This window comes from Osmia lignaria, unplaced genomic scaffold (assembly GCF_051020975.1).
Source record: "Osmia lignaria lignaria isolate PbOS001 unplaced genomic scaffold, iyOsmLign1 scaffold0001, whole genome shotgun sequence".
In the NCBI taxonomy this organism is placed as follows: domain Eukaryota; kingdom Metazoa; phylum Arthropoda; class Insecta; order Hymenoptera; family Megachilidae; genus Osmia; species Osmia lignaria.
This window is the reverse complement of record NW_027478158.1, coordinates 10595896-11749328: the sequence shown is the minus strand read 5'-3', so window position 1 is coordinate 11749328 and position 1153433 is coordinate 10595896. Positions and strand designations below refer to the sequence as shown.

At 39.5% G+C, this 1153433-nt stretch overlaps 1 protein-coding gene across 1 annotated transcript; it reads left to right on the top strand.

Annotated features, from left to right (window-relative positions):
- Nucleotides 1-419234: 419234 nt before the first annotated feature.
- On the top strand, nt 419235-422948 carry LOC117611286 (uncharacterized). Its single transcript, XM_076693037.1, has one exon. The coding sequence runs from the start codon at nt 419235-419237 to the stop codon at nt 422946-422948; it is 3714 nt and encodes a 1237-aa protein (XP_076549152.1).
- The last annotated feature ends 730485 nt before the right edge of the window (nt 422949-1153433 follow it).

Sequence of the window (1153433 nt, the reverse complement as noted above, 5' to 3'; positions counted from 1 at the left end):
ATATCTCGGAAACGAAGCGAGCTATGGCAAAATGTTAAGAGACCTTTTTTGTAGAGAATTAAGTTTCCTACTTTTTATGATCTATGATATTTATTGATCAGATGCGTAGTTCTCGAGATATATCAAGATATTTAAAAGTTCCGAAGCCGCACCAACATAATAGAGATACAGAAACACCGTGGCCCCTTTCTTTGAGATAACTCTGCACTATTGCGAGCTGCAAATGCCACTTCCAGCTTAGCTGTGCAGAAGAAGAACAACAAGAAGAAGAAATATCTCGAAATATGTCCGTCAGGCCCCTTCCCTTGAGATAAATCTGCAAATATCTCGGAAACGAAGAGAGCTATGGCAAAATGTTGAGAGAACTTTTTTGTAGAGAATTAAGTTTCCTACTTTTTATGTTCTATGATATTTTTTGATCAGATGCGTAGTTCTCGAGATATATCAAGATATTTAAAAGTTCCGAAGCCGCACCAACATAATAGAGATACAGAAACACCGTGGCCCCTTTCGTTGAGATAACTCTGCACTATTGCGAGCTGCAAATGCCACTTCCAGCTTAGCTGTGCAGAGGAAGAACAACAAGAAGAAGAAATATCTCGAAATATGTCCGTCAGGCCAGTTCCTTTGAGCTGAATCTGCAAATATCTCGGAAACGAAGCGAGCTATGGCAAAATGTTAAGAGACCTTTTTTGTAGAGAATTATGTTTCCTACAATTTATGTTCTATGATATTTTTTGATCAGAAGCGTAGTTTTCGAGATATATCGAGATATTTAAAAGTTCCGAAGCCGCACCAACATAATAGAGATACAGAAACACCGTGGCCCCTTTCTTTGAGATAACTCTGCACTAGTGCGAGCCGCAAATGCCACTTCCAGCTTAGCTGTGCAGAAGAAGAACAACAAGAAGAAGAAATATCTCGAAATATGTCCGTCAGGCCCCTTCCCTTGAGATAAATCTGCAAATATCTCGGAAACGAAGCGAGCTATGGCAAAATGTTAAGAGACGTTTTTTGTAGAGAATTATGTTTCCTACAATTTATGTTCTATGATATTTTTTGATCAGAAGCGTAGTTTTCGAGATATATCGAGATATTTAAAAGTTCCGAAGCCGCACCAACATAATAGAGATACAGAAACACCGTGGCCCCTTTCTTTGAGATAACTCTGCACTACTGCGAGCTGTAAATGCCACTTCCAGCTTAGCTGTGCAAAAGAAGAACAACAAGAAGAAGAAATATCTCGAAATATGTCCGTCACGCCCCTTCCCTTGAGATATATCTGCAAATATCTCGGAAACGAAGCGAGCTATGGCAAAATGTGGAGAGACCTTTTTTGTAGAGAATTATGTTTCCTACAATTTATGTTCTATGATATTTTTTGATCAGAAGCGTAGTTTTCGAGATATATCGAGATATTTAAAAGTTCCGAAGCCGCACGAACATAATAGAGATACAGAAACACCGTGGCCCCTTTCTTTGAGATAACTCTGCACTAGTGCGAGCCGCAAATGCCACTTCCAGCTTAGCTGTGCAGAAGAAGAACAACAAGAAGAAGAAATATCTCGAAATATGTCCGTCAGGCCCCTTCCCTTGAGATAAATCTGCAAATATCTCGGAAACGAAGCGAGCTATGGCAAAATGTTAAGAGACCTTTTTTGTAGAGAATTAAGTTTCCTACTTTTTATGTTGTATGATGTTTTTTGATCAGATGCGTAGTTCTCGAGATATATCAAGATATTTAAAAGTTCCGAAACCGCACCAACATAATAGATATAAAGAAACACCGTGGCCCCTTTCTTTGAGATAACTCTGCACTATTGCGAGCTGCAAATGCCACTTCCAGCTTAGCTGTGCAGAAGAAGAACAACAAGAAGAAGAAATATCTCGAAATATGTCCGTCAGGCCCCTTCCCTTGAGATAAATCTGCAAATATCTCGGAAACGAAGAGAGCTATGGCAAAATGTTAAGAGAACTTTTTTGTAGAGAATTAAGTTTCCTACTTTTTATGATCTATGATATTTTTTGATCAGATGCGTAGTTCTCGAGATATATCAAGATATTTAAAAGTTCCGAAGTCGCACCAACATAATAGAGATACTGAAACACCGTGGCCCCTTTCTTTGAGATAACTGTGCACTATTGCGAGCTGTAAATGCCACTTCCAGCTTAGCTGTGCAGAAGAAGAACTACAAGAAGAAGAAATATCTCGAAATATGTCCGTCAGGCCCCTTCCCTTGAGATATATCTGCAAATATCTCGGAAACGAAGCGAGCTATGGCAAAATGTTAAGAGACCTTTTTTGTAGAGAATTAAGTTTCCTACTTTTTATGATCTATGATATTTTTTGATCAGATGCGTAGTTCTCGATATATATCAAGATATTTAAAAGTTCCGAAGCCGCACCAACATAATAGAGATACAGAAACACCGTGGCCCCTTTCTTTGAGATAACTCTGCACTATTGCGAGCTGCAAATGCCACTTCCAGCTTAGCTGTGCAGAAGAAGAACAACAAGAAGAAGAAATATCTCGAAATATGTCCGTCAGGCCCCTTCCCTTGAGATAAATCTGCAAATATCTCGGAAACGAAGAGAGCTATGGCAAAATGTTAAGAGAACTTTTTTGTAGAGAATTAAGTTTCCTACTTTTTATGATCTATGATATTTTTTGATCAGATGCGTAGTTCTCGAGATATATCAAGATATTTAAAAGTTCCGAAGCCGCACCAACATAATAGAGATACAGAAACACCGTGGCCCCTTTCTTTGAGATAACTCTGCACTATTGCGAGCTGCAAATGCCACTTCCAGCTTAGCTGTGCGGAAGAAGAACAACAAGAAGAAGAAATATCTCGAAATATGTCCGTCAGGCCCCTTCCCTTGAGATAAATCTGCAAATATCTCGGAAACGAAGAGAGCTATGGCAAAATGTTGAGAGAACTTTTTTGTAGAGAATTAAGTTTCCTACTTTTTATGTTCTATGATATTTTTTGATCAGATGCGTAGTTCTCGAGATATATCAAGATATTTAAAAGTTCCGAAGCCGCACCAACATAATAGAGATACAGAAACACCGTGGCCCCTTTCGTTGAGATAACTCTGCACTATTGCGAGCTGTAAATGCCACTTCCAGCTTAGCTGTGCAGAAGAAGAACAACAAGAAGAAGAAATATCTCGAAATATGTCCGTCAGGCCCCTTCCCTTGAGATATATCTGCAAATATCTCGGAAACGAAGCGAGCTATGGCAAAATGTTAAGAGACCTTTTTGTAGAGAATTAAGTTTCCTACTTTTTATGTTCTATGATATTTTTTGATCAGAAGCGTAGTTTTCGAGATATATCAAGATATTTAAAAGTTCCGAAGCCGCACCAACATAATAGAGATACAGAAACACCGTGGCCCCTTTCTTTGAGATAACTCTGCACTAGTGCGAGCCGCAAATGCCACTTCCAGCTTAGCTGTGCAGAAGAAGAACAACAAGAAGAAGAAATATCTCGAAATTTGTCCGTCAGGCCCCTTCCCTTGAGATATATCTGCAAATATCTCGGAAACGAAGCGAGCTATGGCAAAATGTTAAGAGACCTTTTTTGTAGAGAATTATGTTTCCTACAATTTATGTTCTATGATATTTTTTGATCAGAAGCGTAGTTTTCGAGATATATCGAGATATTTAAAAGTTCCGAAGCCGCACCAACATAATAGAGATACAGAAACACCGTGGCCCCTTTCTTTGAGATAACTCTGTACTAGTGCGAGCCGCAAATGCCACTTCCAGCTTAGCTGTGCAGAAGAAGAACAACAAGAAGAAGAAATATCTCGAAATATGTCCGTCAGGCCAGTTCCTTTGAGCTGAATCTGCAAATATCTCGGAAACGAAGCGAGCTATGGCAAAATGTTAAGAGACGTTTTTTGTAGAGAATTGTGTTTCCTACAATTTATGTTCTATGATATTTTTTGATCAGAAGCGTAGTTTTCGAGATATATCGAGATATTTAAAAGTTCCGAAGCCGCACCAACATAATAGAGATACAGAAACACCGTGGCCCCTTTCTTTGAGATAACTCTGCACTAGTGCGAGCCGCAAATGCCACTTCCAGCTTAGCTGTGCAGAAGGAGAACAACAAGAAGAAGAAATATCTCGAAATATGTCCGTCAGGCCCCTTCCCTTGAGATAAATCTGCAAATATCTCGGAAACGAAGCGAGCTATGGCAAAATGTTAAGAGACCTTTTTTGTAGAGAATTAGGTTTCCTACTTTTTATCTTCTATGATATTTTTTGATCAGATGCGTAGTTCTGGAGATATATCAAGATATTTAAAAGTTCCGAAGCCGCACCAACATAATAGAGATACAGAAATACCGTGGCCCCTTTCTTTGAGATAACTCTGCACTATTGCGAGCTGCAAATGTCACTTCCAGCTTAGCTGTGCAGAAGAAGAACAACAAGAAGAAGAAATATCTCGAAATATGTCCGTCAGGCCCCTTCCCTTGAGATAAATCTGCAAATATCTCGGAAACGAAGAGAGCTATGGCAAAATGTTAAGAGACCTTTTTTGTAGAGAATTAAGTTTCCTACTTTTTAGGTTCTATGATATTTTTTGATCAGATGCGTAGTTCTGGAGATATATCAAGATATTTAAAAGTTCCGAAGCCGCACCAACATAATAGAGATACAGAAATACCGTGGCCCCTTTCTTTGAGATAACTCTGCACTATTGCGAGCTGCAAATGTCACTTCCAGCTTAGCTGTGCAGAAGAAGAACAACAAGAAGAAGAAATATCTCGAAATATGTCCGTCAGGCCCCTTCCCTTGAGATAAATCTGCAAATATCTCGGAAACGAAGAGAGCTATGGCAAAATGTTAAGAGACCTTTTTTGTAGAGAATTAAGTTTCCTACTTTTTAGGTTCTATGATATTTTTTGATCAGATGCGTAGTTCTCGAGATATATCCAGATATTTAAAAGTTCCGAAGCCGCACGAACATAATAGAGATACAGAAACACCGTGGCCCCTTTCTTTGAGATAACTCTGCACTAGTGCGAGCCGCAAATGCCACTTCCAGCTTAGCTGTGCAGAAGAAGAACAACAAGAAGAAGAAATATCTCGAAATAAGTCCGTCAGGCCCCTTCCCTTGAGATAAATCTGCAAATATCTCGGAAACGAAGAGAGCTATGGCAAAATGTTAAGAGACCTTTTTTGTAGAGAATTAAGTTTCCTACTTTTTATGATCTATGATATTTTTTGATCAGATGCGTAGTTCTCGAGATATATCAAGATATTTAAAAGTTCCGAAGCCGCACCAACATAATAGAGATACAGAAACACCGTGGCCCCTTTCTTTGAGATAACTCTGCACTATTGCGAGTTGCAAATGCCACTTCCAGCTTAGCTGTGCAGAAGAAGAACAACAAGAAGAAGAAATATCTCGAAATATGTCCGTCAGGCCCCTTCCCTTGAGATAAATCTGCAAATATCTCGGAAACGAAGAGAGCTATGGCAAAATGTTAAGAGAACTTTTTTGTAGAGAATTAAGTTTCCTACTTTTTATGATCTATGATATTTTTTGATCAGATGCGTAGTTCTCGAGATATATCAAGATATTTAAAAGTTCCGAAGTCGCACCAACATAATAGAGATACTGAAACACCGTGGCCCCTTTCTTTGAGATAACTGTGCACTATTGCGAGCTGTAAATGCCACTTCCAGCTTAGCTGTGCAGAAGAAGAACAACAAGAAGAAGAAATATCTCGAGATATGTCCGTCAGGACCCTTCCCTTCAGATATATCTGCAAATATCTCGGAAACGAAGCGAGCTATGGCAAAATGTTAAGAGACCTTTTTTGTAGAGAATTAAGTTTCCTACTTTTTATGATCTATGATATTTTTTGATCAGATGCGTAGTTCTCGAGATATATCAAGATATTTAAAAGTTCCGAAGCCGCACCAACATAATAGAGATACAGAAACACCGTGGCCCCTTTCTTTGAGATAACTCTGCACTATTGCGAGCTGCAAATGCCACTTCCAGCTTAGCTGTGCAGAAGAAGAACAACAAGAAGAAGAAATATCTCGAAATATGTCCGTCAGGCCCCTTCCCTTGAGATAAATCTGCAAATATCTCGGAAACGAAGAGAGCTATGGCAAAATGTTAAGAGAACTTTTTTGTAGAGAATTAAGTTTCCTACTTTTTATGATCTATGATATTTTTTGATCAGATGCGTAGTTCTCGAGATATATCAAGATATTTAAAAGTTCCGAAGCCGCACCAACATAATAGAGATACAGAAACACCGTGGCCCCTTTCTTTGAGATAACTCTGCACTATTGCGAGCTGCAAATGCCACTTCCAGCTTAGCTGTGCAGAAGAGGAACAACAAGAAGGAGAAATATCTCGAAATATGTCCGTCAGGCCCCTTCCCTTGAGATAAATCTGCAAATATCTCGGAAACGAAGCGAGCTATGGCAAAATGTTGAGAGAACTTTTTTGTAGAGAATTAAGTTTCCTACTTTTTATGTTCTATGATATTTTTTGATCAGATGCGTAGTTCTCGAGATATATCAAGATATTTAAAAGTTCCGAAGCCGCACCAACATAATAGAGATACAGAAACACCGTGGCCCCTTTCTTTGAGATAACTCTGCACTAGTGCGAGCCGCAAATGCCACTTCCAGTTTAGCTGTGCAGAAGAAGAACAACAAGAACAAGAAATATCTCGAAATATGTCCGTCAGGCCCCTTCCCTTGAGATAAATCTGCAAACATCTCGGAAACGAAGCGAGCTATGGCAAAATGTTAAGAGACGTTTTTTGTAGAGAATTATGTTTCCTACAATTTATGTTCTATGATATTTTTTGATCAGAAGCGTAGTTTTCGGGATATATCGAGATATTTAAAAGTTCCGAAGCTGCACCAACATAATAGAGATACAGAAACACCGTGGCCCCTTTCTTTGAGATAACTGTGCACTACTGCGAGCTGTAAATGCCACTTCCAGCTTAGCTGTGCAAAAGAAGAACAACAAGAAGAAGAAATATCTCGAAATATGTCCGTCAGGCCCCTTCCCTTGAGATATATCTGCAAATATCTCGGAAACGAAGCGAGCTATGGCAAAATGTTGAGAGACCTTTTTTGTAGAGAATTATGTTTCCTACAATTTATGTTCTATGATATTTTTTGATCAGAAGCGTAGTTTTCGAGATATATCGAGATATTTAAAAGTTCCGAAGCCGCACGAACATAATAGAGATGCAGAAACACCGTGGCCCCTTTCTTTGAGATAACTCTGCACTAGTGCGAGCCGCAAATGCCACTTCCAGCTTAGCTGTGCAGAAGAAGAACAACAAGAAGAGGAAATATCTCGAAATATGTCCGTCAGGCCCCTTCCCTTGAGATAAATCTGCAAATATCTCGGAAACGAAGCGAGCTATGGCAAAATGTTAAGAGACCTCTTTTGTAGAGAATTAAGTTTCCTACTTTTTATCTTCTATGATATTTTTTGATCAGATGCGTAGTTCTCGAGATATATCCAGATATTTAAAAGTTCCGAAGCCGCACGAACATAATAGAGATACAGAAACACCGTGGCCCCTTTCTTTGAGATAACTCTGCACTAGTGCGAGCCGCAAATGCCACTTCCAGCTTAGCTGTGCAGAAGAAGAACAACAAGAAGAAGAAATATCTCGAAATATGTCCGTCAGGCCCCTTCCCTTGAGATAAATCTGCAACTATCTCGGAAACGAAGAGAGCTATGGCAAAATGTTAAGAGACCTTTTTTGTAGAGAATTAAGTTTCCTACTTTTTATGTTCTATGATATTTTTTGATCAGATGCGTAGTTCTCGAGATATATCAAGATATTTAAAAGTTCCGAAGCCGCACCAACATAATAGAGATACAGAAACACCGTGGCCCCTTTCTTTGAGATAACTCTGCACTACTGCGAGCTGTAAATGCCACTTCCAGCTTAGCTGTGCAGAAGAAGAACAACAAGAAGAAGAAATATCTCGAAATATGTCCGTCAGGCCCCTTCCCTTGAGATATATCTGCAAATATCTCGGAAACGAAGCGAGCTATGGCAAAATGTTAAGAGACCTTTTTTGTAGGGAATTATGTTTCCTACAATTTATGTTCTATGATATTTTTTGATCAGAAGCGTAGTTTTCGAGATATATCGAGATATTTAAAAGTTCCGAAGCCGCACGAACATAATAGAGATACAGAAACACCGTGGCCCCTTTCTTTGAGATAACTCTGCACTAGTGCGAGCCGCAAATGCCACTTCCAGCTTAGCTGTGCAGAAGAAGAACAACAAGAAGAAGAAATATCTCGAAATATGTCCGTCAGGCCCCTTCCCTTGAGATAAATCTGCAAATATCTCGGAAACGAAGCGAGCTATCGCAAAATGTTAAGAGACATTTTTTGTAGAGAATTAAGTTTCCTACTTTTTATGTTCTATGATATTTTTTGATCAGATGCGTAGTTCTCGAGATATATCAAGATATTTAAAAGTTCCGAAGCCGCACCAACATAATAGAGATACAGAAACACCGCGGCCCCTTTCTTTGAGATAACTCTGCACTATTGCGAGCTGTAAATGCCACTTCCAGCTTAGCTGTGCAGAAGAAGAACAACAAGAAGAAGAAATATCTCGAAATATGTCCGTCAGGCCCCTTCCCTTGAGATATATCTGCAAATATCTCGGAAACGAAGCGAGCTATGGCAAAATGTTAAGAGACCTTTTTGTAGAGAATTAAGTTTCCTACTTTTTATGTTCTATGATATTTTTTGATCAGAAGCGTAGTTTTCGAGATATATCAAGATATTTAGAAGTTCCGAAGCCGCACCAACATAATAGAGATACAGAAACACCGTGGCCCCTTTCTTTGAGATAACTCTGCACTAGTGCGAGCCGCAAATGCCACTTCCAGCTTAGCTGTGCAGAAGAAGAACAACAAGAAGAAGAAATATCTCGAAATATGTCCGTCAGGCCCCTTCCCTTGAGATATATCTGCAAATATCTCGGAAACGAAGCGAGCTATGGCAAAATGTTAAGAGACCTTTTTTGTAGAGAATTATGTTTCCTACAATTTATGTTCTATGATATTTTTTGATCAGAAGCGTAGTTTTCGAGATATATCGAGATATTTAAAAGTTCCGAAGCCGCACCAACATAATAGAGATACAGAAACACCGTGGCCCCTTTCTTTGAGATAACTCTGTACTAGTGCGAGCCGCAAATGCCACTTCGAGCTTAGCTGTGCAGAAGAAGAACAACAAGAAGAAGAAATATCCCGAAATATGTCCGTCAGGCCAGTTCCTTTGAGCTGAATCTGCAAATATCTCGGAAACGAAGCGAGCTATGGCAAAATGTTAAGAGACGTTTTTTGTAGAGAATTATGTTTCCTACAATTTATGTTCTATGATATTTTTTGATCAGAAGCGTAGTTTTCGAGATATATCGAGATATTTAAAAGTTCCGAAGCCGCACCAACATAATAGAGATACAGAAACACCGTGGCCCCTTTCTTTGAGATAACTCTGCACTAGTGCGAGCCGCAAATGCCACTTCCAGCTTAGCTGTGCAGAAGGAGAACAACAAGAAGAAGAAATATCTCGAAATATGTCCGTCAGGCCCCTTCCCTTGAGATAAATCTGCAAATATCTCGGAAACGAAGCGAGCTATGGCAAAATGTTAAGAGACCTTTTTTGTAGAGAATTAGGTTTCCTACTTTTTATCTTCTATGATATTTTTTGATCAGATGCGTAGTTCTCGAGATATATCAAGATATTTAAAAGTTCCGAAGCCGCACCAACATAATAGAGATACAGAAATACCGTGGCCCCTTTCTTTGAGATAACCCTGCACTATTGCGAGCTGCAAATGTCACTTCCAGCTTAGCTGTGCAGAAGAAGAACAACAAGAAGAAGAAATATCTCGAAATATGTCCGTCAGGCCCCTTCCCTTGAGATAAATCTGCAAATATCTCGGAAACGAAGAGAGCTATGGCAAAATGTTAAGAGACCTTTTTTGTAGAGAATTAAGTTTCCTACTTTTTAGGTTCTATGATATTTTTTGATCAGATGCGTAGTTCTCGAGATATATCAAGATATTTAAAAGTTCCGAAGCCGCACCAACATAATAGAGATACAGAAACACCGTGGCCCCTTTCTTTGAGATAACTCTGCACTACTGCGAGCTGTAAATGCCACTTCCAGCTTAGCTGCGCAGAAGAAGAACAACAAGAAGAAGAAATATCTCGTAATATGTCCGTCAGGCCCCTTCCCTTGAGATATATCTGCAAATATCTCGGAAACGAAGCGAGCTATGGCAAAATGTTAAGAGACCTTTTTTGTAGAGAATTATGTTTCCTACAATTTATGTTCTATGATATTTTTTGATCAGAAGCGTAGTTTTCGAGATATATCGAGATATTTAAAAGTTCCGAAGCCGCACGAACATAATAGAGATACAGAAACACCGTGGCCCCTTTCTTTGAGATAACTCTGCACTAGTGCGAGCCGCAAATGCCACTTCCAGCTTAGCTGTGCAGAAGAAGAACAACAAGAAGAAGAAATATCTCGAAATATGTCCGTCAGGCCCCTTCCCTTGAGATAAATCTGCAAATATCTCGGAAACGAAGAGAGCTATGGCAAAATGTTAAGAGAACTTTTTTGTAGAGAATTAAGTTTCCTACTTTTTATGATCTATGATATTTTTTGATCAGATGCGTAGTTCTCGAGATATATCAAGATATTTAAAAGTTCCGAAGTCGCACCAACATAATAGAGATACTGAAACACCGTGGCCCCTTTCTTTGAGATAACTGTGCACTATTGCGAGCTGTAAATGCCACTTCCAGCTTAGCTGTGCAGAAGAAGAACAACAAGAAGAAGAAATATCTCGAAATATGTCCGTCAGGCCCCTTCCCTTGAGATATATCTGCAAATATCTCGGAAACGAAGCGAGCTATGGCAAAATGTTAAGAGACCTTTTTTGTAGAGAATTAAGTTTCCTACTTTTTATGATCTATGATATTTTTTGATCAGATGCGTAGTTCTCGATATATATCAAGATATTTAAAAGTTCCGAAGCCGCACCAACATAATAGAGATACAGAAACACCGTGGCCCCTTTCTTTGAGATAACTCTGCACTATTGCGAGCTGCAAATGCCACTTCCAGCTTAGCTGTGCAGAAGAAGAACAACAAGAAGAAGAAATATCTCGAAATATGTCCGTCAGGCCCCTTCCCTTGAGATAAATCTGCAAATATCTCGGAAACGAAGAGAGCTATGGCAAAATGTTGAGAGAACTTTTTTGTAGAGAATTAAGTTTCCTACTTTTTATGATCTATGATATTTTTTGATCAGATGCGTAGTTCTCGAGATATATCAAGATATTTAAAAGTTCCGAAGCCGCACCAACATAATAGAGATACAGAAACACCGTGGCCCCTTTCGTTGAGATAACTCTGCACTATTGCGAGCTGTAAATGCCACTTCCAGCTTAGCTGTGCAGAAGAAGAACAACAAGAAGAAGAAATATCTCGAAATATGTCCGTCAGGCCCCTTCCCTTGAGATATATCTGCAAATATCTCGGAAACGAAGCGAGCTATGGCAAAATGTTAACAGACCTTTTTGTAGAGAATTAAGTTTCCTACTTTTTATGTTCTATGATATTTTTTGATCAGAAGCGTAGTTTTCGAGATATATCAAGATATTTAAAAGTTCCGAAGCCGCACCAACATAATAGAGATACAGAAACACCGTGGCCCCTTTCTTTGAGATAACTCTGCACTAGTGCGAGCCGCAAATGCCACTTCCAGCTTAGCTGTGCAGAAGAAGAACAACAAGAAGAAGAAATATCTCGAAATATGTCCGTCAGGCCCCTTCCCTTGAGATATATCTGCAAATATCTCGGAAACGAAGCGAGCTATGGCAAAATGTTAAGAGACCTTTTTTGTAGAGAATTATGTTTCCTACAATTTATGTTCTATGATATTTTTTGATCAGAAGCGTAGTTTTCGAGATATATCGAGATATTTAAAAGTTCCGAAGCCGCACCAACATAATAGAGATACAGAAACACCGTGGCCCCTTTCTTTGAGATAACTCTGTACTAGTGCGAGCCGCAAATGCCACTTCCAGCTTAGCTGTGCAGAAGAAGAACAACAAGAAGAAGAAATATCTCGAAATATGTCCGTCAGGCCAGTTCCTTTGAGCTGAATCTGCAAATATCTCGGAAACGAAGCGAGCTATGGCAAAATGTTAAGAGCCGTTTTTTGTAGAGAATTGTGTTTCCTACAATTTATGTTCTATGATATTTTTTGATCAGAAGCGTAGTTTTCGAGATATATCGAGATATTTAAAAGTTCCGAAGCCGCACCAACATAATAGAGATACAGAAACACCGTGGCCCCTTTCTTTGAGATAACTCTGCACTAGTGCGAGCCGCAAATGCTACTTCCAGCTTAGCTGTGCAGAAGGAGAACAACAAGAAGAAGAAATATCTCGAAATATGTCCGTCAGGCCCCTTCCCTTGAGATAAATCTGCAAATATCTCGGAAACGAAGCGAGCTATGGCAAAATGTTAAGAGACCTTTTTTGTAGAGAATTATGTTTCCTACAATTTATGTTCTATGATATTTTTTGATCAGAAGCGTAGTTTTCGAGATATATCGAGATATTTAAAAGTTCCGAAGCCGCACCAACATAATAGAGATACAGAAACACCGTGGCCCCTTTCTTTGAGATAACTCTGTACTAGTGCGAGCCGCAAATGCCACTTCCAGCTTAGCTGTGCAGAAGAAGAACAACAAGAAGAAGAAATATCTCGAAATATGTCCGTCAGGCCAGTTCCTTTGAGCTGAATCTGCAAATATCTCGGAAACGAAGCGAGCTATGGCAAAATGTTAAGAGCCGTTTTTTGTAGAGAATTGTGTTTCCTACAATTTATGTTCTATGATATTTTTTGATCAGAAGCGTAGTTTTCGAGATATATCGAGATATTTAAAAGTTCCGAAGCCGCACCAACATAATAGAGATACAGAAACACCGTGGCCCCTTTCTTTGAGATAACTCTGCACTAGTGCGAGCCGCAAATGCCACTTCCAGCTTAGCTGTGCAGAAGGAGAACAACAAGAAGAAGAAATATCTCGAAATATGTCCGTCAGGCCCCTTCCCTTGAGATAAATCTGCAAATATCTCGGAAACGAAGCGAGCTATGGCAAAATGTTAAGAGACCTTTTTTGTAGAGAATTAGGTTTCCTACTTTTTATCTTCTATGATATTTTTTGATCAGATGCGTAGTTCTGGAGATATATCAAGATATTTAAAAGTTCCGAAGCCGCACCAACATAATAGAGATACAGAAATACCGTGGCCCCTTTCTTTGAGATAACTCTGCACTATTGCGAGCTGCAAATGTCACTTCCAGCTTAGCTGTGCAGAAGAAGAACAACAAGAAGAAGAAATATCTCGAAATATGTCCGTCAGGCCCCTTCCCTTGAGATAAATCTGCAAATATCTCGGAAACGAAGAGAGCTATGGCAAAATGTTAAGAGACCTTTTTTGTAGAGAATTAAGTTTCCTACTTTTTAGGTTCTATGATATTTTTTGATCAGATGCGTAGTTCTCGAGATATATCCAGATATTTAAAAGTTCCGAAGCCGCACGAACATAATAGAGATACAGAAACACCGTGGCCCCTTTCTTTGAGATAACTCTGCACTAGTGCGAGCCGCAAATGCCACTTCCAGCTTAGCTGTGCAGAAGAGGAACAACAAGAAGAAGAAATATCTCGAAATATGTCCGTCAGGCCCCTTCCCTTGAGATAAATCTGCAAATATCTCGGAAACGAAGAGAGCTATGGCAAAATGTTGAGAGAACTTTTTTGTAGAGAATTAAGTTTCCTACTTTTTATGTTCTATGATATTTTTTGATCAGATGCGTAGTTCTCGAGATATATCAAGATATTTAAAAGTTCCGAAGCCGCACCAACATAATAGAGATACAGAAACACCGTGGCCCCTTTCGTTGAGATAACTCTGCACTATTGCGAGCTGCAAATGCCACTTCCAGCTTAGCTGTGCAGAGGAAGAACAACAAGAAGAAGAAATATCTCGAAATATGTCCGTCAGGCCAGTTCCTTTGAGCTGAATCTGCAAATATCTCGGAAACGAAGCGAGCTATGGCAAAATGTTAAGAGACCTTTTTTGTAGAGAATTATGTTTCCTACAATTTATGTTCTATGATATTTTTTGATCAGAAGCGTAGTTTTCGAGATATATCGAGATATTTAAAAGTTCCGAAGCCGCACCAACATAATAGAGATACAGAAACACCCTGGCCCCTTTCTTTGAGATAACTCTGCACTAGTGCGAGCCGCAAATGCCACTTCCAGTTTAGCTGTGCAGAAGAAGAACAACAAGAACAAGAAATATCTCGAAATATGTCCGTCAGGCCCCTTCCCTTGAGATAAATCTGCAAACATCTCGGAAACGAAGCGAGCTATGGCAAAATGTTAAGAGACGTTTTTTGTAGAGAATTATGTTTCCTACAATTTATGTTCTATGATATTTTTTGATCAGAAGCGTAGTTTTCGAGATATATCGAGATATTTAAAAGTTCCGAAGCCGCACGAACATAATAGAGATGCAGAAACACCGTGGCCCCTTTCTTTGAGATAACTCTGCACTAGTGCGAGCCGCAAATGCCACTTCCAGCTTAGCTGTGCAGAAGAAGAACAACAAGAAGAGGAAATATCTCGAAATATGTCCGTCAGGCCCCTTCCCTTGAGATAAATCTGCAAATATCTCGGAAACGAAGCGAGCTATGGCAAAATGTTAAGAGACCTCTTTTGTAGAGAATTAAGTTTCCTACTTTTTATCTTCTATGATATTTTTTGATCAGATGCGTAGTTCTCGAGATATATCCAGATATTTAAAAGTTCCGAAGCCGCACGAACATAATAGAGATACAGAAACACCGTGGCCCCTTTCTTTGAGATAACTCTGCACTAGTGCGAGCCGCAAATGCCACTTCCAGCTTAGCTGTGCAGAAGAAGAACAACAAGAAGAAGAAATATCTCGAAATATGTCCGTCAGGCCCCTTCCCTTGAGATAAATCTGCAACTATCTCGGAAACGAAGAGAGCTATGGCAAAATGTTAAGAGACCTTTTTTGTAGAGAATTAAGTTTCCTACTTTTTATGTTCTATGATATTTTTTGATCAGATGCGTAGTTCTCGAGATATATCAAGATATTTAAAAGTTCCGAAGCCGCACCAACATAATAGAGATACAGAAACACCGTGGCCCCTTTCTTTGAGATAACTCTGCACTACTGCGAGCCGCAAATGCCACTTCCAGCTTAGCTGTGCAGAAGAAGAACAACAAGAAGAGGAAATATCTCGAAATATGTCCGTCAGGCCCCTTCCCTTGAGATAAATCTGCAAATATCTCGGAAACGAAGCGAGCTATGGCAAAATGTTAAGAGACCTCTTTTGTAGAGAATTAAGTTTCCTACTTTTTATCTTCTATGATATTTTTTGATCAGATGCGTAGTTCTCGAGATATATCCAGATATTTAAAAGTTCCGAAGCCGCACGAACATAATAGAGATACAGAAACACCGTGGCCCCTTTCTTTGAGATAACTCTGCACTAGTGCGAGCCGCAAATGCCACTTCCAGCTTAGCTGTGCAGAAGAAGAACAACAAGAAGAAGAAATATCTCGAAATATGTCCGTCAGGCCCCTTCCCTTGAGATATATCTGCAAATATCTCGGAAACGAAGCGAGCTATGGCAAAATGTTAAGAGACCTTTTTGTAGAGAATTAAGTTTCCTACTTTTTATGTTCTATGATATTTTTTGATCAGAAGCGTAGTTTTCGAGATATATCAAGATATTTAAAAGTTCCGAAGCCGCACCAACATAATAGAGATACAGAAACACCGTGGCCCCTTTCTTTGAGATAACTCTGCACTAGTGCGAGCCGCAAATGCCACTTCCAGCTTAGCTGTGCAGAAGAAGAACAACAAGAAGAAGAAATATCTCGAAATATGTCCGTCAGGCCCCTTCCCTTGAGATAAATCTGCAAATATCTCGGAAACGAAGCGAGCTATGGTAAAATGTTAAGAGACCTTTTTTGTAGAGAATTAAGTTTCCTACTTTTTATGTTCTACGATATTTTTTGATCAGAAGCGTAGTTTTCGAGATATATCGAGATATTTAAAAGTTCCGAAGCCGCACGAACATAATAGAGATGCAGAAACACCGTGGCCCCTTTCTTTGAGATAACTCTGCACTAGTGCGAGCCGCAAATGCCACTTCCAGCTTAGCTGTGCAGAAGGAGAACAACAAGAAGAAGAAATATCTCGAAATATGTCCGTCAGGCCCCTTCCCTTGAGATAAATCTGCAAATATCTCGGAAACGAAGCGAGCTATGGTAAAATGTTAAGAGACCTTTTTTGTAGAGAATTAAGTTTCCTACTTTTTATGTTCTACGATGTTTTTTGATCAGAAGCGTAGTTTTCGAGATATATCGAGATATTTAAAAGTTCCGAAGCCGCACCAACATATTAGAGATACAGAAACACCGTGGCCCCTTTCTTTGAGATAATTCTGCACTATTGCGAGCTGCAAATGCCACTTCCAGCTTAGCTGTGCAGAAGAACAACAACAAGAAGAAGAAATATCTCGAAATATGTCCATCAGGCCCCTTCCCTTGAGATATATCTGCAAATATCTCGGAAACGAAGCGAGCTATGGCAAAATGTTAAGAGACCTTTTTTGTAGAGAATTAAGTTTCCTACTTTTTATGTTCTATGATATTTTTTTATCAGATGCGTAGTTCTCGAGATATGTCAAGATATTTAAAAGTTCCGAAGCCGCACCAACATAATAGAGATACAGAAACACCGTGGCCCTTTCTTTGAGATAACTCTGCACTATTGCGAGCTGGAAATGCCACTTCCAGTTTAGCTGTGCAGAAGAAGAACAACAAGAAGAAGAAATATCTCGAAATATGTCCGTCAGGCCCCTTCCCTTGAGATATATCTGCAAATATCTCGGAAACGAAGCGAGCTATGGCAAAATGTTAAGAGACCTTTTTTGTAGAGAATTATGTTTCCTACAATTTACGTTCTATGATATTTTTTGATCAGAAGCGTAGTTCTCGAGATATATCGAGATATTTAAAAGTTCCGAAGCCGCACCAACATAATAGAGATACAGAAACACCGTGGCCCCTTTCTTTGAGATAACTCTGCACTAGTGCGAGCCGCAAATGCCACTTCCAGCTTAGCTGTGCAGAAGAAGAACAACAAGAAGAAGAAATATCTCGAAATATGTCCGTCAGGCCCCTTCCCTTGAGATAAATCTGCAAATATCTCGGAAACGAAGCGAGCTATGGTAAAATGTTAAGAGACCTTTTTTGTAGAGAATTAAGTTTCCTACTTTTTATGTTCTACGATATTTTTTGATCAGAAGCGTAGTTTTCGAGATATATCGAGATATTTAAAAGTTCCGAAGCCGCACGAACATAATAGAGATGCAGAAACACCGTGGCCCCTTTCTTTGAGATAACTCTGCACTAGTGCGAGCCGCAAATGCCACTTCCAGCTTAGCTGTGCAGAAGGAGAACAACAAGAAGAAGAAATATCTCGAAATATGTCCGTCAGGCCCCTTCCCTTGAGATAAATCTGCAAATATCTCGGAAACGAAGCGAGCTATGGTAAAATGTTAAGAGACCTTTTTTGTAGAGAATTAAGTTTCCTACTTTTTATGTTCTACGATGTTTTTTGATCAGAAGCGTAGTTTTCGAGATATATCGAGATATTTAAAAGTTCCGAAGCCGCACCAACATATTAGAGATACAGAAACACCGTGGCCCCTTTCTTTGAGATAATTCTGCACTATTGCGAGCTGCAAATGCCACTTCCAGCTTAGCTGTGCAGAAGAACAACAACAAGAAGAAGAAATATCTCGAAATATGTCCATCAGGCCCCTTCCCTTGAGATATATCTGCAAATATCTCGGAAACGAAGCGAGCTATGGCAAAATGTTAAGAGACCTTTTTTGTAGAGAATTAAGTTTCCTACTTTTTATGTTCTATGATATTTTTTTATCAGATGCGTAGTTCTCGAGATATGTCAAGATATTTAAAAGTTCCGAAGCCGCACCAACATAATAGAGATACAGAAACACCGTGGCCCTTTCTTTGAGATAACTCTGCACTATTGCGAGCTGGAAATGCCACTTCCAGTTTAGCTGTGCAGAAGAAGAACAACAAGAAGAAGAAATATCTCGAAATATGTCCGTCAGGCCCCTTCCCTTGAGATATATCTGCAAATATCTCGGAAACGAAGCGAGCTATGGCAAAATGTTAAGAGACCTTTTTTGTAGAGAATTATGTTTCCTACAATTTACGTTCTATGATATTTTTTGATCAGAAGCGTAGTTCTCGAGATATATCGAGATATTTAAAAGTTCCGAAGCCGCACCAACATAATAGAGATACAGAAACACCGTGGCCCCTTTCTTTGAGATAACTCTGCACTAGTGCGAGCCGCAAATGCCACTTCCAGCTTAGCTGTGCAGAAGAAGAACAACAAGAAGAAGAAATATCTCGAAATATGTGCGTCAGGCCCGTTCCTTTGAGCTGAATCTGCAAATATCTCGGAAACGAAGCGAGCTATGGCAAAATGTTAAGAGACTTTATTTGTAGAGAATTAAGTTTCCTACTTTTTATGTTCTATGATATTTTTTGATCAGATGCGTAGTTCTCGAGATATATCAAGATATTTAAAAGTTCCGAAGCCGCACCAACATAACAGAGATACAGAAACACCGTGGCCCCTTTCTTTGAGATAACTCTGCACTATTGCGAGCTGCAAATGCCACTTCCAGCTTAGCTGTGCAGAGGAAGAACAACAAGAAGAAGAAATATCTCGAAATATGTCCGTTAGGCCCCTTCCCTTGCGATAAATGTGCAAATATCTCGGAAACGAAGCGAGCTATGGCAAAATGTTGAGAGACCTTTTTTGTAGAGAATTAAGTTTCCTACTTTTTATGTTATATGATATTTTTTGATCAGAAGCGTAGTTCTCGAGATATATCAAGATATTTAAAAGTTCCGAAGCCGCACCAACATAATAGAGATACAGAAACACCGTGGCCCCTTTCTTTGAGATAACTCTGCACTATTGCGAGCTGTAAATGCCACTTCCAGCTTAGCTGTGCAGAAGAAGAACAACAAGAAGAAGAAATATCTCGAAATATGTCCGTCAGGCCCCTTCCCTTGAGATATATCTGCAAATATCTCGGGAACCAAGCGAGCTATGGCAAAATGTTAAGAGACGTTTTTTGAAGAGAATTATGTTTCCTACAATTTATGTTCTATGATATTTTTTGATCAGATGCGTAGTTCTCGAGATATATCAAGATATTTAAAAGTTCCGAAGCCGCACCAACATAATAGAGATACAGAAACACCGTGGCCCTTTCTTTGAGATAACTCTGCACTATTGCGAGCTGGAAATGCCACTTCCAGTTTAGCTGTGCAGAAGAAGAACAACAAGAAGAAGAAATATCTCGAAATATGTCCGTCAGGCCCCTTCCCTTGAGATATATCTGCAAATATCTCGGAAACGAAGCGAGCTATAGCAAAATGTTAAGAGACCTTTTTTGTAGAGAATTAAGTTTCATACTTTTTATGTTCTATGATATTTTTTGATCAGATGCGTAGTTCTCGAGATATATCAAGATATTTAAAAGTTCCGAAGCCGCACCAACATAATAGAGATACAGAAACACCGTGGCCCCTTTCTTTGAGATAACTCTGCACTATTGCGAGCTGCAAATGCCACTTCCAGCTTAGCTGTGCAGAAGAAGAACAACAAGAAGAAGAAATATCTCGAAATATGTCCGTCAGACCCCTTCCCTTGAGATAAATCTGCAAATATCTCGGAAACGAAGCGAGCTATGGTAAAATGTTAAGAGACCTTTTTTGTAGAGAATTAAGTTTCCTACTTTTCATGTTCTACGATATTTTTTGATCAGATGCGTAGTTCTCGAGATATATCAAGATATTTAAAAGTTCCGAAGCCGCACCAACATAATAGAGATACAGAAACACCGTGGCCCCTTTCTTTGAGATAACTCTGCACTATTGCGAGCTGCAAATGCCACTTCCAGCTTAGCTGTGCAGAAGAAGAACAGCAAGAAGAAGAAATATCTCGAAATATGTCCGTCAGGCCCCTTCCCTTGAGATAAATCTGCAAATATCTCGGAAACGAAGCGAGCTATGGTAAAATGTTAAGAGACCTTTTTTGTAGAGAATTAAGTTTCCTACTTTTTATGTTCTACGACATTTTTTTATCAGATGCGTAGTTCTCGAGATATATCAAGATATTTAAAAGTTCCGAAGCCGCACCAACATAATAGAGATACAGAAACACCGTGGCCCCTTTCTTTGAGATAACTCTGCACTATTGCGAGCTGCAAATGCCACGTCCAGCTTAGCTGTGCAGAAGAAGAACAACAAGAAGAAGAAATATCTCGAAATATGTCCGTCAGGCCCCTTCCCTTGAGATAAATCTGCAAATATCTCGGAAACGAAGCGAGCTATGGTAAAATGTTAAGAGACCTTTTTTGTAGAGAATTAAGTTTCCTACTTTTTATGTTCTACGATATTTTTTGATCAGATGCGTAGTTCTCGAGATATATCAAGATATTTAAAAGTTCCGAAGCCGCACCAACATAATAGAGATACAGAAACACCGTGGCCCCTATCTTTGAGATAACTCTGCACGATTGCGAGCTGTAAATGCCACTTCCAGCTTAGCTGTGCAGAAGAAGAACAACAAGAAGAAGAAATATCTCGAAATATGTCCGTCAGGCCCCGTCCCTTGAGATAAATCTGCAAATATCTCGGAAACGAAGCGAGCTATGGCAAAATGTTAAGAGACCTTTTTTGTAGAGAATTAAGTTTCCTACTTTTTATGTTCTATGATATTTTTTGATCAGATGCGTAGTTCTCGAGATATATCAAGCTATTTAAAAGTTCCGAAGCCGCACCAACATAATAGAGATACAGAAACACCGTGGCCCCTTTCTTTGAGATAACTCTGCACTAGTGCGAGCCGCAAATGCCACTTCCAGCTTAGCTGTGCAGAAGAAGAAGAACAAGAAGAAGAAATATCTCGAAATATGTCCGTCAGGCCCCTTCCCTTGAGATATATCTGCAAATATCTCGGAAACGAAGCGAGCTATGGCAAAATGTTAAGAGACCTTTTTTGTAGAGAATTATGTTTCCTACAATTTATGTTCTATGATATTTTTTGATCAGAAGCGTAGTTTTCGAGATATATCGAGATATTTAAAAGTTCCGAAGCCGCACCAACATAATAGAGATACAGAAACACCGTGGCCCCTTTCTTTGAGATAACTCTGCACTATTGCGAGCTGCAAATGCCACTTCCAGCTTAGCTGTGCAGAAGAACAACAACAAGAAGAAGAAATATCTCGAAATATGTCCATCAGGCCCCTTCCCTTGAGATATATCTGCAAATATCTCGGAAACGAAGAGAGCTATGGCAAAATGTTGAGAGAACTTTTTTGTAGAGAATTAAGTTTCCTACTTTTCATGTTCTACCATATTTTTTGATCAGATGCGTAGTTCTCGAGATATATCAAGATATTTAAAAGTTCCGAAGCCGCACCAACATAATAGAGATACAGAAACACCGTGGCCCCTTTCGTTGAGATAACTCTGCACTATTGCGAGCTGCAAATGCCACTTCCAGCTTAGCTGTGCAGAGGAAGAACAACAAGAAGAAGAAATATCTCGAAATATGTCCGTCAGGCCAGTTCCTTTGAGCTGAATCTGCAAATATCTCGGAAACGAAGCGAGCTATGGCAAAATGTTAAGAGACCTTTTTTGTAGAGAATTATGTTTCCTACAATTTATGTTCTATGATATTTTTTGATCAGAAGCGTAGTTTTCGAGATATATCGAGATATTGAAAAGTTCCGAAGCCGCACCAACATAATAGAGATACAGAAACACCGTGGCCCCTTTCTTTGATATAACTCTGCACTATTGCGAGCTGCAAATGCCACTTCCAGGTTAGCTGTGCAGAAGAAGAACAACAAGAAGAAGAAATATCTCGAAATATGTCCGTCAGGCCCCTTCCCTTGAGATATATCTGCAAATATCTCGGAAACGAAGCGAGCTATGGCAAAATGTTAAGAGACTTTATTTGTAGAGAATTTAGTTTCCTACTTTTTATGTTCTACGATATTTTTTGATCAGATGCGTAGTTCTCGAGATATATCAAGATATTTAAAAGTTCCGAAGCCGCACCAACATAATAGAGATACAGAAACACCGTGGCCCCTATCTTTGAGATAACTCTGCACTATTGCGAGCTGTAAATGCCACTTCCAGCTTAGCTGTGCAGAAGAAGAACAACAAGAAGAAGAAATATCTCGAAATATGTCCGTCAGGACCCTTCCCTTGAGGTAAATCTGCAAATATCTCGGAAACGAAGCGAGCTATGGCAAAACGTTAAGAGACCTTTTTTGTAGAGAATTATGTTTCCTACAATTTATGTTCTATGATATTTTTTGATCAGAAGCGTAGTTTTCGAGATATATCGAGATATTTAAAAGTTCCGAAGCCGCATCAACATAATAGAGATACAGAAACACCGTGGCCCCTTTCTTTGAGATAACTCTGCACTATTGCGAGCTGCAAATGCCACTTCCAGCTTAGCTGTGCAGAAGAAGAACAACAAGAAGAAGAAATATCTCGAAATATGTCCGTCAGACCCCTTGCCTTGAGATAAATCTGCAAATATTTCGGAAACGAAGCGAGCTAAGGCAAAATGTTAAGAGACCTTTTTTGTAGAGAATTAAGTTTCCTACTTTTTATGTTCTATGATATTTTTTGATCAGATGCGTAGTTCTCGAGATATATCAAGATATTTAAAAGTTCCGAAGCCGCACCAACATAATAGAGATACAGAAACACCGTGGCCCCTTTCTTTGTGATAACTCTGCACTATTGCGAGCTGGAAATGCCACTTCCAGTTTAGCTGTGCAGAAGAAGAACAACAAGAAGAAGAAATATCTCGAAATATGTCCGTTAGGCCCCTTCCCTTGAGATAAATGTGCAAATATCTCGGAAACGAAGCGAGCTATGGCAAAATGTTAAGAGACCTTTTTTGTAGAGAATTAAGTTTCCTACAATTTATGTTCTATGATATTTTTTGATCAGAAGCGTAGTTTTCCAGATATATCGAGATATTGAAAAGTTCCGAAGCCGCACCAACATAATAGAGATACAGAAACACCGTGGCCCCTTTCTTTGAGATAACTCTGCACTATTGCGAGCTGTAAATTCCACTTCCAGCTTAGCTGTGCAGAAGAAGAACAACAAGAAGAAGAAATATCTCGGAATATGTCCGTCAGGCCCCGTCCCTTGAGATAAATCTGCAAATATCTCGGAAACGAAGCGAGCTATGGCAAAATGTTAAGACACCTTGTTTGTAGAGAATTAGGTTTCCTACTTTTTATGTTCTATGATACTTTTTGATCAGATGCGTAGTTCTCGAGATATATCAAGATATTTAAAAGTTCCGAAGCCGCACCAACATAATAGAGATACAGAAACACCGTGGCCCCTTTCTTTGAGATAACTCTGCACTATTGCGAGCTGCAAATGCCACTTCCAGCTTAGCTGTGCAGAAGAAGAAGAACAAGAAGAAGAAATATCTCGAAATATGTCCGTCAGGCCCCTTCCCTTGAGATAAATCTGCAAATATCTCGGAAACGAAGCGAGCTATGGCAAAATGTTAAGAGACCTTTTTTGTAGAGAATTAAGTTTCCTACTTTTTATGTTCAATGATATTTTTTGATCAGATGCGTAGTTCTCGAGATATATCAAGATATTTAAAAGTTCCGAAGCCGCACCAACATAATAGAGATACAGAAACACCGTCGCCCCTTTCTTTGAGATAACTCTGCACTATTGCGAGCTGCAAATGCCACTTCCAGCTTAGCTGTGCAGAAGAAGAACAACAAGAAGAAGAAATATCTCGAAATATGTCCGTCAGGCCCGTTCCTTTGAGCTGAATCTGCAAATATCTCGGAAACGAAGCGAGCTATGGCAAAATGTTAAGAGACGTTTTTTGTAGAGAATTATGTTTCCTACAATTTACGTTCTATGATATTTTTTGATCAGAAGCGTAGTTTTCGAGATATATCGAGATATTTAAAAGTTCCGAAGCCGCACCAACATAATAGAGATACAGAAACACCGTGGCCCCTTTCTTTGAGATAACTCTGCACTATTGCGAGCTGCAAATGCCACTTCCAGGTAAGCTGTGCAGAAGAAGAACAACAAGAAGAAGAAATATCTCGAAATATGTCCGTCAGGCCCCTTCCCTTGAGATATATCTGCAAATATCTCGGAAACGAAGCGAGCTATGGCAAAATGTTAAGAGACTTTATTTGTAGAGAATTTAGTTTCCTACTTTTTATGTTCTATGATATTTTTTGATCAGATGCGTAGTTCTCGAGATATATCAAGATATTTAAAAGTTCCGAAGCCGCACCAACATAATAGAGATACAGAAACACCGTGGCCCTTTCTTTGAGATAACTCTGCACTATTGCGAGCTGGAAATGCCACTTCCAGCTTAGCTGTGCAGAAGAAGAACAACAAGAAGAAGAAATATCTCGAAATATGTCCGTCAGGCCCCGTCCCTTGAGATAAATCTGCAAATATCTCGGAAACGAAGCGAGCTATGGCAAAATGTTAAGAGACCTTTTTTGAAGAGAATTATGTTTCCTATAATTTATGTTCTATGATATTTTTTGATCAGAAGCGTAGTTTTCGAGATATATCGAGATATTGAAAAGTTCCGAAGCCGCACCAACATAATAGAGATACAGAAACACCGTGGCCCCTTTCTTTGAGATAACTCTGCACTATTGCGAGCTGCAAATGCCACTTCCAGCTTAGCTGTGCAGAAGAAGAACAACAAGAAGAAGAAATATCTCGAAATATGTCCGTCAGGCCCCTTCCCTTGAGATAAATCTGCAAATATCTCGGAAACGAAGCGAGCTATGGTAAAATGTTAAGAGACCTTTTTTGTAGAGAATTAAGTTTCCTACTTTTTATGTTCAATGATATTTTTTGATCAGATGCGTAGTTCTCGAGATATATCCAGATATTTAAAAGTTTCGAAGCGGCACCAACATAATAGAGATACAGAAACACCGTGGCCCCTTTCTTTGAGATAACTCTGCACTATTGCGAGCTGCAAATGCCACTTCCAGCTTAGCTGTGCAGAAGAAGAACAACAAGAAGAAGAAATATCTCGAAATATGTCCGTCAGGCCCGTTCCTTTGAGCTGAATCTGCAAATATCTCGGAAACGAAGCGAGCTATGCCAAAATGTTAAGAGACGTTTTTTGTAGAGAATTATGTTTCCTACAATTTACGTTCTATGATATTTTTTGATCAGAAGCGTAGTTTTCGAGATATATCGAGATATTTAAAAGTTCCGAAGCCGCACCAACATAATAGAGATACAGAAACACCGTGGCCCCTTTCTTTGACATAACTCTGCACTATTGCGAGCTGCAAATGCCACTTGCAGGTTAGCTGTGCAGAAGAAGAACAACAAGAAGAAGATATATCTCGAAATATGTCCGTCAGGCCCCTTCCCTTGAGATATATCTGCAAATATCTCGGAAACGAAGCGAGCTATGGCAAAATGTTAAGAGACTTTATTTGTAGAGAATTTAGTTTCCTACTTTTTATGTTCTATGATATTTTTTGATCAGATGCGTAGTTCTCGAGATATATCAAGATATTTAAAAGTTCCGAAGCCGCACCAACATAATAGAGATACAGAAACACCGTGGCCCTTTCTTTGAGATAACTCTGCACTATTGCAGCTGGAAATGCCACTTCCAGCTTAGCTGTGCAGAAGAAGAACAACAAGAAGAAGAAATATCTCGAAATATGTCCGTCAGGCCCCGTCCCTTGAGATAAATCTGCAAATATCTCGGAAACGAAGCGAGCTATGGAAAAATGTTAATAGACCTTTTTTGTTGAGAATTAAGTTTCCTACTTTTTATATTCTACGATATTTTTTGATCAGATGCGTAGTTCTCGAGATATATCAAGATATTTAAAAGTTCCGAAGCCGCACCAACATAATAGAGATACAGAAACACCGTGGCCCCTATCTTTGAGATAACTCTGCACTATTGCGAGCTGTAAATGCCACTTCCAGCTTAGCTGGCAGAAGAAGAACAACAAGAAGAAGAAATATCTCGAAATATGTCCGTCAGGCCCCGTCCCTTGAGATAAATCTGCAAATATCTCGGAAACGAGTCGAGCTATGGCAAAATGTTAAGAGACCTTTTTTGTAGAGAATTAAGTTTCCTACTTTTTATTTTGTATGATACTTTTTGATCAGATGCGTAGTTCTCGAGATATATCAAGATATTTAAAAGTTCCGAAGCCGCACCAACATAATAGAGATACAGAAACACCGTGGCCCCTTTCTTTGAGATAACTCTGCACTATTGCGAGCTGCAAATGCCACTTCCAGCTTAGCTGTGCAGAAGAAGAAGAACAAGAAGAAGAAATATCTCGAAATATGTCCGTCAGGCCCCTTCCCTTGAGATAAATCTGCAAATATCTCGGAAACGAAGCGAGCTATGGCAAAATGTTAAGAGACCTTTTTTGTAGAGAATTAAGTTTCCTACTTTTTATGTTCAATGATATTTTTTGATCAGATGCGTAGTTCTCGAGATATATCCAGATATTTAAAAGTTTCGAAGCGGCACCAACATAATAGAGATACAGAAACACCGTGGCCCCTTTCTTTGAGGTAACTCTGCACTATTGCGAGCTGCAAATGCCACTTCGAGCTTAGCTGTGCAGAAGAAGAACAACAAGAAGAAGAAATATCTCGAAATATGTCCGTCAGGACCCTTCCCTTGAGATAAATCTGCAAATATCTCGGAAACGAAGCGAGCTATGGCAAAACGTTAAGAGACTTTATTTGTAGAGAATTTAGCTTCCTACTTTTTATGTTCTATGATATTTTTTGATCAGATGCGTAGTTCTCGAGATATATCAAGATATTTAAAAGTTCCGAAGCCGCACCAACATAATAGAGATACAGAAACACCGTGGCCCTTTCTTTGAGACAACTCTGCACTATTGCGAGCTGGAAATGCCACTTCCAGCTTAGCTGTGCAGAAGAAGAACAACAAGAAGAAGAAATATCTCGAAATATGTCCGTCAGGCCCCGTCCCTTGAGATAAATCTGCAAATATCTCGGAAACGAAGCGAGCTATGGCAAAATGTTAAGAGACCTTTTTTGAAGAGAATTATGTTTCCTACAATTTCTGTTCTATGATATTTTTTGATCAGAAGCGTAGTTTTCGAGATATATCGAGATATTGAAAAGTTCCGAAGCCGCACCAACATAATAGAGATACAGAAACACCGTGGCCCCTTTCTTTGAGATAACTCTGCACTATTGCGAGCTGCAAATGCCACTTCCAGCTTAGCTGTGCAGAAGAAGAACAACAAGAAGAAGAAATATCTCGAAATATGTCCGTCAGGCCCCTTCCCTTGAGATAAATCTGCAAATATCTCGGAAACGAAGCGAGCTATGGCAAAATGTTAAGAGACCTTTTTTGTAGAGAATTAAGTTTCCTACTTTTTATGTTCAATGATATTTTTTGATCAGATGCGTAGTTCTCGAGATATATCCAGATATTTAAAAGTTTCGAAGCTGCACCAACATAATAGAGATACAGAAACACCGTGGCCCCTTTCTTTGAGGTAACTCTGCACTATTGCGAGCTGCAAATGCCACTTCGAGCTTAGCTGTGCAGAAGAAGAACAACAAGAAGAAGAAATATCTCGAAATATGTCCGTCAGGACCCTTCCCTTGAGATAAATCTGCAAATATCTCGGAAACGAAGCGAGCTATGGCAAAACGTTATGAGACCTTTTTTGTAGAGAATTATGTTTCCTACAATTTATGTTCTATGATATTTTTTGATCAGAAGCGTAGTTTTCGAGATATATCGAGATATTTAAAAGTTCCGAAGCCGCATCAACATAATAGAGATACAGAAACACCGTGGCCCCTTTCTTTGAGATAACTCTGCACTATTGCGAGCTGCAAATGCCACTTCCAGCTTAGCTGTGCAGAAGAAGAACAACAAGAAGAAGAAATATCTCGAAATATGTCCGTCAGACCCCTTCCCTTGAGATAAATCTGCAAATATCTCGGAAACGAAGCCAGCTATGGCAAAATGTTAAGAGACGTTTTTTGTAGAGAATTATGTTTCCTACAATTTACGTTCTATGATATTTTTTGATCAGAAGCGTAGTTTTCGAGATATATCGAGATATTTAAAAGTTCCGAAGCCGCACCAACATAATAGAGATACAGAAACACCGTGGCCCCTTTCTTTGAGATAACTCTGCACTATTGCGAGCTGTAAATGCCACTTCCAGCTTAGCTGTGCAGAAGAAGAACAACAAGAAGAAGAAATATCTCGAAATATGTCCGTCAGGCCCCTTCCCTTGAGATATATCTGCAAATATCTCGGAAACGAAGCGAGCTATGGCAAAATGTTTAGAGACCTTTTTTGAAGAGAATTATGTTTCCTACAATTTATGTTCTATGATATTTTTTGATCAGAAGCGTAGTTTTCGAGATATATCGAGATATTGAAAAGTTCCGAAGCCGCACCAACATAATAGAGATACAGAAACACCGTGGCCCTTTCTTTGAGATAACTCTGCACTATTGCGAGCTGGAAATGCCACTTCCAGTTTAGCCGTGCAGAAGAAGAACAACAAGAAGAAGAAATATCTCGAAATATGTCCGTCAGGCCCCTTCCCTTGAGATATATCTGCAAATATCTCGGAAACGAAGCGAGCTATGGCAAAATGTTAAGAGACCTTTTTTGTAGAGAATTAAGTTTCCTACTTTTTATGTTCTATGATATTTTTTGAGCAGATGCGTAGTTCTCCAGATATATCAAGATATTTAAAAGTTCCGAAGCCGCACCAACATAATAGAGATACAGAAACACCGTGGCCCCTTTCTTTGAGATAACTCTGCACTATTGCGAGCTGTAAATGCCACTTCCAGCTTAGCTGTGCAGAAGAAGAACAACAAGAAGAAGAAATATCTCGAAATATGTCCGTCAGGCCCCTTCCCTTGAGATATATCTGCAAATATCTCGGAAACGAAGCGAGCTATGGCAAAATGTTTAGAGACCTTTTTTGAAGAGAATTATGTTTCCTACAATTTATGTTCTATGATATTTTTTGATCAGAAGCGTAGTTTTCGAGATATATCGAGATATTGAAAAGTTCCGAAGCCGCACCAACATAATAGAGATACAGAAACACCGTGGCCCCTTTCTTTGAGATAACTCTGCACTAGTGCGAGCCGCAAATGCCACTTCCAGCTTAGCTGTGCAGAAGAAGAACAACAAGAAGAAGAAATATCTCGAAATGTGTCCGTCAGGCCCCTTCCCTTGAGATATATCTGCAAATATCTCGGAAACGAAGCGAGCTATGGCAAAATGTTAAGAGACCTTTTTTGTAGAGAATTATGTTTCCTACTTTTTATGTTCTATGATATTTTTTGATCAGATGCGTAGCTCTCGAGATATATCAAGATATTTAAAAGTTCCGAAGCCGCACCAACATAATAGAGATACAGAAACACCGTGGCCCCTTTCTTTGAGATAACTCTGCACTATTGCGAGCTGCAAATGCCACTTCCAGGTTAGCTGTGCAGAAGAAGAACAACAAGAAGAAGAAATATCTCGAAATATGTCCGTCAGGCCCCTTCCCTTGAGATATATCTGCAAATATCTCGGAAACGAAGCGAGCTATGGCAAAATGTTAAGAGACCTTTTTTGAAGAGAATTATGTTTCCTACAATTTATGTTCTGTGATATTTTTTGATCAGAAGCGTAGTTTTCGAGATATATCGAGATATTGAAAAGTTCCGAAGCCGCACCAACATAATAGAGATACAGAAACACCGTGGCCCCTTTCTTTGAGATAACTCTGCACTAGTGCGAGCCGCAAATGCCACTTCCAGCTTAGCTGTGCAGAAGAAGAACAACAAGAAGAAGAAATATCTCGAAATATGTCCGTCAGGCCCCTTCCCTTGAGATATATCTGCAAATATCTCGGAAACGAAGCGAGCTATGGCAAAATGTTAAGAGACCTTTTTTGTAGAGAATTAAGTTTCCTACTTTTTATGTTGTATGATACTTTTTGATCAGATGCGTAGTTCTCGAGATATATCAAGATATTTAAAAGTTCCGAAGCCGCACCAACATAATAGAGATACAGAAACACCGTGGCCCCTTTCTTTGAGATAACTCTGCACTATTGCGAGCTGCAAATGCCACTTCCAGCTTAGCTGTGCAGAAGAAGAAGAACAAGAAGAAGAAATATCTCGAAATATGTCCGTCAGGCCCCTTCCCTTGAGATAAATCTGCAAATATCTCGGAAACGAAGCGAGCTATGGCAAAATGTTAAGAGACCTTTTTTGTAGAGAATTAAGTTTCCTACTTTTTATGTTCAATGATATTTTTTGATCAGATGCGTAGTTCTCGAGATATATCCAGATATTTAAAAGTTTCGAAGCGGCACCAACATAATAGAGATACAGAAACACCGTGGCCCCTTTCTTTGAGGTAACTCTGCACTATTGCGAGCTGCAAATGCCACTTCGAGCTTAGCTGTGCAGAAGAAGAACAACAAGAAGAAGAAATATCTCGAAATATGTCCGTCAGGACCCTTCCCTTGAGATAAATCTGCAAATATCTCGGAAACGAAGCGAGCTATGGCAAAACGTTAAGAGACTTTATTTGTAGAGAATTTAGCTTCCTACTTTTTATGTTCTATGATATTTTTTGATCAGATGCGTAGTTCTCGAGATATATCAAGATATTTAAAAGTTCCGAAGCCGCACTAACATAATAGAGATACAGAAACACCGTGGCCCTTTCTTTGAGATAACTCTGCACTATTGCGAGCTGGAAATGCCACTTCCAGCTTAGCTGTGCAGAAGAAGAACAACAAGAAGAAGAAATATCTCGAAATATGTCCGTCAGGCCCCGTCCCTTGAGATAAATCTGCAAATATCTCGGAAACGAAGCGAGCTATGGCAAAATGTTAAGAGACCTTTTTTGAAGAGAATTATGTTTCCTACAATTTCTGTTCTATGATATTTTTTGATCAGAAGCGTAGTTTTCGAGATATATCGAGATATTGAAAAGTTCCGAAGCCGCACCAACATAATAGAGATACAGAAACACCGTGGCCCCTTTCTTTGAGATAACTCTGCACTATTGCGAGCTGCAAATGCCACTTCCAGCTTAGCTGTGCAGAAGAAGAACAACAAGAAGAAGAAATATCTCGAAATATGTCCGTCAGGCCCCTTCCCTTGAGATAAATCTGCAAATATCTCGGAAACGAAGCGAGCTATGGCAAAATGTTAAGAGACCTTTTTTGTAGAGAATTAAGTTTCCTACTTTTTATGTTCAATGATATTTTTTGATCAGATGCGTAGTTCTCGAGATATATCCAGATATTTAAAAGTTTCGAAGCTGCACCAACATAATAGAGATACAGAAACACCGTGGCCCCTTTCTTTGAGGTAACTCTGCACTATTGCGAGCTGCAAATGCCACTTCGAGCTTAGCTGTGCAGAAGAAGAACAACAAGAAGAAGAAATATCTCGAAATATGTCCGTCAGGCCCCTTCCTGTGAGATAAATCTGCAAATATCTCGGAAAGGAAGCGAGCTATGGCAAAATGTTAAGAGACCTTTTTTGTAGAGAATTAAGTTTCCTACTTTTTATGTTCTATGATATTTTTTGATCAGATGCGTAGTTCTCGAGATATATCGAGATATTTAAAAGTTCCGAAGCCGCACCAACATAATAGAGATACAGAAACACCGTGGCCCCTTTCTTTGAGATAACTCTGCACTATTGCGAGCTGCAAATGCCACTTCCAGCTTAGCTGTGCAGAAGAAGAACAACAAGAAGAAGAAATATCTCGAAATATGTCCGTCAGGCCCCTTCCCTTGAGATAAATCTGCAAATATCTCGGAAACGAAGCGAGCTATGGCAAAATGTTAAGAGACGTTTTTTGTAGGGAATTATGTTTCCTACAATTTATGTTGTACGATATTTTTTGATCAGAAGCGTAGTTTTCGAGATATATCGAGATATTTAAAAGTTCCGAAGCCGCACCAACATAATAGAGATACAGAAACACCGTGGCCCCTTTCTTTGAGATAACTCTGCACTAGTGCGAGCCGCAAATGCCACTTCCAGCTTAGCTGTGCAGAAGAAGAACAACAAGAAGAAGAAATATCTCGAAATATGTCCGTCAGGCCCCTTCCCTTGAGATATATCTGCAAATATCTCGGAAACGAAGCGAGCTATGGCAAAATGTTAAGAGACTTTATTTCTAGAGAATTAAGTTTCCTACTTTTTATGTTCTATGATATTTTTTGATCAGATGCGTAGTTCTCGAGATATATCAAGATATTTAAAAGTTCCGAAGCCGCACCAACATAATAGAGATACAGAAACACCGTGGCCCCTTTGTTTGAGATAACTCTGCACTATTGCGAGCTGCAAATGCCACTTCCAGCTTAGCTGTGCAGAAGAAGAACAAGAAGAAGAAGAAATATCTCGAAATATGTCCGTCAGGCCCCTTCCCTTGAGATAAATCTGCAAATATCTCGGAAACGAAGCGAGCTATGGCAAAATGTTAAGAGACCTTTTTTGAAGAGAATTATGTTTCCTACAATTTATGTTCTATGATATTTTTTGATCAGAAGCGTAGTTTTCGAGATATATCGAGATATTGAAAAGTTCCGAAGCCGCACCAACATAATAGAGATACAGAAACACCGTGGCCCCTTTCTTTGAGATAACTCTGCACTATTGCGAGCTGCAAATGCCACTTCCAGCTTAGCTGTGCAGAAGAAGAACAAGAAGAAGAAGAAATATCTCGAAATATGTCCGTCAGGCCCCTTCCCTTGAGATAAATCTGCAAATATCTCGGAAACGAAGCGAGCTATGGCAAAATGTTAAGAGCCCTTTTTTGTAGAGAATTAAGTTTCCTACTTTTTATCTTCTATGATATTTTTTGATCAGATGCGTAGTTCTCGAGATATATCAAGATATTTAAAAGTTCCGAAGCCGCACCAACATAATAGAGATACAGAAACACCGTGGGCCCTCTCTTTGAGATAACTCTGCACTATTGCGAGCTGGAAATGCCACTTCCAGTTTAGCTGTGCAGGAGAAGAACAGCAAGAAGAGGAAATATCTCGAAATATGTCCGTTAGGCCCCTTCCCTTGAGATAAATCTGCAAATATCTCGGAAATGAAGCGAGCTATGGCAAAATGTTAAGAGAGCTTTTTTGTAGAGAATTAAGTTTCCTACTTTTTATGTTCTATGACATTTTTTGATCAGATGCGTAGTTCTCGAGATATATCAAGATATTTAAAAGTTCCGAAGCCGCACCAACATAATAGAGATACAGAAACACCGTGGCCCCTTTCTTTGAGATAACTCTGCACTATTGCGAGCTGCAAATGCCACTTCCAGCTTAGCTGTGCAGAAGAAGAACAACAAGAAGAAGAAATATCTCGAAATATGTCCGTCAGGCCCCTTCCCTTGAGATGAATCTGCAAATATCTCGGAAACGAAGCGAGCTATGGCAAAATGTTAAGAGACCTTTTTTGTAGAGAATTAAGTTTCCTACTTTTTATGTTCTATGATATTTTTTGATCAGATGCGTAGTTCTCGAGATATATCAAGATATTTAAAAGTTCCGAAGCCGCACCAACATAATAGAGATACAGAAACACCGTGGCCCCTTTCTTTGAGATAACTCTGCACTAGTGCGAGCCGCAAATGCCACTTCCAGCTTAGCTGTGCAGAAGAAGAACAACAAGAAGAAGAAATATCTCGAAATATGTCCGTTAGGCCCCATCCCTTGAGATAAATCTGCAAATATCTCGGAAATGAAGCGAGCTATGGCAAAATGTTAAGAGAGCTTTTTTGTAGAGAATTAAGTTTCCTACTTTTTATGTTCTATGACATTTTTTGATCAGATGCGTAGTTCTCGAGATATATCAAGATATTTAAAAGTTCCGAAGCCGCACCAACATAATAGAGATACAGAAACACCGTGGCCCCTTTCTTTGAGATAACTCTGCACTATTGCGAGCTGCAAATGCCACTTCCAGCTTAGCTGTGCAGAAGAAGAACAACAAGAAGAAGAAATATCTCGAAATATGTCCGTCAGGCCCCTTCCCTTGAGATAAATCTGCAAATATCTCGGAAACGAAGCGAGCTATGGCAAAATGTTAAGAGACCTTTTTTGTAGAGAATTAACTTTCCTACTTTTTATGTTCTATGATATTTTTTGATCAGATGCGTAGTTCTCGAGATATATCAAGATATTTAAAAGTTCCGAAGCCGCACCAACATAATAGAGATACAGAAACACCGTGGCCCCTTTCTTTGAGATAACTCTGCACTATTGCGAGCTGCAAATGCCACTGCCAGCTTAGCTGTGCAGAAGAAGAACAACAAGAAGAAGAAATATCTCGAAATATGTCCGTCAGGCCCCTTCCCCTGAGATAAATCTGCAAATATCTCGGAAACGAAGCGAGCTATGGCAAAATGTTAAGAGCCCTTTTTTGTAGAGAATTAAGTTTTCTACTTTTTATGTTCCATGATATTTTTTGATCAGATGCGTAGTTCTCGAGATATATCGAGATATTTAAAAGTTCCGAAGCCGCACCAACATAATAGAGATACAGAAACACCGTGGCCCCTTTCTTTGAGATGACTCTGCACTAGTGCGAGCCGCAAATGCCACTTCCAGCTTAGCTGTGCAGAAGAAGAACAACAAGAAGAAATATCTCGAAATATGTCCGTCAGGCCCCTTCCCTTGAGATAAATCTGCAAATATCTCGGAAACGAAGCGAGCTATGGCAAAATGTTAAGAGACCTTTTTCGTAGAAAATTAAGTTTGCTACTTTTTATGTTCTATGATATTTTTTGATCAGATGCGTAGTTCTCGAGATATATCAAGATAATTAAAAGTTCCGAAGCCGCACCAACATAATAGAGATACAGAAACACCGTGGCCCCTTTCTTTGAGATAACTCTGCACTATTGCGAGCTGCAAATGCCACTTCCAGCTTAGCTGTGCAGAAGAAGAACACCAAGAAGAAGGAATATCTCGAAATATGTCCATCAGGCCCCTTCCCTTGAGATATATCTGCAAATATCTCGGAAACGAAGCGAGCTATGGCAAAATGTTAAGAAACCTTTTTTGTAGAGAATTAAGTTTCCTACTTTTTATGTTCTATGATATTTTTTGATCAGATGCGTAGTTCTCGAGATGTATCAAGATATTTAAAAGTTCCGAAGCCGCACCAACATAATAGAGATACAGAAACACCGTGGCCCCTTTCTTTGAGATAACTCTGCACTATTGCGAGCTGTAAATGCCACTTCCAGCTTAGCTGTGCAGAAGAAGAACAACAAGAAGAAGAAATATCTCGAAATATGTCCGTCAGGCCCCTTCCTGTGAGATAAATCTGCAAATATCTCGGAAAGGAAGCGAGCTATGGCAAAATGTTAAGAGACCTTTTTTGTAGAGAATTAAGTTTCCTACTTTTTATGTTCTATGATATTTTTTGATCAGATGCGTAGTTCTCGAGATATATCGAGATACTTAAAAGTTCCGAAGCCGCACCAACATAATAGAGATACAGAAACACCGTGGCCCCTTTCTTTGAGATAACTCTGCACTATTGCGAGCTGCAAATGCCACTTCCAGCTTAGCTGTGCAGAAGAAGAACACCAAGAAGAAGAAATATCTCGAAATATGTCCATCAGGCCCCTTCCCTTGAGATATATCTGCAAATATCTCGAAAACGAAGCGAGCTATGGCGAAATGTTAAGAGACCTTTTTTGTAGAGAATTAAGTTTCCTACTTTTTATGTTCTATGATATTTTTTGATCAGATGCGTAGATCTCGAGATATATCATGATATTTAAAAGTTCCGAAGCCGCACCAACATAATAGAGATACAGAAACACCGTGCCCCTTTCTTTGAGATAACTCTGCACTATTGCGAGCTGCAAATGCCACTTCCAGCTTAGCTGTGCAGAAGAAGAACAACAAGAAGAAGAAATATCTCGAAATATGTCCGTCAGGCCCCTTCCCTTGAGATAAATCTGCAAATATCTCGGAAACGAAGCGAGCTATGGCAAAATGTTAAGAGACCTTTTTTGTAGAGAATTAAGTTTTCCACTTTTTATGATCCATGATATTTTTTGATCAGATGCGTAGTTCTCGAGATATATTAAGATATTTAAAAGTTCCGACGCTGCACCAACATAATAGAGATACAGAAACACCGTGGCCCCTTTCGTTGAGGTAACTCTGCACTAGTGCGAGCCGCAAATGCCACTTCCAGCTTAGCTGTGCAGAAGAAGAACAACAAGAAGAAGAAATATCTCGAAATATGTCCGTTAGGCCCCTTCCCTTGAGATAAATCTGCAAATATCTCGGAAACGAAGCGAGCTATGGCAAAATGTGAAGAGACGTTTTTTGTAGAGAATTATGTTTCCTACAATTTATGTTGTATGATATTTTGTGATCAGAAGCGTAGTTTTCGAGATATATCGAGATATTTAAAAGTTCCGAAGCCGCACCAACATAATAGAGATACAGAAACACCGTGGCCCCTTTCTTTGAGATAACTCTGCACTATTGCGAGCTGTAAATGCCACTTCCAGCTTAGCTGTGCAGAAGAAGAACAACAAGAAGAAGAAATATCTCGAAATATGTCCGTCAGGCCCCTTCCCTTGAGATAAATCTGCAAATATCTCGGAAACGAAGCGAGCTATGGCAAAATGTTAAGAGACCTTTTTTGTAGAGAATTAAGTTTCCTACTTTTTATGTTCTATGATATTTTTTGATCAGATGCGTAGTTCTCGAGATATATCGAGATACTTAAAAGTTCCGAAGCCGCACCAACATAATAGAGATACAGAAACACCGTGGCCCCTTTCTTTGAGATAACTCTGCACTATTGCGAGCTGCAAATGCCACTTCCAGCTTAGCTGTGCAGAAGAAGAACAACAAGAAGAAGAAATATCTCGAAATATGTCCGTCAGGCCCCTTCCCTTGAGATAAATCTGCAAATATCTCGGAAACGAAGCGAGCTATGGCAAAATGTTAAGAGACGTTTTTTGTAGGGAATTATGTTTCCTACAATTTATGTTGTACGATATTTTTTGATCAGAAGCGTAGTTTTCGAGATATATCGAGATATTTAAAAGTTCCGAAGCCGCACCAACATAATAGAGATACAGAAACACCGTGGCCCCTTTCTTTGAGATAACTCTGCACTAGTGCGAGCCGCAAATGCCACTTCCAGCTTAGCTGTGCAGAAGAAGAACAACAAGAAGAAGAAATATCTCGAAATATGTCCGTCAGGCCCCTTCCCTTGAGATATATCTGCAAATATCTCGGAAACGAAGCGAGCTATGGCAAAATGTTAAGAGACTTTATTTGTAGAGAATTAAGTTTCCTACTTTTTATGTTCTATGATATTTTTTGATCAGATGCGTAGTTCTCGAGATATATCAAGATATTTAAAAGTTCCGAAGCCGCACCAACATAATAGAGATACAGAAACACCGTGGCCCCTTTCTTTGAGATAACTCTGCACTATTGCGAGCTGCAAATGCCACTTCCAGCTTAGCTGTGCAGAAGAAGAACAAGAAGAAGAAGAAATATCTCGAAATATGTCCGTCAGGCCCCTTCCCTTGAGATAAATCTGCAAATATCTCGGAAATGAAGCGAGCTATGGCAAAATGTTAAGAGAGCTTTTTTGTAGAGAATTAAGTTTCCTACTTTTTATGTTCTATGACATTTTTTGATCAGATGCGTAGTTCTCGAGATATATCAAGATATTTAAAAGTTCCGAAGCCGCACCAACATAATAGAGATACAGAAACACCGTGGCCCCTTTCTTTGAGATAACTCTGCACTATTGCGAGCTGCAAATGCCACTTCCAGCTTAGCTGTGCAGAAGAAGAACAACAAGAAGAAGAAATATCTCGAAATATGTCCGTCAGGCCCCTTCCCTTGAGATGAATCTGCAAATATCTCGGAAACGAAGCGAGCTATGGCAAAATGTTAAGAGACCTTTTTTGTAGAGAATTAAGTTTCCTACTTTTTATGTTCTATGATATTTTTTGATCAGATGTGTAGTTCTCGAGATATATCAAGATATTTAAAAGTTCCGAAGCCGCACCAACATAATAGAGATACAGAAACACCGTGGCCCCTTTCTTTGAGATAACTCTGCACTAGTGCGAGCCGCAAATGCCACTTCCAGCTTAGCTGTGCAGAAGAAGAACAACAAGAAGAAGAAATATCTCGAAATATGTCCGTTAGGCCCCATCCCTTGAGATAAATCTGCAAATATCTCGGAAATGAAGCGAGCTATGGCAAAATGTTAAGAGAGCTTTTTTGTAGAGAATTAAGTTTCCTACTTTTTATGTTCTATGACATTTTTTGATCAGATGCGTAGTTCTCGAGATATATCAAGATATTTAAAAGTTCCGAAGCCGCACCAACATAATAGAGATACAGAAACACCGTGGCCCCTTTCTTTGAGATAACTCTGCACTATTGCGAGCTGCAAATGCCACTTCCAGCTTAGCTGTGCAGAAGAAGAACAACAAGAAGAAGAAATATCTCGAAATATGTCCGTCAGGCCCCTTCCCTTGAGATAAATCTGCAAATATCTCGGAAACGAAGCGAGCTATGGCAAAATGTTAAGAGACCTTTTTTGTAGAGAATTAACTTTCCTACTTTTTATGTTCTATGATATTTTTTGATCAGATGCGTAGTTCTCGAGATATATCAAGATATTTAAAAGTTCCGAAGCCGCACCAACATAATAGAGATACAGAAACACCGTGGCCCCTTTCTTTGAGATAACTCTGCACTATTGCGAGCTGCAAATGCCACTGCCAGCTTAGCTGTGCAGAAGAAGAACAACAAGAAGAAGAAATATCTCGAAATATGTCCGTCAGGCCCCTTCCCCTGAGATAAATCTGCAAATATCTCGGAAACGAAGCGAGCTATGGCAAAATGTTAAGAGCCCTTTTTTGTAGAGAATTAAGTTTTCTACTTTTTATGTTCCATGATATTTTTTGATCAGATGCGTAGTTCTCGAGATATATCGAGATATTTAAAAGTTCCGAAGCCGCACCAACATAATAGAGATACAGAAACACCGTGGCCCCTTTCTTTGAGATGACTCTGCACTAGTGCGAGCCGCAAATGCCACTTCCAGCTTAGCTGTGCAGAAGAAGAACAACAAGAAGAAATATCTCGAAATATGTCCGTCAGGCCCCTTCCCTTGAGATAAATCTGCAAATATCTCGGAAACGAAGCGAGTTATGGCAAAATGTTAAGAGACCTTTTTCGTAGAAAATTAAGTTTGCTACTTTTTATGTTCTATGATATTTTTTGATCAGATGCGTAGTTCTCGAGATATATCAAGATAATTAAAAGTTCCGAAGCCGCACCAACATAATAGAGATACAGAAACACCGTGGCCCCTTTCTTTGAGATAACTCTGCACTATTGCGAGCTGCAAATGCCACTTCCAGCTTAGCTGTGCAGAAGAAGAACACCAAGAAGAAGAAATGTCTCGAAATATGTCCATCAGGCCCCTTCCCTTGAGATATATCTGCAAATATCTCGGAAACGAAGCGAGCTATGGCAAAATGTTAAGAAACCTTTTTTGTAGAGAATTAAGTTTCCTACTTTTTATGTTCTATGATATTTTTTGATCAGATGCGTAGTTCTCGAGATATATCAAGATATTTAAAAGTTCCGAAGCCGCACCAACATAATAGAGATACAGAAACACCGTGGCCCCTTTCTTAGAGATAACTCTGCACTAGTGCGAGCCGCAAATGCCACTTCCAGCTTAGCTGTGCAGAAGAAGAACAACAAGAAGAAGAAATATCTCGAAATATGTCCGTTAGGCCCCTTCCCTTGAGATAAATGTGCAAATATCTCGGAAACGAAGCGAGCTATGGCAAAATGTTGAGAGACCTTTTCTGTAGAGAATTAAGTTTCCTACTATTTATGTTCTATGATATTTTTTGATCAGATGCGTAGTTCTCGAGATATATCGAGATATTTAAAAGTTCCGAAGCCGCACCAACATAATAGAGATACAGAAACACCGTGGCCCCCTGTTCTTAGAGATAACTCTGCACTAGTGCGAGCCGCAAATGCCACTTCCAGCTTAGCTGTGCAGAAGAAGAACAGCAAGAAGAAATATCTCGAAATATGTCCGCCAGGCCCCTTCCCTTGAGATAAATCTGCAAATATCTCGGAAACGAAGCGAGCTATGGCAAAATGTTAAGAGACCTTTTTTGTAGAGAATTAAGTTTCCTACTTTTTATGTTCTATGATATTTTTCGATCAGATGCGTAGTTCTCGAGATATATCAAGATATTTAAAAGTTCCGAAGCCGCACCAACATAATAGAGATACAGAAACACCGTGGCCCCTTTCTTTGAGATAACTCTGCACTAGTGCGAGCCGCAAATGCCACTTCCAGCTTAGCTGTGCAGAAGAAGAACAACAAGAAGAAGAAATATCTCGAAATATGTCCGTCAGGCCCCTTCCCTTGAGATGTATCTGCAAATATCTCGGAAACGAAGCGAGCTATGGCAAAATATTAAGAGACCTTTTTTGTAGAGAATTATGTTTCCTACAATTTATGTTCTATGATATTTTTTGATCAGAAGCGTAGTTTTCGAGATATATCGAGATATTTAAAAGTTCCGAAGCCGCACCAACATAATAGAGATACAGAAACACCGTGGCCCCTTTCTTTGAGATAACTCTGCACTATTGCGAGCTGCAAATGCCACTTCCAGCTTAGCTGTGCAGAAGAAGAACAACAAGAAGAAGAAATATCTCGAAATATGTCCATCAGGCCCCTTCCCTTGAGATATATCTGCAAATATCTCGGAAACGAAGCGAGCTATGGCAAAATGTTAAGAGACCTTTTTTGTAGAGAATTAAGTTTCCTACTTTTTATGTTCTATGATATTTTTTGATCAGATGCGTAGTTCTCGAGATATATCAAGATATTTAAAAGTTCCGAAGCCGCACCAACATAATAGAGATACAGAAACACCGTGGCCCCTTTCTTTGAGATAACTCTGCACTATTGCGAGCTGTAAATGCCGCTTCCAGCTTAGGTGTGCAGAAGAAGAACAACAAGAAGAAGAAATATCTCGAAATATGTCCGTCAGGCCCCTTCCCCTCAGATAAATCTGCAAATATCTCGGAAACGAAGCGAGCTATGGTAAAATGTTAAGAGACCTTTTTTGTAGAGAATTAAGTTTCCTACTTTTTATGTTCTATGATATTTTTTGATCAGATGCGTAGTTCTCGAGATATATCAAGATATTTAAAAGTTCCGAAGCCGCACCAACATAATAGAGATACAGAAACACCGTGGCCCCTTTCTTTGAGATAACTCTGCACTATTGCGAGCTGCAAATGCCACTTCCAGCTTAGCTGTGCAGAAGAAGAACAACAAGAAGAAGAAATATCTCGAAATATGTCCGTCAGGCCCCTTCCCTTGAGATAAATCTGCAAATATCTCGGAAACGAAGCAAGCTATTGCAAAATGTTAAGAGACCTTTTTTGTAGAGAATTAAGTTTCCTACTTTTTATGTTCTATGATATTTTTTGATCAGATGCGTAGTTCTCGAGATATATCAAGATATTTAAAAGTTCCGAAGCCGCACCAACATAATAGAGATACAGAAACACCGTGGCCCCTTTCTTTGAGATAACTCTGCACTATTGCGAGCTGCAAATGCCACTTCCAGCTTAGCTGTGCAGAAGAAGAACAACAAGAAGAAGAAATATCTCCAAATATGTCCGTCAGGCCCCTTCCCTTGGGATAAATCTGCAAATATCTCGGAAACGAAGCTAGCTATGGCAAAATGTTAAGAGAGCTTTTTTGTAGAGAATTAAGTTTCCTACTTTTTATGTTCTATGATATTTTTTGATCAGATGCGTAGTTCTCGAGATATATCAAGATATTTAAAAGTTCCGGAGCCGCACCAACATAATAGAGATACAGAAACACCGTGGCCCCTCTCTTTGAGATAACTCTGCACTATTGCGAGCTGCAAATGCCACTTCCAGCTTAGCTGTGCAGAAGAAGAACAACAAGAAGAAGAAATATCTCGAAATATGTCCGTCAGGCCCCTTCCCTTGAGATAAATCTGCAAATATCTCGGAAACGAAGCGAGCTATGGCAAAATGTTCAGAGACCTTTCTTGTAGAGAATTAAGTTTCCTACTTTTTATGTTCTATGATATTTTTTGCTCAGATGCGTAGTTCTCGAGATATATCAAGATATTTAAAAGTTCCGAAGCCGCACCAACATAATAGAGATACAGAAACACCGTGGCCCCTTTCTTTGAGATAACTCTGCACTAGTGCGAGCCGCAAATGCCACTTCCAGCTTAGCTGTGCAGAAGAAGAACAACAAGAAGAAGAAATATCTCGAGATATGTCCGTCAGGCCCTTTCCCTTGAGATAAATCTGCAAATATCTCGGAAACGAAGCGAGCTATGGCAAAATGTTAAGAGACCTTTTTTGCAGAGAATTAAGTTTCCTACTTTTTATGTTCTATGATATTTTTTGATCAGATGCGTAGTTCTCGAGATATATCAAGATATTTAAAAGTTCCGAAGCCGCACCAACATAGTAGAGATACAGAAACACCGTGGCCCCTTACTTTGAGATAACTCCGCACTATTGCGAGCTGCAAATGCCGCTTCCAGCTTAGCTGTGCAGAAGAAGAACAACAAGAAGAAGAAATATCTCGAAATATGTCCGTCAGGCCCCTTCCCTTGAGATAAATCTGCAAATATCTCGGAAACGAAGCGAGCTATGGCAAAATGTTAAGAGACCTTTTTTGTAGAGAATTAAGTTTCCTACTTTTTATGTTCTATGATATTTTTTGATCAGATGCGTAGTTCTCGAGATATATCAAGATATTTAAAAGTTCCGAAGCCGCACCAACATAATAGAGATACAGAAACACCGTGGCCCCTCTCTTTGAGATAACTCTGCACTATTGCGAGCTGCAAATGCCACTTCCAGCTTAGCTGTGCAGAAGAAGAACAACAAGAAGAAGAAATATCTCGAAATATGTCCGTCAGGCCCCTTCCCTTGAGATAAATCTGCAAATATCTCGGAAACGAAGCGAGCTATGGCAAAATGTTTAGAGACCTTTCTTGTAGAGAATTAAGTTTCCTACTTTTTATGTTCTATGATATTTTTTGATCAGATGCGTAGTTCTCGAGATATATCAAGATATTTAAAAGTTCCGAAGCCGCACCAACATAATAGAGATACAGAAAAAGCGTGGCCCCTTTCTTTGAGATAACTCTGCACTATTGCGAGCTGGAAATGCCACTTCCAGTTTAGCTGTGCAGAAGAAGAACAACAAGAAGAAGAAATATCTCGAAATATGTCCGTCAGGCCCCTTCCCTTGAGATAAATCTGCAAATATCTCGGAAACGAAGCGAGCTATGGCGAAATGTTAAGAGACCTTTTTTGTAGAGAATTAAGTTTCCTACTTTTTATGTTCTATGATATTTTTTGACCAGATGCGTAGATCTCGAGATATATCATGATATTTAAAAGTTCCGAAGCCGCACCAACATAATAGAGATACAGAAACACCGTGACCCCTTTCTTTGAGATAACTCTGCACTATTGCGAGCTGCAAATGCCACTTCCAGCTTAGCTGTGCAGAAGAAGAACAACAAGAAGAAGAAATATCTCGAAATATGTCCGTCAGGCCCCTTCCCTTGAGATAAATCTGCAAATATCTCGGAAACGAAGCGAGCTATGGCAAAATGTTAAGGGACCTTTTTTGTAGAGAATTAAGTTTCCTACTTTTTATGTTCTATGATATTTTTTGATCAGATGCGTAGTTCTCGAGATATATCAAGATATTTAAAAGTTCCGAAGCCGCACCAACATAATAGAGATACAGAAACACCGTGGCCCCTTTCTTCGAGATAACTCTGCACTATTGCGAGCTGCAAATGCCACTTCCAGCTTAGCTGTGCAGAAGAAGAACAACAAGAAGAAGAAATATCTCGAAATATGTCCGTCAGGCCCCTTCCCTTGAGATAAATCTGCAAATATCTCGGAAACGAAGCGAGCTATGGCAAAATGTTAAGAGACCTTTTTTGTAGAGAATTAAGTTTCCTACTTTTTATGTTCTATGATATTTTTTGATCAGATGCGTAGTTCTCGAGATATAACAAGATATTTAAAAGTTCCGAAGCCGCACCAACATAATAGAGATACAGAAACACCGTGGCCCCTTTCTTTGAGATAACTCTGCACTATTGCGAGCTGCAAATGCCACTTCCAGCTTAGCTGTGCAGAAGAAGAACAACAAGAAGAAGAAATACCTCGAAATATGTCCGTCAGGCCCCTTCCCTTGAGATAAATCTGCAAATATCTCGGAAACGAAGCGAGCTATGGCAAAATGTTAAGGGACCTTTTTTGTAGAGAATTAAGTTTCCTACTTTTTATGTTCTATGATATTTTTTGATCAGATGCGTAGTTCTCGAGATATATCAAGATATTTAAAAGTTCCGAAGCCGCACCAACATAATAGAGATACAGAAACACCGTGGCCCCTTTCTTTGAGATAACTCTGCACTATTGCGAGCTGTAAATGCCACTTCCAGCTTAGCTGTGCAGAAGAAGAACAACAAGAAGAAGAAATATCTCGAAATATGTCCGTCAGGCCCCTTCCCTTGAGATAAATCTGCAAATATCTCGGAAACCAAGCGAGCTATGGCATCATGTTAAGAGACCTTTTTTGTAGAGAATTAAGTTTCCTACTTTTTATGTTCTATGATATTTGTTGATCAGATGCGTAGTTCTCGAGATATATCAAGATATTTAAAAGTTCCGAAGCCGCACCAACATAATAGAGATACAGAAACACCGTGGCCCCTTTCTTTGAGATAACTCTGCACTATTGCGAGCTGTAAATGCCACTTCCAGCTTAGCTGTGCAGAAGAAGAACAACAAGAAGAAGAAATATCTCGAAATGTGTCCGTCAGGACCCTTCCCTTGAGATAAATCTGCAAATATCTCGGAAACGAAGCGAGCTATGGCAAAATGTTATGAGACCTTTTTTGTAGAGAATTAAGTTTCCTACTTTTTACGTTCTATGATATTTTTTGAGCAGATGCGTAGTTCTCGAGATATATCAAGATATTTAAAAGTTCCGAAGCCGCACCAACATAATAGAGATACAGAAACACCGTGGCCCCTTTCTTTGAGATAACTCTGCACTATTGCGAGCTGTAAATGCCACTTCCAGCTTAGCTGTGCAGAAGAAGAACAACAAGAAGAAGAAATATCTCGAAATATGTCCGTCAGGCCCCTTCGCTTGAGATAAATCTGCAAATATCTCGGAAACGAAGCGAGCTATGGCAAAATGTTAAGAGACCTTTTTTGTAGAGAATTAAGTTTCCTACTTTTTATGTTCTATGATATTTTTTGATCAGATGCGTAGTTCTCGAGATATATCAAGATATTTAAAAGTTCCGAAGCCGCACCACCGTAATAGAGATACAGAAACACCGTGGCCCCTTTCTTTGAGATAACTCTGCACTATTGCGAGCTGCAAATGCCACTTCCAGCTTAGCTGTGCAGAAGAAGAACAACAAGAAGAAGAAATATCTCGAAATATGTCCGTCAGGCCTCTTCCCTTGAGATAAATCTGCAAATATCTCGGAAACGAAGCGAGCTATGGCGAAATGTTAAGAGACCTTTTTTGTAGAGAATTAAGTTTCCTACTTTTTATGTTCTATGATATTTTTTGATCAGATGCGTAGTTCTCGAGATATATCAAGATATTTAAAAGTTCCGAAGCCGCACCAACATAATAGAGATACAGAAACACCGTGGCCCCTTTCTTTGAGATAACTCTGCACTATTGCGAGCTGCAAATGCCACTTCCAGCTTAGCTGTGCAGAAGAAGAACAACAAGAAGAAGAAATATCTCGAAATATGTCCGTCAGGCCCCTTCCCTTGGGATAAATCTGCAAATATCTCGGAAACGAAGCGAGCTATGGCAAAATGTTAAGAGACCTTTTTTGTAGAGAATTAAGTTTCCTACTTTTTATGTTCTATGATATTTTTTGATCAGATGCGTAGTTCTCGAGATATATCAAGATATTTAAAAGTTCCGAAGCCGCACCAACATAATAGAGATACAGAAACACCGTGGCCCCTTTCTTTGAGATAACTCTGCACTATTGCGAGCTGTAAATGCCACTTCCAGCTTAGCTGTGCAGAAGAAGAACAACAAGAAGAAGAAATATCTCGAAATATGTCCGTCAGGCCCCTTCCCTTGAGATAAATCTGCAAATATCTCGGAAACGAAGCGAGCTATGGCAAAATGTTAAGAGACCTTTTTTGTAGAGAATTAAGTTTCCTACTTTTTATGTTCTATGATATTTTTTGATCAGATGCGTAGTTCTCGAGATATATCAAGATATTTAAAAGTTCCGAAGCCGCACCACCGTAATAGAGATACAGAAACACCGTGGCCCCTTTCTTTGAGATAACTCTGCACTATTGCGAGCTGCAAATGCCACTTCCAGCTTAGCTGTGCAGAAGAAGAACAACAAGAAGAAGAAATATCTCGAAATATGTCCGTCAGGCCCCTTCCCTTGAGATAAATCTGCAAATATCTCGGAAACGAAGCGAGCTATGGCGAAATCTTAAGAGACCTTTTTTGTAGAGAATTAAGTTTCCTACTTTTTATGTTCTATGATATTTTTTGATCAGATGCGTAGATCTCGAGATATATCATGATATTTAAAAGTTCCGAAGCCGCACCAACATAATAGAGATACAGAAACACCGTGGCCCCTTTCTTTGAGATAACTCTGCACTATTGCGAGCTGCAAATGCCACTTCCAGCTTAGCTGTGCAGAAGAAGAACAACAAGAAGAAGAAATATCTCGAAATATGTCCGTCAGGCCCCTTCCCTTGAGATAAATCTGCAAATATCTCGGAAACGAAGCGAGCTATGGCGAAATCTTAAGAGACCTTTTTTGTAGAGAATTAAGTTTCCTACTTTTTATGTTCTATGATATTTTTTGATCAGATGCGTAGATCTCGAGATATATCATGATATTTAAAAGTTCCGAAGCCGCACCAACATAATAGAGATACAGAAACACCGTGACCCCTTTCTTTGAGATAACTCTGCACTATTGCGAGCTGCAAATGCCACTTCCAGCTTAGCTGTGCAGAAGAAGAACAACAAGAAGAAGAAATATCTCGAAATATGTCCGTCAGGCCCCTTCCCTTGAGATAAATCTGCAAATATCTCGGAAACGAAGCGAGCTATGGCAAAATGTTAAGGGACCTTTTTTGTAGAGAATTAAGTTTCCTACTTTTTATGTTCTATGATATTTTTTGATCAGATGCGTAGTTCTCGAGATATATCAAGATATTTAAAAGTTCCGAAGCCGCACCAACATAATAGAGATACAGAAACACCGTGGCCCCTTTCTTCGAGATAACTCTGCACTATTGCGAGCTGCAAATGCCACTTCCAGCTTAGCTGTGCAGAAGAAGAACAACAAGAAGAAGAAATATCTCGAAATATGTCCGTCAGGCCCCTTCCCTTGAGATAAATCTGCAAATATCTCGGAAACGAAGCGAGCTATGGCAAAATGTTAAGAGACCTTTTTTGTAGAGAATTAAGTTTCCTACTTTTTATGTTCTATGATATTTTTTGATCAGATGCGTAGTTCTCGAGATATAACAAGATATTTAAAAGTTCCGAAGCCGCACCAACATAATAGAGATACAGAAACACCGTGGCCCCTTTCTTTGAGATAACTCTGCACTATTGCGAGCTGTAAATGCCACTTCCAGCTTAGCTGTGCAGAAGAAGAACAACAAGAAGAAGAAATATCTCGAAATATGTCCGTCAGGCCCCTTCCCTTGAGATAAATCTGCAAATATCTCGGAAACGAAGCGAGCTATGGCAAAATGTTAAGAGACCTTTTTTGTAGAGAATTAAGTTTCCTACTTTTTATGTTCTATGATATTTTTTGATCAGATGCGTAGTTCTCGAGATATATCAAGATATTTAAAAGTTCCGAAGCCGCACCACCGTAATAGAGATACAGAAACACCGTGGCCCCTTTCTTTGAGATAACTCTGCACTATTGCGAGCTGCAAATGCCACTTCCAGCTTAGCTGTGCAGAAGAAGAACAACAAGAAGAAGAAATATCTCGAAATATGTCCGTCAGGCCCCTTCCCTTGAGATAAATCTGCAAATATCTCGAAAACGAAGCGAGCTATGGCGAAATGTTAAGAGACCTTTTTTGTAGAGAATTAAGTTTCCTACTTTTTATGTTCTATGATATTTTTTGATCAGATGCGTAGATCTCGAGATATATCATGATATTTAAAAGTTCCGAAGCCGCACCAACATAATAGAGATACAGAAACACCGTGCCCCTTTCTTTGAGATAACTCTGCACTATTGCGAGCTGCAAATGCCACTTCCAGCTTAGCTGTGCAGAAGAAGAACAACAAGAAGAAGAAATATCTCGAAATATGTCCGTCAGGCCCCTTCCCTTGAGATAATACTGCAAATATCTCGGAAACGAAGCGAGCTATGGCAAAATGTTAAGAGACCTTTTTTGTAGAGAATTAAGTTTTCCACTTTTTATGATCCATGATATTTTTTGATCAGATGCGTAGTTCTCGAGATATATTAAGATATTTAAAAGTTCCGACGCTGCACCAACATAATAGAGATACAGAAACACCGTGGCCCCTTTCGTTGAGGTAACTCTGCACTAGTGCGAGCCGCAAATGCCACTTCCAGCTTAGCTGTGCAGAAGAAGAACAACAAGAAGAAGAAATATCTCGAAATATGTCCGTTAGGCCCCTTCCCTTGAGATAAATCTGCAAATATCTCGGAAACGAAGCGAGCTATGGCAAAATGTGAAGAGACGTTTTTTGTAGAGAATTATGTTTCCTACAATTTATGTTGTATGATATTTTGTGATCAGAAGCGTAGTTTTCGAGATATATCGAGATATTTAAAAGTTCCGAAGCCGCACCAACATAATCGAGATACAGAAACACCGTGGCCCCTTTCTTTGAGATAACTCTGCACTATTGCGAGCTGTAAATGCCACTTCCAGCTTAGCTGTGCAGAAGAAGAACAACAAGAAGAAGAAATATCTCGAAATATGTCCGTCAGGCCCCTTCCCTTGAGATAAATCTGCAAATATCTCGGAAACGAAGCGAGCTATGGCAAAATGTTAAGAGACCTTTTTTGTAGAGAATTAAGTTTCCTACTTTTTATGTTCTATGATATTTTTTGATCAGATGTGTAGTTCTCGAGATATATCAAGATATTTAAAAGTTCCGAAGCCGCACCACCGTAATAGAGATACAGAAACACCGTGGCCCCTTTCTTTGAGATAACTCTGCACTATTGCGAGCTGCAAATGCCACTTCCAGCTTAGCTGTGCAGAAGAAGAACAACAAGAAGAAGAAATATCTCGAAATATGTCCGTCAGGCCCCTTCCCTTGAGATAAATCTGCAAATATCTCGAAAACGAAGCGAGCTATGGCGAAATGTTAAGAGACCTTTTTTGTAGAGAATTAAGTTTCCTACTTTTTATGTTCTATGATATTTTTTGATCAGATGCGTAGATCTCGAGATATATCATGATATTTAAAAGTTCCGAAGCCGCACCAACATAATAGAGATACAGAAACACCGTGCCCCTTTCGTTGAGGTAACTCTGCACTATTGCGAGCTGCAAATGCCACTTCCAGCTTAGCTGTGCAGAAGAAGAACAACAAGAAGAAGAAATATCTCGAAATATGTCCGTTAGGCCCCTTCCCTTGAGATAAATCTGCAAATATCTCGGAAACGAAGCGAGCTATGGCAAAATGTGAAGAGACGTTTTTTGTAGAGAATTATGTTTCCTACAATTTATGTTGTATGATATTTTGTGATCAGAAGCGTAGTTTTCGAGATATATCGAGATATTTAAAAGTTCCGAAGCCGCACCAACATAATAGAGATACAGAAACACCGTGGCCCCTTTCTTTGAGATAACTCTGCACTATTGCGAGCTGTAAATTCCACTTCCAGCTTAGCTGTGCAGAAGAAGAACAACAAGAAGTAGAAATATCTCGAAATATGTCCGTCAGGCCCCTTCCCTTGAGATATATCTGCAAATATCTCGGAACCGAAGCGAGCTATGGCAAAATGTTAAGAGACCTTTTTTGTAGAGAATTATGTTTCCTACAATTTATGTTCTATGATATTTTTTGATCAGATGCGTAGTTCTCGAGATATATCAAGATATTTAAAAGTTCCGAAGCCGCACCAACATAATAGAGATACAGAAACACCGTGCCCCTTTCTTTGAGATAACTCTGCACTATTGCGAGCTGCAAATGCCACTTCCAGCTTAGCTGTGCAGAAGAAGAACAACAAGAAGAAGAAATATCTCGAAATATGTCCGTCAGGCCCCTTCCCTTGAGATAAATCTGCAAATATCTTGGAAACGAAGCGGGCTATGGCAAAATGTTTAGACACCTTTCTTGTAGAGAATTAAGTTTCCTACTTTTTATGTAGTATGATATTTTTTGATCAGATGCGTAGTTCTCGAGATATATCAAGATATTTAAAAGTTCCGAAGCCGCACCAACATAATAGAGATACAGAAACACCGTGGCCCCTTTCGTTGAGGTAACTCTGCACTAGTGCGAGCCGCAAATGCCACTTCCAGCTTAGCTGTGCAGAAGAAGAACAACAAGAAGAAGAAATATCTCGAAATATGTCCGTTAGGCCCCTTCCCTTGAGATAAATCTGCAAATATCTCGGAAACGAAGCGAGCTATGGCAAAATGTGAAGAGACGTTTTTTGTAGAGAATTATGTTTCCTACAATTTATGTTGTATGATATTTTTTGATCAGAAGCGTAGTTTTCGAGATATATCGAGATATTTAAAAGTTCCGAAGCCGCACCAACATAATAGAGATACAGACACACCGTGGCCCCTTTCTTTGAGATAACTCTGCACTATTGCGAGCTGCAAATGCCACTTCCAGCTTAGCTGTGCAGAAGAACAACAAGAAGAAGAAATATCTCGAAATATGTCCGTCAGGCCCCTTCCCTTGAGATAAATCTGCAAATATCTCGGAAACGAAGCGAGCTATGGCAAAATGTTAATAGACCTTTTTTGTAGAGAATTAAGTTTCCTACTTTTTATCTTCTATGATATTTTTTGATCAGATGCGTAGTTCTCGAGATATATCAAGATATTTAAAAGTTCCGAAGCCGCACCAACATAATAGAGATACAGAAACACCGTGGCCCCTTTCTTTGAGATAACTCTGCACTATTGCGAGCTGTAAATGCCACTTCCAGCTTAGCTGTGCAGAAGAAGAACAACAAGAAGAAGAAATATCTCGAAATATGTCCGTCAGGCCCCATCCCTTGAGATAAATCTGCACTATTGCGAGCTGGAAATGCCACTTCCAGTTTAGCTGTGCAGAAGAAGAACAGCAAGAAGAAGAAATATCTCGAAATATGTCCGTTAGGCCCCTTCCCTTGAGATAAATCTGCAAATATCTTGGAAACGAAGCGAGCTATGGCAAAATGTTAAGAGACCTTTTTTGTAGAGAATTAAGTTTTCCACTTTTTATGATCCATGATATTTTTTGATCAGATGCGTAGTTCTCGAGATATGTTAAGATATTTAAAAGTTCCGAAGCTGCACCAACATAATAGAGATACAGAAACCCCGTGGCCCCTTTCGTTGAGGTAACTCTGCACTAGTGCGAGCCGCAAATGCCACTTCCAGCTTAGCTGTGCAGAAGAAGAACAACAAGAAGAAGAAATATCTCGAAATATGTCCGTTAGGCACCTTCCCTTGAGATAAATCTGCAAATATCTCGGAAACGAAGCGAGCTATGGCAAAATGTGAAGAGACGTTTTTTGTAGAGAATTATGTTTCCTACAATTTATGTTGTATGATATTTTTTGATCAGAAGCGTAGTTTTCGAGATATATCGAGATATTTAAAAGTTCCGAAGCCGCACCAACATAATAGAGATACAGACACACCGTGGCCCCTTTCTTTGAGATAACTCTGCACTATTGCGAGCTGCAAATGCCACTTCCAGCTTAGCTGTGCAGAAGAAGAACAACAAGAAGAAGAAATATCTCGAAATATGTCCGTCAGGCCCCTTCCCTTGAGATAAATCTGCAAATATCTCGGAAACGAAGCGAGCTATGGCAAAATGTTAACAGACCTTTTTTGTAGAGAATTAAGTTTCCTACTTTTTATGTTCTATGATATTCTTTGATCAGATGCGTAGTTCTCGAGATATATCAAGATATTTAAAAGTTCCGAAGCCGCACCAACATAATAGAGATACAGAAACACCGTGGCCCCTTTCTTTGAGATAACTCTGCACTATTGCGAGCTGGAAATGCCACTTCCAGTTTTGCTGTGCAGAAGAAGAACAACAAGAAGAAGAAATATCTCGAAATATGTCCGTCAGGCCCCTTCCCTTGAGATATATCTGCACATATCTCGGAAACGAAGCGAGCTATGGCAAAATGTTAAGACACCTTTTTTGTAGAGAATTAAGTTTCCTACTTTTTATGTTCTATGATATTTTTTGATCAGATGCGTAGTTCTCGAGATATATCAAGATATTTAAAAGTTCCGAAGCCGCACCAACATAATAGAGATACAGAAACACCGTGGCCCCTTTCTTTGAGATAACTCTGCACTATTGCCAGCTGTAAATGCCACTTCCAGCTTAGCTGTGCAGAAGAAGAACAACAAGAAGAAGAAATATCTCGAAATATGTCCGTCAGGCCCCTTCCCTTGAGATAAATCTGCAAATATCTCGGAAACGAAGCAAGCTATGGCAAAATCTTAAGAGACCTTTTTTGTAGAGAATTAAGTTTCCTACTTTTTATGTTCTATGATATTTTTTGATCAGATGCGTAGTTCTCGAGATATATCAAGATATTTAAAAGTTCCGAAGCCGCACCAACATAATAGAGATACAGAAACACCGTGGCCCCTTTCTTTGAGATAACTCTGCACTATTGCGAGCTGCAAATGCCACGTCCAGCTTAGCTGTGCAGAAGAAGAACAACAAGAAGAATAAATATCTCGAAATATGTCCCTCAGGCCCCTTCCCTTGGGATAAATCTGCAAATATCTCGGAAACGAAGCGAGCTATGGCAAAATGTTAAGAGACCTTTTTTGTAGAGAATTAAGTTTCCTACTTTTTATGTTCTATGATATTTTTTGATCAGACGCGTAGTTCTCGAGATATATCAAGATATTTAAAAGTTCCGAAGCCGCACCAACATAATAGAGATACAGAAACACCGTGGCCCCTTTCTTTGATATAACTCTGCACTATTGCGAGCTGCAAATGCCACTTCCAGCTTAGCTGTGCAGAAGAAGAACAACAAGAAGAAGAAATATCTCGAAATATGTCGGTCAGGCCCCTTCCCTTGAGATAAATCTGCAAATATCTCGGAAACGAAGCGAGCTATGGCAAAATGTTAAGAGACCGTATTTGTAGAGAATTAAGTTTCCTACTTTTCATGTTCTATGATATTTTTTGGTCAGATGCGTAGTTCTCGACATATATCAAGATATTTAAAAGTTCCGAAGCCGCACCAACATAATAGAGATACAGAAACACCGTGGCCCCTTTCTTTGAGATAACTCTGCACTATTGCGAGCTGCAAATGCCACTTCCAGCTTAGCTGTGCAGAAGAAGAACAACAAGAAGAAGAAATATCTCGAAATATGTCCGTCAGGCCCCTTCCCTTGAGATAAATCTGCAAATATCTCGGAAACGAAGCGAGCTATGGCAAAATGTTAAGAGCCCTTTTTTGTAGAGAATTAAGTTTCCTACTTTTTATGTTCTATGATGTTTTTTGATCAGATGCGTAGTTCTCGAGATATATCAAGATATTTCAAAGTTCCGAAGCCGCACCAACATAATAGAGATACAGAAACTCCGTGGCCCCTTTCTTTGAGATAACTCTGCACTATTGAGAGCTGCCAATGCCACTTCCAGCTTAGCTGCGCAGAGGAAGAACAACAAGAAGAAGAAATATCTCGAAATATGTCCGTCAGGCCCGTTCCTTTGAGCTGAATCTGCAAATATCTCGGAAACGAAGCGAGCTATGGCAAAATGTTAAGAGACGTTTTTTGTAGAGAATTATGTTTCCTACAATTTATGTTCTATGATATTTTTTGATCAGAAGCGTAGTTTTCGAGATATATCGAGATATTTAAAAGTTCCGAAGCCGCACCAACATAATAGAGATACAGAAACACCGTGGCCCCTTTCTTTGAGATAACTCTGCACTATTGCGAGCTGCAAATGCCACTTCCAGCTTAGCTGTGCAGAAGGAGAACAACAAGAAGAAGAAATATCTCGAAATATGTCCCTCAGGCCCCTTCCCTTGGGATAAATCTGCAAATATCTCGGAAACGAAGCGAGCTATGGCAAAATGTTAAGAGACCGTATTTGTAGAGAATTAAGTTTCCTACTTTTCATGTTCTATGATATTTTTTGATCAGATGCGTAGTTCTCGACATATATCAAGATATTTAAAAGTTCCGAAGCCGCACCAACATAATAGAGATACAGAAACACCGTGGCCCCTTTCTTTGAGATAACTCTGCACTATTGCGAGCTGCAAATGCCACTTCCAGCTTAGCTGTGCAGAAGAAGAACAACAAGAAGAAGAAATATCTCGAAATATGTCCGTCAGGCCCCTTCCCTTGAGATAAATCTGCAAATATCTCGGAAACGAAGCGAGCTATGGCAAAATGTTGAGAGCCCTTTTTTGTAGAGAATTAAGTTTCCTACTTTTTATGTTCTATGTTATTTTTTGATCAGATGCGTAGTTCTCGAGATATATCAAGATATTTAAAAGTTCCGAAGCCGCACCAACATAATAGAGATACAGAAACACCGTGGCCCCTTTCTTTGAGATAACTCTGCACTATTGCGAGCTGCAAATGCCACTTCCAGCTTAGCTGTGCAGAGGAAGAACAACAAGAAGGAGAAATATCTCGAAATATGTCCGTCAGGCCCGTTCCTTTGAGCTGAATCTGCAAATATCTCTGAAACGAAGCGAGCTATGGCAAAATGTTAAGAGACGTTTTTTGTAGAGAATTAAGTTTCCTACTTTTTATGTTCTATGATGTTTTTTGATCAGATGCGTAGTTCTCGAGATATATCAAGATATTTAAAAGTTCCGAAGCCGCACCAACATAATAGAGATACAGAAACTCCGTGGCCCCTTTCTTAGAGATAACTCTGCACTATTGCGAGCTGCAAATGCCACTTCCAGCTTAGCTGTGCAGAAGAAGAACAACAAGAAGAAGAAACATCTCGAAATATGTCCGTTAGGCCCCTTCCCCTGAGATAAATCTGCAAATATCTTGGAAACGAAGCGAGCTATGGCAAAATGTTAAGAGACCTTTTTTGTAGAGAATTATGTTTCCTACTTTTTATGATCTATGATATTTTTTGATCAGACGCGTAGTTCTCTAGATATATCAAGATATTTAAAAGTTCCGAAGCCGCACCAACATAATAGAGATACAGAAACACCGTGGCCCCTTTCTTTGAGATAACTCTGCACTATTGCGAGCTGCAAATGCCACTTCCAGCTTAGCTGTGCAGAAGAAGAACAACAAGAAGAAGAAACATCTCGAAATATGTCCGTTAGGCCCCTTCCCTTGAGATAAATCTGCAAATATCTCGGAAACGAAGCGAGCTATGGCAAAATGTTAAGAGACCTTTTTTGTATTGAATTAAGTTTCCTACTTTTTATGTTCTATGATATTTTTTGATCAGATGCGTAGTTCTCGAGATATATCAAGATATTTAAAAGTTCCGAAGCCGCACCAACATAATAGAGATACAGAAACACCGTGGCCCCTTTCTTTGAGGTAACTCTGCACTATTGCGAGCTGCAAATGCCACTTCCAGCTTAGCTGTGCAGAAGAAGAACAACAAGAAGAAGAAATATCTCAAGATATGTCCGTCAGGCCCCTTCCCTTGAGATAAATCTGCAAATGTCTCGGAAACGAAGCGAGCTATGGCAAAATGTTAAGATACCTTTTTTGTAGAGAATTAAGTTTCCTACTTTTTATGTTCTATGATATTTTTTGATCAGGTGCGTAGTTCTCGAGATATATCAAGATATTTAAAAGTTCCGAAGCTGCACCAACATAATAGAGGTACAGAAACACCGTGGCCTCTTTCTCTGAGACAACTCTGCACTATTGCGAGCTTTAAATGCCACTTCCAGCTTAGCTGTGCAGAAGAAGAACAACAAGAAGAAATATCTCGAAATATGTCCGTCAGGCACCTTCCCTTGAGATAAATCTGCAAATATCTCGGAAACGAAGCGAGCTATTGCAAAATGTTAAGAGACCTTTTTTGTAGAGAATTAAGTTTCCTACTTTTTATGTTGTATGATATTTTTTGATCAGATGCGTAGTTCTCGAGATATATCAAGATATTTAAAAGTTCCGAAGCCGCACCAACATAATAGAGATACAGAAACACCGTGGACCCTTTCTTTGAGATAACTCTGCACTAGTGCGAGCCGCAAATGCCACTTCCAGCTTAGCTGTGCAGAAGAAGAACAACAAGAAGAAGAAATATCTCGAGATATGTCCGTCAGGCCCCTTCCCTTGAGATAAATCTGCAAATATCTCGGAAACGAAGCGAGCTATGGCAAAATGTTAAGAGACCTTTTTTGTAGAGAATTAAGTTTCCTCCTTTTTATGTTCTATGATATTTTTTGATCAGATGCGTAGTTCTCGAGATATATCAAGATATTTAAAAGTTCCGAAGCCGCACCAACATAATAGAGATACAGAAACACCGTGGCCCCTTTCTTTGAGATAACTCTGCACTATTGCGAGCTGCAAATGCCACTTCCAGTTTTGCTGTGCAGAAGAAGAACAACAAGAAGAAGAAATATCTCGAAATATGTCCGTCAGGCCCCTTCCCTTGAGATATATCTGCAAATATCTCGGAAACGAAGCGAGCTATGGCAAAATGTTAAGAGACCTTTTTTGTAGAGAATTAAGTTTCCTACTTTTTATGTTCTATGATATTTTTTGATCAGATGCGTAGTTCTCGAGATATATCAAGATATTTAAAAGTTCCGAAGCCGCACCAACATAATAGAGATACAGAAACACCGTGGCCCCTTTCTTTGAGATAACTCTGCACTATTGCGAGCTGGAAATGCCACTTCCAGTTTAGCTGTGCAGAAGAAGAACAACAAGAAGAAGAAATATCTCGAAATATGTCCGTCAGGCCCGTTCCTTTGAGCTGAATCTGCAAATATCTCGGAAACGAAGCGAGCTATGGCAAAATGTTAAGAGACGTATTTTGTAGAGAATTATGTTTCCTACAATTTATGTTGTATGATATTTTTTGATCAGAAGCGTAGTTTTCGAGATATATCGAGATATTTAAAAGTTCCGAAGCCGCACCAACATAATAGAGATACAGAAACACCGTGGCCCCTTTCTTTGAGATAACTCTGCACTATTGCGAGCTGGAAATGCCACTTCCAGTTTTGCTGTGCAGAAGAAGAACAACAAGAAGAAGAAATATCTCGAAATATGTCCGTCAGGCCCCTTCCCTTGAGATATATCTGCACATATCTCGGAAACGAAGCGAGCTATGGCAAAATGTTAAGAGACCTTTTTTGTAGAGAATTAAGTTTCCTACTTTTTATGTTCTATGATATTTTTTGATCAGATGCGTAGTTCTCGAGATATATCAAGATATTTAAAAGTTCCGAAGCCGCACCAACATAATAGAGATACAGAAACACCGTGGCCCCTTTCTTTGAGATAACTCTGCACTATGGCGAGCTGTAAATGCCACTTCCAGCTTAGCTGTGCAGAAGAAGAACAACAAGAAGAAGAAATATCTCGAAATATGTCCGTCAGGCCCCTTCCCTTGAGATAAATCTGCAAATATCTCGGAAATGAAGCAAGCTATGGCAAAATCTTAAGAGACCTTTTTTGTAGAGAATTAAGTTTCCTACTTTTTATGTTCTATGATATTTTTTGATCAGACGCGTAGTTCTCGAGATATATCAAGATATTTAAAAGTTCCGAAGCCGCACCAACAAAATAGAGATACAGAAACACCGTGGCCCCTTTCTTTGATATAACTCTGCACTATTGCGAGCTGCAAATGCCACTTCCAGCTTAGCTGTGCAGAAGAAGAACAACAAGAAGAAGAAATATCTCGAAATATGTCCGTCAGGCCCCTTCCCTTGAGATAAATCTGCAAATATCTCGGAAACGAAGCGAGCTATTGCAAAATGTTAAGAGACCGTATTTGTAGAGAATTAAGTTTCCTACTTTTCATGTTCTATGATATTTTTTGATCAGATGCGTAGTTCTCGACATATATCAAGATATTTAAAAGTTCCGAAGCCGCACCAACATAATAGAGATACAGAAACACCGTGGCCCCTTTCTTTGAGATAACTCTGCACTATTGCGAGCTGCAAATGCCACTTCCAGCTTAGCTGTGCAGAAGAAGAACAACAAGAAGAAGAAATATCTCGAAATATGTCCGTCAGGCCCCTTCCCTTGAGATAAATCTGCAAATATCTCGGAAACGAAGCGAGCTATGGCAAAATGTTAAGAGACCTTTTTTGTAGAGAATTATGTTTCCTACTTTTTATGTTCTATGATATTTTTTTATCAGACGCGTAGTTCTCGAGATATATCGAGATATTTAAAAGTTCCGAAGCCGCATCAACATAATAGAGATACAGAAACACCGTGGCCCCTTTCTTTGAGATAACTCTGCACTATTGCGAGCTGCAAATGCCACTTCCAGCTTAGCTGTGCAGAAAAAGAACAACAAGAAGAAGAAATATCTCGAAATATGTCCGTCAGGCCCCTTCCCTTGAGATAAATCTGCAAATATCTCGGAAACGAAGCGAGCTATGGCAAAATGTTAAGAGACTTTTTTTGTAGAGAATTATGTTTCCTACAATTTACGTTCTCTGATATTTTTTGATCAGAAGCGTAGTTTTCGAGATATATCGAGATATTTAAAAGTTCCGAAGCCGCACCAACATAATAGAGATACAGAAACACCGTGGCCCCTTTCTTTGAGATAACTCTGCACTATTGCGAGCTGCAAATGCCACTTCCAGCTTAGCTGTGCAGAAAAAGAACAAGAAGAAGAAGAAATATCTCGAAATATGTCCGTCAGGCCCCTTCCCTTGAGATAAATCTGCAAATATCTCGGAAACGAAGCGAGCTATGGCAAAATGTTAAGAGACCTTTTTTGTAGAGAATTATGTTTCCTACTTTTTATGTTCTATGATATTTTTTGATCAGACGCGTAGTTCTCTAGATATATCAAGATATTTAAAAGTTCCGAAGCCGCACCAACATAATAGAGATACAGAAACACCGTGGCCCCTTTCTTTGAGATAACTCTGCACTATTGCGAGCTGCAAATGCCACTTCCAGCTTAGCTGTGCAGAAGAAGAACAACAAGAAGAAGAAATATCTCGAAATATGTCCGTTAGGCCCCTTCCCTTGAGATAAATCTGCAAATATCTCGGAAACGAAGCGAGCTATGGCAAAATGTTAAGAGACCTTTTTTGTAGAGAATTAAGTTTCCTACTTTTTATGTTCTATGATATTTTTTGATCAGATGCGTAGTTCTCGAGATATATCAAGATATTTAAAAGTTCCGAAGCCGCAACAACATAATAGAGATACAGAAACACCGTCGCCCCTTTCTTTGACATAACTCTGCACTATTGCGAGCTGCAAATGCCACTTCCAGCTTAGCTGTGCAGAAGAAGAACAACAAGAAGAAGAAATATCTCGAAATATGTCCGTCAGGCCCCTTCCCTTGAGATATATCTGCAAATATCTCGGAAACGAAGCGAGCTATGGCAAAATGTTAAGAGACCTTTTTTGTAGAGAATTAAGTTTCCTACTTTTTATGTTCTATGATATTTTTTGATCAGATGCGTAGTTCTCGAGATATATCAAGATATTTAAAAGTTCCGAAGCCGCACCAACATAATAGAGATACAGAAACACCGTGGCCCCTTTCTTTGAGATAACTCTGCACTATTGCGAGCTGGAAATGCCACTTCCAGTTTAGCTGTGCAGAAGAAGAACAACAAGAAGAAGAAATATCTCGAAATATGTCCGTCAGGCCCGTTCCTTTGTGGTGAATCTGCAAATATCTCGGAAACGAAGCGAGCTATGGCAAAATGTTAAGAGACGTATTTTGTAGAGAATTATGTTTCCTACAATTTATGTTGTATGATATTTTTTGATCAGAAGCGTAGTTTTCGAGATATATCGAGATATTTAAAAGTTCCGAAGCCGCACCAACATAATAGAGATACAGAAACACCGTGGCCCCTTTCTTTGAGATAACTCTGCGCTATTGCGAGCTGGAAATGGCACTTCCAGTTTAGCTGTGCAGAAGAAGAACAACAAGAAGAAGAAATATCTCGAAATATGTCCGTCAGGCCCCTTCCCTCGAGATAAATCTGCAAATATCTCGGAAACGAAGCGAGCTATGGCAAAATGTTAAGAGACCTTTTTTGTAGAGAATTAAGTTTCCTACTTTTTATGTTCTATGATATTTTTTGATCAGATGCGTAGTTCTCGAGATATATCAAGATATTTAAAAGTTCCGAAGCCGCACCAACATAATAGAGATACAGAAACACCGTGGCCCCTTTCTTTGAGATAACTCTGCACTATTGCGAGCTGGAAATGCCACTTCCAGTTTAGCTGTGCAGAAGAAGAACAACAAGAAGAAGAAATATCTCGAAATATGTCCGTCAGGCCCGTTCCTTTGAGCTGAATCTGCAAATATCTCGGAAACGAAGCGAGCTATGGCAAAATGTTAAGAGACGTATTTTGTAGAGAATTATGTTTCCTACAATTTATGTTGTATGATATTTTTTGATCAGAAGCGTAGTTTTCGAGATATATCGAGATATTTAAAAGTTCCGAAGCCGCACCAACATAATAGAGATACAGAAACACCGTGGCCCCTTTCTTTGAGATAACTCTGCGCTATTGCGAGCTGGAAATGGCACTTCCAGTTTAGCTGTGCAGAAGAAGAACAACAAGAAGAAGAAATACCTCGAAATATGTCCGTCAGGCCCCTTCCCTCGAGATAAATCTGCAAATATCTCGGAAACGAAGCGAGCTATGGCAAAATGTTAAGAGACGTATTTTGTAGAGAATTATGTTTCCTACAATTTATGTTGTATGATATTTTTTGATCAGAAGCGTAGTTTTCGAGATATATCGAGATATTTAAAAGTTCCGAAGCCGCACCAACATAATGGAGATACAGAATCACCGTGGCCCCTTTCTTCGAGATAACTCTGCACTAGTGCGAGCTGCAAATGCCACTTCCAGCTTAGCTGTGCAGAAGAAGAACAACAAGAAGAAGAAATATCTCGAAATATGTCCGTCAGGCCCCTTCCCTTGAGATATATCTGCAAATATCTCGGAAACGAAACGAGCTATGGCAAAATCTTAAGAGACCTTTTTTGTAGAGAATTATGTTTCCTACAATTTATGTTCTATGATATTTTTTGATCAGAAGCGTAGTTTTCGAGATATATCGAGATATTTAAAAGTTCCGAAGCCGCACCAACATAATAGAGATACAGAATCACCGTGGCCCCTTTCTTCGAGATAACTCTGCACTAGTGCGAGCCGCAAATGCCGCTTCCAGCTTAGCTGTGCAGGAGAAGAACAACAAGAAGAAGAAATATCTCGAAATATGTCCGTCAGGCCCCTTCCCTCGAGATAAATCTGCAAATATCTCGGAAACGAAGCGAGCTATGGCAAAATGTTAAGAGACCTTTTTTGTAGAGAATTATGTTTCCTACAATTTACGTTCTCTGATATTTTTTGATCAGAAGCGTAGTTTTCGAGATATATCGAGATATTTAAAAGTTCCGAAGCCGCACCAACATAATAGAGATACAGAAACACCGTGGCCCCTTTCCTTGAGATAACTCTGCACTAGTGCGAGCCGCAAATGCCACTTCCAGCTTAGCTGTGCAGAAGAAGAACAACAAGAAGAAGAAATATCTCGAAATATGTCCGTCAGGCCCCTTCCTTTGAGATAAATCTGCAAATATCTCGGAAACGAAGCGAGCTATGGCAAAATGTTAAGAGACCTTTTTTGTAGAGAATTATGTTTCCTACTTTTTATGTTCTATGATATTTTTTTATCAGACGCGTAGTTCTCGAGATATCTCAAGATATTTAAAAGTTCCGAAGCCGCACCAACATAATAGAGATACAGAAACACCGTGGCCCCTTTCCTTGAGATAACTCTGCACTAGTGCGAGCCGCAAATGCCACTTCCAGCTTAGCTGTGCAGAAGAAGAACAACAAGAAGAAGAAATATCTCGAAATATGTCCGTCAGGCCCCTTCCCTTGAGATAAATCTGCAAATATCTCGGAAACGAAGCGAGCTATGGCAAAATGTTAAGAGACCTTTTTTGTAGAGAATTATGTTTCCTACAATTTACGTTCTCTGATATTATTTGATCAGAAGCGTAGTTTTCGAGATATATCGAGATATTTAAAAGTTCCGAAGCCGCACCAACATAATAGAGATACAGAAACACCGTGGCCGCTTTCCTTGAGATAACTCTGCACTATTGCGAGCCGCAAATGCCACTTCCAGCTTAGCTGTGCAGAAGAAGAACAACAAGAAGAAGAAATATCTCGAAATATGTCCGTCAGGCCCCTTCCCTTGAGATAAATCTGCAAATATCTCGGAAACGAAGCGAGCTATGGCAAAATGTTAAGAGACCTTTTTTGTAGAGAATTATGTTTCCTACTTTTTATGTTCTATGATATTTTTTTATCAGACGCGTAGTTCTCGAGATATATCAAGATATTTAAAAGTTCCGAAGCCGCACCAACATAATAGAGATACAGAAACACCGTGGCCCCTTTCTTTGAGATAACTCTGCACTATTGCGAGCTGCAAATGCCACTTCCAGCTTAGCTGTGCAGAAAAAGAACAACAAGAAGCAGAAATATCTCGAAATATGTCCGTCAGGCCCCTTCCCTTGAGATAAATGTGCAAATATCTCGGAAACGATGCCAGCTATGGGAAAATGTTAAGACACCTTTTTTGTAGAGAATTAAGTTTCCTACTTTTTATGTTGTATGATATTTTTTGATCAGATGCGTAATTGTCGAGATATATCACGATATTTAAAAGTTCCGAAGCCGCACCAACATAATAGAGATACAGAAACACCGTGGCCCCTTTCTTTGAGATAACTCTGCACTATTGCGAGCTGCAAATGCCACTTCCAGCTTAGCTGTGCAGAAGAAGAACAACATAAAGAAGAAATATCTCGAAATATGTCCGTTAGGCCCCTTCCCTTGAGATAAATCTGCAAATATCTCGGAAACGAAGCGAGCTATGGCAAAATGTTAAGAGACCTTTTTTGTAGAGAATTAAGTTTCCTACTTTTTATGTTCTCTGATATTTTTTGATCAGAAGCGTAGTTTTCGAGATATATCGAGATATTTAAAAGTTCCGAAGCCGCACCAACATAATAGAGATACAGAAACACCGTGGCTCCTTTCTTTGAGATAACTCTGCACTATTGCGAGCTGCAAATGCCACTTCCAGCTTAGCTGTGCAGAAAAAGAACAACAAGAAGAAGAAATATCTCGAAATATGTCCGTCAGGCCCCTTCCCTTGAGATAAATCTGCAAATATCTCGGAAACGAAGCGAGCTATGGCAAAATGTTAAGAGACCTTTTTTGTAGAGAATTATGTTTCCTACTTTTTATGTTCTATGATATTTTTTTATCAGACGCGTAGTTCTCGAGATATATCAAGATATTTAAAAGTTCCGAAGCCGCACCAACATAATAGAGATACAGAAACACCGTGGCCCCTTTCTTTGAGATAACTCTGCACTATTGCGAGCTGCAAATGCCACTTCCAGCTTAGCTGTGCAGAAAAAGAACAACAAGAAGAAGAAATATCTCGAAATATGTCCGTCAGGCCCCTTCCCTTGAGATAAATCTGCAAATATCTCGGAAACGAAGCGAGCTATGGCAAAATGTTAAGAGACCTTATTTGTAGCAAATTAAGTTTCCTACTTTTTATGTTCTATGATATTTTTTGATCAGATGTGTAGTTCTCGAGATATATCAAGATATTTAAAAGTTCCGAAGCCGCACCAACATAATAGAGATACAGAAACACCGTGGCTCCTTTCTTTGAGATAACTCTGCACTATTGCGAGCTGGAAATGCCACTTCCAGTTTAGATGTGCAGAAGAAGAACAACAAGAAGAAGAAATATCTCGAAATATGTCCGTCAGGCCCCTTCCCTTGAAATAAATCTGCAAATATCTCGGAAACGAAGCGAGCTATGGCAAAATGTTAAGAGACCTTTTTTGTAGAGAATTATGTTTCCTACAATTTACGTTCTCTGATATTTTTTGATCAGAAGCGTAGTTTTCGAGATATATCGACATATTTAAAAGTTCCGAAGCCGCACCAACATAATAGAGATACAGAAACACCGTGGCCCCTTTCCTTGAGATAACTCTGCACTATTGCGACCTGCAAATGCCACTTCCAGCTTAGCTGTGCAGAAGAGGAACAACAAGAAGAAGAAATATCTCGGAATATGTCCGTCAGGCCCCTTCCCTTGAGATAAATCTGCAAATATCTCGGAAACGATGCCAGCTATGGCAAAATGTTAAGAGACCTTTTTTGTAGAGAATTAAGTTTCCTACTTTTTATCTTCTACGATATTTTTTGATCAGATGCGTAGTTCTCGAGATATATCAAGATATTTAAAAGTTCCGAAGCCGCACCAACATAATAGAGATACAGAAACACCGTGGCCCCTTTCTTTGAGATAACTCTGCACTATTGCGAGCTGCAAATGCCACTTCCAGCTTAGCTGTGCAGAAGAAGAACAACAAGAAGAAGAAATATCTCGAAATATGTCCGTCAGGCCCCTTCCCTTGAGATAAATCTGCAAATATCTCGGAAACGAAGAGAGCTATGGCAAAATGTTAAGAGACCTTTTTTGTAGAGAATTAAGTTTCCTACTTTTTATGTTCTATGATATTTTCTGATCAGATGCGTAGTTCTCGAGATATATCAAGATATTTAAAAGTTCCGAAGCCGCACCAACATAATAGAGATACAGAAACACCGTGGCCCCTTTCCTTGAGATAACTCTGCACTAGTGCGAGCCGCAAATGCCACTTCCAGCTTAGCTGTGCAGAAGAAGAACAACAAGAAGAAGAAATATCTGGAAATATGTCCGTTAGGCCCCTTCCCTTGAGATAAATCTGCAAATATCTCGGAAACGAAGCGAGCTATGGCAAAATGTTAAGAGACCTTTTTTGTATAGAATTAAGTTTCCTACAATTTACGTTCTGTGATATTTTTTGATCAGAAGCGTAGTTTTCGAGATATATCGAGATATTTAAAAGTTAAGAAGCCGCACCAACATAATAGAGATACAGAAACACCGGGGTCCCTTTCTTTGAGATAACTCTGTACTATTGCGAGCTGCAAATGCCACTTCCAGCTTAGCTGTGCAGAAGAAGAACAACAAGAAGAAGAAATATCACGAAATATGTCCGTTAGGCCCCTTCCCTTGAGATAAATCTGCAAATATCTCGGAAACGAAGCGAGCTATGGCAAAATGTTAAGAGACCTTTTTTGTAGAGAATTATGTTTCCTACAATTTACGTTCTATGATATTTTTTGATCAGATGCGTAGTTCTCGAGATATATCAAGATATTTAAAAGTTCCGAAGCTGCACCAACATAATAGAGGTACAGAAACACCGTGGCCCCTTTCTTTGAGATAACTCTGCACTATTGCGAGCTGCAAATGCCACTTCCAGCTTAGCTGTGCAGAAGAAGAACAACAAGAATAAGAAATATTTCGAAATATGTCCGTGAGGCCCCTTCCCTTGAGATAAATCTGCAAATATCTCGGAAAGGAAGCGAGCTACGGCAAAATGGTAAGAGACCTTTTTTGTAGAAAATTAGGTTTCCTACTTTTTATGTTCTATGATATTTTTTGATCAGATGCGTAGTTCTCGAGATATATCTAGATATTTAAAAGTTCCGAAGCTGCACCAACATAATAGAGGTACAGAAACACCGTGGCCTCTTTCTTTGAGATAACTCTGCACTATTGCGAGCTGCAAATGCCACTTCCAGCTTAGCTGTGCAGAAGAAGAACAACAAGAAGAAGAAATATCTCGAAATATGTCCGTCAGGCCCCTTCCCTTGAGATAAATCTGCAAATATCTCGGAAACGAAGCGAGCTACGGCAAAATGTTAAGAGACCTTTTTTGTAGAAAATTAGGTTTCCTACTTTTTATGTTCTATGATATTTTTTGATCAGATGCGTAGTTCTCGAGATACATCAAGATATTTAAAAGTTCCGAAGCCGCACCAACATAATAGAGATACAGAAACACCGTGGCCCCTTTCTTTGAGATAACTCTGCACTATTGCGAGCTGCAAATGCCACTTCCAGCTTAGCTGTGCAGAAGAAGAACAACAAGAAGAAGAAATATCTCGAAATATGTCCGTCAGGCCCCTTCCCTTGAGATAAATCTGCAAATATCTCGGAAACGAAGAGAGCTATGGCAAAATGTTAAGAGACCTTTTTTGTAGAGAATTAAGTTTCCTACTTTTTAGGTTCTATGATATTTTTTGATCAGATGCGTAGTTCTCGAGATATATCAAGATATTTAAAAGTTCCGAAGCCGCACCAACATAATAGAGATACAGAAACACCGTGGCCCCTTTCTTTGAGATAACTCTGCACTATTGCGAGCTGCAAATGCCACTTCCAGCTTAGCTGTGCAGAAGAAGAACAACAAGAAGAAGAAATATCTCGAAATATGTCCGTGAGGCCCCTTCCCTTGAGATAAATCTGCAAATATCTCGGAAAGGAAGCGAGCTACGGCAAAATGGTAAGAGACCTTTTTTGTAGAAAATTAGGTTTCCTACTTTTTATGTTCTATGATATTTTTTGATCAGATGCGTAGTTCTCGAGATATATCTAGATATTTAAAAGTTCCGAAGCCGCACCAACATAATAGAGATACAGAAACACCGTGGCCCCTATCTTTGCGATAACTCTGCACTATTGCGAGCTGCAAATGCCACTTCCAGCTTAGCTGTGCAGAAGAAGAACAACAAGAAGAAGAAATATCTCGAAATATGTCCGTCAGGCCCCTTCTCTTGAGATAAATCTGCAAATATCTCGGAAACGAAGCGAGCTATGGCAAAATGTTAAGAGACCTTTTTTGTAGAGAATTATGTTTCCTACAATTTACGTTCTCTGATATTTTTTGATCAGAAGCGTAGTTTTCGAGATATATCGAGATATTTAAAAGTTCCGAAGCCGCACCAACATAATAGAGATACAGAAACACCGTGGCCCCTTTCCTTGAGATAACTCTGCACTAGTGCGAGCCGCAAATGCCACTTCCAGCTTAGCTGTGCAGAAGAAGAACAACAAGAAGAAGAAATATCTCGAAATATGTCCGTCAGGCCCCTTCCCTTGAGATAAATCTGCAAATATCTCGGAAACGAAGCGAGCTATGGCAAAATGTTAAGAGACCTTTTTTGTAGAGAATTATGTTTCCTACTTTTTACGTTCTATGATATTTTTTTATCAGACGTGTAGTTCTCGAGATATATCAAGATATTTAAAAGTTCCGAAGCCGCACCAACATAATAGAGATACAGAAACACCGTGGCCCCTTTCTTTGAGATAACTCTGCACTATTGCGAGCTGCAAATGCCACCTCCAGCTTAGCTGTGCAGAAAAAGAACAACAAGAAGAAGAAATATCTCGAAATATGTCCGTCAGGCCCCTTCCCTTGAGATAAATCTGCAAATATCTCGGAAACGAAGCGAGCTATGGCAAAATGTTAAGAGACCTTTTTTGTAGAGAATTATGTTTCCTACAATTTACGTTCTCTGATATTATTTGATCAGAAGCGTAGTTTTCGAGATATATCGAGATATTTAAAAGTTCCGAAGCCGCACCAACATAATAGAGATACAGAAACACCGTGGCCGCTTTCCTTGAGATAACTCTGCACTATTGCGAGCCGCAAATGCCACTTCCAGCTTAGCTGTGCAGAAGAAGAACAACAAGAAGAAGAAATATCTCGAAATATGTCCGTCAGGCCCCTTCCCTTGAGATAAATCTGCAAATATCTCGGAAACGAAGCGAGCTATGGCAAAATGTTAAGAGACCTTTTTTGTAGAGAATTATGTTTCCTACTTTTTATGTTCTATGATATTTTTTTATCAGACGCGTAGTTCTCGAGATATATCAAGATATTTAAAAGTTCCGAAGCCGCACCAACATAATAGAGATACAGAAACACCGTGGCCCCTTTCTTTGAGATAACTCTGCACTATTGCGAGCTGCAAATGCCACTTCCAGCTTAGCTGTGCAGAAAAAGAACAACAAGAAGCAGAAATATCTCGAAATATGTCCGTCAGGCCCCTTCCCTTGAGATAAATGTGCAAATATCTCGGAAACGATGCCAGCTATGGGAAAATGTTAAGACACCTTTTTTGTAGAGAATTAAGTTTCCTACTTTTTATGTTGTATGATATTTTTTGATCAGATGCGTAATTGTCGAGATATATCACGATATTTAAAAGTTCCGAAGCCGCACCAACATAATAGAGATACAGAAACACCGTGGCCCCTTTCTTTGAGATAACTCTGCACTATTGCGAGCTGCAAATGCCACTTCCAGCTTAGCTGTGCAGAAGAAGAACAACATAAAGAAGAAATATCTCGAAATATGTCCGTTAGGCCCCTTCCCTTGAGATAAATCTGCAAATATCTCGGAAACGAAGCGAGCTATGGCAAAATGTTAAGAGACCTTTTTTGTAGAGAATTAAGTTTCCTACTTTTTATGTTCTCTGATATTTTTTGATCAGAAGCGTAGTTTTCGAGATATATCGAGATATTTAAAAGTTCCGAAGCCGCACCAACATAATAGAGATACAGAAACACCGTGGCCCCTTTCCTTGAGATAACTCTGCACTAGTGCGAGCCGCAAATGCCACTTCCAGCTTAGCTGTGCAGAAGAAGAACAACAAGAAGACGAAATATCTCGAAATATGTCCGTCAGGCCCCTTCCCTTGAGATAAATCTGCAAATATCTCGGAAACGAAGCGAGCTATGGCAAAATGTTAAGAGACCTTTTTTGTAGAGAATTATGTTTCCTACTTTTTATGTTCTATGATATTTTTTTATCAGACGCGTAGTTCTCGAGATATATCGAGATATTTAAAAGTTCCGAAGCCGCACCAACATAATAGAGATACAGAAACACCGTGGCTCCTTTCTTTGAGATAACTCTGCACTATTGCGAGCTGCAAATGCCACTTCCAGCTTAGCTGTGCAGAAAAAGAACAACAAGAAGAAGAAATATCTCGAAATATGTCCGTCAGGCCCCTTCCCTTGAGATAAATCTGCAAATATCTCGGAAACGAAGCGAGCTATGGCAAAATGTTAAGAGACTTTTTTTGTAGAGAATTATGTTTCCTACAATTTACGTTCTCTGATATTTTTTGATCAGAAGCGTAGTTTTCGAGATATATCGAGATATTTAAAAGTTCCGAAGCCGCACCAACATAATAGAGATACAGAAACACCGTGGCCCCTTTCTTTGAGATAACTCTGCACTATTGCGAGCTGCAAATGCCACTTCCAGCTTAGCTGTGCAGAAAAAGAACAACAACAAGAAGAAATATCTCGAAATATGTCCGTCAGGCCCCTTCCCTTGAGATAAATCTGCAAATATCTCGGAAACGAAGCGAGCTATGGCAAAATGTTAAGAGACCTTTTTTGTAGAGAATTATGTTTCCTACTTTTTATGTTCTATGATATTTTTTTATCAGACGCGTAGTTCTCGAGATATATCAAGATATTTAAAAGTTCCGAAGCCGCACCAACATAATAGAGATACAGAAACACCGTGGCCCCTTTCTTTGAGATAACTCTGCACTATTGCGAGCTGCAAATGCCACTTCCAGCTTAGCTGTGCAGAAAAAGAACAACAAGAAGAAGAAATATCTCGAAATATGTCCGTCAGGCCCCTTCCCTTGAGATAAATCTGCAAATATCTCGGAAACGAAGCGAGCTATGGCAAAATGTTAAGAGACCTTATTTGTAGCAAATTAAGTTTCCTACTTTTTATGTTCTATGATATTTTTTGATCAGATGTGTAGTTCTCGAGATATATCAAGATATTTAAAAGTTCCGAAGCCGCACCAACATAATAGAGATACAGAAACACCGTGGCTCCTTTCTTTGAGATAACTCTGCACTATTGCGAGCTGGAAATGCCACTTCCAGCTTAGCTGTGCAGAAGAGGAACAACAAGAAGAAGAAATATCTCGGAATATGTCCGTCAGGCCCCTTCCCTTGAGATAAATCTGCAAATATCTCGGAAACGATGCCAGCTATGGCAAAATGTTAAGAGACCTTTTTTGTAGAGAATTAAGTTTCCTACTTTTTATCTTCTACGATATTTTTTGATCAGATGCGTAGTTCTCGAGATATATCAAGATATTTAAAAGTTCCGAAGCCGCACCAACATAATAGAGATACAGAAACACCGTGGCCCCTTTCTTTGAGATAACTCTGCACTATTGCGAGCTGCAAATGCCACTTCCAGCTTAGCTGTGCAGAAGAAGAACAACAAGAAGAAGAAATATCTCGAAATATGTCCGTCAGGCCCCTTCCCTTGAGATAAATCTGCAAATATCTCGGAAACGAAGAGAGCTATGGCAAAATGTTAAGAGACCTTTTTTGTAGAGAATTAAGTTTCCTACTTTTTATGTTCTATGATATTTTCTGATCAGATGCGTAGTTCTCGAGATATATCAAGATATTTAAAAGTTCCGAAGCCGCACCAACATAATAGAGATACAGAAACACCGTGGCCCCTTTCTTTGAGATAACTCTGCACTATTGCGAGCTGCAAATGCCACTTCCAGCTTAGCTGTGCAGAAGAAGAACAACAAGAAGAAGAAATATCTCGAAATATGTCCGTCAGGCCCCTTCCCTTGAGATAAATCTGCAAATATCTCGGAAACGAAGAGAGCTATGGCAAAATGTTAAGAGACCTTTTTTGTAGAGAATTAAGTTTCCTACTTTTTATGTTCTATGATATTTTTTGATCAGATGCGTAGTTCTCGAGATATATCAAGATATTTAAAAGTTCCGAAGCCGCACCAACATAATAGAGATACAGAAACACCGTGGCCCCTTTCCTTGAGATAACTCTGCACTAGTGCGAGCCGCAAATGCCACTTCCAGCTTAGCTGTGCAGAAGAAGAACAACAAGAAGAAGAAATATCTGGAAATATGTCCGTTAGGCCCCTTCCCTTGAGATAAATCTGCAAATATCTCGGAAACGAAGCGAGCTATGGCAAAATGTTAAGAGACCTTTTTTGTATAGAATTAAGTTTCCTACAATTTACGTTCTGTGATATTTTTTGATCAGAAGCGTAGTTTTCGAGATATATCGAGATATTTAAAAGTTAAGAAGCCGCACCAACATAATAGAGATACAGAAACACCGGGGCCCCTTTCTTTGAGATAACTCTGTACTATTGCGAGCTGCAAATGCCACTTCCAGCTTAGCTGTGCAGAAGAAGAACAACAAGAAGAAGAAATATCACGAAATATGTCCGTTAGGCCCCTTCCCTTGAGATAAATCTGCAAATATCTCGGAAACGAAGCGAGCTATGGCAAAATGTTAAGAGACCTTTTTTGTAGAGAATTATGTTTCCTACAATTTACGTTCTATGATATTTTTTGATCAGATGCGTAGTTCTCGAGATATATCAAGATATTTAAAAGTTCCGAAGCTGCACCAACATAATAGAGGTACAGAAACACCGTGGCCCCTTTCTTTGAGATAACTCTGCACTATTGCGAGCTGCAAATGCCACTTCCAGCTTAGCTGTGCAGAAGAAGAACAACAAGAATAAGAAATATTTCGAAATATGTCCGTGAGGCCCCTTCCCTTGAGATAAATCTGCAAATATCTCGGAAAGGAAGCGAGCTACGGCAAAATGGTAAGAGACCTTTTTTGTACAAAATTAGGTTTCCTACTTTTTATGTTCTATGATATTTTTTGATCAGATGCGTAGTTCTCGAGATATATCTAGATATTTAAAAGTTCCGAAGCTGCACCAACATAATAGAGGTACAGAAACACCGTGGCCTCTTTCTTTGAGATAACTCTGCACTATTGCGAGCTGCAAATGCCACTTCCAGCTTAGCTGTGCAGAAGAAGAACAACAAGAAGAAGAAATATCTCGAAATATGTCCGTCAGGCCCCTTCTCTTGAGATAAATCTGCAAATATCTCGGAAACGAAGCGAGCTATGGCAAAATGTTAAGAGACCTTTTTTGTAGACAATTATGTTTCCTACAATTTACGTTCTCTGATATTTTTTGATCAGAAGCGTAGTTTTCGAGATATATCGAGATATTTAAAAGTTCCGAAGCCGCACCAACATAATAGAGATACAGAAACACCGTGGCCCCTTTCCTTGAGATAACTCTGCACTATCGCGACCTGCAAATGCCACTTCCAGCTTAGCTGTGCAGAAGAAGAACAACAAGAAGAAGAAATATCTCGAAATATGTCCGTCAGGCCCCTTCCCTTGAGATAAATCTGCAAATATCTCGGAAACGAAGCGAGCTATGGCAAAATGTTAAGATACCTTTTTTGTAGAGAATTAAGTTTCCTACTTTTTATGTTCTATGATATTTTCTGATCAGATGCGTAGTTCTCGAGATATATCAAGATATTTAAAAGTTCCGAAGCTGCACCAACATAATAGAGGTACAGAAACACCGTGGCCTCTTTCTTTGAGATAACTCTGCACTATTGCGAGCTGCAAATGCCACTTCCAGCTTAGCTGTGCAGAAGAAGAACAACAAGAAGAAGAAATATCTCGAAATATGTCCGTCAGGCCCCTTCCCTTGAGATAGATCTGCAAATATCTCGGAAACGAAGCGAGCTATGGCAAAATGTTAAGAGACCTTTTTTGTAGAGAATTAAGTTTCCTACTTTTTATCTTCTATGATATTTTTTGATCAGATGCGTAGTTCTCGAGATATATCAAGATATTTAAAAGTTCCGAAGCTGCACCAACATAATAGAGGTACAGAAACACCGTGGCCTCTTTCTTTGAGATAACTCTGCACTATTGCGAGCTGCAAATGCCACTTCCAGCTTAGCTGTGCAGAAGAAGAACAACAAGAAGAAGAAATATCTCGAAATATGTCCATTAGGCCCCTTCCCTTGAGATATATCTGCAAATATCTCGGAAACGAAGCGAGCTATGGCAAAATGTTAAGAGACCTTTTTTGTAGAGAATTATGTTTCCTACAATTTATGTTCTATGATATTTTTTGATCAGAAGCGTAGTTTTCGAGATATATCGAGATATTTAAAAGTTCCGAAGCCGCACCAACATAATAGAGATACAGAAACACCGTGGCCCCTTTCTTTGAGATAACTCTGCACTAGTGCGAGCCGCAAATGCCACTTCCAGCTTAGCTGTGCAGAAGAAGAACAACAAGAAGAAGAAATATCTCGAAATATGTCCGTCAGGCCCCTTCCCTTGAGATAAATCTGCAAATATCTCGGAAACGAAGCGAGCTATGGCAAAATGTTAAGAGACCTTTTTTGTAGAGAATTAAGTTTCCTACTTTTTATATTCTACGATATTTTTTGATCAGATGCGTAGTTCTCGAGATATATCAAGATATTTAAAAGTTCCGAAGCCGCACCAACATAATAGAGATACAGAAACACCGTGGCCCCTTTCTTTGAGATAACTCTGCACTATTGCGAGCTGCAAATGCCACTTCCAGCTTAGCTGTGCAGAGGAAGAACAACAAGAAGAAGAAATATCTCGAAATATGTCCGTCAGGCCAGTTCCTTTGAGCTGAATCTGCAAATATCTCGGAAACGAAGCGAGCTATGGCAAAATGTTAAGAGACGTTTTTTGTAGAGAATTATGTTTCCTACAATTTATGTTCTATGATATTTTTTGATCAGAAGCGTAGTTTTCGAGATATATCGAGATATTTAAAAGTTCCGAAGCCGCACCAACATAATAGAGATACAGAAACACCGTGGCCCCATTCTTTGAGATAACTCTGCACTAGTGCGAGCCGCAAATGCCACTTCCAGCTTAGCTGTGCAGAAGAAGAACAACAAGAAGAAGAAATATCTCGAAATATGTCCGTTAGGCCCCTTCCCTTGAGATAAATCTGCAAATATCTCGGAAACGAAGCGAGCTATGGCAAAATGTTAAGAGACCTTTTTTGTAGAGAATTAAGTTTCCTACTTTTTATGTTCTATGATATTTTTTGATCAGATGCGTAGTTCTCGAGATATATCAAGATATTTAAAAGTTCCGAAGCCGCACCAACATAATAGAGATACAGAAACACCGTGGCCCCTTTCTTTGAGATAACTCTGCACTATTGCGAGCTGCAAATGCCACTTCCAGCTTAGCTGTGCAGAAGGAGAACAACAAGAAGAAGAAATATCTCGAAATATGTCCGTCAGGCCAGTTCCTTTGAGCTGAATCTGCAGATATCTCGGAAACGAAGCGAGCTATGGCAAAATGTTAAGAGACGTTTTTTGTAGAGAATTATGTTTCCTACAATTTATGTTCTATGATATTTTTTGATCAGAAGCGTAGTTTTCGAGATATATCGAGATATTTAAAAGTTCCGAAGCCGCACCAACATAATAGAGATACAGAAACACCGTGGCCCCATTCTTTGAGATAACTCTGCACTAGTGCGAGCCGCAAATGCCACTTCCAGCTTAGCTGTGCAGAAGAAGAACAACAAGAAGAAGAAATATCTCGAAATATGTCCGTGAGGCCCCTTCCCTTGAGATAAATCTGCAAATATCTCGGAAAGGAAGCGAGCTACGGCAAAATGGTAAGAGACCTTTTTTGTACAAAATTAGGTTTCCTACTTTTTATGTTCTATGATATTTTTTGATCAGATGCGTAGTTCTCGAGATATATCTAGATATTTAAAAGTTCCGAAGCTGCACCAACATAATAGAGGTACAGAAACACCGTGGCCTCTTTCTTTGAGATAACTCTGCACTATTGCGAGCTGCAAATGCCACTTCCAGCTTAGCTGTGCAGAAGAAGAACAACAAGAAGAAGAAATATCTCGAAATATGTCCGTCAGGCCCCTTCTCTTGAGATAAATCTGCAAATATCTCGGAAACGAAGCGAGCTATGGCAAAATGTTAAGAGACCTTTTTTGTAGACAATTATGTTTCCTACAATTTACGTTCTCTGATATTTTTTGATCAGAAGCGTAGTTTTCGAGATATATCGAGATATTTAAAAGTTCCGAAGCCGCACCAACATAATAGAGATACAGAAACACCGTGGCCCCTTTCCTTGAGATAACTCTGCACTATCGCGACCTGCAAATGCCACTTCCAGCTTAGCTGTGCAGAAGAAGAACAACAAGAAGAAGAAATATCTCGAAATATGTCCGTCAGGCCCCTTCCCTTGAGATAAATCTGCAAATATCTCGGAAACGAAGCGAGCTATGGCAAAATGTTAAGATACCTTTTTTGTAGAGAATTAAGTTTCCTACTTTTTATGTTCTATGATATTTTCTGATCAGATGCGTAGTTCTCGAGATATATCAAGATATTTAAAAGTTCCGAAGCTGCACCAACATAATAGAGGTACAGAAACACCGTGGCCTCTTTCTTTGAGATAACTCTGCACTATTGCGAGCTGCAAATGCCACTTCCAGCTTAGCTGTGCAGAAGAAGAACAACAAGAAGAAGAAATATCTCGAAATATGTCCGTCAGGCCCCTTCCCTTGAGATAGATCTGCAAATATCTCGGAAACGAAGCGAGCTATGGCAAAATGTTAAGAGACCTTTTTTGTAGAGAATTAAGTTTCCTACTTTTTATCTTCTATGATATTTTTTGATCAGATGCGTAGTTCTCGAGATATATCAAGATATTTAAAAGTTCCGAAGCTGCACCAACATAATAGAGGTACAGAAACACCGTGGCCTCTTTCTTTGAGATAACTCTGCACTATTGCGAGCTGCAAATGCCACTTCCAGCTTAGCTGTGCAGAAGAAGAACAACAAGAAGAAGAAATATCTCGAAATATGTCCATTAGGCCCCTTCCCTTGAGATATATCTGCAAATATCTCGGAAACGAAGCGAGCTATGGCAAAATGTTAAGAGACCTTTTTTGTAGAGAATTATGTTTCCTACAATTTATGTTCTATGATATTTTTTGATCAGAAGCGTAGTTTTCGAGATATATCGAGATATTTAAAAGTTCCGAAGCCGCACCAACATAATAGAGATACAGAAACACCGTGGCCCCTTTCTTTGAGATAACTCTGCACTAGTGCGAGCCGCAAATGCCACTTCCAGCTTAGCTGTGCAGAAGAAGAACAACAAGAAGAAGAAATATCTCGAAATATGTCCGTCAGGCCCCTTCCCTTGAGATAAATCTGCAAATATCTCGGAAACGAAGCGAGCTATGGCAAAATGTTAAGAGACCTTTTTTGTAGAGAATTAAGTTTCCTACTTTTTATATTCTACGATATTTTTTGATCAGATGCGTAGTTCTCGAGATATATCAAGATATTTAAAAGTTCCGAAGCCGCACCAACATAATAGAGATACAGAAACACCGTGGCCCCTTTCTTTGAGATAACTCTGCACTATTGCGAGCTGCAAATGCCACTTCCAGCTTAGCTGTGCAGAGGAAGAACAACAAGAAGAAGAAATATCTCGAAATATGTCCGTCAGGCCAGTTCCTTTGAGCTGAATCTGCAAATATCTCGGAAACGAAGCGAGCTATGGCAAAATGTTAAGAGACGTTTTTTGTAGAGAATTATGTTTCCTACAATTTATGTTCTATGATATTTTTTGATCAGAAGCGTAGTTTTCGAGATATATCGAGATATTTAAAAGTTCCGAAGCCGCACCAACATAATAGAGATACAGAAACACCGTGGCCCCATTCTTTGAGATAACTCTGCACTAGTGCGAGCCGCAAATGCCACTTCCAGCTTAGCTGTGCAGAAGAAGAACAACAAGAAGAAGAAATATCTCGAAATATGTCCGTTAGGCCCCTTCCCTTGAGATAAATCTGCAAATATCTCGGAAACGAAGCGAGCTATGGCAAAATGTTAAGAGACCTTTTTTGTAGAGAATTAAGTTTCCTACTTTTTATGTTCTATGATATTTTTTGATCAGATGCGTAGTTCTCGAGATATATCAAGATATTTAAAAGTTCCGAAGCCGCACCAACATAATAGAGATACAGAAACACCGTGGCCCCTTTCTTTGAGATAACTCTGCACTATTGCGAGCTGCAAATGCCACTTCCAGCTTAGCTGTGCAGAAGGAGAACAACAAGAAGAAGAAATATCTCGAAATATGTCCGTCAGGCCAGTTCCTTTGAGCTGAATCTGCAGATATCTCGGAAACGAAGCGAGCTATGGCAAAATGTTAAGAGACGTTTTTTGTAGAGAATTATGTTTCCTACAATTTATGTTCTATGATATTTTTTGATCAGAAGCGTAGTTTTCGAGATATATCGAGATATTTAAAAGTTCCGAAGCCGCACCAACATAATAGAGATACAGAAACACCGTGGCCCCATTCTTTGAGATAACTCTGCACTAGTGCGAGCCGCAAATGCCACTTCCAGCTTAGCTGTGCAGAAGAAGAACAACAAGAAGAAGAAATATCTCGAAATATGTCCGTTAGGCCCCTTCCCTTGAGATAAATCTGCAAATATCTCGGAAACGAAGCGAGCTATGGCAAAATGTTAAGTGACCTTTTTTGTAGAGAATTAAGTTTCCTACTTTTTATGTTCTATGATATTTTTTGATCAGATGCGTAGTTCTCGAGATATATCAAGATATTTAAAAGTTCCGAAGCCGCACCAACATAATAGAGATACAGAAACACCGTGGCCCCTTTCTTTGAGATAACTCTGCACTAGTGCGAGCCGCAAATGTCACTTCCAGCTTAGCTGTGCAGAAGAAGAACAACAAGAAGAAGAAATATCTCGAAATATGTCCGTTAGGCCCCTTCCCTTGAGATAAATCTGCAAATATCTCGGAAACGAAGCGAGCTATGGCAAAATGTTAAGAGACCTTTTTTGTAGAGAATTAAGTTTCCTACTTTTTATGTTGTATGATATTTTTTGATCAGATGCGTAGTTCTCGCGATATATCAAGATATTTAAAAGTTCCGAAGCCGCACCAACATAATAGAGATACAGAAACACCGTGGCCCCTTTCTTTGAGATAACTCTGCACTATTGCGAGCTGCAAATGCCACTTCCAGCTTAGCTGTGCAGAGGAAGAACAACAAGAAGAAGAAATATCTCGAAATATGTCCGTCAGGCCAGTTCCTTTGAGCTGAATCTGCAAATATCTCGGAAACGAAGCGGGCTATGGCAAAATGTTAAGAGACGTTTTTTGTAGAGAATTATGTTTCCTACAATTTATGTTCTATGATATTTTTTGATCAGAAGCGTAGTTTTCGAGATATATCGAGATATTTAAAAGTTCCGAAGCCGCACCAACATAATAGAGATACAGAAACACCGTGGCCCCTTTCTTTGAGATAACTCTGCACTAGTGCGAGCCGCAAATGCCACTTCCAGCTTAGCTGTGCAGAAGAAGAACAACAAGAAGAAGAAATATCTCGAAATATGTCCGTTAGGCCCCTTCCCTTGAGAAAAATCTGCAAATATCTCGGAAACGAAGCGGGCTATGGCAAAATGTTAAGAGACCTTTTTTGTAGAGAATTCACTTTCCTACTTTTTATGTTCTATGACATTTTTTGATCAGAAGCGTAGTTTTCGAGATATATCGAGATATTTAAAAGTTCCGAAGCCGCACCAACATAATAGAGATACAGAAACACCGTGGCCCCTTTCTCTGAGATAACTCTGCACTATTGCGAGCTGTAAATGCCACTTCCAGCTTAGCTGTGCAGAAGAAGAACAACAAGAAGAAGAAATATCTCGAAATATGTCCGTCAGGTCCCTTCCCTTAAGATATATCTGCAAATATCTCGGAAACGACGCGAGCTATGGCAAAATGTTAAGAGACCTTTTTCGTAGAGAATTATGTTTCCTACAATTTACGTTCTATGATATTTTTTGATCAGAAGCGTAGTTTTCGAGATATATCGAGATATTTAAAAGTTCCGAAGCCGCACCAACATAATAGAGATACAGAAACACCGTGGCCCCTTTCTTTGAGATAACTCTGCATTATTGCGAGCTGCAAATGCCACTTCCAGCTTAGCTGTGCAGAAGAAGAACAACAAGAAGAAGAAATATCTCGAAATATGTCCGTCAGGCCCCTTCCCTTGAGATAAATCTGCAAATATCTCGGAAACGAAGCGAGCTATGGCAAAATGTTAAGAGACCTTTTTTGTAGAGAATTAAGTTTCCTACTTTTTATCTTCTATGATATTTTTTGATCAGATGCGTAGTTCTCGAGATATATCAAGATATTTAAAAGTTCCGAAGCCGCACCAACATAATAGAGATACAGAAACACCGTGGCCCCTTTCTTTGAGATAACTCTGCACTATTGCGAGCTGCAAATGCCACTTCCAGCTTAGCTGTGCAGAAGAAGAACAACAAGAAGAAGAAATATCTCGAAATATGTCCGTCAGGCCCCTTCCCTTGAGATAAATCTGCAAATATCTCGGAAACGAAGAGAGCTATGGCAAAATGTTAAGAGACCTTTTTTGTAGAGAATTAAGTTTCCTACTTTTTATCTTCTATGATATTTTTTGATCAGATGCGGAGTTCTCGAGATATATCAAGATATTTAAAAGTTCCGAAGCCGCACCAACATAATAGAGATACAGAAACACCGTGGCCCCTTTCTTTGAGATAACTCTGCACTATTGCGAGCTGCAAATACCACTTCCAGCTTAGCTGTGCAGAAGAAGAACAACAAGAAGAAGAAATATCTCGAAATATGTCCGTCAGGCCCCTTCCCTTGAGATAAATCTGCAAATATCTCGGAAACGAAGAGAGCTATGGTAAAATGTTAAGAGACCTTTTTTGTAGAGAATTAAGTTTCCTACTTTTTATGTTCTATGATATTTTTTGATCAGATGCGTAGTTCTCGAGATATATCAAGATATTTAAAAGTTCCGAAGCCGCACCAACATAATAGAGATACAGAAACACCGTGGACCCTCTCTTTGAGATAACTCTGCACTATTGCGAGCTGTAAATGCCACTTCCAGCTTAGCTGTGCAGAAGAAGAACAACAAGAAGAAGAAATATCTCGAAATATGTCCGTCAGGCCCATTCCCTTGAGATAAATCTGCAAATATCTCGGAAACGAAGAGAGCTATGGCAAAATGTTAAGAGACGTTTTTTGTAGAGAATTATGTTTCCTACAATTTATGTTCTATGATATTTTTTGATCAGAAGCGTGGTTTTCGAGATATATCGAGATATTTAAAAGTTCCGAAGCCGCACCAACATAATAGAGATACAGAAACACCGTGGCCCCATTCTTTGAGATAACTCTGCATTATTGCGAGCTGCAAATGCCACTTCCAGCTTAGCTGTGCAGAAGAAGAACAACAAGAAGAAGAAATATCTCGAAATATGTCCGTCAGGCCCCTTCCCTTGAGATAAATCTGCAAATATCTCGGAAACGAAGCGAGCTATGGCAAAATGTTCAGAGACCTTTTTTGTAGAGAATTAAGTTTCCTACTTTTTATGTTCTATGATATTTTTTGATCAGATGCGTAGTTCTCGAGATATATCAAGATATTTAAAAGTTCCGAAGCCGCACCAACATAATAGAGATACAGAAACACCGTGGCCCCTTTCTTTGAGATAACTCTGCACTATTCCGAGCTGCAAATGCCACTTCCAGCTTAGCTGTGCAGAGGAAGAACAACAAGAAGAAGAAATATCTCGAAATATGTCCGTTAGGCCCCTTCCCTTGAGATAAATCTGCAAATATCTCGGAGACGAAGCGGGCTATGGCAAAATGTTAAGAGACCTTTTTTGTAGAGAATTAAGTTTCCTACTTTTTATCTTCTATGATATTTTTTGATCAGATGCGTAGTTCTCGAGATATATCAAGATATTTAAAAGTTCCGAAGCCGCACCAACATAATAGAGATACAGAAACACCGTGGACCCTTTCTTTGAGATAACTCTGCACTATTGCGAGCTGCAAATGCCACTTCCAGCTTAGCTGTGCAGAAGAAGAACAACAAGAAGAAGAAATATCTCGAAATATGTTCGTCAGGCCCCTTCCCTTGAGATAAATCTGCAAATATCTCGGAAACGAAGAGAGCTATGGCAAAATGTTAAGAGACGTTTTTTGTAGAGAATTATGTTTCCTACAATTTATGTTCTATGATATTTTTTGATCAGAAGCGTGGTTTTCGAGATATATCGAGATATTTAAAAGTTCTGAAGCCGCACCAACATAATAGTGATACAGAAACACCGTGGCCCCTTTCTTTGAGATAACTCTGCACTAGTGCGAGCCGCAAATGCCACTTCCAGCTTAGCTGTGCAGAAGAAGAACAACAAGAAGAAGAAATATCTCGAAATATGTCCGTCAGGCCCCTTGCCTTGAGATAAATCTGCAAATATCTCGGAAACGAAGCGAGCTATGGCAAAATGTTAAGAGACTTTATTTGTAGAGAATTAAGTTTCCTACTTTTTATGTTCTATGATATTTTTTGATCAGATGCGTAGTTCTCGAGATATATCAAGATATTTAAAAGTTCCGAAGCCGCACCAACATAATAGAGATACAGAAACACCGTGGCCCCTTTCTTTGAGATAACTCTGCACTATTGCGAGCTGCAAATGCCACTTCCAGCTTAGCTGTGCAGAAGAAGAACAACAAGAAGAAGAAATATCTCGAAATATGTCCGTCAGGCCCCTTCCCTTGAGATTAATCTGCAAATATCTCGGAAACGAAGCGAGCTATGGCAAAATGTTAAGAGACGTTTGTTGTAGAGAATTATGTTTCAGACAATTTATGTTCTATGATATTTTTTGATCAGAAGCGTAGTTCTCGAGATATATCGAGATATTTAAAAGTTCCGAAGCCGCACCAACATAATAGAGATACAGAAACACCGTGGCCCCTTTCTTTGAGATAACTCTGCACTAGTGCGAGCTGCAAATGCCACTTCCAGCTTAGCTGTGCAGAAGAAGAACAACAAGAAGAAGAAATATCTTGAAATATGTCCGTCAGGCCCCTTCCCTTGAGATAAATCTGCAAATATCTCGGAAACGAAGCGAGCTATCGCAAAATGTTAAGCGACGTTTTTTGTAGAGAATTATGTTTCCTACAATTTATGTTCTATGATATTTTTTGATCAGATGCGTAGTTCTCGAGATATATCAAGATATTTAAAAGTTTCGAAGCCGCACCAACATAATAGAGATACAGAAACACCGTGGCCCCTTTCTTTGAGATAACTCTGCACTATTGCGAGCTGCAAATGCCACTTCCAGCTTAGCTGTGCAGAAGAAGAACAACAAGAAGAAGAAATATCTCGAAATATGTCCATCAGGCCCGTTCCTTTGAGCTGATTCTGCACATATCTCGGAAACGAAGCGAGCTATGGCAAAATGTTAAGAGACGTTTTTTGTAGAGAATTAAGTTTCCGACTTTTTATGTTCTATGATATTTTTTGATCAGATGAGTAGTTCTCGAGATATATCAAGATATTTAAAAGTTCCGAAGCCGCACCAACATAATAGAGATACAGAAACACCGTGGCCCCTTTCTTTGAGATAACTCTGCACTAGTGCGAGCCGCAAATGCCACTTCCAGCTTAGCTGTGCAGAAGAAGAACAACAAGAAGAAGAAATATCTCGAAATATGTCCGTCAGGCCCCTTCCCTTGAGATATATCTGCAAATATCTCGGAAACGAAACGAGCTATGGCAAAATCTTAAGAGACCTTTTTTGTAGAGAATTATGTTTCCTACAATTTATGTTCTACGATATTTTTTGATCAGAAGCGTCGTTTTCGAGATATATCGAGATATTTAAAAGTTCCGAAGCCGCACCAACATAATACAGATACAGAAACACCGTGGCCCCTTTCTTTGAGACAACTCTGCACTAGTGCGAGCCGCAAAAGCCACTTCCAGCTTAGCTGTGCAGAAGAAGAACAACAAGAAGAAGAAATATCTCGAAATATGTCCGTCAGGCCCCTTCCCTCGAGATAAATCTGCAAATATCTCGGAAACGAAGCGAGCTATGGCAAAATGTTAAGAGACCTTTTTTGTAGAGAATTAAGTGTCCTACTTTTTATGTTCTATGATATTTTTTGATCAGATGCGTAGTTCTCGAGATATATCAAGATATTTAAAAGTTTCGAAGCCGCACCAACATAATAGAGATACAGAAACACCGTGGCCCCTTTCTTTGAGATAACTCTGCACTATTGCGAGCTGCAAATGCCACTTCCAGCTTAGCTGTGCAGAAGAAGAACAACAAGAAGAAGAAATATCTCGAAATATGTCCATCAGGCCCGTTCCTTTGAGCTGATTCTGCACATATCTCGGAAACGAAGCGAGCTATGGCAAAATGTTAAGAGACGTTTTTTGTAGAGAATTAAGTTTCCGACTTTTTATGTTCTATGATATTTTTTGATCAGATGAGTAGTTCTCGAGATATATCAAGATATTTAAAAGTTCCGAAGCCGCACCAACATAATAGAGATACAGAAACACCGTGGCCCCTTTCTTTGAGATAACTCTGCACTAGTGCGAGCCGCAAATGCCACTTCCAGCTTAGCTGTGCAGAAGAAGAACAACAAGAAGAAGAAATATCTCGAAATATGTCCGTCAGGCCCCTTCCCTTGAGATATATCTGCAAATATCTCGGAAACGAAACGAGCTATGGCAAAATCTTAAGAGACCTTTTTTGTAGAGAATTATGTTTCCTACAATTTATGTTCTACGATATTTTTTGATCAGAAGCGTCGTTTTCGAGATATATCGAGATATTTAAAAGTTCCGAAGCCGCACCAACATAATACAGATACAGAAACACCGTGGCCCCTTTCTTTGAGACAACTCTGCACTAGTGCGAGCCGCAAAAGCCACTTCCAGCTTAGCTGTGCAGAAGAAGAACAACAAGAAGAAGAAATATCTCGAAATATGTCCGTCAGGCCCCTTCCCTCGAGATAAATCTGCAAATATCTCGGAAACGAAGCGAGCTATGGCAAAATGTTAAGAGACCTTTTTTGTAGAGAATTAAGTGTCCTACTTTTTATGTTCTATGATATTTTTTGATCAGATGCGTAGTTCTCGAGATATATCAAGGTATTTAAAAGTTCCGAAGCCGCACCAACATAATAGAGATACAGAAACACCGTGGCCCCTTTCTTTGAGATAACTCTGCACTATCGCGAGCTGTAAATGCCACTTCCAGCTTAGCTGTGCAGAAGAAGAACAACAAGAAGAAGAAATATCTCGAAATATGTCCGTCAGGCCCCTTCCCTTGAGATATATCTGCAAATATCTCGGAAACGAAGCGAGCTATGGCAAGATGTTGAGAGACCTTTTTTGTAGAGAATTATGTTTTCTACAATTTATGTTCTATGATATTTTTTGATCAGAAGCGAAGTTTTCGAGATATATCGAGATATTTAAAAGTTCCGAAGCCGCACCAACATAATACAGATACAGAAACACCGTGGCCCCTTTCTTTGAGATAACTCTGCACTAGTGCGAGCCGCAAAAGCCACTTCCAGCTTAGCTGTGCAGAAGAAGAACAACAAGAAGAAGAAATATCTCGAAATATGTCCGTCAGGCCCCTTCCCTCGAGATAAATCTGCAAATATCTCGGAAACGAAGCGAGCTATGGCAAAATGTTAAGAGACCTTTTCTGTAGAGAATTAAGTGTCCTACTTTTTATGTTCTATGATATTTTTTGATCAGATGCGTAGTTCTCGAGATATATCAAGGTATTTAAAAGTTCCGAAGCCGCACCAACATAATAGAGATACAGAAACACCGTGGCCCCTTTCTTTGAGATAACTCTGCACTATCGCGAGCTGTAAATGCCACTTCCAGCTTAGCTGTGCAGAAGAAGAACAGCAAGAAGAAGAAATATCTCGAAATATGTCCGTCAGGCCCCTTCCCTTGAGATATATCTGCAAATATCTCGGAAACGAAGCGAGCTATGGCAAGATGTTAAGAGACCTTTTTTGTAGAGAATTATGTTTCCTACAATTTATGTTCTATGATATTTTTTGATCAGAAGCGAAGTTTTCGAGATATATCGGGATATTTAAAAGTTGCGAAGCCGCACCAACATAATAGAGATACAGAAACACCGTGGCCCCTTTCTTTGAGATAACTCTGCACTAGTGCGAGCCGCCAATGCCACTTCCAGCTTAGCTGTGCAGAAGAAGAACAACAAGAAGAAGAAATATCTCGAAATATGTCCGTCAGGCCCCTTCCCTTGAGATAAATCTGCAAATATCTCGGAAACGAAGCGAGCTATGGCAAAATGTTAAGAGACCTTATTTGTAGAGAATTATGTTTCCTACTTTTTACGTTCTATGATATTTTTTGATCAGATGCGTAGTTCTCGAGATATATCAAGATATTTAAAAGTTCCGAAGCCGCACCAACATAATAGAGATACAGAAACACCGTGGCCCCTTTCTTTGAGATAACTCTGCACTATTGCGAGCTGGAAATGCCACTTCCAGTTTAGCTGTGCAGAAGAAGAACAACAAGAAGAAGAAATATCTCGAAATATGTCCGTCAGGCCCCTTCCCTTGAGATAAATCTGCAAATATCTCGGAAACGAAGCGAGCTATGGCAAAATGTTAAGAGACGTGTTTTGTAGAGAATTATGGTTCCTACAATTTATGTTCTATGATATTTTTTGATCAGAAGCGTAGTTTTCGAGATATATCGAGATATTTAAAAGTTCCGAAGCCGCACCAACATAATAGAGATACAGAAACACCGTGGCCCCTTTCTTTGAGATAACTCTGCACTAGTGCGAGCCGCAAATGCCACTTCCAGCTTAGCTGTGCAGAAGAAGAACAACAAGAAGAAGAAATATCTCGAAATATGTCCGTCAGGCCCCTTCCCTTGAGATAAATCTGCAAATATCTCGGAAACGAAGCGAGCTATAGCAAAATGTTAAGAGACCTTTTTTGTAGAGAATTAAGTTTCCTACTTTTTACGTTCTATGATATTTTTTGATCAGATGCGTAGTTCTCGAGATATATCAAGATATTTAAAAGTTTCGAAGCCGCACCAACATAATAGAGATACAGAAACACCGTGGCCCCTTTCTTTGAGATAACTCTGCACTATTGCGAGCTGGAAATGCCACTTCCAGTTTAGCTGTGCAGAAGAAGAACAACAAGAAGAAGAAATATCTCGAAATATGTCCGTCAGGCCCCTTCCCTTGAGATAAATCTGCAAATATCTCGGAAACGAAGAGAGCTATGGTAAAATGTTAAGAGACCTTTTTTGTAGAGAATTAAGTTTCCTACTTTTTATGTTCTATGATATTTTTTGATCAGATGCGTAGTTCTCGAGATATATCAAGATATTTAAAAGTTCCGAAGCCGCACCAACATAATAGAGATACAGAAACACCGTGGACCCTCTCTTTGAGATAACTCTGCACTATTGCGAGCTGTAAATGCCACTTCCAGCTTAGCTGTGCAGAAGAAGAACAACAAGAAGAAGAAATATCTCGAAATATGTCCGTCAGGCCCATTCCCTTGAGATAAATCTGCAAATATCTCGGAAACGAAGAGAGCTATGGCAAAATGTTAAGAGACGTTTTTTGTAGAGAATTATGTTTCCTACAATTTATGTTCTATGATATTTTTTGATCAGAAGCGTGGTTTTCGAGATATATCGAGATATTTAAAAGTTCCGAAGCCGCACCAACATAATAGAGATACAGAAACACCGTGGCCCCATTCTTTGAGATAACTCTGCATTATTGCGAGCTGCAAATGCCACTTCCAGCTTAGCTGTGCAGAAGAAGAACAACAAGAAGAAGAAATATCTCGAAATATGTCCGTCAGGCCCCTTCCCTTGAGATAAATCTGCAAATATCTCGGAAACGAAGCGAGCTATGGCAAAATGTTCAGAGACCTTTTTTGTAGAGAATTAAGTTTCCTACTTTTTATGTTCTATGATATTTTTTGATCAGATGCGTAGTTCTCGAGATATATCAAGATATTTAAAAGTTCCGAAGCCGCACCAACATAATAGAGATACAGAAACACCGTGGCCCCTTTCTTTGAGATAACTCTGCACTATTCCGAGCTGTAAATGCCACTTCCAGCTTAGCTGTGCAGAGGAAGAACAACAAGAAGAAGAAATATCTCGAAATATGTCCGTTAGGCCCCTTCCCTTGAGATAAATCTGCAAATATCTCGGAAACGAAGCGGGCTATGGCAAAATGTTAAGAGACCTTTTTTGTAGAGAATTAAGTTTCCTACTTTTTATCTTCTATGATATTTTTTGATCAGATGCGTAGTTCTCGAGATATATCAAGATATTTAAAAGTTCCGAAGCCGCACCAACATAATAGAGATACAGAAACACCGTGGACCCTTTCTTTGAGATAACTCTGCACTATTGCGAGCTGCAAATGCCACTTCCAGCTTAGCTGTGCAGAAGAAGAACAACAAGAAGAAGAAATATCTCGAAATATGTTCGTCAGGCCCCTTCCCTTGAGATAAATCTGCAAATATCTCGGAAACGAAGAGAGCTATGGCAAAATGTTAAGAGACGTTTTTTGTAGAGAATTATGTTTCCTACAATTTATGTTCTATGATATTTTTTGATCAGAAGCGTGGTTTTCGAGATATATCGAGATATTTAAAAGTTCTGAAGCCGCACCAACATAATAGAGATACAGAAACACCGTGGCCCCTTTCTTTGAGATAACTCTGCACTAGTGCGAGCTGCAAATGCCACTTCCAGCTTAGCTGTGCAGAAGAAGAACAACAAGAAGAAGAAATATCTCGAAATATGTCCGTCAGGCCCCTTGCCTTGAGATAAATCTGCAAATATCTCGGAAACGAAGCGAGCTATAGCAAAATGTTAAGAGACCTTTTTTGTAGAGAATTAAGTTTCCTACTTTTTACGTTCTATGATATTTTTTGATCAGATGCGTAGTTCTCGAGATATATCAAGATATTTAAAAGTTTCGAAGCCGCACCAACATAATAGAGATACAGAAACACCGTGGCCCCTTTCTTTGAGATAACTCTGCACTATTGCGAGCTGGAAATGCCACTTCCAGTTTAGCTGTGCAGAAGAAGAACAACAAGAAGAAGAAATATCTCGAAATATGTCCGTCAGGCCCCTTCCCTTGAGATAAATCTGCAAATATCTCGGAAACGAAGAGAGCTATGGTAAAATGTTAAGAGACCTTTTTTGTAGAGAATTAAGTTTCCTACTTTTTATGTTCTATGATATTTTTTGATCAGATGCGTAGTTCTCGAGATATATCAAGATATTTAAAAGTTCCGAAGCCGCACCAACATAATAGAGATACAGAAACACCGTGGACCCTCTCTTTGAGATAACTCTGCACTATTGCGAGCTGTAAATGCCACTTCCAGCTTAGCTGTGCAGAAGAAGAACAACAAGAAGAAGAAATATCTCGAAATATGTCCGTCAGGCCCATTCCCTTGAGATAAATCTGCAAATATCTCGGAAACGAAGAGAGCTATGGCAAAATGTTAAGAGACGTTTTTTGTAGAGAATTATGTTTCCTACAATTTATGTTCTATGATATTTTTTGATCAGAAGCGTGGTTTTCGAGATATATCGAGATATTTAAAAGTTCCGAAGCCGCACCAACATAATAGAGATACAGAAACACCGTGGCCCCATTCTTTGAGATAACTCTGCATTATTGCGAGCTGCAAATGCCACTTCCAGCTTAGCTGTGCAGAAGAAGAACAACAAGAAGAAGAAATATCTCGAAATATGTCCGTCAGGCCCCTTCCCTTGAGATAAATCTGCAAATATCTCGGAAACGAAGCGAGCTATGGCAAAATGTTCAGAGACCTTTTTTGTAGAGAATTAAGTTTCCTACTTTTTATGTTCTATGATATTTTTTGATCAGATGCGTAGTTCTCGAGATATATCAAGATATTTAAAAGTTCCGAAGCCGCACCAACATAATAGAGATACAGAAACACCGTGGCCCCTTTCTTTGAGATAACTCTGCACTATTCCGAGCTGTAAATGCCACTTCCAGCTTAGCTGTGCAGAGGAAGAACAACAAGAAGAAGAAATATCTCGAAATATGTCCGTTAGGCCCCTTCCCTTGAGATAAATCTGCAAATATCTCGGAAACGAAGCGGGCTATGGCAAAATGTTAAGAGACCTTTTTTGTAGAGAATTAAGTTTCCTACTTTTTATCTTCTATGATATTTTTTGATCAGATGCGTAGTTCTCGAGATATATCAAGATATTTAAAAGTTCCGAAGCCGCACCAACATAATAGAGATACAGAAACACCGTGGACCCTTTCTTTGAGATAACTCTGCACTATTGCGAGCTGCAAATGCCACTTCCAGCTTAGCTGTGCAGAAGAAGAACAACAAGAAGAAGAAATATCTCGAAATATGTTCGTCAGGCCCCTTCCCTTGAGATAAATCTGCAAATATCTCGGAAACGAAGAGAGCTATGGCAAAATGTTAAGAGACGTTTTTTGTAGAGAATTATGTTTCCTACAATTTATGTTCTATGATATTTTTTGATCAGAAGCGTGGTTTTCGAGATATATCGAGATATTTAAAAGTTCTGAAGCCGCACCAACATAATAGAGATACAGAAACACCGTGGCCCCTTTCTTTGAGATAACTCTGCACTAGTGCGAGCTGCAAATGCCACTTCCAGCTTAGCTGTGCAGAAGAAGAACAACAAGAAGAAGAAATATCTCGAAATATGTCCGTCAGGCCCCTTGCCTTGAGATAAATCTGCAAATATCTCGGAAACGAAGCGAGCTATGGCAAAATGTTAAGAGACTTTATTTGTAGAGAATTAAGTTTCCTACTTTTTATGTTCTATGATATTTTTTGATCAGATGCGTAGTTCTCGAGATATATCAAGATAATTAAAAGTTCCGAAGCCGCACCAACATAATGGAGATACAGAAACACCGTGGCCCCTTTCTTTGAGATAACTCTGCACTATTGCGCGCTGTAAATGCCACTTCCAGCTTAGCTGTGCAGAAGAAGAACAACAAGAAGAAGAAATATCTCGAAATATGTCCGTCAGTCCCCTTCCCTTGAGATAAATCTGCAAATATCTCGGAAACGAAGCGAGCTATGGCAAAATGTTAAGAGACCTTTTTTGTAGAGAATTAAGTTTCCTACTTTTTACGTTCTATGATATTTTTTGATCAGATGCGTAGTTCTCGAGATATATCAAGATATTTAAAAGTTCCGAAGCCGCACCAACATAATAGAGATACAGAAACACCGTGGCCCCTTTCTTTGAGATAACTCTGCACTATTGCGAGCTGCAAATGCCACTTCCAGCTTAGCTGTGCAGAAGAAGAACAACAAGAAGAAGAAATATCTCGAAATATGTCCGTCAGGCCCCTTCCCTTGTGATAAATCTGCAAATATCTCGGAAACGAAGCGAGCTATGGCAAAATGTTAAGAGACTTTATTTGTAGAGAATTAAGTTTCCTACTTTTTATGTTCTACGATATTTTTTGATCAGATGCGTAGTTCTCGAGATATATCAAGATATTTAAAAGTTCCGAAGCCGCACCAACATAATAGAGATACAGAAACACCGTGGCCCCTTTCTTTGAGATAACTCTGCACTATTGCGAGCTGCAAATGCCACTTCCAGCTTAGCTGTGCAGAAGAAGAACAACAAGAAGAAGAAATATCTCGAAATATGTCCGTCAGGCCCCTTCCCTCGAGATAAATCTGCAAATATCTCGGAAACGAAGCGAGCTATGGCAAAATGTTAAGAGACCTTTTTTGTAGAGAATTAAGTTTCCTACTTTTTATGTTCTAAGATATTTTTTGATCAGAAGCGTAGTTTTCGAGATATATCGAGATATTTAAAAGCTCCGAAGCCGCACCAACATAATAGTGATACAGAAACACCGTGGCCCCTTTCTTTGAGATAACTCTGCACTATTGCGCGCTGTAAATGCCACTTCCAGCTTAGCTGTGCAGAAGAAGAACAACAAGAAGAAGAAATATCTCGAAATATGTCCGTCAGTCCCCTTCCCTTGAGATAAATCTGCAAATATCTCGGAAACGAAGCGAGCTATGGCAAAATGTTAAGAGACCTTTTTTGTAGAGAATTAAGTTTCCTACTTTTTACGTTCTATGATATTTTTTGATCAGATGCGTAGTTCTCGAGATATATCAAGATATTTAAAAGTTCCGAAGCCGCACCAACATAATAGAGATACAGAAACACCGTGGCCCCTTTCTTTGAGATAACTCTGCACTATTGCGAGCTGCAAATGCCACTTCCAGCTTAGCTGTGCAGAAGAAGAACAACAAGAAGAAGAAATATCTCGAAATATGTCCGTCAGGCCCCTTCCCTTGTGATAAATCTGCAAATATCTCGGAAACGAAGCGAGCTATGGCAAAATGTTAAGAGACTTTATTTGTAGAGAATTAAGTTTCCTACTTTTTATGTTCTACGATATTTTTTGATCAGATGCGTAGTTCTCGAGATATATCAAGATATTTAAAAGTTCCGAAGCCGCACCAACATAATAGAGATACAGAAACACCGTGGCCCCTTTCTTTGAGATAACTCTGCACTATTGCGAGCTGCAAATGCCACTTCCAGCTTAGCTGTGCAGAAGAAGAACAACAAGAAGAAGAAATATCTCGAAATATGTCCGTCAGGCCCCTTCCCTCGAGATAAATCTGCAAATATCTCGGAAACGAAGCGAGCTATGGCAAAATGTTAAGAGACCTTTTTTGTAGAGAATTAAGTTTCCTACTTTTTATGTTCTAAGATATTTTTTGATCAGAAGCGTAGTTTTCGAGATATATCGAGATATTTAAAAGCTCCGAAGCCGCACCAACATAATAGTGATACAGAAACACCGTGGCCCCTTTCTTTGAGATAACTCTGCACTAGTGCGAGCCGCAAATGCCACTTCCAGCTTAGCTGTGCAGAAGAAGAACAACAAGAAGAAGAAATATCTTGAAATATGTCCGTCAGGCCCCTTCCCTTGAGATAAATCTGCAAATATCTCGGAAACGAAGCGAGCTATCGCAAAATGTTAAGCGACGTTTTTTGTAGAGAATTATGTTTCCTACAATTTATGTTCTATGATATTTTTTGATCAGATGCGTAGTTCTCGAGATATATCAAGATATTTAAAAGTTTCGAAGCCGCACCAACATAATAGAGATACAGAAACACCGTGGCCCCTTTCTTTGAGATAACTCTGCACTATTGCGAGCTGCAAATGCCACTTCCAGCTTAGCTGTGCAGAAGAAGAACAACAAGAAGAAGAAATATCTCGAAATATGTCCATCAGGCCCGTTCCTTTGAGCTGATTCTGCACATATCTCGGAAACGAAGCGAGCTATGGCAAAATGTTAAGAGACGTTTTTTGTAGAGAATTAAGTTTCCGACTTTTTATGTTCTATGATATTTTTTGATCAGATGAGTAGTTCTCGAGATATATCAAGATATTTAAAAGTTCCGAAGCCGCACCAACATAATAGAGATACAGAAACACCGTGGCCCCTTTCTTTGAGATAACTCTGCACTAGTGCGAGCCGCAAATGCCACTTCCAGCTTAGCTGTGCAGAAGAAGAACAACAAGAAGAAGAAATATCTCGAAATATGTCCGTCAGGCCCCTTCCCTTGAGATATATCTGCAAATATCTCGGAAACGAAACGAGCTATGGCAAAATCTTAAGAGACCTTTTTTGTAGAGAATTATGTTTCCTACAATTTATGTTCTACGATATTTTTTGATCAGAAGCGTCGTTTTCGAGATATATCGAGATATTTAAAAGTTCCGAAGCCGCACCAACATAATACAGATACAGAAACACCGTGGCCCCTTTCTTTGAGACAACTCTGCACTAGTGCGAGCCGCAAAAGCCACTTCCAGCTTAGCTGTGCAGAAGAAGAACAACAAGAAGAAGAAATATCTCGAAATATGTCCGTCAGGCCCCTTCCCTCGAGATAAATCTGCAAATATCTCGGAAACGAAGCGAGCTATGGCAAAATGTTAAGAGACCTTTTTTGTAGAGAATTAAGTGTCCTACTTTTTATGTTCTATGATATTTTTTGATCAGATGCGTAGTTCTCGAGATATATCAAGATATTTAAAAGTTTCGAAGCCGCACCAACATAATAGAGATACAGAAACACCGTGGCCCCTTTCTTTGAGATAACTCTGCACTATTGCGAGCTGCAAATGCCACTTCCAGCTTAGCTGTGCAGAAGAAGAACAACAAGAAGAAGAAATATCTCGAAATATGTCCATCAGGCCCGTTCCTTTGAGCTGATTCTGCACATATCTCGGAAACGAAGCGAGCTATGGCAAAATGTTAAGAGACGTTTTTTGTAGAGAATTAAGTTTCCGACTTTTTATGTTCTATGATATTTTTTGATCAGATGAGTAGTTCTCGAGATATATCAAGATATTTAAAAGTTCCGAAGCCGCACCAACATAATAGAGATACAGAAACACCGTGGCCCCTTTCTTTGAGATAACTCTGCACTAGTGCGAGCCGCAAATGCCACTTCCAGCTTAGCTGTGCAGAAGAAGAACAACAAGAAGAAGAAATATCTCGAAATATGTCCGTCAGGCCCCTTCCCTTGAGATATATCTGCAAATATCTCGGAAACGAAACGAGCTATGGCAAAATCTTAAGAGACCTTTTTTGTAGAGAATTATGTTTCCTACAATTTATGTTCTACGATATTTTTTGATCAGAAGCGTCGTTTTCGAGATATATCGAGATATTTAAAAGTTCCGAAGCCGCACCAACATAATACAGATACAGAAACACCGTGGCCCCTTTCTTTGAGACAACTCTGCACTAGTGCGAGCCGCAAAAGCCACTTCCAGCTTAGCTGTGCAGAAGAAGAACAACAAGAAGAAGAAATATCTCGAAATATGTCCGTCAGGCCCCTTCCCTCGAGATAAATCTGCAAATATCTCGGAAACGAAGCGAGCTATGGCAAAATGTTAAGAGACCTTTTTTGTAGAGAATTAAGTGTCCTACTTTTTATGTTCTATGATATTTTTTGATCAGATGCGTAGTTCTCGAGATATATCAAGGTATTTAAAAGTTCCGAAGCCGCACCAACATAATAGAGATACAGAAACACCGTGGCCCCTTTCTTTGAGATAACTCTGCACTATCGCGAGCTGTAAATGCCACTTCCAGCTTAGCTGTGCAGAAGAAGAACAACAAGAAGAAGAAATATCTCGAAATATGTCCGTCAGGCCCCTTCCCTTGAGATATATCTGCAAATATCTCGGAAACGAAGCGAGCTATGGCAAGATGTTAAGAGACCTTTTTTGTAGAGAATTATGTTTTCTACAATTTATGTTCTATGATATTTTTTGATCAGAAGCGAAGTTTTCGAGATATATCGAGATATTTAAAAGTTCCGAAGCCGCACCAACATAATACAGATACAGAAACACCGTGGCCCCTTTCTTTGAGATAACTCTGCACTAGTGCGAGCCGCAAAAGCCACTTCCAGCTTAGCTGTGCAGAAGAAGAACAACAAGAAGAAGAAATATCTCGAAATATGTCCGTCAGGCCCCTTCCCTCGAGATAAATCTGCAAATATCTCGGAAACGAAGCGAGCTATGGCAAAATGTTAAGAGACCTTTTCTGTAGAGAATTAAGTGTCCTACTTTTTATGTTCTATGATATTTTTTGATCAGATGCGTAGTTCTCGAGATATATCAAGGTATTTAAAAGTTCCGAAGCCGCACCAACATAATAGAGATACAGAAACACCGTGGCCCCTTTCTTTGAGATAACTCTGCACTATCGCGAGCTGTAAATGCCACTTCCAGCTTAGCTGTGCAGAAGAAGAACAGCAAGAAGAAGAAATATCTCGAAATATGTCCGTCAGGCCCCTTCCCTTGAGATATATCTGCAAATATCTCGGAAACGAAGCGAGCTATGGCAAGATGTTAAGAGACCTTTTTTGTAGAGAATTATGTTTCCTACAATTTATGTTCTATGATATTTTTTGATCAGAAGCGAAGTTTTCGAGATATATCGGGATATTTAAAAGTTGCGAAGCCGCACCAACATAATAGAGATACAGAAACACCGTGGCCCCTTTCTTTGAGATAACTCTGCACTAGTGCGAGCCGCCAATGCCACTTCCAGCTTAGCTGTGCAGAAGAAGAACAACAAGAAGAAGAAATATCTCGAAATATGTCCGTCAGGCCCCTTCCCTTGAGATAAATCTGCAAATATCTCGGAAACGAAGCGAGCTATGGCAAAATGTTAAGAGACCTTATTTGTAGAGAATTATGTTTCCTACTTTTTACGTTCTATGATATTTTTTGATCAGATGCGTAGTTCTCGAGATATATCAAGATATTTAAAAGTTCCGAAGCCGCACCAACATAATAGAGATACAGAAACACCGTGGCCCCTTTCTTTGAGATAACTCTGCACTATTGCGAGCTGGAAATGCCACTTCCAGTTTAGCTGTGCAGAAGAAGAACAACAAGAAGAAGAAATATCTCGAAATATGTCCGTCAGGCCCCTTCCCTTGAGATAAATCTGCAAATATCTCGGAAACGAAGCGAGCTATGGCAAAATGTTAAGAGACGTGTTTTGTAGAGAATTATGGTTCCTACAATTTATGTTCTATGATATTTTTTGATCAGAAGCGTAGTTTTCGAGATATATCGAGATATTTAAAAGTTCCGAAGCCGCACCAACATAATAGAGATACAGAAACACCGTGGCCCCTTTCTTTGAGATAACTCTGCACTAGTGCGAGCCGCAAATGCCACTTCCAGCTTAGCTGTGCAGAAGAAGAACAACAAGAAGAAGAAATATCTCGAAATATGTCCGTCAGGCCCCTTCCCTTGAGATAAATCTGCAAATATCTCGGAAACGAAGCGAGCTATAGCAAAATGTTAAGAGACCTTTTTTGTAGAGAATTAAGTTTCCTACTTTTTACGTTCTATGATATTTTTTGATCAGATGCGTAGTTCTCGAGATATATCAAGATATTTAAAAGTTTCGAAGCCGCACCAACATAATAGAGATACAGAAACACCGTGGCCCCTTTCTTTGAGATAACTCTGCACTATTGCGAGCTGGAAATGCCACTTCCAGTTTAGCTGTGCAGAAGAAGAACAACAAGAAGAAGAAATATCTCGAAATATGTCCGTCAGGCCCCTTCCCTTGAGATAAATCTGCAAATATCTCGGAAACGAAGCGAGCTATGGCAAAATGTTAAGAGACGTGTTTTGTAGAGAATTATGTTTCCTACAATTTATGTTCTATGATATTTTTTGATCAGAAGCGTAGTTTTCGAGATATATCGAGATATTTAAAAGTTCCGAAGCCGCACCAACATAATAGAGATACAGAAACACCGTGGCCCCTTTCTTTGAGATAACTCTGCACTAGTGCGAGCCGCAAATGCCACTTCCAGCTTAGCTGTGCAGAAGAAGAACAACAAGAAGAAGAAATATCTCGAAATATGTCCGTCAGGCCCCTTCCCTTGAGATAAATCTGCAAATATCTCGGAAACGAAGCGAGCTATAGCAAAATGTTAAGAGACCTTTTTTGTAGAGAATTAAGTTTCCTACTTTTTACGTTCTATGATATTTTTTGATCAGATGCGTAGTTCTCGAGATATATGAAGATATTTAAAAGTTTCGAAGCCGCACCAACATAATAGAGATACAGAAACACCGTGGCCCCTTTCTTTGAGATAACTCTGCACTAGTGCGAGCCGCAAATGCCACTTCCAGCTTAGCTGTGCAGAAGAAGAACAACAAGAAGAAGAAATATCTCGAAATATGTCCGTCAGGCCCCTTCCCTTGAGATAAATCTGCAAATATCTCGGAAACGAAGCGAGCTATAGCAAAATGTTAAGAGACCTTTTTTGTAGAGAATTAAGTTTCCTACTTTTTATGTTCTATGATATTTTTTGATCAGATGCGTAGTTCTCGAGATATATCAAGATATTTAAAAGTTTCGAAGCCGCACCAACATAATAGAGATACAGAAACACCGTGGGCCCTTTCTTTGAGATAACTCTGCACTATTGCGAGCTGAAAATGCCACTTCCAGCTTAGCTGTGCAGAAGAAGAACAACAAGAAGAAGAAATATCTCGAAATATGTCCGTCAGGCCCCTTCCCTTGAGATATATCTGCAAATATCTCGGAAACGAAGCGGGCTATGGCAAAATGTTAAGAGACGTTTTTTGTAGAGAATTAAGTTTCCGACTTTTTATGTTCTATGATATTTTTTGATCAGATGCGTAGTTCTCGAGATATATCAAGATATTTAAAAGTTCCGAAGCCGCACCAACATAATAGAGATACAGAAACACCGTGGCCCCTTTCTTTGAGATAACTCTGCACTAGTGCGAGCCGCAAATGCCACTTCCAGCTTATCTGTGCAGAAGAAGAACAACAAGAAGAAGAAATATCTCGAAATATGTCCGTCAGGCCCCTTCCCTTGAGATAAATCTGCAAATATCTCGGAAACGAAGCGAGCTATGGCAAAATGTTAAGAGACGTTTTTTGTAGAGAATTAAGTTTCCGACTTGTTATGTTCTATGATATTTTTTGATCAGATGCGTAGTTCTCGAGATATATCAAGATATTTAAAAGTTCCGAAGCCGCACCAACATAATAGAGATACAGAAACACCGTGGCCCCTTTCTTTGAGATAACTCTGCACTATTGCGAGCTGCAACTGCCACTTCCAGCTTAGCTGTGCAGAAGAAGAACAACAAGAAGAAGAAATATTTCGAAATATGTCCGTCAGGCCCCTTCCCTTGAGATATATCTGCAAATATCTCGGAAACGAAGCGAGCTATGTCAAAATGTTAAGAGACCTTTTTTGTAGAGAATTACGTTTCCTACAATTTATGTTCTATGATATTTTTTGATCAGAAGCGTAGTTTTCGAGATATATCGAGATATTTAAAAGTTCCGAAGCCGCACCAACATAATAGAGATACAGAAACACCGTGGCCCCTTTCTTTGAGATAACTCTGCACTAGTGCGAGCCGCAAATGCCACTTCCAGCTTAGCTGTGCAGAAGAAGAACAACAAGAAGAAGAAATATCTCGAAATATGTCCGTCAGGCCCCTTCCCTTGAGATATATCTGCAAATATCTCGGAAACGAAACGAGCTATGGCAAAATCTTAAGAGACCTTTTTTGTAGAGAATTATGTTTCCTACAATTTATGTTCTATGATATTTTTTGATCAGAAGCGTCGTTCTCGAGATATATGGAGATATTTAAAAGTTCCGAAGCCGCACCAACATAATAGAGATACAGAAACACCGTGGCCCCTTTCTATGAGATAACTCTGCACTAGTGCGAGCCGCAAATGCCACTTCCAGCTTAGCTGTGCAGAAGAAGAACGACAAGAAGAAGAAATATCTCGAAATATGTCCGTCAGGCCCCTTCCCTTGAGATAAGTCTGCAAATATCTCGGAAACGAAGCGAGCTATGGCAAAATGTTAAGAGACCTTTTTTGTAGAGAATTAAGTTTCCTACTTTTTATGTTCTATGATATTTTTTGATCAGATGCGTAGTTCTCGAGATATATCAAGATATTTAAAAGATCCGAAGCCGCACCAACATAATAGAGATACAGAAACACCGTGGCCCCTTTCTTTGAGATAACTCTGCACTATTGCGAACTGCAAATGCCACTTCCAGCTTAGCTGTGCAGAAGAAGAACAACAAGAAGAAGAAATATCTCGAAATATGTCCGTCAGGCCCCTTCCCTTGAGATAAATCTGCAAATATCTCGGAAACGAAGCGAGCTATAGCAAAATGTTAAGAGACCTTTTTTGTAGAGAATTAAGTTTCCTACTTTTTACGTTCTATGATATTTTTTGATCAGATGCGTAGTTCTCGAGATATATGAAGATATTTAAAAGTTTCGAAGCCGCACCAACATAATAGAGATACAGAAACACCGTGGCCCCTTTCTTTGAGATAACTCTGCACTAGTGCGAGCCGCAAATGCCACTTCCAGCTTAGCTGTGCAGAAGAAGAACAACAAGAAGAAGAAATATCTCGAAATATGTCCGTCAGGCCCCTTCCCTTGAGATAAATCTGCAAATATCTCGGAAACGAAGCGAGCTATAGCAAAATGTTAAGAGACCTTTTTTGTAGAGAATTAAGTTTCCTACTTTTTATGTTCTATGATATTTTTTGATCAGATGCGTAGTTCTCGAGATATATCAAGATATTTAAAAGTTTCGAAGCCGCACCAACATAATAGAGATACAGAAACACCGTGGGCCCTTTCTTTGAGATAACTCTGCACTATTGCGAGCTGAAAATGCCACTTCCAGCTTAGCTGTGCAGAAGAAGAACAACAAGAAGAAGAAATATCTCGAAATATGTCCGTCAGGCCCCTTCCCTTGAGATATATCTGCAAATATCTCGGAAACGAAGCGGGCTATGGCAAAATGTTAAGAGACGTTTTTTGTAGAGAATTAAGTTTCCGACTTTTTATGTTCTATGATATTTTTTGATCAGATGCGTAGTTCTCGAGATATATCAAGATATTTAAAAGTTCCGAAGCCGCACCAACATAATAGAGATACAGAAACACCGTGGCCCCTTTCTTTGAGATAACTCTGCACTAGTGCGAGCCGCAAATGCCACTTCCAGCTTATCTGTGCAGAAGAAGAACAACAAGAAGAAGAAATATCTCGAAATATGTCCGTCAGGCCCCTTCCCTTGAGATAAATCTGCAAATATCTCGGAAACGAAGCGAGCTATGGCAAAATGTTAAGAGACGTTTTTTGTAGAGAATTAAGTTTCCGACTTGTTATGTTCTATGATATTTTTTGATCAGATGCGTAGTTCTCGAGATATATCAAGATATTTAAAAGTTCCGAAGCCGCACCAACATAATAGAGATACAGAAACACCGTGGCCCCTTTCTTTGAGATAACTCTGCACTATTGCGAGCTGCAACTGCCACTTCCAGCTTAGCTGTGCAGAAGAAGAACAACAAGAAGAAGAAATATTTCGAAATATGTCCGTCAGGCCCCTTCCCTTGAGATATATCTGCAAATATCTCGGAAACGAAGCGAGCTATGTCAAAATGTTAAGAGACCTTTTTTGTAGAGAATTACGTTTCCTACAATTTATGTTCTATGATATTTTTTGATCAGAAGCGTAGTTTTCGAGATATATCGAGATATTTAAAAGTTCCGAAGCCGCACCAACATAATAGAGATACAGAAACACCGTGGCCCCTTTCTTTGAGATAACTCTGCACTAGTGCGAGCCGCAAATGCCACTTCCAGCTTAGCTGTGCAGAAGAAGAACAACAAGAAGAAGAAATATCTCGAAATATGTCCGTCAGGCCCCTTCCCTTGAGATATATCTGCAAATATCTCGGAAACGAAACGAGCTATGGCAAAATCTTAAGAGACCTTTTTTGTAGAGAATTATGTTTCCTACAATTTATGTTCTATGATATTTTTTGATCAGAAGCGTCGTTCTCGAGATATATGGAGATATTTAAAAGTTCCGAAGCCGCACCAACATAATAGAGATACAGAAACACCGTGGCCCCTTTCTATGAGATAACTCTGCACTAGTGCGAGCCGCAAATGCCACTTCCAGCTTAGCTGTGCAGAAGAAGAACGACAAGAAGAAGAAATATCTCGAAATATGTCCGTCAGGCCCCTTCCCTTGAGATAAGTCTGCAAATATCTCGGAAACGAAGCGAGCTATGGCAAAATGTTAAGAGACCTTTTTTGTAGAGAATTAAGTTTCCTACTTTTTATGTTCTATGATATTTTTTGATCAGATGCGTAGTTCTCGAGATATATCAAGATATTTAAAAGATCCGAAGCCGCACCAACATAATAGAGATACAGAAACACCGTGGCCCCTTTCTTTGAGATAACTCTGCACTATTGCGAACTGCAAATGCCACTTCCAGCTTAGCTGTGCAGAAGAAGAACAACAAGAAGAAGAAATATCTCGAAATATGTCCGTCAGGCCCCTTCCCTTGAGATAAATCTGCAAATATCTCGGAAACGAAGCGAGCTATAGCAAAATGTTAAGAGACCTTTTTTGTAGAGAATTAAGTTTCCTACTTTTTACGTTCTATGATATTTTTTGATCAGATGCGTAGTTCTCGAGATATATGAAGATATTTAAAAGTTTCGAAGCCGCACCAACATAATAGAGATACAGAAACACCGTGGCCCCTTTCTTTGAGATAACTCTGCACTAGTGCGAGCCGCAAATGCCACTTCCAGCTTAGCTGTGCAGAAGAAGAACAACAAGAAGAAGAAATATCTCGAAATATGTCCGTCAGGCCCCTTCCCTTGAGATAAATCTGCAAATATCTCGGAAACGAAGCGAGCTATAGCAAAATGTTAAGAGACCTTTTTTGTAGAGAATTAAGTTTCCTACTTTTTATGTTCTATGATATTTTTTGATCAGATGCGTAGTTCTCGAGATATATCAAGATATTTAAAAGTTTCGAAGCCGCACCAACATAATAGAGATACAGAAACACCGTGGGCCCTTTCTTTGAGATAACTCTGCACTATTGCGAGCTGAAAATGCCACTTCCAGCTTAGCTGTGCAGAAGAAGAACAACAAGAAGAAGAAATATCTCGAAATATGTCCGTCAGGCCCCTTCCCTTGAGATATATCTGCAAATATCTCGGAAACGAAGCGGGCTATGGCAAAATGTTAAGAGACGTTTTTTGTAGAGAATTAAGTTTCCGACTTTTTATGTTCTATGATATTTTTTGATCAGATGCGTAGTTCTCGAGATATATCAAGATATTTAAAAGTTCCGAAGCCGCACCAACATAATAGAGATACAGAAACACCGTGGCCCCTTTCTTTGAGATAACTCTGCACTAGTGCGAGCCGCAAATGCCACTTCCAGCTTATCTGTGCAGAAGAAGAACAACAAGAAGAAGAAATATCTCGAAATATGTCCGTCAGGCCCCTTCCCTTGAGATAAATCTGCAAATATCTCGGAAACGAAGCGAGCTATGGCAAAATGTTAAGAGACGTTTTTTGTAGAGAATTAAGTTTCCGACTTGTTATGTTCTATGATATTTTTTGATCAGATGCGTAGTTCTCGAGATATATCAAGATATTTAAAAGTTCCGAAGCCGCACCAACATAATAGAGATACAGAAACACCGTGGCCCCTTTCTTTGAGATAACTCTGCACTATTGCGAGCTGCAACTGCCACTTCCAGCTTAGCTGTGCAGAAGAAGAACAACAAGAAGAAGAAATATTTCGAAATATGTCCGTCAGGCCCCTTCCCTTGAGATATATCTGCAAATATCTCGGAAACGAAGCGAGCTATGTCAAAATGTTAAGAGACCTTTTTTGTAGAGAATTACGTTTCCTACAATTTATGTTCTATGATATTTTTTGATCAGAAGCGTAGTTTTCGAGATATATCGAGATATTTAAAAGTTCCGAAGCCGCACCAACATAATAGAGATACAGAAACACCGTGGCCCCTTTCTTTGAGATAACTCTGCACTAGTGCGAGCCGCAAATGCCACTTCCAGCTTAGCTGTGCAGAAGAAGAACAACAAGAAGAAGAAATATCTCGAAATATGTCCGTCAGGCCCCTTCCCTTGAGATATATCTGCAAATATCTCGGAAACGAAACGAGCTATGGCAAAATCTTAAGAGACCTTTTTTGTAGAGAATTATGTTTCCTACAATTTATGTTCTATGATATTTTTTGATCAGAAGCGTCGTTCTCGAGATATATGGAGATATTTAAAAGTTCCGAAGCCGCACCAACATAATAGAGATACAGAAACACCGTGGCCCCTTTCTATGAGATAACTCTGCACTAGTGCGAGCCGCAAATGCCACTTCCAGCTTAGCTGTGCAGAAGAAGAACGACAAGAAGAAGAAATATCTCGAAATATGTCCGTCAGGCCCCTTCCCTTGAGATAAGTCTGCAAATATCTCGGAAACGAAGCGAGCTATGGCAAAATGTTAAGAGACCTTTTTTGTAGAGAATTAAGTTTCCTACTTTTTATGTTCTATGATATTTTTTGATCAGATGCGTAGTTCTCGAGATATATCAAGATATTTAAAAGATCCGAAGCCGCACCAACATAATAGAGATACAGAAACACCGTGGCCCCTTTCTTTGAGATAACTCTGCACTATTGCGAACTGCAAATGCCACTTCCAGCTTAGCTGTGCAGAAGAAGAACAACAAGAAGAAGAAATATCTCGAAATATGTCCGTCAGGCCCCTTCCCTTGAGATATATCTGCAAATATCTCGGAAACGAAGCGAGCTATGGCAAAATGTTAAGAGACGTTTTTTGTAGAGAATTAAGTTTCTACTTTTTATGTCCTATGATATTTTTTGGTCAGATGCGTAGTTCTCGAGATATAGCAAGATATTTAAAAGTTCCGAAGCCGCACCAACATAATAGAGATACAGAAACACCGTGGCCCCTTTCTTTGAGATAACTCTGCACTATTGCGAGCTGCAAATGCCGCTTCGAGCTTAGCTGTGCAGAAGAAGAACAACAAGAAGAAGAAATATCTCGAAATATGTCCGTCAGGCCCCTTCCCTTGAGATAAATCTGCAAATATCTCGGAAACGAAGCGAGCTATGGCAAAATGTTAAGAGTCCTTTTTTGTAGGGAATTATGTTTCCTACTTTTTATGTTCTATGATATTTTTTGATCAGAAGCGTAGTTTTCGAGATATATCGAGATATTTAAAAGTTCCGAAGCCGCACCAACATAATAGAGATACAGAAACACCGTGGCCCCTTTCTTTGAGATAACTCTGCACTATTGCGAGCTGCAAATGCCACTTCCAGCTTACCTGTGCAGAAGAAGAACAACAAGAAGAAGGAATATCTCGAAATATGTCCGTCAGGCCCCTTCCCTTGAGATAAATCTGCAAATATCTCGGAAACGAAGCGAGCTATGGCAAAATGTTAAGATACCTGTTTTGTAGAGAATTAAGTTTCCTACTTTTTATGTTCTATGATATTTTTTGATCAGATGCGTAGTTCTCGAGATATATCGAGATATTTAAAAGTTCCGAAGCCGCACCAACATAATAGAGATACAGAAACACCGTGGCCCCATTCTTTGAGATAACTCTGCACTATTGCGAGCTGCAAATGCCACTTCCAGCTTAGCTGTGCAGAAGAAGAACAACAAGAAGAAGAAATATCTCGAAATATGTCCGTCAGACCCCTTCCCTTGAGATAAATCTGCAAATATCTCGGAAACGAAGCGAGCTATGGCAAAATGTTAAGAGACCTTTTTTGTAGAGAATTATGTTTCCTACAATTTACGTTCTATGATATTTTTTGATCAGAAGCGTAGTTTTCGAGATATATCGAGATATTTAAAAGTTCCGAAGCCGCACCAACATAATAGAGATACAGAAACACCGTGGCCCCTTTCTTTGAGATAACTCTGCACTATTGCGAGCTGCAAATGCCACTTCCAGCTTACCTGTGCAGAAGAAGAACAACAAGAAGAAGAAATATCTCGAAATATGTCCGTCAGGCCCCTTCCCTTGAGATAAATCTGCAAATATCTCGGAAACGAAGCGAGCTATGGCAAAATGTTAAGATACCTTTTTTGTAGAGAATTAAGTTTCCTTCTTTTTATGTTCTATGATATTTTTTGATCAGACGCGTAGTTCTCGAGATATATCAAGATATTTAAAAGCTCCGAAGCTGCACCAACATAATAGTGGTACAGAAACACCGTGGCCCCTTTCTTTGAGATAACTCTGCACTATTGCGAGCTGCAAATGCCACTTCTAGCTTAGCTGTGCAGAAGAAGAACAACGAGAATAAGAAATATTTCGAAATATGTCCGTCAGGCCCCTTCCCTTGAGATAAATCTGCAAATATCTCGGAAACGAAGCGGGCTATGGCAAAATGTTAAGAGACGTTTTTTGTAGAGAATTAAGTTTCCGACTTTTTATGTTCTATGATATTTTTTGATCAGATGCGTAGTTCTCGAGATATATCAAGATATTTAAAAGTTCCGAAGCCGCACCAACATAATAGAGATACAGAAACACCGTGGCCCCTTTCTTTGAGATAACTCTGCACTAGTGCGAGCCGCAAATGCCACTTCCAGCTTATCTGTGCAGAAGAAGAACAACAAGAAGAAGAAATATCTCGAAATATGTCCGTCAGGCCCCTTCCCTTGAGATAAATCTGCAAATATCTCGGAAACGAAGCGAGCTATGGCAAAATGTTAAGAGACGTTTTTTGTAGAGAATTAAGTTTCCGACTTGTTATGTTCTATGATATTTTTTGATCAGATGCGTAGTTCTCGAGATATATCAAGATATTTAAAAGTTCCGAAGCCGCACCAACATAATAGAGATACAGAAACACCGTGGCCCCTTTCTTTGAGATAACTCTGCACTATTGCGAGCTGCAACTGCCACTTCCAGCTTAGCTGTGCAGAAGAAGAACAACAAGAAGAAGAAATATTTCGAAATATGTCCGTCAGGCCCCTTCCCTTGAGATATATCTGCAAATATCTCGGAAACGAAGCGAGCTATGTCAAAATGTTAAGAGACCTTTTTTGTAGAGAATTACGTTTCCTACAATTTATGTTCTATGATATTTTTTGATCAGAAGCGTAGTTTTCGAGATATATCGAGATATTTAAAAGTTCCGAAGCCGCACCAACATAATAGAGATACAGAAACACCGTGGCCCCTTTCTTTGAGATAACTCTGCACTAGTGCGAGCCGCAAATGCCACTTCCAGCTTAGCTGTGCAGAAGAAGAACAACAAGAAGAAGAAATATCTCGAAATATGTCCGTCAGGCCCCTTCCCTTGAGATATATCTGCAAATATCTCGGAAACGAAACGAGCTATGGCAAAATCTTAAGAGACCTTTTTTGTAGAGAATTATGTTTCCTACAATTTATGTTCTATGATATTTTTTGATCAGAAGCGTCGTTCTCGAGATATATGGAGATATTTAAAAGTTCCGAAGCCGCACCAACATAATAGAGATACAGAAACACCGTGGCCCCTTTCTATGAGATAACTCTGCACTAGTGCGAGCCGCAAATGCCACTTCCAGCTTAGCTGTGCAGAAGAAGAACGACAAGAAGAAGAAATATCTCGAAATATGTCCGTCAGGCCCCTTCCCTTGAGATAAGTCTGCAAATATCTCGGAAACGAAGCGAGCTATGGCAAAATGTTAAGAGACCTTTTTTGTAGAGAATTAAGTTTCCTACTTTTTATGTTCTATGATATTTTTTGATCAGATGCGTAGTTCTCGAGATATATCAAGATATTTAAAAGATCCGAAGCCGCACCAACATAATAGAGATACAGAAACACCATGGCCCCTTTCTTTGAGATAACTCTGCACTATTGCGAACTGCAAATGCCACTTCCAGCTTAGCTGTGCAGAAGAAGAACAACAAGAAGAAGAAATATCTCGAAATATGTCCGTCAGGCCCCTTCCCTTGAGATATATCTGCAAATATCTCGGAAACGAAGCGAGCTATGGCAAAATGTTAAGAGACGTTTTTTGTAGAGAATTAAGTTTCTACTTTTTATGTCCTATGATATTTTTTGGTCAGATGCGTAGTTCTCGAGATATAGCAAGATATTTAAAAGTTCCGAAGCCGCACCAACATAATAGAGATACAGAAACACCGTGGCCCCTTTCTTTGAGATAACTCTGCACTATTGCGAGCTGCAAATGCCGCTTCGAGCTTAGCTGTGCAGAAGAAGAACAACAAGAAGAAGAAATATCTCGAAATATGTCCGTCAGGCCCCTTCCCTTGAGATAAATCTGCAAATATCTCGGAAACGAAGCGAGCTATGGCAAAATGTTAAGAGTCCTTTTTTGTAGGGAATTATGTTTCCTACTTTTTATGTTCTATGATATTTTTTGATCAGAAGCGTAGTTTTCGAGATATATCGAGATATTTAAAAGTTCCGAAGCCGCACCAACATAATAGAGATACAGAAACACCGTGGCCCCTTTCTTTGAGATAACTCTGCACTATTGCGAGCTGCAAATGCCACTTCCAGCTTACCTGTGCAGAAGAAGAACAACAAGAAGAAGGAATATCTCGAAATATGTCCGTCAGGCCCCTTCCCTTGAGATAAATCTGCAAATATCTCGGAAACGAAGCGAGCTATGGCAAAATGTTAAGATACCTGTTTTGTAGAGAATTAAGTTTCCTACTTTTTATGTTCTATGATATTTTTTGATCAGATGCGTAGTTCTCGAGATATATCGAGATATTTAAAAGTTCCGAAGCCGCACCAACATAATAGAGATACAGAAACACCGTGGCCCCATTCTTTGAGATAACTCTGCACTATTGCGAGCTGCAAATGCCACTTCCAGCTTAGCTGTGCAGAAGAAGAACAACAAGAAGAAGAAATATCTCGAAATATGTCCGTCAGACCCCTTCCCTTGAGATAAATCTGCAAATATCTCGGAAACGAAGCGAGCTATGGCAAAATGTTAAGAGACCTTTTTTGTAGAGAATTATGTTTCCTACAATTTACGTTCTACGATATTTTTTGATCAGAAGCGTAGTTTTCGAGATATATCGAGATATTTAAAAGTTCCGAAGCCGCACCAACATAATAGAGATACAGAAACACCGTGGCCCCTTTCTTTGAGATAACTCTGCACTATTGCGAGCTGCAAATGCCACTTCCAGCTTACCTGTGCAGAAGAAGAACAACAAGAAGAAGAAATATCTCGAAATATGTCCGTCAGGCCCCTTCCCTTGAGATAAATCTGCAAATATCTCGGAAACGAAGCGAGCTATGGCAAAATGTTAAGATACCTTTTTTGTAGAGAATTAAGTTTCCTTCTTTTTATGTTCTATGATATTTTTTGATCAGACGCGTAGTTCTCGAGATATATCAAGATATTTAAAAGCTCCGAAGCTGCACCAACATAATAGTGGTACAGAAACACCGTGGCCCCTTTCTTTGAGATAACTCTGCACTATTGCGAGCTGCAAATGCCACTTCTAGCTTAGCTGTGCAGAAGAAGAACAACGAGAATAAGAAATATTTCGAAATATGTCCGTCAGGCCCCTTCCCTTGAGATAAATCTGCAAATATCTCGGAAACGAAGCGAGCTACGGCAAAATGTTAAGAGACCTTTTTTGTAGAAAATTAGGTTTCCTACTTTTTATGTTCTATGATATTTTTTGATCAGATGCGTAGTTCTCGAGATATATCAAGATATTTAAAAGTTCCGAAGCCGCACCAACATAATAGAGATACAGAAACACCGTGGCCCCTTTCTTTGAGATAACTCTGCACTATTGCGAGCTGGAAATGCCACTTCCAGTTTAGCTGTGCAGAAGAAGAACAACAAGAAGAAGAAATATCTCGAAATATGTCCGTCAGGCCCCTTCCCTTGAGATATAGCTGCAAATATCTCGGAAACGAAGCGAGCTATGGCAAAATGTTAAGAGACCTTTTTTGTAGAGAATTATGTTTCCTACAATTTATGTTCTATGATATTTTTTGATCAGAAGCGTAGTTTTCGAGATATATCGAGATATTTAAAAGTTCCGAAGCCGCACCAACAAAATAGAGATACAGAAACACCGTGGCCCCTTTCTTTGAGATAACTCTGCACTAGTGCGAGCCGCAAATGCCACTTCCAGCTTAGCTGTGCAGAAGAAGAACAACAAGAAGAAGAAATATCTCGAAATATGTCCGTCATGCCCCTTCCCTTGAGATAAATCTGCAAATATCTCGGAAACGAAGCGAGCTATGGCAAAATGTTAAGAGACCTTTTTTGTAGAGAATTAAGTTTCCTACTTTTTATGTTCTATGATATTTTTTGATCAGATGCGTAGTTCTCGAGATATATCAAGATATTTAAAAGTTCCGAAGCCGCACCAACATAATAGAGATACAGAAACACCGCGGCCCCTTTCTTTGAGATAACGCTGCACTAGTGCGAGCCGCAAATGCCACTTCCAGCTTAGCTGTGCAGAAGAAGAACAACAAGAAGAAGAAATATCTCGAAATATGTCCGTCAGGCCCCTTCCCTTGAGATAAATCTGCAAATATCTCGGAAACGAAGCGAGCTATGGCAAAATGTTAAGAGACCTTTTTTGTAGAGAATTAAGTTTCCTACTTTTTATGTTCTATGATATTTTTTGATCAGATGCGTAGTTCTCGAGATATATCAAGATATTTAAAAGTTCCGAAGCCGCACCAACAGAATAGAGATACAGAAACACCGTGGCACCTTTCTTTGAGATAACTCTGCACTATTGCGAGCTGGAAATGCCACTTCCAGTTTAGCTGTGCAGAAGAAGAACAACAAGAAGAAGAAATATCTCGAAATATGTCCGTCAGGCCCCTTCCCTTGAGATAAATCTGCAAATATCTCGTAAACGAAGAGAGCTATGGCAAAATGTTAAGAGACCTTTTTTGTAGAGAATTAAGTTTCCTACTTTTTATGTTCTATGATATTTTTTGATCAGATGCGCAGTTCTCGAGATATATCAAGATATTTAAAAGTTCCGAAGCCGCACCAACATAATAGAGATACAGAAACACCGTGGCCCCTTTCTTTGAGATAACTTTGCACTATTGCGAGCTGTAAATGCCACTTCCAGCTTAGCTGTGCAGAAGAAGAACAACAAGAAGAAGAAATATCTCGAAATATGTCCGTCAGGCCCCTTCCCTTGAGATAAATCTGCAAATATCTCGGAAACGAAGCGAGCTATGGCAAAATGTTAAGAGACCTTTTTTGTAGAGAATTAAGTTTCCTACTTTTTATGTTCTATAATGTTTTTTGATCAGATGCGTAGTTCTCGAGATATATCAAGATATTTAAAAGTTCCGAAGCCGCACCAACATAATAGAGATACAGAAACACCGTGGCCCCTTTCTTTGAGATAACTCTGCACTATTGCGAGCTGCAAATGCCACTTCCAGCTTAGCTGTGCAGAAGAAGAACAACAAGAAGAAGAAATATCTCGAAATATGTCCGTCAGGCCCCTTCCCTTGAGATAAATCTGCAAATATCTCGGAAACGAAGCGAGCTATGGCAAAATGTTAAGAGACCTTTTTTGTAGAGAATTAAGTTTGCTACTTTTTATGTTCTATGATATTTTTTGATCAGATGCGTAGTTCTCGAGATATATCAAGATATTTAAAAGTTCCGAAGCCGCACCAACATACTAGAGATACAGAAACACCGTGGCCCCTTTCTTTGAGATAACGCTGCACTAGTGCGAGCCGCAAATGCCACTTCCAGCTTAGCTGTGCAGAAGAAGAACAACAAGAAGAAGAAATATCTCGAAATATGTCCGTCAGGCCCCTTCCCTTGAGATAAACCTGCAAATATCTCGGAAACGAAGCGAGCTATGGCAAAATGTTAAGAGACCTTTTTTGTAGAAAATTAAGTTTCCTACTTTTTATGTTCTATGATATTTTTTGATCAGATGCGCAGTTCTCGAGATATATCAAGATATTTAAAAGTTCCGAAGCCGCACCAACATAATAGAGATACAGAAACACCGTGGCCCCTTTCTTTGAGATAACTCTGCACTATTGCGAGCTGCAAATGCCACTTCCAGCTTAGCTGTGCAGAAGAAGAACAACAAGAAGAAGAAATATCTCGAAATATGTCCGTCAGGCCCCTTCCCTTGAGATAAATCTGCAAATATCTCGGAAACGAAGAGAGCTATGGCAAAATGTTAAGAGACCTTTTTTGTAGAGAATTAAGTTTCCTACTTTTTATGTTCTATGATATTTTTTGATCAGATGCGTAGTTCTCGAGATATATCAAGATATTTAAAAGTTCCGAAGCCGCACCAACATAATAGAGATACAGAAACACCGTGGCCCCTTTCTTTGAGATAACTCTGCACTATTGCGAGCTGGAAATGCCACTTCCAGTTTAGCTGTGCAGAAGAAGAACAACAAGAAGAAGAAATATCTCGAAATATGTCCGTTAGGCCCCTTCCCTTGAGATAAATCTGCAAATATCTCGGAAACGAAGCGAGCTATGGCAAAATGTTAAGAGACCTTTTTTGTAGAGAATTATGTTTCCTACTTTTTATGTTCTATGATATTTTTTGATCAGAGTCGCAGTTCTCGAGATATATCAAGATATTTAAAAGTTCCGAAGCCGCACCAACATAATAGAGATACAGAAACACCGTGGCCCCTTTCTTTGAGATAACTCTGCACTATTGCGAGCTGCAAATGCCACTTCCAGCTTAGCTGTGCAGAAGAAGAACAACAAGAAGAAGAAATATCTCGAAATATGTCCGTCAGGCCCCTTCCCTTGAGATAAACCTGCAAATATCTCGGAAACGAAGCGAGCTATGGCAAAATGTTAAGAGACTTTATTTGTAGAGAATTAAGTTTCCTACTTTTTATGTTCTACGATATTTTTTGATCAGATGCGTAGTTCTCGAGATATATCAAGATATTTAAAAGTTCCGAAGCCGCACCAACATAATAGAGATACAGAAACACCGTGGCCCCTTTCTTTGAGATAACTCTGCACTATTGCGAGCTGCAAATGCCACTTCCAGCTTAGCTGTGCAGAAGAAGAACAACAAGAAGAAGAAATATCTCGAAATATGTCCGTTAGGCCCCTTCCCTTGAGATAAATCTGCAAATATCTCGGAAACGAAGCGAGCTATGGCAAAATGTTAAGAGACCTTTTTTGTAGAGAATTATGTTTCCTACTTTTTATGTTCTATGATATTTTTTGATCAGATGCGTAGTTCTCGAGATATATCAAGATATTTAAAAGTTCCGAAGCCGCACCAACATAATAGAGATACAGAAACACCGTGGCTCCTTTCTTTGAGATAACTCTGCACTATTGCGAGCTGGAAATGCCACTTCCAGTTTAGCTGTGCAGAAGAAGAACAACAAGAAGAAGAAATATCTCGAAATATGTCCGTCAGGCCCCTTCCCTTGAGATAAATCTGCAAATATCTCGTAAACGAAGAGAGCTATGGCAAAATGTTAAGAGACCTTTTTTGTAGAGAATTAAGTTTCCTACTTTTTATGTTCTATGATATTTTTTGATCAGATGCGCAGTTCTCGAGATATATCAAGGTATTTAAAAGTTCCGAAGCCGCACCAACATAATAGAGATACAGAAACACCGTGGCCCCTTTCTTTGAGATAACTTTGCACTATTGCGAGCTGTAAATGCCACTTCCAGCTTAGCTGTGCAGAAGAAGAACAACAAGAAGAAGAAATATCTCGAAATATGTCCGTCAGGCCCCTTCCCTTGAGATATATCTGCAAATATCTCGGAAACGAAGCGAGCTATGGCAAAATGTTAAGAGACCTTTTTTGTAGAGAATTAAGTTTCCTACTTTTTATGTTCTATGATATTTTTTGATCAGATGCGTAATTCTCGAGATATATCAAGATATTTAAAAGTTCCGATGCCGCACCAACATAATAGAGATACAGAAACACCGTGGCCCCTTTCTTTGAGATAACGCTGCACTAGTGCGAGCCGCAAATGCCACTTCCAGCTTAGCTGTGCAGAAGAAGAACAACAAGAAGAAGAAATATCTCGAAATATGTCCGTCAGGCCCCTTCCCTTGAGATAAATCTGCAAATATCTCGGAAACGAAGCGAGCTATGGCAAAATGTTAAGAGACCTTTTTTGTAGAGAATTAAGTTTCCTACTTTTTATGTTCTATAATGTTTTTTGATCAGATGCGTAGTTCTCGAGATATATCAAGATATTTAAAAGTTCCGAAGCCGCACCAACATAATAGAGATACAGAAACACCGTGGCCCCTTTCTTTGAGATAACTCTGCACTATTGCGAGCTGCAAATGCCACTTCCAGCTTAGCTGTGCAGAAGAAGAACAACAAGAAGAAGAAATATCTCGAAATATGTCCGTCAGGCCACTTCCCTCGAGATAAATCTGCAAATATCTCGGAAACGAAGCGAGCTATGGCAAAATGTTAAGAGACTTTATTTGTAGAGAATTAAGTTTCCTACTTTTTATGTTCTACGATATTTTTTGATCAGATGCGTAGTTCTCGAGATATATCAAGATATTTAAAAGTTCCGAAGCCGCACCAACATAATAGAGATACAGAAACACCGTGGCTCCTTTCTTTGAGATAACTCTGCACTATTGCGAGCTGGAAATGCCACTTCCAGTTTAGCTGTGCAGAAGAAGAACAACAAGAAGAAGAAATATCTCGAAATATGTCCGTCAGGCCCCTTCCCTTGAGATAAATCTGCAAATATCTCGGAAACGAAGCGAGCTATGGCAAAATGTTAAGAGACCTTTTTTGTAGAGAATTAAGTTTCCTACTTTTTATGTTCTATAATGTTTTTTGATCAGATGCGTAGTTCTCGAGATATATCAAGATATTTAAAAGTTCCGAAGCCGCACCAACATAATAGAGATACAGAAACACCGTGGCCCCTTTCTTTGAGATAACTCTGCACTATTGCGAGCTGGAAATGCCACTTCCAGTTTAGCTGTGCAGAAGAAGAACAACAAGAAGAAGAAATATCTCGAAATATGTCCGTCAGGCCCCTTCCCTTGAGATAAATCTGCAAATATCTCGTAAACGAAGAGAGCTATGGCAAAATGTTAAGAGACCTTTTTTGTAGAGAATTAAGTTTCCTACTTTTTATGTTCTATGATATTTTTTGATCAGATGCGTAGTTCTCGAGATATATCAAGATATTTAAAAGTTCCGATGCCGCACCAACATAATAGAGATACAGAAACACCGTGGCCCCTTTCTTTGAGATAACGCTGCACTAGTGCGAGCCGCAAATGCCACTTCCAGCTTAGCTGTGCAGAAGAAGAACAACAAGAAGAAGAAATATCTCGAAATATGTCCGTCAGGCCCCTTCCCTTGAGATAAATCTGCAAATATCTCGGAAACGAAGCGAGCTATGGCAAAATCTTAAGAGACCTTTTTTGTAGAGAATTAAGTTTCCTACTTTTTATGTTCTATGATATTTTTTGATCAGGTGCGCAGTTCTCGAGATATATCAAGATATTTAAAAGTTCCGAAGCCGCACCAACATAATAGAGATACAGAAACACCGTGGCCCCTTTCTTTGAGATAACTCTGCACTATTGCGAGCTGCAAATGCCACTTCCAGCTTAGCTGTGCAGAAGAAGAACAACAAGAAGAAGAAATATCTCGAAATATGTCCGTCAGGCCCCTTCCCTTGAGATATATCTGCAAATATCTCGGAAACGAAGCGAGCTATGGCAAAATGTTAAGAGACCTTTTTTGTAGAGAATTAGGTTTCCTACTTTTTATGTTCTATGATGTTTTTTGATCAGATGCGTAGTTCTCGAGATATATCAAGATATTTAAAAGTTCCGAAGCCGCACCAACATAATAGAGATACAGAAACACCGTGGCCCCTTTCTTTGAGATAACGCTGCACTAGTGCGAGCCGCAAATGCCACTTCCAGCTTAGCTGTGCAGAAGAAGAACAACAAGAAGAAGAAATATCTCGAAATATGTCCGTCAGGCCCCTTCCCTTGAGATAAATCTGCAAATATCTCGGAAACGAAGAGAGCTATGGCAAAATGATAAGAGACCTTTTTTGTAGAGAATTAAGTTTCCTACTTTTTATGTTCTATGATATTTTTTGATCAGATGCGCAGTTCTCGAGATATATCAAGATATTTAAAAGTTCCGAAGCCGCACCAACATAATAGAGATACAGAAACACCGTGGCCCCTTTCTTTGAGATAACTCTGCACTATTGCGAGCTGCAAATGCCACTTCCAGCTTAGCTGTGCAGAAGAAGAACAACAAGAAGAAGAAATATCTCGAAATATGTCCGTCAGGCCCCTTCCCTTGAGATAAATCTGCAAATATCTCGGAAACGAAGAGAGCTATGGCAAAATGTTAAGAGACGTTTTTTGTAGAGAATTAAGTTTCCTACTTTTTATGTTCTATGATATTTTTTGATCAGATGCGTAGTTCTCGAGATATATCAAGATATTTAAAAGTTCCGAAGCCGCACCAACATAATAGAGATACAGAAACACCGTGGCCCCTTTCTCTGAGATAACTCTGCACTATTGCGAGCTGGAAATGCCACTTCCAGTTTAGCTGTGCAGAAGAAGAACAACAAGAAGAAGAAATATCTCGAGATATGTCCGTCATGCCCCTTCCCTTGAGATAAATCTGCAAATATCTCGGAAACGAAGCGAGCTATGGCAAAATGTTAAGAGACCTTGTTTGTAGAGAATCAAGTTTCCTACTTTTTATGTTCTATGATATTTTTTGATCAGATGCGTAGTTCTCGAGATATATCAAGATATTTAAAAGTTCCGAAGCCGCACCAACATAATAGAGATACAGTAACACCGTGGCCCCTTTCTTTGAGATAACGCTGCACTAGTGCGAGCCGCAAATGCCACTTCCAGTTTAGCTGTGCAGAAGAAGAACAACAAGAAGAAGAAATATCTGGAAATATGTCCGTCAGGCCCCTTCCCTTGAGATAAATCTGCAAATATCTCGGAAACGAAGCGAGCTATGGCAAAATGTTAAGAGACCTTTTTTGTAGAGAATTATGTTTCCTACTTTTTATGTTCTATGATATTTTTTGATCAGATGCGCAGTTCTCGAGATATATCAAGATATTTAAAAGTTCCGAAGCCGCACCAACATAATAGAGATACAGAAACACCGTGGCCCCTTTCTTTGAGATAACTCTGCACTATTGCGAGCTGCAAATGCCACTTCCAGCTTAGCTGTGCAGAAGAAGAACAACAAGAAGAAGAAATATCTCGAAATATGTCCGTCAGGCCCCTTCCCTTGAGATAAATCTGCAAATATCTCGGAAACGAAGCGAGCTATGGCAAAATGTTAAGAGACTTTATTTGTAGAGAATTAAGTTTCCTACTTTTTATGTTCTACGATATTTTTTGATCAGATGCGTAGTTCTCGAGATATATCAAGATATTTAAAAGTTCCGAAGCCGCACCAACATAATAGAGATACAGAAACACCGTGGCTCCTTTCTTTGAGATAACTCTGCACTATTGCGAGCTGGAAATGCCACTTCCAGTTTAGCTGTGCAGAAGAAGAACAACAAGAAGAAGAAATATCTCGAAATATGTCCGTCAGGCCCCTTCCCTTGAGATAAATCTGCAAATATCTCGGAAACGAAGCTAGCTATGGCAAAATGTTAAGAGACCTTTTTTGTAGAGAATTAAGTTTCCTACTTTTTATGTTCTATGATATTTTTTGATCAGATGCGTAGTTCTCGAGATATATCAAGATATTTAAAAGTTCCGAAGCCGCACCAACATAATAGAGATACAGAAACACCGTGGCCCCTTTCTTTGAGATAACTCTGCACTAGTGCGAGCCGCAAATGCCACTTCCAGCTTAGCTGTGCAGAAGAAGAACAACAAGAAGAAGAAATATCTCGAAATATGTCCGTCAGGCCCCTTCCCTTGAGATAAATCTGCAAATATCTCGGAAACGAAGCGAGCTATGGCAAAATGTTAAGAGACCTTTTTTGTGGAGAATTAAGTTTCCTACTTTTTATGTTCTATGATATTTTTTGATCAGATGCGCAGTTCTCGAGATATATCAAGATATTTAAAAGTTCCGAAGCCGCACCAACATAATAGAGATACAGAAACACCGTGGCCCCTTTCTTTGAGATAACTCTGCACTATTGCGAGCTGGAAATGCCACTTCCAGTTTAGCTGTGCAGAAGAAGAAATATCTCGAAATATGTCCGTCAGGCCCCTTCCCTTGAGATAAATCTGCAAATATCTCGGAAACGAAGAGAGCTATGGCAAAATGTTAAGAGACCTTTTTTGTAGAGAATTAAGTTTCCTACTTTTTAGGTTCTATGATATTTTTTGATCAGATGCGCAGTTCTCGAGATATATCAAGATATTTAAAAGTTCCGAAGCCGCACCAACATAATAGAGATACAGAAACACCGTGGCCCCTTTCTTTGAGATAACTCTGCACTATTGCGAGCTGCAAATGCCACTTCCAGCTTAGCTGTGCAGAAGAAGAACAACAAGAAGAAGAAATATCTCGAAATATGTCCGTCAGGCCCCTTCCCTTGAGATAAATCTGCAAATATCTCGGAAACGAAGCGAGCTATGGCAAAATGTTAAGAGACCTTTTTTGTGGAGAATTAAGTTTCCTACTTTTTATGTTCTATGATATTTTTTGATCAGATGCGCAGTTCTCGAGATATATCAAGATATTTAAAAGTTCCGAAGCCGCACCAACATAATAGAGATACAGAAACACCGTGGCCCCTTTCTTTGAGATAACTCTGCACTATTGCGAGCTGGAAATGCCACTTCCAGTTTAGCTGTGCAGAAGAAGAAATATCTCGAAATATGTCCGTCAGGCCCCTTCCCTTGAGATAAATCTGCAAATATCTCGGAAACGAAGAGAGCTATGGCAAAATGTTAAGAGACCTTTTTTGTAGAGAATTAAGTTTCCTACTTTTTATGTTCTATGATATTTTTTGATCAGATGCGCAGTTCTCGAGATATATCAAGATATTTAAAAGTTCCGAAGCCGCACCAACATAATAGAGATACAGAAACACCGTGGCCCCTTTCTTTGAGATAACTCTGCACTATTGCGAGCTGCAAATGCCACTTCCAGCTTAGCTGTGCAGAAGAAGAACAACAAGAAGAAGAAATATCTCGAAATATGTCCGTCAGGCCCCTTCCCTTGAGATAAATCTGCAAATATCTCGGAAACGAAGAGAGCTATGGCAAAATGTTAAGAGACCTTTTTTGTAGAGAATCAAGTTTCCTGCTTTTTATGTTCTATGATATTTTTTGATCAGATGCGTAGTTCTCGAGATATAGCAAGATATTTAAAAGTTCCGAAGCCGCACCAACATAATAGAGATACAGAAACACCGTGGCCCCTTTCTTTGAGATAACTCTGCACTATTGCGAGCTGGAAATGCCACTTCCAGTTTAGCTGTGCAGAAGAAGAACAACAAGAAGAAGAAATATCTCGAAATATGTCCGTTAGGCCCCTTCCCTTGAGATAAATCTGCAAATATCTCGGAAACGAAGCGAGCTATGGCAAAATCTTAAGAGACCTTTTTTGTAGAGAATTAAGTTTCCTACTTTTTATGTTCTATGATATTTTTTGATCAGATGCGCAGTTCTCGAGATATATCAAGATATTTAAAAGTTCCGAAGCCGCACCAACATAATAGAGATACAGAAACACCGTGGCCCCTTTCTTTGAGATAACTCTGCACTATTGCGAGCTGCAAATGCCACTTCCAGCTTAGCTGTGCAGAAGAAGAACAACAAGAAGAAGAAATATCTCGAAATATGTCCGTTAGGCCCCTTCTCTTGAGATAAACCTGCAAATATCTCGGAAACGAAGCGAGCTATGGCAAAATGTTAAGAGACCTTTTTTGTAGAGAATTAAGTTTCCTACTTTTTATGTTCTATGATATTTTTTGATCAGATGCGTAGTTCTCGAGATATATCAAGATATTTAAAAGTTCCGAAGCCGCACCCACATAATAGAGATACAGAAACACCGTGGCCCCTTTCTTTGAGATAACTCTGCACTATTGCGAGCTGCAAATGCCACTTCCAGCTTAGCTGTGCAGAAGAAGAACAACAAGAAGAAGAAATATCTCGAAATATGTCCGTCAGGCCCCTTCCCTTGAGATAAATCTGCAAATATCTCGGAAACGAAGCGAGCTATGGCAAAATGTTAAGAGACCTTTTTTGTAGAGAATTAAGTTTCCTACTTTTTATGTTCTATAATGTTTTTTGATCAGATGCGTAGTTCTCGAGATATATCAAGATATTTAAAAGTTCCGAAGCCGCACCAACATAATAGAGATACAGAAACACCGTGGCCCCTTTCTTTGAGATAACTCTGCACTATTGCGAGCTGGAAATGCCACTTCCAGTTTAGCTGTGCAGAAGAAGAACAACAAGAAGAAGAAATATCTCGAAATATGTCCGTCAGGCCCCTTCCCTTGAGATATATCTGCAAATATCTCGGAAACGAAGCGAGCTATGGCAAAATGTTAAGAGACCTTGTTTGTAGAGAATCAAGTTTCCTACTTTTTATGTTCTATGATATTTTTTGATCAGATGCGTAGTTCTCGAGATATATCAAGATATTTAAAAGTTCCGAAGCCGCACCAACATAATAGAGATACAGAAACACCGTGGCCCCTTTCTTTGAGATAACGCTGCACTAGTGCGAGCCGCAAATGCCACTTCCAGTTTAGCTGTGCAGAAGAAGAACAACAAGAAGAAGAAATATCTGGAAATATGTCCGTCAGGCCCCTTCCCTTGAGATAAATCTGCAAATATCTCGGAAACGAAGCGAGCTATGGCAAAATGTTAAGAGACCTTTTTTGTAGAGAATTATGTTTCCTACTTTTTATGTTCTATGATATTTTTTGATCAGATGCGCAGTTCTCGAGATATATCAAGATATTTAAAAGTTCCGAAGCCGCACCAACATAATAGAGATACAGAAACACCGTGGCCCCTTTCTTTGAGATAACTCTGCACTATTGCGAGCTGCAAATGCCACTTCCAGCTTAGCTGTGCAGAAGAAGAACAACAAGAAGAAGAAATATCTCGAAATATGTCCGTCAGGCCCCTTCCCTTGAGATAAATCTGCAAATATCTCGGAAACGAAGCGAGCTATGGCAAAATGTTAAGAGACCTTTTTTGTAGAGAATTATGTTTCCTACTTTTTATGTTCTATGATATTTTTTGATCAGAGTCGCAGTTCTCGAGATATATCAAGATATTTAAAAGTTCCGAAGCCGCACCAACATAATAGAGATACAGAAACACCGTGGCCCCTTTCTTTGAGATAACTCTGCACTATTGCGAGCTGCAAATGCCACTTCCAGCTTAGCTGTGCAGAAGAAGAACAACAAGAAGAAGAAATATCTCGAAATATGTCCGTCAGGCCCCTTCCCTTGAGATAAATCTGCAAATATCTCGGAAACGAAGCGAGCTGTGGCAAAATGTTAAGAGACTTTATTTGTAGAGAATTAAGTTTCCTACTTTTTATGTTCTACGATATTTTTTGATCAGATGCGTAGTTCTCGAGATATATCAAGATATTTAAAAGTTCCGAAGCCGCACCAACATAATAGAGATACAGAAACACCGTGGCTCCTTTCTTTGAGATAACTCTGCACTATTGCGAGCTGGAAATGCCACTTCCAGTTTAGCTGTGCAGAAGAAGAACAACAAGAAGAAGAAATATCTCGAAATATGTCCGTCAGGCCCCTTCCCTTGAGATAAATCTGCAAATATCTCGGAAACGAAGCTAGCTATGGCAAAATGTTAAGAGACCTTTTTTGTAGAGAATTAAGTTTCCTACTTTTTATGTTCTATGATATTTTTTGATCAGATGCGTAGTTCTCGAGATATATCAAGATATTTAAAAGTTCCGAAGCCGCACCAACATAATAGAGATACAGAAACACCGTGGCCCCTTTCTTTGAGATAACTCTGCACTAGTGCGAGCCGCAAATGCCACTTCCAGCTTAGCTGTGCAGAAGAAGAACAACAAGAAGAAGAAATATCTCGAAATATGTCCGTCAGGCCCCTTCCCTTGAGATAAATCTGCAAATATCTCGGAAACGAAGCGAGCTATGGCAAAATGTTAAGAGACCTTTTTTGTGGAGAATTAAGTTTCCTACTTTTTATGTTCTATGATATTTTTTGATCAGATGCGCAGTTCTCGAGATATATCAAGATATTTAAAAGTTCCGAAGCCGCACCAACATAATAGAGATACAGAAACACCGTGGCCCCTTTCTTTGAGATAACTCTGCACTATTGCGAGCTGGAAATGCCACTTCCAGTTTAGCTGTGCAGAAGAAGAAATATCTCGAAATATGTCCGTCAGGCCCCTTCCCTTGAGATAAATCTGCAAGTATCTCGGAAACGAAGAGAGCTATGGCAAAATGTTAAGAGACCTTTTTTGTAGAGAATTAAGTTTCCTACTTTTTATGTTCTATGATATTTTTTGATCAGATGCGCAGTTCTCGAGATATATCAAGATATTTAAAAGTTCCGAAGCCGCACCAACATAATAGAGATACAGAAACACCGTGGCCCCTTTCTTTGAGATAACTCTGCACTATTGCGAGCTGCAAATGCCACTTCCAGCTTAGCTGTGCAGAAGAAGAACAACAAGAAGAAGAAATATCTCGAAATATGTCCGTCAGGCCCCTTCCCTTGAGATAAATCTGCAAATATCTCGGAAACGAAGAGAGCTATGGCAAAATGTTAAGAGACCTTTTTTGTAGAGAATCAAGTTTCCTGCTTTTTATGTTCTATGATATTTTTTGATCAGATGCGTAGTTCTCGAGATATAGCAAGATATTTAAAAGTTCCGAAGCCGCACCAACATAATAGAGATACAGAAACACCGTGGCCCCTTTCTTTGAGATAACTCTGCACTATTGCGAGCTGGAAATGCCACTTCCAGTTTAGCTGTGCAGAAGAAGAACAACAAGAAGAAGAAATATCTCGAAATATGTCCGTTAGGCCCCTTCCCTTGAGATAAATCTGCAAATATCTCGGAAACGAAGCGAGCTATGGCAAAATGTTAAGAGACCTTTTTTGTAGAGAATTAAGTTTCCTACTTTTTATGTTCTATGACATTTTTTGATCAGATGCGCAGTTCTCGAGATATATCAAGATATTTAAAAGTTCCGAAGCCGCACCAACATAATAGAGATACAGAAACACCGTGGCCCCTTTCTTTGAGATAACTCTGCACTATTGCGAGCTGCAAATGCCACTTCCAGCTTAGCTGTGCAGAAGAAGAACAACAAGAAGAAGAAATATCTCGAAATATGTCCGTTAGGCCCCTTCTCTTGAGATAAACCTGCAAATATCTCGGAAACGAAGCGAGCTATGGCAAAATGTTAAGAGACCTTTTTTGTAGAGAATTAAGTTTCCTACTTTTTATGTTCTATGATATTTTTTGATCAGATGCGTAGTTCTCGAGATATATCAAGATATTTAAAAGTTCCGAAGCCGCACCCACATAATAGAGATACAGAAACACCGTGGCCCCTTTCTTTGAGATAACTCTGCACTATTGCGAGCTGCAAATGCCACTTCCAGCTTAGCTGTGCAGAAGAAGAACAACAAGAAGAAGAAATATCTCGAAATATGTCCGTCAGGCCCCTTCCCTTGAGATAAATCTGCAAATATCTCGGAAACGAAGCGAGCTATGGCAAAATGTTAAGAGACCTTTTTTGTAGAGAATTAAGTTTCCTACTTTTTATGTTCTATAATGTTTTTTGATCAGATGCGTAGTTCTCGAGATATATCAAGATATTTAAAAGTTCCGAAGCCGCACCAACATAATAGAGATACAGAAACACCGTGGCCCCTTTCTTTGAGATAACTCTGCACTATTGCGAGCTGGAAATGCCACTTCCAGTTTAGCTGTGCAGAAGAAGAACAACAAGAAGAAGAAATATCTCGAAATATGTCCGTCAGGCCCCTTCCCTTGAGATATATCTGCAAATATCTCGGAAACGAAGCGAGCTATGGCAAAATGTTAAGAGACCTTGTTTGTAGAGAATCAAGTTTCCTACTTTTTATGTTCTATGATATTTTTTGATCAGATGCGTAGTTCTCGAGATATATCAAGATATTTAAAAGTTCCGAAGCCGCACCAACATAATAGAGATACAGAAACACCGTGGCCCCTTTCTTTGAGATAACGCTGCACTAGTGCGAGCCGCAAATGCCACTTCCAGTTTAGCTGTGCAGAAGAAGAACAACAAGAAGAAGAAATATCTGGAAATATGTCCGTCAGGCCCCTTCCCTTGAGATAAATCTGCAAATATCTCGGAAACGAAGCGAGCTATGGCAAAATGTTAAGAGACCTTTTTTGTAGAGAATTATGTTTCCTACTTTTTATGTTCTATGATATTTTTTGATCAGATGCGCAGTTCTCGAGATATATCAAGATATTTAAAAGTTCCGAAGCCGCACCAACATAATAGAGATACAGAAACACCGTGGCCCCTTTCTTTGAGATAACTCTGCACTATTGCGAGCTGCAAATGCCACTTCCAGCTTAGCTGTGCAGAAGAAGAACAACAAGAAGAAGAAATATCTCGAAATATGTCCGTCAGGCCCCTTCCCTTGAGATAAATCTGCAAATATCTCGGAAACGAAGCGAGCTATGGCAAAATGTTAAGAGACCTTTTTTGTAGAGAATTATGTTTCCTACTTTTTATGTTCTATGATATTTTTTGATCAGAGTCGCAGTTCTCGAGATATATCAAGATATTTAAAAGTTCCGAAGCCGCACCAACATAATAGAGATACAGAAACACCGTGGCCCCTTTCTTTGAGATAACTCTGCACTATTGCGAGCTGCAAATGCCACTTCCAGCTTAGCTGTGCAGAAGAAGAACAACAAGAAGAAGAAATATCTCGAAATATGTCCGTCAGGCCCCTTCCCTTGAGATAAATCTGCAAATATCTCGGAAACGAAGCGAGCTGTGGCAAAATGTTAAGAGACTTTATTTGTAGAGAATTAAGTTTCCTACTTTTTATGTTCTACGATATTTTTTGATCAGATGCGTAGTTCTCGAGATATATCAAGATATTTAAAAGTTCCGAAGCCGCACCAACATAATAGAGATACAGAAACACCGTGGCTCCTTTCTTTGAGATAACTCTGCACTATTGCGAGCTGGAAATGCCACTTCCAGTTTAGCTGTGCAGAAGAAGAACAACAAGAAGAAGAAATATCTCGAAATATGTCCGTCAGGCCCCTTCCCTTGAGATAAATCTGCAAATATCTCGGAAACGAAGCTAGCTATGGCAAAATGTTAAGAGACCTTTTTTGTAGAGAATTAAGTTTCCTACTTTTTATGTTCTATGATATTTTTTGATCAGATGCGTAGTTCTCGAGATATATCAAGATATTTAAAAGTTCCGAAGCCGCACCAACATAATAGAGATACAGAAACACCGTGGCCCCTTTCTTTGAGATAACTCTGCACTAGTGCGAGCCGCAAATGCCACTTCCAGCTTAGCTGTGCAGAAGAAGAACAACAAGAAGAAGAAATATCTCGAAATATGTCCGTCAGGCCCCTTCCCTTGAGATAAATCTGCAAATATCTCGGAAACGAAGCGAGCTATGGCAAAATGTTAAGAGACCTTTTTTGTGGAGAATTAAGTTTCCTACTTTTTATGTTCTATGATATTTTTTGATCAGATGCGCAGTTCTCGAGATATATCAAGATATTTAAAAGTTCCGAAGCCGCACCAACATAATAGAGATACAGAAACACCGTGGCCCCTTTCTTTGAGATAACTCTGCACTATTGCGAGCTGGAAATGCCACTTCCAGTTTAGCTGTGCAGAAGAAGAAATATCTCGAAATATGTCCGTCAGGCCCCTTCCCTTGAGATAAATCTGCAAGTATCTCGGAAACGAAGAGAGCTATGGCAAAATGTTAAGAGACCTTTTTTGTAGAGAATTAAGTTTCCTACTTTTTATGTTCTATGATATTTTTTGATCAGATGCGCAGTTCTCGAGATATATCAAGATATTTAAAAGTTCCGAAGCCGCACCAACATAATAGAGATACAGAAACACCGTGGCCCCTTTCTTTGAGATAACTCTGCACTATTGCGAGCTGCAAATGCCACTTCCAGCTTAGCTGTGCAGAAGAAGAACAACAAGAAGAAGAAATATCTCGAAATATGTCCGTCAGGCCCCTTCCCTTGAGATAAATCTGCAAATATCTCGGAAACGAAGAGAGCTATGGCAAAATGTTAAGAGACCTTTTTTGTAGAGAATCAAGTTTCCTGCTTTTTATGTTCTATGATATTTTTTGATCAGATGCGTAGTTCTCGAGATATAGCAAGATATTTAAAAGTTCCGAAGCCGCACCAACATAATAGAGATACAGAAACACCGTGGCCCCTTTCTTTGAGATAACTCTGCACTATTGCGAGCTGGAAATGCCACTTCCAGTTTAGCTGTGCAGAAGAAGAACAACAAGAAGAAGAAATATCTCGAAATATGTCCGTTAGGCCCCTTCCCTTGAGATAAATCTGCAAATATCTCGGAAACGAAGCGAGCTATGGCAAAATGTTAAGAGACCTTTTTTGTAGAGAATTAAGTTTCCTACTTTTTATGTTCTATGACATTTTTTGATCAGATGCGCAGTTCTCGAGATATATCAAGATATTTAAAAGTTCCGAAGCCGCACCAACATAATAGAGATACAGAAACACCGTGGCCCCTTTCTTTGAGATAACTCTGCACTATTGCGAGCTGCAAATGCCACTTCCAGCTTAGCTGTGCAGAAGAAGAACAACAAGAAGAAGAAATATCTCGAAATATGTCCGTTAGGCCCCTTCTCTTGAGATAAACCTGCAAATATCTCGGAAACGAAGCGAGCTATGGCAAAATGTTAAGAGACCTTTTTTGTAGAGAATTAAGTTTCCTACTTTTTATGTTCTATGATATTTTTTGATCAGATGCGTAGTTCTCGAGATATATCAAGATATTTAAAAGTTCCGAAGCCGCACCCACATAATAGAGATACAGAAACACCGTGGCCCCTTTCTTTGAGATAACTCTGCACTATTGCGAGCTGCAAATGCCACTTCCAGCTTAGCTGTGCAGAAGAAGAACAACAAGAAGAAGAAATATCTCGAAATATGTCCGTCAGGCCCCTTCCCTTGAGATAAATCTGCAAATATCTCGGAAACGAAGCGAGCTATGGCAAAATGTTAAGAGACCTTTTTTGTAGAGAATTAAGTTTCCTACTTTTTATGTTCTATAATGTTTTTTGATCAGATGCGTAGTTCTCGAGATATATCAAGATATTTAAAAGTTCCGAAGCCGCACCAACATAATAGAGATACAGAAACACCGTGGCCCCTTTCTTTGAGATAACTCTGCACTATTGCGAGCTGGAAATGCCACTTCCAGTTTAGCTGTGCAGAAGAAGAACAACAAGAAGAAGAAATATCTCGAAATATGTCCGTCAGGCCCCTTCCCTTGAGATATATCTGCAAATATCTCGGAAACGAAGCGAGCTATGGCAAAATGTTAAGAGACCTTTTTTGTAGAGAATTAAGTTTCCTACTTTTTATGTTCTATGATATTTTTTGATCAGATGCGTAGTTCTCGAGATATATCAAGATATTTAAAAGTTCCGAAGCCGCACCAACATAATAGAGATACAGAAACACCGTGGCCCCTTTCTTTGAGATAACGCTGCACTAGTGCGAGCCGCAAATGCCACTTCCAGCTTAGCTGTGCAGAAGAAGAACAACAAGAAGAAGAAATATCTCGAAATATGTCCGTCAGGCCCCTTCCCTTGAGATAAATCTGCAAATATCTCGGAAACGAAGAGAGCTATGGCAAAATGTTAACAGACCTTTTTTGTAGAGAATTAAGTTTCCTACTTTTTATGTTCTATGATATTTTTTGATCAGATGCGTAGTTCTCGAGATATATCAAGATATTTAAAAGTTCCGAAGCCGCACCAACATAATAGAGATACAGAAACACCGTGGCCCCTTTCTTTGAGATAACTCTGCACTAGTGCGAGCCGCAAATGCCACTTCCAGCTTAGCTGTGCAGAAGAAGAACAACAAGAAGAAGAAATATCTCGAAATATGTCCGTCATGCCCCTTCCCTTGAGATAAATCTGCAAATATCTCGGAAACGAAGCGAGCTATGCAAAATGTTAAGAGACCTTTTTTGTAGAGAATTAAGTTTCCTACTTTTTATGTTCTATGATATTTTTTGATCAGATGCGTAGTTCTCGAGATATATCAAGATATTTAAAAGTTCCGAAGCCGCACCAACATAATAGAGATACAGAAACACCGTGGCCCCTTTCTTTGAGATAACTCTGCACTATTCCGAGCTGCAAATGCCACTTCCAGCTTAGCTGTGCAGAAGAAGAACAACAAGAAGAAGAAATATCTCGAAATATGTCCGTCAGGCCCCTTCCCTTGAGATAAATCTGCAAATATCTCGGAAACGAAGCGAGCTATGGCAAAATGTTAAGAGACCTTTTTTGTAGAGAATTAAGTTTCCTACTTTTTATGTTCTATAATGTTTTTTGATCAGATGCGTAGTTCTCGAGATATATCAAGATATTTAAAAGTTCCGAAGCCGCACCAACATAATAGAGATACAGAAACACCGTGGCCCCTTTCTTTGAGATAACTCTGCACTATTGCGAGCTGGAAATGCCACTTCCAGTTTAGCTGTGCAGAAGAAGAACAACAAGAAGAAGAAATATCTCGAAATATGTCCGTCAGGCCCCTTCCCTTGAGATATATCTGCAAATATCTCGGAAACGAAGCGAGCTATGGCAAAATGTTAAGAGACCTTTTTTGTAGAGAATTAAGTTTCCTACTTTTTATGTTCTATGATATTTTTTGATCAGATGCGTAGTTCTCGAGATATATCAAGATATTTAAAAGTTCCGAAGCCGCACCAACATAATAGAGATACAGAAACACCGTGGCCCCTTTCTTTGAGATAACGCTGCACTAGTGCGAGCCGCAAATGCCACTTCCAGCTTAGCTGTGCAGAAGAAGAACAACAAGAAGAAGAAATATCTCGAAATATGTCCGTCAGGCCCCTTCCCTTGAGATAAATCTGCAAATATCTCGGAAACGAAGAGAGCTATGGCAAAATGTTAACAGACCTTTTTTGTAGAGAATTAAGTTTCCTACTTTTTATGTTCTATAATGTTTTTTGATCAGATGCGTAGTTCTCGAGATATATCAAGATATTTAAAAGTTCCGAAGCCGCACCAACATAATAGAGATACAGAAACACCGTGGCCCCTTTCTTTGAGATAACTCTGCACTATTGCGAGCTGGAAATGCCACTTCCAGTTTAGCTGTGCAGAAGAAGAACAACAAGAAGAAGAAATATCTCGAAATATGTCCGTCAGGCCCCTTCCCTTGAGATATATATGCAAATATCTCGGAAACGAAGCGAGCTATGGCAAAATGTTAAGAGACCTTTTTTGTAGAGAATTAAGTTTCCTACTTTTTATGTTCTATGATATTTTTTGATCAGATGCGTAGTTCTCGAGATATATCAAGATATTTAAAAGTTCCGAAGCCGCACCAACATAATAGAGATACAGAAACACCGTGGCCCCTTTCTTTGAGATAACGCTGCACTAGTGCGAGCCGCAAATGCCACTTCCAGCTTAGCTGTGCAGAAGAAGAACAACAAGAAGAAGAAATATCTCGAAATATGTCCGTCAGGCCCCTTCCCTTGAGATAAATCTGCAAATATCTCGGAAACGAAGCGAGCTATGGCAAAATGTTAAGAGACCTTTTTTGTAGAGAATTAAGTTTCCTACTTTTTATGTTCTATGATATTTTTTGATCAGATGCGCAGTTCTCGAGATATATCAAGATATTTAAAAGTTCCGAAGCCGCACCAACATAATAGAGATACAGAAACACCGTGGCCCCTTTCTTTGAGATAACTCTGCACTATTGCGAGCTACAAATGCCACTTCCAGCTTAGCTGTGCAGAAGAAGAACAACAAGAAGAAGAAATATCTCGAAATATGTCCGTCAGGCCCCTTCCCTTGAGATAAATCTGCAAATATCTCGGAAACGAAGAGAGCTATGGCAAAATGTTAAGAGACCTTTTTTGTAGAGAATTAAGTTTCCTACTTTTTATGTTCTATGATATTTTTTGATCAGATGCGTAGTTCTCGAGATATATCAAGATATTTAAAAGTTCCGAAGCCGCACCAACATAATAGAGATACAGAAACACCGTGGCCCCTTTCTTTGAGATAACGCTGCACTAGTGCGAGCCGCAAATGCCACTTCCAGCTTAGCTGTGCAGAAGAAGAACAACAAGAAGAAGAAATATCTCGAAATATGTCCGTCAGGCCCCTTCCCTTGAGATACATCTGCAAATATCTCGGAAACGAAGCGAGCTATGGCAAAATGTTAAGAGACCTTTTTTGTAGAGAATTAAGTTTCCTACTTTTTATGTTCTATAATGTTTTTTGATCAGATGCGTAGTTCTCGAGATATATCAAGATATTTAAAAGGTCCGAAGCCGCACCAACATAATAGAGATACAGAAACACCATGGCCCCTTTCTTTGAGATAACTCTGCACTATTGCGAGCTACAAATGCCACTTCCAGCTTAGCTGTGCAGAAGAAGAACAACAAGAAGAAGAAATATCTCGAAATATGTCCGTTAGGCCCCTTCCCTTGAGATAAATCTGCAAATATCTCGGAAACGAAGAGAGCTATGGCAAAATGTTAAGAGACCTTTTTTGTAGAGAATCAAGTTTCCTGCTTTTTATGTTCTATGATATTTTTTGATCAGATGCGTAGTTCTCGAGATATATCAAGATATTTAAAAGTTCCGAAGCCGCACCAACATAATAGAGATACAGAAACACCGTGGCCCCTTTCTTTGAGATAACGCTGCACTAGTGCGAGCCGCAAATGCCACTTCCAGCTTAGCTGTGCAGAAGAAGAACAACAAGAAGAAGAAATATCTCGAAATATGTCCGTCAGGCCCCTTCCCTTGAGATAAATCTGCAAATATCTCGGAAACGAAGCGAGCTATGGCAAAATGTTAAGAGACCTTTTTTGTAGAGAATTAAGTTTCCTACTTTTTATGTTCTATGATATTTTTTGATCAGATGCGCAGTTCTCGAGATATATCAAGATATTTAAAAGTTCCGAAGCCGCACCAACATAATAGAGATACAGAAACACCGTGGCCCCTTTCTTTGAGATAACTCTGCACTATTGCGAGCTACAAATGCCACTTCCAGCTTAGCTGTGCAGAAGAAGAACAACAAGAAGAAGAAATATCTCGAAATATGTCCGTCAGGCCCCTTCCCTTGAGATAAATCTGCAAATATCTCGGAAACGAAGAGAGCTATGGCAAAATGTTAAGAGACCTTTTTTGTAGAGAATTAAGTTTCCTACTTTTTATGTTCTATGATATTTTTTGATCAGATGCGTAGTTCTCGAGATATATCAAGATATTTAAAAGTTCCGAAGCCGCACCCACATAATAGAGATACAGAAACACCGTGGCCCCTTTCTTTGAGATAACGCTGCACTAGTGCGAGCCGCAAATGCCACTTCCAGCTTAGCTGTGCAGAAGAAGAACAACAAGAAGAAGAAATATCTCGAAATATGTCCGTCAGGCCCCTTCCCTTGAGATACATCTGCAAATATCTCGGAAACGAAGCGAGCTATGGCAAAATGTTAAGAGACCTTTTTTGTAGAGAATTAAGTTTCCTACTTTTTATGTTCTATGATATTTTTTGATCAGATGCGCAGTTCTCGAGATATATCAAGATATTTAAAAGGTCCGAAGCCGCACCAACATAATAGAGATACAGAAACACCATGGCCCCTTTCTTTGAGATAACTCTGCACTATTGCGAGCTACAAATGCCACTTCCAGCTTAGCTGTGCAGAAGAAGAACAACAAGAAGAAGAAATATCTCGAAATATGTCCGTTAGGCCCCTTCCCTTGAGATAAATCTGCAAATATCTCGGAAACGAAGAGAGCTATGGCAAAATGTTAAGAGACCTATTTTGTAGAGAATCAAGTTTCCTGCTTTTTATGTTCTATGATATTTTTTGATCAGATGCGTAGTTCTCGAGATATATCAAGATATTTAAAAGTTCCGAAGCCGCACCAACATAATAGAGATACAGAAACACCGTGGCCCCTTTCTTTGAGATAACTCTGCACTATTGCGAGCTGGAAATGCCACTTCCAGTTTAGCTGTGCAGGAGAAGAACAACAAGAAGAAGAATTATCTCGAAATATGTCCGTCAGGCCCCTTCCCTTGAGATAAATCTGCAAATATCTCGGAAACGAAGCGAGCTATGGCAAAATGTTAAGAGACCTTTTTTGTAGAGATATAAGTTTCCTACTTTTTATGTTCTATGATATTTTTTGATCAGATGCGCAGTTCTCGAGATATATCAAGATATTTAAAAGTTCCGAAGCCGCACCAACATAATAGAGATACAGAAACACCGTGGCCCCTTTCTTTGAGATAACTCTGCACTATTGCGAGCTGCAAATGCCACTTCCAGCTTAGCTGTGCAGAAGAAGAACAACAAGAAGAAGAAATATCTCGAAATATGTCCGTTAGGCCCCTTCTCTTGAGATAAACCTGCAAATATCTCGGAAACGAAGCGAGCTATGGCAAAATGTTAAGAGACCTTTTTTGTAGAGAATTAAGTTTCCTACTTTTTATGTTCTATGATATTTTTTGATCAGATGCGTAGTTCTCGAGATATATCAAGATATTTAAAAGTTCCGAAGCCGCACCCACATAATAGAGATACAGAAACACCGTGGCCCCTTTCTTTGAGATAACTCTGCACTATTGCGAGCTGCAAATGCCACTTCCAGCTTAGCTGTGCAGAAGAAGAACAACAAGAAGAAGAAATATCTCGAAATATGTCCGTCAGGCCCCTTCCCTTGAGATAAATCTGCAAATATCTCGGAAACGAAGCGAGCTATGGCAAAATGTTAAGAGACCTTTTTTGTAGAGAATTAAGTTTCCTACTTTTTATGTTCTATAATGTTTTTTGATCAGATGCGTAGTTCTCGAGATATATCAAGATATTTAAAAGTTCCGAAGCCGCACCAACATAATAGAGATACAGAAACACCGTGGCCCCTTTCTTTGAGATAACTCTGCACTATTGCGAGCTGGAAATGCCACTTCCAGTTTAGCTGTGCAGAAGAAGAACAACAAGAAGAAGAAATATCTCGAAATATGTCCGTCAGGCCCCTTCCCTTGAGATATATCTGCAAATATCTCGGAAACGAAGCGAGCTATGGCAAAATGTTAAGAGACCTTTTTTGTAGAGAATTAAGTTTCCTACTTTTTATGTTCTATGATATTTTTTGATCAGATGCGTAGTTCTCGAGATATATCAAGATATTTAAAAGTTCCGAAGCCGCACCAACATAATAGAGATACAGAAACACCGTGGCCCCTTTCTTTGAGATAACGCTGCACTAGTGCGAGCCGCAAATGCCACTTCCAGCTTAGCTGTGCAGAAGAAGAACAACAAGAAGAAGAAATATCTCGAAATATGTCCGTCAGGCCCCTTCCCTTGAGATAAATCTGCAAATATCTCGGAAACGAAGAGAGCTATGGCAAAATGTTAACAGACCTTTTTTGTAGAGAATTAAGTTTCCTACTTTTTATGTTCTATGATATTTTTTGATCAGATGCGTAGTTCTCGAGATATATCAAGATATTTAAAAGTTCCGAAGCCGCACCAACATAATAGAGATACAGAAACACCGTGGCCCCTTTCTTTGAGATAACTCTGCACTAGTGCGAGGCGCAAATGCCACTTCCAGCTTAGCTGTGCAGAAGAAGAACAACAAGAAGAAGAAATATCTCGAAATATGTCCGTCATGCCCCTTCCCTTGAGATAAATCTGCAAATATCTCGGAAACGAAGCGAGCTATGGCAAAATGTTAAGAGACCTTTTTTGTAGAGAATTAAGTTTCCTACTTTTTATGTTCTATGATATTTTTTGATCAGATGCGTAGTTCTCGAGATATATCAAGATATTTAAAAGTTCCGAAGCCGCACCAACATAATAGAGATACAGAAACACCGTGGCCCCTTTCTTTGAGATAACTCTGCACTATTGCGAGCTCGAAATGCCACTTCCAGTTTAGCTGTGCAGGAGAAGAACAACAAGAAGAAGAATTATCTCGAAATATGTCCGTCAGGCCCCTTCCCTTGAGATAAATCTGCAAATATCTCGGAAACGAAGCGAGCTATGGCAAAATGTTAAGAGACCTTTTTTGTGGAGAATTAAGTTTCCTACTTTTTATGTTCTATGATATTTTTTGATCAGATGCGCAGTTCTCGAGATATATCAAGATATTTAAAAGTTCCGAAGCCGCACCAACATAATAGAGATACAGAAACACCGTGGCCCCTTTCTTTGAGATAACTCTGCACTATTGCGAGCTGCAAATGCCACTTCCAGCTTAGCTGTGCAGAAGAAGAACAACAAGAAGAAGAAATATCTCGAAATATGTCCGTCAGGCCCCTTCCCTTGAGATAAATCTGCAAATATCTCGGAAACGAAGAGAGCTATGGCAAAATGTTAAGAGACCTTTTTTGTAGAGAATCAAGTTTCCTGCTTTTTATGTTCTATGATATTTTTTGATCAGATGCGTAGTTCTCGAGATATATCAAGATATTTAAAAGTTCCGAAGCCGCACCAACATAATAGAGATACAGAAACACCGTGGCCCCTTTCTTTGAGATAACTCTGCACTATTGAGAGCTGCAAATGCCACTTCCAGCTTAGCTGTGCAGAAGAAGAACAACAAGAAGAAGAAATATCTCGAAATATGTCCGTTAGGCCCCTTCTCTTGAGATAAACCTGCAAATATCTCGGAAACGAAGCGAGCTATGGCAAAATGTTAAGAGACCTTTTTTGTAGAGAATTAAGTTTCCTACTTTTTATGTTCTATGATATTTTTTGATCAGATGCGTAGTTCTCGAGATATATCAAGATATTTAAAAGTTCCGAAGCCGCACCCACATAATAGAGATACAGAAACACCGTGGCCCCTTTCTTTGAGATAACTCTGCACTATTGCGAGCTGCAAATGCCACTTCCAGCTTAGCTGTGCAGAAGAAGAACAACAAGAAGAAGAAATATCTGGAAATATGTCCGTCAGGCCCCTTCCCTTGAGATAAATCTGCAAATATCTCGGAAACGAAGCGAGCTATGGCAAAATGTTAAGAGACCTTTTTTGTAGAGAATTAAGTTTCCTACTTTTTATGTTCTATAATGTTTTTTGATCAGATGCGTAGTTCTCGAGATATATCAAGATATTTAAAAGTTCCGAAGCCGCACCAACATAATAGAGATACAGAAACACCGTGGCCCCTTTCTTTGAGATAACTCTGCACTATTGCGAGCTGGAAATGCCACTTCCAGTTTAGCTGTGCAGAAGAAGAACAACAAGAAGAAGAAATATCTCGAAATATGTCCGTCAGGCCCCTTCCCTTGAGATATATCTGCAAATATCTCGGAAACGAAGAGAGCTATGGCAAAATGTTAACAGACCTTTTTTGTAGAGAATTAAGTTTCCTACTTTTTATGTTCTATAATGTTTTTTGATCAGATGCGTAGTTCTCGAGATATATCAAGATATTTAAAAGTTCCGAAGCCGCACCAACATAATAGAGATACAGAAACACCGTGGCCCCTTTCTTTGAGATAACTCTGCACTATTGCGAGCTGGAAATGCCACTTCCAGTTTAGCTGTGCAGAAGAAGAACAACAAGAAGAAGAAATATCTCGAAATATGTCCGTCAGGCCCCTTCCCTTGAGATATATCTGCAAATATCTCGGAAACGAAGCGAGCTATGGCAAAATGTTAAGAGACCTTTTTTGTAGAGAATTAAGTTTCCTACTTTTTATGTTCTATGATATTTTTTGATCAGATGCGTAGTTCTCGAGATATATCAAGATATTTAAAAGTTCCGAAGCCGCACCAACATAATAGAGATACAGAAACACCGTGGCCCCTTTCTTTGAGATAACGCTGCACTAGTGCGAGCCGCAAATGCCACTTCCAGCTTAGCTGTGCAGAAGAAGAACAACAAGAAGAAGAAATATCTCGAAATATGTCCGTCAGGCCCCTTCCCTTGAGATAAATCTGCAAATATCTCGGAAACGAAGAGAGCTATGGCAAAATGTTAAGAGACCTTTTTTGTAGAGAATTAAGTTTCCTACTTTTTATGTTCTATGATATTTTTTGATCAGATGCGTAGTTCTCGAGATATATCAAGATATTTAAAAGTTCCGAAGCCGCACCAACATAATAGAGATACAGAAACACCGTGGCCCCTTTCTTTGAGATAACTCTGCACTATTGCGAGCTGGAAATGCCACTTCCAGTTTAGCTGTGCAGAAGAAGAACAACAAGAAGAAGAAATATCTCGAAATATGTCCGTCAGGCCCCTTCCCTTGAGATATATCTGCAAATATCTCGGAAACGAAGCGAGCTATGGCAAAATGTTAAGAGACCTTTTTTGTAGAGAATTAAGTTTCCTACTTTTTATGTTCTATGATATTTTTTGATCAGATGCGTAGTTCTCGAGATATATCAAGATATTTAAAAGTTCCGAAGCCGCACCAACATAATAGAGATACAGAAACACCGTGGCCCCTTTCTTTGAGATAACTCTGCACTATTGCGAGCTCGAAATGCCACTTCCAGTTTAGCTGTGCAGGAGAAGAACAACAAGAAGAAGAATTATCTCGAAATATGTCCGTCAGGCCCCTTCCCTTGAGATAAATCTGCAAATATCTCGGAAACGAAGCGAGCTATGGCAAAATGTTAAGAGACCTTTTTTGTGGAGAATTAAGTTTCCTACTTTTTATGTTCTATGATATTTTTTGATCAGATGCGCAGTTCTCGAGATATATCAAGATATTTAAAAGTTCCGAAGCCGCACCAACATAATAGAGATACAGAAACACCGTGGCCCCTTTCTTTGAGATAACTCTGCACTATTGCGAGCTGCAAATGCCACTTCCAGCTTAGCTGTGCAGAAGAAGAACAACAAGAAGAAGAAATATCTCGGAATATGTCCGTCAGGCCCCTTCCCTTGAGATAAATCTGCAAATATCTCGGAAACGAAGAGAGCTATGGCAAAATGTTAAGAGACCTTTTTTGTAGAGAATCAAGTTTCCTGCTTTTTATGTTCTATGATATTTTTTGATCAGATGCGTAGTTCTCGAGATATATCAAGATATTTAAAAGTTCCGAAGCCGCACCAACATAATAGAGATACAGAAACACCGTGGCCCCTTTCTTTGAGATAACTCTGCACTATTGAGAGCTGCAAATGCCACTTCCAGCTTAGCTGTGCAGAAGAAGAACAACAAGAAGAAGAAATATCTCGAAATATGTCCGTTAGGCCCCTTCTCTTGAGATAAACCTGCAAATATCTCGGAAACGAAGCGAGCTATGGCAAAATGTTAAGAGACCTTTTTTGTAGAGAATTAAGTTTCCTACTTTTTATGTTCTATGATATTTTTTGATCAGATGCGTAGTTCTCGAGATATATCAAGATATTTAAAAGTTCCGAAGCCGCACCAACATAATAGAGATACAGAAACACCGTGGCCCCTTTCTTTGAGATAACGCTGCACTAGTGCGAGCCGCAAATGCCACTTCCAGCTTAGCTGTGCAGAAGAAGAACAACAAGAAGAAGAAATATCTCGAAATATGTCCGTCAGGCCCCTTCCCTTGAGATAAATCTGCAAATATCTCGGAAACGAAGCGAGCTATGGCAGAATGTTAAGAGACCTTTTTTGTAGAGAATTAAGTTTCCTACTTTTTATGTTCTATGATATTTTTTGATCAGATGCGCAGTTCTCGAGATATATCAAGATATTTAAAAGTTCCGAAGCCGCACCAACATAATAGAGATACAGAAACACCGTGGCCCCTTTCTTTGAGATAACTCTGCACTATTGCGAGCTACAAATGCCACTTCCAGCTTAGCTGTGCAGAAGAAGAACAACAAGAAGAAGAAATATCTCGAAATATGTCCGTCAGGCCCCTTCCCTTGAGATAAATCTGCAAATATCTCGGAAACGAAGAGAGCTATGGCAAAATGTTAAGAGACCTTTTTTGTAGAGAATTAAGTTTCCTACTTTTTATGTTCTATGATATTTTTTGATCAGATGCGTAGTTCTCGAGATATATCAAGATATTTAAAAGTTCCGAAGCCGCACCAACATAATAGAGATACAGAAACACCGTGGCCCCTTTCTTTGAGATAACTCTGCACTATTGCGAGCTGGAAATGCCACTTCCAGTTTAGCTGTGCAGAAGAAGAACAACAAGAAGAAGAAATATCTCGAAATATGTCCGTCAGGCCCCTTCCCTTGTGATATATCTGCAAATATCTCGGAAACGAAGCGAGCTATGGCAAAATGTCTAGAGACCTTTTTTGTAGAGAATTATGTTTCCTACTTTTTATGTTCTATGATATTTTTTGATCAGATGCGTAGTTCTCGAGATATATCAAGATATTTAAAAGTTCCGAAGCCGCACCAACATAATAGAGATACAGAAACACCGTGGCCCCTTTCTTTGAGATAACGCTGCACTAGTGCGAGCCGCAAATGCCACTTCCAGCTTAGCTGTGCAGAAGAAGAACAACAAGAAGAAGAAATATCTCGAAATATGTCCGTCAGGCCCCTTCCCTTGAGATACATCTGCAAATATCTCGGAAACGAAGCGAGCTATGGCAAAATGTTAAGAGACCTTTTTTGTAGAGAATTAAGTTTCCTACTTTTTATGTTCTATGATATTTTTTGATCAGATGCGCAGTTCTCGAGATATATCAAGATATTTAAAAGGTCCGAAGCCGCACCAACATAATAGAGATACAGAAACACCATGGCCCCTTTCTTTGAGATAACTCTGCACTATTGCGAGCTACAAATGCCACTTCCAGCTTAGCTGTGCAGAAGAAGAACAACAAGAAGAAGAAATATCTCGAAATATGTCCGTTAGGCCCCTTCCCTTGAGATAAATCTGCAAATATCTCGGAAACGAAGAGAGCTATGGCAAAATGTTAAGAGACCTTTTTTGTAGAGAATCAAGTTTCCTGCTTTTTATGTTCTATGATATTTTTTGATCAGATGCGTAGTTCTCGAGATATAGCAAGATATTTAAAAGTTCCGAAGCCGCACCCACATAATAGAGATACAGAAACACCGTGGCCCCTTTCTTTGAGATAACTCTGCACTATTGCGAGCTGCAAATGCCACTTCCAGCTTAGCTGTGCAGAAGAAGAACAACAAGAAGAAGAAATATCTCGAAATATGTCCGTCAGGCCCCTTCCCTTGAGATAAATCTGCAAATATCTCGGAAACGAAGCGAGCTATGGCAAAATGTTAAGAGACCTTTTTTGTAGAGAATTAAGTTTCCTACTTTTTATGTTCTATAATGTTTTTTGATCAGATGCGTAGTTCTCGAGATATATCAAGATATTTAAAAGTTCCGAAGCCGCACCAACATAATAGAGATACAGAAACACCGTGGCCCCTTTCTTTGAGATAACTCTGCACTATTGCGAGCTGGAAATGCCACTTCCAGTTTAGCTGTGCAGAAGAAGAACAACAAGAAGAAGAAATATCTCGAAATATGTCCGTCAGGCCCCTTCCCTTGAGATATATCTGCAAATATCTCGGAAACGAAGCGAGCTATGGCAAAATGTTAAGAGACCTTTTTTGTAGAGAATTAAGTTTCCTACTTTTTATGTTCTATGATATTTTTTGATCAGATGCGTAGTTCTCGAGATATATCAAGATATTTAAAAGTTCCGAAGCCGCACCAACATAATAGAGATACAGAAACACCGTGGCCCCTTTCTTTGAGATAACGCTGCACTAGTGCGAGCCGCAAATGCCACTTCCAGCTTAGCTGTGCAGAAGAAGAACAACAAGAAGAAGAAATATCTCGAAATATGTCCGTCAGGCCCCTTCCCTTGAGATAAATCTGCAAATATCTCGGAAACGAAGAGAGCTATGGCAAAATGTTAACAGACCTTTTTTGTAGAGAATTAAGTTTCCTACTTTTTATGTTCTATGATATTTTTTGATCAGATGCGTAGTTCTCGAGATATATCAAGATATTTAAAAGTTCCGAAGCCGCACCAACATAATAGAGATACAGAAACACCGTGGCCCCTTTCTTTGAGATAACTCTGCACTAGTGCGAGCCGCAAATGCCACTTCCAGCTTAGCTGTGCAGAAGAAGAACAACAAGAAGAAGAAATATCTCGAAATATGTCCGTCATGCCCCTTCCCTTGAGATAAATCTGCAAATATCTCGGAAACGAAGCGAGCTATGGCAAAATGTTAAGAGACCTTTTTTGTAGAGAATTAAGTTTCCTACTTTTTATGTTCTATGATATTTTTTGATCAGATGCGTAGTTCTCGAGATATATCAAGATATTTAAAAGTTCCGAAGCCGCACCAACATAATAGAGATACAGAAACACCGTGGCCCCTTTCTTTGAGATAACTCTGCACTATTGCGAGCTGGAAATGCCACTTCCAGTTTAGCTGTGCAGGAGAAGAACAACAAGAAGAAGAATTATCTCGAAATATGTCCGTCAGGCCCCTTCCCTTGAGATAAATCTGCAAATATCTCGGAAACGAAGCGAGCTATGGCAAAATGTTAAGAGACCTTTTTTGTGGAGAATTAAGTTTCCTACTTTTTATGTTCTATGATATTTTTTGATCAGATGCGCAGTTCTCGAGATATATCAAGATATTTAAAAGTTCCGAAGCCGCACCAACATAATAGAGATACAGAAACACCGTGGCCCCTTTCTTTGAGATAACTCTGCACTATTGCGAGCTGCAAATGCCACTTCCAGCTTAGCTGTGCAGAAGAAGAACAACAAGAAGAAGAAATATCTCGAAATATGTCCGTCAGGCCCCTTCCGTTGAGATAAATCTGCAAATATCTCGGAAACGAAGAGAGCTATGGCAAAATGTTAAGAGACCTTTTTTGTAGAGAATCAAGTTTCCTGCTTTTTATGTTCTATGATATTTTTTGATCAGATGCGTAGTTCTCGAGATATAGCAAGATATTTAAAAGTTCCGAAGCCGCACCAACATAATAGAGATACAGAAACACCGTGGCCCCTTTCTTTGAGATAACTCTGCACTATTGCGAGCTGGAAATGCCACTTCCAGTTTAGCTGTGCAGAAGAAGAACAACAAGAAGAAGAAATATCTCGAAATATGTCCGTTAGGCCCCTTCCCTTGAGATAAATCTGCAAATATCTCGGAAACGAAGCGAGCTATGGCAAAATGTTAAGAGACCTTTTTTGTAGAGAATTAAGTTTCCTACTTTTTATGTTCTATGATATTTTTTGATCAGATGCGCAGTTCTCGAGATATATCAAGATATTTAAAAGTTCCGAAGCCGCACCAACATAATAGAGATACAGAAACACCGTGGCCCCTTTCTTTGAGATAACTCTGCACTATTGAGAGCTGCAAATGCCACTTCCAGCTTAGCTGTGCAGAAGAAGAACAACAAGAAGAAGAAATATCTCGAAATATGTCCGTTAGGCCCCTTCTCTTGAGATAAACCTGCAAATATCTCGGAAACGAAGCGAGCTATGGCAAAATGTTAAGAGACCTTTTTTGTAGAGAATTAAGTTTCCTACTTTTTATGTTCTATGATATTTTTTGATCAGATGCGTAGTTCTCGAGATATATCAAGATATTTAAAAGTTCCGAAGCCGCACCCACATAATAGAGATACAGAAACACCGTGGCCCCTTTCTTTGAGATAACGCTGCACTAGTGCGAGCCGCAAATGCCACTTCCAGCTTAGCTGTGCAGAAGAAGAACAACAAGAAGAAGAAATATCTCGAAATATGTCCGTCAGGCCCCTTCCCTTGAGATAAATCTGCAAATATCTCGGAAACGAAGAGAGCTATGGCAAAATGTTAACAGACCTTTTTTGTAGAGAATTAAGTTTCCTACTTTTTATGTTCTATAATGTTTTTTGATCAGATGCGTAGTTCTCGAGATATATCAAGATATTTAAAAGTTCCGAAGCCGCACCAACATAATAGAGATACAGAAACACCGTGGCCCCTTTCTTTGAGATAACTCTGCACTATTGCGAGCTGGAAATGCCACTTCCAGTTTAGCTGTGCAGAAGAAGAACAACAAGAAGAAGAAATATCTCGAAATATGTCCGTCAGGCCCCTTCCCTTGAGATATATCTGCAAATATCTCGGAAACGAAGCGAGCTATGGCAAAATGTTAAGAGACCTTTTTTGTAGAGAATTAAGTTTCCTACTTTTTATGTTCTATGATATTTTTTGATCAGATGCGTAGTTCTCGAGATATATCAAGATATTTAAAAGTTCCGAAGCCGCACCAACATAATAGAGATACAGAAACACCGTGGCCCCTTTCTTTGAGATAACGCTGCACTAGTGCGAGCCGCAAATGCCACTTCCAGCTTAGCTGTGCAGAAGAAGAACAACATGAAGAAGAAATATCTCGAAATATGTCCGTCAGGCCCCTTCCCTTGAGATAAATCTGCAAATATCTCGGAAACGAAGCGAGCTATGGCAAAATGTTAAGAGACCTTTTTTGTAGAGAATTAAGTTTCCTACTTTTTATGTTCTATGATATTTTTTGATCAGATGCGTAGTTCTCGAGATATATCAAGATATTTAAAAGTTCCGAAGCCGCACCAACATAATAGAGATAGAGAAACACCGTGGCCCCTTTCTTTGAGATAACTCTGCACTATTGCGAGCTGCAAATGCCACTTCCAGCTTAGCTGTGCAGAAGAAGAACAACAAGAAGAAGAAATATCTCGAAATATGTCCGTCAGGCCCCTTCCGTTGAGATAAATCTGCAAATATCTCGGAAACGAAGAGAGCTATGGCAAAATGTTAAGAGACCTTTTTTGTAGAGAATCAAGTTTCCTGCTTTTTATGTTCTATGATATTTTTTGATCAGATGCGTAGTTCTCGAGATATAGCAAGATATTTAAAAGTTCCGAAGCCGCACCAACATAATAGAGATACAGAAACACCGTGGCCCCTTTCTTTGAGATAACTCTGCACTATTGCGAGCTGGAAATGCCACTTCCAGTTTAGCTGTGCAGAAGAAGAACAACAAGAAGAAGAAATATCTCGAAATATGTCCGTTAGGCCCCTTCCCTTGAGATAAATCTGCAAATATCTCGGAAACGAAGCGAGCTATGGCAAAATGTTAAGAGACCTTTTTTGTAGAGAATTAAGTTTCCTACTTTTTATGTTCTATGATATTTTTTGATCAGATGCGCAGTTCTCGAGATATATCAAGATATTTAAAAGTTCCGAAGCCGCACCAACATAATAGAGATACAGAAACACCGTGGCCCCTTTCTTTGAGATAACTCTGCACTATTGAGAGCTGCAAATGCCACTTCCAGCTTAGCTGTGCAGAAGAAGAACAACAAGAAGAAGAAATATCTCGAAATATGTCCGTTAGGCCCCTTCTCTTGAGATAAACCTGCAAATATCTCGGAAACGAAGCGAGCTATGGCAAAATGTTAAGAGACCTTTTTTGTAGAGAATTAAGTTTCCTACTTTTTATGTTCTATGATATTTTTTGATCAGATGCGTAGTTCTCGAGATATATCAAGATATTTAAAAGTTCCGAAGCCGCACCCACATAATAGAGATACAGAAACACCGTGGCCCCTTTCTTTGAGATAACGCTGCACTAGTGCGAGCCGCAAATGCCACTTCCAGCTTAGCTGTGCAGAAGAAGAACAACAAGAAGAAGAAATATCTCGAAATATGTCCGTCAGGCCCCTTCCCTTGAGATAAATCTGCAAATATCTCGGAAACGAAGAGAGCTATGGCAAAATGTTAACAGACCTTTTTTGTAGAGAATTAAGTTTCCTACTTTTTATGTTCTATAATGTTTTTTGATCAGATGCGTAGTTCTCGAGATATATCAAGATATTTAAAAGTTCCGAAGCCGCACCAACATAATAGAGATACAGAAACACCGTGGCCCCTTTCTTTGAGATAACTCTGCACTATTGCGAGCTGGAAATGCCACTTCCAGTTTAGCTGTGCAGAAGAAGAACAACAAGAAGAAGAAATATCTCGAAATATGTCCGTCAGGCCCCTTCCCTTGAGATATATCTGCAAATATCTCGGAAACGAAGCGAGCTATGGCAAAATGTTAAGAGACCTTTTTTGTAGAGAATTAAGTTTCCTACTTTTTATGTTCTATGATATTTTTTGATCAGATGCGTAGTTCTCGAGATATATCAAGATATTTAAAAGTTCCGAAGCCGCACCAACATAATAGAGATACAGAAACACCGTGGCCCCTTTCTTTGAGATAACGCTGCACTAGTGCGAGCCGCAAATGCCACTTCCAGCTTAGCTGTGCAGAAGAAGAACAACATGAAGAAGAAATATCTCGAAATATGTCCGTCAGGCCCCTTCCCTTGAGATAAATCTGCAAATATCTCGGAAACGAAGCGAGCTATGGCAAAATGTTAAGAGACCTTTTTTGTAGAGAATTAAGTTTCCTACTTTTTATGTTCTATGATATTTTTTGATCAGATGCGCAGTTCTCGAGATATATCAAGATATTTAAAAGTTCCGAAGCCGCACCAACATAATAGAGATACAGAAACACCGTGGCCCCTTTCTTTGAGATAACTCTGCACTATTGCGAGCTACAAATGCCACTTCCAGCTTAGCTGTGCAGAAGAAGAACAACAAGAAGAAGAAATATCTCGAAATATGTCCGTCAGGCCCCTTCCCTTGAGATAAATCTGCAAATATCTCGGAAACGAAGAGAGCTATGGCAAAATGTTAAGAGACTCTTTTTTGTAGAGAATTAAGTTTCCTACTTTTTATGTTCTATGATATTTTTTGATCAGATGCGTAGTTCTCGAGATATATCAAGATATTTAAAAGTTCCGAAGCCGCACCAACATAATAGAGATACAGAAACACCGTGGCCCCTTCTTTGAGATAACTCTGCACTATTGCGAGCTGGAAATGCCACTTCCAGTTTAGCTGTGCAGAAGAAGAACAACAAGAAGAAGAAATATCTCGAAATATGTCCGTCAGGCCCCTTCCCTTGAGATATATCTGCAAATATCTCGGAAACGAAGCGAGCTATGGCAAAATGTTAAGAGACCTTTTTTGTAGAGAATTATGTTTCCTACTTCTTATGTTCTATGATATTTTTTGATCAGATGCGTAGTTCTCGAGATATATCAAGATATTTAAAAGTTCCGAAGCCGCACCAACATAATAGAGATACAGAAACACCGTGGCCCCTTTCTTTGAGATAACGCTGCACTAGTGCGAGCCGCAAATGCCACTTCCAGCTTAGCTGTGCAGAAGAAGAACAACAAGAAGAAGAAATATCTCGAAATATGTCCGTCAGGCCCCTTCCCTTGAGATACATCTGCAAATATCTCGGAAACGAAGCGAGCTATGGCAAAATGTTAAGAGACCTTTTTTGTAGAGAATTAAGTTTCCTACTTTTTATGTTCTATGATATTTTTTGATCAGATGCGCAGTTCTCGAGATATATCAAGATATTTAAAAGGTCCGAAGCCGCACCAACATAATAGAGATACAGAAACACCATGGCCCCTTTCTTTGAGATAACTCTGCACTATTGCGAGCTACAAATGCCACTTCCAGCTTAGCTGTGCAGAAGAAGAACAACAAGAAGAAGAAATATCTCGAAATATGTCCGTTAGGCCCCTTCCCTTGAGATAAATCTGCAAATATCTCGGAAACGAAGCGAGCTATGGCAAAATGTTAAGAGACCTTTTTTGTAGAGAATTAAGTTTCCTACTTTTTATGTTCTATGATATTTTTTGATCAGATGCGCAGTTCTCGAGATATATCAAGATATTTAAAAGTTCCGAAGCCGCACCAACATAATAGAGATACAGAAACACCGTGGCCCCTTTCTTTGAGATAACTCTGCACTATTGCGAGCTGCAAATGCCACTTCCAGCTTAGCTGTGCAGAAGAAGAACAACAAGAAGAAGAAATATCTCGAAATATGTCCGTCAGGCCCCTTCCCTTGAGATAAATCTGCAAATATCTCGGAAACGAAGCGAGCTATGGCAAAATGTTAAGAGACTTTATTTGTAGAGAATTAAGTTTCCTACTTTTTATGTTCTACGATATTTTTTGATCAGATGCGTAGTTCTCGAGATATATCAAGATATTTAAAAGTTCCGAAGCCGCACCAACATAATAGAGATACAGAAACACCGTGGCTCCTTTCTTTGAGATAACTCTGCACTATTGCGAGCTGGAAATGCCACTTCCAGTTTAGCTGTGCAGAAGAAGAACAACAAGAAGAAGAAATATCTCGAAATATGTCCGTCAGGCCCCTTCCCTTGAGATAAATCTGCAAATATCTCGGAAACGAAGAGAGCTATGGCAAAATGTTACGAGACCTTTTTTGTAGAGAATTAAGTTTCCTACTTTTTATGTTCTATGATATTTTTTGATCAGATGCGCAGTTCTCGAGATATATCAAGATATTTAAAAGTTCCGAAGCCGCACCAACATAATAGAGATACAGAAACACCGTGGCCCCTCTCTTTGAGATAACTTTGCACTATTGCGAGCTGTAAATGCCACTTCCAGCTTAGCTGTGCAGAAGAAGAACAACAAGAAGAAGAAATATCTCGAAATATGTCCGTCAGGCCCCTTCCCTTGAGATAAATCTGCAAATATCTCGGAAACGAAGCGAGCTATGGCAAAATGTTGAGAGACCTTTTTTGTAGAGAATTAAGTTTCCTACTTTTTATGTTCTATGATATTTTTTGATCAGATGCGCAGTTCTCGAGATATATCAAGATATTCAAAAGTTCCGAAGCCGCACCAACATAATAGAGATACAGAAACACCGTGGCCCCTTTCTTTGAGATAACTCTGCACTATTGCGAGCTGCAAATGCCACTTCCAGCTTAGCTGTGCAGAAGAAGAACAACAAGCAGAAGAAATATCTCGAAATATGTCCGTTAGGCCCCTTTCCTTGAGATAAATCTGCAAATATCTCGGAAACGAAGCGAGCTGTGGCAAAATGTTAAGAGACCTTTTTTGTAGAGAATTAAGTTTCCTACTTTTTATGTTCTATGATATTTTTTGATCAGATGCGCAGTTCTCGAGATATATCAAGATATTTAAAAGTTCCGAAGCCGCACCAACATAATAGAGATACAGAAACACCGTGGCCCCTTTCTTTGAGATAACTCTGCACTATTGCGAGCTGCAAATGCCACTTCCAGCTTAGCTGTGCAGAAGAAGAACAACAAGAAGAAGAAATATCTCGAAATATGTCCGTCAGGCCCCTTCCCTTGAGATAAATCTGCAACTATCTCGGAAACGAAGCGAGCTATGGCAAAATGTTAAGAGACCTTTTTTGTAGAGAATTATGTTTCCTACAAGCTATGTTCTATGGTATTTTTTGATCAGAAGCGTAGTTTTCGAGATATATCGAGATATTTAAAAGTTCCGAAGCCGCACCAACATAATAGAGATACAGAAACACGTGGCCCCTTTCTTTGAGATAACTCTGCACTATTGCGAGCTGCAAACGCCACTTCCAGCTTAGCTGTGCAGAAGAAGAACAACAAGAAGAAGAAATATCTCGAAATATGTCCGTCAGGCCCCTTCCCTTGAGCTAAATCTGCAAATATCTCGGAAACAATGCGAGCTATAGCAAAATAGTAAGAGATCTTTTTTGTAGGAAATTAAGTTTCCTACTATTTATGTTCTATGATATTTTTTGATCAGATGCGTAGTTCTCGAGATATATCAAGATATTTAAAAGTTCCGAAGCCGCACCAACATAATAGAGATACAGAAACACCGTGGCCCCTTTCTTTGAGATAACTCTGCACTATTGCGAGCTGTAAATGCCACTTCCAGCTTAGCTGTGCAGAAGAAGAACAACAAGAAGAAGAAATATCCCGAAATATGTCCGTCAGGCCCCTTCCCTTGAGATAAATCTGCAAATATCTCGGAAACGAAGCGAGCTATGGCAAAATGTTAAGAGACCTTTTTTGTAGAGAATTAAGTTTCCTACTTTTTATCTTCTATGATATTTTTTGATCAGATGCGTAGTTCTCGAGATATATCAAGATATTTAAAAGTTCCGAAGCCGCACAACCATAATAGAGATACAGAAACACCGTGGCCCCTTTCTTTGAGATAACTCTGCACTATTGCGAGCTGCAAATGCCACTTCCAGCTTAGCTGTGCAGAAGAAGAACAACAAGAAGAAGAAATATCTCGAAATATGTCCGTCAGGCCCCTTCCCTTGAGATAAATCTGCAAATATCTCAGAAACGAAGAGAGCTATGGCAAAATGTTACGAGACCTTTTTTGTAGAGAATTAAGTTTCCTACTTTTTATGTTCTATGATATTTTTTGATCAGATGCGCAGTTCTCGAGATATATCAAGATATTTAAAAGTTCCGAAGCCGCACCAACATAATAGAGATACAGAAACACCGTGGCCCCTTTCTTTGAGATAACTTTGCACTATTGCGAGCTGTAAATGCCACTTCCAGCTTAGCTGTGCAGAAGAAGAACAACAAGAAGAAGAAATATCTCGAAATATGTCCGTCAGGCCCCTTCCCTTGAGATAAATCTGCAAATATCTCGGAAACGAAGCGAGCTATGGCAAAATGTTGAGAGACCTTTTTTGTAGAGAATTAAGTTTCCTACTTTTTATGTTCTATGATATTTTTTGATCAGATGCGCAGTTCTCGAGATATATCAAGATATTCAAAAGTTCCGAAGCCGCACCAACATAATAGAGATACAGAAACACCGTGGCCCCTTTCTTTGAGATAACTCTGCACTATTGCGAGCTGCAAATGCCACTTCCAGCTTAGCTGTGCAGAAGAAGAACAACAAGCAGAAGAAATATCTCGAAATATGTCCGTTAGGCCCCTTTCCTTGAGATAAATCTGCAAATATCTCGGAAACGAAGCGAGCTGTGGCAAAATGTTAAGAGACCTTTTTTGTAGAGAATTAAGTTTCCTACTTTTTATGTTCTATGATATTTTTTGATCAGATGCGCAGTTCTCGAGATATATCAAGATATTTAAAAGTTCCGAAGCCGCACCAACATAATAGAGATACAGAAACACCGTGGCCCCTTTCTTTGAGATAACTCTGCACTATTGCGAGCTGCAAATGCCACTTCCAGCTTAGCTGTGCAGAAGAAGAACAACAAGAAGAAGAAATATCTCGAAATATGTCCGTCAGGACCCTTCCCTTGGGATAAATCTGCAAATATCTCGGAAACGAAGCGAGCTACGGCAAAACGTTAAGAGACCTTTTTTGTAGAGAATTATGTTTCCTACAATTTATGTTCTATGATATTTTTTGATCAGATGCGTAGTTCTCGAGATATATCAAGATATTTAAAAGTTCCGAAGCCGCACCAACATAATAGAGATAGAGAAACACCGTGGCCCCTTTCTTTGAGATAACTCTGCACTATTGCGAGCTGCAAATGCCACTTCCAGCTTAGCTGTGCAGAAGAAGAACAACAAGAAGAAGAAATATCTCGAAATATGTCCGTCAGGCCCCTTCCCTTGAGATAAATCTGCAAATATCTCGGAAACGAAGCGAGCTATGGCAAAATGTTAAGAGACCTTATTTGTAGAGAATTAAGTTTCCTACTTTTTATGTTCTATGATATTTTTTGATCAGATGCGTAGTTCTCGAGATATATCGAGATATTTAAAAGTTCCGAAGCCGCACCAACATAATAGAGATACAGAAACACCGTGGCCCCTTTCTTTGAGATAACTCTGCACTATTGCAAGCTGCAAATGCCACTTCCAGCTTAGCTGTGCAGAAGAAGAACAACAAGAAGAAGAAATATCTCGAAATATGTCCGTCAGGCCCCTTCCCTTGAGATAAATCTGCAACTATCTCGGAAACGAAGCGAGCTATGGCAAAATGTTAAGAGACCTTTTTTGTAGAGAATTATGTTTCCTACAAGCTATGTTCTATGGTATTTTTTGATCAGAAGCGTAGTTTTCGAGATATATCGAGATATTTAAAAGTTCCGAAGCCGCACCAACATAATAGAGATACAGAAACACGTGGCCCCTTTCTTTGAGATAACTCTGCACTATTGCGAGCTGCAAATGCCACTTCCAGCTTAGCTGTGCAGAAGAAGAACAACAAGAAGAAGAAATATCTCGAAATATGTCCGTCAGGCCCCTTCCCTTGAGCTAAATCTGCAAATATCTCGGAAACAATGCGAGCTATGGCAAAATAGTAAGAGATCTTTTTTGTAGGAAATTAAGTTTCCTACTATTTATGTTCTATGATATTTTTTGATCAGATGCGTAGTTCTCGAGATATATCAAGATATTTAAAAGTTCCGAAGCCGCACCAACATAATAGAGATACAGAAACACCGTGGCCCCTTTCTTTGAGATAACTCTGCACTATTGCGAGCTGTAAATGCCACTTCCAGCTTAGCTGTGCAGAAGAAGAACAACAAGAAGAAGAAATATGCCGAAATATGTCCGTCAGGCCCCTTCCCTTGAGATAAATCTGCAAATATCTCGGAAACGAAGCGAGCTATGGCAAAATGTTAAGAGACCTTTTTTGTAGAGAATTAAGTTTCCTACTTTTTATCTTCTATGATATTTTTTGATCAGATGCGTAGTTCTCGAGATATATCAAGATATTTAAAAGTTCCGAAGCCGCACAACCATAATAGAGATACAGAAACACCGTGGCCCCTTTCTTTGAGATAACTCTGCACTATTGCGAGCTGCAAATGCCACTTCCAGCTTAGCTGTGCAGAAGAAGAACAACAAGAAGAAGAAATATCTCGAAATATGTCCGTCAGGCCCCTTCCCTTGAGATAAATCTGCAAATATCTCAGAAACGAACCGAGCTATGGCAAAATGTTAAGAGACCTTTTTTGTAGAGAATTAAGTTTCCTACAATTTATGTTCTATGATATTTTTTGATCAGATGCGTAGTTCTCGAGATATATCAAGATATTTAAAAGTTCCGAAGCCGCACCAACATAATAGAGATACAGAAACACCGTGGCCCCTTTCTTTGAGATAACTTTCCACTATTGCGAGCTGTAAATGCCACTTCCAGCTTAGCTGTGCAGAAGAAGAACAACAAGAAGAAGAAATATCTCGAAATATGTCCGTCAGGCCCCTTCCCTTGAGATAAATCTGCAAATATCTCGGAAACGAAGCGAGCTATGGCAAAACGTTAAGAGACCTTTTTTGTAGAGAATTATGTTTCCTACAATTTATGTTCTATGATATTTTTTGATCAGATGCGTAGTTCTCGAGATATATCAAGATATTTAAAAGCTTCGAAGCTGCACGAACATAATAGAGGTACAGAAACACCGTGGCCCCTTTCTTTGAGATAACTCTGCACTATTGCGAGCTGCAAATGCCACTTCCAGTTTAGCTGTGCAGAAGAAGAACAACAAGAAGAAGAAATATCTCGAAATATGTCCGTCAGGACCCTTCCCTTGAGATAAATCTGCAAATATCTCGGAAACGAAGCGAGCTACGGCAAAACGTTAAGAGACCTTTTTTGTAGAGAATTATGTTTCCTACAATTTATGTTCTATGATATTTTTTGATCAGATGCGTAGTTCTCGAGATATATCAAGATATTTAAAAGTTCCGAAGCCGCACCAACATAATAGAGATAGAGAAACACCGTGGCCCCTTTCTTTGAGATAACTCTGCACTATTGCGAGCTGCAAATGCCACTTCCAGCTTAGCTGTGCAGAAGAAGAACAACAAGAAGAAGAAATATCTCGAAATATGTCCGTCAGGCCCCTTCCCTTGAGATATATCTGCAAATATCTCGGAAACGAAGAGAGCTATGGCAAAATGTTAAGAGACCTTTTTTGTAGAGAATTAAGTTTCCTACTTTTTATGTTCTATGATATTTTTTGATCAGATGCGCAGTTCTCGAGATATATCAAGATATTTAAAAGTTCCGAAGCCGCACCATCATAATAGAGATACAGAAACACCGTGGCCCCTTTCTTTGAGATAACTTTCCACTATTGCGAGCTGTAAATGCCACTTCCAGCTGAGCTGTGCAGAAGAAGAACAACAAGAAGAAGAAATATCTCGAAATATGTCCGTCAGGCCCCTTCCCTTGAGATATATCTGCAAATATCTCGGAAACGAAGCGAGCTATGGCAAAATGTTAAGAGACCTTTTTTGTAGAGAATTATGTTTCCTACAATTTATGTTCTATGATATTTTTTGATCAGAAGCGTAGTTTTCGAGATATATCGAGATATTTAAAAGTTGCGAAGCCGCACCAACATAATAGAGATACAGAAACACCGTGGCCCCTTTCTTTGGGATAACTCTGCACTATTGCGAGCTGGAAATGCCACTTCCAGTTTAGCTGTGCAGAAGAAGAACAACAAGAAGAAGAAATATCTCGAAATATGTCCGTCAGGACCCTTCCCTTGAGATAAATCTTCAAATATCTCGGAAACGAAGCGAGCTACGGCAAAACGTTAAGAGACCTTTTTTGTAGAGAATTATGTTTCCTACAATTTATGTTCTATGATATTTTTTGATCAGATGCGTAGTTCTCGAGATATATCAAGATATTTAAAAGTTCCGAAGCCGCACCAACATAATAGAGATACAGAAACGCCGTGGCCCCTTTCTTTGAGATAACTCTGCACTATTGCGAGCTGCAAATGCCACTTCCAGCTTAGCTGTGCAGAGGAAGAACAACAAGAAGAAGAAATATCTCGAAATATGTCCGTCAGGCCCCTTCCCTTGAGATAAATCTGCAAATATCTCGGAAACGAAGCGAGCTATGGCAAAATGTTAAGAGACCTTTTTTGTAGAGAATTAAGTTTCCTACTTTTTATGTTCTATGATATTTTTTGATCAGATGCGCAGTTCTCGAGATATATCAAGATATTTAAAAGTTCCGAAGCCGCACCAACATAATAGAGATACAGAAACACCGTGGCCCCTTTCTTTGAGATAACTCTGCACTATTGCGAGCTGCAAATGCCACTTCCAGCTTAGCTGTGCAGAAGAAGAACAACAAGAAGAAGAAATATCTCGAAATATGTCCGTCAGGCCCCTTCCCTTGAGATAAATCTGCAAATATCTCGGAAACGAAGAGAGCTATGGCAAAATGTTAAGAGACCTTTTTTGTAGAGAATTAAGTTTCCTACTTTTTATGTTCTATGATATTTTTTGATCAGATGCGCAGTTCTCGAGATATATCAAGATATTTAAAAGTTCCGAAGCCGCACCAACATAATAGAGATACAGAAACACCGTGGCCCCTTTCTTTGAGATAACTCTGCACTATTGCGAGCTGTAAATGCCACTTACAGCTTAGCTGTGCAGAAGAAGAACAACAAGAAGAAGAAATATCTCGAAATATGTCCGTCAGGCCCCTTCATTTGAGATAAATCTGCAAATATCTCGGAAACGAAGCGAGCTATGGCAAAATGTTAAGAGACCTTTTTTGTAGAGAATTATGTTTCCTACAATTTATGTTCTATGATATTTTTTGATCAGAAGCGTAGTTTTCGAGATATATCGAGATATTTAAAAGTTGCGAAGCCGCACCAACATAATAGAGATACAGAAACACCGTGGCCCCTTTCTTTGGGATAACTCTGCACTATTGCGAGCTGGAAATGCCACTTCCAGTTTAGCTGTGCAGAAGAAGAACAACAAGAAGAAGAAATATCTCGAAATATGTCCGTCAGGATCCTTCCCTTGAGATAAATCTGCAAATATCTCGGAAACGAAGCGAGCTACGGCAAAACGTTAAGAGACCTTTTTTGTAGAGAATTAAGTTTCCTACTTTTTATGTTCTATGATAGTTTTTGATCAGATGCGTAGTTCTCGAGATATATCAAGATATTTAAAAGTTCCGAAGCCGCACCAACATAATAGAGATACAGAAACACCGTGGCCCCTTTCTTTGAGATAACTCTGCACGATTTCGAGCTGGAAATGCCACTTCCAGTTTAGCTGTGCAGAAGAAGAACAACAAGAAGAAGAAATATCTCGAAATATGTCCATCAGGACCCTTCCCTTGAGATAAATCTGCAAATATCTCGGAAACGAAGCGAGCTATGGCAAAATGTTAAGAGACCTTTTTTGTAGAGAATTATGTTTCCTACAATTTATGTTCTATGATATTTTTTGATCAGAAGCGTAGTTTTCGAGATATATCGAGATATTTAAAAGTTCCGACGCCGCACCAACATAATAGAGATACAGAAACACCGTGGCCCCTTTCTTTGAGATAACTCTGCACGATTGCGAGCTGGAAATGCCACTTCCAGTTTAGCTGTGCAGAAGAAGAACAACAAGAAGAAGAAATATCTCGAAATATGTCCATCAGGACCCTTCCCTTGAGATAAATCTGCAAATATCTCGGAAACGAAGCGAGCTATTGCAAAATGTTAAGAGACCTTTTTTGTAGAGAATTATGTTTCCTACAATTTATGTTCTATGATATTTTTTGATCAGAAGCGTAGTTTTCGAGATATATCGAGATATTTAAAAGTTGCGAAGCCGCACCAACATAATAGAGATACAGAAACACCGTGGCCCCTTTCTTGGAGATAACTCTGCACGATTGCGAGCTGGAAATGCCACTTCCAGTTTAGCTGTGCAGAAGAAGAACAACAAGAAGAAGAAATATCTCGAAATATGTCCATCAGGACCCTTCCCTTGAGATAAATCTGCAAATATCTCGGAAACGAAGCGAGCTATGGCAAAATGTTAAGAGACCTCTTTTGTAGAGAATTATGTTTCCTACAATTTATGTTCTATGATATTTTTTGATCAGATGCGTAGTTCTCGAGATATATCAAGATATTTAAAAGCTCCGAAGCTGCACCAACATAATAGAGGTACAGAAACACCGTGGCCCCTTTCTTTGAGATAACTCTGCACTATTGCGAGCTGCAAATGCCACTTCCAGCTTAGCTGTGCAGAAGAAGAACAACAAGAAGAAGAAATATCTCGAAATATGTCCATCAGGACCCTTCCCTTGAGATAAATCTGCAAATATCTCGGAAACCAAGCGAGCTATGGCAAAATGTTAAGAGATCTTTTTTGTAGGAAATTAAGTTTCCTACTATTTATGTTCTATGATATTTTTTGATCAGATGCGTAGTTCTCGAGATATATCAAGATATTTAAAAGTTCCGAAGCCGCACCAACATAATAGAGATACAGAAACACCGTGGCCCCTTTCTTTGAGATAACTCTGCACTATTGCGAGCTGCAAATGCCACTTCCAGCTTAGCTGTGCAGAAGAAGAACAACAAGAAGAAGAAATATCTCGAAATATGTCCGTCAGGCCCCTTCCCTTGAGCTAAATCTGCAAATATCTCGGAAACAATGCGAGCTATGGCAAAATAGTAAGAGATCTTTTTTGTAGGAAATTAAGTTTCCTACTATTTATGTTCTATGATATTTTTTGATCAGATGCGTAGTTCTCGAGATATATCAAGATATTTAAAAGTTCCGAAGCCGCACCAACATAATAGAGATACAGAAACACCGTGGCCCCTTTCTTTGAGATAACTCTGCACTATTGCGAGCTGTAAATGCCACTTCCAGCTTAGCTGTGCAGAAGAAGAACAACAAGAAGAAGAAATATCACGAAATATGTCCGTCAGGCCCCTTCCCTTGAGATAAATCTGCAAATATCTCGGAAACGAAGCGAGCTATGGCAAAATGTTAAGAGACCTTTTTTGTAGAGAATTAAGTTTCCTACTTTTTATGTTCTATGATATTTTTTGATCAGATGCGTAGTTCTCGAGATATATCAAGATATTTAAAAGCTCCGAAGCTGCACCAACATAATAGAGGTACAGAAACACCGTGGCCCCTTTCTTTGAGATAACTCTGCACTATTGCGAGCTGCAAATGCCACTTCCAGCTTAGCTGTGCAGAAGAAGAACAACAAGAATAAGAAATATTTCGAAATATGTCCGTCAGGCCCCTTCCCTTGAGATAAATCTGCAAATATCTCGGAAACGAAGCGAGCTACGGCAAAATGTTAAGAGACCTTTTTTGTAGAAAATTAGGTTTCCTACTTTTTATGTTCTATGATATTTTTTGATCAGATGCGTAGTTCTCGAGATATATCGAGATATTTAAAAGTTCCGAAGCCGCACCAACATAATAGAGATACAGAAACACCGTGGCCCCTTTCTTTGAGATAACTCTGCACTATTGCGAGCTGCAAATGCCACTCCCAGCTTAGCTGTGCAGAAGAAGAACAACAAGAAGAAGAAATATCTCGAAATATGTCCGTCAGGCCCCTTCCCTTGAGATAAATCTGCAACTATCTCGGAAACGAAGCGAGCTATGGCAAAATGTTAAGAGACCTTTTTTGTAGAGAATTATGTTTCCTACAAGCTATGTTCTATGGTATTTTTTGATCAGAAGCGTAGTTTTCGAGATATATCGGGATATTTAAAAGTTCCGAAGCCGCACCAACATAATAGAGATACAGAAACACGTGGCCCCTTTCTTTGAGATAACTCTGCACTATTGCGAGCTGCAAATGCCACTTCCAGCTTAGCTGTGCAGAAGAAGAACAACAAGAAGAAGAAATATCTCGAAATATGTCCGTCAGGCCCCTTCCCTTGAGATAAATCTGCAAATATCTCGGAAACGAAGCGAGCTATGGCAAAATGTTCAGAGACCTTATTTGTAGAGAATTAAGTTTCCTACTTTTTATGTTCTATGATATTTTTTGATCAGATGCGTAGTTCTCGAGATATATCGAGATATTTAAAAGTTCCGAAGCCGCACCAACATAATAGAGATACAGAAACACCGTGGCCCCTTTCTTTGAGATAACTCTGCACTATTGCGAGCTGCAAATGCCACTTCCAGCTTAGCTGTGCAGAAGAAGAACAACAAGAAGAAGAAATATCTCGAAATATGTCCGTCAGGCCCCTTCCCTTGAGATAAATCTGCAACTATCTCGGAAACGAAGCGAGCTATGGCAAAATGTTAAGAGACCTTTTTTGTAGAGAATTAAGTTTCCTACTTTTTATGTTCTATGATATTTTTTGATCAGATGCGTAGTTCTCGAGATATATCGAGATATTTAAAAGTTCCGAAGCCGCACCAACATAATAGAGATACAGAAACACCGTGGCCCCTTTCTTTGAGATAACTCTGCACTATTGCGAGCTGCAAATGCCACTCCCAGCTTAGCTGTGCAGAAGAAGAACAACAAGAAGAAGAAATATCTCGAAATATGTCCGTCAGGCCCCTTCCCTTGAGATAAATCTGCAACTATCTCGGAAACGAAGCGAGCTATGGCAAAATGTTAAGAGACCTTTTTTGTAGAGAATTATGTTTCCTACAAGCTATGTTCTATGGTATTTTTTGATCAGAAGCGTAGTTTTCGAGATATATCGAGATATTTAAAAGTTCCGAAGCCGCACCAACATAATAGAGATACAGAACCACGTGGCCCCTTTCTTTGAGATAACTCTGCACTATTGCGAGCTGCAAATGCCACTTCCAGCTTAGCTGTGCAGAAGAAGAACAACAAGAAGAAGAAATATCTCGAAATATGTCCGTCAGGCCCCTTCCCTTGAGATAAATCTGCAAATATCTCGGAAACAATGCGAGCTATGGCAAAATAGTAAGAGATCTTTTTTGTAGGAAATTAAGTTTCCTACTATTTATGTTCTATGATATTTTTTGATCAGATGCGTAGTTCTCGAGATATATCAAGATATTTAAAAGTTCCGAAGCCGCACCAACATAATAGAGATACAGAAACACCGTGGCCCCTTTCTTTGAGATAACTCTGCACTATTGCGAGCTGTAAATGCCACTTCCAGCTTAGCTGTGCAGAAGAAGAACAACAAGAAGAAGAAATATCACGAAATATGTCCGTCAGGCCCCTTCCCTTGAGATAAATCTGCAAATATCTCGGAAACGAAGCGAGCTATGGCAAAATGTTAAGAGACCTTTTTTGTAGAGAATTAAGTTTCCTACTTTTTATGTTCTATGATATTTTTTGATCAGATGCGTAGTTCTCGAGATATATCAAGATATTTAAAAGCTCCGAAGCTGCACCAACATAATAGAGGTACAGAAACACCGTGGCCCCTTTCTTTGAGATAACTCTGCACTATTGCGAGCTGCAAATGCCACTTCCAGCTTAGCTGTGCAGAAGAAGAACAACAAGAATAAGAAATATTTCGAAATATGTCCGTCAGGCCCCTTCCCGTGAGATAAATCTGCAAATATCTCGGAAACGAAGCGAGCTACGGCAAAATGTTAAGAGACCTTATTTGTAGAGAATTAAGTTTCCTACTTTTTATGTTCTATGATATTTTTTGATCAGATGCGTAGTTCTCGAGATATATCGAGATATTTAAAAGTTCCGAAGCCGCACCAACATAATAGAGATACAGAAACACCGTGGCCCCTTTCTTTGAGATAACTCTGCACTATTGCGAGCTGCAAATGCCACTTCCAGCTTAGCTGTGCAGAAGAAGAACAACAAGAATAAGAAATATTTCGAAATATGTCCGTCAGGCCCCTTCCCGTGAGATAAATCTGCAAATATCTCGGAAACGAAGCGAGCTACGGCAAAATGTTAAGAGACCTTTTTTGTAGAAAATTAGGTTTCCTACTTTTTATGTTCTCTGATATTTTTTGATCAGATGCGTAGTTCTCGAGATATATCAAGATATTTAAAAGTTCCGAAGCCGCACAAACATAATAGAGATACAGAAACACCGTGGCCCCTTTCTTTGCGATAACTCTGCACTATTGCGAGCTGCAAATGCCACTTCCAGCTTAGCTGTGCAGAAGAAGAACAACAAGAAGAAGAAATATCTCGAAATATGTCCGTCAGGCCCCTTCCCTTGAGATAAATCTGCAACTATCTCGGAAACGAAGCGAGCTATGGCAAAATGTTAAGAGACCTTTTTTGTAGAGAATTATGTTTCCTACAAGCTATGTTCTATGGTATTTTTTGATCAGAAGCGTAGTTTTCGAGATATATCGAGATATTTAAAAGTTCCGAAGCCGCACCAACATAATAGAGATACAGAAACACCGTGGCCCCTTTCTTTGAGATAACTCTGCACTATTGCGAGCTGCAAATGCCACTTCCAGCTTAGCTGTGCAGAAGAAGAACAACAAGAAGAAGAAATATCTCGAAATATGTCCGTCAGGCCCCTTCCCTTGAGATAAATCTGCAAATATCTCGGAAACAATGCGAGCTATGGCAAAATAGTAAGAGATCTTTTTTGTAGGAAATTAAGTTTCCTACTATTTATGTTCTATGATATTTTTTGATCAGATGCGTAGTTCTCGAGATATATCAAGATATTTAAAAGTTCCGAAGCCGCACCAACATAATAGAGATACAGAAACACCGTGGCCCCTTTCTTTGAGATAACTCTGCACTATTGCGAGCTGTAAATGCCACTTCCAGCTTAGCTGTGCAGAAGAAGAACAACAAGAAGAAGAAATATCACGAAATATGTCCGTCAGGCCCCTTCCCTTGAGATAAATCTGCAAATATCTCGGAAACGAAGCGAGCTATGGCAAAATGTTAAGAGACCTTTTTTGTAGAGAATTAAGTTTCCTACTTTTTATGTTCTATGATATTTTTTGATCAGATGCGTAGTTCTCGAGATATATCAAGATATTTAAAAGCTCCGAAGCTGCACCAACATAATAGAGGTACAGAAACACCGTGGCCCCTTTCTTTGAGATAACTCTGCACTATTGCGAGCTGCAAATGCCACTTCCAGCTTAGCTGTGCAGAAAAAGAACAACAAGAAGAAGAAATATCTCGAAATATGTCCGTTAGGCCCCTTCCCTGGAGATAAATCTGCAAATATCTCGGAAACGAAGCGAGCTATGGCAAAATGTTAAGAGACCTTTTTTGTAGAGGATTAAGTTTCCTACTTTTTATGTTGTATGATATTTTTTGATCAGATGCGTAGTTTTCGAGATATATCAAGATATTTAAAAGCTCCGAAGCTGCACCAACATAATAGAGGTACAGAAACACCGTGGCCCCTTTCTTTGAGATAACTCTGCACTATTGCGAGCTGCAAATGCCACTTCCAGCTTAGCTGTGCAGAAGAAGAACAACAAGAATAAGAAATATTTCGAAATATGTCCGTCAGGCCCCTTCCCGTGAGATAAATCTGCAAATATCTCGGAAACGAAGCGAGCTACGGCAAAATGTTAAGAGACCTTTTTTGTAGAAAATTAGGTTTCCTACTTTTTATGTTCTCTGATATTTTTTGATCAGATGCGTAGTTCTCGAGATATATCAAGATATTTAAAAGTTCCGAAGCCGCACAAACATAATAGAGATACAGAAACACCGTGGCCCCTTTCTTTGCGATAACTCTGCACTATTGCGAGCTGCAAATGCCACTTCCAGCTTAGCTGTGCAGAAGAAGAACAACAAGAAGAAGAAATATCTCGAAATATGTCCGTCAGGCCCCTTCCCTTGAGATAAATCTGCAACTATCTCGGAAACGAAGCGAGCTATGGCAAAATGTTAAGAGACCTTTTTTGTAGAGAATTATGTTTCCTACAAGCTATGTTCTATGGTATTTTTTGATCAGAAGCGTAGTTTTCGAGATATATCGAGATATTTAAAAGTTCCGAAGCCGCACCAACATAATAGAGATACAGAAACACCGTGGCCCCTTTCTTTGAGATAACTCTGCACTATTGCGAGCTGCAAATGCCACTTCCAGCTTAGCTGTGCAGAAGAAGAACAACAAGAAGAAGAAATATCTCGAAATATGTCCGTCAGGCCCCTTCCCTTGAGATAAATCTGCAAATATCTCGGAAACAATGCGAGCTATGGCAAAATAGTAAGAGATCTTTTTTGTAGGAAATTAAGTTTCCTACTATTTATGTTCTATGATATTTTTTGATCAGATGCGTAGTTCTCGAGATATATCAAGATATTTAAAAGTTCCGAAGCCGCACCAACATAATAGAGATACAGAAACACCGTGGCCCCTTTCTTTGAGATAACTCTGCACTATTGCGAGCTGTAAATGCCACTTCCAGCTTAGCTGTGCAGAAGAAGAACAACAAGAAGAAGAAATATCACGAAATATGTCCGTCAGGCCCCTTCCCTTGAGATAAATCTGCAAATATCTCGGAAACGAAGCGAGCTATGGCAAAATGTTAAGAGACCTTTTTTGTAGAGAATTAAGTTTCCTACTTTTTATGTTCTATGATATTTTTTGATCAGATGCGTAGTTCTCGAGATATATCAAGATATTTAAAAGCTCCGAAGCTGCACCAACATAATAGAGGTACAGAAACACCGTGGCCCCTTTCTTTGAGATAACTCTGCACTATTGCGAGCTGCAAATGCCACTTCCAGCTTAGCTGTGCAGAAGAAGAACAACAAGAATAAGAAATATTTCGAAATATGTCCGTCAGGCCCCTTCCCTTGAGATAAATCTGCAAATATCTCGGAAACGAAGCGAGCTACGGCAAAATGTTAAGTGACCTTTTTTGTAGAAAATTAGGTTTCCTACTTTTTATGTTCTATGATATTTTTTGATCAGATGCGTAGTTCTCGAGATATATCGAGATATTTAAAAGTTCCGAAGCCGCACCAACATAATAGAGATACAGAAACACCGTGGCCCCTTTCTTTGAGATAACTCTGCACTATTGCGAGCTGCAAATGCCACTCCCAGCTTAGCTGTGCAGAAGAAGAACAACAAGAAGAAGAAATATCTCGAAATATGTCCGTCAGGCCCCTTCCCTTGAGATAAATCTGCAACTATCTCGGAAACGAAGCGAGCTATGGCAAAATGTTAAGATACCTTTTTTGTAGAGAATTATGTTTCCTACAAGCTATGTTCTATGGTATTTTTTGATCAGAAGCGTAGTTTTCGAGATATATCGAGATATTTAAAAGTTCCGAAGCCGCACCAACATAATAGAGATACAGAAACACGTGGCCCCTTTCTTTGAGATAACTCTGCACTATTGCGAGCTGCAAATGCCACTTCCAGCTTAGCTGTGCAGAAGAAGAACAACAAGAAGAAGAAATATCTCGAAATATGTCCGTCAGGCCCCTTCCCTTGAGATAAATCTGCAAATATCTCGGAAACGAAGCGAGCTATGGCAAAATGTTCAGAGACCTTATTTGTAGAGAATTAAGTTTCCTACTTTTTATGTTCTATGATATTTTTTGATCAGATGCGTAGTTCTCGAGATATATCGAGATATTTAAAAGTTCCGAAGCCGCACCAACATAATAGAGATACAGAAACACCGTGGCCCCTTTCTTTGAGATAACTCTGCACTATTGCGAGCTGCAAATGCCACTTCCAGCTTAGCTGTGCAGAAGAAGAACAACAAGAAGAAGAAATATCTCGAAATATGTCCGTCAGGCCCCTTCCCTTGAGCTAAATCTGCAAATATCTCGGAAACAATGCGAGCTATGGCAAAATAGTAAGAGATCTTTTTTGTAGGAAATTAAGTTTCCTACTATTTATGTTCTATGATATTTTTTGATCAGATGCGTAGTTCTCGAGATATATCAAGATATTTAAAAGTTCCGAAGCCGCACCAACATAATAGAGATACAGAAACACCGTGGCCCCTTTCTTTGAGATAACTCTGCACTATTGCGAGCTGTAAATGCCACTTCCAGCTTAGCTGTGCAGAAGAAGAACAACAAGAAGAAGAAATATCACGAAATATGTCCGTCAGGCCCCTTCCCTTGAGATAAATCTGCAAATATCTCGGAAACGAAGCGAGCTATGGCAAAATGTTAAGAGACCTTTTTTGTAGAGAATTAAGTTTCCTACTTTTTATGTTCTATGATATTTTTTGATCAGATGCGTAGTTCTCGAGATATATCAAGATATTTAAAAGCTCCGAAGCTGCACCAACATAATAGAGGTACAGAAACACCGTGGCCCCTTTCTTGGAGATAACTCTGCACTATTGCGAGCTGCAAATGCCACTTCCAGCTTAGCTGTGCAGAAGAAGAACAACAAGAATAAGAAATATTTCGAAATATGTCCGTCAGGCCCCTTCCCTTGAGATAAATCTGCAAATATCTCGGAAACGAAGCGAGCTACGGCAAAATGTTAAGAGACCTTTTTTGTAGAAAATTAGGTTTCCTACTTTTTATGTTCTATGATATTTTTTGATCAGATGCGTAGTTCTCGAGATATATCGAGATATTTAAAAGTTCCGAAGCCGCACCAACATAATAGAGATACAGAAACACCGTGGCCCCTTTCTTTGAGATAACTCTGCACTATTGCGAGCTGCAAATGCCACTCCCAGCTTAGCTGTGCAGAAGAAGAACAACAAGAAGAAGAAATATCTCGAAATATGTCCGTCAGGCCCCTTCCCTTGAGATAAATCTGCAACTATCTCGGAAACGAAGCGAGCTATGGCAAAATGTTAAGAGACCTTTTTTGTAGAGAATTATGTTTCCTACAAGCTATGTTCTATGGTTATTTTTTGATCAGAAGCGTAGTTTTCGAGATATATCGAGATATTTAAAAGTTCCGAAGCCGCACCAACATAATAGAGATACAGAACCACGTGGCCCCTTTCTTTGAGATAACTCTGCACTATTGCGAGCTGCAAATGCCACTTCCAGCTTAGCTGTGCAGAAGAAGAACAACAAGAAGAAGAAATATCTCGAAATATGTCCGTCAGGCCCCTTCCCTTGAGATAAATCTGCAAATATCTCGGAAACAATGCGAGCTATGGCAAAATAGTAAGAGATCTTTTTTGTAGGAAATTAAGTTTCCTACTATTTATGTTCTATGATATTTTTTGATCAGATGCGTAGTTCTCGAGATATATCAAGATATTTAAAAGTTCCGAAGCCGCACCAACATAATAGAGATACAGAAACACCGTGGCCCCTTTCTTTGAGATAACTCTGCACTATTGCGAACTGTAAATGCCACTTCCAGCTTAGCTGTGCAGAAGAAGAACAACAAGAAGAAGAAATATCACGAAATATGTCCGTCAGGCCCCTTCCCTTGAGATAAATCTGCAACTATCTCGGAAACGAAGCGAGCTATGGCAAAATGTTAAGAGACCTTTTTTGTAGAGAATTATGTTTCCTACAAGTTATGTTCTATGATATTTTTTGATCAGAAGCGTAGTTTTCGAGATATATCAAGATATTTAAAAGTTCCGAAGCCGCACCAACATAATAGAGATACAGAAACACCGTGGCCCCTTTCTTTGCGATAACTCTGCACTATTGCGAGCTGCAAATGCCACTTCCAGCTTAGCTGTGCAGAAAAAGAACAACAAGAAGAAGAAATATCTCGAAATATGTCCGTTAGGCCCCTTCCCTTGAGATAAATCTGCAAATATCTCGGAAACGAAGCGAGCTATGGCAAAATGTTAAGAGACCTTTTTTGTAGAGGATTAAGTTTCCTACTTTTTATGTTGTATGATATTTTTTGATCAGATGCGTAGTTTTCGAGATATATCAAGATATTTAAAAGCTCCGAAGCTGCACCAACATAATAGAGGTACAGAAACACCGTGGCCCCTTTCTTTGAGATAACTCTGCACTATTGCGAGCTGCAAATGCCACTTCCAGCTTAGCTGTGCAGAAGAAGAACAACAAGAATAAGAAATATTTCGAAATATGTCCGTCAGGCCCCTTCCCGTGAGATAAATCTGCAAATATCTCGGAAACGAAGCGAGCTACGGCAAAATGTTAAGAGACCTTTTTTGTAGAAAATTAGGTTTCCTACTTTTTATGTTCTCTGATATTTTTTGATCAGATGCGTAGTTCTCGAGATATATCAAGATATTTAAAAGTTCCGAAGCCGCACAAACATAATAGAGATACAGAAACACCGTGGCCCCTTTCTTTGCGATAACTCTGCACTATTGCGAGCTGCAAATGCCACTTCCAGCTTAGCTGTGCAGAAGAAGAACAACAAGAAGAAGAAATATCTCGAAATATGTCCGTCAGGCCCCTTCCCTTGAGATAAATCTGCAACTATCTCGGAAACGAAGCGAGCTATGGCAAAATGTTAAGAGACCTTTTTTGTAGAGAATTATGTTTCCTACAAGCTATGTTCTATGGTATTTTTTGATCAGAAGCGTAGTTTTCGAGATATATCGAGATATTTAAAAGTTCCGAAGCCGCACCAACATAATAGAGATACAGAAACACCGTGGCCCCTTTCTTTGAGATAACTCTGCACTATTGCGAGCTGCAAATGCCACTTCCAGCTTAGCTGTGCAGAAGAAGAACAACAAGAAGAAGAAATATCTCGAAATATGTCCGTCAGGCCCCTTCCCTTGAGATAAATCTGCAAATATCTCGGAAACAATGCGAGCTATGGCAAAATAGTAAGAGATCTTTTTTGTAGGAAATTAAGTTTCCTACTATTTATGTTCTATGATATTTTTTGATCAGATGCGTAGTTCTCGAGATATATCAAGATATTTAAAAGCTCCGAAGCTGCACCAACATAATAGAGGTACAGAAACACCTTGGCCCCTTTCTTTGAGATAACTCTGCACTATTGCGAGCTGCAAATGCCACTTCCAGCTTAGCTGTGCAGAAGAAGAACAACAAGAATAAGAAATATTTCGAAATATGTCCGTCAGGCCCCTTCCCGTGAGATAAATCTGCAAATATCTCGGAAACGAAGCGAGCTACGGCAAAATGTTAAGAGACCTTTTTTGTAGAAAATTAGGTTTCCTACTTTTTATGTTCTATGATATTTTTTGATCAGATGCGTAGTTCTCGAGATATATCAAGATATTTAAAAGTTCCGAAGCCGCACAAACATAATAGAGATACAGAAACACCGTGGCCCCTTTCTTTGCGATAACTCTGCACTATTGCGAGCTGCAAATGCCACTTCCAGCTTAGCTGTGCAGAAGAAGAACAACAAGAAGAAGAAATATCTCGAAATATGTCCGTCAGGCCCCTTCCCTTGAGATAAATCTGCAACTATCTCGGAAACGAAGCGAGCTATAGCAAAATGTTAAGAGACCTTTTTTGTAGAGAATTATGTTTCCTACAAGCTATGTTCTATGGTATTTTTTGATCAGAAGCGTAGTTTTCGAGATATATCGAGATATTTAAAAGTTCCGAAGCCGCACCAACATAATAGAGATACAGAAACACGTGGCCCCTTTCTTTGAGATAACTCTGCACTATTGCGAGCTGCAAATGCCACTTCCAGCTTAGCTGTGCAGAAGAAGAACAACAAGAAGAAGAAATATCTCGAAATATGTCCGTCAGGCCCCTTCCCTTGAGATAAATCTGCAAATCTCTCGGAAACAATGCGAGCTATGGCAAAATAGTAAGAGATCTTTTTTGTAGGAAATTAAGTTTCCTACTATTTATGTTCTATGATATTTTTTGATCAGATGCGTAGTTCTCGAGATATATCAAGATATTTAAAAGTTCCGAAGCCGCACCAACATAATAGAGATACAGAAACACCGTGGCCCCTTTCTTTGAGATAACTCTGCACTATTGCGAGCTGTAAATGCCACTTCCAGCTTAGCTGTGCAGAAGAAGAACAACAAGAAGAAGAAATATCACGAAATATGTCCGTCAGGCCCCTTCCCTTGAGATAAATCTGCAAATATCTCGGAAACGAAGCGAGCTATGGCAAAATGTTAAGAGACCTTTTTTGTAGAGAATTAAGTTTCCTAGTTTTTATGTTCTATGATATTTTTTGATCAGATGCGTAGTTCTCGAGATATATCAAGATATTTAAAAGCTCCGAAGCTGCACCAACATAATAGAGGTACAGAAACACCGTGGCCCCTTTCTTTGAGATAACTCTGCACTATTGCGAGCTGCAAATGCCACTTCCAGCTTAGCTGTGCAGAAGAAGAACAACAAGAATAAGAAATATTTCGAAATATGTCCGTCAGGCCCCTTCCCGTGAGATAAATCTGCAAATATCTCGGAAACGAAGCGAGCTACGGCAAAATGTTATGAGACCTTTTTTGTAGAAAATTAGGTTTCCTACTTTTTATGTTCTATGATATTTTTTGATCAGATGCGTAGTTCTCGAGATATATCAAGATATTTAAAAATTCCGAAGCCGCACAAACATAATAGAGATACAGAAACACCGTGGCCCCTTTCTTTGCGATAACTCTGCACTATTGCGAGCTGCAAATGCCACTTCCAGCTTAGCTGTGCAGAAGAAGAACAACAAGAAGAAGAAATATCTCGAAATATGTCCGTCAGGCCCCTTCCCTTGAGATAAATCTGCAACTATCTCGGAAACGAAGCGAGCTATGGCAAAATGTTAAGAGACCTTTTTTGTAGAGAATTATGTTTCCTACAAGCTATGTTCTATGGTATTTTTTGATCAGAAGCGTAGTTTTCGAGATATATCGAGATATTTAAAAGTTCCGAAGCCGCACCAACATAATAGAGATACAGAAACACCGTGGCCCCTTTCTTTGAGATAACTCTGCACTATTGCGAGCTGCAAATGCCACTTCCAGCTTAGCTGTGCAGGAGAAGAACAACAAGAAGAAGAAATATCTCGAAATATGTCCGTCAGGCCCCTTCCCTTGAGCTAAATCTGCAAATATCTCGGAAACAATGCGAGCTATGGCAAAATAGTAAGAGATCTTTTTTGTAGGAAATTAAGTTTCCTACTATTTATGTTCTATGATATTTTTTGATCAGATGCGTAGTTCTCGAGATATATCAAGATATTTAAAAGTTCCGAAGCCGCACCAACATAATAGAGATACAGAAACACCGTGGCCCCTTTCTTTGAGATAACTCTGCACTATTGCGAGCTGTAAATGCCACTTCCAGCTTAGCTGTGCAGAAGAAGAACAACAAGAAGAAGAAATATCACGAAATATGTCCGTCAGGCCCCTTCCCTTGAGATAAATCTGCAAATATCTCGGAAACGAAGCGAGCTATGGCAAAATGTTAAGAGACCTTTTTTGTAGAGAATTAAGTTTCCTACTTTTTATGTTCTATGATATTTTTTGATCAGATGCGTAGTTCTCGAGATATATCAAGATATTTAAAAGCTCCGAAGCTGCACCAACATAATAGAGGTACAGAAACACCGTGGCCCCTTTCTTTGAGATAACTCTGCACTATTGCGAGCTGTAAATGCCACTTCCAGTTTAGCTGTGCAGAAGAAGAACAACAAGAAGAAGAAATATCTCGAAATATGTCCGTCAGGCCCCTTCCCTTGAGATAAATCTGCAAATATCTCGGAAACGAAGCGAGCTATGGCAAAATGTTAAGAGACCTCTTTTGTAGAGAATTATGTTTCCTACAATTTACGTTCTATGATATTTTTTGATCAGATGCGTAGTTCTCGAGATATATCAAGATATTTAAAAGTTCCGAAGCCGCACCAACATAATAGAGATACAGAAACACCGTGGCCCCTTTCTTTGAGATAACTCTGCACTATTGCGAGCTGTAAATGCCACTTCCAGCTTAGCTGTGCAGAAGAAGAACAACAAGAAGAAGAAATATCACGAAATATGTCCGTCAGGCCCCTTCCCTTGAGATAAATCTGCAAATATCTCGGAAACGAAGCGAGCTATGGCAAAATGTTAAGAGACCTTTTTTGTAGAGAATTAAGTTTCCTACTTTTTATGTTCTATGATATTTTTTGATCAGATGCGTAGTTCTCGAGATATATCAAGATATTTAAAAGCTCCGAAGCTGCACCAACATAATAGAGGTACAGAAACACCGTGGCCCCTTTCTTTGAGATAACTCTGCACTATTGCGAGCTGCAAATGCCACTTCCAGCTTAGCTGTGCAGAAGAAGAACAACAAGAATAAGAAATATTTCGAAATATGTCCGTCAGGCCCCTTCCCGTGAGATAAATCTGCAAATATCTCGGAAACGAAGCGAGCTACGGCAAAATGTTAAGAGACCTTTTTTGTAGAAAATTAGGTTTCCTACTTTTTATGTTCTATGATATTTTTTGATCAGATGCGTAGTTCTCGAGATATATCAAGATATTTAAAAGTTCCGAAGCCGCACCAACATAATAGAGATACAGAAACACCGTGGCCCCTTTCTTTGAGATAACTCTGCACTATTGCGAGCTGTAAATGCCACTTCCAGCTTAGCTGTGCAGAAGAAGAACAATAAGAAGAAGAAATATCACGAAATATGTCCGTCAGGCCCCTTCCCTTGAGATATATCTGCAAATATCTCGGAAACGAAGCGAGCTATGGCAAAATGTTGAGAGACCTTTTTTGTAGAGAATTAAGTTTCCTACTTTTTATGTTCTATGATATTTTTTGATCAGATGCGTAGTTCTCGAGATATATCAAGATATTTAAAAGTTCCGAAGCCGCACCAACATAATAGAGATACAGAAACACCGTGGCCCCTTTCTTTGAGATAACTCTGCACTATTGCGAGCTGGAATTGCCACTTCCAGTTTAGCTGTGCAGAAGAAGAACAACAAGAAGAAGAAATATCTCGAAATATGTCCGTCAGGCCCCTTCCCTTCAGATAAATCTGCAAATATCTCGGAAACGAAGCGAGCTATGGCAAAATGTTAAGAGACCTCTTTTGTAGAGAATTATGTTTCCTACAATTTATGTTCTATGATATTTTTTGATCAGATGCGTAGTTCTCGAGATATATCAAGATATTTAAAAGCTCCGAAGCTGCACCAACATAATAGAGGTACAGAAACACCGTGGCCCCTTTCTTTGAGATAACTCTGCACTATTGCGAGCTGCAAATGCCACTTCCAGCTTAGCTGTGCAGAAGAAGAACAACAAGAATAAGAAATATTTCGAAATATGTCCGTCAGGCCCCTTCCCTTGAGATAAATCTGCAAATATCTCGGAAACCAAGCGAGCTACGGCAAAATGTATAGAGACCTTTTTTGTAGAAAATTAGGTTTCCTACTTTTTATGTTCTATGATATTTTTTGATCAGATGCGTAGTTCTCGAGATATATCAAGATATTTAAAAGTTCCGAAGCCGCACAAACATAATAGAGATACAGAAACACCGTGGCCCCTTTCTTTGCGATAACTCTGCACTATTGCGAGCTGCAAATGCCACTTCCAGCTTAGCTGTGCAGAAGAAGAGCAACAAGAAGAAGAAATATCTCGAAATATGTCCGTCAGGCCCCTTCCCTTGAGCTAAATCTGCAAATATCTCGGAAACAATGCGAGCTATGGCAAAATAGAAAGAGATCTTTTTTGTAGGAAATTAAGTTTCCTACTATTTATGTTCTATGATATTTTTTGATCAGATGCGTAGTTCTCGAGATATATCAAGATATTTAAAAGTTCCGAAGCCGCACCAACATAATAGAGATACAGAAACAGCGTGGCCCCTTTCTTTGAGATAACTCTGCACTATTGCGAGCTGTAAATGCCACTTCCAGCTTAGCTGTGCAGAAGAAGAACAACAAGAAGAAGAAATATCTCGAAATATGTCCGTCAGGCCCCTTCCCTTGAGATAAATCTGCAAATATCTCGGAAACGAAGCGAGCTATGGCAAAATGCTAAGAGACCTTTTTTGTAGAGAATTAAGTTTCCTACTTTTTATGTTCTATGATATTTTTTGATCAGATGCGTAGTTCTCGAGATATATCAAGATATTTAAAAGTTCCGAAGCCGCACCACCATAATAGAGATACAGAAACACCGTGGCCCCTTTCTTTGAGATAACTCTGCACTATTGCGAGCTGCAAATGCCACTTCCAGCTTAGCTGTGCAGAAGAAGAACAACAAGAAGAAGAAATATCTCGAAATATGTCCGTCAGGCCCCTTCCCTTGAGATAAATCTGCAAATATCTCGGAAACGAAGCGAGCTATGGCAAAATCTTAAGAGACCTTTTTTGTAGAGAATTAAGTTTCCTACTTTTTATGTTCTATGATATTTTTTGATCAGATGCGTAGTTCTCGAGATATATCGAGATATTTAAAAGTTCCGAAGCCGCACCAACATAATAGAGATACAGAAACACCGTGGCCCCTTTCTTTGAGATAACTCTGCACTATTGCGAGCTGTAAATGCCACTTCCAGCTTAGCTGTGCAGAAGAAGAACAACAAGAAGAAGAAATATCTCGAAATATGTCCGTCAGGCCCCTTCCCTTGAGATATATCTGCAAATATCTCGGAAACGAAACAAGCTATGGCAAAATGTTAAGAGACCTTTTTTGTAGAGAATTATGTTTCCTACAAATTATGTTCTATGATATGTTTTGATCAGAAGCGTAGTTTTCGAGATATATCGAGATATTTAAAAGTTGCGAAGCCGCACCAACATAATAGAGATACAGAAACACCGTGGCCCCTTTCTTTGGGATAACTCTGCACTATTGCGAGCTGGAAATGCCACTTCCAGTTTAGCTGTGCAGAAGAAGAACAACAAGAAGAAGAAATATCTCGAAATATGTCCGTCAGGACCCTTCCCTTGAGATAAATCTGCAAATATCTCGGAAACGAAGCGAGCTATGGCAAAATGTTAAGAGACCTTTTTTGTAGAGGATTAAGTTTCCTACTTTTATGTTGTATGATATTTTTTGATCAGATGCGTAGTTTTCGAGATATATCAAGATATTTAAAAGTTCCGAAGCCGCACCAACATAATAGAGATACAGAAACACCGTGGCCCCTTTCTTTGAGATAACTCTGCACTATTGCGAGCTGCAAATGCCACTTCCAGCTTAGCTGTGCAGAAGAAGAACAACAAGAAGAAGAAATATCTCGAAATATGTCCGTCAGGCCCCTTCCCTTGAGCTAAATCTGCAAATATCTCGGAAACAATGCGAGCTATGGGAAAATAGTAAGAGATCTTTTTTGTAGGAAATTAAGTTTCCTACTATTTATGTTCTATGATATTTTTTGATCAGATGCGTAGTTCTCGAGATATATCAAGATATTTAAAAGTTCCGAAGCCGCACCAACATAATAGAGATACAGAAACACCGTGGCCCCTTTCTTTGAGATAACTCTGCACTATTGCGAGCTGCAAATGCCACTTCCAGCTTAGCTGTGCAGAAGAAGAACAACAAGAATAAGAAATATTTCGAAATATGTCCGTCAGGCCCCTTCCCTTGAGATAAATCTGCTAATATCTCGGAAACGAAGCGAGCTACGGCAAACTGTTAAGAGACCTTTTTTGTAGAAAATTAGGTTTCCTACTTTTTATGTTCTATGATATTTTTTGATCAGATGCGTAGTTCTCGAGATATATCGAGATATTTAAAAGTTCCGAAGCCGCACCAACATAATAGAGATACAGAAACACCGTGGCCCCTTTCTTTGAGATAACTCTGCACTATTGCGAGCTGCAAATGCCACTCCCAGCTTAGCTGTGCAGAAGAAGAACAACAAGAAGAAGAAATATCTCGAAATATGTCCGTCAGGCCCCTTCCCTTGAGATAAATCTGCAACTATCTCGGAAACGAAGCGAGCTATGGCAAAATGTTAAGAGACCTTTTTTGTAGAGAATTATGTTTCCTACAAGCTATGTTCTATGGTATTTTTTGATCAGAAGCGTAGTTTTCGAGATATATCGAGATATTTAAAAGTTCCGAAGCCGCACCAACATAATAGAGATACAGAACCACGTGGCCCCTTTCTTTGAGATAACTCTGCACTATTGCGAGCTGCAAATGCCACTTCCAGCTTAGCTGTGCAGAAGAAGAACAACAAGAAGAAGAAATATCTCGAAATATGTCCGTTAGGCCCCTTCCCTTGAGATAAATCTGCAAATATCTCGGAAACGAAGCGAGCTATGGCAAAATGTTAAGAGACCTTTTTTGTAGACGATTAAGTTTCCTACTTTTTATGTTCTATGATATTTTTGGATCAGATGCGTAGTTCTCGAGATATATCAAGATATTTAAAAGTTCCGAAGCCGCACCAACATAATAGAGATACAGAAACACCGTGGCCCCTTTCTTTGAGATAACTCTGCACTATTGCGAGCTGTAAATGCCACTTCCAGCTTAGCTGTGCAGAAGAAGAACAATAAGAAGAAGAAATATCACGAAATATGTCCGTCAGGCCCCTTCCCTTCAGATATATCTGCAAATATCTCGGAAACGAAGCGAGCTATGGCAAAATGTTGAGAGACCTTTTTTGTAGAGAATCAAGTTTCCTACTTTTTATGTTCTATGATATTTTTTGATCAGATGCGTAGTTCTCGAGATATATCAAGATATTTAAAAGTTCCGAAGCCGCACCAACATAATAGAGATACAGAAACACCGTGGCCCCTTTCTTTGAGATAACTCTGCACTATTGCGAGCTGGAAATGCCACTTCCAGTTTAGCTGTGCAGAAGAAGAACAACAAGAAGAAGAAATATCTCGAAATATGTCCGTCAGGCCCCTTCCCTTGAGATAAATCTGCAAATATCTCGGAAACGAAGCGAGCTATGGCAAAATGTTAAGAGACCTCTTTTGTAGAGAATTATGTTTCCTACAATTTATGTTCTATGATATTTTTTGATCAGATGCGTAGTTCTCGAGATATATCAAGATATTTAAAACCTCCGAAGCTGCACCAACATAATAGAGGTACAGAAACACCGTGGCCCCTTTCTTTGAGATAACTCTGCACTATTGCGAGCTGCAAATGCCACTTCCAGCTTAGCTGTGCAGAAGAAGAACAACAAGAATAAGAAATATTTCGAAATATGTCCGTCAGGCCCCTTCCCTTGAGATAAATCTGCAAATATCTCGGAAACGAAGCGAGCTACGGCAAAATGTATAGAGACCTTTTTTGTAGAAAATTAGGTTTCCTACTTTTTATGTTCTATGATATTTTTTGATCAGATGCGTAGTTCTCGAGATATATCAAGATATTTAAAAGTTCCGAAGCCGCACAAACATAATAGAGATACAGAAACACCATGGCCCCTTTCTTTGCGATAACTCTGCACTATTGCGAGCTGCAAATGCCACTTCCAGCTTAGCTGTGCAGAAGAAGAACAACAAGAAGAAGAAATATCTCGAAATATGTCCGTCAGGCCCCTTCCCTTGAGCTAAATCTGCAAATATCTCGGAAACAATGCGAGCTATGGCAAAATAGAAAGCGATCTTTTTTGTAGGAAATTAAGTTTCCTACTATTTATGTTCTATGATATTTTTTGATCAGATGCGTAGTTCCCGAGATATATCAAGATATTTAAAAGTTCCGAAGCCGCACCAACATAATAGAGATACAGAAACAGCGTGGCCCCATTCTTTGAGATAACTCTGCACTATTGCGAGCTGTAAATGCCACTTCCAGCTTAGCTGTGCAGAAGAAGAACAACAAGAAGAAGAAATATCTCGAAATATGTCCGTCAGGCCCCTTCCCTTGAGATAAATCTGCAAATATCTCGGAAACGAAGCGAGCTATGGCAAAATGCTAAGAGACCTTTTTTGTAGAGAATTAAGTTTCCTACTTTTTATGTTCTATGATATTTTTTGATCAGATGCGTAGTTCTCGAGATATATCAAGATATTTAAAAGTTCCGAAGCCGCACCAACATAATAGAGATACAGAAACACCGTGGCCCCTTTCTTTGAGATAACTCTGCACTATTGCGAGCTGTAAATGCCACTTCCAGCTTAGCTGTGCAGAAGAAGAACAACAAGAAGAAGAAATATCTCGAAATATGTCCGTCAGGCCCCTTCCCTTGAGATAAATCTGCAAATATCTCGGAAACCAAGCGAGCTATGGCAAAATGTTAAGAGACCTTCTTTGTAGAGAATTAAGTTTCCTACTTTTTATGTTCTATGATATTTTTTGATCAGAAGCGTAGTTTTCGAGATATATCGAGATACTTAAAAGTTCCGAAGCCGCACCAACATATTAGAGATACAGAAACACCGTGGCCCCTTTCTTTGAGATAACTCTGCACTAGTGCGAGCCGCAAATGCCACTTCCCGCTTAGCTGTGCAGAAGAAGAACAACAAGAAGAAGAAATATCTCGAAATATGTCCGTCAGGCCCCTTCCCTTGAGATAAATATGCAAATATCTCGGAAACGAAGCGAGCTATGGCAAAATGTTAAGAGACCTTTTTTGTAGAGAATTAAGTTTCCTACTTTTCATGTTCTATGATATTTTTTGATCAGATGCGTAGTTCTCGAGATATATCAAGATATTTAAAAGTTCCGAAGCCGCACCAACATAATAGAGATACAGAAACAGCGTGGCCCCTTTCTTTGAGATAACTCTGCACTATTGCGAGCTGTAAATGCCACTTCCAGCTTAGCTGTGCAGAAGAAGAACAACAAGAAGAAGAAATATCTCGAAATATGTCCGTCAGGCCCCTTCCCTTGAGATAAATCTGCAAATATCTCGGAAACAAAGCGAGCTATGGCAAAATGCTAAGAGACCTTTTTTGTAGAGAATTAAGTTTCCTACTTTTTATGTTCTATGATATTTTTTGATCAGATGCGTAGTTCTCGAGATATATCAAGATATTTAAAAGTTCCGAAGCCGCACCACCATAATAGAGATACAGAAACACCGTGGCCCCTTTCTTTGAGATAACTCTGCACTATTGCGAGCTGCAAATGCCACTTCCAGCTTAGCTGTGCAGAAGAAGAACAACAAGAAGAAGAAATATCTCGAAATATGTCCGTCAGGCCCCTTCCCTTGAGATAAATCTGCAAATATCTCGGAAACGAAGCGAGCTATGGCAAAATGTTTAGAGACCTTTTTTGTAGAGAATTAAGTTTCCTACTTTTTATGTTCTATAATATTTTTTGATCAGATGCGTAGTTCTCGAGATATATCAAGATATTTAAAAGTTCCGAAGCCGCACCAACATAATAGAGATACAGAAACACCGTGGCCCCTTTCTTTGAGATAACTCTGCACTATTGCGAGCTGGAAATGCCACTTCCAGTTTAGCTGTGCAGAAGAAGAACAACAAGAAGAAGAAATATCTCGAAATATGTCCGCCAGGCCCCTTCCCTTGAGATAAATCTGCAAATATCTCGGAGACGAAGCGAGCTATGGCAAAATGTTAAGAGACCTTATTTGTAGAGAATTAAGTTTCCTACTTTTTATGTTCTATGATATTTTTTGATCAGATGCGTAGTTCTCGAGATATATCGAGATATTTAAAAGTTCCGAAGCCGCACCAACATAATAGAGATACAGAAACACCGTGGCCCCTTTCTTTGAGATAACTCTGCACTATTGCGAGCTGTAAATGCCACTTCCAGCTTAGCTGTGCAGAAGAAGAACAACAAGAAGAAGAAATATCTCGAAATATGTCCGTCAGGCCCCTTCCCTTGAGATATATCTGCAAATATCTCGGAAACGAAGCAAGCTATGGCAAAATGTTAAGAGACCTTTTTTGTAGAGAATTATGTTTCCTACAATTTATGTTCTATGATATGTTTTGATCAGAAGCGTAGTTTTCGAGATATATCGAGATATTTAAAAGTTGCGAAGCCGCACCAACATAATAGAGATACAGAAACACCGTGGCCCCTTTCTTTGGGATAACTCTGCACTATTGCGAGCTGGAAATGCCACTTCCAGTTTAGCTGTGCAGAAGAAGAACAACAAGAAGAAGAAATATCTCGAAATATGTCCGTCAGGACCCTTCCCTTGAGATAAATCTGCAAATATCTCAGAAACGAAGAGAGCTATGGCAAAATGTTAAGAGACCTTTTTTGTAGAGAATTAAGTTTCCTACTTTTTATGTTCTATGATATTTTTTGATCAGATGCGCAGTTCTCGAGATATATCAAGATATTTAAAAGTTCCGAAGCCGCACCAACATAATAGAGATACAGAAACACCGTGGCCCCTTTCTTTGAGATAACTCTGCACTATTGCGAGCTGCAAATGCCACTTCCAGCTTAGCTGTGCAGAAGAAGAACAACAAGAAGAAGAAATATCTCGAAATATGTCCGTCAGGCCCCTTCCCTTGAGATAAATCTGCAAATATCTCGGAAACGAAGCGAGCTATGGCAAAATGTTAAGAGACCTTTTTTGTAGAGAATTAAGTTTCCTACTTTTTATGTTCTATAATATTTTTTGATCAGATGCGTAGTTCTCGAGATATATCAAGATATTTAAAAGTTCCGAAGCCGCACCAACATAATAGAGATACAGAAACACCGTGGCCCCTTTCTTTGAGATAACTCTGCACTATTGCGAGCTGGAAATGCCACTTCCAGTTTAGCTGTGCAGAAGAAGAACAACAAGAAGAAGAAATATCTCGAAATATGTCCGTCAGGCCCCTTCCCTTGAGATAAATCTGCAAATATCTCGGAGACGAAGCGAGCTATGGCAAAATGTTAAGAGACCTTATTTGTAGAGAATTAAGTTTCCTACTTTTTATGTTCTATGATATTTTTTGATCAGATGCGTAGTTCTCGGGATATATCGAGATATTTAAAAGTTCCGAAGCCGCACCAACATAATAGAGATACAGAAACACCGTGGCCCCTTTCTTTGAGATAACTCTGCACTATTGCGAGCTGTAAATGCCACTTCCAGCTTAGCTGTGCAGAAGAAGAACAACAAGAAGAAGAAATATCTCGAAATATGTCCGTCAGGCCCCTTCCCTTGAGATAAATCTGCAACTATCTCGGAAACGAAGCGAGCTATAGCAAAATGTTAAGAGACCTTTTTTGTAGAGAATTATGTTTCCTACAAGCTATGTTCTATGGTATTTTTTGATCAGAAGCGTAGTTTTCGAGATATATCGAGATATTTAAAAGTTCCGAAGCCGCACCAACATAATAGAGATACAGAAACACGTGGCCCCTTTCTTTGAGATAACTCTGCACTATTGCGAGCTGCAAATGCCACTTCCAGCTTAGCTGTGCAGAAGAAGAACAACAAGAAGAAGAAATATCTCGAAATATGTCCGTCAGGCCCCTTCCCTTGAGATAAATCTGCAAATCTCTCGGAAACAATGCGAGCTATGGCAAAATAGTAAGAGATCTTTTTTGTAGGAAATTAAGTTTCCTACTATTTATGTTCTATGATATTTTTTGATCAGATGCGTAGTTCTCGAGATATATCAAGATATTTAAAAGTTCCGAAGCCGCACCAACATAATAGAGATACAGAAACACCGTGGCCCCTTTCTTTGAGATAACTCTGCACTATTGCGAGCTGTAAATGCCACTTCCAGCTTAGCTGTGCAGAAGAAGAACAACAAGAAGAAGAAATATCACGAAATATGTCCGTCAGGCCCCTTCCCTTGAGATAAATCTGCAAATATCTCGGAAACGAAGCGAGCTATGGCAAAATGTTAAGAGACCTTTTTTGTAGAGAATTAAGTTTCCTAGTTTTTATGTTCTATGATATTTTTTGATCAGATGCGTAGTTCTCGAGATATATCAAGATATTTAAAAGCTCCGAAGCTGCACCAACATAATAGAGGTACAGAAACACCGTGGCCCCTTTCTTTGAGATAACTCTGCACTATTGCGAGCTGCAAATGCCACTTCCAGCTTAGCTGTGCAGAAGAAGAACAACAAGAATAAGAAATATTTCGAAATATGTCCGTCAGGCCCCTTCCCGTGAGATAAATCTGCAAATATCTCGGAAACGAAGCGAGCTACGGCAAAATGTTATGAGACCTTTTTTGTAGAAAATTAGGTTTCCTACTTTTTATGTTCTATGATATTTTTTGATCAGATGCGTAGTTCTCGAGATATATCAAGATATTTAAAAATTCCGAAGCCGCACAAACATAATAGAGATACAGAAACACCGTGGCCCCTTTCTTTGCGATAACTCTGCACTATTGCGAGCTGCAAATGCCACTTCCAGCTTAGCTGTGCAGAAGAAGAACAACAAGAAGAAGAAATATCTCGAAATATGTCCGTCAGGCCCCTTCCCTTGAGATAAATCTGCAACTATCTCGGAAACGAAGCGAGCTATGGCAAAATGTTAAGAGACCTTTTTTGTAGAGAATTATGTTTCCTACAAGCTATGTTCTATGGTATTTTTTGATCAGAAGCGTAGTTTTCGAGATATATCGAGATATTTAAAAGTTCCGAAGCCGCACCAACATAATAGAGATACAGAAACACCGTGGCCCCTTTCTTTGAGATAACTCTGCACTATTGCGAGCTGCAAATGCCACTTCCAGCTTAGCTGTGCAGGAGAAGAACAACAAGAAGAAGAAATATCTCGAAATATGTCCGTCAGGCCCCTTCCCTTGAGCTAAATCTGCAAATATCTCGGAAACAATGCGAGCTATGGCAAAATAGTAAGAGATCTTTTTTGTAGGAAATTAAGTTTCCTACTATTTATGTTCTATGATATTTTTTGATCAGATGCGTAGTTCTCGAGATATATCAAGATATTTAAAAGTTCCGAAGCCGCACCAACATAATAGAGATACAGAAACACCGTGGCCCCTTTCTTTGAGATAACTCTGCACTATTGCGAGCTGTAAATGCCACTTCCAGCTTAGCTGTGCAGAAGAAGAACAACAAGAAGAAGAAATATCACGAAATATGTCCGTCAGGCCCCTTCCCTTGAGATAAATCTGCAAATATCTCGGAAACGAAGCGAGCTATGGCAAAATGTTAAGAGACCTTTTTTGTAGAGAATTAAGTTTCCTACTTTTTATGTTCTATGATATTTTTTGATCAGATGCGTAGTTCTCGAGATATATCAAGATATTTAAAAGCTCCGAAGCTGCACCAACATAATAGAGGTACAGAAACACCGTGGCCCCTTTCTTTGAGATAACTCTGCACTATTGCGAGCTGTAAATGCCACTTCCAGTTTAGCTGTGCAGAAGAAGAACAACAAGAAGAAGAAATATCTCGAAATATGTCCGTCAGGCCCCTTCCCTTGAGATAAATCTGCAAATATCTCGGAAACGAAGCGAGCTATGGCAAAATGTTAAGAGACCTCTTTTGTAGAGAATTATGTTTCCTACAATTTACGTTCTATGATATTTTTTGATCAGATGCGTAGTTCTCGAGATATATCAAGATATTTAAAAGTTCCGAAGCCGCACCAACATAATAGAGATACAGAAACACCGTGGCCCCTTTCTTTGAGATAACTCTGCACTATTGCGAGCTGTAAATGCCACTTCCAGCTTAGCTGTGCAGAAGAAGAACAACAAGAAGAAGAAATATCACGAAATATGTCCGTCAGGCCCCTTCCCTTGAGATAAATCTGCAAATATCTCGGAAACGAAGCGAGCTATGGCAAAATGTTAAGAGACCTTTTTTGTAGAGAATTAAGTTTCCTACTTTTTATGTTCTATGATATTTTTTGATCAGATGCGTAGTTCTCGAGATATATCAAGATATTTAAAAGCTCCGAAGCTGCACCAACATAATAGAGGTACAGAAACACCGTGGCCCCTTTCTTTGAGATAACTCTGCACTATTGCGAGCTGCAAATGCCACTTCCAGCTTAGCTGTGCAGAAGAAGAACAACAAGAATAAGAAATATTTCGAAATATGTCCGTCAGGCCCCTTCCCGTGAGATAAATCTGCAAATATCTCGGAAACGAAGCGAGCTACGGCAAAATGTTAAGAGACCTTTTTTGTAGAAAATTAGGTTTCCTACTTTTTATGTTCTATGATATTTTTTGATCAGATGCGTAGTTCTCGAGATATATCAAGATATTTAAAAGTTCCGAAGCCGCACCAACATAATAGAGATACAGAAACACCGTGGCCCCTTTCTTTGAGATAACTCTGCACTATTGCGAGCTGTAAATGCCACTTCCAGCTTAGCTGTGCAGAAGAAGAACAATAAGAAGAAGAAATATCACGAAATATGTCCGTCAGGCCCCTTCCCTTGAGATATATCTGCAAATATCTCGGAAACGAAGCGAGCTATGGCAAAATGTTGAGAGACCTTTTTTGTAGAGAATTAAGTTTCCTACTTTTTATGTTCTATGATATTTTTTGATCAGATGCGTAGTTCTCGAGATATATCAAGATATTTAAAAGTTCCGAAGCCGCACCAACATAATAGAGATACAGAAACACCGTGGCCCCTTTCTTTGAGATAACTCTGCACTATTGCGAGCTGGAATTGCCACTTCCAGTTTAGCTGTGCAGAAGAAGAACAACAAGAAGAAGAAATATCTCGAAATATGTCCGTCAGGCCCCTTCCCTTCAGATAAATCTGCAAATATCTCGGAAACGAAGCGAGCTATGGCAAAATGTTAAGAGACCTCTTTTGTAGAGAATTATGTTTCCTACAATTTATGTTCTATGATATTTTTTGATCAGATGCGTAGTTCTCGAGATATATCAAGATATTTAAAAGCTCCGAAGCTGCACCAACATAATAGAGGTACAGAAACACCGTGGCCCCTTTCTTTGAGATAACTCTGCACTATTGCGAGCTGCAAATGCCACTTCCAGCTTAGCTGTGCAGAAGAAGAACAACAAGAATAAGAAATATTTCGAAATATGTCCGTCAGGCCCCTTCCCTTGAGATAAATCTGCAAATATCTCGGAAACCAAGCGAGCTACGGCAAAATGTATAGAGACCTTTTTTGTAGAAAATTAGGTTTCCTACTTTTTATGTTCTATGATATTTTTTGATCAGATGCGTAGTTCTCGAGATATATCAAGATATTTAAAAGTTCCGAAGCCGCACAAACATAATAGAGATACAGAAACACCGTGGCCCCTTTCTTTGCGATAACTCTGCACTATTGCGAGCTGCAAATGCCACTTCCAGCTTAGCTGTGCAGAAGAAGAGCAACAAGAAGAAGAAATATCTCGAAATATGTCCGTCAGGCCCCTTCCCTTGAGCTAAATCTGCAAATATCTCGGAAACAATGCGAGCTATGGCAAAATAGAAAGAGATCTTTTTTGTAGGAAATTAAGTTTCCTACTATTTATGTTCTATGATATTTTTTGATCAGATGCGTAGTTCTCGAGATATATCAAGATATTTAAAAGTTCCGAAGCCGCACCAACATAATAGAGATACAGAAACAGCGTGGCCCCTTTCTTTGAGATAACTCTGCACTATTGCGAGCTGTAAATGCCACTTCCAGCTTAGCTGTGCAGAAGAAGAACAACAAGAAGAAGAAATATCTCGAAATATGTCCGTCAGGCCCCTTCCCTTGAGATAAATCTGCAAATATCTCGGAAACGAAGCGAGCTATGGCAAAATGCTAAGAGACCTTTTTTGTAGAGAATTAAGTTTCCTACTTTTTATGTTCTATGATATTTTTTGATCAGATGCGTAGTTCTCGAGATATATCAAGATATTTAAAAGTTCCGAAGCCGCACCACCATAATAGAGATACAGAAACACCGTGGCCCCTTTCTTTGAGATAACTCTGCACTATTGCGAGCTGCAAATGCCACTTCCAGCTTAGCTGTGCAGAAGAAGAACAACAAGAAGAAGAAATATCTCGAAATATGTCCGTCAGGCCCCTTCCCTTGAGATAAATCTGCAAATATCTCGGAAACGAAGCGAGCTATGGCAAAATCTTAAGAGACCTTTTTTGTAGAGAATTAAGTTTCCTACTTTTTATGTTCTATGATATTTTTTGATCAGATGCGTAGTTCTCGAGATATATCGAGATATTTAAAAGTTCCGAAGCCGCACCAACATAATAGAGATACAGAAACACCGTGGCCCCTTTCTTTGAGATAACTCTGCACTATTGCGAGCTGTAAATGCCACTTCCAGCTTAGCTGTGCAGAAGAAGAACAACAAGAAGAAGAAATATCTCGAAATATGTCCGTCAGGCCCCTTCCCTTGAGATATATCTGCAAATATCTCGGAAACGAAACAAGCTATGGCAAAATGTTAAGAGACCTTTTTTGTAGAGAATTATGTTTCCTACAAATTATGTTCTATGATATGTTTTGATCAGAAGCGTAGTTTTCGAGATATATCGAGATATTTAAAAGTTGCGAAGCCGCACCAACATAATAGAGATACAGAAACACCGTGGCCCCTTTCTTTGGGATAACTCTGCACTATTGCGAGCTGGAAATGCCACTTCCAGTTTAGCTGTGCAGAAGAAGAACAACAAGAAGAAGAAATATCTCGAAATATGTCCGTCAGGACCCTTCCCTTGAGATAAATCTGCAAATATCTCGGAAACGAAGCGAGCTATGGCAAAATGTTAAGAGACCTTTTTTGTAGAGGATTAAGTTTCCTACTTTTATGTTGTATGATATTTTTTGATCAGATGCGTAGTTTTCGAGATATATCAAGATATTTAAAAGTTCCGAAGCCGCACCAACATAATAGAGATACAGAAACACCGTGGCCCCTTTCTTTGAGATAACTCTGCACTATTGCGAGCTGCAAATGCCACTTCCAGCTTAGCTGTGCAGAAGAAGAACAACAAGAAGAAGAAATATCTCGAAATATGTCCGTCAGGCCCCTTCCCTTGAGCTAAATCTGCAAATATCTCGGAAACAATGCGAGCTATGGGAAAATAGTAAGAGATCTTTTTTGTAGGAAATTAAGTTTCCTACTATTTATGTTCTATGATATTTTTTGATCAGATGCGTAGTTCTCGAGATATATCAAGATATTTAAAAGTTCCGAAGCCGCACCAACATAATAGAGATACAGAAACACCGTGGCCCCTTTCTTTGAGATAACTCTGCACTATTGCGAGCTGCAAATGCCACTTCCAGCTTAGCTGTGCAGAAGAAGAACAACAAGAATAAGAAATATTTCGAAATATGTCCGTCAGGCCCCTTCCCTTGAGATAAATCTGCTAATATCTCGGAAACGAAGCGAGCTACGGCAAACTGTTAAGAGACCTTTTTTGTAGAAAATTAGGTTTCCTACTTTTTATGTTCTATGATATTTTTTGATCAGATGCGTAGTTCTCGAGATATATCGAGATATTTAAAAGTTCCGAAGCCGCACCAACATAATAGAGATACAGAAACACCGTGGCCCCTTTCTTTGAGATAACTCTGCACTATTGCGAGCTGCAAATGCCACTCCCAGCTTAGCTGTGCAGAAGAAGAACAACAAGAAGAAGAAATATCTCGAAATATGTCCGTCAGGCCCCTTCCCTTGAGATAAATCTGCAACTATCTCGGAAACGAAGCGAGCTATGGCAAAATGTTAAGAGACCTTTTTTGTAGAGAATTATGTTTCCTACAAGCTATGTTCTATGGTATTTTTTGATCAGAAGCGTAGTTTTCGAGATATATCGAGATATTTAAAAGTTCCGAAGCCGCACCAACATAATAGAGATACAGAACCACGTGGCCCCTTTCTTTGAGATAACTCTGCACTATTGCGAGCTGCAAATGCCACTTCCAGCTTAGCTGTGCAGAAGAAGAACAACAAGAAGAAGAAATATCTCGAAATATGTCCGTTAGGCCCCTTCCCTTGAGATAAATCTGCAAATATCTCGGAAACGAAGCGAGCTATGGCAAAATGTTAAGAGACCTTTTTTGTAGACGATTAAGTTTCCTACTTTTTATGTTCTATGATATTTTTGGATCAGATGCGTAGTTCTCGAGATATATCAAGATATTTAAAAGTTCCGAAGCCGCACCAACATAATAGAGATACAGAAACACCGTGGCCCCTTTCTTTGAGATAACTCTGCACTATTGCGAGCTGTAAATGCCACTTCCAGCTTAGCTGTGCAGAAGAAGAACAATAAGAAGAAGAAATATCACGAAATATGTCCGTCAGGCCCCTTCCCTTCAGATATATCTGCAAATATCTCGGAAACGAAGCGAGCTATGGCAAAATGTTGAGAGACCTTTTTTGTAGAGAATCAAGTTTCCTACTTTTTATGTTCTATGATATTTTTTGATCAGATGCGTAGTTCTCGAGATATATCAAGATATTTAAAAGTTCCGAAGCCGCACCAACATAATAGAGATACAGAAACACCGTGGCCCCTTTCTTTGAGATAACTCTGCACTATTGCGAGCTGGAAATGCCACTTCCAGTTTAGCTGTGCAGAAGAAGAACAACAAGAAGAAGAAATATCTCGAAATATGTCCGTCAGGCCCCTTCCCTTGAGATAAATCTGCAAATATCTCGGAAACGAAGCGAGCTATGGCAAAATGTTAAGAGACCTCTTTTGTAGAGAATTATGTTTCCTACAATTTATGTTCTATGATATTTTTTGATCAGATGCGTAGTTCTCGAGATATATCAAGATATTTAAAAGCTCCGAAGCTGCACCAACATAATAGAGGTACAGAAACACCGTGGCCCCTTTCTTTGAGATAACTCTGCACTATTGCGAGCTGCAAATGCCACTTCCAGCTTAGCTGTGCAGAAGAAGAACAACAAGAATAAGAAATATTTCGAAATATGTCCGTCAGGCCCCTTCCCTTGAGATAAATCTGCAAATATCTCGGAAACGAAGCGAGCTACGGCAAAATGTATAGAGACCTTTTTTGTAGAAAATTAGGTTTCCTACTTTTTATGTTCTATGATATTTTTTGATCAGATGCGTAGTTCTCGAGATATATCAAGATATTTAAAAGTTCCGAAGCCGCACAAACATAATAGAGATACAGAAACACCATGGCCCCTTTCTTTGCGATAACTCTGCACTATTGCGAGCTGCAAATGCCACTTCCAGCTTAGCTGTGCAGAAGAAGAACAACAAGAAGAAGAAATATCTCGAAATATGTCCGTCAGGCCCCTTCCCTTGAGCTAAATCTGCAAATATCTCGGAAACAATGCGAGCTATGGCAAAATAGAAAGCGATCTTTTTTGTAGGAAATTAAGTTTCCTACTATTTATGTTCTATGATATTTTTTGATCAGATGCGTAGTTCCCGAGATATATCAAGATATTTAAAAGTTCCGAAGCCGCACCAACATAATAGAGATACAGAAACAGCGTGGCCCCATTCTTTGAGATAACTCTGCACTATTGCGAGCTGTAAATGCCACTTCCAGCTTAGCTGTGCAGAAGAAGAACAACAAGAAGAAGAAATATCTCGAAATATGTCCGTCAGGCCCCTTCCCTTGAGATAAATCTGCAAATATCTCGGAAACGAAGCGAGCTATGGCAAAATGCTAAGAGACCTTTTTTGTAGAGAATTAAGTTTCCTACTTTTTATGTTCTATGATATTTTTTGATCAGATGCGTAGTTCTCGAGATATATCAAGATATTTAAAAGTTCCGAAGCCGCACCAACATAATAGAGATACAGAAACACCGTGGCCCCTTTCTTTGAGATAACTCTGCACTATTGCGAGCTGTAAATGCCACTTCCAGCTTAGCTGTGCAGAAGAAGAACAACAAGAAGAAGAAATATCTCGAAATATGTCCGTCAGGCCCCTTCCCTTGAGATAAATCTGCAAATATCTCGGAAACCAAGCGAGCTATGGCAAAATGTTAAGAGACCTTCTTTGTAGAGAATTAAGTTTCCTACTTTTTATGTTCTATGATATTTTTTGATCAGAAGCGTAGTTTTCGAGATATATCGAGATACTTAAAAGTTCCGAAGCCGCACCAACATATTAGAGATACAGAAACGCCGTGGCCCCTTTCTTTGAGATAACTCTGCACTAGTGCGAGCCGCAAATGCCACTTCCCGCTTAGCTGTGCAGAAGAAGAACAACAAGAAGAAGAAATATCTCGAAATATGTCCGTCAGGCCCCTTCCCTTGAGATAAATATGCAAATATCTCGGAAACGAAGCGAGCTATGGCAAAATGTTAAGAGACCTTTTTTGTAGAGAATTAAGTTTCCTACTTTTCATGTTCTATGATATTTTTTGATCAGATGCGTAGTTCTCGAGATATATCAAGATATTTAAAAGTTCCGAAGCCGCACCAACATAATAGAGATACAGAAACAGCGTGGCCCCTTTCTTTGAGATAACTCTGCACTATTGCGAGCTGTAAATGCCACTTCCAGCTTAGCTGTGCAGAAGAAGAACAACAAGAAGAAGAAATATCTCGAAATATGTCCGTCAGGCCCCTTCCCTTGAGATAAATCTGCAAATATCTCGGAAACAAAGCGAGCTATGGCAAAATGCTAAGAGACCTTTTTTGTAGAGAATTAAGTTTCCTACTTTTTATGTTCTATGATATTTTTTGATCAGATGCGTAGTTCTCGAGATATATCAAGATATTTAAAAGTTCCGAAGCCGCACCACCATAATAGAGATACAGAAACACCGTGGCCCCTTTCTTTGAGATAACTCTGCACTATTGCGAGCTGCAAATGCCACTTCCAGCTTAGCTGTGCAGAAGAAGAACAACAAGAAGAAGAAATATCTCGAAATATGTCCGTCAGGCCCCTTCCCTTGAGATAAATCTGCAAATATCTCGGAAACGAAGCGAGCTATGGCAAAATGTTTAGAGACCTTTTTTGTAGAGAATTAAGTTTCCTACTTTTTATGTTCTATAATATTTTTTGATCAGATGCGTAGTTCTCGAGATATATCAAGATATTTAAAAGTTCCGAAGCCGCACCAACATAATAGAGATACAGAAACACCGTGGCCCCTTTCTTTGAGATAACTCTGCACTATTGCGAGCTGGAAATGCCACTTCCAGTTTAGCTGTGCAGAAGAAGAACAACAAGAAGAAGAAATATCTCGAAATATGTCCGCCAGGCCCCTTCCCTTGAGATAAATCTGCAAATATCTCGGAGACGAAGCGAGCTATGGCAAAATGTTAAGAGACCTTATTTGTAGAGAATTAAGTTTCCTACTTTTTATGTTCTATGATATTTTTTGATCAGATGCGTAGTTCTCGAGATATATCGAGATATTTAAAAGTTCCGAAGCCGCACCAACATAATAGAGATACAGAAACACCGTGGCCCCTTTCTTTGAGATAACTCTGCACTATTGCGAGCTGTAAATGCCACTTCCAGCTTAGCTGTGCAGAAGAAGAACAACAAGAAGAAGAAATATCTCGAAATATGTCCGTCAGGCCCCTTCCCTTGAGATATATCTGCAAATATCTCGGAAACGAAGCAAGCTATGGCAAAATGTTAAGAGACCTTTTTTGTAGAGAATTATGTTTCCTACAATTTATGTTCTATGATATGTTTTGATCAGAAGCGTAGTTTTCGAGATATATCGAGATATTTAAAAGTTGCGAAGCCGCACCAACATAATAGAGATACAGAAACACCGTGGCCCCTTTCTTTGGGATAACTCTGCACTATTGCGAGCTGGAAATGCCACTTCCAGTTTAGCTGTGCAGAAGAAGAACAACAAGAAGAAGAAATATCTCGAAATATGTCCGTCAGGACCCTTCCCTTGAGATAAATCTGCAAATATCTCAGAAACGAAGAGAGCTATGGCAAAATGTTAAGAGACCTTTTTTGTAGAGAATTAAGTTTCCTACTTTTTATGTTCTATGATATTTTTTGATCAGATGCGCAGTTCTCGAGATATATCAAGATATTTAAAAGTTCCGAAGCCGCACCAACATAATAGAGATACAGAAACACCGTGGCCCCTTTCTTTGAGATAACTCTGCACTATTGCGAGCTGCAAATGCCACTTCCAGCTTAGCTGTGCAGAAGAAGAACAACAAGAAGAAGAAATATCTCGAAATATGTCCGTCAGGCCCCTTCCCTTGAGATAAATCTGCAAATATCTCGGAAACGAAGCGAGCTATGGCAAAATGTTAAGAGACCTTTTTTGTAGAGAATTAAGTTTCCTACTTTTTATGTTCTATAATATTTTTTGATCAGATGCGTAGTTCTCGAGATATATCAAGATATTTAAAAGTTCCGAAGCCGCACCAACATAATAGAGATACAGAAACACCGTGGCCCCTTTCTTTGAGATAACTCTGCACTATTGCGAGCTGGAAATGCCACTTCCAGTTTAGCTGTGCAGAAGAAGAACAACAAGAAGAAGAAATATCTCGAAATATGTCCGTCAGGCCCCTTCCCTTGAGATAAATCTGCAAATATCTCGGAGACGAAGCGAGCTATGGCAAAATGTTAAGAGACCTTATTTGTAGAGAATTAAGTTTCCTACTTTTTATGTTCTATGATATTTTTTGATCAGATGCGTAGTTCTCGGGATATATCGAGATATTTAAAAGTTCCGAAGCCGCACCAACATAATAGAGATACAGAAACACCGTGGCCCCTTTCTTTGAGATAACTCTGCACTATTGCGAGCTGTAAATGCCACTTCCAGCTTAGCTGTGCAGAAGAAGAACAACAAGAAGAAGAAATATCTCGAAATATGTCCGTCAGGCCCCTTCCCTTGAGATATATCTGCAAATATCTCGGAAACGAAGCAAGCTATGGCAAAATGTTAAGAGACCTTTTTTGTAGAGAATTATGTTTCCTACAATTTATGTTCTATGATATGTTTTGATCAGAAGCGTAGTTTTCGAGATATATCGAGATATTTAAAAGTTCCGAAGCCGCACCAACATAATAGAGATACAGAAACACCGTGGCCCCTTTCTTGGAGATAACTCTGCACGATTGCGAGCTGGAAATGCCACTTCCAGTTTAGCTGTGCAGAAGGAGAACAACAAGAAGAAGAAATATCTCGAAATATGTCCATCAGGACCCTTCCCTTGAGATAAATCTGCAAATATCTCGGAAACGAAGCGAGCTATGGCAAAATGTTAAGAGACCTCTTTTGTAGAGAATTATGTTTCCTACAATTTATGTTCTATGATATTTTTTGATCAGATGCGTAGTTCTCGAGATATATCAAGATATTTAAAAGCTCCGAAGCTGCACCAACATAATAGAGGTACAGAAACACCGTGGCCCCTTTCTTTGAGATAACTCTGCACTATTGCGAGCTGCAAATGCCACTTCCAGCTTAGCTGTGCAGAAGAAGAACAACAAGAAGAAGAAATATCTCGAAATATGTCCGTCAGGCCCCTTCCCTTGAGCTAAATCTGCAAATATCTCGGAAACAATGCGAGCTATGGCAAAATAGTAAGAGATCTTTTTTGTAGGAAATTAAGTTTCCTACTATTTATGTTCTATGATATTTTTTGATCAGATGCGTAGTTCTCGAGATATATCAAGATATTTAAAAGTTCCGAAGCCGCACCAACATAATAGAGATACAGAAACACCGTGGCCCCTTTCTTTGAGATAACTCTGCACTATTGCGAGCTGTAAATGCCACTTCCAGCTTAGCTGTGCAGAAGAAGAACAACAAGAAGAAGAAATATCTCGAAATATGTCCGTCAGGCCCCTTCCCTTGAGATAAATCTGCAAATATCTCGGAAACCAAGCGAGCTATGGCAAAATGTTAAGAGACCTTCTTTGTAGAGAATTAAGTTTCCTACTTTTTATGTTCTATGATATTTTTTGATCAGAAGCGTAGTTTTCGAGATATATCGAGATACTTAAAAGTTCCGAAGCCGCACCAACATATTAGAGATACAGAAACACCGTGGCCCCTTTCTTTGAGATAACTCTGCACTAGTGCGAGCCGCAAATGCCACTTCCCGCTTAGCTGTGCAGAAGAAGAACAACAAGAAGAAGAAATATCTCGAAATATGTCCGTCAGGCCCCTTCCCTTGAGATAAATCTGCAACTATCTCGGAAACGAAGCGAGCTATGGCAAAATGTTAAGAGACCTTTTTTGTAGAGAATAATGTTTCCTACAATTTACGTTCTATGATATTTTTTGATCAGAAGCGTAGTTTTCGAGATATATCGAGATATTTAAAAGTTCCGAAGCCGCACCAACATAATAGAGATACAGAAACACCGTGGCCCCTTTCTTTGAGATAACTCTGCACTAGTGCGAGCCGCAAATGCCACTTCCAGCTTAGCTGTGCAGAAGAAGAACAACAAGAAGAAGAAGTATCTCGAAATATGTCCGTCAGGCCCGTTCCTTTGAGCTGAATCTGCAAATATCTCGGAAACGAAGCGAGCTATGGCAAAATGTTAAGAGACCTTTTTTGTAGAGAATTAAGTTTCCTACTTTTCATGTTCTATGATATTTTTTGATCAGATGCGTAGTTCTCGAGATATATCAAGATATTTAAAAGTTCCGAAGCCGCACCAACATAATAGAGATACAGAAACATCGTGGCCGCTTTCTTTGAGATAACTCTGCACTATTGCGAGCTGTAAATGCCACTTCCAGCTTAGCTGTGCAGAAGAAGAACAACAAGAAGAAGAAATATCTCGAAATATGTCCGTCAGGCCCCTTCCCTTGAGATATATCTGCAAATATCTCGGAAACGAAGTGAGCTATGGCAAAATGTTAAGAGACCTTTTTTGTAGAGAATTATGTTTCCTACAATTTATGTTCTATGAGATTTTTTGATCAGATGCGTAGTTCTCGAGATATATCGAGATATTTAAAAGTTCCGAAGCCGCACCAACATAATAGAGATACAGAAACACCGTGGCCCCTTTCTTTGAGATAACTCTGCACTATTGCGAGCTGCAAATGCCACTTCCAGCTTAGCTGTGCAGAAAAAGAACAACAAGAAGAAGAAATATCTCGAAATATGTCCGTCAGGCCCCTTCCCTTGAGATAAATCTGCAAATATCTCGGAAACGAAGCGAGCTATGGCAAAATGTTAAGAGACCTTTTTTGTAGAGGATTAAGTTTCCTACTTTTTATGTTGTATGATATTTTTTGATCAGATGCGTAGTTTTCGAGATATATCAAGATATTTAAAAGTTCCGAAGCCGCACCAACATAATAGAGATACAGAAACACCGTGGCCCCTTTCTTTGAGATAACTCTGCACTATTGCGAGCTGCAAATGCCACTTCCAGCTTAGCTGTGCAGAAGAAGAACAACAAGAAGAAGAAATATCTCGAAATATGTCCGTCAGGCCCCTTCCCTTGAGCTAAATCTGCAAATATCTCGGAAACAATGCGAGCTATGGCAAAATAGTAAGAGATCTTTTTTGTAGGAAATTAAGTTTCCTACTATTTATGTTCTATGATATTTTTTTATCAGATGCGTAGTTCTCGAGATATATCAAGATATTTAAAAGTTCCGAAGCCGCACCAACATAATAGAGATACAGAAACACCGTGGCCCCTTTCTTTGAGATAACTCTGCACTATTGCGAGCTGTAAATGCCACTTCCAGCTTAGCTGTGCAGAAGAAGAACAACAAGAAGAAGAAATATCACGAAATATGTCCGTCAGGCCCCTTCCCTTGAGATAAATCTGCAAATATCTCGGAAACGAAGCGAGCTATGGCAAAATGTTAAGAGACCTTTTTTGTAGAGAATTAAGTGTCCTACTTTTTATGTTCTATGATATTTTTTGATCAGATGCGTAGTTCTCGAGATATATCAAGATATTTAAAAGTTCCGAAGCCGCACCAACATAATAGAGATACAGAAACACCGTGGCCCCTTTCTTTGAGATAACTCTGCACTATTGCGAGCTGGAAATGCCACTTCCAGCTTAGCTGTGCAGAAGAAGAACAACAAGAAGAAGAAATATCTCGAAATATGTCCGTTAGGCCCCTTCCCTTGAGATAAATCTGCAAATATCTCGGAAACGAAGCGAGCTATGGCAAAATGTTAAGGGACCTTTTTTGTAGAGGATTAAGTTTCCTACTTTTTATGTTGTATGATATTTTTTGATCAGATGCGTAGTTTTCGAGATATATCAAGATATTTAAAAGTTCCGAAGCCGCACCAACATAATAGAGATACAGAAACACCGTGGCCCCTTTCTTTGAGATAACTCTGCACTATTGCGAGCTGCAAATGCCACTTCCAGCTTAGCTGTGCAGAAGAAGAACAACAAGAAGAAGAAATATCTCGAAATATGTCCGTCAGGCCCCTTCCCTTGAGATGAATCTGCAAATATCTCGGAAACGAAGCGAGCTATGGCAAAATGTTAAGAGACCTTTTTTGTAGAGAATAATGTTTCCTACAATTTACGTTCTATGATATTTTTTGATCAGAAGCGTAGTTCTCGAGATATATCAAGATATTTAAAAGTTCCGAAGCCGCACCAACATAATAGAGATACAGAAACACCGTGGCCCCTTTCTTTGAGATAACTGTGCACTAGTGCGAGCCGCAAATGCCACGACCAGCTTAGCTGTGCAGAAGAAGAACAACAAGAAGAAGAAATATCTCGAAATATGTCCGTCAGGCCCCTTCCCTTCAGATAAATCTGCAAATATCTCGGAAACGAAGCGAGCTATGGCAAAATGTTAAGAGACCTTATTTGTAGAGAATTAAGTTTCCTACTTTTTATGTTCTATGAGATTTTTTGATCAGATGCGTAGTTCTCGAGATATATCGAGATATTTAAAAGTTCCGAAGCCGCACCAACATAATAGAGATACAGAAACACCGTGGCCCCTTTCTTTGAGATAACTCTGCACTATTGCGAGCTGCAAATGCCACTTCCAGCTTAGCTGTGCAGAAGAAGAACAACAAGAAGAAGAAATATCTCGAAATATGTCCGTCAGGCCCCTTCCCTTGAGATAAATCTGCAACTATCTCGGAAACGAAGCGAGCTATGGCAAAATGTTAAGAGACCTTTTTTGTAGAGAATTATGTTTCCTACAAGTTATGTTCTATGATATTTTTTGATCAGAAGCGTAGTTTTCGAGATATATCAAGATATTTAAAAGTTCCGAAGCCGCACCAACATAATAGAGATACAGAAACACCGTGGCCCCTTTCTTTGAGAAAACTCTGCACTATTGCGAGCTGCAAATGCCACTTCCAGCTTAGCTGTGCAGAAGAAGAACAACAAGAAGAAGAAATATCTCGAAATATGTCCGTTAGGCCCCTTCCCTTGAGATAAATCTGCAAATATCTCGGAAACGAAGCGAGCTATGGCAAAATGTTAAGAGACCTTTTTTGTAGAGGATTAAGTTTCCTACTTTTTATGTTGTATGATATTTTTTGATCAGATGCGTAGTTTTCGAGATATATCAAGATATTTAAAAGTTCCGAAGCCGCACCAACATAATAGAGATACAGAAACACCGTGGCCCCTTTCTTTGAGATAACTCTGCACTATTGCGAGCTGCAAATGCCACTTCCAGCTTAGCTGTGCAGAAGAAGAACAACAAGAAGAAGAAATATCTCGAAATATGTCCGTCAGGCCCCTTCCCTTGAGCTAAATCTGCAAATATCTCGGAAACGAAGCGAGCTATGGCAAAATGTTAAGAGACCTCTTTTGTAGAGAATTATGTTTCCTACAATTTATGTTCTATGATATTTTTTGATCAGATGCGTAGTTCTCGAGATATATCAAGATATTTAAAAGCTCCGAAGCTGCACCAACATAATAGAGGTACAGAAACACCGTGGCCCCTTTCTTTGAGATAACTCTGCACTATTGCGAGCTGCAACTGCCACTTCCAGCTTAGCTGTGCAGAAGAAGACCAACAAGAAGAAGAAATATCTCGAAATATGTCCGTCAGGCCCCTTCCCTTGAGATAAATCTGCAAATATCTCGGAAACGAAGCGAGCTATGGCAAAACGTTAAGAGACCTTATTTGTGGAGAATTAAGTTTCCTACTTTTTATGTTCTATGATATTATTTGATCAGATGCGTAGTTCTCGAGATATATCAAGATATTTAAAAGTTCCGAAGCCGCACCAACATAATAGAGATACAGAAACACCGTGGCCCCTTTCTTTGAGATAACTCTGCACTATTGCGAGCTGCAAATGCCACTTCCAGCTTAGCTATGCAGAAGAAGAACAACAAGAAGAAGAAATATCTCGAAATATGTCCGTCAGGCCCCTTCCCTTGAGATAAATCTGCATATATCTCGGAAGCGAAGCGAGCTATGGCAAAATGTTAAGAGACCTTTTTTGTAGAGAATTATGTTTCCTACAATTTATGTTCTATGATATTTTTTGATCAGAAGCGTAGTTTTCGAGATATATCAAGATATTTAAAAGTTCCGAAGCCGCACCAACATAATAGAGATACAGAAACACCGTGGCCCCTTTCTTTCAGATAACTCTGCACTATTGCGAGCTGGAAATGCCACTTCCAGTTTAGCTGTGCAGAAGAAGAACAACAAGAAGAAGAAATATCTCGAAATATGTCCGTCAGGCCCCTTCCCTTGAGATAAATCTGCATATATCTCGGAAACGAAGCGAGCTATGGCAAAATGTTGACAGACCTTTTTTGTAGAGAATTAAGTTTTCTACTTTTTATGTTCTATGATATTTTTTGATCAGATGCGTAGTTCTCGAGATATATCAAGATATTTAAAAGTTCCGAAGCCGCACCAACATAATAGAGATACAGAAACACCGTGGCCCCTTTCTTTGAGATAACTCGGCACTACTGCGAGCTGGAAATGCCACTTCCAGTTTAGCTGTGCAGAAAAAGAACAACAAGAAGAAGAAATATCTCGAAATATGTCCGTCAGGCCCCTTCCCTTGAGATAAATCTGCAAGTATCTTGGAAACGAAGCGAGCTATGGCAAAATGTTAAGAGACCTTTTTTGTAGAGAATTAAGTTTCCTACTTTTTATGTTCTATGATATTTTTTGATCAGATGCGTAGTTCTCGAGATATATCAAGATATTTAAAAGTTCCGAAGCCGCACCAACATAATAGAGATACAGAAACACCGTGGCCCCTTTCTTCGAGATAACTCTGCACTATTGCGAGCTGCAAATGCCACTTCCAGCTTAGCTGTGCAGAAGAAGAACAACAAGAAGGAGAAATATCTCGAAAAATGTCCGTCAGGCCCCTTCCCTTGAGATAAATCTGCAAATATCTCGGAAACGAAGCGAGCTATGGCAAAATGTTAAGAGACCTTATTTGTAGAGAATTAAGTTTCCTCCTTTTTATGTTCTATGATATTTTTTGAACAGATGCGTAGTTCTCGAGATATATCAAGATATTTAAAAGTTCCGAAGCCGCACCAACATAATAGAGATACAGAAACACCGTGGCCCCTTTCTTTGAGATAACTCCGCGCTATTGCGAGCTGGAAATGCCACTTCCAGTTTAGCTGTGCAGAAGAAGAACAACAAGAAGAAGAAATATCTCGAAATATGTCCGTCAGGCCCCTTCCCTTGAGATAAATCTGCATATATCTCGGAAGCGAAGCGAGCTATGGCAAAATGTTAAGAGACCTTTTTTGTAGAGAATTATGTTTCCTACAATTTATGTTCTATCATATTTTTTGATCAGAAGCGTAGTTTTCGAGATATATCAAGATATTTAAAAGTTCCGAAGCCGCACCAACATAATAGAGATACAGAAACACCGTGGCCCCTTTCTTTCAGATAACTCTGCACTATTGCGAGCTGGAAATGCCACTTCCAGTTTAGCTGTGCAGAAGAAGAACAACAAGAAGAAGAAATATCTCGAAATATGTCCGTCAGGCCCCTTCCCTTGAGATAAATCTGCAAATATCTCGGAAACGAAGCGAGCTATGGCAAAATGTTAAGAGACCTTATTTGTGGAGAATTAAGTTTCCTACTTTTTATGTTCTATGATATTATTTGATCAGATGCGTAGTTCTCGAGATATATCAAGATATTTAAAAGTTCCGAAGCCGCACCAACATAATAGAGATACAGAAACACCGTGGCCCCTTTCTTGGCGATAACTCTGCACTATTGCGAGCTGCAAATGCCACTTCCAGTTTAGCTGTGCAGAAGAAGAACAACAAGAAGAAGAAATATCTCGAAGTATGTCCGTTAGGCCCCTTCCCTTGAGATAAATCGGCAAGTATCTCGAAAACGAAGCGAGCTATGGCAAAATGTTGAGAGACCTTTTTTGTAGAGAATTAAGTTTCCTACTTTTTATGTTCTATGATATTTTTTGATCAGATGCGTAGATCTCGAGATATATCAAGATATTTACAAGTTCCGAAGCCGCACCAACATAATAGAGATACAGAAACACCGTGGCCCCTTTCTTTGAGATAACTCTGCACTATTGCGAGCAGAAAATGCCACTTCCAGCTTAGCTGTGCAGAAGAAGAACAACAAGAACAAGAAATATCTCGAAATATGTCCGTCAGGCCCCTTCCCTTGAGATAAATCTGCAAATATCTCGGAAACGAAGCGAGCTATGGCAAAATGTTAAGAGACCTTTTTTGTATGGAATTATGTTTCCTACTTTTTATGTTCTATGATATTTTTTGATCAGACCCGTAGTTCTCGAGATATATCAAGATATTTAAAAGTTCCGAAGCCGCACCAACATAATAGAGATACAGAAACACCGTGGCTCCTTTCTTTTAGATAACTCTGCACTATTGCGACCTGGAAATGCCACTTCCAGTTTAGCTGTGCAGAAGAAGAACAACAAGAAGAAGAAATATCTCGAAATAAGTCCGTTAGGCCCCTTCCCTTGAGATAAATCTGCAAATATCTCGGAAACGAAGCGAGCTATGGCAAAATGTTAAGAGACCTTTTTTGTAGAGAATTAAGTTTCCTACTTTTTATGTTCTATGATATTTTTTGATCAGATGCGTAGTTCTCGAGATATATCAAGATATTTAAAAGTTCCGAAGCCGCACCAACATAATAGAGATACAGAAACACCGTGCCCCTCTCTTTGAGATAACTCTGCACAATTGCGAGCTGCAAATGCCACTTCCAGCTTAGCTGTGCAGAAGAAGAACAACAAGAAGAAGAAATATCTCGAAATATGTCCGTCAGGCCCCTTCCCTTGAGATAAATCTGCAAATATCTCGGAAACGAAGCGAGCTATGGCAAAATGTTGAGAGACCTTTTTTGTAGAGAATTAAGTTTCCTACTTTTTATCTTCTATGATATTTTCTGATCAGATTCGTAGTTCTCGAGATATATCAAGATATTTAAAAGTTCCGAAGCCGCACCAACATAATAGAGATACAGAAACACCGTGCCCCTCTCTTTGAGATAACTCTGCACAATTGCGAGCTGCAAATGCCACTTCCAGCTTAGCTGTGCAGAAGAAGAACAACAAGAAGAAGAAATATCTCGAAATATGTCCGTCAGGCCCCTTCCCTTGAGATAAATCGGCAAGTATCTCGGAAACGAAGCGAGCTATGGCAAAATGTTGAGAGACCTTTTTTGTAGAGAATTAAGTTTCCTACTTTTTATGGTCTATGATATTTTTTGATCAGATGCGTAGATCTCGAGATATATCAAGATATTTAAAAGTTCCGAAGCCGCACCAACATAATAGAGATACAGAAACACCGTGCCCCTCTCTTTGAGATAACTCTGCACAATTGCGAGCTGCAAATGCCACTTCCAGCTTAGCTGTGCAGAAGAAGAACAACAAGAAGAAGAAATATCTCGAAATATGTCCGTCAGGCCCCTTCCCTTGAGATAAATCTGCAAATATCTCGGAAACGAAGCGAGCTATGGCAAAATGTTAAGAGACCTTTTTTGTATGGAATTATGTTTCCTACTTTTTATGTTGTATGATATTTTTTGATCAGACGCGTAGTTCTCGAGATATATCAAGATATTTAAAAGTTCCGAAGCCGCACCAACATAATAGAGATACAGAAACACCGTGCCCCTCTCTTTGAGATAACTCTGCACAATTGCGAGCTGCAAATGCCACTTCCAGCTTAGCTGTGCAGAAGAAGAACAACAAGAAGAAGAAATATCTCGAAATATGTCCGTCAGGCCCCTTCCCTTGAGATAAATCTGCAAATATCTCGGAAACGAAGCGAGCTATGGCAAAATGTTAAGAGACCTTTTTTGTAGAGAATTAAGTTTCCTACTTTTTATCTTCTATGATATTTTCTGATCAGATTCGTAGTTCTCGAGATATATCAAGATATTTAAAAGTTCCGAAGCCGCACCAACATAATAGAGATACAGAAACACCGTGCCCCTCTCTTTGAGATAACTCTGCACAATTGCGAGCTGCAAATGCCACTTCCAGCTTAGCTGTGCAGAAGAAGAACAACAAGAAGAAGAAATATCTCGAAATATGTCCGTCAGGCCCCTTCCCTTGAGATAAATCGTCAAGTATCTCGGAAACGAAGCGAGCTATGGCAAAATGTTGAGAGACCTTTTTTGTAGAGAATTAAGTTTCCTACTTTTTATGTTCTATGATATTTTTTGATCAGATGCGTAGATCTCGAGATATATCAAGATATTTAAAAGTTCCGAAGCCGCACCAACATAATAGAGATACAGAAACACCGTGCCCCTCTCTTTGAGATAACTCTGCACAATTGCGAGCTGCAAATGCCACTTCCAGCTTAGCTGTGCAGAAGAAGAACAACAAGAAGAAGAAATATCTCGAAATATGTCCGTCAGGCCCCTTCCCTTGAGATAAATCTGCAAATATCTCGGAAACGAAACGAGCTATGGCAAAATGTTAAGAGACCTTTTTTGTAGAGAATTAAGTTTCCTACAATTTATGTTCTATGATATTTTTTGATCAGATGCGTAGTTCGCGAGATATATCAAGATATTTAAAAGTTCCGAAGCCGCACCAACATAATAGAGATACAGAAACACCGTGGCCCCTTTCTTGGCGATAACTCTGCACTATTGCGAGCTGCAAATGCCACTTCCAGTTTAGCTGTGCAGAAGAAGAACAACAAGAAGAAGAAATATCTCGAAGTATGTCCGTTAGGCCCCTTCCCTTGAGATAAATCGGCAAGTATCTCGAAAACGAAGCGAGCTATGGCAAAATGTTGAGAGACCTTTTTTGTAGAGAATTAAGTTTCCTACTTTTTATGTTCTATGATATTTTTTGATCAGATGCGTAGATCTCGAGATATATCAAGATATTTACAAGTTCCGAAGCCGCACCAACATAATAGAGATACAGAAACACCGTGGCCCCTTTCTTTGAGATAACTCTGCACTATTGCGAGCAGAAAATGCCACTTCCAGCTTAGCTGTGCAGAAGAAGAACAACAAGAACAAGAAATATCTCGAAATATGTCCGTCAGGCCCCTTCCCTTGAGATAAATCTGCAAATATCTCGGAAACGAAGCGAGCTATGGCAAAATGTTAAGAGACCTTTTTTGTATGGAATTATGTTTCCTACTTTTTATGTTCTATGATATTTTTTGATCAGACCCGTAGTTCTCGAGATATATCAAGATATTTAAAAGTTCCGAAGCCGCACCAACATAATAGAGATACAGAAACACCGTGGCTCCTTTCTTTTAGATAACTCTGCACTATTGCGACCTGGAAATGCCACTTCCAGTTTAGCTGTGCAGAAGAAGAACAACAAGAAGAAGAAATATCTCGAAATAAGTCCGTTAGGCCCCTTCCCTTGAGATAAATCTGCAAATATCTCGGAAACGAAGCGAGCTATGGCAAAATGTTAAGAGACCTTTTTTGTAGAGAATTAAGTTTCCTACTTTTTATGTTCTATGATATTTTTTGATCAGATGCGTAGTTCTCGAGATATATCAAGATATTTAAAAGTTCCGAAGCCGCACCAACATAATAGAGATACAGAAACACCGTGCCCCTCTCTTTGAGATAACTCTGCACAATTGCGAGCTGCAAATGCCACTTCCAGCTTAGCTGTGCAGAAGAAGAACAACAAGAAGAAGAAATATCTCGAAATATGTCCGTCAGGCCCCTTCCCTTGAGATAAATCTGCAAATATCTCGGAAACGAAGCGAGCTATGGCAAAATGTTAAGAGACCTTTTTTGTAGAGAATTAAGTTTCCTACTTTTTATCTTCTATGATATTTTCTGATCAGATTCGTAGTTCTCGAGATATATCAAGATATTTAAAAGTTCCGAAGCCGCACCAACATAATAGAGATACAGAAACACCGTGCCCCTCTCTTTGAGATAACTCTGCACAATTGCGAGCTGCAAATGCCACTTCCAGCTTAGCTGTGCAGAAGAAGAACAACAAGAAGAAGAAATATCTCGAAATATGTCCGTCAGGCCCCTTCCCTTGAGATAAATCGGCAAGTATCTCGGAAACGAAGCGAGCTATGGCAAAATGTTGAGAGACCTTTTTTGTAGAGAATTAAGTTTCCTACTTTTTATGGTCTATGATATTTTTTGATCAGATGCGTAGATCTCGAGATATATCAAGATATTTAAAAGTTCCGAAGCCGCACCAACATAATAGAGATACAGAAACACCGTGCCCCTCTCTTTGAGATAACTCTGCACAATTGCGAGCTGCAAATGCCACTTCCAGCTTAGCTGTGCAGAAGAAGAACAACAAGAAGAAGAAATATCTCGAAATATGTCCGTCAGGCCCCTTCCCTTGAGATAAATCTGCAAATATCTCGGAAACGAAGCGAGCTATGGCAAAATGTTAAGAGACCTTTTTTGTATGGAATTATGTTTCCTACTTTTTATGTTGTATGATATTTTTTGATCAGACGCGTAGTTCTCGAGATATATCAAGATATTTAAAAGTTCCGAAGCCGCACCAACATAATAGAGATACAGAAACACCGTGCCCCTCTCTTTGAGATAACTCTGCACAATTGCGAGCTGCAAATGCCACTTCCAGCTTAGCTGTGCAGAAGAAGAACAACAAGAAGAAGAAATATCTCGAAATATGTCCGTCAGGCCCCTTCCCTTGAGATAAATCTGCAAATATCTCGGAAACGAAGCGAGCTATGGCAAAATGTTAAGAGACCTTTTTTGTAGAGAATTAAGTTTCCTACTTTTTATCTTCTATGATATTTTCTGATCAGATTCGTAGTTCTCGAGATATATCAAGATATTTAAAAGTTCCGAAGCCGCACCAACATAATAGAGATACAGAAACACCGTGCCCCTCTCTTTGAGATAACTCTGCACAATTGCGAGCTGCAAATGCCACTTCCAGCTTAGCTGTGCAGAAGAAGAACAACAAGAAGAAGAAATATCTCGAAATATGTCCGTCAGGCCCCTTCCCTTGAGATAAATCGTCAAGTATCTCGGAAACGAAGCGAGCTATGGCAAAATGTTGAGAGACCTTTTTTGTAGAGAATTAAGTTTCCTACTTTTTATGTTCTATGATATTTTTTGATCAGATGCGTAGATCTCGAGATATATCAAGATATTTAAAAGTTCCGAAGCCGCACCAACATAATAGAGATACAGAAACACCGTGCCCCTCTCTTTGAGATAACTCTGCACAATTGCGAGCTGCAAATGCCACTTCCAGCTTAGCTGTGCAGAAGAAGAACAACAAGAAGAAGAAATATCTCGAAATATGTCCGTCAGGCCCCTTCCCTTGAGATAAATCTGCAAATATCTCGGAAACGAAGCGAGCTATGGCAAAATGTTAAGAGACCTTTTTTGTATGGAATTATGTTTCCTACTTTTTATGTTGTATGATATTTTTTGATCAGACGCGTAGTTCTCGAGATATATCAAGATATTTAAAAGTTCCGAAGCCGCACCAACATAATAGAGATACAGAAACACCGTGGCCCCTCTCTTTGAGATAACTCTGCACTATTGCGAGCTGCAAATGCCACTTCCAGTTTAGCTGTGCAGAAGAAGAACAACAAGAAGAAGAAATATCTCGAAATATGTCCGTTAGGCCCCTTCCCTTGAGATAAATCGGCAAGTATCTCGGAAACGAAGCGAGCTATGGCAAAATGTTGAGAGACCTTTTTTCTAGAGAATTAAGTTTCCTACTTTTTATGTTCTATGATATTTTTTGATCAGATGCGTAGTTCTCGAGATATATCAAGATATTTAAAAGTTAAGAAGCCGCACCAACATAATAGAGATACAGAAACACCGTGGCCCCTTTCTTTGAGATAACTCTGCACTATTGCGAGCTGGAAATGCCACTTCCAGTTTAGCTGTGCAGAAGAAGAACAACAAGAAGAAGAAATATCTCGAAATATGTCCGTTAGGCCCCTTCCCTTGAGATAAATCTGCAAATATCTCGGAAACGAAGCGAGCTATGGCAAAATGTTAAGAGACCTTTTTTGTAGAGAATTAAGTTTCCTACGTTTTATGTTGTATGATATTTTTTGATCAGATGCGTAGTTCTCGAGATATATCAAGATATTTAAAAGTTCCGAAGCCGCACCAACATAATAGAGATACAGAAACACCGTGGCCCCTCTCTTTGAGATAACTCTGCACAATTGCGAGCTGCAAATGCCACTTCCAGCTTAGCTGTGCAGAAGAAGAACAACAAGAAGAAGAAATATCTCGAAATATGTCCGTCAGGCCCCTTCCCTTGAGATAAATCTGCAAATATCTCGGAAAGGAAGCGAGCTATTGCAAAATGTTAAGAGACCTTTTTTGTAGAGAATTGAGTTTCCTACTTTTTATGTTCTATGATATTTTTTGATCAGATGCGTAGTTCTCGAGATATATCAAGATATTTAAAAGTTAAGAAGCCGCACCAACATAATAGAGATACAGAAACACCGTGGCCCCTTTCTTTGAGATAACTCTGCACTAATGCGAGCTGCAAATGCCACTTCCAGCTTAGCTGTGCAGAAGAAGAACAACAAGAAGAAGAAATATCTCGAAATGTGTCCGTCAGGCCCCTTCCCTTGAGATAAATCTGCAAATATCTCGGAAACGAAGAGAGCTATGGCAAAATGTTAAGAGACCTTTTTTGTAGAGAATTAAGTTTCCTACTTTTTATGTTCTATGATATTTTTTGATCAGATGCGTAGTTCTCGAGATATATCAAGATATTTAAAAGTTCCGAAGCCGCACCAACATAATAGAGATACAGAAACACCGTGGCCCCTTTCTTTGAGATAACTCTGTACTATTGCGAGCTGGAAATGCCACTTCCAGTTTAGCTGTGCAGAAGAAGAACAACAAGAAGAAGAAATATCTCGAAATATGTCCGTTAGGCCCCTTCCCTTGAGATAAATCTGCAAATATCTCGGAAACGAAGCGAGCTATGGCAAAATGTTAAGAGACGTTTTTTGTAGCGAATTATGTTTCCTACAATTTATGTTCTATGATATTTTTTTATCAGAAGCGTAGTTTTCGAGATATATCGAGATATTTAAAAGTTCCGAAGCAGCACCAACATAATAGAGATACAGAAACACCGTGGCCCCTTTCTTTGAGATAACTCTGCACTAGTGCGAGCCGCAAATGCCACTTCCAGCTTAGCTGTGCAGAAGAAGAACAACAAGAAGAAGAAATATCTCGAAATATGTCCGTCAGGCCCCTTCCCTTGAGATAAATCTGCAAATATCTCGGAAACGAAGCGAGCTATTGCAAAATGTTAAGAGACCTTTTTTGTAGAGAATTGAGTTTCCTACTTTTTATGTTCTATGATATTTTTTGATCAGATGCGTAGTTCTCGAGATATATCAAGATATTTAAAAGTTCCGAAGCCGCACCAACATAATAGAGATACAGAAACACCGTGGCCCCTTTGCTTCAGATAACTATGCACTATTGCGAGCTGTAAATGCCACTTCCAGCTTAGCTGTGCAGAAGAAGAACAACAAGAAGAAGAAATATCTCGAAATATGTCCGTCAGGCCCCTTACCTTGAGATAAATCTGCAAATATCTCGGAAACGAAGCGAGCTATGGCAAAATATTAAGAGACGTTTTTTGTAGAGAATTAAGTTTCCTACTTTTTAGCTTCTATGATATTTTCTGATCAGATGCGTAGTTCTCGAGATATATCAAGATATTTAAAAGTTCCGAAGCCGCACCAACATAATAGAGATACAGAAACACCGTGGCCCCTTTCTTTGAGATAACTCTGCACTAGTGCGAGCCGCAAATGCCACTTCCAGCTTAGCTGTGCAGAAGAAGAACAACAAGAAGAAGAAATATCTCGAAATATGTCCGTCAGGCCCCTTCCCTTGAGATAAATCTGCAAATATCTCGGAAACGAAGCGAGCTATTGCAAAATGTTAAGAGACCTTTTTTGTAGAGAATTGAGTTTCCTACTTTTTATGTTCTATGATATTTTTTGATCAGATGCGTAGTTCTCGAGATATATCAAGATATTTAAAAGTTCCGAAGCCGCACCAACATAATAGAGATACAGAAACACCGTGGCCCCTTTGTTTCAGATAACTATGCACTATTGCGAGCTGTAAATGCCACTTCCAGCTTAGCTGTGCAGAAGAAGAACAACAAGAAGAAGAAATATCTCGAAATATGTCCGTCAGGCCCCTTACCTTGAGATAAATCTGCAAATATCTCGGAAACGAAGCGAGCTATGGCAAAATGTTAAGAGACGTTTTTTGTAGAGAATTAAGTTTCCTACTTTTTAGCTTCTATGATATTTTCTGATCAGATGCGTAGTTCTCGAGATATATCAAGATATTTAAAAGTTCCGAAGCCGCACCAACATAATAGAGATACAGAAACACCGTGGCCCCTTTCTTTGAGATAACTCTGCACTAGTGCGAGCCGCAAATGCCACTTCCAGCTTAGCTGTGCAGAAGAAGAACAACAAGAAGAAGAAATATCTCGAAATATGTCCGTCAGGCCACTTCCCTTGAGATAAATCTGCAAATATCTCGGAAACGAAGCGAGCTATGGCAAAATGTTAAGAGACCTTTTTTGTAGAGAATTATGTTTCCTACTTTTTATGTTGTATGATATTTTTTGATCAGACGCGTAGCTCTCGAGATATATCAAGATATTTAAAAGTTCCGAAGCCGCACCAACATAATAGAGATACAGAAACACCGTGGCCCCTCTCTTTGAGATAACTCTGCACTATTGCGAGCTGAAAATGCCACTTCCAGTTTAGCTGTGCAGAAGAAGAACAACAAGAAGAAGAAATATCTCGAAATATGTCCGTTAGGCCCCTTCCCTTGAGATAAATCTGCAAATATCTCGGAAACGAAACGAGCTATGGCAAAATGTTAAGAGACCTTTTTTGTAGAGAATTATGTTTCCTACTTTTTACGTTCTATGATATTTTTTGATCAGACGCGTAGTTCTCGAGATATATCAAGATATTTAAAAGTTCCGAAGCCGCACCAACATAATAGAGATACAGAAACACCGTGGCCCCTTTCTTTGAGATAACTCTGCACTATTGCGAGCTGCAAATGCCACTTCCAGCTTAGCTGTGCAGAGGAAGAACAACAAGAAGAAGAAATATCTCGAAATATGTCCGTCAGGCCCCTTCCCTTGAGATAAATCTGGAAATATCTCGGAAACGAAGAGAGCTATGGCAAAATGTTAAGAGACCTTTTTTGTAGAGAATTAAGTTTTCTACAATTTATGTTCTATGATATTTTTTGATCAGAAGCGTAGTTTTCGAGATATATCGAGATATTTAAAAGATCCGAAGCCGCACCAACATAATAGAGATACAGAAACACCGTGGCCCCTTTCTTTGAGATAACTCTGCACTAGTGCGAGCCGCAAATGTCGCTTCCAGCTTAGCTGTGCAGAAGAAGAACAACAAGAAGAAGAAATATCTCGAAATATGTCCGTCAGGCCCCTTCCCTCGAGATAAATCTGCAAATATCTCGGAAACGAAGCGAGCTATGGCAAAATGTTAAGAGACATTTTTTGTAGAGAATTAAGTTTCCTACTTTTTATGTTCTATGATATTTTTTGATCGGATGCGTAGTTCTCGAGATATATCAAGATATTTAAAAGTTCCGAAGCCGCACCAACATAATAGAGATACAGAAACACCGTGGCCCCTTTCTTTGAGATAAGTCTGCACTAGTGCGAGCCGCAAATGCGGCTTCCAGCTTAGCTGTGCAGAAGAAGAACAACAAGAAGAAGAAATATCTCGAAATATGTCCGTCAGGCCCCTTCCCTTGAGATAAATCTGCAAATATCTCGGAAACGAAGCGAGCTATCGCAAAATGTTAAGAGACCTTTTTTGTAGAGAATTAAGTTTCCTACTTTTTATGTTCTATGATATTTTTTGATCAGATGCGTAGTTCTCGAGATATATCAAGATATTTAAAAGTTCCGAAGCCGCACCAACATAATAGAGATACAGAAACACCGTGGCCCCTTTCTTTGAGGTAACTCTGCACAATTGCGAGCTGCAAATGCCACTTCCAGCTTAGCTGTGCAGAAGAAGAACAACAAGAAGAAGAAATATCTCGAAATATGTCCGTCAGGCCCCTTCCCTTGAGATAAATCTGCAAATATCTCGGAAACGAAGCGAGCTATTGCAAAATGTTAAGAGACCTTTTTTGTAGAGAATTGAGTTTCCTACTTTTTATGTTCTATGATATTTTTTGATCAGATGCGTAGTTCTCGAGATATATCAAGATATTTAAAAGTTCCGAAGCCGCACCAACATAATAGAGATACAGAAACACCGTGGCCCCTTTGTTTCAGATAACTATGCACTATTGCGAGCTGTAAATGCCACTTCCAGCTTAGCTGTGCAGAAGAAGAACAACAAGAAGAAGAAATATCTCGAAATATGTCCGTCAGGCCCCTTACCTTGAGATAAATCTGCAAATATCTCGGAAACGAAGCGAGCTATGGCAAAATGTTAAGAGACGTTTTTTGTAGAGAATTAAGTTTCCTACTTTTTAGCTTCTATGATATTTTCTGATCAGATGCGTAGTTCTCGAGATATATCAAGATATTTAAAAGTTCCGAAGCCGCACCAACATAATAGAGATACAGAAACACCGTGGCCCCTTTCTTTGAGATAACTCTGCACTAGTGCGAGCCGCAAATGCCACTTCCAGCTTAGCTGTGCAGAAGAAGAACAACAAGAAGAAGAAATATCTCGAAATATGTCCGTCAGGCCACTTCCCTTGAGATAAATCTGCAAATATCTCGGAAACGAAGCGAGCTATGGCAAAATGTTAAGAGACCTTTTTTGTAGAGAATTATGTTTCCTACTTTTTATGTTGTATGATATTTTTTGATCAGACGCGTAGCTCTCGAGATATATCAAGATATTTAAAAGTTCCGAAGCCGCACCAACATAATAGAGATACAGAAACACCGTGGCCCCTCTCTTTGAGATAACTCTGCACTATTGCGAGCTGAAAATGCCACTTCCAGTTTAGCTGTGCAGAAGAAGAACAACAAGAAGAAGAAATATCTCGAAATATGTCCGTTAGGCCCCTTCCCTTGAGATAAATCTGCAAATATCTCGGAAACGAAACGAGCTATGGCAAAATGTTAAGAGACCTTTTTTGTAGAGAATTATGTTTCCTACTTTTTACGTTCTATGATATTTTTTGATCAGACGCGTAGTTCTCGAGATATATCAAGATATTTAAAAGTTCCGAAGCCGCACCAACATAATAGAGATACAGAAACACCGTGGCCCCTTTCTTTGAGATAACTCTGCACTATTGCGAGCTGCAAATGCCACTTCCAGCTTAGCTGTGCAGAGGAAGAACAACAAGAAGAAGAAATATCTCGAAATATGTCCGTCAGGCCCCTTCCCTTGAGATAAATCTGGAAATATCTCGGAAACGAAGAGAGCTATGGCAAAATGTTAAGAGACCTTTTTTGTAGAGAATTAAGTTTTCTACAATTTATGTTCTATGATATTTTTTGATCAGAAGCGTAGTTTTCGAGATATATCGAGATATTTAAAAGATCCGAAGCCGCACCAACATAATAGAGATACAGAAACACCGTGGCCCCTTTCTTTGAGATAACTCTGCACTAGTGCGAGCCGCAAATGTCGCTTCCAGCTTAGCTGTGCAGAAGAAGAACAACAAGAAGAAGAAATATCTCGAAATATGTCCGTCAGGACCCTTCCCTTGAGATAAATCTGCAAATATCTCGGAAACGAAGCGAGGTATTGCAAAACGTTAAGAGACCTTTTTTGTAGAGAATTAAGTTTCCTACTTTTTATGTTCTATGATATTTTTTGATCAGATGCGTAGTTCTCGAGATATATCAAGATATTTAAAAGTTCCGAAGCCGCACCAACATAATAGAGATACAGAAACACCGTAGCCCCTTTCTTTGCGATAACTCTGCACTATTGCGAGCTGCAAATGCCACTTCCAGCTTAGCTGTGCAGAAGAAGAACAACAAGAAGAAGAAATATCTCGAAATATGTCCGTCAGGCCCCTTCCCTTGAGATAAATCTGCAAATATCTCGGAAACGAAGCGAGCTATGGCAAAATGTTAAGAGACCTTTTTTGTAGAGAATTAAGTTTCCTACTTTTTATGTCCTATGATATTTTTCGATCAGAGGCGTAGTTCTCGAGATATATCAAGATATTTAAAAGTTCCGAAGCCGCACCAACATAATAGAGATACAGAAACACCGTGGCCCCTTTCTTTGGGATAACTCTGCACTATTGCGAGCTGGAAATGCCACTTCCAGTTTAGCTGTGCAGAAGAAGAACAACAAGAAGAAGAAATATCTCGAAATATGTCCGTCAGGCCCCTTCCCTTGAGATAAATCTGCAAATATCTCGGAAACGAAGCGAGCTATGGGAAAATGTTAAGAGACCTCTTTTGTAGAGAATTAAGTTTCCTACTTTTTATGTTCTATGATATTTTTCGATCAGATGCGTAGTTCTCGAGATATATCGAGATATTTAAAAGTTCCGAAGCCGCACCAACATAATAGAGATACAGAAACACCGTGGCCCCTTTCTTTGAGATAACTCTGCACTATTGCGAGCTGCAAATGCCACTTCCAGCTTAGCTGTGCAGGAGAAGAACAACAAGAAGAAGAAATATCTCGAAATATGTCCGTCAGGCCCCTTCCCTTGAGATAAATCTGCAAATATCTCGGAAACGAAGCGAGCTATGGCAAAATGTTAAGAGACCTTTTTTGTAGAGAATTAAGTTTCCTACTTTTTATGTTCTATGATATTGTTTGATCAGATGCGTAGTTCTCGAGATATATCAAGATATCTAAAAGTTCCGAAGCCGCACCAACATAATAGAGATACAGAAACACCGTGGCCCCTTTCTTCGAGATAACTCTGCACTATTGCGAGCTGCAAATGCCACTTCCAGCTTAGCTGTGCAGAAGAAGAACAACAAGAAGAAGAAATATCTCGAAAAATGTCCGTCAGGCCCCTTCCCTTGAGATAAATCTGCAAATATCTCGGAAACGAAGCGAGCTATGGCAAAATGTTAAGAGACCTTATTTGTAGAGAATTAAGTTTCCTACTTTTTATGTTCTATGATATTTTTTGATCAGATGCGTAGTTCTCGAGATATATCAAGATATTTAAAAGTTCCGAAGCCGCACCAACATAATAGAGATACAGAAACACCGTCGCCCCTTTCTTTGAGATAACTCTGCGCTATTGCGAGCTGGAAATGCCACTTCCAGCTTAGCTGTGCAGAAGAAGAACAACAAGAAGAAGAAATATCTCGAAATATGTCCGTCAGGCCCCTTCCCTTGAGATAAATCTGCAAATATCTCGGAAACGAAGCGAGCTATGGCAACATGTTAAGAGACCTTTTTTGTAGAGAATTAAGTTTCCTACTTTTTATGTTCTATGATATTTTTTGATCAGATGCGTAGTTCTCGAGATATATCAAGATATCTAAAAGTTCCGAAGCCGCACCAACATAATAGAGATACAGAAACACCGTGGCCCCTTTCTTCGAGATAACTCTGCACTATTGCGAGCTGCAAATGCCACTTCCAGCTTAGCTGTGCAGAAGAAGAACAACAAGAAGAAGAAATATCTCGAAAAATGTCCGTCAGGCCCCTTCCCTTGAGATAAATCTGCAAATATCTCGGAAACGAAGCGAGCTATGGCAAAATGTTAAGAGACCTTATTTGTAGAGAATTAAGTTTCCTACTTTTTATGTTCTATGATATTTTTTGATCAGATGCGTAGTTCTCGAGATATATCAAGATATTTAAAAGTTCCGAAGCCGCACCAACATAATAGAGATACAGAAACACCGTGGCCCCTTACTTTGAGATAACTCTGCGCTATTGCGAGCTGGAAATGCCACTTCCAGTTTAGCTGTGCAGAAGAAGAACAACAAGAAGAGGAAATATCTCGAAATATGTCCGTCAGGCCCCTTCCCTTGAGATATATCTGCAAATATCTCGGAAACGAAACGAGCTATGGCAAAATGTTAAGAGACCTTTTTTGTAGAGAATTATGTTTCCTACAATTTATGTTGTATGATATTTTTTGATCAGAAGCGTAGTTTTCGAGATATATCGAGATATTTAAAAGATCCGAAGCTGCACCAACATAATAGAGATACAGAAACACCGTGGCCCCTTTCTTTGAGATAACTCTGCACTAGTGCGAGCCGCAAATGCCGCTTCCAGCTTAGCTGTGCAGAAGAAGAACAAAAAGAAGAAGAAATATCTCGAAATATGTCCGTCAGGCCCCTTCCCTCGAGATAAATCTGCAAATATCTCGGAAACGAAGCGAGCTATGGCAAAATGTTAAGAGACCTTTTTTGTAGAGAATTAAGTTTCCTACTTTTTATGTTCTATGATATTTTTTGATCGGATGCGTAGTTCTCGAGATATATCAAGATATTTAAAAGTTCCCAAGCCGCACCAACATAATAGAGATACAGAAACACCGTGGCCCCTTTCTTTGAGATAACTCTGCACTATTGCGAGCTGCAAATGCCACTTCCAGCTTAGTTGTGCAGAAGAAGAACAACAAGAAGAAGAAATATCTGGAAATATGTCCGTCAGGCCCCTTCCCTTGAGATAAATCTGCAAATATCTCGGAAACGAAGCGAGCTACGGCAAAATGTTAAGAGACCTTTTTTGTAGAGAATTATATTTCCCACAATTTAGGTTCTATGATATTTTTTGATCAGAAGCGTAGTTTTCGAGATAAATCGAGATATTTAAAAGAACCGAAGCCGCACCAACATAATAGAGATACAGAAACACCGTGGCCCCTTTCTTTGAGATAACTCTGCACTATTGCGAGCTGCAAATGCCACTTCCAGCTTAGCTGTGCAGAAGAAGAACAACAAGAAGAAGAAATATCTCGAAAAATGTCCGTCAGGCCCCTTCCCTTGAGATAAATCTGCAAATATCTCGGAAACGAAGCGAGCTATGGCAAAATGTTAAGAGACCTTATTTGTAGAGAATTAAGTTTCCTACTTTTTATGTTCTATGATATTTTTTGATCAAATGCGTAGTTCTCGAGATATATCAAGATATTTAAAAGTTCCGAAGCCGCACCAACATAATACAGATACAGAAACACCGTGGCCCCTTTCTTTGAGATAACTCTGCACTATTGCGAGCTGTAAATGCCACGTCCAGCTTAGCTGTGCAGAAGAAGAACAACAAGAAGAAGAAATATCTCGAAATATGTCCGTCAGGCCCCTTCCCTCGAGATAAATTTGCAAATATCTCGGAAACGAAGCGAGCTATGGCAAAATGTTAAGAGACGTTTTTTGTAGAGAATTATGTTTCCTACAATTTATGTTCTATGATATTTTTTGATCAGAAGCGTAGTTTTCGAGATATATCGAGATATTTAAAAGTTCCGAAGCCGCACCAACATAATAGAGATACAGAAACACCGTGGCCCCTTTCTTTGAGATAACTCTGCACTATTGCGTGCTGCAAATGCCACTTCCAGCTAAGCTGTGCAGAAGAAGAACAACAAGAAGAAGAAATATCTCGAAATATGTCCGTCAGGCCCCTTCCCTTGAGATAAATCTGCAAATATCTCGGAAACGAAGAGAGCTATGGCAAAATGTTAAGAGACCTTTTTTGTAGAGAATTAAGTTTCCTACAATTTATGTTCTATGATATTTTTTGATCAGAAGCGTAGTTTTCGAGATATATCGAGATATTTAAAAGTTCCGAAGCCGCCCCAACATAATAGAGATACAGAAACACCGTGGCCCCTTTCTTTGAGATAACTCTGCACTATTGCGAGCTGCAGATGCCACTTCCAGCTTAGCTGTGCAGAGGAAGAACAACAAGAAGAAAAAATATCTCGAAATATGTCCGTCAGGCCAGTTCCTTTGAGCTGAATCTGCAAATATCTCGGAAACGAAGCGAACTATGGCAAAATGCTAAGAGACGTTTTTTGTAGAGAATTATGTTTCCTACAATTTATGTTCTATGATATTTTTTGATCAGAAGCGTAGTTTTCGAGATATATCGAGATATTTAAAAGTTCCGAAGCCGCACCAACATAATAGAGATACAGAAACACCGTGGCCCCTTTCTTTGAGATAACTCTGCACTAGTGCGAGCCGCAAATGCCACTTCCAGCTTAGCTGTGCAGAAGAAGAACAACAAGAAGAAGAAGTATCTCGAAATATGTCCGTCAGGCCCGTTCCTTTGAGCTGAATCTGCAAATATCTCGGAAACGAAGCGAGCTATGGCAAAATGTTGAGAGACGTTTTTTGTAGAGAATTATGTTTCCTACAATTTATGTTCTATGATATTTTTTGATCAGAAGCGTAGTTTTCGAGATATATCGAGATATTTAAAAGTTCCGAAGCCGCACCAACATAATAGAGATACAGAAACACCGTGGCCCCTTTCTTTGAGATAACTGTGCACTAGTGCGAGCCGCAAATGCCACTTCCAGCTTAGCTGTGCAGAAGAAGAACAACAAGAAGAAGAAATATCTCGAAATATGTCCGTCAGGCCCCTTCCCTTGAGATATATCTGCAAATATCTCGGAAACGAAGCGAGCCATGGCAAAATGTTAAGAGACCGTTTTTGTAGAGAATTAAGTTTCCTACTTTTTATGTTCTATGATATTTTTTGATCAGACGCGTAGTTCTCGAGATATATCAAGATATTTAAAAGTTCCGAAGCCGCACCAACATAATAGAGATACAGAAACACCGTGGCCCCTTTCTTTGAGATAACTCTGCACTATTGCGAGCTGCAAATGCCACTTCCAGCTAAGCTGTGCAGAAGAAGAACAACAAGAAGAAGAAATATCTCGAAATATGTCCGTCAGGCCCCTTCCCTTGAGATAAATCTGCAAATATCTCGGAAACGAAGAGAGCTATGGCAAAATGTTAAGAGACCTTTTTTGTAGAGAATTAAGTTTCCTACAATTTATGTTCTATGATATTTTTTGATCAGAAGCGTAGTTTTCGAGATATATCGAGATATTTAAAAGTTCCGAAGCCGCCCCAACATAATAGAGATACAGAAACACCGTGGCCCCTTTCTTTGAGATAACTCTGCACTATTGCGAGCTGCAGATGCCACTTCCAGCTAAGCTGTGCAGAAGAAGAACAACAAGAAGAAGAAATATCTCGAAATATGTCCGTCAGGCCCCTTCCCTTGAGATAAATCTGCAAATATCTCGGAAACGAAGAGAGCTATGGCAAAATGTTAAGAGACCTTTTTTGTAGAGAATTAAGTTTCCTACAATTTATGTTCTATGATATTTTTTGATCAGAAGCGTAGTTTTCGAGATATATCGAGATATTTAAAAGTTCCGAAGCCGCCCCAACATAATAGAGATACAGAAACACCGTGGCCCCTTTCTTTGAGATAACTCTGCACTATTGCGAGCTGCAGATGCCACTTCCAGCTTAGCTGTGCAGAGGAAGAACAACAAGAAGAAAAAATATCTCGAAATATGTCCGTCAGGCCAGTTCCTTTGAGCTGAATCTGCAAATATCTCGGAAACGAAGCGAACTATGGCAAAATGTTAAGAGACGTTTTTTGTAGAGAATTATGTTTCCTACAATTTATATTCTATGATATTTTTTGATCAGAAGCGTAGTTTTCGAGATATATCGAGATATTTAAAAGTTCCGAAGACGCACCAACATAATAGAGATACAGAAACACCGTGGCCCCTTTCTTTGAGATAACTCTGCGCTATTGCGAGCTGGAAATGCCACTTCCAGTTTAGCTGTGCAGAAGAAGAACAACAAGAAGAGGAAATATCTCGAAATATGTCCGTCAGGCCCCTTCCCTTGAGATATATCTGCAAATATCTCGGAAACGAAACGAGCTATGGCAAAATGTTAGGAGACCTTTTTTGTAGAGAATTATGTTTCCTACAATTTATGTTCTATTATATTTTTTAATCAGAAGCGTAGTTTTCGAGATATATCGAGATATTTAAAAGATCCGAAGCCGCACCAACATAATAGAGATACAGAAACACCGTGGCCCCTTTCTTTGAGATAACCCTGCACTAGTGCGAGCCGCAAATGCCGCTTCCAGCTTAGCTGTGCAGAAGAAGAACAACAAGAAGAAGAAATATCTCGAAATATGTCCGTCAGGCCCCTTCCCTCGAGATAAATCTGCAAATATCTCGGAAATGAAGCGAGCTATGGCAAAATGTTAAGAGACCTTTTTTGTAGAGAATTAAGTTTCCTACTTTTTATGCTCTATGATATTTTTTGATCGGATGCGTAGTTCTCGAGATATATCAAGATATTTAAAAAATCCGAAGCCGCACCAACATAATAGAGATACAGAAACACCGTGGCCCCTTTCTTTGAGATAACTCTGCACTAGTGCGTGCCGCAAATGCCACTTCCAGCTTAGCTGTGCAGAAGAAAAACAACAAGAAGAAGAAATATCTCGAAATATGTCCGCCAGGCCCCTTCCCTTGAGATAAATCTGCAAATATCTCGGAAACGAAGCGAGCTATGGCGAATTGTTAAGAGACCTTTTTTGTAGAGAATTAAGTTTCCTACTTTTTATGTTCTATGATATTTTTTGATCAGATGCGTAGTTCTCGAGATATATCAAGATATTTAAAAGTTCCGAAGCCGCACCAACATAATAGGGATACAGAAACACCGTGGCCCCTTTCTTTGAGATAACTCTGCACTAGTGCGAGCCGCAAATGCCACTTCCAGCTTAGCTGTGCAGAGGAAGAACAACAAGAAGAAGAAATATCTCGAAATATGTCCGTCAGGCCAGTTCCTTTGAGCTGAATCTGCAAATATCTCGGAAACGAAGCGAGCTATGGCAAAATGTTAAGAGACGTTTTTTGTAGAGAATTATGTTTCCTACAATTTATGTTCTATTATATTTTTTGATCAGAAGCGTAGTTTTCGAGATATATCGAGATATTTAAAAGTTCCGAAGCCGCACCAACATAATAGGGATACAGAAACACCGTGGCCCCTTTCTTTGAGATAACTCTGCAGTATTGCGAGCTGTAAATGCCACTTCCAGCTTAGCTGTGCAGAAGAAGAACAACAAGAAGAAGAAATATCTCGAAATATGTCCGTCAGGCCCCTTCCCTTGAGATAAATCTGCAAATATCTCGGAAACGAAGAGAGCTATGGCAAAATGTTAAGAGACCTTTTTTGTAGAGAATTAAGTTTCCTACTTTTTATGTTCTATCATATTTTTTGATCTGATGCGTAGTTCTCGAGATATATCAAGATATTTAAAAGTTCCGAAGCCGCACCAACATAATAGAGATACAGAAACACCGTGGCCCCTTTCTTTGAGATAACTCTGCACTATTGCGAGCTGTAAATGCCACTTCCAGCTTAGCTGTGCAGAAGAAGAACAACAAGAAGAAGAAATATCTCGAAATATGTCCGTCAGGCCCCTTCCCTTGAGATATATCTGCAAATATCTCGGAAACCAAGCGAGCTATGGCAAAATGTTAAGAGACCTTTTTTGTAGAGAATTATGTTTCCTATAATTTATGTTCTATCATATTTTTTGATCAGAAGCGTAGTTTTCGAGATATATCGAGATATTTAAAAGTTCCGAAGCCGCACCAACATAATAGAGATACAGAAACACCGTGGCCCCTTTCGTTGAGATAAATCTGCACTAGTGCGAGCCGCAAATGCCACTTCCAGCTTAGCTGTGCAGAAGAAGAACAACAAGAAGAAGAAATATCTCGAAATATGTCCGTCAGGCCCCTTCCCTTGAGATAAATCTGCAAATATCTCGGAAACGAAGCGAGCTATGGCAAAATGTTAAGAGACGTTTTTTGTAGAGAATTATGTTTCCTCCAATTTATGTTCTATGATATTTTTTGATCAGAAGCGTAGTTTTCGAGATATATCGAGATATTTAAAAGTTCCGAAGCCGCACCAACATAATAGGGATACAGAAACACCGTGGCCCCTTTCTTTGAGATAACTCTGCACTAGTGCGAGCCGCAAATGCCACTTCCAGCTTAGCTGTGCAGAAGAAGAACAACAAGAAGAAGAAATATCTCGAAATATGTCCGCCAGGCCCCTTCCCTTGAGATAAATCTGCAAATATCTCGGAAACGAAGCGAGCTATGGCCAATTGTTAAGAGACCTTTTTTGTAGAGAATTAAGTTTCCTACTTTTTATGTTCTATGATATTTTTTGATCAGATGCGTAGTTCTCGAGATATATCAAGATATTTAAAAGTTCCGAAGCCGCACCAACATAATAGAGATACAGAAACACCGTGGCCCCTTTCTTTGAGATAACTCTGCACTAGTGCGAGCCGCAAATGCCGCTTCCAGCTTAGCTGTGCAGAAGAAAAACAACAAGAAGAAGAAATATCTCGAAATATGTCCGCCAGGCCCCTTCCCTTGAGATAAATCTGCAAATATCTCGGAAACGAAGCGAGCTATGGCGAATTGTTAAGAGACCTTTTTTGTAGAGAATTAAGTTTCCTACTTTTTATGTTCTATGATATTTTTTGATCAGATGCGTAGTTCTCGACATATATCAAGATATTTAAAAGTTCCGAAGCCGCACCAACATAATAGGGATACAGAAACACCGTGGCCCCTTTCTTTGAGATAACTCTGCACTAGTGCCAGCCGCAAATGCCACTTCCAGCTTAGCTGTGCAGAAGAAGAACAACAAGAAGAAGAAATATCTCGAAATATGTCCGCCAGGCCCCTTCCCTTGAGATAAATCTGCAAATATCTCGGAAACGAAGCGAGCTATGGCCAATTGTTAAGAGACCTTTTTTGTAGAGAATTAAGTTTCCTACTTTTTATGTTCTATGATATTTTTTGATCAGATGCGTAGTTCTCGAGATATATCAAGATATTTAAAAGTTCCGAAGCCGCACCAACATAATAGGGATACAGAAACACCGTGGCCCCTTTCTTTGAGATAACTCTGCACTAGTGCCAGCCGCAAATGCCACTTCCAGCTTAGCTGTGCAGAAGAAGAACAACAAGAAGAAGAAATATCTCGAAATATGTCCGCCAGGCCCCTTCCCTTGAGATAAATCTGCAAATATCTCGGAAACGAAGCGAGCTATGGCCAATTGTTAAGAGACCTTTTTTGTAGAGAATTAAGTTTCCTACTTTTTATGTTCTATGATATTTTTTGATCAGATGCGTAGTTCTCGAGATATATCAAGATATTTAAAAGTTCCGAAGCCGCACCAACATAATAGGGATACAGAAACACCGTGGCCCCTTTCTTTGAGATAACTCTGCACTAGTGCGAGCCGCAAATGCCACTTCCAGCTTAGCTGTGCAGAGGAAGAACAACAAGAAGAAGAAATATCTCGAAATATGTCCGTCAGGCCAGTTCCTTTGAGCTGAATCTGCAAATATCTCGGAAACGAAGCGAGCTATGGCAAAATGTTAAGAGACGTTTTTTGTAGAGAATTATGTTTCCTACTTTTTATGTTCTATGATATTTTTTGATCTGATGCGTAGTTCTCGAGATATATCAAGATATTTAAAAGTGCCGAAGCCGCACCAACATAATAGAGATACAGAAACACCGTGGCCCCTTTCTTTGAGATAACTTTGCACTATTGCGAGCTGTAAATGCCACTTCCAGCTTAGCTGTGCAGAAGAAGAACAACAAGAAGAAGACATATCTCGAAATATGTCCGTCAGGCCCCTTCCCTTGAGATATATCTGCAAATATCTCGGAAACGAAGCGAGCTATGGCAAAATGTTAAGAGACCTTTTTTGTAGAGAATTATGTTTCCTACAATTTATGTTCTATGATATTTTTTTATCAGAAGCGTAGTTTTCGAGATATATCGAGATATTTAAAAGTTCCGAAGCCGCACCAACATAATAGAGATACAGAAACACCGTGGCCCCTTTCTTTGAGATAACTCTGCACTATTGCGAGCCGCAAATGCCACTTCCAGCTTAGCTGTGCAGAAGAAGAACAACAAGAAGAAGAAATATCTCGAAATATGTCCGTCAGGCCCCTTCCCTTGAGATAAATCTGCAAATATCTCGGAAACGAAGCGAGCTATGGCAAAATGTTAAGAGACCTTTTTTGTAGAGAATTATGTTTCCTACAATTTATGTTCTATGATATTTTTTGATCAGAAGCGTAGTTTTCGAGATATATCGAGATATTTAAAAGTTCCGAAGCCGCACCAACATAATAGAGATACAGAAACACCGTGGCCCCTTTCGTTGAGATAACTCTGCACTAGTGCGAGCCGCAAATGCCACTTCCAGCTTAGCTGTGCAGAAGAAGAACAACAAGAAGAAGAAATATCTAGAAATATGTCCGTCAGGCCCCTTCCCTTGAGATAAATCTGCAAATATCTCGGAAACGAAGCGAGCTATGGCAAAATGTTAAGAGACGTTTTTTGTAGAGAATTATGTTTCCTACAATTTATGTTCTATGATATTTTTTGATCAGAAGCGTAGTTTTCGAGATATATCGAGATATTTAAAAGTTCCGAAGCCGCACCAACATAATAGGGATACAGAAACACCGTGGCCCCTTTCTTTGAGATAACTCTGCACTATTGCGAGCTGTAAATGCCACTTCCAGCTTAGCTGTGCAGAAGAAGAACAACAAGAAGAAGACATATCTCGAAATATGTCCGTCAGGCCCCTTCCCTTGAGATATATCTGCAAATATCTCGGAAACGAAGCGAGCTATGGCAAAATGTTAAGAGACCTTTTTTGTAGAGAATTATGTTTCCAACAATTTATGTTCTCTGATATTTTTTGATCAGAAGCGTAGTTTTCGAGATATATCGAGATATTTAAAAGTTCCAAAGCCGCACCAACATAATAGAGATACAGAAACACCGTGGCCCCTTTCTTTGAGATAACTCTGCACTATTGCGAGCTGCAAATGCCACTTCCAGCTTAGCTGTGCAGAGGAAGAACAACAAGAAGAAGAAATATCTCGAAATATGTCCGTCAGGCCAGTTCCTTTGAGCTGAATCTGCAAATATCTCGGAAACGAAGCGAGCTATGGCAAAATGTTAAGAGACGTTTTTTGTAGAGAATTATGTTTCCTACAATTTATGTTCTATGATATTTTTTGATCAGAAGCGCAGTTTTCGAGATATATCGAGATATTTAAAAGTTCCGAAGCCGCACCAACATAATAGGGATACAGAAACACCGTGGCCCCTTTCTTTGAGATAACTCTGCAGTATTCCGAGCTGTAAATGCCACTTCCAGCTTAGCTGTGCAGAAGAAGAACAACAAGAAGAAGAAATATCTCGAAATATGTCCGTCAGGCCCCTTCCCTTGAGATAAATCTGCAAATATCTCGGAAACGAAGAGAGCTATGGCAAAATGATAAGAGACCTTTTTTGTAGAGAATTAAGTTTCCTACTTTTTATGTTCTATCATATTTTTTGATCTGATGCGTAGTTCTCGAGATATATCAAGATATTTAAAAGTTCCGAAGCCGCACCAACATAATAGAGATACAGAAACACCGTGGCCCCTTTCTTTGAGATAACTCTGCACTATTGCGAGCTGTAAATGCCACTTCCAGCTTAGCTGTGCAGAAGAAGAACAACAAGAAGAAGAAATATCTCGAAATATGTCCGTCAGGCCCCTTCCCTTGAGATATATCTGCAAATATCTCGGAAACGAAGCGAGCTACGGCAAAATGTTAAGAGACCTTTTTTGTAGAGAATTACGTTTCCTACTTTTTATGTTCTATGATATTTTTTGATCAGATGCGTAGTTCTCGAGATATATCAAGATATTTAAAAGTTCCGAAGCCGCACCAACATAATAGGGATACAGAAACACCGTGGCCCCTTTCTTTGAGATAACTCTGCACTAGTGCGAGCCGCAAATGCCACTTCCAGCTTAGCTGTGCAGAAGAAGAACAACAAGAAGAAGAAATATCTCGAAATATGTCCGTCAGGCCCCTTCCCTTGAGATATATCTGCAAATATCTCGGAAACGAAGCGAGCTATGGCAAAATGTTAAGAGACCTTTTTGTAGAGAATTAAGTTTCCTACTTTTTATGTTCTATGATATTTTTTGATCAGATGCGTAGTTCTCGAGATATATCAAGATATTTAAAAGTTCCGAAGCCGCACCAACATAATAGAGATACAGAAACACCGTGGCCCCTTTCTTTGAGATAACTCTGCACTATTGCGAGCTGTAAATGCCACTTCCAGCTTAGCTGTGCAGAAGAAGAACAACAAGAAGAAGAAATATCTCGAAATATGTCCGTCAGGCCCCTTCCCTTGAGATATATCTGCAAATATCTCGGAAACGAAGCGAGCTATGGCAAAATGTTAAGAGACCTTTTTTGTAGAGAATTATGTTTCGTACAATTTATGTTCTATGATATTTTTTGGTGAGAAGCGTAGTTTTCGAGATATATCGAGATATTTAAAAGTTCCAAAGCCGCACCAACATAATAGAGATACAGAAACACCGTGGCCCCTTTCTTTGAGATAACTCTGCACTAGTGCGAGCCGCAAATGCCACTTCCAGCTTAGCTGTGCAGAAGAAGAACAACAAGAAGAAGAAATATCTCGAAATATGTCCGTCAGGCCCCTTCCCTTGAGATATATCTGCAAATATCTCGGAAACGAAGCGAGCTATGGCAAAATGTTAAGAGACCTTTTTTGTAGAGAATTAAGTTTCCTACTTTTTATGTTCTATGATATTTTTTGATCAGATGCGTAGTTCTCGAGATATATCAAGATATTTAAAAGTTCCGAAGCCGCACCAACATAGTAGAGATACAGAAACACCGTGGCCCCTTTCTTTGAGATAACTCTGCACTATTGCGAGCTGCAAATGCCACTTCCAGCTTGGCTGTGCAGAGGAAGAACAACAAGAAGAAGAAATATCTCGAAATATGTCCGTCAGGCCAGTTCCTTTGAGCTGAATCTGCAAATATCTCGGAAACGAAGCGAGCTATGGCAAAATGTTAAGAGACGTTTTTTATAGAGAATTATGTTTCCTACAATTTATGTTCTATGATATTTTTTGATCAGAAGCGTAGTTTTCGAGATATATCGAGATATTTAAAAGTTCCAAAGCCGCACCAACATAATAGAGATACAGAAACACCGTGGCCCCTTTCTTTGAGATAACTCTGCACTATTGCGAGCTGCAAATGCCACTTCCAGCTTAGCTGTGCAGAGGAAGAACAACAAGAAGAAGAAATATCTCGAAATATGTCCGTCAGGCCAGTTCCTTTGAGCTGAATCTGCAAATATCTCGGAAACGAAGCGAGCTATGGCAAAATGTTAAGAGACGTTTTTTGTAGAGAATTATGTTTCCTACAATTTATGTTCTATGATATTTTTTGATCAGAAGCGTAGTTTTCGAGATATATCGAGATATTTAAAAGTTCCGAAGCCGCACCAACATAATAGGGATACAGAAACACCGTGGCCCCTTTCTTTGAGATAACTCTGCAGTATTCCGAGCTGTAAATGCCACTTCCAGCTTAGCTGTGCAGAAGAAGAACAACAAGAAGAAGAAATATCTCGAAATATGTCCGTCAGGCCCCTTCCCTTGAGATAAATCTGCAAATATCTCGGAAACGAAGAGAGCTATGGCAAAATGATAAGAGACCTTTTTTGTAGAGAATTAAGTTTCCTACTTTTTATGTTCTATGATATTTTTTGATCAGATGCGTAGTTCTCGAGATATATCAAGATATTTAAAAGTTCCGAAGCCGCACCAACATAATAGGGATACAGAAACACCGTGGCCCCTTTCTTTGAGATAACTCTGCACTATTGCGAGCTGCAAATGCCACTTCCAGCTTAGCTGTGCAGAAGAAGAACATCAAGAAGAAGAAATATCTCGAAATATGTCCGTCAGGCCCCTTCCCTTGAGATAAATCTGCAAATATCTCGGAAACGAAGAGAGCTATGGCAAAATGTTAAGAGACCTTTTTTGTAGAGAATTAAGTTTCCTACTTTTTATATTCTATGATATTTTTTGATCTGATGCGTAGTTCTCGAGATATATCAAGATATTTAAAAGTGCCGAAGCCGCACCAACATAATAGAGATACAGAAACACCGTGGCCCCTTTCTTTGAGATAACTTTGCACTATTGCGAGCTGTAAACGCCACTTCCAGCTTAGCTGTGCAGAAGAAGAACAACAAGAAGAAGACATATCTCGAAATATGTCCGTCAGGCCCCTTCCCTTGAGATATATCTGCAAATATCTCGGAAACGAAGCGAGCTATGGCAAAATGTTAAGAGACCTTTTCTGTAGAGAATTATGTTTCCTACAATTTATGTTCTATGATATTTTTTGATCAGAAGCGTAGTTTTCGAGATATATCGAGATATTTAAAAGTTCCGAAGCCGCACCAACATAATAGAGATACAGAAACACCGTGGCCCCTTTCTTTGAGATAACTCCGCACTATTGCGAGCCGCAAATGCCACTTCCAGCTTAGCTGTGCAGAAGAAGAACAACAAGAAGAAGAAATATCTCGAAATATGTCCGTCAGGCCCGTTCCCTTGAGATAAATCTGCAAATATCTCGGAAACGAAGCGAGCTATGGCAAAACGTTAAGAGACCTTTTTTGTAGAGAATTATGTTTCCTACAATTTATGTTCTATGATATTTTTCGATCAGAAGCGTAGTTTTCGAGATATATCGAGATATTTAAAAGTTCCGAAGCCGCACCAACATAATAGAGATACAGAAACACCGTGGCCCCTTTCGTTGAGATAACTCTGCACTAGTGCGAGCCGCAAATGCCACTTCCAGCTTAGCTGTGCAGAAGAAGAACAACAAGAAGAAGAAATATCTAGAAATATGTCCGTCAGGCCCCTTCCCTTGAGATAAATCTGCAAATATCTCGGAAACGAAGCGAGCTATGGCAAAATGTTAAGAGACGTTTTTTGTAGAGAATTATGTTTCCTACAATTTATGTTCTATGATATTTTTTGATCAGAAGCGTAGTTTTCGAGATATATCGAGATATTTAAAAGTTCCGAAGCCGCACCAACATAATAGGGATACAGAAACACCGTGGCCCCTTTCTTTGAGATAACTCTGCACTATTGCGAGCTGTAAATGCCACTTCCAGCTTAGCTGTGCAGAAGAAGAACAACAAGAAGAAGACATATCTCGAAATATGTCCGTCAGGCCCCTTCCCTTGAGATATATCTGCAAATATCTCGGAAACGAAGCGAGCTATGGCAAAATGTTAAGAGACCTTTTTTGTAGAGAATTATGTTTCCAACAATTTATGTTCTCTGATATTTTTTGATCAGAAGCGTAGTTTTCGAGATATATCGAGATATTTAAAAGTTCCAAAGCCGCACCAACATAATAGAGATACAGAAACACCGTGGCCCCTTTCTTTGAGATAACTCTGCACTATTGCGAGCTGTAAATGCCACTTCCAGCTTAGCTGTGCAGAAGAAGAACAACAAGAAGAAGAAATATCTCGAAATATGTCCGTCAGGCCCCTTCCCTTGAGATATATCTGCAAATATCTCGGAAACGAAGCGAGCTATGGCAAAATGTTAAGAGACCTTTTTTGTAGAGAATTATGTTTCCTACAATTTATCTTCTATGATATTTTTTGATCAGAAGCGTAGTTTTCGAGATATATCGAGATATTTAAAAGTTCCGAAGCCGCACCAACATAATAGAGATACAGAAACACCGTGGCCCCTTTCGTTGAGATAACTCTGCACTAGTGCGAGCCGCAAATGCCACTTCCAGCTTAGCTGTGCAGAAGAAGAACAACAAGAAGAAGAAATATCTCGAAATATGTCCGCCAGGCCCCTTCCCTTGAGATAAATCTGCAAATATCTCGGAAACGAAGCGAGCTATGGCCAATTGTTAAGAGACCTTTTTTGTAGAGAATTACGTTTCCTACTTTTTATGTTCTATGATATTTTTTGATCAGATGCGTAGTTCTCGACATATATCAAGATATTTAAAAGTTCCGAAGCCGCACCAACATAATAGGGATACAGAAACACCGTGGCCCCTTTTTTTGAGATAACTCTGCACTATTGCGAGCTGTAAATGCCACTTCCAGCTTAGCTGTGCAGAAGAAGAACAACAAGAAGAAGAAATATCTCGAAATATGTCCGTCAGGCCCCTTCCCTTGAGATAAATCTGCAAATATCTCGGAAACGAAGAGAGCTATGGCAAAATGTTAAGAGACCTTTTTTGTAGAGAATTAAGTTTCCTACTTTTTATGTTCTATCATATTTTTTGATCTGATGCGTAGTTCTCGAGATATATCAAGATATTTAAAAGTTCCGAAGCCGCACCAACATAATAGGGATACAGAAACACCGTGGCCCCTTTCTTTGAGATAACTCTGCACTAGTGCGAGCCGCAAATGCCACTTCCAGCTTAGCTGTGCAGAAGAAGAACAACAAGAAGAAGAAATATCTCGAAATATGTCCGTCAGGCCCCTTCCCTTGAGATATATCTGCAAATATCTCGGAAACGAAGCGAGCTATGGCAAAATGTTAAGAGACCTTTTTTGTAGAGAATTAAGTTTTCTACTTTTTATGTTCTATGATATTTTTTGATCAGATGCGTAGTTCTCGAGATATATCAAGATATTTAAAAGTTCCGAAGCCGCACCAACATAATAGAGATACAGAAACACCGTGGCCCCTTTCTTTGAGATAACTCTGCACTATTGCGAGCTGTAAATGCCACTTCCAGCTTAGCTGTGCAGAAGAAGAACAACAAGAAGAAGAAATATCTCGAAATATGTCCGTCAGGCCCCTTCCCTTGAGATATATCTGCAAATATCTCGGAAACGAAGCGAGCTATGGCAAAATGTTAAGAGACCTTTTTTGTAGAGAATTACGTTTCGTACAATTTATGTTCTATGATATTTTTTGGTGAGAAGCGTAGTTTTCGAGATGTATCGAGATATTTAAAAGTTCCAAAGCCGCACCAACATAATAGAGATACAGAAACACCGTGGCCCCTTTCTTTGAGATAACTCTGCACTATTGCGAGCTGTAAATGCCACTTCCAGCTTAGCTGTGCAGAAGAAGAACAACAAGAAGAAGAAATATCTCGAAATATGTCCGTCAGGCCCCTTCCCTTGAGATATATCTGCAAATATCTCGGAAACGAAGCGAGCTATGGCAAAATGTTAAGAGACCTTTTTTGTAGAGAATTATGTTTCGTACAATTTAGGTTCTATGATATTTTTTGGTGAGAAGCGTAGTTTTCGAGATATATCGAGATATTTAAAAGTTCCGAAGCCGCACCAACATAATAGAGATACAGAAACACCGTGGCCCCTCTCTTTGAGATAACTCTGCACTATTGCGAGCTGGAAATGCCACTTCCAGTTTAGCTGTGCAGAAGAAGAACAACAAGAAGAAGAAATATCTCGAAATATGTCCGTCAGGCCCCTTCCCTTGAGATAAATCTGCAAATATCTCGGAAACGAAGCGAGCTATGGCAAAATGTTAGGAGACCTTTTTTGTAGAGAATTAAGTTTCCTACTTTTTATGTTCTATGATATTTTTTGATCAGATGCGTAGTTCTCGAGATATATCAAGATATTTAAAAGTTCCGAAGCCGCACCAACATAATAGAGATACAGAAACACCGTGGCCCCTCTCTTTGAGATAACTCTGCACTATTGCGAGCTGTAAATGCCACTTCCAGCTTAGCTGTGCAGAAGAAGAACAACAAGAAGAAGGCATATCTCGAAATATGTCCGTCAGGCCCCTTCCCTTGAGATATATCTGCAAATATCTCGGAAACGAAGCGAGCTATGGCAAAATGTTCAGAGACCTTTTTTGTAGAGAATTATGTTTCCTACAATTTATGTTCTATGATATTTTTTGATCAGAAGCGTAGTTTTCGAGATATATCGAGATATTTAAAAGTTCCAAAGCCGCACCAACATAATAGAGATACAGAAACACCGTGGCCCCTTTCTTTGAGATAACTCTGCACTATTGCGAGCTGTAACTGCCACTTCCAGCTTAGCTGTGCAGAAGAAGAACAACAAGAAGAAGAAATATCTCGAAATATGTCCGTCAGGCCCCTTCCCTTGAGATATATCTGCAAATATCTCGGAAACGAAACGAGCTATGGCAAAATGTTAAGAGACCTTTTTTGTAGAGAATTAAGTTTCCTACTTTTTATGTTCTATGATATTTTTTGATCAGATGCGTAGTTCTCGAGATATATCAAGATATTTAAAAGTTCCGAAGCCGCACCAACATAATAGAGATACAGAAACACCGTGGCCCCTTTCTTTGAGATAACTCTGCACTATTGCGAGCTGCAAATGCCACTTCCAGCTTGGCTGTGCAGAGGAAGAACAACAAGAAGAAGAAATATCTCGAAATATGTCCGTCAGGCCAGTTCCTTTGAGCTGAATCTGCAAATATCTCGGAAACGAAGCGAGCTATGGCAAAATGTTAAGAGACGTTTTTTATAGAGAATTATGTTTCGTACAATTTATGTTCTATGATATTTTTTGGTGAGAAGCGTAGTTTTCGAGATATATCGAGATATTTAAAAGTTCCGAAGCCGCACCAACATAATAGAGATACAGAAACACCGTGGCCCCTCTCTTTGAGATAACTCTGCACTATTGCGAGCTGGAAATGCCACTTCCAGTTTAGCTGTGCAGAAGAAGAACAACAAGAAGAAGAAATATCTCGAAATATGTCCGTCAGGCCCCTTCCCTTGAGATAAATCTGCAAATATCTCGGAAACGAAGCGAGCTATGGCAAAATGTTAGGAGACCTTTTTTGTAGAGAATTAAGTTTCCTACTTTTTATGTTGTATAATATTTTTTGATCAGATGCGTAGTTCTCGAGATATATCAAGATATTTAAAAGTTCCGAAGCCGCACCAACATAATAGAGATACAGAAACACCGTGGCCCCTCTCTTTGAGATAACTCTGCACTATTGCGAGCTGTAAATGCCACTTCCAGCTTAGCTGTGCAGAAGAAGAACAACAAGAAGAAGGCATATCTCGAAATATGTCCGTCAGGCCCCTTCCCTTGAGATATATCTGCAAATATCTCGGAAACGAAGCGAGCTATGGCAAAATGTTAAGAGACCTTTTTTGTAGAGAATTATGTTTCCTACAATTTATGTTCTATGATATTTTTTGATCAGAAGCGTAGTTTTCGAGATATATCGAGATATTTAAAAGTTCCAAAGCCGCACCAACATAATAGAGATACAGAAACACCGTGGCCCCTTTCTTTGAGATAACTCTGCACTATTGCGAGCTGTAACTGCCACTTCCAGCTTAGCTGTGCAGAAGAAGAACAACAAGAAGAAGAAATATCTCGAAATATGTCCGTCAGGCCCCTTCCCTTGAGATATATCTGCAAATATCTCGGAAACGAAGCGAGCTATGGCAAAATGTTAAGAGACCTTTTTTGTAGAGAATTAAGTTTCCTACTTTTTATGTTCTATGATATTTTTTGATCAGATGCGCAGTTCTCGAGATATATCAAGATATTTGAAAGTTCCGAAGCCGCACCAACATAATAGAGATACAGAAACACCGTGGCCCCTTTCTTTGAGATAACTCTGCACTATTGCGAGCTGCAAATGCCACATCCAGCTTAGCTGTGCAGAAGAAGAACAACAAGAAGAAGAAATATCTCGAAATATGTCCGTCAGGCCCCTTCCCTTGAGATAAATCTGCAAATATCTCGGAAACGAAGAGAGCTATGGCAAAATGTTAAGAGACCTTTTTTGTAGAGAATTAAGTTTCCTACTTTTTATGTTCTATGATATTTTTTGATCAGATGCGTAGTTCTTGAGATATATCAAGATATTTAAAAGTTCCGAAGCCGCACCAACATAATAGAGATACAGAAACACCGTGGCCCCTTTCTTTGAGATAACTCTGCACTATTGCGAGCTGCAAATGCCACTTCCAGCTTAGCTGTGCAGAAGAAGAACAACAAGAAGAAGAAATATCTCGAAATATGTCCGTCAGGCCCCTTCCTTTGAGATAAATCTGCAAATATCTCGGAAACGAAGCGAGCTATGGCAAAATGTTAAGAGACTTTATTTGTAGAGAATTAAGTTTCCTACTTTTTATGTTCTACGATATTTTTTGTTCAGATGCGTAGTTCTCGAGATATATCAAGATATTTAAAAGTTCCGAAGCCGCACCAACATAATAGAGATACAGAAACACCGTGGCCCCTTTCTTTGAGATAACTCTGCACTATTGCGAGCTGTAAATGCCACTTCCAGCTTAGCTGTGCAGAAGCAGAACAACAAGAAGAAGAAATATCTCGAAATATGTCCGTCAGGCCCCTTCCCTTGAGATAAATCTGCAAATATCTCGGAAACGAAGCGAGCTATGGCAAAATGTTAAGAGACCTTTTTTGTAGAGAATTAAGTTTCCTACTTTTTATGTTCTATAATGTTTTTTGATCAGATGCGTAGTTCTCGAGATATATCAAGATATTTAAAAGTTCCGAAGCCGCACCAACATAATAGAGATACAGAAACACCGTGGCCCCTTTCTTTGAGATAACTCTGCACTATTGCGAGCTGGAAATGCCACTTCCAGTTTAGCGGTGCAGAAGAAGAACAACAAGAAGAAGAAATATCTCGAAATATGTCCGTCAGGCCCCTTCCCTTGAGATAAACCTGCAAATATCTCGGAAACGAAGCGAGCTATGGCAAAATGTTAAGAGACCTTTTTTGTAGAGAATTAAGTTTCCTACTTTTTATGTTCTATGATATTTTTTGATCAGATGCGTAGTTCTCGAGATATATCAAGATATTTAAAAGTTCCGAAGCCGCACCAACATAATAGAGATACAGAAACACCGTGGCCCCTTTCTTTGAGATAACTCTGCACTATTGCGAGCTGCAAATGCCACTTCGAGCTTAGCTGTGCAGAAGAAGAACAACAAGAAGAAGAAATATCTCGAAATATGTCCGTCAGGCCCCTTCCCTTGAGATAAATCTGCAAATATCTCGGAAACGAAGCGAGCTATGGCAAAATGTTAAGAGACCTTTTTTGTAGAGAATTAAGTTTCCTACTTTTTATGTTCTATGATATTTTTTGATCAGATGCGCAGTTCTCGAGATATATCAAGATATTTAAAAGTTCCGAAGCCGCACCAACATAATAGAGATACAGAAACACCGTGGCCCCTTTCTTTGAGATAACTCTGCACTATTGCGAGCTGCAAATGCCACTTCCAGCTTAGCTGTGCAGAAGAAGAACAACAAGAAGAAGAAATATCTCGAAATATGTCCGTCAGGCCCCTTCCCTTGAGATAAATCTGCAAATATCTCGGAAACGAAGCGAGCTATGGCAAAATGTTAAGAGACTTTATTTGTAGAGAATTAAGTTTCCTACTTTTTATGTTCTACGATATTTTTTGATCAGATGCGTAGTTCTCGAGATATATCAAGATATTTAAAAGTTCCGAAGCCGCACCAACATAATAGAGATACAGAAACACCGTGGCCCCTTTCTTTGAGATAACTTTGCACTATTGCGAGCTGTAAATGCCACTTCCAGCTTAGCTGTGCAGAAGAAGAACAACAAGAAGAAGAAATATCTCGAAATATGTCCGTCAGGCCCCTTCCCTTGAGATATATCTGCAAATATCTCGGAAACGAAGCGAGCTATGGCAAAATGTTAAGAGACCTTTTTTGTAGAGAATTAAGTTTCCTACTTTTTATGTTCTATGATATTTTTTGATCAGATGCGTAGTTCTCGAGATATATCAAGATATTTAAAAGTTCCGAAGCCGCACCAACATAATAGAGATACAGAAACACCGTGGCTCCTTTCTTTGAGATAACTCTGCACTATTGCGAGCTGGAAATGCCACTTCCAGTTTAGCTGTGCAGAAGAAGAACAACAAGAAGAAGAAATATCTCGAAATATGTCCGTCAGGCCCCTTCCCTTGAGATAAATCTGCAAATATCTCGGAAACGAAGCGAGCTATGGCAAAATGTTAAGAGACCTTTTTTGTAGAGAATTAAGTTTCCTACTTTTATGTTCTATAATGTTTTTTGATCAGATGCGTAGTTCTCGAGATATATCAAGATATTTAAAAGTTCCGAAGCCGCACCAACATAATAGAGATACAGAAACACCGTGGCCCCTTTCTTTGAGATAACTCTGCACTATTGCGAGCTGGAAATGCCACTTCCAGTTTAGCTGTGCAGAAGAAGAACAACAAGAAGAAGAAATATCTCGAAATATGTCCGTCAGGCCCCTTCCCTTGAGATAAATCTGCAAATATCTCGGAAACGAAGCGAGCTATGGCAAAATGTTAAGAGACCTTTTTTGTAGAGAATTAAGTTTCCTACTTTTTATCTTCTATGATATTTTTTGATCAGATGCGTAGTTCTCGAGATATATCAAGATATTTAAAAGTTCCGAAGCCGCACCAACATAATAGAGATACAGAAACACAGTGGCCCCTTTCTTTGAGATAACTCTGCACTATTGCGAGCTGCAAATGCCACTTCCAGCTTAGCTGTGCAGAAGAAGAACAACAAGAAGAAGAAGTATCTCGAAATATGTCCGTCATGCCCCATCCCTTGAGATAAATCTGCAAATATCTCGGAAATGAAGCGAGCTATGGCAAAATGTTAAGAGACCTTTTTTGTAGAGAATTAAGTTTCCTACTTTTTATGTTCTATGATATTTTTTGATCAGATGCGTAGTTCTCGAGATATATCAAGATATTTAAAAGTTCCGAAGCCGCACCAACATAATAGAGATACAGAAACACCGTGGCCCCTTTCTTTGAGATCACTCTGCACTATTGCGAGCTGCAAATGCCACTTCCAGCTTAGCTGTGCAGAAGAAGAACAACAAGAAGAAGAAATATCTCGAAATATGTCCGTTAGGCCCCTTCCCTTGAGATAAACCTGCAAATATCTCGGAAACGAAGCGAGCTATGGCAAAATGTTAAGAGACCTTTTTTGTAGAGAATTAAGTTTCCTACTTTTTATGTTCTATAATATTTTTTGATCAGATGCGTAGTTCTCGAGATATATCAAGATATTTAAAAGTTCCGAAGCCGCACGAACATAATAGAGATACAGAAACACCGTGGCCCCTTTCTTTGAGATAACTCTGCACTATTGCGAGCTGTAAATGCCACTTCCAGCTTAGCTGTGCAGAAGAAGAACAACAAGAAGAAGAAATATCTCGAAATATGTCCGTCAGGCCCCTTCCCTTGAGATAAATCTGCAAATATCTCGGAAACGAAGCGAGCTATGGCAAAATGTTAAGAGACCTTTTTTGTAGAGAATAAAGTTTCCTACTTTTTATGTTCTATAATGTTTTTTGATCAGATGCGTAGTTCTCGAGATATATCAAGATATTTAAAAGTTCCGAAGCCGCACCAACATAATAGAGATACAGAAACACCGTGGCCCCTTTCTTTGAGATAACTCTGCACTATTGCGAGCTGGAAATGCCACTTCCAGTTTAGCGGTGCAGAAGAAGAACAACAAGAAGAAGAAATATCTCGAAATATGTCCGTCAGGCCCCTTCCCTTGAGATAAACCTGCAAATATCTCGGAAACGAAGCGAGCTATGGCAAAATGTTAAGAGACCTTTTTTGTAGAGAATTAAGTTTCCTACTTTTTATGTTCTATGATATTTTTTGATCAGATGCGTAGTTCTCGAGATATATCAAGATATTTAAAAGTTCCGAAGCCGCACCAACATAATAGAGATACAGAAACACCGTGGCCCCTTTCTTTGAGATAAATCTGCACTATTGCGAGCTGCAAATGCCACTTCGAGCTTAGCTGTGCAGAAGAAGAACAACAAGAAGAAGAAATATCTCGAAATATGTCCGTCAGGCCCCTTCCCTTGAGATAAATCTGCAAATATCTCGGAAACGAAGCGAGCTATGGCAAAATGTTAAGAGACCTTTTTTGTAGAGAATTAAGTTTCCTACTTTTTATGTTCTATAATGTTTTTTGATCAGATGCGTAGTTCTCGAGATATATCAAGATATTTAAAAGTTCCGAAGCCGCACCAACATAATAGAGATACAGAAACACCGTGGCCCCTTTCTTTGAGATAACTCTGCACAATTGCGAGCTGGAAATGCCACTTCCAGTTTAGCTGTGCAGAAGAAGAACAACAAGAAGAAGAAATATCTCGAAATATGTCCGTCAGGCCCCTTCCCTTGAGATAAATCTGCAAATATCTCGTTAACGAAAAGAGCTATGGCAAAATGTTAAGAGACCTTTTTTGTAGAGAATTAAGTTTCCTACTTTTTATGTTCTATGATATTTTTTGATCAGATGCGCAGTTCTCGAGATATATCAAGATATTAAAAAGTTCCGAAGCCGCATCAACATAATAGAGATACAGAAACACCGTGGCCCCTTTCTTTGAGATAACTTTGCACTATTGCGAGCTGTAAATGCCACTTCCAGCTTAGCTGTGCAGATGAAGAACAACAAGAAGAAGAAATATCTCGAAATATGTCCGTCAGGCCCCTTCCCTTGAGATATATCTGCAAATATCTCGGAAACGAAGCGAGCTATGGCAAAATGTTAAGAGACCTTTTTTGTAGAGAATTAAGTTTCCTACTTTTTATGTTCCATGATATTTTTCGATCAGATGCGTAGTTCTCGAGATATATCAAGATATTTAAAAGTTCCGAAGCCGCACCAACATAATAGAGATACAGAAACACCGTGGCCCCTTTCTTTGAGATAACGCTGCACTAGTGCGAGCCGCAAATGCCACATCCAGCTTAGCTGTGCAGAAGAAGAACAACAAGAAGAAGAAATATCTCGAAATATGTCCGTCAGGCCCCTTCCCTTGAGATAAATCTGCAAATATCTCGGAAACGAAGCGAGCTATGGCAAAATGTTAAGAGACCTTTTTTGTAGAGAATTAAGTTTCCTACTTTTTATGTTCTATGATATTTTTTGATCAGATGCGCAGTTCTCGAGATATATCAAGATATTTAAAAGTTCCGAAGCCGCACCAACATAATAGAGATACAGAAACACCGTGGCCCCTTTCTTTGAGATAACTCTGCACTATTGCGAGCTGCAAATGCCACTTCCAGCTTAGCTGTGCAGAAGAAGAACAACAAGAAGAAGAAATATCTCGAAATATGTCCGTCAGGCCCCTTCCCTTGAGATAAATCTGCAAATATCTCGGAAACGAAGCGAGCTATGGCAAAATGTTAGGAGACTTTATTTGTAGAGAATTAAGTTTCCTGCTTTTTATGTTCTACGATATTTTTTGATCAGATGCGTAGTTCTCGAGATATATCAAGATATTTAAAAGTTCCGAAGCCGCACCAACATAATAGAGATACAGAAACACCGTGGCTCCTTTCTTTGAGATAACTCTGCACTATTGCGAGCTGGAAATGCCACTTCCAGTTTAGCTGTGCAGAAGAAGAACAACAAGAAAAAGAAATATCTCGAAATATGTCCGTCAGGCCCCTTCCCTTGAGATAAATCTGCAAATATCTCGGAAACGAAGCGAGCTATGGCAAAATGTTAAGAGACCTTTTTTGTAGAGAATTAAGTTTCCTACTTTTCATGTTCTATGATATTTTTTGATCAGATGCGCAGTTCTCGAGATATATCAAGATATTTAAAAGTTCCGAAGCCGCACCAACATAATAGAGATACAGAAACACCGTGGCCCCTTTCTTTGAGATAACTCTGCACTATTGCGAGCTGGAAATGCCACTTCCAGTTTAGCTGTGCAGAAGAAGAACAACAAGAAGAAGAAATATCTCGAAATATGTCCGTCAGGCCCCTTCCCTTGAGATAAATCTGCAAATATCTCGGAAACGAAGCGAGCTATGGCAAAATGTTAAGAGACCTTTTTTGTAGAGAATTAAGTTTCCTACTTTTTATCTTCTATGATATTTTTTGATCAGATGCGTAGTTCTCGAGATATATCAAGATATTTAAAAGTTCCGAAGCCGCACCAACAGAATAGAGATACAGAAACACCGTGGCTCCTTTCTTTGAGATAACTCTGCACTATTGCGAGCTGGAAATGCCACTTCCAGTTTAGCTGTGCAGAAGAAGAACAACAAGAAGAAGAAATATCTCGAAATATGTCCGTTAGGCCCCTTCCCTTGAGATAAACCTGCAAATATCTCGGAAACGAAGCGAGCTATGGCAAAATGTTGAGAGACCTTTTTTGTAGAGAATTAAGTTTCCTACTTTTTATGTTCTATGATATTTTTTGACCAGATGCGCAGTTCTCGAGATATATCAAGATATTTAAAAGTTCCGAAGCCGCACCAACATAATAGAGATACAGAAACACAGTGGCCCCTTTCTTTGAGATAACTCTGCACTATTGCGAGCTGCAAATGCCACTTCCAGCTTAGCTGTGCAGAAGAAGAACAACAAGAAGAAGAAGTATCTCGAAATATGTCCGTCATGCCCCTTCCCTTGAGATAAATCTGCAAATATCTCGGAAACGAAGCGAGCTATGGCAAAATGTTAAGAGACCTTTTTTGTAGAGAATTAAGTTTCCTACTTTTTATGTTCTATAATGTTTTTTGATCAGATGCGTAGTTCTCGAGATATATCAAGATATTTAAAAGTTCCGAAGCCGCACCAACATAATAGAGATACAGAAACACCGTGGCCCCTTTCTTTGAGATAACTCTGCACTATTGCGAGCTGGAAATGCCACTTCCAGTTTAGCGGTGCAGAAGAAGAACAACAAGAAGAAGAAATATCTCGAAATATGTCCGTCAGGCCCCTTCCCTTGAGATAAACCTGCAAATATCTCGGAAACGAAGCGAGCTATGGCAAAATGTTAAGAGACCTTTTTTGTAGAGAATTAAGTTTCCTACTTTTTATGTTCTATGATATTTTTTGATCAGATGCGTAGTTCTCGAGATATATCAAGATATTTAAAAGTTCCGAAGCCGCACCAACATAATAGAGATACAGAAACACCGTGGCCCCTTTCTTTGAGATAACTCTGCACTATTGCGAGCTGCAAATGCCACTTCCAGCTTAGCTGTGCAGAAGAAGAACAACAAGAAGAAGAAATATCTCGAAATATGTCCGTCAGGCCCCTTCCCTTGAGATAAATCTGCAAATATCTCGGAAACGAAGCGAGCTATGGCAAAATGTTAAGAGACCTTTTTTGTAGAGAATTAAGTTTCCTACTTTTTATCTTGTATAATGTTTTTTGATCAGATGCGTAGTTCTCGAGATATATCAAGATATTTAAAAGTTCCGAAGCCGCACCAACATAATAGAGATACAGAAACACCGTGGCCCCTTTCTTTGAGATAACTCTGCACTATTGCGAACTGGAAATGCCACTTCCAGTTTAGCTGTGCAGAAGAAGAACAACAAGAAGAAGAAATATCTCGAAATATGTCCGTCAGGCCCCTTCCCTTGAGATAAATCTGCAAATATCTCGTTAACGAAAAGAGCTATGGCAAAATGTTAAGAGACCTTTTTTGTAGAGAATTAAGTTTTCTACTTTTCATGTTCTATGATATTTTTTGATCAGATGCGCAGTTCTCGAGATATATCAAGATATTAAAAAGTTCCGAAGCCGCATCAACATAATAGAGATACAGAAACACCGTGGCCCCTTTCTTTGAGATAACTTTGCACTATTGCGAGCTGTAAATGCCACTTCCAGCTTAGCTGTGCAGAAGAAGAACAACAAGAAGAAGAAATATCACGAAATATGTCCGTCAGGCCCCTTCCCTTGAGATATATCTGCAAATATCTCGGAAACGAAGCGAGCTATGGCAAAATGTTAAGAGACCTTTTTTGTAGAGAATTAAGTTTCCTACTTTTTATGTTCCATGATATTTTTTGATCAGATGCGTAGTTCTCGAGATATATCAAGATATTTAAAAGTTCCGAAGCCGCACCAACATAATAGAGATACAGAAACACCGTGGCTCCTTTCTTTGAGATAACTCTGCACTATTGCGAGCTGGAAATGCCACTTCCAGTTTAGCTGTGCAGAAGAAGAACAACAAGAAGAAGAAATATCTCGAAATATGTCCGTCAGGCCCCTTCCCTTGAGATAAATCTGCAAATATCTCGGAAACGAAGCGAGCTATGGCAAAATGTTAAGAGACCTTTTTTGTAGAGAATTAAGTTTCCTACTTTTTATGTTCTATGATATTTTTTGATCAGATGCGCAGTTCTCGAGATATATCAAGATATTTAAAAGTTCCGAAGCCGCACCAACATAATAGAGATACAGAAACACCGTGGCCCCTTTCGTTGAGATAACTCTGCACTATTGCGAGCTGCAAATGCCACTTCCAGCTTAGCTGTGCAGAAGAAGAACAACAAGAAGAAGAAATATCTCGAAATATGTCCGTCAGGCCCCTTCCCTTGAGATAAATCTGCAAATATCTCGGAAACGAAGCGAGCTATGGCAAAATGTTAGGAGACTTTATTTGTAGAGAATCAAGTTTCCTACTTTTTATGTTCTACGATATTTTTTGATCAGATGCGTAGTTCTCGAGATATATCAAGATATTTAAAAGTTCCGAAGCCGCACCAACAGAATAGAGATACAGAAACACCGTGGCTCCTTTCTTTGAGATAACTCTGCACTATTGCGAGCTGGAAATGCCACTTCCAGTTTAGCTGTGCAGAAGAAGAACAACAAGAAGAAGAAATGTCTCGAAATATGTCCGTCAGGCCCCTTCCCTTGAGATAAATCTGCAAATATCTCGGAAACGAAGCGAGCTATGGCAAAATGTTAGGAGACTTTATTTGTAGAGAATTAAGTTTCCTACTTTTTATGTTCTACGATATTTTTTGATCAGATGCGTAGTTCTCGAGATATATCAAGATATTTAAAAGTTCCGAAGCCGCACCAACATAATAGAGATACAGAAACACCGTGGCTCCTTTCTTTGAGATAACTCTGCACTATTGCGAGCTGGAAATGCCACTTCCAGTTTAGCTGCGCAGAAGAAGAACAACAAGAAGAAGAAATATCTCGAAATATGTCCGTCAGGCCCCTTCCCTTGAGATAAATCTGCAAATATCTCGGAAACGAAGCGAGCTATGGCAAAATGTTAAGAGACCTTTTTTGTAGAGAATTAAGTTTCCTACTTTTTATGTTCTATGATATTTTTTGATCAGATGCGTAGTTCTCGAGATATATCAAGATATTTAAAAGTTCCGAAGCCGCACCAACATAATAGAGATACAGAAACACCGTGGCCCCTTTCTTTGAGATAACTCTGCACTATTGCGAGCTGGAAATGCCACTTCCAGTTTAGCTGTGCAGAAGAAGAACAACAAGAAGAAGAAATATCTCGAAATATGTCCGTTAGACCCCTTCCCTTGAGATAAATCTGCAAATATCTCGGAAACGAAGCGAGCTATGGCAAAATGTTAAGAGACCTTTTTTGTAGAGAATTGAGTTTCCTACTTTTTAGGTTCTATCATATTTTTTGATCAGAAGCGTAGTTTTCGAGATATATCGAGATATTTAAAAGTTCCGAAGCCGCACCAACATAATAGGGATACAGAAACACCGTGGCCCCTTTCTTTGAGATAACTCTGCACTATTGCGACCTGCAAATGCCACTTCCAGCTCAGCTGTGCAGAAGAAGAACAACAAGAAGAAGAAATATCTCGAAATATGTCCGTCAGGCCCCTTCCCTTGAGATAAATCTGCAAATATCTCGGAAACGAAGCGAGCTATGGCAAAATCTTAAGAGACCTTTTTTGTAGAGGATTAAGTTTCCTACTTTTTATGTTCTATGATATTTTTTGATCAGATGCGTAGTTCTCGAAATATATCAAGATATTTAAAAGTTCCGAAGCCGCACCAACATAATAGAGATACAGAAACACCGTGGCCCCTTTCTTTGAGATAACTCTGCACTATTGCGAGCTGGAAATGCCACTTCCAGTTTAGCTGTGCAGAAGAAGAACAACAAGAAGAAGAAATATCTCGAAATATGTCCGTTAGACCCCTTCCCTTGAGATAAATCTGCAAATATCTCGGAAACGAAGCGAGCTATGGCAAAATGTTAAGAGACCTTTTTTGTAGAGAATTAAGTTTCCTACTTTTTATGTTCTATCATATTTTTTGATCAGAAGCGTAGTTTTCGAGATATATCGAGATATTTAAAAGTTCCGAAGCCGCACCAACATAATAGAGATACTGAAACACCGTGGCCCCTTTCTTTGAGATAACTCTGCACTATTGCGAGCTGCAAATGCCACTTCCAGCTTAGCTGTGCAGAGGAAGAACAACAAGAAGAAGAAGTATCTCGAAATATGTCCGTCAGGCCCGTTCCTTTGAGCTGAATCTGCAAATATCTCGGAAACGAAGCGAGCTATGGCAAAATGTTAAGATACGTTTTTTGTAGAGAATTATGTTTCCTACAATTTATGCTCTATGATATTTTTTGATCAGAAGCGTAGTTTTCGAGATATATCGAGATATTTAAAAGTTCCGAAGCCGCACCAACATAATAGAGATACAGAAACACCGTGGCCCCTTTCTTTGAGATAACTCTGCACTAGTGAGAGCCGCAAATGCCACTTCCAGCTTAGCTGTGCAGAAGAAGAACAACAAGAAGAAGAAATATCTCGAAATATGTCCGTCAGGCCCCTTCCCTTGAGATAAATATGCAAATATCTCGGAAACGAAGCGAGCTATGGCAAAATGTTAAGAGACCTTTTTTATAGAGAATTAAGTTTCCTACTTTTTATGTTCTATGATATTTTTTGATCAGATGCGTAGTTCTCGAGATATATCAAGATATTTAAAAGTTCCGAAGCCGCACCAACATAATAGAGATACAGAAACACCGTGGCCCCTTTCTTTGAGATAACTCTGCACTCTTGCGAGCTGCAAATGCCACTACCAGCTTAGCTGTGCAGAAGAAGAACAACAAGAATAAGAAATATCTCGAAATATGTCCGTCAGGCCCCTTCCCTTGAGATAAATCTGCAAATATCTCGGAAACGAAGAGAGCTATGGCAAAATGTTAAGAGACCTTTTTTGTAGAGAATTAAGTTTCCTACTTTTTATGTTCTATGATATTTTTTGATCAGATGCGCAGTTCTCGAGATATATCAAGATATTTAAAAGTTCCGAAGCCGCACCAACATAATAGAGATACAGAAACACCGTGGCCCCTTTCGTTGAGATAACTCTGCACTATTGCGAGCTGCAAATGCCACTTCCAGCTTAGCTGTGCAGAAGAAGAACAACAAGAAGAAGAAATATCTCGAAATATGTCCGTCAGGCCCCTTCCCTTGAGATAAATCTGCAAATATCTCGGAAACGAAGCGAGCTATGGCAAAATGTTAGGAGACTTTATTTGTAGAGAATCAAGTTTCCTACTTTTTATGTTCTACGATATTTTTTGATCAGATGCGTAGTTCTCGAGATATATCAAGATATTTAAAAGTTCCGAAGCCGCACCAACAGAATAGAGATACAGAAACACCGTGGCTCCTTTCTTTGAGATAACTCTGCACTATTGCGAGCTGGAAATGCCACTTCCAGTTTAGCTGTGCAGAAGAAGAACAACAAGAAGAAGAAATGTCTCGAAATATGTCCGTCAGGCCCCTTCCCTTGAGATAAATCTGCAAATATCTCGGAAACGAAGCGAGCTATGGCAAAATGTTAGGAGACTTTATTTGTAGAGAATTAAGTTTCCTACTTTTTATGTTCTACGATATTTTTTGATCAGATGCGTAGTTCTCGAGATATATCAAGATATTTAAAAGTTCCGAAGCCGCACCAACATAATAGAGATACAGAAACACCGTGGCTCCTTTCTTTGAGATAACTCTGCACTATTGCGAGCTGGAAATGCCACTTCCAGTTTAGCTGCGCAGAAGAAGAACAACAAGAAGAAGAAATATCTCGAAATATGTCCGTCAGGCCCCTTCCCTTGAGATAAATCTGCAAATATCTCGGAAACGAAGCGAGCTATGGCAAAATGTTAAGAGACCTTTTTTGTAGAGAATTCAGTTTCCTACTTTTTATGTTCTATGATATTTTTTGATCAGATGCGCAGTTCTCGAGATATATCAAGATATTTAAAAGTTCCGAAGCCGCACCAACATAATAGAGATACAGAAACACCGTGGCCCCTTTCTTTGAGATAACTCTGCACTATTGCGAGCTGCAAATGCCACTTCCAGCTTAGCTATGCAGAAGAAGAACAACAAGAAGAAGAAATATCTCGAAATATGTCCGTCAGGCCCCTTCCCTTGAGATAAATCTGCAAATATCTCGGAAACGAAGAGAGCTATGGCAAAATGTTAAGAGACCTTTTTTGTAGAGAATTAAGTTTCCTACTTTTTATGTTCTATGATATTTTTTGATCAGATGCGTAGTTCTCGAGATATATCAAGATATTTAAAAGTTCCGAAGCCGCACCAACATAATAGAGATACAGAAACACCGTGGCCCCTTTCTTTGAGATAACTCTGCACTAGTGCGAGCCGCAAATGCCACTTCCAGCTTAGCTGTGCAGAAGAAGAACAACAAGAAGAAGAAATATCTCGAAATATGTCCGTCAGGCCCCTTCCCTTGAGATAAATCTGCAAATATCTCGGAAACGAAGCGAGCTATGGCAAAATGTTAAGAGACCTTTTTTGTAGAGAACTAAGTTTCCTACTTCTTATGTTCTATGATATTTTTTGATCAGATGCGTAGTTCTCGAGATATATCAAGATATTTAAAAGTTCCGAAGCCGCACCAACAGAATAGAGATACAGAAACACCGTGGCTCCTTTCTTTGAGATAACTCTGCACTATTGCGAGCTGGAAATGCCACTTCCAGTTGAGCTGTGCAGAAGAAGAACAACAAGAAGAAGAAATATCTCGAAATATGTCCGTCAGGCCCCTTCCCTTGAGATAAATCTGCAAATATCTCGGAAACGAAGCGAGCTATGGCAAAATGTTAAGAGACCTTTTTTGTAGAGAATTAAGTTTCCTACTTTTTATGTTCTATGATATTTTTTGATCAGATGCGCAGTTCTCGAGATATATCAAGATATTTAAAAGTTCCGAAGCCGCACCAACATAATAGAGATACAGAAACACCGTGGCCCCTTTCGTTGAGATAACTCTGCACTATTGCGAGCTGCAAATGCCACTTCCAGCTTAGCTGTGCAGAAGAAGAACAACAAGAAGAAGAAATATCTCGAAATATGTCCGTCAGGCCCCTTCCCTTGAGATAAATCTGCAAATATCTCGGAAACGAAGCGAGCTATGGCAAAATGTTAGGAGACTTTATTTGTAGAGAATTAAGTTTCCTACTTTTTATGTTCTACGATATTTTTTGATCAGATGCGTAGTTCTCGAGATATATCAAGATATTTAAAAGTTCCGAAGCCGCACCAACATAATAGAGATACAGAAACACCGTGGCTCCTTTCTTTGAGATAACTCTGCACTATTGCGAGCTGGAAATGCCACTTCCAGTTTAGCTGCGCAGAAGAAGAACAACAAGAGGAAGAAATATCTCGAAATATGTCCGTCAGGCCCCTTCCCTTGAGATAAATCTGCAAATATCTCGGAAACGAAGCGAGCTATGGCAAAATGTTAAGCGACCTTTTTTGTAGAGAATTAAGTTTGCTACTTTTTATGTTCTATGATATTTTTTGATCAGATGCGCAGTTCTCGAGATATATCAAGATATTTAAAAGTTCCGAAGCCGCAGCAACATAATAGAGATACAGAAACACCGTGGCCCCTTTCTTTGAGATAACTCTGGACTATTGCGAGCTGCAAATGCCACTTCCAGCTCAGCTGTGCAGAAGAAGAACAACAAGAAGAAGAAATATCTCGAAATATGTCCGTCAGGCCCCTTCCCTTGAGATATATCTGCAAATATCTCGGAAACGAAGCGAGCTATGGCAAAATGTTAGGAGACTTTATTTGTAGAGAATTAAGTTTCCTACTTTTTATGTTCTACGATATTTTTTGATCAGATGCGTAGTTCTCGAGATATATCAAGATATTTAAAAGTTCCGAAGCCGCACCAACATAATAGAGATACAGAAACACCGTGGCTCCTTTCTTTGAGATAACTCTGCACTATTGCGAGCTGGAAATGCCACTTCCAGTTTAGCTGTGCAGAAGAAGAACAACAAGAAGAAGAAATATCTCGAAATATGTCCGTCAGGCCCCTTCCCTTGAGATAAATCTGCAAATATCTCGGAAACGAAGCGAGCTATGGCAAAATGTTAAGAGACCTTTTTTGTAGAGAATTAAGTTTCCTACTTTTTATGTTCTATGATATTTTTTGATCAGATGCGCAGTTCTCGAGATATATCAAGATATTTAAAAGTTCCGAAGCCGCACCAACATAATAGAGATACAGAAACACCGTGGCCCCTTTCTTTGAGATAACTCTGCACTATTGCGAGCTGCAAATGCCACTTCCAGCTTAGCTGTGCAGAAGAAGAACAACAAGAAGAAGAAATATCTCGAAATATGTCCGTCAGGCCCCTTCCCTTGAGATAAATCTGCAAATATATCGGAAACGAAGAGAGCTATGGCAAAATGTTAAGAGACCTTTTTTGTAGAGAATTAAGTTTCCTACTTTTTATGTTCTATGATATTTTTTGATCAGATGCGTAGTTCTCGAGATATATCAAGATAATTAAAAGTTCCGAAGCCGCACCAACATAATAGAGATACAGAAACACCGTGGCTCCTTTCTTTGAGATAACTCTGCACTATTGCGAGCTGGAAATGCCACTTCCAGTTTAGCTGTGCAGAAGAAGAACAACAAGAAGAAGAAATATCTCGAAATATGTCCGTCAGGCCCCTTCCCTTGAGATAAATCTGCAAATATCTCGGAAACGAAGCGAGCTAAGGCAAAATGTTAAGAGACCTTTTTTGTAGAGAATTATGTTTCCTACTTTTTATGTTCTATAATGTTTTTTGATCAGATGCGTAGTTCTCGAGATATATCAAGATATTTAAAAGTTCCGAAGCCGCACCAACATAATAGAGATACAGAAACACCGTGGCTCCTTTCTTTGAGATAACTCTGCACTATTGCGAGCTGGAAATGCCACTTCCAGTTTAGCTGTGCAGAAGAAGAACAACAAGAAGAAGAAATATCTCGAAATATGTCCGTTAGGCCCCTTCCCTTGAGATAAATCTGCAAATATCTCGGAAACGAAGCGAGCTATGGCAAAATGTTAAGAGACCTTTTTTGTAGAGAACTAAGTTTCCTACTTTTTACGTTCTATGATATTTTTTGATCAGATGCGCAGTTCTCGAGATATATCAAGATATTTAAAAGTTCCGAAGCCGCAACAACATAATAGAGATACAGGAACACCGTGGCCCCTTTCTTTGAGATAACTCTGCACTATTGCGAGCTGTAAATGCCACTTCCAGCTTAGCTGTGCAGAAGAAGAACAACAAGAAGAAGAAATATCTCGAAATATGTCCGTCAGGCCCCTTCCCTTGAGATATATCTGCAAATATCTCGGAAACGAAGCGAGCTATGGCAAAATACTAAGAGACCTTTTTTGTAGAGAATTATGTTTCCTACAATTTATGTTCTATGATATTTTTGGATCAGAAGCGTAGTTTTCGAGATATATCGAGATATTTAAGGGTTCCGAAGCCGCACCAACATAATAGAGATACAGAAACACCGTGGCCCCTTTCTTTGAGATAACTCTGCACTAGTGCGAGCCGCAAATGCCACTTCCAGCTTAGCTGTGCAGAAGAAGAACAACAAGAAGAAGAAATATCTCGAAATATGTCCGTCAGGCCCCTTCCCTTGAGATAAATCTGCAAATATCTCGGAAACGAAGCGAGCTATGGCAAAATGTTAAGAGACCTTTTTTGTAGAGAACTAAGTTTCCTACTTCTTATGTTCTATGATATTTTTTGATCAGATGCGTAGTTCTCGAGATATATCAAGATATTTAAAAGTTCCGAAGCCGCACCAACAGAATAGAGATACAGAAACACCGTGGCTCCTTTCTTTGAGATAACTCTGCACTATTGCGAGCTGGAAATGCCACTTCCAGTTGAGCTGTGCAGAAGAAGAACAACAAGAAGAAGAAATATCTCGAAATATGTCCGTCAGGCCCCTTCCCTTGAGATAAATCTGCAAATATCTCGGAAACGAAGCGAGCTATGGCAAAATGTTAGGAGACTTTATTTGTAGAGAATTAAGTTTCCTACTTTTTATGTTCTACGATATTTTTTGATCAGATGCGTAGTTCTCGAGATATATCAAGATATTTAAAAGTTCCGAAGCCGCACCAACATAATAGAGATACAGAAACACCGTGGCTCCTTTCTTTGAGATAACTCTGCACTATTGCGAGCTGGAAATGCCACTTCCAGTTTAGCTGCGCAGAAGAAGAACAACAAGAAGAAGAAATATCTCGAAATATGTCCGTCAGGCCCCTTCCCTTGAGATAAATCTGCAAATATCTCGGAAACGAAGCGAGCTATGGCAAAATGTTAAGAGACCTTTTTTGTAGAGAATTAAGTTTCCTACTTTTTATGTTGTATGATATTTTTTTATCAGATGCGTAGTTCTCGAGATATATCAAGATATTTAAAAGTTCCGAAGCCGCAGCAACATAATAGAGATACAGAAACACCGTGGCCCCTTTCTTTGAGATAACTCTGGACTATTGCGAGCTGCAAATGCCACTTCCAGCTCAGCTGTGCAGAAGAAGAACAACAAGAAGAAGAAATATCTCGAAATATGTCCGTCAGGCCCCTTCCCTTGAGATAGATCTGCAAATATCTCGGAAACGAAGAGAGCTATGGCAAAATGTTAAGAGACCTTTTTTGTAGAGAATTAAGTTTCCTACTTTTTATGTTCTATGATATTTTTTGATCAGATGCGCAGTTCTCGAGATATATCAACATATTTAAAAGTTCCGAAGCCGCACCAACATAATAGAGATACAGAAACACCGTGGCCCCTTTCTTTGAGATAACTTTCCACTATTGCGAGCTGTAAATGCCACTTCCAGCTTAGCTGTGCAGAAGAAGAGCAACAAGAAGAAGAAATATCTCGAAATATGTCCGTCAGGCCCCTTCCCTTGAGATATATCTGCAAATATCTCGGAAACGAAGCGAGCTATGGCAAAATGTTAGGAGACTTTATTTGTAGAGAATTAAGTTTCCTACTTTTTATGTTCTACGATATTTTTTGATCAGATGCGTAGTTCTCGAGATATATCAAGATATTTAAAAGTTCCGAAGCCGCACCAACATAATAGAGATACAGAAACACCGTGGCTCCTTTCTTTGAGATAACTCTGCACTATTGCGAGCTGGAAATGCCACTTCCAGTTTAGCTGTGCAGAAGAAGAACAACAAGAAGAAGAAATATCTCGAAATATGTCCGTCAGGCCCCTTCCCTTGAGATAAATCTGCAAATATCTCGGAAACGAAGCGAGCTATGGCAAAATGTTAAGAGACCTTTTTTGTAGAGAATTAAGTTTCCTACTTTTTATGTTCTATGATATTTTTTGATCAGATGCGCAGTTCTCGAGATATATCAAGATATTTAAAAGTTCCGAAGCCGCACCAACATAATAGAGATACAGAAACACCGTGGCCCCTTTCTTTGAGATAACTCTGCACTATTGCGAGCTGCAAATGCCACTTCCAGCTTAGCTGTGCAGAAGAAGAACAACAAGAAGAAGAAATATCTCGAAATATGTCCGTCAGGCCCCTTCCCTTGAGATAAATCTGCAAATATATCGGAAACGAAGAGAGCTATGGCAAAATGTTAAGAGACCTTTTTTGTAGAGAATTAAGTTTCCTACTTTTTATGTTCTATGATATTTTTTGATCAGATGCGTAGTTCTCGAGATATATCAAGATAATTAAAAGTTCCGAAGCCGCACCAACATAATAGAGATACAGAAACACCGTGGCTCCTTTCTTTGAGATAACTCTGCACTATTGCGAGCTGGAAATGCCACTTCCAGTTTAGCTGTGCAGAAGAAGAACAACAAGAAGAAGAAATATCTCGAAATATGTCCGTCAGGCCCCTTCCCTTGAGATAAATCTGCAAATATCTCGGAAACGAAGCGAGCTATGGCAAAATGTTAAGAGACCTTTTTTGTAGAGAATTATGTTTCCTACTTTTTATGTTCTATAATGTTTTTTGATCAGATGCGTAGTTCTCGAGATATATCAAGATATTTAAAAGTTCCGAAGCCGCACCAACATAATAGAGATACAGAAACACCGTGGCTCCTTTCTTTGAGATAACTCTGCACTATTGCGAGCTGGAAATGCCACTTCCAGTTTAGCTGTGCAGAAGAAGAACAACAAGAAGAAGAAATATCTCGAAATATGTCCGTTAGGCCCCTTCCCTTGAGATAAATCTGCAAATATCTCGGAAACGAAGCGAGCTATGGCAAAATGTTAAGAGACCTTTTTTGTAGAGAACTAAGTTTCCTACTTTTTACGTTCTATGATATTTTTTGATCAGATGCGCAGTTCTCGAGATATATCAAGATATTTAAAAGTTCCGAAGCCGCAACAACATAATAGAGATACAGAAACACCGTGGCCCCTTTCTTTGAGATAACTCTGCACTATTGCGAGCTGTAAATGCCACTTCCAGCTTAGCTGTGCAGAAGAAGAACAACAAGAAGAAGAAGTATCTCGAAATATGTCCGTCAGGCCCCTTCCCTTGAGATATATCTGCAAATATCTCGGAAACGAAGCGAGCTATGGCAAAATACTAAGAGACCTTTTTTGTAGAGAATTATGTTTCCTACAATTTATGTTCTATGATATTTTTTGATCAGAAGCGTAGTTTTCGAGATATATCGAGATATTTAAAAGTTCCGAAGCCGCACCAACATAATAGAGATACAGAAACACCGTGGCCCCTTTCTTTGAGATAACTCTGCACTAGTGCGAGCCGCAAATGCCACTTCCAGCTTAGCTGTGCAGAAGAAGAACAACAAGAAGAAGAAATATCTCGAAATATGTCCGTCAGGCCCCTTCCCTTGAGATAAATCTGCAAATATCTCGGAAACGAAGCGAGCTATGGCAAAATGTTAAGAGACCTTTTTTGTAGAGAACTAAGTTTCCTACTTCTTATGTTCTATGATATTTTTTGATCAGATGCGTAGTTCTCGAGATATATCAAGATATTTAAAAGTTCCGAAGCCGCACCAACAGAATAGAGATACAGAAACACCGTGGCTCCTTTCTTTGAGATAACTCTGCACTATTGCGAGCTGGAAATGCCACTTCCAGTTGAGCTGTGCAGAAGAAGAACAACAAGAAGAAGAAATATCTCGAAATATGTCCGTCAGGCCCCTTCCCTTGAGATAAATCTGCAAATATCTCGGAAACGAAGCGAGCTATGGCAAAATGTTAAGAGACCTTTTTTGTAGAGAATTAAGTTTCCTACTTTTTATGTTCTATGATATTTTTTGATCAGATGCGCAGTTCTCGAGATATATCAAGATATTTAAAAGTTCCGAAGCCGCACCAACATAATAGAGATACAGAAACACCGTGGCCCCTTTCGTTGAGATAACTCTGCACTATTGCGAGCTGCAAATGCCACTTCCAGCTTAGCTGTGCAGAAGAAGAACAACAAGAAGAAGAAATATCTCGAAATATGTCCGTCAGGCCCCTTCCCTTGAGATAAATCTGCAAATATCTCGGAAACGAAGCGAGCTATGGCAAAATGTTAGGAGACTTTATTTGTAGAGAATTAAGTTTCCTACTTTTTATGTTCTACGATATTTTTTGATCAGATGCGTAGTTCTCGAGATATATCAAGATATTTAAAAGTTCCGAAGCCGCACCAACATAATAGAGATACAGAAACACCGTGGCTCCTTTCTTTGAGATAACTCTGCACTATTGCGAGCTGGAAATGCCACTTCCAGTTTAGCTGCGCAGAAGAAGAACAACAAGAAGAAGAAATATCTCGAAATATGTCCGTCAGGCCCCTTCCCTTGAGATAAATCTGCAAATATCTCGGAAACGAAGCGAGCTATGGCAAAATGTTAAGAGACCTTTTTTGTAGAGAATTAAGTTTCCTACTTTTTATGTCGTATGATATTTTTTTATCAGATGCGTAGTTCTCGAGATATATCAAGATATTTAAAAGTTCCGAAGCCGCACCAACATAATAGAGATACAGAAACACCGTGGCCCCTTTCTTTGAGATAACTCTGCACTATTGCGAGCTGCAAATGCCACTTCCAGCTTAGCTGTGCAGAGGAAGAACAACAAGAAGAAGAAATATCTCGAAATATGTCCGTCAGGCCCCTTCCCTTGAGATAAATCTGCAAATATCTCGGAAACGAAGCGAGCTATGGCAAAATGTTAAGAGACCTTTTTTGTAGAGAACTAAGTTTCCTACTTCTTATGTTCTATGATATTTTTTGATCAGATGCGTAGTTCTCGAGATATATCAAGATATTTAAAAGTTCCGAAGCCGCACCAACAGAATAGAGATACAGAAACACCGTGGCTCCTTTCTTTGAGATAACTCTGCACTATTGCGAGCTGGAAATGCCACTTCCAGTTGAGCTGTGCAGAAGAAGAACAACAAGAAGAAGAAATATCTCGAAATATGTCCGTCAGGCCCCTTCCCTTGAGATAAATCTGCAAATATCTCGGAAACGAAGCGAGCTATGGCAAAATGTTAAGAGACCTTTTTTGTAGAGAATTAAGTTTCCTACTTTTTATGTTCTATGATATTTTTTGATCAGATGCGCAGTTCTCGAGATATATCAAGATATTTAAAAGTTCCGAAGCCGCACCAACATAATAGAGATACAGAAACACCGTGGCCCCTTTCGTTGAGATAACTCTGCACTATTGCGAGCTGCAAATGCCACTTCCAGCTTAGCTGTGCAGAAGAAGAACAACAAGAAGAAGAAATATCTCGAAATATGTCCGTCAGGCCCCTTCCCTTGAGATAAATCTGCAAATATCTCGGAAACGAAGCGAGCTATGGCAAAATGTTAGGAGACTTTATTTGTAGAGAATTAAGTTTCCTACTTTTTATGTTCTACGATATTTTTTGATCAGATGCGTAGTTCTCGAGATATATCAAGATATTTAAAAGTTCCGAAGCCGCACCAACATAATAGAGATACAGAAACACCGTGGCTCCTTTCTTTGAGATAACTCTGCACTATTGCGAGCTGGAAATGCCACTTCCAGTTTAGCTGCGCAGAAGAAGAACAACAAGAAGAAGAAATATCTCGAAATATGTCCGTCAGGCCCCTTCCCTTGAGATAAATCTGCAAATATCTCGGAAACGAAGCGAGCTATGGCAAAATGTTAAGAGACCTTTTTTGTAGAGAATTAAGTTTCCTACTTTTTATGTCGTATGATATTTTTTTATCAGATGCGTAGTTCTCGAGATATATCAAGATATTTAAAAGTTCCGAAGCCGCACCAACATAATAGAGATACAGAAACACCGTGGCCCCTTTCTTTGAGATAACTCTGCACTATTGCGAGCTGCAAATGCCACTTCCAGCTTAGCTGTGCAGAGGAAGAACAACAAGAAGAAGAAATATCTCGAAATATGTCCGTCAGGCCCCTTCCCTTGAGATAAATCTGCAAATATCTCGGAAACGAAGCGAGCTATGGCAAAATGTTAAGAGACCTTTTTTGTAGAGAATTAAGTTTGCTACTTTTTATGTTCTATGATATTTTTTGATCAGATGCGCAGTTCTCGAGATATATCAAGATATTTAAAAGTTCCGAAGCCGCAGCAACATAATAGAGATACAGAAACACCGTGGCCCCTTTCTTTGAGATAACTCTGGACTATTGCGAGCTGCAAATGCCACTTCCAGCTCAGCTGTGCAGAAGAAGAACAACAAGAAGAAGAAATATCTCGAAATATGTCCGTCAGGCCCCTTCCCTTGATATAGATCTGCAAATATCTCGGAAACGAAGAGAGCTATGGCAAAATGTTAAGAGACCTTTTTTGTAGAGAATTAAGTTTCCTACTTTTTATGTTCTATGATATTTTTTGATCAGATGCGCAGTTCTCGAGATATATCAACATATTTAAAAGTTCCGAAGCCGCACCAACATAATAGAGATACAGAAACACCGTGGCCCCTTTCTTTGAGATAACTCTGCACTATTGCGAGCTGCAAATGCCACTTCCAGCTTAGCTGTGCAGAGGAAGAACAACAAGAAGAAGAAATATCTCGAAATATGTCCGTCAGGCCCCTTCCCTTGAGATAAATCTGCAAATATCTCGGAAACGAAGCGAGCTATGGCAAAATGTTAAGAGACCTTTTTTGTAGAGAACTAAGTTTCCTACTTCTTATGTTCTATGATATTTTTTGATCAGATGCGTAGTTCTCGAGATATATCAAGATATTTAAAAGTTCCGAAGCCGCACCAACAGAATAGAGATACAGAAACACCGTGGCTCCTTTCTTTGAGATAACTCTGCACTATTGCGAGCTGGAAATGCCACTTCCAGTTGAGCTGTGCAGAAGAAGAACAACAAGAAGAAGAAATATCTCGAAATATGTCCGTCAGGCCCCTTCCCTTGAGATAAATCTGCAAATATCTCGGAAACGAAGCGAGCTATGGCAAAATGTTAAGAGACCTTTTTTGTAGAGAATTAAGTTTCCTACTTTTTATGTTCTATGATATTTTTTGATCAGATGCGCAGTTCTCGAGATATATCAAGATATTTAAAAGTTCCGAAGCCGCACCAACATAATAGAGATACAGAAACACCGTGGCCCCTTTCGTTGAGATAACTCTGCACTATTGCGAGCTGCAAATGCCACTTCCAGCTTAGCTGTGCAGAAGAAGAACAACAAGAAGAAGAAATATCTCGAAATATGTCCGTCAGGCCCCTTCCCTTGAGATAAATCTGCAAATATCTCGGAAACGAAGCGAGCTATGGCAAAATGTTAGGAGACTTTATTTGTAGAGAATTAAGTTTCCTACTTTTTATGTTCTACGATATTTTTTGATCAGATGCGTAGTTCTCGAGATATATCAAGATATTTAAAAGTTCCGAAGCCGCACCAACATAATAGAGATACAGAAACACCGTGGCTCCTTTCTTTGAGATAACTCTGCACTATTGCGAGCTGGAAATGCCACTTCCAGTTTAGCTGCGCAGAAGAAGAACAACAAGAAGAAGAAATATCTCGAAATATGTCCGTCAGGCCCCTTCCCTTGAGATAAATCTGCAAATATCTCGGAAACGAAGCGAGCTATGGCAAAATGTTAAGAGACCTTTTTTGTAGAGAATTAAGTTTCCTACTTTTTATGTCGTATGATATTTTTTTATCAGATGCGTAGTTCTCGAGATATATCAAGATATTTAAAAGTTCCGAAGCCGCACCAACATAATAGAGATACAGAAACACCGTGGCCCCTTTCTTTGAGATAACTCTGCACTATTGCGAGCTGCAAATGCCACTTCCAGCTTAGCTGTGCAGAGGAAGAACAACAAGAAGAAGAAATATCTCGAAATATGTCCGTCAGGCCCCTTCCCTTGAGATAAATCTGCAAATATCTCGGAAACGAAGCGAGCTATGGCAAAATGTTAAGAGACCTTTTTTGTAGAGAATTAAGTTTGCTACTTTTTATGTTCTATGATATTTTTTGATCAGATGCGCAGTTCTCGAGATATATCAAGATATTTAAAAGTTCCGAAGCCGCAGCAACATAATAGAGATACAGAAACACCGTGGCCCCTTTCTTTGAGATAACTCTGGACTATTGCGAGCTGCAAATGCCACTTCCAGCTCAGCTGTGCAGAAGAAGAACAACAAGAAGAAGAAATATCTCGAAATATGTCCGTCAGGCCCCTTCCCTTGATATAGATCTGCAAATATCTCGGAAACGAAGAGAGCTATGGCAAAATGTTAAGAGACCTTTTTTGTAGAGAATTAAGTTTCCTACTTTTTATGTTCTATGATATTTTTTGATCAGATGCGCAGTTCTCGAGATATATCAACATATTTAAAAGTTCCGAAGCCGCACCAACATAATAGAGATACAGAAACACCGTGGCCCCTTTCTTTGAGATAACTTTCCACTATTGCGAGCTGTAAATGCCACTTCCAGCTTAGCTGTGCAGAAGAAGAACAACAAGAAGAAGAAATATCTCGAAATATGTCCGTCAGGCCCCTTCCCTTGAGATATATCTGCAAATATCTCGGAAACGAAGCGAGCTATGACAAAATTTTAAGAGACCTTTTTTGTAGAGAATTATGTTTCCTACAATTTATGTTCTATGATATTTTTTGATCAGATGCGCAGTTCTCGAGATATATCAAGATATTTAAAAGTTCCGAAGCCGCACCAACATAATAGAGATACAGAAACACCGTGGCTCCTTTCTTTGAGATAACTCTGCACTATTGCGAGCTGGAAATGCCACTTCCAGTTTAGCTGTGCAGAAGAAGAACAACAAGAAGAAGAAATATCTCGAAATATGTCCGTTAGGCCCCTTCCCTTGAGATAAACCTGCAAATATCTCGGAAACGAAGCGAGCTATGGCAAAATGTTAAGAGACCTTTTTTGTAGAGAATTAAGTTTCCTACTTCTTATGTTCTATGATATTTTTTGACCAGATGCGCAGTTCTCGAGATATATCAAGATATTTTAAAGTTCCGAAGCCGCACCAACATAATAGAGATACAGAAACACAGTGGCCCCTTTCTTTGAGATAACTCTGCACTATTGCGAGCTGGAAATGCCACTTCCAGTTTAGCTGTGCAGAAGAAGAACAACAAGAAGAAGAAATATGTCGAAATATGTCCGTCAGGCCCCTTACCTTGAGATAAATCTGCAAATATCTCGGAAACGAAGCGAGCTATGGCAAAATGTTAAGAGACCTTTTTTGTAGAGAATTAAGTTTCCTACTTTTTATGTTCTATGATATTTTTTGATCAGATGCGCAGTTCTCGAGATATATCAAGATATTTAAAAGTTCCGAAGCCGCACCAACATAATAGAGATATAGAAACACGGTGGCCCCTTTCTTTGAGATAACTCAGCACTATTGCGAGCTGCAAATGCCACTTCCAGCTTAGCTGTGCAGAAGAAGAACAACAAGAAGAAGAAATATCTCGAAATATGTCCGTCAGGCCCCTTCCCTTGAGATAAATCTGCAAATATCTCGGAAACGAAGCGAGCTATGGCAAAATGTTAGGAGACTTTATTTGTAGAGAATTAAGTTTCCTACTTTTTATGTTCTACGATATTTTTTGATCAGATGCGTAGTTCTCGAGATATATCAAGATATTTAAAAGTTCCGAAGCCGCACCAACATAATAGAGATACAGAAACACCGTGGCTCCTTTCTTTGAGATAACTCTGCACTATTGCGAGCTGGAAATGCCACTTCCAGTTTAGCTGTGCAGAAGAAGAACAACAAGAAGAAGAAATATCTCGAAATATGTCCGTCAGGCCCCTTCCCTTGAGATAAATCTGCAAATATCTCGGAAACGAAGCGAGCTATGGCAAAATGTTAAGAGACCTTTTTTGTAGAGAATTAAGTTTCCTACTTTTTATGTTGTATGATATTTTTTGATCAGATGCGCAGTTCTCGAGATATATCAAGATATTTAAAAGTTCCGAAGCCGCACCAACATAATAGAGATACAGAAACACCGTGGCCCCTTTCTTTGAGATAACTCTGCACTATTGCGAGCTGGAAATGCCACTTCCAGTTTAGCTGCGCAGAAGAAGAACAACAAGAAGAAGAAATATCTCGAAATATGTCCGTCAGGCCCCTTCCCTTGAGATAAATCTGCAAATATCTCGGAAACGAAGCGAGCTATGGCAAAATGTTAAGAGACCTTTTTTGTAGAGAATTAAGTTTCCTACTTTTTATGTCGTATGATATTTTTTTATCAGATGCGTAGTTCTCGAGATATATCAAGATATTTAAAAGTTCCGAAGCCGCACCAACATAATAGAGACACAGAAACACCGTGGCCCCTTTCTTTGAGATAACTCTGCACTATTGCGAGCTGCAAATGCCACTTCCAGCTTAGCTGTGCAGAGGAAGAACAACAAGAAGAAGAAATATCTCGAAATATGTCCGTCAGGCCCCTTCCCTTGAGATAAATCTGCAAATATCTCGGAAACGAAGCGAGCTATGGCAAAATGTTAAGAGACCTTTTTTGTAGAGAATTAAGTTTGCTACTTTTTATGTTCTATGATATTTTTTGATCAGATGCGCAGTTCTCGAGATATATCAAGATATTTAAAAGTTCCGAAGCCGCAGCAACATAATAGAGATACAGAAACACCGTGGCCCCTTTCTTTGAGATAACTCTGGACTATTGCGAGCTGCAAATGCCACTTCCAGCTCAGCTGTGCAGAAGAAGAACAACAAGAAGAAGAAATATCTCGAAATATGTCCGTCAGGCCCCTTCCCTTGAGATAGATCTGCAAATATCTCGGAAACGAAGAGAGCTATGGCAAAATGTTAAGAGACCTTTTTTGTAGAGAATTAAGTTTCCTACTTTTTATGTTCTATGATATTTTTTGATCAGATGCGCAGTTCTCGAGATATATCAACATATTTAAAAGTTCCGAAGCCGCACCAACATAATAGAGATACAGAAACACCGTGGCCCCTTTCTTTGAGATAACTTTCCACTATTGCGAGCTGTAAATGCCACTTCCAGCTTAGCTGTGCAGAAGAAGAACAACAAGAAGAAGAAATATCTCGAAATATGTCCGTCAGGCCCCTTCCCTTGAGATATATCTGCAAATATCTCGGAAACGAAGCGAGCTATGACAAAATTTTAAGAGACCTTTTTTGTAGAGAATTATGTTTCCTACAATTTATGTTCTATGATATTTTTTGATCAGATGCGCAGTTCTCGAGATATATCAAGATATTTAAAAGTTCCGAAGCCGCACCAACATAATAGAGATACAGAAACACCGTGGCTCCTTTCTTTGAGATAACTCTGCACTATTGCGAGCTGGAAATGCCACTTCCAGTTTAGCTGTGCAGAAGAAGAACAACAAGAAGAAGAAATATCTCGAAATATGTCCGTTAGGCCCCTTCCCTTGAGATAAACCTGCAAATATCTCGGAAACGAAGCGAGCTATGGCAAAATGTTAAGAGACCTTTTTTGTAGAGAATTAAGTTTCCTACTTCTTATGTTCTATGATATTTTTTGACCAGATGCGCAGTTCTCGAGATATATCAAGATATTTTAAAGTTCCGAAGCCGCACCAACATAATAGAGATACAGAAACACAGTGGCCCCTTTCTTTGAGATAACTCTGCACTATTGCGAGCTGGAAATGCCACTTCCAGTTTAGCTGTGCAGAAGAAGAACAACAAGAAGAAGAAATATGTCGAAATATGTCCGTCAGGCCCCTTACCTTGAGATAAATCTGCAAATATCTCGGAAACGAAGCGAGCTATGGCAAAATGTTAAGAGACCTTTTTTGTAGAGAATTAAGTTTCCTACTTTTTATGTTCTATGATATTTTTTGATCAGATGCGCAGTTCTCGAGATATATCAAGATATTTAAAAGTTCCGAAGCCGCACCAACATAATAGAGATACAGAAACACGGTGGCCCCTTTCTTTGAGATAACTCAGCACTATTGCGAGCTGCAAATGCCACTTCCAGCTTAGCTGTGCAGAAGAAGAACAACAAGAAGAAGAAATATCTCGAAATATGTCCGTCAGGCCCCTTCCCTTGAGATAAATCTGCAAATATCTCGGAAACGAAGCGAGCTATGGCAAAATGTTAGGAGACTTTATTTGTAGAGAATTAAGTTTCCTACTTTTTATGTTCTACGATATTTTTTGATCAGATGCGTAGTTCTCGAGATATATCAAGATATTTAAAAGTTCCGAAGCCGCACCAACATAATAGAGATACAGAAACACCGTGGCTCCTTTCTTTGAGATAACTCTGCACTATTGCGAGCTGGAAATGCCACTTCCAGTTTAGCTGTGCAGAAGAAGAACAACAAGAAGAAGAAATATCTCGAAATATGTCCGTCAGGCCCCTTCCCTTGAGATAAATCTGCAAATATCTCGGAAACGAAGCGAGCTATGGCAAAATGTTAAGAGACCTTTTTTGTAGAGAATTAAGTTTCCTACTTTTTATGTTGTATGATATTTTTTGATCAGATGCGCAGTTCTCGAGATATATCGAGATATTTAAAAGTTCCGAAGCCGCACCAACATAATAGAGATACAGAAACACCGTGGCCCCTTTCTTTGAGATAACTGTGCACTAGTGCGAGCCGCAAATGCCACTTCCAGCTTAGCTGTGCAGAAGAAGAACAACAAGAAGAAGAAATATCTCGAAATATGTCCGTCAGGCCCCTTCCCTTGAGATAAATCTGCAAATATCTCGGAAACGAAGCGAGCTATGGCAAAATGTTAAGAGACCTTTTTTGTAGAGAATTAAGTTTCCTACTTTTTATGTTCTATGATATTTTTCGATCAGAGGCGTAGTTCTCGAGATATATCAAGATATTTAAAAGTTCCGAAGCCGCACCAACGTAATAGAGATACAGAAACACCGTGGCCCCTTTCTTCGAGATAACTCTGCAAGATTGCGAGCTGGAAATGCCACTTCCAGTTTAGCTGTGCAGAAGAAGAACAACAAGAAGAAGAAATATCTCGAAATATGTCCATCAGGACCCTTCCCTTGAGATAAATCTGCAAATATCTCGGAAACGAAGCGAGCTATGGCAAAATGTTAAGAGACCTTTTTTGTAGAGAATAATGTTTCCTACAATTTACGTTCTATGATATTTTTTGATCAGAAGCGTAGTTTTCGAGATATATCGAGATATTTAAAAGTTCCGAAGCCGCACCAACATAATAGAGATACAGAAACACCGTGGCCCCTTTCTTTAAAATAACTTTGCACTATTGCGAGCTGTAAATGCCACTTCCAGCTTAGCTGTGCAGAAGAAGAACAACAAGAAGAAGAAATATCCCGAAATATGTCCGTCAGGCCCCTTCCCTTGAGATATATCTGCAAATATCTCGGAAACGAAGCGAGCTATGTCAAAATGTTAAGAGACCTTTTTTGTAGAGAATTAAGTTTGCTACTTTTTACGTTCTATGATATTTTTTGATCAGATGCGTAGTTCTCGAGATATATCAAGATATTTAAAAGTTCCGAAGCCGCACCAACATAATAGAGATACAGAAACACCGTGGCCCCTTTCTTTGAGATAACGCTGCACTAGTGCGAGCCGCAAATGCCACTTCCAGCTTAGCTGTGCAGAAGAAGAACAACAAGAAGAAGAAATATCTCGAAATATGTCCGTCAGGCCCCTTCCCTTGAGATAAATCTGCAAATATCTCGGAAACGAAGCGAGCTATGGCAAAATGTTAAGAGACCTTTTTTGTAGAGAATTAAGTTTCCTACTTTTTATGTTCTATGATATTTTTTGATCAGATGCGTAGTTCTCGAGATATATCAAGATATTTAAAAGTTCCGAAGCCGCACCAACAGAATAGAGATACAGAAACACCGTGGCTCCTTTCTTTGAGATAACTCTGCACTATTGCGAGCTGGAAATGCCACTTCCAGTTTAGCTGTGCAGAAGAAGAACAACAAGAAGAAGAAATATCTCGAAATATGTCCGTCAGGCCCCTTCCCTTGAGATAAATCTGCAAATATCTCGGAAACGAAGAGAGCTATGGCAAAATGTTAAGAGACCTTTTTTGTAGAGAATTAAGTTTCCTACTTTTTAGGTTCTATGATATTTTTTGATCAGATGCGTAGTTCTCCAGATATATCAAGATATTTACAAGTTCGGAAGCCGCACCAACATAATAGAGGTACAGAAACACCGTGGCCCCTTTCTTTGAGATAACTCTGCACTATTGCGAGCTGCAAATGCCACTTCCAGCTTCGCTGTGCAGAAGAAGAACAACAAGAAGAAGAAATATCTCGAAATATGTCCGTCAGGCCCCTTCCCTTGAGATAAATCTGCAAATATCTCGGAAACGAAGAGAGCTATGGCAAAATGTTAAGAGACCTTTTTTGTAGAGAATTAAGTTTCCTACTTTTTATGTTCTATGATATTTTTTGATCAGATGCGTAGTTCTCCAGATATATCAAGATATTTACAAGTTCGGAAGCCGCACCAACATAATAGAGGTACAGAAACACCGTGGCCCCTTTCTTTGAGATAACTCTGCACTATTGCGAGCTGCAAATGCCACTTCCAGCTTCGCTGTGCAGAAGAAGAACAACAAGAAGAAGAAATATCTCGAAATATGTCCGTCAGGCCCCTTCCCTTGAGATAAATCTGCAAATATCTCGGAAACGAAGAGAGCTATGGCAAAATCTTAAGAGACCTTTTTTGTAGAGAATTAAGTTTCCTACTTTTTATGTTCTATGATATTTTTTGATCAGATGCGCAGTTCTCGAGATATATCAAGATATTTAAAAGTTCCGAAGCCGCACCAACATAATAGAGATACAGAAACACCGTGGCCCCTTTCTTTGAGATAACTTTGCACTATTGCGAGCTGTAAATGCCACTTCCAGCTTAGCTGTGCAGAAGAAGAACAACAAGAAGAAGAAATATCTCGAAATATGTCCGTCAGGCCCCTTCCCTTGAGATATATCTGCAAATATCTCGGAAACGAAGCGAGCTATGGCAAAATGTTAAGAGACCTTTTTTGTAGAGAATTATGTTTCCTACAATTTATGTTCTATGATATTTTTTGATCAGAAGCGTAGTTTTCGAGATATATCGAGATATTTAAAAGTTCCGAAGCCGCACCAACAAAATAGAGATACAGAAACACCGTGGCCCCTTTCTTTGAGATAACTCTGCACTAGTGCGAGCCGCAAATGCCACTTCCAGCTTAGCTGTGCAGAAGAAGAACAACAACAAGAAGAAATATCTCGAAATATGTCCGTCATGCCCCTTCCCTTGAGATAAATCTGCAAATATCTCGGAAACGAAGCGAGCTATGGCAAAATGTAAAGAGACCTTTTATGTAGAGAATTAAGTTTCCTACTTTTTATGTTCTATGATATTTTTTGATCAGATGCGTAGTTCTCGAGATATATCAAGATATTTAAAAGTTCCGAAGCCGCACCAACATAATAGAGATACAGAAACACCGTGGCCCCTTTCTTTGAGATAACGCTGCACTAGTGCGAGCCGCAAATGCCACTTCCAGCTTAGCTGTGCAGAAGAAGAACAACAAGAAGAAGAAATATCTCGAAATATGTCCGTCAGGCCCCTTCCCTTGAGATAAATCTGCAAATATCTCGGAAACGAAGCGAGCTATGGCAAAATGTTAAGAGACCTTTTTTGTAGAAAATTCGGTTTCCTACTTTTTATGTTCTATAATGTTTTTTGATCAGATGCGTAGTTCTCGAGATATATCAAGATATTTAAAAGTTCCGAAGCCGCACCAACATAATAGAGATACAGAAACACCGTGGCCCCTTTCTTTGAGATAACTCTGCACTATTGCGAGCTGGAAATGCCACTTCCAGTTTAGCTGTGCAGAAGAAGAACAACAAGAAGAAGAAATATCTCGAAATATGTCCGTCAGGCCCCTTCCCTTGAGATAAATCTGCAAATATCTCGTAAACGAAGAGAGCTATGGCAAAATGTTAAGAGACCTTTTTTGTAGAAAATTAGGTTTCCTACTTTTTATGTTCTATAATGTTTTTTGATCAGATGCGTAGTTCTCGAGATATATCAAGATATTTAAAAGTTCCGAAGCCGCACCAACATAATAGAGATACAGAAACACCGTGGCCCCTTTCTTTGAGATAACTCTGCACTATTGCGAGCTGTAAATGCCACTTCCAGCTTAGCTGTGCAGAAGAAGAACAACAAGAAGAAGAAATATCTCGAAATATGTCCGTCAGGCCCCTTCCCTTGAGATATATCTGCAAATATCTCGTAAACGAAGAGAGCTATGGCAAAATGTTAAGAGACCTTTTTTGTAGAGAATTAAGTTTCCTACTTTTTATGTTCTATGATATTTTTTGATCAGATGCGCAGTTCTCGAGATATATCAAGATATTTAAAAGATCCGAAGCCGCACCAACATAATAGAGATACAAAAACACCGTGGCCCCTTTCTTTGAGATAACTTTGCACTATTGCGAGCTGTAAATGCCACTTCCAGCTTAGCTGTGCAGAAGAAGAACAACAAGAAGAAGAAATATCTCGACATATGTCCGTCAGGCCCCTTCCCTTGAGATATATCTGCAAATATCTCGGAAACGAAGCGAGCTATGGCAAAATGTTAAGAGACCTTTTTTGTAGAGAATTAAGTTTCCTACTTTTTATGTTCTATGATATTTTTTGATCAGATGCGTAGTTCTCGAGATATATCAAGATATTTAAAAGTTCCGAATCCGCACCAACATAATAGAGATACAGAAACACCGTGGCCCCTTTCTTTGAGACAACTCTGCACTATTGCGAGCTGGAAATGCCACTTCCAGTTTAGCTGTGCAGAAGAAGAACAACAAGAAGAAGAAATATCTCGAAATATGTCCGTCAGGCCCCTTCCCTTGAGATAAATCTGCAAATATCTCGGAAACGAAGAGAGCTATGGCAAAATGTTAAGAGACCTTTTTTGTAGAGAATTAAGTTTCCTACTTTTTATGTTCTATGATATTTTTTGATCAGATGCGTAGTTCTCCAGATATATCAAGATATTTAAAAGTTCGGAAGCCGCACCAACATAATAGAGGTACAGAAACACCGTGGCCCCTTTCTTTGAGATAACTCTGCACTAGTGCGAGCCGCAAATGCCACTTCCAGCTTAGTTGTGCAGAAGAAGAACAACAAGAAGAAGAAATATCTCGAAATATGTCCGTCAGGCCACTTCCCTTGAGATAAATCTGCAAATATCTCGGAAACGAAGCGAGCTATGGCAAAATGTTAAGAGACTTTATTTGTAGAGAATTAAGTTTCCTACTTTTTATGTTCTACGATATTTTTTGATCAGATGCGTAGTTCTCGAGATATATCAAGATATTTAAAAGTTCCGAAGCCGCACCAACATAATAGAGATACAGAAATACCGTGGCTCCTTTCTTTGAGATAACTCTGCACTATTGCGAGCTGGAAATGCCACTTCCAGTTTAGCTGTGCAGAAGAAGAACAACAAGAAGAAGAAATATCTCGAAATATGTCCGTCAGGCCCCTTCCCTTGAGATAAATCTGCAAATATCTCGGAAACGAAGCGAGCTATGGCAAAATGTTAAGAGACCTTTTTTGTAGAAAATTAGGTTTCCTACTTTTTATGTTCTATAATGTTTTTTGATCAGATGCGTAGTTCTCGAGATATATCAAGATATTTAAAAGTTCCGAAGCCGCACCAACATAATAGAGATACAGAAACACCGTGGCCCCTTTCTTTGAGATAACTCTGCACTATTGCGAGCTGGAAATGCCACTTCCAGTTTAGCTGTGCAGAAGAAGAACAACAAGAAGAAGAAATATCTCGAAATATGTCCGTCAGGCCCCTTCCCTTGAGATAAATCTGCAAATATCTCGTAAACGAAGAGAGCTATGGCAAAATGTTAAGAGACCTTTTTTGTAGAGAATTAAGTTTCCTACTTTTTATGTTCTATGATATTTTTTGATCAGATGCGCAGTTCTCGAGATATATCAAGATATTTAAAAGTTCCGAAGCCGCACCAACATAATAGAGATACAGAAACACCGTGGCCCCTTTCTTTGAGATAACTCTGCACTATTGCGAGCTGGAAATGCCACTTCCAGTTTAGCTGTGCAGAAGAAGAACAACAAGAAGAAGAAATATCTCGAAATATGTCCGTCAGGCCCCTTCCCTTGAGATAAATCTGCAAATATCTCGTAAACGAAGAGAGCTATGGCAAAATGTTAAGAGACCTTTTTTGTAGAGAATTAAGTTTCCTACTTTTTATGTTCTATGATATTTTTTGATCAGATGCGCAGTTCTCGAGATATATCAAGATATTTAAAAGTTCCGAAGCCGCACCAACATAATAGAGATACAGAAACACCGTGGCCCCTTTCTTTGAGATAACTCTGCACTATTGCGACCTGGAAATGCCACTTCCAGTTTAGCTGTGCAGAAGAAGAACAACAAGAAGAAGAAATATCTCGAAATATGTCCGTCAGGCCCCTTCCCTTGAGATAAATCTGCAAATATCTCGTAAACGAAGAGAGCTATGGCAAAATGTTAAGAGACCTTTTTTGTAGAGAATTAAGTTTCCTACTTTTTATGTTCTATGATATTTTTTGATCAGATGCGCAGTTCTCGAGATATATCAAGATATTTAAAAGTTCCGAAGCCGCACCAACATAATAGAGATACAGAAACACCGTGGCCCCTTTCTTTGAGATAACTCTGCACTATTGCGAGCTGGAAATGCCACTTCCAGTTTAGCTGTGCAGAAGAAGAACAACAAGAAGAAGAAATATCTCGAAATATGTCCGTCAGGCCCCTTCCCTTGAGATAAATCTGCAAATATCTCGTAAACGAAGAGAGCTATGGCAAAATGTTAAGAGACCTTTTTTGTAGAGAATTAAGTTTCCTACTTTTTATGTTCTATGATATTTTTTGATCAGATGCGCAGTTCTCGAGATATATCAAGATATTTAAAAGTTCCGAAGCCGCACCAACATAATAGAGATACAGAAACACCGTGGCCCCTTTCTTTGAGATAACTCTGCACTATTGCGAGCTGGAAATGCCACTTCCAGTTTAGCTGTGCAGAAGAAGAACAACAAGAAGAAGAAATATCTCGAAATATGTCCGTCAGGCCCCTTCCCTTGAGATAAATCTGCAAATATCTCGTAAACGAAGAGAGCTATGGCAAAATGTTAAGAGACCTTTTTTGTAGAGAATTAAGTTTCCTACTTTTTATGTTCTATGATATTTTTTGATCAGATGCGCAGTTCTCGAGATATATCAAGATATTTAAAAGTTCCGAAGCCGCACCAACATAATAGAGATACAGAAACACCGTGGCCCCTTTCTTTGAGATAACTCTGCACTATTGCGAGCTGGAAATGCCACTTCCAGTTTAGCTGTGCAGAAGAAGAACAACAAGAAGAAGAAATATCTCGAAATATGTCCGTCAGGCCCCTTCCCTTGAGATAAATCTGCAAATATCTCGTAAACGAAGAGAGCTATGGCAAAATGTTAAGAGACCTTTTTTGTAGAGAATTAAGTTTCCTACTTTTTATGTTCTATGATATTTTTTGATCAGATGCGCAGTTCTCGAGATATATCAAGATATTTAAAAGTTCCGAAGCCGCACCAACATAATAGAGATACAGAAACACCGTGGCCCCTTTCTTTGAGATAACTCTGCACTATTGCGACCTGGAAATGCCACTTCCAGTTTAGCTGTGCAGAAGAAGAACAACAAGAAGAAGAAATATCTCGAAATATGTCCGTCAGGCCCCTTCCCTTGAGATAAATCTGCAAATATCTCGTAAACGAAGAGAGCTATGGCAAAATGTTAAGAGACCTTTTTTGTAGAGAATTAAGTTTCCTACTTTTTATGTTCTATGATATTTTTTGATCAGATGCGCAGTTCTCGAGATATATCAAGATATTTAAAAGTTCCGAAGCCGCACCAACATAATAGAGATACAGAAACACCGTGGCCCCTTTCTTTGAGATAACTCTGCACTATTGCGAGCTGGAAATGCCACTTCCAGTTTAGCTGTGCAGAAGAAGAACAACAAGAAGAAGAAATATCTCGAAATATGTCCGTCAGGCCCCTTCCCTTGAGATAAATCTGCAAATATCTCGTAAACGAAGAGAGCTATGGCAAAATGTTAAGAGACCTTTTTTGTAGAGAATTAAGTTTCCTACTTTTTATGTTCTATGATATTTTTTGATCAGATGCGCAGTTCTCGAGATATATCAAGATATTTAAAAGTTCCGAAGCCGCACCAACATAATAGAGATACAGAAACACCGTGGCCCCTTTCTTTGAGATAACTCTGCACTATTGCGAGCTGGAAATGCCACTTCCAGTTTAGCTGTGCAGAAGAAGAACAACAAGAAGAAGAAATATCTCGAAATATGTCCGTCAGGCCCCTTCCCTTGAGATAAATCTGCAAATATCTCGTAAACGAAGAGAGCTATGGCAAAATGTTAAGAGACCTTTTTTGTAGAGAATTAAGTTTCCTACTTTTTATGTTCTATGATATTTTTTGATCAGATGCGCAGTTCTCGAGATATATCAAGATATTTAAAAGTTCCGAAGCCGCACCAACATAATAGAGATACAGAAACACCGTGGCCCCTTTCTTTGAGATAACTCTGCACTATTGCGAGCTGGAAATGCCACTTCCAGTTTAGCTGTGCAGAAGAAGAACAACAAGAAGAAGAAATATCTCGAAATATGTCCGTCAGGCCCCTTCCCTTGAGATAAATCTGCAAATATCTCGTAAACGAAGAGAGCTATGGCAAAATGTTAAGAGACCTTTTTTGTAGAGAATTAAGTTTCCTACTTTTTATGTTCTATGATATTTTTTGATCAGATGCGCAGTTCTCGAGATATATCAAGATATTTAAAAGTTCCGAAGCCGCACCAACATAATAGAGATACAGAAACACCGTGGCCCCTTTCTTTGAGATAACTTTGCACTATTGCGAGCTGTAAATGCCACTTCCAGCTTAGCTGTGCAGAAGAAGAACAACAAGAAGAAGAAATATCTCGAAATATGTCCGTCAGGCCCCTTCCCTTGAGATATATCTGCAAATATCTCGGAAACAAAGCGAGCTATGGCAAAATGTTAAGAGACCTTTTTTGTAGAGAATTAAGTTTCCTACTTTTTATGTTCTATGATATTTTTTGATCAGATGCGTAGTTCTCGAGATATATCAAGATATTTGAAAGTTCCGAATCCGCACCAACATAATAGAGATACAGAAACACCGTGGCCCCTTTCTTTGAGATAACTCTGCACTATTGCGAGCTGGAAATGCCACTTCCAGTTTAGCTGTGCAGAAGAAGAACAACAAGAAGAAGAAATATCTCGAAATATGTCCGTCAGGCCCCTTCCCTTGAGATAAATCTGCAAATATCTCGTAAACGAAGAGAGCTATGGCAAAATGTTAAGAGACCTTTTTTGTAGAGAATTAAGTTTCCTACTTTTTATGTTCTATGATATTTTTTGATCAGATGCGCAGTTCTCGAGATATATCAAGATATTTAAAAGTTCCGAAGCCGCACCAACATAATAGAGATACAGAAACACCGTGGCCCCTTTCTTTGAGATAACTTTGCACTATTGCGAGCTGTAAATGCCACTTCCAGCTTAGCTGTGCAGAAGAAGAACAACAAGAAGAAGAAATATCTCGAAATATGTCCGTCAGGCCCCTTCCCTTGAGATATATCTGCAAATATCTCGGAAACGAAGCGAGCTATGGCAAAATGTTAAGAGACCTTTTTTGTAGAGAATTAAGTTTCCTACTTTTTATGTTCTACGATATTTTTTGATCAGATGCGTAGTTCTCGAGATATATCAAGATATTTAAAAGTTCCGAAGCCGCACCAACATAATAGAGATACAGAAATACCGTGGCTCCTTTCTTTGAGATAACTCTGCACTATTGCGAGCTGGAAATGCCACTTCCAGTTTAGCTGTGCAGAAGAAGAACAACAAGAAGAAGAAATATCTCGAAATATGTCCGTCAGGCCCCTTCCCTTGAGATATATCTGCAAATATCTCGGAAACGAAGCGAGCTATGGCAAAATGCTAAGAGACCTTTTTTGTAGAGAATTATGTTTCCTACAATTTATGTTCTATGATATTTTTTGATCAGAAGCGTAGTTTTCGAGATATATCGAGATATTTAAAAGTTCCGAAGCCGCACCAACATAATAGAGATACAGAAACACCGTGGCCCCTTTCTTTGAGATAACTCTGCACTAGTGCGAGCCGCAAATGCCACTTCCAGCTTAGCTGTGCAGAAGAAGAACAACAAGAAGACGAAATATCTCGAAATATGTCCGTCATGCCCCTTGCCTTGAGATAAATCTGCAAATATCTCGGAAACGAAGCGAGCTATGGCAAAATGTTAAGAGACCTTTTTTGTAGAGAATTAAGTTTCCTACTTTTTATGTTCTATGATATTTTTTGATCAGATGCGCAGTTCTCGAGATATATCAAGATATTTAAAAGATCCGAAGCCGCACCAACATAATAGAGATACAAAAACACCGTGGCCCCTTTCTTTGAGATAACTTTGCACTATTGCGAGCTGTAAATGCCACTTCCAGCTTAGCTGTGCAGAAGAAGAACAACAAGAAGAAGAAATATCTCGACATATGTCCGTCAGGCCCCTTCCCTTGAGATATATCTGCAAATATCTCGGAAACGAAGCGAGCTATGGCAAAATGTTAAGAGACCTTTTTTGTAGAGAATTAAGTTTCCTACTTTTTATGTTCTATGATATTTTTTGATCAGATGCGTAGTTCTCGAGATATATCAAGATATTTAAAAGTTCCGAATCCGCACCAACATAATAGAGATACAGAAACACCGTGGCCCCTTTCTTTGAGACAACTCTGCACTATTGCGAGCTGGAAATGCCACTTCCAGTTTAGCTGTGCAGAAGAAGAACAACAAGAAGAAGAAATATCTCGAAATATGTCCGTCAGGCCCCTTCCCTTGAGATAAATCTGCAAATATCTCGGAAACGAAGAGAGCTATGGCAAAATGTTAAGAGACCTTTTTTGTAGAGAATTAAGTTTCCTACTTTTTATGTTCTATGATATTTTTTGATCAGATGCGTAGTTCTCCAGATATATCAAGATATTTAAAAGTTCGGAAGCCGCACCAACATAATAGAGGTACAGAAACACCGTGGCCCCTTTCTTTGAGATAACTCTGCACTAGTGCGAGCCGCAAATGCCACTTCCAGCTTAGTTGTGCAGAAGAAGAACAACAAGAAGAAGAAATATCTCGAAATATGTCCGTCAGGCCACTTCCCTTGAGATAAATCTGCAAATATCTCGGAAACGAAGCGAGCTATGGCAAAATGTTAAGAGACTTTATTTGTAGAGAATTAAGTTTCCTACTTTTTATGTTCTACGATATTTTTTGATCAGATGCGTAGTTCTCGAGATATATCAAGATATTTAAAAGTTCCGAAGCCGCACCAACATAATAGAGATACAGAAATACCGTGGCTCCTTTCTTTGAGATAACTCTGCACTATTGCGAGCTGGAAATGCCACTTCCAGTTTAGCTGTGCAGAAGAAGAACAACAAGAAGAAGAAATATCTCGAAATATGTCCGTCAGGCCCCTTCCCTTGAGATAAATCTGCAAATATCTCGGAAACGAAGCGAGCTATGGCAAAATGTTAAGAGACCTTTTTTGTAGAAAATTAGGTTTCCTACTTTTTATGTTCTATAATGTTTTTTGATCAGATGCGTAGTTCTCGAGATATATCAAGATATTTAAAAGTTCCGAAGCCGCACCAACATAATAGAGATACAGAAACACCGTGGCCCCTTTCTTTGAGATAACTCTGCACTATTGCGAGCTGGAAATGCCACTTCCAGTTTAGCTGTGCAGAAGAAGAACAACAAGAAGAAGAAATATCTCGAAATATGTCCGTCAGGCCCCTTCCCTTGAGATAAATCTGCAAATATCTCGTAAACGAAGAGAGCTATGGCAAAATGTTAAGAGACCTTTTTTGTAGAGAATTAAGTTTCCTACTTTTTATGTTCTATGATATTTTTTGATCAGATGCGCAGTTCTCGAGATATATCAAGATATTTAAAAGTTCCGAAGCCGCACCAACATAATAGAGATACAGAAACACCGTGGCCCCTTTCTTTGAGATAACTCTGCACTATTGCGAGCTGGAAATGCCACTTCCAGTTTAGCTGTGCAGAAGAAGAACAACAAGAAGAAGAAATATCTCGAAATATGTCCGTCAGGCCCCTTCCCTTGAGATAAATCTGCAAATATCTCGTAAACGAAGAGAGCTATGGCAAAATGTTAAGAGACCTTTTTTGTAGAGAATTAAGTTTCCTACTTTTTATGTTCTATGATATTTTTTGATCAGATGCGCAGTTCTCGAGATATATCAAGATATTTAAAAGTTCCGAAGCCGCACCAACATAATAGAGATACAGAAACACCGTGGCCCCTTTCTTTGAGATAACTTTGCACTATTGCGAGCTGTAAATGCCACTTCCAGCTTAGCTGTGCAGAAGAAGAACAACAAGAAGAAGAAATATCTCGAAATATGTCCGTCAGGCCCCTTCCCTTGAGATATATCTGCAAATATCTCGGAAACGAAGCGAGCTATGGCAAAATGTTAAGAGACCTTTTTTGTAGAGAATTAAGTTTCCTACTTTTTATGTTCTATGATATTTTTTGATCAGATGCGTAGTTCTCGAGATATATCAAGATATTTGAAAGTTCCGAATCCGCACCAACATAATAGAGATACAGAAACACCGTGGCCCCTTTCTTTGAGATAACTCTGCACTATTGCGACCTGGAAATGCCACTTCCAGTTTAGCTGTGCAGAAGAAGAACAACAAGAAGAAGAAATATCTCGAAATATGTCCGTCAGGCCCCTTCCCTTGAGATAAATCTGCAAATATCTCGTAAACGAAGAGAGCTATGGCAAAATGTTAAGAGACCTTTTTTGTAGAGAATTAAGTTTCCTACTTTTTATGTTCTATGATATTTTTTGATCAGATGCGCAGTTCTCGAGATATATCAAGATATTTAAAAGTTCCGAAGCCGCACCAACATAATAGAGATACAGAAACACCGTGGCCCCTTTCTTTGAGATAACTCTGCACTATTGCGAGCTGGAAATGCCACTTCCAGTTTAGCTGTGCAGAAGAAGAACAACAAGAAGAAGAAATATCTCGAAATATGTCCGTCAGGCCCCTTCCCTTGAGATAAATCTGCAAATATCTCGTAAACGAAGAGAGCTATGGCAAAATGTTAAGAGACCTTTTTTGTAGAGAATTAAGTTTCCTACTTTTTATGTTCTATGATATTTTTTGATCAGATGCGCAGTTCTCGAGATATATCAAGATATTTAAAAGTTCCGAAGCCGCACCAACATAATAGAGATACAGAAACACCGTGGCCCCTTTCTTTGAGATAACTCTGCACTATTGCGAGCTGGAAATGCCACTTCCAGTTTAGCTGTGCAGAAGAAGAACAACAAGAAGAAGAAATATCTCGAAATATGTCCGTCAGGCCCCTTCCCTTGAGATAAATCTGCAAATATCTCGTAAACGAAGAGAGCTATGGCAAAATGTTAAGAGACCTTTTTTGTAGAGAATTAAGTTTCCTACTTTTTATGTTCTATGATATTTTTTGATCAGATGCGCAGTTCTCGAGATATATCAAGATATTTAAAAGTTCCGAAGCCGCACCAACATAATAGAGATACAGAAACACCGTGGCCCCTTTCTTTGAGATAACTCTGCACTATTGCGAGCTGGAAATGCCACTTCCAGTTTAGCTGTGCAGAAGAAGAACAACAAGAAGAAGAAATATCTCGAAATATGTCCGTCAGGCCCCTTCCCTTGAGATAAATCTGCAAATATCTCGTAAACGAAGAGAGCTATGGCAAAATGTTAAGAGACCTTTTTTGTAGAGAATTAAGTTTCCTACTTTTTATGTTCTATGATATTTTTTGATCAGATGCGCAGTTCTCGAGATATATCAAGATATTTAAAAGTTCCGAAGCCGCACCAACATAATAGAGATACAGAAACACCGTGGCCCCTTTCTTTGAGATAACTTTGCACTATTGCGAGCTGTAAATGCCACTTCCAGCTTAGCTGTGCAGAAGAAGAACAACAAGAAGAAGAAATATCTCGAAATATGTCCGTCAGGCCCCTTCCCTTGAGATATATCTGCAAATATCTCGGAAACAAAGCGAGCTATGGCAAAATGTTAAGAGACCTTTTTTGTAGAGAATTAAGTTTCCTACTTTTTATGTTCTATGATATTTTTTGATCAGATGCGTAGTTCTCGAGATATATCAAGATATTTGAAAGTTCCGAATCCGCACCAACATAATAGAGATACAGAAACACCGTGGCCCCTTTCTTTGAGATAACTCTGCACTATTGCGAGCTGGAAATGCCACTTCCAGTTTAGCTGTGCAGAAGAAGAACAACAAGAAGAAGAAATATCTCGAAATATGTCCGTCAGGCCCCTTCCCTTGAGATAAATCTGCAAATATCTCGTAAACGAAGAGAGCTATGGCAAAATGTTAAGAGACCTTTTTTGTAGAGAATTAAGTTTCCTACTTTTTATGTTCTATGATATTTTTTGATCAGATGCGCAGTTCTCGAGATATATCAAGATATTTAAAAGTTCCGAAGCCGCACCAACATAATAGAGATACAGAAACACCGTGGCCCCTTTCTTTGAGATAACTTTGCACTATTGCGAGCTGTAAATGCCACTTCCAGCTTAGCTGTGCAGAAGAAGAACAACAAGAAGAAGAAATATCTCGAAATATGTCCGTCAGGCCCCTTCCCTTGAGATATATCTGCAAATATCTCGGAAACGAAGCGAGCTATGGCAAAATGTTAAGAGACCTTTTTTGTAGAGAATTAAGTTTCCTACTTTTTATGTTCTACGATATTTTTTGATCAGATGCGTAGTTCTCGAGATATATCAAGATATTTAAAAGTTCCGAAGCCGCACCAACATAATAGAGATACAGAAATACCGTGGCTCCTTTCTTTGAGATAACTCTGCACTATTGCGAGCTGGAAATGCCACTTCCAGTTTAGCTGTGCAGAAGAAGAACAACAAGAAGAAGAAATATCTCGAAATATGTCCGTCAGGCCCCTTCCCTTGAGATATATCTGCAAATATCTCGGAAACGAAGCGAGCTATGGCAAAATGCTAAGAGACCTTTTTTGTAGAGAATTATGTTTCCTACAATTTATGTTCTATGATATTTTTTGATCAGAAGCGTAGTTTTCGAGATATATCGAGATATTTAAAAGTTCCGAAGCCGCACCAACATAATAGAGATACAGAAACACCGTGGCCCCTTTCTTTGAGATAACTCTGCACTAGTGCGAGCCGCAAATGCCACTTCCAGCTTAGCTGTGCAGAAGAAGAACAACAAGAAGACGAAATATCTCGAAATATGTCCGTCATGCCCCTTGCCTTGAGATAAATCTGCAAATATCTCGGAAACGAAGCGAGCTATGGCAAAATGTTAAGAGACCTTTTTTGTAGAGAATTAAGTTTCCTACTTTTTATGTTCTATGATATTTTTTGATCAGAAGCGTAGTTCTCGAGATATATCAAGATATTTAAAAGTTCCGAAGCCGCACCAACATAATAGAGATACAGAAACACCGTGGCCCCTTTCTTTGAGATAACGCTGCACTAGTGCGAGCCGCAAATGCCACTTCCAGCTTAGCTGTGCAGAAGAAGAACAACAAGAAGAAGAAATATCTCGAAATATGTCCGTCAGGCCCCTTCCCTTGAGATAAATCTGCAAATATCTCGGAAACGAAGCGAGCTATGGCAAAATGTTGAGAGACCTTTTTTGTAGAGAATTAAGTTTCCTACTTTTTATGTTCTATGATATTTTTTGATCAGATGCGTAGTTCTCGAGATATATCAAGATATTTAAAAGTTCCGAAGCCGCACCAACATAATAGAGATACAGAAACACCGTGGCCCCTTTCTTTGAGATAACTCTGCACTATTGCGAGCTGCAAATGCCACTTCCAGCTTAGCTGTGCAGAAGAAGAACAACAAGAAGAAGAAATATCTCGAAATATGTCCGTCAGGCCCCTTCCCTTGAGATAAATCTGCAAATATCTCGGAAACGAAGAGAGCTATGGCAAAATGTTAAGAGACCTTTTTTGTAGAGAATTAAGTTTCCTACTTTTTATGTTCTATGATATTTTTTGATCAGATGCGTAGTTCTCGAGATATATCAAGATATTTAAAAGTTCCGAAGCCGCACCAACATAATAGAGATACAGAAACACCGTGGCCCCTTTCTTTGAGATAACTCTGCACTATTGCGAGCTGGAAATGCCACTTCCAGTTTAGCTGTGCAGAAGAAGAACAACAAGAAGAAGAAATATCTCGAAATATGTCCGTTAGGCCCCTTCCCTTGAGATAAATCTGCAAATATCTCGGAAACGAAGCGAGCTATGGCAAAATGTTAAGAGACCTTTTTTGTAGAGAATTATGTTTCCTACTTTTTATGTTCTATGATATTTTTTGATCAGAGTCGCAGTTCTCGAGATATATCAAGATATTTAAAAGTTCCGAAGCCGCACCAACATAATAGAGATACAGAAACACCGTGGCCCCTTTCTTTGAGATAACTCTGCACTATTGCGAGCTGCAAATGCCACTTCCAGCTTAGCTGTGCAGAAGAAGAACAACAAGAAGAAGAAATATCTCGAAATATGTCCGTCAGGCCACTTCCCTTGAGATAAATCTGCAAATATCTCGGAAACGAAGCGAGCTATGGCAAAATGTTAAGAGACTTTATTTGTAGAGAATTAAGTTTCCTACTTTTTATGTTCTACGATATTTTTTGATCAGATGCGTAGTTCTCGAGATATATCAAGATATTTAAAAGTTCCGAAGCCGCACCAACATAATAGAGATACAGAAACACCGTGGCTCCTTTCTTTGAGATAACTCTGCACTATTGCGAGCTGGAAATGCCACTTCCAGTTTAGCTGTGCAGAAGAAGAACAACAAGAAGAAGAAATATCTCGAAATATGTCCGTCAGGCCCCTTCCCTTGAGATAAATCTGCAAATATCTCGGAAACGAAGCGAGCTATGGCAAAATGTTAAGAGACCTTTTTTGTAGAGAATTAAGTTTCCTACTTTTTATGTTCTATAATGTTTTTTGATCAGATGCGTAGTTCTCGAGATATATCAAGATATTTAAAAGTTCCGAAGCCGCACCAACATAATAGAGATACAGAAACACCGTGGCCCCTTTCCTTGAGATAACTCTGCACTATTGCGAGCTGGAAATGCCACTTCCAGTTTAGCTGTGCAGAAGAAGAACAACAAGAAGAAGAAATATCTCGAAATATGTCCGTCAGGCCCCTTCCCTTGAGATAAATCTGCAAATATCTCGTAAACGAAGAGAGCTATGGCAAAATGTTAAGAGACCTTTTTTGTAGAGAATTAAGTTTCCTACTTTTTATGTTCTATGATATTTTTTGATCAGATGCGTAGTTCTCGAGATATATCAAGATATTTAAAAGTTCCGAAGCCGCACCAACAGAATAGAGATACAGAAACACCGTGGCTCCTTTCTTTGAGATAACTCTGCACTATTGCGAGCTGGAAATGCCACTTCCAGTTTAGCTGTGCAGAAGAAGAACAACAAGAAGAAGAAATATCTCGAAATATGTCCGTCAGGCCCCTTCCCTTGAGATAAATCTGCAAATATCTCGTAAACGAAGAGAGCTATGGCAAAATGTTAAGAGACCTTTTTTGTAGAGAATTAAGTTTCCTACTTTTTATGTTCTATGATATTTTTTGATCAGATGCGTAGTTCTCGAGATATATCAAGATATTTAAAAGTTCCGAAGCCGCACCAACAGAATAGAGATACAGAAACACCGTGGCTCCTTTCTTTGAGATAACTCTGCACTATTGCGAGCTGGAAATGCCACTTCCAGTTTAGCTGTGCAGAAGAAGAACAACAAGAAGAAGAAATATCTCGAAATATGTCCGTCAGGCCCCTTCCCTTGAGGTAAATCTGCAAATATCTCGGAAACGAAGCGAGCTATGGCAAAATGTTAAGAGACCTTTTTTGTAGAAAATTAAGTTTCCTACTTTTTATGTTCTATGATATTTTTTGATCAGATGCGCAGTTCTCGAGATATATCAAGATATTTAAAAGTTCCGAAGCCGCACCAACATAATAGAGATACAGAAACACCGTGGCCCCTTTCTTTGAGATAACTCTGCACTATTGCGAGCTGCAAATGCCACTTCCAGCTTAGCTGTGCAGAAGAAGAACAACAAGAAGAAGAAATATCTCGAAATATGTCCGTCAGGCCCCTTCCCTTGAGATAAATCTGCAAATATCTCGGAAACGAAGAGAGGTATGGCAAAATGTTAAGAGACCTTTTTTGTAGAGAATTAAGTTTCCTACTTTTTATGTTCTATGATATTTTTTGATCAGATGCGTAGTTCTCGAGATATATCAAGATATTTAAAAGTTCCGAAGCCGCACCAACATAATAGAGATACAGAAACACCGTGGCCCCTTTCTTTGAGATAACTCTGCACTATTGCGAGCTGGAAATGCCACTTCCAGTTTAGCTGTGCAGAAGAAGAACAACAAGAAGAAGAAATATCTCGAAATATGTCCGTTAGGCCCCTTCCCTTGAGATAAATCTGCAAATATCGCGGAAACGAAGCGAGCTATGGCAAAATGTTAAGAGACCTTTTTTGTAGAGAATTATGTTTCCTACTTTTTATGTTCTATGATATTTTTTGATCAGAGTCGCAGTTCTCGAGATATATCAAGATATTTAAAAGTTCCGAAGCCGCACCAACATAATAGAGATACAGAAACACCGTGGCCCCTTTCTTTGAGATAACTCTGCACTATTGCGAGCTGCAAATGCCACTTCCAGCTTAGCTGTGCAGAAGAAGAACAACAAGAAGAAGAAATATCAAGAAATATGTCCGTCAGGCCACTTCCCTTGAGATAAATCTGCAAATATCTCGGAAACGAAGCGAGCTATGGCAAAATGTTAAGAGACTTTATTTGTAGAGAATTAAGTTTCCTACTTTTTATGTTCTACGATATTTTTTGATCAGATGCGTAGTTCTCGAGATATATCAAGATCTTTAAAAGTTCCGAAGCCGCACCAACATAATAGAGATACAGAAACACCGTGGCTCCTTTCTTTGAGATAACTCTGCACTATTGCGAGCTGGAAATGCCACTTCCAGTTTAGCTGTGCAGAAGAAGAACAACAAGAAGAAGAAATATCTCGAAATATGTCCGTCAGGCCCCTTCCCTTGAGATAAATCTGCAAATATCTCGGAAACGAAGCGAGCTATGGCAAAATGTTAAGAGACCTTTTTTGTAGAGAATTAAGTTTCCTACTTTTTATGTTCTATGATATTTTTTGATCAGATGCGTAGTTCTCGAGATATATCAAGATATTTAAAAGTTCCGAAGCCGCACCAACAGAATAGAGATACAGAAACACCGTGGCTCCTTTCTTTGAGATAACTCTGCACTATTGCGAGCTGGAAATGCCACTTCCAGTTTAGCTGTGCAGAAGAAGAACAACAAGAAGAAGAAATATCTCGAAATATGTCCGTCAGGCCCCTTCCCTTGAGATAAATCTGCAAATATCTCGTAAACGAAGAGAGCTATGGCAAAATGTTAAGAGACCTTTTTTGTAGAGAATTAAGTTTCCTACTTTTTATGTTCTATGATATTTTTTGATCAGATGCGTAGTTCTCGAGATATATCAAGATATTTAAAAGTTCCGAAGCCGCACCAACAGAATAGAGATACAGAAACACCGTGGCTCCTTTCTTTGAGATAACTCTGCACTATTGCGAGCTGGAAATGCCACTTCCAGTTTAGCTGTGCAGAAGAAGAACAACAAGAAGAAGAAATATCTCGAAATATGTCCGTCAGGCCCCTTCCCTTGAGGTAAATCTGCAAATATCTCGGAAACGAAGCGAGCTATGGCAAAATGTTAAGAGACCTTTTTTGTAGAGAATTAAGTTTCCTACTTTTTATGTTCTATGATATTTTTTGATCAGATGCGCAGTTCTCGAGATATATCAAGATATTTAAAAGTTCCGAAGCCGCACCAACATAATAGAGATACAGAAACACCGTGGCCCCTTTCTTTGAGATAACTCTGCACTATTGCGAGCTGCAAATGCCACTTCCAGCTTAGCTGTGCAGGAGAAGAACAACAAGAAGAAGAAATATCTCGAAATATGTGCGTCAGGCCCCTTCCCTTGAGATAAATCTGCAAATATCTCGGAAACGAAGCGAGCTATGGCAAAATGTTAAGAGACCTTTTTTGTAGAGAATTAAGTTTCCTACTTTTTATGTTCTATGATATTTTTTTATCAGATGCGTAGTTCTCGAGATATATCAAGATATTTAAAAGTTCCGAAGCCGCACCAACAGAATAGAGACACAGAAACACCGTGGCTCCTTTCTTTGAGATAACTCTGCACTATTGCGAGCTGGAAATGCCACTTCCAGTTTAGCTGTGCAGAAGAAGAACAACAAGAAGACGAAATATCTCGAAATATGTCCGTCAGGCCCCTTCCCTTGAGATAAACCTGCAAATATCTCGGAAACGAAGCGAGCTATGGCAAAATGTTAAGAGACCTTTTTTGTAGAAAATTAAGTTTCCTACTTTTTATGTTCTATGATATTTTTTGATCAGATGCGCAGTTCTCGAGATATATCAAGATATTTAAAAGTTCCGAAGCCGCACCAACATAATAGAGATACAGAAACACCGTGGCCCCTTTCTTTGAGATAACTCTGCACTATTGCGAGCTGCAAATGCCACTTCCAGCTTAGCTGTGCAGAAGAAGAACAACAAGAAGAAGAAATATCTCGAAATATGTGCGTCAGGCCCCTTCCCTTGAGATAAATCTGCAAATATCTCGGAAACGAAGCGAGCTATGGCAAAATGTTAAGAGACCTTTTTTGTAGAGAATTAAGTTTCCTACTTTTTATGTTCTATGATATTTTTTGATCAGATGCGTAGTTCTCGAGATATATCAAGATATTTAAAAGTTCCGAAGCCGCACCAACAGAATAGAGACACAGAAACACCGTGGCTCCTTTCTTTGAGATAACTCTGCACTATTGCGAGCTGGAAATGCCACTTCCAGTTTAGCTGTGCAGAAGAAGAACAACAAGAAGAAGAAATATCTCGAAATATGTCCGTCAGGCCCCTTCCCTTGAGGTAAATCTGCAAATATCTCGGAAACGAAGCGAGCTATGGCAAAATGTTAAGAGACCTTTTTTGTAGAAAATTAAGTTTCCTACTTTTTATGTTCTATGATATTTTTTGATCAGATGCGCAGTTCTCGAGATATATCAAGATATTTAAAAGTTCCGAAGCCGCACCAACATAATAGAGATACAGAAACACCGTGGCCCCTTTCTTTGAGATAACTCTGCACTATTGCGAGCTGCAAATGCCACTTCCAGCTTAGCTGTGCAGAAGAAGAACAACAAGAAGAAGAAATATCTCGAAATATGTCCGTCAGGCCCCTTCCCTTGAGATAAATCTGCAAATATCTCGGAAACGAAGAGAGGTATGGCAAAATGTTAAGAGACCTTTTTTGTAGAGAATTAAGTTTCCTACTTTTTATGTTCTATGATATTTTTTGATCAGATGCGTAGTTCTCGAGATATATCAAGATATTTAAAAGTTCCGAAGCCGCACCAACATAATAGAGATACAGAAACACCGTGGCCCCTTTCTTTGAGATAACTCTGCACTATTGCGAGCTGGAAATGCCACTTCCAGTTTAGCTGTGCAGAAGAAGAACAACAAGAAGAAGAAATATCTCGAAATATGTCCGTTAGGCCCCTTCCCTTGAGATAAATCTGCAAATATCTCGGAAACGAAGCGAGCTATGGCAAAATGTTAAGAGACCTTTTTTGTAGAGAATTATGTTTCCTACTTTTTATGTTCTATGATATTTTTTGATCAGAGTCGCAGTTCTCGAGATATATCAAGATATTTAAAAGTTCCGAAGCCGCACCAACATAATAGAGATACAGAAACACCGTGGCCCCTTTCTTTGAGATAACTCTGCACTATTGCGAGCTGGAAATGCCACTTCCAGTTTAGCTGTGCAGAAGAAGAACAACAAGAAGAAGAAATATCTCGAAATATGTCCGTTAGGCCCCTTCCCTTGAGATAAATCTGCAAATATCTCGGAAACGAAGCGAGCTATGGCAAAATGTTAAGAGACCTTTTTTGTAGAGAATTATGTTTCCTACTTTTTATGTTCTATGATATTTTTTGATCAGAGTCGCAGTTCTCGAGATATATCAAGATATTTAAAAGTTCCGAAGCCGCACCAACATAATAGAGATACAGAAACACCGTGGCCCCTTTCTTTGAGATAACTCTGCACTATTGCGAGCTGCAAATGCCACTTCCAGCTTAGCTGTGCAGAAGAAGAACAACAAGAAGAAGAAATATCTCGAAATATGTCCGTCAGGCCACTTCCCTTGAGATAAATCTGCAAATATCTCGGAAACGAAGCGAGCTATGGCAAAATGTTAAGAGACTTTATTTGTAGAGAATTAAGTTTCCTACTTTTTATGTTCTACGATATTTTTTGATCAGATGCGTAGTTCTCGAGATATATCAAGATATTTAAAAGTTCCGAAGCCGCACCAACATAATAGAGATACAGAAACACCGTGGCTCCTTTCTTTGAGATAACTCTGCACTATTGCGAGCTGGAAATGCCACTTCCAGTTTAGCTGTGCAGAAGAAGAACAACAAGAAGAAGAAATATCTCGAAATATGTCCGTCAGGCCCCTTCCCTTGAGATAAATCTGCAAATATCTCGGAAACGAAGAGAGCTATGGCAAAATGTTAAGAGACCTTTTTTGTAGAGAATTAAGTTTCCTACTTTTTATGTTCTATGATATTTTTTGATCAGATGCGTAGTTCTCGAGATATATCAAGATATTTAAAAGTTCCGAAGCCGCACCAACATAATAGAGATACAGAAACACCGTGGCCCCTTTCTTTGAGATAACTCTGCACTATTGCGAGCTGGAAATGCCACTTCCAGTTTAGCTGTGCAGAAGAAGAACAACAAGAAGAAGAAATATCTCGAAATATGTCCGTCAGGCCCCTTCCCTTGAGATAAATCTGCAAATATCTCGTAAACGAAGAGAGCTATGGCAAAATGTTAAGAGACCTTTTTTGTAGAGAATTAAGTTTCCTACTTTTTATGTTCTATGATATTTTTTGATCAGATGCGTAGTTCTCGAGATATATCAAGATATTTAAAAGTTCCGAAGCCGCACCAACAGAATAGAGATACAGAAACACCGTGGCTCCTTTCTTTGAGATAACTCTGCACTATTGCGAGCTGGAAATGCCACTTCCAGTTTAGCTGTGCAGAAGAAGAACAACAAGAAGAAGAAATATCTCGAAATATGTCCGTCAGGCCCCTTCCCTTGAGATAAATCTGCAAATATCTCGGAAACGAAGAGAGCTATGGGAAAATGTTAAGAGACCTTTTTTGTAGAGAATTAAGTTTCCTACTTTTTATGTTCTATGATATTTTTTGATCAGATGCGTAGTTCTCGAGATATATCAAGATATTTAAAAGTTCCGAAGCCGCACCAACATAATAGAGATACAGAAACACCGTGGCCCCTTTCTTTGAGATAACTCTGCACTATTGCGAGCTGGAAATGCCACTTCCAGTTTAGCTGTGCAGAAGAAGAACAACAAGAAGAAGAAATATCTCGAAATATGTCCGTTAGGCCCCTTCCCTTGAGATAAATCTGCAAATATCTCGGAAACGAAGCGAGCTATGGCAATATGTTAAGAGACCTTTTTTGTAGAGAATTATGTTTCCTACTTTTTATGTTCCATGATATTTTTTGATCAGAGTCGCAGTTCTCGAGATATATCAAGATATTTAAAAGTTCCGAAGCCGCACCAACATAATAGAGATACAGAAACACCGTGGCCCCTTTCTTTGAGATAACTCTGCACTATTGCGAGCTGCAAATGCCACTTCCAGCTCAGCTGTGCAGAAGAAGAACAACAAGAAGAAGAAATATCTCGAAATATGTCCGTCAGGCCACTTCCCTTGAGATAAATCTGCAAATATCTCGGAAACGAAGCGAGCTATGGCAAAATGTTAAGAGACTTTATTTGTAGAGAATTAAGTTTCCTACTTTTTATGTTCTACGATATTTTTTGATCAGATGCGTAGTTCTCGAGATATATCAAGATATTTAAAAGTTCCGAAGCCGCACCAACATAATAGAGATACAGAAACACCGTGGCTCCTTTCTTTGAGATAACTCTGCACTATTGCGAGCTGGAAATGCCACTTCCAGTTTAGCTGTGCAGAAGAAGAACAACAAGAAGAAGAAATATCTCGAAATATGTCCGTCAGGCCCCTTCCCTTGAGATAAATCTGCAAATATCTCGGAAACGAAGCGAGCTATGGCAAAATGTTAAGAGACCTTTTTTGTAGAGAATTAAGTTTCCTACTTTTTATGTTCTATAATGTTTTTTGATCAGATGCGTAGTTCTCGAGATATATCAAGATATTTAAAAGTTCCGAAGCCGCACCAACATAATAGAGATACAGAAACACCGTGGCCCCTTTCTTTGAGATAACTCTGCACTATTGCGAGCTGGAAATGCCACTTCCAGTTTAGCTGTGCAGAAGAAGAACAACAAGAAGAAGAAATATCTCGAAATATGTCCGTCAGGCCCCTTCCCTTGAGATAAATCTGCAAATATCTCGTAAACGAAGAGAGCTATGGCAAAATGTTAAGAGACCTTTTTTGTAGAGAATTAAGTTTCCTACTTTTTATGTTCTATGATATTTTTTGATCAGATGCGTAGTTCTCGAGATATATCAAGATATTTAAAAGTTCCGAAGCCGCACCAACAGAATAGAGATACAGAAACACCGTGGCTCCTTTCTTTGAGATAACTCTGCACTATTGCGAGCTGGAAATGCCACTTCCAGTTTAGCTGTGCAGAAGAAGAACAACAAGAAGAAGAAATATCTCGAAATATGTCCGTCAGGCCCCTTCCCTTGAGATAAATCTGCAAATATCTCGTAAACGAAGAGAGCTATGGCAAAATGTTAAGAGACCTTTTTTGTAGAGAATTAAGTTTCCTACTTTTTATGTTCTATGATATTTTTTGATCAGATGCGTAGTTCTCGAGATATATCAAGATATTTAAAAGTTCCGAAGCCGCACCAACAGAATAGAGATACAGAAACACCGTGGCTCCTTTCTTTGAGATAACTCTGCACTATTGCGAGCTGGAAATGCCACTTCCAGTTTAGCTGTGCAGAAGAAGAACAACAAGAAGAAGAAATATCTCGAAATATGTCCGTCAGGCCCCTTCCCTTGAGGTAAATCTGCAAATATCTCGGAAACGAGGCGAGCTATGGCAAAATGTTAAGAGACCTTTTTTGTAGAGAATTAAGTTTCCTACTTTTTATGTTCTATGATATTTTTTGATCAGATGCGCAGTTCTCGAGATATATCAAGATATTTAAAAGTTCCGAAGCCGCACCAACATAATAGAGATACAGAAACACCGTGGCCCCTTTCTTTGAGATAACTCTGCACTATTGCGAGCTGGAAATGCCACTTCCAGTTTAGCTGTGCAGAAGAAGAACAACAAGAAGAAGAAATATCTCGAAATATGTCCGTTAGGCCCCTTCCCTTGAGATAAATCTGCAAATATCTCGGAAACGAAGCGAGCTATGGCAAAATGTTAAGAGACCTTTTTTGTAGAGAATTATGTTTCCTACTTTTTATGTTCCATGATATTTTTTGATCAGAGTCGCAGTTCTCGAGATATATCAAGATATTTAAAAGTTCCGAAGCCGCACCAACATAATAGAGATACAGAAACACCGTGGCCCCTTTCTTTGAGATAACTCTGCACTATTGCGAGCTGCAAATGCCACTTCCAGCTCAGCTGTGCAGAAGAAGAACAACAAGAAGAAGAAATATCTCGAAATATGTCCGTCAGGCCACTTCCCTTGAGATAAATCTGCAAATATCTCGGAAACGAAGCGAGCTATGGCAAAATGTTAAGAGACTTTATTTGTAGAGAATTAAGTTTCCTACTTTTTATGTTCTACGATATTTTTTGATCAGATGCGTAGTTCTCGAGATATATCAAGATATTTAAAAGTTCCGAAGCCGCACCAACATAATAGAGATACAGAAACACCGTGGCTCCTTTCTTTGAGATAACTCTGCACTATTGCGAGCTGGAAATGCCACTTCCAGTTTAGCTGTGCAGAAGAAGAACAACAAGAAGAAGAAATATCTCGAAATATGTCCGTCAGGCCCCTTCCCTTGAGATAAATCTGCAAATATCTCGGAAACGAAGCGAGCTATGGCAAAATGTTAAGAGACCTTTTTTGTAGAGAATTAAGTTTCCTACTTTTTATGTTCTATAATGTTTTTTGATCAGATGCGTAGTTCTCGAGATATATCAAGATATTTAAAAGTTCCGAAGCCGCACCAACATAATAGAGATACAGAAACACCGTGGCCCCTTTCTTTGAGATAACTCTGCACTATTGCGAGCTGGAAATGCCACTTCCAGTTTAGCTGTGCAGAAGAAGAACAACAAGAAGAAGAAATATCTCGAAATATGTCCGTCAGGCCCCTTCCCTTGAGATAAATCTGCAAATATCTCGTAAACGAAGAGAGCTATGGCAAAATGTTAAGAGACCTTTTTTGTAGAGAATTAAGTTTCCTACTTTTTATGTTCTATGATATTTTTTGATCAGATGCGTAGTTCTCGAGATATATCAAGATATTTAAAAGTTCCGAAGCCGCACCAACAGAATAGAGATACAGAAACACCGTGGCTCCTTTCTTTGAGATAACTCTGCACTATTGCGAGCTGGAAATGCCACTTCCAGTTTAGCTGTGCAGAAGAAGAACAACAAGAAGAAGAAATATCTCGAAATATGTCCGTCAGGCCCCTTCCCTTGAGATAAATCTGCAAATATCTCGTAAACGAAGAGAGCTATGGCAAAATGTTAAGAGACCTTTTTTGTAGAGAATTAAGTTTCCTACTTTTTATGTTCTATGATATTTTTTGATCAGATGCGTAGTTCTCGAGATATATCAAGATATTTAAAAGTTCCGAAGCCGCACCAACAGAATAGAGATACAGAAACACCGTGGCTCCTTTCTTTGAGATAACTCTGCACTATTGCGAGCTGGAAATGCCACTTCCAGTTTAGCTGTGCAGAAGAAGAACAACAAGAAGAAGAAATATCTCGAAATATGTCCGTCAGGCCCCTTCCCTTGAGGTAAATCTGCAAATATCTCGGAAACGAGGCGAGCTATGGCAAAATGTTAAGAGACCTTTTTTGTAGAGAATTAAGTTTCCTACTTTTTATGTTCTATGATATTTTTTGATCAGATGCGCAGTTCTCGAGATATATCAAGATATTTAAAAGTTCCGAAGCCGCACCAACATAATAGAGATACAGAAACACCGTGGCCCCTTTCTTTGAGATAACTCTGCACTATTGCGAGCTGCAAATGCCACTTCCAGCTTAGCTGTGCAGAAGAAGAACAACAAGAAGAAGAAATATCTCGAAATATGTCCGTCAGGCCCCTTCCCTTGAGATAAATCTGCAAATATCTCGGAAACGAAGAGAGCTATGGCAAAATGTTAAGAGACCTTTTTTGTAGAGAATTAAGTTTTCTACTTTTTATGTTCTATGATATTTTTTGATCAGATGCGTAGTTCTCGAGATATATCAAGATATTTAAAAGTTCCGAAGCCGCACCAACATAATAGAGATACAGAAACACCGTGGCCCCTTTCTTTGAGATAACTCTGCACTATTGCGAGCTGGAAATGCCACTTCCAGTTTAGCTGTGCAGAAGAAGAACAACAAGAAGAAGAAATATCTCGAAATATGTCCGTTAGGCCCCTTCCCTCGAGATAAATCTGCAAATATCTCGGAAACGAAGCGAGCTATGGCAAAATGTTAAGAGACCTTTTTTGTAGAGAATTATGTTTCCTACTTTTTATGTTCTATGATATTTTTTGATCAGAGTCGCAGTTCTCGAGATATATCAAGATATTTAAAAGTTCCGAAGCCGCACCAACATAATAGAGATACAGAAACACCGTGGCCCCTTTCTTTGAGATAACTCTGCACTATTGCGAGCTGGAAATGCCACTTCCAGTTTAGCTGTGCAGAAGAAGAACAACAAGAAGAAGAAATATCTCGAAATATGTCCGTCAGGCCCCTTCCCTTGAGATAAATCTGCAAATATCTCGTAAACGAAGAGAGCTATGGCAAAATGTTAAGAGACCTTTTTTGTAGAGAATTAAGTTTCCTACTTTTTATGTTCTATGATATTTTTTGATCAGATGCGTAGTTCTCGAGATATATCAAGATATTTAAAAGTTCCGAAGCCGCACCAACAGAATAGAGATACAGAAACACCGTGGCTCCTTTCTTTGAGATAACTCTGCACTATTGCGAGCTGGAAATGCCACTTCCAGTTTAGCTGTGCAGAAGAAGAACAACAAGAAGAAGAAATATCTCGAAATATGTCCGTCAGGCCCCTTCCCTTGAGATAAATCTGCAAATATCTCGTAAACCAAGAGAGCTATGGCAAAATGTTAAGAGACCTTTTTTGTAGAGAATTAAGTTTCCTACTTTTTATGTTCTATGATATTTTTTGATCAGATGCGTAGTTCTCGAGATATATCAAGATATTTAAAAGTTCCGAAGCCGCACCAACAGAATAGAGATACAGAAACACCGTGGCTCCTTTCTTTGAGATAACTCTGCACTATTGCGAGCTGGAAATGCCACTTCCAGTTTAGCTGTGCAGAAGAAGAACAACAAGAAGAAGAAATATCTCGAAATATGTCCGTCAGGCCCCTTCCCTTGAGGTAAATCTGCAAATATCTCGGAAACGAAGCGAGCTATGGCAAAATGTTAAGAGACCTTTTTTGTAGAGAATTAAGTTTCCAACTTTTTATGTTCTATGATATTTTTTGATCAGATGCGCAGTTCTCGAGATATATCAAGATATTTAAAAGTTCCGAAGCCGCACCAACATAATAGAGATACAGAAACACCGTGTCCCCTTTCTTGGAGATAACTCTGCACTATTGCGAGCTGCAAATGCCACTTCCAGCTTAGCTGTGCAGAAGAAGAACAACAAGAAGAAGAAATATCTCGAAATATGTCCGTCAGGCCCCTTCCCTTGAGATAAATCTGCAAATATCTCGGAAACGAAGAGAGCTATGGCAAAATGTTAAGAGACCTTTTTTGTAGAGAATTAAGTTTCCTACTTTTTATGTTCTATGATATTTTTTGATCAGATGCGTAGTTCTCCAGATATATCAAGATATTTAAAAGTTCGGAAGCCGCACCAACATAATAGAGGTACAGAAACACCGTGGCCCCTTTCTTTGAGATAACTCTGCACTATTGCGAGCTGCAAATGCCACTTCCAGCTTCGCTGTGCAGAAGAAGAACAACAAGAAGAAGAAATATCTCGAAATATGTCCGTCAGGCCCCTTCCCTTGAGATAAATCTGCAAATATCTCGGAAACGAAGAGAGCAATGGCAAAATGTTAAGAGACCTTTTTTGTAGAGAATTAAGTTTCCTACTTTTTATGTTCTATGATATTTTTTGATCAGATGCGCAGTTCTCGAGATATATCAAGATATTTAAAAGTTCCGAAGCCGCACCAACATAATAGAGATACAGAAACACCGTGGCCCCTTTCTTTGAGATAACTTTGCACTATTGCGAGCTGTAAATGCCACTTCCAGCTTAGCTGTGCAGAAGAAGAACAACAAGAAGAAGAAATATCTCGAAATATGTCCGTCAGGCCCCGTCCCTTGAGATATATCTGCAAATATCTCGGAAACGAAGCGAGCTATGGCAAAATGCTAAGAGACCTTTTTTGTAGAGAATTATGTTTCCTACAATTTATGTCCTATGATATTTTTTGATCAGAAGCGTAGTTTTCGAGATATATCGAGATATTTAAAAGTTCCGAAGCCGCACCAACATAATAGAGATACAGAAACACCGTGGCCCCTTTCTTTGAGATAACTCTGCACTAGTGCGAGCCGCAAATGCCGCTTCCAGCTTAGCTGTGCAGAAGAAGAACAACAAGAAGACGAAATATCTCGAAATATGTCCGTCATGCCCCTTGCCTTGAGATAAATCTGCAAATATCTCGGAAACGAAGCGAGCTATGGCAAAATGTTAAGAGACCTTTTTTGTAGAGAATTAAGTTTCCTACTTTTTATGTTCTATGATATTTTTTGATCAGAAGCGTAGTTCTCGAGATATATCAAGATATTTAAAAGTTCCGAAGCCGCACCAACATAATAGAGATACAGAAACACCGTGGCCCCTTTCTTTGAGATAACGCTGCACTAGTGCGAGCCGCAAATGCCACTTCCAGCTTAGCTGTGCAGAAGAAGAACAACAAGAAGAAGAAATATCTCGAAATATGTCCGTCAGGCCCCTTCCCTTGAGATAAATCTGCAAATATCTCGGAAACGAAGGGAGCTATGGCAAAATGTTAAGAGACCTTTTTGTAGAGAATTATGTTTCCTACTTTTTATGTTCTATGATATTTTTTGATCAGAGTCGCAGTTCTCGAGATATATCAAGATATTTAAAAGTTCCGAAGCCGCACCAACATAATAGAGATACAGAAACACCGTGGCCCCTTTCTTTGAGATAACTCTGCACTATTGCGAGCTGCAAATGCCACTTCCAGCTTAGCTGTGCAGAAGAAGAACAACAAGAAGAAGAAATATCTCGAAATATGTCCGTCAGGCCACTTCCCTTGAGATAAATCTGCAAATATCTCGGAAACGAAGCGAGCTATGGCAAAATGTTGAGAGACTTTATTTGTAGAGAATTAAGTTTCCTACTTTTTATGTTCTACGATATTTTTTGATCAGATGCGTAGTTCTCGAGATATATCAAGATATTTAAAAGTTCCGAAGCCGCACCAACATAATAGAGATACAGAAACACCGTGGCCCCTTTCTTTGAGATAACGCTGCACTAGTGCGAGCCGCAAATGCCACTTCCAGCTTAGCTGTGCAGAAGAAGAACAACAAGAAGAAGAACAACAAGAAGAAGAAATATCTCGAAATATGTCCGTCAGGCCCCTTCCCTTGAGATAAATCTGCAAATATCTCGGAAACGAAGCGAGCTATGGCAAAATCTCAAGAGACCTTTTTTGTAGAGAATTAAGTTTCCTACTTTTTATGTTCTACGATATTTTTTGATCAGGTGCGCAGTTCTCGAGATATATCAAGATATTTAAAAGTTCCGAAGCCGCACCAACATAATAGAGATACAGAAACACCGTGGCCCCTTTCTTTGAGATAACTCTGCACTATTGCGAGCTGCAAATGCCACTTCCAGCTTAGCTGTGCAGAAGAAGAACAACAAGAAGAAGAAATATCTCGAAATATGTCCGTCAGGCCCCTTCCCTTGAGATAAATCTGCAAATATCTCGGAAACGAAGAGAGCTATGGCAAAATGTTAAGAGACCTTCTTTGTAGAGAATTAAGTTTCCTACTTTTTATGTTCTATGATATTTTTTGATCAGATGCGTAGTTCTCGAGATATATCAAGATATTTAAAAGTTCCGAAGCCGCACCAACATAATAGAGATACAGAAACACCGTGGCCCCTTTCTTTGAGATAACTCTGCACTATTGCGAGCTGCAAATGCCACTTCCAGCTTAGCTGTGCAGAAGAAGAACAACAAGAAGAAGAAATATCTCGAAATATGTCCGTCAGGCCCCTTCCCTTGAGATAAATCTGCAAATATCTCGGAAACGAAGAGAGCTATGGCAAAATGTTAAGAGACCTTTTTTGTAGAGAATTAAGTTTTCTACTTTTTATGTTCTATGATATTTTTTGATCAGATGCGTAGTTCTCGAGATATATCAAGATATTTAAAAGTTCCGAAGCCGCACCAACATAATAGAGATACAGAAACACCGTGGCCCCTTTCTTTGAGATAACTCTGCACTATTGCGAGCTGGAAATGCCACTTCCAGTTTAGCTGTGCAGAAGAAGAACAACAAGAAGAAGAAATATCTCGAAATATGTCCGTTAGGCCCCTTCCCTCGAGATAAATCTGCAAATATCTCGGAAACGAAGCGAGCTATGGCAAAATGTTAAGAGACCTTTTTTGTAGAGAATTATGTTTCCTACTTTTTATGTTCTATGATATTTTTTGATCAGAGTCGCAGTTCTCGAGATATATCAAGATATTTAAAAGTTCCGAAGCCGCACCAACATAATAGAGATACAGAAACACCGTGGCCCCTTTCTTTGAGATAACTCTGCACTATTGCGAGCTGGAAATGCCACTTCCAGTTTAGCTGTGCAGAAGAAGAACAACAAGAAGAAGAAATATCTCGAAATATGTCCGTCAGGCCCCTTCCCTTGAGATAAATCTGCAAATATCTCGTAAACGAAGAGAGCTATGGCAAAATGTTAAGAGACCTTTTTTGTAGAGAATTAAGTTTCCTACTTTTTATGTTCTATGATATTTTTTGATCAGATGCGTAGTTCTCGAGATATATCAAGATATTTAAAAGTTCCGAAGCCGCACCAACAGAATAGAGATACAGAAACACCGTGGCTCCTTTCTTTGAGATAACTCTGCACTATTGCGAGCTGGAAATGCCACTTCCAGTTTAGCTGTGCAGAAGAAGAACAACAAGAAGAAGAAATATCTCGAAATATGTCCGTCAGGCCCCTTCCCTTGAGATAAATCTGCAAATATCTCGTAAACGAAGAGAGCTATGGCAAAATGTTAAGAGACCTTTTTTGTAGAGAATTAAGTTTCCTACTTTTTATGTTCTATGATATTTTTTGATCAGATGCGTAGTTCTCGAGATATATCAAGATATTTAAAAGTTCCGAAGCCGCACCAACAGAATAGAGATACAGAAACACCGTGGCTCCTTTCTTTGAGATAACTCTGCACTATTGCGAGCTGGAAATGCCACTTCCAGTTTAGCTGTGCAGAAGAAGAACAACAAGAAGAAGAAATATCTCGAAATATGTCCGTCAGGCCCCTTCCCTTGAGGTAAATCTGCAAATATCTCGGAAACGAAGCGAGCTATGGCAAAATGTTAAGAGACCTTTTTTGTAGAGAATTAAGTTTCCAACTTTTTATGTTCTATGATATTTTTTGATCAGATGCGCAGTTCTCGAGATATATCAAGATATTTAAAAGTTCCGAAGCCGCACCAACATAATAGAGATACAGAAACACCGTGTCCCCTTTCTTGGAGATAACTCTGCACTATTGCGAGCTGCAAATGCCACTTCCAGCTTAGCTGTGCAGAAGAAGAACAACAAGAAGAAGAAATATCTCGAAATATGTCCGTCAGGCCCCTTCCCTTGAGATAAATCTGCAAATATCTCGGAAACGAAGAGAGCTATGGCAAAATGTTAAGAGACCTTTTTTGTAGAGAATTAAGTTTCCTACTTTTTATGTTCTATGATATTTTTTGATCAGATGCGTAGTTCTCCAGATATATCAAGATATTTAAAAGTTCGGAAGCCGCACCAACATAATAGAGGTACAGAAACACCGTGGCCCCTTTCTTTGAGATAACTCTGCACTATTGCGAGCTGCAAATGCCACTTCCAGCTTCGCTGTGCAGAAGAAGAACAACAAGAAGAAGAAATATCTCGAAATATGTCCGTCAGGCCCCTTCCCTTGAGATAAATCTGCAAATATCTCGGAAACGAAGAGAGCAATGGCAAAATGTTAAGAGACCTTTTTTGTAGAGAATTAAGTTTCCTACTTTTTATGTTCTATGATATTTTTTGATCAGATGCGCAGTTCTCGAGATATATCAAGATATTTAAAAGTTCCGAAGCCGCACCAACATAATAGAGATACAGAAACACCGTGGCCCCTTTCTTTGAGATAACTTTGCACTATTGCGAGCTGTAAATGCCACTTCCAGCTTAGCTGTGCAGAAGAAGAACAACAAGAAGAAGAAATATCTCGAAATATGTCCGTCAGGCCCCGTCCCTTGAGATATATCTGCAAATATCTCGGAAACGAAGCGAGCTATGGCAAAATGCTAAGAGACCTTTTTTGTAGAGAATTATGTTTCCTACAATTTATGTCCTATGATATTTTTTGATCAGAAGCGTAGTTTTCGAGATATATCGAGATATTTAAAAGTTCCGAAGCCGCACCAACATAATAGAGATACAGAAACACCGTGGCCCCTTTCTTTGAGATAACTCTGCACTAGTGCGAGCCGCAAATGCCGCTTCCAGCTTAGCTGTGCAGAAGAAGAACAACAAGAAGACGAAATATCTCGAAATATGTCCGTCATGCCCCTTGCCTTGAGATAAATCTGCAAATATCTCGGAAACGAAGCGAGCTATGGCAAAATGTTAAGAGACCTTTTTTGTAGAGAATTAAGTTTCCTACTTTTTATGTTCTATGATATTTTTTGATCAGAAGCGTAGTTCTCGAGATATATCAAGATATTTAAAAGTTCCGAAGCCGCACCAACATAATAGAGATACAGAAACACCGTGGCCCCTTTCTTTGAGATAACGCTGCACTAGTGCGAGCCGCAAATGCCACTTCCAGCTTAGCTGTGCAGAAGAAGAACAACAAGAAGAAGAAATATCTCGAAATATGTCCGTCAGGCCCCTTCCCTTGAGATAAATCTGCAAATATCTCGGAAACGAAGGGAGCTATGGCAAAATGTTAAGAGACCTTTTTGTAGAGAATTATGTTTCCTACTTTTTATGTTCTATGATATTTTTTGATCAGAGTCGCAGTTCTCGAGATATATCAAGATATTTAAAAGTTCCGAAGCCGCACCAACATAATAGAGATACAGAAACACCGTGGCCCCTTTCTTTGAGATAACTCTGCACTATTGCGAGCTGCAAATGCCACTTCCAGCTTAGCTGTGCAGAAGAAGAACAACAAGAAGAAGAAATATCTCGAAATATGTCCGTCAGGCCACTTCCCTTGAGATAAATCTGCAAATATCTCGGAAACGAAGCGAGCTATGGCAAAATGTTGAGAGACTTTATTTGTAGAGAATTAAGTTTCCTACTTTTTATGTTCTACGATATTTTTTGATCAGATGCGTAGTTCTCGAGATATATCAAGATATTTAAAAGTTCCGAAGCCGCACCAACATAATAGAGATACAGAAACACCGTGGCCCCTTTCTTTGAGATAACGCTGCACTAGTGCGAGCCGCAAATGCCACTTCCAGCTTAGCTGTGCAGAAGAAGAACAACAAGAAGAAGAACAACAAGAAGAAGAAATATCTCGAAATATGTCCGTCAGGCCCCTTCCCTTGAGATAAATCTGCAAATATCTCGGAAACGAAGCGAGCTATGGCAAAATCTCAAGAGACCTTTTTTGTAGAGAATTAAGTTTCCTACTTTTTATGTTCTACGATATTTTTTGATCAGGTGCGCAGTTCTCGAGATATATCAAGATATTTAAAAGTTCCGAAGCCGCACCAACATAATAGAGATACAGAAACACCGTGGCCCCTTTCTTTGAGATAACTCTGCACTATTGCGAGCTGCAAATGCCACTTCCAGCTTAGCTGTGCAGAAGAAGAACAACAAGAAGAAGAAATATCTCGAAATATGTCCGTCAGGCCCCTTCCCTTGAGATAAATCTGCAAATATCTCGGAAACGAAGAGAGCTATGGCAAAATGTTAAGAGACCTTCTTTGTAGAGAATTAAGTTTCCTACTTTTTATGTTCTATGATATTTTTTGATCAGATGCGTAGTTCTCGAGATATATCAAGATATTTAAAAGTTCCGAAGCCGCACCAACATAATAGAGATACAGAAACACCGTGGCCCCTTTCTTTGAGATAACTCTGCACTAGTGCGAGCCGCAAATGCCACTTCCAGCTTAGCTGTGCAGAAGAAGAACAACAAGAAGAAGAAATATCTCGAAATATGTCCGTCAGGCCCCTTCCCTTGAGATAAATCTGCAAATATCTCGGAAACGAAGCGAGCTATGGCAAAATGTTAAGAGACCTTTTTTGTAGAGAATTAAGTTTCCTACTTTTTATGTTCTATAATGTTTTTTGATCAGATGCGTAGTTCTCGAGATATATCAAGGTATTTAAAAGTTCCGAAGCCGCACCAACATAATAGAGATACAGAAACACCGTGGCCCCTTTCTTTGAGATAACTTTGCACTATTGCGAGCTGTAAATGCCACTTCCAGCTTAGCTGTGCAGAAGAAGAACAACAAGAAGAAGAAATATCTCGAAATATGTCCGTCAGGCCCCTTCCCTTGAGATATATCTGCAAATATCTCGGAAACGAAGTGTGCTATGGCAAAATGTTAAGAGACCGTTTTTGTAGAGAATTAAGTTTCCTACTTTTTATGTTCTATGATATTTTTTGATCAGATGCGTAGTTCTCGAGATATATCAAGATATTTAAAAGTTCCGATGCCGCACCAACATAATAGAGATACAGAAACACCGTGGCCCCTTTCTTTGAGATAACGCTGCACTAGTGCGAGCCGCAAATGCCACTTCCAGCTTAGCTGTGCAGAAGAAGAACAACAAGAAGAAGAAATATCTCGAAATATGTCCGTCAGGCCCCTTCCCTTGAGATAAATCTGCAAATATCTCGGAAACGAAGCGAGCTATGGCAAAATGTTAAGAGACCTTTTTTGTAGAGAATTAAGTTTCCTACTTTTTATGTTCTATGATATTTTTTGATCAGATGCGTAGTTCTCGAGATATATCAAGATATTTAAAAGTTCCGAAGCCGCACCAACAGAATAGAGATACAGAAACACCGTGGCTCCTTTCTTTGAGATAACTCTGCACTATTGCGAGCTGGAAATGCCACTTCCAGTTTAGCTGTGCAGAAGAAGAACAACAAGAAGACGAAATATCTCGAAATATGTCCGTCAGGCCCCTTCCCTTGAGATAAACCTGCAAATATCTCGGAAACGAAGCGAGCTATGGCAAAATGTTAAGAGACCTTTTTTGTAGAGAATTAAGTTTCCTACTTTTTATGTTCTATGATATTTTTTGATCAGATGCGCAGTTCTCGAGATATATCAAGATATTTAAAAGTTCCGAAGCCGCACCAACATAATAGAGATACAGAAACACCGTGGCCCCTTTCTTTGAGATAACTCTGCACTATTGCGAGCTGCAAATGCCACTTCCAGCTTAGCTGTGCAGAGGAAGAACAACAAGAAGAAGCAATATCTCGAAATATGTCCGTCAGGCCCCTTCCCTTGAGATAAATCTGCAAATATCTCGGAAACGAAGCGAGCTATGGCAAAATGTTAAGAGACCTTATTTGTAGAGAATTAAGTTTCCTACTTTTTATGTTCTATGATATTTTTTGATCAGATGCGCAGTTCTCGAGATATATCAAGATATTTAAAAGTTCCGAAGCCGCACCAACATAATAGAGATACAGAAACACCGTGGCCCCTTTCTTTGAGATAACTTTCCACTATTGCGAGCTGTAAATGCCACTTCCAGTTTAGCTGTGCAGAACAAGAACAACAAGAAGAAGAAATATCTCGAAATATGTCCGTCAGGACCCTTCCCTTGAGATAAATCTGCAAATATCTCGGAAACGAAGCGAGCTATGGCAGAACGTTAAGAGACCTTTTTTGTAAAGAATTATGTTTCCTACAATTTATGTTCTATGATAATTTTTGATCAGATGCGTAGTTCTCGAGATATATCAAGATATTTAAAAGCTTCGAAGCTGCACGAACATAATAGAGGTACAGAAACACCGTGGCCCCTTTCTTTGAGATAACTCTGCACTATTGCGAGCTGCAAATGCCACTTCCAGCTTAGCTGTACAGAAGAAGAACAACAAGAAGAAGAAATATCTCGAAATATGTCCGTCAGGCCCCTTCCCTTGAGATAAATCTGCAACTATCTCGGAAACGAAGCGAGCTATGGCAAAATGTTAAGAGACCTTTTTTGTAGAGAATTATGTTTCCTACAAGCTATGTTCTATGGTATTTTTTGATCAGAAGCGTAGTTTTCGAGATATATCGAGATATTTAAAAGTTCCGAAGCCGCACCAACATAATAGAGATACAGAAACACGTGGCCCCTTTCTTTGAGATAACTCTGCACTATTGCGAGCTGCAAATGCCACTTCCAGCTTAGCTGTGCAGAAGAAGAACAACAAGAAGAAGAAATATCTCGAAATATGTCCGTCAGGCCCCTTCCCTTGAGTTAATCTGCAAATATCTCGGAAACAATGCGAGCTATGGCAAAATAGTAAGAGATCTTTTTTGTAGGAAATTAAGTTTCCTACTATTTATGTTCTATGATATTTTTTGATCAGATGCGTAGTTCTCGAGATATATCAAGATATTTAAAAGTTCCGAAGCCGCACCAACATAATAGAGATACAGAAACACCGTGGCCCCTTTCTTTGAGATAACTCTGCACTATTGCGAGCTGTAAATGCCACTTCCAGCTTAGCTGTGCAGAAGAAGAACAACAAGAAGAAGAAATATCCCGAAATATGTCCGTCAGGCCCCTTCCCTTGAGATAAATCTGCAAATATCTCGGAAACGAAGCGAGCTATGGCAAAATGTTAAGAGACCTTTTTTGTAGAGAATTAAGTTTCCTACTTTTTACCTTCTATGATATTTTTTGATCAGATGCGTAGTTCTCGAGATATATCAAGATATTTAAAAGTTCCGAAGCCGCACCACCATAATAGAGATACAGAAACACCGTGGCCCCTTTCTTTGAGATAACTCTGCACTATTGCGAGCTGCAAATGCCACTTCCAGCTTAGCTGTGCAGAAGAAGAACAACAAGAAGAAGAAATATCTCGAAATATGTCCGTCAGGCCCCTTCCCTTGAGATAAATCTGCAAATATCTCAGAAACGAACCGAGCTATGGCAAAATGTTAAGAAACCTTTTTTGTAGAGAATTAAGTTTCCTACAATTTATGTTCTATGATATTTTTGGATCAGATGCGTAGTTCTCGAGATATATCAAGATATTTAAAAGTTCCGAAGCCGCACCAACATAATAGAGATACAGAAACACCGTGGCCCCTTTCTTTGAGATAACTTTCCACTATTGCGAGCTGTAAATGCCACTTCCAGCTTAGCTGTGCAGAAGAAGAACAACAAGAAGAAGAAATATCTCGAAATATGTCCGTCAGGCCCCTTCCCTTGAGATAAATCTGCAAATATCTCGGAAACGAAGCGAGCTATGGCAAAACGTTAAGAGACCTTTTTTGTAGAGAATTATGTTTCCTACAATTTATGTTCTATGATATTTTTTGATCAGATGCGTAGTTCTCGAGATATATCAAGATATTTAAAAGTTCCGAAGCAGCACCAACATAATAGAGATAGAGAAACACCGTGGCCCCTTTCTTTGAGATAACTCTGCACTATTGCGAGCTGCAAATGCCACTTCCAGCTTAGCTGTGCAGAAGAAGAACAACAAGAAGAAGAAATATCTCGAAATATGTCCGTCAGGCCCCTTCCCTTGAGATATATCTGCAAATATCTCGGAAACGAAGAGAGCTATGGCAAAATGTTAAGAGACCTTTTTTGTAGAGAATTAAGTTTCCTACTTTTTATGTTCTATGATATTTTTTGATCAGATGCGCAGTTCTCGAGATATATCAAGATATTTAAAAGTTCCGAAGCCGCACCAACATAATAGAGATACAGAAACACCGTGGCCCCTTTCTTTGAGATAACTTTCCACTATTGCGAGCTGTAAATGCCACTTCCAGCTTAGCTGTGCAGAAGAAGAACAACAAGAAGAAGAAATATCTCGAAATATGTCCGTCAGGCCCCTTCCCTTGAGATATATCTGCAAATATCTCGGAAACGAAGCAAGCTATGGCAAAATGTTAAGAGACCTTTTTTGTAGAGAATTATGTTTCCTACAATTTATGTTGTATGATATTTTTTGATCAGAAGCGTAGTTTTCGAGATATATCAAGATATTTAAAAGTTGCGAAGCCGCACCAACATAAAAGAGATACAGAAACACCGTGGCCCCTTTCTTTGGGATAACTCTGCACTATTGCGAGCTGGAAATGCCACTTCCAGTTTAGCTGTGCAGAAGAAGAACAACAAGAAGAAGAAATATCTCGAAATATGTCCGTCAGGACCCTTCCCTTGAGATAAATCTGCAAATATCTCGGAAACGAAGCGAGCTACGGCAAAACGTTAAGAGACCTTTTTCGTAGAGAATTATGTTTCCTACAATTTATGTTCTATGATATTTTTTGATCAGATGCGTAGTTCTCGAGATATATCAAGATATTTAAAAGTTCCGAAGCCGCACCAACATAATAGAGATACAGAAACCCCGTGGCCCCTTTCTTTGAGATAACTCTGCACTATTGCGAGCTGCAAATGCCACTTCCAGCTTAGCTGTGCAGAAGAAGAACAACAAGAAGAAGAAATATCTCGAAATATGTCCGTTAGGCCCCTTCCCTTGAGATAAATCTGCAAATATCTCGGAAACGAAGCGAGCTATGGCAAAATGTTAAGAGACCTTTTTTGTAGAGAATTAAGTTTCCTACTTTTTATGTTGTATGATATTTTTTGATCAGATGCGCAGTTCTCGAGATATATCAAGATATTTAAAAGTTCCGAAGCCGCACCAACATAATAGAGATACAGAAACACCGTGGCCCCTTTCTTTGAGATAACTCTGCACTATTGCGAGCTGCAAATGCCACTTCCAGCTTAGCTGTGCAGAAGAAGAACAACAAGAAGAAGAAATATCTCGAAATATGTCCGTCAGGCCCCTTCCCTTGAGATAAATCTGCAAATATCTCGGAAACGAAGAGAGCTATGGCAAAATGTTAAGAGACCTTTTTTGTAGAGAATTAAGTTTCCTACTTTTTATGTTGTATGATATTTTTTGATCAGATGCGTAGTTCTCGAGATATATCAAGATATTTAAAAGTTCCGAAGCCGCACCAACATAATAGAGATACAGAAACACCGTGGCCCCTTTCTTTGAGATAACTCTGCACTATTGCGAGCTGCAAATGCCACTTCCAGCTCAGCTGTGCAGAAGAAGAACAACAAGAAGAAGAAATATCTCGAAATATGTCCGTCAGGCCCCTTCCCTTGAGATAAATCTGCAAATATCTCGGAAACGAAGAGAGCTATGGCAAAATGTTAAGAGACCTTTTTTGTAGAGAATTAAGTTTCCTACTTTTTATGTTCTATGATATTTTTTGATCAGATGCGCAGTTCTCGAGATATATCAAGATATTTAAAAGTTCCGAAGCCGCACCATCATAATAGAGATACAGAAACACCGTGGCCCCTTTCTTTGAGATAACTTTCCACTATTGCGAGCTGTAAATGCCACTTCCAGCTGAGCTGTGCAGAAGAAGAACAACAAGAAGAAGAAATATCTCGAAATATGTCCGTCAGGCCCCTTCCCTTGAGATATATCTGCAAATATCTCGGAAACGAAGCGAGCTATGGCAAAATGTTAAGAGACCTTTTTTGTAGAGAATTATGTTTCCTACAATTTATGTTCTATGATATTTTTTGATCAGAAGCGTAGTTTTCGAGATATATCGAGATATTTAAAAGTTGCGAAGCCGCACCAACATAATAGAGATACAGAAACACCGTGGCCCCTTTCTTTGGGATAACTCTGCACTATTGCGAGCTGGAAATGCCACTTCCAGTTTAGCTGTGCAGAAGAAGAACAACAAGAAGAAGAAATATCTCGAAATATGTCCGTCAGGACCCTTCCCTTGAGATAAATCTGCAAATATCTCGGAAACGAAGCGAGCTACGGCAAAACGTTAAGAGACCTTTTTTGTAGAGAATTATGTTTCCTACAATTTATGTTCTATGATATTTTTTGATCAGATGCGTAGTTCTCGAGATATATCAAGATATTTAAAAGTTCCGAAGCCGCACCAACATAATAGAGATACAGAAACGCCGTGGCCCCTTTCTTTGAGATAACTCTGCACTATTGCGAGCTGCAAATGCCACTTCCAGCTTAGCTGTGCAGAGGAAGAACAACAAGAAGAAGAAATATCTCGAAATATGTCCGTCAGGCCCCTTCCCTTGAGATAAATCTGCAAATATCTCGGAAACGAAGAGAGCTATGGCAAAATGTTAAGAAACCTTTTTTGTAGAGAATTAAGTTTCCTACTTTTTATGTTCTATGATATTTTTTGATCAGATGCGCAGTTCTCGAGATATATCAAGATATTTAAAAGTTCCGAAGCCGCACCAACATAATAGAGATACAGAAACACCGTGGCCCCTTTCTTTGAGATAACTCTGCACTATTGCGAGCTGTAAATGCCACTTACAGCTTAGCTGTGCAGAAGAAGAACAACAAGAAGAAGAAATATCTCGAAATATGTCCGTCAGGCCCCTTCATTTGAGATAAATCTGCAAATATCTCGGAAACGAAGCGAGCTATGGCAAAATGTTAAGAGACCTTTTTTGTAGAGAATTAAGTTTCCTACTTTTTATGTTCTATGATATTTTTTGATCAGATGCGTAGTTCTCGAGATATATCAAGATATTTCAAAGTTCCGAAGCCGCACCAACATAATAGAGATACAGAAACACCGTGGCCCCCTTCTTTGAGATAACTCTGGACTATTGCGAGCTGCAAATGCCACTTCCAGCTCAGCTGTGCAGAAGAAGAACAACAAGAAGAAGAAATATCTCGAAATATGTCCGTCAGGCCCCTTCCCTTGAGATAAATCTGCAAATATCTCGGAAACGAAGAGAGCTATGGCAAAATGTTAAGAGACCTTTTTTGTAGAGAATTAAGTTTCCTACTTATTATGTTCTATGATATTTTTTGATCACATGCGCAGTTCTCGAGATATATCAAGATATTTAAAAGTTCCGAAGCCGCACCAACATAATAGAGATACAGAAACACCGTGGCCCCTTTCTTTGAGATAACTTTCCACTATTGCGAGCTGTAAATGCCACTTCCAGCTGAGCTGTGCAGAAGAAGAACAACAAGAAGAAGAAATATCTCGAAATATGTCCGTCAGGCCCCTTCCCTTGAGATATATCTGCAAATATCTCGGAAACGAAGCGAGCTATGGCAAAATGTTAAGAGACCTTTTTTGTAGAGAATTATGTTTCCTACAATTTATGTTCTATGATATTTTTTGATCAGAAGCGTAGTTTTCGAGATATATCAAGATATTTAAAAGTTCCGAAGCCGCACCAACATAGTAGAGATACAGAAACACCGTGGCCCCTTTCTTTGGGATAACTCTGCACTATTGCGAGCTGGAAATGCCACTTCCAGTTTAGCTGTGCAGAACAAGAACAACAAGAAGAAGAAATATCTCGAAATATGTCCGTCAGGACCCTTCCCTTGGGATAAATCTGCAAATATCTCGGAAACGAAGCGAGCTATGGCAAAACGTTAAGAGACCTTTTTTGTAGAGAATTATGTTTCCTACAATTTATGTTCTATGATATTTTTTGATCAGATGCGTAGTTCTCGAGATATATCAAGATATTTAAAAGCTTCGAAGCTGCACCAACATAATAGAGGTACAGAAACACCGTGGCCCCTTTCTTTGAGATAACTCTGCACTATTGCGAGCTGCAAATGCCACTTCCAGCTTAGCTGTGCAGAAGAAGAACAACAAGAAGAAGAAATATTTCGAAATATGTCCGTCAGGCCCCTTCCCTTGAGATAAATCTGCAAATATCTCGGAAACGAAGCGAGCTATGGCAAAATGTTAAGAGACCTTATTTGTAGAGAATTAAGTTTCCTACTTTTTATGTTCTATGATATTTTTTGATCAGATGCGTAGTTCTCGAGATATATCAAGATATTTAAAAGCTTCGAAGCTGCACCAACATAATAGAGATACAGAAACACCGTGGCCCCTTTCTTTGAGATAACTCTGCACGATTGAGAGCTGGAAATGCCACTTCCAGTTTAGCTGTGCAGAAGAAGAACAACAAGAAGAAGAAATATCTCGAAATATGTCCATCAGGACCCTTCCCTTGAGATAAATCTGCAAACATCTCGGAAACGAAGCGAGCTATGGCAAAATGTTAAGAGACCTTTTTTGTAGAGAATTATGTTTCCTACAATTTATGTTCTATGATATTTTTTGATCAGAAGCGTAGTTTTCGAGATATATCGAGATATTTAAAAGTTGCGAAGCCGCACCAACATAATAGAGATACAGAAACACCGTGGCCCCTTTCTTTGGGATAACTCTGCACTATTGCGAGCTGGAAATGCCACTTCCAGTTTAGCTGTGCAGAAGAAGAACAACAAGAAGAAGAAATATCTCGAAATATGTCCGTCAGGCCCCTTCCCTTGAGATAAATCTGCAAATATCTCGGAAACGAAGCGAGCTATGGCAAAATGTTCAGAGACCTTTTTTGTAGAGAATTAAGTTTCCTACTTTTTATGCTGTATGATATTTTTTGATCAGATGCGTAGTTCTCGAGATATATCAAGATATTTAAAAGTTCCGAAGCCGCACCAACATAATAGAGATACAGAAACACCGTGGCCCCTTTCTTTGAGATAACTCTGCACTATTGCGAGCTGCAAATGCCACTTCCAGCTTAGCTGTGCAGAGGAAGAACAACAAGAAGAAGAAATATCTCGAAATATGTCCGTCAGGCCCCTTCCCTTGAGATAAATCTGCAAATATCTCGGAAACGAAGCGAGCTATGGCAAAATGTTAAGAGACCTTTTTTGTAGAGAATTAAGTTTCCTACTTTTTATGTTCTATGATATTTTTTGATCAGATGCGCAGTTCTCGTGATATATCAAGATATTTAAAAGTTCCGAAGCCGCACCAACATAATAGAGATACAGAAACACCGTGGCCCCTTTCTTTGAGATAACTTTCCGCTATTGCGAGCTGTAAATGCCACTTCCAGCTGAGCTGTGCAGAAGAAGAACAACAAGAAGAAGAAATATCTCGAAATATGTCCGTCAGGCCCCTTCCCTTGAGATAAATCTGCAAATATCTCGGAAAGGAAGCGAGCTATGGCAAAATGTTAAGAGACCTTATTTGTAGAGAATTAAGTTTCCTACTTTTTATGTTCTATGATATTTTTTGATCAGATGCGTAGTTCTCGAGATATATCGAGATATTTAAAAGTTCCGAAGCCGCACCAACATAATAGAGATACAGAAACACCGTGGCCCCTTTCTTTGAGATAACTCTGCACTATTGCGAGCTGCAAATGCCACTTCCAGCTTAGCTGTGCAGAAGAAGAACAACAAGAAGAAGAAATATCTCGAAATATGTCCGTCAGGCCCCTTCCCTTGAGATAAATCTGCAAATATCTCGGAAACGAAGCGAGCTATGGCAAAATGTTAAGAGACCTTTTTTGTAGAGAATTAAGTTTCCTACTTTTTATCTTCTATGATATTTTTTGATCAGATGCGTAGTTCTCGAGATATATCAAGATATTTAAAAGTTCCGAAGCCGCACCACCATAATAGAGATACAGAAACACCGTGGCCCCTTTCTTTGAGATAACTCTGCACTATTGCGAGCTGCAAATGCCACTTCCAGCTTAGCTGTGCAGAAGAAGAACAACAAGAAGAAGAAATATCTCGAAATATGTCCGTCAGGCCCCTTCCCTTGAGATAAATCTGCAAATATCTCAGAAACGAACCGAGCTATGGCAAAATGTTAAGAGACCTTTTTTGTAGAGAATTAAGTTTCCTACAATTTATGTTCTATGATATTTTTTGATCAGATGCGTAGTTCTCGAGATATATCAAGATATTTAAAAGTTCCGAAGCCGCACCAACATAATAGAGATACAGAAACACCGTGGCCCCTTTCTTTGAGATAACTTTCCACTATTGCGAGCTGTAAATGCCACTTCCAGCTTAGCTGTGCAGAAGAAGAACAACAAGAAGAAGAAATATCTCGAAATATGTCCGTCAGGCCCCTTCCCTTGAGATAAATCTGCAAATATCTCGGAAACGAAGCGAGCTATGGCAAAACGTTAAGAGACCTTTTTTGTAGAGAATTATGTTTCCTACAATTTATGTTCTATGATATTTTTTGATCAGATGCGTAGTTCTCGAGATATATCAAGATATTTAAAAGCTTCGAAGCTGCACGAACATAATAGAGATAGAGAAACACCGTGGCCCCTTTCTTTGAGATACCTCTGCACTATTGCGAGCTGCAAATGCCACTTCCAGCTTAGCTGTGCAGAAGAAGAACAACAAGAAGAAGAAATATCTCGAAATATGTCCGTCAGGCCCCTTCCCTTGAGATATATCTGCAAATATCTCGGAAACGAAGAGAGCTATGGCAAAATGTTAAGAGACCTTTTTTGTAGAGAATTAAGTTTCCTACTTTTTATGTTCTATGATATTTTTTGATCAGATGCGCAGTTCTCGAGATATATCAAGATATTTAAAAGTTCCGAAGCCGCACCAACATAATAGAGATACAGAAACGCCGTGGCCCCTTTCTTTGAGATAACTCTGGACTATTGCGAGCTGCAAATGCCACTTCCAGCTCAGCTGTGCAGAAGAAGAACAACAAGAAGAAGAAATATCTCGAAATATGTCCGTCAGGCCCCTTCCCTTGAGATAAATCTGCAAATATCTCGGAAACGAAGAGAGCTATGGCAAAATGTTAAGAGACCTTTTTTGTAGAGAATTAAGTTTCGTACTTATTATGTTCTATGATATTTTTTGATCACATGCGCAGTTCTCGAGATATATCAAGATATTTAAAAGTTCCGAAGCCGCACCAACATAATAGAGATACAGAAACACCGTGGCCCCTTTCTTTGAGATAACTTTCCACTATTGCGAGCTGTAAATGCCACTTCCAGCTGAGCTGTGCAGAAGAAGAACAACAAGAAGAAGAAATATCTCGAAATATGTCCGTCAGGCCCCTTCCCTTGAGATATATCTGCAAATATCTCGGAAACGAAGCGAGCTATGGCAAAATGTTAAGAGACCTTTTTTGTAGAGAATTATGTTTCCTACAATTTATGTTGTATGATATTTTTTGATCAGAAGCGTAGTTTTCGAGATATATCAAGATATTTAAAAGTTCCGAAGCCGCACCAACATAATAGAGATACAGAAACACCGTGGCCCCTTTCTTTGGGATAACTCTGCACTATTGCGAGCTGGAAATGCCACTTCCAGTTTAGCTGTGCAGAACAAGAACAACAAGAAGAAGAAATATCTCGAAATATGTCCGTCAGGACCCTTCCCTTGGGATAAATCTGCAAATATCTCGGAAACGAAGCGAGCTATGGCAAAACGTTAAGAGACCTTTTTTGTAGAGAATTATGTTTCCTACAATTTATGTTCTATGATATTTTTTGATCAGATGCGTAGTTCTCGAGATATATCAAGATATTTAAAAGCTTCGAAGCTGCACCAACATAATAGAGGTACAGAAACACCGTGGCCCCTTTCTTTGAGATAACTCTGCACTATTGCGAGCTGCAAATGCCACTTCCAGCTCAGCTGTGCAGAAGAAGAACAACAAGAAGAAGAAATATCTCGAAATATGTCCGTCAGGCCCCTTCCCTTGAGATAAATCTGCAAATATCTCGGAAACGAAGAGAGCCATGGCAAAATGTTAAGAGACCTTTTTTGTAGAGAATTAAGTTTCCTACTTTTTATGTTCTATGATATTTTTTGATCAGATGCGCAGTTCTCGAGATATATCAAGATATTTAAAAGTTCCGAAGCCGCACCAACATAATAGAGATACAGAAACACCGTGGCCCCTTTCTTTGGGATAACTCTGCACTATTGCGAGCTGGAAATGCCACTTCCAGTTTAGCTGTGCAGAACAAGAACAACAAGAAGAAGAAATATCTCGAAATATGTCCGTCTGGACCCTTCCCTTGAGATAAATCTGCAAATATCTCGGAAACGAAGCGAGCTATGGCAAAACGTTGAGAGACCTTTTTTGTAGAGAATTATGTTTCCTACAATTTCTGTTCTATGATATTTTTTGATCAGATGCGTAGTTCTCGAGATATATCAAGATATTTAAAAGCTTCGAAGCTGCACGAACATAATAGAGGTACAGAAACACCGTGGCCCCTTTCTTTGAGATAACTCTGCACTATTGCGAGCTGCAAATGCCACTTCCAGCTTAGCTGTGCAGAAGAAGAACAACAAGAAGAAGAAATATCTCGAAATATGTCCGTCAGGCCCCTTCCCTTGAGATAAATCTGCAACTATCTCGGAAACGAAGCGAGCTATGGCAAAATGTTAAGAGACCTTTTTTGTAGAGAATTATGTTTCCTACAAGCTATGTTCTATGGTATTTTTTGATCAGAAGCGTAGTTTTCGAGATATATCGAGATATTTAAAAGTTCCGAAGCCGCACCAACATAATAGAGATACAGAAACACGTGGCCCCTTTCTTTGAGATAACTCTGCACTATTGCGAGCTGCAAATGCCACTTCCAGCTTAGCTGTGCAGAAGAAGAACAACAAGAAGAAGAAATATCTCGAAATATGTCCGTCAGGCCCCTTCCCTTGAGCTAAATCTGCAAATATCTCGGAAACAATGCGAGCTATGGCAAAATAGTAAGAGATCTTTTTTGTAGGAAATTATGTTTCCTACAATTTATGTTCTATGATATTTTTTGATCAGATGCGCAGTTCTCGAGATATATCAAGATATTTAAAAGTTCCGAAGCCGCACCAACATAATAGAGATACAGAAACACCGTGGCCCCTTTCTTTGAGATAACTCTGCACTATTGCGAGCTGCAAATGCCACTTCCAGCTTAGCTGTGCAGAAGAAGAACAACAAGAAGAAGAAATATCTCGAAATATGTCCGTCAGGCCCCTTCCCTTGAGATAAATCTGCAAATATCTCGGAAACGAAGAGAGCTATGGCAAAATGTTAAGAGACCTTTTTTGTAGAGAATTAAGTTTCCTACTTTTTATGTTCTATGATATTTTTTGATCAGATGCGCAGTTCTCGAGATATATCAAGATATTTAAAAGTTCCGAAGCCGCACCAAGATAATAGAGATACAGAAACACCGTGGCCCCTTTCTTTGAGATAACTCTGCACTATTGCGAGCTGTAAATGCCACTTACAGCTTAGCTGTGCAGAAGAAGAACAACAAGAAGAAGAAATATCTCGAAATATGTCCGTCAGGCCCCTTCATTTGAGATAAATCTGCAAATATCTCGGAAACGAAGCGAGCTATGGCAAAATGTTAAGAGACCTTTTTTGTAGAGAATTAAGTTTCCTACTTTTTATGTTCTATGATATTTTTTGATCAGATGCGTAGTTCTCGAGATATATCAAGATATTTAAAAGTTCCGAAGCCGCACCAACATAATAGAGATACAGAAACACCGTGGCCCCCTTCTTTGAGATAACTCTGGACTATTGCGAGCTGCAAATGCCACTTCCAGCTCAGCTGTGCAGAAGAAGAACAACAAGAAGAAGAAATATCTCGAAATATGTCCGTCAGGCCCCTTCCCTTGAGATAAATCTGCAAATATCTCGGAAACGAAGAGAGCTATGGCAAAATGTTAAGAGACCTTTTTTGTAGAGAATTAAGTTTCCTACTTATTATGTTCTATGATATTTTTTGATCACATGCGCAGTTCTCGAGATATATCAAGATATTTAAAAGTTCCGAAGCCGCACCAACATAATAGAGGTACAGAAACACCGTGGCCCCTTTCTTTGAGATAACTTTCCACTATTGCGAGCTGTAAATGCCACTTCCAGCTGAGCTGTGCAGAAGAAGAACAACAAGAAGAAGAAATATCTCGAAATATGTCCGTCAGGCCCCTTCCCTTGAGATATATCTGCAAATATCTCGGAAACGAAGCGAGCTATGGCAAAATGTTAAGAGACCTTTTTTGTAGAGAATTATGTTTCCTACAATTTATGTTGTATGATATTTTTTGATCAGAAGCGTAGTTTTCGAGATATATCAAGATATTTAAAAGTTCCGAAGCCGCACCAACATAATAGAGATACAGAAACACCGTGGCCCCTTTCTTTGGGATAACTCTGCACTATTGCGAGCTGGAAATGCCACTTCCAGTTTAGCTGTGCAGAACAAGAACAACAAGAAGAAGAAATATCTCGAAATATGTTCGTCAGGACCCTTCCCTTGGGATAAATCTGCAAATATCTCGGAAACGAAGCGAGCTATGGCAAAACGTTAAGAGACCTTTTTTGTAGAGAATTATGTTTCCTACAATTTATGTTCTATGATATTTTTTGATCAGATGCGTAGTTCTCGAGATATATCAAGATATTTAAAAGCTTCGAAGCTGCACCAACATAATAGAGGTACAGAAACACCGTGGCCCCTTTCTTTGGGATAACTCTGCACTATTGCGAGCTGGAAATGCCACTTCCAGTTTAGCTGTGCAGAACAAGAACAACAAGAAGAAGAAATATCTCGAAATATGTCCGTCAGGACCCTTCCCTTGAGATAAATCTGCAAATATCTCGGAAACGAAGCGAGCTATGGCAAAACGTTGAGAGACCTTTTTTGTAGAGAATTATGTTTCCTACAATTTCTGTTCTATGATATTTTTTGATCAGATGCGTAGTTCTCGAGATATATCAAGATATTTAAAAGCTTCGAAGCTGCACGAACATAATAGAGGTACAGAAACACCGTGGCCCCTTTCTTTGAGATAACTCTGCACTATTGCGAGCTGCAAATGCCACTTCCAGCTTAGCTGTGCAGAAGAAGAACAACAAGAAGAAGAAATATCTCGAAATATGTCCGTCAGGCCCCTTCCCTTGAGATAAATCTGCAAATATCTCGGAAACAATGCGAGCTATGGCAAAATAGTAAGAGATCTTTTTTGTAGGAAATTAAGTTTCCTACTATTTATGTTCTATGATATTTTTTGATCAGATGCGTAGTTCTCGAGATATATCAAGATATTTAAAAGTTCCGAAGCCGCACCAACATAATAGAGATACAGAAACACCGTGGCCCCTTTCTTTGAGATAACTCTGCACTATTGCGAGCTGTAAATGCCACTTCCAGCTTAGCTGTGCAGAAGAAGAACAACAAGAAGAAGAAATATCCCGAAATATGTCCGTCAGGCCCCTTCCCTTGAGATAAATCTGCAAATATCTCGGAAACGAAGCGAGCTATGGCAAAATGTTAAGAGACCTTTTTTGTAGAGAATTAAGTTTCCTACTTTTTATCTTCTATGATATTTTTTGATCAGATGCGTAGTTCTCGAGAGATATCAAGATATTTAAAAGTTCCGAAACCGCACCACCATAATAGAGATACAGAAACACCGTGGCCCCTTTCTTTGGGATAACTCTGCACTATTGCGAGCTGGAAATGCCACTTCCAGTTTAGCTGTGCAGAACAAGAACAACAAGAAGAAGAAATATCTCGAAATATGTCCGTCAGGACCCTTCCCTTGAGATAAATCTGCAAATATCTCGGAAACGAAGCGAGGTATGGCAAAACGTTGAGAGACCTTTTTTGTAGAGAATTATGTTTCCTACAATTTCTGTTCTATGATATTTTTTGATCAGATGCGTAGTTCTCGAGATATATCAAGATATTTAAAAGCTTCGAATCTGCACGAACATAATAGAGGTACAGAAACACCGTGGCCCCTTTCTTTGAGATAACTCTGCACTATTGCGAGCTGCAAATGCCACTTCCAGCTTAGCTGTGCAGAAGAAGAACAACAAGAAGAAGAAATATCTCGAAATATGTCCGTCAGGCCCCTTCCCTTGAGATAAATCTGCAACTATCTCGGAAACGAAGCGAGCTATGGCAAAATGTTAAGAGACCTTTTTTGTAGAGAATTATGTTTCCTACAAGCTATGTTCTATGGTATTTTTTGATCAGAAGCGTAGTTTTCGAGATATATCGAGATATTTAAAAGTTCCGAAGCCGCACCAACATAATAGAGATACAGAAACACGTGGCCCCTTTCTTTGAGATAACTCTGCACTATTGCGAGCTGCAAATGCCACTTCCAGCTTAGCTGTGCAGAAGAAGAACAACAAGAAGAAGAAATATCTCGAAATATGTCCGTCAGGCCCCTTCCCTTGAGCTAAATCTGCAAATATCTCGGAAACAATGCGAGCTATGGCAAAATAGTAAGAGATCTTTTTTGTAGGAAATTAAGTTTCCTACTATTTATGTTCTATGATATTTTTTGATCAGATGCGTAGTTCTCGAGATATATCAAGATATTTAAAAGTTCCGAAGCCGCACCAACATAATAGAGATACAGAAACACCGTGGCCCCTTTCTTTGAGATAACTCTGCACTATTGCGAGCTGTAAATGCCACTTCCAGCTTAGCTGTGCAGAAGAAGAACAACAAGAAGAAGAAATATCCCGAAATATGTCCGTCAGGCCCCTTCCCTTGAGATAAATCTGCAAATATCTCGGAAACGAAGCGAGCTATGGCAAAATGTTAAGAGACCTTTTTTGTAGAGAATTAAGTTTCCTACTTTTTATCTTCTATGATATTTTTTGATCAGATGCGTAGTTCTCGAGAGATATCAAGATATTTAAAAGTTCCGAAACCGCACCACCATAATAGAGATACAGAAACACCGTGGCCCCTTTCTTTGAGATAACTCTGCACTATTGCGAGCTGCAAATGCCACTTCCAGCTTAGCTGTGCAGAAGAAGAACAACAAGAAGAAGAAATATCTCGAAATATGTCCGTCAGGCCCCTTCCCTTGAGATAAATCTGCAAATATCTCAGAAACGAACCGAGCTATGGCAAAATGTTAAGAGACCTTTTTTGTAGAGAATTAAGTTTCCTACAATTTATGTTCTATGATATTTTTTGATCAGATGCGTAGTTCTCGAGATATATCAAGATATTTAAAAGTTCCGAAGCCGCACCAACATAATAGAGATACAGAAACACCGTGGCCCCTTTCTTTGAGATAACTTTCCACTATTGCGAGTTGTAAATGCCACTTCCAGCTTAGCTGTGCAGAAGAAGAACAACAAGAAGAAGAAATATCTCGAAATATGTCCGTCAGGCCCCTTCCCTTGAGATAAATCTGCAAATATCTCGGAAACGAAGCGAGCTATGGCAAAACGTTAAGAGACCTTTTTTGTAGAGAATTATGTTTCCTACAATTTATGTTCTATGATATTTTTTGATCAGATGCGTAGTTCTCGAGATATATCAAGATATTTAAAAGCTTCGAAGCTGCACGAACATAATAGAGGTACAGAAACACCGTGGCCCCTTTCTTTGAGATAACTCTGCACTATTGCGAGCTGCAAATGCCACTTCCAGTTTAGCTGTGCAGAAGAAGAACAACAAGAAGAAGAAATATCTCGAAATATGTCCGTCAGGACCCTTCCCTTGAGATAAATCTGCAAATATCTCGGAAACGAAGCGAGCTACGGCAAAACGTTAAGAGACCTTTTTTGTAGACAATTATGTTTCCTACAATTTATGTTCTATGATATTTTTTGATCAGATGCGTAGTTCTCGAGATATATCAAGATATTTAAAAGTTCCGAAGCCGCACCAACATAATAGAGATAGAGAAACACCGTGGCCCCTTTCTTTGAGATACCTCTGCACTATTGCGAGCTGCAAATGCCACTTCCAGCTTAGCTGTGCAGAAGAAGAACAACAAGAAGAAGAAATATCTCGAAATATGTCCGTCAGGCCCCTTCCCTTGAGATATATCTGCAAACATCTCGGAAACGAAGAGAGCTATGGCAAAATGTTAAGAGACCTTTTTTGTAGAGAATTAAGTTTCCTACTTTTTATGTTCTATGATATTTTTTGATCAGATGCGCAGTTCTCGAGATATATCAAGATATTTAAAAGTTCCGAAGCCGCACCAACATAATAGAGATACAGAAACACCGTGGCCCCTTTCTTTGAGATAACTTTCCACTATTGCGAGCTGTAAATGCCACTTCCAGCTGAGCTGTGCAGAAGAAGAACAACAAGAAGAAGAAATATCTCGAAATATGTCCGTCAGGCCCCTTCCCTTGAGATATATCTGCAAATATCTCGGAAACGAAGCGAGCTATGGCAAAATGTTAAGAGACCTTTTTTGTAGAGAATTATGTTTCCTACAATTTATGTTGTATGATATTTTTGGATCAGAGCGTAGTTTTCGAGATATATCGAGATATTTAAAAGTTGCGAAGCCGCACCAACATAATAGAGATACAGAAACACCGTGGCCCCTTTCTTTGGGATAACTCTGCACTATTGCGAGCTGGAAATGCCACTTCCAGTTTAGCTGTGCAGAAGAAGAACAACAAGAAGAAGAAATATCTCGAAATATGTCCGTCAGGACCCTTCCCTTGAGATAAATCTGCAAATATCTCGGAAACGAAGCGAGCTACGGCAAAACGTTAAGAGACCTTTTTTGTAGAGAATTATGTTTCCTACAATTTATGTTCTATGATATTTTTTGATCAGATGCGTAGTTCTCGAGATATATCAAGATATTTAAAAGTTCCGAAGCCGCACCAACATAATAGAGATACAGAAACGCCGTGGCCCCTTTCTTTGAGATAACTCTGCACTATTGCGAGCTGCAAATGCCACTTCCAGCTTAGCTGTGCAGAAGAAGAACAACAAGAAGAAGAAATATCTCGAAATATGTCCGTCAGGCCCCTTCCCTTGAGATAAATCTGCAAATATCTCGGAAACGAAGAGAGCTATGGCAAAATGTTAAGAGACCTTTTTTGTAGAGAATTAAGTTTCCTACTTTTTATGTTCTATGATATTTTTTGATCAGATGCGCAGTTCTCGAGATATATCAAGATATTTAAAAGTTCCGAAGCCGCACCAACATAATAGAGATACAGAAACACCGTGGCCCCTTTCTTTGAGATAACTCTGCACTATTGCGAGCTGTAAATGCCACTTACAGCTTAGCTGTGCAGAAGAAGAACAACAAGAAGAAGAAATATCTCGAAATATGTCCGTCAGGCCCCTTCATTTGAGATAAATCTGCAAATATCTCGGAAACGAAGCGAGCTATGGCAAAATGTTAAGAGACCTTTTTTGTAGAGAATTAAGTTTCCTACTTTTTATGTTCTATGATATTTTTTGATCAGATGCGTAGTTCTCGAGATATATCAAGATATTTAAAAGTTCCGAAGCCGCACCAACATAATAGAGATACAGAAACACCGTGGCCCCCTTCTTTGAGATAACTCTGGACTATTGCGAGCTGCAAATGCCACTTCCAGCTCAGCTGTGCAGAAGAAGAACAACAAGAAGAAGAAATATCTCGAAATATGTCCGTCAGGCCCCTTCCCTTGAGATAAATCTGCAAATATCTCGGAAACGAAGAGAGCTATGGCAAAATGTTAAGAGACCTTTTTTGTAGAGAATTAAGTTTCCTACTTATTATGTTCTATGATATTTTTTGATCACATGCGCAGTTCTCGAGATATATCAAGATATTTAAAAGTTCCGAAGCCGCACCAACATAATAGAGATACAGAAACACCGTGGCCCCTTTCTTTGAGATAACTTTCCACTATTGCGAGCTGTAAATGCCACTTCCAGCTGAGCTGTGCAGAAGAAGAACAACAAGAAGAAGAAATATCTCGAAATATGTCCGTCAGGCCCCTTCCCTTGAGATATATCTGCAAATATCTCGGAAACGAAGCGAGCTACGGCAAAACGTTAAGAGACCTTTTTTGTAGAGAATTATGTTTCCTACAATTTATGTTCTATGATATTTTTTGATCAGATGCGTAGTTCTCGAGATATATCAAGATATTTAAAAGTTCCGAAGCCGCACCAACATAATAGAGATACAGAAACGCCGTGGCCCCTTTCTTTGAGATAACTCTGCACTATTGCGAGCTGCAAATGCCACTTCCAGCTTAGCTGTGCAGAAGAAGAACAACAAGAAGAAGAAATATCTCGAAATATGTCCGTCAGGCCCCTTCCCTTGAGATAAATCTGCAAATATCTCGGAAACGAAGAGAGCTATGGCAAAATGTTAAGAGACCTTTTTTGTAGAGAATTAAGTTTCCCACTTTTTATGTTCTATGATATTTTTTGATCAGATGCGCAGTTCTCGAGATATATCAAGATATTTAAAAGTTCCGAAGCCGCACCAACATAATAGAGATACAGAAACACCGTGGCCCCTTTCTTTGAGATAACTCTGCACTATTGCGAGCTGTAAATGCCACTTACAGCTTAGCTGTGCAGAAGAAGAACAACAAGAAGAAGAAATATCTCGAAATATGTCCGTCAGGACCCTTCCCTTGAGATAAATCTGCAAATATCTCGGAAACGAAGCGAGCTATGGCAAAACGTTGAGAGACCTTTTTTGTAGAGAATTATGTTTCCTACAATTTCTGTTCTATGATATTTTTTGATCAGATGCGTAGTTCTCGAGATATATCAAGATATTTAAAAGCTTCGAAGCTGCACGAACATAATAGAGGTACAGAAACACCGTGGCCCCTTTCTTTGAGATAACTCTGCACTATTGCGAGCTGCAAATGCCACTTCCAGCTTAGCTGTGCAGAAGAAGAACAACAAGAAGAAGAAATATCTCGAAATATGTCCGTCAGGCCCCTTCCCTTGAGATAAATCTGCAACTATCTCGGAAACGAAGCGAGCTATGGCAAAATGTTAAGAGACCTTTTTTGTAGAGAATTATGTTTCCTACAAGCTATGTTCTATGGTATTTTTTGATCAGAAGCGTAGTTTTCGAGATATATCGAGATATTTAAAAGTTCCGAAGCCGCACCAACATAATAGAGATACAGAAACACGTGGCCCCTTTCTTTGAGATAACTCTGCACTATTGCGAGCTGCAAATGCCACTTCCAGCTTAGCTGTGCAGAAGAAGAACAACAAGAAGAAGAAATATCTCGAAATATGTCCGTCAGGCCCCTTCCCTTGAGCTAAATCTGCAAATATCTCGGAAACAATGCGAGCTATGGCAAAATAGTAAGAGATCTTTTTTGTAGGAAATTAAGTTTCCTACTATTTATGTTCTATGATATTTTTTGATCAGATGCGCAGTTCTCGAGATATATCAAGATATTTAAAAGTTCCGAAGCCGCACCAACATAATAGAGATACAGAAACACCGTGGCCCCTTTCTTTGAGATAACTCTGCACTATTGCGAGCTGTAAATGCCACTTACAGCTTAGCTGTGCAGAAGAAGAACAACAAGAAGAAGAAATATCTCGAAATATGTCCGTCAGGCCCCTTCATTTGAGATAAATCTGCAAATATCTCGGAAACGAAGCGAGCTATGGCAAAATGTTAAGAGACCTTTTTTGTAGAGAATTAAGTTTCCTACTTTTTATGTTCTATGATATTTTTTGATCAGATGCGTAGTTCTCGAGATATATCAAGATATTTAAAAGTTCCGAAGCCGCACCAACATAATAGAGATACAGAAACACCGTGGCCCCCTTCTTTGAGATAACTCTGGACTATTGCGAGCTGCAAATGCCACTTCCAGCTCAGCTGTGCAGAAGAAGAACAACAAGAAGAAGAAATATCTCGAAATATGTCCGTCAGGCCCCTTCCCTTGAGATAAATCTGCAAATATCTCGGAAACGAAGAGAGCTATGGCAAAATGTTAAGAGACCTTTTTTGTAGAGAATTAAGTTTCCTACTTATTATGTTCTATGATATTTTTTGATCACATGCGCAGTTCTCGAGATATATCAAGATATTTAAAAGTTCCGAAGCCGCACCAACATAATAGAGATACAGAAACACCGTGGCCCCTTTCTTTGAGATAACTTTCCACTATTGCGAGCTGTAAATGCCACTTCCAGCTGAGCTGTGCAGAAGAAGAACAACAAGAAGAAGAAATATCTCGAAATATGTCCGTCAGGCCCCTTCCCTTGAGATATATCTGCAAATATCTCGGAAACGAAGCGAGCTATGGCAAAACGTTAAGAGACCTTTTTTGTAGAGAATTATGTTTCCTACAATTTATGTTCTATGATATTTTTTGATCAGAAGCGTAGTTTTCGAGATATATCAAGATATTTAAAAGTTCCGAAGCCGCACCAACATAATAGAGATACAGAAACACCGTGGCCCCTTTCTTTGGGATAACTCTGCACTATTGCGAGCTGGAAATGCCACTTCCAGCTCAGCTGTGCAGAAGAAGAACAACAAGAAGAAGAAATATCTCGAAATATGTCCGTCAGGCCCCTTCCCTTGAGATAAATCTGCAAATATCTCGGAAACGAAGAGAGCTATGGCAAAATGTTAAGAGACCTTTTTTGTAGAGAATTAAGTTTCCTACTTATTATGTTCTATGATATTTTTTGATCACATGCGCAGTTCTCGAGATATATCAAGATATTTAAAAGTTCCGAAGCCGCACCAACATAATAGAGATACAGAAACACCGTGGCCCCTTTCTTTGAGATAACTTTCCACTATTGCGAGCTGTAAATGCCACTTCCAGCTGAGCTGTGCAGAAGAAGAACAACAAGAAGAAGAAATATCTCGAAATATGTCCGTCAGGCCCCTTCCCTTGAGATATATCTGCAAATATCTCGGAAACGAAGCGAGCTATGGCAAAATGTTAAGAGACCTTTTTTGTAGAGAATTATGTTTCCTACAATTTATGTTCTATGATATTTTTTGATCAGAAGCGTAGTTTTCGAGATATATCAAGATATTTAAAAGTTCCGAAGCCGCACCAACATAATAGAGATACAGAAACACCGTGGCCCCTTTCTTTGGGATAACTCTGCACTATTGCGAGCTGGAAATGCCACTTCCAGTTTAGCTGTGCAGAACAAGAACAACAAGAAGAAGAAATATCTCGAAATATGTCCGTCAGGCCCCTTCCCTTGAGATAAATCTGCAAATATCTCGGAAACGAAGCGAGCTATGGCAAAATGTTAAGAGACCTTATTTGTAGAGAATTAAGTTTCCTACTTTTTATGTTCTATGATATTTTTTGATCAGATGCGTAGTTCTCGAGATATATCAAGATATTTAAAAGCTTCGAAGCTGCACCAACATAATAGAGATACAGAAACACCGTGGCCCCTTTCTTTGGGATAACTCTGCACTATTGCGAGCTGGAAATGCCACTTCCAGTTTAGCTGTGCAGAAGAAGAACAACAAGAAGAAGAAATATCTCGAAATATGTCCGTCAGGACCCTTCCCTTGAGATAAATCTGCAAATATCTCGGAAACGAAGCGAGCTACGGGAAAACGTTAAGAGACCTTTTTTGTAGAGAATTATGTTTCCTACAATTTATGTTCTATGATATTTTTTGATCAGATGCGCAGTTCTCGAGATATATCAAGATATTTAAAAGTTCCGAAGCCGCAGCAACATAATAGAGATACAGAAACACCGTGGCCACTTTCTTTGAGATAACTCTGCACTATTGCGAGCTGCAAATGCCACTTCCAGCTCAGCTGTGCAGAAGAAGAACAACAAGAAGAAGAAATATCTCGAAATATGTCCGTCGGGCCCCTTCCCTTGAGATAAATCTGCAAATATCTCGGAAACGAAGAGAGCCATGGCAAAATGTTAAGAGACCTTTTTTGTAGAGAATTAAGTTTCCTACTTTTTATGTTCTATGATATTTTTTGATCAGATGCGCAGTTCTCGAGATATATCAAGATATTTAAAAGTTCCGAAGCCGCACCAACATAATAGAGATACAGAAACACCGTGGCCCCTTTCTTTGGGATAACTCTGCACTATTGCGAGCTGGAAATGCCACTTCCAGTTTAGCTGTGCAGAACAAGAACAACAAGAAGAAGAAATATCTCGAAATATGTCCGTCAGGACCCTTCCCTTGAGATAAATCTGCAAATATCTCGGAAACGAAGCGAGCTATGGCAAAACGTTGAAAGACCTTTTTTGTAGAGAATTATGTTTCCTACAATTTCTGTTCTATGATATTTTTTGATCAGATGCGTAGTTCTCGAGATATATCAAGATATTTAAAAGCTTCGAAGCCGCACCAACATAATAGAGATACAGAAACACCGTGGCCCCTTTCTTTGAGATAACTCTGCACGATTTCGAGCTGGAAATGCCACTTCCAGTTTAGCTGTGCAGAAGAAGAACAACAAGAAGAAGAAATATCTCGAAATATGTCCATCAGGACCCTTCACTTGAGATAAATCTGCAACTATCTCGGAAACGAAGCGAGCTATGGCAAAATGTTAAGAGACCTTTTTTGTAGAGAATTATGTTTCCTACAAGCTATGTTCTATGGTATTTTTTGATCAGAAGCGTAGTTTTCGAGATATATCGAGATATTTAAAAGTTCCGAAGCCGCACCAACATAATAGAGATACAGAAACACGTGGCCCCTTTCTTTGAGATAACTCTGCACTATTGCGAGCTGCAAATGCCACTTCCAGCTTAGCTGTGCAGAAGAAGAACAACAAGAAGAAGAAATATCTCGAAATATGTCCGTCAGGCCCCTTCCCTTGAGCTAAATCTGCAAATATCTCGGAAACAATGCGAGCTATGGCAAAATAGTAAGAGATCTTTTTTGTAGGAAATTAAGTTTCCTACTATTTATGTTCTATGATATTTTTTGATCAGATGCGCAGTTCTCGAGATATATCAAGATATTTAAAAGTTCCGAAGCCGCACCAACATAATAGAGATACAGAAACACCGTGGCCCCTTTCTTTGAGATAACTTTCCACTATTGCGAGCTGTAAATGCCACTTCCAGCTGAGCTGTGCAGAAGAAGAACAACAAGAAGAAGAAATATCTCGAAATATGTCCGTCAGGCCCCTTCCCTTGAGATATATCTGCAAATATCTCGGAAACGAAGCGAGCTATGGCAAAATGTTAAGAGACCTTTTTTGTAGAGAATTATGTTTCCTACAATTTATGTTCTATGATATTTTTTGATCAGAAGCGTAGTTTTCGAGATATATCAAGATATTTAAAAGTTCCGAAGCCGCACCAACATAATAGAGATACAGAAACACCGTGGCCCCTTTCTTTGGGATAACTCTGCACTATTGCGAGCTGGAAATGCCACTTCCAGTTTAGCTGTGCAGAACAAGAACAACAAGAAGAAGAAATATCTCGAAATATGTCCGTCAGGACCCTTCCCTTGGGATAAATCTGCAAATATCTCGGAAACGAAGCGAGCTATGGCAAAACGTTAAGAGACCTTTTTTGTAGAGAATTATGTTTCCTACAATTTATGTTCTATGATATTTTTTGATCAGATGCGTAGTTCTCGAGATATATCAAGATATTTAAAAGCTTCGAAGCTGCACCAACATAATAGAGGTACAGAAACACCGTGGCCCCTTTCTTTGAGATAACTCTGCACTATTGCGAGCTGCAAATGCCACTTCCAGCTTAGCTGTGCAGAAGAAGAACAACAAGAAGAAGAAATATTTCGAAATATGTCCGTCAGGCCCCTTCCCTTGAGATAAATCTGCAAATATCTCGGAAACGAAGCGAGCTATGGCAAAATGTTAAGAGACCTTATTTGTAGAGAATTAAGTTTCCTACTTTTTATGTTCTATGATATTTTTTGATCAGATGCGTAGTTCTCGAGATATATCAAGATATTTAAAAGCTTCGAAGCTGCACCAACATAATAGAGATACAGAAACACCGTGGCCCCTTTCTTTGAGATAACTCTGCACGATTGAGAGCTGGAAATGCCACTTCCAGTTTGGCTGTGCAGAAGAAGAACAACAAGGAGAAGAAATATCTCGAAATATGTCCATCAGGACCCTTCCCTTGAGATAAATCTGCAAATATCTCGGAAACGAAGCGAGCTATGGCAAAACGTTAAGAGACCTTTTTTGTAGAGAATTATGTTTCCTACAATTTATGTTCTATGATATTTTTTGATCAGAAGCGTAGTTTTCGAGATATATCGAAGACATTTAAAAGTTGCGAAGCCGCACCAACATAATAGAGATACAGAAACACCGTGTCCCCTTTCTTTGGGATAACTCTGCACTATTGCGAGCTGGAAATGCCACTTCCAGTTTAGCTGTGCAGAAGAAGAACAACAAGAAGAAGAAATATCTCGAAATATGTCCGTCAGGACCCTTCCCTTGAGATAAATCTGCAAATATCTCGGAAACGAAGCGAGCTACGGGAAAACGTTAAGAGACCTTTTTTGTAGAGAATTATGTTTCCTACAATTTATGTTCTATGATATTTTTTGATCAGATGCGCAGTTCTCGAGATATATCAAGATATTTAAAAGTTCCGAAGCCGCAGCAACATAATAGAGATACAGAAACACCGTGGCCACTTTCTTTGAGATAACTCTGCACTATTGCGAGCTGCAAATGCCACTTCCAGCTCAGCTGTGCAGAAGAAGAACAACAAGAAGAAGAAATATCTCGAAATATGTCCGTCAGGCCCCTTCCCTTGAGATAAATCTGCAAATATCTCGGAAACGAAGAGATCCATGGCAAAATGTTAAGAGACCTTTTTTGTAGAGAATTAAGTTTCCTACTTTTTATGTTCTATGATATTTTTTGATCAGATGCGCAGTTCTCGAGATATATCAAGATATTTAAAAGTTCCGAAGCCGCACCAACATAATAGAGATACAGAAACACCGTGGCCCCTTTCTTTGGGATAACTCTGCACTATTGCGAGCTGGAAATGCCACTTCCAGTTTAGCTGTGCAGAACAAGAACAACAAGAAGAAGAAATATCTCGAAATATGTCCGTCAGGACCCTTCCCTTGAGATAAATCTGCAAATATCTCGGAAACGAAGCGAGCTATGGCAAAACGTTGAGAGACCTTTTTTGTAGAGAATTATGTTTCCTACAATTTCTGTTCTATGATATTTTTTGATCAGATGCGTAGTTCTCGAGATATATCAAGATATTTAAAAGCTTCGAAGCTGCACGAACATAATAGAGGTACAGAAACACCGTGGCCCCTTTCTTTGAGATAACTCTGCACTATTGCGAGCTGCAAATGCCACTTCCAGCTTAGCTGTGCAGAAGAAGAACAACAAGAAGAAGAAATATTTCGAAATATGTCCGTCAGGCCCCTTCCCTTGAGATAAATCTGCAAATATCTCGGAAACGAAGCGAGCTATGGCAAAATGTTAAGAGACCTTATTTGTAGAGAATTAAGTTTCCTACTTTTTATGTTCTATGATATTTTTTGATCAGATGCGTAGTTCTCGAGATATATCAAGATATTTAAAAGCTTCGAAGCTGCACCAACATAATAGAGGTACAGAAACACCGTGGCCCCTTTCTTTGAGATAACTCTGCACTATTGCGAGCTGCAAATGCCACTTCCAGCTTAGCTGTGCAGAAGAAGAACAACAAGAAGAAGAAACATCTCGAAATATGTCCGTAAGGCCCCTTCCCTTGAGATAAATCTGCAAATATCTCGGAAACGAAGCGAGCTATGGCAAAATGTTAAGAGACCTTTTTTGTAGAGAATTAAGTTTCCTACTTTTTATGTTCTATGATAGTTTTTGATCAGATGCGTAGTTCTCGAGATATATCAAGATATTTAAAAGTTCCGAAGCCGCACCAACATAATAGAGATACAGAAACACCGTGGCCCCTTTCTTTGAGATAACTCTGCACGATTGCGAGCTGGAAATGCCACTTCCAGTTTAGCTGTGCAGAAGAAGAACAACAAGAAGAAGAAATATCTCGAAATATGTCCATCAGGACCCTTCCCTTGAGATAAATCTGCAAATATCTCGGAAACGAAGCGAGCTATTGCAAAATGTTAAGAGACCTTTTTTGTAGAGAATTATGTTTCCTACAATTTATGTTCTATGATATTTTTTGATCAGAAGCGTAGTTTTCGAGATATATCGAGATATTTAAAAGTTGCGAAGCCGCACCAACATAATAGAGATACAGAAACACCGTGGCCCCTTTCTTGGAGATAACTCTGCACGATTGCGAGCTGGAAATGCCACTTCCAGTTTAGCTGTGCAGAAGAAGAACAACAAGAAGAAGAAATATCTCGAAATATGTCCATCAGGACCCTTCCCTTGAGATAAATCGGCAAATATCTCGGAAACGAAGCGAACTATGGCAAAATGTTAAGAGACCTCTTTTGTAGAGAATTATGTTTCCTACAATTTATGTTCTATGATATTTTTTGATCAGATGCGTAGTTCTCGAGATATATCAAGATATTTAAAAGCTCCGAAGCTGCACCAACATAATAGAGGTACAGAAACACCGTGGCCCCTTTCTTTGAGATAACTCTGCACTATTGCGAGCTGCAAATGCCACTTCCAGCTTAGCTGTGCAGAAGAAGAACAACAAGAAGAAGAAATATCACGAAATATGTCCGTCAGGCCCCTTCCCTTGAGATAAATCTGCAAATATCTCGGAAACGAAGCGAGCTATGGCAAAATGTTAAGAGACCTTTTTTGTAGAGAATTAAGTTTCCTACTTTTTATGTTCTATGATATTTTTTGATCAGATGCGTAGTTCTCGAGATATATCAAGATATTTAAAAGCTCCGAAGCTGCACCAGAATAATAGAGGTACAGAAACACCGTGGCCCCTTTCTTTGAGATAACTCTGCACTATTGCGAGCTGCAAATGCCACTTCCAGCTTAGCTGTGCAGAAGAAGAACAACAAGAATAAGAAATATTTCGAAATATGTCCGTCAGGCCCCTTCCCTTGAGATAAATCTGCAAATATCTCGGAAACGAAGCGAGCTACGGCAAAATGTTAAGAGACCTTTTTTGTAGAAAATTAGGTTTCCTACTTTTTATGTTCTATGATATTTTTTGATCAGATGCGTAGTTCTCGAGATATATCGAGATATTTAAAAGTTCCGAAGCCGCACCAACATAATAGAGATACAGAAACACCGTGGCCCCTTTCTTTGAGATAACTCTGCACTATTGCGAGCTGCAAATGCCACTTCCAGCTTAGCTGTGCAGAAGAAGAACAACAAGAAGAAGAAATATCTCGAAATATGTCCGTCAGGCCCCTTCCCTTGAGCTAAATCTGCAAATATCTCGGAAACAATGCGAGCTATGGCAAAATAGTAAGAGATCTTTTTTGTAGGAAATTAAGTTTCCTACTATTTATGTTCTATGATATTTTTTGATCAGATGCGTAGTTCTCGAGATATATCAAGATATTTAAAAGTTCCGAAGCCGCACCAACATAATAGAGATACAGAAACACCGTGGCCCCTTTCTTTGAGATAACTCTGCACTATTGCGAGCTGTAAATGCCACTTCCAGCTTAGCTGTGCAGAAGAAGAACAACAAGAAGAAGAAATATCACGAAATATGTCCGTCAGGCCCCTTCCCTTGAGATAAATCTGCAAATATCTCGGAAACGAAGCGAGCTATGGCAAAATGTTAAGAGACCTTATTTGTAGAGAATTAAGTTTCCTACTATTTATGTTGTATGATATTTTTTGATCAGATGCGTAGTTCTCGAGATATATCAAGATATTTAAAAGCTCCGAAGCTGCACCAACATAATAGAGGTACAGAAACACCGTGGCCCCTTTCTTTGAGATAACTCTGCACTATTGCGAGCTGCAAATGCCACTTCCAGCTTAGCTGTGCAGAAGAAGAACAACAAGAAGAAGAAATATCTCGAAATATGTCCGTCAGGCCCCTTCCCTTGAGCTAAATCTGCAAATATCTCGGAAACAATGCGAGCTATGGCAAAACGTTAAGAGACCTTTTTTGTAGAGAATTATGTTTCCTACAATTTATGTTCTATGATATTTTTTGATCAGAAGCGTAGTTTTCGAGATATATCAAGATATTTAAAAGTTCCGAAGCCGCACCAACATAATAGAGATACAGAAACACCGTGGCCCCTTTCTTTGGGATAACTCTGCACTATTGCGAGCTGGAAATGCCACTTCCAGTTTAGCTGTGCAGAACAAGAACAACAAGAAGAAGAAATATCTCGAAATATGTCCGTCAGGACCCTTCCCTTGGGATAAATCTGCAAATATCTCGGAAACGAAGCGAGCTATGGCAAAACGTTAAGAGACCTTTTTTGTAGAGAATTATGTTTCCTACAATTTATGTTCTATGATATTTTTTGATCAGATGCGTAGTTCTCGAGATATATCAAGATATTTAAAAGCTTCGAAGCTGCACCAACATAATAGAGGTACAGAAACACCGTGGCCCCTTTCTTTGAGATAACTCTGCACTATTGCGAGCTGCAAATGCCACTTCCAGCTTAGCTGTGCAGAAGAAGAACAACAAGAAGAAGAAATATTTCGAAATATGTCCGTCAGGCCCCTTCCCTTGAGATAAATCTGCAAATATCTCGGAAACGAAGCGAGCTATGGCAAAATGTTAAGAGACCTTATTTGTAGAGAATTACGTTTCCTACTTTTTATGTTCTATGATATTTTTTGATCAGATGCGTAGTTCTCGAGATATATCAAGATATTTAAAAGCTTCGAAGCTGCACCAACATAATAGAGATACAGAAACACCGTGGCCCCTTTCTTTGAGATAACTCTGCACGATTGAGAGCTGGAAATGCCACTTCCAGTTTAGCTGTGCAGAAGAAGAACAACAAGGAGAAGAAATATCTCGAAATATGTCCATCAGGACCCTTCCCTTGAGATAAATCTGCAAATATCTCGGAAACGAAGCGAGCTATGGCAAAACGTTAAGAGACCTTTTTTGTAGAGAATTATGTTTCCTACAATTTATGTTCTATGATATTTTTTGATCAGAAGCGTAGTTTTCGAGATATATCGAAGACATTTAAAAGTTGCGAAGCCGCACCAACATAATAGAGATACAGAAACACCGTGTCCCCTTTCTTTGGGATAACTCTGCACTATTGCGAGCTGGAAATGCCACTTCCAGTTTAGCTGTGCAGAAGAAGAACAACAAGAAGAAGAAATATCTCGAAATATGTCCGTCAGGACCCTTCCCTTGAGATAAATCTGCAAATATCTCGGAAACGAAGCGAGCTACGGGAAAACGTTAAGAGACCTTTTTTGTAGAGAATTATGTTTCCTACAATTTATGTTCTATGATATTTTTTGATCAGATGCGCAGTTCTCGAGATATATCAAGATATTTAAAAGTTCCGAAGCCGCAGCAACATAATAGAGATACAGAAACACCGTGGCCACTTTCTTTGAGATAACTCTGCACTATTGCGAGCTGCAAATGCCACTTCCAGCTCAGCTGTGCAGAAGAAGAACAACAAGAGGAAGAAATATCTCGAAATATGTCCGTCAGGCCCCTTCCCTTGAGATAAATCTGCAAATATCTCGGAAACGAAGAGATCCATGGCAAAATGTTAAGAGACCTTTTTTGTAGAGAATTAAGTTTCCTACTTTTTATGTTCTATGATATTTTTTGATCAGATGCGCAGTTCTCGAGATATATCAAGATATTTAAAAGTTCCGAAGCCGCACCAACATAATAGAGATACAGAAACACCGTGGCCCCTTTCTTTGGGATAACTCTGCACTATTGCGAGCTGGAAATGCCACTTCCAGTTTAGCTGTGCAGAACAAGAACAACAAGAAGAAGAAATATCTCGAAATATGTCCGTCAGGACCCTTCCCTTGAGATAAATCTGCAAATATCTCGGAAACGAAGCGAGCTATGGCAAAACGTTGAGAGACCTTTTTTGTAGAGAATTATGTTTCCTACAATTTCTGTTCTATGATATTTTTTGATCAGATGCGTAGTTCTCGAGATATATCAAGATATTTAAAAGCTTCGAAGCTGCACGAACATAATAGAGGTACAGAAACACCGTGGCCCCTTTCTTTGAGATAACTCTGCACTATTGCGAGCTGCAAATGCCACTTCCAGCTTAGCTGTGCAGAAGAAGAACAACAAGAAGAAGAAATATTTCGAAATATGTCCGTCAGGCCCCTTCCCTTGAGATAAATCTGCAAATATCTCGGAAACGAAGCGAGCTATGGCAAAATGTTAAGAGACCTTATTTGTAGAGAATTAAGTTTCCTACTTTTTATGTTCTATGATATTTTTTGATCAGATGCGTAGTTCTCGAGATATATCAAGATATTTAAAAGCTTCGAAGCTGCACCAACATAATAGAGGTACAGAAACACCGTGGCCCCTTTCTTTGATATAACTCTGCACTATTGCGAGCTGCAAATGCCACTTCCAGCTTAGCTGTGCAGAAGAAGAACAACAAGAAGAAGAAACATCTCGAAATATGTCCGTAAGGCCCCTTCCCTTGAGATAAATCTGCAAATATCTCGGAAACGAAGCGAGCTATGGCAAAATGTTAAGAGACCTTTTTTGTAGAGAATTAAGTTTCCTACTTTTTATGTTCTATGATAGTTTTTGATCAGATGCGTAGTTCTCGAGATATATCAAGATATTTAAAAGTTCCGAAGCCGCACCAACATAATAGAGATACAGAAACACCGTGGCCCCTTTCTTTGAGATAACTCTGCACGATTGCGAGCTGGAAATGCCACTTCCAGTTTAGCTGTGCAGAAGAAGAACAACAAGAAGAAGAAATATCTCGAAATATGTCCATCAGGACCCTTCCCTTGAGATAAATCTGCAAATATCTCGGAAACGAAGCGAGCTATTGCAAAATGTTAAGAGACCTTTTTTGTAGAGAATTATGTTTCCTACAATTTATGTTCTATGATATTTTTTGATCAGAAGCGTAGTTTTCGAGATATATCGAGATATTTAAAAGTTGCGAAGCCGCACCAACATAATAGAGATACAGAAACACCGTGGCCCCTTTCTTGGAGATAACTCTGCACGATTGCGAGCTGGAAATGCCACTTCCAGTTTAGCTGTGCAGAAGAAGAACAACAAGAAGAAGAAATATCTCGAAATATGTCCATCAGGACCCTTCCCTTGAGATAAATCGGCAAATATCTCGGAAACGAAGCGAACTATGGCAAAATGTTAAGAGACCTCTTTTGTAGAGAATTATGTTTCCTACAATTTATGTTCTATGATATTTTTTGATCAGATGCGTAGTTCTCGAGATATATCAAGATATTTAAAAGCTCCGAAGCTGCACCAACATAATAGAGGTACAGAAACACCGTGGCCCCTTTCTTTGAGATAACTCTGCACTATTGCGAGCTGCAAATGCCACTTCCAGCTTAGCTGTGCAGAAGAAGAACAACAAGAAGAAGAAATATCACGAAATATGTCCGTCAGGCCCCTTCCCTTGAGATAAATCTGCAAATATCTCGGAAACGAAGCGAGCTACGGCAAAATGTTAAGAGACCTTTTTTGTAGAAAATTAGGTTTCCTACTTTTTATGTTCTATGATATTTTTTGATCAGATGCGTAGTTCTCGAGATATATCGAGATATTTAAAAGTTCCGAAGCCGCACCAACATAATAGAGATACAGAAACACCGTGGCCCCTTTCTTTGAGATAACTCTGCACTATTGCGAGCTGCAAATGCCACTTCCAGCTTAGCTGTGCAGAAGAAGAACAACAAGAAGAAGAAATATCTCGAAATATGTCCGTCAGGCCCCTTCCCTTGAGCTAAATCTGCAAATATCTCGGAAACAATGCGAGCTATGGCAAAATAGTAAGAGATCTTTTTTGTAGGAAATTAAGTTTCCTACTATTTATGTTCTATGATATTTTTTGATCAGATGCGTAGTTCTCGAGATATATCAAGATATTTAAAAGTTCCGAAGCCGCACCAACATAATAGAGATACAGAAACACCGTGGCCCCTTTCTTTGAGATAACTCTGCACTATTGCGAGCTGTAAATGCCACTTCCAGCTTAGCTGTGCAGAAGAAGAACAACAAGAAGAAGAAATATCACGAAATATGTCCGTCAGGCCCCTTCCCTTGAGATAAATCTGCAAATATCTCGGAAACGAAGCGAGCTATGGCAAAATGTTAAGAGACCTTATTTGTAGAGAATTAAGTTTCCTACTATTTATGTTGTATGATATTTTTTGATCAGATGCGTAGTTCTCGAGATATATCAAGATATTTAAAAGCTCCGAAGCTGCACCAACATAATAGAGGTACAGAAACACCGTGGCCCCTTTCTTTGAGATAACTCTGCACTATTGCGAGCTGCAAATGCCACTTCCAGCTTAGCTGTGCAGAAGAAGAACAACAAGAAGAAGAAATATCTCGAAATATGTCCGTCAGGCCCCTTCCCTTGAGCTAAATCTGCAAATATCTCGGAAACAATGCGAGCTATGGCAAAACGTTAAGAGACCTTTTTTGTAGAGAATTATGTTTCCTACAATTTATGTTCTATGATATTTTTTGATCAGATGCGTAGTTCTCGAGATATATCAAGATATTTAAAAGCTTCGAAGCTGCACCAACATAATAGAGGTACAGAAACACCGTGGCCCCTTTCTTTGCGATAACTCTGCACTATTGCGAGCTGCAAATGCCACTTCCAGCTTAGCTGTGCAGAAGAAGAACAACAAGAAGAAGAAATATCTCGAAATATGTCCGTCAGGCCCCTTCCCTTGAGATAAATCTGCAACTATCTCGGAAACGAAGCGAGCTATGGCAAAATGTTAAGAGACCTTTTTTGTAGAGAATTATGTTTCCTACTTTTTATGTTCTATGATATTTTTTGCTCAGATGCGTAGTTCTCGAGATATATCGAGATATTTAAAAGTTCCGAAGCCGCACCAACATAATAGAGATACAGAAACACCGTGGCCCCTTTCTTTGAGATAACTCTGCACTATTGCGAGCTGCAAATGCCACTTCCAGCTTAGCTGTGCAGAAGAAGAACAACAAGAAGAAGAAATATCTCGAAATATGTCCGTCAGGCCCCTTCCCTTGAGCTCAATCTGCAAATATCTCGGAAACAATGCGAGCTATGGCAAAATAGTAAGAGATCTTTTTTGTAGGAAATTAAGTTTCCTACTATTTATGTTCTATGATATTTTTTGATCAGATGCGTAGTTCTCGAGATATATCAAGATATTTAAAAGTTCCGAAGCCGCACCAACATAATAGAGATACAGAAACACCGTGGCCCCTTTCTTTGAGATAACTCTGCACTATTGCGAGCTGTAAATGCCACTTCCAGCTTAGCTGTGCAGAAGAAGAACAATAAGAAGAAGAAATATCACGAAATATGTCCGTCAGGCCCCTTCCCTTGAGATATATCTGCAAATATCTCGGAAACGAAGCGAGCTATGGCAAAATGTTGAGAGACCTTTTTTGTAGAGAATTAAGTTTCCTACTTTTTATGTTCTATGATATTTTTTGATCAGATGCGTAGTTCTCGAGATATATCAAGATATTTAAAAGTTCCGAAGCCGCACCACCATAATAGAGATACAGAAACACCGTGGCCCCTTTCTTTGAGATAACTCTGCACTATTGCGAGCTGCAAATGCCACTTCCAGCTTAGCTGTGCAGAAGAAGAACAACAAGAAGAAGAAATATCTCGAAATATGTCCGTCAGGCCCCTTCCCTTGAGATATATCTGCAAATATCTCGGAAACGAAGCGAGCTATGGCAAAATGTTAAGAGACCTTTTTTGTAGAGAATCAAGTTTCCTACTTTTTATGTTCTATGATATTTTTTGATCAGATGCGTAGTTCTCGAGATATATCAAGATATTTAAAAGTTCCGAAGCCGCACCAACATAATAGAGATGCAGAAACACCGTGGCCCCTTTCTTTGAGATAACTCTGCACTATTGCGAGCTGGAAATGCCACTTCCAGTTTAGCTGTGCAGAAGAAGAACAACAAGAAGAAGAAATATCTCGAAATATGTCCGTCAGGCCCCTTCCCTTGAGATAAATCTGCAAATATCTCGGAAACGAAGCGAGCTATGGCAAAATGTTAAGAGACCTCTTTTGTAGAGAATTATGTTTCCTACAATTTATGTTCTATGATATTTTTTGATCAGATGCGTAGTTCTCGAGATATATCAAGATATTTAAAAGCTCCGAAGCTGCACCAACATAATAGAGGTACAGAAACACCGTGGCCCCTTTCTTTGAGATAACTCTGCACTATTGCGAGCTGCAAATGCCACTTCCAGCTTAGCTGTGCAGAAGAAGAACAACAAGAATAAGAAATATTTCGAAATATGTCCGTCAGGCCCCTTCCCTTGAGATAAATCTGCAAATATCTCGGAAACGAAGCGAGCTACGGCAAAATGTATAGAGACCTTTTTTGTAGAAAATTAGGTTTCCTACTTTTTATGTTCTATGATATTTTTTGATCAGATGCGTAGTTCTCGAGATATATCAAGATATTTAAAAGTTCCGAAGCCGCACAAACATAATAGAGATACAGAAACACCGTGGCCCCTTTCTTTGCGATAACTCTGCACTATTGCGAGCTGCAAATGCCACTTCCAGCTTAGCTGTGCAGAAGAAGAACAACAAGAAGAAGAAATATCTCGAAATATGTCCGTCAGGCCCCTTCCCTTGAGCTAAATCTGCAAATATCTCGGAAACATTGCGAGCTATGGCAAAATAGAAAGAGATCTTTTTTGTAGGAAATTAAGTTTCCTACTATTTATGTTCTATGATATTTTTTGATCAGATGCGTAGTTCTCGAGATATATCAAGATATTTAAAAGTTCCGAAGCCGCACCAACATAATAGAGATACAGAAACAGCGTGGCCCCTTTCTTTGAGATAATTCTGCACTATTGCGAGCTGTAAATGCCACTTCCAGCTTAGCTGTGCAGAAGAAGAACAACAAGAAGAAGAAATATCTCGAAATATGTCCGTCAGGCCCCTTCCCTTGAGATAAATCTGCAAATATCTCGGAAACGAAGCGAGCTATGGCAAAATGCTAAGAGACCTTTTTTGTAGAGAATTAAGTTTCCTACTTTTTATGTTGTATGATATTTTTTGATCAGATGCGTAGTTCTCGAGATATATCAAGATATTTAAAAGTTCCGAAGCCGCACCACCATAATAGAGATACAGAAACACCGTGGCCCCTTTCTTTGAGATAACTCTGCACTATTGCGAGCTGCAAATGCCACTTCCAGCTTAGCTGTGCAGAAGAAGAACAACAAGAAGAAGAAATATCTCGAAATATGTCCGTCAGGCCCCTTCCCTTGAGATAAATCTGCAAATATCTCGGAAACGAAGCGAGCTATGGCAAAATGTTAAGAGACCTTTTTTGTAGAGAATTAAGTTTCCTACTTTTTATGTTCTATAATATTTTTTGATCAGATGCGTAGTTCTCGAGATATATCAAGATATTTAAAAGTTCCGAAGCCGCACAAACATAATAGAGATACAGAAACACCGTGGCCCCTTTCTTTGCGATAACTCTGCACTATTGCGAGCTGCAAATGCCACTTCCAGCTTAGCTGTGCAGAAGAAGAACAACAAGAAGAAGAAATATCTCGAAATATGTCCGTCAGGCCCCTTCCCTTGAGCTAAATCTGCAAATATCTCGGAAACAATGCGAGCTATGGCAAAATAGAAAGAGATCTCTTTTGTAGGAAATTAAGTTTCCTACTATTTATGTTCTATGATATTTTTTGATCAGATGCGTAGTTCTCGAGATATATCAAGATATTTAAAAGTTCCGAAGCCGCACCAACATAATAGAGATACAGAAACAGCGTGGCCCCTTTCTTTGAGATAATTCTGCACTATTGCGAGCTGTAAATGCCACTTCCAGCTTAGCTGTGCAGAAGAAGAACAACAAGAAGAAGAAATATCTCGAAATATGTCCGTCAGGCCGCTTCCCTTGAGATAAATCTGCAAATATCTCGGAAACGAAGCGAGCTATGGCAAAATGCTAAGAGACCTTTTTTGTAGAGAATTAAGTTTCCTACTTTTTATGTTCTATGATATTTTTTGATCAGATGCGTAGTTCTCGAGATATATCAAGATATTTAAAAGTTCCGAAGCCGCACCACCATAATAGAGATACAGAAACACCGTGGCCCCTTTCTTTGAGATAACTCTGCACTATTGCGAGCTGCAAATGCCACTTCCAGCTTAGCTGTGCAGAAGAAGAACAACAAGAAGAAGAAATATCTCGAAATATGTCCGTCAGGCCCCTTCCCTTGAGATAAATCTGCAAATATCTCGGAAACGAAGCGAGCTATGGCAAAATCTTAAGAGACCTTTTTTGTAGAGAATTAAGTTTCCTACTTTTTATGTTCTATAATATTTTTTGATCAGATGCGTAGTTCTCGAGATATATCAAGATATTTAAAAGTTCCGAAGCCGCACCAACATAATAGAGATACAGAAACACCGTGGCCCCTTTCTTTGAGATAACTCTGCACTATTGCGAGCTGGAAATGCCACTTCCAGTTTAGCTGTGCAGAAGAAGAACAACAAGAAGAAGAAATATCTCGAAATATGTCCGTCAGGCCCCTTCCCTTGAGATAAATCTGCAAATATCTCGGAGACGAATCGAGCTATGGCAAAATGTTAAGAGACCTTATTTGTAGAGAATTAAGTTTCCTACTTTTTATGTTCTATGATATTTTTTGATCAGATGCGTAGTTCTCGAGATATATCGAGATATTTAAAAGTTCCGAAGCCGCACCAACATAATAGAGATACAGAAACACCGTGGCCCCTTTCTTTGAGATAACTCTGCACTATTGCGAGCTGGAAATGCCACTTCCAGTTTAGCTGTGCAGAAGAAGAACAACAAGAAGAAGAAATATCTCGAAATATGTCCGTCAGGACCCTTCCCTTGAGATAAATCTGCAAATATCTCGGAAACAAAGAGAGCTATGGCAAAATGTTAAGAGACCTTTTTTGTAGAGAATTAAGTTTCCTACTTTTTATGTTCTATGATATTTTTTGATCAGATGCGCAGTTCTCGAGATATATCAAGATATTTAAAAGTTCCGAAGCCGCACCAACATAATAGAGATACAGAAACACCGTGGCCCCTTTCTTGGAGATAACTCTGCACGATTGCGAGCTGGAAATGCCACTTCCAGTTTAGCTGTGCAGAAGAAGAACAACAAGAAGAAGAAATATCTCGAAATATGTCCATCAGGACCCTTCCCTTGAGATAAATCTGCAAATATCTCGGAAACGAAGCGAGCTATGGCAAAATGTTAAGAGACCTCTTTTGTAGAGAATTATGTTTCCTACAATTTATGTTCTATGATATTTTTTGATCAGATGCGTAGTTCTCGAGATATATCAAGATATTTAAAAGCTCCGAAGCTGCACCAACATAATAGAGGTACAGAAACACCGTGGCCCCTTTCTTTGAGATAACTCTGCACTATTGCGAGCTGCAAATGCCACTTCCAGCTTAGCTGTGCAGAAGAAGAACAACAAGAATAAGAAATATTTCGAAATATGTCCGTCAGGCCCCTTCCCTTGAGATAAATCTGCAAATATCTCGGAAACGAAGCGAGCTACGGCAAAATGTTGAGAGACCTTTTTTGTAGAAAATTAGGTTTCCTACTTTTTATGTTCTATGATATTTTTTGATCAGATGCGTAGTTCTCGAGATATATCAAGATATTTAAAAGTTCCGAAGCCGCACAAACATAATAGAGATACAGAAACACCGTGGCCCCTTTCTTTGCGATAACTCTGCACTATTGCGAGCTGCAAATGCCACTTCCAGCTTAGCTGTGCAGAAGAAGAACAACAAGAAGAAGAAATATCTCGAAATATGTCCCTCAGGCCCCTTCCCTTGAGATAAATCTGCAAATATCTCGGAAACAATGCGAGCTATGGCAAAATAGTAAGAGATCTTTTTTGTAGGAAATTAAGTTTCCTACTATTTATGTTGTATGATATTTTTTCATCAGATGCGTAGTTCTCGAGATATATCAAGATATTTAAAAGTTCCGAAGCCGCACCAACATAATAGAGATACAGAAACACCGTTGCCCCTTTCTTTGAGATAACTCTGCACTATTGCGAGCTGTAAATGCCACTTCCAGCTTAGCTGTGCAGAAGAAGAACAACAAGAAGAAGAAATATCTCGAAATATCTCCGTCAGGCCCCTTCCCTTGAGATAAATCTGCAAATATCTCGGAAACGAAGCGAGCTATGGCAAAATGTTAAGAGACCTTTTTTGTAGAGAATTAAGTTTCCTACTTTTTATGTTCTATGATATTTTTTGATCAGATGCGTAGTTCTCGAGATATATCAAGATATTTAAAAGTTCCGAAGCCGCACCACCATAATAGAGATACAGAAACACCGTGGCCCCTTTCTTTGAGATAACTCTGCACTATTGCGAGCTGCAAATGCCACTTCCAGCTTAGCTGTGCAGAAGAAGAACAACAAGAAGAAGAAATATCTCGAAATATGTCCGTCAGGCCCCTTCCCTTGAGATAAATCTGCAAATATCTCGGAAACGAAGCGAGCTATGGCAAAATGTTAAGAGACCTTTTTTGTAGAGAATTAAGTTTCCTACTTTTTATGTTCTATGATATTTTTTGAGCAGATGCGTAGTTCTCGAGATATATCAAGATATTTAAAAGTTCCGAAGCCGCACCAACATAATAGAGATACAGAAACACCGTGGCCCCTTTCTTTGAGATAACTCTGCACTATTGCGAGCTGGAAATGCCACTTCCAGTTTAGCTGTGCAGAAGAAGAACAACAAGAAGAAGAAATATCTCGAAATATGTCCGTCAGGCCCCTTCCCTTGAGATAAATCTGCAAATATCTCGGAAACGAAGCGAGCTATGGCAAAATGTTAAGAGACCTCTTTTGTAGAGAATTATGTTTTCTACAATTTATGTTCTATGATATTTTTTGATCAGATGCGTAGTTCTCGAGATATATCAAGATATTTAAAAGTTCCGAAGCCGCACCACCATAATAGAGATACAGAAACACCGTGGCCCCTTTCTTTGAGATAACTCTGCACTATTGCGAGCTGCAAATGCCACTTCCAGCTTAGCTGTGCAGAAGAAGAACAACAAGAAGAAGAAATATCTCGAAATATGTCCGTCAGGCCCCTTCCCTTGAGATATATCTGCAAATATCTCGGAAACGAAGCGAGCTATGGCAAAATGTTAAGAGACCTTTTTTGTAGAGAATCAAGTTTCCTACTTTTTATGTTCTATGATATTTTTTGATCAGATGCGTAGTTCTCGAGATATATCAAGATATTTAAAAGTTCCGAAGCCGCACCAACATAATAGAGATGCAGAAACACCGTGGCCCCTTTCTTTGAGATAACTCTGCACTATTGCGAGCTGGAAATGCCACTTCCAGTTTAGCTGTGCAGAAGAAGAACAACAAGAAGAAGAAATATCTCGAAATATGTCCGTCAGGCCCCTTGCCTTGAGATAAATCTGCAAATATCTCGGAAACGAAGCGAGCTATGGCAAAATGTTAAGAGACCTTTTTTGTAGAGAATTAAGTTTCCTACTTTTTATGTTCTATAATATTTTTTGATCAGATGCGTAGTTCTCGAGATATATCAAGATATTTAAAAGTTCCGAAGCCGCACCAACATAATAGAGATACAGAAACACCGTGGCCCCTTTCTTTGAGATAACTCTGCACTATTGCGAGCTGGAAATGCCACTTCCAGTTTAGCTGTGCAGAAGAAGAACAACAAGAAGAAGAAATATCTCGAAATATGTCCGTCAGGCCCCTTCCCTTGAGATAAATCTGCAAATATCTCGGAGACGAATCGAGCTATGGCAAAATGTTAAGAGACCTTATTTGTAGAGAATTAAGTTTCCTACTTTTTATGTTCTATAATATTTTTTGATCAGATGCGTAGTTCTCGAGATATATCAAGATATTTAAAAGTTCCGAAGCCGCACAAACATAATAGAGATACAGAAACACCGTGGCCCCTTTCTTTGCGATAACTCTGCACTATTGCGAGCTGCAAATGCCACTTCCAGCTTAGCTGTGCAGAAGAAGAACAACAAGAAGAAGAAATATCTCGAAATATGTCCGTCAGGCCCCTTCCCTTGAGCTAAATCTGCAAATATCTCGGAAACAATGCGAGCTATGGCAAAATAGAAAGAGATCTTTTTTGTAGGAAATTAAGTTTCCTACTATTTATGTTCTATGATATTTTTTGATCAGATGCGTAGTTCTCGAGATATATCAAGATATTTAAAAGTTCCGAAGCCGCACCAACATAATAGAGATACAGAAACAGCGTGGCCCCTTTCTTTGAGATAATTCTGCACTATTGCGAGCTGTAAATGCCACTTCCAGCTTAGCTGTGCAGAAGAAGAACAACAAGAAGAAGAAATATCTCGAAATATGTCCGTCAGGCCCCTTCCCTTGAGATAAATCTGCAAATATCTCGGAAACGAAGCGAGCTATGGCAAAATGCTAAGAGACCTTTTTTGTAGAGAATTAAGTTTCCTACTTTTTATGTTCTATGATATTTTTTGATCAGATGCGTAGTTCTCGAGATATATCAAGATATTTAAAAGTTCCGAAGCCGCACCACCATAATAGAGATACAGAAACACCGTGGCCCCTTTCTTTGAGATAACTCTGCACTATTGCGAGCTGCAAATGCCACTTCCAGCTTAGCTGTGCAGAAGAAGAACAACAAGAAGAAGAAATATCTCGAAATATGTCCGTCAGGCCCCTTCCCTTGAGATAAATCTGCAAATATCTCGGAAACGAAGCGAGCTATGGCAAAATGTTAAGAGACCTTTTTTGTAGAGAATTAAGTTTCCTACTTTTTATGTTCTATAATATTTTTTGATCAGATGCGTAGTTCTCGAGATATATCAAGATATTTAAAAGTTCCGAAGCCGCACCAACATAATAGAGATACAGAAACACCGTGGCCCCTTTCTTTGAGATAACTCTGCACTATTGCGAGCTGGAAATGCCACTTCCAGTTTAGCTGTGCAGAAGAAGAACAACAAGAAGAAGAAATATCTCGAAATATGTCCGTCAGGCCCCTTCCCTTGAGATAAATCTGCAAATATCTCGGAGACGAATCGAGCTATGGCAAAATGTTAAGAGACCTTATTTGTAGAGAATTAAGTTTCCTACTTTTTATGTTCTATGATATTTTTTGATCAGATGCGTAGTTCTCGAGATATATCGAGATATTTAAAAGTTCCGAAGCCGCACCAACATAATAGAGATACAGAAACACCGTGGCCCCTTTCTTTGAGATAACTCTGCACTATTGCGAGCTGGAAATGCCACTTCCAGTTTAGCTGTGCAGAAGAAGAACAACAAGAAGAAGAAATATCTCGAAATATGTCCGTCAGGACCCTTCCCTTGAGATAAATCTGCAAATATCTCGGAAACGAAGAGAGCTATGGCAAAATGTTAAGAGACCTTTTTTGTAGAGAATTAAGTTTCCTACTTTTTATGTTTTATGATATTTTTTGATCAGATGCGCAGTTCTCGAGATATATCAAGATATTTAAAAGTTCCGAAGCCGCACCAACATAATAGAGATACAGAAACACCGTGGCCCCTTTCTTGGAGATAACTCTGCACGATTGCGAGCTGGAAATGCCACTTCCAGTTTAGCTGTGCAGAAGAAGAACAACAAGAAGAAGAAATATCTCGAAATATGTCCATCAGGACCCTTCCCTTGAGATAAATCTGCAAATATCTCGGAAACGAAGCGAGCTATGGCAAAATGTTAAGAGACCTCTTTTGTAGAGAATTATGTTTCCTACAATTTATGTTCTATGATATTTTTTGATCAGATGCGTAGTTCTCGAGATATATCAAGATATTTAAAAGCTCCGAAGCTGCACCAACATAATAGAGGTACAGAAACACCGTGGCCCCTTTCTTTGAGATAACTCTGCACTATTGCGAGCTGCAAATGCCACTTCCAGCTTAGCTGTGCAGAAGAAGAACAACAAGAATAAGAAATATTTCGAAATATGTCCGTCAGGCCCCTTCCCTTGAGATAAATCCGCAAATATCTCGGAAACGAAGCGAGCTACGGCAAAATGTTGAGAGACCTTTTTTGTAGAAAATTAGGTTTCCTACTTTTTATGTTCTATGATATTTTTTGATCAGATGCGTAGTTCTCGAGATATATCAAGATATTTAAAAGTTCCGAAGCCGCACAAACATAATAGAGATACAGAAACACCGTGGCCCCTTTCTTTGCGATAACTCTGCACTATTGCGAGCTGCAAATGCCACTTCCAGCTTAGCTGTGCAGAAGAAGAACAACAAGAAGAAGAAATATCTCGAAATATGTCCCTCAGGCCCCTTCCCTTGAGATAAATCTGCAAATATCTCGGAAACAATGCGAGCTATGGCAAAATAGTAAGAGATCTTTTTTGTAGGAAATTAAGTTTCCTACTATTTATGTTGTATGATATTTTTTGATCAGATGCGTAGTTCTCGAGATATATCAAGATATTTAAAAGTTCCGAAGCCGCACCAACATAATAGAGATACAGAAACACCGTTGCCCCTTTCTTTGAGATAACTCTGCACTATTGCGAGCTGTAAATGCCACTTCCAGCTTAGCTGTGCAGAAGAAGAACAACAAGAAGAAGAAATATCTCGAAATATCTCCGTCAGGCCCCTTCCCTTGAGATAAATCTGCAAATATCTCGGAAACGAAGCGAGCTATGGCAAAATGTTAAGAGACCTTTTTTGTAGAGAATTAAGTTTCCTACTTTTTATGTTCTATGATATTTTTTGATCAGATGCGTAGTTCTCGAGATATATCAAGATATTTAAAAGTTCCGAAGCCGCACCACCATAATAGAGATACAGAAACACCGTGGCCCCTTTCTTTGAGATAACTCTGCACTATTGCGAGCTGCAAATGCCACTTCCAGCTTAGCTGTGCAGAAGAAGAACAACAAGAAGAAGAAATATCTCGAAATATGTCCGTCAGGCCCCTTCCCTTGAGATAAATCTGCAAATATCTCGGAAACGAAGCGAGCTATGGCAAAATGTTAAGAGACCTTTTTTGTAGAGAATTAAGTTTCCTACTTTTTATGTTCTATGATATTTTTTGAGCAGATGCGTAGTTCTCGAGATATATCAAGATATTTAAAAGTTCCGAAGCCGCACCAACATAATAGAGATACAGAAACACCGTGGCCCCTTTCTTTGAGATAACTCTGCACTATTGCGAGCTGGAAATGCCACTTCCAGTTTAGCTGTGCAGAAGAAGAACAACAAGAAGAAGAAATATCTCGAAATATGTCCGTCAGGCCCCTTCCCTTGAGATAAATCTGCAAATATCTCGGAAACGAAGCGAGCTATGGCAAAATGTTAAGAGACCTCTTTTGTAGAGAATTATGTTTTCTACAATTTATGTTCTATGATATTTTTTGATCAGATGCGTAGTTCTCGAGATATATCAAGATATTTAAAAGCTCCGAAGCTGCACCAACATAATAGAGGTACAGAAACACCGTGGCCCCTTTCTTTGAGATAACTCTGCACTATTGCGAGCTGCAAATGCCACTTCCAGCTTAGCTGTGCAGAAGAAGAACAACAAGAATAAGAAATATTTCGAAATATGTCCGTCAGGCCCCTTCCCTTGAGATAAATCTGCAAATATCTCGGAAACGAAGCGAGCTACGGCAAAATGTATAGAGACCTTTTTTGTAGAAAATTAGGTTTCCTACTTTTTATGTTCTATGATATTTTTTGATCAGATGCGTAGTTCTCGAGATATATCAAGATATTTAAAAGTTCCGAAGCCGCACAAACATAATAGAGATACAGAAACACCGTGGCCCCTTTCTTTGCGATAACTCTGCACTATTGCGAGCTGCAAATGCCACTTCCAGCTTAGCTGTGCAGAAGAAGAACAACAAGAAGAAGAAATATCTCGAAATATGTCCGTCAGGCCCCTTCCCTTGAGCTAAATCTGCAAATATCTCGGAAACAATGCGAGCTATGGCAAAATAGAAAGAGATCTTTTTTGTAGGAAATTAAGTTTCCTACTATTTATGTTCTATGATATTTTTTGATCAGATGCGTAGTTCTCGAGATATATCAAGATATTTAAAAGTTCCGAAGCCGCACCAACATAATAGAGATACAGAAACACCGTGGCCCCTTTCTTTGAGATAACTCTGCACTATTGCGAGCTGGAAATGCCACTTCCAGTTTAGCTGTGCAGAAGAAGAACAACAAGAAGAAGAAATATCTCGAAATATGTCCGTCAGGCCCCTTCCCTTGAGATAAATCTGCAAATATCTCGGAGACGAAGCGAGCTATGGCAAAATGTTAAGAGACCTTATTTGTAGAGAATTAAGTTTCCTACTTTTTATGTTCTATGATATTTTTTGATCAGATGCGTAGTTCTCGAGATATATCGAGATATTTAAAAGTTCCGAAGCCGCACCAACATAATAGAGATACAGAAACACCGTGGCCCCTTTCTTTGAGATAACTCTGCACTATTGCGAGCTGGAAATGCCACTTCCAGTTTAGCTGTGCAGAAGAAGAACAACAAGAAGAAGAAATATCTCGAAATATGTCCGTCAGGCCCCTTCCCTTGAGATAAATCTGCAAATATCTCGGAAACGAAGCGAGCTATGGCAAAATGTTAAGAGACCTCTTTTGTAGAGAATTATGTTTCCTACAATTTATGTTCTATGATATTTTTTGATCAGATGCGTAGTTCTCGAGATATATCAAGATATTTAAAAGCTCCGAAGCTGCACCAACATAATAGAGGTACAGAAACACCGTGGCCCCTTTCTTTGAGATAACTCTGCACTATTGCGAGCTGCAAATGCCACTTCCAGCTTAGCTGTGCAGAAGAAGAACAACAAGAATAAGAAATATTTCGAAATATGTCCGTCAGGCCCCTTCCCTTGAGATAAATCTGCAAATATCTCGGAAACGAAGCGAGCTACGGCAAAATGTTAAGAGACCTTTTTTGTAGAAAATTAGGTTTCCTACTTTTTATGTTCTATGATATTTTTTGATCAGATGCGTAGTTCTCGAGATATATCAAGATATTTAAAAGTTCCGAAGCCGCACAAACATAATAGAGATACAGAAACACCGTGGCCCCTTTCTTTGCGATAACTCTGCACTATTGCGAGCTGCAAATGCCACTTCCAGCTTAGCTGTGCAGAAGAAGAACAACAAGAAGAAGAAATATCTCGAAATATGTCCGTCAGGCCCCTTCCCTTGAGATAAATCTGCAAATATCTCGGAAACGAAGCGAGCTACGGCAAAATGTTAAGAGACCTTTTTTGTAGAAAATTAGGTTTCCTACTTTTTATGTTCTATGATATTTTTTGATCAGATGCGTAGTTCTCGAGATATATCAAGATATTTAAAAGTTCCGAAGCCGCACAAACATAATAGAGATACAGAAACACCGTGGCCCCTTTCTTTGCGATAACTCTGCAGTATTGCGAGCTGCAAATGCCACTTCCAGCTTAGCTGTGCAGAAGAAGAACAACAAGAAGAAGAAATATCTCGAAATATGTCCGTCAGGCCCCTTCCCTTGAGATAAATCTGCAAATATCTCGGAAACGAAGCGAGCTACGGCAAAATGTTAAGAGACCTTTTTTGTAGCAAATTAGGTTTCCTACTTTTTATGTTCTATGATATTTTTTGATCAGATGCGTAGTTCTCGAGATATATCGAGATATTTAAAAGTTCCGAAGCCGCACCAACATAATAGAGATACAGAAACACCGTGGCCCCTTTCTTTGAGATAACTCTGCACTATTGCGAGCTGCAAATGCCACTTCCAGCTTAGCTGTGCAGAAGAAGAACAACAAGAAGAAGAAATATCTCGAAATATGTCCGTCAGGCCCCTTCCCTTGAGATAAATCTGCAACTATCTCGGAAACGAAGCGAGCTATGGCAAAATGTTAAGAGACCTTTTTTGTAGAGAATTATGTTTCCTACAAGCTATGTTCTATGGTATTTTTTGATCAGAAGCGTAGTTTTCGAGATATATCGAGATATTTAAAAGTTCCGAAGCCGCACCAACATAATAGAGATACGGAAACACGTGGCCCCTTTCTTTGAGATAACTCTGCACTATTGCGAGCTGCAAATGCCACTTCCAGCTTAGCTGTGCAGAAGAAGAACAACAAGAAGAAGAAATATCTCGAAATATGTCCGTCAGGCCCCTTCCCTTGAGATAAATCTGCAAATATCTCGGAAACGAAGCGAGCTATGGCAAAATGTTAAGAGACCTTATTTGTAGAGAATTAAGTTTCCTACTTTTTATGTTCTATGATATTTTTTGATCAGATGCGTAGTTCTCGAGATATGTCGAGATATTTAAAAGTTCCGAAGCCGCACCAACATAATAGAGATACAGAAACACCGTGGCCCCTTTCTTTGAGATAACTCTGCACTATTGCGAGCTGCAAATGCCACTTCCAGCTTAGCTGTGCAGAGGAAGAACAACAAGAAGAAGAAATATCTCGAAATATGTCCGTCAGGCCAGTTCCTTTGAGATGAATCTGCAAATATCTCGGAAACGAAGCGAGCTATGGCAAAATGTTAAGAGACCTTTTTTGTAGAGAATGATGTTTCCTACAATTTGCGTTCTATGATATTTTTTGATCAGAAGCGTAGTTCTCGAGATATATCAAGATATTTAAAAGTTCCGAAGCCGCACCAACATAATAGAGATACAGAAACACCGTGGCCCCTTTCTTTGAGATAACTCTGCACTAGTGCGAGCCGCAAATACCACTTCCAGCTTAGCTGTGCAGAAGAAGAACAACAAGAAGAAGAAATATCTCGAAATATGTCCGTCAGGCCCCTTCCCTTGAGATAAATATGCAAATATCTCGGAAACGAAGCGAGCTATGGCAAAATGTTAAGAGACCTTTTTTGTAGAGAATTATGTTTCCTACTTTTCATGTTCTATGATATTTTTTGATCAGATGCGTAGTTCTCGAGATATATCAAGATATTTAAAAGTTCCGAAGCCGCACCAACATAATAGAGATACAGAAACACCGTGGCCCCTTTCTTTGAGATAACTCTGCACTATTGCGAGCTGTAAATGCCACTTCCAGCTTAGCTGTGCAGAAGAAGAACAACAAGAAGAAGAAATATCTCGAAATATGTCCGTCAGGCCCCTTCCCTTGAGATGTATCTGCAAATATCTCGGAAACGAAGTGACTTATGGCAAAATGTTAAGAGAACTTTTTTGTAGAGAATTAAGTTTCCTACTTTTTATGTTCGATGATATTTGTTGATCAGAAGCGTAGTTTTCGAGATATATCGAGATATTTAAAAGTTCCGAAGCCGCACCAACATAATAGAGATACAGAAACACCGTGGCCCCTTTCTTTGAGATAACTCTGCACTAGTGCGAGCCGCAAATGCCACTTCCAGCTTAACTGTGCAGAAGAAGAACAACAACAAGAAGAAGTATCTCGAAATATGTCCGTCAGGCCCGTTCCTTTGAGCTGAATCTGCAAATATCTCGGAAACGAAGCGAGCTATGGCAAAATGTTAAGAGACGTTTTTTGTAGAGAATTATGTTTCCTACAATTTATGTTCTATGATATTTTTGGATCAGAAGCGTAGTTTTCGAGATATATCGAGATATTTAAAAGTTCCGAAGCCGCACCAACATAATAGAGATACAGAAACACCGTGGCCCCTTTCTTTGAGATAACTCTGCACTATTGCGAGCTGCAAATGCCACTTCCAGCTAAGCTGTGCAGAAGAAGAACAACAAGAAGAAGAAATATCTCGTAATATGTCCGTCAGGCCCCTTCCCTTGAGATAAATCTGCAAATATCTCGGAAACGAAGAGAGCTATGGCAAAATGTTAAGAGACCTTTTTTGTAGAGAATTAAGTTTCCTACTTTTCATGTTCTATGATATGTTTTGATCAGATGCGTCGTTCTCGAGATATATCAAGATATTTAAAAGTTCCGAAGCCGCCCCAACATAATAGAGATACAGAAACACCGTGGCCCCTTTCTTTGAGATAACTCTGCACTATTGCGAGCTGCAGATGCCACTTCCAGCTTAGCTGTGCAGAGGAAGAACAACAAGAAGAAAAAATATCTCGAAATATGTCCGTCAGGCCAGTTCCTTTGAGCTGAATCTGCAAATATCTCGGAAACGAAGCGAGCTATGGCAAAATGTTAAGAGACGTTTTTTGTAGAGAATTAAGTTTCCTACTTTTTAGGTTCTATGATATTTTTTGATCAGATGCGTAGTTCTCGAGATATATCAAGATATCTAAAAGTTCCGAAGCCGCACCAACATAATAGAGATACAGAAACACCGTGGCCCCTTTCTTCGAGATAACTCTGCACTATTGCGAGCTGCAAATGCCACTTCCAGCTTAGCTGTGCAGAAGAAGAACAACAAGAAGAAGAAATATCTCGAAAAATGTCCGTCAGGCCCCTTCCCTTGAGATATATCTGCAAATATCTCGGAAACGAAGCGAGCTATGGCAAAATGTTAAGAGACCTTATTTGTAGAGAATTAAGTGTCCTACTTTTTATGTTCTATGATATTTTTTGATCGGATGCGTAGCTCTCGAGATATATCAAGATATTTAAAAGTTCCGAAGCCGCACCAACATAATAGAGATACAGAAACACCGTGGCCCCTTTCTTTGAGATAACTCTGCACTATTGCGAGCTGCAAATGCCACTTCCAGCTTAGCTGTGCAGAAGAAGAACAACAAGAAGAAGAAATATCTCGAAATATGTCCGTCAGACCCCTTCCCTTGAGATAAATCTGCAAATATCTCGGAAACGAAGCGAGCTATGGCAAAATGTTGAGAGACCTTTTTTGTAGAGAATTATGTTTCCCACAATTTACGTTCTATGATATTTTTTGATCAGAAGCGTAGTTTTCGAGATATATCGAGATATTTAAAAGATCCGAAGCCGCACCAACATAATAGAGATACAGAAACACCGTGGCCCCTTTCTTCGAGATAACTCTGCACTATTGCGAGCTGCAACTGCCACTTCCAGCTTAGCTGTGCAGAAGAAGACCAACAAGAAGAAGAAATATCTCGAAATATGTCCGTCAGGCCCATTCCCTTGAGATAAATCTGCAAATATCTCGGAAACGAAGCGAGCTATGGCAAAATGTTAAGAGACCTTATTTGTGGAGAATTAAGTTTCCTACTTTTTATGTTCTATGATATTATTTGATCAGATGCGTAGTTCTCGAGATATATCAAGATATTTAAAAGTTCCGAAGCCGCACCAACATAATAGAGATACAGAAACACCGTGGCCCCTTTCTTTGAGATAACTCTGCACTATTGCGAGCTGCAAATGCCACTTCCAGCTTAGCTATGCAGAAGAAGAACAACAAGAAGAAGAAATATCTCGAAATATGTCCGTCAGGCCCCTTCCCTTGAGATAAATCTGCATATATCTCGGAAGCGAAGCGAGCTATGGCAAAATGTTAAGAGACCTTTTTTGTAGAGAATTATGTTTCCTACAATTTATGTTCTATGATATTTTTTGATCAGAAGCGTAGTTTTCGAGATATATCAAGATATTTAAAAGTTCCGAAGCCGCACCAACATAATAGAGATACAGAAACACCGTGGCCCCTTTCTTTCAGATAACTCTGCACTATTGCGAGCTGGAAATGCCACTTCCAGTTTAGCTGTGCAGAAGAAGAACAACAAGAAGAAGAAATATCTCGAAATATGTCCGTCAGGCCCCTTCCCTTGAGATAAATCTGCATATATCTCGGAAACGAAGCGAGCTATGGCAAAATGTTGAGAGACCTTTTTTGTAGAGAATTAAGTTTTCTACTTTTTATGTTCTATGATATTTTTTGATCAGATGCGTAGTTCTCGAGATATATCAAGATATTTAAAAGTTCCGAAGCCGCACCAACATAATAGAGATACAGAAACACCGTGGCCCCTTTCTTTGAGATAACTCGGCACTACTGCGAGCTGGAAATGCCACTTCCAGTTTAGCTGTGCAGAAAAAGAACAACAAGAAGAAGAAATATCTCGAAATATGTCCGTCAGGCCCCTTCCCTTGAGATAAATCTGCAAGTATCTTGGAAACGAAGCGAGCTATGGCAAAATGTTAAGAGACCTTTTTTGTAGAGAATTAAGTTTCCTACTTTTTATGTTCTATGATATTTTTTGATCAGATGCGTAGTTCTCGAGATATATCAAGATATTTAAAAGTTCCGAATCCGCACCAACATAATAGAGATACAGAAACACCGTGGCCCCTTTCTTCGAGATAACTCTGCACTATTGCGAGCTGCAAATGCCACTTCCAGCTTAGCTGTGCAGAAGAAGAACAACAAGAAGGAGAAATATCTCGAAAAATGTCCGTCAGGCCCCTTCCCTGGAGATAAATCTGCAAATATCTCGGAAACGAAGCGAGCTATGGCAAAATGTTAAGAGACCTTATTTGTAGAGAATTAAGTTTCCTACTTTTTATGTTCTATGATATTTTTTGAACAGATGCGTAGTTCTCGAGATATATCAAGATATTTAAAAGTTCCGAAGCCGCACCAACATAATAGAGATACAGAAACACCGTGGCCCCTTTCTTTGAGATAACTCTGCGCTATTGCGAGCTGGAAATGCCACTTCCAGTTTAGCTGTGCAGAAGAAGAACAACAAGAAGAAGAAATATCTCGAAATATGTCCGTCAGGCCCCTTCCCTTGAGATAAATCTGCATATATCTCGGAAGCGAAGCGAGCTATGGCAAAATGTTAAGAGACCTTTTTTGTAGAGAATTATGTTTCCTACAATTTATGTTCTATGATATTTTTTGATCAGAAGCGTAGTTTTCGAGATATATCAAGATATTTAAAAGTTCCGAAGCCGCACCAACATAATAGAGATACAGAAACACCGTGGGCCCTTTCTTTCAGATAACTCTGCACTATTGCGAGCTGGAAATGCCACTTCCAGTTTAGCTGTGCAGAAGAAGAACAACAAGAAGAAGAAATATCTCGAAATATGTCCGTCAGGCCCCTTCCCTTGAGATATATCTGCAAATATCTCGGAAACGAAGCGAGCTATGGCAAAATGTTAAGAGACCTTTTTTGTAGAGAATTCTGTTGCCTACAATTTATGTTCTATGATATTTTTTGATCAGAAGCGTAGTTTTCGAGATATATCGAGATATTTAAAAGTTCCGAAGCCGCACCAACATAATAGAGATACAGAAACACCGTGGCCCCTTTCTTTGAGATAACTCTGCACTATTGCGAGCTGCAAATCCCACTTCCAGCTTAGCTGTGCAGAGGAAGAACAACAAGAAGAAGAAGTATCTCGAAATATGTCCGTCAGGCCCGTTCCTTTGAGCTGAATCTGCAAATATCTCGGAAACGAAGCGAGCTATGGCAAAATGTTCAGAGACGTTTTTTGTAGAGAATTATGTTTCCTACAATTTATGTTCTATGATATTTTTTGATCAGAAGCGTAGTTTTCGAGATATATCGAGATATTTAAAAGTTCCGAAGCCGCACCAACATAATAGAGATACAGAAACACCGTGGCCCCTTTCTTTGAGATAACTCTGCACTAGTGCGAGCCGCAAATGCCACTTCCAGCTTAGCTGTGCAGAAGAAGAACAACAAGAAGAAGAAATATCTCGAAATATGTCCGACAGGCCCTTTCCCTTGAGATAAATCTGCAAATATCTCGGAAACGAAGCGAGCTATGGCGAAATGTTAAGAGACCTTTTTTGTAGAGAATTAAGTTTCCTACTTTTTATCTTCTATGATATTTTTTGATCAGATGCGTAGTTCTCGAGATATATCAAGATATTTAAAAGTTCCGAAGCCGCACCAACATAATAGAGATACAGAAACACCGTGGCCCCTTTCTTTGAGATAACTCTGCACTAGCGCGAGCCGCAAATGCCACTTACAGCTTAGCTGTGCAGAAGAAGAACAACGAGAAGAAGAAATATCTCGAAATATGTCCGTCAGGCCCCTTCCCTTGAGATAAATCTGCAAATATCTCGGAAACGAAGCGAGCTATGGCAAAATGTTAAGAGACCTTTTTTGTAGAGAATTAAGTTTCCTACATTTTATGTTCTATGATATTTTTTGATCAGATGCGTAGTTCTCGAGATATATCGAGATACTTAAAAGTTCCGAAGCCGCACCAACATAATAGAGATACAGAAACACCGTGGCCCCTTTCTTTGAGATAACTGTGCACTAGTGCGAGCCGCAAATGCCACTTCCAGCTTAGCTGTGCAGAAGAAGAACAACAAGAAGAAGAAATATCTCGAAATATGTCCGTCAGGCCCCTTCCCTTGAGATATATCTGCAAATATCTCGGAAACGAAGCGAGCTATGGCAAAATGTTAAGAGACCTTTTTTGTAGAGAATGACGTTTCCTACAATTTATGTTCTATGATATTTTTTGATCAGATGCGTAGTTCTCGAGATATACCAAGATATTTAAAAGTTCCGAAGCCGCACCAACATAATAGAGATACAGAAACACCGTGGCCCCTTTCTTTGAGATAACTCTGCACTATTGCGAGCTGCAAATGCCACTTCCAGCTTAGCTGTGCAGAGGAAGAACAACAAGAAGAAGGAATATCTCGAAATATGTCCGTCAGGCCAGTTCCTTTGAGCTGAATCTGCAAATATCTCGGAAACGAAGCGAGCTATGGCAAAATGTTAAGAGACGTTTTTTGTAGAGAATTATGTTTCCTACAATTTATGTTCTATGATATTTTTTGATCAGAAGCGTAGTTTTCGAGATATATCGAGATATTTAAAAGTTCCGAAGCCGCACCAACATAATAGAGATACAGAAACACCGTGGCCCCTTTCTTTGAGATAACTCTGCACTAGTGCGAGCCGCAAATGCCACTTCCAGCTTAGCTGTGCAGAACAAGAACAACAAGAAGAAGAAATATCTCGAAATATGTCCGTCAGGCCAGTTCCTTTGAGCTGAATCTGCAAATATCTCGGAAACGAAGCGAGCTATGGCAAAATGTTAAGAGACGTTTTTTGTAGAGAATTATGTTTCCTACAATTTATGTTCTATGATATTTTTTGATCAGAAGCGTAGTTTTCGAGATATATCGAGATATTTAAAAGTTCCGAAGCCGCACCAACATAATAGAGATACAGAAACACCGTGGCCCCTTTCTTTGAGATAACTCTGCACTAGTGCGAGCCGCAAATGCCACTTCCAGCTTAGCTGTGCAGAACAAGAACAACAAGAAGAAGAAATATCTCGAAATATGTCCGTCAGGCCCCTTACCTTGAGATAAATCTGCAAATATCTCGGAAACGAAGCGAGCTATGGCAAAATGTTAAGAGACCTTTTTTGTAGAGAAGTAAGTTTCCTACTTTTTATCTTCTGTGATATTTTCTGATCAGATGAGTAGTTCTCGAGATATATCAAGATATTTAAAAGTTCCGAAGCCGCACCAACATAATAGAGATACAGAAACACCGTGGCCCCTTTCTTTGAGATATCTCTGCACTAGTGCGAGCTGCAAATGCCACTTCCAGCTTAGCTGCGCAGAAGAAGAACAACAAGAAGAAGAAATATCTCGAAATATGTCCGTCAGGCCAGTTCCTTTGAGCTGAATCTGCAAATATCTCGGAAACGAAGCGAGCTATGGCAAAATGTTAAGAGACGTTTTTTGTAGAGAATTAAGTTTCCTACAATTTATGTTCTATGATATTTTTTGATCAGAAGCGTAGTTCTCGAGATATATCAAGATATTTAAAAGTTCCGAAGCCGCACCAACATAATAGGGATACAGAAACACCGTGGCCCCGTTCTTTGAGATAACTCTGCACTATTGCGAGCTGCAAATGCCACTTCCAGCATAGCTGTGCAGAGGAAGAACAACAAGAAGAAGGAATATCTCGAAATATGTCCGTCAGGCCAGTTCCTTTGAGCTGAATCTGCAAATATCTCGGAAACGAAGCGAGCTATGGCAAAATGTTAAGAGACGTTTTTTGTAGAGAATTATGTTTCCTACAATTTATGTTCTATGATATTTTTTGATCAGAAGCGTAGTTTTCGAGATATATCGAGATATTTAAAAGTTCCGAAGCCGCACCAACATAATAGAGATACAGAAACACCGTGGCCCCTTTCTTTGAGATAACTCTGCACTAGTGCGAGCCGCAAATGCCACTTCCAGCTTAGCTGTGCAGAACAAGAACAACAAGAAGAAGAAATATCTCGAAATATGTCCGTCAGGCCAGTTCCTTTGAGCTGAATCTGCAAATATCTCGGAAACGAAGCGAGCTATGGCAAAATGTTAAGAGACGTTTTTTGTAGAGAATTATGTTTCCTACAATTTATGTTCTATGATATTTTTTGATCAGAAGCGTAGTTTTCGAGATATATCGAGATATTTAAAAGTTCCGAAGCCGCACCAACATAATAGAGATACAGAAACACCGTGGCCCCTTTCTTTGAGATAACTCTGCACTAGTGCGAGCCGCAAATGCCACTTCCAGCTTAGCTGTGCAGAACAAGAACAACAAGAAGAAGAAATATCTCGAAATATGTCCGTCAGGCACCTTCCCTTGAGATAAATCTGCAAATATCTCGGAAACGAAGCGAGCTATTGCAAAATGTTAAGAGACCTTTTTTGTAGAGAATTGAGTTTCCTACTTTTTATGTTCTATGATATTTTTTGATCAGATGCGTAGTTCTCGAGATATATCAAGATATTTAAAAGTTCCGAAGCCGCACCAACATAATAGAGATACAGAAACACCGTGGCCCCTTTCTTTCAGATAACTATGCACTATTGCGAGCTAGAAATGCCACTTCCAGCTTAGCTGTGCAGAAGAAGAACAACAAGAAGAAGAAATATCTCGAAATATGTCCGTCAGGCCCCTTACCTTGAGATAAATCTGCAAATATCTCGGAAACGAAGCGAGCTATGGCAAAATGTTAAGAGACCTTTTTTGTAGAGAAGTAAGTTTCCTACTTTTTATCTTCTGTGAATATTTTCTGATCAGATGAGTAGTTCTCGAGATATATCAAGATATTTAAAAGTTCCGAAGCCGCACCAACATAATAGAGATACAGAAACACCGTGGCCCCTTTCTTTGAGATATCTCTGCACTAGTGCGAGCTGCAAATGCCACTTCCAGCTTAGCTGCGCAGAAGAAGAACAACAAGAAGAAGAAATATCTCGAAATATGTCCGTCAGGCCAGTTCCTTTGAGCTGAATCTGCAAATATCTCGGAAACGAAGCGAGCTATGGCAAAATGTTAAGAGACGTTTTTTGTAGAGAATTAAGTTTCCTACAATTTATGTTCTATGATATTTTTTGATCAGAAGCGTAGTTCTCGAGATATATCAAGATATTTAAAAGTTCCGAAGCCGCACCAACATAATAGGGATACAGAAACACCGTGGCCCCGTTCTTTGAGATAACTCTGCACTAGTGCGAGCCGCAAATGCCACTTCCAGCTTAGCTGTGCAGAAGAAGAACAACAAGAAGAAGAAATATCTCGAAATATGTCCGTCAGGCCCCTTCCCTTGAGATAAATATGCAAATATCTCGGAAACGAAGCGAGCTATGGCAAAATGTTAAGCGACCTTTTTTGTAGAGAATTAAGTTTCCTACCTTTTATGTTCTATGATATTTTTTGATCAGATGCGTAGTTCTCGAGATATATCAAGATATTTAAAAGTTCCGAAGCCGCACCAACATAATAGAGATACAGAAACACCGTGGCCCCTTTCTTTGAGATAACTCTGCACTATTGCGAGCTGCAAATGCCACTTTCAGCTTAGCTGTGCAGAAGAAGAACAACAAGAAGAAGAAATATCTCGAAATATGTCCGTCAGGCCCCTTCCCTTGAGATATATCTGCAAATATCTCGGAAACGAAGCGAGCTATGGCAAAATGTTAAGAGACCTTTTTTGTAGAGAATGACGTTTCCTACAATTTATGTTCTATGATATTTTTTGATCAGATGCGTAGTTCTCGAGATATACCAAGATATTTAAAAGTTCCGAAGCCGCACCAACATAATAGAGATACAGAAACACCGTGGCCCCTTTCTTTGAGATAACTCTGCACTATTGCGAGCTGCAAATGCCACTTCCAGCTTAGCTGTGCAGAGGAAGAACAACAAGAAGAAGGAATATCTCGAAATATGTCCGTCAGGCCAGTTCCTTTGAGCTGAATCTGCAAATATCTCGGAAACGAAGCGAGCTATGGCAAAATGTTAAGAGACGTTTTTTGTAGAGAATTATGTTTCCTACAATTTATGTTCTATGATATTTTTTGATCAGAAGCGTAGTTTTCGAGATATATCGAGATATTTAAAAGTTCCGAAGCCGCACCAACATAATAGAGATACAGAAACACCGTGGCCCCTTTCTTTGAGATAACTCTGCACTAGTGCGAGCCGCAAATGCCACTTCCAGCTTAGCTGTGCAGAACAAGAACAACAAGAAGAAGAAATATCTCGAAATATGTCCGTCAGGCCAGTTCCTTTGAGCTGAATCTGCAAATATCTCGGAAACGAAGCGAGCTATGGCAAAATGTTAAGAGACGTTTTTTGTAGAGAATTATGTTTCCTACAATTTATGTTCTATGATATTTTTTGATCAGAAGCGTAGTTTTCGAGATATATCGAGATATTTAAAAGTTCCGAAGCCGCACCAACATAATAGAGATACAGAAACACCGTGGCCCCTTTCTTTGAGATAACTCTGCACTAGTGCGAGCCGCAAATGCCACTTCCAGCTTAGCTGTGCAGAACAAGAACAACAAGAAGAAGAAATATCTCGAAATATGTCCGTCAGGCCCCTTACCTTGAGATAAATCTGCAAATATCTCGGAAACGAAGCGAGCTATGGCAAAATGTTAAGAGACCTTTTTTGTAGAGAAGTAAGTTTCCTACTTTTTATCTTCTGTGATATTTTCTGATCAGATGAGTAGTTCTCGAGATATATCAAGATATTTAAAAGTTCCGAAGCCGCACCAACATAATAGAGATACAGAAACACCGTGGCCCCTTTCTTTGAGATATCTCTGCACTAGTGCGAGCTGCAAATGCCACTTCCAGCTTAGCTGCGCAGAAGAAGAACAACAAGAAGAAGAAATATCTCGAAATATGTCCGTCAGGCCAGTTCCTTTGAGCTGAATCTGCAAATATCTCGGAAACGAAGCGAGCTATGGCAAAATGTTAAGAGACGTTTTTTGTAGAGAATTAAGTTTCCTACAATTTATGTTCTATGATATTTTTTGATCAGAAGCGTAGTTCTCGAGATATATCAAGATATTTAAAAGTTCCGAAGCCGCACCAACATAATAGGGATACAGAAACACCGTGGCCCCGTTCTTTGAGATAACTCTGCACTATTGCGAGCTGCAAATGCCACTTCCAGCTTAGCTGTGCAGAGGAAGAACAACAAGAAGAAGGAATATCTCGAAATATGTCCGTCAGGCCAGTTCCTTTGAGCTGAATCTGCAAATATCTCGGAAACGAAGCGAGCTATGGCAAAATGTTAAGAGACGTTTTTTGTAGAGAATTATGTTTCCTACAATTTATGTTCTATGATATTTTTTGATCAGAAGCGTAGTTTTCGAGATATATCGAGATATTTAAAAGTTCCGAAGCCGCACCAACATAATAGAGATACAGAAACACCGTGGCCCCTTTCTTTGAGATAACTCTGCACTAGTGCGAGCCGCAAATGCCACTTCCAGCTTAGCTGTGCAGAACAAGAACAACAAGAAGAAGAAATATCTCGAAATATGTCCGTCAGGCCAGTTCCTTTGAGCTGAATCTGCAAATATCTCGGAAACGAAGCGAGCTATGGCAAAATGTTAAGAGACGTTTTTTGTAGAGAATTATGTTTCCTACAATTTATGTTCTATGATATTTTTTGATCAGAAGCGTAGTTTTCGAGATATATCGAGATATTTAAAAGTTCCGAAGCCGCACCAACATAATAGAGATACAGAAACACCGTGGCCCCTTTCTTTGAGATAACTCTGCACTAGTGCGAGCCGCAAATGCCACTTCCAGCTTAGCTGTGCAGAACAAGAACAACAAGAAGAAGAAATATCTCGAAATATGTCCGTCAGGCACCTTCCCTTGAGATAAATCTGCAAATATCTCGGAAACGAAGCGAGCTATTGCAAAATGTTAAGAGACCTTTTTTGTAGAGAATTGAGTTTCCTACTTTTTATGTTCTATGATATTTTTTGATCAGATGCGTAGTTCTCGAGATATATCAAGATATTTAAAAGTTCCGAAGCCGCACCAACATAATAGAGATACAGAAACACCGTGGCCCCTTTCTTTCAGATAACTATGCACTATTGCGAGCTAGAAATGCCACTTCCAGCTTAGCTGTGCAGAAGAAGAACAACAAGAAGAAGAAATATCTCGAAATATGTCCGTCAGGCCCCTTACCTTGAGATAAATCTGCAAATATCTCGGAAACGAAGCGAGCTATGGCAAAATGTTAAGAGACCTTTTTTGTAGAGAAGTAAGTTTCCTACTTTTTATCTTCTGTGATATTTTCTGATCAGATGAGAAGTTCTCGAGATATATCAAGATATTTAAAAGTTCCGAAGCCGCACCAACATAATAGAGATACAGAAACACCGTGGCCCCTTTCTTTGAGATATCTCTGCACTAGTGCGAGCTGCAAATGCCACTTCCAGCTTAGCTGTGCAGAAGAAGAACAACAAGAAGAAGAAATATCTCGAAATATGTCCGTCAGGCCCCTTCCCTTGAGATAAATATGCAAATATCTCGGAAACGAAGCGAGCTATGGCAAAATGTTAAGCGACCTTTTTTGTAGAGAATTAAGTTTCCTACCTTTTATGTTCTATGATATTTTTTGATCAGATGCGTAGTTCTCGAGATATATCAAGATATTTAAAAGTTCCGAAGCCGCACCAACATAATAGAGATACAGAAACACCGTGGCCCCTTTCTTTGAGATATCTCTGCACTAGTGCGAGCTGCAAATGCCACTTCCAGCTTAGCTGCGCAGAAGAAGAACAACAAGAAGAAGAAATATCTCGAAATATGTCCGTCAGGCCAGTTCCTTTGAGCTGAATCTGCAAATATCTCGGAAACGAAGCGAGCTATGGCAAAATGTTAAGAGACGTTTTTTGTAGAGAATTAAGTTTCCTACAATTTATGTTCTATGATATTTTTTGATCAGAAGCGTAGTTCTCGAGATATATCAAGATATTTAAAAGTTCCGAAGCCGCACCAACATAATAGGGATACAGAAACACCGTGGCCCCGTTCTTTGAGATAACTCTGCACTATTGCGAGCTGCAAATGCCACTTCCAGCTTAGCTGTGCAGAGGAAGAACAACAAGAAGAAGGAATATCTCGAAATATGTCCGTCAGGCCAGTTCCTTTGAGCTGAATCTGCAAATATCTCGGAAACGAAGCGAGCTATGGCAAAATGTTAAGAGACGTTTTTTGTAGAGAATTATGTTTCCTACAATTTATGTTCTATGATATTTTTTGATCAGAAGCGTAGTTTTCGAGATATATCGAGATATTTAAAAGTTCCGAAGCCGCACCAACATAATAGAGATACAGAAACACCGTGGCCCCTTTCTTTGAGATAACTCTGCACTAGTGCGAGCCGCAAATGCCACTTCCAGCTTAGCTGTGCAGAACAAGAACAACAAGAAGAAGAAATATCTCGAAATATGTCCGTCAGGCCAGTTCCTTTGAGCTGAATCTGCAAATATCTCGGAAACGAAGCGAGCTATGGCAAAATGTTAAGAGACGTTTTTTGTAGAGAATTATGTTTCCTACAATTTATGTTCTATGATATTTTTTGATCAGAAGCGTAGTTTTCGAGATATATCGAGATATTTAAAAGTTCCGAAGCCGCACCAACATAATAGAGATACAGAAACACCGTGGCCCCTTTCTTTGAGATAACTCTGCACTAGTGCGAGCCGCAAATGCCACTTCCAGCTTAGCTGTGCAGAACAAGAACAACAAGAAGAAGAAATATCTCGAAATATGTCCGTCAGGCACCTTCCCTTGAGATAAATCTGCAAATATCTCGGAAACGAAGCGAGCTATTGTAAAATGTTAAGAGACCTTTTTTGTAGAGAATTGAGTTTCCTACTTTTTATGTTCTATGATATTTTTTGATCAGATGCGTAGTTCTCGAGATATATCAAGATATTTAAAAGTTCCGAAGCCGCACCAACATAATAGAGATACAGAAACACCGTGGCCCCTTTCTTTCAGATAACTATGCACTATTGCGAGCTAGAAATGCCACTTCCAGCTTAGCTGTGCAGAAGAAGAACAACAAGAAGAAGAAATATCTCGAAATATGTCCGTCAGGCCCCTTACCTTGAGATAAATCTGCAAATATCTCGGAAACGAAGCGAGCTATGGCAAAATGTTAAGAGACCTTTTTTGTAGAGAAGTAAGTTTCCTACTTTTTATCTTCTGTGATATTTTCTGATCAGATGAGAAGTTCTCGAGATATATCAAGATATTTAAAAGTTCCGAAGCCGCACCAACATAATAGAGATACAGAAACACCGTGGCCCCTTTCTTTGAGATATCTCTGCACTAGTGCGAGCTGCAAATGCCACTTCCAGCTTAGCTGCGCAGAAGAAGAACAACAAGAAGAAGAAATATCTCGAAATATGTCCGTCAGGCCAGTTCCTTTGAGCTGAATCTGCAAATATCTCGGAAACGAAGCGAGCTATGGCAAAATGTTAAGAGACGTTTTTTGTAGAGAATTAAGTTTCCTACAATTTATGTTCTATGATATTTTTTGATCAGAAGCGTAGTTCTCGAGATATATCAAGATATTTAAAAGTTCCGAAGCCGCACCAACATAATAGGGATACAGAAACACCGTGGCCCCGTTCTTTGAGATAACTCTGCACTAGTGCGAGCCGCAAATGCCACTTCCAGCTTAGCTGTGCAGAAGAAGAACAACAAGAAGAAGAAATATCTCGAAATATGTCCGTCAGGCCCCTTCCCTTGAGATAAATATGCAAATATCTCGGAAACGAAGCGAGCTATGGCAAAATGTTAAGCGACCTTTTTTGTAGAGAATTAAGTTTCCTACCTTTTATGTTCTATGATATTTTTTGATCAGATGCGTAGTTCTCGAGATATATCAAGATATTTAAAAGTTCCGAAGCCGCACCAACATAATAGAGATACAGAAACACCGTGGCCCCTTTCTTTGAGATAACTCTGCACTATTGCGAGCTGCAAATGCCACTTTCAGCTTAGCTGTGCAGAAGAAGAACAACAAGAAGAAGAAATATCTCGAAATATGTCCGTCAGGCCCCTTCCCTTGAGATAAATCTGCAAATATCTCGGAAACGAAGAGAGCTATGGCGAAATGTTAAGAGACCTTTTTTGTAGAGAATTAAGTTTCCTACTTTTTATGTTCGATGATATTTTTTGATCAGATGCGTAGTTCTCGAGATATATCAAGATATTTAAAAGTTCCGAAGCTGCACCAACATAATAGAGGTACAGAAACACCGTGGCCTCTTTCTTTGAGATAACTCTGCACTATTGCGAGCTGCAAATGCCACTTCGAGCTTAGCTGTGCAGAAGAAGAACAACAAGAAGAAGAAATATCTCGAAATATGTCCGTCAGACCCCTTCCCTTGAGATGAATCTGCAAATATCTCGGAAACGAAGCGAGCTATGGCAAAATGTTAAGAGACCTTTTTTGTAGAGAATAATATTTCCTACAATTTACGTTCTATGATATTTTTTGATCAGAAGCGTAGTTTTCGAGATATATCGAGATATTTAAAAGTTCCGAAGCCGCACCAACATAATAGAGATACAGAAACACCGTGGCCCCTTTCTTTGAGATAACTGTGCACCAGTGCGAGCCGCAAATGCCACTTCCAGCTTAGCTGTGCAGAAGAAGAACAACAAGAAGAAGAAATATCTCGAAATATGTCCGTCAGGCCCCTTCCCTTGAGATATATCTGCAAATATCTCGGAAACGAAGCGAGCTATGGCAAAATGTTAAGAGACCGTTTTTGTAGAGAATTATGTTTCCTACTTTTTATGTTCTATGATATTGTTTGATCAGACGCGTAGTTCTCGAGATATATCAAGATATTTAAAAGTTCCGAAGCCGCACCAACATAATAGAGATACAGAAACACCGTGGCCTCTTTCTTTGAGATAACTCTGCACTATTGCGAGCTGCAAATGCCACTTCCAGCTTAGCTGCGCAGAAGAAGAACAACAAGAAGAAGAAATATCTCGAAATATGTCCGTCAGGCCCCTTCCCTGAGATAAATCTGCAAATATCTCGGAAACGAAGAGAGCTATGGCAAAATGTTAAGAGACCTTTTTTGTAGAGAATTAAGTTTCCTACTTTTCATGTTCTATGATATTTTTTGATCAGATGCGTAGTTCTCGAGATATATCAAGATATTTAAAAGTTCCGAAGCCGCACCAACATATTAGAGATACAGAAACACCGTGGCCCCTTTCTTTGAGATAACTCTGCACTATTGCGAGCTGTAAATGCCACTTCCAGCTTAGCTGTGCAGAAGAAGAACAACAAGAAGAAGAAATATCTCGAAATATGTCCGTCAGGCCCCTTCCCTTGAGATATATCTGCAAATATCTCGGAAACGAAGCGAGCTATGGCAAAATGTTAAGAGACCGTTTTTGTAGAGAATTATGTTTCCTACTTTTTATGTTCTATGATATTTTTTGATCAGACGCGTAGTTCTCGAGATATATCAAGATATTTAAAAGTTCCGAAGCCGCACCAACATAATAGAGATACAGAAACACCGTGGCCTCTTTCTTTGAGATAACTCTGCACTATTGCGAGCTGCAAATGCCACTTCCAGCTTAGCTGCGCAGAAGAAGAACAACAAGAAGAAGAAATATCTCGAAATATGTCCGTCAGGCCCCTTCCCTGAGATAAATCTGCAAATATCTCGGAAACGAAGAGAGCTATGGCAAAATGTTAAGAGACCTTTTTTGTAGAGAATTAAGTTTCCTACTTTTCATGTTCTATGATATTTTTTGATCAGATGCGTAGTTCTCGAGATATATCAAGATATTTAAAAGTTCCGAAGCCGCACCAACATATTAGAGATACAGAAACACCGTGGCCCCTTTCTTTGAGATAACTCTGCACTATTGCGAGCTGTAAATGCCACTTCCAGCTTAGCTGTGCAGAAGAAGAACAACAAGAAGAAGAAATATCTCGAAATATGTCCGTCAGGCCCCTTCCCTTGAGATATATCAGCAAATATCTCGGAAACGAAGCGAGCTATGGCAAAATGTTAAGAGACCTTTTTTGTAGAGAATTAAGTTTCCTACTTTTTATGTTCTATGATATTTTTTGATCAGATTCGTAGTTCTCGAGATATATCAAGATATTTAAAAGTTCCGAAGCCGCACCAACATAATAGGGATACAGAAACACCGTGGCCCCTTTCTTTGAGATAACTCTGCACTAGTGCGAGCCGCAAATGCCACTTCCAGCTTAGCTGTGCAGAAGAAGAACAACAAGAAGAAGAAATATCTCGAAATATGTCCGTCAGGCCCCTTCCCTTGAGATAAATCTGCAAATATCTCGGAAACGAAGCGAGCTATGGCAAAATGTTAAGAGACCTTTTTTGTAGAGAATTAAGTTTCCTACTTTTTATGTTGGATGATATTTTTTGATCAGATGCGTAGTTCTCGAGATATATCAAGATATTTAAAAGTTCCGAAGCTGCACCAACATAATAGAGGTACAGAAACACCGTGGCCTCTTTCTTTGAGATAACTCTGCACTATTGCGAGCTGCAAATGCCACTTCGAGCTTAGCTGTGCAGAAGAAGAACAACAAGAAGAAGAAATATCTCGAAATATGTCCGTCAGACCCCTTCCCTTGAGATGAATCTGCAAATATCTCGGAAACGAAGCGAGCTATGGCAAAGTGTTAAGAGACCTTTTTTGTAGAGAATAATATTTCCTACAATTTACGTTCTATGATATTTTTTGATCAGAAGCGTAGTTTTCGAGATATATCAAGATATTTAAAAGTTCCGAAGCTGCACCAACATAATAGAGGTACAGAAACACCGTGGCCTCTTTCTTTGAGATAACTCTGCACTATTGCGAGCTGCAAATGCCACTTCGAGCTTAGCTGTGCAGAAGAAGAACAACAAGAAGAAGAAATATCTCGAAATATGTCCGTCAGACCCCTTCCCTTGAGATGAATCTGCAAATATCTCGGAAACGAAGCGAGCTATGGCAAAATGTTAAGAGACCTTTTTTGTAGAGAATAATATTTCCTACAATTTACGCTCTATGATATTTTTTGATCAGAAGCGTAGTTTTCGAGATATATCGAGATATTTAAAAGTTCCGAAGCCGCACCAACATAATAGAGATACAGAAACACCGTGGCCCCTTTCTTTGAGATAACTCTGCAATAGTGCGAGCCGCAAATGCCACTTCCAGCTTAGCTGTGCAGAAGAAGAACAACAAGAAGAAGAAATATCTCGAAATATGTCCGTCAGGCCCCTTCCCTTGAGATAAATCTGCAAATATCTCGGAAACGAAGCGAGCTATGGCAAAATGTTAAGAGACCTTTTTTGTAGAGAATTAAGTTTCCTACTTTTTATGTTCTATGATATTTTTTGATCAGATGCGTAGTTCTCGAGATATATCAAGATATTTAAAAGTTCCGAAGCCGCACCAACATAATACAGATACAGAAACACCGTGGCAACTTTCTTTGAGATAACTCTGCACTAGTGCGAGCCGCAAATGCCACTTCCAGCTTAGCTGTGCAGAAGAAGAACAACAAGAAGAAGAAATATCTCGAAATATGTCCGTCAGGCCCCTTCCCTTGAGATAAATCTGCAAATATCTCGGAAACGAAGCGAGCTATGGCAAAATGTTAAGAGACCTTTTTTGTAGAGAATTAAGTTTCCTACTTTTTATGTTCTATGATATTTTTTGATCAGATGCGTAGTTCTCGAGATATATCAAGATATTTAAAAGTTCCGAAGCCGCACCAACATAATATAGATACAGAAACACCGTGGCCCCTTTCTTTGAGATAACTCTGCACTATTGCGAGCTGTAAATGCCACTTCCAGCTTAGCTGTGCAGAAGAAGAACAACAAGAAGAAGAAATATCTCGAAATATGTCCGTCAGGCCCCTGCCCTTGAGATATATCTGCAAATATCTCGGAAACGAAGCGAGCTATGGCAAAATGTTAAGAGACCTTTTTTGTAGAGAATTAAGTTTCCTACTTTTTATGTTCTATGATATTTTTTGATCAGATGCGTAGTTCTCGAGATATATCAAGATATTTAAAAGTTCCGAAGCCGCACCAACATAATAGAGATACAGAAACACCGTGGCCCCTTTCTTTGAGATAACTCTGCACTATTGCGAGCTGGAAATGCCACTTCCAGTTTAGCTGTGCAGAAGAAGAACAACAAGAAGAAGAAATATCTCGAAATATGTCCGTCAGGCCCCTTCCCTTGAGATAAATATGCAAATATCTCGGAAACGAAGCGAGCTATGGCAAAATGTTAAGAGACCTTTTTTGTAGAGAATTAAGTTTCCTACTTTTTATGTTCTATGACATTTTTTGATCAGATGCGTAGTTCTCGAGATATATCAAGATATTTAAAAGTTCCGAAGCCGCACCAACATAATAGAGATACAGAAACACCGTGGCCCCTTTCTTTGAGATATCTCTGCACTATTGCGAGCTGCAAATGCCACTTCCAGCTTAGCTGTGCAGAAGAAGAACAACAAGAAGAAGAAATATCTCGAAATATGTCCGTGAGCCCCTTCCCTTGAGATAAATCTGCAAATATCTCGGAAACGAAGCGAGCTATGGCAAAATGTTAAGAGACCTTATTTGTAGAGAATTAAGTTTCCTACTTTTTATGTTCTATGATATTTTTTGATCAGATGCGTAGTTCTCGAGATATATCGAGATATTTAAAAGTTCCGAAGCCGCACCAACATAATAGAGATACAGAAACACCGCGGCTCCTTTCTTTGAGATAACTCTGCACTATTGCGAGCTGTAAATGCCACTTCCAGCTTAGCTGTGCAGAAGAAGAACAACAAGAAGAAGAAATATCTCGAAATATGTCCGTCAGGCCCCTGCCCTTGAGATATATCTGCAAATATCTCGGAAACCAAGCGAGCTATGGCAAAATGTTAAGAGACCTTTTTTGTAGAGAATTATGTTTCCTACAATTTATGTTCTATGATATTTTTTGATCAGAAGCGTAGTTTTCGAGATATATCTAGATATTTAAAAGTTACGAAGCCGCACCAACATAATAGAGATACAGAAACACCGTGGCCCCTTTCTTTGAGATAACTCTGCCATAGTGCGAGCCGCAAATGCCACTTCCAGCTTAGCTGTGCAGAAGAAGAACAACAAGAAGAGGAAATATCTCGAAATATGTCCGTCAGGCCCCTGCCCTTGAGATATATCTGCAAATATCTCGGAAACGAAGCGGGCTATGGCAAAATGTTGAGAGACCTTTTTTGTAGAGAATTATGTTTCCTACAATTTATGTTCTATGATATTTTTTGATCAGAAACGTAGTTTTCGAGATATATCGAGATATTTAAAAGTTCCGAAGCCGCACCAACATAATAGAGATACAGAAACACCGTGGCCCCTTTCTTTGAGATAACTCTGCACTAGTGCGAGCCGCAAATGCCACTTCCAGCTTAGCTGTGCAGAAGAAGAACAACAAGAAGAAGAAATATCTCGAAATATGTCCGTCAGGCCCCTTCCCTTGAGATAAATCTGCAAATATCTCGGAAACGAAGCGAGCTATGGCAAAATGTTAAGAGACCTTTTTTGTAGAGAATTAAGTTTCCTACTTTTTATGTTCTATGATATTTTTTGATCAGATGCGTAGTTCTCGAGATATATCAAGATATTTAAAAGTTCCGAAGCCGCACCAACATAATAGATACAGAAACACCGTGGCCCCTTTCTTTGAGATAACTCTGCACTATTGCGAGCTGCAAATGCCACTTCCAGCTTAGCTGTGCAGAAGAAGAACAACAAGAAGAAGAAATATCTCGAAATATGTCCGTCAGGCCCCTTCCCTTGAGATAAACCTGCAAATATCTCGGAAACGAAGCGAGCTATGGCAAAATGTTAAGAGACCTTTTTTGTAGAGAATTAAGTTTCCTACTTTTTATGTTCTATGATATTTTTTGATCGGATGCGTAGTTCTCGAGATATATCAAGATATTTAAAAGTTCCGAAGCCGCACCAACATAATAGAGATACAGAAACACCGTGGCCCCTTTCTTTGAGATAACTCTGCACTATTGCGAGCTGTAAATGCCACTTCCAGCTTAGCTGTGCAGAAGAAGAACAACAAGAAGAAGAAATATCTCGAAATATGTCCGTCAGGCCCCTTCCCTTGAGATAAACCTGCAAATATCTCGGAAACGAAGCGAGCTATGGCAAAATGTTAAGAGACCCTTTTTGTAGAGAATTAAGTTTCCTACTTTTTATGTTCTATGATATTTTTTGATCAGATGCGTAGTTCTCGAGATATATCAAGATATTTAAAAGTTCCGAAGCCGCACCAACATAATAGAGATACAGAAACACCGTGGCCCCTTTCTTTGAGATAACTCTGCACTATTGCGAGCTGCAAATGCCACTTCCAGCTTAGCTGTGCAGAGGAAGAACAACAAGAAAAAGAAGTATATCGAAATATGTCCGTCAGGCCCGTTCCTTTGAGATGAATCTGCAAATATCTCGGAAACGAAGCGAGCTATGGCAAAATGTTAAGAGACGTTTTTTGTAGAGAATTATGTTTCCTACAATTTATGTTCCATGATATTTTTCGATCAGAAGCGTAGTTTTCGAGATATATCGAGATATTTAAAAGTTCCGATGCCGCACCAACATAATAGAGATACCGAAACACCGTGGCCCCTTTCTTTGAGATAACTCTGCACTAGTGCGAGCCGCAAATGCCACTTCCAGCTTAGCTGTGCAGAAGAAGAACAACAAGAAGAAGAAATATCTCGAAATATGTCCGACAGGCCCCTCCCCTTGAGATAAATCTGCAAATATCTCGGAAACGAAGCGAGCTATGGCGAAATGTTAAGAGACCTTTTTTGTAGAGAATTAAGTTTCCTAGTTTTTATCTTCTATGATATTTTTTGATCAGATGCGTAGTTCTCGAGATATATCGAGATATTTAAAAGTGCCGAAGCCGCACCAACATAATACAGATACAGAAACACCGTGGCCCCTTTCTTTGAGATAACTCTGCACTAGTGCGAGCCGCAAATGCCACTTCCAGCTTAGCTGTGCAGAAGAAGAACAACAAGAAGAAGAAATATCTCGAAATATGTCCGTCAGGCCCCTTCCCTTGAGATAAATCTGCAAATATCTCGGAAACGAAGCGAGCTATGGCGAAATGTTAAGAGACCTTTTTTGTAGAGAATTAAGTTTCCTACTTTTTATGTTGTATGATATTTTTTGATCAGATGCGTAGTTCTCGAGATATATCAAGATATTTAAAAGTTCCGAAGCCGCACCAACATAATACAGATACAGAAACACCGTGGCCCCTTTCTTTGAGATAACTCTGCACTAGTGCGAGCCGCAAATGCCACTTCCAGCTTAGCTGTGCAGAAGAAGAACAACAAGAAGAAGAAATATCTCGAAATATGTCCGTCAGGCCCCTTCCCTTGAGATAAATCTGCAAATATCTCGGAAACGAAGCGAGCTATGGCAAAATGTTAAGAGACCTTTTTTGTAGAGAATTAAGTTTCCTACTTTTTATGTTCTATGATATTTTTTCATCAGATGCGTAGTTCTCGAGATATATCAAGATATTTAAAAGTTCCGAAGCCGCACAAACATAATAGAGATACAGAAACACCGTGGCCCCTTTCTTTGAGATAACTCTGCACTATTGCGAGCTGTAAATGCCACTTCCAGCTTAGCTGTGCAGAAGAAGAACAACAAGAAGAAGAAATATCTCGAAATATGTCCGTCAGGCCCCTGCCCTTGAGATATATCTGCAAATATCTCGGAAACGAAGCGAGCTATGGCAAAATGTTGAGAGACCTTTTTTGTAGAGAATTATGTTTCCTACAATTTATGTTCTATGATATTTTTTGATCAGAAGCGTAGTTTTCGAGATATATCGAGATATTTAAAAGTTCCGAAGCCGCACCAACATAATAGAGATACAGAAACACCGTGGCCCCTTTCTTTGAGATAACTCTGCACTATTGCGAGCTGCAAATGCCACTTCCAGCTTAGCTGTGCAGAGGAAGAACAACAAGAAAAAGAAGTATCTCGAAATATGTCCGTCAGGCCCGTTCCTTTGAGCTGAATCTGCAAATATCTCGGAAACGAAGCGAGCTATGGCAAAATGTTAAGAGACGTTTTTTGTAGAGAATTATGTTTCCTACAATTTATGTTCTATGATATTTTTTGATCAGAAGCGTAGTTTTCGAGATATATCGAGATATTTAAAAGTTCCGAAGCCGCACCAACATAATAGAGATACAGAAACACCGTGGCCCCTTTCTTTGAGATAACTCTGCACTAGTGCGAGCCGCAAATGCCACTTCCAGCTTAGCTGTGCAGAAGAAGAACAACAAGAAGAAGAAATATCTCGAAATATGTCCGTCAGGCCCCTTCCCTTGAGATAAATCTGCAAATATCTCGGAAACGAAGCGAGCTATGGCAAAATGTTAAGAGACCTTTTTTGTAGAGAATTAAGTTTCCTACTTTTTATGTTCTATGATACTTTTTGATCAGAAGCGTAGTTTTCGAGATATATCGAGATATTTAAAAGTTCCGAAGCCGCACCAACATAATAGAGATACAGAAACACCGTGGCGCCTTTCTTTGAGATAACTCTGCACTAGTGCGAGCCGCAAATGCCACTTCCAGCTTAGCTGTGCAGAAGAAGAACAACAAGAAGAAGAAATATCTCGAAATATGTCCGTCAGGCCCCTTCCCTTGAGATAAATCTGCAAATATCTCGGAAACGAAGCGAGATATGGCAAAATGTTAAGAGACCTTTTTTGTAGAGAATTAAGTTTCCTACTTTTTATGTTCTATGATATTTTTTGATCAGATGCGTAGTTCTCGAGATATATCAAGATATTTAAAAGTTCCGAAGCCGCACCAACATAATAGAGATACAGAAACACCGTGGCCCCTTTCTTTGAGATAACTCTGCAATAGTGCGAGCCGCAAATGCCACTTCCAGCTTAGCTGTGCAGAAGAAGAACAACAAGAAGAAGAAATATCTCGAAATATGTCCGTTAGGCCCCTTCCCTTGAGATAAATCTGCAAATATCTCGGAAACGAAGCGAGCTATGGCAAAATGTTAAGAGACCTTTTTTGTAGAGAATTAAGTTTCCTACTTTTTATGTTCTATGATATTTTTTGATCAGATGCGCAGTTCTCGAGATATATCAAGATATTTAAAAGTTCCGAAGCCGCACCAACATAATAGAGATACAGAAACACCGTGGCCCCTTTCTTTGAGATAACTCTGCACTATTGCGAGCTGTAAATGCCACTTCCAGCTTAGCTGTGCAGAAGAAGAACAACAAGAAGAAGAAATATCTCGAAATATGTCCGTCAGGCCCCTGCCCTTGAGATATATCTGCAAATATCTCGGAAACAAAGCGAGCTATGGCAAAATGTTGAGAGACCTTTTTTGTAGAGAATTATGTTTCCTACAATTTATGTTCTATGATATTTTTTGATCAGAAGCGTAGTTTTCGAGATATATCGAGATATTTAAAAGTTCCGAAGCCGCACCAACATAATAGAGATACAGAAACACCGTGGCCCCTTTCTTTGAGATAACTCTGCAATAGTGCGAGCCGCAAATGCCACTTCCAGCTTAGCTGTGCAGAAGAAGAACAACAAGAAGAAGAAATATCTCGAAATATGTCCGTCAGGCCCCTTCCCTTGAGATAAATCTGCAAATATCTCGGAAACGAAGCGAGCTATGGCAAAATCTTAAGAGACCTTTTTTGTAGAGAATTAAGTTTCCTACTTTTTATGTTCTATGATATTTTTTGATCAGATGCGTAGTTCTCGAGATATATCAAGATATTTAAAAGTTCCGAAGCCGCACCAACATAATAGAGATACAGAAACACCGTGGCCCCTTTCTTTGAGATAACTCTGCACTAGTGCGAGCCGCAAATGCCACTTCCAGCTTAGCTGTGCAGAAGAAGAACAACAAGAAGAAGAAATATCTCGAAATATGTCCGTCAGGCCCCTTCCCTTGAGATAAATCTGCAAATATCTCGGAAACGAAGCGAGCTATGGCAAAATGTTAAGAGACCTTTTTTGTAGAGAATTAAGTTTCCTACTTTTTATGTTCTATGATATTTTTTGATCAGATGCGTAGTTCTCGAGATATATCAAGATATTTAAAAGTTCCGAAGCCGCACCAACATAATAGAGATACAGAAACACCGTGGCTCCTTTCTTTGAGATAACTCTGCACTATTGCGAGCTGGAAATGCCACTTCCAGTTTAGCTGTGCAGAAGAAGAACAACAAGAAGAAGAAATATCTCGAAATATGTCCGTTAGGCCCCTTCCCTTGAGATAAATCTGCAAATATCTCGGAAACGAAGCGAGCTATGGCAAAATGTTAAGAGACCTTTTTTGTAGAGAATTAAGTTTCCTACTTTTTATGTTCTATGATATTTTTTGATCAGATGCGTAGTTCTCGAGATATATCAAGATATTTAAAAGTTCCGAAGCCGCACCAACATAATAGAGATACAGAAACACCGTGGCCCCTTTCTTTGAGATAACTCTGCACTATTGCGAGCTGGAAATGCCACTTCCAGTTTAGCTGTGCAGAGGAAGAACAACAAGAAGAAGAAATAACTCGAAATATGTCCGTTAGGCCCCTTCGCTTGAGATAAATCTGCAAATATCTCGGAAACGAAGCGAGCTATGGCAAAATGTTAAGAGAACTTTTTTGTAGAGAATTAAGTTTCCTACTTTTTATGTTCTATGATATTTTTTGATCAGATGCGCAGTTCTCGAGATATATCAAGATATTTAAAAGTTCCGAAGCCGCACCAACATAATAGAGATACAGAAACACCGTGGCCCCTTTCTTTGAGATAACTCTGCAATAGTGCGAGCCGCAAATGCCACTTCCAGCTTAGCTGTGCAGAAGAAGAACAACAAGAAGAAGAAATATCTCGAAATATGTCCGTTAGGCCCCTTCCCTTGAGATAAATCTGCAAATATCTCGGAAACGAAGCGAGCTATGGCAAAATGTTAAGAGACCTTTTTTGTAGAGAATTAAGTTTCCTACTTTTTATGTTCTATGATATTTTTTGATCAGATGCGTAGTTCTCGAGATATATCAAGATATTTAAAAGTTCCGAAGCCGCACCAACATAATAGAGATACAGAAACACCGTGGCCCCTTTCTTTGAGATAACTCTGCACTATTGCGAGCTGTAAATGCCACTTCCAGCTTAGCTGTGCAGAGGAAGAACAACAAGAAAAAGAAGTATCTCGAAATATGTCCGTCAGGCCCGTTCCTTTGAGTTGAATCTGCAAATATCTCGGAAACGAAGCGAGCTATGGCAAAATGTTAAGAGACGTTTTTTGTAGAGAATTATGTTTCCTACAATTTATGTTCCATGATATTTTTCGATCAGAAGCGTAGTTTTCGAGATATATCGAGATATTTAAAAGTTCCGATGCCGCACCAACATAATAGAGATACCGAAACACCGTGGCCCCTTTCTTTGAGATAACTCTGCACTAGTGCGAGCCGCAAATGCCACTTCCAGCTTAGCTGTGCAGAAGAAGAACAACAAGAAGAAGAAATATCTCGAAATATGTCCGACAGGCCCCTTCCCTTGAGATAAATCTGCAAATATCTCGGAAACGAAGCGAGCTATGGCGAAATGTTAAGAGACCTTTTTTGTAGAGAATTAAGTTTCCTAGTTTTTATCTTCTATGATATTTTTTGATCAGATGCGTAGTTCTCGAGATATATCGAGATATTTAAAAGTGCCGAAGCCGCACCAACATAATACAGATACAGAAACACCGTGGCCCCTTTCTTTGAGATAACTCTGCACTAGTGCGAGCCGCAAATGCCACTTCCAGCTTAGCTGTGCAGAAGAAGAACAACAAGAAGAAGAAATATCTCGAAATATGTCCGTCAGGCCCCTTCCCTTGAGATAAATCTGCAAATATCTCGGAAACGAAGCGAGCTATGGCGAAATGTTAAGAGACCTTTTTTGTAGAGAATTAAGTTTCCTACTTTTTATGTTGTATGATATTTTTTGATCAGATGCGTAGTTCTCGAGATATATCAAGATATTTAAAAGTTCCGAAGCCGCACCAACATAATACAGATACAGAAACACCGTGGCCCCTTTCTTTGAGATAACTCTGCACTAGTGCGAGCCGCAAATGCCACTTCCAGCTTAGCTGTGCAGAAGAAGAACAACAAGAAGAAGAAATATCTCGAAATATGTCCGTCAGGCCCCTTCCCTTGAGATAAATCTGCAAATATCTCGGAAACGAAGCGAGCTATGGCGAAATGTTAAGAGACCTTTTTTGTAGAGAATTAAGTTTCCTACTTTTTATGTTGTATGATATTTTTTGATCAGATGCGTAGTTCTCGAGATATATCAAGATATTTAAAAGTTCCGAAGCCGCACCAACATAATACAGATACAGAAACACCGTGGCCCCTTTCTTTGAGATAACTCTGCACTAGTGCGAGCCGCAAATGCCACTTCCAGCTTAGCTGTGCAGAAGAAGAACAACAAGAAGAAGAAATATCTCGAAATATGTCCGTCAGGCCCCTTCCCTTGAGATAAATCTGCAAATATCTCGGAAACGAAGCGAGCTATGGCAAAATGTTAAGAGACCTTTTTTGTAGAGAATTAAGTTTCCTACTTTTTATGTTCTATGATATTTTTTGATCAGATGCGTAGTTCTCGAGATATATCAAGATATTTAAAAGTTCCGAAGCCGCACCAACATAATAGAGATACAGAAACACCGTGGCCCCTTTCTTTGAGATAACTCTGCACTATTGCGAGCTGGAAATGCCACTTCCAGTTTAGCTGTGCAGAGGAAGAACAACAAGAAGAAGAAATAACTCGAAATATGTCCGTTAGGCCCCTTCCCTTGAGATAAATCTGCAAATATCTCGGAAACGAAGCGAGCTATGGCAAAATGTTAAGAGACCTTTTTTGTAGAGAATTAAGTTTCCTACTTTTTATGTTCTATGATATTTTTTGATCAGATGCGCAGTTCTCGAGATATATCAAGATATTTAAAAGTTCCGAAGCCGCACCAACATAATAGAGATACAGAAACACCGTGGCCCCTTTCTTTGAGATAACTCTGCAATAGTGCGAGCCGCAAATGCCACTTCCAGCTTAGCTGTGCAGAAGAAGAACAACAAGAAGAAGAAATATCTCGAAATATGTCCGTTAGGCCCCTTCCCTTGAGATAAATCTGCAAATATCTCGGAAACGAAGCGAGCTATGGCAAAATGTTAAGAGACCTTTTTTGTAGAGAATTAAGTTTCCTACTTTTTATGTTCTATGATATTTTTTGATCAGATGCGTAGTTCTCGAGATATATCAAGATATTTAAAAGTTCCGAAGCCGCACCAACATAATAGAGATACAGAAACACCGTGGCCCCTTTCTTTGAGATAACTCTGCACTATTGCGAGCTGTAAATGCCACTTCCAGCTTAGCTGTGCAGAGGAAGAACAACAAGAAAAAGAAGTATCTCGAAATATGTCCGTCAGGCCCGTTCCTTTGAGCTGAATCTGCAAATATCTCGGAAACGAAGCGAGCTATGGCAAAATGTTAAGAGACGTTTTTTGTAGAGAATTATGTTTCCTACAATTTATGTTCTATGATATTTTTTGATCAGAAGCGTAGTTTTCGAGATATATCGAGATATTTAAAAGTTCCGAAGCCGCACCAACATAATAGAGATACAGAAACACCGTGGCCCCTTTCTTTGAGATAACTCTGCACTAGTGCGAGCCGCAAATGCCACTTCCAGCTTAGCTGTGCAGAAGAAGAACAACAAGAAGAAGAAATATCTCGAAATATGTCCGTCAGGCCCCTTCCCTTGAGATAAATCTGCAAATATCTCGGAAACGAAGCGAGCTATGGCAAAATGTTAAGAGACCTTTTTTGTAGAGAATTAAGTTTCCTACTTTTTATGTTCTATGATACTTTTTGATCAGAAGCGTAGTTTTCGAGATATATCGAGATATTTAAAAGTTCCGAAGCCGCACCAACATAATAGAGATACAGAAACACCGTGGCGCCTTTCTTTGAGATAACTCTGCACTAGTGCGAGCCGCAAATGCCACTTGCAGCTTAGCTGTGCAGAAGAAGAACAACAAGAAGAAGAAATATCTCGAAATATGTCCGTCAGGCCCCTTCCCTTGAGATAAATCTGCAAATATCTCGGAAACGAAGCGAGATATGGCAAAATGTTAAGAGACCTTTTTTGTAGAGAATTAAGTTTCCTACTTTTTATGTTCTATGATATTTTTTGATCAGATGCGTAGTTCTCGAGATATATCAAGATATTTAAAAGTTCCGAAGCCGCACCAACATAATAGAGATACAGAAACACCGTGGCCCCTTTCTTTGAGATAACTCTGCAATAGTGCGAGCCGCAAATGCCACTTCCAGCTTAGCTGTGCAGAAGAAGAACAACAAGAAGAAGAAATATCTCGAAATATGTCCGTTAGGCCCCTTCCCTTGAGATAAATCTGCAAATATCTCGGAAACGAAGCGAGCTATGGCAAAATGTTAAGAGACCTTTTTTGTAGAGAATTAAGTTTCCTACTTTTTATGTTCTATGATATTTTTTGATCAGATGCGCAGTTCTCGAGATATATCAAGATATTTAAAAGTTCCGAAGCCGCACCAACATAATAGAGATACAGAAACACCGTGGCCCCTTTCTTTGAGATAACTCTGCACTATTGCGAGCTGTAAATGCCACTTCCAGCTTAGCTGTGCAGAAGAAGAACAACAAGAAGAAGAAATATCTCGAAATATGTCCGTCAGGCCCCTGACCTTGAGATATATCTGCAAATATCTCGGAAACGAAGCGAGCTATGGCAAAATGTTGAGAGACCTTTTTTGTAGAGAATTATGTTTCCTACAATTTATGTTCTATGATATTTTTTGATCAGAAGCGTAGTTTTCGAGATATATCAAGATATTTAAAAGTTCCGAAGCCGCACCAACATAATAGAGATACAGAAACACCGTGGCTCCTTTCTTTGAGATAACTCTGCACTATTGCGAGCTGGAAATGCCACTTCCAGTTTAGCTGTGCAGAAGAAGAACAACAAGAAGAAGAAATATCTCGAAATATGTCCGTTAGGCCCCTTCCCTTGAGATAAATCTGCAAATATCTCGGAAACGAAGCGAGCTATGGCAAAATGTTAAGAGACCTTTTTTGTAGAGAATTAAGTTTCCTACTTTTTATGTTCTATGATATTTTTTGATCAGATGCGTAGTTCTCGAGATATATCAAGATATTTAAAAGTTCCGAAGCCGCACCAACATAATAGAGATACAGAAACACCGTGGCCCCTTTCTTTGAGATAACTCTGCACTATTGCGAGCTGGAAATGCCACTTCCAGTTTAGCTGTGCAGAGGAAGAACAACAAGAAGAAGAAATAACTCGAAATATGTCCGTTAGGCCCCTTCCCTTGAGATAAATCTGCAAATATCTCGGAAACGAAGCGAGCTATGGCAAAATGTTAAGAGACCTGTTTTGTAGAGAATTAAGTTTCCTACTTTTTATGTTCTATGATATTTTTTGATCAGATGCGCAGTTCTCGAGATATATCAAGATATTTAAAAGTTCCGAAGCCGCACCAACATAATAGAGATACAGAAACACCGTGGCCCCTTTCTTTGAGATAACTCTGCAATAGTGCGAGCCGCAAATGCCACTTCCAGCTTAGCTGTGCAGAAGAAGAACAACAAGAAGAAGAAATATCTCGAAATATGTCCGTTAGGCCCCTTCCCTTGAGATAAATCTGCAAATATCTCGGAAACGAAGCGAGCTATGGCAAAATGTTAAGAGACCTTTTTTGTAGAGAATTAAGTTTCCTACTTTTTATGTTCTATGATATTTTTTGATCAGATGCGTAGTTCTCGAGATATATCAAGATATTTAAAAGTTCCGAAGCCGCACCAACATAATAGAGATACAGAAACACCGTGGCCCCTTTCTTTGAGATAACTCTGCACTATTGCGAGCTGTAAATGCCACTTCCAGCTTAGCTGTGCAGAGGAAGAACAACAAGAAAAAGAAGTATCTCGAAATATGTCCGTCAGGCCCGTTCCTTTGAGCTGAATCTGCAAATATCTCGGAAACGAAGCGAGCTATGGCAAAATGTTAAGAGACGTTTTTTGTAGAGAATTATGTTTCCTACAATTTATGTTCTATGATATTTTTTGATCAGAAGCGTAGTTTTCGAGATATATCGAGATATTTAAAAGTTCCGAAGCCGCACCAACATAATAGAGATACAGAAACACCGTGGCCCCTTTCTTTGAGATAACTCTGCACTAGTGCGAGCCGCAAATGCCACTTCCAGCTTAGCTGTGCAGAAGAAGAACAACAAGAAGAAGAAATATCTCGAAATATGTCCGTCAGGCCCCTTCCCTTGAGATAAATCTGCAAATATCTCGGAAACGAAGCGAGCTATGGCAAAATGTTAAGAGACCTTTTTTGTAGAGAATTAAGTTTCCTACTTTTTATGTTCTATGATACTTTTTGATCAGAAGCGTAGTTTTCGAGATATATCGAGATATTTAAAAGTTCCGAAGCCGCACCAACATAATAGAGATACAGAAACACCGTGGCGCCTTTCTTTGAGATAACTCTGCACTAGTGCGAGCCGCAAATGCCACTTCCAGCTTAGCTGTGCAGAAGAAGAACAACAAGAAGAAGAAATATCTCGAAATATGTCCGTCAGGCCCCTTCCCTTGAGATAAATCTGCAAATATCTCGGAAACGAAGCGAGGTATGGCAAAATGTTAAGAGACCTTTTTTGTAGAGAATTAAGTTTCCTACTTTTTATGTTCTATGATATTTTTTGATCAGATGCGCAGTTCTCGAGATATATCAAGATATTTAAAAGTTCCGAAGCCGCACCAACATAATAGAGATACAGAAACACCGTGGCCCCTTTCTTTGAGATAACTCTGCACTATTGCGAGCTGTAAATGCCACTTCCAGCTTAGCTGTGCAGAAGAAGAACAACAAGAAGAAGAAATATCTCGAAATATGTCCGTCAGTCCCCTGCCCTTGAGATATATCTGCAAATATCTCGGAAACGAAGCGAGCTATGGCAAAATGTTGAGAGACCTTTTTTGTAGAGAATTATGTTTCCTACAATTTATGTTCTATGATATTTTTTGATCAGAAGCGTAGTTTTCGAGATATATCGAGATATTTAAAAGTTCCGAAGCCGCACCAACATAATAGAGATACAGAAACACCGTGGCCCCTTTCTTTGAGATAACTCTGCAATAGTGCGAGCCGCAAATGCCACTTCCAGCTTAGCTGTGCAGAAGAAGAACAACAAGAAGAAGAAATATCTCGAAATATGTCCGTCAGGCCCCTTCCCTTGAGATAAATCTGCAAATATCTCGGAAACGAAGCAAGCTATGGCAAAATCTTAAGAGACCTTTTTTGTAGAGAATTAAGTTTCCTACTTTTTATGTTCTATGATATTTTTTGATCAGATGCGTAGTTCTCGAGATATATCAAGATATTTAAAAGTTCCGAAGCCGCACCAACATAATAGAGATACAGAAACACCGTGGCCCCTTTCTTTGAGATAACTCTGCACTAGTGCGAGCCGCAAATGCCACTTCCAGCTTAGCTGTGCAGAAGAAGAACAACAAGAAGAAGAAATATCTCGAAATATGTCCGTCAGGCCCCTTCCCTTGAGATAAATCTGCAAATATCTCGGAAACGAAGCGAGCTATGGCAAAATGTTAAGAGACCTTTTTTGTAGAGAATTAAGTTTCCTACTTTTTATGTTCTATGATATTTTTTGATCAGATGCGTAGTTCTCGAGATATATCAAGATATTTAAAAGTTCCGAAGCCGCACCAACATAATAGAGATACAGAAACACCGTGGCCCCTTTCTTTGAGATAACTCTGCAATAGTGCGAGCCGCAAATGCCACTTCCAGCTTAGCTGTGCAGAAGAAGAACAACAAGAAGAAGAAATATCTCGAAATATGTCCGTTAGACCCCTTCCCTTGAGATAAATCTGCAAATATCTCGGAAACGAAGCGAGCTATGGCAAAATGTTAAGAGACCTTTTTTGTAGAGAATTAAGTTTCCTACTTTTTATGTTCTATGATATTTTTTGATCAGATGCGCAGTTCTCGAGATATATCAAGATATTTAAAAGTTCCGAAGCCGCACCAACATAATAGAGATACAGAAACACCGTGGCCCCTTTCTTTGAGATAACTCTGCACTATTGCGAGCTGTAAATGCCACTTCCAGCTTAGCTGTGCAGAAGAAGAACAACAAGAAGAAGAAATATCTCGAAATATGTCCGTCAGGCCCCTGCCCTTGAGATATATCTGCAAATATCTCGGAAACGAAGCGAGCCATGGCAAAATGTTGAGAGACCTTTTTTGTAGAGAATTATGTTTCCTACAATTTATGTTCTATGATATTTTTTGATCAGAAGCGTAGTTTTCGAGATATATCGAGATATTTAAAAGTTCCGAAGCCGCACCAACATAATAGAGATACAGAAACACCGTGGCTCCTTTCTTTGAGATAACTCTGCACTATTGCGAGCTGGAAATGCCACTTCCAGTTTAGCTGTGCAGAAGAAGAACAACAAGAAGAAGAAATATCTCGAAATATGTCCGTTAGGCCCCTTCCCTTGAGATAAATCTGCAAATATCTCGGAAACGAAGCGAGCTATGGCAAAATGTTAAGAGACCTTTTTTGTAGAGAATTAAGTTTCCTACTTTTTATGTTCTGTGATATTTTTTGATCAGATGCGTAGTTCTCGAGATATATCAAGATATTTAAAAGTTCCGAAGCCGCACCAACATAATAGAGATACAGAAACACCGTGGCCCCTTTCTTTGAGATAACTCTGCACTATTGCGAGCTGGAAATGCCACTTCCAGTTTAGCTGTGCAGAGGAAGAACAACAAGAAGAAGAAATAACTCGAAATATGTCCGTTAGGCCCCTTCCCTTGAGATAAATCTGCAAATATCTCGGAAACGAAGCGAGCTATGGCAAAATGTTAAGAGACCTTTTTTGTAGAGAATTAAGATTCCTACTTTTTATGTTCTATGATATTTTTTGATCAGATGCGCAGTTCTCGAGATATATCAAGATATTTAAAAGTTCCGAAGCCGCACCAACATAATAGAGATACAGAAACACCGTGGCCCCTCTCTTTGAGATAACTCTGCACTATTGCGAGCTGGAAATGCCACTTCCAGTTTAGCTGTGCAGAAGAAGAACAACAAGAAGAAGAAATATCTCGAAATATGTCCGTTAGGCCCCTGCCCTTGAGATATATCTGCAAATATCTCGGAAACGAAGCGAGCTATGGCAAAATGTTGAGAGACCTTTTTTGTAGCGAATTATGTTTCCTACAATTTATGTTCTATGATATTTTTTGATCAGAAGCGTAGTTTTCGAGATATATCGAGATATTTAAAAGTTCCGAAGCCGCACCAACATAATAGAGATACAGAAACACCGTGGCCCCTTTCTTTGAGATAACTCTGCACTATTGCGAGCTGCAAATGCCACTTCCAGCTTAACTGTGCAGAGGAAGAACAAGAAGAAGAAGAAGTATCTCGAAATATGTCCGTCAGGCCCGTTCCTTTGAGCTGAATCTGCAAATATCTCGGAAACGAAGCGAGCTATGGCAAAATGTTAGGAGACGTTTTTTGTAGAGAATTATGTTTCCTACAATTTATGTTCTATGATATTTTTTGATCAGAAGCGTAGTTTTCGAGATATATCGAGATATTTAAAAGTTCCGAAGCCGCACCAACATAATAGAGATACAGAAACACCGTGGCCCCTTTCTTTGAGATAACTCTGCACTAGTGCGAGCCGCAAATGCCACTTCCAGCTTAGCTGTGCAGAAGAAGAACAACAAGAAGAAGAAATATCTCGAAATATGTCCGTCAGGCCCCTTCCCTTGAGATAAATCTGCAAATATCTCGGAAACGAAGCGAGCTATGGCAAAATGTTAAGAGACCTTTTTTGTAGAGAATTAAGTTTCCTACTTTTTATGTTCTATGATATTTTTTGATCAGATGCGTAGTTCTCGAGATATATCAAGATATTTAAAAGTTCCGAAACCGCACCAACATAATAGAGATACAGAAACACCGTGGCCCCTTTCTTTGAGATAACTCTGCACTAGTGCGAGCCGCAAATGCCACTTCCAGCTTAGCTATGCAGAAGAAGAACAACAAGAAGAAGAAATATCTCGAAATATGTCCGTCAGGCCCCTTCCCTTGAGATAAATCTGCAAATATCTCGGAAACGAAGCGAGCTATGGCAAAATGTTAAGAGACCTTTTTTGTAGAGAATTAGGTTTCCTACTTTTTATCTTCTATGATATTTTTTGATCAGATGCGTAGTTCTCGAGATATATCAAGATATTTAAAAGTTCCGAAGCCGCACCAACATAATAAAGATACAGAAACACCGTGGCCCCTTTCTTTGAGATAACTCTGCACTATTGCGAGCTGCAAATGCCACTTCCAGCTTAGCTGTGCAGAAGAAGAACATCAAGAAGAAGAAATATCTCGAAATATGTCCGTCAGGCCAGTTCCTTTGAGCTGAATCGGCAAATATCTCGGAAACGAAGCGAGCTATGGCAAATTGTTAAGAGACGTTTTTTGTAGAGAATTATGTTTCCTACAATTTATGTTCTATGATATTTTTTGATCAGAAGCGTAGTTTTCGAGATATATCGAGATATTTAAAAGTTCCGAAGCCGCACCAACATAATAGAGATACAGAAACACCGTGGCCCCTTTCTTTGAGATAACTCTGCACTATTGCGAGCTGCAAATGCCACTTCCAGCTTAGCTGTGCAGAGGAAGAACAACAAGAAGAAGAAATATCTCGAAATATGTCCGTCAGGCCCCTTCCCTTGAGATAAATCTGCAAATATCTCGGAAACGAAGCGAGCTATGGCAAAATGTTAAGAGACCTTTTTTGTAGAGAATTAAGTTTCCTACTTTTTATGTTCTATGATATTTTTTGATCAGATGCGTAGTTCTCGAGATATATCAAGATATTTAAAAGTTCCGAAACCGCACCAACATAATAGAGATACAGAAACACCGTGGCCCCTTTCTTTGAGATAAGTCTGCACTAGTGCGAGCCGCAAATGCCACTTCCAGCTTAGCTGTGCAGAAGAAGAACAACAAGAAGAAGAAATATCTCGAAATATGTCCGTCAGGCCCCTTCCCTTGAGATAAATCTGCAAATATCTCGGAAACGAAGCGAGCTATGGCAAAATGTTAAGAGACCTTTTTTGTAGAGAATTAAGTTTCCTACTTTTTATGTTCTATGATATTTTTTGATCAGATGCGCAGTTCTCGAGATATATCAAGATATTTAAAAGTTCCGAAGCCGCACCAACATAATAGAGATACAGAAACACCGTGGCCCCTTTCTTTGAGATAACTCTGCACTATTGCGAGCTGTAAATGCCACTTCCAGCTTAGCTGTGCAGAAGAAGAACAACAAGAAGAAGAAATATCTCGAAATATGTCCGTCAGGCCCCTGCCCTTGAGATATATCTGCAAATATCTCGGAAACGAAGCGAGCCATGGCAAAATGTTGAGAGACCTTTTTTGTAGAGAATTATGTTTCCTACAATTTATGTTCTATGATATTTTTTGATCAGAAGCGTAGTTTTCGAGATATATCGAGATATTTAAAAGTTCCGAAGCCGCACCAACATAATAGAGATACAGAAACACCGTGGCTCCTTTCTTTGAGATAACTCTGCACTATTGCGAGCTGGAAATGCCACTTCCAGTTTAGCTGTGCAGAAGAAGAACAACAAGAAGAAGAAATATCTCGAAATATGTCCGTTAGGCCCCTTCCCTTGAGATAAATCTGCAAATATCTCGGAAACGAAGCGAGCTATGGCAAAATGTTAAGAGACCTTTTTTGTAGAGAATTAAGTTTCCTACTTTTTATGTTCTGTGATATTTTTTGATCAGATGCGTAGTTCTCGAGATATATCAAGATATTTAAAAGTTCCGAAGCCGCACCAACATAATAGAGATACAGAAACACCGTGGCCCCTTTCTTTGAGATAACTCTGCACTATTGCGAGCTGGAAATGCCACTTCCAGTTTAGCTGTGCAGAGGAAGAACAACAAGAAGAAGAAATAACTCGAAATATGTCCGTTAGGCCCCTTCCCTTGAGATAAATCTGCAAATATCTCGGAAACGAAGCGAGCTATGGCAAAATGTTAAGAGACCTTTTTTGTAGAGAATTAAGATTCCTACTTTTTATGTTCTATGATATTTTTTGATCAGATGCGCAGTTCTCGAGATATATCAAGATATTTAAAAGTTCCGAAGCCGCACCAACATAATAGAGATACAGAAACACCGTGGCCCCTCTCTTTGAGATAACTCTGCACTATTGCGAGCTGGAAATGCCACTTCCAGTTTAGCTGTGCAGAAGAAGAACAACAAGAAGAAGAAATATCTCGAAATATGTCCGTTAGGCCCCTGCCCTTGAGATATATCTGCAAATATCTCGGAAACGAAGCGAGCTATGGCAAAATGTTGAGAGACCTTTTTTGTAGCGAATTATGTTTCCTACAATTTATGTTCTATGATATTTTTTGATCAGAAGCGTAGTTTTCGAGATATATCGAGATATTTAAAAGTTCCGAAGCCGCACCAACATAATAGAGATACAGAAACACCGTGGCCCCTTTCTTTGAGATAACTCTGCACTATTGCGAGCTGCAAATGCCACTTCCAGCTTAACTGTGCAGAGGAAGAACAAGAAGAAGAAGAAGTATCTCGAAATATGTCCGTCAGGCCCGTTCCTTTGAGCTGAATCTGCAAATATCTCGGAAACGAAGCGAGCTATGGCAAAATGTTAGGAGATGTTTTTTGTAGAGAATTATGTTTCCTACAATTTATGTTCTATGATATTTTTTGATCAGAAGCGTAGTTTTCGAGATATATCGAGATATTTAAAAGTTCCGAAGCCGCACCAACATAATAGAGATACAGAAACACCGTGGCCCCTTTCTTTGAGATAACTCTGCACTAGTGCGAGCCGCAAATGCCACTTCCAGCTTAGCTGTGCAGAAGAAGAACAACAAGAAGAAGAAATATCTCGAAATATGTCCGTCAGGCCCCTTCCCTTGAGATAAATCTGCAAATATCTCGGAAACGAAGCGAGCTATGGCAAAATGTTAAGAGACCTTTTTTGTAGAGAATTAAGTTTCCTACTTTTTATGTTCTATGATATTTTTTGATCAGATGCGTAGTTCTCGAGATATATCAAGATATTTAAAAGTTCCGAAACCGCACCAACATAATAGAGATACAGAAACACCGTGGCCCCTTTCTTTGAGATAACTCTGCACTAGTGCGAGCCGCAAATGCCACTTCCAGCTTAGCTATGCAGAAGAAGAACAACAAGAAGAAGAAATATCTCGAAATATGTCCGTCAGGCCCCTTCCCTTGAGATAAATCTGCAAATATCTCGGAAACGAAGCGAGCTATGGCAAAATGTTAAGAGACCTTTTTTGTAGAGAATTAGGTTTCCTACTTTTTATCTTCTATGATATTTTTTGATCAGATGCGTAGTTCTCGAGATATATCAAGATATTTAAAAGTTCCGAAGCCGCACCAACATAATAAAGATACAGAAACACCGTGGCCCCTTTCTTTGAGATAACTCTGCACTATTGCGAGCTGCAAATGCCACTTCCAGCTTAGCTGTGCAGAAGAAGAACATCAAGAAGAAGAAATATCTCGAAATATGTCCGTCAGGCCAGTTCCTTTGAGCTGAATCGGCAAATATCTCGGAAACGAAGCGAGCTATGGCAAATTGTTAAGAGACGTTTTTTGTAGAGAATTATGTTTCCTACAATTTATGTTCTATGATATTTTTTGATCAGAAGCGTAGTTTTCGAGATATATCGAGATATTTAAAAGTTCCGAAGCCGCACCAACATAATAGAGATACAGAAACACCGTGGCCCCTTTCTTTGAGATAACTCTGCACTATTGCGAGCTGCAAATGCCACTTCCAGCTTAGCTGTGCAGAGGAAGAACAACAAGAAGAAGAAATATCTCGAAATATGTCCGTCAGGCCCCTTCCCTTGAGATAAATCTGCAAATATCTCGGAAACGAAGCGAGCTATGGCAAAATGTTAAGAGACCTTATTTGTAGAGAATTAAGTTTCCTACTTTTTATGTTCTATGATATTTTTTGATCAGATGCGTAGTTCTCGAGATATATCAAGATATTTAAAAGTTCCGAAACCGCACCAACATAATAGAGATACAGAAACACCGTGGCCCCTTTCTTTGAGATAAGTCTGCACTAGTGCGAGCCGCAAATGCCACTTCCAGCTTAGCTGTGCAGAAGAAGAACAACAAGAAGAAGAAATATCTCGAAATATGTCCGTCAGGCCCCTTCCCTTGAGATAAATCTGCAAATATCTCGGAAACGAAGCGAGCTATGGCAAAATGTTGAGAGACCTTTTTTGTAGCGAATTATGTTTCCTACAATTTATGTTCTATGATATTTTTTGATCAGAAGCGTAGTTTTCGAGATATATCGAGATATTTAAAAGTTCCGAAGCCGCACCAACATAATAGAGATACAGAAACACCGTGGCCCCTTTCTTTGAGATAACTCTGCACTATTGCGAGCTGCAAATGCCACTTCCAGCTTAGCTGTGCAGAAGAAGAACATCAAGAAGAAGAAATATCTCGAAATATGTCCGTCAGGCCAGTTCCTTTGAGCTGAATCGGCAAATATCTCGGAAACGAAGCGAGCTATGGCAAATTGTTAAGAGACGTTTTTTGTAGAGAATTATGTTTCCTACAATTTATGTTCTATGATATTTTTTGATCAGAAGCGTAGTTTTCGAGATATATCGAGATATTTAAAAGTTCCGAAGCCGCACCAACATAATAGAGATACAGAAACACCGTGGCCCCTTTCTTTGAGATAACTCTGCACTATTGCGAGCTGCAAATGCCACTTCCAGCTTAGCTGTGCAGAGGAAGAACAACAAGAAGAAGAAATATCTCGAAATATGTCCGTCAGGCCCCTTCCCTTGAGATAAATCTGCAAATATCTCGGAAACGAAGCGAGCTATGGCAAAATGTTAAGAGACCTTATTTGTAGAGAATTAAGTTTCCTACTTTTTATGTTCTATGATATTTTTTGATCAGATGCGTAGTTCTCGAGATATATCAAGATATTTAAAAGTTCCGAAACCGCACCAACATAATAGAGATACAGAAACACCGTGGCCCCTTTCTTTGAGATAAGTCTGCACTAGTGCGAGCCGCAAATGCCACTTCCAGCTTAGCTGTGCAGAAGAAGAACAACAAGAAGAAGAAATATCTCGAAATATGTCCGTCAGGCCCCTTCCCTTGAGATAAATCTGCAAATATCTCGGAAACGAAGCGAGCTATGGCAAAATGTTAAGAGACCTTTTTTGTAGAGAATTAAGTTTCCTACTTTTTATGTTCTATGATATTTTTTGATCAGATGCGCAGTTCTCGAGATATATCAAGATATTTAAAAGTTCCGAAGCCGCACCAACATAATAGAGATACAGAAACACCGTGGCCCCTTTCTTTGAGATAACTCTGCACTATTGCGAGCTGTAAATGCCACTTCCAGCTTAGCTGTGCAGAAGAAGAACAACAAGAAGAAGAAATATCTCGAAATATGTCCGTCAGGCCCCTGCCCTTGAGATATATCTGCAAATATCTCGGAAACGAAGCGAGCCATGGCAAAATGTTGAGAGACCTTTTTTGTAGAGAATTATGTTTCCTACAATTTATGTTCTATGATATTTTTTGATCAGAAGCGTAGTTTTCGAGATATATCGAGATATTTAAAAGTTCCGAAGCCGCACCAACATAATAGAGATACAGAAACACCGTGGCTCCTTTCTTTGAGATAACTCTGCACTATTGCGAGCTGGAAATGCCACTTCCAGTTTAGCTGTGCAGAAGAAGAACAACAAGAAGAAGAAATATCTCGAAATATGTCCGTTAGGCCCCTTCCCTTGAGATAAATCTGCAAATATCTCGGAAACGAAGCGAGCTATGGCAAAATGTTAAGAGACCTTTTTTGTAGAGAATTAAGTTTCCTACTTTTTATGTTCTGTGATATTTTTTGATCAGATGCGTAGTTCTCGAGATATATCAAGATATTTAAAAGTTCCGAAGCCGCACCAACATAATAGAGATACAGAAACACCGTGGCCCCTTTCTTTGAGATAACTCTGCACTATTGCGAGCTGGAAATGCCACTTCCAGTTTAGCTGTGCAGAGGAAGAACAACAAGAAGAAGAAATAACTCGAAATATGTCCGTTAGGCCCCTTCCCTTGAGATAAATCTGCAAATATCTCGGAAACGAAGCGAGCTATGGCAAAATGTTAAGAGACCTTTTTTGTAGAGAATTAAGATTCCTACTTTTTATGTTCTATGATATTTTTTGATCAGATGCGCAGTTCTCGAGATATATCAAGATATTTAAAAGTTCCGAAGCCGCACCAACATAATAGAGATACAGAAACACCGTGGCCCCTCTCTTTGAGATAACTCTGCACTATTGCGAGCTGGAAATGCCACTTCCAGTTTAGCTGTGCAGAAGAAGAACAACAAGAAGAAGAAATATCTCGAAATATGTCCGTTAGGCCCCTGCCCTTGAGATATATCTGCAAATATCTCGGAAACGAAGCGAGCTATGGCAAAATGTTGAGAGACCTTTTTTGTAGCGAATTATGTTTCCTACAATTTATGTTCTATGATATTTTTTGATCAGAAGCGTAGTTTTCGAGATATATCGAGATATTTAAAAGTTCCGAAGCCGCACCAACATAATAGAGATACAGAAACACCGTGGCCCCTTTCTTTGAGATAACTCTGCACTATTGCGAGCTGCAAATGCCACTTCCAGCTTAGCTGTGCAGAAGAAGAACATCAAGAAGAAGAAATATCTCGAAATATGTCCGTCAGGCCAGTTCCTTTGAGCTGAATCGGCAAATATCTCGGAAACGAAGCGAGCTATGGCAAATTGTTAAGAGACGTTTTTTGTAGAGAATTATGTTTCCTACAATTTATGTTCTATGATATTTTTTGATCAGAAGCGTAGTTTTCGAGATATATCGAGATATTTAAAAGTTCCGAAGCCGCACCAACATAATAGAGATACAGAAACACCGTGGCCCCTTTCTTTGAGATAACTCTGCACTATTGCGAGCTGCAAATGCCACTTCCAGCTTAGCTGTGCAGAGGAAGAACAACAAGAAGAAGAAATATCTCGAAATATGTCCGTCAGGCCCCTTCCCTTGAGATAAATCTGCAAATATCTCGGAAACGAAGCGAGCTATGGCAAAATGTTAAGAGACCTTATTTGTAGAGAATTAAGTTTCCTACTTTTTATGTTCTATGATATTTTTTGATCAGATGCGTAGTTCTCGAGATATATCAAGATATTTAAAAGTTCCGAAACCGCACCAACATAATAGAGATACAGAAACACCGTGGCCCCTTTCTTTGAGATAAGTCTGCACTAGTGCGAGCCGCAAATGCCACTTCCAGCTTAGCTGTGCAGAAGAAGAACAACAAGAAGAAGAAATATCTCGAAATATGTCCGTCAGGCCCCTTCCCTTGAGATAAATCTGCAAATATCTCGGAAACGAAGCGAGCTATGGCAAAATGTTAAGAGACCTTTTTTGTAGAGAATTAGGTTTCCTACTTTTTATCTTCTATGATATTTTTTGATCAGATGCGTAGTTCTCGAGATATATCAAGATATTTAAAAGTTCCGAAGCCGCACCAACATAATAGAGATACAGAAACACCGTGGCCCTTCTCTTTGAGATAACTCTGCACTATTGCGAGCTGGAAATGCCACTTCCAGCTTAGCTGTGCAGAAGAAGAACAACAAGAAGAAGAAATATCTCGAAATATGTCCGTCAGGCCCCTTCCCTTGAGATATATCTGCAAATATCTCGGAAACGAAGCGAGCTATGGCAAAATGTTAAGAGACCTTTTTTGTAGAGAATTATGTTTCCTACAATTTATGTTCTATGATATTCTTTGATCAGATGCGTAGTTCTCGAGATATATCAAGATATTTAAAAGTTCCGAAGCCGCACCAACATAATAGAGATACAGAAACACCGTGGCCCCTTTCTTTGAGATAACTCTGCGCTAGTGCGAGCCGCAAATGCCACTTCCAGCTTAGCTGTGCAGAAGAAGAACAACAAGAAGAAGAAATATCTCGAAATATGTCCGTCAGGCCCCTTCCCTTGAGATAAATCTGCAAATATCTCGGAAACGAAGCGAGCTATGGCAAAATGTTAAGAGACCTTTTTTGTAGAGAATTAAGTTTCCTACTTTTTATGTTCTATGATAATTTTTGATCAGATGCGTAGTTCTCGAGATATATCAAGATATTTAAAAGTTCCGAAGCCGCACCAACATAATAGAGATACAGAAACACCGTGGCCCCTTTCTTTTAGATAACTCTGCACTATTGCGAGCTGCAAATGCCACTTCCAGCTTAGCTGTGCAGAGGAAGAACAACAAGAAGAAGAAATATCTCGAAATATGTCCGTCAGGCCAGTTCCTTTGAGCTGAATCGGCAAATATCTCGGAAACGAAGCGAGCTATGGCAAAATGTTAAGAGACGTTTTTTGTAGAGAATTATGTTTCCTACAATTTAAGTTCTATGATATTTTTTGATCAGAAGCGTAGTTTTCGAGATATATCGAGATATTTAAAAGTTCCGAAGCCGCACCAACATAATAGGGATACAGAAACACCGTGGCCCCTTTCTTTGAGATAACTCTGCACTAGTGCGAGCCGCAAATGCCACTTCCAGCTTAGCTGTGCAGAAGAAGAACAACAAGAAGAAGAAATATCTCGAAATATGTCTGTCAGGCCCCTTCCCTTGAGATATATCTGCAAATATCTCGGAAACGAAGCGAGCTATGACAAAATGTTAAGAGACCTTTTTTGTAGAGAATTATGTTTCCTACAATTTATGTTCTATGATATTTTTTGATCAGAAGCGTAGTTTTCGAGATATATCGAGATATTTAAAAGTTCCGAAGCCGCACCAACATAATAGAGATACAGAAACACCGTGGCCCCTTTCTTTCAGATAACTCTGCACTATTGCGAGCTGCAAATGCCACTTCCAGCTTAGCTGTGCAGAGGAAGAACAACAAGAAGAAGAAATATCTCGAAATATGTCCGTCAGGCCCCTTCCCTTGAGATATATCTGCAAATATCTCGGAAACGAAGCGAGCTATGGCAAAATGTTAAGAGACGTTTTTTGTAGAGAATTATGTTTCCTACAATTTATGTTCTATGATATTTTTTGATCAGAAGCGTAGTTTTCGAGATATATCGAGATATTTAAAAGTTCCGAAGCCGCACCAACATAATAGAGATACAGAAACACCGTGGCCCCTTTCTTTGAGATAACTCTGCACTAGTGCGAGCCGCAAATGCCACTTCCAGCTTAGCTGTGCAGAAGAAGAACAACAAGAAGAAGAAATATCTCGAAATATGTCCGTCAGGCCCCTTCCCTTGAGATAAATCTGCAAATATCTCGGAAACGAAGCGAGCTATGGCAAAATGTTAAGAGACCTTTTTTGTAGAGAATTAAGTTTCCTACTTTTTATGTTCTATGATATTTTTTGATCAGATGCGTAGTTCTCGAGATATATCAAGATATTTAAAAGTTCCGAAACCGCACCAACATAATAGAGATACAGAAACACCGTGGCCCCTTTCTTTGAGATAACTCTGCACTAGTGCGAGCCGCAAATGCCACTTCCAGCTTAGCTATGCAGAAGAAGAACAACAAGAAGAAGAAATATCTCGAAATATGTCCGTCAGGCCCCTTCCCTTGAGATAAATCTGCAAATATCTCGGAAACGAAGCGAGCTATGGCAAAATGTTAAGAGACCTTTTCTGTAGAGAATTAGGTTTCCTACTTTTTATCTTCTATGATATTTTTTGATCAGATGCGTAGTTCTCGAGATATATAAAGATATTTAAAAGTTCCGAAGCCGCACCAACATAATAAAGATACAGAAACACCGTGGCCCCTTTCTTTGAGATAACTCTGCACTATTGCGAGCTGCAAATGCCACTTCCAGCTTAGCTGTGCAGAAGAAGAACATCAAGAAGAAGAAATATCTCGAAATATGTCCGTCAGGCCAGTTCCTTTGAGCTGAATCGGCAAATATCTCGGAAACGAAGCGAGCTATGGCAAATTGTTAAGAGACGTTTTTTGTAGAGAATTATGTTTCCTACAATTTATGTTCTATGATATTCTTTGATCAGATGCGTAGTTCTCGAGATATATCAAGATATTTAAAAGTTCCGAAGCCGCACCAACATAATAGAGATACAGAAACACCGTGGCCCCTTTCTTTGAGATAAGTCTGCACTAGTGCGAGCCGCAAATGCCACTTCCAGCTTAGCTGTGCAGAAGAAGAACAACAAGAAGAAGAAATATCTCGAAATATGTCCGTCAGGCCCCTTCCCTTGAGATAAATCTGCAAATATCTCGGAAACGAAGCGAGCTATGGCAAAATGTTAAGAGACCTTTTTTGTAGAGAATTAGGTTTCCTACTTTTTATCTTCTATGATATTTTTTGATCAGATGCGTAGTTCTCGAGATATATCAAGATATTTAAAAGTTCCGAAGCCGCACCAACATAATAGAGATACAGAAACACCGTGGCCCTTCTCTTTGAGATAACTCTGCACTATTGCGAGCTGGAAATGCCACTTCCAGCTTAGCTGTGCAGAAGAAGAACAACAAGAAGAAGAAATATCTCGAAATATGTCCGTCAGGCCCCTTCCCTTGAGATATATCTGCAAATATCTCGGAAACGAAGCGAGCTATGGCAAAATGTTAAGAGACCTTTTTTGTAGAGAATTATGTTTCCTACAATTTATGTTCTATGATATTCTTTGATCAGATGCGTAGTTCTCGAGATATATCAAGATATTTAAAAGTTCCGAAGCCGCACCAACATAATAGAGATACAGAAACACCGTGGCCCCTTTCTTTGAGATAACTCTGCACTATTGCGAGCTGCAAATGCCACTTCCAGCTTAGCTGTGCAGAAGAAGAACATCAAGAAGAAGAAATATCTCGATTAATGTCCGTCAGGCCCCTTCCCTTGAGATAAATCTGCAAATATCTCGGAAACGAAGAGGGCTATGGCAAAATGTTAAGAGACCTTTTTTGTAGAGAATTAAGTTTCCTACTTTTTATGTTCTATGATATTTTTTTATCTGATGCGTAGTTCTCGAGATATATCAAGATATTTAAAAGTTCCGAAGCCGCACCAACATAATAGAGATACAGAAACACCGTGGCCCCTTTCTTTGAGATAACTCTGCACTATTGCGAGCTGTAAATGCCACTTCCAGCTTAGCTGTGCAGAAGAAGAACAACAAGAAGAAGAAATATCTCGAAATATGTCCGTCAGGCCCCTTCCCTTGAGATATATCTGCAAATATCTCGGAAACGAAGCTAGCTATGGCAAAATGTTAAGAGACCTTTTTTGTAGAGAATTACGTTTCCTACAATTTATGTTCTATGATATTTTTTGATCAGAAGCGTAGTTTTCGAGATATATCGAGATATTTAAAAGTTCCGAAGCCGCACCAACATAATAGAGATACAGAAACACCGTGGCCCCTTTCTTTGAGATAACTCTGCGCTAGTGCGAGCCGCAAATGCCACTTCCAGCTTAGCTGTGCAGAAGAAGAACAACAAGAAGAAGAAATATCTCGAAATATGTCCGTCAGGCCCCTTCCCTTGAGATAAATCTGCAAATATCTCGGAAACGAAGCGAGCTATGGCAAAATGTTAAGAGACCTTTTTTGTAGAGAATTAAGTTTCCTACTTTTTATGTTCTATGATAATTTTTGATCAGATGCGTAGTTCTCGAGATATATCAAGATATTTAAAAGTTCCGAAGCCGCACCAACATAATAGAGATACAGAAACACCGTGGCCCCTTTCTTTTAGATAACTCTGCACTATTGCGAGCTGCAAATGCCACTTCCAGCTTAGCTGTGCAGAGGAAGAACAACAAGAAGAAGAAATATCTCGAAATATGTCCGTCAGGCCAGTTCCTTTGAGCTGAATCGGCAAATATCTCGGAAACGAAGCGAGCTATGGCAAAATGTTAAGAGACGTTTTTTGTAGAGAATTATGTTTCCTACAATTTAAGTTCTATGATATTTTTTGATCAGAAGCGTAGTTTTCGAGATATATCGAGATATTTAAAAGTTCCGAAGCCGCACCAACATAATAGGGATACAGAAACACCGTGGCCCCTTTCTTTGAGATAACTCTGCACTAGTGCGAGCCGCAAATGCCACTTCCAGCTTAGCTGTGCAGAAGAAGAACAACAAGAAGAAGAAATATCTCGAAATATGTCTGTCAGGCCCCTTCCCTTGAGATATATCTGCAAATATCACGGAAACGAAGCGAGCTATGACAAAATGTTAAGAGACCTTTTTTGTAGAGAATTATGTTTCCTACAATTTATGTTCTATGATATTTTTTGATCAGAAGCGTAGTTTTCGAGATATATCGAGATATTTAAAAGTTCCGAAGCCGCACCAACATAATAGAGATACAGAAACACCGTGGCCCCTTTCTTTGAGATAACTCTGCACTAGTGCGAGCCGCAAATGCCACTTCCAGCTTAGCTGTGCAGAAGAAGAACAACAAGAAGAAGAAATATCTCGAAATATGTCCGTCAGGCCCCTTCCCTTGAGATAAATCTGCAAATATCTCGGAAACGAAGCGAGCTATGGCAAAATGTTAAGAGACCTTTTTTGTAGAGAATTAAGTTTCCTACTTTTTATGTTCTATGATATTTTTTGATCAGATGCGTAGTTCTCGAGATATATCAAGATATTTAAAAGTTCCGAAACCGCACCAACATAATAGAGATACAGAAACACCGTGGCCCCTTTCTTTGAGATAACTCTGCACTAGTGCGAGCCGCAAATGCCACTTCCAGCTTAGCTATGCAGAAGAAGAACAACAAGAAGAAGAAATATCTCGAAATATGTCCGTCAGGCCCCTTCCCTTGAGATAAATCTGCAAATATCTCGGAAAGGAAGCGAGCTATGGCAAAATGTTAAGAGACCTTTTTTGTAGAGAATTAGGTTTCCTACTTTTTATCTTCTATGATATTTTTTGATCAGATGCGTAGTTCTCGAGATATATCAAGATATTTAAAAGTTCCGAAGCCGCACCAACATAATAAAGATACAGAAACACCGTGGCCCCTTTCTTTGAGATAACTCTGCACTATTGCGAGCTGCAAATGCCACTTCCAGCTTAGCTGTGCAGAAGAAGAACATCAAGAAGAAGAAATATCTCGAAATATGTCCGTCAGGCCAGTTCCTTTGAGCTGAATCGGCAAATATCTCGGAAACGAAGCGAGCTATGGCAAATTGTTAAGAGATGTTTTTTGTAGAGAATTATGTTTCCTACAATTTATGTTCTATGATATTTTTTGATCAGAAGCGTAGTTTTCGAGATATATCGAGATATTTAAAAGTTCCGAAGCCGCACCAACATAATAGAGATACAGAAACACCGTGGCCCCTTTCTTTGAGATAACTCTGCACTATTGCGAGCTGCAAATGCCACTTCCAGCTTAGCTGTGCAGAGGAAGAACAACAAGAAGAAGAAATATCTCGAAATATGTCCGTCAGGCCCGTTCCCTTGAGATAAATCTGCAAATATCTCGGAAACGAAGCGAGCTATGGCAAAATGTTAAGAGACCTTATTTGTAGAGAATTAAGTTTGCTACTTTTTATGTTCTATGATATTTTTTGATCAGATGCGTAGTTCTCGAGATATATCAAGATATTTAAAAGTTCCGAAACCGCACCAACATAATAGAGATACAGAAACACCGTGGCCCCTTTCTTTGAGATAACTCTGCACTAGTGCGAGCCGCAAATGCCACTTCCAGCTTAGCTGTGCAGAAGAAGAACAACAAGAAGAAGAAATATCTCGAAATATGTCCGTCAGGCCCCTTCCCTTGAGATAAATCTGCAAATATCTCGGAAACGAAGCGAGCTATGGCAAAATGTTAAGAGACCTTTTTTGTAGAGAATTAGGTTTCCTACTTTTTATCTTCTATGATATTTTTTGATCAGATGCGTAGTTCTCGAGATATATCAAGATATTTAAAAGTTCCGAAGCCGCACCAACATAATAGAGATACAGAAACACCGTGGCCCTTCTCTTTGAGATAACTCTGCACTATTGCGAGCTGGAAATGCCACTTCCAGCTTAGCTGTGCAGAAGAAGAACAACAAGAAGAAGAAATATCTCGAAATATGTCCGTCAGGCCCCTTCCCTTGAGATATATCTGCAAATATCTCGGAAACGAAGCGAGCTATGGCAAAATGTTAAGAGACCTTTTTTGTAGAGAATTATGTTTCCTACAATTTATGTTCTATGATATTCTTTGATCAGATGCGTAGTTCTCGAGATATATCAAGATATTTAAAAGTTCCGAAGCCGCACCAACATAATAGAGATACAGAAACACCGTGGCCCCTTTCTTTGAGATAACTCTGCACTATTGCGAGCTGCAAATGCCACTTCCAGCTTAGCTGTGCAGAAGAAGAACATCAAGAAGAAGAAATATCTCGATTAATGTCCGTCAGGCCCCTTCCCTTGAGATAAATCTGCAAATATCTCGGAAACGAAGAGGGCTATGGCAAAATGTTAAGAGACCTTTTTTGTAGAGAATTAAGTTTCCTACTTTTTATGTTCTATGATATTTTTTTATCTGATGCGTAGTTCTCGAGATATATCAAGATATTTAAAAGTTCCGAAGCCGCACCAACATAATAGAGATACAGAAACACCGTGGCCCCTTTCTTTGAGATAACTCTGCACTATTGCGAGCTGTAAATGCCACTTCCAGCTTAGCTGTGCAGAAGAAGAACAACAAGAAGAAGAAATATCTCGAAATATGTCCGTCAGGCCCCTTCCCTTGAGATATATCTGCAAATATCTCGGAAACGAAGCTAGCTATGGCAAAATGTTAAGAGACCTTTTTTGTAGAGAATTACGTTTCCTACAATTTATGTTCTATGATATTTTTTGATCAGAAGCGTAGTTTTCGAGATATATCGAGATATTTAAAAGTTCCGAAGCCGCACCAACATAATAGAGATACAGAAACACCGTGGCCCCTTTCTTTGAGATAACTCTGCGCTAGTGCGAGCCGCAAATGCCACTTCCAGCTTAGCTGTGCAGAAGAAGAACAACAAGAAGAAGAAATATCTCGAAATATGTCCGTCAGGCCCCTTCCCTTGAGATAAATCTGCAAATATCTCGGAAACGAAGCGAGCTATGGCAAAATGTTAAGAGACCTTTTTTGTAGAGAATTAAGTTTCCTACTTTTTACGTTCTATGATAATTTTTGATCAGATGCGTAGTTCTCGAGATGTATCAAGATATTTAAAAGTTCCGAAGCCGCACCAACATAATAGAGATACAGAAACACCGTGGCCCCTTTCTTTTAGATAACTCTGCACTATTGCGAGCTGCAAATGCCACTTCCAGCTTAGCTGTGCAGAGGAAGAACAACAAGAAGAAGAAATATCTCGAAATATGTCCGTCAGGCCCCTTCCCTTGAGATATATCTGCAAATATCTCGGAAACGAAGCGAGCTATGGCAAAATGTTAAGAGACCTTTTTTGTAGAGAATTATGTTTCCTACTTTTTATGTTCTATGATATTTTTTGATCAGACGCGTAGCTCTCGATATATATCAAGATATTTAAAAGTTCCGAAGCCGCACCAACATAATAGAGATACAGAAACAGCGTGGCCCCTTTCTTTGAGATATCTCTGCACTATTGCGAGCTGCAAATGCCACTTCCAGCTTAGCTGCGCAGAAGAAGAACAACAAGAAGAAGAAATATCTCGAAATATGTCCGTCAGGCCCCTTCCCTTGAGATAAATCTGCAAATATCTCGGAAACGAAGCGAGCTATGGCAAAATGTTAAGAAACCTTATTTGTAGAGAATTAAGTTTCCTACTTTTTATGTTCTATGATATTTTTTGATCAGATGCGTAGTTCTCGAGATATATCAAGATATTTAAAAGTTCCGAAACCGCACCAACATAATAGAGATACAGAAACACCGTGGCCCCTTTCTTTGAGATAACTCTGCACTAGTGCGAGCTGCAAATGCCACTTCCAGCTTAGCTGTGCAGAGGAAGAACAACAAGAAGAAGAAATATCTCGAAATATGTCCGTCAGGCCAGTTCCTTTGAGCTGAATCGGCAAATATCTCGGAAACGAAGCGAGCTATGGCAAAATGTTAAGAGACGTTTTTTGTAGAGAATTATGTTTCCAACAATTTATGTTCTATGATATTTTTTGATCAGAAGCGTAGTTTTCGAGATATATCGAGATATTTAAAAGTCCCGAAGCCGCACCAACATAATAGAGATACAGAAACACCGTGGCCCCTTTCTTTGAGATAACTCTGCACTATTGCGAGCTGTAAATGCCACTTCCAGCTTAGCTGTGCAGAAGAAGAACAACAAGAAGAAGAAATATCTCGAAATATGTCCGTCAGGCCCCTTCCCTTGAGATATATCTGCAAATATCTCGGAAACGAAGCGAGCTATGGCAAAATGTTAAGAGACCTTTTTTGTAGAGAATTATGTTTCCTACAATTTATGTTCTATGATCTTTTTTGATCAGAAGCGTAGTTTTCGAGATACATCGAGATATTTAAAAGTTCCGAAGCCGCACCAACATAATAGAGATACAGAAACACCGTGGCCCCTTTCTTTGAGATAACTCTGCACTAGTGCGAGCCGCAAATGCCACTTCCAGCTTAGCTGTGCAGAAGAAGAACAACAAGAAGAAGAAATATCTCGAAATATGTCCGTCAGGCCCCTTCCCTTGAGATAAATCTGCAAATATCTCGGAAACGAAGCGAGCTATGGCAAACTGTTAAGAGACCTTTTTTGTAGAGAATTAAGTTTCCTACTTTTTATGTTCTATGATATTTTTTGATCAGATGCGTAGTTCTCGAGATATATCAAGATATTTAAAAGTTCCGAAGCCGCACCAACATAATAGAGATACAGAAACACCGTGGCCCCTTTCTTTGAGATAACTCTGCACTAGTGCGAGCCGCAAATGCCACTTCCAGCTTAGCTGTGCAGAAGAAGAACAACAAGAAGAAGAAATATCTCGAAATATGTCCGTCAGGCCCCTTCCCTTGAGATAAATCTGCAAATATCTCGGAAACGAAGCGAGCTATGGCAAAATGTTAAGAGACCTTTTTTGTAGAGAATTAAGTTTCCTACTTTTTATGTTCTATGATATTTTTTGATCAGATGCGTAGTTCTCGAGATATATCAAGATATTTAAAAGTTCCGAAGCCGCACCAACATAATAGAGATACAGAAACACCGTGGCCCCTTTCTTTGAGATAACTCTGCACTATTGCGAGCTGTAAATGCCACTTCCAGCTTAGCTGTGCAGAAGAAGAACAACAAGAAGAAGAAATATCTCGAAATATGTCCGTCAGGCCCCTTCCCTTGAGATATATCTGCAAATATCTCGGAAACCAAGCGAGCTATGGCAAAATGTTAAGAGACCTTTTTTGTAGAGAATTAAGTTTCCTACTTTTTATGTTCTATGATATTTTTTGATCAGATGCGTAGTTCTCGAGATATATCAAGATATTTAAAAGTTTCGTAGCCGCACCAACATAATAGAGATACAGAAACACCGTGGCCCCTTTCTTTGAGATAACTCTGCACTATTGCGAGCTGCAAATGCCACTTCCAGCTTAGCTGTGCAGAGGAAGAACAACAAGAAGAAGAAATATCTCGAAATATGTCCGTCAGGCCAGTTCCTTTGAGCTGAATCGGCAAATATCTCGGAAACGAAGCGAGCTATGGCAAAATGTTAAGAGACGTTTTTTGTAGAGAATTATGTTTCCTACAATTTATGTTCTATGATATTTTTTGATCAGAAGCGTAGTTTTCGAGATATATCGAGATATTTAAAAGTTCCGAAGCCGCACCAACATAATAGGGATACAGAAACACCGTGGCCCCTTTCTTTGAGATAACTCTGCACTAGTGCGAGCCGCAAATGCCACTTCCAGCTTAGCTGTGCAGAGGAAGAACAACAAGAAGAAGAAATATCTCGAAATATGTCCGTCAGGCCAGTTCCTTTGAGCTGAATCGGCAAATATCTCGGAAACGAAGCGAGCTATGGCAAAATGTTAAGAGACGTTTTTTGTAGAGAATTATGTTTCCTACAATTCATGTTCTATGATATTTTTTGATCAGAAGCGTAGTTTTCGAGATATATCGAGATATTTAAAAGTTCCGAAGCCGCACCAACATAATAGAGATACAGAAACACCGTGGCCCCTTTCTTTGAGATAACTCTGCACTATTGCGAGCTGTAAATGCCACTTCCAGCTTAGCTGTGCAGAAGAAGAACAACAAGAAGAAGAAATATCTCGAAATATGTCCGTCAGGCCCCTTCCCTTGATATAAATCTGCAAATATCTCGGAAACGAAGCGAGCTATGGCAAAATGTTAAGAGACCTTTTTTGTAGAGAATTATGTGTCCTACAATTTATGTTCTATGATCTTTTTTGATCAGAAGCGTAGTTTTCGAGATACATCGAGATATTTAAAAGTTCCGAAGCCGCACCAACATAATAGAGATACAGAAACACCGTGGCCCCTTTCTTTGAGATAACTCTGCACTAGTGCGAGCCGCAAATGCCACTTCCAGCTTAGCTGTGCAGAAGAAGAACAACAAGAAGAAGAAATATCTCGAAATATGTCCGTCAGGCCCCTTCCCTTGAGATAAATCTGCAAATATCTCGGAAACGAAGCGAGCTATGGCAAAATGTTAAGAGACCTTTTTTGTAGAGAATTAAGTTTCCTACTTTTTATGTTCTATGATATTTTTTGATCAGATGCGTAGTTCTTGAGATATATCAAGATATTTAAAAGTTCCGATGCCGCACCAACATAATAGAGATACAGAAACACCGTGGCCCCTTTCTTTGAGATAACTCTGCACTAGTGCGAGCCGCAAATGCCACTTCCAGCTTAGCTGTGCAGAAGAAGAACAACAAGAAGAAGAAATATCTCGAAATATGTCCGTCAGGCCCCTTCCCTTGAGATAAATCTGCAAATATCTCGGAAACGAAGCGAGCTATGGCAAAATGTTAAGAGACCTTTTTTGTAGAGAATTAAGTTTCCTACTTTTTATGTTCTATGATATTTTTTGATCAGATGCGTAGTTCTCGAGATATATCAAGATATTTAAAAGTTCCGAAGCCGCACCAACATAATAGAGATACAGAAACGCCGTGGCCCCTTTCTTTGAGATAACTCTGCACTATTGCGAGCTGCAAATGCCACTTCCAGCTTAGCTGTGCAGAGGAAGAACAACAAGAAGAAGAAATATCTCGAAATATGTCCGTCAGGCCAGTTCCTTTGAGATGAATCTGCAAATATCTCGGAAACGAAGCGAGCTATGGCAAAATGTTAAGAGACGTTTTTTATAGAGAATTATGTTTCCTACAATTTATGTTCTATGATATTTTTTGATCAGAAGCGTAGTTTTCGAGATACATCGAGATATTTAAAAGTTCCGAAGCCGCACCAACATAATAGAGATACAGAAACAGCGTGGCCCCTTTCTTTGAGATAACTCTGCACTAGTGCGAGCCGCAAATGCCACTTCCAGCTTAGCTGTGCAGAGGAAGAACAACAAGAAGAAGAAATATCTCGAAATATGTCCGTCAGGCCAGTTCCTTTGAGCTGAATCTGCAAATATCTCGGAAACGAAGCGAGCTATGGCAAAATGTTAAGAGACGTTTTTTGTAGAGAATTATGTTTCCTACAATTTATGTTCTATGATATTTTTTGGTCAGAAGCGTAGTTTTCGAGATATATCGAGATATTTAAAAGTTCAGAAGCCGCACCAACATAATAGGGATACAGAAACACCGTGGCCCCTTTCTTTGAGATAACTCTGCACTAGTGCGAGCCGCAAATGCCACTTCCAGCTTAGCTGTGCAGAAGAAGAACAACAAGAAGAAGAAATATCTCGAAATATGTCCGTCAGGCCCCTTCCCTTGAGATAAATCTGCAAATATCTCGGAAACAAAGCGAGCTATGGCAAAATGTTAAGAGACCTTTTTTGTAGAGAATTAAGTTTCCTACTTTTTATCTTCTATGATATTTTTTGATCAGATGCGTAGTTCTCGAGATATATCAAGATATTTAAAAGTTCCGAAGCCGCACCAACATAATAGAGATACAGAAACACCGTGGCCCCTCTCTTTGAGATAACTCTGCACTATTGCGAGCTGGAAATGCCACTTCCAGTTTAGCTGTGCAGAAGAAGAACAACAAGAAGAAGAAATATCTCGAAATATGTCCGTCAGGCCCCTTCCCTTGAGATATATCTGCAAATATCTCGGAAACGAAGCGAGCTATGACAAAATGTTAAGAGATCTTTTTTGTAGAGAATTATGTTTCCTACAATTTATGTTCTATGATATTTTTTGATCAGAAGCGTAGTTTTCGAGATATATCGAGATATTTAAAAGTTCCGAAGCCGCACCAACATAATAGGGATACAGAAACACCGTGGCCCCTTTCTTTGAGATAACTCTGCACTAGTGCGAGCCGCAAATGCCACTTCCAGCTTAGCTGTGCAGAAGAAGAACAACAAGAAGAAGAAATATCTCGAAATATGTCCGTCAGGCCCCTTCCCTTGAGATAAATCTGCAAATATCTCGGAAACGAAGCGAGCTATGGCAAAATGTTAAGAGACCTTTTTTGTAGAGAATTAAGTTTCCTACTTTTCATCTTCTATGATATTTTTTGATCAGATGCGTAGTTCTCGAGATATATCAAGATATTTAAAAGTTCCGAAGCCGCACCAACATAATAGAGATACAGAAACACCGTGGCCCCTTTCTTTGAGATAACTCTGCACTATTGCGAGCTGTAAATGCCACTTCCAGCTTAGCTGTGCAGAAGAAGAACAACAAGAAGAAGAAATATCTCGAAATATGTCCGTCAGGCCCCTTCCCTTGAGATATATCTGCAAATATCTCGGAAACGAAGCGAGCTATGGCAAAATGTTAAGAGACCTTATTTGTAGAGAATTAAGTTTCCTACTTTTTATGTTCTATGATATTTTTTGATCAGATGCGTAGTTCTCGAGATATATCAAGATATTTAAAAGTTCCGAAACCGCACCAACATAATAGAGATACAGAAACACCGTGGCCCCTTTCTTTGAGATAACTCTGCACTAGTGCGAGCCGCAAATGCCACTTCCAGCTTAGCTGTGCAGAAGAAGAACAACAAGAAGAAGAAATATCTCGAAATATGTCCGTCAGGCCCCTTCCCTTGAGATAAATCTGCAAATATCTCGGAAACGAAGCGAGCTATGGCAAAATGTTAAGAGACCATTTTTGTAGAGAATTAGGTTTCCTACTTTTTATCTTCTATGATATTTTTTGATCAGATGCGTAGTTCTCGAGATATATCAAGATATTTAAAAGTTCCGAAGCCGCACCAACATAATAGAGATACAGAAACACCGTGGCCCTTCTCTTTGAGATAACTCTGCACTATTGCGAGCTGGAAATGCCACTTCCAGCTTAGCTGTGCAGAGGAAGAACAACAAGAAGAAGAAATATCTCGAAATATGTCCGTCAGGCCAGTTCCTTTGAGCTGAATCGGCAAATATCTCGGAAACGAAGCGAGCTATGGCAAAATGTTAAGAGACGTTTTTTGTAGAGAATTGTTTCCTACAATTTAAGTTCTATGATATTTTTTGATCAGAAGCGTAGTTTTCGAGATATATCGAGATATTTAAAAGTTCCGAAGCCGCACCAACATAATAGGGATACAGAAACACCGTGGCCCCTTTCTTTGAGATAACTCTGCACTAGTGCGAGCCGCAAATGCCACTTCCAGCTTAGCTGTGCAGAGGAAGAACAACAAGAAGAAGAAATATCTCGAAATATGTCCGTCAGGCCAGTTCCTTTGAGCTGAATCTGCAAATATCTCGGAAACGAAGCGAGCTATGGCAAAATGTTAAGAGACGTTTTTTGTAGAGAATTATGTTTCCTACAATTTATGTTCTATGATATTTTTTGGTCAGAAGCGTAGTTTTCGAGATATATCGAGATATTTAAAAGTTCAGAAGCCGCACCAACATAATGGGGATACAGAAACACCGTGGCCCCTTTCTTTGAGATAACTCTGCACTATTGCGAGCTGCAAATGCCACTTCCAGCTTAGCTGTGCAGAGGAAGAACAACAAGAAGAAGAAATATCTCGAAATATGTCCGTCAGGCCAGTTCCTTTGAGCTGAATCGGCAAATATCTCGGAAACGAAGCGAGCTATGGCAAAATGTTAAGATACGTTTTTTGTAGAGAATTATGTTTCCTACAATTTATGTTCTATGATATTTTTTGATCAGAAGCGTAGTTTTCGAGATATATCGAGATATTTAAAAGTTCCGAAGCCGCACCAACATAATAGAGATACAGAAACACCGTGGCCCCTTTCTTTGAGATAACTCTGCACTATTGCGAGCTGTAAATGCCACTTCCAGCTTAGCTGTGCAGAAGAAGAACAACAAGAAGCGGAAATATCTCGAAATATGTCCGTCAGGCCCCTTCCCTTGAGATATATCTGCAAATATCTCGGAAACGAAGCGAGCTATGGCAAAATGTTAAGAGACCTTTTTTGTAGAGAATTATGTTTCCTACAATTTATATTCTATGATCTTTTTTGATCAGAAGCGTAGTTTTCGAGATACATCGAGATATTTAAAAGTTCCGAAGCCGCACCAACATAATAGAGATACAGAAACACCGTGGCCCCTTTCTTTGAGATAACTCTGCACTAGTGCGAGCCGCAAATGCCACTTCCAGCTTAGCTGTGCAGAAGAAGAACAACAAGAAGAAGAAATATCTCGAAATATGTCCGTCAGGCCCCTTCCCTTGAGATAAATCTGCAAATATCTCGGAAACGAAACGAGCTATGGCAAAATGTTAAGAGACCTTTTTTGTAGAGAATTAAGTTTCCTACTTTTTATGTTCTATGATATTTTTTGATCAGATGCGTAGTTCTCGAGATATATCAAGGTATTTAAAAGTTCCGAAGCCGCACCAACATAATAGAGATACAGAAACACCGTGGCCCATTTCTTTGAGATAACTCTGCACTAGTGCGAGCCGCAAATGCCACTTCCAGCTTAGCGGTGCAGAAGAAGAACAACAAGAAGAAGAAATATCTCGAAATATGTCCGTCAGGCCCCTTCCCTTGAGATGAATCTGCAAATATCTCGGAAACGAAGCGAGCTATGGCAAAATGTTAAGAGACGTTTTTTGTAGAGAATTAAGTTTCCTACTTTTTATCTTCTATGATATTTTTTGATCAGATGCGTAGTTCTCGAGATATATCAAGATATTTAAAAGTTCCGAAGCCGCACCAACATAATAGAGATACAGAAACACCGTGGCCCCTTTCTTTGAGATAACTCTGCACTATTGCGAGCTGTAAATGCCACTTCCAGCTTAGCTGTGCAGAAGAAGAACAACAAGAAGAAGAAATATCTCGAAATATGTCCGTCAGGCCCCTTCCCTTGAGATATATCTGCAAATATCTCGGAAACGAAGCGAGCTATGGCAAAATGTTAAGACACCTTTTTTGTAGAGAATTATGTTTCCTACAATTTATATTCTATGATATTTTTTGATCAGAAGCGTAGTTTTCGAGATACATCGAGATATTTAAAAGTTCCGAAGCCGCACCAACATAATAGAGATACAGAAACACCGTGGCCCCTTTCTTTGAGATAACTCTGCACTAGTGCGAGCCGCAAATGCCACTTCCAGCTTAGCTGTGCAGAAGAAGAACAACAAGAAGAAGAAATATCTCGAAATATGTCCGTCAGGCCCCTTCCCTTGAGATATATCTGCAAATATCTCGGAAACGAAGCGAGCTATGGCAAAATGTTGAGACACCTTTTTTGTAGAGAATTATGTTTCCTACAATTTATATTCTATGATATTTTTTGATAAGAAGCGTAGTTTTCGAGATATATCGAGATATTTAAAAGTTCCGAAGCCGCACCAACATAATAGGGATACAGAAACACCGTGGCCCCTTTCTTTGAGATAACTCTGCACTAGTGCGAGCCGCAAATGCCACTTCCAGCTTAGCTGTGCAGAAGAAGAACAACAAGAAGAAGAAATATCTCGAAATATGTCCGTCAGGCCCCTTCCCTTGAGATAAATCTGCATATATCTCGGAAACGAAGCGAGCTATGGCAAAATGTTAAGAGACCTTTTTTGTAGAGAATTAAGTTTCCTACTTTTTATCTTCTATGATATTTTTTGATCAGATGCGTAGTTCTCGAGATATATCAAGATACTTAAAAGTTCCGAAGCCGCACCAACATAATAGAGATACAGAAACCCCCTTGGCCCCTTTCTTTGAGATAACTCTGCACTAGTGCGAGCCGCAAATGCCACTTCCAGCTTAGCTGTGCAGAAGAAGAACAACAAGAAGAAGAAATATCTCGAAATATGTCCGTCAGGCCCCTTCCCTTGAGATAAATCTGCAAATATCTCGGAAACGAAGCGAGCTATGGCAAAATGTTAAGAGACCTTTTTTGTAGAGAATTAAGTTTCCTACTTTTTATCTTCTATGATATTTTTTGATCAGATGCGTAGTTCTCGAGATATATCAAGATATTTAAAAGTTCCGAAGCCGCACCAACATAATAGAGATACAGAAACACCGTGGCCCCTTTCTTTGAGATAACTCTGCACTATTGCGAGCTGTAAATGCCACTTCCAGCTTAGCTGTGCAGAAGAAGAACAACAAGAAGAAGAAATATCTCGAAATATGTCCGTCAGGCCCCTTCCCTTGAGATATATCTGCAAATATCTCGGAAACGAAGCGAGCTATGGCAAAATGTTAAGACACCTTTTTTGTAGAGAATTATGTTTCCTACAATTTATATTCTATGATATTTTTTGATCAGAAGCGTAGTTTTCGAGATACATCGAGATATTTAAAAGTTCCGAAGCCGCACCAACATAATAGAGATACAGAAACACCGTGGCCCCTTTCTTTGAGATAACTCTGCACTAGTGCGAGCCGCAAATGCCACTTCCAGCTTAGCTGTGCAGAAGAAGAACAACAAGAAGAAGAAATATCTCGAAATATGTCCGTCAGGCCCCTTCCCTTGAGATATATCTGCAAATATCTCGGAAACGAAGCGAGCTATGGCAAAATGTTAAGAGACCTTTTGTGTAGAGAATTAAGTTTCCTACTTTTTATGTTCTATGATATTTTTTGAGCAGATGCGTAGTTCTCGAGATATATCAAGATATTTAAAAGTTCCGAAGCCGCACCAACATAATAGAGATACAGAAACACCGTGGCCCCTTTCTTTGAGATAACTCTGCACTATTGCGAGCTGCAAATACCACTTCCAGCTTAGCTGTGCAGAGGAAGAACAACAAGAAGAAGAAATATCTCGAAATATGTCCGTCAGGCCAGTTCCTTTGAGCTGAATCTGCAAATATCTCGGAAACGAAGCGAGCTATGGCAAAATGTTAAGAGACATTTTTTGTAGAGAATTATGTTTCCTACAATTTATGTTCTATGATATTTTTTGATCAGAAGCGTAGTTTTCGAGATACATCGAGATATTTAAAAGTTCCGAAGCCGCACCAACATAATAGAGATACAGAAACACCGTGGCCCCTTTCTTTGAGATAACTCTGCACTAGTGCGAGCCGCAAATGCCACTTCCAGCTTAGCTGTGCAGAAGAAGAACAACAAGAAGGAGAAATATCTCGAAATATGTCCGTCAGGCCCCTTCCCTTGAGATAAATCTGCAAATATCTCGGAAACGAAGCGAGCTATGGCAAAATGTTAAGAGACCTTTTTTGTAGAGAATTAAGTTTCCTACTTTTTATGTTCTATGATATTTTTTGATCAGATGCGTAGTTCTCGAGATATATCAAGATATTTAAAAGTTCCGAAGCCGCACCAACATAATAGAGATACAGAAACACCGTGGCCCTTTTCTTTGAGATAACTCTGCACTAGTGCGAGCCGCAAATGCCACTTCCAGCTTAGCTGTGCAGAAGAAGAACAACAAGAAGAAGAAATATCTCGAAATATGTCCGTCAGGCCCCTTCCCTTGAGATATATCTGCAAATATCTCGGAAACGAAGCGAGCTATGGCAAAATGTTAAGAGACCTTTTTTGTAGAGAATTCTGTTTCCTACAATTTACGCTCTATGATATTTTTTGATCAGAAGCGTAGTTTTCGAGATATATCGAGATATTTAAAAGTTCCGAAGCCGCACCAACATAATAGAGATACAGAAACACCGTGGCCCCTTTCTTTGAGATAACTCTGCACTAGTGCGAGCCGCAAATGCCACTTCCAGCTTAGCTGTGCAGAAGAAGAACAACAAGAAGAAGAAATATCTCGAAATATGTCCGTCAGGCCCCTTCCCTTGAGATAAATCTGCAAATATCTCGGAAACGAAGCGAGCTATGGCAAAATGTTAAGAGACGTTTTTTGTAGAGAATTAAGTTTCCTACTTTTTATCTTCTATGATATTTTTTGATCAGATGCGTAGTTCTCGAGATATATCAAGATATTTAAAAGTTCCGAAGCCGCACCAACATAATAGAGATACAGAAACACCGTGGCCCCTTTCTTTGAGATAACTCTGCACTAGTGCGAGCCGCAAATGCCACTTCCAGCTTAGCTGTGCAGAAGAAGAACAACAAGAAGAAGAAATATCTCGAAATATGTCCGTCAGGCCCCTTCCCTTGAGATGAATCTGCAAATATCTCGGAAACGAAGCGAGCTATGGCAAAATGTTAAGAGACCTTTTTTGTAGAGAATTAAGTTTCCTACTTTTTATCTTCTATGATATTTTTTGATCAGATGCGTAGTTCTCGAGATATATCAAGATATTTAAAAGTTCCGAAGCCGCACCAACATAATAGAGATACAGAAACACCGTGGCCCCTTTCTTTGAGATAACTCTGCACTATTGCGAGCTGTAAATGCCACTTCCAGCTTAGCTGTGCAGAAGAAGAACAACAAGAAGAAGAAATATCTCGAAATATGTCCGTCAGGCCCCTTCCCTTGAGATATATCTGCAAATATGTCGGAAACGAAGCGAGCTATGGCAAAATGTTAAGACACCTTTTTTGTAGAGAATTATGTTTCCTACAATTTATATTCTATGATATTTTTTGATCAGAAGCGTAGTTTTCGAGATATATCGAGATATTTAAAAGTTCCGAAGCCGCACCAACATAATAGAGATACAGAAACACCGTGGCCCCTTTCTTTGAGATAACTCTGCACTAGTGCGAGCCGCAAATGCCACTTCCAGCTTAGCTGTGCAGAAGAAGAACAACAAGAAGAAGAAATATCTCGAAATATGTCCGTCAGGCCCCTTCCCTTGAGATAAATCTGCAAATATCTCGGAAACGAAGCGAGCTATGGCAAAATGTTAAGAGACCTTTTTTGTAGAGAATTAAGTTTCCTACTTTTTATCTTCTATGATATTTTTTGATCAGATGCGTAGTTCTCGAGATATATCAAGATATTTAAAAGTTCCGAAGCCGCACCAACATAATAGAGATACAGAAACACCGTGGCCCCTTTCTTTGAGATAACTCTGCACTAGTGCGAGCCGCAAATGCCACTTCCAGCTTAGCTGTGCAGAAGAAGAACAACAAGAAGAAGAAATATCTCGAAATATGTCCGTCAGGCCCCTTCCCTTGAGATAAATCTGCAAATATCTCGGAAACGAAGCGAGCTATGGCAAAATGTTTAGAGACCTTTTTTGTAGAGAATTAAGTTTCCTACTTTTTATCTTCTATGATATTTTTTGATCAGATGCGTAGTTCACGAGATATATCAAGATATTTAAAAGTTCCGAAGCCGCACCAACATAATAGAGATACAGAAACACCGTGGCCCCTTTCTTTGAGATAACTCTGCACTATTGCGAGCTGTAAATGCCACTTCCAGCTTAGCTGTGCAGAAGAAGAACAACAAGAAGAAGAAATATCTCGAAATATGTCCGTCAGGCCCCTTCCCTTGAGATATATCTGCAAATATCTCGGAAACGAAGCGAGCTATGGCAAAATGTTAAGACACCTTTTTTGTAGAGAATTATGTTTCCTACAATTTATATTCTATGATATTTTTTGATCAGAAGCGTAGTTTTCGAGATATATCGAGATATTTAAAAGTTCCGAAGCCGCACCAACATAATAGAGATACAGAAACACCGTGGCCCCTTTCTTTGAGATAACTCTGCACTAGTGCGAGCCGCAAATGCCACTTCCAGCTTAGCTGTGCAGAAGAAGAACAACAAGAAGAAGAAATATCTCGAAATATGTCCGTCAGGCCCCTTCCCTTGAGATAAATCTGCAAATATCTCGGAAACGAAGCGAGCTATGGCAAAATGTTAAGAGACCTTTTGTGTAGAGAATTAAGTTTCCTACTTTTTATGTTCTATGATATTTTTTGAGCAGATGCGTAGTTCTCGAGATATATCAAGATATTTAAAAGTTCCGAAGCCGCACCAACATAATAGAGATACAGAAACACCGTGGCCCCTTTCTTTGAGATAACTCTGCACTATTGCGAGCTGCAAATGCCACTTCCAGCTTAGCTGTGCAGAGGAAGAACAACAAGAAGAAGAAATATCTCGAAATATGTCCGTCAGGCCAGTTCCTTTGAGCTGAATCTGCAAATATCTCGGAAACGAAGCGAGCTATGGCAAAATGTTAAGAGACGTTTTTTGTAGAGAATTATGTTTCCTACAATTTATGTTCTATGATATTTTTTGGTCAGAAGCGTAGTTTTCGAGATATATCGAGATATTTAAAAGTTCAGAAGCCGCACCAACATAATAGGGATACAGAATCACCGTGGCCCCTTTCTTTGAGATAACTCTGCACTAGTGCGAGCCGCAAATGCCACTTCCAGCTTAGCTGTGCAGACGAAGAACAACAAGAAGAAGAAATATCTCGAAATATGTCCGTCAGGCCCCTTCCCTTGAGATAAATCTGCAAATATCTCGGAAACGAAGCGAGCTATGGCAAAATGTTAAGAGACCTTTTGTGTAGAGAATTAAGTTTCCTACTTTTTATGTTCTATGATATTTTTTGAGCAGATGCGTAGTTCTCGAGATATATCAAGATATTTAAAAGTTCCGAAGCCGCACCAACATAATAGAGATACAGAAACACCGTGGCCCCTTTCTTTGAGATAACTCTGCACTATTGCGAGCTGCAAATGCCACTTCCAGCTTAGCTGTGCAGAGGAAGAACAACAAGAAGAAGAAATATCTCGAAATATGTCCGTCAGGCCAGTTCCTTTGAGCTGAATCTGCAAATATCTCGGAAACGAAGCGAGCTATGGCAAAATGTTAAGAGACGTTTTTTGTAGAGAATTATGTTTCCTACAATTTATGTTCTATGATATTTTTTGGTCAGAAGCGTAGTTTTCGAGATATATCGAGATATTTAAAAGTTCAGAAGCCGCACCAACATAATAGGGATACAGAATCACCGTGGCCCCTTTCTTTGAGATAACTCTGCACTAGTGCGAGCCGCAAATGCCACTTCCAGCTTAGCTGTGCAGACGAAGAACAACAAGAAGAAGAAATATCTCGAAATATGTCCGTCAGGCCCCTTCCCTTGAGATAAATCTGCAAATATCTCGGAAACGAAGCGAGCTATGGCAAAATGTTAGGAGACCTTTTTTGTAGAGAATTAAGTTTCCTACTTTTTATCTTCTATGATATTTTTTGATCAGATGCGTAGTTCTCGAGATATATCAAGATATTTAAAAGTTCCGAAGCCGCACCAACATAATAGAGATACAGAAACACCGTGGCCCCTTTCTTTGAGATAACTCTGCACTAGTGCGAGCCGCAAATGCCACTTCCAGCTTAGCTGTGCAGAAGAAGAACAACAAGAAGAAGAAATATCTCGAAATATGTCCGTCAGGCCCCTTCCCTTGAGATAAATCTGCAAATATCTCGGAAACGAAGCGAGCTATGGCAAAATGTTAAGAGACCTTTTTTGTAGAGAATTAAGTTTCCTACTTTTTATGTTCTATGATATTTTTTGATCAGATGCGTAGTTCTCGAGATATATCAAGATATTTAAAAGTTCCGAAGCCGCACCAACATAATAGAGATACAGAAACACCGTGGCCCCTTTCTTTGAGATAACTCTGCACTATTGCGCGCTGCAAATGCCACTTCCAGCTTAGCTGTGCAGAAGAAGAACAACAAGAAGAAGAAATATCTCGAAATATGTCCGTCAGGCCCCTTCCCTTGAGATAAATCTGCAAATATCTCGGAAACGAAGCGAGCTATGGCAAAATGTTAAGAGACCTTTTTTGTAGAGAATTAAGTTTCCTACTTTTTATGTTCTATGATATTTTCTGATCAGATGCGTAGTTCTCGAGATATATCAAGATATTTAAAAGTTCCGAAGCCGCACCAACATAATAGAGATACAGAAACACCGTGGCCCCTTTCTTTGAGATAACTCTGCACTACTGCGAGCTGCAAATGCCACTTCCAGCTTAGCTGTGCAGAAGAAGAACAACAAGAAGAAGAAATATCTCGAAATATGTCCGTCAGGCCCCTTCCCTTGAGATAAATCTGCAAATATCTCGGAAACGAAGCGAGCTATGGCAAAATGTTAAGAGACCATTTTTGTAGAGAATTAAGTTTCCTACTTTTTATGTTCTATGATATTTTTTGATCAGATGCGTAGTTCTCGAGATATATCCTGATATTTAAAAGTTCCGAAGCGGCACCAACATAATAGAGATACAGAAACACCGTGGCCCCTTTCTTTGAGGTAACTCTGCACTATTGCGAGCTGCAAATGCCACTTCCAGCTTAGCTGTGCAGCAGAAGAACAACAAGAAGAAGGAATATCTCGAAATATGTCCGTCAGGCCCCTTCCCTTGAGATAAATCTGCAAATATCTCGGATACCATGCGAGCTATGGCAAAATGTTTAGAGACCTTATTTGTAGAGAATTAAGTTTCCTACTTTTTATGTTCTACGATATTTTTTGATCAGATGCGTAGTTCTCGAGATATATCAAGATATTTAAAAGTTCCGAAGCCGCACCAACATAATAGAGATACAGAAACATCGTGGCCCCTTTCTTTGAGATAACTCTGCACTATTGCGAGCTGCAAATGCCACTTCCAGCTTAGCTGTGCAGAAGAAGAACAACAAGAAGAAGAAATATCTCGAAATATGTCCGTCAGGCCCCTTCCCTTGAGATAAATCTGCAAATATCTCGGAAACGAAGCGAGCTATGGCAAAATGTTAAGAGACCTTTTTTGTAGAGAATTATGTTTCCTACAATTTACGTTCTCTGATATTTTCTGATCAGAAGCGTAGTTTTCGAGATATATCGAGATATTTAAAAGTTCCGAAGCCGCACCAACATAATAGAGATACAGAAACACCGTGGCCCCTTTCTTTGAGATAACTCTGCACTATTGCGACCTGCAAATGCCACTTCCAGCTTAGCTGTGCAGAAGAGGAACAACAAGAAGAAGAAATATCTCGGAACATGTCCGTCAGGCCCCTTCCCTTGAGCTAAATCTGCAAATATCTCGGAAACGATGCCAGCTATGGGAAAATGTTAAGAGACCTTTTTTGTAGAGAATTAAGTTTCCTACTTTTTATGTTCTATGATATTTTTTGATCAGATGCGTAGTTCTCGAGATATATCAAGATATTTAAAAGCTCCGAAGCTGCACCAACATAATAGAGGTACAGAAACACCGTGGCCCCTTTCTTTGAGATAACTCTGCACTATTGCGAGCTGCAAATGCCACTTCCAGCTTAGCTGTGCAGAAGAGGAACAACAAGAAGAAGAAATATCTCGGAATATGTCCGTCAGGCCCCTTCCCTTGAGCTAAATCTGCAAATATCTCGGAAACGAAGCGAGCTATGGCAAAATGTTAAGAGACCTTTTTTGTAGAGAATTAAGTTTCCTACTTTTTATGTTCTATGATATTTTCTGATCAGATGCGTAGTTCTCGAGATATATCAAGATATTTAAAAGTTCCGAAGCCGCACCAACATAATAGAGATACAGAAACACCGTGGCCCCTTTCTTTGAGATAACTCTGCACTACTGCGAGCTGCAAATGCCACTTCCAGCTTAGCTGTGCAGAAGAAGAACAACAAGAAGAAGAAATATCTCGAAATATGTCCGTCAGGCCCCTTCCCTTGAGATAAATCTGCAAATATCTCGGAAACGAAGCGAGCTATGGCAAAATGTTAAGAGACCATTTTTGTAGAGAATTAAGTTTCCTACTTTTTATGTTCTATGATATTTTTTGATCAGATGCGTAGTTCTCGAGATATATCCTGATATTTAAAAGTTCCGAAGCGGCACCAACATAATAGAGATACAGAAACACCGTGGCCCCTTTCTTTGAGGTAACTCTGCACTATTGCGAGCTGCAAATGCCACTTCCAGCTTAGCTGTGCAGCAGAAGAACAACAAGAAGAAGGAATATCTCGAAATATGTCCGTCAGGCCCCTTCCCTTGAGATAAATCTGCAAATATCTCGGATACCATGCGAGCTATGGCAAAATGTTTAGAGACCTTATTTGTAGAGAATTAAGTTTCCTACTTTTTATGTTCTACGATATTTTTTGATCAGATGCGTAGTTCTCGAGATATATCAAGATATTTAAAAGTTCCGAAGCCGCACCAACATAATAGAGATACAGAAACATCGTGGCCCCTTTCTTTGAGATAACTCTGCACTATTGCGAGCTGCAAATGCCACTTCCAGCTTAGCTGTGCAGAAGAAGAACAACAAGAAGAAGAAATATCTCGAAATATGTCCGTCAGGCCCCTTCCCTTGAGATAAATCTGCAAATATCTCGGAAACGAAGCGAGCTATGGCAAAATGTTAAGAGACCTTTTTTGTAGAGAATTATGTTTCCTACAATTTACGTTCTCTGATATTTTCTGATCAGAAGCGTAGTTTTCGAGATATATCGAGATATTTAAAAGTTCCGAAGCCGCACCAACATAATAGAGATACAGAAACACCGTGGCCCCTTTCTTTGAGATAACTCTGCACTATTGCGACCTGCAAATGCCACTTCCAGCTTAGCTGTGCAGAAGAGGAACAACAAGAAGAAGAAATATCTCGGAACATGTCCGTCAGGCCCCTTCCCTTGAGCTAAATCTGCAAATATCTCGGAAACGATGCCAGCTATGGGAAAATGTTAAGAGACCTTTTTTGTAGAGAATTAAGTTTCCTACTTTTTATGTTCTATGATATTTTTTGATCAGATGCGTAGTTCTCGAGATATATCAAGATATTTAAAAGCTCCGAAGCTGCACCAACATAATAGAGGTACAGAAACACCGTGGCCCCTTTCTTTGAGATAACTCTGCACTATTGCGAGCTGCAAATGCCACTTCCAGCTTAGCTGTGCAGAAGAGGAACAACAAGAAGAAGAAATATCTCGGAATATGTCCGTCAGGCCCCTTCCCTTGAGCTAAATCTGCAAATATCTCGGAAACGATGCCAGTTATGGGAAAATGTTAAGAGACCTTTTTTGTAGAGAATTAAGTTTCCTACTTTTTATGTTCTATGATATTTTTTGATGAGATGCGTAGTTCTCGAGATATATCAAGATATTTAAAAGTTCCGAAGCCGCACCAACATAATAGAGATACAGAAACACCGTGGCCCCTTTCTTTGAGATAACTCTGCACTATTGCGCGCTGCAAATGCCACTTCCAGCTTAGCTGTGCAGAAGAAGAACAACAAGAAGAAGAAATATCTCGAAATATGTCCGTCAGGCCCCTTCCCTTGAGATAAATCTGCAAATATCTCGGAAACGAAGCGAGCTATGGCAAAATCTTAAGAGACCTTTTTTGTAGAGAATTAAGGTTCCTACTTTTTATGTTCTATGATATTTTCTGATCAGATGCGTAGTTCTCGAGATATATCAAGATATTTAAAAGTTCCGAAGCCGCACCAACATAATAGAGATACAGAAACACCGTGGCCCCTTTCTTTGAGATAACTCTGCACTACTGCGAGCTGCAAATGCCACTTCCAGCTTAGCTGTGCAGAAGAAGAACAACAAGAAGAAGAAATATCTCGAAATATGTCCGTCAGGCCCCTTCCCTTGAGATAAATCTGCAAATATCTCGGAAACGAAGCGAGCTATGGCAAAATGTTAAGAGACCATTTTTGTAGAGAATTAAGTTTCCTACTTTTTATGTTCTATGATATTTTTGGATCAGATGCGTAGTTCTCGAGATATATCCTGATATTTAAAAGTTCCGAAGCGGCACCAACATAATAGAGATACAGAAACACCGTGGCCCCTTTCTTTGAGGTAACTCTGCACTATTGCGAGCTGCAAATGCCACTTCCAGCTTAGCTGTGCAGCAGAAGAACAACAAGAAGAAGGAATATCTCGAAATATGTCCGTCAGGCCCCTTCCCTTGAGATAAATCTGCAAATATCTCGGATACCATGCGAGCTATGGCAAAATGTTTAGAGACCTTATTTGTAGAGAATTAAGTTTCCTACTTTTTATGTTCTACGATATTTTTTGATCAGATACGTAGTTCTCGAGATATATCAAGATATTTAAAAGTTCCGAAGCCGCACCAACATAATAGAGATACAGAAACATCGTGGCCCCTTTCTTTGAGATAACTCTGCACTATTGCGAGCTGCAAATGCCACTTCCAGCTTAGCTGTGCAGAAGAAGAACAACAAGAAGAAGAAATATCTCGAAATATGTCCGTCAGGCCCCTTCCCTTGAGATAAATCTGCAAATATCTCGGAAACGAAGCGAGCTATGGCAAAATGTTAAGAGACCTTTTTTGTAGAGAATTATGTTTCCTACAATTTACGTTCTCTGATATTTTTTGATCAGAAGCGTAGTTTTCGAGATATATCGAGATATTTAAAAGTTCCGAAGCCGCACCAACATAATAGAGATACAGAAACACCGTGGCCCCTTTCTTTGAGATAACTCTGCACTATTGCGACCTGCAAATGCCACTTCCAGCTTAGCTGTGCAGAAGAGGAACAACAAGAGGAAGAAATATCTCGGAATATGTCCGTCAGGCCCCTTCCCTTGAGCTAAATCTGCAAATATCTCGGAAACGATGCCAGCTATGGGAAAATGTTAAGAGACCTTTTTTGTAGAGAATTAAGTTTCCTACTTTTTATGTTCTATGATATTTTTTGATCAGATGCGTAGTTCTCGAGATATATCAAGATATTTAAAAGCTCCGAAGCTGCACCAACATAATAGAGGTACAGAAACACCGTGGCCCCTTTCTTTGAGATAACTCTGCACTATTGCGAGCTGCAAATGCCACTTCCAGCTTAGCTGTGCAGAAGAGGAACAACAAGAAGAAGAAATATCTCGGAATATGTCCGTCAGGCCCCTTCCCTTGAGTTAAATCTGCAAATATCTCGGAAACGATGCCAGTTATGGGAAAATGTTAAGAGACCTTTTTTGTAGAGAATTAAGTTTCCTACTTTTTATGTTCTATGATATTTTTTGATCAGATGCGTAGTTCTCGAGATATATCAAGATATTTAAAAGTTCCGAAGCCGCACCAACATAATAGAGATACAGAAACACCGTGGCCCCTTTCTTTGAGATAACTCTGCACTATTGCGCGCTGCAAATGCCACTTCCAGCTTAGCTGTGCAGAAGAAGAACAACAAGAAGAAGAAATATCTCGAAATATGTCCGTCAGGCCCCTTCCCTTGAGATAAATCTGCAAATATCTCGGAAACGAAGCGAGCTACGGCAAAATGTTAAGAGACCTTTTTTGTAGAAAATTAGGTTTCCTACTTTTTATGTTCTATGATATTTTTTGATCAGATGCGTAGTTCTCGAGATATATCAAGATATTTCAAAGTTCCGAAGCCGCACCAACATAATAGAGATACAGAAACACCGTGGCCCCTTTCTTTGAGATAACTCTGCACTACTGCGAGCTGCAAATGCCACTTCCAGCTTAGCTGTGCAGAAGAAGAACAACAAGAAGAAGAAATATCTCGAAATATGTCCGTCAGGCCCCTTCCCTTGAGATAAATCTGCAAATATCTCGGAAACGAAGCGAGCTATGGCAAAATGTTAAGAGACCATTTTTGTAGAGAATTAAGTTTCCTACTTTTTATGTTCTATGATATTTTTTGATCAGATGCGTAGTTCTCGAGATATATCCTGATATTTAAAAGTTCCGAAGCGGCACCAACATAATAGAGATACAGAAACACCGTGGCCCCTTTCTTTGAGGTAACTCTGCACTATTGCGAGCTGCAAATGCCACTTCCAGCTTAGCTGTGCAGCAGAAGAACAACAAGAAGAAGGAATATCTCGAAATATGTCCGTCAGGCCCCTTCCCTTGAGATAAATCTGCAAATATCTCGGAAACCATGCGAGCTATGGCAAAATGTTTAGAGACCTTATTTGTAGAGAATTAAGTTTCCTACTTTTTATGTTCTACGATATTTTTTGATCAGATGCGTAGTTCTCGAGATATATCAAGATATTTAAAAGTTCCGAAGCCGCACCAACATAATAGAGATACAGAAACACCGTGGCCCCTTTCTTTGAGATAACTCTGCACTATTGCGAGCTGCAAATGCCACTTCCAGCTTAGCTGTGCAGAAGAAGAACAACAAGAAGAAGAAATATCTCGAAATATGTCCGTCAGGCCCCTTCCCTTGAGATAAATCTGCAAATATCTCGGAAACGAAGCGAGCTATGGCAAAATGTTAAGAGACCTTTTTTGTAGAGAATTATGTTTCCTACAATTTACGTTCTCTGATATTTTCTGATCAGAAGCGTAGTTTTCGAGATATATCGAGATATTTAAAAGTTCCGAAGCCGCACCAACATAATAGAGATACAGAAACACCGTGGCCCCTTTCTTTGAGATAACTCTGCACTATTGCGACCTGCAAATGCCACTTCCAGCTTAGCTGTGCAGAAGAGGAACAACAAGAAGAAGAAATATCTCGGAACATGTCCGTCAGGCCCCTTCCCTTGAGCTAAATCTGCAAATATCTCGGAAACGATGCCAGCTATGGGAAAATGTTAAGAGACCTTTTTTGTAGAGAATTAAGTTTCCTACTTTTTATGTTCTATGATATTTTTTGATCAGATGCGTAGTTCTCGAGATATATCAAGATATTTAAAAGCTCCGAAGCTGCACCAACATAATAGAGGTACAGAAACACCGTGGCCCCTTTCTTTGAGATAACTCTGCACTATTGCGAGCTGCAAATGCCACTTCCAGCTTAGCTGTGCAGAAGAGGAACAACAAGAAGAAGAAATATCTCGGAATATGTCCGTCAGGCCCCTTCCCTTGAGCTAAATCTGCAAATATCTCGGAAACGATGCCAGTTATGGGAAAATGTTAAGAGACCTTTTTTGTAGAGAATTAAGTTTCCTACTTTTTATGTTCTATGATATTTTTTGATGAGATGCGTAGTTCTCGAGATATATCAAGATATTTAAAAGTTCCGAAGCCGCACCAACATAATAGAGATACAGAAACACCGTGGCCCCTTTCTTTGAGATAACTCTGCACTATTGCGCGCTGCAAATGCCACTTCCAGCTTAGCTGTGCAGAAGAAGAACAACAAGAAGAAGAAATATCTCGAAATATGTCCGTCAGGCCCCTTCCCTTGAGATAAATCTGCAAATATCTCGGAAACGAAGCGAGCTATGGCAAAATCTTAAGAGACCTTTTTTGTAGAGAATTAAGTTTCCTACTTTTTATGTTCTATGATATTTTCTGATCAGATGCGTAGTTCTCGAGATATATCAAGATATTTAAAAGTTCCGAAGCCGCACCAACATAATAGAGATACAGAAACACCGTGGCCCCTTTCTTTGAGATAACTCTGCACTACTGCGAGCTGCAAATGCCACTTCCAGCTTAGCTGTGCAGAAGAAGAACAACAAGAAGAAGAAATATCTCGAAATATGTCCGTCAGGCCCCTTCCCTTGAGATAAATCTGCAAATATCTCGGAAACGAAGCGAGCTATGGCAAAATGTTAAGAGACCATTTTTGTAGAGAATTAAGTTTCCTACTTTTTATGTTCTATGATATTTTTTGATCAGATGCGTAGTTCTCGAGATATATCCTGATATTTAAAAGTTCCGAAGCGGCACCAACATAATAGAGATACAGAAACACCGTGGCCCCTTTCTTTGAGGTAACTCTGCACTATTGCGAGCTGCAAATGCCACTTCCAGCTTAGCTGTGCAGCAGAAGAACAACAAGAAGAAGGAATATCTCGAAATATGTCCGTCAGGCCCCTTCCCTTGAGATAAATCTGCAAATATCTCGGATACCATGCGAGCTATGGCAAAATGTTTAGAGACCTTATTTGTAGAGAATTAAGTTTCCTACTTTTTATGTTCTACGATATTTTTTGATCAGATACGTAGTTCTCGAGATATATCAAGATATTTAAAAGTTTCGAAGCCGCACCAACATAATAGAGATACAGAAACATCGTGGCCCCTTTCTTTGAGATAACTCTGCACTATTGCGAGCTGCAAATGCCACTTCCAGCTTAGCTGTGCAGAAGAAGAACAACAAGAAGAAGAAATATCTCGAAATATGTCCGTCAGGCCCCTTCCCTTGAGATAAATCTGCAAATATCTCGGAAACGAAGCGAGCTATGGCAAAATGTTAAGAGACCTTTTTTGTAGAGAATTATGTTTCCTACAATTTACGTTCTCTGATATTTTTTGATCAGAAGCGTAGTTTTCGAGATATATCGAGATATTTAAAAGTTCCGAAGCCGCACCAACATAATAGAGATACAGAAACACCGTGGCCCCTTTCTTTGAGATAACTCTGCACTATTGCGACCTGCAAATGCCACTTCCAGCTTAGCTGTGCAGAAGAGGAACAACAAGAGGAAGAAATATCTCGGAATATGTCCGTCAGGCCCCTTCCCTTGAGCTAAATCTGCAAATATCTCGGAAACGATGCCAGCTATGGGAAAATGTTAAGAGACCTTTTTTGTAGAGAATTAAGTTTCCTACTTTTTATGTTCTATGATATTTTTTGATCAGATGCGTAGTTCTCGAGATATATCAAGATATTTAAAAGCTCCGAAGCTGCACCAACATAATAGAGGTACAGAAACACCGTGGCCCCTTTCTTTGAGATAACTCTGCACTATTGCGAGCTGCAAATGCCACTTCCAGCTTAGCTGTGCAGAAGAGGAACAACAAGAAGAAGAAATATCTCGGAATATGTCCGTCAGGCCCCTTCCCTTGAGTTAAATCTGCAAATATCTCGGAAACGATGCCAGTTATGGGAAAATGTTAAGAGACCTTTTTTGTAGAGAATTAAGTTTCCTACTTTTTATGTTCTATGATATTTTTTGATCAGATGCGTAGTTCTCGAGATATATCAAGATATTTAAAAGTTCCGAAGCCGCACCAACATAATAGAGATACAGAAACACCGTGGCCCCTTTCTTTGAGATAACTCTGCACTATTGCGCGCTGCAAATGCCACTTCCAGCTTAGCTGTGCAGAAGAAGAACAACAAGAAGAAGAAATATCTCGAAATATGTCCGTCAGGCCCCTTCCCTTGAGATAAATCTGCAAATATCTCGGAAACGAAGCGAGCTACGGCAAAATGTTAAGAGACCTTTTTTGTAGAAAATTAGGTTTCCTACTTTTTATGTTCTATGATATTTTTTGATCAGATGCGTAGTTCTCGAGATATATCAAGATATTTCAAAGTTCCGAAGCCGCACCAACATAATAGAGATACAGAAACACCGTGGCCCCTTTCTTTAAGATAACTCTGCACTACTGCGAGCTGCAAATGCCACTTCCAGCTTAGCTGTGCAGAAGAAGAACAACAAGAAGAAGAAATATCTCGAAATATGTCCGTCAGGCCCCTTCCCTTGAGATAAATCTGCAAATATCTCGGAAACGAAGCGAGCTATGGCAAAATGTTAAGAGACCTTTTTTGTAGAGAATTAAGTTTCCTACTTTTTATGTTCTATGATATTTTCTGATCAGATGCGTAGTTCTCGAGATATATCAAGATATTTAAAAGTTCCGAAGCCGCACCAACATAATAGAGATACAGAAACACCGTGGCCCCTTTCTTTGAGATAACTCTGCACTACTGCGAGCTGCAAATGCCACTTCCAGCTTAGCTGTGCAGAAGAAGAACAACAAGAAGAAGAAATATCTCGAAATATGTCCGTCAGGCCCCTTCCCTTGAGATAAATCTGCAAATATCTCGGAAACGAAGCGAGCTATGGCAAAATGTTAAGAGACCATTTTTGTAGAGAATTAAGTTTCCTACTTTTTATGTTCTATGATATTTTTTGATCAGATGCGTAGTTCTCGAGATATATCCTGATATTTAAAAGTTCCGAAGCGGCACCAACATAATAGAGATACAGAAACACCGTGGCCCCTTTCTTTGAGGTAACTCTGCACTATTGCGAGCTGCAAATGCCACTTCCAGCTTAGCTGTGCAGCAGAAGAACAACAAGAAGAAGGAATATCTCGAAATATGTCCGTCAGGCCCCTTCCCTTGAGATAAATCTGCAAATATCTCGGATACCATGCGAGCTATGGCAAAATGTTTAGAGACCTTTTTTGTAGAAAATTAGGTTTCCTACTTTTTATGTTCTATGATATTTTTTGATCAGATGCGTAGTTCTCGAGATATATCAAGATATTTAAAAGTTCCGAAGCCGCACCAACATAATAGAGATACAGAAACACCGTGGCCCCTTTCTTTGAGATAACTCTGCACTACTGCGAGCTGCAAATGCCACTTCCAGCTTAGCTGTGCAGAAGAAGAACAACAAGAAGAAGAAATATCTCGAAATATGTCCGTCAGGCCCCTTCCCTTGAGATAAATCTGCAAATATCTCGGAAACGAAGCGAGCTATGGCAAAATGTTAAGAGACCATTTTTGTAGAGAATTAAGTTTCCTACTTTTTATGTTCTATGATATTTTTTGATCAGATGCGTAGTTCTCGAGATATATCCTGATATTTAAAAGTTCCGAAGCGGCACCAACATAATAGAGATACAGAAACACCGTGGCCCCTTTCTTTGAGGTAACTCTGCACTATTGCGAGCTGCAAATGCCACTTCCAGCTTAGCTGTGCAGCAGAAGAACAACAAGAAGAAGGAATATCTCGAAATATGTCCGTCAGGCCCCTTCCCTTGAGATAAATCTGCAAATATCTCGGAAACCATGCGAGCTATGGCAAAATGTTTAGAGACCTTATTTGTAGAGAATTAAGTTTCCTACTTTTTATGTTCTACGATATTTTTTGATCAGATGCGTAGTTCTCGAGATATATCAAGATATTTAAAAGTTCCGAAGCCGCACCAACATAATAGAGATACAGAAACACCGTGGCCCCTTTCTTTGAGATAACTCTGCACTATTGCGAGCTGCAAATGCCACTTCCAGCCTAGCTGTGCAGAAGAGGAACAACAAGAAGAAGAAATATCTCGGAATATGTCCGTCAGGCCCCTTCCCTTGAGCTAAATCTGCAAATATCTCGGAAACGATGCCAGCTATGTGTTCGAAAATGTAATTTCTACCGCCTGCACGCGGACCGCGGCAGCACTTAGCAGCGCGACCGGCAGCCACCTTGGATGCCGGTCACGCCGACCAATCAGGGAGCGTTACGTCAGCAAAAAGAAGCCAACGGTTCTTGCTGCGACGAAGCCGGTTGATCGGCCATTATTGTTCTGGTTAGCATACTACCAACACGTGCGAACACAGTTTTCTCGAAAGGCAAATTTCTCAAGCTCAATCTCAGAATCTAGTACTGCAAGTTAACCGCGTGTGAAGTGCCAACGGCCACCGCGAGCTCGCGATTAGCTTTGACGTACGCAAATCCACGTGATTAATATAATTACGTGGTGCCACGTGCTACGCTAACACGTGGTCCTATACAGCGCAAGCACAATCTCGAATCCACCGCGACGCGTGTGCGAATAGCTCGATCAACGATCATTGTACCCTCGTGCAACGCACAATTTTCTGTAAATAGTGTACATACTGAGTGTCTGTAAATACATTGTTTTTTGTGCAAACTCAAGTACATAATTTTCCCGTCTCACTGCCGATCCTACAACCGAACCGGTCTCGTACAATCTCAAACTCGAACGCCGACTTTTGACCATTTTTTTTGGTCCTTCGAGCCGGATCGGCAGTGACGGGTTGTGCTCGGCAACAACGTTGTTAGTGAAATCTCGAACTCAGTGACTAGAATGAGTGAGAAAGGTGACAAAGTTCCCAAGGCGACGCCACAGGAAGCCAAGTCGGCCTCAAGACCGACGTCACCCACGCCGGTGACATCAGCAACGCTGACAGTGCCAACGGTACTACCGGCAGAAGCACCTCCACCGACGGTGGAAAAACGCGTAACACGCGCCTCATCTCCTGCCGGCTTGTCAACGGAGCTGTCCATGAAGGCCAAGACGCAAATGAGTAGAGTCGAAGGCCTCCGCAAATTAATGGACAAGATGCCGGAAATGATGGATGAAACTTCTCTCGACGAGATCGACTTCATCGACAAGCAGGTCGATGAAATACACAAGGCGTTCCAAAAGGAGCATTCCTACCTTGAAGTTACCTGGCCTTCGGGTCAGAACTCCCATCCATATGTCAGCGACAATTGCTACGACCTCGAGATGAGCGTGGTCATCGAAATCAGACGACGTCTGTGCAAGTTTCGGGCCGCATTCGCAAGGCTGCACGCAGCGCGTGCAGCATCACCATCACGACAAAGGCCGTCGAAACTCCCTGAGTTGACGCTTCCCACTTTCGCGGGTCGCTATGAAGCGTGGCCTGCGTTTTGCGAGCTTTTCAAATCGATAATCATCGATAATCACCGATTATCTGATGTGGAGAGGCTGCATTACTTGAGGTCAAGCCTCCAAGGGGAGTCGCTACGCGCCATCTCCAATCTGCCGGCGATAGGAGAATCCTTCCCAATTGCTTGGAAGAATTTAAAGCAACGCTTTGAGAACAAGAGGATCATAGTACAATCTCTGCTTGACAAGCTCTGTGCGACACCACCAGTGCAACAGAAGAGCGCAATGGTTCTCCACAACGTGGCGGCCAATTTGCGCGATTTCAACACCTCGTTGCGCGCTCTTGCTTCAACCGACGAGTTGTGGAATTGCACACTCATCCATCACATCTCTCGTAGTCTTGACAAGACTACGCGAGAGGCTTGGGAAACCAGCCTAGGAAACTCTGAAGAATTTCCGAAGCCAGAGCAACTGGAGGCGTTCCTCACGACCAAGGCACGGGCTCTAGAAAGGGTTGAAACGCCAACGGCCAAAAATCAGCCTGCTCAACCTCAGGCAAAGGCGAAACCAACAGGTCAACGACCTGCCTTGACAACGTCACAGGCTAACACCACCACAAGAGCAGCCGCACACGCCTATCCGTGCGACTGTTGTCAGGCCGACCACTTCATTGTGTCATGCACAAAGTTCAGGTCGATGCCTGTACCAGAAAGACGAAGTCTAGTGGACAAACTGTCTCTGTGCAGAAATTGTTGCGGCCGTCACACCACTGCGAATTGCAAGTCTGAACACCGTTGCAAACAGTGTGGACGGCCTCATCACACAATTCTACACCTGGCTGCAACGCAGCCACAGACCACAGCCAAGCCTGCGGCAACACAAGAGAATCCGACAACGTCGTCCTCTTCAACACAAACACAATAAAGTGTAGGTGCAGTCGTCAAGCACTCAAGCACGATTTCAATGGGTCAACGATCCAGTACAACCGCCAACACAAACGATCAACGATCAAGCTCGCTTGCGACGCAAGCCGAGCTAACGCTGTTAGCAACAGCACATGCACAAGTCATCACCTCATCCACGACCTACAACGCAAGGCTGCTCGTCGACTCCGGATCGGAGCTCAGTTTCGTTTCTGAAGATCTCGTCGAACAGCTAGGACTTCAACGCACTCAATCTTCAATCTCCATCACTGGCATTGGTGGCAAGAAATCAACACAAACTCGAGGTATTGTATCACTACATTTACAATCTCTTTACAATACCTCATCGATCTCAATACAAACTCATGTGTTACGCACTCTAACCACAATTTTGCCGTCTTCTGAGGCACCCCACCAAGACTGGCCACATCTCAATCGTCTCAAGTTGGCAGATCCTGAGTTTTACAAACCACGACCCATCGACGTCATCATCGGTGCCGACAATTATGGACGAATTATAAAATCAAATGTAATTAAAGGTTCGCCATCAATGCCAGTCGCCCAGCTCTCAATATTCGGATGGCTCGTTATTGGACCAGCAAGGAGGCGTCAAGCTCGTGCTTATTCATCATTTAATGCATCAATCCCTCAAGACAGCGACGCTGCTCTGAGAGAACTGCTGACGAAATTCTGGATTCAAGAGGAGCTTCCAACGGAAAACACATCTCAACTCACACCGGACGAACAAGAGTGTGAAGATCACTTTCGTGCAACGCACAGCCGTGATTCTACTGGGCGATACGTGGTGCGTATTCCTCTCAAAACAAATACTAAAGTCTTGGGTACCTCTTACAGCACAGCTCGCTCCTGCCTGCGACGCACGCTCAGCAAGCTCACTCGAAATCCTGAGTACCGTGAGCAATATCAGCGATTCATGATGGAGTACGAGGACCTCGGTCACATGAAGAAGGCTTCTTCAATCTCGCCCAACGACTCTTCAATTTACTATCTTCCACATCACGGAGTTTTCAAGCCTGGCAGTGAAACAACAAAGCTGCGGGTCGTCTTCAATGGCTCAAGTCCAACAACAACTGGACTTTCTGTCAACGACATCATGCACACTGGTGCGAATCTCCTGCTCAACATCAACGACGTTTTGCTGTGGATTCGCCATCACAAATGCATATTCGCCACGGACATCACAAAGATGTATCGTCAAGTACGAGTACATGAAGACGATTGGAATCTCCAACGGATACTCTGGATAGATGAGGAATCAAATGAAGTCCCATACACACTGACAACAGTCACCTACGGTACCAAAGCTGCACCATTTCTAGCTGTCAGAGCCCTGTTGCAACTTGCAGAGGACGAAGGTCAACGCTACCCACTGGCAGTACCATCAATCAAATATGCAAGGTATGTCGACGACATATTTGGTGGTGCAGATTCTCTTGATTCGTTAATTGAAATTGCTTCACAATTAACTGACTTGTGCAACGCAGGCGGTTTCCCTCTTGCAAAGTGGCACTCAAACGAAGCCTCTCTGCTTGAAACCATCGTGCCTTGCAATAATTCTCAAGGTACATCAATCTCACTAGACGACTGCAATACCAAAATACTCGGATTGCGATGGAACACTGTCAACGATAGTTTCACATTCACTACTAAATCTCACCACAATCTCAATTTTACAAAACGCCTTGTATTATCTGAAGTAGCACAGATATTTGATCCGCTTGGCTTTTTGTCACCAGTCATTATTCGAGCGAAGGTACTCCTGCAAGAATTATGGCTTCTCAATCTCAAATGGGATGATCCACTGCCATCCCATGTTACTATACGATGGATTGCGATCAGAGAAGATCTCACAAGTCTGGCCAGACTCTCAATACCAAGGTGGTTCAACACCTACAACAATTCTACAGTGGAATTACATGGCTTCTCTGACGCTTCACAACTCGCCATGGCAGCAGTAATTTACATTACTGTTTTTTCGCCGTCCACAGATCACAAGGTGACGTCACTGGTGTGCTCCAAGACAAAGGTCGCACCTCTCAAAAGGCTTACAATTCCCCGACTCGAGCTCACAGCTGCGCTGATACTTGCAAAATTACTGAAATACGTTCAAGCTAATCTCAAACTCAACATTGCTACAATTCACCTGTGGACGGATTCTCAAGTAACACTTACATGGATCAAATCTCACGCATCACGATGGAAAGATTACGTCAGGAATCGTGTAACACAAATTCAAGAACTAACGCAAACTGCAACTTGGGTGCACGTTCCTGGCACATCAAATCCTGCTGATTGCGCTTCAAGAGGATTGACTACAACTCAGCTTGAACAACACGAGCTATGGTGGAGGGGACCACCGTGGCTTTTACAATCTCAAGAATCATGGCCTGTACAACGCAACGCATCTGACGACACTTGCCTGCAGGAGTGTCGCCCAGGAATCTCTCACGTGTTAACGTGCCAAAAAATCGATTATCACTGGGACTTGATTCACAAATATTCATCTTTGCAAAAACTTTTTCATGTTACCTCAGTTTGTTACAGGTTCATCTCCAAACTGAGAAGGACAACTGCTTCAACGAGGCTCTCGAACACACCAGCTGATTTGGAAAGGGCCAAAATCTTCTGGATCAAGGCCACACAATCAGCATACTTCTCACACGAGCTCAAGATGATGGTCAACAACCAAACGTTACCATCGTCCCACGCCTTCAATCGACTCACGGCCTTCATCGACGATCAAGGGGTTATTCGAGTTGGAGGAAGACTCAGCAACGCTCAGTTAACCTATGAAGGTAAACACCCTGCAATCCTTCCACGTCACTCACGTCTGTCCGAATTGATTGTAGATCACTCCCACAAAGCAACGCTTCATGGAGGGACACAACTCACACTCGCTCACATCAGACAGACTTACTGGATCATCGGTGGACGAGCTCCAGTCAAATCTCACATTCTGCGGTGTGTTGTGTGTGCTCGGCAGAGGGGGATCCGTGCCCATCAACTGATGGGCCAACTACCTCTCTCTCGGGTTACACCCTCACACCCATTCTCACACACCGGCGTAGACTACGCCGGTCCCATCGCACTCAAGACGTGGAAGGGGCGAGGTGCGAAAACACAAAAGGGCTGGATCTGTGTTTTCGTTTGCATGACAACGTCTGCTGTTCATCTGGAAATGGTTACCGACTATTCAACGGATGGATTCGTTGCCACGTACCGACGGTTCGCTGCAAGAAGAGGCATTCCACATACAATCTACTCCGACTGCGGAACAAACTTCATCGGAGCAGATTCAGCATTGAAATCAATGTTCGTCGAGGGCACTCAAGACAATCAACGATTGGCCAAGCTGTTCGTCGACGACCATACAACTTGGAGTTTCAATCCACCTGCTGCACCGCACATGGGAGGAAAGTGGGAGGCAGTGGTCAAGTCTGTCAAATACCATCTCAGACGCACGGTGAGTGACACTTTACTCACCTTTGAAGAATACTATACTCTTCTAAATCAGATTGAAGCAACGCTTAATTCACGACCACTGGAGCCTCTCACGGACGACCCTGACGATCTCTCAGTGCTAACACCAGCTCATTTCCTAATCGGAAGAGCAATCTCAACGCTGCCTGAGCCATCTGTTGAACAGGCCAACATCTCACCGAGAGCCAGGTGGCATCTCATACAACAAAAATTACAACAATTCTGGAAGCGCTGGTCAACTCAACATCTCTAACGGATGCAATCAATCTCTAAGTGGCATCACCCTTCCAACAACATCCACGTTGGATCTCTGGTGCTGCTTACAGACGAGCGCTTCCCACCATGCAAGTGGCCTCTTGCTCGAGTCCTCGCAGTTCACCCTGGACCAGATGGACTGACGAGGGTCGTCACGATCAAGACGGCCACCTCAACTCTAACTCGGCCAATTGCAAAGTTGGCTCTACTACCAGTAGAGGATCAGGATTCATCACCATCTTCTACGAGCTGCTGATGGCGGGCGGAATGTTCGAAAATGTAATTTCTACCGCCTGCACGCGGACCGCGGCAGCACTTAGCAGCGCGACCGGCAGCCACCTTGGATGCCGGTCACGCCGACCAATCAGGGAGCGTTACGTCAGCAAAAAGAAGCCAACGGTTCTTGCTGCGACGAAGCCGGTTGATCGGCCATTATTGTTCTGGTTAGCATACTACCAACACGTGCGAACACAGTTTTCTCGAAAGGCAAATTTCTCAAGCTCAATCTCAGAATCTAGTACTGCAAGTTAACCGCGTGTGAAGTGCCAACGGCCACCGCGAGCTCGCGATTAGCTTTGACGTACGCAAATCCACGTGATTAATATAATTACGTGGTGCCACGTGCTACGCTAACACGTGGTCCTATACAGCGCAAGCACAATCTCGAATCCACCGCGACGCGTGTGCGAATAGCTCGATCAACGATCATTGTACCCTCGTGCAACGCACAATTTTCTGTAAATAGTGTACATACTGAGTGTCTGTAAATACATTGTTTTTTGTGCAAACTCAAGTACATAATTTTCCCGTCTCACTGCCGATCCTACAACCGAACCGGTCTCGTACAATCTCAAACTCGAACGCCGACTTTTGAACACTATGGGAAAATGTTAAGAGACCTTTTTTGTAGAGAATTAAGTTTCCTACTTTTTATGTTCTATGATATTTTTTGATCAGATGCGTAGTTCTCGAGATATATCAAGATATTTAAAAGCTCCGAAGCTGCACCAACATAATAGAGGTACAGAAACACCGTGGCCCCTTTCTTTGAGATAACTCTGCACTATTGCGAGCTGCAAATGCCACTTCCAGCTTAGCTGTGCAGAAGAGGAACAACAAGAAGAAGAAATATCTCGGAATATGTCCGTCAGGCCCCTTCCCTTGAGCTAAATCTGCAAATATCTCGGAAACGATGCCAGTTATGGGAAAATGTTAAGAGACCTTTTTTGTAGAGAATTAAGTTTCCTACTTTTTATGTTCTATGATATTTTTTGATCAGATGCGTAGTTCTCGAGATATATCAAGATATTTAAAAGTTCCGAAGCCGCACCAACATAATAGAGATACAGAAACACCGTGGCCCCTTTCTTTGAGATAACTCTGCACTATTGCGCGCTGCAAATGCCACTTCCAGCTTAGCTGTGCAGAAGAAGAACAACAAGAAGAAGAAATATCTCGAAATATGTCCGTCAGGCCCCTTCCCTTGAGATAAATCTGCAAATATCTCGGAAAGGAAGCGAGCTACGGCAAAATGTTAAGAGACCTTTTTTGTAGAAAATTAGGTTTCCTACTTTTTATGTTCTATGATATTTTTTGATCAGATGCGTAGTTCTCGAGATATATCAAGATATTTCAAAGTTCCGAAGCCGCACCAACATAATAGAGATACAGAAACACCGTGGCCCCTTTCTTTGCGATAACTCTGCACTATTGCGAGCTGCAAATGCCACTTCCAGCTTAGCTGTGCAGAACAAGAACAACAAGAAGAAGAAATATCTCGGAATATGTCCGTCAGGCCCCTTCCCTTGAGCTAAATCTGCAAATATCTCGGAAACGATGCCAGCTATGGGAAAATGTTAAGAGACCTTTTTTGTAGAGAATTAAGTTTTCTACTTTTTATGTTTTATGATATTTCTTGATCAGATGCGTAGTTCTCGAGATATATCAAGATATTTAAAAGTTCCGAAGCCGCACCAACATAATAGAGATACAGAATCGCCGTGGCCCCTTTCGTTGAGATAACTCTGCACTATTGCGCGCAGCAAATGCCACTTCCAGCTTAGCTGTGCAGAAGAACAACAAGAAGAAGAAATATCTCGAAATATGTCCGTCAGGCCCCTTCCCTTGAGATAAATCTGCAAATATCTCGGAAACGAAGCGAGCTATGGCAAAATGTTAAGAGATCTTTTTTGTAGAGAATTAAGTTTCCTACTTTTTATGTTCTATGATATTTTTCGATCAGAGGCGTAGTTCTCGAGATATATCAAGATATTTAAAAGTTTCGAAGCCGCACCAACATAATAGAGATACAGAAACACCGTGGCCCCTTTCTTTGAGATAACTCTGCACTATTGCGACCTGCAAATGCCACTTCCAGCTTAGCTGTGCAGAAGAGGAACAACAAGAAGAAGAAATATCTCGGAATATGTCCGTCAGGCCCCTTCCCTTGAGCTAAATCTGCAAATATCTCGGAAACGATGCCAGCTATGGGAAAATGTTAAGAGACCTTTTTTGTAGAGAATTAAGCTTCCTACTTTTTATGTTCTATGATATTTTTTGATCAGATGCGTAGTTCTCGAGATATATCAAGATATTTAAAAGCTCCGAAGCTGCACCATCATAATAGAGGTACAGAAACACCGTGGCCCCTTTCTTTGAGATAACTCTGCACTATTGCGAGCTGCAAATGCCACTTCCAGCTTAGCTGTGCAGAAGAGGAACAACAAGAAGAAGAAATATCTCGAAATATGTCCGTCAGGCCCCTTCCCTTGAGATAAATCTGCAAATATCTCGGAAACGAAGCGAGCTGCGGCAAAATGTTAAGAGACCTTTTTTGTAGAAAATTAGGTTTCCTACTTTTTATGTTCTATGATATTTTTTGATCAGATGCGTAGTTCTCGAGATATATCAAGATATTTAAAAGTTCCGAAGCCGCACCAACATAATAGAGATACAGAAACACCGTGGCCCCTTTCTTTGCGATAACTCTGCACTATTGCGAGCTGCAAATGCCACTTCCAGCTTAGCTGTGCAGAAGAAGAACAACAAGAAGAAGAAATATCTCGGAATATGTCCGTCAGGCCCCTTCCCTTGAGCTAAATCTGCAAATATCTCGGAAACGATGCCAGCTATGGGAAAATGTTAAGAGACCTTTTTTGTAGAGAATTAAGTTTTCTACTTTTTATGTTTTATGATATTTCTTGATCAGATGCGTAGTTCTCGAGATATATCAAGATATTTAAAAGTTCCGAAGCCGCACCAACATAATAGAGATACAGAATCACCGTGGCCCCTTTCTTTGAGATAACTCTGCACTATTGCGCGCAGCAAATGCCACTTCCAGCTTAGCTGTGCAGAAGAAGAACAACAAGAAGAAGAAATATCTCGAAATATGTCCGTCAGGCCCCTTCCCTTGAGATAAATCTGCAAATATCACGGAAACGAAGCGAGCTATGGCAAAATGTTAAGAGACCTTTTTTGTAGAGAATTAAGTTTCCTACTTTTTATGTTCTATGATATTTTTTGATCAGATGCGTAGTTCTCGAGATATATCAAGATATTTAAAAGCTCCGAAGCTGCACCAACATAATAGAGATACAGAAACACCGTGGCCCCTTTCTTTGCGATAACTCTGCACTATTGCGAGCTGCAAATGCCACTTCCAGCTTAGCTGTGCAGAAGAAGAACAACAAGAAGAAGAAATATCTCGAAATATGTCCGTCAGGCCCCTTCCCTTGAGATAAATCTGCAAATATCTCGGAAACGAAGCGAGCTATGGCAAAATGTTAAGAGACCTTTTTTGTAGAGAATTAAGTTTCCTACTTTTTATGTTCTATGATATTTTTCGATCAGAGGCGTAGTTCTCGAGATATATCAAGATATTTAAAAGTTTCGAAGCCGCACCAACATAATAGAGATACAGAAACACCGTGGCCCCTCTCTTTGAGATAACTCTGCATGATTGCGAGCTGGAAATGCCACTTCCAGTTTAGCTGTGCAGAAGAAGAACAACAAGAAGAAGAAATATCTCGAAATATGTCCGTCAGGCCCCTTCCCTTGAGATAAATCTGCAAATATCTCGGAAACGAAGCGAGCTATGGCAAAATGTTAAGAGACCTTTTTTGTAGAGAATTAAGTTTCCTACTTTTTATGTTCTATGATATTTTTCGATCAGAGGCGTAGTTCTCGAGATATATCAAGATATTTAAAAGTTTCGAAGCCGCACCAACATAATAGAGATACAGAAACACCGTGGCCCCTCTCTTTGAGACAACTCTGCATGATTGCGAGCTGGAAATGCCACTTCCAGTTTAGCTGTGCAGAAGAAGAACAACAAGAAGAAGAAATATCTCGAAATATGTCCGTCAGGACCCTTCCCTTGAGATAAATCTGCAAATATCTCGGAAACGAAGCGAGCTATGGCAAAATGTTAAGAGACCTTTTTCGTAGAGAATTAAGTTTCCTACTTTTTATGTTCTATGATATTTTTCGATCAGAGGCGTAGTTCTCGAGATATGTCAAGATATTTAAAAGTTCCGAAGCCGCACCAACATAATAGAGATACAGAAACACCGTGGCCCCTTTCTTTGAGATAACTCTGCACTATTGCGACCTGCAAATGCCACTTCCAGCTTAGCTGTGCAGAAGAGGAACAACAAGAAGAAGAAATATCTCGGAATATGTCCGTCAGGCCCCTTCCCTTGAGCTAAATCTGCAAATATCTCAGAAACGATGCCAGCTATGGGAAAATGTTAAGAGACCTTTTTTGTAGAGAATTAAGTTTCCTACTTTTTATGTTCTATGATATTTTTTGATCAGATGCGTAGTTCTCGAGATATATCAAGATATTTAAAAGCTCCGAAGCTGCACCAACATAATAGAGGTACAGAAACACCGTGGCCCCTTTCTTTGAGATAACTCTGCACTATTGCGAGCTGCAAATGCCACTTCCAGCTTAGCTGTGCAGAAGAGGAACAACAAGAAGAAGAAATATCTCGGAATATGTCCGTCAGGCCCCTTCCCTTGAGCTAAATCTGCAAATATCTCGGAAACGATGCCAGCTATGGGAAAATGTTAAGAGACCTTTTTTGTAGAGAATTAAGTTTCCTACTTTTTATGTTCTATGATATTTTTTGATCAGATGCGTAGTTCTCGAGATATATCAAGATATTTAAAAGTACCGAAGCCGCACCAACATAATAGAGATACAGAAACACCGTGGCCCCTTTCTTTGCGATAACTCTGCACTGTTGCGAGCTGCAAATGCCACTTCCAGCTTAGCTGTGCAGAAGAAGAACAACAAGAAGAAGAAATATCTCGGAATATGTCCGTCAGGCCCCTTCCCTTGAGCTAAATCTGCAAATATCTCGGAAACGATGCCAGCTATGGGAAAATGTTAAGAGACCTTTTTTGTAGAGAATTAAGTTTTCTACTTTTTATGTTTTATGATATTTCTTGATCAGATGCGTAGTTCTCGAGATATATCAAGATATTTAAAAGTTCCGAAGCCGCACCAACATAATAGAGATACAGAATCACCGTGGCCCCTTTCTTTGAGATAACTCTGCACTATTGCGCGCAGCAAATGCCACTTCCAGCTTAGCTGTGCAGAAGAAGAACAACAAGAAGAAGAAATATCTCGAAATATGTCCGTCAGGCCCCTTCCCTTGAGATAAATCTGCAAATATCTCGGAAACGAAGCGAGCTATGGCAAAATGTTAAGAGACCTTTTTTGTAGAGAATTAAGTTTCCTACTTTTTATGTTCTATGATATTTTTTGATCAGATGCGTAGTTCTCGAGATATATCAAGATATTTAAAAGCTCCGAAGCTGCACCAACATAATAGAGATACAGAAACTCCGTGGCCCCTTTCTTTGCGATAACTCTGCACTATTGCGAGCTGCAAATGCCACTTCCAGCTTAGCTGTGCAGAAGAAGAACAACAAGAAGAAGAAATATCTCGAAATATGTCCGTCAGGCCCCTTCCCTTGAGATAAATCTGCAAATATCTCGGAAACGAAGCGAGCTATGGCAAAATGTTAAGAGATCTTTTTTGTAGAGAATTAAGTTTCCTACTTTTTATGTTCTATGATATTTTTCGATCAGAAGCGTAGTTCTCGAGATATATCAAGATATTTAAAAGTTTCGAAGCCGCACCAACATAATAGAGATACAGAAACACCGTGGCCCCTTTCTTTGAGATAACTCTGCACTATTGCGACCTGCAAATGCCACTTCCAGCTTAGCTGTGCAGAAGAGGAACAACAAGAAGAAGAAATATCTCGGAATATGTCCGTCAGGCCCCTTCCCTTGAGCTAAATCTGCAAATATCTCGGAAACGATGCCAGCTATGGGAAAATGTTAAGAGACCTTTTTTGTAGAGAATTAAGTTTCCTACTTTTTATGTTCTATGATATTTTTTGATCAGATGCGTAGTTCTCGAGATATATCAAGATATTTAAAAGTTCCGAAGCCGCACCAACATAATAGAGATACAGAATCACCGTGGCCCCTTTCTTTGAGATAACTCTGCACTATTGCGCGCAGCAAATGCCACTTCCAGCTTAGCTGTGCAGAAGAAGAACAACAAGAAGAAGAAATATCTCGAAATATGTCCGTCAGGCCCCTTCCCTTGAGATAAATCTGCAAATATCTCGGAAACGAAGCGAGCTATGGCAAAATGTTAAGAGACCTTTTTTGTAGAGAATTAAGTTTCCTATTTTTTATGTTCTATGATATTTTTTGATCAGATGCGTAGTTCTCGAGATATATCAAGATATTTAAAAGCTCCGAAGCTGCACCAACATAATAGAGATACAGAAACACCGTGGCCCCTTTCTTTGCGATAACTCTGCACTATTGCGAGCTGCAAATGCCACTTCCAGCTTAGCTGTGCAGAAGAAGAACAACAAGAAGAAGAAATATCTCGAAATATGTCCGTCAGGCCCCTTCCCTTGAGATAAATCTGCAAATATCTCGGAAACGAAGCGAGCTATGGCAAAATGTTAAGAGACCTTTTTTGTAGAGAATTAAGTTTCCTACTTTTTATGTTCTATGATATTTTTCGATCAGAGGCGTAGTTCTCGAGATATATCAAGATATTTAAAAGTTTCGAAGCCGCACCAACATAATAGAGATACAGAAACACCGTGGCCCCTCTCTTTGAGATAACTCTGCATGATTGCGAGCTGGAAATGCCACTTCCAGCTTAGCTGTGCAGAAGAAGAACAACAAGAAGAAGAAATATCTCGGAATATGTCCGTCAGGCCCCTTCCCTTGAGCTAAATCTGCAAATATCTCGGAAACGATGCCAGCTATGGGAAAATGTTAAGAGACCTTTTTTGTAGAGAATTAAGTTTCCTACTTTTTATGTTCTATGATATTTTTTGATCAGATGCGTAGTTCTCGAGATATATCAAGATATTTAAAAGTTCCGAAGCCGCACCAACATAATAGAGATACAGAATCACCGTGGCCCCTTTCTTTGAGATAACTCTGCACTATTGCGCGCAGCAAATGCCACTTCCAGCTTAGCTGTGCAGAAGAAGAACAACAAGAAGAAGAAATATCTCGGAATATGTCCGTCAGGCCCCTTCCCTTGAGCTAAATCTGCAAATATCTCGGAAACGATGCCAGCTATGGGAAAATGGTAAGAGACCTTTTTTGTAGAGAATTAAGTTTCCTACTTTTTATGTTCTATGATATTTTTCGATCAGAGGCGTAGTTCTCGAGATATATCAAGATATTTAAAAGTTCCGAAGCCGCACCAACATAATAGAGATACAGAAACACCGTGGCCCCTTTCTTTGCGATAACTCTGCACTATTGCGAGCTGCAAATGCCACTTCCAGCTTAGCTGTGCAGAAGAAGAACAACAAGAAGAAGAAATATCTCGAAATATGTCCGTCAGGCCCCTTCCCTTGAGATAAATCTGCAAATATCTCGGAAACGAAGCGAGCTATGGCAAAATGTTAAGAGATCTTTTTTGTAGAGAATTAAGTTTCCTACTTTTTATGTTCTATGATATTTTTCGATCAGAAGCGTAGTTCTCGAGATATATCAAGATATTTAAAAGTTTCGAAGCCGCACCAACATAATAGAGATACAGAAACACCGTGGCCCCTTTCTTTGAGATAACTCTGCACTATTGCGACCTGCAAATGCCACTTCCAGCTTAGCTGTGCAGAAGAGGAACAACAAGAAGAAGAAATATCTCGGAATATGTCCGTCAGGCCCCTTCCCTTGAGCTAAATCTGCAAATATCTCGGAAACGATGCCAGCTATGGGAAAATGTTAAGAGACCTTTTTTGTAGAGAATTAAGTTTCCTACTTTTTATGTTCTATGATATTTTTTGATCAGATGCGTAGTTCTCGAGATATATCAAGATATTTAAAAGTTCCGAAGCCGCACCAACATAATAGAGATACAGAATCACCGTGGCCCCTTTCTTTGAGATAACTCTGCACTATTGCGCGCAGCAAATGCCACTTCCAGCTTAGCTGTGCAGAAGAAGAACAACAAGAAGAAGAAATATCTCGAAATATGTCCGTCAGGCCCCTTCCCTTGAGATAAATCTGCAAATATCTCGGAAACGAAGCGAGCTATGGCAAAATGTTAAGAGACCTTTTTTGTAGAGAATTAAGTTTCCTATTTTTTATGTTCTATGATATTTTTTGATCAGATGCGTAGTTCTCGAGATATATCAAGATATTTAAAAGCTCCGAAGCTGCACCAACATAATAGAGATACAGAAACACCGTGGCCCCTTTCTTTGCGATAACTCTGCACTATTGCGAGCTGCAAATGCCACTTCCAGCTTAGCTGTGCAGAAGAAGAACAACAAGAAGAAGAAATATCTCGAAATATGTCCGTCAGGCCCCTTCCCTTGAGATAAATCTGCAAATATCTCGGAAACGAAGCGAGCTATGGCAAAATGTTAAGAGACCTTTTTTGTAGAGAATTAAGTTTCCTACTTTTTATGTTCTATGATATTTTTCGATCAGAGGCGTAGTTCTCGAGATATATCAAGATATTTAAAAGTTTCGAAGCCGCACCAACATAATAGAGATACAGAAACACCGTGGCCCCTCTCTTTGAGATAACTCTGCATGATTGCGAGCTGGAAATGCCACTTCCAGCTTAGCTGTGCAGAAGAAGAACAACAAGAAGAAGAAATATCTCGGAATATGTCCGTCAGGCCCCTTCCCTTGAGCTAAATCTGCAAATATCTCGGAAACGATGCCAGCTATGGGAAAATGTTAAGAGACCTTTTTTGTAGAGAATTAAGTTTCCTACTTTTTATGTTCTATGATATTTTTTGATCAGATGCGTAGTTCTCGAGATATATCAAGATATTTAAAAGTTCCGAAGCCGCACCAACATAATAGAGATACAGAATCACCGTGGCCCCTTTCTTTGAGATAACTCTGCACTATTGCGCGCAGCAAATGCCACTTCCAGCTTAGCTGTGCAGAAGAAGAACAACAAGAAGAAGAAATATCTCGGAATATGTCCGTCAGGCCCCTTCCCTTGAGCTAAATCTGCAAATATCTCGGAAACGATGCCAGCTATGGGAAAATGGTAAGAGACCTTTTTTGTAGAGAATTAAGTTTCCTACTTTTTATGTTCTATGATATTTTTCGATCAGAGGCGTAGTTCTCGAGATATATCAAGATATTTAAAAGTTCCGAAGCCGCACCAACATAATAGAGATACAGAAACACCGTGGCCCCTTTCTTTGCGATAACTCTGCACTATTGCGAGCTGCAAATGCCACTTCCAGCTTAGCTGTGCAGAAGAAGAACAACAAGAAGAAGAAATATCTCGAAATATGTCCGTCAGGCCACTTCCCTTGAGATAAATCTGCAAATATCTCGGAAACGAAGCGAGCTATGGCAAAATGTTAGGAGACCTTTTTTGTAGAGAATTAAGTTTCCTACTTTTTATGTTGTATGATATTTTTCGATCAGAGGCGTAGTTCTCGAGATATATCAAGATATTTAAAAGTTCCGAAGCCGCACCAACATAATAGAGATACAGAAACACCGTGGCCCCTTTCTTTGAGATATCTCTGCACTATTGCGAGCTGCAAATGCCACTTCCAGCTTAGCTGTGCAGAAGAAGAACAACAAGAAGAAGAAATATCTCGAAATATGTCCGTCAGGCCCCTTCCCTTGAGATAAATCTGCAAATATCTCGGAAACGAAGAGAGCTATGGCAAAATGTTAAGAGACCTTTTTTATAGAGAATTAAGTTTCCTACTTTTTATGTTCTATGATATTTTTCGATCAGAGGCGTAGTTCTCGAGATATATCAAGATATTTAAAAGTTCCGAAGCCGCACCAACATAATAGAGATACACAAACACCGTGGCCCCTTTCTTTGAGATAACTCTGCACTACTGCGAGCTGCAAATGCCACTTCCAGCTTAGCTGTGCAGAAGAAGAACAACAAGAAGAAGAAATATCTCGAAATATGTCCGTCAGGCCCCTTCCCTTGAGATAAATCTGCAAATATCTCGGAAACGAAGAGAGCTATGGCAAAATGTTAAGAGACCTTTTTTATAGAGAATTAAGTTTCCTACTTTTTATGTTCTATGATATTTTTTGATCAGATGCGTAGTTCTCGAGATATATCAAGATATTTAAAAGTTCCGAAGCCGCACCAACATAATAGAGATACAGAAACACCGTGGCCCCTTTCTTTGAGATAACTCTGCACTATTGCGAGCTGCAAATGCCACTTCCAGCTTAGCTGTGCAGAAGAAGAACAACAAGAAGAAGAAATATCTCGAAATATGTCCGTCAGGCCCCTTCCCTTGAGATAAATCTGCAAATATCTCGGAAACGAAGCGAGCTATGGCAAAATGTTAAGAGACCTTTTTTGTAGAGAATTATGTTTCCTACAATTTATGTTCTATGATATTTTTTGATCAGAAGCGTAGTTTTCGAGATATATCGAGATATTAAAAAGTTCCGAAGCCGCACCAACATAATAGAGATACAGAAACACCGTGGCCCCTTTCTTTGAGATAACTCTGCACTAGTGCGAGCTGGAAATGCCACTTCCAGCTTAGCTGTGCAGAAGAAGAACAACAAGAACAAGAAATATCTCGAAATATGTCCGTCAGGCCCCTTCCCTTGAGATAAATCTGCAAATATCTCGGAAACGAAGCGAGCTATGGCAAAATGTTAACAGACCTTTTTTGTAGAGAATAAGTTTCCTACTTTTTATGTTCTATGATATTTTTTGATCAGATGCGTAGTTCTCGAGATATATCAAGATATTTAAAAGTTCCGAAGCCGCACCAACATAATAGAGATACAGAAACACCGTGGCCCCTTTCTTTGAGATAACTCTGCACTATTGCGAGCTGTAAATGCCACTTCCAGCTTAGCTGTGCAGAAGAAGAACAACAAGAAGAAGAAATATCTCGAAATATGTCCGTCAGGCCCCTTCACTTGAGATATATCTGCAAATATCTCGGAAACGGAGCGAGCTATGGGAAAATGTTAAGAGACCTCTTTTGTAGAGAATTAAGTTTCTTACTTTTTATGTTCTATGATATTTTTTGATCAGATGCGTAGTTCTCGAGATATATCAAGATATTTAAAAGTTCCGAAGCCGCACCAACATAATAGAGATACAGAAACACCGTGGCCCCTTTCTTTGAGATAACTCTGCACTATTGCGAGCTGCAAATGCCACTTTCAGCTTAGCTGTGCAGAAGAAGAACAACAAGACGAAGAAATATCTCGAAATATGTCCGTCAGGCCCCTTCCCTTGAGATATATCTGCAAATATCTCGGAAACGAAGCGAGCTATGGCAAAATGTTGAGAGACCTTTTTTGTGGAGAATTAAGTTTCCTACTATTTATGTTCTATGATATTTTTGGATCAGATGCGTAGTTCTCGAGATATATCAAGATATTTAAAAGTTCCGAAGCCGCACCAACATAATAGAGATACAGAAACACCGTGGCCCCTTTCTTTGAGATAACTCTGCACTAGTGCGAGCCGCAAATGCCACTTCCAGCTTAGCTGTGCAGAAGAAGAACAACAAGAAGAAGAAATATCTCGAAATATGTCCGTCAGGCCACTTCCCTTGAGATAAATCTGCAAATATCTCGGAAACGAAGCGAGCTATGGCAAAATGTTGAGAGACCTTTTTTGTAGAGAATTATGTTTCCTACTTTTTATGTTCTATGATATTTTTTGATCAGACGCGTAGTTCTCGAGATATATCAAGATATTTAAAAGTTCCGAAGCCGCACCAACATAATAGAGATACAGAAACACCGTGGCCCCTTTCTTTGAGATATCTCTGCACTATTGCGAGCTGCAAATGCCACTTCCAGCTTAGCTGTGCAGAAGAAGAACAACAAGAAGAAGAAATATCTCGAAATATGTCCGTCAGGCCCCTTCCCTTGAGATAAATCTGCAAATATCTCGGAAACGAAGCGAGCTGTGGCAAAATGTTAAGAGACCTTTTTTGTAGAGAATTAAGTTTCCTACTTTTTATGTTCTATGATATTTTTTGATCAGATGCGTAGTTCTCGAGATATATCAAGATATTTAAAAGTTCCGAAGCCGCACCAACATAATAGAGATACACAAACACCGTGGCCCCTTTCTTTGAGATAACTCTGCACTACTGCGAGCTGCAAATGCCACTTCCAGCTTAGCTGTGCAGAAGAAGAACAACAAGAAGAAGAAATATCTCGAAATATGTCCGTCAGGCCCCTTCCCTTGAGATAAATCTGCAAATATCTCGGAAACGAAGAGAGCTATGGCAAAATGTTAAGAGACCTTTTTTATAGAGAATTAAGTTTCCTACTTTTTATGTTCTATGATATTTTTTGATCAGATGCGTAGTTCTCGAGATATATCAAGATATTTAAAAGTTCCGAAGCCGCACCAACATAATAGAGATACAGAAACACCGTGGCCCCTTTCTTTGAGATAACTCTGCACTATTGCGAGCTGCAAATGCCACTTCCAGCTTAGCTGTGCAGAAGAAGAACAACAAGAAGAAGAAATATCTCGAAATATGTCCGTCAGGCCCCTTCCCTTGAGATAAATCTGCAAATATCTCGGAAACGAAGCGAGCTATGGCAAAATGTTAAGAGACCTTTTTTGTAGAGAATTACGTTTCCTACTTTCTATGTTCTATGATATTTTTTGATCAGATGCGTAGTTCTCGAGATATATCAAGATATTTAAAAGTTCCGAAGCCGCACCAAAATAATAGAGATACAGAAACACCGTGGCCCCTTTCTTTGAGATAACTCTGCACTATTGCGAGCTGTAAATGCCACTTCCAGCTTAGCTGTGCAGAAGAAGAACAACAAGAAGAAAAAATATCTCGAAATATGTCCGTCAGGCCCCTTCCCATGAGATATATCTGCAAATATCTCGGAAACGAAGCGAGCTATGGCAAAATGTTAAGAGACCTTTTTTGTAGAGAATTATGTTTCCTACAATTTATGTTCTATGATATTTTTTGATCAGAAGCGTAGTTTTCGAGATATATCGAGATATTAAAAAGTTCCGAAGCCGCACCAACATAATAGAGATACAGAAACACCGTGGCCCCTTTCTTTGAGATAACTCTGCACTAGTGCGAGCTGGAAATGCCACTTCCAGCTTAGCTGTGCAGAAGAAGAACAACAAGAACAAGAAATATCTCGAAATATGTCCGTCAGGCCCCTTCCCTTGAGATAAATCTGCAAATATCTCGGAAACGAAGCGAGCTATGGCAAAATGTTAAGAGACCTTTTTTGTAGAGAATAAGTTTCCTACTTTTTATGTTCTATGATATTTTTTGATCAGATGCGTAGTTCTCGAGATATATCAAGATATTTAAAAGTTCCGAAGCCGCACCAACATAATAGAGATACAGGAACACCGTGGCCCCTTTCTTTGAGATAACTCTGCACTATTGCGAGCTGTAAATGCCACTTCCAGCTTAGCTGTGCAGAAGAAGAACAACAAGAAGAAGAAATATCTCGAAATATGTCCGTCAGGCCCCTTCACTTGAGATATATCTGCAAATATCTCGGAAACGGAGCGAGCTATGGGAAAATGTTAAGAGACCTCTTTTGTAGAGAATTAAGTTTCTTACTTTTTATGTTCTATGATATTTTTTGATCAGATGCGTAGTTCTCGAGATATATCAAGATATTTAAAAGTTCCGAAGCCGCACCAACATAATAGAGATACAGAAACACCGTGGCCCCTTTCTTTGAGATAACTCTGCACTATTGCGAGCTGCAAATGCCACTTTCAGCTTAGCTGTGCAGAAGAAGAACAACAAGACGAAGAAATATCTCGAAATATGTCCGTCAGGCCCCTTCCCTTGAGATAAATCTGCACATATCTCGGAAACGAAGTGAGCTATGGCAAAATGTTAAGAGACCTTTTTTGTAGAGAATTAAGTTTCCTACTTTTTATGTTCTATGATATTTTTTGATCAGATGCGTAGTTCTCGAGATATATCAAGATATTTAAAAGTTCCGAAGCCGCACCAACATAATAGGGATACAGAAACACCGTGGCCCCTTTCTTTGAGATAACTCTGCACTAGTGCGAGCCGCAAATGCCACTTCCAGCTTAGCTGTGCAGAAGAAGAACAACAAGAAGAAGAAATATCTCGAAATATGTCCGTCAGGCCCCTTCCCTTGAGATAAATCTGCAAATATCTCGGAAACGAAGCGAGCTATGGCAAAATGTTAAGAGACCTTTTTTGTAGAGAATTAAGTTTCCTACTTTTTATGTTCTATGATATTTTTTGATCAGATGCGTAGTTCTCGAGATATATCATGATATTTACAAGTTCCGAAGCCGCACCAACATAATAGAGATACAGAAACACCGTGGCCCCTTTCTTTGAGATAACTCTGCACTATTGCGAGCTGTAAATGCCACTTCCAGCTTAGCTGTGCAGAAGAAGAACAACAAGAAGAAGAAATATCTCGAAATATGTCCGTCAGGCCACTTCCCTTGAGATAAATCTGCAAATATCTCGGAAACGAAGCGAGCTATGGCAAAATGTTGAGAGACCTTTTTTGTAGAGAATTATGTTTCCTACTTTTTATGTTCTATGATATTTTTTGATCAGACGCGTAGTTCTCGAGATATATCAAGATATTTAAAAGTTCCGAAGCCGCACCAACATAATAGAGATACAGAAACACCGTGGCCCCTTTCTTTGAGATAACTCTGCACTATTGCGAGCTGCAAATGCCACTTCCAGCTTAGCTGTGCAGAAGAAGAACAACAAGAAGAAGAAATATCTCGAAATATGTCCGTCAGGCCCCTTCCCTTGAGATAAATCTGCAAATATCTCGGAAACGAAGCGAGCTATGGCAAAATGTTAAGAGACCTTTTTTGTAGAGAATTACGTTTCCTACTTTCTATGTTCTATGATATTTTTTGATCAGATGCGTAGTTCTCGAGATATATCAAGATATTTAATAGTTCCGAAGCCGCACCAAAATAATAGAGATACAGAAACACCGTGGCCCCTTTCTTTGAGATAACTCTGCACTATTGCGAGCTGTAAATGCCACTTCCAGCTTAGCTGTGCAGAAGAAGAACAACAAGAAGAAAAAATATCTCGAAATATGTCCGTCAGGCCCCTTCCCATGAGATATATCTGCAAATATCTCGGAAACGAAGCGAGCTATGGCAAAATGTTAAGAGACCTTTTTTGTAGAGAATTATGTTTCCTACAATTTATGTTCTATGATATTTTTTGATCAGAAGCGTAGTTTTCGAGATATATCGAGATATTAAAAAGTTCCGAAGCCGCACCAACATAATAGAGATACAGAAACACCGTGGCCCCTTTCTTTGAGATAACTCTGCACTAGTGCGAGCTGGAAATGCCACTTCCAGCTTAGCTGTGCAGAAGAAGAACAACAAGAACAAGAAATATCTCGAAATATGTCCGTCAGGCCCCTTCCCTTGAGATAAATCTGCAAATATCTCGGAAACGAAGCGAGCTATGGCAAAATGTTAAGAGACCTTTTTTGTAGAGAATAAGTTTCCTACTTTTTATGTTCTATGATATTTTTTGATCAGATGCGTAGTTCTCGAGATATATCAAGATATTTAAAAGTTCCGAAGCCGCACCAACATAATAGAGATACAGGAACACCGTGGCCCCTTTCTTTGAGATAACTCTGCACTATTGCGAGCTGTAAATGCCACTTCCAGCTTAGCTGTGCAGAAGAAGAACAACAAGAAGAAGAAATATCTCGAAATATGTCCGTCAGGCCCCTTCCCTTGAGATAAATCTGCACATATCTCGGAAACGAAGTGAGCTATGGCAAAATGTTAAGAGACCTTTTTTGTAGAGAATTAAGTTTCCTACTTTTTATGTTCTATGATATTTTTTGATCAGATGCGTAGTTCTCGAGATATATCAAGATATTTAAAAGTTCCGAAGCCGCACCAACATAATAGGGATACAGAAACACCGTGGCCCCTTTCTTTGAGATAACTCTGCACTAGTGCGAGCCGCAAATGCCACTTCCAGCTTAGCTGTGCAGAAGAAGAACAACAAGAAGAAGAAATATCTCGAAATATGTCCGTCAGGCCCCTTCCCTTGAGATAAATCTGCAAATATCTCGGAAACGAAGCGAGCTATGGCAAAATGTTAAGAGACCTTTTTTGTAGAGAATTAAGTTTCCTACTTTTTATGTTCTATGATATTTTTTGATCAGATGCGTAGTTCTCGAGATATATCAAGATATTTACAAGTTCCGAAGCCGCACCAACATAATAGAGATACAGAAACACCGTGGCCCCTTTCTTTGAGATAACTCTGCACTATTGCGAGCTGTAAATGCCACTTCCAGCTTAGCTGTGCAGAAGAAGAACAACAAGAAGAAGAAATATCTCGAAATATGTCCGTCAGGCCACTTCCCTTGAGATAAATCTGCAAATATCTCGGAAACGAAGCGAGCTATGGCAAAATGTTGAGAGACCTTTTTTGTAGAGAATTATGTTTCCTACTTTTTATGTTCTATGATATTTTTTGATCAGACGCGTAGTTCTCGAGATATATCAAGATATTTAAAAGTTCCGAAGCCGCACCAACATAATAGAGATACAGAAACACCGTGGCCCCTTTCTTTGAGATAACTCTGCACTATTGCGAGCTGCAAATGCCACTTCCAGCTTAGCTGTGCAGAAGAAGAACAACAAGAAGAAGAAATATCTCGAAATATGTCCGTCAGGCCCCTTCCCTTGAGATAAATCTGCAAATATCTCGGAAACGAAGCGAGCTATGGCAAAATGTTAAGAGACCTTTTTTGTAGAGAATTACGTTTCCTACTTTCTATGTTCTATGATATTTTTTGATCAGATGCGTAGTTCTCGAGATATATCAAGATATTTAATAGTTCCGAAGCCGCACCAAAATAATAGAGATACAGAAACACCGTGGCCCCTTTCTTTGAGATAACTCTGCACTATTGCGAGCTGTAAATGCCACTTCCAGCTTAGCTGTGCAGAAGAAGAACAACAAGAAGAAAAAATATCTCGAAATATGTCCGTCAGGCCCCTTCCCATGAGATATATCTGCAAATATCTCGGAAACGAAGCGAGCTATGGCAAAATGTTAAGAGACCTTTTTTGTAGAGAATTATGTTTCCTACAATTTATGTTCTATGATATTTTTTGATCAGAAGCGTAGTTTTCGAGATATATCGAGATATTAAAAAGTTCCGAAGCCGCACCAACATAATAGAGATACAGAAACACCGTGGCCCCTTTCTTTGAGATAACTCTGCACTAGTGCGAGCTGGAAATGCCACTTCCAGCTTAGCTGTGCAGAAGAAGAACAACAAGAACAAGAAATATCTCGAAATATGTCCGTCAGGCCCCTTCCCTTGAGATAAATCTGCAAATATCTCGGAAACGAAGCGAGCTATGGCAAAATGTTAAGAGACCTTTTTTGTAGAGAATAAGTTTCCTACTTTTTATGTTCTATGATATTTTTTGATCAGATGCGTAGTTCTCGAGATATATCAAGATATTTAAAAGTTCCGAAGCCGCACCAACATAATAGAGATACAGAAACACCGTGGCCCCTTTCTTTGAGATAACTCTGCACTATTGCGAGCTGTAAATGCCACTTCCAGCTTAGCTGTGCAGAAGAAGAACAACAAGAAGAAGAAATATCTCGAAATATGTCCGTCAGGCCCCTTCACTTGAGATATATCTGCAAATATCTCGGAAACGGAGCGAGCTATGGGAAAATGTTAAGAGACCTCTTTTGTAGAGAATTAAGTTTCTTACTTTTTATGTTCTATGATATTTTTTGATCAGATGCGTAGTTCTCGAGATATATCAAGATATTTAAAAGTTCCGAAGCCGCACCAACATAATAGAGATACAGAAACACCGTGGCCCCTTTCTTTGAGATAACTCTGCACTATTGCGAGCTGCAAATGCCACTTTCAGCTTAGCTGTGCAGAAGAAGAACAACAAGACGAAGAAATATCTCGAAATATGTCCGTCAGGCCCCTTCCCTTGAGATAAATCTGCACATATCTCGGAAACGAAGTGAGCTATGGCAAAATGTTAAGAGACCTTTTTTGTAGAGAATTAAGTTTCCTACTTTTTATGTTCTATGATATTTTTTGATCAGATGCGTAGTTCTCGAGATATATCAAGATATTTAAAAGTTCCGAAGCCGCACCAACATAATAGGGATACAGAAACACCGTGGCCCCTTTCTTTGAGATAACTCTGCACTAGTGCGAGCCGCAAATGCCACTTCCAGCTTAGCTGTGCAGAAGAAGAACAACAAGAAGAAGAAATATCTCGAAATATGTCCGTCAGGCCCCTTCCCTTGAGATAAATCTGCAAATATCTCGGAAACGAAGCGAGCTATGGCAAAATGTTAAGAGACCTTTTTTGTAGAGAATTAAGTTTCCTACTTTTTATGTTCTATGATATTTTTTGATCAGATGCGTAGTTCTCGAGATATATCAAGATATTTACAAGTTCCGAAGCCGCACCAACATAATAGAGATACAGAAACACCGTGGCCCCTTTCTTTGAGATAACTCTGCACTATTGCGAGCTGTAAATGCCACTTCCAGCTTAGCTGTGCAGAAGAAGAACAACAAGAAGAAGAAATATCTCGAAATATGTCCGTCAGGCCACTTCCCTTGAGATAAATCTGCAAATATCTCGGAAACGAAGCGAGCTATGGCAAAATGTTGAGAGACCTTTTTTGTAGAGAATTATGTTTCCTACTTTTTATGTTCTATGATATTTTTTGATCAGACGCGTAGTTCTCGAGATATATCAAGATATTTAAAAGTTCCGAAGCCGCACCAACATAATAGAGATACAGAAACACCGTGGCCCCTTTCTTTGAGATAACTCTGCACTATTGCGAGCTGCAAATGCCACTTCCAGCTTAGCTGTGCAGAAGAAGAACAACAAGAAGAAGAAATATCTCGAAATATGTCCGTCAGGCCCCTTCCCTTGAGATAAATCTGCAAATATCTCGGAAACGAAGCGAGCTATGGCAAAATGTTAAGAGACCTTTTTTGTAGAGAATTACGTTTCCTACTTTCTATGTTCTATGATATTTTTTGATCAGATGCGTAGTTCTCGAGATATATCAAGATATTTAATAGTTCCGAAGCCGCACCAAAATAATAGAGATACAGAAACACCGTGGCCCCTTTCTTTGAGATAACTCTGCACTATTGCGAGCTGTAAATGCCACTTCCAGCTTAGCTGTGCAGAAGAAGAACAACAAGAAGAAAAAATATCTCGAAATATGTCCGTCAGGCCCCTTCCCATGAGATATATCTGCAAATATCTCGGAAACGAAGCGAGCTATGGCAAAATGTTAAGAGACCTTTTTTGTAGAGAATTATGTTTCCTACAATTTATGTTCTATGATATTTTTTGATCAGAAGCGTAGTTTTCGAGATATATCGAGATATTAAAAAGTTCCGAAGCCGCACCAACATAATAGAGATACAGAAACACCGTGGCCCCTTTCTTTGAGATAACTCTGCACTAGTGCGAGCTGGAAATGCCACTTCCAGCTTAGCTGTGCAGAAGAAGAACAACAAGAACAAGAAATATCTCGAAATATGTCCGTCAGGCCCCTTCCCTTGAGATAAATCTGCAAATATCTCGGAAACGAAGCGAGCTATGGCAAAATGTTAAGAGACCTTTTTTGTAGAGAATAAGTTTCCTACTTTTTATGTTCTATGATATTTTTTGATCAGATGCGTAGTTCTCGAGATATATCAAGATATTTAAAAGTTCCGAAGCCGCACCAACATAATAGAGATACAGGAACACCGTGGCCCCTTTCTTTGAGATAACTCTGCACTATTGCGAGCTGTAAATGCCACTTCCAGCTTAGCTGTGCAGAAGAAGAACAACAAGAAGAAGAAATATCTCGAAATATGTCCGTCAGGCCCCTTCACTTGAGATATATCTGCAAATATCTCGGAAACGGAGCGAGCTATGGGAAAATGTTAAGAGACCTCTTTTGTAGAGAATTAAGTTTCTTACTTTTTATGTTCTATGATATTTTTTGATCAGATGCGTAGTTCTCGAGATATATCAAGATATTTAAAAGTTCCGAAGCCGCACCAACATAATAGAGATACAGAAACACCGTGGCCCCTTTCTTTGAGATAACTCTGCACTATTGCGAGCTGCAAATGCCACTTTCAGCTTAGCTGTGCAGAAGAAGAACAACAAGACGAAGAAATATCTCGAAATATGTCCGTCAGGCCCCTTCCCTTGAGATAAATCTGCACATATCTCGGAAACGAAGTGAGCTATGGCAAAATGTTAAGAGACCTTTTTTGTAGAGAATTAAGTTTCCTACTTTTTATGTTCTATGATATTTTTTGATCAGATGCGTAGTTCTCGAGATATATCAAGATATTTTAAAGTTCCGAAGCCGCACCAACATAATAGGGATACAGAAACACCGTGGCCCCTTTCTTTGAGATAACTCTGCACTAGTGCGAGCCGCAAATGCCACTTCCAGCTTAGCTGTGCAGAAGAAGAACAACAAGAAGAAGAAATATCTCGAAATATGTCCGTCAGGCCCCTTCCCTTGAGATAAATCTGCAAATATCTCGGAAACGAAGCGAGCTATGGCAAAATGTTAAGAGACCTTTTTTGTAGAGAATTAAGTTTCCTACTTTTTATGTTCTATGATATTTTTTGATCAGATGCGTAGTTCTCGAGATATATCAAGATATTTACAAGTTCCGAAGCCGCACCAACATAATAGAGATACAGAAACACCGTGGCCCCTTTCTTTGAGATAACTCTGCACTATTGCGAGCTGTAAATGCCACTTCCAGCTTAGCTGTGCAGAAGAAGAACAACAAGAAGAAGAAATATCTCGAAATATGTCCGTCAGGCCACTTCCCTTGAGATAAATCTGCAAATATCTCGGAAACGAAGCGAGCTATGGCAAAATGTTGAGAGACCTTTTTTGTAGAGAATTATGTTTCCTACTTTTTATGTTCTATGATATTTTTTGATCAGACGCGTAGTTCTCGAGATATATCAAGATATTTAAAAGTTCCGAAGCCGCACCAACATAATAGAGATACAGAAACACCGTGGCCCCTTTCTTTGAGATAACTCTGCACTATTGCGAGCTGCAAATGCCACTTCCAGCTTAGCTGTGCAGAAGAAGAACAACAAGAAGAAGAAATATCTCGAAATATGTCCGTCAGGCCCCTTCCCTTGAGATAAATCTGCAAATATCTCGGAAACGAAGCGAGCTATGGCAAAATGTTAAGAGACCTTTTTTGTAGAGAATTACGTTTCCTACTTTCTATGTTCTATGATATTTTTTGATCAGATGCGTAGTTCTCGAGATATATCAAGATATTTAATAGTTCCGAAGCCGCACCAAAATAATAGAGATACAGAAACACCGTGGCCCCTTTCTTTGAGATAACTCTGCACTATTGCGAGCTGTAAATGCCACTTCCAGCTTAGCTGTGCAGAAGAAGAACAACAAGAAGAAAAAATATCTCGAAATATGTCCGTCAGGCCCCTTCCCATGAGATATATCTGCAAATATCTCGGAAACGAAGCGAGCTATGGCAAAATGTTAAGAGACCTTTTTTGTAGAGAATTATGTTTCCTACAATTTATGTTCTATGATATTTTTTGATCAGAAGCGTAGTTTTCGAGATATATCGAGATATTAAAAAGTTCCGAAGCCGCACCAACATAATAGAGATACAGAAACACCGTGGCCCCTTTCTTTGAGATAACTCTGCACTAGTGCGAGCTGGAAATGCCACTTCCAGCTTAGCTGTGCAGAAGAAGAACAACAAGAACAAGAAATATCTCGAAATATGTCCGTCAGGCCCCTTCCCTTGAGATAAATCTGCAAATATCTCGGAAACGAAGCGAGCTATGGCAAAATGTTAAGAGACCTTTTTTGTAGAGAATAAGTTTCCTACTTTTTATGTTCTATGATATTTTTTGATCAGATGCGTAGTTCTCGAGATATATCAAGATATTTAAAAGTTCCGAAGCCGCACCAACATAATAGAGATACAGAAACACCGTGGCCCCTTTCTTTGAGATAACTCTGCACTATTGCGAGCTGTAAATGCCACTTCCAGCTTAGCTGTGCAGAAGAAGAACAACAAGAAGAAGAAATATCTCGAAATATGTCCGTCAGGCCCCTTCACTTGAGATATATCTGCAAATATCTCGGAAACGGAGCGAGCTATGGGAAAATGTTAAGAGACCTCTTTTGTAGAGAATTAAGTTTCTTACTTTTTATGTTCTATGATATTTTTTGATCAGATGCGTAGTTCTCGAGATATATCAAGATATTTAAAAGTTCCGAAGCCGCACCAACATAATAGAGATACAGAAACACCGTGGCCCCTTTCTTTGAGATAACTCTGCACTATTGCGAGCTGCAAATGCCACTTTCAGCTTAGCTGTGCAGAAGAAGAACAACAAGACGAAGAAATATCTCGAAATATGTCCGTCAGGCCCCTTCCCTTGAGATAAATCTGCACATATCTCGGAAACGAAGTGAGCTATGGCAAAATGTTAAGAGACCTTTTTTGTAGAGAATTAAGTTTCCTACTTTTTATGTTCTATGATATTTTTTGATCAGATGCGTAGTTCTCGAGATATATCAAGATATTTAAAAGTTCCGAAGCCGCACCAACATAATAGGGATACAGAAACACCGTGGCCCCTTTCTTTGAGATAACTCTGCACTAGTGCGAGCCGCAAATGCCACTTCCAGCTTAGCTGTGCAGAAGAAGAACAACAAGAAGAAGAAATATCTCGAAATATGTCCGTCAGGCCCCTTCCCTTGAGATAAATCTGCAAATATCTCGGAAACGAAGCGAGCTATGGCAAAATGTTAAGAGACCTTTTTTGTAGAGAATTAAGTTTCCTACTTTTTATGTTCTATGATATTTTTTGATCAGATGCGTAGTTCTCGAGATATATCAAGATATTTAAAAGTTCCGAAGCCGCACCAACATAATAGAGATACAGAAACACCGTGGCCCCTTTCTTTGAGATAACTCTGCACTATTGCGAGCTGTAAATGCCACTTCCAGCTTAGCTGTGCAGAAGAAGAACAACAAGAAGAAGAAATATCTCGAAATATGTCGGTCAGGCCCCTTCCCTTGAGATATATCTGCAAATATCTCGGAAAGGAAGCGAGCTATGGCAAAATGTTAAGAGACCTTTTTTGTAGAGAATTATGTTTCCTACAATTTATGTTCTATGATATTTTTTGATCAGAAGCGTAGTTTTCGAGATATATCGAGATATTTAAAAGTTCCGAAGCCGCACCAACAAAATAGAGATACAGAAACACCGTGGCCCCTTTCTTTGAGATAACTCTGCACTATTGCGAGCTGGAAATGCCACTTCCAGTTTAGCTGTGCAGAAGAAGAACAACAAGAAGAAGAAATATCTCGAAATATGTCCGTTAGGCACCTTCCCTTGAGATAAATCTGCAAATATCTCGGAAACGAAGCGAGCTATGGCAAAATGTTCAGAGACCTTTTTTGTAGAGAATTAAGTTTCCTACTTTTTATGTTCTATGATATTTTTTGATCAGATGCGTAGTTCTCGAGATATATCAGGATATTTAAAAGTTCCGAAGCCGCACCAACATAATAGAGATACAGAAACACCGTGGCCCCTTTCTTTGAGATAACTCTGCACTATTGCGAGCTGTAAATGCCACTTCCAGCTTAGCTGTGCAGAAGAAGAACAACAAGAAGAAGAAATATCTCGAAATATGTCCGTCAGGCCCCTTCCCTTGAGATATATCTGCAAATATCTCGGAAACGAAGCGAGCTATGGCAAAATGTTAAGAGACCTTTTTTGTAGAGAATTATGTTTCCTACAATTTATGTTCTACGATATTTTTTGATCAGAAGCGTAGTTTTCGAGATATATCGAGATATTTAAAAGTTCCGAAGCCGCACCAACATAATAGAGATACAGAAACACCGTGGCCCCTTTCTTTGAGATAACTCTGCACTAGTGCGAGCTGCAAATGCCACTTCCAGCTTAGCTGTGCAGAAGAAGAACAACAAGAAGAAGAAATATCTCGAAATATGTCCGTCAGGCCCCTTCCCTTGAGATAAATCTGCAAATATCTCGGAAACGAAGCGAGCTATGGCAAAATGTTAAGAGACCTTTTTTGTAGAGAATTAAGTTTCCTACTTTTTATGTTCTATGATATTTTTTGATCAGATGCGTAGTTCTCGAGATATATCAAGATATTTAAAAGTTCCGAAGCCGCACCAACATAATAGAGATACAGAAACACCGTGGCCCCTTTCTTTGAGATAACTCTGCACTATTGCGCGCTGCAAATGCCACTTCCAGCTTAGCTGGGCAGAAGAAGAACAACAAGAAGAAGAAATATCTCGAAATATGTCCGTCAGGCCCCTTCCCTTGAGATAAATCTGCAAATATCTCGGAAACGAAGCGAGCTATGGCAAAATGTTAAGAGACCTTTTTTGTAGAGAATTCAGTTTCCTAATTTTTATGTTCTATGATATTTTTCGATCAGAGGCGTAGTTCTCGAGATATATCAAGATATTTAAAAGTTCCGAAGCCGCACCAACATAATAGAGATACAGAAACACCGTGGCCCCTTTCTTTGAGATAACTCTGCACTATTGCGAGCTGTAAATGCCACTTCCAGCTTAGCTGTGCAGAAGAAGAACAACAAGAAGAAGAAATATCTCGAAATATGTCCGTCAGGCCCCTTCCCTTGAGATATATCTGCAAATATCTCGGAAACGAAGCGAGCTATGGCAAAATGTTAAGAGACCTTTTTTGTAGAGAATTATGCTTTCTACAATTTATGTTCTATGATATTTTTTGATCAGAAGCGTAGTTTTCGAGATATATCGAGATATTTAAAAGTTCCGAAGCCGCACCAACATAATAGAGATACAGAAACACCGCGGCCCCTTTCTTTGAGATAACTCTGCACTGTTGCGAGCTGTAAATGCCACTTCCAGCTTAGCTGTGCAGAAGAAGAACAACAAGAAGAAGAAATATCTCGAAATATGTCCGTCAGGCCCCTTCCCTTGAGATATATCTGCAAATATCTCGGAAACGAAGCGAGCTATGGCAAAATGTTAAGAGACCTTTTTTGTAGAGAATTATGTTTCCTACAATTTAAGTTCTATGAAATTTTTTGATCAGAAGCGTAGTTTTCGAGATATATCGAGATATTTAAAAGTTCCGAAGCCGCATCAACAAAATAGAGATACAGAAACACCGTGGCCCCTTTCTTTGAGATAACTCTGCACTAGTGCGAGCCGCAGATGCCACTTCCAGCTTAGCTGTGCAGAAGAAGAACAACAAGAAGAAGAAATATCTCGAAATATTTCCTTCAGGCCCCTTCCCTTAAGATAAATCTGCAAATATCTCGGAAACGAAGCGAGCTATGGCAAAATGTTAAGAGACCTTTTTTGTAGAGAATTAAGTTTCCTACTTTTTATGTTCTATGATATTTTTTGATCAGATGCGTAGTTCTCGAGATATATCAAGATATTTAAAAGTTCCGAAGCCGCACCAACATAATAGAGATACAGAAACACCGTGGCCCCTCTGGTTGAGATAACTCTGCACTATTGCGAACTGGAAATGCCACTTCCAGTTTAGCTGTGCAGAAGAAGAACAACAAGAAGAAGAAATATCTCGAAATATGTCCGTTAGGCCCCTTCCCTTGAGATAAATCTGCAAATATCTCGGAAACGAAGCGAGCTATGGCAAAATGTTAAGAGACCTTTTTTGTAGAGAATTAAGTTTCCTACTTTTTATGTTCTATGATATTTTTTGATCAGATGCGTAGTTCTCGAGATATATCAAGATATTTAAAAGTTCCGAAGCCGCACCAACATAATAGAGATACAGAAACACCGTGGCCCCTTTCTTTGAGATAACTCTGCACTATTGCGAGCTGTAAATGCCACTTCCAGCTTAGCTGTGCAGAAGAAGAACAACAAGAAGAAGAAATATCTCGAAATATGTCCGTCAGGCCCCTTCCCTTGAGATATATCTGCAAATATCTCGGAAACGAAGCGAGCTATGGCAAAATGTTAAGCGACCTTTTTTGTAGAGAATTATGCTTTCTACAATTTATGTTCTATGATATTTTTTGATCAGAAGCGTAGTTTTCGAGATATATCGAGATATTTAAAAGTTCCGAAGCCGCACCAACAAAATAGAGATACAGAAACACCGTGGCCCCTTTCTTTGAGATAACTCTGCACTATTGCGAGCTGGAAATGCCACTTCCAGTTTAGCTGTGCAGAAGAAGAACAACAAGAAGAAGAAATATCTCGAAATATGTCCGTCAGGCCCCTTCCCTTGAGATAAATCTGCAAATATCTCGGAAACGAGGCGAGCTATGGCAAAATGTTAAGAGACCTTTTTTGTAGAGAATTAAGTTTCCTACTTTTTATGTTCTATGATATTTTTTGATCAGATGCGTAGTTCTCGAGATATATCAAGATATTTAAAAGTTCCGAAGCCGCACCAACATAATAGAGATACAGAAACACCGTGGCCCCTCTCGTTGAGATAACTCTGCACTATTGCGAGCTGGAAATGCCACTTCCAGTTTAGCTGTGCAGAAGAAGAACAACAAGAAGAAGAAATATCTCGAAATATGTCCGTTAGGCCCCTTCCTTGAGATAAATCTGCAAATATCTCGGAAACAAAGCGAGCTATGGCAAAATGTTAAGAGACCTTTTTTGTAGAGAATTAAGTTTCCTACTTTTTATGTTCTATGATATTTTTTGATCAGATGCGTAGTTCTCGAGATATATCAAGATATTTAAAAGTTCCGAAGCCGCACCAACATAATAGAGATACAGAAACACCGTGGCCCCTTTCTTTGAGATAACTCTGCACTAGTGCGAGCCGCAAATGCCACTTCCAGCTTAGCTGTGCAGAAGAAGAACAACAAGAAGAAGAAATATCTCGAAATATGTCCGTCAGGCCCCTTCCCTTGAGATAAATCTGCAAATATCTCGGAAACGAAGCGAGCTATGGCAAAATGTTAAGAGACCTTTTTGGTAGAGAATTAAGTTTCCTACTATTTATGTTCTATGATATTTTTTGATCAGATGCGTAGTTTGTCGAGATATATCAAGATATTTAAAAGTTCCGAAGCCGCACCAACATAATAGAGATACAGAAACACCGTGGCCCCTCTCGTTGAGATAACTCTGCACTATTGCGAGCTGGACATGCCACTTCCAGTTTAGCTGGGCAGAAGAAGAACAACAAGAAGAAGAAATATCTCGAAATATGTCCGTTAGGCCCCTTCCCTTGAGATAAATCTGCAAATATCTCGGAAACGAAGCGAGCTATGGCAAAATGTTAAGAGACCTTTTTTGTAGAGAATTAACTTTCCTACTTTTTATGTTCTATGATATTTTTTGATCAGATGCGTAGTTCTCGAGATATATCAAGATATTTAAAAGTTCCGAAGCCGCACCAACATAATAGAGATACAGAAACACCGTGGCCCCTTTCTTTGAGATAACTCTGCACTATTGCGAGCTGTAAATGCCACTTCCAGCTTAGCTGTGCAGAAGAAGAACAACAAGAAGAAGAAATATCTCGAAATATGTCCGTCAGGCCCCTTCCCTTGAGATATATCTGCAAATATCTCGGAAACGAAGCGAGCTATGGCAAAATGTTAAGAGACCTTTTTTGTAGAGAATTATGTTTCCTACAATTTATGTTCTACGATATTTTTTGATCAGAAGCGTAGTTTTCGAGATATATCGAGATATTTAAAAGTTCCGAAGCCGCACCAACATAATAGAGATACAGAAACACCGTGGCCCCTTTCTTTGAGATAACTCTGCACTATTGCGAGCTGCAAATGCCACTTCCAGCTTTGCTGTGCAGAAGAAGAACAACAAGAAGAAGAAATATCTCGAAATATGTCCGTCAGGCCCCTTCCCTTGAGATAAATCTGCAAATATCTCGGAAACGAAGCGAGCTATGGCAAAATGTTAAGAGACCTTTTTTGTAGGGAATTAAGTTTCCTACTTTTTATCTTCTATGATATTTTTTGATCAGATGCGTAGTTCTCGAGATATATCAAGATATTTAAAAGTTCCGAAGCCGCACCAACATAATAGAGATACAGAAACACCGTGGCCCCTCTCGTTGAGATAACTCTGCACTATTGCGAGCTGGAAATGCCACTTCCAGTTTAGCTGTGCAGAAGAAGAACAACAAGAAGAAGAAATATCTCGAAATATGTCCGTTAGGCCCCTTCCCTTGAGATAAATCTGCAAATATCTCGGAAACGAAGCGAGCTATGGCAAAATGTTAAGAGACCTTTTTTGTAGAGAATTAAGTTTCCTACTTTTTATGTTCTATGATATTTTTTGATCAGATGCGTAGTTCTCGAGATATATCAAGATATTTAAAAGTTCCGAAGCCGCACCAACATAATAGAGATACAGAAACACCGTGGCCCCTTTCTTTGAGATAACTCTGCACTATTGCGAGCTGTAAATGCCACTTCCAGCTTAGCTGTGCAGAAGAAGAACAACAAGAAGAAGAAATATCTCGAAATATGTCCGTCAGGCCCCTTCCCTTGAGATATATCTGCAAATATCTCGGAAACGAAGCGAGCTATGGCAAAATGTTAAGAGACCTTTTTTGTAGAGAATTATGTTTCCTACAATTTATGTTCTACGATATTTTTTGATCAGAAGCGTAGTTTTCGAGATATATCGAGATATTTAAAAGTTCCGAAGCCGCACCAACATAATAGAGATACAGAAACACCGTGGCCCCTTTCTTTGAGATAACTCTGCACTAGTGCGAGCTGCAAATGCCACTTCCAGCTTAGCTGTGAAGAAGATGAACAACAAGAAGAAGAAATATCTCGAAATATCTCCGTCAGGCCCCTTCCCTTGAGATAAATCTGCAAATATCTCGGAAACGAAGCGAGCTATGGCAAAATGTTAAGAGACCTTTTTTGTAGAGAATTAAGTTTCCTACTTTTTATGTTCTATGATATTTTTTGATCAGATGCGTAGTTCTCGAGATATATCAAGATATTTAAAAGTTCCGAAGCCGCACCAACATAATAGAGATACAGAAACACCGTGGCCCCTCTCGTTGAGATAATTCTGCACTATTGCGAGCTGGAAATGCCACTTCCAGTTTAGCTGTGCAGAAGAAGAACAACAAGAAGAAGAAATATCTCGAAATATGTCCGTTAGGCCCCTTCCCTTGAGATAAATCTGCAAATATCTCGGAAACGAAGCGAGCTATGGCAAAATGTTAAGAGACCTTTTTTGTAGAGAATTAAGTTTCCTACTTTTTATGTTCTATGATATTTTTTGATCAGATGCGTAGTTCTCGAGATATATCAAGATATTTAAAAGTTCCGAAGCCGCACCAACATAATAGAGATACAGAAACACCGTGGCCCCTTTCTTTGAGATAACTCTGCACTATTGCGAGCTGTAAATGCCACTTCCAGCTTAGCTGTGCAGAAGAAGAACAACAAGAAGAAGAAATATCTCGAAATATGTCCGTCAGGCCCCTTCCCTTGAGATATATCTGCAAATATCTCGGAAACGAAGCGAGCTATGGCAAAATGTCTAGAGACCTTTTTTGTAGAGAATTATGTTTCCTACAATTTATGTTCTACGATATTTTTTGATCAGAAGCGTAGTTTTCGAGATATATCGAGATATTTAAAAGTTCCGAAGCCGCACCAACATAATAGAGATACAGAAACACCGTGGCCCCTTTCTTTGAGATAACTCTGCACTAGTGCGAGCTGCAAATGCCACTTCCAGCTTAGCTGTGCAGAAGAAGAACAACAAGAAGAAGAAATATCTCGAAATATGTCCGTCAGGCCCCTTCCCTTGAGATAAATCTGCAAATATCTCGGAAACGAAGCGAGCTATGGCAAAATGTTAAGAGACCTTTTTTGTAGAGAATTAAGTTTCCTACTTTTTATGTTCTATGATATTTTTTGATCAGATGCGTAGTTCTCGAGATATATCACGATATTTAAAAGTTCCGAAGCCGCACCAACATAATAGAGATACAGAAACACCGTGGCCCCTTTCTTTGAGATAACTCTGCACTATTGCGAGCTGCAAATGCCACTTCCAGCTTAGCTGTGCAGAAGAAGAACAACAAGAAGAAGAAATATCTCGAAATATGTCCGTCAGGCCCCTTCCCTTGAGATAAATCTGCAAATATCTCGGAAACGAAGCGAGCTATGGCAAAATGTTTAGAGACCTTTCTTGTAGAGAATTAAGTTTCCTACCTTTTATGTAGTATGATATTTTTTGATCAGATGCGTAGTTCTCGAGATATATCAAGATATTTAAAAGTTCCGAAGCCGCACCAACATAATAGAGATACAGAAACACCGTGGCCCCTTTCTTTGAGATAACTCTGCACTATTGCGCGCTGCAAATGCCACTTCCAGCTTAGCTGTGCAGAGGAAGAACAACAAGAAGAAGAAATATCTCGAAATATGTCCGTCAGGCCAGTTCCTTTGAGCTGAATCTGCAAATATCTCGGAAACGAAGCGAGCTATGGCAAAATGTTAAGAGACGTTTTTTGTAGAGAATTATGTTTCCTACAATTTATGTTCTATGATCTTTTTTGATCAGAAGCGTAGTTTTCGAGATATATCGAGATATTTAAAAGTTCCGAAGCCGCACCAACATAATAGAGATACAGAAACACCGTGGCCCCTTTCTTTGAGATAACTCTGCACTAGTGCGAGCCGCAAATGCCACTTCCAGCTTAGCTGTGCAGAAGAAGAACAACAAGAAGAAGAAATATCTCGAAATATGTCCGTCAGGCCCCTTGCCTTGAGATAAATCTGCAAATATCTCGGAAACGAAGCGAGCTATGGCAAAATGTTAAGAGACCTTTTTTGTAGAGAATTAAGTTTCCTACTTTTTATGTTCTATGATATTTTTTGATCAGATGCGTAGTTCTCGAGATATATCAAGATATTTAAAAGTTCCGAAGCCGCACCAACATAATAGAGATACCGAAACACCGTGGCCCCTTTCTTTGAGATAACTCTGCACTATTGCGAGCTGTAAATGCCACTTCCAGCTTAGCTGTGCAGAAGAAGAACAACAAGAAGAAGAAATATCTCGAAATATGTCCGTCAGGCCCCTTCCCTTGAGATATATCTGCAAATATCTCGGAAACGAAGCGAGCTATGGCAAAATGTTAAGAGACCTTTTTTGTAGAGAATTATGTTTCCTACAATTTATGTTCTATGATCTTTTTTGATCAGAAGCGTAGTTTTCGAGATATATCGAGATATTTAAAAGTTCCGAAGCCGCACCAACATAATACAGATACAGAAACACCGTGGCCCCTTTCTTTGAGATAACTCTGCACTAGTGCGAGCCGCAAATGCCACTTCCAGCTTAGCTGTGCAGAAGAAGAACAACAAGAAGAAGAAATATCTCGAAATATGTCCGTCAGGCCCCTTGCCTTGAGATAAATCTGCAAATATCTCGGAAACGAAGCGAGCTATGGCAAAATGTTAAGAGACCTTTTTTGTAGAGAATTAAGTTTCCTACTTTTTATGTTCTATGATATTTTTTGATCAGATGCGTAGTTCTCGAGATATATCAAGATATTTAAAAGTTCCGAAGCCGCACCAACATAATAGAGATACAGAAACACCGTGGCCCCTTTCTTTGAGATAACTCTGCACTATTGCGAGCTGCAAATGCCACTTCCAGCTTAGCTGTGCAGAGGAAGAACAACAAGAAGAAGAAATATCTCGAAATATGTCCGTCAGGCCAGTTCCTTTGAGCTGAATCTGCAAATATCTCGGAAACGAAGCGAGCTATGGCAAAATGTTAAGAGACGTTTTTTGTAGAGAATTATGTTTCCTACAATTTATGTTCTATGATCTTTTTTGATCAGAAGCGTAGTTTTCGAGATATATCGAGATATTTAAAAGTTCCGAAGCCGCACCAACATAATAGGGATACAGAAACACCGTGGCCCCTTTCTTTGAGATAACTCTGCACTAGTGCGAGCCGCAAATGCCACTTCCAGCTTAGCTGTGCAGAAGAAGAACAACAAGAAGAAGAAATATCTCGAAATATGTCCGTCAGGCCCCTTGCCTTGAGATAAATCTGCAAATATCTCGGAAACGAAGCGAGCTATGGCAAAATGTTAAGAGACCTTTTTTGTAGAGAATTAAGTTTCCTACTTTTTATGTTCTATGATATTTTTTGATCAGATGCGTAGTTCTCGAGATATATCAAGATATTTAAAAGTTCCGAAGCCGCACCAACATAATAGAGATACCGAAACACCGTGGCCCCTTTCTTTGAGATAACTCTGCACTATTGCGAGCTGTAAATGCCACTTCCAGCTTAGCTGTGCAGAAGAAGAACAACAAGAAGAAGAAATATCTCGAAATATGTCCGTCAGGCCCCTTCCCTTGAGATATATCTGCAAATATCTCGGAAACGAAGCGAGCTGTGGCAAAATGTTAAGAGACCTTTTTTGTAGAGAATTATGTTTCCTACAATTTATGTTCTATGATCTTTTTTGATCAGAAGCGTAGTTTTCGAGATATATCGAGATATTTAAAAGTTCCGAAGCCGCACCAACATAATAGAGATACAGAAACACCGTGGCCCCTTTCTTTGAGATAACTCTGCACTAGTGCGAGCCGCAAATGCCACTTCCAGCTTAGCTGTGCAGAAGAAGAACAACAAGAAGAAGAAATATCTCGAAATATGTCCGTCAGGCCCCTTGCCTTGAGATAAATCTGCAAATATCTCGGAAACGAAGCGAGCTATGGCAAAATGTTAAGAGACCTTTTTTGTAGAGAATTAAGTTTCCTACTTTTTATGTTCTATGATATTTTTTGATCAGATGCGTAGTTCTCGAGATATATCAAGATATTTAAAAGTTCCGAAGCCGCACCAACATAATAGAGATACCGAAACACCGTGGCCCCTTTCTTTGAGATAACTCTGCACTATTGCGAGCTGTAAATGCCACTTCCAGCTTAGCTGTGCAGAAGAAGAACAACAAGAAGAAGAAATATCTCGAAATATGTCCGTCAGGCCCCTTCCCTTGAGATATATCTGCAAATATCTCGGAAACGAAGCGAGCTATGGCAAAATGTTAAGAGACCTTTTTTGTAGAGAATTATGTTTCCTACAATTTATGTTCTATGATCTTTTTTGATCAGAAGCGTAGTTTTCGAGATATATCGAGATATTTAAAAGTTCCGAAGCCGCACCAACATAATAGAGATACAGAAACACCGTGGCCCCTTTCTTTGAGATAACTCTGCACTAGTGCGAGCCGCAAATGCCACTTCCAGCTTAGCTGTGCAGAAGAAGAACAACAAGAAGAAGAAATATCTCGAAATATGTCCGTCAGGCCCCTTGCCTTGAGATAAATCTGCAAATATCTCGGAAACGAAGCGAGCTATGCCAAAATGTTAAGAGACCTTTTTTGTAGAGAATTAAGTTTCCTACTTTTTATGTTCTATGATATTTTTTGATCAGATGCGTAGTTCTCGAGATATATCAAGATATTTAAAAGTTCCGAAGCCGCACCAACATAATAGAGATACAGAAACACCGTGGCCCCTTTCTTTGAGATAACTCTGCACTATTGCGAGCTGCAAATGCCACTTCCAGCTTAGCTGTGCAGAGGAAGAACAACAAGAAGAAGAAATATCTCGAAATATGTCCGTCAGGCCAGTTCCTTTGAGCTGAATCTGCAAATATCTCGGAAACGAAGCGAGCTATGGCAAAATGTTAAGAGACGTTTTTTGTAGAGAATTATGTTTCCTACAATTTATGTTCTATGATATTTTTTGATCAGAAGCGTAGTTTTCGAGATATATCGAGATATTTAAAAGTTCCGAAGCCGCACCAACATAATAGGGATACAGAAACACCGTGGCCCCTTTCTTTGAGATAACTCTGCACTAGTGCGAGCCGCAAATGCCACTTCCAGCTTAGCTGTGCAGAAGAAGAACAACATGAAGAAGAAATATCTCGAAATATGTCCGTCAGGCCACTTCCCTTGAGATAAATCTGCAAATATCTTGGAAACGAAGCGAGCTATGGCAAAATGTTAAGAGACGTTTTTTGTAGAGAATTATATTTCCTACAATTTATGTTCTATGATATTTTTTGATCAGAAGCGTAGTTCTCGAGATAGATCAAGATACTTAAAAGTTCCGAAGCCGCACCAAACATAATAGAGATACAGAAACACCGTGGCCCCTCTCTTTGAGATAACTCTGCACTATTGCGAGCTGCAAATGCCACTTCCAGCTTAGCTGTGCAGAAGAAGAACAACAAGAAGAAGAAATATCTCGAAATATGTCCATCAGGACCCTTCACTTGAGATAAATCTGCAAATATCTCGGAAACGAAGCGAGCTATGGCAAAATGTTAAGAGACCTTTTTTGTAGAGAATTATGTTTCCTACTTTTTATGTTCGATGATATTTTTTGATCAGATGCGTAGTTCTCGAGATATATCAAGATATTTAAAAGTTCCGAAGCTGCACCAACATAATAGAGGTACAGAAACACCGTGGCCTCTTTCTTTGAGATAACTCTGCACTATTGCGAGCTGCAAATGCCACTTCGAGCTTAGCTGTGCAGAAGAAGAACAACAAGAAGAAGAAATATCTCGAAATATGTCCGTCAGACCCCTTCCCTTGAGATGAATCTGCAAATATCTCGGAAACGAAGCGAGCTATGGCAAAATGTTGAGAGACCTTTTTTGTAGAGAATAATATTTCCTACAATTTACGTTCTATGATATTTTTTGATCAGAAGCGTAGTTTTCGAGATATATCGAGATATTTAAAAGTTCCGAAGCCGCACCAACATAATAGAGATACAGAAACACCGTGGCCCCTCTCTTTGAGATAACTCTGCACTATTGCGAGCTGCAAATGCCACTTCCAGCTTAGCTGTGCAGAAGAAGAACAACAAGAAGAAGAAATATCTCGAAATATGTCCGTCAGGCCCCTTCCCTTGAGATAAATCTGCAAATATCTCGGAAACGAAGCGAGCTATGGCAAAATGTTAAGAGACCTTTTTTGTAGATAATTAAGTTTCCTACAATTTATGTTCTATGATATTTTTTGATCAGAAGCGTAGTTTTCGAGATATATCGAGATATTTAAAAGTTCCGAAGCCGCACCAACATGATAGAGATACAGAAACACCGTGGCCCCTTTCTTTGGGATAACTCTGCACTATTGCTAGCTGCAAATGCCACTTCCAGCATAGCTGTGCAGAAGAAGAACAACAAGAAGAAGAAATATCTCGAAATATGTCCGTCAGGCCACTTCCCTTGAGATATATCTGCAAATATCTCGGAAACGAAGCGAGCTATGGCAAAATGTTAAGAGACCTTTTTTGTAGAGAATTAAGTTTCCTACTTTTTATGTTCGATGATATTTTTTGATCAGATGCGTAGTTCTCGAGATATATCAAGATATTTAAAAGTTCCGAAGCTGCACCAACATAATAGAGGTACAGAAACACCGTGGCCTCTTTCTTTGAGATAACTCTGCACTATTGCGAGCTGCAAATGCCACTTCGAGCTTAGCTGTGCAGAAGAAGAACAACAAGAAGAAGAAATATCTCGAAATATGTCCGTCAGACCCCTTCCCTTGAGATGAATCTGCAAATATCTCGGAAACGAAGCGAGCAATGGCAAAATGTTAAGAGACCTTTTTTGTAGAGAATTAAGTTTCCTACTTTTTATCTTCTATGATATTTTTTGATCAGAAGCGTAGTTTTCGAGATATATCGAGATATTTAAAAGTTCCGAAGCCGCACCAACATAATAGAGATACAGAAACACCGTGGCCCCTTTCGTTGAGATAACTCTGCACTAGTGCGAGCCGCAAATGCCACTTCCAGCTTAGCTGTGCAGAAGAAGAACAACAAGAAGAAGAAATATCTCGAAATATGTCCGTCAGGCCAGTTCCTTTGAGCTGAATCTGCAAATATCTCGGAAACCAAGCGAGCTATGGCAAAATGTTAAGAGACCTTTTTTGTAGAGAATTAAGTTTCCTACTTTTTATGTTCTATGATATTTTTTGATCAGATGCGTAGTTCTCGAGATATATCAAGATATTTAAAAGTTCCGAAGCCGCACCAACATAATAGGGATACAGAAACACCGTGGCCCCTTTCTTTGAGATAACTCTGCACTAGTGCGAGCCGCAAATGCCACTTCCAGCTTAGCTGTGCAGAAGAAGAACAACAAGAAGAAGAAATATCTCGAAATATGTCCGTCAGGCCCCTCCCCTTGATATAAATCTGCAAATATCTCGGAAACGAAGCGAGCTATGGCAAAATGTTAAGAGACCTTTTTTGTAGAGAATTAAGTTTCCTACTTTTTATGTTCGATGATATTTTTTGATCAGATGCGTAGTTCTCGAGATATATCAAGATATTTAAAAGTTCCGAAGCTGCACCAACATAATAGAGGTACAGAAACACCGTGGCCTCTTTCTTTGAGATAACTCTGCACTATTGCGAGCTGCAAATGCCACTTCGAGCTTAGCTGTGCAGAAGAAGAACAACAAGAAGAAGAAATATCTCGAAATATGTCCGTCAGACCCCTTCCCTTGAGATGAATCTGCAAATATCTCGGAAACAAAGCGAGCTATGGCAAAAGGTTGAGAGACCTTTTTTGTAGAGAATAATATTTCCTACAATTTACGTTCTATGATATTTTTTGATCAGAAGCGTAGTTTTCGAGATATATCGAGATATTTAAAAGTTCCGTAGCCGCACCAACATAATGGAGATACAGAAACACCGTGGCCCCTTTCTTTGAGATAACTCTGCACTATTGCGACCTCCAAATGCCACTTCCAGCTCAGCTGTGCAGAAGAAGAACAACAAGAAGAAGAAATATCTCGAAATATGTCCGTCAGGCACCTTCCCTTGAGATAAATATGCAAATATCTCGGAAACGAAGCGAGCTATGGCAAAATGTTAAGAGACCTTTTTTGTAGAGAATTAAGTTTCCTACTTTTTATGTTCTATGATATTTTTTGATCAGATGCGTAGTTCTCGAGATATATCAAGATATTTAAAAGTTCCGAAGCCGCACCAACATAATAGGGATACAGAAACACCGTGGCCCCTTTCTTTGAGATAACTCTGCACTAGTGCGAGCCGCAAATGCCACTTCCAGCTTAGTTGTGCAGAAGAAGAACAACAAGAAGAAGAAATATCTCGAAATATGTCCATCAGGACCCTTCCCTTGAGATAAATCTGCAAATATCTCGAAAACGAAGCGAGCTATGGCAAAATGTTAAGAGACCTTTTTTGTAGAGAATTAAGTTTCCTACTTTTTATGTTCTATGATATTTTTTGATCAGATGCGTAGTTCTCGAGATATATCAAGATATTTAAAAGTTCCGAAGCCGCACCAACATAATAGAGATACAGAAACACCGTGGCCCCTTTCTTTGAGATAACTCTGCACTATTGCGAGCTGGAAATGCCACTTCCAGTTTAGCTGTGCAGAAGAAGAACAACAAGAAGAAGAAATATCTCGAAATATGTCCGTTAGGCCCCTTCCCTTGAGATAAATCTGCAAATATCTCGGAAACGAAGCGAGCTATGGCAAAATGTTGAGAGACCTTTTTTGTAGAGAATTAAGTTTCCTACTTTTTATGTTCTATGATATTTTTTGATCAGATGCGTAGTTCTCGAGATATATCAAGATATTTAAAAGTTCCGAAGCCGCACCAACATAATAGAGATACAGAAACACCGTGGCCCCTTTCTTTGAGATAACTCTGCACTATTGCGAGCTGGAAATGCCACTTCCAGTTTAGCTGTGCAGAAGAAGAACAACAAGAAGAAGAAATATCTCGAAATATGTCCGTCAGGCCCCTTCCCTTGAGATAAATCTGCAAATATCTCGGAAACGAAGCGAGCTATGGCAAAATGTTAAGAGACCTTTTTTGTAGATAATTAAGTTTCCTACAATTTATGTTCTATGATATTTTTTGATCAGAAGCGTAGTTTTCGAGATATATCGAGATATTTAAAAGTTCCGAAGCCGCACCAACATAATAGAGATACAGAAACACCGTGGCCCCTTTCTTTGGGATAACTCTGCACTATTGCGAGCTGCAAATGCCACTTCCAGCTTAGCTGTGCAGAAGAAGAACAACAAGAAGAAGAAATATCTCGAAATATGTCCGTCAGGCCACTTCCCTTGAGATAAATCTGCAAATATCTCGGAAACGAAGCGAGCTATGGCAAAATGTTAAGAGACCTTTTTTGTAGAGAATTAAGTTTCCTACTTTTTATGTTCTATGATATTTTTTGATCAGATGCGTAGTTCTCGAGATATATCACGATATTTAAAAGTTCCGAAGCCGCACCAACATAATAGAGATACAGAAACACCGTGGCCCCTTTCTTTGAGATAACTCTGCACTATTGCGAGCTGCAAATGCCACTTCCAGCTTAGCTGTGCAGAAGAAGAACAACAAGAAGAAGAAATATCACGAAATATGTCCGTCAGGCCCCTTCCCTTGAGATAAATCTGCAAATATCTCGGAAACGAAGCGAGCTATGGCAAAATGTTTAGAGACCTTTCTTGTAGAGAATTAAGTTTCCTACCTTTTATGTAGTATGATATTTTTTGATCAGATGCGTAGTTCTCGAGATATATCAAGATATTTAAAAGTTCCGAAGCCGCACCAACATAATAGAGATACAGAAACACCGTGGCCCCTTTCTTTGAGATAACTCTGCACTATTGCGCGCTGCAAATGCCACTTCCAGCTTAGCTGTGCAGAGGAAGAACAACAAGAAGAAGAAATATCTCGAAATATGTCCGTCAGGCCAGTTCCTTTGAGCTGAATCTGCAAATATCTCGGAAACGAAGCGAGCTATGGCAAAATGTTAAGAGACGTTTTTTGTAGAGAATTATGTTTCCTACAATTTATGTTCTATGATCTTTTTTGATCAGAAGCGTAGTTTTCGAGATATATCGAGATATTTAAAAGTTCCGAAGCCGCACCAACATAATAGAGATACAGAAACACCGTGGCCCCTTTCTTTGAGATAACTCTGCACTAGTGCGAGCCGCAAATGCCACTTCCAGCTTAGCTGTGCAGAAGAAGAACAACAAGAAGAAGAAATATCTCGAAATATGTCCGTCAGGCCCCTTGCCTTGAGATAAATCTGCAAATATCTCGGAAACGAAGCGAGCTATGGCAAAATGTTAAGAGACCTTTTTTGTAGAGAATTAAGTTTCCTACTTTTTATGTTCTATGATATTTTTTGATCAGATGCGTAGTTCTCGAGATATATCAAGATATTTAAAAGTTCCGAAGCCGCACCAACATAATAGAGATACCGAAACACCGTGGCCCCTTTCTTTGAGATAACTCTGCACTATTGCGAGCTGTAAATGCCACTTCCAGCTTAGCTGTGCAGAAGAAGAACAACAAGAAGAAGAAATATCTCGAAATATGTCCGTCAGGCCCCTTCCCTTGAGATATATCTGCAAATATCTCGGAAACGAAGCGAGCTATGGCAAAATGTTAAGAGACCTTTTTTGTAGAGAATTATGTTTCCTACAATTTATGTTCTATGATCTTTTTTGGTCAGAAGCGTAGTTTTCGAGATATATCGAGATATTTAAAAGTTCCGAAGCCGCACCAACATAATAGAGATACAGAAACACCGTGGCCCCTTTCTTTGAGATAACTCTGCACTAGTGCGAGCCGCAAATGCCACTTCCAGCTTAGCTGTGCAGAAGAAGAACAACAAGAAGAAGAAATATCTCGAAATATGTCCGTCAGGCCCCTTGCCTTGAGATAAATCTGCAAATATCTCGGAAACGAAGCGAGCTATGGCAAAATGTTAAGAGACCTTTTTTGTAGAGAATTAAGTTTCCTACTTTTTATCTTCTATGATATTTTTTGATCAGAAGCGTAGTTTTCGAGATATATCGAGATATTTAAAAGTTCCGAAGCCGCACCAACATAATAGAGATACAGAAACACCGTGGCCCCTTTCGTTGAGATAACTCTGCACTAGTGCGAGCCGCAAATGCCACTTCCAGCTTAGCTGTGCAGAAGAAGAACAACAAGAAGAAGAAATATCTCGAAATATGTCCGTCAGGCCAGTTCCTTTGAGCTGAATCTGCAAATATCTCGGAAACCAAGCGAGCTATGGCAAAATGTTAAGAGACCTTTTTTGTAGAGAATTAAGTTTCCTACTTTTTATGTTCTATGATATTTTTTGATCAGATGCGTAGTTCTCGAGATATATCAAGATATTTAAAAGTTCCGAAGCCGCACCAACATAATAGGGATACAGAAACACCGTGGCCCCTTTCTTTGAGATAACTCTGCACTAGTGCGAGCCGCAAATGCCACTTCCAGCTTAGCTGTGCAGAAGAAGAACAACAAGAAGAAGAAATATCTCGAAATATGTCCGTCAGGCCCCTCCCCTTGATATAAATCTGCAAATATCTCGGAAACGAAGCGAGCTATGGCAAAATGTTAAGAGACCTTTTTTGTAGAGAATTAAGTTTCCTACTTTTTATGTTCGATGATATTTTTTGATCAGATGCGTAGTTCTCGAGATATATCAAGATATTTAAAAGTTCCGAAGCTGCACCAACATAATAGAGGTACAGAAACACCGTGGCCTCTTTCTTTGAGATAACTCTGCACTATTGCGAGCTGCAAATGCCACTTCGAGCTTAGCTGTGCAGAAGAAGAACAACAAGAAGAAGAAATATCTCGAAATATGTCCGTCAGACCCCTTCCCTTGAGATGAATCTGCAAATATCTCGGAAACAAAGCGAGCTATGGCAAAAGGTTGAGAGACCTTTTTTGTAGAGAATAATATTTCCTACAATTTACGTTCTATGATATTTTTTGATCAGAAGCGTAGTTTTCGAGATATATCGAGATATTTAAAAGTTCCGTAGCCGCACCAACATAATGGAGATACAGAAACACCGTGGCCCCTTTCTTTGAGATAACTCTGCACTATTGCGACCTCCAAATGCCACTTCCAGCTCAGCTGTGCAGAAGAAGAACAACAAGAAGAAGAAATATCTCGAAATATGTCCGTCAGGCACCTTCCCTTGAGATAAATATGCAAATATCTCGGAAACGAAGCGAGCTATGGCAAAATGTTAAGAGACCTTTTTTGTAGAGAATTAAGTTTCCTACTTTTTATGTTCTATGATATTTTTTGATCAGATGCGTAGTTCTCGAGATATATCAAGATATTTAAAAGTTCCGAAGCCGCACCAACATAATAGGGATACAGAAACACCGTGGCCCCTTTCTTTGAGATAACTCTGCACTAGTGCGAGCCGCAAATGCCACTTCCAGCTTAGCTGTGCAGAAGAAGAACAACAAGAAGAAGAAATATCTCGAAATATGTCCATCAGGACCCTTCCCTTGAGATAAATCTGCAAATATCTCGAAAACGAAGCGAGCTATGGCAAAATGTTAAGAGACCTTTTTTGTAGAGAATTAAGTTTCCTACTTTTTATGTTCTATGATATTTTTTGATCAGATGCGTAGTTCTCGAGATATATCAAGATATTTAAAAGTTCCGAAGCCGCACCAACATAATAGAGATACAGAAACACCGTGGCCCCTTTCTTTGAGATAACTCTGCACTATTGCGAGCTGGAAATGCCACTTCCAGTTTAGCTGTGCAGAAGAAGAACAACAAGAAGAAGAAATATCTCGAAATATGTCCGTTAGGCCCCTTCCCTTGAGATAAATCTGCAAATATCTCGGAAACGAAGCGAGCTATGGCAAAATGTTGAGAGACCTTTTTTGTAGAGAATTAAGTTTCCTACTTTTTATGTTCTATGATATTTTTTGATCAGATGCGTAGTTCTCGAGATATATCAAGATATTTAAAAGTTCCGAAGCCGCACCAACATAATAGAGATACAGAAACACCGTGGCCCCTTTCTTTGAGATAACTCTGCACTATTGCGAGCTGGAAATGCCACTTCCAGTTTAGCTGTGCAGAAGAAGAACAACAAGAAGAAGAAATATCTCGAAATATGTCCGTCAGGCCCCTTCCCTTGAGATAAATCTGCAAATATCTCGGAAACGAAGCGAGCTATGGCAAAATGTTAAGAGACCTTTTTTGTAGATAATTAAGTTTCCTACAATTTATGTTCTATGATATTTTTTGATCAGAAGCGTAGTTTTCGAGATATATCGAGATATTTAAAAGTTCCGAGGCCGCACCAACATAATAGAGATACAGAAACACCGTGGCCCCTTTCTTTGGGATAACTCTGCACTATTGCGAGCTGCAAATGCCACTTCCAGCTTAGCTGTGCAGAAGAAGAACAACAAGAAGAAGAAATATCTCGAAATATGTCCGTCAGGCCACTTCCCTTGAGATAAATCTGCAAATATCTCGGAAACGAAGCGAGCTATGGCAAAATGTTAAGAGACCTTTTTTGTAGAGAATTATGTTTCCTACAATTTATGTTCTATGATCTTTTTTGATCAGAAGCGTAGTTTTCGAGATATATCGAGATATTTAAAAGTTCCGAAGCCGCACCAACATAATAGAGATACAGAAACACCGTGGCCCCTTTCTTTGAGATAACTCTGCACTAGTGGGAGCCGCAAATGCCACTTCCAGCTTAGCTGTGCAGAAGAAGAACAACAAGAAGAAGAAATATCTCGAAATATGTCCGTCAGGCCACTTCCCTTGAGATAAATCTGCAAATATCTCGGAAACGAAGCGAGCTATGGCAAAATGGTAAGAGACCTTTTTTGTAGAGAATTAAGTTTCCTACTTTTTATGTTCGATGATATTTTTTGATCAGATGCGTAGTTCTCGAGATATATCAAGATATTTAAAAGTTCCGAAGCTGCACCAACATAATAGAGGTACAGAAACACCGTGGCCTCTTTCTTTGAGATAACTCTGCACTATTGCGAGCTGCAAATGCCACTTCGAGCTTAGCTGTGCAGAAGAAGAACAACAAGAAGAAGAAATATCTCGAAATATGTCCGTCAGACCCCTTCCCTTGAGATGAATCTGCAAATATCTCGGAAACGAAGCGAGCTATGGCAAAAGGTTGAGAGACCTTTTTTGTAGAGAATAATATTTCCTACAATTTACGTTCTATGATATTTTTTGATCAGAAGCGTAGTTTTCGAGATATATCGAGATATTTAAAAGTTCCGTAGCCGCACCAACATAATGGAGATACAGAAACACCGTGGCCCCTTTCTTTGAGATAACTCTGCACTATGGCGACCTGCAAATGCCACTTCCAGCTCAGCTGTGCAGAAGAAGAACAACAAGAAGAAGAAATATCTCGAAATATGTCCGTCAGGCACCTTCCCTTGAGATAAATATGCAAATATCTCGGAAACGAAGCGAGCTATGGCAAAATGTTAAGAGACCTTTTTTGTAGAGAATTAAGTTTCCTACTTTTTATGTTCTATGATATTTTTTGATCAGATGCGTAGTTCTCGAGATATATCAAGATATTTAAAAGTTCCGAAGCCGCACCAACATAATAGGGATACAGAAACACCGTGGCCCCTTTCTTTGAGATAACTCTGCACTAGTGCGAGCCGCAAATGCCACTTCCAGCTTAGCTGTGCAGAAGAAGAACAACAAGAAGAAGAAATATCTCGAAATATGTCCATCAGGACCCTTCCCTTGAGATAAATCTGCAAATATCTCGGAAACGAAGCGAGCTATGGCAAAATGTTAAGAGACCTTTTTTGTAGAAAATTAAGTTTCCTACTTTTTATGTTCGATGATATTTTTTGATCAGATGCGTAGTTCTCGAGATATATCAAGATATTTAAAAGTTCCGAAGCTGCACCAACATAATAGAGGTACAGAAACACCGTGGCCTCTTTCTTTGAGATAACTCTGCACTATTGCGAGCTGCAAATGCCACTTCGAGCTTAGCTGTGCAGAAGAAGAACAACAAGAAGAAGAAATATCTCGAAATATGTTCGTTAGGCCCCTTCCCTTGAGATGAATCTGCAAATATCTCGGAAACGAAGCGAGCTATGGCAAAAGGTTGAGAGACCTTTTTTGTAGAGAATTAAGTTTCCTACTTTTTATGTTCTATGATATTTTTTGATCAGATGCGTAGTTCTCGAGATATATCAAGATATTTAAAAGTTCCGAAGCCGCACCAACATAATAGAGATACAGAAACACCGTGGCCCCTTTCTTTGAGATAACTCTGCACTATTGCGAGCTGGAAATGCCACTTCCAGTTTAGCTGTGCAGAAGAAGAACAGCAAGAAGAAGAAATATCTCGAAATATGTCCGTTAGGCCCCTTCCCTTGAGATAAATCTGCAAATATCTCGGAAACGAAGCGAGCTATGGCAAAATGTTAAGAGACCTTTTTTGTAGAGAATTAAGTTTCCTACTTTTTATGTTCTATGATATTTTTTGATCAGAAGCGTAGTTTTCGAGATATATCGAGATATTTAAAAGTTCCGAAGCCGCACCAACATAATAAAGATACAGAAACACCGTGGCCCCTTTCTTTGAGATAACTGTGCACTAGTGCGAGCCGCAAATGCCACTTCCAGCTTAGCTGTGCAGAAGAAGAACAACAAGAAGAAGAAATATCTCGAAATATGTCCGTCAGGCCCCTTCCCTTGAGATATATCTGCAAATATCTCGGAAACGAAGCGAGCTATGGCAAAATGTTAAGAGACCGTTTTTGTAGAGAATTATGTTTCCTACTTTTTATGTTCTATGATATTTTTTGATCAGACGCGTAGTTCTCGAGATATATCAAGATATTTAAAAGTTCCGAAGCCGCACCAACATAATAGAGATACAGAAACACCGTGGCCTCTTTCTTTGAGATAACTCTGCACTATTGCGAGCTGCAAATGCCACTTCCAGCTTAGCTGTGCAGAAGAAGAACAACAAGAAGAAGAAATATCTCGAAATATGTCCGTCAGGCCCCTTCCCTTGAGATAAATCTGCAAATATCTCGGAAACGAAGAGAGCTATGGCAAAATGTTAAGAGACCTTTTTTGTAGAGAATTATGTTTCCTACAATTTATGTTCTATGATATTTTTTGATCAGAAGCGTAGTTTTCGAGATATATCGAGATATTTAAAAGTTCCGAAGCCGCACCAACATAATAGAGATACAGAAACACCGTGGCCCCTTTCTTTGAGATAACTCTGCACTATTGCGAGCTGCAAATGCCACTTCCAGCTTAGCTGTGCAGAGGAAGAACAACAAGAAGAAGAAATATCTCGAAATATGTCCGTCAGGCCAGTTCCTTTGAGCTGAATCTGCAAATATCTCGGAAACGAAGCGAGCTATGGTAAAATGTTAAGAGACCTTTTTTGTAGAGAATTATGTTTCCTACAATTTATGTTCTATGATATTTTTTGATCAGAAGCGTAGTTTTCGAGATATATCGAGATATTTAAAAGTTCCGAAGCCGCACCAACATAATAGAGATACAGAAACACCGTGGCCCCTTTCTTTGAGATAACTCTGCACTATTGCGAGCTGCAAATACCACTTCCAGCTTAGCTGTGCAGAGCAAGAACAACAAGAAGAAGAAATATCTCGAAATATGTCCGTCAGGCCAGTTCCTTTGAGCTGAATCTGCAAATATCTCGGAAACGAAGCGAGCTATGGCAAAATGTTAAGAGACGTTTTTTGTAGAGAATTATGTTTCCTACAATTTATGTTCTATGATATTTTTTGATCAGAAGCGTAGTTTTCGAGATATATCGAGATATTTAAAAGTTCCGAAGCCGCACCAACATAATGGAGATACAGAAACACCGTGGCCCCTTTCTTTGAGATAACGCTGCACTAGTGCGAGCTGGAAATGCCACTTCCAGTTTAGCTGTGCAGAAGAAGAACAACAAGAAGCAGAAATATCTCGAAATATGTCCGTTAGGCCCCTTCCCTTGAGATAAATCTGCAAATATCTCGGAAACGAAGCGAGCTATGGCAAAATGTTAAGAGACCTTTTTTGTAGAGAATTAAGTTTCCTACTTTTTATGTTCTATGATATTTTTTGATCAGATGCGTAGTTCTCGAGATATATCAAGATATTTAAAAGTTCCGATGCCGCACCAACATAATAGAGATACAGAAACACCGTGGCCCGTCTCTTTGAGATAACTCTGCACTATTGCGAGCTGGAAATGCCACTTCCAGTTTAGCTGTGCAGAAGAAGAACAACAAGAAGAAGAAATATCTCGAAATATGTCCGTTAGGCCCCTTCCCTTGAGATAAATCTGCAAATATCTCGGAAACGAAGCGAGCTATGGCAAAATGTTAAGAGACCTTTTTTGTAGAGAATTATGTTTCCTACAATTTATGTTCTATGATATTTTTTGATCAGAAGCGTAGTTTTCGAGATATATCGAGATATTTAAAAGTTCCGAAGCCGCACCAACATAATAGAGATACAGAAACACCGTGGCCCCTTCCTTTGAGATAACTCTGCACTATTGCGAGGTGCAAATGCCACTTCCAGCTTAGCTGTGCAGAGGAAGAACAACAAGAAGAAGAAATATCTCGAAATATGTCCGTCAGGCCAGTTCCTTTGAGCTGAATCTGCAAATATCTCGGAAACGAAGCGAGCTATGGCAAAATGTTAAGAGACGTTTTTTGTAGAGAATTATGTTTCCTACAATTTATGTTCTATGATATATTTTGATCAGAAGCGTAGTTTTCGAGATATATCGAGATATTTAAAAGTTCCGAAGCCGCACCAACATAATAGAGATACAGAAACACCGTGGCCCCTTTCTTTGAGATAACTCTGCACTAGTGCGAGCCGCAAATGCCACTTCCAGCTTAGCTGTGCAGAAGAAGAACAACAAGAAGAAGAAATATCTCGAAATATGTCCGTCAGGCCCCTTCCATTGAGATAAATCTGCAAATATCTCGGAAACGAAGCGAGCTATGGCAAAATGTTAAGAGACCCTTTTTGTAGAGAATTAAGTTTCCTACTTTTTATCTTCTATGATATTTTTTGATCAGATGCGTAGTTCTCGAGATATATCAAGATATTTAAAAGTTCCGAAGCCGCACCAACATAATAGAGATACAGAAACACCGTGGCCCCTTTCTTTGAGATAACTCTGCACTATTGCGAGCTGCAAATGCCACTTCCAGCGTAGCTGTGCAGAAGAAGAACAACAAGAAGAAGAAATATCTCGAAATATGTCCGTCAGGCCCCATCCCTTGAGATAAATCTGGAAATATCTCGGAAAGGAAGAGAGCTATGGCAAAATGTTAAGAGACCTTTTTTGTAGAGAATTAAGTTTCCTACTTTTTATGTTCTATGATATTTTTTGATCAGATGCGTAGTTCTCGAGATATATCAAGATATTTAAAAGTTCCGAATCCGCACCAACATAATAGAGATACAGAAACACCGTGGCCCCTTTCTTTGAGATAACTCTGCACTATTGCGAGCTGCAAATACCACTTCCAGCTTAGCTGTGCAGAGCAAGAACAACAAGAAGAAGAAATATCTCGAAATATGTCCGTCAGGCCAGTTCCTTTGAGCTGAATCTGCAAATATCTCGGAAACGAAGCGAGCTATGGCAAAATGTTAAGAGACGTTTTTTGTAGAGAATTATGTTTCCTACAATTTATGTTCTATGATATTTTTTGATCAGAAGCGTAGTTTTCGAGATATATCGAGATATTTAAAAGTTCCGAAGCCGCACCAACATAATGGAGATACAGAAACACCGTGGCCCCTTTCTTTGAGATAACGCTGCACTAGTGCGAGCTGGAAATGCCACTTCCAGTTTAGCTGTGCAGAAGAAGAACAACAAGAAGCAGAAATATCTCGAAATATGTCCGTTAGGCCCCTTCCCTTGAGATAAATCTGCAAATATCTCGGAAACGAAGCGAGCTATGGCAAAATGTTAAGAGACCTTTTTTGTAGAGAATTAAGTTTCCTACTTTTTATGTTCTATGATATTTTTTGATCAGATGCGTAGTTCTCGAGATATATCAAGATATTTAAAAGTTCCGATGCCGCACCAACATAATAGAGATACAGAAACACCGTGGCCCCTCTCTTTGAGATAACTCTGCACTATTGCGAGCTGGAAATGCCACTTCCAGTTTAGCTGTGCAGAAGAAGAACAACAAGAAGAAGAAATATCTCGAAATATGTCCGTTAGGCCCCTTCCCTTGAGATAAATGTGCAAATATCTCGGAAACGAAGCGAGCTATGGCAAAATGTTAAGAGACCTTTTTTGTAGAGAATTAAGTTTCCTACTTTTTATGCTCTATGATATTTTTTGATCAGATGCGTAGTTCTCGAGATATATCAAGATATTTAAAAGTTCCGAAGCCGCACCAACATAATAGAGATACAGAAACACCGTGGCCACTTTCTTTGAGATAACTCTGCACTATTGCGAGCTGCAAATGCCACTTCCAGCTTAGCTGTGCAGAAGAAGAACAACAAGAAGAAGAAATATCTCGAAATATGTCCGTTAGGCCCCTTCCCTTGAGATAAATGTGCAAATATCTCGGAAACGAAGCGAGCTATGGCAAAATGTTAAGAGACCTTTTTTGTAGAGAATTAAGTTTCCTACTTTTTATGTTCTATGATATTTTTTGATCAGATGCGCAGTTCTCGAGATATATCAAGATACTTAAAAGTTCCGAAGACGCACCAATATAATAGAGATACCGAAACACCGTGGCCCCTTTCTTTGAGAAAGCTCTGCACTATTGCGAGCTGCAAATGCCACTTCCAGCTTAGCTGTGCAGAAGAAGAACAACAAGAAGAAGAAATATCTCGAAATATGTCCGTTAGGCCCCTTCCCTTGAGATAAATCTGCAAATATCTCGGAAACGAAGCGAGCTATGGTAAAATGTTAAGAGACCTTTTTTGTAGAGAATTATGTTTCCTACAATTTATGTTCTATGATATTTTTTGATCAGAAGCGTAGTTTTCGAGATATATCGAGATATTTAAAAGTTCCGAATCCGCACCAACATAATAGAGATACAGAAACACCGTGGCCCCTTTCTTTGAGATAACTCTGCACTATTGCGAGCTGCAAATACCACTTCCAGCTTAGCTGTGCAGAGCAAGAACAACAAGAAGAAGAAATATCTCGAAATATGTCCGTCAGGCCAGTTCCTTTGAGCTGAATCTGCAAATATCTCGGAAACGAAGCGAGCTATGGCAAAATGTTAAGAGACGTTTTTTGTAGAGAATTATGTTTCCTACAATTTATGTTCTATGATATTTTTTGATCAGAAGCGTAGTTTTCGAGATATATCGAGATATTTAAAAGTTCCGAAGCCGCACCAACATAATGGAGATACAGAAACACCGTGGCCCCTTTCTTTGAGATAACGCTGCACTAGTGCGAGCTGGAAATGCCACTTCCAGTTTAGCTGTGCAGAAGAAGAACAACAAGAAGCAGAAATATCTCGAAATATGTCCGTTAGGCCCCTTCCCTTGAGATAAATCTGCAAATATCTCGGAAACGAAGCGAGCTATGGCAAAATGTTAAGAGACCTTTTTTGTAGAGAATTAAGTTTCCTACTTTTTATGCTCTATGATATTTTTTGATCAGATGCGTAGTTCTCGAGATATATCAAGATATTTAAAAGTTCCGAAGCCGCACCAACATAATAGAGATACAGAAACACCGTGGCCACTTTCTTTGAGATAACTCTGCACTATTGCGAGCTGCAAATACCACTTCCAGCTTAGCTGTGCAGAAGAAGAACAACAAGAAGAAGAAATATCTCGAAATATGTCCGTCAGGCCCCTTCCCTTGAGATAAATCTGCAAATATCTCGGAAACGAAGAGAGCTATGGTAAAATGTTAAGAGACCTTTTTTGTAGAGAATTATGTTTCCTACAATTTATGTTCTATGATATTTTTTGATCAGAAGCGTAGTTTTCGAGATATATCGAGATATTTAAAAGTTCCGAAGCCGCACCAACATAATAGAGATACAGAAACACCGTGGCCCCTTTCTTTGAGATAACTCTGCACTATTGCGAGCTGCAAATGCCACTTCCAGCTTAGCTGTGCAGAAGAAGAACAACAAGAAGCAGAAATATCTCGAAATATGTCCGTTAGGCCCCTTCCCTTGAGATAAATCTGCAAATATCTCGGAAACGAAGCGAGCTATGGCAAAATGTTAAGAGACCTTTTTTGTAGAGAATTAAGTTTCCTACTTTTTATGTTCTATGATATTTTTTGATCAGATGCGCAGTTCTCGAGATATATCAAGATACTTAAAAGTTCCGAAGACGCACCAATATAATAGAGATACCGAAACACCGTGGCCCCTTTCTTTGAGAAAGCTCTGCACTATTGCGAGCTGCAAATGCCACTTCCAGCTTAGCTGTGCAGAAGAAGAACAACAAGAAGAAGAAATATCTCGAAATATGTCCGTTAGGCCCCTTCCCTTGAGATAAATCTGCAAATATCTCGGAAACGAAGCGAGCTATGGTAAAATGTTAAGAGACCTTTTTTGTAGAGAATTATGTTTCCTACAATTTATGTTCTATGATATTTTTTGATCAGAAGCGTAGTTTTCGAGATATATCGAGATATTTAAAAGTTCCGAATCCGCACCAACATAATAGAGATACAGAAACACCGTGGCCCCTTTCTTTGAGATAACTCTGCACTATTGCGAGCTGCAAATACCACTTCCAGCTTAGCTGTGCAGAGCAAGAACAACAAGAAGAAGAAATATCTCGAAATATGTCCGTCAGGCCAGTTCCTTTGAGCTGAATCTGCAAATATCTCGGAAACGAAGCGAGCTATGGCAAAATGTTAAGAGACGTTTTTTGTAGAGAATTATGTTTCCTACAATTTATGTTCTATGATATTTTTTGATCAGAAGCGTAGTTTTCGAGATATATCGAGATATTTAAAAGTTCCGAAGCCGCACCAACATAATGGAGATACAGAAACACCGTGGCCCCTTTCTTTGAGATAACGCTGCACTATTGCGAGCTGCAAATGCCACTTCCAGCTTAGCTGTGCAGAAGAAGAATAACAAGAAGAAGAAATATCTCGAAATATGTCCGTCAGGCCCCTTCCCTTGAGATAAATCTGCAAATATCTCGGAAACGAAGAGAGCTATGGCAAAATGTTAAGAGACCTTTTTTGTAGAGAATTAAGTTTCCTACTTTTAATGTTCTATGATATTTTTTGATCAGATGCGTAGTTCTCGAGATATATCAAGATATTTAAAAGTTCCGAAGCCGCACCAACATAATAGAGATACAGAAACACCGTGGCCCCTTTCTTTGATATAACTCTGCACTATTGCGAGCTGTAAATGCCACTTCCAGCTTAGCGGTGCAGGAGAAGACCAACAAGAAGAAGAAATATCTCGAAATATGTCCGTTAGGCCCCTCCCCTTGAGATAAATCTGCAAATATCTCGGAAACGAAGCGAGCTATGGCAAAATGTTAAGAGACGTTTTTTGTAGAGAATTATGTTTCCTACAATTTATGTTCTATGATATTTTTTGATCAGAAGCGTAGTTTTCGAGATATATCGAGATATTTAAAAGTTCCGAAGCCGCACCAACATAATAGAGATACAGAAACACCGTGGCCCCTTTCTTTGAGATAACTCTGCACTAGTGCGAGCCGCAAATGCCACTTCCAGCTTAGCTGTGCAGAAGAAGAACAACAAGAAGAAGAAATATCTCGAAATATGTCCGTCAGGCCACTTCCCTTGAGATAAATCTGCAAATATCTCGGAAACGAAGCGAGCTATGGCAAAATGTTAAGAGACCTTTTTTGTAGAGAATTAAGTTTCCTACTTTTTATCTTCTATGATATTTTTTGATCAGATGCGTAGTTCTCGAGATATATCAAGATATTTAAGAGTTCCGAAGCCGCACCAACATAATAGAGATACAGAAACACCGTGGCCCCTCTCTTTGAGATAACTCTGCACTATTGCGAGCTGTAAATGCCACTTCCAGCTTAGCTGTGCAGAAGAAGAACAACAAGAAGAAGAAATATCTCGAAATATGTCCGTCAGGCCAGTTCCTTTGAGCTGAATCTGCAAATATCTCGGAAACGAAGCGAGCTATGGCAAAATGTTAAGAGACCTTTTTTGTAGAGAATTATGTTTCCTACAATTTATGTTCTATGATATTTTTTGATCAGAAGCGTAGTTTTCGAGATATATCGAGATATTTAAAAGTTACGAAGCCGCACCAACATAATAGAGATACAGAAACACCGTGGCCCCTTTCTTTGAGATAACTCTGCACTAGTGCGAGCCGCAAATGCCACTTCCAGCTTAGCTGTGCAGAAGAAGAACAACAAGAAGAAGAAATATCTCGAAATATGTCCGTTAGGCCCCTTCCCTTGAGATAAATCTGCAAATATCTCGGAAACGAAGCGAGCTATGGCAAAATGTTAAGAGACCTTTTTTGTAGAGAATTAAGTTTCCTACTTTTTATGTTCCATGATATTTTTTGATCAGATGCGTAGTTCTCGAGATATATCAAGATATTTAAAAGTTCCGAAGCCGCACCAACATAATAGAGATACAGAAACAACGTGGCCCCTTTCTTTGAGATAACTCTGCACTATTGCGAGCTGTAAATGCCACTTCCAGCTTAGCGGTGCAGGAGAAGACCAACAAGAAGAAGAAATATCTCGAAATATGTCCGTTAGGCCCCTCCCCTTGAGATAAATCTGCAAATATCTCGGAAACGAAGCGAGCTATGGCAAAATGTTAAGAGACGTTTTTTGTAGAGAATTATGTTTCCTACAATTTATGTTCTATGATATTTTTTGATCAGAAGCGTAGTTTTCGAGATATATCGAGATATTTAAAAGTTCCGAAGCCGCACCAACATAATAGAGATACAGAAACACCGTGGCCCCTTTCTTTGAGATAACTCTGCACTAGTGCGAGCCGCAAATGCCACTTCCAGCTTAGCTGTGCAGAAGAAGAACAACAAGAAGAAGAAATATCTCGAAATATGTCCGTCAGGCCACTTCCCTTGAGATAAATCTGCAAATATCTCGGAAACGAAGCGAGCTATGGCAAAATGTTAAGAGACCTTTTTTGTAGAGAATTAAGTTTCCTACTTTTTATCTTCTATGATATTTTTTGATCAGATGCGTAGTTCTCGAGATATATCAAGATATTTAAGAGTTCCGAAGCCGCACCAACATAATAGAGATACAGAAACACCGTGGCCCCTCTCTTTGAGATAACTCTGCACTATTGCGAGCTGTAAATGCCACTTCCAGCTTAGCTGTGCAGAAGAAGAACAACAAGAAGAAGAAATATCTCGAAATATGTCCGTCAGGCCAGTTCCTTTGAGCTGAATCTGCAAATATCTCGGAAACGAAGCGAGCTATGGCAAAATGTTAAGAGACCTTTTTTGTAGAGAATTATGTTTCCTACAATTTATGTTCTATGATATTTTTTGATCAGAAGCGTAGTTTTCGAGATATATCGAGATATTTAAAAGTTACGAAGCCGCACCAACATAATAGAGATACAGAAACACCGTGGCCCCTTTCTTTGAGATAACTCTGCACTAGTGCGAGCCGCAAATGCCACTTCCAGCTTAGCTGTGCAGAAGAAGAACAACAAGAAGAAGAAATATCTCGAAATATGTCCGTTAGGCCCCTTCCCTTGAGATAAATCTGCAAATATCTCGGAAACGAAGCGAGCTATGGCAAAATGTTAAGAGACCTTTTTTGTAGAGAATTAAGTTTCCTACTTTTTATGTTCCATGATATTTTTTGATCAGATGCGTAGTTCTCGAGATATATCAAGATATTTAAAAGTTCCGAAGCCGCACCAACATAATAGAGATACAGAAACAACGTGGCCCCTTTCTTTGAGATAACTCTGCACTATTGCGAGCTGTAAATGCCACTTCCAGCTTAGCTGTGCAGAAGAAGAACAACAAGAAGAAGAAATATCTCGAAATATGTCCGTCAGGCCCCTTCCCTTGAGATAAATCTGCAAATATCTCGGAAACGAAGCGAGCTATGGCAAAATGTTCAGAGACCTTTTTTGTAGAGAATTAAGTTTCCTACTTTTTATCTTCTATGATATTTTTTGATCAGATGCGTAGTTCTCGAGATATATCAAGATATTTAAAAGTTCCGAAGCCGCACCAACATAATAGAGATACAGAAACACCGTGGCCCCTCTCTTTGAGATAACTCTGCACTATTGCGAGCTGGAAATGCCACTTCCAGTTTAGCTGTGCAGAAGAAGAACAACAAGAAGAAGAAATATCTCGAAATATGTCCGTTAGGCCCCTTCCCTTGAGATAAATGTGCAAATATCTCGGAAACGAAGCGAGCTATGGCAAAATGTTAAGAGACCTTTTTTGTAGAGAATTAAGTTTCCTACTTTTTATGTTCTATGATATTTTTTGATCAGATGCGTAGTTCTCGAGATATATCAAGATATTTAAAAGTTCCGATGCCGCACCAACATAATAGAGATACAGAAACACCGTGGCCCCTCTCTTTGAGATAACTCTGCACTATTGCGAGCTGGAAATGCCACTTCCAGTTTAGCTGTGCAGAAGAAGAACAACAAGAAGAAGAAATATCTCGAAATATGTCCGTTAGGCCCCTTCCCTTGAGATATATGTGCAAATATCTCGGAAACGAAGCGAGCTATGGCAAAATGTTAAGAGACCTTTTTTGTAGAGAATTAAGTTTCCTACTTTTTATGTTCTATGATATTTTTTGATCAGATGCGTAGTTCTCGAGATATATCGAGATATTTAAAAGTTCCGATGCCGCACCAACATAATAGAGATACAGAAACACCGTGGCCCCTTTCTTTGAGATAACTCTGCACTAGTGCGAGCCGCAAATGCCACTTCCAGCTTAGCTGTGCAGAAGAAGAACAACAAGAAGAAGAAATATCTCGAAATATGTCCGTCAGGCCCCTTCCCTTGAGATAAATCTGCAAATATCTCGGAAACGAAGCGAGCTATGGCAAAATGTTAAGAGCCCTTTTTTGTAGGGAATTAAGTTTCCTACTTTTTACCTTCTATGATATTTTTTGATCAGATGCGTAGTTCTCGAGATATATCAAGATATTTAAAAGTTCCGAAGCCGCACCAACATAATAGAGATACAGAAACACCATGGCCCCTCTCTTTGAGATAACTCTGCACTATTGCGAGCTGGAAATGCCACTTCCAGCTTAGCTGTGCAGAAGAAGAACAACAAGAAGAAGAAATATCTCGAAATATGTCCCTCAGGCCCCTTCCCTTGAGATATATCTGCAAATATCTCGGAAACGAAGTGAGCTATGGCAAAATGTTGAGAGACCTTTTTTGTAGAGAATTATGTTTCCTACAATTTAGGTTCTATGATATTTTTTGATCAGAAGCGTAGTTTTCGAGATATATCGAGATACTTAAAAGTTCCGAAGCCGCAGCAACATAATAGAGATACAGAAACACCGTGGCCCCTTTCTTTGAGATAACTCTGCACTATTGCGAGGTGCAAATGCCACTTCCAGCTTAGCTGTGCAGAGGGAGAACAACAAGAAGAAGAAATATCTCGAAATATGTCCGTCAGGCCAGTTCCTTTGAGCTGAATCTGCAAATATCTCGGAAACGAAGCGAGCTATGGCAAAATGTTAAGAGACGTTTTTTGTAGAGAATTATGTTTCCTACAATTTATGTTCTATGATATTTTTTGATCAGAAGCGTAGTTTTCGAGATATATCGAGATATTTAAAAGTTCCGAAGCCGCACCAACATAATAGAGATACAGAAACACCGTGGCCCCTTTCTTTGAGATAACTCTGCACTAGTGCGAGCCGCAAATGCCACTTCCAGCTTAGCTGTGCAGAAGAAGAACAACAAGAAGAAGAAATATCTCGAAATATGTCCGTCAGGCCCCTTCCCTTGAGATAAATCTGCAAATATCTCGGAAACGAAGCGAGCTATGGCAAAATGTTAAGAGACCTTTTTTGTAGAGAATTAAGTTTCCTACTTTTTATCTTCTATGATATTTTTTGATCAGATGCGTAGTTCTCGAGATATATCAAGATATTTAAAAGTTCCGAAGCCGCACCAACATAATAGAGATACAGAAACACCGTGGCCCCTTTCTTTGAGATAACTCTGCACTATTGCGAGCTGCAAATGCCACTTCCAGCTTAGCTGTGCAGAAGAAGAACAACAAGAAGAAGAAATATCTCGAAATATGTCCGTCAGGCCACTTCCCTTGAGATAAATCTGCAAATATCTCGGAAACGAAGCGAGCTATGGCAAAATCTTAAGAGAGCTTTTTTGTAGAGAATTAAGTTTCCTACTTTTTATCTTCTATGATATTTTTTGATCAGATGCGTAGTTCTCGAGATATATCAAGATATTTAAAAGTTCCGAAGCCGCACCAACATAATAGAGATACAGAAACACCGTGGCCCCTTTCTTTGATATAACTCTGCACTATTGCGAGCTGTAAATGCCACTTCCAGCTTAGCTGTGCAGAAGAAGACCAACAAGAAGAAGAAATATCTCGAAATATGTCCGTTAGGCCCCTTCCCTTGAGATAAATCTGCAAATATCTCGGAAACGAAGCGAGCTATGGCAAAATGTTCAGAGACCTTTTTTGTAGAGAATTAAGTTTCCTACTTTTTATCTTCTATGATATTTTTTGATCAGATGCGTAGTTCTCGAGATATATCGAGATATTTAAAAGTTCCGATGCCGCACCAACATAATAGAGATACAGAAACACCGTGGCCCCTTTCTTTGAGATAACTCTGCACTAGTGCGAGCCGCAAATGCCACTTCCAGCTTAGCTGTGCAGAAGAAGAACAACAAGAAGAAGAAATATCTCGAAATATGTCCGTCAGGCCCCTTCCCTTGAGATAAATCTGCAAATATCTCGGAAACGAAGCGAGCTATGGCAAAATGTTAAGAGACCTTTTTTGTAGGGAATTAAGTTTCCTACTTTTTACCTTCTATGATATTTTTTGATCAGATGCGTAGTTCTCGAGATATATCAAGATATTTAAAAGTTCCGAAGCCGCACCAACTTAATAGAGATACAGAAACACCGTGGCCCCTCTCTTTGAGATAACTCTGCACTATTGCGAGCTGGAAATGCCACTTCCAGCTTAGCTGTGCAGAAGAAGAACAACAAGAAGAAGAAATATCTCGAAATATGTCCCTCAGGCCCCTTCCCTTGAGATATATCTGCAAATATCTCGGAAACGAAGTGAGCTATGGCAAAATGTTGAGAGACCTTTTTTGTAGAGAATTATGTTTCCTACAATTTATGTTCTACGATATTTTTTGATCAGAAGCGTAGTTTTCGAGATATATCGAAATACTTAAAAGTTCCGAAGCCGCAGCAACATAATAGAGATACAGAAACACCGTGGCCCCTTTCTTTGAGATAACTCTGCACTAGTGCGAGCCGCAAATGCCACTTCCAGCTTAGCTGTGCAGAAGAAGAACAACAAGAAGAAGAAATATCTCGAAATATGTCCGTCAGGCCCCTTCCCTTGAGATAAATCTGCAAATATCTCGGAAACGAAGCGAGCTATGGCAAAATGTTAAGAGACCTATTTTGTAGAGAATTAGGTTTCCTACTTTTTATCTTCTATGATATTTTTTGATCAGATGCGTAGTTCTCGAGGTATATCAAGATATTTAAAAGTTCCGAAGCCGCACCAACATAATAGAGATACAGAAACACCGTGGCCCCTTTCTTTGAGATAACTCTGCACTATTGCGAGCTGCAAATGCCACTTCCAGCTTAGCTGTGCAGAGGAAGAACAACAAGAAGAAGAAATATCTCGAAATATGTCCGTCAGGCCAGTTCCTTTGAGCTGAATCTGCAAATATCTCGGAAACGAAGCGAGCTATGGCAAAATGTTAAGAGACGTTTTTTGTAGAGAATTATGTTTCCTACAATTTATGTTCTATGATATTTTTTGATCAGAAGCGTAGTTTTCGAGATATATCGAGATATTTAAAAGTTCTGAAGCCGCACCAACATAATAGAGATACAGAAACACCGTGGCCCCTTTCTTTGAGATAACTCTGCACTAGTGCGAGCCGCAAATGCCACTTCCAGCTTAGCTGTGCAGAAGAAGAACAACAAGAAGAAGAAATATCTCGAAATATGTCCGTCAGGCCCCTTCCCTTGAGATATATCTGCAAATATCTCGGAAACGAAGCGAGCTATGGCAAAATGTTAAGAGACCTTTTTTGTAGAGAATTAAGTTTCCTACTTTTTATCTTCTATGATATTTTTTGATCAGATGCGTAGTTCTCGAGATATATCAAGATATTTAAAAGTTCCGAAGCCGCACCAACATAATAGAGATACAGAAACACCGTGGCCCCTCTCTTTGAGATAACTCTGCACTATTGCGAGCTGTAAATGCCACTTCCAGCTTAGCTGTGCAGAAGAAGAACAACAAGAAGAAGAAATATCTCGAAATATGTCCGTCAGGCCACTTCCCTTGAGATAAATCTGCAAATATCTCGGAAACGAAGCGAGCTATGGCAAAATGTTAAGAGACCTTTTTTGTAGAGAATTAAGTTTCCCACTTTTTATCTTCTATGATATTTTTTGATCAGATGCGTAGTTCTCGAGATATATCAAGATATTTAAAAGTTCCGAAGCCGCACCAACATAATAGAGATACAGAAACACCGTGGCCCCTTTCTTTGAGATAACTCTGCACTAGTGCGAGCCGCAAATGCCACTTCCAGCTTAGCTGTGCAGAAGAAGAACAACAAGAAGAAGAAATATCTCGAAATATGTCCGTTAGGCCCCCTCCCTTGAGATAAATCTGCAAATATCTCGGAAACGAAGCGAGCTATGGCAAAATGTTAAGAGACCTTTTTTGTAGAGAATTAAGTTTCCTACTTTTTATGTTCCATGATATTTTTTGATCAGATGCGTAGTTCTCGAGATATATCAAGATATTTAAAAGTTCCGAAGCCGCACCAACATAATGGAGATACAGAAACACCGTGGCCCCTTTCTTTGAGATAACTCTGCACTATTGCGAGCTGCAAATGCCACTTCCAGCTTAGCTGTGCAGAAGAAGAACAACAAGAAGAAGAAATATCTCGAAATATGTCCGTCAGGCCACTTCCCTTGAGATAAATCTGCAAATATCTCGGAAACGAAGCGAGCTATGGCAAAATGTTAAGAGACCTTTTTTGTAGAGAATTAAGTTTCCCACTTTTTATCTTCTATGATATTTTTTGATCAGATGCGTAGTTCTCGAGATATATCAAGATATTTAAAAGTTCCGAAGCCGCACCAACATAATAGAGATACAGAAACACCGTGGCCCCTCTCTTTGAGATAACTCTGCACTATTGCGAGCTGTAAATGCCACTTCCAGCTTAGCTGTGCAGAAGAAGAACAACAAGAAGAAGAAATATCTCGAAATATGTCCGTCAGGCCAGTTCCTTTGAGCTGAATCTGCAAATATCTCGGAAACGAAGCGAGCTATGGCAAAATGTTAAGCGACGTTTTTTGTAGAGAATTATGTTTCCTACAATTTATGTTCTCTGATATTTTTTGATCAGAAGCGTAGTTTTCGAGATATATCGAGATATTTAAAAGTTCCGAAGCCGCACCAACATAATAGAGATACAGAAACACCGTGGCCCCTCTCTTTGAGATAACTCTGCACTATTGCGAGCTGAAATGCCACTTCCAGCTTAGCTGTGCAGAAGAAGAACAACAAGAAGAAGAAATATCTCGAAATATGTCCGTTAGGCCCCTTCCCTTGAGATAAATCTGCAAATATCTCGGAAACGAAGCGAGCAATGGCAAAATATTAAGAGACCTTTTTTGTAGAGAATTAAGTTTCCTACTTTTTATGTTCTATGATATTTTTTGATCAGAAGCGTAGTTTTCGAGATATATCGAGATATTTAAAAGTTCCGAAGCCGCACCAACATAATAGAGATACAGAAACACCGTGGCCCCTTTCTTTGAGATAACTCTGCACTAGTGCGAGCCGCAAATGCCACTTCCAGCTTAGCTGTGCAGAAGAAGAACAACAAGAAGAAGAAATATCTCGAAATATGTCCGTCAGGCCACTTCCCTTGAGATAAATCTGCAAATATCTCGGAAACGAAGCGAGCTATGGCAAAATGTTAAGAGACCTTTTTTGTAGAGAATTAGTTTTCCTACTTTTTATCTTCTATGATATTTTTTGATCAGATGCGTAGTTCTCGAGATATATCAAGATATTTAAAAGTTCCGAAGCCGCACCAACATAATAGAGATACAGAAACACCGTGGCCCCTTTCTTTGATATAACTCTGCACTATTGCGAGCTGTACATGCCACTTCCAGCTTAGCTGTGCAGAAGAAGACCAACAAGAAGAAGAAATATCTCGAAATATGTCCGTTAGGCCCCTTCCCTTGAGATAAATCTGCAAATATCTCGGAAACGAAGCGAGCTATGGCAAAATGTTAAGAGACGTTTTTTGTAGAGAATTATGTTTCCTACAATTTATGTTCTATGATATTTTTTGATCAGAAGCGTAGTTTTCCAGATATATCGAGATATTTAAAAGTTCCGAAGCCGCACCAACATAATAGAGATACAGAAACACCGTGGCCCCTCTCTTTGAGATAACTCTGCACTATTGCGAGCTGTAAATGCCACTTCCAGCTTAGCTGTGCAGAAGAAGAACAACAAGAAGAAGAAATATCTCGAAATATGTCCGTCAGGCCAGTTCCTTTGAGCTGAATCTGCAAATATCTCGGAAACGAAGCGAGCTATGGCAAAATGTTAAGCGACGTTTTTTGTAGAGAATTATGTTTCCTACAATTTATGTTCTATGATATTTTTTGATCAGAAGCGTAGTTTTCGAGATATATCGAGATATTTAAAAGTTCCGAAGCCGCACCAACATAATAGAGATACAGAAACACCGTGGCCCCTCTCTTTGAGATAACTCTGCACTATTGCGAGCTGAAATGCCACTTCCAGCTTAGCTGTGCAGAAGAAGAACAACAAGAAGAAGAAATATCTCGAAATATGTCCGTTAGGCCCCTTCCCTTGAGATAAATCTGCAAATATCTCGGAAACGAAGCGAGCAATGGCAAAATGTTAAGAGACCTTTTTTGTAGAGAATTAAGTTTCCTACTTTTTATGTTCTATGATATTTTTTGATCAGAAGCGTAGTTTTCGAGATATATCGAGATATTTAAAAGTTCCGAAGCCGCACCAACATAATAGAGATACAGAAACACCGTGGCCCCTTTCTTTGAGATAACTCTGCACTAGTGCGAGCCGCGAATGCCACTTCCAGCTTAGCTGTGCAGAAGAAGAACAACAAGAAGAAGAAATATCTCGAAATATGTCCGTCAGGCCCCTTCCCTTGAGATAAATCTGCAAATATCTCGGAAACGAAGCGAGCTATGGCAAAATGTTAAGAGACCTTTTTTGTACAGAATTAGGTTTCCTACTTTTTATCTTCTATGATATTTTTTGATCAGATGCGTAGTTCTCGAGATATATCAAGATATTTAAAAGTTCCGAAGCCGCACCAACATAATAGAGATACAGAAACACCGTGGCCCCTCTCTTTGAGATAACTCTGCACTATTGCGAGCTGTAAATGCCACTTCCAGCTTAGCTGTGCAGAAGAAGAACAACAAGAAGAAGAAATATCTCGAAATATGTCCGTCAGGCCACTTCCCTTGAGATAAATCTGCAAATATCTCGGAAACGAAGCGAGCTATGGCAAAATGTTAAGAGACCTTTTTTGTAGAGAATTAAGTTTCCCACTTTTTATCTTCTATGATATTTTTTGATCAGATGCGTAGTTCTCGAGATATATCAAGATATTTAAAAGTTCCGAAGCCGCACCAACATAATAGAGATACAGAAACACCGTGGCCCCTTTCTTTGAGATAACTCTGCACTAGTGCGAGCCGCAAATGCCACTTCCAGCTTAGCTGTGCAGAAGAAGAACAACAAGAAGAAGAAATATCTCGAAATATGTCCGTTAGGCCCCCTCCCTTGAGATAAATCTGCAAATATCTCGGAAACGAAGCGAGCTATGGCAAAATGTTAAGAGACCTTTTTTGTAGAGAATTAAGTTTCCTACTTTTTATGTTCCATGATATTTTTTGATCAGATGCGTAGTTCTCGAGATATATCAAGATATTTAAAAGTTCCGAAGCCGCACCAACATAATGGAGATACAGAAACACCGTGGCCCCTTTCTTTGAGATAACTCTGCACTATTGCGAGCTGCAAATGCCACTTCCAGCTTAGCTGTGCAGAAGAAGAACAACAAGAAGAAGAAATATCTCGAAATATGTCCGTCAGGCCACTTCCCTTGAGATAAATCTGCAAATATCTCGGAAACGAAGCGAGCTATGGCAAAATGTTAAGAGACCTTTTTTGTAGAGAATTAAGTTTCCCACTTTTTATCTTCTATGATATTTTTTGATCAGATGCGTAGTTCTCGAGATATATCAAGATATTTAAAAGTTCCGAAGCCGCACCAACATAATAGAGATACAGAAACACCGTGGCCCCTCTCTTTGAGATAACTCTGCACTATTGCGAGCTGTAAATGCCACTTCCAGCTTAGCTGTGCAGAAGAAGAACAACAAGAAGAAGAAATATCTCGAAATATGTCCGTCAGGCCAGTTCCTTTGAGCTGAATCTGCAAATATCTCGGAAACGAAGCGAGCTATGGCAAAATGTTAAGCGACGTTTTTTGTAGAGAATTATGTTTCCTACAATTTATGTTCTCTGATATTTTTTGATCAGAAGCGTAGTTTTCGAGATATATCGAGATATTTAAAAGTTCCGAAGCCGCACCAACATAATAGAGATACAGAAACACCGTGGCCCCTCTCTTTGAGATAACTCTGCACTATTGCGAGCTGAAATGCCACTTCCAGCTTAGCTGTGCAGAAGAAGAACAACAAGAAGAAGAAATATCTCGAAATATGTCCGTTAGGCCCCTTCCCTTGAGATAAATCTGCAAATATCTCGGAAACGAAGCGAGCAATGGCAAAATATTAAGAGACCTTTTTTGTAGAGAATTAAGTTTCCTACTTTTTATGTTCTATGATATTTTTTGATCAGAAGCGTAGTTTTCGAGATATATCGAGATATTTAAAAGTTCCGAAGCCGCACCAACATAATAGAGATACAGAAACACCGTGGCCCCTTTCTTTGAGATAACTCTGCACTAGTGCGAGCCGCAAATGCCACTTCCAGCTTAGCTGTGCAGAAGAAGAACAACAAGAAGAAGAAATATCTCGAAATATGTCCGTCAGGCCACTTCCCTTGAGATAAATCTGCAAATATCTCGGAAACGAAGCGAGCTATGGCAAAATGTTAAGAGACCTTTTTTGTAGAGAATTAAGTTTCCTACTTTTTATCTTCTATGATATTTTTTGATCAGATGCGTAGTTCTCGAGATATATCAAGATATTTAAAAGTTCCGAAGCCGCACCAACATAATAGAGATACAGAAACACCGTGGCCCCTTTCTTTGATATAACTCTGCACTATTGCGAGCTGTACATGCCACTTCCAGCTTAGCTGTGCAGAAGAAGACCAACAAGAAGAAGAAATATCTCGAAATATGTCCGTTAGGCCCCTTCCCTTGAGATAAATCTGCAAATATCTCGGAAACGAAGCGAGCTATGGCAAAATGTTAAGAGACGTTTTTTGTAGAGAATTATGTTTCCTACAATTTATGTTCTATGATATTTTTTGATCAGAAGCGTAGTTTTCCAGATATATCGAGATATTTAAAAGTTCCGAAGCCGCACCAACATAATAGAGATACAGAAACACCGTGGCCCCTCTCTTTGAGATAACTCTGCACTATTGCGAGCTGTAAATGCCACTTCCAGCTTAGCTGTGCAGAAGAAGAACAACAAGAAGAAGAAATATCTCGAAATATGTCCGTCAGGCCAGTTCCTTTGAGCTGAATCTGCAAATATCTCGGAAACGAAGCGAGCTATGGCAAAATGTTAAGCGACGTTTTTTGTAGAGAATTATGTTTCCTACAATTTATGTTCTATGATATTTTTTGATCAGAAGCGTAGTTTTCGAGATATATCGAGATATTTAAAAGTTCCGAAGCCGCACCAACATAATAGAGATACAGAAACACCGTGGCCCCTCTCTTTGAGATAACTCTGCACTATTGCGAGCTGAAATGCCACTTCCAGCTTAGCTGTGCAGAAGAAGAACAACAAGAAGAAGAAATATCTCGAAATATGTCCGTTAGGCCCCTTCCCTTGAGATAAATCTGCAAATATCTCGGAAACGAAGCGAGCAATGGCAAAATGTTAAGAGACCTTTTTTGTAGAGAATTAAGTTTCCTACTTTTTATGTTCTATGATATTTTTTGATCAGAAGCGTAGTTTTCGAGATATATCGAGATATTTAAAAGTTCCGAAGCCGCACCAACATAATAGAGATACAGAAACACCGTGGCCCCTTTCTTTGAGATAACTCTGCACTAGTGCGAGCCGCGAATGCCACTTCCAGCTTAGCTGTGCAGAAGAAGAACAACAAGAAGAAGAAATATCTCGAAATATGTCCGTCAGGCCCCTTCCCTTGAGATAAATCTGCAAATATCTCGGAAACGAAGCGAGCTATGGCAAAATGTTAAGAGACCTTTTTTGTACAGAATTAGGTTTCCTACTTTTTATCTTCTATGATATTTTTTGATCAGATGCGTAGTTCTCGAGATATATCAAGATATTTAAAAGTTCCGAAGCCGCACCAACATAATAGAGATACAGAAACACCGTGGCCCCTTTCTTTGAGATAACTCTGCACTATTGCGAGCTGCAAATGCCACTTCCAGCTTAGCTGTGCAGAAGAAGAATAACAAGAAGAAGAAATATCTCGAAATATGTCCGTCAGGCCCCTTCCCTTGAGATAAATCTGCAAATATCTCGGAAACGAAGCGAGCTATGGCAAAATGTTAACAGACCTTTTTTGTAGAGAATTAAGTTTCCTACTTTTCATGTTCTATGATATTTTTTGATCAGATGCGTAGTTCTCGAGATATATCAAGATATTTAAAAGTTCCGAAGCCGCACCAACATAATAGAGATACAGAAACACCGTGGCCCCTTTCTTTGATATAACTCTGCACTATTGCGAGCTGTAAATGCCACTTCCAGCTTAGCTGTGCAGAAGAAGAACAACAAGAAGAAGAAATATCTCGAAATATGTCCGTCAGGCCCCTTCCCTTGAGATATATCTGCAAATATCTCGGAAACGAAGTGACCTATGGCAAAATGTTAAGAGACCTTTTTTGTAGAGAATTATGTTTCCTACAATTTAGGTTCTATGATATTTTTTGATCAGAAGCGTAGTTTTCGAGATATATCGAGATATTTAAAAGTTCCGAAGCCGCACCAACATAATAGGGATACAGAAACACCGTGGCCCCTTTCTTTGAGATAACTCTGCACTAGTGCGAGCCGCAAATGCCACTTCCAGCTTAGCTGTGCAGAAGAAGAACAACAAGAAGAAGAAATATCTCGAAATATGTCCGTCAGGCCAGTTCCTTTGAGCTGAATCTGCAAATATCTCGGAAACGAAGCGAGCTATGGCAAAATGTTAAGAGACGTTTTTTGTAGAGAATTATGTTTCCTACAATTTATGTTCTATGATATTTTTTGATCAGAAGCGTAGTTTTCGAGATATATCGAGATATTTAAAAGTTCTGAAGCCGCACCAACATAATAGAGATACAGAAACACCGTGGCCCCTTTCTTTGAGATAACTCTGCACTAGTGCGAGCCGCAAATGCCACTTCCAGCTTAGCTGTGCAGAAGAAGAACAACAAGAAGAAGAAATATCTCGAAATATGTCCGTCAGGCCCCTTCCCTTGAGATATATCTGCAAATATCTCGGAAACGAAGCGAGCTATGGCAAAATGTTAAGAGACCTTTTTTGTAGAGAATTAAGTTTCCTACTTTTTATCTTCTATGATATTTTTTGATCAGATGCGTAGTTCTCGAGATATATCAAGATATTTAAAAGTTCCGAAGCCGCACCAACATAATAGAGATACAGAAACACCGTGGCCCCTCTCTTTGAGATAACTCTGCACTATTGCGCGCTGCAAATGCCACTTCCAGCTTAGCTGTGCAGAAGAAGAACAACAAGAAGAAGAAATATCTCGAAATATGTCCGTCAGGCCAGTTCCTTTGAGCTGAATCTGCAAATATCTCGGAAACGAAGCGAGCTATGGCGAAATGTTAAGAGACCCTTTTTGTAGAGAATTAAGTTTCCTACTTTTTATCTTCTATGATATTTTTTGATCAGATGCGTAGTTCTCGAGATATATCAAGATATCTAAAAGTTCCGAAGCCGCAACAACATAATAGAGATACAGAAACACCGTGGCCCCTCTCTTTGAGATAACTCTGCACTATTGCGAGCTGCAAATGCCACTTCCAGCTTAGCTGTGCAGAAGAAGAACAACAAGAAGAAGAAATATCTCGAAATATGTCCGTCAGGCCCCGTCCCTTGAGATAAATCTGCAAATATCTCGGAAACGAAGCGAGCTATGGCAAAATGTTTAGAGACCTTTCTTGTAGAGAATTAAGTTTCCTACTTTTTATGTAGTATGATATTTTTTGATCAGATGCGTAGTTCTCGAGATATATCAAGATATTTAAAAGTTCCGAAGCCGCACCAACATAACAGAGATACAGAAACACCGTGGCCCCTTTCTTTGAGATAACTCTGCACTAGTGCGAGCCGCAAATGCCACTTCCAGCTTAGCTGTGCAGAAGAAGAACAACAAGAAGAAGAAATATCTCGAAATATGTCCGTCAGGCCCCTTCCCTTGAGATAAATCTGCAAATATCTCGGAAACGAAGCGAGCTATGGCGAAATGTTAAGAGACCTGTTTTGTAGAGAATTAAGTTTCCTACTTTTTATCTCCTATGATATTTTTTGATCAGATGCGTAGTTCTCGAGATATATCAAGATATCTAAAAGTTCCGAAGCCGCACCAACATAATAGAGATACAGAAACACCGTGGCCCCTCTCTTTGAGATAACTCTGCACTATTGCGAGCTGCAAATGCCACTTCCAGCTTAGCTGTGCAGAAGAAGAACAACAAGAAGAAGAAATATCTCGAAATATGTCCGTCAGGCCCCTTCCGTTGAGATAAATCTGCAAATATCTCGGAAACGAAGCGAGCTATGGCAAAATGTTAAGAGACCTTTTTTGTAGAGAATTAAGTTTCACACTTTTTATGTTCTATGATATTTTTTGATCAGATGCGTAGTTCTCGAGATATATCAAGATATTTAAAAGTTCCGAAGCCGCACCAACATAATAGAGATACAGAAACACCGTGGCCCCTTTCTTTGAGATAACTCTGCACTATTGCGAGCTGTAAATGCCACTTCCAGTTTAGCTGTGCAGAAGAAGAACAACAAGAAGAAGAAATATCTCGAAATATGTCCGTCAGGCCCCTTCCCTTGAGATATATCTGCAAATATCTCGGAAACGAAGCGAGCTATGGCAAAATGTTAAGAGACCTTTTTTGTAGAGAATTATGTTTCCTACAATTTATGTTCTATGATATTTTTTGATCAGAAGCGTAGTTTTCGAGATATATCGAGATATTTAAAAGTTCCGAAGCCGCACCAACATAATAGAGATACAGAAACACCGTGGCCCCTTTCTTTGAGATAACTCTGCACTATTGCGAGCTGTAAATGCCACTTCCAGTTTAGCTGTGCAGAAGAAGAACAACAAGAAGAAGAAATATCTCGAAATATGTCCGTCAGGCCCCTTCCCTTGAGATATATCTGCAAATATCTCGGAAACGAAGCGAGCTATGGCAAAATGTTAAGAGACCTTTTTTGTAGAGAATTAAGTTTCCTACTTTTTATCTTCTATGATATTTTTTGATCAGATGCGTAGTTCTCGAGATATATCAAGATATTTAAAAGTTCCGAAGCCGCACCAACATAATAGAGATACAGAAACACCGTGGCCCCTCTCTTTGAGATAACTCTGCACTATTGCGCGCTGCAAATGCCACTTCCAGCTTAGCTGTGCAGAAGAAGAACAACAAGAAGAAGAAATATCTCGAAATATGTCCGTCAGGCCAGTTCCTTTGAGCTGAATCTGCAAATATCTCGGAAACGAAGCGAGCTATGGCGAAATGTTAAGAGACCTTTTTTGTAGAGAATTAAGTTTCCTACTTTTTATCTTCTATGATATTTTTTGATCAGATGCGTAGTTCTCGAGATATATCAAGATATCTAAAAGTTCCGAAGCCGCAACAACATAATAGAGATACAGAAACACCGTGGCCCCTCTCTTTGAGATAACTCTGCACTATTGCGAGCTGCAAATGCCACTTCCAGCTTAGCTGTGCAGAAGAAGAACAACAAGAAGAAGAAATATCTCGAAATATGTCCGTCAGGCCCCGTCCCTTGAGATAAATCTGCAAATATCTCGGAAACGAAGCGAGCTATGGCAAAATGTTTAGAGACCTTTCTTGTAGAGAATTAAGTTTCCTACTTTTTATGTAGTATGATATTTTTTGATCAGATGCGTAGTTCTCGAGATATATCAAGATATCTAAAAGTTCCGAAGCCGCACCAACATAATAGAGATACAGAAACACCGTGGCCCCTCTCTTTGAGATAACTCTGCACTATTGCGAGCTGCAAATGCCACTTCCAGCTTAGCTGTGCAGAAGAAGAACAACAAGAAGAAGAAATATCTCGAAATATGTCCGTCAGGCCCCTTCCGTTGAGATAAATCTGCAAATATCTCGGAAACGAAGCTAGCTATGGCAAAATGTTAAGAGACCTTTTTTGTAGAGAATTAAGTTTCACACTTTTTATGTTCTATGATATTTTTTGATCAGATGCGTAGTTCTCGAGATATATCAAGATATTTAAAAGTTCCGAAGCCGCACCAACATAATAGAGATACAGAAACACCGTGGCCCCTTTCTTTGAGATAACTCTGCACTATTGCGAGCTGTAAATGCCACTTCCAGTTTAGCTGTGCAGAAGAAGAACAACAAGAAGAAGAAATATCTCGAAATATGTCCGTCAGGCCCCTTCCCTTGAGATATATCTGCAAATATCTCGGAAACGAAGCGAGCTATGGCAAAATGTTAAGAGACCTTTTTTGTAGAGAATTATGTTTCCTACAATTTATGTTCTATGATATTTTTTGATCAGAAGCGTAGTTTTCGAGATATATCGAGATATTTAAAAGTTCCGAAGCCGCACCAACATAATAGAGATACAGAAACACCGTGGCCCCTTTCTTTGAGATAACTCTGCACTATTGCGAGCTGTAAATGCCACTTCCAGTTTAGCTGTGCAGAAGAAGAACAACAAGAAGAAGAAATATCTCGAAATATGTCCGACAGGCCCCTTCCCTTGAGATAAATCTGCAAATATCTCGGAAACGAAGCGAGCTATGGCGAAATGTTAAGAGACCTTTTTTGTAGAGAATTAAGTTTCCTACTTTTTATCTTCTATGATAGTTTTTGATCAGATGCGTAGTTCTCGAGATATATCAAGATATCTAAAAGTTCCGAAGCCGCACCAACATAATAGAGATACACAAACACCGTGGCCCCTCTCTTTGAGATAACTCTGCACTATTGCGAGCTGCAAATGCCACTTCCAGCTTAGCTGTGCAGAAGAAGAACAACAAGAAGAAGAAATATCTCGAAATATGTCCGTCAGGCCCCTTCCCTTGAGATAAATCTGCAAATATCTCGGAAACGAAGCGAGCTATGGCAAAATGATTAGAGACCTTTCTTGTAGAGAATTAAGTTTCCTACTTTTTATGTAGTATGATATTTTTTGATCAGATGCGTAGTTCTCGAGATATATCAAGATATTTAAAAGTTCCGAAGCCGCACCAACATAACAGAGATACAGAAACACCGTGGCCCCTTTCTTTGAGATAACTCTGCACTATTGCGCGCTGCAAATGCCACTTCCAGCTTAGCTGTGCAGAAGAAGAACAACAAGAAGAAGAAATATCTCGAAATATGTCCGTCAGGCCCCTTCCCTTGAGATAAATCTGCAAATATCTCGGAAACGAAGCGAGCTATGGCAAAATGTTAAGAGACCTTTTTTGTAGAGAATTAAGTTTCCTACTTTTTATGTTCTATGATATTTTTCGATCAGAGGCGTAGTTCTCGAGATATATCAAGATATTTAAAAGTTCCGAAGCCGCACCAACATAATAGAGATACAGAAACACCGTGGCCCCTTTCTTTGAGATAACTCTGCACGATTGCGAGCTGGAAATGCCACTTCCAATTTAGCTGTGCAGAAGAAGAACAACAAGAAGAAGAAATATCTCGAAATATGTCCATCAGGACCCTTCCCTTGAGATAAATCTGCAAATATCTCGGAAACGAAGCGAGCTATGGCAAAATCTTAAGAGACCTTTTTTGTAGAGAATAATGTTTCCTACAATTTAGGTTCTATGATATTTTTTGATCAGAAGCGTAGTTTTCGAGATATATCGAGATATTTAAAAGTTCCGAAGCCGCACCAACATAATAGAGATACAGAAACACCGTGGCCCCTTTCTTTGAGATAACTCTGCACTATTGCGACCTGCAAATGCCACTTCCAGCTTAGCTGTGCAGAAGAAGAACAACAAGAAGAAGAAATATCTCGAAATATGTCCGTCAGGCCCCTTCCCTTGAGATAAATCTGCAAATATCTCGGAAACGAAGCGAGCTATGGCAAAATGTTTAGAGACCTTTCTTGTAGAGAATTAAGTTTCCTACTTTTTATGTAGTATGATATTTTTTGATCAGATGCATAGTTCTCGAGATATATCAAGATATTTAAAAGTTCCGAAGCCGCACCAACATAACAGAGATACAGAAACACCGTGGCCCCTTTCTTTGAGATAACTCTGCACTATTGCGCGCTGCAAATGCCACTTCCAGCTTAGCTGTGCAGAAGAAGAACAACAAGAAGAAGAAATATCTCGAAATATGTCCGTCAGGCCCCTTCCCTTGAGATAAATCTGCAAATATCTCGGAAACGAAGCGAGCTATGGCAAAATGTTAAGAGACCTTTTTTGTAGAGAATTAAGTTTCCTACTTTTTGTGTTCTATGATATTTTTCGATCAGAGGCGTAGTTCTCGAGATATATCAAGATATTTAAAAGTTCCGAAGCCGCACCAACATAATAGAGATACAGAAACACCGTGGCCCCTTTCTTTGAGATAACTCTGCACTATTGGGAGCTGCAAATGCCACTTCCAGCTTAGCTGTGCAGAAGAAGAACAACAAGAAGAAGAAATATCTCGAAATATGTCCGTCAGGCCCCTTCCCTTGAGATAAATCTGCAAATATCTCGGAAACGAAGAGAGCTATGGCAAAATGTTAAGAGACCTTTTTTGTAGAGAATTAAGTTTCCTACAATTTATGTTCTATGATATTTTTTGATCAGAAGCGTAGTTTTCGTGATATATCGAGATATTTAAAAGTTCCGAAGCCGCACCAACATAATAGAGATACAGAAACACCGTGGCCCCTTTCTTTGAGATAACTTTGCACTATTGCGAGCTGTAAATGCCACTTTCAGCTTAGCTGTGCAGAAGAAGAACAACAAGAAGAAGAAATATCTCGAAATATGTCCGTCAGGCCCCTTCCCTTGAGATAAATCTGCAAATATCTCGGAAACGAAGAGAGCTATGGCAAAATGTTAAGAGACCTTTTTTGTAGAGAATTAAGTTTCCTACAATTTATGTTCTATGATATTTTTTGATCAGAAGCGTAGTTTTCGTGATATATCGAGATATTTAAAAGTTCCGAAGCCGCACCAACATAATAGAGATACAGAAACACCGTGGCCCCTTTCTTTGAGATAACTTTGCACTATTGCGAGCTGTAAATGCCACTTTCAGCTTAGCTGTGCAGAAGAAGAACAACAAGAAGAAGAAATATCTCGAAATATGTCCGTCAGGCCCCTTCCCTTGAGATATATCTGCAAATATCTCGGAAACGAAGCGAGCTATGGCAAAATGTTAAGAGACCTTTTTTGTAGAGAATTATGTTTCCTACAATTTATGTTCTATGATATTTTCTGATCAGAAGCGTAGTTTTCGAGATATATCGAGATATTTAAAAGTTCCGAAGCCGCACCAACATAATAGAGATACAGAAACACCGTGGCCCCTTTCTTTGAGATAACTCTGCACTAGTGCGAGCCGCAAATGCCACTTCCAGCTTAGCTGTGCAGAAGAAGAACAACAAGAAGAAGAAATATCTCGAAATATGTCCGTCATGCCCCTTCCCTTGAGATAAATCTGCAAATATCTCGGAAACGAAGCGAGCTATGGCAAAATGTTAAGAGACCTTTTTTGTAGAGAATTAGGTTTCCTACTTTTTATGTTCTATGATATTTTTTGATCAGATGCGTAGTTCTCGAGATATATCAAGATATTTAAAAGTTCCGAAGCCGCACCAACATAATAGAGATACAAAAACACCGTGGCCCCTTTCTTTGAGATAACGCTGCACTAGTGCGAGCCGCAAATTCCACTTCCAGCTTAGCTGTGCAGAAGAAGAACAACAAGAAGAAGAAATATCTCGAAATATGTCCGTCAGGCCCCTTCCCTTGAGATAAATCTGCAAATATCTCGGAAACGAAGCGAGGTATGGCAAAATGTTAAGAGACCTTTTTTGTAGAGAATTAAGTTTTCTACTTTTTATGTTCTATGATATTTTTTGATCAGATGCGTAGTTCTCGAGATATATCAAGATATTTAAAAGTTCCGAAGCCGCACCAACATAATAGAGATACAGAAACACCGTGGCCCCTTTCTTTGAGATAACTCTGCACTAGTGCGAGCCGCAAATGCCACTTCCAGCTTAGCTGTGCAGAAGAAGAACAACAAGAAGAAGAAATATCTCGAAATATGTCCGTCAGGCCCCTTCCCTTGAGATAAATCTGCAAATATCTCGGAAACGAAGCGAGGTATGGCAAAATGTTAAGAGACCTTTTTTGTAGAGAATTAAGTTTTCTACTTTTTATGTTCTATGATATTTTTTGATCAGATGCGTAGTTCTCGAGATATATCAAGATATTTAAAAGTTCCGAAGCCGCACCAACATAATAGAGATACAGAAACACCGTGGCCCCTTTCTTTGAGATAACTCTGCACTAGTGCGAGCCGCAAATGCCACTTCCAGCTTAGCTGTGCAGAAGAAGAACAACAAGAAGAAGAAATATCTCGAAATATGTCCGTCAGGCCCCTTCCCTTGAGATATATCTGCAAATATCTCGGAAACGAAGCGAGCTATGGCAAAATGTTAAGAGACCTTTTTTGTAGAGAATTAAGTTTCCTACTTTTTATGTTCTATGATATTTTTTGATCAGATGCGTAGTTCTCGAGATATATCAAGATATTTAAAAGTTCCGAAGCCGCACCAACATAATAGAGATACAGAAACACCGTGGCCCCTTTCTTTGAGATAACGCTGCACTAGTGCGAGCCGCAAATGCCACTTCCAGCTTAGCTGTGCAGAAGAAGAACAACAAGAAGAAGAAATATCTCGAAATATGTCCGTCAGGCCCCGTTCCCTTGAGATAAATCTGCAAATATCTCGGAAACGAAGCGAGCTATGGCAAAATGTTAAGAGACCTTTTTTGTAGAGAATTAAGTTTCCTACTTTTTATGTTCTATGATATTTTTTGATCAGATGCGTAGTTCTCGAGATATATCAAGATATTTAAAAGTTCCGAAGCCGCACCAACATAATAGAGATACAGAAACACCGTGGCCCCTTTCTCTGAGATAACTCTGCACTAGTGCGAGCCGCAAATGCCACTTCCAGCTTAGCTGTGCAGAAGAAGAACAACAAGAAGAAGAAATATCTCGAAATATGTCCGTTAGGCCCCTTCCCTTGAGATAAACCTGCAAATATCTCGGAAACGAAGCGAGCTATGGCAAAATATTAAGAGACCTTTTTTGTAGAGAATTAAGTTTCCTACAATTTATGTTCTATGATATTTTTTGATCAGATGCGTAGTTCTCGAGATATATCAAGATATTTAAAAGTTCCGAAGCCGCACCAACATAATAGAGATACAGAAACACCGTGGCCCCTTTCTTTGAGATAACTTTGCACTATTGCGAGCTGTAAATGCCACTTTCAGCTTAGCTGTGCAGAAGAAGAACAACAAGAAGAAGAAATATCTCGAAATATGTCCGTCATGCCCCTTCCCTTGAGATAAATCTGCAAATATCTCGGAAACGAAGCGAGCTATGGCAAAATGTTAAGAGACCTTTTTTGTAGAGAATTAAGTTTCCTACTTTTTATGTTCTATGATATTTTTTGATCAGATGCGTAGTTCTCGAGATATATCAAGATATTTAAAAGTTCCGAAGCCGCACCAACATAATAGAGATACAGAAACACCGTGGCCCCTTTCTTTGAGATAACGCTGCACTAGTGCGAGCCGCAAATGCCACTTCCAGCTTAGCTGTGCAGAAGAAGAACAACAAGAAGAAGAAATATCTCGAAATATGTCCGTCAGGCCCCGTTCCCTTGAGATAAATCTGCAAATATCTCGGAAACGAAGCGAGCTATGGCAAAATGTTAAGAGACCTTTTTTGTAGAGAATTAAGTTTCCTACTTTTTAGGTTCTATGATATTTTTTGATCAGATGCGTAGTTCTCGAGATATATCAAGATATTTAAAAGTTCCGAAGCCGCACCAACATAATAGAGATACAGAAACACCGTGGCCCCTTTCTCTGAGATAACTCTGCACTAGTGCGAGCCGCAAATGCCATTTCCAGCTTAGCTGTGCAGAAGAAGAACAACAAGAAGAAGAAATATCTCGAAATATGTCCGTCAGGCCCCTTCCCTTGAGATAAATCTGCAAATATCTCGGAAACGAAGCGAGCTATGGCAAAATGTTAAGAGACCTTTTTTGTAGAGAATTAAGTTTCCTACTTTTTATGTTCTATGATATTTTTTGATCAAATGCGTAGTTCTCGAGATATATCAAAATATTTAAAAGTTCCGAAGCGGCACCAACATAATAGAGATACAGAAACACCGTGGCCCCTTTCTTTGAGATAACTCTGCACTAGTGCGAGCCGCAAATGCCACTTCCAGCTTAGCTGTGCAGAAGAAGAACAACAAGAAGAAGAAATATCTCGAAATATGTCCGTCATGCCCCTTCCCTTGAGATAAATCTGCAAATATCTCGGAAACGAAGCGAGCTATGGCAAAATGTTAAGAGACCTTTTTTGTAGAGAATTAAGTTTCCTACTTTTTATGTTCTATGATATTTTTTGATCAGATGCGTAGTTCTCGAGATATATCAAGATATTTAAAAGTTCCGAAGCCGCACCAACATAATAGAGATACAGAAACACCGTGGCCCCTTTCTTTGAGATAACGCTGCACTAGTGCGAGCCGCAAATGCCACTTCCAGCTTAGCTGTGCAGAAGAAGAACAACAAGAAGAAGAAATATCTCGAAATATGTCCGTCAGGCCCCGTTCCCTTGAGATAAATCTGCAAATATCTCGGAAACGAAGCGAGCTATGGCAAAATGTTAAGAGACCTTTTTTGTAGAGAATTAAGTTTCCTACTTTTTATGTTCTATGATATTTTTTGATCAGATGCGTAGTTCTCGAGATATATCAAGATATTTAAAAGTTCCGAAGCCGCACCAACATAATAGAGATACAGAAACACCGTGGCCCCTTTCTCTGAGATAACTCTGCACTAGTGCGAGCCGCAAATGCCACTTCCAGCTTAGCTGTGCAGAAGAAGAACAACAAGAAGAAGAAATATCTCGAAATATGTCCGTCAGGCCCCTTCCCTTGAGATAAATCTGCAAATATCTCGGAAACGAAGCGAGCTATGGCAAAATGTTAAGAGACCTTTTTTGTAGAGAATTAAGTTTCCTACTTTTTATGTTCTATGATATTTTTTGATCAAATGCGTAGTTCTCGAGATATATCAAAATATTTAAAAGTTCCGAAGCGGCACCAACATAATAGAGATACAGAAACACCGTGGCCCCTTTCTTTGAGATAACTCTGCACTAGTGCGAGCCGCAAATGCCACTTCCAGCTTAGCTGTGCAGAAGAAGAACAACAAGAAGGAGAAATATCTCGAAATATGTCCGTTAGGCCCCTTCCCTTGAGATAAACCTGCAAATATCTCGGAAACGAAGCGAGCTATGGCAAAATGTTAAGAGACCTTTTTTGTAGAGAATTAAGTTTCCTACTTTTTATGTTCTATGATATTTTTTGATCAGATGCGTAGTTCTCGAGATATATCAAGATATTTAAAAGTTCCGAAGCCGCACAAACATAATAGAGATACAGAAACACCGTGGCCCCTTTCTTTGAGATAACTCTGCACTATTGCGAGCTGCAAATGCCACTTCCAGCTTAGCTGTGCAGAAGAAGAACAACAAGAAGTAGAAATATCTCGAAATATGTCCGTCAGGCCCCTTCCCTTGAGATAAATCTGCAAATATCTCGGAAACGAAGCGAGCTATGGCAAAATGTTAAGAGACCTTTTTTGTAGAGAATTAAGTTTCCTACTTTTTATGTTCTATGATATTTTTTGATCAGATGCGTAGTTCTCGAGATATATCGAGATATTTAAAAGTTCCGAAGCCGCACCAACATAATAGAGATACAGAAACACCGTGGCCCCTTTCTTTGAGATAACTCTGCACTAGTGCGAGCCGCAAATGCCACTTCCAGCTTAGCTGTGCAGAAGAAGAACAACAAGAAGAAGAAATATCTCGAAATATGTCCGTCATGCCCCTTCCCTTGAGATAAATCTGCAAATATCTCGGAAACGAAGCGAGCTATGGCAAAATGTTAAGAGACCTTTTTTGTAGAGAATAATGTTTCCTACAATTTACGTTCTATGATATTTTTTGATCAGAAGCGTAGTTTTCGAGATATATCGAGATATTTAAAAGTTCCGAAGGCGCACCAAAATAATAGAGATACAGAAACACCGTGGCCCCTTTATTTGAGATAACTCTGCACTATTGCGACCTACAAATGCCACTTCCAGCTTAGCTGTGCAGAAGAAGAACAACAAGAAGAAGAAATATCTCGAAATATGTCCGTCAGGCCCCGTCCCTTGAGATATATCTGCAAATATCTCGGAAACGAAGCGAGCTATGGCAAAATGTTAAGAGACCTTTTTTGTAGAGAATTATGTTTCCTATAATTTATGTTCTATGATATTTTTTGATCAGAAGCGTAGTTTTCGAGATATATCGAGATATTTAAAAGTTCCGAAGCCGCACCAACATAATAGAGATACAGAAACACCGTGGCCCCTTTCTTTGAGATAACTCTGCACTAGTGCGAGCCGCAAATGCCACTTCCAGCTTAGCTGTGCAGAAGAAGAACAACAAGAAGAAGAAATATCTCGAAATATGTCCGTCATGCCCCTTCCCTTGAGATAAATCTGCAAATATCTCGGAAACGAAGCGAGCTATGGCAAAATGTTAAGAGACCTTTTTTGTAGAGAATTAAGTTTCCTACTTTTTATGGTCTATGATATTTTTTGATCAGATGCGTAGTTCTCGAGATATATCAAGATATTTAAAAGTTCCGAAGCCGCACCAACATAATAGAGATACAGAAACACCGTGGCCCCTTTCTTTGAGATAACGCTGCACTAGTGCGAGCCGCAAATGCCACTTCCAGCTTAGCTGTGCAGAAGAAGAACAACAAGAAGAAGAAATATCTCGAAATATGTCCGTCAGGCCCCGTTCCCTTGAGATAAATCTGCAAATATCTCGGAAACGAAGCGAGCTATGGCAAAATGTTAAGAGACCTTTTTTGTAGAGAATTAAGTTTCCTACTTTTTATGTTCTATGATATTTTTTGATCAGATGCGTAGTTCTCGAGATATATCAAGATATTTAAAAGTTCCGAAGCCGCACCAACATAATAGAGATACAGAAACACCGTGGCCCCTTTCTCTGAGATAACTCTGCACTATTGCGAGCCGCAAATGCCACTTCCAGCTTAGCTGTGCAGAAGAAGAACAACAAGAAGAAGAAATATCTCGAAATATGTCCGTCAGGCCCCTTCCCTTGAGATAAATCTGCAAATATCTCGGAAACGAAGCGAGCTATGGCAAAATGTTAAGAGACCTTTTTTGTAGAGAATTAAGTTTCCTACTTTTTATGTTCTATGATATTTTTTGATCAAATGCGTAGTTCTCGAGATATATCAAAATATTTAAAAGTTCCGAAGCCGCACCAACATAATAGAGATACAGAAACACCGTGGCCCCTTTCTTTGAGATAACTTTGCACTATTGCGAGCTGTAAATGCCACTTTCAGCTTAGTTGTGCAGAAGAAGAACAACAAGAAGAAGAAATATCTCGAAATATGTCCGTTAGGCCCCTTCCCTTGAGATAAACCTGCAAATATCTCGGAAACGAAGCGAGCTATGGCAAAATGTTAAGAGACCTTTTTTGTAGACAATTAAGTTTCCTACTTTTTATGTTCTATGATATTTTTTGATCAGAAGCGTAGTTTTCGAGATATATCGAGATATTTAAAAGTTCCGAAGCCGCACCAACATAATAGAGATACAGAAACACCGTGGCCCCTTTCTTTGAGATAACTCTGCACTAGTGCGAGCCGCAAATGCCACTTCCAGCTTAGCTGTGCAGAAGAAGAACAACAAGAAGAAGAAATATCTCGAAATATGTCCGTCATGCCCCTTCCCTTGAGATAAATCTGCAAATATCTCGGAAACGAAGCGAGCTATGGCAAAATGTTAAGAGACCTTTTTTGTAGAGAATTAAGTTTCCTACTTTTTATGTTCTATGATATTTTTTGATCAGATGCGTAGTTCTCGAGATATATCAAGATATTTAAAAGTTCCGAAGCCGCACCAACATAATAGAGATACAGAAACAGCGTGGCCCCTTTCTTTGAGAAAACGCTGCACTAGTGCGAGCCGCAAATGCCACTTCCAGCTTAGCTGTGCAGAAGAAGAACAACAAGAAGAAGAAATATCTCGAAATATGTCCGTCAGGCCCCTTCCCTTGAGATAAATCTGCAAATATCTCGGAAACGAAGCGAGCTATGGCAAAATGTTAAGAGACCTTTTTTGTAGAGAATTAAGTTTCCTACTTTTTATGTTCTATGATATTTTTTGATCAGATGCGTAGTTCTCGAGATATATCAAGATATTTAAAAGTTCCGAAGCCGCACCAACATAATAGAGATACAGAAACACCGTGGCCCCTTTCTTTGAGATAACTCTGCACTATGGCGCGCTGCAAATGCCACTTCCAGCTTAGCTGTGCAGAAGAAGAACAACATGAAGAAGAAATATCTCGAAATATGTCCGTCAGGCCCCTTCCCTTGAGATAAATCTGCAAATATCTCGGAAACGAAGCGAGCTATGGCAAAATGTTAAGAGACCTTTTTTGTAGAGAATTATGTTTCCTATAATTTATGTTCTATGATATTTTTTGATCAGAAGCGTAGTTTTCGAGATATATCGAGATATTTAAAAGTTCCGAAGCCGCACCAACATAATAGAGATACAGAAACACCGTGGCCCCTTTCTTTGAGATAACTCTGCACTAGTGCGAGCCGCAAATGCCACTTCCAGCTTAGCTGTGCAGAAGAAGAACAACAAGAAGAAGAAATATCTCGAAATATGTCCGTCATGCCCCTTCCCTTGAGATAAATCTGCAAATATCTCGGAAACGAAGCGAGCTATGGCAAAATGTTAAGAGACCTTTTTTGTAGAGAATTAAGTTTCCTACTTTTTATGTTCTATGATATTTTTTGATCAGATGCATAGTTCTCGAGATATATCAAGATATTTAAAAGTTCCGAAGCCGCACCAACATAATAGAGATACAGAAACACCGTGGCCCCTTTCTTTGAGATAACGCTGCACTAGTGCGAGCCGCAAATGCCACTTCCAGCTTAGCTGTGCAGAAGAAGAACAACAAGAAGAAGAAATATCTCGAAATATGTCCGTCAGGCCCCGTTCCCTTGAGATAAATCTGCAAATATCTCGGAAACGAAGCGAGCTATGGCAAAATGTTAAGAGACCTTTTTTGTAGAGAATTAAGTTTCCTACTTTTTATGTTCTATGATATTTTTTGATCAGATGCGTAGTTCTCGAGATATATCAAGATATTTAAAAGTTCCGAAGCCGCACCAACATAATAGAGATACAGAAACACCGTGGCCCCTTTCTCTGAGATAACTCTGCACTATTGCGAGCCGCAAATGCCACTTCCAGCTTAGCTGTGCAGAAGAAGAACAACAAGAAGAAGAAATATCTCGAAATATGTCCGTCAGGCCCCTTCCCTTGAGATAAATCTGCAAATATCTCGGAAACGAAGCGAGCTATGGCAAAATGTTAAGAGACCTTTTTTGTAGAGAATTAAGTTTCCTACTTTTTATGTTCTATGATATTTTTTGATCAAATGCGTAGTTCTCGAGATATATCAAAATATTTAAAAGTTCCGAAGCCGCACCAACATAATAGAGATACAGAAACACCGTGGCCCCTTTCTTTGAGATAACTTTGCACTATTGCGAGCTGTAAATGCCACTTTCAGCTTAGTTGTGCAGAAGAAGAACAACAAGAAGAAGAAATATCTCGAAATATGTCCGTTAGGCCCCTTCCCTTGAGATAAACCTGCAAATATCTCGGAAACGAAGCGAGCTATGGCAAAATGTTAAGAGACCTTTTTTGTAGACAATTAAGTTTCCTACTTTTTATGTTCTATGATATTTTTTGATCAGAAGCGTAGTTTTCGAGATATATCGAGATATTTAAAAGTTCCGAAGCCGCACCAACATAATAGAGATACAGAAACACCGTGGCCCCTTTCTTTGAGATAACTCTGCACTAGTGCGAGCCGCAAATGCCACTTCCAGCTTAGCTGTGCAGAAGAAGAACAACAAGAAGAAGAAATATCTCGAAATATGTCCGTCATGCCCCTTCCCTTGAGATAAATCTGCAAATATCTCGGAAACGAAGCGAGCTATGGCAAAATGTTAAGAGACCTTTTTTGTAGAGAATTAAGTTTCCTACTTTTTATGTTCTATGATATTTTTTGATCAGATGCGTAGTTCTCGAGATATATCAAGATATTTAAAAGTTCCGAAGCCGCACCAACATAATAGAGATACAGAAACACCGTGGCCCCTTTCTTTGAGAAAACGCTGCACTAGTGCGAGCCGCAAATGCCACTTCCAGCTTAGCTGTGCAGAAGAAGAACAACAAGAAGAAGAAATATCTCGAAATATGTCCGTCAGGCCCCTTCCCTTGAGATAAATCTGCAAATATCTCGGAAACGAAGCGAGCTATGGCAAAATGTTAAGAGACCTTTTTTGTAGAGAATTAAGTTTCCTACTTTTTATGTTCTATGATATTTTTTGATCAGATGCGTAGTTCTCGAGATATATCAAGATATTTAAAAGTTCCGAAGCCGCACCAACATAATAGAGATACAGAAACACCGTGGCCCCTTTCTTTGAGATAACTCTGCACTATGGCGCGCTGCAAATGCCACTTCCAGCTTAGCTGTGCAGAAGAAGAACAACATGAAGAAGAAATATCTCGAAATATGTCCGTCAGGCCCCTTCCCTTGAGATAAATCTGCAAATATCTCGGAAACGAAGCGAGCTATGGCAAAATGTTAAGAGACCTTTTTTGTAGAGAATAATGTTTCCTACAATTTACGTTCTATTATATTTTTTGATCAGAAGCGTAGTTTTCGAGATATATCGAGATATTTAAAAGTTCCGAAGGCGCACCAACATAATAGAGATACAGAAACACCGTGGCCCCTTTCTTTGAGATAACTCTGCACTATTGCGACCTACAAATGCCACTTCCAGCTTAGCTGTGCAGAAGAAGAACAACAAGAAGAAGAAATATCTCGAAATATGTCCGTCAGGCCCCTTCCCTTGGGATATATCTGCAAATATCTCGGAAACGAAGCGAGCTATGGCAAAATGTTAAGAGACGTTTTTTGTAGAGAATTATGTTTCCTACAATTTATGTTCTATGATATTTTTTGATCAGAAGCGTAGTTTTCGAGATATATCGAGATATTTAAAAGTTCCGAAGCCGCAACCAACATAATAGAGATACAGAAACACCGTGGCCCCTTTCTTTGAGATAACTGTGTACTAGTGCGAGCCGCAAATGCCACTTCCAGCTTAGCTGTGCAGAAGAAGAACAAGAAGAAGAACAAATATCTGGAAATATGTCCGTTAGGCCCCTTCCCTTGAGATAAACCTGCAAATATCTCGGAAACGAAGCGAGCTATGGCAAAATGTTAAGAGACCTTTTTTGTAGAGAATTAAGTTTCCTACTTTTTATGTTCTATGATATTTTTTGATCAGATGCGTAGTTCTCGAGATATATCAAGATATTTAAAAGTTCCGAAGCCGCACCAACATAACAGAGATACAGAAACACCGTGGCCCCTTTCTTTGAGATAACTCTGCACTATTGGGAGCTGCAAATGCCACTTCCAGCTTAGCTGTGCAGAAGAAGAACAACAAGAAGAAGAAATATCTCGAAATATGTCCGTCAGGCCCCTTCCCTTGAGATAAATCTGCAAATATCTCGGAAACGAAGCGAGCTATGGCAAAATGTTAAGAGACCTTTTTTGTAGAGAATTAAGTTTCCTACTTTTTATGTTCTATGATATTTTTTGATCAAATGCGTAGTTCTCGAGATATATCAAAATATTTAAAAGTTCCGAAGCCGCACCAACATAATAGAGATACAGAAACACCGTGGCCCCTTTCTTTGAGATAACTCTGCACTAGTGCGAGCCGCAAATGCCACTTCCAGCTTAGCTGTGCAGAAGAAGAACAACAAGAAGAAGAAATATCTCGAAATATGTCCGTTAGGCCCCTTCCCTTGAGATAAACCTGCAAATATCTCGGAAACGAAGCGAGCTATGGCAAAATGTTAAGAGACCTTTTTTGTAGACAATTAAGTTTCCTACTTTTTATGTTCTATGATATTTTTTCATCAGATGCGTAGTTCTCGAGATATATCAAGATATTTAAAAGTTCCGAAGCCGCACAAACATAATAGAGATACAGAAACACCGTGGCCCCTTTCTTTGAGATAACTCTGCACTATTGCGACCTACAAATGCCACTTCCAGCTTAGCTGTGCAGAAGAAGAACAACAAGAAGAAGAAATATCTCGAAATATGTCCGTCAGGCCCCTTCCCTTGGGATATATCTGCAAATATCTCGGAAACGAAGCGAGCTATGGCAAAATGTTAAGAGACGTTTTTTGTAGAGAATTATGTTTCCTACAATTTATGTTCTATGATATTTTTTGATCAGAAGCGTAGTTTTCGAGATATATCGAGATATTTAAAAGTTCCGAAGCCGCACCAACATAATAGAGATACAGAAACACCGTGGCCCCTTTCTTTGAGATAACTGTGTACTAGTGCGAGCCGCAAATGCGACTTCCAGCTTAGCTGTGCAGAAGAAGAACAAGAAGAAGAACAAATATCTCGAAATATGTCCGTTAGGCCCCTTCCCTTGAGATAAACCTGCAAATATCTCGGAAACGAAGCGAGCTATGGCAAAATGTTAAGAGACCTTTTTTGTAGAGAATTAAGTTTCCTACTTTTTATGTTCTATGATATTTTTTGATCAGATGCGTAGTTCTCGAGATATATCAAGATATTTAAAAGTTCCGAAGCCGCACCAACATAACAGAGATACAGAAACACCGTGGCCCCTTTATTTGAGATAACTCTGCACTATTGCGACCTACAAATGCCACTTCCAGCTTAGCTGTGCAGAAGAAGAACAACAAGAAGAAGAAATATCTCGAAATATGTCCGTCAGGCCCCTTCCCTTGGGATATATCTGCAAATATCTCGGAAACGAAGCGAGCTATGGGAAAATGTTAAGAGACGTTTTTTGTAGAGAATTATGTTTCCTACAATTTATGTTCTATGATATTTTTTGATCAGAAGCGTAGTTTTCGAGATATATCGAGATATTTAAAAGTTCCGAAGCCGCACCAACATAATAGAGATACAGAAACACCGTGGCCCCTTTCTTTGAGATAACTGTGTACTAGTGCGAGCCGCAAATGCCACTTCCAGCTTAGCTGTGCAGAAGAAGAACAACAAGAAGAAGAAATATCTCGAAATATGTCCGTCAGGCCCCTTCCCTTGAGATAAATCTGCAAATATCTCGGAAACGAAGCGAGCTATGGCAAAATGTTAAGAGACCTTTTTTGTAGAGAATTAAGTTTCCTACTTTTTATGTTCTATGATATTTTTTGATCAGATGCGTAGTTCTCGAGATATATCAAGATATTTAAAAGTTCCGAAGCCGCACCAACATAATAGAGATACAGAAACACCGTGGCCCCTTTCTTTGAGATAACTCTGCACTATGGCGCGCTGCAAATGCCACTTCCAGCTTAGCTGTGCAGAAGAAGAACAACATGAAGAAGAAATATCTCGAAATATGTCCGTCAGGCCCCTTCCCTTGAGATAAATCTGCAAATATCTCGGAAACGAAGCGAGCTATGGCAAAATGTTAAGAGACCTTTTTTGTAGAGAATAATGTTTCCTACAATTTACGTTCTATTATATTTTTTGATCAGAAGCGTAGTTTTCGAGATATATCGAGATATTTAAAAGTTCCGAAGGCGCACCAACATAATAGAGATACAGAAACACCGTGGCCCCTTTCTTTGAGATAACTCTGCACTATTGCGACCTACAAATGCCACTTCCAGCTTAGCTGTGCAGAAGAAGAACAACAAGAAGAAGAAATATCTCGAAATATGTCCGTCAGGCCCCTTCCCTTGGGATATATCTGCAAATATCTCGGAAACGAAGCGAGCTATGGCAAAATGTTAAGAGACGTTTTTTGTAGAGAATTATGTTTCCTACAATTTATGTTCTATGATATTTTTTGATCAGAAGCGTAGTTTTCGAGATATATCGAGATATTTAAAAGTTCCGAAGCCGCAACCAACATAATAGAGATACAGAAACACCGTGGCCCCTTTCTTTGAGATAACTGTGTACTAGTGCGAGCCGCAAATGCCACTTCCAGCTTAGCTGTGCAGAAGAAGAACAAGAAGAAGAACAAATATCTGGAAATATGTCCGTTAGGCCCCTTCCCTTGAGATAAACCTGCAAATATCTCGGAAACGAAGCGAGCTATGGCAAAATCTTAAGAGACCTTTTTTGTAGAGAATTAAGTTTCCTACTTTTTATGTTCTATGATATTTTTTGATCAGATGCGTAGTTCTCGAGATATATCAAGATATTTAAAAGTTCCGAAGCCGCACCAACATAACAGAGATACAGAAACACCGTGGCCCCTTTCTTTGAGATAACTCGGCACTATTGGGAGCTGCAAATGCCACTTCCAGCTTAGCTGTGCAGAAGAAGAACAACAAGAAGAAGAAATATCTCGAAATATGTCCGTCAGGCCCCTTCCCTTGAGATAAATCTGCAAATATCTCGGAAACGAAGCGAGCTATGGCAAAATGTTAAGAGACCTTTTTTGTAGAGAATTAAGTTTCCTACTTTTTATGTTCTATGATATTTTTTGATCAAATGCGTAGTTCTCGAGATATATCAAAATATTTAAAAGTTCCGAAGCCGCACCAACATAATAGAGATACAGAAACAACGTGGCCCCTTTCTTTGAGATAACTCTGCACTAGTGCGAGCCGCAAATGCCACTTCCAGCTTAGCTGTGCAGAAGAAGAACAACAAGAAGAAGAAATATCTCGAAATATGTCCGTTAGGCCCCTTCCCTTGAGATAAACCTGCAAATATCTCGGAAACGAAGCGAGCTATGGCAAAATGTTAAGAGACCTTTTTTGTAGACAATTAAGTTTCCTACTTTTTATGTTCTATGATATTTTTTCATCAGATGCGTAGTTCTCGAGATATATCAAGATATTTAAAAGTTCCGAAGCCGCACCAACATAACAGAGATACAGAAACACCGTGGCCCCTTTATTTGAGATAACTCTGCACTATTGCGACCTACAAATGCCACTTCCAGCTTAGCTGTGCAGAAGAAGAACAACAAGAAGAAGAAATATCTCGAAATATGTCCGTCAGGCCCCTTCCCTTGGGATATATCTGCAAATATCTCGGAAACGAAGCGAGCTATGGGAAAATGTTATGAGACGTTTTTTGTAGAGAATTATGTTTCCTACAATTTATGTTCTATGATATTTTTTGATCAGAAGCGTAGTTTTCGAGATATATCGAGATATTTAAAAGTTCCGAAGCCGCACCAACATAATAGAGATACAGAAACACCGTGGCCCCTTTCTTTGAGATAACTGTGTACTAGTGCGAGCCGCAAATGCCACTTCCAGCTTAGCTGTGCAGAAGAAGAACAACAAGAAGAAGAAATATCCCGAAATATGTCCGTTAGGCCCCTTCCCTTGAGATAAACCTGCAAATATCTCGGAAACGAAGCGAGCTATGGCAAAATGTTAAGAGACCTTTTTTGTAGAGAATTAAGTTTCCTACTTTTTATGTTCTATGATATTTTTTGATCAGATGCGTAGTTCTCGAGATATATCAAGATATTTAAAAGTTCCGAAGCCGCACCAACATAACAGAGATACAGAAACACCGTGGCCCCTTTCTTTGAGATAACTCGGCACTATTGGGAGCTGCAAATGCCACTTCCAGCTTAGCTGTGCAGAAGAAGAACAACAAGAAGAAGAAATATCTCGAAATATGTCCGTCAGGCCCCTTCCCTTGAGATAAATCTGCAAATATCTCGGAAACGAAGCGAGCTATGGCAAAATGTTAAGAGACCTTTTTTGTAGAGAATTAAGTTTCCTACTTTTTATGTTCTATGATATTTTTTGATCAAATGCGTAGTTCTCGAGATATATCAAAATATTTAAAAGTTCCGAAGCCGCACCAACATAATAGAGATACAGAAACACCGTGGCCCCTTTCTTTGAGATAACTCTGCACTAGTGCGAGCCGCAAATGCCACTTCCAGCTTAGCTGTGCAGAAGAAGAACAACAAGAAGAAGAAATATCTCGAAATATGTCCGTTAGGCCCCTTCCCTTGAGATAAACCTGCAAATATCTCGGAAACGAAGCGAGCTATGGCAAAATGTTAAGAGACCTTTTTTGTAGAGAATTAAGTTTCCTACTTTTTAGGTTCTATGATATTTTTTGATCAGATGCGTAGTTCTCGAGACATATCAAGATATTTAAAAGTTCCGAAGCCGCACCAACATAATAGAGATACAGAAACACCGTGGCCCCTTTCTTTGAGATAACTCTGCACTATGGCGCGCTGCAAATGCCACTTCCAGCTTAGCTGTGCAGAAGAAGAACAACATGAAGAAGAAATATCTCGAAATATGTCCGTCAGGCCCCTTCCCTTGAGATAAATCTGCAAATATCTCGGAAACGAAGCGAGCTATGGCAAAATGTTAAGAGACCTTTTTTGTAGAGAATAATGTTTCCTACAATTTACGTTCTATGATATTTTTTGATCAGAAGCGTAGTTTTCGAGATATATCGAGATATTTAAAAGTTCCGAAGGCGCACCAACATAATAGAGATACAGAAACACCGTGGCCCCTTTCTTTGAGATAACTCTGCACTATTGCGACCTACAAATGCCACTTCCAGCTTAGCTGTGCAGAAGAAGAACAACAAGAAGAAGAAATATCTCGAAATATGTCCGTCAGGCCCCTTCCCTTGGGATATATCTGCAAATATCTCGGAAACGAAGCGAGCTATGGCAAAATGTCAAGAGACGTTTTTTGTAGAGAATTATGTTTCCTACAATTTATGTTCTATGATATTTTTTGATCAGAAGCGTAGTTTTCGAGATATATCGAGATATTTAAAAGTTCCGAAGCCGCACCAACATAATAGAGATACAGAAACACCGTGGCCCCTTTCTTTGAGATAACTGTGTACTAGTGCGAGCCGCAAATGCCACTTCCAGCTTAGCTGTGCAGAAGAAGAACAAGAAGAAGAACAAATATCTCGAAATATGTCCGTTAGGCCCCTTCCCTTGAGATAAACCTGCAAATATCTCGGAAACGAAGCGAGCTATGGCAAAATGTTAAGAGACCTTTTTTGTAGAGAATTAAGTTTCCTACTTTTTATGTTCTATGATATTTTTTGATCAGATGCGTAGTTCTCGAGATATATCAAGATATTTAAAAGTTCCGAAGCCGCACCAACATAACAGAGATACAGAAACACCGTGGCCCCTTTATTTGAGATAACTCTGCACTATTGCGACCTACAAATGCCACTTCCAGCTTAGCTGTGCAGAAGAAGAACAACAAGAAGAAGAAATATCTCGAAATATGTCCGTCAGGCCCCTTCCCTTGGGATATATCTGCAAATATCTCGGAAACGAAGCGAGCTATGGGAAAATGTTAAGAGACGTTTTTTGTAGAGAATTATGTTTCCTACAATTTATGTTCTATGATATTTTTTGATCAGAAGCGTAGTTTTCGAGATATATCGAGATATTTAAAAGTTCCGAAGCCGCACCAACATAATAGAGATACAGAAACACCGAGGCCCCTTTCTTTGAGATAACTGTGTACTAGTGCGAGCCGCAAATGCCACTTCCAGCTTAGCTGTGCAGAAGAAGAACAACAAGAAGAAGAAATATCCCGAAATATGTCCGTTAGGCCCCTTCCCTTGAGATAAACCTGCAAATATCTCGGAAACGAAGCGAGCTATGGCAAAATGTTAAGAGACCTTTTTTGTAGAGAATTAAGTTTCCTACTTTTTATGTTCTATGATATTTTTTGATCAGATGCGTAGTTCTCGAGATATATCAAGATATTTAAAAGTTCCGAAGCCGCACCAACATAACAGAGATACAGAAACACCGTGGCCCCTTTCTTTGAGATAACTCGGCACTATTGGGAGCTGCAAATGCCACTTCCAGCTTAGCTGTGCAGAAGAAGAACAACAAGAAGAAGAAATATCTCGAAATATGTCCGTCAGGCCCCTTCCCTTGAGATAAATCTGCAAATATCTCGGAAACGAAGCGAGCTATGGCAAAATGTTAAGAGACCTTTTTTGTAGAGAATTAAGTTTCCTACTTTTTATGTTCTATGATATTTTTTGATCAGATGCGTAGTTCTCGAGATATATCAAGATATTTAAAAGTTCCGAAGCCGCACCAACATAACAGAGATACAGAAACACCGTGGCCCCTTTCTTTGAGATAACTTTGCACTATTGCGAGCTGTAAATGCCACTTTCAGCTTAGTTGTGCAGAAGAAGAACAACAAGAAGAAGAAATATCTCGAAATATGTCCGTCAGGCCCCTTCCCTTGAGATATATCTGCAAATATCTCGGAAACGAAGCGAGCTATGGCAAAATGTTAAGAGACCTTTTTTGTAGAGAATTATGTTTCCTACAATTTATGTTCTATGATATTTTTTGATCAGAAGCGTAGTTTTCGAGATATATCGAGATATTTAAAAGTTCCGAAGCCGCACCAACATAATAGAGATACAGAAACACCGTGGCCCCTTTCTTTGAGATAACTCTGCACTAGTGCGAGCCGCAAATGCCACTTCCAGCTTAGCTGTGCAGAAGAAGAACAACAAGAAGAAGAAATATCTCGAAATATGTCCGTCATGCCCCTTCCCTTGAGATAAATCTGCAAATATCTCGGAAACGAAGCAAGCTATGGCAAAATGTTAAGAGACCTTTTTTGTAGAGAATTAAGTTTCCTACTTTTTATGTTCTATGATATTTTTTGATCAGATGCATAGTTCTCGAGATATATCAAGATATTTAAAAGTTCCGAAGCCGCACCAACATAATAGAGATACAGAAACACCGTGGCCCCTTTCTTTGAGATAACTCTGCACTATGGCGCGCTGCAAATGCCACTTCCAGCTTAGCTGTGCAGAAGAAGAACAACATGAAGAAGAAATATCTCGAAATATGTCCGTCAGGCCCCTTCCCTTGAGATAAATCTGCAAATATCTCGGAAACGAAGCGAGCTATGGCAAAATGTTAAGAGACCTTTTTTGTAGAGAATAATGTTTCCTACAATTTACGTTCTATGATATGTTTTGATCAGAAGCGTAGTTTTCGAGATATATCGAGATATTTAAAAGTTCCGAAGGCGCACCAACATAATAGAGATACAGAAACACCGTGGCCCCTTTCTTTGAGATAACTCTGCACTATTGCGACCTACAAATGCCACTTCCAGCTTAGCTGTGCAGAAGAAGAACAACAAGAAGAAGAAATATCTCGAAATATGTCCGTCAGGCCCCTTCCCTTGGGATATATCTGCAAATATCTCGGAAACGAAGCGAGCTATGGGAAAATGTTAAGAGACGTTTTTTGTAGAGAATTATGTTTCCTACAATTTATGTTCTATGATATTTTTTGATCAGAAGCGTAGTTTTCGAGATATATCGAGATATTTAAAAGTTCCGAAGCCGCACCAACATAATAGAGATACAGAAACACCGTGGCCCCTTTCTTTGAGATAACTGTGTACTAGTGCGAGCCGCAAATGCCACTTCCAGCTTAGCTGTGCAGAAGAAGAACAACAAGAAGAAGAAATATCCCGAAATATGTCCGTTAGGCCCCTTCCCTTGAGATAAACCTGCAAATATCTCGGAAACGAAGCGAGCTATGGCAAAATGTTAAGAGACCTTTTTTGTAGAGAATTAAGTTTCCTACTTTTTATGTTCTATGATATTTTTTGATCAGATGCGTAGTTCTCGAGATATATCAAGATATTTAAAAGTTCCGAAGCCGCACCAACATAACAGAGATACAGAAACACCGTGGCCCCTTTCTTTGAGATAACTCTGCACTATTGGGAGCTGCAAATGCCACTTCCAGCTTAGCTGTGCAGAAGAAGAACAACAAGAAGAAGAAATATCTCGAAATATGTCCGTCAGGCCCCTTCCCTTGAGATAAATCTGCAAATATCTCGGAAACGAAGCGAGCTATGGCAAAATGTTAAGAGACCTTTTTTGTAGAGAATTAAGTTTCCTACTTTTTATGTTCTATGATATTTTTTGATCAAATGCGTAGTTCTCGAGATATATCAAAATATTTAAAAGTTCCGAAGCCGCACCGACATAATAGAGATACAGAAACACCGTGGCCCCTTTCTTTGAGATAACTCTGCACTATTGCGACCTACAAATGCCACTTCCAGCTTAGCTGTGCAGAAGAAGAACAACAAGAAGAAGAAATATCTCGAAATATGTCCGTCAGGCCCCTTCCCTTGGGATATATCTGCAAATATCTCGGAAACGAAGCGAGCTATGGGAAAATGTTAAGAGACGTTTTTTGTAGAGAATTATGTTTCCTACAATTTATGTTCTATGATATTTTTTGATCAGAAGCGTAGTTTTCGAGATATATCGAGATATTTAAAAGTTCCGAAGCCGCACCAACATAATAGAGATACAGAAACACCGTGGCCCCTTTCTTTGAGATAACTGTGTACTAGTGCGAGCCGCAAATGCCACTTCCAGCTTAGCTGTGCAGAAGAAGAACAACAAGAAGAAGAAATATCCCGAAATATGTCCGTTAGGCCCCTTCCCTTGAGATAAACCTGCAAATATCTCGGAAACGAAGCGAGCTATGGCAAAATGTTAAGAGACCTTTTTTGTAGAGAATTAAGTTTCCTACTTTTTATGTTCTATGATATTTTTTGATCAGATGCGTAGTTCTCGAGATATATCAAGATATTTAAAAGTTCCGAAGCCGCACCAACATAACAGAGATACAGAAACACCGTGGCCCCTTTCTTTGAGATAACTCTGCACTATTGGGAGCTGCAAATGCCACTTCCAGCTTAGCTGTGCAGAAGAAGAACAACAAGAAGAAGAAATATCTCGAAATATGTCCGTCAGGCCCCTTCCCTTGAGATAAATCTGCAAATATCTCGGAAACGAAGCGAGCTATGGCAAAATGTTAAGAGACCTTTTTTGTAGAGAATTAAGTTTCCTACTTTTTATGTTCTATGATATTTTTTGATCAAATGCGTAGTTCTCGAGATATATCAAAATATTTAAAAGTTCCGAAGCCGCACCGACATAATAGAGATACAGAAACACCGTGGCCCCTTTCTTTGAGATAACTCTGCACTAGTGCGAGCCGCAAATGCCACTTCCAGCTTAGCTGTGCAGAAGAAGAACAACAAGAAGAAGAAATATCTCGAAATATGTCCGTTAGGCCCCTTCCCTTGAGATAAACCTGCAAATATCTCGGAAACGAAGCGAGCTATGGCAAAATGTTAAGAGACCTTTTTTGTAGACAATTAAGTTTCCTACTTTTTATGTTCTATGATATTTTTTCATCAGATGCGTAGTTCTCGAGATATATCAAGATATTTAAAAGTTCCGAAGCCGCACAAACATAATAGAGATACAGAAACACCGTGGCCCCTTTCTTTGAGATAACTCTGCACTATTGCGAGCTGCAAATGCCACTTCCAGCTTAGCTGTGCAGAAGAAGAACAACAAGAAGAAGAAATATCTCGAAATATGTCCGTCAGGCCCCTTCCCTTGAGATAAATCTGCAAATATCTCGGAAACGAAGAGAGCTATGGCAAAATGTTAAGAGACCTTTTTTGTAGAGAATTAAGTTTCCTACAATTTATGTTCTATGATATTTTTTGATCAGATGCGTAGTTCTCGAGATATATCAAGATATTTAAAAGTTCCGAAGCCGCACCAACATAATAGAGATACAGAAACACCGTGGCCCCTTTCTTTGAGAAAACGCTGCACTAGTGCGAGCCGCAAATGCCACTTGCAGCTTAGCTGTGCAGAAGAAGAACAACAAGAAGAAGAAATATCTCGAAATATGTCCGTCAGGCCCCTTCCCTTGAGATAAATCTGCAAATATCTCGGAAAGGAAGCGAGCTATGGCAAAATGTTAAGAGACCTTTTTTGTAGAGAATTAAGTTTCCTACTTTTTATGTTCTATGATATTTTTTGATCAGATGCGTAGTTCTCGAGATATATCAAGATATTTAAAAGTTCCGAAGCCGCACCAACATAATAGAGATACAGAAACACCGTGGCCCCTTTCTTTGAGATAACTCTGCACTATGGCGCGCTGCAAATGCCACTTCCAGCTTAGCTGTGCAGAAGAAGAACAACATGAAGAAGAAATATCTCGAAATATGTCCGTCAGGCCCCTTCCCTTGAGATAAATCTGCAAATATCTCGGAAACGAAGCGAGCTATGGCAAAATGTTAAGAGACCTTTTTTGTAGAGAATAATGTTTCCTACAATTTACGTTCTATGATATGTTTTGATCAGAAGCGTAGTTTTCGAGATATATCGAGATATTTAAAAGTTCCGAAGGCGCACCAACATAATAGAGATACAGAAACACCGTGGCCCCTTTCTTTGAGATAACTCTGCACTATTGCGACCTACAAATGCCACTTCCAGCTTAGCTGTGCAGAAGAAGAACAACAAGAAGAAGAAATATCTCGAAATATGTCCGTCAGGCCCCTTCCCTTGGGATATATCTGCAAATATCTCGCAAACGAAGCGAGCTATGGCAAAATGTTAAGAGACGTTTTTTGTAGAGAATTATGTTTCCTACAATTTATGTTCTATGATATTTTTTGATCAGAAGCGTAGTTTTCGAGATATATCGAGATATTTAAAAGTTCCGAAGCCGCACCAACATAATAGAGATACAGAAACACCGTGGCCCCTTTCTTTGAGATAACTGTGTACTAGTGCGAGCCGCAAATGCCACTTCCAGCTTAGCTGTGCAGAAGAAGAACAACAAGAAGAAGAAATATCTCGAAATATGTCCGTCATGCCCCTTCCCTTGAGATAAATCTGCAAATATCTCGGAAACGAAGCGAGCTATGGCAAAATGTTAAGAGACCTTTTTTGTAGAGAATTAAGTTTCCTACTTTTTATGTTCTATGATATTTTTTGATCAGATGCGTAGTTCTCGAGATATACCAAGATATTTAAAAGTTCCGAAGCCGCACCAACATAATAGAGATACAGAAACACCGTGGCCCCTTTCTTTGAGATAACGCTGCACTAGTGCCAGCCGCAAATGCCACTTCCAGCTTAGCTGTGCAGAAGAAGAACAACAAGAAGAAGAAATATCTCGAAATATGTCCGTCAGGCCCCTTCCCTTGAGATAAATCTGCAAATATCTCGGAAACGAAGCGAGCTATGGCAAAATGTTAAGAGACCTTTTTTGTAGAGAATTAAGTTTCCTACTTTTTATGTTCTATGATATTTTTTGATCAAATGCGTAGTTCTCGAGATATATCAAAATATTTAAAAGTTCCGAAGCCGCACCAACATAATAGAGATACAGAAACACCGTGGCCCCTTTCTTTGAGATAACTCTGCACTAGTGCGAGCCGCAAATGCCACTTCCAGCTTAGCTGTGCAGAAGAAGAACAACAAGAAGAAGAAATATCTCGAAATATGTCCGTCAGGCCCCTTCCCTTGAGATAAATCTGCCAATATCTCGGAAACGAAGCGAGCTATGGCAAAATGTTAAGAGACCTTTTTTGTAGAGAATTAAGTTTCCTACTTTTTATGTTCTATGATATTTTTTGATCAGATGCGTAGTTCTCGAGATACATCAAGATATTTAAAAGTTCCGAAGCCGCACCAACATAATAGAGATACAGAAACACCGTGGCCCCTTTCTTTGAGATAACTCTGCACTAGTGCGAGCCGCAAATGCCACTTCCAGCTTAGCTGTGCAGAAGAAGAACAACAAGAAGAAGAAATATCTCGAAATATGTCCGTTAGGCCCCTTCCCTTGAGATAAACCTGCAAATATCTCGGAAACGAAGCGAGCTATGGCAAAATGTTAAGAGACCTTTTTTGTAGAGAATTAAGTTTCCTACTTTTTATGTTCTATGATATTTTTTGATCAGATGCGTAGTTCTCGAGATATATCAAGATATTTAAAAGTTCCGAAGCCGCACAAACATAATAGAGATACAGAAACACCGTGGCCCCTTTCTTTGAGATAACTCTGCACTATTGCGAGCTGCAAATGCCACTTCCAGCTTAGCTGTGCAGAAGAAGAACAACAAGAAGAAGAAATATCTCGAAATATGTCCGTCAGGCCCCTTCCCTTGAGATAAATCTGCAAATATCTCGGAAACGAAGAGAGCTATGGCAAAATGTTAAGAGACCTTTTTTGTAGAGAATTAAGTTTCCTACAATTTATGTTCTATGATATTTTTTGATCAGAAGCGTAGTTTTCGAGATATATCAAGATATTTAAAAGTTCCGACGCCGCATCAACATAATAGAGATACAGAAACACCGTGGCCCCTTTCTTTGAGATAACGCTGCACTAGTGCCAGCCGCAAATGCCACTTCCAGCTTAGCTGTGCAGAAGAAGAACAACAAGAAGAAGAAATATCTCGAAATATGTCCGTCAGGCCCCTTCCCTTGAGATATATCTGCAAATATCTCGGAAACGAAGCGAGCTATGGCAAAATGTTAAGAGACCTTTTTTGTAGAGAATTAAGTTTCCTACTTTTTATGTTCTATGATATTTTTTGATCAAATGCGTAGTTCTCGAGATATATCAAAATATTTAAAAGTTCCGAAGCCGCACCAACATAATAGAGATACAGAAACACCGTGGCCCCTTTCTTTGAGATAACTCTGCACTAGTGCGAGCCGCAAATGCCACTTCCAGCTTAGCTGTGCAGAAGAAGAACAACAAGAAGAAGAAATATCTCGAAATATGTCCGTTAGGCCCCTTCCCTTGAGATAAACCTGCAAATATCTCGGAAACGAAGCGAGCTATGGCAAAATGTTAAGAGACCTTTTTTGTAGAGAATTAAGTTTCCTACTTTTTATGTTCTATGATATTTTTTGATCAGATGCGTAGTTCTCGAGATATATCAAGATAATTAAAAGTTCCGAAGCCGCACAAACATAATAGAGATACAGAAACACCGTGGCCCCTTTCTTTGAGATAACTCTGCACTATTGCGAGCTGCAAATGCCACTTCCAGCTTAGCTGTGCAGAAGAAGAACAACAAGAAGAAGAAATATCTCGAAATATGTCCGTCAGGCCCCTTCCCTTGAGATAAATCTGCAAATATCTCGGAAACGAAGAGAGCTATGGCAAAATGTTAAGAGACCTTTTTTGTAGAGAATTAAGTTTCCTACAATTTATGTTCTATGATATTTTTTGATCAGAAGCGTAGTTTTCGAGATATATCGAGATATTTAAAAGTTCCGAAGCCGCACCAACATAATAGAGATACAGAAACACCGTGGCCCCTTTCTTTGAGATAACTCTGCACTAGTGCGAGCCGCAAATGCCACTTCCAGCTTAGCTGTGCAGAAGAAGAACAACAAGAAGAAGAAATATCTCGAAATATGTCCGTCAGGCCCCTTCCCTTGAGATAAATCTGCAAATATCTCGGAAACGAAGCGAGCTATGGCAAAATGTTAAGAGACCTTTCTTGTAGAGAATTAAGTTTCCTACTTTTTATGTAGTATGATATTTTTTGATAAGATGCGTAGTTCTCGAGATATATCAAGATATTTAAAAGTTCCGAAGCCGCACCAACATAACAGAGATACAGAAACACCGTGGCCCCTTTCTTTGAGATAACTCTGCACTATTGCGCGCTGCAAATGCCACTTCCAGCTTAGCTGTGCAGAAGAAGAACAACATGAAGAAGAAATATCTCGAAATATGTCCGTCAGGCCCCTTCCCTTGAGATAAATCTGCAAATATCTCGGAAACGAAGCGAGCTATGGCAAAATGTTAAGAGACCTTTTTTGTAGAGAATAATGTTTCCTACAATTTACGTTCTATGATATTTTTTGATCAGAAGCGTAGTTTTCGAGATATATCGAGATATTTAAAAGTTCCGAAGGCGCACCAACATAATAGAGATACAGAAACACCGTGGCCCCTTTCTTTGAGATAACTCTGCACTATTGCGACCTACAAATGCCACTTCCAGCTTAGCTGTGCAGAAGAAGAACAACAAGAAGAAGAAATATCTCGAAATATGTCCGTCAGGCCCCTTCCCTTGGGATATATCTGCAAATATCTCGGAAACGAAGCGAGCTATGGCAAAGTGTTAAGAGACCTTTTTTGTAGAGAATTAAGTTTCCTACTTTTTATGTTCTATGATATTTTTTGATCAGATGCGTAGTTCTCGAGATATATCAAGATATTTAAAAGTTCCGAAGGCGCACCAACATAATAGAGATACAGAAACACCGTGGCCCCTTTCTTTGAGATAACTCTGCACTATTGCGACCTACAAATGCCACTTCCAGCTTAGCTGTGCAGAAGAAGAACAACAAGAAGAAGAAATATCTCGAAATATGTCCGTCAGGCCCCTTCCCTTGGGATATATCTGCAAATATCTCGGAAACGAAGCGAGCTATGGCAAAGTGTTAAGAGACCTTTTTTGTAGAGAATTAAGTTTCCTACTTTTTATGTTCTATGATATTTTTTGATCAGATGCGTAGTTCTCGAGATATATCAAGATATTTAAAAGTTCCGAAGCCGCACCAACATAATAGAGATACAGAAACACCGTGGCCCCTTTCTTTGAGATAACGCTGCACTAGTGCGAGCCGCAAATGCCACTTCCAGCTTAGCTGTGCAGAAGAAGAACAACAAGAAGAAGAAATATCTCGAAATATGTCCGTCAGGCCCCTTCCCTTGAGATAAATCTGCAAATATCTCGGAAACGAAGCGAGCTATGGCAAAATGTTAAGAGACCTTTTTTGTAGAGAATTAAGTTTCCTACTTTTTATGTTCTATGATATTTTTTGATCAGATGCGTAGTTCTCGAGATATATCAAGATATTTAAAAGTTCCGAAGCCGCACCAACATAGTAGAGATACAGAAACACCGTGGCCCCTTTCTTTGAGATAACTCTGCACTAGTGCGAGCCGCAAATGCCACTTCCAGCTTAGCTGTGCAGAAGAAGAACAACAAGAAGAAGAAATATCTCGAAATATGTCCGTCAGGCCCCTTCCCTTGAGATAAATCTGCAAATATCTCGCAAACGAAGCGAGCTATGGCAAAATGTTAAGAGACCTTTCTTGTAGAGAATTAAGTTTCCTACTTTTTATGTAGTATGATATTTTTTGATAAGATGCGTAGTTCTCGAGATATATCAAGATATTTAAAAGTTCCGAAGCCGCACCAACATAACAGAGATACAGAAACACCGTGGCCCCTTTCTTTGAGATAACTCTGCACTATTGCGCGCTGCAAATGCCACTTCCAGCTTAGCTGTGCAGAAGAAGAACAACATGAAGAAGAAATATCTCGAAATATGTCCGTCAGGCCCCTTCCCTTGAGATAAATCTGCAAATATCTCGGAAACGAAGCGAGCTATGGCAAAAAGTTAAGAGACATTTTTTGTAGAGAATAATGTTTCCTACAATTTACGTTCTATGATATTTTTTGATCAGAAGCGTAGTTTTCGAGATATATCGAGATATTTAAAAGTTCCGAAGGCGCACCAACATAATAGAGATACAGAAACACCGTGGCCCCTTTCTTTGAGATAACTCTGCACTATTGCGACCTACAAATGCCACTTCCAGCTTAGCTGTGCAGAAGAAGAACAACAAGAAGAAGAAATATCTCGAAATATGTCCGTCAGGCCCCTTCCCTTGAGATAAATCTGCAAATATCTCGGAAACGAAGAGAGCTATGGCAAAATGTTGAGAGACCTTTTTTGTAGAGAATTAAGTTTCCTACAATTTATGTTCTATGAGATTTTTTGATCAGAAGCGTAGTTTTCGAGATATATCGAGATATTTAAAAGTTCCGAAGCCGCACCAACATAATAGAGATACAGAAACACCGTGGCCCCTTTCTTTGAGATAACTCTGCAATAGTGCGAGCCGCAAATGCCACTTCCAGCTTAGCTGTGCAGAAGAAGAACAACAAGAAGAAGAAATATCTCGAAATATGTCCGTCAGGCCCCTTCCCTTGAGATAAATCTGCAAATATCTCGGAAACGAAGCGAGCTATGGCAAAATGTTAAGAGACCTTTCTTGTAGAGAATTAAGTTTCCTACTTTTTATGTAGTATGATATTTTTTGATAAGATGCGTAGTTCTCGAGATATATCAAGATATTTAAAAGTTCCGAAGCCGCACCAACATAACAGAGATACAGAAACACCGTGGCCCCTTTCTTTGAGATAACTCTGCACTATTGCGCGCTGCAAATGCCACTTCCAGCTTAGCTGTGCAGAAGAAGAACAACATGAAGAAGAAATATCTCGAAATATGTCCGTCAGGCCCCTTCCCTTGAGATAAATCTGCAAATATCTCGGAAACGAAGCGAGCTATGGCAAAATGTTAAGAGACCTTTTTTGTAGAGAATAATGTTTCCTACAATTTACGTTCTATGATATTTTTTGATCAGAAGCGTAGTTTTCGAGATATATCGAGATATTTAAAAGTTCCGAAGGCGCACCAACATAATAGAGATACAGAAACACCGTGGCCCCTTTCTTTGAGATAACTCTGCACTATTGCGACCTACAAATGCCACTTCCAGCTTAGCTGTGCAGAAGAAGAACAACAAGAAGAAGAAATATCTCGAAATATGTCCGTCAGGCCCCTTCCCTTGGGATATATCTGCAAATATCTCGGAAACGAAGCGAGCTATGGCAAAATGTTAAGAGACCTTTTTTGTAGAGAATTAAGTTTCCTACTTTTTATGTTCTATGATATTTTTTGATCAGATGCGTAGTTCTCGAGATATATCAAGATATTTAAAAGTTCCGAAGCCGCACCAACATAATAGAGATACAGAAACACCGTGGCCCCTTTCTTTGAGATAACGCTGCACTAGTGCGAGCCGCAAATGCCACTTCCAGCTTAGCTGTGCAGAAGAAGAACAACAAGAAGAAGAAATATCTCGAAATATGTCCGTCAGGCCCCTTCCCTTGAGATAAATCTGCAAATATCTCGGAAACGAAGCGAGCTATGGCTAAATGCTAAGAGACCTTTTTTGTAGAGAATTAAGTTTCCTACTTTTTATGTTCTATGATATTTTTTGATCAGATGCGTAGTTCTCGAGATATATCAAGATATTTAAAAGTTCCGAAGCCGCACCAACATAATAGAGATACAGAAACACCGTGGCCCCTTTCTTTGAGATAACTCTGCACTAGTGCGAGCCGCAAATGCCACTTCCAGCTTAGCTGTGCAGAAGAAGAACAACAAGAAGAAGAAATATCTCGAAATATGTCCGTCAGGCCCCTTCCCTTGAGATAAATCTGCAAATATCTCGGAAACGAAGCGAGCTATGGCAAAATGTTAAGAGACCTTTCTTGTAGAGAATTAAGTTTCCTACTTTTTATGTAGTATGATATTTTTTGATAAGATGCGTAGTTCTCGAGATATATCAAGATATTTAAAAGTTCCGAAGCCGCACCAACAAAGCAGAGATACAGAAACACCGTGGCCCCTTTCTTTGAGATAACTCTGCACTATTGCGCGCTGCAAATGCCACTTCCAGCTTAGCTGTGCAGAAGAAGAACAACATGAAGAAGAAATATCTCGAAATATGTCCGTCAGGCCCCTTCCCTTGAGATAAATCTGCAAATATCTCGGAAACGAAGCGAGCTATGGCAAAATGTTAAGAGACCTTTTTTGTAGAGAATAATGTTTGCTACAATTTACGTTCTATGATATTTTTTGATCAGAAGCGTAGTTTTCGAGATATATCGAGATATTTAAAAGTTCCGAAGGCGCACCAACATAATAGAGATACAGAAACACCGTGGCCCCTTTCTTTGAGATAACTCTGCACTATTGCGACCTACAAATGCCACTTCCAGCTTAGCTGTGCAGAAGAAGAACAACAAGAAGAAGAAATATCTCGAAATATGTCCGTCAGGCCCCTTCCCTTGGGATATATCTGCAAATATCTCGGAAACGAAGCGAGCTATGGCAAAATGTTAAGAGACGTTTTTTGTAGAGAATTATGTTTCCTACAATTTATGTTCTATGATATTTTTTGATCAGAAGCGTAGTTTTCGAGATATATCGAGATATTTAAAAGTTCCGAAGCCGCACCAACATAATAGAGATACAGAAACACCGTGGCCCCTTTCTTTGAGATAACTGTGTACTAGTGCGAGCCGCAAATGCCACTTCCAGCTTAGCTGTGCAGAAGAATAACAACAAGAAGAAGAAATATCTCGAAATATGTCCGTTAGGCCCCTTCCCTTGAGATAAACCTGCAAATATCTCGGAAACGAAGCGAGCTATGGCAAAATGTTAAGAGACCTTTTTTGTAGAGAATTAAGTTTCCTACTTTTTATGTTCTATGATATTTTTTGATCAGATGCGTAGTTCTCGAGATATATCAAGATATTTAAAAGTTCCGAAGCCGCACCAACATAATAGAGATACAGAAACACCGTGGCCCCTTTCTTTGAGATAACTCTGCACTATTGGGAGCTGCAAATGCCACTTCCAGCTTAGCTGTGCAGAAGAAGAACAACAAGAAGAAGAAATATCTCGAAATATGTCCGTCAGGCCCCTTCCCTTGAGATAAATCTGCAAATATCTCGGAAACGAAGAGAGCTATGGCAAAATGTTAAGAGACCTTTTTTGTAGAGAATTAAGTTTCCTACAATTTATGTTCTATGATATTTTTTGATCAGAAGCGTAGTTTTCGAGATATATCGAGATATTTAAAAGTTCCGAAGCCGCACCAACATAATAGAGATACAGAAACAACGTGGCCCCTTTCTTTGAGATAACTTTGCAGTATTGCGAGCTGTAAATGCCACTTTCAGCTTAGCTGTGCAGAAGAAGAACAACAAGAAGAAGAAATATCTCGAAATATGTCCGTCAGGCCCCTTCCCTTGAGATATATCTGCAAATATCTCGGAAACGAAGCGAGCTATGGCAAAATGTTAAGAGACCTTTTTTGTAGAGAATTATGTTTCCTACAATTTATGTTCTATGATATTTTTTGATCAGAAGCGTAGTTTTCGAGATATATCGAGATATTTAAAAGTTCCGAAGCCGCACCAACATAATAGAGATACAGAAACACCGTGGCCCCTTTCTTTGAGATAACTTTGCACTATTGCGAGCTGTAAATGCCACTTTCAGCTTAGCTGTGCAGAAGAACAACAACAAGAAGAAGAAATATCTCGAAATATGTCCGTCAGGCCCCTTCCCTTGAGATATATCTGCAAATATCTCTGAAACGAAGCGAGCTATGGCAAAATGTTAAGAGACCTTTTTTGTAGAGAATTAAGTTTCCTACTTTTTATGTTCTATGATATTTTTTGATCAGATGCGTAGTTCTCGAGATATATCGAGATATTTAAAAGTTCCGAAGCCGCACAAACATAATAGAGATACAGAAACACCGTGGCCCCTTTCTTTGAGATAACTCTGCACTATTGCGAGCTGCAAATGCCACTTCCAGCTTAGCTGTGCAGAAGAAGAACAAGAAGAAGAAGAAATATCTCGAAATATGTCCGTCAGGCCCCTTCCCTTGAGATAAATCTGCAAATATCTCGGAAACGAAGAGAGCTATGGCAAAATGTTAAAAAACCTTTTTTGTAGAGAATTAAGTTTCCTACAATTTATGTTCTATGATATTTTTTGATCAGAAGCGTAGTTTTCGAGATTCATCGAGATATTTAAAAGTTCCGAAGCCGCACCAACATAACAGAGATACAGAAACACCGTGGCCCCTTTCTTTGAGATAACTCTGCACTATTGCGCGCTGCAAATGCCACTTCCAGCTTAGCTGTGCAGAAGAAGAACAACAAGAAGAAGAAATATCTCGAAATATGTCCGTTAGGCCCCTTCCCTTGAGATAAACCTGCAAATATCTCGGAAACGAAGCGAGCTATGGCAAAATGTTAAGAGACCTTTTTTGTAGAGAATAATGTTTCCTACAATTTACGTTCTATGATATTTTTTGATCAGAAGCGTAGTTTTCGAGATATATCGAGATATTTAAAAGTTCCGAAGGCGCACCAACATAATAGAGATACAGAAACACCGTGGCCCCTTTCTTTGAGATAACTCTGCACTATTGCGACCTACAAATGCCACTTCCAGCTTAGCTGTGCAGAAGAAGAACAACAAGAAGAAGAAATATCTCGAAATATGTCCGTCAGGCCCCTTCCCTTGGGATATATCTGCAAATATCTCGGAAACGAAGCGAGCTATGGCAAAATGTTAAGAGACGTTTTTTGTAGAGAATTATGTTTCCTACAATTTATGTTCTATGATATTTTTTGATCAGAAGCGTAGTTTTCGAGATATATCGAGATATTTAAAAGTTCCGAAGCCGCACCAACATAATAGAGATACAGAAACACCGTGGCCCCTTTCTTTGAGATAACTGTGTACTAGTGCGAGCCGCAAATGCCACTTCCAGCTTAGCTGTGCAGAAGAAGAACAACAAGAAGAAGAAATATCTCGAAATATGTCCGTTAGGCCCCTTCCCTTGAGATAAACCTGCAAATATCTCGGAAACGAAGCGAGCTATGGCAAAATGTTAAGAGACCTTTTTTGTAGAGAATTAAGTTTCCTACTTTTTATGTTCTATGATATTTTTTGATCAGATGCGTAGTTCTCGAGATATATCAAGATATTTAAAAGTTCCGAAGCCGCACCAACATAATAGAGATACAGAAACACCGTGGCCCCTTTCTTTGAGATAACTCTGCACTATTGGGAGCTGCAAATGCCACTTCCAGCTTAGCTGTGCAGAAGAAGAACAACAAGAAGAAGAAATATCTCGAAATATGTCCGTCAGGCCCCTTCCCTTGAGATAAATCTGCAAATATCTCGGAAACGAAGAGAGCTATGGCAAAATGTTAAGAGACCTTTTTTGTAGAGAATTAAGTTTCCTACAATTTATGTTCTATGATATTTTTTGATCAGAAGCGTAGTTTTCGAGATATATCGAGATATTTAAAAGTTCCGAAGCCGCACCAACATAATAGAGATACAGAAACAACGTGGCCCCTTTCTTTGAGATAACTTTGCACTATTGCGAGCTGTAAATGCCACTTTCAGCTTAGCTGTGCAGAAGAAGAACAACAAGAAGAAGAAATATCTCGAAATATGTCCGTCAGGCCCCTTCCCTTGAGATATATCTGCAAATATCTCGGAAACGAAGCGAGCTATGGCAAAATGTTAAGAGACCTTTTTTGTAGAGAATTATGTTTCCTACAATTTATGTTCTATGATATTTTTTGATCAGAAGCGTAGTTTTCGAGATATATCGAGATATTTAAAAGTTCCGAAGCCGCACCAACATAATAGAGATACAGAAACACCGTGGCCCCTTTCTTTGAGATAACTTTGCACTATTGCGAGCTGTAAATGCCACTTTCAGCTTAGCTGTGCAGAAGAACAACAACAAGAAGAAGAAATATCTCGAAATATGTCCGTCAGGCCCCTTCCCTTGAGATATATCTGCAAATATCTCGGAAACGAAGCGAGCTATGGCAAAATGTTAAGAGACCTTTTTTGTAGAGAATTAAGTTTCCTACTTTTTATGTTCTATGATATTTTTTGATCAGATGCGTAGTTCTCGAGATATATCGAGATATTTAAAATTTCCGAAGCCGCACAAACATAATAGAGATACAGAAACACCGTGGCCCCTTTCTTTGAGATAACTCTGCACTATTGCGAGCTGCAAATGCCACTTCCAGCTTAGCTGTGCAGAAGAAGAACAAGAAGAAGAAGAAATATCTCGAAATATGTCCGTCAGGCCCCTTCCCTTGAGATAAATCTGCAAATATCTCGGAAACGAAGAGAGCTATGGCAAAATGTTAAAAAACCTTTTTTGTAGAGAATTAAGTTTCCTACAATTTATGTTCTATGATATTTTTTGATCAGAAGCGTAGTTTTCGAGATTCATCGAGATATTTAAAAGTTCCGAAGCCGCACCAACATAACAGAGATACAGAAACACCGTGGCCCCTTTCTTTGAGATAACTCTGCACTATTGCGCGCTGCAAATGCCACTTCCAGCTTAGCTGTGCAGAAGAAGAACAACATGAAGAAGAAATATCTCGAAATATGTCCGTCAGGCCCCTTCCCTTGAGATAAATCTGCAAATATCTCGGAAACGAAGCGAGCTATGGCAAAATGTTAAGAGACCTTTTTTGTAGAGAATAATGTTTCCTACAATTTACGTTCTATGATATTTTTTGATCAGAAGCGTAGTTTTCGAGATATATCGAGATATTTAAAAGTTCCGAAGCCGCACCAACATAATAGAGATACAGAAACACCGTGGCCCCTTTCGTTGAGATAATTCTGCACTATTGCGAGCTGCAAATGCCACTTCCAGCTTAGCTGTGCAGAAGAAGAACAACAAGAATAAGAAATATCTCGAAATATGTCCGTCAGGCCCCTTCCCTTGAGATAAATCTGCAAATATCTCGGAAACGAAGGGAGCTATGGCAAAATGTTGAGAGACCTTTTTTGTAGAGAATTAAGTTTCCTACTATTTATGTTCTATGATATTTTTTGATCAGATGCGTAGTTCTCGAGATATATCAAGATATTTAAAAGTTCCGAAGCCGCACCAAGATAATAGAGATACAGAAACACCGTGGCCCCTTTCTTTGAGATAACTCTGCACTAGTGCGAGCCGCAAATGCCAGTTCCAGCTTAGCTGTGCAGAAGAAGAACAACAAGAAGAAGAAATATCTCGAAATATGTCCGTCAGGCCCCTTGCCTTCAGATAAATCTGCAAATATCTCGGAAACGAAGCGAGCTATGGCAAAATGTTAAGAGACCGTTTTTGTAGAGAATTAAGTTTCCTACTTTTTATGTTCTATGATATTTTTTGATCAGATGCGTAGTGCTCGAGATATATCAAGATATTTAAAAGTTCCGAAGCCGCACCAACATAATAGAGATACAGAAACACCGTGGCCCCTTTCTTTGAGATAATTCTGCACTATTGCGAGCTGCAAATGCCACTTCCAGCTTAGCTGTGCAGAAGAAGAACAACAAGAATAAGAAATATCTCGAAATATGTCCGTCAGGCCCCTTCCCTTGAGATAAATCTGCAAATATCTCGGAAACGAAGAGAGCTATGGCAAAATGTTGAGAGACCTTTTTTGTAGAGAATTAAGTTTCCTACTATTTATGTTCTATGATATTTTTTGATCAGAAGCGTAGTTTTCGAGATATATCGGGATATTTAAAAGTTCCGAAGCCGCACCAACATAATAGAGATACAGAAACACCGTGGCCCCTTTCTTTGAGATAACTGTGCACTAGTGCGAGCCGCAAATGCCACTTCCAGCTTAGCTGTGCAGAAGAAGAACAACAAGAAGAAGAAATATCTCGAAATATGTCCGTCAGGCCCCTTCCCTTGAGATAAATCTGCAAATATCTCGGAAACGAAGCGAGCTATGGCAAAATGTTAAGAGACGGTTTTTGTAGAGAATTAAGTTTCCTACTTTTTATGTTCTATGATATTTTTTGATCAGATGCGTAGTTCTCGAGATATATCAAGATATTTAAAAGTTCCGAAGCCGCACCAACATAATAGAGATACAGAAACACCGTGGCCCCTTTCTTTGAGATAACGCTGCACTAGTGCGAGCCGCAAATGCCACTTCCAGCTTAGCTGTGCAGAAGAAGAACAACAAGAAGAAGAAATATCTCGAAATATGTCCGTCAGGCCCCTTCCCTTGAGATAAATCTGCAAATATCTCGGAAACGAAGCGAGCTATGGCAAAATGTTAAGAGACCTTTTTTGTAGAGAATTAAGTTTCCTACTTTTTATGTTCTATGATATTTTTTGATCAGATGCGTAGTTCTCGAGATATATCAAGATATTTAAAAGTTCCGAAGCCGCACCAACATAATAGAGATACAGAAACACCGTGGCCCCTTTCTTTGAGATAACTCTGCACTAGTGCGAGCCGCAAATGCCACTTCCAGCTTAGCTGTGCAGAAGAAGAACAACAAGAAGAAGAAATATCTCGAAATATGTCCGTTAGGCCCCTTCCCTTGAGATAAACCTGCAAATATCTCGGAAACGAAGCGAGCTATGGCAAAATGTTAAGAGACCTTTTTTGTAGAGAATTAAGTTTCTACTTTTTATGTTCTATGATATTTTTTGATCAGATGCGTAGTTCTCGAGATATATCAAGATATTTAAAAGTTCCGAAGCCGCACCAACATAATAGAGATACAGAAACACCGTGGCCCCTTTCTTTGAGATAACTCTGCACTATTGGGAGCTGCAAATGCCACTTCCAGCTTAGCTGTTCAGAAGAAGAACAACAAGAAGAAGAAATATCTCGAAATATGTCCGTCAGGCCCCTTCCCTTGAGATAAATCTGCAAATATCTCGGAAACCAAGAGAGCTATGGCAAAATGTTAAGAGACCTTTTTTGTAGAGAATTAAGTTTCCTACAATTTATGTTCTATGATATTTTTTGATCAGAAGCGTAGTTTTCGAGATATATCGAGATATTTAAAAGTTCCGAAGCCGCACCAACATAATAGAGATACAGAAACACCGTGGCCCCTTTCTATGAGATAACTTTGCACTATTGCGAGCTGTAAATGCCACTTTCAGCTTAGCTGTGCAGAAGAAGAACAACAAGAAGAAGAAATATCTCGAAATATGTCCGTCAGGCCTCTTCCCTTGAGATATATCTGCAAATATCTCGGAAACGAAGCGAGCTATGGCAAAATGTTAAGAGACCTTTTTTGTAGAGAATTATGTTTCCTACAATTTATGTTGTATGATATTTTTTGATCAGAAGCGTAGTTTTCGAGATATATCGAGATATTTAAAAGTTCCGAAGCCGCACCAACATAATAGAGATAAAGAAACACCGTGGCCCCTTTCTTTGAGATAACTCTGCACTATTGCGAGCTGCAAATGCCACTTCCAGGTTAGCTGTGCAGAAGAAGAACAACAAGAAGAAGAAATATCTCGAAATATGTCCGTCAGGCCCCTTCCCTTGAGATAAATCTGCAAATATCTCGGAAACGAAGCGAGCTATGGCAAAATGTTAAGAGACCTTTTTTGTAGAGAATTAAGTTCCCTACTTTTTATGTTCTATGATATTTTTTGATCAGATGCGTAGTTCTCGAGATATATCAAGATATTTAAAAGTTCCGAAGCCGCACCAACATAATAGAGATACAGAAACACCGTGGCCCCTTTCTTTGAGATAACTCTGCACTAGTGCGAGCCGCAAATGCCACTTCCAGCTTAGCTGTGCAGAAGAAGAACAACAAGAATAAGAAATATCTCGAAATATGTCCGTCAGGCCCCTTCCCTTGAGATAAATCTGCAAATATCTCGGAAACGAAGGGAGCTATGGCAAAATGTTCAGAGACCTTTTTTGTAGAGAATTAAGTTTCCTACTATTTATGTTCTATGATATTTTTTGATCAGATGCGTAGTTCTCGAGATATATCAAGATATTTAAAAGTTCCGAAGCCGCACCAAGATAATAGAGATACAGAAACACCGTGGCCCCTTTCTTTGAGATAACTCTGCACTAGTGCGAGCCGCAAATGCCATTTCCAGCTTAGCTGTGCAGAAGAAGAACAACAAGAAGAAGAAATATCTCGAAATATGTCCGTCAGGCCCCTTGCCTTCAGATAAATCTGCAAATATCTCGGAAACGAAGCGAGCTATGGCAAAATGTTAAGAGACGGTTTTTGTAGAGAATTAAGTTTCCTACTTTTTATGTTCTATGATATTTTTTGATCAGATGCGTAGTTCTCGAGATATATCAAGATATTTAAAAGTTCCGAAGCCGCACCAACATAATAGAGATACAGAAACACCGTGGCCCCTTTCTTTGAGATAACGCTGCACTAGTGCGAGCCGCAAATGCCACTTCCAGCTTAGCTGTGCAGAAGAAGAACAACAAGAAGAAGAAATATCTCGAAATATGTCCGTCAGGCCCCTTCCCTTGAGATAAATCTGCAAATATCTCGGAAACGAAGCGAGCTATGGCAAAATGTTAAGAGACCTTTTTTGTAGAGAATTAAGTTTCCTACTTTTTATGTTCTATGATATTTTTTGATCAGATGCGTAGTTCTCGAGATATATCAAGATATTTAAAAGTTCCGAAGCCGCACCAACATAATAGAGATACAGAAACACCGTGGCCCCTTTCTTTGAGATAACTCTGCACTAGTGCGAGCCGCAAATGCCACTTCCAGCTTAGCTGTGCAGAAGAAGAACAACAAGAAGAAGAAATATCTCGAAATATGTCCGTTAGGCCCCTTCCCTTGAGATAAACCTGCAAATATCTCGGAAACGAAGCGAGCTATGGCAAAATGTTAAGAGACCTTTTTTGTAGAGAATTAAGTTTCTACTTTTTATGTTCTATGATATTTTTTGATCAGATGCGTAGTTCTCGAGATATATCAAGATATTTAAAAGTTCCGAAGCCGCACCAACATAATAGAGATACAGAAACACCGTGGCCCCTTTCTTTGAGATAACTCTGCACTATTGGGAGCTGCAAATGCCACTTCCAGCTTAGCTGTGCAGAAGAAGAACAACAAGAAGAAGAAATATCTCGAAATATGTCCGTCAGGCCCCTTCCCTTGAGATAAATCTGCAAATATCTCGGAAACCAAGAGAGCTATGGCAAAATGTTAAGAGACCTTTTTTGTAGAGAATTAAGTTTCCTACAATTTATGTTCTATGATATTTTTTGATCAGAAGCGTAGTTTTCGAGATATATCGAGATATTTAAAAGTTCCGAAGCCGCACCAACATAATAGAGATACAGAAACACCGTGGCCCCTTTCTATGAGATAACTTTGCACTATTGCGAGCTGTAAATGCCACTTTCAGCTTAGCTGTGCAGAAGAAGAACAACAAGAAGAAGAAATATCTCGAAATATGTCCGTCAGGCCCCTTCCCTTGAGATATATCTGCAAATATCTCGGAAACGAAGCGAGCTATGGCAAAATGTTAAGAGACCTTTTTTGTAGAGAATTATGTTTCCTACAATTTATGTTCTATGATATTTTTTGATCAGAAGCGTAGTTTTCGAGATATATCGAGATATTTAAAAGTTCCGAAGCCGCACCAACATAATAGAGATACAGAAACACCGTGGCCCCTTTCTTTGAGATAACTCTGCACTATTGCGAGCTGCAAATGCCACTTCCAGGTTAGCTGTGCAGAAGAAGAACAACAAGAAGAAGAAATATCTCGAAATATGTCCGTCAGGCCCCTTCCCTTGAGATATATCTGCAAATATCTCGGAAACGAAGCGAGCTATGGCAAAATGTTGAGAGAACTTTTTTGTAGAGAATTATGTTTCCTACAATTTATGTTCTATGATATTTTTTGATCAGATGCGTAGTTTTCGAGATATATCGAGATATTTAAAAGTTCCGAAGCCGCACCAATATAATAGAGATACAGAAACACCGTGGCCCCTTTCTTTGAGATAACGCTGCACTAGTGCGAGCCGCAAATGCCACTTCCAGCTTAGCTGTGCAGAAGAAGAACAACAAGAAGAAGAAATATCTCGAAATATGTCCGTCAGGCCCCTTCCCTTGAGATAAATCTGCAAATATCTCGGAAACGAAGCGAGCTATGGCAAAATGTTAAGAGACCTTTTTTGTAGAGAATTAAGTTTCCTACTTTTTATGTTCTATGATATTTTTTGATCAGATGCGTAGTTCTCGAGATATATCAAGATATTTAAAAGTTCCGAAGCCGCACCAACATAATAGAGATACAGAAACACCGTGGCCCCTTTCTTTGAGATAACTCTGCACTAGTGCGAGCCGCAAATGCCACTTCCAGCTTAGCTGTGCAGAAGAAGAACAACAAGAATAAGAAATATCTCGAAATATGTCCGTCAGGCCCCTTCCCTTGAGATAAATCTGCAAATATCTCGGAAACGAAGGGAGCTATGGCAAAATGTTCAGAGACCTTTTTTGTAGAGAATTAAGTTTCCTACTATTTATGTTCTATGATATTTTTTGATCAGATGCGTAGTTCTCGAGATATATCAAGATATTTAAAAGTTCCGAAGCCGCACCAAGATAATAGAGATACAGAAACACCGTGGCCCCTTTCTTTGAGATAACTCTGCACTAGTGCGAGCCGCAAATGCCATTTCCAGCTTAGCTGTGCAGAAGAAGAACAACAAGAAGAAGAAATATCTCGAAATATGTCCGTCAGGCCCCTTGCCTTCAGATAAATCTGCAAATATCTCGGAAACGAAGCGAGCTATGGCAAAATGTTAAGAGACCGTTTTTGTAGAGAATTAAGTTTCCTACTTTTTATGTTCTATGATATTTTTTGATCAGATGCGTAGTGCTCGAGATATATCAAGATATTTAAAAGTTCCGAAGCCGCACCAACATAATAGAGATACAGAAACACCGTGGCCCCTTTCTTTGAGATAATTCTGCACTATTGCGAGCTGCAAATGCCACTTCCAGCTTAGCTGTGCAGAAGAAGAACAACAAGAATAAGAAATATCTCGAAATATGTCCGTCAGGCCCCTTCCCTTGAGATAAATCTGCAAATATCTCGGAAACGAAGAGAGCTATGGCAAAATGTTGAGAGACCTTTTTTGTAGAGAATTAAGTTTCCTACTATTTATGTTCTATGATATTTTTTGATCAGAAGCGTAGTTTTCGAGATATATCGGGATATTTAAAAGTTCCGAAGCCGCACCAACATAATAGAGATACAGAAACACCGTGGCCCCTTTCTTTGAGATAACTGTGCACTAGTGCGAGCCGCAAATGCCACTTCCAGCTTAGCTGTGCAGAAGAAGAACAACAAGAAGAAGAAATATCTCGAAATATGTCCGTCAGGCCCCTTCCCTTGAGATAAATCTGCAAATATCTCGGAAACGAAGCGAGCTATGGCAAAATGTTAAGAGACGGTTTTTGTAGAGAATTAAGTTTCCTACTTTTTATGTTCTATGATATTTTTTGATCAGATGCGTAGTTCTCGAGATATATCAAGATATTTAAAAGTTCCGAAGCCGCACCAACATAATAGAGATACAGAAACACCGTGGCCCCTTTCTTTGAGATAACGCTGCACTAGTGCGAGCCGCAAATGCCACTTCCAGCTTAGCTGTGCAGAAGAAGAACAACAAGAAGAAGAAATATCTCGAAATATGTCCGTCAGGCCCCTTCCCTTGAGATAAATCTGCAAATATCTCGGAAACGAAGCGAGCTATGGCAAAATGTTAAGAGACCTTTTTTGTAGAGAATTAAGTTTCCTACTTTTTATGTTCTATGATATTTTTTGATCAGATGCGTAGTTCTCGAGATATATCAAGATATTTAAAAGTTCCGAAGCCGCACCAACATAATAGAGATACAGAAACACCGTGGCCCCTTTCTTTGAGATAACTCTGCACTAGTGCGAGCCGCAAATGCCACTTCCAGCTTAGCTGTGCAGAAGAAGAACAACAAGAAGAAGAAATATCTCGAAATATGTCCGTTAGGCCCCTTCCCTTGAGATAAACCTGCAAATATCTCGGAAACGAAGCGAGCTATGGCAAAATGTTAAGAGACCTTTTTTGTAGAGAATTAAGTTTCCTACTTTTTATGTTCTATGATATTTTTTGATCAGATGCGTAGTTCTCGAGATATATCAAGATATTTAAAAGTTCCGAAGCCGCACCAACATAATAGAGATACAGAAACACCGTGGCCCCTTTCTTTGAGATAACTCTGCACTATTGGGAGCTGCAAATGCCACTTCCAGCTTAGCTGTGCAGAAGAAGAACAACAAGAAGAAGAAATATCTCGAAATATGTCCGTCAGGCCCCTTCCCTTGAGATAAATCTGCAAATATCTCGGAAACGAAGAGAGCTATGGCAAAATGTTAAGAGACCTTTTTTGTAGAGAATTAAGTTTCCTACAATTCATGTTCTATGATATTTTTTGATCAGAAGCGTAGTTTTCGAGATATATCGAGATATTTAAAAGTTCCGAAGCCGCACCAACATAATAGAGATACAGAAACACCGTGGCCCCTTTCTATGAGATAACTTTGCACTATTGCGAGCTGTAAATGCCACTTTCAGCTTAGCTGTGCAGAAGAAGAACAACAAGAAGAAGAAATATCTCGAAATATGTCCGTCAGGCCCCTTCCCTTGAGATATATCTGCAAATATCTCGGAAACGAAGCGAGCTATGGCAAAATGTTAAGAGACCTTTTTTGTAGAGAATTATGTTTCCTACAATTTATGTTCTATGATATTTTTTGATCAGAAGCGTAGTTTTCGAGATATATCGAGATATTTAAAAGTTCCGAAGCCGCACCAACATAATAGAGATACAGAAACACCGTGGCCCCTTTCTTTGAGATAACTCTGCACTATTGCGAGCCGCAAATGCCACTTCCAGGTTAGCTGTGCAGAAGAAGAACAACAAGAAGAAGAAATATCTCGAAATATGTCCGTCAGGCCCCTTCCCTTGAGATATATCTGCAAATATCTCGGAAACGAAGCGAGCTATGGCAAAATGTTGAGAGAACTTTTTTGTAGAGAATTATGTTTCCTACAATTTATGTTCTATGATATTTTTTGATCAGATGCGTAGTTTTCGAGATATATCGAGATATTTAAAAGTTCCGAAGCCGCACCAATATAATAGAGATACAGAAACACCGTGGCCCCTTTCTTTGAGATAACTCTGCACTAGTGCGAGCCGCAAATGCCACTTCCAGCTTAGCTGTGCAGAAGAAGAACAACAAGAAGAAGAAATATCTCGAAATATGTCCGTCAGGCCCCTTCCCTTGAGATAAATCTGCAAATATCTCGGAAACGAAGCGAGCTATGGCAAAATGTTAAGAGACCGTTTTTGTAGAGAACTAAGTTTCCTACTTTTTATGTTCTATGATATTTTTTGATCAGATGCGTAGTTCTCGAGATATATCAAGATATTTAAAAGTTCCGAAGCCGCACCAACATAATAGAGATACTGAAACACCGTGGCCCCTTTCTTTGAGATAACTCTGCACTATTGCGAGCTGCAAATGCCACTTCCAGCTTAGCTGTGCAGAAGAAGAACAACAAGAATAAGAAATATCTCGAAATATGTCCGTCAGGCCCCTTCCCTTGAGATAAATCTGCAAATATCTCGGAAACGAAGAGAGCTATGGCAAAATGTTAAGAGACCTTTTCTGTAGAGAATTAAGTTTCCTACTTTTTATGTTCTATGATATTTTTTGATCAGATGCGTAGTTCTCGAGATATATCAAGATATTTAAAAGTTCCGAAGCCGCACCAACATAATAGAGATACAGAAACACCGTGGCCCCCTTCTTTGAGATAACTCTGCACTATTGCGAGCTGCAAATGCCACTTCCAGCTTAGCTGTGCAGAAGAAGAACAACAAGAAGAAGAAATATCTCGAAATATGTCCGTCAGGCCCCTTCCCTTGAGATATATCTGCAAATATCTCGGAAACGAAGCGAGCTATGGCAAAATGTTAAGAGAACTTTTTTGTAGAGAATTATGTTTCCTACAATTTATGTTCTATGATATTTTTTGATCAGATGCGTAGTTTTCGAGATATATCGAGATATTTAAAAGTTCCGAAGCCGCACCAACATAATAGAGATACAGAAACACCGTGGCCCCTTTCTTTGAGATAACTCTGCACTATTGCGAGCTGCAAATGCTACTTCCAGCTTAGCTGTGCAGAAGATGAACAACAAGAATAAGAAATATCTCGAAATATGTCCGTCAGGCCCCTTCCCTTGAGATATATCTGCAAATATCTCGGAAACGAAGAGAGCTATGGCAAAATGTTGAGAGACCTTTTTTGTAGAGAATTAAGTTTCCTACTATTTATGTTCTATGATATTTTTTGATCAGATGCGTAGTTCTCGAGATATATCAAGATATTTAAAAGTTCCGAAGCCGCACCAAGATAATAGAGATACAGAAACACCGTGGCCCCTTTCTTTGAGATAACTCTGCACTAGTGCGAGCCGCAAATGCCACTTCCAGCTTAGCTGTGCAGAAGAAGAACAACAAGAAGAAGAAATATCTCGAAATATGTCCGTCAGGCCCCTTGCCTTCAGATAAATCTGCAAATATCTCGGAAACGAAGCGAGCTATGGCAAAATGTTAAGAGACCGTTTTTGTAGAGAATTAAGTTTCCTACTTTTTATGTTCTATGATATTTTTTGATCAGATGCGTAGTGCTCGAGATATATCAAGATATTTAAAAGTTCCGAAGCCGCACCAACATAATAGAGATACAGAAACACCGTGGCCCCTTTCTTTGAGATAACTCTGCACTAGTGCGAGCCGCAAATGCCACTTCCAGCTTAGCTGTGCAGAAGAAGAACAACAAGAAGAAGAAATATCTCGAAATATGTCCGTCAGGCCCCTTGCCTTCAGATAAATCTGCAAATATCTCGGAAACGAAGCGAGCTATGGCAAAATGTTAAGAGACCGTTTTTGTAGAGAATTAAGTTTCCTACTTTTTATGTTCTATGATATTTTTTGATCAGATGCGTAGTTCTCGAGATATATCAAGATATTTAAAAGTTCCGAAGCCGCACCAACAGAATAGAGATACAGAAACACCGTGGCTCCTTTCTTTGAGATAACTCTGCACTATTGTGAGCTGGAAATGCCACTTCCAGTTTAGCTGTGCAGAAGAAGAACAACAAGAAGAAGAAATATCTCGAAATATGTCCGTCAGGCCCCTTCCCTTGAGATAAATCTGCAAATATCTCGGAAACGAAGCGAGCTATGGCAAAATGTTACGAGACCGTTTTTGTAGAGAATTAAGTTTCCTACTTTTTATGTTGTATGATATTTTTTGATCAGATGCGTAGTTCTCGAGATATATCAAGATAGTTAAAAGTTCCGAAGCCGCACCAACATAATAGAGATACAGAAACACCGTGGCCCCTTTCTTTGAGATAACTCTGCACTAGTGCGAGCCGCAAATGCCACTTCCAGCTTAGCTGTGCAGAAGAAGAACAACAAGAAGAAGAAATATCTCGAAATATGTCCGTCATGCCCCTTCCCTTGAGATAAATCTGCAAATATCTCGGAAACGAAGCGAGCTATGGCAAAATGTTACGAGACCTTTTTTGTAGAGAATTATGTTTCCTACAATTTATGTTCTATGATATTTTTTGATCAGATGCGTAGTTCTCGAGATAGATCAAGATATTTAAAAGTTCCGAAGCTGCACCAACATAATAGAGGTACAGAAACACCGTGGCCTCTTTCTTTGAGATAACTCTGCATTATTGCGAGCTGCAAATGCCACTTCCAGCTTAGCTGTGCAGAAGAAGAACAACAAGAAGAAGAAATATCTCGAAATATGTCCGTCAGGGCCCTTCCCTTGAGATATATCTGCAAATATCTCGGAAACGAAACGAGCTATGGCAAAATCTTAAGAGACCTTTTTTGTAGAGAATTATGTTTCCTACAATTTATGTTCTATGATATTTTTTGATCAGATGCGTAGTTCTCGAGATATATCCAGATATTTAAAAGTTCCGAAGCGGCACCAACATAATAGAGATACAGAAACTCCGTGGCCCCTTTCTTTGAGGTAACTCTGCACTATTGCGAGCTGCAAATGCCACTTCCAGCTTAGCTGTGCAGAAGAAGAACAACAAGAAGAAGAAATATCTCGAAATATGTCCGTCAGGCCCCTTCCCTTGAGATAAATCTGCAAATATCTCGGAAACGAAGCGAGCTATGGCAAAATGTTAAGAGACCTTTTTTGTAGAGAATTAAGTTTCCTTCTTTTTATGTTCTATGATATTTTTCGATCAGATGCGTAGTTCTCGAGATATATCAAGATATTTAAAAGTTCCGAAGCCGCACCAACATAATAGAGATACAGAAACACCGTGGCCCCATTCTTTGAGATACCTCTGCACTATTGCGAGCTGGAAATGCCACTTCCAGTTTAGCTGTGCAGAAGAAGAACAACAAGAAGAAGAAATATCTCGAAATATGTCCGTCAGGCCCCTTCCCTTGAGACATATCTGCAAATATCTCGGAAACGAAACGAGCTATGGCAAAATCTTAAGAGACCTTTTTTGTAGAGAATTATGTTTCCTACTTTTTATGTTCTATGATATTTTTTGATCAGATGCGTAGTTCTCGAGATAGATCAAGATATTTAAAAGTTCCGAAGCTGCACCAACATAATAGAGGTACAGAAACACCGTGGCCTCTTTCTTTGAGATAACTCTGCACTATTGCGAGCTGCAAATGCCACTTCCAGCTTAGCTGTGCAGAAGAAGAACAACAAGAAGAAGAAATATCTCGAAATATGTCCGTCAGTCCTCTTCCCTTGAGATAAATCTGCAAATATCTCGGAAACGAAGCGAGCTATGGCAAAATGGTAAGAGACCTTTTTTGTAGAGAATTAAGTTTCCTACTTTTTATGTTCTATGATATTTTTTGATCAGATGCGTAGTTCTCGAGATATATCGAGATATTTAAAAGTTCCGAAGCCGCACCAACATAATAGAGATACAGAAACACCGTGGCCCCTTTCTTTGAGGTAACTCTGCACTATTGCGAGCTGCAAATGCCACTTCCAGCTTAGCTGTGCAGAAGAAGAACAACAAGAAGAAGAAATATCTCGAAATATGTCCGTCAGGCCCCTTCCCTTGAGATATATCTGCAAATATCTCGGAAACGAAGCGAGCTATGGCAAAATGTTAAGAGAACTTTTTTGTAGAGAATTATGTTTCCTACAATTTATGTTCTATGATATTTTTTGATCAGATGCGTAGTTTTCGAGATATATCGAGATATTTAAAAGTTCCGAAGCCGCACCAACATAATAGAGATACAGAAACACCGTGGCCCCTTTCTTTGAGATAACTCTGCACTATTGCGAGCTGCAAATGCTACTTCCAGCTTAGCTGTGCAGAAGATGAACAACAAGAATAAGAAATATCTCGAAATATGTCCGTCAGGCCCCTTCCCTTGAGATAAATCTGCAAATATCTCGGAAACGAAGAGAGCTATGGCAAAATGTTGAGAGACCTTTTTTGTAGAGAATTAAGTTTCCTACTATTTATGTTCTATGATATTTTTTGATCAGATGCGTAGTTCTCGAGATATATCAAGATATTTAAAAGTTCCGAAGCCGCACCAAGATAATAGAGATACAGAAACACCGTGGCCCCTTTCTTTGAGATAACTCTGCACTAGTGCGAGCCGCAAATGCCACTTCCAGCTTAGCTGTGCAGAAGAAGAACAACAAGAAGAAGAAATATCTCGAAATATGTCCGTCAGGCCCCTTGCCTTCAGATAAATCTGCAAATATCTCGGAAACGAAGCGAGCTATGGCAAAATGTTAAGAGACCGTTTTTGTAGAGAATTAAGTTTCCTACTTTTTATGTTCTATGATATTTTTTGATCAGATGCGTAGTGCTCGAGATATATCAAGATATTTAAAAGTTCCGAAGCCGCACCAACATAATAGAGATACAGAAACACCGTGGCCCCTTTCTTTGAGATAACTCTGCACTAGTGCGAGCCGCAAATGCCACTTCCAGCTTAGCTGTGCAGAAGAAGAACAACAAGAAGAAGAAATATCTCGAAATATGTCCGTCAGGCCCCTTGCCTTCAGATAAATCTGCAAATATCTCGGAAACGAAGCGAGCTATGGCAAAATGTTAAGAGACCGTTTTTGTAGAGAATTAAGTTTCCTACTTTTTATGTTCTATGATATTTTTTGATCAGATGCGTAGTTCTCGAGATATATCAAGATATTTAAAAGTTCCGAAGCCGCACCAACAGAATAGAGATACAGAAACACCGTGGCTCCTTTCTTTGAGATAACTCTGCACTATTGCGAGCTGGAAATGCCACTTCCAGTTTAGCTGTGCAGAAGAAGAACAACAAGAAGAAGAAATATCTCGAAATATGTCCGTCAGGCCCCTTCCCTTGAGATAAATCTGCAAATATCTCGGAAACGAAGCGAGCTATGGCAAAATGTTACGAGACCGTTTTTGTAGAGAATTAAGTTTCCTACTTTTTATGTTGTATGATATATTTTGATCAGATGCGTAGTTCTCGAGATATATCAAGATAGTTAAAAGTTCCGAAGCCGCACCAACATAATAGAGATACAGAAACACCGTGGCCCCTTTCTTTGAGATAACTCTGCACTAGTGCGAGCCGCAAATGCCACTTCCAGCTTAGCTGTGCAGAAGAAGAACAACAAGAAGAAGAAATATCTCGAAATATGTCCGTCATGCCCCTTCCCTTGAGATAAATCTGCAAATATCTCGGAAACGAAGCGAGCTATGGCAAAATGTTACGAGACCTTTTTTGTAGAGAATTATGTTTCCTACAATTTATGTTCTATGATATTTTTTGATCAGATGCGTAGTTCTCGAGATAGATCAAGATATTTAAAAGTTCCGAAGCTGCACCAACATAATAGAGGTACAGAAACACCGTGGCCTCTTTCTTTGAGATAACTCTGCATTATTGCGAGCTGCAAATGCCACTTCCAGCTTAGCTGTGCAGAAGAAGAACAACAAGAAGAAGAAATATCTCGAAATATGTCCGTCAGGGCCCTTCCCTTGAGATATATCTGCAAATATCTCGGAAACGAAACGAGCTATGGCAAAATCTTAAGAGACCTTTTTTGTAGAGAATTATGTTTCCTACAATTTATGTTCTATGATATTTTTTGATCAGATGCGTAGTTCTCGAGATATATCCAGATATTTAAAAGTTCCGAAGCGGCACCAACATAATAGAGATACAGAAACTCCGTGGCCCCTTTCTTTGAGGTAACTCTGCACTATTGCGAGCTGCAAATGCCACTTCCAGCTTAGCTGTGCAGAAGAAGAACAACAAGAAGAAGAAATATCTCGAAATATGTCCGTCAGGCCCCTTCCCTTGAGATAAATCTGCAAATATCTCGGAAACGAAGCGAGCTATGGCAAAATGTTAAGAGACCTTTTTTGTAGAGAATTAAGTTTCCTTCTTTTTATGTTCTATGATATTTTTCGATCAGATGCGTAGTTCTCGAGATATATCAAGATATTTAAAAGTTCCGAAGCCGCACCAACATAATAGAGATACAGAAACACCGTGGCCCCATTCTTTGAGATACCTCTGCACTATTGCGAGCTGGAAATGCCACTTCCAGTTTAGCTGTGCAGAAGAAGAACAACAAGAAGAAGAAATATCTCGAAATATGTCCGTCAGGCCCCTTCCCTTGAGATATATCTGCAAATATCTCGGAAACGAAACGAGCTATGGCAAAATCTTAAGAGACCTTTTTTGTAGAGAATTATGTTTCCTACTTTTTATGTTCTATGATATTTTTTGATCAGATGCGTAGTTCTCGAGATAGATCAAGATATTTAAAAGTTCCGAAGCTGCACCAACATAATAGAGGTACAGAAACACCGTGGCCTCTTTCTTTGAGATAACTCTGCACTATTGCGAGCTGCAAATGCCACTTCCAGCTTAGCTGTGCAGAAGAAGAACAACAAGAAGAAGAAATATCTCGAAATATGTCCGTCAGTCCTCTTCCCTTGAGATAAATCTGCAAATATCTCGGAAACGAAGCGAGCTATGGCAAAATGGTAAGAGACCTTTTTTGTAGAGAATTAAGTTTCCTACTTTTTATGTTCTATGATATTTTTTGATCAGATGCGTAGTTCTCGAGATATATCGAGATATTTAAAAGTTCCGAAGCCGCACCAACATAATAGAGATACAGAAACACCGTGGCCCCTTTCTTTGAGGTAACTCTGCACTATTGCGAGCTGCAAATGCCACTTCCAGCTTAGCTGTGCAGAAGAAGAACAACAAGAAGAAGAAATATCTCGAAATATGTCCGTCAGGCCCCTTCTCTTGAGATAAATCTGCAAATATCTCGGAAACGAAGCGAGCTATGGCAAAATGTTAAGAGACCTTATTTGTAGAGAATTAAGTTTCCTACTTTTTATGTTCTGTGATATTATTTGATCAGATGCGTAGTTCTCGAGATATATCAAGATATTTAAAAGTTCCGAAGCCGCACCAACATAATAGAGATACAGAAACACCGTGGCCTCTTTCTTTGAGATAACTCTGCACTATTGCGAGCTGCAAATGCCACTTCCAGCTTAGCTGTGCAGAAGAAGAACAACAAGAAGAAGAAATATCTCGAAATATGTCCGTCAGGCCCCTTCTCTTGAGATAAATCTGCAAATATCTCGGAAACGAAGCGAGGTATGGCAAAATGTTAAGAGACCTTACTTGTAGAGAATTAAGTTTCCTACTTTTTATGTTCTATGATATTATTTGATCAGATGCGTAGTTCTCGAGATATATCAAGATATTTAAAAGTTCCGAAGCCGCACCAACATGATAGAGATACAGAAACACCGTGGCCCCTTTCTTTGAGATAACTCTGCAGTATTGCGAGCTGCAAATGCCACTTCCAGCTTAGCTGTGCAGAGGAAGAACAACAAGAAGAAGAAATATCTCGAAATATGTCCGTCAGGCCAGTTCCTTTGAGCTGAATCTGCAAATATCTCGGAAACGAAGCGAGCTATGGCAAAATGTTAGGAGACCTTTTTTGTAGAGTATTAAGTTACCTACTTTTTATGTTCTATGATATTTTTTGATCAGATGCGTAGTTCTCGAGATATATCAAGATATTTAAAAGTTCCGAAGCCGCACCAACATAATAGAGATACAGAAACACCGTGGCCCCATTCTTTGAGATAACTCTGCACTATTGCGAGCCGCAAATGCCACTTCCAGGTTAGCTGTGCAGAAGAAGAACAACAAGAAGAAGAAATATCTCGAAATATGTCCGTCAGGCCCCTTCCCTTGAGATATATCTGCAAATATCTCGGAAACGAAGCGAGCTATGGCAAAATGTTGAGAGAACTTTTTTGTAGAGAATTATGTTTCCTACAATTTATGTTCTATGATATTTTTTGATCAGATGCGTAGTTTTCGAGATATATCGAGATATTTAAAAGTTCCGAAGCCGCACCAATATAATAGAGATACAGAAACACCGTGGCCCCTTTCTTTGAGATAACTCTGCACTAGTGCGAGCCGCAAATGCCACTTCCAGCTTAGCTGTGCAGAAGAAGAACAACAAGAAGAAGAAATATCTCGAAATATGTCCGTCAGGCCCCTTCCCTTGAGATAAATCTGCAAATATCTCGGAAACGAAGCGAGCTATGGCAAAATGTTAAGAGACCGTTTTTGTAGAGAACTAAGTTTCCTACTTTTTATGTTCTATGATATTTTTTGATCAGATGCGTAGTTCTCGAGATATATCAAGATATTTAAAAGTTCCGAAGCCGCACCAACATAATAGAGATACTGAAACACCGTGGCCCCTTTCTTTGAGATAACTCTGCACTATTGCGAGCTGCAAATGCCACTTCCAGCTTAGCTGTGCAGAAGAAGAACAACAAGAATAAGAAATATCTCGAAATATGTCCGTCAGGCCCCTTCCCTTGAGATAAATCTGCAAATATCTCGGAAACGAAGAGAGCTATGGCAAAATGTTAAGAGACCTTTTCTGTAGAGAATTAAGTTTCCTACTTTTTATGTTCTATGATATTTTTTGATCAGATGCGTAGTTCTCGAGATATATCAAGATATTTAAAAGTTCCGAAGCCGCACCAACATAATAGAGATACAGAAACACCGTGGCCCCCTTCTTTGAGATAACTCTGCACTATTGCGAGCTGCAAATGCCACTTCCAGCTTAGCTGTGCAGAAGAAGAACAACAAGAAGAAGAAATATCTCGAAATATGTCCGTCAGGCCCCTTCCCTTGAGATATATCTGCAAATATCTCGGAAACGAAGCGAGCTATGGCAAAATGTTAAGAGAACTTTTTTGTAGAGAATTATGTTTCCTACAATTTATGTTCTATGATATTTTTTGATCAGATGCGTAGTTTTCGAGATATATCGAGATATTTAAAAGTTCCGAAGCCGCACCAACATAATAGAGATACAGAAACACCGTGGCCCCTTTCTTTGAGATAACTCTGCACTATTGCGAGCTGCAAATGCTACTTCCAGCTTAGCTGTGCAGAAGATGAACAACAAGAATAAGAAATATCTCGAAATATGTCCGTCAGGCCCCTTCCCTTGAGATATATCTGCAAATATCTCGGAAACGAAGAGAGCTATGGCAAAATGTTGAGAGACCTTTTTTGTAGAGAATTAAGTTTCCTACTATTTATGTTCTATGATATTTTTTGATCAGATGCGTAGTTCTCGAGATATATCAAGATATTTAAAAGTTCCGAAGCCGCACCAAGATAATAGAGATACAGAAACACCGTGGCCCCTTTCTTTGAGATAACTCTGCACTAGTGCGAGCCGCAAATGCCACTTCCAGCTTAGCTGTGCAGAAGAAGAACAACAAGAAGAAGAAATATCTCGAAATATGTCCGTCAGGCCCCTTGCCTTCAGATAAATCTGCAAATATCTCGGAAACGAAGCGAGCTATGGCAAAATGTTAAGAGACCGTTTTTGTAGAGAATTAAGTTTCCTACTTTTTATGTTCTATGATATTTTTTGATCAGATGCGTAGTGCTCGAGATATATCAAGATATTTAAAAGTTCCGAAGCCGCACCAACATAATAGAGATACAGAAACACCGTGGCCCCTTTCTTTGAGATAACTCTGCACTAGTGCGAGCCGCAAATGCCACTTCCAGCTTAGCTGTGCAGAAGAAGAACAACAAGAAGAAGAAATATCTCGAAATATGTCCGTCAGGCCCCTTGCCTTCAGATAAATCTGCAAATATCTCGGAAACGAAGCGAGCTATGGCAAAATGTTAAGAGACCGTTTTTGTAGAGAATTAAGTTTCCTACTTTTTATGTTCTATGATATTTTTTGATCAGATGCGTAGTTCTCGAGATATATCAAGATATTTAAAAGTTCCGAAGCCGCACCAACAGAATAGAGATACAGAAACACCGTGGCTCCTTTCTTTGAGATAACTCTGCACTATTGTGAGCTGGAAATGCCACTTCCAGTTTAGCTGTGCAGAAGAAGAACAACAAGAAGAAGAAATATCTCGAAATATGTCCGTCAGGCCCCTTCCCTTGAGATAAATCTGCAAATATCTCGGAAACGAAGCGAGCTATGGCAAAATGTTACGAGACCGTTTTTGTAGAGAATTAAGTTTCCTACTTTTTATGTTGTATGATATTTTTTGATCAGATGCGTAGTTCTCGAGATATATCAAGATAGTTAAAAGTTCCGAAGCCGCACCAACATAATAGAGATACAGAAACACCGTGGCCCCTTTCTTTGAGATAACTCTGCACTAGTGCGAGCCGCAAATGCCACTTCCAGCTTAGCTGTGCAGAAGAAGAACAACAAGAAGAAGAAATATCTCGAAATATGTCCGTCATGCCCCTTCCCTTGAGATAAATCTGCAAATATCTCGGAAACGAAGCGAGCTATGGCAAAATGTTACGAGACCTTTTTTGTAGAGAATTATGTTTCCTACAATTTATGTTCTATGATATTTTTTGATCAGATGCGTAGTTCTCGAGATAGATCAAGATATTTAAAAGTTCCGAAGCTGCACCAACATAATAGAGGTACAGAAACACCGTGGCCTCTTTCTTTGAGATAACTCTGCATTATTGCGAGCTGCAAATGCCACTTCCAGCTTAGCTGTGCAGAAGAAGAACAACAAGAAGAAGAAATATCTCGAAATATGTCCGTCAGGGCCCTTCCCTTGAGATATATCTGCAAATATCTCGGAAACGAAACGAGCTATGGCAAAATCTTAAGAGACCTTTTTTGTAGAGAATTATGTTTCCTACAATTTATGTTCTATGATATTTTTTGATCAGATGCGTAGTTCTCGAGATATATCCAGATATTTAAAAGTTCCGAAGCGGCACCAACATAATAGAGATACAGAAACTCCGTGGCCCCTTTCTTTGAGGTAACTCTGCACTATTGCGAGCTGCAAATGCCACTTCCAGCTTAGCTGTGCAGAAGAAGAACAACAAGAAGAAGAAATATCTCGAAATATGTCCGTCAGGCCCCTTCCCTTGAGATAAATCTGCAAATATCTCGGAAACGAAGCGAGCTATGGCAAAATGTTAAGAGACCTTTTTTGTAGAGAATTAAGTTTCCTTCTTTTTATGTTCTATGATATTTTTCGATCAGATGCGTAGTTCTCGAGATATATCAAGATATTTAAAAGTTCCGAAGCCGCACCAACATAATAGAGATACAGAAACACCGTGGCCCCATTCTTTGAGATACCTCTGCACTATTGCGAGCTGGAAATGCCACTTCCAGTTTAGCTGTGCAGAAGAAGAACAACAAGAAGAAGAAATATCTCGAAATATGTCCGTCAGGCCCCTTCCCTTGAGACATATCTGCAAATATCTCGGAAACGAAACGAGCTATGGCAAAATCTTAAGAGACCTTTTTTGTAGAGAATTATGTTTCCTACTTTTTATGTTCTATGATATTTTTTGATCAGATGCGTAGTTCTCGAGATAGATCAAGATATTTAAAAGTTCCGAAGCTGCACCAACATAATAGAGGTACAGAAACACCGTGGCCTCTTTCTTTGAGATAACTCTGCACTATTGCGAGCTGCAAATGCCACTTCCAGCTTAGCTGTGCAGAAGAAGAACAACAAGAAGAAGAAATATCTCGAAATATGTCCGTCAGTCCTCTTCCCTTGAGATAAATCTGCAAATATCTCGGAAACGAAGCGAGCTATGGCAAAATGGTAAGAGACCTTTTTTGTAGAGAATTAAGTTTCCTACTTTTTATGTTCTATGATATTTTTTGATCAGATGCGTAGTTCTCGAGATATATCGAGATATTTAAAAGTTCCGAAGCCGCACCAACATAATAGAGATACAGAAACACCGTGGCCCCTTTCTTTGAGGTAACTCTGCACTATTGCGAGCTGCAAATGCCACTTCCAGCTTAGCTGTGCAGAAGAAGAACAACAAGAAGAAGAAATATCTCGAAATATGTCCGTCAGGCCCCTTCCCTTGAGATATATCTGCAAATATCTCGGAAACGAAGCGAGCTATGGCAAAATGTTAAGAGAACTTTTTTGTAGAGAATTATGTTTCCTACAATTTATGTTCTATGATATTTTTTGATCAGATGCGTAGTTTTCGAGATATATCGAGATATTTAAAAGTTCCGAAGCCGCACCAACATAATAGAGATACAGAAACACCGTGGCCCCTTTCTTTGAGATAACTCTGCACTATTGCGAGCTGCAAATGCTACTTCCAGCTTAGCTGTGCAGAAGATGAACAACAAGAATAAGAAATATCTCGAAATATGTCCGTCAGGCCCCTTCCCTTGAGATAAATCTGCAAATATCTCGGAAACGAAGAGAGCTATGGCAAAATGTTGAGAGACCTTTTTTGTAGAGAATTAAGTTTCCTACTATTTATGTTCTATGATATTTTTTGATCAGATGCGTAGTTCTCGAGATATATCAAGATATTTAAAAGTTCCGAAGCCGCACCAAGATAATAGAGATACAGAAACACCGTGGCCCCTTTCTTTGAGATAACTCTGCACTAGTGCGAGCCGCAAATGCCACTTCCAGCTTAGCTGTGCAGAAGAAGAACAACAAGAAGAAGAAATATCTCGAAATATGTCCGTCAGGCCCCTTGCCTTCAGATAAATCTGCAAATATCTCGGAAACGAAGCGAGCTATGGCAAAATGTTAAGAGACCGTTTTTGTAGAGAATTAAGTTTCCTACTTTTTATGTTCTATGATATTTTTTGATCAGATGCGTAGTGCTCGAGATATATCAAGATATTTAAAAGTTCCGAAGCCGCACCAACATAATAGAGATACAGAAACACCGTGGCCCCTTTCTTTGAGATAACTCTGCACTAGTGCGAGCCGCAAATGCCACTTCCAGCTTAGCTGTGCAGAAGAAGAACAACAAGAAGAAGAAATATCTCGAAATATGTCCGTCAGGCCCCTTGCCTTCAGATAAATCTGCAAATATCTCGGAAACGAAGCGAGCTATGGCAAAATGGTAAGAGACCGTTTTTGTAGAGAATTAAGTTTCCTACTTTTTATGTTCTATGATATTTTTTGATCAGATGCGTAGTTCTCGAGATATATCAAGATATTTAAAAGTTCCGAAGCCGCACCAACAGAATAGAGATACAGAAACACCGTGGCTCCTTTCTTTGAGATAACTCTGCACTATTGCGAGCTGGAAATGCCACTTCCAGTTTAGCTGTGCAGAAGAAGAACAACAAGAAGAAGAAATATCTCGAAATATGTCCGTCAGGCCCCTTCCCTTGAGATAAATCTGCAAATATCTCGGAAACGAAGCGAGCTATGGCAAAATGTTACGAGACCGTTTTTGTAGAGAATTAAGTTTCCTACTTTTTATGTTGTATGATATATTTTGATCAGATGCGTAGTTCTCGAGATATATCAAGATAGTTAAAAGTTCCGAAGCCGCACCAACATAATAGAGATACAGAAACACCGTGGCCCCTTTCTTTGAGATAACTCTGCACTAGTGCGAGCCGCAAATGCCACTTCCAGCTTAGCTGTGCAGAAGAAGAACAACAAGAAGAAGAAATATCTCGAAATATGTCCGTCATGCCCCTTCCCTTGAGATAAATCTGCAAATATCTCGGAAACGAAGCGAGCTATGGCAAAATGTTACGAGACCTTTTTTGTAGAGAATTATGTTTCCTACAATTTATGTTCTATGATATTTTTTGATCAGATGCGTAGTTCTCGAGATAGATCAAGATATTTAAAAGTTCCGAAGCTGCACCAACATAATAGAGGTACAGAAACACCGTGGCCTCTTTCTTTGAGATAACTCTGCATTATTGCGAGCTGCAAATGCCACTTCCAGCTTAGCTGTGCAGAAGAAGAACAACAAGAAGAAGAAATATCTCGAAATATGTCCGTCAGGGCCCTTCCCTTGAGATATATCTGCAAATATCTCGGAAACGAAACGAGCTATGGCAAAATCTTAAGAGACCTTTTTTGTAGAGAATTATGTTTCCTACAATTTATGTTCTATGATATTTTTTGATCAGATGCGTAGTTCTCGAGATATATCCAGATATTTAAAAGTTCCGAAGCGGCACCAACATAATAGAGATACAGAAACTCCGTGGCCCCTTTCTTTGAGGTAACTCTGCACTATTGCGAGCTGCAAATGCCACTTCCAGCTTAGCTGTGCAGAAGAAGAACAACAAGAAGAAGAAATATCTCGAAATATGTCCGTCAGGCCCCTTCCCTTGAGATAAATCTGCAAATATCTCGGAAACGAAGCGAGCTATGGCAAAATGTTAAGAGACCTTTTTTGTAGAGAATTAAGTTTCCTTCTTTTTATGTTCTATGATATTTTTCGATCAGATGCGTAGTTCTCGAGATATATCAAGATATTTAAAAGTTCCGAAGCCGCACCAACATAATAGAGATACAGAAACACCGTGGCCCCATTCTTTGAGATACCTCTGCACTATTGCGAGCTGGAAATGCCACTTCCAGTTTAGCTGTGCAGAAGAAGAACAACAAGAAGAAGAAATATCTCGAAATATGTCCGTCAGGCCCCTTCCCTTGAGATATATCTGCAAATATCTCGGAAACGAAACGAGCTATGGCAAAATCTTAAGAGACCTTTTTTGTAGAGAATTATGTTTCCTACTTTTTATGTTCTATGATATTTTTTGATCAGATGCGTAGTTCTCGAGATAGATCAAGATATTTAAAAGTTCCGAAGCTGCACCAACATAATAGAGGTACAGAAACACCGTGGCCTCTTTCTTTGAGATAACTCTGCACTATTGCGAGCTGCAAATGCCACTTCCAGCTTAGCTGTGCAGAAGAAGAACAACAAGAAGAAGAAATATCTCGAAATATGTCCGTCAGTCCTCTTCCCTTGAGATAAATCTGCAAATATCTCGGAAACGAAGCGAGCTATGGCAAAATGGTAAGAGACCTTTTTTGTAGAGAATTAAGTTTCCTACTTTTTATGTTCTATGATATTTTTTGATCAGATGCGTAGTTCTCGAGATATATCGAGATATTTAAAAGTTCCGAAGCCGCACCAACATAATAGAGATACAGAAACACCGTGGCCCCTTTCTTTGAGGTAACTCTGCACTATTGCGAGCTGCAAATGCCACTTCCAGCTTAGCTGTGCAGAAGAAGAACAACAAGAAGAAGAAATATCTCGAAATATGTCCGTCAGGCCCCTTCTCTTGAGATAAATCTGCAAATATCTCGGAAACGAAGCGAGCTATGGCAAAATGTTAAGAGACCTTATTTGTAGAGAATTAAGTTTCCTACTTTTTATGTTCTGTGATATTATTTGATCAGATGCGTAGTTCTCGAGATATATCAAGATATTTAAAAGTTCCGAAGCCGCACCAACATAATAGAGATACAGAAACACCGTGGCCTCTTTCTTTGAGATAACTCTGCACTATTGCGAGCTGCAAATGCCACTTCCAGCTTAGCTGTGCAGAAGAAGAACAACAAGAAGAAGAAATATCTCGAAATATGTCCGTCAGGCCCCTTCTCTTGAGATAAATCTGCAAATATCTCGGAAACGAAGCGAGGTATGGCAAAATGTTAAGAGACCTTACTTGTAGAGAATTAAGTTTCCTACTTTTTATGTTCTATGATATTATTTGATCAGATGCGTAGTTCTCGAGATATATCAAGATATTTAAAAGTTCCGAAGCCGCACCAACATGATAGAGATACAGAAACACCGTGGCCCCTTTCTTTGAGATAACTCTGCAGTATTGCGAGCTGCAAATGCCACTTCCAGCTTAGCTGTGCAGAGGAAGAACAACAAGAAGAAGAAATATCTCGAAATATGTCCGTCAGGCCAGTTCCTTTGAGCTGAATCTGCAAATATCTCGGAAACGAAGCGAGCTATGGCAAAATGTTAGGAGACCTTTTTTGTAGAGTATTAAGTTACCTACTTTTTATGTTCTATGATATTTTTTGATCAGATGCGTAGTTCTCGAGATATATCAAGATATTTAAAAGTTCCGAAGCCGCACCAACATAATAGAGATACAGAAACACCGTGGCCCCATTCTTTGAGATAACTCTGCACTATTGCGAGCTGGAAATGCCACTTCCAGCTTAGCTGTGCAGAAGAAGAACAACAAGAAGAAGAAATATCTCGAAATATGTCCGTCAGTCCCCTTCCCTTGAGATAAATCTGCAAATATCTCGAAAACGAAGCAAGCTATGGGAAAATGTTAAGAGACCTTTTTTGTAGAGAATTAAGTTTCCTACTTTTTATGTTCTATGATATTTTTTGATCAGAAGCGTAGTTTTCGAGATATATCGAGATATTTAAAAGTTCCGAAGCCGCACCAACATAATAGAGATACAGAAACACCGTGGGCCCTTTCTTTGAGATAACTCTGCACTATTGCGACCTGCAAATGCCACTTCCAGCTTAGCTGTGCAGAAGAAGAACAACAAGAAGAAGAAATATCTCGAAATATGTCCGTCAGGCCCCTTCCCTTGAGATAAATCTGCAAATATCTCGGAAACGAAGCGAGCTATGGCAAAATGTTAAGAGACGTTTTTTGTAGAGAATTATGTTTCCTACAATTTATGTTCTATGATATTTTTTGATCAGAAGCGTAGTTTTCGAGATATATCGAGATATTTAAAAGTTCCCAAGCCGCACCAACATAACAGAGATACAGAAACACCGTGGCCCCTTTCTTTCAGATAACTCTGCACTATTGCGAGCTGGAAATGCCACTTCCAGTTTAGCTGTGCAGAAGAAGAACAACAAGAAGAAGAAATATCTCGAAATATGTCCGTCAGGACCCTTCCCTTGAGATAAATCTGCAAATATCTCGGAAACGAAGCGAGCTATGGCAAAATGTTAAGAGACCTTATTTGTAGAGAATTAAGTTTCCTACTTTTTATGTTCTGTGATATTATTTGATCAGATGCGTAGTTCTCGAGATATATCAAGATATTTAAAAGTTCCGAAGCCGCACCAACATAATAGAGATACAGAAACACCGTGGCCCCTTTCTTTGAGATAACTCTGCATATTGCGAGCTGTAAATGCCACTTCCAGCTTAGCTGTGCAGAAGAAGAACAACAAGAAGAAGAAATATCTCGAAATATGTCCGTCAGGCCCCTTCCCTTGAGATATATCTGCAAATATCTCGGAAACGAAGCGAGCTATGGCAAAATGTTAAGAGACCTTTTTTGTAGAGAATTATGTTTCCTACAATTTAGGTTCTATGATATTTTTTGATCAGAAGCGTAGTTTTCGAGATGTATCGAGATATTTAAAAGTTCCGAAGCCGCACCAACATAATAGAGATACAGAAACACCGTGGCCCTTTTCTTTGAGATAACTCTGCACTAGAGCGAGCCGCAAATGCCACTTCCAGCTTAGCTGTGCAGAAGAAGAACAACAAGAAGAAGAAATATCTCGAAATATGTCCGTCAGTCCCCTTCCCTTGAGATAAATCTGCAAATATCTCGGAAACGAAGCGAGCTATGGCAAAATGTTAGGAGACCTGTTTTGTAGACAATTAAGTTTCCAACTTTTTATGTTCTATGATATTTTTCGATCAGAGGCGTAGTTCTCCAGATATATCAAGATATTTAAAAGTTCCGAAGCCGCACCAACATAATAGAGATACAGAAACACCGTGGCCCCTTTCTTTGGGATAACTCTGCACTATTGCGAGCTGGAAATGCCACTTCCAGTTTAGCTGTGCAGAAGAAGAACAACAAGAAGAAGAAATATCTCGAAATATGTCCGTCAGGACCCTTCCCTTGAGATAAATCTGCAAATATCTCGGAAACGAAGCGAGCTATTGCAAAATGTTAAGAGACCTTTTTTGTAGAAAATTAGGTTTCCTACTTTTTATGTTCTATGATATTTTTTCATCAGATGCGTAGTTCTCGAGATATATCAAGATATTTAAAAGTTCCGAAGCTGCACCAACATAATAGAGGTACAGAAACACCGTGGCCTCTTTCTTTGAGATAACTCTGCACTATTGCGAGCCGCAAATGCCACTTCCAGCTTAGCTGTGCAGAAGAAGAACAACAAGAAGAAGAAATATCTGGAAATATGTCCGTTAGGCCCCTTCCCTTGAGATAAATCTGCAAATATCTCGGAAACGAAGCGAGCTATGGCAAAATGTTGAGAGACCTTTTTTGTAGAGAATTAAGTTTCCTACTATTTATGTTCTATGATATTTTTGGATCAGATGCGTAGTTCTCGAGATATATCAAGATATTTAAATGTTCCGAAGCCGCACCAACATAATAGAGATACAGAAACACCGTGGCCCCTTTCTTTGAGATAACTCTGCACTAGTGCGAGCCGCAAATGCCACTTCCAGCTTAGCTGTGCAGAAGAAGAACAACAAGAAGAAGAAATATCTGGAAATATGTCCGTTAGGCCCCTTCCCTTGAGATAAATCTGCAAATATCTCGGAAACGAAGCGAGCTATGGCAAAATGTTGAGAGACCTTTTTTGTAGAGAATTAAGTTTCCTACTATTTATGTTCTATGATATTTTTTGATCAGATGCGTAGTTCTCGAGATATATCAAGATATTTAAAAGTTCCGAAGCCGCACCAACATAATAGAGATACAGAAACACCGTGGCCCCTTTCTTTGAGATAACTCTGCACTAGTGCGAGCCGCAAATGCCACTTCCAGCTTAGCTGTGCAGAAGAAGAACAACAAGAATAAGAATTATTTCGAAATATGTCCGTCAGGCCCCTTCCCTTGAGATAAATCTGCAAATATCTCGGAAACGAAGCGAGCTACGGGAAAATGTTAAGAGACCTTTTTTGTAGAAAATTAGGTTTCCTACTTTTTATGTTCTATGATATTTTTTGATCAGATGCGTAGTTCTCGAGATATATCAAGATATTTAAAAGTTCCGAAGCTGCACCAACATAATAGAGGTACAGAAACACCGTGGCCTCTTTCTTTGAGATAACTCTGCACTATTGCGAGCTGCAAATGCCACTTCCAGCTTAGCTGTGCAGAAGAGGAACAACAAGAAGAGGAAATATCTCGGAATATGTCCGTCAGGCCCCTTCCCTTGAGATAAACCTGCAAATATCTCGGAAACGATGCCAGCTATGGGAAAATGTTAAGAGACCTTTTTTGTAGAGAATTATGTTTCCTACAATTTACGTTCTATGATATTTTTTGATCAGAAGCGTAGTTTTCGAGATATATCGAGATATTTAAAAGTTCCGAAGCCGCACCAACATAATAGAGATACAGAAACACCGTGGCCCCTTTCTTTGAGATAACTCTGCACTATTGCGAGCTGCAAATGCCACTTCCAGCTTAGCTGTGCAGAAGAAGAACAACAAGAAGAAGAAATATCTCGAAATATGTCCGTCAGGCCAGTTCCTTTGAGCTGAATCTGCAAATATCTCGGAAACGAAGCGAGCTATGGCAAAATGTTAAGATACGTTTTTTGTAGAGAATTATGTTTCCTACAATTTATGTTCTATGATATTTTTTGATCAGAAGCGTAGTTTTCGAGATATATCGAGATATTTAAAAGTTCCGAAGCCGCACCAACATAATAGGGATACAGAAACACCGTGGCCCCTTTCTTTGAGATAACTCTGCACTAGTGCGAGCCGCAAATGCCACTTCCAGCTTAGCTGTGCAGAAGAAGAACAACAAGAAGAAGAAATATCTCGAAATATGTCCGTCAGGCCCCTTCCCTTGAGATAAATCTGCAAATATCTCGGAAACGAAGCGAGCTACGGCAAAATGTTAAGAGACGTTTTTTGTAGAGAATTATGTTTCCTACAATTTATGTTCTATGATATTTTTTGATCAGAAGCGTAGTTTTCGAGATATATCGAGATATTTAAAAGTTCCGAAGCCGCACCAACATAATAGAGATACAGAAACACCGTGGCCCCTTTCTTTGAGATAACTCTGCACTATTGCGAGCTGCAAATGCCACTTCCAGATTAGCTGTGCAGAAAAAGAACAACAAGAAGAAGAAATATCTCGAAATATGTCCGTCAGGCCCCTTCCCTTGAGATATATCTGCAAATATCTCGGAAACGAAGCGAGCTATGGCAAAATGTTAAGAGACCTTTTTTGTAGAGAATTATGTTTCCTACAATTTAGGTTCTATGATATTTTTTGATCAGAAGCGTAGTTTTCGAGATATATCGAGATATTTAAAAGTTCCGAAGCCGCACCAACATAATAGAGATACAGAAACACCGTGGCCCCTTTCGTTGAGATAACTCTGCACTAGTGCGAGCCGCAAATGCCCCTTCCAGCTTAGCTGTGCAGAAGAAGAACAACACGAAGAAAAAATATCTCGAAATATGTCCGTCAGGCCCCTTCCCTTGAGATAAATCTGCAAATATCTCGGAAACGAAGCGAGCTATGGCAAAATGTTAAGAGACCTTTTTTGTAGAGAATTAAGTTTCCGACTTTTTACGTTCGATGATATTTTTTGATCAGATGCGTAGTTCTCGAGATATATCAAGATATTTAAAAGTTCCGAAGCCGCACCAACATAATAGAGATACAGAAATACCGTGGCCCCTTTCTTTGAGATAACTCTGCACTATTGCGAGCTGCAAATGCCACTTCCAGCTTAGCTGTGCAGAGGAAGAACAAGAAGAAGAAGAAATATCTCGAAATATGTCCGTCAGGCCAGTTCCTTTGAGCTGAATCTGCAAATATCTCGGAAACGAAGCGAGCTATGGCAAAATGTTAGGAGACGTTTTTTGTAGAGAATTATGTTTCCTACAATTTATGTTCTATGATATTTTTTGATCAGAAGCGTAGTTTTCGAGATATATCGAGATATTTAAAAGTTCCGAAGCCGCACCAACATAATAGAGATACAGAAACACCGTGGCCCCTTTCTTTGAGATAACTCTGCACTAGTGCGAGCTGCAAATGCCACTTCCAGCTTAGCTGTGCAGAGGAAGAACAACAAGAAGAAGAAATATCTCGAAATATGTCCGTCAGGCCAGTTCCTTTGAGCTGAATCTGCAAATATCTCGGAAACGAAGCGAGCTATGGCAAAATGTTTAGAGACATTTTTTGTAGAGAATTATGTTTCCTACAATTTATGTTCTATGATATTTTTTGATCAGAAGCGTAGTTTTCGAGATATATCGAGATATTTAAAAGTTCCGAAGCCGCACCAACATAATAGAGATACAGAAACACCGTGGCCCCTTTCTTTGAGATAACTCTGCACTAGTGCGAGCCGCAAATGCCACTTCCAGCTTAGCTGTGCAGAAGAAGAACAACAAGAAGAAGAAATATCTCGAAATATGTCCGGCAGGCCAGTTCCTTTGAGCTGAATCTGCAAATATCTCGGAAACGAAGCGAGCTATGGCAAAATGTTAAGAGACCTTTTTTGTAGAGAATTATGTTTCCTACAATTTATGTTCTATGATATTTTTTGATCAGAAGCGTAGTTTTCGAAATATATCGAGATATTTAAAAGTTCCGAAGCCGCACCAACATGATAGAGATACAGAAACACCGTGGCCCCTTTCTTTGAGATAACTCTGCACTAGTGCGAGCCGCAAATGCCACTTCCAGCTTAGCTGTGCAGAAGAAGAACAACAAGAATAAGAAATATCTCGAAATATGTCCGTCAGGCCCCTTCCCTTGAGATAAATCTGCAAATATCTCGGAAACGAAGCGAGCTATGGCAAAATGTTAAGAGACCTTTTTTGTAGAGAATTAAGTTTCCTACTTTTTATGTTGTATGATATTTTTTGATCAGATGCGTAGTTCGCGAGATATATCAAGATATTTAAAAGTTCCGAAGCCGCACCAACATAATAGAGATACAGAAACACCGTGGCCCCTTTCTTTGAGATAACTCTGCACTATTGCGAGCTGCAAATGCCACTTCCAGCTTAGCTGTGCAGAGGAAGAACAACAAGAAGAAGAAATATCTCGAAATATGTCCGTCAGGCCAGTTCCTTTGAGCTGAATCTGCAAATATCTCGGAAACGAAGCGAGCTATGGCAAAATGTTAAGAGACGTTTTTTGTAGAGAATTATGTTTCCTACAATTTATGTTCTATGATATTTTTTGATCAGAAGCGTAGTTCTCGAGATATATCAAGATATTTAAAAGTTCCGAAGCCGCACCAACATAATAGAGATACAGAAACACCGTGGCCCCTTTCTTTGAGATAACTCTGCAGTAGTGCGAGCCGCAAATGCCACTTCCAGCTTAGCTGTGCAGAAGAAGAACAACAAGAAGAAGAAATATCTCGAAATATGTCCGTCAGGCCCCTACCCTTGAGATATATCTGCAAATATCTCGGAAACGAAGCGAGCTATGGCAAAATGTTAAGAGACCTTTTTTGTAGAGAATTAAGTTTCCTACTTTTTATGTTCTATGATATTTTTTGATCAGATGCGTAGTTCTCGAGATATATCAAGATATTTAAAAGTTCCGAAGCCGCACCAACATAATAGAGATACAGAAACACCGTGGCCCCTTTCTTTGAGATAACTCTGCACTATTGCGAGCTGCAAATGCCACTTCCAGCTTAGCTGTGCAGAGGAAGAACAACAAGAAGAAGAAATATCTCGAAATATGTCCGTCAGGCCAGTTCCTTTGAGCTGAATCTGCAAATATCTCGGAAACGAAGCGAGCTATGGCAAAATGTTAAGAGACGTTTTTTGTAGAGAATTATGTTTCCTACAATTTATGTTCTATGATATTTTTTGATCAGAAGCGTAGTTTTCGAGATATATCGAGATATTTAAAAGTTCCGAAGCCGCACCAACATAATAGAGATACAGAAACACCGTGGCCCCTTTCTTTGAGATAACTCTGCACTAGTGCGAGCCGCAATTGCCACTTCCAGCTTAGCTGTGCAGAAGAAGAACAACAAGAAGAAGAAATATCTCGAAATATGTCCGTCAGGCCCCTTCCCTTGAGATATATCTGCAAATATCTCGGAAACGAAGCGAGCTATGGCAAAATGTTAAGAGACCTTTTTTGTAGAGAATTGAGTTTCCTACTTTTTATGTTCTATGATATTTTTTGATCAGATGCGTAGTTCTCGAGATATATCAAGATATTTAAAAGTTCCGAAGCCGCACCAACATAATAGAGATACAGAAACACCGTGGCCCCTTTCGTTGAGATAACTCTGCACTAGTGCGAGCCGCAAATGCCACTTCCAGCTTAGCTGTGCAGAAGAAGAACAACAAGAAGAAGAAATATCTCGAAATATGTCCGTCAGGCCCCTTCCCTTGAGATAAATCTGCAAATATCTCGGAAACGAAGCGAGCTATGGCAAAATGTTAAGAGACCATTTTTATAGAGAATTAAGTTTCCTACTTTTTATGTTCTATGATATTTTTTGATCAGATGCGTAGTTCTCGAGATATATCAAGATATTTAAAAGTTCCGAAGCCGCACCAACATAATAGAGATACAGAAACACCGTGGCCCCTTTCTTTGAGATAACTCCGCACTATTGCGAGCTGTAAATGCCACTTCCAGCTTAGCTGTGCAGAAGAAGAACAACAAGAAGAAGAAATATCTCGAAATATGTCCGTCAGGCCCCTTCCCTTGAGATACATCTGCAAATATCTCGGAAACGAAGCGAGCTATGGCAAAATGTTAAGAGACCTTTTTTGTAGAGAATTATGTTTCCTACAATTTATGTTCTATGATATTTTTTGATCAGAAGCGTAGTTTTCGAGATATATCGAGATATTTAAAAGTTCCGAAGCCGCACCAACATAATAGAGATACAGAAACACCGTGGCCCCTTTCTTTGAGATAACTCTGCACTAGTGCGAGCCGCAAATGCCACTTCCAGCTTAGCTGTGCAGAAGAAGAACAACAAGAAGAAGAAATATCTCGAAATATGTCCGTCAGGCCCCTTCCCTTGAGATATATCTGCAAATATCTCGGAAACGAAGCGAGCTATGGCAAAATGTTAAGAGACCTTTTTTGTAGAGAATTATGTTTCCTACAATTTATGTTCTATGATATTTTTTGATCAGAAGCGTAGTTCTCGAGATATATCAAGATATTTAAAAGTTCCGAAGCCGCACCAACATAATAGAGATACAGAAACACCGTGGCCCCTTTCTTTGAGATAACTCTGCACTATTGCGAGCTGCAAATGCCACTTCCAGCGTAGCTGTGCAGAAGAAGAACAACAAGAAGAAGAAATATCTCGAAATATGTCCGTCAGGCCCCTTCCCTTGAGATAAATCTGCACATATCTCGGAAATGAAGCGAGCTATGGCAAAATGTTAAGAGACCTTTTTTGTAGAGAATTAAGTTTCCTACTTTTTATTTTCTATGATATTTTTTGATCAGATGCGTAGTTCTCGAGATATATCAAGATATTTAAAAGTTCCGAAGCCGCACCAACATAATAGGGATACAGAAACACCGTGGCCCCTTTCTTTGAGATAACTCTGCACTAGTGCGAGCCGCAAATGCCACTTCCAGCTTAGCTGTGCAGAAGACGAACAACAAGAAGAAGAAATATCTCGAAATATGTCCGTCAGGCCCCTTCCCTTGAGATAAACCTGCAAATATCTCGGAAACGAAGCGAGCTATGGCAAAATGTTAAGAGACCTTTTTTGTAGAGAATTAAGTTTCCTACTTTTTATGTTCTATGATATGTTTTGATCAGATGCGTAGTTCTCGAGATATATCAAGATATTTAAAAGTTCCGAACCCGCACCAACATAATAGAGATACAGAAACACCGTGGCCCCTTTCTTTGAGATAACTCTGCACTATTGCGAGCTGCAAATGCCACTTCCAGCTTAGCTGTGCAGAGGAAGAACAACAAGAAGAAGAAATATCTCGAAATATGTCCGTCAGGCCAGTTCCTTTGAGCTGAATCTGGAAATATCTCGAAAACGAAGCGAGCTATGGCAAAATGTTAAGAGACGTTTTTTATAGAGAATTATGTTTCCTACAATTTATGTTCTATGATATTTTTTGATCAGAAGCGTGGTTTTCGAGATGTATCGAGATATTTAAAAGTTCCGAAGCCGCACCAACATAATAGAGATACAGAAACACCGTGGCCCCTTTCTTTGAGATAACTCTGCACTAGTGCGAGCCGCAAATGCCACTTCCAGCTTAGCTGTGCAGAAGAAGAACAACAAGAAGAAGAAATATCTCGAAATATGTCCGTCAGGCCCCTTCCCTTGAGATATATCTGCAAATATCTCGGAAACGAAGCGAGCTATGGCAAAATGTTAAGAGACGTTTTTTATAGAGAATTATGTTTCCTACAATTTAGGTTCTATGATATTTTTTGATCAGAAGCGTCGTTTTCGAGATGTATCGAGATATTTAAAAGTTCCGAAGCCGCACCAACATAATAGGGATACAGAAACACCGTGGCCCCTTTCTTTGAGATAACTCTGCACTAGTGCGAGCCGCAAATGCCACTTCCAGCTTAGCTGTGCAGAAGAAGAACAACAAGAAGAAGAAATATCTCGAAATATGTCCGTCAGGCCCCTTCCCTTGAGATATATCTGCAAATATCTCGGAAACGAAGCGAGCTATGGCAAAATGTTAAGAGACCTTTTTTGTAGAGAATTATGTTTCCTACAATTTATGTTCTATGATATTTTTTGATCAGAAGCGTAGTTTTCGAGATATATCGAGATATTTAAAAGTTCCGAAGCCGCACCAACATAATAGAGATACAGAAACACCGTGGCCCCTTTCTTTGAGATAACTCTGCACTAGTGCGAGCCGCAAATGCCACTTCCAGCTTAGCTGTGCAGAAGAAGAACAACAAGAAGAAGAAATATCTCGAAATATGTCCGTCAGGCCCCTTCCCTTGAGATAAATCTGCAAATATCCCGGAAACGAAGCGAGCTATGGCAAAATGTTAAGAGACCTTTTTTGTAGAGAATTAAGTTTCCTACTTTTTATGTTCTATGATATTTTTTGATCAGATGCGTAGTTCTCGAGATATATCAAGATATTTAAAAGTTCCGAACCCGCACCAACATAATAGAGATACAGAAACACCGTGACCCCTTTCTTTGAGATAACTCTGCACTAGTGCGAGCCGCAAATGCCACTTCCAGCTTAGCTGTGCAGAAGAAGAACAACAAGAAGAAGAAATATCTCGAAATATGTCCGTCAGGCCCCTTCCCTTGAGATAAATCTGCAAATATCTCGGAAACGAAGCGAGCTATGGCAAAATGTTAAGAGACCTTTTTTGTAGAGAATTGAGTTTCCTACTTTTTATGTTCTATGATATTTTTTGATCAGATGCGTAGTTCTCGAGATATATCAAGATATTTAAAAGTTCCGAAGCCGCACCAACATAATAGAGATACAGAAACACCGTGGCCCCTTTCGTTGAGATAACTCTGCACTAGTGCGAGCCGCAAATGCCACTTCCAGCTTAGCTGTGCAGAAGAAGAACAACAAGAAGAAGAAATATCTCGAAATATGTCCGTCAGGCCCCTTCCCTTGAGATAAATCTGCAAATATCTCGGAAACGAAGCGAGCTATGGCAAAATGTTAAGAGACCATTTTTATAGAGAATTAAGTTTCCTACTTTTTATGTTCTATGATATTTTTTGATCAGATGCGTAGTTCTCGAGATATATCAAGATATTTAAAAGTTCCGAAGCCGCACCAACATAATAGAGATACAGAAACACCGTGGCCCCTTTCTTTGAGATAACTCCGCACTATTGCGAGCTGTAAATGCCACTTCCAGCTTAGCTGTGCAGAAGAAGAACAACAAGAAGAAGAAATATCTCGAAATATGTCCGTCAGGCCCCTTCCCTTGAGATACATCTGCAAATATCTCGGAAACGAAGCGAGCTATGGCAAAATGTTAAGAGACCTTTTTTGTAGAGAATTATGTTTCCTACAATTTATGTTCTATGATATTTTTTGATCAGAAGCGTAGTTTTCGAGATATATCGAGATATTTAAAAGTTCCGAAGCCGCACCAACATAATAGAGATACAGAAACACCGTGGCCCCTTTCTTTGAGATAACTCTGCACTAGTGCGAGCCGCAAATGCCACTTCCAGCTTAGCTGTGCAGAAGAAGAACAACAAGAAGAAGAAATATCTCGAAATATGTCCGTCAGGCCCCTTCCCTTGAGATATATCTGCAAATATCTCGGAAACGAAGCGAGCTATGGCAAAATGTTAAGAGACCTTTTTTGTAGAGAATTATGTTTCCTACAATTTATGTTCTATGATATTTTTTGATCAGAAGCGTAGTTCTCGAGATATATCAAGATATTTAAAAGTTCCGAAGCCGCACCAACATAATAGAGATACAGAAACACCGTGGCCCCTTTCTTTGAGATAACTCTGCACTATTGCGAGCTGCAAATGCCACTTCCAGCGTAGCTGTGCAGAAGAAGAACAACAAGAAGAAGAAATATCTCGAAATATGTCCGTCAGGCCCCTTCCCTTGAGATAAATCTGCACATATCTCGGAAATGAAGCGAGCTATGGCAAAATGTTAAGAGACCTTTTTTGTAGAGAATTAAGTTTCCTACTTTTTATTTTCTATGATATTTTTTGATCAGATGCGTAGTTCTCGAGATATATCAAGATATTTAAAAGTTCCGAAGCCGCACCAACATAATAGGGATACAGAAACACCGTGGCCCCTTTCTTTGAGATAACTCTGCACTAGTGCGAGCCGCAAATGCCACTTCCAGCTTAGCTGTGCAGAAGACGAACAACAAGAAGAAGAAATATCTCGAAATATGTCCGTCAGGCCCCTTCCCTTGAGATAAACCTGCAAATATCTCGGAAACGAAGCGAGCTATGGCAAAATGTTAAGAGACCTTTTTTGTAGAGAATTAAGTTTCCTACTTTTTATGTTCTATGATATGTTTTGATCAGATGCGTAGTTCTCGAGATATATCAAGATATTTAAAAGTTCCGAACCCGCACCAACATAATAGAGATACAGAAACACCGTGGCCCCTTTCTTTGAGATAACTCTGCACTATTGCGAGCTGCAAATGCCACTTCCAGCTTAGCTGTGCAGAGGAAGAACAACAAGAAGAAGAAATATCTCGAAATATGTCCGTCAGGCCAGTTCCTTTGAGCTGAATCTGGAAATATCTCGAAAACGAAGCGAGCTATGGCAAAATGTTAAGAGACGTTTTTTATAGAGAATTATGTTTCCTACAATTTATGTTCTATGATATTTTTTGATCAGAAGCGTGGTTTTCGAGATGTATCGAGATATTTAAAAGTTCCGAAGCCGCACCAACATAATAGAGATACAGAAACACCGTGGCCCCTTTCTTTGAGATAACTCTGCACTAGTGCGAGCCGCAAATGCCACTTCCAGCTTAGCTGTGCAGAAGAAGAACAACAAGAAGAAGAAATATCTCGAAATATGTCCGTCAGGCCCCTTCCCTTGAGATATATCTGCAAATATCTCGGAAACGAAGCGAGCTATGGCAAAATGTTAAGAGACGTTTTTTATAGAGAATTATGTTTCCTACAATTTAGGTTCTATGATATTTTTTGATCAGAAGCGTCGTTTTCGAGATGTATCGAGATATTTAAAAGTTCCGAAGCCGCACCAACATAATAGGGATACAGAAACACCGTGGCCCCTTTCTTTGAGATAACTCTGCACTAGTGCGAGCCGCAAATGCCACTTCCAGCTTAGCTGTGCAGAAGAAGAACAACAAGAAGAAGAAATATCTCGAAATATGTCCGTCAGGCCCCTTCCCTTGAGATATATCTGCAAATATCTCGGAAACGAAGCGAGCTATGGCAAAATGTTAAGAGACCTTTTTTGTAGAGAATTATGTTTCCTACAATTTATGTTCTATGATATTTTTTGATCAGAAGCGTAGTTTTCGAGATATATCGAGATATTTAAAAGTTCCGAAGCCGCACCAACATAATAGAGATACAGAAACACCGTGGCCCCTTTCTTTGAGATAACTCTGCACTAGTGCGAGCCGCAAATGCCACTTCCAGCTTAGCTGTGCAGAAGAAGAACAACAAGAAGAAGAAATATCTCGAAATATGTCCGTCAGGCCCCTTCCCTTGAGATAAATCTGCAAATATCCCGGAAACGAAGCGAGCTATGGCAAAATGTTAAGAGACCTTTTTTGTAGAGAATTAAGTTTCCTACTTTTTATGTTCTATGATATTTTTTGATCAGATGCGTAGTTCTCGAGATATATCAAGATATTTAAAAGTTCCGAACCCGCACCAACATAATAGAGATACAGAAACACCGTGACCCCTTTCTTTGAGATAACTCTGCACTATTGCGAGCTGCAAATGCCACTTCCAGCTTAGCTGTGCAGAGGAAGAACAACAAGAAGAAGAAATATCTCGAAATATGTCCGTCAGGCCAGTTCCTTTGAGCTGAATCTGCAAATATCTCGGAAACGAAGCGAGCTATGGCAAAATGTTAAGAGACGTTTTTTGTAGAGAATTACGTTTCCTACAATTTATGTTCTATGATATTTTTTGATCAGAAGCGTAGTTCTCGAGATATATCGAGATATTTAAAAGTTCCGAAGCCGCACCAACATAATAGGGATACAGAAACACCGTGGCCCCTTTCTTTGAGATAACTCTGCACTGGTGCGAGCCGCAAATGCCACTTCCAGCTTAGCTGTGCAGAAGAAGAACAACAAGAAGAAGAAATATCTCGAAATATGTCCGTCAGGCCCCTTCCCTTGAGATAAATCTGCAAATATCTCGGAAACGAAGCGAGCTATGGCAAAATGTTAAGAGACCTTTTTTGTAGAGAATTAAGTTTCCTACTTTTTATGTTCTATGATATTTTCTGATCAGATGCGTAGTTCTCGAGATATATCAAGATATTTAAAAGTTCCGAAGCCGCACCAACATAATAGAGATACAGAAACACCGTGGCCCCTTTCTTTGAGATAACTCTGCACTATTGCGAGCTGTAAATGCCACTTCCAGCTTAGCTGTGCAGAAGAAGAATAACAAGAAGAAGAAATATCTCGAAATATGTCCGTCAGGCCCCTTCCCTTGAGATATATCTGCAAATATCTCGGAAACGAAGCGAGCTATGGCAAAATGTTAAGAGACCTTTTTTGTAGAGAATTATGTTTCCTACAATTTAGGTTCTATGATATTTTTTGATCAGAAGCGTAGTTTTCGAGATGTATCGAGATATTTAAAAGTTCCGAAGCCGCACCAACATAATAGAGATACAGAAACACCGTGGCCCCTTTCTTTGAGATAACTCTGCACTAGTGCGAGCCGCAAATGCCACTTCCGGCTTAGCTGTGCAGAAGAAGAACAACAAGAAGAAGAAATATCTCGAAATATGTCCGTCAGGCCCCTTCCCTTGAGATATATCTGCAAATATCTCGGAAACGAAGCGAGCTATGGCAAAATGTTAAGAGACCTTTTTTGTAGAGAATTAAGTTTCCTACTTTTTATGTTCTATGATATTTTTTGATCAGATGCGTAGTTCTCGAGATATATCAAGATATTTAAAAGTTCCGAACCCGCACCAACATAATAGAGATACAGAAACACCGTGGCCCCTTTCTTTGAGATAACTCTGCACTATTGCGAGCTGCAAATGCCACTTCCAGCTTAGCTGTGCAGAGGAAGAACAACAAGAAGAAGAAATATCTCGAAATATGTCCGTCAGGCCAGTTCCTTTGAGCTGAATCTGCAAATATCTCGGAAACGAAGCGAGCTATGGCAAAATGTTAAGAGACGTTTTTTATAGAGAATTATGTTTCCTACAATTTATGTTCTATGATATTTTTTGATCAGAAGCGTAGTTTTCGAGATATATCGAGATATTTAAAAGTTCCGAAGCCGCACCAACATAATAGGGATACAGAAACACCGTGGTCCCTTTCTTTGAGATAACTCTGCACTAGTGCGAGCCGCAAATGCCACTTCCAGCTTAGCTGTGCAGAAGAAGAACAACAAGAAGAAGAAATATCTCGAAATATGTCCGTCAGGCCCCTTCCCTTGAGATAAATCTGCACACATCTCGGAAACGAAGAGAGCTATGGCAAAATGTTAAGAGACCTTTTTTGTAGAGAATTAAGTTTCCTACAATTTATGTTCTATGATATTTTTTGATCAGATGCGTAGTTCTCGAGATATATCAAGATATTTAAAAGTTCCGAAGCCGCACCAACATAATAGAGATACAGAAACACCGTGGCCCCTTTCTTTGAGATAACTCTGCACTATTGCGAGCTGCAAATGCCACTTCCAGCTTAGCTGTGCAGAAGAAGAACAACAAGAAGAAGAAATATCTCGAAATATGTCCGTCAGGCCCCTTCCCTTGAGATAAATCTGCAAATATCTCGGAAACGAAGAGAGCTATGGCAAAATGTTAAGAGACCTTTTTTGTAGAGAATTAAGTTTCCTACAATTTATGTTCTATGATATTTTTTGATGAGAAGCGTAGTTTTCGAGATATATCGAGATATTTAAAAGTTCCGAAGCCGCACCAACATAATAGGGATACAGAAACACCGTGGCCCCTTTCTTTGAGATAACTCTGCACTAGTGCGAGCCGCAAATGCCACTTCCAGCTTAGCTGTGCAGAAGAAGAACAACAAGAAGAAGAAATATCTCGAAATATGTCCGTCAGGCCAGTTCCTTTGAGCTGAATCTGCAAATATCTCGGAAACGAAGCGAGCTATGGCAAAATGTTAAGAGACGTTTTTTGTAGAGAATTACGTTTCCTACAATTTATGTTCTATGATATTTTTTGATCAGAAGCGTAGTTCTCGAGATATATCGAGATATTTAAAAGTTCCGAAGCCGCACCAACATAATAGGGATACAGAAACACCGTGGCCCCTTTCTTTGAGATAACTCTGCACTGGTGCGAGCCGCAAATGCCACTTCCAGCTTAGCTGTGCAGAAGAAGAACAACAAGAAGAAGAAATATCTCGAAATATGTCCGTCAGGCCCCTTCCCTTGAGATAAATCTGCAAATATCTCGGAAACGAAGCGAGCTATGGCAAAATGTTAAGAGACCTTTTTTGTAGAGAATTAAGTTTCCTACTTTTTATGTTCTATGATATTTTCTGATCAGATGCGTAGTTCTCGAGATATATCAAGATATTTAAAAGTTCCGAAGCCGCACCAACATAATAGAGATACAGAAACACCGTGGCCCCTTTCTTTGAGATAACTCTGCACTATTGCGAGCTGTAAATGCCACTTCCAGCTTAGCTGTGCAGAAGAAGAATAACAAGAAGAAGAAATATCTCGAAATATGTCCGTCAGGCCCCTTCCCTTGAGATATATCTGCAAATATCTCGGAAACGAAGCGAGCTATGGCAAAATGTTAAGAGACCTTTTTTGTAGAGAATTATGTTTCCTACAATTTAGGTTCTATGATATTTTTTGATCAGAAGCGTAGTTTTCGAGATGTATCGAGATATTTAAAAGTTCCGAAGCCGCACCAACATAATAGAGATACAGAAACACCGTGGCCCCTTTCTTTGAGATAACTCTGCACTAGTGCGAGCCGCAAATGCCACTTCCGGCTTAGCTGTGCAGAAGAAGAACAACAAGAAGAAGAAATATCTCGAAATATGTCCGTCAGGCCCCTTCCCTTGAGATATATCTGCAAATATCTCGGAAACGAAGCGAGCTATGGCAAAATGTTAAGAGACCTTTTTTGTAGAGAATTAAGTTTCCTACTTTTTATGTTCTATGATATTTTTTGATCAGATGCGTAGTTCTCGAGATATATCAAGATATTTAAAAGTTCCGAACCCGCACCAACATAATAGAGATACAGAAACACCGTGGCCCCTTTCTTTGAGATAACTCTGCACTATTGCGAGCTGCAAATGCCACTTCCAGCTTAGCTGTGCAGAGGAAGAACAACAAGAAGAAGAAATATCTCGAAATATGTCCGTCAGGCCAGTTCCTTTGAGCTGAATCTGCAAATATCTCGGAAACGAAGCGAGCTATGGCAAAATGTTAAGAGACGTTTTTTATAGAGAATTATGTTTCCTACAATTTATGTTCTATGATATTTTTTGATCAGAAGCGTAGTTTTCGAGATATATCGAGATATTTAAAAGTTCCGAAGCCGCACCAACATAATAGGGATACAGAAACACCGTGGTCCCTTTCTTTGAGATAACTCTGCACTAGTGCGAGCCGCAAATGCCACTTCCAGCTTAGCTGTGCAGAAGAAGAACAACAAGAAGAAGAAATATCTCGAAATATGTCCGTCAGGCCCCTTCCCTTGAGATAAATCTGCACACATCTCGGAAACGAAGAGAGCTATGGCAAAATGTTAAGAGACCTTTTTTGTAGAGAATTAAGTTTCCTACAATTTATGTTCTATGATATTTTTTGATCAGATGCGTAGTTCTCGAGATATATCAAGATATTTAAAAGTTCCGAAGCCGCACCAACATAATAGAGATACAGAAACACCGTGGCCCCTTTCTTTGAGATAACTCTGCACTATTGCGAGCTGCAAATGCCACTTCCAGCTTAGCTGTGCAGAAGAAGAACAACAAGAAGAAGAAATATCTCGAAATATGTCCGTCAGGCCCCTTCCCTTGAGATAAATCTGCAAATATCTCGGAAACGAAGAGAGCTATGGCAAAATGTTAAGAGACCTTTTTTGTAGAGAATTAAGTTTCCTACAATTTATGTTCTATGATATTTTTTGATGAGAAGCGTAGTTTTCGAGATATATCGAGATATTTAAAAGTTCCGAAGCCGCACCAACATAATAGGGATACAGAAACACCGTGGCCCCTTTCTTTGAGATAACTCTGCACTAGTGCGAGCCGCAAATGCCACTTCCAGCTTAGCTGTGCAGAAGAAGAACAACAAGAAGAAGAAATATCTCGAAATATGTCCGTCAGGCCCCTTCCCTTGAGATATATCTGCAAATATCTCGGAAACGAAGCGAGCTATGGCAAAATGTTAAGAGACCTTTTTTGTAGAGAATTATGTTTCCTACAATTTATGTTCTACGATATTTTTTGATCAGAAGCGTAGTTTTCGAGATATATCGAGATATTTAAAAGTTCCGAAGCCGCACCAACATAATAGAGATACAGAAACACCGTGGCCCCTTTCTTTGAGATAACTCTGCACTAGTGCGAGCCGCAAATGCCACTTCCAGCTTAGCTGTGCAGAGGAAGAACAACAAGAAGAAGAAATATCTCGAAATATGTCCGTCAGGCCCCTTCCCTTGAGATAAATCTGCAAATATCTCGGAAACGAAGAGAGCTATGGCAAAATGTTAAGAGACCTTTTTTGTAGAGAATTAAGTTTCCTACAATTTATGTTCTATGATAGTTTTTGATCAGAAGCGTAGTTTTCGAGATATATCGAGATATTTAAAAGTTCCGAAGCCGCACCAACATAATAGAGATACAGAAACACCGTGGCCCCTTTCTTTGAGATAACTCTGCACTAGTGCGAGCCGCAAATGCCACTTCCAGCTTAGCTGTGCAGAAGTAGAACAACAAGAAGAAGAAATATCTCGAAATATGTCCGTCAGGCCCCTTCCCTTGAGATAAATCTGCAAATATCTCGGAAACGAAGAGAGCTATGGCAAAATGTTAAGAGACCTTTTTTGTAGAGAATTAAGTTTCCTACAATTTATGTTCTATGATATTTTTTGATGAGAAGCGTAGTTTTCGAGATATATCGAGATATTTAAAAGTTCCGAAGCCGCACCAACATAATAGGGATACAGAAACACCGTGGCCCCTTTCTTTGAGATAACTCTGCACTAGTGCGAGCCGCAAATGCCACTTCCAGCTTAGCTGTGCAGAAGAAGAACAACAAGAAGAAGAAATATCTCGAAATATGTCCGTCAGGCCCCTTCCCTTGAGATATATCTGCAAATATCTCGGAAACGAAGCGAGCTATGGCAAAATGTTAAGAGACCTTTTTTGTAGAGAATTATGTTTCCTACAATTTATGTTCAACGATATTTTTTGATCAGAAGCGTAGTTTTCGAGATATATCGAGATATTTAAAAGTTCCGAAGCCGCACCAACATAATAGAGATACAGAAACACCGTGGCCCCTTTCTTTGAGATAACTCTGCACTAGTGCGAGCCGCAAATGCCACTTCCAGCTTAGCTGTGCAGAGGAAGAACAACAAGAAGAAGAAATATCTCGAAATATGTCCGTCAGGCCCCTTCCCTTGAGATAAATCTGCAAATATCTCGGAAACGAAGCGAGCTATGGCAAAATGTTAAGAGACCTTTTTTGTAGAGAATTAAGTTTCCTACTTTTTATGTTCTATGATATTTTTTGATCAGATGCGTAGTTCTCGAGATATATCAAGATATTTAAAAGTTCCGAAGCCGCACCAACATAATAGAGATACAGAAACACCGTGGCCCCTTTCTTTGAGATAACTCTGCACTATTGCGAGCTGCAAATGCCACTTCCAGCTTAGCTGTGCAGAAGAAGAACAACAAGAAGAAGAAATATCTCGAAATATGTCCGTCAGGCCCCTTCCCTTGAGATAAATCTGCAAATATCTCGGAAACGAAGAGAGCTATGGCAAAATGTTAAGAGACCTTTTTTGTAGAGAATTAAGTTTCCTACAATTTATGTTCTATGATAGTTTTTGATCAGAAGCGTAGTTTTCGAGATATATCGAGATATTTAAAAGTTCCGAAGCCGCACCAACATAATAGGGATACAGAAACACCGTGGCCCCTTTCTTTGAGATAACTCTGCACTAGTGCGAGCCGCAAATGCCACTTCCAGCTTAGCTGTGCAGAGGAAGAACAACAAGAAGAAGAAATATCTCGAAATATGTCCGTCAGGCCCCTTCCCTTGAGATATATCTGCAAATATCTCGGAAACGAAGCGAGCTATGGCAAAATGTTAAGAGACCTTTTTTGTAGAGAATTATGTTTCCTACAATTTATGTTCTATGATATTTTTTGATCAGAAGCGTAGTTTTCGAGATATATCGAGATATTTAAAAGTTCCGAAGCCGCACCAACATAACAGAGATACAGAAACACCGTGGCCCCTTTCTTTGAGATAACTCTGCACTAGTGCGAGCCGCAAATGCCACTTCCAGCTTAGCTGTGCAGAAGAAGAACAACAAGAAGAAGAAATATCTCGAAATATGTCCGTCAGGCCCCTTCCCTTGAGATAAATCTGCAAATATCTCGGAAACGAAGCGAGCTATGGCAAAATGTTGAGAGACCTTTTTTGTAGAGAATTAAGTTTCGTACTTTTTATGTTCTATGATATTTTTTGATCAGATGCGTAGTTCTCGAGATATATCAAGATATTTAAAAGTTCCGAAGCCGCACCAACATAATAGAGATACAGAAACACCGTGGCCCCTTTCTTTGAGATAACTCTGCACTATTGCGAGCTGCAAATGCCACTTCCAGCTTAGCTGTGCAGAAGAAGAACAACAAGAAGAAGAAATATCTCGAAATATGTCCGTCAGGCCCCTTCCCTTGAGATAAATCTGCAAATATCTCGGAAACGAAGAGAGCTATGGCAAAATGTTAAGAGACCTTTTTTGTAGAGAATTAAGTTTCCTACAATTTATGTTCTATGATAGTTTTTGATCAGAAGCGTAGTTTTCGAGATATATCGAGATATTTAAAAGTTCCGAAGCCGCACCAACATAATAGAGATACAGAAACACCGTGGCCCCTTTCTTTGAGATAACTCTGCACTATTGCGACCTGCAAATGCCACTTCCAGCTCAGCTGTGCAGAAGAAGAACAACAAGAAGAAGAAATATCTCGAAATATGTCCGTCAGGCCCCTTCCCTTGAGATAAATCTGCAAATATCTCGGAAACGAAGCGAGCTATGGCAAAATATTTAGAGACCTTTCTTGTAGAGAATTAAGTATCCTACTTTTTATGTAGTATGATATTTTTTGATCAGATGCGTAGTTCTCGAGATATATCAAGATATTTAAAAGTTCCGAAGCCGCACCAACATAATAGAGATACAGAAACACCGTGGCCCCTCTCTTTGAGATAACTCTGCACTATTGCGAGCTGCAAATGCCACTTCCAGCTTAGCTGTGCAGAAGAAGAACAACAAGAAGAAGAAATATCTCGAAATATGTCCATCAGGACCCTTCCCTTGAGATAAATCTGCAAATATCTCGGAAACCAAGCGAGCTATGGCAAAATGTTAAGGGACCTTTTTTGTAGAGAATAATGTTTCCTACAATTTACGTTCTATGATATTTTTTGATCAGAAGCGTAGTTTTCGAGATATATCGAGATATTTAAAAGTTCCGAAGCCGCACCAACATAATAGAGATACAGAAACACCGTGGCCCCTTTCTTTGAGATAATTCTGCACTATTGCGACCTGCAAATGCCACTTCCAGCTCAGCTGTGCAGAAGAAGAACAACAAGAAGAAGAAATATCTCGAAATATGTCCGTCAGGCCCCTTCCCTTGAGATAAATCTGCAAATATCTCGGAAACGAAGCGAGCTATGGCAAAATGTTAAGAGACCTTTTTTGTAGAGAATTAAGTTTCCTACTTTTTACGTTTTATGATATTTTTTGATCAGATGCGTAGTTCTCGAGATATATCAAGATATTTAAAAGTTCCGAAGCCGCACCAACATAATAGAGATACAGAAACACCGTGGCCACTTTCTTTGAGATAACTCTGCACTATTGCGACCTGCAAATGCCACTTCCAGCTCAGCTGTGCAGAAGAAGAACAACAAGAAGAAGAAATATCTCGAAATATGTCCGTCAGGCCCCTTCCCTTGAGATAAATCTGCAAATATCTCGGAAACGAAGCGAGCTATGGCGAAATGTTAAGAGACCTTTTTTGTAGAGAATTAAGTTTCCTACTTTTTATCTTCTATGATATTTTTTGATCAGATGCGTAGTTCTCGAGATATATCAAGATATTTAAAAGTTCCGAAGCCGCACCAACATAATAGAGATACAGAAACACCGTGGCCCCTCTCTTTGAGATAACTCTGCACTATTGCGAGCTGCAAATGCCACTTCCAGCTTAGCTGTGCAGAAGAAGAACAACAAGAAGAAGAAATATCTCGAAATATGTCCGTCAGGCCCCTTCCCTTGAGATAAATCTGCAAATATCTCGGAAACGAAGCGAGCTATGGCAAAATGTTTAGAGACCTTTCTTGTAGAGAATTAAGTTTCCTACTTTTTATGTAGTATGATATTTTTTGATCAGATGCGTAGTTCTCGAGATATATCAAGATATTTAAAAGTTCCGAAGCCGCACCAACATAATAGAGATACAGAAACACCGTGGCCCCTTTCTTTGAGATAATTCTGCACTATTGCGACCTGCAAATGCCACTTCCAGCTCAGCTGTGCAGAAGAAGAACAACAAGAAGAAGAAATATCTCGAAATATGTCCGTCAGGCCCCTTCCCTTGAGATAAATCTGCAAATATCTCGGAAACGAAGCGAGCTATGGCAAAATGTTAAGAGACCTTTTTTGTAGAGAATTAAGTTTCCTACTTTTTACGTTCTATGATATTTTTTGATCAGATGCGTAGTTCTCGAGATATATCAAGATATTTAAAAGTTCCGAAGCCGCACCAACATAATAGAGATACAGAATCACCGTGGCCACTTTCTTTGAGATAACTCTGCACTATTGCGACCTGCAAATGCCACTTCCAGCTCAGCTGTGCAGAAGAAGAACAACAAGAAGAAGAAATATCTCGAAATATGTCCGTCAGGCCCCTTCCCTTGAGATAAATCTGCAAATATCTCGGAAACGAAGCGAGCTATGGCGAAATGTTAAGAGACCTTTTTTGTAGAGAATTAAGTTTCCTACTTTTTATCTTCTATGATATTTTTTGATCAAATGCGTAGTTCTCGAGATATATCAAGATATTTAAAAGTTCCGAAGCCGCACCAACATAATAGAGATACAGAAACACCTTGGCCCCTCTCTTTGAGATAACTCTGCACTATTGCGAGCTGCAAATGCCACTTCCAGCTTAGCTGTGCAGAAGAAGAACAACAAGAAGAAGAAATATCTCGAAATATGTCCGTCAGGCCCCTTCCCTTGAGATAAATCTGCAAATATCTCGGAAACGAAGCGAGCCATGGCAAAATGTTTAGAGACCTTTCTTGTAGAGAATTAAGTTTCCTACTTTTTATGTAGTATGATATTTTTTGATCAGATGCGTAGTTCTCGAGATATATCAAGATATTTAAAAGTTCCGAAGCCGCACCAACATAATAGAGATACAGAAACACCGTGGCCCCTTTCTTTGAGATAACTCTGCACTATTGCGCGCTGCAAATGCCACTTCCAGCTTAGCTGTGCAGAAGAAGAACAACAACAAGAAGAAATATCTCGAAATATGTCCGTCAGGCCCCTTCCCTTGAGATAAATCTGCAAATATCTCGGAAACGAAGCGAGCTATGGCAAAATGTTAAGAGACCTTTTTTGTAGAGAATAATGTTTCCTACAATTTACGTTCTATGATATTTTTTGATCAGAAGCGTAGTTTTCAAGATATATCGAGATATTTAAAAGTTCCGAAGCCGCACCAACATAATAGAGATACAGAAACACCGTGGCCCCTTTCTTTGAGATAACTCTGCACTATTGCGACCTGCAAATGCCACTTCCAGCTCAGCTGTGCAGAAGAAGAACAACAAGAAGAAGAAATATCTCGAAATATGTCCGTCAGGCCCCTTCCCTTGAGATAAATCTGCAAATATCTCGGAAACGAAGCGAGCTATGGCAAAATGTTAAGAGACCTTTTTTGTAGAGAATTAAGTTTCCTACTTTTTATGTTCTATGATATTTTTTGATCAGATGCGTAGTTCTCGAGATATATCAAGATATTTAAAAGTTCCGAAGCCGCACCAAGATAATAGAGATACAGAAACACCGTGGCCCCTTTCTTTGAGATAACTCTGCACTATTGCGAGCTGCAAATGCCACTTCCAGCTTAGCTGTGCAGAAGAAGAACAACAAGAAGAAGAACTATCTCGAAATATGTCCGTCAGGCCCCTTCCCTTGAGATAAATCTGCAAATATCTCGGAAACGAAGCGAGCTATGGCAAAATGTTTAGAGACCTTTCTTGTAGAGAATTAAGTTTCCTACTTTTTATGTAGTATGATATTTTCTGATCAGATGCGTAGTTCTCGAGATATATCAAGATATTTAAAAGTTCCGAAGCCGCACCAACATAATAGAGATACAGAAACACCGTGGCCCCTTTCTTTGAGATAACTCTGCACTATTGCGAGCCGCAAATGCCACTTCCAGCTTAGCTGTGCAGAAGAAGAACAACAAGAAGAAGAAATATCTCGAAATATGTCCGTCAGGCCCCTTCCCTTGAGATAAATCTGCAAATATCTCGGAAACGAAGCGAGCTATGGCAAAATGTTAAGAGACCCTTTTTGTAGAGAATTAAGTTTCCTACTTTTTACGTTCTATGATATTTTTTGATCAGATGCGTAGTTCTCGAGATATATCAAGATATTTAAAAGTTCCGAAGCCGCACCAACATAATAGAGATACAGAAACACCGTGGCCACTTTCTTTGAGATAACTCTGCACTATTGCGACCTGCAAATGCCACTTCCAGCTCAGCTGTGCAGAAGAAGAACAACAAGAAGAAGAAATATCTCGAAATATGTCCGTCAGGCCCCTTCCCTTGAGATAAATCTGCAAATATCTCGGAAACGAAGCGAGCTATGGCGAAATGTTAAGAGACCTTTTTTGTAGAGAATTAAGTTTCCTACTTTTTATCTTCTATGATATTTTTTGATCAAATGCGTAGTTCTCGAGATATATCAAGATATTTAAAAGTTCCGAAGCCGCACCAACATAATAGAGATACAGAAACACCGTGGCCCCTCTCTTCGAGATAACTCTGCACTATTGCGAGCTGCAAATGCCACTTCCAGTTTAGCTGTGCAGAAGAAGAACAACAAGAAGAAGAAATATCTCGAAATATGTCCGTCAGGCCCCTTCCCTTGAGATAAATCTGCAAATATCTCGGAAACGAAGCGAGCTATGGCAAAATGTTTAGAGACCTTTCTTGTAGAGAATTAAGTTTCCTACTTTTTATGTAGTACGATATTTTTTGATCAGATGCGTAGTTCTCGAGATATATCAAGATATTTAAAAGTTCCGAAGCCGCACCAACATAATAGAGATACAGAAACACCGTGGCCCCTTTCTTTGAGATAACTCTGCACTATTGCGACCTGCAAATGCCACTTCCAGCTTAGCTGTGCAGAAGAAGACCAACAAGAAGAAGAAATATCTCGAAATATGTCCGTTAGGCCCCTTCCCTTCAGATAAATCTGCAAATATCTCGGAAACAAAGCGAGCTATGGCAAAATGTTAAGGGACCTTTTTTGTAGAGAATTAAGTTTCCTACTTTTTGCGTTCTATGATATTTTTTGATCAGAGGCGTAGTTCTCGAGATATATCAAGATATTTAAAAGTTCCGAAGCCGCATCAACATAATAGAGATACAGAAACACCGTGGCCCCTCTCTTTGAGATAACTCTGCACCATTGCGAGCTGGAAATGCCACTTCCAGCTTAGCTGTGCAGAAGAAGAACAACAAGAAGAAGAAATATCTCGAAATATGTCCGTTGGGCCCCTTCCCTTGAGATAAATCTGCAAATATCTCGGAAACGAAGCGAGCTATTCCAAAATGTTAAGAGACCTTTTTTGTAGAGAATTAAGTTTCCTACTTTTTATGTTCTATGATATTTTTTGATCAGATGCGGAGTTCTCGAGATATATCAAGATATTTAAAAGTTCCGAAGCTGCACCAACATAATAGAGATACAGAAACACCGTGGCCCCTTTCTTTGAGATAACTGTGCACTAGTGCGAGCCGCAAATGCCACTTCCAGCTTAGCTGTGCAGAAGAAGAACAACAAGAAGAAGAAATATCTCGAAATATGTCCGTCAGGCCCCTTCCCTTGAGATAAATCTGCAAATGTCTCGGAAACGAAGCGAGCTATGGCAAAATGTTAAGAGACCTTTTTTGTAGAGAATTAAGTTTCCTACTTTTTATGTTCTATGATATTTTTCGATCAGAGGCGTAGTTCTCGAGATATATCAAGATATTTAAAAGTTCCGAAGCCGCACCAACATAATAGAGATACAGAAACACCGTGGCCCCTTTCTTTGAGATAACTCTGCACGATTGCGAGCTGGAAATGCCACTTCCAGTTTAGCTGTGCAGAAGAAGAACAACAAGAAGAAGAAATATCTCGAAATATGTCCATCAGGACCCTTCCCTTGAGATAAATCTGCAAATATCTCGGAAACGAAGCGAGCTATGGCAAAATGTTAAGGGACCTTTTTTGTAGAGAATAATGTTTCCTACAATTTACGTTCTATGATATTTTTTGATCAGAAGCGTAGTTTTCGAGATATATCGAGATATTTAAAAGTTCCGAAGCCGCACCAACATAATAGAGATACAGAAACACCGTGGCCCCTTTCTTTGAGATAACCCTGCACTATTGCGAGCTGCAAATGCCACTTCCAGCTTAGCTGTGCAGAAGAAGAACAACAAGAAGAAGAAATATCTCGAAATATGTCCGTCAGGCCCCTTCCCTTGAGATAAATCTGCAAATATCTCGGAAACGAAGCGAGCTATGGCAAAATGTTTAGAGACCTTTCTTGTAGAGAAATAAGTTTCCTACTTTTTATGTAGTATGATATTTTTTGATCAGATGCGTAGTTCTCGAGATATATCAAGATATTTAAAAGTTCCGAAGCCGCACTAACATAATAGAGATACAGAAACACCGTGGCCCCTTTCTTTGAGATAACTCTGCACTATTGCGCGCTGCAAATGCCACTTCCAGCTTAGCTGTGCAGAAGAAGAACAACAAGAAGAAGAAATATCTCGAAATATGTCCGTCAGGCCCCTTCCCTTGAGATAAATCTGCAAATATCTCGGAAACGAAGCAGGCTATGGCAAAATGTTAAGAGACGTTTTTTGTAGAGAATTATGTTTCCTACAATTTATGTTCTATGATATTTTTTGATCAGAAGCGTAGTTTTCGAGATATATCGAGATATTTAAAAGTTCCGAAGACGCACCAACATAATAGAGATACAGAAACACCGTGGCCCCTTTCTTTGAGATAATTCTGCACTATTGCGACCTGCAAATGCCACTTTCAGCTCAGCTGTGCAGAAGAAGAACAACAAGAAGAAGAAATATCTCGAAATATGTCCGTCAGGCCCCTTCCCTTGAGATAAATCTGCAAATATCTCGGAAACGAAGAGAGCTATGGCAAAATGTTAAGAGACCTTTTTTGTAGAGAATTAAGTTTCCTACTTTTCATGTTCTATGATATTTTTTGATCAGATGCGTAGTTCTCGAGATATATCAAGATATTTAAAAGTTCCGAAGCCGCACCAACATAATAGAGATACAGAAACACCGTGGCCGCTTTCTTTGAGATAACTGTGCACTAGTGCGAGCCGCAAATGCCACTTCCAGCTTAGCTGTGCAGAAGAAGAACAACAAGAAGAAGAAATATCTCGAAATATGTCCGTCAGGCCCCTTCCCTTGAGATAAATCTGCAAATGTCTCGGAAACGAAGCGAGCTATGGCAAAATGTTAAGAGACCTTTTTTGTAGAGAATTAAGTTTCCTACTTTTTATGTTCTATGATATTTTTCGATCAGAGGCGTAGTTCTCGAGATATATCGAGATATTTAAAAGTTCCGAAGCCGCACCAACATAATAGAGATACAGAAACACCGTGGCCCCTTTCTTTGAGATAACTCTGCACTATTGCGAGCTGCAAATGCCACTTCCAGCTTAGCTGTGCAGAAGAAGAACAACAAGAAGAAGAAATATCTCGAAATATGTCCGTCAGGCCCCTTCCCTTGAGATAAATCTGCAAATATCTCGGAAACGAAGCGAGCTATGGCAAAATGTTTAGAGACCTTTCTTGTAGAGAAATAAGTTTCCTACTTTTTATGTAGTATGATATTTTTTGATCAGATGCGTAGTTCTCGAGATATATCAAGATATTTAAAAGTTCCGAAGCCGCACCAACATAATAGAGATACAGAAACACCGTGGCCCCTTTCTTTGAGATAACTCTGCACGATTGCGAGCTGGAAATGCCACTTCCAGTTTAGCTGTGCAGAAGAAGAACAACAAGAAGAAGAAATATCTCGAAATATGTCCGTCAGGCCCCTTCCCTTGAGATAAATCTGCAAATATCTCGGAAACGAAGCGAGCTATGGCAAAATGTTTACAGACCTTTCTTGTAGAGAAATAAGTTTCCTACTTTTTATGTAGTATGATATTTTTTGATCAGATGCGTAGTTCTCGAGATATATCAAGATATTTAAAAGTTCCGAAGCCGCACCAACATAATAGAGATACAGAAACACCGTGGCCCCTTTCTTTGAGATAACTCTGCACTATTGCGCGCTGCAAATGCCACTTCCAGCTTAGCTGTGCAGAAGAAGAACAACAAGAAGAAGAAATATCTCGAAATATGTCCGTCAGGCCCCTTCCCTTGAGATAAATCTGCAAATATCTCGGAAACGAAGGGAGCTTGGCAAAATGTTAAGAGACCTTTTTTGTAGAGAATTAAGTTTCCTACTTTTTATGTTCTATGATATTTTTCGATCAGAGGCGTAGTTCTCGAGATATATCAAGATATTTAAAAGTTCCGAAGCCGCACCAACATAATAGAGATACAGAAACACCGTGGCCCCTTTCTTTGAGATAACTCTGCACTATTGCGAGCTGCAAATGCCACTTCCAGCTTAGCTGTGCAAAGGAAGAACAACAAGAAGAAGAAATATCTCGAAATATGTCCGTCAGGCCAGTTCCTTTGAGCTGAATCTGCAAATATCTCGGAAACGAAGCGAGCTATGGCAAAATGTTAAGAGACGTTTTTTGTAGAGAATTATGTTTCCTACAATTTATGTTCTATGATATTTTTTGATCAGAAGCGTAGTTCTCGAGATATATCGAGATATTTAAAAGTTCCGAAGCCGCACCAACATAATAGGGATACAGAAACACCGTGGCCCCTTTCTTTGAGATAACTCTGCACTGTTCCGAGCTGTAAATGCCACTTCCAGCTTAGCTGTGCAGAAGAAGAACAACAAGAAGAAGAAATATCTCGAAATATGTCCGTCAGGCCCCTTCCCTTGAGATAAATCTGCAAATGTCTCGGAAACGAAGCGAGCTATGGCAAAATGTTAAGAGACCTTTTTTGTAGAGAATTAAGTTTCCTACTTTTTATGTTCTATGATATTTTTCGATCAGAGGCGTAGTTCTCGAGATATATCGAGATATTTAAAAGTTCCGAAGCCGCACCAACATAATAGAGATACAGAAACACCGTGGCCCCTTTCTTTGAGATAACTCTGCACTATTGCGAGCTGCAAATGCCACTTCCAGCTTAGCTGTGCAGAAGAAGAACAACAAGAAGAAGAAATATCTCGAAATATGTCCGTCAGGCCCCTTCCCTTGAGATAAATCTGCAAATATCTCGGAAACGAAGCGAGCTATGGCAAAATGTTTAGAGACCTTTCTTGTAGAGAAATAAGTTTCCTACTTTTTATGTAGTATGATATTTTTTGATCAGATGCGTAGTTCTCGAGATATATCAAGATATTTAAAAGTTCCGAAGCCGCACCAACATAATAGAGATACAGAAACACCGTGGCCCCTTTCTTTGAGATAACTCTGCACGATTGCGAGCTGGAAATGCCACTTCCAGTTTAGCTGTGCAGAAGAAGAACAACAAGAAGAAGAAATATCTCGAAATATGTCCGTCAGGCCCCTTCCCTTGAGATAAATCTGCAAATATCTCGGAAACGAAGCGAGCTATGGCAAAATGTTTACAGACCTTTCTTGTAGAGAAATAAGTTTCCTACTTTTTATGTAGTATGATATTTTTTGATCAGATGCGTAGTTCTCGAGATATATCAAGATATTTAAAAGTTCCGAAGCCGCACCAACATAATAGAGATACAGAAACACCGTGGCCCCTTTCTTTGAGATAACTCTGCACTATTGCGCGCTGCAAATGCCACTTCCAGCTTAGCTGTGCAGAAGAAGAACAACAAGAAGAAGAAATATCTCGAAATATGTCCGTCAGGCCCCTTCCCTTGAGATAAATCTGCAAATATCTCGGAAACGAAGGGAGCTTGGCAAAATGTTAAGAGACCTTTTTTGTAGAGAATTAAGTTTCCTACTTTTTATGTTCTATGATATTTTTCGATCAGAGGCGTAGTTCTCGAGATATATCGAGATATTTAAAAGTTCCGAAGCCGCACCAACATAATAGGGATACAGAAACACCGTGGCCCCTTTCTTTGAGATAACTCTGCACTGTTCCGAGCTGTAAATGCCACTTCCAGCTTAGCTGTGCAGAAGAAGAACAACAAGAAGAAGAAATATCTCGAAATATGTCCGTCAGGCCCCTTCCCTTGAGATATATCTGCAAATATCTCGGAAACGAAGCGAGCTATGGCAAAATGTTAAGAGACCTTTTTTGTAGAGAATTATGTTTCCTACAATTTATGTTCTATGATATTTTTTGATCAGAAGCGTAGTTCTCGAGATATATCGAGATATTTAAAAGTTCCGAAGCCGCACCAACATAATAGGGATACAGAAACACCGTGGCCCCTTTCTTTGAGATAACTCTGCACTAGTGCGAGCCGCAAATACCACTTCCAGCTTAGCTGTGCAGAAGAAGAACAACAAGAAGAAGAAATATCTCGAAATATGTCCGTCAGGCCCCTTCCCTTGAGATAAATCTGCAAATATCTCGGAAACCAAGCGAGCTATGGCAAAATGTTAAGAGACCTTATTTGTAGAGAATTAAGTTTCCTACTTTTTATGTTCTACGATATTTTTTGATCAGATGCGTAGTTCTCGAGATATATCAAGATATTTAAAAGTTCCGAAGCCGCACCAACATAATAGAGATACAGAAACACCGTGGCCCCTTTCTTTGAGATAACTCTGCACTATTGCGAACTGCAAATGCCACTTCCAGCTTAGCTGTGCAGAAGAAGAACAACAAGAAGAAGAAATATCTCGAAATATGTCCGTCAGGCCCCTTCCCTTGAGATAAATCTTCAAATATCTCGGAAAGGAAGAGAGCTATGGCAAAATGTTAAGAGACCTTTTTTGTAGAGAATTAAGTTTCCTACTTTTCATGTTCTATGATATTTTTTGATCAGATGCGTAGTTCTCGAGATATATCAAGATATTTAAAAGTTCCGAAGCCGCACCAACATAATAGAGATACAGAAACACCGTGGCCCCTCTCTTTGAGATAACTCTGCACTATTGCGAGCTGGAAATGCCACTTCCAGTTTAGCTGTGCAGAAGAAGAACAACAAGAAGAAGAAATATCTCGAAATATGTCCGTTAGGCCCCTTCCCTTGAGATAAATCTGCAAATATCTCGGAAACGAAGCGAGCTATGGCAAAATGTTAAGAGACCTTTTTTGTAGAGAATTAAGTTTCCTACTTTTTATGTTCTATGATATTTTTTGATCAGATGCGTAGTTCTCGAGATATATCAAGATATTTAAAAGTTCCGAAGCCGCACCAACATAATAGAGATACAGAAACACCGTGGCCCCTTTCTTTGAGATAACTCTGCACTATTCCGAGCTGCAAATGCCACTTCCAGCTTAGCTGTGCAGAAGAAGAACAACAAGAAGAAGAAATATCTCGAAATATGTCCGTCAGGCCCCTTCCCTTGAGATATATCTGCAAATATCTCGGAAACGAAGCGAGCTATGGCAAAATGTTAAGAGACCTTTTTTGTAGAGAATTATGTTTCCTACAGTTTATGTTCTATGATATTTTTTGATCAGAAGCGTAGTTCTCGAGATATATCGAGATATTTAAAAGTTCCGAAGCCGCACCAACATAATAGGGATACAGAAACACCGTGGCCCCTTTCTTTGAGATAACTCTGCACTAGTGCGTGCCGCAAATGCCACTTCCAGCTTAGCTGTGCAGAAGAAGAACAACAAGAAGAAGAAATATCTCGAAATATGTCCGTCAGGCCCCTTCCCTTGAGATAAATCTGCAAATATCTCGGAAACGAAGAGAGCTATGGCAAAATGTTAAGAGACCTTTTTTGTAGAGAATTAAGTTTCCTACTTTTCATGTTCTATGATATTTTTTGATCAGATGCGTAGTTCTCGAGATATATCAAGATATTTAAAAGTTCCGAAGCCGCACCAACATAATAGAGATACAGAAACACCGTGGCCCCTCTCTTTGAGATAACTCTGCACTATTGCGAGCTGGAAATGCCACTTCCAGTTTAGCTGTGCAGAAGAAGAACAACAAGAAGAAGAAATATCTCGAAATATGTCCGTTAGGCCCCTTCCCTTGAGATAAATCTGCAAATATCTCGGAAACGAAGCGAGCTATGGCAAAATGTTAAGAGACCTTTTTTGTAGAGAATTAAGTTTCCTACTTTTTATGCTCTATGATATTTTTTGATCAGATGCGTAGTTCTCGAGATATATCAAGATATTTAAAAGTTCCGAAGCCGCACCAACATAATAGAGATACAGAAACACCGTGGCCCCTCTCTTTGAGATAACTCTGCACTATTGCGAGCTGGAAATGCCACTTCCAGTTTAGCTGTGCAGAAGAAGAACAACAGGAAGAAGAAATATCTCGAAATATGTCCGTTAGGCCCCTTCCCTTGAGATAAATCTGCAAATATCTCGGAAACGAAGCGAGCTATGGCAAAATGTTAAGAGACCTTTTTTGTAGAGAATTAAGTTTCCTACTTTTTATGCTCTATGATATTTTTTGATCAGATGCGTAGTTCTCGAGATATATCAAGATATTTAAAAGTTCCGAAGCCGCACCAACATAATAGAGATACAGAAACACCGTGGCCCCTTTCTTTGAGATAACTCTGCACTATTGCGCGCTGCACATGCCACTTCCAGCTTAGCTGTGCAGAAGAAGAACAACAAGAAGAAGAAATATCTCGAAATATGTCCGTTAGGCCCCTTCCCTTGAGATAAATCTGCAAATATCTCGGAAACGAAGCGAGCTATGGCAAAATGTTAAGAGACCTTTTTTGTAGAGAATTAAGTTTCCTACTTTTTATGTTCTATGATATTTTTTGATCAGATGCGTAGTTCTCGAGATATATCAAGATATTTAAAAGTTCCGAAGCCGCACCAACATAATAGAGATACAGAAACACCGTGGCCCCTTTCTTTGAGATAACTCTGCACTATTCCGAGCTGTAAATGCCACTTCCAGCTTAGCTGTGCAGAAGAAGAACAACAAGAAGAAGAAATATCTCGAAATATGTCCGTCAGGCCCCTTCCCTTGAGATATATCTGCAAATATCTCGGAAACGAAGCGAGCTATGGCAAAATGTTGAGAGACCTTTTTTGTAGAGAATTATGTTTCCTACAATTTATGTTGTATGATATTTTTTGATCAGAAGCGTAGTTCTCGAGATATATCGAGATATTTAAAAGTTCCGAAGCCGCACAAACATAATAGGGATACAGAAACACCGTGGCCCCTTTCTTTGAGATAACTCTGCACTAGTGCGAGCCGCAAATGCCACTTCCAGCTTAGCTGTGCAGAAGAAGAACAACAAGAAGAAGAAATATCTCGAAATATGTCCGTCAGGCCCCTTCCCTTGAGATAAATCTGCAAATATCTCGGAAACGAAGCGAGCTATGGCAGAATGTTAAGAGACGTTTTTTGTAGAGAATTATGTTTCCTACAATTTATGTTCTATGATATTTTTTGATCAGAAGCGTAGTTCTCGAGATATATCGAGATATTTAAAAGTTCCGAAGCCGCACCAACATAATAGGGATACAGAAACACCGTGGCCCCTTTCTTTGAGATAACTCTGCACTAGTGCGAGCCGCAAATGCCACTTCCAGCTTAGCTGTGCAGAAGAAGAACAACAAGAAGAAGAAATATCTCGAAATATGTCCGTTAGGCCCCTTCCCTTGAGATAAATCTTCAAATATCTCGGAAACGAAGAGAGCTATGGCAAAATGTTAAGAGACCTTCTTTGTAGAGAATTAAGTTTCCTACTTTTCATGTTCTATGATATTTTTTGATCAGAAGCGTAGTTTTCGAGATATATCGAGATATTTAAAAGTTCCGAAGCCGCACCAACATAATAGAGATACAGAAACAGCGTGGCCCCTTTCTTTGAGATAACTGTGCACTAGTGCGAGCCACAAATGCCACTTCCAGCTTAGCTGTGCAGAAGAAGAACAACAAGAAGAAGAAATATCTCGAAATATGTCCGTCAGGCCCCTTCCCTTGAGATAAATCTGCAAATATCTCGGAAACGAAGAGAGCTATGGCAAAATGTTAAGAGATCTTTTTTGTAGAGAATTAAGTTTCCTACTTTTCATGTTCTATGATATTTTTTGATCAGATGCGTAGTTCTCGAGATATATCAAGATATTTAAAAGTTCCGAAGCCGCACCAACATAATAGAGATACAGAAACACCGTGGCCCCTCTCTTTGAGATAACTCTGCACTATTGCGAGCTGGAAATGCCACTTCCAGTTTAGCCGTGCAGAAGAAGAACAACAAGAAGAAGAAATATCTCGAAATATGTCCGTCAGGCCCCTTCCCTTGAGATATATCTGCAAATATCTCGGAAACGAAGCGAGCTATGGCAAAATGTTGAGAGACCTTTTTTGTAGAGAATTATGTTTCCTACAATTTATGTTGGACGATATTTTTTGATCAGAAGCGTAGTTCTCGAGATATATCGAGATATTTAAAAGTTCCAAAGCCGCACAAACATAATAGGGATACAGAAACACCGTGGCCCCTTTCTTTGAGATAACTCTGCACTAGTGCGAGCCGCAAATGCCACTTCCAGCTTAGCTGTGCAGAAGAAGAACAACAAGAAGAAGAAATATCTCGAAATATGTCCGTCAGGCCCCTTCCCTTGAGATAAATCTGCAAATATCTCGGAAACGAAGCGAGCTATGGCAGAATGTTAAGAGACGTTTTTTGTAGAGAATTATGTTTCCTACAATTTATGTTCTATGATATTTTTTGATCAGAAGCGTAGTTCTCGAGATATATCGAGATATTTAAAAGTTCCGAAGCCGCACCAACATAATAGGGATACAGAAACACCGTGGCCCCTTTCTTTGAGATAACTCTGCACTATTGCGAGCTGCAAATGCCACTTCCAGCTTAGCTGTGCAGAGGAAGAACAACAAGAAGAAGAAATATCTCGAAATATGTCCGTCAGGCCAGTTCCTTTGAGATGAATCTGCAAATATCTCGGAAACGAAGCGAGCTATGGCAAAATGTTAAGAGACGTTTTTTATAGAGAATTATGTTTCCTACAATTTATGTTCTATGATATTTTTTGATCAGAAGCGTAGTTTTCGAGATACATCGAGATATTTAAAAGTTCCGAAGCCGCACCAACATAATAGAGATACAGAAACACCGTGGCCCCTTTCTTTGAGATAACTCTGCACTAGTGCGAGCCGCAAATGCCACTTCCAGCTTAGCTGTGCAGAAGAAGAACAACAAGAAGAAGAAATATCTCGAAATATGTCCGTCAGGCCCCTTCCCTTGAGATAAATCTGCAAATATCTCGGAAACGAAGCGAGCTATGGCAAAATGTTAAGAGACGTTTTTTGTAGAGAATTATGTTTCCTACTATTTATGTTCTATGATATTTTTTGATCCGAAGCGTAGTTTTCGAGATATATCGAGATATTTAAAAGTTCCGAAGCCGCACCAACATAATAGGGATACAGAAACACCGTGGCCCCTTTATTTGAGATAACTCTGCACTAGTGCGAGCCGCAAATGCCACTTCCAGCTTAGCTGTGCAGAGGAAGAACAACAAGAAGAAGAAATATCTCGAAATATGTCCGTCAGGCTCCTTCCCTTGAGATAAATCTGCAAATATCTCGGAAACGAAGCGAGCTATGGCAAAATGTTAAGAGACCTTTTTTGTAGAGAATTAAGTTTCCTACTTTTTATGTTCTATGATATTTTTTGATCAGATGCGTAGTTCTCGAGATATATCAAGATATTTAAAAGTTCCGAAGCCGCACCAACATAATAGAGATACAGAAACACCGTGGCCCCTTTCTTTGAGATAACTCTGCACTATTGCGAGCTGCAAATGCCACTTCCAGCTTAGCTGTGCAGAGGAAGAACAACAAGAAGAAGAAATATCTCGAAATATGTCCGTCAGGCCAGTTCCTTTGAGCTGAATCTGCAAATATCTCGGAAACGAAACGAGCTATGGCAAAATGTTGAGAGACGTTTTTTGTAGAGAATTATGTTTCCTACAATTTATGTTCTATGATATTTTTTGATCAGAAGCGTAGTTTTCGAGATATATCGAGATATTTAAAAGTTCCGAAGACGCACCAACATAATAGAGATACAGAAACACCGTGGCCCCTTTCTTTGAGATAACTCTGCACTAGTGCGAGCCGCAAATGCCACTTCCAGCTTAGCTGTGCAGAAGAAGAACAACAAGAAGAAGAAATATCTCGAAATATGTCCGTCAGGCCCCTTCCCTTGAGATATATCTGCAAATATCTCGGAAACGAAGAGAGCTATGGCAAAATGTTAAGAGACCTTTTTTGTAGAGAATTAAGTTTCCTACTTTTCATGTTCTATGATATTTTTTGATCGGATGCGTAGTTCTCGAGATATATCAAGATATTAGAAGTTCCGAAGCCGCACCAACATAATAGAGATACAGAAACACCGTGGCCCCTTTCTTTGAGATAACTCTGCACTATTGCGAGCTGTAAATGCCACTTCCAGCTTAGCTGTGCAGAAGAAGAACAACAAGAAGAAGAAATATCTCGAAATATGCCCGTCAGGCCCCTTCCCTTGAGATAAATATGCAAATATCTCGGAAACGAAGCGAGCTATGGCAAAATGTTAAGAGACGTTTTTTGTAGAGAATTATGTTTCCTACTATTTATGTTCTATGATATTTTTTGATCCGAAGCGTAGTTTTCGAGATATATCGAGATATTTAAAAGTTCCGAAGCCGCACCAACATAATAGGGATACAGAAACACCGTGGCCCCTTTATTTGAGATAACTCTGCACTAGTGCGAGCCGCAAATGCCACTTCCAGCTTAGCTGTGCAGAGGAAGAACAACAAGAAGAAGAAATATCTCGAAATATGTCCGTCAGGCTCCTTCCCTTGAGATAAATCTGCAAATATCTCGGAAACGAAGCGAGCTATGGCAAAATGTTAAGAGACCTTTTTTGTAGAGAATTAAGTTTCCTACTTTTTATGTTCTATGATATTTTTTGATCAGATGCGTAGTTCTCGAGATATATCAAGATATTTAAAAGTTCCGAAGCCGCACCAACATAATAGAGATACAGAAACACCGTGGCCCCTTTCTTTGAGATAACTCTGCACTATTGCGAGCTGCAAATGCCACTTCCAGCTTAGCTGTGCAGAAGAAGAACAACAAGAAGAAGAAATATCTCGAAATATGTCCGTCAGGCCCCTTCCCTTGAGATATATCTGCAAATATCTCGGAAACGAAGAGAGCTACGGCAAAATGTTAAGAGACCTTTTTTGTAGAGAATTAAGTTTCCTACTTTTCATGTTCTATGATATTTTTTGATCAGATGCGTAGTTCTCGAGATATATCAAGATATTTAAAAGTTCCGAAGCCGCACCAACATAATAGAGATACAGAAACACCGTGGCCCCTTTCTTTGAGATAACTCTGCACTATTGCGAGCTGTAAATGCCACTTCCAGCTTAGCTGTGCAGAAGAAGAACAACAAGCAGAAGAAATATCTCGAAATATGTCCGTCAGGCCCCTTCCCTTGAGATAAATCTGCAAATATCTCGGAAACGAAGCGAGCTATGGCAAAATGTTAAGAGACCTTTTTTGTACAAAATTATGTTTCCTACTTTTTACGTTCTATGATATTTTTTGATCAGACGCGTAGTTCTCGAGATATATCAAGATATTTAAAAGTTCCGAAGCCGCACCAACATAATAGAGATACAGAAACACCGTGGCCCCTTTCTTTGAGATATCTCTGCACTATTGCGAGCTGCAAATGCCACTTCCAGCTTAGCTGTGCAGAAGAAGAACAACAAGAAGAAGAAATATCTCGAAATATGTCCGTCAGGCCAGTTCCTTTGAGCTGAATCTGCAAATATCTCGGAAACGAAGCGAGCTATGGCAAAATGTTAAGAGACGTTTTTTGTAGAGAATTATGTTTCCTACAATTTATGTTCTATGATATTTTTTGATCAGAAGCGTAGTTTTCGAGATATATCGAGATACTTAAAAGTTCCGAAGCCGCACCAACATAATAGAGATACAGAAACACCGTGGCCCCTTTCTTTGAGATAACTCTGCACTATTGCGAGCTGCAAATGCCACTTCCAGCTTAGCTGTGCAGAAGAAGAACAACAAAAAGAAGAAATATCTCGAAATATGTCCGTCAGGCCCCTTCCCTTGAGATAAATCTGCAAATATCTCGGAAACGAAGCGAGCTATGGCAAAATGTTAAGAGACCTTTTTTGTAGAGAATTAAATTTCCTACTTTTTACGTTCTATGATATTTTTTGATCGGATGCGTAGTTCTCGAGATATATCAAGATATTTAAAAGTTCCGAAGCCGCACCAACATAATAGAGATACAGAAACACCGTGGCCCCTTTCTTTGAGATAACTCTGCACTATTGCGAGCTGTAAATGCCACTTCCAGCTTAGCTGTGCAGAAGAAGAACAACAAGAAGAAGAAATATCTCGAAATATGTCCGTCAGGCCCCTCCCCTTGAGATAAATATGCAAATATCTCGGAAACGAAGCGAGCTATGGCAAAATGTTAAGAGACCTTTTTTGTAGAGAATTATGTTTCCTACAATTTATGTTCTATGATATTTTTTGATCAGAAGCGTAGTTTTCGAGATATGTCGAGATATTTAAAAGTTCCGTAGCCGCACCAACATAATAGAGATACAGAAACACCGTGGCCCCTTTCTTTGAGATAACTCTGCACTAGTGCGAGCCGCAAATGCCACTTCCAGCTTAGCTGTGCAGAAGAAGAACAACAAGAAGAAGAAATATCTCGAAATATGTCCGTTAGGCCCCTTCCCTTGAGATAAATCTGCAAATATCTCGAAAACGAAGCGAGCTATGGCAAAATGTTAAGCGACCTTTTTTGTAGAGACTTAAGTTTCCTACTTTTTATGTTCTATGATATTTTTTGATCAGATGCGTAGTTCTCGAGATATATCAAGATATTTAAAAGTTCCGAAGCCCCACCAACATAATAGAGATACAGAAACACCGTGGCCCCTTTCTTTGAGATAACTCTGCACTATTGCGAGCTGCAAATGCCACTTCCAGCTTAGCTGTGCAGAGGAAGAACAACAAGAAGAAGAAATATCTCGAAATATGTCCGTCAGGCCAGTTCCTTTGAGCTGAATCTGCAAATATCTCGGAAACGAAGCGAGCTATGGCAAAATGTTAAGAGACGTTTTTTGTAGAGAATTATGTTTCCTACAATTTATGTTCTATGATATTTTTTGATCAGAAGCGTAGTTTTCGAGATATATCGAGATACTTAAAAGTTCCGAAGCCGCACCAACATAATAGAGATACAGAAACACCGTGGCCCCTTTCTTTGAGATAACTCTGCACTATTGCGAGCTGCAAATGCCACTTCCAGCTTAGCTGTGCAGAAGAAGAACAACAAAAAGAAGAAATATCTCGAAATATGTCCGTCAGGCCCCTTCCCTTGAGATAAATCTGCAAATATCTCGGAAACAAAGCGAGCTACGGCAAAATGTTAAGAGACCTTTTTTGTAGAAAATTAGGATTCCTACTTTTTATGTTCTATGATATTTTTTGATCAGATGCGTAGTTCTCGAGATATATCAAGATATTTAAAAGTTCCGAAGCCGCACCAACATAATAGAGATACAGAAACACCGTGGCCCCTTTCTTTGAGATAACTCTGCACTATTGCGAGCTGCAAATGCCACTTCCAGCTTAGCTGTGCAGAAGAAGAACAACAAGAAGAAGAAATATCTCGAAATATGTCCGTCAGGCCCCTTCCCTTGAGATAAATCTGCAAATATCTCGGAAACGAAGAGAGCTATGGCAAAATGTTAAGAGACCTTTTTTGTAGAGAATTATGTTTGCTACAATTTATGTTCTATGATATTTTTTGATCAGAAGCGTAGTTTTCGAGATATATCGAGATATTTAAAAGTTCCGAAGCCGCACCAACATAATAGAGATACAGAAACACCGTGGCCCCTTTCTTTGAGATAACTCTGCACTAGTGCGAGCCGCAAATGCCACTTCCAGCTTAGCTGTGCAGAAGAAGAACAACAAGAAGAAGAAATATCTCGAAATATGTCCGTCAGGCCCCTTCCCTTGAGATAAATATGCAAATATCTCGGAAACGAAGCGAGCTATGGCAAAATGTTAAGCGACCTTTTTTGTAGAGAATTAAGTTTCCTACTTTTTATGTTCTATGATATTTTTTGATCAGATGCGTAGTTCTCGAGATATATCAAGATATTTAAAAGTTCCGAAGCCGCACCAACATAATAGAGATACAGAAACACCGTGGCCCCTTTCTTTGAGATAACTCTACACTATTGCGCGCTGCAAATGCCACTTCCAGCTTAGCTGTGCAGAAGAAGAACAACAAGAAGAAGAAATATCTCGAAATATGTCCGTCAGGCCCCTTCCCTTGAGATATATCTGCAAATATCTCGGAAACGAAGCGAGCTATGGCAAAATGTTGAGAGACCTTTTTTGTAGAGAATTATGTTTCCTACAATTTATGTTCTATGATATTTTTTGATCAGAAGCGTAGTTTTCGAGATATATCGAGATATATAAAAGTTCCGAAGCCGCACCAACATAATAGAGATACAGAAACACCGTGGCCCCTTTCGTTAAGATAACTCTGCACTAGTGCGAGCCGCAAATGCCACTTCCAGCTTAGCTGTGCAGAAGAAGAACAACAAGAAGAAGAAATATCTCGAAATATGTCCGTCAGGCCTCTTCCCTTGAGATAAATCTGCACATATCTCGGAAACGAAGCGAGCTATGGCAAAATGTTAAGAGACGTTTTTTGTAGAGAATTATGTTTCCTACTATTTATGTTCTATGATATTTTTTGATCCGAAGCGTAGTTTTCGAGATATATCGAGATATTTAAAAGTTCCGAAGCCGCACCAACATAATAGGGATACAGAAACACCGTGGCCCCTTTATTTGAGATAACTCTGCACTAGTGCGAGCCGCAAATGCCACTTCCAGCTTAGCTGTGCAGAAGAAGAACAACAAGAAGAAGAAATATCTCGAAATATGTCCGTCAGGCCCCTTCCCTTGAGATAAATCTGCAAATATCTCGGAAACGAAGCGAGCTATGGCAAAATGTTAAGAGACCTTTTTTGTAGAGAATTAAGTTTCCTACTTTTTATGTTCTATGATATTTTTTGATCAGATGCGTAGTTCTCGAGATATATCAAGATATTTAAAAGTTCCGAAGCCGCACCAACATAATAGAGATACAGAAACACCGTGGCCCCTTTCTTTGAGATAACTCTGCACTATTGCGAGCTGCAAATGCCACTTCCAGCTTAGCTGTGCAGAGGAAGAACAACAAGAAGAAGAAATATCTCGAAATATGTCCGTCAGGCCAGTTCCTTTGAGCTGAATCTGCAAATATCTCGGAAACGAAACGAGCTATGGCAAAATGTTGAGAGACGTTATTTGTAGAGAATTATGTTTCCTACAATTTATGTTCTATGATATTTTTTGATCAGAAGCGTAGTTTTCGAGATATATCGAGATATTTAAAAGTTCCGAAGACGCACCAACATAATAGAGATACAGAAACACCGTGGCCCCTTTCTTTGAGATAACTCCGCACTAGTGCGAGCCGCAAATGCCACTTCCAGCTTAGCTGTGCAGAAGAAGAACAACAAGAAGAAGAAATATCTCGAAATATGTCCGTCAGGCCCCTTCCCTTGAGATATATCTGCAAATATCTCGGAAACGAAGAGAGCTATGGCAAAATGTTAAGAGACCTTTTTTGTAGAGAATTAAGTTTCCTACTTTTCATGTTCTATGATATTTTTTGATCGGATGCGTAGTTCTCGAGATATATCAAGATATTAGAAGTTCCGAAGCCGCACCAACATAATAGAGATACAGAAACACCGTGGCCCCTTTCTTTGAGATAACTCTGCACTATTGCGAGCTGTAAATGCCACTTCCAGCTTAGCTGTGCAGAAGAAGAACAACAAGAAGAAGAAATATCTCGAAATATGCCCGTCAGGCCCCTTCCCTTGAGATATATCTGCAAATATCTCGGAAACGAAGCGAGCTATGGCAAAATGTTAAGAGACCTTTTTTGTAGAGAATTATGTTTGCTACAATTTATGTTCTATGATATTTTTTGATCAGAAGCGTAGTTTTCGAGATATATCGAGATATTTAAAAGTTCCGAAGCCGCACAAACATAATAGAGATACAGAAACACCGTGGCCCCTTTCTTTGAGATATCTCTGCACTAGTGCGAGCCGCAAATGCCACTTCCAGCTTAGCTGTGCAGAAGAAGAACAACAAGAAGAAGAAATATCTCGAAATATGTCCGTCAGGCCCCTTCCCTTGAGATATATCTGCAAATATCTCGGAAACGAAGAGAGCTACGGCAAAATGTTAAGAGACCTTTTTTGTAGAGAATTAAGTTTCCTACTTTTCATGTTCTATGATATTTTTTGATCAGATGCGTAGTTCTCGAGATATATCAAGATATTTAAAAGTTCCGAAGCCGCACCAACATAATAGAGATACAGAAACACCGTGGCCCCTTTCTTTGAGATAACTCTGCACTATTGCGAGCTGTAAATGCCACTTCCAGCTTAGCTGTGCAGAAGAAGAACAACAAGCAGAAGAAATATCTCGAAATATGTCCGTCAGGCCCCTTCCCTTGAGATAAATCTGCAAATATCTCGGAAACGAAGCGAGCTATGGCAAAATGTTAAGAGACCTTTTTTGTACAGAATTATGTTTCCTACTTTTTACGTTCTATGATATTTTTTGATCAGACGCGTAGTTCTCGAGATATATCAAGATATTTAAAAGTTCCGAAGCCGCACCAACATAATAGAGATACAGAAACACCGTGGCCCCTTTCTTTGAGATATCTCTGCACTATTGCGAGCTGCAAATGCCACTTCCAGCTTAGCTGTGCAGAAGAAGAACAACAAGAAGAAGAAATATCTCGAAATATGTCCGTCAGGCCAGTTCCTTTGAGCTGAATCTGCAAATATCTCGGAAACGAAGCGAGCTATGGCAAAATGTTAAGAGACGTTTTTTGTAGAGAATTATGTTTCCTACAATTTATGTTCTATGATATTTTTTGATCAGAATCGTAGTTTTCGAGATATATCGAGATACTTAAAAGTTCCGAAGCCGCACCAACATAATAGAGATACAGAAACACCGTGGCCCCTTTCTTTGAGATAACTCTGCACTATTGCGAGCTGTAAATGCCACTTCCAGCTTAGCTGTGCAGAAGAAGAACAACAAGAAGAAGAAATATCTCGAAATATGTCCGTCAGGCCCCTCCCCTTGAGATAAATATGCAAATATCTCGGAAACGAAGCGAGCTATGGCAAAATGTTCAGAGACCTTTTTTGTAGGGAATTAAGTTTCCTACTTTTTATGTTCTATGATATTTTTTGATCAGATGCGTAGTTCTCGAGATATATCAAGATATTTAAAAGTTCCGAAGCCGCACCAACATAATAGAGCTACAGAAACACCGTGGCCCCTTTCTTTGAGATAACTCTGCACTATTGCGAGCTGTAAATGCCACTTCCAGCTTAGCTGTGCAGAAGAAGAACAACAAGAAGAAGAAATATCTCGAAATATGTCCGTCAGGCCCCTCCCCTTGAGATAAATATGCAAATATCTCGGAAACGAAGCGAGCTATGGCAAAATGTTAAGAGACCTTTTTTGTAGAGAATTATGTTTCCTACAATTTATGTTCTATGATATTTTTTGATCAGAAGCGTAGTTTTCGAGATATGTCGAGATATTTAAAAGTTCCGTAGCCGCACCAACATAATAGAGATACAGAAACACCGTGGCCCCTTTCTTTGAGATAACTCTGCACTAGTGCGAGCCGCAAATGCCACTTCCAGCTTAGCTGTGCAGAAGAAGAACAACAAGAAGAAGAAATATCTCGAAATATGTCCGTTAGGCCCCTTCCCTTGAGATAAATCTGCAAATATCTCGGAAACGAAGCGAGCTATGGCAAAATGTTAAGCGACCTTTTTTGTAGAGACTTAAGTTTCCTACTTTTTATGTTCTATGATATTTTTTGATCAGATGCGTAGTTCTCGAGATATATCAAGATATTTAAAAGTTCCGAAGCCCCACCAACATAATAGAGATACAGAAACACCGTGGCCCCTTTCTTTGAGATAACTCTGCACTATTGCGAGCTGCAAATGCCACTTCCAGCTTAGCTGTGCAGAGGAAGAACAACAAGAAGAAGAAATATCTCGAAATATGTCCGTCAGGCCAGTTCCTTTGAGCTGAATCTGCAAATATCTCGGAAACGAAGCGAGCTATGGCAAAATGTTAAGAGACGTTTTTTGTAGAGAATTATGTTTCCTACAATTTATGTTCTATGATATTTTTTGATCAGAAGCGTAGTTTTCGAGATATATCGAGATACTTAAAAGTTCCGAAGCCGCACCAACATAATAGAGATACAGAAACACCGTGGCCCCTTTCTTTGAGATAACTCTGCACTATTGCGAGCTGCAAATGCCACTTCCAGCTTAGCTGTGCAGAAGAAGAACAACAAAAAGAAGAAATATCTCGAAATATGTCCGTCAGGCCCCTTCCCTTGAGATAAATCTGCAAATATCTCGGAAACAAAGCGAGCTACGGCAAAATGTTAAGAGACCTTTTTTGTAGAAAATTAGGATTCCTACTTTTTATGTTCTATGATATTTTTTGATCAGATGCGTAGTTCTCGAGATATATCAAGATATTTAAAAGTTCCGAAGCCGCACCAACATAATAGAGATACAGAAACACCGTGGCCCCTTTCTTTGAGATAACTCTGCACTATTGCGAGCTGCAAATGCCACTTCCAGCTTAGCTGTGCAGAAGAAGAACAACAAGAAGAAGAAATATCTCGAAATATGTCCGTCAGGCCCCTTCCCTTGAGATAAATCTGCAAATATCTCGGAAACGAAGAGTGCTATGGCAAAATGTTAAGAGACCTTTTTTGTAGAGAATTAAGTTTCCTACTTTTCATGTTCTATGATATTTTTTGATCAGAAGCGTAGTTTTCGAGATATATCGAGATATTTAAAAGTTCCGAAGACGCACCAACATAATAGAGATACAGAAACACCGTGGCCCCTTTCTTTGAGATAACTCTGCACTAGTGCGAGCCGCAAATGCCACTTCCAGCTTAGCTGTGCAGAAGAAGAACAACAAGAAGAAGAAATATCTCGAAATATGTCCGTCAGGCCCCTTCCCTTGAGATATATCTGCAAATATCTCGGAAACGAAGAGAGCTATGGCAAAATGTTAAGAGACCTTTTTTGTAGAGAATTAAGTTTCCTACTTTTCATGTTGTATGATATTTTTTGATCGGATGCGTAGTTCTCGAGATATATCAAGATATTAGAAGTTCCGAAGCCGCACCAACATAATAGAGATACAGAAACAGCGTGGCCCCTTTCTTTGAGATAACTCTGCACTATTGCGAGCTGTAAATGCCACTTCCAGCTTAGCTGTGCAGAAGAAGAACAACAAGAAGAAGAAATATCTCGAAATATGCCCGTCAGGCCCCTTCCCTTGAGATATATCTGCAAATATCTCGGAAACGAAGCGAGCTATGGCAAAATGTTAAGAGACCTTTTTTGTAGAGAATTATGTTTGCTACAATTTATGTTCTATGATATTTTTTGATCAGAAGCGTAGTTTTCGAGATATATCGAGATATTTAAAAGTTCCGAAGCCGCACCAACATAATAGAGATACAGAAACACCGTGGCCCCTTTCTTTGAGGTAACTCTGCACTATTGCGAGCTGCAAATGCCACTTCCAGCTTAGCTGTGCAGAAGAAGAACAACAAGAAGAAGAAATATCTCGAAATATGTCCGTCAGGCCCCTTCCCTTGAGATAAGTCTGCAAATATCTCGGAAACGAAGCGAGCTATGGCAAAATGTTAAGAGACCTTATTTGTAGAGATTTAAGTTTTCTACTTTTTATGTTCTACGATATTTTTTGATCAGATGCGTAGTTCTCGAGATATATCAAGATATTTAAAAGTTCCGAAGCCGCACCAACATAATAGAGATACAGAAACACCGTGGCCCCTTTCTTTGAGATAACTCTGCACTATTGCGAGCTGCAAATGCCACTTCCAGCTTAGCTGTGCAGAAGAAGAACAACAAGAAGAAGAAATATCTGGAAATATGTCCGTCAGGCCCCTTCCCTTGAGATAATTCTGCAAATATCTCGGAAACGAAGCGAGCTACGGCAAAATGTTAAGAGACCTTTTTTGTAGAAAATTAGGATTCCTACTTTTTATGGTCTATGATATTTTTTGAACAGATGCGTAGTTCTCGAGATATATCAAGATATTTAAAATTTCCGAAGCCGCACCAATATAATAGAGATACAGAAACACCGTGGCCCCTTTCTTTGAGATAACTCTGCACTATTGCGCGCTGCAAATGCCACTTCCAGCTTAGCTGTGCAGAAGAAGAACAACAAGAAGAAGAAATATCTGGAAATATGTCCGTCAGGCCCCTTCCCTTGAGATAAATCTGCAAATATCTCGGAAACGAAGCGAGCTATGGCAAAATGTTAAGAGACCTTTTTTGTAGAGAATTAAGTTTCCTACTTTTTATGTTCTATGATATTTTTTGATCAGATGCGTAGTTCTCGAGATATATCCTGATATTTAAAAGTTCCGAAGCGGCACCAACATAATAGAGATACAGAAACACCGTGGCCCCTTTCTTTGAGGTAACTCTGCACTATTGCGAGCTGCAAATGCCACTTCCAGCTTAGCTGTGCAGAAGAAGAACAACAAGAAGAAGGAATATCTCGAAATATGTCCGTCAGGCCCCTTCCCTTGAGATAAATCTGCAAATATCTCGGAAACCAAGCGAGCTATGGCAAAATGTTTAGAGACCTTATTTGTAGAGAATTAAGTTTCCTACTTTTTATGTTCTACGATATTTTTTGATCAGATGCGTAGTTCTCGAGATATATCAAGATATTTAAAAGTTCCGAAGCCGCACCAACATAATAGAGATACAGAAACACCGTGGCCCCTTTCTTTGAGATAACTCTGCACTATTGCGAGCTGCAAATGCCACTTCCAGCTTAGCTGTGCAGAAGAAGAACAACAAGAAGAAGAAATATCTCGAAATATGTCCGTCAGGCCCCTTCCCTTGAGATAAATCTGCAAATATCTCGGAAACGAAGCGAGCTATGGCAAAATGTTAATAGACCTTTTTTGTAGAGAATTATGTTTCCTACAATTTACGTTCTCTGATATTTTTTGATCAGAAGCGTAGTTTTCGAGATATATCGAGATATTTAAAAGTTCCGAAGCCGCACCAACATAATAGAGATACAGAAACACTGTGGCCCCTTTCTTTGAGATAACTCTGCACTATTGCGACCTGCAAATGCCACTTCCAGCTTAGCTGTGCAGAAGAGGAACAACAAGAAGAAGAAATATCTCGGAATATGTCCGTCAGGCCCCTTCCCTTGAGCTAAATCTGCAAATATCTCGGAAACGATGCCAGCTATGGGAAAATGTTAAGAGACCTTTTTTGTAGAGAATTAAGTTTCCTACTTTTTATGTTCTATGATATTTTTTGATCAGATGCGTAGTTCTCGAGATATATCAAGATATTTAAAAGCTCCGAAGCTGCACCAACATAATAGAGGTACAGAAACACCGTGGCCCCTTTCTTTGGGATAACTCTGCACTATTGCGAGCTGCAAATGCCACTTCCAGCTTAGCTGTGCAGAAGAAGAACAACAAGAATAAGAAATATTTCGAAATATGTCCGTCAGGCCCCTTCCCTTGAGATAAATCTGCAAATATCTCGGAAACGAAGCGAGCTACGGCAAAATGTTAAGAGACCTTTTTTGTAGAAAATTAGGTTTCCTACTTTTTATGTTCTATGATATTTTTTGATCAGATGCGTAGTTCTCGAGATATATCAAGATATTTAAAAGTTCCGAAGCCGCACCAACATAATAGAGATACAGAAACAGCGTGGCCCCTTTCTTTGCGATAACTCTGCACTATTGCGAGCTGCAAATGCCACTTCCAGCTTAGCTGTGCAGAAGAAGAACAACAAGAAGAAGAAATATCTCGAAATATGTCCGTCAGGCCCCTTCCCTTGAGATAAATCTGCAAATATCTCGGAAACCAAGCGAGCTATGGCAAAATGTTTAGAGACCTTATTTGTAGAGAATTAAGTTTCCTACTTTTTATGTTCTACGATATTTTTTGATCAGATGCGTAGTTCTCGAGATATATCCTGATATTTAAAAGTTCCGAAGCGGCACCAACATAATAGAGATACAGAAACACCGTGGCCCCTTTCTTTGAGGTAACTCTGCACTATTGCGAGCTGCAAATGCCACTTCCAGCTTAGCTGTGCAGAAGAAGAACAACAAGAAGAAGGAATATCTCGAAATATGTCCGTCAGGCCCCTTCCCTTGAGATAAATCTGCAAATATCTCGGAAACGAAGCGAGCTATGGCAAAATGTTAAGAGACCTTTTTTGTAGAGAATTAAGTTTCCTACTTTTTATGTTCTATGATATTTTCTGATCAGATGCGTAGTTCTCGAGATATATCAAGATATTTAAAAGTTCCGAAGCCGCACCAACATAATAGAGATACAGAAACACCGTGGCCCCTTTCTTTGAGGTAACTCTGCACTATTGCGAGCTGCAAATGCCACTTCCAGCTTAGCTGTGCAGAAGAAGAACAACAAGAAGAAGGAATATCTCGAAATATGTCCGTCAGGCCCCTTCCCTTGAGATAAATCTGCAAATATCTCGGAAACCAAGCGAGCTATGGCAAAATGTTTAGAGACCTTATTTGTAGAGAATTAAGTTTCCTACTTTTTATGTTCTACGATATTTTTTGATCAGATGCGTAGTTCTCGAGATATATCAAGATATTTAAAAGTTCCGAAGCCGCACCAACATAATAGAGATACAGAAACACCGTGGCCCCTTTCTTTGAGGTAACTCTGCACTATTGCGAGCTGCAAATGCCACTTCCAGCTTAGCTGTGCAGAAGAAGAACAACAAGAAGAAGGAATATCTCGAAATATGTCCGTCAGGCCCCTTCCCTTGAGATAAATCTGCAAATATCTCGGAAACGAAGCGAGCTATGGCAAAATGTTAAGAGACCTTTTTTGTAGAGAATTAAGTTTCCTACTTTTTATGTTCTATGATATTTTCTGATCAGATGCGTAGTTCTCGAGATATATCAAGATATTTAAAAGTTCCGAAGCCGCACCAACATAATAGAGATACAGAAACACCGTGGCCCCTTTCTTTGAGATAACTCTGCACTACTGCGAGCTGCAAATGCCACTTCCAGCTTAGCTGTGCAGAAGAAGAACAACAAGAAGAAGAAATATCTCGAAATATGTCCGTCAGGCCCCTTCCCTTGAGATAAATCTGCAAATATCTCGGAAACCAAGCGAGCTATGGCAAAATGTTTAGAGACCTTATTTGTAGAGAATTAAGTTTCCTACTTTTTATGTTCTACGATATTTTTTGATCAGATGCGTAGTTCTCGAGATATATCAAGATATTTAAAAGTTCCGAAGCCGCACCATCATAATAGAGATACAGAAACACCGTGGCCCCTTTCTTTGAGATAACTCTGCACTATTGCGAGCTGCAAATGCCACTTCCAGCTTAGCTGTGCAGAAGAAGAACAACAAGAAGAAGAAATATCTCGAAATATGTCCGTCAGGCCCCTTCCCTTGAGATAAATCTGCAAATATCTCGGAAACGAAGCGAGCTATGGCAAAATGTTAAGAGACCATTTTTGTAGAGAATTAAGTTTCCTACTTTTTATGTTCTATGATATTTTTTGATCAGATGCGTAGTTCTCGAGATATATCCTGATATTTAAAAGTTCCGAAGCGGCACCAACATAATAGAGATACAGAAACACCGTGGCCCCTTTCTTTGAGGTAACTCTGCACTATTGCGAGCTGCAAATGCCACTTCCAGCTTAGCTGTGCAGAAGAAGAACAACAAGAAGAAGGAATATCTCGAAATATGTCCGTCAGGCCCCTTCCCTTGAGATAAATCTGCAAATATCTCGGAAACCAAGCGAGCTATGGCAAAATGTTTAGAGACCTTATTTGTAGAGAATTAAGTTTCCTACTTTTTATGTTCTACGATATTTTTTGATCAGATGCGTAGTTCTCGAGATATATCAAGATATTTAAAAGTTCCGAAGCCGCACCAACATAATAGAGATACAGAAACACCGTGGCCCCTTTCTTTGAGATAACTCTGCACTATTGCGAGCTGCAAATGCCACTTCCAGCTTAGCTGTGCAGAAGAAGAACAACAAGAAGAAGAAATATCTCGAAATATGTCCGTCAGGCCCCTTCCCTTGAGATAAATCTGCAAATATCTCGGAAACGAAGCGAGCTATGGCAAAATGTTAAGAGACCTTTTTTGTAGAGAATTATGTTTCCTACAATTTACGTTCTCTGATATTTTTTGATCAGAAGCGTAGTTTTCGAGATATATCGAGATATTTAAAAGTTCCGAAGCCGCACCAACATAATAGAGATACAGAAACACCGTGGCCCCTTTCTTTGAGATAACTCTGCACTAGTGCGAGCCGCAAATGCCACTTCCAGCTTAGCTGTGCAGAAGAAGAACAACAAGAAGAAGAAATATCTCGAGATATGTCCGTCAGGCCCCTTCCCTTGAGATAAATATGCAAATATCTCGGAAACGAAGCGAGCTATGGCAAAATGTTAAGCGACCTTTTTTGTAGAGAATTAAGTTTCCTACTTTTTATGTTCTATGATATTTTTTGATCAGATGCGTAGTTCTCGAGATATATCAAGATATTTAAAAGTTCCGAAGCCGCACCAACATAATAGAGATACAGAAACACCGTGGCCCCTTTCTTTGAGATAACTCTACACTATTGCGCGCTGCAAATGCCACTTCCAGCTTAGCTGTGCAGAAGAAGAACAACAAGAAGAAGAAATATCTCGAAATATGTCCGTCAGGCCCCTTCCCTCGAGATAAATCTGCAAATATCTCGGAAACGAAGCGAGCTATGGCAAAATGTTAAGAGACCTTTTTTGTAGAGAATTAAGTTTCCTACTTTTTATGTTCTACGATATTTTTTGATCAGATGCGTAGTTCTCGAGATATATCAAGATATTTAAAAGTTCCGAAGCCGCACCAACATAATAGAGATACAGAAACACCGTGGCCCCTTTCTTTGAGATAACTCTGCACTATTGCGAGCTGCAAATGCCACTTCCAGCTTAGCTGTGCAGAAGAAGAACAACAAGAAGAAGAAATATCTCGAAATATGTCCGTCAGGCCCCTTCCCTTGAGATAAGTCTGCAAATATCTCGGAAACGAAGCGAGCTATGGCAAAATGTTAAGAGACCTTATTTGTAGAGATTTAAGTTTTCTACTTTTTATGTTCTACGATATTTTTTGATCAGATGCGTAGTTCTCGAGATATATCAAGATATTTAAAAGTTCCGAAGCCGCACCAACATAATAGAGATACAGAAACACCGTGGCCCCTTTCTTTGAGATAACTCTGCACTTTGCGAGCTGCAAATGCCACTTCCAGCTTAGCTGTGCAGAAGAAGAACAACAAGAAGAAGAAATATCTGGAAATATGTCCGTCAGGCCCCTTCCCTTGAGATAATTCTGCAAATATCTCGGAAACGAAGCGAGCTACGGCAAAATGTTAAGAGACCTTTTTTGTAGAAAATTAGGATTCCTACTTTTTATGTTCTATGATATTTTTTGAACAGATGCGTAGTTCTCGAGATATATCAAGATATTTAAAAGTTCCGAAGCCGCACCAATATAATAGAGATACAGAAACACCGTGGCCCCTTTCTTTGAGATAACTCTGCACTATTGCGCGCTGCAAATGCCACTTCCAGCTTAGCTGTGCAGAAGAAGAACAACAAGAAGAAGAAATATCTGGAAATATGTCCGTCAGGCCCCTTCCCTTGAGATAAATCTGCAAATATCTCGGAAACGAAGCGAGCTATGGCAAAATGTTAAGAGACCTTTTTTGTAGAGAATTAAGTTTCCTACTTTTTATGTTCTATGATATTTTCTGATCAGATGCGTAGTTCTCGAGATATATCAAGATATTTAAAAGTTCCGAAGCCGCACCAACATAATAGAGATACAGAAACACCGTGGCCCCTTTCTTTGAGATAACTCTGCACTACTGCGAGCTGCAAATGCCACTTCCAGCTTAGCTGTGCAGAAGAAGAACAACAAGAAGAAGAAATATCTCGAAATATGTCCGTCAGGCCCCTTCCCTTGAGATAAATCTGCAAATATCTCGGAAACGAAGCGAGCTATGGCAAAATGTTAAGAGACCATTTTTGTAGAGAATTAAGTTTCCTACTTTTTATGTTCTATGATATTTTTTGATCAGATGCGTAGTTCTCGAGATATATCCTGATATTTAAAAGTTCCGAAGCGGCACCAACATAATAGAGATACAGAAACACCGTGGCCCCTTTCTTTGAGGTAACTCTGCACTATTGCGAGCTGCAAAAGCCACTTCCAGCTTAGCTGTGCAGAAGAAGAACAACAAGAAGAAGGAATATCTCGAAATATGTCCGTCAGGCCCCTTCCCTTGAGATAAATCTGCAAATATCTCGGAAACCAAGCGAGCTATGGCAAAATGTTAAGAGACCATTTTTGTAGAGAATTAAGTTTCCTACTTTTTATGTTCTACGATATTTTTTGATCAGATGCGTAGTTCTCGAGATATATCAAGATATTTAAAAGTTCCGAAGCCGCACCAACATAATAGAGATACAGAAACACCGTGGCCCCTTTCTTTGAGATAACTCTGCACTATTGCGAGCTGCAAATGCCACTTCCAGCTTAGCTGTGCAGAAGAAGAACAACAAGAAGAAGAAATATCTCGAAATATGTCCGTCAGGCCCCTTCCCTTGAGATAAATCTGCAAATATCTCGGAAACGAAGCGAGCTATGGCAAAATGTTAATAGACCTTTTTTGTAGAGAATTATGTTTCCTACAATTTACGTTCTCTGATATTTTTTGATCAGAAGCGTAGTTTTCGAGATATATCGAGATATTTAAAAGTTCCGAAGCCGCACCAACATAATAGAGATACAGAAACACTGTGGCCCCTTTCTTTGAGATAACTCTGCACTATTGCGACCTGCAAATGCCACTTCCAGCTTAGCTGTGCAGAAGAGGAACAACAAGAAGAAGAAATATCTCGGAATATGTCCGTCAGGCCCCTTCCCTTGAGCTAAATCTGCAAATATCTCGGAAACGATGCCAGCTATGGGAAAATGTTAAGAGACCTTTTTTGTAGAAAATTAGGTTTCCTACTTTTTATGTTCTATGATATTTTTTGATCAGATGCGTAGTTCTCGAGATATATCAAGATATTTAAAAGTTCCGAAGCCGCACCAACATAATAGAGATACAGAAACACCGTGGCCCCTTTCTTTGAGGTAACTCTGCACTATTGCGAGCTGCAAATGCCACTTCCAGCTTAGCTGTGCAGAAGAAGAACAACAAGAAGAAGGAATATCTCGAAATATGTCCGTCAGGCCCCTTCCCTTGAGATAAATCTGCAAATATCTCGGAAACCAAGCGAGCTATGGCAAAATGTTTAGAGACCTTATTTGTAGAGAATTAAGTTTCCTACTTTTTATGTTCTACGATATTTTTTGATCAGATGCGTAGTTCTCGAGATATATCAAGATATTTAAAAGTTCCGAAGCCGCACCAACATAATAGAGATACAGAAACACCGTGGCCCCTTTCTTTGAGATAACTCTGCACTATTGCGAGCTGCAAATGCCACTTCCAGCTTAGCTGTGCAGAAGAAGAACAACAAGAAGAAGAAATATCTCGAAATATGTCCGTCAGGCCCCTTCCCTTGAGATAAATCTGCAAATATCTCGGAAACGAAGCGAGCTATGGCAAAATGTTAAGAGACCATTTTTGTAGAGAATTAAGTTTCCTACTTTTTATGTTCTATGATATTTTTTGATCAGATGCGTAGTTCTCGAGATATATCCTGATATTTAAAAGTTCCGAAGCGGCACCAACATAATAGAGATACAGAAACACCGTGGCCCCTTTCTTTGAGGTAACTCTGCACTATTGCGAGCTGCAAATGCCACTTCCAGCTTAGCTGTGCAGAAGAAGAACAACAAGAAGAAGAAATATCTCGAAATATGTCCGTCAGGCCCCTTCCCTTGAGATAAATCTGCAAATATCTCGGAAACGAAGCGAGCTATGGCAAAATGTCAAGAGACCATTTTTGTAGAGAATTAAGTTTCCTACTTTTTATGTTCTATGATATTTTTTGATCAGATGCGTAGTTCTCGAGATATATCCTGATATTTAAAAGTTCCGAAGCGGCACCAACATAATAGAGATACAGAAACACCGTGGCCCCTTTCTTTGAGGTAACTCTGCACTATTGCGAGCTGCAAATGCCACTTCCAGCTTAGCTGTGCAGAAGAAGAACAACAAGAAGAAGGAATATCTCGAAATATGTCCGTCAGGCCCCTTCCCTTGAGATAAATCTGCAAATATCTCGGAAACGAAGCGAGCTATGGCAAAATGTTAAGAGACCTTTTTTGTAGAGAATTAAGTTTCCTACTTTTTATGTTCTATGATATTTTCTGATCAGATGCGTAGTTCTCGAGATATATCAAGATATTTAAAAGTTCCGAAGCCGCACCAACATAATAGAGATACAGAAACACCGTGGCCCCTTTCTTTGAGATAACTCTGCACTACTGCGAGCTGCAAATGCCACTTCCAGCTTAGCTGTGCAGAAGAAGAACAACAAGAAGAAGAAATATCTCGAAATATGTCCGTCAGGCCCCTTCCCTTGAGATAAATCTGCAAATATCTCGGAAACGAAGCGAGCTATGGCAAAATGTTAAGAGACCATTTTTGTAGAGAATTAAGTTTCCTACTTTTTATGTTCTATGATATTTTTTGATCAGATGCGTAGTTCTCGAGATATATCCTGATATTTAAAAGTTCCGAAGCGGCACCAACATAATAGTGATACAGAAACACCGTGGCCCCTTTCTTTGAGGTAACTCTGCACTATTGCGAGCTGCAAATGCCACTTCCAGCTTAGCTGTGCAGAAGAAGAACAACAAGAAGAAGGAATATCTCGAAATATGTCCGTCAGGCCCCTTCCCTTGAGATAAATCTGCAAATATCTCGGAAACCAAGCGAGCTATGGCAAAATGTTTAGAGACCTTATTTGTAGAGAATTAAGTTTCCTACTTTTTATGTTCTACGATATTTTTTGATCAGATGCGTAGTTCTCGAGATATATCAAGATATTTAAAAGTTCCGAAGCCGCACCAACATAATAGAGATACAGAAACACCGTGGCCCCTTTCTTTGAGATAACTCTGCACTATTGCGAGCTGCAAATGCCACTTCCAGCTTAGGTGTGCAGAAGAAGAACAACAAGAAGAAGAAATATCTCGAAATATGTCCGTCAGGCCCCTTCCCTTGAGATAAATCTGCAAATATCTCGGAAACGAAGCGAGCTATGGCAAAATGTTAAGAGACCATTTTTGTAGAGAATTAAGTTTCCTACTTTTTATGTTCTATGATATTTTTTGATCAGATGCGTAGTTCTCGAGATATATCCTGATATTTAAAAGTTCCGAAGCGGCACCAACATAATAGAGATACAGAAACACCGTGGCCCCTTTCTTTGAGGTAACTCTGCACTATTGCGAGCTGCAAATGCCACTTCCAGCTTAGCTGTGCAGAAGAAGAACAACAAGAAGAAGAAATATCTCGAAATATGTCCGTCAGGCCCCTTCCCTTGAGATAAATCTGCAAATATCTCGGAAACGAAGCGAGCTATGGCAAAATGTTAAGAGACCATTTTTGTAGAGAATTAAGTTTCCTACTTTTTATGTTCTATGATATTTTTTGATCAGATGCGTAGTTCTCGAGATATATCCTGATATTTAAAAGTTCCGAAGCGGCACCAACATAATAGAGATACAGAAACACCGTGGCCCGTTTCTTTGAGGTAACTCTGCACTACTGCGAGCTGCAAATGCCACTTCCAGCTTAGCTGTGCAGAAGAAGAACAACAAGAAGAAGAAATATCTCGAAATATGTCCGTCAGGCCCCTTCCCTTGAGATAAATCTGCAAATATCTCGGAAACGAAGCGAGCTATGGCAAAATGTTAAGAGACCTTTTTTGTAGAGAATTAAGTTTCCTACTTTTTATGTTCTATGATATTTTCTGATCAGATGCGTAGTTCTCGAGATATATCAAGATATTTAAGAGTTCCGAAGCCGCACCAACATAATAGAGATACAGAAACACCGTGGCCCCTTTCTTTGAGATAACTCTGCACTACTGCGAGCTGCAAATGCCACTTCCAGCTTAGCTGTGCAGAAGAAGAACAACAAGAAGAAGAAATATCTCGAAATATGTCCGTCAGGCCCCTTCCCTTGAGATAAATCTGCAAATATCTCGGAAACGAAGCGAGCTATGGCAAAATGTTAAGAGACCATTTTTGTAGAGAATTAAGTTTCCTACTTTTTATGTTCTATGATATTTTTTGATCAGATGCGTAGTTCTCGAGATATATCCTGATATTTAAAAGTTCCGAAGCGGCACCAACATAATAGAGATACAGAAACACCGTGGCCCCTTTCTTTGAGGTAACTCTGCACTATTGCGAGCTGCAAATGCCACTTCCAGCTTAGCTGTGCAGAAGAAGAACAACAAGAAGAAGGAATATCTCGAAATATGTCCGTCAGGCCCCTTCCCTTGAGATAAATCTGCAAATATCTCGGAAACCAAGCGAGCTATGGCAAAATGTTTAGAGACCATATTTGTAGAGAATTAAGTTTCCTACTTTTTATGTTCTACGATATTTTTTGATCAGATGCGTAGTTCTCGAGATATATCAAGATATTTAAAAGTTCCGAAGCCGCACCAACATAATAGAGATACAGAAACACCGTGGCCCCTTTCTTTGAGATAACTCTGCACTATTGCGAGCTGCAAATGCCACTTCCAGCTTAGCTGTGCAGAAGAAGAACAACAAGAAGAAGAAATATCTCGAAATATGTCCGTCAGGCCCCTTCCCTTGAGATAAATCTGCAAATATCTCGGAAACGAAGCGAGCTATGGCAAAATGTTAAGAGACCATTTTTGTAGAGAATTAAGTTTCCTACTTTTTATGTTCTATGATATTTTTTGATCAGATGCGTAGTTCTCGAGATATATCCTGATATTTAAAAGTTCCGAAGCGGCACCAACATAATAGAGATACAGAAACACCGTGGCCCCTTTCTTTGAGGTAACTCTGCACTATTGCGAGCTGCAAATGCCACTTCCAGCTTAGCTGTGCAGAAGAAGAACAACAAGAAGAAGAAATATCTCGAAATATGTCCGTCAGGCCCCTTCCCTTGAGATAAATCTGCAAATATCTCGGAAACGAAGCGAGCTATGGCAAAATGTTAAGAGACCTTTTTTGTAGAGAATTATGTTTCCTACAATTTACGTTCTCTGATATTTTTTGATCAGAAGCGTAGTTTTCGAGATATATCGAGATATTTAAAAGTTCCGAAGCCGCACCAACATAATAGAGATACAGAAATACCGTGGCCCCTTTCTTTGAGATAACTCTGCACTATTGCGACCTGCAAATGCCACTTCCAGCTTAGCTGTGCAGAAGAGGAACAACAAGAAGAAGAAATATCTCGGAATATGTCCGTCAGGCCCCTTCCCTTGAGCTAAATCTGCAAATATCTCGGAAACGATGCCAGCTATGGGAAAATGTTAAGAGACCTTTTTTGTAGAGAATTAAGTTTCCTACTTCTTATGTTCTATGATATTTTTTGATCAGATGCGTAGTTCTCGAGATATATCAAGATATTTAAAAGCTCCGAAGCTGCACCAACATAATAGAGGTACAGAAACACCGTGGCCCCTTTCTTTGAGATAACTCTGCACTATTGCGAGCTGCAAATGCCACTTCCAGCTTAGCTGTGCAGAAGAAGAACAACAAGAATAAGAAATATTTCGAAATATGTCCGTCAGGCCCCTTCCCTTGAGATAAATCTGCAAATATCTCGGAAACGAAGCGAGCTATGGCAAAATGTTAAGAGACCATTTTTGTAGAGAATTAAGTTTCCTACTTTTTATGTTCAATGATATTTTTTGATCAGATGCGTAGTTCTCGAGATATATCCTGATATTTAAAAGTTCCGAAGCGGCACCAACATAATAGAGATACAGAAACACCGTGGCCCCTTTCTCTGAGGTAACTCTGCACTATTGCGAGCGGCAAATGCCACTTCCAGCTTAGCTGTGCAGAAGAGGAACAACAAGAAGAAGAAATATCTCGGAATATGTCCGTCAGGCCCCTTCCCTTGAGCTAAATCTGCAAATATCTCGGAAACGATGCCAGCTATGGGAAAATGTTAAGAGACCTTTTTTGTAGAGAATTAAGTTTCCTACTTTTTATGTTCTATGATATTTTTTGATCAGATGCGTAGTTCTCGAGATATATCAAGATATTTAAAAGCTCCGAAGCTGCACCAACATAATAGAGGTACAGAAACACCGTGGCCCCTTTCTTTGAGATAACTCTGCACTATTGCGAGCTGCACAATGCCACTTCCAGCTTAGCTGTGCAGAAGAAGAACAACAAGAATAAGAAATATTTCGAAATATGTCCGTCAGGCCCCTTCCCTTGAGATAAATCTGCAAATATCTCGGAAACGAAGCGAGCTATGGCAAAATGTTAAGAGACCATTTTTGTAGAGAATTAAGTTTCCTACTTTTTATGTTCTATGATATTTTTTGATCAGATGCGTAGTTCTCGAGATATATCCTGATATTTAAAAGTTCCGAAGCGGCACCAACATAATAGAGATACAGAAACACCGTGGCCCCTTTCTCTGAGGTAACTCTGCACTATTGCGAGCGGCAAATGCCACTTCCAGCTTAGCTGTGCAGAAGAAGAACAACAAGAATAAGAAATATTTCGAAATATGTCCGTCAGGCCCCTTCCCTTGAGATAAATCTGCAAATATCTCGGAAACGAAGCGAGCTATGGCAAAATGTTAAGAGACCATTTTTGTAGAGAATTAAGTTTCCTACTTTTTATGTTCTATGATATTTTGTGATCAGATGCGTAGTTCTCGAGATATATCAAGATATTTGAAAGTTCCGAAGCCGCACCAACATAATAGAGATACAGAAACACCGTGGCCCCTTTCTTTGAGATAACTCTGCACTATTGCGAGCTGCAAATGCCACTTCCAGCTTAGCTGTGCAGAAGAAGAACAACAAGAAGAAGAAATATCACGAAATATGTCCGTCAGGCCCGTTCCTTTGAGCTGAATCTGCAAATATCTCGGAAACGAAGCGAGCTATGGCAAAATGTTAAGAGTCGTTTTTTGTAGAGAATTATGTTTCCTACAATTTATGTTCTATGATATTTTTTGATCAGAAGCGTAGTTTTCGTGATATATCGTGATATTTAAAAGTTCCGAAGCCGCACCAACATAATAGAGATACAGAAACACCGTGGCCCCTTTCTTTGAGATAACTCTGCACTAGTGCGAGCCGCAAATGCCACTTCCAGCTTAGCTGTGCAGAAGAAGAACAACAAGAAGAAGAAATGTCTCGAAATATGTCCGTCAGGCCCCTTCCCTTGAGATAAATCTGCAAATATCTCGGAAACGAAGCGAGCTATGGCAAAATCTTAAGAGACCTTTTTTGTAGAGAATTAAGTGGCCTACTTTTTATGTTCTATGATATTTTTTGATCAGATGCGTAGTTCTCGAGATATATCAAGATATTTAAAAGTTTCGAAGCCGCACCAACATAATAGAGATACAGAAACACCGTGGCCCCTTTCTTTGAGATAACTCTGCACTATTGCGAGCTGCAAATGCCACTTCCAGTTTAGCTGTGCAGAAGGAGAACAACAAGAAGAAGAAATATCTCGAAATATGTCCGTCAGGCCCCTTCCCTTGAGATATATTTGCAAATATCTCGGAAACGAAGCGAGCTATGGCAAAATGTTAAGAGACCTTTTTTGTAGAGAATTAGGTTTCCTACTTTTTATCTTCTATGATATTTTTTGATCAGATGCGTAGTTCTCGAGATATATCAAGATATTTGAAAGTTCCGAAGCCGCACCAACATAATAGAGATACAGAAACACCGTGGCCCCTTTCTTTGAGATAACTCTGCACTACTGCGAGCTGGAAATGCCACTTCCAGTTTTGCTGTGCAGAAGAAGAACAACAAGAAGAAGAAATATCTCGAAATATGTCCGTCAGGCCCCTTCCCTTGAGATATATCTGCAAATATCTCGGAAACGAAGCGAGCTATGGCAAAATGTTAAGAGACTTTATTTGTAGAGAATTAAGTTTCCTACTTTTTATGTTCTATGATATTTTTTGATCAGATGCGTAGTTCTCGAGATATATCGAGATACTTAAAAGTTCCGAAGCCGCACCAACATAATAGAGATACAGAAACACCGTGGCCCCTTTCTTTGAGATAACTCTGCACTATTGCGAGCTGCAAATGCCACTTCCAGTTTAGCTGTGCAGAAGAAGAACAACAAGAAGAAGAAATATCTCGAAATATGTCCGTCAGGCCCCTTCCCTTGAGATAAATCTGCAAATATCTCGGAGACGAAGTGAGCTATGGCAAAATGTTAAGAGACCTCATTTGTAGCGAATTAAGTTTCCTACTTTTTATGTTCTATGATATTGTTTGATCAGATGCGTAGTTCTCGAGATATATCAAGATATTTAAAAGTTCCGAAGCTGCACCAACATAATAGAGGTACAGAAACACCGTGGCCTCTTTCTTTGAGATAACTCTGCACTATTGCGAGCTGCAAATGCCACTTCTAGCTTAGCTGTGCAGAAGAAGAACAACAAGAAGAAGAAATATCTCGAAATATGTCCGTCAGGCCCCTTCCCTTGAGATAAATCTGCACATATCTCGGAAACGAAGCGAGCTATGGCAAAATGGTAAGAGACCTTATTTGTAGAGAATTACGTTTCCTACTTTTTATGTTCTATGATATTTTTTGATCAGATGCGTAGTTCTCGAGATATATCAAGATGTTTAAAAGTTCCGAAGCTGCACCAACCTAATAGAGGTACAGAAACACCGTGGCCTCTTTCTTTGAGATAACTCTGCACTATTGCGAGCTGCAAATGCCACTTCCAGCTTAGCTGTGCAGAAGAAGAACAACAAGAAGACGAAATATCTCGAAATATGTCCGTCAGGCCCCTTCCCTTGAGATAAATCTGCACATATCTCGGAAACGAAGCGAGCTATGGCAAAATGTTAAGAGACCTTTTTTGTAGAGAATTAGGTTTCCTACTTTTTATCTTCTATGATATTTTTTGATCAGATGCGTAGTTCTCGAGATATATCAAGATATTTGAAAGTTCCGAAGCCGCACCAACATAATAGAGATACAGAAACACCGTGGCCCCTTTCTTTGAGATAACTCTGCACTATTGCGAGCTGCAAATGCCACTTCTAGCTTAGCTGTGCAGAAGAAGAACAACAAGAAGAAGAAATATCTCGAAATATGTCCGTCACGCCCCTTCCCTTGAGACATATCTGCAAATATCTCGGAAACGAAACGAGCTATGGCAAAATGTTAAGAGAGCTTTGTTGTAGAGAATTAAGTTTCCTACTTTTTATGGTCTATGATATTTTTTGATCAGATGCGTTGTTCTCGAGATATATCAAGATATTTAAAAGTTCCGAAGCCGCAACAACATAATAGAGATACAGAAACACCGTGGACCCTTTCTTTGAGATAACTCTGCACTATTGCGAGCTGCAAATGCCACTTCCAGCTTAGCTGTGCAGAAGAAGAACAACAAGAAGAAGAAATATCACGAAATATGTCCGTTAGGCCCCTTCCCTTGAGATAAATCTGCAAATATCTCGGAAACGAAGCGAGCTATGGCAAAATGTTAAGAGGCCTTTTTTGTAGACAATTAAGTTTTCTACTTTTTATGTTCTATGATATTTTTTGATCAGATGCGTTGTTCTCGAGATATATCAAGATATTTAAAAGTTCCGAAGCTGCACCAACATAATAGAGGTACAGAAACACCGTGGCCTCTTTCTTTGAGATAACTCTGCACTATTGCGAGCTGCAAATGCCACTTCCAGCTTAGCTGTGCAGAAGAAGAACAACAAGAAGAAGAAATATCTCGAAATATGTCCGTCAGGCCCCTTCCCTTGAGATAAATCTGCATATATCTCGGAAACGAAGCGAGCTATGGCAAAATGTTAAGAGACCTTTTTTGTAGAGAATTAAGTTTCCTACTTTTTATGTTGTATGATATTTTTTGATCAGATGCGTAGTTCTCGATATATATCAAGATATTTAAAAGTTCCGAAGCCGCACCAACATAATAGAGATACAGAAACACCGTGGCCCCTTTCTTTGAGATAACTCTGCATTATTGCGAGCTGCAAATGCCACTTCCAGCTTAGCTGTGCAGAAGAAGAACAACAAGAAGAAGAAATATCTCGAAATATGTCCGTCAGGCCCCTTCCCTTGAGATAAATCTGCAAATATCTCGGAACCGAAGCGAGCTATGGCAAAATGTTAAGAGACTTTATTTGTAGAGAATTAAGTTTCCTACTTTTTATGTTCTATGATATTTTTTTATCAGATGCGTAGTTCCCGAGATATATCAAGATGTTTAAAAGTTCCGAAGCCGCACCAACATAATAGAGATACAGAAACACCGTGGCCCCTTTCTTTGAGATAACTCTGCACTAGTGCGAGCCGCAAATGCCACTTCCAGCTTAGCTGTGCAGAAGAAGAACAACAAGAAGAAGAAATATCTCGAAATATGTCCGTCAGGCCCCTTCCCTTGAGATAAATCTGCCAATATCTCGGAAACGAAGCGAGCTATGGCAAAATGTTAAGAGACCTTTTTTGTAGAGAATTAAGTTTCCTACTTTTTATGTTCTATGATATTTTTTGATCAGATGCGTAGATCTCGAGATATATCAAGATATTTAAAAGTTCCGAAGCCGCGCCAACATAATAAAGATACAGAAACACCGTGGCCCCCTTCTTTGAGATAACTCTGCACTATTGCGAGCTGCAAATGCCACTTCCAGCTTAGCTGTGCAGAAGGAGAACAACAAGAAGAAGAAATATTTCGAAATATGTCCGTCAGGCCCCTTCCCTTGAGAAAAATCTGCAAATATCTCGGAAACGAAGTGAGCTATGGCAAAATGTTAAGAGACCTTATTTGTAGAGAATTAAGTTTCCTACTTTTTATGTTCTACGATATTTTTTGATCAGATGCGTAGTTCTCGAGATATATCAAGATATTTAAAAGTTCCGAAGCTGCACCAACATAATAGAGGTATAGAAACACCGTGGCCCCTTTCTTTGAGATAACTCTGCACTAGTGCGAGCCGCGAATGCCACTTCTAGCTTAGCTGTGCAGAAGAAGAACAACAAGAAGAAGAAATATCTCGAAATATGTCCGTCAGGCCCCTTCCCTCGAGATAAATCTGCAAATATCTCGGAAACGAAGCGAGCTATGGCAAAATGTTAAGAGACCTTTTTTGTAGAGAATTAAGTTTCCTACATTTTATGTTCTATGATATTTTTTGATCAGATGCGTAGTTCTCGAGATATATCAAGATATTTAAAAGTTCCGAAGCCGCACCAACATAATAGAGATACAGAAACACCGTGGCCCCTTTCTTTGAGATAACTCTGCACTAGTGCGAGCCGCAAATGCCACTTCCAGCTTAGCTGTGCAGAAGAAGAACAACAAGAAGGAGAAATATCTCGAAATATGTCCGTCAGGCCCCTTCCCATGAGATAAATCTGCACATATCTCGGAAACGAAGCGAGCTATGGCAAAATGTTAAGAGACCTTTCTTGTAGAGAATTAAGTTTCCTACTTTTTATGTTCTATGATATTTTTTGATCAGATGCGCAGTTCTCGAGATATATCAAGATATTAAAAAGTTCCGAAGCCGCACCAACATAATAGAGATACAGAAACACCGTGGCCCCTTTCTTTGAGATAACTCTGCACTATTGCGAGCTGCAAATGCCACTTCCAGCTTAGCTGTGCAGAAGAAGAACAACAAGAAGAAGAAATATCTCGAAATATGTCCGTCAGGCCCCTTCCCATGAGATAAATCTGCATATATCTCGGAAACGAAGCGAGCTATGGCAAAATGTTAAGAAACCTTATTTGTAGAGAATTAAGTTTCCTACTTTTTATGTTCTATGATATTTTTTGACCAGATGCGTAGTTCTCGAGATATATCAAGATATTTAAAAGTTCCGAAGCCGCACCAACATAATAGAGATACAGAAACACGGTGGCCCCTTTCTTTGAAACAACTCTGCACTATTGCGAGCTGGAGATGCCACTTCCAGTTTAGCTGTGCAGAAGAAGAACAACAAGAAGAAGAAATATCTCGAAATATGTCCGTCAGGCCCATTCCCTTGAGATATATCTGCAAATATCTCGGAAACGAAGCGAGCTATGGCAAAATGTTAAGAGACCTTTTTTGTAGAGAATTAAGCTTCCTACTTTTTATGTTCTATGATATTTTTTGATCAGATGCGTAGTTCTCGAGATATATCAAGATATTTAAAAGTTCCGAAGCCGCACCAGCATAATTGAGATACAGAAACACCGTGGCCCCTTTCTTTGAGATAGCTCTGCACTATTGCGAGCTGCAAATGCCACTTCCAGCTTAGCTGTGCAGATGAAGAACAAAAAGAAGAAGAAATATCTCGGAATATGTCCGTCAGGCCCCTTCCCTTGTGATATATCTGCAAATATCTCGGAAACGAAGCGAGCTATGGCAAAATGTTAAGAGACCTTTTTTGTAGAGAATTAAGTTTTCTACAATTTATGTTCTACGATATTTTTTGATCAGATGCGTAGTTCTCGAGATATATCAAGATATTTAAAAGTTCCGAAGCCGCACCAACATAATAGAGATACAGAAACACCGTGGCCCCTTTCTTTGAGATAACTCTGCACTATTGCGAGCTGGAAATGCCACCTCCAGCTTAGCTGTGCAGAAGAAGAACAACAAGAAGAAGAAATATCTCGAAATATGTCCGTCAGGCCCCTTCCCTTGAGATAAATCTGCAAATATCTCGGAAACGAAGCGAGCTATGGCAAAATGTTAAGAGACCTTTTTTGTAGAGAATTAAGTTTCCTACTTTTTATGTTCTATGATATTTTTTGATCAGATGCGTAGTTCTCGAGATATATCAAGATATTTAAAAGTTCCGAAGCCGCACCAACATAATAGAGATACAGAAACACCGTGGCCCCTTTCTTTGAGACAACTCTGCACTATTGCGAGCTGGAAATGCCACTTCCAGTTTAGCTGTGCAGGAGAAGAACAACAAGATGAAGAATTATCTCGAAATATGTCCGTCAGGCCCATTCCCTTGAGATATATCTGCAAATATCTCGGAAACGAAGCGAGCTATGGCAAAATGTTAAGAGACCTTTTTTGTAGAGAATTAAGCTTCCTACTTTTTATGTTCTATGATATTTTTTGATCAGATGCGTAGTTCTCGAGATATATCAAGATATTTAAAAGTTCCGAAGCCGCACCAACATAATAGAGATACAGAAACACCGTGGCCCCTTTCTTTGAGATAACTCTGCACTATTGCGAGCTGGAAATGCCACTTCCAGCTTAGCTGTGCAGAAGAAGAACAACAAGAAGAAGAAATATCTCGAAATATGTCCGTCAGGCCCCTTCCCTTGAGATAAATCTGCAAATATCTCGGAAACCAAGCGAGCTATGGCAAAATGTTAAGAGACCTTTTTTGTAGAGAATTAAGTTTCCTACTTTTTATGTTCTACGATATTTTTTGATCAGATGCGTAGTTCTCGAGATATATCAAGATATTTAAAAGTTCCGAAGCCGCACCAACATAATAGAGATACAGAAACACCGTGGCCCCTTTCTTTGAGATAACTCTGCACTATTGCGAGCTGCAAATGCCACTTCCAGCTTAGCTGTGCAGAAGAAGGACAACAAGAAGAAGAAATATTTCGAAATATGTCCGTCAGGCCCCTTCTCTTGAGATAAATCTGCAAATATCTCGGAAACGAAGTGCGCTATGGCAAAATGTTAAGAGACCTTATTTGTAGAGAATTACGTTTCCTACTTTTTATGTTCTATGATATTTTTTGATCAGATGCGTAGTTCTCGAGATATATCAAGATATTTAAAAGTTCCGAAGCTGCACCAACATAATAGAGGTACAGAAACACCGTGGCCTCTTTCTTTGAGATAACTCTGCACTATTGCGAGCTGCAAATGCCACTTCCAGCTTAGCTGTGCAGAAGAAGAACAACAAGAAGAAGAAATATCTTGAAATATGTCCGTCAGGCCCCTTCCCTTGAGATAAATCTGCACATATCTCGGAAACGAAGCGCGCTATGGCAAAATGGTAAGAGACCTTTTTTGTAGAGAATTAAGTTTCCTACTTTTTATGTTCTACGATATTTTTTGATCAGATGCGTAGTTCTCGAGATATATCAAGATATTTAAAAGTTCCGAACCCGCACCAACATAATAGAGATACAGAAACACCGTGGCCCCTTTCTTTGAGATAACTCTGCACTATTGCGAGCTGCAAATGCCACTTCCAGCTTAGCTGTGCAGAAGAAGGACAACAAGAAGAAGAAATATTTCGAAATATGTCCGTCAGGCCCCTTCTCTTGAGATAAATCTGCAAATATCTCGGAAACGAAGTGAGCTATGGCAAAATGTTAAGAGACCTTATTTGTAGAGAATTAAGTTTCCTACTTTTTATGTTCTATGATATTTTTTGATCAGATGCGTAGTTCTCGAGATATATCAAGATATTTAAAAGTTCCGAAGCTGCACGGACATAATAGAGGTACAGAAACACCGTGGCCTCTTTCTTTGAGATAACTCTGCACTATTGCGAGCTGCAAATGCCACTTCCAGCTTAGCTGTGCAGAAGAAGAACAACAAGAAGAAGAAATATCTCGAAATATGTCCGTCAGGCCCCTTCCCTTGAGATAAATCTGCACATATCTCGGAAACGAAGCGAGCTATGGCAAAATGGTAAGAGACCTTTTTTGTAGAGAATTAAGTTTCCTACTTTTTATGTTCTATGATATTTTTTGATCAGACGCGTAGTTTTCGAGATATATCGAGATATTTAAAAGTTCCGAAGCCGCACCAACATAATAGAGATACAGAAACACCGTGGCCCCCTTCTTTGAGATAACACTGCACTATTGCGAGCTGCAAATGCCACTTCCAGCTTAGCTGTGCAGAAGAATAACAACAAGAAGAAGAAATATTTCGAAATATGTCCGTCAGGCCCCTTCCCTTGAGATAAATCTGCAAATATCTCGGAAACGAAGCGAGCTATGGCATAATGTTAAGAGACCTTTGTTGTAGAGAATTAAGTTTCCTACTTTTTATGTTCTATGATATTTTTTGATCAGATGCGTTGTTCTCGAGATATATCAAGATATTTAAAAGTTCCGAAGCCGCACCAACATAATAGAGATACAGAAACACCGTGGCCCCCTTCTTTGAGATAACTCTGCACTATTGCGAGCTGCAAATGCCACTTCCAGCTTAGCTGTGCAGAAGAAGAACAACAAGAAGAAGAAATATTTCGAAATATGTCCGTCAGGCCCCTTCCCTTGAGATAAATCTGCAAATATCTCGGAAACGAAGTGAGCTATGGCAAAATGTTAAGAGACCTTATTTGTAGAGAATTAAGTTTCCTACTTTTTATGTTCTATGATATTTTTTGATCAGACGCGTAGTTTTCGAGATATATCGAGATATTTAAAAGTTCCGAAGCCGCACCAACGTAATAGAGATACAGAAACACCGTGGCCCCTTTCTTTGAGATAACTCTGCACTATTGCGAGCTGCAAATGCCACTTCCAGCTTAGCTGTGCAGAAGAAGAACAACAAGAAGAAGAAATATCTCGAAATATGTCCGTCAGGCCCCTTCCCTTGAGATAAATCTGCAAATATCTCGGAAACGAAGCGAGCTATGGCATAATGTTAAGAGACCTTTTTTGTAGAGAATTAAGTTTCGTACTTTTTATGTTCTATGATATTTTTTGATCAGATGCGTTGTTCTCGAGATATATCAAGATATTTAAAAGTTCCGAAGCTGCACCAACATAATAGAGGTACAGAAACACCGTGGCCTCTTTCTTTGAGATAACTCTGCACTATTGCGAGCTGCAAATGCCACTTCCAGCTTAGCTGTGCAGAAGAAGAACAACAAGAAGAAGAAATATCTCGAAATATGTCCGTCAGGCCCCTTCCCTTGAGATAAATCTGCAAATATCTCGGAAACGAAGCGAGCTATGGCAAAATGTTAAGAGACTTTATTTGTAGAGAATTAAGTTTCCTACTTTTTATGTTCTATGATATTTTTTTATCAGATGCGTAGTTCCCGAGATATATCAAGATATTTAAAAGTTCCGAAGCCGCACCAACATAATAGAGATACAGAAACACCGTGGCCCCTTTCTTTGAGATAACTCTGCACTAGTGCGAGCCGCAAATGCCACTTCCAGCTTAGCTGTGCAGAATAAGAACAACAAGAAGAAGAAATATGTCGAAATATGTCCGTCAGGCCCCTTCCCTTGAGATATATCTGCAAATATCCCGGCAACGAAGCGAGCTATGGCAAAATGTTAAGAGACTTTATTTGTAGAGAATTAAGTTTCCTACTTTTTATGTTCTATGATATTTTTTGATCAGATGCGTAGTTCTCGAGATATATCAAGATATTTAAAAGTTCCGAAGCCGCACCAGCATAATTGAGATACAGAAACACCGTGGCCCCTTTCTTTGAGATAGCTCTGCACTATTGCGAGCTGCAAATGCCACTTCCAGCTTAGCTGTGCAGATGAAGAACAAAAAGAAGAAGAAATATCTCGGAATATGTCCGTCAGGCCCCTTCCCTTGTGATATATCTGCAAATATCTCGGAAACGAAGCAAGCTATGGCAAAATGTTAAGAGACCTTTTTTGTAGAGAATTAAGTTTTCTACAATTTATGTTCTACGATATTTTTTGATCAGATGCGTAGTTCTCGAGATATATCAAGATATTTAAAAGTTCCGAAGCCGCACCAACATAATAGAGATACAGAAACACCGTGGCCCCTTTCTTTGAGATAACTCTGCACTATTGCGAGCTGGAAATGCCACTTCCAGCTTAGCTGTGCAGAAGAAGAACAACAAGAAGAAGAAATATCTCGAAATATGTCCGTCAGGCCCCTTCCCTTGAGATAAATCTGCAAATATCTCGGAAACCAAGCGAGCTATGGCAAAATGTTAAGAGACCTTTTTTGTAGAGAATTAAGTTTCCTACTTTTTATGTTCTACGATATTTTTTGATCAGATGCGTAGTTCTCGAGATATATCAAGATATTTAAAAGTTCCGAAGCCGCACCAACATAATAGAGATACAGAAACACCGTGGCCCCTTTCTTTGAGATAACTCTGCACTATTGCGAGCTGCAAATGCCACTTCCAGCTTAGCTGTGCAGAAGAAGGACAACAAGAAGAAGAAATATTTCGAAATATGTCCGTCAGGCCCCTTCTCTTGAGATAAATCTGCAAATATCTCGGAAACGAAGTGCGCTATGGCAAAATGTTAAGAGACCTTATTTGTAGAGAATTACGTTTCCTACTTTTTATGTTCTATGATATTTTTTGATCAGATGCGTAGTTCTCGAGATATATCAAGATATTTAAAAGTTCCGAAGCTGCACCAACATAATAGAGGTACAGAAACACCGTGGCCTCTTTCTTTGAGATAACTCTGCACTATTGCGAGCTGCAAATGCCACTTCCAGCTTAGCTGTGCAGAAGAAGAACAACAAGAAGAAGAAATATCTTGAAATATGTCCGTCAGGCCCCTTCCCTTGAGATAAATCTGCACATATCTCGGAAACGAAGCGCGCTATGGCAAAATGGTAAGAGACCTTTTTTGTAGAGAATTAAGTTTCCTACTTTTTATGTTCTACGATATTTTTTGATCAGATGCGTAGTTCTCGAGATATATCAAGATATTTAAAAGTTCCGAACCCGCACCAACATAATAGAGATACAGAAACACCGTGGCCCCCTTCTTTGAGATAACACTGCACTATTGCGAGCTGCAAATGCCACTTCCAGCTTAGCTGTGCAGAAGAATAACAACAAGAAGAAGAAATATTTCGAAATATGTCCGTCAGGCCCCTTCCCTTGAGATAAATCTGCAAATATCTCGGAAACGAAGCGAGCTATGGCATAATGTTAAGAGACCTTTGTTGTAGAGAATTAAGTTTCCTACTTTTTATGTTCTATGATATTTTTTGATCAGATGCGTTGTTCTCGAGATATATCAAGATATTTAAAAGTTCCGAAGCCGCACCAACATAATAGAGATACAGAAACACCGTGGCCCCCTTCTTTGAGATAACTCTGCACTATTGCGAGCTGCAAATGCCACTTCCAGCTTAGCTGTGCAGAAGAAGAACAACAAGAAGAAGAAATATTTCGAAATATGTCCGTCAGGCCCCTTCCCTTGAGATAAATCTGCAAATATCTCGGAAACGAAGTGAGCTATGGCAAAATGTTAAGAGACCTTATTTGTAGAGAATTAAGTTTCCTACTTTTTATGTTCTATGATATTTTTTGATCAGACGCGTAGTTTTCGAGATATATCGAGATATTTAAAAGTTCCGAAGCCGCACCAACGTAATAGAGATACAGAAACACCGTGGCCCCTTTCTTTGAGATAACTCTGCACTATTGCGAGCTGCAAATGCCACTTCCAGCTTAGCTGTGCAGAAGAAGAACAACAAGAAGAAGAAATATCTCGAAATATGTCCGTCAGGCCCCTTCCCTTGAGATAAATCTGCAAATATCTCGGAAACGAAGCGAGCTATGGCATAATGTTAAGAGACCTTTTTTGTAGAGAATTAAGTTTCGTACTTTTTATGTTCTATGATATTTTTTGATCAGATGCGTTGTTCTCGAGATATATCAAGATATTTAAAAGTTCCGAAGCTGCACCAACATAATAGAGGTACAGAAACACCGTGGCCTCTTTCTTTGAGATAACTCTGCACTATTGCGAGCTGCAAATGCCACTTCCAGCTTAGCTGTGCAGAAGAAGAACAACAAGAAGAAGAAATATCTCGAAATATGTCCGTCAGGCCCCTTCCCTTGAGATAAATCTGCAAATATCTCGGAAACGAAGCGAGCTATGGCAAAATGTTAAGAGACTTTATTTGTAGAGAATTAAGTTTCCTACTTTTTATGTTCTATGATATTTTTTTATCAGATGCGTAGTTCCCGAGATATATCAAGATATTTAAAAGTTCCGAAGCCGCACCAACATAATAGAGATACAGAAACACCGTGGCCCCTTTCTTTGAGATAACTCTGCACTAGTGCGAGCCGCAAATGCCACTTCCAGCTTAGCTGTGCAGAAGAAGAACAACAAGAAGAAGAAATATCTCGAAATATGTCCGTCACGCCCCTTCCCTTGAGACATATCTGCAAATATCTCGGAAACGAAACGAGCTATGGCAAAATGTTAAGAGAGCTTTGTTGTAGAGAATTAAGTTTCCTACTTTTTATGGTCTATGATATTTTTTGATCAGATGCGTTGTTCTCGAGATATATCAAGATATTTAAAAGTTCCGAAGCCGCAACAACATAATAGAGATACAGAAACACCGTGGCCCCTTTCTTTGAGATAACTCTGCACTATTGCGAGCTGCAAATGCCACTTCCAGCTTAGCTGTGCAGAAGGAGAACAACAAGAAGAAGAAATATTTCGAAATATGTCCGTCAGGCCCCTTCCCTTGAGAAAAATCTGCAAATATCTCGGAAACGAAGTGAGCTATGGCAAAATGTTAAGAGACCTTATTTGTAGAGAATTAAGTTTCCTACTTTTTATGTTCTACGATATTTTTTGATCAGATGCGTAGTTCTCGAGATATATCAAGATATTTAAAAGTTCCGAAGCTGCACCAACATAATAGAGGTATAGAAACACCGTGGCCCCTTTCTTTGAGATAACTCTGCACTAGTGCGAGCCGCAAATGCCACTTCCAGCTTAGCTGTGCAGAAGAAGAACAACAAGAAGAAGAAATATCTCGAAATATGTCCGTCAGGCCCCTTCCCATGAGATAAATCTGCACATATCTCGGAAACGAAGCGAGCTATGGCAAAATGTTAAGAGACCTTTCTTGTAGAGAATTAAGTTTCCTACTTTTTATGTTCTATGATATTTTTTGATCAGATGCGCAGTTCTCGAGATATATCAAGATATTAAAAAGTTCCGAAGCCGCACCAACATAATAGAGATACAGAAACACCGTGGCCCCTTTCTTTGAGATAACTCTGCACTATTGCGAGCTGCAAATGCCACTTCCAGCTTAGCTGTGCAGAAGAAGAACAACAAGAAGAAGAAATATCTCGAAATATGTCCGTCAGGCCCCTTCCCATGAGATAAATCTGCATATATCTCGGAAACGAAGCGAGCTATGGCAAAATGTTAAGAAACCTTATTTGTAGAGAATTAAGTTTCCTACTTTTTATGTTCTATGATATTTTTTGATCAGATGCGTAGTTCTCGAGATATATCAAGATATTTAAAAGTTCCGAAGCTGCACCAACATAATAGAGGTACAGAAACACCGTGGCCTCTTTCTTTGAGATAACTCTGCACTATTGCGAGCTGCAAATGCCACTTCCAGCTTAGCTGTGCAGAAGAAGAACAACAAGAAGAAGAAATATCTCGAAATATGTCCGTCAGGTCCCTTCCCTTGAGATAAATCTGCACATATCTCGGAAACGAAGCGAGCTATGGCAAAATGGTAAGAGACCTTTTTTGTAGAGAATTAAGTTTCCTACTTTTTATGTTCTATGATATTTTTTGATCAGACGCGTAGTTTTCGAGATATATCGAGATATTTAAAAGTTCCGAAGCCGCACCAACATAATAGAGATACAGAAACACCGTGGCCCCTTTCTTTGAGATAACTCTGCACTATTGCGAGCTGCAAATGCCACTTCCAGCTTAGCTGTGCAGAAGAAGAACAACAAGAAGAAGAAATATCTCGAAATATGTCCGTCAGGCCCCTTCCCTTGAGATAAATCTGCAAATATCTCGGAAACGAAGTGAGCTATGGCAAAATGTTAAGAGACCTTATTTGTAGAGAATTAAGTTTCCTACTTTTTATGTTCTATGATATTTTTTGATCAGATGCGTAGTTCTCGAGATATATCAAGATATTTAAAAGTTCCGAAGCCGCGCCAACATAATAGAGATACAGAAACACCGTGGCCCCCTTCTTTGAGATAACTCTGCACTATTGCGAGCTGCAAATGCCACTTCCAGCTTAGCTGTGCAGAAGAAGAACAACAAGAAGAAGAAATATTTCGAAATATGTCCGTCAGGCCCCTTCCCTTGAGATACATCTGCAAATATCTCGGAAACGAAGTGAGCTATGGCAAAATGTTAAGAGACCTTATTTGTAGAGAATTAAGTTTCCTACTTTTTATGTTCTATGATATTTTTTGATCAGATGCGTAGTTCTCGAGATATATCAAGATATTTAAAAGTTCCGAAGCCGCGCCAACATAATAGAGATACAGAAACACCGTGGCCCCCTTCTTTGAGATAACTCTGCACTATTGCGAGCTGCAAATGCCACTTCCAGCTTAGCTGTGCAGAAGAAGAACAACAAGAAGAAGAAATATCTCGAAATATGTCCGTCAGGCCCCTTCCCTTCAGATAAATCTGCAAATATCTCGGAAACGAAGCGAGCTATGGCAAAATGTTGAGAGACCTTTCTTGTAGAGAATTATGTTTCCTACAGTTTATGTTCTATGATATTTTTTGATCAGAAGCGTAGTTTTCGAGATATATCGAGATATTTAAAAGTTCCGAAGCCGCACCAACATAATAGAGATACAGAAACACCGTGGCCCCTTTCTTTGAGATAACTCTGCACTAGTGCGAGCCGCGAATGCCACTTCCAGCTTAGCTGTGCAGAAGAAGAACAACAAGAAGAAGAAATATCTCGAAATATGTCCGTCAGGCCCCTTCCCTTGAGATAAATCTGCAAATATCTCGGAAACGAAGTGAGCTATGGCAAAATGTTAAGAGACCTTATTTGTAGAGAATTAAGTTTCCTACTTTTTATGTTCTATGATATTTTTTGATCAGATGCGTAGTTCTCGAGATATATCAAGATATTTAAAAGTTCCGAAGCCGCGCCAACATAATAGAGATACAGAAACACCGTGGCCCCCTTCTTTGAGGTAACTCTGCACTATTGCGAGCTGCAAATGCCACTTCCAGCTTAGCTGTGCAGAAGAAGAACAACAAGAAGAAGAAATATTTCGAAATATGTCCGTCAGGCCCCTTCCCTTGAGATAAATCTGCAAATATCTCGGAAACGAAGTGAGCTATGGCAAAATGTTAAGAGACCTTATTTGTAGAGAATTAAGTTTCCTACTTTTTATGTTCTATGATATTTTTTGATCAGATGCGTAGTTCTCGAGATATATCAAGATATTTAAAAGTTCCGAAGCCGCGCCAACATAATAGAGATACAGAAACACCGTGGCCCCCTTCTTTGAGATAACTCTGCACTATTGCGAGCTGCAAATGCCACTTCCAGCTTAGCTGTGCAGAAGAAGAACAACAAGAAGAAGAAATATCTCGAAATATGTCCGTCAGGCCCCTTCCCATGAGATAAATCTGCACATATCTCGGAAACGAAGCGAGCTATGGCAAAATGGTAAGAGACCTTTTTTGTAGAGAATTAAGTTTCCTACTTTTTATGTTGTATGATATTTTTTGATCAGACGCGTAGTTTTCGAGATATATCGAGATATTTAAAAGTTCCGAAGCCGCACCAACATAGTAGAGATACAGAAACACCGTGGCCCCTTTCTTTGAGACAACTCTGCACTATTGCGAGCTGCAAATGCCACTTCCAGCTTAGCTGTGCAGAAGAAGAACAACAAGAAGAAGAAATATCTCGAAATATGTCCGTCAGGCCCCATCCCTTGAGATAAATCTGCAAATATCTCGGAAACGAAGCGAGCTATGGCAAAATGTTAAGAGACCTTTCTTGTAGAGAATTAAGTTTCCTACTTTTTATGTTCTATGATATTTTTTGATCAGATGCGTAGTTCTCGAGATATATCAAGATATTAAAAAGTTCCGAAGCCGCACCAACATAAAAGAGATACAGAAACACCGTGGCCCCTTTCTTTGAGATAACTCTGCACTAGTGCTTGCCGCAAATGCCACTTCCAGCTTAGCTGTGCAGAAGAAGAACAACAAGAAGAAGAAATATCTCGAAATATGTCCGTCAGGCCCCTTCCCTTGAGATAAATCTGCCAATATCTCGGAAACGAAGCGAGCTATGGCAAAATGTTAAGAGACCTTTTTTGTAGAGAATTAAGTTTCCTACTTTTTATGTTCTATGATATTTTTTGATCAGATGCGTAGATCTCGAGATATATCAAGATATTTAAAAGTTCCGAAGCCGCGCCAACATAATAAAGATACAGAAACACCGTGGCCCCCTTCTTTGAGATAACTCTGCACTATTGCGAGCTGCAAATGCCACTTCCAGCTTAGCTGTGCAGAAGAAGAACAACAAGAAGAAGAAATATTTCGAAATATGTCCGTCAGGCCCCTTCCCTTGAGATAAATCTGCAAATATCTCGGAAACGAAGTGAGCTATGGCAAAATGTTAAGAGACCTTATTTGTAGAGAATTAAGTTTCCTACTTTTTATGTTCTATGATATTTTTTGATCAGATGCGTAGTTCTCGAGATATATCAAGATATTTAAAAGTTCCGAAGCTGCACCAACATAATAGAGGTATAGAAACACCGTGGCCTCTTTCTTTGAGATAACTCTGCACTATTGCGAGCTGCAAATGCCACTTCCAGCTTAGCTGTGCAGAAGAAGAACAACAAGAAGAAGAAATATTTCGAAATATGTCCGTCAGGCCCCTTCCCTTGAGATAAATCTGCAAATATCTCGGAAACGAAGCGAGCTATGGCAAAATGTTAAGAGACCTTATTTGTAGAGAATTAAGTTTCCTACTTTTTATGTTCTATGATATTTTTTGATCAGATGCGTAGTTCTCGAGATATATCAAGATATTAAAAAGTTCCGAAGCCGCACCAACATAATAGAGATACAGAAACACCGTGGCCCCTTTCTTTGAGATAACTCTGCACTAGTGCTTGCCGCAAATGCCACTTCCAGCTTAGCTGTGCAGAAGAAGAACAACAAGAAGAAGAAATATCTCGAAATATGTCCGTCAGGCCCCTTCCCTTGAGATAAATCTGCCAATATCTCGGAAACGAAGCGAGCTATGGCAAAATGTTAAGAGACCTTTTTTGTAGAGAATTAAGTTTCCTACTTTTTATGTTCTATGATATTTTTTGATCAGATGTGTAGATCTCGAGATATATCAAGATATTTAAAAGTTCCGAAGCCGCGCCAACATAATAGAGATACAGAAACACCGTGGCCCCCTTCTTTGAGATAACTCTGCACTATTGCGAGCTGCAAATGCCACTTCCAGCTTAGCTGTGCAGAAGAAGTACAACAAGAAGAAGAAGTATCTCGAAATATGTCCGTCAGGCCCCTTCCCATGAGATAAATCTGCACATATCTCGGAAACGAAGCGAGCTATGGCAAAATGGTAAGAGACCTTTTTTGTAGAGAATTAAGTTTCCTACTTTTTATGTTCTATGATATTTTTTGATCAGACGCGTAGTTTTCGAGATATATCGAGATATTTAAAAGTTCCGAAGCCGCACCAACATAATAGAGATACAGAAACACCGTGGCCCCTTTCTTTGAGATAACTCTGCACTATTGCGAGCTGCAAATGCCACTTCCAGCTTAGCTGTGCAGAAGAAGAACAACAAGAAGAAGAAATATCTCGAAATATGTCCGTCAGGCCCCTTCCCTTGAGATATATCTGCAAATATCTCGGAAACGAAACGAGCTATGGCAAAATGTTAAGAGACCTTTTTTGTAGAGAATTATGTTTCCTACAATTTATGTTCTATGATATTTTTTGATCAGAAGCGTAGTTTTCTAGATATATCGAGATATTTAAAAGTTCCGAAGCCGCACCAACATAATAGAGATACAGAAACACCGTGGCCCCTTTCTTTGAGATAACTCTGCACTAGTGCGAGCCGCAAATGCCACTTCCAGCTTAGCTGTGCAGAAGAAGAACAACAAGAAGAAGAAATATCTCGAAATATGTCCGTCAGGTACCTTCCCTTGAGATAAATCTGCAAATATCTCGGAAACGAAGCGAGCTATGGCACAATGTTAAGAGACCTTTTTTGTAGAGAATTATGTTTCCTACTTTTTGTGTTCTATGATATTTTTTGATCAGACGCGTAGTTCTCGAGATATATCAAGATATTTAAAAGTTCCGAAGCCGCACCAACATAATAGAGATACGGAAACACCGTGGCCCCTTTCTTTGAGATAACTCAGCACTATTGCGAGCTGCAAATGCCACTTCCAGCTTAGCTGTGCAGAAGAAGAACAACAAGAAGAAGAAATATCTCGAAATATGTCCGTCAGGCCCCTTCCCTTGAGATACATCTGCAAATATCTCAGAAACGAAGCGAGCTATGGCAAAATGTTAAGAGACCTTATTTGTAGAGAATTAAGTTTCCTACTTTTTATGTTCAATGATATTTTTTGATCAGAAGCGTAGTTCTCGAGATATATCAAGATATTTAAAAGTTCCGAAGCCGCACCAACATAATAGAGATACAGAAACACCGTGGCTCCTTTCTTTGAGATAACTCTGCACTATTGCGAGCTGGAAATGCCACTTCCAGTTTAGCTGTGCAGAAGAAGAACAACAAGAAGAAGAAATATCTCGAAATATGTCCGTCAGGCCCCTTCCCTTGAGATAAATCTGCAAATATCACGGAAACGAAGCGAGCTATGGCAAAATGTTAAGAGACCTTTTTTGTAGAGAATTAAGTTTCCTACTTTTTATCTTCTATGATATTTTTTGATCAGATGCGTAGTTCTCGAGATATATCAAGATATTTAAAAGTTCCGAAGCCGCACCAACATAATAGAGATACAGAAACACCGTGGCCCCTGTCTTTGAGATAACTCTGCACGATTGCGAGCTGGAAATGCCACTTCCAGTTTAGCTGTGCAGAAGAAGAACAACAAGAAGAAGAAATATCTCGAAATATGTCCGTCAGGCCCCTTCCCTTGAGATAAATCTGCAAATATCTCGGAAACGAAGCGAGCTATGGCAAAATGTTGAGAGACCTTATTTGTAGAGAATTAAGTTTCCTACTTTTTATGTTCTATGATATTTTTTGATCAGATGCGTAATTCTCGAGATATATCAAGATATTTAAAAGTTCCGAAACCGCACCAACATAATAGAGATACAGAAACACCGTGGCCCCTTTCTTTGAGATAACTCTGCACTAGTTCGAGCCGCAAATGCCACTTCCAGCTTAGCTGTGCAGAAGAAGAACAACAAGAAGAAGAAATATCTCGAAATATGTCCGTCAGGTACCTTCTCTTGAGATAAATCTGCAAATATCTCGGAAACGAAGCGAGCTATGGCAAAATGTTAAGAGACCTTATTTGTAGAGAATTAAGTTTCCTACTTTTTATGTTCTACGATATTTTTTGATCAGATGCGTAGTTCTCGAGATATATCAAGATATTTAAAAGTTCCGAAGCCGCCCCAACATAATAGAGATACAGAAACACCGTGGCTCCTTTCTTTGAGATAACTCTGCACTATTGCGAGCTGGAAATGCCACTTCCAGTTTAGCTGTGCAGAAGAAGAACAACAAGAAGAAGAAATATCTCGAAATATGCCCGTCAGGCCCCTTCCCTTGAGATAAATCTGCAAATATCACGGAAACGAAGCGAGCTATGGCAAAATGTTAAGAGACCTTTTTTGTAGAGAATTAAGTTTCCTACTTTTTATCTTCTATGATATTTTTTGATCAGATGCGTAGTTCTCGAGATATATCAAGATATTTAAAAGTTCCGAAGCCGCACCAACATAATAGAGATACAGAAACACCGTGGCCCCTTTCTTTGAGATAACTCTGCACTAGTGCGAGCCGCAAATGCCACTTCCAGCTTAGCTGTGCAGAAGAAGAACAACAAGAAGAAATATCTCGAAATATGTCCGTCAGGCACCTTCCCTTGAGATAAATCTGCAAATATCTCGGAAACGAAGCGAGCTATGGCAAAATGTTTAGAGACCTTTCTTGTAGAGAATTAAGTTTCCTACTTTTTATGTAGTATGATATTTTTTGATCAGATGCGTAGTTCTCGAGATATATCAAGATATTTAAAAGTTCCGAAGCCGCACCAACATAATAGAGATACAGAAACACCGTGGCCCCTTTCTTTGAGATAACTCTGCACTAGTGCGAGCCGCAAATGCCACTTCCAGCTTAGCTGTGCAGAAGAAGAACAACAAGAAGAAGAAATATCTCGAAATATGACCGTCAGGCCCCTTCCCTTGAGATAAATCTGCAAATATCTCGGAAACGAAGCGAGCTATGGCAAAATGTTAAGAGACCTTTTTTGTAGAGCATTAAGTTTCCTACTTTTTATGTTCTATGATATTTTTTGATCAGATGCGTAGATCTCGAGATATATCAAGATATTAAAAAGTTCCGAAGCCGCACCAACATAATAGAGATACAGAAACACCGTGGCCCCTTTCTTTGAGATAACTCTGCACTTGTGCTTGCCGCAAATGCCACTTCCAGCTTAGCTGTGCAGAAGAAGAACAACAAGAAGAAGAAATATCTCGAAATATGTCCGTCAGGCCCCTTCCCTTGAGATAAATCTGCCAATATCTCGGAAACGAAGCGAGCTATGGCAAAATGTTAAGAGACCTTTTTTGTAGAGAATTAAGTTTCCTACTTTTTATGTTCTATGATATTTTTTGATCAGATGCGTAGATCTCGAGATATATCAAGATATTTAAAAGTTCCGAAGCCGCGCCAACATAATAGAGATACAGAAACACCGTGGCCCCCTTCTTTGAGATAACTCTGCACTATTGCGAGCTGCAAATGCCACTTCCAGCTTAGCTGTGCAGAAGAAGTACAACAAGAAGAAGAAGTATCTCGAAATATGTCCGTCAGGCCCCTTCCCATGAGATAAATCTGCACATATCTCGGAAACGAAGCGAGCTATGGCAAAATGGTAAGAGACCTTTTTTGTAGAGAATTAAGTTTCCTACTTTTTATGTTCTATGATATTTTTTGATCAGACGCGTAGTTTTCGAGATATATCGAGATATTTAAAAGTTCCGAAGCCGCACCAACATAATAGAGATACAGAAACACCGTGGCCCCTTTCTTTGAGATAACTCTGCACTATTGCGAGCTGCAAATGCCACTTCCAGCTTAGCTGTGCAGAAGAAGAACAACAAGAAGAAGAAATATCTCGAAATATGTCCGTCAGGCCCCTTCCCTTGAGATATATCTGCAAATATCTCGGAAACGAAACGAGCTATGGCAAAATGTTAAGAGACCTTTTTTGTAGAGAATTATGTTTCCTACAATTTATGTTCTATGATATTTTTTGATCAGAAGCGTAGTTTTCTAGATATATCGAGATATTTAAAAGTTCCGAAGCCGCACCAACATAATAGAGATACAGAAACACCGTGGCCCCTTTCTTTGAGATAACTCTGCACTAGTGCGAGCCGCAAATGCCACTTCCAGCTTAGCTGTGCAGAAGAAGAACAACAAGAAGAAGAAATATCTCGAAATATGTCCGTCAGGTACCTTCCCTTGAGATAAATCTGCAAATATCTCGGAAACGAAGCGAGCTATGGCACAATGTTAAGAGACCTTTTTTGTAGAGAATTATGTTTCCTACTTTTTGTGTTCTATGATATTTTTTGATCAGACGCGTAGTTCTCGAGATATATCAAGATATTTAAAAGTTCCGAAGCCGCACCAACATAATAGAGATACGGAAACACCGTGGCCCCTTTCTTTGAGATAACTCAGCACTATTGCGAGCTGCAAATGCCACTTCCAGCTTAGCTGTGCAGAAGAAGAACAACAAGAAGAAGAAATATCTCGAAATATGTCCGTCAGGCCCCTTCCCTTGAGATACATCTGCAAATATCTCAGAAACGAAGCGAGCTATGGCAAAATGTTAAGAGACCTTATTTGTAGAGAATTAAGTTTCCTACTTTTTATGTTCAATGATATTTTTTGATCAGAAGCGTAGTTCTCGAGATATATCAAGATATTTAAAAGTTCCGAAGCCGCACCAACATAATAGAGATACAGAAACACCGTGGCCCCTGTCTTTGAGATAACTCTGCACGATTGCGAGCTGGAAATGCCACTTCCAGTTTAGCTGTGCAGAAGAAGAACAACAAGAAGAAGAAATATCTCGAAATATGTCCGTCAGGCCCCTTCCCTTGAGATAAATCTGCAAATATCTCGGAAACGAAGCGAGCTATGGCAAAATGTTGAGAGACCTTATTTGTAGAGAATTAAGTTTCCTACTTTTTATGTTCTATGATATTTTTTGATCAGATGCGTAATTCTCGAGATATATCAAGATATTTAAAAGTTCCGAAACCGCACCAACATAATAGAGATACAGAAACACCGTGGCCCCTTTCTTTGAGATAACTCTGCACTAGTTCGAGCCGCAAATGCCACTTCCAGCTTAGCTGTGCAGAAGAAGAACAACAAGAAGAAGAAATATCTCGAAATATGTCCGTCAGGTACCTTCTCTTGAGATAAATCTGCAAATATCTCGGAAACGAAGCGAGCTATGGCAAAATGTTAAGAGACCTTATTTGTAGAGAATTAAGTTTCCTACTTTTTATGTTCTACGATATTTTTTGATCAGATGCGTAGTTCTCGAGATATATCAAGATATTTAAAAGTTCCGAAGCCGCCCCAACATAATAGAGATACAGAAACACCGTGGCTCCTTTCTTTGAGATAACTCTGCACTATTGCGAGCTGGAAATGCCACTTCCAGTTTAGCTGTGCAGAAGAAGAACAACAAGAAGAAGAAATATCTCGAAATATGCCCGTCAGGCCCCTTCCCTTGAGATAAATCTGCAAATATCACGGAAACGAAGCGAGCTATGGCAAAATGTTAAGAGACCTTTTTTGTAGAGAATTAAGTTTCCTACTTTTTATCTTCTATGATATTTTTTGATCAGATGCGTAGTTCTCGAGATATATCAAGATATTTAAAAGTTCCGAAGCCGCACCAACATAATAGAGATACAGAAACACCGTGGCCCCTTTCTTTGAGATAACTCTGCACTAGTGCGAGCCGCAAATGCCACTTCCAGCTTAGCTGTGCAGAAGAAGAACAACAAGAAGAAATATCTCGAAATATGTCCGTCAGGCACCTTCCCTTGAGATAAATCTGCAAATATCTCGGAAACGAAGCGAGCTATGGCAAAATGTTTAGAGACCTTTCTTGTAGAGAATTAAGTTTCCTACTTTTTATGTAGTATGATATTTTTTGATCAGATGCGTAGTTCTCGAGATATATCAAGATATTTAAAAGTTCCGAAGCCGCACCAACATAATAGAGATACAGAAACACCGTGGCCCCTTTCTTTGAGATAACTCTGCACTAGTGCGAGCCGCAAATGCCACTTCCAGCTTAGCTGTGCAGAAGAAGAACAACAAGAAGAAGAAATATCTCGAAATATGACCGTCAGGCCCCTTCCCTTGAGATAAATCTGCAAATATCTCGGAAACGAAGCGAGCTATGGCAAAATGTTAAGAGACCTTTTTTGTAGAGCATTAAGTTTCCTACTTTTTATGTTCTATGATATTTTTTGATCAGATGCGTAGATCTCGAGATATATCAAGATATTAAAAAGTTCCGAAGCCGCACCAACATAATAGAGATACAGAAACACCGTGGCCCCTTTCTTTGAGATAACTCTGCACTAGTGCTTGCCGCAAATGCCACTTCCAGCTTAGCTGTGCAGAAGAAGAACAACAAGAAGAAGAAATATCTCGAAATATGTCCGTCAGGCCCCTTCCCTTGAGATAAATCTGCCAATATCTCGGAAACGAAGCGAGCTATGGCAAAATGTTAAGAGACCTTTTTTGTAGAGAATTAAGTTTCCTACTTTTTATGTTCTATGATATTTTTTGATCAGATGCGTAGATCTCGAGATATATCAAGATATTTAAAAGTTCCGAAGCCGCGCCAACATAATAGAGATACAGAAACACCGTGGCCCCCTTCTTTGAGATAACTCTGCACTATTGCGAGCTGCAAATGCCACTTCCAGCTTAGCTGTGCAGAAGAAGAACAACAAGAAGAAGAAGTATCTCGAAATATGTCCGTCAGGCCCCTTCCCATGAGATAAATCTGCACATATCTCGGAAACGAAGCGAGCTATGGCAAAATGGTAAGAGACCTTTTTTGTAGAGAATTAAGTTTCCTACTTTTTATGTTCTATGATATTTTTTGATCAGACGCGTAGTTTTCGAGATATATCGAGATATTTAAAAGTTCCGAAGCCGCACCAACATAATAGAGATACAGAAACACCGTGGCCCCTTTCTTTGAGATAACTCTGCACTATTGCGAGCTGCAAATGCCACTTCCAGCTTAGCTGTGCAGAAGAAGAACAACAAGAAGAAGAAATATCTCGAAATATGTCCGTCAGGCCCCTTCCCTTGAGATATATCTGCAAATATCTCGGAAACGAAACGAGCTATGGCAAAATGTTAAGAGACCTTTTTTGTAGAGAATTATGTTTCCTACAATTTATGTTCTATGATATTTTTTGATCAGAAGCGTAGTTTTCTAGATATATCGAGATATTTAAAAGTTCCGAAGCCGCACCAACATAATAGAGATACAGAAACACCGTGGCCCCTTTCTTTGAGATAACTCTGCACTAGTGCGAGCCGCAAATGCCACTTCCAGCTTAGCTGTGCAGAAGAAGAACAACAAGAAGAAGAAATATCTCGAAATATGTCCGTCAGGTACCTTCCCTTGAGATAAATCTGCAAATATCTCGGAAACGAAGCGAGCTATGGCAAAATGTTAAGAGACCTTTTTTGTAGAGAATTATGTTTCCTACTTTTTGTGTTCTATGATATTTTTTGATCAGACGCGTAGTTCTCGAGATATATCAAGATATTTAAAAGTTCCGAAGCCGCACCAACATAATAGAGATACGGAAACACCGTGGCCCCTTTCTTTGAGATAACTCAGCACTATTGCGAGCTGCAAATGCCACTTCCAGCTTAGCTGTGCAGAAGAAGAACAACAAGAAGAAGAAATATCTCGAAATATGTCCGTCAGGCCCCTTCCCTTGAGATACATCTGCAAATATCTCAGAAACGAAGCGAGCTATGGCAAAATGTTAAGAGACCTTATTTGTAGAGAATTAAGTTTCCTACTTTTTATGTTCAATGATATTTTTTGATCAGAAGCGTAGTTCTCGAGATATATCAAGATATTTAAAAGTTCCGAAGCCGCACCAACATAATAGAGATACAGAAACACCGTGGCTCCTTTCTTTGAGATAACTCTGCACTATTGCGAGCTGGAAATGCCACTTCCAGTTTAGCTGTGCAGAAGAAGAACAACAAGAAGAAGAAATATCTCGAAATATGTCCGTCAGGCCCCTTCCCTTGAGATAAATCTGCAAATATCACGGAAACGAAGCGAGCTATGGCAAAATGTTAAGAGACCTTTTTTGTAGAGAATTAAGTTTCCTACTTTTTATCTTCTATGATATTTTTTGATCAGATGCGTAGTTCTCGAGATATATCAAGATATTTAAAAGTTCCGAAGCCGCCCCAACATAATAGAGATACAGAAACACCGTGGCTCCTTTCTTTGAGATAACTCTGCACTATTGCGAGCTGGAAATGCCACTTCCAGTTTAGCTGTGCAGAAGAAGAACAACAAGAAGAAGAAATATCTCGAAATATGTCCGTCAGGCCCCTTCCCTTGAGATAAATCTGCAAATATCACGGAAACGAAGCGAGCTATGGCAAAATGTTAAGAGACCTTTTTTGTAGAGAATTAAGTTTCCTACTTTTTATCTTCTATGATATTTTTTGATCAGATGCGTAGTTCTCGAGATATATCAAGATATTTAAAAGTTCCGAAGCCGCACCAACATAATAGAGATACAGAAACACCGTGGCCCCTTTCTTTGAGATAACTCTGCACTAGTGCGAGCCGCAAATGCCACTTCCAGCTTAGCTGTGCAGAAGAAGAACAACAAGAAGAAATATCTCGAAATATGTCCGTCAGGCACCTTCCCTTGAGATAAATCTGCAAATATCTCGGAAACGAAGCGAGCTATGGCAAAATGTTTAGAGACCTTTCTTGTAGAGAATTAAGTTTCCTACTTTTTATGTAGTATGATATTTTTTGATCAGATGCGTAGTTCTCGAGATATATCAAGATATTTAAAAGTTCCGAAGCCGCACCAACATAATAGAGATACAGAAACACCGTGGCCCCTGTCTTTGAGATAACTCTGCACGATTGCGAGCTGGAAATGCCACTTCCAGTTTAGCTGTGCAGAAGAAGAACAACAAGAAGAAGAAATATCTCGAAATATGTCCGTCAGGCCAGTTCCTTTGAGGTGAATCTGCAAATATCTGGGAAACGAAGCGAGCTATGGCAAAATGTTAAGAGACCTTTTTTGTAGAGAATTATGTTTCCTACAATTTATGTTCTATGATATTTTTTGATCAGAAGCGTAGTTTTCGAGATATATCGAGATATTTAAAAGTTCCGAAGCCGCACCAACATAATAGAGATACAGAAACACCGTGGCCCCTTTCTTTGAGATAACTCTGCACTAGTGCGAGCCGCCAATGCCACTTCCAGCTTAGCTGTGCAGAAGAAGAACAACAAGAAGAAGAAATATCTCGAAATATGTCCGTCAGGCCCCTTCCCTTGAGATAAATCTGCAAATATCTCGGAAACGAAGTGAGCTATGGCAAAATGTTAAGAGACCTTATTTGTAGAGAATTAAGTTTCCTACTTTTTATGTTCTATGATATTTTTTGATCAGATGCGTAGTTCTCGAGATATATCAAGATATTTAAAAGTTCCGAAGCCGCGCCAACATAATAGAGATACAGAAACACCGTGGCCCCCTTCTTTGAGATAACTCTGCACTATTGCGAGCTGCAAATGCCACTTCCAGCTTAGCTGTGCAGAAGAAGAACAACAAGAAGAAGAAATATCTCGAAATATGTCCGTCAGGCCCCTTCCCATGAGATAAATCTGCACATATCTCGGAAACGAAGCGAGCTATGGCAAAATGGTAAGAGACCTTTTTTGTAGAGAATTAAGTTTCCTACTTTTTATGTTGTATGATATTTTTTGATCAGACGCGTAGTTTTCGAGATATATCGAGATATTTAAAAGTTCCGAAGCCGCACCAACATAATAGAGATACAGAAACACCGTGGCCCCTTTCTTTGAGATAACTCTGCACTAGTGCGAGCCGCAAATGCCACTTCCAGCTTAGCTGTGCAGAAGAAGAACAACTAGAAGAAATATCTCGAAATATGTCCGTCAGGCACCTTCCCTTGAGATAAATCTGCAAATATCTCGGAAACGAAGCGAGCTATGGCAAAATGTTTAGAGACCTTTCTTGTAGAGAATTAAGTTTCCTACTTTTTATGTAGTATGATATTTTTTGATCAGATGCGCAGTTCTCGAGATATATCAAGATATTTAAAAGTTCCGAAGCCGCACCAACATAATAGAGATACAGAAACACCGTGGCCCCTTTCTTTGAGATAACTCTGCACTAGTGCGAGCCGCAAATGCCACTTCCAGCTTAGCTGTGCAGAAGAAGAACAACAAGAAGAAGAAATATCTCGAAATATGACCGTCAGGCCCCTTCCCTTGAGATAAATCTGCAAATATCTCGGAAACGAAGCGAGCTATGGCAAAATGTTAAGAGACCTTTTTTGTAGAGCATTAAGTTTCCTACTTTTTATGTTCTATGATATTTTTTGATCAGATGCGTAGATCTCGAGATATATCAAGATATTTAAAAGTTCCGAAGCCGCACCAACATAATAGAGATACAGAAACACCGTGGCCCCTTTCTTTGAGATAACTCTGCACTATTGCGAGCTGCAAATGCCACTTGCAGCTTAGCTGTGCAGAAGAAGAACAACAAGAAGAAGAAATATCTCGAAATATGTCCGTCAGGCCAGTTCCTTTGAGGTGAATCTGCAAATATCTCGGAAACGAAGCGAGCTATGGCAAAATGTTAAGAGACCTTTTTTGTAGAGAATTAAGTTTCCTACTTTTTATGTTCTATGATATTTTTTGATCAGAAGCGTAGTTTTCGAGATATATCGAGATATTTAAAAGTTCCGAAGCCGCACCAACATAATAGAGATACAGAAACACCGTGGCCCCTTTCTTTGAGATAACTCTGCACTAGTGCGAGCCGCAAATGCCACTTCCAGCTTAGCTGTGCAGAAGAAGTACAACAAGAAGAAGAAATATCTCGAAATATGTCCGTCAGGCCCCTTCCCTTGAGATAAATCTGCAAATATCTCGGGAACGAAGCGAGGTATGGCAAAATGTTAAGAGACCTTTTTTGTAGAGAATTAAGTTTCCTACTTTTTATCTTCTATGATATTTTTTGATCAGATGCGTAGTTCTCGAGATATATCAAGATATTTAAAAGTTCCGAAGCCGCACCAACATAATAGAGATACAGAAACACCGTGGCCCCTCTCTTTGAGATAACTCTGCACTATTGCGAGCTGCAAATGCCACTTCCAGCTTAGCTGTGCAGAAGAAGAACAACAAGAAGAAGAAACATTTTGAAATATGTCCGTCAGGCCCCTTCCCTTGAGATAAATCTGCAAATATCTCGGAAACGAAGCGAGCTATGGCAAAATGTTAAGAGACCTTTTTTGTAGAGAATTAGGTTTCCTACTTTTTATGTTCTATGATATTTTTTGATCAGATGCGTAAATCTCGAGATATATCAAGATATTTAAAAGTTCCGAAGCCGCACCAACATAATAGAGATACAGAAACACCGTGGCCCCTTTCTTTGAGATAACTCTGCACTATTGCGAGCTGCAAATGCCACTTGCAGCTTAGCTGTGCAGAAGAAGAACAACAAGAAGAAGAAATATCTCGAAATATGTCCGTCAGGCCAGTTCCTTTGAGGTGAATCTGCAAATATCTCGGAAACGAAGCGAGCTATGGCAAAATGTTAAGAGACCTTTTTTGTAGAGAATTAAGTTTCCTACTTTTTATGTTCTATGATATTTTTTGATCAGAAGCGTAGTTTTCGAGATATATCGAGATATTTAAAATTTCCGAAGCCGCACCAACATAATAGAGATACAGAAACACCGTGGCCCCTTTCTTTGAGATAACTCTGCACTAGTGCGAGCCGCAAATGCCACTTCCAGCTTAGCTGTGCAGAAGAAGTACAACAAGAAGAAGAAATATCTCGAAATATGTCCGTCAGGCCCCTTCCCTTGAGATAAATCTGCAAATATCTCGGGAACGAAGCGAGCTATGGCAAAATGTTAAGAGACCTTTTTTGTAGAGAATTATGTTTCCTACAATTTATGTTCTACGATATTTTTTGATCAGAAGCGTAGTTTTCGAGATATATCGAGATATTTAAAAGTTCCGAAGCCGCACCAACATAATAGAGGTACAGAAACACCGTGGCCCCTTTCTTTGAGATAACTCTGCACTAGTGCGAGCCGCAAATGCCACTTCCAGCTTAGCTGTGCAGAAGAAGAACAACAAGAAGAAGAAATATCTCGAAATATGTCCGTCAGGTACCTTCCCTTGAGATAAATCTGCAAATATCTCGGAAACGAAGCGAGCTATGGCAAAATGTTAAGAGACCTTTTTTGTAGAGAATTAAGTTTAATACTTTTTATGTTCTATGATATTTTTTGATCAGATGCGTAGTTCTCGAGATATATCAAGATATTCAAAAGTTCCGAAGCCGCACCAACATAATAGAGATACAGAAACACCGTGGCCCCTTTCTTTGAGATAACTCTGCACTATTGCGAGCTGTAAATGCCACTTCCAGCTTAGCTGTGCAGAAGAAGAACAACAAAAAGAAGAAATATCTCGAAATATGTCCGTCAGGCCCCTTCCCTTGAGATATATCTGCAAATATCTCGGAAACGAAGCGAGCTATGGCAAAATGTTTAGAGACCTTTCTTGTAGAGAATTAAGTTTCCTACTTTTTATGTAGTATGATATTTTTTGATCAGAAGCGTAGTTTTCGAGATATATCGAGATATTTAAAAGTTCCGAAGCCGCACCAACATAATAGAGGTACAGAAACACCGTGGCCCCTTTCTTTGAGATAACTCTGCACTAGTGCGAGCCGCAAATGCCACTTCCAGCTTAGCTGTGCAGAAGAAGAACAACAAGAAGAAGAAATATCTCGAAATATGTCCGTCAGGTACCTTCCCTTGAGATAAATCTGCAAATATCTCGGAAACGAAGGGAGCTATGGCAAAATGTTAAGAGACCTTTTTTGTAGAGAATTAAGTTTAATACTTTTTATGTTCTATGATATTTTTTGATCAGATGCGTAGTTCTCGAGATATATCAAGATATTTAAAAGTTCCGAAGCCGCACCAACATAATAGAGATACAGAAACACCGTGGCCCCTTTCTTTGAGATAACTCTGCACTATTGCGAGCTGCAAATGCCACTTCCAGCTTAGCTGTGCAGAAGAAGAACAACAAGAAGAAGAAATATCTCGAAATATGTCCGTCAGGCCCCTTCCCTTGAGATGTATCTGCAAACATCTCGGAAACGAAGCGAGCTATGGCAAAATGTTAAGAGACCTTTTTTGTAGAGAATTATGTTTCCTACAATTTATGCTCTATGATATTTTTTGATCAGAAGCGTAGTTTTCGAGATATATCGAGATATTCAAAAGTTCCGAAGCCGCACCAACATAATAGAGATACAGAAACACCGTGGCCCCTTTCTTTGAGATAACTCTGCACTATTGCGAGCTGCAAATGCCACTTCCAGCTTAGCTGTGCAGAGGTAGAACAACAAGAAGAAGAAATATCTCGAAATATGTCCGTTAGGCCCCTTCCCTTGAGATAAATCTGCAAATATCTCGGAAACGAAGCGAGCTATGGCAAAATGTTGAGAGACCTTATTTGTAGAGAATTAAGTTTCCTACTTTTTATGTTCTATGATATTTTTTGATCAGATGCGTAATTCTCGAGATATATCAAGATATTTAAAAGTTCCGAAACCGCACCAACATAATAGAGATACAGAAACACCGTGGCCCCTTTCGTTGAGATAACTCTGCACTAGTTCGAGCCGCAAATGCCACTTCCAGCTTAGCTGTGCAGAAGAAGAACAACAAGAAGAAGAAATATCTCGAAATATGTCCGTCAGGTACCTTCTCTTGAGATAAATCTGCAAATATCTCGGAAACGAAGCGAGCTATGGCAAAATGTTAAGAGACCTTATTTGTAGAGAATTAAGTTTCCTACTTTTTATGTTCTACGATATTTTTTGATCAGATGCGTAGTTCTCGAGATATATCAAGATATTTAAAAGTTCCGAAGCCGCCCCAACATAATAGAGATACAGAAACACCGTGGCTCCTTTCTTTGAGATAACTCTGCACTATTGCGAGCTGGAAATGCCACTTCCAGTTTAGCTGTGCAGAAGAAGAACAACAAGAAGAAGAAATATCTCGAAATATGTCCGTCAGGCCCCTTCCCTTGAGATAAATCTGCAAATATCACGGAAACGAAGCGAGCTATGGCAAAATGTTAAGAGACCTTTTTTGTAGAGAATTAAGTTTCCTACTTTTTATCTTCTATGATATTTTTTGATCAGATGCGTAGTTCTCGAGATATATCAAGATATTTAAAAGTTCCGAAGCCGCACCAACATAATAGAGATACAGAAACACCGTGGCCCCTTTCTTTGAGATAACTCTGCACTTTTGCGAGCTGCAAATGCCACTTCCAGCTTAGCTGTGCAGAAGAAGAACAACAAGAAGAAGAAATATCTCGAAATATGTCCGTCAGGCCCCTTCCCTTGAGATAAATCTGCAAATATCTCGGAAACGAAGAGAGCTATGGCAAAATGTTAAGAGACCTTTTTTGTAGACAATTAAGTTTCCTACTATTTATGTTCTGTGATATTTTTTGATCAGATGCGTAGTTCTTCAGATATATCAAGATATTTAAAAGTTCCGAAGCCGCACCAACATAATAGAGATACAGAAACACCGTGGCCCCTTTCTTTGAGATAACTCTGCACTATTGCGAGCTGCAAATGCCACTTCCAGCTTAGCTGTGCAGAAGAAGAACAACAAGAAGAAGAAATATCTCGAAATATGTCCGTCAGGCCCCTTCCCTTGAGATATATCTGCAAATATCTCGGAAACGAAGCGAGCTATGGCAAAATGCTAAGAGACCTTTTTTGTAGAGAATTAAGTTTCCTACTTTTTATGTTCTATGATATTTTTTGATCAGATGCGTAGTTCTGGAGATATATCGAGATATTTAAAAGTTCCGAAGCCGCACCAACATAATAGAGATACAGAAACACCGTGGCCCCTTTCTTTGAGATAACTCTGCACTAGTTCGAGCCGCAAATGCCACTTCCAGCTTAGCTGTGCAGAAGAAGAACAACAAGAAGAAGAAATATCTCGAAATATGTCCGTCAGGCCCCTTCCCTTGAGATAAATCTGCAAATATCTCGGAAACGAAGCGAGCTATGGCAAAATGTTTAGAGACCTTTCTTGTAGAGAATTAAGTTTCCTACTTTTTATGTAGTATGATATTTTTTGATCAGATGCGTAGTTCTCGAGATATATCAAGATATTTAAAAGTTCCGAAGCCGCACCAACATAATAGAGATACAGAAACACCGTGGCCCCTCTCTTTGAGATAACTCTGCACTATTGCGAGCTGCAAATGCCACTTCCAGCTTAGCTGTGCAGAAGAAGAACAACAAGAAGAAGAAACATCTCGAAATATGTCCGTCAGGCCCCTTCCCTTGAGATAAATCTGCAAATATCTCGGAAACGAAGCGAGCTATGGCAAAATGTTTAGAGACCTTTCTTGTAGAGAATTAAGTTTCCTACTTTTTATGTAGTATGATATTTTTTGATCAGATGCGTAGTTCTCGAGATATATCAAGATATTTAAAAGTTCCGAAGCCGCACCAACATAATAGAGATACAGAAACACCGTGGCCCCTCTCTTTGAGATAACTCTGCACTATTGCGAGCTGCAAATGCCACTTCCAGCTTAGCTGTGCAGAAGAAGAACAACAAGAAGAAGAAACATCTCGAAATATGTCCGTCAGGCCCCTTCCCTTGAGATAAATCTGCAAATATCTCGGAAACGAAGCGAGCTATGGCAAAATGTTAAGAGACCTTTTTTGTAGAGAATTAGGTTTCCTACTTTTTATGTTCTATGATATTTTTTGATCAGATGCGTAGTTCTCGAGATATATCAAGATATTTAAAAGTTCCGAATCCGCACCAACATAATAGAGATACAGAAACACCGTGGCCCCTTTCTTTGAGATAACTCTGCACTATTGCGAGCTGCAAATGCCACTTGCAGCTTAGCTGTGCAGAAGAAGAACAACAAGAAGAAGAAATATCTCGAAATATGTCCGTCAGGCCAGTTCCTTTGAGGTGAATCTGCAAATATCTCGGAAACGAAGCGAGCTATGGCAAAATGTTAAGAGACCTTTTTTGTAGAGAATTAAGTTTCCTACTTTTTAAGTTCTATGATATTTTTTGATCAGAAGCGTAGTTTTCGAGATATATCGAGATATTTAAAAGTTCCGAAGCCGCACCAACATAATAGAGATACAGAAACACCGTGGCCCCTTTCTTTGAGATAACTCTGCACTAGTGCGAGCCGCAAATGCCACTTCCAGCTTAGCTGTGCAGAAGAAGTACAACAAGAAGAAGAAATATCTCGAAATATGTCCGTCAGGCCCCTTCCCTTGAGATAAATCTGCAAATATCTCGGGAACGAAGCGAGCTATGGCAAAATGTTAAGAGACCTTTTTTGTAGAGAATTATGTTTCCTACTTTTTATCTTCTATGATATTTTTTGATCAGATGCGTAGTTCTCGAGATATATCAAGATATTTAAAAGTTCCGAAGCCGCACCAACATAATAGAGATACAGAAACACCGTGGCCCCTCTTTTTGAGATAACTCTGCACTATTGCGAGCTGCAAATGCCACTTCCAGCTTAGCTGTGCAGAAGAAGAACAACAAGAAGAAGAAACATCTCGAAATATGTCCGTCAGGCCCCTTCCCTTGAGATAAATCTGCAAATATCTCGGAAACGAAGCGAGCTATGGCAAAATGTTAAGAGACCTTTTTTGTAGAGAATTAGGTTTCCTACTTTTTATGTTCTATGATATTTTTTGATCAGATGCGTAGTTCTCGAGATATATCAAGATATTTAAAAGTTCCGAAGCCGCACCAACATAATAGAGATACAGAAACACCGTGGCCCCTTTCTTTGAGATAACTCTGCACTATTGCGAGCTGCAAATGCCACTTGCAGCTTAGCTGTGCAGAAGAAGAACAACAAGAAGAAGAAATATCTCGAAATATGTCCGTCAGGCCAGTTCCTTTGAGGTGAATCTGCAAATATCTCGGAAACGAAGCGAGCTATGGCAAAATGTTAAGAGACCTTTTTTGTAGAGAATTAAGTTTCCTACTTTTTAAGTTCTATGATATTTTTTGATCAGAAGCGTAGTTTTCGAGATATATCGAGATATTTAAAAGTTCCGAAGCCGCACCAACATAATAGAGATACAGAAACACCGTGGCCCCTTTCTTTGAGATAACTCTGCACTAGTGCGAGCCGCAAATGCCACTTCCAGCTTAGCTGTGCAGAAGAAGTACAACAAGAAGAAGAAATATCTCGAAATATGTCCGTCAGGCCCCTTCCCTTGAGATAAATCTGCAAATATCTCGGGAACGAAGCGAGCTATGGCAAAATGTTAAGAGACCTTTTTTGTAGAGAATTATGTTTCCTACTTTTTATCTTCTATGATATTTTTTGATCAGATGCGTAGTTCTCGAGATATATCAAGATATTTAAAAGTTCCGAAGCCGCACCAACATAATAGAGATACAGAAACACCGTGGCCCCTCTTTTTGAGATAACTCTGCACTATTGCGAGCTGCAAATGCCACTTCCAGCTTAGCTGTGCAGAAGAAGAACAACAAGAAGAAGAAACATCTCGAAATATGTCCGTCAGGCCCCTTCCCTTGAGATAAATCTGCAAATATCTCGGAAACGAAGCGAGCTATGGCAAAATGTTAAGAGACCTTTTTTGTAGAGAATTAGGTTTCCTACTTTTTATGTTCTATGATATTTTTTGATCAGATGCGTAGTTCTCGAGATATATCAAGATATTTAAAAGTTCCGAAGCCGCACCAACATAATAGAGATACAGAAACACCGTGGCCCCTTTCTTTGAGATAACTCTGCACTATTGCGAGCTGCAAATGCCACTTCCAGCTTAGCTGTGCAGAGGTAGAACAACAAGAAGAAGAAATATCTCGAAATATGTCCGTCAGGCCAGTTCCTTTGAGCTGAATCTGCAAATATCTCGGAAACGAAGCGAGCTATGGCAAAATGTTAAGAGACCTTTTTTGTAGAGAATTAAGTTTAATACTTTTTATGTTCTATGATATTTTTTGATCAGATGCGTAGTTCTCGAGATATATCAAGATATTTAAAAGTTCCGAAGCCGCACCAACATAATAGAGATACAGAAACACCGTGGCCCCTTTCTTTGAGATAACTCTGCACTATTGCGAGCTGCAAATGCCACTTCCAGCTTAGCTGTGCAGAAGAAGAACAACAAGAAGAAGAAATATCTCGAAATATGTCCGTCAGGCCCCTTCCCTTGAGATGTATCTGCAAACATCTCGGAAACGAAGCGAGCTATGGCAAAATGTTAAGAGACCTCTTTTGTAGAGAATTATGTTTCCTACAATTTATGCTCTATGATATTTTTTGATCAGAAGCGTAGTTTTCGAGATATATCGAGATATTTAAAAGTTCCGAAGCCGCACCAACATAATAGAGATACAGAAACACCGTGGCCCCTTTCTTTGAGATAACTCTGCACTATTGCGAGCTGCAAATGCCACTTCCAGCTTAGCTGTGCAGAGGAAGAACAACAAGAAGAAGAAATATCTCGAAATATGTCCGGCAGGCCAGTTCCTTGGAGCTGAATCTGCAAATATCTCGGAAACGAAGCGAGCTATGGCAAAATGTTAAGAGACGTTTTTTATAGAGAATTATGTTTCCTACAATTTATGTTCTACGATATTTTTTGATCAGAAGCGTAGTTTTCGAGATATATCGAGATATTCAAAAGTTCCGAAGCCGCACCAACATAATAGAGATACAGAAACACCGTGGCCCCTTTCTTTGAGATAACTCTGCACTATTGCGAGCTGCAAATGCCACTTCCAGCTTAGCTGTGCAGAGGTAGAACAACAAGAAGAAGAAATATCTCGAAATATGTCCGTTAGGCCCCTTCCCTTGAGATAAATCTGCAAATATCTCGGAAACGAAGCGAGCTATGGCAAAATGTTAAGAGACCTTTTTTGTAGAGAATTAAGTTTTCTACTTTTTATGTTCTATGATATTTTTTGATCAGATCCGTAGTTCTCGAGATATATCAAGATATTCAAAAGTTCCGAAGCCGCACCAACATAATAGAGATACAGAAACACCGTGGCCCCTTTCTTTGAGATAACTCTGCACTATTGCGAGCTGTAAATGCCACTTCCAGCTTAGCTGTGCAGAAGAAGAACAACAAAAAGAAGAAATATCTCGAAATATGTCCGTCAGGCCCCTTCCCTTGAGATATATCTGCAAATATCTCGGAAACGAAGCGAGCTATGGCAAAATGTTAAGAGACCTTTTTTGTAGAGAATTATGTTTCCTACAATTTATGTTCTATGATATTTTTTGATCAGAAGCGTAGTTTTCGAGATATATCGAGATATTTAAAAGTTCCGAAGCCGCACCAACATAATAGAGATACAGAAACACCGTGGCCCCTTTCTTTGAGATAACTCTGCACTAGTGCGAGCCGCAAATGCCACTTCCAGCTTAGCTGTGCAGAAGAAGCACAACAAGAAGAAGAAATATCTCGAAATATGTCCGTCAGGCCCCTTCCCTTGAGATAAATCTGCAAATATCTCGGAAACGAAGCGAGCTATGGCAAAATGTTACGAGACCTTTTTTGTAGAGAATTAAGTTTCCTACTTTTTATGTTCTATGATATTTTTTGATCAGATGCGTAGTTCTCGAGATATATCAAGATATTTAAAAGTTCCGAAGCCGCACCAACATAATAGAGATACAGAAACACCGTGGCCCCTTTCTTTGAGATAATTCTGCACTATTGCGAGCTGTAAATGCCACTTCCAGCTTAGCTGTGCAGAAGAAGAACAACAAAAAGAAGAAATATCTCGAAATATGTCCGTCAGGCCCCTTCCCTTGAGATAAATCTGCAAATATCTCGGAAACGAAGCGAGCTATGGCAAAATGTTAAGAGACCTTTTTTGTAGAGAATTAAGTTTCCTACTTTTTATGTTCTATGATATTTTTTGATCAGAAGCGTAGTTTTCGAGATATATCGAGATATTTAAAAGTTCCGAAGCCGCACCAACATAATAGAGATACAGAAACACCGTGGCCCCTTTCTTTGAGATAACTCAGCACTAGTGCGAGCCGCAAATGCCACTTCCAGCTTAGCTGTGCAGAAGAAGTACAACAAGAAGAAGAAATATCTCGAAGTATGTCCGTCAGGACCCTTCCCTTGAGATAAATCTGCAAATATCTCGGAAACGAAGCGAGCTATGGCATAATGTTAAGAGACCTTATTTGTAGAGAATTAAGTTTCCTACTTTTTATGTTCTATGATATTTTTTGATCAGATGCGTAGTTCTCGAGATATATCAAGATATTTAAAAGTTCCGAAGCCGCACCAACATAATAGAGATACAGAAACACCGTGGCCCCTTTCTTTGAGATAGCTCTGCACTATTGCGAGCTGTAAATGCCACTTCCAGCTTAGCTGTGCAGAAGAAGAACAACAAGAAGAAGAAATATCTCGAAATATGTCCGTCAGGCCCCTTCCCTTGAGATAAATCTGCAAATATCTCGGAAACGAAGCGAGCTATGGCAAAATGTTAAGAGACCTTTTTTGTAGAGAATTAAGTTTCCTACTTTTTATGTTCTATGATATTTTTTGATCAGATGCGTAGTTCTCGAGATATATCAAGATATTTAAAAGTTCCGAAGCCGCACCAACATAATAGAGATACAGAAACACCGTGGCCCCTTTCTTTGAGATAACTCTGCACTATTGCGAGCTGGAAATGCCACTTCCAGTTTAGCTGTGCAGAAGAAGAACAACAAGAAGAAGAAATATCTCGAAATATGTCCGTCAGGCCCGTTCCTTTGAGCTGAATCTGCAAATATGTCGGAAACGAAGCGAGCTATGGCAAAATGTTAAGAGACGTTTTTTGTAGAGAATTATGTTTCCTACAATTTAGGTTCTATGATATTTTTTGATCAGAAGCGTAGTTTTCGAGATATATCGAGATATTTAAAAGTTCCGAAGCCGCACCAACATAATAGAGATACAGAAACACCGTGGCCCCTTTCTTTGAGATAACTCTGCACTAGTCCGAGCCGCAAATGCCACTTCCAGCTTAGCTGTGCAGAAGAAGAACAACAAGAAGAAGAAATATCTCGAAATATGTCCGTTAGGCCCCTTCCCTTGAGATAAATGTGCAAATATCTCGGAAACGAAGCGAGCTATGGCAAAATGTTGAGAAACCTTTTTTGTAGAGAATTAAGTTTCCTACTATTTATGTTCTATGATATTTTTTGATCAGATGCGTAGTTCTCGAGATATATCAAGATATTTAAAAGTTCCGAAGCCGCACCAACATAATAGAGATACAGAAACACCGTGGCCCCTTTCTTTGAGATAACTCTGCACTATTGCGAGCTGTAAATGCCACTTCCAGCTTAGCTGTGCAGAAGAAGAACAACAAGAAGAAGAAATATCTCGAAATATGTCCGTCAGGCCCCTTCCCTTGAGATAAATCTGCAAATATCTCGGAAACGAAGCGAGCTATGGCAAAATGTTAAGAGACCTTTTTTGTAGAGAATTAAGTTTCCTACTTTTTATGTTCTATGATATTTTTTGATCAGATGCGTAGTTCTCGAGATATATCAAGATATTTAAAAGTTCCGAAGCCGCACCAACATAATAGAGATACAGAAACACCGTGGCCCCTTTCTTTGAGATAACTCTGCACTATTGCGAGCTGGAAATGCCACTTCCAGTTTAGCTGTGCAGAAGAAGAACAACAAGAAGAAGAAATATCTCGAAATATGTCCGTCAGGCCCGTTCCTTTGAGCTGAATCTGCAAATATCTCGGAAACGAAGCGAGCTATGGCAAAATGTTAAGAGACGTTTTTTGTAGAGAATTATGTTTCCTACAATTTATGTTCTATGATATTTTTTGATCAGAAGCGTAGTTTTCGAGATATATCGAGATATTTAAAAGTTCCGAAGCCGCACCAACATAATAGACATACAGAAACACCGTGGCCCCTTTCTTTGAGATAACTCTGCACTAGTCCGAGCCGCAAATGCCACTTCCAGCTTAGCTGTGCAGAAGAAGAACAACAAGAAGAAGAAATATCTCGAAATATGTCCGTTAGGCCCCTTCCCTTGAGATAAATGTGCAAATATCTCGGAAACGAAGCGAGCTATGGCAAAATGTTGAGAGACCTTTTTTGTAGAGAATTAAGTTTCCTACTATTTATGTTCTATGATATTTTTTGATCAGATGCGTAGTTCTCGAGATATATCAAGATATTTAAAAGTTCCGAAGCCGCACCAACATAATAGAGATACAGAAACACCGTGGCCCCTTTCTTTGAGATAACTCTGCACTATTGCGAGCTGCAAATGCCACTTCCAGCTTCGCTGTGCAGAAGAAGAACAACAAGAAGAAGAAATATCTCGAAATATGTCCGTTAGGCCCCTTCCCTTGAGATAAATCTGCAAATATCTCGGAAATGAAGCGGGCTATGGCAAAATGTTAAGAGACCTTTTCTGTAGAGAATTAAGTTTCCTACTTTTTATCTTCTATGATATTTTTTGATCAGATGCGTAGTTCTCGAGATATATCAAGATATTTAAAAGTTCCGAAGCCGCACCAACATAATAGAGATACAGAAACACCGTGGCCCCCTTCTTTGAGATAACTCTGCACTATTGCGAGCTGCAAATGCCACTTCCAGCTTAGCTGTGCAGAAGAAGAACAACAAGAAGAAGAAATATCTCGAAATATGTCCGTCAGGCCCCTTCCCTTGAGATAAATCTGCAAATATCTCGGAAACAAAGCGAGCTATGGCAAAATGTTAAGAGACCTTTTTTGTAGAGAATTAAGTTTCCTACTTTTTATGTTCTATGATATTTTTTGATCAGATGCGTAGTTCTCGAGATATATCAAGATATTTAAAAGTTCCGAAGCCGCACCAACATAATAGGGATACAGAAACACCGTGGCCCCTTTCTTTGAGATAACTCTGCACTAGTCCGAGCCGCAAATGCCACTTCCAGCTTAGCTGTGCAGAAGAAGAACAACAAGAAGAAGAAATATCTCGAAATATGTCCGTTAGGCCCCTTCCCTTGAGATAAATGTGCAAATATCTCGGAAACGAAGCGAGCTATGGCAAAATGTTGAGAGACCTTTTTTGTAGAGAATTAAGTTTCCTACTATTTATGTTCTATGATATTTTTTGATCAGATGCGTAGTTCTCGAGATATATCAAGATATTTAAAAGTTCCGAAGCCGCACCAACATAATAGAGATACAGAAACACCGTGGCCCCTTTCTTTGAGATAACTCTGCACTAGTCCGAGCCGCAAATGCCACTTCCAGCTTAGCTGTGCAGAAGAAGAACAACAAGAAGAAGAAATATCTCGAAATATGTCCGTTAGGCCCCTTCCCTTGAGATAAATGTGCAAATATCTCGGAAACGAAGCGAGCTATGGCAAAATGTTGAGAGACCTTTTTTGTAGAGAATTAAGTTTCCTACTATTTATGTTCTATGATATTTTTTGATCAGATGCGTAGTTCTCGAGATATATCAAGATATTTAAAAGTTCCGAAGCCGCACCAACATAATAGAGATACAGAAACACCGTGGCCCCTTTCTTTGAGATAACTCTGCACTATTGCGAGCTGCAAATGCCACTTCCAGCTTCGCTGTGCAGAAGAAGAACAACAAGAAGAAGAAATATCTCGAAATATGTCCGTTAGGCCCCTTCCCTTGAGATAAATCTGCAAATATCTCGGAAATGAAGCGGGCTATGGCAAAATGTTAAGAGACCTTTTCTGTAGAGAATTAAGTTTCCTACTTTTTATGTTCTATGATATTTTTTGATCAGATGCGTAGTTCTCGAGATATATCAAGATATTTAAAAGTTCCGAAGCCGCACCAACATAATAGAGATACAGAAACACCGTGGCCCCCTTCTTTGAGATAACTCTGCACTATTGCGAGCTGCAAATGCCACTTCCAGCTTAGCTGCGCAGAAGAAGAACAACAAGAAGAAGAAATATCTCGAAATATGTCCGTCAGGCCCCTTCCCTTGAGATAAATCTGCAAATATCTCGGAAACAAAGCGAGCTATGGCAAAATGTTAAGAGACCTTTTTTGTAGAGAATTAAGTTTCCTACTTTTTATGTTCTATGATATTTTTTGATCAGATGCGTAGTTCTCGAGATATATCAAGATATTTAAAAGTTCCGAAGCCGCACCAACATAATAGAGATACAGAAACACCGTGGCCCCTTTCTTTGAGGTAACTCTGCACTATTGCGAGCTGCAAATGCCACTTCCAGCTTAGCTGTGCAGAGGTAGAACAACAAGAAGAAGAAATATCTCGAAATATGTCCGTCAGGCCAGTTCCTTGGAGCTGAATCTGCAAATATCTCGGAAACGAAGCGAGCTATGGCAAAATGTTAAGAGACGTTTTTTGTAGAGAATTATGTTTCCTACAATTTATGTTCTACGATATTTTTTGATCAGAAGCGTAGTTTTCGAGATATATCGAGATATTTAAAAGTTCCGAAGCCGCACCAACATAATAGAGATACAGAAACACCGTGGCCCCTTTCTTTGAGATAACTCTGCACTAGTGCGAGCCGCAAATGCCACTTCCAGTTTAGCTGTGCAGAAGAAGAACAACAAGAAGAAGAAATATCTCGAAATATGTCCGTCAGGCCCGTTCCTTTGAGCTGAATCTGCAAATATCTCGGAAACGAAGCGAGCTATGGCAAAATGTTAAGAGACGTTTTTTGTAGAGAATTATGTTTCCTACAATTTATGTTCTATGATATTTTTTGATCAGAAGCGTAGTTTTCGAGATATATCGAGATATTTAAAAGTTCCGAAGCCGCACCAACATAATAGACATACAGAAACACCGTGGCCCCTTTCTTTGAGATAACTCTGCACTAGTCCGAGCCGCAAATGCCACTTCCAGCTTAGCTGTGCAGAAGAAGAACAACAAGAAGAAGAAATATCTCGAAATATGTCCGTTAGGCCCCTTCCCTTGAGATAAATGTGCAAATATCTCGGAAACGAAGCGAGCTATGGCAAAATGTTGAGAGACCTTTTTTGTAGAGAATTAAGTTTCCTACTATTTATGTTCTATGATATTTTTTGATCAGATGCGTAGTTCTCGAGATATATCAAGATATTTAAAAGTTCCGAAGCCGCACCAACATAATAGAGATACAGAAACACCGTGGCCCCTTTCTTTGAGATAACTCTGCACTATTGCGAGCTGCAAATGCCACTTCCAGCTTCGCTGTGCAGAAGAAGAACAACAAGAAGAAGAAATATCTCGAAATATGTCCGTTAGGCCCCTTCCCTTGAGATAAATCTGCAAATATCTCGGAAATGAAGCGGGCTATGGCAAAATGTTAAGAGACCTTTTCTGTAGAGAATTAAGTTTCCTACTTTTTATCTTCTATGATATTTTTTGATCAGATGCGTAGTTCTCGAGATATATCAAGATATTTAAAAGTTCCGAAGCCGCACCAACATAATAGAGATACAGAAACACAGTGGCCCCTTTCTTTGAGATAACTCTGCACTATTGCGAGCTGCAAATGCCACTTCCGGCTTAGCTGTGCAGAGGTAGAACAACAAGAAGAAGAAATATCTCGAAATATGTCCGTCAGGCCAGTTCCTTTGAGCTGAATCTGCAAATATCTCGGAAACGAAGCGAGCTATGGCAAAATGTTAAGAGACCTTTTTTGTAGAGAATTATGTTTCCTACAATTTATGTTCTACGATATTTTTTGATCAGAAGCGTAGTTTTCGAGATATATCGAGATATTTAAAAGTTCCGAAGCCGCACCAACATAATAGAGATACAGAAACACCGTGGCCCCTTTCTTTGAGATAACTCTGCACTAGTGCGAGCCGCAAATGCCACTTCCAGCTTAGCTGTGCAGAAGAAGAACAACAAGAAGAAGAAATATCTCGAAATATGTCCGTCAGGACCCTTCCCTTGAGATAAATCTGCAAATATCTCGGAAACGAAGCGAGCTATGGCAAAATGTTAAGAGCCCTTTTTTGTAGAGAATTAAGTTTCCTACTTTTTATCTTCTATGATATTTTTTGATCAGATGCGTAGTTCTCGAGATATATCAAGATATTTAAAAGTTCCGAAGCCGCACCAACATAATAGAGATACAGAAACACCCTGGCCCCTCTCTTTGAGATAACTCTGCACTATTGCGAACTGGAAATGCCACTTCCAGTTTAGCTGTGCAGAAGAAGAACAACAAGAAGAAGAAATATCTCGAAATATGTCCGTTAGGCCCCTTCCCTTGAGATAAATCTGCAAATATCTCGGAAACGAAGCGAGCTATGGCAAAATGTTAAGAGACCTTTTTTGTAGAGAATTAAGTTTCCTACAATTTATGTTCTATGATATTTTTTGATCAGAAGCGTAGTTTTCGAGATATATCGAGATATTTAAAAGTTCCGAAGCCGCACCAACATAATAGAGATACAGAAACACCGTGGCCCCCTTCTTTGAGATAACTCTGCACTATTGCGAGCTGCAAATGCCACTTCCCGCTTAGCTGTGCAGAAGAAGAACAACAAGAAGAAGAAATATCTCGAAATATGTCCGTCAGGCCCCTTCCCTTGAGATAAATCTGCAAATATCTCGGAAACAAAGCGAGCTATGGCAAAATGTTAAGAGACCTTTTTCGTAGAGAATTAAGTTTCCTACTTTTTATGTTCTATGATATTTTTTGATCAGATGCGTAGTTCTCGAGATATATCAAGATATGTAAAAGTTCCGAAGCCGCACCAACATAATAGAGATACAGAAACACCGTGGCCCCTTTCTTTGAGATAACTCTGCACTATTGCGAGCTGTAAATGCCACTTCCAGCTTAGCTGTGCAGAAGAAGAACAACAAGAATAAGAAATATCTCGAAATATGTCCGTCAGGCCCCTTCCCTTGAGATATATCTGCAAATATCTCGGAAACGAAGCGAGCTATGGCAAAATGTTAAGAGACCTTTTTTGTAGAGAATTATGTTTCCTACAATTTATGTTCTATGATATTTTTTGATCAGAAGCGTAGTTTTCGAGATATATCGAGATATTTAAAAGTTCCGAAGCCGCACCAACATAATAGAGATACAGAAACACCGTGGCCCCTTTCTTTGAGATAACTCTGCACTAGTGCGAGCCGCAAATGCCACTTCCAGCTTAGCTGTGCAGAAGAAGAACAACAAGAAGAAGAGATATCTCGAAATATGTCCGTCAGGCCCCTTCCCTTGAGATACATCTGCAAATATCTCGGAAACGAAGCGAGCTATGGCAAAATGTTAAGAGACCTTTTTTGTAGAGAATTAAGTTTCCTACTTTTTATGTTCTATGATATTTTTTGATCAGATGCGTAGTTCTCGAGATATATCAAGATATTTAAAAGTTCCGAAGCCGCACCAACATAATAGAGATACAGAAACACCGTGGCCCCTTTCTTTGAGATAACTCTGCACTATTGCGAGCTGTAAATGCCACTTTCAGCTTAGCTGTGCAGAAGAAGAACAACAAGAAGAAGAAATATCTCGAAATATGTCCGTCAGGCCCCTTCCCTTGAGATAAATCTGCAAATATCTCGGAAACGAAGCGAGCTATGGCAAAATGTTAAGAGACCTTTTTTGTAGAGAATTAAGTTTCCTACTTTTTATGTTCTATGATATTTTTTGATCAGATGCGTAGTTCTCGAGATATATCAAGATATTTAAAAGTTCCGAAGCCGCACCAACATAATAGAGATACAGAAACACCGTGGCCCCTTTCTTTGAGATAACTCTGCACTAGTCCGAGCCGCAAATGCCACTTCCAGCTTAGCTGTGCAGAAGAAGAACAACAAGAAGAAGAAATATCTCGAAATATGTCCGTTAGGCCCCTTCCCTTGAGATAAATCTGCAAATATCTCGGAAATGAAGCGGGCTATGGCAAAATGTTAAGAGACCTTTTCTGTAGAGAATTAAGTTTCCTACTTTTTATGTTCTATGATATTTTTTGATCAGATGCGTAGTTCTCGAGATATATCAAGATATTTAAAAGTTCCGAAGCCGCACCAACATAATAGAGATACAGAAACACCGTGGCCCCCTTCTTTGAGATAACTCTGCACTATTGCGAGCTGCAAATGCCACTTCCAGCTTAGCTGTGCAGAAGAAGAACAACAAGAAGAAGAAATATCTCGAAATATGTCCGTCAGGCCCCTTCCCTTGAGATAAATCTGCAAATATCTCGGAAACAAAGCGAGCTATGGCAAAATGTTAAGAGACCTTTTTCGTAGAGAATTAAGTTTCCTACTTTTTATGTTCTATGATATTTTTTGATCAGATGCGTAGTTCTCGAGATATATCAAGATATTCAAAAGTTCCGAAGCCGCACCAACATAATAGAGATACAGAAACACCGTGGCCCCTTTCTTTGAGATAACTCTGCACTATTGCGAGCTGTAAATGCCACTTCCAGCTTAGCTGTGCAGAAGAAGAACAACAAGAAGAAGAAATATCTCGAAATATGTCCGTCAGGCCCCTTCCCTTGAGATATATCTGCAAATATCTCGGAAACGAAGCGAGCTATGGCAAAATGTTAAGAGACTTTTTTTGTAGAGAATTATGTTTCCTACAATTTATGTTCTATGATATTTTTTGATCAGAAGCGTAGTTTTCGAGATATATCGAGATATTTAAAAGTTCCGAAGCCGCACTAACATAATAGAGATACAGAAACACCGTGGCCCCTTTCTTTGAGATAACTCTGCACTATTGCGAGCTGGAAATGCCACTTCCAGTTTAGCTGTGCAGAAGAAGAACAACAAGAAGAAGAAATATCTCGAAATATGTCCGTCAGGCCCGTTCCTTTGAGCTGAATCTGCAAATATCTCGGAAACGAAGCGAGCTATGGCAAAATGTTAAGAGACGTTTTTTGTAGAGAATTATGTTTCCTACAATTTATGTTCTATGATATTTTTTGATCAGAAGCGTAGTTTTCGAGATATATTGAGATATTTAAAAGTTCCGAAGCCGCACCAACATAATAGAGATACAGAAACACCGTGGCCCCTTTCTTTGAGATAACTCTGCACTAGTCCGAGCCGCAAATGCCACTTCCAGCTTAGCTGTGCAGAAGAAGAACAACAAGAAGAAGAAATATCTCGAAATATGTCCGTTAGGCCCCTTCCCTTGAGATAAATGTGCAAATATCTCGGAAACGAAGCGAGCTATGGCAAAATGTTGAGAGACCTTTTTTGTAGAGAATTAAGTTTCCTACTATTTATGTTCTATGATATTTTTTGATCAGATGCGTAGTTCTCGAGATATATCAAGATATTTAAAAGTTCCGAAGCCGCACCAACATAATAGAGATACAGAAACACCGTGGCCCCTTTCTTTGAGATAACTCTGCACTATTGCGAGCTGCAAATGCCACTTCCAGCTTCGCTGTGCAGAAGAAGAACAACAAGAAGAAGAAATATCTCGAAATATGTCCGTTAGGCCCCTTCCCTTGAGATAAATCTGCAAATATCTCGGAAATGAAGCGGGCTATGGCAAAATGTTAAGAGACCTTTTCTGTAGAGAATTAAGTTTCCTACTTTTTATGTTCTATGATATTTTTTGATCAGATGCGTAGTTCTCGAGATATATCAAGATATTTAAAAGTTCCGAAGCCGCACCAACATAATAGAGATACAGAAACACCGTGGCCCCCTTCTTTGAGATAACTCTGCACTATTGCGAGCTGCAAATGCCACTTCCAGCTTAGCTGTGCAGAAGAAGAACAACAAGAAGAAGAAATATCTCGAAATATGTCCGTCAGGCCCCTTCCCTTGAGATAAATCTGCAAATATTTCGGAAACAAAGCGAGCTATGGCAAAATGTTAAGAGACCTTTTTTGTAGAGAATTAAGTTTCCTACTTTTTATGTTCTATGATATTTTTTGATCAGATGCGTAGTTCTCGAGATATATCAAGATATTTAAAACTTCCGAAGCCGCACCAACATAATAGAGATACAGAAACACCGTGGCCCCTTTCTTTGAGATAACTCTGCACTATTGCGAGCTGGAAATGCCACTTCCAGTTTAGCTGTGCAGAAGAAGAACAACAAGAAGAAGAAATATCTCGAAATATGTCCGTCAGGCCCGTTCCTTTGAGCTGAATCTGCAAATATCTCGGAAACGAAGCGAGCTATGGCAAAATGTTAAGAGACGTTTTTTGTAGAGAATTATGTTTCCTACAATTTATGTTCTATGATATTTTTTGATCAGAAGCGTAGTTTTCGAGATATATTGAGATATTTAAAAGTTCCGAAGCCGCACCAACATAATAGAGATACAGAAACACCGTGGCCCCTTTCTTTGAGATAACTCTGCACTAGTCCGAGCCGCAAATGCCACTTCCAGCTTAGCTGTGCAGAAGAAGAACAACAAGAAGAAGAAATATCTCGAAATATGTCCGTTAGGCCCCTTCCCTTGAGATAAATGTGCAAATATCTCGGAAACGAAGCGAGCTATGGCAAAATGTTGAGAGACCTTTTTTGTAGAGAATTAAGTTTCCTACTATTTATGTTCTATGATATTTTTTGATCAGATGCGTAGTTCTCGAGATATATCAAGATATTTAAAAGTTCCGAAGCCGCACCAACATAATAGAGATACAGAAACACCGTGGCCCCTTTCTTTGAGATAACTCTGCACTATTGCGAGCTGCAAATGCCACTTCCAGCTTCGCTGTGCAGAAGAAGAACAACAAGAAGAAGAAATATCTCGAAATATGTCCGTTAGGCCCCTTCCCTTGAGATAAATCTGCAAATATCTCGGAAATGAAGCGGGCTATGGCAAAATGTTAAGAGACCTTTTCTGTAGAGAATTAAGTTTCCTACTTTTTATGTTCTATGATATTTTTTGATCAGATGCGTAGTTCTCGAGATATATCAAGATATTTAAAAGTTCCGAAGCCGCACCAACATAATAGAGATACAGAAACACCGTGGCCCCTTTCTTTGAGATAACTCTGCACTATTGCGAGCTGGAAATGCCACTTCCAGTTTAGCTGTGCAGAAGAAGAACAACAAGAAGAAGAAATATCTCGAAATATGTCCGTCAGGCCCGTTCCTTTGAGCTGAATCTGCAAATATCTCGGAAACGAAGCGAGCTATGGCAAAATGTTAAGAGACGTTTTTTGTAGAGAATTATGTTTCCTACAATTTATGTTCTATGATATTTTTTGATCAGAAGCGTAGTTTTCGAGATATATTGAGATATTTAAAAGTTCCGAAGCCGCACCAACATAATAGAGATACAGAAACACCGTGGCCCCTTTCTTTGAGATAACTCTGCACTAGTCCGAGCCGCAAATGCCACTTCCAGCTTAGCTGTGCAGAAGAAGAACAACAAGAAGAAGAAATATCTCGAAATATGTCCGTTAGGCCCCTTCCCTTGAGATAAATGTGCAAATATCTCGGAAACGAAGCGAGCTATGGCAAAATGTTAAGAGACTTTTTTTGTAGAGAATTATGTTTCCTACAATTTATGTTCTATGATATTTTTTGATCAGAAGCGTAGTTTTCGAGATATATCGAGATATTTAAAAGTTCCGAAGCCGCACTAACATAATAGATATACAGAAACACCGTGGCCCCTTTCTTTGAGATAACTCTGCACTATTGCGAGCTGGAAATGCCACTTCCAGTTTAGCTGTGCAGAAGAAGAACAACAAGAAGAAGAAATATCTCGAAATATGTCCGTCAGGCCCGTTCCTTTGAGCTGAATCTGCAAATATCTCGGAAACGAAGCGAGCTATGGCAAAATGTTAAGAGACGTTTTTTGTAGAGAATTATGTTTCCTACAATTTATGTTCTATGATATTTTTTGATCAGAAGCGTAGTTTTCGAGATATATTGAGATATTTAAAAGTTCCGAAGCCGCACCAACATAATAGAGATACAGAAACACCGTGGCCCCTTTCTTTGAGATAACTCTGCACTAGTCCGAGCCGCAAATGCCACTTCCAGCTTAGCTGTGCAGAAGAAGAACAACAAGAAGAAGAAATATCTCGAAATATGTCCGTTAGGCCCCTTCCCTTGAGATAAATGTGCAAATATCTCGGAAACGAAGCGAGCTATGGCAAAATGTTGAGAGACCTTTTTTGTAGAGAATTAAGTTTCCTACTATTTATGTTCTCTGATATTTTTTGATCAGATGCGTAGTTCTCGAGATATATCAAGATATTTGAAAGTTCCGAAGCCGCACCAACATAATAGAGATACAGAAACACCGTGGCCCCTTTCTTTGAGATAACTCTGCACTATTGCGAGCTGCAAATGCCACTTCCAGCTTCGCTGTGCAGAAGAAGAACAACAAGAAGAAGAAATATCTCGAAATATGTCCGTTAGGCCCCTTCCCTTGAGATAAATCTGCAAATATCTCGGAAATGAAGCGGGCTATGGCAAAATGTTAAGAGACCTTTTCGGTAGAGAATTAAGTTTCCTACTTTTTATGTTCTATGATATTTTTTGATCAGATGCGTAGTTCTCGAGATATATCAAGATATTTAAAAGTTCCGAAGCCGCACCAACATAATAGAGATACAGAAACACCGTGGCCCCCTTCTTTGAGATAACTCTGCACTATTGCGAGCTGCAAATGCCACTTCCAGCTTAGCTGTGCAGAAGAAGAACAACAAGAAGAAGAAATATCTCGAAATATGTCCGTCAGGCCCCTTCCCTTGAGATAAATCTGCAAATATTTCGGAAACAAAGCGAGCTATGGCAAAATGTTAAGAGACCTTTTTTGTAGAGAATTAAGTTTCCTACTTTTTATGTTCTATGATATTTTTTGATCAGATGCGTAGTTCTCGAGATATATCAAGATATTTAAAAGTTCCGAAGCCGCACCAACATAATAGAGATACAGAAACACCGTGGCCCCTTTCTTTGAGATAACTCTGCACTATTGCGAGCTGGAAATGCCACTTCCAGTTTAGCTGTGCAGAAGAAGAACAACAAGAAGAAGAAATATCTCGAAATATGTCCGTCAGGCCCGTTCCTTTGAGCTGAATCTGCAAATATCTCGGAAACGAAGCGAGCTATGGCAAAATGTTAAGAGAGGTTTTTTGTAGAGAATTATGTTTCCTACAATTTATGTTCTATGATATTTTTTGATCAGAAGCGTAGTTTTCGAGATATATCGAGATATTTAAAAGTTCCGAAGCCGCACCAACATAATAGAGATACAGAAACACCGTGGCCCCTTTCTTTGAGATAACTCTGCACTAGTCCGAGCCGCAAATGCCACTTCCAGCTTAGCTGTGCAGAAGAAGAACAACAAGAAGAAGAAATATCTCGAAATATGTCCGTTAGGCCCCTTCCCTTGAGATAAATGTGCAAATATCTCGGAAACGAAGCGAGCTATGGCAAAATGTTAAGAGCCCTTTTTTGTAGAGAATTAAGTTTCCTACTTTTTATCTTCTATGATATTTTTTGATCAGGAGCGTAGTTTTCGAGATATATCGAGATATTTAAAAGTTCCGAAGCCGCACCAACATAATAGAGATACAGAAACACCGTGGCCCCTCTCTTTGAGATAACTCTGCACTATTGCGAACTGGAAATGCCACTTCCAGTTTAGCTGTGCAGAAGAAGAACAACAAGAAGAAGATATATCTCGAAATATGTCCGTTAGGCCCCTTCCCTTGAGATAAATCTGCAAATATCTCGGAAACGAAGCGAGCTATGGCAAAATGTTAAGAGACCTTTTTTGTAGAGAATTAAGTTTCCTACTTTTTATGTTCTATGATATTTTTTGATCAGATGCGTAGTTCTCGAGATATATCAAGATATTTAAAAGTTCCGAAGCCGCACCAACATAATAGAGATACAGAAACACCGTGGCCCCTTTCTTTGAGATAACTCTGCACTATTGCGAGCTGCAAATGCCACTTCCAGCTTAGCTGTGCAGAAGAAGAACAACAAAAAGAAGAAATATCTCGAAATATGTCCGTCAGGCCCCTTCCCTTGAGATAAATCTGCAAATATCTCGGAAACGAAGCGAGCTATGGCAAAATGTTAAGAGACCTTTTTTGTAGAGAATTAAGTTTCCTACTTTTTATGTTCTATGATATTTTTTGATCAGAAGCGTAGTTTTCGAGATATATCGAGATATTTAAAAGTTCCGAAGCCGCACCAACATAATAGAGATATAGAAACACCGTGGCCCCTTTCTTTGAGATAACTCTGCACTAGTGCGAGCCGCAAATGCCACTTCCAGCTTAGCTGTGCAGAAGAAGTACAACAAGAAGAAGAAATATCTCGAAGTTTGTCCGTCAGGACCCTTCCGTTGAGATAAATCTGCAAATATCTCGGAAACGAAGCGAGCTATGGCAAAATGTTAAGAGACCTTATTTGTAGAGAATTAAGTTTCCTACTTTTTATGTTCTATGATATTTTTTGATCAGATGCGTAGTTCTCGAGATATATCAAGATATTTAAAAGTTCCGAAGCCGCACCAACATAATAGAGATACAGAAACACCGTGGCCCCTTTCTTTGAGATAACTCTGCACTATTGCGAGCTGCAAATGCCACTTCCAGCTTAGCTGTGCAGAGGTAGAACAACAAGAAGAAGAAATATCTCGAAATATGTCCGTCAGGCCCCTTCCCTTGAGATAAATCTGCAAATATCTCGGAAACGAAGCGAGCTATGGCAAAATGTTGAGAGACCTTTTTTGTAGAGAATTAAGTTTCCTACAATTTATGTTCTACGATATTTTTTGATCAGAAGCGTAGATTTCGAGATATATCGAGATATTTAAAAGTTCCGAAGCCGCACCAACATAATAGAGATACAGAAACACCGTGGCCCCTTTCTTGGAGATAACTCTGCACTAGTGCGAGCCGCAAATGCCACTTCCAGCTTAGCTGTGCAGAAGAAGAACAACCAGAAGAAGAAATATCTCGAAATATGTCCGTCAGGACCCTTCCCTTGAGATAAATGTGCAAATATCTCGGAAACGAAGCGAGCTATGGCAAAATGTTAAGAGACCTTTTTTGTAGAGAATTAAGTTTCCTACAATTTATGTTCTATGATATTTTTTGATCAGAAGCGTAGTTCTCGAGATATATCAAGATATTTAAAAGTTCCGAAGCCGCACCAACATAATAGAGATACAGAAACACCGTGGCCCCTTTCTTTGAGATAACTCTGCTCTAGTGCGAGCCGCAAATGCCACTTCCAGCTTAGCTGTGCAGAAGAAGAACAACAAGAAGAAGAAATATCTCGAAATATGTCCGTCAGGCCCCTTCCCTCGAGATAAATCTGCAAATATCTCGGAAACGAAGCGAGCTATGGCAAAATGTTAAGAGACCTTTTTTGTAGAGAATTAAGTTTCCTACTTTTTATGTTCTATGATATTTTTTGATCAGACGCGTAGTTCTCGAGATATATCAAGATATTTAAAAGTTCCGAAGCCGCACCAACATAATAGAGATACAGAAACACCGTGGCCCCTTTCTTTGAGATAACTCTGCACTAGTGCGAGCCGCAAATGCCACTTCCAGCTTAGCTGTGCAGAGGTAGAACAACAAGAAGAAGAAATATCTCGAAATATGTCCGTCAGGCCAGTTCCTTTGAGCTGAATCTGCAAATATCTCGGAAGCGAAGCGAGCTATGGCAAAATGTTAAGAGACGTTTTTTGTAGAGAATTATGTTTCCTACAATTTATGTTCTACGATATTTTTTGATCAGAAGCGTAGATTTCGAGATATATCGAGATATTTAAAAGTTCCGAAGCCGCACCAACATAATAGAGATACAGAAACACCGTGGCCCCTTTCTTAGAGATAACTCTGCACTAGTGCGAGCCGCAAATGCCACTTCCAGCTTAGCTGTGCAGAAGAAGAACAACAAGAAGAAGAAATATCTCGAAATATGTCCGTCAGGCCCCTTCCCTTGAGATAAATCTGCAAATATCTCGGAAACGAAGCGAGCTATGGCAAAATGTTCAGAGACCTTTTTTGTAGAGAATTATGTTTCCTACAATTTATGTTCTATGATATTTTTTGATCAGACGCGTAGTTCTCGAGATATATCAAGATATTTAAAAGTTCCGAAGCCGCACCAACATAATAGAGATACAGAAACACCGTGGCCCCTTTCTTTGAGATAACTCTGCACTATTGCGAGCTGTAAATGCCACTTCCAGCTTAGCTGTGCAGAAGAAGAACAACAAGAAGAAGAAATATTTCGAAATATGTCCGTCAGGCCCCTTCGCTTGAGATATATCTGCAAATATCTCGGAAACGAAGCGAGCTATGGCAAAATGTTAAGAGACCTTTTTTGTAGAGAATTATGTTTCCTACAATTTATGTTCTATGATATTTTTTGATCAGAAGCGAAGTTTTCGAGATATATCGAGATATTTAAAAGTTCCGAAGCCGCACCAACATAATAGAGATACAGAAACACCGTGGCCCCTTTCTTTGAGATAACTCTGCACTAGTGCGAGCCGCAAATGCCACTTCCAGCTTAGCTGTGCAGAAGAAGAACAACAAGAAGAAGAAATATCTCGAAATATGTCCGTCAGGCCCCTTCGATTGAGATAAATCTGCAAATATCTCGGAAACGAAGCGAGCTATGGCAAAATGTTAAGAGACCTTTTTTGTAGAGAATTAAGTTTCCTACTTTTTATGTTCTATGATATTTTTTGATCAGATGCGTAGTTCTCGAGATATATCAAGATATTTAAAAGTTCGGAAGCCGCACCAACATAATAGAGATACAGAAACACCGTGGCCCCTTTCTTTGAGATAACTCTGCACTATTGAGAGCTGTAAATGCCACTTCCAGCTTAGCTGTGCAGAAGAAGAACAACAAGAAGAAGAAATATCTCGAAATATGTCCGTCAGGCCCCTTCCCTTGAGATAAATCTGCAAATATCTCGGAAACGAAGCGTGCTATGGCAAAATGTTAAGAGACCTTTTTTGTAGAGAATTAAGTTTCCTACTTTTTATGTTCTATGATATTTTTTGATCAGAAGCGTAGTTTTCGAGATATATCGAGATATTTAAAAGTTCCGAAGCCGCACCAACATAATAGAGATACAGAAACACCGTGGCCCCTTTCTTTGAGATCACTCTGCACTAGTGCGAGCCGCAAATGCCACTTCCAGCTTAGCTGTGCAGAGGTAGAACAACAAGAAGAAGAAATATCTCGAAATATGTCCGTCAGGCCAGTTCCTTTGAGCTGAATCTGCAAATATCTCGGAAGCGAAGCGAGCTATGGCAAAATGTTAAGAGACGTTTTTTGTAGAGAATTATGTTTCCTACAATTTATGTTCTACGATATTTTTTGATCAGAAGCGTAGATTTCGAGATATATCGAGATATTTAAAAGTTCCGAAGCCGCACCAACATAATAGAGATACAGAAACACCGTGGCCCCTTTCTTAGAGGTAACTCTGCACTAGTGCGAGCCGCAAATGCCACTTCCAGCTTAGCTGTGCAGAAGAAGAACAACAAGAAGAAGAAATATCTCGAAATATGTCCGTCAGGCCCCTTCCCTTGAGATAAATCTGCAAATATCTCGGAAACGAAGCGAGCTATGGCAAAATGTTAAGAGACCTTTTTTGTAGAGAATTATGTTTCCTACAATTTATGTTCTATGATATTTTTTGATCAGATGCGTAGTTCTCGAGATATATCAAGATATTTAAAAGTTCCGAAGCCGCACCAACATAATAGAGATACAGAAACACCGTGGCCCCTTTCTTTGAGATAACTCTGCACTATTGCGAGCTGTAAATGCCACTTCCAGCTTAGCTGTGCAGAAGAAGAACAACAAGAAGAAGAAATATCTCGAAATATGTCCGTCAGGCCCCTTCGCTTGAGATATATCTGCAAATATCTCGGAAACGAAGCGAGCTATGGCAAAATGTTAAGAGACCTTTTTTGTAGAGAATTATGTTTCCTACAATTTATGTTCTATGATATTTTTTGATCAGAAGCGTAGTTTTCGAGATATATCGAGATATTTAAAAGTTCCGAAGCCGCACCAACATAATAGAGATACAGAAACACCGTGGCCCCTTTCTTTGAGATAACTCTGCACTAGTGCGAGCCGCAAATGCCACTTCCAGCTTAGCTGTGCAGAAGAAGAACAACAAGAAGAAGAAATATCTCGAAATATGTCCGTTAGGCCCCTTCCCTTGCGATAAATGTGCAAATATCTCGGAAACGAAGCGAGCTATGGCAAAATGTTGAGAGACCTTTTTTGTAGAGAATTAAGTTTCCTACTATTTATGTTCTATGATATTTTTTGATCAGATGCGTAGTTCTCGAGATATATCAAGATATTTAAAAGTTCCGAAGCCGCACCAACATAATAGAGATACAGAAACACCGTGACCCCTTTCTTTGAGATAACTCTGCACTATTGCGAGCTGCAAATGCCACTTCCAGCTTCGCTGTGCAGAAGAAGAACAACAAGAAGAAGAAATATCTCGAAATATGTCCGTTAGGCCCCTTCCCTTGAGATAAATCTGCAAATATCTCGGAAATGAAGCGGGCTATGGCAAAATGTTAAGAGACCTTTTCTGTAGAGAATTAAGTTTCCTACTTTTTATGTTCTATGATATTTTTTGATCAGATGCGTAGTTCTCGAGATATATCAAGATATTTAAAAGTTCCGAAGCCGCACCAACATAATAGAGATACAGAAACACCGTGGCCCCCTTCTTTGAGATAACTCTGCACTATTGCGAGCTGCAAATGCCACTTCCAGCTTAGCTGTGCAGAAGAAGAACAACAAGAAGAAGAAATATCTCGAAATATGTCCGTCAGGCCCCTTCCCTTGAGATAAATCTGCAAATATCTCGGAAACAAGGCGAGCTATGGCAAAATGTTAAGAGACCTTTTTCGTAGAGAATTAAGTTTCCTACTTTTTATGTTCTATGATATTTTTTGATCAGATGCGTAGTTCTCGAGATATATCAAGATATTTAAAAGTTCCGAAGCCGCACCAACATAATAGAGATACAGAAACACCGTGGCCCCTTTCTTTGAGATAACTCTGCACTATTGCGAGCTGTAAATGCCACTTCCAGCTTAGCTGTGCAGAAGAAGAACAACAAGAAGAAGAAATATCTCGAAATATGTCCGTCAGGCCCCTTCGCTTGAGATATATCTGCAAATATCTCGGAAACGAAGCGAGCTATGGCAAAATGTTAAGAGACCTTTTTTGTAGAGAATTATGTTTCCTACAATTTATGTTCTATGATATTTTTTGATCAGAAGCGTAGTTTTCGAGATATATCGAGATATTTAAAAGTTCCGAAGCCGCACCAACATAATAGAGATACAGAAACACCGTGGCCCCTTTCTTTGAGATAACTCTGCACTAGTGCGAGCCGCAAATGCCACTTCCAGCTTAGCTGTGCAGAAGAAGAACAACAAGAAGAAGAAATATCTCGAAATATGTCCGTTAGGCCCCTTCCCTTGCGATAAATGTGCAAATATCTCGGAAACGAAGCGAGCTATGGCAAAATGTTGAGAGACCTTTTTTGTAGAGAATTAAGTTTCCTACTATTTATGTTCTATGATATTTTTTGATCAGATGCGTAGTTCTCGAGATATATCAAGATATTTAAAAGTTCCGAAGCCGCACCAACATAATAGAGATACAGAAACACCGTGACCCCTTTCTTTGAGATAACTCTGCACTATTGCGAGCTGCAAATGCCACTTCCAGCTTCGCTGTGCAGAAGAAGAACAACAAGAAGAAGAAATATCTCGAAATATGTCCGTTAGGCCCCTTCCCTTGAGATAAATCTGCAAATATCTCGGAAATGAAGCGGGCTATGGCAAAATGTTAAGAGACCTTTTCTGTAGAGAATTAAGTTTCCTACTTTTTATGTTCTATGATATTTTTTGATCAGATGCGTAGTTCTCGAGATATATCAAGATATTTAAAAGTTCCGAAGCCGCACCAACATAATAGAGATACAGAAACACCGTGGCCCCCTTCTTTGAGATAACTCTGCACTATTGCGAGCTGCAAATGCCACTTCCAGCTTAGCTGTGCAGAAGAAGAACAACAAGAAGAAGAAATATCTCGAAATATGTCCGTCAGGCCCCTTCCCTTGAGATAAATCTGCAAATATCTCGGAAACAAGGCGAGCTATGGCAAAATGTTAAGAGACCTTTTTCGTAGAGAATTAAGTTTCCTACTTTTTATGTTCTATGATATTTTTTGATCAGATGCGTAGTTCTCGAGATATATCAAGATATTTAAAAGTTCCGAAGCCGCACCAACATAATAGAGATACAGAAACACCGTGGCCCCTTTCTTTGAGATAACTCTGCACTATTGCGAGCTGTAAATGCCACTTCCAGCTTAGCTGTGCAGAAGAAGAACAACAAGAAGAAGAAATATCTCGAAATATGTCCGTCAGGCCCCTTCCCTTGAGATATATCTGCAAATATCTCGGAAACGAAGCGAGCTATGGCAAAATGTTAAGAGACCTTTTTTGTAGAGAATTATGTTTCCTACAATTTATGTTCTATGATATTTTTTGATCAGAAGCGTAGTTTTCGAGATATATCGAGATATTTAAAAGTTCCGAAGCCGCACCAACATAATAGAGGTACAGAAACACCGTGGCCCCTTCCTTTGAGATAACTCTGCACTAGTGCGAGCCGCAAATGCCACTTCCAGCTTAGCTGTGCAGAAGAAGAACAACAAGAAGAAGAAATATCTCGAAATATGTCCGTCAGGCCCCTTCCCTTGAGATAAATCTGCAAATATCTCGGAAACGAAGCGAGCTATGGCAAAATGTTAAGAGACCTTTTTTGTAGAGAATTAAGTTTCCTACTTTTTATGTTGTATGATATTTTTTGATCAGATGCGTAGTTCTCGAGATATATCAAGATATTTAAAAGTTCCGAAGCCGCACCAACATAATAGAGATACAGAAACACCGTGGCCCCTTTCTTTGAGATAACTCTGCACTATTGCGAGCTGTAAATGCCACTTCCAGCTTAGCTGTGCAGAAGAAGAACAACAAGAAGAAGAAATATCTCGAAATATGTCCGTCAGGCCCCTTCCCTTGAGATATATCTGCAAATATCTCGGAAACGAAGCGAGCTATGGCAAAATGTTAAGAGACCTTTTTTGTAGAGAATTATGTTTTCTACAATTTATGTTCTATGATATTTTTTGATCAGATGCGTAGTTTTCGAGATATATCGAGATATTTAAAAGTTCCGAAGCCGCACCAACATAATAGAGATACAGAAACACCGTGGCCCCTTTCTTTGAGATAACTCTGCACTAGTGCGAGCCGCAAATGCCACTTCCAGCTTAGCTGTGGAGAAGAAGAACAACAAGAAGAAGAAATATCTCGAAATATGTCCGTTAGGCCCCTTCCCTTGAGATAAATGTGCAAATATCTCGGAAACGAAGCGAGCTATGGCAAAATGTTGAGAGACCTTTTTTGTAGAGAATTAAGTTTCCTACTATTTATGTTCTATGATATTTTTTGATCAGATGCGTAGTTCTCCAGATATATCAAGATATTTAAAAGTTCCGAAGCCGCACCAACATAATAGAGATACAGAAACACCGTGACCCCTTTCTTTGAGATAACTCTGCACTATTGCGAGCTGCAAATGCCACTTCCAGCTTCGCTGTGCAGAAGAAGAACAACAAGAAGAAGAAATATCTCGAAATATGTCCGTTAGGCCCCTTCCCTTGAGATAAATCTGCAAATATCTCGGAAACAAGGCGAGCTATGGCAAAATGTTAAGAGACCTTTTTCGTAGAGAATTAAGTTTCCTACTTTTTATGTTCTATGATATTTTTTGATCAGATGCGTAGTTCTCGAGATATATCAAGATATTTAAAAGTTCCGAAGCCGCACCAACATAATAGAGATACAGAAACACCGTGGCCCCTTTCTTTGAGATAACTCTGCACTATTGCGAGCTGTAAATGCCACTTCCAGCTTAGCTGTGCAGAAGAAGAACAACAAGAAGAAGAAATATCTCGAAATATGTCCGTCAGGCCCCTTCCCTTGAGATATATCTGCAAATATCTCGGAAACGAAGCGAGCTATGGCAAAACGTTAAGAGACCTTTTTTGTAGAGAATTATGTTTCCTACAATTTATGTTCTATGATATTTTTTGATCAGAAGCGTAGTTTTCGAGATATATCGAGATATTTAAAAGTTCCGAAGCCGCACCAACATAATAGAGATACAGAAACACCGTGGCCCCTTCCTTTGAGATAACTCTGCACTAGTGCGAGCCGCAAATGCCACTTCCAGCTTAGCTGTGCAGAAGAAGAACAACAAGAAGAAGAAATATCTCGAAATATGTCCGTCAGGCCCCTTCCCATGAGATAAATCTGCAAATATCTCGGAAACGAAGCGAGCTATGGCAAAATGTTAAGAGACCTTTTTTGTAGAGAATTAAGTTTCCTACTTTTTATGTTGTATGATATTTTTTGATCAGATGCGTAGTTCTCGAGATATATCAAGATATTTAAAAGTTCCGAAGCCGCACCAACATAATAGAGATACAGAAACACCGTGGCCCCTTTCTTTGAGATAACTCTGCACTATTGCGAGCTGTAAATGCCACTTCCAGCTTAGCTGTGCAGAAGAAGAACAACAAGAAGAAGAAATATCTCGAAATATGTCCGTCAGGCCCCTTCCCTTGAGATATATCTGCAAATATCTCGGAAACGAAGCGAGCTATGGCAAAATGTTAAGAGACCTTTTTTGTAGAGAATTATGTTTCCTACAATTTATGTTCTATGATATTTTTTGATCAGATGCGTAGTTTTCGAGATATATCGAGATATTTAAAAGTTCCGAAGCCGCACCAACATAATAGAGATACAGAAACACCGTGGCCCCTTTCTTTGAGATAACTCTGCACTAGTGCGAGCCGCAAATGCCACTTCCAGCTTAGCTGTGCAGAAGAAGAACAACAAGAAGAAGAAATATCTCGAAATATGTCCGTTAGGCCCCTTCCCTTGAGATAAATGTGCAAATATCTCGGAAACGAAGCGAGCTATGGCAAAATGTTGAGAGACCTTTTTTGTAGAGAATTAAGTTTCCTACTATTTATGTTCTATGATATTTTTTGATCAGATGCGTAGTTCTCGAGATATATCAAGATATTTAAAAGTTCCGAAGCCGCACCAACATAATAGAGATACAGAAACACCGTGACCCCTTTCTTTGAGATAACTCTGCACTATTGCGAGCTGCAAATGCCACTTCCAGCTTCGCTGTGCAGAAGAAGAACAACAAGAAGAAGAAATATCTCGAAATATGTCCGTTAGGCCCCTTCCCTTGAGATAAATCTGCAAATATCTCGGAAATGAAGCGGGCTATGGCAAAATGTTAAGAGACCTTTTCTGTAGAGAATTAAGTTTCCTACTTTTTATGTTCTATGATATTTTTTGATCAGATGCGTAGTTCTCGAGATATATCAAGATATTTAAAAGTTCCGAAGCCGCACCAACATAATAGAGATACAGAAACACCGTGGCCCCTTTCTTTGAGATAACTCTGCACTATTGCGAGCTGTAAATGCCACTTCCAGCTTAGCTGTGCAGAAGAAGAACAACAAGAAGAAGAAATATCTCGAAATATGTCCGTCAGGCCCCTTCCCTTGAGATATATCTGCAAATATCTCGGAAACGAAGCGAGCTATGGCAAAATGTTAAGAGACCTTTTTTGTAGAGAATTATGTTTCCTACAATTTATGTTCTATGATATTTTTTGATCAGAAGCGCAGTTTTCGAGATATATCGAGATATTTAAAAGTTCCGAAGCCGCACCAACATAATAGAGATACAGAAACACCGTGGCCCCTTTCTTTGAGATAACTCTGCACTCGTGCGAGCCGCAAATGCCACTTCCAGCTTAGCTGTGCAGAAGAAGAACAACAAGAAGAAGAAATATCTCGAAATATGTCCGTTAGGCCCCTTCCCTTGAGATAAATGTGCAAATATCTCGGAAACGAAGCGAGCTATGGCAAAATGTTGAGAGACCTTTTTTGTAGAGAATTAAGTTTCCTACTATTTATGTTCTATGATATTTTTTGATCAGATGCGTAGTTCTCGAGATATATCAAGATATTTAAAAGTTCCGAAGCCGCACCAACATAATAGAGATACAGAAACACCGTGACCCCTTTCTTTGAGATAACTCTGCACTATTGCGAGCTGCAAATGCCACTTCCAGCTTCGCTGTGCAGAAGAAGAACAACAAGAAGAAGAAATATCTCGAAATATGTCCGTTAGGCCCCTTCCCTTGAGATAAATCTGCAAATATCTCGGAAATGAAGCGGGCTATGGCAAAATGTTAAGAGACCTTTTCTGTAGAGAATTAAGTTTCCTACTTTTTATGTTCTATGATATTTTTTGATCAGATGCGTAGTTCTCGAGATATATCAAGATATTTAAAAGTTCCGAAGCCGCACCAACATAATAGAGATACAGAAACACCGTGGCCCCTTTCTTTGAGATAACTCTGCACGATTGCGAGCTGTAAATGCCACTTCCAGCTTAGCTGTGCAGAAGAAGAACAACAAGAAGAAGAAATATCTCGAAATATGTCCGTCAGGCCCCTTCCCTTGAGATATATCTGCAAATATCTCGGAAATGAAGCGGGCTATGGCAAAATGTTAAGAGACCTTTTCTGTAGAGAATTAAGTTTCCTACTTTTTATGTTCTATGATATTTTTTGATCAGATGCGTAGTTCTCGAGATATATCAAGATATTTAAAAGTTCCGAAGCCGCACCAACATAATAGAGATACAGAAACACCGTGGCCCCTTTCTTTGAGATAACTCTGCACTATTGCGAGCTGTAAATGCCACTTCCAGCTTAGCTGTGCAGAAGAAGAACAACAAGAAGAAGAAATATCTCGAAATATGTCCGTCAGGCCCCTTCCCTTGAGATATATCTGCAAATATCTCGGAAACGAAGCGAGCTATGGCAAAATGTTAAGAGACCTTTTTTGTAGAGAATTATGTTTCCTACAATTTATGTTCTATGATATTTTTTGATCAGAAGCGTAGTTTTCGAGATATATCGAGATATTTAAAAGTTCCGAAGCCGCACCAACATAATAGAGATACAGAAACACCGTGGCCCCTTCCTTTGAGATAACTCTGCACTAGTGCGAGCCGCAAATGCCACTTCCAGCTTAGCTGTGCAGAAGAAGAACAACAAGAAGAAGAAATATCTCGAAATATGTCCGTCAGGCCCCTTCCCTTGAGATAAATCTGCAAATATCTCGGAAACGAAGCGAGCTATGGCAAAATGTTAAGAGACCTTTTTTGTAGAGAATTAAGTTTCCTACTTTTTATGTTGTATGATATTTTTTGATCAGATGCGTAGTTCTCGAGATATATCAAGATATTTAAAAGTTCCGAAGCCGCACCAACATAATAGAGATACAGAAACACCGTGGCCCCTTTCTTGGAGATAACTCTGCACTATTGCGAGCTGTAAATGCCACTTCCAGCTTAGCTGTGCAGAAGAAGAACAACAAGAAGAAGAAATATCTCGAAATATGTCCGTCAGGCCCCTTCCCTTGAGATATATCTGCAAATATCTCGGAAACGAAGCGAGCTATGGCAAAATGTTAAGAGACCTTTTTTGTAGAGAATTATGTTTCCTACAATTTATGTTCTATGATATTTTTTGATCAGATGCGTAGTTTTCGAGATATATCGAGATATTTAAAAGTTCCGAAGCCGCACCAACATAATAGAGATACAGAAACACCGTGGCCCCTTTCTTTGAGATAACTCTGCACTAGTGCGAGCCGCAAATGCCACTTCCAGCTTAGCTGTGCAGAAGAAGAACAACAAGAAGAAGAAATATCTCGAAATATGTCCGTCAGGCCCCTTCCCTTGAGATAAATCTGCAAATATCTCGGAAACGAAGCGAGCTATGGCAAAATGTTAAGAGACCTTTTTTGTAGAGAATTAAGTTTCCTACTTTTTATGTTCTATGATATTTTTTGATCAGATGCGTAGTTCTCGAGATATATCAAGATATTTAAAAGTTCCGAAGCCGCACCAACATAATAGAGATACAGAAACACCGTGGCCCCTTTCTTTGAGATAACTCTGCACTATGGCGAGCTGTAAACGCCACTTCCAGCTTAGCTGTGCAGAAGAAGAACAACAAGAAGAAGAAATATCTCGAAATATGTCCGTCAGGCCCCTTCCCTTGAGATGTATCTGCAAATATCTCGGAAACGAAGCGAGCTATGGCAAAATGTTAAGAGACCTTTTTTGTAGAGAATTAAGTTTCCTACTTTTTATGTTCTATGATATTATTTGATCAGATGCGTAGTTCTCGAGATATATCAAGATATTTAAAAGTTCCGAAGCCGCACCAACATAATAGAGATACAGAAACACCGTGGCCCCTTTCTTTGAGATAACTCTGCACTATTGCGAGCTGCAAATGCCACTTCCAGCTTAGCTGAGCAGAAGAAGAACAACAACAAGAAGAAATATCTCGAAATATGTCCGTCAGGCCCCTTCCCTCGAGATAAATCTGCAAATATCTCGGAAACGAAGCGAGCTATGGCAAAATGTTAAGAGACCTTTTTTGTAGCGAATTAAGTTTCCTACTTTTTATGTGCTATGATATTATTTGATCAGATGCGTAGTTCTCGAGATATATCAAGATATTTAAAAGTTCCGAAGCCGCACCAACATAATAGAGATACAGAAACACCGTGGCCCCCTTCTTTGAGATAACTCTGCACTATTGCGAGCTGCAAATGCCACTTCCAGCTTAGCTGAGCAGAAGAAGAACAACAACAAGAAGAAATATCTCGAAATATGTCCGTCAGGCCCCTTCCCTCGAGATAAATCTGCAAATATCTCGGAAACGAAGCGAGCTATGGCAAAATGTTAAGAGACCTTTTTTGTAGAGAATTAAGTTTCCTACTTTTTATGTGCTATGATATTATTTGATCAGATGCGTAGTTCTCGAGATATATCAAGATATTTAAAAGTTCCGAAGCCGCACCAACATAATAGAGATACAGAAACACCGTGGCCCCCTTCTTTGAGATAACTCTGCACTATGGCGAGCTGCAAATGCCACTTCCAGCTTAGCTGTGCAGAAGAAGAACAACAAGAAGAAGAAATATCTCGAAATATGTCCGTCAGGCCCCTTCGCTTGAGATAAATCTGCAAATATCTCGGAAACGAAGCGAGCTATGGCAAAATATTAAGAGACCTTTTTTGTAGAGAATTAAGTTTCCTACTTTTTATGTTCTATGATATTTTTTGATCAGATGCGTAGTTCTCGAGATATATCAAGATATTTAAAAGTTCCGAAGCCGCACCAACATAATAGAGATACAGAAACACCGTGGCCCCTTTCTTTGAGATAACTCTGCACTATGGCGAGCTGTAAATGCCACTTCCAGCTTAGCTGTGCAGAAGAAGCACAACAAGAAGAAGAAATATCTCGAAATATGTCCGTCAGGCCCCTTCCCTTGAGATGTATCTGCAAATATCTCGGAAACGAAGCGAGCTATGGCAAAATGTTAAGAGACCTTTTTTGTAGACAATTAAGTTTCCTACTTTTCATGTTCTATGATATTTTTTGATCAGATGCGTAGTTCTCGAGATATATCAAGATATTTAAAAGTTCCGAAGCCGCACCAACATAATAGAGATACAGAAACACCGTGGCCCCTTTCTTTGAGATAACTCTGCACTATTGCGAGCTGGAAATGCCACTTCCAGTTTAGCTGTGCAGAAGAAGAACAACAAGAAGAAGAAATATCTCGAAATATGTCCGTCAGGCCCGTTCCTTTGAGCTGAATCTGCAAATATCTCGGAAACGAAGCGAGCTATGGCAAAATGTTAAGAGACGTTTTTTGTAGAGAATTATGTTTCCTACAATTTATGTTCTATGATATTTTTTGATCAGAAGCGTAGTTTTCGAGATATATCGAGATATTTAAAAGTTCCGAAGCCGCACCAACATAATAGAGATACAGAAACACCGTGGCCCCTTTCTTTGAGATAACTCTGCACTAGTCCGAGCCGCAAATGCCACTTCCAGCTTAGCTGTGCAGAAGAAGAACAACAAGAAGAAGAAATATCTCGAAATATGTCCGTCAGGCCCCTTCCCTTGAGATAAATCTGCAAATATCTCGAAAACAAAGCGAGCTATGGCAAAATGTTAAGAGACCTTTTTCGTAGAGAATTAAGTTTCCTACTTTTTATGTTCTATGATATTTTTTGATCAGATGCGTAGTTCTCGAGATATATCAAGATATTTAACAGTTCCGAAGCCGCACCAACATAATAGAGATACAGAAACACCGTGGCCCCTTTCTTTGAGATAACTCTGCACTAGTGCGAGCCGCAAATGCCACTTCCAGCTTAGCTGTGCAGAAGAAGAACAACAAGAAGAAGAAATATCTCGAAATATGTCCGTTAGGCCCCTTCCCTTGAGATAAATCTGCAAATATCTCGGAAATGAAGCGGGCTATGGCAAAATGTTAAGAGACCTTTTCTGTAGAGAATTAAGTTTCCTACTTTTTATGTTCTATGATATTTTTTGATCAGATGCGTAGTTCTCGAGATATATCAAGATATTTAAAAGTTCCGAAGCCGCACCAACATAATAGAGATACAGAAACACCGTGGCCCCCTTCCTTGAGATAACTCTGCACTATTGCGAGCTGCAAATGCCACTTCCAGCTTAGCTGTGCAGAAGAAGAACAACAAGAAGAAGAAATATCTCGAAATATGTCCGTCAGGCCCCTTCCCTTGAGATAAATCTGCAAATATCTCGGAAACAAAGCGAGCTATGGCAAAATGTTAAGAGACCTTTTTCGTAGAGAATTAAGTTTTCTACTTTTTATGTTCTATGATATTTTTTGATCAGATGCGTATTTCTCGAGATATATCAAGATATTTAAAAGTTCCGAAGCCGCACCAACATAATAGAGATACAGAAACACCGTGGCCCCTTTCTTTGAGATAACTCTGCACTATTGCGAGCTGTAAATGCCACTTCCAGCTTAGCTGTGCAGAAGAAGAACAACAAGAAGAAGAAATATCTCGAAATATGTCCGTCAGGCCCCTTCCCTTGAGATATATCTGCAAATATCTCGGAAACGAAGCGAGCTATGGCAAAATGTTAAGAGACCTTTTTTGTAGAGAATTATGTTTCCTACAATTTATGTTCTATGATATTTTTTGATCAGAAGCGTAGTTCTCGAGATATATCGAGATATTTAAAAGTTCCGAAGCCGCACCAACATAATAGAGATACAGAAACACCGTGGCCCCTTTCTTTGAGATAACTCTGCACTATTGCGAGCTGCAAATGCCACTTCCAGCTTCGCTGTGCAGAAGAAGAACAACAAGAAGAAGAAATATCTCGAAATATGTCCGTTAGGCCCCTTCCCTTGAGATAAATCTGCAAATATCTCGGAAATGAAGCGGGCTATGGCAAAATGTTAAGAGACCTTTTCTGTAGAGAATTAAGTTTCCTACTTTTTATGTTCTATGATATTTTTTGATCAGATGCGTAGTTCTCGAGATATATCAAGATATTTAAAAGTTCCGAAGCCGCACCAACATAATAGAGATACAGAAACACCGTGGCCCCCTTCTTTGAGATAACTCTGCACTATTGCGAGCTGCAAATGCCACTTCCAGCTTAGCTGTGCAGAAGAAGAACAACGAGAAGAAGAAATATCTCGAAATATGTCCGTCAGGCCCCTTCCCTTGAGATAAATCTGCAAATATCTCGGAAACAAAGCGAGCTATGGCAAAATGTTAAGAGACCTTTTTTGTAGAGAATTAAGTTTCCTACTTTTTATGTTCTATGATATTTTTTGATCAGATGCGTAGTTCTCGAGATATATCAAGATATTTAAAAGTTCCGAAGCCGCACCAACATAATAGAGATACAGAAACACCGTGGCCCCTTTCTTTGAGATAACTCTGCCCTATTGCGAGCTGGAAATGCCACTTCCAGTTTAGCTGTGCAGAAGAAGAACAACAAGAAGAAGAAATATCTCGAAATATGTCCGTCAGGCCCGTTCCTTTGAGCTGAATCTGCAAAAATCTCGGAAACGAAGCGAGCTATGGCAAAATGTTAAGAGACGTTTTTTGTAGAGAATTATGTTTCCTACAATTTATGTTCTATGATATTTTTTGATCAGAAGCGTAGTTTTCGAGATATATCGAGATATTTAAAAGTTCCGAAGCCGCACCAACATAATAGAGATACAGAAACACCGTGGCCCCTTTCTTTGAGATAACTCTGCACTAGTCCGAGCCGCAAATGCCACCTACAGCTTAGCTGTGCAGAAGAAGAACAACAAGAAGAAGAAATATCTCGAAATATGTCCGTCAGGCCCCTTCCCTTGAGATAAATCTGCAAATATCTCGGAAACGAAGCGAGCTATGGCAAAATGTTAAGAGAACTTTTTTGTAGAGAATTAAGTTTCCTACGTTTTATGTTCTATGATATTTTTTGATCAGATGCGTAGTTCTCGAGATATATCAAGATATTTAAAAGTTCCGAAGCCGCACCAACATAATAGAGATACAGAAACACCGTGGCCCCTTTCTTTGAGATAACTCTGCACTATTGCGAGCTATAAATGCCACGTCCAGCTTAGCTGTGCAGAAGAAGAACAACAAGAAGAAGAAATATCTCGAAATATGTCTGTCAGGCCCCTTCCCTTGAGATAAATCTGCAAATATCTCGGAAACGAAGCGAGCTATGGCAAAATGTTAAGAGACCTTTTTTGTAGAGAATTAAGTTTCCTACTTTTTATGTTCTATGATATTTTTTGATCAGATGCGTAGTTCTCGAGATATATCAAGATATTTAAAAGTTCCGAAGCCGCACCAACATAATAGAAATACAGAAACACCGTGGCCCCTTTCTTTGAGATAACTCTGCACTAGTGCGAGCCGCAAATGCCACTTCCAGCTTAGCTGTGCAGAAGAAGAACAACAAGAAGAAGAAATATCTCGAAATATGTCCGTCAGGCCCCTTCCCTTGAGATAAATCTGCAAATATCTCGGAAACGAAGCGAGCTATCGCAAAATGTTAAGAGACCTTTTTTGTAGAGAATTAAGTTTCCTACTTTTTATGTTCTATGATATTTTTTGATCAGATGAGTAGTTCTCGAGATATATCAAGATATTTGAAAGTTCCGAAGCCGCACCAACATAATAGAGATACAGAAACACCGTGGCCCGTTTCTTTGAGATAACTCTGTACTATTGCGAGCTGCAAATGCCACTTGCAGCTTAGCTGTGCAGAAGAAGAACAACAAGAAGAAGATATATCTCGAAATATGTCCGTCAGGCCCCTTCCGTTGAGATAAATCTGCACATATCTCGGAAACGAAGCGAGCTATGGCAAAATGTTAAGAGACCTTTTTTGTAGAGAATTATGTTTCCTACAATTTATGTTCTATGATATTTTTTGATCAGAAGCGTAGTTTTCGACATATATCGAGATATTTAAAAGTTCCGAAGCCGCACCCACATAATAGAGATTCAGAAACACTGTGGCCCCTTTCTTTGAGATAACTCTGCACTAGTGCGAGCCGCAAATGCCACTTCCAGCTTCGCTGTGCAGAAGAAGAACAACAAGAAGAAGAAATATCTCGAAATATGTCCGTTAGGCCCCTTCCCTTGAGATAAATCTGCAAATATCTCGGAAATGAAGCGGGCTATGGCAAAATGTTAAGAGACCTTTTCTGTAGAGAATTAAGTTTCCTACTTTTTATGTTCTATGATATTTTTTGATCAGATGCGTAGTTCTCGAGATATATCAAGATATTTAAAAGTTCCGAAGCCGCACCAACATAATAGAGATACAGAAACACCGTGGCCCCCTTCTTTGAGATAACTCTGCACTATTGCGAGCTGCAAATGCCACTTCCAGCTTAGCTGTGCAGAAGAAGAACAACGAGAAGAAGAAATATCTCGAAATATGTCCGTCAGGCCCCTTCCCTTGAGATAAATCTGCAAATATCTCGGAAACAAAGCGAGCTATGGCAAAATGTTAAGAAACCTTTTTTGTAGAGAATTAAGTTTCCTACTTTTTATGTTCTATGATATTTTTTGATCAGATGCGTAGTTCTCGAGATATATCAAGATATTTAAAAGTTCCGAAGCCGCACCAACATAATAGAGATACAGAAACACCGTGGCCCCTTTCTTTGAGATAACTCTGCCCTATTGCGAGCTGGAAATGCCACTTCCAGTTTAGCTGTGCAGAAGAAGAACAACATGAAGAAGAAATATCTCGAAATATGTCCGTCAGGCCCGTTCCTTTGAGCTGAATCTGCAAAAATCTCGGAAACGAAGCGAGCTATGGCAAAATGTTAAGAGACGTTTTTTGTAGAGAATTATGTTTCCTACAATTTATGTTCTATGATATTTTTTGATCAGAAGCGTAGTTTTCGAGATATATCGAGATATTTAAAAGTTCCGAAGCCGCACCAACATAATAGAGATACAGAAACACCGTGGCCCCTTTCTTTGAGATAACTCTGCACTAGTCCGAGCCGCAAATGCCACCTACAGCTTAGCTGTGCAGAAGAAGAACAACAAGAAGAAGAAATATCTCGAAATATGTCCGTCAGGCCCCTTCCCTTGAGATAAATCTGCAAATATCTCGGAAACGAAGCGAGCTATGGCAAAATGTTAAGAGAACTTTTTTGTAGAGAATTAAGTTTCCTACGTTTTATGTTCTATGATATTTTTTGATCAGAAGCGTAGTTTTCGAGATATATCGAGATATTTAAAAGTTCCGAAGCCGCACCAACATAATAGAGATACAGAAACACCGTGGCCCCTTTCTTTGAGATAACTCTGCACTAGTCCGAGCCGCAAATGCCACCTACAGCTTAGCTGTGCAGAAGAAGAACAACAAGAAGAAGAAATATCTCGAAATATGTCCGTCAGGCCCCTTCCCTTGAGATAAATCTGCAAATATCTCGGAAACGAAGCGAGCTATGGCAAAATGTTAAGAGAACTTTTTTGTAGAGAATTAAGTTTCCTACGTTTTATGTTCTATGATATTTTTTGATCAGATGCGTAGTTCTCGAGATATATCAAGATATTTAAAAGTTCCGAAGCCGCACCAACATAATAGAGATACAGAAACACCGTGGCCCCTTTCTTTGAGATAACTCTGCACTATTGCGAGCTATAAATGCCACGTCCAGCTTAGCTGTGCAGAAGAAGAACAACAAGAAGAAGAAATATCTCGAAATATGTCTGTCAGGCCCCTTCCCTTGAGATAAATCTGCAAATATCTCGGAAACGAAGCGAGCTATGGCAAAATGTTAAGAGACCTTTTTTGTAGAGAATTAAGTTTCCTACTTTTTATGTTCTATGATATTTTTTGATCAGATGCGTAGTTCTCGAGATATATCAAGATATTTAAAAGTTCCGAAGCCGCACCAACATAATAGAAATACAGAAACACCGTGGCCCCTTTCTTTGAGATAACTCTGCACTAGTGCGAGCCGCAAATGCCACTTCCAGCTTAGCTGTGCAGAAGAAGAACAACAAGAAGAAGAAATATCTCGAAATATGTCCGTCAGGCCCCTTCCCTTGAGATAAATCTGCAAATATCTCGGAAACGAAGCGAGCTATCGCAAAATGTTAAGAGACCTTTTTTGTAGAGAATTAAGTTTCCTACTTTTTATGTTCTATGATATTTTTTGATCAGATGAGTAGTTCTCGAGATATATCAAGATATTTGAAAGTTCCGAAGCCGCACCAACATAATAGAGATACAGAAACACCGTGGCCCGTTTCTTTGAGATAACTCTGTACTATTGCGAGCTGCAAATGCCACTTGCAGCTTAGCTGTGCAGAAGAAGAACAACAAGAAGAAGATATATCTCGAAATATGTCCGTCAGGCCCCTTCCGTTGAGATAAATCTGCACATATCTCGGAAACGAAGCGAGCTATGGCAAAATGTTAAGAGACCTTTTTTGTAGAGAATTATGTTTCCTACAATTTATGTTCTATGATATTTTTTGATCAGAAGCGTAGTTTTCGACATATATCGAGATATTTAAAAGTTCCGAAGCCGCACCCACATAATAGAGATTCAGAAACACTGTGGCCCCTTTCTTTGAGATAACTCTGCACTAGTGCGAGCCGCAAATGCCACTTCCAGCTTCGCTGTGCAGAAGAAGAACAACAAGAAGAAGAAATATCTCGAAATATGTCCGTTAGGCCCCTTCCCTTGAGATAAATCTGCAAATATCTCGGAAATGAAGCGGGCTATGGCAAAATGTTAAGAGACCTTTTCTGTAGAGAATTAAGTTTCCTACTTTTTATGTTCTATGATATTTTTTGATCAGATGCGTAGTTCTCGAGATATATCAAGATATTTAAAAGTTCCGAAGCCGCACCAACATAATAGAGATACAGAAACACCGTGGCCCCCTTCTTTGAGATAACTCTGCACTATTGCGAGCTGCAAATGCCACTTCCAGCTTAGCTGTGCAGAAGAAGAACAACGAGAAGAAGAAATATCTCGAAATATGTCCGTCAGGCCCCTTCCCTTGAGATAAATCTGCAAATATCTCGGAAACAAAGCGAGCTATGGCAAAATGTTAAGAAACCTTTTTTGTAGAGAATTAAGTTTCCTACTTTTTATGTTCTATGATATTTTTTGATCAGATGCGTAGTTCTCGAGATATATCAAGATATTTAAAAGTTCCGAAGCCGCACCAACATAATAGAGATACAGAAACACCGTGGCCCCTTTCTTTGAGATAACTCTGCCCTATTGCGAGCTGGAAATGCCACTTCCAGTTTAGCTGTGCAGAAGAAGAACAACATGAAGAAGAAATATCTCGAAATATGTCCGTCAGGCCCGTTCCTTTGAGCTGAATCTGCAAAAATCTCGGAAACGAAGCGAGCTATGGCAAAATGTTAAGAGACGTTTTTTGTAGAGAATTATGTTTCCTACAATTTATGTTCTATGATATTTTTTGATCAGAAGCGTAGTTTTCGAGATATATCGAGATATTTAAAAGTTCCGAAGCCGCACCAACATAATAGAGATACAGAAACACCGTGGCCCCTTTCTTTGAGATAACTCTGCACTAGTCCGAGCCGCAAATGCCACCTACAGCTTAGCTGTGCAGAAGAAGAACAACAAGAAGAAGAAATATCTCGAAATATGTCCGTCAGGCCCCTTCCCTTGAGATAAATCTGCAAATATCTCGGAAACGAAGCGAGCTATGGCAAAATGTTAAGAGAACTTTTTTGTAGAGAATTAAGTTTCCTACGTTTTATGTTCTATGATATTTTTTGATCAGATGCGTAGTTCTCGAGATATATCAAGATATTTAAAAGTTCCGAAGCCGCACCAACATAATAGAGATACAGAAACACCGTGGCCCCTTTCTTTGAGATAACTCTGCACTATTGCGAGCTATAAATGCCACGTCCAGCTTAGCTGTGCAGAAGAGGAACAACAAGAAGAAGAAATATCTCGAAATATGTCTGTCAGGCCCCTTCCCTTGAGATAAATCTGCAAATATCTCGGAAACGAAGCGAGCTATGGCAAAATGTTAAGAGACCTTTTTTGTAGAGAATTAAGTTTCCTACTTTTTATGTTCTATGATATTTTTTGATCAGATGCGTAGTTCTCGAGATATATCAAGATATTTAAAAGTTCCGAAGCCGCACCAACATAATAGAAATACAGAAACACCGTGGCCCCTTTCTTTGAGATAACTCTGCACTAGTGCGAGCCGCAAATGCCACTTCCAGCTTAGCTGTGCAGAAGAAGAACAACAAGAAGAAGAAATATCTCGAAATATGTCCGTCAGGCCCCTTCCCTTGAGATAAATCTGCAAATATCTCGGAAACGAAGCGAGCAATCGCAAAATGTTAAGAGACCTTTTTTGTAGAGAATTAAGTTTCCTACTTTTTATGTTCTATGATATTTTTTGATCAGATGAGTAGTTCTCGAGATATATCAAGATATTTGAAAGTTCCGAAGCCGCACCAACATAATAGAGATACAGAAACACCGTGGCCCGTTTCTTTGAGATAACTCTGTACTATTGCGAGCTGCAAATGCCACTTGCAGCTTAGCTGTGCAGAAGAAGAACAACAAGAAGAAGATATATCTCGAAATATGTCCGTCAGGCCCCTTCCGTTGAGATAAATCTGCACATATCTCGGAAACGAAGCGAGCTATGGCAAAATGTTAAGAGACCTTTTTTGTAGAGAATTATGTTTCCTACAATTTATGTTCTATGATATTTTTTGATCAGAAGCGTAGTTTTCGACATATATCGAGATATTTAAAAGTTCCGAAGCCGCACCCACATAATAGAGATTCAGAAACACTGTGGCCCCTTTCTTTGAGATAACTCTGCACTAGTGCGAGCCGCAAATGCCACTTCCAGCTTAGCTGTGCAGAAGAAGAACAACAAGAAGAAGAAATATCTCGAAATATGTCCGTCAGGCCCCTTCCCTTGAGATATATCTGCAAATATCTCGGAACCGAAGCGAGCTATGGCAAAATGTTAAGAGACCTTTTTTGTAGAGAATTATGTTTCCTACAATTTATGTTCTATGATATTTTTTGATCAGATGCGTAGTTCTCGAGATATATCAAGATATTTAAAAGTTCCGAAGCCGCACCAACATAATAGAGATACAGAAACACCGTGGCCCCCTTCCTTGAGATAACTCTGCACTATTGCGAGCTGCAAATGCCACTTCCAGCTTAGCTGTGCAGAAGAAGAACAACAAGAAGAAGAAATATCTCGAAATATGTCCGTCAGGCCCCTTCCCTTGAGATAAATCTGCAAATATCTCGGAAACAAAGCGAGCTATGGCAAAATGTTAAGAGACCTTTTTCGTAGAGAATTAAGTTTTCTACTTTTTATGTTCTATGATATTTTTTGATCAGATGCGTATTTCTCGAGATATATCAAGATATTTAAAAGTTCCGAAGCCGCACCAACATAATAGAGATACAGAAACACCGTGGCCCCTTTCTTTGAGATAACTCTGCACTATTGCGAGCTGTAAATGCCACTTCCAGCTTAGCTGTGCAGAAGAAGAACAACAAGAAGAAGAAATATCTCGAAATATGTCCGTCAGGCCCCTTCCCTTGAGATATATCTGCAAATATCTCGGAAACGAAGCGAGCTATGGCAAAATGTTAAGAGACCTTTTTTGTAGAGAATTATGTTTCCTACAATTTATGTTCTATGATATTTTTTGATCAGAAGCGTAGTTCTCGAGATATATCGAGATATTTAAAAGTTCCGAAGCCGCACCAACATAATAGAGATACAGAAACACCGTGGCCCCTTTCTTTGAGATAACTCTGCACTATTGCGAGCTGCAAATGCCACTTCCAGCTTCGCTGTGCAGAAGAAGAACAACAAGAAGAAGAAATATCTCGAAATATGTCCGTTAGGCCCCTTCCCTTGAGATAAATCTGCAAATATCTCGGAAATGAAGCGGGCTATGGCAAAATGTTAAGAGACCTTTTCTGTAGAGAATTAAGTTTCCTACTTTTTATGTTCTATGATATTTTTTGATCAGATGCGTAGTTCTCGAGATATATCAAGATATTTAAAAGTTCCGAAGCCGCACCAACATAATAGAGATACAGAAACACCGTGGCCCCCTTCTTTGAGATAACTCTGCACTATTGCGAGCTGCAAATGCCACTTCCAGCTTAGCTGTGCAGAAGAAGAACAACGAGAAGAAGAAATATCTCGAAATATGTCCGTCAGGCCCCTTCCCTTGAGATAAATCTGCAAATATCTCGGAAACAAAGCGAGCTATGGCAAAATGTTAAGAGACCTTTTTTGTAGAGAATTAAGTTTCCTACTTTTTATGTTCTATGATATTTTTTGATCAGATGCGTAGTTCTCGAGATATATCAAGATATTTAAAAGTTCCGAAGCCGCACCAACATAATAGAGATACAGAAACACCGTGGCCCCTTTCTTTGAGATAACTCTGCCCTATTGCGAGCTGGAAATGCCACTTCCAGTTTAGCTGTGCAGAAGAAGAACAACAAGAAGAAGAAATATCTCGAAATATGTCCGTCAGGCCCGTTCCTTTGAGCTGAATCTGCAAAAATCTCGGAAACGAAGCGAGCTATGGCAAAATGTTAAGAGACGTTTTTTGTAGAGAATTATGTTTCCTACAATTTATGTTCTATGATATTTTTTGATCAGAAGCGTAGTTTTCGAGATATATCGAGATATTTAAAAGTTCCGAAGCCGCACCAACATAATAGAGATACAGAAACACCGTGGCCCCTTTCTTTGAGATAACTCTGCACTAGTCCGAGCCGCAAATGCCACCTACAGCTTAGCTGTGCAGAAGAAGAACAACAAGAAGAAGAAATATCTCGAAATATGTCCGTCAGGCCCCTTCCCTTGAGATAAATCTGCAAATATCTCGGAAACGAAGCGAGCTATGGCAAAATGTTAAGAGAACTTTTTTGTAGAGAATTAAGTTTCCTACGTTTTATGTTCTATGATATTTTTTGATCAGGTGCGTAGTTCTCGAGATATATCAAGATATTTAAAAGTTCCGAAGCCGCACCAACATAATAGAGATACAGAAACACCGTGGCCCCTTTCTTTGAGATAACTCTGCACTATTGCGAGCTATAAATGCCACGTCCAGCTTAGCTGTGCAGAAGAAGAACAACAAGAAGAAGAAATATCTCGAAATATGTCTGTCAGGCCCCTTCCCTTGAGATAAATCTGCAAATATCTCGGAAACGAAGCGAGCTATGGCAAAATGTTAAGAGACCTTTTTTGTAGAGAATTAAGTTTCCTACTTTTTATGTTGTATGATATTTTTTGATCAGATGCGTAGTTCTCGAGATATATCAAGATATTTAAAAGTTCCGAAGCCGCACCAACATAATAGAAATACAGAAACACCGTGGCCCCTTTCTTTGAGATAACTCTGCACTAGTGCGAGCCGCAAATGCCACTTCCAGCTTAGCTGTGCAGAAGAAGAACAACAAGAAGAAGAAATATCTCGAAATATGTCCGTCAGGCCCCTTCCCTTGAGATAAATCTGCAAATATCTCGGAAACGAAGCGAGCTATCGCAAAATGTTAAGAGACCTTTTTTGTAGAGAATTAAGTTTCCTACTTTTTATGTTCTATGATATTTTTTGATCAGATGAGTAGTTCTCGAGATATATCAAGATATTTGAAAGTTCCGAAGCCGCACCAACATAATAGAGATACAGAAACACCGTGGCCCGTTTCTTTGAGATAACTCTGCCCTATTGCGAGCTGGAAATGCCACTTCCAGTTTAGCTGTGCAGAAGAAGAACAACAAGAAGAAGAAATATCTCGAAATATGTCCGTCAGGCCCGTTCCTTTGAGCTGAATCTGCAAAAATCTCGGAAACGAAGCGAGCTATGGCAAAATGTTAAGAGACGTTTTTTGTAGAGAATTATGTTTCCTACAATTTATGTTCTATGATATTTTTTGATCAGAAGCGTAGTTTTCGAGATATATCGAGATATTTAAAAGTTCCGAAGCCGCACCAACATAATAGAGATACAGAAACACCGTGGCCCCTTTCTTTGAGATAACTCTGCACTAGTCCGAGCCGCAAATGCCACCTACAGCTTAGCTGTGCAGAAGAAGAACAACAAGAAGAAGAAATATCTCGAAATATGTCCGTCAGGCCCCTTCCCTTGAGATAAATCTGCAAATATCTCGGAAACGAAGCGAGCTATGGCAAAATGTTAAGAGAACTTTTTTGTAGAGAATTAAGTTTCCTACGTTTTATGTTCTATGATATTTTTTGATCAGGTGCGTAGTTCTCGAGATATATCAAGATATTTAAAAGTTCCGAAGCCGCACCAACATAATAGAGATACAGAAACACCGTGGCCCCTTTCTTTGAGATAACTCTGCACTATTGCGAGCTATAAATGCCACGTCCAGCTTAGCTGTGCAGAAGAAGAACAACAAGAAGAAGAAATATCTCGAAATATGTCTGTCAGGCCCCTTCCCTTGAGATAAATCTGCAAATATCTCGGAAACGAAGCGAGCTATGGCAAAATGTTAAGAGACCTTTTTTGTAGAGAATTAAGTTTCCTACTTTTTATGTTGTATGATATTTTTTGATCAGATGCGTAGTTCTCGAGATATATCAAGATATTTAAAAGTTCCGAAGCCGCACCAACATAATAGAAATACAGAAACACCGTGGCCCCTTTCTTTGAGATAACTCTGCACTAGTGCGAGCCGCAAATGCCACTTCCAGCTTAGCTGTGCAGAAGAAGAACAACAAGAAGAAGAAATATCTCGAAATATGTCCGTCAGGCCCCTTCCCTTGAGATAAATCTGCAAATATCTCGGAAACGAAGCGAGCTATCGCAAAATGTTAAGAGACCTTTTTTGTAGAGAATTAAGTTTCCTACTTTTTATGTTCTATGATATTTTTTGATCAGATGAGTAGTTCTCGAGATATATCAAGATATTTGAAAGTTCCGAAGCCGCACCAACATAATAGAGATACAGAAACACCGTGGCCCGTTTCTTTGAGATAACTCTGTACTATTGCGAGCTGCAAATGCCACTTGCAGCTTAGCTGTGCAGAAGAAGAACAACAAGAAGAAGATATATCTCGAAATATGTCCGTCAGGCCCCTTCCGTTGAGATAAATCTGCACATATCTCGGAAACGAAGCGAGCTATGGCAAAATGTTAAGAGACCTTTTTTGTAGAGAATTATGTTTCCTACAATTTATGTTCTATGATATTTTTTGATCAGAAGCGTAGTTTTCGACATATATCGAGATATTTAAAAGTTCCGAAGCCGCACCCACATAATAGAGATTCAGAAACACTGTGGCCCCTTTCTTTGAGATAACTCTGCACTAGTGCGAGCCGCAAATGCCACTTCCAGCTTAGCTGTGCAGAAGAAGAACAACAAGAAGAAGAAATATCTCGAAATATGTCCGTCAGGCCCCTTCCCTTGAGATATATCTGCAAATATCTCGGAACCGAAGCGAGCTATGGCAAAATGTTAAGAGACCTTTTGTGTAGAGAATTATGTTTCCTACAATTTATGTTCTATGATAGTTTTTGATCAGAAGCGTAGTTTTCGAGATATATCGAGATATTTAAAAGTTCCGAAGCCGCACCAACATAATAGAGATACAGAAACACCGTGGCCCCTTTCTTTGAGATAACTCTGCACTAGTGCGAGCCGCAAATGCCACTTCCAGCTTAGCTGTGCAGAAGAAGAACAACAAGAAGAAGAAATATCTCGAAATATGTCCGTCAGGCCCCTTCCCTTGAGATAAATCTGCAAATATCTCGGAAACGAAGCGAGCTATGGCAAAATGTTAAGAGACCTTTTTTGTAGAGAATTAAGTTTCCTACTTTTTATGTTCTATGATATTTTTTGATCAGATGCGTAGTTCTCGAGATATATCAAGATATTTAAAAGTTCCGAAGCCGCACCCACATAATAGAGATTCAGAAACACTGTGGCCCCTTTCTTTGAGATAACTCTGCACTAGTGCGAGCCGCAAATGCCACTTCCAGCTTAGCTGTGCAGAAGAAGAACAACAAGAAGAAGAAATATCTCGAAATATGTCCGTCAGGCCCCTTCCCTTGAGATAAATCTGCAAATATCTCGGAAACGAAGCGAGCTATGGCAAAATGTTAAGAGACCTTTTTTGTAGAGAATTAAGTTTCCTACTTTTTATGTTCTATGATATTTTTTGATCAGATGCGTAGTTCTCGAGATATATCAAGATATTTAAAAGTTCCGAAGCCGCACCAACATAATAGAAATACAGAAACACCGTGGCCCCTTTCTTTGAGATAACTCTGCACTATTGCGAGCTGCAAATGCCACTTCCAGCTTAGCTGTGCAGAAGAAGAACAACAAGAAGAAGAAATATCTCGAAATATGTCCGTCAGGCCCCTTCCCTTGAGATATATCTGCAAATATCTCGGAAACCAAGCGAGCTATGGCAAAATGTTAAGAGACCTTTTTTGTAGAGAATTATGTTTCCTACAATTTATGTCTATGATATTTTTTGATCAGAAGCGTAGTTTTCGAGATATATCGAGATATTTAAAAGTTCCGAAGCCGCACCAACATAATAGAGGTACAGAAACACCGTGGCCCCTTTCTTTGAGATAACTCTGCACTAGTGCGAGCCGCAAATGCCACCTACAGCTTAGCTGTGCAGAAGAAGAACAACAAGAAGAAGAAATATCTCGAAATATGTCCGTCAGGCCCCTTCCCTTGAGATAAATCTGCAAATATCTCGGAAACGAAGCGAGCTATGGCAAAATGTTAAGAGAACTTTTTTGTAGAGAATTAAGTTTCCTACGTTTTATGTTCTATGATATTTTTTGATCAGATGCGTAGTTCTCGAGATATATCAAGATATTTAAAAGTTCCGAAGCCGCACCAACATAATAGAGATACAGAAACACCGTGGCCCCTTTCTTTGAGATAACTCTCCACTATTGCGAGCTGCAAATGCCACTTCCAGCTTAGCTGTGCAGAAGAAGAACAACAAGAAGAAGAAATATCTCGAAATATGTCCGTCAGGCCCCTTCCCTTGAGATATATCTGCAAATATCTCGGAAACGAAGCGAGCTATGGCAAAATGTTAAGAGACCTTTTTTGTAGAGAACTAAGTTTCCTACTTTTTATGTTGTATGATATTTTTTGATCAGATGCGTAGTTCTCGAGATATATCAAGATATTTAAAAGTTCCGAAGCCGCACCAACATAATAGAAATACAGAAACACCGTGGCCCCTTTCTTTGAGATAACTCTGCACTAGTGCGAGCCGCAAATGCCACTTCCAGCTTAGCTGTGCAGAAGAAGAACAACAAGAAGAAGAAATATCTCGAAATATGTCCGTCAGGCCCCTTCCCTTGAGATAAATCTGCAAATATCTCGGAAACGAAGCGAGCAATCGCAAAATGTTAAGAGACCTTTTTTGTAGAGAATTAAGTTTCCTACTTTTTATGTTCTATGATATTTTTTGATCAGATGAGTAGTTCTCGAGATATATCAAGATATTTGAAAGTTCCGAAGCCGCACCAACATAATAGAGATACAGAAACACCGTGGCCCGTTTCTTTGAGATAACTCTGTACTATTGCGAGCTGCAAATGCCACTTGCAGCTTAGCTGTGCAGAAGAAGAACAACAAGAAGAAGATATATCTCGAAATATGTCCGTCAGGCCCCTTCCGTTGAGATAAATCTGCACATATCTCGGAAACGAAGCGAGCTATGGCAAAATGTTAAGAGACCTTTTTTGTAGAGAATTATGTTTCCTACAATTTATGTTCTATGATATTTTTTGATCAGAAGCGTAGTTTTCGACATATATCGAGATATTTAAAAGTTCCGAAGCCGCACCCACATAATAGAGATTCAGAAACACTGTGGCCCCTTTCTTTGAGATAACTCTGCACTAGTGCGAGCCGCAAATGCCACTTCCAGCTTAGCTGTGCAGAAGAAGAACAACAAGAAGAAGAAATATCTCGAAATATGTCCGTCAGGCCCCTTCCCTTGAGATATATCTGCAAATATCTCGGAACCGAAGCGAGCTATGGCAAAATGTTAAGAGACCTTTTTTGTAGAGAATTATGTTTCCTACAATTTATGTTCTATGATATTTTTTGATCAGATGCGTAGTTCTCGAGATATATCAAGATATTTAAAAGTTCCGAAGCCGCACCAACATAATAGAGATACAGAAACACCGTGGCCCCCTTCCTTGAGATAACTCTGCACTATTGCGAGCTGCAAATGCCACTTCCAGCTTAGCTGTGCAGAAGAAGAACAACAAGAAGAAGAAATATCTCGAAATATGTCCGTCAGGCCCCTTCCCTTGAGATAAATCTGCAAATATCTCGGAAACAAAGCGAGCTATGGCAAAATGTTAAGAGACCTTTTTCGTAGAGAATTAAGTTTTCTACTTTTTATGTTCTATGATATTTTTTGATCAGATGCGTATTTCTCGAGATATATCAAGATATTTAAAAGTTCCGAAGCCGCACCAACATAATAGAGATACAGAAACACCGTGGCCCCTTTCTTTGAGATAACTCTGCACTATTGCGAGCTGTAAATGCCACTTCCAGCTTAGCTGTGCAGAAGAAGAACAACAAGAAGAAGAAATATCTCGAAATATGTCCGTCAGGCCCCTTCCCTTGAGATATATCTGCAAATATCTCGGAAACGAAGCGAGCTATGGCAAAATGTTAAGAGACCTTTTTTGTAGAGAATTATGTTTCCTACAATTTATGTTCTATGATATTTTTTGATCAGAAGCGTAGTTCTCGAGATATATCGAGATATTTAAAAGTTCCGAAGCCGCACCAACATAATAGAGATACAGAAACACCGTGGCCCCTTTCTTTGAGATAACTCTGCACTATTGCGAGCTGCAAATGCCACTTCCAGCTTCGCTGTGCAGAAGAAGAACAACAAGAAGAAGAAATATCTCGAAATATGTCCGTTAGGCCCCTTCCCTTGAGATAAATCTGCAAATATCTCGGAAATGAAGCGGGCTATGGCAAAATGTTAAGAGACCTTTTCTGTAGAGAATTAAGTTTCCTACTTTTTATGTTCTATGATATTTTTTGATCAGATGCGTAGTTCTCGAGATATATCAAGATATTTAAAAGTTCCGAAGCCGCACCAACATAATAGAGATACAGAAACACCGTGGCCCCCTTCTTTGAGATAACTCTGCACTATTGCGAGCTGCAAATGCCACTTCCAGCTTAGCTGTGCAGAAGAAGAACAACGAGAAGAAGAAATATCTCGAAATATGTCCGTCAGGCCCCTTCCCTTGAGATAAATCTGCAAATATCTCGGAAACAAAGCGAGCTATGGCAAAATGTTAAGAGACCTTTTTTGTAGAGAATTAAGTTTCCTACTTTTTATGTTCTATGATATTTTTTGATCAGATGCGTAGTTCTCGAGATATATCAAGATATTTAAAAGTTCCGAAGCCGCACCAACATAATAGAGATACAGAAACACCGTGGCCCCTTTCTTTGAGATAACTCTGCCCTATTGCGAGCTGGAAATGCCACTTCCAGTTTAGCTGTGCAGAAGAAGAACAACAAGAAGAAGAAATATCTCGAAATATGTCCGTCAGGCCCGTTCCTTTGAGCTGAATCTGCAAAAATCTCGGAAACGAAGCGAGCTATGGCAAAATGTTAAGAGACGTTTTTTGTAGAGAATTATGTTTCCTACAATTTATGTTCTATGATATTTTTTGATCAGAAGCGTAGTTTTCGAGATATATCGAGATATTTAAAAGTTCCGAAGCCGCACCAACATAATAGAGATACAGAAACACCGTGGCCCCTTTCTTTGAGATAACTCTGCACTAGTCCGAGCCGCAAATGCCACCTACAGCTTAGCTGTGCAGAAGAAGAACAACAAGAAGAAGAAATATCTCGAAATATGTCCGTCAGGCCCCTTCCCTTGAGATAAATCTGCAAATATCTCGGAAACGAAGCGAGCTATGGCAAAATGTTAAGAGAACTTTTTTGTAGAGAATTAAGTTTCCTACGTTTTATGTTCTATGATATTTTTTGATCAGGTGCGTAGTTCTCGAGATATATCAAGATATTTAAAAGTTCCGAAGCCGCACCAACATAATAGAGATACAGAAACACCGTGGCCCCTTTCTTTGAGATAACTCTGCACTATTGCGAGCTATAAATGCCACGTCCAGCTTAGCTGTGCAGAAGAAGAACAACAAGAAGAAGAAATATCTCGAAATATGTCTGTCAGGCCCCTTCCCTTGAGATAAATCTGCAAATATCTCGGAAACGAAGCGAGCTATGGCAAAATGTTAAGAGACCTTTTTTGTAGAGAATTAAGTTTCCTACTTTTTATGTTGTATGATATTTTTTGATCAGATGCGTAGTTCTCGAGATATATCAAGATATTTAAAAGTTCCGAAGCCGCACCAACATAATAGAAATACAGAAACACCGTGGCCCCTTTCTTTGAGATAACTCTGCACTAGTGCGAGCCGCAAATGCCACTTCCAGCTTAGCTGTGCAGAAGAAGAACAACAAGAAGAAGAAATATCTCGAAATATGTCCGTCAGGCCCCTTCCCTTGAGATAAATCTGCAAATATCTCGGAAACGAAGCGAGCTATCGCAAAATGTTAAGAGACCTTTTTTGTAGAGAATTAAGTTTCCTACTTTTTATGTTCTATGATATTTTTTGATCAGATGAGTAGTTCTCGAGATATATCAAGATATTTGAAAGTTCCGAAGCCGCACCAACATAATAGAGATACAGAAACACCGTGGCCCGTTTCTTTGAGATAACTCTGTACTATTGCGAGCTGCAAATGCCACTTGCAGCTTAGCTGTGCAGAAGAAGAACAACAAGAAGAAGAAATATCTCGAAATATGTCCGTCAGGCCCCTTCCCTTGAGATATATCTGCAAATATCTCGGAACCGAAGCGAGCTATGGCAAAATGTTAAGAGACCTTTTGTGTAGAGAATTATGTTTCCTACAATTTATGTTCTATGATAGTTTTTGATCAGAAGCGTAGTTTTCGAGATATATCGAGATATTTAAAAGTTCCGAAGCCGCACCAACATAATAGAGATACAGAAACACCGTGGCCCCTTTCTTTGAGATAACTCTGCACTAGTGCGAGCCGCAAATGCCACTTCCAGCTTAGCTGTGCAGAAGAAGAACAACAAGAAGAAGAAATATCTCGAAATATGTCCGTCAGGCCCCTTCCCTTGAGATAAATCTGCAAATATCTCGGAAACGAAGCGAGCTATGGCAAAATGTTAAGAGACCTTTTTTGTAGAGAATTAAGTTTCCTACTTTTTATGTTCTATGATATTTTTTGATCAGATGCGTAGTTCTCGAGATATATCAAGATATTTAAAAGTTCCGAAGCCGCACCCACATAATAGAGATTCAGAAACACTGTGGCCCCTTTCTTTGAGATAACTCTGCACTAGTGCGAGCCGCAAATGCCACTTCCAGCTTAGCTGTGCAGAAGAAGAACAACAAGAAGAAGAAATATCTCGAAATATGTCCGTCAGGCCCCTTCCCTTGAGATAAATCTGCAAATATCTCGGAAACGAAGCGAGCTATGGCAAAATGTTAAGAGACCTTTTTTGTAGAGAATTAAGTTTCCTACTTTTTATGTTCTATGATATTTTTTGATCAGATGCGTAGTTCTCGAGATATATCAAGATATTTAAAAGTTCCGAAGCCGCACCAACATAATAGAAATACAGAAACACCGTGGCCCCTTTCTTTGAGATAACTCTGCACTATTGCGAGCTGCAAATGCCACTTCCAGCTTAGCTGTGCAGAAGAAGAACAACAAGAAGAAGAAATATCTCGAAATATGTCCGTCAGGCCCCTTCCCTTGAGATATATCTGCAAATATCTCGGAAACCAAGCGAGCTATGGCAAAATGTTAAGAGACCTTTTTTGTAGAGAATTATGTTTCCTACAATTTATGTCTATGATATTTTTTGATCAGAAGCGTAGTTTTCGAGATATATCGAGATATTTAAAAGTTCCGAAGCCGCACCAACATAATAGAGGTACAGAAACACCGTGGCCCCTTTCTTTGAGATAACTCTGCACTAGTGCGAGCCGCAAATGCCACCTACAGCTTAGCTGTGCAGAAGAAGAACAACAAGAAGAAGAAATATCTCGAAATATGTCCGTCAGGCCCCTTCCCTTGAGATAAATCTGCAAATATCTCGGAAACGAAGCGAGCTATGGCAAAATGTTAAGAGAACTTTTTTGTAGAGAATTAAGTTTCCTACGTTTTATGTTCTATGATATTTTTTGATCAGATGCGTAGTTCTCGAGATATATCAAGATATTTAAAAGTTCCGAAGCCGCACCAACATAATAGAGATACAGAAACACCGTGGCCCCTTTCTTTGAGATAACTCTCCACTATTGCGAGCTGCAAATGCCACTTCCAGCTTAGCTGTGCAGAAGAAGAACAACAAGAAGAAGAAATATCTCGAAATATGTCCGTCAGGCCCCTTCCCTTGAGATATATCTGCAAATATCTCGGAAACGAAGCGAGCTATGGCAAAATGTTAAGAGACCTTTTTTGTAGAGAACTAAGTTTCCTACTTTTTATGTTGTATGATATTTTTTGATCAGATGCGTAGTTCTCGAGATATATCAAGATATTTAAAAGTTCCGAAGCCGCACCAACATAATAGAGATACAGAAACATCGTGGCCCCTTTCTGTGAGATAACTCTGCACTATTGCGAGCTGCAAATGCCACTTCCAGCTTAGCTGTGCAGAAGAAGAACAACAAGAAGAAGAAATATCTCGAAATATGTCCGTCAGGCCCCTTCCCTTGAGATATATCTGCAAATATCTCGGAAACAAAGTGAGCTATGGCAAAATGTTAAGAGACCTTTCTTGTAGAGAATTATGTTTCCTACAATTTATGTTCTATGATATTTTTTGATCAGAAGCGTAGTTTTCGAGATATATCGAGATATTTAAAAGTTCCGAAGCCGCACCAACATAATAGAGATACAGAAACACCGTGGCCCCTTTCTTTGAGATAACTCTGCACTAGTCCGAGCCGCAAATGCCACTTCCAGCTTAGCTGTGCAGAAGAAGAACAACAAGAAGAAGAAATATCTCGAAATCTGTCCGTCAGGCCCCTTCCCTTGAGATAAATCTGCAAATATCTCGAAAACAAAGCGAGCTATGGCCAAATGTTAAGAGACCTTTTTCGTAGAGAATTAAGTTTCCTACTTTTTATGTTCTATGATATTCTTTGATCAGATGCGTAGTTCTCGAGATATATCAAGATATTTAAAAGTTCCGAAGCCGCACCAACATAATAGAGATACAGAAACACCGTGGCCCCTTTCTTTGAGATAACTCTGCACTAGTGCGAGCCGCAAATGCCACTTCCAGCTTAGCTGTGCAGAAGAAGAACAACAAGAAGAAGAAATATCTCGAAATATGTCCGTTAGGCCCCTTCCCTTGTGATAAATCTGCAAATATCTCGGAAATGAAGTGGGCTATGGCAAAATGTTAAGAGACCTTTTCTGTAGAGAATTAAGTTTCCTACTTTTTATGTTCTATGATATTTTTTGATCAGATGCGTAGTTCTCGAGATATATCAAGATATTTAAAAGTTCCGAAGCCGCACCAACATAATAGAGATACAGAAACACCGTGGCCCCCTTCCTTGAGATAACTCTGCACTATTGCGAGCTGCAAATGCCACTTCCAGCTTAGCTGTGCAGAAGAAGAACAACAAGAAGAAGAAATATCTCGAAATATGTCCGTCAGGCCCCTTCCCTTGAGATAAATCTGCAAATATCTCGGAAACAAAGCGAGCTATGGCAAAATGTTAAGAGACCTTTTTCGTAGAGAATTAAGTTTTCTACTTTTTATGTTCTATGATATTTTTTGATCAGATGCGTATTTCTCGAGATATATCAAGATATTTAAAAGTTCCGAAGCCGCACCAACATAATAGAGATACAGAAACACCGTGGCCCCTTTCTTTGAGATAACTCTGCACTATTGCGAGCTGTAAATGCCACTTCCAGCTTAGCTGTGCAGAAGAAGAACAACAAGAAGAAGAAATATCTCGAAATATGTCCGTCAGGCCCCTTCCCTTGAGATATATCTGCAAATATCTCGGAAACGAAGCGAGCTATGGCAAAATGTTAAGAGACCTTTTTTGTAGAGAATTATGTTTCCTATAATTTATGTTCTATGATATTTTTTGATCAGAAGCGTAGTTCTCGAGATATATCGAGATATTTAAAAGTTCCGAAGCCGCACCAACATAATAGAGATACAGAAACACCGTGGCCCCTTTCTTTGAGATAACTCTGCACTATTGCGAGCTGCAAATGCCACTTCCAGCTTCGCTGTGCAGAAGAAGAACAACAAGAAGAAGAAATGTCTCGAAATATGTCCGTTAGGCCCCTTCCCTTGAGATAAATCTGCAAATATCTCGGAAATGAAGCGGGCTATGGCAAAATGTTAAGAGACCTTTTCTGTAGAGAATTAAGTTTCCTACTTTTTATGTTCTATGATATTTTTTGATCAGAAGCGTAGTTCTCGAGATATATCAAGATATTTAAAAGTTCCGAAGCCGCACCAACATAATAGAGATACAGAAACACCGTGGCCCCCTTCTTTGAGATAACTCTGCACTATTGCGAGCTGCAAATGCCACTTCCAGCTTAGCTGTGCAGAAGAAGAACAACGAGAAGAAGAAATATCTCGAAATATGTCCGTCAGGCCCCTTCCCTTGAGATAAATCTGCAAATATCTCGGAAACAAAGCGAGCTATGGCAAAATGTTAAGAGACCTTTTTTGTAGAGAATTAAGTTTCCTACTTTTTATGTTCTATGATATTTTTTGGTCAGATGCGTAGTTCTCGAGATATATCAAGATATTTAAAAGTTCCGAAGCCGCACCAACATAAAAGAGATACAGAAACACCGTGGCCCCTTTCTTTGAGATAACTCTGCCCTATTGCGAGCTGGAAATGCCACTTCCAGTTTAGCTGTGCAGAAGAAGAACAACAAGAAGAAGAAATATCTCGAAATATGTCCGTCAGGCCCGTTCCTTTGAGCTGAATCTGCAAAAATCTCGGAAACGAAGCGAGCTATGGCAAAATGTTAAGAGACGTTTTTTGTAGAGAATTATGTTTCCTACAATTTATGTTCTATGATATTTTTTGATCAGAAGCGTAGTTTTCGAGATATATCGAGATATTTAAAAGTTCCGAAGCCGCACCAACATAATAGAGATACAGAAACACCGTGGCCCCATTCTTTGAGATAACTCTGCACTAGTCCGAGCCGCAAATGCCACTTCCAGCTTAGCTGTGCAGAAGAAGAACAACAAGAAGAAGAAATATCACGAAATATGTCCGTTAGGCCCCTTCCCTTGAGATAAATGTGCAAATATCTCGGAAACGAAGCAAGCTATGGCAAAATGTTGAGAGACCTTTTTTGTAGAGAATTAAGTTTCCTACTATTTATGTTCTATCATATTTTTTGATCAGATGCGTAGTTCTCGAGATATATCAAGATATTTAAAAGTTCCGAAGCCGCACCAACATAATAGAGATACAGAAACACCGTGGCCCCCTTCTTTGAGATAACTCTGCACTATTGCGAGCTGCAAATGCCACTTCCAGCTTAGCTGTGCAGAAGAAGAACAACGAGAAGAAGAAATATCTCGAAATATGTCCGTCAGGCCCCTTCCCTTGAGATAAATCTGCAAATATCTCGGAAACAAAGCGAGCTATGGCAAAATGTTAAGAGACCTTTTTTCTAGAGAATTAAGTTTCCTACTTTTTATGTTCTATGATATTTTTTGATCAGATGCGTAGTTCTCGAGATATATCAAGATATTTAAAAGTTCCGAAGCCGCACCAACATAATCGAGATACAGAAACACCGTGGCCCCTTTCTTTGAGATAACTCTGCACTATTGCGAGCTGGAAATGCCACTTCCAGTTTAGCTGTGCAGAAGAAGAACAACAAGGAGAAGAAATATCTCGAAATATGTCCGTCAGGCCCGTTCCTTTGAGCTGAATCTGCAAATATCTCGGAAACGAAGCGAGCTATGGCAAAATGTTAAGAGACGTTTTTTGTAGAGAATTATGTTTCCTACAATTTATGTTCTATGATATTTTTTGATCAGAAGCGTAGTTTTCGAGATATATCGAGATATTTAAAAGTTCCGAAGCCGCACCAACATAATAGAGATACAGAAACACCGTGGCCCCTTACTTTGAGATAACTCTGCACTAGTCCGAGCTGCAAATGCCACTTGCAGCTTAGCTGTGCAGAAGAAGAACAACAAGAAGAAGAAATATCTCGAAATATGTCCGTCAGGCCCCTTCCCTTGAGATAAATCTGCAAATATCTCGGAAACGAAGCGAGCTATGGCAAAATGTTAAGAGACCTTTTTTGTAGAGAATTAAGTTTCCTACTTTTTATGTTCTATGATATTTTTTGATCAGATGCGTAGTTCTCGAGATATATCAAGATATTTAAAAGTTCCGAAGCCGCACCCACATAATAGAGATTCAGAAACACTGTGGCCCCTTTCTTTGAGATAACTCTGCACTAGTGCGAGCCGCAAATGCCACTTCCAGCTTAGCTGTGCAGAAGAAGAACAACAAGAAGAAGAAATATCTCGAAATATGTCCGTCAGGCCCCTTCCCTTGAGATAAATCTGCAAATATCTCGGAAACGAAGCGAGCTATGGCAAAATGTTAAGAGACCTTTTTTGTAGAGAATTAAGTTTCCTACTTTTTATGTTCTATGATATTTTTTGATCAGATGCGTAGTTCTCGAGATATATCAAGATATTTAAAAGTTCCGAAGCCGCACCAACATAATAGAAATACAGAAACACCGTGGCCCCTTTCTTTGAGATAACTCTGCACTATTGCGAGCTGCAAATGCCACTTCCAGCTTAGCTGTGCAGAAGAAGAACAACAAGAAGAAGAAATATCTCGAAATATGTCCGTCAGGCCCCTTCCCTTGAGATATATCTGCAAATATCTCGGAAACGAAGCGAGCTATGGCAAAATGTTAAGAGACCTTTTTTGTAGAGAATTATGTTTCCTACAATTTATGTTCTATGATATTTTTTGATCAGAAGCGTAGTTTTCGAGATATATCGAGATATTTAAAAGTTCCGAAGCCGCACCAACATAATAGAGGTACAGAAACACCGTGGCCCCTTTCTTTGAGATAACTCTGCACTAGTGCGAGCCGCAAATGCCACCTACAGCTTAGCTGTGCAGAAGAAGAACAACAAGAAGAAGAAATATCTCGAAATATGTCCGTCAGGCCCCTTCCCTTGAGATAAATCTGCAAATATCTCGGAAACGAAGCGAGCTATGGCAAAATGTTAAGAGAACTTTTTTGTAGAGAATTAAGTTTCCTACGTTTTATGTTGTATGATATTTTTTGATCAGATGCGTAGTTCTCGAGATATATCAAGATATTTAAAAGTTCCGAAGCCGCACCAACATAATAGAGATACAGAAACATCGTGGCCCCTTTCTTTGAGATAACTCTGCACTATTGCGAGCTGCAAATGCCACTTCCAGCTTAGCTGTGCAGAAGAAGAACAACAAGAAGAAGAAATATCTCGAAATGTGTCCGTCAGGCCCCTTCCCTTGAGATATATCTGCAAATATCTCGGAAACGAAGTGAGCTATGGCAAGATGTTAAGAGACCTTTTTTGTAGAGAATTATGTTTCCTACAATTTATGTTCTATGATATTTTTTGATCAGAAGCGTAGTCTTCGAGATATATCGAGATATTTAAAAGTTCCGAAGCCGCACCAACATAATAGAGATACAGAAACACCGTGGCCCCTTTCTTTGAGATAACTCTGTACTATTGCGAGCTGCAAATGCCACTTGCAGCTTAGCTGTGCAGAAGAAGAACAACAAGAAGAAGAAATATCTCGAAATATGTCCGTCAGGCCCCTTCCCTTGAGATATATCTGCAAATATCTCGGAAACGAAGCGAGCTATGGCAAAATGTTAAGAGACCTTTTTTGTAGAGAATTAAGTTTCCTACTTTTTATGTTCTATGATATTTTTTGATCAGATGCGTAGTTCTCGAGATATATCAAGATATTTAAAAGTTCCGAAGCCGCACCAACATAATAGAAATACAGAAACACCGTGGCCCCTTTCTTTGAGATAACTCTGCACTAGTGCGAGCCGCAAATGCCACTTCCAGCTTAGCTGTGCAGAAGAAGAACAACAAGAAGAAGAAATATCTCGAAATATGTCCGTCAGGCCCCTTCCCTTGAGATAAATCTGCAAATATCTCGGAAACGAAGCGAGCTATCGCAAAATGTTAAGAGACCTTTTTTGTAGAGAATTAAGTTTCCTACTTTTTATGTTCTATGATATTTTTTGATCAGATGAGTACTTCTCGAGATATATCAAGATATTTGAAAGTTCCGAAGCCGCACCAACATAATAGAGATACAGAAACACCGTGGCCCGTTTCTTTGAGATAACTCTGTACTATTGCGAGCTGCAAATGCCACTTGCAGCTTAGCTGGGCAGAAGAAGAACAACAAGAAGAAGATATATCTCGAAATATGTCCGTCAGGCCCCTTCCGTTGAGATAAATCTGCACATATCTCGGAAACGAAGCGAGCTATGGCAAAATGTTAAGAGACCTTTTTTGTAGAGAATTATGTTTCCTACAATTTATGTTCTATGATATTTTTTGATCAGAAGCGTAGTTTTCGACATATATCGAGATATTTAAAAGTTCCGAAGCCGCACCCACATAATAGAGATTCAGAAACACTGTGGCCCCTTTCTTTGAGATAACTGTGCACTAGTGCGAGCCGCAAATGCCACTTCCAGCTTAGCTGTGCAGAAGAAGAACAACAAGAAGAAGAAATATCTCGAAATATGTCCGTCAGGCCCCTTCCATTGAGATATATCTGCAAATATCTCGGAACCGAAGCGAGCTATGGCAAAATGTTAAGAGACCTTTTTTGTAGAGAATTATGTTTCCTACAATTTATGTTCTATGATAGTTTTTGATCAGAAGCGTAGTTTTCGAGATATATCGAGATATTTAAAAGTTCCGAAGCCGCACCAACATAATAGAGATACAGAAACACCGTGGCCCCTTTCTTTGAGATAACTCTGCACTAGTGCGAGCCGCAAATGCCACTTCCAGCTTAGCTGTGCAGAAGAAGAACAACAAGAAGAAGAAATATCTCGAAATATGTCCGTCAGGCCCCTTCCCTTGAGATAAATCTGCAAATATCTCGGAAACGAAGCGAGCTATCGCAAAATGTTAAGAGACCTTTTTTGTAGAGAATTAAGTTTCCTACTTTTTATGTTCTATGATATTTTTTGATCAGATGAGTAGTTCTCGAGATATATCAAGATATTTAAAAGTTCCGAAGCCGCACCAACATAATAGAGATACAGAAACACCGTGGCCCCATTCTTTGAGATAACTCTGTACTATTGCGAGCTGCAAATGCCACTTGCAGCTTAGCTGTGCAGAAGAAGAACAACAAGAAGAAGAAATATCTCGAAATATGTCCGTCAGGCCCCTTCCCTTGAGATAAATCTGCAAATATCTCGGAAACGAAGCGAGCTATGGCAAAATGTTAAGAGACCTTTTTTGTAGAGAATTAAGTTTCCTACTTTTTATGTTCTATGATATTTTTTTATCAGATGCGTAGTTCTCGAGATATATCAAGATATTTAAAAGTTCCGAAGCCGCACCCACATAATAGAGATTCAGAAACACTGTGGCCCCTTTCTTTGAGATAACTCTGCACTAGTGCGAGCCGCAAATGCCACTTCCAGCTTAGCTGTGCAGAAGAAGAACAACAAGAAGAAGAAATATCTCGAAATATGTCCGTCAGGCCCCTTCCCTTGAGATAAATCTGCAAATATCTCGGAAACGAAGCGAGCTATGGCAAAATGTTAAGAGACCTTTTTTGTAGAGAATTAAGTTTCCTACTTTTTATGTTCTATGATATTTTTTGATCAGATGCGTAGTTCTCGAGATATATCAAGATATTTAAAAGTTCCGAAGCCGCACCAACATAATAGAAATACAGAAACACCGTGGCCCCTTTCTTTGAGATAACTCTGCACTATTGCGAGCTGCAAATGCCACTTCCAGCTTAGCTGTGCAGAAGAAGAACAACAAGAAGAAGAAATATCTCGAAATATGTCCGTCAGGCCCCTTCCCTTGAGATATATCTGCAAATATCTCGGAAACGAAGCGAGCTATGGCAAAATGTTAAGAGACCTTTTTTGTAGAGAATTATGTTTCCTACAATTTATGTCTATGATATTTTTTGATCAGAAGCGTAGTTTTCGAGATATATCGAGATATTTAAAAGTTCCGAAGCCGCACCAACATAATAGAGGTACAGAAACACCGTGGCCCCTTTCTTTGAGATAACTCTGCACTAGTGCGAGCCGCAAATGCCACCTACAGCTTAGCTGTGCAGAAGAAGAACAACAAGAAGAAGAAATATCTCGAAATATGTCCGTCAGGCCCCTTCCCTTGAGATAAATCTGCAAATATCTCGGAAACGAAGCGAGCTATGGCAAAATGTTAAGAGACCTTTTTTGTAGAGAATTAAGTTTCCTACTTTTTATGTTGTATGATATTTTTTGATCAGATGCGTAGTTCTCGAGATATATCAAGATATTTAAAAGTTCCGAAGCCGCACCAACATAATAGAGATACAGAAACACCGTGGCCCCTTTCTATGAGATAACTCTGCACTATTGCGAGCTGCAAATGCCACTTCCAGCTTAGCTGTGCAGAAGAAGAACAACAAGAAGAAGAAATATCTCGAAATATGTCCGTCAGGCCCCTTCCCTTGAGATATATCTGCAAATATCTCGGAAACGAAGTGAGCTATGGCAAAATGTTAAGAGACCTTTTTTGTAGAGAATTATGTTTCCTACAATTTATGTTCTATGATATTTTTTGATCAGAAGCGTAGTTTTCGAGATATATCGAGATATTTAAAAGTTCCGAAGCCGCACCCACATAATAGAGATTCAGAAACACTGTGGCCCCTTTCTTTGAGATAACTCTGCACTAGTGCGAGCCGCAAATGCCACTTCCAGCTTAGCTGTGCAGAAGAAGAACAACAAGAAGAAGAAATATCTCGAAATATGTCCGTCAGGCCCCTTCCCTTGAGATATATCTGCAAATATCTCGGAACCGAAGCGAGCTATGGCAAAATGATAAGAGACCTTTTTTGTAGAGAATTATGTTTCCTACAATTTATGTTCTATGATATTTTTGGATCACAAGCGTAGTTTTCGAGATATATCGAGATATTTAAAAGTTCCGAAGCCGCACCCACATAATAGAGATTCAGAAACACCGTGGCCCCTTTCTTTGAGATAACTCTGCACTAGTGCGAGCCGCAAATGCCACTTCCAGCTTAGCTGTGCAGAAGAAGAACAACGAGAAGAAGAAATATCTCGAAATATGTCCGTCAGGCCCCTTCCCTTGAGATAAATCTGCAAATATCTCGGAAACAAAGCGAGCTATGGCAAAATGTTAAGAGACCTTTTTTGTAGAGAATTAAGTTTCCTACTTTTTATGTTCTATGATATTTTTTGATCAGATGCGTAGTTCTCGAGATATATCAAGATATTTAAAAGTTCCGAAGCCGCACCAACATAATAGAGATACAGAAACACCGTGGCCCCTTTCTTTGAGATAACTCTGCCCTATTGCGAGCTGGAAATGCCACTTCCAGTTTAGCTGTGCAGAAGAAGAACAACAAGAAGAAGAAATATCTCGAAATATGTCCGTCAGGCCCGTTCCTTTGAGCTGAATCTGCAAAAATCTCGGAAACGAAGCGAGCTATGGCAAAATGTTAAGAGACGTTTTTTGTAGAGAATTATGTTTCCTACAATTTATGTTCTATGATATTTTTTGATCAGAAGCGTAGTTTTCGAGATATATCGAGATATTTAAAAGTTCCGAAGCCGCACCAACATAATAGAGATACAGAAACACCGTGGCCCCTTTCTTTGAGATAACTCTGCACTAGTCCGAGCCGCAAATGCCACCTACAGCTTAGCTGTGCAGAAGAAGAACAACAAGAAGAAGAAATATCTCGAAATATGTCCGTCAGGCCCCTTCCCTTGAGATAAATCTGCAAATATCTCGGAAACGAAGCGAGCTATGGCAAAATGTTAAGAGAACTTTTTTGTAGAGAATTAAGTTTCCTACGTTTTATGTTCTATGATATTTTTTGATCAGATGCGTAGTTCTCGAGATATATCAAGATATTTAAAAGTTCCGAAGCCGCACCCACATAATAGAGATTCAGAAACACCGTGGCCCCTTTCTTTGAGATAACTCTGCACTAGTGCGAGCCGCAAATGCCACTTCCAGCTTAGCTGTGCAGAAGAAGAACAACAAGAAGAAGAAATATCTCGAAATATGTCCGTCAGGCCCCTTCCCTTGAGATAAATATGCAAATATCTCGGAAACGAAGCGAGCTATGGCAAAATGTTAAGAGACCTTTTTTGTAGAGAATTATGTTTCCTACAATTCATGTTCTATGATATTTTTTGATCAGATGCGTAGTTCTCGAGATATATCAAGATATTTAAAAGTTCCGAAGCCGCACCAACATAATAGAGATACAGAAACACCGTGGCCCCTTTCTTTGAGATAACTCTGCACTATTGCGAGCTGCAAATGCCACTTCCAGCTTAGCTGTGCAGAAGAAGAACAACAAGAAGAAGAAATATCTCGAAATATGTCCGTCAGGCCCCTTCCCTTGAGATAAATCTGCAAATATCTCGGAAACGAAGCGAGCTATGGCAAAATGTTAAGAGACCTTTTTCGTAGAGAATTAAGTTTCCTACTTTTTATGTTCTATGATATTTTTTGATCAGATGCGTAGTTCTCGAGATATATCAAGATATTTAAAAGTTCCGAAGCCGCACCAACATAATAGAGATACAGAAACACCGTGGCCCCTTTCTTTGAGATAACTCTGCACTATTGCGAGCTGCAAATGCCACTTCCAGCTTAGCTGTGCAGAAGAAGAACAACAAGAAGAAGAAATATCTCGAAATATGTCCGTCAGGCCCCTTCCCTTGAGATATATCTGCAAATATCTCGGAAACGAAGCGAGCTATGGCAAAATGTTAAGAGACCTTTTTTGTAGAGAATTAAGTTTCCTACTTTTTATGTTGTATGATATTTTTTGATCAAATGCGTAGTTCTCGAGATATATCAAGATATTTAAAAGTTCCGAAGCCGCACCAACATAATAGAGATACAGAAACACCGTGGCCCCTTTCTATGAGATAACTCTGCACTATTGCGAGCTGCAAATGCCACTTGCAGCTTAGCTGTGCAGAAGATGAACAACAAGAAGAAGAAATATCTCGAAATATGTCCGTCAGGCCCCTTCCCTTGAGATAAATCTGCAAATATCTCGGAAACGCAGCGAGCTATGGCGAAATGTTAAGAGACCGTTTTTGTAGAGAATTAAGTTTCCTACTTTTTATGTTCTATGATATTTTTTGATCAGATGCGTAGTTCTCGAGATATATCAAGATATTTAAAAGTTCCGAAGCCGCACCAACATAATAGATTTACAGAAACACCGTGGCCCCTTTCTTTGAGATAACTCTGCACTATTGCGAGCTGTAAATGCCACTTCCAGCTTAGCTGTGCAGAAGAAGAACAACAAGAAGAAGAAATATCTCGAAATATGTCCGTCAGGCCCCTTCCCTTGAGATAAATCTGCAAATATCTCGGAAACGAAGCGAGCTATGGCAAAATGTTAAGAGACCTTTTCTGTAGAGAATTAAGTTTCCTACTTTTTATGTTGTATGATATTTTTTGATCAGATGCGTAGTTCTCGAGATATATCAAGATATTTAAAAGTTCCGAACCCGCACCAACATAATAGAGATACAGAAACACCGTGGCCCCTTTCTTTGAGATAACTCTGCACTATTGCGAGCTGCAAATGCCACTTCCAGCTTAGCTGTGCAGAAGAAGAACAACAAGAAGAAGAAATATCTCGAAATATGTCCGTCAGGCCCCTTCCCTTGAGATATATCTGCAAATATCTCGGAAACGAAGTGAGCTATGGCAAAATGTTAAGAGACCTTTTTTGTAGAGAATTATGTTTCCTACAATTTATGTTCTATGATATTTTTTGATCAGAAGCGTAGTTTTCGAGATATATCGAGATATTTAAAAGTTCCGAAGCCGCACCAACATAATAGAGATACAGAAACACCGTGGCCCCTTTCTTTGAGATAACTCTGTACTATTGCGAGCTGCAAATGCCACTTGCAGCTTAGCTGTGCAGAAGAAGACCAACAAGAAGAAGAAATATCTCGAAATATGTCCGTCAGGCCCCTTCCGTTGAAATAAATCTGCACATATCTCGGAAACGAAGCGAGCTATGGCAAAATGTTAAGAGACCTTTTTTGTAGAGAATTATGTTTCCTACAATTTATGTTCTATGATATTTTTGGATCACAAGCGTAGTTTTCGAGATATATCGAGATATTTAAAAGTTCCGAAGCCGCACCCACATAATAGAGATTCAGAAACACCGTGGCCCCTTTCTTTGAGATAACTCTGCACTAGTGCGAGCCGCAAATGCCACTTCCAGCTTAGCTGTGCAGAAGAAGAACAACAAGAAGAAGAAATATCTCGAAATATGTCCGTCAGGCCCCTTCCCTTGAGATAAATATGCAAATATCTCGGAAACGAAGCGAGCTATGGCAAAATGTTAAGAGACCTTTTTTGTAGAGAATTAAGTTTCCTATTTTTTATGCTCTATGATATTTTTTGATCAGATGCGTAGTTCTCGAGATATATCAAGATATTTAAAAGTTCCGAACCCGCACCAACATAATAGAGATACAGAAACACCGTGGCCCCTTTCTTTGAGATAACTCTGCACTATTGCGAGCTGCAAATGCCAGTTCCAGCTTAGCTGTGCAGAAGAAGAACAACAAGAAGAAGAAATATCTCGAAATATGTCCGTCAGGCCCCTTCCCTTGAGATATATCTGCAAATATCTCGGAAACGAAGCGAGCTATGGCAAAATGTTAAGAGACCTTTTTTGTAGAGAATTAAGTTTCCTACTTTTTATGTTGTATGATATTTTTTGATCAGATGCGTAGTTCTCGAGATATATCAAGATATTTAAAAGTCCCGAAGCCGCACCAACATAATAGAGATACAGAAACACCGTGGCCCCTTTCTATGAGATAACTCTGCACTATTGCGAGCTGCAAATGCCACTTCCAGCTTAGCTGTGCAGAAGAAGAACAACAAGAAGAAGAAATATCTCGAAATATGTCCGTCAGGCCCCTTCCCTTGAGATATATCTGCAAATATCTCGGAAACGAAGTGAGCTATGGCAAAATGTTAAGAGACCTTTTTTGTTGAGAATTATGTTTCCTACAATTTATGTTCTATGATATTTTTTGATCAGAAGCGTAGTTTTCGAGATATATCGAGATATTTAAAAGTTCCGAAGCCGCACCAACATAATAGAGATACAGAAACACCGTGGCCCCTTTCTTTGAGATAACTCTGTACTATTGCGAGCTGCAAATGCCACTTGCAGCTTAGCTGTGCAGAAGAAGAACAACAAGAAGAAGAAATATCTCGAAATATGTCCGTCAGGCCCCTTCCGTTGAAATAAATCTGCACATATCTCGGAAACGAAGCGAGCTATGGCAAAATGTTAAGAGACCTTTTTTGTAGAGAATTATGTTTCCTACAATTTATGTTCTATGATATTTTTGGATCACAAGCGTAGTTTTCGAGATATATCGAGATATTTAAAAGTTCCGAAGCCGCACCCACATAATAGAGATTCAGAAACACCGTGGCCCCTTTCTTTGAGATAACTCTGCACTAGTGCGAGCCGCAAATGCCACTTCCAGCTTAGCTGTGCAGAAGAAGAACAACAAGAAGAAGAAATATCTCGAAATATGTCCGTCAGGCCCCTTCCCTTGAGATAAATATGCAAATATCTCGGAAACGAAGCGAGCTATGGCAAAATGTTAAGAGACCTTTTTTGTAGAGAATTAAGTTTCCTATTTTTTATGCTCTATGATATTTTTTGATCAGATGCGTAGTTCTCGAGATATATCAAGATATTTAAAAGTTCCGAAGCCGCACCAACATAATAGAAATACAGAAACACCGTGGCCCCTTTCTTTGAGATAACTCTGCACTATTGCGAGCTGCAAATGCCACTTCCTGCTTAGCTGTGCAGAAGAAGAACAACAAGAAGAAGAAATATCTCGAAATATGTCCGTCAGGCCCCTTCCCTTGAGATATATCTGCAAATATCTCGGAAACGAAGCGAGCTATGGCAAAATCTTAAGAGACCTTTTTTGTAGAGAATTATGTTTCCTACAATTTATGTTCTATGATATTTTTTGATCAGAAGCGTAGTTTTCGAGATATATCGAGATATTTAAAAGTTCCGAAGCCGCACCAACATAATAGAGGTACAGAAACACCGTGGCCCCTTTCTTTGAGATAACTCTGCACTAGTGCGATCCGCAAATGCCACCTACAGCTTAGCTGTGCAGAAGAAGAACAACAAGAAGAAGAAATATCTCGAAATATGTCCGTCAGGACCCTTCCCTTGAGATAGATCTGCAAATATCTCGGAAACGAAGCCAGCTATGGCAAAATGTTAAGAGAACTTTTTTGTAGAGAATTAAGTTTCCTACGTTTTATGTTCTATGATATTTTTTGATCAGATGCGTAGTTCTCGAGATATATCAAGATATTTAAATGCCACTTCCAGCTTAGCTGTGCAGAAGAAGAACAACAAGAAGAAGAAATATCTCGAAATATGTCCGTCAGGCCCCTTCCCTTGAGATAAATCTGCAAATATCTCGGAAACGCAGCGAGCTATGGCAAAATGTTAAGAGACCTTTTTTGTAGAGAATTAAGTTTCCTACTTTTTATGTTCTATGATATTTTTTGATCAGATGCGTAGTTCTCGAGATATATCAAGATATTTAAAAGTTCCGAAGCCGCACCAACATAATAGAGATACAGAAACACCGTGGCCCCTTTCTTTGAGATAACTCTGCACTATTGCGAGCTGCAAATGCCACTTCCAGCTTAGCTGTGCAGAAGAAGAACAACAAGAAGAAGAAATATCTCGAAATATGTCCGTCAGGCCCCTTCCCTTGAGATGTATCTGCAAATTTCTCGGAAACGAAGCGAGCTATGGCAAAATGTTAAGAGACCTTTTTTGTAGAGAATTATGTTTCCTACAATTCATGTTCTATGATATTTTTTGATCAGATGCGTACTTCTCGAGATATATCAAGATATTTAAAAGTTCCGAAGCCGCACCAACATAATAGAGATACAGAAACACCGTGGCCCCTTTCTTTGAGATAACTCTGCACTATTGCGAGCTGCAAATGCCACTTCCAGCTTACCTGTGCAGAAGATGAACAACAAGAAGAAGAAATATCTCGAAATATGTCCGTCAGGCCCCTTCCCTTGAGATAAATCTGCAAATATCTCGGAAACGCAGCGAGCTATGGCGAAATGTTAGGAGACCTTTTTTGTAGAGAATTAAGTTTCCTACTTTTTATGTTCTATGATATTTTTTGATCAGATGCGTAGTTCTCGAGATATATCAAGATATTTAAAAGTTCCGAAGCCGCACCAACATAATAGAGATACAGAAACACCGTGGCCCCTTTCTTTGAGATAACTCTGCACTATTGCGAGCTGTAAATGCCACTTCCAGCTTAGCTGTGCAGAAGAAGAACAACAAGAAGAAGAAATATCTCGAAATATGTCCGTCAGGCCCCTTCCCTTGAGATAAATCTGCAAATATCTCGGAAACGAAGCGAGCTATGGCAAAATGTTAAGAGACCTTTTCTGTAGAGAATTAAGTTTCCTACTTTTTATGTTGTATGATATTTTTTGATCAGATGCGTAGTTCTCGAGATATATCAAGATATTTAAAAGTTCCGAAGCCGCACCAACATGATTGAGATACAGAAACACCGTGGCCCCTTTCTTTGAGATAACTCTGCACTATTGCGAGCTGCAAATGCCACTTCCAGCTTAGCTGTGCAGAAGAAGAACAACAAGAAGAAGAAATATCTCGAAATATGTCCGTCAGGCCCCTTCCCTTGAGATAAATCTGCAAATATCTCGGAAACGAAGCGAGCTATGGCAAAATGTTGAGAGACCTTTTTTGTAGAGAATTAAGTTTCCTACTTTTTATGTTCTATGATATTTTTTGATCAGATGCGTAGTTCTCGAGATATATCAAGATATTTAAAAGTTCCAAAGCCGCACCAACATAATAGAGATACAGAAACACCGTGGCCCCTTTCTTTGAGATAACTCTGCACTATTGCGAGCTGCAAATGCCACTTCCAGCTTAGCTGTGCAGAAGAAGAACAACAAGAAGAAGAAATATCTCGAAATATGTCCGTCAGGCCCCTTCCCTTGAGATAAATCTGCAAATATCTCGGAAACGAAGCGAGCTATGGCAAAATGTTAAGAGACCTTTTTTGTAGAGAATTAAGTTTCCTACTTTTTATGTTGTATGATATTTTTTGATCAGATGCGTAGTTCTCGAGATATATCAAGATATTTAAAAGTTCCGAAGCCGCACCAACATGATTGAGATACAGAAACACCGTGGCCCCTTTCTTTGAGATAACTCTGCACTATTGCGAGCTGCAAATGCCACTTCCAGCTTAGCTGTGCAGAAGAAGAACAACAAGAAGAAGAAATATCTCGAAATATGTCCGTCAGGCCCCTTCCCTTGAGATAAATCTGCAAATATCTCGGAAACGAAGCGAGCTATGGCAAAATGTTGAGAGACTTTTTTTGTAGAGAATTAAGTTTCCTACTTTTTATGTTCTATGATATTTTTTGATCAGATGCGTAGTTCTCGAGATATATCAAGATATTTAAAAGTTCCGAAGCCGCACCAACATAATAGAGATACAGAAACACCGTGGCCGCTTTCTTTGAGATAACTCTGCACTATTGCGAGCTGCAAATGCCACTTCCAGCTTAGCTGTGCAGAAGAAGAACAACAAGAAGAAGAAATATCTCGAAATATGTCCGTCAGGCCCCTTCCCTTGAGATAAATCTGCAAATATCTCGGAAACGAAGCGAGCTATGGCAAAATGTTAAGAGACCTTTTTTGTAGAGATTTAAGTTTCCTACTTTTTATGTTCTATGATATTTTTTGATCAGATGCGTAGTTCTCGAGATATATCAAGATATTTAAGAGTTCCGAAGCCGCACCAACATGATTGAGATACAGAAACACCGTGGCCCCTTTCTTTGAGATAACTCTGCACTATTGCGAGCTGCAAATGCCACTTCCAGCTTAGCTGTGCAGAAGAAGAACAACAAGAAGAAGAAATATCTCGAAATATGTCCGTCAGGCCCCTTCCCTTGAGATAAATCTGCAAATATCTCGGAAACGAAGCGAGCTATGGCAAAATGTTGAGAGACCTTTTTTGTAGAGAATTAAGTTTCCTACTTTTTATGTTCTATGATATTTTTTGATCAGATGCGTAGTTCTCGAGATATATCAAGATATTTAAAAGTTCCGAAGCCGCACCAACATAATAGAGATACAGAAACACCGTGGCCCCTTTCTTTGAGACAACTCTGCACTATTGCGAGCTGGAAATGCCACTTCCAGTTTAGCTGTGCAGAAGAAGAACAACAAGAAGAAGAAATATCTCGAAATATGTCCGTCAGGCCCCTTCCCTTGAGATATATCTGCAAATATCTCGGAAACGAAGCGAGCTATGGCAAAATGTTAAGAGACCTTTTTTGTAGAGAATTAAGCTCCCTACTTTTCATGTTCTATGATATTTTTTGATCAGATGCGTAGTTCTCGAGATATATCAAGATATTTAAAAGTTCCGAAGCCGCACCAACATAATAGAGATACAGAAACACCGTGACCCCTTTCTTTGAGATAACTCTGCACTACTGCGAGCTGTAAATGCCACTTCCAGCTTAGCTGTGCAGAAGAAGAACAACAAGAAGAAGAAATATCTCGAAATATGTCCGTCAGGCCCCTTCCCTTGAGATAAATCTGCAAATATCTCGGAAACGAAGCGAGCTATGGCAAAATATTAAGAGACCTTTTTTGTAGAGAATTAAGTTTCCTACTTTTTATGTTCTACGATATTTTTTGATCAGATTCGTAGTTCTCGAGATATATCAAGATATTTAAAAGTTCCGAAGCCGCACCAACATAATAGAGATACAGAAACACCGTGGCCCCTTTCTTTGAGATAACTCTGCACTATTGCGAGCTGGAAATGCCACTTCCAGTTTAGCTGTGCAGAAGAAGAACAACAAGAAGAAGAAATATCTCGAAATATGTCCGTCAGGCCCCTTCCCTTGAGATAAATCTGCAAATATCTCGGAAACGAAGCGAGCTATGGCAAAATATTAAGAGACCTTTTTTGTAGAGAATTAAGTTTCCTACTTTTTATGTTCTACGATATTTTTTGATCAGATGCGTAGTTCTCGAGATATATCAAGATATTTAAAAGTTCCGAAGCCGCACCAACATAATAGAGATACAGAAACACCGTGGCCCCTTTCTTTGAGATAACTCTGCACTATTGCGAGCTGCAAATGCCACTTCCAGCTTAGCTGTGCAGAAGAAGAACAACAAGAAGAAGAAATATCTCGAAATATGTCCGTCAGGCCCCTTCCCTTGAGATGTATCTGCAAATATCTCGGAAACGAAGCGAGCTATGGCAAAATGTTAAGAGACCTTTTTTGTAGAGAATTATGTTTCCTACAATTCATGTTCTATGATATTTTTTGATCAGATGCGTAGTTTTCGAGATATATCGAGATATTTAAAAGTTCCGAAGCCGCACCAACATAATAGAGATACAGAAACACCGTGGCCCCTTTCTTTGAGATAACTCTGCACTAGTGCGAGCCGCAAATGCCACTTCCAGCTTAGCTGTGCAGAAGAAGAACAACAAGAAGAAGAAATATCTCGAAATATGTCCGTCAGGCCCCTTCCCTTGAGATGTATCTGCAAATATCTCGGAAACGAAGCGAGCTATGGCAAAATGTTAAGAGACCTTTTTTGTAGAGAATTATGTTTCCTACAATTCATGTTCTATGATATTTTTTGATCAGATGCGTAGTTCTCGAGATATATCAAGATATTTAAAAGTTCCGAAGCCGCACCAACATAATAGAGATACAGAAACACCGTGGCCCCTTTCTTTGAGATAACTCTGCACTATTGCGAGCTGCAAATGCCACTTCCAACTTAGCTGTGCAGAAAATGAACAACAAGAAGAAGAAATATCTCGAAATAGGTGTGTCAGGCCCCTTCCCTTGAGATAAATCTGCAAATATCTCGGAAACGCAGCGAGCTATGGCGAAATGTTGAGAGACCTTTTTTGTAGAGAATTAAGTTTCCTACTTTTTATGTTCTATGATATTTTTTGATCAGATGCGTAGTTCTCGAGATATATCAAGATATTTAAAAGTTCCGAAGCCGCACCAACATAATAGAGATACAGAAACACCGTGGCCCCTTTCTTTGAGATAACTCTGCACTATTGCGAGCTGTAAATGCCACTTCCAGCTTAGCTGTGCAGAAGAAGAACAACATGAAGAAGAAATATCTCGAAATATGTCCGTCAGGCCCCTTCCCTTGAGATAAATCTGCAAATATCTCGGAAACGAAGCGAGCTATGGCAAAATGTTAAGAGACCTTTTCTGTAGAGAATTAAGTTTCCTACTTTTTATGTTGTATGATATTTTTTGATCAGATGCGTAGTTCTCGAGATATATCAAGATATTTAAAAGTTCCGAAGCCGCACCAACATGATTGAGATACAGAAACACCGTGGCCCCTTTCTTTGAGATAACTCTGCGCTATTGCGAGCTGCAAATGCCACTTCCAGCTTAGCTGTGCAGAAGAAGAACAACAAGAAGAAGAAATATCTCGAAATATGTCCGTCAGGCCCCTTCCCTTGAGATAAATCTGCAAATATCTCGGAAACGAAGCGAGCTATGGCAAAATGTTGAGAGACCTTTTTTGTAGAGAATTAAGTTTCCTACTTTTTATGTTCTATGATATTTTTTGATCAGATGCGTAGTTCTCGAGATATATCAAGATATTTAAAAGTTCCGAAGCCGCACCAACATAATAGAGATACAGAAACACCGTGGCCCCTTTCTTTGAGATAACTCTGCACTATTGCGAGCTGTAAATGCCACTTCCAGCTTAGCTGTGCAGAAGAAGAACAACAAGAAGAAGAAATATCTCGAAATATGTCCGTCAGGCCCCTTCCCTTGAGATAAATCTGCAAATATCTCGGAAACGAAGCGAGCTATGGCAAAATGTTAAGAGACCTTTTCTGTAGAGAATTAAGTTTCCTACTTTTTATGTTGTATGATATTTTTTGATCAGATGCGTAGTTCTCGAGATATATCAAGATATTTAAAAGTTCCGAAGCCGCACCAACATGATTGAGATACAGAAACACCGTGGCCCCTTTCTTTGAGATAACTCTGCACTATTGCGAGCTGCAAATGCCACTTCCAGCTTAGCTGTGCAGAAGAAGAACAACAAGAAGAAGAAATATCTCGAAATATGTCCGTCAGGCCCCTTCCCTTGAGATAAATCTGCAAATATCTCGGAAACGAAGCGAGCTATGGCAAAATGTTGAGAGACCTTTTTTGTAGAGAATTAAGTTTCCTACTTTTTATGTTCTATGATATTTTTTGATCAGATGCGTAGTTCTCGAGATATATCAAGATATTTAAAAGTTCCGAAGCCGCACCAACATAATAGAGATACAGAAACACCGTGGCCCCTTTCTTTGAGATAACTCTGCACTATTGCGAGCTGGAAATGCCACTTCCAGTTTAGCTGTGCAGAAGAAGAACAACAAGAAGAAGAAATATCTCGAAATATGTCCGTCAGGCCCCTTCCCTTGAGATATATCTGCAAATATCTCGGAAACGAAGCGAGCAATGGCAAAATGTTAAGAGACCTTTTTTGTAGAGAATTAAGCTCCCTACTTTTCATGTTCTATGATATTTTTTGATCAGATGCGTAGTTCTCGAGATATATCAAGATATTTAAAAGTTCCGAAGCCGCACCAACATAATAGAGATACAGAAACACCGTGACCCCTTTCTTTGAGATAACTCTGCACTACTGCGAGCTGTAAATGCCACTTCCAGCTTAGCTGTGCAAAAGAAGAACAACAAGAAGAAGAAATATCTCGAAATATGTCCGTCAGGCCCCTTCCCTTGAGATAAATCTGCAAATATCTCGGAAACGAAGCGAGCTATGGCAAAATATTAAGAGACCTTTTTTGTAGAGAATTAAGTTTCCTACTTTTTATGTTCTACGATATTTTTTGATCAGATTCGTAGTTCTCGAGATATATCAAGATATTTAAAAGTTCCGAAGCCGCACCAACATAATAGAGATACAGAAACACCGTGGCCCCTTTCTTTGAGATAACTCTGCACTATTGCGAGCTGGAAATGCCACTTCCAGTTTAGCTGTGCAGAAGAAGAACAACAAGAAGAAGAAATATCTCGAAATATGTCCGTCAGGCCCCTTCCCTTGAGATAAATCTGCAAATATCTCGGAAACGAAGCGAGCTATGGCAAAATATTAAGAGACCTTTTTTGTAGAGAATTAAGTTTCCTACTTTTTATGTTCTACGATATTTTTTGATCAGATGCGTAGTTCTCGAGATATATCAAGATATTTAAAAGTTCCGAAGCCGCACCAACATAATAGAGATACAGAAACACCGTGGCCCCTTTCTTTGAGATAACTCTGCACTATTGCGAGCTGCAAATGCCACTTCCAGCTTAGCTGTGCAGAAGAAGAACAACAAGAAGAAGAAATATCTCGAAATATGTCCGTCAGGCCCCTTCCCTTGAGATGTATCTGCAAATATCTCGGAAACGAAGCGAGCTATGGCAAAATGTTAAGAGACCTTTTTTGTAGAGAATTATGTTTCCTACAATTCATGTTCTATGATATTTTTGGATCACAAGCGTAGTTTTCGAGATATATCGAGATATTTAAAAGTTCCGAAGCCGCACCCACATAATAGAGATTCAGAAACACCGTGGCCCCTTTCTTTGAGATAACTCTGCACTATTGCGAGCTGGAAATGCCACTTCCAGTTTAGCTGTGCAGAAGAAGAACAACAAGAAGAAGAAATATCTCGAAATATGTCCGTCAGGCCCCTTCCCTTGAGATAAATCTGCAAATATCTCGGAAACGAAGCGAGCTATGGCAAAATGTTAAGAGACCTTTTTTGTAGAGAATTAAGTTTTCTACAATTTATGTTGTATGATATTTTTTGATCAGATGCGTAGTTCTCGAGATATATCACGATATTTAAAAGTTCCGAAGCCGCACCAACATAATAGAGATACAGAAACACCGTGGCCCCTTTCTTTGAGATAACTCTGCACTATTGCGAGCTGCAAATGCCACTTACAGCTTAGCTGTGCAGAAGAAGAACAACAAGAAGAAGAAATATCTCGAAATATGTCCGTCAGGCCCCTTCCCTTGAGATAAATCTGCAAATATCTCGGAAACGAAGCGAGCTATGGCAAAATGTTAAGAGACCTTATTTGTAGAGAATTAAGTTTCCTACTTTTTATGTTCTATGATATTATTTGATCAGATGCGTAGTTCTCAAGATATATCAAGATATTTAAAAGTTCCGAAGCCGCACAAACATAATAGAGATACAGAAACACCGTGGCCCCTTTCTTTGAGATAACTCTGCACTATTGCGAGCTGGAAATGCCACTTCCAGTTTAGCTGTGCAGAAGAAGAACAACAAGAAGAAGAAATATCTCGAAATATGTCCGTCAGGCCCCTTCCCTTGAGATAAATCTGCAAATATCTCGGAAACGAAGCGAGCTATGGCAAAATGTTAAGAGACCTTTTTTGTAGAGAATTAAGTTTTCTACAATTTATGTTCTATGATATTTTTTGATCAGATGCGTAGTTCTCGAGATATATCAAGATATTTAAAAGTTCCGAAGCCGCACCAACATAATAGAGATACAGAAACACCGTGGCCCCTTTCTTTGAGATAACTCTGCACTATTGCGAGCTGGAAATGCCACTTCCAGTTTAGCTGTGCAGAAGAAGAACAACAAGAAGAAGAAATATCTCGAAATATGTCCGTCAGGCCCCTTCCCTTGAGATAAATCTGCAAATATCTCGGAAACGAAGCGAGCTATGGCAAAATGTTAAGAGACCTTTTTTGTAGAGAATTAAGTTTTCTACAATTTATGTTCTATGATATTTTTTGATCAGATGCGTAGTTCTCGAGATATATCAAGATATTTAAAAGTTCCGAAGCCGCACCAACATAATAGAGATACAGAAACACCGTGACCCCTTTCTTTGATATAACTCTGCACTACTGCGAGCTGTAAATGCCACTTCCAGCTTAGCTGTGCAGAAGAAGAACAACAAGAAGAAGAAATATCTCGAAATATGTCCGTCAGGCCCCTTCCCTTGAGATAAATCTGCAAATATCTCGGAAACGAAGCGAGCTATGGCAAAATATTAAGACACCTTTTTTGTAGAGAATTAAGTTTTCTACAATTTATGTTCTATCATATTTTTTGATCAGATGCGTAGTTCTCGAGATATATCAAGATATTTAAAAGTTCCGAAGCCGCACCAACATAATAGAGATACAGAAACACCGTGACCCCTTTCTTTGAGATAACTCTGCACTACTGCGAGCTGTAAATGCCACTTCCAGCTTAGCTGTGCAGAAGAAGAACAACAAGAAGAAGAAATATCTCGAAATATGTCCGTCAGGCCCCTTCCCTTGAGATAAATCTGCAAATATCTCGGAAACGAAGCGAGCTATGGCAAAATATTAAGACACCTTTTTTGTAGAGAATTAAGTTTCCTACTTTTTATGTTCTACGATATTTTTTGATCAGATGCGTAGTTCTCGAGATATATCGAGATATTTAAAAGTTCCGAAGCCGCACCAACATAATAGAGATACACAAACACCGTGGCCCCTTTCTTTGAGATAACTCTGCACTATTGCGAGCTGTAAATGCCACGTCCAGCTTAGCTGTGCAGAAGAAGAACAACAAGAAGAAGAAATATCTCGAAATATGTCCGTCAGGCCCCTTCCCTTGAGATAAATCTGCAAATATCTCGGAAACGAAGCGAGCTATGGCAAAATGTTAAGAGACCTTTTTTGTAGAGAATTAAGTTTCCTACTTTTTATGTTCTATGATATTTTTTGATCAGATGCGTAGTTCTCGAGATATGTCAAGATATTTAAAAGTTCCGAAGCCGCACCAACATAATAGAGATACAGGAACACCGTGGCCCCATTCTTTGAGATAACTCTGCACTATTGCGAGCTGCAAATGCCACTTACAGCTTAGCTGTGCAGAAGAAGAACAACAAGAAGAAGAAATATCTCGAAATATGTCCGTCAGGCCCCTTCCCTTGAGATAAATCTGCAAATATCTCGGAAACGAAGCGAGCTATGGCAAAATGTTAAGCGAGCTTTTTTGTAGAGAATTAAGCTCCCTACTTTTTATGTTCTATGATATTTTTTGATCAGATGCGTAGTTCTCGAGATATATCAAGATATTTAAAAGTTCCGAAGCCGCACCAACATAATAGAGATACAGAAACACCGTGGCCCCTTTCTTTGAGATAACTCTGCACTATTGCGAGCTGGAAATGCCACTTCCAGTTTAGCTGTGCAGAAGAAGAACAACAAGAAGAAGAAATATCTCGAAATATGTCCGTCAGGCCCCTTCCCTTGAGATAATTCTGCAAATATCTCGGAAACGAAGCGAGCTATGGCAAAATGTTAAGAGACCTTTTTTGTAGAGAATTAAGTTTTCTACAATTTATGTTCTATCATATTTTTTGATCAGATGCGTAGTCCTCGAGATATATCAAGATATTTAAAAGTTCCGAAGCCGCACCAACATAATAGAGATACAGAAACACCGTGACCCCTTTCTTTGAGATAACTCTGCACTACTGCGAGCTGTAAATGCCACTTCCAGCTTAGCTGTGCAGAAGAAGAACAACAAGAAGAAGAAATATCTCGAAATATGTCCGTCAGGCCCCTTCCCTTGAGATAAATCTGCAAATATCTCGGAAACGAAGCGAGCTATGGCAAAATATTAAGAGACCTTTTTTGTAGAGAATTAAGTTTCCTACTTTTTATGTTCTACGATATTTTTTGATCAGATGCGTAGTTCTCGAGATATATCAAGATATTTAAAAGTTCCGAAGCCGCACCAACATAATAGAGATACAGAAACACCGTGGCCCCTTTCTTTGAGATAACTCTGCACTATTGCGAGCTGGAAATGCCACTTCCAGTTTAGCTGTGCAGAAGAAGAACAACAAGAAGAAGAAATATCTCGAAATATGTCCGTCAGGCCCCTTCCCTTGAGATAAATCTGCAAATATCTCGGAAACGAAGCGAGCTATGGCAAAATGTTAAGAGACCTTTTTTGTAGAGAATTAAGTTTTCTACAATTTATGTTGTATGATATTTTTTGATCAGATGCGTAGTTCTCGAGATATATCACGATATTTAAAAGTTCCGAAGCCGCACCAACATAATAGAGATACAGAAACACCGTGGCCACTTTCTTTGAGATAACTCTGCACTATTGCGAGCTGTAAATGCCACGTCCAGCTTAGCTGTGCAGAAGAAGAACAACAAGAAGAAGAAATATCTCGAAATATGTCCGTCAGGCCCCTTCCCTTGAGATAAATCTGCAAATATCTCGGAAACGAAGCGAGCTATGGCAAAATGTTGAGAGACCCTTTTTGTAGAGAATTAAGTTTCCTACTTTTTATGTTCTATGATATTTTTTGATCAGATGCGTAGTTCTCGAGATATATCAAGATATTTAAAAGTTCCGAAGCCGCACCAACATAATAGAGATACAGGAACACCGTGGCCCCATTCTTTGAGATAACTCTGCACTATTGCGAGCTGCAAATGCCACTTACAGCTTAGCTGTGCAGAAGAAGAACAACAAGAAGAAGAAATATCTCGAAATATGTCCGTCAGGCCCCTTCCCTTGAGATAAATCTGCAAATATCTCGGAAACGAAGCGAGCTATGGCAAAATGTTAAGAGACCTTATTTGTAGAGAATTAAGTTTCCTACTTTTTATGTTCTATGATATTATTTGATCAGATGCGTAGTTCTCAAGATATATCAAGATATTTAAAAGTTCCGAAGCCGCACCAACATAATAGAGATACAGAAACACCGTGGCCCCTTTCTTTGAGATAACTCTGCACTATTGCGAGCTGGAAATGCCACTTCCAGTTTAGCTGTGCAGAAGAAGAACAACAAGAAGAAGAAATATCTCGAAATATGTCCGTCAGGCCCCTTCCCTTGAGATAAATCTGCAAATATCTCGGAAACGAAGCGAGCTATGGCAAAATGTTAAGAGACCTTTTTTGTAGAGAATTAAGTTTTCTACAATTTATGTTCTATTATATTTTTTGATCAGATGCGTAGTTCTCGAGATATATCAAGATATTTAAAAGTTCCGAAGCCGCACCAACATAATAGAGATACAGAAACACCGTGGCCCCTTTCTTTGAGATAACTCTGCACTATTGCGAGCTGTAAATGCCACGTCCAGCTTAGCTGTGCAGAAGAAGAACAACAAGGAGAAGAAATATCTCGAAATATGTCCGTCAGGCCCCTTCCCTTGAGATAAATCTGCAAATATCTCGGAAACGAAGCGAGCTATGGCAAAATGTTAAGAGACCTTTTTTGTAGAGAATTAAGTTTCCTACTTTTTATGTTCTATGATATTTTTTGATCAGATGCGTAGTTCTCGAGATATATCAAGATATTTAAAAGTTCCGAAGCCGCACCAACATAATAGAGATACAGGAACACCGTGGCCCCATTCTTTGAGATAACTCTGCACTATTGCGAGCTGCAAATGCCAGTTACAGCTTAGCTGTGCAGAAGAAGAACAACAAGAAGAAGAAATATCTCGAAATATGTCCGTCAGGCCCCTTCCCTTGAGATAAATCTGCAAATATCTCGGAAACGAAGCGAGCTATGGCAAAATGTTAAGAGACCTTTTTTGTAGACAATTAAGTTTCCTACTTTTTATGTTCTATGATATTATTTGATCAGATGCGTAGTTCTCGAGATATATCAAGATATTTAAAAGTTCCGAAGCCGCACCAACATAATAGAGATACAGAAACACCGTGGCCCCTTTCTTTGAGATAACTCTGCACTATTGCGAGCTGCAAATGCCACTTCCAGCTTAGCTGTGCAGAAGAAGAACAACAAGAAGAAGAAATATCTCGAAATATGTCCGTCAGGCCCCTTCCCTTGAGATAAATCTGCAAATATCTCGGAAACGAAGCGAGCTATGGCAAAATGTTAAGAGACCTTTTTTGTAGAGAATTATGTTTCCTACAATTTATGTTCTATGATATTTTTTGATCAGAAACGTAGTTTTCGAGATATATCGAGATATTTAAAAGATCCGAAGCCGCACCAACATAATAGAGATACAGAAACACCGTGGCCCCTTTCTTCGAGACAACTCTGCACTAGTGCGAGCCGCAAATGCCGCTTCCAGCTTAGCTGTGCAGAAGAAGAACAACAAGAAGAAGAAATATCTCGAAATATGTCCGTCAGGCCCCTTCCCTCGAGATAAATCTGCAAATATCTCGGAAACGAAGCGAGCTATGGCAAAATGTTAAGAGACCTTTTTTGTAGAGAATTAAGTTTTCTACAATTTATGTTGTATGATATTATTTGATCAGATGCGTAGTTCTCGAGATATATCAAGATATTTAAAAGTTCCGAAGCCGCACCAACATAATAGAGATACAGAAACACCGTGGCCCCTTTCTTTGAGATAACTCTGCACTATTGCGAGCTGCAAATGCCACTTCCAGCTTAGCTGTGCAGAAGAAGAACAACAAGAAGAAGAAATATCTCGAAATATGTCCGTCAGGCCCCTTCCCTTGAGATGTATCTGCAAATATCTCGGAAACGAAGCGAGCTATGGCAAAATGTTAAGAAACCTTTTTTGTAGACAATTAAGTTTCCTACTTTTTATGTTCTACGATATTTTTTGATCAGATGCGTAGTTCTCGAGATATATCAAGATATTTAAAAGTTCCGAAGCCGCACCAACATAATAGAGATACAGGAACACCGTGGCCCCATTCTTTGAGATAACTCTGCACTATTGCGAGCTGCAAATGCCACTTACAGCTTAGCTGTGCAGAAGAAGAACAACAAGAAGAAGAAATATCTCGAAATATGTCCGTCAGGCCCCTTCCCTTGAGATAAATCTGCAAATATCTCGGAAACGAAGCGAGCTATGGCAAAATGTTAAGAGACCTTTTTTGTAGACAATTAAGTTTCCTACTTTTTATGTTCTATGATATTTTTTGATCAGAAACGTAGTTTTCGAGATATATCGAGATATTTAAAAGATCCGAAGCCGCACCAACATAATAGAGATACAGAAACACCGTGGCCCCTTTCTTCGAGACAACTCTGCACTAGTGCGAGCCGCAAATGCCGCTTCCAGCTTAGCTGTGCAGAAGAAGAACAACAAGAAGAAGAAATATCTCGAAATATGTCCGTCAGGCCCGATCCTCTGAGCTGAATCTGCAAATATCTCGGAAACAATGCGAGCTATGGCAAAACGTTGAGAGACCTTTTTTGTAGGAAATTAAGCTTCCTACTTTTTATGTTCTATGATATTTTTTGATCAGATGCGTAGTTCTCGAGATATATCAAGATATTTAAAAGTTCCGAAGCCGCACCAACATAATAGAGATACAGAAACACCGTGGCCCCTTTCTTTGAGATAACTATGCACTATTGCGAGCTGTAAATGCCACTTCCAGCTTAGCTGTGCAGAAGAAGAACAACAAGAAGAAAAAATATCTCGAAATATGTCCGTCAGGCCCCTTCCCTTGAGATAAATCTGCAAATATCTCGGAAACGAAGCGAGCTATGGCAAAATGTTAAGAGACCTTTTTTGTAGAGAATTAAGTTTCCTACTTTTTATGTTCTATGATATTTTTTGATCAGATGCGTAGTTCTCGAGATATATCAAGATATTTAAAAGTTCCGAAGCCGCACCAACATAATAGAGATACAGAAACAGCGTGGCCCCTTTCTGCGAGATAACTCTGCACCATTGCGAGCTGGAAATGCCACTTCCAGTTTAGCTGTGCAGACGAAGAACAACAAGAAGAAGAAATATCTCGAAATATGTCCGTCAGGCCCGATCCTTTGAGCTGAATCTGCAAATATCTCGGAAACAATGCGAGCTATGGCAAAACGTTGAGAGACCTTTTTTGTAGGAAATTAAGCTTCCTACTTTTTATGTTCTATGATATTTTTTGATCAGATGCGTAGTTCTCGAGATATATCAAGATATTTAAAAGTTCCGAAGCTGCACCAATATAATAGAGGTACAGAAACACCGTGGCCTCTTTCTTTGAGATAACTCTGCACTATTGCGAGCTGCAAATGCCACTTCCAGCTTAGCTGTGCAGAAGAAGAACAACAAGAAGAAGAAATATCTCGAAATATGTCCGTCAGGCCCCTTCCCTTGAGATAAATCTGTATATATCTCGGAAACGAAGCGAGCTATGGCAAAATGTTAAGAGACCTTTTTTGTAGAGAATTAAGTTTCCTACTTTTTATGTTCTATGATATTTTTTGATCAGATGCGTAGTTCTCGAGATATATCAAGATATTTAAAAGTTCCGAAGCCGAACCAACATAATAGAGATACAGAAACACCGTGGCCCCTTTCTTTGAGATAACTCTGCCCTAGTGCGAGCCGCAAATGCCGCATCCAGCTTAGCTGTGCAGAAGAAGAACAACAAGAAGAAGAAATATCTCGAAATATGTCCGTCAGGCCCCTTCCCTTGAGATAAATCTGTATATATCTCGGAAACGAAGCGAGCTATGGAAAAATGTTAACAGACCTTTTTTGTAGATAATTAAGTTTCATACTTCTTACCTTCTATGATATTTTTTGATCAGATGCGTAATTCTCGAGATATATCAAGATATTTAAAAGTTCCGAAGCCGCACCAACATAATAGAGATACAGAAACACCGTGGCCCCTTTCTTTGAGATAACTCTGCACTATTGCGAGCTGCAAATGCCACTTCCAGTTCAGCTGTGCGGAAGAAGAACAACAAGAAGAAGAAATATCTGGAAATATGTCCGTCAGGCCCCTTCCCTTGAGATAAATCTGCAAATATCTCGGAAACGATGCGAGCTATGGCAAAATGTTAAGAGACCTTTTCTGTAGAGAATTAAGTTTTCTACTTTTTATGTTCTATGATATTTTTGGATCAGATGCGTAGTTCTCGAGATATATCAAGATATTTAAAAGTTCCGAAGCCGCACCAACATAATTGAGATACAGAAACACCGTGGCCCCTTTCTTTGAGATAGCTCTGCACTATTGCGAGCTGCAAATGCCACTTCCAGCTTAGCTGTGCAGATGAAGAACAAAAAGAAGAAGAAATATCTCGGAATATGTCCGTCAGGCCCCTTCCCTTGTGATATATCTGCAAATATCTCGGAAACAATGCGAGCTATGGCAAAATATTAAGAGATCTTTTTTGTAGGAAATTAAGTTTCCTACTATTTATGTTCTATGATATTTTTTGATCAGATGCGTAGTTCTCGAGATATATCAAGATATTTAAAAGTTCCGAAGCCGCACCAACATAATAGAGATACAGAAACAGCGTGGCCCCTTTCTGCGAGATAACTCTGCACCATTGCGAGCTGGAAATGCCACTTCCAGTTTAGCTGTGCAGACGAAGAACAACAAGAAGAAGAAATATCTCGAAATATGTCCGTCAGGCCCGATCCTTTGAGCTGAATCTGCAAATATCTCGGAAACAATGCGAGCTATGGCAAAACGTTGCGAGACCTTTTTTGTAGGAAATTAAGCTTCCTACTTTTTATGTTCTATGATATTTTTTGATCAGATGCGTAGTTCTCGAGATATATCAAGATATTTAAAAGTTCCGAAGCTGCACCAATATAATAGAGGTACAGAAACACCGTGGCCTCTTTCTTTGAGATAACTCTGCACTATTGCGAGCTGCAAATGCCACTTCCAGCTTAGCTGTGCAGAAGAAGAACAACAAGAAGAAGAAATATCTCGAAATATGTCCGTCAGGCCCCTTCCCTTGAGATAAATCTGTATATATCTCGGAAACGAAGCGAGCTATGGCAAAATGTTAAGAGACCTTTTTTGTAGAGAATTAAGTTTCCTACTTTTTATGTTCTATGATATTTTTTGATCAGATGCGTAGTTCTCGAGATATATCAAGATATTTAAAAGTTCCGAAGCCGAACCAACATAATAGAGATACAGAAACACCGTGGCCCCTTTCTTTGAGATAACTCTGCCCTAGTGCGAGCCGCAAATGCCGCATCCAGCTTAGCTGTGCAGAAGAAGAACAACAAGAAGAAGAAATATCTCGAAATATGTCCGTCAGGCCCCTTCCCTTGAGATAAATCTGTATATATCTCGGAAACGAAGCGAGCTATGGAAAAATGTTAACAGACCTTTTTTGTAGATAATTAAGTTTCCTACTTCTTACCTTCTATGATATTTTTTGATCAGATGCGTAATTCTCGAGATATATCAAGATATTTAAAAGTTCCGAAGCTGCACCAATATAATAGAGGCACAGAAACACCGTGGCCTCTTTCTTTGAGATAACTCTGCAGTATTCCGAGCTGCAAATGTAACTTCCACTTTAGCTGTGCAGAAGCAGAACAACAAGAAGAAGAAATATCTCGAAATATGTCCGTCAGGCCCCTTCCCTTGAATTAGATCTGCAAATATCTCGGAAACGATGCGAGCTATGGCAAAATGATAAGAGACCTTTTTTGTAGAGAATTACGTTTCCTACAATTTAGGTTCTATGATATTTTTTGATCAGATGCGTAGTTTTTGAGATATATCAAGATATTTAAAAGTTCCGAAGCCGCACCAATATAATAGAGATACGGAAACACCGTGGCCCCTTTCTGTGAGATAACTCTGCACTATTGCGAGCTGCAAATGCCAGTTCGAGCTTAGCTGTGCAGAAGAAGCACAACAAGAACAAGAAATATCTCGGATTAAGTCCGTCAGGCCCCTTCCCTTGAGCTAAATCTGCAAATATCTCGGAAACAATGCGAGCTATGGCAAAATATTAAGAGATCTTTTTTGTAGGAAATTAAGTTTCCTACTATTTATGTTCTATGATATTTTTTGATCAGATGCGTAGTTCTCGAGATATATCAAGATATTTAAAAGTTCCGAAGCCGCACCAACATAATAGAGATACAGAAACAGCGTGGCCCCTTTCTGCGAGATAACTCTGCACCATTGCGAGCTGGAAATGCCACTTCCAGTTTAGCTGTGCAGACGAAGAACAACAAGAAGAAGAAATATCTCGAAATATGTCCGTCAGGCCCGATCCTTTGAGCTGAATCTGCAAATATCTCGGAAACAATGCGAGCTATGGCAAAACGTTGAGAGACCTTTTTTGTAGGAAATTAAGCTTCCTACTTTTTATGTTCTATGATATTTTTTGATCAGATGCGTAGTTCTCGAGATATATCAAGATATTTAAAAGTTCCGAAGCCGCACCAACATAATAGAGATACAGAAACACCGTGGCCCCTTTCTTTGAGATAACTATGCACTATTGCGAGCTGTAAATGCCACTTCCAGCTTAGCTGTGCAGAAGAAGAACAACAAGAAGAAAAAATATCTCGAAATATGTCCGTCAGGCCCCTTCGCTTGAGATAAATCTGCAAATATCTCGGAAACGAAGCGAGCTATGGCAAAATGTTAAGAGACCTTTTTTGTAGAGAATTAAGTTTCCTACTTTTTATGTTCTATGATATTTTTTGATCAGATGCGTAGTTCTCGAGATATATCAAGATATTTAAAAGTTCCGAAGCCGCACCAACATAATAGAGATACAGAAACAGCGTGGCCCCTTTCTGCGAGATAACTCTGCACCATTGCGAGCTGGAAATGCCACTTCCAGTTTAGCTGTGCAGAAGAAGAACAACAAGAAGAAGAAATATCTCGAAATATGTCCGTCAGGCCCCTTCCCTTGAGATGTATCTGCAAATATCTCGGAAACGAAACGAGCTATGGCAAAATGTTAAGAGACCTTTTTTGTAGAGAATTATGTTTCCTACAATTTATGTTCTATGATATTTTTTGATCAGAAGCGTAGTTTTCGAGATATATCGAGATATTTAAAAGTTCCGAAGCCGCACCAACATAATAGAGATACAGAAACACCGTGGCCCCTTTCTTTGAGATAACTCTGCGCTATTGCGAGCTGGTAATGCCACTTCCAGTTTAGCTGTGCAGAAGAAGAACAACAAGAAGAAGAAATATCTCGAAATATGTCCGTCAGGCCCCTTCCCTTGAGATATATCTGCAAATATCTCGGAAACGAAACGAGCTATGGCAAAATGTTAAGAGACCTTTTTTGTAGAGAATTATGTTTCCTACAATTTATGTTCTATGATATTTTTTGATCAGAAGCGTAGTTTTCGAGATATTTCGAGATATTTAAAAGTTCCGAAGCCGCACCAACATAATAGAGATACAGAAACACCGTGGCCCCTTTCTTTGAGATAACTCTGCACTATTGCGAGCTGCAACTGCCACTTCCAGCTTAGCTGTGCAGAAGAAGAACAACAAGAAGAAGAAATATCTCGAAATATGTCCGTCAGCCCCGTTCCTTTGAGCTGAATCTGCAAATATCTCGGAAACGAAGCGAGCTATGGCAAAATGTTAAGAGACGTTTTTTGTAGAGAAGTATGTTTCCTACAATTTATGTTCTATGATTTTTTTTTGATCAGAATCGTAGTTTTCGAGATATATCGAGATATTTAAAAGTTCCGAAGCCGCACCAACATAATAGAGATTCAGAAACACCGTGGCCCCTTTCTTTGAGATAACTCTGCGCTATTGCGAGCTGGTAATGCCACTTCCAGTTTAGCTGTGCAGAAGAAGAACAACAAGAAGAAGAAATATCTCGAAATATGTCCGTCAGGCCCCTTCCCTTGAGATAAATCTGCAAATATCTCGGAAACGAAGCGAGCTATGGCAAAATGTTAAGAGACCTTTTTTGTAGAGAATTAAGTTTCCTACTTTTTATGTTCTATGATATTTTTTGATCAGATGCGTAGTTCTCGAGATATATCAAGATACTTGAAAGTTCCGAAGCCGCACCAACATAATAGAGATACAGAAACACCGTGGCCCCTTTCTTTGAGATAACTCTGCACTATTGCGAGCTGCAAATGCCACTTCCAGCTTAGCTGTGCAGAAGAAGAACAACAAGAAGAAGAAATATCTCGAAATATGTCCGTCAGGCCCCTTCCCTTGAGATAAATCTGCAAATATCTCGGAAACGAAGCGAGCTATGGCAAAATGTTAAGAGACCTTTTTTGTAGACAATTAAGTTTCCTACTTTTTATGTTCTATGATATTTTTTGATCAGATGCGTAGTTCTCGAGATATATCAAGATATTCAAAAGTTCCGAAGCCGCACCAACATAATAGAGATACAGAAACACCGTGGCCCCCTTCTTTGAGATAACTCTGCACTATTGCGAGCTGCAAATGCCACTTCCAGCTTAGCTGTGCAGAAGAAGAACAACAAGAAGAAGAAATATCTCGAAATATGTCCGTCAGGCCCCTTCCCTTGAGATAAATCTGCAAATATCTCGGAAACGAAGCGAGCTATGGCAAAATGTTAAGAGACCTTTTTTGTAGAGAATTAATTTTCCTACTTTTTACGTTCTCTGATATTTTTTGATCAGATGCGTAGTTCTCGAGATATATCAAGATATTTAAAAGTTCCGAAGCCGCACCAACATAATAGAGATACAGAAACACCGTGGCCCCTTTCTTTGAGATAACTCTGCAGTATTGCGAGCTGGAAATGCCACTTCCAGTTTAGCTGTGCAGAAGAAGAACAACAAGAAGAAGAAATATCTCGAAATATGTCCGTCAGGCCCCTTCCCTTGAGATAAATCTGCAAATATCTCGGAAACGAAGCGAGCTATGGCAAAATGTTAAGAGACCTTTTTTGTAGACAATTAAGTTTCCTACTTTTTATGTTCTATGATATTTTTTGATCAGATGCGTAGTTCTCGAGATATATCAAGATATTTAAAAGTTCCGAAGCCGCACCAACATAATACAGATACAGAAACACCGTGGCCCCCTTCTTTGAGATAACTCTGCACTATTGCGAGCTGTAAATGCCACTTCCAGCTTAGCTGTGCAGAAGAAGAACAACAAGAAGAAGAAATATCTCGAAATATGTCCGTCAGGCCCCTTCCCTTGAGATAAATCTGCAAATATCTCGGAAACGAAGCGAGCTATGGCAAAATGTTAAGAGACCTTTTTTGTAGAGAATTAAGTTTCCTACTTTTTATGTTCCATGATATTTTTTGATCAGATGCGTAGTTCTCGAGATATATCAAGATATTTAAAAGTTCCGAAGCCGCACCAACATAATAGAGATACAGAAACACCGTGGCCCCTTTCTTTGAGATAACTCTGCACTATAGCGAGCTGCAAATGCCACTTCCAGCTTAGCTGTGCAGAAGAAGAACAACAAGAAGAAGAAATATCTCGAAATATGTCCGTCAGGCCCGTTCCCTTGAGATAAATCTGCAAATATCTCGGAAACGAAGCGAGCTATGGCAAAATGTTAAGAGACCTTTTTTGTAGAGAATTAAGTTTCCTACTTTTTATGTTCTATGATATTTTTTGATCAGATGCGTAGTTCTCGAGATATATCAAGATATTTAAAAGTTCCGAAGCCGCACCAACATAATAGAGATACAGAAACACCGTGGCCCCTTCTTTGAGATAACTCTGCACTATTGCGAGCTGTAAATGCCACTTCCAGCTTAGCTGTGCAGAAGAAGAACAACAAGAAGAAGAAATATCTCGAAATATGTCCGTCAGGCCCCTTCCCTTGAGATAAATCTGCAAATATCTCGGAAACGAAGCGAGCTATGGCAAAATGTTAAGAGACCTTTTTTGTAGAGAATTAAGTTTCCTACTTTTTATGTTCTATGATATTTTTTGATCAGATGCGTAGTTCTCGAGATATATCAAGATACTTGAAAGTTCCGAAGCCGCACCAACATAATAGAGATACAGAAACACCGTGGCCCCTTTCTTTGAGATAACTCTGCACTATTGCGAGCTGGAAATGCCACTTCCAGTTTAGCTGTGCAGAAGAAGAACAACAAGAAGAAGAAATATCTCGAAATATGTCCGTCAGGCCCCTTCCCTTGAGATAAATCTGCAAATATCTCGGAAACGAAGCGAGCTATGGCAAAATGTTAAGAGACCTTTTTTGTAGACAATTAAGTTTCCTACTTTTTATGTTCTATGATATTTTTTGATCCGATGCGGAGTTCTCGAGATATATCAAGATATTTAAAAGTTCCGAAGCCGCACCAACATAATAGAGATACAGAAACACCGTGGCCCCCTTCTTTGAGATAACTCTGCACTATTGCGAGCTGCAAATGCCACTTCCAGCTTAGCTGTGCAGAAGAAGAACAACAAGAAGAAGAAAAATCTCGAAATATGTCCGTCAGGCCCCTTCCCTTGAGATAAATCTGCAAATATCTCGGAAACGAAGCGAGCTATGGCAAAATGTTAAGAGACCTTTTTTGTAGACAATTAAGTTTCCTACTTTTTATGTTCTATGATATTTTTTGATCAGATGCGTAGTTCTCGAGATATATCAAGATATTCAAAAGTTCCGAAGACGCACAAACATAATAGAGATACAGAAACACCGTGGCCCCCTTCTTTGAGATAACTCTGCACTATTGCGAGCTGTAAATGCCACTTCCAGCTTAGCTGTGCAGAAGAAGAACAACAAGAAGAAGAAATATCTCGAAATATGTCCGTCAGGCCCCTTCCCTTGAGATAAATCTGCAAATATCTCGGAAACGAAGCGAGCTATGGCAAAATGTTAAGAGACCCTTTTTGTAGAGAATTAAGTTTCCTACTTTTTATGTTCTATGATATTTTTTGATCAGATGCGTAGTTCTCGAGATATATCAAGATATTTAAAAGTTCCGAAGCCGCACCAACATAATAGAGATACAGAAACACCGTGGCCCCTTTCTTTGAGATAACTCTGCAGTATTGCGAGCTGGAAATGCCACTTCCAGTTTAGCTGTGCAGAAGAAGAACAACAAGAAGAAGAAAAATCTCGAAATATGTCCGTCAGGCCCCTTCCCTTGAGATAAATCTGCAAATATCTCGGAAACGAAGCGAGCTATGGCAAAATGTTAAGAGACCTTTTTTGTAGACAATTAAGTTTCCTACTTTTTATGTTCTATGATATTTTTTGATCAGATGCGTAGTTCTCGAGATATATCAAGATATTTAAAAGTTCCGAAGCCGCACCAACATAATAGAGATACAGAAACACCGTGGCCCCCTTCTTTGAGATAACTCTGCACTATTGCGAGCAGTAAATGCCACTTCCAGCTTAGCTGTGCAGACGAAGAACAACAAGAAGAAGAAATATCTCGAAATATGTCCGTCAGGCCCCTTCCCTTGAGATAAATCTGCAAATATCTCGGAAACGAAGCGAGCTATGGCAAAATGTTAAGAGACCTTTTTTGTAGAGAATTAGGTTTCCTACTTTTTATGTTCTATGATATTTTTTGATCAGATGCGTAGTTCTCGAGATATATCAAGATATTTAAAAGTTCCGAAGCTGCACCAACATAATAGAGATACACGAACACCGTGGCCCCTTTCTTTGAGATAACTCTGCACTATTGCGAGCTGTAAATGCCACTTCCAGCTTAGCTGTGTAGAAGAAGAACAACACGAAGAAGAAATATCTCGAAATATGTCCGTCAGGCCCCTTCCCTTGAGATAAATCTGCAAATATCTCGGAAACGAAGCGAGCTATGGCAAAATGTTAAGAGACCTTTTTTGTAGAGAATTAAGTTTCCTACTTTTTATGTTCTATGATATTTTTTGATCAGATGCGTACTTCTCGAGATATATCAAGATATTTAAAAGTTCCGAAGCCGCACCAACATAATAGAGATACAGAAACACCGTCGCCCCTTTCTTTGAGATAACTCTGCACTATTGCGAGCTGCAAATGCCACTTCCAGCTTAGCTGTGCAGAAGAAGAACAACAAGAAGAAGAAATATCTCGAAATATGTCCGTCAGGCCCGTTCCCTTGAGATAAATCTGCAAATATCTCGGAAACGAAGCGAGCTATGGCAAAATGTTAAGAGACCTTTTTTGTAGAGAATTAAGTTTCCTACTTTTTCTGTTCTATGATATTATTTAATCAGATGCGTAGTTCTCGAGATATATCAAGATATTTAAAAGTTCCGAAGCCGCACCAACATAATAGAGATACAGAAACACCGTGGCCCCTTTCTTTGAGATAACTCTGCACTATAGCGAGCTGCAAATGCCACTTCCAGCTTAGCTGTGCAGAAGAAGAACAACAAGAAGAAGAAATATCTCGAAATATGTCCGTCAGGCCCCTTCCCTTGAGATGTATCTGCAAATATCTCGGAAACGAAGCGAGCTATGGCAAAATGTTAAGAGACCTTTTTTGTAGAGAGTTATGTTTCCTACTTTTTATGTTCTATGATATTTTTTGATCAGATGCGTAGTTCTCGAGATATATCAAGATATTTAAAAGTTCCGAAGCCGCACCAACATAATAGAGATACAGAAACACCGTGGGCCCTTTCTTTGAGATAACTCTGCACTATTGCGAGCTGCAAATGCCACTTCCAGCTTAGCTGTGCAGAAGAAGAACAACAAGAAGAAGAAATATCTCGAAATATGTCCGTCAGGCCCCTTCCCTTGAGATGTATCTGCAAATATCTCGGAAACGAAGCGAGCTATAGCAAAATGTTAAGAGACCTTTTTTGTAGAGAATTAAGTTTCCTACTTTTTATGTTCTATGATATTATTTGATCAGATGCGTAGTTCTCGAGATATATCAAGATATTTAAAAGTTCCTAAGCCGCACCAACATAATAGAGATACAGAAACACCGTGCGCCCTTTCTTTGAGATAACTCTGCACTATTGCGAGCTGCAAATGCCACTTCCAGCTTAGCTGTGCAGAAGAAGAACAACAAGAAGAAGAAATATCTCGAAATATGTCCGTCAGGCCCCTTCCCTTGAGATGTATCTGCAAATATCTCGGAAACGAAGCGAGCTATAGCAAAATGTTAAGAGACCTTTTTTGTAGAGAATTAAGTTTCCTACTTTTTATGTTCTATGATATTTTTTGATCAGATGCGTAGTTCTCGAGATATATCAAGATATTTAAAAGTTCCGAAGCCGCACCAACATAATAGAGATACAGAAACACCGTGGCCCCTTTCTTTGAGATAACTCTGCACTATAGCGAGCTGCAAATGCCACTTCCAGCTTAGCTGTGCAGAAGAAGAACAACAAGAAGAAGAAATATCTCGAAATATGTCCGTCAGGCCCCTTCCCTTGAGATGTATCTGCAAATATCTCGGAAACGAAGCGAGCTATGGCAAAATGTTAAGAGACCTTTTTTGTAGAGAGTTATGTTTCCTACTTTTTATGTTCTATGATATTTTTTGATCAGATGCGTAGTTCTCGAGATATATCAAGATATTTAAAAGTTCCGAAGCCGCACCAACATAATAGAGATACAGAAACACCGTGGGCCCTTTCTTTGAGATAACTCTGCACTATTGCGAGCTGCAAATGCCACTTCCAGCTTAGCTGTGCAGAAGAAGAACAACAAGAAGAAGAAATATCTCGAAATATGTCCGTCAGGCCCCTTCCCTTGAGATAAATCTGCAAATATCTCGGAAACGAAGCGAGCTATGGCAAAATGTTAAGAGACCCTTTTTGTAGAGAATTAAGTTTCCTACTTTTTATGTTCTATGATATTTTTTGATCAGATGCGTAGTTCTCGAGATATATCAAGATATTTAAAAGTTCCGAAGCCGCACCAACATAATAGAGATACAGAAACACCGTGGCCCCTTTCTTTGAGATAACTCTGCAGTATTGCGAGCTGGAAATGCCACTTCCAGTTTAGCTGTGCAGAAGAAGAACAACAAGAAGAAGAAAAATCTCGAAATATGTCCGTCAGGCCCCTTCCCTTGAGATAAATCTGCAAATATCTCGGAAACGAAGCGAGCTATGGCAAAATGTTAAGAGACCTTTTTTGTAGACAATTAAGTTTCCTACTTTTTATGTTCTATGATATTTTTTGATCAGATGCGTAGTTCTCGAGATATATCAAGATATTTAAAAGTTCCGAAGCCGCACCAACATAATAGAGATACAGAAACACCGTGGCCCCCTTCTTTGAGATAACTCTGCACTATTGCGAGCAGTAAATGCCACTTCCAGCTTAGCTGTGCAGACGAAGAACAACAAGAAGAAGAAATATCTCGAAATATGTCCGTCAGGCCCCTTCCCTTGAGATAAATCTGCAAATATCTCGGAAACGAAGCGAGCTATGGCAAAATGTTAAGAGACCTTTTTTGTAGAGAATTAGGTTTCCTACTTTTTATGTTCTATGATATTTTTTGATCAGATACGTAGTTCTCGAGATATATCAAGATATTTAAAAGTTCCGAAGCTGCACCAACATAATAGAGATACAGAAACACCGTGGCCCCTTTCTTTGAGATAACTCTGCACTATTGCGAGCTGCAAATGCCACTTCCAGCTTAGCTGTGCAGAAGAAGAACAACAAGAAGAAGAAATATCTCGAAATATGTCCGTCAGGCCCCTTCCCTTGAGATGTATCTGCAAATATCTCGGAAACGAAGCGAGCTATAGCAAAATGTTAAGAGACCTTTTTTGTAGAGAATTAGGTTTCCTACTTTTTATGTTCTATGATATTATTTAATCAGATGCGTAGTTCTCGAGATATATCAAGATATTTAAAAGTTCCGAAGCCGCACCAACATAATAGAGATACAGAAACACCGTGGCCCCTTTCTTTGAGATAACTCTGCACTATAGCGAGCTGCAAATGCCACTTCCAGCTTAGCTGTGCAGAAGAAGAACAACAAGAAGAAGAAATATCTCGAAATATGTCCGTCAGGCCCCTTCCCTTGAGATGTATCTGCAAATATCTCGGAAACGAAGCGAGCTATGGCAAAATGTTAAGAGACCTTTTTTGTAGAGAGTTATGTTTCCTACTTTTTATGTTCTATGATATTTTTTGATCAGATGCGTAGTTCTCGAGATATATCAAGATATTTAAAAGTTCCGAAGCCGCACCAACATAATAGAGATACAGAAACACCGTGGGCCCTTTCTTTGAGATAACTCTGCACTATTGCGAGCTGCAAATGCCACTTCCAGCTTAGCTGTGCAGAAGAAGAACAACAAGAAGAAGAAATATCTCGAAATATGTCCGTCAGGCCCCTTCCCTTGAGATGTATCTGCAAATATCTCGGAAACGAAGCGAGCTATAGCAAAATGTTAAGAGACCTTTTTTGTAGAGAATTAAGTTTCCTACTTTTTATGTTCTATGATATTTTTTGATCAGATGCGTAGTTCTCGAGATATATCAAGATATTTAAAAGTTCCGAAGCCGCACCAACATAATAGAGATACAGAAACACCGTGGCCCCTTTCTTTGAGATAACTCTGCACTATTGCGAGCTGCAAATGCCACTTCCAGCTTAGCTGTGCAGAAGAAGAACAACAAGAAGAAGAAATATCTCGAAATATGTCCGTCAGGCCCCTTCCCTTGAGATGTATCTGCAAATATCTCGGAAACGATGCGAGCTATGGCAAAATGTTAAGAGACCTTTTTTGTAGAGAATTAAGTTTCCTACTTTTTATGTTCTATGATATTTTTTGATCAGATGCGTAGTTCTCGAGATATATCAAGATATTTAAAAGTTCCGAAGCCGCACCAACATAATAGAGATACAGAAACACCGTGGCCCCTTTCTTTGAGATACCTCTGCACTATTGCGAGCTGCAAATGCCACTTCCAGCTTAGCTGTGCAGAAGAAGAACAACAAGAAGAAGAAATATCTCGAAATATGTCCGTCAGGCCCCTTCCCTTGAGATATATCTGCAAATATCTCGGAAACGAAGCGAACTATGGCAAAATCTTACGAGACCTTTTTTGTAGAGAATTAAGTTTCCTACTTTTTATGTTCTATGATATTTTTTGATCAGATGCGTAGTTCTCGAGATATATCAAGATATTTAAAAGTTCCGAAGCCGCACCAACATAATAGAGATACAGAAACACCGTGCGCCCTTTCTTTGAGATAACTCTGCACTATTGCGAGCTGCAAATGCCACTTCCAGCTTAGCTGTGCAGAAGAAGAACAACAAGAAGAAGAAATATCTCGAAATATGTCCGTCAGGCCCCTTCCCTTGAGATGTATCTGCAAATATCTCGGAAACGAAGCGAGCTATAGCAAAATGTTAAGAGACCTTTTTTGTAGAGAATTAAGTTTCCTACTTTTTATGTTCTATGATATTTTTTGATCAGATGCGTAGTTCTCGAGATATATCAAGATATTTAAAAGTTCCGAAGCCGCACCAACATAATAGAGATACAGAAACACCGTGGGCCCTTTCTTTGAGATAACTCTGCACTATTGCGAGCTGCAAATGCCACTTCCAGCTTAGCTGTGCAGAAGAAGAACAACAAGAAGAAGAAATATCTCGAAATATGTCCGTCAGGCCCCTTCCCTTGAGATGTATCTGCAAATATCTCGGAAACGAAGCGAGCTATAGCAAAATGTTAAGAGACCTTTTTTGTAGAGAATTAAGTTTCCTACTTTTTATGTTCTATGATATTTTTTGATCAGATGCGTAGTTCTCGAGATATATCAAGATATTTGAAAGTTCCGAAGCCGCACCAACATAATAGAGATACAGAAACACCGTGGCCCCTTTCTTTGAGATAACTCTGCACTATTGCGAGCTGGAAATGCCACTTCCAGTTTAGCTGTGCAGAAGAAGAACAACAAGAAGAAGAAATATCTCGAAATATGTGCGTCAGGCCCCTTCCCTTGAGATATATCTGCAAATATCTCGGAAACGAAGCGAGCTATGGCAAAATGTTAAGAGACCTTTTTTGTAGGGAATTAAGTTTCCTACTTTTTATGTTCTATGATATTTTTTGATCAGATGCGTAGTTCTCGAGATATATCAAGATATTTAAAAGTTCCGAAGCCGCACCAACATAATAGAGATACAGAAACACCGTGGCCCCTTTCTTTGAGATAACTCTGCACTATTGCGAGCCGCAAATGCCACTTCCAGCTTAGCTGTGCAGAAGAGGAACAACAAGAAGAAGAAATATCTCGAAATATGTCCGTCAGGCCCCTTCCCTTGAGATGTATCTGCAAATATCTCGGAAACGAAGCGAGCTATGGCAAAATGTTAAGAGACCTTTTTTGTAGAGAATTATGTTTCCTACTTTCTATGTTCTACGATATTTTTTGATCACATGCGTAGTTCTCGAGATATATCAAGATATTTAAAAGTTCCGAAGCCGCACCAACATAATAGAGATACAGAAACACCGTGGCCCCTTTCTTTGAGATAACTCTGCACTATTGCGAGCTGCAAATGCCACTTCCAGCTTAGCTGTGCAGAAGAAGAACAACAAGAAGAAGAAATATCTCGAAATATGTCCGTCAGGCCCCTTCCCTTGAGATGTATCTGCAAATATCTCGGAAACGAAGCGAGCTATGGCAAAATGTTAAGAGACCTTTTTTGTAGAGAATTATGTTTTCTACTTTTTCTGTTCTATGATATTTTTTGATCAGATGCGTAGTTCTCGAGATATATCAAGATATTTAAAAGTTCCGAAGCCGCACCAACATAATAGAGATACAGAAACACCGTGGCCCCTTTCTTTGAGATAACTCTGCACTATTGCGAGCTGCAAATGCCACTTCCAGCTTAGCTGTGCAGAAGAAGAACAACAAGAAGAAGAAATATCTCGAAATATGTCTGTCAGGCCCCTCCCCCTGAGATAAATCTGCAAATATCTCGGAAACGAAGCGAGCTATGGCAAAATGTTAAGAGACCTTTTTTGTAGAGAATTAAGTTTCCTACTTTTTATGTTCGATGATATTTTTTGATCAGATGCGTAGTTCTCGAGATATATCAAGATATTTAAAAGTTCCGAAGCCGCAGCAACATACTAGAGATACAGAAACACCGTGGCCCCTTTCTTTGAGATAACTCTGCACTATTGCGAGCTGCAAATGCCACTTCCAGCTTAGCTGTGCAGAAGAAGAACAACAAGAAGAAGAAATATCTCGAAATATGTCCGTCAGGCCCCTTCCCTTGAGATAAATCTGCAAATATCTCGGAAACGATGCGAGCTATGGCAAAATGTTTAGAGACCTTTCTTGTAGAGAATTAAGTTTCCTACTTTTTATGTAGTATGATATTTTTTGATCAGATGCGTAGTTCTCGAGATATATCAAGATATTTAAAAGTTCCGAAGCCGCACCAACATAATAGAGATACAGAAACACCGTGGCCCCTTTCTTTGAGATAACTCTGCACTATTGCGAGCCGCAAATGCCACTTCCAGCTTAGCTGTGCAGAAGAGGAACAACAAGAAGAAGAAATATCTCGAAATATGTCCGTCAGGCCCCTTCCCTTGAGATGTATCTGCAAATATCTCGGAAACGAAGCGAGCTATGGCAAAATGTTAAGAGACCTTTTTTGTAGAGAATTATGTTTCCTACTTTCTATGTTCTACGATATTTTTTGATCACATGCGTAGTTCTCGAGATATATCAAGATATTTAAAAGTTCCGAAGCCGCACCAACATAATAGAGATACAGAAACACCGTGGCCCCTTTCTTTGAGATAACTCTGCACTATTGCGAGCTGCAAATGCCACTTCCAGCTTAGCTGTGCAGAAGAAGAACAACAAGAAGAAGAAATATCTCGAAATATGTCCGTCAGGCCCCTTCCCTTGAGATGTATCTGCAAATATCTCGGAAACGAAGCGAGCTATGGCAAAATGTTAAGAGACCTTTTTTGTAGAGAATTATGTTTTCTACTTTTTCTGTTCTATGATATTTTTTGATCAGATGCGTAGTTCTCGAGATATATCAAGATATTTAAAAGTTCCGAAGCCGCACCAACATAATAGAGATACAGAAACACCGTGGCCCCTTTCTTTGAGATAACTCTGCACTATTGCGAGCTGCAAATGCCACTTCCAGCTTAGCTGTGCAGAAGAAGAACAACAAGAAGAAGAAATATCTCGAAATATGTCTGTCAGGCCCCTTCCCCTGAGATAAATCTGCAAATATCTCGGAAACGAAGCGAGCTATGGCAAAATGTTAAGAGACCTTTTTTGTAGAGAATTAAGTTTCCTACTTTTTATGTTCGATGATATTTTTTGATCAGATGCGTAGTTCTCGAGATATATCAAGATATTTAAAAGTTCCGAAGCCGCAGCAACATACTAGAGATACAGAAACACCGTGGCCCCTTTCTTTGAGATAACTCTGCACTATTGCGAGCTGCAAATGCCACTTCCAGCTTAGCTGTGCAGAAGAAGAACAACAAGAAGAAGAAATATCTCGAAATATGTCCGTCAGGCCCCTTCCCTTGAGATAAATCTGCAAATATCTCGGAAACGATGCGAGCTATGGCAAAATGTTTAGAGACCTTTCTTGTAGAGAATTAAGTTTCCTACTTTTTATGTAGTATGATATTTTTTGATGAGATGCGTAGTTCCCGAGATATATCAAGATATTTAAAAGTTCCGAAGCCGCACCAACATAATAGAGATACAGAAACACCGTGGCCCCTTTCTTTGAGATAACTCTGCACTATTGCGAGCCGCAAATGCCACTTCCAGCTTAGCTGTGCAGAAGAGGAACAACAAGAAGAAGAAATATCTCGAAATATGTCCGTCAGGCCCCTTCCCTTGAGATGTATCTGCAAATATCTCGGAAACGAAGCGAGCTATGGCAAAATGTTAAGAGACCTTTTTTGTAGAGAATTATGTTTCCTACTTTCTATGTTCTACGATATTTTTTGATCAGATGCGTAGTTCTCGAGATATATCAAGATATTTAAAAGTTCCGAAGCCGCACCAACATAATAGAGATACAGAAACACCGTGGCCCCTTTCTTTGAGATAACTCTGCACGATTGCGAGCTGCAAATGACACTTCCAGCTTAGCTGTGGAGAAGAAGAACAACAAGAAGAAGAAATATCTCGAAATATGTCCATCAGGCCCCTTCCCTTGAGATAAATCTGCAAATATCTCGGAAACGAAGCGAGCTATGGCAAAATGTTAAGAGACCTTTTTTGTAGAGAATTAAGTTTCCTACTTTTTATGTTCTATGATATTTTTTGATCAGATTTGTAGTTCTCGAGATATATCAAGATATTTAAAAGTTCCGAAGCCGCACCAACATAATAGAGATACAGAAACACCGTGGCCCCTTTCTTTGAGATAACTCTGCACTATTGCGAGCTGCAAATGTCACTTCCAGCTTAGCTGTGCAGAAGAAGAACAACAAGAAGAAGAAATATCTCGAAATATGTCCGTCAGGCCCCTTCCCTTGAGATGTATCTGCAAATATCTCGGAAACGAAGCGAGCTATGGCAAAAGGTTAAGAGACCTTTTTTGTAGAGAATTATGTTTCCTACTTTTTATGTTCTATGATATTTTTTGATCAGAGGCGTAGTTCTCGAGATATATCAAGATATTTAAAAGTTCCGAAGTCGCACCAACATAATAGAGATACAGAAACACCGTGGCCCCTTTCTTTGAGATACCTCTGCACTATTGCGAGCTGCAAATGCCACTTCCAGCTTAGCTGTGCAGAAGAAGAACAACAAGAAGAAGAAATATCTCGAAATATGTCCATCAGGCCCCTTCCCTTGAGATAAATCTGCAAATATCTCGGAAACGAAGCGAGCTATGGCAAAATGTTAAGAGACCTTTTTTGTAGAGAATTAAGTTTCCTACATTTTATGTTCTATGATATTTTTTGATCAGATTTGTAGTTCTCGAGATATATCAAGATATTTAAAAGTTCCGAAGCCGCACCAACATAATAGAGATACAGAAACACCGTGGCCCCTTTCTTTGAGATAACTCTGCACTATTGCGAGCTGCAAATGCCACTTCCAGCTTAGCTGTGCAGAAGAAGAACAACAAGAAGAAGAAATATCTCGAAATATGTCCGTCAGGCCCCTTCCCTTGAGATGTATCTGCAAATATCTCGGAAACGAAGCGAGCTATGGCAAAACATTAAGAGACCTTTTTTGTAGAGAATTATGTTTCCTACTTTTTATGTAGTATGATATTTTTTGATCAGATGCGTAGTTCTCGAGATATATCAAGATATTTAAAAGTTCCGAAGCTGCACCAACATAATAGAGATACAGAAACACCGTGGCCCCTTTCTTTGAGATAACTCTGCACTATTGCGAGCCGCAAATGCCACTTCCAGCTTAGCTGTGCAGAAGAGGAACAACAAGAAGAAGAAATATCTCGAAATATGTCCGTCAGGCCCCTTCCCTTGAGATGTATCTGCAAATATCTCGGAAACGAAGCGAGCTATGGCAAAACATTAAGAGACCTTTTTTGTAGAGAATTATGTTTCCTACTTTTTATGTAGTATGATATTTTTTGATCAGATGCGTAGTTCTCGAGATATATCAAGATATTTAAAAGTTCCGAAGCTGCACCAACATAATAGAGATACAGAAACACCGTGGCCCCTTTCTTTGAGATAACTCTGCACTATTGCGAGCTGTAAATGCCACTTCCAGCTTAGCTGTGCAGAAGAAGAACAACAAGAAGAAGAAATATCTCGAAATATGTCCGTGAGGCCCCTTCCCTTGAGATAAATCTGCAAATATCTCGGAAAGGAAGCGAGCTATGGCAAAATGTTAAGAGACCTTTTTTGTAGAGAATTAAGTTTCCTACTTTTTATGTTCTATGATATTTTTGGATCAGATGCGTAGTTCTCGAGATATATCAAGATATTTGAAAGTTCCGAAGCCGCACCAACATAATAGAGATACAGAAACACCGTGGCCCCTTTCTTTGAGATAACTCTGCACTATTGCGAGCTGGAAATGCCACTTCCAGTTTAGCTGTGCAGAAGAAGAACAACAAGAAGAAGAAATATCTCGAAATATGTCCGTCAGGCCCCTTCCCTTGAGATAAATCTGCAAATATCTCGGAAACGAAGCGAGCTATGGCAAAATGTTAAGAGACCTTTTTTGTAGACAATTAAGTTTCCTACTTTTTATGTTCTATGATATTTTTTGATCAGATGCGTAGTTCTCGAGATATATCAAGATATTTAAAAGTTCCGAAGCCGCACCAACATAATACAGATACAGAAACACCGTGGCCCCCTTCTTTGAGATAACTCTGCACTATTGCGAGCTGTAAATGCCACTTCCAGCTTAGCTGTGCAGAAGAAGAACAACAAGAAGAAGAAATATCTCGAAATATGTCCGTGAGGCCCCTTCCCTTGAGATAAATCTGCAAATATCTCGGAAAGGAAGCGAGCTATGGCAAAATGTTAAGAGACCTTTTTTGTAGAGAATTAAGTTTCCTACTTTTTATGTTCTATGATATTTTTGGATCAGATGCGTAGTTCTCGAGATATATCAAGATATTTAAAAGTTCCGAAGCCGCACCAACATAATAGAGATACAGAAACACCGTGGCCCCTTTCTTTGAGATACCTCTGCATTATTGCGAGCTGCAAATGCCACTTCCAGCTTAGCTGTGCAGAAGAAGAACAACAAGAAGAAGAAATATCTCGAAATATGTGCGTCAGGCCCCTTCCCTTGAGATATATCTGCAAATATCTCGGAAACGAAGCGAGCTATGGCAAAATGTTAAGAGACCTTTTTTGTAGGGAATTAAGTTTCCTACTTTTTATGTTCTATGATATTTTTTGATCAGATGCGTAGTTCTCGAGATATATCAAGATATTTAAAAGTTCCGAAGCCGCACCAACATAATAGAGATACAGAAACACCGTGGCCCCTTTCTTTGAGATAACTCTGCACTATTGCGAGCCGCAAATGCCACTTCCAGCTTAGCTGTGCAGAAGAGGAACAACAAGAAGAAGAAATATCTCGAAATATGTCCGTCAGGCCCCTTCCCTTGAGATGTATCTGCAAATATCTCGGAAACGAAGCGAGCTATGGCAAAATGTTAAGAGACCTTTTTTGTAGAGAATTATGTTTCCTACTTTCTATGTTCTACGATATTTTTTGATCACATGCGTAGTTCTCGAGATATATCAAGATATTTAAAAGTTCCGAAGCCGCACCAACATAATAGAGATACAGAAACACCGTGGCCCCTTTCTTTGAGATAACTCTGCACTATTGCGAGCTGCAAATGCCACTTCCAGCTTAGCTGTGCAGAAGAAGAACAACAAGAAGAAGAAATATCTCGAAATATGTCCGTCAGGCCCCTTCCCTTGAGATGTATCTGCAAATATCTCGGAAACGAAGCGAGCTATGGCAAAATGTTAAGAGACCTTTTTTGTAGAGAATTATGTTTTCTACTTTTTCTGTTCTATGATATTTTTTGATCAGATGCGTAGTTCTCGAGATATATCAAGATATTTAAAAGTTCCGAAGCCGCACCAACATAATAGAGATACAGAAACACCGTGGCCCCTTTCTTTGAGATAACTCTGCACTATTGCGAGCTGCAAATGCCACTTCCAGCTTAGCTGTGCAGAAGAAGAACAACAAGAAGAAGAAATATCTCGAAATATGTCTGTCAGGCCCCTCCCCCTGAGATAAATCTGCAAATATCTCGGAAACGAAGCGAGCTATGGCAAAATGTTAAGAGACCTTTTTTGTAGAGAATTAAGTTTCCTACTTTTTATGTTCGATGATATTTTTTGATCAGATGCGTAGTTCTCGAGATATATCAAGATATTTAAAAGTTCCGAAGCCGCAGCAACATACTAGAGATACAGAAACACCGTGGCCCCTTTCTTTGAGATAACTCTGCACTATTGCGAGCTGCAAATGCCACTTCCAGCTTAGCTGTGCAGAAGAAGAACAACAAGAAGAAGAAATATCTCGAAATATGTCCGTCAGGCCCCTTCCCTTGAGATAAATCTGCAAATATCTCGGAAACGATGCGAGCTATGGCAAAATGTTTAGAGACCTTTCTTGTAGAGAATTAAGTTTCCTACTTTTTATGTAGTATGATATTTTTTGATCAGATGCGTAGTTCTCGAGATATATCAAGATATTTAAAAGTTCCGAAGCCGCACCAACATAATAGAGATACAGAAACACCGTGGCCCCTTTCTTTGAGATAACTCTGCACTATTGCGAGCCGCAAATGCCACTTCCAGCTTAGCTGTGCAGAAGAGGAACAACAAGAAGAAGAAATATCTCGAAATATGTCCGTCAGGCCCCTTCCCTTGAGATGTATCTGCAAATATCTCGGAAACGAAGCGAGCTATGGCAAAATGTTAAGAGACCTTTTTTGTAGAGAATTATGTTTCCTACTTTCTATGTTCTACGATATTTTTTGATCACATGCGTAGTTCTCGAGATATATCAAGATATTTAAAAGTTCCGAAGCCGCACCAACATAATAGAGATACAGAAACACCGTGGCCCCTTTCTTTGAGATAACTCTGCACTATTGCGAGCTGCAAATGCCACTTCCAGCTTAGCTGTGCAGAAGAAGAACAACAAGAAGAAGAAATATCTCGAAATATGTCCGTCAGGCCCCTTCCCTTGAGATGTATCTGCAAATATCTCGGAAACGAAGCGAGCTATGGCAAAATGTTAAGAGACCTTTTTTGTAGAGAATTATGTTTTCTACTTTTTCTGTTCTATGATATTTTTTGATCAGATGCGTAGTTCTCGAGATATATCAAGATATTTAAAAGTTCCGAAGCCGCACCAACATAATAGAGATACAGAAACACCGTGGCCCCTTTCTTTGAGATAACTCTGCACTATTGCGAGCTGCAAATGCCACTTCCAGCTTAGCTGTGCAGAAGAAGAACAACAAGAAGAAGAAATATCTCGAAATATGTCTGTCAGGCCCCTTCCCCTGAGATAAATCTGCAAATATCTCGGAAACGAAGCGAGCTATGGCAAAATGTTAAGAGACCTTTTTTGTAGAGAATTAAGTTTCCTACTTTTTATGTTCGATGATATTTTTTGATCAGATGCGTAGTTCTCGAGATATATCAAGATATTTAAAAGTTCCGAAGCCGCAGCAACATACTAGAGATACAGAAACACCGTGGCCCCTTTCTTTGAGATAACTCTGCACTATTGCGAGCTGCAAATGCCACTTCCAGCTTAGCTGTGCAGAAGAAGAACAACAAGAAGAAGAAATATCTCGAAATATGTCCGTCAGGCCCCTTCCCTTGAGATAAATCTGCAAATATCTCGGAAACGATGCGAGCTATGGCAAAATGTTTAGAGACCTTTCTTGTAGAGAATTAAGTTTCCTACTTTTTATGTAGTATGATATTTTTTGATGAGATGCGTAGTTCCCGAGATATATCAAGATATTTAAAAGTTCCGAAGCCGCACCAACATAATAGAGATACAGAAACACCGTGGCCCCTTTCTTTGAGATAACTCTGCACTATTGCGAGCCGCAAATGCCACTTCCAGCTTAGCTGTGCAGAAGAGGAACAACAAGAAGAAGAAATATCTCGAAATATGTCCGTCAGGCCCCTTCCCTTGAGATGTATCTGCAAATATCTCGGAAACGAAGCGAGCTATGGCAAAATGTTAAGAGACCTTTTTTGTAGAGAATTATGTTTCCTACTTTCTATGTTCTACGATATTTTTTGATCAGATGCGTAGTTCTCGAGATATATCAAGATATTTAAAAGTTCCGAAGCCGCACCAACATAATAGAGATACAGAAACACCGTGGCCCCTTTCTTTGAGATAACTCTGCACGATTGCGAGCTGCAAATGACACTTCCAGCTTAGCTGTGGAGAAGAAGAACAACAAGAAGAAGAAATATCTCGAAATATGTCCATCAGGCCCCTTCCCTTGAGATAAATCTGCAAATATCTCGGAAACGAAGCGAGCTATGGCAAAATGTTAAGAGACCTTTTTTGTAGAGAATTAAGTTTCCTACTTTTTATGTTCTATGATATTTTTTGATCAGATTTGTAGTTCTCGAGATATATCAAGATATTTAAAAGTTCCGAAGCCGCACCAACATAATAGAGATACAGAAACACCGTGGCCCCTTTCTTTGAGATAACTCTGCACTATTGCGAGCTGCAAATGTCACTTCCAGCTTAGCTGTGCAGAAGAAGAACAACAAGAAGAAGAAATATCTCGAAATATGTCCGTCAGGCCCCTTCCCTTGAGATGTATCTGCAAATATCTCGGAAACGAAGCGAGCTATGGCAAAAGGTTAAGAGACCTTTTTTGTAGAGAATTATGTTTCCTACTTTTTATGTTCTATGATATTTTTTGATCAGAGGCGTAGTTCTCGAGATATATCAAGATATTTAAAAGTTCCGAAGTCGCACCAACATAATAGAGATACAGAAACACCGTGGCCCCTTTCTTTGAGATACCTCTGCACTATTGCGAGCTGCAAATGCCACTTCCAGCTTAGCTGTGCAGAAGAAGAACAACAAGAAGAAGAAATATCTCGAAATATGTCCATCAGGCCCCTTCCCTTGAGATAAATCTGCAAATATCTCGGAAACGAAGCGAGCTATGGCAAAATGTTAAGAGACCTTTTTTGTAGAGAATTAAGTTTCCTACATTTTATGTTCTATGATATTTTTTGATCAGATTTGTAGTTCTCGAGATATATCAAGATATTTAAAAGTTCCGAAGCCGCACCAACATAATAGAGATACAGAAACACCGTGGCCCCTTTCTTTGAGATAACTCTGCACTATTGCGAGCTGCAAATGCCACTTCCAGCTTAGCTGTGCAGAAGAAGAACAACAAGAAGAAGAAATATCTCGAAATATGTCCGTCAGGCCCCTTCCCTTGAGATGTATCTGCAAATATCTCGGAAACGAAGCGAGCTATGGCAAAACATTAAGAGACCTTTTTTGTAGAGAATTATGTTTCCTACTTTTTATGTAGTATGATATTTTTTGATCAGATGCGTAGTTCTCGAGATATATCAAGATATTTAAAAGTTCCGAAGCTGCACCAACATAATAGAGATACAGAAACACCGTGGCCCCTTTCTTTGAGATAACTCTGCACTATTGCGAGCCGCAAATGCCACTTCCAGCTTAGCTGTGCAGAAGAGGAACAACAAGAAGAAGAAATATCTCGAAATATGTCCGTCAGGCCCCTTCCCTTGAGATGTATCTGCAAATATCTCGGAAACGAAGCGAGCTATGGCAAAACATTAAGAGACCTTTTTTGTAGAGAATTATGTTTCCTACTTTTTATGTAGTATGATATTTTTTGATCAGATGCGTAGTTCTCGAGATATATCAAGATATTTAAAAGTTCCGAAGCTGCACCAACATAATAGAGATACAGAAACACCGTGGCCCCTTTCTTTGAGATAACTCTGCACTATTGCGAGCTGCAAATGCCGCTTCCAGCTTAGCTGTGCAGAAGAAGAACAACAAGAAGAAGAAATATCTCGAAATATGTCCGTCAGGCCCCTTCCCTTGAGATAAATCTGCAAATATCTCGGAAACGATGCGAGCTATGGCAAAATGTTTAGAGACCTTGCTTGTAGAGAATTAAGTTTCCTACTTTTTATGTAGTATGATATTTTTTGATCAGATGCGTAGTTCTCGAGATATATCAAGATATTTAAAAGTTCCGAAGCCGCACCAACATAATAGAGATACAGAAACACCGTGGCCCCTTTCTTTGAGATAACTCTGCACTATTGCGAGCCGCAAATGCCACTTCCAGCTTAGCTGTGCAGAAGAGGAACAACAAGAAGAAGAAATATCTCGAAATATGTCCGTCAGGCCCCTTCCCTTGAGATGTATCTGCAAATATCTCGGAAACGAAGCGAGCTATGGCAAAATGTTAAGAGACCTTTTTTGTAGAGAATTATGTTTCCTACTTTCTATGTTCTACGATATTTTTTGATCAGATGCGTAGTTCTCGAGATATATCAAGATATTTAAAAGTTCCGAAGCCGCACCAACATAATAGAGATACAGAAACACCGTGGCCCCTTTCTTTGAGATAACTCTGCACTATTGCGAGCTGCAAATGCCACTTCCAGCTTAGCTGTGCAGAAGAAGAACAACAAGAAGAAGAAATATCTCGAAATATGTCCATCAGGCCCCTTCCCTTGAGATAAATCTGCAAATATCTCGGAAACGAAGCGAGCTATGGCAAAATGTTAAGAGACCTTTTTTGTAGAGAATTAAGTTTCCTACTTTTTATGTTCTATGATATTTTTTGATCAGATTTGTAGTTCTCGAGATATATCAAGATATTTAAAAGTTCCGAAGCCGCACCAACATAATAGAGATACAGAAACACCGTGGCCCCTTTCTTTGAGATAACTCTGCACTATTGCGAGCTGCAAATGCCACTTCCAGCTTAGCTGTGCAGAAGAAGAACAACAAGAAGAAGAAATATCTCGAAATATGTCCGTCAGGCCCCTTCCCTTGAGATGTATCTGCAAATATCTCGGAAACGAAGCGAGCTATGGCAAAATGTTAAGAGACCTTTTTTGTAGAGAATTATGTTTCCTACTTTTTATGTTGTATGATATTTTTTGATCAGAGGCGTAGTTCTCGAGATATATCAAGATATTTAAAAGTTCCGAAGCCGCACCAACATAATAGAGATACAGAAACACCGTGGCCCCTTTCTTTGAGATACCTCTGCACTATTGCGAGCTGTAAATGCCACTTCCAGCTTAGCTGTGCAGAAGAAGAACAACAAGAAGAAGAAATATCTCGAAATATGTCCATCAGGCCCCTTCCCTTGAGATAAATCTGCAAATATCTCGGAAACGAAGCGAGCTATGGCAAAATGTTAAGAGACCTTTTTTGTAGAGAATTAAGTTTCCTACATTTTATGTTCTATGATATTTTTTGATCAGATTTGTAGTTCTCGAGATATATCAAGATATTTAAAAGTTCCGAAGCCGCACCAACATAATAGAGATACAGAAACACCGTGGCCCCTTTCTTTGAGATAACTCTGCACTATTGCGAGCTGCAAATGCCACTTCCAGCTTAGCTGTGCAGAAGAAGAACAACAAGAAGAAGAAATATCTCGAAATATGTCCGTCAGGCCCCTTCCCTTGAGATGTATCTGCAAATATCTCGGAAACGAAGCGAGCTATGGCAAAATATTAAGAGACCTTTTTTGTAGAGAATTATATTTCCTACTTTTTATGTTCTATGATATTTTTTGATCAGAGGCGTAGTTCTCGAGATATATCAAGATATTTAAAAGTTCCGAAGCCGCACCAACATAATAGAGATACAGAAACACCGTGGCCCCTTCCTTTGAGATACCTCTGCACTATTGCGAGCTGCAAATGCCACTTCCAGCTTAGCTGTGCAGAAGAAGAACAACAAGAAGAAGAAATATCTCGAAATATGTCCGTCAGGCCCCTTCCCTTGAGATAAATCTGCAAATATCTCGGAAACGATGCGAGCTATGGCAAAATATTTAGAGACCTTTCTTGTAGAGAATTAAGTTTCCTACTTTTTATGTAGTATGATATTTTTTGATCAGATGCGTAGTTCTCGAGATATATCAAGATATTTAAAAGTTCCGAAGCCGCACCAACATAATAGAGATACAGAAACACCGTGGCCCCTTTCTTTGAGATAACTCTGCACTATTGCGAGCTGCAAATGCCGCTTCCAGCTTAGCTGTGCAGAAGAAGAACAACAAGAAGAAGAAATATCTCGAAATATGTCCGTCAGGCCCCTTCCCTTGAGATATATCTGCAAATATCTCGGAAACGAAGCGAGCTATGGCAAAATGTTAAGAGACCTTTTTTGTAGAGAATTAAGTTTCCTAATTTTTATCTTCTATGATATTTTCTGATCAGAATCGTAGTTCTCGAGATATATCAAGATATTTAAAAGTTCCGAAGCCGCACCAACATAATAGAGATACAGAAACACCGTGGCCCCTTTCTTTGAGATAACTCTGCACTATTGCGAGCTGGAAATGCCACTTCCAGCTTAGCTGTGCAGAAGGAGAACAACAAGAAGAAGAAATATCTCGAAATATGTCCGTCAGGCCACTTCCCTTGAGATAAATCTGCAAATATCTCGGAAACGAAGCGAGCTATGGCAAAATGTTGAGAGACCTTTTTTGTAGAGAATTAAGTTTCCTACTTTTTATGTTCTATGATATTTTTTGATCAGATGCGTAGTTCTCGAGATATATCAAGATATTTAAAAGTTCCGAAGCCGCACCAACATAATAGAAATACAGAAACACCGTGGCCCCTCTCTTTGAGATAACTCTGCACTATTGCGAGCCGCAAATGCCACCTACAGCTTAGCTGTGCAGAAGAAGAACAACAAGAAGAAGAAATATCTCGAAATATGTCCGTCAGGCCCCTTCCCTTGAGATAAATCTGCAAATATCTCGGAAACGAAGCGAGCTATGGCAAAATGTTAAGAGAACTTTTTTGTAGAGAATTAAGTTTCCTACGTTTTATGTTCTATGATATTTTTTGATCAGATGCGTAGTTCTCGAGATATATCAAGATATTTAAAAGTTCCGAAGCCGCACCAACATAATAGAAATACAGAAACACCGTGGCCCCTTTCTTTGAGATAACTCTGTACTATTGCGAGCTGCAAATGCCACCTGCAGCTTAGCTGTGCAGAAGAAGAACAACAAGAAGAAGAAATATCTCGAAATATGTCCGTCAGGCCCCTTCCCTTCAGATATATCTGCAAATATCTCGGAAACGAAGCGAGCTATGGCAAAATGTTAAGAGACCTTTTTTGTAGAGAATTATGTTTCCTACAATTTATGTTCTATGATATTTTTTGATCAGAAGCGTAGTTTTCGAGATATATCGAGATATTTAAAAGTTCCGAAGCCGCACCAACATAATAGAGGTACAGAAACACCGTGGCCCCTTTCTTTGAGATAACTCTGCACTAGTGCGAGCCGCAAATGCCACCTACAGCTTAGCTGTGCAGAAGAAGAACAACAAGAAGAAGAAATATCTCGAAATATGTCCGTCAGGCCCCTTCCCTTGAGATAAATCTGCAAATATCTCGGAAACGAAGCGAGATATGGCAAAATGTTAAGAGAACTTTTTTGTAGAGAATTAAGTTTCCTACGTTTTATGTTGTATGATATTTTTTGATCAGATGCGTAGTTCTCGAGATATATCAAGATATTTAAAAGTTCCGAAGCCGCACCAACATAATAGAGATACAGAAACACCGTGGCCCCTTTCTTTGAGATAACTCTGCACTATTGCGAGCTGCAAATGCCACTTCCAGCTTAGCTGTGCAGAAGAAGAACAACAAGAAGAAGAAATATCTCGAAATATGTCCGTCAGGCCCCTTCCCTTGAGATATATCTGCAAATATCTCGGAAACGAAGCGAGCTATGGCAAAATGTTAAGAGACCTTTTTTGTAGAGAACTAAGTTTCCAACTTTTTATGTTGTATGATATTTTTTGATCAGATGCGTAGTTCTCGAGATATATCAAGATATTTAAAAGTTCCGAAGCCGCACCAACATAATAGAGATACAGAAACACCGTGGCCCCTTTCTTTGAGATAACTCTGCACTATTGCGAGCTGGAAATGCCACTTCCAGTTTAGCTGTGCAGAAGGAGAACAACAAGAAGAAGAAATATCTCGAAATATGTCCGTCAGGCCACTTCCCTTGAGATAAATCTGCAAATATCTCGGAAACGAAGCGAGCTATGGCAAAATGTTGAGAGACCTTTTTTGTAGAGAATTAAGTTTCCTACTTTTTATGTTCTATGATATTTTTTGATCAGATGCGTAGTTCTCGAGATATATCAAGATATTTAAAAGTTCCGAAGCCGCACCAACATAATAGAAATACAGAAACACCGTGGCCCCTCTCTTTGAGATAACTCTGCACTATTGCGAGCCGCAAATGCCACCTACAGCTTAGCTGTGCAGAAGAAGAACAACAAGAAGAAGAAATATCTCGAAATATGTCCGTCAGGCCCCTTCCCTTGAGATAAATCTGCAAATATCTCGGAAACGAAGCGAGCTATGGCAAAATGTTAAGAGAACTTTTTTGTAGAGAATTAAGTTTCCTACGTTTTATGTTCTATGATATTTTTTGATCAGATGCGTAGTTCTCGAGATATATCAAGATATTTAAAAGTTCCGAAGCCGCACCAACATAATAGAAATACAGAAACACCGTGGCCCCTTTCTTTGAGATAACTCTGTACTATTGCGAGCTGCAAATGCCACTTGCAGCTTAGCTGTGCAGAAGAAGAACAACAAGAAGAAGAAATATCTCGAAATATGTCCGTCAGGCCCCTTCCCTTCAGATATATCTGCAAATATCTCGGAAACGAAGCGAGCTATGGCAAAATGTTAAGAGACCTTTTTTGTAGAGAATTATGTTTCCTACAATTTATGTTCTATGATATTTTTTGATCAGAAGCGTAGTTTTCGAGATATATCGAGATATTTAAAAGTTCCGAAGCCGCACCAACATAATAGAGGTACAGAAACACCGTGGCCCCTTTCTTTGAGATAACTCTGCACTAGTGCGAGCCGCAAATGCCACCTACAGCTTAGCTGTGCAGAAGAAGAACAACAAGAAGAAGAAATATCTCGAAATATGTCCGTCAGGCCCCTTCCCTTGAGATAAATCTGCAAATATCTCGGAAACGAAGCGAGATATGGCAAAATGTTAAGAGAACTTTTTTGTAGAGAATTAAGTTTCCTACGTTTTATGTTGTATGATATTTTTTGATCAGATGCGTAGTTCTCGAGATATATCAAGATATTTAAAAGTTCCGAAGCCGCACCAACATAATAGAGATACAGAAACACCGTGGCCCCTTTCTTTGAGATAACTCTGCACTATTGCGAGCTGCAAATGCCACTTCCAGCTTAGCTGTGCAGAAGAAGAACAACAAGAAGAAGAAATATCTCGAAATATGTCCGTCAGGCCCCTTCCCTTGAGATATATCTGCAAATATCTCGGAAACGAAGCGAGCTATGGCAAAATGTTAAGAGACCTTTTTTGTAGAGAACTAAGTTTCCAACTTTTTATGTTGTATGATATTTTTTGATCAGATGCGTAGTTCTCGAGATATATCAAGATATTTAAAAGTTCCGAAGCCGCACCAACATAATAGAGATACAGAAACACCGTGGCCCCTTTCTTTGAGATAACTCTGCACTATTGCGAGCTGCAAATGCCACTTCCAGCTTCGCTGTGCAGAAGAAGAACAACAAGAAGAAGAAATATCTCGAAATATGTCCGTTAGGCCCCTTCCCTTGAGATAAATCTGCAAATATCTCGGAAATGAAGCGGGCTATGGCAAAATGTTAGGAGACCTTTTCTGTAGAGAATTAAGTTTCCTACTTTTTATGTTCTATGATATTTTTTGATCAGATGCGTAGTTCTCGAGATATATCAAGATATTTAAAAGTTCCGAAGCCGCACCAACATAATAGAGATACAGAAACACCGTGGCCCCTTTCTTTGAGATAACTCTGCACTATTGCGAGCTGGAAATGCCACTTCCAGTTTAGCTGTGCAGAAGAAGAACAACAAGAAGAAGAAATATCTCGAAATATGTCCGACAGGCCCGTTCCTTTGAGCTGAATCTGCAAATATCTCGGAAACGAAGCGAGCTATGGCAAAATGTTAAGAGACGTTTTTTGTAGAGAATTATGTTTCCTACAATTTATGTTCTATGATATTTTTTGATCAGAAGCGTAGTTCTCGAGATATATCAAGATATTTAAAAGTTCCGAAGCCGCACCAACATAATAGAGATACAGAAACACCGTGGCCCCCTTCTTTGAGATAACTCTGCACTATTGCGAGCTGCAAATGCCACTTCCAGCTTAGCTGTGCAGAAGAAGAACAACAAGAAGAAGAAATATCTCGAAATATGTCCGTCAGGCCCCTTCCCTTGAGATAAATCTGCAAATATCTCGGAAACGAAGCGAGCTATGGTAAAATGTTAAGAGACCTTTTTTGTAGAGAATTACGTTTCCTACTTTTTATGTTCTATGATATTTTTTGATCAGATGCGTAGTTCTCGAGATATATCAAGATATTTAAAAGTTCCGAAGCCGCACCAACATAATAGAGATACAGAAACACCGTGGCCCCTTTCTTTGAGATAAGTCTGCACTAGTGCGAGCCGCAAATGCCACTTCCAGCTTAGCTGTGCAGAAGAAGAACAACAAGAAGAAGAAATATCTCGAAATATGTCCGTCAGGCCCCTTCCCTTGAGATATATCTGCAAATATCTCGGAAACGAAGCGAGCTATGGCAAAATGTTAAGAGACCTTTTTTGTAGAGAATTATGTTTCCGACAATTTATGATCTATGATATTTTTTGATCAGAAGCGTAGTTTTCGAGATATATCGAGATATTTAAAAGTTCCGAAGCCGCACCAACATAATAGAGATACAGAAACACCGTGGCCCCTTTCTTTGAGATAACTCTGTACTATTGCGAGCTGCAAATGCCACTTGCAGCTTAGCTGTGCAGAAGAAGAACAACAAGAAGAAGAAATATCTCGAAATATGTCCGTCAGGCCCCTTCCCTTCAGATATATCTGCAAATATCTCGGAAACGAAGCGAGCTATGGCAAAATGTTAAGAGACCTTTTTTGTAGAGAATTATGTTTCCTACAATTTATGTTCTATGATATTTTTTGATCAGAAGCGTAGTTTTCGAGATATATCGAGATATTTAAAAGTTCCGAAGCCGCACCAACATAATAGAGGTACAGAAACACCGTGGCCCCTTTCTTTGAGATAACTCTGCACTAGTGCGAGCCGCAAATGCCACCTACAGCTTAGCTGTGCAGAAGAAGAACAACAAGAAGAAGAAATATCTCGAAATATGTCCGTCAGGCCCCTTCCCTTGAGATAAATCTGCAAATATCTCGGAAACGAAGCGTGATATGGCAAAATGTTAAGAGAACTTTTTTGTAGAGAATTAAGTTTCCTACGTTTTATGTTGTATGATATTTTTTGATCAGATGCGTAGTTCTCGAGATATATCAAGATATTTAAAAGTTCCGAAGCCGCACCAACATAATAGAGATACAGAAACACCGTGGCCCCTTTCTTTGAGATAACTCTGCACTATTGCGAGCTGCAAATGCCACTTCCAGCTTAGCTGTGCAGAAGAAGAACAACAAGAAGAAGAAATATCTCGAAATATGTCCGTCAGGCCTGTTCCTTTGAGCTGAATCTGCAAATATCTCGGAAACGAAGCGAGCAATGGCAAAATGTTAAGAGACGTTTTTTGTAGAGAATTATGTTTCCTACTTTTTATGTTCTACGATATTTTTTGATCAGAAGCGTAGTTTTCGAGATATATCGAGATATTTAAAAGTTCCGAAGCCGCACCAACATAATAGAGATTCAGAAACACCGTGGCCCCTTTCTTTGAGATAACTCTGCACTATTGCGAGCTGCCATTGCCAGTTCGAGCTTAGCTGTGCAGAAGAAGCACAACAAGAACAAGAAATATCTCGGAATATGTCCGTCAGGCCCCTTCCCTTGAGCTAAATCTGCAAATATGTCGGAAACAATGCGAGCTATGGCAAAATATTAAGAGACCTTTTTTGTAGGAAATTAAGTTTCCTACTATTTATGCTCTATGATATTTTTTGATCAGCTGCGTAGTTCTCGATATATATCAAGATATTTAAAAGTTCCGAAGCCGCACCAACATAATAGAGATACAGAAACACCGTGGCCCCTTTCTTTGAGATAACTCTGCGCTATTGCGAGCTGGTAATGCCACTTCCAGTTTAGCTGTGCAGAAGAAGAACAACAAGAAGAAGAAATATCTCGAAATATGTCCGTCAGGCCCCTTCCCTTGAGATATATCTGCAAATATCTCGGAAACGAAACGAGCTATGGCAAAATGTTAAGAGACCTTTTTTGTAGAGAATTATGTTTCCTACGATTTATGTTCTATGATATTTTTTGATCAGAAGCGTAGTTTTCGAGATATATCGAGATATTTAAAAGTTCCGAAGCCGCACCAACATAATAGAGATACAGAAACACCGTGGCCCCTTTCTTTGAGATAACTCTGCACTAGTGCGAGCCGCAAATGCCGCATCCAGCTTAGCTGTGCAGAACAAGAACAACAAGAAGAAGAAATATCTCGAAATATGTCCGTCAGGCCCCTTCCCTTAAGATAAATCTGCAAATATCTCGGAAACGAAGCGAGCTATGGCAAAATGTAAAGAGACCTTTTTTGTAGAGAATTAAGTTTCCTACTTTTTATGTTCTATGATATTTTTTGATCAGATGCGTAGTTCTCGAGATATATCAAGATATTTAAAAGTTCCGAAGCCGCACCAACATAATAGAGATACAGAAACACCGTGGCCCCTTTCTTTGAGATAACTCTGCACTATTGCGAGCTGCAACTGCCACTTCCAGCTTAGCTGTGCAGAAGAAGAACAACAAGAAGAAGAAATATCTCGAAATATGTCCGTCAGGCCCGTTCCTTTGAGCTGAATCTGCAAATATCTCGGAAACGAAGCGAGCTATGGCAAAATGTTAAGAGACGTTTTTTGTAGAGAATTATGTTTCCTACAATTTATGTTCTATGATATTTTTTGATCAGAAGCGTAGTTTTCGAGATATATCGAGATATTTAAAAGTTCCGAAGCCGCACCAACATAATAGAGATTCAGAAACACCGTGGCCCCTTTCTTTGAGATAACTCTGCGCTATTGCGAGCTGGTAATGCCACTTCCAGTTTAGCTGTGCAGAAGAAGAACAACAAGAAGAAGAAATATCTCGAAATATGTCCGTCAGGCCCCTTCCCTTGAGATATATCTGCAAATATCTCGGAAACGAAACGAGCTATGGCAAAATGTTAAGAGACCTTTTTTGTAGAGAATTATGTTTCCTACAATTTATGTTCTATGATATTTTTTGATCAGAAGCGTAGTTTTCGAGATATATCGAGATATTTAAAAGTTCCGAAGCCGCACCAACATAATAGAGATACAGAAACACCGTGGCCCCTTTCTTTGAGATAACTCTGCACTAGTGCGAGCCGCAAATGCCGCATCCAGCTTAGCTGTGCAGAACAAGAACAACAAGAAGAAGAAATATCTCGAAATATGTCCGTCAGGCCCCTTCCCTTGAGATAAATCTGCAAATATCTCGGAAACGAAGCGAGCTATGGCAAAATGTAAAGAGACCTTTTCTGTAGAGAATTAAGTTTCCTACTTTTTATGTTCTATGATATTTTTTGATCAGATGCGTAGTTCTCGAGATATAGCAAGATATTTAAAAGTTCCGAAGCCGCACCAACATAATAGAGATACAGAAACACCGTGGCCCCTTTCTTTGAGATAACTCTGCACTATTGCGAGCTGCAAATGCCACTTCCAGCTTAGCTGTGCAGAAGAAGAACAACAAGAAGAAGAAATATCTCGAAATATGTCCGTCAGGCCCCTTCCCTTGAGATAAATCTGAAAATATCTCGGAAACGAAGCGAGCTATGGCAAAATGTTAAGAGACCTTTTTTGTAGAGAATTAGGTTTCCTACTTTTTATGTTCTATGATATTTTTTGATCAGATGCGTAGTTCTCGAGATATATCAAGATATTTAAAAGTTCCGAAGCTGCACCAACATAATAGAGATACAGAAACACCGTGGCCCCTTTCTTTGAGATAACTCTGCACTATTGCGAGCTGTAAATGCCACTTCCAGCTTAGCTGTGTAGAAGAAGAACAACACGAAGAAGAAATATCTCGAAATATGTCCGTCAGGCCCCTTCCCTTGAGATACATCTGCAAATATCTCGGAAACGAAGCGAGCTATGGCAAAATGTTAAGAGACCTTTTTTGTAGAGAATTAAGTTTCCTACTTTTTATGTTCTATGATATTTTTTGATCAGATGCGTACTTCTCGAGATATATCAAGATATTTAAAAGTTCCGAAGCCGCACCAACATAATAGAGATACAGAAACACCGTGGCCCCTTTCTTTGAGATAACTCTGCACTATTGCGAGCTGCAAATGCCACTTCCAGCTTAGCTGTGCAGAAGAAGAACAACAAGAAGAAGAAATATGTCGAAATATGTCCGTCAGGCCCGTTCCCTTGAGATATATCTGCAAATATCTCGGAAACGAAGCGAGCTATGGCAAAATGTTAAGAGACCTTTTTTGTAGAGAATTAAGTTTCCTACTTATTATGTTCTATGATATTTTTTAATCAGATGCGTAGTTCTCGAGATATATCAAGATATTTAAAAGTTCCGAAGCCGCACCAACATAATAGAGATACAGAAACACCGTGGCCCCTTTCTTTGAGATAACTCTGCACTATAGCGAGCTGCAAATGCCACTTCCAGCTTAGCTGTGCAGAAGAAGAACAACAAGAAGAAGAAATATCTCGAAATATGTCCGTCAGGCCCCTTCCCTTGAGATGTATCTGCAAATATCTCGGAAACGAAGCGAGCTATGGCAAAATGTTAAGAGACCTTTTTTGTAGAGAATTATGTTTCCTACTTTTTATGTTCTATGATATTTTTTGATCAGATGCGTAGTTCTCGAGATATATCAAGATATTTATAAGTTCCGAAGCCGCACCAACATAATAGAGATACAGAAACACCGTGGCCCCTTCCTTTGAGATAACTCTGCACTATTGCGAGCTGCAACTGCCACTTCCAGCTTAGCTGTGCAGAAGAAGAACAACAAGAAGAAGAAATATCTCGAAATATGTCCGTCAGGCCCGTTCCTTTGAGCTGAATCTGCAAATATCTCGGAAACGAACCGAGCTATGGCAAAATGTTAAGAGACGTTTTTTGTAGAGAATTATGTTTCCTACAATTTATGTTCTATGATATTTTTTGATCAGAAGCGTAGTTTTCGAGATATATCGAGATATTTAAAAGTTCCGAAGCCGCACCAACATAATAGAGATTCAGAAACACCGTGGCCCCTTTCTTTGAGATAACTCTGCGCTATTGCGAGCTGGTAATGCCACTTCCAGTTTAGCTGTGCAGAAGAAGAACAACAAGAAGAAGAAATATCTCGAAATATGTCCGTCAGGCCCCTTCCCTTGAGATATATCTGCAAATATCTCGGAAACGAAACGAGCTATGGCAAAATGTTAAGAGACCTTTTTTGTAGAGAATTATGTTTCCTACAATTTATGTTCTATGATATTTTTTGATCAGAAGCGTAGTTTTCGAGATATATCGAGATATTTAAAAGTTCCGAAGCCGCACCAACATAATAGAGATACAGAAACACCGTGGCCCCTTTCTTTGAGATAACTCTGCACTAGTGCGAGCCGCAAATGCCGCATCCAGCTTAGCTGTGCAGAACAAGAACAACAAGAAGAAGAAATATCTCGAAATATGTCCGTCAGGCCCCTTCCCTTGAGATAAATCTGCAAATATCTCGGAAACGAAGCGAGCTATGGCAAAATGTAAAGAGACCTTTTTTGTAGAGAATTAAGTTTCCTACTTTTTATGTTCTATGATATTTTTTGATCAGATGCGTAGTTCTCGAGATATATCAAGATATTTAAAAGTTCCGAAGCCGCACCAACATAATAGAGATACAGAAACACCGTGGCCCCTTTCTTTGAGATAACTCTGCACTATTGCGAGCTGCAACTGCCACTTCCAGCTTAGCTGTGCAGAAGAAGAACAACAAGAAGAAGAAATATCTCGAAATATGTCCGTCAGGCCCGTTCCTTTGAGCTGAATCTGCAAATATCTCGGAAACGAAGCGAGCTATGGCAAAATGTTAAGAGACGTTTTTTGTAGAGAATTATGTTTCCTACAATTTATGTTCTATGATATTTTTTGATCAGAAGCGTAGTTTTCGAGATATATCGAGATATTTAAAAGTTCCGAAGCCGCACCAACATAATAGAGATTCAGAAACACCGTGGCCCCTTTCTTTGAGATAACTCTGCGCTATTGCGAGCTGGTAATGCCACTTCCAGTTTAGCTGTGCAGAAGAAGAACAACAAGAAGAAGAAATATCTCGAAATATGTCCGTCAGGCCCCTTCCCTTGAGATATATCTGCAAATATCTCGGAAACGAAACGAGCTATGGCAAAATGTTAAGAGACCTTTTTTGTAGAGAATTATGTTTCCTACAATTTATGTTCTATGATATTTTTTGATCAGAAGCGTAGTTTTCGAGATATATCGAGATATTTAAAAGTTCCGAAGCCGCACTAACATAATAGAGATACAGAAACACCGTGGCCCCTTTCTTTGAGATAACTCTGCACTAGTGCGAGCCGCAAATGCCGCATCCAGCTTAGCTGTGCAGAACAAGAACAACAAGAAGAAGAAATATCTCGAAATATGTCCGTCAGGCCCCTTCCCTTGAGATAAATCTGCAAATATCTCGGAAACGAAGCGAGCTATGGCAAAATGTAAAGAGACCTTTTCTGTAGAGAATTAAGTTTCCTACTTTTTATGTTCTATGATATTTTTTGATCAGATGCGTAGTTCTCGAGATATATCAAGATATTTAAAAGTTCCGAAGCCGCACCAACATAATAGAGATACAGAAACACCGTGGCCCCTTTCTTTGAGATAACTCTGCACTATTGCGAGCTGCAAATGCCACTTCCAGCTTAGCTGTGCAGAAGAAGAACAACACGAAGAAGAAATATCTCGAAATATGTCCGTCAGGCCCCTTCCCTTGAGATACATCTGCAAATATCTCGGAAACGAAGCGAGCTATGGCAAAATGTTAAGAGACCTTTTTTGTAGAGAATTAAGTTTCCTACTTTTTATGTTCTATGATATTTTTTGATCAGATGCGTACTTCTCGAGATATATCAAGATATTTAAAAGTTCCGAAGCCGCACCAACATAATAGAGATACAGAAACACCGTGGCCCCTTTCTTTGAGATAACTCTGCACTATTGCGAGCTGCAAATGCCACTTCCAGCTTAGCTGTGCAGAAGAAGAACAACAAGAAGAAGAAATATGTCGAAATATGTCCGTCAGGCCCGTTCCCTTGAGATATATCTGCAAATATCTCGGAAACGAAGCGAGCTATGGCAAAATGTTAAGAGACCTTTTTTGTAGAGAATTAAGTTTCCTACTTATTATGTTCTATGATATTTTTTAATCAGATGCGTAGTTCTCGAGATATATCAAGATATTTAAAAGTTCCGAAGCCGCACCAACATAATAGAGATACAGAAACACCGTGGCCCCTTTCTTTGAGATAACTCTGCACTATAGCGAGCTGCAAATGCCACTTCCAGCTTAGCTGTGCAGAAGAAGAACAACAAGAAGAAGAAATATCTCGAAATATGTCCGTCAGGCCCCTTCCCTTGAGATGTATCTGCAAATATCTCGGAAACGAAGAGAGCTATGGCAAAATGTTAAGAGACCTTTTTTGTAGAGAATTATGTTTCCTACTTTTTATGTTCTATGATATTTTTTGATGAGATGCGTAGTTCTGGAGATATATCAAGATATTTAAAAGTTCCGAAGCCGCACCAACATAATAGAGATACAGAAACACCGTGGCCCCTTTCTTTGAGATAACTCTGCACTATTGCGAGCTGCAAATGCCACTTCCAGCTTAGCTGTGCAGAAGAAGAACAACAAGAAGAAGAAATATCTCGAAATATGTCCGTCAGGCCCTTTCCCTTGAGATAAATCTGCAAATATCTCGGAAACGAAGCGAGCTATGGCAAAATGTTAAGAGACCTTTTTTGTAGAGAATTAAGTTTCCTACTTTTTATGTTCTATGATATTTTTTGATCAGATGCGTAGTTCTCAAGATATATCAAGATATTTAAAAGTTCCGAAGCCGCACCAACATAATAGAGATACAGAAACACCGTGGCCCCTTCTTTGAGATGACTCTGCACTATTGCGAGCTGTAAATGCCACTTCCAGCTTAGCTGTGCAGAAGAAGAACAACAAGAAGAAGAAATATCTCGAAATATGTCCGTCAGGCCCCTTCCCTTGAGATAAATCTGCAAATATCTCGGAAACGAAGCGAGCTATGGCAAAATGTTAAGAGACCTTTTTTGTAGAGAATTAAGTTTCCTACTTTTTATGTTCTATGATATTTTTTGATCAGATGCGTAGTTCTCGAGATATATCAAGATATTTGAAAGTTCCGAAGCCGCACCAACATAATAGAGATACAGAAACACCGTGGTCCCTTTCTTTGAGATAACTCTGCACTATTGCGAGCTGGAAATGCCGCTTCCAGTTTAGCTGTGCAGAAGAAGAACAACAAGAAGAAGAAATATCTCGAAATATGTCCGTCAGGCCCCTTCCCTTGAGATAATTCTGCAAATATCTCGGAAACGAAGCGAGCTATGGCAAAATCTTAAGAGACCTTTTTTGTAGACAATTAAGTTTCCTACTTTTTATGTTCTATGATATTTTTTGATCAGATGCGTAGTTCTCGAGATATATCAAGATATTTAAAAGTTCCGAAGCCGCACCAACATAATACAGATACAGAAACACCGTGGCCCCCTTCTTTGAGATAACTCTGCACTATTGCGAGCTGTAAATGCCACTTCCAGCTTAGCTGTGCAGAAGAAGAACAACAAGAAGAAGAAATATCTCGAAATATGTCCGTCAGGCCCCTTCCCTTGAGATAAATCTGCAAATATCTCGGAAACGAAGCGAGCTATGGCAAAATGTTAAGAGACCTTTTTTGTAGAGAATTAAGTTTCCTACTTTTTATGTTCTATGATATTTTTTGATCAGATGCGTAGTTCTCGAGATATATCAAGATACTTGAAAGTTCCGAAGCCGCACCAACATAATAGAGATACAGAAACACCGTGGCCCCTTTCTTTGAGATAACTCTGCACTATTGCGAGCTGCAAATGCCACTTCCAGCTTAGCTGTGCAGAAGAAGAACAACACGAAGAAGAAATATCTCGAAATATGTCCGTCAGGCCCCTTCCCTTGAGATACATCTGCAAATATCTCGGAAACGAAGCGAGCTATGGCAAAATGTTCAGAGACCTTTTTTGTAGAGAATTAAGTTTCCTACTTTTTATGTTCTATGATATTTTTTGATCAGATGCGTACTTCTCGAGATATATCAAGATATTTAAAAGTTCCGAAGCCGCACCAACATAATAGAGATACAGAAACACCGTGGCCCCTTTCTTTGAGATAACTCTGCACTATTGCGAGCTGCAAATGCCACTTCCAGCTTAGCTGTGCAGAAGAAGAACAACAAGAAGAAGAAATATGTCGAAATATGTCCGTCAGGCCCGTTCCCTTGAGATATATCTGCAAATATCTCGGAAACGAAGCGAGCTATGGCAAAATGTTAAGAGACCTTTTTTGTAGAGAATTAAGTTTCCTACTTATTATGTTCTATGATATTTTTTAATCAGATGCGTAGTTCTCGAGATATATCAAGATATTTAAAAGTTCCGAAGCCGCACCAACATAATAGAGATACAGAAACACCGTGGCCCCTTTCTTTGAGATAACTCTGCACTATAGCGAGCTGCAAATGCCACTTCCAGCTTAGCTGTGCAGAAGAAGAACAACAAGAAGAAGAAATATCTCGAAATATGTCCGTCAGGCCCCTTCCCTTGAGATGTATCTGCAAATATCTCGGAAACGAAGCGAGCTATGGCAAAATGTTAAGAGACCTTTTTTGTAGAGAATTATGTTTCCTACTTTTTATGTTCTATGATATTTTTTGATGAGATGCGTAGTTCTGGAGATATATCAAGATATTTAAAAGTTCCGAAGCCGCACCAACATAATAGAGATACAGAAACACCGTGGCCCCTTTCTTTGAGATAACTCTGCACTATTGCGAGCTGCAAATGCCACTTCCAGCTTAGCTGTGCAGAAGAAGAACAACAAGAAGAAGAAATATCTCGAAATATGTCCGTCAGGCCCTTTCCCTTGAGATAAATCTGCAAATATCTCGGAAACGAAGCGAGCTATGGCAAAATGTTAAGAGACCTTTTTTGTAGAGAATTAAGTTTCCTACTTTTTATGTTCTATGATATTTTTTGATCAGATGCGTAGTTCTCAAGATATATCAAGATATTTAAAAGTTCCGAAGCCGCACCAACATAATAGAGATACAGAAACACCGTGGCCCCTTCTTTGAGATGACTCTGCACTATTGCGAGCTGTAAATGCCACTTCCAGCTTAGCTGTGCAGAAGAAGAACAACAAGAAGAAGAAATATCTCGAAATATGTCCGTCAGGCCCCTTCCCTTGAGATAAATCTGCAAATATCTCGGAAACGAAGCGAGCTATGGCAAAATGTTAAGAGACCTTTTTTGTAGAGAATTAAGTTTCCTACTTTTTATGTTCTATGATATTTTTTGATCAGATGCGTAGTTCTCGAGATATATCAAGATATTTGAAAGTTCCGAAGCCGCACCAACATAATAGAGATACAGAAACACCGTGGTCCCTTTCTTTGAGATAACTCTGCACTATTGCGAGCTGGAAATGCCGCTTCCAGTTTAGCTGTGCAGAAGAAGAACAACAAGAAGAAGAAATATCTCGAAATATGTCCGTCAGGCCCCTTCCCTTGAGATAATTCTGCAAATATCTCGGAAACGAAGCGAGCTATGGCAAAATGTTAAGAGACCTTTTTTGTAGACAATTAAGTTTCCTACTTTTTATGTTCTATGATATTTTTTGATCAGATGCGTAGTTCTCGAGATATATCAAGATATTTAAAAGTTCCGAAGCCGCACCAACATAATACAGATACAGAAACACCGTGGCCCCCTTCTTTGAGATAACTCTGCACTATTGCGAGCTGTAAATGCCACTTCCAGCTTAGCTGTGCAGAAGAAGAACAACAAGAAGAAGAAATATCTCGAAATATGTCCGTCAGGCCCCTTCCCTTGAGATAAATCTGCAAATATCTCGGAAACGAAGCGAGCTATGGCAAAATGTTAAGAGACCTTTTTTGTAGAGAATTAAGTTTCCTACTTTTTATGTTCTATGATATTTTTTGATCAGATGCGTAGTTCTCGAGATATATCAAGATACTTGAAAGTTCCGAAGCCGCACCAACATAATAGAGATACAGAAACACCGTGGCCCCTTTCTTTGAGATAACTCTGCACTATTGCGAGCTGGAAATGCCACTTCCAGTTTAGCTGTGCAGAAGAAGAACAACAAGAAGAAGAAATATCTCGAAATATGTCCGTCAGGCCCCTTCCCTTGAGATAAATCTGCAAATATCTCGGAAACGAAGCGAGCTATGGCAAAATGTTAAGAGACCTTTTTTGTAGACAATTAAGTTTCCTACTTTTTATGTTCTATGATATTTTTTGATCCGATGCGTAGTTCTCGAGATATATCAAGATATTTAAAAGTTCCGAAGCCGCACCAACATAATAGAGATACAGAAACACCGTGGCCCCCTTCTTTGAGATAACTCTGCACTATTGCGAGCTGCAAATGCCACTTCCAGCTTAGCTGTGCAGAAGAAGAACAACAAGAAGAAGAAATATCTCGAAATATGTCCGTCAGGCCCCTTCCCTTGAGATAAATCTGCAAATATCTCGGAAACGAAGCGAGCTATGGCAAAATGTTAAGAGACCTTTTTTGTAGAGAATTAAGTTTCCTACTTTTTATGTTCTATGATATTTTTTGATCAGATGCGTAGTTCTCGAGATATATCAAGATATTTAAAAGTTCCGAAGCCGCACCAACATAATAGAGATACAGAAACACCGTGGCCCCTTTCTTTGAGATACCTCTGCACTATTGCGAGCTGCAAATGCCACTTCCAGCTTAGCTGTGCAGAAGAAGAACAACAAGAAGAAGAAATATCTCGAAATATGTCCGTCAGGCCCCTTCCCTTGAGATATATCTGCAAATATCTCGGAAACGAAGCGAGCTATGGCAAAATCTTACGAGACCTTTTTTGTAGAGAATTAAGTTTCCTACTTTTTATGTTCTATGATATTTTTTGATCAGATGCGTAGTTCTCGAGATATATCAAGATATTTAAAAGTTCCGAAGCCGCACCAACATAATAGAGGTACAGAAACACCGTGGCCCCTTCTTTGAGATAACTCTGCACTATTGCGAGCTGTAAATGCCACTTCCAGCTTAGCTGTGCAGAAGAAGAACAACAAGAAGAAGAAATATCTCGAAATATGTCCGTCAGGCCCCTTCACTTGAGATATATCTGCAAATATCTCGGAAACGAAGCGAGCTATGGCAAAATCTTACGAGACCTTTTTTGTAGAGAATTAAGTTTCCTACTTTTTATGTTCTATGATATTTTTTGATCAGATGCGTAGTTCTCGAGATATATCAAGATATTTAAAAGTTCCGAAGCCGCACCAACATAATAGAGATACAGAAACACCGTGGCCCCTTCTTTGAGATAACTCTGCACTATTGCGAGCTGTAAATGCCACTTCCAGCTTAGCTGTGCAGAAGAAGAACAACAAGAAGAAGAAATATCTCGAAATATGTCCGTCAGGCCCCTTCCCTTGAGATATATCTGCAAATATCTCGGAAACGAAGCGAGCTATGGCAAAATCTTACGAGACCTTTTTTGTAGAGAATTAAGTTTCCTACTTTTTATGTTCTATGATATTTTTTGATCAGATGCGTAGTTCTCGAGATATATCAAGATATTTAAAAGTTCCGAAGCCGCACCAACATAATAGAGATACAGAAACACCGTGGCCCCTTCTTTGAGATAACTCTGCACTATTGCGAGCTGTAAATGCCACTTCCAGCTTAGCTGTGCAGAAGAAGAACAACAAGAAGAAGAAATATCTCGAAATATGTCCGTCAGGCCCCTTCCCTTGAGATAAATCTGCAAATATCTCGGAAACGAAGCGAGCTATGGCAAAATGTTAAGAGACCTTTTTTGTAGAGAATTAAGTTTCCTACTTTTTATGTTCTATGATATTTTTTGATCCGATGCGTAGTTCTCGAGATATATCAAGATATTTAAAAGTTCCGAAGCCGCACCAACATAATAGAGATACAGAAACACCGTGGCCCCCTTCTTTGAGATAACTCTGCACTATTGCGAGCTGCAAATGCCACTTCCAGCTTAGCTGTGCAGAAGAAGAACAACAAGAAGAAGAAATATCTCGAAATATGTCCGTCAGGCCCCTTCCCTTGAGATAAATCTGCAAATATCTCGGAAACGAAGCGAGCTATGGCAAAATGTTAAGAGACCTTTTTTGTAGAGAATTAAGTTTCCTACTTTTTATGTTCTATGATATTTTTTGATCAGATGCGTAGTTCTCGAGATATATCAAGATACTTGAAAGTTCCGAAGCCGCACCAACATAATAGAGATACAGAAACACCGTGGCCCCTTTCTTTGAGATAACTCTGCACTATTGCGAGCTGGAAATGCCACTTCCAGTTTAGCTGTGCAGAAGAAGAACAACAAGAAGAAGAAATATCTCGAAATATGTCCGTCAGGCCCCTTCCCTTGAGATAAATCTGCAAATATCTCGGAAACGAAGCGAGCTATGGCAAAATGTTAAGAGACCTTTTTTGTAGACAATTAAGTTTCCTACTTTTTATGTTCTATGATATTTTTTGATCCGATGCGTAGTTCTCGAGATATATCAAGATATTTAAAAGTTCCGAAGCCGCACCAACATAATAGAGATACAGAAACACCGTGGCCCCCTTCTTTGAGATAACTCTGCACTATTGCGAGCTGCAAATACCACTTCCAGCTTAGCTGTGCAGAAGAAGAACAACAAGAAGAAGAAATATCTCGAAATATGTCCGTCAGGCCCCTTCCCTTGAGATAAATCTGCAAATATCTCGGAAACGAAGCGAGCTATGGCAAAATGTTAAGAGACCTTTTTTGTAGAGAATTAAGTTTCCTACTTTTTATGTTCTATGATATTTTTTGATCAGATGCGTAGTTCTCGAGATATATCAAGATATTTAAAAGTTCCGAAGCCGCACCAACATAATAGAGATACAGAAACACCGTGGCCCCTTTCTTTGAGATACCTCTGCACTATTGCGAGCTGCAAATGCCACTTCCAGCTTAGCTGTGCAGAAGAAGAACAACAAGAAGAAGAAATATCTCGAAATATGTCCGTCAGGCCCCTTCCCTTGAGATATATCTGCAAATATCTCGGAAACGAAGCGAGCTATGGCAAAATCTTACGAGACCTTTTTTGTAGAGAATTAAGTTTCCTACTTTTTATGTTCTATGATATTTTTTGATCAGATGCGTAGTTCTCGAGATATATCAAGATATTTAAAAGTTCCGAAGCCGCACCAACATAATAGAGATACAGAAACAGCGTGGCCCCTTCTTTGAGATAACTCTGCACTATTGCGAGCTGTAAATGCCACTTCCAGCTTAGCTGTGCAGAAGAAGAACAACAAGAAGAAGAAATATCTCGAAATATGTCCGTCAGGCCCCTTCCCTTGAGATAAATCTGCAAATATCTCGGAAACGAAGCGAGCTATGGCAAAATGTTAAGAGACCTTTTTTGTAGAGAATTAAGTTTCCTACTTTTTATGTTCTATGATATTTTTTGATCCGATGCGTAGTTCTCGAGATATATCAAGATATTTAAAAGTTCCGAAGCCGCACCAACATAATAGAGATACAGAAACACCGTGGCCCCCTTCTTTGAGATAACTCTGCACTATTGCGAGCTGCAAATGCCACTTCCAGCTTAGCTGTGCAGAAGAAGAACAACAAGAAGAAGAAATATCTCGAAATATGTCCGTCAGGCCCCTTCCCTTGAGATAAATCTGCAAATATCTCGGAAACGAAGCGAGCTATGGCAAAATGTTAAGAGACCTTTTTTGTAGAGAATTAAGTTTCCTACTTTTTATGTTCTATGATATTTTTTGATCAGATGCGTAGTTCTCGAGATATATCAAGATATTTAAAAGTTCCGAAGCCGCACCAACATAATAGAGATACAGAAACACCGTGGCCTCTTTCTTTGAGATAACTCTGCAGTATTGCGAGCTGGAAATGCCACTTCCAGTTTAGCTGTGCAGAAGAAGAACAACAAGAAGAAGAAATATCTCGAAATATGTCCGTCAGGCCCCTTCCCTTGAGATAAATCTGCAAATATCTCGGAAACGAAGCGAGCTATGGCAAAATGTTAAGCGACCTTTTTTGTAGAGAATTAAGTTTCCTACTTTTTATGTTCTATGATATTTTTTGATCAGATGCGTAGTTCTCGAGATATATCAAGATATTTAAAAGTTCCGAAGCCGCACCAACATAATAGAGATACAGAAACACCGTGGCCCCTTTCTCTGAGATAACTCTACAGTATTGCGAGCTGGAAATGCCACTTCCAGTTTAGCTGTGCAGAAGAAGAACAACAAGAAGAAGAAATATCTCGAAATATGTCCGTCAGGCCCCTTCCCTTGAGATATATCTGCAAATATCTCGGAAACGAAGCGAGCTATGGCAAAATGTTAAGAGACCTTTTTTGTAGAGAATTAAGTTTCCTACTTATTATGTTCTATGATATTTTTTAATCAGATGCGTAGTTCTCGAGATATATCAAGATATTTGAAAGTTCCGAAGCCGCACCAACATAATAGAGATACAGAAACACCGTGGCCCCTTTCTTTGAGATAACTCTGCACTATTGCGAGCTGGAAATGCCGCTTCCAGTTTAGCTGTGCAGAAGAAGAACAACAAGAAGAAGAAATATCTCGAAATATGTCCGTCAGGCCCCTTCCCTTGAGATAATTCTGCAAATATCTCGGAAACGAAGCGAGCTATGGCAAAATGTTAAGAGACCTTTTTTGTACACAATTAAGTTTCCTACTTTTTATGTTCTATGATATTTTTTGATCAGATGCGTAGTTCTCGAGATATATCAAGATATTTAAAAGTTCCGAAGCCGCACCAACATAATACAGATACAGAAACACCGTGGCCCCCTTCTTTGAGATAACTCTGCACTATTGCGAGCTGTAAATGCCACTTCCAGCTTAGCTGTGCAGAAGAAGAACAACAAGAAGAAGAAATATCTCGAAATATGTCCGTCAGGCCCCTTCCCTTGAGATAAATCTGCAAATATCTCGGAAACGAAGCGAGCTATGGCAAAATGTTAAGAGACCTTTTTTGTAGAGAATTAAGTTTCCTACTGTTTATGTTCCATGATATTTTTTGATCAGATGCGTAGTTCTCGAGATATATCAAGATATTTAAAAGTTCCGAAGCCGCACCAACATAATAGAGATACAGAAACACCGTGGCCCCTTTCTTTGAGATAACTCTGCACTATAGCGAGCTGCAAATGCCACTTCCAGCTTAGCTGTGCAGAAGAAGAACAACAAGAAGAAGAAATATCTCGAAATATGTCCGTCAGGCCCGTTCCCTTGAGATAAATCTGCAAATATCTCGGAAACGAAGCGAGCTATGGCAAAATGTTAACAGACCTTTTTTGTAGAGAATTAAGTTTCCTACTTTTTATGTTCTATGATATTTTTTGATCAGATGCGTAGTTCTCGAGATATATCAAGATATTTAAAAGTTCCGAAGCCGCACCAACATAATAGAGATACAGAAACACCGTGGCCCCTTCTTTGAGATAACTCTGCACTATTGCGAGCTGTAAATGCCACTTCCAGCTTAGCTGTGCAGAAGAAGAACAACAAGAAGAAGAAATATCTCGAAATATGTCCGTCAGGCCCCTTCCCTTGAGATAAATCTGCAAATATCTCGGAAACGAAGCGAGCTATGGCAAAATGTTAAGAGACCTTTTTTGTAGAGAATTAAGTTTCCTACTTTTTATGTTCTATGATATTTTTTGATCAGATGCGTAGTTCTCGAGATATATCAAGATACTTGAAAGTTCCGAAGCCGCACCAACATAATAGAGATACAGAAACACCGTGGCCCCTTTCTTTGAGATAACTCTGCACTATTGCGAGCTGGAAATGCCACTTCCAGTTTAGCTGTGCAGAAGAAGAACAACAAGAAGAAGAAATATCTCGAAATATGTCCGTCAGGCCCCTTCCCTTGAGATAAATCTGCAAATATCTCGGAAACGAAGCGAGCTATGGCAAAATGTTAAGAGACCTTTTTTGTAGACAATTAAGTTTCCTACTTTTTATGTTCTATGATATTTTTTGATCCGATGCGTAGTTCTCGAGATATATCAAGATATTTAAAAGTTCCGAAGCCGCACCAACATAATAGAGATACAGAAACACCGTGGCCCCCTTCTTTGAGATAACTCTGCACTATTGCGAGCTGCAAATGCCACTTCCAGCTTAGCTGTGCAGAAGAAGAACAACAAGAAGAAGAAATATCTCGAAATATGTCCGTCAGGCCCCTTCCCTTGAGATAAATCTGCAAATATCTCGGAAACGAAGCGAGCTATGGCAAAATGTTAAGAGACCTTTTTTGTAGAGAATTAAGTTTCCTACTTTTTATGTTCTATGATATTTTTTGATCAGATGCGTAGTTCTCGAGATATATCAAGATATTTAAAAGTTCCGAAGCCGCACCAACATAATAGAGATACAGAAACACCGTGGCCCCTTTCTTTGAGATACCTTTGCACTATTGCGAGCTGCAAATGCCACTTCCAGCTTAGCTGTGCAGAAGAAGAACAACAAGAAGAAGAAATATCTCGAAATATGTCCGTCAGGCCCCTTCCCTTGAGATATATCTGCAAATATCTCGGAAACGAAGCGAGCTATGGCAAAATCTTACGAGACCTTTTTTGTAGAGAATTAAGTTTCCTACTTTTTATGTTCTATGATATTTTTTGATCAGATGCGTAGTTCTCGAGATATATCAAGATATTTAAAAGTTCCGAAGCCGCACCAACATAATAGAGGTACAGAAACACCGTGGCCCCTTCTTTGAGATAACTCTGCACTATTGCGAGCTGTAAATGCCACTTCCAGCTTAGCTGTGCAGAAGAAGAACAACAAGAAGAAGAAATATCTCGAAATATGTCCGTCAGGCCCCTTCCCTTGAGATATATCTGCAAATATCTCGGAAACGAAGCGAGCTATGGCAAAATCTTACGAGACCTTTTTTGTAGAGAATTAAGTTTCCTACTTTTTATGTTCTATGATATTTTTTGATCAGATGCGTAGTTCTCGAGATATATCAAGATATTTAAAAGTTCCGAAGCCGCACCAACATAATAGAGATACAGAAACACCGTGGCCCCTTCTTTGATATAACTCTGCACTATTGCGAGCTGTAAATGCCACTTCCAGCTTAGCTGTGCAGAAGAAGAACAACAAGAAGAAGAAATATCTCGAAATATGTCCGTCAGGCCCCTTCCCTTGAGATATATCTGCAAATATCTCGGAAACGAAGCGAGCTATGGCAAAATCTTACGAGACCTTTTTTGTAGAGAATTAAGTTTCCTACTTTTTATGTTCTATGATATTTTTTGATCAGATGCGTAGTTCTCGAGATATATCAAGATATTTAAAAGTTCCGAAGCCGCACCAACATAATAGAGATACAGAAACACCGTGGCCCCTTCTTTGAGATAACTCTGCACTATTGCGAGCTGTAAATGCCACTTCCAGCTTAGCTGTGCAGAAGAAGAACAACAAGAAGAAGAAATATCTCGAAATATGTCCGTCAGGCCCCTTCCCTTGAGATAAATCTGCAAATATCTCGGAAACGAAGCGAGCTATGGCAAAATGTTAAGAGACCTTTTTTGTAGAGAATTAAGTTTCCTACTTTTTATGTTCTATGATATTTTTTGATCCGATGCGTAGTTCTCGAGATATATCAAGATATTTAAAAGTTCCGAAGCCGCACCAACATAATAGAGATACAGAAACACCGTGGCCCCCTTCTTTGAGATAACTCTGCACTATTGCGAGCTGCAAATGCCACTTCCAGCTTAGCTGTGCAGAAGAAGAACAACAAGAAGAAGAAATATCTCGAAATATGTCCGTCAGGCCCCTTCCCTTGAGATAAATCTGCAAATATCTCGGAAACGAAGCGAGCTATGGCAAAATGTTAAGAGACCTTTTTTGTAGAGAATTAAGTTTCCTACTTTTTATGTTCTATGATATTTTTTGATCAGATGCGTAGTTCTCGAGATATATCAAGATATTTAAAAGTTCCGAAGCCGCACCAACATAATAGAGATACAGAAACACCGTGGCCTCTTTCTTTGAGATAACTCTGCAGTATTGCGAGCAGGAAATGCCACTTCCAGTTAAGCTGTGTTGAAGAAGAACAACAAGAAGAAGAAATATCTCGAAATATGTCCGTCAGGCCCCTTCCCTTGAGATAAATCTGCAAATATCTCGGAAACGAAGCGAGCTATGGCAAAATGTTAAGAGACCTTTTTTGTAGACAATTAAGTTTCCTACTTTTTATGTTCTATGATATTTTTTGATCAGATGCGTAGTTCTCGAGATATATCAAGATATTTAAAAGTTCCGAAGCCGCACCAACATAATACAGATACAGAAACACCGTGGCCCCTTTCTTTGAGATAACTCTGCACTATTGCGAGCTGGAAATGCCACTTCCAGTTTAGCTGTGCAGAAGAAGAACAACAAGAAGAAGAAATATCTCGAAATATGTCCGTCAGGCCCCTTCCCTTGAGATAAATCTGCAAATATCTCGGAAACGAAGCGAGCTATGGCAAAATGTTAAGAGACCTTTTTTGTAGACAATTAAGTTTCCTACTTTTTATGTTCTATGATATTTTTTGATCCGATGCGTAGTTCTCGAGATATATCAAGATATTTAAAAGTTCCGAAGCCGCACCAACATAATAGAGATACAGAAACACCGTGGCCCCCTTCTTTGAGATAACTCTGCACTATTGCGAGCTGCAAATGCCACTTCCAGCTTAGCTGTGCAGAAGAAGAACAACAAGAAGAAGAAATATCTCGAAATATGTCCGTCAGGCCCCTTCCCTTGAGATAAATCTGCAAATATCTCGGAAACGAAGCGAGCTATGGCAAAATGTTAAGAGACCTTTTTTGTAGAGAATTAAGTTTCCTACTTTTTATGTTCTATGATATTTCTTGATCAGATGCGTAGTTCTCGAGATATATCAAGATATTTAAAAGTTCCGAAGCCGCACCAACATAATAGAGATACAGAAACACCGTGGCCCCTTTCTTTGAGATAACTCTGCAGTATTGCGAGCTGGAAATGCCACTTCCAGTTTAGCTGTGCAGAAGAAGAACAACAAGAAGAAGAAATATCTCGAAATATGTCCGTCAGGCCCCTTCCCTTGAGATAAATCTGCAAATATCTCGGAAACGAAGCGAGCTATGGCAAAATGTTAAGAGACCTTTTTTGTAGACAATTAAGTTTTCTACTTTTTATGTTCTATGATATTTTTTGATCAGATGCGTAGTTCTCGAGATATATCAAGATATTTAAAAGTTCCGAAGCCGCACCAACATAATACAGATACAGAAACACCGTGGCCCCCTTCTTTGAGATAACTCTGCACTATTGCGAGCTGTAAATGCCACTTCCAGCTTAGCTGTGCAGAAGAAGAACAACAAGAAGAAGAAATATCTCGAAATATGTCCGTCAGGCCCCTTCCCTTGAGATGAATCTGCAAATATCTCGGAAACGAAGCGAGCTATGGCAAAATGTTAAGAGACCTTTTTTGTAGAGAATTAAGTTTCCTACTTTTTATGTTCCATGATATTTTTTGATCAGATGCGTAGTTCTCGAGATATATCAAGATATTTAAAAGTTCCGAAGCCGCACCAACATAATAGAGATACAGAAACACCGTGGCCCCCTTCTTTGAGATAACTCTGCACTATTGCGAGCTGCAAATGCCACTTCCAGCTTAGCTGTGCAGAAGAAGAACAACAAGAAGAAGAAATATCTCGAAATATGTCCGTCAGGCCCCTTCCCTTGAGATAAATCTGCAAATATCTCGGAAACGAAGCGAGCTATGGCAAAACGTTAAGAGACCTTTTTTGTAGAGAATTAAGTTTCCTACTTTTTATGTTCTATGATATTTTTTGATCAGATGCGTAGTTCTCGAGATATATCAAGATATTTAAAAGTTCCGAAGCCGCACCAACATAATAGAGATACAGAAACACCGTGGCCCCTTTCTTTGAGATACCTCTGCACTATTGCGAGCTGCAAATGCCACTTCCAGCTTAGCTGTGCAGAAGAAGAACAACAAGAAGAAGAAATATCTCGAAATATGTCCGTCAGGCCCCTTCCCTTGAGATATATCTGCAAATATCTCGGAAACGAAGCGAGCTATGGCAAAATCTTACGAGACATTTTTTGTAGAGAATTAAGTTTCCTACTTTTTATGTTCTATGATATTTTTTGATCAGATGCGTAGTTCTCGAGATATATCAAGATATTTAAAAGTTCCGAAGCCGCACCAACATAATAGAGATACAGAAACACCGTGGGCCCTTTCTTTGAGATAACTCTGCACTATTGCGAGCTGCAAATGCCACTTCCAGCTTAGCTGTGCAGAAGAAGAACAACAAGAAGAAGAAATATCTCGAAATATGTCCGTCAGGCCCCTTCCCTTGAGATGTATCTCCAAATATCTCGGAAACGAAGCGAGCTATAGCAAAATGTTAAGAGACCTTTTTTGTAGAGAATTAAGTTTCCTACTTTTTATGTTCTATGATATTTTTTGATCAGATGCGTAGTTCTCGAGATATATCAAGATATTTAAAAGTTCCGAAGCCGCACCAACATAATAGAGATACAGAAACACCGTGGGCCCTTTCTTTGAGATAACTCTGCACTATTGCGAGCTGCAAATGCCACTTCCAGCTTAGCTGTGCAGAAGAAGAACAACAAGAAGAAGAAATATCTCGAAATATGTCCGTCAGGCCCCTTCCCTTGAGATGTATCTGCAAATATCTCGGAAACGAAGCGAGCTATAGCAAAATGTTAAGAGACCTTTTTTGTAGAGAATTAAGTTTCCTACTTTTTATGTTCTATGATATTTTTTGATCAGATGCGTAGTTCTCGAGATATATCAAGATATTTAAAAGTTCCGAAGCCGCACCAACATAATAGAGATACAGAAACACCGTGGGCCCTTTCTTTGAGATAACTCTGCACTATTGCGAGCTGCAAATGCCACTTCCAGCTTAGCTGTGCAGAAGAAGAACAACAAGAAGAAGAAATATCTCGAAATATGTCCGTCAGGCCCCTTCCCTTGAGATGTATCTGCAAATATCTCGGAAACGAAGCGAGCTATGGCAAAATGTTAAGAGACCTTTTTTGTAGAGAATTAAGTTTCCTACTTTTTCCGTTCTATGATATTTTTTGATCAGATGCGTAGTTCTCGAGATATATCAAGATATTTAAAAGTTCCGAAGCCGCACCAACATAATAGAGATACAGAAACACCGTGGGCCCTTTCTTTGAGATAACTCTGCACTATTGCGAGCTGCAAATGCCACTTCCAGCTTAGCTGTGCAGAAGAAGAACAACAAGAAGAAGAAATATCTCGAAATATGTCCGTCAGGCCCCTTCCCTTGAGATGTATCTGCAAATATCTCGGAAACGAAGCGAGCTATAGCAAAATGTTAAGAGACCTTTTTGGTAGAGAATTAAGTTTCCTACTTTTTATGTTCTATGATATTTTTTGATCAGATGCGTAGTTCTCGAGATATATCAAGATATTTAAAAGTTCCGAAGCCGCACCAACATAATAGAAATACAGAAACACCGTGGGCCCTTTCTTTGAGATAACTCTGCACTATTGCGAGCTGCAAATGCCACTTCCAGCTTAGCTGTGCAGAAGAAGAACAACAAGAAGAAGAAATATCTCGAAATATGTCCGTCAGGCCCCTTCCCTTGAGATGTATCTGCAAATATCTCGGAAACGAAGCGAGCTATAGCAAAATGTTAAGTGACCTTTTTTGTAGAGAATTAAGTTTCCTACTTTTTATGTTCTATGATATTTTTTGATCAGATGCGTAGTTCTCGAGATATATCAAGATATTTAAAAGTTCCGAAGCCGCACCAACATCATAGAGATACAGAAACACCGTGGGCCCTTTCTTTGAGATAACTCTGCACTATTGCGAGCTGCAAATGCCACTTCCAGCTTAGCTGTGCAGAAGAAGAACAACAAGAAGAAGAAATATCTCGAAATATGTCCGTCAGGCCCCTTCCCTTGAGATGTATCTGCAAATATCTCGGAAACGAAGCGAGCTATGGCAAAATGTTAAGAGACCTTTTTTGTAGAGAATTATGTTTCCTACTTTTTCCGTTCTATGATATTTTTTGATCAGATGCGTAGTTCTCGAGATATATCAAGATATTTAAAAGTTCCGAAGCCGCACCAACATAATAGAGATACAGAAACACCGTGGCCCCTTTCTTTGAGATAACTCTGCACTATAGCGAGCTGCAAATGCCACTTCCAGCTTAGCTGTGCAGAAGAAGAACAACAAGAAGAAGAAATATCTCGAAATATGTCCGTCAGGCCCCTTCGCTTGAGATGTATCTGCAAATATCTCGGAAACGAAGCGAGCTATGGCAAAATGTTAAGAGACCTTTTTTGTAGAGAATTATGTTTCCTACTTTTTATGTTCTATGATATTTTTTGATCAGATGCGTAGTTCTGGAGATATATCAAGATATTTAAAAGTTCCGAAGCCGCACCAACATAATAGAGATACAGAAACACCGTGGCCCCCTTCTTTGAGATAACTCTGCACTATTGCGAGCTGCAAATGCCACTTCCAGCTTAGCTGTGCAGAAGAAGAACAACAAGAAGAAGAAATATCTCGAAATATGTCCGTCAGGCCCTTTCCCTTGAGATAAATCTGCAAATATCTCGGAAACGAAGCGAGCTATGGCAAAATGTTAAGAGACCTTTTTTGTAGAGAATTAAGTTTCCTACTTTTTATGTTCTATGATATTATTTAATCAGATGCGTAGTTCTCGAGATATATCAAGATATTTAAAAGTTCCGAAGCCGCACCAACATAATAGAGATACAGAAACACCGTGGCCCCTTTCTTTGAGATAACTCTGCACTATAGCGAGCTGCAAATGCCACTTCCAGCTTAGCTGTGCAGAAGAAGAACAACAAGAAGAAGAAATATCTCGAAATATGTCCGTCAGGCCCCTTCGCTTGAGATGTATCTGCAAATATCTCGGAAACGAAGCGAGCTATGGCAAAATGTTAAGAGACCTTTTTTGTAGAGAATTATGTTTCCTACTTTTTATGTTCTATGATATTTTTTGATCAGATGCGTAGTTCTGGAGATATATCAAGATATTTAAAAGTTCCGAAGCCGCACCAACATAATAGAGATACAGAAACACCGTGGCCCCCTTCTTTGAGATAACTCTGCACTATTGCGAGCTGCAAATGCCACTTCCAGCTTAGCTGTGCAGAAGAAGAACAACAAGAAGAAGAAATATCTCGAAATATGTCCGTCAGGCCCTTTCCCTTGAGATAAATCTGCAAATATCTCGGAAACGAAGCGAGCTATGGCAAAATGTTAAGAGACCTTTTTTGTAGAGAATTAAGTTTCCTACTTTTTATGTTCTATGATATTTTTTGATCAGATGCGTAGTTCTCGAGATATATCAAGATATTTAAAAGTTCCGAAGCCGCACCAACATAATAGAGATACAGAAACACCGTGGCCCCTTCTCTGAGATAACTCTGCACTATTGCGAGCTGTAAATGCCACTTCCAGCTTAGCTGTGCAGAAGAAGAACAACAAGAAGAAGAAATATCTCGAAATATGTCCGTCAGGCCCCTTCCCTTGAGATAAATCTGCAAATATCTCGCAAACGAAGCGAGCTATGGCAAAATGTTAAGAGACCTTTTTTGTAGAGAATTAAGTTTCCTACTTTTTATGTTCTATGATATTTTTTGATCAGATGCGTAGTTCTCGAGATATATCAAGATATTTGAAAGTTCCGAAGCCGCACCAACATAATAGAGATACAGAAACACCGTGGCCCCTTTCTTTGAGATAACTCTGCACTATTGCGAGCTGGAAATGCCACTTCCAGTTTAGCTGTGCAGAAGAAGAACAACAAGAAGAAGAAATATCTCGAAATATGTCCGTCAGGCCCCTTCCCTTGAGATAAATCTGCAAATATCTCGGAAACGAAGCGAGCTATGGCAAAATGTTAAGAGACCTTTTTTGTAGAGAATTAAGTTTCCTACTTTTTATGTTCTATGATATTTTTTGATCAGATGCGTAGTTCTCGAGATATATCAAGATATTTAAAAGTTCCGAAGCCGCACCAACATAATACAGATACAGAAACACCGTGGCCCCCTTCTTTGAGATAACTCTGCACTATTGCGAGCTGTAAATGCCACTTCCAGCTTAGCTGTGCAGACGAAGAACAACAAGAAGAAGAAATATCTCGAAATATGTCCGTGAGGCCCCTTCCCTTGAGATAAATCTGCAAATATCTCGGAAACGAAGCGAGCTATGGCAAAATGTTAAGAGACCTTTTTTGTAGAGAATTAAGTTTCCTACTTTTTATGTTCTATGATATTTTTTGATCAGATGCGTAGTTCTCGAGATATATCAAGATATTTAAAAGTTCCGAAGCCGCACCAACATAATAGAGATACAGAAACACCGTGGCCCCTTTCTTTGAGATACCTCTGCATTATTGCGAGCTGCAAATGCCACTTCCAGCTTAGCTGTGCAGAAGAAGAACAACAAGAAGAAGAAATATCTCGAAATATGTGCGTCAGGCCCCTTCCCTTGAGATATATCTGCAAATATCTCGGAAACGAAGCGAGCTATGGCAAAATGTTAAGAGACCTTTTTTGTAGGGAATTAAGTTTCCTACTTTTTATGTTCTATGATATTTTTTGATCAGATGCGTAGTTCTCGAGATATATCAAGATATTTAAAAGTTCCGAAGCCGCACCAACATAATAGAGATACAGAAACACCGTGGCCCCTTTCTTTGAGATAACTCTGCACTATTGCGAGCTGGAAATGCCACTTCCAGTTTAGCTGTGCAGAAGAAGAACAACAAGAAGAAGAAATATCTCGAAATATGTCCGTCAGGCCCCTTCCCTTGAGATAAATCTGCAAATATCTCGGAAACGAAGCGAGCTATGGCAAAATGTTAAGAGACCTTTTTTGTAGACAATTAAGTTTCCTACTTTTTATGTTCTATGATATTTTTTGATCAGATGCGTAGTTCTCGAGATATATCAAGATATTTAAAAGTTCCGAAGCCGCACCAACATAATACAGATACAGAAACACCGTGGCCCCCTTCTTTGAGATAACTCTGCACTATTGCGAGCTGTAAATGCCACTTCCAGCTTAGCTGTGCAGACGAAGAACAACAAGAAGAAGAAATATCTCGAAATATGTCCGTGAGGCCCCTTCCCTTGAGATAAATCTGCAAATATCTCGGAAACGAAGCGAGCTATGGCAAAATGTTAAGAGACCTTTTTTGTAGAGAATTAAGTTTCCTACTTTTTATGTTCTATGATATTTTTTGATCAGATGCGTAGTTCTCGAGATATATCAAGATATTTAAAAGTTCCGAAGCCGCACCAACATAATAGAGATACAGAAACACCGTGGCCCCTTTCTTTGAGATACCTCTGCATTATTGCGAGCTGCAAATGCCACTTCCAGCTTAGCTGTGCAGAAGAAGAACAACAAGAAGAAGAAATATCTCGAAATATGTGCGTCAGGCCCCTTCCCTTGAGATATATCTGCAAATATCTCGGAAACGAAGCGAGCTATGGCAAAATGTTAAGAGACCTTTTTTGTAGGGAATTAAGTTTCCTACTTTTTATGTTCTATGATATTTTTTGATCAGATGCGTAGTTCTCGAGATATATCAAGATATTTAAAAGTTCCGAAGCCGCACCAACATAATAGAGATACAGAAACACCGTGGCCCCTTTCTTTGAGATACCTCTGCACTATTGCGAGCTGCAAATGCCACTTCCAGCTTAGCTGTGCAGAAGAAGAACAACAAGAAGAAGAAATATCTCGAAATATGTCCGTCAGGCCCCTTCCCTTGAGATGTATCTGCAAATATCTCGGAAACGAAGCGAGCTATAGCATAATGTTAAGAGTCCTTTTTTGTAGAGAATTAAGTTTCCTACTTTTTATGTTCTATGATATTTTTTGATCAGATGCGTAGTTCTCGAGATATATCAAGATATTTAAAAGTTCCGAAGCCGCACCAACATAATAGAGATACAGAAACACCGTGGGCCCTTTCTTTGAGATAACTCTGCACTATTGCGAGCTGTAAATGCCACTTCCAGCTTAGCTGTGCAGAAGAAGAACAACAAGAAGAAGAAATATCTCGAAATATGTCCGTCAGGCCCCTTCCCTTGAGATATATCTGCAAATATCTCGGAAACGAAGCGAGCTATGGCAAAATCTTACGAGACCTTTTTTGTAGAGAATTAAGTTTCCTACTTTTTATGTTCTATGATATTTTTTGATCAGATGCGTAGTTCGCGAGATATATCAAGATATTTAAAAGTTCCGAAGCCGCACCAACATAATAGAGATACAGAAACACCGTGGGCCCTTTCTTTGAGATAACTCTGCACTATTGCGAGCTGCAAATGCCACTTCCAGCTTAGCTGTGCAGAAGAAGAACAACAAGAAGAAGAAATATCTCGAGATATGTCCGTCAGGCCCCTTCCCTTGAGATAAATCTGCAAATATCTCGGAAACGAAGCGAGCTATGGCAAAATGTTAAGAGACCTTTTTTGTAGAGAATTAAGTTTGCTACTTTTTATGTTCTATGATATTTTTTGATCAGATGCGTAGTTCTCGAGATATATCAAGATATTTGAAAGTTCCGAAGCCGCACCAACATAATAGAGATACAGAAACACCGTGGCCCCTTTCTTTGAGATAACTCTGCACTATTGCGAGCTGGAAATGCCACTTCCAGTTTAGCTGTGCAGAAGAAGAACAACAAGAAGAAGAAATATCTCGAAATATGTCCGTCAGGCCCCTTCCCTTGAGATAAATCTGCAAATATCTCGGAAACGAAGCGAGCTATGGCAAAATGTTAAGAGACCTTTTTTGTAGACAATTAAGTTTCCTACTTTTTATGTTCTATGATATTTTTTGATCAGATGCGTAGTTCTCGAGATATATCAAGATATTTAAAAGTTCCGAAGCCGCACCAACATAATACAGATACAGAAACACCGTGGCCCCCTTCTTTGAGATAACTCTGCACTATTGCGAGCTGTAAATGCCACTTCCAGCTTAGCTGTGCAGAGGAAGAACAACAAGAAGAAGAAATATCTCGAAATATGTCCGTCAGGCCCCTTCCCTTGAGATGTATCTGCAAATATCTCGGAAACGAAGCGAGCTATAGCATAATGTTAAGAGACCTTTTTTGTAGAGAATTAAGTTTCCTACTTTTTATGTTCTATGATATTTTTTGATCAGATGCGTAGTTCTCGAGATATATCAAGATATTTAAAAGTTCCGAAGCCGCACCAACATAATAGAGATACAGAAACACCGTGGGCCCTTTCTTTGAGATAACTCTGCACTATTGCGAGCTGCAAATGCCACTTCCAGCCTAGCTGTGCAGAAGAAGAACAACAAGAAGAAGAAATATCTCGAAATATGTCCGTCAGGCCCCTTCCCTTGAGATGTATCTGCAAATATCTCGGAAACGAAGCGAGCTATAGCAAAATGTTTAGAGACCTTTTTTGTAGAGAATCAAGTTTCCTACTTTTTATGTTCTATGATATTTTTTGATCAGATGCGTAGTTCTCGAGATATATCAAGATATTTAAAAGTTCCGAAGCCGCACCAACATAATAGAGATACAGAAACACCGTGGCCCCTTTCTTTGAGATAACTCTGCACTATTGCGAGCTGCAAATGCCACTTCCAGCTTAGCTGTGCAGAAGAAGAACAACAAGAAGAAGAAATATCTCGAAATATGTCCGTCAGGCCCCTTCCCTTGAGATATATCTGCAAATATCTCGGAAACGAAGCGAACTATGGCAAAATCTTACGAGACCTTTTTTGTAGAGAATTAAGTTTCCTACTTTTTATGTTCTATGATATTTTTTGATCAGATGCGTAGTTCTCGAGATATATCAAGATATTTAAAAGTTCCGAAGCCGCACCAACATAATAGAGATACAGAAACACCGTGCGCCCTTTCTTTGAGATAACTCTGCACTATTGCGAGCTGCAAATGCCACTTCCAGCTTAGCTGTGCAGAAGAAGAACAACAAGAAGAAGAAATATCTCGAAATATGTCCGTCAGGCCCCTTCCCTTGAGATGTATCTGCAAATATCTCGGAAACGAAGCGAGCTATAGCAAAATGTTAAGAGACCTCTTTGTAGAGAATTAAGTTTCCTACTTTTTATGTTCTATGATATTTTTTGATCAGATGCGTAGTTCTCGAGATATATCAAGATATTTGAAAGTTCCGAAGCCGCACCAACATAATAGAGATACAGAAACACCGTGGCCCCTTTCTATGAGATAACTCTGCACTATTGCGAGCTGGAAATGCCACTTCCAGTTTAGCTGTGCAGAAGAAGAACAACAAGAAGAAGAAATATCTCGAAATATGTCCGTCAGGCCCCTTCCCTTGAGATAAATCTGCAAATATCTCGGAAACGAAGCGAGCTATGGCAAAATGTTAAGAGACCTTTTTTGTAGACAATTAAGTTTCCTACTTTTTATGTTCTATGATATTTTTTGATCAGATGCGTAGTTCTCGAGATATATCAAGATATTTAAAAGTTCCGAAGCCGCACCAACATAATACAGATACAGAAACACCGTGGCCCCCTTCTTTGAGATAACTCTGCACTATTGCGAGCTGTAAATGCCACTTCCAGCTTAGCTGTGCAGACGAAGAACAACAAGAAGAAGAAATATCTCGAAATATGTCCGTGAGGCCCCTTCCCTTGAGATAAATCTGCAAATATCTCGGAAACGAAGCGAGCTATGGCAAAATGTTAAGAGACCTTTTTTGTAGAGAATTAAGTTTCCTACTTTTTATGTTCTATGATATTTTTTGATCAGATGCGTAGTTCTCGAGATATATCAAGATATTTAAAAGTTCCGAAGCCGCACCAACATAATAGAGATACAGAAACACCGTGGCTCCTTTCTTTGAGATAACTCTGCACTATTGCGACCTGGAAATGCCACTTCCAGTTTAGCTGTGCAGAAGAAGAACAACAAGAAGAAGAAATATCTCGAAATATGTCCGTTAGGCCCCTTCCCTTGAGATAAATCTGCAAATATCTCGGAAACGAAGCGAGCTATGGCAAAATGTTAACAGACTTTTTTGTAGAGAATTAAGTTTCCTACTTTTTATGTTCTATGATATTTTTTGATCAGACGCGTAGTTCTCGAGATATATCAAGATATTTAAAAGTTCCGAAGCCGCACCAACATAATAGAGATACAGAAACTCCGTGGCCCCTTTCTTTGAGATATCTCTGCACTATTGCGAGCTGCAAATGCCACTTCCAGCTTAGCTGCGCAGAAGAAGAACAACAAGAAGAAGAAATATCTCGAAATATGTCCGTCAGGCCCCTTCCCTTGAGATGTATCTGCAAATATCTCGGAAACGAAGCGAGCTATGGCAAAATGTTAAGAGACCTTTTTTGTAGAGAATTATGTTTCCTACTTTTTATGTTCTATGATATTTTTTGATCAGATGCGTAGTTCTCGAGATATATCAAGATATTTAAAAGTTCCGAAGCCGCACCAACATAATAGAGATACAGAAACACCGTGGCCCCTTTCTTTGAGATAACTCTGCACTATTGCGAGCTGCAAATGCCACTTCCAGCTTAGCTGTGCAGAAGAAGAACAACAAGAAGAAGAAATATCTCGAAATATGTCCGTCAGGCCCCTTCCCTTGAGATGTATCTGCAAATATCTCGGAAACGAAGAGAGCTATGGCAAAATGTTAAGAGACCTTTTTTGTAGAGAATTATGTTTTCTACTTTTTCTGTTCTATGATATTTTTTGATCAGATGCGTAGTTCTCGAGATATATCAAGATATTTAAAAGTTCCGAAGCCGCACCAACATAATAGAGATACAGAAACACCGTGGCCCCTTTCTTTGAGATAACTCTGCACTATTGCGAGCTGCAAATGCCACTTCCAGCTTAGCTGTGCAGAAGAAGAACAACAAGAAGAAGAAATATCTCGAAATATGTCCGTCAGGCCCCTTCCCTTGAGATAAATCTGCAAATATCTCGGAAACGAAGCGAGCTATGGCAAAATGTTAAGAGACCTTTTTTGTAAAGAATTAAGTTTCCTACTTTTTATGTTCGATGATATTTTTTGATCAGATGCGTAGTTCTCGAGATATATCAAGATATTTAAAAGTTCCGAAGCCGCACCAACATAATAGAGATACAGAAACACCGTGGCCCCTTTCTTTGAGATAACTCTGCACTAGTGCGAGCCGCAAATGCCACTTCCAGCTTAGCTGTGCAGAAGAAGAACAACAAGAAGAAGAAATATCTCGAAATGTGTCCGTCAGGCCCCTTCCCTTGAGATAAATCTGCAAATATCTCGGAAACGAAGCGAGCTATGGCAAAATGTTAAGAGACCTTTTTTGTAGAGAATTATGTTTTCTACTTTTTATGTTCCATGATATTTTTTGATCAGATGCGTAGTTCTCGAGATATACCAAGATATTTAAAAGTTCCGAAGCTGCACCAACATAATAGAGATACAGAAACACCGTGGCCCCTTTCTTTGAGATAACTCTGCACTAGTGCGAGCCGCAAATGCCACTTCCAGCTTAGCTGTGCAGAAGAAGAACAACAAGAAGAAGAAATATCTCGAAATATGTCCGTCAGGCCCCTTCCCTTGAGATGTATCTGCAAATATCTCGGAAACGAAGCGAGCTATGGCAAAACGTTAAGAGACCTTTTTTGTAGAGAATTAAGTTTCCTACTTTTTATGCTCTATGATATTTTTTGATCAGATGCGTAGTTCTCGAGATATATCAAGATATTTAAAAGTTCCGAAGCCGCACCAACATAATAGAGATACAGAAACACCGTGGCCCCTTTCTTTGAGATAACTCTGCACTATTGCGAGCTGCAAATGCCACTTCCAGCTTAGCTGTGCAGAAGAAGAACAACAAGAAGAAGAAATATCTCGAAATATGTCCATCAGGCCCGTTCCTTTGAGCTGAATCTGTAAATATCTCGGAAACGAAGCGAGATATGGCAAAATGTTAAGAGACGTTTTTTGTAGAGAATTACGTTTCCTACAATTTAGGTTCTATGATATTTTTTGATCAGAAGCGTAGTTTTCGAGATATATCGAGATATTTAAAAGTTCCGAAGCCGCACCAACATAATAGAGATACAGAAACACCGTGGCCCCTTTCTTTGAGATAACTCTGCACTAGTGCGAGCCGCAAATGCCACTTCCAGCTTAGCTGTGCAGAAGAAGAACAACAAGAAGAAGAAATATCTCGAAATATGTCCGTCAGGCCCCTTCCCTTGAGATAAATCTGCAAATATCTCGGAAACGAAGCGAGCTATGGCAAAATGTTAAGAGACCTTTTTTGTAGAGAATTAAGTTTCCAACTTTTTATGTTCTATGATATTTTTTGATCAGATGCGTAGTTCTCGAGATATATCAAGATATTCAAAAGTTCCGAAGCCGCACCAACATAATAGAGATACAGAAACACCGTGGCCCCCTTCTTTGAGATAACTCTGCACTATTGCGAGCTGTAAATGCCACTTCCAGCTTAGCTGTGCAGAAGAAGAACAACAAGAAGAAGAAATATCTCGAAATATGTCCGTCAGGCCCCTTCCCTTGAGATAAATCTGCAAATATCTCGGAAACGAAGCGAGCTATGGCAAAATGTTAAGAGACCTTTTTTGTAGAGAATTAAGTTTCCTACTTTTTATGTTCTATGATATTTTTTGATCAGATGCGTAGTTCTCGAGATATATCAAGATATTTAAAAGTTCCGAAGCCGCACCAACATAATAGAGATACAGAAACACCGTGGCCCCTTTCTTTGAGATAACTCTGCAGTATTGCGAGCTGGAAATGCCACTTCCAGTTTAGCTGTGCAGAAGAAGAACAACAAGAAGAAGAAATATCTCGAAATATGTCCGTCAGGCCCCTTCCCTTGAGATAAATCTGCAAATATCTCGGAAACGAAGCGAGCTATGGCAAAATGTTAAGAGACCTTTTTTGTAGAGAATTAAGTTTCCTACTTTTTATGCTCTATGATATTTTTTGATCAGATGCGTAGTTCTCGAGATATATCAAGATATTTAAAAGTTCCGAAGCCGCACCAACATAATAGAGATACAGAAACACCGTGGCCCCTTTCTTTGAGATAACTCTGCACTATTGCGAGCTGCAAATGCCACTTCCAGCTTAGCTGTGCAGAAGAAGAACAACAAGAAGAAGAAATATCTCGAAATATGTCCATCAGGCCCGTTCCTTTGAGCTGAATCTGTAAATATCTCGGAAACGAAGCGAGATATGGCAAAATGTTAAGAGACGTTTTTTGTAGAGAATTACGTTTCCTACAATTTAGGTTCTATGATATTTTTTGATCAGAAGCCTAGTTTTCGAGATATATCGAGATATTTAAAAGTTCCGAAGCCGCACCAACATAATAGAGATACAGAAACACCGTGGCCCCTTTCTTTGAGATAACTCTGCACTATTGCGAGCTGCAAATGCCACTTCCAGCTTAGCTGTGCAGAAGAAGAACAACAAGAAGAAGAAATATCTCGAAATATGTCCATCAGGCCCGTTCCTTTGAGCTGAATCTGCAAATATCTCGGAAACGAAGCGAGCTATGGCAAAATGTTAAGAGACGTTTTTTGTAGAGAATTATGTTTCCTACAATTTAGGTTCTATGATATTTTTTGATCAGAAGCGTAGTTTTCGAGATATATCGAGATATTTAAAAGTTCCGAAGCCGCACCAACATAATAGAGATACAGAAACACCGTGGCCCCTTTCTTTGAGATAACTCTGCACTAGTGCGAGCCGCAAATGCCACTTCCAGTTTAGCTGTGCAGAAGAAGAACAACAAGAAGAAGAAATATCTCGAAATATGTCCGTTAGGCCCCTTCCCTTGAGATAAATCTGCAAATATCTCGGAAACGAAGCGAGCTATGGCAAAATGTTAACAGACTTTTTTGTAGAGAATTAAGTTTCCTACTTTTTATGTTCTATGATATTTTTTGATCAGACGCGTAGTTCTCGAGATATATCAAGATATTTAAAAGTTCCGAAGCCGCACCAACATAATAGAGATACAGAAACTCCGTGGCCCCTTTCTTTGAGATATCTCTGCACTATTGCGAGCTGCAAATGCCACTTCCAGCTTAGCTGCGCAGAAGAAGAACAACAAGAAGAAGAAATATCTCGAAATATGTCCGTCAGGCCCCTTCCCTTGAGATAAATCTGCAAATATCTCGGAAACGAAGCGAGCTATGGCAGAATGTTAAGAGACCTTTTTTGTAGAGAATTATGTTTCCTACTTTTTATGTTCTATGATATTTTTTGATCAGACGCGTACTTCTCGAGATATATCAAGATATTTAAAAGTTCCGAAGCCGCACCAACATAATAGAGATACAGAAACACCGTGGCTCCTTTCTTTGAGATAACTCTGCACTATTGCGACCTGGAAATGCCACTTCCAGTTTAGCTGTGCAGAAGAAGAACAACAAGAAGAAGAAATATCTCGAAATATGTCCGTTAGGCCCCTTCCCTTGAGATATATCTGCAAATATCTCGGAAACGAAGCGAGCTATGGCAAAATGTTAAGAGACCTTTTTTGTAGAGAATTAAGTTTCCTACGTTTTATGTTCTATGATATTTTTTGATCAGATGCGTAGTTCTCGAGATATATCAAGATATTTAAAAGTTCCGAAGCCGCACCAACATAATAGAGATACAGAAACACCGTGGCCCCTCTCTTTGAGATAACTCTGCACTATTGCGAGCTGGAAATGCCACTTCCAGTTTAGCTGTGCAGAAGAAGAACAACAAGAAGAAGAAATATCTCGAAATATGTCCGTCAGGCCCCTTCCCTTGAGATAAATCTGCAAATATCTCGGAAACGAAGCGAGCTATGGCAAAATGTTAAGAGACCTTTTTTGTAGAGAATTAAGTTTCCTACTTTTTATGTTCCATGATATTTTTTGATCAGATGCGTAGTTCTCGAGATATATCAAGATATTTAAAAATTCCGAAGCCGCACCAACATAATAGAGATACAGAAACACCGTGGCCCCTTTCTTTGAGATACCTCTGCACTATTGCGAGCTGCAAATGCCACTTCCAGCTTAGCTGTGCAGAGGAAGAACAACAAGAAGAAGAAATATCTCGAAATATGTCCGTTAGGCCCCTTCCCTTGAGATAAATCTGCAAATATCTCGGAAACGAAGCGAGCTATGGCAAAATGTTAAGAGACCTTTTTTGTAGAAAATTAAGTTTCCTACTTTTTATGTTGTATGATATTTTTTGATCAGATGCGTAGTTCTCGAGATATATCAAGATATTTAAAAGTTCCGAAGCCGCACCAACATAATAGAGATACAGAAACACCGTGGCCCCTTTCTTTGAGATAACTCTGCACTATTGCGAACTGCAAATGCCACTTCCAGCTTAGCTGTGCAGAGGAAGAACAACAAGAAGAAGAAATATCTCGAAATATGTCCGTCAGGCCAGTTCCTTTGAGCTGAATCTGCAAATATCTCGGAAACGAAGCGAGCTATGGCAAAATGTTAAGAGACGTTTTTTGTAGAGAATTAAGTTTCCTACGTTTTATGTTCTATGATATTTTTTGATCAGATGCGTAGTTCTCGAGATATATCAAGATATTTAAAAGTTCCGAAGCCGCACCAACATAATAGAGATACAGAAACACCGTGGCCCCTTTCTTTGAGATAACTCTGCACTATTGCGAGCTGCAAATGCCACTTCCAGCTTAGCTGTGCAGAAGAAGAACAACAAGAAGAAGAAATATCTGGAAATATGTCCGTTAGGCCCCTTCCCTTGAGATAAATCTGCAAATATCTCGGAAACGAAGCGAGCTATGGCAAAATGTTGAGAGACCTTTTTTGTAGAGAATTAAGTTTCCTACTATTTATGTTCTATGATATTTTTGGATCAGATGCGTAGTTCTCGAGATATATCAAGATATTTAAAAGTTCCGAAGCCGCACCAACATAATAGAGATACAGAAACACCGTGGCCCCTTTCTTTGAGATAACTCTGCACTAGTGCGAGCCGCAAATGCCACTTCCAGCTTAGCTGTGCAGAAGAAGAACAACAAGAAGAAGAAATATCTCGAAACATGTCCGTCAGGCCACTTCCCTTGAGATAAATCTGCAAATATCTCGGAAACGAAGCGAGCTCTGGCAAAATGTTAAGCGACCTTTTTTGTAGAGAATTATGTTTCCTACTTTTTATGTTCTATGATATTTTTTGATCAGACGCGTAGTTCTCGAGATATATCAAGATATTTAAAAGTTCCGAAGCCGCACCAACATAATAGAGATACAGAAACACCGTGGCCACTTTCTTTGAGATATCTCTGCACTATTGCGAGCAGCAAATGCCGCTTCCAGCTTAGCTGCGCAGTAGAAGAACAACAAGAAGAAGAAATATCTCGAAATATGTCCGTCAGGCCCCTTCCCTTGAGATAAATCTACAAATATCTCGGAAACGAAGCGAGCTATGGCAAAATGTTAAGAGACCTTATTTGTAGAGAATTAAGTTTCCTACTTTTTATGTTCTATGATATTTTTTGATCAGACGCGTAGTTCTCGAGATATATCAAGATATTTAAAAGTTCCGAAGCCGCACCAACATAATAGAGATACAGAAACACCGTGGCCCCTTTTTTTGAGATATCTCTGCACTATTGCGAGCTGCAAATGCCGCTTCCAGCTTAGCTGCGCAGAAGAAGAACAACAAGAAGAAGAAATATCTCGAAATATGTCTCTCAGGCCCCTTCCCTTGAGATAAATCTGCAAATATCTCGGAAACGAAGCGAGCTATGGCAAAATGTTAAGAGACCTTATTGGTAGAGAATTAAGTTTCCTACTTTTTATGTTCTATCATATTTTTTGATCAGATGCGTAGTTCTCGAGATATATCAAGATATTTAAAAGTTCCGAAACCGCACCAACATAATAGAGATACAGAAACACCGTGGCCCCTTTCTTTGAGATAACTCTGCACTAGTGCGAGCAGCAAATGCCGCTTCCAGCTTAGCTGCGCAGTAGAAGAACAACAAGAAGAAGAAATATCTCGAAATATGTCCGTCAGGCCCCTTCCCTTGAGATAAATCTACAAATATCTCGGAAACGAAGCGAGCTATGGCAAAATGTTAAGAGACCTTATTTGTAGAGAATTAAGTTTCCTACTTTTTATGTTCTATGATATTTTTTGATCAGATGCGTAGTTCTCGAGATATATCAAGATATTTAAAAGTTCCGAAGCCGCACCAACATAATAGAGATACAGAAACACCGTGGCCCCTTTCTTTGAGATAACTCTGCACTATTGCGAGCTGTAAATGCCACTTCCAGCTTAGCTGTGCAGAAGAAGAACAACAAGAAGAAGAAATATCTCGAAATATGTCCGTCAGGCCCCTTCCCTTGAGATATATCTGCAAATATCTCGGAAATGAAGCGAGCTATGGCAAAATGTTAAGAGACCTTTTTTGTAGAGAATTATGTTTCCTACAATTTATGTTCTATGATATTTTTTGATCAGAAGCGTAGTTTTCGAGATATATCGAGATATTTAAAAGTTCCGAAGCCGCACCAACATAATAGAGATACAGAAACACCGTGGCCCCTTCCTTTGAGATAACTCTGCACTAGTGCGAGCCGCAAATGCCACTCCCAGCTTAGCTGTGCAGAAGAAGAACAACAAGAAGAAGAAATATCTCGAAATATGTCCGTCAGGCCACTTCCCTTGAGATAAATCTGCAAATATCTCGGAAACGAAGCGAGCTATGGCAAAATGTTGAGAGACCTTTTTTGTAGAGAATTAAGTTTCCTACTTTTTATGTTCTATGATATTTTTTGATCAGATGCGTAGTTCTCGAGATATATCAAGATATTTAAAAGTTCCGAAACCGCACCAACATAATAGAGATACAGAAACACCGTGGCCCCTTTCTTTGAGATAACTCTGCACTAGTGCGAGCCGCAAATGCCACTTCCAGCTTAGCTGTGCAGAAGAAGAACAACAAGAAGAAGAAATATCTCGAAATATGTCCGTCAGGCCCCTTCCCTTGAGATAAATCTGCAAATATCTCGGAAACGAAGCGAGCTATGGCAAAATGTTAAGAGACCTTTTTTGTAGAGAATTAAGTTTCCTACTTTTTATGTTCTATGATATTTTTTGATCAGATGCGTAGTTCTCGAGATATATCAAGATATTTAAAAGTTCCGAAGCCGCACCAACATAATAGAGATACAGAAACACCGTGGCCCCTTTCCTTGAGATAACTCTGCACTATTGCGAGCTGTAAATGCCACTTCCAGCTTAGCTGTGCAGAAGAAGAACAACAAGAAGAAGAAATATCTCGAAATATGTCCGTCAGGCCCCTTCCCTTGAGATAAATCTGCAAATATCTCGGAAACGAAGCGAGCTATGGCAAAATGTTAAGAGACCTTTTTTGTAGAGAATTAAGTTTCCTACTTTTTATGTTCTATGATATTTTTTGATCAGATGCGTAGTTCTCGAGATATATCAAGATATTTAAAAGTTCCGAAGCCGCACCAACATAATAGAGATACAGAAACACCGTGGCCCCTTTCTTTGAGATAACTCTGCACTATTGCGAGCTGCAAATGCCACTTCCAGCTTAGCTGTGCAGAAGAAGAACAACAAGAAGAAGAAATATCTGGAAATATGTCCGTCAGGCCCCTTCCCTTGAGATAAATCTGCAAATATCTCGGAAACGAAGCGAGCTATGGCAAAATGTTGAGAGACCTTTTTTGTAGAGAATTAAGTTTCCTACTTTTTATGTTCTATGATATTTTTTGATCAGATGCGTAGTTCTCGAGATATATCAAGATATTTAAAAGTTCCGAAACCGCACCAACATAATAGAGATACAGAAACACCGTGGCCCCTTTCTTTGAGATAACTCTGCACTAGTGCGAGCCGCAAATGCCACTTCCAGCTTAGCTGTGCAGAAGAAGAACAACAAGAAGAAGAAATATCTCGAAATATGTCCGTCAGGCCCCTTCCCTTGAGATAAATCTGCAAATATCTCGGAAACGAAGCGAGCTATGGCAAAATGTTAAGAGACCTTTTTTGTAGAGAATTAAGTTTCCTACTTTTTATGTTCTATGATATTTTTTGATCAGATGCGTAGTTCTCGAGATATATCAAGATATTTAAAAGTTCCGAAGCCGCACCAACATAATAGAGATACAGAAACACCGTGGCCCCTTTCCTTGAGATAACTCTGCACTATTGCGAGCTGTAAATGCCACTTCCAGCTTAGCTGTGCAGAAGAAGAACAACAAGAAGAAGAAATATCTCGAAATATGTCCGTCAGGCCCCTTCCCTTGAGATATATCTGCAAATAGCTCGGAAATGAAGCGAGCTATGGCAAAATGTTAAGAGACCTTTTTTGTAGAGAATTATGTTTCCTACAATTTATGTTCTATGATATTTTTTGATCAGAAGCGTAGTTTTCGAGATATATCGAGATATTTAAAAGTTCCGAAGCCGCACCAACATAATAGAGATACAGAAACACCGTGGCCCCTTTCTTTGAGATAACTCTGCACTAGTGCGAGCCGCAAATGCCACTTCCAGCTTAGCTGTGCAGAAGAAGAACAACAAGAAGAAGAAATATCTCGAAATATGTCCGTCAGGCCGATTCCCTTGAGATAAATCTGCAAATATCTCGGAAACGAAGCGAGCTATGGCAAAATGTTAAGAGACCTTTTTTGTAGAGAATTAAGTTTCCTACTTTTTATGTTCTATGATATTTTTTGATCAGATGCGTAGTTCTCGAGATATATCAAGATATTTAAAAGTTCCGAAGCCGCACCAACATAATAGAGATACAGAAACACCGTGGCCCCTTTCTTTGAGATAACTCTGCACTATTGCGAGCTGTAAATGCCACTTCCAGCTTAGCTGTGCAGAAGAAGAACAACAAGAAGAAGAAATATCTCGAAATATGTCCGTCAGGCCCCTTCCCTTGAGATATATCTTTAAATATCTCGGAAATGAAGCGAGCTATGGCAAAATGTTAAGAGACCTTTTTTGTAGAGAATTATGTTTCCTACAATTTATGTTCTATGATATTTTTTGATCAGAAGCGTAGTTTTCGAGATATATCGAGATATTTAAAAGTTCCGAAGCCGCACCAACATAATAGAGATACAGAAACACCGTGGCCCCTTTCTTTGAGATAACTCTGCACTAGTGCGAGCCGCAAATGCCACTCCCAGCTTAGCTGTGCAGAAGAAGAACAACAAGAAGAAGAAATATCTCGAAATATGTCCGCCAGGCCACTTCCCTTGAGATAAATCTGCAAATATCTCGGAAACGAAGCGAGCTATGGCAAAATGTTAAGAGACCTTTTTTGTAGAGAATTAAGTTTCCTACTATTTATGTTCTATGATATTTTTGGATCAGATGCGTAGTTCTCGAGATATATCAAGATATTTAAAAGTTCCGAAGCCGCACCAACATAATAGAGATACAGAAACACCGTGGCCCCTTTCTTTGAGATAACTCTGCACTAGTGCGAGCCGCAAATGCCACTTCCAGCTTAGCTGTGCAGAAGAAGAACAACAAGAAGAAGAAATATCTCGAAATATGTCCATCAGGCCCGTTCCTTTGAGCTGAATCTGCAAATATCTCGGAAACGAAGCGAGCTATGGCAAAATGTTAAGAGACGTTTTTTGTAGAGAATTATGTTTCCTACAATTTAGGTTCTATGATATTTTTTGATCAGAAGCGTAGTTTTCGAGATATATCGAGATATTTAAAAGTTCCGAAGCCGCACCAACATAATAGAGATACAGAAACACCGTGGCCCCTTTCTTTGAGATAACTCTGCACTAGTGCGAGCCGCAAATGCCACTTCCAGTTTAGCTGTGCAGAAGAAGAACAACAAGAAGAAGAAATATCTCGAAATATGTCCGTTAGGCCCCTTCCCTTGAGATAAATCTGCAAATATCTCGGAAACGAAGCGAGCTATGGCAAAATGTTAACAGACTTTTTTGTAGAGAATTAAGTTTCCTACTTTTTATGTTCTATGATATTTTTTGATCAGACGCGTAGTTCTCGAGATATATCAAGATATTTAAAAGTTCCGAAGCCGCACCAACATAATAGAGATACAGAAACTCCGTGGCCCCTTTCTTTGAGATATCTCTGCACTATTGCGAGCTGCAAATGCCACTTCCAGCTTAGCTGCGCAGAAGAAGAACAACAAGAAGAAGAAATATCTCGAAATATGTCCGTCAGGCCCCTTCCCTTGAGATAAATCTGCAAATATCTCGGAAACGAAGCGAGCTATGGCAGAATGTTAAGAGACCTTTTTTGTAGAGAATTATGTTTCCTACTTTTTATGTTCTATGATATTTTTTGATCAGACGCGTACTTCTCGAGATATATCAAGATATTTAAAAGTTCCGAAGCCGCACCAACATAATAGAGATACAGAAACACCGTGGCTCCTTTCTTTGAGATAACTCTGCACTATTGCGACCTGGAAATGCCACTTCCAGTTTAGCTGTGCAGAAGAAGAACAACAAGAAGAAGAAATATCTCGAAATATGTCCGTTAGGCCCCTTCCCTTGAGATATATCTGCAAATATCTCGGAAACGAAGCGAGCTATGGCAAAATGTTAAGAGACCTTTTTTGTAGAGAATTAAGTTTCCTACGTTTTATGTTCTATGATATTTTTTGATCAGATGCGTAGTTCTCGAGATATATCAAGATATTTAAAAGTTCCGAAGCCGCACCAACATAATAGAGATACAGAAACACCGTGGCCCCTCTCTTTGAGATAACTCTGCACTATTGCGAGCTGGAAATGCCACTTCCAGTTTAGCTGTGCAGAAGAAGAACAACAAGAAGAAGAAATATCTCGAAATATGTCCGTCAGGCCCCTTCCCTTGAGATAAATCTGCAAATATCTCGGAAACGAAGCGAGCTATGGCAAAATGTTAAGAGACCTTTTTTGTAGAGAATTAAGTTTCCTACTTTTTATGTTCCATGATATTTTTTGATCAGATGCGTAGTTCTCGAGATATATCAAGATATTTAAAAATTCCGAAGCCGCACCAACATAATAGAGATACAGAAACACCGTGGCCCCTTTCTTTGAGATACCTCTGCACTATTGCGAGCTGCAAATGCCACTTCCAGCTTAGCTGTGCAGAGGAAGAACAACAAGAAGAAGAAATATCTCGAAATATGTCCGTTAGGCCCCTTCCCTTGAGATAAATCTGCAAATATCTCGGAAACGAAGCGAGCTATGGCAAAATGTTAAGAGACCTTTTTTGTAGAAAATTAAGTTTCCTACTTTTTATGTTGTATGATATTTTTTGATCAGATGCGTAGTTCTCGAGATATATCAAGATATTTAAAAGTTCCGAAGCCGCACCAACATAATAGAGATACAGAAACACCGTGGCCCCTTTCTTTGAGATAACTCTGCACTATTGCGAACTGCAAATGCCACTTCCAGCTTAGCTGTGCAGAGGAAGAACAACAAGAAGAAGAAATATCTCGAAATATGTCCGTCAGGCCAGTTCCTTTGAGCTGAATCTGCAAATATCTCGGAAACGAAGCGAGCTATGGCAAAATGTTAAGAGACGTTTTTTGTAGAGAATTAAGTTTCCTACGTTTTATGTTCTATGATATTTTTTGATCAGATGCGTAGTTCTCGAGATATATCAAGATATTTAAAAGTTCCGAAGCCGCACCAACATAATAGAGATACAGAAACACCGTGGCCCCTTTCTTTGAGATAACTCTGCACTATTGCGAGCTGCAAATGCCACTTCCAGCTTAGCTGTGCAGAAGAAGAACAACAAGAAGAAGAAATATCTGGAAATATGTCCGTTAGGCCCCTTCCCTTGAGATAAATCTGCAAATATCTCGGAAACGAAGCGAGCTATGGCAAAATGTTGAGAGACCTTTTTTGTAGAGAATTAAGTTTCCTACTATTTATGTTCTATGATATTTTTGGATCAGATGCGTAGTTCTCGAGATATATCAAGATATTTAAAAGTTCCGAAGCCGCACCAACATAATAGAGATACAGAAACACCGTGGCCCCTTTCTTTGAGATAACTCTGCACTAGTGCGAGCCGCAAATGCCACTTCCAGCTTAGCTGTGCAGAAGAAGAACAACAAGAAGAAGAAATATCTCGAAACATGTCCGTCAGGCCACTTCCCTTGAGATAAATCTGCAAATATCTCGGAAACGAAGCGAGCTCTGGCAAAATGTTAAGCGACCTTTTTTGTAGAGAATTATGTTTCCTACTTTTTATGTTCTATGATATTTTTTGATCAGACGCGTAGTTCTCGAGATATATCAAGATATTTAAAAGTTCCGAAGCCGCACCAACATAATAGAGATACAGAAACACCGTGGCCACTTTCTTTGAGATATCTCTGCACTATTGCGAGCAGCAAATGCCGCTTCCAGCTTAGCTGCGCAGTAGAAGAACAACAAGAAGAAGAAATATCTCGAAATATGTCCGTCAGGCCCCTTCCCTTGAGATAAATCTACAAATATCTCGGAAACGAAGCGAGCTATGGCAAAATGTTAAGAGACCTTATTTGTAGAGAATTAAGTTTCCTACTTTTTATGTTCTATGATATTTTTTGATCAGACGCGTAGTTCTCGAGATATATCAAGATATTTAAAAGTTCCGAAGCCGCACCAACATAATAGAGATACAGAAACACCGTGGCCCCTTTTTTTGAGATATCTCTGCACTATTGCGAGCTGCAAATGCCGCTTCCAGCTTAGCTGCGCAGAAGAAGAACAACAAGAAGAAGAAATATCTCGAAATATGTCTCTCAGGCCCCTTCCCTTGAGATAAATCTGCAAATATCTCGGAAACGAAGCGAGCTATGGCAAAATGTTAAGAGACCTTATTGGTAGAGAATTAAGTTTCCTACTTTTTATGTTCTATCATATTTTTTGATCAGATGCGTAGTTCTCGAGATATATCAAGATATTTAAAAGTTCCGAAACCGCACCAACATAATAGAGATACAGAAACACCGTGGCCCCTTTCTTTGAGATAACTCTGCACTAGTGCGAGCAGCAAATGCCGCTTCCAGCTTAGCTGCGCAGTAGAAGAACAACAAGAAGAAGAAATATCTCGAAATATGTCCGTCAGGCCCCTTCCCTTGAGATAAATCTACAAATATCTCGGAAACGAAGCGAGCTATGGCAAAATGTTAAGAGACCTTATTTGTAGAGAATTAAGTTTCCTACTTTTTATGTTCTATGATATTTTTTGATCAGATGCGTAGTTCTCGAGATATATCAAGATATTTAAAAGTTCCGAAGCCGCACCAACATAATAGAGATACAGAAACACCGTGGCCCCTTTCTTTGAGATAACTCTGCACTATTGCGAGCTGTAAATGCCACTTCCAGCTTAGCTGTGCAGAAGAAGAACAACAAGAAGAAGAAATATCTCGAAATATGTCCGTCAGGCCCCTTCCCTTGAGATATATCTGCAAATATCTCGGAAATGAAGCGAGCTATGGCAAAATGTTAAGAGACCTTTTTTGTAGAGAATTATGTTTCCTACAATTTATGTTCTATGATATTTTTTGATCAGAAGCGTAGTTTTCGAGATATATCGAGATATTTAAAAGTTCCGAAGCCGCACCAACATAATAGAGATACAGAAACACCGTGGCCCCTTCCTTTGAGATAACTCTGCACTAGTGCGAGCCGCAAATGCCACTCCCAGCTTAGCTGTGCAGAAGAAGAACAACAAGAAGAAGAAATATCTCGAAATATGTCCGTCAGGCCACTTCCCTTGAGATAAATCTGCAAATATCTCGGAAACGAAGCGAGCTATGGCAAAATGTTGAGAGACCTTTTTTGTAGAGAATTAAGTTTCCTACTTTTTATGTTCTATGATATTTTTTGATCAGATGCGTAGTTCTCGAGATATATCAAGATATTTAAAAGTTCCGAAACCGCACCAACATAATAGAGATACAGAAACACCGTGGCCCCTTTCTTTGAGATAACTCTGCACTAGTGCGAGCCGCAAATGCCACTTCCAGCTTAGCTGTGCAGAAGAAGAACAACAAGAAGAAGAAATATCTCGAAATATGTCCGTCAGGCCCCTTCCCTTGAGATAAATCTGCAAATATCTCGGAAACGAAGCGAGCTATGGCAAAATGTTAAGAGACCTTTTTTGTAGAGAATTAAGTTTCCTACTTTTTATGTTCTATGATATTTTTTGATCAGATGCGTAGTTCTCGAGATATATCAAGATATTTAAAAGTTCCGAAGCCGCACCAACATAATAGAGATACAGAAACACCGTGGCCCCTTTCCTTGAGATAACTCTGCACTATTGCGAGCTGTAAATGCCACTTCCAGCTTAGCTGTGCAGAAGAAGAACAACAAGAAGAAGAAATATCTCGAAATATGTCCGTCAGGCCCCTTCCCTTGAGATAAATCTGCAAATATCTCGGAAACGAAGCGAGCTATGGCAAAATGTTAAGAGACCTTTTTTGTAGAGAATTAAGTTTCCTACTTTTTATGTTCTATGATATTTTTTGATCAGATGCGTAGTTCTCGAGATATATCAAGATATTTAAAAGTTCCGAAGCCGCACCAACATAATAGAGATACAGAAACACCGTGGCCCCTTTCTTTGAGATAACTCTGCACTATTGCGAGCTGCAAATGCCACTTCCAGCTTAGCTGTGCAGAAGAAGAACAACAAGAAGAAGAAATATCTGGAAATATGTCCGTCAGGCCCCTTCCCTTGAGATAAATCTGCAAATATCTCGGAAACGAAGCGAGCTATGGCAAAATGTTGAGAGACCTTTTTTGTAGAGAATTAAGTTTCCTACTTTTTATGTTCTATGATATTTTTTGATCAGATGCGTAGTTCTCGAGATATATCAAGATATTTAAAAGTTCCGAAACCGCACCAACATAATAGAGATACAGAAACACCGTGGCCCCTTTCTTTGAGATAACTCTGCACTAGTGCGAGCCGCAAATGCCACTTCCAGCTTAGCTGTGCAGAAGAAGAACAACAAGAAGAAGAAATATCTCGAAATATGTCCGTCAGGCCCCTTCCCTTGAGATAAATCTGCAAATATCTCGGAAACGAAGCGAGCTATGGCAAAATGTTAAGAGACCTTTTTTGTAGAGAATTAAGTTTCCTACTTTTTATGTTCTATGATATTTTTTGATCAGATGCGTAGTTCTCGAGATATATCAAGATATTTAAAAGTTCCGAAGCCGCACCAACATAATAGAGATACAGAAACACCGTGGCCCCTTTCCTTGAGATAACTCTGCACTATTGCGAGCTGTAAATGCCACTTCCAGCTTAGCTGTGCAGAAGAAGAACAACAAGAAGAAGAAATATCTCGAAATATGTCCGTCAGGCCCCTTCCCTTGAGATATATCTGCAAATAGCTCGGAAATGAAGCGAGCTATGGCAAAATGTTAAGAGACCTTTTTTGTAGAGAATTATGTTTCCTACAATTTATGTTCTATGATATTTTTTGATCAGAAGCGTAGTTTTCGAGATATATCGAGATATTTAAAAGTTCCGAAGCCGCACCAACATAATAGAGATACAGAAACACCGTGGCCCCTTTCTTTGAGATAACTCTGCACTAGTGCGAGCCGCAAATGCCACTTCCAGCTTAGCTGTGCAGAAGAAGAACAACAAGAAGAAGAAATATCTCGAAATATGTCCGTCAGGCCGATTCCCTTGAGATAAATCTGCAAATATCTCGGAAACGAAGCGAGCTATGGCAAAATGTTAAGAGACCTTTTTTGTAGAGAATTAAGTTTCCTACTTTTTATGTTCTATGATATTTTTTGATCAGATGCGTAGTTCTCGAGATATATCAAGATATTTAAAAGTTCCGAAGCCGCACCAACATAATAGAGATACAGAAACACCGTGGCCCCTTTCTTTGAGATAACTCTGCACTATTGCGAGCTGTAAATGCCACTTCCAGCTTAGCTGTGCAGAAGAAGAACAACAAGAAGAAGAAATATCTCGAAATATGTCCGTCAGGCCCCTTCCCTTGAGATATATCTTTAAATATCTCGGAAATGAAGCGAGCTATGGCAAAATGTTAAGAGACCTTTTTTGTAGAGAATTATGTTTCCTACAATTTATGTTCTATGATATTTTTTGATCAGAAGCGTAGTTTTCGAGATATATCGAGATATTTAAAAGTTCCGAAGCCGCACCAACATAATAGAGATACAGAAACACCGTGGCCCCTTTCTTTGAGATAACTCTGCACTAGTGCGAGCCGCAAATGCCACTCCCAGCTTAGCTGTGCAGAAGAAGAACAACAAGAAGAAGAAATATCTCGAAATATGTCCGCCAGGCCACTTCCCTTGAGATAAATCTGCAAATATCTCGGAAACGAAGCGAGCTATGGCAAAATGTTAAGAGACCTTTTTTGTAGAGAATTAAGTTTCCTACTATTTATGTTCTATGATATTTTTGGATCAGATGCGTAGTTCTCGAGATATATCAAGATATTTAAAAGTTCCGAAGCCGCACCAACATAATAGAGATACAGAAACACCGTGGCCCCTTTCTTTGAGATAACTCTGCACTAGTGCGAGCCGCAAATGCCACTTCCAGCTTAGCTGTGCAGAAGAAGAACAACAAGAAGAAGAAATATCGCGAAATATGTCCGTCAGGCCCCTTCCCTTGAGATAAATCTGCAAATATCTCGGAAACGAAGCGAGCTATGGCAAAATGTTAAGAGACCTTTTTTGTAGAGAATTAAGTTTCCTACTTTTTATGTTCTATGATATTTTTTGATCAGATGCGTAGTTCTCGAGATATATCAAGATATCTAAAAGTTCCGAAGCCGCACCAACATAATAGAGATACAGAAACACCGTGGCCCCTCTCTTTGAGATAACTCTGCACTATTGCGAGCTGGAAATGCCACTTCCAGTTTAGCTGTGCAGAAGAAGAACAACAAGAAGAAGAAATATCTCGAAATATGTCCGTTAGGCCCCTTCCCTTGAGATAAATCTGCAAATATCTCGGAAACGAAGCGAGCTATGGCAAAATGTTAAGAGACTTTTTTTGTAGAGAATTAAGTTTCCTACTTTTTATGTTCTATGATATTTTTTGATCAGATGCGTAGTTCTCGAGATATATCAAGATATTTAAAAGTTCCGAAGCCGCACCAACATAATAGAGATACAGAAACACCGTGGCCCCTTTCCTTGAGATAACTCTGCACTATTGCGAGCTGTAAATGCCACTTCCAGCTTAGCTGTGCAGAAGAAGAACAACAAGAAGAAGAAATATCTCGAAATATGTCCGTCAGGCCCCTTCCCTTGACATATATCTGCAAATATCTCGGAAACGAAGCGAGCTATGGCAAAATGTTAAGAGACCTTTTTTGTAGGGAATTATGTTTCCTACAATTTATGATCTATGATATTTTTTGATCAGAAGCGTACTTTTCGAGATATATCGAGATATTTAAAAGTTCCGAAGCCGCACCAACATAATAGAGATACAGAAACACCGTGGCCCCTTTCGTTGAGATAACTCTGCACTAGTGCGAGCCGCAAATGCCACTTCCAGCTCAGCTGTGCAGAAGAAGAACAACAAGAAGAAGAAATATCTCGAAATATGTCCGTCAGGCCCCTTCCCTTGAGATAAATCTGCAAATATCTCGGAAACGAAGCGAGCTATGGCAAAATGTTAAGAGACCTTTTTTGTAGAGAATTAAGTTTCCTACTTTTTATGTTCTATGATATTTTTTGATCAGATGCGTAGTTCTCGAGATATATCAAGATATCTAAAAGTTCCGAAGCCGCACCAACATAATAGAGATACAGAAACACCGTGGCCCCTTTCTTTGAGATAACTCTGCACTATTGCGAGCTGCAAATGCCACTTCCAGCTTAGCTGTGCAGAGGAAGAACAACAAGAAGAAGAATAATCTCGAAATATGTCCGTCAGGCCAGTTCCATTGAGCTGAATCTGCAAATATCTCGGAAACGAAGCGAGCTATGGCAAAATGTTAAGAGACCTTTTTTGTAGAGAATTAAGTTTCCTACTTTTTATGTTCTATGATATTTTTTGATCAGATGCGTAGTTCTCGAGATATATCAAGATATTTAAAAGTTCCGAAGCCGCACCAACATAATAGAGATACAGAAGCACCGTGGCCCCTTTCCTTGAGATAACTCTGCACTATTGCGAGCTGTAAATGCCACTTCCAGCTTAGCTGTGCAGAAGAAGAACAACAAGAAGAAGAAATATCTCGAAATATGTCCGTTAGGCCCCTTCCCTTGAGATAAATCTGCAAATATCTCGGAAACGAAGCGAGCTATGGCAACATGTTGAGAGACCTTTTTTGTAGAGAATTAAGTTTCCTACTTTTTATGTTCCATGATATTTTTTGATCAGATGCGTAGTTCTCGAGATATATCAAGATATTTAAAAGTTCCGAAGCCGCACCAACATAATAGAGATACGGAAACACCGTGGCCCCTTTCTTTGAGATAACTCTGCACTATTGCGAGCTGTAAATGCCACTTCCAGCTTAGCTGTGCAGAAGAAGAACAACAAGAAGAAGAAATATCTCGAAATATGTCCGTCAGGCCCCTTCCCTTGAGATATATCTGCAAATATCTCGGAAACGAAGCGAGCTATGGCAAAATGTTAAGAGACCTTTTTTGTAGAGAATTATGTTTCCTACAATTTATGATGTATGATATTTTTTGATCAGAAGCGTAGTTTTCGAGATATATCGAGATATTTAAAAGTTCCGAAGCCGCACCAACATAATAGAGATACAGAAACACCGTGGCCCCTTTCGTTGAGATAACTCTGCACTAGTGCGAGCCGCAAATGCCACTTCCAGCTTAGCTGTGCAGAAGAAGAACAACAAGAAGAAGAAATATCTCGAAATATGTCCGTCAGGCCCCTTCCCTTGAGATAAATCTGCAAATATCTCGGAAACGAAGCGAGCTATGGCAAAATGTTAAGAGACCTTTTTTGTAGAGAATTAAGTTTCCTACTGTTTATGTTCTATGATATTTTTTGATCAGATGCGTAGTTCTCGAGATATATCAAGATATTTAAAAGTTCCGAAGCCGCACCAACATAATAGAGATACAGAAACACCGTGGCCCCTTTCTTTGAGATAACTCTGCACTATTGCGATCTGGAAATGCCACTTCCAGTTTAGCTGTGCAGAAGAAGAACAACAAGAAGAAGAAATATCTCGAAATATGTCCGTTAGGCCCCTTCCCTTGAAATATATCTGCAAATATCTCGGAAACGAAGCGAGCTATGGCAAAATGTTAAGAGACCTTTTTTGTAGAGAATTAAGTTTCCTACTTTTTATGTTCTATGATATTTTTTGATCAGATGCGTAGTTCTCGAGATATATCAAGATATTTAAAAGTTCCGAAGCCGCACCAACATAATAGGGATACAGAAACACCGTGGCCCCTTTCTTTGAGATAACTCTGCACTAGTGCGAGCAGCAAATGCCACTTCCAGCTTAGCTGTGCAGAAGAAGAACAACAAGAAGAAGAAATATCTCGAAATATGTCCGTCAGGCCCCTTCCCTTGAGATAAATCTGCAAATATCTCGGAAACGAAGCGAGCTATGGCAAAATGTTAAGAGACCTTTTTTGTAGAGAATTAAGTTTCCTACTTTTTATGTTCTATGATATTTTTTGATCAGATGCGTAGTTCTCGAGATATATCAAGATATTTAAAAGTTCCGAAGCCGCACTAACATAATAGAGATACAGAAACACCGTGGCCCCTCTCTTTGAGATAACTCTGCACTAGTGCGAGCCGCAAATGCCACTTCCAGCTTAGCTGTGCAGAAGAAGAACAACAAGAAGAAGAAATATCTCGAAATATGTCCGTCAGGCCCCTTCCCTTGAGATGTATCTGCAAATATCTCGGAAACGAAGCGAGCTATGGCAAAACGTTAAGAGACCTTTTTTGTAGGGAATTAAGTTTCCTACTTTTTATGCTCTATGATATTTTTTGATCAGATGCGTAGTTCTCGAGATATATCAAGATATTTAAAAGTTCCGAAGCCGCACCAACATAATAGAGATACAGAAACACCGTGGCCCCTTTTTTTGAGATATCTCTGCACTATTGCGAGCTGCAAATGCCGCTTCCAGCTTAGCTGCGCAGAAGAAGAACAACAAGAAGAAGAAATATCTCGAAATATGTCTGTCAGGCCCCTTCCCTTGAGATAAATCTGCAAATATCTCGGAAACGAAGCGAGCTATGGCAAAATGTTAAGAGACCTTTTTTGTAGAGAATTATGTTTCCTACAATTTATGATGTATGATATTTTTTGATCAGAAGCGTAGTTTTCGAGATATATCGAGATATTTAAAAGTTCCGAAGCCGCACCAACATAATAGAGATACAGAAACACCGTGGCCCCTTTCGTTGAGATAACTCTGCACTAGTGCGAGCCGCAAATGCCACTTCCAGCTTAGCTGTGCAGAAGAAGAACAACAAGAAGAAGAAATATCTCGAAATATGTCCGTCAGGCCCCTTCCCTTGAGATAAATCTGCAAATATCTCGGAAACGAAGCGAGCTATGGCAAAATGTTAAGAGACCTTTTTTGTAGAGAATTAAGTTTCCTACTGTTTATGTTCTATGATATTTTTTGATCAGATGCGTAGTTCTCGAGATATATCAAGATATTTAAAAGTTCCGAAGCCGCACCAACATAATAGAGATACAGAAACACCGTGGCCCCTTTCTTTGAGATAACTCTGCACTATTGCGATCTGGAAATGCCACTTCCAGTTTAGCTGTGCAGAAGAAGAACAACAAGAAGAAGAAATATCTCGAAATATGTCCGTTAGGCCCCTTCCCTTGAAATATATCTGCAAATATCTCGGAAACGAAGCGAGCTATGGCAAAATGTTAAGAGACCGTTTTTGTAGAGAATTAAGTTTCCTACTTTTTATGTTCTATGATATTTTTTGATCAGATGCGTAGTTCTCGAGATATATCAAGATATTTAAAAGTTCCGAAGCCGCACCAACATAATAGGGATACAGAAACACCGTGGCCCCTTTCTTTGAGATAACTCTGCACTAGTGCGAGCAGCAAATGCCACTTCCAGCTTAGCTGTGCAGAAGAAGAACAACAAGAAGAAGAAATATCTCGAAATATGTCCGTCAGGCCCCTTCCCTTGAGATAAATCTGCAAATATCTCGGAAACGAAGCGAGCTATGGCAAAATGTTAAGAGACCTTTTTTGTAGAGAATTAAGTTTCCTACTTTTTATGTTCTATGATATTTTTTGATCAGATGCGTAGTTCTCGAGATATATCAAGATATTTAAAAGTTCCGAAGCCGCACCAACATAATAGAGATACAGAAACACCGTGGCCCCTCTCTTTGAGATAACTCTGCACTAGTGCGAGCCGCAAATGCCACTTCCAGCTTAGCTGTGCAGAAGAAGAACAACAAGAAGAAGAAATATCTCGAAATATGTCCGTCAGGCCCCTTCCCTTGAGATGTATCTGCAAATATCTCGGAAACGAAGCGAGCTATGGCAAAACGTTAAGAGACCTTTTTTGTAGAGAATTAAGTTTCCTACTTTTTATGCTCTATGATATTTTTTGATCAGATGCGTAGTTCTCGAGATATATCAAGATATTTAAAAGTTCCGAAGCCGCACCAACATAATAGAGATACAGAAACACCGTGGCCCCTTTCTTTGAGATAACTCTGCACTATTGCGAGCTGCAAATGCCACTTCCAGCTTAGCTGTGCAGAAGAAGAACAACAAGAAGAAGAAATATCTCCAAATATGTCCATCAGGCCCGTTCCTTTGAGCTGAATCTGTAAATATCTCGGAAACGAAGCGAGATATGGCAAAATGTTAAGAGACCTTTTTTGTAGAGAATTATGTTTCCTACAATTTATGTTCTATGATATTTTTTGATCAGAAGCGTAGTTTTCGAGATATATCGAGATATTTAAAAGTTCCGAAGCCGCACCAACATAATAGAGATACAGAAACACCGTGGCCCCTTTCTTTGAGATAACTCTGCACTAGTGCGAGCCGCAAATGCCACTCCCAGCTTAGCTGTGCAGAAGAAGAACAACAAGAAGAAGAAATATCTCGAAATATGTCCGTCAGGCCACTTCCCTTGAGATAAATCTGCAAATATCTCGGAAACGAAGCGAGCTATGGCAAAATGTTAAGAGACCTTTTTTGTAGAGAATTATGTTTCCTACTTTTTATGTTCTATGATATTTTTTGATCAGACGCGTAGTTCTCGAGATATATCAAGATATTTAAAAGTTCCGAAGCCGCACCAACATAATAGAGATACAGAAACACCGTGGCCCCTTTTTTTGAGATATCTCTGCACTATTGCGAGCTGCAAATGCCGCTTCCAGCTTAGCTGCGCAGAAGAAGAACAACAAGAAGAAGAAATATCTCGAAATATGTCTCTCAGGCCCCTTCCCTTGAGATAAATCTGCAAATATCCCGGAAACGAAGCGAGCTATGGCAAAATGTTAAGAGACCTTATTTGTAGAGAATTAAGTTTCCTACTTTTTATGTTCTATGATATTTTTTGATCAGATGCGTAGTTCTCGAGATATATCAAGATATTTAAAAGTTCCGAAGCCGCACCAACATAATAGAGATACAGAAACACCGTGGCCCCTTTTTTTGAGATATCTCTGCACTATTGCGAGCTGCAAATGCCGCTTCCAGCTTAGCTGCGCAGAAGAAGAACAACAAGAAGAAGAAATATCTCGAAATATGTCTGTCAGGCCCCTTCCCTTGAGATAAATCTGCAAATATCTCGGAAACGAAGCGAGCTATGGCAAAATGTTAAGAGACCTTATTTGTAGAGAATTAAGTTTCCTACTTTTTACGTTCTATGATATTTTTTGATCAGATGCGTAGTTCTCGAGATATATCAAGATATTTAAAAGTTCCGAAACCGCACCAACATAATAGAGATACAGAAACACCGTGGCCCCTTTCTTTGAGATAACTCTGCACTAGTGCGAGCTGCAAATGCCACTTCCAGCTTAGCTGTGCAGAAGAAGAACAACAAGAAGAAGAAATATCTCGAAATATGTCCGTCAGGCCCCTTCCCTTGAGATAAATCTGCAAATATCTCGGAAACGAAGCGAGCTATGGCAAAATGTTAAGAGACGTTTTTTGTAGAGAATTATGTTTCCTACAATTTATGTTCTATGATATTTTTTGATCAGAAGCGTAGTTTTCGAGATATATCGAGATACTTAAAAGTTCCGAAGCCGCACCAACATAATAGGGATACAGAAACACCGTGGCCCCTTTCTTTGAGATAACTCTGCACTAGTGCGAGCCGCAAATGCCGCTTCCAGCTTAGCTGTGCAGAAGAAGAACAACAAGAAGAAGAAATATCTCGAAATATGTCCGTCAGGCCCCTTCCCTTGAGATAAATCTGCAAATATCTCGGAAACGAAGCGAGCTATGGCAAAATGTTAAGAGACCTTTTTTGTAGAGAATTAGGTTTCCTACTTTTTATGTTCTATGATATTTTTTGATCAGATGCGAAGTTCTCGAGATATATCAAGATATTTAAAAGTTCCGAAGCCGCACCAACATAATAGAGATACAGAAACACCGTGGCCCCTTTCTTTAGGATAACTCTGCACTATTGCGAGCTGTAAATGCCACTTCCAGCTTAGCTGTGCAGAAGAAGAACAACAAGAAGAAGAAATATTTCGAAATATGTCCGTCAGGCCCCTTCCCTTGAGATATATCTGCAAATATCTCGGAAACGAAGCGAGCTATGGCAAAATGTTAAGAGAGCTTTTTTGTAGAGAATTATGTTTCCTACAATTTATGTTCTATGATCTTTTTTGATCAGAAGCGTAGTTTTCGAGATATATCGAGATATTTAAAAGTTCCGAAGCCGCACCAACATAATAGAGATACAGAAACACCGTGGCCCCTTTCTTTGAGATAACTCTGCACTATTGCGAGCTGTAAATGCCACTTCCAGCTTAGCTGTGTAGAAGAAGAACAACAAGAAGAAGAAATATCTCGAAATATGTCCGTCAGGCCCCTTCCCTTGAGATATATCTGCAAATATCTCGGAAACGAAGCGAGCTATGGCAAAATGTTAAGAGACCGTTTTTGAAGAGAATTAGGTTTCCTACTTTTTATGTTCTATGATATTTTTTGATCAGACGCGTAGTGCTCGAGATATATCAAGATATTTAAAAGTTCCGAAGCCGCACCAACATAATAGAGATACAGAAACACCGTGGCCCCTTTCTTTGAGATAACTCTGCACTATTGCGAGCTGCAAATGCCACTTCCAGCTTAGCTGTGCAGAGGAAGAACAACAAGAAGAAGAAATATCTCGAAATATGTCCGTCAGGCCAGTTCCTTTGAGCTGAATCTGCAAATATCTCGGAAACGAAGCGAGCTATGGCAAAATGTTAAGAGACGTTTTTTGTAGAGAATTATGTTTCCTACAATTTAGGTTCTATGATATTTTTTGATCAGAAGCGTAGTTTTCGAGATATATCGAGATACTTAAAAGTTCCGAAGCCGCACCAACATAATAGGGATACAGAAACACCGTGGCCCCTTTCTTTGAGATAACTCTGCACTAGTGCGAGCCGCAAATGCCGCTTCCAGCTTAGCTGTGCAGAAGAAGAACAACAAGAAGAAGAAATATCTCGAAATATGTCCGTCAGGCCCCTTCCCTTGAGATAAATCTGCAAATATCTCGGAAACGAAGCGAGCTATGGCAAAATGTGAAGAGACCTTTTTTGTAGAGAATTAGGTTTCCTACTTTTTATGTTCTATGATATTTTTTGATCAGATGCGTAGTTCTCGAGATATATCAAGATATTTAAAAGTTCCGAAGCCGCACCAACATAATAGAGATACAGAAACACCGTGGCCCCTTTCTTTGAGATAACTCTGCACTATTGCGAGCTGTAAATGCCACTTCCAGCTTAGCTGTGCAGAAGAAGAACAACAAGAAGAAGAAATATCTCGAAATATGTCCGTCAGGCCCCTTCCCTTGAGATATATCTGCAAATATCTCGGAAACGAAGCGAGCTATGGCAAAATGTTAAGAGACCTTTTATGTAGAGAATTAAGTTTCCTACTTTTTATGTTCTATGATATTTTTTGATCAGATGCGTAGTTCTCGAGATATATCAAGATATTTAAAAGTTCCGAAGCCGCACCAACATAATAGAGATACAGAAACACCGTGGCCCCTTTCTCTGAGATATCTCTGCACTATTGCGAGCTGCAAATGCCACTTCCAGCTTAGCTGTGCAGAGGAAGAACAACAAGAAGAAGAAATATCTCGAAATATGTCCGTCAGGCCAGTTCCTTTGAGCTGAATCTGCAAATATCTCGGAAACGAAGCGAGCTATGGCAAAATGTTAAGAGACGTTTTTTGTAGAGAATTATGTTTCCTACAATTTATGTTCTATGATATTTTTTGATCAGAAGCGTAGTTTTCGAGATATATCGAGATACTTAAAAGTTCCGAAGCCGCACCAACATAATAGGGATACAGAAACACCGTGGCCCCTTTCTTTGAGATAACTCTGCACTAGTGCGAGCCGCAAATGCCGCTTCCAGCTTAGCTGTGCAGAAGAAGAACAACAAGAAGAAGAAATATCTCGAAATATGTCCGTCAGGCCCCTTCCCTTGAGATAAATCTGCAAATATCTCGGAAACGAAGCGAGCTATGGCAAAATGTTAAGAGACCTTTTTTGTAGAGAATTAGGTTTCCTACTTTTTATGTTCTATGATATTTTTTGATCAGATGCGTAGTTCTCGAGATATATCAAGATATTTAAAAGTTCCGAAGCCGCACCAACATAATAGAGATACAGAAACACCGTGGCCCCTTTCTTTGAGATAACTCTGCACTAGTGCGAGCTGCAAATGCCACTTCCAGCTTAGCTGTGCAGAGGAAGAACAACAAGAAGAAGAAATATCTCGAAATATGTCCGTCAGGCCAGTTCCTTTGAGCTGAATCTGCAAATATCTCGGAAACGAAGCGAGCTATGGCAAAATGTTAAGAGACGTTTTTTGTAGAGAATTATGTTTCCTACAATTTATGTTCTATGATATTTTTTGATCAGAAGCGTAGTTTTCGAGATATATCGAGATACTTAAAAGTTCCGAAGCCGCACCAACATAAAAGGGATACAGAAACACCGTGGCCCCTTTCTTTGAGATAACTCTGCACTAGTGCGAGCCGCAAATGCCGCTTCCAGCTTAGCTGTGCAGAAGAAGAACAACAAGAAGAAGAAATATCTCGAAATATGTCCGTCAGGCCCCTTCCCTTGAGATAAATCTGCAAATATCTCGGAAACGAAGCGTGCTATGGCAAAATGTTAAGAGACCTTTTATGTAGAGAATTAAGTTTCCTACTTTTTATGTTCTATGATATTTTTTGATCAGATGCGTAGTTCTCGAGATATATCAAGATATTTAAAAGTTCCGAAGCCGCACCAACATAATAGAGATACAGAAACACCGTGGCCCCTTTCTTTGAGATAACTCTGCACTATTGCGAGCTGCAAATGCCACTTCCAGCTTAGCTGTGCCGAGGAAGAACAACAAGAAGAAGAAATATCTCGAAATATGTCCGTCAGGCCAGTTCCTTTGAGCTGAATCTGCAAATATCTCGGAAACGAAGCGAGCTATGGCAAAATGTTAAGAGACGTTTTTTGTAGAGAATTATGTTTCCTACAATTTATGTTCTATGATATTTTTTGATCAGAAGCGTGGTTTTCGAGATATATCGGGATACTTAAAAGTTCCGAAGCCGCACCAACATAATAGGGATACAGAAACACCGTGGCCCCTTTCTTTGAGATAACTCTGCACTAGTGCGAGCCGCAAATGCCGCTTCCAGCTTAGCTGTGCAGAAGAAGAACAACAAGAAGAAGAAATATCTCGAAATATGTCCGTCAGGCCCCTTCCCTTGAGATAAATCTGCAAATATCTCGGAAACGAAGCGAGCTATGGCAAAATGTTAAGAGACCTTTTTTGTAGAGAATTAGGTTTCCTACTTTTTATGTTCTATGATATTTTTTGATCAGATGCGTAGTTCTCGAGATATATCAAGATATTTAAAAGTTCCGAAGCCGCACCAACATAATAGAGATACAGAAACACCGTGGCCCCTTTCTTTGAGATAACTCTGCACTATTGCGAGCTGTAAATGCCACTTCCAGCTTAGCTGTGCAGAAGAAGAACAACAAGAAGAAGAAATATCTCGAAATATGTCCGTCAGGCCCCTTCCCTTGAGATATATCTGCAAATATCTCGGAAACGAAGCGAGCTATGGCAAAATGTTAAGAGACCTTTTTTGTAGAGAATTATGTTTCCTACAATTTATGTTCTATGATCTTTTTTGATCAGAAGCGTAGTTTTCGAGATATATCGAGATATTTAAAAGTTCCGAAGCCGCACCAACATAATAGAGATACAGAAACACCGTGGCCCCTTTCTTTGAGATAACTCTGCACTATTGCGAGCTGTAAATGCCACTTCCAGCTTAGCTGTGCAGAAGAAGAACAACAAGAAGAAGAAATATCTCGAAATATGTCCGTCAGGCCCCTTCCCTTGAGATATATCTGCAAATATCTCGGAAACGAAGCGAGCTATGGCAAAATGTTAAGAGACCGTTTTTGAAGAGAATTAGGTTTCCTACTTTTTATGTTCTATGATATTTTTTGATCAGACGCGTAGTTCTCGAGATATATCAAGATATTTAAAAGTTCCGAAGCCGCACCAACATAATAGAGATACAGAAACACCGTGGCCCCTTTCTTTGAGATAACTCTGCACTATTGCGAGCTGCAAATGCCACTTCCAGCTTAGCTGTGCAGAGGAAGAACAACAAGAAGAAGAAATATCTCGAAATATGTCCGTCAGGCCAGTTCCTTTGAGCTGAATCTGCAAATATCTCGGAAACGAAGCGAGCTATGGCAAAATGTTAAGAGACGTTTTTTGTAGAGAATTATGTTTCCTACTTTTTATGTTCTATGATATTTTTTGATCAGACGCGTAGTTCTCGAGATATATCAAGATATTTAAAAGTTCCGAAGCCGCACCAACATAATAGAGATACAGAAACACCGTGGCCCCTTTCTTTGAGATAACTCTGCACTATTGCGAGCTGCAAATGCCACTTCCAGCTTAGCTGTGCAGAGGAAGAACAACAAGAAGAAGAAATATCTCGAAATATGTCCGTCAGGCCAGTTCCTTTGAGCTGAATCTGCAAATATCTCGGAAACGAAGCGAGCTATGGCAAAATGTTAAGAGACGTTTTTTGTAGAGAATTATGTTTCCTACAATTTATGTTCTATGATATTTTTTAATCAGAAGCGTAGTTTTCGAGATATATCGAGATACTTAAAAGTTCCGAAGCCGCACCAACATAAAAGGGATACAGAAACACCGTGGCCCCTTTCTTTGAGATAACTCTGCACTAGTGCGAGCCGCAAATGCCGCTTCCAGCTTAGCTGTGCAGAAGAAGAACAACAAGAAGAAGAAATATCTCGAAATATGTCCGTCAGGCCCCTTCCCTTGAGATAAATCTGCAAATATCTCGGAAACGAAGCGTGCTATGGCAAAATGTTAAGAGACCTTTTATGTAGAGAATTAAGTTTCCTACTTTTTATGTTCTATGATATTTTTTGATCAGATGCGTAGTTCTCGAGATATATCAAGATATTTAAAAGTTCCGAAGCCGCACCAACATAATAGAGATACAGAAACACCGTGGCCCCTTTCTTTGAGATAACTCTGCACTATTGCGAGCTGCAAATGCCACTTCCAGCTTAGCTGTGCAGAGGAAGAACAACAAGAAGAAGAAATATCTCGAAATATGTCCGTCAGGCCAGTTCCTTTGAGCTGAATCTGCAAATATCTCGGAAACGAAGCGAGCTATGGCAAAATGTTAAGAGACGTTTTTTGTAGAGAATTATGTTTCCTACAATTTATGTTCTATGATATTTTTTGATCAGAAGCGTGGTTTTCGAGATATATCGGGATACTTAAAAGTTCCGAAGCCGCACCAACATAATAGGGATACAGAAACACCGTGGCCCCTTTCTTTGAGATAACTCTGCACTAGTGCGAGCCGCAAATGCCGCTTCCAGCTTAGCTGTGCAGAAGAAGAACAACAAGAAGAAGAAATATCTCGAAATATGTCCGTCAGGCCCCTTCCCTTGAGATAAATCTGCAAATATCTCGGAAACGAAGCGAGCTATGGCAAAATGTTAAGAGACCTTTTTTGTAGAGAATTAGGTTTCCTACTTTTTATGTTCTATGATATTTTTTGATCAGATGCGTAGTTCTCGAGATATATCAAGATATTTAAAAGTTCCGAAGCCGCACCAACATAATAGAGATACAGAAACACCGTGGCCCCTTTCTTTGAGATAACTCTGCACTATTGCGAGCTGTAAATGCCACTTCCAGCTTAGCTGTGCAGAAGAAGAACAACAAGAAGAAGAAATATCTCGAAATATGTCCGTCAGGCCCCTTCCCTTGAGATATATCTGCAAATATCTCGGAAACGAAGCGAGCTATGGCAAAATGTTAAGAGACCTTTTTTGTAGAGAATTATGTTTCCTACAATTTATGTTCTATGATCTTTTTTGATCAGAAGCGTAGTTTTCGAGATATATCGAGATATTTAAAAGTTCCGAAGCCGCACCAACATAATAGAGATACAGAAACACCGTGGCCCCTTTCTTTGAGATAACTCTGCACTATTGCGAGCTGTAAATGCCACTTCCAGCTTAGCTGTGCAGAAGAAGAACAACAAGAAGAAGAAATATCTCGAAATATGTCCGTCAGGCCCCTTCCCTTGAGATATATCTGCAAATATCTCGGAAACGAAGCGAGCTATGGCAAAATGTTAAGAGACCGTTTTTGAAGAGAATTAGGTTTCCTACTTTTTATGTTCTATGATATTTTTTGATCAGACGCGTAGTTCTCGAGATATATCAAGATATTTAAAAGTTCCGAAGCCGCACCAACATAATAGAGATACAGAAACACCGTGGCCCCTTTCTTTGAGATAACTCTGCACTATTGCGAGCTGCAAATGCCACTTCCAGCTTAGCTGTGCAGAGGAAGAACAACAAGAAGAAGAAGTATCTCGAAATATGTCCGTCAGGCCCGTTCCTTTGAGCTGAATCTGCAAATATCTCGGAAACGAAGCGAGCTATGGCAAAATGTTAAGAGACGTTTTTTGTAGAGAATTATGTTTCCTACAATTTATGTTCTATGATATTTTTTGATCAGAAGCGTAGTTTTCGAGATATATCGAGATATTTAAAAGTTCCGAAGCCGCACCATCATAATAGGGATACAGAAACACCGTGGCCCCTTTCTTTGAGATAACTCTGCACTAGTGCGAGCCGCAAATGCCACTTCCAGCTTAGCTGTGCAGAAGAAGAACAACAAGAAGAAGAAATATCTCGAAATATGTCCGTCAGGCCCCTTCCCTTGAGATAAATCTGCAAATATCTCGGAAACGAAGCGAGCTATGGCAAAATGTTAAGAGACCTTTTTTGTAGAGAATTATGTTTCCTACAATTTATGTTCTATGATATTTTTTGATCAGAAGCGTAGTTTTCGAGATATATCGAGATATTTAAAAGTTCCGAAGCCGCACCAACATAATAGAGATACAGAAACACCGTGGCCCCTTTCTTTGAGATAACTCTGCACTAGTGCGAGCTGCAAATGCCACTTCCAGCTTAGCTGTGCAGAAGAAGAACAACAAGAAGAAGAAATATCTCGAAATATGTCCGTCAGGCCCCTTCCCTTGAGATAAATCTGCAAATATCTCGGAAACGAAGCGAGCTATGGCAAAATGTTAAGAGACCTTTTTTGTAGAGAATTAAGTTTCCTACTTTTTATGTTCTATGATATTTTTTGATCAGATGCGTAGTTCTCGAGATATATCAAGATATTTAAAAGTTCCGAAGCCGCACCAACATAATAGAGATACAGAAACACCGTGGCCCCTTTCTTTGAGATAACTCTGCACTATTGCGAGCTGCAAATGCCACTTCCAGCTCAGCTGTGCAGAGGAAGAACAACAAGAAGAAGAAGTATCTCGAAATATGTCCGTCAGGCCCGTTCCTTTGAGCTGAATCTGCAAATATCTCGGAAACGAAGCGAGCTATGGCAAAATGTTAAGAGACGTTTTTTGTAGAGAATTATGTTTCCTACAATTTATGTTCTATGATATTTTTTGATCAGAAGCGTAGTTTTCGAGATATATCGAGATATTTAAAAGTTCCGAAGCCGCACCAACATAATAGAGATACAGAAACACCGTGGCCCCTTTCTTTGAGATAACTCTGCACTAATGCGAGCCGCAAATGCCACTTCCAGCTTAGCTGTGCAGAAGAAGAACAACAAGAAGAAGAAGTATCTCGAAATATGTCCGTCAGGCCCGTTCCTTTGAGCTGCATCTGCAAATATCTCGGAAACGAAGCGAGCTATGGCAAAATGTTAAGAGACGTTTTTTGTAGAGAATTATGTTTCCTACAATTTATGTTCTACGATATTTTTTGATCAGAAGCGTAGTTTTCGAGATATATCGAGATATTTAAAAGTTCCGAAGCCGCACCAACATAATAGGGATACAGAAACACCGTGGCCCCTTTCTTTGAGATAACTCAGCACTAGTGCGAGCCGCAAATGCCACTTCCAGCTTAGCTGTGCAGAAGAAGAACAACAGGAAGAAGAAATATCTCGAAATATGTCCGTCAGACCCCTTCCCTTGAGATGAATCTGCAAATATCTCGGAAACCAAGCGAGCTATGGCAAAATGTTAACAGACCTTTTTTGTAGAGAATTAAGTTTCCTACTTTTTATGTTCGATGATATTTTTTGATCAGATGCGTAGTTCTCGAGATATATCAAGATATTTAAAAGTTCCGAAGCCGCACCAACATAATAGAGATACAGAAACACCGTGGCCCCTTTCTTTGAGATAACTCTGCACTATTGCGAGCTGCAAATGCCACTTCCAGCTTAGCTGTGCAGAGGAAGAACAACAAGAAGAAGAAATATCTCGAAATATGTCCGTCAGGCCAGTTCCTTTGAGCTGAATCTGCAAATATCTCGGAAACGAAGCGAGCTATGGCAAAATGTTAAGAGACGTTTTTTGTAGAGAATTATGTTTCCTACAATTTATGTTCTATGACATTTTTTGATCAGATGCGTAGTTCTCGAGATATATCAAGATATTTAAAAGTTCCGAAGCTGCACCAACATAATAGAGGTACAGAAACACCGTGGCCTCTTTCTTTGAGATAACTCTGCACTATTGCGAGCTGCAAATGCCACTTCGAGCTTAGCTGTGCAGAAGAAGAACAACAAGAAGAAGAAATATCTCGAAATATGTCCGTCAGACCCCTTCCCTTGAGATGAATCTGCAAATATCTCGGAAACCAAGCGAGCTATGGCAAAATGTTAAGAGACCTTTTTTGTAGAGAATAATGTTTCCTACAATTTACGTTCTATGATATTTTTTGATCAGAAGCGTAGTTTTCGAGATATATCGAGATATTTAAAAGTTCCGAAGCCGCACCAACATAATAGAGATACAGAAACACCGTAGCCCCTTTCTTTGAGATAACTCTGCACTATTGCGAGCTGCAAATGCCACTTCCAGTTTAGCTGTGCAGAAGAAGAACAACAAGAAGAAGAAATATCTCGAAATATGTCCGTCAGGCCCCTTCCCTTGAGATAAATCTGCAAATATCTCGGAAACGAAGAGAGCTATGGCAAAATGTTAAGAGACCTTTTTTGTAGAGAATTAAGTTTCCTACTTTTCACGTTCTATGATATTTTTTGATCAGATGCGTAGTTCTCGAGATATATCAAGATATATAAAAGTTCCGAAGCGGCACCAACATAATAGAGACACAGAAACACCGTGGCCCCTTTCTTTGAGATAACTCTGCACTATTGCGAGCTGTAAATGCCACTTCCAGCTTAGCTGTGCAGAAGAAGAACAACAAGAAGAAGAAATATCTCGAAATATGTCCGTCGTGCCAGTTCCTTTGAGCTGAATCTGCAAATATCTCGGAAACGAAGCGAGCTATGGCAAAATGTTAAGAGACGTTTTTTGTAGAGAATTATGTTTCCTACAATTTATGTTCTATGATATTTTTTGATCAGAAGCGTAGTTTTCGAGATATATCGTGATATTTAAAAGTTCCGAAGCCGCACCATCATAATAGGGATACAGAAACACCGTGGCCCCTTTCTTTGAGATAACTCTGCACTAGTGCGAGCCGCAAATGCCACTTCCAGCTTAGCTGTGCAGAAGAAGAACAACAAGAAGAAGAAATATCTCGAAATATGTCCGTCAGGCCCCTTCCCTTGAGATAAATCTGCAAATATCTCGGAAACGAAGCGAGCTATGGCAAAATGTTAAGAGACCTTTTTTGTAGAGAATTATGTTTCCTACAATTTATGTTCTATGATATTTTTTGATCAGAAGCGTAGTTTTCGAGATATATCGAGATATTTAAAAGTTCCGAAGCCGCACCAACATAATAGAGATACAGAAACACCGTGGCCCCTTTCTTTGAGATAACTCTGCACTAGTGCGAGCTGCAAATGCCACTTCCAGCTTAGCTGTGCAGAAGAAGAACAACAAGAAGAAGAAATATCTCGAAATATGTCCGTCAGGCCCCTTCCCTTGAGATAAATCTGCAAATATCTCGGAAACGAAGCGAGCTATGGCAAAATGTTAAGAGACCTTTTTTGTAGAGAATTAAGTTTCCTACTTTTTATGTTCTATGATATTTTTTGATCAGATGCGTAGTTCTCGAGATATATCAAGATATTTAAAAGTTCCGAAGCCGCACCAACATAATAGAGATACAGAAACACCGTGGCCCCTTTCTTTGAGATAACTCTGCACTATTGCGAGCTGCAAATGCCACTTCCAGCTTAGCTGTGCAGAGGAAGAACAACAAGAAGAAGAAGTATCTCGAAATATGTCCGTCAGGCCCGTTCCTTTGAGCTGAATCTGCAAATATCTCGGAAACGAAGCGAGCTATGGCAAAATGTTAAGAGACGTTTTTTGTAGAGAATTATGTTTCCTACAATTTATGTTCTATGATATTTTTTGATCAGAAGCGTAGTTTTCGAGATATATCGAGATATTTAAAAGTTCCGAAGCCGCACCATCATAATAGGGATACAGAAACACCGTGGCCCCTTTCTTTGAGATAACTCTGCACTAGTGCGAGCCGCAAATGCCACTTCCAGCTTAGCTGTGCAGAAGAAGAACAACAAGAAGAAGAAATATCTCGAAATATGTCCGTCAGGCCCCTTCCCTTGAGATAAATCTGCAAATATCTCGGAAACGAAGCGAGCTATGGCAAAATGTTAAGAGACCTTTTTTGTAGAGAATTATGTTTCCTACAATTTATGTTCTATGATATTTTTTGATCAGAAGCGTAGTTTTCGAGATATATCGAGATATTTAAAAGTTCCGAAGCCGCACCAACATAATAGAGATACAGAAACACCGTGGCCCCTTTCTTTGAGATAACTCTGCACTAGTGCGAGCTGCAAATGCCACTTCCAGCTTAGCTGTGCAGAAGAAGAACAACAAGAAGAAGAAATATCTCGAAATATGTCCGTCAGGCCCCTTCCCTTGAGATAAATCTGCAAATATCTCGGAAACGAAGCGAGCTATGGCAAAATGTTAAGAGACCTTTTTTGTAGAGAATTAAGTTTCCTACTTTTTATGTTCTATGATATTTTTTGATCAGATGCGTAGTTCTCGAGATATATCAAGATATTTAAAAGTTCCGAAGCCGCACCAACATAATAGAGATACAGAAACACCGTGGCCCCTTTCTTTGAGATAACTCTGCACTATTGCGAGCTGCAAATGCCACTTCCAGCTCAGCTGTGCAGAGGAAGAACAACAAGAAGAAGAAGTATCTCGAAATATGACCGTCAGGCCCGTTCCTTTGAGCTGAATCTGCAAATATCTCGGAAACGAAGCGAGCTATGGCAAAATGTTAAGAGACGTTTTTTGTAGAGAATTATGTTTCCTACAATTTATGTTCTATGATATTTTTTGATCAGAAGCGTAGTTTTCGAGATATATCGAGATATTTAAAAGTTCCGAAGCCGCACCAACATAATAGAGATACAGAAACACCGTGGCCCCTTTCTTTGAGATAACTCTGCACTAGTGCGAGCCGCAAATGCCACTTCCAGCTTAGCTGTGCAGAAGAAGAACAACAAGAAGAAGAAATATCTCGAAATATGTCCGTCAGGCCCCTTCCCTTGAGATAAATCTGCAAATATCTCGGAAACGAAGCGAGCTATGGCAAAATGCTAAGAGACCTTTTTTGTAGAGAATTATGTTTCCTACAATTTATGTTCTATAATATTTTTTGATCAGAAGCGTAGTTTTCGAGATATATCGAGATATTTAAAAGTTCCGAAGCCGCACCAACATAATAGAGATACAGAAACACCGTGGCCCCTTTCTTTGGGATAACTCTGCACTATTGCGAGCTGCAAATGCCACTTCCAGCTTAGCTGTGCAGAAGAAGAACAACAAGAAGAAGAAATATCTCGAAATATGTCCGTCAGGCCACTTCCCTTGAGATAAATCTGCAAATATCTCGGAAACGAAGCGAGCTATGGCAAAATGTTAAGAGACCTTTTTTGTAGAGAATTATGTTTCCTACAATTTATGTTGTATGATATTTTTTGATCAGAAGCGTAGTTTTCGAGATATATCGAGATATTTAAAAGTTCCGAAGCCGCACCAACATAATAGAGATATAGAAACACCGTGGCCCCTTTCTTTGGGATAACTCTGCACTATTGCGAGCTGCAAATGCCACTTCCAGCTTAGCTGTGCAGAAGAAGAACAACAAGAAGAAGAAATATCTCGAAATATGTCCGTCAGGCCAGTTCCTTTGAGCTGAATCTGCAAATATCTCGGAAACGAAGCGAGCTATGGCAAAATATTAAGAGACGTTTTTTGTAGAGAATTATGTTTCCTACAATTTATGTTCTATGATCTTTTTTGATCAGAAGCGTAGTTTTCGAGATATATCGAGATATTTAAAAGTTCCGAAGCCGCACCAACATAATAGAGATACAGAAACACCGTGGCCCCTTTCTTTGAGATAACTCTGCACTAGTGCGAGCCGCAAATGCCACTTCCAGCTTAGCTGTGCAGAAGAAGAACAACAAGAAGAAGAAATATCTCGAAATATGTCCGTCAGGCCCCTTCCCTTGAGATAAATCTGCAAATATCTCGGAAACGAAGCGAGCTATGGCAAAATGTTAAGAGACCTTTTTTGTAGAGAATTAAGTTTCCTACTTTTTATGTTCTATGATATTTTTTGATCAGATGCGTAGTTCTCGAGATATATCAAGATATTTAAAAGTTCCGAAGCCGCACCAACATAATAGAGATACAGAAACACCGTGGCCCCTTTCTTTGAGATAACTCTGCACTATTGCGAGCTGCAAATGCCACTTCCGGCTTAGCTGTGCAGAGGAAGAACAACAAGAAGAAGAAATATCTCGAAATATGTCCGTCAGGCCAGTTCCTTTGAGCTGAATCTGCAAATATCTCGGAAACGAAGCGAGCTATGGCAAAATATTAAGAGACGTTTTTTGTAGAGAATTATGTTTCCTACAATTTATGTTCTATGATATTTTTTGATCAGAAGCGTAGTTTTCGCGATATATCGAGATATTTAAAAGTTCCGAAGCCGCACCAACATAATAGAGATACAGAAACACCGTGGCCCCTTTCTTTGAGATAACTCTGCACTAGTGCGAGCCGCAAATGCCACTTCCAGCTTAGCTGTGCAGAAGAAGAACAACAAGAAGAAGAACTATCTCGAAATATGTCCGACAGGCCCCTTCCCTTGAGATAAATCTGCAAATATCTCGGAAACGAAGCGAGCTATGGCAAAATGTTAAGAGACCTTTTTTGTAGAGAATTATGTTTCCTACAATTTATGTTCTATGATATTTTTTGATCAGAAGCGTAGTTTTCGAGATATATCGAGATATTTAAAAGTTCCGAAGCCGCACCAACATAATAGAGATATAGAAACACCGTGGCCCCTTTCTTTGGGATAACTCTGCACTATTGCGAGCTGCAAATGCCACTTCCAGCTTAGCTGTGCAGAAGAAGAACAACAAGAAGAAGAAATATCTCGAAATATGTCCGTCAGGCCACTTCCCTTGAGATAAATCTGCAAATCTCTCGGAAACGAAGCGAGCTATGGCAAAATGTTAACAGACCTTTTTTGTAGAGAATTAAGTTTCCTACTTTTTATGTTCGATGATATTTTTTGATCAGATGCGTAGTTCTCGAGATATATCAAGATATTTAAAAGTTCCGAAGCCGCACCAACATAATAGAGATACAGAAACACCGTGGCCCCTTTCTTTGAGATAACTCTGCACTATTGCGAGCTGCAAATGCCACTTCCAGCTTAGCTGTGCAGAGGAAGAACAACAAGAAGAAGAAATATCTCGAAATATGTCCGTCAGGCCAGTTCCTTTGAGCTGAATCTGCAAATATCTCGGAAACGAAGCGAGCTATGGCAAAATGTTAAGAGACGTTTTTTGTAGAGAATTATGTTTCCTACAATTTATGTTCTATGATATTTTTTGATCAGAAGCGTAGTTTTCGAGATATATCGAGATATTTAAAAGTTCCGAAGCCGCACCAACATAATAGAGATACAGAAACACCGTGGCCCCTCTCTTTGAGATAACTCTGCACTATTGCGAGCTGCAAATGCCACTTCCAGCTTAGCTGTGCAGAAGAAGAACAACAAGAAGAAGAAATATCTCGAAATATGTCCGTCAGGCCAGTTCCTTTGAGCTGAATCTGCAAATATCTCGGAAACGAAGCGAGCTATGGCAAAATGTTAAGAGACGTTTTTTGTAGAGAATTATGTTTCCTACAATTTATGTTCTATGATATTTTTTGATCAGAAGCGTAGTTTTCGAGATATATCGAGATACTTAAAAGTTCCGAAGCCGCACCAACATAATAGGGATACAGAAACACCGTGGCCCCTTTCTTTGAGATAACTCTGCACTAGTGCGAGCCGCAAATGCCGCTTCCAGCTTAGCTGTGCAGAAGAAGAACAACAAGAAGAAGAAATATCTCGAAATATGTCCGTCAGGCCCCTTCCCTTGAGATAAATCTGCAAATATCTCGGAAACGAAGCGAGCTATGGCAAAATGTTAAGAGACCTTTTTTGTAGAGAATTAGGTTTCCTACTTTTTATGTTCTATGATATTTTTTGATCAGATGCGTAGTTCTCGAGATATATCAAGATATTTAAAAGTTCCGAAGCCGCACCAACATAATAGAGATACAGAAACACCGTGGCCCCTTTCTTTGAGATAACTCTGCACTAGTGCGAGCTGCAAATGCCACTTCCAGCTTAGCTGTGCAGAGGAAGAACAACAAGAAGAAGAAATATCTCGAAATATGTCCGTCAGGCCAGTTCCTTTGAGCTGAATCTGCAAATATCTCGGAAACGAAGCGAGCTATGGCAAAATGTTAAGAGACGTTTTTTGTAGAGAATTATGTTTCCTACAATTTATGTTCTATGATATTTTTTGATCAGAAGCGTAGTTTTCGAGATATATCGAGATACTTAAAAGTTCCGAAGCCGCACCAACATAAAAGGGATACAGAAACACCGTGGCCCCTTTCTTTGAGATAACTCTGCACTAGTGCGAGCCGCAAATGCCGCTTCCAGCTTAGCTGTGCAGAAGAAGAACAACAAGAAGAAGAAATATCTCGAAATATGTCCGTCAGGCCCCTTCCCTTGAGATAAATCTGCAAATATCTCGGAAACGAAGCGTGCTATGGCAAAATGTTAAGAGACCTTTTATGTAGAGAATTAAGTTTCCTACTTTTTATGTTCTATGATATTTTTTGATCAGATGCGTAGTTCTCGAGATATATCAAGATATTTAAAAGTTCCGAAGCCGCACCAACATAATAGAGATACAGAAACACCGTGGCCCCTTTCTTTGAGATAACTCTGCACTATTGCGAGCTGCAAATGCCACTTCCAGCTTAGCTGTGCCGAGGAAGAACAACAAGAAGAAGAAATATCTCGAAATATGTCCGTCAGGCCAGTTCCTTTGAGCTGAATCTGCAAATATCTCGGAAACGAAGCGAGCTATGGCAAAATGTTAAGAGACGTTTTTTGTAGAGAATTATGTTTCCTACAATTTATGTTCTATGATATTTTTTGATCAGAAGCGTGGTTTTCGAGATATATCGGGATACTTAAAAGTTCCGAAGCCGCACCAACATAATAGGGATACAGAAACACCGTGGCCCCTTTCTTTGAGATAACTCTGCACTAGTGCGAGCCGCAAATGCCGCTTCCAGCTTAGCTGTGCAGAAGAAGAACAACAAGAAGAAGAAATATCTCGAAATATGTCCGTCAGGCCCCTTCCCTTGAGATAAATTTGCAAATATCTCGGAAACGAAGCGAGCTATGGCAAAATGTTAAGAGACCTTTTTTGTAGAGAATTAGGTTTCCTACTTTTTATGTTCTATGATATTTTTTGATCAGATGCGTAGTTCTCGAGATATATCAAGATATTTAAAAGTTCCGAAGCCGCACCAACATAATAGAGATACAGAAACACCGTGGCCCCTTTCTTTGAGATAACTCTGCACTATTGCGAGCTGTAAATGCCACTTCCAGCTTAGCTGTGCAGAAGAAGAACAACAAGAAGAAGAAATATCTCGAAATATGTCCGTCAGGCCCCTTCCCTTGAGATATATCTGCAAATATCTCGGAAACGAAGCGAGCTATGGCAAAATGTTAAGAGACCTTTTTTGTAGAGAATTATGTTTCCTACAATTTATGTTCTATGATCTTTTTTGATCAGAAGCGTAGTTTTCGAGATATATCGAGATATTTAAAAGTTCCGAAGCCGCACCAACATAATAGAGATACAGAAACACCGTGGCCCCTTTCTTTGAGATAACTCTGCACTATTGCGAGCTGTAAATGCCACTTCCAGCTTAGCTGTGCAGAAGAAGAACAACAAGAAGAAGAAATATCTCGAAATATGTCCGTCAGGCCCCTTCCCTTGAGATATATCTGCAAATATCTCGGAAACGAAGCGAGCTATGGCAAAATGTTAAGAGACCGTTTTTGAAGAGAATTAGGTTTCCTACTTTTTATGTTCTATGATATTTTTTGATCAGACGCGTAGTTCTCGAGATATATCAAGATATTTAAAAGTTCCGAAGCCGCACCAACATAATAGAGATACAGAAACACCGTGGCCCCTTTCTTTGAGATAACTCTGCACTATTGCGAGCTGCAAATGCCACTTCCAGCTTAGCTGTGCAGAGGAAGAACAACAAGAAGAAGAAATATCTCGAAATATGTCCGTCAGGCCAGTTCCTTTGAGCTGAATCTGCAAATATCTCGGAAACGAAGCGAGCTATGGCAAAATGTTAAGAGACGTTTTTTGTAGAGAATTATGTTTCCTACTTTTTATGTTCTATGATATTTTTTGATCAGACGCGTAGTTCTCGAGATATATCAAGATATTTAAAAGTTCCGAAGCCGCACCAACATAATAGAGATACAGAAACACCGTGGCCCCTTTCTTTGAGATAACTCTGCACTATTGCGAGCTGCAAATGCCACTTCCAGCTTAGCTGTGCAGAGGAAGAACAACAAGAAGAAGAAATATCTCGAAATATGTCCGTCAGGCCAGTTCCTTTGAGCTGAATCTGCAAATATCTCGGAAACGAAGCGAGCTATGGCAAAATGTTAAGAGACGTTTTTTGTAGAGAATTATGTTTCCTACAATTTATGTTCTATGATATTTTTTAATCAGAAGCGTAGTTTTCGAGATATATCGAGATACTTAAAAGTTCCGAAGCCGCACCAACATAAAAGGGATACAGAAACACCGTGGCCCCTTTCTTTGAGATAACTCTGCACTAGTGCGAGCCGCAAATGCCGCTTCCAGCTTAGCTGTGCAGAAGAAGAACAACAAGAAGAAGAAATATCTCGAAATATGTCCGTCAGGCCCCTTCCCTTGAGATAAATCTGCAAATATCTCGGAAACGAAGCGTGCTATGGCAAAATGTTAAGAGACCTTTTATGTAGAGAATTAAGTTTCCTACTTTTTATGTTCTATGATATTTTTTGATCAGATGCGTAGTTCTCGAGATATATCAAGATATTTAAAAGTTCCGAAGCCGCACCAACATAATAGAGATACAGAAACACCGTGGCCCCTTTCTTTGAGATAACTCTGCACTATTGCGAGCTGCAAATGCCACTTCCAGCTTAGCTGTGCAGAGGAAGAACAACAAGAAGAAGAAATATCTCGAAATATGTCCGTCAGGCCAGTTCCTTTGAGCTGAATCTGCAAATATCTCGGAAACGAAGCGAGCTATGGCAAAATGTTAAGAGACGTTTTTTGTAGAGAATTATGTTTCCTACAATTTATGTTCTATGATATTTTTTGATCAGAAGCGTGGTTTTCGAGATATATCGGGATACTTAAAAGTTCCGAAGCCGCACCAACATAATAGGGATACAGAAACACCGTGGCCCCTTTCTTTGAGATAACTCTGCACTAGTGCGAGCCGCAAATGCCGCTTCCAGCTTAGCTGTGCAGAAGAAGAACAACAAGAAGAAGAAATATCTCGAAATATGTCCGTCAGGCCCCTTCCCTTGAGATAAATCTGCAAATATCTCGGAAACGAAGCGAGCTATGGCAAAATGTTAAGAGACCTTTTTTGTAGAGAATTAGGTTTCCTACTTTTTATGTTCTATGATATTTTTTGATCAGATGCGTAGTTCTCGAGATATATCAAGATATTTAAAAGTTCCGAAGCCGCACCAACATAATAGAGATACAGAAACACCGTGGCCCCTTTCTTTGAGATAACTCTGCACTATTGCGAGCTGTAAATGCCACTTCCAGCTTAGCTGTGCAGAAGAAGAACAACAAGAAGAAGAAATATCTCGAAATATGTCCGTCAGGCCCCTTCCCTTGAGATATATCTGCAAATATCTCGGAAACGAAGCGAGCTATGGCAAAATGTTAAGAGACCTTTTTTGTAGAGAATTATGTTTCCTACAATTTATGTTCTATGATCTTTTTTGATCAGAAGCGTAGTTTTCGAGATATATCGAGATATTTAAAAGTTCCGAAGCCGCACCAACATAATAGAGATACAGAAACACCGTGGCCCCTTTCTTTGAGATAACTCTGCACTATTGCGAGCTGTAAATGCCACTTCCAGCTTAGCTGTGCAGAAGAAGAACAACAAGAAGAAGAAATATCTCGAAATATGTCCGTCAGGCCCCTTCCCTTGAGATATATCTGCAAATATCTCGGAAACGAAGCGAGCTATGGCAAAATGTTAAGAGACCGTTTTTGAAGAGAATTAGGTTTCCTACTTTTTATGTTCTATGATATTTTTTGATCAGACGCGTAGTTCTCGAGATATATCAAGATATTTAAAAGTTCCGAAGCCGCACCAACATAATAGAGATACAGAAACACCGTGGCCCCTTTCTTTGAGATAACTCTGCACTATTGCGAGCTGCAAATGCCACTTCCAGCTTAGCTGTGCAGAGGAAGAACAACAAGAAGAAGAAGTATCTCGAAATATGTCCGTCAGGCCCGTTCCTTTGAGCTGAATCTGCAAATATCTCGGAAACGAAGCGAGCTATGGCAAAATGTTAAGAGACGTTTTTTGTAGAGAATTATGTTTCCTACAATTTATGTTCTATGATATTTTTTGATCAGAAGCGTAGTTTTCGAGATATATCGAGATATTTAAAAGTTCCGAAGCCGCACCATCATAATAGGGATACAGAAACACCGTGGCCCCTTTCTTTGAGATAACTCTGCACTAGTGCGAGCCGCAAATGCCACTTCCAGCTTAGCTGTGCAGAAGAAGAACAACAAGAAGAAGAAATATCTCGAAATATGTCCGTCAGGCCCCTTCCCTTGAGATAAATCTGCAAATATCTCGGAAACGAAGCGAGCTATGGCAAAATGTTAAGAGACCTTTTTTGTAGAGAATTATGTTTCCTACAATTTATGTTCTATGATATTTTTTGATCAGAAGCGTAGTTTTCGAGATATATCGAGATATTTAAAAGTTCCGAAGCCGCACCAACATAATAGAGATACAGAAACACCGTGGCCCCTTTCTTTGAGATAACTCTGCACTAGTGCGAGCTGCAAATGCCACTTCCAGCTTAGCTGTGCAGAAGAAGAACAACAAGAAGAAGAAATATCTCGAAATATGTCCGTCAGGCCCCTTCCCTTGAGATAAATCTGCAAATATCTCGGAAACGAAGCGAGCTATGGCAAAATGTTAAGAGACCTTTTTTGTAGAGAATTAAGTTTCCTACTTTTTATGTTCTATGATATTTTTTGATCAGATGCGTAGTTCTCGAGATATATCAAGATATTTAAAAGTTCCGAAGCCGCACCAACATAATAGAGATACAGAAACACCGTGGCCCCTTTCTTTGAGATAACTCTGCACTATTGCGAGCTGCAAATGCCACTTCCAGCTCAGCTGTGCAGAGGAAGAACAACAAGAAGAAGAAGTATCTCGAAATATGTCCGTCAGGCCCGTTCCTTTGAGCTGAATCTGCAAATATCTCGGAAACGAAGCGAGCTATGGCAAAATGTTAAGAGACGTTTTTTGTAGAGAATTATGTTTCCTACAATTTATGTTCTATGATATTTTTTGATCAGAAGCGTAGTTTTCGAGATATATCGAGATATTTAAAAGTTCCGAAGCCGCACCAACATAATAGAGATACAGAAACACCGTGGCCCCTTTCTTTGAGATAACTCTGCACTAGTGCGAGCCGCAAATGCCACTTCCAGCTTAGCTGTGCAGAAGAAGAACAACAAGAAGAAGAAGTATCTCGAAATATGTCCGTCAGGCCCGTTCCTTTGAGCTGCATCTGCAAATATCTCGGAAACGAAGCGAGCTATGGCAAAATGTTAAGAGACGTTTTTTGTAGAGAATTATGTTTCCTACAATTTATGTTCTACGATATTTTTTGATCAGAAGCGTAGTTTTCGAGATATATCGAGATATTTAAAAGTTCCGAAGCCGCACCAACATAATAGGGATACAGAAACACCGTGGCCCCTTTCTTTGAGATAACTCAGCACTAGTGCGAGCCGCAAATGCCACTTCCAGCTTAGCTGTGCAGAAGAAGAACAACAGGAAGAAGAAATATCTCGAAATATGTCCGTCAGACCCCTTCCCTTGAGATGAATCTGCAAATATCTCGGAAACCAAGCGAGCTATGGCAAAATGTTAACAGACCTTTTTTGTAGAGAATTAAGTTTCCTACTTTTTATGTTCGATGATATTTTTTGATCAGATGCGTAGTTCTCGAGATATATCAAGATATTTAAAAGTTCCGAAGCCGCACCAACATAATAGAGATACAGAAACACCGTGGCCCCTTTCTTTGAGATAACTCTGCACTATTGCGAGCTGCAAATGCCACTTCCAGCTTAGCTGTGCAGAGGAAGAACAACAAGAAGAAGAAATATCTCGAAATATGTCCGTCAGGCCAGTTCCTTTGAGCTGAATCTGCAAATATCTCGGAAACGAAGCGAGCTATGGCAAAATGTTAAGAGACGTTTTTTGTAGAGAATTATGTTTCCTACAATTTATGTTCTATGACATTTTTTGATCAGATGCGTAGTTCTCGAGATATATCAAGATATTTAAAAGTTCCGAAGCTGCACCAACATAATAGAGGTACAGAAACACCGTGGCCTCTTTCTTTGAGATAACTCTGCACTATTGCGAGCTGCAAATGCCACTTCGAGCTTAGCTGTGCAGAAGAAGAACAACAAGAAGAAGAAATATCTCGAAATATGTCCGTCAGACCCCTTCCCTTGAGATGAATCTGCAAATATCTCGGAAACCAAGCGAGCTATGGCAAAATGTTAAGAGACCTTTTTTGTAGAGAATAATGTTTCCTACAATTTACGTTCTATGATATTTTTTGATCAGAAGCGTAGTTTTCGAGATATATCGAGATATTTAAAAGTTCCGAAGCCGCACCAACATAATAGAGATACAGAAACACCGTAGCCCCTTTCTTTGAGATAACTCTGCACTATTGCGAGCTGCAAATGCCACTTCCAGTTTAGCTGTGCAGAAGAAGAACAACAAGAAGAAGAAATATCTCGAAATATGTCCGTCAGGCCCCTTCCCTTGAGATAAATCTGCAAATATCTCGGAAACGAAGAGAGCTATGGCAAAATGTTAAGAGACCTTTTTTGTAGAGAATTAAGTTTCCTACTTTTCACGTTCTATGATATTTTTTGATCAGATGCGTAGTTCTCGAGATATATCAAGATATATAAAAGTTCCGAAGCGGCACCAACATAATAGAGACACAGAAACACCGTGGCCCCTTTCTTTGAGATAACTCTGCACTATTGCGAGCTGTAAATGCCACTTCCAGCTTAGCTGTGCAGAAGAAGAACAACAAGAAGAAGAAATATCTCGAAATATGTCCGTCGTGCCAGTTCCTTTGAGCTGAATCTGCAAATATCTCGGAAACGAAGCGAGCTATGGCAAAATGTTAAGAGACGTTTTTTGTAGAGAATTATGTTTCCTACAATTTATGTTCTATGATATTTTTTGATCAGAAGCGTAGTTTTCGAGATATATCGTGATATTTAAAAGTTCCGAAGCCGCACCATCATAATAGGGATACAGAAACACCGTGGCCCCTTTCTTTGAGATAACTCTGCACTAGTGCGAGCCGCAAATGCCACTTCCAGCTTAGCTGTGCAGAAGAAGAACAACAAGAAGAAGAAATATCTCGAAATATGTCCGTCAGGCCCCTTCCCTTGAGATAAATCTGCAAATATCTCGGAAACGAAGCGAGCTATGGCAAAATGTTAAGAGACCTTTTTTGTAGAGAATTATGTTTCCTACAATTTATGTTCTATGATATTTTTTGATCAGAAGCGTAGTTTTCGAGATATATCGAGATATTTAAAAGTTCCGAAGCCGCACCAACATAATAGAGATACAGAAACACCGTGGCCCCTTTCTTTGAGATAACTCTGCACTAGTGCGAGCTGCAAATGCCACTTCCAGCTTAGCTGTGCAGAAGAAGAACAACAAGAAGAAGAAATATCTCGAAATATGTCCGTCAGGCCCCTTCCCTTGAGATAAATCTGCAAATATCTCGGAAACGAAGCGAGCTATGGCAAAATGTTAAGAGACCTTTTTTGTAGAGAATTAAGTTTCCTACTTTTTATGTTCTATGATATTTTTTGATCAGATGCGTAGTTCTCGAGATATATCAAGATATTTAAAAGTTCCGAAGCCGCACCAACATAATAGAGATACAGAAACACCGTGGCCCCTTTCTTTGAGATAACTCTGCACTATTGCGAGCTGCAAATGCCACTTCCAGCTTAGCTGTGCAGAGGAAGAACAACAAGAAGAAGAAGTATCTCGAAATATGTCCGTCAGGCCCGTTCCTTTGAGCTGAATCTGCAAATATCTCGGAAACGAAGCGAGCTATGGCAAAATGTTAAGAGACGTTTTTTGTAGAGAATTATGTTTCCTACAATTTATGTTCTATGATATTTTTTGATCAGAAGCGTAGTTTTCGAGATATATCGAGATATTTAAAAGTTCCGAAGCCGCACCATCATAATAGGGATACAGAAACACCGTGGCCCCTTTCTTTGAGATAACTCTGCACTAGTGCGAGCCGCAAATGCCACTTCCAGCTTAGCTGTGCAGAAGAAGAACAACAAGAAGAAGAAATATCTCGAAATATGTCCGTCAGGCCCCTTCCCTTGAGATAAATCTGCAAATATCTCGGAAACGAAGCGAGCTATGGCAAAATGTTAAGAGACCTTTTTTGTAGAGAATTATGTTTCCTACAATTTATGTTCTATGATATTTTTTGATCAGAAGCGTAGTTTTCGAGATATATCGAGATATTTAAAAGTTCCGAAGCCGCACCAACATAATAGAGATACAGAAACACCGTGGCCCCTTTCTTTGAGATAACTCTGCACTAGTGCGAGCTGCAAATGCCACTTCCAGCTTAGCTGTGCAGAAGAAGAACAACAAGAAGAAGAAATATCTCGAAATATGTCCGTCAGGCCCCTTCCCTTGAGATAAATCTGCAAATATCTCGGAAACGAAGCGAGCTATGGCAAAATGTTAAGAGACCTTTTTTGTAGAGAATTAAGTTTCCTACTTTTTATGTTCTATGATATTTTTTGATCAGATGCGTAGTTCTCGAGATATATCAAGATATTTAAAAGTTCCGAAGCCGCACCAACATAATAGAGATACAGAAACACCGTGGCCCCTTTCTTTGAGATAACTCTGCACTATTGCGAGCTGCAAATGCCACTTCCAGCTCAGCTGTGCAGAGGAAGAACAACAAGAAGAAGAAGTATCTCGAAATATGACCGTCAGGCCCGTTCCTTTGAGCTGAATCTGCAAATATCTCGGAAACGAAGCGAGCTATGGCAAAATGTTAAGAGACGTTTTTTGTAGAGAATTATGTTTCCTACAATTTATGTTCTATGATATTTTTTGATCAGAAGCGTAGTTTTCGAGATATATCGAGATATTTAAAAGTTCCGAAGCCGCACCAACATAATAGAGATACAGAAACACCGTGGCCCCTTTCTTTGAGATAACTCTGCACTAGTGCGAGCCGCAAATGCCACTTCCAGCTTAGCTGTGCAGAAGAAGAACAACAAGAAGAAGAAATATCTCGAAATATGTCCGTCAGGCCCCTTCCCTTGAGATAAATCTGCAAATATCTCGGAAACGAAGCGAGCTATGGCAAAATGCTAAGAGACCTTTTTTGTAGAGAATTATGTTTCCTACAATTTATGTTCTATAATATTTTTTGATCAGAAGCGTAGTTTTCGAGATATATCGAGATATTTAAAAGTTCCGAAGCCGCACCAACATAATAGAGATACAGAAACACCGTGGCCCCTTTCTTTGGGATAACTCTGCACTATTGCGAGCTGCAAATGCCACTTCCAGCTTAGCTGTGCAGAAGAAGAACAACAAGAAGAAGAAATATCTCGAAATATGTCCGTCAGGCCACTTCCCTTGAGATAAATCTGCAAATATCTCGGAAACGAAGCGAGCTATGGCAAAATGTTAAGAGACCTTTTTTGTAGAGAATTATGTTTCCTACAATTTATGTTGTATGATATTTTTTGATCAGAAGCGTAGTTTTCGAGATATATCGAGATATTTAAAAGTTCCGAAGCCGCACCAACATAATAGAGATATAGAAACACCGTGGCCCCTTTCTTTGGGATAACTCTGCACTATTGCGAGCTGCAAATGCCACTTCCAGCTTAGCTGTGCAGAAGAAGAACAACAAGAAGAAGAAATATCTCGAAATATGTCCGTCAGGCCAGTTCCTTTGAGCTGAATCTGCAAATATCTCGGAAACGAAGCGAGCTATGGCAAAATATTAAGAGACGTTTTTTGTAGAGAATTATGTTTCCTACAATTTATGTTCTATGATCTTTTTTGATCAGAAGCGTAGTTTTCGAGATATATCGAGATATTTAAAAGTTCCGAAGCCGCACCAACATAATAGAGATACAGAAACACCGTGGCCCCTTTCTTTGAGATAACTCTGCACTAGTGCGAGCCGCAAATGCCACTTCCAGCTTAGCTGTGCAGAAGAAGAACAACAAGAAGAAGAAATATCTCGAAATATGTCCGTCAGGCCCCTTCCCTTGAGATAAATCTGCAAATATCTCGGAAACGAAGCGAGCTATGGCAAAATGTTAAGAGACCTTTTTTGTAGAGAATTAAGTTTCCTACTTTTTATGTTCTATGATATTTTTTGATCAGATGCGTAGTTCTCGAGATATATCAAGATATTTAAAAGTTCCGAAGCCGCACCAACATAATAGAGATACAGAAACACCGTGGCCCCTTTCTTTGAGATAACTCTGCACTATTGCGAGCTGCAAATGCCACTTCCGGCTTAGCTGTGCAGAGGAAGAACAACAAGAAGAAGAAATATCTCGAAATATGTCCGTCAGGCCAGTTCCTTTGAGCTGAATCTGCAAATATCTCGGAAACGAAGCGAGCTATGGCAAAATATTAAGAGACGTTTTTTGTAGAGAATTATGTTTCCTACAATTTATGTTCTATGATATTTTTTGATCAGAAGCGTAGTTTTCGCGATATATCGAGATATTTAAAAGTTCCGAAGCCGCACCAACATAATAGAGATACAGAAACACCGTGGCCCCTTTCTTTGAGATAACTCTGCACTAGTGCGAGCCGCAAATGCCACTTCCAGCTTAGCTGTGCAGAAGAAGAACAACAAGAAGAAGAACTATCTCGAAATATGTCCGACAGGCCCCTTCCCTTGAGATAAATCTGCAAATATCTCGGAAACGAAGCGAGCTATGGCAAAATGTTAAGAGACCTTTTTTGTAGAGAATTATGTTTCCTACAATTTATGTTCTATGATATTTTTTGATCAGAAGCGTAGTTTTCGAGATATATCGAGATATTTAAAAGTTCCGAAGCCGCACCAACATAATAGAGATATAGAAACACCGTGGCCCCTTTCTTTGGGATAACTCTGCACTATTGCGAGCTGCAAATGCCACTTCCAGCTTAGCTGTGCAGAAGAAGAACAACAAGAAGAAGAAATATCTCGAAATATGTCCGTCAGGCCACTTCCCTTGAGATAAATCTGCAAATCTCTCGGAAACGAAGCGAGCTATGGCAAAATGTTAACAGACCTTTTTTGTAGAGAATTAAGTTTCCTACTTTTTATGTTCGATGATATTTTTTGATCAGATGCGTAGTTCTCGAGATATATCAAGATATTTAAAAGTTCCGAAGCCGCACCAACATAATAGAGATACAGAAACACCGTGGCCCCTTTCTTTGAGATAACTCTGCACTATTGCGAGCTGCAAATGCCACTTCCAGCTTAGCTGTGCAGAGGAAGAACAACAAGAAGAAGAAATATCTCGAAATATGTCCGTCAGGCCAGTTCCTTTGAGCTGAATCTGCAAATATCTCGGAAACGAAGCGAGCTATGGCAAAATGTTAAGAGACGTTTTTTGTAGAGAATTATGTTTCCTACAATTTATGTTCTATGATATTTTTTGATCAGAAGCGTAGTTTTCGAGATATATCGAGATATTTAAAAGTTCCGAAGCCGCACCAACATAATAGAGATACAGAAACACCGTGGCCCCTCTCTTTGAGATAACTCTGCACTATTGCGAGCTGCAAATGCCACTTCCAGCTTAGCTGTGCAGAAGAAGAACAACAAGAAGAAGAAACATCTCGAAATAAGTCCGTCAGGCCCCTTCCCTTGAGATAAATCTGCAAATATCTCGGAAACGAAGCGAGCTATGGCAAAATGTTAAGAGACGTTTTTTGTAGAGAATTATGTTTCCTACAATTTATGTTCTATGATATTTTTTGATCAGAAGCGTAGTTTTCGAGATATATCGAGATATTTAAAAGTTCCGAAGACGCACCAACATAATAGAGATACAGAAACACCGTGGCCCCTTTCTTTGGGATAACTCTGCACTATTGCGAGCTGCAAATGCCACTTCCAGCTTAGCTGCGCAGAAGAAGAACAACAAGAGGAAGAAATATCTCGAAATATGTCCGTCAGGCCACTTCCCTTGAGATAAATCTGCAAATATCTCGGAAACGAAGCGAGCTATGGCAAAATGTTAAGAGACCTTTTTTGTAGAGAATTAAGTTTCCTACTTTTTATGTTCGATGATATTTTTTGATCAGATGCGTAGTTCTCGAGATATATCAAGATATTTAAAAGTTCCGAAGCTGCACCAACATAATAGAGGTACAGAAACACCGTGGCCTCTTTCTTTGAGATAACTCTGCACTATTGCGAGCTGCAAATGCCACTTCGAGCTTAGCTGTGCAGAAGAAGAACAACAAGAAGAAGAAATATCTCGAAATATGTCCGTCAGACCCCTTCCCTTGAGATGAATCTGCAAATATCTCGGAAACCAAGCGAGCTATGGCAAAATGTTAAGAGACCTTTTTTGTAGAGAATAATGTTTCCTACAATTTACGTTCTATGATATTTTTTGATCAGAAGCGTAGTTTTCGAGATATATCGAGATATTTAAAAGTTCCGAAGCCGCACCATCATAATAGGGATACAGAAACACCGTGGCCCCTTTCTTTGAGATAACTCTGCACTAGTGCGAGCCGCAAATGCCACTTCCAGCTTAGCTGTGCAGAAGAAGAACAACAAGAAGAAGAAATATCTCGAAATATGTCCGTCAGGCCCCTTCCCTTGAGATAAATCTGCAAATATCTCGGAAACGAAGCGAGCTATGGCAAAATGTTAAGAGACCTTTTTTGTAGAGAATTATGTTTCCTACAATTTATGTTCTATGATATTTTTTGATCAGAAGCGTAGTTTTCGAGATATATCGAGATATTTAAAAGTTCCGAAGCCGCACCAACATAATAGAGATACAGAAACACCGTGGCCCCTTTCTTTGAGATAACTCTGCACTAGTGCGAGCTGCAAATGCCACTTCCAGCTTAGCTGTGCAGAAGAAGAACAACAAGAAGAAGAAATATCTCGAAATATGTCCGTCAGGCCCCTTCCCTTGAGATAAATCTGCAAATATCTCGGAAACGAAGCGAGCTATGGCAAAATGTTAAGAGACCTTTTTTGTAGAGAATTAAGTTTCCTACTTTTTATGTTCTATGATATTTTTTGATCAGATGCGTAGTTCTCGAGATATATCAAGATATTTAAAAGTTCCGAAGCCGCACCAACATAATAGAGATACAGAAACACCGTGGCCCCTTTCTTTGAGATAACACTGCACTATTGCGAGCTGCAAATGCCACTTCCAGCTCAGCTGTGCAGAGGAAGAACAACAAGAAGAAGAAGTATCTCGAAATATGTCCGTCAGGCCCGTTCCTTTGAGCTGAATCTGCAAATATCTCGGAAACGAAGCGAGCTATGGCAAAATGTTAAGAGACGTTTTTTGTAGAGAATTATGTTTCCTACAATTTATGTTCTATGATATTTTTTGATCAGAAGCGTAGTTTTCGAGATATATCGAGATATTTAAAAGTTCCGAAGCCGCACCAACATAATAGAGATACAGAAACACCGTGGCCCCTTTCTTTGAGATAACTCTGCACTAGTGCGAGCCGCAAATGCCACTTCCAGCTTAGCTGTGCAGAAGAAGAACAACAAGAAGAAGAAATATCTCGAAATATGTCCGTCAGGCCCCTTCCCTTGAGATAAATCTGCAAATATCTCGGAAACGAAGCGAGCTATGGCAAAATGCTAAGAGACCTTTTTTGTAGAGAATTATGTTTCCTACAATTTATGTTCTATGATATTTTTTGATCAGAAGCGTAGTTTTCGAGATATATCGAGATATTTAAAAGTTCCGAAGCCGCACCAACATAATAGAGATACAGAAACACCGTGGCCCCTTTCTTTGGGATAACTCTGCACTATTGCGAGCTGCAAATGCCACTTCCAGCTTAGCTGTGCAGAAGAAGAACAACAAGAAGAAGAAATATCTCGAAATATGTCCGTCAGGCCACTTCCCTTGAGATAAATCTGCAAATATCTCGGAAACGAAGCGAGCTATGGCAAAATGTTAAGAGACCTTTTTTGTAGAGAATTATGTTTCCTACAATTTATGTTCTATGATATTTTTTGATCAGAAGCGTAGTTTTCGAGATATATCGAGATATTTAAAAGTTCCGAAGCCGCACCAACATAATAGAGATACAGAAACACCGTGGCCCCTTTCTTTGAGATAACTCTGCACTATTGCGAGCTGTAAATGCCACTTCCAGCTTAGCTGTGCAGAAGAAGAACAACAAGAAGAAGAAATATCTCGAAATATGTCCGTCAGGCCCCTTCCCTTGAGATATATCTGCAAATATCTCGGAAACGAAGCGAGCTATGGCAAAATGTTAAGAGACCTTTTTTGTAGAGAATTATGTTTCCTACAATTTATGTTCTATGATCTTTTTTGATCAGAAGCGTAGTTTTCGAGATATATCGAGATATTTAAAAGTTCCGAAGCCGCACCAACATAATAGAGATACAGAAACACCGTGGCCCCTTTCTTTGAGATAACTCTGCACTAGTGCGAGCCGCAAATGCCACTTCCAGCTTAGCTGTGCAGAAGAAGAACAACAAGAAGAAGAAATATCTCGAAATATGTCCGTCAGGCCCCTTCCCTTGAGATAAATCTGCAAATATCTCGGAAACGAAGCGAGCTATGGCAAAATGTTAAGAGACCTTTTTTGTAGAGAATTAAGTTTCCTACTTTTTATGTTCTACGATATTTTTTGATCAGATGCGTAGTTCTCGAAATATATCAAGATATTTAAAAGTTCCGAAGCCGCACCAACATAATAGAGATACAGAAACACCGTGGCCCCTTTCTTTGAGATAACTCTGCACTATTGCGAGCTGCAAATGCCACTTCCGGCTTAGCTGTGCAGAGGAAGAACAACAAGAAGAAGAAATATCTCGAAATATGTCCGTCAGGCCAGTTCCTTTGAGCTGAATCTGCAAATATCTCGGAAACGAAGCGAGCTATGGCAAAATATTAAGAGACGTTTTTTGTAGAGAATTATGTTTCCTACAATTTATGTTCTATGATATTTTTTGATCAGAAGCGTAGTTTTCGCGATATATCGAGATATTTAAAAGTTCCGAAGCCGCACCAACATAATAGAGATACAGAAACACCGTGGCCCCTTTCTTTGAGATAACTCTGCACTAGTGCGAGCCGCAAATGCCACTTCCAGCTTAGCTGTGCAGAAGAAGAACAACAAGAAGAAGAGCTATCTCGAAATATGTCCGACAGGCCCCTTCCCTTGAGATAAATCTGCAAATATCTCGGAAACGAAGCGAGCTATGGCAAAATGTTAAGAGACCTTTTTTGTAGAGAATTATGTTTCCTACAATTTATGTTCTATGATATTTTTTGATCAGAAGCGTAGTTTTCGAGATATATCGAGATATTTAAAAGTTCCGAAGCCGCACCAACATAATAGAGATATAGAAACACCGTGGCCCCTTTCTTTGGGATAACTCTGCACTATTGCGAGCTGCAAATGCCACTTCCAGCTTAGCTGTGCAGAAGAAGAACAACAAGAAGAAGAAATATCTCGAAATATGTCCGTCAGGCCACTTCCCTTGAGATAAATCTGCAAATCTCTCGGAAACGAAGCGAGCTATGGCAAAATGTTAACAGACCTTTTTTGTAGAGAATTAAGTTTCCTACTTTTTATGTTCGATGATATTTTTTGATCAGATGCGTAGTTCTCGAGATATATCAAGATATTTAAAAGTTCCGAAGCCGCACCAACATAATAGAGATACAGAAACACCGTGGCCCCTTTCTTTGAGATAACTCTGCACTATTGCGAGCTGCAAATGCCACTTCCGGCTTAGCTGTGCAGAGGAAGAACAACAAGAAGAAGAAATATCTCGAAATATGTCCGTCAGGCCAGTTCCTTTGAGCTGAATCTGCAAATATCTCGGAAACGAAGCGAGCTATGGCAAAATATTAAGAGACGTTTTTTGTAGAGAATTATGTTTCCTACAATTTATGTTCTATGATATTTTTTGATCAGAAGCGTAGTTTTCGCGATATATCGAGATATTTAAAAGTTCCGAAGCCGCACCAACATAATAGAGATACAGAAACACCGTGGCCCCTTTCTTTGAGATAACTCTGCACTAGTGCGAGCCGCAAATGCCACTTCCAGCTTAGCTGTGCAGAAGAAGAACAACAAGAAGAAGAACTATCTCGAAATATGTCCGACAGGCCCCTTCCCTTGAGATAAATCTGCAAATATCTCGGAAACGAAGCGAGCTATGGCAAAATGTTAAGAGACCTTTTTTGTAGAGAATTATGTTTCCTACAATTTATGTTCTATGATATTTTTTGATCAGAAGCGTAGTTTTCGAGATATATCGAGATATTTAAAAGTTCCGAAGCCGCACCAACATAATAGAGATATAGAAACACCGTGGCCCCTTTCTTTGGGATAACTCTGCACTATTGCGAGCTGCAAATGCCACTTCCAGCTTAGCTGTGCAGAAGAAGAACAACAAGAAGAAGAAATATCTCGAAATATGTCCGTCAGGCCACTTCCCTTGAGATAAATCTGCAAATCTCTCGGAAACGAAGCGAGCTATGGCAAAATGTTAACAGACCTTTTTTGTAGAGAATTAAGTTTCCTACTTTTTATGTTCGATGATATTTTTTGATCAGATGCGTAGTTCTCGAGATATATCAAGATATTTAAAAGTTCCGAAGCCGCACCAACATAATAGAGATACAGAAACACCGTGGCCCCTTTCTTTGAGATAACTCTGCACTATTGCGAGCTGCAAATGCCACTTCCAGCTTAGCTGTGCAGAGGAAGAACAACAAGAAGAAGAAATATCTCGAAATATGTCCGTCAGGCCAGTTCCTTTGAGCTGAATCTGCAAATATCTCGGAAACGAAGCGAGCTATGGCAAAATGTTAAGAGACGTTTTTTGTAGAGAATTATGTTTCCTACAATTTATGTTCTATGATATTTTTTGATCAGAAGCGTAGTTTTCGAGATATATCGAGATATTTAAAAGTTCCGAAGCCGCACCAACATAATAGAGATACAGAAACACCGTGGCCCCTCTCTTTGAGATAACTCTGCACTATTGCGAGCTGCAAATGCCACTTCCAGCTTAGCTGTGCAGAAGAAGAACAACAAGAAGAAGAAACATCTCGAAATATGTCCGTCAGGCCCCTTCCCTTGAGATAAATCTGCAAATATCTCGGAAACGAAGCGAGCTATGGCAAAATGTTAAGAGACGTTTTTTGTAGAGAATTATGTTTCCTACAATTTATGTTCTATGATATTTTTTTATCAGAAGCGTAGTTTTCGAGATATATCGAGATATTTAAAAGTTCCGAAGACGCACCAACATAATAGAGATACAGAAACACCGTGGCCCCTTTCTTTGGGATAACTCTGCACTATTGCGAGCTGCAAATGCCACTTCCAGCTTAGCTGCGCAGAAGAATAACAACAAGAGGAAGAAATATCTCGAAATATGTCCGTCAGGCCACTTCCCTTGAGATAAATCTGCAAATATCTCGGAAACGAAGCGAGCTATGGCAAAATGTTAAGAGACCTTTTTTGTAGAGAATTAAGTTTCCTACTTTTTATGTTCGATGATATTTTTTGATCAGATGCGTAGTTCTCGAGATATATCAAGATATTTAAAAGTTCCGAAGCTGCACCAACATAATAGAGGTACAGAAACACCGTGGCCTCTTTCTTTGAGATAACTCTGCACTATTGCGAGCTGCAAATGCCACTTCGAGCTTAGCTGTGCAGAAGAAGAACAACAAGAAGAAGAAATATCTCGAAATATGTCCGTCAGACCCCTTCCCTTGAGATGAATCTGCAAATATCTCGGAAACCAAGCGAGCTATGGCAAAATGTTAAGAGACCTTTTTTGTAGAGAATAATGTTTCCTACAATTTACGTTCTATGATATTTTTTGATCAGAAGCGTAGTTTTCGAGATATATCGAGATATTTAAAAGTTCCGAAGCCGCACCATCATAATAGGGATACAGAAACACCGTGGCCCCTTTCTTTGAGATAACTCTGCACTAGTGCGAGCCGCAAATGCCACTTCCAGCTTAGCTGTGCAGAAGAAGAACAACAAGAAGAAGAAATATCTCGAAATATGTCCGTCAGGCCCCTTCCCTTGAGATAAATCTGCAAATATCTCGGAAACGAAGCGAGCTATGGCAAAATGTTAAGAGACCTTTTTTGTAGAGAATTAAGTTTCCTACTTTTTATGTTCTATGATATTTTTTGATCAGATGCGTAGTTCTCGAGATATATCAAGATATTTAAAAGTTCCGAAGCCGCACCAACATAATAGAGATACAGAAACACCGTGGCCCCTTTCTTTGAGATAACTCTGCACTATTGCGAGCTGCAAATGCCACTTCCAGCTCAGCTGTGCAGAGGAAGAACAACAAGAAGAAGAAGTATCTCGAAATATGTCCGTCAGGCCCGTTCCTTTGAGCTGAATCTGCAAATATCTCGGAAACGAAGCGAGCTATGGCAAAATGTTAAGAGACGTTTTTTGTAGAGAATTATGTTTCCTACAATTTATGTTCTATGATATTTTTTGATCAGAAGCGTAGTTTTCGAGATATATCGAGATATTTAAAAGTTCCGAAGCCGCACCAACATAATAGAGATACAGAAACACCGTGGCCCCTTTCTTTGAGATAACTCTGCACTAGTGCGAGCCGCAAATGCCACTTCCAGCTTAGCTGTGCAGAAGAAGAACAACAAGAAGAAGAAATATCTCGAAATATGTCCGTCAGGCCCCTTCCCTTGAGATAAATCTGCAAATATCTCGGAAACGAAGCGAGCTATGGCAAAATGCTAAGAGACCTTTTTTGTAGAGAATTATGTTTCCTACAATTTATGTTCTATGATATTTTTTGATCAGAAGCGTAGTTTTCGAGATATATCGAGATATTTAAAAGTTCCGAAGCCGCACCAACATAATAGAGATACAGAAACACCGTGGCCCCTTTCTTTGGGATAACTCTGCACTATTGCGAGCTGCAAATGCCACTTCCAGCTTAGCTGTGCAGAAGAAGAACAACAAGAAGAAGAAATATCTCGAAATATGTCCGTCAGGCCACTTCCCTTGAGATAAATCTGCAAATATCTCGGAAACGAAGCGAGCTATGGCAAAATGTTAAGAGACCTTTTTTGTAGAGAATTATGTTTCCTACAATTTATGTTCTATGATATTTTTTGATCAGAAGCGTAGTTTTCGAGATATATCGAGATATTTAAAAGTTCCGAAGCCGCACCAACATAATAGAGATACAGAAACACCGTGGCCCCTTTCTTTGAGATAACTCTGCACTATTGCGAGCTGTAAATGCCACTTCCAGCTTAGCTGTGCAGAAGAAGAACAACAAGAAGAAGAAATATCTCGAAATATGTCCGTCAGGCCCCTTCCCTTGAGATATATCTGCAAATATCTCGGAAACGAAGCGAGCTATGGCAAAATGTTAAGAGACCTTTTTTGTAGAGAATTATGTTTCCTACAATTTATGTTCTATGATCTTTTTTGATCAGAAGCGTAGTTTTCGAGATATATCGAGATATTTAAAAGTTCCGAAGCCGCACCAACATAATAGAGATACAGAAACACCGTGGCCCCTTTCTTTGAGATAACTCTGCACTAGTGCGAGCCGCAAATGCCACTTCCAGCTTAGCTGTGCAGAAGAAGAACAACAAGAAGAAGAAATATCTCGAAATATGTCCGTCAGGCCCCTTCCCTTGAGATAAATCTGCAAATATCTCGGAAACGAAGCGAGCTATGGCAAAATGTTAAGAGACCTTTTTTGTAGAGAATTAAGTTTCCTACTTTTTATGTTCTACGATATTTTTTGATCAGATGCGTAGTTCTCGAAATATATCAAGATATTTAAAAGTTCCGAAGCCGCACCAACATAATAGAGATACAGAAACACCGTGGCCCCTTTCTTTGAGATAACTCTGCACTATTGCGAGCTGCAAATGCCACTTCCGGCTTAGCTGTGCAGAGGAAGAACAACAAGAAGAAGAAATATCTCGAAATATGTCCGTCAGGCCAGTTCCTTTGAGCTGAATCTGCAAATATCTCGGAAACGAAGCGAGCTATGGCAAAATATTAAGAGACGTTTTTTGTAGAGAATTATGTTTCCTACAATTTATGTTCTATGATATTTTTTGATCAGAAGCGTAGTTTTCGCGATATATCGAGATATTTAAAAGTTCCGAAGCCGCACCAACATAATAGAGATACAGAAACACCGTGGCCCCTTTCTTTGAGATAACTCTGCACTAGTGCGAGCCGCAAATGCCACTTCCAGCTTAGCTGTGCAGAAGAAGAACAACAAGAAGAAGAGCTATCTCGAAATATGTCCGACAGGCCCCTTCCCTTGAGATAAATCTGCAAATATCTCGGAAACGAAGCGAGCTATGGCAAAATGTTAAGAGACCTTTTTTGTAGAGAATTATGTTTCCTACAATTTATGTTCTATGATATTTTTTGATCAGAAGCGTAGTTTTCGAGATATATCGAGATATTTAAAAGTTCCGAAGCCGCACCAACATAATAGAGATATAGAAACACCGTGGCCCCTTTCTTTGGGATAACTCTGCACTATTGCGAGCTGCAAATGCCACTTCCAGCTTAGCTGTGCAGAAGAAGAACAACAAGAAGAAGAAATATCTCGAAATATGTCCGTCAGGCCACTTCCCTTGAGATAAATCTGCAAATCTCTCGGAAACGAAGCGAGCTATGGCAAAATGTTAACAGACCTTTTTTGTAGAGAATTAAGTTTCCTACTTTTTATGTTCGATGATATTTTTTGATCAGATGCGTAGTTCTCGAGATATATCAAGATATTTAAAAGTTCCGAAGCCGCACCAACATAATAGAGATACAGAAACACCGTGGCCCCTTTCTTTGAGATAACTCTGCACTATTGCGAGCTGCAAATGCCACTTCCAGCTTAGCTGTGCAGAGGAAGAACAACAAGAAGAAGAAATATCTCGAAATATGTCCGTCAGGCCAGTTCCTTTGAGCTGAATCTGCAAATATCTCGGAAACGAAGCGAGCTATGGCAAAATGTTAAGAGACGTTTTTTGTAGAGAATTATGTTTCCTACAATTTATGTTCTATGATATTTTTTGATCAGAAGCGTAGTTTTCGAGATATATCGAGATATTTAAAAGTTCCGAAGCCGCACCAACATAATAGAGATACAGAAACACCGTGGCCCCTCTCTTTGAGATAACTCTGCACTATTGCGAGCTGCAAATGCCACTTCCAGCTTAGCTGTGCAGAAGAAGAACAACAAGAAGAAGAAACATCTCGAAATATGTCCGTCAGGCCCCTTCCCTTGAGATAAATCTGCAAATATCTCGGAAACGAAGCGAGCTATGGCAAAATGTTAAGAGACGTTTTTTGTAGAGAATTATGTTTCCTACAATTTATGTTCTATGACATTTTTTGATCAGAAGCGTAGTTTTCGAGATATATCGAGATATTTAAAAGTTCCGAAGACGCACCAACATAATAGAGATACAGAAACACCGTGGCCCCTTTCTTTGGGATAACTCTGCACTATTGCGAGCTGCAAATGCCACTTCCAGCTTAGCTGCGCAGAAGAAGAACAACAAGAGGAAGAAATATCTCGAAATATGTCCGTCAGGCCACTTCCCTTGAGATAAATCTGCAAATATCTCGGAAACGAAGCGAGCTATGGCAAAATGTTAAGAGACCTTTTTTGTAGAGAATTAAGTTTCCTACTTTTTATGTTCGATGATATTTTTTGATCAGATGCGTAGTTCTCGAGATATATCAAGATATTTAAAAGTTCCGAAGCTGCACCAACATAATAGAGGTACAGAAACACCGTGGCCTCTTTCTTTGAGATAACTCTGCACTATTGCGAGCTGCAAATGCCACTTCGAGCTTAGCTGTGCAGAAGAAGAACAACAAGAAGAAGAAATATCTCGAAATACGTCCGTCAGACCCCTTCCCTTGAGATGAATCTGCAAATATCTCGGAAACCAAGCGAGCTATGGCAAAATGTTAAGAGACCTTTTTTGTAGAGAATAATGTTTCCTACAATTTACGTTCTATGATATTTTTTGATCAGAAGCGTAGTTTTCGAGATATATCGAGATATTTGAAAGTTCCGAAGCCGCACCAACATAATAGAGATACAGAAACACCGTGGCCCCTTTCTTTGAGATAACTCTGCACTAGTGCGAGCCGCAAATGCCACTTCCAGCTTAGCTGTGCAGAAGAAGAACAACAAGAAGAAGAACTATCTCGAAATATGTCCGACAGGCCCCTTCCCTTGAGATAAATCTGCAAATATCTCGGAAACGAAGCGAGCTATGGCAAAATGTTAAGAGACCTTTTTTGTAGAGAATTATGTTTCCTACAATTTATGTTCTATGATATTTTTTGATCAGAAGCGTAGTTTTCGAGATATATCGAGATATTTAAAAGTTCCGAAGCCGCACCAACATAATAGAGATACAGAAACACCGTGGCCCCTTTCTTTGGGATAACTCTGCACTATTGCGAGCTGCAAATGCCAGTTCCAGCTTAGCTGTGCAGAAGAAGAACAACAAGAAGAAGAAATATCTCGAAATATGTCCGTCAGGCCAGTTCCCTTGAGATAAATCTGCAAATATCTCGGAAACGAAGCGAGCTATGGCAAAATGTTAACAGACCTTTTTTGTAGAGAATTAAGTTTCCTACTTTTTATGTTCGATGATATTTTTTGATCAGATGCGTAGTTCTCGAGATATATCAAGATATTTAAAAGTTCCGAAGCCGCACCAACATAATAGAGATACAGAAACACCGTGGCCCCTTTCTTTGAGATAACTCTGCACTATTGCGAGCTGCAAATGCCACTTCCAGCTTAGCTGTGCAGAGGAAGAACAACAAGAAGAAGAAATATCTCGAAATATGTCCGTCAGGCCAGTTCCTTTGAGCTGAATCTGCAAATATCTCGGAAACGAAGCGAGCTATGGCAAAATGTTAAGAGACGTTTTTTGTAGAGAATTATGTTTCCTACAATTTATGTTCTATGATATTTTTTGATCAGAAGCGTAGTTTTCGAGATATATCGAGATATTTAAAAGTTCCGAAGCCGCACCAACATAATAGAGATACAGAAACACCGTGGCCCCTCTCTTTGAGATAACTCTGCACTATTGCGAGCTGCAAATGCCACTTCCAGCTTAGCTGTGCAGAAGAAGAACAACAAGAAGAAGAAACATCTCGAAATATGTCCGTCAGGCCCCTTCGCTTGAGATAAATCTGCAAATATCTCGGAAACGAAGCGAGCTATGGCAAAATGTTAAGAGACGTTTTTTGTAGAGAATTATGTTTCCTACTTTTCATGTTCTATGATATTTTTTGATCAGATGCGTAGTTCTCGAGATATATCAAGATATATAAAAGTTCCGAAGCGGCACCAACATAATAGAGATACAGAAACACCGTGGCCCCTTTCTTTGAGATAACTCTGCACTATTGCGAGCTGTAAATGCCACTTTCAGCTTAGCTGTGCAGAAGAAGAACAACAAGAAGAAGAAATATCTCGAAATATGTCCGTCGTGCCAGTTCCTTTGAGCTGAATCTGCAAATATCTCGGAAACCAAGCGAGCTATGGCAAAATGTTAAGAGACGTTTTTTGTAGAGAATTATGTTTCCTACAATTTATGTTCTATGATATTTTTTGATCAGAAGCGTAGTTTTCGAGATATATCGAGATATTTAAAAGTTCCGAAGCCGCACCATCATAATAGGGATACAGAAACACCGTGGCCCCTTTCTTTGAGATAACTCTGCACTAGTGCGAGCCGCAAATGCCACTTCCAGCTTAGCTGTGCAGAAGAAGAACAACAAGAAGAAGAAATATCTCGAAATATGTCCGTCAGGCCCCTTCCCTTGAGATAAATCTGCAAATATCTCGGAAACGACGCGAGCTATGGCAAAATGTTAAGAGACCTTTTTTGTAGAGAATTATGTTTCCTACAATTTATGTTCTATGATATTTTTTGATCAGAAGCGTAGTTTTCGAGATATATCGAGATATTTAAAAGTTCCGAAGCCGCACCAACATAATAGAGATACAGAAACACCGTGGCCCCTTTCTTTGAGATAACTCTGCACTAGTGCGAGCTGCAAATGCCACTTCCAGCTTAGCTGTGCAGAAGAAGAACAACAAGAAGAAGAAATATCTCGAAATATGTCCGTCAGGCCCCTTCCCTTGAGATAAATCTGCAAATATCTCGGAAACGAAGCGAGCTATGGCAAAATGTTAAGAGACCTTTTTTGTAGAGAATTAAGTTTCCTACTTTTTATGTTCTATGATATTTTTTGATCAGATGCGTAGTTCTCGAGATATATCAAGATATTTAAAAGTTCCGAAGCCGCACCAACATAATAGAGATACAGAAACACCGTGGCCCCTTTCTTTGAGATAACTCTGCACTATTGCGAGCTGCAAATGCCACTTCCAGCTTAGCTGTGCAGAGGAAGAACAACAAGAAGAAGAAGTATCTCGAAATATGTCCGTCAGGCCCGTTCCTTTGAGCTGAATCTGCAAATATCTCGGAAACGAAGCGAGCTATGGCAAAATGTTAAGAGATGTTTTTTGTAGAGAATTATGTTTCCTACAATTTATGTTCTATGATATTTTTTGATCAGAAGCGTAGTTTTCGAGATATATCGAGATATTTAAAAGTTCCGAAGCCGCACCATCATAATAGGGATACAGAAACACCGTGGCCCCTTTCTTTGAGATAACTCTGCACTAGTGCGAGCCGCAAATGCCACTTCCAGCTTAGCTGTGCAGAAGAAGAACAACAAGAAGAAGAAATATCTCGAAATATGTCCGTCAGGCCCCTTCCCTTGAGATAAATCTGCAAATATCTCGGAAACGAAGCGAGCTATGGCAAAATGTTAAGAGACCTTTTTTGTAGAGAATTAGGTTTCCTACTTTTTATGTTCTATGATATTTTTTGATCAGATGCGTAGTTCTCGAGATATATCAAGATATTTAAAAGTTCCGAAGCCGCACCAACATAATAGAGATACAGAAACACCGTGGCCCCTTTCTTTGAGATAACTCTGCACTATTGCGAGCTGCAAATGCCACTTCCGGCTTAGCTGTGCAGAGGAAGAACAACAAGAAGAAGAAATATCTCGAAATATGTCCGTCAGGCCAGTTCCTTTGAGCTGAATCTGCAAATATCTCGGAAACGAAGCGAGCTATGGCAAAATATTAAGAGACGTTTTTTGTAGAGAATTATGTTTCCTACAATTTATGTTCTATGATATTTTTTGATCAGAAGCGTAGTTTTCGCGATATATCGAGATATTTAAAAGTTCCGAAGCCGCACCAACATAATAGAGATACAGAAACACCGTGGCCCCTTTCTTTGGGATTACTCTGCACTATTGCGAGCTGCAAATGCCACTTCCAGCTTAGCTGTGCAGAAGAAGAACAACAAGAAGAAGAAATATCTCGAAATATGTCCGTCAGGCCACTTGCCTTGAGATAAATCTGCAAATATCTCGGAAACGAAGCGAGCTATGGCAAAACGTTAAGAGACCTTTTTTGTAGAGAATTAAGTTTCCTACTTTTTATGTTCGATGATATTTTTTGATCAGATGCGTAGTTCTCGAGATATATCAAGATATTTAAAAGTTCCGAAGCTGCACCAACATAATAGAGGTACAGAAACACCGTGGCCTCTTTCTTTGAGATAACTCTGCACTATTGCGAGCTGCAAATGCCACTTCGAGCTTAGCTGTGCAGAAGAAGAACAACAAGAAGAAGAAATATCTCGAAATATGTCCGTCAGACCCCTTCCCTTGAGATGAATCTGCAAATATCTCGGAAACCAAGCGAGCTATGGCAAAATGTTAAGAGACCTTTTTTGTAGAGAATAATGTTTCCTACAATTTACGTTCTATGATATTTTTTGATCAGAAGCGTAGTTTTCGAGATACATCGAGATATTTAAAAGTTCCGAAGCCGCACCAACATAATAGAGATACAGAAACACCGTGGCCCCTTTCTTTGAGATAACTCTGCACTATTGCGAGCTGCAAATGCCACTTCCAGTTTAGCTGTGCAGAAGAAGAACAACAAGAAGAAGAAATATCTCGAAATATGTCCGTCAGGCCCCTTCCCTTGAGATATATCTGCAAATATCTCGGAAACGAAGAGAGCTATGGCAAAATGTTAAGAGACCTTTTTTGTAGAGAATTAAGTTTCCCACTTTTCATGTTCTATGATATTTTTTGATCAGATGCGTAGTTCTCGAGATATATCAAGATATTTAAAAGTTCCGAAGCCGCACCAACATAATAGAGATACAGAAACACCGTGGCCCCTTTCTTTGAGATAACTCTGCACTATTGCGAGCTGCAAATGCCACTTCCAGCTTAGCTGTGCAGAGGAAGAACAACAAGAAGAAGAAGTATCTCGAAATATGTCCGTCAGGCCCGTTCCTTTGAGCTGAATCTGCAAATATCTCGGAAACGAAGCGAGCTATGGCAAAATGTTAAGAGACGTTTTTTGTAGAGAATTATGTTTCCTACAATTTATGTTCTATGATATTTTTTGATCAGAAGCGTAGTTTTCGAGATATATCGAGATATTTAAAAGTTCCGAAGCCGCACCATCATAATAGGGATACAGAAACACCGTGGCCCCTTTCTTTGAGATAACTCTGCACTAGTGCGAGCCGCAAATGCCACTTCCAGCTTAGCTGTGCAGAAGAAGAACAACAAGAAGAAGAAATATCTCGAAATATGTCCGTCAGGCCCCTTCCCTTGAGATAAATCTGCAAATATCTCGGCAACGAAGCGAGCTATGGCAAAATGTTAACAGACCTTTTTTGTAGAGAATTAAGTTTCCTACTTTTTATGTTCGATGATATTTTTTGATCAGATGCGTAGTTCTCGAGATATATCAAGATATTTAAAAGTTTCGAAGCTGCCAAACATAATAGAGGTACAGAAACACCGTGGCCTCTTTCTTTGAGATAACTCTGCACTATTGCGAGCTGCAAATGCCACTTCGAGCTTAGCTGTGCAGAAGCAGAACACCAAGAAGAAGAAATATCTCGAAATATGTCCGTCAGACCCCTTCCCTTGAGATGAATCTGCAAATATCTCGGAAACGAAGCGAGCTATGGCAAAATGTTAAGAGACCTTTTTTGTAGAGAATAATGTTTCCTACAATTTACGTTCTATGATATTTTTTGATCAGAAGCGTAGTTTTCGAGATATATCGAGATATTTAAAAGTTCCGAAGCCGCACCAACATAATAGAGATACAGAAACACCGTGGCCCCTTTCTTTGAGATAACTCTGCACTATTGCGAGCTGCAAATGCCACTTCCAGCTTAGCTGTGCAGAGGAAGAACAAGAAGAAGAAGAAGTATCTCGAAATATGTCCGTCAGGCCCGTTCCTTTGAGCTGAATCTGCAAATATCTCGGAAACGAAGCGAGCTATGGCAAAATGTTAAGAGACGTTTTTTGTAGAGAATTATGTTTCCTACAATTTATGTTCTATGATATTTTTTGATCAGAAGCGTAGTTTTCGAGATATATCGAGATATTTAAAAGTTCCGAAGCCGCACCAACATAATAGAGATACAGAAACACCGTGGCCCCTTTCTTTAAGATAACTCTGCACTAGTGCGAGCCGCAAATGCCACTTCCAGCTTACCTGTGCAGAAGAAGAACAACAAGAAGAAGAAATATCTCGAAATATGTCCGTCAGGCCCCTTCCCTTGAGATAAATATGCAAATATCTCGGAAACGAAGCGAGCTATGGCAAAATGTTAAGAGACCTTTTTTGTAGAGAATTAAGTTTCCTACTTTTTATGTTCTATGATATTTTTTGATCAGATGCGTAGTTCTCGAGATATATCAAGATATTTAAAAGTTCCGAAGCCGCACCAACATAATAGAGATACAGAAACACCGTGGCCCCTTTCTTTGAGATAACTCTGCACTATTGCGAGCTGCAAATGCCACTTCCAGCTTAGCTGTGCAGAGGAAGAACAACAAGAAGAAGAAGTATCTCGAAATATGTCCGTCAGGCCCGTTCATTGAGCTGCATCTGCAAATATCTCGGAAACGAAGCGAGCTATGGCAAAATGTTAAGAGACGTTTTTTGTAGAGAATTATGTTTCCTACAATTTATGTTCTACGATATTTTTTGATCAGAAGCGTAGTTTTCGAGATATATCGAGATATTTAAAAGTTCCGAAGCCGCACCAACATAATAGGGATACAGAAACACCGTGGCCCCTTTCTTTGAGATAACTCAGCACTAGTGCGAGCCGCAAATGCCACTTCCAGCTTAGCTGTGCAGAAGAAGAACAACAGGAAGAAGAAATATCTCGAAATATGTCCGTCAGACCCCTTCCCTTGAGATGAATCTGCAAATATCTCGGAAACCAAGCGAGCTATGGCAAAATGTTAAGAGACCTTTTTTGTAGAGAATAATGTTTCCTACAATTTACGTTCTATGATATTTTTTGATCAGAAGCGTAGTTTTCGAGATATATCGAGATATTTAAAAGTTCCGAAGCCGCACCAACATAATAGAGATACAGAAACACCGTGGCCCCTTTCTTTGAGATAACTCTGCACTATTGCGAGCTGCAAATGCCACTTCCAGTTTAGCTGTGCAGAAGAAGAACAACAAGAAGAAGAAATATCTCGAAATATGTCCGTCAGGCCCCTTCCCTTGAGATAAATCTGCAAATATCTCGGAAACGAAGAGAGCTATGGCAAAATGTTAAGAGACCTTTTTTGTAGAGAATTAAGTTTCCTACTTTTCATGTTCTATGATATTTTTTGATCAGATGCGTAGTTCTCGAGATATATCAAGATATTTAAAAGTTCCGAAGCCGCACCAACATAATAGAGATACAGCAACACCGTGGCCCCTTTCTGTGAGATAACTCTGCACTATTGCGAGCTGCAAATGCCACTTCCAGCTTAGCTGTGCAGAGGAAGAACAACAAGAAGAAGAAATATCTCGAAATATGTCCGTCAGGCCAGTTCCTTTGAGCTGAATCTGCAAATATCTCGGAAACGAAGCGAGCTATGGCAAAATGTTAAGAGACCTTTTTTGTAGAGAATTAAGTTTCCTACTTTTTATGTTCGATGATATTTTTTGATCAGATGCGTAGTTCTCGAGATATATCAAGATATTTAAAAGTTCCGAAGCTGCACCAACATAATAGAGGTACAGAAACACCGTGGCCTCTTTCTTTGAGATAACTCTACACTAGTGCGAGCTGCAAATGCCACTTCCAGCTTAGCTGTGCAGAAGAAGAACGACAAGAAGAAGAAATATCTCGAAATATGTCCGTCAGGCCCCTTCCCTTGAGATAAATCTGCAAATATCTCGGAAACGAAGCGAGCTATGGCAAAATGTTAAGAGACCTTTTTTGTAGAGAATTAAGTTTCCTACTTTTTATGTTCTATGATATTTTTTGATCAGAAGCGTAGTTTTCGAGATATATCGAGATATTTAAAAGTTCCGAAGCCGCACCAACATAATAGAGATACAGAAACACCGTGGCCCCTTTCTTTGAGATAACTCTGCACTAGTGCGAGCCGCAAATGCCCCTTCCAGCTTAGCTGTGCAGAAGAAGAACAACAAGAAGAAGAAATATCTCGAAATATGTCCGTCAGGCCCCTTCCCTTGAGATAAATATGCAAATATCTCGGAAACGAAGCGAGCTATGGCAAAATGTTAAGAGACGTTTTTTGTAGAGAATTATGTTTCCTACAATTTATCTTCTATGATATTTTTTGATCAGAAGCGTAGTTTTCGAGATATATCGAGATATTTAAAAGTTCCGAAGCCGCACCAACATAATAGAGATACAGAAACACCGTGGCCCCTTTCTTTGAGATAACTCTGCACTAGTGCGAGCCGCAAATGCCACTTCCAGCTTAGCTGTGCAGAAGAAGAACAACACGAAGAGGAAATATCTCGAAATATGCCCGACAGGCCCCTTCCATTGAGATAAATCTGCAAATATCTCGGAAACGAAGCGAGCTATGGCGAAATGTTGAGAGACCGTTTTTGTAGAGAATTAAGTTTCCTACTTTTTATGTTCTATGATATTTTTTGATCAGATGCGTAGTTCTCGAGATATATCAAGATATTTAAAAGTTCCGAAGCCGCACCAACATAATAGTGATACAGAAACACCGTGGCCCCTTTCTTTGAGATAACTCTGCACTATTGCGAGCTGCAAATGCCACTTCCAGCTTAGCTGTGCAGAGGAAGAACAACAAGAAGAAGAAATATCTCGAAATATGTCCGTCAGGCCAGTTCCTTTGAGCTGAATCTGCAAATATCTCGGAAACGAAGCGAGCTATGGCAAAATGTTAAGAGACGTTTTTTGTAGAGAATTATGTTTCCTACAATTTATGTTCTATGTTATTTTTTGATGAGAAGCGTAGTTTTCGAGATATATCGAGATATTTAAAAGTTCCGAAGACGCACCAACATAATAGAGATACAGAAACACCGTGGCCCCTTTCTTTGAGATGACTGTGCACTAGTGCGAGCCGCAAATGCCACTTCCAGCTTAGCTGTGCAGAAGAAGAACAACAAGAAGAAGAAATATCTCGAAATATGTCCGTCAGGCCCCTTCCCTTGAGATAAATCTGCAAATATCTCGGAAACGAAGCGAGCTATGGCAAAATGTTAAGAGACCTTTTTTGTAGAGAATTAAGTTTCCTACTTTTTATGTTCTATGATATTTTTTGATCAGATGCGTAGTTCTCGAGATATATCAAGATATTTAAAAGTTCCGAAGCCGCACCAACATAATAGAGATACAGAAACACCGTGGCCCCTTTTTTTGAGATAACTCTGCACTATTGCGAGCTGCAAATGCCACTTCCAGCTTAGCTGTGCAGAGGAAGAACAAGAAGAAGAAGAAGTATCTCGAAATATGTCCGTCAGGCCCGTTCCTTTGAGCTGAATCTGCAAATATCTCGGAAACGAAGCGAGCTATGGCAAAATGTTAAGAGACGTTTTTTGTAGAGAATTATGTTTCCTACAATTTATGTTCTATGATATTTTTTGATCAGAAGCGTAGTTTTCGAGATATATCGAGATATTTAAAAGTTCCGAAGCCGCACCAACATAATAGAGATACAGAAACACCGTGGCCCCTTTCTTTGAGATAACTCTGCACTAGTGCGAGCCGCAAATGCCCCTTCCAGCTTAGCTGTGCAGAAGAAGAACAACAAGAAGAAGAAATATCTCGAAATATGTCCGTCAGGCCCCTTCCCTTGAGATAAATATGCAAATATCTCGGAAACGAAGCGAGCTATGGCAAAATGTTAAGAGACCTTTTTTGTAGAGAATTAAGTTTCCTACTTTTTATGTTCTATGATATTTTTTGATCAGATGCGTAGTTCTCGAGATATATCAAGATATTTAAAAGTTCCGAAGCCGCACCAACATAATAGAGATACAGAAACACCGTGGCCCCTTTCTTTGAGATAACTCTGCACTATTGCGAGCTGCAAATGCCACTTCCAGCTTAGCTGTGCAGAGGAAGAACAAGAAGAAGAAGAAGTATCTCGAAATATGTCCGTCAGGCCCGTTCCTTTGAGCTGAATCTGCAAATATCTCGGAAACGAAGCGAGCTATGGCAAAATGTTAAGAGACGTTTTTTGTAGAGAATTATGTTTCCTACAATTTATGTTCTATGATATTTTTTGATCAGAAGCGTAGTTTTCGAGATATATCGAGATATTTAAAAGTTCCGAAGCCGCACCAACATAATAGAGATACAGAAACACCGCGGCCCCTTTCTTTGAGATAACTCTGCACTAGTGCGAGCCGCAAATGCCACTTCCAGCTTACCTGTGCAGAAGAAGAACAACAAGAAGAAGAAATATCTCGAAATATGTCCGTCAGGCCAGTTCCTTTGAGCTGAATCTGCAAATATCTCGGAAACGAAGCGAGCTATGGCAAAATGTTAAGAGACCTTTTTTGTAGAGAATTCAGTTTCCTACTTTTTATGTTCGATGATATTTTTTGATCAGATGCGTAGTTCTCGAGATATATCAAGATATTTAAAAGTTCCGAAGACGCACCAACATAATAGAGATACAGAAACACCGTGGCCCCTCTCTTTGAGATAACTGTGCACTAGTGCGAGCCGCAAATGCCACTTCCAGCTTAGCTGTGCAGAAGAAGAACAACAAGAAGAAGAAATATGCCGAAATATGTCCGTCAGGCCCCTTCCCTTCAGATAAATCTGCAAATATCTCGGAAACGAAGCGAGCTATGGCGAAATGTTAAGAGACCTTTTTTGTAGAGAATTAAGTTTCCTACTTTTTATCTTCTATGATATTTTTTGATCAGATGCGTAGTTCTCGAGATATATCAAGATATTTAAAAGTTCCGAAGCTGCACCAACATAATAGAGGTACAGAAACACCGTGGCCTCTTTCTTTGAGATAACTCTGCACTATTGCGAGCTGCAAATGCCACTTCGAGCTTAGCTGTGCAGAAGAAGAACAACAAGAAGAAGAAATATCTCGAAATATGTCCGTCAGACCCCTTCCCTTGAGATGAATCTGCAAATATCTCGGAAACGAACCGAGCTATGGCAAAATGTTAAGAGACCTTTTTTGTAGAGAATAATGTTTCCTACAATTTACGTTCTATGATATTTTTTGATCAGAAGCGTAGTTTTCGAGATATATCGAGATATTTAAAAGTTCCGAAGCCGCACCAACATAATAGAGATACAGAAACACCGTGGCCCCTTTCTTTGAGATAACTCTGCACTATTGCGAGCTGGAAATGCCACTTCCAGTTTAGCTGTGCAGAAGAAGAAATATCTCGAAATATGTCCGTTAGGCCCCTTCCCTTGAGATAAATCTGCAAATATCTCGGAAACGAAGCGAGCTATGGCAAAATGTTAAGAGACCTTTTTTGTAGAGAATTAAGTTTCCTACTTTTTATGTTCTATGATATTTTTTGATCAGATGCGCAGTTCTCGAGATATATCAAGATATTTAAAAGTTCCGAAGCCGCACCAACATAATAGAGATACAGAAACACCGTGGCCCCTTTCTCTGAGATAACTCTGCACTATTGCGAGCTGCAAATGCCACTTCCAGCTTAGCTGTGCAGAAGAAGAACAACAAGAAGAAGAAATATCTCGAAATATGTCCGTCAGGCCCCTTCCCTTGAGATAAATCTGGAAATATCTCGGAAACGAAGAGAGCTATGGCAAAATGTTAAGAGACCTTTTTTGTAGAGAATTAAGTTTCCTACTTTTTATGTTCTATGACATTTTTTGATCAGATGCGTAGTTCTCGAGATATATCAAGATATTTAAAAGTTCCGAAGCCGCACCAACATAATAGAGATACAGAAACACCGTGGCCCCTTTCTTTGAGATAACTCTGCACTATTGCGAGCGGTAAATGCCACTTCCAGCTTAGCTGTGCAGAAGAAGAACAACAAGAAGAAGAAATATCTCGAAATATGTCCGTCAGGCCCCTTCCCTTGAGATATATCTGCAAATATCTCGGAAACGAAGCGAGCTATGGCAAAATGTTAAGAGACCTTTTTTGTCGAGAATTATGTTTCCTACAATTTATGTTCTATGATATTTTTTGATCAGAAGCGTAGTTTTCGAGATATATCGAGATATTTAAAAGTTCCGAAGCCGCACCAACATAATAGAGATACAGAAACACCGTGGCCCCTTTCTTTGAGATAACACTGCACTAGTGCGAGCCGCAAATGCCACTTCCAGCTTAGCTGTGCAGAAGAAGAACAACAAGAAGAAGAAATATCTCGAAATATGTCCGTCAGGCCCCTTCCCTTGAGATAAATCTGCAAATATCTCGGAAACGAAGCGAGCTATGGCAAAATGTTAAGAGACCTTTTTTGTAGAGAATTCAGTTTCCTACTTTTTATGTTCGATGATATTTTTTGATCAGATGCGTAGTTCTCGAGATATATCAAGATATTTAAAAGTTCCGAAGACGCACCAACATAATAGAGATACAGAAACACCGTGGCCCCTCTCTTTGAGATAACTGTGCACTAGTGCGAGCCGCAAATGCCACTTCCAGCTTAGCTGTGCAGAAGAAGAACAACAAGAAGAAGAAATATGCCGAAATATGTCCGTCAGGCCCCTTCCCTTCAGATAAATCTGCAAATATCTCGGAAACGAAGCGAGCTATGGCGAAATGTTAAGAGACCTTTTTTGTAGAGAATTAAGTTTCCTACTTTTTATCTTCTATGATATTTTTTGATCAGATGCGTAGTTCTCGAGATATATCAAGATATTTAAAAGTTCCGAAGCTGCACCAACATAATAGAGGTACAGAAACACCGTGGCCTCTTTCTTTGAGATAACTCTGCACTATTGCGAGCTGCAAATGCCACTTCGAGCTTAGCTGTGCAGAAGAAGAACAACAAGAAGAAGAAATATCTCGAAATATGTCCGTCAGACCCCTTCCCTTGAGATGAATCTGCAAATATCTCGGAAACGAACCGAGCTATGGCAAAATGTTAAGAGACCTTTTTTGTAGAGAATAATGTTTCCTACAATTTACGTTCTATGATATTTTTTGATCAGAAGCGTAGTTTTCGAGATATATCGAGATATTTAAAAGTTCCGAAGCCGCACCAACATAATAGAGATACAGAAACACCGTGGCCCCTTTCTTTGAGATAACTCTGCACTATTGCGAGCTGGAAATGCCACTTCCAGTTTAGCTGTGCAGAAGAAGAAATATCTCGAAATATGTCCGTTAGGCCCCTTCCCTTGAGATAAATCTGCAAATATCTCGGAAACGAAGCGAGCTATGGCAAAATGTTAAGAGACCTTTTTTGTAGAGAATTAAGTTTCCTACTTTTTATGTTCTATGATATTTTTTGATCAGATGCGCAGTTCTCGAGATATATCAAGATATTTAAAAGTTCCGAAGCCGCACCAACATAATAGAGATACAGAAACACCGTGGCCCCTTTCTCTGAGATAACTCTGCACTATTGCGAGCTGCAAATGCCACTTCCAGCTTAGCTGTGCAGAAGAAGAACAACAAGAAGAAGAAATATCTCGAAATATGTCCGTCAGGCCCCTTCCCTTGAGATAAATCTGGAAATATCTCGGAAACGAAGAGAGCTATGGCAAAATGTTAAGAGACCTTTTTTGTAGAGAATTAAGTTTCCTACTTTTTATGTTCTATGACATTTTTTGATCAGATGCGTAGTTCTCGAGATATATCAAGATATTTAAAAGTTCCGAAGCCGCACCAACATAATAGAGATACAGAAACACCGTGGCCCCTTTCTTTGAGATAACTCTGCACTATTGCGAGCGGTAAATGCCACTTCCAGCTTAGCTGTGCAGAAGAAGAACAACAAGAAGAAGAAATATCTCGAAATATGTCCGTCAGGCCCCTTCCCTTGAGATATATCTGCAAATATCTCGGAAACGAAGCGAGCTATGGCAAAATGTTAAGAGACCTTTTTTGTCGAGAATTATGTTTCCTACAATTTATGTTCTATGATATTTTTTGATCAGAAGCGTAGTTTTCGAGATATATCGAGATATTTAAAAGTTCCGAAGCCGCACCAACATAATAGAGATACAGAAACACCGTGGCCCCTTTCTTTGAGATAACACTGCACTAGTGCGAGCCGCAAATGCCACTTCCAGCTTAGCTGTGCAGAAGAAGAACAACAAGAAGAAGAAATATCTCGAAATATGTCCGTCAGGCCCCTTCCCTTGAGATAAATCTGCAAATATCTCGGAAACGAAGCGAGCTATGGCAAAATGTTAAGAGACGTTTTTTGTAGAGAATTATGTTTCCTACAATTTATGTTCTATGATATTTTTTGATCAGAAGCGTAGTTTTCGAGATATATCGAGATATTTAAAAGTTCCGAAGGCGCACCAACATAATAGAGATACAGAAACACCGTGGCCCCTTTCTTTGAGATAACTCTGCACTAGTGCGAGCCGCAAATGCCACTTCCAGCTTAGCTGTGCAGAAGAAGAACAACAAGAAGAAGAAATATCTCGAAATATGTCCGTTAGGCCCCTTCCCTTGAGATAAATCTGCAAATATCTCGGAAACGAAGCGAGCTATGGCAAAATGTTAAGAGACCTTTTTTGTAGAGAATTAAGTTTCCTACTTTTTATGTTCTATGATATTTTTCGATCAGAGGCGTAGTTCTCGAGATATATCAAGATATTTAAAAGTTCCGAAGCTGCACCAACATAATAGAGGTACAGAAACACCGTGGCCTCTTTCTTTGAGATAACTCTGCACTATTGCGAGCTGCAAATGCCACTTCGAGCTTAGCTGTGCAGAAGAAGAACAACAAGAAGAAGAAACATCTCGAAATATGTCCGTCAGACCCCTTCCCTTGAGATAAATCTGCAAATATCTCGGAAAGGAAGCGAGCTATGGCAAAATGTTAAGAGACGTTTTTTGTAGAGAATTATGTTTCCTACAATTTATGTTCTATGATATTTTTTGATCAGAAGCGTAGTTTTCGAGATATATCGAGATATTTAAAAGTTCCGAAGCCGCACCAACATAATAGAGATACAGAAACACCGTGGCCCCTTTCTTTGAGATAACTCTGCACTAGTGCGAGCCGCAAATGCCACTTCCAGCTTAGCTGTGCAGAAGAAGAACAACAAGAAGAAGAAATATCTCGAAATATGTCCGTTAGGCCCCTTCCCTTGAGATAAATCTGCAAATATCTCGGAAACGAAGCGAGCTCTGGCAAAATGTTAAGAGACCTTTTTTGTAGAGAATTAAGTTTCCTACTTTTTATGTTCTATGATATTTTTCGATCAGAGGCGTAGTTCTCGAGATATATCAAGATATTTAAAAGTTCCGAAGCCGCACCAACATAATAGAGATACAGAAACACCGTGGCCCCTTTCTTTGAGATAACTCTGCACTATTGCGAGCTGTAAATGCCACTTCCAGCTTAGCTGTGCAGAAGAAGAACAACAAGAAGAAGAAATATCTCGAAATATGTCCGTCAGGCCCCTTCCCTTGAGATAAATCTGCAAATATCTCGGAAACGAAGCGAGCTATGGCAAAATGTTAAGAGACCTTTTTTGTAGAGAATTAAGTTTCCTACTTTTTATGTTCTATGATATTTTTCGATCAGAGGCGTAGTTCTCGAGATATATCAAGATATTTAAAAGTTCCGAAGCTGCACCAACATAATAGAGGTACAGAAACACCGTGGCCTCTTTCTTTGAGATAACTCTGCACTATTGCGAGCTGCAAATGCCACTTCGAGCTTAGCTGTGCAGAAGAAGAACAACAAGAAGAAGAAACATCTCGAAATATGTCCGTCAGACCCCTTCCCTTGAGATAAATCTGCAAATATCTCGGAAACGAAGCGAGCTATGGCAAAATGTTAAGAGACGTTTTTTGTAGAGAATTATGTTTCCTACAATTTATGTTCTATGATATTTTTTGATCAGAAGCGTAGTTTTCGAGATATATCGAGATATTTAAAAGTTCCGAAGCCGCACCAACATAATAGAGATACAGAAACACCGTGGCCCCTTTCTTTGAGATAACTCTGCACTAGTGCGAGCCGCAAATGCCACTTCCAGCTTAGCTGTGCAGAAGAAGAACAACAAGAAGAAGAAATATCTCGAAATATGTCCGTTAGGCCCCTTCCCTTGAGATAAATCTGCAAATATCTCGGAAACGAAGCGAGCTCTGGCAAAATGTTAAGAGACCTTTTTTGTAGAGAATTAAGTTTCCTACTTTTTATGTTCTATGATATTTTTCGATCAGAGGCGTAGTTCTCGAGATATATCAAGATATTTAAAAGTTCCGAAGCCGCACCAACATAATAGAGATACAGAAACACCGTGGCCCCTTTCTTTGAGATAACTCTGCACGATTGCGAGCTGTAAATGCCACTTCCAGCTTAGCTGTGCAGAAGAAGAACAACAAGAAGAAGAAATATCTCGAAATATGTCCGTCAGGCCCCTTCCCTTGAGATAAATCTGCAAATATCTCGGAAACGAAGCGAGCTATGGCAAAATGTTAAGAGACCTTTTTTGTAGAGAATTAAGTTTCCTACTTTTTATGTTCTATGATATTTTTCGATCAGAGGCGTAGTTCTCGAGATATATCAAGATATTTAAAAGTTCCGAAGCTGCACCAACATAATAGAGGTACAGAAACACCGTGGCCTCTTTCTTTGAGATAACTCTGCACTATTGCGAGCTGCAAATGCCACTTCGAGCTTAGCTGTGCAGAAGAAGAACAACAAGAAGAAGAAACATCTCGAAATATGTCCGTCAGACCCCTTCCCTTGAGATAAATCTGCAAATATCTCGGAAACGAAGCGAGGTATGGCAAAATGTTAAGAGACCTTTTTTGTAGAGAATTAAGTTTCCTACTTTTTATGTTCTACGATATTTTTCGATCAGAGGCGTAGTTCTCGAGATATATCAAGATATTTAAAAGTTCCGAAGCTGCACCAACATAATAGAGGTACAGAAACACCGTGGCCTCTTTCTTTGAGATAACTCTGCACTATTGCGAGCTGCAAATGCCACTTCGAGCTTAGCTGTGCAGAAGAAGAACAACAAGAAGAAGAAACATCTCGAAATATGTCCGTCAGACCCCTTCCCTTGAGATAAATCTGCAAATATCTCGGAAACGAAGCGAGGTATGGCAAAATGTTAAGAGACCTTTTTTGTAGAGAATAATGTTTCCTACAATTTACGTTCTATGATATTTTTTGATCAGAAGCGTAGTTCTCGAGATATATCAAGATATTTAAAAGTTCCGAAGCCGCACCAACATAATAGAGATACAGAAACACCGTGGCCCCTTTCTTTGAGATAACTCTGCACTAGTGCGAGCCGCAAATGCCACTTCCAGCTTAGCTGTGCAGAAGAAGAACAACAAGAAGAAGAAATATCTCGAAACATGTCCGTCAGGCCCCTTCCCTTGAGATAAATATGCAAATATCTCGGAAACAAAGCGAGCTATGGCAAAATGTTAACAGACTTTTTTGTAGAGAATTATGTTTCCTACAATTTATGTTCTATGATATTTTTTGATCAGAAGCGTAGTTTTCGAGATATATCGAGATATTTAAAAGTTCCGAAGCCGCAGCAACATAATAGAGATACAGAAACACCGTGGCCCCTTTCTTTGAGATAACTCTGCACTAGTGCGAGCCGCAAATGCCACTTCCAGCTTAGCTGTGCAGAAGAAGAACAACAACAAGAAGAAATATCTCGAAATATGTCCGGCAGGCCCCTTCCCTTGAGATAAATCTGCAAATATCTCGGAAACGAAGCGAGCTATGGCAAAATGTTAAGAGACCTTATTTGTAGAGAATTATGTTTCCTACAATTTATGTTCTATGATATTTTTTGATCAGAAGCGTAGTTTTCGAGATATATCGAGATATTTAAAAGATCCGAAGCCGCACCAACATAATAGAGATACAGAAACACCGTGGCCCCTTTCTTTGAGATAACTCTGCACTAGTGCGAGCTGCAAATGCCACTTCCAGCTTAGCTGTGCAGAAGAAGAACAACAAGAAGAAGAAATATCTCGAAATATGTCCGTCAGGCCCCTTCCCTTGAGATAAATCTGCAAATATCTCGGAAACGAAGGGAGCTATGGCAAAATGTTAAGAGACCTTTTTTGTAGAGAATTAAGTTTCCTACTTTTGATGTTCTATGATGTTTTTTGATCACATGCGTAGTTCTCGAGATATATCAAGATATTTAAAAGTTCCGAAGCCGCACCAACATAATAGAGATACAGAAACACCGTGGCCCCTTTCTTTGAGATAACTCTGCACTATTGCGAGCTGTAAATGCCACTTCCAGCTGAGCTGTGCAGAAGAAGAACAACAAGAAGAAGAAATATCTCGAAATATGTCCGTCAGGCCAGTTCCTTTGAGCTGAATATGCAAATATCTCGGAAACGAAGCGAGCTATGGCAAAATGTTAAGAGACGTTTTTTGTAGAGTATTATGTTTCCTACAATTTATGTTCTATGATATTTTTTGATCAGAAGCGTAGTTTTCGAGATATATCGAGATATTTAAAAGTTCCGAAGACGCACCAACATAATAGAGATACAGGAACACCGTGGCCCCTTTCTTTGAGATAACTGTGCACTAGTGCGAGTCGCAAATGCCACTTCCAGCTTGGCTGTGCAGAAGAAGAACAACAAGAAGAAGAAATATCTCGAAATATGTCCGTCAGGCCCCTTCCCTTGAGATATATCTGCAAATATCTCGGAAACGAAGCGAGCTATGGCGAAATCTTAAGAGACCTTTTTTGTAGAGAATTAAGTTTCCTACTTTTTATCTTCTATGATATTTTTTGATCAGATGCGTAGTTCTCGAGATATATCAAGATATTTAAAAGTTCCGAAGCCGCACCAACATAATAGAGATACAGAAACACCGTGGCCCCTCTCTTTGAGATAACTCTGCACTATTGCGAGCTGCAAATGCCACTTCCAGCTTAGCTGTGCAGAAGAAGAACAACAAGAAGAAGAAATATCTCGAAATATGTCCGTCAGGCCCCTTCCCTTGAGATAAATCTGCAAATATCTCGGAAACGAAGCGAGGTATGGCAAAATGTTTAGAGACCTTTCTTGTAGACAATTAAGTTTCCTACTTTTTATGTAGTATGATATTTTTCGATCAGATGCGTAGTTCTCAAGATATATCAAGATATTTAAAAGTTCCGAAGCCGCACTAACATAATAGAGATACAGAAACACCGTGGCCCCTTTCTTTGAGATAACTCTGCACTATTGCGAGCTGCAAATGCCACTTCCAGCTTAGCTGTGCAGAAGAAGAACAACAAGAAGAAGAAATATCTCGAAATATGTCCGTCAGGCCCCTTCCCTTGAGATAAATCTGCAAATATCTCGGAAACGAAGAGAGCTATGGCAAAATGTTAAGAGACCTTTTTCGTAGAGAATTATGTTTCCTACAATTTAGGTTCTATGATATTTTTTGATCAGAAGCGTAGTTTTCGAGATATATCGAGATATTTAAAAGTTCCGAAGCCGCACCAACATAATAGAGATACAGAAACACCGTGGCCCCTTTCTTTGAGATAACTCTGCACTATTGCGAGCTGTAAATGCCACTTCCAGCTTAGCTGTGCAGAAGAAGAACAACAAGAAGAAGAAATATCTCGAAATATGTCCGTCAGGCCCCTTCCCTTGAGATATATCTGCAAATATCTCGGAAACGAAGTGAGCTATGGCAAAATATTGAGAGACCTTTTTTGTAGAGAATTATGTTTCCTACAATTTATGTTCTATGATATTTTTTGATCAGAAGCGTAGTTTTCGAGATATATCGAGATATTTAAAAGTTCCGAAGCCGCACCAACATAATAGAGATACAGAAACACCGTGGCCCCTTTCTTTGAGATAACTCTGCACTAGTGCGAGCCGCAAATGCCACTTCCAGCTTAGCTGTGCAGAAGAAGAACAACAAGAAGAAGAAGTATCTCGAAATATGTCCGTCAGGCCCGTTCCTTTGAGCTGAATCTGCAAATATCTCGGAAACGAAGCGAGCTATGGCAAAATGTTAAGAGACGTTTTTTGTAGAGAATTATGTTTCCTACAATTTATGTTCTATGATATTTTTTGATCAGAAGCGTAGTTTTCGAGATATATCGAGATATTTAAAAGTTCCGAAGCCGCACCAACATAATAGAGATACAGAAACACCGTGGCCCCTTTCTTTGAGATAACTCTGCACTAGTGCGAGCTGCAAATGCCACTTCCAGCTTAGCTGTGCAGAAGAAGAACAACAAGAAGAAGAAATATCTCGAAATATGTCCGTCAGGCCCCTTCCCTTGAGATAAATCTGCAAATATCTCGGAAACGAAGAGAGCTATGGCAAAATGTTAAGAGACCTTTTTTGTAGAGAATTAAGTTTCCTACTTTTCATGTTCTATGATATTTTTTGATCAGATGCGTAGTTCTCGAGATATATCAAGATATTTAAAAGTTCCGAAGCCGCACCAACATAATAGAGATACAGAAACACCGTGGCCCCTTTCTTTGAGATAACTCTGCACTATTGCGAGCTGTAAATGCCACTTCCAGCTTAGCTGTGCAGAAGAAGAACAACAAGAAGAAGAAGTATCTCGAAATATGTCCGTCAGGCCAGTTCCCTTGAGATAAATATGCAAATATCTCGGAAACGAAGCGAGCTATGGCAAAATGTTAAGAGACCTTTTTTGTAGAGAATTAAGTTTCCTACTTTTTATGTTCTATGATATTTTTTGATCAGAAGCGTAGTTCTCGAGATATATCAAGATATTTAAAAGTTCCGAAGCCGCACCAACATAATAGAGATACAGAAACACCGTGGCCCCTTTCTTTGAGATAACTCTGCACTATTGCGAGCTGCAAATGCCACTTCCAGCTTAGCTGTGCAGAGGAAGAACAACAAGAAGAAGAAGTATCTCGAAATATGTCCGTCAGGCCCGTTCCTTTGAGCTGAATCTGCAAATATCTCGGAAACGAAGCGAGCTATGGCAAAATGTTAAGAGACGTTTTTTGTAGAGAATTATGTTTCCTACAATTTATGTTCTATGATATTTTTTGATCAGAAGCGTAGTTTTCGAGATATATCGAGATATTTAAAAGTTCCGAAGCCGCACCAACATAATAGAGATACAGAAACACCGTGGCCCCTTTCTTTGAGATAACTCTGCACTAGTGCGAGCTGCAAATGCCACTTCCAGCTTAGCTGTGCAGAAGAAGAACAACAAGAAGAAGAAATATCTCGAAATATGTCCGTCAGGCCCCTTCCCTTGAGATAAATCTGCAAATATCTCGGAAACGAAGAGAGCTATGGCAAAATGTTAAGAGACCTTTTTTGTAGAGAATTAAGTTTCCTACTTTTCATGTTCTATGATATTTTTTGATCAGATGCGTAGTTCTCGAGATATATCAAGATATTTAAAAGTTCCGAAGCCGCACCAACATAATAGAGATACAGAAACACCGTGGCCCCTTTCTTTGAGATAACTCTGCACTATTGCGAGCTGTAAATGCCACTTCCAGCTTTGCTGTGCAGAAGAAGAACAACAAGAAGAAGAAATATCTCGAAATATGTCCGTCAGGCCAGTTCCCTTGAGATAAATATGCAAATATCTCGGAAACGAAGCGAGCTATGGCAAAATGTTAAGAGACCTTTTTTGTAGAGAATTAAGTTTCCTACTTTTTATGTTCTATGATATTTTTTGATCAGAAGCGTAGTTCTCGAGATATATCAAGATATTTAAAAGTTCCGAAGCCGCACCAACATAATAGAGATACAGAAACACCGTGGCCCCTTTCTTTGAGATAACTCTGCACTATTGCGAGCTGCAAATGCCACTTCCAGCTTAGCTGTGCAGAGGAAGAACAACAAGAAGAAGAAATATCTCGAAATATGTCCGTCAGGCCAGTTCCTTTGAGTTGAATCTGCAAATATCTCGGAAACGAAGCGAGCTATGGCAAAATGTTAAGAGACGTTTTTTGTAGAGAATTATGTTTCCTACAATTTATGTTCTATGATATTTTTTGATCAGAAGCGTAGTTTTCGAGATATATCGAGATATTTAAAAGTTCCGAAGACGCACCAACATAATAGAGATACAGAAACACCGTGGCCCCTTTCTTTGAGATAACTCTGCACTAGTGCGAGCCGCAAATGCCACTTCCAGCTTAGCTGTGCAGAAGAAGAACAACAAGAAGAAGAAATATCTCGAAATATGTCCGTCAGGCCCCTTCCCTTGAGATATATCTGCAAATATCTCGGAAACGAAGCGAGCTATGGCGAAATGTTAAGAGACCTTTTTTGTAGAGAATTAAGTTTCCTACTTTTTATCTTCTATAATATTTTTTGATCAGATGCGTAGTTCTCGAGATATATCAAGATATTTAAAAGTTCCGAAGCCGCACCAACATAATAGAGATACAGAAACACCGTGGCCCCTCTCTTTGAGATAACTCTGCACTATTGCGAGCTGCAAATGCCACTTCCAGCTTAGCTGTGCAGAAGAAGAACAACAAGAAGAAGAAATATCTCGAAATATGTCCGTCAGGCCCCTTCCCTTGAGATAAATCTGCAAATATCTCGGAAACGAAGCGAGCTATGGCAAAATGTTTAGAGACCTTTCTTGTAGACAATTAAGTTTCCTACTTTTTATGTAGTATGATATTTTTCGATCAGATGCGTAGTTCTCGAGATATATCAAGATATTTAAAAGTTCCGAAGCCGCACTAACATAATAGAGATACAGAAACACCGTGGCCCCTTTCTTTGAGATAACTCTGCACTATGGCGAGCTGCAAATGCCACTTCCAGCTTAGCTGTGCAGAAGAAGAACAACAAGAAGAAGAAATATCTCGAAATATGTCCGTCAGGCCCCTTCCCTTGAGATAAATCTGCAAATATCTCGGAAACGAAGAGAGCTATGGCAAAATGTTAAGAGACCTTTTTTGTAGAGAATTAAGTTTCCTACTTTTCATGTTCTATGATATTTTTTGATCAGATGCGTAGTTCTCGAGATATATCAAGATATTTAATAGTTCCGAAGCCGCACCAACATAATAGAGATACAGAAACACCGTGGCCCCTTTCTTTGAGATAACTCTGCACTATTGCGAGCTGCAAATGCCACTTCCAGCTTAGCTGTGCAGAAGAAGAACAACAAGAAGAAGAAATATCTCGAAATATGTCCGTCAGGCCCCTTCCCTTGAGATAAATCTGCAAATATCTCGGAAACGAAGACAGCTATGGCAAAATGTTAAGAGACCTTTTTTGTAGAGAATTAAGTTTCCTACTTTTCATGTTCTATGATATTTTTTGATCAGATGCGTAGTTCTCGAGATATATCAAGATATTTAAAAGTTCCGAAGCCGCACCAACATAATAGAGATACAGAAACACCGTGGCCCCTTTCTTTGAGATAACTCTGCACTATTGCGAGCTGTAAATGCCACTTCCAGCTTAGCTGTGCAGAAGAAGAACAACAAGAAGAAGAAATATCTCGAAATATGTCCGTCAGGCCCCTTCCCTTGAGATGAATATGCAAATATCTCGGAAACGAAGCGAGCTATGGCAAAATGTTAAGGGACCTTTTTTGTAGAGAATTAAGTTTCATACTTTTTATGTTCTATGATATTTTTTGATCAGATGCGTAGTTTTCGAGATATATCGAGATATTTAAAAGTTCCGAAGCCGCACCAACATAATAGAGATACAGAAACACCGTGGCCCCTCTCTTTGAGATAACTCTGCACTATTGCGAGCTGAAATGCCACTTCCAGTTTAGCTGTGCAGAAGAAGAACAACAAGAAGAAGAAATATCTCGAAATATGTCCGTCAGGCCCCTTCCCTTGAGATAAATCTGCAAATATCTCGGAAACGAAGAGAGCTATGGCAAAATGTTAAGAGACCTTTTTTGTAGAGAATTAAGTTTCCTACTTTTCATGTTCTATGATATTTTTTGATCAGATGCGTAGTTCTCGAGATATATCATGATATTTAAAAGTTCCGAAGCCGCAGCAACATAATAGAGATACAGAAACACCGTGGCCCCTTTCTTTGAGATAACTCTGCACTATTGCGAGCTGTAAATGCCACTTCCAGCTTAGCTGTGCAGAAGAAGAACAACAAGAAGAAGAAATATCTCGAAATATGTCCGTCAGGCCCCTTCCCTTGAGATATATCTGCAAATATCTCGGAAACGAAGCGAGCTATGGCAAAATGTTAAGAGACCTTTTTTGTAGAGAATTATGTTTCCTACAATTTATGTTCTATGATATTTTTTGATCAGAAGCGTAGTTTTCGAGATATATCGATATAATTAAAAGTTCCGAAGTCGCACCAACATAATAGAGATACAGAAACACCGTGGCCCCTTTCTTTGAGATAACTCTGCACTAGTGCGAGCCGCAAATGCCACTTCCAGCTTAGCTGTGCAGAAGAAGAACAACAAGAAGAAGAAATATCTCGAAATATGTCCGTCAGGCCCCTTCCCTTGAGATAAATCTGCAAATATCTCGGAAACGAAGCGAGCTATGGCAAAATGTTAAGAGACCTTTTTTGTAGAGAATTAAGTTTCCTACTTTTTCTCTTCTATGATATTTTTTGATCAGATGCGCAGTTCTCGAGATATATCAAGATATTTAAAAGTTCCGAAGCCGCACCAACATAATAGAGATACAGAAACACCGTGGCCCCTTTCTTTGAGATAACTCTGCACTATTGCGAGCTGCAAATGCCACTTCCAGCTTAGCTGTGCAGAGGAAGAACAACAAGAAGAAGAAATATCTGGAAATATGTCCGTCAGGCCAGTTCCTTTGAGCTGAATCTGCAAATATCTCGGAAACGAAGCGAGCTATGGCAAAATGTTAAGAGACGTTTTTTGTAGACAATTATGTTTCCTACAATTTATGTTCTATGATATTTTTTGATCAGAAGCGTAGTTTTCGAGATATATCGAGATATTTAAAAGTTCCGAAGCCGCACCAAGATAATAGAGATACAGAAACACCGTGGCCCCTTTCTTTGAGATAACTCTGCACTATTGCGAGCTGCAAATGCCACTTTCAGCTTAGCTGTGCAGAGGAAGAACAACAAGAAGAAGAAATATCTCGAAATATGTCCGTCAGGCCAGTTCCTTTGAGCTGAATCTGCAAATATCTCGGAAACGAAGCGAGCTATGGCAAAATGTTAAGAGACGTTTTTTGTAGAGAATTATGTTTCCTACAATTTATGTTCTATGATATTGTTTGATCAGAAGCGTAGTTTTCGAGATATATCGAGATATTTAAAGTTCCGGAGCCGCACCAACATAATAGAGATACAGAAACACCGTGGCCCCTTTCTTTGAGATAACTCTGCACTATTGCGAGCTGTAAATGCCACTTCCAGCTTAGCTGTGCAGAAGAAGAACAACAAGAAGAAGAAATATCTCGAAATATGTCCGTCAGGCCCCTTCCCTTGAGATATATCTGCAAATATCTCGGAAACGAAGCGAGCTATGGCAAAATGTTAAGAGACCTTTTTTGTAGAGAATTATGTTTCCTACAATTTATGTTCTATGATATTTTTTGATCAGAAGCGTAGTTTTCGAGATATATCGAGATATTTAAAAGTTCCGAAGTCGCACCAACATAATAGAGATACAGAAACACCGTGGCCCCTTTCTTTGAGATAACTCTGCACTAGTGCGAGCCGCAAATGCCACTTCCAGCTTAGCTGTGCAGAAGAAGAACAACAAGAAGAAGAAATATCTCGAAATATGTCCGTCAGGCCCCTTCCCTTGAGATAAATCTGCAAATATCTCGGAAACGAAGCGAGCTATGGCAAAATGTTAAGAGACCTTTTTTGTAGAGAATTAAGTTTCCTACTTTTTATCTTCTATGATATTTTTTGATCAGATGCGTAGTTCTCGAGATATATCAAGATATTTAAAAGTTCCGAAGCCGCACCAACATAATAGAGATACAGAAACACCGTGGCCCCTCTCTTTGAGATAACTCTGCACTATTGCGAGCTGGAAATGCCACTTCCAGTTTAGCTGTGCAGAAGAAGAACAACAAGAAGCAGAAATATCTCGAAATATGTCCGTTAGGCCCCATCCCTTGAGATAAATCTGCAAATATCTCGGAAACGAAGCGAGCTATGGCAAAATGTTAAGAGACCTTTTTTGTAGAGAATTAAGTTTCCTACTTTTTATGTTCTATGATATTTTTTGATCAGATGCGCAGTTCTCGAGATATATCAAGATATTTAAAAGTTCCGAAGCCGCACCAACATAATAGAGATACAGAAACACCGTGGCCCCTTTCTTTGAGATAACTCTGCACTATTGCGAGCTGCAAATGCCACTTCCAGCTTAGCTGTGCAGAGGAAGAACAACAAGAAGAAGAAATATCTGGAAATATGTCCGTCAGGCCAGTTCCTTTGAGCTGAATCTGCAAATATCTCGGAAACGAAGCGAGCTATGGTAAAATGTTAAGAGACGTTTTTTGTAGAGAATTATGTTTCCTACAATTTATGTTCTATGATATTTTTTGATCAGAAGCGTAGTTTTCGAGATATATCGAGATATTTAAAAGTTCCGAAGCCGCACCAAGATAATAGAGATACAGAAACACCGTGGCCCCTTTCTTTGAGATAACTCTGCACTATTGCGAGCTGCAAATGCCACTTTCAGCTTAGCTGTGCAGAGGAAGAACAACAAGAAGAAGAAATATCTCGAAATATGTCCGTCAGGCCAGTTCCTTTGAGCTGAATCTGCAAATATCTCGGAAACGAAGCGAGCTATGGCAAAATGTTAAGAGACGTTTTTTGTAGAGAATTATGTTTCCTACAATTTATGTTCTATGATATTTTTTGATCAGAAGCGTAGTTTTCGAGATATATCGAGATATTTAAAAGTTCCGAAGCCGCACCAACATAATAGAGATACAGAAACACCGTGGCCCCTTTCTTTGAGATAACTCTGCACTATTGCGAGCTGCAAATGCCACTTCCAGCTTAGCTGTGCAGAAGAAGAACAACAAGAAGAAGAAATATCTCGAAATATGTCCGTCAGGCCCCTTCCCTTGAGATAAATCTGCAAATATCTCGGAAACGAAGAGAGCTATGGCAAAATGTTAAGAGACCTTTTTTGTAGAGAATTAAGTTTCCTACTTTTCATGTTCTATGATATTTTTTGACCAGATGCGTAGTTCTCGAGATATATCAAGATATTTAAAAGTTCCGAAGCCGCACCAACATAATAGAGATACAGAAACACCGTGGCCCCTTTCTTTGAGATAACTCTGCACGATTGCGAGCTGTAAATGCCACTTCCAGCTTAGCTGTGCAGAAGAAGAACAACAAGAAGAAGAAATATCTCGAAATATGTCCGTTAGGCCCCTTCCCTTGAGATAAATGTGCAAATATCTCGGAAACGAAGCGAGCTATGGCAAAATGTTAAGAGACCTTTTTTGTAGAGAATTAAGTTTCATACTTTTTATGTTCTATGATATTTTTTGATGAGATGCGTAGTTTTCGAGATATATCGAGATATTTAAAAGTTCCGAAGCCGCACCAACATAATAGAGATACAGAAACACCGTGGCCCCTCTCTTTGAGATAACTCTGCACTATTGCGAGCTGAAATGCCACTTCCAGTTTAGCTGTGCAGAAGAAGAACAACAAGAAGAAGAAATATCTCGAAATATGTCCGTCAGGCCCCTTCCCTTGAGATAAATCTGCAAATATCTCGGAAACGAAGAGAGCTATGGCAAAATGTTAAGAGACCTTTTTTGTAGAGAATTAAGTTTCCTACTTTTCATGTTCTATGATATTTTTTGATCAGATGCGTAGTTCTCGAGATATATCAAGATATTTAAAAGTTCCGAAGCCGCAGCAACATAATAGAGATACAGAAACACCGTGGCCCCTTTCTTTGAGATAACTCTGCACTATTGCTAGCTGTAAATGCCACTTCCAGCTTAGCTGTGCAGAAGAAGAACAACAAGAACAAGAAATATCTCGAAATATGTCCGTCAGGCCCCTTCCCTTGAGATATATCTGCGAATATCTCGGAAACGAAGACAGCTATGGCAAAATGTTAAGAGACCTTTTTTGTAGAGAATTAAGTTTCCTACTTTTCATGTTCTATGATATTTTTTGACCAGATGCGTAGTTCTCGAGATATATCAAGATATTTAAAAGTTCCGAAGCCGCACCAACATAATAGAGATACAGAAACACCGTGGCCCCTTTCTTTGAGATAACTCTGCACTATTGCGAGCTGCAAATGCCACTTCCAGCTTAGCTGTGCAGAGGAAGAACAACAAGAAGAAGAAGTATCTCGAAATATGTCCGTCAGGCCCGTTCCTTTGAGCTGAATCTGCAAATATCTCGGAAACGAAGCGAGCTATGGCAAAATGTTAAGAGACGTTTTTTGTAGAGAATTATGTTTCCTACAATTTATGTTCTATGATATTTTTTGATCAGAAGCGTAGTTTTCGAGATATATCGAGATATTTAAAAGTTCCGAAGCCGCAGCAACATAATAGAGATACAGAAACACCGTGGCCCCTTTCTTTGAGATAACTCTGCACTAGTGCGAGCTGCAAATGCCACTTCCAGCTTAGCTGTGCAGAAGAAGAACAACAAGAAGAAGAAATATCTCGAAATATGTCCGTCAGGCCCCTTCCCTTGAGATAAATCTGCAAATATCTCGGAAACGAAGAGAGCTATGGCAAAATGTTAAGAGACCTTTTTTGTAGAGAATTAAGTTTCCTACTTTTCATGTTCTATGATATTTTTTGATCAGATGCGTAGTTCTCGAGATATATCAAGATATTTAAAAGTTCCGAAGCCGCACCAACATAATAGAGATACAGAAACACCGTGGCCCCTTTCTTTGAGATAACTCTGCACTATTGCGAGCTGTAAATGCCACTTCCAGCTTAGCTGTGCAGAAGAAGAACAACAAGAAGAAGAAATATCTCGAAATATGTCCGTCAGGCCAGTTCCCTTGAGATAAATATGCAAATATCTCGGAAACGAAGCGAGCTATGGCAAAATGTTAAGAGACCTTTTTTGTAGAGAATTAAGTTTCCTACTTTTTATGTTCTATGATATTTTTTGATCAGAAGCGTAGTTCTGGAGATATATCAAGATATTTAAAAGTTCCGAAGCCGCACCAACATAATAGAGATACAGAAACACCGTGGCCCCTTTCTTTGAGATAACTCTGCACTATTGCGAGCTGCAAATGCCACTTCCAGCTTAGCTGTGCAGAGGAAGAACAACAAGAAGAAGAAATATCTCGAAATATGTCCGTCAGGCCAGTTCCTTTGAGTTGAATCTGCAAATATCTCGGAAACGAAGCGAGCTATGGCAAAATGTTAAGAGACGTTTTTTGTAGAGAATTATGTTTCCTACAATTTATGTTCTATGATATTTTTTGATCAGAAGCGTAGTTTTCGAGATATATCGAGATATTTAAAAGTTCCGAAGACGCACCAACATAATAGAGATACAGAAACACCGTGGCCCCTTTCTTTGAGATAACTCTGCACTAGTGCGAGCCGCAAATGCCACTTCCAGCTTAGCTGTGCAGAAGAAGAACAACAAGAAGAAGAAATATCTCGAAATATGTCCGTCAGGCCCCTTCCCTTGAGATATATCTGCAAATATCTCGGAAACGAAGCGAGCTATGGCGAAATGTTAAGAGACCTTTTTTGTAGAGAATTAAGTTTCCTACTTTTTATCTTCTATAATATTTTTTGATCAGATGCGTAGTTCTCGAGATATATCAAGATATTTAAAAGTTCCGAAGCCGCACCAACATAATAGAGATACAGAAACACCGTGGCCCCTCTCTTTGAGATAACTCTGCACTATTGCGAGCTGCAAATGCCACTTCCAGCTTAGCTGTGCAGAAGAAGAACAACAAGAAGAAGAAATATCTCGAAATATGTCCGTCAGGCCCCTTCCCTTGAGATAAATCTGCAAATATCTCGGAAACGAAGCGAGCTATGGCAAAATGTTTAGAGACCTTTCTTGTAGACAATTAAGTTTCCTACTTTTTATGTAGTATGATATTTTTCGATCAGATGCGTAGTTCTCGAGATATATCAAGATATTTAAAAGTTCCGAAGCCGCACTAACATAATAGAGATACAGAAACACCGTGGCCCCTTTCTTTGAGATAACTCTGCACTATGGCGAGCTGCAAATGCCACTTCCAGCTTAGCTGTGCAGAAGAAGAACAACAAGAAGAAGAAATATCTCGAAATATGTCCGTCAGGCCCCTTCCCTTGAGATAAATCTGCAAATATCTCGGAAACGAAGAGAGCTATGGCAAAATGTTAAGAGACCTTTTTTGTAGAGAATTAAGTTTCCTACTTTTCATGTTCTATGATATTTTTTGATCAGATGCGTAGTTCTCGAGATATATCAAGATATTTAATAGTTCCGAAGCCGCACCAACATAATAGAGATACAGAAACACCGTGGCCCCTTTCTTTGAGATAACTCTGCACTATTGCGAGCTGCAAATGCCACTTCCAGCTTAGCTGTGCAGAAGAAGAACAACAAGAAGAAGAAATATCTCGAAATATGTCCGTCAGGCCCCTTCCCTTGAGATAAATCTGCAAATATCTCGGAAACGAAGACAGCTATGGCAAAATGTTAAGAGACCTTTTTTGTAGAGAATTAAGTTTCCTACTTTTCATGTTCTATGATATTTTTTGATCAGATGCGTAGTTCTCGAGATATATCAAGATATTTAAAAGTTCCGAAGCCGCACCAACATAATAGAGATACAGAAACACCGTGGCCCCTTTCTTTGAGATAACTCTGCACTATTGCGAGCTGTAAATGCCACTTCCAGCTTAGCTGTGCAGAAGAAGAACAACAAGAAGAAGAAATATCTCGAAATATGTCCGTCAGGCCCCTTCCCTTGAGATGAATATGCAAATATCTCGGAAACGAAGCGAGCTATGGCAAAATGTTAAGGGACCTTTTTTGTAGAGAATTAAGTTTCATACTTTTTATGTTCTATAATATTTTTTGATCAGATGCGTAGTTTTCGAGATATATCGAGATATTTAAAAGTTCCGAAGCCGCACCAACATAATAGAGATACAGAAACACCGTGGCCCCTCTCTTTGAGATAACTCTGCACTATTGCGAGCTGAAATGCCACTTCCAGTTTAGCTGTGCAGAAGAAGAACAACAAGAAGAAGAAATATCTCGAAATATGTCCGTCAGGCCCCTTCCCTTGAGATAAATCTGCAAATATCTCGGAAACGAAGAGAGCTATGGCAAAATGTTAAGAGACCTTTTTTGTAGAGAATTAAGTTTCCTACTTTTCATGTTCTATGATATTTTTTGATCAGATGCGTAGTTCTCGAGATATATCATGATATTTAAAAGTTCCGAAGCCGCAGCAACATAATAGAGATACAGAAACACCGTGGCCCCTTTCTTTGAGATAACTCTGCACTATTGCGAGCTGTAAATGCCACTTCCAGCTTAGCTGTGCAGAAGAAGAACAACAAGAAGAAGAAATATCTCGAAATATGTCCGACAGGCCCCTTCCCTTGAGATATATCTGCAAATATCTCGGAAACGAAGCGAGCTATGGCAAAATGTTAAGAGACCTTTTTTGTAGAGAATTATGTTTCCTACAATTTATGTTCTATGATATTTTTTGATCAGAAGCGTAGTTTTCGAGATATATCGATATAATTAAAAGTTCCGAAGTCGCACCAACATAATAGAGATACAGAAACACCGTGGCCCCTTTCTTTGAGATAACTCTGCACTAGTGCGAGCCGCAAATGCCACTTCCAGCTTAGCTGTGCAGAAGAAGAACAACAAGAAGAAGAAATATCTCGAAATATGTCCGTCAGGCCCCTTCCCTTGAGATATATCTGCAAATATCTCGGAAACGAAGCGAGCTATGGCGAAATGTTAAGAGACCTTTTTTGTAGAGAATTAAGTTTCCTACTTTTTATCTTCTATAATATTTTTTGATCAGATGCGTAGTTCTCGAGATATATCGAGATATTTAAAAGTTCCGAAGCCGCACCAACATAATAGAGATACAGAAACACCGTGGCCCCTCTCTTTGAGATAACTCTGCACTATTGCGAGCTGCAAATGCCACTTCCAGCTTAGCTGTGCAGAAGAAGAACAACAAGAAGAAGAAATATCTCGAAATATGTCCGTCAGGCCCCTTCCCTTGAGATAAATCTGCAAATATCTCGGAAACGAAGCGAGCTATGGCAAAATGTTTAGAGACCTTTCTTGTAGACAATTAAGTTTCCTACTTTTTATGTAGTATGATATTTTTCGATCAGATGCGTAGTTCTCGAGATATATCAAGATATTTAAAAGTTCCGAAGCCGCACTAACATAATAGAGATACAGAAACACCGTGGCCCCTTTCTTTGAGATAACTCTGCACTATGGCGAGCTGCAAATGCCACTTCCAGCTTAGCTGTGCAGAAGAAGAACAACAAGAAGAAGAAATATCTCGAAATATGTCCGTCAGGCCCCTTCCCTTGAGATAAATCTGCAAATATCTCGGAAACGAAGAGAGCTATGGCAAAATGTTAAGAGACCTTTTTTGTAGAGAATTAAGTTTCCTACTTTTCATGTTCTATGATATTTTTTGATCAGATGCGTAGTTCTCGAGATATATCAAGATATTTAATAGTTCCGAAGCCGCACCAACATAATAGAGATACAGAAACACCGTGGCCCCTTTCTTTGAGATAACTCTGCACTATTGCGAGCTGCAAATGCCACTTCCAGCTTAGCTGTGCAGAAGAAGAACAACAAGAAGAAGAAATATCTCGAAATATGTCCGTCAGGCCCCTTCCCTTGAGATAAATCTGCAAATATCTCGGAAACGAAGACAGCTATGGCAAAATGTTAAGAGACCTTTTTTGTAGAGAATTAAGTTTCCTACTTTTCATGTTCTATGATATTTTTTGATCAGATGCGTAGTTCTCGAGATATATCAAGATATTTAAAAGTTCCGAAGCCGCACCAACATAATAGAGATACAGAAACACCGTGGCCCCTTTCTTTGAGATAACTCTGCACTATTGCGAGCTGTAAATGCCACTTCCAGCTTAGCTGTGCAGAAGAAGAACAACAAGAAGAAGAAATATCTCGAAATATGTCCGTCAGGCCCCTTCCCTTGAGATGAATATGCAAATATCTCGGAAACGAAGCGAGCTATGGCAAAATGTTAAGGGACCTTTTTTGTAGAGAATTAAGTTTCATACTTTTTATGTTCTATGATATTTTTTGATCAGATGCGTAGTTTTCGAGATATATCGAGATATTTAAAAGTTCCGAAGCCGCACCAACATAATAGAGATACAGAAACACCGTGGCCCCTCTCTTTGAGATAACTCTGCACTATTGCGAGCTGAAATGCCACTTCCAGTTTAGCTGTGCAGAAGAAGAACAACAAGAAGAAGAAATATCTCGAAATATGTCCGTCAGGCCCCTTCCCTTGAGATAAATCTGCAAATATCTCGGAAACGAAGAGAGCTATGGCAAAATGTTAAGAGACCTTTTTTGTAGAGAATTAAGTTTCCTACTTTTCATGTTCTATGATATTTTTTGATCAGATGCGTAGTTCTCGAGATATATCATGATATTTAAAAGTTCCGAAGCCGCAGCAACATAATAGAGATACAGAAACACCGTGGCCCCTTTCTTTGAGATAACTCTGCACTATTGCGAGCTGTAAATGCCACTTCCAGCTTAGCTGTGCAGAAGAAGAACAACAAGAAGAAGAAATATCTCGAAATATGTCCGTCAGGCCCCTTCCCTTGAGATATATCTGCAAATATCTCGGAAACGAAGCGAGCTATGGCAAAATGTTAAGAGACCTTTTTTGTAGAGAATTATGTTTCCTACAATTTATGTTCTATGATATTTTTTGATCAGAAGCGTAGTTTTCGAGATATATCGATATAATTAAAAGTTCCGAAGTCGCACCAACATAATAGAGATACAGAAACACCGTGGCCCCTTTCTTTGAGATAACTCTGCACTAGTGCGAGCCGCAAATGCCACTTCCAGCTTAGCTGTGCAGAAGAAGAACAACAAGAAGAAGAAATATCTCGAAATATGTCCGTCAGGCCCCTTCCCTTGAGATAAATCTGCAAATATCTCGGAAACGAAGCGAGCTATGGCAAAATGTTAAGAGACCTTTTTTGTAGAGAATTAAGTTTCCTACTTTTTCTCTTCTATGATATTTTTTGATCAGATGCGCAGTTCTCGAGATATATCAAGATATTTAAAAGTTCCGAAGCCGCACCAACATAATAGAGATACAGAAACACCGTGGCCCCTTTCTTTGAGATAACTCTGCACTATTGCGAGCTGCAAATGCCACTTCCAGCTTAGCTGTGCAGAGGAAGAACAACAAGAAGAAGAAATATCTGGAAATATGTCCGTCAGGCCAGTTCCTTTGAGCTGAATCTGCAAATATCTCGGAAACGAAGCGAGCTATGGCAAAATGTTAAGAGACGTTTTTTGTAGACAATTATGTTTCCTACAATTTATGTTCTATGATATTTTTTGATCAGAAGCGTAGTTTTCGAGATATATCGAGATATTTAAAAGTTCCGAAGCCGCACCAAGATAATAGAGATACAGAAACACCGTGGCCCCTTTCTTTGAGATAACTCTGCACTATTGCGAGCTGCAAATGCCACTTTCAGCTTAGCTGTGCAGAGGAAGAACAACAAGAAGAAGAAATATCTCGAAATATGTCCGTCAGGCCAGTTCCTTTGAGCTGAATCTGCAAATATCTCGGAAACGAAGCGAGCTATGGCAAAATGTTAAGAGACGTTTTTTGTAGAGAATTATGTTTCCTACAATTTATGTTCTATGATATTGTTTGATCAGAAGCGTAGTTTTCGAGATATATCGAGATATTTAAAGTTCCGGAGCCGCACCAACATAATAGAGATACAGAAACACCGTGGCCCCTTTCTTTGAGATAACTCTGCACTATTGCGAGCTGTAAATGCCACTTCCAGCTTAGCTGTGCAGAAGAAGAACAACAAGAAGAAGAAATATCTCGAAATATGTCCGTCAGGTCCCTTCCCTTGAGATATATCTGCAAATATCTCGGAAACGAAGCGAGCTATGGCAAAATGTTAAGAGACCTTTTTTGTAGAGAATTATGTTTCCTACAATTTATGTTCTATGATATTTTTTGATCAGAAGCGTAGTTTTCGAGATATATCGAGATATTTAAAAGTTCCGAAGTCGCACCAACATAATAGAGATACAGAAACACCGTGGCCCCTTTCTTTGAGATAACTCTGCACTAGTGCGAGCCGCAAATGCCACTTCCAGCTTAGCTGTGCAGAAGAAGAACAACAAGAAGAAGAAATATCTCGAAATATGTCCGTCAGGCCCCTTCCCTTGAGATAAATCTGCAAATATCTCGGAAACGAAGCGAGCTATGGCAAAATGTTAAGAGACCTTTTTTGTAGAGAATTAAGTTTCCTACTTTTTATCTTCTATGATATTTTTTGATCAGATGCGTAGTTCTCGAGATATATCAAGATATTTAAAAGTTCCGAAGCCGCACCAACATAATAGAGATACAGAAACACCGTGGCCCCTCTCTTTGAGATAACTCTGCACTATTGCGAGCTGGAAATGCCACTTCCAGTTTAGCTGTGCAGAAGAAGAACAACAAGAAGCAGAAATATCTCGAAATATGTCCGTTAGGCCCCATCCCTTGAGATAAATCTGCAAATATCTCGGAAACGAAGCGAGCTATGGCAAAATGTTAAGAGACCTTTTTTGTAGAGAATTAAGTTTCCTACTTTTTATGTTCTATGATATTTTTTGATCAGATGCGCAGTTCTCGAGATATATCAAGATATTTAAAAGTTCCGAAGCCGCACCAACATAATAGAGATACAGAAACACCGTGGCCCCTTTCTTTGAGATAACTCTGCACTATTGCGAGCTGCAAATGCCACTTCCAGCTTAGCTGTGCAGAGGAAGAACAACAAGAAGAAGAAATATCTGGAAATATGTCCGTCAGGCCAGTTCCTTTGAGCTGAATCTGCAAATATCTCGGAAACGAAGCGAGCTATGGTAAAATGTTAAGAGACGTTTTTTGTAGAGAATTATGTTTCCTACAATTTATGTTCTATGATATTTTTTGATCAGAAGCGTAGTTTTCGAGATATATCGAGATATTTAAAAGTTCCGAAGCCGCACCAAGATAATAGAGATACAGAAACACCGTGGCCCCTTTCTTTGAGATAACTCTGCACTATTGCGAGCTGCAAATGCCACTTTCAGCTTAGCTGTGCAGAGGAAGAACAACAAGAAGAAGAAATATCTCGAAATATGTCCGTCAGGCCAGTTCCTTTGAGCTGAATCTGCAAATATCTCGGAAACGAAGCGAGCTATGGCAAAATGTTAAGAGACGTTTTTTGTAGAGAATTATGTTTCCTACAATTTATGTTCTATGATATTTTTTGATCAGAAGCGTAGTTTTCGAGATATATCGAGATATTTAAAAGTTCCGAAGCCGCACCAACATAATAGAGATACAGAAACACCGTGGCCCCTTTCTTTGAGATAACTCTGCACTATTGCGAGCTGCAAATGCCACTTCCAGCTTAGCTGTGCAGAAGAAGAACAACAAGAAGAAGAAATATCTCGAAATATGTCCGTCAGGCCCCTTCCCTTGAGATAAATCTGCAAATATCTCGGAAACGAAGAGAGCTATGGCAAAATGTTGAGAGACCTTTTTTGTAGAGAATTAAGTTTCCTACTTTTCATGTTCTATGATATTTTTTGACCAGATGCGTAGTTCTCGAGATATATCAAGATATTTAAAAGTTCCGAAGCCGCACCAACATAATAGAGATACAGAAACACCGTGGCCCCTTTCTTTGAGATAACTCTGCACGATTGCGAGCTGTAAATGCCACTTCCAGCTTAGCTGTGCAGAAGAAGAACAACAAGAAGAAGAAATATCTCGAAATATGTCCGTTAGGCCCCTTCCCTTGAGATAAATGTGCAAATATCTCGGAAACGAAGCGAGCTATGGCAAAATGTTAAGAGACCTTTTTTGTAGAGAATTAAGTTTCATACTTTTTATGTTCTATGATATTTTTTGATGAGATGCGTAGTTTTCGAGATATATCGAGATATTTAAAAGTTCCGAAGCCGCACCAACATAATAGAGATACAGAAACACCGTGGCCCCTCTCTTTGAGATAACTCTGCACTATTGCGAGCTGAAATGCCACTTCCAGTTTAGCTGTGCAGAAGAAGAACAACAAGAAGAAGAAATATCTCGAAATATGTCCGTCAGGCCCCTTCCCTTGAGATAAATCTGCAAATATCTCGGAAACGAAGAGAGCTATGGCAAAATGTTAAGAGACCTTTTTTGTAGAGAATTAAGTTTCCTACTTTTCATGTTCTATGATATTTTTTGATCAGATGCGTAGTTCTCGAGATATATCAAGATATTTAAAAGTTCCGAAGCCGCAGCAACATAATAGAGATACAGAAACACCGTGGCCCCTTTCTTTGAGATAACTCTGCACTATTGCTAGCTGTAAATGCCACTTCCAGCTTAGCTGTGCAGAAGAAGAACAACAAGAACAAGAAATATCTCGAAATATGTCCGTCAGGCCCCTTCCCTTGAGATATATCTGCAAATATCTCGGAAACGAAGACAGCTATGGCAAAATGTTAAGAGACCTTTTTTGTAGAGAATTAAGTTTCCTACTTTTCATGTTCTATGATATTTTTTGACCAGATGCGTAGTTCTCGAGATATATCAAGATATTTAAAAGTTCCGAAGCCGCACCAACATAATAGAGATACAGAAACACCGTGGCCCCTTTCTTTGAGATAACTCTGCACTATTGCGAGCTGCAAATGCCACTTCCAGCTTAGCTGTGCAGAGGAAGAACAACAAGAAGAAGAAGTATCTCGAAATATGTCCGTCAGGCCCGTTCCTTTGAGCTGAATCTGCAAATATCTCGGAAACGAAGCGAGCTATGGCAAAATGTTAAGAGACGTTTTTTGTAGAGAATTATGTTTCCTACAATTTATGTTCTATGATATTTTTTGATCAGAAGCGTAGTTTTCGAGATATATCGAGATATTTAAAAGTTCCGAAGCCGCACCAACATAATAGAGATACAGAAACACCGTGGCCCCTTTCTTTGAGATAACTCTGCACTAGTGCGAGCTGCAAATGCCACTTCCAGCTTAGCTGTGCAGAAGAAGAACAACAAGAAGAAGAAATATCTCGAAATATGTCCGTCAGGCCCCTTCCCTTGAGATAAATCTGCAAATATCTCGGAAACGAAGAGAGCTATGGCAAAATGTTAAGAGACCTTTTTTGTAGAGAATTAAGTTTCCTACTTTTCATGTTCTATGATATTTTTTGATCAGATGCGTAGTTCTCGAGATATATCAAGATATTTAAAAGTTCCGAAGCCGCACCAACATAATAGAGATACAGAAACACCGTGGCCCCTTTCTTTGAGATAACTCTGCACTATTGCGAGCTGTAAATGCCACTTCCAGCTTAGCTGTGCAGAAGAAGAACAACAAGAAGAAGAAATATCTCGAAATATGTCCGTCAGGCCAGTTCCCTTGAGATAAATATGCAAATATCTCGGAAACGAAGCGAGCTATGGCAAAATGTTAAGAGACCTTTTTTGTAGAGAATTAAGTTTCCTACTTTTTATGTTCTATGATATTTTTTGATCAGAAGCGTAGTTCTCGAGATATATCAAGATATTTAAAAGTTCCGAAGCCGCACCAACATAATAGAGATACAGAAACACCGTGGCCCCTTTCTTTGAGATAACTCTGCACTATTGCGAGCTGCAAATGCCACTTCCAGCTTAGCTGTGCAGAGGAAGAACAACAAGAAGAAGAAATATCTGGAAATATGTCCGTCAGGCCAGTTCCTTTGAGCTGAATCTGCAAATATCTCGGAAACGAAGCGAGCTATGGTAAAATGTTAAGAGACGTTTTTTGTAGAGAATTATGTTTCCTACAATTTATGTTCTATGATATTTTTTGATCAGAAGCGTAGTTTTCGAGATATATCGAGATATTTAAAAGTTCCGAAGCCGCACCAAGATAATAGAGATACAGAAACACCGTGGCCCCTTTCTTTGAGATAACTCTGCACTATTGCGAGCTGCAAATGCCACTTTCAGCTTAGCTGTGCAGAGGAAGAACAACAAGAAGAAGAAATATCTCGAAATATGTCCGTCAGGCCAGTTCCTTTGAGCTGAATCTGCAAATATCTCGGAAACGAAGCGAGCTATGGCAAAATGTTAAGAGACGTTTTTTGTAGAGAATTATGTTTCCTACAATTTATGTTCTATGATATTTTTTGATCAGAAGCGTAGTTTTCGAGATATATCGAGATATTTAAAAGTTCCGAAGCCGCACCAACATAATAGAGATACAGAAACACCGTGGCCCCTTTCTTTGAGATAACTCTGCACTATTGCGAGCTGCAAATGCCACTTCCAGCTTAGCTGTGCAGAAGAAGAACAACAAGAAGAAGAAATATCTCGAAATATGTCCGTCAGGCCCCTTCCCTTGAGATAAATCTGCAAATATCTCGGAAACGAAGAGAGCTATGGCAAAATGTTGAGAGACCTTTTTTGTAGAGAATTAAGTTTCCTACTTTTCATGTTCTATGATATTTTTTGACCAGATGCGTAGTTCTCGAGATATATCAAGATATTTAAAAGTTCCGAAGCCGCACCAACATAATAGAGATACAGAAACACCGTGGCCCCTTTCTTTGAGATAACTCTGCACGATTGCGAGCTGTAAATGCCACTTCCAGCTTAGCTGTGCAGAAGAAGAACAACAAGAAGAAGAAATATCTCGAAATATGTCCGTTAGGCCCCTTCCCTTGAGATAAATGTGCAAATATCTCGGAAACGAAGCGAGCTATGGCAAAATGTTAAGAGACCTTTTTTGTAGAGAATTAAGTTTCATACTTTTTATGTTCTATGATATTTTTTGATGAGATGCGTAGTTTTCGAGATATATCGAGATATTTAAAAGTTCCGAAGCCGCACCAACATAATAGAGATACAGAAACACCGTGGCCCCTCTCTTTGAGATAACTCTGCACTATTGCGAGCTGGAAATGCCACTTCCAGTTTAGCTGTGCAGAAGAAGAACAACAAGAAGCAGAAATATCTCGAAATATGTCCGTTAGGCCCCATCCCTTGAGATAAATCTGCAAATATCTCGGAAACGAAGCGAGCTATGGCAAAATGTTAAGAGACCTTTTTTGTAGAGAATTAAGTTTCCTACTTTTTATGTTCTATGATATTTTTTGATCAGATGCGCAGTTCTCGAGATATATCAAGATATTTAAAAGTTCCGAAGCCGCACCAACATAATAGAGATACAGAAACACCGTGGCCCCTTTCTTTGAGATAACTCTGCACTATTGCGAGCTGCAAATGCCACTTCCAGCTTAGCTGTGCAGAGGAAGAACAACAAGAAGAAGAAATATCTGGAAATATGTCCGTCAGGCCAGTTCCTTTGAGCTGAATCTGCAAATATCTCGGAAACGAAGCGAGCTATGGTAAAATGTTAAGAGACGTTTTTTGTAGAGAATTATGTTTCCTACAATTTATGTTCTATGATATTTTTTGATCAGAAGCGTAGTTTTCGAGATATATCGATATAATTAAAAGTTCCGAAGTCGCACCAACATAATAGAGATACAGAAACACCGTGGCCCCTTTCTTTGAGATAACTCTGCACTAGTGCGAGCCGCAAATGCCACTTCCAGCTTAGCTGTGCAGAAGAAGAACAACAAGAAGAAGAAATATCTCGAAATATGTCCGTCAGGCCCCTTCCCTTGAGATAAATCTGCAAATATCTCGGAAACGAAGCGAGCTATGGCAAAATGTTAAGAGACCTTTTTTGTAGAGAATTAAGTTTCCTACTTTTTCTCTTCTATGATATTTTTTGATCAGATGCGCAGTTCTCGAGATATATCAAGATATTTAAAAGTTCCGAAGCCGCACCAACATAATAGAGATACAGAAACACCGTGGCCCCTTTCTTTGAGATAACTCTGCACTATTGCGAGCTGCAAATGCCACTTCCAGCTTAGCTGTGCAGAGGAAGAACAACAAGAAGAAGAAATATCTGGAAATATGTCCGTCAGGCCAGTTCCTTTGAGCTGAATCTGCAAATATCTCGGAAACGAAGCGAGCTATGGCAACATGTTGAGAGACCTTTTTTGTAGAGAATTAAGTTTCCTACTTTTTATGTTCCATGATATTTTTTGATCAGATGCGTAGTTCTCGAGATATATCAAGATATTTAAAAGTTCCGAAGCCGCACCAAGATAATAGAGATACAGAAACACCGTGGCCCCTTTCTTTGAGATAACTCTGCACTATTGCGAGCTGCAAATGCCACTTTCAGCTTAGCTGTGCAGAGGAAGAACAACAAGAAGAAGAAATATCTCGAAATATGTCCGTCAGGCCAGTTCCTTTGAGCTGAATCTGCAAATATCTCGGAAACGAAGCGAGCTATGGCAAAATGTTAAGAGACGTTTTTTGTAGAGAATTATGTTTCCTACAATTTATGTTCTATGATATTGTTTGATCAGAAGCGTAGTTTTCGAGATATATCGAGATATTTAAAGTTCCGGAGCCGCACCAACATAATAGAGATACAGAAACACCGTGGCCCCTTTCTTTGAGATAACTCTGCACTATTGCGAGCTGTAAATGCCACTTCCAGCTTAGCTGTGCAGAAGAAGAACAACAAGAAGAAGAAATATCTCGAAATATGTCCGTCAGGCCCCTTCCCTTGAGATATATCTGCAAATATCTCGGAAACGAAGCGAGCTATGGCGAAATGTTAAGAGACCTTTTTTGTAGAGAATTAAGTTTCCTACTTTTTATCTTCTATAATATTTTTTGATCAGATGCGTAGTTCTCGAGATATATCAAGATATTTAAAAGTTCCGAAGCCGCACCAACATAATAGAGATACAGAAACACCGTGGCCCCTCTCTTTGAGATAACTCTGCACTATTGCGAGCTGCAAATGCCACTTCCAGCTTAGCTGTGCAGAAGAAGAACAACAAGAAGAAGAAATATCTCGAAATATGTCCGTCAGGCCCCTTCCCTTGAGATAAATCTGCAAATATCTCGGAAACGAAGCGAGCTATGGCAAAATGTTTAGAGACCTTTCTTGTAGACAATTAAGTTTCCTACTTTTTATGTAGTATGATATTTTTCGATCAGATGCGTAGTTCTCGAGATATATCAAGATATTTAAAAGTTCCGAAGCCGCACTAACATAATAGAGATACAGAAACACCGTGGCCCCTTTCTTTGAGATAACTCTGCACTATGGCGAGCTGCAAATGCCACTTCCAGCTTAGCTGTGCAGAAGAAGAACAACAAGAAGAAGAAATATCTCGAAATATGTCCGTCAGGCCCCTTCCCTTGAGATAAATCTGCAAATATCTCGGAAACGAAGAGAGCTATGGCAAAATGTTAAGAGACCTTTTTTGTAGAGAATTAAGTTTCCTACTTTTCATGTTCTATGATATTTTTTGATCAGATGCGTAGTTCTCGAGATATATCAAGATATTTAATAGTTCCGAAGCCGCACCAACATAATAGAGATACAGAAACACCGTGGCCCCTTTCTTTGAGATAACTCTGCACTATTGCGAGCTGCAAATGCCACTTCCAGCTTAGCTGTGCAGAAGAAGAACAACAAGAAGAAGAAATATCTCGAAATATGTCCGTCAGGCCCCTTCCCTTGAGATAAATCTGCAAATATCTCGGAAACGAAGACAGCTATGGCAAAATGTTAAGAGACCTTTTTTGTAGAGAATTAAGTTTCCTACTTTTCATGTTCTATGATATTTTTTGATCAGATGCGTAGTTCTCGAGATATATCAAGATATTTAAAAGTTCCGAAGCCGCACCAACATAATAGAGATACAGAAACACCGTGGCCCCTTTCTTTGAGATAACTCTGCACTATTGCGAGCTGTAAATGCCACTTCCAGCTTAGCTGTGCAGAAGAAGAACAACAAGAAGAAGAAATATCTCGAAATATGTCCGTCAGGCCCCTTCCCTTGAGATGAATATGCAAATATCTCGGAAACGAAGCGAGCTATGGCAAAATGTTAAGGGACCTTTTTTGTAGAGAATTAAGTTTCATACTTTTTATGTTCTATGATATTTTTTGATCAGATGCGTAGTTTTCGAGATATATCGAGATATTTAAAAGTTCCGAAGCCGCACCAACATAATAGAGATACAGAAACACCGTGGCCCCTCTCTTTGAGATAACTCTGCACTATTGCGAGCTGAAATGCCACTTCCAGTTTAGCTGTGCAGAAGAAGAACAACAAGAAGAAGAAATATCTCGAAATATGTCCGTCAGGCCCCTTCCCTTGAGATAAATCTGCAAATATCTCGGAAACGAAGAGAGCTATGGCAAAATGTTAAGAGACCTTTTTTGTAGAGAATTAAGTTTCCTACTTTTCATGTTCTATGATATTTTTTGATCAGATGCGTAGTTCTCGAGATATATCATGATATTTAAAAGTTCCGAAGCCGCAGCAACATAATAGAGATACAGAAACACCGTGGCCCCTTTCTTTGAGATAACTCTGCACTATTGCGAGCTGTAAATGCCACTTCCAGCTTAGCTGTGCAGAAGAAGAACAACAAGAAGAAGAAATATCTCGAAATATGTCCGTCAGGCCCCTTCCCTTGAGATATATCTGCAAATATCTCGGAAACGAAGCGAGCTATGGCAAAATGTTAAGAGACCTTTTTTGTAGAGAATTATGTTTCCTACAATTTATGTTCTACGATATTTTTTGATCAGAAGCGTAGTTTTCGAGATATATCGATATAATTAAAAGTTCCGAAGTCGCACCAACATAATAGAGATACAGAAACACCGTGGCCCCTTTCTTTGAGATAACTCTGCACTAGTGCGAGCCGCAAATGCCACTTCCAGCTTAGCTGTGCAGAAGAAGAACAACAAGAAGAAGAAATATCTCGAAATATGTCCGTCAGGCCCCTTCCCTTGAGATAAATCTGCAAATATCTCGGAAACGAAGCGAGCTATGGCAAAATGTTAAGAGACCTTTTTTGTAGAGAATTAAGTTTCCTACTTTTTCTCTTCTATGATATTTTTTGATCAGATGCGCAGTTCTCGAGATATATCAAGATATTTAAAAGTTCCGAAGCCGCACCAACATAATAGAGATACAGAAACACCGTGGCCCCTTTCTTTGAGATAACTCTGCACTATTGCGAGCTGCAAATGCCACTTTCAGCTTAGCTGTGCAGAGGAAGAACAACAAGAAGAAGAAATATCTCGAAATATGTCCGTCAGGCCAGTTCCTTTGAGCTGAATCTGCAAATATCTCGGAAACGAAGCGAGCTATGGCAAAATGTTAAGAGACGTTTTTTGTAGAGAATTATGTTTCCTACAATTTATGTTCTATGATATTGTTTGATCAGAAGCGTAGTTTTCGAGATATATCGAGATATTTAAAGTTCCGGAGCCGCACCAACATAATAGAGATACAGAAACACCGTGGCCCCTTTCTTTGAGATAACTCTGCACTAGTGCGAGCCGCAAATGCCACTTCCAGCTTAGCTGTGCAGAAGAAGAACAACAAGAAGAAGAAATATCTCGAAATATGTCCGTCAGGCCCCTTCCCTTGAGATAAATCTGCAAATATCTCGGAAACGAAGCGAGCTATGGCAAAATGTTAAGAGACCTTTTTTGTAGAGAATTAAGTTTCCTACTTTTTATCTTCTATGATATTTTTTGATCAGATGCGTAGTTCTCGAGATATATCAAGATATTTAAAAGTTCCGAAGCCGCACCAACATAATAGAGATACAGAAACACCGTGGCCCCTCTCTTTGAGATAACTCTGCACTATTGCGAGCTGGAAATGCCACTTCCAGTTTAGCTGTGCAGAAGAAGAACAACAAGAAGCAGAAATATCTCGAAATATGTCCGTTAGGCCCCATCCCTTGAGATAAATCTGCAAATATCTCGGAAACGAAGCGAGCTATGGCAAAATGTTAAGAGACCTTTTTTGTAGAGAATTAAGTTTCCTACTTTTTATGTTCTATGATATTTTTTGATCAGATGCGCAGTTCTCGAGATATATCAAGATATTTAAAAGTTCCGAAGCCGCACCAACATAATAGAGATACAGAAACACCGTGGCCCCTTTCTTTGAGATAACTCTGCACTATTGCGAGCTGCAAATGCCACTTCCAGCTTAGCTGTGCAGAGGAAGAACAACAAGAAGAAGAAATATCTGGAAATATGTCCGTCAGGCCAGTTCCTTTGAGCTGAATCTGCAAATATCTCGGAAACGAAGCGAGCTATGGTAAAATGTTAAGAGACGTTTTTTGTAGAGAATTATGTTTCCTACAATTTATGTTCTATGATATTTTTTGATCAGAAGCGTAGTTTTCGAGATATATCGAGATATTTAAAAGTTCCGAAGCCGCACCAAGATAATAGAGATACAGAAACACCGTGGCCCCTTTCTTTGAGATAACTCTGCACTATTGCGAGCTGCAAATGCCACTTTCAGCTTAGCTGTGCAGAGGAAGAACAACAAGAAGAAGAAATATCTCGAAATATGTCCGTCAGGCCAGTTCCTTTGAGCTGAATCTGCAAATATCTCGGAAACGAAGCGAGCTATGGCAAAATGTTAAGAGACGTTTTTTGTAGAGAATTATGTTTCCTACAATTTATGTTCTATGATATTTTTTGATCAGAAGCGTAGTTTTCGAGATATATCGAGATATTTAAAAGTTCCGAAGCCGCACCAACATAATAGAGATACAGAAACACCGTGGCCCCTTTCTTTGAGATAACTCTGCACTATTGCGAGCTGCAAATGCCACTTCCAGCTTAGCTGTGCAGAAGAAGAACAACAAGAAGAAGAAATATCTCGAAATATGTCCGTCAGGCCCCTTCCCTTGAGATAAATCTGCAAATATCTCGGAAACGAAGAGAGCTATGGCAAAATGTTGAGAGACCTTTTTTGTAGAGAATTAAGTTTCCTACTTTTCATGTTCTATGATATTTTTTGACCAGATGCGTAGTTCTCGAGATATATCAAGATATTTAAAAGTTCCGAAGCCGCACCAACATAATAGAGATACAGAAACACCGTGGCCCCTTTCTTTGAGATAACTCTGCACGATTGCGAGCTGTAAATGCCACTTCCAGCTTAGCTGTGCAGAAGAAGAACAACAAGAAGAAGAAATATCTCGAAATATGTCCGTTAGGCCCCTTCCCTTGAGATAAATGTGCAAATATCTCGGAAACGAAGCGAGCTATGGCAAAATGTTAAGAGACCTTTTTTGTAGAGAATTAAGTTTCATACTTTTTATGTTCTATGATATTTTTTGATGAGATGCGTAGTTTTCGAGATATATCGAGATATTTAAAAGTTCCGAAGCCGCACCAACATAATAGAGATACAGAAACACCGTGGCCCCTCTCTTTGAGATAACTCTGCACTATTGCGAGCTGGAAATGCCACTTCCAGTTTAGCTGTGCAGAAGAAGAACAACAAGAAGCAGAAATATCTCGAAATATGTCCGTTAGGCCCCATCCCTTGAGATAAATCTGCAAATATCTCGGAAACGAAGCGAGCTATGGCAAAATGTTAAGAGACCTTTTTTGTAGAGAATTAAGTTTCCTACTTTTTATGTTCTATGATATTTTTTGATCAGATGCGCAGTTCTCGAGATATATCAAGATATTTAAAAGTTCCGAAGCCGCACCAACATAATAGAGATACAGAAACACCGTGGCCCCTTTCTTTGAGATAACTCTGCACTATTGCGAGCTGCAAATGCCACTTCCAGCTTAGCTGTGCAGAGGAAGAACAACAAGAAGAAGAAATATCTGGAAATATGTCCGTCAGGCCAGTTCCTTTGAGCTGAATCTGCAAATATCTCGGAAACGAAGCGAGCTATGGTAAAATGTTAAGAGACGTTTTTTGTAGAGAATTATGTTTCCTACAATTTATGTTCTATGATATTTTTTGATCAGAAGCGTAGTTTTCGAGATATATCGAGATATTTAAAAGTTCCGAAGCCGCACCAAGATAATAGAGATACAGAAACACCGTGGCCCCTTTCTTTGAGATAACTCTGCACTATTGCGAGCTGCAAATGCCACTTTCAGCTTAGCTGTGCAGAGGAAGAACAACAAGAAGAAGAAATATCTCGAAATATGTCCGTCAGGCCAGTTCCTTTGAGCTGAATCTGCAAATATCTCGGAAACGAAGCGAGCTATGGCAAAATGTTAAGAGACGTTTTTTGTAGAGAATTATGTTTCCTACAATTTATGTTCTATGATATTTTTTGATCAGAAGCGTAGTTTTCGAGATATATCGAGATATTTAAAAGTTCCGAAGCCGCACCAACATAATAGAGATACAGAAACACCGTGGCCCCTTTCTTTGAGATAACTCTGCACTATTGCGAGCTGCAAATGCCACTTCCAGCTTAGCTGTGCAGAAGAAGAACAACAAGAAGAAGAAATATCTCGAAATATGTCCGTCAGGCCCCTTCCCTTGAGATAAATCTGCAAATATCTCGGAAACGAAGAGAGCTATGGCAAAATGTTGAGAGACCTTTTTTGTAGAGAATTAAGTTTCCTACTTTTCATGTTCTATGATATTTTTTGACCAGATGCGTAGTTCTCGAGATATATCAAGATATTTAAAAGTTCCGAAGCCGCACCAACATAATAGAGATACAGAAACACCGTGGCCCCTTTCTTTGAGATAACTCTGCACGATTGCGAGCTGTAAATGCCACTTCCAGCTTAGCTGTGCAGAAGAAGAACAACAAGAAGAAGAAATATCTCGAAATATGTCCGTTAGGCCCCTTCCCTTGAGATAAATGTGCAAATATCTCGGAAACGAAGCGAGCTATGGCAAAATGTTAAGAGACCTTTTTTGTAGAGAATTAAGTTTCATACTTTTTATGTTCTATGATATTTTTTGATGAGATGCGTAGTTTTCGAGATATATCGAGATATTTAAAAGTTCCGAAGCCGCACCAACATAATAGAGATACAGAAACACCGTGGCCCCTCTCTTTGAGATAACTCTGCACTATTGCGAGCTGAAATGCCACTTCCAGTTTAGCTGTGCAGAAGAAGAACAACAAGAAGAAGAAATATCTCGAAATATGTCCGTCAGGCCCCTTCCCTTGAGATAAATCTGCAAATATCTCGGAAACGAAGAGAGCTATGGCAAAATGTTAAGAGACCTTTTTTGTAGAGAATTAAGTTTCCTACTTTTCATGTTCTATGATATTTTTTGATCAGATGCGTAGTTCTCGAGATATATCAAGATATTTAAAAGTTCCGAAGCCGCAGCAACATAATAGAGATACAGAAACACCGTGGCCCCTTTCTTTGAGATAACTCTGCACTATTGCTAGCTGTAAATGCCACTTCCAGCTTAGCTGTGCAGAAGAAGAACAACAAGAACAAGAAATATCTCGAAATATGTCCGTCAGGCCCCTTCCCTTGAGATATATCTGCAAATATCTCGGAAACGAAGACAGCTATGGCAAAATGTTAAGAGACCTTTTTTGTAGAGAATTAAGTTTCCTACTTTTCATGTTCTATGATATTTTTTGACCAGATGCGTAGTTCTCGAGATATATCAAGATATTTAAAAGTTCCGAAGCCGCACCAACATAATAGAGATACAGAAACACCGTGGCCCCTTTCTTTGAGATAACTCTGCACTATTGCGAGCTGTAAATGCCACTTCCAGCTTAGCTGTGCAGAAGAAGAACAACAAGAAGAAGAAATATCTCGAAATATGTCCGTCAGGCCCCTTCCCTTGAGATCAATCTGCAAATATCTCGGAAACGAAGAGAGCTATGGCAAAATGGTAAGAGACCTTTTTTGTAGAGAATTAAGTTTCCTACTTTTCATGTTCTATGATATTTTTTGATCAGATGCGTAGTTCTCGAGATATATCAAGATATTTAAAAGTTCCGAAGCCGCAGCAACATAATAGAGATACAGAAACACCGTGGCCCCTTTCTTTGAGATAACTCTGCACTATTGCTAGCTGTAAATGCCACTTCCAGCTTAGCTGTGCAGAAGAAGAACAACAAGAACAAGAAATATCTCGAAATATGTCCGTCAGGCCCCTTCCCTTGAGATATATCTGCAAATATCTCGGAAACGAAGACAGCTATGGCAAAATGTTAAGAGACCTTTTTTGTAGAGAATTAAGTTTCCTACTTTTCATGTTCTATGATATTTTTTCACCAGATGCGTAGTTCTCGAGATATATCAAGATATTTAAAAGTTCCGAAGCCGCACCAACATAATAGAGATACAGAAACACCGTGGCCCCTTTCTTTGAGATAACTCTGCACTATTGCGAGCTGTAAATGCCACTTCCAGCTTAGCTGTGCAGAAGAAGAACAACAAGAAGAAGAAATATCTCGAAATATGTCCGTTAGGCCCCTTCCCTTGAGATAAATGTGCAAATATCTCGGAAACGAAGCGAGCTATGGCAAAATGTTGAGGGACCTTTTTTGTAGAGAATTAAGTTTCATACTTTTTATGTTCTATGATATTTTTTGATCAGATGCGTAGTTTTCGAGATATATCGAGATATTTAAAAGTTCCGAAGCCGCACCAACATAATAGAGATACAGAAACACCGTGGCCCCTCTCTTTGAGATAACTCTGCACTATTGCGAGCTGAAATGCCACTTCCAGTTTAGCTGTGCAGAAGAAGAACAACAAGAAGAAGAAATATCTCGAAATATGTCCGTCAGGCCCCTTCCCTTGAGATAAATCTGCAAATATCTCGGAAACGAAGAGAGCTATGGCAAAATGTTAAGAGACCTTTTTTGTAGAGAATTAAGTTTCCTACTTTTCATGTTCTATGATATTTTTTGATCAGATGCGTAGTTCTCGAGATATATCAAGATATTTAAAAGTTCCGAAGCCGCAGCAACATAATAGAGATACAGAAACACCGTGGCCCCTTTCTTTGAGATAACTCTGCACTATTGCGAGCTGTAAATGCCACTTCCAGCTTAGCTGTGCAGAAGAAGAACAACAAGAAGAAGAAATATCTCGAAATATGTCCGTCAGGCCCCTTCCCTTGAGATATATCTGCAAATATCTCGGAAACGAAGCGAGCTATGGCAAAATGTTAAGAGACCTTTTTTGTAGAGAATTATGTTTCCTACAATTTATGTTCTATGATATTTTTTGATCAGAAGCGTAGTTTTCGAGATATATCGAGATATTTAAAAGTTCCGAAGTCGCACCAACATAATAGAGATACAGAAACACCGTGGCCCCTTTCTTTGAGATAACTCTGCACTAGTGCGAGCCGCAAATGCCACTTCCAGCTTAGCTGTGCAGAAGAAGAACAACAAGAAGAAGAAATATCTCGAAATATGTCCGTCAGGCCCCTTCCCTTGAGATAAATCTGCAAATATCTCGGAAACGAAGCGAGCTATGGCAAAATGTTAAGAGACCTTTTTTGTAGAGAATTAAGTTTCCTACTTTTTATCTTCTACGATATTTTTTGATCAGATGCGTAGTTCTCGAGATATATCAAGATATTTAAAAGTTCCGAAGCCGCACCAACATAATAGAGATACAGAAACACCGTGGCCCCTCTCTTTGAGATAACTCTGCACTATTGCGAGCTGGAAATGCCACTTCCAGTTTAGCTGTGCAGAAGAAGAACAACAAGAAGCAGAAATATCTCGAAATATGTCCGTTAGGCCCCATCCCTTGAGATAAATCTGCAAATATCTCGGAAACGAAGCGAGCTATGGCAAAATGTTAAGAGACCTTTTTTGTAGAGAATTAAGTTTCCTACTTTTTATGTTCTATGATATTTTTTGATCAGATGCGCAGTTCTCGAGATATATCAAGATATTTAAAAGTTCCGAAGCCGCACCAACATAATAGAGATACGGAAACACCGTGGCCCCTTTCTTTGAGATAACTCTGCACTATTGCGAGCTGCAAATGCCACTTCCAGCTTAGCTGTGCAGAGGAAGAACAACAAGAAGAAGAAATATCTCGAAATATGTCCGTCAGGCCAGTTCCTTTGAGCTGAATCTGCAAATATCTCGGAAACGAAGCGAGCTATGGCAAAATGTTAAGAGACGTTTTTTGTAGAGAATTATGTTTCCTACAATTTATGTTCTATGATATTTTTTGATCAGAAGCGTAGTTTTCGAGATATATCGAGATATTTAAAAGTTCCGAAGCCGCACCAAGATAATAGAGATACAGAAACACCGTGGCCCCTTTCTTTGAGATAACTCTGCACTATTGCGAGCTGCAAATGCCACTTTCAGCTTAGCTGTGCAGAGGAAGAACAACAAGAAGAAGAAATATCTCGAAATATGTCCGTCAGGCCAGTTCCTTTGAGCTGAATCTGCAAATATCTCGGAAACGAAGCGAGCTATGGCAAAATGTTAAGAGACGTTTTTTGTAGAGAATTATGTTTCCTACAATTTATGTTCTATGATATTTTTTGATCAGAAGCGTAGTTTTCGAGATATATCGAGATATTTAAAAGTTCCGAAGCCGCACCAACATAATAGAGATACAGAAACACCGTGGCCCCTTTCTTTGAGATAACTCTGCACTATTGCGAGCTGCAAATGCCACTTCCAGCTTAGCTGTGCAGAAGAAGAACAACAAGAAGAAGAAATATCTCGAAATATGTCCGTCAGGCCCCTTCCCTTGAGATAAATCTGCAAATATCTCGGAAACGAAGAGAGCTATGGCAAAATGTTGAGAGACCTTTTTTGTAGAGAATTAAGTTTCCTACTTTTCATGTTCTATGATATTTTTTGACCAGATGCGTAGTTCTCGAGATATATCAAGATATTTAAAAGTTCCGAAGCCGCACCAACATAATAGAGATACAGAAACACCGTGGCCCCTTTCTTTGAGATAACTCTGCACGATTGCGAGCTGTAAATGCCACTTCCAGCTTAGCTGTGCAGAAGAAGAACAACAAGAAGAAGAAATATCTCGAAATAGGTCCGTTAGGCCCCTTCCCTTGAGATAAATGTGCAAATATCTCGGAAACGAAGCGAGCTATGGCAAAATGTTAAGGGACCTTTTTTGTAGAGAATTAAGTTTCATACTTTTTATGTTCTATGATATTTTTTGATCAGATGCGTAGTTTTCGAGATATATCGAGATATTTAAAAGTCCCGAAGCCGCACCAAGATAATAGAGATACAGAAACACCGTGGCCCCTTTCTTTGAGATAACTCTGCACTATTGCGAGCTGCAAATGCCACTTCCAGCTTAGCTGTGCAGAGGAAGAACAACAAGAAGAAGAAATATCTCGAAATATGTCCGTCAGGCCAGTTCCTTTGAGCTGAATCTGCAAATATCTCGGAAACGAAGAGAGCTATGGCAAAATGTTAAGAGACCTTTTTTGTAGAGAATTAAGTTTCCTACTTTTCATGTTCTATGATATTTTTTGATCAGATGCGCAGTTCTCGAGATATATCAAGATATTTAAAAGTTCCGAAGCCGCAGCAACATAATAGAGATACAGAAACACCGTGGCCCCTTTCTTTGAGATAACTCTGCACTATTGCTAGCTGTAAATGCCACTTCCAGCTTAGCTGTGCAGAAGAAGAACAACAAGAACAAGAAATATCTCGAAATATGTCCGTCAGGCCCCTTCCCTTGAGATATATGTGCAAAAATCTCGGAAACGAAGTGAGCTATGGCAAAATGTTAAGAGACCTTTTTTGTAGAGAATTATGTTTCCTACAATTTATGTTCTATGATATTTTTTGATCAGAAGCGTAGTTTTCGAGATATATCGAGATATTTAAAAGTTCCGAAGCCGCACCAACATAATAGAGATACAGAAACACCGTGTCCCCTTTCTTTGAGATAACTCTGCACTAGTGCGAGCCGCAAATGCCACTTCCAGCTTAGCTGTGCAGAAGAAGAACAACAAGAAGAAGAAATATCTCGAAATATGTCCGTCAGGCCCCTTCCCTTGAGATCAATCTGCAAATATCTCGGAAACGAAGCGAGCTATGGCAAAATGTTAAGAGACCTTTTTTGTAGAGAATTAAGTTTCCTACTTTTTATCTTCTATGATATTTTTTGATCAGATGCGTAGTTTTCGAGATACATCGAGATATTTAAAAGTTCCGAAGCCGCACCAACATAATAGAGATACAGAAACACCGTGGCCCCTCTCTTTGAGATAACTCTGCACTAGTGCGAGCCGCAAATGCCACTTCCAGCTTAGCTGTGCAGAAGAAGAACAACAAGAAGAAGAAATATCTCGAAATATGTCCGTCAGGCCCCTTCCCTTGAGATAAATCTGCAAATATCTCGGAAACGAAGCGAGCTATGGCAAAATGTTAAGAGACCTTTTTTGTAGAGAATTAGGTTGCCTACTTTTTATTTTCTATGATATTTTTTGATCAGATGCGTAGTTCTCGAGATATATCAAGATATTTAAAAGTTCCGAAGCCGCACCAACATAATAGATACAGAAACACCGTGGCCCCTTTCTTTGAGATAACTCTGCACTATTGCGAGCTGCAAATGCCACTTCCAGCTTAGCTGTGCAGAAGAAGAACAACAAGAAGAAGAAATATCTCGAAATATGTCCGTCAGGCCCCTTCCCTTGAGATAAATCTGCAAATATCTCGGAAACGAAGCGATCTATGGCAAAATGTTAAGAGACCTTTTTTGTAGAGAATTAAGTTTCCTACTTTTTATGTTCTATGATATTTTTTGATCAGAAGCGGAGTTTTCGAGATACATCGAGATATTTAAAAGTTCCGAAGCCGCACCAACATAATAGAGATACAGAAACACCGTGGCCCCTTTCTTTGAGATAGCTCTGCACTAGTGCGAGCCGCAAATGCCACTTCCAGCTTAGCTGTGCAGAAGAAGAACAACAAGAAGAAGAAATATCTCGAAATATGTCCGTCAGGCCCCTTCCCTTGAGATAAATCTGCAAATATCTCGGAAACGAAGCGAGCTATGGCAAAATGTTAAGAGACCTTTTTTGTAGGGAATTAAGTTGCCTACTTTTTATGTTCTATGATATTTTTTGATCAGATGCGTAGTTCTCGAGATATATCAAGATATTTAAAAGTTCCGAAGCCGCACCAACATAATAGAGATACAGAAACACCGTGGCCCCTTTCTTTGAGATAACTCTGCACTATTGCGAGCTGGAAATGCCACTTCCAGTTTAGCTGTGCAGAAGAAGAGCAACAAGAAGAAGAAATATCTCGATATATGTCCATCAGGACCCTTCCCTTGAGATAAATCTGCAAATATCTCGGAAACGAAGCGAGCTATGGCAAAATGTTAAGAGACCTCTTTTGTAGAGAACTATGTTTCCTACAATTTGTGTTCTATGATATTTTTTGATCAGATGCGTAGTTCTCGAGATATATCAAGATATTTAAAAGTTCCGAAGCCGCACCAACATAATAGAGATACAGAAACACCGTGGCCCCTTTCTTTGAGGTAACTCTGCACTATTGCGAGCTGTAAATGCCACTTCCAGCTTAGCTGTGCAGAAGAAGAACAACAAGAAGAAGAAATATCTCGAAATATGTCCGTCAGGCCCCTTCCCTTGAGATATATCTGCAAATATCTCGGAAACGAAGCGAGCTATGGCAAAATGTTAAGAGACCTTTTTTGTAGAGAATTAAGTTTCCTACTTTTTATCTTCTATGATATTTTTTGATCAGATGCGTAGTTCTCGAGATATATCAAGATATTTAAAAGTTCCGAAGCCGCACCAACATAATAGAGATACAGAAACACCGTGGCCCCTTTCTTTGAGATAACTCTGCACTATTGCGAGCTGCAAATGCCACTTCCAGCTTAGCTGTGCAGAAGAAGAACAACAAGAAGAAGAAATATCTCGAAATATGTCCGTCAGGCCCCTTCGCTTGAGATAAATCTGCAAATATCTCGGAAACGAAGCGATCTATGGCAAAATGTTAAGAGACGTTTTTTGTAGAGAATTATGTTTCCTACAATTTATGTTCTATGATATTTTTTGATCAGAAGCGTAGTTTTCGAGATATATCGAGATATTTAAAAGTTCCGAAGCCGCACCAACATAATAGGGATAAAGAAACACAGTGGCCCCTTTCTTTGAGATAACTCTGCACTAGTGCGAGCCGCAAATGCCACTTCCAGCTTAGCTGTGCAGAGGAAGAACAACAAGAAGAAGAAATATCTCGAAATATGTCAGGCCCCTTCCCTTGAGATTAATCTGCAAATATCTCGGAAACGAAGCGAGCTATGGCAAAATGTTAAGAGACCTTTTTTGTAGAGAATTAAGTTTCCTACTTTTTATCTTCTATGATATTTTTTGATCAGATGCGTAGTTCTCGAGATATATCAAGATATTTAAAAGTTCCGAAGCCGCACCAACATAATAGAGATACAGAAACACCGTGGCCCCTTTCTGTGAGATAACTCTGCACTATTGCGAGCTGCAAATGCCAGTTCGAGCTTAGCTGTGCAGAAGAAGCACAACAAGAACAAGAAATATCTCGGATTAAGTCCGTCAGGCCCCTTCCCTTGAGCTAAATCTGCAAATATCTCGGAAACAATGCGAGCTATGGCAAAATATTAAGAGATCTTTTTTGTAGGAACTTAAGTTTCCTACTATTTATGTTCTATGATATTTTTTGATCAGATGCGTAGTTCTCGAGATATATCAAGATATTTAAAAGTTCCGAAGCCGCACCAACATAATAGAGATACGGAAACACCGTGGCCCCTTTCTGTGAGATAACTCTGCACTATTGCGAGCTGTAAATGCCACTTCCAGTTTAGCTGTGCAGAAGAAGAACAACAAGAAGAAGAAATATCTCGATATATGTCCATCAGGCCCGTTCCTTTGAGCTGAATCTGCAAATATCTCGGAAACGAAGCGAGCTATGGCAAAATGTTAAGAGACGTTTTTTGTAGAGAATTATGTTTCCTACAATTTATGTTCTATGATATTTTTTGATCTGAAGCGTAGTTTTCGAGGTATATCGAGATATTTAAAAGTTCCGAAGCCGCACCAACATAATAGAGATTCAGAAACACCGTGGCCCCTTTCTTTGAGATAACTCTGCACTAGTGCGAGCCGCAAATGCCACTTCCAGCTTAGCTGTGCAGAAGAAGAACAACAAGAAGAAGAAATATCTCGAAATATGTCCGTCAGGCCCCTTCCCTTGAGATACATCTGCAAATATCTCGGAAACGAAGCGAGCTATGGCAAAATGTTAAGAGACCTTTTTTGTAGAGAATTACGTTTCCTATTTTTTGTGTTCTATGATATTTTTTGATCAGATGCGTAGTTCTCGAGATATATCAAGATATTTAAAAGTTCCGAAGCCGCACCAACATAATAGAGATACAGAAACACCGTGGCCCCTTTCTTTGAGATAACTCTGCACTATTGCGAGCTGCAAATGCCACTTCCAGCTTAGCTGTGCAGAAGAAGAAATATCTCGAAATACGTCCGTCAGGCCCCTTCCCTTGAGATGTATCTGCAAATATCTCGGAAACGAAGCGAGCTATGGCAAAATGTTAAGAGACCTTTTTTGTAGAGAATTATGTTTCCTACAATTTATGTTCTATGATATTTTTTGATCAGAAGCGTAGTTTTCCAGATATATCGAGATATTTAAAAGTTCCGAAGCCGCACCAACATAATAGAGATACAGAAACACCGTGGCCCCTTTCTTTGAGATAACTCTGCACTAGTGCGAGCCGCAAATGCCACTTCCAGCTTAGCTGTGCAGAAGAAGAACAACAAGAAGAAGAAATATCTCGAAATATGTCCGTCAGGCCCCTTTCCTTGAGATAAATCTGCAAATATCTCGGAAACGAAGCCAGCTGTGGCAAAATGTTAAGAGACGTTTTTTGTAGAGAATTATGTTTCCTACAATTTATGTTCTATGATATTTTTTGATCAGAAGCGTAGTTTTCGAGATATATCGAGATATTTAAAAGTTCCGAAGCCGCACCAACATAATAGAGATACAGAAACACCGTGGCCCCTTTCTTTGAGATAATTCTGCACTATTGCGAGCTGCAAATGCCACTTCCAGCTTAGCTGTGCAGACGAAGAACAAGAAGAAGAAGAAATATCTCGAAATATGTCCGTCAGGCCCCTTCCCTTGAGATGTATCTGCAAATATCTCGGAAACGAAGCGAGCTATGGCAAAATGTTAAGAGACCTTTTTTGTAGAGAATTATGTTTCCTACAATTTATGTTGTATGATATTCTTTGATCAGAAGCGTAGTTTTCGAGATATATCGAGATATTTAAAAGTTCCGAAGCCGCACCAACATAATAGAGATACAGAAACACCGTGGCCCCTTTCTTTGAGATAACTCTGCACTATTGCGAGCTGCAAATGCCACTTCCAGCTTAGCTGTGCAGAAGAAGAACAACAAGAAGAAGAAATATCTCAAAATATGTCCGTCAGGCCCCTTCCCTTGAGATATATCTGCAAATATCTCGGAAACGAAGCGAGCTATGGCAAAACGTTAAGAGACCTTTTTTGTAGAGAATTATGTTTCCGACAATATATGTTCTATGATATTTTTTGATCAGAAGCGTAGTTTTCGAGATATATCGAGATATTTAAAAGTTCCGAAGCCGCACCAACATAATAGAGATACAGAAACACCGTGGCCCCTTTCTTTGAGATAACTCTGCACTATTGCGACCTGCAAATGCCACTTCCAGCTTAGCTGTGCAGAAGAAGAAATATCTCGAAATATGTCCGTCAGGCACCTTCCCTTGAGATAAATCTGCAAATATCTCGGAAACGAAGCGAGGTACGGCAAAATGTTAAGAGACCTTTTTTGTAGAAAATTAGGTTTCCTACTTTTTATGTTCTATGGTATTTTTTGATCAGATGCGTAGTTCTCGAGATATATCAAGATATTTAAAAGTTCCGAAGCCGCACCAACATAATAGAGATACAGAAACACCGTGGCCCCTTTCTGTGAGATAACTCTGCACTATTGCGAGCAGCAAATGCCAGTCCCAGCTTAGCTGTGCAGAAGAAGCACAACAAGAACAAGAAATATCTCGGAATATGTCCGTCAGGCCCCTCCCCTTGAGCTAAATCTGCAAATATCTCGCATACGATGCGAGCTATGGCAAAACGTTAAGACACCTTTTTTGTAGAGAATTAAGTTTCCTACTTTTTATGTTCTATGATATTTTTTGATCAGATGCGTAGTTCTCGAGATATATCAAGATATTTAAAAGTTCCGAAGCCGCACCAACATAATAGAGATACAGAAACACTGTGGCCCCTTTCATTGAGATAACTCTGCACTATCGCGAGCTGCAAATGCCACTTCCAGCTTAGCTGTGCAGAAGAAGCACAACAAGAACAAGAAATATCTCGGAATATGTCCGTCAGGGCCCTTGACTTGAGCTACATCTGCAAATATCTCGGAAACGAGGCGAGCTATGGCAAGATGTTGAGAGACCGTTTTTGTAGGAAATTAAGTTTCCTACTATTTATGTTCTATGATATTTTTTGGTCAGATGCGTAGTTTTCGAGATATATCGAGATATTTAAAAGTTCCGAAGCTGCACCAGCATAATAAAGATACAGAAACACCGTGGCCCCTTTCTGTGAGATAACTCTGCACTATTGCGAGCAGCAAATGCCAGTTCCAGCTTAGCTGTGCAGAAGAAGCACAACAAGAACAAGAAATATCTCGGAATATGTCCGTCAGGCCCCTCCCCTTGAGCTAAATCTGCAAATATCTCGCATACGATGCGAGCTATGGCAAAACGTTAAGACACCTTTTTTGTAGAGAATTAAGTTTCCTACTTTTTATGTTCTATGATATTTTTTGATCAGATGCGTAGTTCTCGAGATATATCAAGATATTTAAAAGTTCCGAAGCCGCACCAACATAATAGAGATACAGAAACACTGTGGCCCCTTTCATTGAGATAACTCTGCACTATTGCGAGCTGCAAATGCCACTTCCAGCTTAGCTGTGCAGAAGAAGCACAACAAGAACAAGAAATATCTCGGAATATGTCCGTCAGGGCCCTTGACTTGAGCTACATCTGCAAATATCTCGGAAACGAGGCGAGCTATGGCAAGATGTTGAGAGACCGTTTTTGTAGGAAATTAAGTTTCCTACTATTTATGTTCTATGATATTTTTTGGTCGGATGCGTAGTTTTCGAGATATATCGAGATATTTAAAAGTTCCGAAGCTGCACCAGCATAATAAAGATACAGAAACACCGTGGATCCTTTCTTTGAGATAACTCTGCCCTATTGCGGGCTGGAAATGCCACTTCCAGCTTAGCTGTGCTGAAGAGGAACAACAAGAAGAAGAAATATCTCGAAATATGTCCGTCAGGCCAGTTCCTTTGAGCTGAATCTGCAAATATCTCGGAAACGAAGCGAGCTATGGCAAAATGTTAAGAGACGTTTTTTGTAGAGAATTATGTTTCCTACAATTTATGTTCTATGATATTTTTTGATCAGAAGCGTAGTTTTCGAGATATATCGAGATATTTAAAAGTTCCGAAGCCGCACCAACATAATAGAGATACAGAAACACCGTGGCCCCTTTCTTTGAGATAACTCTGCACTATTGCGAGCTGCAAATGCCACTTCCAGCTTAGCTGTGCAGAAGAAGAACAACAAGAAGAAGAAATATCTCGAAATATGTCCGTCAGGCCCCTTCCCTTGAGATAAATCTGCAAATATCTCGGAAACGAAGAGAGCTATGGCAAAATGTTGAGAGACCTTTTTTGTAGAGAATTAAGTTTCCTACTTTTCATGTTCTATGATATATTTTGACCAGATGCGTAGTTCTCGAGATATATCAAGATATTTAAAAGTTCCGAAGCCGCACCAACATAATAGAGATACAGAAACACCGTGGCCCCTTTCTTTGAGATAACTCTGCACGATTGCGAGCTGTAAATGCCACTTCCAGCTTAGCTGTGCAGAAGAAGAACAACAAGAAGAAGAAATATCTCGAAATAGGTCCGTTAGGCCCCTTCCCTTGAGATAAATGTGCAAATATCTCGGAAACGAAGCGAGCTATGGCAAAATGTTAAGGGACCTTTTTTGTAGAGAATTAAGTTTCATACTTTTTATGTTCTATGATATTTTTTGATCAGATGCGTAGTTTTCGAGATATATCGAGATATTTAAAAGTTCCGAAGCCGCACCAAGATAATAGAGATACAGAAACACCGTGGCCCCTTTCTTTGAGATAACTCTGCACTATTGCGAGCTGCAAATGCCACTTCCAGCTTAGCTGTGCAGAGGAAGAACAACAAGAAGAAGAAATATCTCGAAATATGTCCGTCAGGCCAGTTCCTTTGAGCTGAATCTGCAAATATCTCGGAAACGAAGAGAGCTATGGCAAAATGTTAAGAGACCTTTTTTGTAGAGAATTAAGTTTCCTACTTTTCATGTTCTATGATATTTTTTGATCAGATGCGCAGTTCTCGAGATATATCAAGATATTTAAAAGTTCCGAAGCCGCAGCAACATAATAGAGATACAGAAACACCGTGGCCCCTTTCTTTGAGATAACTCTGCACTATTGCTAGCTGTAAATGCCACTTCCAGCTTAGCTGTGCAGAAGAAGAACAACAAGAACAAGAAATATCTCGAAATATGTCCGTCAGGCCCCTTCCCTTGAGATATATGTGCAAAAATCTCGGAAACGAAGTGAGCTATGGCAAAATGTTAAGAGACCTTTTTTGTAGAGCATTATGTTTCCTACAATTTATGTTCTATGATATTTTTTGATCAGAAGCGTAGTTTTCGAGATATATCGAGATATTTAAAAGTTCCGAAGCCGCACCAACATAATAGAGATACAGAAACACCGTGTCCCCTTTCTTTGAGATAACTCTGCACTAGTGCGAGCCGCAAATGCCACTTCCAGCTTAGCTGTGCAGAAGAAGAACAACAAGAAGAAGAAATATCTCGAAATATGTCCGTCAGGCCCCTTCCCTTGAGATCAATCTGCAAATATCTCAGAAACGAAGCGAGCTATGGCAAAATGTTAAGAGACCTTTTTTGTAGAGAATTAAGTTTCCTACTTTTTATCTTCTATGATATTTTTTGATCAGATGCGTAGTTTTCGAGATACATCGAGATATTTAAAAGTTCCGAAGCCGCACCAACATAATAGAGATACAGAAACACCGTGGCCCCTCTCTTTGAGATAACTCTGCACTAGTGCGAGCCGCAAATGCCACTTCCAGCTTAGCTGTGCAGAAGAAGAACAACAAGAAGAAGAAATATCTCGAAATATGTCCGTCAGGCCCCTTCCCTTGAGATAAATCTGCAAATATCTCGGAAACGAAGCGAGCTATGGCAAAATGTTAAGAGACCTTTTTTGTAGAGAATTAGGTTGCCTACTTTTTATGTTCTATGATATTTTTTGATCAGATGCGTAGTTCTCGAGATATATCAAGATATTTAAAAGTTCCGAAGCCGCACCAACATAATAGAGATACAGAAACACCGTGGCCCCTTTCTTTGAGATAGCTCTGCACTAGTGCGAGCCGCAAATGCCACTTCCAGCTTAGCTGTGCAGAAGAAGAACAACAAGAAGAAGAAATATCTCGAAATATGTCCGTCAGGCCCCTTCCCTTGAGATAAATCTGCAAATATCTCGGAAACGAAGCGAGCTATGGCAAAATGTTAAGAGACCTTTTTTGTAGAGAATTAAGTTGCCTACTTTTTATGTTCTATGATATTTTTTGATCAGATGCGTAGTTCTCGAGATATATCAAGATATTTAAAAGTTCCGAAGCCGCACCAACATAATAGAGATACAGAAACACCGTGGCCCCTTTCTTTGAGATAACTCTGCACTATTGCGAGCTGGAAATGCCACTTCCAGTTTAGCTGTGCAGAAGAAGAGCAACAAGAAGAAGAAATATCTCGATATATGTCCATCAGGACCCTTCCCTTGAGATAAATCTGCAAATATCTCGGAAACGAAGCGAGCTATGGCAAAATGTTAAGAGACCTCTTTTGTAGAGAACTATGTTTCCTACAATTTATGTTCTATGATATTTTTTGATCAGATGCGTAGTTCTCGAGATATATCAAGATATTTAAAAGTTCCGAAGCCGCACCAACATAATAGAGATACAGAAACACCGTGGCCCCTCTCTTTGAGATAACTCTGCACTATTGCGAGCTGGAAATGCCACTTCCTGTTTAGCTGTGCAGAAGAAGAACAACAAGAAGAAGAAATATCTCGAAATATGTCCGTTAGGCCCCTTCCCTTGAGATAAATCTGCAAATATCTCGGAAACGAAGCGAGCTATGGCAAAATGTTAAGAGACCTTTTTTGTAGAGAGTTAAGTTTCCTACTTTTTATGTTCTATGATATTTTTTGATCAGATGCGTAGTTCTCGAGATATATCAAGATATTTAAAAGTTCCGAAGCCGCACCAACATAATAGAGATACAGAAACACCGTGGCCCCTTTCTTTGAGATAACTCTGCACTATTGCGAGCTGTAAATGCCACTTCCAGCTTAGCTGTGCAGAAGAAGAATAACAAGAAGAAGAAATATCTCGAAATATGTCCGTCAGGCCCCTTCCCTTGAGATATATCTGCAAATATCTCGGAAACGAAGTGAGCTATGGCAAAATGTTAAGAAACCTTTTTTGTAGAGAATTATGTTTCATACAATTTATGTTCTATGATATTTTTTGATCAGATGCGTCGTTCTCGAGATATATCAAGATATTTAAAAGTTCCGAAGCCGCACCAACATAATAGAGATACAGAAACACCGTGGCCCCTCTCTTTGAGATAACTCTGCACAATTGCGAGCTGGAAATGCCACTTCCAGTTTAGCTGTGCAGAAGAAGAACAACAAGAAGAAGAAATATCTCGAAATATGTCCGTTAGGCCCCTTCCCTTGAGATAAATCTGCAAATATCTCGGAAACGAAGCGAGCTATGGCAAAATGTTAAGAGACCTTTTTTGTAGAGAGTTAAGTTTCCTACTTTTTATGTTCTATGATATTTTTTGATCAGATGCATATTTCTCGAGATATATCAAGATATTTAAAAGTTCCGAAGCCGCACCAACATAATAGAGATACAGAAACACCGTGGCCCCTTTCTTTGAGATAACTCTGCACTATTGCGAGCTGTAAATGCCACTTCCAGCTTAGCTGTGCAGAAGAAGAACAACAAGAAGAAGAAATATCTCGAAATATGTCCGTCAGGCCCCTTCCCTTGAGATATATCTGCAAATATCTCGGAAACGAAGTGAGCTATGGCAAAATGTTAAGAGACCTTTTTTGTAGAGAATTATGTTTCCTACAATTTATGTTCTATGATATTTTTTGATCAGAAGCGTAGTTTTCGAGATATATCGAGATGTTTAAAAGTTCCGAAGCCGCACCAACATAATAGAGATACAGAAACACCGTGGCCCCTTTCTTTGAGATAACTCTGCGCTAGTGCGAGCCGCAAATGCGACTTCCAGCTTAGCTGTGCAGAAGAAGAACAACAAGGAGAAGAAATATCTCGAAATATGTCCGTCAGGCCCCTTCCCTTGAGATAAATCTGCAAATATCTCGGAAACGAAGCGAGCTATGGCAAAATGTTAAGAGACCTTTTTTGTAGAGAATTAAGTTTCCTACTTTTTATCTTCTATGATATTTTTTGATCAGATGCGTAGTTCTCGAGATATATCAAGATATTTAAAAGTTCCGAAGCCGCACCAACATAATAGAGATACAGAAACACCGTGGCCCCTTTCTTTGAGATAACTCTGCACTATTGCGAGCTGCAAATGCCACTTCCAGCTTAGCTGTGCAGAAGAAGAACAACAAGAAGAAGAAATATCTCGAAATATGTCCGTCAGGCCCCTTCGCTTGAGATAAATCTGCAAATATCTCGGAAACGAAGCGATCTATGGCAAAATGTTAAGAGACGTTTTTTGTAGAGAATTATGTTTCCTACAATTTATGTTCTATGATATTTTTTGATCAGAAGCGTAGTTTTCGAGATATATCGAGATATTTAAAAGTTCCGAAGCCGCACCAACATAATAGGGATAAAGAAACACAGTGGCCCCTTTCTTTGAGATAACTCTGCACTAGTGCGAGCCGCAAATGCCACTTCCAGCTTAGCTGTGCAGAGGAAGAACAACAAGAAGAAGAAATATCTCGAAATATGTCAGGCCCCTTCCCTTGAGATTAATCTGCAAATATCTCGGAAACGAAGCGAGCTATGGCAAAATGTTAAGAGACCTTTTTTGTAGAGAATTAAGTTTCCTACTTTTTATCTTCTATGATATTTTTTGATCAGATGCGTAGTTCTCGAGATATATCAAGATATTTAAAAGTTCCGAAGCCGCACCAACATAATAGAGATACAGAAACACCGTGGCCCCTTTCTGTGAGATAACTCTGCACTATTGCGAGCTGCAAATGCCAGTTCGAGCTTAGCTGTGCAGAAGAAGCACAACAAGAACAAGAAATATCTCGGATTAAGTCCGTCAGGCCCCTTCCCTTGAGCTAAATCTGCAAATATCTCGGAAACAATGCGAGCTATGGCAAAATATTAAGAGATCTTTTTTGTAGGAACTTAAGTTTCCTACTATTTATGTTCTATGATATTTTTTGATCAGATGCGTAGTTCTCGAGATATATCAAGATATTTAAAAGTTCCGAAGCCGCACCAACATAATAGAGATACGGAAACACCGTGGCCCCTTTCTGTGAGATAACTCTGCACTATTGCGAGCTGTAAATGCCACTTCCAGTTTAGCTGTGCAGAAGAAGAACAACAAGAAGAAGAAATATCTCGATATATGTCCATCAGGCCCGTTCCTTTGAGCTGAATCTGCAAATATCTCGGAAACGAAGCGAGCTATGGCAAAATGTTAAGAGACGTTTTTTGTAGAGAATTATGTTTCCTACAATTTATGTTCTATGATATTTTTTGATCTGAAGCGTAGTTTTCGAGGTATATCGAGATATTTAAAAGTTCCGAAGCCGCACCAACATAATAGAGATTCAGAAACACCGTGGCCCCTTTCTTTGAGATAACTCTGCACTAGTGCGAGCCGCAAATGCCACTTCCAGCTTAGCTGTGCAGAAGAAGAACAACAAGAAGAAGAAATATCTCGAAATATGTCCGTCAGGCCCCTTCCCTTGAGATACATCTGCAAATATCTCGGAAACGAAGCGAGCTATGGCAAAATGTTAAGAGACCTTTTTTGTAGAGAATTACGTTTCCTATTTTTTATGTTCTATGATATTTTTTGATCAGATGCGTAGTTCTCGAGATATATCAAGATATTTAAAAGTTCCGAAGCCGCACCAACATAATAGAGATACAGAAACACCGTGGCCCCTTTCTTTGAGATAACTCTGCACTATTGCGAGCTGCAAATGCCACTTCCAGCTTAGCTGTGCAGAAGAAGAAATATCTCGAAATATGTCCGTCAGGCCCCTTCCCTTGAGATGTATCTGCAAATATCTCGGAAACGAAGCGAGCTATGGCAAAATGTTAAGAGACCTTTTTTGTAGAGAATTATGTTTCCTACAATTTATGTTCTATGATATTTTTTGATCAGAAGCGTAGTTTTCCAGATATATCGAGATATTTAAAAGTTCCGAAGCCGCACCAACATAATAGAGATACAGAAACACCGTGGCCCCTTTCTTTGAGATAACTCTGCACTAGTGCGAGCCGCAAATGCCACTTCCAGCTTAGCTGTGCAGAAGAAGAACAACAAGAAGAAGAAATATCTCGAAATATGTCCGTCAGGCCCCTTTCCTTGAGATAAATCTGCAAATATCTCGGAAACGAAGCCAGCTGTGGCAAAATGTTAAGAGACGTTTTTTGTAGAGAATTATGTTTCCTACAATTTATGTTCTATGATATTTTTTGATCAGAAGCGTAGTTTTCGAGATATATCGAGATATTTAAAAGTTCCGAAGCCGCACCAACATAATAGAGATACAGAAACACCGTGGCCCCTTTCTTTGAGATAATTCTGCACTATTGCGAGCTGCAAATGCCACTTCCAGCTTAGCTGTGCAGAAGAAGAACAAGAAGAAGAAGAAATATCTCGAAATATGTCCGTCAGGCCCCTTCCCTTGAGATGTATCTGCAAATATCTCGGAAACGAAGCGAGCTATGGCAAAATGTTAAGAGACCTTTTTTGTAGAGAATTATGTTTCCTACAATTTATGTTCTATGATATTCTTTGATCAGAAGCGTAGTTTTCGAGATATATCGAGATATTTAAAAGTTCCGAAGCCGCACCAACATAATAGAGATACAGAAACACCGTGGCCCCTTTCTTTGAGATAACTCTGCACTATTGCGAGCTGCAAATGCCACTTCCAGCTTAGCTGTGCAGAAGAAGAACAACAAGAAGAAGAAATATCTCAAAATATGTCCGTCAGGCCCCTTCCCTTGAGATATATCTGCAAATATCTCGGAAACGAAGCGAGCTATGGCAAAACGTTAAGAGACCTTTTTTGTAGAGAATTATGTTTCCGACAATATATGTTCTATGATATTTTTTGATCAGAAGCGTAGTTTTCGAGATATATCGAGATATTTAAAAGTTCCGAAGCCGCACCAACATAATAGAGATACAGAAACACCGTGGCCCCTTTCTTTGAGATAACTCTGCACTATTGCGACCTGCAAATGCCACTTCCAGCTTAGCTGTGCAGAAGAAGAAATATCTCGAAATATGTCCGTCAGGCACCTTCCCTTGAGATAAATCTGCAAATATCTCGGAAACGAAGCGAGGTACGGCAAAATGTTAAGAGACCTTTTTTGTAGAAAATTAGGTTTCCTACTTTTTATGTTCTATGGTATTTTTTGATCAGATGCGTAGTTCTCGAGATATATCAAGATATTTAAAAGTTCCGAAGCCGCACCAACATAATAGAGATACAGAAACACCGTGGCCCCTTTCTGTGAGATAACTCTGCACTATTGCGAGCAGCAAATGCCAGTCCCAGCTTAGCTGTGCAGAAGAAGCACAACAAGAACAAGAAATATCTCGGAATATGTCCGTCAGGCCCCTCCCCTTGAGCTAAATCTGCAAATATCTCGCATACGATGCGAGCTATGGCAAAACGTTAAGACACCTTTTTTGTAGAGAATTAAGTTTCCTACTTTTTATGTTCTATGATATTTTTTGATCAGATGCGTAGTTCTCGAGATATATCAAGATATTTAAAAGTTCCGAAGCCGCACCAACATAATAGAGATACAGAAACACTGTGGCCCCTTTCATTGAGATAACTCTGCACTATCGCGAGCTGCAAATGCCACTTCCAGCTTAGCTGTGCAGAAGAAGCACAACAAGAACAAGAAATATCTCGGAATATGTCCGTCAGGGCCCTTGACTTGAGCTACATCTGCAAATATCTCGGAAACGAGGCGAGCTATGGCAAGATGTTGAGAGACCGTTTTTGTAGGAAATTAAGTTTCCTACTATTTATGTTCTATGATATTTTTTGGTCAGATGCGTAGTTTTCGAGATATATCGAGATATTTAAAAGTTCCGAAGCTGCACCAGCATAATAAAGATACAGAAACACCGTGGCCCCTTTCTGTGAGATAACTCTGCACTATTGCGAGCAGCAAATGCCAGTTCCAGCTTAGCTGTGCAGAAGAAGCACAACAAGAACAAGAAATATCTCGGAATATGTCCGTCAGGCCCCTCCCCTTGAGCTAAATCTGCAAATATCTCGCATACGATGCGAGCTATGGCAAAACGTTAAGACACCTTTTTTGTAGAGAATTAAGTTTCCTACTTTTTATGTTCTATGATATTTTTTGATCAGATGCGTAGTTCTCGAGATATATCAAGATATTTAAAAGTTCCGAAGCCGCACCAACATAATAGAGATACAGAAACACTGTGGCCCCTTTCATTGAGATAACTCTGCACTATTGCGAGCTGCAAATGCCACTTCCAGCTTAGCTGTGCAGAAGAAGCACAACAAGAACAAGAAATATCTCGGAATATGTCCGTCAGGGCCCTTGACTTGAGCTACATCTGCAAATATCTCGGAAACGAGGCGAGCTATGGCAAGATGTTGAGAGACCGTTTTTGTAGGAAATTAAGTTTCCTACTATTTATGTTCTATGATATTTTTTGGTCGGATGCGTAGTTTTCGAGATATATCGAGATATTTAAAAGTTCCGAAGCTGCACCAGCATAATAAAGATACAGAAACACCGTGGATCCTTTCTTTGAGATAACTCTGCCCTATTGCGGGCTGGAAATGCCACTTCCAGCTTAGCTGTGCTGAAGAGGAACAACAAGAAGAAGAAATATCTCGAAATATGTCCGTCAGGCCCCTCCCTTTGAAATAAATCTGCAAATATCTCGGAAACGATGCGAGCTATGGCAAAATGTTGAGAGAACTTTTTTGTAGGAAATTAAGTTTCCTACTATTTATGTTCTATGATATTTTTTGATGAGATGCGTAGTTTTCGAGATATATTAAGATATTTAAAAGTTCCGAAGCCGCACCAACATAATAGAAATACGGAAACACCGTGGCCCCTTTCTGTGAGATAACTCTGCACTATTGCGAGCTGGAAATGCCACTTCCAGTTTAGCTGTGCAGAAGAAGAGCAACAAGAAGAAGAAGTATCTCGATATATGTCCATCAGGACCCTTCCCTTGAGATAAATCTGCAAATATCTCGGAAACGAAGCGAGCTATGGCAAAATGTTAAGAGACCTCTTTTGTAGAGAACTAGGTTTCCTACTTTTCATGTTCTATGATATTTTTTGATCAGAAGCGTAGTTTTCGAGATATATCGAGATATTTAAAAGTTCCGAAGCCGCACCAACATAATAGAGATACAGAAACACCGTGGCCCCTTTCTTTGAGATAACTCTGCGCTAGTGCGAGCCGCAAATGCGACTTCCAGCTTAGCTGTGCAGAAGAAGAACAACAAGGAGAAGAAATATCTCGAAATATGTCCGTCAGGCCCCTTCCCTTGAGATAAATCTGCAAATATCTCGGAAACGAAGCGAGCTATGGCAAAATGTTAAGAGACCTTTTTTGTAGAGAATTAAGTTTCCTACTTTTTATCTTCTATGATATTTTTTGATCAGATGCGTAGTTCTCGAGATATATCAAGATATTTAAAAGTTCCGAAGCCGCACCAACATAATAGAGATACAGAAACACCGTGGCCCCTTTCTGTGAGATAACTCTGCACTATTGCGAGCTGCAAATGCCAGTTCGAGCTCAGCTGTGCAGAAGAAGCACAACAAGAACAAGAAATATCTCGGATTAAGTCCGTCAGGCCCCTTCCCTTGAGCTAAATCTGCAAATATCTCGGAAACAATGCGAGCTATGGCAAAATATTAAGAGATCTTTTTTGTAGGAACTTAAGTTTCCTACTATTTATGTTCTATGATATTTTTTGATCAGATGCGTAGTTCTCGAGATATATCAAGATATTTAAAAGTTCCGAAGCCGCACCAACATAATAGAGATACGGAAACACCGTGGCCCCTTTCAGTGAGATAACTCTGCACTATTGCGAGCTGTGAATGCCACTTCCAGTTTAGCTGTGCAGAAGAAGAACAACAAGAAGAAGAAATATCTCGATATATGTCCATCAGGCCCGTTCCTTTGAGCTGAATCTGCAAATATCTCGGAAACGAAGCGAGCTATGGCAAAATGTTAAGAGACGTTTTTTGTAGAGAATTATGTTTCCTACAATTTATGTTCTATGATATTTTTTGATCTGAAGCGTAGTTTTCGAGGTATATCGAGATATTTAAAAGTTCCGAAGCCGCACCAACATAATAGAGATTCAGAAACACCGTGGCCCCTTTCTTTGAGATAACTCTGCACTAGTGCGAGCCGCAAATGCCACTTCCAGCTTAGCTGTGCAGAAGGAGAACAACAAGAAGAAGAAATATCTCGAAATATGTCCGTCAGGCCCCTTCCCTTGAGATACATCTGCAAATATCTCGGAAACGAAGCGAGCTATGGCAAAATGTTAAGAGACCTTTTTTGTAGAGAATTACGTTTCCTATTTTTTATGTTCTACGATACTTTTTGATCAGATGCGTAGTTCTCGAGATATATCAAGATATTTAAAAGTTCCGAAGCCGCACCAACATAATAGAGATACAGAAACACCGTGGCCCCTTTCTTTGAGATAACTCTGCACTATTGCGAGCTGCAAATGCCACTTCCAGCTTAGCTGTGCAGAAGAAGAAATATCTCGAAATATGTCCGTCAGGCCCCTTCCCTTGAGATGTATCTGCAAATATCTCGGAAACGAAGCGAGCTATGGCAAAATGTTAAGAGACCTTTTTTGTAGAGAATTATGTTTCCTACAATTTATGTTCTATGATATTTTTTGATCAGAAGCGTAGTTTTCCAGATATATCGAGATATTTAAAAGTTCCGAAGCCGCACCAACATAATAGAGATACAGAAACACCGTGGCCCCTTTCTTTGAGATAACTCTGCACTAGTGCGAGCCGCAAATGCCACTTCCAGCTTAGCTGTGCAGAAGAAGAACAACAAGAAGAAGAAATATCTCGAAATATGTCCGTCAGGCCCCTTTCCTTGAGATAAATCTGCAAATATCTCGGAAACGAAGCCAGCTGTGGCAAAATGTTAAGAGACGTTTTTTGTAGAGAATTATGTTTCCTACAATTTATGTTCTATGATATTTTTTGATCAGAAGCGTAGTTTTCGAGATATATCGAGATATTTAAAAGTTCCGAAGCCGCACCAACATAATAGAGATACAGAAACACCGTGGCCCCTTTCTTTGAGATAATTCTGCACTATTGCGAGCTGCAAATGCCACTTCCAGCTTAGCTGTGCAGAAGAAGAACAAGAAGAAGAAGAAATATCTCGAAATATGTCCGTCAGGCCCCTTCCCTTGAGATGTATCTGCAAATATCTCGGAAACGAAGCGAGCTATGGCAAAATGTTAAGAGACCTTTTTTGTAGAGAATTATGTTTCCTACAATTTATGTTGTATGATATTCTTTGATCAGAAGCGTAGTTTTCGAGATATATCGAGATATTTAAAAGTTCCGAAGCCGCACCAACATAATAGAGATACAGAAACACCGTGGCCCCTTTCTTTGAGATAACTCTGCACTATTGCGAGCTGCAAATGCCACTTCCAGCTTAGCTGTGCAGAAGAAGAACAACAAGAAGAAGAAATATCTCAAAATATGTCCGTCAGGCCCCTTCCCTTGAGATATATCTGCAAATATCTCGGAAACGAAGCGAGCTATGGCAAAACGTTAAGAGACCTTTTTTGTAGAGAATTATGTTTCCGACAATATATGTTCTATGATATTTTTTGATCAGAAGCGTAGTTTTCGAGATATATCGAGATATTTAAAAGTTCCGAAGCCGCACCAACATAATAGAGATACAGAAACACCGTGGCCCCTTTCTTTGAGATAACTCTGCACTATTGCGACCTGCAAATGCCACTTCCAGCTTAGCTGTGCAGAAGAAGAAATATCTCGAAATATGTCCGTCAGGCACCTTCCCTTGAGATAAATCTGCAAATATCTCGGAAACGAAGCGAGGTACGGCAAAATGTTAAGAGACCTTTTTTGTAGAAAATTAGGTTTCCTACTTTTTATGTTCTATGGTATTTTTTGATCAGATGCGTAGTTCTCGAGATATATCAAGATATTTAAAAGTTCCGAAGCCGCACCAACATAATAGAGATACAGAAACACCGTGGCCCCTTTCTGTGAGATAACTCTGCACTATTGCGAGCAGCCAATGCCAGTCCCAGCTTAGCTGTGCAGAAGAAGCACAACAAGAACAAGAAATATCTCGGAATATGTCCGTCAGGCCCCTCCCCTTGAGCTAAATCTGCAAATATCTCGCATGCGATGCGAGCTATGGCAAAACGTTAAGACACCTTTTTTGTAGAGAATTAAGTTTCCTACTTTTTATGTTCTATGATATTTTTTGATCAGATGCGTAGTTCTCGAGATATATCAAGATATTTAAAAGTTCCGAAGCCGCACCAACATAATAGAGATACAGAAACACTGTGGCCCCTTTCATTGAGATAACTCTGCACTATCGCGAGCTGCAAATGCCACTTCCAGCTTAGCTGTGCAGAAGAAGCACAACAAGAACAAGAAATATCTCGGAATATGTCCGTCAGGGCCCTTGACTTGAGCTACATCTGCAAATATCTCGGAAACGAGGCGAGCTATGGCAAGATGTTGAGAGACCGTTTTTGTAGGAAATTAAGTTTCCTACTATTTATGTTCTATGATATTTTTTGGTCAGATGCGTAGTTTTCGAGATATATCGAGATATTTAAAAGTTCCGAAGCTGCACCAGCATAATAAAGATACAGAAACACCGTGGCCCCTTTCTGTGAGATAACTCTGCACTATTGCGAGCAGCAAATGCCAGTTCCAGCTTAGCTGTGCAGAAGAAGCACAACAAGAACAAGAAATATCTCGGAATATGTCCGTCAGGCCCCTCCCCTTGAGCTAAATCTGCAAATATCTCGCATACGATGCGAGCTATGGCAAAACGTTAAGACACCTTTTTTGTAGAGAATTAAGTTTCCTACTTTTTATGTTCTATGATATTTTTTGATCAGATGCGTAGTTCTCGAGATATATCAAGATATTTAAAAGTTCCGAAGCCGCACCAACATAATAGAGATACAGAAACACTGTGGCCCCTTTCATTGAGATAACTCTGCACTATTGCGAGCTGCAAATGCCACTTCCAGCTTAGCTGTGCAGAAGAAGCACAACAAGAACAAGAAATATCTCGGAATATGTCCGTCAGGGCCCTTGATTTGAGCTACATCTGCAAATATCTCGGAAACGAGGCGAGCTATGGCAAGATGTTGAGAGACCGTTTTTGTAGGAAATTAAGTTTCCTACTATTTATGTTCTATGATATTTTTTGGTCGGATGCGTAGTTTTCGAGATATATCGAGATATTTAAAAGTTCCGAAGCTGCACCAGCATAATAAAGATACAGAAACACCGTGGATCCTTTCTTTGAGATAACTCTGCCCTATTGCGGGCTGGAAATGCCACTTCCAGCTTAGCTGTGCTGAAGAGGAACAGCAAGAAGAAGAAATATCTCGAAATATGTCCGTCAGGCCCCTCCCTTTGAAATAAATCTGCAAATATCTCGGAAACGATGCGAGCTATGGCAAAATGTTGAGAGAACTTTTTTGTAGGAAATTAAGTTTCCTACTATTTATGTTCTATGATATTTTTTGATCAGATGCGTAGTTTTCGAGATATATCATGATATTTAAAAGTTCCGAAGCCGCACCAACATAATAGAGATACAGAAACACCGTGGCCCCTTTCTGTGAGATAACTCTGCACTATTGCGAGCTGCAAATGCCACTTCCAGCTTAGCTGTACCGAAGAAGAATAACAAGAAGAAGAAATATCTCGAAATATGTCCGTCAGGCCCCTTCCCTTGAGCTATATCTGCAAATATCTCGGAAACGAAGCGAGCTATAGCAAAATGTTAAGATACCTTTTTTGTAGAGAATTATGTTTCCTACAATCTCCGTTCTATGATATTTTTTGATCAGATGCGTGGTTTTCGAGATATATCGAGATATTTAAAAGTTCCGAAGCCGCACGAACATAATAGAGATACAGAAACACCGTGGCCCCTTTCTTTGAGATAACTCTGCACTATTGCGAGCTGCAAATGCCACTTCCAGCTTAGCTGTGCAGAAGAAGAACAACAAGAAGAAGAAATATCTCGAAATATGTCCGTCAGGCCCCTTCCCTTGAGATAAATCTGCAAATATCTCGGAAACGAACCGAGCTATGGCAAAATGTTAAGAGACCTTATTTGTAGAGAATTAAGTTTCCTACTTTTTATGTTCTATGATATTTTTTGATCAGATGCGTAGTTCTCGAGATATATCGAGATATTTAAAAGTTCCGAAGCCGCACCAACATAATAGAGATACAGAAACACCGTGGCCCCTTTCTTTGAGATAACTCTGCACTATTGCGCGCTACAAATGCCACTTCCAGCTTAGCTGTGCAGAAGAAGAACAACAAGAAGAAGAAATATCTCGAAATATGTCCGTCAGGCCCCTTCCCTTGAGATAAATCTGCAAATATCTCGGAAACGAAGCGAGCTATGGCAAAATGTTAAGAGACCTTTTTTGTAGAGAATTAAGTTTCCTACTTTTTACGTTCTATGATATTTTTTGATCAGATGCGTAGTCCTCGAGATATATCAAGATATTTAAAAGTTCCGAAGCCGCACCAACATAATAGAGATACAGACACACCGTGGCCCCTTTCTTTGAGATCACTCTGCGCTATTGCGAGCTGCAAATGCCACTTCCCGCTTAGCTGTGCAGAAGAAGAACAACAAGAAGAAGAAATATCTCGAAATATGTCCGTCAGACCCCTTCCCTTGAGATAAAACTGCAAATATCTCGGAAACGAAGCGAGCTATGGCAAAATGTTAAGAGACCTTTTTTGTAGAGAATTATGTTTCCTACAATTCACCTTCTATGATATTTTTTGATCAGAAGCGTAGTTTTCGAGATATATCGAGATATTTAAAAGTTCCGAAGCCGCACCAACATAATAGAGATACAGAAACACCGTGGCCCCTTTCTTTGAATTAACTCTGCACTATTGCGAGCTGCAAATGCCACTTCGAGCTTAGCTGTGCAGAAGAAGAACAACAAGAAGAAGAAATATCTCGAAATATGTCCGTCAGACCCCTTCCCTTGAGATAAATCTGCCAATATCTCGGAAACGAAGCGAGCTATGGCAAAATGTTAAGAGACCTTTTTTGTAGAGAATTATGTTTCCTACAATTTACCTTCTACGATATTTTTTGATCAGAAGCGTAGTTTTCGAGATATATCGAGATATTTAAAAGTTCCGAAGCCGCACCAACATAATAGAGATACAGAAACACCGTGGCCCCTTTCTTTGAGATCACTCTGCACTATTGCGAGCTGCAAATGCCACTTCCCGCTTAGCTGTGCAGAAGAAGAACAACAAGAAGAAGAAATATCTCGAAATATGTCCGTCAGACCCCTTCCCTTGAGATAAATCTGCAAATATCTCGGAAACGAAGCGAGCTATGGCAAAATGTTAAGAGACCTTTTTTGTAGAGAATTAAGTTTCCTACTTTTTATCTTCTATGATATTTTTTGATCAGATGCGTAGTTCTCGAGATATATCAAGATATTTAAAAGTTCCGAAGCCGCACCAACATAATAGAGATACAGAAACACCGTGGCCCCTTTCTGTGAGATAACTCTGCACTATTGCGAGCTGCAAATGCCAGTTCGAGCTTAGCTGTGCAGAAGAAGCACAACAAGAACAAGAAATATCTCGGATTAAGTCCGTCAGGCCCCTTCCCTTGAGCTAAATCTGCAAATATCTCGGAAACAATGCGAGCTATGGCAAAATATTAAGAGATCTTTTTTGTAGAGAATTATGTTTCCTACAATTTATGTTCTATGATATTTTTTGATCTGAAGCGTAGTTTTCGAGGTATATCGAGATATTTAAAAGTTCCGAAGCCGCACCAACATAATAGAGATTCAGAAACACCGTGGCCCCTTTCTTTGAGATAACTCTGCACTAGTGCGAGCCGCAAATGCCACTTCCAGCTTAGCTGTGCAGAAGAAGAACAACAAGAAGAAGAAATATCTCGAAATATGTCCGCCAGGCCCCTTCCCTTGAGATAAATCTGCAAATATCTCGGAAACGAAGCGAGCTATGGCAAAATGTTAAGAGACCTTTTTTGTAGAGAATTACGTTTCCTATTTTTTATGTTCTATGATATTTTTTGATCAGATGCGTAGTTCTCGAGATATATCAAGATATTTAAAAGTTCCGAAGCCGCACCAACATAATAGAGATACAGAAACACCGTGGCCCCTTTCTTTGAGATAACTCTGCACTATTGCGAGCTGCAAATGCCACTTCCAGCTTAGCTGTGCAGAAGAAGAAATATCTCGAAATATGTCCGTCAGGCCCCTTCCCTTGAGATGTATCTGCAAATATCTCGGAAACGAAGCGAGCTATGGCAAAATGTTAAGAGACCTTTTTTGTAGAGAATTATGTTTCCTACAATTTATGTTCTATGATATTTTTTGATCAGAAGCGTAGTTTTCCAGATATATCGAGATATTTAAAAGTTCCGAAGCCGCACCAACATAATAGAGATACAGAAACACCGTGGCCCCTTTCTTTGAGATAACTCTGCACTAGTGCGAGCCGCAAATGCCACTTCCAGCTTAGCTGTGTAGAAGAAGAACAACAAGAAGAAGAAATATCTCGAAATATGTCCGTCAGGCCCCTTTCCTTGAGATAAATCTGCAAATATCTCGGAAACGAAGCCAGCTGTGGCAAAATGTTAAGAGACGTTTTTTGTAGAGAATTATGTTTCCTACAATTTATGTTCTATGATATTTTTTGATCAGAAGCGTAGTTTTCGAGATATATCGAGATATTTAAAAGTTCCGAAGCCGCACCAACATAATAGAGATACAGAAACACCGTGGCCCCTTTCTTTGAGATAATTCTGCACTATTGCGAGCTGCAAATGCCACTTCCAGCTTAGCTGTGCAGAAGAAGAACAACAAGAAGAAGAAATATCTCGAAATATGTCCGTCAGGCCCCTTCCCTTGAGATGTATCTGCAAATATCTCGGAAACGAAGCGAGCTATGGCAAAATGTTAAGAGACCTTTTTTGTAGAGAATTATGTTTCCTACAATTTATGTTCTATGATATTCTTTGATCAGAAGCGTAGTTTTCGAGATATATCGAGATATTTAAAAGTTCCGAAGCCGCACCAACATAATAGAGATACAGAAACACCGTGGCCCCTTTCTTTGAGATAACTCTGCACTATTGCGACCTGCAAATGCCACTTCCAGCTTAGCTGTGCAGAAGAAGAAATATCTCGAAATATGTCCGTCAGGCACCTTCCCCTGAGATAAATCTGCAAATATCTCGGAAACGAAGCGAGCTACGGCAAAATGTTAAGAGACCTTTTTTGTAGAAAATTAGGTTTCCTACTTTTTATGTTCTATGGTATTTTTTGATCAGATGCGTAGTTCTCGAGATATATCAAGATATTTAAAAGTTCCGAAGCCGCACCAACATAATAGAGATACAGAAACACCGTGGCCCCTTTCTGTGAGATAACTCTGCACTATTGCGAGCAGCAAATGCCAGTCCCAGCTTAGCTGTGCAGAAGAAGCACAACAAGAACAAGAAATATCTCGGAATATGTCCGTCAGGCCCCTCCCCTTGAGCTAAATCTGCAAATATCTCGCATACGATGCGAGCTATGGCAAAACGTTAAGACACCTTTTTTGTAGAGAATTAAGTTTCCTACTTTTTATGTTCTCTGATATTTTTTGATCAGATGCGTAGTTCTCGAGATATATCAAGATATTTAAAAGTTCCGAAGCCGCACCAACATAATAGAGATACAGAAACACTGTGGCCCCTTTCATTGAGATAACTCTGCACTATCGCGAGCTGCAAATGCCACTTCCAGCTTAGCTGTGCAGAAGAAGCACAACAAGAACAAGAAATATCTCGGAATATGTCCGTCAGGGCCCTTGACTTGAGCTACATCTGCAAATATCTCGGAAACGAGGCGAGCTATGGCAAGATGTTGAGAGACCGTTTTTGTAGGAAATTAAGTTTCCTACTATTTACGTTCTATGATATTTTTTGGTCAGATGCGTAGTTTTCGAGATATATCGAGATATTTAAAAGTTCCGAAGCTGCACCAGCATAATAAAGATACAGAAACACCGTGGCCCCTTTCTGTGAGATAACTCTGCACTATTGCGAGCAGCAAATGCCAGTTCCAGCTTAGCTGTGCAGAAGAAGCACAACAAGAACAAGAAATATCTCGGAATATGTCCGTCAGGCCCCTCCCCTTGAGCTAAATCTGCAAATATCTCGCATACGATGCGAGCTATGGCAAAACGTTAAGACACCTTTTTTGTAGAGAATTAAGTTTCCTACTTTTTACGTTCTATGATATTTTTTGATCAGATGCGTAGTTCTCGAGATATATCAAGATATTTAAAAGTTCCGAAGCCGCACCAACATAATAGAGATACAGAAACACTGTGGCCCCTTTCATTGAGATAACTCTGCACTATTGCGAGCTGCAAATGCCACTTCCAGCTTAGCTGTGCAGAAGAAGCACAACAAGAACAAGAAATATCTCGGAATATGTCCGTCAGGGCCCTTGACTTGAGCTACATCTGCAAATATCTCAGAAACGAGGCGAGCTATGGCAAGATGTTGAGAGACCGTTTTTGTAGGAAATTAAGTTTCCTACTATTTATGTTCTATGATATTTTTTGGTCAGATGCGTAGTTTTCGAGATATATCGAGATATTTAAAAGTTCCGAAGCTGCACCAGCATAATAAAGATACAGAAACACCGTGGATCCTTTCTTTGAGATAACTCTGCCCTATTGCGGGCTGGAAATGCCACTTCCAGCTTAGCTGGGGTGAAGAGGAACAACAAGAAGAAGAAATATCTCGAAATATGTCCGTCAGGCCCCTCCCTTTGAAATAAATCTGCAAATATCTCGGAAACGATGCGAGCTATGGCAAAATGTTGAGAGAACTTTTTTGTAGGAAATTAAGTTTCCTACTATTTATGTTCTATGATATTTTTTGATCAGATGCGTAGTTTTCGAGATATATCATGATATTTAAAAGTTCCGAAGCCGCACGAACATAATAGAGATACAGAAACACCGTGGCCCCTTTCTTTGAGATAACTCTGCACTATTGCGAGCTGCAAATGCCACTTCCAGCTTAGCTGTGCAGAAGAAGAACAACAAGAAGAAGAAATATCTCGAAATATGTCCGTCAGGCCCCTTCCCTTGAGATAAATCTCCAAATATCTCGGAAACGAACCGAGCTATGGCAAAATGTTAAGAGACCTTTTTTGTAGAGAATTATGTTTCCTACAATTCACCTTCTATGATATTTTTTGATCAGAAGCGTAGTTTTCGAGATATATCGAGATATTTAAAAGTTCCGAAGCCGCACCAACATAATAGAGATACAGAAACACCGTGGCCCCTTTCTTTGAAATAACTCTGCACTATTGCGAGCTGCAAATGCCACTTCGAGCTTAGCTGTGCAGAAGAAGAACAACAAGAAGAAGAAATATCTCGAAATATGTCCGTCAGACCCCTTCCCTTGAGATAAATCTGCCAATATCTCGGAAACGAAGCGAGCTATGGCCAAATGTTAAGAGACCTTTTTTGTAGAGAATTATGTTTCCTACAATTTACCTTCTACGATATTTTTTGATCAGAAGCGTAGTTTTCGAGATATATCGAGATATTTAAAAGTTCCGAAGCCGCACCAACATAATAGAGATACAGAAACACCGTGGCCCCTTTCTTTGAGATCACTCTGCACTATTGCGAGCTGCAAATGCCACTTCCCGCTTAGCTGTGCAGAAGAAGAACAACAAGAAGAAGAAATATCTCGAAATATGTCCGTCAGACCCCTTCCCTTGAGATAAATCTGCAAATATCTCGGAAACGAAGCGAGCTATGGCAAAATGTTAAGAGACCTTTTTTGTAGAGAATTATGTTTCCTACAATTTATGTTCTATGATATTTTTTGATCAGAAGCGTAGTTTTCGAGATATATCGAGATATTTAAAAATTCCGAAGCCGCACCAACATAATAGAGATACAGAAACACCGTGGCCCCTTTCTTTGAGATAACTCTGGACTATTGCGAGCTGCAAATGCCACTTCGAGCTTAGCTGTGCAGAAGAAGAACAACAAGAAGAAGAAATATCTCGAAATATGTCCGTCAGACCCCTTCCCTTGAGATAAATCTGCAAATATCTCGGAAACGAAGCGAGCTATGGCAAAATGTTAAGAGACCTTTTTTGTAGAGACTTATGTTTCCTACAATTTACCTTCTATGATATTTTTTGATCAGAAGCGTAGTTTTCGAGATATATCGAGAGATTTAAAAGTTCCGAAGCCGCACCAACATAATAGAGATACAGAAACACCGTGGCTCCTTTCTTTGAGATAACTCTGCACTATAGCGAGCTGCAAATGCCACTTCGAGCTTAGCTGTGCAGAAGAAGAACAACAAGAAGAAGAAATATCTCGAAATATGTCCGTCAGCCCCCTTCCCTTGAGATAAATCTGCAAATATCTCGGAAACCAAGCGAGCTATGGCAAAATGTTAAGAGACCTTTTTTGTAGAGAATTAAGTTTCCTACTTTTTACGTTCTATGATATTTTTTGATCAGATGCGTAGTTCTCGAGATATATCAAGATATTTAAAAGTTCCGAAGCCGCACCAACATAATAGAGATACAGAAACACCGTGGCCCCTTTCTGTGAGATAACTCTGCACTATTGCGAGCTGCAAATGCCACTTCGAGCTTAGCTGTGCAGAAGAAGAACAACAAGAAGAAGAAATATCTCGAAATATGTCCGTCAGACCCCTTCCCTTGAGATAAATCTGCAAATATCTCGGAAACGAAGCGAGCTATGGCAAAATGTTAAGAGACCTTTTTTGTAGAGAATTATGTTTCCTACAATTCACCTTCTATGATATTTTTTGATCAGAAGCGTAGTTTTCGAGATATATCGAGATATTTAAAAGTTCCGAAGCCGCACCAACATAATAGAGATACAGAAACACCGTGGCCCCTTTCTTTGAAATAACTCTGCACTATTGCGAGCTGCAAATGCCACTTCGAGCTTAGCTGTGCAGAAGAAGAACAACAAGAAGAAGAAATATCTCGAAATATGTCCGTCAGACCCCTTCCCTTGAGATAAATCTGCAAATATCTCGGAAACGAAGCGAGCTATGGCAAAATGTTAAGAGACCTTTTTTGTAGAGAATTATGTTTCCTACAATTTATGTTCTATGATATTTTTTGATCAGAAGCGTAGTTTTCGAGATATATCGAGATATTTAAAAATTCCGAAGCCGCACCAACATAATAGAGATACAGAAACACCGTGGCCCCTTTCTTTGAGATAACTCTGCACTATTGCGAGCTGCAAATGCCACTTCGAGCTTAGCTGTGCAGAAGAAGAACAACAAGAAGAAGAAATATCTCGAAATATGTCCGTCAGACCCCTTCCCTTGAGATAAATCTGCAAATATCTCGGAAACGAAGCGAGCTATGGCAAAATGTTTAGAGACCTTATTTGTAGAGAATTATGTTTCCTACTTTTTATGTTCTACGATATTTTTTGATCAGATGCGTAGATCTCGAGATATATCAAGATATTTAAAAGTTCCGAAGCCGCACCAACATAATAGAGATACAGAAACACCGTGGCTCCTTTCTTTGAGATAACTCTGCACTATTGCGAGCTGCAAATGCCACTTCGAGCTTAGCTGTGCAGAAGAAGAACAACAAGAAGAAGAAATATCTCGAAATATGTCCGTCAGCCCCCTTCCCTTGAGATAAATCTGCAAATATCTCGGAAACCAAGCGAGCTATGGCAAAATGTTAAGAGACCTTTTTTGTAGAGAATTAAGTTTCCTACTTTTTACGTTCTATGATATTTTTTGATCAGATGCGTAGTTCTCGAGATATATCAAGATATTTAAAAGTTCCGAAGCCGCACCAACATAATAGAGATACAGAAACACCGTGGCCACTTTCTTTGAGATAACTCTGCACTATTGCGCGCTGCAAATGCCACTTCGAGCTTAACTGTGCAGAAGAAGAACAACAAGAAGAAGAAATGTCCCGAAATATGTCCGTCAGGCCCCTTCCCTTGAGATAAATCTGCAAATATCTCGGAAACGAACCGAGCTATGGCAAAATGTTAAGAGACCTTATTTGTAGAGAATTAAGTTTCCTACTTTTTATGTTCTATGATATTTTTTGATCAGATGCGTAGTTCTCGAGATATATCAAGATATTTAAAAGTTCCGAAGCCGCACCAACATAATAGAGATACAGAAACACCGTGGCCCCTTTCTTTGAGATCACTCTGCACTATTGCGAGCTGCAAATGCCACTTCCCGCTTAGCTGTGCAGAAGAAGAACAACAAGAAGAAGAAATATCTCGAAATATGTCCGTCAGACCCCTTCCCTTGAGATAAATCTGCAAATATCTCGGAAACGAAGCGAGCTATGGCAAAATGTTAAGAGACCTTTTTTGTAGAGAATTATGTTTCCTACAATTTATGTTCTATGATATTTTTTGATCAGAAGCGTAGTTTTCGAGATATATCGAGATATTTAAAAATTCCGAAGCCGCACCAACATAATAGAGATACAGAAACACCGTGGCCCCTTTCTTTGAGATAACTCTGGACTATTGCGAGCTGCAAATGCCACTTCGAGCTTAGCTGTGCAGAAGAAGAACAACAAGAAGAAGAAATATCTCGAAATATGTCCGTCAGACCCCTTCCCTTGAGATAAATCTGCAAATATCTCGGAAACGAAGCGAGCTATGGCAAAATGTTAAGAGACCTTTTTTGTAGAGACTTATGTTTCCTACAATTTACCTTCTATGATATTTTTTGATCAGAAGCGTAGTTTTCGAGATATATCGAGAGATTTAAAAGTTCCGAAGCCGCACCAACATAATAGAGATACAGAAACACCGTGGCTCCTTTCTTTGAGATAACTCTGCACTATAGCGAGCTGCAAATGCCACTTCGAGCTTAGCTGTGCAGAAGAAGAACAACAAGAAGAAGAAATATCTCGAAATATGTCCGTCAGCCCCCTTCCCTTGAGATAAATCTGCAAATATCTCGGAAACCAAGCGAGCTATGGCAAAATGTTAAGAGACCTTTTTTGTAGAGAATTAAGTTTCCTACTTTTTACGTTCTATGATATTTTTTGATCAGATGCGTAGTTCTCGAGATATATCAAGATATTTAAAAGTTCCGAAGCCGCACCAACATAATAGAGATACAGAAACACCGTGGCCCCTTTCTGTGAGATAACTCTGCACTATTGCGAGCTGCAAATGCCACTTCGAGCTTAGCTGTGCAGAAGAAGAACAACAAGAAGAAGAAATATCTCGAAATATGTCCGTCAGACCCCTTCCCTTGAGATAAATCTGCAAATATCTCGGAAACGAAGCGAGCTATGGCAAAATGTTAAGAGACCTTTTTTGTAGAGAATTATGTTTCCTACAATTCACCTTCTATGATATTTTTTGATCAGAAGCGTAGTTTTCGAGATATATCGAGATATTTAAAAGTTCCGAAGCCGCACCAACATAATAGAGATACAGAAACACCGTGGCCCCTTTCTTTGAAATAACTCTGCACTATTGCGAGCTGCAAATGCCACTTCGAGCTTAGCTGTGCAGAAGAAGAACAACAAGAAGAAGAAATATCTCGAAATATGTCCGTCAGACCCCTTCCCTTGAGATAAATCTGCAAATATCTCGGAAACGAAGCGAGCTATGGCAAAATGTTAAGAGACCTTTTTTGTAGAGAATTATGTTTCCTACAATTTATGTTCTATGATATTTTTTGATCAGAAGCGTAGTTTTCGAGATATATCGAGATATTTAAAAATTCCGAAGCCGCACCAACATAATAGAGATACAGAAACACCGTGGCCCCTTTCTTTGAGATAACTCTGCACTATTGCGAGCTGCAAATGCCACTTCGAGCTTAGCTGTGCAGAAGAAGAACAACAAGAAGAAGAAATATCTCGAAATATGTCCGTCAGACCCCTTCCCTTGAGATAAATCTGCAAATATCTCGGAAACGAAGCGAGCTATGGCAAAATGTTTAGAGACCTTATTTGTAGAGAATTATGTTTCCTACTTTTTATGTTCTACGATATTTTTTGATCAGATGCGTAGATCTCGAGATATATCAAGATATTTAAAAGTTCCGAAGCCGCACCAACATAATAGAGATACAGAAACACCGTGGCTCCTTTCTTTGAGATAACTCTGCACTATTGCGAGCTGCAAATGCCACTTCGAGCTTAGCTGTGCAGAAGAAGAACAACAAGAAGAAGAAATATCTCGAAATATGTCCGTCAGCCCCCTTCCCTTGAGATAAATCTGCAAATATCTCGGAAACCAAGCGAGCTATGGCAAAATGTTAAGAGACCTTTTTTGTAGAGAATTAAGTTTCCTACTTTTTACGTTCTATGATATTTTTTGATCAGATGCGTAGTTCTCGAGATATATCAAGATATTTAAAAGTTCCGAAGCCGCACCAACATAATAGAGATACAGAAACACCGTGGCCACTTTCTTTGAGATAACTCTGCACTATTGCGCGCTGCAAATGCCACTTCGAGCTTAACTGTGCAGAAGAAGAACAACAAGAAGAAGAAATGTCCCGAAATATGTCCGTCAGGCCCCTTCCCTTGAGATAAATCTGCAAATATCTCGGAAACGAACCGAGCTATGGCAAAATGTTAAGAGACCTTATTTGTAGAGAATTAAGTTTCCTACTTTTTATGTTCTATGATATTTTTTGATCAGATGCGTAGTTCTCGAGATATATCAAGATATTTAAAAGTTCCGAAGCCGCACCAACATAATAGAGATACAGAAACACCGTGGCCCCTTTCTTTGAGATAACTCTGCACTATTGCGAGCTGCAAATGCCACTTCGAGCTTAGCTGTGCAGAAGAAGAACAACAAGAAGAAGAAATATCTCGAAATATGTCCGTCAGCCCCCTTCCCTTGAGATAAATCTGCAAATATCTCGGAAACCAAGCGAGCTATGGCAAAATGTTAAGAGACCTTTTTTGTAGAGAATTAAGTTTCCTACTTTTTACGTTCTATGATATTTTTTGATCAGATGCGTAGTTCTCGAGATATATCAAGATATTTAAAAGTTCCGAAGCCGCACCAACATAATAGAGATACAGAAACACCGTGGCTCCTTTCTTTGAGATAACTCAGCACTATAGCGAGCTGCAAATGCCACTTCCAGCTTAGCTGTGCAGAAGAAGAACAACAAGAAGAAGAAATATCTCGAAATATGTCCGTCAGCCCCCTTCCCTTGAGATAAATCTGCAAATATCTCGGAAACCAAGCGAGCTATGGCAAAATGTTAAGAGACCTTTTTTGTAGAGAATTAAGTTTCCTACTTTTTACGTTCTATGATATTTTTTGATCAGATGCGTAGTTCTCGAGATATATCAAGATATTTAAAAGTTCCGAAGCCGCACCAACATAATAGAGATACAGAAACACCGTGGCCCCTTTCTGTGAGATAACTCTGCACTATTGCGAGCTGCAAATGCCACTTCGAGCTTAGCTGTGCAGAAGAAGAACAACAAGAAGAAGAAATATCTCGAAATATGTCCGTCAGACCCCTTCCCTTGAGATAAATCTGCAAATATCTCGGAAACGAAGCGAGCTATGGCAAAATGTTAAGAGACCTTTTTTGTAGAGAATTATGTTTCCTACAATTCACCTTCTATGATATTTTTTGATCAGAAGCGTAGTTTTCGAGATATATCGAGATATTTAAAAGTTCCGAAGCCGCACCAACATAATAGAGATACAGAAACACCGTGGCCCCTTTCTTTGAAATAACTCTGCACTATTGCGAGCTGCAAATGCCACTTCGAGCTTAGCTGTGCAGAAGAAGAACAACAAGAAGAAGAAATATCTCGAAATATGTCCGTCAGACCCCTTCCCTTGAGATAAATCTGCAAATATCTCGGAAACGAAGCGAGCTATGGCAAAATGTTAAGAGACCTTTTTTGTAGAGAATTATGTTTCCTACAATTTATGTTCTATGATATTTTTTGATCAGAAGCGTAGTTTTCGAGATATATCGAGATATTTAAAAATTCCGAAGCCGCACCAACATAATAGAGATACAGAAACACCGTGGCCCCTTTCTTTGAGATAACTCTGCACTATTGCGAGCTGCAAATGCCACTTCGAGCTTAGCTGTGCAGAAGAAGAACAACAAGAAGAAGAAATATCTCGAAATATGTCCGTCAGACCCCTTCCCTTGAGATAAATCTGCAAATATCTCGGAAACGAAGCGAGCTATGGCAAAATGTTAAGAGACCTTTTTTGTAGAGAATTATGTTTCCTACAATTTATGTTCTATGATATTTTTTGATCAGAAGCGTAGTTTTCGAGATATATCGAGATATTTAAAAATTCCGAAGCCGCACCAACATAATAGAGATACAGAAACACCGTGGCCCCTTTCTTTGAGATAACTCTGCACTATTGCGAGCTGCAAATGCCACTTCGAGCTTAGCTGTGCAGAAGAAGAACAACAAGAAGAAGAAATATCTCGAAATATGTCCGTCAGACCCCTTCCCTTGAGATAAATCTGCAAATATCTCGGAAACGAAGCGAGCTATGGCAAAATGTTTAGAGACCTTATTTGTAGAGAATTATGTTTCCTACTTTTTATGTTCTACGATATTTTTTGATCAGATGCGTAGATCTCGAGATATATCAAGATATTTAAAAGTTCCGAAGCCGCACCAACATAATAGAGATACAGAAACACCGTGGCTCCTTTCTTTGAGATAACTCTGCACTATTGCGAGCTGCAAATGCCACTTCGAGCTTAGCTGTGCAGAAGAAGAACAACAAGAAGAAGAAATATCTCGAAATATGTCCGTCAGCCCCCTTCCCTTGAGATAAATCTGCAAATATCTCGGAAACCAAGCGAGCTATGGCAAAATGTTAAGAGACCTTTTTTGTAGAGAATTAAGTTTCCTACTTTTTACGTTCTATGATATTTTTTGATCAGATGCGTAGTTCTCGAGATATATCAAGATATTTAAAAGTTCCGAAGCCGCACCAACATAATAGAGATACAGAAACACCGTGGCCACTTTCTTTGAGATAACTCTGCACTATTGCGCGCTGCAAATGCCACTTCGAGCTTAACTGTGCAGAAGAAGAACAACAAGAAGAAGAAATGTCCCGAAATATGTCCGTCAGGCCCCTTCCCTTGAGATAAATCTGCAAATATCTCGGAAACGAACCGAGCTATGGCAAAATGTTAAGAGACCTTATTTGTAGAGAATTAAGTTTCCTACTTTTTATGTTCTATGATATTTTTTGATCAGATGCGTAGTTCTCGAGATATATCAAGATATTTAAAAGTTCCGAAGCCGCACCAACATAATAGAGATACAGAAACACCGTGGCCCCTTTCTTTGAGATAACTCTGCACTATTGCGAGCTGCAAATGCCACTTCGAGCTTAGCTGTGCAGAAGAAGAACAACAAGAAGAAGAAATATCTCGAAATATGTCCGTCAGCCCCCTTCCCTTGAGATAAATCTGCAAATATCTCGGAAACCAAGCGAGCTATGGCAAAATGTTAAGAGACCTTCTTTGTAGAGAATTAAGTTTCCTACTTTTTACGTTCTATGATATTTTTTGATCAGATGCGTAGTTCTCGAGATATATCAAGATATTTAAAAGTTCCGAAGCCGCACCAACATAATAGAGATACAGAAACACCGTGGCTCCTTTCTTTGAGATAACTCAGCACTATAGCGAGCTGCAAATGCCACTTCGAGCTTAGCTGTGCAGAAGAAGAACAACAAGAAGAAGAAATATCTCGAAATATGTCCGTCAGCCCCCTTCCCTTGAGATAAATCTGCAAATATCTCGGAAACCAAGCGAGCTATGGCAAAATGTTAAGAGACCTTTTTTGTAGAGAATTAAGTTTCCTACTTTTTACGTTCTATGATATTTTTTGATCAGATGCGTAGTTCTCGAGATATATCAAGATATTTAAAAGTTCCGAAGCCGCACCAACATAATAGAGATACAGAAACACCGTGGCCCCTTTCTGTGAGATAACTCTGCACTATTGCGAGCTGCAAATGCCACTTCGAGCTTAGCTGTGCAGAAGAAGAACAACAAGAAGAAGAAATATCTCGAAATATGTCCGTCAGACCCCTTCCCTTGAGATAAATCTGCAAATATCTCGGAAACGAAGCGAGCTATGGCAAAATGTTAAGAGACCTTTTTTGTAGAGAATTATGTTTCCTACAATTCACCTTCTATGATATTTTTTGATCAGAAGCGTAGTTTTCGAGATATATCGAGATATTTAAAAGTTCCGAAGCCGCACCAACATAATAGAGATACAGAAACACCGTGGCCCCTTTCTTTGAAATAACTCTGCACTATTGCGAGCTGCAAATGCCACTTCGAGCTTAGCTGTGCAGAAGAAGAACAACAAGAAGAAGAAATATCTCGAAATATGTCCGTCAGACCCCTTCCCTTGAGATAAATCTGCAAATATCTCGGAAACGAAGCGAGCTATGGCAAAATGTTAAGAGACCTTTTTTGTAGAGAATTATGTTTCCTACAATTTATGTTCTATGATATTTTTTGATCAGAAGCGTAGTTTTCGAGATATATCGAGATATTTAAAAATTCCGAAGCCGCACCAACATAATAGAGATACAGAAACACCGTGGCCCCTTTCTTTGAGATAACTCTGCACTATTGCGAGCTGCAAATGCCACTTCGAGCTTAGCTGTGCAGAAGAAGAACAACAAGAAGAAGAAATATCTCGAAATATGTCCGTCAGACCCCTTCCCTTGAGATAAATCTGCAAATATCTCGGAAACGAAGCGAGCTATGGCAAAATGTTTAGAGACCTTATTTGTAGAGAATTATGTTTCCTACTTTTTATGTTCTATGATATTTTTTGATCAGATGCGTAGATCTCGAGATATATCAAGATATTTAAAAGTTCCGAAGCCGCACCAACATAATAGAGATACAGAAACACCGTGGCTCCTTTCTTTGAGATAACTCTGCACTATTGCGAGCTGCAAATGCCACTTCGAGCTTAGCTGTGCAGAAGAAGAACAACAAGAAGAAGAAATATCTCGAAATATGTCCGTCAGCCCCCTTCCCTTGAGATAAATCTGCAAATATCTCGGAAACCAAGCGAGCTATGGCAAAATGTTAAGAGACCTTTTTTGTAGAGAATTAAGTTTCCTACTTTTTACGTTCTATGATATTTTTTGATCAGATGCGTAGTTCTCGAGATATATCAAGATATTTAAAAGTTCCGAAGCCGCACCAACATAATAGAGATACAGAAACACCGTGGCCACTTTCTTTGAGATAACTCTGCACTATTGCGCGCTGCAAATGCCACTTCGAGCTTAACTGTGCAGAAGAAGAACAACAAGAAGAAGAAATGTCCCGAAATATGTCCGTCAGGCCCCTTCCCTTGAGATAAATCTGCAAATATCTCGGAAACGAACCGAGCTATGGCAAAATGTTAAGAGACCTTATTTGTAGAGAATTAAGTTTCCTACTTTTTATGTTCTATGATATTTTTTGATCAGATGCGTAGTTCTCGAGATATATCAAGATATTTAAAAGTTCCGAAGCCGCACCAACATAATAGAGATACAGAAACACCGTGGCCCCTTTCTTTGAGATAACTCTGCACTATTGCGAGCTGCAAATGCCACTTCGAGCTTAGCTGTGCAGAAGAAGAACAACAAGAAGAAGAAATATCTCGAAATATGTCCGTCAGCCCCCTTCCCTTGAGATAAATCTGCAAATATCTCGGAAACCAAGCTAGCTATGGCAAAATGTTAAGAGACCTTTTTTGTAGAGAATTAAGTTTCCTACTTTTTACGTTCTATGATATTTTTTGATCAGATGCGTAGTTCTCGAGATATATCAAGATATTTAAAAGTTCCGAAGCCGCACCAACATAATAGAGATACAGAAACACCGTGGCCACTTTCTTTGAGATAACTCTGCACTATTGCGCGCTGCAAATGCCACTTCCAGCTTAGCTCTGCAGAAGAAGAACAACAAGAAGAAGAAATGTCCCGAAATATGTCCGTCAGGCCCCTTCCCTTGAGATAAATCTGCAAATATCTCGGAAACGAACCGAGCTATGGCAAAATGTTAAGAGACCTTTTTTGTAGAGAATTATGTTTCCTACAATTTACCTTCTATGATATTTTTTGATCAGAAGCGTAGTTTTCGAGATATATCGAGATATTTAAAAGTTCCGAAGCCGCACCAACATAATAGAGATACAGAAACACCGTGGCTCCTTTCTTTGAGATAACTCTGCACTATTGCGCGCTGCAAATGCCACTTCCAGCTTAGCTGTGCAGAAGAAGAACAACAAGAAGAAGAAATATCTCGAAATATGTCCGTCAGACCCCTTCCCTTGGGATAAATCTGCAAATATCTCGGAAACGAAGCGAGCTATGGCAAAATGTTAAGAGACATTTTTTGTAGAGAATTATGTTTCCTACAATTTACCTTCTATGATATTTTTTGATCAGAAGCGTAGTTTTCGAGATATATCGAGATATTTAAAAGTTCCGAAGCCGCACCAACATAATAGAGATACAGAAACACCGTGGCTCCTTTCTTTGAGATAACTCTGCACTATTGCGAGCTGCAAATGCCACTTCGAGCTTAGCTGTGCAGAAGAAGAACAACAAGAAGAAGAAATATCTCGAAATATGTCCGTCAGCCCCCTTCCCTTGAGATAAATCTGCAAATATCTCGGAAACCAAGCGAGCTATGGCAAAATGTTAAGAGACCTTTTTTGTAGAGAATTAAGTTTCCTACTTTTTACGTTCTCCGATATTTTTTGATCAGATGCGTAGTTCTCGAGATATATCAAGATATTTAAAAGTTCCGAAGCCGCACCAACATAATAGAGATACAGAAACACCGTGGCCACTTTCTTTGAGATAACTCTGCACTATTGCGCGCTGCAAATGCCACTTCCAGCTTAGCTGTGCAGAAGAAGAACAACAAGAAGAAGAAATGTCCCGAAATATGTCCGTCAGGCCCCTTCCCTTGAGATAAATCTGCGAATATCTCGGAAACGAACCGAGCTATGGCAAAATGTTAAGAGACCTTATTTGTAGAGAATTAAGTTTCCTACTGTTTATGTTCTATGATATTTTTTGATCAGATGCGTAGTTCTCGAGATATATCGAGATATTTAAAAGTTCCGAAGCCGCACCAACATAATAGAGATACAGAAACACCGTGGCCCCTTTCTGTGAGATAACTCTGCACTATTGCGAGCTGCAAATGCCACTTCGAGCTTAGCTGTGCAGAAGAAGAACAACAAGAAGAAGAAATATCTCGAAATATGTCCGTCAGACCCCTTCCCTTGAGATAAATCTGCAAATATCTCGGAAACGAAGCGACCTATGGCAAAATGTTAAGAGACCTTTTTTGTAGAGAATTATGTTTCCTACAATTCACCTTCTATGATATTTTTTGATCAGAAGCGTAGTTTTCGAGATATATCGAGATATTTAAAAGTTCCGAAGCCGCACCAACATAATAGAGATACAGAAACACCGTGGCCCCTTTCTTTGAAATAACTCTGCACTATTGCGAGCTGCAAATGCCACTTCGAGCTTAGCTGTGCAGAAGAAGAACAACAAGAAGAAGAAATATCTCGAAATATGTCCGTCAGACCCCTTCCCTTGAGATAAATCTGCCAATATCTCGGAAACGAAGCGAGCTATGGCAAAATGTTAAGAGACCTTTTTTGTAGAGAATTATGTTTCCTACAATTTACCTTCTACGATATTTTTTGATCAGAAGCGTAGTTTTCGAGATATATCGAGATATTTAAAAGTTCCGAAGCCGCACCAACATAATAGAGATACAGAAACACCGTGGCCCCTTTCTTTGAGATAACTCTGCACTATTGCGCGCTGCAAATGCCACTTCCAGCTTAGCTGTGCAGAAGAAGAACAACAAGAAGAAGAAATATCTCGAAATATGTCCGTCAGGCCCCTTCCCTTGAGATAAATCTGCAAATATCTCGGAAACGAAGCGAGCTATGGCAAAATGTTAAGAGACCTTTTTTGTAGAGAATTAAGTTTCCTACTTTTTACGTTCTATGATATTTTTTGATCAGATGCGTGGTCCTCGAGATATATCAAGATATTTAAAAGTTCCGAAGCCGCACCAACATAATAGAGATACAGAAACACCGTGGCCCCTTTCTTTGAGATCACTCTGCACTATTGCGAGCTGCAAATGCCACTTCCCGCTTAGCTGTGCAGAAGAAGAACAACAAGAAGAAGAAATATCTCGAAATATGTCCGTCAGACCCCTTCCCTTGAGATAAATCTGCAAATATCTCGGAAACGAAGCGAGCTATGGCAAAATGTTAAGAGACCTTTTTTGTAGAGAATTAAGTTTCCTACTTTTTATGTTCTATGATATTTTTTGATCAGATGCGTAGTTCTCGAGATATATCAAGATATTTAAAAGTTCCGAAGCCGCACCAACATAATAGAGATACAGAAACACCGTGGCCCCTTTCTTTGAGATAACTCTGCACTATAGCGAGCTGCAAATGCCACTTCGAGCTTAGCTGTGCAGAAGAAGAACAACAAGAAGAAGAAATATCTCGAAATATGTCCGTCAGACCCCTTCCCTTGAGATAAATCGGCAAATATCTCGGAAACGAAGCGAGCTATGGCAAAATGTTAAGAGACATTTTTTGTAGAGAATTATGTTTCCTACAATTTACCTTCTATGATATTTTTTGATCAGAAGCGTAGTTTTCGAGATATATCGAGATATTTAAAAGTTCCGAAGCCGCACCAACATAATAGAGATACAGAAACACCGTGGCTCCTTTCTTTGAGATAACTCTGCACTATTGCGAGCTGCAAATGCCACTTCGAGCTTAGCTGTGCAGAAGAAGAACAACAAGAAGAAGAAATATCTCGAAATATGTCCGTCAGCCCCCTTCCCTTGAGATAAATCTGCAAATATCTCGGAAACCAAGCGAGCTATGGCAAAATGTTAAGAGACCTTTTTTGTAGAGAATTAAGTTTCCTACTTTTTACGTTCTATGATATTTTTTGATCAGATGCGTAGTTCTCGAGATATATCAAGATATTTAAAAGTTCCGAAGCCGCACCAACATAATAGAGATACAGAAACACCGTGGCCACTTTCTTTGAGATAACTCTGCACTATTGCGCGCTGCAAATGCCACTTCCAGCTTAGCTGTGCAGAAGAAGAACAACAAGAAGAAGAAATGTCCCGAAATATGTCCGTCAGGCCCCTTCCCTTGAGATAAATCTGCAAATATCTCGGAAACGAACCGAGCTATGGCAAAATGTTAAGAGACCTTATTTGTAGAGAATTAAGTTTCCTACTGTTTATGTTCTATGATATTTTTTGATCAGATGCGTAGTTCTCGAGATATATCGAGATATTTAAAAGTTCCGAAGCCGCACCAACATAATAGAGATACAGAAACACCGTGGCCCCTTTCTTTGAGATAACTCTGCACTATTGCGAGCTGCAAATGCCACTTCGAGCTTAGCTGTGCAGAAGAAGAACAACAAGAAGAAGAAATATCTCGAAATATGTCCGTCAGACCCCTTCCCTTGAGATAAATCTACAAACATCTCGGAAACGAAGCGAGCTATGGCAAAATGTTAAGAGACCTTTTTTGTAGAGAATTATGTTTCCTACAATTCACCTTCTATGATATTTTTTGATCAGAAGCGTAGTTTTCGAGATATATCGAGATATTTAAAAGTTCCGAAGCCGCACCAACATAATAGAGATACAGAAACACCGTGGCCCCTTTCTTTGAAATAACTCTGCACTATTGCGAGCTGCAAATGCCACTTCGAGCTTAGCTGTGCAGAAGAAGAACAACAAGAAGAAGAAATATCTCGAAATATGTCCGTCAGACCCCTTCCCTTGAGATAAATCTGCAAATATCTCGGAAACGAAGCGAGCTATGGCAAAATGTTAAGACACCTTTTTTGTAGAGAATTATGTTTCCTACAATTTACCTTCTACGATATTTCTTGACCAGAAGCGTAGTTTTCGAGATATATCGAGATATTTAAAAGTTCCGAAGCCGCACCAACATAATAGAGATACAGAAACACCGTGGCCCCTTTGTTTGAGATAACTCTGCACTATTGCGCGCTGCAAATGCCACTTCCAGCTTAGCTGTGCAGAAGAAGAACAACAAGAAGAAGAAACATCTCGAAATATGTCCGTCAGACCCCTTCCCTTGAGATAAATCTGCAAATATCTCGGAAACGAACCGAGCTATGGCAAAATGTTTAGAGACCTTATTTGTAGAGAATTAAGTTTCCTACTTTTTATGTTCTATGATATTTTTTGATCAGATGCGTAGTTCTCGAGATATATCAAGATATTTAAAAGTTCCGAAGCCGCACCAACATAATAGAGATACAGAAACACCGTGGCCCCTTTCTTTGAGATAACTCTGCACTATTGCGAGCTGCAAATGCCACTTCGAGCTTAGCTGTGCAGAAGAAGAACAACAAGAAGAAGAAATATCTCGAAATATGTCCGTCAGCCCCCTTCCCTTGAGATAAATCTGCAAATATCTCGGAAACCAAGCGAGCTATGGCAAAATGTTAAGAGACCTTATTTGTAGAGAATTAAGTTTCCTACTTTTTACGTTCTATGATATTTTTTGATCAGATGCGTAGTTCTCGAGATATATCAAGATATTTAAAAGTTCCGAAGCCGCACCAACATAATAGAGATACAGAAACACCGTGGCCCCTTTCTTTGAGATAACTCTGCACTATTGCGAGCTGCAAATGCCACTTCGAGCTTAGCTGTGCAGAAGAAGAACAACAAGAAGAAGAAATATCTCGAAATATGTCCGTCAGACCCCTTCCCTTGAGATAAATCTGCAAATATCTCGGAAACGAAGCGAGCTATGGCAAAATGTTAAGAGACCTTTTTTGTAGAGAATTATGTTTCCTACAATTTACCTTCTATGATATTTTTTGATCAGAAGCGTAGTTTTCGAGATATATCGAGATATTTAAAAGTTCCGAAGCCGCACCAACATAATAGAGATACAGAAACACCGTGGCTCCTTTCTTTGAGATAACTCTGCACTATTGCGAGCTGCAAATGCCACTTCGAGCTTAGCTGTGCAGAAGAAGAACAACAAGAAGAAGAAATATCTCGAAATATGTCCGTCAGCCCCCTTCCCTTGAGATAAATCTGCAAATATCTCGGAAACCAAGCGAGCTATGGCAAAATGTTAAGAGACCTTTTTTGTAGAGAATTAAGTTTCCTACTTTTTACGTTCTATGATATTTTTTGATCAGATGCGTAGTTCTCGAGATATATCAAGATATTTAAAAGTTCCGAAGCCGCACCAACATAATAGAGATACAGAAACACCGTGGCCACTTTCTTTGAGATAACTCTGCACTATTGCGCGCTGCAAATGCCACTTCCAGCTTAGCTGTGCAGAAGAAGAACAACAAGAAGAAGAAATGTCCCGAAATATGTCCGTCAGGCCCCTTCCCTTGAGATAAATCTGCAAATATCTCGGAAACGAACCGAGCTATGGCAAAATGTTAAGAGTCCTTATTTGTAGAGAATTAAGTTTCCTACTGTTTATGTTCTATGATATTTTTTGATCAGATGCGTAGTTCTCGAGATATATCAAGATACTTAAAAGTTCCGAAGCCGCACCAACATAATAGAGATACAGAAACACCGTGGCCCCTTTCTTTGAGATAACTCTGCACTATTGCGAGCTGCAAATGCCACTTCGAGCTTAGCTGTGCAGAAGAAGAACAACAAGAAGAAGAAATATCTCGAAATATGTCCGTCAGCCCCCTTCCCTTGAGATAAATCTGTAAATATCTCGGAAACCAAGCGAGCTATGGCAAAATGTTAAGAGACCTTTTTTGTAGAGAATTAAGTTTCCTACTTTTTACGTTCTATGATATTTTTTGATCAGATGCGTATTTCTCGAGATATATCAAGATATTTAAAAGTTCCGAAGCCGCACCAACATAATAGAGATACAGAAACACCGTGGCTCCTTTCTTTGAGATAACTCTGCACTATTGCGCGCTGCAAATGCCACTTCCAGCTTAGCTGTGCAGAAGAAGAACAACAAGAAGAAGAAATATCTCGAAATATGTCCGTCAGGCCCCTTCCCTTGAGATAAATCTGCAAATATCTCGGAAACGAACCGAGCTATGGCAAAATGTTAAGAGACCTTATTTGTAGAGAATTAAGTTTCCTACTTTTTATGTTCTATGATATTTTTTGATCAGATGCGTAGTTCTCGAGATATATCAAGATATTTAAAAGTTCCGAAGCCGCACCAACATAATAGAGATACAGAAACACCGTGGCCCCTTTCTTTGAGATAACTCTGCACTATTGCGAGCTGCAAATGCCACTTCCAGCTTAGCTGTGCAGAAGAAGAACAACAAGAATAAGAAATATCTCGAAATATGTCCGTCAGGCCCCTTCCCTTGAGATAAATCTGCAAATATCTCGGAAACGAACCGAGCTATGGCAAAATGTTAAGAGACCTTATTTGTAGAGAATTAAGTTTCCTACTTTTTATGTTCTATGATATTTTTTGATCAGATGCGTAGTTCTCGAGATATATCAAGATATTTAAAAGTTCCGAAGCCGCACCAACATAATAGAGATACAGAAACACCGTGGCCCCTTTCTTTGAGATAACTCTGCACTATAGCGAGCTGCAAATGCCACTTCGAGCTTAGCTGTGCAGAAGAAGAACAACAAGAAGAAGAAATATCTCGAAATATGTCCGTCAGACCCCTTCCCTTGAGATAAATCGGCAAATATCTCGGAAACGAAGCGAGCTATGGCAAAATGTTAAGAGACATTTTTTGTAGAGAATTATGTTTCCTACAATTTACCTTCTATGATATTTTTTGATCAGAAGCGTAGTTTTCGAGATATATCGAGATATTTAAAAGTTCCGAAGCCGCACCAACATAATAGAGATACAGAAACACCGTGGCTCCTTTCTTTGAGATAACTCTGCACTATTGCGAGCTGCAAATGCCACTTCGAGCTTAGCTGTGCAGAAGAAGAACAACAAGAAGAAGAAATATCTCGAAATATGTCCGTCAGCCCCCTTCCCTTGAGATAAATCTGCAAATATCTCGGAAACCAAGCGAGCTATGGCAAAATGTTAAGAGACCTTTTTTGTAGAGAATTAAGTTTCCTACTTTTTACGTTCTATGATATTTTTTGATCAGATGCGTAGTTCTCGAGATATATCAAGATATTTAAAAGTTCCGAAGCCGCACCAACATAATAGAGATACAGAAACACCGTGGCCACTTTCTTTGAGATAACTCTGCACTATTGCGCGCTGCAAATGCCACTTCCAGCTTAGCTGTGCAGAAGAAGAACAACAAGAAGAAGAAATGTCCCGAAATATGTCCGTCAGGCCCCTTCCCTTGAGATAAATCTGCAAATATCTCGGAAACGAACCGAGCTATGGCAAAATGTTAAGAGACCTTATTTGTAGAGAATTAAGTTTCCTACTGTTTATGTTCTATGATATTTTTTGATCAGATGCGTAGTTCTCGAGATATATCGAGATATTTAAAAGTTCCGAAGCCGCACCAACATAATAGAGATACAGAAACACCGTGGCCCCTTTCTTTGAGATAACTCTGCACTATTGCGAGCTGCAAATGCCACTTCGAGCTTAGCTGTGCAGAAGAAGAACAACAAGAAGAAGAAATATCTCGAAATATGTCCGTCAGACCCCTTCCCTTGAGATAAATCTACAAACATCTCGGAAACGAAGCGAGCTATGGCAAAATGTTAAGACACCTTTTTTGTAGAGAATTATGTTTCCTACAATTTACCTTCTACGATATTTCTTGACCAGAAGCGTAGTTTTCGAGATATATCGAGATATTTAAAAGTTCCGAAGCCGCACCAACATAATAGAGATACAGAAACACCGTGGCCCCTTTGTTTGAGATAACTCTGCACTATTGCGCGCTGCAAATGCCACTTCCAGCTTAGCTGTGCAGAAGAAGAACAACAAGAAGAAGAAACATCTCGAAATATGTCCGTCAGACCCCTTCCCTTGAGATAAATCTGCAAATATCTCGGAAACGAACCGAGCTATGGCAAAATGTTTAGAGACCTTATTTGTAGAGAATTAAGTTTCCTACTTTTTATGTTCTATGATATTTTTTGATCAGATGCGTAGTTCTCGAGATATATCAAGATATTTAAAAGTTCCGAAGCCGCACCAACATAATAGAGATACAGAAACACCGTGGCCCCTTTCTTTGAGATAACTCTGCACTATTGCGAGCTGCAAATGCCACTTCGAGCTTAGCTGTGCAGAAGAAGAACAACAAGAAGAAGAAATATCTCGAAATATGTCCGTCAGCCCCCTTCCCTTGAGATAAATCTGCAAATATCTCGGAAACCAAGCGAGCTATGGCAAAATGTTAAGAGACCTTATTTGTAGAGAATTAAGTTTCCTACTTTTTACGTTCTATGATATTTTTTGATCAGATGCGTAGTTCTCGAGATATATCAAGATATTTAAAAGTTCCGAAGCCGCACCAACATAATAGAGATACAGAAACACCGTGGCCCCTTTCTTTGAGATAACTCTGCACTATTGCGAGCTGCAAATGCCACTTCGAGCTTAGCTGTGCAGAAGAAGAACAACAAGAAGAAGAAATATCTCGAAATATGTCCGTCAGACCCCTTCCCTTGAGATAAATCTGCAAATATCTCGGAAACGAAGTGAGCTATGGCAAAATGTTAAGAGACCTTTTTTGTAGAGAATTATGTTTCCTACAATTTACCTTCTATGATATTTTTTGATCAGAAGCGTAGTTTTCGAGATATATCGAGATATTTAAAAGTTCCGAAGCCGCACCAACATAATAGAGATACAGAAACACCGTGGCTCCTTTCTTTGAGATAACTCTGCACTATTGCGAGCTGCAAATGCCACTTCGAGCTTAGCTGTGCAGAAGAAGAACAACAAGAAGAAGAAATATCTCGAAATATGTCCGTCAGCCCCCTTCCCTTGAGATAAATCTGCAAATATCTCGGAAACCAAGCGAGCTATGGCAAAATGTTAAGAGACCTTTTTTGTAGAGAATTAAGTTTCCTACTTTTTACGTTCTATGATATTTTTTGATCAGATGCGTAGTTCTCGAGATATATCAAGATATTTAAAAGTTCCGAAGCCGCACCAACATAATAGAGATACAGAAACACCGTGGCCACTTTCTTTGAGATAACTCTGCACTATTGCGCGCTGCAAATGCCACTTCCAGCTTAGCTGTGCAGAAGAAGAACAACAAGAAGAAGAAATGTCCCGAAATATGTCCGTCAGGCCCCTTCCCTTGAGATAAATCTGCAAATATCTCGGAAACGAACCGAGCTATGGCAAAATGTTAAGAGTCCTTATTTGTAGAGAATTAAGTTTCCTACTGTTTATGTTCTATGATATTTTTTGATCAGATGCGTAGTTCTCGAGATATATCAAGATACTTAAAAGTTCCGAAGCCGCACCAACATAATAGAGATACAGAAACACCGTGGCCCCTTTCTTTGAGATAACTCTGCACTATTGCGAGCTGCAAATGCCACTTCGAGCTTAGCTGTGCAGAAGAAGAACAACAAGAAGAAGAAATATCTCGAAATATGTCCGTCAGCCCCCTTCCCTTGAGATAAATCTGTAAATATCTCGGAAACCAAGCGAGCTATGGCAAAATGTTAAGAGACCTTTTTTGTAGAGAATTAAGTTTCCTACTTTTTACGTTCTATGATATTTTTTGATCAGATGCGTATTTCTCGAGATATATCAAGATATTTAAAAGTTCCGAAGCCGCACCAACATAATAGAGATACAGAAACACCGTGGCTCCTTTCTTTGAGATAACTCTGCACTATTGCGCGCTGCAAATGCCACTTCCAGCTTAGCTGTGCAGAAGAAGAACAACAAGAAGAAGAAATATCTCGAAATATGTCCGTCAGGCCCCTTCCCTTGAGATAAATCTGCAAATATCTCGGAAACGAACCGAGCTATGGCAAAATGTTAAGAGACCTTATTTGTAGAGAATTAAGTTTCCTACTTTTTATGTTCTATGATATTTTTTGATCAGATGCGTAGTTCTCGAGATATATCAAGATATTTAAAAGTTCCGAAGCCGCACCAACATAATAGAGATACAGAAACACCGTGGCCCCTTTCTTTGAGATAACTCTGCACTATTGCGAGCTGCAAATGCCACTTCCAGCTTAGCTGTGCAGAAGAAGAACAACAAGAATAAGAAATATCTCGAAATATGTCCGTCAGGCCCCTTCCCTTGAGATAAATCTGCAAATATCTCGGAAACGAACCGAGCTATGGCAAAATGTTAAGAGACCTTATTTGTAGAGAATTAAGTTTCCTACTTTTTATGTTCTATGATATTTTTTGATCAGATGCGTAGTTCTCGAGATATATCAAGATATTTAAAAGTTCCGAAGCCGCACCAACATAATAGAGATACAGAAACACCGTGGCCCCTTTCTTTGAGATAACTCTGCACTATTGCGAGCTGCAAATGCCACTTCCAGCTTAGCTGTGCAGAAGAAGAACAACAAGAATAAGAAATATCACGAAATATGTCCGTCAGGCCCCTTCCCTTGAGATAAATCTGCAAATATCTCGGAAACGAAGAGAGCTATGGCAAAATGTTAAGAGACCTTTTTTATAGAGAATTATGTTTCCTACATTTTATGTTCTATGATATTTTTTGATCTGATGCGTAGTTCTCGAGATATATCAAGATATTTAAAAGTTCCGAAGCCGCACCAACATAATAGAGATACAGAAACACCGTGGCCCCTTTCTTTGAGATAACTCTGCACTATTGCGAGCTGCAAATGCCACTTCGAGCTTAGCTGTGCAGAAGAAGAACAACAAGGAGAAGAAATATCTCGAAATATGTCCGTCAGACCCCTTCCCTTGAGATAAATCTGCAAATATCTCGGAAACGAAGCGAGCTATGGCAAAATGTTAAGAGACCTTTTTTGTAGAGAATTATGTTTCCTACAATTTACGTTCTACGATATTTTTTGATCAGAAGCGTAGTTTTCGAGATATATCGAGATATTTAAAAGTTCCGAAGCCGCACCAACATAATAGAGATACAGAAACACCGTGGCCCCTTTCTTTGAGATAACTCTGCACTATTGCGCGCTGCAAATGCCACTTCCAGCTTAGCTGTGCAGAAGAAGAACAACAAGAAGAAGAAATATCTCGAAATACGTCCGTCAGACCCCTTCCCTTGAGATAAATCTGCAAATATCTCGGAAACGAACCGAGCTATGGCAAAATGTTTAGAGACCTTATTTGTAGAGAATTAAGTTTCCTACTTTTTATGTTCTATGATATTTTTTGATCAGATGCGTAGTTCTCGAGATATATCAAGATATTTAAAAGTTCCGAAGCCGCACCAACATAATAGAGATACAGAAACACCGTGGCCCCTTTCTTTGAGATAACTCTACACTATTGCGAGCTGCAAATGCCACTTCGAGCTTAGCTGTGCAGAAGAAGAACAACAAGAAGAAGAAATATCTCGAAATATGTCCGTCAGACCCCTTCCCTTGAGATAAATCTGCAAATATCTCGGAAACGAAGCGAGCTATGGCAAAATGTTAAGAGACCTTTTTTGTAGAGAATTATGTTTCCTACAATTTACCTTCTATGATATTTTTTGATCAGAAGCGTAGTTTTCGAGATATATCGAGATATTTAAAAGTTCCGAAGCCGCACCAACATAATAGAGATACAGAAACACCGTGGCTCCTTTCTTTGAGATAACTCTGCACTATTGCGAGCTGCAAATGCCACTTCGAGCTTAGCTGTGCAGAAGAAGAACAACAAGAAGAAGAAATATCTCGAAATATGTCCGTCAGCCCCCTTCCCTTCAGATAAATCTGCAAATATCTCGGAAACCAAGCGAGCTATGGCAAAATGTTAAGAGACCTTTTTTGTAGAGAATTAAGTTTCCTACTTTTTACGTTCTATGATATTTTTTGATCAGATGCGTAGTTCTCGAGATATATCAAGATATTTAAAAGTTCCGAAGCCGCACCAACATAATAGAGATACAGAAACACCGTGGCCACTTTCTTTGAGATAACTCTGCACTATTGCGCGCTGCAAATGCCACTTCCAGCTTAGCTGTGCAGAAGAAGAACAACAAGAAGAAGAAATGTCCCGAAATATGTCCGTCAGGCCCCTTCCCTTGAGATAAATCTGCAAATATCTCGGAAACGAACCGAGCTATGGCAAAATGTTAAGAGACCTTATTTGTAGAGAATTAAGTTTCCTACTGTTTATGTTCTATGATATTTTTTGATCAGATGCGTAGTTCTCGAGATATATCGAGATATTTAAAAGTTCCGAAGCCGCACCAACATAATAGAGATACAGAAACACCGTGGCCCCTTTCTGTGAGATAACTCTGCACTATTGCGAGCTGCAAATGCCACTTCGAGCTTAGCTGTGCAGAAGAAGAACAACAAGAAGAAGAAATATCTCGAAATATGTCCGTCAGACCCCTTCCCTTGAGATAAATCTGCAAATATCTCGGAAACGAAGCGAGCTATGGCAAAATGTTAAGAGACCTTTTTTGTAGAGAATTATGTTTCCTACAATTCACCTTCTATGATATTTTTTGATCAGAAGCGTAGTTTTCGAGATATATCGAGATATTTAAAAGTTCCGAAGCCGCACCAACATAATAGAGATACAGAAACACCGTGGCCCCTTTCTTTGAAATAACTCTGCACTATTGCGAGCTGCAAATGCCACTTCGAGCTTAGCTGTGCAGAAGAAGAACAACAAGAAGAAGAAATATCTCGAAATATGTCCGTCAGACCCCTTCCCTTGAGATAAATCTGCAAATATCTCGGAAACGAAGCGAGCTATGGCAAAATGTTAAGAGACCTTTTTTGTAGAGAATTATGTTTCCTACAATTTACCTTCTACGATATTTTTTAATCAGAAGCGTAGTTTTCGAGATATATCGAGATATTTAAAAGTTCCGAAGCCGCACCAACATAATAGAGATACAGAAACACCGTGGCCCCTTTCTTTGAGATAACTCTGCACTATTGCGCGCTGCAAATGCCACTTCCAGCGTAGCTGTGCAGAAGAAGAACAACAAGAAGAAGAAATATCTCGAAATATGTCCGTCAGACCCCTTCCCTTGAGATAAATCTGCAAATATCTCGGAAACGAACCGAGCTATGGCAAAATGTTTAGAGACCTTATTTGTAGAGAATTAAGTTTCCTACTTTTTATGTTCTATGATATTTTTTGATCAGATGCGTAGTTCTCGAGATATATCAAGATATTTAAAAGTTCCGAAGCCGCACCAACATAATAGAGATACAGAAACACCGTGGCCCCTTTCTTTGAGATAACTCTGCACTATTGCGAGCTGCAAATGCCACTTCGAGCTTAGCTGTGCAGAAGAAGAACAACAAGAAGAAGAAATATCTCGAAATATGTCCGTCAGACCCCTTCCCTTGAGATAAATCTGCAAATATCTCGGAAACGAAGCGAGCTATGGCAAAATGTTAAGAGACCTTTTTTGTAGAGAATTATGTTTCCTACAATTTACCTTCTATGATATTTTTTGATCAGAAGCGTAGTTTTCGAGATATATCGAGATATTTAAAAGTTCCGAAGCCGCACCAACATAATAGAGATACAGAAACACCGTGGCTCCTTTCTTTGAGATAACTCTGCACTATTGCGAGCTGCAAATGCCACTTCGAGCTTAGCTGTGCAGAAGAAGAACAACAAGAAGAAGAAATGTCCCGAAATATGTCCGTCAGGCCCCTTCCCTTGAGATAAATCTGCAAATATCTCGGAAACGAACCGAGCTATGGCAAAATGTTAAGAGACCTTATTTGTAGAGAATTAAGTTTCCTACTGTTTATGTTCTATGATATTTTTTGATCAGATGCGTAGTTCTCGAGATATATCAAGATATTTAAAAGTTCCGACGCCGCACCAACATAATAGAGATACAGAAACACCGTGGCCCCTTTCTTTGAGATAACTCTGCACTATTGCGAGCTGCAAATGCCACTTCGAGCTTAGCTGTGCAGAAGAAGAACAACAAGAAGAAGAAATATCTCGTAATATGTCCGTCAGACCCCTTCCCTTGAGATAAATCTGCAAATATCTCGGAAACGAAGCGAGGTATGGCAAAATGTTAAGAGACCTTTTTTGTAGAGAATTATGTTTCCTACAATTTACCTTCTATGATATTTCTTGATCAGAAGCGTAGTTTTCGAGATATATCGAGATATTTAAAAGTTCCGAAGCCGCACCAACATAATAGAGATACAGAAACACCGTGGCTCCTTTCTTTGAGATAACTCTGCACTATTGCGAGCTGCAAATGCCACTTCGAGCTTAGCTGTGCAGAAGAAGAACAACAAGAAGAAGAAATATCTCGAAATATGTCCGTCAGCCCCCTTCCCTTGAGATAAATCTGCAAATATCTCGGAAACCAAGCGAGCTATGGCAAAATGTTAAGAGACCTTTTTTGTAGAGAATTAAGTTTCCTACTTTTTACGTTCTATGATATTTTTTGATCAGATGCGTAGTTCTCGAGATATATCAAGATATTTAAAAGTTCCGAAGCCGCACCAACATAATAGAGATACAGAAACACCGTGGCCACTTTCTTTGAGATAACTCTGCACTATTGCGCGCTGCAAATGCCACTTCCAGCTTAGCTGTGCAGAAGAAGAACAACAAGAAGAAGAAATATCTCGAAATATGTCCGTCAGACCCCTTCCCTTGAGATAAATCTGCAAATATTTCGGAAGCGAAGCGAGCTATGGCAAAATGTTAAGAGACCTTTTTTGTAGAGAATTATGTTTCCTACAATTTACCTTCTATGATATTTTTTGATCAGAAGCGTAGTTTTCGAGATATATCGAGGTATTTAAAAGTTCCGAAGCCGCACCAACATAATAGAGATACAGAAACACCGTGGCTCCTTTCTTTGAGATAACTCTGCACTATTGCGAGCTGCAAATGCCACTTCGAGCTTAGCTGTGCAGAAGAAGAACAACAAGAAGAAGAAATGTCCCGAAATATGTCCGTCAGGCCCCTTCCCTTGAGATAAATCTGCAAATATCTCGGAAACGAACCGAGCTATGGCAAAATGTTAAGAGACCTTATTTGTAGAGAATTAAGTTTCCTACTGTTTATGTTCTATGATATTTTTTGATCAGATGCGTAGTTCTCGAGATATATCAAGATATTTAAAAGTTCCGAAGCCGCACCAACATAATAGTGATACAGAAACACCGTGGCCCCTTTCTTTGAGATAACTCTGCACTATTGCGAGCTGCAAATGCCACTTCGAGCTTAGCTGTGCAGAAGAAGAACAACAAGAAGAAGAAATATCTCGAAATATGTCCGTCAGACCCCTTCCCTTGAGATAAATCTGCAAATATCTCGGAAACGAAGCGAGGTATGGCAAAATGTTAAGAGACCTTTTTTGTAGAGAATTATGTTTCCTACAATTTACCTTCTATGATATTTCTTGATCAGAAGCGTAGTTTTCGAGATATATCGAGATATTTAAAAGTTCCGAAGCCGCACCAACATAATAGAGATACAGAAACACCGTGGCTCCTTTCTTTGAGATAACTCTGCACTATTGCGAGCTGCAAATGCCACTTCGAGCTTAGCTGTGCAGAAGAAGAACAACAAGAAGAAGAAATATCTCGAAATATGTCCGTCAGCCCCCTTCCCTTGAGATAAATCTGCAAATATCTCGGAAACCAAGCGAGCTATGGCAAAATGTTAAGAGACCTTTTTTGTAGAGAATTAAGTTTCCTACTTTTTACGTTCTATGATATTTTTTGATCAGATGCGTAGTTCTCGAGATATATCAAGATATTTAAAAGTTCCGAAGCCGCACCAACATAATAGAGATACAGAAACACCGTGGCCACTTTCTTTGAGATAACTCTGCACTATTGCGCGCTGCAAATGCCACTTCCAGCTTAGCTGTGCAGAAGAAGAACAACAAGAAGAAGAAATATCTCGAAATATGTCCGTCAGACCCCTTCCCTTGAGATAAATCTGCAAATATTTCGGAAGCGAAGCGAGCTATGGCAAAATGTTAAGAGACCTTTTTTGTAGAGAATTATGTTTCCTACAATTTACCTTCTATGATATTTTTTGATCAGAAGCGTAGTTTTCGAGATATATCGAGGTATTTAAAAGTTCCGAAGCCGCACCAACATAATAGAGATACAGAAACACCGTGGCTCCTTTCTTTGAGATAACTCTGCACTATTGCGAGCTGCAAATGCCACTTCGAGCTTAGCTGTGCAGAAGAAGAACAACAAGAAGAAGAAATGTCCCGAAATATGTCCGTCAGGCCCCTTCCCTTGAGATAAATCTGCAAATATCTCGGAAACGAACCGAGCTATGGCAAAATGTTAAGAGACCTTATTTGTAGAGAATTAAGTTTCCTACTGTTTATGTTCTATGATATTTTTTGATCAGATGCGTAGTTCTCGAGATATATCAAGATATTTAAAAGTTCCGAAGCCGCACCAACATAATAGTGATACAGAAACACCGTGGCCCCTTTCTTTGAGATAACTCTGCACTATTGCGAGCTGCAAATGCCACTTCGAGCTTAGCTGTGCAGAAGAAGAACAACAAGAAGAAGAAATATCTCGAAATATGTCCGTCAGACCCCTTCCCTTGAGATAAATCTGCAAATATCTCGGAAACGAAGCGAGCTATGGCAAAATGTTAAGAGACCTTTTTTGTAGAGAATTATGTTTCCTACAATTTACCTTCTATGATATTTTTTGATCAGAAGCGTAGTTTTCGAGATATATCGAGATATTTAAAAGTTCCGAAGCCGCACCAACATAATAGAGATACAGAAACACCGTGGCTCCTTTCTTTGAGATAACTCTGCACTATTGCGAGCTGCAAATGCCACTTCGAGCTTAGCTGTGCAGAAGAAGAACAACAAGAAGAAGAAATATCTCGAAATATGTCCGTCAGCCCCCTTCCCTTGAGATAAATCTGCAAATATCTCGGAAACCAAGCGAGCTATGGCAAAATCTTAAGAGACCTTTTTTGTAGAGAATTAAGTTTCCTACTTTTTACGTTCTATGATATTTTTTGATCAGATGCGTAGTTCTCGAGATATATCAAGATATTTAAAAGTTCCGAAGCCGCACCAACATAATAGAGATACAGAAACACCGTGGCCACTTTCTTTGAGATAACTCTGCACTATTGCGCGCTGCAAATGCCACTTCCAGCTTAGCTGTGCAGAAGAAGAACAACAAGAAGAAGAAATGTCCCGAAATATGTCCGTCAGGCCCCTTCCCTTGAGATAAATCTGCAAATATCTCGGAAACGAACCGAGCTATGGCAAAATGTTAAGAGACCTTATTTGTAGAGAATTAAGTTTCCTACTGTTTATGTTCTATGATATTTTTTGATCAGATGCGTAGTTCTCGAGATATATCGAGATATTTAAAAGTTCCGAAGCCGCACCAACATAATAGAGATACAGAAACACCGTGGCCCCTTTCTGTGAGATAACTCTGCACTATTGCGAGCTGCAAATGCCACTTCGAGCTTAGCTGTGCAGAAGAAGAACAACAAGAAGAAGAAATATCTCGAAATATGTCCGTCAGACCCCTTCCCTTGAGATATATCTGCAAATATCTCGGAAACGAAGCGAGCTATGGCAAAATGTTAAGAGACCTTTTTTGTAGAGAATTATGTTTCCTACAATTCACCTTCTATGATATTTTTTGATCAGAAGCGTAGTTTTCGAGATATATCGAGATATTTAAAAGTTCCGAAGCCGCACCAACATAATAGAGATACAGAAACACCGTGGCCCCTTTCTTTGAAATAACTCTGCACTATTGCGAGCTGCAAATGCCACTTCGAGCTTAGCTGTGCAGAAGAAGAACAACAAGAAGAAGAAATATCTCGAAATATGTCCGTCAGACCCCTTCCCTTGAGATAAATCTGCAAATATCTCGGAAACGAAGCGAGCTATGGCAAAATGTTAAGAGACCTTTTTTGTAGAGAATTATGTTTCCTACAATTTACCTTCTATGATATTTTTTGATCAGAAGCGTAGTTTTCGAGATATATCGAGATATTTAAAAGTTCCGAAGCCGCACCAACATAATAGAGATACAGAAACACCGTGGCTCCTTTCTTTGAGATAACTCTGCACTATTGCGAGCTGTAAATGCCACTTCGAGCTTAGCTGTGCAGAAGAAGAACAACAAGAAGAAGAAATATCTCGAAATATGTCCGTCAGCCCCCTTCCCTTGAGATAAATCTGCAAATATCTCGGAAACCAAGCGAGCTATGGCAAAATGTTAAGAGACCTTTTTTGTAGAGAATTAAGTTTCCTACTTTTTACGTTCTATGATATTTTTTGATCAGATGCGTAGTTCTCGAGATATATCAAGATATTTAAAAGTTCCGAAGCCGCACCAACATAATAGAGATACAGAAACACCGTGGCCACTTTCTTTGAGATAACTCTGCACTATTGCGCGCTGCAAATGCCACTTCCAGCTTAGCTGTGCAGAAGAAGAACAACAAGAAGAAGAAATGTCCCGAAATATGTCCGTCAGGCCCCTTCCCTTGAGATAAATCTGCAAATATCTCGGAAACGAACCGAGCTATGGCAAAATGTTAAGAGACCTTATTTGTAGAGAATTAAGTTTCCTACTGTTTATGTTCTATGATATTTTTTGATCAGATGCGTAGTTCTCGAGATATATCGAGATATTTAAAAGTTCCGAAGCCGCACCAACATAATAGAGATACAGAAACACCGTGGCTCCTTTCTTTGAGATAACTCTGCACTATTGCGCGCTGCAAATGCCACTTCCAGCTTAGCTGTGCAGAAGAAGAACAACAAGAAGAAGAAATATCTCGAAATATGTCCGTCAGGCCCCTTCCCTTGAGATAAATCTGCAAATATCTCGGAAACGAACCGAGCTATGGCAAAATGTTAAGAGACCTTATTTGTAGAGAATTAAGTTTCCTACTGTTTATGTTCTATGATATTTTTTGATCAGATGCGTAGTTCTCGAGATATATCAAGATATTTAAAAGTTCCGAAGCCGCACCAACATAATAGAGATACAGAAACACCGTGGCCCCTTTCTTTGAGATAACTCTGCACTATTGCGAGCTGCAAATGCCACTTCGAGCTTAGCTGTGCAGAAGAAGAACAACAAGAAGAAGAAATATCTCGAAATATGTCCGTCAGACCCCTTCCCTTGAGATAAATCTGCAAATATCTCGGAAACGAAGCGAGCTATGGCAAAATGTTAACAGACCTTTTTTGTACAGAATTATGTTTCCTACAATTTACCTTCTATGATATTTTTTGATCAGAAGCGTAGTTTTCGAGATATATCGAGATATTTAAAAGTTCCGAAGCCGCACCAACATAATAGAGATACAGAAACACCGTGGCTCCTTTCTTTGAGATAACTCTGCACTATTGCGAGCTGCAAATGCCACTTCGAGCTTAGCTGTGCAGAAGAAGAACAACAAGAAGAAGAAATGTCCCGAAATATGTCCGTCAGGCCCCTTCCCTTGAGATAAATCTGCAAATATCTCGGAAACGAACCGAGCTATGGCAAAATGTTAAGAGACCTTATTTGTAGAGAATTAAGTTTCCTACTGTTTATGTTCTATGATATTTTTTGATCAGATGCGTAGTTCTCGAGATATATCAAGATATTTAAAAGTTCCGAAGCCGCACCAACATAATAGAGATACAGAAACACCGTGGCCCCTTTCTTTGAGATAACTCTGCACTATTGCGAGCTGCAAATGCCACTTCGAGCTTAGCTGTGCAGAAGAAGAACAACAAGAAGAAGAAATATCTCGAAATATGTCCGTCAGACCCCTTCCCTTGAGATAAATCTGCAAATATCTCGGAAACGAAGCGAGCTATGGCAAAATGTTAAGAGACCTTTTTTGTAGAGAATTAAGTTTCCTACTTTTTACGTTCTATGATATTTTTTGATCAGATGCGTAGTTCTCGAGATATATCAAGATATTTAAAAGTTCCGAAGCCGCACCAACATAATAGAGATACAGAAACACCGTGGCCACTTTCTTTGAGATAACTCTGCACTATTGCGCGCTGCAAATGCCACTTCCAGCTTAGCTGTGCAGAAGAAGAACAACAAGAAGAAGAAATGTCCCGAAATATGTCCGTCAGGCCCCTTCCCTTGAGATAAATCTGCAAATATCTCGGAAACGAACCGAGCTATGGCAAAATGTTAAGAGACCTTATTTGTAGAGAATTAAGTTTCCTACTGTTTATGTTCTATGATATTTTTTGATCAGATGCGTAGTTCTCGAGATATATCGAGATATTTAAAAGTTCCGAAGCCGCACCAACATAATAGAGATACACAAACACCGTGGCCCCTTTCTGTGAGATAACTCTGCACTATTGCGAGCTGCAAATGCCACTTCGAGCTTAGCTGTGCAGAAGAAGAACAACAAGAAGAAGAAATATCTCGAAATATGTCCGTCAGACCCCTTCCCTTGAGATATATCTGCAAATATCTCGGAAACGAAGCGAGCTATGGCAAAATGTTAAGAGACCTTTTTTGTAGAGAATTATGTTTCCTACAATTCACCTTCTATGATATTTTTTGATCAGAAGCGTAGTTTTCGAGATATATCGAGATATTTAAAAGTTCCGAAGCCGCACCAACATAATAGAGATACAGAAACACCGTGGCCCCTTTCTTTGAAATAACTCTGCACTATTGCGAGCTGCAAATGCCACTTCGAGCTTAGCTGTGCAGAAGAAGAACAACAAGAAGAAGAAATATCTCGAAATATGTCCGTCAGCCCCCTTCCCTTGAGATAAATCTGCAAATATCTCGGAAACCAAGCGAGCTATGGCAAAATGTTAAGAGACCTTTTTTGTAGAGAATTAAGTTTCCTACTTTTTACGTTCTATGATATTTTTTGATCAGATGCGTAGTTCTCGAGATATATCAAGATATTTAAAAGTTCCGAAGCCGCACCAACATAATAGAGATACAGAAACACCGTGGCCACTTTCTTTGAGATAACTCTGCACTATTGCGCGCTGCAAATGCCACTTCCAGCTTAGCTGTGCAGAAGAAGAACAACAAGAAGAAGAAATATCTCGAAATATGTCCGTCAGACCCCTTCCCTTGAGATAAATCTGCAAATATTTCGGAAGCGAAGCGAGCTATGGCAAAATGTTAAGAGACCTTTTTTGTAGAGAATTATGTTTCCTACAATTTACCTTCTATGATATTTTTTGATCAGAAGCGTAGTTTTCGAGATATATCGAGGTATTTAAAAGTTCCGAAGCCGCACCAACATAATAGAGATACAGAAACACCGTGGCTCCTTTCTTTGAGATAACTCTGCACTATTGCGAGCTGCAAATGCCACTTCGAGCTTAGCTGTGCAGAAGAAGAACAACAAGAAGAAGAAATGTCCCGAAATATGTCCGTCAGGCCCCTTCCCTTGAGATAAATCTGCAAATATCTCGGAAACGAACCGAGCTATGGCAAAATGTTAAGAGACCTTATTTGTAGAGAATTAAGTTTCCTACTGTTTATGTTCTATGATATTTTTTGATCAGATGCGTAGTTCTCGAGATATATCAAGATATTTAAAAGTTCCGAAGCCGCACCAACATAATAGTGATACAGAAACACCGTGGCCCCTTTCTTTGAGATAACTCTGCACTATTGCGAGCTGCAAATGCCACTTCGAGCTTAGCTGTGCAGAAGAAGAACAACAAGAAGAAGAAATATCTCGAAATATGTCCGTCAGACCCCTTCCCTTGAGATAAATCTGCAAATATCTCGGAAACGAAGCGAGCTATGGCAAAATGTTAAGAGACCTTTTTTGTAGAGAATTATGTTTCCTACAATTTACCTTCTATGATATTTTTTGATCAGAAGCGTAGTTTTCGAGATATATCGAGATATTTAAAAGTTCCGAAGCCGCACCAACATAATAGAGATACAGAAACACCGTGGCTCCTTTCTTTGAGATAACTCTGCACTATTGCGAGCTGCAAATGCCACTTCGAGCTTAGCTGTGCAGAAGAAGAACAACAAGAAGAAGAAATATCTCGAAATATGTCCGTCAGCCCCCTTCCCTTGAGATAAATCTGCAAATATCTCGGAAACCAAGCGAGCTATGGCAAAATCTTAAGAGACCTTTTTTGTAGAGAATTAAGTTTCCTACTTTTTACGTTCTATGATATTTTTTGATCAGATGCGTAGTTCTCGAGATATATCAAGATATTTAAAAGTTCCGAAGCCGCACCAACATAATAGAGATACAGAAACACCGTGGCCACTTTCTTTGAGATAACTCTGCACTATTGCGCGCTGCAAATGCCACTTCCAGCTTAGCTGTGCAGAAGAAGAACAACAAGAAGAAGAAATGTCCCGAAATATGTCCGTCAGGCCCCTTCCCTTGAGATAAATCTGCAAATATCTCGGAAACGAACCGAGCTATGGCAAAATGTTAAGAGACCTTATTTGTAGAGAATTAAGTTTCCTACTGTTTATGTTCTATGATATTTTTTGATCAGATGCGTAGTTCTCGAGATATATCGAGATATTTAAAAGTTCCGAAGCCGCACCAACATAATAGAGATACAGAAACACCGTGGCCCCTTTCTGTGAGATAACTCTGCACTATTGCGAGCTGCAAATGCCACTTCGAGCTTAGCTGTGCAGAAGAAGAACAACAAGAAGAAGAAATATCTCGAAATATGTCCGTCAGACCCCTTCCCTTGAGATATATCTGCAAATATCTCGGAAACGAAGCGAGCTATGGCAAAATGTTAAGAGACCTTTTTTGTAGAGAATTATGTTTCCTACAATTCACCTTCTATGATATTTTTTGATCAGAAGCGTAGTTTTCGAGATATATCGAGATATTTAAAAGTTCCGAAGCCGCACCAACATAATAGAGATACAGAAACACCGTGGCCCCTTTCTTTGAAATAACTCTGCACTATTGCGAGCTGCAAATGCCACTTCGAGCTTAGCTGTGCAGAAGAAGAACAACAAGAAGAAGAAATATCTCGAAATATGTCCGTCAGACCCCTTCCCTTGAGATAAATCTGCAAATATCTCGGAAACGAAGCGAGCTATGGCAAAATGTTAAGAGACCTTTTTTGTAGAGAATTATGTTTCCTACAATTTACCTTCTATGATATTTTTTGATCAGAAGCGTAGTTTTCGAGATATATCGAGATATTTAAAAGTTCCGAAGCCGCACCAACATAATAGAGATACAGAAACACCGTGGCTCCTTTCTTTGAGATAACTCTGCACTATTGCGAGCTGTAAATGCCACTTCGAGCTTAGCTGTGCAGAAGAAGAACAACAAGAAGAAGAAATATCTCGAAATATGTCCGTCAGCCCCCTTCCCTTGAGATAAATCTGCAAATATCTCGGAAACCAAGCGAGCTATGGCAAAATGTTAAGAGACCTTTTTTGTAGAGAATTAAGTTTCCTACTTTTTACGTTCTATGATATTTTTTGATCAGATGCGTAGTTCTCGAGATATATCAAGATATTTAAAAGTTCCGAAGCCGCACCAACATAATAGAGATACAGAAACACCGTGGCCACTTTCTTTGAGATAACTCTGCACTATTGCGCGCTGCAAATGCCACTTCCAGCTTAGCTGTGCAGAAGAAGAACAACAAGAAGAAGAAATGTCCCGAAATATGTCCGTCAGGCCCCTTCCCTTGAGATAAATCTGCAAATATCTCGGAAACGAACCGAGCTATGGCAAAATGTTAAGAGACCTTATTTGTAGAGAATTAAGTTTCCTACTGTTTATGTTCTATGATATTTTTTGATCAGATGCGTAGTTCTCGAGATATATCGAGATATTTAAAAGTTCCGAAGCCGCACCAACATAATAGAGATACAGAAACACCGTGGCTCCTTTCTTTGAGATAACTCTGCACTATTGCGCGCTGCAAATGCCACTTCCAGCTTAGCTGTGCAGAAGAAGAACAACAAGAAGAAGAAATATCTCGAAATATGTCCGTCAGGCCCCTTCCCTTGAGATAAATCTGCAAATATCTCGGAAACGAACCGAGCTATGGCAAAATGTTAAGAGACCTTATTTGTAGAGAATTAAGTTTCCTACTGTTTATGTTCTATGATATTTTTTGATCAGATGCGTAGTTCTCGAGATATATCAAGATATTTAAAAGTTCCGAAGCCGCACCAACATAATAGAGATACAGAAACACCGTGGCCCCTTTCTTTGAGATAACTCTGCACTATTGCGAGCTGCAAATGCCACTTCGAGCTTAGCTGTGCAGAAGAAGAACAACAAGAAGAAGAAATATCTCGAAATATGTCCGTCAGACCCCTTCCCTTGAGATAAATCTGCAAATATCTCGGAAACGAAGCGAGCTATGGCAAAATGTTAACAGACCTTTTTTGTACAGAATTATGTTTCCTACAATTTACCTTCTATGATATTTTTTGATCAGAAGCGTAGTTTTCGAGATATATCGAGATATTTAAAAGTTCCGAAGCCGCACCAACATAATAGAGATACAGAAACACCGTGGCTCCTTTCTTTGAGATAACTCTGCACTATTGCGAGCTGCAAATGCCACTTCGAGCTTAGCTGTGCAGAAGAAGAACAACAAGAAGAAGAAATGTCCCGAAATATGTCCGTCAGGCCCCTTCCCTTGAGATAAATCTGCAAATATCTCGGAAACGAACCGAGCTATGGCAAAATGTTAAGAGACCTTATTTGTAGAGAATTAAGTTTCCTACTGTTTATGTTCTATGATATTTTTTGATCAGATGCGTAGTTCTCGAGATATATCAAGATATTTAAAAGTTCCGAAGCCGCACCAACATAATAGAGATACAGAAACACCGTGGCCCCTTTCTTTGAGATAACTCTGCACTATTGCGAGCTGCAAATGCCACTTCGAGCTTAGCTGTGCAGAAGAAGAACAACAAGAAGAAGAAATATCTCGAAATATGTCCGTCAGACTCCTTCCCTTGAGATAAATCTGCAAATATCTCGGAAACGAAGCGAGCTATGGCAAAATGTTAAGAGACCTTTTTTGTAGAGAATTAAGTTTCCTACTTTTTACGTTCTATGATATTTTTTGATCAGATGCGTAGTTCTCGAGATATATCAAGATATTTAAAAGTTCCGAAGCCGCACCAACATAATAGAGATACAGAAACACCGTGGCCACTTTCTTTGAGATAACTCTGCACTATTGCGCGCTGCAAATGCCACTTCCAGCTTAGCTGTGCAGAAGAAGAACAACAAGAAGAAGAAATGTCCCGAAATATGTCCGTCAGGCCCCTTCCCTTGAGATAAATCTGCAAATATCTCGGAAACGAACCGAGCTATGGCAAAATGTTAAGAGACCTTATTTGTAGAGAATTAAGTTTCCTACTGTTTATGTTCTATGATATTTTTTGATCAGATGCGTAGTTCTCGAGATATATCGAGATATTTAAAAGTTCCGAAGCCGCACCAACATAATAGAGATACACAAACACCGTGGCCCCTTTCTGTGAGATAACTCTGCACTATTGCGAGCTGCAAATGCCACTTCGAGCTTAGCTGTGCAGAAGAAGAACAACAAGAAGAAGAAATATCTCGAAATATGTCCGTCAGACCCCTTCCCTTGAGATATATCTGCAAATATCTCGGAAACGAAGCGAGCTATGGCAAAATGTTAAGAGACCTTTTTTGTAGAGAATTATGTTTCCTACAATTCACCTTCTATGATATTTTTTGATCAGAAGCGTAGTTTTCGAGATATATCGAGATATTTAAAAGTTCCGAAGCCGCACCAACATAATAGAGATACAGAAACACCGTGGCCCCTTTCTTTGAAATAACTCTGCACTATTGCGAGCTGCAAATGCCACTTCGAGCTTAGCTGTGCAGAAGAAGAACAACAAGAAGAAGAAATATCTCGAAATATGTCCGTCAGACCCCTTCCCTTGAGATAAATCTGCAAATATCTCGGAAACGAAGCGAGCTATGGCAAAATGTTAAGAGACCTTTTTTGTAGAGAATTATGTTTCCTACAATTTACCTTCTATGATATTTTTTGATCAGAAGCGTAGTTTTCGAGATATATCGAGATATTTAAAAGTTCCGAAGCCGCACCAACATAATAGAGATACAGAAACACCGTGGCTCCTTCCTTTGAGATAACTCTGCACTATTGCGAGCTGTAAATGCCACTTCGAGCTTAGCTGTGCAGAAGAAGAACAACAAGAAGAAGAAATATCTCGAAATATGTCCGTCAGCCCCCTTCCCTTGAGATAAATCTGCAAATATCTCGGAAACCAAGCGAGCTATGGCAAAATGTTAAGAGACCTTTTTTGTAGAGAATTAAGTTTCCTACTTTTTACGTTCTATGATATTTTTTGATCAGATGTGTAGTTCTCGAGATATATCAAGATATTTAAAAGTTCCGAAGCCGCACCAACATAATAGAGATACAGAAACACCGTGGCCACTTTCTTTGAGATAACTCTGCACTATTGCGCGCTGCAAATGCCACTTCCAGCTTAGCTGTGCAGAAGAAGAACAACAAGAAGAAGAAATGTCCCGAAATATGTCCGTCAGGCCCCTTCCCTTGAGATAAATCTGCAAATATCTCGGAAACGAACCGAGCTATGGCAAAATGTTAAGAGACCTTATTTGTAGAGAATTAAGTTTCCTACTGTTTATGTTCTATGATATTTTTTGATCAGATGCGTAGTTCTCGAGATATATCGAGATATTTAAAAGTTCCGAAGCCGCACCAACATAATAGAGATACAGAAACACCGTGGCTCCTTTCTTTGAGATAACTCTGCACTATTGCGCGCTGCAAATGCCACTTCCAGCTTAGCTGTGCAGAAGAAGAACAACAAGAAGAAGAAATATCTCGAAATATGTCCGTCAGGCCCCTTCCCTTGAGATAAATCTGCAAATATCTCGGAAACGAACCGAGCTATGGCAAAATGTTTAGAGACCTTATTTGTAGAGAATTAAGTTTCCTACTTTTTATGTTCTATGATATTTTTTGATCAGATGCGTAGTTCTCGAGATATATCAAGATATTTAAAAGTTCCGAAGCCGCACCAACATAATAGAGATACAGAAACACCGTGGCCCCTTTCTTTGAGATAACTCTGCACTATAGCGAGCTGCAAATGCCACTTCGAGCTTAGCTGTGCAGAAGAAGAACAACAAGAAGAAGAAATATCTCGAAATATGTCCGTCAGACCCCTTCCCTTGAGATAAATCTGCAAATATCTCGGAAACGAAGCGAGCTATGGCAAAATGTTAAGAGACATTTTTGGTAGAGAATTATGTTTCCTACAATTTACCTTCTATGATGTTTTTTGATCAGAAGCGTAGTTTTCGAGATATATCGAGATATTTAAAAGTTCCGAAGCCGCACCAACATAATAGAGATACAGAAACACCGTGGCTCCTTTCTTTGAGATAACTCTGCACTATTGCGAGCTGCAAATGCCACTTCGAGCTTAGCTGTGCAGAAGAAGAACAACAAGAGGAAGAAATATCTCGAAATATGTCCGTCAGCCACCTTCCCTTGAGATAAATCTGCAAATATCTCGGAAACCAAGCGAGCTATGGCAAAATGTTAAGAGACCTTTTTTGTAGAGAATTAAGTTTCCTACTTTTTACGTTCTATGATATTTTTTGATCAGATGCGTAGTTCTCGAGATATATCAAGATATTTAAAAGTTCCGAAGCCGCACCAACATAATAGAGATACAGAAACACCGTGGCCACTTTCTTTGAGATAACTCTGCACTATTGCGCGCTGCAAATGCCACTTCCAGCTTAGCTGTGCAGAAGAAGAACAACAAGAAGAAGAAATGTCCCGAAATATGTCCGTCAGGCCCCTTCCCTTGAGATAAATCTGCAAATATCTCGGAAACGAACCGAGCTATGGCAAAATGTTGAGAGACCTTTTTTGTAGACAATTAAGTTTCCTATTATTTATGTTCTACGATATTTTTTGATCAGAAGCGTAGTTTTCGAGATATATCGAGATATTTAAAAGTTCCGAAGCCGCACCAACATAATAGAGATACAGAAACACCGTGGCCCCTTTCTTTGAGATAACTCTGCACTATTGCGAGCTGCAAATGCCACTTCCAGCTTAGCTGTGCAGAAGAAGAACAACAAGAAGAAGAAATATCTCGAAATATGTCCGTCAGGCCCCTTCCCTTGAGATAAATCTGCACATATCTCGGAAACGAAGCGAGCTATGGCAAAATGTTAAGAGACCTTTTTTGTAGAGAATTAAGTTTCCCACTTTTTATGTTCTATGATATTTTTTGATCAGATGCGTAGTTCTCGAGATATATCAAGATATTTAAAAGTTGCGAAGCCGCACCAACATAATAGAGATACAGAAACACTGTGGCCCCTTTCTTTGAGATAACTCTGCACTACTGCGAGCTGCGAATGCCACTTCCAGCTTAGCTGTGCAGAAGAAGAACAACAAGAAAAAGAAATATCTCGAAACATGTCCGTCAGGCCCCTTCCCTTGAGATAAATCTGCAAATATCTCGGAAACGAAGCGAGCTATGGCAAAATCTTAAGAGACCTTTTTTGTAGAGAATTATGTTTCCTACAATTTACGTTCTATGATATTTTTTGATCAGAAGCGTAGTTTTCGAGATATATCGAGATATTTAAAAGTTCCGAAGCCGCACCAACATAATAGAGATACAGAAACACCGTGGCCCCTTTCTTTCAGATAACTCTGCACTATTGCGAGCTGGAAATGCCACTTCCAGTTTAGCTGTGCAGAAGAAGAACAACAAGAAGAAGAAATATCTCGAAATATGTCCGTCAGGCCTCTTCCCTTGAGATAAATCTGCATATATCTCGGAAACGAAGCGAGCTATGGCAAAATGTTCAGAGACCTTTTTTGTAGACAATTAAGTTTCCTACTATTTATGTTCTATGATATTTTTTGATCAGAAGCGTAGTTTTCGAGATATATCGAGATATTTAAAAGTTCCGAAGCCGCACCAACATAATAGAGATACAGAAACACCGTGGCCCCTTTCTTTGAGATAACTCTGCACTATTGCGAGCTGCAAATGCCACTTCCAGCTTAGCTGTGCAGAAGAAGAACAACAAGAAGAAGAAATATCTCGAAATATGTCCGTCAGGCCCCTTCCCTTGAGATAAATCTGCACATATCTCGGAAACGAAGCGAGCTATGGCAAAATGTTAAGAGACCTTTTTTGTAGAGAATTAGGTTTGCTACTTTTTATGTTCTATGATATTTTTTGATCAGATGCGTAGTTCTCGAGATATATCAAGATATTTAAAAGTTCCGAAGCCGCACCAACATAATAGAGATACAGAAACACCGTGGCCCCTTTCTTTGAGATAACTCTGCACTATTGCGAGCTGGAAATGCCACTTCCAGTTTAGCTGTGCAGAAGAAGAACAACAAGAAGAAGAAATATCTCGAAATATGTCCGTCAGGCCCCTTCCCTTGAGATATATCTGCAAATATCTCGGAAACGAAACGAGCTATGGCAAAATCTTAAGAGACCTTTTTTGTAGAGAATTATGTTTCCTACAATTTACGTTCTATGATATTTTTTGATCAGAAGCGTAGTTCTCGAGATATATCAAGATATTTAAAAGTTCTGAAGCCGCACCAACATAATAGAGATACAGAAACACCGTGGCCCCTTTCTTTCAGATAACTCTGCACTATTGCGAGCTGGAAATGCCACTTCCAGTTTAGCTGTGCAGAAGAAGAACAACAAGAAGAAGAAATATCTCGAAATATGTCCGTCAGGCCCCTTCCCTTGAGATAAATCTGCAAATATCTCGGAAACGAAGCGAGCTATGGCAAAATGTTAAGAGACCTTTTTTGTAGAGAATTATGTTTCCTACAATTTACGTTCTATGATATTTTTTGATCAGAAGCGTAGTTTTCGAGATATATCGAGATATTTAAAAGTTCCAAAGCCGCACCAACATAATAGAGATACAGAAACACCGTGGCCCCTTTCTTTGAGATAACTCTGCACTATTGCGAGCTGCAAATGCCACTTCCAGCTTAGCTGTGCAGAGGAAGAACAACAAGAAGAAGAAATATCTCGAAATATGTCCGTCAGGCCCCTTCCCTTGAGATAAATCTGCAAATATCTCGGAAACGAAGCGAGCTATGGCAAAATCTTAAGAGACCTTTTTTGTAGAGAATTATGTTTCCTACAATTTACGTTCTATGATATTTTTTGATCAGAAGCGTAGTTTTCGAGACATATCGAGATATTTAAAAGTTCCGAAGCCGCACCAACATAATAGAGATACAGAAACACCGTGGCCCCTTTCTTTCAGATAGCTCTGCACTATTGCGAGCTGAAAATGCCACTTCCAGTTTAGCTGTGCAGAAGAAGAACAACAAGAAGAAGAAATATCTCGAAATATGTCCGTCAGGCCCCTTCCCTTGAGATAAATCTGCATATATCTCGGAAACGAAGCGAGCTATGGCAAAATGTTGAGAGACCTTTTTTGTAGACAATTAAGTTTCCTACTATTTATGTTCTATGATATTTTTTGATCAGAAGCGTAGTTTTCGAGATATATCGAGATATTTAAAAGTTCCGAAGCCGCACCAACATAATAGAGATACAGAAACACCGTGGCCCCTTTCTTTGAGATAACTCTGCACTATTGCGAGCTGCAAATGCCACTTCCAGCTTCGCTGTGCAGAAGAAGAACAACAAGAAGAAGAAATATCTCGAAATATGTTCTTCAGGCCCCTTCCCCTGAGATAAATCTGCAAATATCTCGGAAACGAAGCGAGCTATGGCAAAATGTTAAGAGACCTTATTTGTAGAGAATTATGTTTCCTACAATTTATGTTCTATGATATTTTTTGAGCAGAAGCGTAGTTTTCGAGATATATCGAGATATTTAAAAGTGTCGAAGCCGCACCAACATAATAGAGATACAGAAACACCGTGGCCCCTTTCTTCGGGATAACTCTGCACTATTGCGAGCTGGAAATGCCACTTCCAGTTTAGCTGTGCAGAAGAAGAACAACAAGAAGAAGAAATATCTCGAAACATGTCCGTCAGGCCCCTTCCCTTGAGATAAATCTGCAAATATCTCGGAAACGAAGCGAGCTATGGCAAAATGTTAAGAGACCTTTTTTGTGGAGAATTAAGTTTGCTACTTTTTATCTTGTATGATATTTTTTGATCAGATGCGTAGTTCTCGAGATATATCAAGATATTTAAAAGTTCCGAAGCCGCACCAACATAATAGAGATACAGAAACACCGTGGCCCCTTTCTTTGAGATAACTCTGCACTATTGCGAGCTGCAAATGCCACTTCCAGCTTCGCTGTGCAGAAGAAGAACAACAAGAAGAAGAAATATCTCGAAATATGTCCGTCAGTCCCCTTCCCTTGAGATAAATCTGCAAATATCTCGGAAACGAAGCGAGCTATGGCAAAATGTTAAGAGACCTTTTTTGTAGAGAATTAAGTTTCCCACTTTTTATGTTCTATCATATTTTTTGATCAGATGCGTAGTTCTCGAGATATATCAAGATATTTAAAAGTTGCGAAGCCGCACCAACATAATAGAGATACAGAAACACTGTGGCCCCTTTCTTTGAGATAACTCTGCACTACTGCGAGCTGCGAATGCCACTTCCAGCTTAGCTGTGCAGAAGAAGAACAACAAGAAGAAGAAATATCTCGAAACATGTCCGTCAGGCCCCTTCCCTTGAGATAAATCTGCAAATATCTCGGAAACGAAGCGAGCTATGGCAAAATCTTAAGAGACCTTTTTTGTAGAGAATTATGTTTCCTACAATTTACGTTCTATGATATTTTTTGATCAGAAGCGTAGTTTTTTAGATATATTTCGAGATATTTAAAAGTTCCGAAGCCGCACCAACATAATAGAGATACAGAAACACCGTGGCCCCTTTCTTTCAGATAACTCTGCACTATTGCGAGCTGGAAATGCCACTTCCAGTTTAGCTGTGCAGAAGAAGAACAACAAGAAGAAGAAATATCTCGAAATATGTCCGTCAGGCCCCTTCCCTTGAGATAAATCTGCATATATCTCGGAAACGAAGCGAGCTATGGCAAAATGTTCAGAGACCTTATTTGTAGAGAATTATGTTTCCTACAATTTATGTTCTATGATATTTTTTGAGCAGAAGCGTAGTTTTCGAGATATATCGAGATATTTAAAAGTTCCGAAGCCGCACCAACATAATAGAGATACAGAAACACCGTGGCCCCTTTCTTTGAGATAACTCTGCACTATTGCGAGCTGGAAATGCCACTTCCAGTTTAGCTGTGCAGAAGAAGAACAACAAGAAGAAGAAATATCCCGAAATATGTCCGTCAGGACCCTTCCCTTGAGATAAATCTGCAAATATCTCAGAAACGAAGCGAGCTATGGCAAAATGGTGAGAGACCTTTTTTGTAGAGAATTATGTTTCCTACAATTTATGTTCTATGATATTTTTTGATCAGAAGCGTAGTTTTCGAGATATATCGAGATATTTAAAAGTTCCGAAGCCGCACCAACATAATAGAGATACAGAAACACCGTGGCCCCTTTCTTCGGGATAACTCTGCACTATTGCGAGCTGGAAATGCCACTTCCAGTTTAGCTGTGCAGAAGAAGAACAACAAGAAGAAGAAATATCTCGAAACATGTCCGTCAGGCCCCTTCCCTTGAGATAAATCTGCAAATATCTCGGAAACGAAGCGAGCTATGGCAAAATGTTAAGAGACCTTTTTTGTGGAGAATTAAGTTTGCTACTTTTTATGTTGTATGATATTTTTTGATCAGATGCGTAGTTCTCGAGATATATCAAGATATTTAAAAGTTCCGAAGCCGCACCAACATAATAGAGATACAGAAACACCGTGGCCCCTTTCTTTGAGATAACTCTGCACTATTGCGAGCTGCAAATGCCACTTCCAGCTTCGCTGTGCAGAAGAAGAACAACAAGAAGAAGAAATATCTCGAAATATGTCCGTCAGTCCCCTTCCCTTGAGATAAATCTGCAAATATCTCGGAAACGAAGCGAGCTATGGCAAAATGTTAAGAGACCTTTTTTGTAGAGAATTAAGTTTCCCACTTTTTATGTTCTATGATATTTTTTGATCAGATGCGTAGTTCTCGAGATATATCAAGATATTTAAAAGTTGCGAAGCCGCACCAACATAATAGAGATACAGAAACACTGTGGCCCCTTTCTTTGAGATAACTCTGCACTACTGCGAGCTGCGAATGCCACTTCCAGCTTAGCTGTGCAGAAGAAGAACAACAAGAAGAAGAAATATCTCGAAACATGTCCGTCAGGCCCCTTCCCTTGAGATAAATCTGCAAATATCTCGGAAACGAAGCGAGCTATGGCAAAATCTTAAGAGACCTTTTTTGTAGAGAATTATGTTTCCTACAATTTACGTTCTATGATATTTTTTGATCAGAAGCGTAGTTTTTTAGATATATTTCGAGATATTTAAAAGTTCCGAAGCCGCACCAACATAATAGAGATACAGAAACACCGTGGCCCCTTTCTTTCAGATAACTCTGCACTATTGCGAGCTGGAAATGCCACTTCCAGTTTAGCTGTGCAGAAGAAGAACAACAAGAAGAAGAAATATCTCGAAATATGTCCGTCAGGCCCCTTCCCTTGAGATAAATCTGCATATATCTCGGAAACGAAGCGAGCTATGGCAAAATGTTCAGAGACCTTTTTTGTAGACAATTAAGTTTCCTACTATTTATGTTCTATGATATTTTTTGATCAGAAGCGTAGTTTTCGAGATATATCGAGATATTTAAATGTTCCGAAGCCGCACCAACATAATAGAGATACAGAAACACCGTGGCCCCTTTCTTTGAGATAACTCTGCACTATTGCGAGCTGCAAATGCCACTTCCAGCTTCGCTGTGCAGAAGAATAACAACAAGAAGAAGAAATATCTCGAAATATGTCCGTCAGGCCCCTTCCCCTGAGATAAATCTGCAAATATCTCGGAAACGAAGCGAGCTATGGCAAAATGTTAAGAGACCTTATTTGTAGAGAATTATGTTTCCTACAATTTATGTTCTATGATATTTTTTGAGCAGAAGCGTAGTTTTCGAGATATATCGAGATATTTAAAAGTTCCGAAGCCGCACCAACATAATAGAGATACAGAAACACCGTGGCCCCTTTCTTTCAGATAACTCTGCACTATTGCGAGCTGGAAATGCCACTTCCAGTTTAGCTGTGCAGAAGAAGAACAACAAGAAGAAGAAATATCTCGAAATATGTCCGTCAGGCCCCTTCCCTTGAGATAAATCTGCATATATCTCGGAAACGAAGCGAGCTATGGCAAAATGTTCAGAGACCTTTTTTGTAGACAATTAAGTTTCCTACTATTTATGTTCTATGATATTTTTTGATCAGAAGCGTAGTTTTCGAGATATATCGAGATATTTAAATGTTCCGAAGCCGCACCAACATAATAGAGATACAGAAACACCGTGGCCCCTTTCTTTGAGATAACTCTGCACTATTGCGAGCTGCAAATGCCACTTCCAGCTTCGCTGTGCAGAAGAATAACAACAAGAAGAAGAAATATCTCGAAATATGTCCGTCAGGCCCCTTCCCCTGAGATAAATCTGCAAATATCTCGGAAACGAAGCGAGCTATGGCAAAATGTTAAGAGACCTTATTTGTAGAGAATTATGTTTCCTACAATTTATGTTCTATGATATTTTTTGAGCAGAAGCGTAGTTTTCGAGATATATCGAGATATTTAAAAGTTCCGAAGCCGCACCAACATAATAGAGATACAGAAACACCGTGGCCCCTTTCTTTGAGATAACTCTGCACTATTGCGAGCTGGAAATGCCACTTCCAGTTTAGCTGTGCAGAAGAAGAACAACAAGAAGAAGAAATATCCCGAAATATGTCCGTCAGGACCCTTCCCTTGAGATAAATCTGCAAATATCTCAGAAACGAAGCGAGCTATGGCAAAATGGTGAGAGACCTTTTTTGTAGAGAATTATGTTTCCTACAATTTATGTTCTATGATATTTTTTGATCAGAAGCGTAGTTTTCGAGATATATCGAGATATTTAAAAGTTCCGAAGCCGCACCAACATAATAGAGATACAGAAACACCGTGGCCCCTTTCTTCGGGATAACTCTGCACTATTGCGAGCTGGAAATGCCACTTCCAGTTTAGCTGTGCAGAAGAAGAACAACAAGCAGAAGAAATATCTCGAAATATGTCCGTCAGGCCCCTTCCCTTGAGATAAATCTGCAAATATCTCGGAAACGAAGCGAGCTATGGCAAAATCTTAAGAGACCTTTTTTGTAGAGAATTATGTTTCCTACAATTTACGTTCTATGATATTTTTTGATCAGAAGCGTAGTTTTCGAGATATATCGAGATATTTAAAAGTTCCGAAGCCGCACCAACATAATAGAGATACAGAAACACCGTGGCCCCTTTCTTTGAGATAACTCTGCACTATTGCGAGCTGCAAATGCCACTTCCAGCTTAGCTGTGCAGAAGAAGAACAACAAGAAGAAGAAATATCTCGAAATATGTCCGTCAGGCCCCTTCCCTTGAGATAAATCTGCATATATCTCGGAAACGAAGCGAGCTATGGCAAAATGTTCAGAGACCTTTTTTGTAGAGAATTATGTTTCCTACAATTTATGTTCTATGATATTTTTTGATCAGAAGCGTAGTTTTCGAGATATATCGAGATATTTAAAAGCTCCGAAGCCGCACCAACATAATAGAGATACAGAAACACCGTGGCCCCTTTCTTTGAGATAACTCTGCACTATTGCGAGCTGCAAATGCCACTTCCAGCTTCGCTGTGCAGAAGAAGAACAACAAGAAGAAGAAATATCTCGAAATATGTCCGTCAGTCCCCTTCCCTTGAGATAAATCTGCAAATATCTCGGAAACGAAGCGAGCTATGGCAAAATGTTAAGAGACCTTTTTTGTAGAGAATTAAGTTTCCCACTTTTTATGTTCTATGATATTTTTTGATCAGATGCGTAGTTCTCGAGATATATCAAGATATTTAAAAGTTGCGAAGCCGCACCAACATAATAGAGATACAGAAACACTGTGGCCCCTTTCTTTGAGATAACTCTGCACTACTGCGAGCTGCGAATGCCACTTCCGGCTTAGCTGTGCAGAAGAAGAACATCAAGAAGAAGAAATATCTCGAAATATGTCCGTCAGTCCCCTTCCCTTGAGATAAATCTGCAAATATCTCGGAAACGAAGCGAGCTATGGCAAAATGTTAAGAGACCTTATTTGTAGAGAATTAAGTTTCCTACTTTTTATGTTCTATGATATTATTTGATCAGATGCGTAGTTCTCGAGATATATCAAGATATTTAAAAGTTCCGAAGCCGCACCAACATAATAGAGATACAGAAACACCGTGGCCCCTTTCTTTGAGATAACTCTGCACTATTGCGAGCTGCAAATGCCACTTCCAGCTTAGGTGTGCAGAAGAAGAACAACAAGAAGAAGAAATATCTCGAAATATGTCCGTCAGGCCCCTTCCCTTGAGATAAATCTGCATATATCTCGGAAACGAAGCGAGCTATGGCAAAATGTTCAGAGACCTTTTTTGTAGAGAATTATGTTTCCTACAATTTATGTTCTATGATATTTTTTGATCAGAAGCGTAGTTTTCGAGATATATCGAGATATTTAAAAGCTCCGAAGCCGCACCAACATAATAGAGATACAGAAACACCGTGGCCCCTTTCTTTGAGATAACTCTGCACTATTGCGAGCTGCAAATGCCACTTCCAGCTTAGCTGTGCAGAGGAAGAACAACAAGAAGAAGAAATATCTCGAAATATGTCCGTCAGGCCCCTTCCCTTGAGATAAATCTGCACATATCTCGGAAACGAAGCGAGCTATGGCAAAATGTTAAGAGACCTTTTTTGTAGAGAATTAAGTTTGCTACTTTTTATGTTTTATGATATTTTTTGATCAGATGCGTAGTTCTCGAGATATATCAAGATATTTAAAAGTTCCGAAGCCGCACCAACATAATAGAGATACAGAAACACCGTGGCCCCTTTCTTTGAGATAACTCTGCACTATTGCGAGCTGGAAATGCCACTTCCAGTTTAGCTGTGCAGAAGAAGAACAACAAGAAGAAGAAATATCTCGAAATATGTCCGTCAGGCCCCTTCCCTTGAGATATATCTGCAAATATCTCGGAAACGAAGCGAGCTATGGCAAAATGTTAAGAGACCTTTTTTGTAGAGAATTATGTTTCCTACAATTTACGTTCTATGATATTTTTTGATCAGAAGCGTAGTTTTCGAGATATATCGAGATATTTAAAAGTTCCAAAGCCGCACCAACATAATAGAGATACAGAAACACCGTGGCCCCTTTCTTTGAGATAACTCTGCACTATTGCGAGCTGCAAATGCCACTTCCAGCTTAGCTGTGCAGAGGAAGAACAACAAGAAGAAGAAATATCTCGAAATATGTCCGTCAGGCCCCTTCCCTTGAGATAAATCTGCAAATATCTCGGAAACGAAGCGAGCTATGGCAAAATCTTAAGAGACCTTTTTTGTAGAGAATTATGTTTCCTACAATTTACGTTCTATGATATTTTTTGATCAGAAGCGTAGTTTTCGAGATATATCGAGATATTTAAAAGTTCCGAAGCCGCACCAACATAATAGAGATACAGAAACACCGTGGCCCCTTTCTTTCAGATAACTCTGCACTATTGCGAGCTGGAAATGCCACTTCCAGTTTAGCTGTGCAGAAGAAGAACAACAAGAAGAAGAAATATTCCGAAATATGTCCGTCAGGACCCTTCCCTTGAGATAAATCTGCAAATATCTCGGAAACGAAGCGAGCTATGGCAAAATGTTAAGAGACCTTATTTGTAGAGAATTAAGTTTCCTACTTTTTATGTTCTATGATATTATTTGATCAGATGCGTAGTTCTCGAGATATATCAAGATATTTAAAAGTTCCGAAGCCGCACCAACATAATAGAGATACAGAAACACCGTGGCCCCTTTCTTTGAGATAACTCTGCACTATTGCGAGCTGCAAATGCCACTTCCAGCTTAGCTGTGCAGAAGAAGAACAACAAGAAGAAGAAATATCTCGAAATATGTCCGTCAGGCCCCTTCCCTTGAGATAAATCTGCATATATCTCGGAAACGAAGCGAGCTATGGCAAAATGTTCAGAGACCTTTTTTGTAGAGAATTATGTTTCCTACAATTTATGTTCTATGATATTTTTTGATCAGAAGCGTAGTTTTCGAGATATATCGAGATATTTAAAAGCTCCGAAGCCGCACCAACATAATAGAGATACAGAAACACCGTGGCCCCTTTCTTTGAGATAACTCTGCACTATTGCGAGCTGCAAATGCCACTTCCAGCTTCGCTGTGCAGAAGAAGAACAACAAGAAGAAGAAATATCTCGAAATATGTCCGTCAGTCCCCTTCCCTTGAGATAAATCTGCAAATATCTCGGAAACGAAGCGAGCTATGGCAAAATGTTAAGAGACCTTTTTTGTAGAGAATTAAGTTTCCCACTTTTTATGTTCTATGATATTTTTTGATCAGATGCGTAGTTCTCGAGATATATCAAGATATTTAAAAGTTGCGAAGCCGCACCAACATAATAGAGATACAGAAACACTGTGGCCCCTTTCTTTGAGATAACTCTGCACTACTGCGAGCTGCGAATGCCACTTCCGGCTTAGCTGTGCAGAAGAAGAACATCAAGAAGAAGAAATATCTCGAAATATGTCCGTCAGGCCCCTTCCCTTGAGATAAATCTGCATATATCTCGGAAACGAAGCGAGCTATGGCAAAATGTTCAGAGACCTTTTTTGTAGAGAATTATGTTTCCTACAATTTATGTTCTATGATATTTTTTGATCAGAAGCGTAGTTTTCGAGATATATCGAGATATTTAAAAGCTCCGAAGCCGCACCAACATAATAGAGATACAGAAACACCGTGGCCCCTTTCTTTGAGATAACTCTGCACTATTGCGAGCTGCAAATGCCACTTCCAGCTTCGCTGTGCAGAAGAAGAACAACAAGAAGAAGAAATATCTCGAAATATGTCCGTCAGTCCCCTTCCCTTGAGATAAATCTGCAAATATCTCGGAAACGAAGCGAGCTATGGCAAAATGTTAAGAGACCTTTTTTGTAGAGAATTAAGTTTCCCACTTTTTATGTTCTATGATATTTTTTGATCAGATGCGTAGTTCTCGAGATATATCAAGATATTTAAAAGTTGCGAAGCCGCACCAACATAATAGAGATACAGAAACACTGTGGCCCCTTTCTTTGAGATAACTCTGCACTACTGCGAGCTGCGAATGCCACTTCCGGCTTAGCTGTGCAGAAGAAGAACATCAAGAAGAAGAAATATCTCGAAATATGTCCGTCAGTCCCCTTCCCTTGAGATAAATCTGCAAATATCTCGGAAACGAAGCGAGCTATGGCAAAATGTTAAGAGACCTTTTTTGTAGAGAATTAAGTTTCCCACTTTTTAGGTTCTATGATATTTTTTGATCAGATGCGTAGTTCTCGAGATATATCAAGATATTTAAAAGTTGCGAAGCCGCACCAACATAATAGAGATACAGAAACACTGTGGCCCCTTTCTTTGAGATAACTCTGCACTACTGCGAGCTGCGAATGCCACTTCCGGCTTAGCTGTGCAGAAGAAGAACATCAAGAAGAAGAAATATCTCGAAATATATCCGTCAGTCCCCTTCCCTTGAGATAAATCTGCAAATATCTCGGAAACGAAGCGAGCTATGGCAAAATGTTAAGAGACCTTATTTGTAGAGAATTAAGTTTCCTACTTTTTATGTTCTATGATATTATTTGATCAGATGCGTAGTTCTCGAGATATATCAAGATATTTAAAAGTTCCGAAGCCGCACCAACATAATAGAGATACAGAAACACCGTGGCCCCTTTCTTTGAGATAACTCTGCACTATTGCGAGCTGCAAATGCCACTTCCAGCTTAGCTGTGCAGAGGAAGAACAACAAGAAGAAGAAATATCTCGAAATATGTCCGTCAGGCCCCTTCCCTTGAGATAAATCTGCACATATCTCGGAAACGAAGCGAGCTATGGCAAAATGTTAAGAGACCTTTTTTGTAGAGAATTATGTTTCCTACAATTTATGTTCTATGATATTTTTTGATCAGAAGCGTAGTTCTCGAGATATATCAAGATATTTAAAAGTTCCGAAGCCGCACCAACATAATAGAGATACAGAAACACCGTGGCCCCTTTCTTTCAGATAACTCTGCACTATTGCGAGCTGGAAATGCCACTTCCAGTTTAGCTGTGCAGAAGAAGAACAACAAGAAGAAGAAATATCTCGAAATATGTCCGTCAGGCCCCTTCCCTTGAGATAAATCTGCATATGTCTCGGAAACGAAGCGAGCTATGGCAAAATGTTGAGAGACCTTTTTTGTAAAGAATTAAGTTTTCTACTTTTTATGTTCTATGATATTTTTTGATCAGATGCGTAGTTCTCGAGATATATCAAGATATTTAAAAGTTCCGAAGCTGCACCAACATAATAGAGATACAGAAACACCGTGGCCCCTTTCTTTGAGATAACTCTGCACTATTGCGAGCTGCAAATGCCACTTCCAGCTTAGCTGTGCAGAGGAAGAACAACAAGAAGAAGAAATATCTCGAAATATGTCCGTCAGGCCCCTTCCCTTGAGATAAATCTGCAAATATCTCGGAAACGAAGCGAGCTATGGCAAAATGTTAAGAGACCTTTTTTGTAGAGAATTATGTTTCCTACAATTTACGTTCTATGATATTTTTTGATCAGAAGCGTAGTTTTCGAGATATATGGAGATATTTAGAAGTTCCGAAGCCGCACCAACATAATAGAGATACAGAAACACCGTGGCCCCTTTCTTTGAGATAACTCTGCACTATTGCGAGCTGCAAATGCCACTTCCAGCTTCGCTGTGCAGAAGAAGAACAACAAGAAGAAGAAATATCTCGAAATATGTCCGTCAGGCCCCTTCCCCTGAGATAAATCTGCAAATATCTCGGAAACGAAGCGAGCTATGGCAAAGTGTTAAGAGACCTTTTTTGTAGAGAATTAAGTTTCCTACTTTTTATGTTCTATGATATTTTTCGATCAGATGCGTAGTTCTCGAGATATATCAAGATATTTAAAAGTTCCGAAGCGGCACCAACATAATAGAGATACAGAAACACAGTGGCCCCTTTCTTTGAGATAACTCTGCACTATTGCGAGCTGCAAATGCCACTTCCAGCTTAGCTGTGCAGAAGAAGAACAACAAGAAGAAGGAATATCTCGAAATATGTCCGTCAGGCCCCTTCTCTTGAGATAAATCTGCAAATATCTCGGAAACGAAGCGAGCTATGGCAAAATGTTAAGAGACCTTATTTGTAGAGAATTATGTTTCCTATAATTTATGTTCTATGATATTTTTTGAGCAGAAGCGTAGTTTTCGAGATATATCGAGATATTTAAAAGTTCCGAAGCCGCACCAACATAATAGAGATACAGAAACACCGTGGCCCCTTTCTTTGAGATAACTCTGCACTATTGCGAGCTGGAAATGCCACTTCCAGTTTAGCTGTGCAGAAGAAGAACAACAAGAAGAAGAAATATCCCGAAATATGTCCGTCAGGACCCTTCCCTTGAGATAAATCTGCAAATATCTCAGAAACGAAGCGAGCTATGGCAAAATGGTGAGAGACCTTTTTTGTAGAGAATTATGTTTCGTACAATTTATGTTCTATGATATTTTTTGATCAGAAGCGTAGTTTTCGAGATATACCGAGATATTTAAAAGTTCCGAAGCCGCACCAACATAATAGAGATACAGAAACACCGTGGCCCCTTTCTTCGGGATAACTCTGCACTATTGCGAGCTGGAAATGCCACTTCCAGTTTAGCTGTGCAGAAGAAGAACAACAAGAAGAAGAAATATCTCGAAATATGTCCGTTAGGACCCTTCCCTCGAGATAAATCTGCAAATATCTCGGAAACAAAGCGAGCTATGGCAAAACGTTAAGAGACGTTTTTTGTAGAGAATTATGTTTCCTACAATTTATGTTCTATGATATTTTTTGATCAGAAGCGTAGTTTTCGAGATATATCGAGATATTTAAAAGTTCCGAAGCCGCACCAACATAATAGAGATACAGAAACACCGTGGCCCCTTTCTTTGAGATAACTCTGCACTATCGCGAGCTGCAAATGCCACTTCCAGCTTAGCTGTGCAGGAGAAGAACAACAAGAAGAAGAAATATCTCGAAATATGTCCGTCAGGCCCCTTCCCTTGAGATAAATCTGCACATATCTCGGAAACGAAGCGAGCTATGGCAAAATGTTAAGAGACCTTTCTTGTAGAGAATTATGTTTCCTACAATTTATGTTCTATGATATTTTTTGATCAGAAGCGTAGTTCTCGAGATATATCAAGATATTTAAAAGTTCCGAAGCCGCACCAACATAATACAGATACAGAAACACCGTGGCCCCTTTCTTTCAGATAACTCTGCACTATTGCGAGCTGGAAATGCCACTTCCAGTTTAGCTGTGCAGAAGAAGAACAAGAAGAAGAAGAAATATCTCGAAATATGTCCGTCAGGCCCCTTCCCTTGAGATAAATCTGCATATATCTCGGAAACGAAGCGAGCTATGGCAAAATGTTGAGAGACATTTTTTGTAGAGAATTAAGTTTTCTACTTTTTATGTTCTATGATATTTTTTGATCAGATGCGTAGTTCTCGAGATATATCAAGATATTTAAAAGTTCCGAAGCTGCACCAACATAATAGAGATACAGAAACACCGTGGCCCCTTTCTTTGAGATAACTCTGCACTATTGCGAGCTGCAAATGCCACTTCCAGCTTAGCTGTGCAGAGGAAGAACAACAAGAAGAAGAAATATCTCGAAATATGTCCGTCAGGCCCCTTCCCTTGAGATAAATCTGCAAATATCTCGGAAACGAAGCGAGCTATGGCAAAATGTTAAGAGACCTTTTTTGTAGAGAATTAAGTTTCCTACTTTTTATGTTCTATGATATTATTTGATCAGATGCGTAGTTCTCGCGATATATCAAGATATTTAAAAGTTCCGAAGCCGCACCAACATAATAGAGATACAGAAACACCGTGGCCCCTTTCTTTGAGATAACTCTGCACTATTGCGAGCTGCAAATGCCACTTCCAGCTTAGCTGTGCAGAGGAAGAACAACAAGAAGAAGAAATATCTCGAAATATGTCCGTCAGGCCAGTTCCTTTGAGCTGAATCTGCAAATATCTCGGAAACGAAGCGAGCTATGGCAAAATGTTAAGAGACGTTTTTTGTAGAGAATTAAGTTACCTACTTTTTATGTTCTATGATATTTTTTGATCAGATGCGTAGTTCTCGAGATATATCAAGATATTTAAAAGTTCCGAAGCCGCACCAACATAATAGAGATACAGAAACACCGTGGCCCCTTTCTTTCAGATAACTCTGCACTATTGCGAGCTGGAAATGCCACTTCCAGTTTAGCTGTGCAGAAGAAGAACAACAAGAAGAAGAAATATCTCGAAATATGTCCGTCAGGCCCCTTCCCTTGAGATAAATCTGCATATATCTCGGAAACGAAGCGAGCTATGGCAAAATGTTGAGAGACCTTTTTTGTAGAGAATTAAGTTTTCTACTTTTTATGTTCTATGATATTTTTTGATCAGATGCGTAGTTCTCGAGATATATCAAGATATTTAAAAGTTCCGAAGCTGCACCAACATAATAGAGATACAGAAACACCGTGGCCCCTTTCTTTGAGATAACTCTGCACTATTGGGAGCTGCAAATGCCACTTCCAGCTTAGCTGTGCAGAGGAAGAACAACAAGAAGAAGAAATATCTCGAAATATGTCCGTCAGGCCCCTTCCCTTGCGATAAATCTGCAAATATCTCGGAAACGAACCGAGCTATGGCAAAATGTTAAGAGACCTTTTTTGTAGAGAATTATGTTTCCTACAATTTACGGTCTATGATATTTTTTGATCAGAAGCGTAGTTTTCGAGATATATCGAGATATTTAAAAGTTCCGAAGCCGCACCAACATAATAGAGATACAGAAACACCGTGGCCCCTTTCTTCGGGATAACTCTGCACTATTGCGAGCTGGAAATGCCACTTCCAGCTTAGCTGTGCAGAAGAAGAACAACAAGAAGAAGAAATATCTCGAAATATGTCCGTCAGTCCCCTTCCCTTGAGATAAATCTGCAAATATCTCGGAAACGAAGCGAGCTATGGCAAAATATTAAGAGACCTTTTTTGTAGAGAATTAAGTTTCCTTCTTTTTATGTTCTATGATATTTTTCGATCAGATGCGTAGTTCGCGAGATATATCAAGATATTTAAAAGTTCCGAAGCCGCACCAACATAATAGAGATACAGAAACACCGTGGCCCCTTTCTTTGAGATAACTCTGCACTATTGCGAGCTGCAAATGCCACTTCCAGCTTAGCTGTGCAGAGGAAGAACAACAAGAGGAAGAAATATCTCGAAATATGTCCGTCAGGCCAGTTCCTTTGAGCTTAATCTGCAAATATCTCGGAAACGAAGCGAGCTATGGCAAAATGTTAAGAGACGTTTTTTGTAGAGAATTAAGTTTCCTACTTTTTATGCTCTATGATATTATTTGATCAGATGCGTAGTTCTCGCGATATATCAAGATATTTAAAAGTTCCGAAGCCGCACCAACATAATAGAGATACAGAAACACCGTGGCCCCTTTCTTTGAGACAACTCTGCACTATTGCGAGCTGCAAATGCCACTTCCAGCTTAGCTGTGCAGAAGAAGAACAACAAGAAGAAGAAATATCTCGAAATATGTCCGTCAGACCCCTTCCCTTGAGATAAATCTGCAAATATCTCGGAAACGAAGCGAGCTATGGCAAAATGTTAAGAGACGTTTTTTGTAGAGAATTAAGTTTCCTACTTTTTATGCTCTATGATATTATTTGATCAGATGCGTAGTTCTCGCGATATATCAAGATATTTAAAAGTTCCGAAGCCGCACCAACATAATAGAGATACAGAAACACCGTGGCCCCTTTCTTTGAGACAACTCTGCACTATTGCGAGCTGCAAATGCCACTTCCAGCTTAGCTGTGCAGAAGAAGAACAACAAGAAGAAGAAATATCTCGAAATATGTCCGTCAGACCCCTTCCCTTGAGATAAATCTGCAAATATCTCGGAAACGAAGCGAGCTATGGCAAAATGTTAAGAGACCTTATTTGTAGAGAATTAAGTTTCCTACTTTTTATGTTCTATGATATTATTTGATCAGATGCGTAGTTCTCGAGATATATCAAGATATTTAAAAGTTCCGAAGCCGCACCAACATAATAGAGATACAAAAACACCGTGGCCCCTTTCTTTGAGATAACTCTGCACTATTGCGAGCTGCAAATGCCACTTCCAGCTTAGCTATGCAGAAGAAGAACAACAAGAAGAAGAAATATCTCGAAATATGTCCGTCAGGCCCCTTCCCTTGAGATAAATCTGCACATATCTCGGAAACGAAGCGAGCTATGGCAAAATGTTAAGAGACCTTTTTTGTAGAGAATTAAGTTACCTACTTTTTATGTTCTATGATATTTTTTGATCAGATGCGTAGTTCTCGAGATATATCAAGATATTTAAAAGTTCCGAAGCCGCACCAACATAATAAAGATACAGAAACACCGTGGCCCCTTTCTTTGAGATAACTCTGCACTATTGCGAGCTGGAAATGCCACTTCCAGTTTAGCTGTGCAGAAGAAGAACAACAAGAAGAAGAAATATCTCGAAATATGTCCGTCAGGCCCCTTCCCTTGAGATATATCTGCAAATATCTCGGAAACGAAACGAGCTATGGCAAAATCTTAAGAGACCTTTTTTGTAGAGAATTATGTTTCCTACAATTTATGTTCTATGATATTTTTTGATCAGAAGCGTAGTTCTCGAGATATATCAAGATATTTAAAAGTTCCGAAGCCGCACCAACATAATAGAGATACAGAAACATCGTGGCCTCTTTCTTTGAGATAACTCTGCACTATTGCGAGCTGCAAATGCCACTTCCAGGTTAGCTGTGCAGAAGAAGAACAACAAGAAGAAGAAATATCTCGAAATATGTCCGTCAGGCCCCTTCCCTTGAGATAAATCTGCATATATCTCGGAAACGAAGCGAGCTATGGCAAAATGTTGAGAGACCTTTTTTGTAGAGAATTAAGTTTTCTACTTTTTATGTTCTATGATATTTTTTGATCAGATGCGTAGTTCTCGAGATATATCAAGATATTTAAAAGTTCCGAAGCTGCACCAACATAATAGAGATACAGAAACACCGTGGCCCCTTTCTTTGAGATAACTCTGCACTATTGCGAGCTGCAGATGCCACTTCCAGCTTAGCTGTGCAGATGAAGAACAACAAGAAGAAGAAATATCTCGAAATATGTCCGTCAGGCCCCTTCCCTTGAGATAAATCTGCACATATCTCGGAAACGAAGCGAGCTATGGCAAAATGTTAAGAGACCTTTCTTGTAGAGAATTAAGTTACCTACTTTCTATGTTCTATGATATTTTTTGATCAGATGCGTAGTTCTCGAGATATATCAAGATATTTAAAAGTTCCGAAGCCGCACCAACATAATAGAGATACAGAAACACCGTGGCCCCTTTCTTTGAGATAACTCTGCACTATTGCGAGCTGGAAATGCCACTTCCAGTTTAGCTGTGCAGAAGAAGAACAACAAGAAGAAGAAATATCTCGAAATATGTCCGTCAGGCCCCTTCCCTTGAGATATATCTGCAAATATCTCGGAAACGAAACGAGCTATGGCAAAATCTTAAGAGACCTTTTTTGTAGAGAATTATGTTTCCTACAATTTATGTTCTATGATATTATTTGATCAGATGCGTAGTTCTCGCGATATATCAAGATATTTAAAAGTTCCGAAGCCGCACCAACATAATAGAGATACAGAAACACCGTGGCCCCTTTCTTTGAGATAACTCTGCACTATTGCGAGCTGCAAATGCCACTTCCAGCTTAGCTGTGCAGAAGAAGAACAACAAGAAGAAGAAATATCTCGAAATATGTCCGTCAGTCCCCTTCCCTTGAGATAAATCTGCAAATATCCCGGAAACGAAGCGAGCTATGGCAAAATGTTAAGAGACCTTTCTTGTAGAGAATTAAGTTACCTACTTTTTATGTTCTATGATATTTTTTGATCAGATGCGTAGTTCTCGAGATATATCAAGATATTTAAAAGTTCCGAAGCCGCACCAACATAATAGAGATACAGAAACACCGTGGCCCCTTTCTTTCAGATACCTCTGCACTATTGCGAGCTGGAAATGCCACTTCCAGTTTAGCTGTGCAGAAGAAGAACAACAAGAAGAAGAAATATCTCGAAATATGTCCGTCAGGCCCCTTCCCTTGAGATAAATCTGCATATATCTCGGAAACGAAGCGAGCTATGGCAAAATGTTGAGAGACCTTTTTTGTAGAGAATTAAGTTTTCTACTTTTTATGTTCTATGATATTTTCTGATCAGATGCGTAGTTCTCGAGATATATCAAGATATTTAAAAGTTCCGAAGCTGCACCAACATAATAGAGATACAGAAACACCGTGGCCCCTTTCTTCGGGATAACTCTGCACTATTGCGAGCTGGAAATGCCACTTCCAGCTTAGCTGTGCAGAAGAAGAACAACAAGAAGAAGAAATATCTCGAAATATATCCGTCAGTCCCCTTCCCTTGAGATAAATCTGCAAATATCTCGGAAACGAAGCGAGCTATGGCAAAATGTTAAGAGACCTTTTTTGTAGAGAATTAAGTTTCCTTCTTTTTATGTTCTATGATATTTTTCGATCAGATGCGTAGTTCGCGAGATATATCAAGATATTTAAAAGTTCCGAAGCCGCACCAACATAATAGAGATACAGAAACACCGTGGCCCCTTTCTTTGAGATAACTCTGCACTATTGCGAGCTGCAAATGCCACTTCCAGCTTAGCTGTGCAGAGGAAGAACAACAAGAAGAAGAAATATCTCGAAATATGTCCGTCAGGCCAGTTCCTTTGAGCTTAATCTGCACATATCTCGGAAACGAAGCGAGCTATGGCAAAATGTTAAGAGACCTTTTTTGTAGAGAATTAAGTTACCTACTTTTTATGTTCTATGATATTTTTTGAGCAGATGCGTAGTTCTCGAGATATATCAAGATATTTAAAAGTTCCGAAGCCGCACCAACATAATAGAGATACAGAAACACCGTGGCCCCTTTCTTTGAGATAACTCTGCACTATTGCGAGCTGGAAATGCCACTTCCAGTTTAGCTGTGCAGAAGAAGAACAACAAGAAGAAGAAATATCTCGAAATATGTCCGTCAGGCCCCTTCCCTTGAGATATATCTGCAAATATCTCGGAAACGAAACGAGCTATGGCAAAATCTTAAGAGACCTTTTTTGTAGAGAATTATGTTTCCTACAATTTATGTTCTATGATATTTTTTGATCAGAAGCGTAGTTCTCGAGATATATCAAGATATTTAAAAGTTCCGAAGCCGCACCAACATAATAGAGATACAGAAACACCGTGGCCTCTTTCTTTGAGATAACTCTGCACTATTGCGAGCTGCAAATGCCACTTCCAGGTTAGCTGTGCAGAAGAAGAACAACAAGAAGAAGAAATATCTCGAAATATGTCCGTCAGGCCCCTTCCCTTGAGATAAATCTGCATATATCTCGGAAACGAAGCGAGCTATGGCAAAATGTTGAGAGACCTTTTTTGTAGAGAATTAAGTTTTCTACTTTTTATGTTCTATGATATTTTTTGATCAGATGCGTAGTTCTCGAGATATATCAAGATATTTAAAAGTTCCGAAGCTGCACCAACATAATAGAGATACAGAAACACCGTGGCCCCTTTCTTTGAGATAACTCTGCACTATTGCGAGCTGCAGATGCCACTTCCAGCTTAGCTGTGCAGATGAAGAACAACAAGAAGAAGAAATATCTCGAAATATGTCCGTCAGGCCCCTTCCCTTGAGATAAATCTGCATATATCTCGGAAACGAAGCGAGCTATGGCAAGATGTTCAGAGACCTTTTTTGTAGAGAATTATGTTTCCTACAATTTATGTTCTATGATATTTTTTGATCAGAAGCGTAGTTGTCGAGATATATCGAGATATTTAAAAGCTCCGAAGCCGCACCAACATAATAGAGATACAGAAACACCGTGGCCCCTTTCTTTGAGATAACTCTGCACTATTGCGAGCTGCAAATGCCACTTCCAGCTTAGCTGTGCAGAAGAAGAACAACAAGAAGAAGAAATATCTCGAAATATGTCCGTCAGGCCCCTTCCCTTGAGATAAATCTGCATATATCTCGGAAGCAAAGCGAGCTATGGCAAAATGTTAAGAGACCTTTTTTGTAGAGAATTATGTTTCCTACAATTTATGTTCAATGATCTTTTTTGATCAGAAGCGTAGTTTTCGAGATATATCAAGATATTTAAAAGTTCCGAAGCCGCACCAACATAATAGAGATGCAGAAACACCGTGGCCCCTTTCTTTGAGATAACTCTGCACTATTGCGAGCTGCAAATGCCACTTCCAGCTTAGCTGTGCAGAAGGAGAACAACAAGAAGAAGAAATATCTCGAAATATGTCCGTCAGGCCCCTTCCCTTGAGATAAATCTGCAAATATCTCGGAAACGAAACGAGCTATGGCAAAATGTTAAGCGACTTTATTTGTAGAGAATTAAGTTTCCTACTTTTTACGTTCTATGATATTTTTTGATCAGAAGCGTAGTTCTCGAGATATATCAAGATATTTAAAAGTTCCGAAGCCGCACCAACATAATAGAGATACAGAAACATCGTGGCCTCTTTCTTTGAGATAACTCTGCACTATTGCGAGCTGCAAATGCCACTTCCAGGTTAGCTGTGCAGAAGAAGAACAACAAGAAGAAGAAATATCTCGAAATATGTCCGTCAGGCCCCTTCCCTTGAGATAAATCTGCATATATCTCGGAAACGAAGCGAGCTATGGCAAAATGTTGAGAGACCTTTTTTGTAGAGAATTAAGTTTTCTACTTTTTATGTTCTATGATATTTTTTGATCAGATGCGTAGTTCTCGAGATATATCAAGATATTTAAAAGTTCCGAAGCTGCACCAACATAATAGAGATACAGAAACACCGTGGCCCCTTTCTTTGAGATAACTCTGCACTATTGCGAGCTGCAGATGCCACTTCCAGCTTAGCTGTGCAGATGAAGAACAACAAGAAGAAGAAATATCTCGAAATATGTCCGTCAGGCCCCTTCCCTTGAGATAAATCTGCACATATCTCGGAAACGAAGCGAGCTATGGCAAAATGTTAAGAGACCTTTCTTGTAGAGAATTAAGTTACCTACTTTCTATGTTCTATGATATTTTTTGATCAGATGCGTAGTTCTCGAGATATATCAAGATATTTAAAAGTTCCGAAGCCGCACCAACATAATAGAGATACAGAAACACCGTGGCCCCTTTCTTTGAGATAACTCTGCACTATTGCGAGCTGGAAATGCCACTTCCAGTTTAGCTGTGCAGAAGAAGAACAACAAGAAGAAGAAATATCTCGAAATATGTCCGTCAGGCCCCTTCCCTTGAGATATATCTGCAAATATCTCGGAAACGAAACGAGCTATGGCAAAATCTTAAGAGACCTTTTTTGTAGAGAATTATGTTTCCTACAATTTATGTTCTATGATATTATTTGATCAGATGCGTAGTTCTCGCGATATATCAAGATATTTAAAAGTTCCGAAGCCGCACCAACATAATAGAGATACAGAAACACCGTGGCCCCTTTCTTTGAGATAACTCTGCACTATTGCGAGCTGCAAATGCCACTTCCAGCTTAGCTGTGCAGAAGAAGAACAACAAGAAGACGAAATATCTCGAAATATGTCCGTCAGTCCCCTTCCCTTGAGATAAATCTGCAAATATCCCGGAAACGAAGCGAGCTATGGCAAAATGTTAAGAGACCTTTCTTGTAGAGAATTAAGTTACCTACTTTTTATGTTCTATGATATTTTTCGATCAGATGCGTAGTTCGCGAGATATATCAAGATATTTAAAAGTTCCGAAGCCGCACCAACATAATAGAGATACAGAAACACCGTGGCCCCTTTCTTTGAGATAACTCTGCACTATTGCGAGCTGCAAATGCCACTTCCAGCTTAGCTGTGCAGAGGAAGAACAACAAGAAGAAGAAATATCTCGAAATATGTCCGTCAGGCCAGTTCCTTTGAGCTTAATCTGCACATATCTCGGAAACGAAGCGAGCTATGGCAAAATGTTAAGAGACCTTTTTTGTAGAGAATTAAGTTACCTACTTTTTATGTTCTATGATATTTTTTGAGCAGATGCGTAGTTCTCGAGATATATCAAGATATTTAAAAGTTCCGAAGCCGCACCAACATAATAGAGATACAGAAACACCGTGGCCCCTTTCTTTGAGATAACTCTGCACTATTGCGAGCTGGAAATGCCACTTCCAGTTTAGCTGTGCAGAAGAAGAACAACAAGAAGAAGAAATATCTCGAAATATGTCCGTCAGGCCCCTTCCCTTGAGATATATCTGCAAATATCTCGGAAACGAAACGAGCTATGGCAAAATCTTAAGAGACCTTTTTTGTAGAGAATTATGTTTCCTACAATTTATGTTCTATGATATTTTTTGATCAGAAGCGTAGTTCTCGAGATATATCAAGATATTTAAAAGTTCCGAAGCCGCACCAACATAATAGAGATACAGAAACACCGTGGCCTCTTTCTTTGAGATAACTCTGCACTATTGCGAGCTGCAAATGCCACTTCCAGGTTAGCTGTGCAGAAGAAGAACAACAAGAAGAAGAAATATCTCGAAATATGTCCGTCAGGCCCCTTCCCTTGAGATAAATCTGCATATATCTCGGAAACGAAGCGAGCTATGGCAAAATGTTGAGAGACCTTTTTTGTAGAGAATTAAGTTTTCTACTTTTTATGTTCTATGATATTTTTTGATCAGATGCGTAGTTCTCGAGATATATCAAGATATTTAAAAGTTCCGAAGCTGCACCAACATAATAGAGATACAGAAACACCGTGGCCCCTTTCTTTGAGATAACTCTGCACTATTGCGAGCTGCAGATGCCACTTCCAGCTTAGCTGTGCAGATGAAGAACAACAAGAAGAAGAAATATCTCGAAATATGTCCGTCAGGCCCCTTCCCTTGAGATAAATCTGCATATATCTCGGAAACGAAGCGAGCTATGGCAAGATGTTCAGAGACCTTTTTTGTAGAGAATTATGTTTCCTACAATTTATGTTCTATGATATTTTTTGATCAGAAGCGTAGTTGTCGAGATATATCGAGATATTTAAAAGCTCCGAAGCCGCACCAACATAATAGAGATACAGAAACACCGTGGCCCCTTTCTTTGAGATAACTCTGCACTATTGCGAGCTGCAAATGCCACTTCCAGCTTAGCTGTGCAGAAGAAGAACAACAAGAAGAAGAAATATCTCGAAATATGTCCGTCAGGCCCCTTCCCTTGAGATAAATCTGCATATATCTCGGAAGCAAAGCGAGCTATGGCAAAATGTTAAGAGACCTTTTTTGTAGAGAATTATGTTTCCTACAATTTATGTTCAATGATCTTTTTTGATCAGAAGCGTAGTTTTCGAGATATATCAAGATATTTAAAAGTTCCGAAGCCGCACCAACATAATAGAGATGCAGAAACACCGTGGCCCCTTTCTTTCAGATAACTCTGCACTATTGCGAGCTGGAAATGCCACTTCCAGTTTAGCTGTGCAGAAGAAGAACAACAAGAAGAAGAAATATCTCGAGATATGTCCGTCAGGCTCCTTCCCTTGAGATAAATCTGCATATATCTCGGAAACGAAGCGAGCTATGGCAAAATGTTGAGAGACCTTTTTTGTAGAGAATTAAGTTTTCTACTTTTTATGTTCTATGATATTTTTTGATCAGATGCGTAGTTCTCGAGATATATCAAGATATTTAAAAGTTCCGAAGCCGCACCAACATAATAGAGATACAGAAACACCGTGGCCCCTTTCTTTGAGATAACTCTGCACAACTGCGAGCTGGAAATGCCACTTCCAGTTTAGCTGTGCAGAAGAAGAACAACAAGAAGAAGAAATATCTCGAAATATGTCCGTCAGGCCCCTTCCCTTGAGATAAATCTGCAAGTATCATGGAAACGAAGCGAGCTATGGCAAAATGTTAAGAGACCTTTTTTGTAGAGAATTAAGTTTCCTACTTTTTATGTTCTATGATATTTTTTGATCAGATGCGTAGTTCTCGAGATATATCAAGATATTTAAAAGTTCCGAGGCCGCACCAACATAATAGAGATACAGAAACACCGTGGCCCCTTTCTTTGAGATAACTCTGCACTATTGCGAGCTGCAAATGCCACTTCCAGCTTAGCTGTGCAGAAGAAGAACAACAAGAAGAAGAAATATCTCGAAATATGTCCGTCAGGCCCCTTCCCTTGAGATAAATCTGCAAATATCTCGGAAACGAAGCGAGCTATGGCAAAATGTTGAGCGACTTTATTTGTAGAGAATTAAGTTTCCTACTTTTTACGTTCTATGATATTTTTTGATCAGATGCGTAGTTCTCGAGATATATAAAGATATTTTAAAGTTCCGAAGCCGCACCAACATAATAGAGATACAGAAACACCGTGGCCCCTTTCTTTGAGATAACTCTGCACTATTGCGAGCTGTAAATGCCACGTCCAGCTTAGCTGTGCAGAAGAAGAACAACAAGAAGAAGAAATATCTCGAAATATGTCCGTCAGGCCCCTTCCCTTGAGATAAATCTGCAAATATCTCGGAAACGAAGCGAGCTATGGCAAAATGTTAAGAGACCTTATTTGTGGAGAATTAAGTTTCCTACAATTTATGTTCTATGATATTTTTTGATCAGAAGCGTAGTTTTCGAGATATATCAAGATATTTAAAAGTTCCGAAGCCGCACCAACATAATAGAGATACAGAAACACCGTGGCCCCTTTCTTTCAGATAACTCTGCACTATTGCGAGCTGCAAATGCCACTTCCAGCTTAGCTGTGCAGAGGAAGAACAACAAGAAGAAGAAATATCTCGAAATATGTCCGTCAGGCCCCTTCCCTTGAGATAAATCTGCAAATATCTCGGAAACGAAGCGAGGTATGGCAAAACGTTAAGAGACCTTTTTTGTAGAGAATTATGTTTCCTACTATTTATGTTCTATGATATTTTTTGATCAGATGCGTAGTTCTCGAGATATATCAAGATATTTAAAAGTTCCGAAGCCGCACCAACATAATAGAGATACAGAAACACCGTGGCCCCTTTCTTTGAGATAACTCTGCACTATTGCGAGCTGGAAATGCCACTTCCAGTTTAGCTGTGCAGAAGAAGAACAACAAGAAGAAGAAATATCTCGAAATATGTCCGTCAGGCCCCTTCCCTTGAGATATATCTGCAAATATCTCGGAAACGAAACGAGCTATGGCAAAATCTTAAGAGACCTTTTTTGTAGAGAATTATGTTTCCTACAATTTATGTTCTATGATATTTTTTGATCACTTGCGTAGTTCCCGAGATATATCAAGATATTTAAAAGTTCCGAAGCCGCACCAACATAATACAGATACAGAAACACCGTGGCCCCTTTCTTTGAGATAACTCTGCACTATTCCGAGCTGCAAATGCCACTTCCAGCTTAGCTGTGCAGAAGAAGAACAACAAGAAGAAGAAATATCTCGAAATATGTCCGTCAGGCCACTTCCCTTGAGATGTATCTGCAAATATCTCGGAAACGAAGCGAGCTATGGCAAAATGTTAAGAGACCTTTTTTGTAGAGAATTATGTCTCCTACAATTCATGTTGTATGATATTTTTTGATCAGAAGCGTAGTTTTCGAGATATATCGAGATATTTAAAAGTTCCGAAGCCGCACCAACATAATAGAGATACAGAAACACCGTGGCCCCTTTCTTTGAGATAACTCTGCACTAGTGCGAGCCGCAAATGCCACTTCCAGCTTAGCTGTGCAGAAGAAGAACAACAAGAAGAAGAAATATCTCGAAATATGTCCGTCAGGTCCCTTCCCTTGAGATAAATCTGCAAATATCTCGGAAACGAAGCGAGCTATGGCAAAATGTTAAAAGACGTTTTTTGTAGAGAATTATGTTTCCTACAATTTATGTTCTATGATATTTTTTTATCAGAAGCGTAGTTTTCGAGATATATCGAGATATTTAAAAGTTCCGAAGCCGCACCAACATCATAGAGATACAGAAACACCGTGGCCCCTTTCTTTGAGATAACTCTGCACTATTGCGAGCTGTAAATGCCACTTCCAGTTTAGCTGTGCAGAAGAAGAACAACAAAAAGAAGAAATATCTCGAAATATGTCCGTCAGGCCCGTTCCTTTGAGCTGAATCTGCAAATATCTCGGAAACGAAGCGAGCTATGGCAAAATGTTAAGAGACCTTTTTTGTAGAGAATTATGTTTCCTACAATTTACGTCCTATGATATTTTTTGATCAGAAGCGTAGTTTTCGAGATATATCGAGATATTTAAAAGTTCCGAAGCCGCACCAACATAATAGAGATACAGAAACACCGTGGCCCCTTTCTTTGAGATAACTCTGCACTATTGCGAGCTGGAAATGCCACTTCCAGTTTAGCTGTGCAGAAGAAGAACAACAAGAAGAAGAAATATCTCGAAATATGTCCGTCAGGCCCCTTCCCTTGAGATAAATCTGCAAATATCTCGGAAACGAAGCGAGCTATGGCAAAATGTTAAGAGACCTTTTTTGTAGAGAATTATGTTTCCTACAATTCATGTTCTATGATATTTTTTGATCAGAAGCGTAGTTTTCGAGATATATCGAGATATTTAAAAGTTCCGAAGCCGCACCAACATAATAGAGATACAGAAACACCGTGGCCCCTTTCTTTGAGATAACTCTGCACTATTGCGAGCGGTGAATGCCACTTCCAGCTTAGCTGTGCAGAAGAAGAACAACAAGAAGAAGAAATATCTCGAAATATGTCCGTCATGCCCGTTCCTTTAAGCTGAATCTGCAAATATCTCGGAAACGAAGCGAGCTATGGCAAAATGTTAAGAGACGTTTTTTGTAGAGAATTATGTTTCCTACAATTTATGTTCTATGATATTTTTTGATCAGAAGCGTAGTTTTCGAGATATATCGAGATATTTAAAAGTTCCGAAGCCGCACCAACATAATAGAGATACAGAAACACCGTGGCCCCTTTCTTTGAGATAACTCTGCACTATTGCGAGCTGGAAATGCCACTTCCAGTTTAGCTGTGCAGAAGAAGAACAACAAGAAGAAGAAATATCTCGAAATATGTCCGTCAGGTCCCTTCCCTTGAGATAAATCTGCAAATATCTCGGAAACCAAGCGAGCTATGGCAAAATGTTAAGAGACGTTTTTTGTAGAGAATTATGTTTCCTACAATTTATGTTCTATGATATTTTTTGATCAGAAGCGTAGTTTTCGAGATATATCGAGATATTTAAAAGTTCCGAAGCCGCACCAACATCATAGAGATACAGAAACACCGTGGCCCCTTTCTTTGAGATAACTCTGCACTATTGCGAGCGGTAAATGCCACTTCCAGCTTAGCTGTGCAGAAGAAGAACAACAAGAAGAAGAAATATCTCGAAATATGTCCGTCATGCCCGTTCCTTTGAGCTGAATCTGCAAATATCTCGGAAACGAAGCGAGCTATGGCAAAATGTTAAGAGACGTTTTTTGTAGAGAATTATGTTTCCTACAATTTATGTTCTATGATATTTTTTGATCAGAAGCGTAGTTTTCGAGATATATCGAGATATTTAAAAGTTCCGAAGCCGCACCAACATAATAGAGATACAGAAACACCGTGGCCCCTTTCTTTGAGATAACTCTGCACTAGTGCGAGCCGCAAATGCCACTTCCAGCTTAGCTGTGCAGAAGAAGAACAACAAGAAGAAGAAATATCTCAAAATATGTCCGTCAGGTCCCTTCCCTTGAGATAAATCTGCAAATATCTCGGAAACGAAGCGAGCTATGGCAAAATGTTAAGAGACGTTTTTTGTAGAGAATTATGTTTCCTACAATTTATGTTCTATGATATTTTTTGATCAGAAGCGTAGTTTTCGAGATATATCGAGATATTTAAAAGTTCCGAAGCCGCACCAACATCATAGAGATACAGAAACACCGTGGCCCCTTTCTTTGAGATAACTCTGCACTATTGCGAGCGGTAAATGCCACTTCCAGCTTAGCTGTGCAGAAGAAGAACAACAAGAAGAAGAAATATCTCGAAATATGTCCGTCATGCCCGTTCCTTTGAGCTGAATCTGCAAATATCTCGGAAACGAAGCGAGCTATGGCAAAATGTTAAGAGACGTTTTTTGTAGAGAATTATGTTTCCTACAATTTATGCTCTATAATATTTTTTGATCAGAAGCGTAGTTTTCGAGATATATCGAGATATTTAAAAGTTCCGAAGCCGCACCAACATAATAGAGATACAGAAACACCGTGGCCCCTTTCTTTGAGATAACTCTGCACTACTGCGAGCTGGAAATGCCACTTCCAGTTTAGCTGTGCAGAAGAAGAACAACAAGAAGAAGAAATATCTCGAAATATGTCCGTCAGGCCCCTTCCCTTGAGATAAATCAGCAAATATCTCGGAAACGAAGCGAGCTATGGCAAATTGTTTAGAGACCTTTTTTGTAGAGAATTAAGTTTCCTACTTTTTTATGTTCTATGATATTTTTTGATCAGATGCGTAGTTCTCGAGATATATCAAGATATTTAAAAGTTCCGAAGCCGCACCAACATAATAGAGATACAGAAACACCGTGGCCCCTTTCTTTGAGATAACTCTGCACTATTGCGAGCTGCAAATGCCACTTCCAGCTTAGCTGTGCAGAAGAAGAACAACAAGAAGAAGAAATATCTCGAAATATGTCCGTCAGGCCCCTTCCCTTGAGATAAATCTGCAAATATCTCGGAAACGAAGAGAGCTATGGCAAAATGTTAAGAGACCTTTTTTGTAGAGAATTAAGTTTCCTACTTTTCATGTTCTATGATATTTTTTGATCAGATGCGTAGTTCTCGAGATATATCAAGATATTTAAAAGTTCCGAAGCGGCACCAACATTATAGAGATACAGAAACACCGTGGCCCCTTTCGTTGAGGTAACTCTGCACTATTGCGAGCTGCAAATGCCACTTCCAGCTTAGCTGTGCAGAAGAAGAACAACAAGAAGAAGAAATATCTCGAAATATGTCCGTCAGGCCCCTTCCCTTGAGATAAATCTGCAAATATCTCGGAAACCAAGCGAGCTATGGCAAAATGTTAAGAGACCTTTTTTGTAGAGAATTAAGTTTCCCACTTTTTATGTTCTATGATATTTTTTGATCAGATGCGTAGTTCTCGAGATATATCAAGATATTTAAAAGTTCCGAAGCCGCACCAACATAATAGAGATACAGAAACACCGTGGCCCCTTTCTTTGAGATAACTCTGCACTATTGCGAGCTGCAAATGCCACTTCCAGCTTAGCTGTGCAGAAGAAGAACAACAAGAAGAAGAAATATCTCGAAATATGTCCGTCAGGCCCCTTCCCTTGAGATAAATCTGCAAATATCTCGGAAACGAAGAGAGCTATGGCAAAATGTTAAGAGACCTTTTTTGTAGAGAATTAAGTTTCCTACTTTTCATGTTCTATGATATTTTTTGATCAGATGCGTAGTTCTCGAGATATATCAAGATATTTAAAAGTTCCGAAGCGGCACCAACATAATAGAGATACAGAAACACCGTGGCCCCTTTCGTTGAGGTAACTCTGCACTATTGCGAGCTGCAAATGCCACTTCCAGCTTAGCTGTGCAGAAGAAGAACAACAAGAAGAAGAAATATCTCGAAATATGTCCGTCAGGCCCCTTCCCTTGAGATAAATCTGCAAATATCTCGGAAACCAAGCGAGCTATGGCAAAATGTTAAGAGACCTTTTTTGTAGAGAATTAAGTTTCCCACTTTTTATGTTCTATGATATTTTTTGATCAGATGCGTAGTTCTCGAGATATATCAAGATATTTAAAAGTTCCGAAGCCGCGCCAACATAATAGAGATACAGAAACACAGTGGCCCCTTTCTTTGAGATAACTCTGCACTACTGCGAGCTGGAAATGCCACTTCCAGTTTAGCTGTGCAGAAGAAGAACAACAAGAAGAAGAAATATCCCGAAATATGTCCGTCAGGACCCTTCCCTTGAGATAAATCTGCAAATATCTCAGAAACGAAGCGAGCTATGGCAAAATGTTGAGAGACCTTTTTTGTAGAGAATTATGTTTCCTACAATTTATGTTCTATGATATTTTTTGATCAGAAGCGTAGTTTTCGAGATATATCGAGATATTTAAAAGTTCCGAAGCCGCACCAACATAATAGAGATACAGAAACACCGTGGCCCCTTTCTTTGAGATAACTCTGCACTATTGCGAGCTGCAAATGCCACTTCCAGCTTAGCTGTGCAGAAGAAGAACAACAAGAAGAAGAAATATCTCGAAATATGTCCGTCAGACCCCTTCCCTTGAGATGAATCTGCAAATATCTCGGAAACGAAGCGAGCTATGGCAAAATGTTAAGAGACCTTTTTTGTAGGGAATTATGTTTCCCACAATTTAGGTTCTATGATATTTTTTGATCAGAAGCGTAGTTTTCGAGATATATCGAGATATTTAAAAGATCCGAAGCCGCACCAACATAATAGAGATACAGAAACACCGTGGCCCCTTTCTTTGAGATAACTCTGCACTATTGCGAGCTGCAAATGCCACTTCCAGCTTAGCTGTGCAGAAGAAGACCAACAAGAAGAAGAAATATCTCGAAATATGTCCGTCAGGCCCCTTCCCTTGAGATAAATCTGCAAATATCTCGGAAACGAAGCGAGCTATGGCAAAATGTTAAGAGACCTTATTTGTAGAGAATTAAGTTTCCTACTTTTTATGTTCTATGATATCATTTGATCAGATGCGTAGTTCTCGAGATATATCAAGATATTTAAAAGTTCCGAAGCCGCACCAACATAATAGAGATACAGAAACACCGTGGCCCCTTTCTTTCAGATAACTCTGCACTATTGCGAGCTGGAAATGCCACTTCCAGTTTAGCTGTGCAGAAGAAGAACAACAAGAAGAAGAAATATCCCGAAATATGTCCGTCAGGCCCCGTCCCTTGAGATAAATCTGCATATATCTCGGAAACGAAGCGAGCTATGGCAAAATGTTAAGAGACCTTTTTTGTAGAGAATTATGTTTCCTACAATTTATGTTCTATGATATTTTTTGATCAGAAGCGTAGTTTTCGAGATATATCGAGATATTTAAAAGTTCCGAAGCCGCACCAACATAATAGAGATACAGAAACACCGTGGCCCCTTTCTTTGAGATAACTCTGCACTATTGCGAGCTGCAAATGCCACTTCCAGCTTAGCTGTGCAGAAGAAGAACAACAAGAAGAAGAAATATCTCGAAATATGTCCGTCAGACCCCTTCCCTTGAGATAAATCTGCAAATATCTCGGAAACGAAGCGAGCTATGGCAAAACGTTAAGAGACCTTTTTTGCAGGGAATTATATTTCCCACAATTTAGGTTCTATGATATTTTTTGATCAGAAGCGTAGTTTTCGAGATATATCGAGATATTTAAAAGATCCGAAGCCGCACCAACATAATAGAGATACAGAAACACCGTGGCCCCTTTCTTTGAGATAACTCTGCACTATTGCGAGCTGCAAATGCCACTTCCAGCTTAGCTGTGCAGAAGAAGACCAACAAGAAGAAGAAATATCTCGAAATATGTCCGTCAGGCCCCTTCCCTTGAGATAAATCTGCAAATATCTCGGAAACGAAGCGAGCTATGGCAAAATGTTAAGAGACCTTTTTTGTAGAGAATTAAGTTTCCTACTTTTTGTGTTCTATGATATTTTTCGATCAGATGCGTAGTTCTCGAGATATATCAAGATATTTAAAAGTTCCGAAGCCGCACCAACATAATAGAGATACAGAAACACCGTGGCCCCTTTCTTTGAGATACCTCTGCACTGTTGCGAGCTGCAAATGCCACTTCCAGCTTAGCTGTGCAGAAGAAGAACAACAAGAAGAAGAAATATGGCGAAATATGTCCGTCAGGACCCTTCCCTTGAGATAAATCTGCAAATATCTCAGAAACGAAGCGAGCTATGGCAAAATGTTGAGAGACCTTTTTTGTAGAGAATTATGTTTCCTACAATTAATGTTGTATGATATTTTTTGATCAGAAGCGTCGTTTTCGAGATATATCGAGATATTTAAAAGTTCCGAAGCCGCACCAACATCATAGAGATACAGAAACACCGTGGCCCCTTTCTTTGAGATAACCCTGCACTATTGCGAGCGGTAAATGCCACTTCCAGCTTAGCTGTGCAGAAGAAGAACAACAAGAAGAAGAAATATCTCGAAATATGTCCGTCATGCCCGTTCCTTTGAGCTGAATCTGCAAATATCTCGGAAACGAAGCGAGCTATGGCAAAATGTTAAGAGACGTTTTTTGTAGAGAATTATGTTTCCTACAATTTATGTTCTATGATATTTTTTGATCAGAAGCGTCGTTTTCGAGATATATCGAGATATTTAAAAGTTCCGAAGCCGCACCAACATCATAGAGATACAGAAACACCGTGGCCCCTTTCTTTGAGATAACTCTGCACTATTGCGAGCTGGAAATGCCACTTCCAGTTTAGCTGTGCAGAAGAAGAACAACAAGAAGAAGAAATATCTCGAAATATGTCCGTCAGGCCCCTTCCCTTGAGATAAATCTGCAAATATCTCGGAAACGAAGCGAGCTATGGCAAAATGTTTAGAGACCTTTTTTGTAGAGAATTAAGTTTCCTACTTTTTTATGTTCTATGATATTTTTTGATCAGATGCGTAGTTCTCGAGATATATCAAGATATTTAAAAGTTCCGAAGCCGCACCAACATAATAGAGATACAGAAACACCGTGGCCCCTTTCTTTGAGATAACTCTGCACTATTCCGAGCTGCAAATGCCACTTCCAGCTTAGCTGTGCAGAAGAAGAACAACAAGAAGAAGAAATATCTCGAAATATGTCCGTCAGGCCCGTTCCTCTGAGCTGAATCTGCAAATATCTCGGAAACGAAGCGAGCTATGGCAAAATGTTAAGAGACGTTTTTTGTAGAGAATTATGTTTCCTACAATTAATGTTGTATGATATTTTTTGATCAGAAGCGTCGTTTTCGAGATATATCGAGATATTTAAAAGTTCCGAAGCCGCACCAACATCATAGAGATACAGAAACACCGTGGCCCCTTTCTTTGAGATAACCCTGCACTATTGCGAGCGGTGAATGCCACTTCCAGCTTAGCTGTGCAGAAGAAGAACAACAAGAAGAAGAAATATCTCGAAATATGTCCGTCATGCCCGTTCCTTTGAGCTGAATCTGCAAATATCTCGGAAACGAAGCGAGCTATGGCAAAATGTTAAGAGACGTTTTTTGTAGAGAATTATGTTTCCTACAATTTATGTTCTATGATATTTTTTGATCAGAAGCGTAGTTTTCGAGATATATCGAGATATTTAAAAGTTCCGAAGCCGCACCAACATAATAGAGATACAGAAACACCGTGGCCCCTTTCTTTGAGATAACTCTGCACTATTGCGAGCTGGAAATGCCACTTCCAGTTTAGCTGTGCAGAAGAAGAACAACAAGAAGAAGAAATATCTCGAAATATGTCCGTCAGGCCCCTTCCCTTGAGATAAATCTGCAAATATCTCGGAAACGAAGCGAGCTATGGCAAAATGTTTAGAGACCTTTTTTGTAGAGAATTAAGTTTCCTACTTTTTTATGTTCTATGATATTTTTTGATCAGATGCGTAGTTCTCGAGATATATCAAGATATTTAAAAGTTCCGAAGCCGCACCAACATAATAGAGATACAGAAACACCGTGGCCCCTTTCTTTGAGATAACTCTGCACTATTGCGAGCTGCAAATGCCACTTCCAGTTTAGCTGTGCAGAAGAAGAACAACAAGAAGAAGAAATATCTCGAAATATGTCCGTCAGGCCCCTTCCCTTGAGATAAATCTGCAAATATCTCGGAAACCAAGCGAGCCATGGCAAAATGTTAAGAGACCTTTTTTGTAGAGAATTAAGTTTCCCACTTTTTATGTTCTATGATATTTTTTGATCAGATGCGTAGTTCTCGAGATATATCAAGATATTTAAAAGTTCCGAAGCCGCACCAACATAATAGAGATACAGAAACACTGTGGCCCCTTTCTTTGAGATAACTCTGCACTACTGCGAGCTGCAAATGCCACTTCCAGCTTAGCTGTGCAGAAGAAGAACAACAAGAAGAAGAAATATCTCGAAATATGTCCGTCAGTCCCCTTCCCTTGAGATAAATCTGCAAATATCTCGGAAACGAAGCGAGCTATGGCAAAATGTTAAGAGACCTTTTTTGTAGAGAATTAAGTTTCCTTCTTTTTATGTTCTATGATATTTTTCGATCAGATGCGTAGTTCTCGAGATATATCAAGATATTTAAGGGTTCCGAAGCCGCACCAACATAATAGAGATACAGAAACACAGTGGCCCCTTTCTTTGAGATAACTCTGCACTATTGCGAGCTGGAAATGCCACTTCCAGTTTAGCTGTGCAGAAGAAGAACAACAAGAAGAAGAAATATCCCGAAATATGTCCGTCAGGACCCTTCCCTTGAGATAAATCTGCAAATATCTCAGAAACGAAGCGAGCTATGGCAAAATGTTGAGAGACCTTTTTTGTAGAGAATTCTGTTTCCTACAATTTATGTTCTATGATATTTTTTGATCAGAAGCGTAGTTTTCGAGATATATCGAGATATTTAAAAGTTCCGAAGCCGCACCAACATAATAGAGATACAGAAACACCGTGGCCCCTTTCTTCGGGATAACTCTGCACTATTGCGAGCTGGAAATGCCACTTCCAGTTTAGCTGTGCAGAAGAAGAACAACAAGAAGAAGAAATATCTCGAAATATGTCCGTTAGGACCCTTCCCTTGAGATAAATCTGCAAATATCTCGGAAACGAAGCGAGCTATGGCAAAATGTTGAGAGACCTTTTTTGTAGAGAATTAAGTTTCCTACTTTTTATCTTCTATGATATTTTCTGATCAGATGCGTAGTTCTCGAGATATATCAAGATATTTAAAAGTTCCGAAGCCGCACCAACATAATAGAGATACAGAAACACCGTGGCCCCTTTCTTTGAGATAACTCTGCACTAGTGCGAGCCGCAAATGCCACTTCCAGCTTAGCTGTGCAGAAGAAGAACAACAAGAAGAAGAAATATCACGAAATATGTCCGTTAGGCCCCTTCCCTTGAGATAAATCTGCAAATATCTCGGAAACGAAGCGAGCTATGGCAAAATGTTAAGAGACCTTTTTTGTAGCGAATTAAGTTTCCTACGTTTTATGTTCTATGATATGTTTTGATCAGATGCGTAGTTCTCGAGATATATCAAGATATTTAAAAGTTCCGAAGCCGCACCAACATAATGGAGATACAGAAACACCGTGGCCCCTCTCTTTGAGATAACTCTGCACAATTGCGAGCTGCAAATGCCACTTCCAGCTTAGCTGTGCAGAAGAAGAACAACAAGAAGAAGAAATATCTCGAAATATGTCCGTCAGGCCACTTCCCTTGAGATAAATCTGCAAATATCTCGGAAACGAAGTGAGCTATAGCAAAATGTTAAGAGACCTTTTTTGTAGAGAATTATGTTTGCTACTTTTTATGTTCTATGATATTTTTTGATCAGACGCGTAGCTCTCGAGATATATCAAGATATTTAAAAGTTCCGAAGCCGCACCAACATAATAGAGATACAGAAACAGCGTGGCCCCTTTCTTTGACGTATCTCTGCACTATTGCGAGCTGCAAATGCCACTTCCAGCTTAGCTGCGCAGAAGAAGAACAACAAGAAGAAGAAATATCTCGAAATATGTCCGTCAGGCCCCTTCCCTTGAGATAAATCTGCAAATATCTCGGAAACGAAGCGAGCTATGGCAAAATGTTAAGAGACCTTATTTGTAGAGAATTAAGTTTCCTACGTTTTATGTTCTATGATATTTTTTGATCAGATGCGTAGTTCTCGAGATATATCAAGATATTTAAAAGTTCCAAAGCCGCACCAGCATAATAGAGATACAGAAACACCGTGGCCCCTCTCTTTGAGATAACTCTGCACTATTGCGAGCTGGAAATGCCACTTCCAGTTTAGCTGTGCAGAAGAAGAACAACAAGAAGAAGAAATATCTCGAAATATGTCCGTTAGGCCCCTTCCCTTGAGATAAATCTGCAAATATCTCGGAAACGAAGCGAGCTATGGCAAAATGTTAAGAGACCTTTTTTGTAGAGAATTAAGTTTCCTACTTTTTATGTTCTATGATATTTTTTGATCAGATGCGTAGTTCTCGAGATATATCAAGATATTTAAAAGTTCCGAAGCCGCACCAACATAATAGAGATACAGAAACACCGTGGCCCCTTTCTTTGAGATAACTCTGCACTATTGCGAGCTGTAAATACCACTTCCAGCTTAGCTGTGCAGAAGAAGAACAACAAGAAGAAGAAATATCTCGAAATATGTCCGTCAGGCCCCTTCCCTTGAGATAAATCTGCAAATATCTCGGAAACGAAGCGAGCTATGGCAAAATGTTAAGAGACCTTATTTGTAGAGAATTAAGTTTCCTACGTTTTATGTTCTATGATATTTTTTGATCAGATGCGTAGTTCTCGAGATATATCAAGATATTTAAAAGTTCCAAAGCCGCACCAACATAATAGAGATACAGAAACACCGTGGCCCCTCTCTTTGAGATAACTCTGCACTATTGCGAGCTGGAAATGCCACTTCCAGTTTAGCTGTGCAGAAGAAGAACAACAAGAAGAAGAAATATCTCGAAATATGTCCGTTAGGCCCCTTCCCTTGAGATAAATCTGCAAATATCTCGGAAACGAAGCGAGCTATGGCAAAATGTTAAGAGACCTTTTTTGTAGAGAATTAAGTTTCCTACTTTTTATGTTCTGTGATATTTTTTGATCAGATGCGTAGTTCTCGAGATATATCAAGATATTTAAAAGTTCCGAAGCCGCACCAACATAATAGAGATACAGAAACACCGTGGCCCCTTTCTTTGAGATAACTCTGCACTATTGCGAGCTGTAAATGCCACTTCCAGCTTAGCTGTGCAGAAGAAGAACAACAAGAAGAAGAAATATCTCGAAATATGTCCGTCAGGCCCCTTCCCTTGAGATATATCTGCAAATATCTCGGAAACGAAGCGAGCTATGGCAAAATGTTAAGAGACCTTTTTTGTAGAGAATCATGTTTCCTATAATTTCTGTTCTATGATATTTTTTGATCAGAATCGTAGTTTTCGAGATATATCAAGATATTTAAAAGTTCCAAAGCCGCACCAACATAATAGAGATACAGAAACACCGTGGCCCCTCTCTTTGAGATAACTCTGCACTATTGCGAGCTGGAAATGCCACTTCCAGTTTAGCTGTGCAGAAGAAGAACAACAAGAAGAAGAAATATCTCGAAATATGTCCGTTAGGCCCCTTCCCTTGAGATAAATCTGCAAATATCTCGGAAACGAAGCGAGCTATGGCAAAATGTTAAGAGACCTTTTTTGTAGAGAATTAAGTTTCCTACTTTTTATGTTCTATGATATTTTTTGATCAGATGCGTAGTTCTCGAGATATATCAAGATATTTAAAAGTTCCGAAGCCGCACCAACATAATAGAGATACAGAAACACCGTGGCCCCTTTCTTTGAGATAACTCTGCACTATTGCGAGCTGTAAATGCCACTTCCAGCTTAGCTGTGCAGAAGAAGAACAACAAGAAGAAGAAATATCTCGAAATATGTCGGTCAGGCCCCTTCCCTTGAGATATATCTGCAAATATCTCGGAAACGAAGCGAGCTATGGCAAAATGTTAAGAGACCTTTTTTGTAGAGAATCATGTTTCCTACAATTTATGTTCTATGATATTTTTTGATCAGAATCGTAGTTTTCGAGATATATCGAGATATTTAAAAGTTCCAAAGCCCCACCAACATAATAGAGATACAGAAACACCGTGGCCCCTTTCTTTGAGATAACTCTGCACTAGTGCGAGCCGCAAATGCCACTTCCAGCTTAGCTGTGCAGAAGAAGAACAACAAGAAGAAGAAATATCACGAAATATGTCCGTTAGGCCCCTTCCCTTGAGATAAATCTGCAAATATCTCGGAAACGAAGCGAGCTATGGCAAAATGTTAAGAGACCTTTTTTGTAGCGAATTAAGTTTCCTACTTTTTATGTTCTATGATATGTTTTGATCAGATGCGTAGTTCTCGAGATATATCAAGATATTTAAATGTTCCGAAGCCGCACCAACATACTAGAGATACAGAAACACCGTGGCCCCTCTCTTTGAGATAACTCTGCACAATTGCGAGCTGCAAATGCCACTTCCAGCTTAGGTGTGCAGAAGAAGAACAACAAGAAGAAGAAATATCTCGAAATATGTCCGTCAGGCCACTTCCCTTGAGATAAATCTGCAAATATCTCGGAAACGAAGCGAGCTATAGCAAAATGTTAAGAGACCTTTTTTGTAGAGAATTATGTTTCCTACTTTTTATGTTCCATGATATTTTTTGATCAGACGCGTAGCTCTCGAGATATATCAAGATATTTAAAAGTTCCGAAGCCGCACCAACATAATAGAGATACAGAAACAGCGTGGCCCCTTTCTTTGAGATATCTCTGCACTATTGCGAGCTGCAAATGCCACTTCCAGCTTAGCTGCGCAGAAGAAGTACAACAAGAAGAAGGAATATCTCGAAATATGTCCGTCAGGCCCCTTCCCTTGAGATAAATCTGCAAATATCTCGGAAACGAAGCGAGCTATGGCAAAATGTTGAGAGACCTTATTTGTAGAGAATTAAGTTTCCTACGTTTTATGTTCTATGATATTTTTTGATCAGATGCGTAGTTCTCGAGATATATCAAGATATTTAAAAGTTCCAAAGCCGCACCAACATAATAGAGATACAGAAACACCGTGGCCCCTCTCTTTGAGATAACTCTGCACTATTGCGAGCTGGAAATGCCACTTCCAGTTTAGCTGTGCAGAAGAAGAACAACAAGAAGAAGAAATATCTCGAAATATGTCCGTTAGGCCCCTTCCCTTGAGATAAATCTGCAAATATCTCGGAAACGAAGCGAGCTATGGCAAAATGTTAAGAGACCTTTTTTGTAGAGAATTACGTTTCCTACAATTTATGTTCTATGATATTTTTTGATCAGAAGCGTAGTTTTCGAGATATATCGAGATATTTAAAAGTTCCAAAGCCCCACCAACATAATAGAGATACAGAAACACCGTGGCCCCTTTCTTTGAGATAACTCTGCACTAGTGCGAGCCGCAAATGCCACTTCCAGCTTGGCTGTGCAGAAGAAGAACAACAAGAAGAAGAAATATCTCGAAATATGTCCGTCAGGCCCCTTACCTTGAGATAAATCTGCAAATATCTCGGAAACGAAGCGAGCTATGGCAAAATGTTAAGAGACCTTTTTTGTAGAGAATTAAGTTTCCTACTTTTTATCTTCTATGATATTTTCTGATCAGATGCGTAGTTCTCGAGATATATCAAGATATTTAAAAGTTCCGAAGCCGCACCAACATAATAGAGATACAGAAACACCGTGGCCCCTCTCTTTGAGATAACTCTGCACAATTGCGAGCTGCAAATGCCACTTCCAGCTTAGCTGTGCAGAAGAAGAACAACAAGAAGAAGAAATATCTCGAAATATGTCCGTCAGGCCCCTTCCCTTGAGATAAATCTGCAAATATCTCGGAAACGAAGCGAGCTATTGCAAAATGATAAGAGACATTTTTTGTAGAGAATTGAGTTTCCTACTTTTTATGTTCTATGATATTTTTTGATCAGATGCGTAGTTCTCAAGATATATCAAGATATTCAAAAGTTAAGAAGCCGCACCAACATAATAGAGATACAGAAACACCGTGGCCCCTTTCTTTGAGATAACTCTGCACTATTGCGAGCTGCAAATGCCACTTCCAGCTTAGCTGTGCAGAAGAAGAACAACAAGAAGAAGAAATATCACGAAATATGTCCGTTAGGCCCCTTCCCTTCAGATAAATCTGCAAATATCTCGGAAACGAAGCGAGCTATGGCAAAATGTTAAGAGACCTTTTTTGTAGCCAATGAAGTTTCCTACTTTTTATGTTCTGATATGTTTTGATCAGATGCGTAGTTCTCGAGATATATCAAGATATTTAAAAGTTCCGAAGCCGCACCAACATAATAGAGATACAGAAACACCGTGGCCCCTTTCTTTGAGATAACTCTGCACTATTGCGAGCTGTAAATGACACTTCCAGCTTAGCTGTGCAGAAGAAGAACAACAAGAAGAAGAAATATCTCGAAATATGTCCGTCAGGCCCCTTCCCTTGAGATATATCTGCAAATATCTCGGAAACGAAGCGAGCTATGGCAAAATGTTAAGAGACCTTTTTTGTAGAGAATTATGTTTCCTACTTTTTATGTTCTATGATATTTTTTGATCAGACGCGTAGTTCTCGAGATATATCGAGATATTTAAAAGTTCCAAAGCCACACCAACATAATAGAGATACAGAAACACCGTGGCCCCTCTCTTTGAGATAACTCTGCACAATTGCGAGCTGCAAATGCCACTTCCAGCTTAGCTGTGCAGAAGAAGAACAACAAGAAGAAGAAATATCTCGAAATATGTCCGTCAGGCCCCTTCCCTTGAGATAAATCTGCAAATATCTCGGAAACGAAGCGAGCTATTGCAAAATGATAAGAGACATTTTTTGTAGAGAATTGAGTTTCCTACTTTTTATGTTCTATGATATTTTTTGATCAGATGCGTAGTTCTCAAGATATATCAAGATATTCAAAAGTTAAGAAGCCGCACCAACATAATAGAGATACAGAAACACCGTGGCCCCTTTCTTTGAGATAACTCTGCACTATTGCGAGCTGCAAATGCCACTTCCAGCTTAGCTGTGCAGAAGAAGAACAACAAGAAGAAGAAATATCACGAAATATGTCCGTTAGGCCCCTTCCCTTCAGATAAATCTGCAAATATCTCGGAAACGAAGCGAGCTATGGCAAAATGTTAAGAGACCTTTTTTGTAGCCAATTAAGTTTCCTACTTTTTATGTTCTATGATATGTTTTGATCAGATGCGTAGTTCTCGAGATATATCAAGATATTTAAAAGTTCCGAAGCCGCACCAACATAATAGAGATACAGAAACACCGTGGCCCCTTTCTTTGAGATAACTCTGCACTATTGCGAGCTGTAAATGCCACTTCCAGCTTAGCTGTGCAGAAGAAGAACAACAAGAAGAAGAAATATCTCGAAATATGTCCGTCAGGCCCCTTCCCTTGAGATATATCTGCAAATATCTCGGAAACGAAGCGAGCTATGGCAAAATGTTAAGAGACCTTTTTTGTAGAGAATTATGTTTCCTACTTTTTATGTTCTATGATATTTTTTGATCAGACGCGTAGTTCTCGAGATATATCGAGATATTTAAAAGTTCCAAAGCCACACCAACATAATAGAGATACAGAAACACCGTGGCCCCTCTCTTTGAGGTAACTCTGCACAATTGCGAGCTGCAAATGCCACTTCCAGCTTAGCTGTGCAGAAGAAGAACAACAAGAAGAAGAAATATCTCGAAATATGTCCGTCAGGCCCCTTCCCTTGAGATAAATCTGCAAATATCTCGGAAACGAAGCGAGCTATGGCAAAATGTTAAGAGACCTTTTTTGTAGAGAATTAAGTTTCCTACTTTTTATGTTCTATGATATTTTTTGATCAGATGCATAGTTCTCGAGATATATCAAGATATTTAAAAGTTCCGAAGCCGCACCAACATAATAGAGATACAGAAACACCGTGGCCCCTTTCTTTGAGATAACTCTGCACTATTGCGAGCTGTAAATGCCACTTCCAGCTTAGCTGTGCAGAAGAAGAACAACAAGAAGAAGAAATATCTCGAAATATGTCCGTCAGGCCCCTTCCCTTGAGATATATCTGCAAATATCTCGGAAACGAAGCGAGCTATGGCAAAATGTTAAGAGACCTTATTTGTAGAGAATTAAGTTTCCTACTTTTTATGTTCTATGATATTTTTTGATCAGATGCGTAGTTCTCGAGATATATCAAGATATTTAAAAGTTCCGAAGCCGCACCAACATAATAGAGATACAGAAACACCGTGGCCCCTCTCTTTGAGATAACTCTGCACTATTGCGAGCTGGAAATGCCACTTCCAGTTTAGCTGTGCAGAAGAAGAACAACAAGAAGAAGAAATATCTCGAAATATGTCCGTTAGGCCCCTTCCCTTGAGATAAATCTGCAAATATCTCGGAAAGGAAGCGAGCTATGGCAAAATGTTAAGAGACCTTTTTTGTAGAGAATTGAGTTTCCTACTTTTTATGTTCTATGATATTTTTTGATCAGATGCGTAGTTCTGGAGATATATCAAGATATTTAAAAGTTAAGAAGCCGCACCAACATAATAGAGATACAGAAACACCGTGGCCCCTTTCTTTGAGATAACTCTGCACTATTGCGAGCTGCAAATGCCACTTCCAGCTTAGCTGTGCAGAAGAAGAACAACAAGAAGAAGAAATATCACGAAATATGTCCGTTAGGCCCCTTCCCTTGAGATAAATCTGCAAATATCTCGGAAACGAAGCGAGCTATGGGAAAATGTTAAGACACCTTTTTTGTAGCGAATTAAGTTTCCTACTTTTTATGTTCTATGATATTTTTTGATCAGATGCGTAGTTCTCGAGATATATCAAGATATTTAAAAGTTCCGAAGCCGCACCAACATAATAGAGATACAGAAACACCGTGGCCCCTCTCTTTGAGATAACTCTGCACAATTGCGAGCTGCAAATGCCACTTCCAGCTTAGCTGTGCAGAAGAAGAACAACAAGAAGAAGAAATATCTCGAAATATGTCCGTCAGGCCCCTTCCCTTGAGATAAATCTGCAAATATCTCGGAAACGAAGCGAGCTATGGCAAAATGTTAAGAGACATTTTTTGTAGAGAATTAAGTTTCCTACTTTTTATGTTCTATGATATTTTTTGATCAGATGCATAGTTCTCGAGATATATCAAGATATTTAAAAGTTCCGAAGCCGCACCAACATAATAGAGATACAGAAACACCGTGGCCCCTTTCTTTGAGATAACTCTGCACTATTGCGAGCTGCAAATGCCACTTCCAGCTTAGCTGTGCAGAAGAAGAACAACAAGAAGAAGAAATATCACGAAATATGTCCGTTAGGCCCCTTCCCTTGAGATAAATCTGCAAATATCTCGGAAACGAAGCGAGCTATGGCAAAATGTTAAGACACCTTTTTTGTAGCGAATTAAGTTTCCTACTTTTTATGTTCTATGATATTTTTTGATCAGATGCGTAGTTCTCGAGATATATCAAGATATTTAAAAGTTCCGAAGCCGCACCAACATAATAGAGATACAGAAACACCGTGGCCCCTCTCTTTGAGATAACTCTGCACAATTGCGAGCTGCAAATGCCACTTCCAGCTTAGCTGTGCAGAAGAAGAACAACAAGAAGAAGAAATATCTCGAAATATGTCCGTCAGGCCCCTTCCCTTGAGATAAATCTGCAAATATCTCGGAAACGAAGCGAGCTATGGCAAAATGTTGAGAGACCTTATTTGTAGAGAATTAAGTTTCCTACGTTTTATGTTCTATGATATTTTTTGATCAGATGCGTAGTTCTCGAGATATATCAAGATATTTAAAAGTTCCAAAGCCGCACCAACATAATAGAGATACAGAAACACCGTGGCCCCTCTCTTTGAGATAACTCTGCACTATTGCGAGCTGGAAATGCCACTTCCAGTTTAGCTGTGCAGAAGAAGAACAACAAGAAGAAGAAATATCTCGAAATATGTCCGTTAGGCCCCTTCCCTTGAGATAAATCTGCAAATATCTCGGAAACGAAGCGAGCTATGGCAAAATGTTAAGAGACCTTTTTTGTAGAGAATTACGTTTCCTACAATTTATGTTCTATGATATTTTTTGATCAGAAGCGTAGTTTTCGAGATATATCGAGATATTTAAAAGTTCCAAAGCCCCACCAACATAATAGAGATACAGAAACACCGTGGCCCCTTTCTTTGAGATAACTCTGCACTAGTGCGAGCCGCAAATGCCACTTCCAGCTTGGCTGTGCAGAAGAAGAACAACAAGAAGAAGAAATATCTCGAAATATGTCCGTCAGGCCCCTTACCTTGAGATAAATCTGCAAATATCTCGGAAACGAAGCGAGCTATGGCAAAATGTTAAGAGACCTTTTTTGTAGAGAATTAAGTTTCCTACTTTTTATCTTCTATGATATTTTCTGATCAGATGCGTAGTTCTCGAGATATATCAAGATATTTAAAAGTTCCGAAGCCGCACCAACATAATAGAGATACAGAAACACCGTGGCCCCTCTCTTTGAGATAACTCTGCACAATTGCGAGCTGCAAATGCCACTTCCAGCTTAGCTGTGCAGAAGAAGAACAACAAGAAGAAGAAATATCTCGAAATATGTCCGTCAGGCCCCTTCCCTTGAGATAAATCTGCAAATATCTCGGAAACGAAGCGAGCTATTGCAAAATGATAAGAGACATTTTTTGTAGAGAATTGAGTTTCCTACTTTTTATGTTCTATGATATTTTTTGATCAGATGCGTAGTTCTCAAGATATATCAAGATATTCAAAAGTTAAGAAGCCGCACCAACATAATAGAGATACAGAAACACCGTGGCCCCTTTCTTTGAGATAACTCTGCACTATTGCGAGCTGCAAATGCCACTTCCAGCTTAGCTGTGCAGAAGAAGAACAACAAGAAGGAGAAATATCACGAAATATGTCCGTTAGGCCCCTTCCCTTCAGATAAATCTGCAAATATCTCGGAAACGAAGCGAGCTATGGCAAAATGTTAAGAGACCTTTTTTGTAGCCAATGAAGTTTCCTACTTTTTATGTTCTATGATATGTTTTGATCAGATGCGTAGTTCTCGAGATATATCAAGATATTTAAAAGTTCCGAAGCCGCACCAACATAATAGAGATACAGAAACACCGTGGCCCCTTTCTTTGAGATAACTCTGCACTATTGCGAGCTGTAAATGCCACTTCCAGCTTAGCTGTGCAGAAGAAGAACAACAAGAAGAAGAAATATCTCGAAATATGTCCGTCAGGCCCCTTCCCTTGAGATATATCTGCAAATATCTCGGAAACGAAGCGAGCTATGGCAAAATGTTAAGAGACCTTTTTTGTAGAGAATTATGTTTCCTACTTTTTATGTTCTATGATATTTTTTGATCAGACGCGTAGTTCTCGAGATATATCGAGATATTTAAAAGTTCCAAAGCCACACCAACATAATAGAGATACAGAAACACCGTGGCCCCTCTCTTTGAGATAACTCTGCACAATTGCGAGCTGCAAATGCCACTTCCAGCTTAGCTGTGCAGAAGAAGAACAACAAGAAGAAGAAATATCTCGAAATATGTCCGTCAGGCCCCTTCCCTTGAGATAAATCTGCAAATATCTCGGAAACGAAGCGAGCTATTGCAAAATGATAAGAGACATTTTTTGTAGAGAATTGAGTTTCCTACTTTTTATGTTCTATGATATTTTTTGATCAGATGCGTAGTTCTCAAGATATATCAAGATATTCAAAAGTTAAGAAGCCGCACCAACATAATAGAGATACAGAAACACCGTGGCCCCTTTCTTTGAGATAACTCTGCACTATTGCGAGCTGCAAATGCCACTTCCAGCTTAGCTGTGCAGAAGAAGAACAACAAGAAGAAGAAATATCACGAAATATGTCCGTTAGGCCCCTTCCCTTCAGATAAATCTGCAAATATCTCGGAAACGAAGCGAGCTATGGCAAAATGTTAAGAGACCTTTTTTGTAGCCAATTAAGTTTCCTACTTTTTATGTTCTATGATATGTTTTGATCAGATGCGTAGTTCTCGAGATATATCAAGATATTTAAAAGTTCCGAAGCCGCACCAACATAATAGAGATACAGAAACACCGTGGCCCCTTTCTTTGAGATAACTCTGCACTATTGCGAGCTGTAAATGCCACTTCCAGCTTAGCTGTGCAGAAGAAGAACAACAAGAAGAAGAAATATCTCGAAATATGTCCGTCAGGCCCCTTCCCTTGAGATATATCTGCAAATATCTCGGAAACGAAGCGAGCTATGGCAAAATGTTAAGAGACCTTTTTTGTAGAGAATTATGTTTCCTACTTTTTATGTTCTATGATATTTTTTGATCAGACGCGTAGTTCTCGAGATATATCGAGATATTTAAAAGTTCCAAAGCCACACCAACATAATAGAGATACAGAAACACCGTGGCCCCTCTCTTTGAGATAACTCTGCACAATTGCGAGCTGCAAATGCCACTTCCAGCTTAGCTGTGCAGAAGAAGAACAACAAGAAGAAGAAATATCTCGAAATATGTCCGTCAGGCCCCTTCCCTTGAGATAAATCTGCAAATATCTCGGAAACGAAGCGAGCTATGGCAAAATGTTAAGAGACCTTTTTTGTAGAGAATTAAGTTTCCTACTTTTTATGTTCTATGATATTTTTTGATCAGATGCATAGTTCTCGAGATATATCAAGATATTTAAAAGTTCCGAAGCCGCACCAACATAATAGAGATACAGAAACACCGTGGCCCCTTTCTTTGAGATAACTCTGCACTATTGCGAGCTGTAAATGCCACTTCCAGCTTAGCTGTGCAGAAGAAGAACAACAAGAAGAAGAAATATCTCGAAATATGTCCGTCAGGCCCCTTCCCTTGAGATATATCTGCAAATATCTCGGAAACGAAGCGAGCTATGGCAAAATGTTAAGAGACCTTATTTGTAGAGAATTAAGTTTCCTACTTTTTATGTTCTATGATATTTTTTGATCAGATGCGTAGTTCTCGAGATATATCAAGATATTTAAAAGTTCCGAAGCCGCACCAACATAATAGAGATACAGAAACACCGTGGCCCCTCTCTTTGAGATAACTCTGCACTATTGCGAGCTGGAAATGCCACTTCCAGTTTAGCTGTGCAGAAGAAGAACAACAAGAAGAAGAAATATCTCGAAATATGTCCGTCAGGCCCCTTCCCTTGAGATAAATCTGCAAATATCTCGGAAACGAAGCGAGCTATTGCAAAATGATAAGAGACATTTTTTGTAGAGAATTGAGTTTCCTACTTTTTATGTTCTATGATATTTTTTGATCAGATGCGTAGTTCTCAAGATATATCAAGATATTCAAAAGTTAAGAAGCCGCACCAACATAATAGAGATACAGAAACACCGTGGCCCCTTTCTTTGAGATAACTCTGCACTATTGCGAGCTGCAAATGCCACTTCCAGCTTAGCTGTGCAGAAGAAGAACAACAAGAAGAAGAAATATCACGAAATATGTCCGTTAGGCCCCTTCCCTTCAGATAAATCTGCAAATATCTCGGAAACGAAGCGAGCTATGGCAAAATGTTAAGAGACCTTTTTTGTAGCCAATTAAGTTTCCTACTTTTTATGTTCTATGATATGTTTTGATCAGATGCGTAGTTCTCGAGATATATCAAGATATTTAAAAGTTCCGAAGCCGCACCAACATAATAGAGATACAGAAACACCGTGGCCCCTTTCTTTGAGATAACTCTGCACTATTGCGAGCTGTAAATGCCACTTCCAGCTTAGCTGTGCAGAAGAAGAACAACAAGAAGAAGAAATATCTCGAAATATGTCCGTCAGGCCCCTTCCCTTGAGATATATCTGCAAATATCTCGGAAACGAAGCGAGCTATGGCAAAATGTTAAGAGACCTTTTTTGTAGAGAATTATGTTTCCTACTTTTTATGTTCTATGATATTTTTTGATCAGACGCGTAGTTCTCGAGATATATCGAGATATTTAAAAGTTCCAAAGCCACACCAACATAATAGAGATACAGAAACACCGTGGCCCCTCTCTTTGAGATAACTCTGCACAATTGCGAGCTGCAAATGCCACTTCCAGCTTAGCTGTGCAGAAGAAGAACAACAAGAAGAAGAAATATCTCGAAATATGTCCGTCAGGCCCCTTCCCTTGAGATAAATCTGCAAATATCTCGGAAACGAAGCGAGCTATGGCAAAATGTTAAGAGACCTTTTTTGTAGAGAATTAAGTTTCCTACTTTTTATGTTCTATGATATTTTTTGATCAGATGCATAGTTCTCGAGATATATCAAGATATTTAAAAGTTCCGAAGCCGCACCAACATAATAGAGATACAGAAACACCGTGGCCCCTTTCTTTGAGATAACTCTGCACTATTGCGAGCTGTAAATGCCACTTCCAGCTTAGCTGTGCAGAAGAAGAACAACAAGAAGAAGAAATATCTCGAAATATGTCCGTCAGGCCCCTTCCCTTGAGATATATCTGCAAATATCTCGGAAACGAAGCGAGCTATGGCAAAATGTTAAGAGACCTTATTTGTAGAGAATTAAGTTTCCTACTTTTTATGTTCTATGATATTTTTTGATCAGATGCGTAGTTCTCGAGATATATCAAGATATTTAAAAGTTCCGAAGCCGCACCAACATAATAGAGATACAGAAACACCGTGGCCCCTCTCTTTGAGATAACTCTGCACTATTGCGAGCTGGAAATGCCACTTCCAGTTTAGCTGTGCAGAAGAAGAACAACAAGAAGAAGAAATATCTCGAAATATGTCCGTCAGGCCCCTTCCCTTGAGATAAATCTGCAAATATCTCGGAAACGAAGCGAGCTATTGCAAAATGATAAGAGACATTTTTTGTAGAGAATTGAGTTTCCTACTTTTTATGTTCTATGATATTTTTTGATCAGATGCGTAGTTCTCAAGATATATCAAGATATTCAAAAGTTAAGAAGCCGCACCAACATAATAGAGATACAGAAACACCGTGGCCCCTTTCTTTGAGATAACTCTGCACTATTGCGAGCTGCAAATGCCACTTCCAGCTTAGCTGTGCAGAAGAAGAACAACAAGAAGAAGAAATATCACGAAATATGTCCGTTAGGCCCCTTCCCTTCAGATAAATCTGCAAATATCTCGGAAACGAAGCGAGCTATGGCAAAATGTTAAGAGACCTTTTTTGTAGCCAATTAAGTTTCCTACTTTTTATGTTCTATGATATGTTTTGATCAGATGCGTAGTTCTCGAGATATATCAAGATATTTAAAAGTTCCGAAGCCGCACCAACATAATAGAGATACAGAAACACCGTGGCCCCTTTCTTTGAGATAACTCTGCACTATTGCGAGCTGTAAATGCCACTTCCAGCTTAGCTGTGCAGAAGAAGAACAACAAGAAGAAGAAATATCTCGAAATATGTCCGTCAGGCCCCTTCCCTTGAGATATATCTGCAAATATCTCGGAAACGAAGCGAGCTATGGCAAAATGTTAAGAGACCTTTTTTGTAGAGAATTATGTTTCCTACTTTTTATGTTCTATGATATTTTTTGATCAGACGCGTAGTTCTCGAGATATATCGAGATATTTAAAAGTTCCAAAGCCACACCAACATAATAGAGATACAGAAACACCGTGGCCCCTCTCTTTGAGATAACTCTGCACAATTGCGAGCTGCAAATGCCACTTCCAGCTTAGCTGTGCAGAAGAAGAACAACAAGAAGAAGAAATATCTCGAAATATGTCCGTCAGGCCCCTTCCCTTGAGATATATCTGCAAATATCTCGGAAACGAAGCGAGCTATGGCAAAATGTTAAGAGACCTTTTTTGTAGAGAATTATGTTTCCTACTTTTTATGTTCTATGATATTTTTTGATCAGACGCGTAGTTCTCGAGATATATCGAGATATTTAAAAGTTCCAAAGCCACACCAACATAATAGAGATACAGAAACACCGTGGCCCCTCTCTTTGAGATAACTCTGCACAATTGCGAGCTGCAAATGCCACTTCCAGCTTAGCTGTGCAGAAGAAGAACAACAAGAAGAAGAAATATCTCGAAATATGTCCGTCAGGCCCCTTCCCTTGAGATAAATCTGCAAATATCTCGGAAACGAAGCGAGCTATGGCAAAATGTTAAGAGACCTTTTTTGTAGCGAATTAAGTTTCCTACTTTTTATGTTCTATGATATTTTTTGATCAGATGCATAGTTCTCGAGATATATCAAGATATTTAAAAGTTCCGAAGCCGCACCAACATAATAGAGATACAGAAACACCGTGGCCCCTTTCTTTGAGATAACTCTGCACTATTGCGAGCTGTAAATGCCACTTCCAGCTTAGCTGTGCAGAAGAAGAACAACAAGAAGAAGAAATATCTCGAAATATGTCCGTCAGGCCCCTTCCCTTGAGATATATCTGCAAATATCTCGGAAACGAAGCGAGCTATGGCAAAATGTTAAGAGACCTTATTTGTAGAGAATTAAGTTTCCTACTTTTTATGTTCTATGATATTTTTTGATCAGATGCGTAGTTCTCGAGATATATCAAGATATTTAAAAGTTCCGAAGCCGCACCAACATAATAGAGATACAGAAACACCGTGGCCCCTCTCTTTGAGATAACTCTGCACTATTGCGAGCTGGAAATGCCACTTCCAGTTTAGCTGTGCAGAAGAAGAACAACAAGAAGAAGAAATATCTCGAAATATGTCCGTTAGGCCCCTTCCCTTGAGATAAATCTGCAAATATCTCGGAAAGGAAGCGAGCTATGGCAAAATGTTAAGAGACCTTTTTTGTAGAGAATTGAGTTTCCTACTTTTTATGTTCTATGATATTTTTTGATCAGATGCGTAGTTCTGGAGATATATCAAGATATTTAAAAGTTAAGAAGCCGCACCAACATAATAGAGATACAGAAACACCGTGGCCCCTTTCTTTGAGATAACTCTGCACTATTGCGAGCTGCAAATGCCACTTCCAGCTTAGCTGTGCAGAAGAAGAACAACAAGAAGAAGAAATATCACGAAATATGTCCGTTAGGCCCCTTCCCTTGAGATAAATCTGCAAATATCTCGGAAACGAAGCGAGCTATGGCAAAATGTTAAGACACCTTTTTTGTAGCGAATTAAGTTTTCTACTTTTTATGTTCTATGATATTTTTTGATCAGATGCGTAGTTCTCGAGATATATCAAGATATTTAAAAGTTCCGAAGCCGCACCAACATAATAGAGATACAGAAACACCGTGGCCCCTCTCTTTGAGATAACTCTGCACAATTGCGAGCTGCAAATGCCACTTCCAGCTTAGCTGTGCAGAAGAAGAACAACAAGAAGAAGAAATATCTCGAAATATGTCCGTCAGGCCCCTTCCCTTGAGATAAATCTGCAAATATCTCGGAAACGAAGCGAGCTATGGCAAAATGTTAAGAGACCTTTTTTGTAGAGAATTAAGTTTCCTACTTTTTATGTTCTATGATATTTTTTGATCAGATGCATAGTTCTCGAGATATATCAAGATATTTAAAAGTTCCGAAGCCGCACCAACATAATAGAGATACAGAAACACCGTGGCCCCTTTCTTTGAGATAACTCTGCACTATTGCGAGCTGTAAATGCCACTTCCAGCTTAGCTGTGCAGAAGAAGAACAACAAGAAGAAGAAATATCTCGAAATATGTCCGTCAGGCCCCTTCCCTTGAGATATATCTGCAAATATCTCGGAAACGAAGCGAGCTATGGCAAAATGTTAAGAGACCTTTTTTGTAGAGAATTATGTTTCCTACAATTTATTTTCTATGATATTTTTTGATCAGAAGCGTAGTTTTCGAGATATATCGAGATATTTAAAAGTTCCAAAGCCACACCAACATAATAGAGATACAGAAACACCGTGGCCCCTTTCTTTGAGATAACTCTGCACTATTGCGAGCTGTAAATGCCACTTCCAGCTTAGCTGTGCAGAAGAAGAACAACAAGAAGAAGAAATATCTCGAAATATGTCCGTCAGGCCCCTTCCCTTGAGATATATCTGCAAATATCTCGGAAACGAAGCGAGCTATGGCAAAATGTTAAGAGACCTTATTTGTAGAGAATTAAGTTTCCTACTTTTTATGTTCTATGATATTTTTTGATCAGATGCGTAGTTCTCGAGATATATCAAGATATTTAAAAGTTCCGAAGCCGCACCAACATAATAGAGATACAGAAACACCGTGGCCCCTCTCTTTGAGATAACTCTGCACTATTGCGAGCTGGAAATGCCACTTCCAGTTTAGCTGTGCAGAAGAAGAACAACAAGAAGAAGAAATATCTCGAAATATGTCCGTTAGGCCCCTTCCCTTGAGATAAATCTGCAAATATCTCGGAAAGGAAGCGAGCTATGGCAAAATGTTAAGAGACCTTTTTTGTAGAGAATTGAGTTTCCTACTTTTTATGTTCTATGATATTTTTTGATCAGATGCGTAGTTCTGGAGATATATCAAGATATTTAAAAGTTAAGAAGCCGCACCAACATAATAGAGATACAGAAACACCGTGGCCCCTTTCTTTGAGATAACTCTGCACTATTGCGAGCTGCAAATGCCACTTCCAGCTTAGCTGTGCAGAAGAAGAACAACAAGAAGAAGAAATATCACGAAATATGTCCGTTAGGCCCCTTCCCTTGAGATAAATCTGCAAATATCTCGGAAACGAAGCGAGCTATGGCAAAATGTTAAGACACCTTTTTTGTAGCGAATTAAGTTTCCTACTTTTTATGTTCTATGATATTTTTTGATCAGATGCGTAGTTCTCGAGATATATCAAGATATTTAAAAGTTCCGAAGCCGCACCAACATAATAGAGATACAGAAACACCGTGGCCCCTCTCTTTGAGATAACTCTGCACAATTGCGAGCTGCAAATGCCACTTCCAGCTTAGCTGTGCAGAAGAAGAACAACAAGAAGAAGAAATATCTCGAAATATGTCCGTCAGGCCCCTTCCCTTGAGATAAATCTGCAAATATCTCGGAAACGAAGCGAGCTATGGCAAAATGTTAAGAGACCTTTTTTGTAGAGAATTAAGTTTCCTACTTTTTATGTTCTATGATATTTTTTGATCAGATGCATAGTTCTCGAGATATATCAAGATATTTAAAAGTTCCGAAGCCGCACCAACATAATAGAGATACAGAAACACCGTGGCCCCTTTCTTTGAGATAACTCTGCACTATTGCGAGCTGTAAATGCCACTTCCAGCTTAGCTGTGCAGAAGAAGAACAACAAGAAGAAGAAATATCTCGAAATATGTCCGTCAGGCCCCTTCCCTTGAGATATATCTGCAAATATCTCGGAAACGAAGCGAGGTATGGCAAAATGTTAAGAGACCTTTTTTGTAGAGAATTATGTTTCCTACAATTTATGTTCTATGATATTTTTTGATCAGAAGCGTAGTTTTCGAGATATATCGAGATATTTAAAAGTTCCAAAGCCGCACCAACATAATAGAGATACAGAAACCCCGTGGCCCCTTTCCTTGAGATAACTCTGCACTAGTGCGAGCCGCAAATGCCACTTCCAGCTTAGCTGTGCAGAAGAAGAACAACAAGAAGAAGAAATATCTCGAAATATGTCCGTCAGGCCCCTTCCCTTGAGATAAATCTGCAAATATCTCGGAAACAAAGAGAGCTATGGCAAAATGTTAAGAGACCTTTTTTGTAGAGAATTATGTTTCCTACAATTTATGTTCTATGATATTTTTTGATCAGAAGCGTAGTTTTCGAGATATATCGAGATATTTAAAAGTTCCGAAGCCGCACCAACATAATAGAGATACAGAAACACCGTGGCCCCTTTCTTTGAGATAACTCTGCACTATTGCGAGCTGCAAATACCACTTCCAGCTTAGCTGTGCAGAGGAAGAACAACAAGAAGAAGAAATATCTCGAAATATGTCCGTCAGGCCCCTTCCCTTGAGATAAATCTGCAAATATCTCGGAAACGAAGCGAGCTATGGCAAAATGTTAAGAGACCGTTTTTGTAGAGAATTAAGTTTCCTACTTTTTATGTTCTATGATATTTTTTGATCAGATGCGTAGTTCTCGAGATATATCAAGATATTTAAAAGTTCCGAAGCCGCACCAACATAATAGAGATACAGAAACACCGTGGCCCCTCTCTTTGAGATAACTCTGCACTATTGCGAGCTGGAAATGCCACTTCCAGTTTAGCTGTGCAGAAGAAGAACAACAAGAAGAAGAAATATCTCGAAATATGTCCGTTAGGCCCCTTCCCTTGAGATAAATCTGCAAATATCTCGGAAACGAAGCGAGCTATGTCGAAATGTTAAGAGACCTTTTTTGTAGAGAATTAAGTTTCCTACTTTTTATCTTCTATGATATTTTTTGATCAGATGCGTAGTTCTCGAGATATGTCAAGATATTTAAAAGTTCCGAAGCCGCACCAACATAATAGAGATACAGAAACACCGTGGCCCCTCTCTTTGAGATAACTCTGCACTATTGCGAGCTGGAAATGCCACTTCCAGTTTAGCTGTGCAGAAGAAGAACAACAAGAAGAAGAAATATCTCGAAATATGTTCGTTAGGCCCCCTCCCTTGAGATAAATCTGCAAATATCTCGGAAACGAAGCGAGCTATGGCAAAATGTTAAGAGACCTCTTTTGTAGAGAATTAAGTTTCCTACTTTTTATGTTCTATGATATTTTTTGATCAGATGCGTAGTTCTCGAGATATATCAAGGTATTTAAAAGTTTCGAAGCCGCACCAACATAATAGAGATACAGAAACACCGTGGCCCCTCTCTTTGAGATAACTCTGCACAATTGCGAGCTGCAAATGCCACTTCCAGCTTAGCTGTGCAGAAGAAGAACATCAAGAAGAAGAAATATCTCGAAATATGTCCGTCAGGCCCCCTCCCTTGAGATAAACCTGCAAATATCTCGGAAACGAAGAGAGCTATGGCAAAATGTTAAGAGACCTCTTTTGTAGAGAATTAAGTTTCCTACTTTTTATGTTCTATGATATTTTTTGATCTGATGCGTAGTTCTCGAGATATATCAAGATATTTAAAAGTTCCGAAGCCGCACCAACATAATAGAGATACAGAAACACCGTGGCCCCGTTCCTTGAGATAACTCTGCACTATTGCGAGCTGTAAATGCCACTTCCAGCTTAGCTGTGCAGAAGAAGAACAACAAGAAGAAGAAATATCTCGAAATATGTCCGTCAGGCCCCTTCCCTTGAGATAAATCTGCAAATATCTCGGAAACGAAGCGAGCTATGGCAAAATGTTTAGAGACCTTTCTTGTAGAGAATTCAGTTTCCTACTTTTTATGTAGTATGATATTTTTTGATCAGATGCGTAGTTCTCGAGATATATCAAGATATTTAAAAGTTCCGAAGCCGCACCAACATAACAGAGATACAGAAACACCGTGGCCCCTTTCTTTGAGATAACTCTGCACTATTGCGCGCTGCAAATGCCACTTCCAGCTTAGCTGTGCAGAAGAAGAACAACAAGAAGAAGAAATATCTCGAAATATGTCCATCAGGACCCTTCCCTTGAGATAAATCTGCAAATATCTCGGAAACGAAGCGAGCTTTGGCAAAATGTTTAGAGACCTCTCTTGTAGAGAATTAAGTTTCCTACTTTTTATGTAGTATGATATTTTTTGATCAGATGCGTAGTTCTCGAGATATATCAAGATATTTAAAAGTTCCGAAGCCGCACCAACATAATAGAGATACAGAAACACCGTGGCCCCTTTCTTTGAGATAACTCTGCACTCTTGCGAGCTGTAAATGCCACTTCCAGCTTAGCTGTGCAGAAGAAGGACAACAAGAAGAAGAAATATCTCGAAATATGTCCGTTAGGCCCCTTCCCTTGAGATAAATCTGCAAATATCTCGGAAACGAAGCGAGCTATGTCGAAATGTTAAGAGACCTTTTTTGTAGAGAATTAAGTTTCCTACTTTTTATCTTCTATGATATTTTTTGATCAGATGCGTAGTTCTCGAGATATGTCAAGATATTTAAAAGTTCCGAAGCCGCACCAACATAATAGAGATACAGAAACACCGTGGCCCCTCTCTTTGAGATAACTCTGCACTATTGCGAGCTGGAAATGCCACTTCCAGTTTAGCTGTGCAGAAGAAGAACAACAAGAAGAAGAAATATCTCGAAATATGTTCGTTAGGCCCCCTCCCTTGAGATAAATCTGCAAATATCTCGGAAACGAAGCGAGCTATGGCAAAATGTTAAGAGACCTCTTTTGTAGAGAATTAAGTTTCCTACTTTTTATGTTCTATGATATTTTTTGATCAGATGCGTAGTTCTCGAGATATATCAAGGTATTTAAAAGTTCCGAAGCCGCACCAACATAATAGAGATACAGAAACACCGTGGCCCCTCTCTTTGAGATAACTCTGCACAATTGCGAGCTGCAAATGCCACTTCCAGCTTAGCTGTGCAGAAGAAGAACATCAAGAAGAAGAAATATCTCGAAATATGTCCGTCAGGCCCCTTCCCTTGAGATAAATCTGCAAATATCTCGGAAACGAAGAGAGCTATGGCAAAATGTTAAGAGACCTCTTTTGTAGAGAATTAAGTTTCCTACTTTTTATGTTCTATGATATTTTTTGATCTGATGCGTAGTTCTCGAGATATATCAAGATATTTAAAAGTTCCGAAGCCGCACCAACATAATAGAGATACAGAAACACCGTGGCCCCGTTCCTTGAGATAACTCTGCACTATTGCGAGCTGTAAATGCCACTTCCAGCTTAGCTGTGCAGAAGAAGAACAACAAGAAGAAGAAATATCTCGAAATATGTCCGTCAGGCCCCTTCCCTTGAGATAAATCTGCAAATATCTCGGAAACGAAGCGAGCTATGGCAAAATGTTTAGAGACCTTTCTTGTAGAGAATTCAGTTTCCTACTTTTTATGTAGTATGATATTTTTTGATCAGATGCGTAGTTCTCGAGATATATCAAGATATTTAAAAGTTCCGAAGCCGCACCAACATAATAGAGATACAGAAACACCGTGGCCCCTTTCTTTGAGATAACTCTGCACTCTTGCGAGCTGTAAATGCCACTTCCAGCTTAGCTGTGCAGAAGAAGGACAACAAGAAGAAGAAATATCTCGAAATATGTCCGTCAGGCCCCTTCCCTTGAGATATATCTGCAAATATCTCGGAAACGAAGCGAGCTATGGCAAAATGTTAAGAGACCTTTTTTGTAGAGAATTATGTTTCCTACAATTCATGTTCTATGATATTTTTTGATCAGAAGCGTAGTTTTCGAGATATATCGAGATATTTAAAAGTTCCGAAGCCGCACCAACATAATAGAGATACAGAAACACCGTGGCCCCTCTCTTTGAGATAACTCTGCACTATTGCGAGCTGGAAATGCCACTTCCAGTTTAGCTGTGCAGAAGAAGAACAACAAGAAGAAGAAATATCTCGAAATATGTCCGTTAGGCCCCTTCCCTTGAGATAAATCTGCAAATATCTCGGAAACGAAGCGAGCTATGGCGAAATGTTAAGAGACCTTTTTTGTAGAGAATTAAGTTTCCTACTTTTTATCTTCTATGATATTTTTTGATCAGATGCGTAGTTCTCGAGATATGTCAAGATATTTAAAAGTTCCGAAGCCGCACCAACATAATAGAGATACAGAAACACCGTGGCCCCTCTCTTTGAGATAACTCTGCACTATTGCGAGCTGGAAATGCCACTTCCAGTTTAGCTGTGCAGAAGAAGAACAACAAGAAGAAGAAATATCTCGAAATATGTCCGTTAGGCCCCCTCCCTTGAGATAAATCTGCAAATATCTCGGAAACGAAGCGAGCTATGGCAAAATGTTAAGAGACCTCTTTTGTAGAGAATTAAGTTTCCTACTTTTTATGTTCTATGATATTTTTTGATCAGATGCGTAGTTCTCGAGATATATCAAGGTATTTAAAAGTTCCGAAGCCGCACCAACATAATAGAGATACAGAAACACCGTGGCCCCTCTCTTTGAGATAACTCTGCACAATTGCGAGCTGCAAATGCCACTTCCAGCTTAGCTGTGCAGAAGAAGAACATCAAGAAGAAGAAATATCTCGAAATATGTCCGTCAGGCCCCTTCCCTTGAGATAAATCTGCAAGTATCTCGGAAACGAAGCGAGGTATGGCAAAATGTTAAGAGACCTTTTTTGTAGAGAATTATGTTTCCTACAATTTATGTTCTATGATATTTTTTGATCAGAAGCGTAGTTTTCGAGATATATCGAGATATTTAAAAGTTCCAAAGCCGCACCAACATAATAGAGATACAGAAACCCCGTGGCCCCTTTCTTTGAGATAACTCTGCACTAGTGCGAGCCGCAAATGCCACTTCCAGCTTAGCTGTGCAGAAGAAGAACAACAAGAAGAAGAAATATCTCGAAATATGTCCGTCAGGCCCCTTCCCTTGAGATAAATCTGCAAATATCTCGGAAACGAAGCGAGCTATGGCAAAATGTTGAGAGACCGTTTTTGTAGAGAATTAAGTTTCCTACTTTTTATGTTCTATGGTATTTTTTGATCAGATGCGTAGTTCTCGAGATATATCAAGATATTTAAAAGTTCCGAAGCCGCACCAACATAATAGAGATACAGAAACACCGTGGCACCTTTCTTTGAGATAACTCTGCACTACTGCGAGCTGCAAATGCCACTTCCAGCTTAGCTGTGCAGAAGAACAACAAGAAGAAGAAATATCTCGAAATATGTCCGTCAGGCCCCTTCCCTTGAGATAAATCTGCAAATATCTCGGAAACAAAGAGAGCTATGGCAAAATGTTAAGAGACCTTTTTTGTAGAGAATTAAGTTTCCTACTTTTTATGTTCTATGATATTTTTTGATCTGATGCGTAGTTCTCGAGATATATCAAGATATTTAAAAGTTCCGAAGCCGCACCAACATAATAGAGATACAGAAACACCGTGGCCCCGTTCCTTGAGATAACTCTGCACTATTGCGAGCTGTAAATGCCACTTCCAGCTTAGCTGTGCAGAAGAAGGACAACAAGAAGAAGAAATATCTCGAAATATGTCCGTCAGGCCCCTTCCCTTGAGATATATCTGCAAATATCTCGGAAACGAAGCGAGCTATGGCAAAATGTTAAGAGACCTTTTTTGTAGAGAATTATGTTTCCTACAATTTATGTTCTATGATATTTTTTGATCAGAAGCGTAGTTTTCGAGATATATCGAGATATTTAAAAGTTCCGAAGCCGCACCAACATAATAGAGATACAGAAACACCGTGGCCCCTTTCTTTGAGATAACTCTGCACTATTGCGAGCTGCAAATACCACTTCCAGCTTAGCTGTGCAGAGGAAGAACAACAAGAAGAAGAAATATCTCGAAATATGTCCGTCAGGCCCCTTCCCTTGAGATAAATCTGCAAATATCTCGGAAACGAAGCGAGCTATGGCAAAATGTTAAGAGACCGTTTTTGTAGAGAATTAAGTTTCCTACTTTTTATGTTCTATGATATTATTTGATCAGATGCGTAGTTCTCGAGATATATCAAGATATTTAAAAGTTCCGAAGCCGCACCAACATAATAGAGATACAGAAACACCGTGGCCCCTCTCTTTGAGATAACTCTGCACTATTGCGAGCTGGAAATGCCACTTCCAGTTTAGCTGTGCAGAAGAAGAACAACAAGAAGAAGAAATATCTCGAAATATGTCCGTTAGGCCCCTTCCCTTGAGATAAATCTGCAAATATCTCGGAAACGAAGCGAGCTATGGCGAAATGTTAAGAGACCTTTTTTGTAGAGAATTAAGTTTCCTACTTTTTATCTTCTATGATATTTTTTGATCAGATGCGTAGTTCTCGAGATATATCAAGATATTTAAAAGTTCCGAAGCCGCACCAACATAATAGAGATACAGAAACACCGTGGCCCCTCTCTTTGAGATAACTCTGCACTATTGCGAGCTGCAAATGCCACTTCCAGCTTAGCTGTGCAGAAGAAGAACAACAAGAAGAAGAAATATCTCGAAATATGTCCGTCAGGCCCCTTCCCTTGAGATAAATCTGCAAATATCTCGGAAACGAAGCGAGCTATGGCAAAATGTTAAGAGACGTTTTTTGTAGAGAATTATGTTTCCTACAATTTATGTTCTATGATATTTTTTGATCAGAAGCGTAGTTTTCGAGATATATCGAGATATTTAAAAGTTCCGAAGCCGCACCAACATAATAGAGATACAGAAACACCGTGGCCCCTTTCTTTGAGATAACTCTGCACTAGTGCGAGCCGCAAATGCCACTTCCAGCTTAGCTGTGCAGAAGAAGAACAACAAGAAGTAGAAATATCTCGAAATATGTCCGTCAGGCCCCTTCCCTTGAGATATATCTGCAAATATCTCGGAAACGAAGCGAGCTATGGCAAAATGTTAAGATACCTTTTTTGTAGAGAATTATGTTTCCTACAATTTATGTTCTATGATATCTTTTGATCAGAAGCGTAGTTTTCGAGATATATCGAGATATTTAAAAGTTCCGAAGCCGCACCAACATAATAGAGATACAGAAACACCGTGGCCCCTTTCTTTGAGATAACCGTGCACTAGTGCGAGCCGCAAATGCCACTTCCAGCTTAGCTGTGCAGAAGAAGAACAACAAGAAGAAGAAATATCTCGAAATATGTCCGTCTGGCCCCTTCCCTTGAGATATATCTGCAAATATCTCGGAAACGAAGCGAGCTATGGCAAAATGCTAAGAGACCGTTTTTGTAGAGAATTAAGTTTCCTACTTTTTATGTTCTATGATATTTTTTGATCAGATGCGTAGTTCTCGAGATATATCAAGATATTTAAAAGTTCCGAAGCCGCACCAACATAATAGAGATACAGAAACACCGTGGCCCCTTTCTTTGAGATAACTCTGCACTAATGCGAGCCGCAAATGCCACTTCCAGCTAAGCTGTGCAGAAGAAGAACAACAAGAAGAAGAAATATCTCGAAATATGTCCGTCAGGCCCCTTGCCTTGAGATAAATCTGCAAATATCTCGGAAACGAAGCGAGCTATGGCAAAATGTTAAGAGACCCTTTTTGTAGAGAATTATGTTTCCTACTTTTTATGTTCTATGATATTTTTTGATCAGACGCGTAGTTTTCGAGATATATCGAGATATTTAAAAGTTCCGAAGCCGCACCAACATAATAGAGATACAGAAACACCGTGGCCCCTTTCTTTGAGATATCTCTGCACTATTGCGAGCTGCAAATGCCACTTCCAGCTTAGCTGTGCAGAAGAAGAACAACAAGAAGCAGAAATATCTCGAATTATGTCCGTCAGGCCCCTTCCCTTGAGATAAATCTGCAAATATCTCGGAAACGAAGCGAGCTATGGCAAAATGTTAAGAGACCTTTTTTGTAGAGAATTAAGTTTCCTACTTTTTATGTTCTATGATATTTTTTGATCAGAAGCGTAGTTTTCGAGATATATCGAGATATTTAAAAGTTCCGAAGCCGCACCAACATAATAGGGATACAGAAACACCGTGGCCCCTTTCTTTGAGATAACTCTGCACTAGTGTGAGCCGCAAATGCCACTTCCAGCTTAGCTGTGCAGAAGAAGAACAACAAGAAGAAGAAATATCTCGAAATATGTCCGTCAGGCCCCTTCCCTTGAGATAAATCTGCAAATATCTCGGAAACGAAGCGAGCTATGGCAAAATGTTTAGAGACCTCTCTTGTAGAGAATTAAGTTTCCTACTTTTTATGTAGTATGATATTTTTTGATCAGATGCGTAGTTCTCGAGATATATCAAGATATTTAAAAGTTCCGAAGCCGCACCAACATAATAGAGATACAGAAACACCGTGGCCCCTCTCTTTGAGATAACTCTGCACTATTGCGAGCTGCAAATGCCACTTCCAGCTTAGCTGTGCAGAAGAAGAACAACAAGAAGAAGAAATATCTCGAAATATGTCCGTCAGGCCCCTTCCCTTTAAATAAATCTGCAAATATCTCGGAAACGAAGCGAGCTATGGCAAAATGTTAAGAGACGTTTTTTGTAGAGAATTATGTTTCCTACAATTTATGTTCTATGATATTTTTTGATCAGAAGCGTAGTTTTCGAGATATATCGAGATATTTAAAACTTCCGAAGCCGCACCAACATAATAGAGATACAGAAACACCGTGGCCCCTTTCTTTGAGATAACCGTGCACTAGTGCGAGCCGCAAATGCCACTTCCAGCTTAGCTGTGCAGAAGAAGAACAACAAGAAGAAGAAATATCTCGAAATATGTCCGTCTGGCCCCTTCCCTTGAGATATATCTGCAAATATCTCGGAAACGAAGCGAGCTATGGCAAAATGCTAAGAGACCGTTTTTGTAGAGAATTAAGTTTCCTACTTTTTATGTTCTATGATATTTTTTGATCAGATGCGTAGTTCTCGAGATATATCAAGATATTTAAAAGTTCCGAAGCCGCACCAACATAATAGAGATACAGAAACACCGTGGCCCCTTTCTTTGAGATAACTCTGCACTAATGCGAGCCGCAAATGCCACTTCCAGCTAAGCTGTGCAGAAGAAGAACAACAAGAAGAAGAAATATCTCGAAATATGTCCGTCAGGCCCCTTGCCTTGAGATAAATCTGCAAATATCTCGGAAACGAAGCGAGCTATGGCAAAATGTTAAGAGACCCTTTTTGTAGAGAATTATGTTTCCTACTTTTTATGTTCTATGATATTTTTTGATCAGACGCGTAGTTCTCGAGATATATCAAGATATTTAAAAGTTCCGAAGCCGCACCAACATAATAGAGATACAGAAACACCGTGGCCCCTTTCTTTGAGATATCTCTGCACTATTGCGAGCTGCAAATGCCACTTCCAGCTTAGCTGTGCAGAAGAAGAACAACAAGAAGCAGAAATATCTCGAATTATGTCCGTCAGGCCCCTTCCCTTGAGATAAATCTGCAAATATCTCGGAAACGAAGCGAGCTATGGCAAAATGTTAAGAGACCTTATTTGTAGAGAATTAAGTTTCCTACTTTTTATGTTCTATGATATTTTTTGATCAGATGCGTAGTTCTTGAGATATATCAAGATATTTAAAAGTTCCGAAACCGCACCAACATAATAGAGATACAGAAACACCGTGGCCCCTTTCTTTGAGATAACTCTGCACGATTGCGAGCCGCAAATGCCACTTCCAGCTGAGCTGTGCAGAAGAAGAACAACAAGAAGAAGAAATATCTCGAAATATGTCCGTCAGGCCCCTTCCCTTGAGATATATCTGCAAATATCTCGGAAACGAAGCGAGCTATGGCAAAATGTTAAGAGACCTTTTTTGTAGAGAATTATGTTTCCTACAATTTATGTTGTATGATATCTTTTGATCAGAAGCGTAGTTTTCGAGATATATCGAGATATTTAAAAGTTCCGAAGCCGCACCAACATAATAGAGATACAGAAACACCGTGGCCCCTTTCTTTGAGATAACTCTGCACTAGTGCGAGCCGCAAATGCCACTTCCAGCTTAGCTGTGCAGAAGAAGAACAACAAGAAGAAGAAATATCTCGAAATATGTCCGTCAGGCCCCTTCCCTTGAGATAAATCTGCAAATATCTCGGAAACGAAGCGAGCTATGGCAAAATGTTAAGAGACCTTTTTTGTAGAGAATTAAGTTTCCTACTTTTTATGTTCTATGATATTTTTTGATCAGATGCGTAGTTCTCGGGATATATCAAGATATTTAAAAGTTCCGAAGCCGCACCAACATAATAGAGATACAGAAACACCGTGGCCCCTTTCTTTGAGATAACTCTGCACTATTGCGAGCTGCAAATGCCACTTCCAGCTTAGCTGTGCAGAGGAAGAACAACAAGAAGAAGAAATATCTCGAAATATGTCCGTCAGGCCAGTTCCTTTGAGCTGAATCTGCAAATATCTCGGAAACGAAGCGAGCTATGGCAAAATGTTAAGAGACGTTTTTTGTAGAGAATTATGTTTCCTACAATTTATGTTCTATGATATTTTTTGATCAGAAGCGTAGTTTTCGAGATATATCGAGATATTTAAAAGTTCCGAAGCCGCACCAACATAATAGGGATACAGAAACACCGTGGCCCCTTTCTTTGAGATAACTCTGCACTATTGCGACCTGCAAATGCCACTTCCAGCTTAGCTGTGCAGAAGAAGAACAAGAAGAAGAAGAAATATCTCGAAATATGTCCGTCAGGCCCCTTGCCTTGAGATAAATCTGCAAATATCTCGGAAACGAAGCGAGCTATGGCAAAATGTTAAGAGACCCTTTTTGTAGAGAATTATGTTTCCTACTTTTTATGTTCTATGATATTTTATGATCAGACGCGTAGTTCTCGAGATATATCAAGATATTTAAAAGTTCCGAAGCCGCACCAACATAATAGAGATACAGAAACACCGTGGCCCCTTTCTTTGAGATATCTCTGCACTATTGCGAGCTGCAAATGCCACTTCCAGCTTAGCTGTGCAGAAGAAGAACAACAAGAAGCAGAAATATCTCGAATTATGTCCGTCAGGCCCCTTCCCTTGAGATAAATCTGCAAATATCTCGGAAACGAAGCGAGCTATGGCAAAATGTTAAGAGACCTTATTTGTAGAGAATTAAGTTTCCTACTTTTTATGTTCTATGATATTTTTTGATCAGATGCGTAGTTCTCGAGATATATAAAGATATTTAAAAGTTCCGAAACCGCACCAACATAATAGAGATACAGAAACACCGTGGCCCCTTTCTTTGAGATAACTCTGCACTAGTGCGAGCCGCAAATGCCACTTCCAGCTTAGCTGTGCAGAAGAAGAACAACAAGAAGAAGAAATATCTCGAAATATGTCCGTCAGGCCCCTTCCCTTGAGATAAATCTGCAAATATCTCGGAAACGAAGCGAGCTATGGCAAAATGTTAAGAGACCTTTTTTGTAGAGAATTAAGTTTCCTACTTTTTATGTTCTATGATATTTTTTGATCAGATGCGTAGTTCTCGGGATATATCAAGATATTTAAAAGTTCCGAAGCCGCACCAACATAATAGAGATACAGAAACACCGTGGCCCCTTTCTTTGAGATAACTCTGCACTATTGCGAGCTGCAAATGCCACTTCCAGCTTAGCTGTGCAGAGGAAGAACAACAAGAAGAAGAAATATCTCGAAATATGTCCGTCAGGCCAGTTCCTTTGAGCTGAATCTGCAAATATCTCGGAAACGAAGCGAGCTATGGCAAAATGTTAAGAGACCTTTTTTGTAGAGAATTAAGTTTCCTACTTTTTATGTTCTATGATATTTTTTGATCAGATGCGTAGTTCTCGGGATATATCAAGATATTTAAAAGTTCCGAAGCCGCACCAACATAATAGAGATACAGAAACACCGTGGCCCCTTTCTTTGAGATAACTCTGCACTATTGCTAAGCTGCAAATGCCACTTCCAGCTTAGCTGTGCAGAGGAAGAACAACAAGAAGAAGAAATATCTCGAAATATGTCCGTCAGGCCAGTTCCTTTGAGCTGAATCTGCAAATATCTCGGAAACGAAGCGAGCTATGGCAAAATGTTAAGAGACGTTTTTTGTAGAGAATTATGTTTCCTACAATTTATGTTCTATGATATTTTTTGATCAGAAGCGTAGTTTTCGAGATATATCGAGATATTTAAAAGTTCCGAAGCCGCACCAACATAATAGGGATACAGAAACACCGTGGCCCCTTTCTTTGAGATAACTCTGCACTATTGCGACCTGCAAATGCCACTTCCAGCTTAGCTGTGCAGAAGAAGAACAACAAGAAGAAGAAATATCTCGAAATATGTCCGTCAGGCCCCTTGCCTTGAGATAAATCTGCAAATATCTCGGAAACGAAGCGAGCTATGGCAAAATGTTAAGAGACCCTTTTTGTAGAGAATTATGTTTCCTACTTTTTATGTTCTATGATATTTTATGATCAGACGCGTAGTTCTCGAGATATATCAAGATATTTAAAAGTTCCGAAGCCGCACCAACATAATAGAGATACAGAAACACCGTGGCCCCTTTCTTTGAGATATCTCTGCACTATTGCGAGCTGCAAATGCCACTTCCAGCTTAGCTGTGCAGAAGAAGAACAACAAGAAGCAGAAATATCTCGAATTATGTCCGTCAGGCCCCTTCCCTTGAGATAAATCTGCAAATATCTCGGAAACGAAGCGAGCTATGGCAAAATGTTAAGAGACCTTATTTGTAGAGAATTAAGTTTCCTACTTTTTATGTTCTATGATATTTTTTGATCAGATGCGTAGTTCTCGAGATATATAAAGATATTTAAAAGTTCCGAAACCGCACCAACATAATAGAGATACAGAAACACCGTGGCCCCTTTCTTTGAGATAACTCTGCACTAGTGCGAGCCGCAAATGCCACTTCCAGCTTAGCTGTGCAGAGGAAGAACAACAAGAAGAAGAAATATCTCGAAATATGTCCGTCAGGCCAGTTCCTTTGAGCTGAATCTGCAAATATCTCGGAAACGAAGCGCGCTATGGCAAAATGTTAAGAGACGTTTTTTGTAGAGAATTATGTTTCCTACAATTTATGTTCTATGATATTTTTTGATCAGAAGCGTAGTTTTCGAGATATATCGAGATATTTAAAAGTTCCGAAGCCGCACCAACATAATAGAGATACAGAAACACCGTGGCCCCTCTCTTTGAGATAACTCTGCACTATTGCGAGCTGCAAATGCCACTTCCAGCTTAGCTGTGCAGAAGAAGAACAACAAGAAGAAGAAATATCTCGAAATATGTCCGTCAGGCCCCTTCCCTTGAGATAAATCTGCAAATATCTCGGAAACGAAGCGAGCTATGGCAAAATGTTTAGAGACCTCTCTTGTAGAGAATTAAGTTTCCTACTTTTTATGTAGTATGATATTTTTTGATCAGATGCGTAGTTCTCGAGATATATCAAGATATTTAAAAGTTCCGAAGCCGCACCAACATAATAGAGATACAGAAACACCGTGGCCCCTTTCTTTGAGATAACTCTGCACTAATGCGAGCCGCAAATGCCACTTCCAGCTAAGCTGTGCAGAAGAAGAACAACAAGAAGAAGAAATATCTCGAAATATGTCCGTCAGGCCCCTTGCCTTGAGATAAATCTGCAAATATCTCGGAAACGAAGCGAGCTATGGCAAAATGTTAAGAGACCCTTTTTGTAGAGAATTATGTTTCCTACTTTTTATGTTCTATGATATTTTTTGATCAGACGCGTAGTTCTCGAGATATATCAAGATATTTAAAAGTTCCGAAGCCGCACCAACATAATAGAGATACAGAAACACCGTGGCCCCTTTCTTTGAGATATCTCTCCACTATTGCGAGCTGCAAATGCCACTTCCAGCTTAGCTGTGCTGAAGAAGAACAACAAGAAGCAGAAATATCTCGAATTATGTCCGTCAGGCCCCTTCCCTTGAGATAAATCTGCAAATATCTCGGAAACGAAGCGAGCTATGGCAAAATGTTAAGAGACCTTATTTGTAGAGAATTAAGTTTCCTACTTTTTATGTTCTATGATATTTTTTGATCAGATGCGTAGTTCTCGAGATATATCAAGATATTTAAAAGTTCCGAAACCGCACCAACATAATAGAGATACAGAAACACCGTGGCCCCTTTCTTTGAGATAACTCTGCACGATTGCGAGCCGCAAATGCCACTTCCAGCTGAGCTGTGCAGAAGAAGAACAACAAGAAGAAGAAATATCTCGAAATATGTCCGTCAGGCCCCTTCCCTTGAGATATATCTGCAAATATCTCGGAAACGAAGCGAGCTATGGCAAAATGTTAAGAGACCTTTTTTGTAGAGAATTATGTTTCCTACAATTTATGTTCTATGATATCTTTTGATCAGAAGCGTAGTTTTCGAGATATATCGAGATATTTAAAAGTTCCGAAGCCGCACCAACATAATAGAGATACAGAAACACCGTGGCCCCTTTCTTTGAGATAACTCTGCACTAGTGCGAGCCGCAAATGCCACTTCCAGCTTAGCTGTGCAGAAGAAGAACAACAAAAAGAAGAAGAAATATCTCGAAATATGTCCGTCAGGCCCCTTCCCTTGAGATAAATCTGCAAATATCTCGGAAACGAAGCGAGCTATGGCAAAATGTTAAGAGACCTTTTTTGTAGAGAATTAAGTTTCCTACTTTTTATGTTCTATGATATTTTTTGATCAGATGCGTAGTTCTCGGGATATATCAAGATATTTAAAAGTTCCGAAGCCGCACCAACATAATAGAGATACAGAAACACCGTGGCCCCTTTCTTTGAGATAACTCTGCACTATTGCGAGCTGCAAATGCCACTTCCAGCTTAGCTGTGCAGAGGAAGAACAACAAGAAGAAGAAATATCTCGAAATATGTCCGTCAGGCCAGTTCCTTTGAGCTGAATCTGCAAATATCGCGGAAACGAAGCGAGCTATGGCAAAATGTTAAGAGACGTTTTTTGTAGAGAATTATGTTTCCTACAATTTATGTTCTATGATATTTTTTGATCAGAAGCGTAGTTTTCGAGATATATCGAGATATTTAAAAGTTCCGAAGCCGCACCAACATAATAGGGATACAGAAACACCGTGGCCCCTTTCTTTGAGATAACTCTGCACTATTGCGACCTGCAAATGCCACTTCCAGCTTAGCTGTGCAGAAGAAGAACAACAAGAAGAAGAAATATCTCGAAATATGTCCGTCAGGCCCCTTGCCTTGAGATAAATCTGCAAATATCTCGGAAACGAAGCGAGCTATGGCAAAATGTTAAGAGACCTTATTTGTAGAGAATTAAGTTTCCTACTTTTTATGTTCTATGATATTTTTTGATCAGATGCGTAGTTCTCGAGATATATAAAGATATTTAAAAGTTCCGAAACCGCACCAACATAATAGAGATACAGAAACACCGTGGCCCCCTTCTTTGAGATAAGTCTGCACTAGTGCGAGCCGCAAATGCCACTTCCAGCTTAGCTGTGCAGAAGAAGAACAACAAGAAGAAGAAATATCTCGAAATATGTCCGTCAGGCCCCTTGCCTTGAGATAAATCTGCAAATATCTCGGAAACGAAGCGAGCTATGGCAAAATGTTAAGAGACCTTTTTTGTAGAGAATTATGTTTCCTACTTTTTATGTTCTATGATATTTTTTGATCAGACGCGTAGTTCTCGAGATATATCAAGATATTTAAAAGTTCCGAAGCCGCACCAACATAATAGAGACACAGAAACACCGTGGCCCCTTTCTTTGAGATAACTCTGCACGATTGCGAGCTGGAAATGCCACTTCCAGTTTAGCTGTGCAGAAGAAGAACAACAAGAAGAAGAAATATCTCGAAATATGTCCATCAGGACCCTTCCCTTGAGATAAATCTGCAAATATCTCGGAAACGAAGCGAGCTATGGCAAAATGTTAAGAGACCTTTTTTGTAGAGAATAATGTTTCCTACAATTTACGTTCTATGATATTTTTTGATCAGAAGCGTAGTTTTCGAGATATATCGAGATATTTAAAAGTTCCGAAGCCGCACCAACATAATAGAGATACAGAAACACCGTGGCCCCTTTCTTTGAGATAACTCTGCACTAATGCGAGCCGCAAATGCCACTTCCAGCTTAGCTGTGCAGAAGAAGAACAACAAGAAGAAGAAATATCTCGAAATATGTCCGTTAGGCCCCTTCCCTTGAGATAAATCTGCAAATATCTCGGAAACGAAGCGAGCTATGGCGAAATGTTAAGAGACCTTTTTTGTAGAGAATTAAGTTTCCTACTTTTTATCTTGTATGATATTTTTTGATCAGATGCGTAGTTCTCGAGATATATCAAGATATTTAAAAGTTCCGAAGCCGCACCAACATAATAGAGATACAGAAACACCGTGGCCCCTTTCTTTGAGATATCTCTGCACTATTGCGAGCTGCAAATGCCACTTCCAGCTTAGCTGTGCAGAAGAAGAACAACAAGAAGAAGAAATATCTCGAAATATGTCCGTCAGGCCCCTTCCCTTGAGATAAATCTGCAAGTATCTCGGAAACGAAGCGAGCTATGGCAAAATGTTAAGTGACCTTATTTGTAGAGAATTAAGTTTCCTACTTTTTATGTTCTATGATATTTCTTGATCAGATGCGTAGTTCTCGAGATATATCAAGATATTTAAAAGTTCCGAAACCGCACCAACATAATAGAGATACAGAAACACCGTGGCCCCTTTCTTTCAGATAACTGTGCACTAGTGCGAGCCGCAAATGCCACTTCCAGCTTAGCTGTGCAGAAGAAGAACAACAAGAAGAAGAAATATCTCGAAATATGTCCGTCAGGCCCCTTCCCTTGAGATAAATCTGCAAATATCTCGGAAACGAAGCGAGCTATGGCAAAATGTTAAGAGACCGTTTTTGTAGAGAATTAAGTTTCCTACTTTTTATGTCCTATGATATTTTTTGATCAGATGCGTAGTTCTCGAGATATATCAAGATATTTAAAAGTTCCGAAGCCGCACCAACATAATAGAGATACAGAAACACCGTGGCCCCGTTCTTTGAGATAACTCTGCACTATTGCGAGCTGCAAACGCCACTTCCAGCTTAGCTGTGCAGAAGAAGAACAACAAGAATAAGAAATATCTCGAAATATGTCCGTCAGGCCCCTTCCCTTGAGATAAATCTGCAAATATCTCGGAAACGAAGCGAGCTATGGCAAAATGTTAAGAGACCGTTTTTGTAGAGAATTAAGTTTCCTACTTTTTATGTTCTATGATATTTTTTGATCAGATGCGTAGTTCTCGAGATATATCAAGATATTTAAAAGTTCCGAAGCCGCACCAACATAATAGAGATACAGAAACACCGTGGCCCCTTTCTTTGAGATAACTGTGCACTAGTGCGAGCCGCAAATGCCACTTCCAGCTTAGCTGTGCAGAAGAAGAACAACAAGAAGAAGAAATATCTCGAAATATGTCCGTCAGGCCCCTTCCCTTGAGATAAATCTGCAAATATCTCGGAAACGAAGCGAGCTATGGCAAAATGTTAAGAGAACTTTTTTGTAGAGAATAATGTTTCCTACAATTTATGTTCTATGATATTTTTTGATCAGAAGCGTAGTTTTCGAGATATATCGAGATATTTAAAAGTTCCGAAGCCGCACCAACATAATAGAGATACAGAAACACCGTGGCCCCTTTCGTTGAGATAACTCTGCACTATTGCGACCTGCAAATGCCACTTCCAGCTTAGCTGTGCAGAAGAAGAACAACAAGAAGAAGAAATATCTCGAAATATGTCCATCAGGACCCTTCCCTTGAGATAAATCTGCAAATATCTCGGAAACGAAGTGAGCTTTGGCAAAATGTTAAGAGACCTTTTTTGTAGAGAATAATGTTTCCTACAATTTACGTTCTATGATATTTTTTGATCAGAAGCGTAGTTTTCGAGATATATCGAGATATTTAAAAGTTCCGAAGCCGCACCAACATAATAGAGATACAGAAACACCGTGGCCCCTTTCTTTGAGATAACTCTGCACTATTGCGACCTACAAATGCCACTTCCAACTTAGCTGTGCAGAAGAAGAACAACAAGAAGAAGAAATATCTCGAAATATGTCCGTCAGGCCCCTTCCCTTGAGATAAATCTGCAAATATCTCGGAAAGGAAGCGAGCTATGGCAAAATGTTAAGAGACGTTTTTTGTAGAGAATTATGTTTCCTACAATTTATGTTCTATGATATTTTTTGATCAGATGCGTAGTTTTCGAGATATATCGAGATATTTAAAAGTTCCGAAGCCGCACCAACATAATAGAGATACAGAAACACCGTGGCCCCTTTCTTTCAGATAACTGTGCACTAGTGCGAGCCGCAAATGCCACTTCCAGGTTAGCTGTGCAGAAGAAGAACAACAAGAAGAAGAAATATCTCGAAATATGTCCGTCAGGCCAGTTCCTTTGAGCTGAATCTGCAAATATCTCGGAAACGAAGCGAGCTATGGCAAAATGTTAAGAGACGTTTTTTGTAGAGAATTATGTTTCCTACAATTTATGTTCTATGATATTTTTTGATCAGAAGCGTAGTTTTCGAGATATATCGAGATATTTAAAAGTTCCGAAGCCGCACCAACATAATAGGGATACAGAAACACCGTGGCCCCTTTCTTTGAGATAACTCTGCACTATTGCGACCTGCAAATGCCACTTCCAGCTTAGCTGTGCAGAAGAAGAACAACAAGAAGAAGAAATATCTCGAAATATGTCCGTCAGGCCCCTTGCCTTGAGATAAATCTGCAAATATCTCGGAAACGAAGCGAGCTATGGCAAAATGTTAAGAGACCCTTTTTGTAGAGAATTATGTTTCCTACTTTTTATGTTCTATGATATTTTATGATCAGACGCGTAGTTCTCGAGATATATCAAGATATTTAAAAGTTCCGAAGCCGCACCAACATAATAGAGATACAGAAACACCGTGGCCCCTTTCTTTGAGATATCTCTGCACTATTGCGAGCTGCAAATGCCACTTCCAGCTTAGCTGTGCAGAAGAAGAACAACAAGAAGCAGAAATATCTCGAATTATGTCCGTCAGGCCCCTTCCCTTGAGATAAATCTGCAAATATCTCGGAAACGAAGCGAGCTATGGCAAAATGTTAAGAGACCTTATTTGTAGAGAATTAAGTTTCCTACTTTTTATGTTCTATGATATTTTTTGATCAGATGCGTAGTTCTCGAGATATATAAAGATATTTAAAAGTTCCGAAACCGCACCAACATAATAGAGATACAGAAACACCGTGGCCCCTTTCTTTGAGATAAGTCTGCACTAGTGCGAGCCGCAAATGCCACTTCCAGCTTAGCTGTGCAGAAGAAGAACAACAAGAAGAAGAAATATCTCGAAATATGTCCGTCAGGCCCCTTGCCTTGAGATAAATCTGCAAATATCTCGGAAACGAAGCGAGCTATGGCAAAATGTTAAGAGACCTTTTTTGTAGAGAATTATGTTTCCTACTTTTTATGTTCTATGATATTTTTTGATCAGACGCGTAGTTCTCGAGATATATCAAGATATTTAAAAGTTCCGAAGCCGCACCAACATAATAGAGACACAGAAACACCGTGGCCCCTTTCTTTGAGATAACTCTGCACTATTGCGAGCTGCAAATGCCACTTCCAGCTTAGCTGTGCAGAAGAAGTACAACAAGAAGAAGAAATAACTCGAAATATGTCCGTCAGGCCCATTCCCTTGAGATATATCTGCAAATATCTCGGAAACGAAGCGAGCTATGGCAAAATGTTAAGAGACCTTTTTTGTAGAGAATAATGTTTCCTACAATTTACGTTCTATGATATTTTTTGATCAGAAGCGTAGTTTTCGAGATATATCGAGATATTTAAAAGTTCCGAAGCCGCACCAACATAATAGTGATACAGAAACACCGTGGCCCCTTTCTTTGAGATAACTCTGCACTATTGCGAGCTGCAAATGCCACTTCCAGCTTAGCTGTGCAGAAGAAGTACAACAAGAAGAAGAAATAACTCGAAATATGTCCGTCAGGCCCATTCCCTTGAGATATATCTGCAAATATCTCGGAAACGAAGCGAGCTATGGCAAAATGTTAAGAGACCTTTTTTGTAGAGAATTGTGTTTCCTACAATTTATGTTCTATGATATTTTTTGATCAGAAGCGTAGTTTTCGAGATATATCGAGATATTTAAAAGTTCCGAAGCCGCACCAACATAATAGAGATACAGAAACACCGTGGCCCCTTTCTTTGAGATAACTCTGCACTATTGCGAGCTGGAAATGCCACTTCCAGTTTAGCTGTGCAGAAGAAGAACAACAAGAAGAAGAAATATCTCGAAATATGTCCGTTAGGCCCCTTCCCTTGAGATAAATCTGCAAATATCTCGGAAACGAAGCGAGCTATGGCAAAATGTTGAGAGACCTTTTTTGTAGAGAATTAAGTTTCCTACTTTTTATGTTCTATGATATTTTTTGATCAGATGCGCAGTTCTCGAGATATATCAAGATATTTAAAAGTTCCGAAGCCGCACCAACATAATAGAGATACAGAAACACCGTGGCCCCTTTCTTTGAGATAACTCTGCACTATTGCGAGCTGCAAATGCCACTTCCAGCTTAGCTGTGCAGAAGAAGAACAACAAGAAGAAGAAATATCTCGAAATATGTCCGTCAGGCCCCTTCCCTTGAGATAAATCTGCAAATATCTCGGAAACGAAGAGAGCTATGGCAAAATGTTGAGAGACCTTTTTTGTAGAGAATTAAGTTTCCTACTTTTTATGTTCTATGATATTTTTTGATCAGATGCGCAGTTCTCGAGATATATCAAGATATTTAAAAGTTCCGAAGCCGCACCAACATAATAGAGATACAGAAACACCGTGGCCCCTTTCTTTGAGATAACGCTGCACTAGTGCGAGCCGCAAATGCCACTTCCAGCTTAGCTGTGCAGAAGAAGAACAACAAGAAGAAGAAATATCTCGAAATATGTCCGTCAGGCCCCTTCCCTTGAGATAAATCTGCAAATATCTCGGAAACGAAGCGAGGTATGGCAAAATGTTAAGAGACCTTTTTTGTAGAGAAGTAAGTTTCCTACTTTTTATGTTCTATGATATTTTTTGACCAGATGCGTAGTTCTCGAGATATATCAAGATATTTAAAAGTTCCGAAGCCGCACCAACAGAATAGAGATACAGAAACACCGTGGCTCCTTTCTTTGAGATAACCCTGCACTATTGCGAGCTGGAAATGCCACTTCCAGTTTAGCTGTGCAGAAGAAGAACAACAAGAAGAAGAAATATCTCGAAATATGTCCGTTAGGCCCCTTCCCTTGAGATAAACCTGCAAATATCTCGGAAACCAAGCGAGCTATGGCAAAATGTTAAGAGACCTTTTTTGTAGAGAATTAAGTTTCCTACTTTTTATGTTCTATGATATTTTTTGATCAGATGCGTAGTTCTCGAGATATATCAAGATATTTAAAAGTTCCGAAGCCGCACCAACATAATAGAGATACAGAAACACCGTGGCCCCTTTCTTTGAGATAACTCTGCACTATTGCGAGCTGCAAATGCCACTTCCAGCTTAGCTGTGCAGAAGAAGAACAACAAGAAGAAGAAATATCTCGAAATATGTCCGTCAGGCCCCTTCCCTTGAGATAAATCTGCAAATATCTCGGAAACGAAGCGAGGTATGGCAAAATGTTAAGAGACCTTTTTTGTAGAGAATTAAGTTTCCTACTTTTTATGTTCTATGATATTTTTTGATCAGATGCGTAGTTCTCGAGATATATCAAGATATTTAAAAGTTCCGAAGCCGCACCAACATAATAGAGATACAGAAACACCGTGGCCCCTTTCTTTGAGATAACTCTGCACTATTGCGAGCTGGAAATGCCACTTCCAGTTTAGCTGTGCAGAAGAAGAACAACAAGAAGAAGAAATATCTCGATATATGTCCGTCAGGCCCCTTCCCTTGAGATAAATCTGCAAATATCTCGGAAACGAAGCGAGGTATGGCAAAATGTTAAGAGACCTTTTTTGTAGAGAAGTAAGTTTCCTACTTTTTATGTTCTATGATATTTTTTGACCAGATGCGTAGTTCTCGAGATATATCAAGATATTTAAAAGTTCCGAAGCCGCACCAACAGAATAGAGATACAGAAACACCGTGGCTCCTTTCTTTGAGATAACCCTGCACTATTGCGAGCTGGAAATGCCACTTCCAGTTTAGCTGTGCAGAAGAAGAACAACAAGAAGAAGAAATATCTCGAAATATGTCCGTTAGGCCCCTTCCCTTGAGATAAACCTGCAAATATCTCGGAAACCAAGCGAGCTATGGCAAAATGTTAAGAGACCTTTTTTGTAGAGAATTAAGTTTCCTACTTTTTATGTTCTATGATATTTTTTGATCAGATGCGTAGTTCTCGAGATATATCAAGATATTTAAAAGTTCCGAAGCCGCACCAACATAATAGAGATACAGAAACACCGTGGCCCCTTTCTGTGAGATAACTCTGCACTATTGCGAGCTGCAAATGCCACTTCCAGCTTAGCTGTGCAGAAGAAGAACAACAAGAAGAAGAAATATCTCGAAATATGTCCGTCAGGCCCCTTCCCTTGAGATAAATCTGCAAATATCTCGGAAACGAAGAGAGCTATGGCAAAATGTTAAGAGACCTTTTTTGTAGAGAATTAAGTTTCCTACTTTTTATGTTCTATGATATTTTTTGATCAGATGCGCAGTTCTCGAGATATATCAAGATATTTAAAAGTTCCGAAGCCGCACCAACATAATAGAGATACAGAAACACCGTGGCCCCTTTCTTTGAGATAACTCTGCACTATTGCGAGCTGCAAATGCCACTTCCAGCTTAGCTGTGCAGAAGAAGAACAACAAGAAGAAGAAATATCTCGTAATATGTCCGTCAGGCCCCTTCCCTTGAGATAAATCTGCAAATATCTCGGAAACGAAGAGAGCTATGGCAAAATGTTAAGAGACCTTTTTTGTAGAGAATTAAGTTTCCTACTTTTTATGTTCTATGATATTTTTTGATCAGATGCGCAGTTCTCGAGATATATCAAGATATTTAAAAGTTCCGAAGCCGCACCAACATAATAGAGATACAGAAACACCGTGGCCCCTTTCTTTGAGATAACCGTGCACTAGTGCGAGCCGCAAATGCCACTTCCAGCTTAGCTGTGCAGAAGAAGAACAACAAGAAGAAGAAATATCTCGAAATATGTCCGTCAGGCCCCTTCCCTTGAGATAAATCTGCAAATATCTCGGAAACGAAGCGAGCTATGGCAAAATGTTAAGAGACCGTTTTTGTAGAGAATTAAGTTTCCTACTTTTTATGTTCTATGATATTTTTTGATCAGATGCGTAGTTCTCGAGATATATCAAGATATTTAAAAGTTCCGAAGCCGCACCAACATAATAGAGATACAGAAACACTGTGGCCCCTTTCTTTGAGATAACTCTGCACTATTGCGAGCTGCAAATGCCACTTCCAGCTTAGCTGTGCAGAAGAAGAACAACAAGCAGAAGAAATATCTCGAAATATGTCCGTCAGGCCCCTTCCCTTGAGATAAATCTGCAAATATCTCGGAAACGAAGCGAGCTATGGCAAAATGTTTAGAGACCTTTCTTGTAGAGAATTCAGTTTCCTACTTTTTATGTAGTATGATATTTTTTGATCAGATGCGTAGTTCTCGAGATATATCAAGATATTTAAAAGTTCCGAAGCCGCACCAACATAACAGAGATACAGAAACACCGTGGCCCCTTTCTTTGAGATAACTCTGCACTATTGCGCGCTGCAAATGCCACTTCCAGCTTAGCTGTGCAGAAGAAGAACAACAAGAAGAAGAAATATCTCGAAATATGTCCATCAGGACCCTTCCCTTGAGATAAATCTGCAAATATCTCGGAAACGAAGCGAGCTTTGGCAAAATGTTAAGAGACCTTTTTTGTAGAGAATAATGTTTCCTACAATTTACGTTCTATGATATTTTTTGATCAGAAGCGTAGTTTTCGAGATATATCGAGATATTTAAAAGATCCGAAGCCGCACCAACATAATAGAGATACAGAAACACCGTGGCCCCTTTCTTTGAGATAACTCTGCACTATTGCGACCTGCAAATGCCACTTCCAGCTTAGCTGTGCAGAAGAAGAACAACAAGAAGAAGAAATATCTCGAAATATGTCCGTCAGGCCCCTTCCCTTGAGATAAATCTGCAAATATCTCGGAAACTAAGCGAGCTATGGCAAAATGTTAAGAGACGTTTTTTGTAGAGAATTAGGTTTCCTACAATTTATGTTCTATGATATTTCTTGATCAGATGCGTTGTTTTCGAGATATATCGAGATATTTAAAAGTTCCGAAGCCGCACCAACATAATAGAGATACAGAAACACCGTGGCCCCTTTCTTTCAGATAACTGTGCACTAGTGCGAGCCGCAAATGCCACTTCCAGCTTAGCTGTGCAGAAGAAGAACAACAAGAAGAAGAAATATCTCGAAATATGTCCGTCAGGCCCCTTCCCTTGAGATAAATCTGCAAATATCTCGGAAACGAAGCGAGCCATGGCAAAATGTTAAGAGACCGTTTTTGTAGAGAATTAGGTTTCCTACTTTTTATGTTCTATGATATTTTTTGATCAGAAGCGTAGTTCTCGAGATATATTAAGATATTTAAAAGTTCCGAAGCCGCACCAACATAATAGAGATACAGAAACACCGTGGCCCCTTTCTTTGAGATAACTCTGCACTATTGCGAGCTGCAAATGCCACTTCCAGCTTAGCTGTGCAGAAGAAGTACAACAAGAAGAAGAAATAACTCGAAATATGTCCGTCAGGCCCATTCCCTTGAGATATATCTGCAAATATCTCGGAAACGAAGCGAGCTATGGCAAAATGTTAAGAGACCTTTTTTGTAGAGAATTGTGTTTCCTACAATTTATGTTCTATGATATTTTTTGATCAGAAGCGTAGTTTTCGAGATATATCGAGATATTTAAAAGTTCCGAAGCCGCACCAACATAATAGAGATACAGAAACACCGTGGCCCCTTTCTTTGAGATAACTCTGCACTATTGCGAGCTGCAAATGCCACTTCCAGCTTAGCTGTGCAGAAGAAGAACAACAAGAAGAAGAAATATCTCGAAATATGTCCGTCAGGCCCCTTCCCTTGAGATAAATCTGCAAATATCTCGGAAACGAAGCGAGGTATGGCAAAATGTTAAGAGACCTTTTTTGTAGAGAATTAAGTTTCCTACTTTTTATGTTCTATGATATTTTTTGATCAGATGCGTAGTTCTCGAGATATATCAAGATATTTAAAAGTTCCGAAGCCGCACCAACATAATAGAGATACAGAAACACCGTGGCCCCTTTCTTTGAGATAACTCTGCACTATTGCGAGCTGGAAATGCCACTTCCAGTTTAGCTGTGCAGAAGAAGAACAACAAGAAGAAGAAATATCTCGATATATGTCCGTCAGGCCCCTTCCCTTGAGATAAATCTGCAAATATCTCGGAAACGAAGCGAGCTATGGCAAAATGTTAAGAGACCTTTTTTGTAGAGAATTAAGTTTCCTTCTTTTTATGTTCTATGATATTTTTTGATCAGATGCGCAGTTCTCGAGATATATCAAGATATTTAAAAGTTCCGAAGCCGCACCAACATAATAGAGATACAGAAACACCGTGGCCCCTTTCTTTGAGATAACTCTGCACTATTGCGAGCTGCAAATGCCACTTCCAGCTTAGCTGTGCAGAAGAAGAACAACAAGAAGAAGAAATATCTCGTAATATGTCCGTCAGGCCCCTTCCCTTGAGATAAATCTGCAAATATCTCGGAAACGAAGAGAGCTATGGCAAAATGTTAAGAGACCTTTTTTGTAGAGAATTAAGTTTCCTACTTTTTATGTTCTATGATATTTTTTGATCAGATGCGCAGTTCTCGAGATATATCAAGATATTTAAAAGTTCCGAAGCCGCACCAACATAATAGAGATACAGAAACACCGTGGCCCCTTTCTTTGAGATAACTCTGCACTATTGCGAGCTGCAAATGCCACTTCCAGCTTAGCTGTGCAGAAGAAGAACAACAAGAAGAAGAAATATCTCGTAATATGTCCGTCAGGCCCCTTCCCTTGAGATAAATCTGCAAATATCTCGGAAACGAAGAGAGCTATGGCAAAATGTTAAGAGACCTTTTTTGTAGAGAATTAAGTTTCCTACTTTTTATGTTCTATGATATTTTTTGATCAGATGCGCAGTTCTCGAGATATATCAAGATATTTAAAAGTTCCGAAGCCGCACCAACATAATAGAGATACAGAAACACCGTGGCCCCTTTCTTTGAGATAACCGTGCACTAGTGCGAGCCGCAAATGCCACTTCCAGCTTAGCTGTGCAGAAGAAGAACAACAAGAAGAAGAAATATCTCGAAATATGTCCGTCAGGCCCCTTCCCTTGAGATAAATCTGCAAATATCTCGGAAACGAAGCGAGCTATGGCAAAATGTTAAGAGACCGTTTTTGTAGAGAATTAAGTTTCCTACTTTTTATGTTCTATGATATTTTTTGATCAGATGCGTAGTTCTCGAGATATATCAAGATATTTAAAAGTTCCGAAGCCGCACCAACATAATAGAGATACAGAAACACTGTGGCCCCTTTCTTTGAGATAACTCTGCACTATTGCGAGCTGCAAATGCCACTTCCAGCTTAGCTGTGCAGAAGAAGAACAACAAGCAGAAGAAATATCTCGAAATATGTCCGTCAGGCCCCTTCCCTTGAGATAAATCTGCAAATATCTCGGAAACGAAGCGAGCTATGGCAAAATGTTTAGAGACCTTTCTTGTAGAGAATTCAGTTTCCTACTTTTTATGTAGTATGATATTTTTTGATCAGATGCGTAGTTCTCGAGATATATCAAGATATTTAAAAGTTCCGAAGCCGCACCAACATAACAGAGATACAGAAACACCGTGGCCCCTTTCTTTGAGATAACTCTGCACTATTGCGCGCTGCAAATGCCACTTCCAGCTTAGCTGTGCAGAAGAAGAACAACAAGAAGAAGAAATATCTCGAAATATGTCCATCAGGACCCTTCCCTTGAGATAAATCTGCAAATATCTCGGAAACGAAGCGAGCTTTGGCAAAATGTTAAGAGACCTTTTTTGTAGAGAATAATGTTTGCTACAATTTACGTTCTATGATATTTTTTGATCAGAAGCGTAGTTTTCGAGATATATCGAGATATTTAAAAGATCCGAAGCCGCACCAACATAATAGAGATACAGAAACACCGTGGCCCCTTTCTTTGAGATAACTCTGCACTATTGCGAGCTGCAAATGCCACTTCCAGCTTAGCTGTGCAGAAGAAGAACAACAAGAAGAAGAAATATCTCGAAATATGTCCGTCAGGCCCCTTCCCTTGAGATAAATCTGCAAATATCTCGGAAACGAAGAGAGCTATGGCAAAATGTTGAGAGACCTTTTTTGTAGAGAATTAAGTTTCCTACTTTTTATGTTCTATGATATTTTTTGATCAGATGCGCAGTTCTCGAGATATATCAAGATATTTAAAAGTTCCGAAGCCGCACCAACATAATAGAGATACAGAAACACCGTGGCCCCTTTCTTTGAGATAACGCTGCACTAGTGCGAGCCGCAAATGCCACTTCCAGCTTAGCTGTGCAGAAGAAGAACAACAAGAAGAAGAAATATCTCGAAATATGTCCGTCAGGCCCCTTCCCTTGAGATAAATCTGCAAATATCTCGGAAACGAAGCGAGGTATGGCAAAATGTTAAGAGACCTTTTTTGTAGAGAATTAAGTTTCCTACTTTTTATGTTCTATGATATTTTTTGACCAGATGCGTAGTTCTCGAGATATATCAAGATATTTAAAAGTTCCGAAGCCGCACCAACAGAATAGAGATACAGAAACACCGTGGCTCCTTTCTTTGAGATAACCCTGCACTATTGCGAGCTGGAAATGCCACTTCCAGTTTAGCTGTGCAGAAGAAGAACAACAAGAAGAAGAAATATCTCGAAATATGTCCGTTAGGCCCCTTCCCTTGAGATAAACCTGCAAATATCTCGGAAACCAAGCGAGCTATGGCAAAATGTTAAGAGACCTTTTTTGTAGAGAATTAAGTTTCCTACTTTTTATGTTCTATGATATTTTTTGATCAGATGCGTAGTTCTCGAGATATATCAAGATATTTAAAAGTTCCGAAGCCGCACCAACATAATAGAGATACAGAAACACCGTGGCCCCTTTCTTTGAGATAACTCTGCACTATTGCGAGCTGCAAATGCCACTTCCAGCTTAGCTGTGCAGAAGAAGAACAACAAGAAGAAGAAATATCTCGAAATATGTCCGTCAGGCCCCTTCCCTTGAGATAAATCTGCAAATATCTCGGAAACGAAGCGAGGTATGGCAAAATGTTAAGAGACCTTTTTTGTAGAGAATTAAGTTTCCTACTTTTTATGTTCTATGATATTTTTTGATCAGATGCGTAGTTCTCGAGATATATCAAGATATTTAAAAGTTCCGAAGCCGCACCAACATAATAGAGATACAGAAACACCGTGGCCCCTTTCTTTGAGATAACTCTGCACTATTGCGAGCTGGAAATGCCACTTCCAGTTTAGCTGTGCAGAAGAAGAACAACAAGAAGAAGAAATATCTCGATATATGTCCGTCAGGCCCCTTCCCTTGAGATAAATCTGCAAATATCTCGGAAACGAAGCGAGCTATGGCAAAATGTTAAGAGACCTTTTTTGTAGAGAATTAAGTTTCCTTCTTTTTATGTTCTATGATATTTTTTGATCAGATGCGCAGTTCTCGAGATATATCAAGATATTTAAAAGTTCCGAAGCCGCACCAACATAATAGAGATACAGAAACACCGTGGCCCCTTTCTTTGAGATAACTCTGCACTATTGCGAGCTGCAAATGCCACTTCCAGCTTAGCTGTGCAGAAGAAGAACAACAAGAAGAAGAAATATCTCGTAATATGTCCGTCAGGCCCCTTCCCTTGAGATAAATCTGCAAATATCTCGGAAACGAAGAGAGCTATGGCAAAATGTTAAGAGACCTTTTTTGTAGAGAATTAAGTTTCCTACTTTTTATGTTCTATGATATTTTTTGATCAGATGCGCAGTTCTCGAGATATATCAAGATATTTAAAAGTTCCGAAGCCGCACCAACATAATAGAGATACAGAAACACCGTGGCCCCTTTCTTTGAGATAACTCTGCACTATTGCGAGCTGCAAATGCCACTTCCAGCTTAGCTGTGCAGAAGAAGAACAACAAGAAGAAGAAATATCTCGTAATATGTCCGTCAGGCCCCTTCCCTTGAGATAAATCTGCAAATATCTCGGAAACGAAGAGAGCTATGGCAAAATGTTAAGAGACCTTTTTTGTAGAGAATTAAGTTTCCTACTTTTTATGTTCTATGATATTTTTTGATCAGATGCGCAGTTCTCGAGATATATCAAGATATTTAAAAGTTCCGAAGCCGCACCAACATAATAGAGATACAGAAACAACGTGGCCCCTTTCTTTGAGATAACCGTGCACTAGTGCGAGCCGCAAATGCCACTTCCAGCTTAGCTGTGCAGAAGAAGAACAACAAGAAGAAGAAATATCTCGAAATATGTCCGTCAGGCCCCTTCCCTTGAGATAAATCTGCAAATATCTCGGAAACGAAGCGAGCTATGGCAAAATGTTAAGAGACCGTTTTTGTAGAGAATTAAGTTTCCTACTTTTTATGTTCTATGATATTTTTTGATCAGATGCGTAGTTCTCGAGATATATCAAGATATTTAAAAGTTCCGAAGCCGCACCAACATAATAGAGATACAGAAACACTGTGGCCCCTTTCTTTGAGATAACTCTGCACTATTGCGAGCTGCAAATGCCACTTCCAGCTTAGCTGTGCAGAAGAAGAACAACAAGCAGAAGAAATATCTCGAAATATGTCCGTCAGGCCCCTTCCCTTGAGATAAATCTGCAAATATCTCGGAAACGAAGCGAGGTATGGCAAAATGTTTAGAGACCTTTCTTGTAGAGAATTCAGTTTCCTACTTTTTATGTACTATGATATTTTTTGATCAGATGCGTAGTTCTCGAGATATATCAAGATATTTAAAAGTTCCGAAGCCGCACCAACATAACAGAGATACAGAAACACCGTGGCCCCTTTCTTTGAGATAACTCTGCACTATTGCGCGCTGCAAATGCCACTTCCAGCTTAGCTGTGCAGAAGAAGAACAACAAGAAGAAGAAATATCTCGAAATATGTCCATCAGGACCCTTCCCTTGAGATAAATCTGCAAATATCTCGGAAACGAAGCGAGCTTTGGCAAAATGTTAAGAGACCTTTTTTGTAGAGAATAATGTTTCCTACAATTTACGTTCTATGATATTTTTTGATCAGAAGCGTAGTTTTCGAGATATATCGAGATATTTAAAAGATCCGAAGCCGCACCAACATAATAGAGATACAGAAACACCGTGGCCCCTTTCTTTGAGATAACTCTGCACTATTGCGAGCTGCAAATGCCACTTCCAGCTTAGCTGTGCAGAAGAAGAACAACAAGAAGAAGAAATATCTCGAAATATGTCCGTCAGGCCCCTTCCCTTGAGATAAATCTGCAAATATCTCGGAAACGAAGAGAGCTATGGCAAAATGTTGAGAGACCTTTTTTGTAGAGAATTAAGTTTCCTACTTTTTATGTTCTATGATATTTTTTGATCAGATGCGCAGTTCTCGAGATATATCAAGATATTTAAAAGTTCCGAAGCCGCACCAACATAATAGAGATACAGAAACACCGTGGCCCCTTTCTTTGAGATAACGCTGCACTAGTGCGAGCCGCAAATGCCACTTCCAGCTTAGCTGTGCAGAAGAAGAACAACAAGAAGAAGAAATATCTCGAAATATGTCCGTCAGGCCCCTTCCCTTGAGATAAATCTGCAAATATCTCGGAAACGAAGCGAGGTATGGCAAAATGTTAAGAGACCTTTTTTGTAGAGAATTAAGTTTCCTACTTTTTATGTTCTATGATATTTTTTGACCAGATGCGTAGTTCTCGAGATATATCAAGATATTTAAAAGTTCCGAAGCCGCACCAACAGAATAGAGATACAGAAACACCGTGGCTCCTTTCTTTGAGATAACCCTGCACTATTGCGAGCTGGAAATGCCACTTCCAGTTTAGCTGTGCAGAAGAAGAACAACAAGAAGAAGAAATATCTCGAAATATGTCCGTTAGGCCCCTTCCCTTGAGATAAACCTGCAAATATCTCGGAAACCAAGCGAGCTATGGCAAAATGTTAAGAGACCTTTTTTGTAGAGAATTAAGTTTCCTACTTTTTATGTTCTATGATATTTTTTGATCAGATGCGTAGTTCTCGAGATATATCAAGATATTTAAAAGTTCCGAAGCCGCACCAACATAATAGAGATACAGAAACACCGTGGCCCCTTTCTTTGAGATAACTCTGCACTATTGCGAGCTGCAAATGCCACTTCCAGCTTAGCTGTGCAGAAGAAGAACAACAAGAAGAAGAAATATCTCGAAATATGTCCGTCAGGCCCCTTCCCTTGAGATAAATCTGCAAATATCTCGGAAACGAAGCGAGGTATGGCAAAATGTTAAGAGACCTTTTTTGTAGAGAATTAAGTTTCCTACTTTTTATGTTCTATGATATTTTTTGATCAGATGCGTAGTTCTCGAGATATATCAAGATATTTAAAAGTTCCGAAGCCGCACCAACAGAATAGAGATACAGAAACACCGTGGCTCCTTTCTTTGAGATAACCCTGCACTATTGCGAGCTGGAAATGCCACTTCCAGTTTAGCTGTGCAGAAGAAGAACAACAAGAAGAAGAAATATCTCGAAATATGTCCGTTAGGCCCCTTCCCTTGAGATAAATCTGCAAATATCTCGGAAACGAAGAGAGCTATGGCAAAATGTTAAGAGACCTTTTTTGTAGAGAATTAAGTTTCCTACTTTTTATGTTCTATGATATTTTTTGATCAGATGCGCAGTTCTCGAGATATATCAAGATATTTAAAAGTTCCGAAGCCGCACCAACATAATAGAGATACAGAAACACCGTGGCCCCTTTCTTTGAGATAACTCTGCACTATTGCGAGCTGCAAATGCCACTTCCAGCTTAGCTGTGCAGAAGAAGAACAACAAGAAGAAGAAATATCTCGAAATATGTCCGTCAGGCCCCTTCCCTTGAGATAAATCTGCAAATATCTCGGAAACGAAGAGAGCTATGGCAAAATGTTGAGAGACCTTTTTTGTAGAGAATTAAGTTTCCTACTTTTTATGTTCTATGATATTTTTTGATCAGATGCGCAGTTCTCGAGATATATCAAGATATTTAAAAGTTCCGAAGCCGCACCAACATAATAGAGATACAGAAACACCGTGGCCCCTTTCTTTGAGATAACTCTGCACTATTGCGAGCTGCAAATGCCACTTCCAGCTTAGCTGTGCAGAAGAAGAACAACAAGAAGAAGAAATATCTCGAAATATGTCCGTCAGGCCCCTTCCCTTGAGATAAATCTGCAAATATCTCGGAAACGAAGCGAGGTATGGCAAAATGTTAAGAGACCTTTTTTGTAGAGAATTAAGTTTCCTACTTTTTATGTTCTACGATATTTTTTGACCAGATGCGTAGTTCTCGAGATATATCAAGATATTTAAAAGTTCCGAAGCCGCACCAACAGAATAGAGATACAGAAACACCGTGGCTCCTTTCTTTGAGATAACTCTGCACTATTGCGAGCTGGAAATGCCACTTCCAGTTTAGCTGTGCAGAAGAAGAACAACAAGAAGAAGAAATATCTCGAAATATGTCCGTTAGGCCCCTTCCCTTGAGATAAACCTGCAAATATCTCGGAAACCAAGCGAGCTATGGCAAAATGTTAAGAGACCTTTTTTGTAGAGAATTAAGTTTCCTTCTTTTCATGTTCTATGATATTTTTTCATCAGATGCGCAGTTCTCGAGATATATCAAGATATTTAAAAGTTCCGAAGCCGCACCAACATAATAGAGATACAGAAACACCGTGGCCCCTTTCTTTGAGATAGCTCTGCACTATTGCGAGCTGCAAATGCCACTTCCAGCTTAGCTGTGCAGAAGAAGAACAACAAGAAGAAGAAATATCTCGTAATATGTCCGTCAGGCCCCTTCCCTTGAGATAAATCTGCAAATATCTCGGAAACGAAGAGAGCTATGGCAAAATGTTAAGAGACCTTTTTTGTAGAGAATTAAGTTTCCTACTTTTTATGTTCTATGATATTTTTTGATCAGATGCGCAGTTCTCGAGATATATCAAGATATTTAAAAGTTCCGAAGCCGCACCAACATAATAGAGATACAGAAACACCGTGGCCCCTTTCTTTGAGATAACTCTGCACTATTGCGAGCTGCAAATGCCACTTCCAGCTTAGCTGTGCAGAAGAAGAACAACAAGAAGAAGAAATATCTCGAAATATGTCCGTCAGGCCCCTTCCCTTGAGATAAATCTGCAAATATCTCGGAAACGAAGAGAGCTATGGCAAAATGTTAAGAGACCTTTTTTGTAGAGAATTATGTTTCCTACTTTTTATGTTCTATGAGCTTTTTTGATCAGATGCGCAGTTCTCGAGATATATCAAGATATTTAAAAGTTCCGAAGCCGCACCAACATAATAGAGATACAGAAACACCGTGGCCCCTTTCTTTGAGATAACTCTGCACTATTGCGAGCTGTAAATGCCACTTCCAGCTTAGCTGTGCAGAAGAAGAACAACAAGAAGAAGAAATATCTCGAAATATGTCCGTTAGGCCCCTTCCCTTGAGATAAACCTGCAAATATCTCGGAAACGAAGCGAGCTATGGCAAAATGTTAAGAGACCTTTTTTGTAGAGAATTAAGTTTCCTACTTTTTATGTTCTATGATATTTTTTGATCAGATGCGTAGTTCTCGAGATATATCAAGATATTTAAAAGTTCCGAAGCCGCACCAACATAATAGAGATACAGAAACACCGTGGCCCCTTTCTTTGAGATAACTCTGCAATATTGCGAGCTGGAAATGCCACTTCCAGTTTAGCTGTGCAGAAGAAGAACAACAAGAAGAAGAAATATCTCGAAATATGTCCGTTAGGCCCCTTGCCTTGAGATAAATCTGCAAATATCTCGGAAACGAAGCGAGCTATGGCAAAATGTTAAGAGACCTTTTTTGTAGAGAATTAGGTTTCCTACTTTTTATGTTCTATGATATTTTTTGATCAGATACGCAGTTCTCGAGATATATCAAGATATTTAAAAGTTCCGAAGCCGCACCAACATAATAGAGATACAGAAACACCGTGGCCCCTTTCTTTGAGATAACTCTGCACTATTGCGAGCTGCAAATGCCACTTCCAGCTTAGCTGTGCAGAAGAAGAACAACAAGAAGAAGAAATATCTCGAAATATGTCCGTCAGGCCCCTTCCCTTGAGATAAATCTGCAAATATCTCGGAAACGAAGAGAGCTATGGCAAAATGTTAAGAGACCTTTTTTGTAGAGAATTAAGTTTCCTACTTTTTATGTTCTATGATATTTTGTGATCAGATGCGCAGTTCTCGAGATATATCAAGATATTTAAAAGTTCCGAAGCCGCACCAACATAATAGAGATACAGAAACACCGTGGCCCCTTTCTTTGAGATAACTCTGCACTATTGCGAGCTGTAAATGCCACTTCCAGCTTAGCTGTGCAGAAGAAGAACAACAAGAAGAAGAAATATCTCGAAATATGTCCGTTGGGCCCCTCCCCTTGAGATAAACCTGCAAATATCTCGGAAACGAAGCGAGCTATGGCAAAATGTTAAGAGACCTTTTTTGTAGAGAATTAAGTTTCCTACTTTTTATGTTCTATGATATTTTTTGATCAGATGCGTAGTTCTCGAGATATATCAAGATATTTAAAAGTTCCGAAGCCGCACCAACATAATAGAGATACAGAAACACCGTGGCCCCTTTCTTTGAGATAACTCTGCAATATTGCGAGCTGGAAATGCCACTTCCAGTTTAGCTGTGCAGAAGAAGAACAACAAGAAGAAGAAATATCTCGAAATATGTCCGTTAGGCCCCTTGCCTTGAGATAAATCTGCAAATATCTCGGAAACGAAGCGAGCTATGGCAAAATGTTAAGAGACCTTTTTTGTAGAGAATTAAGTTTCCTACTTTTTATGTTCTATGATATTTTTTGATCAGATACGCAGTTCTCGAGATATATCAAGATATTTAAAAGTTCCGAAGCCGCACCAACATAATAGAGATACAGAAACACCGTGGCCCCTTTCTTTGAGATAACTCTGCACTATTGCGAGCTGCAAATGCCACTTCCAGCTTAGCTGTGCAGAAGAAGAACAACAAGAAGAAGAAATATCTCGAAATATGTCCGTCAGGCCCCTTCCCTTGAGATAAATCTGCAAATATCTCGGAAACGAAGAGAGCTATGGCAAAATGTTAAGAGACCTTTTTTGTAGAGAATTAAGTTTCCTACTTTTTATGTTCTATGATATTTTGTGATCAGATGCGCAGTTCTCGAGATATATCAAGATATTTAAAAGTTCCGAAGCCGCACCAACATAATAGAGATACAGAAACACCGTGGCCCCTTTCTTTGAGATAACTCTGCACTATTGCGAGCTGTAAATGCCACTTCCAGCTTAGCTGTGCAGAAGAAGAACAACAAGAAGAAGAAATATCTCGAAATATGTCCGTTAGGCCCCTCCCCTTGAGATAAACCTGCAAATATCTCGGAAACGAAGCGAGCTATGGCAAAATGTTAAGAGACCTTTTTTGTAGAGAATTAAGTTTCCTACTTTTTATGTTCTATGATATTTTTTGATCAGATGCGTAGTTCTCGAGATATATCAAGATATTTAAAAGTTCCGAAGCCGCACCAACATAATAGAGATACAGAAACACCGTGGCCCCTTTCTTTGAGATAACTCTGCACTATTGCGAGCTGCAATTGCCACTTCCAGCTTAGCTGTGCAGAAGAAGAACAACAAGAAGAAGAAATATCTCGAAATATGTCCGTCAGGCCCCTTCCCTTGAGATAAATCTGCAAATATCTCGGAAACGAAGCGAGCTATGGCAAAATGTTAAGAGACCTTTTTTGTAGAGAATTAAGTTTCCTACTTTTTATGTTCTATGATATTTTTTGATCAGATACGCAGTTCTCGAGATATATCAAGATATTTAAAAGTTCCGAAGCCGCACCAACATAATAGAGATACAGAAACACCGTGGCCCCTTTCTTTGAGATAACTCTGCACTATTGCGAGCTGCAAATGCCACTTCCAGCTTAGCTGTGCAGAAGAAGAACAACAAGAAGAAGAAATATCTCGAAATATGTCCGTCAGGCCCCTTCCCTTGAGATAAATCTGCAAATATCTCGGAAACGAAGAGAGCTATGGCAAAATGTTAAGAGACCTTTTTTGTAGAGAATTAAGTTTCCTACTTTTTATGTTCTATGATATTTTGTGATCAGATGCGCAGTTCTCGAGATATATCAAGATATTTAAAAGTTCCGAAGCCGCACCAACATAATAGAGATACAGAAACACCGTGGCCCCTTTCTTTGAGATAACTCTGCACTATTGCGAGCTGTAAATGCCACTTCCAGCTTAGCTGTGCAGAAGAAGAACAACAAGAAGAAGAAATATCTCGAAATATGTCCGTTGGGCCCCTCCCCTTGAGATAAACCTGCAAATATCTCGGAAACGAAGCGAGCTATGGCAAAATGTTAAGAGACCTTTTTTGTAGAGAATTAAGTTTCCTACTTTTTATGTTCTATGATATTTTTTGATCAGATACGCAGTTCTCGAGATATATCAAGATATTTAAAAGTTCCGAAGCCGCACCAACATAATAGAGATACAGAAACACCGTGGCCCCTTTCTTTGAGATAACTCTGCACTATTGCGAGCTGCAAATGCCACTTCCAGCTTAGCTGTGCAGAAGAAGAACAACAAGAAGAAGAAATATCTCGAAATATGTCCGTCAGGCCCCTTCCCTTGAGATAAATCTGCAAATATCTCGGAAACGAAGAGAGCTATGGCAAAATGTTAAGAGACCTTTTTTGTAGAGAATTAAGTTTCCTACTTTTTATGTTCTATGATATTTTGTGATCAGATGCGCAGTTCTCGAGATATATCAAGATATTTAAAAGTTCCGAAGCCGCACCAACATAATAGAGATACAGAAACACCGTGGCCCCTTTCTTTGAGATAACTCTGCACTATTGCGAGCTGTAAATGCCACTTCCAGCTTAGCTGTGCAGAAGAAGAACAACAAGAAGAAGAAATATCTCGAAATATGTCCGTTAGGCCCCTCCCCTTGAGATAAACCTGCAAATATCTCGGAAACGAAGCGAGCTATGGCAAAATGTTAAGAGACCTTTTTTGTAGAGAATTAAGTTTCCTACTTTTTATGTTCTATGATATTTTTTGATCAGATGCGTAGTTCTCGAGATATATCAAGATATTTAAAAGTTCCGAAGCCGCACCAACATAATAGAGATACAGAAACACCGTGGCCCCTTTCTTTGAGATAACTCTGCACTATTGCGAGCTGCAATTGCCACTTCCAGCTTAGCTGTGCAGAAGAAGAACAACAAGAAGAAGAAATATCTCGAAATATGTCCGTCAGGCCCCTTCCCTTGAGATAAATCTGCAAATATCTCGGAAACGAAGCGAGCTATGGCAAAATGTTAAGAGACCTTTTTTGTAGAGAATTAAGTTTCCTTCTTTTCATGTTCTATGATATTTTTTCATCAGATGCGCAGTTCTCGAGATATATCAAGATATGTAAAAGTTCCGAAGCCGCACCAACATAATAGAGATACAGAAACACCGTGGCCCCTTTCTTTGAGATAACTCTGCACTATTGCGAGCTGCAAATGCCACTTCCAGCTTAGCTGTGCAGAAGAAGAACAACAAGAAGAAGAAATATCTCGTAATATGTCCGTCAGGCCCCTTCCCTTGAGATAAATCTGCAAATATCTCGGAAACGAAGAGAGCTATGGCAAAATGTTAAGAGACCTTTTTTGTAGAGAATTCAGTTTCCTACTTTTTATGTTCTATGATATTTTTTGATCAGATGCGCAGTTCTCGAGATATATCAAGATATTTAAAAGTTCCGAAGCCGCACCAACATAATAGAGATACAGAAACACCGTGGCCCCTTTCTTTGAGATAGCTCTGCACTATTGCGAGCTGGAAATGCCACTTCCAGTTTAGCTGTGCAGAAGAAGAACAACAAGAAGAAGAAATATCTCGAAATATGTCCGTCAGGCCCCTACCCTTGAGATATATCTGCAAATATCTCGGAAACGAAGCGAGCTATGGCAAAATGTTAAGAGACCTTTTTTGTAGAGAATTAAGTTTCCTACTTTTTATGTTCTATGATATTTTTTGATCAGATGCGTAGTTCTCGAGATATATCAAGATATTTAAAAGTTCCGATGCCGCACCAACATAATAGAGATACAGAAACACCGTGGCCCCTTTCTTTGAGATAACTTTGCACTATTGCGAGCTGGAAATGCCACTTCCAGTTTAGCTGTGCAGAAGAAGAACAACAAGAAGAAGAAATATCTCGAAATATGTCCGTCAGGCCCCTTCCCTTGAGATAAATCTGCAAATATCTCGGAAACGAAGAGAGCTATGGCAAAATGTTAAGAGACCTTTTTTGTAGAGAATTAAGTTTCCTACTTTTTATGTTCTATGATATTTTGTGATCAGATGCGCAGTTCTCGAGATATATCAAGATATTTAAAAGTTCCGAAGCCGCACCAACATAATAGAGATACAGAAACACCGTGGCCCCTTTCTTTGAGATAACTCTGCACTATTGCGAGCTGTAAATGCCACTTCCAGCTTAGCTGTGCAGAAGAAGAACAACAAGAAGAAGAAATATCTCGAAATATGTCCGTTGGGCCCCTCCCCTTGAGATAAACCTGCAAATATCTCGGAAACGAAGCGAGCTATGGCAAAATGTTAAGAGACCTTTTTTGTAGAGAATTAAGTTTCCTACTTTTTATGTTCTATGATATTTTTTGATCAGATGCGTAGTTCTCGAGATATATCAAGATATTTAAAAGTTCCGAAGCCGCACCAACATAATAGAGATACAGAAACACCGTGGCCCCTTTCTTTGAGATAACTCTGCAATATTGCGAGCTGGAAATGCCACTTCCAGTTTAGCTGTGCAGAAGAAGAACAACAAGAAGAAGAAATATCTCGAAATATGTCCGTTAGGCCCCTTGCCTTGAGATAAATCTGCAAATATCTCGGAAACGAAGCGAGCTATGGCAAAATGTTAAGAGACCTTTTTTGTAGAGAATTAAGTTTCCTACTTTTTATGTTCTACGATATTTTTTGATCAGATGCGTAGTTCTCGAGATATATCAAGATATTTAAAAGTTCCGAAGCCGCACCAACATAATAGAGATACAGAAACACCGTGGCCCCTTTCTTTGAGATAACTCTGCACTATTGCGAGCTGCAATTGCCACTTCCAGCTTAGCTGTGCAGAAGAAGAACAACAAGAAGAAGAAATATCTCGAAATATGTCCGTCAGGCCCCTTCCCTTGAGATAAATCTGCAAATATCTCGGAAACGAAGCGAGCTATGGCAAAATGTTAAGAGACCTTTTTTGTAGAGAATTAAGTTTCCTTCTTTTCATGTTCTATGATATTTTTTCATCAGATGCGCAGTTCTCGAGATATATCAAGATATGTAAAAGTTCCGAAGCCGCACCAACATAATAGAGATACAGAAACACCGTGGCCCCTTTCTTTGAGATAACTCTGCACTATTGCGAGCTGCAAATGCCACTTCCAGCTTAGCTGTGCAGAAGAAGAACAACAAGAAGAAGAAATATCTCGTAATATGTCCGTCAGGCCCCTTCCCTTGAGATAAATCTGCAAATATCTCGGAAACGAAGAGAGCTATGGCAAAATGTTAAGAGACCTTTTTTGTAGAGAATTCAGTTTCCTACTTTTTATGTTCTATGATATTTTTTGATCAGATGCGCAGTTCTCGAGATATATCAAGATATTTAAAAGTTCCGAAGCCGCACCAACATAATAGAGATACAGAAACACCGTGGCCCCTTTCTTTGAGATAACTCTGCACTATTGCGAGCTGGAAATGCCACTTCCAGTTTAGCTGTGCAGAAGAAGAACAACAAGAAGAAGAAATATCTCGAAATATGTCCGTCAGGCCCCTACCCTTGAGATATATCTGCAAATATCTCGGAAACGAAGCGAGCTATGGCAAAATGTTAAGAGACCTTTTTTGTAGAGAATTAAGTTTCCTACTTTTTATGTTCTATGATATTTTTTGATCAGATGCGTAGTTCTCGAGATATATCAAGATATTTAAAAGTTCCGATGCCGCACCAACATAATAGAGATACAGAAACACCGTGGCCCCTTTCTTTGAGATAACTTTGCACTATTGCGAGCTGGAAATGCCACTTCCAGTTTAGCTGTGCAGAAGAAGAACAACAAGAAGAAGAAATATCTCGAAATATGTCCGTTATGCCCCTTCCCTTGAGATAAACCTGCCAATATCTCGGAAACGAAGCGAGCTATGGCAAAATGTTAAGAGACCTTTTTTGTAGAAAATTAAATTTCCTACTTTTTATGTTCTATGATATTTTTTGATCAGATGCGCAGTTCTCGAGATATATCAAGATATTTAAAAGTTCCGAAGCCGCACCAACATAATAGAGATACAGAAACACCGTGGCCCCTTTCTTTGAGATAACTCTGCACTATTGCGAGCTGCAAATGCCACTTCCAGCTTAGCTGTGCAGAAGAAGAACAACAAGAAGAAGAAATATCTCGAAATATGTCCGTCAGGCCCCTTCCCTTGAGATAAATCTGCAAATATCTCGGAAACGAAGAGAGCTATGGCAAAATGTTAAGAGACCTTTTTTGTAGAGAATTATGTTTCCTACTTTTTATGTTCTATGAGCTTTTTTGATCAGATGCGCAGTTCTCGAGATATATCAAGATATTTAAAAGTTCCGAAGCCGCACCAACATAATAGAGATACAGAAACACCGTGGCCCCTTTCTTTGAGATAACTCTGCACTATTGCGAGCTGTAAATGCCACTTCCAGCTTAGCTGTGCAGAAGAAGAACAACAAGAAGAAGAAATATCTCGAAATATGTCCGTTAGGCCCCTTCCCTTGAGATAAATCTGCAAATATCTCGGAAACGAAGCGAGCTATGGCAAAATGTTGAGAGACCTTTTTTGTAGAGAATTAAGTTTCCTACTTTTTATGTTCTATGATATTTTTTGATCAGATGCGCAGTTCTCGAGATATATCAAGATATTTAAAAGTTCCGAAGCCGCACCAACATAATAGAGATACAGAAACACCGTGGCCCCTTTCTTTGAGATAACGCTGCACTAGTGCGAGCCGCAAATGCCACTTCCAGCTTAGCTGTGCAGAAGAAGAACAACAAGAAGAAGAAATATCTCGAAATATGTCCGTCAGGCCCCTTCCCTTGAGATAAATCTGCAAATATCTCGGAAACGAAGCGAGGTATGGCAAAATGTTAAGAGACCTTTTTTGTAGAGAATTGAGTTTCCTACTTTTTATGTTCTATGATATTTTTTGATCAGATGCGTAGTTCTCGAGATATATCAAGATACTTAAAAGTTCCGAAGCCGCACCAACAGAATAGAGATACAGAAACACCGTGACTCCTTTCTTTGAGATAACTCTGCACTATTGCGAGCTGGAAATGCCACTTCCAGTTTAGCTGTGCAGAAGAAGAACAACAAGAAGAAGAAATATCTCGAAATATGTCCGTTAGGCCCCTTCCCTTGAGATAAACCTGCAAATATCTCGGAAACGAAGCGAGCTATGGCAAAATGTTAAGAGACCTTTTTTGTAGACAATTAAGTTTCCTACTTTTTATGTTCTATGATATTTTTTGATCAGATGCGCAGTTCTCGAGATATATCAAGATATTTTAAAGTTCCGAAGCCGCACCACCATAATAGAGATACAGAAACACCGTGGCCCCTTTCTTTGAGATAACTCTGCACTATTGCGAGCTGGAAATGCCACTTCCAGTTTAGCTGTGCAGAAGAAGAACAACAAGAAGAAGAAATATCTCGAAATATGTCCGTTAGGCCCCTTCCCTTGAGATAAATCTGCAAATATCTCGGAAACGAAGCGAGCTATGGCAAAATGTTAAGAGACCTTTTTTGTAGAGAATTAAGTTTCCTACTTTTTATGTTCTATGATATTTTTTGATCAGATGCGCAGTTCTCGAGATATATCAAGATATTTAAAAGTTCCGAAGCCGCACCAACATAATAGAGATACAGAAACACCGTGGCCCCTTTCTTTGAGATAACTCTGCACTATTGCGAGCTGCAAATGCCACTTCCAGCTTAGCTGTGCAGAAGAAGAACAACAAGAAGAAGAAATATCTCGAAATATGTCCGTCAGGCCCCTTCCCTTGAGATAAATCTGCAAATATCTCGGAAACGAAGAGAGCTATGGCAAAATGTTAAGAGACCTTTTTTGTAGAGAATTAAGTTTCCTTCTTTTTATGTTCTATGATATTTTTTGATCAGATGCGCAGTTCTCGAGATATATCAAGATATTTAAAAGTTCCGAAGCCGCACCAACATAATAGAGATACAGAAACACCGTGGCCCCTTTCTTTGAGATAACTCTGCACTATTGCGAGCTGCAAATGCCACTTCCAGCTTAGCTGTGCAGAAGAAGAACAACAAGAAGAAGAAATATCTCGTAATATGTCCGTCAGGCCCCTTCCCTTGAGATAAATCTGCAAATATCTCGGAAACGAAGAGAGCTATGGCAAAATGTTAAGAGACCTTTTTTGTAGAGAATTAAGTTTCCTACTTTTTATGTTCTATGATATTTTTTGATCAGATGCGCAGTTCTCGAGATATATCAAGATATTTAAAAGTTCCGAAGCCGCACCAACATAATAGAGATACAGAAACACCGTGGCCCCATTCTTTGAGATAACTCTGCACTATTGCGAGCTGGAAATGCCACTTCCAGTTTAGCTGTGCAGAAGAAGAACAACAAGAAGAAGAAATATCTCGAAATATGTCCGTCAGGCCCCTTCCCTTGAGATATATCTGCAAATATCTCGGAAACGAAGCGAGCTATGGCAAAATGTTAAGAGACCTTTTTTGTAGAGAATTAAGTTTCCTACTTTTTATGTTCTATGATATTTTTTGATCAGATGCGTAGTTCTCGAGATATATCAAGATATTTAAAAGTTCCGATGCCGCACCAACATAATAGAGATACAGAAACACCGTGGCCCCTTTCTTTGAGATAACTTTGCACTATTGCGAGCTGGAAATGCCACTTCCAGTTTAGCTGTGCAGAAGAAGAACAACAAGAAGAAGAAATATCTCGAAATATGTCCGTTAGGCCCCTTCCCTTGAGATAAATCTGCAAATATCTCGGAAACGAAGCGAGCTATGGCAAAATGTTAAGAGACCTTTTTTGTAGAGAATTAAGTTTCCTTCTTTTTATGTTCTATGATATTTTTTGATCAGATGCGCAGTTCTCGAGATATATCAAGATATTTAAAAGTTCCGAAGCCGCACCAACATAATAGAGATACAGAAACACCGTGGCCCCTTTCTTTGAGATAACTCTGCACTATTGCGAGCTGCAAATGCCACTTCCAGCTTAGCTGTGCAGAAGAAGAACAACAAGAAGAAGAAATATCTCGTAATATGTCCGTCAGGCCCCTTCCCTTGAGATAAATCTGCAAATATCTCGGAAACGAAGAGAGCTATGGCAAAATGTTAAGAGACCTTTTTTGTAGAGAATTAAGTTTCCTACTTTTTATGTTCTATGATATTTTTTGATCAGATGCGCAGTTCTCGAGATATATCAAGATATTTAAAAGTTCCGAAGCCGCACCAACATAATAGAGATACAGAAACACCGTGGCCCCATTCTTTGAGATAACTCTGCACTATTGCGAGCTGGAAATGCCACTTCCAGTTTAGCTGTGCAGAAGAAGAACAACAAGAAGAAGAAATATCTCGAAATATGTCCGTCAGGCCCCTTCCCTTGAGATATATCTGCAAATATCTCGGAAACGAAGCGAGCTATGGCAAAATGTTAAGAGACATTTTTTGTAGAGAATTAAGTTTCCTACTTTTTATGTTCTATGATATTTTTTGATCAGATGCGTAGTTCTCGAGATATATCAAGATATTTAAAAGTTCCGATGCCGCACCAACATAATAGAGATACAGAAACACCGTGGCCCCTTTCTTTGAGATAACTTTGCACTATTGCGAGCTGGAAATGCCACTTCCAGTTTAGCTGTGCAGAAGAAGAACAACAAGAAGAAGAAATATCTCGAAATATGTCCGTTAGGCCCCTTCCCTTGAGATAAATCTGCAAATATCTCGGAAACGAAGCGAGCTATGGCAAAATGTTAAGAAACCTTTTTTGTAGAGAATTAAGTTTCCTACTTTTTATGTTCTATGATATTTTTTGATCAGATGCGCAGTTCTCGAGATATATCAAGATATTTAAAAGTTCCGAAGCCGCACCAACATAATAGAGATACAGAAACACCGTGGCCCCTTTCTTTGAGATAACTCTGCACTATTGCGAGCTGCAAATGCCACTTCCAGCTTAGCTGTGCAGAAGAAGAACAACAAGAAGAAGAAATATCTCGAAATATGTCCGTCAGGCCCCTTCCCTTGAGATAAATCTGCAAATATCTCGGAAACGAAGAGAGCTATGGCAAAATGTTAAGAGACCTTTTTTGTAGAGAATTAAGTTTCCTACTTTTTATGTTCTATGATATTTTTTGATCAGATGCGTAGTTCTCGAGATATATCAAGATATTTAAAAGTTCCGAAGCCGCACCAACATAATAGAGATACAGAAACACCGTGGCCCCTTTCTTTGAGATAACTCTGCACTATTGCGAGCTGCAAATGCCACTTCCAGCTTAGCTGTGCAGAAGAAGAACAACAAGAAGAAGAAATATCTCGAAATATGTCCGTCAGGCCCCTTCCCTTGAGATAAATCTGCAAATATCTCGGAAACGAAGAGAGCTATGGCAAAATGTTAAGAGACCTTTTTTGTAGAGAATTAAGTTTCCTACTTTTTATGTTCTATGATATTTTTCGATCAGATGCGCAGTTCTCGAGATATATCAAGATATTTAAAAGTTCCGAAGCCGCACCAACATAATAGAGATACAGAAACACCGTGGCCCCTTTCTTTGAGATAACTCTGCACTATTGCGAGCTGCAAATGCCACTTCCAGCTTAGCTGTGCAGAAGAAGAACAACAAGAAGAAGAAATATCTCGAAATATGTCCGTCAGGCCCCTTCCCTTGAGATAAATCTGCAAATATCTCGGAAACGAAGAGAGCTATGGCAAAATGTTAAGAGACCTTTTTTGTAGAGAATTAAGGTTCCTACTTTTTATGTTCTATGAGCTTTTTTGATCAGATGCGCAGTTCTCGAGATATATCAAGATATTTAAAAGTTCCGAAGCCGCACCAACATAATAGAGATACAGAAACACCGTGGCCCCTTTCTTTGAGATAACTCTGCACTATTGCGAGCTGTAAATGCCACTTCCAGCTTAGCTGTGCAGAAGAAGAACAACAAGAAGAAGAAATATCTCGAAATATGTCCGTTAGGCCCCTTCCCTTGAGATAAACCTGCAAATATCTCGGAAACGAAGCGAGCTATGGCAAAATGTTAAGAGACCTTTTTTGTAGAGAATTAAGTTTCCTACTTTTTATGTTCTACGATATTTTTTGATCAGATGCGTAGTTCTCGAGATATATCAAGATATTTAAAAGTTCCGAAGCCGCACCAACATAATAGAGATACAGAAACACCGTGGCCCCTTTCTTTGAGATAACTCTGCAATATTGCGAGCTGGAAATGCCACTTCCAGTTTAGCTGTGCAGAAGAAGAACAACAAGAAGAAGAAATATCTCGAAATATGTCCGTTAGGCCCCTTCCCTTGAGATAAATCTGCAAATATCTCGGAAACGAAGCGAGCTATGGCAAAATGTTAAGAGACCTTTTTTGTAGAGAATTAAGTTTCCTACTTTTTATGTTCTATGATATTTTTTGATCAGATACGCAGTTCTCGAGATATATCAAGATATTTAAAAGTTCCGAAGCCGCACCAACATAATAGAGATACAGAAACACCGTGGCCCCTTTCTTTGAGATAACTCTGCACTATTGCGAGCTGTAAATGCCACTTCCAGCTTAGCTGTGCAGAAGAAGAACAACAAGAAGAAGAAATATCTCGAAATATGTCCGTTAGGCCCCTTCCCTTGAGATAAACCTGCAAATATCTCGGAAACGAAGCGAGCTATGGCAAAATGTTAAGAGACCTTTTTTGTAGAGAATTAAGTTTCCTACTTTTTATGTTCTATGATATTTTTTGATCAGATGCGTAGTTCTCGAGATATATCAAGATATTTAAAAGTTCCGAAGCCGCACCAACATAATAGAGATACAGAAACACCGTGGCCCCTTTCTTTGAGATAACTCTGCACTATTGCGAGCTGCAAATGCCACTTCCAGCTTAGCTGTGCAGAAGAAGAACAACAAGAAGAAGAAATATCTCGTAATATGTCCGTCAGGCCCCTTCCCTTGAGATAAATCTGCAAATATCTCGGAAACGAAGAGAGCTATGGCAAAATGTTAAGAGACCTTTTTTGTAGAGAATTAAGTTTCCTACTTTTTATGTTCTATGATATTTTTTGATCAGATGCGCAGTTCTCGAGATATATCAAGATATTTAAAAGTTCCGAAGCCGCACCAACATAATAGAGATACAGAAACACCGTGGCCCCTTTCTTTGAGATAACTCTGCACTATTGCGAGCTGGAAATGCCACTTCCAGTTTAGCTGTGCAGAAGAAGAACAACAAGAAGAAGAAATATCTCGAAATATGTCCGTTAGGCCCCTTCCCTTGAGATAAATCTGCAAATATCTCGGAAACGAAGCGAGCTATGGCAAAATGTTAAGAGACCTTTTTTGTAGAGAATTAAGTCCCCTACTTTTTATGTTCTATGATATTTTTTGATCAGATGCGCAGTTCTCGAGATATATCAAGATATTTAAAAGTTCCGAAGCCGCACCAACATAATAGAGATACAGAAACACCGTGGCCCCTTTCTTTGAGATAACTCTGCACTATTGCGAGCTGCAAATGCCACTTCCAGCTTAGCTGTGCAGAAGAAGAACAACAAGAAGAAGAAATATCTCGTAATATGTCCGTCAGGCCCCTTCCCTTGAGATAAATCTGCAAATATCTCGGAAACGAAGAGAGCTATGGCAAAATGTTAAGAGACCTTTTTTGTAGAGAATTAAGTTTCCTACTTTTTATGTTCTATGATATTTTTTGATCAGATGCGCAGTTCTCGAGATATATCAAGATATTTAAAAGTTCCGAAGCCGCACCAACATAATAGAGATACAGAAACACCGTGGCCCCTTTCTTTGAGATAACTCTGCACTATTGCGAGCTGGAAATGCCACTTCCAGTTTAGCTGTGCAGAAGAAGAACAACAAGAAGAAGAAATATCTCGAAATATGTCCGTTAGGCCCCTTCCCTTGAGATAAATCTGCAAATATCTCGGAAACGAAGCGAGCTATGGCAAAATGTTAAGAGACCTTTTTTGTAGAGAATTAAGTTCCCTACTTTTTATGTTCTATGATATTTTTTGATCAGATGCGCAGTTCTCGAGATATATCAAGATATTTAAAAGTTCCGAAGCCGCACCAACATAATAGAGATACAGAAACACCGTGGCCCCTTTCTTTGAGATAACTCTGCACTATTGCGAGCTGCAAATGCCACTTCCAGCTTAGCTGTGCAGAAGAAGAACAACAAGAAGAAGAAATATCTCGAAATATGTCCGTCAGGCCCCTTCCCTTGAGATAAATCTGCAAATATCTCGGAAACGAAGAGAGCTATGGCAAAATGTTAAGAGAACTTTTTTGTAGAGAATTAAGTTTCCTACTTTTTATGTTCTATGATATTTTTTGATCAGATGCGCAGTTCTCGAGATATATCAAGATATTTAAAAGTTCCGAAGCCGCACCAACATAATAGAGATACAGAAACACCGTGGCTCCTTTCTTTGAGATAACTCTGCACTATTGCGAGCTGGAAATGCCACTTCCAGTTTAGCTGTGCAGAAGAAGAACAACAAGAAGAAGAAATATCTCGAAATATGTCCGTTAGGCCCCTTCCCTTGAGATAAACCTGCAAATATCTCGGAAACGAAGCGAGCTATGGCAAAATGTTAAGAGACCTTTTTTGTAGAGAATTAAGTTTCCTACTTTTTATGTTCTATGATATTTTTTGATCAGATGCGCAGTTCTCGAGATATATCAAGATATTTTAAAGTTCCGAAGCCGCACCAACATAATAGAGATACAGAAACACCGTGGCCCCTTTCTTTGAGATAACTCTGCACTATTGCGAGCTGGAAATGCCACTTCCAGTTTAGCTGTGCAGAAGAAGAACAACAAGAAGAAGAAATATCTCGAAATATGTCCGTTAGGCCCCTTCCCTTGAGATAAATCTGCAAATATCTCGGAAACGAAGCGAGGTATGGCAAAATGTTAAGAGACCTTTTTTGTAGAGAATTGTGTTTCCTACAATTTATGTTCTATGATATTTTTTGATCAGAAGCGTAGTTTTCGAGATATATCGAGATATTTAAAAGTTCCGAAGCCGCACCAACATAATAGAGATACAGAAACACCGTGGCCCCTTTCTTTGAGATAACTCTGCACTAGTGCGAGCCGCAAATGCCACTTCCAGCTTAGCTGTGCAGAAGAAGAACAACAAGAAGAAGAAATATCTCGAAATATGTCCGTTAGGCCCCTTCCCTTGAGATAAACCTGCAAATATCTCGGAAACGAAGCGAGCTATGGCAAAATGTTAAGAGACCTTTTTTGTAGAGAATTAAGTTTCCTACTTTTTATGTTCTATGATATTTTTTGATCAGATGCGTAGTTCTCGAGATATATCAAGATATTTAAAAGTTCCGAAGCCGCACCAACATAATAGAGATACAGAAACACCGTGGCCCCTTTCTTTGAGATAACTCTGCACTATTGCGAGCTGGAAATGCCACTTCCAGTTTAGCTGTGCAGAAGAAGAAATATCTCGAAATATGTCCGTTAGGCCCCTTCCCTTGATATAAATCTGCAAATATCTCGGAAACAAAGCGAGGTATGGCAAAATGTTAAGAGACCTTTTTTGTAGAGAATTAAGTTTCCTACTTTTTATGTTCTATGATATTTTTTGATCAGATGCGTAGTTCTCGAGATATATCAAGATATTTAAAAGTTCCGAAGCCGCACCAACAGAATAGAGATACAGAAACACCGTGGCTCCTTTCTTTGAGATAACTCTGCACTATTGCGAGCTGGAAATGCCACTTCCAGTTTAGCTGTGCAGAAGAAGAACAACAAGAAGAAGAAATATCTCGAAATATGTCCGTTAGGCCCCTTCACTTGAGATAAACCTGCAAATATCTCGGAAACGAAGCGAGCTATGGCAAAATGTTAAGAGACCTTTTTTGTAGAGAATTAAGTTTCCTACTTTTTATGTTCTATGATATTTTTTGATCAGATGCGTAGCTCTCGAGATATATCAAGATATTTAAAAGTTCCGAAGCCGCACCAACATAATAGAGATACAGAAACACCGTGGCCCCTTTCTTTGAGATAACTCTGCACTATTGCGAGCTGGAAATGCCACTTCCAGTTTAGCTGTGCAGAAGAAGAACAACAAGAAGAAGAAATATCTCGAAATATGTCCGTTAGGCCCTTTCCCTTGAGATAAATCTGCAAATATCTCGGAAACGAAGCGAGCTATGGCAAAATGTTAAGAGACCTTTTTTGTAGAGAATTAAGTTTCCTACTTTTTATGTTCTATGATATTTTTTGATCAGATGCGCAGTTCTCGAGATATATCAAGATGTTTAAAAGTTCCGAAGCCGCACCAACATAATAGAGATACAGAAACACCGTGGCCCCTTTCTTTGAGATAACTCTGCACTATTGCGAGCTGCAAATGCCACTTCCAGCTTAGCTGTGCAGAAGAAGAACAACAAGAAGAAGAAATATCTCGAAATATGTCCGTCAGGCCCCTTCCCTTGAGATAAATCTGCAAATATCTCGGAAACGAAGAGAGCTATGGCAAAATGTTAAGAGACCTTTTTTGTAGAGAATTAAGTTTCCTACTTTTTATGTTCTATGATATTTTTTGATCAGATGCGCAGTTCTCGAGATATATCAAGATATTTAAAAGTTCCGAAGCCGCACCAACATAATAGAGATACAGAAACACCGTGGCCCCTTTCCTTGAGATAACTCTGCACTATTGCGAGCTGCAAATGCCACTTCCAGCTTAGCTGTGCAGAAGAAGAACAACAAGAAGAAGAAATATCTCGAAATATGTCCGTCAGGCCCCTTCCCTTGAGATAAATCTGCAAATATCTCGGAAACGAAGAGAGCTATGGCAAAATGTTAAGAGACCTTTTTTGTAGAGAATTAAGTTTCCTACTTTTTATGTTCTATGATATTTTTTGATCAGATGCGTAGTTCTAGAGATATATGGAGATATTTAAAAGTTCCGAAGCCGCACCAACATAATAGAGATACAGAAACACCGTGGCCCCTTTCTTTGAGATAACGCTGCACTAGTGCGAGCCGCAAATGCCACTTCCAGCTTAGCTGTGCAGAAGAAGAACAACAAGAAGAAGAAATATCTCGAAATATGTCCGTCAGGCCCCTTCCCTTGAGATAAATCTGCAAATATCTCGGAAACGAAGCGAGCTATGGCAAAATGTTAAGAGACCTTTTTTGTAGAGAATTAAGTTTCCTACTTTTTATGTTCTATGATATTTTTTGATCAGATGCGCAGTTCTCGAGATATATCAAGATATTTAAAAGTTCCGAAGCCGCACCAACATAATAGAGATACAGAAACACCGTGGCCCCTTTCTTTGAGATAACTCTGCACTATTGCGAGCTGCAAATGCCACTTCCAGCTTAGCTGTGCAGAAGAAGAACAACAAGAAGAAGAAATATCTCGAAATATGTCCGTCAGGCACCTTCCCTTGAGATAAATCTGCAAATATCTCGGAAACGAAGCGAGCTATGGCAAAATGTTAAGAGACCTTTTTTGTAGAGAATTAAGTTTCCTACTTTTTATGTTCTATGATATTTTTTGATTAGATGCGTAGTTCTAGAGATATATGAAGATATTTAAAAGTTCCGAAGCCGCACCAACATAATAGAGATACAGAAACACCGTGGCCCCTCTCTTTGAGATAACGCTGCACTAGTGCGAGCCGCAAATGCCACTTCCAGCTTAGCTGTGCAGAAGAAGAACAACAAGAAGAAGAAATATCTCGAAATATGTCCGTCAGGCCCCTTCCCTTGAGATAAATCTGCAAATATCTCGGAAACGAAGCGAGGTATGGCAAAATGTTAAGAGACCTTTTTTGTAGAGAATTAAGTTTCCTACTTTTTATGTTCTATGATATTTTTTGATCAGATGCGTAGTTCTCGAGATATATCAAGATACTTAAAAGTTCCGAAGCCGCACCAACAGAATAGAGATACAGAAACACCGTGGCTCCTGTCTTTGAGATAACTCTGCACTATTGCGAGCTGGAAATGCCACTTCCAGTTTAGCTGTGCAGAAGAAGAACAACAAGAAGAAGAAATATCTCGAAATATGTCCGTTAGGCCCCTTCCCTTGAGATAAACCTGCAAATATCTCGGAAACGAAGCAAGCTATGGCAAAATGTTAAGAGACCTTTTTTGTAGAGAATTAAGTTTCCTACTTTTTATGTTCTATGATATTTTTTGATCAGATGCGCAGTTCTCGAGATATATCAAGATATTTAAAAGTTCCGAAGCCGCACCAACATAATAGAGATACAGAAACACCGTGGCCCCTTTCTTTGAGATAACTCTGCACTATTGCGAGCTGCAAATGCCACTTCCAGTTTAGCTGTGCAGAAGAAGAACAACAAGAAGAAGAAATATCTCGAAATATGTCCGTCAGGCCCCTTCCCTTGAGATAAATCTGCAAATATCTCGGAAACGAAGAGAGCTATGGCAAAATGTTAAGAGACCTTTTTTGTAGAGAATTAAGTTTCCTACTTTTTATGTTCTATGATATTTTTTGATCAGATGCGTAGTTCTCGAGATATATCAAGATATTTAAAAGTTCCGAAGCCGCACCAACATAATAGAGATACAGAAACACCGTGGCCCCTTTCTTTGAGATAACTCTGCACTATTGCGAGCTGGAAATGCCACTTCCAGTTTAGCTGTGCAGAAGAAGAACAACAAGAAGAAGAAATATCTCGAAATATGTCCGTTAGGCCCCTTCCCTTGAGATAAATCTGCAAATATCTCGGAAACGAAGCGAGCTATGGCAAAATGTTGAGAGACCTTTTTTGTAGAGAATTAAGTTTCCTACTTTTTATGTTCTATGATATTTTTTGATCAGATGCGTAGTTCTCGAGATATATCAAGATATTTAAAAGTTCCGAAGCCGCACCAACAGAATAGAGATACAGAAACACCGTGGCTCCTTTCTTTGAGATAACTCTGCACTATTGCGAGCTGGAAATGCCACTTCCAGTTTAGCTGTGCAGAAGAAGAACAACAAGAAGAAGAAATATCTCGAAATATGTCCGTTAGGCCCCTTCACTTGAGATAAACCTGCAAATATCTCGGAAACGAAGCGAGCTATGGCAAAATGTTAAGAGACCTTTTTTGTAGAGAATTAGGTTTCCTACTTTTTATGTTCTATGATATTTTTTGATCAGATGCGTAGTTCTCGAGATATATCAAGATATTTAAAAGTTCCGAAGCCGCACCAACATAATAGAGATACAGAAACACCGTGGCCCCTTTCTTTGAGATAACTCTGCACTATTGCGAGCTGGAAATGCCACTTCCAGTTTAGCTGTGCAGAAGAAGAACAACAAGAAGAAGAAATATCTCGAAATATGTCCGTTAGGCCCTTTCCCTTGAGATAAATCTGCAAATATCTCGGAAACGAAGCGAGCTATGGCAAAATGTTAAGAGACCTTTTTTGTAGAGAATTAAGTTTCCTACTTTTTATGTTCTATGATATTTTTTGATCAGATGCGCAGTTCTCGAGATATATCAAGATATTTAAAAGTTCCGAAGCCGCACCAACATAATAGAGATACAGAAACACCGTGGCCCCTTTCTTTGAGATAACTCTGCACTATTGCGAGCTGCAAATGCCACTTCCAGCTTAGCTGTGCAGAAGAAGAACAACAAGAAGAAGAAATATCTCGAAATATGTCCGTCAGGCCCCTTCCCTTGAGATAAATCTGCAAATATCTCGGAAACGAAGCGAGGTATGGCAAAATGTTAAGAGACCTTTTTTGTAGAGAATTAAGTTTCCTACTTTTTATGTTCTATGATATTTTTTGATCAGATGCGTAGTTCTCGAGATATATCAAGATACTTAAAAGTTCCGAAGCCGCACCAACAGAATAGAGATACAGAAACACCGTGGCTCCTTTCTTTGAGATAACTCTGCACTATTGCGAGCTGGAAATGCCACTTCCAGTTTAGCTGTGCAGAAGAAGAACAACAAGAAGAAGAAATATCTCGAAATATGTCCGTTAGGCCCCTTCCCTTGAGATAAACCTGCAAATATCTCGGAAACGAAGCGAGCTATGGCAAAATGTTAAGAGACCTTTTTTGTAGAGAATTAAGTTTCCTACTTTTTATGTTCTATGATATTTTTTGATCAGATGCGTAGTTCTCGAGATATATCAAGATATTTAAAAGTTCCGAAGCCGCACCAACAGAATAGAGATACAGAAACACCGTGGCTCCTTTCTTTGAGATAACTCTGCACTATTGCGAGCTGGAAATGCCACTTCCAGTTTAGCTGTGCAGAAGAAGAACAACAAGAAGAAGAAATATCTCGAAATATGTCCGTTAGGCCCCTTCACTTGAGATAAACCTGCAAATATCTCGGAAACGAAGCGAGCTATGGCAAAATGTTAAGAGACCTTTTTTGTAGAGAATTAGGTTTCCTACTTTTTATGTTCTATGATATTTTTTGATCAGATGCGTAGTTCTCGAGATATATCAAGATATTTAAAAGTTCCGAAGCCGCACCAACATAATAGAGATACAGAAACACCGTGGCCCCTTTCTTTGAGATAACTCTGCACTATTGCGAGCTGGAAATGCCACTTCCAGTTTAGCTGTGCAGAAGAAGAACAACAAGAAGAAGAAATATCTCGAAATATGTCCGTTAGGCCCTTTCCCTTGAGATAAATCTGCAAATATCTCGGAAACGAAGCGAGCTATGGCAAAATGTTAAGAGACCTTTTTTGTAGAGAATTAAGTTTCCTACTTTTTATGTTCTATGATATTTTTTGATCAGATGCGCAGTTCTCGAGATATATCAAGATATTTAAAAGTTCCGAAGCCGCACCAACATAATAGAGATACAGAAACACCGTGGCCCCTTTCTTTGAGATAACTCTGCACTATTGCGAGCTGCAAATGCCACTTCCAGCTTAGCTGTGCAGAAGAAGAACAACAAGAAGAAGAAATATCTCGAAATATGTCCGTCAGGCCCCTTCCCTTGAGATAAATCTGCATATATCTCGGAAACGAAGCGAGGTATGGCAAAATGTTAAGAGACCTTTTTTGTAGAGAATTAAGTTTCCTACTTTTTATGTTCTATGATATTTTTTGATCAGATGCGTAGTTCTCGAGATATATCAAGATATTTAAAAGTTCCGAAGCCGCACCAACATAATAGAGATACAGAAACACCGTGGCCCCTTTCTTTGAGATAACTCTGCACTATTGCGAGCTGGAAATGCCACTTCCAGTTTAGCTGTGCAGAAGAAGAACAACAAGAAGAAGAAATATCTCGAAATATGTCCGTTAGGCCCTTTCCCTTGAGATAAATCTGCAAATATCTCGGAAACGAAGCGAGCTATGGCAAAATGTTAAGAGACCTTTTTTGTAGAGAATTAAGTTTCCTACTTTTTATGTTCTATGATATTTTTTGATCAGATGCGCAGTTCTCGAGATATATCAAGATATTTAAAAGTTCCGAAGCCGCACCAACATAATAGAGATACAGAAACACCGTGGCCCCTTTCTTTGAGATAACTCTGCACTATTGCGAGCTGCAAATGCCACTTCCAGCTTAGCTGTGCAGAAGAAGAACAACAAGAAGAAGAAATATCTCGAAATATGTCCGTCAGGCCCCTTCCCTTGAGATAAATCTGCATATATCTCGGAAACGAAGCGAGGTATGGCAAAATGTTAAGAGACCTTTTTTGTAGAGAATTAAGTTTCCTACTTTTTATGTTCTATGATATTTTTTGATCAGATGCGTAGTTCTCGAGATATATCAAGATACTTAAAAGTTCCGAAGCCGCACCAACAGAATAGAGATACAGAAACAGCGTGGCTCCTTTCTTTGAGATAACTCTGCACTATTGCGAGCTGGAAATGCCACTTCCAGTTTAGCTGTGCAGAAGAAGAACAACAAGAAGAAGAAATATCTCGAAATATGTCCGTTAGGCCCCTTCCCTTGAGATAAACCTGCAAATATCTCGGAAACGAAGCAAGCTATGGCAAAATGTTAAGAGACCTTTTTTGTAGAGAATTAAGTTTCCTACTTTTTATGTTCTATGATATTTTTTGATCAGATGCGCAGTTCTCGAGATATATCAAGATATTTAAAAGTTCCGAAGCCGCACCAACATAATAGAGATACAGAAACACCGTGGCCCCTTTCTTTGAGATAACTCTGCACTATTGCGAGCTGTAAATGCCACTTCCAGCTTAGCTGTGCAGAAGAAGAACAACAAGAAGAAGAAATATCTCGAAATATGTCCGTCAGGCCCCTTCCCTTGAGATATATCTGCAAATATCTCGGAAACGAAGCGAGCTATGGCAAAATGTTAAGAGACCTTTTTTGTAGAGAATTATGTTTCCTACAATTTATGTTCTATGATATTTTTTGATCAGAAGCGTAGTTTTCGAGATATATCGAGATATTTAAAAGTTCCGAAGCCGCACCAACATAATAGAGATACAGAAACACCGTGGCCCCTTTCTTTGAGATAACTCTGCACTATTGCGAGCTGGAAATGCCACTTCCAGTTTAGCTGTGCAGAAGAAGAACAACAAGAAGAAGAAATATCTCGAAATATGTCCGTTAGGCCCCTTCCCTTGAGATAAATCTGCAAATATCTCGGAAACAAAGCGAGCTATGGCAAAATGTTAAGAGACCCTTTTTGTAGAGAATTAAGTTTCCTACTTTTTATGTTCTATGATATTTTTTGATCAGAAGCGTAGTTTTCGAGATATATCGAGATATTTAAAAGTTCCGAAGCCGCACCAACATAATAGAGATACAGAAACACCGTGGCCCCTTTCTTTGAGATAACTCTGCACTAGTGCGAGCCGCAAATGCCACTTCCAGCTTAGCTGTGCAGAAGAAGAACAACAAGAAGAAGAAATATCTCGAAATATGTCCGTCAGACCCCTTCCCTTGAGATGAATCTGCAAATATCTCGGAAACGAAGCGAGCTATGGCAAAATGTTAAGAGACCTTTTTTGTAGAGAATAATGTTTCCTACAATTTACGTTCTATGATATTTTTTGATCAGAAGCGTAGTTTTCGAGATATATCGAGATATTTAAAAGTTCCGAAGCCGCACCAACATAATAGAGATACAGAAACACCGTGGCCCCTTTCTTTGAGATAACTCTGCACTATTGCGAGCTGGAAATGCCACTTCCAGTTTAGCTGTGCAGAAGAAGAACAACAAGAAGAAGAAATATCTCGAAATATGTCCGTTAGGCCCCTTCCCTTGAGATAAATCTGCAAATATCTCGGAAACGAAGCGAGCTATGGCAAAATGTTCAGAGACCTTTTTTGTAGAGAATTATGTTTCCTACAATTTATGTTCTATGATATTTTTTGATCAGAAGCGTAGTTTTCGAGATATATCGAGATATTTAAAAGTTCCGAAGCCGCACCAACATAATAGAGATACAGAAACACCGTGGCCCCTTTCTTTGAGATAACTCTGCACTAGTGAGAGCCGCAAATGCCACTTCCAGCTTAGCTGTGCAGAAGAAGAACAACAAGAAGAAGAAATATCTCGAAATATGTCCGTCAGGCCCCTTCCCTTGAGATAAATCTGCAAATATCTCGGAAACGAAGCGAGCTATGGCAAAATGTTAAAAGACCTTTTTTGTAGAGAATTAAGTTTCCTACTTTTTATGTTCTATGATATTTTTTGATCAGATGCGTAGTTCTCGAGATATATCAAGATATTTAAAAGTTCCGAAGCCGCACCAACATAATAGAGATACAGAAACACCGTGGCCCCTTTCTTTGAGATAACTCTGCACTATTGCGAGCCGCAAATGCCACTTCCAGCTTAGCTGTGCAGAGGAAGAACAACAAGAAGAAGAAGTATCTCGAAATATGTCCGTCAGGCCCCTTCCCTTGAGATAAATCTGCAAATATCTCGGAAACGAAGCGAGCTATGGCAAAATGTTAAGAGACCTTTTTTGTAAAGAATTATGTTTCCTACAATTTATGTTCTATGATATTTTTTGATCAGATGCGTAGTTCTCGAGATATATCAAGATATTTAAAAGTTCCGAAGCCGCACCAACATAATAGAGATACAGAAACACCGTGGCCCCTTTCTTTGAGATAACTCTGCACTATTGCGACCTGCAAATGCCACTTCCTGCTCAGCTGTGCAGAAGAAGAACAACAAGAAGAAGAAATATCTCGAAATATGTCCGTCAGGCCCCTTCCCTTGAGATAAATCTGCAAATATCTCGGAAACGAAGCGAGCTATGGCAAAATGTTAAGAGACCTTTTTTGTAGAGAATTAAGTTTCCTACTTTTTATGTTCTATGATATTTTTTGATCAGATGCGTAGTTCTCGAGATATATCAAGATATTTAAAAGTTCCGAATCCGCACCAACATAATAGAGATACAGAAACACCGTGGCCCCTTTCTTTGAGATAACTCTGCACTATTGCGACCTGCAAATGCCACTTCCAGCTCAGCTGTGCAGAAGAAGAACAACAAGAAGAAGAAATATCTCGAAATACGTCCGTCAGGCCCCTTCCCTTGAGATAAATCTGCAAATATCTCGGAAACAAAGCGAGCTATGGCAAAATGTTAAGAGACCTTTTTTGTAGAGAATTAAGTTTCCTACTTTTTATGTTCTATGATATTTTTTGATCAGATGCGTAGTTCTCGAGATATATCAAGATATTTAAAAGTTCCGAAACCGCACCAACATAATAGAGATACAGAAACACCGTGGCCCCTTTCTTTGAGATAACTCTGCACTATTGCGAGCTGGAAATGCCACTTCCAGTTTAGCTGTGCAGAAGAAGAACAACAAGAAGAAGAAATATCTCGAAATATGTCCGTTGGGCCCCTTCCCTTGAGATAAATCTGCAAATATCTCGGAAACGAAGCGACCTATGGCAAAATGTTAAGAGACCTTTTTTGTAGAGAATTAAGTTTCCTACTTTTTATGTTCTATGATATTTTTTGATCAGAAGCGTAGTTTTCGAGATATATCGAGATATTTAAAAGTTCCGAAGCCGCACCAACATAATAGAGATACAGAAACACCGTGGCCCCTTTCTTTGAGATAACTCTGCACTAGTGCGAGCCGCAAATGCCACTTCCAGCTTAGCTGTGCAGAAGAAGAACAACAAGAAGAAGAAATATATCGAAATATGTCCGTCAGGCCCCTTCCCTTGAGATAAATATGCAAATATCTCGGAAACGAAGCGAGCTATGGCAAAATGTTAAGAGACCTTTTTTGTAGAGAATTAAGTTTCCTACTTTTCATGTTCTATGATATTTTTTGATCAGATGCGTAGTTCTCGAGATATATCAAGATATTTAAAAGTTCCGAAGCCGCACCAACATAATAGAGATACAGAAACACCGTGGCCCCTTTCTTTGAGATAACTCTGCACTATTGCGAGCTGTAAATGCCACTTCCAGCTTAGCTGTGCAGAAGAAGAACAACAAGAAGAAGAAATATCTCGAAATATGTCCGTCAGGCCCCTTCCCTTGAGATATATCTGCAAATATCTCGGAAACGAAGCGAGCTATGGCAAAATGTTAAGAGACCTTTTTTGTAGAGAATTATGTTTCCTACAATTTATGTTCTATGATATTTTTTGATCAGAAGCGTAGTTTTCGAGATATATCGAGATATTTAAAAGTTCCGAAGCCGCACCAACATAATAGAGATACAGAAACACCGTGGCCCCTTTCTTTGAGATAACTCTGCACTAGTGAGAGCCGCAAATGCCACTTCCAGCTTAGCTGTGCAGAAGAAGAACAACAAGAAGAAGAAATATCTCGAAATATGTCCGTCAGGCCCCTTCCCTTGAGATAAATCTGCAAATATCTCGGAAACGAAGCGAGCTATGGCAAAATGTTAAGAGACCTTTTTTGTAGAGAATTAAGTTTCCTACTTTTTATGTTCTATGATATTTTTTGATCAGATGCGTAGTTCTCGAGATATATCAAGATATTTAAAAGTTCCGAAGCCGCACCAACATAATAGAGATACAGAAACACCGTGGCCCCTTTCTTTGAGATAACTCTGCACTATTGCGAGCCGCAAATGCCACTTCCAGCTTAGCTGTGCAGAGGAAGAACAACAAGAAGAAGAAGTATCTCGAAATATGTCCGTCAGGCCCGTTCCTTTGAGCTGAATCTGCAAATATCTCGGAAACGAAGCGAGCTATGGCAAAATGTTAAGAGACCTTTTTTGTAGAGAATTAAGTTTCCTACTTTTTATGTTCTATGATATTTTTTGATCAGATGCGTAGTTTTCGAGATATATCGAGATATTTAAAAGTTCCGAAGCCGCACCAACATAATAGAGATACAGAAACACCGTGGCCCCTTTCTTTGAGATAACTCTGCACTATTGCAACCTGCAAATGCCACTTCCAGCTCAGCTGTGCAGAAGAAGAACAACAAGAAGAAGAAATATCTCGAAATATGTCCGTCAGGCCCCTTCCCTTGAGATAAATCTGCAAATATCTCGGAAACGAAGCGAGCTATGGCAAAATGTTAAGAGACCTTTTTTGTAGAGAATTAAGTTTCCTACTTTTTATGTTCTATGATATTTTTTGATCAGATGCGTAGTTCTCGAGATATATCAAGATATTTAAAAGTTCCGAAGCCGCACCAACATAATAGAGATACAGAAACACCGTGGCCCCTTTCTTTGAGATAACTCTGCACTATTGCGAGCCGCAAATGCCACTTCCAGCTTAGCTGTGCAGAGGAAGAACAACAAGAAGAAGAAGTATCTCGAAATATGTCCGTCAGGCCCGTTCCTTTGAGCTGAATCTGCAAATATCTCGGAAACGAAGCGAGCTATGGCAAAATGTTAAGATACGTTTTTTGTAGAGAATTATGTTTCCTACAATTTATGTTCTATGATATTTTTTGATCAGAAGCGTAGTTTTCGAGATATATCGAGATATTTAAAAGTTCCGAAGCCGCACCAACATAATAGAGATACAGAAACACCGTGGCCCCTTTCTTTGAGATAACTCTGCAATAGTGCGAGCCGCAAATGCCACTTCCAGCTTAGCTGTGCAGAAGAAGAACAACAAGAAGAAGAAATATCTCGAAATATGTCCGTCAGGCCCCTTCCCTTGAGATAAATCTGCAAATATCTCGGAAACGAAGCGAGCTATGGCAAAATGTTAAGAGACCTTTTTTGTAAAGAATTATGTTTCCTACAATTTATGTTCTATGATATTTTTTGATCAGATGCGTAGTTCTCGAGATATATCAAGATATTTAAAAGTTCCGAATCCGCACCAACATAATAGAGATACAGAAACACCGTGGCCCCTTTCTTTGAGATAACTCTGCACTATTGCGAGCTGGAAATGCCACTTCCAGTTTAGCTGTGCAGAAGAAGAACAACAAGAAGAAGAAATATCTCGAAATATGTCCGTCAGGCCCCTTCCCTTGAGATAAATATGCAAATATCTCGGAAACGAAGCGAGCTATGGCAAAATGTTAAGAGACCTTTTTTGTAGAGAATTAAGTTTCCTACTTTTTACGTTCTATGATATTTTTTGATCAGATGCGTAGTTCTCGAGATATATCAAGATATTTAAAAGTTCCGAAGCCGCACCAACATAATGGAGATACAGAAACACCGTGGCCCCTTTCATTGAGATAACTCTGCACTATTGCGAGCTGGAAATGCCACTTCCAGCTTAGCTGTGCAGAAGAAGAACAACAAGAAGAAGAAATATCTCGAAATATGTCCGTCAGGCCACTTCCCTTGAGATAAATCTGCAAATATCTCGGAAACGAAGCGAGCTATGGCAAAACGTTAAGAGACCTTTTTTGTAGAGAATTAGGTTTCCTACTTTTTATGTTCGATGATATTTTTTGATCAGATGCGTAGTTCTCGAGATATATCAAGATATTTAAAAGTTCCGAAGCTGCACCAACATAATAGAGGTACAGAAACACCGTGGCCTCTTTCTTTGAGATAACTCTGCACTATTGCGAGCTGCAAATGCCGCTTCGAGCTTAGCTGTGCAGAAGAAGAACAACAAGAAGAAGAAATATCTCGAAATATGTCCGTCAGACCCCTTCCCTTGAGATGAATCTGCAAATATCTCGGAAACGAAGCGAGCTATGGCAAAATGTTAAGAGACCTTTTTTGTAGAGAATAATGTTTCCTACAATTTACGTTCTATGATATTTTTTGATCAGAAGCGTAGTTTTCGAGATATATCGAGATATTTAAAAGTTCCGAAGCCGCACCAACATAATAGAGATACAGAAACACCGTGGCCCCTTTCTTTGAGATAACTCTGCACTATTGCAACCTGCAAATGCCACTTCCAGCTCAGCTGTGCAGAAGAAGAACAACAAGAAGAAGAAATATCTCGAAATATGTCCGTCAGGCCCCTTCCCTTGAGATAAATCTGCAAATATCTCGGAAACGAAGCGAGCTATGGCAAAATGTTAAGAGACCTTTTTTGTAGAGAATTAAGTTTCCTACTTTTTATGTTCTATGATATTTTTTGATCAGATGCGTAGTTCTCGAGATATATCAAGATATTTAAAAGTTCCGAAGCCGCACCAACATAATAGAGATACAGAAACACCGTGGCCCCTTTCTTTGAGATAACTCTGCACTATTACGAGCTGGAAATGCCACTTCCAGTTTAGCTGTGCAGAAGAAGAACAACAAGAAGAAGAAATATCTCGAAATATGTCCGTTAGGCCCCTTCCCTTGAGATAAATCTGCAAATATCTCGGAAACGAAGCGAGCTATGGCAAAATGTTAAGAGACCTTTTTTGTAGAGAATTATGTTTCCTACAATTTATGTTCTATGATATTTTTTGATCAGAAGCGTAGTTTTCGAGATATATCGAGATATTTAAAAGTTCCGAAGCCGCACCAACATAATAGAGATACAGAAACACCGTGGCCCCTTTCTTTGAGATAACTCTGCACTAGTGAGAGCCGCAAATGCCACTTCCAGCTTAGCTGTGCAGAAGAAGAACAACAAGAAGAAGAAATATCTCGAAATATGTCCGTCAGGCCCCTTCCCTTGAGATAAATCTGCAAATATCTCGGAAACGAAGCGAGCTATGGCAAAATGTTAAGAGACCTTTTTTGTAGAGAATTAAGTTTCCTACTTTTTATGTTCTATGATATTTTTTGATCAGATGCGTAGTTCTCGAGATATATCAAGATATTTAAAAGTTCCGAAGCCGCACCAACATAATAGAGATACAGAAACACCGTGGCCCCTTTCTTTGAGATAACTCTGCACTATTGCGAGCCGCAAATGCCACTTCCAGCTTAGCTGTGCAGAGGAAGAACAACAAGAAGAAGAAGTATCTCGAAATATGTCCGTCAGGCCCGTTCCTTTGAGCTGAATCTGCAAATATCTCGGAAACGAAGCGAGCTATGGCAAAATGTTAAGATACGTTTTTTGTAGAGAATTATGTTTCCTACAATTTATGTTCTATGATATTTTTTGATCAGAAGCGTAGTTTTCGAGATATATCGAGATATTTAAAAGTTCCGAAGCCGCACCAACATAATAGAGATACAGAAACACCGTGGCCCCTTTCTTTGAGATAACTCTGCAATAGTGCGAGCCGCAAATGCCACTTCCAGCTTAGCTGTGCAGAAGAAGAACAACAAGAAGAAGAAATATCTCGAAATATGTCCGTCAGGCCCCTTCCCTTGAGATAAATCTGCAAATATCTCGGAAACGAAGCGAGCTATGGCAAAATGTTAAGAGACCTTTTTTGTAAAGAATTATGTTTCCTACAATTTATGTTCTATGATATTTTTTGATCAGATGCGTAGTTCTCGAGATATATCAAGATATTTAAAAGTTCCGAAGCCGCACCAACATAATAGAGATACAGAAACACCGTGGCCCCTTTCTTTGAGATAACTCTGCACTATTGCGACCTGCAAATGCCACTTCCAGCTCAGCTGTGCAGAAGAAGAACAACAAGAAGAAGAAATATCTCGAAATATGTCCGTCAGGCCCCTTCCCTTGAGATAAGTCTGCAAATATCTCGGAAACGAAGCGAGCTATGGCAAAATGTTAAGAGACCTTTTTTGTAGAGAATTAAGTTTCCTACTTTTTATGTTCTATGATATTTTTTGATCAGATGCGTAGTTCTCGAGATATATCAAGATATTTAAAAGTTCCGAATCCGCACCAACATAATAGAGATACAGAAACACCGTGGCCCCTTTCTTTGAGATAACTCTGCACTATTGCGACCTGCAAATGCCACTTCCAGCTCAGCTGTGCAGAAGAAGAACAACAAGAAGAAGAAATATCTCGAAATACGTCCGTCAGGCCCCTTCCCTTGAGATAAATCTGCAAATATCTCGGAAACAAAGCGAGCTATGGCAAAATGTTAAGAGACCTTTTTTGTAGAGAATTAAGTTTCCTACTTTTTATGTTCTATGATATTTTTTGATCAGATGCGTAGTTCTCGAGATATATCAAGATATTTAAAAGTTCCGAAACCGCACCAACATAATAGAGATACAGAAACACCGTGGCCCCTTTCTTTGAGATAACTCTGCACTATTGCGAGCTGGAAATGCCACTTCCAGTTTAGCTGTGCAGAAGAAGAACAACAAGAAGAAGAAATATCTCGAAATATGTCCGTTGGGCCCCTTCCCTTGAGATAAATCTGCAAATATCTCGGAAACCAAGCGACCTATGGCAAAATGTTAAGAGACCTTTTTTGTAGAGAATTAAGTTTCCTACTTTTTATGTTCTATGATATTTTTCGATCAGAAGCGTAGTTTTCGAGATATATCGAGATATTTAAAAGTTCCGAAGCCGCACCAACATAATAGAGATACAGAAACACCGTGGCCCCTTTCTTTGAGATAACTCTGCACTAGTGCGAGCCGCAAATGCCACTTCCAGCTTAGCTGTGCAGAAGAAGAACAACAAGAAGAAGAAATATATCGAAATATGTCCGTCAGGCCCCTTCCCTTGAGATAAATATGCAAATATCTCGGAAACGAAGCGAGCTATGGCAAAATGTTAAGAGACCTTTTTTGTAGAGAATTAAGTTTCCTACTTTTCATGTTCTATGATATTTTTTGATCAGATGCGTAGTTCTCGAGATATATCAAGATATTTAAAAGTTCCGAAGCCGCACCAACATAATAGAGATACAGAAACACCGTGGCCCCTTTCTTTGAGATAACTCTGCACTATTGCGAGCTGTAAATGCCACTTCCAGCTTAGCTGTGCAGAAGAAGAACAACAAGAAGAAGAAATATCTCGAAATATGTCCGTCAGGCCCCTTCCCTTGAGATATATCTGCAAATATCTCGGAAACGAAGCGAGCTATGGCAAAATGTTAAGAGACCTTTTTTGTAGAGAATTATGTTTCCTACAATTTATGTTCTATGATATTTTTTGATCAGAAGCGTAGTTTTCGAGATATATCGAGATATTTAAAAGTTCCGAAGCCGCACCAACATAATAGAGATACAGAAACACCGTGGCCCCTTTCTTTGAGATAACTCTGCACTAGTGAGAGCCGCAAATGCCACTTCCAGCTTAGCTGTGCAGAAGAAGAACAACAAGAAGAAGAAATATCTCGAAATATGTCCGTCAGGCCCCTTCCCTTGAGATAAATCTGCAAATATCTCGGAAACGAAGCGAGCTATGGCAAAATGTTAAGAGACCTTTTTTGTAGAGAATTAAGTTTCCTACTTTTTATGTTCTATGATATTTTTTGATCAGATGCGTAGTTCTCGAGATATATCAAGATATTTAAAAGTTCCGAAGCCGCACCAACATAATAGAGATACAGAAACACCGTGGCCCCTTTCTTTGAGATAACTCTGCACTATTGCGAGCCGCAAATGCCACTTCCAGCTTAGCTGTGCAGAGGAAGAACAACAAGAAGAAGAAGTATCTCGAAATATGTCCGTCAGGCCCGTTCCTTTGAGCTGAATCTGCAAATATCTCGGAAACGAAGCGAGCTATGGCAAAATGTTAAGAGACCTTTTTTGTAGAGAATTAAGTTTCCTACTTTTTATGTTCTATGATATTTTTTGATCAGATGCGTAGTTTTCGAGATATATCGAGATATTTAAAAGTTCCGAAGCCGCACCAACATAATAGAGATACAGAAACACCGTGGCCCCTTTCTTTGAGATAACTCTGCACTATTGCAACCTGCAAATGCCACTTCCAGCTCAGCTGTGCAGAAGAAGAACAACAAGAAGAAGAAATATCTCGAAATATGTCCGTCAGGCCCCTTCCCTTGAGATAAATCTGCAAATATCTCGGAAACGAAGCGAGCTATGGCAAAATGTTAAGAGACCTTTTTTGTAGAGAATTAAGTTTCCTACTTTTTATGTTCTATGATATTTTTTGATCAGATGCGTAGTTCTCGAGATATATCAAGATATTTAAAAGTTCCGAAGCCGCACCAACATAATAGAGATACAGAAACACCGTGGCCCCTTTCTTTGAGATAACTCTGCACTATTGCGAGCCGCAAATGCCACTTCCAGCTTAGCTGTGCAGAGGAAGAACAACAAGAAGAAGAAGTATCTCGAAATATGTCCGTCAGGCCCGTTCCTTTGAGCTGAATCTGCAAATATCTCGGAAACGAAGCGAGCTATGGCAAAATGTTAAGATACGTTTTTTGTAGAGAATTATGTTTCCTACAATTTATGTTCTATGATATTTTTTGATCAGAAGCGTAGTTTTCGAGATATATCGAGATATTTAAAAGTTCCGAAGCCGCACCAACATAATAGAGATACAGAAACACCGTGGCCCCTTTCTTTGAGATAACTCTGCAATAGTGCGAGCCGCAAATGCCACTTCCAGCTTAGCTGTGCAGAAGAAGAACAACAAGAAGAAGAAATATCTCGAAATATGTCCGTCAGGCCCCTTCCCTTGAGATAAATCTGCAAATATCTCGGAAACGAAGCGAGCTATGGCAAAATGTTAAGAGACCTTTTTTGTAAAGAATTATGTTTCCTACAATTTATGTTCTATGATATTTTTTGATCAGATGCGTAGTTCTCGAGATATATCAAGATATTTAAAAGTTCCGAATCCGCACCAACATAATAGAGATACAGAAACACCGTGGCCCCTTTCTTTGAGATAACTCTGCACTATTGCGAGCTGGAAATGCCACTTCCAGTTTAGCTGTGCAGAAGAAGAACAACAAGAAGAAGAAATATCTCGAAATATGTCCGTCAGGCCCCTTCCCTTGAGATAAATATGCAAATATCTCGGAAACGAAGCGAGCTATGGCAAAATGTTAAGAGACCTTTTTTGTAGAGAATTAAGTTTCCTACTTTTTACGTTCTATGATATTTTTTGATCAGATGCGTAGTTCTCGAGATATATCAAGATATTTAAAAGTTCCGAAGCCGCACCAACATAATGGAGATACAGAAACACCGTGGCCCCTTTCATTGAGATAACTCTGCACTATTGCGAGCTGGAAATGCCACTTCCAGCTTAGCTGTGCAGAAGAAGAACAACAAGAAGAAGAAATATCTCGAAATATGTCCGTCAGGCCACTTCCCTTGAGATAAATCTGCAAATATCTCGGAAACGAAGCGAGCTATGGCAAAACGTTAAGAGACCTTTTTTGTAGAGAATTAGGTTTCCTACTTTTTATGTTCGATGATATTTTTTGATCAGATGCGTAGTTCTCGAGATATATCAAGATATTTAAAAGTTCCGAAGCTGCACCAACATAATAGAGGTACAGAAACACCGTGGCCTCTTTCTTTGAGATAACTCTGCACTATTGCGAGCTGCAAATGCCGCTTCGAGCTTAGCTGTGCAGAAGAAGAACAACAAGAAGAAGAAATATCTCGAAATATGTCCGTCAGACCCCTTCCCTTGAGATGAATCTGCAAATATCTCGGAAACGAAGCGAGCTATGGCAAAATGTTAAGAGACCTTTTTTGTAGAGAATAATGTTTCCTACAATTTACGTTCTATGATATTTTTTGATCAGAAGCGTAGTTTTCGAGATATATCGAGATATTTAAAAGTTCCGAAGCCGCACCAACATAATAGAGATACAGAAACACCGTGGCCCCTTTCTTTGAGATAACTCTGCACTATTGCAACCTGCAAATGCCACTTCCAGCTCAGCTGTGCAGAAGAAGAACAACAAGAAGAAGAAATATCTCGAAATATGTCCGTCAGGCCCCTTCCCTTGAGATAAATCTGCAAATATCTCGGAAACGAAGCGAGCTATGGCAAAATGTTAAGAGACCTTTTTTGTAGAGAATTAAGTTTCCTACTTTTTATGTTCTATGATATTTTTTGATCAGATGCGTAGTTCTCGAGATATATCAAGATATTTAAAAGTTCCGAAGCCGCACCAACATAATAGAGATACAGAAACACCGTGGCCCCTTTCTTTGAGATAACTCTGCACTATTACGAGCTGGAAATGCCACTTCCAGTTTAGCTGTGCAGAAGAAGAACAACAAGAAGAAGAAATATCTCGAAATATGTCCGTTAGGCCCCTTCCCTTGAGATAAATCTGCAAATATCTCGGAAACGAAGCGAGCTATGGCAAAATGTTAAGAGACCTTTTTTGTAGAGAATTATGTTTCCTACAATTTATGTTCTATGATATTTTTTGATCAGAAGCGTAGTTTTCGAGATATATCGAGATATTTAAAAGTTCCGAAGCCGCACCAACATAATAGAGATACAGAAACACCGTGGCCCCTTTCTTTGAGATAACTCTGCACTAGTGAGAGCCGCAAATGCCACTTCCAGCTTAGCTGTGCAGAAGAAGAACAACAAGAAGAAGAAATATCTCGAAATATGTCCGTCAGGCCCCTTCCCTTGAGATAAATCTGCAAATATCTCGGAAACGAAGCGAGCTATGGCAAAATGTTAAGAGACCTTTTTTGTAGAGAATTAAGTTTCCTACTTTTTATGTTCTATGATATTTTTTGATCAGATGCGTAGTTCTCGAGATATATCAAGATATTTAAAAGTTCCGAAGCCGCACCAACATAATAGAGATACAGAAACACCGTGGCCCCTTTCTTTGAGATAACTCTGCACTATTGCGAGCCGCAAATGCCACTTCCAGCTTAGCTGTGCAGAGGAAGAACAACAAGAAGAAGAAGTATCTCGAAATATGTCCGTCAGGCCCGTTCCTTTGAGCTGAATCTGCAAATATCTCGGAAACGAAGCGAGCTATGGCAAAATGTTAAGATACGTTTTTTGTAGAGAATTATGTTTCCTACAATTTATGTTCTATGATATTTTTTGATCAGAAGCGTAGTTTTCGAGATATATCGAGATATTTAAAAGTTCCGAAGCCGCACCAACATAATAGAGATACAGAAACACCGTGGCCCCTTTCTTTGAGATAACTCTGCAATAGTGCGAGCCGCAAATGCCACTTCCAGCTTAGCTGTGCAGAAGAAGAACAACAAGAAGAAGAAATATCTCGAAATATGTCCGTCAGGCCCCTTCCCTTGAGATAAATCTGCAAATATCTCGGAAACGAAGCGAGCTATGGCAAAATGTTAAGAGACCTTTTTTGTAAAGAATTATGTTTCCTACAATTTATGTTCTATGATATTTTTTGATCAGATGCGTAGTTCTCGAGATATATCAAGATATTTAAAAGTTCCGAAGCCGCACCAACATAATAGAGATACAGAAACACCGTGGCCCCTTTCTTTGAGATAACTCTGCACTATTGCGACCTGCAAATGCCACTTCCAGCTCAGCTGTGCAGAAGAAGAACAACAAGAAGAAGAAATATCTCGAAATATGTCCGTCAGGCCCCTTCCCTTGAGATAAGTCTGCAAATATCTCGGAAACGAAGCGAGCTATGGCAAAATGTTAAGAGACCTTTTTTGTAGAGAATTAAGTTTCCTACTTTTTATGTTCTATGATATTTTTTGATCAGATGCGTAGTTCTCGAGATATATCAAGATATTTAAAAGTTCCGAATCCGCACCAACATAATAGAGATACAGAAACACCGTGGCCCCTTTCTTTGAGATAACTCTGCACTATTGCGACCTGCAAATGCCACTTCCAGCTCAGCTGTGCAGAAGAAGAACAACAAGAAGAAGAAATATCTCGAAATACGTCCGTCAGGCCCCTTCCCTTGAGATAAATCTGCAAATATCTCGGAAACAAAGCGAGCTATGGCAAAATGTTAAGAGACCTTTTTTGTAGAGAATTAAGTTTCCTACTTTTTATGTTCTATGATATTTTTTGATCAGATGCGTAGTTCTCGAGATATATCAAGATATTTAAAAGTTCCGAAACCGCACCAACATAATAGAGATACAGAAACACCGTGGCCCCTTTCTTTGAGATAACTCTGCACTATTGCGAGCTGGAAATGCCACTTCCAGTTTAGCTGTGCAGAAGAAGAACAACAAGAAGAAGAAATATCTCGAAATATGTCCGTTGGGCCCCTTCCCTTGAGATAAATCTGCAAATATCTCGGAAACCAAGCGACCTATGGCAAAATGTTAAGAGACCTTTTTTGTAGAGAATTAAGTTTCCTACTTTTTATGTTCTATGATATTTTTCGATCAGAAGCGTAGTTTTCGAGATATATCGAGATATTTAAAAGTTCCGAAGCCGCACCAACATAATAGAGATACAGAAACACCGTGGCCCCTTTCTTTGAGATAACTCTGCACTAGTGCGAGCCGCAAATGCCACTTCCAGCTTAGCTGTGCAGAAGAAGAACAACAAGAAGAAGAAATATATCGAAATATGTCCGTCAGGCCCCTTCCCTTGAGATAAATATGCAAATATCTCGGAAACGAAGCGAGCTATGGCAAAATGTTAAGAGACCTTTTTTGTAGAGAATTAAGTTTCCTACTTTTCATGTTCTATGATATTTTTTGATCAGATGCGTAGTTCTCGAGATATATCAAGATATTTAAAAGTTCCGAAGCCGCACCAACATAATAGAGATACAGAAACACCGTGGCCCCTTTCTTTGAGATAACTCTGCACTATTGCGAGCTGTAAATGCCACTTCCAGCTTAGCTGTGCAGAAGAAGAACAACAAGAAGAAGAAATATCTCGAAATATGTCCGTCAGGCCCCTTCCCTTGAGATATATCTGCAAATATCTCGGAAACGAAGCGAGCTATGGCAAAATGTTAAGAGACCTTTTTTGTAGAGAATTATGTTTCCTACAATTTATGTTCTATGATATTTTTTGATCAGAAGCGTAGTTTTCGAGATATATCGAGATATTTAAAAGTTCCGAAGCCGCACCAACATAATAGAGATACAGAAACACCGTGGCCCCTTTCTTTGAGATAACTCTGCACTAGTGAGAGCCGCAAATGCCACTTCCAGCTTAGCTGTGCAGAAGAAGAACAACAAGAAGAAGAAATATCTCGAAATATGTCCGTCAGGCCCCTTCCCTTGAGATAAATCTGCAAATATCTCGGAAACGAAGCGAGCTATGGCAAAATGTTAAGAGACCTTTTTTGTAGAGAATTAAGTTTCCTACTTTTTATGTTCTATGATATTTTTTGATCAGATGCGTAGTTCTCGAGATATATCAAGATATTTAAAAGTTCCGAAGCCGCACCAACATAATAGAGATACAGAAACACCGTGGCCCCTTTCTTTGAGATAACTCTGCACTATTGCGAGCCGCAAATGCCACTTCCAGCTTAGCTGTGCAGAGGAAGAACAACAAGAAGAAGAAGTATCTCGAAATATGTCCGTCAGGCCCGTTCCTTTGAGCTGAATCTGCAAATATCTCGGAAACGAAGCGAGCTATGGCAAAATGTTAAGAGACCTTTTTTGTAGAGAATTAAGTTTCCTACTTTTTATGTTCTATGATATTTTTTGATCAGATGCGTAGTTCTCGAGATATATCAAGATATTTAAAAGTTCCGAATCCGCACCAACATAATAGAGATACAGAAACACCGTGGCCCCTTTCTTTGAGATAACTCTGCACTATTGCGAGCTGGAAATGCCACTTCCAGTTTAGCTGTGCAGAAGAAGAACAACAAGAAGAAGAAATATCTCGAAATATGTCCGTCAGGCCCCTTCCCTTGAGATAAATCTGCAAATATCTCGGAAACGAAGCGAGCTATGGCAAAATGTTAAGAGACCTTTTTTGTAGAGAATTAAGTTTCCTACTTTTTATGTTCTATGATATTTTTTGATCAGATGCGTAGTTCTCGAGATATATCAAGATATTTAAAAGTTCCGAAGCCGCACCAACATAATGGAGATACAGAAACACCGTGGCCCCTTTCATTGAGATAACTCTGCACTATTGCGAGCTGGAAATGCCACTTCCAGCTTAGCTGTGCAGAAGAAGAACAACAAGAAGAAGAAATATCTCGAAATATGTCCGTCAGGCCACTTCCCTTGAGATAAATCTGCAAATATCTCGGAAACGAAGCGAGCTATGGCAAAATGTTAAGAGACCTTTTTTGTAGAGAATTAGGTTTCCTACTTTTTATGTTCGATGATATTTTTTGATCAGATGCGTAGTTCTCGAGATATATCAAGATATTTAAAAGTTCCGAAGCTGCACCAAGATAATAGAGGTACAGAAACACCGTGGCCTCTTTCTTTGACATAACTCTGCACTATTGCGAGCTGCAAATGCCGCTTCGAGCTTAGCTGTGCAGAAGAAGAACAACAAGAAGAAGAAATATCTCGAAATATGTCCGTCAGACCCCTTCCCTTGAGATGAATCTGCAAATATCTCGGAAACGAAGCGAGCTATGGCAAAATGTTAAGAGACCTTTTTTGTAGAGAATAATGTTTCCTACAATTTACGTTCTATGATATTTTTTGATCAGAAGCGTAGTTTTCGAGATATATCGAGATATTTAAAAGTTCCGAAGCCGCACCAACATAATAGAGATACAGAAACACCGTGGCCCCTTTCTTTGAGATAACTCTGCACTATTGCAACCTGCAAATGCCACTTCCAGCTCAGCTGTGCAGAAGAAGAACAACAAGAAGAAGAAATATCTCGAAATATGTCCGTCAGGCCCCTTCCCTTGAGATAAATCTGCAAATATCTCGGAAACGAAGCGAGCTATGGCAAAATGTTAAGAGACCTTTTTTGTAGAGAATTAAGTTTCCTACTTTTTATGTTCTATGATATTTTTTGATCAGATGCGTAGTTCTCGAGATATATCAAGATATTTAAAAGTTCCGAAGCCGCACCAACATAATAGAGATACAGAAACACCGTGGCCCCTTTCTTTGAGATAACTCTGCACTATTACGAGCTGGAAATGCCACTTCCAGTTTAGCTGTGCAGAAGAAGAACAACAAGAAGAAGAAATATCTCGAAATATGTCCGTTAGGCCCCTTCCCTTGAGATAAATCTGCAAATATCTCGGAAACGAAGCGAGCTATGGCAAAATGTTAAGAGACCTTTTTTGTAGAGAATTATGTTTCCTACAATTTATGTTCTATGATATTTTTTGATCAGAAGCGTAGTTTTCGAGATATATCGAGATATTTAAAAGTTCCGAAGCCGCACCAACATAATAGAGATACAGAAACACCGTGGCCCCTTTCTTTGAGATAACTCTGCACTAGTGAGAGCCGCAAATGCCACTTCCAGCTTAGCTGTGCAGAAGAAGAACAACAAGAAGAAGAAATATCTCGAAATATGTCCGTCAGGCCCCTTCCCTTGAGATAAATCTGCAAATATCTCGGAAACGAAGCGAGCTATGGCAAAATGTTAAGAGACCTTTTTTGTAGAGAATTAAGTTTCCTACTTTTTATGTTCTATGATATTTTTTGATCAGATGCGTAGTTCTCGAGATATATCAAGATATTTAAAAGTTCCGAAGCCGCACCAACATAATAGAGATACAGAAACACCGTGGCCCCTTTCTTTGAGATAACTCTGCACTATTGCGAGCCGCAAATGCCACTTCCAGCTTAGCTGTGCAGAGGAAGAACAACAAGAAGAAGAAGTATCTCGAAATATGTCCGTCAGGCCCGTTCCTTTGAGCTGAATCTGCAAATATCTCGGAAACGAAGCGAGCTATGGCAAAATGTTAAGATACGTTTTTTGTAGAGAATTATGTTTCCTACAATTTATGTTCTATGATATTTTTTGATCAGAAGCGTAGTTTTCGAGATATATCGAGATATTTAAAAGTTCCGAAGCCGCACCAACATAATAGAGATACAGAAACACCGTGGCCCCTTTCTTTGAGATAACTCTGCAATAGTGCGAGCCGCAAATGCCACTTCCAGCTTAGCTGTGCAGAAGAAGAACAACAAGAAGAAGAAATATCTCGAAATATGTCCGTCAGGCCCCTTCCCTTGAGATAAATCTGCAAATATCTCGGAAACGAAGCGAGCTATGGCAAAATGTTAAGAGACCTTTTTTGTAAAGAATTATGTTTCCTACAATTTATGTTCTATGATATTTTTTGATCAGATGCGTAGTTCTCGAGATATATCAAGATATTTAAAAGTTCCGAAGCCGCACCAACATAATAGAGATACAGAAACACCGTGGCCCCTTTCTTTGAGATAACTCTGCACTATTGCGAGCTGCAAATGCCACTTCCAGCTTAGCTGTGCAGAAGAAGAACAACAAGAAGAAGAAATATCTCGAAATATGTCCGTCAGGCCCCTTCCCTTGAGATAAATATGCAAATATCTCGGAAACGAAGCGAGCTATGGCAAAATGTTAAGAGACCTTTTTTGTAGAGAATTAGGTTTCCTACTTTTTATGTTCGATGATATTTTTTGATCAGATGCGTAGTTCTCGAGATATATCAAGATATTTAAAAGTTCCGAAGCTGCACCAACATAATAGAGGTACAGAAACACCGTGGCCTCTTTCTTTGAGATAACTCTGCACTATTGCGAGCTGCAAATGCCGCTTCGAGCTTAGCTGTGCAGAAGAAGAACAACAAGAAGAAGAAATATCTCGAAATATGTCCGTCAGACCCCTTCCCTTGAGATGAATCTGCAAATATCTCGGAAACGAAGCGAGCTATGGCAAAATGTTAAGAGACCTTTTTTGTAGAGAATAATGTTTCCTACAATTTACGTTCTATGATATTTTTTGATCAGAAGCGTAGTTTTCGAGATATATCGAGATATTTAAAAGTTCCGAAGCCGCACCAACATAATAGAGATACAGAAACACCGTGGCCCCTTTCTTTGAGATAACTCTGCACTATTGCAACCTGCAAATGCCACTTCCAGCTCAGCTGTGCAGAAGAAGAACAACAAGAAGAAGAAATATCTCGAAATATGTCCGTCAGGCCCCTTCCCTTGAGATAAATCTGCAAATATCTCGGAAACGAAGCGAGCTATGGCAAAATGTTAAGAGACCTTTTTTGTAGAGAATTAAGTTTCCTACTTTTTATGTTCTATGATATTTTTTGATCAGATGCGTAGTTCTCGAGATATATCAAGATATTTAAAAGTTCCGAAGCCGCACCAACATAATAGAGATACAGAAACACCGTGGCCCCTTTCTTTGAGATAACTCTGCACTATTACGAGCTGGAAATGCCACTTCCAGTTTAGCTGTGCAGAACAAGAACAACAAGAAGAAGAAATATCTCGAAATATGTCCGTTAGGCCCCTTCCCTTGAGATAAATCTGCAAATATCTCGGAAACGAAGCGAGCTATGGCAAAATGTTAAGAGACCTTTTTTGTAGAGAATTATGTTTCCTACAATTTATGTTCTATGATATTTTTTGATCAGAAGCGTAGTTTTCGAGATATATCGAGATATTTAAAAGTTCCGAAGCCGCACCAACATAATAGAGATACAGAAACACCGTGGCCCCTTTCTTTGAGATAACTCTGCACTAGTGAGAGCCGCAAATGCCACTTCCAGCTTAGCTGTGCAGAAGAAGAACAACAAGAAGAAGAAATATCTCGAAATATGTCCGTCAGGCCCCTTCCCTTGAGATAAATCTGCAAATATCTCGGAAACGAAGCGAGCTATGGCAAAATGTTAAGAGACCTTTTTTGTAGAGAATTAAGTTTCCTACTTTTTATGTTCTATGATATTTTTTGATCAGATGCGTAGTTCTCGAGATATATCAAGATATTTAAAAGTTCCGAAGCCGCACCAACATAATAGAGATACAGAAACACCGTGGCCCCTTTCTTTGAGATAACTCTGCACTATTGCGAGCCGCAAATGCCACTTCCAGCTTAGCTGTGCAGAGGAAGAACAACAAGAAGAAGAAGTATCTCGAAATATGTCCGTCAGGCCCGTTCCTTTGAGCTGAATCTGCAAATATCTCGGAAACGAAGCGAGCTATGGCAAAATGTTAAGATACGTTTTTTGTAGAGAATTATGTTTCCTACAATTTATGTTCTATGATATTTTTTGATCAGAAGCGTAGTTTTCGAGATATATCGAGATATTTAAAAGTTCCGAAGCCGCACCAACATAATAGAGATACAGAAACACCGTGGCCCCTTTCTTTGAGATAACTCTGCAATAGTGCGAGCCGCAAATGCCACTTCCAGCTTAGCTGTGCAGAAGAAGAACAACAAGAAGAAGAAATATCTCGAAATATGTCCGTCAGGCCCCTTCCCTTGAGATAAATCTGCAAATATCTCGGAAACGAAGCGAGCTATGGCAAAATGTTAAGAGACCTTTTTTGTAAAGAATTATGTTTCCTACAATTTATGTTCTATGATATTTTTTGATCAGATGCGTAGTTCTCGAGATATATCAAGATATTTAAAAGTTCCGAAGCCGCACCAACATAATAGAGATACAGAAACACCGTGGCCCCTTTCTTTGAGATAACTCTGCACTATTGCGAGCTGCAAATGCCACTTCCAGCTTAGCTGTGCAGAAGAAGAACAACAAGAAGAAGAAATATCTCGAAATATGTCCGTCAGGCCCCTTCCCTTGAGATAAATATGCAAATATCTCGGAAACGAAGCGAGCTATGGCAAAATGTTAAGAGACCTTTTTTGTAGAGAATTAGGTTTCCTACTTTTTATGTTCGATGATATTTTTTGATCAGATGCGTAGTTCTCGAGATATATCAAGATAGTTAAAAGTTCCGAAGCTGCACCAACATAATAGAGGTACAGAAACACCGTGGCCTCTTTCTTTGAGATAACTCTGCACTATTGCGAGCTGCAAATGCCGCTTCGAGCTTAGCTGTGCAGAAGAAGAACAACAAGAAGAAGAAATATCTCGAAATATGTCCGTCAGACCCCTTCCCTTGAGATGAATCTGCAAATATCTCGGAAACGAAGCGAGCTATGGCAAAATGTTAAGAGACCTTTTTTGTAGAGAATAATGTTTCCTACAATTTACGTTCTATGATATTTTTTGATCAGAAGCGTAGTTTTCGAGATATATCGAGATATTTAAAAGTTCCGAAGCCGCACCAACATAATAGAGATACAGAAACACCGTGGCCCCTTTCTTTGAGATAACTCTGCACTATTGCAACCTGCAAATGCCACTTGCAGCTCAGCTGTGCAGAAGAAGAACAACAAGAAGAAGAAATATCTCGAAATATGTCCGTCAGGCCCCTTCCCTTGAGATAAATCTGCAAATATCTCGGAAACGAAGCGAGCTATGGCAAAATGTTAAGAGACCTTTTTTGTAGAGAATTAAGTTTCCTACTTTTTATGTTCTATGATATTTTTTGATCAGATGCGTAGTTCTCGAGATATATCAAGATATTTAAAAGTTCCGAAGCCGCACCAACATAATAGAGATACAGAAACACCGTGGCCCCTTTCTTTGAGATAACTCTGCACTATTACGAGCTGGAAATGCCACTTCCAGTTTAGCTGTGCAGAACAAGAACAACAAGAAGAAGAAATATCTCGAAATATGTCCGTTAGGCCCCTTCCCTTGAGATAAATCTGCAAATATCTCGGAAACGAAGCGAGCTATGGCAAAATGTTAAGAGACCTTTTTTGTAGAGAATTATGTTTCCTACAATTTATGTTCTATGATATTTTTTGATCAGAAGCGTAGTTTTCGAGATATATCGAGATATTTAAAAGTTCCGAAGCCGCACCAACATAATAGAGATACAGAAACACCGTGGCCCCTTTCTTTGAGATAACTCTGCACTAGTGAGAGCCGCAAATGCCACTTCCAGCTTAGCTGTGCAGAAGAAGAACAACAAGAAGAAGAAATATCTCGAAATATGTCCGTCAGGCCCCTTCCCTTGAGATAAATCTGCAAATATCTCGGAAACGAAGCGAGCTATGGCAAAATGTTAAGAGACCTTTTTTGTAGAGAATTAAGTTTCCTACTTTTTATGTTCTATGATATTTTTTGATCAGATGCGTAGTTCTCGAGATATATCAAGATATTTAAAAGTTCCGAAGCCGCACCAACATAATAGAGATACAGAAACACCGTGGCCCCTTTCTTTGAGATAACTCTGCACTATTGCGAGCCGCAAATGCCACTTCCAGCTTAGCTGTGCAGAGGAAGAACAACAAGAAGAAGAAGTATCTCGAAATATGTCCGTCAGGCCCGTTCCTTTGAGCTGAATCTGCAAATATCTCGGAAACGAAGCGAGCTATGGCAAAATGTTAAGATACGTTTTTTGTAGAGAATTATGTTTCCTACAATTTATGTTCTATGATATTTTTTGATCAGAAGCGTAGTTTTCGAGATATATCGAGATATTTAAAAGTTCCGAAGCCGCACCAACATAATAGAGATACAGAAACACCGTGGCCCCTTTCTTTGAGATAACTCTGCAATAGTGCGAGCCGCAAATGCCACTTCCAGCTTAGCTGTGCAGAAGAAGAACAACAAGAAGAAGAAATATCTCGAAATATGTCCGTCAGGCCCCTTCCCTTGAGATAAATCTGCAAATATCTCGGAAACGAAGCGAGCTATGGCAAAATGTTAAGAGACCTTTTTTGTAAAGAATTATGTCTCCTACAATTTATGTTCTATGATATTTTTTGATCAGATGCGTAGTTCTCGAGATATATCAAGATATTTAAAAGTTCCGAAGCCGCACCAACATAATAGAGATACAGAAACACCGTGGCCCCTTTCTTTGAGATAACTCTGCACTATTGCGAGCTGCAAATGCCACTTCCAGCTTAGCTGTGCAGAAGAAGAACAACAAGAAGAAGAAATATCTCGAAATATGTCCGTCAGGCCCCTTCCCTTGAGATAAATATGCAAATATCTCGGAAACGAAGCGAGCTATGGCAAAATGTTAAGAGACCTTTTTTGTAGAGAATTAGGTTTCCTACTTTTTATGTTCGATGATATTTTTTGATCAGATGCGTAGTTCTCGAGATATATCAAGATATTTAAAAGTTCCGAAGCTGCACCAACATAATAGAGGTACAGAAACACCGTGGCCTCTTTCTTTGAGATAACTCTGCACTATTGCGAGCTGCAAATGCCGCTTCGAGCTTAGCTGTGCAGAAGAAGAACAACAAGAAGAAGAAATATCTCGAAATATGTCCGTCAGACCCCTTCCCTTGAGATGAATCTGCAAATATCTCGGAAACGAAGCGAGCTATGGCAAAATGTTAAGAGACCTTTTTTGTAGAGAATAATGTTTCCTACAATTTACGTTCTATGATATTTTTTGATCAGAAGCATAGTTTTCGAGATATATCGAGATATTTAAAAGTTCCGAAGCCGCACCAACATAATAGAGATACAGAAACACCGTGGCCCCTTTCTTTGAGATAACTCTGCACTATTGCAACCTGCAAATCCCACTTCCAGCTCAGCTGTGCAGAAGAAGAACAACAAGAAGAAGAAATATCTCGAAATATGTCCGTCAGGCCCCTTCCCTTGAGATAAATCTGCAAATATCTCGGAAACGAAGCGAGCTATGGCAAAATGTTAAGAGACCTTTTTTGTAGAGAATTAAGTTTCCTACTTTTTATGTTCTATGATATTTTTTGATCAGATGCGTAGTTCTCGAGATATATCAAGATATTTAAAAGTTCCGAAGCCGCACCAACATAATAGAGATACAGAAACACCGTGGCCCCTTTCTTTGAGATAACTCTGCACTATTACGAGCTGGAAATGCCACTTCCAGTTTAGCTGTGCAGAAGAAGAACAACAAGAAGAAGAAATATCTCGAAATATGTCCGTTAGGCCCCTTCCCTTGAGATAAATCTGCAAATATCTCGGAAACGAAGCGAGCTATGGCAAAATGTTAAGAGACCTTTTTTGTAGAGAATTATGTTTCCTACAATTTATGTTCTATGATATTTTTTGATCAGAAGCGTAGTTTTCGAGATATATCGAGATATTTAAAAGTTCCGAAGCCGCACCAACATAATAGAGATACAGAAACACCGTGGCCCCTTTCTTTGAGATAACTCTGCACTAGTGAGAGCCGCAAATGCCACTTCCAGCTTAGCTGTGCAGAAGAAGAACAACAAGAAGAAGAAATATCTCGAAATATGTCCGTCAGGCCCCTTCCCTTGAGATAAATCTGCAAATATCTCGGAAACGAAGCGAGCTATGGCAAAATGTTAAGAGACCTTTTTTGTAGAGAATTAAGTTTCCTACTTTTTATGTTCTATGATATTTTTTGATCAGATGCGTAGTTCTCGAGATATATCAAGATATTTAAAAGTTCCGAAGCCGCACCAACATAATAGAGATACAGAAACACCGTGGCCCCTTTCTTTGAGATAACTCTGCACTATTGCGAGCCGCAAATGCCACTTCCAGCTTAGCTGTGCAGAGGAAGAACAACAAGAAGAAGAAGTATCTCGAAATATGTCCGTCAGGCCCGTTCCTTTGAGCTGAATCTGCAAATATCTCGGAAACGAAGCGAGCTATGGCAAAATGTTAAGATACGTTTTTTGTAGAGAATTATGTTTCCTACAATTTATGTTCTATGATATTTTTTGATCAGAAGCGTAGTTTTCGAGATATATCGAGATATTTAAAAGTTCCGAAGCCGCACCAACATAATAGAGATACAGAAACACCGTGGCCCCTTTCTTTGAGATAACTCTGCAATAGTGCGAGCCGCAAATGCCACTTCCAGCTTAGCTGTGCAGAAGAAGAACAACAAGAAGAAGAAATATCTCGAAATATGTCCGTCAGGCCCCTTCCCTTGAGATAAATCTGCAAATATCTCGGAAACGAAGCGAGCTATGGCAAAATGTTAAGAGACCTTTTTTGTAAAGAATTATGTTTCCTACAATTTATGTTCTATGATATTTTTTGATCAGATGCGTAGTTCTCGAGATATATCAAGATATTTAAAAGTTCCGAAGCCGCACCAACATAATAGAGATACGGAAACACCGTGGCCCCTTTCTTTGAGATAACTCTGCACTATTGCGAGCTGCAAATGCCACTTCCAGCTTAGCTGTGCAGAAGAAGAACAACAAGAAGAAGAAATATCTCGAAATATGTCCGTCAGGCCCCTTCCCTTGAGATAAATATGCAAATATCTCGGAAACGAAGCGAGCTATGGCAAAATGTTAAGAGACCTTTTTTGTAGAGAATTAAGTTTCCTACTTTTTATGTTCTATGATATTTTTTGATCAGATGCGTAGTTCTCGAGATATATCAAGATATTTAAAAGTTCCGAAGCCGCACCAACATAATAGAGATACAGAAACACCGTGGCCCCTTTCATTGAGATAACTCTGCACTATTGCGAGCGGGAAATGCCACTTCCAGCTTAGCTGTGCAGAAGAAGAACAACAAGAAGAAGAAATATCTCGAAATATGTCCGTCAGGCCACTTCCCTTGAGATAAATCTGCAAATATCTCGGAAACGAAGCGAGCTATGGCCAAATGTTAAGAGACCTTTTCTGTAGAGAATTAAGTTTCCTACTTTTTATGTTCGATGATATTTTTTGATCAGATGCGTAGTTCTCGAGATATATCAAGATATTTAAAAGTTCCGAAGCTGCACCAACATAATAGAGGTACAGAAACACCGTGGCCTCTTTCTTTGAGATAACTCTGCACTATTGCGAGCTGCAAATGCCGCTTCGAGCTTAGCTGTGCAGAAGAAGAACAACAAGAAGAAGAAATATCTCGAAATATGTCCGTCAGACCCCTTCCCTTGAGATGAATCTGCAAATATCTCGGAAACGAAGCGAGCTATGGCAAAATGTTAAGAGACCTTTTTTGTAGAGAATAATGTTTCCTACAATTTACGTTCTATGATATTTTTTTATCAGAAGCGTAGTTTTCGAGATATATCGAGATATTTAAAAGTTCCGAAGCCGCACCAACATAATAGAGATACAGAAACACCGTGGCCCCTTTCTTTGAGATAACTCTGCACTATTGCGACCTGCAAATGCCACTTCCAGCTCAGCTGTGCAGAAGAAGAACAACAAGAAGAAGAAATATCTCGAAATATGTCCGTCAGGCCCCTTCCCTTGAGATAAATCTGCAAATATCTCGGAAACGAAGCGAGCTATGGCAAAATGTTAAGAGACCTTTTTTGTAGAGAATTAAGTTTTCTACTTTTTATGTTCTATGATATTTTTTGATCAGATGCGTAGTTCTCGAGATATATCAAGATATTTAAAAGTTCCGAAGCCGCACCAACATAATAGAGATACAGAAACACCGTGGCCCCTTTCTTTGAGATAACTCTGCACTATTGCGAGCTGGAAATGCCACTTCCAGTTTAGCTGTGCAGAAGAAGAACAACAAGAAGAAGAAATATCTCGAAATATGTCCGTTAGGCCCCTTCCCTTGAGATAAATCTGCAAATATCTCGGAAACGACGCGAGCTATGGCAAAATGTTAAGAGACCTTTTTTGTAGAGAATTAAGTTTCCTACTTTTTATGTTGTATGATATTTTTTGATCAGATGCGTAGTTCTCGAGATATATCAAGATATTTAAAAGTTCCGAAGCCGCACCAACATAATAGAGATACAGAAACACCGTGGCCCCTTTCTTTGAGATAACTCTGCACTATTGCGAGCTGGAAATGCCACTTCCAGTTTAGCTGTGCAGAAGAAGATCAACAAGAAGAAGAAATATCTCGAAATATGTCCGTTAGGCCCCTTCCCTTGAGATAAATCTGCAAATATCTCGGAAACGAAGCGAGCTATGGCAAAATGTTAAGAGACCTTTTTTGTAGAGAATTAAGTTTCCTACTTTTTATGTTCTATGATATTTTTTGATCAGAAGCGTAGTTTTCGAGATATATCGAGATATTTAAAAGTCCCGAAGCCGCACCAACATAATAGAGATACAGAAACACCGTGGCCCCTTTCTTTGAGATAACTCTGCACTATTGCGAGCTGCAAATGCCACTTCCAGCTTAGCTGTGCAGAAGAAGAACAACAAGAAGAAGAAATATCTCGAAATATGTCCGTCAGGCCCCGTCCCTTGAGATAAATCTGCAAATATCTCGGAAACGAAGCGAGCTATGGCAAAATGTTTAGAGACCTTTTTCGTAGAGAATTAAGTTTCCTACTTTTTATGTTCCATGATATTTTTTGATCAGATGCGTAGTTCTCGAGATATATCAAGATATTTAAAAGTTCCGAAGCCGCACCAACATAATAGAGATACAGAAACACCGTGGCCCCTTTCTTTGAGATAACTCTGCACTATTGCGAGCTGGAAATGCCACTTCCAGTTTAGCTGTGCAGAAGAAGATCAACAAGAAGAAGAAATATCTCGAAATATGTCCGTTAGGCCCCTTCCCTTGAGATAAATCTGCAAATATCTCGGAAACGAAGCGAGCTATGGCAAAATGTTAAGAGACCTTTTTTGTAGAGAATTAAGTTTCCTACTTTTTATGTTCTATGATATTTTTTGATCAGAAGCGTAGTTTTCGAGATATATCGAGATATTTAAAAGTCCCGAAGCCGCACCAACATAATAGAGATACAGAAACACCGTGGCCCCATTCTTTGAGATAACTCTGCACTATTGCGAGCTGCAAATGCCACTTCCAGCTTAGCTGTGCAGAAGAAGAACAACAAGAAGAAGAAATATCTCGAAATATGTCCGTCAGACCCCTTCCCTTGAGATGAATCTGCAAATATCTCGGAAACGAAGCGAGCTATGGCAAAATGTTAAGAGACCTTTTTTGTAGAGAATAATGTTTCCTACAATTTACGTTCTATGATATTTTTTGATCAGAAGCGTAGTTTTCGAGATATATCGAGATATTTAAAAGTTCCGAAGCCGCACCAACATAATAGAGATACAGAAACACCGTGGCCCCTTTCTTTGAGATAACTCTGCACTATTGCGAGCTGCAAATGCCACTTCCAGCTTAGCTGTGCAGAAGAAGAACAACAAGAAGAAGAAATATCTCGAAATATGTCCGTCAGGCCCCTTCCCTTGAGATAAATATGCAAATATCTCGGAAACGAAGCGAGCTATGGCAAAATGTTAAGAGACCTTTTTTGTAGAGAATTAAGTTTCCTCCTTTTTATGTTCTATGATATTTTTTGATCAGATGCGTAGTTCTCGAGATATATCAAGATATTTAAAAGTTCCGAAGCCGCACCAACATAATAGAGGTACAGAAACACCGTGGCCTCTTTCTTTGAGATAACTCTGCACTATTGCGAGCTGCAAATGCCGCTTCGAGCTTAGCTGTGCAGAAGAAGAACAACAAGAAGAAGAAATATCTCGAAATATGTCCGTCAGACCCCTTCCCTTGAGATGAATCTGCAAATATCTCGGAAACGAAGCGAGCTATGGCAAAATGTTAAGAGACCTTTTTTGTAGAGAATAATGTTTCCTACAATTTACGTTCTATGATATTTTTTGATCAGAAGCGTAGTTTTCGAGATATATCGAGATATTTAAAAGTTCCGAAGCCGCACCAACATAATAGAGATACAGAAACACCGTGGCCCCTTTCTTTGAGATAACTCTGCACTATTGCGACCTGCAAATGCCACTTCCAGCTCAGCTGTGCAGAAGAAGAACAACAAGAAGAAGAAATATCTCGAAATATGTCCGTCAGACCCCTTCCCTTGAGATGAATCTGCAAATATCTCGGAAACCAAGCGAGCTATGGCAAAATGTTAAGAGACCTTTTTTGTAGAGAATAATGTTTCCTACAATTTACGTTCTATGATATTTTTTGATCAGAAGCGTAGTTTTCGAGATATATCGAGATATTTAAAAGTTCCGAAGCCGCACCAACATAATAGAGATACAGAAACACCGTGGCCCCTTTCTTTGAGATAACTCTGCACTATTGCGACCTGCAAATGCCACTTCCAGCTCAGCTGTGCAGAAGAAGAACAACAAGAAGAAGAAATATCTCGAAATATGTCCGTCAGGCCCCTTCCCTTGAGATAAATCTGCAAATATCTCGGAAACGAAGCGAGCTATGGCAAAATGTTAAGAGACCTTTTTTGTAGAGAATTAAGTTTCCTACTTTTTATGTTCTATGATATTTTTTGATCAGATGCGTAGTTCTCGAGATATATCAAGATATTTAAAAGTTCCGAAGCCGCACCAACATAATAGAGATACAGAAACACCGTGGCCCCTTTCTTTGAGATAACTCTGCACTATTGCGAGCTGGAAATGCCACTTCCAGTTTAGCTGTGCAGAAGAAGAACAACAAGAAGAAGAAATATCTCGAAATATGTCCGTTAGGCCCCTTCCCTTGAGATAAATCTGCAAATATCTCGGAAACGAAGCGAGCTATGGCAAAATGTTAAGAGACCTTTTTTGTAGAGAATTAAGTTTCCTACTTTTTATGTTCTATGATATTTTATGATCAGAAGCGTAGTTTTCGAGATATATCGAGATATTTAAAAGTTCCGAAGCCGCACCAACATAATAGAGATACAGAAACACCGTGGCCCCTTTCTTTGAGATAACTCTGCACTATTGCGAGCTGCAAATGCCACTTCCAGCTTAGCTGTGCAGAAGAAGAACAACAAGAAGAAGAAATATCTCGAAATATGTCCGTCAGGCCACTTCCCTTGAGATAAATCTGCAAATATCTCGGAAACGAAGCGAGCTATGGCAAAATGTTAAGAGACCTTTTTTGTAGAGAATTAAGTTTCCTACTTTTTATGTTCGAGGATATTTTTTGATCAGATGCGTAGTTCTCGAGATATATCAAGATATTTAAAAGTTCCGAAGCTGCACCAACATAATAGAGGTACAGAAACACCGTGGCCTCTTTCTTTGAGATAACTCTGCACTATTGCGAGCTGCAAATGCCGCTTCGAGCTTAGCTGTGCAGAAGAAGAACAACAAGAAGAAGAAATATCTCGAAATATGTCCGTCAGACCCCTTCCCTTGAGATGAATCTGCAAATATCTCGGAAACGAAGCGAGCTATGGCAAAATGTTAAGAGACCTTTTTTGTAGAGAATAATGTTTCCTACAATTTACGTTCTATGATATTTTTTGATCAGAAGCGTAGTTTTCGAGATATATCGAGATATTTAAAAGTTCCGAAGCCGCACCAACATAATAGAGATACAGAAACACCGTGGCCCCTTTCTTTGAGATAACTCTGCACTATTGCGACCTGCAAATGCCACTTCCAGCTCAGCTGTGCAGAAGAAGAACAACAAGAAGAAGAAATATCTCGAAATATGTCCGTCAGGCCCCTTCCCTTGAGATAAATCTGCAAATATCTCGGAAACGAAGCGAGCTATGGCAAAATGTTAAGAGACCTTTTTTGTACAGAATTATGTTTCCTACTTTTTATGTTCTATGATATTTTTTGATCAGACGCGTAGTTCTCGAGATATATCAAGATATTTAAAAGTTCCGAAGCCGCACCAACATAATAGAGATACAGAAACACCGTGGCCCCTTTCTTTGAGATATCTCTGCACTATTGCGAGCTGCAAATGCCACTTCCAGCTTAGCTGTGCAGAAGAAGAACAACAAGAAGAAGAAATATCTCGAAATATGTCCGTGAGGCCCCTTCCCTTGAGATAAATCTGCAAATATCTCGGAAACGAAGCGAGCTATGGCAAAATGTTAAGAGACCTTTTTTGTAGAGAATTAAGTTTCCTACTTTTTATGTTCTATGATATTTTTTGATCAGATGCGTAGTTCTCGAGATATATTAAGATATTTAAAAGTTCCGAAGCCGCACCAACATAATAGAGATACAGAAACACCGTGGCCCCTTTCTTTGAGATAACTCTGCACTATTGCGAGCTGCAAATGCCACTTCCAGCTTAGCTGTGCAGAAGAAGAACAACAAGAAGAAGAAGTATCTCGAAATATGTCCGTCAGGCCCCTTCCCTTGAGATAAATCTGCAAATATCTCGGAAACGAAGCGAGCTATGGCAAAATGTTAAGAGATCTTTTTTGTAGAGAATTAGGTTTCCTACTTTTTATGTTCTATGATATTTTTTGATCAGATGCGTAGTTCTCGAGATATATCAAGATATTTAAAAGTTCCGAAGCCGCACCAACATAATAGAGATACAGAAACACCGTGGCCCCTTTCTTTGAGATAACTCTGCACTAGCGCGAGCCGCAAATGCCACTTACAGCTTAGCTGTGCAGAAGAAGAACAACGAGAAGAAGAAATATCTCGAAATATGTCCGTCAGGCCCCTTCCCTTGAGATTTATCTGCAAATATCTCGGAAACGAAGCGAGCTATGGCAAAATGTTAAGAGATCTTTTTTGTAGAGAATTAAGTTTCCTACTTTTTATGTTGTATGATATTTTTGATCAGATGCGTAGTTCTCGAGATATATCAAGATATTTAAAAGTTCCGAAGCCGCACCAACATAATAGAGATACAGAAACACCGTGGCCCCTTTCTTTGAGATGACTCTGCACTATTGCGAGCTGGAAATGCCACTTCCAGTTTAGCTGTGCAGAAGAAGAACAACAAGAAGAAGAAATATCTCGAAATATGTCCGTTAGGCCCCTTCCCTTGAGATAAATCTGCAAATATCTCGGAAACGAAGCGAGCTATGGCAAAATGTTAAGAGACCTTTTTTGTAGAGAATTAAGTTTCCTACTTTTTATGTTCTATGATATTTTTTGATCAGATGCGTAGTTCTCGAGATATATCAAGATATTTAAAAGTTCCGAATCCGCACCAACATAATAGAGATACAGAAACACCGTGGCCCCTTTCTTTGAGATAACTCTGCACTATTGCGAGCTGCAAATGCCACTTCCAGCTTAGCTGTGCAGAAGAAGAACAACAAGAAGAAGAAATATCTCGAAATATGTCCGTCAGGCCCCTTCCCTTGAGATAAATCTGCAAATATCTCGGAAACGAAGAGAGCTATGGCAAAATGTTAAGAGACCTTTTTTGTAGAGAATTAAGTTTCCTACTTTTCATGTTCTATGATATTTTTTGATCAGATGCGTAGTTCTCGAGATATATCAAGATATTTAAAAGTTCCGTAGCCGCACCAACATAATAGAGATACAGAAACACCGTGGCCCCTTTCTTTGAGATAACTGTGCACTAGTGCGAGCCGCAAATGCCACTTCCAGCTTAGCTGTGCAGAAGAAGAACAACAAGAAGAAGAAATATCTCGAAATATGTCCGTCAGGCCCCTTCCCTTGAGATAAATCTGCAAATATCTCGGAAACGAAGCGAGCTATGGCAAAATGTTAAGAGACCCTTTTTGTAGAGAATTAAGTTTCGCACTTTTTATGTTCTATGATATTTTTTGATCAGACGCGTAGTTCTCGAGATATATCAAGATATTTAAAAGTTCCGAAGCCGCACCAACATAATAGAGATACAGAAACACCGTGGCCCCTTTCTTTGAGATAACTCTGCACTATTGCGAGCTGCAAATGCCACTTCCAGCTTAGCTGTGCAGAAGAAGAACAACAAGAAGAAGAAATATCTCGAAATATGTCCGTCAGGCCCCTTCCCTTGAGATATATCTGCAAATATCTCGGAAACGAAGCGAGCTATGGCAAAATGTTAAGAGACCTTTTTTGTAGACAATTATGTTTCCTACAATTTATGTTCTATGATATTTTTTGATCAGATGCGTAGTTTTCGAGATATATCGAGATATTTAAAAGATCCGAAGCCGCACCAACATAATAGAGATACAGAAACACCGTGGCCCCTTTCTTTGATATAACTCTGCACTAGTGCGAGCCGCAAATGCCGCTTCCAGCTTAGCTGTGCAGAAGAAGAACAACAAGAAGAAGAAATATCTCGAAATATGTCCGTCAGGCCCCTTCCCTCGAGATAAATCTGCAAATATCTCGGAAAGGAAGCGAGCTATGGCAAAATGTTGAGAGACCTTTTTTGTAGAGAATTAAGTTTCCTACTTTTTATGTTCTATGATATTTTTTGATCGGATGCGTAGTTCTCGAGATATATCAAGATATTTAAAAGTTCCGAAGCCGCACCAACATAATAGAGATACAGAAACACCGTGGCCCCTTTCTTTGAGATAACTCTGCACTATTGCGAGCTGCAAATGCCACTTCCAGCTTAGCTGTGCAGAAGAAGAACAACAAGAAGAAGAAATATCTCGAAATATGTCCGTCAGACCCCTTCCCTCGAGATAAATCTGCAAATATCTCGGAAACGAAGAGAGCTATGGCAAAATGCTAAGAGACCTTTTTTGTAGAGAATTAAGTTTCCTACTTTTCATGTACTATGATATTTTTTGATCAGATGCGTAGTTCTCGAGATATATCAAGATATTTCAAAGTTCCGAAGCCGCACCAACATAATAGAGATACAGAAACACCGTGGCCCCTTTCTTTGAGATAACTCTGCACTATTGCGCGCTGCAAATGCCACTTCCAGCTTAGCTGTGCAGAAGAGGAACAACAAGAAGAAGAAATATCTCGGAATATGTCCGTCAGGCCCCTTCCCTTGAGATATATCTGCAAATATCTCGGAAACGAAGCGAGCTATGGCAAAATGTTAAGAGACCTTTTTTGTAGACAATTATGTTTCCTACAATTTATGTTCTATGATATTTTTTGATCAGATGCGTAGTTTTCGAGATATATCGAGATATTTAAAAGATCCGAAGCCGCACCAACATAATAGAGATACAGAAACACCGTGGCCCCTTTCTTTGATATAACTCTGCACTAGTGCGAGCCGCAAATGCCGCTTCCAGCTTAGCTGTGCAGAAGAAGAACAACAAGAAGAAGAAATATCTCGAAATATGTCCGTCAGGCCCCTTCCCTCGAGATAAATCTGCAAATATCTCGGAAACGAAGCGAGCTATGGCAAAATGTTGAGAGACCTTTTTTGTAGAGAATTAAGTTTCCTACTTTTTATGTTCTATGATATTTTTTGATCGGATGCGTAGTTCTCGAGATATATCAAGATATTTAAAAGTTCCGAAGCCGCACCAACATAATAGAGATACAGAAACACCGTGGCCCCTTTCTTTGAGATAACTCTGCACTATTGCGAGCTGCAAATGCCACTTCCAGCTTAGCTGTGCAGAAGAAGAACAACAAGAAGAAGAAATATCTCGAAATATGTCCGTCAGACCCCTTCCCTCGAGATAAATCTGCAAATATCTCGGAAACGAAGAGAGCTATGGCAAAATGCTAAGAGACCTTTTTTGTAGAGAATTAAGTTTCCTACTTTTCATGTACTATGATATTTTTTGATCAGATGCGTAGTTCTCGAGATATATCAAGATATTTCAAAGTTCCGAAGCCGCACCAACATAATAGAGATACAGAAACACCGTGGCCCCTTTCTTTGAGATAACTCTGCACTATTGCGCGCTGCAAATGCCACTTCCAGCTTAGCTGTGCAGAAGAGGAACAACAAGAAGAAGAAATATCTCGGAATATGTCCGTCAGGCCCCTTCCCTTGAGATAAATCTGCAAATATCTCGGAAACGATGCCAGCTATGGGAAAATGTTAAGAGACCTTTTTTGTAGAGAATTAAGTTTCCTACTTTTTATGTTCTATGATATTTTTTGATCAGACGCGTAGTTCTCGAGATATATCAAGATATTTAAAAGTTCCGAAGCCGCACCAACATAATAGAGATACAGAAACACCGTGGCCCCTTTCTTTGAGATAACTCTGCACTATTGCGAGCTGCAAATGCCACTTCCAGCTTAGCTGTGCAGAAGAAGAACAACAAGAAGAAGAAATATCTCGAAATATGTCCGTCAGGCCCCTTCCCTTGAGATATATCTGCAAATATCTCGGAAACGAAGCGAGCTATGGCAAAATGTTAAGAGACCTTTTTTGTAGACAATTATGTTTCCTACAATTTATGTTCTATGATATTTTTTGATCAGATGCGTAGTTTTCGAGATATATCGAGATATTTAAAAGATGCGAAGCCGCACCAACATAATAGAGATACAGAAACACCGTGGCCCCTTTCTTTGAGATAACTCTGCACTATTGCGAGCTGCAAATGCCACTTCCAGCTTAGCTGTGCAGAAGAAGAACAACAAGAAGAAGAAATATCTCGAAATATGTCCGTCAGACCCCTTCCCTCGAGATAAATCTGCAAATATCTCGGAAACGAAGAGAGCTATGGCAAAATGTTAAGAGACCTTTTTTGTAGAGAATTAAGTTTCCTACTTTTCATGTACTATGATATTTTTTGATCAGATGCGTAGTTCTCGAGATATATCAAGATATTTAAAAGTTCCGAAGCCGCACCAACATAATAGAGATACAGAAACACCGTGGCCCCTTTCTTTGAGATAACTCTGCACTATTGCGCGCTGCAAATGCCACTTCCAGCTTAGCTGTGCAGAAGAAGAACAACAAGAAGAAGAAATATCTCGAAATATGTCCGTCAGGCCCCTTCCCTTGAGATAAATCTGCAAATATCTCGGAAACGAAGCGAGCTATGGCAAAATGTTAAGAGACCTTTTTTGTAGAGAATTAAGTTTCCTACTTTTCATGTTCTATGATATTTTTTGATCAGATGCGTAGTTCTCGTATATATCAAGATATTTAAAAGTTCCGAAGCCGCACCAACATAATAGAGATACAGAAACACCGTGGCCCCTTTCTTTGAGATAACTCTGCACTATTGCGAGCTGCAAATGCCACTTCCAGCTTAGCTGTGCAGAAGAGGAACAACAAGAAGAAGAAATATCTCGGAATATGTCCGTCAGGCCCCTTCCCTTGAGATGAATCTGCAAATATCTCGGAAACGATGCCAGCTATGGGAAAATGTTAAGAGACCTTTTTTGTAGAGAATTAAGTTTCCTACTGTTTATGTTCTATGATATTTTTTGATCAGACGCGTAGTTCTCGAGATATATCAAGATATTTAAAAGTTCCGAAGCCGCACCAACATAATAGAGATACAGAAACACCGTGGCCCCTTTCTTTGAGATAACTCTGCACTATTGCGAGCTGCAAATGCCACTTCCAGCTTAGCTGTGCAGAAGAAGAACAACAAGAAGAAGAAATATCTCGAAATATGTCCGTCAGGCCCCTTCCCTTGAGATATATCTGCAAATATCTCGGAAACGAAGCGAGCTATGGCAAAATGTTAAGAGACCTTTTTTGTAGACAATTATGTTTCCTACAATTTATGTTCTATGATATCTTTTGATCAGATGCGTAGTTTTCGAGATATATCGAGATATTTAAAAGATCCGAAGCCGCACCAACATAATAGAGATACAGAAACACCGTGGCCCCTTTCTTTGATATAACTCTGCACTAGTGCGAGCCGCAAATGCCGCTTCCAGCTTAGCTGTGCAGAAGAAGAACAACAAGAAGAAGAAATATCTCGAAATATGTCCGTCAGGCCCCTTCCCTTGAGATAAATCTGCAAATATCTCGGAAACGAAGCGAGCTATGGCACAATGTTAAGAGACCTTTTTTGTAGAGAATTAAGTTTCCTGCTTTTTATGTTCTATGATATTTTTTGATCAGATGCGTAGTTCTCGAGATATATCAAGATATTTAAAAGTTCCGAAGCCGCACCAACATAATAGAGATACAGAAACACCGTGGCCCCTTTCTTTGCGATAACTCTGCACTATTGCGAGCTGCAAATGCCACTTCCAGCTTAGCTGTGCAGAAGAAGAACAACAAGAAGAAGAAATATCTCGAAATATGTCCGTCAGGCCCCTTCCCTTGAGATAAATCTGTAAATATCTCGGAAACGAAGCGAGCTATGGCAAAATGTTAAGAGACCTTTTTTGTAGAGAATCAAGTTTCCTACTTTTTATGTTCTATGATATTTTTCGATCAGAGGCGTATTTCTCGAGATATATCAAGATATTTAAAAGTTCCGAAGCCGCACCAACATAATAGAGATACAGAAACACCGTGGCCCCTCTCTTTGAGATAACTCTGCACGATTGCGAGCTGGAAATGCCACTTCCATTTTAGCTGTGCAGCAGAAGAACAACAAGAAGAAGAAATATCTCGAAATATGTCCGTCAGGCCCCTTCCCTTGAGATAAATCTGCAAATATCTCGGAAACGAAAGGAGCTATGGCAAAATGTTAAGAGACCTTTTTTGTAGAGAATTAAGTTTCCTACTTTTTATGTTCTATGATATTTTTCGATCAGAGGCGTAGTTCTCGAGATATATCAAGATATTTAAAAGTTCCGAAGCCGCACCAACATAATAGAGATACAGAAACACCGTGGCCCCTTTCTTTGAGATAACTCTGCACTATTGCGAGCTGCAAATGCCACTTCCAGCTTAGCTGTGCAGAAGAAGAACAACAAGAAGAAGAAATATCTCGAAATATGTCCGTCAGGCCCCTTCCCTTGAGATATATCTGCAAATATCTCGGAAACGAAGCGAGCTATGGCAAAATGTTAAGAGACCTTTTTTGTAGACAATTATGTTTCCTATAATTTATGTTCTATGATATCTTTTGATCAGATGCGTAGTTTTCGAGATATATCGAGATATTTAAAAGATCCGAAGCCGCACCAACATAATAGAGATACAGAAACACCGTGGCCCCTTTCTTTGATATAACTCTGCACTAGTGCGAGCCGCAAATGCCGCTTCCAGCTTAGCTGTGCAGAAGAAGAACAACAAGAAGAAGAAATATCTCGAAATATGTCCGTCAGGCCCCTTCCCTTGAGATAAATCTGCAAATATCTCGGAAACGAAGCGAGCTATGGCAAAATGTTAAGAGACCTTTTTTGTAGAGAATTAAGTTTCCTGCTTTTTATGTTCTATGATATTTTTTGATCAGATGCGTAGTTCTCGAGATATATCAAGATATTTAAAAGTTCCGAAGCCGCACCAACATAATAGAGATACAGAAACACCGTGGCCCCTTTCTTTGAGATAACTCTGCACTATTGCGAGCTGCAAATGCCACTTCCAGCTTAGCTGTGCAGAAGAGGAACAACAAGAACAAGAAATATCTCGGAATATGTCCGTCAGGCCCCTTCCCTTGAGATAAATCTGCAAATATCTCGGAAACGATGCCAGCTATGGGAAAATGTTAAGAGACCTTTTTTGTAGAGAATTAAGTTTCCTACTTTTTATCATCTATGATATTTTTTGATCAGATGCGTAGTTCTAGAGATATATCAAGATATTTAAAAGTTCCGAAGCCGCACCAACATAATAGAGATACAGAAACACCGTGGCCCCTTTCTTTGAGATAACTGTGCACTAGTGCGAGCCGCAAATGCCACTTCCAGCTTAGCTGTGCAGAAGAAGAACAACAAGAAGAAGAAATATCTCGAAATATGTCCGTCAGGCCCCTTCCCTTGAGATAAATCTGCAAATATCTCGGAAACGAAGCGAGCTACGGCAAAATGTTAAGAGACCTTTTTTGTAGAAAATTAGGTTTCCTACTTTTTATGTTCTATGATATTTTTTGATCAGATGCGTAGTTCTCGAGATATATCAAGATATTTAAAAGTTCCGAAGCCGCACCAACATAATAGAGATACAGAAACACCGTGGCCCCTTTCTTTGCGATAACTCTGCACTATTGCGAGCTGCAAATGCCACTTCCAGCTTAGCTGTGCAGAAGAAGAACAACAAGAAGAAGAAATATCTCGAAATATGTCCGTCAGGCCCCTTCCCTTGAGATAAATCTGTAAATATCTCGGAAACGAAGCGAGCTATGGCAAAATGTTAAGAGACCTTTTTTGTAGAGAATCAAGTTTCCTACTTTTTATGTTCTATGATATTTTTCGATCAGAGGCGTATTTCTCGAGATATATCAAGATATTTAAAAGTTCCGAAGCCGCACCAACATAATAGAGATACAGAAACACCGTGGCCCCTCTCTTTGAGATAACTCTGCACGATTGCGAGCTGGAAATGCCACTTCCAGTTTAGCTGTGCAGCAGAAGAACAACAAGAAGAAGAAATATCTCGAAATATGTCCGTCAGGCCCCTTCCCTTGAGATAAATCTGCAAATATCTCGGAAACGAAAGGAGCTATGGCAAAATGTTAAGAGACCTTTTTTGTAGAGAATTAAGTTTCCTACTTTTTATGTTCTATGATATTTTTCGATCAGAGGCGTAGTTCTCGAGATATATCAAGATATTTAAAAGTTCCGAAGCCGCACCAACATAATAGAGATACAGAAACACCGTGGCCCCTTTCTTTGAGATAACTCTGCACGATTGCGAGCTGGAAATGCCACTTCCAGTTTAGCTGTGCAGAAGAAGAACAACAAGAAGAAGAAATATCTCGAAATATGTCCATCAGGACCCTTCCCTTGAGATAAATCTGCAAATATCTCGGAAACGAAGCGAGCTATGGCAAAATGTTAAGAGACCTTTTTTGTAGAGAATTAAGTTTCCTACTTTTTATGTTCTCTCATATTTTTTGATCAGATGCGTAGTTCTCGAGATATATCAAGATATTTAAAAGTTCCGAAGCCGCACCAACATAATAGAGATACAGAAACACCGTGGCCCCTCTCTTTGAGATAACTCTGCACTATTGCGAGCTGCAAATGCCACTTCCAGCTTAGCTGTGCAGAGGAAGAACAACAAGAAGAAGAAGTATCTCGAAATATGTCCGTCAGGCCCGTTCCTTTGAGCTGAATCTGCAAATATCTCGGAAACGAAGCGGGCTATGGCAAAATGTTAAGAGACGTTTTTTGCAGTGAATTATGTTTCCTACAATTTATGTTCTATGATATTTTTTGATCAGAAGCGTAGTTTTCGATATATATCGAGATATTTAAAAGTTCCGAAGCCGCACCAACATAATAGAGATACAGAAACACCGTGGCTCCTTTCTTTGAGATAACTCTGCACTAGTACGAGCCGCAAATGCCACTTCCAGTTTAGCTGTGCAGAAGAAGAACAACAAGAAGAAGAAATATCTCGAAATATGTCCATCAGGACCCTTCCCTTGAGATAAATCTGCAAATATCTCGGAAACGAAGCGAGCTATGGCAAAATGTTAAGAGACCTTTTTTGTAGAGAATTAAGTTTCCTACTTTTTATGTTCTATGATATTTTTTGATCAGATGCGTAGTTCTCGAGATATATCCAGATATTTAAAAGTTCCGAAGCGGCACCAACATAATAGAGATACAGAAACACCGTGGCCCCTTTCTTTGAGGTAACTCTGCACTATTGCGAGCTGCAAATGCCACTTCCAGCTTAGCTGTGCAGAAGAAGAACAACAAGAAGAAGAAATATCTCGAAATATGTCCGTCAGGCCCCTTCCCTTGAGATAAATCTGCAAATATCTCGGAAACGAAGCGGGCTACGGCAAAATGTTAAGAGACCTTTTTTGTAGAAAATTAGGTTTCCTACTTTTTATGTTCTATGATATTTTTTGATCAGATGCGTAGTTCTCGAGATATATCAAGATATTTAAAAGTTCCGAAGCCGCACCAACATAATAGAGATACAGAAACACCGTGGCCCCTTTCTTTGAGATAACTCTGCACTATTGCGAGCTGCAAATGCCACTTCCAGCTTAGCTGTGCAGAGGAAGAACAACAAGAAGAAGAAGTATCTCGAAATATGTCCGTCAGGCCCGTTCCTTTGAGCTGAATCTGCAAATATCTCGGAAACGAAGCGAGCTATGGCAAAATGTTAAGAGACGTTTTTTGCAGTGAATTATGTTTCCTACAATTTATGTTCTATGATATTTTTTGATCAGAAGCGTAGTTTTCGATATATATCGAGATATTTAAAAGTTCCGAAGCCGCACCAACATAATAGAGATACAGAAACACCGTGGCTCCTTTCTTTGAGATAACTCTGCACTAGTACGAGCCGCAAATGCCACTTCCAGTTTAGCTGTGCAGAAGAAGAACAACAAGAAGAAGAAATATCTCGAAATATGTCCATCAGGACCCTTCCCTTGAGATAAATCTGCAAATATCTCGGAAACGAAGCGGGCTACGGCAAAATGTTAAGAGACCTTTTTTGTAGAAAATTAGGTTTCCTACTTTTTATGTTCTATGATATTTTTTGATCAGATGCGTAGTTCTCGAGATATATCAAGATATTTAAAAGTTCCGAAGCCGCACCAACATAATAGAGATACAGAAACACCGTGGCCCCTTTCTTTGAGATAACTCTGCACTATTGCGAGCTGCAAATGCCACTTCCAGCTTAGCTGTGCAGAGGAAGAACAACAAGAAGAAGAAGTATCTCGAAATATGTCCGTCAGGCCCGTTCCTTTGAGCTGAATCTGCAAATATCTCGGAAACGAAGCGAGCTATGGCAAAATGTTAAGAGACGTTTTTTGCAGTGAATTATGTTTCCTACAATTTATGTTCTATGATATTTTTTGATCAGAAGCGTAGTTTTCGATATATATCGAGATATTTAAAAGTTCCGAAGCCGCACCAACATAATAGAGATACAGAAACACCGTGGCTCCTTTCTTTGAGATAACTCTGCACTAGTACGAGCCGCAAATGCCACTTCCAGTTTAGCTGTGCAGAAGAAGAACAACAAGAAGAAGAAATATCTCGAAATATGTCCATCAGGACCCTTCCCTTGAGATAAATCTGCAAATATCTCGGAAACGAAGCGAGCTATGGCAAAATGTTAAGAGACCTTTTTTGTAGAGAATTAAGTTTCCTACTTTTTATGTTCTATGATATTTTTTGATCAGATGCGTAGTTCTCGAGATATATCAAGATATTTAAAAGCTCCGAAGCTGCACCAACATAATAGAGGTACAGAAACACCGTGGCCCCTTTCTTTGAGATAACTCTGCACTATTGCGAGCTGCAAATGCCACTTCCAGCTTAGCTGTGCAGAAGAAGAACAACAAGAATAAGAAATATTTCGAAATATGTCCGTCAGGCCCCTTCCCTTGAGATAAATCTGCAAATATCTCGGAAACGAAGCGAGCTACGGCAAAATGTTAAGCGACCTTTTTTGTAGAAAATTAGGTTTCCTACTTTTTATGTTCTATGATATTTGTTGATCAGATGCGTAGTTCTCGAGATATATCAAGATATTTAAAAGTTCCGAAGCCGCACCAACATAATAGAGATACAGAAACACCGTGGCCCCTTTCTTTGAGATAACTCTGCACTATTGCGAGCTGCAAATGCCACTTCCAGCTTAGCCGTGCAGAAGAAGAACAACAAGAAGAAGAAATATCTGGAAATATGTCCGTCAGGCCCCTTCCCTTGAGATAAATCTGCAAATATCTCGGAAACCAAGCGAGCCATGGCAAAATGTTAAGAGACCTTATTTGTAGAGAATTAAGTTTCCTACTTTTTATGTTCTACGATATTTTTTGATCAGATGCGTAGTTCTCGAGATATATCAAGATATTTAAAAGTTCCGAAGCCGCACCAACATAATAGAGATACAGAAACACCGTGGCCCCTTTCTTTGAGATAACTCTTCACTACTGCGAGCTGCAAATGCCACTTCCAGCTTAGCTGTGCAGAAGAAGAACAACAAGAAGAAGAAATATCTCGAAATATGTCCGTCAGGCCCCTTCCCTTGAGATAAATCTGCAAATATCTCGGAAACGAAGCGAGCTATGGCAAAATGTTAAGAGACCTTTTTTGTAGAGAATTAAGTTTCCTACTTTTTATGTTCTATGATATTTTTTGATCAGATGCGTAGTTCTCGAGATATATCCAGATATTTAAAAGTTCCGAAGCGGCACCAACATAATAGAGATACAGAAACACCGTGGCCCCTTTCTTTGAGGTAACTCTGCACTATTGCGAGCTGCAAATGCCACTTCCAGCTTAGCTCTGCAGAAGAAGAACAACAAGAAGAAGAAATATCTCGAAATATGTCCCTCAGGCCCCTTCCCTTGAGATAAATCTGCAAATATCTCGGAAACCAAGCGAGCTATTGCAAAATGTTAAGAGACCTTATTTGTAGAGAATTAAGTTTCCTACTTTTTATGTTCTACGATATTTTTTGATCAGATGCGTAGTTCTCGAGATATATCAAGATATTTAAAAGTTCCGAAGCCGCACCAACATAATAGAGATACAGAAACACCGTGGCCCCTTTCTTTGAGATAACTCTGCACTATTGCGAGCTGCAAATGCCACTTCCAGCTTAGCTGTGCAGAAGAAGAACAACAAGAAGAAGAAATATCTCGAAATATGTCCGTCAGGCCCCTTCCCTTGAGATAAATCTGCAAATATCTCGGAAACGAAGCGAGCTATGGCAAAATGTTAAGAGACCTTTTTTGTAGAGAATTATGTTTCCTACAATTTACGTTCTCTGATATTTTTTGATCAGAAGCGTAGTTTTCGAGATATATCAAGATATTTAAAAGTTCCGAAGCCGCACCAACATAATAGAGATACAGAAACACCGTGGCCCCTTTCTTTGAGATAACTCTGCACTATTGCGAGCTGCAAATGCCACTTCCAGCTTAGCTGTGCAGAGGAAGAACAACAAGAAGAAGAAGTATCTCGAAATATGTCCGTCAGGCCCGTTCCTTTGAGCTGAATCTGCAAATATCTCGGAAACGAAGCGAGCTATGGCAAAATGTTAAGAGACGTTTTTTGTAGTGAATTATGTTTCCTACAATTTATGTTCTATGATATTTTTTGATCAGAAGCGTAGTTTTCGAGATATATCGAGATATTTAAAAGTTCCGAAGCCGCACCAACATAATAGAGATACAGAAACACCGTGGCTCCTTTCTTTGAGATAACTCTGCACTAGTACGAGCCGCAAATGCCACTTCCTGCTTAGCTGTGCAGCAGAAGAACAACAAGAAGAAGAAATATCTCGAAATATGTCCCTCAGGCCCCTTCCCTTGAGATAAATCTGCAAATATCTCGGAAACCAAGCGAGCTATTGCAAAATGTTAAGAGACCTTATTTGTAGAGAATTAAGTTTCCTACTTTTTATGTTCTACGATATTTTTTGATCAGATGCGTAGTTCTCGAGATATATCAAGATATTTAAAAGTTCCGAAGCCGCACCAACATAATAGAGATACAGAAACACCGTGGCCCCTTTCTTTGAGATAACTCTGCACTATTGCGAGCTGCAAATGCCACTTCCAGCTTAGCTGTGCAGAAGAAGAACAACAAGAAGAAGAAATATCTCGAAATATGTCCGTCAGGCCCCTTCCCTTGAGATAAATCTGCAAATATCTCGGAAACGAAGCGAGCTATGGCAAAATGTTAAGAGACCTTTTTTGTAGAGAATTATGTTTCCTACAATTTACGTTCTCTGATATTTTTTGATCAGAAGCGTAGTTTTCGAGATATATCAAGATATTTAAAAGTTCCGAAGCCGCACCAACATAATAGAGATACAGAAACACCGTGGCCCCTTTCTTTGAGATAACTCTGCACTATTGCGAGCTGCAAATGCCACTTCCAGCTTAGCTGTGCAGAGGAAGAACAACAAGAAGAAGAAGTATCTCGAAATATGTCCGTCAGGCCCGTTCCTTTGAGCTGAATCTGCAAATATCTCGGAAACGAAGCGAGCTATGGCAAAATGTTAAGAGACGTTTTTTGTAGTGAATTATGTTTCCTACAATTTATGTTCTATGATATTTTTTGATCAGAAGCGTAGTTTTCGAGATATATCGAGATATTTAAAAGTTCCGAAGCCGCACCAACATAATAGAGATACAGAAACACCGTGGCTCCTTTCTTTGAGATAACTCTGCACTAGTACGAGCCGCAAATGCCACTTCCTGCTTAGCTGTGCAGCAGAAGAACAACAAGAAGAAGAAATATCTCGAAATATGTCCGTCAGGCCCCTTCCCTTGAGATAAATCTGCAAATATCTCGGAAACGAAGCGAGCTATGGCAAAATGTTAAGAGACCTTTTTTGTAGAGAATTAAGTTTCCTACTTTTTATGTTCTATGATATTTTTCGATCAGAGGCGTAGTTCTCGAGATATATCAAGATATTTAAAAGTTCCGAAGCCGCACCAACATAATAGAGATACAGAAACACCGTGGCCCCTTTCTTTGAGATAACTCTGCACGATTGCGAGCTGGAAATGCCACTTCCAGTTTAGCTGTGCAGAAGAAGAACAACAAGAAGAAGAAATATCTCGAAATATGTCCATCAGGACCCTTCCCTTGAGATAAATCTGCAAATATCTCGGAAACGAAGCGAGCTATGGCAAAATGTTAAGAGACCTTTTTTGTAGAGAATTAAGTTTCCTACTTTTTATGTTCTATCATATTTTTTGATCAGATGCGTAGTTCTCGAGATATATCAAGATATTTAAAAGTTCCGAAGCCGCACCAACATAATAGAGATACAGAAACACCGTGGCCCCTCTCTTTGAGATAACTCTGCACTATTGCGAGCTGCAAATGCCACTTCCAGCTTAGCTGTGCAGAAGAAGAACAACAAGAATAAGAAATATTTCGAAATATGTCCGTCAGGCCCCTTCCCTTGAGATAAATCTGCAAATATCTCGGAAACCAAGCGGGCTACGGCAAAATGTTAAGAGACCTTTTTTGTAGAAAATTAGGTTTCCTACAATTTATGTTCTATGATATTTTTTGATCAGAAGCGTAGTTCTCGAGATATATCAAGATATTTAAAAGTTCCGAAGCCGCACCAACATAATAGAGATACAGAAACACCGTGGCTCCTTTCTTTGAGATAACTCTGCACTAGTACGAGCCGCAAATGCCACTTCCAGCTTAGCTGTGCAGAAGAAGAACAACAAGAAGAAGAAATATCTCGAAATATGTCCGTCAGGCCCCTTCCCTTGAGATAAATCTGCAAATATCTCGGAAACGAAGCGAGCTATGGCAAAATGTTAAGAGACCTTTTTTGTAGAGAATTAAGTTTCCTACTTTTTATGTTCTATGATATTTTTCGATCAGAGGCGTAGTTCTCGAGATATATCAAGATATTTAAAAGTTCCGAAGCCGCACCAACATAATAGAGATACAGAAACACCGTGGCCCCTTTCTTTGAGATAACTCTGCACGATTGCGAGCTGGAAATGCCACTTCCAGTTTAGCTGTGCAGAAGAAGAACAACAAGAAGAAGAAATATCTCGAAATATGTCCATCAGGACCCTTCCCTTGAGATAAATCTGCAAATATCTCGGAAACGAAGCTAGCTATGGCAAAATGTTAAGAGACCTTTTTTGTAGAGAATTAAGTTTCCTACTTTTTATGTTCTATGATATTTTTTGATCAGATGCGTAGTTCTCGAGATATATCCAGATATTTAAAAGTTCCGAAGCGGCACCAACATAATAGAGATACAGAAACACCGTGGCCCCTTTCTTTGAGATAACTCTGCACTATTGCGAGCTGCAAATGCCACTTCCAGCTTAGCTGTGCAGAAGAAGAACAAGAAGAAGATGAAATATCTCGAAATATGTCCGTCAGGCCCCTTCCCTTGAGATAAATCTGCAAATATCTCGGAAACGAAGCGAGCTATGGCAAAATGTTGAGAGACCTTTTTTGTAGAGAATTATGTTTCCTACAATTTACGTTCTCTGATATTTTGTGATCAGAAGCGTAGTTTTCGAGATATATCAAGATATTTAAAAGTTCCGAAGCCGCACCAACATAATAGAGATACAGAAACACCGTGGCCCCTTTCTTTGAGATAACTCTGCACTATTGCGCGCTGCAAATGCCACTTCCAGCTTAGCTGTGCAGAAGAAGAACAACAAGAAGAAGAAATATCTCGAAATATGTCCATCAGGACCCTTCCCTTGAGATAAATCTGCAAATATCTCGGAAACGAAGCGAGCTATGGCAAAATGTTAAGAGACCTTTTTTGTAGAGAATTAAGTTTCCTACTTTTTATGTTCTATGATATTTTTTGATCAGATGCGTAGTTCTCGAGATATATCCAGATATTTAAAGGTTCCGAAGCGGCACCAACATAATAGAGATACAGAAACACCGTGGCCCCTTTCTTTGAGGTAACTCTGCACTATTGCGAGCTGCAAATGCCACTTCCAGCTTAGCTGTGCAGAAGAAGAACAACAAGAAGAAGAAATATCTCGAAATATGTCCCTCAGGCCCCTTCCCTTGAGATAAATCTGCAAATATCTCGGAAACGAAGCGAGCTATTGCAAAATGTTAAGAGACCTTTTTTGTAGAGAATTGAGTTTCCTACTTTTTATCTTCTATGATATTTTCTGATCAGATGCGTAGTTCTCGAGATATATCAAGATATTTAAAAGTTCCGAAGCCGCACCAACATAATAGAGATACAGAAACACCGTGGCCCCTTTCTTTGAGATAACTCTGCACTATTGCGAGCTGCAAATGCCACTTCCAGCTTAGCTGTGCAGAAGAAGAACAACAAGAAGAAGAAATATCTCGAAATATGTCCGTCAGGCCCCTTCCCTTGAGATAAATCTGCAAATATCTCGGAAACGAAGCGAGCTATGGCAAAATGTTGAGAGACCTTTTTTGTAGAGAATTATGTTTCCTACAATTTACGTTCTCTGATATTTTGTGATCAGGAGCGTAGTTTTCGAGATATATCAAGATATTTAAAAGTTCCGAAGCCGCACCAACAAAATAGAGATACAGAAACACCGTGGCCCCTTTCTTTGAGATAACTCTGCACTATTGCGCGCTGCAAATGCCACTTCCAGCTTAGCTGTGCAGAAGAAGAACAACAAGAAGAAGAAATATCTCGAAATATGTCCGTCAGGCCCCTTCCCTTGAGATTAATCTGCAAATATCTCGGAAACGAAGCGAGCTATGGCAAAATGTTAAGAGACCTTTTTCGTAGAGAATTAAGTTTCCTACTTTTTATGTTCTATGATATTTTTTGATCAGATGCGTAGTTCTCGAGATATATCAAGATATTTAAAAGCTCCGAAGCTGCACCAACATAATAGAGGTACAGAAACACCGTGGCCCCTTTCTTTGAGATAACTCTGCACTATTGCGAGCTGCAAATGCCACTTCCAGCTTAGCTGTGCAGAAGAAGAACAACAAGAATAAGAAATATTTCGAAATATGTCCGTCAGGCCCCTTCCCTTGAGATAGATCTGCAAATATCTCGGAAACGAAGCGAGCTACGGCAAAATGTTAAGAGACCTTTTTTGTAGAGAATTATGTTTCCTACAATTTACGTTCTCTGATATTTTTTGATCAGAAGCGTAGTTTTCGAGATATATCGAGATATTTAAAAGTTCCGAAGCCGCACCAACATAATAGAGATACAGAAACACCGTGGCCCCTTTCTTTGAGATAACTCTGCACTACTGCGAGCTGCAAAGGCCACTTCCAGCTTAGCTGTGCAGAAGAAGAACAACAAGAAGAAGAAATATCTCGAAATATGTCCGTCAGGACCCTTCCCTTGAGATAAATTTGCAAATATCTCGGAAACGAAGCGAGCTATGGCAAAATGTTAAGAGACCTTTTTTGTAGAGAATTAAGTTTCCTACTTTTTATGTTCTATGATATTTTTTGATCAGATGCGTAGTTCTCGAGATATATCCAGATATTTAAAAGTTCCGAAGCGGCACCAACATAATAGAGATACAGAAACACCGTGGCCCCTTTCTTTGAGATAACTCTGCACTATTGCGAGCTGCAAATGCCACTTCCAGCTTAGCCGTGCAGAAGAAGAACAACAAGAAGAAGAAATATCTGGAAATATGTCCGTCAGGCCCCTTCCCTTGAGATAAATCTGCAAATATCTCGGAAACCAAGCGAGCCATGGCAAAATGTTAAGAGACCTTATTTGTAGAGAATTAAGTTTCCTACTTTTTATGTTCTACGATATTTTTTGATCAGATGCGTAGTTCTCGAGATATATCAAGATATTTAAAAGTTCCGAAGCCGCACCAACATAATAGAGATACAGAAACACCGTGGCCCCTTTCTTTGAGATAACTCTTCACTACTGCGAGCTGCAAATGCCACTTCCAGCTTAGCTGTGCAGAAGAAGAACAACAAGAAGAAGAAATATCTCGAAATATGTCCGTCAGGCCCCTTCCCTTGAGATAAATCTGCAAATATCTCGGAAACGAAGCGAGCTATGGCAAAATGTTAAGAGACCTTTTTTGTAGAGAATTAAGTTTCCTACTTTTTATGTTCTATGATATTTTTTGATCAGATGCGTAGTTCTCGAGATATATCCAGATATTTAAAAGTTCCGAAGCGGCACCAACATAATAGAGATACAGAAACACCGTGGCCCCTTTCTTTGAGGTAACTCTGCACTATTGCGAGCTGCAAATGCCACTTCCAGCTTAGCTCTGCAGAAGAAGAACAACAAGAAGAAGAAATATCTCGAAATATGTCCCTCAGGCCCCTTCCCTTGAGATAAATCTGCAAATATCTCGGAAACCAAGCGAGCTATTGCAAAATGTTAAGAGACCTTATTTGTAGAGAATTAAGTTTCCTACTTTTTATGTTCTACGATATTTTTTGATCAGATGCGTAGTTCTCGAGATATATCAAGATATTTAAAAGTTCCGAAGCCGCACCAACATAATAGAGATACAGAAACACCGTGGCCCCTTTCTTTGAGATAACTCTGCACTATTGCGAGCTGCAAATGCCACTTCCAGCTTAGCTGTGCAGAAGAAGAACAACAAGAAGAAGAAATATCTCGAAATATGTCCGTCAGGCCCCTTCCCTTGAGATAAATCTGCAAATATCTCGGAAACGAAGCGAGCTATGGCAAAATGTTAAGAGACCTTTTTTGTAGAGAATTATGTTTCCTACAATTTACGTTCTCTGATATTTTTTGATCAGAAGCGTAGTTTTCGAGATATATCAAGATATTTAAAAGTTCCGAAGCCGCACCAACATAATAGAGATACAGAAACACCGTGGCCCCTTTCTTTGAGATAACTCTGCACTATTGCGAGCTGCAAATGCCACTTCCAGCTTAGCTGTGCAGAGGAAGAACAACAAGAAGAAGAAGTATCTCGAAATATGTCCGTCAGGCCCGTTCCTTTGAGCTGAATCTGCAAATATCTCGGAAACGAAGCGAGCTATGGCAAAATGTTAAGAGACGTTTTTTGTAGTGAATTATGTTTCCTACAATTTATGTTCTATGATATTTTTTGATCAGAAGCGTAGTTTTCGAGATATATCGAGATATTTAAAAGTTCCGAAGCCGCACCAACATAATAGAGATACAGAAACACCGTGGCTCCTTTCTTTGAGATAACTCTGCACTAGTACGAGCCGCAAATGCCACTTCCTGCTTAGCTGTGCAGCAGAAGAACAACAAGAAGAAGAAATATCTCGAAATATGTCCCTCAGGCCCCTTCCCTTGAGATAAATCTGCAAATATCTCGGAAACCAAGCGAGCTATTGCAAAATGTTAAGAGACCTTATTTGTAGAGAATTAAGTTTCCTACTTTTTATGTTCTACGATATTTTTTGATCAGATGCGTAGTTCTCGAGATATATCAAGATATTTAAAAGTTCCGAAGCCGCACCAACATAATAGAGATACAGAAACACCGTGGCCCCTTTCTTTGAGATAACTCTGCACTATTGCGAGCTGCAAATGCCACTTCCAGCTTAGCTGTGCAGAAGAAGAACAACAAGAAGAAGAAATATCTCGAAATATGTCCGTCAGGCCCCTTCCCTTGAGATAAATCTGCAAATATCTCGGAAACGAAGCGAGCTATGGCAAAATGTTAAGAGACCTTTTTTGTAGAGAATTATGTTTCCTACAATTTACGTTCTCTGATATTTTTTGATCAGAAGCGTAGTTTTCGAGATATATCAAGATATTTAAAAGTTCCGAAGCCGCACCAACATAATAGAGATACAGAAACACCGTGGCCCCTTTCTTTGAGATAACTCTGCACTATTGCGAGCTGCAAATGCCACTTCCAGCTTAGCTGTGCAGAGGAAGAACAACAAGAAGAAGAAGTATCTCGAAATATGTCCGTCAGGCCCGTTCCTTTGAGCTGAATCTGCAAATATCTCGGAAACGAAGCGAGCTATGGCAAAATGTTAAGAGACGTTTTTTGTAGTGAATTATGTTTCCTACAATTTATGTTCTATGATATTTTTTGATCAGAAGCGTAGTTTTCGAGATATATCGAGATATTTAAAAGTTCCGAAGCCGCACCAACATAATAGAGATACAGAAACACCGTGGCTCCTTTCTTTGAGATAACTCTGCACTAGTACGAGCCGCAAATGCCACTTCCTGCTTAGCTGTGCAGCAGAAGAACAACAAGAAGAAGAAATATCTCGAAATATGTCCGTCAGGCCCCTTCCCTTGAGATAAATCTGCAAATATCTCGGAAACGAAGCGAGCTATGGCAAAATGTTAAGAGACCTTTTTTGTAGAGAATTAAGTTTCCTACTTTTTATGTTCTATGATATTTTTCGATCAGAGGCGTAGTTCTCGAGATATATCAAGATATTTAAAAGTTCCGAAGCCGCACCAACATAATAGAGATACAGAAACACCGTGGCCCCTTTCTTTGAGATAACTCTGCACGATTGCGAGCTGGAAATGCCACTTCCAGTTTAGCTGTGCAGAAGAAGAACAACAAGAAGAAGAAATATCTCGAAATATGTCCATCAGGACCCTTCCCTTGAGATAAATCTGCAAATATCTCGGAAACGAAGCGAGCTATGGCAAAATGTTAAGAGACCTTTTTTGTAGAGAATTAAGTTTCCTACTTTTTATGTTCTATCATATTTTTTGATCAGATGCGTAGTTCTCGAGATATATCAAGATATTTAAAAGTTCCGAAGCCGCACCAACATAATAGAGATACAGAAACACCGTGGCCCCTCTCTTTGAGATAACTCTGCACTATTGCGAGCTGCAAATGCCACTTCCAGCTTAGCTGTGCAGAAGAAGAACAACAAGAATAAGAAATATTTCGAAATATGTCCGTCAGGCCCCTTCCCTTGAGATAAATCTGCAAATATCTCGGAAACCAAGCGGGCTACGGCAAAATGTTAAGAGACCTTTTTTGTAGAAAATTAGGTTTCCTACAATTTATGTTCTATGATATTTTTTGATCAGAAGCGTAGTTCTCGAGATATATCAAGATATTTAAAAGTTCCGAAGCCGCACCAACATAATAGAGATACAGAAACACCGTGGCTCCTTTCTTTGAGATAACTCTGCACTAGTACGAGCCGCAAATGCCACTTCCAGCTTAGCTGTGCAGAAGAAGAACAACAAGAAGAAGAAATATCTCGAAATATGTCCGTCAGGCCCCTTCCCTTGAGATAAATCTGCAAATATCTCGGAAACGAAGCGAGCTATGGCAAAATGTTAAGAGACCTTTTTTGTAGAGAATTAAGTTTCCTACTTTTTATGTTCTATGATATTTTTCGATCAGAGGCGTAGTTCTCGAGATATATCAAGATATTTAAAAGTTCCGAAGCCGCACCAACATAATAGAGATACAGAAACACCGTGGCCCCTTTCTTTGAGATAACTCTGCACGATTGCGAGCTGGAAATGCCACTTCCAGTTTAGCTGTGCAGAAGAAGAACAACAAGAAGAAGAAATATCTCGAAATATGTCCATCAGGACCCTTCCCTTGAGATAAATCTGCAAATATCTCGGAAACGAAGCTAGCTATGGCAAAATGTTAAGAGACCTTTTTTGTAGAGAATTAAGTTTCCTACTTTTTATGTTCTATGATATTTTTTGATCAGATGCGTAGTTCTCGAGATATATCCAGATATTTAAAAGTTCCGAAGCGGCACCAACATAATAGAGATACAGAAACACCGTGGCCCCTTTCTTTGAGATAACTCTGCACTATTGCGAGCTGCAAATGCCACTTCCAGCTTAGCTGTGCAGAAGAAGAACAAGAAGAAGATGAAATATCTCGAAATATGTCCGTCAGGCCCCTTCCCTTGAGATAAATCTGCAAATATCTCGGAAACGAAGCGAGCTATGGCAAAATGTTGAGAGACCTTTTTTGTAGAGAATTATGTTTCCTACAATTTACGTTCTCTGATATTTTGTGATCAGAAGCGTAGTTTTCGAGATATATCAAGATATTTAAAAGTTCCGAAGCCGCACCAACATAATAGAGATACAGAAACACCGTGGCCCCTTTCTTTGAGATAACTCTGCACTATTGCGCGCTGCAAATGCCACTTCCAGCTTAGCTGTGCAGAAGAAGAACAACAAGAAGAAGAAATATCTCGAAATATGTCCATCAGGACCCTTCCCTTGAGATAAATCTGCAAATATCTCGGAAACGAAGCGAGCTATGGCAAAATGTTAAGAGACCTTTTTTGTAGAGAATTAAGTTTCCTACTTTTTATGTTCTATGATATTTTTTGATCAGATGCGTAGTTCTCGAGATATATCCAGATATTTAAAAGTTCCGAAGCGGCACCAACATAATAGAGATACAGAAACACCGTGGCCCCTTTCTTTGAGGTAACTCTGCACTATTGCGAGCTGCAAATGCCACTTCCAGCTTAGCTGTGCAGAAGAAGAACAACAAGAAGAAGAAATATCTCGAAATATGTCCCTCAGGCCCCTTCCCTTGAGATAAATCTGCAAATATCTCGGAAACGAAGCGAGCTATTGCAAAATGTTAAGAGACCTTTTTTGTAGAGAATTGAGTTTCCTACTTTTTATCTTCTATGATATTTTCTGATCAGATGCGTAGTTCTCGAGATATATCAAGATATTTAAAAGTTCCGAAGCCGCACCAACATAATAGAGATACAGAAACACCGTGGCCCCTTTCTTTGAGATAACTCTGCACTATTGCGAGCTGCAAATGCCACTTCCAGCTTAGCTGTGCAGAAGAAGAACAACAAGAAGAAGAAATATCTCGAAATATGTCCGTCAGGCCCCTTCCCTTGAGATAAATCTGCAAATATCTCGGAAACGAAGCGAGCTATGGCAAAATGTTGAGAGACCTTTTTTGTAGAGAATTATGTTTCCTACAATTTACGTTCTCTGATATTTTGTGATCAGGAGCGTAGTTTTCGAGATATATCAAGATATTTAAAAGTTCCGAAGCCGCACCAACAAAATAGAGATACAGAAACACCGTGGCCCCTTTCTTTGAGATAACTCTGCACTATTGCGCGCTGCAAATGCCACTTCCAGCTTAGCTGTGCAGAAGAAGAACAACAAGAAGAAGAAATATCTCGAAATATGTCCGTCAGGCCCCTTCCCTTGAGATTAATCTGCAAATATCTCGGAAACGAAGCGAGCTATGGCAAAATGTTAAGAGACCTTTTTCGTAGAGAATTAAGTTTCCTACTTTTTATGTTCTATGATATTTTTTGATCAGATGCGTAGTTCTCGAGATATATCAAGATATTTAAAAGCTCCGAAGCTGCACCAACATAATAGAGGTACAGAAACACCGTGGCCCCTTTCTTTGAGATAACTCTGCACTATTGCGAGCTGCAAATGCCACTTCCAGCTTAGCTGTGCAGAAGAAGAACAACAAGAATAAGAAATATTTCGAAATATGTCCGTCAGGCCCCTTCCCTTGAGATAGATCTGCAAATATCTCGGAAACGAAGCGAGCTACGGCAAAATGTTAAGAGACCTGTTTGTAGAGAATTATGTTTCCTACAATTTACGTTCTCTGATATTTTTTGATCAGAAGCGTAGTTTTCGAGATATATCGAGATATTTAAAAGTTCCGAAGCCGCACCAACATAATAGAGATACAGAAACACCGTGGCCCCTTTCTTTGAGATAACTCTGCACTACTGCGAGCTGCAAAGGCCACTTCCAGCTTAGCTGTGCAGAAGAAGAACAACAAGAAGAAGAAATATCTCGAAATATGTCCGTCAGGACCCTTCCCTTGAGATAAATTTGCAAATATCTCGGAAACGAAGCGAGCTATGGCAAAATGTTAAGAGACCTTTTTTGTAGAGAATTAAGTTTCCTACTTTTTATGTTCTATGATATTTTTTGATCAGATGCGTAGTTCTCGAGATATATCCAGATATTTAAAAGTTCCGAAGCGGCACCAACATAATAGAGATACAGAAACACCGTGGCCCCTTTCTTTGAGGTAACTCTGCACTATTGCGAGCTGCAAATGCCACTTCCAGCTTAGCTGTGCAGAAGAAGAACAACAAGAAGAAGAAATATCTCGAAATATGTCCCTCAGGCCCCTTCCCTTGAGATAAATCTGCAAATATCTCGGAAACCAAGCGAGCTATGGCAAAATGTTAAGAGACCTTATTTGTAGAGAATTAAGTTTCCTACTTTTTATGTTCTACGATATTTTTTGATCAGATGCGTAGTTCTCGAGATATATCAAGATATTTAAAAGTTCCGAAGCCGCACCAACATAATAGAGATACAGAAACACCGTGGCCCCTTTCTTTGAGATAACTCTGCACTACTGCGAGCTGCAAATGCCACTACCAGCTTAGCTGTGCAGAAGAAGAACAACAAGAAGAAGAAATATCTCGAAATATGTCCGTCAGGCCCGTTCCCTTGAGATAAATCTGCAAATATCTCGGAAACGAAGCGAGCTATGGCAAAATGTTAAGAGACCTTTTTTGTAGAGAATTAAGTTTCCTACTTTTTATGTTCTATGATATTTTTTGATCAGATGCGTAGTTCTCGAGATATATCCAGATATTTAAAAGTTCCGAAGCGGCACCAACATAATAGAGATACAGAAACACCGTGGCCCCTTTCTTTGAGGTAACTCTGCACTATTGCGAGCTGCAAGTGCCACTTCCAGCTTAGCTGTGCAGAAGAAGAACAACAAGAAGAAGAAATATCTCCAAATATGTCCCTCAGGCCCCTTCCCTTGAGATAAATCTGCAAATATCTCGGAAACCAAGCGAGCTATGGCAAAATGTTAAGAGACCTTATTTGTAGAGAATTAAGTTTCCTACTTTTTATGTTCTACGATATTTTTTGATCAGATGCGTAGTTCTCGAGATATATCAAGATATTTAAAAGTTCCGAAGCCGCACCAACATAATAGAGATACAGAAACACCGTGGCCCCTTTCTTTGAGATAACTCTGCACTATTGCGAGCTGCAAATGCCACTTCCAGCTTAGCTGTGCAGAAGAAGAACAACAAGAAGAAGAAATATCTCGAAATATGTCCGTCAGGCCCCTTCCCTTGAGATAAATCTGCAAATATCTCGGAAACGAAGCGAGCTATGGCAAAATGTTAAGAGACCTTTTTTGTAGAGAATTATGTTTCCTACAATTTACGTTCTCTGATATTTTTTGATCAGAAGCGTAGTTTTCGAGATATATCAAGATATTTAAAAGTTCCGAAGCCGCACCAACATAATAGAGATACAGAAACACCGTGGCCCCTTTCTTTGAGATAACTCTGCACTATTGCGCGCTGCAAATGCCACTTCCAGCTGAGCTGTGCAGAAGAAGAACAACAAGAAGAAGAAATATCTCGAAATATGTCCGTCAGGCCCCTTCCCTTGAGATAAATCTGCAAATATCTCGGAAACGAAGCGAGCTATGGCAAAATGTTAAGAGACCTTTTTTGTAGAGAATTAAGTTTCCTACTTTTTATGTTCTATGATATTTTTTGATCAGATGCGTAGTTCTCGAGATATATCAAGATATTTAAAAGCTCCGAAGCTGCACCAACATAATAGAGGTACAGAAACACCGTGGCCCCTTTCTTTGAGATAACTCTGCACTATTGCGAGCTGCAAATGCCACTTCCAGCTTAGCTGTGCAGAAGAAGAACAACAAGAATAAGAAATATTTCGAAATATGTCCGTCAGGCCCCTTCCCTTGAGATAAATCTGCAAATATCTCGGAAACGAAGCGAGCTACGGCAAAATGTTAAGAGACCTTTTTTGTAGAGAATTAAGTTTCCTACTTTTTATGTTCTATGATATTTTTCGATCAGAGGCGTAGTTCTCGAGATATATCAAGATATTTAAAAGTTCCGAAGCCGCACCAACATAATAGAGATACAGAAACACCGTGGCCCCTCTCTTTGAGATAACTCTGCACGATTGCGAGCTGGAAATGCCACTTCCAGTTTAGCTGTGCAGAAGAAGAACAACAAGAAGAAGAAATATCTCGAAATATGTCCGTCAGGACCCTTCCCTTGAGATAAATCTGCAAATATCTCGGAAACGAAGCGAGCTATGGCAAAATGTTGAGAGACCTTTTTTGTAGAGAATTATGTTTCCTACAATTTAGGTTCTCTGATATTTTTTGATCAGAAGCGTAGTTTTCGAGATATATCGAGATATTTAAAAGTTCCGAAGCCGCACCAACATAATAGAGATACAGAAATATCGTGGCCCCTTTCTTTGGGATAACTCTGCACTATTGCGAGCTGGAAATGCCACTTCCAGTTTAGCTGTGCAGAAGAAGAACAACAAGAAGAAGAAATATCTCGAAATATGTCCGTCAGGCCCCTTCCCTTGAGATAAATCTGCAAATACCTCGGAAACCAAGCGAGCTATGGCAAAATGTTAAGAGACCTTTTTTGTAGAGAATTAAGTTTCCTACCTTTTATGTTCTATGATATTTTTCGATCAGAGGCGTAGTTCTCGAGATATATCAAGATATTTAAAAGTTCCGAAGCCGCACCAACATAATAGAGATACAGAAACACCGTGGCCCCTTTCTTTGAGATAACTCTGCACTACTGCGAGCTGCAAATGCCACTTCCAGCTTAGCTGTGCAGAAGAAGAACAACAAGAAGAAGAAATATCTCGAAATATGTCCCTCAGGCCCCTTCCCTTGAGATAAATCTGCAAATATCTCGGAAACCAAGCGAGCTATGGCAAAATGTTAAGAGACCTTATTTGTAGAGAATTAAGTTTCCTACTTTTTATGTTCTACGATATTTTTTGATCAGATGCGTAGTTCTCGAGATATATCAAGATATTTAAAAGTTCCGAAGCCGCACCAACATAATAGAGATACAGAAACACCGTGGCCCCTCTCTTTGAGATAACTCTGCACAATTGCGAGCTGGAAATGCCACTTCCAGTTTAGCTGTGCAGAAGAAGAACAACAAGAAGAAGAAATACCTCGAAATATGTCCGTCAGGACCCTTCCCTTGAGATAAATCTGCAAATATCTCGGAAACGAAGCGAGCTACGGCAAAATGTTAAGAGACCTTTTTTGTAGAAAATTAGGATTCCTACTTTTTATGTTCTATGATATTTTTTGAACAGATGCGTAGTTCTCGAGATATATCAAAATATTTAAAAGTTCCGAAGCCGCACCAACATAATAGAGATACAGAAACACCGTGGCCCCTTTCTTTGAGATAACTCTGCACTATTGCGAGCTGCAAATGCCACTTCCAGCTTAGCTGTGCAGAAGAAGAACAACAAGAAGAAGAAATATCTCGAAATATGTCCCTCAGGCCCCTTCCCTTGAGATAAATCTGCAAATATCTCGGAAACCAAGCGAGCTATGGCAAAATGTTAAGAGACCTTATTTGTAGAGAATTAAGTTTCCTACTTTTTATGTTCTACGATATTTTTTGATCAGATGCGTAGTTCTCGAGATATATCAAGATATTTAAAAGTTCCGAAGCCGCACCAACATAATAGAGATACAGAAACACCGTGGCCCCTTTCTTTGAGATAACTCTGCACTATTGCGAGCTGCAAATGCCACTTCCAGCTTAGCTGTGCAGAAGAAGAACAACAAGAATAAGAAATATTTCGAAATATGTCCGTCAGGCCCCTTCCCTTGAGATAAATCTGCAAATATCTCGGAAACGAAGCGAGCTACGGCAAAATGTTAAGAGACCTTTTTTGTAGAAAATTAGGTTTCCTACTTTTTATGTTCTATGATATTTTTCGATCAGAGGCGTAGTTCTCGAGATATATCAAGATATTTAAAAGTTCCGAAGCCGCACCAACATAATAGAGATACAGAAATACCGTGGCCCCTTTCTTTGAGATAACTCTGCACGATTGCGAGCTGGAAATGCCACTTCCAGTTTAGCTGTGCAGAAGAAAAACAACAAGAAGAAGAAATATCTCGAAATATGTCCATCAGGACCCTTCCCTTGAGATAAATCTGCAAATATCTCGGAAACGAAGCGAGCTATGGCAAAATGTTAGGAGACCTTTTTTGTAGAGAATTATGTTTCCTACAATTTATGTTCTATGATATTTTTTGATCAGAAGCGTAGTTTTCGAGATATATCGAGATATTTAAAAGTTCCGAAGCCGCACCAACATAATAGAGATACAGAAACACCGTGGCCCCTTTCTTTGAGATAACTCTGCACTACTGCGAGCTGCAAATGCCACTTCCAGCTTAGCTGTGCAGAAGAAGAACAACAAGAAGAAGAAATATCTCGAAATATGTCCGTCAGGCCCCTTCCCTTGAGATAAATCTGCAAATATCTCGGAAACGAAGCGAGCTATGGCAAAATGTTAAGAGACCTTTTTTGTAGAGAATTAAGTTTCCTACTTTTTATGTTCTATGATATTTTTTGATCAGAAGCGTAGTTTTCAAGATATATCGAGATATTTAAAAGTTCCGAAGCCGCACAAACATAATAGAGATACAGAAACATCGTGGCCCCTTTCTTTGGGATAACTCTGCACTATTGCGAGCTGGAAATGCCACTTCCAGTTTAGCTGTGCAGAAGAAGAACAACAAGAAGAAGAAATATCTCGAAATATGTCCGTCAGGCCCCTTCCCTTGAGATAAATCTGCAAATACCTCGGAAACCAAGCGAGCTATGGCAAAATGTTAAGAGACCTTTTTTGTAGAGAATTAAGTTTCCTACTTTTTATGTTCTATGATATTTTTCGATCAGAGGCGTAGTTCTCGAGATATATCAAGATATTTAAAAGTTCCGAAGCCGCACCAACATAATAGAGATACAGAAACACCGTGGCCCCTTTCTTTGAGATAACTCTGCACGATTGCGAGCTGGAAATGCCACTTCCAGTTTAGCTGTGCAGAAGAAGAACAACAAGAAGAAGAAATATCTCGAAATATGTCCGTCAGGCCCCTTCCCTTGAGATAAATCTGCAAATATCTCGGAAACGAAGCGAGCTATGGCAAAATGTTAAAAGACCTTTTTTGTAGAGAATTATGTTTCCTACAATTTATGTTCTATGATATTTTCTGATCAGAAGCGTAGTTTTCGAGATATATCGAGATATTTAAAAGTTCCGAAGCCGCACCAACATAATAGAGATACAGAAACATCGTGGCCCCTTTCTTTGGGATAACTCTGCACTATTGCGAGCTGGAAATGCCACTTCCAGTTTAGCTGTGCAGAGGAAGAACAACAAGAAGAAGAAATATCTCGAAATATGTCCGTCAGGACCCTTCCCTTGAGATAAATCTGCAAATATCTCGGAAACGAAGCGAGCTATTGCAAAACGTTAAGAGACCTTTTTTGTAGAGAATTAAGTTTCCTACTTTTTATGTTCTATGATATTTTTTGATGAGATGCGTAGTTCTCGAGATATATCAAGATATTTCAAAGTTCCGAAGCCGCACCAACATAATAGAGATACAGAAACACCGTGGCCCCTTTCTTTGAGATAACTCTGCACTATTGCGAGCTGCAAATGCCACTTCCAGCTTAGCTGTGCAGAAGAAGAACAACAAGAAGAAGAAATATCTCGAAATATGTCCCTCAGGCCCCTTCCCTTGAGATAAATCTGCAAATATCTCGGAAACCAAGCGAGCTATGGCAAAATGTTAAGAGACCTTATTTGTAGAGAATTAAGTTTCCTACTTTTTATGTTCTACGATATTTTTTGATCAGATGCGTAGTTCTCGAGATATATCAAGATATTTAAAAGTTCCGAAGCCGCACCAACATAATAGAGATACAGAAACACCGTGGCCCCTTTCTTTGAGATAACTCTGCACTATTGCGAGCTGCAAATGCCACTTCCAGCTTAGCTGTGCAGAAGAAGAACAACAAGAATAAGAAATATTTCGAAATATGTCCGTCAGGCCCCTTCCCTTGAGATAAATCTGCAAATATCTCGGAAACGAAGCGAGCTACGGCAAAATGTTAAGAGACCTTTTTTGTAGAAAATTAGGTTTCCTACTTTTTATGTTCTATGATATTTTTCGATCAGAGGCGTAGTTCTCGAGATATATCAAGATATTTAAAAGTTCCGAAGCCGCACCAACATAATAGAGATACAGAAATACCGTGGCCCCTTTCTTTGAGATAACTCTGCACGATTGCGAGCTGGAAATGCCACTTCCAGTTTAGCTGTGCAGAAGAAAAACAACAAGAAGAAGAAATATCTCGAAATATGTCCATCAGGACCCTTCCCTTGAGATAAATCTGCAAATATCTCGGAAACGAAGCGAGCTATGGCAAAATGTTAGGAGACCTTTTTTGTAGAGAATTATGTTTCCTACAATTTATGTTCTATGATATTTTTTGATCAGAAGCGTAGTTTTCGAGATATATCGAGATATTTAAAAGTTCCGAAGCCGCACCAACATAATAGAGATACAGAAACACCGTGGCCCCTTTCTTTGAGATAACTCTGCACTACTGCGAGCTGCAAATGCCACTTCCAGCTTAGCTGTGCAGAAGAAGAACAACAAGAAGAAGAAATATCTCGAAATATGTCCGTCAGGCCCCTTCCCTTGAGATAAATCTGCAAATATCTCGGAAACGAAGCGAGCTATGGCAAAATGTTAAGAGACCTTTTTTGTAGAGAATTAAGTTTCCTACTTTTTATGTTCTATGATATTTTTTGATCAGAAGCGTAGTTTTCAAGATATATCGAGATATTTAAAAGTTCCGAAGCCGCACAAACATAATAGAGATACAGAAACATCGTGGCCCCTTTCTTTGGGATAACTCTGCACTATTGCGAGCTGGAAATGCCACTTCCAGTTTAGCTGTGCAGAAGAAGAACAACAAGAAGAAGAAATATCTCGAAATATGTCCGTCAGGCCCCTTCCCTTGAGATAAATCTGCAAATACCTCGGAAACCAAGCGAGCTATGGCAAAATGTTAAGAGACCTTTTTTGTAGAGAATTAAGTTTCCTACTTTTTATGTTCTATGATATTTTTCGATCAGAGGCGTAGTTCTCGAGATATATCAAGATATTTAAAAGTTCCGAAGCCGCACCAACATAATAGAGATACAGAAACACCGTGGCCCCTTTCTTTGAGATAACTCTGCACGATTGCGAGCTGGAAATGCCACTTCCAGTTTAGCTGTGCAGAAGAAGAACAACAAGAAGAAGAAATATCTCGAAATATGTCCGTCAGGCCCCTTCCCTTGAGATAAATCTGCAAATATCTCGGAAACGAAGCGAGCTATGGCAAAATGTTAAGAGACCTTTTTTGTAGAGAATTATGTTTCCTACAATTTATGTTCTATGATATTTTCTGATCAGAAGCGTAGTTTTCGAGATATATCGAGATATTTAAAAGTTCCGAAGCCGCACCAACATAATAGAGATACAGAAACATCGTGGCCCCTTTCTTTGGGATAACTCTGCACTATTGCGAGCTGGAAATGCCACTTCCAGTTTAGCTGTGCAGAGGAAGAACAACAAGAAGAAGAAATATCTCGAAATATGTCCGTCAGGACCCTTCCCTTGAGATAAATCTGCAAATATCTCGGAAACGAAGCGAGCTATTGCAAAACGTTAAGAGACCTTTTTTGTAGAGAATTAAGTTTCCTACTTTTTATGTTCTATGATATTTTTTGATGAGATGCGTAGTTCTCGAGATATATCAAGATATTTCAAAGTTCCGAAGCCGCACCAACATAATAGAGATACAGAAACACCGTGGCCCCTTTCTTTGAGATAACTCTGCACTATTGCGAGCTGCAAATGCCACTTCCAGCTTAGCTGTGCAGAAGAAGAACAACAAGAAGAAGAAATATCTGGAAATATGTCCGTCAGGCCCCTTCCCTTGAGATAAATCTGCAAATATCTCGGAAACGAAGCGAGCTACGGCAAAATCTTAAGAGACCTTTTTTGTAGAAAATTAGGATTCCTACTTTTTATGTTCTATGATATTTTTTGAACAGATGCGTAGTTCTCGAGATATATCAAGATATTTAAAAGTTCCGAAGCCGCACCAACATAATAGAGATACAGAAACACCGTGGCCCCTTTCTTTGAGATAACTCTGCACTACTGCGAGCTGCAAATGCCACTTCCAGCTTAGCTGTGCAGAAGAAGAACAACAAGAAGAAGAAATATCTCGAAATATGTCCCTCAGGCCCCTTCCCTTGAGATAAATCTGGAAATATCTCGGAAACCAAGCGAGCTATGGCAAAATGTTAAGAGACCTTATTTGTAGAGAATTAAGTTTCCTACTTTTTATGTTCTACGATATTTTTTGATCAGATGCGTAGTTCTCGAGATATATCAAGATATTTAAAAGTTCCGAAGCCGCACCAACATAATAGAGATACAGAAACACCGTGGCCCCTCTCTTTGAGATAACTCTGCACAATTGCGAGCTGCAAATGCCACTTCCAGCTTAGCTGTGCAGAAGAAGAACAACAAGAAGAAGAAATATCTCGAAATATGTCCGTCAGGCCCCTTCCCTTGAGATAAATCTGCAAATATCTCCGAAACGAAGCGAGCTATTGCAAAATGTTAAGAGACCTTTTTTGTAGAGAATTATGTTTCCTACAATTTATGTTCTATGATATTTTTTGATCAGAATCGTAGTTTTCGAGATATATCGAGATATTTAAAAGTTCCGAAGCCGCACCAACATAATAGAGATACAGAAACATCGTGGCCCCTTTCTTTGGGATAACTCTGCACTATTGCGAGCTAGAAATGCCACTTCCAGTTTAGCTGTGCAGAAGAAGAACAACAAGAAGAAGAAATACCTCGAAATATGTCCGTCAGGACCCTTCCCTTGAGATAAATCTGCAAATATCTCGGAAACGAAGCGAGCTACGGCAAAATGTTAAGAGACCTTTTTTGTAGAAAATTAGGATTCCTACTTTTTATGTTCTATGATATTTTTTGAACAGATGCGTAGTTCTCGAGATATATCAAGATATTTAAAAGTTCCGAAGCCGCACCAACATAATAGAGATACAGAAACACCGTGGCCCCTTTCTTTGAGATAACTCTGCACTATTGCGAGCTGCAAATGCCACTTCCAGCTTAGCTGTGCAGAAGAAGAACAACAAGAAGAAGAAATATCTCGAAATATGTCCCTCAGGCCCCTTCCCTTGAGATAAATCTGCAAATATCTCGGAAACCAAGCGAGCTATGGCAAAATGTTAAGAGACCTTATTTGTAGAGAATTAAGTTTCCTACTTTTTATGTTCTACGATATTTTTTGATCAGATGCGTAGTTCTCGAGATATATCGAGATATTTAAAAGTTCCGAAGCCGCACCAACATAATAGAGATACAGAAACACCGTGGCCCCTTTCTTTGAGATAACTCTGCACTATTGCGAGCTGCAAATGCCACTTCCAGCTTAGCTGTGCAGAAGAAGAACAACAAGAATAAGAAATATTTCGAAATATGTCCGTCAGGCCCCTTCCCTTGAGATAAATCTGCAAATATCTCGGAAACGAAGCGAGCTACGGCAAAATGTTAAGAGACCTTTTTTGTAGAAAATTAGGTTTCCTACTTTTTATGTTCTATGATATTTTTCGATCAGAGGCGTAGTTCTCGAGATATATCAAGATATTTAAAAGTTCCGAAGCCGCACCAACATAATAGAGATACAGAAATACCGTGGCCCCTTTCTTTGAGATAACTCTGCACGATTGCGAGCTGGAAATGCCACTTCCAGTTTAGCTGTGCAGAAGAAAAACAACAAGAAGAAGAAATATCTCGAAATATGTCCATCAGGACCCTTCCCTTGAGATAAATCTGCAAATATCTCGGAAACGAAGCGAGCTATGGCAAAATGTTAGGAGACCTTTTTTGTAGAGAATTATGTTTCCTACAATTTATGTTCTATGATATTTTTTGATCAGAAGCGTAGTTTTCGAGATATATCGAGATATTTAAAAGTTCCGAAGCCGCACCAACATAATAGAGATACAGAAACACCGTGGCCCCTTTCTTTGAGATAACTCTGCACTACTGCGAGCTGCAAATGCCACTTCCAGCTTAGCTGTGCAGAAGAAGAACAACAAGAAGAAGAAATATCTCGAAATATGTCCGTCAGGCCCCTTCCCTTGAGATAAATCTGCAAATATCTCGGAAACGAAGCGAGCTATGGCAAAATGTTAAGAGACCTTTTTTGTAGAGAATTAAGTTTCCTACTTTTTATGTTCTATGATATTTTTTGATCAGAAGCGTAGTTTTCGAGATATATCGAGATATTTAAAAGTTCCGAAGCCGCACAAACATAATAGAGATACAGAAACATCGTGGCCCCTTTCTTTGGGATAACTCTGCACTATTGCGAGCTGGAAATGCCACTTCCAGTTTAGCTGTGCAGAAGAAGAACAACAAGAAGAAGAAATATCTCGAAATATGTCCGTCAGGCCCCTTCCCTTGAGATAAATCTGCAAATACCTCGGAAACCAAGCGAGCTATGGCAAAATGTTAAGAGACCTTTTTTGTAGAGAATTAAGTTTCCTACTTTTTATGTTCTATGATATTTTTCGATCAGAGGCGTAGTTCTCGAGATATATCAAGATATTTAAAAGTTCCGAAGCCGCACCAACATAATAGAGATACAGAAACACCGTGGCCCCTTTCTTTGAGATAACTCTGCACGATTGCGAGCTGGAAATGCCACTTCCAGTTTAGCTGTGCAGAAGAAGAACAACAAGAAGAAGAAATATCTCGAAATATGTCCGTCAGGCCCCTTCCCTTGAGATAAATCTGCAAATATCTCGGAAACGAAGCGAGCTATGGCAAAATGTTAAGAGACCTTTTTTGTAGAGAATTATGTTTCCTACAATTTATGTTCTATGATATTTTCTGATCAGAAGCGTAGTTTTCGAGATATATCGAGATATTTAAAAGTTCCGAAGCCGCACCAACATAATAGAGATACAGAAACATCGTGGCCCCTTTCTTTGGGATAACTCTGCACTATTGCGACCTGCAAATGCCACTTCCAGCTTAGCTGTGCAGAAGAAGAACAACAAGAAGAAGAAATATCTCGAAATATGTCCCTCAGGCCCCTTCCCTTGAGATAAATCTGCAAATATCTCGGAAACCAAGCGAGCTATGGCAAAATGTTAAGAGACCTTATTTGTAGAGAATTGAGTTTCCTACTTTTTATGTTCTACGATATTTTTTGATCAGATGCGTAGTTCTCGAGATATATCAAGATATTTAAAAGTTCCGAAGCCGCACCAACATAATAGAGATACAGAAACACCGTGGCCCCTCTCTTTGAGATAACTCTGCACAATTGCGAGCTGCAAATGCCACTTCCAGCTTAGCTGTGCAGAAGAAGAACAACAAGAAGAAGAAATATCTCGAAATATGTCCGTCAGGCCCCTTCCCTTGAGATATATCTGCAAATATCTCGGAAACGAAGCGAGCTATGGCAAAATGTTAAGAGACCTTTTTTGTAGAGAATTATGTTTCCTACAATTTATGTTCTATGATATTTTTTGATCAGAAGCGTAGTTTTCGAGATATATCGAGATATTTAAAAGTTCCGAAGCCGCACCAACATAATAGAGATACAGAAACATCGTGGCCCCTTTCTTTGGGATAACTCTGCACTATTGCGGGCTGGAAATGCCACTTCCAGTTTAGCTGTGCAGAAGAAGAACAACAAGAAGAAGAAATATCTCGAAATATGTCCGTCAGGACCCTTCCCTTGAGATAAATCTGCAAATATCTCGGAAACGAAGCGAGCTATTGCAAAACGTTAAGAGACCTTTTTTGTAGAGAATTAAGTTTCCTACTTTTTATGTTCTATGATATTTTTTGATCAGATGCGTAGTTCTCGAGATATATCAAGATATTTAAAAGTTCCGAAGCCGCACCAACATAATAGAGATACAGAAACACCGTGGCCCCTTTCTTTGAGATAACTCTGCACTATTGCGAGCTGCAAATGCCACTTCCAGCTTAGCTGTGCAGAAGAAGAACAACAAGAAGAAGAAATATCTGGAAATATGTCCGTCAGGCCCCTTCCCTTGAGATAAATCTGCAAATATCTCGGAAACGAAGCGAGCTACGGCAAAATGTTAAGAGACCTTTTTTGTAGAAAATTAGGATTCCTACTTTTTATGTTCTATGATATTTTTTGAACAGATGCGTAGTTCTCGAGATATATCAAGATATTTAAAAGTTCCGAAGCCGCACCAACATAATAGAGATACAGAAACACCGTGGCCCCTTTCTTTGAGATAACTCTGCACTATTGCGCGCTGCAAATGGCACTTCCAGCTTAGCTGTGCAGAAGAAGAACAACAAGAAGAAGAAATATCTGGAAATATGTCCGTCAGGCCCCTTCCCTTGAGATAAATCTGCAAATATCTCGGAAACGAAGCGAGCTATCGCAAAATGTTAAGAGACCTTTTTTGTAGAGAATTAAGTTTCCTACTTTTTATGTTCTATGATATTTTTTGATCAGATGCGTAGTTCTCGAGATATATCAAGATATTTAAAAGTTCCGAAGCCGCACCAACATAATAGAGATACAGAAACACCGTGGCCCCTTTCTTTGAGATAACTCTGCACTACTGCGAGCTGCAAATGCCACTTCCAGCTTAGCTGTGCAGAAGAAGAACAACAAGAAGAAGAAATATCTCGAAATATGTCCGTCAGGCCCCTTCCCTTGGGATAAATCTGCAAATATCTCGGAAACGAAGCGAGCTATGGCAAAATGTTAAGAGACCTTTTTTGTAGAGAATTAAGTTTCCTACTTTTTATGTTCTATAATATTTTTTGATCAGATGCGTAGTTCTCGAGATATATCCAGATATTTAAAAGTTCCGAAGCGGCACCAACATAATAGAGATACAGAAACACCGTGGCCCCTTTCTTGGAGATAACTCTGCACTATTGCGCGCTGCAAATGGCACTTCCAGCTTAGCTGTGCAGAAGAAGAACAACAAGAAGAAGAAATATCTCGAAATGTGTCCGTCAGGCCCCTTCCCTTGAGATAAATCTGCAAATATCTCGGAAACGAAGCGAGCTATCGCAAAATGTTAAGAGACCTTTTTTGTAGAGAATTAAGTTTCCTACTTTTTATGTTCTATGATATTTTTTGATCAGATGCGTAGTTCTCGAGATATATCAAGATATTTAAAAGTTCCGAAGCCGCACCAACATAATAGAGATACAGAAACACCGTGGCCCCTTTCTTTGAGATAACTCTGCACTACTGCGAGCTGCAAATGCCACTTCCAGCTTAGCTGTGCAGAAGAAGAACAACAAGAAGAAGAAATATCTCGAAATATGTCCCTCAGGCCCCTTCCCTTGAGATAAATCTGCAAATATCTCGGAAACCAAGCGAGCTATGGCAAAATGTTAAGAGACCTTTTTTGTAGAGAAGTATGTTTCCTACAATTTATGTTCTATGATATTTTTTGATCAGAAGCGTAGTTTTCGAGATATATCGAGATATTTAAAAGTTCCGAAGCCGCACCAACATAATAGAGATACAGAAACATCGTGGCCCCTTTCTTTGGGATAACTCTGCACTATTGCGAGCTGCAAATGCCACTTCCAGTTTAGCTGTGCAGAAGAAGAACAACAAGAAGAAGAAATACCTGGAAATATGTCCGTCAGGACCCTTCCCTTGAGATAAATCTGCAAATATCTCGGAAACGAAGCGAGCTACGGCAAAATGTTAAGAGACCTTTTTTGTAGAAAATTAGGATTCCTACTTTTTATGTTCGATGATATTTTTTGAACAGATGCGTAGTTCTCGAGATATATCAAGATATTTAAAAGTTCCGAAGCCGCACCAACATAATAGAGATACAGAAACACCGTGGCCCCTTTCTTTGAGATAACTCTGCACTATTGCGCGCTGCAAATGGCACTTCCAGCTTAGCTGTGCAGAAGAAGAACAACAAGAAGAAGAAATATCTCGAAATATGTCCGTCAGGCCCCTTCCCTTGAGATAAATCTGCAAATATCTCGGAAACGAAGCGAGCTATGGCAAAATGTTAAGAGACCTTTTTTGTAGAGAATTAAGTTTCCTACTTTTTATGTTCTATGATATTTTTTGATCAGATGCGTAGTTCTCGAGATATATCAAGATATTTAAAAGTTCCGAAGCCGCACCAACATAATAGAGATACAGAAACACCGTGGCCCCTTTCTTTGAGATAACTCTGCACTACTGCGAGCTGCAAATGCCACTTCCAGCTTAGCTGTGCAGAAGAAGAACAACAAGAAGAAGAAATATCTCGAAATATGTCCCTCAGGCCCCTTCCCTTGAGATAAATCTGCAAATATCTCGGAAACCAAGCGAGCTATGGCAAAATGTTAAGAGACCTTTTTTGTAGAGAAGTATGTTTCCTACAATTTATGTTCTATGATATTTTTTGATCAGAAGCGTAGTTTTCGAGATATATCGAGATATTTAAAAGTTCCGAAGCCGCACCAACATAATAGAGATACAGAAACACCGTGGCCCCTTTCTTTGAGATAACTCTGCACTATTGCGCGCTGCAAATGGCACTTCCAGCTTAGCTGTGCAGAAGAAGAACAACAAGAAGAAGAAATATCTCGAAATATGTCCGTCAGGCCCCTTCCCTTGAGATAAATCTGCAAATATCTCGGAAACGAAGCGAGCTATGGCAAAATGTTAAGAGACCTTTTTTGTAGAGAATTAAGTTTCCTACTTTTTATGTTCTATGATATTTTTTGATCAGATGCGTAGTTCTCGAGATATATCAAGATATTTAAAAGTTCCGAAGCCGCACCAACATAATAGAGATACAGAAACACCGTGGCCCCTTTCTTTGAGATAACTCTGCACTACTGCGAGCTGCAAATGCCACTTCCAGCTTAGCTGTGCAGAAGAAGAACAACAAGAAGAAGAAATATCTCGAAATATGTCCGTCAGGCCCCTTCCCTTGGGATAAATCTGCAAATATCTCGGAAACGAAGCGAGCTATGGCAAAATGTTAAGAGACCTTTTTTGTAGAGAATTAAGTTTCCTACTTTTTATGTTCTATGATATTTTTTGAACAGATGCGTAGTTCTCGAGATATATCAAGATATTTAAAAGTTCCGAAGCCGCACCAACATAATAGAGATACAGAAACACCGTGGCCCCTTTCTTTGAGATAACTCTGCACTACTGCGAGCTGCAAATGCCACTTCCAGCTTAGCTGTGCAGAAGAAGAACAACAAGAAGAAGAAATATCTCGAAATATGTCCCTCAGGCCCCTTCCCTTGAGATAAATCTGCAAATATCTCGGAAACCAAGCGAGCTATGGCAAAATGTTAAGAGACCTTTTTTGTAGAGAAGTATGTTTCCTACAATTTATGTTCTATGATATTTTTTGATCAGAAGCGTAGTTTTCGAGATATATCGAGATATTTAAAAGTTCCGAAGCCGCACCAACATAATAGAGATACAGAAACATCGTGGCCCCTTTCTTTGGGATAACTCTGCACTATTGCGAGCTGCAAATGCCACTTCCAGTTTAGCTGTGCAGAAGAAGAACAACAAGAAGAAGAAATATCTCGAAATATGTCCGTCAGGCCCCTTCCCTTGAGATAAATCTGCAAATATCTCGGAAACGAAGCGAGCTATGGCAAAATCTTAAGAGACCTTTTTTGTAGAGAATTATGTTTCCTACAATTTACGTTCTCTGATATTTTTTGATCAGAAGCGTAGTTTTCGAGATATATCGAGATATTTAAAAGTTCCGAAGCCGCACCAACATAATAGAGATACAGAAACACCGTGGCCCCTTTCTTTGAGATAACTCTGCACTACTGCGAGCTGCAAATGCCACTTCCAGCTTAGCTGTGCAGAAGAAGAACAACAAGAAGAAGAAATATCTCGAAATATGTCCGTCAGGCCCCTTCCCTTGGGATAAATCTGCAAATATCTCGGAAACGAAGCGAGCTATGGCAAAATGTTAAGAGACCTTTTTTGTAGAGAATTAAGTTTCCTACTTTTTATGTTCTATGATATTTCTTGATCAGATGCGTAGTTCTCGAGATATATCCAGATATTTAAAAGTTCCGAAGCGGCACCAACATAATAGAGATACAGAAACACCGTGGCCCCTTTCTTTGAGGTAACTCTGCACTATTGCGAGCTGCAAATGCCACTTCCAGCTTAGCTGTGCAGAAGAAGAACAACAAGAAGAAGAAATATCTCGAAATATGTCCCTCAGGCCCCTTCCCTTGAGATAAATCTGCAAATATCTCGGAAACCAAGCGAGCTATGGCAAAATGTTAAGAGACCTTATTTGTAGAGAATTAAGTTTCCTACTTTTTATGTTCTACGATATTTTTTGATCAGATGCGTAGTTCTCGAGATATATCAAGATATTTAAAAGTTCCGAAGCCGCACCAACATAATAGAGATACAGAAACACCGTGGCCCCTTTCTTTGAGATAACTCTGCACTATTGCGAGCTGCAAATGCCACTTCCAGCTTAGCTGTGCAGAAGAAGAACAACAAGAAGAAGAAATATCTCGAAATATGTCCGTCAGGCCCCTTCCCTTGAGATAAATCTGCAAATATCTCGGAAACGAAGCGAGCTATGGCCAGATCTTAAGAGACCTTTTTTGTAGAGAATTATGTTTCCTACAATTTACGTTCTCTGATATTTTTTGATCAGAAGCGTAGTTTTCGAGATATATCGAGATATTTAAAAGTTCCGAAGCCGCACCAACATAATAGAGATACAGAAACAACGTGGCCCCTTTCTTTGAGATAACTCTGCACTATTGCGACCTGCAAATGCCACTTCCAGCTTAGCTGTGCAGAAGAAGAACAACAAGAAGAAGAAATATCTCGAAATATGTCCCTCAGGCCCCTTCCCTTGAGATAAATCTGCAAATATCTCGGAAACCAAGCGAGCTATGGCAAAATGTTAAGAGACCTTATTTGTAGAGAATTAAGTTTCCTACTTTTCATGTTCTACGATATTTTTTGATCAGATGCGTAGTTCTCGAGATATATCAAGATATTTAAAAGTTCCGAAGCCGCACCAACATAATAGAGATACAGAAACACCGTGGCCCCTTTCTTTGAGATAACTCTGCACTATTGCGAGCTGCAAATGCCACTTCCAGCTTAGCTGTGCAGAAGAAGAACAACAAGAAGAAGAAATATCTCGAAATATGTCCGTCAGGCCCCTTCCCTTGAGATAAATCTGCAATTATCTCGGAAACGAAGCGAGCTATGGCAAAATCTTAAGAGACCTTTTTTGTAGAGAATTATGTTTCCTACAATTTACGTTCTCTGATATTTTTTGATCAGAAGCGTAGTTTTCGAGATATATCGAGATATTTAAAAGTTCCGAAGCCGCACCAACATAATAGAGATACAGAAACACCGTGGCCCCTTTCTTTGGGATAACTCTGCACTATTGCGAGCTGGAAATGCCACTTCCAGTTTCGCTGTGCAGAAGAAGAACAACAAGAAGAAGAAATATCTCGAAATATGTCCGTCAGGACCCTTCCCTTGAGATAAATCTGCAAATATCTCGGAAACGAAGCGAGCTATTGCAAAACGTTAAGAGACCTTTTTTGTAGAGAATTAAGTTTCCTACTTTTTATGTTCTATGATATTTTTTGATCAGATGCGTAGTTCTCGAGATATATCAAGATATTTAAAAGCTCCGAAGCTGCACCAACATAATAGAGGTACAGAAACACCGTGGCCCCTTTCTTTGAGATAACTCTGCACTATTGCGAGCTGCAAATGCCACTTCCAGCTTAGCTGTGCAGAAGAAGAACAACAAGAAGAAGAAATATCTCGAAATATGTCCGTCGGCCCCTTCCCTTGAGATAAATCTGCAAATATCTCGGAAACGAAGCGAGGTATGGCAAAATGTTAAGAGACCTTTTTTGTAGAGAATTAAGTTTCCTACTTTTTATCTTCTATGATATTTTCTGATCAGATTCGTAGTTCTCGAGATATATCAAGATATTTAAAAGTTCCGAAGCCGCACCAACATAATAGAGATACAGAAACACCGTGGCCCCTCTCTTTGAGATAACTCTGCACAATTGCGAGCTGCAAATGCCACTTCCAGCTTAGCTGTGCAGAAGAAGAACAACAAGAAGAAGAAATATCTCGAAATATGTCCGTCAGGCCCCTTCCCTTGAGATAAATCGGCAAGTATCTCGGAAACGAAGCGAGCTATGGCAAAATGTTAAGAGACCTTTTTTGTAGACAATTATGTTTCCTACAATTTACGTTCTATGATATTTTTTGATCAGATGCGTAGTTCTCGAGATATATCAAGATATTTAAAAGTTCCGAAGCCGCACCAACATAATAGAGATACAGAAACACCGTGGCCCCTCTCTTTGAGATAACTCTGCACTATTGCGAGCTGGAAATGCCACGTCCAGTTTAGCTGTGCAGAAGAAGAACAACAAGAAGAAGAAATATCTCGAAATATGTCCGTCAGGCCCCTTCCCTTGAGATAAATCTGCAAATATCTCGGAAACGAAGCGAGCTATGGCAAAATGTTAAGAGACCTTTTTTGTAGAGAATTAAGTTTCCTACTTTTTATGTTCTATGGTATTTTTTGATCAGATGCGTAGTTCTCGAGATATATCAAGATATTTAAAAGTTCCGAAGCCGCACCAACATAATAGAGATACAGAAACACCGTGGCCCCTTTCTTTGAGATAACTCTGCACTATTGCGAGCTGCAAATGCCACTTCCAGCTTAGCTGTGCAGAAGAAGAACAACAAGAAGAAGAAATATCTCGAAATATGTCCGTCA

Coding starts and splice junctions, on each gene's coding strand:
- LOC117611286 (XM_076693037.1), top strand. CDS start 419,235: ATGGGTCAACGATCCAGTACAACCGCCAACACAAACGATCAACGATCA.